This window comes from Acinonyx jubatus, chromosome C1 (genome assembly GCF_027475565.1).
Source record: "Acinonyx jubatus isolate Ajub_Pintada_27869175 chromosome C1, VMU_Ajub_asm_v1.0, whole genome shotgun sequence".
NCBI lineage: Eukaryota > Metazoa > Chordata > Mammalia > Carnivora > Felidae > Acinonyx > Acinonyx jubatus.
This window is the reverse complement of record NC_069381.1, coordinates 62,606,716-63,741,060: the sequence shown is the minus strand read 5'-3', so window position 1 is coordinate 63,741,060 and position 1,134,345 is coordinate 62,606,716. Positions and strand designations below refer to the sequence as shown.

Sequence of the window (1,134,345 nt, the reverse complement as noted above, 5' to 3'; positions counted from 1 at the left end):
AGAGGCCACTTTCTGCAGGACCTTTCAAGGTCACCTTTTACAGACAAGAATCTGGCAGAGCACAGCTTACACCCTCTCTCCTAGGGAAGAATGTAACCTAAATAGGTATATAATTCTGAATGCACTTTAGTGTAGCCAGGCAAGGATGCCAACTTGCTTATACGAAGAGAGTGGATAAAGAAGACTGCGTTACACTAAATAAATAGTCTAGAGAGTCTGGAAAACAGTATAAGCATACCTCAGAGATAGTGCAGGTTTGGTTCTAGACCAATGCAATAAGGTGAGTATTGCAAAAAAACAAGTCAAACGAATTTCTTGGTTTCCTAGTGGGTATAAAAGTTATGTTTATGAATATTAAAATTGTAACAATGTTGTCTAAAAAATAATCTGCATACCTTAATCAAAAATACTTTATTGTTAAAAATACTAACCACCATCTGAGCGTTCAGTGAGTTGTAATCAATGATCACAGATCACCATAACAAATATAAGAATAATAACAAAGTTTGAGATATTGCAAGAATTACCAAAATGTGACACAGAGACATGAAGTGAGCAAATGCTATTGGAAAATGGTGCCAATAGACTTGCTCGACATAGGGTTGCCACAAACATTCAATTTGTTAAAAAAATCACAATATATGCAAAGCACAAGAAAGCAAGGTGTAATAAAATGAAGTATGCCTGTAACTGGAAATAAGGCAAGTTTTCAGGTAGCCTTATGCATTGACAATCAGTGCTTTTCAGTGTGTTCCCGATGTATGAGAAAAGCAAGATATTCATAATTATTCTTGCAAAGGAAGTTGTGGCCACATTGAGAAAGGCTGTGTGAGAGAACTATGGTGCTTAAAAGCCAGGCTGGTGGTTTGGGAGAGGGGAAAGAGAAAGGACAAGGGAAAACAAATACATGCTCGCCATGGGAAAGCTGGTGCATCATTGCCTGGTATGAAATTCTAAATATGAGTATGTGTGGGGTTCGTGGCTCATTGCTCCTTGTTTATGTGGCAAGGTATTCCTACAGGCTGTAACAAATCAAGATGATTACTGTATGTCTGGTGTTGCCAGAGAGAATCTCTTCTGCTCCCACAGTGGGAGAGTGTGCTCGGTTTTGAGATACAGCAGGGAGTAAGACAGACGTGATTCCTGCTGTCAAGGAACTTAGTACAGATGGACAATAAACAACTGGGCCACTTGTATATCCTGGGCCATTTGTAAATATTTTGTTTACCCTGAAAAAAAAACCCTAAGTATATTAGACATACCATATGTGTGTATATTGTCCTAGTAAGTATGCTTCTGGTTTACATGTATTCTTTTTAAAGTGTCTTTCAGAGACTTTTTTTTTTTTTACCTTTGTAAAAGTGGAATATGCACACTGGTATGTGACATCTGAGCTAAATGCAGGCTGAAATAATAGTGTGTCACAATTCTTCAGCCAAAGCAGGATTTCCCTATGCTCTATTTCTTTTCCCCAGACTCGCTGGGTAGCTGAGCCAGACATTTGGATTCTGGATCTCAAAGATGGCTAGGAACTCCCGAGTTAGCGGGGGTTAGAGGTAAGAGATTAAAAACACTTCCAAGGGGTGCCTGGGTGGCTCAGTAGGTTGAGCGACCGACTTCGGCTCAGGTCATGATCTCACGGTTCGTGGATTTGAGCCCCACTTCGGGCTATGTGCTGACAGCTCAGAGCCTGGAGCCTGCTTCTGATTCTCTGTCTCCCACTCTCTCTGTCCCTTCCCCACTCATGCTCTGTCTCTGTCTCAGAAATAAACATTAAAAAAAATTTAAAAAAAATAAAAACACTTCCAAAATGTCTGAAAGCATTAGGAAAATTTCCAAGTATAAAATATATATATATATATATATTAAGAACAGTTAAGATTTGGAAAACCCTATTTATGTATCTATTCATCAAGTAATGCATTCATTCAGCAAACAATTATGAAATAACCTTTTATGTTCCAGACCTGTGAATGGAGCTGGGGATACAAAGAACAAGACTCAAGGGGTTCACTGCTTAGTAGGGAGAGATGGACTTGTGATAATTAAGTCCAGAAAAATGTAATAATTTGTTTTAACAACATGATATAAGTAGATATGAGGAGCAAGATTGTTATGGTGGGGACGCAAAGGCACATGACTCATAGAAATATGTGTATGGTAAAAAGCACTTAGAAAGTTTTAAAAATAGGCTTTCTTTCAAAATTTCTTCACATCCTCAAAAACATGTTTTTAAGCTGTTTTCTCTTCCACTTTTTCCAGATACATAGCTTTTCAGAAACATTGTCATAACTGTAATTACACACATTTCTAGGCTCTATATAGCTATCATTTTTTTACTGTTTATGTGTTTATTTTTGAGAGAGAGAGAGATAGCGCATGCAGGTAAGGGGTGGGGGGGGGGCGGGGAGAGAGAGAAGCCCAAACAGACTCAGCACTGAAGATTCAGAATCTGATATGGGGCTCGATTTCATGAACTGTGAGATCATGACATGAGCCAAAATCAAGAGTCAGATGCTCAACCGACTGAACCACCCAGGCGCCCCCATAGCTATCTTTTAAAATGGCTTTATAAGTGGGGCTCCTGGTGGCTCAGTCGGTTAAGTGTCTGACTTCTGTTAAGGTCATGATCTCATGGTTCATTGGTTTGAGCTGTGTTGGGCTCTGTGCTGACAGCTCAGAGCCTGGAGGCTGCTTTGGATTTTGTAACTCCCTCTCTCTCTCTGCCCTTCCCTTGCTCACACTCTGTTTCTCTCTGTCTTTCAAAAATAAACATTAAAAAAAATTAAAATGGCTTTATAAGTGTTCATTGAGGAGTTTTGATACAGGCAACTTATGTTAATTATGTTAATAATTTATGTTATTAAAAGAATGAATTATAAATCATACTACATTAAAAGTAAGACCTTCTGTTCCTCAAAAACACCATTAAGAAAACAAAAGGCATTGTATTGAGTAGGAAGATATATTTACAATACATATATCCAATAACAGACTCAAACATATAAAGAACTTTTACTAATCAATAGGAAAAAGAAAATCTAATAGAAAAATGGGCAAAAGACTTGAGTAGACATTTCATAAACAAGGCTGTCTCCAAATCCAAATTCAAATGGCCATTAAATATATGAAAAGTAATAATTTCATTAGTTATCAAGAATATTCAAATTAAGCATAATGTGCTATCACTGTATATTCACAAGAATGGTTAAATTTGAAAAAGACAGTAAAGGGGTGCCTGGGTGGCTCAGTCAGTTAAGCATCGGACTCTTGACTTCCGCTCAGGTCATGATCTCATGGTCTGTGAGTTCAAGCCCTGCACTGGTCTCTGCGCTGACAGTGTGGAGCCTGCTTAGGACACTCTCTCACTCTCTCTCTGCCCTTCCCCCACTTGCTCTCTATTTCTCTCTCAAAATATAAATAAATAAATACATAAATACGTAAATAAATAAAAATAAAAAAGACATTAAATACCAATGTTCATGAAGCTGTGGGGAAATGGGAACTCACATACACTACTGGGGAAATGTAAACTTGCACGACTACTTTGGAAAAGTATTTGAAAATAACTACTGGAGCAGAACATACGTATTTTTGCGTTCACCAAAAGTTACATATTAGAATCTTCATAGAAGCTTTATTCTAAATAGCCCCAAACTGGGAACAACTCAGTTTCACCAACAGTAGAACATAAATTATGTTATAGTCACAATATGGAGTACAATGAGCAATGAGAATCAACAGTTTACAGCAACATGTAGAAATATGGACAGGTCTCTCAAACATAATATTGAGTAAGCACCAGACACAAGTATATGATTTCATTCATATAAGGAAAACCAGACAAAACTAATCTAGGTGTTAGAAATCAGGACTGTGGTTCGCTATGGAGGAGTAAAGTGACAGAGAAAGCAAGGAAGGTTAGGGGGTACTGCTCATGTTCTGCTCCTTGATTTGGGTGCAGGTTATATAGGTATGCTCATCTTGTGAAAACTCATTCACCTGTACAAACAGGACATGCACTTTTCCATACTTGTATTATGCTTTTTATTTTATTTGAGAGAGAGAGCGCACACAAGCAGGCAGAGAAAGAGACAGACAGACTCTTGAGCAGATTCCACGCTCAGCATGGAGCCCGATGTGGGACTCAATACCATGACCCTGGGATCATGACCTGAGCTGAAATCAAGAGTCAGACACTCAACCAACTGAGCCACCCAGGTACCCCTATTGTATTTTTAAAAAGAGACAAATTAAAAAGTACAAGATTGCAAGGTATGGGATTCAGATCCAAGATCATCTCATTCTTATGTTCCATTCCTTTCTAGAATGTTTTATGCTATTTTGTCACATAATAAGCAGATCAAAAGTAAATTTGCAATCCATGGCCCTTTGCTTGTGCTTTTTATATTGCATTTAGAGTCCAGTTACTGCTATAAACACTATGTCGTTTGTAAGTGATAATTGTTTGCAGCCTAGTCTCTCTCACTGTGAAGTTCTGGGTTCCTCATAAGCAAGGACCATGTCCTAGAAATCTTTATTTTTGCAGTGCTTTGGACAATGCCTGGTCTAAAATAGATATACATGAATGCAGGAATGAACCATCTATATCTGTATCTATAGAATATTTAAGACTCAGCCACAGAAATTTAGAAAGATACCCTCACAGGAAAAAGTAAACTAATACACACACACACACACACACATATATATATTCTAATATATTATATTATATTTATATATAATATATAATAATATATTATATATAACATAATAATATAATAATATATAATAGTATATTATGTTATTATATATTATATATTAGATATATGTATATATATGTATATATATATATATATACACACACACATTAAAGAAACATATTGAAGCCTTTTAAAGTTACATCATAGTGACCTGAAAGAGTTAATGCCATGTATAGGGATTCCCCATTTACCATGTGGGAATATTTAGGTGCAGAGTAAATCCAGTTCAAGCACTGTCTTTGTAATGTCTAGAAATATAATGATTTATAAATATACAATTAGGCTCCACATATTGCAATGAAAATATTGTTTTATGATAATTCATTCAGTTAAGTATTCCTGCATACTTACTATATGCCAGTACCACTGACACTGCTATGCTGCCAGGCACATAAGTGAATAAAACAAATGCATCTAACAGACATCTAGGAGGGAGGAACAATAATCAATACATGTCCTAAATAAAATAGAGGGTGAGAAATGCCATGGAAAAAGAAAAAGTAAAGGAGAATAAGGAGAGCCAGAGGCTGGTTACAATTTTATTAATTTTATTTTTAGTTTTATTTATTTATTTTGAGAGAGAGAGAGAGAGACAGAATCCCAAGCAGGCTCTGCACTGTCAGCACAGAGCCTGATGTGGGGCTCAACCCCACGAACTGTGAGATAATGACCTGAGCCGAAACCAAGGGTTGGACGCTCAACCAACTGAGCCATCCCAGCACCCTGAGGCTGGTTACAGTTTAAACTGATAGTGACAGAGGTGTCATGGAGAAGATGACATTCCAGCAAAGATTTGAGAAGGTGAGGGAATTAACCCTGCCAATTTCTGGGGGAGCAGCCAGTTCAAATGTCCTGGGGAGGAAGGATGCCTGACATGTTTGGCAACAGAAAGAAGGCTGGTGTGGCTGGAACAGGGTGGAGGGGGAGAAGGGCAGAGAGGAATTATATGGGACCTTGAAAACTATGGTAAGTTCTTGGACGTTTACTCTGAATGAAATTGGAAATTAGTGAAAAGTTTTGAGTGAAGATTAATGTGATCTGATTTACCTTTTAAAAGAAACATGTATCTGCTGCTTAAGGAAATGTAGGAACAGGGTGTACAGTGGGAGGCTATGTGATTCAGATGAGAGCTGAACTCAGTAGAGGTGATGAAAACTGGTTGGATTCTAGATCTATTTTGAAGACAGAACAAGCAGAATTTCTTGACAGACTGGTTGTGGTGTGTGAGAGAAAGAAAGCAAGGATGACCGCATGATTTTTGGCCTGAGGATAGTAAGAGACTAGTAAGCAATTGGCCGTAAGTAGTTTACTAACTTACAAAAGCAGATACAGAGAAAGGAATTCAGACTTGCTCTGAAGGAGGTCTGACATATGGTGAGTTCTCCCTACTACTTACTGACTGCATTTCTGTTTTCATCCACTACCTTTGCCCTATGGCAGCCATCTTAGCTCTGAAATTAACCTTCACGTTAGGTTAACCTACATGTTGCACAAAGTTAGCCTCTTGTGCAAGTAGAAGAGAGGAATTTCCACTTATTTCAGGGACACACTTGGAACTTAATGTTTTAGAATTTCATTGTTCATTCATCTGCATAAATATTTTACCTACCATGGGAAATCTGTAATTCCATCATATCTCATCTTTATCAGTCACCCAAACTTGGCTACGATAAATATAAATAAGGAAACACCTTGAACTCCAAGGAACCTCTGAATTTTTTTTAATATAGTTGATACACAATGTTACATTCGTTTCAGGTGTAGAACTTAGTGATTTGACCAATTTTCACATTATGTTGTTTTCACCACAAGTGTAGCTATCATCAGTCCTGTTATACACCATTATTACAAGTATCATTGACTGTATTCCTTACACAGTGCCTTTTATTCCCATGATTTATGTATTCCATACCAGAAAGCTGGTATCTCCCACTCCCCTTCGCCCATTTTGCCTATCCCCCTACCCCCTTCCCCCTGGCAACCATCAGTTTGCTCTCTGTATTTATAGGTCTGATTTTGCTTTCTGTTTGTTTATTCTTTTTTTTTTGATTCCACTCATGAGTGGAATCATATGGTACTTGCCTTTCTCAGTCTGACTTATTTTAATTTCTAAATTTTCTAAATTTAAAAGCTATAGCTGAAGGTGCACCTGGGTGGCTCAGTTGGTTGAGCATCTGACTCTTCATTTTGGGCCTGCTTGGGATAATCTCTCTGTCCCTCTCTTTCTTCTTTCTCTGCTCCCCCCCTCCCCCCACTGCTCACGTGTGGGGAAGGAACAGAAATAAGCAAAATTTAGCTAAAATACATAGAGAAATAAGCAATAAGCCATACATAGAGAAATATACAAAATTTAGCTAAAATTATAGCAAAGCGTTTTCATTTTGATTTAAATAAATATTCTGGCATATGCTTTGAAGTAAACGCTTTCTTAAGTCTCATATAAGCCCCAAAGAAAAAGAAACATATGACATCAATTAATTTTTTTTTGTTTTCACAGGATGCAAATAACATATTTGAGTTTTTATTGTTCTTTTTTTTTTTTATCATTATTGACAAATAGCAATTCTGTTAGCCTAGAGGCCTAAAATTTCTAAGTCACACATATGTGTCAGAACCAGTATGCCCTTATGAGTGTCTACATTGCTTATTTTTGTGTTTTTACTATATGTCTCATGAGCAAACTATTAGTAATACATACATTAATCAGCTTTAGATGAGTAAGATCTAATCTTTCCACCCAAGGAATGAAATGTGTTGCTTCTCCAGTCACAAGGGATTCATGTTGGTTTGCTAGAAATTTTTAAAACTTACCAGAATTTACCATCTGCCAGTGTGTTTTTTTAAATCTATTCCATTTACCCATGTTTCCTTTATTAATGGTTCTGCAGTACAATTAATAAACACACTGTTTTTCTAGCTAGATAAAAATCATAAAACTAAAGATCTAGTGGAGTGGGCAATGATTAATTTAAAGAGATCCCTTTCCCCAAATAAACCAACATTTTATGTTGTGCAGTGGGAAACTAACACTAAAGTATTTCTCAGATCATGTCACCCTCTTGCTCAACAATTTTAGTGGCTACTATTGTCTGCACTGTCTGGTATGATACACAAGCCACGTGTGACTATTTAAATTTGATACACTAGTTATTTAATAATAACTTTAATACAATAAAATTAAAACTTTGGTTTCTCAGTTGAAGTAGCCATGTTTTAATTACTAAATAGCCAAGTATGCAGATATAGAACATGCTATCATTACAGAAAGTTCTATAAGAAAGTGTTGGGAGAAAGAATCAATTGCTGTTTTTTGTTTTTCTTATTTGTTTGTTATTTTTTTATCATAGCGTTCCAAGCCCTCAGTAATTTCATTCCAGTTTACCTTACTAGGGATATCTTCTGCTCTACTGATCATATGTAACCCATGCATCCTGTACTTTTTTAATTTCTAAGCCCTTACTTACTTGATTCCTTTAGCGTATAATTAGCTTTCTTTGTTTTGCACTTAGTGAAATATTCCCATATCTACAAGGATTCACTTAATTCACCTTCTTCACAAAAGCCATCTGTATTCAGCCCTAATGGATATAAGTAATTTCTTTCTCTGTGATTTCTAGAATGTTCTTGTATCTCTATTGTACTTTGTACCTTATTTATGTACATTTGTTTCCATCATTTGTTCCACACTCCAAAATGTATCTTCATCATTGTGCCCCTATGCAGCTTATCACTGCCATGTATATAATGAATATTCTAAAATGATGAGTTGAGTAATTTATAATAAATTTAAACGTTACTTCTGTGACCATTTGCAGGCCCATTGTTTGATGTGCTTTGAATTTGTAAATTTATTTGCTCTATTATTGTTTTAGAATTATCATTTTCAAAGCCCATTGACATTGACTAGCCTACATGGGGGGTGGGGCACAGGGGACTAATTAAATCAAGTTATAGATGCAAGTTTCTCTTTTCATGACTGTATTTTGGTGCTTGAGCATTTCAATTGCCTTTGCTATTATCTCCCATGCCTGTAGCTAGAAAACAGGATGCAATTTAAATCAATCAAACAAATAAGTGAGTGTCTTCTAATCCCTGATAATTGGTAGTAGGTGATAGGTATCTTTTAATTCAGCTGTCTCTGGGTGTTGGTTTTGCAGAATCACAATCAACAAGGAAAGAGGTTGTTATGACCTTGTTCCTTGCCTTTCTAAAAAACTGTTGGCCATTGCTACACTTCCATTATATGACAAAGTGTCATATCAGTTAATCTATTTTCAAATTATATGCTCCAAATGGGTTCCCAGAGGTCATCACTTCCCTCATCTCCAGAAAATACAGCAGAAGACCACTGCATATACCTTTTAAGGAAATTTTGAATTGTGTTTCTCTTGTCTTCCACAGCATTCTCATTTGTAATTTTCAGAAATTGGCAGGTGTTATTTGCGAGAATTTCATGCTAATGAAATGTTGGAAGCTCCAGCGTTGGTACTGCCTAAATGAAAGGAGAAGAGGAAGTTTTTCTATATCTCTGTTATCCTGAGTACCCACTTTCAAAAGGTGTTTCTTAACATGGTTCTGATGGCTTCATAGGAACAGTCATCCTGATATCTTTGAACTTGGTAGCTACCATTCAGTAGGAGTGGAAAGACAAAATATTCTTACACTCACCCTGAGGTCAGTGTATTCATTAAATGCTTTTTAAATTGACTATAAATATCTTAAAATTCATCTATCTTTGACTTTCTACATCTGTATATCTCCAGCTTTGAGCTTTCTCCCGTGCCCCACTTCTGCCATGAAAACATGTTGCTAGATACTCATTCTTTCATTCAGGTAACATTTATTATCACATACTATATGCCAAGCACTGTGCTACGTTCTTAGGAAACAAAGATGCAGCCAGTGTAGCAAAATGCTCATGGTCTCCACAGAGGAAAACGCTACTAAACCAAAGATGACAGTGCAGCAAGGGACAGTGTAGCAGAGGGGAAAGAGTCCTAATTTCTAGTATTGTCTCCTTCTTACTCAGATATCCGAATCCACAAGCTATCAACCAATCTTAGCCTCAGTTTTCTTTTATAAAAATGAGAATATTAACTTTTACCTCGTTAAGTTATTGTGAGGGTTAATTGAGCTAGTAAGTGCAGAATTGAAACAACCTAATTCTCTGCCTCTAAATTGTAGTTTGTGGCTTACTGCATTCCTCATTCTATTATTCAAGACCCTGATCATAATTATCCACTGTTTTCTCTCCCACAATGTAAGTGCAAATTAAACGGATTTGCTTCCTGTTCCTTGGATACATTTATTTGCCTGATGCCTCTTTGCCTTTACTCAGGCTCTTCTTTCTGCTTGGAATACCTCCAATTCTGCATGTCTAAATCCTTCTTGCTTCAAGGTGTCTTGATGAAATGCAATCCTCTTTCATGAAAATTTCCTAGGTTTCTGCAGCATGAAATTACCACTTCCCATAAAATCATGTAGCATTTTGTTCATACTTTTTTTTTAAGTGTATTTATTTTGAGAGACAGAGAGAGAGCACAAGCAGGGCAGGGGCAGAGAGAAGGAGAGAGAGAATCCCAAGCAGGCTCCGCACCATCAGCGCAGAGCCCGATGCACAGCTTGAATTCACAAACCGTGAGATCATGACCTGAGCTGAGGTCAAGAGTCAGATGCTTAGCCCACTGAGCCACCCAGGCACCCCAAACTTTTTTTAATGATGTTTTTATAAGTCAAGGTACATCAAGTACCAAAACAAGAATGATAATCAATATCCATGTACTTAAGTGTTGTAACTGTGACGACAGTTTGTCATTTGTGGAAGATCTGGTGAAGCAGTCTTACCTCTGAAATGAAAAGGAACTAACCAGACTTTGGAACAGGAATGTCCCTTTCCCCATATCCAACCCTCAGTTAGCCCTTGCTCTTCCGACTTCACCATTTTTACTTTCTTCTTATTGTCTTCAGGAAGCTGCTTCTTGTTTCAAAGTAAATCAGAGGTAGTGATAATGAACCCAACATAAAACCCAGCTTATATAAATCCTTATGAACAACTTTGAAGTGAGCATTTTTAAGCGTTAGTTGTTATCCTGGTTCTTGATAAATATGGATTTGTTGGCTTATTTTTCCTTGAACCATCTCTCAAAAGTCTTGAATACTTGAAAAGATTCTAGGGGCGCCTGGGTGGCTCAGTCGATTGAGCATCCTACTTTGGCTCAGGTCATGATCTTGCAGTCCATGAGTTCAAGCCCCGCGTCGGGCCCTGTGCTGACAGCTCAGAGCCTGGAGCCTGTTTCATATTCTGTGTCTCCCTCTCTCTCTGCCCCTCCCCTGCTCACGCTCTCTCTCTGTCTCTCAAAAATGAATAAATGTTAAAAAAAAAAAAAAGAAAGAAAAGATCTGTCTCTCCCTCTCTCTGCCCCTCCCCCTGTGCGAACCCACTCTCTCTCTCTTAAAAATAAATAAATTTTTGGAATGCCTGGGTGGCTCAGTTGGTTAAGCATCCAGTGTCAGCTCAGATCATGATCTCATCGTCTCTGAGTTCAAGCACCGTGTCGGGCTAACCCCTCAGAGCCTGGAGCCTGCTTCGGATTCTGTGTCTCCTTCTCTCTCTGTGCCTCCCCCACTCACTCTCTATCTCTCTCTCTAGTGCTTCAAACTGTTTTAATTATTGGAGAAAGAATGGACTTCACTGGTAATTTCATTTGTTTCATATGCCATTAGACCACCCTACCAACAAATATGTTGAATCTTCATAAGTAAGAAATATTTTCCATAGCAGCAGTTCATTACCCATTGTTCTAAAATTTGAGAATACCTAATGAATTGTTCATTGACAAAGTAACTTCACTTAGTGTGTTTGTGCAGATCTTAGTAAAGTTCATAGATCTTTGTCAAATTCCCAGGCTCCTTGACAAGTGAATATGACTTGATGGTGGACTATCACCACTTTCATGGCAGTCATCAACAGGGCAAGGACCAGAATATGCTTGGACCAAACCAGTGAACAGCCCTGGGTAGTTTTACATGTCCACTGATGCTGCCAAATGTACCTTCTTTCACAGGAATGACCATCATCTCCACTTTCCCATTAATATGAATATGTATGAATTATGATGTGCAATATGAATGCACATATGAGTATGTACAAAGGACTTCAACGAGCTCTGTGAGCAACTCTACCTTATTAATCCTAATTCATAGATATACTTTCACTCTCCACGCAATGAAGCAAATGAGCTTGTTCTGTTTGCTTCCTTATAATGTTTCTTACCTGGCTGTCACCAGAAATTTTTAAGTACTGTTGATTTAGCATCTTTATACATTAAATTTCAAAATCTTGATTATTTTATCTGTCTCTGTCAGCTGGGCTGCAGACTGCATAGTATAAATATTCCCTCTTTTTGTTTTCTTGAGACTGCCACAGACTTTGTTCTTTATTTTCCAAGTTCTCTAGAATTTTTTCTTTCTGTTAATAGCAAAATATTTTTTTCTACTGAATATCTCAGCTACATAGTTCCCACATTCTCTAAGATCTGACATCCGCTTTTTATTTATCTGACCTCTTTATTTAACCAGAATTCTGAGTTATTTTATTCTATGTGGAAGGCCTTTATTATTCAACTGATCCATGGATAATGAATGGTCTGCTTATGGCCACTGTCCACTGCTGAGTGTATATGAGGTGTTTCATCTTGAAATAGTCGATCCATTGTAGTGTCAGTGACTGGTGATACAATTATATAAGTTTGTTTTATCTTTCAACTATATTTACATCTAACAGCTGAATCTTCACTTCCACCTCAGCCATATGGTATAGTTCCAAGCCTGGGCACCCTCTCAGAAAAGAAAAGGTAGATCTAATGGATGGGTACAATTGATGCCACTAAGAAGAGTGTTCATCCTTCTTTAGTGGCACTTAACCACTTTTTCACTAGCAGTTAGGAGAACAGACACTGTTTGTAATTTGTTGAGTGGTTTGTATGAACTAAGTGCATTTCCTTTTTTAGGCCTCTGACTTCCCATGACTGAAGATTTAAATGTGAGGACAGGAGAGGGAATCTCATTTCTCTCCTATGACCCATTCCTTGGTGGAAAAAAAAAAAAAGAATTTAACCTGACAATTACATAACTTCTCTACTATTACGATGCTACATGGCAACATCAAGGAATCCTAAGGATCCTGGGAAACGATTTCTACACATGATCATGAACCACATGTGGAAAATATTCCACCAGTGTCTTCATTGAACTGGGCATCATACTGCCCTGAATTTCTCTGGAACCAATAAATTCATAGCTGACTTATAATCATTTCCCTTCATGTGATTTGAACTGTGAGTCACCTGTTCTGCTGAAATTATGGACACACTGGTGTATTTTTAACTTACTATGAGGCACTCTTCTAGAATAAAACAGAACAGAAATGCAATATGCAATTGTCTGGGGGGTAATGGTGTGCAAGTTCTTGCGTGCAGATCTATGTCCTGGATCTTACAGGAGCTGATGAAGGGCTCCAGGGCTAGGCTCTCAGCCCATATTCCCCAGGGTTGCCTTCCTAATCCAGGAGAAGAAAAAACACTATTTCCTACAGTGAATCATCCCTTGGGGCTCCCACCGTCCTTGATTTCTGTGTCTGCCTCCTTCCTGGATCTTGTCTTATTCATCTTTGCAGCTTCCAAACTAAGCACTGGTATCTAAATCATAGTAGAATATATATATATATATATATATATATATATATATATATATATACAGATTCTACTATGATATATAAGATATATATATATATATACTATGATATATATGATATATATATATATATCTTTTGAATCCAACTATCCATTCATTTCTTTATGTAGCAGATATTTGTTAAGTAACTATTGTGTACATTAGCCTATGCTAAGCGTTAGGAATGCAAGAGAACAAAGAGAACAAAGCAGACAGTTCCCTGAAGGAGCTTAATTTAGTACATTGAGGGTGAGACACGTCAGACTATACATGAAAAATTACACAGATAATTCCAACTTCAATATTTTTAAGTGCTCTGAAGGACTAGGAAGTCCTGACCAAACTCTGCTAATGAGCTAGCAATGTAACACTGGCCAAATTACTTAACCTCTCTGAGTTCCAATTTTCTCACTTGTAAAATAAGAGATTCATATGAGTCAATGTTTAAAGTCCCTTTTAGGCCTGAACTTTATGATTCTGTGCTTGCTTAATGAAAACATATATTTTGTACAAAGGGCATCTGATCAAAATTATCCATTTATCAATAATACCACTAGGGGACCCTGGCTGGCTCTGTTGGTTAAGCGTCCTACTCTTGATTTTGGCTCAGGTCATGATCCCATAGTTCATGAGTTCAAGCCCTGCGTCAGCCTCTGTGCTGACTATGTAGGGCCTGCTTAGGATTCTCTCTCCCTCTGTCTGCCTCCTGCATGTGCGTGCACTCTCTCTCTCTCTCTCTCTCTCTCAAAAATAAATAAACTTTAAATAATAATAATACCAGTAATGATTATCAGGATAAATTTTCAAACTCTCTGTGACTATAATGGGAACCTCACTAACACGGAAAGAAATAAAGTAGGGAATCTGACAAACAATAACAACAACAACAACAACAAAACAAAACAAAACACAGCTACATTAAGAATTAAAGTAAAATAGGGGTGCCTGGGTGGCGCAGTCGGTTAAGCGTCAGACTTCAGCCAGGTCACGATCTTGTGGTCCGTGAGTTCGAGCCCCGCGTCAGGCTCTGGGCTGATGGCTCAGAGCCTGGAGCCTGCTTCCGATTCTGTGTCTCCCTCTCTCTCTGCCCCTCTCCCCTTCATGCTCTGTCTCTCTCTGTCCCAAAAATAAATAAACGTTGAAAAAAAATTTAAAAAAAAAGAATTAAAGTAAAATAAATGAAATGTCTTGAATCTTAAATATTTGGCATCATTTTGAATGAGTAACAGGGCAATGTGAAATAGTAACTGAAATATTTTCTAGTTTCAGTAGTGCATGGGGTTACAAAAGAGGTAACATATTTTGAGAATTAAATTACTCTTTTATCTAATGCTGCATTTGAAAGGGCCCAGTTCTTGGCAAGAGAGTTCTGGTTTGTTTTCATGTAAAAGGGAAAACCTCTACCAGTGAGATGGATAAGAGGAGGCGGGACACTGGGAAAAATAGAGTGTTTTAGAAGTCAACTCCTCCTCTCCCCACAGAGGAAGGAAAGGAGGTGCTCAGATAGTTCTTTCCTCAAAGCTGAGGGAAGGAAGCTCAAGAGAATCCCACCTGAAGTTTGTGGCATAGCTACTAGACAGACACATCTCAAAGCCTGGTGGTTGTCTGCTGATTCATGGTTTGCTGACCTCCCCTGGGGCTATTAGAATAAGAAGAAGATTGGGAAGAGGTGATGTGACTATAGTAAGCCAGGTGGCTTAGGAGCAGGAACACTCCCTGTAAGTTCATTATTCCCAAGAAATATAGCAGATACCTGTGAGCAGATGGGCCTCACCTGTGCCACAGAACACCCATGGGGTGGGGACTGGTGCAGCAGGAGGCAAAGAGGCACACACATAGGAGGGATGTGACATGATGCTAAATAGGAATCCTCCAATGAACAGACCGTGGCTCATAAGGTGCCACCAGTGTCCAAGGAGAGTTTTAGGGATCTGAATACTTTCTCAGCGGGGTCCACTGGGTTCCCCAGTCACTCCGCACTGAGACAGTAGGTCGGAAGCCAGATCAGTGGTGATAACCACAGAAAGGGGACAACGATTCTGCCACACCAAGGTGGAAGTTGCTGAAAGGAAATAAGTGTTACATCTGAGAAAGATGAAATCAATCAAGTGGCTTTCATTGTCAAAGAAGGAACGTTTGTCCCGTTCTCTTGCCTGACATGAGGCTTAGGGAGTAGGACTGGCCCCTAACCAATCACAGCAGACTTTGGGTTCCAGCAGCTCAAAGTCAAGCAGCAGCTGAACAAAGGATACCCAGGGACCAGAGGAGGAAGCAGAGGACTTGATGTCTGAAGACTCCAACCCTTCCTTGACACCTCCCCACCTAGGCCACATCTTATCCTCATCACATGAAGACCTTTTTAGGAGAGGAGCAGGGGAAAGCTCTCTGAGACACTATGTATGTTTATCTAAGAGATACCCAGAGGGCCCCTGGCTGGCTCAGTCAGTAGAGCATGGGGCTCTTGATCTCAGGGTTGTGAATTCAAGCACCACATTGGCTGTAGAGATTACTCAACAATAAAATCTTAAGAGAGAGAGAGAGAGATTATGAATATTTCCCAAATGGGTTTTTAAAATGTTTGCATGACACTGATCTTTAAAATAAGTTGGACTATGGGGCATGTGGGTGGCTCAGTCGGTTGAGCATCCAACTCTTGATTTCAGTTGGGATCATGATCCCAGTGTTGTGGGATCAAGCCCTATGCCAGGCCCTATGCTAGGCATGGAGCCTGCTTGGGATTTTCTCCCCCCACCCCCCAACTCCCTCTCCCCCTCCCCTGTTCATGCATGCTCTCTAAATAAGTAAATAAGTAAATAAATACATAAATAAATAAATAATAAATGTTGTACTAAGAGTTAATTTTGTTCCTACTTACTCAGTGGATGAGGGGTTCAAAGGAAATCTAAAATAGTCATAACCAAAATAAAGAATTTACACTCACTTGAGCTTTCAAGTCTGGATTCCTGACCCTACTATACACTATTATTGAGTTAAATAAATAATCAGATCACCAAAAGTCTGAAAAATTAGGTTCTCTTTTAAAAGTAATATATTCCAGATACAATGAAACACGGAAAAACCATCTATGACAAACCTATTTTTTTAAACCTATTTTGACATGAAATAGAGCAGCTTCATTTCCCAGCTTTGCTATTATTAGGTGTGTTGCCTTGGTCACATTGCCTCAGTTTCTCCATCTTTAGAAAATATAAAATAATAGTTATCTTGTTGAATTATTATAAAGTTTAGGAGTAACACATGTAGATTTCAAGTACAGTTCTTGGCATACAAGTGATGCTAAACATTGAGGATTGCCATTATGATTACTATATGTTGTGGCTTCAGAATCACTGACCTTTGCTTACTGTTTGCTTCAGTTGAATAAAGCTTCATAAATCTCTTAACCATAGCCAGTTCTCCAACTGCATATTGTAGTCAAGCTATGTTTACCAAAACCACACTGTAAGTAAAATTCTACTTTGTTGAGTCGTTTAAGTTTAAATGTATGTCCTCAATAAGACAGGCAAAAATGAAAATAAAATGTGAAAATTAACTTTAGAAATCAATGAAACTCTTGAGATTTGTTTTTTAGACAGTGAAAATGGAGAGCTGAGGAATTTTTATTTGATCTTCAAAGGTAACAAATTAGTCTACTTTTGGCCCCCAGTTCTTCCTCTTCCAAACTAGTAGGAACCATTTTGTCCTGAAACATCAATAAAATTACTTTCTGTCTTAATGGAAAAAGTATGGAGAAAACTACTTATGAAAATAATAACGGATAACAAGAAAGTTGCATGGTTTACTGGTCTATAAATGAATAGCAAAAGGTACTAGTAATGTATTTTTCTTATTTTTCTTATTTATCCATAGCATTTATGTATACCAAAAAGATGTTTAATAATATTCATTGTAAACAAATCAGGAACAAAAACACCTTTCAAGCTTCCTAATTCAAAATGACATTAAGTGCAAAAATATGACTATAACCGTTGAGATGAAAATAGAAAAGCTGTAGTGCATCCAAATTTTCATAATCTAGGTATCTTTTATTGTTCAAATAAAATGTTTTTGCTTTTCACTAAATTCCTTAGTTATCTCTGTGATTAATCATAATTAATTAATGATTAACCATAATTGAACTCTACCTAATTGAACTCTAAGCCTTATCATAATCCAATTACCACAATTTCAATATCGCCCCACCGTTTCTACTCCCTGTGATTACAATTCCCCTCTACATTTTAGCATGTTACAACTACAGCAGTCATACTACTCCTGGATATTCCAAGACACTTGCAAATTCAAATATTCTGTATTATTGGTCCCTCATCCTCACTGATTTATGAACACAAAATACTTCCTGCCTCTGGGCTGTGTCTCACTTCATCTGTGCCATTCGTGGGAAGGAGGATTGTATGACCCTTTAAAAGCAGACAGAAAAACAATCAGATGGAGTCCAAAATTAGTTGTTGATTCATATTATCAACATATTAATCATATGGAGGCCTAATATTAAACTGGCATGAACTCAGAGGTGGCAGAACAACACATCCAAGTTTTCCTCCTACCTCATTAATACTCCTTTTTTGTTATTTTTATTGGCTCCTCTTTATCTTCCTAACTCTTAATTGTAGAGGGTACCAGCAATCAGCACTGGACCCCCTTTTCTCTCTACTATGGACCCTTTATAATCTCATCCAGTCTTGTGGTTTTATATGCCATCTGCAAGCATGGTCTTTCCAAATTTGTATCCTCAGCCTAGATCTTCCCTCAAACTATAGAAACTCTTGTATGCAATTGCCTATTTGAGGATTCCACTCTAAATTCTAATTGGCATCTCAAATTCAATATTCTGAAACCAACTTTCTGATGGTCTCCACTTCTGCCTGCCCTCTTCAGAGTCTACTCAGCCTCAGTTAATGGTCATTTAATCCTTCCAGTTGCTCAGGCCAGAAACCTTGGGTCCTCCTTGACTCTTTCTTTCATTTCCCACGTCCTGTTGCTGTAGCTTTACAACATCTCCAGAATCCAATGACTTCTGTCCACTTTCATCACAACCACCCTTGTCCAAGTACTGTCATTTCTCACCTACATCATTGCAGTGGCCTCCTGACAGTCTCTCTGCTTCCATGCCATGTGACCCACTTCTATACTCAACACAGCAGCTAAAGTGATCCTGTTAAAAATTAAGTTTAGTCATGTCATTCTTTACTCTAGTGGTTTCCCATCACACTCAGAGAAAAAACTCCAAATTTTATAGTGGCTAAAAATGCTCTACACAATCAGCTTTTATACACACACACACACACACACACACACACACACACACACACCACCTCCAACCCTTTACTCTGACTTCATGATTTCCTCTTAGTATATTCATCCCGCTCTGCCTTGCTCATCCTTGGGATTCCCAGATCCTGCCACCTATGTTCTTTTCTCATGGTCTTTGACTTTATGTTTCTTCTGCTGGATGACTCTTCCCTCAAATATCCATGTGGGTTGTTCCCTCAACTCCTTCATACTTTTGTTCCAACATGCTCTTCTTGGTTATGACTTTCCTGACAATCTTGTTTACAACTTTAAACCCCTTTCCCTTAATGTTTCCCACACCTCATGACTTCCTATTGCTTCTCTCCTCTCTTATTTTTCTATATGCCCTTTATCACCATCTAGCAAACTATATAGTTTGCCACTTAGTCTTTAATATTTTTTTCACATTTATTCATTTTTGAGAGAGAGAGAGAGAGAGAGAGAGAGAGAGAGAATCAGTGGGGAAGGGACAGAGAGAGAGGGAGACATAGAATCAGAAGCAGGCTCCAGGCTCTGAGCTGTCAGCACAGAGCCCGATGCGGGGCTCAAACACACAAACTGTGAGATCATAACCTGAGCCAAAGTCAGACACTTAACAGACTGAGCCACCCAGGTGCCCCAGTCTTTAATATTTTTTTATCTGATAGTCTTTCCCCAATTAGTAATTTCCATGAATGCAACTCTTCTTGCTGTTGTTTTTTTCTTGCATCCCCAGTACCCAGTACATAGTAAGCACTCAGTTAATATTTATGAAATAAATAATACTGGACTCATATTGAACTTTACATGTATTAAGTAATTTAAATCTCACAACAACCTTATTAAACAGATCCTATCATTATCTCAGTTTTACAGATAAAGTAATTGAAGCACAGACCTGGCCCAAGGTCACACAGCTAGGACATAGGGGAAGTGAGTTTCCAATCCACTTATTCTAGCTCTAAAGTCTGAGATCTTAACTACTTTGCTATATTGTTTCTCAGAACATTTTACCTTACAGTTGGATAACTTTAAATAACCAGACATTTGTATAATGGTTTTACCTTGTCCTTTTTCTCTCTGGCTAAATTAAATTTAAGATCTGAAGATCTCAGTGAAACAATCATACTTCTAAATCCTTGCTATCAGTTATAACTCAAATTTGAAAGTGAACCAAATTAAGAGTGTTTCTTCCTTCTTAGTATATACAATTAGGATTGAGAGTTTTTGTCTTTTGTCCTGGGGCATCAAGGTGTTCATGGCCTTTTGTGATATTAAAGGACTAGATCAGACTTCTCGGATCAAAGGGCCAGAACTTGTGCCATTCAGACCCTGCACTCAGATTTTCAGTTTGGGAAATATTATCAAGTTGGCCTGATGAAAACAAAATTGGACTTGATCTGGGTTGACTATCAACTCTGAAATTTGCAAACATTCTGGCACCATGGGAAAAAAATTACTTTCCTCATTTGCAAAATGAGGTTCATTACACACATCTTATTTACAGCGTTTCTGTATAGTGTCATTCAATGTAAATCATTATTACCAATGGATAATACATGTATCAAATTGTTTCCCCACTGCTGAAAAGATTAGAGAGATTAGAAATAAAATGGAAATAGACACAAAGTATAGGCCAAACCCTCCCCGTCAAGTGATTTGTTTCTTATAATGTTTCTTACACTAGCAATGACCTATCAGAAAGAGAAATTAAGAAACCATCCTGGGGCACCCGAGTGGCTCAGGGAGTTAAGCATCTGGCTCTTGATGTCGGCTCAGGTCATGATCTTACGGTTTGTGAGTTCGAGCCCCCATCAGGCTCTACACACTGACAATGCAGAGCCTACTTGGGACTCTCTCCCTCCCTCTTTCTCTGCCCCTCCCCCACTTGCATGCCCTCTCTCTCTCTCTCTCTCTCAAATAGATATATTTTAAAAAAAGAAAAATTCCTATTTACAATAGCATCAAAACCAATAAAATACCTAATAATAAATTTAACCAAAATAGATAAAAGATCTATACCCTGAAAACTCTAAGATACTGATAAATGAAATTAAAGAAGATACAAATAAATGAAAAAATATTCTATTTTCATGGATGGGAATAACTAATATTGTTAGAAAGTCCATACTACCTAAAGCCATCTAGAGATTCAGTGTAATCTCCATAAAAATTCCAATGGCATTTTTTCACAGAAATGGAAAAAAAGAATTACAAAATATGCATGGAACCACAAAAAAACGATGAATAGTCAAAGCAATCTTGAGAAAGAAGAATAAATCTGGAGGCATCACGCTTCCTGATTTCAAACAATATTAAAAAGCTATAGTAATCAAAATAGTATGGTACTGGCATAAAAACAGGCACTCTATAGACTAACAGAAAAGAATCAAAAGCCCAGAAACAAACCCACACATGTATGGTCAACTAATATTTGACAAGGGAGCCAAGAATACTTAATAGGGAAAAGATAGTCTCTTCAATAAACAGTGTTAGTAAAACTGTATATTCACATGCAAAAGAATGAACTAGACCTCTGTCTTATGCCATACATAGCAATTAACTTGAAATACATTAAAGATTTAAACGTAAGACCTAAACCCACAAAATTCCTAGAATACGTTGAGAAAAAGCTCCTTGACATTGGTCTGAGCAAGGATTTTTTGGATATGAGATCAAAAGAATTAGTAACAAATGCAAAAATCAGCAAGTGGGATTACAACACACTATACAAAGTTTCCACAGAGCAAAAGAAACAACAAAAGCTCAAAAGAAACCCACAGAATGGGAGAAAATATTTGGAAATCACAAATATGATAAGGGATTAAACTCCTTCAACTTAATAGCAAAATAAATAAATAAATAACCTGACTAAAAATGGGCAGAGGACCTGAACAGACATTTTTCTAAAGAAGACATACAGGTGGCCAACAGGTACATAAAAAGATGCTCAACATCACTAATCATTGGAAAAATGCAAATCAAAAGTACAATGAGATATCACTTCACACCATCAGAATGGCTGTCATCAGAAAGACAAAAGGGAACAAGTGTTGGCAAGGATGTGGAGAACACTTGGGCGCTGTTGGTGGGAATGCAAATTGGCACAGCCAATATGGAAAATAGTATGGAGGTTCCCCAAAATATTTAAAACAGAACTAGTGTGTGATTAACACACCCCCTTCTGAGTATATATCCATAGGAAATTAAATAAGGATCTTGCAGACATATCTGCACTCCCATATTCATTGCAGCATTACTCACAATATTCAATTCATGGGGACAACCTAAGTGTCCAAAGACAGATGAATGGATAAAGCAAATGTGGTATATGTAAGGGAATATTATTCAGCCATAAAACTGTCACTATATGTGACAGCATGGATGAAGCTTAAGGACATTATGGTAGGTGAAATAAGTCAGACAGAAAAAGACAAATATATGATCTCACTTACACATGGAATCTGAAAAAGCTGAGCTTATAGAAAGAGTACAGTTGGTTGAGCGTCGACTTTGGCTCAGGTCATGATCTCACAGTTCGTGGGTTTGAGCCCCACGTGGAGCTCTGTGCTGACAGCTCAGAGCCTGGAGCCTGCTTCAGGTTCTGTGTCTCCCTCTCTGCCCCTCCCCTGCTCATGCTCTCTCTCTGTCTCTCAAAAATAAATAAATGAAAAAAAATTAAGAAAGAGAGAGTAGATTGGTGGTTTCCATGGGGGGGATGGGAGAAATGGGTAAAAGTGGTCAAATGGTACAAATTTACAGTTAAAAGATGAATACGTTCTGGGATCTAATGTATGGTACAGTGATTATAGTTAACAATAGTTAACAATACAATATACTGTATTGCATACTTGAAAGTTGCTAAGAGAGTGTATCTTAAATGCTTTTACCATACCCACACACACATGAAAGGTAATGATGTGAGGGGATAGATGTATTAACTAACCTTATTGTGGTAAATTACTCTCAAATACATACGTGTATCAAGTCACACTGTACACATTAAACTTACACATTTTATGTCAATTATACAATTTTATTTCAATAAAGATGAAAAAAAAGCTAAACCCTTAACTAAAACTGCTGTCAAATTATTTAATTACAAAAGCTTGTTAAATTTTTTCTTAATATAGTAAACTCAATAATTACTTTTAAACTAATAATGTTATCTATTAATATCTTTACAGTTTGATTTAGAAATTTCCTTAGAATGGATATTTTTTCTCTACATTTTGCTACCAACAATGTGTTCAGATGTAGTGAATGATGACATATTTGCTTTCATGTAGGTAATTTTTTGTAGCATTTCCAGCACTAAAAAAAGAAGTATTTGAGCCATTTAAACTATTAATCATGTATATTGTATTTATACTACACTTAAGATATTTTAAGTCACAGTAGGAAAAAGCTCCAGTATTTCCAACCTTATCATCCCACTTTGATATTCTTCTACCCTTTTTTTCCTACCATTGCCTTTCTGCTCTAACCTCCAACCCAACCCCATCCTCAGCCTCCTAGCATTGGATTGTACTTTATGTCTTGAGATCACTCTCATATGATATATTTCTAAGTGTTTGGAAAGGCAGTCTCATGCACACAGTCTTTCAATCCCTTCTCAATTGTAGAAGAATGGCCCTTATCATACCTCCTTATCAAGTGATAAAGAGGACTCACAGCTTACGATGGGCTTATCACCTTGTGTGGGAATATCTTTCCCCTTTTCATACTCAATGTGCACTCCTTTGTTCTGCTTAAGCATGTGTGTCATATGGCACCTGGCCAGCCCCACTACCATATCTGTCCCCTGTGGGAAACAGACGAGGTCCTTCTGTTGTAGGATAAGAAGGGTGCATGCAGGCATATTGCCATGTGTTGGCTGCCGAGAGGGACTCACTGGCCATGGTGGACCACTAGTCACTATACAGCTGATCTTGCCTGTCTCTTCCCTATGTGAGTAAAGCCTTTTTCCATCTAGTGCTTGACCATGTTTCATTTTCCTTGGTGAGTGACCCTGATAATAAGATACATTGAGTAGAAGTGCTTGGACTTCTACTCCTTGTGATAGGCAGATGCCACTTGCTCGACATCACATCTTTAGAAAAATTACTGCTTGTTTGTTTTGCTTTATTTTGTTTTCATGGAATGTATTGCTAGGCTTGAATTTTGTGCCCAAGTGCGAGAATCTGAGTGGAGACAAAGGAAGGATTTGTCTCTCTAGAGGGCTTGTACTCACATAAGCCTTGAAATTAGGGCACCAAAGCATATTTCCATAAATCCCCAAGGGAAAAAGAAATCTTCAAATGATACTGATTTATAACAATGTTACCATAATCTCAAAAGATCAGTGAGAATATCCACTTATGGAGGGACTGCAATGACATCTTCATAGCACCATCCTTTTATGAAATCCAAAAGATTGGGAACTACTGCCCTAGCCAGCAGTCCCTCATTTTATCAGACTATAACTTGTATACACATTTTCCAAAATTAAAAATAATTCCCTAAGTATAATATAAAGCAGAAAAAGGAAAGTAATTCATAATAAACTAACATGTAAGATAGAAATAAGCTAGCCCAAAATTTACTTTGAAAAACTTAAATGAACAAGATTAAAGCCTTCTATTTATTTATTTTTAACTCACAGAAACATCTAAAATTTTGCATGAAAAGAGCATAGCTTACTGGGTAAGAGTATGGTTATAGAGCCTGAATGCCAGGATTTGAATTCTGGTTCTGCTCTTTCCAGCCAATTACTTAAACTCTTTGGCAACTTACTCAAGCTCTCAGTGTCTTAACTTCCCATATAAACAATGGGGATAGCACTACCTTAGAGAGTTTTTGTGAGTATTCAGTAAATTAAGACATGGAAAGCACTTGGATTGGGCTCAATAAATGCCAGCTGTGGTGATGATGATGATGATGATGATGATGAAAAGGCCTGAACAAGACTGTTAGATATGCCAATACAGTAATAAAGTATATTTGCAGAACTTCTACAAAGATTTATACTGTTTTACCATTAATTAAGCTATTTTCAAAATATGTAAAATAATAGACCTTCCTTCCCAAATTGAAGAGAACTCTAGGTAAGGGCTCTGGAAGGAGCAAGAAAGGAGCTCAGATTGCAAGGACATGCAAGCTAGGAAGGAGAAGTGACCACTAAGCCTGGCTAGGAGGGATGATTTTGAGCTCGTAAACTCATAGTCAATGATTTAAAACTCCTGAAAGTACAACCGAAAAGCAAAATTCTGCTTTTTCCCCCCACTATGCCAACACATTATACCACTGCCAAGGGTTAGCACTGTTAATAGTGTCTTATTTTTCCTTCCAGAAAGTATCTCTAAATACAAAAGCATATGTATTTTTATTTTATGTAAATAAAACAAAGCTTTCCCTTTGCTACTCTAGTGTGCAATAACACCTGCATGAGATTCCAACATATTTGAGAGGAATTCCTTTAGGGTGGCTTGACTTAAAATACAGACCTCATGACAGAGATATAAATCACTTTGGAGAATCTTTGGGTCATTGCAAGAGGCCAGGCAGTATCCTCTACCGCAACTGACACGGACGTACAGGAATCTTGTGTGCTGCCACCTGGAAAAGAGGTGCCATGTAGGTTAAAAGCTCAGGGACAGAAAAGCCAAACTGGGGTTTCAGATGTGGATCCCAAATGGAAATTCACAGAAGCAGGCACTCCAAATTACAGGGTTAATTTCTGATGAGGCTCTTTATCATGTGGTAGGTTTCTTTGCTATAACCTTTAGGATAAGTAGCAGCAGGGATTTATTTATTTAATATTAGTTAATGCATTTCTGAAGCCACCCTGGGCAGGTTCACTAATTGTACCTGGATCCTTTCCTCCTCCACATATGGTATTTTTGTGTTATATACCCCAAGTAATGAGTGTCTGCTCTGTACCAGGCATCTTATTAAGTGAAAAGGTTATAAAAATAACCAACACTTTGTTCTGACCTCACAGAGTTCAAGTCAAATTAAGAAAAAATTTCCACCAGTAGTCTGGAGTATGTCAGGTATATTCCACTTTGAGCCTGAAGCTCTTAACTTTGTAGGGAAGAGAGCATAGAAAGGGCATCCTTAGATACTATGGATACACTTTCAGAATAGTTCTTTATTCATAACTATTCATTTATTCATTCCCGCAACAAATATTTGCTTAGTACAAAGATTTGGTTGATAGGCCCTGGTAGGTCATTGTGGGGACTTTGGCTTTTAGTCTGGTAAGAGATTAAGGTTTTTGAGCAGAGATGTGACATCATCTGACTTACATGGTAGGAGGTTTACTATGGCTACTGTATAGAGAATAGAATCTGGGGAGCAAGGGCAGAGAAACTAGATAAGAGGCTATTAGAATAATCTCGAGAGAGGTGATGGTGGCTTGAACCAGGGTATTGATGGTACAGGTGATAAACACCACTTGTATTCAGGATATATTATGAAGACAGGTTTGGTGATGTATAAAAGGTGGGGTTTGAGCATATTGTTGATGGAGAGTTGGATTTAACAGGAGTTAGGCTTTAGGTAGGCATATATGCTATATGCTGGAATATGATAAAGTGAATATGAATATAGGATAATTGATTGTAATGACTGAATATAGAAGTTAAGTTGGATAAAGGGGGCTGTGAGCACCTGAGCTGAGGTGAAGGAAAGCAAAAATATAGAAGAATCAACAAATTGTTAGTTTTGATATGGTCAGAGATCTTTGGAGACAGAGTTCCAAGAGAGTGAGCTAGAAAAATAGGTAGAGGTAGAAAGTTGAATGGTAGAAATATAGGTGATGGAACGGTTGCAATTTTTAGTAATAATGAGGTCTAAGATATACCAAAGGAATGAGTCACTGATGTAAAGTGATGAGCAGGATCATGGAGGAGAGAGAGTGAAGGAATTGTGAGGCTAGAGTATAGAAAGAATCATCTACCTGGATTTTGAAGTGCCAAAAAATTAAGGCAGTAGTAGTGCTGAAGAGAATCACAGCAAGCCAGGAATTAAATCTGGTGGATGACTGCAACATGAAGGGTCTTGGGTGGTATAACCAGATGATACTAAATTCAAAGGCAGAGACTTTTAGGGAGGAGGAAAAGAGAATGACCTAGAGGTGAAGCAAGGAGGACACCTGTCCCACATCCTGTTTTAGGCGTAGGCCCATTATTTCCAGGAATATGGAGGAAAAATAGCCACCACATGAGAGATTCCAGAAGAGAACTAGATTTATAATAAAGCAAGAAGGTGAAGTAAATGTTGAGAGAAGAGACTGAGAAAATAAGAGAATTTGCTGATGATGATCTGTGAGTTCCAGAGGACAGAGGACTCTCCTCACTCCGGCCACTGAAAAAGCAGAGGCTGGAAGCATGGTGGTCTTTCATCAAGAATCTTTTCAATGGGCATAAGTTTTCCAAGCTTCAGCAAATCATGAATCTGTGTTAGCAGAATATATAATATTTTGGAACCTTGAAGTAGAAATGCTTTTTGCATTTTAGGATTAATTCTGTCTACTCTGGAAGGACCTGGATATGGAACCAGTCCACATACCCACTGCAGGTTTTCTGTAATGGGCACCTGAAGGTACTCATCAGAAACAGAGAAGGGACCCATTTAGATTGATTAGCTCCCTAGGACTTAAGACTATTAAGCAATTATCAGGGAACAGAGACTTCCTGAACACCTCAATAAGTGCCGTTTTTGGTAAGGAAATTAACGCTAAGGTAGAAGAGAGTTGAGATTCCTGGAACATCTCGTGGTGCAACACTGGTAAGTTCCCAGCAATTCTGCTGGGGAGAAGTTCAGAGCCAAAGACCACATTCATTGCCTGGTCTTTGTATGCTCACCCCCCTGATCTCTGCAATCTGGCTGGCGAACCTAACAATACCAACACTACACATATCACAACTTAATCAAATCCAGCAATGCTTGGAACTAAAGCAACACACTACTCTCTCCCTCTCTCTCTCTTGCTCTCTCTCTGTCTCTGTCTGTCTCTCTCTTTCTCTGAAATGGAGTTAGATTTTCATTATAAAGCTTTTTTTTGTATTAAAATAAATCATCACTACACTTCACTCACAATCCTCAGCTGGAATGATGTAATGGATTTTGAAAAGCACTTTCTTCCCTGATATATCATTTTGGGGAAGAAATTGATCTTTTGTCCAAGTAATTTCAAAAGCATTTAATTGACTTGTTTCTGGAAGATTCCATTCCTGCATTTTTAGAATAGAAATTGAATGGTATTTGACATACTTAAAGTGCACAGATTATATTTGACATCCTTTATAGCTGTCATTAGGAGAGCAGTAATGAAAATCGAGTGGATATATCACTTAAATATATACAACAGAATAAAAAAATGTTATTTTTCTGTCATACCCCTATCCTCATATATAATTCTTATGGCACTATTACATTATTGCTTAGGTATCATATTATTTTTAATTTTTAGTATTTTTGTGCCCTTTTTTGGTCTGTATCAAAAGTAGAATATTGTAATTATTTGAGGAACGAAATAGTTGTTAGGCTTGTGTGTGCAGCAGGTGCAAATTTCACAAACTAATGTGTGCAAAAGATGAAAACTCATTTTATTTTCCCATAACTAAATTTAATTTCTACCTCTAGCACTTGATTCTGATGGCAGAAAGCTTTGTCTTGTAACAGGAGGTTTAATCAGGCAAGTACAGTAATTTCTCAGTCGTTCTGATTTAAACATAGTCCAGTTGAGAGCATTCTCCCTTCTACACCTTCCCCAGGGTGACATCTCATCTGATGGGGGAGAGATAGGGAGCAGGTGTTGGAAGGCCATGTATGGTATTATGGCATTGAATAAGCAGAGAATTCTGCTCTGGATTTTTCTAAGGTAGCTGGTAATTGCTCATGCTGACATATACTGGGTCCATATCTGGTTTCTTATTTGTGCAGTCCAAATATATTTTATTCTCTGAAGTAAGGAGAGGATTTGGCCATTGCCCCTCACTTCTTCAGGGCTGACCCTGAGCTGTCACTGAGCTTTTCTCTTCCACTGCCTTCACCCTGTTGTGGCCCAAGCCACTTCTTTGGGATCCTTTGTGCTTCACTTCTAGAGTTTTGATGTGAAGCAGACACAAGTCTCCTCTGTAGAACCCCCTCAACGTGATAGATTGTGTTATCTACCACTTTCCCCCAAGACCAGCTGTTAGAGGGGGCAGGAAAAAGACCTCTTGTGAGGACCCACCAGAGTCTAAACTTCCTCCTTTCACTCTTGAAACTTCTCCCCAGAGGATGGAAAGTGGGTGTTACCATGGCTCTTTTTTTTGGAAGAAATCTTAGGTCTCAATTCTTCTAGAGCTCAGCCTTTTAAAATTCAAAAACCTACAGGTTTCAAGGGCTTACTTTGGAATTCAAAAAATTAGTGTTGACCATTTCTTTCTATGTCCCTACTGTCCTCTGAGGCAATGGATGCTCTAAGTTAGAGAGGGAGTTACTTACCTGGTGAAGTGCTGGGGAATGGGCAGAGGAGGAGGATGTAGCAAGGGCTAGAAGGCATACTGGTGAATGCCTGATGCTCTTATCCCACAGCATCTACTCTGACCTACTGATCATCTTCATTTATATACTCATTTATACAGAGAGGCTCTTGTTTGGACTCTTGATTTTCCTTTTTTCTTAGCCTCTGCTTTTTTGAAATTTTATGCATTTCAACACCTTCATCTGTTATATCTATACAAGCAGTGCTCACCTCCAATCCTTATCTCTCGTCTCACATTTCAATGACCTTGAAGACATTTCAACCTGGACCTACATCACTTCAAAATAACACATTCAAAGCCAGATTCAAAGTGAGGATTCCACTTGATAGAGCCTCATCCTCACCTGACCCCTAACTGGATAAGGGTTTCAAATGAACATACCTTGCTGCCTGCAGTCTGCCCAATACCATTCTTAGATTAACGGTAGTCTTATTCTAGGTAGCCGTTCCTTCCTAGTCCTCAGAGTTTCTTCATACCTATAGGAGAAAATTCAAACATGCTGAATCTTGCATTCAAGCTCCTCCATATCCTGTCCCAACCAGCTTTCTAGCTGTATTACTAATGACTATCATAAAAGAATCCTTAGTCAGCCCTACTAAATCAGCCCAAATAACATTTCTCCAGCATTTTGCTTTCAGCAAAATATCTGCAATATTTTTTGTCTTTTCAGATATCTCATGACCCTTCCCCAATTCCAACTATGTAAAACACAGTCTTGTTTCCAATTTTAGCTTAAATTCCTTCCCAAACTTTCATACCAGCTTACTGTATCTCTCCCAGTAGAAATACAAAACAATAACAGGAACTAAAACAATGAATCATTATAATCATATAAGCAGAAACATGAAATATAAAGATATGCAAATAATTTTACCTGTTGTTGCAGCAATTGGATTGGCCAGGACCCTGATGGATTTTTGTGGAAAATGGGAGATGATTTTTAATTGTTCTAGCAAAGGTCGTAATGACCTCTGAATCCCCAAATCTAGCCTTTCTTATCAGGTATCTTCCTTCTTGATGTTTGTTGCATTGTTCTCCCCAGTCCCCTCCCCCTCCCCTCCCATTTCCTCTCTGCTGATATTTCTTCTTCCTCACTAATTGCCCCTTTTCAGGCTGATTTTCCATCTTCCTTTGCCTAAACCCTGATCAGAAGGTGCTCCCTGGGTGATAGCACTATTGATTTCAAGGACCAGCTTATGACTCATCCATAATAAAGTCTATCCTTGCATCTTCTACTAGTAAGCACAGTTAAAATTTTTTTTAATGTTTATTTATTTTTGAGAGAGAGACAGAGTGCAAGTGGGGTAGGGGCAGAGAGAGAAGGAGACACAGAATCCGAAGCAGGCTCTAGGCTCTGAGCTGTCAGCACAGAGCCTGATGCAGGGCTTGAACTAATGGTGAGATCATGAGCTGAGCTGAAGGTGGTCGCCTAACCGACTGAGCCACCCAGGTGCCCCTGCAAGTACAGTTTAGATCTATGTTTCTAGCTTAGAGGTTCTGCTGGTAATTCAAGCTCTAAGTATCCTAAACTGAACTTATTCTTCACCCCTACAAACCCAGTTTGCCTCTCCTTCTGTATTTGCCATCCGTGATGGAAATAGCATCATCTTCTCAGACCCCCATTCTGAAAGAATCCTCAACCACTCCTTTTGCTCTTCTTTCCTCAACATCAATTCACTCCTTTCCTTGAAACCCTTTGGAGCATTTCATTACACTCATCTCATTACCTCTCATTACCTTTGGCAAAGTTTCACCATGGCCTTAAAGGTCCTACACATACTGATCTCTGCCTAATTCTCCAGCCTCATCTCATGCCACTCTTCTCCTTTTGCCAAACTCTAATAACTTAGATTCTTTACATTGTGGCTGGTTCATGAGGAATCTTTACACCTTCTTTTAAAGGCCATCTTCCTGGAGTCATGATTGACCTAACTAAAGAAACTCTATTTATTTTCTATTACCCATTATTCTGTTTCTTTCTTTTTTTGTTCTTAGTATGAACCATATATTGTCTGTTCTTCCACGGGCAAAAAGCTTCAGGAGAACAGTGCCGAGTCTGTTTTTTCATTGTTGTAGCTGTAGGTGCTTGCCATGTGGTGGGACTTCCATTCATCTTTACTAAATTAAAATTGGTCACCAAACTCTGTTGAGTCTACTTTCCAAATGCCTCTTGAACACAACTTCCCTTTCCATTCTCATTATTTTTCTCTAGCTTGATTTTTATTACTTGAAAAGCAGTGAAGGGTAGTGGTTAAATATATAGATTGATAAATAAGGCTTTTTGGGTTAGAATCCTAGTCTCAACACTTGCTAGGCATGGAAATTTAAGGAAATTATTGTACAATTGTATACCTACATTTACACCTCTGTAAAATAGAGCTAATAATAGCATCTGCCTTAGAAGGCTGTTGTAAGTCTTAAAACACATAAACAGGTAAGCAAATAGCATATGCATATAATAAGCATTGTGTGTTAGCTATCACTACTTTTCTCATAAACTATTATTGTAGCCTATTGACTATCTCTAGTATCTTTACTGCTGTCTTTCTAAAACATACATTTGATCATATTACTTTGCTACTTAAAAATCTTTAATGGCTGTGAACTACTCATAGGACAAAGCTCAGCACTCAGCATTGAGTACAAGGTTCTTCACAATATGGCACCGTTTGCCACCACCAGAAACTTGCTCCTATGTTCCAGTTGCTTGGGCTACTCATCCCTCCTCAAAAGCTAACAGCATGCCTTTCTCTTATTCCATATCTTGACTCATATTCTTACCCCTGCCTGGAATACCCCCTTGTCCTTCCAGACAGCCAAGTTCTTCTCCTTTTTCCCATCTCTGAACACCCAGTTCTAATGTTGCCTGCCATAACCATGATCTTGCCTGGCTCTTCCTAATAATAATTGTAGCAACACCAAAAATAATGACAGCAGTTAAGTTAGACTCTTACCATATGCTAGCCACAGTGCTAAACACTTCACATTTATTATCTCATTTAATCTTTTTTAATGGCTCGAGAAGACAGGGCTAATATAGTTTTGTATACACATGGAAAAACTAGACTTAACAAAGTTATCTAGAATTAACAATTTCACTGTACTCCAGTAGGACTTTAGATATACCTTCATGATAGTACCAGAACCCTGTTACACAATTATTTATTTCAGTAGCTGTTCTCTGCCTCCCTTCCTGCAGAATGAGCCTCTTACAACTAGGAACTGTGTTATTCAACTTTTTATTCTTGGGGCTCACTGTGATGCCAAGCACATAGTAGTTAATACGAAAGCACTTTCTTTTGCTTGAATTGGGTCCTTCACTAAGGTGTCCAAAATCAGTTTTAGACAACTTTCTTAATTATTTTCGAGATGTCCTTTGAATCCCTGAGCCTGGCTTAAAATGACCTCTTTAACTGTTTCTGAATAATTATAAATCCACTTTAAAGAAGGGATAGAGAAAACAAAGGGGAGAGCCACATGGGAACATTAAAATTTATTTTACTTATTTGAAAATCAACTTAGATCTCAAATGATAAACAGCTCCAACTCTAAAAAGAAATAAATGTAAACAGAGCATTCATATTCATTTTGTGTACTGACACAAAAGGAGTAAAAATGCCTTTTATTTTGATTAAATTTGTTTAGAGACCTCTTTACTTAATGATGCCCTTAAGAACGAAAATAATTTTTGTGTTGTATTTTCTGTAAACAGTAGAATGCAGCTATAGAAGTTTAGTGACATAATAATCCTATATATCTTTCACTAATGGTTACTTCTCTCTTCAAAACGATTTATGTCTTGTTGACAAAGAAGCTTTTGAAGTCACACATGAAAAGTTGGGATTTTTCATCAGAACTAACAGATAAAATTAGAAATGGTATGAAAGATCTATTTATGTGAAAATTTTAGGTGTTTTTTTTTCCAGAATATGCCACTATATATAGAGAGATGTCTGGCAATGTGAATTTTAACTTAACTTTATTTTACTTTCTCCATGGATAGAAGCATTAGAAATACCTATTTTAATTTTGCAAAGATTTTCTTGAAGTTATGGAGAAAACAAGAACACTGAAAATAAATTATTTTATTCATTAGGTGAAACTTAGGATAGCAGTGGAAGTTTGCAGCGCAGTTACCAATCAGACTATCAGAATAATTTTCAGGGCACCTGGGTGGCTCAGTCCGTTAAGCCTCTGACTCTTGGTTTCCACTTAGGTCATGATCTCATGGTTCATGAGTTTGAGTACCATGTCGAGCTCTGTGCTGACAGCACAGAGCCTGCTTCGGATTCTCTCTTTCCCTCTCTCTCTGCCCCTCCCCTGCTGTCTCTCAAAAAATATAAATAAATTAAAAGAAGAGGAATTTTCCTCCCAGCATCTGACACTTTAGTTTTTTATTGGGGCAGACAGAGAGCAAATGAGAGGACTTGCTGGACCCAGGGAATACGGCTGGCCATAAGGGAAGGGAAGAAGGAAATATTAATAAGTAACATTAGTTGTGTACTCATTAGGTATCAGATCCTGAGCTAAGAGTTTTAGCATGCATATATATGCAATATCTCATATCTTATAATCCCCATTTTATATATGAGAAAGCCAAAGCTTAGAAGAATTGTGTAACTTGCCCAAAGAGACACAGCTATTAATGTCTAACTGAGACCAAAACCTAAGCAGTCCTGACTCCATTGTCTGCATTTTTTAAGTATTTTATTTTATTTTATTTTATTTTATTTTATTTTATTTTATTTTATTTTATTTTATTTTAATGTCCTGTTTTTTCTATTACTCTCAAGTTAGTTAACATACAGTGTAGTCTTGGTTTCAGGAGTAGAACCCAGTGATTCATCTCTTACATATGACACTCAGTGCTCATACCGAAAAGTGCGCTCCTTAATACCCTTCATCCATTTAACCCACCCCCATCAGCCCTCAGTTTGTTCTATGTATTTAAGAGTCTCTTATGTTTTGCCTCCCTCTCTGTTTTTATCTTGTTTTTCCTTCCCTTCCCCTAAGTTCGTCTGTTAAGTTTCTCAAATGTCACATATGATTGAAATCATATGACATCTGTCTATGACAGACTTATTTCACTTAGCATAATAACTCTCCAGTTCCATGATGTTGTTGCAAATGGCAAGATTTTGTTCTTTTTCATCGCCAAGTAGTATTCCAGTGTGTGTGTGTGTGTGTGTGTGTGTACACCACATATTCTTCATTCTTGGTGTATAGAAATGCACTGGTTTACGTACACTGATTTTATATCCTGCAACTGTGCTGAATTCATGTATTTTGGTGGAATATTTTGGGTTTTCCATATGGAGTATCAATCATGCCATCTACGAAGAGTGCAAGTTTTACTTCTTCTTATCCAATGTGGATTTCTTTTATTTTGTTTTGTTGTCTGATTGCTGAGGCTAGGACTTCCAACATTATGTTAAAAACAGTGGTGAGAGTGGACATCCCTGTCATGCTCCTGATCTCAGGGGAAAAACTTTCAGTTTTTCCCCATTTAGGATATTAGCTGTGAGCCATTCATATGACTTTTATAATATTAAGAAATGTTCCTTCTATCCTGACTTTCTTGAGGGTTTTTATTAAGAAAGGATGCTGTATCTTGTCAAATGCTTTTTCTGCATCTATTGACAGGATCATATGGTTCTTATCTTTTCTTCTATTAATGTGATGTATCATGTTGATTGACTCACGAATATTGAAACAGCCCTGCAGCCCAGGAATGAATCCCACTTGATCATGGTAAATAATTCTTTTAATGTACTGTTGAATTTGATTTTACCAGTATCTTGTTGAGAATTTTTGCATTCAGCTTCATCAGGGATATTGGCCTATAATTCTTCTTTTCAGTGGGGTCTTTGGTTTTGGAATCAAGTTAATGCTGGCTTCATAGAACAAATCTGGAAGCTTTCCTTCCATTTCTACTTTTTGGAACAGTTTGAGCAAAATAGGTATTAACTCTGCTTTAAATGTCTGGTAGAATTCCCCTGGGAAGCCACCTGGCTCAGGAGTCTTATTTGTTGGGAGATTTTTGATAACCTATCCAATTTTGCGTGTTATGGGTCTGTTCAAATTTACTATTTATTCCCATTTGAGTTTTGTTAGTGTGTGAGTGTCTAGAAATTTGTCCACTTCTTCCAGATTGTCCTATTTGTTAGCATATAATTTTTCATAGTGTTTTCTAATAACTGTTTGTATTTCTGTGGTGTTGGTTGTGATCTATCCTTTTTCATTTATGATTTTATCTGTTTGGGTCTTCTCCTCTTTTTGAGGAGTCTGGCCAGGGGGTTATCAATTTTGTTTATTCTTTTAAAAACCAGATTTTAGATTCATTGATCTGTTCTACTGTTTTTTGGGGATTCTATATCATTTATTTCAGCTCTAATCTTTATTATTTCCCTACTTGTACTGGCTTTGGGCTTTATTTGCTGTTATTTTTCTAGCTCCCTTAGGTGTAAGGTTAGGTTGTATGTTTGGGACCTTTCTTGCTTCTTGAGATAGGCCTGAATTGCAATGTGTTTTCCTGCTAGGACTGCCTTTGCTGCATCCCAAAGGGTTTGGACTGTTGTGTTTTCATTTTCATTTGCTTCCATGTATATTTTAATTTCTTCTTTTATTTCCTGGCTGACTCATTCATTCTTTAGTAGGATGTTCTTTAATCTTGATGTACCTGGGGGCTTTCCAAATTTTTTCTTGTGGTTTCAAGTTTCATAGTGTTGTGATCTGAAAATATGCATGGTATGATCTCAATCTTTTTGTATTTGTGGATGGCTGTTTTGTGACTCAGTATGTAATCTATTTTGGAGAATGTTCCATGTGCACTTGAGAAGAATGTGCATTCTGCTGCTTTAGGATGAAAAGTTCTGTATATATCTATTAAGTCCATCTGGTCCAATCTGTCATTCAGAGACACTATTTCCTTAATAATTTTCTGCCTAGATGATCTGTCCATTGCTCGAAGTGGAGTACTAAAGTTACCGTCAATTACAGTGTTATTATCAATAAGTTTATTTATATTTGTGATTAACTTATTTATGTATTTGGGCGTTTCATGTTGGGGGCATAAATATTTACAATTGTTAGCTTTTCTTGATGGATAGACCCCTTAATTATGATATAATGCTCTTCTTCATCTCTTGTTACAGTCTTTGTTTCAAAAATCTAGTTTGTCTGATATAAGTATGGTTACTCCAGCTTTCTTTTGATGTCCAGTAGCATGATAGATACTTCTCCATCCCCTCACTTTCAATCAGCAGGTGTCCTCAGGTCTAAAATGGGTCTCTTGTAGGCAGCATTATAGCTGGATCTTGTTTTTGTTTTTGTTTTAGCCATTCTGATACCCTATGTCTTTTGATTGGGGCATTTAGTCCATTTACATTCAGAGTGATTATTGAAAGATATGAATTTAGTGTCATTGTGTTATTTGTAGCTTTCATGTTTGTGGTGATGTCTCTGGTCCTTTGTAGTCTTTGCTGCATTCCATTCACAGAGTCCCCCTTAGGCTCTCCTGTAGGGCTGGTTTAGTGGTCATGAACTCCTTTAGTTTTTATTTGTCTGGGAAAACCTTCCTCTCTCTTTCTATTTTGAGTGACAGCCTTGCTGGATAAAGGATTCTTGGCTGCATATTTTTCCTATTCAGCACATTGAATATTTCCTGCTACTCCCTTCTGGCCTGCCAAGTTTCAGTGGACAGGTCTGCTACTATCCTTATGTGTCTACTATTGTAGGTTAAGGCCCTTTTGTCCCTACCTGCTTTCAGAATTCTCTCTTTGTCTTCCTATTTTGCCAGTTTCATTATGATATGTTGTGGTGTTGAGCTGTTTTTATTGATTATCAAGGGAGTTCTCTGTGCCTCTTGGACTTGGATGCTTGTTTCCTTTTCAAGATTAGAGAAGCTCTCAGCTATAATTTGTTCAAATAAATCTGTCCATTTCTTCTCTTGTTCTTCTGGAACTCCTATGATATAGATATTGTTTCATTTCATGGAATCACTTGGTTGTCTAATTCTCCCCTCATGATCTAGTAATTTCCTTTCCCTCTTTTTTTCAACTTCATCATTTTCTGTAATTTTATCTATTTCACCCATTCTCTCCTCTACTTCTTCCATCCTCACTATCACTGCCTCAAGTTTATTTTGCATCTCATGTATAACATTTCTTAATTCATCGTGACTACTTCTTAGGTCCTTGATCTCTGCAGCAATAGATTCTCTGCTGTCTTCTATGCTTTTTTCAAGCCTGGCTATTAGTCTTATGACTGTTATTCTAAATTCTTGTTCAGATATATTATTTATACCTGTTTTGAGCATTCTCTGGCTGTGATTTCTTCCTGAATTTTCTTTTGGGGAGAATTCTTCCACTTTGTCATTTTTTCTAAGTTTCTGTCTTTTGTGTGTTTTAAAAGCTTGTTATGTGTCCTGCACCTGCAAGCACTACTATATTAAAAAGTGTTCATACACTGTCCAGGGCCTGGCTCTTCATGGAGTGTTTTGGTGTATGCTGCATGCACTCTGTTGTGTTTTGGCCACTCTATCCCATTGGTCAGTCCTCTGCAAAGCTCCTCCTTGCTTGTAGTGGTGGAGTGTTTGGACCTTCAACCAGCTATGCTTTGATTTGTTTGTTGAAATAACCCTGGAAAAAAAGGAAAAAGTGGAGTGGGGGGAGGCTGATACCATGAAAAGAGAAAAATGCAGGGAAAAAAGAAAACCAAACAGAGAATCAAAAAACTATAAGGCTAAATCCAGAAAAAGAGAAAGGAAAATAAAGAAGAAGAAGAGATAGAAAAGGTGTAAAAAGGATAGACTAAAAATGCTGCATCAAACAAACTTCTCTGACAGTTCTTGCTACTGTCTCTGGTGACTACATGTAAAAAAAATATATATACATATATATAGCTATGAGCCTCTTCCTAAAGAAGAGGGTAGAAAGAAAAAGAAAAGAAAAGAGACAAACAGACAAATGAAAACAAAAACAAACAAAAAAACAATTGTCTGTTGGTGCCTGGAACTGGTGGCCGTGCTGGTCTGGAGGAGAGGCTGACTGTTGGGTCAGTGTCAGTCTCACTCCAGTAGATAAGCAGTTGTCAGGCATGGTTTGGGGCGGGGTTTGGTGTAAGTGGGTCCCAACTCCCCTCGGGGCCACTATGTTGCTCTCTGAAGTCCCACTACATTGGTGATGGGGAGAAAAATGGTGACACCCCAATCTCTCCTCTGCGAACCAGGTGTTAAAAACCACACTGTTCTTTAGGGAAGTGTCTATTCATGTTTTCTGCCCATTTCTTCACTGGACTATTGTTTTTTGGGTATGGAGTTTGGTGAGTTCTTTATAGATTTTGGATACTAGCCCTTTGTCTGATATGTCATTTGCAAATATCTGTTCCCATTCCATTGGTTGCCTTTTAGTTTTGTTGATTGTTTCCTTTGCAGTGCAGAAGCTTTTTATCTTCATGAGGTCCCAATAGTTCATTTTTGCTTTTAATTCCCTTGCCTTTGGAGATGTGTCAAGTAAGAAATTGCTGCGGCTGAGGTCAGAGAAGTTTTTTTCCTGCTTTCTCCTCTAGGGTTTTGATGGTTTCCTGTCTCACATTCAGGTCTTTACCCATTTTGAGTTTATTTTTGTGAATGGTGTAAGAAAGTGGTCTAGTTTCATTCTAAACAGGCACATGGAAAGATGCTCAACATGACTCCTCATCAGGGAAATACAAATCAAAACCACACTGAGATACCACCTCATGCCAGTCAGAGCGGCTAAAATGAACACATCAGGAGACTATAGATGCTGGAGACGATGTGGAGAAACAGGAAGCCTCTTGCACTGTTGGTGGGAATGCAAACTGGTGCAGTCGCTCTGGAAAACAGTGTGGAGGTCCCTCAAAAAATTAAAAATAGACCTACCCTATGACCCAGCAAAAGCAAAATTCCTGCTCAGAATTTACCCAAAGGATACAGGAATGCTGATGCATAAGGGCAGTTGTACCCCAAAGTTTACAGCAGCACTTTCAACAATAGCCGAATTATGGAAAGAGCCTAAATGTCCATCAACTGATGAGTGGTTAAAGAAATTGTGGTTTATATACACAATTGAATACTACGTGGTAATGAGAAAGAATGAAATACGGCCTTTTGTAGCAACGTGGATGGAACTGGAGAGTGTAATGTTAAGTGAAATAAGTCATACAGAGAAAGACAGATACCATATGTTTTCACTCTTATGTGGATCCTGAGAAACTTGACAGAAGACCATGGGGGAGGGGAAGGAAAAAAAAAGTTAGAGAGGGAGGGAGCCAAACCATAAGAGACTCTTAAATACTGAGAATAAACCAAGGGTTGATGGGGGGTGGGCCCGAGGGGAGGGTGGGTGATGGGCACCTGTTGGGATGAGCACTGGATATTGTATGGAAACCAATTTGACAATAAATTTCATATTAAAAAAAATAAAAAAATAAAACTGTGGAAAAAAAAATCCCACACTGTACAGGCAGTCCTCCCAGAGTGACATGGGCGGGCCAGCTTGCCCAGCTCTAGTCTCCTGTGCTTCCTAGGTGCTAGGCTGGGATTCAAAACCCCATGTCTTAAAGGGCCCTGCACCACACGGACCCTTATCTGGTTTAGCATCACTCCACCCTGCTGATAAAAGGCCTTTGGCTGGCACCTGCAGAGTCTTTTGTCCTTGGGGAGGCAATAAACCTCCTGCCAAAGTACTTGAAGAAGGGGACTATTCTTTCTCAGGGCTCCCCTTAGATCGCTGCAGCACCCTGGGCCCAGCTCCTTCCTCCCCAGGAGCTGGCACATGGCTGGCTCCCAGCTTAGCTCCAGAGAAAGTTGTGCATTTTTGGAACTTTTGGAGTTTCAGCTGCTAAGGCTGTTTGCAGAATTAGAAACTGGCACTCTCTGTATTTTTCATTCCCCAGTCTGTGGTCCAGAGAGGTTTTCCTCTTGTGCTAACTTGATACTGAAGCCTTCTCTCCTTCTCTCCCTTTTGTCTGCACAGAAAAGTTTCCCTCCCCTCTGTGCCTATGCCATTTTATCTTCCCCAATTCACATACACATACCTCAGTCCTACCAAACTGTCTTCGTCCAACTGTGGAGATTTTTTTGCCATTCCGCAGATCGATTACTTATGTGTTCCAAGTGATCTGATCTCAATACAGCTGTGTCTGAGGGATGAGGAAAATCCCAGTCCCTACTTCTCTGCCATCTTAACTCCTGTTAATTTTAGTTTTTAATTTTTGTTTTAGAGAGAGAGAGCATGCATGAGTGGGGGAAAAGGATAGAGGGATGGAGAGTGAATCTTAAGCAGGCTCCAGGCTGAGCATGGAGCCTAATGTGAGGCTTGATCCCATGACCCTAGGATCATGACCTGAGCTGAAATCAAGAGTTGGATGCTCAACTGAAGCTACTCAGGTACCCCACTGGCTGAATTTGTAACCACTATTCCGTAAGACTCAAGAGGCCAACAGGTAGGCCCTAGAGGTTCTATGTTCAGCTTTAGCCTCCATAAATAGTAATTTGTGGTGGTTATATGTAAGTAAGATTGGTAGATTCAGCCTAAGAAATTCAACAAATAAAAGTTGAGAAAAACATTTCTCTTTCGAGCCAAGACTGATCTCTGTCTTGGGGGCCTTACAAGGGCTTCACATTAAGTATGCTCCTTAGACAATAAGCAAATTAAATGTGCTGTTAAAGCGTGCATAGAATCACATAATATTTGATGACAGCTGAAGAGATTTTACTGCCAAAACCATTATTAAAATGCAGTATTTACAATATTTTCAAAAATCTCCAAGGGAAGTAGTTCATAGCCTCCTTAAAAAACGTTATAGTCATGAGGCACCTAGGTGGCCCAGCCGGTTAAACGTCCAACTTCTGCTCAGGTCATCATCTCACAGCTCGTGAGTTCCAGCCCTGTGTTGGGCTCTGTGGTGACAGCTCAGAACCTAGAGCCTGTTTCAGATTCTGTCTCAGTCTCTTTCTGCCCCTCCCCACTCATGCACTGTCTCTCTCTCTCTCTCTCTCTCTCTCTCTCTCTCAAATATAAATAAACATTAAAAAAATTTTTTAAACACTATAGTCTTGAATTTCTTTCCAACGTCCAATCTAAATCTATCAAATTGAAATTTAAACCTTATTTTCCTTAAGTATAAATGATGAACATTTGCTCCTCTATATACATTCAAGGAAACTACCCAAAATGCTGAGTATAACTCTGCAGGGACATGATAACGCTATGTCAAATTCAGTCATTACTGGGAAGAATTTTTTTTTACTGGTGAAATATTTGATGAGTCTCAAAGAATTTGTCAGTTGTTGATGAATCTGTCAAATGTTGATATAAAGCTAACACAAAGGTCTAGGTAATGAATATATAGTTATGTACATGAATATGAATATGAATATGTACTTATGGCCCCAGTGATTCTGCCCCTTCTTCTTTGCTCACCCAATCTTGGCTCCTTTTTTGGAAACAATGTTACCAGCCACCAGAGATAAGTAGTGCTTGATCTTTGCTAGTCCTACGAATCCTGTATCTTTTTGTTGGGTCTGGAAATGGGCATGTGACCAAGCCCTGGAAAAGCACACTTAAGGGAAAGCCTGCCAGAGGCCACTAAGATTGTCTTCCTAGATATACAAGGATATGATATTTGGAGCTTCAGCAACTGTCCTGCTACCATGAGAAACAAATAAGAATCCCAAAGCCAATATGCTGAGGTGGAGGATCAGGACACATGCTTCTTGAAGAAATCATTGAGTTTGCAAACCAACCTTGAAACTACCTTTCGGTGGACTGCTTATCTTACCAGGTAATTAAACACCTTTTTGTTGTTTTTGAGCAAAATCATCCTTTTTGTTGCTTTTGAGCAAAATCATCCTTACTGATCCAGTGCTTAAATGTTCACGGAATGAACAAACATTGATCGTGATAATCATCACAAAACAAACTGTTCTTTGTTGGTGTCTATTTCTACAATAGAAGAAGTTAAAAAAGTAGAGGAAATAATGAATGCAGACAGCATAATATCAAAAAATACTGGTTATGAAAATAGCTACATTAGATCCTGTTTATGACTGCCATAACAAATTACTGCCAATGAGGTGCTTAAAACAACAGAAATTTACTCTCACAGTTCTGGAGGCTGAAAATTTGAGATCAGGGTTGGCAGGACTATGCTCTCCCTGAAGTCTCTTGGGAAGAGGCTTTCCTTGTCTCTTCCAGCTTTTGGTCACTCCTAGCAATCCTCTATGTTCTGCAGATACCATCTTTTGGGACTTTGTTCTCTGTGTGAGTCTTTGCCTCATCTTATAAGCACAAGTTATTTGATTTAGGGGCTGACCCTAATGCAATGGTCCCTCATCTTGATCTTTGTCTTGATTACATCTGCAAAGACTCTTTCCAAATAAGGTCACATTCTGAGGTTCCAAGTGTTCACAAATTTTGGGAGGACACTATTCAATCCACTACAGATACTAGATGTTTTACTTATTTCATCGACAGCAGGAATATATGAACTCTAAATCTTCCATTTTCTGTAACATTCTCATTAATATCTTGATTTGGAGTCTCTCCTATTTGCATTTTAGCTGGTATAAATCTGTTACAAATAACATAACTTCTCATTATGTCATTATTATGTCAGTTCTGCTCTATGATACATTATTTGTTGAACATATGTATCTTTTTGCTGATTCTCTTAAAAAAATTTTTTTAACATTTATTTATTGTTAAGAGACAGAGAGAGACAGAGCATGAACAGGGGAGGGGGAGAGAGAGAGGGAGACACAGAATTCGAAGCAGGCTCCAAGCTCTGAGCTGTCAACACAGAGCCCAATGAGGGCCTCAGACCCATGAACTGGAAGATCATGACCTGAGCTGAAGTCGGACGCTTAACTAATTGAGTCACCAGGGCACCCTTATGCTGATTCTCTTTAAGGGATATTACTACTCAAAATGTTACAGACACCTCAGGGACTGAGAAGAAAGCAAGCAAACAAAAACGATCACTTAAATAAAATTACAGCATTTTACTTATTTAGCAATTATGGTGGCATGGTATTTATTAATAGACTCTACTTTTCTTCCTTTGGGTTTTTCTAGATATGTTGATCTTTAACGACATCATTAAAGCATATTTATTATAGAGATGTCATTCTCCCCTTTCCCCTTCCAAAACTATCTCAAATTATAGTTTGGAAAATATTCATCTGGAAATTGTAACAGGAGATTCTAATTTTGTTGAGAAATTTGGAATTCCAATTTGTAATATCAAATTATTTCATTTATGAAATTCCTTTCAGGAAAATTCCTTTAGTGATATATTTTGGTGTTGATTTAAAAATAACTTTTGTCCTTTGTTCCTTGACTTGTGTTCCTTAATTTTGATATGATAAAAATAGAACTTCAACTAGCAAAGAAGCTGGTCTTATTTCCCTCAAGGTCAATGTTAAGTGCATTTCACGAGTTCTCCTTGGTAGATTGACTATCAAAAGTAATAAATTAAATAGTTTCCTAATGTAAGCTTTGGACAAGGAGACTACTTAATCATTGTTTTATTTTATCTTTTTTTGTATAGTGGCTTTAATTTATTAACTTAAATATTTTATTTGACTGAAGTATTTAAGAGAGAGAAAGAGAGAGAAATGTCTGATTGTTAAACTAAATTCAGCTAAATCAGTCAGTGAACAGAGCATTTCTAGCACTGAGCAGCTGTTGTTACCAGATATAAAGAGAGGGAGAAATGTGAATTATTCCTCTAAAAACCACTAAAAGTATTCATTTTTTATGAAAATAAAAGTGACATTTGCTCTTTGTAGAAAATTGAGAAAATTGTATTTCCCATTTCTTTCTGGCAAATTCCCATTTATCCTTGAGTTCTAAGCTGAAGTAGCTCAGAAAAGCATCTCCTGATTAGGTTAGGCTGCTCCCCTACACAATGTCACCTGTACCTCTCCTTTGTTGAGCTTACCATGACATAATTGATTAATAATTTGTGTAATTATCTGTTTAATATCTGCCTTCTTTGCTATGTCTAAATTCTGTGAGGGTGGGGATTGTGTCTACCTTTTTCCCATCTGCATCCTCAGGTGCAGTTCTTAGCAAATTCTCTAGCACAGAGTAGATGCTCAATGAATAACTGTTGACTGAATGAATGGATAAAAAGAACATCCACAATATTATTTACTTTTCCTTTTAATGATTTTTTAAGTTTATTTATTTATTTATTTGTTTGTTTAGAGAGCAAGAGAACATGCACGTTGGGGAGGAACAGAGAGAGCGGGAGAGAGAGAATCCCAAGCAGGCTCTGTGCTGTTAGTACAGAGCCTGACATGGAGCTCGATCCCACAAACCATGAGATCATGACCTGAGCCAAAATCAAGTGGAGCGCTTAACCAACTGAGCCACCCAGGTACCCCTTAATGATTATTTTTATTTAAGATGCTATATAAATCCGTGATAAAACAAAGAAGTTCAGCTCATACTGAAGAATGGAGAGTAAAAGCCCTCTAAGACCCCAGTCTTCCTTCTCAGGTCTCCAGGAGATAACCACTGCTGATAGTTTAAGTACCAGTGGTAGTTTCCTCTTGTTGCTGTAACAAATTGCCATAAAGTCAATGACTTAAAAGGAAACAAAATTACTATCTTATAGTTCTGGAGAAGTCAGAGGTCCAAAATGGGTTGGTAGAGTTGGGTTTCTTTTGGAGGAGCTAGGGGAGAGTCCATTCCCTTGCCTTTTCCAGCTCCTAGAAGCTACTCACATCTTTGGCTTGTGGCTCTTCATTACTCTGACCACTGCTTCTGTTACTGCATCTTTTCTTCCCTCTCTTGCCCTCCTCTTGTAAGTACCCCTGTGATTACATTGTGCCCACTCTGAAAATTTAATATAATCTCCCTTACTCAAGAACATAGTCACATTTGCAAAGTCCCTTTTATCATGTTAGGTAACATATTCACAAGTTTTAAGGATTAAGACATGGACATTTGTGGGGGGAATTATTCGGCCTACCATAGTACCTTTCTAGCAAGTTTTCCTAAACACACAACTCCTTCCCTCCCCTCCACACAACTCCTATGTCTCCCTAAGAGAGGCCTTCCAGGATGTCAGTCAGTATGTCCCATACTTAATTAAACACAGTGTAATAAAATATTTATTAAATCTTGGGACTTCAGAGAATCTCACAAGATGTTTATTGAATAAAAGCAATATACAATTGAATAAAAATCAATTGAAGAAAAGCAATTGCACTTATAGGAAATTTTCAGCTCATGAGGAATTGAACTCTAACAATCGCTTTGTATCTGCAGAACCAGTGGCTTCTTGATTGACAAGAGATGATTACACTACTAATGAGATATCAAGTTTTACATCACTAAAGCATTCAACCTGACTTTCTGTCCAGGTCATTATGGCATTTTAATGACAACACAGGATTTCCAAAAATGAGACTTTGAAGGGCAATTGCTCTACTCTTGCATTGAAGCAATGTTATTATGAGTTAGTTCTGAAGCTAATGAGAAGGTCATGAGATGGAAATTGATTATAGAAGGACAACAAACTATTATTAAATGGCTCACTGAAAGGAGGGAGGAAAAGTATTTGAAGCCAAACTGAAATGGAATTGAAGGTGGTCCAATATCAAAATCAGGACTAGGAAATGATACAAATACACTGGAAAGAAAGCCCTTTTGCTTTATTTTAATTGATTTTTTCGATGTGTATTTTATTATATATCTAATTTCCTTTTATTGAATTTTATCTTGCCCAAAGAAACATTTTGACTGTCAGATATAAAATGCTACACACATCAAATACTCGTGGTGCTGATTGCTATAGCAAACAGACTTGTCCGAGGCAATTAAACTATATATAATAAAAACCACATTACAAAATCTCTCTGAGGGGCCATGTTCTGATCCTGATTAAATGTATCCTTTCTACTCATTTTATTTTGTAACAGCATTTATTTAGTAGTCACAAAAGTATTTATAGTAAGTTTATGCAAGTTTGTCTTCCAATTGTTCTGGGTAAATATTTAAACCAGACCTCACTTGTATATGAACCCTAAACCTGGTCCACTTCCTGTGATACCTATGTTAAAAAAAAAATGGCACTACTGTGCATTCAGTTGTCCAAGTCAGATATGTAAAAGTCATCCTTGAAATTGTCCTCTCTCCTGCTTTACAAATAGAATCCATCATCATGTTTGTTGTAATCTTAAAATTGTAATTGCTTTTCTCTATTTTCATCATCTCCACTCTCACCACTCTGGTCCAAGCTACCATTGCCTGGACTGTAGCCATGGCCTCCTGAATGTTCTACCTACAGCCATTCTCACTGAAGCCAGCATGATTTTTGCCATTCTGAGGCTTTCCTTGACCTGACCCCCAAGGCTTTAAAGGGAGGTGACACCTGCTTAGCAATGCAGTTTCATCCTGTAGCATTCTCTCTTTTGTTCTTTGAACTGCAAGTACAAGGTTATTCAAAAAACTTCTCCATAGCTTCCTTCTCCATAGGTTCTTTATAAGAACCATTTCCTGTCTTGAAAGCTCTTCTTTCCCCTCTAGCTTTGCCTCAGTAACTCATTAATTTCAGATCAGTCCATATCCTCAGGGAAGCCTACACTGGGTTTTCTTGCAAGGTTGGGTTCTCTACTAGGAACTCTCTTTTTAGATTTTTACATTTGTTTAAATGCTTCTACTGTTAATGTCTGTCTCCCCTAGACTGTAAGCTTCAATGAGAACAGCAACTTGCTCTGTTTTTGTTCTCTTCTATTGCCCATGACTAGCACAATGCCTGGTTCATAATTGGTGCTTAATAAATATCCACCCAGCAAGTGAATAACAAAATGGGGTTCTTGGTGTAGACGTGAGGAGAGAGAAAAAGGTAACAAAAAAGAAGATATGATAGGTGCATAGGTAATAAAAGAGAGCAAGAATATACACTGATTGGGGTGCCTAGGTGGCTCAGTTGGTTAAGTATCTGACTCTTGATTTTGGCTCAGGTCATGATCTCATGGTTCCTGAGTTTGAGCCCCACATCCGGCTGTATGGTGGCAGTGCAGAGCCTGATTGGAATTCTCTCTCTCCTCCTCTCTCTCTGACCCTTCTACCCTCTCAAAAATAAATAAATAAACTTTAAAAAAAGGAGTAAATACTGATATAACACTTGAATCAATGGAATCAATCTGAGTTATCACCTGATTGAAGAACAATAGTAACAGCATGGATAGGCTTTGTGGTGAACTCACCGTAAGGGTCAAGCATAAAAACTTTTATTAGAGAAGCCATGAATGTGTGGGATGTGTGTGATTTTGATTTGATAATCAAATGCTTGTTTTCTCTTTTATTTGCTAAGTTAAGTCAATTATTCTCTAAATGAGTAATTGAATTGAATTCTAGTCTAAATGTAGACTCTGGTTAACAATTCTTTTTTTTTTTTTTAAACAGAGATATAATTGACATAACACTGTTATATATTTAGGTGTATAGTTTTCTCCTAGTGGTGAAAACTTTTAAGATATACTCTCTCAACAACTTTCAAATATACAACACAGTATCGTGGTTGTGTGTGTGTGTGCGTGCGCATGCGTGTGTGTTTAATGCAATGCTGATTTTATTCCAGCTAAATAAAGCAATGTACAAGCTACCTGGGCAATAAGCTTAATTCAAGGGGCAAAAGCCAAGAAAGAAGGATTTTTCCTGTTTGTCTTAATTATCAGTCACTGCACCTCCTTTGAAAACAAAAATGAAACAAGAAAATCTTGCTATCAACATTCTTAGTATTCAGCTGTAATATAAGCTGTGAAAAAGAAATACAAGACATAATATTGCAAAGGAAGAGACAAAAAGGTAATTTGAGGATAACATAGCATTATTAAAAAAATAGAAAAGCCAATACAATCTGTCAAACAAGTTTTAAGTAATTTTAATGATTGAAATAATTAAATAATTCTTATTAAAATAATCAAACAGTACTTGCACAGAAAATATTATCTGCCTATCAGCAATAACTGATTAGAAAACATAATATTATAGATATTACCTATTTATAATTATTGTATGTTTATTTCCTATATAATGAAAAAAAATCCATTGAGAATAACAGCAAATGTTAACAGGTAGCTTAAATTAGGTATCTCTGGCTTATAGTTCTGCTAAGAAATTCAAAAAAGGAAACACAAATAAATGTGAGTTCCATATTCCAGGATGAAGGACTAAATATGATAAAGATGTCAGCCTCTCTCAAATTATTAACAGATTTTTTATAGCCCCATTAAAAATCCAAATAGTATTATTTTTTTATAACTTGAAAAAATTATTATAAAATTCACCTGGAAAATTACCAGGTGAAATCATCAAAGAATTTTGTGAAAAATTAAATACAGTGAAATGGCTAGCCATAATGGCCAAATATCAAAACATATTAAAAGCAACAATTATAATAGGGAAAGATAGGATAAAATAGGCAGAGAGGGAAAGATTAGGACCTGAGGTCCCTGGGTGAGGAAAAAAACACATATTTTGGAACAATGCTGGGAGCATCTGACCACAGCAAACCCCCTTGAACATAAGGTTCCTCTTGAGAATGTAACAGACACTACTACTCCTCCTCAGGTTCCCCTCAGGAATTTGAGAATCAAAATACTTAACTAAAATAAGTAACCCATAAAACTTATGTCATATGAGAGATAGTATGACCATAGTCTGACTCCTCACACAATGGAATCGAGCCAATCAAGAATGGACAACCCAGCACCTAGTTATCAAGCCAATTAAGGGTATAACCTGAGAAGGAACAAGGGGGAAGGGAAGGAGAAGTTGAGCAGAACCTTATAAAACAAAGACCCTTACCTATATTTGCGGGCATTCACTTTCAAATGCCCCTTTTCTGTAAAGAGAGGTTTCATACTATTCTTACTTTCTAATCTTACACTCTAATAAATTTTTGCCTGCTGCTTATTTTGTGTCCTCTTCTTCATTCTTCGAAGTGGTGAGACAATGAATCCCAGGTATTGAGTGAGGTAAAGAATCCTGCAACACAATGATTAAAATAACATGGTACTAGCCCCCCAAAAAACATATATTTTAATTGAAGAGAACAGAAAGGTCAGAAATACTGTATTTCTGGGGTGCCTGGGCGGCTCAGTAGGTTGAGCATCTGATTTGGGCTCAGGTCATGATTTCCCAGTTGGTGGGTTCGAGCCCTGCATCAGGCTCTGTGCTGACAGTTCAGAGCCTGGAGCCTGCTTCGGATTCTGTGTCTCCCTCTCTCTTTGTTCCTCCCCCACTTGCACTCTCTCTCTCTCTCTCTCTCAAAAATAAATAAAGATAAAAAAATAATTACTGTATTTCTTACAAATGTTTAATTAAAGAATTATTATGAGTCAATGAGTAAGGTAAGCATTATGCAGAAAATTCTGTTGGATCATGGAATACCAATTTTGATAAAAGTAGTAGATCATTACAGCAATGGATTCCCAGAATCATGTCTCCATTTCTATACCCTTTTGCCTCTAGCTATGGACACACTACAAAGTTTTGGGTGGTTTGTTATGCAGCAATAGATAACTTAGATAACGTCTTGTAGCATATACTAAAGTATATTCCAGATAATTAAAAAATTAAATATAAAATCAAAAGAAAATAAAACTTGATTTGAGAACTGAATGAACTTATGACATTTCAGGTGTAAGACTTTCTGGTAGTATGCTAGCTTTCTTGGCTTTACAAGGGAAAACCTGAAATTTGACTACCTAACATTAACCATCTCACAAACTACAATAGCAAAAGAAACGAATGGAAAGAGAGACAAGAGGCTGGGAAAAGCAATAGCATAAAATATGGCAAGGGTTAATGTCACTGCTTTATAAATATATTCAAATTTGTATGTAAAACAAGGCTGTGAACAGAAAATTTACATCAGAGGACACAAGATAGTTTATAAACACAAGGAAAGACATCGGATCTTGATAGCAATCAAAGAATTAGAAGTATAATAACCTTGAGGTAACATTTTAAAACTAGGAATTTAGAGGGAAAAAATGGTATAATTTGGTGTTAGGTTGTATTTTGTTGGTACTGCCAGTCTGTACTCTTTGGAAAGCAACATTATTGATGGGCACTAAAATTTTTGTATATTTTGACTTAAAATTCCTGTTCTAGGAAAATTATCCAAAGAAAGTAATTCAACAGAGGTGCCTGGGTGGCTCAGTTGGTTAAGCGTGGATTCTTGATTTCAGCTGTCATGATATAACAGTTGGTGAGTTTGAGACCCACCATCAGATTCTGTGCTGACAGTGTGGATCCTGCTTGGGATTCTCTCTCTCCCCCTCTCTCTGTCCCTACCCCACTCTCTCTCTGTCTTAATAAACTTAATAAATAAACTTAAAAAAAAAAAAGAATTCAACAAATGTGAAAAGTCAAATGCACGAAGGTATGCTTTATAATATTACTTTTATAGTAAAACATGGAAACTTTGTATTGTCCAATAGAGGGGAAATTACTTGTCAGAAGCACCAGTAAGGGGTGAAATTCCAAGTTCCCATTAAATGTTAAAATTATAAAGATCATGAAGCAGCATAAATATGTTTATGTGATACTAGATGAAAATAATTTAAAACTGAATGCATACAATGAACGCAATGGAACAAATAAATACACATGATCTTATCAAATCCTCAGATCCTCTTTGAAGTAAATTTTGGCTCCATAATTACAGAAGAAACAACATAAACAATTTCTCCATGTTCAAGCTTTTAATAAGTAATAGACCTCAAGTCTGTTAATTGCAGCACCCACCCATGTTACCGATTAACACAATTAATCATTTTTTTGTGCCCAAATGCTTGCTCTTCCCACCACATCCTCCTTCATTTATTCAAAGAATTTATGCAGAATAGGAAATAGCTTCTTAAAGTTTATGGGATCACAGATTTTTCTCCTTCACTTTTCAGACAATTTTTAAATGTTATACCTATTTTATAATACAAAAACGGAAAATGCAGTTAAAAATAAAGGATCAAATTCTTTCAACTCTGCCCCAACAACCCGGAAACTTGAACTCCGTGCCAGCGCTGTTTACTAAGGGCCAAGGAGGGGCCGGCATCAAGGAGGTGGGGCTGGCGTCGCAAAAAGAAACAGAAGGCATGCAAAAACCCGCGGCGGTGCTTTACGGCACTCGCTCCGCCTCTCCAGGTGCGGGCGGCGGAAGCCGGGAAACATGGTGGCCTCCTGCTTTCTTCGCAAGTGTTTGACTGCCCTGGCAGGGTTGTTGCTCTTGTCCTTCGGCAGCTTGGCCGCTAGTCAGATCGAGGTAGGAATCAGGCCCTCCGAGCGACAGGGCCCTGGGAGGACAGCTGCGTTGTGGCTGTGAGCGCACCAACAGATAACCCGACTCAACAGCAGCAGAGGGAAGCATCAGCCTCTTACTAGGCTGACTGGGCTGTGGGGAGGGTCTCGGTCTGTTTCGCCCTTTTAAAACGACGATTTTAAAGAATCAAATCTTAGGAGACGGAGGAGGGCCTGATCCATTGCTCCGACGAGTGTGTGGTCCCTAGCAGTTGAAATGAAAGCACAGGAGTGAAGCACCTACTTCCCTATTAAACTACAACGCTCCCCTTTGATAGGAGTCACATGGGTACGGTGTTTTATTTTTGGCTCACAGGAATTCTGGCCTTTTATAAAACTTTTGCTCTCCCTAGTACTCTGACAATACTTGAGGCCAGTTCTACAGTCTAGATCTGTGGTATCGTTGTCAGACTTGCATATCCTGTTGGCTAAGGGGCCGAGATAGCACACATTTGAAAATCTGTGTCCAAAGTTTCATCTTCTGCCTAGCCCACCTCCTATGGGATAGCTACTAAGTCAGAAACGTGTTTTGATTTTTTAAAAATAACCCCCCCCTTTTTTATCCCACATTTTGATTAACACTAAATTCTACGTTCTGAGCTTTAAAAATTGCTTTCATCTTTCCAGTGGAACTGGAAACTGGCTTAATGCAGGCCCTGGCCATTTCTTGCCTAGACTATTGCAACAACGATCTTGTTTCCCTCAGGCTTCCAAAGGCCCTCACTTAGATGTTAAATTAGTCTTCATAAAATGCAGATATAATGGGGTTGTTCTTCTGATTTAATCCTTCCAGTGTTTTCCAGAGGAAAGTCTAAATAAACATCATGATCTGGTCTCTGCTCACTTTTGTGGTCTTCTTTTTGGAGCCCATTCTTTCCAGCATTTAAGTGTCCTGAGTTTAGACCAGTGGATTATAAACTTTTTGAATACATACCTCCCCAGTTGAAAAAGACACAAAGAATGCACCCTCTGTCTATATCCATGAATTACTACTAATCTATATATTCAATATTTATAAGGCATTTTTTAATATACTACAAATATAAAAAGAAGTTCCGCTATTTTCCTCCTTTATTCTAATGGATTATCGTGTGTACTTCATTTTGGATAACATTACTATTACTTTTTTGTAGTTATATTGTTGCTGTGCTTTTTCACATTACCATGTTTTATAACCTCTTATTTATTCTGTCCATTTACTAAGATGAAGTAGAAGCATAACTTCTGTAGCATCTTTCCTTATCCCTTGTCTTTGTTTATACTGTTGTAATTTGTACACTTAGCTAATATAGCACTTATCTGTTGTAATCCATATATGCTTTATAATATCTATTATTCCATCATCTTTCACTTAAAAGTGCAATAGCTCCCTAACTGGCCCGGCTCAAGTCTTTCTTCCTTCCAGTCTGTTTTCTAAGCTGCAGCCAGAGTAATTTTTAAAAATGCAACTCGGATCATGTATCCATAAACACCTTAATGTTTCTTTAAGGATAAAGAAACATTTATCCTCTCTTTCTCTTTCACAGACTTCTAGTAGTGCTAATCTTTCAGTTTCTAAAAGCCTTTAGGCTCCTTTCTGCCATTCGGGTGTATGTTCCTTCTGTCTGGAATTATCTTCCCTCTTCTCTTCATCTTTTGGGTCCTAACCTAAATGTCACTTCTCTAGGGGAAACTTCCCTGACGCCTTCCCACTTCCCACCCCCCGAATCAGGTCAGGTCAGGTCTCTCTAGGGGTCTACTGTACTCTTTCATGATACTGTGTATCTTATCTTGGTAGAATTCATAGTTTGCCCTCATCTGCTTAATGTGTGTCTGTCAGATTGGATAGTAACCTCTTTGAAGGCAAGTACGATGACTATTTTTGCCCATCATTGTATTGTGAGCGTTCAGGACAGTGGCTGGCACATGGCACCCAATGAATGTGATGAATGAATGAATGTTACATTGCAGTGTAATGTGTTTGCATGCTTCCTTATTGAACTCTGGGATTCTTCAGAGAAAGCAGCATGTTATTTAGTGATTTTTTATATCACTATACATTACATGTACGTGGCACATGATAGGTGCTCCACTCATATGTAGAATGAATAACTTTGCAGTGCCTATATTGTCTAAACAATCACAAAAGAGTTTTGCCATAACAAAATTTTCACTAAAGTCTTAATAATGTAAGAATTTTCAGGTAGAAGGGACATTTGAGATTATTGGGTCAACTCTTACTTTCTACATGAGGAAAGTCAAGTCTAAAGAGCTAAGTGACTTACGCCAGTCTCACAGCCATGTGAGGGATAGGACCTGGGCTAAAGCCCACATCTTCAAATTTTTAAACTAATGCTTTAATCCATTGTAGCCCATTTTTTCTTTAGCATCTAGGCAGCTGTTGAGAAAGGTTTAAAAAAGATGTGTGTGTGTGTGTGTGTGTGTATGTATGACACATTTGAGTGAATTTATTTTATTCTCCCTGCAGTTTTCTTGCCAGCTGAAAATTAGAACAGCTAAAGTTAGTTATGCAATTTCTATGTTCCAGTCACCATTCCTACCTTCTGTGTGTCAGGTAATATTACTATGGGCACAGAGAAGCTTTCCTAAGCTTTTACAGCTTGTAAATAATAGGGCCCAGATTTGAATCCAGGAAGTATGACTCTTTTAGTAATTAGTACTGGTTGGTAGTAGATCTGGGGTCATTAAAGTTTATATTCACTATTATTTTAATATATAATAAACATAGTGTTCCTTAAGTATCTGGATACTATTGGATATTGAGGTTTTTAATGTTCCACAATGGCAAATATAGTTCAGACTTTAACAGATTAGTGAAATGGTACATGGCAGCATGCTAGAGAACGTACTCAATCAGATGTAGTGATGTGTTCATATAAAGTAATTGGAAGCATCCAGTACAGAATAGGAGGAAATAATTAATGAAACTTCAACAAGAAGCGTATTAATTATTAAGTGTATAATCAAGGCATGAAAATAAGTCATTCACAATTTGAAGACTGAATTGAAAAACTAGAAGCTGAGGAATGAGGAAGAGCTGGTTGCGTTCGAGATACATTGTTTAAAAACAAGCAACTCCCTCCACAATGCCCCCAACAAAAAAAATGAAACTTTTGTCCTTCATAAGGTCAAATACTAGAACCTTTATAAATTTGCATGATGATAATTTACTGTCATTGTAACTGTAAAGACTTCATGAATCTTAACTTTTTTATTCTCAGAAATGTGGCTTTTCTAATATATTTGCTATTTGACTTGTAGGATCAAACAGAACAGTTCTTTAGAAGTGGGCATACAAACAACTGGGCTGTTTTGGTAAGTATGTAGCTATTCACATTAGATACGTGTCTGAGAAATTTTGTGAATCAGATTTTTGAAAAAAAGTTTTTATTTTCTCATATCTTATAAAAAATTCCTTATTTTGATTTGGCTATATTTTAAGTTGACTGTGTCAACTAATAATATTCTGTGCCTTCAATATATTGTCAAGTGGTGATGTGTAAATAAATATAAGAATAAATTAAATACTATTGTTAAAGGAAATATTTTATAAAATATAGATTCATTTTAATAATGGAAACTAGTAATTGTATTTCTTTTTCCTTTTTTTTTTTTTTTGAAGTAGACTCCATGCCCAGTGTGGGGCTTGAACTCATGACTCTGAGATCAAGTGTTAGAAAGTCTACCTCCTGAGCCAGCTGGATACCACTGTATTTCTTATCTGTGATATTAGATACTCTCTACTTAGGTTATTTTTTTAGTTATCTTTTTTTTTTTTGTCTAGAAAAATAAATAATCATTGTAGAAAATTCAAATTATACAGAAAAGTTTAGAAGAGGACAGATTAGGGGCACTTGGGTGGCTCAGTCAGTGAGCATCTGACTCTTGATTTTGGCTCAGGTCATGATCCCTGACCACAACCCTGGGATCAAGCCCCTCATTGGGCTCTGCCCTGAGCATGGAGCCTGCTTGAGATTCTCTCTCTCTCTCTCTCTCTCTCTCTCTCTCTCTCTCTCTCATTCTGCTCCTCTCCCCTGCTTACACTCTATCTCTAAAAACAAAAAACAAAACAAAAAAGAAAAGAAAAAAAAGATTACTTTTATGTTATGTGAATCTTAATTTGAAAAACAAGGAAGACAGAGAAAATACCTTCAAGTCCCACACATGCTGGCATTAACATTTTGATGGAATTCTTCTAACCTTCTTTCCCTTCAAATATAAGCATAAAGATAAACGATTTTAAGTTACAGGGGTCATCTTATCACTGTTATTTTGCAGCCCAGTAGCAGTATATCTTGGAGATCTTTCCCTGCCAATAAAGAGATGCGTAATCATTTCCAAAGGCTGTATTATTTTCTATTTTAGTAATAGAATATTATTAGAAAAGAAAATAAATATTTTCTATTTTAATGTACCAGAATCTCTAGTTCATGAGCATTTAGATTCTAAAGTTTTATTTTAAACAAGGCTATGTTGGGTAGCCTTATACATACACCTTTGTGAACTTGACTGATTTTCTGTTTAGGATAAATTCTTAAGCCATAAGGCTAGGAAGTTATGGAACATAATTGCTCTTCAGAAGTGCTTTACCTCTTTTTTTCTAATCCCAAGACAACTCTGTATTATTAACTTTTGCCTTTTGTCTTTGATTGCTGGGTAACAAATTAAATTGTTTTAATTTGAATTTTTTTGATTCTTAGTAAGGTTTGTTTATTGGCCTATTTTTCTTTTTTGTCCTTTTTATTTTTCTTGGTGTGAATTACCATCTTAATTTATCTGGATTTATAAATTTGTATTTTTAATTTTCCTAACAGAATACATGTATGGGTGCCTGGGTGGCTCAGTTGGTTGAGGGTTCAACTCTTGATTTCAGCTCAGGTCATAATCCCAGCATCATGGGATTGAGCTGTGCGTCAGGCTCTGTACTGAGTGTGGAGCCTGCTTGGGATTCATTCATTCATTCATTCATTCTCTCTCTCTCTCTCTCTCTCTCCCCCCCCCCCCCATCTGCCCCTCTCCCTGGCCCTCACTCTCTTTCTCTCTAAAAAAATAAAAAGCAAAAAATAGAATACACATAATCAATTTTGTTTTTCCTGTATTTGGAAAGTATTTGGATAGTAGTTTCTCTGGGGGGGATTTATTTAATGACATTTACATGATTAGAAGATAGAATGAATTTGACTTAATGAAAAAAATGTATAGAAGAGTTGACTGAAAGAAACAATGAGGAAATAGAGAGGCAAGAAAGGAAGCAAATTTTTGTGAAAAAGGAAGTGGGGGGCAGATAACAGTACTGCATTTCAAAGCCAGTAACTCATGTTGGGAAAGGAGGAAAACTGAGAACCATGAATTGTGGGATTTCAGATGAAGTGTAAAGGAGGTGGGTGGAGGAATTCAACTGAAATGCAGGACAAACATGTAAGATTATAATTACCTTTACTAAGGCCAAAGGAAGACTCTTAATGTCTGGGGCCTTGTAAGTTTGAGAATAGTTTCATTAAAGTATGTAATTATCTACAGGTTGCTAAAAGTAAATAAAAGTGATTATAGTTGCTATACATAATTGTATTGTGATTAAATGGGACAGCCTAATGTGGGTTTATGGGTTATTTTATTGTTCTCCAAGAAAGAACACCTCCTCTATACTATCCCTCACAAGAGATTTTATGAAAGAATTGAACAAAAGCTGATTAAGATGAGGAAACAGGTTTTTGGTGACCACTTAAAAGAGGGGAAGACTTAGCAGGAGGCAGGCCATGATCTACCAATTTGAGAGGATAACTTGCTCTACAGGAAACCAAGGGCTCTTCAATGACTAGTCTTTCCATGGGAATTCTTTAAAAAGAGAATAACTGCCTATGTGTAGACAACTAATTGCCAAAGGGCTCATCCTTTAGAATATGAACCTATTAGCTTATACTGCACACACATGGAGGCTTTCCTTGTCTGGGAAACCTCTGTGAGCCCCTCTTCAATTGCACTAACTTGGATCTCAGATGAGAAATAGAGAATGACAGAATTATTACAGAGCATTTCACAACAATTGCAGTTTCACATTGTGTGCGATATTTCACACATTCACTCAGACTTAGTAAAGTGAGACTTCAGTGAATTGTGCTTTCCTTTTTTTAAATGTTTATTTATTGAGAGAGGGGGGAGGGACAGAGAGAGAGAGAGAGAGAGAGAGAGAGAGAGAGAGAATGCCAAGCAGGCTCTGTGCTGTCAGCTCAGAGCCCAATGCAGGGTTTGAACCCATGAACTAAGAGATCATGACCTGAGCCAAAAATCAAGAGTTGGATGCTCAACTGACTGAGTCATCCAAGCGCCCTGAATTGTGCTTTCTTAAATGGAAAATCATGAAATTTGACCAGAGTCAAGTTGAAAGTACTAAGCATGCATTTTTTTCAGTGGTTCATCATTCATATTTTAAAAATACATATGTTTTCCTCTACCAGTTTGAGTTAATTTGTTTTTCGTCTTGACTAAATGATCAGAGGTAAATGGAATGCCCCTTTGGCCTTATACTATGACTGAGAAACTTTTGCCACCAGAGGGAAATACAAGGAAAATTGGATTCCATTTTATTTTCAAGACCTGCTTTGAGTAAATTATTTTTGCTTCTGTTTAATAAAAAAATGTTATAATGATAATCCTTACCCATGGTTTAAAAAAAGTACAATGAGGAAGGGTGTAAACTGAAAAATCATTGTACCCCCTCTTACTCCCATTTTTATTCTCCATGATCGCTATTATCATTTTCTTGTGTATTCTTTTAGAAATTTCCAGTGCATATTATTACGTTTATGTCTACCTCTCTGTCCTTTTCAAAAGACTAATGGATCATATCCCTTGCTCTTTTACCACTGGCTTTTTTTTTTTTTTTTTGGTATCTCATTTTGAGAATATGAATAATTTACATTAAGTTGGTATTACCTGGTCCCTTCTCTTTTGCCACTTTAATTTCATGTTTAGTAACTTGCTGGTGAAAACGAGGACAGTTTCTTAGGTTTATGCTCATTAAATACTATAATAGCTGAAAAAAGCCTTTTGGGTATGGTAAAATGCACTGAATATAGTGGTGTTTATTATGACTAATGCAGATATAAATTATTTAAACTATTTCTGCTCAAGTTAGGGAATATGTACTTGATCTCTTGCTACTAATGGGTAGTGATTTTGTTTCTAGATTTTTGATTTCAATATTTGCTAGAATAGGCAATGTCATAGTGAAAATTCTTGAGTACATATTTTTGCTTACTTACATAAGCTAAATCAAAAGGTAAATATTTGGGGTGCCTGCTGGCTTAGTTGGTTGAGCATCGGACTTCAGCTCAGGTCATGTTCTCATGGTTCGTGAATTCTAGCCCCACATAGGACTCTCTGTTGATCACATAGCCTGCTTGGGATCCTCTGACCCCCTCTCTTACTGCCCCTCCCCTGCTTACCCTTCTCTCTCAAAAATAAACATTTTTTAAAAAAAGATAAATATTCAAACTTGATATATGTTGCAAATTACCCTCTTAGAACGGTTATTTTAGTTTGCATTCTCAACAGTAGGATATGAGTTATTCATTTCCCCTCACAATAGCCAATACCATGCATTGTCATAGACTTTTACTTATCAATTCAGTTTATGTTTTTAAAGTTATGATAAAAGTTGAGCATCTCTAAGAGTTATAATGTCCATTTTGAATACCTTTACTATGAAATGTTTTGCTCTCCTTTTCCCATTTTTCAAAATTGGGATGTTCACTTTTTCTTGAGCTGTAGTTAATTCAAGTTTAAAAAAAAATTTTTTTTTACATTTATTTATTTTTGAGAGAGAGAGAGAGAGAGAGTGGAGGGGAGGGGCAGAGAGAGAGAGAGAGGGAGACAGAATCCAAAGCAGGCTCTAGGTTCTGAGCTGTTAGCACAGAGCCTGACACGGGGCTTGAACCCATGAACCATGAGGTCATGACCTGAGCCGAAGTCAGACGCTCAACCAAATGAGCTACCTAGGTGCCCCTGGTTATTTCAAGTTTTTCATTTCAGTTAGGACTTTATGGTACTTTTGAAACATGGAATTTTACATTTTAATGTAGTCAAAAATTTTAGTCATTTCCTTATTGGATTCCAGGTTGAAAATTTGTTTTAATAAAAAAAAATCTTGAGGTTCCTTTCTGTTTGCAGGGGCAGGAACATTTATGCTATTCTCAAAGCTGTCATTATACCTACTAATCACAGAGGCTTGTGGTCGGAGGTAGGGTGGGAGCTTGGGGGGTAGGTATGCTTCCTTTGGAATGGATTTTCAAGAGGACTGATTTTTGAGACATGGCATTAGATTTTTCTAGTACCGTTGATATCATTTTTAGGAATCAGTTTTTTTTTTTAATGTTTTATTTTTGAGAGAGAGAAATAGCTAGTGGGAGAAGGACTGAGAGAGGGAGACACAGAATCTGAAGCAGGCTCTGGGCTCTGAGCTGTCAGCACAGAGCCCGACGTGGGGCTTGTACTCACAAGACTGCGAGATTATGACCTGAACTGAAGTCGGACGTTTAACTGACTGAGCCACCCAGGCACCACCAGTTTTTTTTTTTTTTTTAATGTAAAACTTGTTTGGATTGTTTCTCGTTATCTGTTCAGTTCAACAACTTCTTTATGATGTATTCTCTTATATGCATATAAAATTGTTTTGTATGTTGTCTAACATTTTTCATAACTAAAAATAGGCAGCAATTCAGAGTGAAAGGAATATTATATAACCCAAGATAGTTAATTTTCTTTCCTATTTTGTGAAGAGATTATGGACATTGCCTTTGATTGTAAAGAATTTAACCTTTTAGACATAGGAACATTATAGAATCACATAAATTGCGAGTAACTAAGTTGATTCGGTATTTAATTAAATCACCCAAAGATTTGTTTTCTCTTGAACTGAATGGTCTTTTTATTTAATAGCAGTTATGAAAGACTTCTCTTTAGAGGGATTGGTTTTCTTGGCAATTATTTATATGCTTTGCTGTTTATAAGCCTAAGTTATGATACACTCTTTTTTTAGGCATCTCTGAATCCTACTTAAAGAGAAATAATTCTGTAATCCAGTGGCTTATTTTGATTCATAATAATATGTTTCTTTTAATTCTTTAGGTATGTACATCCCGGTTCTGGTTTAATTATCGACATGTTGCAAATACTCTTTCTGTTTATAGAAGTGTCAAGAGGCTAGGTATCCCTGACAGGTAAGAATTCTTAATAAAGCTTAACTCTGAACCTCAGTGAAAATTACCCTTGGACAGTTGTTACCATTTTTGCGTTTTTGTGTTGCTTTGGAAAAGGTAAAGAAAGCTGAGGTATTTTTTTTATGTTGTTAGAGCATACCATCATTTATAAAGAGCTGTTACTTAAGATCATAATGGCAAATTATATAAAACAACAATCAATACTAAGGTAAAAAGATTTGATAAAGTATAGTTGTTTAGTTTCATTTATTATTAAATGCTTTAGTCTGGGTTTTTAATTGTAGGCAACAGAAGACAATTTTGACTATTTCAAGTAGAAAAGTAATTTACTGAAATCATATTGATGAGTTCACCAAATTGCTGAGAAAGTTGTATGTAGCTGTAAGTCAGGAACATGTTAGGCTAGGGAGCAGAAAAGACATCTGGAAATCATGGCATAAAACCATCCAGTAATGGGACGCCGGGGTGACTCAGTTGGTTAAGCATCTGACTCTTGGTTTTGGCTCAGGTCATAATCTCACAGGTTTGTGAGTTTGAGCCCTGTCCATGTTGACAGTATGGAGCCCGCTTGGGATTCGCTGTCTCCCTCTCTCTGTGTCCCTCTCCCACTTGCATGGCCTCTACCTGTCTCAAAATAAATAAATAAACTTTAAAGAACAAATTAAAAAAAAACGAAAAACAGTGACAATACTGCTGCCACAAATTGCTGGCTAGACTCAGCTACTGCATAGCTGCTACCATTACCTTTGGAAACTTAACGTTGCTGCTGCTGTCTGCTGCTAAAATCCAACCTGTCCTGTCCTAGGTTGTTACTATCTCTAGCTTTTAATTTAGAGTTCTTGGTGGAAATGTCATATTGGCAGAGCATGGATTAAGTGCCTGTGTTCATGCTGATGAGGTGACAGGAAGAATGACTGTATGGCATTGTTAGCTTCTATAAATGGAGATGGACCCTGCCTTCTATAAAGACTCATAAAGTGAGGTACAGTATTTCCTAATTACATGAGGTGGTTCAGATACCGGGCAAAACCCTGCGCCTCCACCCCCAGATACACGTTCTTCTCTACATTTCATCTGTCAGATATGATAGAGCTGTTTCTGCTACCACCAATAGCTTCTACTAGTTATAGAAGGAACTGCAATCAATTCAGTTATTTGGGTTTGATTTATTTAGTCCTGTGTACCTTTCTACCTTTGAAGCAGTATAGAAAGAGTTTTGCACCCAGACAGATCTGAGTTTGATATCTGGGGTTAGTGGTGATTTTCATTAAGTGACTGCATCATGCTAAGCCTGTTTCTTCAGCTATTCCATGATGATAATAGTACCATCTTTGCAAGATTCCAATACTTGCAATAAAAAGCAAATAGAGATACATGCAAAGTGCTGCGGGAGCAAAAAGGAAGCAGTGAGTGACTCAGGAAACAAAGATAGAGTACATTCTCTGTAAATAGATCATGTTAGCCTAGGAAGCTGACAAAAAGTATAATTTAATTCCTGTATTTCATCTGAAAATTAAGGCAACTTGATAATATTACCATTTAAAAAAGTACATTAAGTCTGAGAAAGAATGGTTTGCTATATTATTCTTGTAATTAGCCAATTATAATTTATTAACTGGTTCTCCTCTAATAGGGCTATGTGGTTAGTCCTTTGGCTTTGATTGCTGTTGCCTCTATACCCTGTGTGCTCCTCCAGGAGTTACTATGCATAGTTTGGCAATAGTTACCACTTTGATAAATGAATCTTTGTCTGGTCTCTAGGTTATTATGATATGTTTAAATGGTCCAAGTAAGATTTAGAAGGACTTTTAAAAAATAGAATATAACTGTAAAATGTGTTTTATATACTATAATTGGTAGGTTTGTGCCTGGGTTTCTGAAGGATGTTCTTTAAAGGCTTGTTCCTGTTTCACGGGGTGCCTGTGTGGCTCAGTCGGTTAAGGTTCCGACTTCAGCTCAGGTCATGATCTTGCAGTTCGTGAGTTTGAGCCCTGTGTTGGGCTCTCTGCTGACAGCTCAGAGCCTGGTGCCTGCTTCTGATTCTGTGCCTCCCTCTCTCTCTCTGCCCCTCCCCTACTTGCATTCTGTCTCTCCAAAATGAATAAATGTTAAAAAAATTTTTTTAATTTAAAAGCTTGTTCCTGTTTCACATGATTACATATCTACCTCTGTTTATGATGTCTTTTTGGGGGAATGAATTGAGGATTTAAACCATTTATTATTTTATAAACAGATTAATATATAATATTCAATTTGGCTTTTAGCCTATTTATGGTGAGTATTCTTAGTTATGGAGAATATTACTCTTATTAATGACTTATCTTACTTTACTCCTACCTGGGATTAAATATGAAGATATTTCTGTGGTGCTTGGGTGTCTCAATCAGTTAAGCATCTGACTCTTGATTTTGGCTCAGGTTATGATCTTACAGGTTGTGGGATTGAGCCCCATGTTGGGCTTCATGCTGTCAGCAGAGCCTGCTTGGGATTCTCTCTCTGTCTGTCTGTCTGTCTGTCTCTCTCTCTCTTTCACCCCTCCCCTGCTTTCTCTCTCTCAAAATAAATAAATACACTAAAAAAAAAAGATATTTCTAAGTAAATTCTTTAGAAAGTAACAAATTATTATAACAGTTTAGAAACTTAAAATCATTAAGAAGAGTTTTTAGTTTTAAAGCTTGAATTTCATTTGTGTGTCATCCTTGCACAGGGGAGGTGCTAATCTCTGTATCATTCCAATTTTAGTCTATGTGCTGCTGAAGCAAGCACTTAAAGCTTGAATTTCAAACTACAGTTTGAATTTATTTTTATACAGTATGTAACATTTTTCAGTTAAGAAAATATTATCATGACTTCTGTTCATTTTCTAGGTATGCATGCTGAGAAAAATGAGTGGTCATTACATTTAATAAATACTATGAGTAGAGCTCTGTTTCGTTTTTGTTTTTTTTCATTTGTTTTTCAAAGCAGTATTTTACCTTTGTCTTGAAATGCAGGGTATTTGTATTTAGTTTTCCCATGTTCTTCAGTAAGAAATTAGTTCATGTCACAAGTCATTTGCTGAAATACATGACACAGGTGATTGCCTTTTATTTTGGAAGTTCACATCATCAATTCCATAGGTCCTGTTTGAAACATAACATTAGTGATGTCACTACTCTTGTTCTGATTTCTTTCTGATCTTCTGTCTGTACTTCACACATTCTGGCCATACTGAGCCATTCTCTGTGCCTCGAATGGTTGTCAGTACTTCTGGCTCACTACTACCAACACCTGGCTGTGATTCTGAATCTCTTGTGGTTAAAAATATAGGTTTCTTGGCTCCACCCCTGGTGATTCTACTTCCCTAAGTCTTAAGTGAGGCCTAGATATCAGCTCTAGATGTGGTTCAGATGCACAATCAAGTTTAGGAAGCACAGATTTAATTTATACCTGACCTTCCAAATTCACATTCATACTTCTTTAAAAATGCATTTCCTGACCCCCTTCTTTGCTTCTATGGTATCCTGTGTATACTTTTATCCTAACATGATTATACCAGTTATAGTATGTCTCCCTCATTAGATTATAACTCCTTGAAAGGACTATGGATTATATTTTATTTCATTTTGTACTTCTAGGGTCTAGCACAGTGTCTGACACATAGTAGGTTCTCAGTAGGTATTGAATAAGTAAACAAGTGACTTGGAAATATTTTATCAGTCAGGCAAAGTACACACAAGTTTGTACTTCAAAAATAAAAACACTTCTGTTTCCTAAATTGTAGTTAGTTTAGTTTTTAGCAAATATTAGTCTGTTACAAAAGAAATTTTAATAAATAGGTTGTAGGAATTTTATAATAATATTTTAAAGTATTGACGCAGGGTAAGGGATTTTAATGGTTATGGGAGCAAATAAAAAGACATGTTATTGTCATTTTCATAGCGAAGTTCATAGCATGGAGGACAGGTGTTTTGTTCTTTGTCCATGCTTTCTGTAACCTTACCTGCCCTCAGAAATTTTGTTTTTATTTGCCTGGTTTTAACTTCCTTAAACATTCACTTTTTCGGGAAATTTTCTGCCCTCAAATAATTGTTTTGGACTAAATCTCTGTTTTGCTACCTCTAGTATGCTTAATATGCTTAAGATGAGGGAGGGAAAAGGCATTATGCAGAGGTTAGATCCTAAATTCAGCATGTGAAACAAAATTGAGCCAAATTATTCTCGAAAGTTTCTGAAATAGCACATAAAGTACAATATAGTATTCCATCAAGTCTAACAGCCAGTTTTCCCTCCAGTGCTAGTGCAGATAACTGTTTTCCTTTTCTTTAGTGGAGCACTTGATAAAATGGTTTACTTAGGATTAGGGGATATGTTATGTGAAAGTATACATCTCCTTAATAGTAGAATTATGGGGTGCCTGGGCGGCTCAGTCAGTTAAGGGTCCGACTTCAGTTCAGGTTATGATCTCACGGTTTGTGAGCTTGAGCCCCGTGTTTGACTTTGCTAACAGCTCAGAGCCTGGAGCTTGCTTCACATTCTGTGTCTCCCTCTCTCTCTGCCCCTCCCCTGCTCACACTCTGTCTCTCTCTGTCTCTCTCTCTGTCTCTGTCTTTCTCTCTCTCTCTCAAAAATAAACATTAAAAAAATCATAGAATTATGATGCTCATGCTGTAAGGCATATGGAGATTGAGACTGACAGAGATGATGTAGAGTCGTATCTCCCATCTCATGTTTACTTTGGAGACTGAATGCATGGAGTATTAGGGTGGGCGAGGTCTGCTTCCCCCCTCCCCCCCCTTGTTGGCTGAGTGCATAAGATTAACTTTATGTAGAGTTACATGTATAAATAATTTTTCTTAAAATATGATTTAGCTCTACTAATTTGGTGGGTATGAGTTTTTGAAATGGTCCCTATCTGATAAACTATGTGTATAAATAAATCCAGCAGCTTTTCTGACTCCATTTTTTCCCTTTACTCTATATTTTCATCATTATGTGAGATTCCTAATTTAATTAGGAATAATTAATTATTAATTATTCCTAATTTAAACCTTTTTCTTCATCTCCCCTTATTCAGAAACTCTTAGTTTATGCAAAATAAAATTCAAGTCCCCTATGCTGGTACTTAAGGCTTTTGCAATCTGGTTCCAAATCTGACATTCTCATAATTTAATTTCCATCCCTTATGCTCCAGCCACTTCCTTCATGTAAGTTCCTGTATTGGCTTCTGTCACTGCCTTACACTGGTCATTCCACCTATAGTTCTTTTCTTCCTCTTTCTAGTTTTCCTATGCCCAAATTCAATTTATACACTCCCTAGAGCTTTCTTGGCCCTTTTTTCATAAATATATTTTATTCATACTTTTGTCATGCCAGTTTTTTGTATGTATTGATCTTATTTCTTCAGTGCTGGTTCTCATACTGTTTGTATTCCTCAGAGTGCCTTCTTTAGTGTATTGTACAGAACTGAATGAATGAATGAATGAATGAAAAGTGTGCTAAAGACTACTAGCTAAGTGAAACCTGGTTGGTCTAGGCTAGAAAGGAAATGTGTATGAAACTGCTTATTTATATTCCCTTTGTTTTTTAATTTTATTTTTTTAAGTAATCTCTACACCCAGTTTAGGGCTTGAACTCACAACCCCAAGATCAAGAATTGCATGCTCTACCGACTAAGCCAGCCAGGTGCCCCTCATATTCCCTTTATGTCTTGTTTCCTACACTGCATTGAGCTAAAAGTACTCTGTAGTCAATTTTATAAACTATTCCCTAATTCCTACTTTAGGGATCCATTGGTGGGGTGATCTCACCAGGCAACTTCAAATTCATTTCTTTCTATCAGATAGAAGTCTGTAAGGGTCTTACTTAAGACAAATTAACTTCAACTTTACTTATTCCCTGCCTTACCACTATTTACATTCCCTTGGGATGTGCTGTTTTGGCGGTCCCTTGTCCTGTTTTACTCCTTTTTAAAATAAAAAATGGTAAAAGTAGAAATGTAAATTTTGGTAGGGTGCCGATTGGGTGGCTCAGTCGGTTAAGCATCTGACTTCGGCTCAGGTCATGATCTCACAGCTCGTGGGTTTGAACCCTACATCAGGCTCTGTGCTGACAGCTCAAGCCTGGAGTCTGCTTCAGATTCTGTGTCTCCCTCTCTCTCTGCCTCTCCCTGCTCACACTCTGTCTCTCTCAAAAATAAATAAACATTAAAAAATTAAAAAAGAAAAAAAGAAATGTGAATTTTGGTAATGTATCTGTAACCTAAGATAGAAAAAAAATCATGAATTGCCTATTATTGTGGGTTTTAAAGTCATTGGTTATATGACTTTTGACTGTTACTTTTTAAACTGCTGTGGATTAGATCTTGTACATCAGAGGGCATTTTCAAAGATGGATCATTAATAAGTTATTTCAGAGATTTTCTTGTACAGTTACTCATTAACATAATATGGAGAAGGGCACGGTTATTATGGCTCTTTGAAAATCCTTGTGGCTTTCTCTCCAGTAAGGTCAGACAAAATGTACCCATATTTCTGGCCTCCTCCATACTCACTGCAACACATATTCACTGTACACAATAATTCAGATACTACATTGGGGGTTTTATAATTAATGACTTATTTCATTATTCCTTGAGGCCTTTATGAGAGATTGTTTTTTGCTTGCGTTACATATTAAAAATAGTTACTCAGTAAAAAAATTAGGAAAGGAAAAATATTATGGGTAAATTCCAACATAATAAAAGTAGTGGATTAATCACTTATAAAACAAGTACAGAGTTTGAAGCATAAAAGCAGTGAAATCAATTATAGCTATAAAAATCAGTCAAGGGATTCACAAAATAAAAGGATGTAAAGTATGACCTCATATATATATGATGACGGGAGGGAGAGTAAAAATTTAGTGCTTTTTAGAAAGGGTTCAAACTTAAGCAACTGTCAACTTAATTTAGACCTCTATCTGCATAGGATGTTATATAAAAACCAATGGTAACCACAAACCAAAAACCTATAATACATATGCAAAAAATAAAGAGAAAAGAATTCAAGCGTATCACTAAAGAAAGCCATCAAACCACAAGAGAAGAGAGCAAGAAAAGAAAGGAACAGAGAAGAAATACAAAAACAACCATAAACAAGTAACAAAATGGCAATGTCAGTAATTACTTTTAATGTATATTAAATGGTCAACCAAGAAATCAAAGAGGAAATAAAAAAATATATGGAGACAAATGGTCCAAAATCTTTGGGATGCAGCAAAAGCTATTCTAAGAGGGAAGTTTATAGTAATATAGGCCTACATCAACAAGCAAGAAAAATCTCAAACAACCTAACATTGCACCTAAAGAATCTAGAACCAGTAGAAGGAAGAAAATAATAAAGATGAGAGCAGAAATAAGTGAAACAGAGACTAAAAACAAAACAAAATAGAACAGATCAATGAAACCAGGAGCTGAAGAGATCAACAAAATTGATTAGCCAGACTCATAATAATAATAAAAAAAAAAGAGTCAAAATCAGAAATGAGAGAGGGGAAATAACAACCAACACCACAGGGGTGCCTGGCCGGCTCAGTTGGTAGAGAATGTGACTCTTGACCTGAGGATTGTGAGTTCAAGCCCTGTGTTGGGTGTAAAGATTACTTAAAACACACACACACACACACACACACACACACACACACACACACAAAATCAACCAACACCACAGAAATGCAAAGTATTATAAGAGAATATTATGAAAAATTATATGCTAACAAATTGGACAACCTGGAAGTAATGGATAAATTCTTAGACATATGTAACCTTCCAGAACTGAATCAGGAAGGAATAGAAATATTGAAGAAACAGATTACTAGCAATCAAAATCAAATCAGTAATTAAAAATTTCTCAACAAACAAAAGTCCAAGACCAGATGGCTTCACAAGTGAATTCTATCAAATGTTTAAAGAAGAGGTAAGGGGTATCTGGCTGGCTCAGGTGCAGTGTGCAACTCTTGATCTCAAGGTTGTGGGTTCAAGCTCCATGTTGGTTGTAGAGATTACTTAAAAATAAAATCCTTAAAAAATATGTAGAAAAGTTAATACCTATTCTTTTCAAATTATTCCAAAAATTAGAAGAGAAAGGAAAGCTTCCAAGTTCAATCTGTGAGGCCAGCATTACCTTGACACCAAAACCAGATAAAGACAATACAACAAAAAACACTATAGTCCACTATCTACGATAAACATAGATGTAGAAATCCTCAACAAAATCCAAAAATGCATTAAAAAATCATTCACCATAATCAGATGGGATTTATTCCAAGAATGCAAGGCTAGTTCAGTATTTGCAAATCAATGTGATATATCACATTAACAAGAAAAAGGATAAAAACCATATGATCTCAGTAGATGCAGAAAAAGCATTTGACAAAGTACAACATCCATTCATGTTAAAAATCCTCAACAGAGTAGGTTTAGATGGAACATGCTTGGACATAATGAAGACCATGTATGGAAAACCAATGGCTAACATTGTACTCAGTGGTGAAAAACAGAGCTTCTCCTCTAAGATTAGGGACATGACAAGAATGTCCACCCTCACCACTTTTATTAAATATAGTACTGGAAAACCTAGCCACAGTAGTCAGACAAGAAAAAGAAATAAAAGGCATCCAAGTTGGTAAGAAGAATTAAAACTTTCACTATTTGCAGATGATATGATACTATATACTATATACTATATACTATATACTATATACAAAATTAGCACTGATAAATGAATGTAATAAAATTTCAGGATACAATATCAATATACAGAAATCTTGTAGTTCTGTACACTAATAAGGAAGTAGCAGAAAGAGAAATTAAGAAAATAATTGCATTTATAATTGCATCAAACAAAAAGAACAAAATACCTAGGAATAAACTTAACCAAGGATGTGAAAGACTTGTACTCTGAAAATTATAAAATGTTGATGAAAGAAATTGAAGATGATACAAACAAATGAGAAGATATGCCATGCTCGTGGATTGGGAGAACCAATATTGTTAAAATGTCCAAAGAATCCAGAGATAATGCAGTCTCTATCAAAATGCCAACAACATTTTTCAAAGAAATAATAAAATAATCCTAAAATTTATGTGGAACAACAAAAGATTCCAATTAACCAAAGCAATCTTGAAAAAGAACAAAACCAAAAATACTACAATTCCCGGTTTTGAGATATACTACACAGCTGTAGTAATCAAAACAGTATGGTACTGACACAAAAATAGACACAGATCAGTGGAACAGAATAGAAATCTCAGAAATAGGAAACCAATTTGACAATAAATTTCATATATTGAAAAAAAAGTGAAATTTAATAAGATAAATACTAGTATAGCTTCCAGATTATTGAAAATAATCAAATAGATAAAAAATAAATTATTAGTTTAAAAAAAAAAGAAATCTCAGAAATAAACCCACAGTTATGTGGTCAATTAATTTACAACAAGAGGCAAGAATATGTAATGGGAAAAAGACTATCTCGTCAACAAATGGTGCTGGGAAGACTGGACAGCTCTATGCAAAAGAGTAAAATTGCTACTTTCTTACACCATACACAAAAGTAAACTCAAAATCAGTTAGAGATCTAGATGTGAGACCTGAAACCATAAAATTCCTGGAAGAAAACATAGGCAGTAATCTCTTTGACATCAAATATAGGGACATTTTTCTAATTTATGCTTCCTTTGGCAAGGGAAACAAAAGTGAAATTAAACTGTTGGGACTACACCAAAATAAACAGTGATGGAAACCATCAACAAAACAAAAGGCAACCTATTAACTGGAGAAGATATTTGTAAATGATGTAGCTGATAAGGAGTTAATATCCAAAATATATAAAAAACATATAACTCAACATCAAAACCCCAAATCACAAATAATCCAATGTAAAAATGTGCAGACAACATGAACAGACTTTTTTTCCAAAAAGACATACAGAAGGCCAACAGACACATGAAAAGACACTCAACTTCTCTAATCATCAAGGAAATGCAAATCAAAACAATGAGATATCACTTCACAGCTGTAAGCGTGGCTAAAATCAAAAACATGAGAAGTAACAAGTGTTGGCAAGGATGTGGTGAAAAGCTTTATGCATTGTTGGTGGGAATGGGAGCTGGTGTCACTGTGGAACACAGTATGGAAGTTCCTTGAAAAATTAAAAATAGAGTTACCAAATGATCTAGTAATTGCACTACTGGGTTTTTACCCAAAGAAAACAAAAATACTAATTTGAAAAGATATCTGCACTCTTATGTTTATTGCAGCATTGTTTACAGTAGTCAAGATATAACAGCAGCCCATGTGTCCATCCATAGATGAATGGATAAAGAAGTGGTGTATATACACACATGAACTTGCACACGCACATACACACAGAGCTATTACTCAGCCATCAAAAAGAATGAAATCTTGCTGTTTGCAGGAACATGGAAGTATTTCAAGTGTATAATGCTAAGTGAAATAAGTCAGAGAAAGCCAAATGCCATATGATTTCACTCATATGTGGAATTTAAGACACAAATAAATGAACAAAGAAAAAAAGAGACCAACAAAAAACCAGAGAGCAAACTGGTGGTTTGCGAGAGGGAGGTGGGTGAGGCGATGGGTGAAATAGGTGAAGGAGATTCAAGAGCACACTTAATCATGATGAGCATTGAGTAATGTATAGAATTGTTGAATCACCATATTGTATAACTGAAACTAATATGACACTGTATGTTAATTATACTTGAATAAAAAAGAGAAAAAAATAAAAATAGTTACTCAGAATGGTTAAATGACTTGATTAGGGTCCACTAAAGTTAGCATTAAATAATAGAACAAGAATTTGAATTCAGATCTTTTGACTTTATGGTTGGATCATTTCCATTATATTACAACTGTCACCTCCCTAAAAAATTGCAGCAGTTAGTATTTATAGTTTACAGTTAAGGAATTCTTTTGATAACATCTAATTTTATTCTTATGCCAATCCAATAGAGGTTGGTATTATTATGCACACTGATCATTTAATACCTTATTAAATTAAAAAATCTATATCTACATGTTGAATGTAGTACTGAGGTATTCTGAAAATAGTTAATTTATTAAATGCAAGGAATGCCTCTCCTATTTCCTCATTTACATATTTTTCCATAGTTTTTATGTTGTCTTCATCTTCATTATTTGATGCATCACGTACTTCATGCTTCTGTACATCATCATGCTTTGTAGTTATAATACATGTTTCTGTACTTCAACAGCTTTGTAGCTGTTTATTCCCTGTCTCTAGTCTCTTTCTTCCTCCAAATCATCCTACACACAGCTGTTAGGATTCTTTCTCAGACACTGCTTTCATGTTTTCACTCCCACGATCAAAAACCTGCAGTGACTCTCTGTTGCCTTTCTGAAAAATCCAAAAATTTTAACCAGCCTTCAGTCTTTACTGCTTTGTTAATTCCAATTTACTGTGTTCATTTGTAGATTCATTACAACATCTACTACATAATATTTAATCACTCTCATTTCTCTATTTGTTTTAATCCCACCTAAAACACTTTAATGTCCTCTGTACCCTTTTTTCCTACCCATATATCTTTCTTTCCTTTGTGTCATTGTGTAGAACGTTGTAGAGTACTCTATATAGGGAAGTCACTTGAATGCTTTAAAAAAAATTACAATTAATGTATACAATTTTCTAAATATATATTTAAAATTTTATTCTGTTATTATTTTTATTTTATGATTTTGCCTAATTTTTTATGAACAAAAGGACTGGAACTATAGTAAATGTGCTTTGTAAATAATTTGCAGTATTTTATCGTAATTTTTGTCAAAGTAATATTAACTCATGCCTTTGATTGTTCTGCTTCTTGTCTCCTGTCACTTCCCAACAGTTTTTTCTTGTATACTCTGTAAAAATATAAATAATAGTGTTTGACTGTAGATACTTAAATATTCTTAACAACCTGTCATTTTATTCTCATGTTGGCAGCTGATCTGTCTGCCACTCCACATGATGTTCCTGGTAAAGTGTATAATATCTTGAATAGGGAAACATTTAGAATAGTTAAGAAGTTGAAATGTGCCCTAAGGAGAATAGTGACAAGGGTAAAAGGGCATTTTGGCTCCTGCTATCATGCTCTTAATGTTTAAATAATAATCAGAAACCATTTGAAAGACTAAGAAGACTGCGAAGGATTTTATAGAACAAAGGGGATATTTCTTTACCGATTTGTAAATAGATAGGAAGGTTTGGGATGTCAAAGAAGCAAGAGATGTTTATTCCTAAATCAATACCACAATGTTTTTGTTACAGACACTAACTTCTTATCTGGTAACTTGATTTCCTTGACTTTGTTCTTTTTTAGAATCATCTTGGCTATTCTTGGGTCTTGTTTCTTCCATTGAAGTTTAGAATCAGCTTGCCAAGTTCTTAAAACTGTTGGGATTTTGATTTGCATTGCAGTGAATTTTAGATTAATTTAGAATGGGCTTCTTTATAGCATTAAATCTTAATTTTTACATAAGGTATATTTGCATATAATTATATGTTTAACAGCTTTCAACTAAGTTTTGTAATTTTTAATTTTTCACCATAAACATTTTTGGTAGTTTTTAGTTGTCTTATTTTTTTGTTGTTGATACTGTAAATGGTACTATTTAAGAAATATATTTTTTTCTGTTGCACATGCAGTTGGCTTTAGTATATTGTTCCAGCAACTTATTGAACTGTATTAATTTTAATAATTTGACTATAAATGTTCTTTTTTTAGTACCCATGAATCTACGAACAGTGACAGTTTTCTTTCTTTCAAATCTTTTTACCATAAAACTTTTTTTTACATCTTCAAGATCTTTCATATTTGAAATTTTGGGGATAAAAATTGTCTTTAAAGACCAAAATAATTAAGTCTGGAGAAATCCTTTATTTTGTCCATGAAAAAAATGTGTTCTTGAGAGGTAATGTGATGTTTAAGGTCAACAGCTGTGTAGTAGCAGACATAATGCTTGAATTCTAGTGTAGTGATTATATTATACTATGTTGTCAAATTCATCAATATAAATAAGTGAAATATTAAAGAGTAAGTGAAAGCAATTAATTAAAAATAAAGATAAATGTTGATATGACCTATGAAGCTGAATTTTACATGATAATATACTTAATTTATTATTGTAAACAATAATAACCTTAACAAAATTACAGTAACTGATCTTCAGAGCTTTTTCCTGTAATATGGTTTCTCTAGAGCTGTTCATCTATTTCAATTTGAAGATAACACAAAATTATTTTTAGGGGTACCTGGGTGGCTCAGTCAGTTAAGCATCCGACTCTTGATTTCGGCTCAGGTTATGATTTCACGGTTTGTGGGATCGAGCCCGCATTGGGCTCTGCACTGACAGCACAGAGCCTGCTTGGTATTCTCTCTCTCTTCCTCTCTCTCCCTCCCTTCCTCCCCCCCCCCAAATAAATAAAACTTAAAAAAAATTATTTTCATTTTTGTACCTCCAATCAGGTGAACCTATTGGTGTTTAATATATAGTAATTATGTCAGAATGTGCAATAACTTGATTTCCTGGGTATTTGTGATGGCCTTGTTAAATAGTCTTGTTGGATACTTGTTTTAAAATCAGTTACAAACCAATTTAAAATCGGGTGCTTCCAAAGATTGTGTAAATAATAAGGAAATCACTCTTGAATGGAAGACAATTAGCACAGTATTTAAGAGTACAAGCTGTTAGTAGAACTGTCTCTATTTGCAGATGACATAACATTATATATAGAAAATCCTAAAGACTCTACCAAAACACTGTTAGAGTTAATAAACAAATTCAGTAAAGGTACAGGATATAAAATCAGTGTACAAAAATCTGCTGCATTTCTGCACACTAGTAACTGTCAGAGAAATTAAGAAAATCCCATTTATAATTGCATTAAAAAATAGTAAAGTACCTAGGGATTAATTTAGTCACAGAGGTAAAAGACCTGTACATTGAAAACTGTAAGACATTATTGAAAGAAATTGAAAAACGCAAATAAATGGCAAGATATTCTGTGCTCATGGATTGGAAGAATTAATATTGTTAAAATGACCACACTACCCAAAGCAATCTACAGATTCAGTGCAATCCCTATCAAAATTCCAATGACATTTTTCACGTAAGAAAAAACAATCCTAAAATTTTCAAGTAGACAAAGCAATTTCGAAAAAGAAGAAAAAGGTAGAGGCATCATACTTCCCGATTTAAAGTATAGTGCAAAGCTATAGTACTAAAAAACATTGTGGTATTGGTATGAGAATAAACACAATCCAGTGGAACAAAATAGCCCAGAAAGAAATCTATACATATGTGGTCAATTAATTTACAACAAAGAAGTGAAGAACATATTTCAGTTCATTAGTGAAAGGACATTCTCTTCAATACATTATGTTAGGAACACTGAGCAGCCATATGCAAAAGAATGAAACTGGATCCACTAACTTACATTATTCACAATCATCAACTCAAAATGAATTAAAGACTTGAATGTAAGACCTGAAACCATAAAAATTTTAGAAGAAAATGTGTGCAGTAAACTCTTTGACATCAGTCTTGCTGATGATTTTTTAAATTTGATACCAAAAGCAAAGGCAGCAGAAGCAAAAATCAGCAAGTAGGACTGTATCAAACTAAAAGCTACTCTTCATCAAAGGAAACCATCAGCAACATGAAAACACAACCTACCAAATGGGAGAAGATATCTGCAAGTCATATATCTGATAAGGGGTTAATATCCAAAATATATAAAGAACCCATGTAACTCAATAACAAAAAAAAAATCCAATTAAAAATGGGGAGAGGATCTGAATAGATATTTTCCAAAGAAAACATACTGATGGGAAATAGGTATATGAAAAGGCCTCAGTATTACTAATCAGAGAAGTGCAAATCAAAACCACAATATCACCTCCCACCTGTTAGAATGACTATTATCAAAAAGACAAGAAATAGCAAGTGGTAGTGAGGATATGGAGAAAAGAGGACTCTTATGCACTGTTGGTAGGAATGTAAATTGGTACACCCACTATGGAAAACAATAAGTAGCTTTCTCAAAAAGTTAAAAGTAGAACTAACATAGGATCCAGCAATTAGATTTCTTGGTACTTATCCAAAGGAAATGAAAACACTAACTTGAAAAGATATCTGTACCCCCATGTTCATTACACTATTATTTACACTACTGAGATGTGGAAACAACTAAGTGTTAATGGAGGAATGGATGGATGGATGGATGGATGGATGGATGGATGGATGCATGGATAAATAAGATGTGGTATATGTACACAATGAAATATTAAAAAAAAGAAGGAAATACTGCCATTTTTGACAACATGGATGGACCTTTGAGGGTATTATGCTAAGTAAAATAAGTCAGAGGAAAACAAACAATGTATGATCTCACTTATATGTGGAATCTAAAAAAAGTTGAACTCACATACACAAGGATCAGACTGGTGGTTGTCAGAGGCAAGGGGGAGTGGGTGGGCAAAATGGATAAAAGTGGTCAAAAGGTAAAGACTTCTAGTTATAAAACGAGTAGTCCTGGAGGTGTAATGCCTAGCATGGTGAGAAAAAAGGGAAAAAATGCAAGCTGTAGAGTCAGACCAGACCACAAAGTCTAATCTAACTTAAGAAGTGGGCAAGAATGATTGATGACTTAAATTGCTTTTGCTTCAGATTGCTACCAAACCAACAAAGAAGCAATGCAAAGTATATATGAAATAAGGATATGAGTAAGCTGTAAGTGGCTACAGCTCTCCTCTACTTGTTTGTTACCATGGTGATCCTGAATTTGGCACCAACTGGTGCAGCCTGCAATGAGTGAGAAACTAGCCAGGTCAGAGGAATCCAGAACAGTTACTAGTGGAAGGGCCATGTCGTCATTCAAAAGTTCTACCTACTGTCACATTAGGCAATTTCTTGCTGTGCCTGAGATTTGTATTTACATGTTTTATTTCCTACTGTATCATCAAGCCTTCAGTAAACTTGGAAGGGGCCTGAAAAAGTCACTGCTAGTTTTTTGATTTTGGATGAACTATTTAATCTCTCTCAGCCTTAGTGCCCTTGTCTGTAAGATGGGGAAAGAATATGTACATGGGGTGACTTTTGTTGGTTCATCAATCTGGTTAGGAGTAATTCCCAGTTCCCTTTTCCCTTGCATCATTTATGAATCAGCCTCTCATATTTTCTGATTATTGAATTGGCTTAGCATCAGCTGACTTGGAATTAATTTAATGATCCTAAATACTAGTTTTACTGTGACACTCTTAATTACCATAAGAAAGGTCATAAAAGATGTAAGTTTGTAAGTGGGGCCATTTTGAGTCATGAGCTGCCTGTACAGACCAGACACGAATAATATGCTTATTAGTAGGAAAAGGAGAAAAGCAGATGGTTGTAGAAGAGCTGACAAAACACTGGCTTTCATAAAGTTTCACAAATTTTTGTTGATATATCGAACTGCTTTCAAGTTCTGGTCTCTTTCTGTAAGGCTTTATTCTTGAATTGTCATCAAATTGTGTGCCGTGCTAATATTCATCTTTCCTCTTTGAACTAGCTTTAGTGATTCCTTACAATTAAGGGAGCCTAACTAGAGTACAGAGTACTCTGTACAGAGTACAGAGTAGCCTAACTAGGGGATGGATAAAGGATTAACAAAGCCATTTTCTACTATTAAAAAAAATGACTTTGTTTACTTTGTAACACTGTACTTTTAGATATCTCATAAAGGTAGACAGCATTGCTTGTGGTAAAATTGTTCCCTTACTAATTAGAAAACCACAAATAGACCAGTATAAATAAATCATAAGTACTTGAGGAAAAGCCATACCTTTGGGCTTCCCTGAGTGTGAAGATTCCTGTAATTGTGTTTGTTCCTTGGAGGGACCCTGAAAACTATGTTTATGGAGTTCTTGCATAAGATGTTGATTTTAGTTGGGCATGAGGCTTCTAAGCCAAAGTGGATATTCTGCCCACCCATATAAGTCTCATTCTTTTATCCTTGAGTTGTCATCTGAAGCACCAAAAAGAATAGCTTGGGAGGATCATATATATATTTATATGCCATGCTGTCAGCTACAGTGTCTTAGACTTGAAATAGAAAGTCCTCATCAGTTGCATATATTGCTGTGTAGATTGTGAGGGTACCTCTGCGGAAGAGGAGTGTCTAATACTTTTTATGTCTTGTTGCTATAACAAATTGCCACCAATTTAATAGCTTAAAATAATATATACTGGTTCTAGATATCAGAAGTCCAAAGTGCATCATCAGATCTGTGTTCCCTCTCAAAGCTCTAGGGGAAAATCTGTTTCCTTGTTTTTTTTCCAACTTGTAGAGACTCCTTGTTTTCCTTGGCTCATGGCCCTATCCTCTATTTTGAAAGTCATCAGCATAACATCTTCAGTGACTCCTCTCCTGTTGTCATATTTCCTTCTTCCTCCTTTTTTCTGCTGTCACCTTACCTTCTCTGACTCTGATGCTCTTGCCTCTCTCTCTTATAAGGACCCTAGTGATTGCAGATAAATTCAGAATACTCTCCCCATCTCAAAATCCTTAATCAAATCTACAAAGTCCCTTTTGTCTTTAAAGGTAACATATTCACACCACATGTTCTGGGGATTAGGACATGGATATCTTTAGGAGCTGTCATTTAAGCCAACTATCTACTGACAAACATGGTTTCCTGTTTTGTGTCCTTCTAACTGAATTTGATGCCAAAAGGGGTCATCTTGTGAGTTTAAATGTCTAATGGATCCTATCAAGAAGATACCTAGTGGGTGTGACAGACAGGAGTGTTTGGAATCAGTATTCCAAGATAAGGAATCATGCAACCCAAGAGGAGTTTGACAAGGGAATAGCCCACAGTGTTAAATATAGAAATGTCATATAAGAGGTACACTCAATTTCTTAGAAATCAGATGAGTTGAATTATGATTATAATAGTTTGAAGAAGTAATGGGAAGCAAAGAAGCAGAAAAAGTGGCTGGAGGATGTTGATTGAGAATGAAATAGAAAGCATAGACTGAGGGGATCTAGAACTGAGACAGAGTTTTGATTTTGAGACCGACAGAATTTATGTAGGTCAGGGGAAGATGCCCAAAGAAAGGAAAAGTAAAAATGGGAAGAGAGGGAATAAAATTAATTTGGGGGTTCTTAGGTATCTGCATTGACTCTTCCATTTATTACACTGATTCTTTCTAAAGTAGGTTGAAAAATTGGGGGGAACCAATAAAATCCTGATGCATTTGAGGTCATGTGACTTAGGATGGGTGCTAGGCTGGTATGAGAAATAAGGAGGAAGACAACTGGTGAGGGGTGGGGCAGAATACACACTAATTTTATTGACTTCTTCCCTTCTTTTCTCCTTCTTCCCTTTTTCCCTTTTCCAACCAGTAAGTATGTGTTGAGAGCCTATGGTGGTTAGAATACACTTGCCAATTTGTAGAATTTAAACTGAAGTGGGGATACAGGGAAGAGTAAAGGGCAGCAGAGTAAACTATAGTCTCTAAGATAAAACATAAGTGTTTGGGTGGTGGCAGTGGGAGTGACCTCAAAATAAGGCAACACTTGACATGTCACCATGGAAAGTGATGGTAATAGTAATTCTAAGACAGTTCTGAGGATTGGAGAATTGATAAAAAACAATGTAATTCTCTGTCATGTCATATCTGACTCTTTCAGGGTTGCTAAAAGGCTAAGTGAAACTAACATTTGTGAGCATAATTGGATTTCTTTGGAGAAAAGATATATTTCACAGAGTTTTATGTTAATGGTTTACAAGAATTTGATCTGAGCGTAAGTGGGAGGTTACTCAATTCAGCAAAAGGTATCCTGACATTAAATCCTTATGCCCACCCATTAACTTTTATTTAGCATAATATCCATGCCCAAGGCTTCCAATCTTGAAATTCAGATGTGTAATTTCAGAAAGTAAAACCCATATTAATCAGAACTTAATTTACCTGAAATGTCAGTTTTTCTCCACCACACAACAAGCAAAGGACAATCAAATAAGACCTTATTAGGGAGTTTGTTCTAACAAATATATTTTAGATTTTATTCTGGGCAAATAAAATCTAACTTAATTTCCTGCATTTTATTGAATTCTGTTTATGTTGCTGTATTTAATAAAATAGATATTCAAATGTTAGCCTTCATATGCAAATAAAGATTTTTGTTTAGTAGATTGTTCTTATTCAGAAAAGTAGTTTAAATGTCTTTTTTTTTTTTTCCATTTCATTATTTATTTAGATGTTTAGCTCTCACACTAGGTTTTAACAAGCTGGTGAACACTGGCAAATTATTTCTCCCATGGAACTATAACTACACATTACAAGACAGTATAAATATATGGTTGAACTGACATTAATACACATAGCTGTTTGATCAATTATGTGATAAATTATCAAGCATCTAAATACTGAGTTACACAGCTCTAAAGGCATATAAAAATCAAATGTCTGCTCAGCTCACTGGCAGAAACCCACTTCTTTTTTTTTTTTTTTTTTTTTTTTGCAAGGGAGGTTGGGAAAAGAAGGGAAAAAGGCATACTTCAAACAAAAATATAACTGGTAAACAGCATCCAGTAGATATGGAAAAATAATGATAATTTTATGATTAAGAATTGTAGCTACAATAATAAAACATCTCTACCTTTAAAAAGTATTTACTAAATTAAAGAACATATTCTGCATATTCTGTATAAGACAAGGACAGTATTATACTAGAAATATTGAATAGCCTTTTCCTGTATCTTTTTTAGGTTTTCCCGTAAAGTTGCACCCAAAAGTGTAAACATTAAATTAACTGTAAAACTTTTTTTGCCTGGAGACATTAAAGATATGCTTCTGTGCAATGTAGATTTTCAAGATAGAGGTTTTCCATAACAGAACAAAATGAGATCTATAAACAGACATCAAATAATCACTGTACAACTTGGTAAAATAACAAAAATTAATGGTTTCACAAAACTGGTATATACTCATCTGAATGTGTACGATGTAAACATAAAGTGAGAAAACAAATAACCATGTCACCTTTGATTCCAATGTTTGAAATGACTGAAGGAATGAATCACATAAAATTTAGCATGTTCAGAGTTCCTAGATTTTAGTGCTATATGATACTAAAAATATACAAGTGTTATATTGGATATTGTGGTCCCTAATCTGTCTATATTTCTTATGTATTGATAAGATTCTGGCATGGGAGTAGGTTTAAAGAAGACTTACAACTGAGTATTGCATGATTTTAGAAAAGGTCAGCTGGTACAAATGATAAGCACATTTTAACTGTTGAACAGCAAGGATCTTTTCCTGAGTATCTAGATAGGTTGGTTGTAATCCAAACATAGAGGTTCTATGAAGCATGTAACCTGGTAAAACTACTTTTCAGTATTCCTATAAAAGCTTCATTAGACTTATTCACCGCGCCAACTTCTTGGGTGATATGCACAACAAATTAGGTCCTGTCTGAAGTTCCACTTCCAAGACAGTAGCATCAGGCACTCCAGTTTTATTGGCTACTAATGTCTTTGCAGCACAGACACATTTTATAGTGATACTTCTCTAAATACAAAAGTTGCTTGATGTTAAAAGCTCCGTACTGCTTTTATCTTATGATCTGTACTACATCTTTATCTCCAAGCACACAAGCATTTGAGCTCTTCCATAGCCTGCAACACAGTGAATAGGAGTACAACAACCAGGTTCTTCACAAAACTTGTGTTTTGTAAGACTTAACCAGTTATCATTAATGTGGTTGGATGGCACCCTTCATCAAAAGGTCACTCAAGAACATGGATGCCTTCCTTTTCCATAAGAGCAGTGTCATACATTGCTTCACATAGTCTTAACTATTGTAGTAATGCCATACTTAAGTTTCTCAAAAAACTTCATTTAAGGTCTTATTGGTTGCATTATGTATAATAACAAATATCATGTTCTTGTATGTGTGACCTCCATGAGAGTTGAGCCGTTCACTTGACCCATGTTAACTTAGTTTAAAAATATTCATTAGAGTTATGAGCTAATTTTAAAAATTGAATACAGAAGTGATGTACAGAAACTTCAACATCCTCCACTTGAAATTCTCAGTGCTGTAAGTATAAAGTTGGGAGTAATGGAAAATGAAATGAACCTCCTAACAAGAAGCAGGAAATCTTCAGTCTAGTCATATTGAGCAAAGGAAAGGAAGTGCACCGAGGCTTACCCCATCTAAGTCAGAACTGGAAGATGCTTTGTGGATCCCAATTCAACACTTCTGTGGCCAGAGTAACTGCTCTTATGTGGCTTCTTGGACTACTAATGATTTTCTACAGTTCTCTTGCCCTCATAAAAGTCATGCCGTGCTTGGAAGAAACATCATAAATGTGTGATGATGGAAAAGAATATGCTTACTGATTGAAGATTGTGGCTTAATCATACAGTGGGTACCAAAGTGGCAATGACTGTAGCCTCAGGGAAGGGGGTCTGTGGTGCTCATTTGCAGGGTAGACCAGGGCAAGTGCTGATAAGGGCACTAGACTGGTATTGAGTTTTGAAAAGAGTTGAAATGAGAACATTCCATTCCCCAGGTGTTTTTAGTCAGATTTTTATTGTAATTAAAAAAAAATGATTTGAGATTTAAAAAAAAGATTTTCCAGTTTTGTTAAAGATGTAAACAGACAAAACCTATAGCTCTGTAATTAAATGATTTGTTTATATAAAATTTTAGAATGTTTGTAATGAAGTTTAAAAGCATACATTTCATTGAACCACAGCAAATGGAAATGCTAAGATGCAGTTCTTATGAGGAAAAGTGATATCCCTTTAATCTTTGTTGATGCGAGTATAGAAATTACTAAAGGTTCGTCCTCGTCCTCCTCGTTGTTGTTGTTATTGTTGTTTGGCTCTGCTCATTCCTTGTGAATGAGTAAAAGCCAGTGTATTCCATTGTGCCAAAGAATGTAGTAATGGATGGAAAATGTGTGGACTTTGAAGTAAAATCTCAGCTCCTGTACTTACCAGCCATGTAGCTTTGGGAAGTGTTTTGGCCTCACTCAATTTCCTTATCTTTAGAATGCAGACAATACTAGTCTTAACAGTATTGTGATTTAGTGAGAATGAGGCATCTGAAAGGACTGAAGCCCGGTGCCTGTCACAAGGTAAATGCAACAAATACAGTTGCCACATCCTGTCTCTACCTCATTTCCTCTGGTATATTGTGGCTACATTTTACATACTAGTAATCATCACTTCTGTGTTAGAACTGGAAGAAATTTTAAAAGTTCCTTACTCAGAATTCTACCTTACACTTTTATTTTTAACTTGCTTGTCTACTAAGATTCTGTGTTCACATTTGTTTTTGGAAGTTCTATCATATTGTTTAATATGTATCTTCAGAATTTGATTTAAATTCAGAAACTCAGTTTTCTCTTTTACTCTCAAGAAATGAAGTACAGTGTTTCATTCTGTCATTTTACCCTGTTTCCATTTTTCTGTAACTTCCAATCTTATTTTTCTAGAATCTTATTAAATATGAATCTAAATTTGGTAATTTGGCTAAAATATAGTAAGTGCTTGTACCACGTAATACGGAATGGTTAAATCAAATTCATGACAATGAACACCATTTTATTGCTTTAAAAAACCCAAATTGTTAACTTACATTTGATTGAGATTTATTATCTTCCAGTTGCTCTCTTTATCTGTGATAGTCTCAACTTAAAATTTTTCTTTTTTAATTTTTGTCCTAGTTGATTCTTATGATCAAATTGAAGAGCAGAAGTGGTAGTAGAAAACTCTTCACCAGTGTTTGGTCTCTATAGTTTATCCTTTGCCAAATAGATTTTTTTTTTTTATTTGTAAAATTGATACCTCAGAAGAAGCATATCCATCCAAGCCCTCTTTTTTTAAAAAAAATTTTAATGTTTTATTTTTGAGAAAGAGCGAGAGCAGGGGAGGAGCAGAGAGAGAGGGAGAGACAGAATCTGAAGCAGTCTCTGAGCTGTATGTAGCACAGACAGAGCCCCATGCAGGGCTTGAACTCACGAACTGTGAGATCATGACCTGAGCCGAAGTGGGATGCTTAGCCGACTGAACCACCCAGGCGCCTCCATCCAAGTCCTCTTGATGAAAATAATATCCAAACTCTTTTGTTTAATGCCCCAAATTAAGAGGACGTTTTGATTTTCTTGTCATTTGAGAATAGAAGTGTACCAGAGAGGGCATATTGCAGATGTTTGCATGTATTTTTCAGTCAAAATATGCAATTCTGGCATTGTGGTCAAGTACTAGGAGACTGCTTATAGCATTCTAAACATTTTACATATAGACTGCTAAAATCTACTAATGCTAAGCAAGATTCCAAGATGCTTGTAAAATGGTTGAGTTGGGGAGATCTGACTAAATCAGTACAGATATTACCGGAAAAATAACAACAGTAATTTTTCTGTTAAACATGAGGATATGTGAAAGATTGCACATACTGATTGATTCCCATTATGATGGACTATATGTGGTATATCAAGATTTAAAATTTTTATCCTATGTATTTTGACAAAAATAGTTTATGCTTGATCAGTGGCATTCATTAATGCACCATTATATTGGCTATTTCTGTGAGCCATCCATAATGGTCAAGAGACACAATACCTTGTAATTTGGGTAATATAATGCACACATTTGAATTCTAAGCCTTGAGGCTAGTGTGCTTGAGTAAGTCAGCAAACTAGTTTGTGGGAAGTTGAGCAGTGGGAAACTGGAAGAAAGATGAAAAACTTGCCTATGCAAGACCAACTTTAACAGGAAAGGGGAAAGAAGTGGATGAGGCATCTCTGCTGCTTGCCCCCTCCCCCCATTATAGGAAGAGTGGTTAATATTGGGGAACGTTTGGAAGCACAGATGAAGCAGTGAAGACTTAAGTATAGGCTGCCGGAGCAGACAGTTGAGAGATTTGAAAATGTCAGGCTTGGTGGCTGTAAAGGTGAGGGAAGGGCCAGCAGCAGGATGTAATCCCAGCGCCTTTCTGTAGAAAAGAGTTAGCGGCTTTGGGGAATTGATTGGAGACTGTAGAATGTTAGCCTCTGTACCTCTTTGAAGTTCTGTTCTCTGATTTTTGCATTTAAGTGGGTACTTAAAATTTTTAGTTATACTTTACTACATTTAAAGGAGAAATTATATGCCTTAGTGCTATTCTTCAATTTGAAAGTTTGCTAAGGTCTTTGGATGGTTCCGTTTAGAATTTCAAGAGCCTTATTTTGTATCAGTTATGTGCTATAAATATTGAACAGCAATGAGTTCATGCATTTACCTTAATCACCTGAGATGATTAAATTATCAATATAAAACAAAACATATCATTACATCCTTCCAGATCCTAGTTCATGTAATTTAAGGGTAATGCAGCATTGTTAAAAGCAAATAAATGTTCATGTCAAACAAACTGGGTGGGATCTGAGCTCCACTATTTACTAGCTGTGTGACTTAACTTTTGTGTACCTCAGAGCATAACCTGTAAAATAGGGATGAGAAAATACATATCTTGGAACTAATGTATGAGATAATGCTTGTAATGTGCTTGTTTTATTAGTGCAGTGGTTGAGATATACCAAGTGCTCAATGTTAGTTATTGTATTACACTAAACTACATGTGACTTTATATATATAAGCCTATAACTAGCTGGCTCTACCTTCATGTGACATGTCTGCTACTGTTGATTTCCCATCTCTGCAGTGCAGTTTTTTAGTTTTATTTCTAATAACATAAAATACTTGGCATCCTGTAGTCCAGTAATGCCAGTTGTTTGACATTTGGCAAGTTGAAAGTAATTCAGAAAATCCTAATGGTCCAGCACCTGTGGCTAGCACATTTGCTATGATTAGTTTCATAGTGCATGGGTGATGAGATTTATTAACTTGGAGATTCCTCCAGACATGGAAGAGAGAGGGAGAAAAGCCTAAAAGTAAATTACTCTGGCATCAAGCTAATTATTACATAACAAAATTTGTTGAATTGGCTCGGTCCAACTGTCATTAGATTGCTGCAGAAGCAATAATATAGAATATACTGAATAATTTATATCAGGGGGAAGAAAAGCAACACCTATGACCAGAAATCTAGAGTTAAGAGAGCACCAAAGATCCCTGTGATTCTCAGATCTCCTGCTGTCTTAATTTCAGCTACTGTTCTACATTGGGATGTTGATATTACTGAAGATAAGCCTGGTGATCCTAGCTCTGGTAGCTAAAGATGCTTTCAGATGGAATTATCTGATTAGTTAGCATGGCTATAGCATAGCAGTTTTAAGTGAACATTTAAAAAACATTTTTACCAATACAGTAATTTATTTAATTCAGTGAAAAATTTTTATTAAGGTAATACCAGTCTATTGTAAATGAAGAGTTATGCTTTTTGAAATGTCACACTATAATGATATAGGGCAATGAAGGATTATTCATCTATTTAATTTTTTTTTTTAACCAATTGGTTCCTGGTTCCTGATTGGGCCAAGGAAGAACTTTGGGGAGGTGAATAAAGAATGGCCCTAGCAGACTTGATGCAGGGTTTACCTGTTTATTCAATGTTTGGCAAACATAATGGAATGTATTTATTTTAGTCCATTTTTCCCCCACATGTTTCTCAAATTGTGTTTCATGCCTTCTTTTTTGAAAAGTTTTAAAATTTCGTTTTTATTTTAATTGTCCTTAAAATAGATATAAGCATGATTAAAGTATTCTTTTAAATCAGCTACTAAGGAGTGGTAAGGGAAGAAAATATTAGTTTTTTTTAATCTATAAAAGGAAAGAAGTTATGCTTCACTAATATTTATTATATATATTTAAAGTAGCAAATATGTATGATGTACAAATTAGTAGGTATATATGGGTGTGCCCTCATGTTTTTTTAACTAACAGGAATGCATGATTTAAAATATGTGGAAACTCTTATATAAATAACTGACACACTGTTTGGATTCAAAGCCAGTTTGAACTTATACAATTTCAGTGCTCACTTTTTCTTTTGGTTTTGTGTTGAGAGAAGGCCATATTGCCATATGTTTTGTTGTGTGATGTAGGTTTTGCAGGGCCTTGAATAGAGTGAGAGTTGAGTCATCACACATGGTCGTATAGGATTGCCAGACTGTAAGAATATCATATTCTTGTATCGATTGGATATATTTGAGGGATTTTGTCTCGGTTTTAATAGGATACAAAGCAGATTGCTGTTGTTATATGAATATAGTAGTATATCTTTAGTGTAGATTTATTTTCTTTGGTTTTGATTCCAGCAGTGATTGATCTGATACCCACTCAGTGAAGACTTAAAAAAACTGCTGTGATACTAACCTGATATTCAAGTGACAAAGACACTTTAAGGAGTCAGCAAGTTAGATAACTGCTGTTTGGAGAATGTTTATTGGCAAAGTCTTAAGATCGGATTATCCTGAACAGTCAAGTAACATAACAGGAATTTATGAATCACATTTTGTACAGCATACTTCTGTGACCATTTTCTGTATTACTGAGTTACATTGTAGTGTAGATATCAAAATACAGAAAAAAGAAAAGAAATATAGGACTAGACCTGATGTTATCTCTTTTTCCTGTGAAATACAATAGCAGACATTCAGTTTTAGCAAAATAACATCATCCTTCAAATGGAGTTAATGTTTTTAGAGTATTATTAGTTTGGTAGTTTTTTTTAAATATGATTTATAATTTTGTATTTGTTCATAGTTTTATAAGAACTATAAGCCTAAGCAGTTTGCTTTCACTTCTATATTTTAGTATTATTATACAAATAATTTAACACTTGGACCAAGTGAGAATTTTTTTTTCTTCAGAAAAGCGTTCTGAACCTTTCTTAAGTTTTAGAAATAGTGAATTAGAATATGTGGTGTGACTTCTACATCTTTGAAATACAGTCTGTTTCCAGTCCTGTTTTTTTTTTTCAGTGATTATCCACAAATAAAATGATTTTTTAAATGACATTGATTATGTTAACTGAAGGTTATGATGCTGTTATATTGAGGCTCAGAATTGTCTGTAGGAAAAATGTTGATTGAATTTATCATTTTAAGCTGAAATTACTACTTTTTGACATTGACATTTATAGATATTTAATAATCATTTCATTTTCTAGAGCGAAATTAACCATAAGTCAAATGGCCTAAAGTAGTACTCCTATATTGAGATTTGGAAGTCAGTTCAGTCTTATTTAATGATGGCTTATAACAAAAAAGATGATTGATAATAACTTAATGTAAGTTTGTCATCTTAAATTATGAAAAAAGAAAAGATCTATTTTTCCATTTTAAGAGGAGTAACTTTCACAATTATGCGAGCATGAATCAGTAACAGCTGAAGATCTGATCTTTGAATGCGGCAGGGTTGGAACCCTTTCAAAATAGAAATCTAGCCAATTTTCAAGAAAAATCACAATGTTTCAGTTTTGAACTTTAATGTATTTGGAACATATGCAGCAGAACACTTTCTTCTTGCTGTCTCCTGCCAAACTAATTATGTATGCCACATTTAATTTTTCCCTTATGTTTGGGAAGCTCAGTATATGGTAGAATAAAGAATTGCCTGATTCATGTTCACCACTTTTAATGGTAAGATCAAGATGAGAAGTATTTAAGATAAATTTTATAATCTTCTCTCAAAGAAAATATATGCAAAAATGAAAATGTTTCATTCACTCAGCAGATATTTATTGAATACTTACTATATGCCAGGCTCTTTTACTATGCTTGGGTATGAGTGATACAGTTGTGAACAGGACAGATAAAGCCCCTGTCCTCAGAGAGCTTATATTCCACTAGAGGTGGTGGGGGGAGATGATGAGGATTTCAAATTCATAAATGACCTATAGAAAATAAACACCTAATAAGAATGGGGTAGCTTAGCTGAGATTGGAATGATAGGAAGATCTGGGAGAAGTCTAAATGTAGTTCGTCAGTAAGTAGCCCCTAAAGTGGGAAGGGCCTGGCGTATTCCTGGAACAGAAAGGCCAGGGGGGAAGGAGCATAGTGAATGTGGATGCTAGGAGCTGCAGTTAGAGAGGTATGCAGAAGCCACATTAAGAAAGCCTTTAGACCATGAAAGGAATTTCAGTTTTCCTCTAATTATAATGAGTCTTTAGAGGATTTTAAATGGGAAAATTTGATGGTTTGACTTACTTAGTTTAATGATTTGACTTATTTAAGAAAGATCAGTCTGGTAGTTATAAGGAGAATGACTTGTAAGATTAGGGCAAAACTGGAAGCAGGAAGCCAGATAGCGAACTATTTCAGTATCTAGTTAAGAGATGGTGTCTGGTATTATGGAGATGGAGTGGAGCCAGTGAACAATGATTGGCCTGGGGGTGTGTTCTGTGGCACACTGATCGCACTTGCATGTTTCCATTCTTAAGCATTTAAGATTCTGAAAGTTAAATTTTTGGAGTATCGTAGCTTAATGTGGACTCTATAAGTCTTAAGAATGTCAAATATTTCTAAAATTTTATTTTACTTTTTTTTAATGTTTATTTATTTTTGAGAGAAAGAGAGCAAGCAGGGGAAGGGCAGAGAGAGGGAGACAGAAAATCCAAGTGGTGCTATGCTGTTAGAGCAGAGCCCAATGCGGGGCTTGAACCCACGGACCATGAGATCATGACCTGAGCTGAAGTCACACGCCTAACCAACTGAGCCACCCAGGTGCCCCAAATATTACTAAAAATTTTAAAAATATTTGGGGAGGATAGTGTAGCTCTTTCAGCTTCCCTTTGCTCTATGGCATAAAACTTAAGTTAGTAATTTCAGGTTCTGTGGATAAGTTCATGCCAGATTGTTCTAAATTCCCTTCTTTAAAGTTTATACTACATAAGGATATGAAAACAATTAAAAATTTCTTTTAAAAAATGTACTCAATAATTATTTTTTGTTATTTTTAATGAAAAGAATGAACATAATTGCCTCATGATATAAATAAAATGTATCTGCTTTTAACTTTTTGGTTTTATTTAAGTAGCATATTTCCTGGAATTTTTTTTTTCCTAGTCACATTGTTCTGATGCTTGCAGACGATATGGCATGCAACCCTAGAAATCCCAAACCAGCTACAGTGTTTAGTCACAAGAATATGGAACTAAATGTGTATGGAGATGATGTGGAAGTAGATTATAGAAGTTATGAGGTAACGTTGTTTAATTTAGCAACATTTTTGAAATGTAGATATCATTACTTTGAAGCTCTAAAATAGCGATAGAATAAAATAGTCTTTTTCTTTAAACTGTGTATATAACTGTCACTGAAGCATTGATATAATTCTGTCTCTGCAGTTCATAGGAGTAAAACTAATACAGTATGAACATTTCATATATATATCTGGGATAGGACAACTTTATCTTAGCTTCTATGTTAGAGTATTTTAGTGAGTTTTCATGTATCAACTTTTTTTTTACAGTAAATGTATTGTTCATGTTTCATATTTGACCTAAAATATCAAGCTTTGATTTTTAGTAAACACATTAAATGTGGAAAAATTAGAATGATTAACAAAAAACTCACCCATATTTCCACTAGAGGTAATCACTTTTAATATGCTTCCAGTGTTTTATCCATATATGATTAAAAATCAAAATGTAAATTTGAAAGATGACATTATACTATAATTTTTTCCCTTTGAAACTTCATTTTAAATTTAATAGGTAGTGAATATGTTTAAGATTTGAAGTCTGCTTTGATGAAGTCTTCCTCACTAATCCTTCCCCTTTTACCAAGCCTACCAAAAGTAAGACACAATTTTTGGTGTCTCCAGACCTGTTTGAAGCAATTTTAAAATATCAACTCTATCTCCTGCCAGCCTGTAAGCTCTTTGAAGCCATGGCCTGTTTGTGTATCTTATACCTAGCCAGTACTTATAGCCCTTTGAAGGCACTCAGGAATATTTGTTCAGTGATTAAATGTGCATGAATATTCGACTTTTTACTTGTTTATTTAGTCATCATAAAATATAAACCAAAAATTTCCCTTCCTTGTTAGCCAATAAGAACTCTTATTAAAACGTTTAGCATTTTGCTCTCTTCTGGGAAAAATGTAAACCAAACATTATATACACATACATATACATACACACATGAACACACATACATACACATATACATTTACATACTCATGATCTAAGGAAAGGTCAAACAAGAAAGTTGGATAGAATTTCTGCTTTTTAAATTTAGATCTGTGAAATATAACTCAGATATGCTTTCAAAGAATCCTAGAGATCCACACATTTCAGGTTAGGAAATCTGGCTTAAAGTGTGATGAATTTTTTACATGTTAAAGTTACCCCTAACATAATTAAAGTAACAAAATGCATTAAAAAATCAAAGATACCTAATTTAGGGATTATTTATGGAACTATTATTATGGCTTTATTTTTATGATTCATTATGGACCTATCTTTCAGATTTTATCTAGAATTCACCAGGTAGTTGTACAGATTAACTGCAGTAGTTATAATGTTGTTAGATTTATTTACAAGTTTCTATATTTTGTATCTTCCCAAAGAATTGCCTTTGAAAAAAGAGAAATAATTTTTAAGTTTTTGGGCAATATTTTGCATAGCATTTAAAGTTTTAAATTTAATTAACTGATTTTTCCCCAAGGTAGTTTTGTTAGCTGTTAGTATTTAATGGAAGCAAGTTAATTTTGAGGTATATATTTAAGGTATATATTTAATTGTGTTATATTTCTTTTTGTGTTTTATTTTCAGTTTATGCTGAGTAATTCATAGAGAAAGAAAGAGGAATGTTTTTGAAAACTAAAAAAAATTATCACGTTTCCCTGAGTTCTATTTCATTTGATTTCTTCTTTTTTTTTTTTTTTTTTTTTCAGGTGACTGTGGAGAATTTTTTACGGGTATTAACTGGCAGGATCCCACCTAGTACTCCTCGGTCAAAACGTCTTCTTTCTGATGATAGGAGCAATATTCTTATTTATATGACTGGTAATTTCAGAATTTAAATATTTAGTAAGAGAATATATTGTAACTCTTCTCAAGAAGGAATCTTCATGGAAAGAAATTTACACATTTGTTTTGTAGTTCTCTTTTCTCATAGGACAACTTGAAATGATATTTGGAAACAGTATGATATACTGTCCCTCAGTTTATGATCTCTATTTATTTATTTATTTATTTATTTTTTTTTTTTTTTACTATTACCCTGGTAAAAACTTACTACCTTTTACTTAGGATCCTGGCTATAGCTTTGTCTTCAGTTTTGTCTCCTGTTAATCATCCTACTAAAGTATTTAATTAAAATAGCAAATCTGTCCTTCCTTTGTGTGAAACTTTACAATGGTTTCCTGTTGATGGAGTCTCAAATTTTAGTGTGTATGAAGATTATTTGAATGCAAATACTCAGGTCTTTCCTAAAATTCTGATTTAGTTTTGGTCCAGTTTGAGCTCACAGGACTGCAGTGTGTTCTGAGGGGCCATTGACGTAGACAGGTTTTTCTACTTTGATGGCCTGTGGGAAGTACCTTTTAAAAAGCTGCACAAAGGAGCTTTATAGGCATGCTAATGATGGTGCTGATATGTTTCTTACTTTACAGCAAAAGAAACAGAGACATAGAAAGATTTAAGTTATTTGCCCAAGTTAACACAGTCATTAAGTGGCAAAGCTAGCATTTGAATCCAGACAGACTGGCTCTATCCTGTATTCTAAAGGTCACAATCTTCTGGTCAGCTCTCATGGGACAGTGGTTGATGGCAGTAAACACTTTGGTTTTTATGTGGGAATGACACTTCCTGGTAGTAATAGCATTCCCGGTATACACCGTGAATAGAACTAGCGTACTATGGCACCAGCTAGTGTTTGCAACCTCTTTCTCACCACAGTATTTGCCTGGTGTTTGAGAAATTTTTTTATGAAACTCACTTCTGACATAATAATGAAGCCAGTGCAAAAGTATAAATGTGCTTTTATATGATAAAATGATGAGAACTTTAAAAGATATTAGATGTATTTTTTTTGCACAGTGTATCATTATTCTGTTTTTAATTGGTATAATAGAACATTAAATTTTTCATTTTCACAGTACTTTTAATTTTAGAGTGTAAAATAACAAATGCTATTAAAATACTGCCATGAGTGAAGTAAATGCTTGTATCTGGATGTATGCAGTTTGTATTTAAAAAAAAAATGCATATATTTGATCTTTTTAACTCTTCCTACAAGGACATGGTGGAAATGGTTTCTTGAAATTTCAAGATTCTGAAGAAATTACCAACATAGAACTTGCAGATGCTTTTGAGCAAATGTGGCAAAAAAGACGGTAATTAGCAGATGATTACTTTTCATAAGATAAATTAATACCTAATTTTTCCATGGTTAGTGGATTTGTAGATCTTACTTTATGAGATTTTAATTTATTTTAGTAGTTTCTTCTACTCTTTTAGATTTATGTTTGTTATTTCTACTGAACTGAATTATTTTTATTTTTTTTTTCAACATTTATTTATTTTTTTGGGACAGAGAGAGACAGAGCATGAACGGGGGAGGGGCAGAGAGAGAGGGAGACACAGAATCGGAAACAGGCTCCAGGCTCTGAGCCATCAGCCCAGAGCCTGACGCGGGGCTCGAACTCACGGACCGCGAGATCGTGACCTGGCTGAAGTCGGATGCTCAACCGACTGCGCCACCCAGGCGCCCCTGAACTGAATTATTTTTAAAAGAAACCTCAGTGTCATTAAAGAGTATTAAAAAAAAAAGTTAACCTTTTAAGATCAGCTGTCTGTTATATTTAGCATTGTTTTTGGAGGAAATAAGAGTCCCACAATCAAGTTCCCCATTATGCACAGGGTTTGTGAACATATATTTATTTTCCAGCTTCAGCCTGTTGTTACTTTTTTGTACATTCTCTGACCCTCCACATGAGAGCAGTACATTATTTCTTCTTTGGAAGAAAATGCTGAAATTACAATTAATATAATATTTGTAACAACTCACATTAAGGATGATGTGTTGTTAGTAATCCATGGTAAGCAACCCCCCCCCCCCCCAGTTGAAAGTTGTCAATGAAAGTAAGAGAATAGAAAGCAGCAGAAGTGCTTTCAACTTGATTATCTTCAATAAAAACTTCTGGATTACCTTCTAAACACATGGCACAGACAGGAATGTGATGCTTACTCTGCCTTCAGAGTATTTAAAATCTAGTGTATGTACACAGCTGTGCTACATGTTAAATGTAAATATTGAATTATATGCATAAGAAGAATGAACGGAGGTGTTGAAGAGGAAACTTTTGCTAGGTACTAGTTTTATCTTATTCATAGCTTACATTTATTGGATATATACTAGGTACTAAGCACTGTGTTTTATATGTACTGTCTCATTTAATTTTAATGATAACTCCATGAGGTAGATACTATTATTATTCCTGTTTTCACACGTGAGTGAATTGAGGCACAAAGAGATTAAGTAACTTGCTAGACTTTACACAAGTAGTCAGTCCAGCACTAGAATTCATTCCAAAGTCCAGTCATAGGGCTGACTCTCTGAATTGTTCTAGTATACTGCCCCTCGTAACCTTAGATGTTTCTGATCTTCAGGGGCCTCCTCAGATTTTGTCTCAGAACAAATATGCCATATGAATTGTTCCTTTTGTCACATGCTTAGATATTATGGTGCAAGATTCCTTGTTTTCTTTTCTAGGTGCAATGTTAGCTGTTTACCTAGATCCAGTGTCTGAAAAACTTCTGAAAAAAGTTTCTATCTGCTCCCTACCTTCACCAGCTAGGCAATACATTTTAAAATATAGATTGACCTTACCCTACATTTTTGAAACTAATTTTCTCCATCTTCCCAAATTTATTGTAAATGTTAACTACATAGTGCTATTCTCCTTTTCCCAAATAATTACACTTTTTCAAATTTAGGTGCTGTAGTACAGCTTTTTTCCTCTCCTGGGATGTGCTGTTCCTTTCTTTTTTAGTTAAAATAATTCACCCTTCCTTGCCCATGACAGACATCACCTTTCCCTGACCTGCCTTTCTTTATAGTTCCCTCTCTTCCTTTCTCTATGCTCTTAGAGCATTTGATTTTGCTAGACTTGAAGCTCTATGAAGGCAGGGAAGCTCTATGAAGCTCTATGAAGCTCTATGGGACTGCTGTATCCCCAGCTTAGTGTGAGGCCTACTGTAGGCTCTAATAGCTATTTGTAACTCTTACCACATTCCCTTTAGTTATATGTTCATATGTTTCTCTTCCAGTTAGATTTTAAGCTTTTTGAGTATACTAAGTCATATATTTTTATTTTTTCCTGAACCTGGACTCGTTTTCTAGGACAGCATGGGTGCCAAATAACTGGTTTTTGAATTGAATATTCATTTGGATTCAAGATAAGGGAGGGGGAAAGAGTTGAGGCAGCCACTTTGTGGTACAACCACTACTCCCTGTTGAGGTAGTTTCCCTGGACAGGATTATAGCTTTGATATTTCTAATATCAAATTTGTACTGGGAATTCTGAAAACTCTCAAATTTTTAATGAAATGACTAAGATATGATTTCAAGACTTTAACATCTTATGCAAGTATTATAAAAATATTACTCTATTATTAACAGCATGATTCATGTCAAAGATATTACCACTTTTCTTTCAGCTACAATGAGCTGCTCTTTATTATTGATACTTGTCAAGGAGCATCCATGTACGAACGATTTTATTCTCCTAATATAATGGCCTTAGCTAGTAGCCAAGTGGGAGAAGATTCGCTCTCGGTAGGTGCATTCTTCCCATTTGTGAACTGCATTGTCTTCGGAATATGTTGCTATTTTGGAAATCACTTGTATGCTTTATGAATATATCTGGGTTTTTTTTAGTCTCAGACTTTTTAACACCTTAGAAGGAAATTTTTGTTGCATTTAAAACATTTTCTTAAAATGATGAGATTAGACATAATACTTCTTTCTTCTGCTTTGCTTTAAAAAAATTATTGCAGTATAATTGACATACAATATTATGTTAGTTTCAGGTGTACAATATAATGATTTAATATTTGTATATATTGTAATCACTACAATGAGTCTGGTTAACATATGTCACAATACCAAAACAAAAAACAAAAAAACAAAAAAAACATATCACCATACATACAGAATTTTTTTTCCTTGTGATGAGAACTTGTAAGATTTACTTTCTTAGCAACTTTTAAATATGCAATACAGTATTATTAACGATAGTCACCATGCTGTACATTACATCTCATGTCTTATTAAATTTATAACTGCAGTTTGTCCTTTTGGCTCCCTTCACCCATTTGGTCTTACCACCACCTCTCATCTGGCAACCGCCAATCTGTTCTCTGTATCTATAAAGGTTGGTTTTTGTTCTAGTCGTTTTTGGATTACATGTATAAGTGAGATCATATGGTATTTGTCTTTCTCTGACATATTTCATTTAGTATAATGCCCTTAAGATCCATCCATGTTGCCATAAATGGCGAGATTTCATTTTTTTTATGGCTTAATATGCTGTTGTATATGCTTTGCTTTTTCATAGCATCAACCTGATCCTGCAATTGGAGTCCACCTTATGGATAGATATACATTTTATGTCTTGGAATTTTTGGAAGAAATTAATCCAGCTAGTCAAACTAATATGAATGACCTTGTAAGTATTTGCTTGATTTGATTATAGCACATAGGTCTGCTTAATGCAGTAAGTGAAGTCCTTTACTCCCCGTACTCCTGGGGTACTGTTTCATATGTTGAATGGTAGCCTTTTAAATGGTTTTGAATTTCCCTTTACAGTAATATCTCTGTCTTTACTACAGGAGGCCTCAAGCTTTAGTCCAACTAAAGTCAACTAAATTCCTTGAGGTGCTTTCTTGTTTTCATTCATTTTCTCATGCTCTTTTCTCTACCAGAAATGTACTTTTTTTAGATTCACTTATTCAAATTCTGTCTATTCTTTGGGAGTCAAATCAGATCCTACCTCCTTCAGGAAATAGCCCCATAATTCTTCCCTGTTGGATTTAAGTAAGATAAATAAAGTTTTTCAGAGATTTATTTCTCTTTTGTACCACTTATCATAGTCTGCCTTTTTCTGAACTTACTGAGTGTAATAAGATGTTGGAGAAAAGGGATTTTCTCTTACATATTTGTGTCCACCCTACAACTTCTAGTACAGTGTTTTGGTGTGGCTTCTTGAATTTAGTTCAATCTTTTTTCTTGACTTTTCTCTACTGATTGTACCCTTAAATTAGATCTACTCTGAAGTTGCTCTTGAAAGTAAGCAAAAGAAAAAGCTTGAAACAATTCTAACCTGGATAATTACTGTGCATCAATGACTTTTGCTTTTATTTTTTCATTAATTTATAACTTGTTCTTGTATTCACAAACATTTTTTTGAGTTTTGGCTAAGTGCCAGCCACTGGCTATATCCTAGTGAAAGAGGCAGACACTGTCCCTGCCTTTGTGGAGCAGGGAGAATGAAGGGGAAGCCAAGTAGATGGGGCTTACCATTTAGATAATTTTATTTTAATTAAAGAAGTTCTGGGCTCCTGGGTGGCTCAGTTGTTGAGCATCTGACTCTTGATTTAGGCTCCTGTCATGATCGCAAGGTCATGGGATCAAGCCCACGTCAGGCTCTGCACTGAGTATGGAGCCTGCTTAAGATTGTCTCTCTCTCTTTCTTCCTCTGCCCCTCTCTCCCACTCATGCGCACTCTCTCTAAGATAAAAAAAAGTTCTGCAAAATTCTGAAAACCACTGTTGTGAGCTATCATATTTGATAACATAGAACTATTTCTTACATTTTGAAGGTTATATATTTTGATGCCTGTTATATCTTAATATGAATTTGCAAATTAAATCTTGTTATAATGCTACTTTATAAGAAAACTATAGTCACCTAAATTCCAGTTACTATAGTGGTTAAGTTTATTCCCTTTTTAAAACATTTTTTTTATTTAAAAAAGGTTTTTTTTTTCTTAACGTTTATTTATTATTGAGAGACAGAGAGACACATAGCATGAGCATGGAAGGGGCAGAGAGAGGAGGAGACACAGAATGTGAAGCAGGCTCCAGGCTCTGAGCTGTCAACACAGAGTCCGACGCAGGGCTCGAACTCACAAACTGCGAGATCGTGACCTGAGCCAAAGTCAGGTGTTCAACCGACTGAGCCACCCAGGTGCCCCAAGTTTATTCCCATTTTTAATTATACATTGTATATTTTATTTAATATGTGACACAGTGTCTCAAAAGTTTACCATATATGCACTTTACACTTCAGATAGACATCTAATGGATTTAAAAAAAAATACTCTGTCTCTCTAAAATAAATAAACATTGGAAAAAAATTAAAAAATAATAACTTCTTCCATTGAAATCATACAGGAAAGACTGAGGAAACTCCTGTTTTGTTTTTGCCCACAGTTGCTGTGTGGTTTTTATTTTTTTATTTTTTGTGTGTGTGTAGTTTTTAATAAACATTCCTCACTAATATCTTGTTTTCCACTTCCATTTTTTTAATTGAATGATTATTTTAATCTTGTTCAGTAAGAATGATCCATTTTCTTGAAGTTAAATATTATAGTGAATTGGCATGTCTCCAGATGTTGTGAACTAATACCTATTCTGTTGGATTAAATGTGTTGGGTATCAGCCGTATTCAGAGTGTACTCTATCAGGTGCTTCAGGAGCAGCAAAATTAGAAGACATTGTGCTTAGCCCCTTAAAAATTTATAGTGTCATTGGTAACTGTTGCAAAGCACATTTATAGAGTATCGCCTATTATCTCAAGTCTCTGGATCCTCCAGGTAATCTTCTCTCCTCTGTGAACATCTAACTCTTGCTATGTACCTTTAATATACTTTTGCTTTTAATATTTCTCTGTAATTGTTTATATTTGTGACGTTCCCTCGAGGCTTTCAGCTTCTTAAATAAGCAGTATAAGAAACATGCTTTATGTATCTTATTACCCCCAGAACTTAATTATAGTACCTAGTATATTTATAGATTTTCAGTGAATATTCTGAATGAATGAAAAGATATGACAACAATGCACATTTGTATGATTCCTTTAAATCCAGTGGGATTGGTCATTAAAATTTTTCTTGGAAGGGAGAGACTTTCAGGTTTGGAAGCAGAGAAGTATAGCATATTCCAGGAAAATGGAATACATGCAGAGGCACAAAAGTTGGAATATGTCATCATACTGGTCTTTGACAGTTATATAATCTGGTTAGAGTGTGGAGATTCTGTAAGTGAAGGAGATTATGAAAAGTGAATGTTGGTAAGGCTAAGGAAACCAGAATGATATGATAAAATTTTCTTGAAGGAAGGAATAACCTCAAAGAAAGTGAAGTACAATGATTTTAGCAGCAAAGAAGATGCTACTTTTTATCTTGTTCCCCAAGCTCATTCCACTGTGCTTTTCCTGCTTTCTTCTGCTGGTACTTAATAAAGCCCACCAAGTTGCTCATACAGGAATGCCTTCAGTATACATAGGACTTCAATCTTATCTTTGTTTATTTTGTTTTATCTTTTACTTTGTTTCTGCAACCTTTCATCTGTATCATCCTTCCTGTTTGGCATTTTACTTTCTTGTAAAATTTGTTTGGCATTTTACTTTCCCCACCCTTTTTGCCTTCACTGCTTCTTAATTTATGTCCTGATCTCTTTGTATTTCCTTTTCCTGCTTTCCTGAACCAGGAAGGCATTGTGATGTTAGGCAAATTACTTAATCTTTTAGTAGTTTAAAGTAGAGATAATAATTTTGATATACCTCAAAGTTATTGTTGGGCTTAAATGAGAATATCTACGAGTTACTTAGCACAGTAATTAAATTCTAGCTTGAATTCTAGCTGCTCTGCCCTTCCCCACCCATATCCCATCATATTGGCGATTACCTTTGCATGTGGTCTTGTCTCCACAGGTGGGCAAATGCTGTAGGCCCTAGGCCCTTACCAGCAGGCCTGTCATGGTTTTCTTCATATGTTCTGTGCTCCTGCCCAACTAGGTTATTTGCCCTACACATTTTTGCAGCCACTCCTTTAGTAAGAGAGTTATTTCCCATTGTTTCTCAGCCTTTTTGCTAAGATGGAGTGTAATATTTGTTTTTAGCAGTTTAGTATCTACTATATCTTCTATCCGAGGACAGTATATTAAATGGATTTTTGGAGCAGGGAGGTGGAACAAGAGCTTGCCCCATCCACTGCACTCATTGACCTGGTACTGTAGTACCTCTAGGAATGGTACACCCTCTCACGGGAATGGCAGGGTTGCAAATGGCAGGCTGGTGTTGGCAGGAGTCACACGCCGGCACAAAAACCAAGTAGCCAGGCTCTAGTGTCCCTGGCCTGAGGACCTAAGGGCTCCCTTCTGCATGCGACTGCACATGTGTACTGTCACAGGTCGGCTGGCCTATGTGTTTGTGGCTGTCAGGATCAGTCTCACCACACTCCGTCCACCACAGGAAAGTCCTGGCTTCCTCCTTCCCCACTTGTGCCTCCATCTGTTTGTGTCACCACTCCCACAAAAGAATGCTATTTCCCATCTATAATCTACCTTTCCCTTCAGAAAATAGCTTAAATCCCACTCCCTCTTTTTTCTTATCCTCAACCTATAAAAAGTTTATCCTTTTCTGAAGCAGAATCTGTCACCTTTTTTTCTACCTTGTTATGTTTATTCATCTCTGATGTGGCTTAAAGGCTTGAGGATAGGACCATGTCTATCAACTTCTGTATCCTTTTTGGAAGATAACAGTATGAAATATATGTAGTAGACATTTTTTATCCTTTGCTGAGTGAATGAATGACTATATGTCTATCCTTGGTAATTCACTGATCTGGAATATCAGGGGTAAGGTTAACATAGAAATTATTGTGAGATCAATGTAGAGATGAAGTCATGGTTTTCAGGCTTTATTCTTTGGAGCAGTAGAGTGTCTGGATGTGCCTTGAGTTTATTTTCATTATGGATAAACTAAGAAAGTTACTTAATTTATACAATTTATACACAGCAGGAGAACAAAGGGTCTCTCTAGTTGGGGGGAGAGGGGTGCCTGTACTTCAACTTCCTGCCTTCCAGAGCAGCTCTGCTTTCATCTTTTATATTTTGGGCTACTGTGTAATATTTTATTTGAATTTAAAGTTTTGTTTTGTTTTTTAAATGAAGCATCATGATTATAAAATGTTTGAAAGACCATTCTGGGGGCTCCTGGATGGCTTACTCAGTTAGCGTCTGACTCTTGATTTTGGCTCAAATCATGATCCCAGGGTCATGGAATCAAGCCACATGTTGGTCTACGAGCTGAGCATGGAGCCTGCTTAAGATTCTTTCTCCCCACCCCCCCTCCCTCACTGCACTTTCTCTCTCTCTAAAAGAAAAAAAATAATAATAATAAAATAAAACATTCTGGTAGAGCACCCCACTGAGACGAATGTAGTTGCAAAAAACCCACAATGTTTCTTGTAGTGTTACATGTGAGTTCTCAGTAAATTTAATGTCCAAAATATATTTGGTAGCATATGATTTAAAAAAACTGAATGTTTTTTTCCCCTCCCTAGCCAGCTTCCCTTTTTATTACTTGTTCTAATGTCTGTATAGCTTTCTTAGAATGTCATGTACTACCATAGCAATGAAACTTTAATCTTTAGAATCAGTAGCTTCTTCAGGTTGGGAGAGCTTTAAAAATACAGAACAGTCTACTATACTGTGTTACTGATTTAATAAATGCTGTATGTATATGTGTGTATTTATTGTTACATATATCTTTTTCAGTTTCAGGTCTGTCCCAAAAGTCTATGTGTGTCTACCCCTGGACATCGCACTGATCTTTTTCAAAGGGATCCTAAAAATGTCCTGATAACTGATTTTTTTGGAAGTGTGCGGAAAGTGGAAATTACAACAGAGACTATTCGTCTGCAACCAGATTTAGGAAACATGGAAAACAGGTATTCATCTTGAATTATTATTTTATTAGAATATACTAGTCTTACAACTCATAAATCTTTACGTAACATGATGTTCCATAGTAGTAAGAAATGAAAGTTGGTGTTTGTAAATAAACTACACATTTCTACCCATTCTTCACTTTATGTAGGCCCTATAGTTTTCAGGCTTATGAGCAAAAGCTATCAATATTAGGGAGAAGCTAAGATCATGATTAGGATTATGTCGTTAGCTCCAAAATACAATGTTCATAGTAGCAATTTGAGACTGGCTCAAAAGGACTAAAACTTTCCTCGTAACTGACTTTCTTAGAGCCATTACTTTCCATTAGTGGAGGTGTGCATAAAAAAGGTTTCAGAAAACCTTCATGAAAGGGCAGGTATGTGAACTTTTCAAACATTACTACTCTAATGAGTGTGTATGCTTTCACCTGTTGCAATAGAAAGTGTTTGTTACATGATGTGACACTGAATAGGAAAGTTGGCAGCTGGGTGTAATAAGGGCCCAAGGAATCCGGCAGGTACAAGGCAGATAAACATAAAAAGGGGAAGCTCGCACCAAAAGAACATAGGAGCCAAATACAAACTTTAAATAATCATTTCCATGTTCAGAATTTCTTTGGGCTCCAGCAGTAAGGCTACTTCTCTCTCTGCGATGTATTTTGATTCCTAGAGTCTGGGTGGTTTGTGAGCCTGGTTCAGTGGTATCTCTGGTTTTTCTCTAGTGTTACATTATGTTAATCTGAAACAGTTTATCTGGAGCTATTGTAAATTTGGAGGGACTGTCTCATCAACAGGTGCCACGGTTTTGGATTTATTTGGGGGCTCTTGGCAATTCATTAGGGAAAGGAATGAGAGAGAGAGGGATATACACCCTCTCTTGGGGAGTAGATGGTATGTGAGTGTGCGGTGAGTATACATGCCTGCACACACGTGTAGGTGCGTGTGTATGCGTGTGTGAGTGCACAGACCGGAGAGAGAGATTGAGAGAAATGGGTTGACTTGGGGTATGTGAACTTTAGAAATATTTATAACGTTTCATTTTTTTCCCCTGTAAACATTTTCAAAGGAAAAATGCTTTGTTAGGATTAAATAGTGTCTCAGTTAATAACCATTTCTTGAAATATATAGATGATATATTTTACTAGGCATTTAACTTTGTTATTTGTGATTGTCTAATGCTGTCTATTGGAAACTTACACTTCTGAGAACTTTTCTGGATTGCTAACTGGCAACATAAATTACTCAACTTTGAAAATTTCAAAGACTTGTAATTGAGCTTATGAATGTTTTAGGAATAAGTTTAAAAATTACAAAATGAATGTTTGAAGATTTAAAATTGATATTATTGTTAATTATTTCCTATTTTGGATATTCAAAGCCTTAGGTCTTTTCCAATTTCCTATAGCTTATTGGCTTAAAAATATTTTTTAAGAGATCAGATGATATTCTACAGCATTTTTATTTGTTTTTTTATTTTTTTAATGTTTATTTAGAGAGAGGGAGAGAGAGAGTCCCAGGTAGACTTTGTACTGTCAGCACAGAGCCTGATGGAGGGCTTGAACTCACGAACTGTGAGATCATGACCTGAGCTGAAATCAAGAGTTGGATATTTAACTGACTGAGCCACCCAGGTGCCCCTACTTATTTGAAATACTAAATTTCACATTACTTTTGTAAAACAGCTAAATTATATCTTAACACTTAGCAACTAAAATTGAAATGTCTTTTACCAAATTCATTTTGTAATTTTCCTTGAATTTAAGCCTATGAAATTATAAGATACACCTTCTCTTAACCATCTGAACATTGCATTAATTCATTCTAAAGGCAAGGACCATCTTTATACTTTTTCCTTTACTAATTTTCTATTTTCTCCACTTAACACAATATTAAATATGCAATAAGCATACAATAAAAAATGATTTCAATGGAATCTACTAAGTCTCATTATATGTTTTGGAGGAATGGAGTTTTGGCTCATAAATTATCTTTGTGTATTAGTTCAAGAGCAGCAATTGTTGGTGCTGAAAATTATCTTAATTTATCTTTAATCGAGGAGAAAATTTTGAGCCTCAAAGCCAGGCACCGGGCATTGTTGAATTACAGCACCCTCTAGTGTTTATAAATAAATTTTATTTTGAATATTATGTACAAATGGTTTCATGATAATTGGTATATGTTACCCAATTAGGAGAATTAAATTTCCAACATGCGTCAGGAATTTTGAAATGGATGCTACAAATATTATCTCATTGTATGTAGGTAGTATTTATATAAATATGAATGGCAATCAGATATTTGTTTAGAGAAGAGTATATTCATGAGAGGTTAGATATCACAAAAAATATTTTATTAAGGAAATTATGGGTTAGGATGTGTATGTATTTTTTCAGATCTTAGGTTAAAAATATCAATATAGTCACTGTTATTAAAATTAGCAGTTATGCTTTTAAGTTATTACTTTCTACATGCTGGGAAACAACAGAATTGATTCATATTTTGCATATAAGTATACTAGAGTAAACAGCTATAATGGAGAATCTTAGTACATAAAATTGGCTGTAGTAGCTGTATGAAATTATTGTTATGTGTCTTTTGAAATAGATATTGAGTATAATGATAAAGTTAGTAACAACACCTTGTTTCTGCTTGTGTCTTAGTAATTATGTGATTAAATTATTTGTAAAAAAATGATATAAAATAAGGACTGACTGCATTAAGTATGGCTTATATAACTTGATTCTAAACTGCTTCATCTGAGTATACACAGGTTGACTTTTGATGAGTATGGAGACAATAGCCTGCCCTCCTGAAAGAGTTGGACTTTTTAGAATCTAGTAATAAGTCCGTGTTAGCTCAGAATACCAGTTTTGTGTCCTCACTGTATAGGGAAAATAGTCTCCAGCTTGTGGATGTCAAAAGATAGACATGTTTTAGTGTTACAAAACATAGAAGTTCTAAATTCAGTAGGCATTGACCAAGAAAAAATGGAATCCAGGACAATATTAATTGCAAATGCTCATCTTTTATCCTGGTTAGTTAGATGAAAACTCACCTAGTCTGACTTCTGCTTTAGGCTTTAAATTTAGGCACTTGATTCTATTTGTGAATGCTATTTTGTTGTAATTTTATCCTATTATACTAGAATTTCTTTCTTTTTTGAAGCAATCTTCAGCAATTGAAATTTTTTTGGGCTTAGCAGGAAATTTGAGACAGGACTGTTTTCTTACAGATTCCTTACAGACCTCCAACAGAAGGGTAAGATACAGCCTCCTCAAGGTCAGTCTGTGTTTTGAACACCAGAGTAGGCTTCTTCCAAGGGCTTGTTAAGGAAGTCCCCACCTCACATAGATCAAAGTTCAGACAGTTGCTGCCATAGTCATCATATTTTAAGCCCTTTCTATGTGCTTCATGCTTTATATGATCACATTAGCTAGGACTGTTGAGTTGTAATAATAGAATCCAACCTGAGCTACATTTTTTTTAAGGACATTTGTTATACAGATATTCTGTGTTTTATGGAACCTAAGGACTGACCCCCAGAAGGGAGTGGAAACAGGAACCAGATATCAATCAGAAACACAGGCAGCACTCTCTCCATCTCCCCATTGTTTTAGTCTTTTCTTTCTCTTCTGCTCTGGCCACGTAGGGGATAAAATATGTGTACACCACTGCTGTGGAGATTTGTATGTCTTCTGTTGATGATAACGCCCAAACAGAGAATATAGTTGCTCATTTCCAATTCTAAGCTCTCCAGAGGGCTTCATGATTAGCCCAGCATGGGTCAGATATCCACCCTGGGTCGAGGTGGGCAGTAGTGGGATCATACAACACAAAATCGTGGCTGCTTAGGAGACCACCTCATGTTTAGAAGATGAACCCCCAAAAAGGGTCTTGGGAGCTAGGTAGATATCCTGAGGCGTATTTATATTAATCTCTTTTTAATCCACATGATAACTTCATGAGGCATTTTTTTCATTTTGTAGATGAGTAAACTGAGGCTGAGAAAGGTTAAGAAACCTGCCTAAGGTCAAACAAATGGTAGAGCCAAGATAGGAATCTAGGAAAGCCTTATACTTCTAAGAAATATATCTTCTTATTTTATTCTCCTATAATTCTCCTATACTTTACCCTGAACTACTTGGCTTGCTTTCTTTTTAAAGGGTATAAAATATAGGGATACCTGGGTGGCTCAGTCAGTTAAATGTCCAACTCTTGTTTTCAGCTCAGGTCAGCATCCCAACGTCATGGGATCAAACCCTGCATCGGGCTCCATGCTATCAGCTTGGAATCCTCTCTCTCCGGTTCTCCTCCACTCATGCTCCCTCTCTAGCTTGCTCTAAATAAATAAGTAAATAAAATAAAATAATAAAATAAATGAAATGAAATGAAATGAAATGAAATGAAATGAAAGCTCAGTGAATTATCACAAAACAACTACTCGTGTAATCACCGGGACAATTGAACAATGCTGGTACACTGGAAGCTCCCAACCCTTGTATCCTTCCCAATCTCTGCCCTCTCCCTCCTCATCAAAATTAACCACTATACTAACTTTTACAGAATTTACTTTCTTGCTTTTCATTTTATATTACCTAAGTATGTATCCCTAAACATTATGTTTTGGTTCTTTTGCTAGCATTATGTTTTGGAGTTCGTTTATGTTGTGTACAACTATAGTTTGTCCAATTGTTTTGAGTCTTTAAAATTGAGGTATAATTTATTTACAGTAAAATCACCCTTTTTAGTATATAGTTAGGAATTTTCACAAATGCATACAACTGGATAATCACCATGCTCAACCATCACCACAAGAAATTTCCTTATGCCCCTTTCTGTCCAATCTCTTACCAGTATCCCTGGAAACCACTGATCTGTTTTCTGTCCCCATGGTTTTACCTTTTCCAAAATGTCATATAGATGGAATCATACTTTATACCCTTTTGAGTTTGGCTTCTTTTATTAGCATAATGCATTTCAGATTCATCTCTATTGTCACATGTATCAGTCGTTTTGTGTTCTTTTTATTGCTATATGCTACTCAGCAATAAAAAAGAACACAAACTACAGATGCATGAGATGCAGGTTATCCATTCACCAACCGAAGGACATTTGTTTGTGCCCACCATTTTTTGGCAATTATAAATCCACTGTAAACAGTTACATACAAACATAAGTTTTCATTTTACTTGAATAAACACTCAAGAGTAGGTTTGTTGGTTCATATAAAATGTAGGTTTAACTTTGTAAGAAGCTTCTGAACTATTTTCCATTAGTCACTGTACCATTAAAAAAATTTTTTTAATGTCTATTTATTTTGAGAGAGAGAGCACACACATGCCATTGCAAATGGGGGAGGAGAAGGGGCAGAAAGAGGGGGGACAGGGGATCCCAAGCGGGTTCTGCACTTAACTCACAGACTGTGACATCTTGACCTGAGCCAAAGTCAGATGCTTAACCGTCTGAGCCACTCAGGAGCGCCATCACTATACCGTTTTGCATTCCCACAAAAGTAGTTCAATATTCTTAATTATATGTGGTATTATCTATTTAATTTTAGCTCTTCCAGTAGGTGTGTAGTAATACCATTATGATTTTACTTTGTATATCCCTGATGACTGAGGATGTTCAGCATTATTTCATGTGCTTGTTAATTCATTTTTAATGAAACATCTATTCAAGCCTTTGCTCATTTTTGAAAAATTGGGTTTGCTTTCTTCTTAATTATAAGATTTCTTTATACATTTTAGATACTAGTTCTTTGTCAGATATATGTACTGCAAATATTTTTCTTAGTCTTTGGCTTGCCTCTGCTATCCTTAATGTCTGTTGAAAAGTAGAAGATTTAATGTTGATGAAGTTCATCTATCAATATTTTCTTTATGCTTAATGTCCTTTGTGCAAGGATTCTTTATCTCATACAAGGTCACAAAGACTTTCCTTTATTTTCTTCTAGGAGTTTTATAGTTTTAGCTTTTATTAAGCTATGATTTACTTTTAAGTTTAGAGTATAGTGGTAAGTAGGGTTTGAGGTTCATTTTTTTTCCATATGGATACCTAGTTATTCCAGCACTGTGTATTGAAAAGATTGAAACCTTATTGGATTATGTTGGCACTTTTGTAAAAAATCACATGACCACCATATATGTGGGTCTATTTCTAGACTCTATTCTGTTGTCTTGAACTATATATCTGTTTACATGTAACAGCATTATACTATGTTGATTATTTTAGCTTTATAGTAAGTTTTGACATTAGTTTGTATAAACCCTACAAATCAGTTTTTCAAGGTTATTTTGACTATTCTAGATCCTTTGTGTTTCCATATAAACTTTAGAATCAGTTTGTCAATTTATAAAAACAAAACAAAACAAAGAAAAAATGCTGAGATTTTGATTGGGATTGGATCGACTCCATGTTAATTTGATGAGTATGGATACCTTAACAATATTGAATCCTCTGGTTCATGAACATATCTCTACATTTATTTAGAATTCCTATAACTTCTATAATTTTCCTATAATGTCTGCATTGCTTAAGTTTTCTCTGTAGGTGTCCTCTACACTTTTTATTAAATTTATTCCTAGCTATTTTTGGTTTTGATACTGTTTTAAGTGATATTTTAAAAGTTTATACTTTGTTACTCAACTATGGAAGTGCAGTAAATGTTTATATTGTGACTATATTCTGGGGTCTCACTGAATCTAAATGTTGATCAACTCAAACCCAATCAAAATCCCAGCAGGCTTTTTTTGTAGAGATTTACAAAGTGATTCCACAATTTATATGGAAATGTAAAGGACCTACTATAGAATTTCTTATATCATTGAGTATATGAATTCTAGTCTCTATAGTGTTTACTAGGAAATCAAATAAAAATTTAGGTGTACATATTTAGTAGAAACATCTGTTTTGGAGTTGGACAAAATAGACTGAGGAATATGAAACTTTGTGATGAAATACTTCACTGAATATTGCTCATGGTAGATTATAATAAAATGATTATGAAAGTTTATGAACCAGAGATTCACCAGTGTCATTCAAGCGATAATTGATAGGATTTCTCCTCCACTATTCTACATACTACTGTACTTTTTTAAGTGATTAATTTAGTCACCAATATAATTCTGTATTATCCTGAGCATCTTATTTGGCCATTTATTTTATATTGTTATTTGTAACTGTTAGTAACTATAGTCATTCAGGAACTTATTAAAGTGGAATTTGAGAGCATAAATTAGATGTGATTATTTGATTTATAAAGACAAAACTGTTAATTAGCCTTGTCAGTTTGCATTCATTAAAGTTTTTATTGTTATAGTTTATTGTTATAGTTTCAAATGTGTTGATAATTTTATGGGCAGGTTTTTTAAAGCAGTTTAATTCACTACCTACAATTAAACAAAAACATTCACTGAGTTGGTTTATGACTTTCAAGAAATCAGTGTACGTAAATAGTATATAGCAGAATATAGTATTATATCCCTTTGTATAAGTAAAACTTCCCTGGGGTACCTGAGTAGCTCAGTAGGTTAAGCTTCCAACTTCAGCTCAGGTCATGATCTCACATTCGTGAATTTGAACCCTACATCTGGGCTCTGTGCTGACAGCTCAGAGCCTGGAGCCTGCTTCAGATTCTGTGTCTCCCTCTCTCTCTGCCCCTCCCCTGTTCACACTCTGTCTCTCTCAAAAATAAATGAACGTAAAAGAAATTTTTAAAAAAATTTTCCTGAGTAGAAATTAGTAAATATTATGTTTCCTAGGGATACTAATTTCCAAGTAGTGTTAACTAATTTTTAAAACTGATCAAAGCAAAGTTAGTTTTAATTTAAATGGGAAATATATAGAACTAAAAGTTGTAAATTGAAAATAAAGCTAAAAATGATATGGTATTTTTTATAAAATAGAACATTAGAACTTAAACTATTAAGCAATTAAGTTCTGAATTATATGGGAAAGTAGATTGTGTGAACTTTAAGGTTTAACTCTTTGATTCTATGTTCTGTGACTCACTTGGTCTCCTTACAAATGATGATATTTTGTTGCTCAATTCCAGTGAATTAAGCTTTAGTTAAATCAACTTAATGTCTGTTATCTGACATTATGGAGGATATCATAGCATAATAAAAGACACATCATTAGAATCAGTCAGCTCCTGACTTTAGAGCCTCTGCCTTTTACTAGCTGTGTACCTTAGACAAACCACATGACTTCTTCAATTCTCAGATCCCTTACCTGTCAATGGGAATAATAACTTCATTTTATAAGGTTATTAAGAGACTTAATTTTTATTTTCCTTTGAGCTCTTGGTTCTGAGCTCAAATATAGTAAAGTGCTTAATAATTGTTCAACATTACTGACAGAACATATCACATATACCAATAAAAACTGCTAGAATTCTATTTATGACATATTTTGGCCACTTGCAAAAATTATCTATTTTTCTTTTATTAATCTAGTACTAGAAAGTCCTTATTTTTATATCTGGAAGTTTCTTATTTGGAGTACTACAAAGAATTGGGAAATTGTGTTTAACCAGAAGATGGCAGTAGAATTACATGTTTGTACATATGGAACACTCATTTTTTTTTTTTTTTTTTAAATGCTGAAGAGGTAGTTTGTATCTTCAAATAAATTGTGATATTTGTTTCTTCAGACCAGTGACAGGAGAAAAAGACTTTTCATGTTGAATTTTCAGTTTAAAAAAGGATGATAAAAACTTTTCTCTATATGTAAGTTGTTTTGCTTTAATAAATGTAATAATATGGAATTTAAAAAAAATAGGTAAATACAAAATCTTTTTGAATTGCTACTCTTCTGGCATATTTTAGCATATTATTAAATACTTAATCAAGAAATTGAAGGTTCATAAAAATCTTAAGGTGTGTGAAGATTATTTGTGATTAATTAGTAATAGAGATAGAGCAGTTTTCATTTATAATTTGTCAGTGGGGAAAACTGGATTCAATATTTTTATGATTTTTTTTAATGTTTATTTTTGAGAGAGATAGAGCATGAGGGGGAAGGGACAGAGAGAGAGAGAGAGAAACACAGAATCTGAAGCAGGCTCCAGGGTCTGAGCTGTCAGCACAGAGCCCAGTGTGGGTCTTGAACTCAAGAACTGTGATATCATGACCTGAGCTGAAGTCGGACATTTAACCAACTGAGCCACCCAGGCCTTCCTGGATTTAATATTTTTTAAAATATATGTTTATTTTTGAGAGAGAGCCAGAGCATGAGCAAGGGAAGGGAAGAGAGAGATGGAGGCACAGAATCCGAAGGAGGCTCCATCCAAGCTGTGAGCTGTCAACACAGAGCCTGACACAGGGCACAGATTCACCATGAGATCATGACCTGAGCTGAAGTAGGACACTTAACTGACTGAGCCACCTAGGCACCCCTGGATTCAATACTATTTTTGTTGTTGTTGTTTTTAATATGTGAAATTTATTGTCAAATTGGTTTCCATACAACACCCAGTGCTCATCCCAAAAGGTGCCCTCCTCAATACCCATCACCCACCCTCCCCTCCCTCCCACCCCCCATCAACCCTCAGTTTGTTTTCAGTTTTTGAGAGTCTCTTATGCTTTGGCGCTCTCCCACTCTAACCACTCTCTTATATTTTTTCCTTCCCCTCCCCCATGGGTTTCTGTCAAGTTTCTCAGGATCCACATAAGAGTGAAAACATATGGTATCTGTCTTTCCCTGTATGGCTTATTTCTTTTTTTTTTTTTTTTTTCCAACGTTTATTTATTTTTGGGACAGAGAGAGACAGAGCATGAACGGGGGAGGGGCAGAGAGAGGGAGACACAGAATCGGAAACAGGCTCCAGGCTCTGAGCCATCAGCCCAGAGCCTGACGTGGGGCTCGAACCCACGGACCGCGAGATCGTGACCTGGCTGAAGTCGGACGCTTAACCGACTGCGCCACCCAGGCGCCCCTGTATGGCTTATTTCACTTAGCATCACACTCTCCAGTTCTATCCATGTTGCTACAAAGGGCCATATTTCATTCTTTCTCGTTGCCACGTAGTACTCCATTGTGTATATAAACCACAATTTCTTTATCCATTCATCAGTTGATGGACATTTAGGCTCTTTCCACAATTTGGCTATTGTTGAGAGTGCTGCTATAAACATTGGGGTACAAGTGCCCCTAATGCATCAGCACTCCTGTATCCCTTGGGTAAATTCCTAGCAGTGCTATTGCTGGGTCATAGGGTAGGTCTATTTTTAATTTTCTGAGGAACCTCCACACTGCTTTCCAGAGCGGCTGTACCAGTTTGCATTCCCACCAACAGTGCAAGAGGGTTCCCGTTTCTCCACATCCTCTCCAGCATCTATAGTCTCCTGATTTGTTCATTTTGGCCACTCTGACTGGCGTGAGGTGATATCTGAGTGTGGTTTTGATTTGTATTTCCCTGATGAGGAGCGATGTTGAGCATCTTTTCATGTGTCTGTTGGCCATCTGGATGTCTTCTTTAGAGAAATGTCTATTCATGTTTTCTGCCCATTTCTTCACTGGATTATTTGTTTTTGGATTCAATACTTTTAAAATTGATTTATATATAACACTTCAGGGTTGTAGCTAGTAGGTAAAGCAAGAGGCAGAAGACATTTATATTAGTAATATAAATCTGTAGTCCCATTTCAGAAATTGCCGTTTTTACTGAAATCATGGTATGCCTTGTTGCCTGGTTTTCAAGTATTCTACAGATGAAGTGTTGCTAAATTGTACATCCTAGTGCTAGAAGGAACCTTTAAGGCAATCTGATGCAGTAGAAAGAGTATGGAGGTGAATGGACTTGCATTCAAATTCTGGTTTAATTCTCTGCTTTTGCCTTTAGGCACATTACTTAATCTCTCTGAAACTCAGATATTTTTATCTCTTAAAGGGTGATCTACTCTCTCCCTTCAGAGTTATTGTGAGGATTAGGGATAATATATATAAAAATGAGCAACTTTATCAGTGCCTTTTTTTTTAATGTTTATTTATTTTTGAGAGAGAAACAGAGAATGAGCTGAGGAGGGGGAGAGAAAGAGGGAGACACAGAATCCTAAGCAGGCTCCAAGCTCCAAGCTGTCAGCACAGAGCCTGATGCGGGGCTCAAACTCATGAACCATGAAGTCTTGACCTGAGCCGAAGTCAGACACTTAACTGACTGAGCCACCCAGCTGCCCCATCAATACCTTTTTTAAGAGCATGCCAAGTAAAACTCATGGCAGCCATACTGACGTCTCTCCTCCAGTACAAAAAATACAGTGGGAGTGTTACCATCTTTTTTGGTATACTCTGTAGCACTGTTTATATAGTTTGGTTTACATTTTTATCAGCCATGCCTCACATATTGCTCATTGACAGGAATTATTGTTAGTTTGGCCTTTCCGTACTTACTCATGTAGTTGATTTTTTTTAAACTCTATTTCAGGCTTTCTGCTAATTTCATTGTGTTTTAATCTTAGCAGTAATTATCTTGTAAATATTAGCTTATTGTTGTAGCCTATCAGTCTCTTAGGACACTCATTCCAATATGGTATTGTTAGTGTGAAACTATATAGATTTTATTGTGTGTGTGTGTGTGTGGAGGGGGATAAACCTGGTAAAGAACAGGGTCATGAGTTCTTTGCCAGCAATATCCTTCATAATTGACATCAATTTTGGGGTGTGGCTATAAAATTATTAGAATATTATGATTCTCCCAGGGGTAATTAATGATAATTAGCAATGTCATGATAATTTGAAAACCGTACCTAAAAACCGCAAGTAAAGTCATTTATGTGAGTTTTCATTAAATTGATATAATAAATACTATTTAAAGTATATTTTTCTATAAGTGTAATAGAGAAATTTCTACAAGGTAACAAGTAATTAAAAATGCTTCTTTTAAAATTAATTTTGTCATAAAAATAAAAACCAGGAAATTGAAAACATGTTTGATTTTGACTATGTCTTGGTAGTATAGTTATTAAATATTTATGTGAGAAAGGGAACATATTGTTTCTTCATGAAACAAACATTTATTAGTAATTTTTATTTGAGCTGCAAATAAACTTTAATCTATGCAACATTGACTAGTTCTGTCATTCTCCATCTTTGTTTGAGATTCAGTTATACAAAGTTCTTGTTATAGTCAATAATATTCCAGACTTGTCCTTTCTTTAATTCTATAAAATTTTTACATATTATTCTGAAAGTACCTATACTAAGGAAAGCATGCATATTGTTACAGATTTTTTTTTTCTGTAAGATTGATCAACCTCATTTTAACTTTGATATTAAGAGCCTTTCTTTGTTCTTCATCTTATGGGATCAGCTTCTAATGTTAATTGATGTTTTCTAATATGATTTATCTAAAGTGATAAACAAATGAAAATTAATGAAATAACAATTCAAAGGATATGATCTCAGAATACATGAATTTGTCACATGATAGTAGTAAGTGTGGATACTGGTTGAGAATTAGTTTGGATCACACTGAGTAGTAGTGGGCTAGTTTAGTGGGTCTGAACAACACAGTCAGAGATTCAGACACTTGGTAGGCAGTTTAAACTGGGTTGTACTAAAATTAGTATATATGATTTTTTAAGTGTTTACTTTTATACCAAATATATGTATATTAAACATAAGTATAGTGAGAGATGGAGTAGGAACACAGTATTTTAGATTTCTGTTAGTTGATTCAAAGACTGCATGCTGGAGGACAGTCTTTTGCACTTTGCTGTAAGGTACTGAAGCAGGTAATAATGAGCTCTATGGTGAGGCATAGATCATGAGTGTAAGTAATCTGTGGCTTAGAAATTCTACCCTCAGCTTCTGTTGCTTGCAATACAAGGAGTTGTGACTGTACTAATTGCTTTGTATAAACATGATATATACCTTTAAATCTTTGTATCTAATGATAGAGCTTAACTTATGCTTTAAAAAGTAACTAATGTTCATAATGATTTCTTTCTATTCAAAAACACTGTAATAAGTCTTCTAAGTCACAGAAATGATTAAAATATATCTTGTATGATTTTAGTGTTAAGAGTAGTTTTTTCTTTCTCATTTGTTGAAAATTGAACATAATAAAACCTTGAATATCTAGAAATTAGGTAACTTCTAGTAATAAAGAGTACATGAAAGTTGCCAGTAAGTTGGCTCTGAATATGAGAAATCCCATTGATACCTTAGATGTAAAAACGCAACTTGACTTTAATGGCCTTTGGCATTCATAGTTTGAAATTTCATCAGAAGGAAACATTTCTCAATAAAAGAATACCCTGTAATATTCAGAATTAGATACATATCACTTTTCCAAAAATAAGAAATGAATATAAATGAGTTAGAGAGGTGGTTTGAAGTTAAAGAACAATCAATTGACTTCATTTTCAGAATTGTTGCTGACTGCATTTTTATGGGGGGAAAAAAACTCTTCTGTTATGAAATACCTAGATGTGCTGTAAATTACAAAACAGACAAACAGCCCCCCTCCCATACACACTTTTAAATACATAGCTGAGCTACCAAGAAAGTAGTTAAATAGAAACAACACAGTTTGATAAATGGCGTTTCCGGCTTTTTCTAAATTGAACCAGAACTGGTGGCATCCCCTTATTCATTGGGAGTGCTGCACAGGTTCAGTTTTGTACAATGTACAATGTTTCTAGGTAGTTGCAGCTTGTGTTCCAAACATGCAACTTCCTAGGCGTTTGGCAACAAGTTCAGACCCTTTGTCTCCCTACTAGGTTTACTTAAACTTACTGTGAAAAGAATATGGATGAGTTGGGTCCCTCTCCTAAAGCCAACCCATGACATGTCCAGATACACCATAATTCAAAAATGCTTTTACAAGGAACCATGCTTTATTTTGCTGCAGGCCTTTCTGTCTATCTGTGAGGCAGAAAGCATTTATGAGAGCCCATTGCTGAACAGTGGTTCCCAATAGGAAGCTCCACTTTCCTCAGTAATAGGAAAATCTGTTGGAGGAAAACATGTAAGGAGCTAAAATCCAAGGGGTAAGTAAATGTGGAAGGCCAGGCTCCCTAAATGATAATTATTGATATAGAAATCTAGAGTTCTGAGTTAGAATGGCTTTCTGTGAGAGGAGAAAAAACTGTGAGTCTATTTGTGGGTAGTTAAGTTTAAGGAAATAACTCAGCTTAAAATTGATTATACAACTAAACTATGGTTAAAGAATGAACAAAAAATAAGGACATTTTCAAACATATAAAAGCTGAGTATTTTAAATCAATACACCTTACTTAAACAATGTCTAAAGGAGATTATACTTCTTGAAAAAGGCAAAGGAGCTGGGAAAGAGGTCTGAGTGGTAGTAAAATGGTAGTTAATTTAACAAAAAATTGAGTATGTTTTACAATTATGATAACAGTGATGATGATAATTGGGGAAGTAAGATAAATTGAAGCACTAGTGTATTTAATAACAATAATACATAAGAAGGAGAGGAGGTGGTTTTAAAGTATTTTGAGGTTTTTTTGAGGGGGAGAAGAGTGGTAAGTTTTAATAGCTTTAGACAGCAAGTTATGTATGCATTTTACATTTTGAGAATGACCACTAAATTAATAGAAATAGAGGAAATAAGATAAAAATGGTACAGGAGAAAAAAATGGAATTAAAAAAAAATCAATGTGGGGGCCACAAAGAAGTGAATGTGAAACAAGAAAAGGCAGAAAAAATAGAAATTACAAACTAAGAAGATAATTATGATTATGTTTGCTTATAACAATAAATTTAAATAAATTAATTTTACTCAATTTTAATTAATTTTTATTTTTTAATTTAAATTAATTTTAAAAACAGAGATTACCAGGGACACCCAGGTGTCTTCATTCAGTTAAGCATCTGACTTCGGCTTAGGTCATGATCTCACAGTTCATGAGTTCAAGCTCTGCACCAGGCTCTGTGCCAACAGCTAGAGCCTGGAGCCTGCTTCAGATTCTGTGTCTTCCTTTCTCTCTGCCCCTCCCCTGCTCACACTGTCTCTCTCTCTCAAAAATAAATAAACATTAAAAAAAAAAAAAAAACAAAACAGATCATCATATTAGGATAAAAAGAAATCTAACTACAGACATAAAACATAATGACATTAAATAGCTAACAATAAAAGGATAACCAGGCAACTGCTAAGGAAAAAAAGCTTATATGACTGTATTAATATTGGACAAATAGACTTAAGGAAAAGGCATTAAGAAGCATAAAGAGGGTAACTAATGATTAAAAGTTTAACTCATTAGAAAGTTTAAAAGCATGTTAACTCAGTTACTTAATAACATAACTATATTTTTTTAATTTACATACTTGAATTTCATAAATTCACCATTGTAGACAAAGATTTCAACATCACATTATAAGAATTTTTTTTTTTTTAGAAAATGACAAATGATTTCCCCCCAAGTTTTTAAAATTAAAGATATGAGCAACATGATTAACAAGCTTGATCTGATAGATTCAGCAATTAGCAAACATTCTTCTGAAGCCCAAATATAATTTTTTTTTTTTTGAGAGAGACAGAGACAGCATGAGTGGGGGAGGGGCAGAGAGCGAGAAGAGAAAGAATCCCAAGTAGGCTCTGCATTGTCAGCACAGAACCTGATGCAGGGCTTGAACCCACGAACTGTGAGGTCATCATCTGAGCTGAAACCAAGAATCAGACGCTTAGCCATCTGAGTCACCCAGGCGCACCCCCCAAATGTAATATTTTAAAAAGTTGACCCATAGTTGGCCAAAAATGCACATCTTAAAACTACAAAGTATTGGAATCTTATGGAACTTTTTTTTAATCACCATAGAATTGTTACAATCAATAACAAAAAAGAGAACTGTTTAAAATATATATGTGTAGAAATTCTAAAACATACTTTGAGTAATTCTTAGAATACATAAAATATCAATGTAAATTAAAAAAACAGAAATGAGTAATAATGAAAATATTAAACATCAAAAGTAGTATATACAGTTTCTGATTCTGGATAGGATGAAGTAATTCACAACAGGCTTATGATCCCACCAAGAACAACTAGAAAAACCAGGCAAAAATAATATTTTTAAGGACATCAGAGAAGTACAGAAGCAATGAGGACCAAGAAGCTAAAAATCTAGATTTGGGAAAACTTCTCAGAGGTGAGCTGAAGATCTGTAGCCACTTTCCACTGGGTTAATTTACTGATTTGCGGAGTAGGACAGAAATTGAGAATCTGAGTTTGGTCCAGGAAGTGGGTCATTGCTTGTGGATAGAGAAACCAGAATTTTTGGTGATTGTTTGAGGCTAGAGTGACACAGTAGTCACTCAATCACAAAACCAGTTTACCTTTCAAAATATTTCTCTCAAGATATGAAACTAAAGTAAACCTAACTGCTAAGCAGGAAACCTCTTGAAAACTAGAGCTGAATTTATTAGTTTTGTAATTTGGAGAAGATAAAGATCTTAAGGGTGAGAGCTCCCAAGGAACATACCAGCTGAGGGATGACAGTTACGGGGATGGTGGTGAATTGACACATAATTTATAGTTACTTTTCCCATTGGGTATACTTACTGATTTTCAGTGCAACAGGAACAGAAATTGGCAAACTACAGCCCATTGGCCAAATCTGTCCAGCTGTCTGTTTTTGTAAATAAAGTTTCATTGGAAAACAACCATATTTATTCCTTCATTCATTTATGTATTGTCCATAGCTGCTTTCATGCTATAATGGCAGAGTTGAGTAGTTTTGACAGAGACTGTATGGCCAAAAAGCATAAAATACTCTCTGGTCCTTTACAGAAAAAAGTTGTTCACCTCAACATTAGAGGAATCTAGGTTTGGCCTCTGATAAGGGTCACTTATGGGGACAGAGTGATCAGCATAGCTTTTGGCAGTTCAGTGGGCCTGGAGTGCCAGTTCTGAAGTTGCACAGGATAAGGGACAAAAATCTAAGCCAGAAACCTTTCAAAAGCATGGTGGAATTTTCTGTAGTCTACTAAAGACCTGCCAGGCTTCAGTTTAAACCTTGAATGTCTTTACCATAAGATAGGGACAAATTAGAGGTAAAATGAATCTTAACAAAATCATAAGGCAGTCTTAATGAAACTCAGTCTCTGGTTAAATGGAAGTGATCAGATCACTACTCTCCAGCTGCCTAGCAGAGGAAAATGTGGATTTTTTCAGTTGGTAAATAGCATTGTCAATAGGTTTTTTATTTTTAATTATGAAGTGTCCTATATACCATCAATCAAAAATTAGGCACATATAAGACAGGACACTGACCATATACTAACAAAAACAAAACAAATCATAATATAGAAGCAGATCCAGAAGTGATCCAGAACTTGGAGTTAGTAGGTAAGAACCTTACAAGTTCATATTAAACCATGTATTTAATATGTTTAAGAAAAAAGGAAAAATAACTCTTGAAAACAGATGAAAGAGAAACACCAGAGAATATGAATATATATAAAACAAGTGAACATCCTAAAATTGAAAAATGTAGTGTCTGAACTAAAGAACTCAATGAATGGCTTAATAACAAATTGGATATATCAGAAAACAGGATTAGTGTACTTGAAGACAAGTCAATAGAAAATATCCATGCTGATAGCAGCACTTTCAGCAATAGCCAAATTATGGAAAGAGCCTAAATGTCCATCAACTGATGAATGGATAAAGAAATTGTGGTTTATATACACAATGGAATACTACGTGGCAATGAGAAAAAATGAAATATGGCCTTTTGTAGCAACGTGGATGGAACTGGAGAGTGTGATGCTAAGTGAAATGAGCCATACAGAGAAAGACAGATACCATATGGTTTCACTCTTATGTGGATCCTGAGGAACTTAACAGACATCCATGGGGGAGGGGAAGGGAAAAAAAAAAAAGAGGTTAGAGTGGAAGAGAGCCAAAGCATAAGAGACTCTTAAAAACTGAGAACAAACTGAGGGTTGATGGGGGGTGGAAGGGAGGGGAGGGTGGGTGATGGGTATTGAGGAGGGCACCTTTTGGGATGAGCACTGGGTGTTGTATGGAAACCAATTTGACAATAAATTTCATATATTAAAAAAAAAGAAAAAAGAAAATATCCATGCTGAAGCAGAGAAAGGAAGAAAGAAACAAATAGAAAAGAAAGTAAGAAACATAGTAGATTCAGTAAAATGCTATAGCATGTATAGCGTCTTAGGGGACAGATTGATAATAGAGACGAATCAATAGTTAAAGAGATAATGAGCAAAACTATGGAAACCCTTCAAACCATATTCATCTAACTCTGCTAACCCTAAGCTAGATGAACCACAACTTGGCACATCAATGCTGAAAAATCATAGAGGAAAATCTTAAAAGTCCATGAGAGAAGAAAAGACATTACCTTTAATACTGACATAAACAGTAGAAACCAAAAACAATAGAATGACATGTTTAAAGTGCTGAAAGGAAGAAAACTTATAATCTGTAATTCTTTACACAACAGAAGTATCTTCCAAAAATGAAGGTGAAATAAGATGTTTTCAGACAGATAAAACAGGAGATTTGTTGCCAGTGCACCTGAGCTAAAATATAAATAAATGGAGTTCTTCAGCCAGAAATAAAATGGTCTTAAAGGGAAACAGAGAAATTCAGTAAGGAGTGAAGAGAGTCAGAATAGGTCAGTATATCATTTAACATAATCTCATATTATTGAGACAAAAACAAAAAAACAACTCATTGAGTTAAAAACACTGTAGAATTAAAATATATAATAATAATACAAAAGAGGAATAAATGGAAGTGTAAAATGCTATTCTTATTGGAGAAATGGTAAAAGTAATCAGCTTGATTAGACTAACAAGTCAAAGTTGGGTGTTCTAATGTCCCAGGTAACCACTATAATATAAATATATGTATCACTATCACGTTAATAAGGGAAAAGAATTAATAAGATATTTGGTTAATTCAAAAGAAGAAAAAAAAAAGTAACATCAAAAAGATGGGAAATAGAAAATAGTAGTTAGAAATCCAGCTATATCAGTTATGAAATTAAAGATAATTAGACCAAATACCCCATTTGAAAGAGTAGGTGGTCGTATTAAAAACAAAACCCCAAAATGTTCTGTGTATGTGAAATTCAGTATAAGGGCACAGGATCACTTGGAATGTGGCTAAAGCTATATTTAGAGGGAATTTAGGAAAAAAGTAAGTAAAAAAATAGTTGCTTTTTTTTCGGTTGTAAAAAAAAAAAAAGTGTACCGTCTCCCAACAAACTGCCAACTTAAATGTCTTTTTACCTCTGGTATCTATCAGACACGTGTGGGGCTGACATCTATGAACAGAATAAAAAAGAAAGCATGCTACCTAACTCATTTAGTGGAACTAGTTAATTTTAAAACCAAACTAGATAAGAGGAGTATGAAAAATTACAGTGCCAGCCTCACTTATGATCACAGATGTACAAATCTTAAATAAAAGTCACATCCAGTGATGTATAAAATAAAAATACTTCCTGACCAAATGGAAGTTCTTAAAATTGAGAGAATGGTTTAGGATTTAAAAATATATTAATGTATTTCAATATATTAATATGTTAAATGAGAAATATTTTATAATTGTTTCAGTTGATACAGAGAAAAACATTTGATGCAAATTCATCAATTAGCGACGAAAAAAAGCAACATGACTGAAAAATAAAAAGGAGCTGCCTTGACTTAATAAAGGCCATGTATCTAAAGCCACCAACAAACATTATACTTTAGAGTGAATCTTTAGAAGCATCTCAATGATATTCAGACAGAATAAAGATGCATGGCTATAATTTCATCAATTGATCATTTGTAGAGGAAGTCCCAACTAATACAGAGAAGACAAGGGAAAAGATAGCAGGTGTAAGAATCAGGAAGAGACAAACTTTCCCCGTTTTTTTTTTTTTTTATAGACTATATAATAGAAAATCTAAGAGAATCTATCATTCCACAATTATTAAACTCGGTAAGAGTATAGGGGTGCCTGAGTGGTTCAGTCAGTTGAGCATCCGACTTTGGCTCAGGGCATGATCTCACGATTTGTGGGTTTGAGCCTGCGTTGGGCTGTTGTTTTTTGGCACAGAGCCTGCTGTGGATCCTCTGTCCCTCTCCTCACCCCTCCCCCACTTGTGCACACTCTCTCTCTCTCTCAAAAATAAACATTAAAAAAAGCCCACACACTTGAGTAGAGAAATAGTAGGGAAAGATGACATGCTACCCAAAGCTTAAAAAATAAAAAAAGGATCGATAAAGTTTACTGCAACAAATTAAAATATCATATATAATAAAAATGTAAACAAAGTTAAGAGAAAGTGTGAATGAAATTATTTGTGACATGTATGTCAAAGAACTCTATCCAGTTTATGTAAATAAATCTGCACATTGATACAAAAAAAAAAAAAAGACAGGCCAAATAGAAAAATGACCAAAATAAATATATTTGGAAAAGAGTAAAGACTCTTGTGCAGTAACCATTTAGATATGTTTTTAAAAGGTAAATATAAATTAAAACAATGAGATACTGTTTTAGAATATTAAGTAGTGATGATGTGGGGAAATGGGAACTCACACATTTCTGGTGGCAGGATAAATTGATATAGTTCCTTTGCATTGCAATTTGGTTGTTTCTAGCAAAATTTAAAAGTGTGTAAGTTATGACCCACCAAGTCCCATCTTTAAATAGTTACTCTAAAACAGGAGTTGGCAAACTTTTCCTATAAAGGACCAGATAATAAATATTTTAATCTTTATAAGTCATATGGTCTTGGTTGCCAATACTCTGCTGTTCTAGTGCAAAGGCAATAACAGATAATACATTAACAGATGAATGTGTTCAAATAAAAATTTATAGACATTAAAATCTGAGTTTTATATGTTTCATTTGTTATGAATATTATTCTCTTTTTGATTTGTTTTTTCAACCATTAAAACATTTACAAACCATCCTTATTCTTAGCTCACAGGACATACAGAAACAGGTGACATACCAGATTTGGCCTGTGGGCTGTAGTTTGTCCCTGCTGTAGAACATCTCTTGCACATGCAGACAGAGTAGCCTGGAAGGACATTTATTGCAACATTATTTCTAGTAATATATAATTGTAAGCAGATGTCCATCAATGTTGGAATATCTAAATAAAATGGAGCATTTTCATATTATACCATATAGGTATTAACAGAAATGAACTAGGTTGATAGTCATATTTATATGCTTGGATCTCAAAAACATAATATTAAATGAAAAATGCAAGTGACTGAATTATACATAGAATATAATTTATTAATGAAACTATTTATAGATATTCTAAATATTTTTCATGGATACATGTGTATATGTGAGAGCAAAATAAAATGACTAGAATAATACACATATAACTTTAGTTTTATGTGCCTTATAGAGTGCCTACTGCCGGGTATGTGCTCAATAATTTTGACAGGTTTTTCTCTGACCACCCCCACCACTGCCATTTTAGAATTGCCTTTAACTCTACAAAGGTAATTCCATATGTATAAAAGTTAGATGGTTCTTCCCTGATGAACATGGATGCAAAAATCCTCAACAAGATCCAACAATACGTTAAAAAAATTATTCACCACGACCAAGTGGGATTTATACCTGGGATGCAGGGCTGGTTCAATATCCGCAATACAATTAACGTGATTCATCACATCAATAAAAGAAAGGGCAAGAACCATATGATCCTCTCAATAGATGCAAAGAAAGCATTTGACAAAATACAACATCCTTTCGTGATAAAAAACCTCAAAAGAGTAGGGATAGAAGGATCATACTTCGAGATGATAAAAGCCATATACAAGTGACCCAACACTAATAGCATCCTCAATGGGGAAGAACTGAGAGCTTTCCCCCTAAGGTCAGGAACAAGACAGGATGTCCACTCTCAACAGTGTTATTCAACATAGTATTGGAAGTCTTAGCCTCTGCAATCAGACAACACAAAGAAATAAAAGGCATCCAAATCAGCCAGGAGGAGGTCACACTTTCACTCTTCGCAGATGACATGATACTCTATATGGAAAACACAAAAGATTCCACCAAAAAACTGCTAGAATTGATTCATGAATTCAGTAAAGTTGCAGGATATAAAATCAATGCACAGAAATCGGTTGCATTCCTATTCACCAACAATGAAGCGACAGAAAGAGAAATCAAGGAATCGATGCCATTTACAGTTGCACAAAAACCCATAAAATACCTAGGAATAAATGTAACCAAAGAGGTAAAAAATCTATACACTGAAAACTATAGAAAGCTTATGAAAGAAATTGAAGAAGACACAAAAAAATGGAAAAAGATTCCATGCTCCTGGATAGGAAGAACAAATATTGTTAAAATGTCGATACTACCCAAAGCAATCTACATATTCAATGCAATCCCTATCAAAGTAACAGCAGCATTCTTCACAGAGCTAGAGCAAATAATCCTAAAATTTGTATGGAACCAGACAAGACCCCAAATAGCCAAAGCGATCTTGAAAAAGAAAACCAAAGCAGGAGGCATCACAATCCCGGACTTCAAGCTATACTATAAAGCTGTAATCATCAAGACAGTATGGTACTGGCACAAGAACAGACACTCAGATCAATGGAACAGAATAGAGAACCCAGAAATGGACCCACAAACGTATGGCCAACTAATCTTTGACAAAGCAGGAAAGAATATCCAATGGAATAAAGACAGTCTCTTCAGCAAGTGGTGCTTCTGGACAGCAACATGCAGAAGAATGAACCTGGACCACTTTCTTACACCATACACAAAAATAAACTCAAAATGGATGAAAGACCTAAATGTAAGACAGGAAGCCATCAAAATGCTCGAGGAGAAAGCAGGCAAAAACCTCTTTGATCTCGGCCACAGCAGCTTCTTACTCAACATGTTTCTGGAGGCAAGGGAAACAAGCAAAAATGAACTGTTGGGACCTCATCAAAATAAAAAGCTTCTGCACAGCAAAGGAAACAATCAGCAAAACTAAAAGGCAACCAAAAAATGGGAGAAGATATTTGCAAATGACATATCAGATAAAGGGTTAGTATCCAAAATCTATAAAGAACTTATCAAACTCAACACACAAAAAACAAATAACCCAGTGAAGAAATGGGCAAAACACATGAATAGACACTTTTCCAAAGAAGACATCCAGATGGCTAACAGACACATGAAAAATGTTCAACATCACTCATCATCAGGGAAATATAATCAAAACCACAATGACATACTACTTCATACCAGTCAGAATGGCTAAAGTTAACAACTCTGACAATGTCAGATGTTGGCAAGGTGCAGAGAAAGGGAAACACTTTTGCACTGCTGGTGGGAATGCAAACTGATGCAGCCACTCTGGAAAACAGTATGGAGGTTCCTCAAAAAATTAAAAATAGAACTACCCTATGACCCAGAAATTGCACTACTAGATATTTATCCATGGGATACAGGTGTGCTGTTTCGAAGGGACATATGTACCCCAATGTTTATAGCAGCACTACCAGCAGTAGCCAAAGTATGGAAAGATCCCAAATGTCCATCAATGGATGAATGGATAAAGAAGAAGTGGTATATATATATACAACGGAGTATTACTCAGCAATCAAAAAGAATGAAATCTTGCCATTTGCAACTACGTGGATGGAACTGAAGGGTATTATGCTAAGCGAAATTAGTCAGAGAAAGACAAATATCATGTGACTTCACTCATACGAGGACTTTAAGATACAGAACAGATGAACATAAGGGAAGGGAAGCAAGAAGAATATAAAAACGGGGACAAAACATAAGAGACTCTTAAATATGGAGAAAAGGGTTACTGGAGGGGTTGTGGGAGGGGGGATGGGTAAATGTATAAGGGGCATTAAGGAATCTACTCCTGAAATCATTGTTTCACTATATGCTAACTAATTTGGATGTAAATTAAAAAAAAAATTAAAAACCACTGAGAAAAAAAATCATGACATTAAAAAAAAAAGTTAGATGGTTCTGTGAACTTTTGGAAAGCCTGCCCACAACTTTTGCCAGACAAGAGGTTACTTCTGAAGTCCCTCAGTGAGAACTAGAGCTTTGTTTTTAGGGATTTTGTTAAAACCACTTTTCTGAGTTGCTCAGGAGGTATTCTTTTTTTAACTGCTATGTGCACTTTTATATCATACTGCAAGCTGACAGAAAATAAGATGCATTTCAACAGTCGGGCCATAATTTAATGTAACCTTAGTTTTCTTAGTAATTAAGTTTCTGTTCTCTACTTCACATTATGTTTCTTTCCTCTGCTTCATCATCTTCCTTGTGCCTCTTCAAAGTAAGTAATATACAACGTTATGTTTTAATATCTTCTTTCACAAGTTTTTAGTTTGATAATTACAAGAACGGTGATGCTGCAAACTTGGGAGGGGATTTCATTTCAAGGAAATGATACATTAGATTATTGTCTCATTGTATAACCTGTCTTCACGAAAATAATCTTCATTGACTCTTGGGACCTTCTGGAGTTGTAATAGCATTTCATGTTTGTCTCTATTGACCAATACATTTGAGTTCTTTTCTCCCTCAGAGTATCTTTAAATGTTCAAGAATGTCATAGTGCCCCAGGTTTGTCAGGTATATCTTGCACAACAATATGTGCTGTCAGTGATATGAATGCTTCAACATTTTTAAAAATACAGTTTAGGGGGCACCTGGGTGGCTCGGTTGAGTGTCTGACTCTTGATCTCAGCTCATGTCATGATCCCACGGTTCATGAGATAGAGCCCTGGTCAGACTCTGCAGCTGATAGCACAGAGCCTGCTTGGGATTATCTCTCCCCCTCTCTCTCTTCCCCTCTGTCTCTGCCCCTCTCCCCACTCTCAAAAATAAATAAACATTTGAAAAAAATACAGTTAGAAGTGTTAATTTTTTCATCCTTTTTAAAAGACAATATTGTGTTAGGAAATTAGTTTCACTATATACGTTTAGTTTCAAATAATTATTTTGAGATACCATGTTCAAGAGGCTATGCTAACTTGGCTAGCTTCCTGTTTTGGTTTTTTGAGAATTTCTTTGTGATTTTGGATTGCCCTAGGTGATGTGTCTTGAATTATTTTATTGATCTTAATTTTTAGTTTGTATTTGGCATAGCACAGTGTCTATGCTTTCCTCTTCTTTTTTGTCGGGTATATATCTGGTGTTTGAAAAGGTGCCTTGGTGTTCTGCTCACAGGAAGCAATGTCATTTTATACACAAATAATCTAATAAAGAATAAAGATTTCACCTGTTTCTGAATCAGATGGCCTCATAAATGGACCTAGTACATAATATCACAGTATTATCTCAGGAGTGCTTGGAGAGCACAGAAAGATTTTTGAGGGCAGTGGGCATCAGTGACAGAGTAAAAGAACACAAGATGAAGGTTTGTAAAGACTAACTTTATAGATGTCAGAATTTTTCCAGCAGTATTTTATTCAGTTACGTAGAGAGTTTGGACAGTATTTTGATTTGAGATGGTAGCAACGCTGTATTGGATCTAAAACCCTTTTGTAGTATAAATAAATTCCACTTACTATTTTCTACACAGTTTAAAAAAATAGTAAAGTAGGAGCGCCTGGGTGGCTCAGTCAGGTATGTGTCCAACTCTTGATTTCAGCTTAGGTCATAAGCTCACGGTATGTGGGATTAAGCCCCGTGTCAGGCTCTGAATTGACAGTGCGGAGTCTACTTGGGATTCTCTCTCTGCCCCTCCCCTACTCTCTCTCATGCTGCCTCTCTCTCTCTCTCTCTCTCTCTCTCTCTCTCCCCCTCTCTCAAATAATTAAACTAAAAAGAAAGAAAGAAAATAGCAAAGTAAAAAAAAAAAAAAGAATACACAGCTTTTTCCATGCAGAAATTACTCACTTGTTAAGTTATTTAAGTAGATCTTAGTGAAGGATAGTAGAGAAATTATATCCTTTTAGGAGAGACTCAAAACATTAAAGGAATACTAGGATGGCTTTAAGAAAGAGACCTTACCATTTTGTTAGAGAGAATTCCCACTTCCCTTAGGATGGCAGCCATGTGTACATTGAAATTAATATTTGTAGTTTTCTTACTTTCTGAATTACACTATAAGCATGAACTAGTTGATCAGAGCCCTGAGCTCAGAGGATTTGGGAGATGGGGCTTTGAAAGTGTGGGTGACCTTAGGTGACAATTTGGGGAAAGCACTAATTCTGAGAGAATGGAAGATACCTCATAAGGGTGGGGGTTTGTCCTTTGGAGGATTGGTGGTGAAAGGGAAGAAAGAAGCAGCTGAAGACAAGGGTCTAAAAGAAATAAGATAATTTTTTTTAGAAAGACAAATTCTGTACCCACCACCGCCACAAAAAGTACTATTTATTCAAGAGTGTACACTTCACTGTATTCACAGAGGAGGGTGCTCTTGAACTGAGAAACCTAATAAGCTACCTTACCTCTATTCTCAACGCAACTTGGTACTGATGATCCTGGAGAAAACAAGTACAGATAATCTTTAACAGAAAAAGAAGGCAGGGGTGCCTGGGTGGCTCTGTCGGTCAAGCGTTCGACTTCCGCTCAGTTCATGATCTCATGGTTTGTGAGTTTGAGCCACATCAGTCTCTGTGCTTACAGCTCAGAGCCTGGAGCCTGCTTCAGATTCTGTGTCTCCCTTTCTCTGCCCCTTGCCCCCCCTCCTCAAAAGTAAATAAACATTTTTAAAAAAGAAAAAAAGAAAAAGAAGCCAGGAGCTGTATAAAGTTGCTATAAGAAAACAAAATTTAAATAACACCTTTTACACACGCACACACGGGGTGGGGGTAGGGAGAGAGAATGAAAGGAACAATAAAAGAAAAGCCACAAAACAGAAGAAACCTGAAATACAACACTAGAACATGAATAGCCTATATTAAGCAAGCAATTGCATTATTGAAGAACACCGTGAATCAGAGTTCCAAAACTCACAACTAAAATGTACAAACAACAGGAAGATGTATGAAACAGGAACTGATTGAACTCTGGAAAGAAATCGACAGAAGACAAAAATCATTTTAGAAATGAAAACTAAATCAGAAGGCACCCAAGTGAAGATAGAAATTACCAAAAGTTCAGTAAGAGACATAAAGAATAGAAATGAAAGAGAGTCAAGGAAATGAAACTGAAATAGGAAAGCTAAAAGGACCAGAGAGAGAGAGTGATAGAGAAAATCCAATATATTTAGTTCAAGAAGCTGAACTAGAAAAGCAAATTTCTGTTCAACAGAAATAACACTTAAAATGATAATAAACTTTTCTGAAATAAAAGGAGATCTTCATTTCTATACTGAAAGATCTCCTGTGTGCCTGGGAGAATTGATCTAGAACAACTGACTTAGCTATATCCTATGGATACATGGACACATAGATATGTATTAGACCTTAGAAGTATAAAAAAGACCAAGCCTCCAAGCCAAAACATAAAAATAATTTTAAAATTTAAAATATATTAAAAATGAAACTAGGAGCACCTGGGTGGCTCCAGTTGGTTGAGGGTCCAAATCTTGATCTCAGCTGAGGTCTTGATCTCAGGATTGGGAGTTCAAGCCCTGTGTTGGGCTCTGTGCTGGGCGTGGAGCCTACTTAAAAAAAAAAGAAAGAAAGAAAAAATGAAAATAATTAAAATTGAAAGAAAATCAGCTTTGATATCACACTTCTAGCAACGTATAAATTAAGAAAATTATGGAGAGACATTTTTAAGAAGTTAAAAATGAGAAATAATTGTAATTTGTCGTGAAACATTAAGTAAAACACTTCTAAGTCCATAGTGATAAGTGATAACCAAGAGTTCTTGTGAATTGTGCTTGGAATGACTTTTTAAAAATGTCTTGCAGTTATTAAGAAAATTTTCAAACCTACCCTTGGTTGATGCATACTAAAGTGTTTGGATGTGAACTGTCATATCTGCAACTTACTTTCAGATGTTTCAGAAAAAAATAAAACAATAACAAAAAATACATAGAAATCTGTCTGGAATTTTTCATACCAACTATTTGACATTTTTAAAAAGTCATTCAAAACAAATTGCTAGATTTCCAATATTTTTGTATCTTTTATATTGAGAGACATTTTGTGAATGAAATGTATTCCATCTTATATATTGTTACTTTAGATTTTTGGAATAAACAGGAACGAGTGCCTTTTTCATATTTGTATGTACTCTTAGAAGTACTGAAATGATTTAATCTTTATTCATTTGTTTCAGCAGATATTTATTGAAATTGTAGGAATCAAGGCAGTGGCACCAAACTGTATTGAGTAGTCATTGTATTCTTCCCCTCCACAGACACACAGTAAAAAAAAAAAAAAACAAATACAAATATATGTCGGTTTCACTTAGAAATCTCTTTGATGATGAAGGAAAAAATTTGAGTTGAGTGATTTTATGATTGAATTGTGGTAGCTATTTATATATCCTTGCTACAAATCCTTTTTGAGATATACGATTTGCAAAAATTTTCTCCCATTCTGTAGGTTGTTTTTTCACTTTCTTGAAGCACAGAAGTTTTAAATTTTGATGATATTTGATGTATCTATTTTTCTTTGTTGCTTGGTATGTGTTTTATATACCTAAAAATGTAGATAGGCTTTTTAAATATACATTGTGAAATTGAACATTTTAAAATAATGGGGTTTTGATAATGGACTTTTTATTTTATTTTATTATTATGTATTTTATTTTATTTTATTTTATTTTATTTTATTTTATTTTATTTTCTTGTATTGTATTTTATTGTATTGTATTTTATTGTATTTGATTTGATTTGATTTGATTGTTAATTGTGGTAAAATGTGTTAGTCTGCTAAGGCTGCCATCATGCAGCACTATAGACTGGGTAGCTTAAACAACAGGAATTTATTTTCTCACAATTCTGGTGGCTAAAAGTCCGAGATCAAGGGGTTGGTAGGACTGGTTTCTTCTAAAGCCCTTTCTCCTTGAATTATAGATGGCCATGTCTTCCCTCAGTGTCTTCACTTGGTCTTTACTCGGTCTGCCTGTGTCTTAATCTCCTCTTCTTATAAGGATGTTATCACACTGGATTAAGGCCTACCCTAATGACTTCATTTAACCTTAATTACCTCTTTAAAGACCCTGTCTCCAAATCAGTCTTATCTTGAGGTACTCGTTCAACATACAAATTTTGGGAGGATACAGTTCAGCCCATAACATAAATGTGATGTAAAATTTACCATTGTAATCATTTTTAACTATCCAGTTCAGTGGCTAAGTACATTAACATTATCATGTAACCATCGTCACTATCTATTTCCAGAACTTTTTCATCTTTCGATACTGAAACTACCCTTTATTTTTTTTAATCTTTACTATTATTTTTTATTTGAGAGAGAGAGAGGAGAGAGAGTGCCACGAGCAGGGGAGAGTGGGGGTGGGGGAGAAAGAGAAAGAGGGAGAGAAAGAATCTTAAGCAAGCTCCACACACAGCACGGAGCTCAGTGGAGCTCGATCCCACAACCCTGGGATCATGAGTTGAGCCAAAATCAGGAGTTGGACGCACAACCAACTGAGCCACCAGGCATTCCTGAAACTACCCTGTAAACAATAATTCTCTGTTCTCTCCTACTTTGCCCCGGCAATCACCATTCTGCGTTTTGTCCCTATAATGCAATGTTTTAAGACAATTTTTTTTTATCATGAGTGAGTCTTCAAAATTCCCCCAAATTAATTACTTTTATACTTATTCTGCAAGGTATACAGATTTTTATCTAGTTACGAGGTTCTTTAAGCTCTTAAATCATAGGCAAAATTTTGTCCTTATTTATATATCTGCCTATTTTTGGGGATAGGTTCCAGATTTCTCATCATCAGATTCCTTAATGGTAGCCCTAGACTAGTCTCTTTGATTATTTTTCAAGATAAATCAAGGTTAAATTTTTAAAATTCAGTTTTTAAGTCGATAAGTTGCTATATAATTTATAGATAAAAATGGGTGAATACGTTTAGTTCCTTTTATTTTGAAATCTGATGATTTCCTATTTCAAAAAAGGGTCAATTTTTTAAAAACATTTTTTCTAATTCTCTTCACTTGGGGAGATTTTATTTTTATTTCTACTGTGCACTTTACTATTTTATACTATATTAGGTCTTATTATGTCAACTCTGCATCTCATCGTAAGTGGAGATATTAAAGAAAATGTTTTTCAATATAAAATAACAGCCTCTCAGTTATTGTTGTCTTCATTTTATTCACATATTCATTCAGCAAACATTTATTGAGTATTGTAAGTAAACACTGGATATACAAGAAAGACTAAGACATGGTTTTTGTCTTCAGGGAGGTCAAAGTGTGTCTTAAACAGGCTTAAATAATTATCTTTGCAGGAAGAGTAAATAAAGGAGGGATTGGTGGTTGGTCCAAACAGGAAACAGAATGCAGAGCATCAGAGAGGCATGGAGCTAAGGCCCACTGGCAGGTGGCCAGTAGTTGGGGATGTGGTTGACAACAACAGACCGTTACCTAGAGGAGGAGTTGCTGGACATGGAGGTTGAATGTGTTCTGAGCCAGGTTTTGAAGTCCTTTAAATACCATATTAAAAAGCACACCCTATAAATGGGAAATTCTTAAATAGTTTTAAGTCTCAGAGTAAAAGACAGAATCCAAGAATATTAGATAATGTTAACTAATCTTATTACATTGTAATTAAATGCAATTTGAATGTATTTATGGTTACATCATTTAAAAATTATCACTAGGTGGTTTTTCATAGGTTTTCATAAATACTAGTTACTTCAGAAACATTAAGTATAGATTTTTAATAGTTTTCATATTTGGCATATTTAGATATTTGCCATATTTAAAAATAGTATTTACCTTAGTCGTGTGTTTTCTAACTCCTTTTTTCAGATATAAGAAAGAGTGGATGGATGAAGAACTAATGGAACCTCTGAAATATGCTGAACAACTTCCTGTAGCTCAGATAATACACCAGGTTTGCTTTCCATTTTATTCTTTTGAAAGAAACAAGATTTTTAATCTTTGAAAAGTAATTGTGTTTGTTAGGTTTTTCAGAATCAATGTGCTATAGCTGAAAGGCATTCCAGGCCATCTATCCCTATTTGGACTCCACCTATTACAGTTGAAAGTCTCATTCAAAGCACAATATTAAAAGGCTACTTGCTGTGTATAGTGGAATTCTTATATAAAATACAGGGTAAAATCAGAATTATCTTTTGTTCATTACTTAACAACAAGACTTAATTTCAGAAAACTTTCATTTGAACCATTGTGTATAGTTCTTGTTAGTGACAAGGAGAAAGAGCTGAAAAATTGTCATTTGGTGTAATTTTTTTGAGTAGCTAAAATAAGAAAACAGTCTTTCCTTACTTCCTTCACCCTACCCCATTATCAGCTCTTGTAAAGTGTAATTCTAAATGTCATGTGGGCAGGTTTTTTTTTTTTATCCCCAATTATAATGACTCTGTCATCCCTTCTGCATAACTATAATCTTAGAGAAGGCAGTGTGGTAGGTATTTAAACTAAGATTTTGTAGTGTGATTTTGATAGCATATGAAGTCTGGCTCTGCCCTGGACAGATCCTAATTTTAAATGGTCTGTTGACAAGAGACAAGAGGCATGGCCTTGAGAACTACCTGATTTTTCAGAATCTATAGATTAAAAGCCCTTAAAAATCGGAATATGTCAGAATTTTAGTGCCTGTTGATTATTATTATGAGCCTTTCCATATGTCTTTGTTAACCAAAAGAATTTTCACTTAGCTAATTTGGTTTGATTAGAAGAAGTACTGGTTTGAGCTTATTAAAAGAAATAGGCTTTTACTTTTAAATGATGACTATAGAGATCTTTTCATTGACATCAAAATTTAATATTAAATTCTATGAGATATTACAAAAAAAAAAACCAAACAAACAGAAATTTGCTGCCTTGAGAAGCCTATCTGTGTTTGGTAATCAGGTCCAGTTTATATGTCAGGAATTCCCTAGTGTTGTCAGAGCTTAAATGACCTAACAGCCTGCAAATGTCACATTTAAAATTCTGTCTTCATGCCTGACTCTCAGCATAAATGAATTAAACAGCAGAGCAGGCAGCAAGTCAATATGTTCTTAACAGTAAGAGTGAGCAATGAAACAGTTTGTGGTTTGTTCAGAATAGGTAAATAGAATCTGCCCAGAGCAGTTCACCTGGAATAAAATCTGAAACAGGAAACAAGAATTAACCTTTAGGATGGTTGACCAGATGAAATGTCAGTCATATTTTTATAGCATGAATGAACCAGTAAACTATGCTTTATGTAACAGCTGCATTTTGCTATTATACACTGTATGAATTCAAAGATGAAAATTTCTGACCCTGGTGAAAATTTTTATAGTGATATTTTTGGCAATATAAGAAGTTATATTAACTTTAACACTGAATTATAAACATTAATATAGAGTACCTGAAGTCATAAAATTTAAATTTTGAAGAAATTTGCATGATAAGTTTTTTTTTTTAATTTTTATTGAATAAGATTAATTGTGTTCTCAAGGGGTAATCAGGAATGGGCACTGTTAAACCAGGCTCTTATTTATTCTTCTTGTTATTTCCTTTTATTGACAGTACTACAATTGTAGGACTGTTACCATTATGTGTCCAAGCAATCTTTAAGAAATATATGAATTCTGTTGCTAGCAGTTCACTACAGGTGAATTATTTGAAAGCAGTTTCTTTCCTGTAAGAGAATAGTAATACATGTGATAATTAGGTTCACCCAGTCCCTCAAAAGCTTTTTAATCAGTACTATATCCAAATTATGGCGTAATTGTTGTATATGTGTAACCTCTACTGTTAACTCTTCTTATACGATAAGTAACTATTTTCCTCTAATCTTGAATCATGCTTAATTTATGCCTGTTTTGGAGCATGTACCATTTCTGTTTGAAATAACATGCTTTATTCACATGCCTTTCATCTCTTATTTGAGATCTCTTATTTCAGGACACTTTTGATTTCTTGATACTCCTTTCAGCATCTTACCTTGTGCCATGTATGCATTTACCTGAATGGCCAGATATGTATTTTTAATGGTTCACTGAGAGCCAGCAGCACCTCTTTTCCTTACTGCCAAGACATGAGAAGCCAGAGCCTCTCACTAGTAACGTAGTTTAGAAACTGTAGGAGAGGAGGAGCAGGGACAGGGACTGTAATATGAGGAGCAATGTGAGAAGTGGAAGAGAGAGTAATGGGTCTCAGTATTCTGAGAAATTTCTTGTGTACATTACTTAAATAGCATTTTACAGTCAGGAGCTAAGTAAGATTCTCAGTGATGCCATTTTATACTGCCAAATAATTTCCATTTTTTAAGGGTCCTAGCAAATATAATAGTACATCTAGGTAACACAGAGATTCAAGTTATAAACAATAGAATTAATAAAAGAATCTGGTAAGATAGCCAGATATAAGATAAGTAAAACTGATAGCTTCTCTGTATTTACAGTCAGCACAAAGAATGGAAATGGAAAAAAATTTCTTTCACAACAGTGAGAAAGAACTATAAAATACTTAGGGGGTACCTGGGTGGCTAAATCGGTTAAGCATCTGACTTAGGCTCAGGTCATGATCTCATGGTTAGTGAGTTCGAGCCCAGCGTTGGTCTCTTTGCTGACAGCTCAGAGCCTGGAGCCTGCTTTGGATTCTGTGTCTCCTTCTCTCCGCCCCGCCCCTGCTCACGTTCTGTCTGTCCGTCTCTCTCTCTGAAAAATAAACATGAAAAAAAATTTTTAAATAAAATTTAATTAAAATACTTAGGAATAAATTTAACAAGTAAAGCACAGGACGTGTATAATAAGAAATATAGAAACACACCATGCTTCATAAACAGAAAGGCATACAAGTACTTGGTGGGTGCAGGGAACTTAATGCCCTAAAAGTAAAATTTCTTCCAAATTAGCAATCCTAATTAAAATGGAGGCAAAATGACTTTTTTAATGTTAAGAAAAAATTGACCACATAGTTCATGTGGAAGAACAAATGTCTAATAGTAGCTAAAAGGGAGATGGCCTTACCAGAACACAGCCACTTGAATTAGACACACATGGTATGGACAAAGGAATAGACAAATGGATTAGTGGAATACAATGGTGGAGTGGATTTTAAACTTCATTCATTACAATTCACAATAAGAAATGCATTTTACATGCATTATGACCCTTGATGTATGTGTTTATATGTTTGTGTTAGAAATAAAAATTTCATGATATATTTACCCTCATTATATATGATATATACTGATATTTTATTTTTCTATTTTATATTTTTAAAAGTCCAAATAAAGCCTACTAAGTTGATTTTAAAAGCAGCAAGTGTCCTGACCTGTGATTTGAAAGATATTAAAATAGATAATCCAAAGAAAAAATTCATTTTCTTTCATTATTTAATATATGATTAAGACAATATATCATTTCAGTAGAAAACTGCTTAAATTTCTAATTCATACTGTATATGATGTAAGTTTCCTACAGATTAAAGACTTAGAGTAAAATAAATAAAAATTTTAGAAGAAAATCTAGGCAACTGCATTTTAATCTGGAAGTAAGGTAGAATGTTTTAGTGAACACAAAACCCGAAAGATATGTTCAGCTCTATAAAAATAGAATATTGTGTACAACACAAAATACCACAACATTAAAGGACTAATGTTAGAATCAAGACAAAATGTTTACAAAGAAGACAAAAGTAAATTAGTTAATATCCAAAATATACACAAGACTCTTAGAAGTTTATAAAAGCAAACAAAACAACTCAGTAGACAAAAAAGACAAAAGAGATGAAAAGCAATTCAGAGAAAACAAACCTAAATTACCAATGGACGAAAGGAAAGAGTCTCAAACTCAGTAAGGAAGTGTGCATTACAAAGTCAGTGAAACGATTTTATGTCCTTCAAATTGGCAAAAATTAAAAAGACACTTTAGAAAAACAGTTTGACAGTTCCTCAAAAGGTTTAAATGTAGAGTTACCATATGACCTGGTGATTCCAACCTAGGTGTATAAAAACATACATCCACACAAAAACTTATACAGCAGCATTATTCATAATAGCCAATAATTTGTGGAAACAGCCCAAATGTTCATCAGCTGATAAATGGATAAGTAAAATAAGTGTTTCCATACATGGAATATTATTCAATGATAAAAGGGAATGAAGTACTGATATATGCTACAACATGGATGAACCTTGAAAGCAGTATGTTAAGTAAATGAAGCCAGTCATAGAACACCATATATTGTATGGTGTCATTTGTATGAAACGTCAAGAATAGGTTAATTTATATAGAGAGAAAGTAGATTAGTGGTTGCCTAGGACTGGAATGAGGTAGGGAAATGGGGACTCCCTTCTGAATGGGTACGGGTTTCATTTTTTGGAGTGACAAAGTTGTTCTAAACTTAGTGGTAATCATTGCAAAGCACTGTGAATATACTAAAACTGTTGAATTGTACATGTTAAAAGTACAAATTTTACATTGTCTGAATTATATCTCAATTAAGGTATTTTAAAAATTAAAAACGTCCATTTCTGGCAGAGATGCAAGGAAAAACGTATGTGTATACCTTGTTGCTAGATACCGAAATCATTTCTTTTTATAAGGTCATCTTGTAACATCTCTTCACATTAAATATATACAGTATACCCTTCAACCTAATAGTTCCACTCATGACAATGTAGCCTGTACTACTAATATATAAATAAAAGTACTAGCATATAAGAATCTCAGTACAGCAACATTTATATCAGCCTTGCATGTGGCCACAACATACTGGAAACAATGTGAATGTTCCTCAGCAGAGTTGATACAGTGTGTATGATTTTTAGAAGCCACAATTTGGTAAAGCAAATATATATTTTTTCCATATTTTCTGATAATTGGATGTATTTTCATATCAACTGACCTCTTTCCTTTACTCTTGGCTATTGATAGAAAGTTTAATCTAGTCATTCACACCCTGGATTTACTCCTTCTTCCACTCCTTCCTGGGTTGATGAAATCACAGTTTAGGTAATAGGGACTAGTTGATATAGCTTCATGGCACTGAGAGATTCAAAGTGTACCGACTGACGTATACTGTTACATTGTGTTGTTTGGGAGTGGCGTCACTCCCTCTGGTAATCACTGAGGTGGTTGGTGTGCACAGCACATCTGTTAATCCTTCCTAAGGATTGTGCATGGTTGCAGAGTGCTAACAATGGTAGAGGAAGAGATCTGAATTGACAGTGGGAAAGACCAGCTCCTTATTTGTTGTCATTCCTTTTCTATCTTTTTAACCCTCTTCCCAGCTTTCTTCCTCTTCTTTCTTGCCCCTGTTTCCTTCTGAGTCCTGTAAGCTAAAGTTACATACATTCTTTGCAAATGTTGGTGAAGTTTGTTAGTATTTTCATTGGACAGTGCATTAAATGCAGCGTCTGATACATAGTAGACACTGGACAAGTATGGTGACTATTGATTATTGAATTTAAGGGTCTTGACATGCTAAGAAGCTAAATGAGTTAAGGGATCTCCAAAGGTCACTAAGAGGTAGCTTGTTGGCAGACCTATTTATGATTTTCAGGTTCCTTTCATAGCCAACAATGGTGGTATTGATTAAACATGTCTGAGTACATATGTAGATTGTAAGATTCATTGTATTAATAATTTAGGCATTCTAGTGCCCTACAACAAAATTTTAAAAGTACAAATCATAGGAAAATATAAATTGCAGGGGTGGCTTGGTGGCTCAGTGGCTCAGTTGGTTATGTGTCTGATCTCAGTTTTGGCTCAGGTCATGATCCCACAGTTTCATGAGTTAGAGCCTCACATCTGGCTCTGTGTTGGCATCAAGGAGCCTTCTTGGGATTCTCTCTCTCCCACTCTCTCTGCCCCTCCCCTGCTCACTCTGCCTAACAAAAAAAAAAAAAAAAGAGAGAGAGAGAAAACGTATAAATTGCAATTACTGATATAAGGGGCATTACTATATAGGAAACTACAACTAATCCTTTTAAGGATTTATGAAGTTTGTTAGGACTTAAAAATATTATGAAGAAATAGAAAAACACACACAAAGAAAGTAGTTTGGTTAACCTTGTATGCTTATATTGATAATTTCTCTTTAAAGGTGATTATTTTTCTCTTAATTTGTTTACTAGGAAAGCAGGTATAGAACTATGTTACTGAGACAGATATGGAGAGAAATGGATTATTTTCCCATATAAATTATTTTATATTTATGTCACTAATGTTAATTTTAAAGTTGAACCACTTCAAAAATCGCCTAAATTTAAGATTAAGATTGAAATAGGGGCACCTGGGTGGCCCAGTCAGTTAAGTGGCTGACTCTTGATTTCAGCTCAGGTCATATGATCTCACATTTCGTGAGTTTGAGCCTCACACTGGGCTCTGTGCTGATAGTGCGGAGCCTGCCTGGGATTCTCTCTCTGTTACTCCCCAACTTTCATGTACGCTCTCCCTCTCAGAATAAATAAATAAGCAAAAAAAAAAAAAAAAAAGATTTGAAATATATGACTATGCTTTGGTACATTCATTTCACTTTAGTTTGTAAAGGTAAGTTGAATTACCACCACGTGGAATTTAGTGAATGATAAAATAATGACAACTAGGGATTTAAAAAAATAATCAGAAAAAAAATTAAAATTAAAATTAAAAAAAAATAATCAGACACAAAGTCTTTCCAAAAGAGAAATTTGTATGTAGTTAGGAATGTATATTAGCATAGTCTCAAATACAGATGTTACTTAAGGTTGCTTAGAAGTAAAATATTTTAGAAATGTACTGAAAAATGAAAAGGTCAGTAATGAATGAATATGTGTAATTTAACTAATTATAACACTTTTTTTTTAGTCTCATCTAGTTAGGCATGTGTTTTATTTTTTAAGATTGTGTGTCGAGAATCAATTTTAGTTAGCCCTGGCAGATATTAAAATATCTAGGCCTATACTGTTTAGTAATACAGAATGACACTATTGCAAAAATGTAGGTGAGTCTTATGCATAGAATAAATAGTTCACCTAGCTATCTTAGAAACCTCAGTCTGTATCGAGATTATACAAATGGTAAAGGTCCCATCATAGACCAGTGGGAAATTAAAGAACTATTTAATAAATGATGCTAGGACAGTACAAAAGTATTTGGGGGGCGTTAGATTCTTGCTTTATAACACATGGAAGAAGCAAATTCTAATCAGATTATAGATCAATACAAAAAATGGAAAATACCAAAATAATGAAAAAGTATACTGGTAAATATTTGTAGGTAAGGACTTTCTAAGCATGGAACATTATGAAAGAAAATTGACATATTTGACTTTGTAAAATGTAAAAGTTGTGTGCATCAAAGTGAAAAGGCAAATCTCAAGGTAGAAAAATATTTTCCTTACACAATTAACATCTTTAAATACCACTTTTACAACGTGATAAGGAAAAACACCTAGCACTCCAGTAGAAAAGGAGCAAAGAACTTACATAGACATGCCTCAACGTTGAAATAAAAATGGCTAACAAACTGACGAAAACTTGTTAATATTCATTAGTAATCTAAGAATTGTTCATTTCAACCATAAAGTACCACTTCAAATAATTTCTTATGGGGTGCCTGGGTGGCTCAGTCAGTGGTCCAACTTCGGCTCAGGTCATGATCTCACGGTTCGTGAGTCGAGCCCCACATCCGGCTCTGTGCTGACAGCTCAGAGTCTGGAGCCTGCTTCAGATTCGGTGCCTCCCTCTCGCTCTGCCCCACCCCTGCTCATGCTCTCTCTCTCTGTCTCTCTCTCTCAAAAATACAGTAAATATTTTAAATTTTTTTCTTTAATTTCTTATATTAGCAAAGACATGAAAAGTAGTAATAGTAATGACAAAGCACACGCGCTACTAGAGAGGAGTGTACATTGGCACAAATCATGAAAAATGTAGTAATTTGTACTAAAATTTATAAATATGTTTATGAGCTATGTTTAAAGAACATGGCCAGTTGAGTGTATATGTTTATTCTCCTTCCTGAAAAATCCTGATAAAAGTGACAGTAAAGACATAAAAATATATAAACTCCAAAAGACAAAGAAAATGTAAGAGGAGAGAATAGCACACAAGAAGTAGTAAAAATTGGAAGAGGAAATAGAGTTGAACAAATGGTAACCAACTTAGCAGAATGGAAGAGCTGAGCCCTACTTCCATCATGGGGGAGACCTGTAAGAGCAAGCCAATTTGTACTGTAGAACCGTGGGAAAGCGGGCACCAGGCATATCAAAGGTTGGGTGCAAAAAGGAACTGCCAAAGTCCTCCTCCTCTTTAGTTCCCAGAACACTAGCATTTATGCGTATATACTATCAGGTAGAAGGTGGATAATTTCTGCCTGAATATACTAGTCTAATAGAGAATGTACATTTTGACATTTGCAGGATCCCAGTTTAATAGCCAAGTCCCACTGGTTTATCCCACTGGTAGGCCCAGTGGTTGATAAGTGCTGCTGATGCATGATTGGTGTTTTATTTTTTCACTCTAACTATGAATATACAACTAAGAATTATCAGACTTTTAAAGAATATCCTTATTTTGAAAGACAAAAATCAAAATAAGCAAACGGAAAAGAAAATTTAATCACCACCACCACCACTTTAGAAAAAAATGAGAAGACATTTTATTTATGAAACAGGATACTATATAGAAAAGGAATATTCGGAAAACAAAGAAGAGCTCTTGGAAATTAAAACTATGAGAGTAGGGGCACCTGGGTGGCTCAGTTGGTTGAGCATCTGACTCTTGATTTTGGCTCAGGTTTTGATCTCACATTTGTGAACCCTGCATTCGGCTCTGCACTAGGTGTGGAGCATGCTTAACATTCTCTCTCCACCTACCACTTGTGCGCTTTCTCTCTCTCTCTCTCTCAGAAACAAAAACAAGAACAAAAACAAAACCAACTATGAGAGTAGAAATAAAAATTTCAACAGAAAGTTTTGAGGGCAAAATTGAGGAAATCTCTCAAAAGGTAGGATAAAGAGACAAAAGGAAAAGTGAAGAAAAAGGGTAAGAAAATTGGAGGAATAACTGTTGGCATACAATTCTATATGAGTCTCTCATATTTCTGCACATCTAGTGAGCAGAGACACTTAGAAAGCTTTTTTTTTTTTAATTTTTTTTTTTAACATTTATTTATTTTTGAGACAGAGAGAGACAGAGCATGAACGAGGAGGGTCAGAGAGAGAGGGAGACACAGAATCTGAAACAGGCTCCAGGCTCTGAGCGGTCAGCACAGAGCCCGACACGGGGCTCGAACTCACGGACCGTAAGATCATGACCTGAGCCGAAGTTGACACTTAACCGACTGAGCCACCCAGGCGCCCCAGAAGCTTTTTGTTCTAGACTATCTTGTCAAAGGTGTTTGTATAATGAACAGTCTTGGAAGACAAATAGTGACTGTCTCAGGAGCAAAGGGCAGATTTGTTTACTCTACAGTAAAATAAGGATAAGGTCTCCCTCTAGGGCAAAGTTTGGTCAGATGTGTTGCAGCTTCTTATAAAAAATTTAGAATTTTCAAATCTGAGGATTTCCTAATCTGTTACATAAACTTATTATGTGCATAGCATCTGCCTAGGCCTGCAACTGCGTTGTCCCCCATGGGACTTGGGAGGCAAGGAGAACTGGCAGAAACATGAAGAAGCTCATGCTGCCATGAGTAATAAAGTCCTTTATCTCTGACCCAAGAGTCTCATGTCTTCTGCCAGTATCCATGAAACTCTTCTAGGCCCACCTGTTACCATGGAAGCAGGGTAAAATTTCATACCCTTTATGGTTTTAGACAATAATTAGTAAAATCCAATGTCTGACTAATAAAAGTACTAGAAAAACAGGACAGAAAAAATAGAGGGGAGGATATATTAAGAAATAATAGAAGAAAACTTTTCCAGAACTCAATGTTTTACCAAGTGATCAATACTGTGAAACAAACAGACCTCATTCCAAGGAACATCATTTTGAAATTTCAAAACAGTAAAAAACAAAAAGGAGTAAACAGAGTAAAACAGTAAAAAACAAAACTTCCAGAATGGGAGGTGGGAAAAGGCCGTGATCAAAAGAACAATAATCAGTGAAAATTCAATAATCACACTTCTCAATAGCAACGCTTACAACAAGAAAGCAGTGGAGTGATATCTTCAAATTATGTGAGAAAATATTTCCAATTCAAGATTCTATTCATTGCTAAGTTATCCCTTCAGATACCATGGTATAGGAAAGATAGTCAAAGTTTCAAAAAAAATTTTTTTTCATCCTTTCTCAAGAAGTTACTGGATGATTTATTGAATTTATTGAATGATGATTTATTGAATAAGCCAAAAAACCTGAAAACATACCATCCAAGACACAAGAAATTGACTCATCAACATGAGATAGTCGTAAAACTCCCAGATTAATGATGGTTAAAGGAAATATCTGGTGACAGCATATAGAATAGAAGCCATATTCTTTAAATTACAGACTATTCAATTGTATGTCTCAGGAAAACTCGCAGAAAAAGAGTATGAACTAGAGCAGGATGGTGTAGTGCTCCAAGATGATTGGCCGTGGGACCAGTAGAGTGATGATAAAATATCTGATGTGTTTAACCATACTAAGAGAAGGTTTAGTAATATCTTAAGAGTATAAGCTACACAGAAAATTAAGCCAACAGGGAGTTGAAGTAACTATTAACTTCAGGGGGAAAAAATTGTATATAAAAAAGATCAGAATGTATTTTTTGGCTCAACTCAAACAATAGTTGCATAGTTATAATAATGCAACAGTTGACTCTTTTACCAGAAATTTTAACATAAAGATATAGGGAAGATAGGAAGAAGAGAACTGGTGGGGGAAGGGAAGAATAGGGAGCATGATGATGTCAAGGAACAGATTTATCTTGCATAGGAAATCAGGAGATACAATGTGTAGGATTGTAAAACAAAATAGTGATATAAGCATATTTTCTAGAAATATTAGAGATAAATACCAGAAGAAGCTCTTAGATAACTACCTAAGATAACTACTTAATCTACTTAGATAACTCTAACATGATTAATTCTGAGGCAGGAGAATTGAAGGTGAAGTAGCAATGGAATTGTTATTTTTTGTTATGAAGCCCATGCTAGTTGTTAGCTTCTAGAACAATGTTTAGGCAATACTTCCCTAAATATAGAAAGTTACTAAAAAGAAAAATTAAATTAAAAACAAAGAAAAGTCAATGGAATCCTAAGTAGTTTCTTTGAAAAGATAAAATTGCTAATAGCTAGCCTGAACAAGAAAATAGAGAAGAAGTACCAAATCAAGAATTAAAGAGGGAACATCACTACAACCCCTTTAGAAATAAAAAAGATAGGGGTGCCTAGGTGGCTCAGTCGGTTGAGCATCCAACTCTTGATTTTGCCTCAGGTCATGATCCCAGAGTCATGGGATCAAGCCCCACATTGGGCTCCACGCTGAGCGTGATTCTCTGTCTCTCTGCCCCCCTACCCTGCTCGCACTGTCTCTATAAAAGAAGGAAAAGCAAACCAAACAAGCAAGAAAGGGAGTAATCAAAAAGATTATAAGTAAATTTTATGAAGATCTTTATCCCAGCAAATTAGTTGATTACAGTGAAATGGACGAATTCCTAGAAAAAATACAAATATTAAAAAGTGACCCAAAAAGAAACAGAAAAGCTGAATAGACCTTTATCAAGTCAAGTAAGAGAATTTGTAAATTAAAATCTTATCACAAAGAAAAGTCTAGACCCTGATGGTGTCAGTGGTGAATTCTATCAAACATTTACATAAGAAATAATACACAATCTCAGAAAATTGAGGAGAGGGGAATGCTTCCCATTTCATTTTATGAGGCCAGTATACCCAGATATCAAAGACCTCACAAGAGAAGAAAACCACAGATCATGAGGGATATCCCTCATGAACATAGACACAAAAACTGTAACAAAGTATTAGCACAGAAACAGGAGACAGCTTGTATAACAAGATCAAGCAGCTAGTCTATGGTAAAGCCAGTATTTAAACCTGGACATTCTAGCACGGGAGCTTGTATTCTTATGTACACTTGACAACATTGTGCTATGAAAGTAACAAAGATATGGTGTGAATGCAGTAAATGCTGACTAATTTAAACCTCCAATGAGTCTGTTCTTGGTCCTAATGATTATTGTCCCCTTTTGTGAAATTAAATTTATCTTATATTTCAACCTGTTTCTATATTAGACAAGTTGTGTGTGTGTGTGTGTATGTATGTGTATGTATATATATATGTGTGTGTGTGTGTATATATATATATACACATATATATGTGTATATGTGTGTGTGTGTGTGTGTGTGTGTGTATACATACGTGCATGATTTAAACATTTTGATTAGAGACCTTTCAGTAGATGCTTTCCTGGGATTTAGATATTTAAGATATGGGAGAAATTCAATTCTGGGACACAACAACATGAAACACTTTTATCTTCTTCATTATTTCAAGACCCTCCATCTAAGGCAAAGGTTCTGTGTAAACAAAGGTCCAAACCCATGTATGTTTTTAAAAACTTCAACTTACTCAAATGTTATGTATCAGTGAATACTTTGCTTTAACAGAGATATATTACCCACTGTTCCCCGCCCCCCACTGTGTTCTTGTCCACATTCCAGGGTTTCTCTGGTTCCCCTATTTCAATTATAAGGCTTCTTGCATTCCTTTCATATTTTTAAAGATTAGTAGATTGCAAGATCCCTGTTTGTTAATACATCTCTGCACAGTATACATGATGATGGTACATTTTAACCTTACTGGTCTCTTTCATTCAGACAGCTGCTCAAAAAATTACTGTAGAGCTCTGTATCCATTAAAGGTTAAGTTTACTAGAGGCGAAGTACTGGAGAGTGGCCTGTCAGGTCCTAGGTTTTTTTTGCTTTTTTGTTCTTTAATTTTAATATTTTTTCTTTTTAGAAAGAGAGCGAGACAGACAGAGAAACAGTACAAGTGGGAGAGGGGCAGAGAGGGAGGCACAGAATCTGAAGCAGGCTCCAGGCTCTGAGCTATAAGCACAGAGCCCAATGTGGGGCTTAAACTCATGAACCATGAGATAGTGACCTGAGTTGAAGTCGGATGCTTAACTGACTGAGCCAGCCAGGCACCCCTGGTAGATCCTAGTTTAAAACTTAGAAGGTTATCTTGCAATGTTTCATCTGTGCTTTGTTAATTACTTTTTAATCCTAGATAAAATTTTTTCCAGTATTACCAGTCTGTATAGTGTCCTGGTATGTCCATTGTTTCTCATTATGCAGGACTGGTCTGGGCATCACAGAATATTTGGCATTCCTGGTGCTTCCAAGCACTTCTCAGTTATTATGATACCAAGCAACACTCTTACCTTTTCTGAACAGTCTCCCCTCTCATGGAGGGCAAGACCTCAGGTTGAGGACCACTGCAGGTAATTATTTGCAGTGTATGCCCATAGAACGTTTATTTGTCTCATGTCATCTCTTAATCTTACACTTGTGATATTTCAAAATATGTGTAATTAGAATCTCTGCTCACTTTTCTAAATTCTGAGATGTCTTGGACTCTGAAATTCTAGCTTCTGTCACGACATGACATGGAGTTGGATCATTTTTCAGTTCTGTCCTCATTTATGATAACTCTTCTTCATTGTGTTTTACTGTAGCTATTTTGGCATTTTAATGTTTTTCTATTCCAATAATACCTACGTCATTATAGGTAAACTTTACTAAAGGTTGACTGAAATGTCTATCAAATAGAAAATCTGGCACTTTTTTAGAAATGTGCCTATTGAATTATCGATATCTGGAAACTCATGAAAAGGTTGCTGACTCCTTATTGCTCTCACTGCCTAGGGACTGGCTAACATTGCTTTAAAATCTTACAGAGATTTCCCTAATCATTGCAAATTTAAAACGGAAGTCTAATGGAAAATAATATACTGTTCATTTATTTTTATTCAAATTATAAGGCAAGTAATAAAAATTAAACTACTTGAAGGTCATATGCTGTTCTTTTAATATCAACTGGGATATGATTTTAAATTCATATAAATTAACCTCTGCTATCATATTATAACTTACGACAGTCACTTCCAAAATGTCACTTTTCAAGGGAGAAATGAAATAGTAAAGCTGTTTGAAAATAGTGATCAATATTTCAATACTGATATTTTACCAACTTTACGTAAGTTTGAAAACTTTTGTGCATTTATAAACTTGTCACCATAGTTTCTGATATATTAAATGTCTATATTAGAAATGAAAAATATGAGGGGCACCTGGCTGGCTCAGTCACAGGAGCATGTGACTCTTGATCTCAGGGTCATGAGTTTGAGCCCCACGTTGGGTGTAGAGGTTACTTAAATAAATAAGTATTAAAAAAAAAGGAATTAAAAAATGTGAGCTTCATTAGTCAGTAAGTACTCCAAAGTAAAAAACCAGATACCATTTTTCACCAAATTTGTAAAAATTTTTAAAATGAGAATAGTTGATATTGGTGAGGAGGCAGTGCAATGGGCATGCTCATAAATTGCAGATGGGAATGTTAGTTAATATAGCCTTTGTGGACAATAGTTTGTTAGTGTATGTATTTATAAATAATAATAGCAATTCTACCTCTAGGATTTTATTCCAGAAGAAGGAATTAGATTAGGACAGATTTATGTTTAAAGCTGTTACTTTTGCTACAGCAATTCTTAGGAAACAACGTAATGTAATAGACTGAACTAGAATTGAATCCAAGCTCCACCATTTAATAACTGCCCAGTCTTGGGCAAGTCTTTTAATCGTTCTTTTGCAAATCATCCTTTGAAATATGATGATACTGATGACAATGACAACAATAACAACAGTGAAGACAACAGACAACTTCATGTGGATAAAATTGCTGCTGAATATGTCTAGTTAGGTCCCTGTCCTATTTTCCATGGCATACATCTCAAGTATTTGCTAGTCTTTATGCCTCTACCTCATTCTGTCCCCTTTAATGTTAAGCTTATGACTTAGCATCCAAAGTCTGGAGAAAAATGAGGTCATTAGGCAAAAACATTGTTAGTATACCTTTCCTATACCTTCAGACTCATTTGTGTCTTCATGAGTCTTTATCTTTTCTGTCCATCTCAAAGGAAGAAGTGTGTGAATTGTATCAGGGATACCTTGCTTACACAATCAGGAACCTCGTTCCATCAGCTATACCTCTCTCTCTTGTCTTTACAGTCTCCACTGTTGACCTAGGTGTTTTAAGTCCTTAAAACAGTCTTCCTCAGTTCAGCTTTCCCTTCAAGCTTTACTTTTTTCTCCTTTCTCTCTTGTTGATGTTTTAAAAGTAAACTAGCTCTCAACAATATAAAAACAATCAATCCAGTTAAAAAATAAACAAAGGACTTGAATAGACATTTCTCCAAAGATGATATACAGGTGACCAATATGCACATGAAAAGGTGCTCAGCATCACTAATCAATGGGAAAATAAAGTTAGAACCACAATGAGATACTTCTTCATACCCATTAGGATGGCTGTTTGAAATGAAATGAAATGAAATGAAATGAAATGAAATGAAATGAAATGATGAAATGAAATGAAATGAAATGAAATACAGTAAATAATGAGGATGTAGAGAAACTGGAACCTTTGTGTACTGCTAGTAGAAATGTAAAATGGTACAACCACTATGGAAAATAGTATGGTGGTTCCTCCGAAAATTTAAACAGAGGGGCACCTGGTGGCTCAGTTGGTTGAGCATCTGACTCTTGATTTGGGCTCAGGTCAAGATCCCAGGGTTGTGGGATTGAGCCCTGTGTTGGGTTCTGCACTGAGTGGGGAGCCTGCTTGGGATTCTTCCTCTCTCTTTCCCTTTGTCCCTGTGCCCCATTTGTGCTCTGTCTCTCTCTCAAATTAAAAAATAAAATTTTAATATAATTACTGTATGAGCCAGCAGTTGTACTTCTGAGTATAATAAGCAAAAGAATTTAAAGCAGAAAATGAACAGATACTCATATCCCAAGATTTATAGTAGCATTACTCATAACAGCCAAAAGGTTGGAACACCCCAAATGTCCATCGATAAATAGATTTTAAAAATTGGCATATACATAAAATGGAATATTATTTAACCTTAAAAAGGAAGGAAATTCTGGCACATGCTTGAGCCTTGAAGATGTTATGCTAAGTAAAGTAAGCCAGACACAGAAGTACAAATGTTGTACGATTCCATTTACAGGAAGGACCTATAATGGTCAAATTCAGACACAGAAAATAGAATGACGGTTGTCACTAGACGCTAAGCGAGGAAAGACTGGTGTTGTTTAATGGGTAAAGAGTTCCAGTTTGGGAAGATGAAAAAGTTCTGGAGTTGGATGGTGGTGATGGCTGTACAACAGTATGAAGGTACTTAGTGCCACTGAACTCTACACCTAAAGTGGATAAATTGGTAAACTTTATGTTATGTTTAGTTTATCACAATAAAAAAAATAAACTAGCTCTCTTCATTTCCTTATTCCCCTTTCTTTTTCAAGATACGTTATTGTACTGCTGGTACTTCAGCAGCTGCTCTATAACTCTTCTTGGAAAGTTTACTAAAATTCCTTAATTTTCACATCCTCCTCATCTTTGATTTCTTTGTGGTATTCACCTCTGTTAATTAATCTCTCTGAAACCTTTTTTCTTTGCCCTTGGACCATCACTGTATGGTGGTTTTCCTCCAGTGTCTCTGATCGCATCCTTTGAAAATCTGTTGCTGATCCCTTCCTAGATCTGTCTCTAGGATTCTGTCACTTTTACAAATTCCTACTGGACATGAACTCCCTACTGTTTGATCTACCATAATGGTTTTCAAATATTCATATGCCAGTGATCCCCCGAATAGCCTCATCTCCTTCTTGAGTTGCAGAACAGTCTCTTATTGTCTGTATGACAGCTCCACCTAGATCTTCAACACATTGTTGAACAGAATTCACCCTTTCCTAAAGGGCTCTTCTATTATGTTTTATATCTCGATGCCACTATATCTGCAGTAGTGTTGCTTCAGAAATCTTGGGCTTTTTTTTCTCTCTCTCTCTCTCTGTCTCTCCCCCCTCCTTCTCTTTCGTCTTCTCTTCCTCCTTCTCTCTCTCTCTCTTTATCCCTTCTTCTCCCTCTCACAACATTCGTATATATTGGTTTTTATTCCTATTTATTCTATCCCTTAAATATCTCTTAAATTCTTCTGCTTCTTTTCATATTTGTTGTGCACCTGCAAGTAGGTGCAAAACATATTTTACAGTTAATCGTAATTATCATCAGAAAATAGTACCGTTGAAAAAGTTATCACTCCCATTTTATGCACAGACAAACGGAGGCTCAGAACAGTAACTTGCCTAAGATCTTCCATCGCGTAAGTGACAGAACCAGAATTTGGATGTAGGTCTGTTTGACTTCAAAAACCTTCCTCTTAACCCGTATGCTATAGTACCTCCTATGAACATTGTAAAGTTCTTACAAAGGAACTTTGTCCCCAGGGAATGAGATGAATGAGATGTCAATAGATGTAATGCTTGTTTTGGTTAGTTGAAACCATATTTTGGAAGAACTAAATATCAATAGTTCAATATTCAGCACATGAATATCTACTTATTTTAGAAATTGGCCTTCACAATTCTGTTCTGGATTTCCTTCTCCACCCCAGTTGTCCTTGGCTCCTCAATTAGGGCTTGAAACAGGGTAAAAATCTGAAAGGATGTGAGTACAAGAATGACAGGAGAAGGTGCTAAAGGTTAGTTTTACTCACTTAAAATTTATCTATAGTTGACTCACTCGAATCAAGAGGAAAGTCTGTCTTACGTGGTCACCTGATCTGAGGGGCCACCTGGTCTGAAGGATTAATTCTGATAGTTCACCAATATTAAGAATTTAATAGCCTTTTGTGACCTATCCTGATCATCTAACAACGATTTATAAGAAGCTTTTCAAAAACATCTTTTCCGATTTCCATAAAACTGATGATAAAAAGGACATTTGGAATATAATTCATTCACTGTTTGCCTGTACTAATGCTTTAACTGTTCCCCACCACTGAGGGTGGTCTAACAGAGTGGTTTGTTCAAAGTTGTAAGAAAAATGAGTGTCAAAGAGCCCTGATAATCTCGAGTTTTTATGAGTGGACCTTGAGTACTTGAGAATTTTCTGCGCATGACTAAAATAAACGATCAGTAATTAAAAACAAATACACATTTCTTTCACAGGTCAGAGTATTTAGAAAGCAAATGTCCCAATGAATGTTAGACATTTGACCCTTTGTATTGCTTTCAATATTAAGAACTTGATAATAATTAACTTTATTTCCTTCTAGTACAGCTTTATCATCTTAGTTACTAAGACAAAAGGCTTTTAGAATACTCTTTGGTGTTTCTTCATAGAAATTATAAAATTTAAATTTTTCTTTTAAAATGTTTTGCATACATAGTGAAGACTTGTTAAAATATGTTTACAGTGAATTTTCATTGAATTGAGATACCATGATATAATCGTAATGGCAGTTCTCAATTGAGTTTTTGTCTTTTAAAATTTATTGTAATTTTGTAAATGTGCCGAATATAAAGAATGTTTTCATTTTCCATATTCCATTGTATCAAACTGTATCACATGGCTTCTGAGGTACTCATAGATTTTCTATTTGTCTGAAGGATTAAGTGCAGATCGTAATATTAGGAGCATAAGTGTGCTTTGATAGAGAATTGTTGGTGAATGAATAAATACTGACTTTCTGGGCGTTGAGGCAAACAATAGTAGAAGTGATGTACCCATTTCCTGCCCCAGGAAATGGAAAAGTAATGTACTCCTTGGCTAGTTCCTTAGCCATATATTTGTACCAACTTTTAAGATAAAGGATCTATATAAGGAAGAAAAAGTACATTATACAACGAAGAAAGTAGGACCAGATCACTCATGGCTGATGCATCCTGTGCTTCTAATAGGAAGGTTATAATTTACAGTGCAATATAAGGTAAGTTAACATTTTAGTTTTTAAGAAAGTCCGGGAAATACATTGTTGCTTGTACTAGTTGCTGTCATTGTTATATGCCTATCCTAATGAACTTGATAGCAGTTAAACCCAGGGATCCACCAAAAGCAGTACTAGAAGTAACATAGAACAAAAAGAAAATGAAACCCAAGAGGATCTCTTCCTTAAAGATTTAGAAACTGGCTGTTTGAATATAGACATGCTGAGATCCAGTACCTTTCAGCTTCATGATACACCCTTGGCAGCAGTTAGACGCCGACTAGCAACAGATCGAAATAATGTTAAGTAAGAGTTATTTAATCTGTCATCTAAATTGACCTGAAATCACCTTAATGTGCTTCCCAATAGGAGTTTAGATTATCATTCACTTTAAAACTGATATATGAATGCCAGAAAAGTCATGTTTTATATTAAAGGGATCCATATCTTTAGTTACAGATTTTTAACATTCAGGATTAACTTCCATTTCACTGTACCAGTCATGTTTGGTGGGTAATTAGTGTAGTATATTTCAATTGTAGCTTTTGATAACCTTCAGATTAGCATACATTCCTTTCAAAGATTTTTACTTTGATCTACATTCAGGTGTATGTATCAGTACCTGATCGGTATTTAATTGTTTGATTTTGACTGTGTTATCTTTTTTATTTACCAGTTCTATCTCCAAGGTTATTAATACTTTGTGAAAACAGTAATATCCATGTTACCTAATTTTGATCAAGAGATTTCTAGTTTAAAATATGCCAATAGGAGCACCTGGGTGGCTCAATTGATTATGTGTCTAACTTCAGCTCAGGTCATGATCTCACGGTTTTGTGAATTCAAGCCCCACATCAGGCTCTGTGCTGACAGCTCAGCCTGGAGCCTGCTTCAGATTCTGTATTTCCCTCTCTCTCTCTCTGCCCCTCCCCTGATCATGCTCTGTCTCTCTCTCTTAAAAATAAACATTAAAAAATTTTTTGTAAAAAAAAAATGCCAATAGACATCTTGATCTTGTGGAATAAACATGTTTACTTTTAGGTAGTGTTATTAAACCTATAACATTGCTAGAGAGATATATAATAATTATAAACAGTTATGTTAGACACTAATTAAAATTTTTATTCTGGTAAATAGCTCTGTTTACTATACCTGAAATTGTTTAAGTCTGTGATAGAGTAGATTTAACTGATACTTTAACAACTTATTTTTAAGAGTTTTCAGACTTCTTATATTAATTCTTTCCTTGGCACATCTCAGTTGGCTATTTCTGCCAACAATAAAATAAATTAATGATTATAATAGACTATAAACCTTAGCTTGCTGTTTTCAACCAGTATAGAAGTAGAAAAGGGCTGTTTGAGAGTATTGTCATTGATTAAACCATATAGAGGGACTTTATCCATGGGAAAGATCATTACAAGCAGAGTATGGGAAAAACAATTTTAAGACTTGTTTTTGTTATACAAATACATTAAACAATTTTATAATGACTATCATGACTAAAAGTGACTACTTTTTTTAAATATCCTTTCTCAAACTTTAGATAATTTGTTTTAAAAGAAAGTTTAAAGTCTTTTTAGGAATAAGCACAGGTTTTGCAAAAAATTAACTGAAATTAATTTTTTTTCTTTGAAGAATGACTGCACTTAAGCACAGAGGAGGCTTCCTAATTTGTTCTTTAAACTATATATTTCAAAAGAGAAGATGTCGATGCTCAGACCTTAACACTTAAAAGCATTTTGATGATTCTCTTGGGAGACTCACATTTAAAAAGTTATAAAAATACTGCCTAAAAACAAGGAGTTGGACTTTAATTTTTTCTTAAGAAAGTAACAAAAGCCTGTTATCTTATTTTTTTCTTAACTATTTACCCATTTAGAAATAGTTACACAACTAGAAGCAAGCATTATTGATTATTGGTATATTAGTGGGGTTTTTGCTTTTTTTTTTTGTATAGCATAAAATATAATTTACGTGTACTTTTTGGATCTTCAGGTGAAGTAAGTTGTAATAAGTCATAATGTAATAAGTCATTGACATTTTTCACATCAGAGAAAATTTTCCTGATGGTTTGAAATCATAAAATAATGTAAGAGTATACTGATTTCCCACTGTTTTCACAGAATCATATTACCTCAGTGTCAAAAGATGTGACTCTTAAAAACCCACCAGTGCTTTCATCTCTTAGATGACATCCCACAAAAAGATTGTCAAGTTAAGGACAGATTAACACAACACTAAAAGAAAATCACTATACAGTTAGTTAGAAAATCTTTCTTCCACTCTCTTAAGTTGTGTGGCTGGGCTTGACATGAGACATAAGACAGTTAAACAAGAGAAAAACATACAGATTTTATTTAGTATTTTTATGTGCACATGAGGGACTTCATAAGGAAAGTGAATACCCAAAGAGGCAGGACTATGAGCTTATATATTTTAATAAAGAAACACTACTTTTATGAAGAAGTGATGAGACAAAGGGGCTTGGAATAGGGGCAGTAAGTTGTGGGAAAATGACTAGGAAATACATGAGGAAACTAATGGAAGATAAGGGCTATTTTAGTAGGTTGGTTTTTATAGAGTCATTTTGGTGTTGACTCCTAGTTTCCAGTGATAAGAATGTTGTCTTCCTGGAACAATAAGAGCACCTTTCTCATGAGAAATTTTTTGATCAGCTTTTAGGTAGAAAGGCGAAGATCAGAGAGCCCTTCCTGCCTCTGGTGTTTCTCAAGTACCTTCAGTTCAAAATAATCAATATGCTAAAGTAGCTTATTTTGGGATGGCATGTTCTGAATCCATTGACAACCATTCTCTAGAGCATGGGTTGGCAAACCATGGCCTGCAGATAAAATCCAGCCTGCCACCTGTTTTTGTAAATAAAGTTTTATTGGAACACAGGTAAATCCATTTGTTTACATATTGTCTACAGCTAATTTTGTACTAGGAGGTAGAGTTAATGAGGCAGAGTTGAGTACTTGCAACAGATTATATGGCTTGAAAAGCCTAAAATATTTACTTTCTGGCCCTTTACAGAAAAAGGAAACCTTTTCCGCATCTATAGAGCAGGGTGATAATATTATCTATCATTATTGCCCTTAAAAGGCAATGCTTTTAAAATTCTTTTAAAAATATGCATGGCTGGGGCGCCTGACTGGCTGAGTCAGTTGAGCGTCCCACTTCAACTCAGGCCATGATCTCGCTGTGCGTGAATTTGAGCCCTGCATCAGGCTCACTGCTGTCAGTGCCGAGCCCACTTCTGATCCCCTGTCCCTCTCTCTGCCCCTCCCCCACTCTGAAAAAATAATAAACATTAAATACATAAATAAAATAATACACGCATGGCATGTAGAGAACATTTAAAAAGTATTAAGCATTATTACCTGCAGTTTCCACTCGACCCTCTTGGGTTATTCCATAGGCATCCTTAGTGGACAGATCCCTTTTGTTTTACACTCTGGAAAGCCCTTTCCTCTTTCTAGACTGAGGCTCCCCTCCTTTCCAGATCCATTAATAATATGAAAATATGTGTACACTTTACAGAAACACATATCTGTTTTACTTTCTGGCTTAAAACTAGATTAGATGGTAGTTTGTATCTCTCAAGGCCTGTCAAATTTATTGCCATAAAGTTATTTTTATATGCTCTTACTATCTTTTGAATGTCTGCATCATCTGTAATCATGTCCCCTCTTTGATTCTTCTGTCCTTTTTTATTTTAATCAGTTTTTCCAGAAGTTTTACCAATTTTATTGAACTTTCAAAGAAGCACTTTTGGTTATAGATACTTTTCTCTATTTTTTTGTTTCACTTTTATTGAATTCTACTTTTTTCTTTTGTCTGGTTACTTTTGGTTTTATTTGCTCTTTTTCTAGTGTCTTCAGGTAGCATTTTAGATTACTGATTTTAGAAATTTCTTCTTTTTTAATATAAACATTTAAAGTTGTACATATCTCTGTAAGCATGCTTCATGTACCTCCCACATATTTTGAAATGTATTTTCATTTTCATTCAGTTCAATATAATTTCTAACTTCCTTTGTGATTTCTTCTTGGTTTACTTAGGAATGTATTTAATTTCTAAGTGTTTGAGGATTTTACAAATACCTTTTCTGTTATAGATTTCTAATTTAATTCCACTGTGTAGAATACTTTGTATGATTTCAGTCCTTTAAAATTTATTGAGACTTGTGTTATAGATCAGAATTTGACCTGTCATGGTGAATGTTTTATGTGTACTTGTAAAGAATATATATTCTATTGTTATTCTAAATAATATCAACTGCATCAGATTGGTTGATAATGTTCAAGTTTTCTATAGTCTTACTGAGTTTTTAAACTTGTTAATTCTGAGATTGTGCTGAAATGTACAATTATAATTTTTCCTTTTCTGTCAGTTTTTTGCTTTCTGTATTTGAAGTTCTGTTGAAGTTCATATACATTTAGAATTCATTTGTCTTTTTGATGAATCAATCTGTTTATCAGTATGAGATGTTCTTTTTTATCCCAGTCATATCCCTTGTTCTAAAGTCTGCTTTGTTCTAACATTAATATATCCTGCCCAGCTTTCTCTTTCCATGGTATGTTTTTCCATTTGTTTGCTTTCAATATGTGTCTTAAAGTATGTTTCTTATAGGCAGAATATTATTGTTTTATGTTTTTATTCATCCTGACAATCTTTTCCTTTTAATTGGTGTGTTAAGATCCTTTCACTTAATGTAATTATCAGTAGTTGAATTGAATTGAATTCTGGTTGGATTTAAATCTACCATATTGCTATTTGTTTTCTATTTGTTCCATCTGTTTTTATTTCCTTTTCCTGCTTTTCCTGCCTTTTTTTGTATTGAGTATTTATATGATCCCACTTTATCTCCACTTTAGTGAATCTACTTTGTTGCTGTTGTTGCTTGATTTATAATATGTACATCTTTAATATATTACAATCTCTTTAAATATTATTTAATTCATGTTTAGCATCAGTACTTTATAATGATGTATTCTTAATCCCTCCCTTCCATCCTTTGTGTTATTCTTTATGTTTTAATTCTACATGTGTTATGATCCCTGTAATACATTATTATCCTTATTGCTTAAAATAGTCAATTATCTTTTAAAGAAACATGAAAACAAGGAAAAATATTTTTATAATTATCTACTTATTTATCAGTCTGTCCCTCCCTGGATTCCTTGTGTAAGTGTGCATTTCTATATGATGTAACTTTCCTTCTGCCTGAAGAACTTCTCTTAACATTTCTCCTAGTATAAATCTGTGATAGGTATACCTTTTGTAATATAAGTATTTGGTATATACTACCCTGTAGTATAGGTTTGTTGAATTCACAAAACTTTTGTTTTACGAAAAAATGCTTTATTTCACCATCATTGAAAGATTTTTTCACTTGGTACATTTCCCTAGAATTCTAGGTTAACAGTCAATTTCTTTTAGCACTTAAAATGTCTTTCCATTATCTTCTGGCCTCCATGGTGTCACAACACATCTCAATCATTCTTTCTTCCTCTGTACATTTTTCTTAAAGGGTTAGGTAGTAAATATTTTAGGTTTGTTGGGGGGGCCTGGGTGGCTCAGTGGGTTAAGCATCCAACTTTGGCGCAGGTAATGATCTCATGGTCTGTGAGTTCGAGCCCTGCGTCAGGCTCTGTGCTGACATCTCAGAGCCTAGAGCCTGCTTCGGATTCTGTGTATACCTCTATCTCTGCCCCTCCCCTGCTCATGCTCTGTCTGTCTCTTTCTCTCTCTCTCTCTCTCTCTGTCAAAAATAAATAAACATTAAAAAAAATTTTTTTAAATATTTTAGGCTTGTAGGTCATCTGGCCTTTGTTGCAACTACTCAACTTTGGTGTAGTATAAAAGCAGCAATGATTTTGATATGATTATGATGTTCCTTGTGTGGTTTTCCCATGTTTCTTATGCTTAGTTTTGAGTTTTGTGGATTTGGTGGCTTATAGTTTTTACGAAGTTTGGAAATATTTCAGTCACTATTTGTCTTAGATATTTTTCTCCCTTCCCACTTGGGACTCCAGTTGCACAAATGGGATCCTGCTTGATACGGTGCCACAGCTCACTTATGCTCTTTTTCTTTTTCCTGCCCTTTTTTTCTTTCTATGCTTCATTTTGAATAATTTCTGTTGCTATCTTAATAGTTCTCTGCTAGTTCTTCCATGGTGTTTAATTCCATGCAGCATATTTTTGATTAAGGTGTCAGCCAGGATGGCAGTGTCATCTGAGGCTCAGGGTCCTCTTCCAAGTTTACTGGTAATTGGCAGAATTCAGTTTCCCATGGTTGTAGGGCTGACTGAGGCCCTCACCTCCCAGAGAGGCTGCTTGCTTTCCCTGCCTGTGGCCCACTCTACAACTGGCTGTTTGACTATTCAAGAGCAACAGGAGAGCATCTCGGCTGCTTCTAATATTATCTATCTCTTTGACTTCTGTCTCTTGATGTATAGACTCTCTTTAAAAAAAAATTTTTTTTAATGTTTATTCATTTTTGAGAGACAGAGAGAGACAGAGTGCAAGCGGGGGAGGAGCAGAGAGAGAGGGAGACACAGAATCTGAAACAGTCTCCAGGCTCCGACCTGTCAGCACAGACCCTGACGTGGGGCTCAAACCCACACAGACTGCGAGATCATGACCTGAGCCGAAGTCGGCCGCTCAACTGACTGAGCCACCCAGGCGCCCCTGTACAGACTCTCTTTTAAAGGGCTCACCTAATTAGGTCAACCCCTCCCCCCTAAGATAATCTCCTTTTTTATTAACTGAGAGTCAACTGATTACGGACCCTAGTCATATCTTCAGAATCCCTTCATCTTTGCTATATAATGTAACCTAATCACAGAAGAGATATCCCATCAGATTTACAGCTCTGTCCACACTCAAGGAGAAGGGATTATACAGGGAGTGTATACCAGGGAGAGGGAATCTGGGGCTGTCTTAGAATTCTGCTCACCACAGTTCGATTTATACTATTAATATAATTTGAAGAGTACAAATTATATTTTCTAGACAGGATATAGATAGACTGGAAATACTAATAAACTACCACTGATTAAACAGTTGAAAACAAACAGCTATTTTCTAAAGTAAATTATAACTGTAGCCTCAGTATATTGTGTTTTTTTTTCTTTGAACTATAGTTTAACTGAGCTGATGGGCTCATTGTATTTTAAGAAAATTTTAAGAAAAGAGTGTCATCAAAACCTTGGAAATTTTCCATTTGCGTCCTAGTAAATATATACAATTTTGAAAATCCTCGGTTTCCTCTTTTTACATAATTTTAGCTCTTAGATCTTTGCTCTGTTAACTATTTTGCAGTTCTACAGTAATGTTCTCCTAGCAACATGAAAGGGGAGACCAAATATTGTGCACAGTTGGCAGTGCAGTGTTGCTTAGCTACCTATCTTTTTAATTTGAAATATTAGGCATTTCAATAATAGGTAGCCTTTAAGCTCTTAAGTGTTTGCTCATGACACATTGCAGTGTTTTATGTGTGCTTTTCACCTTTGTATTATAGCTGTTATTATGAAAGGTTAAAAAAAATGGGAGTGTATTTAATAGTAGTCACTAGAGTACTTTAACTACATAAAATCAGTCATTTTATGAGAAGTTCTAATACGGACACAAATGAAATTATAAGCTATACTTTAATATGAACTTACCTCAGTGCAGCTGTACTACAAAATGCAATAATTATACCAATCTGTCATTTGATTGCAAGGAAAATCAGTGCAGAATGTCTAAAATATTGCCTATAGTTGTTTTAAAAATAGCAATCTTGTTATACTCCAGGAGTACTATTAAATACATACTGAGAAAGCACTTTATTATATTATGTTGCTGTCATGCCATTCCTGTTACTTTTTCTTAAAGTAGGATATCAAGTACTAAACAGTATTCCTGCAGCACATCTCCTAATTTGGAAAAGATGAATATATTAAGATTCTTCTACATGGATTCTTTAAAAAAACTTTTTTTTAACATTTATTTACTTTTGAGAGACAGAGTGCAAGTGGGGGAAGGGCAGAGAAGAGGGAGACACTGAATCTGAAACAGCTCCAGGCCCTGAGCTGTCAGCCCAGAGCCCAAACACTGAGGGTGGAGGAGGGTGGAGGAGGGTGGGGGAGGGGGGTTTGGGGGGGTGAACCCACGAACTGTGAGATCATGACCTGAGCTGAAGTCAGATGTCCAACCAACTGAGCCACCCAGGCACCCCATCATTTCTGAGTTTCTTAATATAGATCCTAGCTTACAGTAGAACAGTTCCTATGAATGAAAAGATACAAACATTTTAAAGACCTCTAGACGTGTTAATTATTTTTCTAAAAGTTGACCATCCTTGCAGACATTTACTAGTTTAATTTTTAAAAGAGGAAGAAATAGTTAATATTTTTAATTTGTTTTTAAGATCAAGAAGATTGAATTTTTTCTATGTTAGTTAGCCATTTGTAATTATTTTGTGAAAATTTTTGTTTCCCTATTCCATTTATTGATAAATCTTTGTGTCTTATTGATTTGGGGGAGATCTTCATATTCTGAATTTATCCCCCTTTCTGTCATATTTTCTCATTTGTTCTCCTTTTGATTTTTACACTTTGCAAAATACAGATCTTTCAAAAAGTTCTTTTGAAGATATTTTCAACTTTTCTTTTTTATTTTCATTTATTTCCTTTAGATTTGAAAATCCCTTTACTGTGCAGATTTTCCTACATTTTATCTCTTTTTGCCCCATTCACCTGTGGGTGAGCACTGGCTCAAGTTCTTAGAAGCTTCTTGTCTCAAATCCCAGCTCACAACTGGGCATTCACAGAATGAATCTTTCTGGCTTTTGATGTTTGCTATACCCAAAGGATGTCCATTCTTTCAACAGCGGTTCCAATTGCCAGGGTCCTGGGGGGTCAACAGGAAACAAATAGATGTAAATCTCCACCCTTTGTAGAGTAGACATCACCTTCCTTCTCCCCTTCCCCAATGCCCGGCCTTTCTCATCACCATGATTTTCCCTCCACCAACCCAAATGTGACACGTTGTTCAAAGCCCAGCTTTTCCAAGAAGCTCTTTCTGAGTCTGCTGGCAGGCCCTTGGACTCCTGTGTTCAGCTCTCCACAATGAGTTCGTCTGTCACTGCTCTGCACTGGTACTGTTAACAGCTACCATTAGGATGTGTCCCTTAGGTGCCACTTTACAAAGGAAAGTAACAAAAATGTTTTTCTACAACTAATATTTTTACATCTAATTCTCAACCATGTGAAGTGTATTTTGGTTTCTAGTGTTGGGTTAGAAATAAAACTGATTTTTTTTCCAAATGTTAATCCAGAGCACCAGTAAGAATATCTTCTTGCCCACTGATTTATGATAGTTCTTTTAACATGTACTAACCTCTTGGCTACTGGGCTGATTGCCTGCTTTCTATCCTGTTTTATTGATCTTTCTATTTTGCATGAGAACAACATTATAAATTAGCTTTATTATACCCTTTTTGATATTCAGGACTGTTTACTTATCTTTATAGGGTAATTTGGATTGTTTACCTTACATCTCATGCTATGGCTGTTTCTGTTATTTTATGCTTTTTTATTGCTGTTGTGAATGAAATTTTTTTCTGCTCTGTTTTTTGACTTATTTTTGCTAGCATATTGAAAGGGTATTCTTTTTTATATTTATCTCAAATCTGAGCTCTTTATTCTTTGTAATTATGAGTTGAGTTTATAGAGTTAGTTGCTATCTAATCATAATATTTGCAAATGAAAATTTACTTCTCCTTACTAGAAATTATGTCTAGATTGGCTGGAAATTCCAGAGCAATATTAACTAATAATGTAAATAGTGGATATTCTTGTCACAGAAAACTAAAGTAATAGTTAAGGGAAAACACGGTCAACTTTATATTAGAAAATACTATAGTTAAAAATAAAACATCTTTAATTATCCTAGATTAGATTAATTGTATTGCAAATTTAGCATGAGTAAGGTGCATCAGAATCCTGGGAGATGTTCATTTCCCCCGCAGTGGGGCAACATCTGGGTAACACTCATTACTAACTTCAAAAGGAAAGGAACTAGACTTCAGATCTATGTTGCAGTTAAGAGGAGGAAGTTGGGTGAATTAGTCTGGGTTCCCCTACTTCATTTCCTGGAGAGCAGTTCCTGGCATGGTGGCAAATGGAGTCAGTTTCTTTCCATGAAGATCTTAAGAGAGACCTGGAACAGCATCACTACAGCTCCCTTAAATGTGGGAGAGTGTGCAAAGAACATTCATGAAATTTACCTGTAGAAGACCGATATTTTTCCTGGATAGCTTCATCAGAATCTGGCTCTAGATAATTTGTCTAGGTGTGACAAATGCTGATTGAAGCCCTTTTTGAAAGTTAGATGAGTTATGGGGGCTAGATGTCTCATTCCAGGAGGGTCAGAGGAGATCATCTTGACAGACCTCCCCCACCTAAGTAAAGTTCATGGTGGACAAGGGGTTGATTAGCTGCCCTTTATGCTGTTCTTATTTATACCATTGTTGCAGAAACCTGAAGCCACAAGTATGTAGATGGGAACTTTATTTTCTTATGATAATAAGGGATCAGGGTGTTTCCTTCCACATTATCACCTCAGTGGATGTATTCCATAGCTTTTGAGGCATAATAAACCATTCTAAAATTTAGTAGCTTAAAATATCAACCATTTACTTAGCTCGTAGTTCTGTAGGTTGACAGATTAGGCCAAATTTAGCTGGGCAGTTCTCGACTGTGTTCCCTTATGAATCTGTGGTCAGTCCTGGGTTGGTTAGGTGGTTCTGCTTCTAGGAATTGGCTGGTTGTTATCTGGGGGACCTGAGTTTTTCTCCACATGGTAGAAGCCTTGCTTCTTTTCCTCCAGAAGACTTGCCGTCATTTTTTCTCGTGGTAGCAGAGTTTTGAGAGCAGAAGCAAGCAAAGCCTCTTGAGGCTAACCTTGAAATTAGGACACTGTTACTTGTGTTGTGTTTCATTGGCCAAAAGATGTCACAAAGCCAGCCGATTCATGGAGAAAGGGTATAGATTCTACTTCATGGTGAGAGTTGATATAACACCACATATTGCAAACGGCATAGATTCAAGGGAAGTATGGAGAATTGGGCCATTTTTTTTTGCCATCAGTCTGCCACAGTTGGGTGAATGACTTAAAAATATGCTTTGGGCACTAATTTCCTTATCAATGTAGATTTTAATTTTGCTCCTATTTATTTATTTGGGGGAGAGAGAGAGAGAGAGAGAGAGAGAACACAAGTGAAGAAGGGACAGAGAGAGAGAGGGAAACACAGAATCTGAAGCAGGCTCCAGGCTCTGAGCTGTCAGTGCAGAGTCTGATGGAAGGGTCAAACTCATGAGCCATGAGATCATGACCTGAGCTGAAGTCGGATGTTTAACCCACTGAATCACCCAGCCGTCCTTAATATGGCTCCCTTTTGATCTCAGCCTGTTATCCTTGTATCTTGTATAATATTTCTCTTTACACCATTCTTTTATTTTCAGTATCTTGTGCATCTTCAAGTCCATGCCAAATAAAATTTTTCTAAAACTATCTTTTCATTCCTATTAAATCTTACTTAGAGATATGTTCTCTGTACCTTCAGGATGTTTCTTTCTCACGTGTGGGAGTATTTTTACTCATAGACTTCACTATGTTTTTTTCCTTTTTCTTAGAACGCTGTTGGTGTGTGCCAACAGAGTGTGTGGATGCCTCTCACTATCTACTTAGGTTTGAATGCCTTCTCAGATCTGCATCCGAAGACTTAAGTTGTTATACGTTTCTGTGACTAGCAGGCAAACATCAATGTAGTTTTGCTAAACTAAACCAGGATCATCTGCTAACATGCTACATATACCTGGTTTGGGGGCACTTTAAAAGGATGAATGCTAGGGGCGCCTGGGTGGCTCAGTCGGTTGAAAGTCCGACTTTGGCTCAGGTCATGATCTCGCGGTCCGTGAGTTCGAGCCCTGCATCGGGCTCTGTGCTGATCGCTCAGAGCCTGGAGCCTGTTTCAGATTCTGTGTCTCCCTCTCTCTCTGACCCTCCCCCATTCATGCTCTGTCTCTCTCTGTCTCAAAAATAAATAAACGTTAAAAAAATTTAAAATAAATAAAAGAATGAATTCTATGGAAAAACTGTATTAATATGTACTACTAAAAGGATTTTTCCTGTATTTTCCCTTCTCTGCAGAGCTTTTCATGTAGATATTGAAACTTCTTAGATGCAGTGAACTTCTGTCAGTGTCCCTCTACCTTCTGACACCCTCTTTACTGGCAATTGTATTTAAATGGTAAAGAGGTTTGCCTTGGGGTGGGGGAGGGTTGGGAATGAGTTTCGTTACTCTGGCTGCCTCATAAAGCCATCCTTCTACTGTATAAACATGATTTCTCTTCAATAGCAGGTAGAAAAAGGGAGAGAGCTAAAGCCTCTTTTCAGTTGACGAAATTACTGTGTTTCACCAAGCAGAGCAATCCTTTGCATTGTGGGTAGTAATCAAAAAACTGGGCCACTATTAATTTGTTTGTAGACCTGGTTTCTAAGACTTTCAAATAGTGGAATTATCTGAGGTTTCTCATTAGAGGTTAAATGAATTTTAGTAGGATGTGCTTTGTCTTTTTCTGTGTCTTAACATGTATTTTCCTGAGAATATGGAAAAGCTGCACTGGAGGATTCTACACAGATGCCATGTTAAGCTAAGAGTCCAAGTTGTATTTAATTAATAATTCATTTGCCATTTTTTATTAATCAAAATATGTAATGAGTATATAGTAAAAGGTATAGCAACTGCAAATAGCCATTTTGAAAGGCTGAGATTTGCTGCTTTGGTTAGCCTGTACAGTGTTATAATGTGAATACAGAATTTCCATTATAATTTTGGAGTGATTACATATATTTCTTAGTCCTCCACTATTATCTTCAAAGCTCTAGCACTTTGCGATTCTCTCTGGTCCTGTCCTGGGCATCAGTGGTCTAAATATGGGACACATCTATTATCCCAAAATGAAAATTAAGAACCAGGAAGCAATGCCTCCAGAATTCTCTGAGCCAGTCTTTGGAATAACAGATCAAAATAGCTGCCTGGACCAATCTTGGGGGAAATCATGGTGACTTCCAAAGAAGCTGTAGTTGTCTACTCTCTGGCACTTGTTTCTGATTAAGTTTAAGATTTAATGGTACAACTGTGACCTCAGGGAATCTATCTCATTGGAAAGTAACTAAAGTTTCTACAGCTGCAAAACTAAGATTGCTATTAACTACTTGATTATTATTTTAATAATTTCTAATCATAGAGCTTACATAGTATTCACTTTTTTTTTTTTTATTAAGCATGAGTTGGTTTAAATACCACCTGAAAGTTACAGTACTTTTGAACTCTTGAAAGTTCATACCTCTGAACTCTTTCAGCACTGAAATTCATTAAATTGGTTTATGGAACAATCATCTGTATTATAGCCTGTTTTTCTATAGTTAAGAGTTCAATGCCAGATTTTGACAATATTTATTTAAATTTTTAAAAGTATTAACCTGGGGGCACCTGGATGGCTTAGTCAGTAGAGTATCTGACTCTTGATCCCCGGGTTGTGAGTTCAAGCCCCACATTGGGTATGGAGCCTACTTAAAACAAACAAAACTCTGTGTGTGTGTGTGTGTGTGTGTGTGTGTGTGTGTGTGTGTGTGTGTAAATACCATATAGGGTGCCTGGTGGCTCAGTCAGTTAAGCATCTGACTCTTGGTTTCAGTTTAGGTCATGATCTCATGGTTCATGAGTTTGAGCCCCTCATCAGGCTTCATGCTGACAGTGCAGAGCCTGCTTGGGATTCTCTGCCTCCCTCTCTCTCTGCCCCTCCCCTGCTCGTGCTGTCTCTTTCTAAAATCTCAAAAATAAGTAAACTTTAAAAAAATTTAAAAATATAAATACCGTATAAATCAGAGACTCCTAGTTATCAGGAAAAATGTGAATCTTATCTCCCCAACTAGGTCAGTGCTCTTCAACGGAATTTCCAGGGAACATTTGCAAACTGTTTAATAAAGATGTACTTCCACTAATAACTAATAATGATAATCTTGTCCCAATTTACAGAAAAATAATTTTTGGTTTAGTGTTTTCAACCCTTGAGGTGTGGATTACCAATTATTTGTTGTTGTTTTTTTTTTTAATTTTTTTTTAACGTTTATTTATTTTGGGGACAGAGAGAGACAGAGCATGAATGGGGGAGGGTCAGAGAGAGAGGGAGACACAGAATCAGAAGCAGGCTCCAGGCTCTGAGCCATCAGCCCAGAGCCCGACGCGGGGCTCGAACTCACAGTCTGTGAGATCGTGACCTGAGCTGAAGTCGGACGCTTAACCAACTGAGCCACCCAGGTGCCCCTACCAATTATTTGACTAATAGAAAATAAACATGACAAAAACCAAGCATAGTCAATCATGTTTAGTTCAGTCATTTGTTTTTCATTGTCACATGCTTGTGATATTTGTATTACCTATCTTTAATATAGCTATGCTTTATACTAATCTAGATTTTCTACTGGAATTAAATTAAGACTTTTCATAGTGTTTCACAAAGAACACCATGACTTCCAAAAGCTCTGCCATCTGAAATGGTTTGAGAACCAATGGACTTAACCATCTTGTAAGATACTAGAGGGAAAGAACTTCTGTCTTCATCATCATCTCACATATGATCAGAACCGTTGCAGAGTTTTGAGTAGAAAGTAACATGAGGAAAAATTGGATTGTAATATTTTTGTGTTTGGGAAGTTTTCTGGAAGGAGTGTGGGTTGCAAGTAGGAGTAGACGTAGAGTGAATGTAGCATATAACCACTGTAAACAATATTGTCAGTTGTGTTTATATTAGGCGTTGATTAAAACCCTAGCATTATCATCCAGATGAAAATATTACGGTGAATTTCTCCTATTAGTTTAACAAGTTAATTTTGAATTGAAATTTGTACAAACTAAAATAACAAAAATTAGATTGATTCAAACAGCGTTCCTCATAACAAACACAAAAGAAAGTTACCTTAAAAGTACTTTGAGTTTCATATCACTTTTCTAGGTAGGAACGAGTAGTTATGGAGTAAATGTTCAGAAAACACATCATTGCAGTAATTGTGCATTCATTCATTCCTAGGAGGTCCGTGTTACCATGTCCATTTTGTAGATTCAGAAATTCAGAGTGGAGAAGTGGCTTGAAAGGCAACGTAGGCTTTAAGTGTTAAAAGTAAACTTTGAATCCAAAGCAGTTAATTCTAAATCCCATGCTCTTTGAACCACACCACACCGAGCCCTCATTTTTAAATTATTTAATTTTTTAAATTACAAAAGTAATGTGTGCCTAAAACAAACAATACTTACATGCATGCATGTGAGGCTTACACATATATGTATATATATATATATATATATATATATATATATATATATACACACATATTATACAAATATATATTTGTATTTTAGGAAGATGTGTCTAGCAGCAATAGATAGATGGAAAAGAGGTGGACATCTTGGAGGAAGAGAAACTGTTAGGACACCATTTCAATGATCCTGACAAGAAATGATAGGAGCTAGAACTAAGGTAGTGGCAGTGGTAATAGAAGACTTATAAAGGACAAATATGATGGGGATAAAACCTATAAGAATTAGTAACTCATGGAAATGGGAAGGTCTGCGAGATAGGGGAGCTAGGGAGGACTTTTAGCTTTATCACTTGGGCAACATGGTGATGCCCTTCATGTGGATGGAGAGGTGGAAAACAGGGAAGGAAGAACAGAGCTGGGTGAAGGACTCAGGAATGAATTTGCTCTTAGCTATGGTAAAAGTTTGTGATCCTTGAGAATATCCAACTAAAGATATCTGTTAATTGTACATGAACATAGTGTTTAGCATAGAGTTCTATGTTAGTGATATCAATTTGTGAATCATAAGCCTGCTGGCAGAGGTCAAAACCATGGTACAGGTGTCACCCAGGGAGATTATATAAAGGGAGAGAATAAATGGCTAAAGGCAGACCTCTAGAGAACACTAGAATTTAAGGAGCAAAGAAGACTGAAAAGGAATGGTTAGAGAAGTAGAATAAAAACCTGGTGAGAGTGTCCTTGAAGCTAAGGGAAGAGAACTTCAGAAGAGAAGGAAGAAGTTTCAGAAAGATCACCTAATTGAAAACCAGGCATTTCCATAGGTAACTTCTCCATTTATAAAATTAAACGAAAAATAAAATTTCATTGTATCAAAATATTCTTTTGAATTCTTTAATGGGTTTATAATGTATACATTAGGCAACTATCAGGTATTTTAGGGCATAGATAATAAACATAAGTTACTATAGAATGTGGCAGCATATTACTGGCATGACCTTTACTGGTTAATTCTGCTTGATTTGACTTGTTTTATTTTTGAGTTTGCCTGCCTGCCTTCCTTCCTTCCTTCCTTCCTTCCTTCCTTCCCTGCCTCCCTCCTTTCTTTTTGTAACATGTTGAGTTTAGGATTGAGTGAAGAGCATTAGGAGTCTTGGTTATGTATGGGAAACCAAACTGTGAGATGCAGATACCTCTAAGAGATTTCTGAGCCTTCCTTGGCTAGTTTACATGGTGACTAGAACAAATTAAAATTTCAGACTACAATTTCTCTTCACTCTATTCTACTATAAAATATGACCCTCATGTCATATGATTCTCATATCATGACTATCATTACAATATTGGCTAGTAGTTCAGGAAGTAAAACTCATAAAAAGGTCATAGTCACAGACCTTCAATTTCAGGAACATAATGTAGCTGTTGAAATGACAACTAAATGGGGAAGACTGGTCTCCCCTTTCTTGCTGGACAAAGAAATATACAAGACACTTGGTTGGGTGTTGAGAGGTGGGGGAATTGGCAAGGAGCTATAAAATGGACTAAGCCAGATTTTGCCCCCTGGAAGTTTGCAAGGAGATAAGTGATAAAGATAATTATATTACTAAATAGAAGTAAGTGTAGAAAGAACTATAGATTCAAAGAAAAGAATATATCAGGTGGGAAAATCTGGAGGAGTTGGCATTTCAGTTAGTCAGTTTCAAACAGGCAGAATGAGGTAAAGAGCATTCTGTCTCAAGGGCATAATCTAACTAAAGGTATTAGACCCCAGATAAGTATTTGTTGAATATCAGAACAAATGGAATTGAGTGGCATTTGTTTTCCACTGATTTAATCAGTATAATATATATACGTTTTCTACATGCCAGGCATTATGGCAGGTAGGTGCTAGGAATATGAGCAACATGACCCTCATAGAGCTATCATCTAATAGGAGAAACAGATAAAACCAACAAACTAATGGATATATAAATTTGAAATGAGAAGGACTGTTAGGCCACCAAATAGCTTGGGTGAAGAGAGATGGCTGGGTAGGGTGGCCAGTGAAGTCTCTTTGAAGGCACAAAATGTCATTTGAAACTGATCTTTGTAAGAACCACTTTGAAATATTTACCCAGTTAGAATTCTTTATCACTGTTGCTATCCTAATACATTTAATTTGGCTAAATTACTCCCTCTTAAAACACAACCTATGAAATTTCTGTTTTCCACCAGTATTTGCTTTATACATCGTTGTTAAATTTACCCTGTCATCTTTGTTTTGCAGAAACCAAAGCTGAAAGATTGGCATCCTCCTGGGGGTTTTATTCTGGGATTGTGGGCACTCATTATAATGGTTTTCTTCAAAACTTATGGAATCAAGCATATGAAGTTCATTTTCTAGATGTGATGTATGAAGAAGACTGCATGAAGACTACCACCGTGGATAAGATTTTATGCCATTATATTTTTAAAAAATACATTGTTCTTGTGTGAATTGGGTAAAAAGTATAGGGAAACTAAAGTTGAATGAACTACTGATTTGATAACTTAGAGAAAAATAATTGTTAATGCAACTTCTAAATATACTTTTTTTGTTGTGCATGTTATTAAAAAGATGGGACAGAGAGACCTGAGTATACTTAACAGCTGCTTTTGCAAATAAAAATGTCCCCTAATCTTACTCCCTTTCCACTTGGAAAAGAAAAAAAAATGTGAAGACATAACATTCTCATTAGCAGATGTAAGCTTCTGTCAGTATTTTTGTGTTGTTCTCCTAGTCTTTTTTTTCTATATACATATTTTTTTCCCAATTAGAGATCATATAGAATATATCATTCTGTAACTTTACTCTTCATTTTACAATTTGTTATCAACCCTTAAAAGTTCTTCAGAACACATTGTGAATGGTTGCACAGTATCCATTCTATGAATGTACAGTAAGATTTTTAATGTTCTTCTGTTCTTGGACCACTTACTTTGTTCCCAAAATCTTCCTTTGGTTCATTCTTTACCACGTTAATATTTTACTCTCAGCATTCATGGAATTCTGAAGCTTTAACTATAAGTCAATATAAAAACATTAGTTCCTTCATTTATGGTACTGATAGTTTGGGGGACCTTATTTGCTGTCAGTTTATCTGGAAAATTTAAGACCTTTGAGAATTTCATATTACTGACTGCTCAAAAGAAACAAACCCCATCATTTCTCATTTCTAACCATTCTGTGATACTCTACAATTGATTACCTCCCCTCCAGTTTCCATATTGAAAGAGACATTGTTTCAGTTCTGTTTAAGGGAAACCTTGCCCACTGGCTCTTTCTATACTTTTTCTGAGATGATCCCATAGAGTGGATGGACGGTATGAAAAATTCACACTTCCTTCCCTGCCTTCATGTCTGACTGATGCATCATAAAAGGCAGAGAAGACCCCTTTTCTGATCTCTGTGAAGATGCAAGAGCTCATATCTTCATCACTGATTTTTTAGCTTACAAGTCATCTTCCTGTCTGTCTCATAACTGGAAATAGTTTTGAGATTGTGTTTTGCCATCAGCCGCAGATACTATTTTTTTGCATATGGGGGGTAAAAACCATGAAAGTTAAGTATTCGTGTTCCACAGGATACCTTCTTGTATTTCATCTCTTTTACCCAGATCTTTATCTTTATTAATTGCAAAGATCTTGTTTATAATTATAGGTAACATTAAAAAGAACTCTTTCCCCACAGTGAAACCTCCTAAAATTAATATTCCTTAGGATTTGCTTTCCTTTTAACACTTAAAATATTACACTTTAGTTACATGCAAAATGGTCATACTTTTCACAGGCAAAGGATACACTGTTACCTCTCAGGTTAGAACAAATTATATTAAGGTTTTTTGCTTAGTAATGAGGCATTTGCTTTGCTCTGAACCTTCATTTTAATTCATCTTTTTATTGGTGTACTAGGTAAATGAAGAGGGAGAACTTGTATCTGAATAAATGGAGAGGTATCCTTTTGTCCATAGGGAGGGGGAAAAACAAACTTACACTAGACTAGCCAGATCACAGTAGCAGAGAGAGAGAAAAGGTTGACCATGGCACCCTGCAAACACTTACGCAAGGTCTTGAACACTTGGTGGGACCAAGCTGCTTCGCGTCAAAAGGAAATATGACTGATCTTGAGTCAAAGTAATTGAGTTTGAATATAATGAAACCTACCCCAATGGTACAGACCGCTGGGAAGTAACAGCCTTCCTCTTTAGAGGCAGTAGAAGGTGCCCTTCTTAGTTAAAACCAAACTGCAAAATGTAATACTGGATATAATATACAGGATTAATTTTGCCCAGGCAGAGTTTCTAAGGGCAGTTATTTCTTTCTGTTTCATTATTGAATGTTCAGAATACAGTTAAAGCAGAAAGCTTAAACTGTTAAATGTTTAGCTCGTAACCATAATCTTTTTACATAAAGTATATTCTGCTTTCAATAATAAGTAAATCCTCTGCATGTGGTAAGTGGGTAATATCGTAAGTGCAATTAAATAGTCCAGACTTTAAATTATACCATAAAAGCACATCCTTAAATATATTCTGCTGGAGTCACAAAGAGCTGAACAACCGAAAGGAGTTTTCTTTTTGTCTTTCTCACAGTGTTGTTGTGAGAATCAGATGAGATAATGTTATGACTAAACACTTCTGAAACTGTAAATATGTGGCGGTACTGTTTTCTTTATTTGTGCTCAGAAGATGCCAGCAGGGAAGTTAATGATGCCACCGTCCCTCTTTCTGTTGAACTTATTTACCTGTCTAAGCTACTTAATGTGATCTTGTTCTCTTTTGTATTTTTTTTTTCCCCTGTCCCTGGTGTCTTCAGGGAGAAAAGGAAATGTAGGTAAATGGGTCCCAGCAGACATGGCCTGACCTTTTAGGGGAGGGACAGGATATGATGATGCCATTCTGCAAAGGCAGCCTGCGTGAGAAAAAGAAACCAAATGATGTGGATTTTAAAATTATGAAAGACATTCATTTGCAGTTTATGAAAGGGAAATGTAGTTTGGATGCAAAGCTGATTAAATTGGATCAAGAAAAATTGGAATTAAATACATAAAATAATGCATGCATTTATGGTTTCAATTTTTATATATCCTCAGCTAGTTGGAAATGATGATTCCCACAACAAGCATAACTCAGCTTGTTTCTGCTTACTGAGTACTTTCTCCTATGGTATATGTTGATAACATTTCTTCCATTATGTATGTTGCATAGCAGAGTTACAGTTACTGTGGGAATCATAATTTGAAATTTTGACTCGTGTGTTTCTGGAATCTTTACAACAAATGTTGCATTAACATAGAACTTTTTCCATTGATTTTACCAAAATTAAATCCATCTGTAGCAGATTCTCTTTTAACTTGTGAAAGAAATATTTTATAAACCTACCACAAGGTATGGCTATAAAATAATGAGATCAGCATCCATTTTGGCTTTATGAAATCAGCCTCATTATTTCATCCTTTTCCTGCCAGCCTTTGCCACAAGGAAAGTGCTCTCTGGTGTCGCCCTTCTGTTGCTGCCTGCCCTGTCTGCACACGCACTTGCTGTGTAAATATGAAAGTCTTTCAATTGGTGGCCAGTACACCTTGGTAGCAACCAGTCTTTTTTTTTTTTTTTTTTCTTAATGCAGAAATGTTTTGGTTTTGGAACTGTGCTATAAAGTATTTGGTGTATTTTAACTGTGTAGACCTTGAATATGGGATTGATGTAGATGAAGGTGTGACCAAGACACCGGTTAAAAATTAAAAATTCACTTACTTGAAACATCGAAAGGTGGTGACTGTCATACTGAAGTGCTTACTGTTTCATCTGGGCTGCCTGCAGCCTCAGAGACCCCAGAGGAATTCCAGACTTGCCCGTGGAATACCCAGTCCTAGGGTCGAGCGGGTGGGGCTCACGTGATGTGACTCATGTTCATCTGATACACTGACTGTGCTAGTTTCAGGGACAGCTGGCAGGAGCAATGTAGGACACTTTCCCAAGAGTCATTAAGTAAGGTCATAAATGTGAAACACATCATACAATGCCAAACACAGGAGAATTTCACCCTTTCTGTGCTGGTCAGGAGGCTACCTAGCTCTTAACTTCCACTTAGTTCTTACCCTCCACTCAAGCCCAGAGGTCACTCTAAAGAACATTGGCCATGGTACGCCTAGACTGACCTGTTCCCTTCTCTTCCCTGAGCCTTACTTTTTACTTGTGTTTAACTCTCTCTATGGTCTGTCCACTTTGTTAGGAATACATCTCTAGGGGGGCACCTGCCTGGCTCAGTCAAAGAGCATGTGACTCTTGATCTGGGGGTTACGAGTTTGAGCCCCACATGGAGTATAGAGTTTACTTAAATACATTTTTTAAAAGTAGGGGCACCTAGGTGGCTCAGCTGGTTAAACGTCTGACTCTAGATTTTGACTCAGGTTATGATCTCATGGTTTGTGAGACTGAGCCCCATGTCAGGCCTCCTGCTGACGGCATGGAGCCTGCTTGGGATTCTCTCTCTCTCTCTCTCTCTCTCTCTCTCTCTCTCTGCCTCTCTCCGCTCACACAATTGTGTGCACTCTCTGTCTCAAAATAAATAAATAAACATAGGAAGGAAGGAAGGGAGGGAGGGAGGAAGGAAAAAGAAAGACACCTTTAGCATGATTTAATGGACAGTCTATCCTCACCCCAAGCCCTGGATGTCTGGATAATAATCCAGTCTGAAATTTTCCTTTGTTCTTCAACCACAGTGGGTACTGCATTTCCATTTCCTCTTCTCCCCCATCTCATGTTAGTTTGGATGTTTTAAGTTTCAAATGCTAGAAACCCAACCAGAACAAATTTAGACCAAGAAGGGAATTTATTGGAGGGACATTAGAATATCTTGCAAATCTTGGAGGGGTTTCTGGACTGAGCCTCACCAGGGACGGGAATGGCACCTGGATATTCTTCTCTGCATTTCCTTATCCCTCCCGGAGACTGGCTTTTTCACATGACTGGTAACACCAGAGCCTTGTATCCTGTGCTTCACCACAAAAGAGAGGAAAATTACTCTGTTCCTTTATTTCTAGTTATAAAAAGTCTTGTGAGAGAACAGATTAACCTTGCTGGTATCAAGGGTTCACTTGGCCAGAAGGTCAGGGTCCTGTAAGCACATAAGGACCTGTGGTGGCTTATCCCTGTCTGTTAGGGCCAGAGAAGGGAGACATCACAGGAGCCACTTAGTCACCCTTACTGCTTTCAACTAGTTTGCTATTCATGCGTGGTCCACAGAGCTACAGCATCACCACGGATCTCCTTTAGAAATGTGGAATGTCCAGGGCACCTGGGTGGTTCAGTCAGTTAAGGATCTGACTCTTGATTTTGGCTCAGGTCATGGATTTCACAGTTCCTGAGTTTGAGCCCCATGTTGGCCTCTGGGCTGACAGCCCAAAGTCCTCTTTGGAGTCTCTCTCTCCCTTTCTCTCTGCCCCTCTCCTGCTTGCATTCTCATTCTCTCTCTCTCAAAAATAAATAAATAAACATTTAAAAAAATGTAGAATGTCAGTCAGGGCCCACCTCAGACCCACTGAACCCAAATCTGCAAGATCCCCAAGAAATTTGCATACCCATGAAAGTGGGAGAAGCACTGATTTACTTTATCTTCCATAGACTAAACACCCAACTCTATCCTACAAGGAGATTGTAAAAGACAGCAAATACTTGTAAAACAAACAGCCATGGGTGGCATAATTTATGGGTTCATTGCCTTTTCAACATTATTATTGACTTCTAGTCAGACCTTTTAAGACTGCACCACTCTCAGTCTTTTTTTTTTCCTTCTGAGCCTTTTTCAAAATGTTTAATGATTAAACAGGCATCTAAGTAGCACCTATTGTATGCAGCATCCTGCAAATTCTTTGACACTCCTTCCTCAAGAGGTGGAGTCTAACTAAACTCCCCTGCCCTGAATATGGGCTGGTCTTAGTGATTCATCCTAATAAGTAGAATGTGGCAGGATAATACTGCGTGACTTCCAAAGCTAGGTCATAAAAGGTGATCTAGCATCTTCCTGATTCTTTTTCTCAAGACGCCTGCTGTTGGAACCTAGCCTTCATCCCCTGAGGAAGCCCAGGCCACACAGAGAAGCCATGTATGTGTATTCTGGCTGACAGCCCCAGTTAGGTCCCAGTTGGTAGCCAACATCAAGCTCTGGAGATACAAGGGACAGAGCCTACATAGATGTTTCCTGACTGCAACCACTGAAGAGACCCTAAGTGACAGCTTCCTAGTTGACCACCAGAGCTATGAGATAATAATTTGAGAAAAAATTATTTTCTTCCATTGAGTTTAGTGTGGTTTGTTATACAAGGATTGTTACCGAAACACCGTGTTAATGCATTACCCACTTTAGCAGATGCTTTGAGGGATACAAAGAGGTTCTTTTTTTTTTTTTAATGTTTTTATTTATTTTGGAAGAAAGAGACAGAGCATGAGTGGGGGAGGAGCAGAGAGAGAGGGAGACACAGAATTTGAAGCAGGCTCCAGGCTCTGAGCCGTCAGCACAGAGCCCGACGCGGGGCACGAACTCACAGACCGCGAGATCATGACCTGAGCCGAAGCTGGACGCTCAACCAACTGAGCCACCCAGGCGCCCCAGGGTTCTTTTTAAAAGAGTCACAAATTCATTCTTGAAAGACTTGCATGAAGAGATGAAACACCTACATAGCAAATGTAGAAAATGACAAGTGCCATTTAAAAGCTATGGAATAAGGGTTTTAGAAAGAAACTTCTTTTAATTGCTACATAAATGTTATTAATATTGTGCTTACCTTCGGGGGAAGGGGCAGAGAAGACTTCGATATGGAAGTGAAATTTGACTAAGCGATCAGAGTAGATTTTTCTGTTTCTTTCCCTCTCTCTTTCCCACTACTGCTCTTTCAATACTATATATCTATATATCTATATCTGTATTTATATATTTAATGTTTATTTATTTTTATGAGAGACAGAGCACAAGTGGGGGAGAGGCAGAGAGAGAGGAGACACAGAATCCAAAGCAGGCTCCAGGCTCTGAGCTGTCAGCACAGAACCCAACGCAGGGCTTGAACCCATGAACCGTGAGATCAAGACCTGAGCCAAAGTTGGAAGCTTAAGGACTGAGCCACCAAGGTGCCCCTCTTTCAATACTATAGATTCTCTTCAATCCTGCCTACTGACTCAGACTTTCCAGTAATTGGAATATTTTGCTTTGTAATCTGAAAGTGAAATTGGGGGAAGATCTCCAGTTTAACTTCCTTCTTTACTTCCTTCACATCTACTTCTGTTTTTTTCCCCATTCCATCCTATCCTCACCCCTTTCTTGGAGATTGAGTCACTGACTCCATCCCTTCTTCTGGGATATTGCTTAGCAATGAACTCACCTCTCCTTATCGTGCAATCTTCCTTTTCATGGATGTGATTTCCCTTATGTTTTATAAGATGTTCAAGCTTTCTCATCTTAAAAACTCAAAATCCTCTGTTCCCTTTTAATCATGAATATAGAAATGCTCTATAGAGTTCTTTTCTACTTCATTTCATAGCCTATTATTTTGAATGAATAGATAGCATGCACTGACTAAGGCTTCCCTGCCCTGTATTCGTTTGCAAACCTTTCCACGAATCTGTCTTCTGCTTCCACCACTGCTCTGGAGCTATTTTCTTCACTGATACAAGTGATCTCTTAGTTTGCCAAGTCTGATGGAATTTTTCTGCCTGTGCCTTTCTTATTTCTCCTTACTAAGGAACAATTGTTGAGGACTCCCACTTTTAGAAACGTTTCCTCCTCTGCCTTCGTGGTGTTGCTCTCTCCTCAAGTTTTCTGCACTCAGCCTGCCCTTTGCTGTCTTCTCTGAGTGCTTCTCTTTTAACACCATGCTACAGTGGTTCTGCAGAGTTCTGCCCTCAAACTTTTGAGACTTAGCACTGTCTCTGAGTATTTTCATCCCCATCTGTGGTTTCCACTATTCCTGCTACATCATTGACAGCCAAATTTCTCTATCTCAGAATCTCTGAGTTCCAGAAATGCCCCCTTTGTACTTGAAAGCCCTGCAGGAATTCAAACTCAGCATAACTCAGTTTATAATCTCTCACTATCACCTCACTACCGAGCTCTTCTCTATTTTCTTTTTCTCAGTTTATATTCTGAATCCCTTCTGAATAGGCCCAGATTATAAAGATATCTGTGTAAATGTTCACTGTAAGCACTGACGGCAGAAGAGGCTCCTAGTAATCAGCTGGGCAAAATGACATACTCTGTGGAGGTCAGGTAACCTTTCATCCCAGTGCTTGCTCATTGGGCCCATGGGTAAAAAAAAAAGTAGTTATGGTGGCCAGAATGGAGACTAGGCCTGAGCTCAACAAGCTGAATTTCTCCATACCAAGGCTGATCTGGCTAATGCTACTACTGAGTAGTGCCTAGTCTACCAACAGCTGAGACCTACATGAAAATCCAGCTACTAAATGGGTTGGTGCCTCCATTCCTCAGCTGAATGGTAATAAGTTGATTATATATTTAAAAAAATTTTTTTAATGTTTATTTATTTTTGAGAGACAGAGAGAGACAGTATGAGTGGGGGAGAGGCAGAAAGAGAGAGGGAGACAGAATCTGAAGCAGGCTCCAGGCTCTGAGCTGTCAGCACAGAGCCTGATGTGGGTCTCGAACTCGTGAACCGCGAGATCATGACCTGAGCTGAGGTCAGACGCTCAACTGAGCCATCCAGGCACCCCATAGGTTGATTATACTGACCATCATAGAGTGGGCAGAAATTCATCCACACTGAAATAACACTTACATTGGGTATGGATTTGTATTCTCTGCTCTTTAAGCTTCTGCCAGCATCACCATCAATAAATTCCAAAATCTTTATCTACCAACATGGCATTCTGCACAGTATTTACTCTGATCAAGGAACTCATTTCACAGCAGAGAAGTGCATCAATGAGCATATATCCACGGAAGAAACTGAACTTACCACATATGCCATAACCTGAGAGTGGCTGACCTAATTGAAGATGGAATGACTCACTGAAGACTCCGTTATGCCACCACCTGGAGACAACACTGAAAGGAGGGAGTTCTGTTTGACAGAGTGCAATTCAGGCTTTAATCAGAGACCACTATATGGCATTATTTCCCCCCATGGCCAGATTGCATAGTTCTGGGAACAAGGAGTGGAAACGGGAGCAGCTCCTCTCACTATTACATCTAATAATCCATCCACAGGATTCTGCTTCCTGTCCTGCCCACTCTGAGCTTTGTTCCTACAGAAGTCTTAGCCCTGGGGAGAGAAATGCTATGATCCAGAGGTCACAACAGTGGTTCCATTGAATTTGAAGAGAAGACTGCCACCTGGCCATTTAGAGCCCTTGTATCACTGAACATGCCAAAAATAAGAGGCTACTCTACTGGCTGGAGTCGTTGAGGCCAATCACCAAGGGAAATAAATAGCTGCTACACATGAAGGCAAGGGAGGCCATGTGGCACTCTTATTGGTTCCATGGTCAATAGCAAATGTTAATGGAAAGCTAGAACCAAAAAAAAAAAAAAAAAAAAGGCAGGATGATTGAGGACTCAGTCTTCTGAACAAAGGTGTGAGTCACTCCACCAGATTAAAAACTGGCCGACTCAGCTTCTGGCTGAGAGTAAGGGGAAATATACAATAGGTAGAGAATTGTAATAGCTTTATATACTTTCTCTTTGCCTGTTATATGTTTATGTATGCATGCTATTTCTCTTTCCCCACTTTTACTTCATGCAAGTCAGTGGTGCTTAACCTTATAATACAGTATTTAGGTAAGAAAATATTCAGTGGGACTGTGATAGAATTTAAGGAGTCATTGATACAGTGTATACAATAAAAGTTGTGACTGTGTGTGTCCTTATTTTGGGGAAGGGTGAGAATTTCTTCATTTGTACAAATAGCAATATCTTAGATGGAAATACAGAGTTGCATCACTGTCGTACAGGTCTCAAATGCATGTAGAAGAGCGAATGCCGAAACTAAGTAGCCAAAGGGGTATACTGGTCCCATTCCCAATTCCTTGTGTCTTAGCTCCAAATCTACTCATTATCCATCTGTGATGATGGAGCTGAACCCTTTAAGAATTTCTTTTGTAGTTACCATGATGTTAAGCTTTGTTGACAGAGAGTACTGGGGGAGCATGGCAGGAAGAAGGAGCTCCCTTCCTGTTTCTGGTGTGCTCCTCCCACGGCTCCTGCTGTGGGTGTGTGTGCAGGAGTGTGCCTGTGTTTTCTGCAGTGCCTAGTGGCTGGCAGCACAGAGTATCTTCCCTTGGGCAGCTTCATAGCAGACAGTTGCTAGCAAAGCACCTCTTCATGAACCTGCCTCCAGCAGCTTTGCAGCGGGCACGTATGGAGGGCATCTTCCCCCAGCACACGCCTTTGGGCATCTCCATGATGGGGTGCTGCTGGCAGGGCACCTCCTCCCGGGCAACTTTCCCCACACCCTTTCAGGTGGCTTTTCATGAAGGCATGGCTTCTTTCAGAGGATAGCTTTGCCCAGCACTCCAGAGAGCCGCTTTCCAGCAAGTTCCACTGAGATGACCTCTCAGTGAACCTCTCTGCCATCCAATGAGCCCCACTGCACCCTCTCCAATGGTGTATGGGCCTCAGCCCTGGGAGGGGTCGAGTTTTTCCTTGGGTCCCCTATCTCAGCCTGAGGGGTGGTGGCTACTTCTGATGCCTGGTGTTCTATTGTGTTGAGTTCTCTTTCTGTCTCACTAGCAAACTCCCCGTTACTCTAATTCCTTGTTCAAATTACTACGTAATTTCTATCTTCTCGTCAGACTTTGACTGACACACCTTCTCAAAGGAACCCAATGGCATTTAATGGTGAGATTCTTGGCCACAGTCATTTCAGTTGTTCAAATTATGCCTCTGGGTTCAAGGGAGAGTCCTCTTTCCTCCCAGAGAGCTGGACGAAAGATTGGAGCCCCCTCTTGCCACCTCCCTCTGATTCTGAAGGCTTCCCTGAGAAACTTCCACTGAGGGTTAAGAGATGGAAAAAGTACTTCCTTCTGACACAGTCTGGCAGCTGGACCCAGTCCCAGTGATACGCAGATGTATCATGTGGAAGCCATCCAATAAGGGTCTCATCGACTCTGTTTTAGAAACCCTGGTTTCTTCTGGCTCTAGGCAGCTGCTTCTCGCTCTTTGTAATGACTACATGGAAATGAAAAGATTCAGGCAACAGGATTTCTTGTAACCCTACCAAGAAAGAAGATGGATCGAAGGGGAAAAATATGTTAGAGGCACACTGGTGTAGGAAATATTCTAGTTTGGTTAGTTACAAAAATGCTTACAGAGTAAGAAGGCTGAAAAGTACAGTAGTTAGGAGGCTGAGTTTTGCATTTCTGAAGCTGGTCACTCTGATAAATGCACATTATGCAAGGAACAGAATAATTAAAATTACAAATAAGAAAATACACTTATAAACCAATAAAACTAAAGGTGGAGGAGAGAAATTGAGACTGAGATAAGAGAAACCAAATAGAAGGTGTAAAAACAATACATCAAACAGGTTAAAAAAAGCAGAATCCTGGTTACAAAGTATTACTGGGGAAAATGAATAAGAATTAAAATTTTAGATGTTGAAATGAGAAGCTTATTATTTCAAGGATGTGTTTGTGAATAAAGCAAAAGTAGAAAAAGGAAACAAAAATGTTTTAAAGTGGAAATAATGGAAGGAAATTTTAAATGGAATATAAAGAGTAAGCTAGGTAGCTGAAACAATTTAAAGGAAGATTAAAATAAAGCTAAAACTAGTCAAAGGAATATAACATTCTTTAAGTGCTAAACATTTAGAGAATGAAACAAACTATAAATATGGAAAACAAGGGATGAACATTTTAAAACATGAAAAGAGCAACATTTTTTTACAAAAAGCAAATTACCTGCTTTTTAAGAAACACCTGACTTTTGTTACTATTATTCTCCTGATACTCAAGCATCCATGAATTCTAGTAGATTGTCTCTGTAACTTTAATTCCCAAGGTCAGGTTTTTTTTGCAGAGTACACCCTTGGAACTCCTTTAGGCGGAAAGCCAAAGGTAACAAGCAATTCAAACTGTTGAGCCTCTTTCTCCCAAGGCTTCTGGCTCCTGTGTCTACATGGCTTTTAACTCAGGTTGGGCATGGAAATAGGCTGGAAAGATACAAGCCTTGTCAGGGCCAGCCCTGTTGCCTGCCTCTGCTCTACAAGCAGTTGTGTGGATGTGCCCTTCACCAATTGTCTAGAAGTCCAGGAGTCAGTCTACAAATATATTGCCTGCCTACATGGTTCTTGGGGCTGAGGCAATTATGAAGCCTCCTTCCCTCTCTTCACTTTGCTGGCTGCCGCTCATACAGTCATACCACTTGGCAATATTTCTGGACCCAAGGAGAAAGCAGATCAGTGGTTTTCAAACTTTTTGGCTACTCCTGACAGTAAGAAATACATATCACATCGTGACTCAGTACTACATATATATGTGTATCTACCTATATGGCTAAAAAAGTTTTACAAAATAAGAACCCTCTCTAACATCATACACTCTATTATTTTCAATCCTTTTGTATTCTATATTATAGAATTGTCTCAGGTGGGAACCAGATCAATGGTTTTCAAAAATATTTTGCTTCCATCTGTAGTAAGAAATACATTTTACACTGTAACCGAATGTACACATATGTGTATGTATCTACATAATTAAAAGTTTTACAAACAGTACTGACATTCTCCAGAAAATGCAACTTCTAGTTTTCTATCCTATTATATTATAGTTTCATTGATTGCTTCCCAGTGATATCTGGCTATATACTTCCTACCAAGAAGACACAATGAAAGCATAGAGAACCACAGCCAAGAATAATGCCCAACAGGGTAGTAAATTATTACAAACATCTTTTGTGCTTACAATGCATTTTACTGCTCTCTGGTGCTGCTATGATCATACATTGTGTTATTCCTCCAACATTTGTCGAGTATGAATACCTTTTACATGAATGGCACAGCCTCTGTCTTTAAGGCATTTATAGTAGGGGAGCCAGAAAACTGGTGAAGAGAGCTCCAGGAGAGATTCTAGAAGGTGTCATTGAATTAAGAGTAATGGTTGGACACATTTTTTTGCAAAGTGATAGAAATCCAACACAAATATGCTTAAGTTATAATTTTTAAAAAGTATTTATTTACATAACAATGTCCAGGAGAGGTTTGTCTTCAGGCTCAGCTTGGTCCAGCACTTAATGACATTCTAAGATCTATCTGTCATATCTGCTTCCCCTGGGATGGCTCCATTCACAAAGTGATTCCTCTTGTGGTAGCAAATACAGCTTTAGCAGTCTCAAACCCTAAAGCACCTAAGCTGGGTGGGGGGAGTGTTTGCATCCCTGCATTGGGTCATGTTCTCATCCATGAACCAATGATTGTGTCTGGGAGACAAGATATTCCAGTAGGTTTAAGCCAGTCAGGGCCTATCCCTGGAGCTCTATACAGAGTGAATCCCTCATTAATGACATAGTTAAGAGTGGAGGGATTGGTTCTCCAAGGAAAATACAGGCACCTATGGCCTAAAAGGTGGGAAAATGGAGGCTGGGCTGCCAATGGCAGCAGGTGCTTGAGCCAGGTGCCTCCAAGGCAGGGTGCAGACAGGGGCAAGAGTTGGGTGGGACACACTTGTCTGTAGATGGGAACACAGGGGAGGGGCGCTCGAGGTACAGAAAGCAGCCTGAGCAAACCTGGAGCCACCTTAAGTCACCTGGTGTAGCTGGAGCTTCAGGTCACATAGGGAGGAGCTGTGTGAGATGACACTGGAGCTAATAATGCAGGTGCTGGGTTCTGAGTCCAGGCTGCAGAATGAGACTAAATCTAGTCAGAATTCAAAAAAAGGTTCAGAGTGAAATTTATACTTTATGAGACTCATTTTTGCCTTGGGGAACGAATGCATTGGAGAAATACAATCTTGGAAGGTCAAGGTCGTCCAGGCAAGAGTTAGTTAAATGAGTAAAGAACAGGGGAGAGCAGTGCATAGGAGTGGGGAGGGAGGGGGGGCAGAATTGATGCAGAAGCTCTGTGCTCTTTTTCTCATAATGCTGTGAAGTGAACTTTCAATTCTGTTGGCTTATGCAAAGTTGGGAGAAATCCTTTAATATTTAATTGACTTCAAACAAAGATCAAATAATTCCAGGAAGCTTTACTTCTCAAAAGGGAAGAAAGGACCTGTTGGGGAAGAAACTACCTGTTGGGGGGGGGGGGGGGGAATAAGCCAATTGTTATGTAACTCATTATGCAAGTCTATCCCATCAAAGAGGTAAATTACTTTGCATTAAGTGAGGTGGAATAAAGATATTTCTGGCTCACCAGACAGGCTCCAGAGGCCTCCCTGGGGCGCTCTGAGCAGGATTCATCTCCCTGTCCCACAGAGCCTTGGGTTCAACTGACTTGCTATCGGCATTCCATACATGCATCTTTATCACCCAGTAAATTATGAGCGGGAGGACAAAAACCTCTTCCTGCTGACTAAAACGATTTTTCTTTTCCTCTCTTCCTCCCTTTCCCAAGCATCTCTATGTGAATCAAGGCATCCTGATAGCCACTGGAGACATGGAGTTGAATCCCAGCTGGACTAGAACCCAATCTCCTTGGGGTCAGGGCGGGTTCAAGTGTGGGGAGTAAGACATTTAATGACTGCTGTGAGAGGCATTTATACAGAATAGAGTGGGAAGAAGGGCGCCTGGGTGGCTCAGTTCGTTGAGCGTCCAACCTAGGCTCAGGTCATGATCTTGCGGTTTGTGAGTTCAAGTCCCACGTCAGGCTCTGTGCTGACAGCTCAGAGCTTGGGGCCTGCTTCAGATTCTGTGTGTGTGTGTGTGTGTGTGTGTGTGTGTGTGTGTGTGTGTCTCACTGCCCCTCCTCCACTCACACTGTGTCTCTCCTTCGGAAATAAACATTAAATAAAAAATTTTTAAAAAAAGAATAGAATGGGAGGAGAGGTCAGTGCCGTGTGGTGAGATCAGGAAATGCTTCATTAGAGGCAACACGTAACAGGAGTCTTAAGGCTAGTGGCCAGAGAAGGTGGGCAGGAGAAAGGAAGGGCATTGAGTGGAAGCACTTATCAGGCAGGCAGATGTTGTAACATGGGGGAGGCCATAACAACATTGACATCATGGGTTTCTACAGATATATGTAGCCCTTTCTTTAAGGTGGAATAAACTGTACACACACACACACACACACACACACAGAGGCACGTTTGGCAATAGTGATGGTTAATCTACGGTGAAAAACATCTGGTTTTAAGGAGACAGGTTTATTATTACTAAAGTAAACCAACAAGATTTGTTTCTTTCTACAGTAGAGCCACTTACAATTAAATTGAGAACAAGGAATAATCCTATAGAAATTAAAACACTGATACTTAAACTTATTTTGATGTTTTTCTTTAAAAAATAATTCTTGGCAGAAGAAAAGTTTTTAGCATTCCTAGAAACCCATAAAACATTGCTTTATTTGTATAACTTTCATGCTTAACAAGCTTCAGTGACACATGGCTAACATCACCAAGTCCACATCTTCATTTTGGAATTCAAGGTCGGCAACAATAATAAAACCAAAAGGACACTGAGGTAGCTACTTTAATGGCAGAAAAATACAGACTTTAAGGAAAAGGCTTTAATAGGGATAAAAGTGGTTAATACCAAGTGATAAAAAGTAATTTAACAAGGAAGATAAAATAATTATAAACTTGCACATCACAATAGCTAACACAAAGTGTTTGTAGACTACTGGAAGGAAATTCAATGTCATCCTGGAAGACTTCAAAACATTTCTCTATTATTATTTGAGTAGTCTAAAATTAGTAACAATATAAAAAATTTGAACAACCCAATTAGCAAGCTTGATTTAATGGACATATATAGAAATCTGGACCACCAAAGTTTTAAAAATAAACATTCTTCTCAAGTACTCAAGGAACACTTACACAACTTGGCAAATGTATTATATAAATCTTGACTATTTCAGAGAATTAGCATAATGTTGACCACAGTCTCTAACTATTAACAATTAAGTTTGATAGTAGCACACAAAAATTAGTAAAGACTTATGTATTTGGATATTTTAAAATGTGTTTTGTTTTATTCATTTTATTTTATTTTACTATTTTGTTTTATTTTATTTTGCTTTCAAGGTGGAGATGTGTCCACCTTAAATTTTTTTTAGTTAAGTATAATTGGCATACAATATTGTATTAGATTCGAGTGTACAACATAGTGATTCAGTGATTTATATACATTACAAAATGATCACCATAAGTCTAGTTACCATCTGTCACCACACACAAAAAAAGTTTTTACAGTATTATTGACTATAGTCCCCATGCTGTATTTCCTTGTGTCTTATTTATTTTATAAATGGAAGGTTGTACCTCCTAATCCCCTTCACCTATTTCATCCATCCTTCCACTTCTCTCCCCTTTGGCAACTATCAGTTTGTTCCCTGTATCTGAGTCTGTTTCTGTTTTTTTCTTTCATTTGTTTTCCTTAGAAAAAATTTTTTTAACGTTTATTTATTATTGAGAGACAGAGAGACACAGAGCATGAGCAGGGGAGGGGCCGAGATGGAGAGACACAGAATCTGAAGCAGGCTCCAGGCTCCGAGCTGTCAGCACAGAGCCTGATGCGGGGCTCAAACTCACAAACGGCGAGATCATGACCTGAACTGAAGTCGGATGCTTAACCGACTGAGCCACCCAGGCGCCCCTGTTTTCCTTTTTAGATTCCACATATAAGTGAAATCATATGGTATTTGTCTTTTTTTCTGTCTGACTTATTTCACTTATTATAATAACCTATGTCCATCCATGTTGTCAGAAATGGCAAGATATCATTCTTTTTTATAGCTGAGTAATGTTTCTTTGTATATTATATATATATATATATATATATATATATATATATATATATATATATGCCATACTGTTTTTGATTACTATAGTTATCTGGGAATGTAATACTTCCAGCCTTGGTCATCTTTCTTAAGATTACTTTGGCTATTTGGAATCTTCTGTAGTTCCCTACAAGTTTTAGGATTATTATTCTAGTTCTGTTGAAAATGCCATTGGTGTCTTGATAGGGATTGCATTGAATCAGTGGATTGCTTTGGTAGTGTGGACCCTTTAACAATATTAATTCTTCCAATCCATGAACATGGTATGTCTATTTATTTGTGTTGTCTTTAATTTCTTTCATCAATGTTTTATAGTTTTCAGAGTACAGGTGTTTTACCTCCTTGGTTAAATTTATTCCTAGGTATTTTATTCTTTCTGACACAATTGTAAATGGGATTATTTTCTTAGTTTTAAAAATATGTATAAATGGGAAGAATGGATGGCTTTTTCTTATAGTACAATTCCTAATTTCAGACAAAACCCAGCATTGTCAAGTATCACAATAACAATTGTTGCAGCAAGAATCATCTATGGATGCTAAAATTAGCACTTATGTTGAGAAACAGGAAATTTACCTATTTAAAAATATCTTCCTGCAAGATTCCTAATAATTATAAAGGGGGAAATAGTAATTTTTATAGTGGAGAAACTTGAGACATGACTCATACAAGTCAGGGTTTTTCAGAGAAACAAAATCAATAAGATACATCTATCTATAGAGAGGTTAATTTTAAAGACTTGGCTTATGTGACTGTGGAGGTTAGCAAGTCTGAAATCTTGAGCAAGCTGGCAAGCTAGAAATTCTCCTGAATCTGAAATCTGGAGGGCAGGTTAGCAAGTGGGAAACTCAGGTTAGCAAGTTTCTGTTTCTGTGGGGGAATATTGCTTCTTTCTCAGGAAACCTCAGTCTTTGTTCTTATCGCCTTCAAATGATTGGATGAATGCCCCCCCCAACACAGACACACACACACACAGACACACGATAGAGGGTAATCTGCTTTACTCTAAGTCTACTCTGATTGTCAGTGTTATGAAATCTAAAAAAATATCTTCACAGAAATAGCTAGACTGGTGTTTTCCCAAACAACTAGGCACCACAGCCTAGCCAAATTGACACATAAAATTAGCCATTACACTACCTTAATATAATCGAGTTTAGCATCACTAAAAATGAGACATAATGACATCTTGTACCTCCTGATACTATACACTTAAAAAAGTACAACATCATTTTAATGGTACTACATGGCCTTACTTTAAACTTAACAATCACTGAGTTCATTTAGCCCTAATGTTGGATATAAGATCAATATACAAAAATCAGTGTATACTAATACAAACAGGTAGAAAATGGAAAAAAAAAGCAACTCCATTTATAATAGCACCAAACCTATCAAATACCTAGGAACAGATATAAGAAAAGATGTGGAAAATCTCTATATGGAAAACTTCAAATTGTGTTCATGAATTGAAACACTTGATATTGTGAAAATGTCAATTCTCCCGAAACTGATCTATAGAATCAATGCAGTCACAATAGAAATCCCAGCAGGTTTTATTAAATATGGAAAATGACACTCTGATTCTAAAATTGTATGTGGAAACACAAAATGCCAAAAGTAGTTAAAGCAATATTGAAGAAGGTGAATAAGCTGGACACTTTCTACTTCTAGATATCAAGATTTAAGAAGTTATAATAATTAAGATAATGAGGTAATGGTGCAAGAGTTAAAAATGGTACAGAACTCAAAGTTAAGAGACAATTCAACATATATATGGTAACCTGTTTATCGCCAAAGCAACACTCTAATTCAGTGGAGAAAGGGTGGTATTTACAATAAAGGGTGCTGTACACTGGATTTCCTTAACAGTTAGGGGGGAAGCTTAACCCCTACCTCACATCATATCCTGAAATTAATTTCGGATGGATCACAAACCCAAATACAAAAGGAGAAAAAAGATAGAAGAAAACATAAGAGATGGTCATGGGCTGGGTAAGAATTCTTAAATATTTCCTTTTATACATGAAATACAGACACATGGAATTAAAATTATTAAAATTAAGAACTTTCAGTCATCAAAATATACCATTAATACAGTGAAAAGGCAAGCCATACACTGCAATAACCAAGGAGCTGAATCTACATTATAAAAAGAATTCCCATAAATAAGAAAAAGCATGACAACCCAACTAAAAGAATGGTGAAAAGCTTTGAATAGGCATGTCACAAAAAGTGGTACAAAAACAGTCAATAAGCATATGAAAAGATGCTCTACTTCCTTTTTTTTAATTTTTTTTAACGTTTATTGATTTTTGAGACAGAGAGAGACAGAGCATGAACGGGGGAGGGTCAGAGAGAGAGGGAGACACGAATCTGAAACAGGCTCCAGGCTCTGAGCAGTCAGCACAGAGTTTGACGCGGGGCTTGAACTCACAGACTGCGAGATCATGACCTGAGCCGAAGTCGGAGGCTCAACCGCCTGAGCCACCCAGGCACCCCTCAACTTCCTTATTCATCAAGGAGATATAAATCTAAAGCCATGACAATTTACCACTATATAGCCGGCAAAAGGGATACATTTGTAAGGATTCCCAACACCAAGCACTGGTAAGTACATAGGGCACCTGGAGCTCTGCTATTGCTGGTGGGAGTGTCGAATGGTGCAACCACTTTGGAAAACTGGCAATATCTAGTAAGGCCTAGCACAGACGTACCTGCTACTCAGCAATTCCACTCCTTGCCATACACCCAATAGAAACAAGCTCTGTGTCCATTGAAACGAATATACAAGAATGTTCATAGCAACTGTATTCATGGTAGCCCTAAACTGGAAACAACCCAACGACCACCAATATTAGCATTGCTAATTCTAATGTGAAGTGATCCTATACAGCAATGAAAAAGAACCACTGCTATAGGCATCAACAGGGATGAATCTTACAAACATAATTTTGGCTGAAAGAAGCCAGACACAAACTATATAACATCTAAGTCTATTTATATGAAGTTTAAAAACTGACAAAACGAATATACATTGGTGGATGGAAGAAAGTGTTCACCCTTGACAGGGAGGCTGACTGCAAGAGAGTATGAACGAACCTTCTGGGGTGCTGGAAATATACTATATTGTCATCTTAATAGTGGTGACACGGGTGGAAGGATGTATAAAATTTCATCACTCTATATACATAAAGTTTGTGTACGTTATTGGATCAAAATACCTTGGCAAAAACTAGTCATGTTAAAAAAAAAGAAATCAGCAAGATATTCTTCCGGAAGAATAAAGTGAGGGAAAAATTGCCCGACAAGATACAAGGACTTATTATAAAGCTGTAGTAATTAAGACTGTGTGGTATTAGTACAGAGATAGACAATTTGACTAGAATGAAACAGAATATAGAGGACAGAAATAAATCCCCATATATATATATACGGAAAATTGATTGCTGATCTTTGGAGAAGAATGAATTCTTCAGTAAATGGTATTAGGACAATTGGTATTTATAGAAAACAAAAGCAAGTTCTACTTTACTTTGTCTATTATACAAAAATATAAATCTCTTACTGCCACAAGAGAGACAAAATCTTGAAAATTTTAAGAATAAAATATAAGGAAATAATTATTGATCAGGAACCGGGCAAGATTTATTAAAGAGGGTAGAAGAAGCTCTAATCACATACAAAGATAGGAAACATGACTACATTGAAATTTAAAACTTCTGTTCATTAAAAGTTACCATAGAGAAAAAGAAAAGATAGGCTACAAACTGGAAGAGGATATTTGCAAACATATCATCAACAAAAAATACTATCTAGAATATATTAAGAATTCTTTAAGAGAAAAAAGGAAAAGTGAACTAACCTACCAGGAAACTGGATAAAAATGGATAGGCATTTTACAGATGAGAGAACACTAATGGAAGAGAAAACATGCTAAACATAAGGAGAAAACAGGGGAATACAAGTCAAGATCACAATGAGACACAATTTACATGCACCAGAAGGGCAACATTTCACAGTCTGAGAATACCAACTCAAGTGTTAGCAAAAATGTGGACAACTACTGTTAGGAGTATGAAGTGTCCAACCACTTTGGAAAACAATCTGGCAATATCGTGCACGTATGAACAATTTTACTCTATAGCTCAGCAATTTTATTCCTAGGTATACACGCTATATAAAAATTCTTACACACATGTACTAAAAAAACTTTCCAGGAATGTTCATAAAAACATTGTACATATTAGCAAAAACTGAAAACCCAAATGTTCACTGAAAGAATGAATAAAAATAAGTTCTGGAATATTCACACACTGGCATTATACAATCATGAAAATAAACTAGAGTTATATGCAAAGAAAATGCATCTTGGGAAGAAAAAGCAAGTTTTGTAACACTAGATACAATGTTAAGAGTCTTACAATGTTTGTTAATAGGTAAAACTAAATAACATTATTTATTGGTATATCTGTATATAGTGAAACTAGAAAGTAAGAGAATGGTAAATTTAAAATCCAAGAAAATAGAAGGAACACTCAGGCGGGCTTCAAGGATAGTGGTGATATTCTCCTTATGTCTGCGTCATAATTTGAATATTTATCACTTATTTAACATGTGCCAAATATTACATACACTGTGAATACAGTGAAATAGATTATTTCAATATTCTAATAGAAATTGCTATATATAGGGTTAAATTTCTGCTAGGAAGTACATGGTGACTGAAGGCAGAGAGACTCCAGAGACAGACCCTGTGGCTTCCAACCTGACTTTCCCACTGATTAGCTGCATGACCTTGGGAAAGTTACTCATGTGCCCTGTGCCTCAGTTTTCACATCTGTTAAAGGGGAATGATGAAAGAACCCATTTATTAGGGTTATTGTGAGGATTAATTGCAGTGTTACATGTAAAGCACTTAGGGGATGCCTAGGACATGGCAAAACATGTGTTGACTCTCATCTTCATTGCCTTAGGGCCAGACACACAACTTCTCTTACTCTCAGTTTATTTATCTGCACAATGGGATAATAAGACTTTGTGAAGATATATATATATATATATATATATATATATATATATATATAGCACATGACATTGTGCAGGCCACCCTGTAGATATTCAGTAGCTAAAATATAACTTCTAAAATTTTGATTCAATCTCATGGATTTCCTATGTTTGGTTTAAAAATTAAAGAAATAGTCTCATGGTAAAGAATAAAGATGCTATGCTTGAGATGATTTATGTACATAGCAAGGACTTCTTTTACATGTAGTTAGACATGGCATTTACTAGATTTTCCCCAACATCCCAGTTGGGATTGTTTGAAACCCTGTTATAAACTTTCCTAATATTTTATGAAATAACCTTTTGTGATTACAATAAACATTTTGAAAATGTAGGAAGCTCTGTAATCCTGTCCGTTCAGAAGGAACAATTCTCTTCAGTTCCAGGTAGTGTCTTCTGGGTGTTTTTCTATGCTTTTAAAAATGAAACTGAGATCACACAGTTAAATAAATGTGTGGAAGGGTAAAAAATGAAAAAAAATGGATTCCATTATTTCACATGTTCAAGAAGGTAATGACTATGGTTCCTTGTGGAGGCACCCTTTGGCAGCCAACTCACCTTTACTGACTTGATTCCATCTTGCCCTCTCTTGTAACCAGGAGGTAACTGGACACGAGATGCTGGCCAGGTGACTCAAGATGGCGACTGGGCTGCTCCCCCTGGGGCACCTTCTCTCAAGAGTTCTCTTCTCTCCTCACATTCTGGTAGGGATAAAAACATTTTGGGATCTGCTTCATGGAAGCAAAAGGGTTTTTGGAGTTCTTTGTTTCATTTTGATTTTAAGATAAATGTATACTTAATTGTTATAGACTCTCAGAAATCACCAGTTGGATTCCCAGCAGCTTTAGGAAGCTGTCAAGTTTAACACAGGCTGTAACTCATCTCATTTTAGCCTCCTTTTTGTAGTTGAACCAGAGAAGTTAGAGCCCAGGCTGCCTCTCCGGCTTTTTATGTATGATATAGCATTTGTCAATATTAAATTTAATGTGTGCTAAGAGCAGCTTGCTAACAGTGAGAACACAAAGCTTGCTGAACTTCACTTTGTCTGTGTGTTCAGTACAGCCAACATTAACAAACCTAATGAATTCAGCTACATTATCCTACCCAAATCTAGGTCAGTTCTGTTGATTAAAAATGTTATAGGTTTGAGGGCTGACCCTGTAAAAACTCACTTAAAATTTAACTACTTCATCACTTTTTCTGTCTCCTATACTTCTCAAATGGAAGAATATATACCAATTACCAATCCAATGGGCCACCATTAAGAGGTCATCATCAACAACAGACATTTATTGAGCGCCTACTGGGTGCAAGGCACTGTACTAGGCAGGGGGCTACAAAGACAAAGGAAAAACAGTCCCTGCTCTCAAAGAGCTTACAATCTAAAGAGACTAACAGGACACATACATAAAGAGACAAGGACAATTCAAGGTAGCATATAATATTAGGGCACTGAGTAAAAACAAACACAATCACAGCCTTTTTTTGCTTTTCTATGGCGGCTCAATACCCTGAGTAGGTAGGGATGAGTGGGCTAGAATAGAGGGCTTCCTCCTGCTCGTTTTTTAAGCCTATAGACCCTCTCTCATCTCTTTCCACTCCAAAGTATTTTCTGGATATCCTAGAACCTAGGTAGCAGATTCACTTTTCCCCCCAAGGACTAAGTATTATAGTACTCTTTGAGGTGGCCTTCTGATAAGGTGACCCACTGTCCCAGTTTGCCTGGGACTTGTCCTAGTTTTAGCACAGAAAATCTGTCCTGAAACTCCTCCCCTCCCTACTTCCTCCAGCCTGGGGGAAACCAGGATGGTACTTCTGAAGTACCCAGTCCCATAGCCAGATGTAGTCGTCCCACCTGCGATGGTCATTGCCTGGCGGGGCCTACCCTGAATCTGGTCCCCAAGTAGGTCTCTAGTTTAAAAACCTACAAGGAATACCTTAACAGCCTCCAAAGACTGCTGGCTTAAGAGCCCAGTGTAAACAAAAGAAGACAATCAGGAGAGAATGACAGCAGAAAGATGGAACTGAGGTTCAAGAGAGAAGCAGGGAGGATGGAAAGAATCACTGGATCAGGTATGACATATGACATATGTTAGAAGATCACCTCCTAACACTGTAGACAGCATAGGGATCTCAACGTAAATCTATGTAATACTCTGAATCTTCACTCCAGTGGAATTCAGAGTATATTTCCAAAATGAGGTCACTCCTACATAAGGGCAAATATTTGTGTGGGTGTTAAACAGGTACCTCTGTATTCAAATCACAGTGCATTAATCCTGACCGAATTCCAATGTGTTCCTTTCACTTGTACCTACCATTCATTTAGCTTCCAAGTCAATAATTTTAACTTTTGAGGTGAGTTCTTATTTCAGAATGAGGTTATATCCTTCAATTTTAATGTAATTAAAATAGATCAGTAATGGAGACTATTTCAGCAAACAAAGGTAATCTGTCTTGAGAGGCATTGTTTGGAATCTGATACACATACACATACCTGGCAGTAATTTAAGGATTCCAAGAGACCACACACAAATTTCTCTTTCAGGTGCAGTATTTTGTGTTTTGCTTTCATTTATTTTTTGAAGAAAAGCTCTCACTCTGAAGTCTTAGGACCTTGGAAGTCCCCGAATCGCTCTGGTTTTATGTCTAGCCCTTAGGTTAGCACATACCAGGGTTAGTGAAGCACAGGGACTTAGTTACCAAACACCCATTAACCATAATGGAAATCACACAGCAAAGTCCCCATGCAGCACACTGAATATTTACCTCCTAATGTTCTTTTAATGTACGCTTTCTTGGGTGAATATTTACTGTAGAATATTAAATGTAAGATTCCTCTTTTTATGGGCCATTTGAAGTGATTGATTTTGTTTGTGAATTCCTGTATCTTTGCCCATAATGGCTATCTATTGTAATGGCCTCTGCCAAATGTTCTTGCATTGAGATAACAGACGCCATGGATCGGCCAGCTGTGGCTTTGTATTATTGTGGTCTTAAAAGCTAGGAGGTAGCTGATGACACAGTTGGTAAAGAAGAAAAAGGTGTGTAACATAACGAGTCTGACTAATGCTTCCAACACAAATGGATATTGAAATCACTGAGGTCTGTAAACATGGTTCTGTAGTCATCTTTTATATCAGAGCTGATGTTTAATGGTGCTGAATGGTGTTGAGACCCATAGTCACTAAATGACACTGGCAAGATAAGAATTCAATTACCCACAGTCAGGACCATCAGCACAATCTATCAGAGTTCTAGGCATTTTCTTTAAATGCTATAATAAAAACCACTGCCCATGTGATAATTCTTGTACTTATTTATGCCATATTTTTAAAAATATAAGTCCACATACATATCTTAGCTACGTTTAGATTTAAGCTATTGCCCCAGTGAAGCCAGGAATTTCAGAATTTGGTTGCTTTTCACTCTTTTGAGTATTTGGGAGGAAGAAGTTGCAAAAAAGATGGGAGTTATCAGATGGTCTTTAAAAAACAAACAAACAAAAACCCAAAAAACAAATCCTAAAACCTAAAGATAACACAGGCATTTGAGATATTATTAGAGTAGGTAATACAGCTATATCTTCACATGTCCCAAGTATGCCTTTCCAAATTTCCATAAAAATAAAACTTGTTAAAGGAGCCCACTTACATCTGAACAACATAATGTCTTCAAGCGATGGTAAAGGTGGCCTATAAATCAATCATGAAATTCATGCTCTTTTTCATACGTTCACAAAGTATCGTGTGTTTAGAGTCCATGCTGCAGAAGGCTGTGCTGGAATAAAATTCTACAGTCTCTTTAAAAGCGATGAGAAAATTTAAAGAACACATACATTTCAATTGTACTGGCTTTTAACAGCTCAAGCTAGACCACAATAATACCAACTTTGTTTCTGCTGTATAAATATCTGGACTATGTCTGCATCTCAAGCACAGCACTCCATATAATTAATAGTACTAGTTAGTGCAAGGGAATGGAATCTTAGCAGTAATTAAGGAAAGGGAAAGGAAGTGGCAATGTGAGAAACCTTCTTTAATCACAGGTCAGGTCATGTTCTGTAAAACACTCTCAGTCCATATATAATACTTGCTGGTGCCTTCAAATCTAACATCGGAAAAGCTAATGCCTTCTAAGTCATGTGTAAAGAAAACACTGGTATATTTTTTAAAAAGACTATTTTTGAAGAATATCACCAGCTTAAACGAAGATCTTTCCTAGTAACTGATATCTTGGCCCTGAATAAAATAAGTCCTTCATACTCCTCCAGACCAGGGAATGGCTGTGAATATAATGTATGTAAGACTTGCAATGAGTGAATCTGAAGAGTTCACAGGATAAATGAGTCGTATGCTAGGGAATCTCCTTGTATTATCTTCTCACTGATTCAAAGACAGTTCCTTGTTCCTGGAGCCAGGGACCATGACAGTTCTCTGTCTTTCTCAGTTTATTCCTTTTTTTTTTTTTTTTTTTTTTTTTTGTGGTGCAAGAAACACCAGAAAAGCAGGGGGGCAGTTTGTAGCCAATGGGGACCAGGAAGGAAGTTATGTTTTTAACCACAGAGGGACATAGATAGCAGGGGAATGAAAAGATCCCCTATAATCAGGCCTTTGCTACTGCAGAAGCCCCATCATTCCAAGTGCAAAGTCCTTAAATGAGTCAATGAGAGGCTCACAGAATGTTACATTTGGAAGGAAAAGTATGCGGTCGTCTGGTACAGGGACATCATTGTCAGACAAGAAAACGAGGGTTTTACGTCAGGTAACCTACATCAACTATTACTAAAGACAACTATCTTTAAGTTTCTTTTGTTAGTATTGTTTTGTTGTGATAACACAGTTTTTGGTTTTCAATTTTGTCATTTAGAACATTTCCTTATGTTAGAAAATGTCATGGCTATTCTTGAAGCCTAAGGGTTCAAAAAATACAATGCAACATTTCCAAGCCAATGGCATGCTAACAGTGAGCATCGTGAACACAGTCACTCGCCAACCCTATTCTAGATGTTTTCCAACCATCATTCAGGATAAAAGAGTCAAGAAGGATAAATTACCACATAATCATAATCTATAAAAATACTGGCCTAGAGTGCACTAAAAAACTCTCAGTAAATAAATATTGGGCATTTGTTTTATGAAAGTCAGTGGAGATGTGCTCTTCAGAAATCATGTCCATACTTTCAGGCTGCTTTTTTTTTTTTTTTTTTTTTTTACAAATCACACACACAGAGCCCAACAGATGACAAAGATTATAGATCAGGTTAGGATACAACTTGATAGAAAAATGTCTTTTGATGTGGTATTTCTATAAAGGAATACAACTAACATTGTTGAGTTGCTTGTGTTTCAGTTTTGAAGGCAATACTTAAGAGATCCAGAATGACTTTTAGCTATGGCAGCATCATTGAAATGAGTGGTTAGCTCCTAAGGTAACCCCTTTTGAAAGGGATGATACTCATTAGGACATATTAATTCTGGAATTTCTCCTTACAAACCAACTGCACTGCTTGGTAGTCATGCCTCAGAGGCATCTGTACATGTTGCTTCTGGAGGAGTTTCCTGCTCACAGTTTTGTCCCTCTTTTGTGTCTAGTGGCTCAGAAAGTTCAGTGGCCTGGTGTCTGATACAGTATGTACTTGAGATTTCGGTCTGGCACACTCATTCCTCAGAACACAGGTTTATTCTCAGGATGATTTATAGCAAGCGATTCTGGTTTCCAGTTTGGTTGAAAGAAGTGAATGTTGAATGTCCGTGCCCAGTTCTTAAAGACGCGTTTCTCTGTGATAAAGCGGTGATGACTACCCTTCCGTCCTCGCTCGTGGGAGAGGTACATTGTACATTCATCAGGTCCAAAAGGTTCGTAATAGTGATAAGGTACTGAAGGGTGATTGGGGTCCCTGTAGGAGGAAAATGAGATAGCTGAACAGAGGGGAAAAGATTCCTTTGGCTGATTAAGCTGATAAGCACAACTCATATTTCCAAGTTAAATAAATTTCAATGAATAGTTTTTCTGAGATGTACACAGTAAGCAAGTGGAGAGGTTTCGGGGTTGTGAAATAAATGCGCTGACCGTCGTTATCAAACAGAGAGAGTAAAAGTATACCATAGGACCTTCAGGTTTTGGGTATTAAAAAATTATTTTAATGTTTATTTATTTTTGAGAGAGGGAGAACACAAGCAGGGGAAGGCAGAGAGAGCAGGAGACACAGAATCTGAAGCAGGCTCCAGGCTCTGAGCTGTCAGCATAGAGCCCAACAGGGGCCTCAAACCCATTAACTGTGAGATCATGGCCTGAGCTGAAGTCGGATGCTTAACCGAGTGAGCCACCCAGGTACCCCCAGGTTTTGGGGATTTAGAAATTACGTATTACTAAAAGTTCCTACTTCTACTCTTGCCCTGTAAAGTCTATATAGCATAAGCAGCTATTTACAAAACAAAAACACATCACATCACCTTCCCCATTCCACCCCTGCTAAATCCTCCAGAGGCTTCTAATTATCCTAAAAGCATGGCTTATAGGATGTTAAGTGAGTTGGTTCTTCCCCAGAGTCTTCTCCTAACCCAGCCTTGCCCACTATGCTCCAGCCATACTGGTCTTTCTGGTTGTCAAGTTGGTCGACCTCGACCTTGAGGCGTTTGAATTTGAGGGCAGTCACATGGTGGTCATGTGCTCCTACCAGTTCACTCCTTCTTACCATTGGGCATCTACTTAAATGTATCCCCTGCAGAGAGGCATTACCTGACACCTGCCCCTTTGCTCCCTTTCAGTGAGATTGACTGTAAGCATTAATCACTCTCCAGAATTGCTGTTGTTTATACTTGTTTATTGTCTGTTCATGATGGCAGGTCTTTGTCTTGTTCCTAGTAGGTGCTCAATAAATAACTTTTGAATTTCTGGTGTTGAAAGACATGTATATGGAGTTAGCGGCTAAACAGCAAACCTCTAAAGACAACTTCTCCTCCAACATGGAACGTTGATGATCCTAGTTTGAAAGACAGCAAACACGATGCCACAACTTTCCTCTGTTCCTCTAGGTAGACGATGGACTCAAATCCAGAAATTCTAAATCCTTAATCCTTGCATTGAAAAAATGCCCAATATTTTTTCTGTGTCTCTATCCCTATTTCACTCCAAATGAGAAACACTGGCTCATTTCTTCAAGGCAGTGGGCAAAGGATGAACATGTGTGGGTGGTTGGGTGCCCTGTTGTAGGTTACTAACACATCTAACCCCCAAAGAGCCCTGACCTCAGACTGGTTTCCATTCTAGTCTAGTCCACTCTACCTCTGCAGTCTTGAAGTCTAGATGATAAAATTAGTCAAGATATCCCAGCAGGGTAAACCTTTCTATCTTGAGCTACATTCACCAATTGGCTTTGTTGCAGAGCTTAGTGTTTCTCTTAAAAGGCCCAGGCAAACCACATTTCCATGCCTGGAGCCTTGAGGTCCCCACTCCAGTAACTCAGACTCTACTCTAACTTTGTTTCCGAGAGATGTTCATCCTGCTAGACACCTATTTGTTTTCTTCAGAGGAGATCAATACACAAATAGCTTCTAGAGTAGCAACTTTACTGAGGTCAGGGATCGAAGTCTTTTATCAAGAGGGGTGTCAAGTTCGTGGCTCTGACAACAATAAACCTTTTGAGCTGCCTCTCCTCTGAGGTTAAAGTTCTTCCAGGAAGTGAGATTTATTTTTGTCATGCAGTGTTTAAACGTTCCTCATCCTGGGTTGGATGCTATTCTGAATTAATGCTCTGCATCTCTATCATGCTCATCTCAAAGTATCTCTGCATTCTATAGTGAAACATCAGGTCCAAGCCTGTTTTGTTAATATAGATTTCCCTTATAAACTTACTACAGAAGCCCCTTAAAATTTAGTAGAAAGTATTTTCAGTCCAGAAAATACACTCTAGGAAGAATTCAAGTTGGAACTGACCACCACAAAGAAAAGAATAAACAACAAAAACCAGAAATTTGTCAGACAAATGTCCTCAGATTCGTATGGCATAATATGAGGAACCACACCAAATTCACTCTGCCATGGCATACTTTGGGTTAAGCTTTTATTCTGATATAAATCAGGTTTTAAACCTGATTTATCTACACTTTGAACATATTACTGGCATCAATCTGATTAAAGAAAGAATTAGGTTTCCAAAAATATGAGATTGAGTTGGCATCTAAAAATACAGAGAAATTGGAAACCAGCTAAAGGATGCTATATGGGGATCAATTTCCTTATTCAGGAAGACCATCTCTTTGAATGAAAACTTATCTGGCTCCATATTGATCACCGAAAGGGAGAATTAAGTTTACACATTTAGTTATTATGATTTCAAAAGCGTCCACATAAGTGAGGGTTGTTTCCACACTTTAGAAACTCTGTCCAAATGGCAGAGGAGTGCTTTGTGGGCCTTGAGAAGGCAGAGCCAAAGCGACTGCAGGAACAGCCCTCCCGATTGAAAGCCTGCCATCAGCAGCAATCCGCTGTGCCATTCAGGAAGCCCTTTGCAGTGGAAGGTCTTAATTCCTTAGGTCTTTTCTCAAACCTGACTTTCTAAAGGCTGCCATAGCCTTTTCTTCCTCCACCTGACCCAAATGAAAACAGCAATAAATATCAGCAGAATTTCCACACCGGGAGGCTCCCATTGTAAAAGGGAGGATTCTGGCACCCAAGTTCCTGTTTTGGGGATGAAGGTGTGGGGGCGGCGGGAAGCAGTGCTGAGAAAATCACAGAGCCCGTTCCCCACGTGGCTGCAGCTTGTCAACAGCGCTCCAAGGACCACCTCAGGAATACATCCTGCAAAATCATGTGCAGAAGGATTTTTGTTTCTTTACAGAGGAAGCAGAGGGGAGGGGAAGTGAAAGAACTAACATTGAGTGCACACAGGGAGCTTTAAAGAAATATCATTGCCTGTGTTCCACCTCCACAGGTTCTGGTTTAATTGATTTGGAGATGGTCCCAGGCATGGGAGTATTTTAAAAAGTGCCTTCAGTTTGAGTATCAAAATAAATAATTGTAGTACTGGATTATAAAACCCATAAAATAAAATAAATGTCCATGAGTCCATGATGATTTCAATAAATAACTGAATCTATAAATAAATGAGGAAGAAGAAACAGCGTTTCTTCTTACAGAAGATTTCCAATTAATAAATCTAGAGAGAATGAGGGAATAGAGAAATCACCACTCGAACAGCCCCATAATTGTTGCAGGCAAGGTGCTCAGATGAATGAAACATTAGTGGGGAAAAAAGATGAAGAGAAATAGGTTATTTGCATGAAGTATCTCCCCCAAGATATTTATTAATGACAAAGGGAAAGATAATAACTTCACAGTGAGTAAACCCAGCAGATGCCACCTCAGCCAAGTGATTAAGGTGAACATTGCCAGTAATAAGACATCTGATTCCTTCATGAAGATAGAAAAGAAAAAAAAAAGACCTTTGACATCATGTGCCTGTTGACATGGGACGCTGGGAAGGGCTTACTGCTCTCACTTACCCTCCCTGGGAATGCATACCCTCAATCCAATCATGAGAAAACATCACACAGATTCAAAGTGAGGGGCCTCCGACACTAATGTCCAGATTCTGTAAAGTCATGAAAGATAAGGAAAGGCTGAAAAACTGTCACAGATAAGGGGAGAGCGAGGAGACAGGATAACTAAACGCAAAGGGATCCATCCTGGAGGAGATCAAGGGCATCAGCAGGAAAACTCGTGAGATCTCAACAAGGTTCAGGTAAGAGTTTTGTATGGGTGTTAATTTCTTAGTATCGATAATTATGCAAAATGTTAACATTAGGGGAAGCTGGGCAAAGGGTATGCAAGAATTCTCTGTGCTATGACTGCAACTTTTTTGGTACATTTAAAACTTTTTCAGAACAAAAAATTTAAAAAACAGTAACGTTAAAAAGTGCCTTAGGAGATTATAATATGCAGCTAGGTTGAAGATGGGTGATTTAGTTAAGTACCTCCTAGGCTTTGGTGCTTCACTTACATTGTCTCTTTCACTTCTTCATCAGGCAAGTAAGTAAATATAAGGTAAGTATCACTGCTCCATTTGCTGAGTGAGCCTCTGGCACACAGGTGGTGTGCAGTGCCTGGCTTTAAGCACACAGCCTCACTCGTGGGCCATGCAAGAAGCTAGATATGACCATTTCAGCCCAAACCAGAGTGCACAGCACTTCACGTGATTTAATTCTCACAGCGCCCCTGGGAGAGAGGTACTGTTATTTCCCCCATTTTACAGATGACAGAACTCATGCATAGAAAAACTGAAGACTTTCAGGGCTCAGATTTGGACCAAAGCTGTACTCCTAAGGGTGAGGCTCTGTATTTTGGAAAAACTTCTGCTCCATCGGGTGGATGTCTGTACCAAGGACACCCCAGGTTCCTATTGGAACATGGTTTGGAACAACTCTGTCCTGGCTGCATTCTCCCAGCACCTCCCAGCCTTGGGCTCATTTACAATCATGTTCACTAATATTAATGGTAACAGGAGTTTGTAATGTCCCATTTCTGAATCTTCAAAAGCTAAGCTGTAACTGGAGGAAACCTTATACCGTATTAGCAGGCATGGAAAAATACTTTCATTTCTGGGCCTGATCTGGATCAACCGTGATCTGTTGGTTTGGGCTGAGCTATCTACAAGGCTACAAGTGACCCAAGGAGAGAACGGTGGCTTTGCCTCTCTCTAGAGCTCTCAGACACTCTCTAAACACACTTCTATGCTTGGCATGGTACCTGGCATATGGTAGATAGTTAGGAAATGCTTGAGGAATAGAGCCGAATCAACAGCTGTCAAGGGTCTAGGGTGTTCTGAAACTGGCTCGCACTGGGGGCCTTTAGAGACACTATGTAGCATTCAGAAGAAAATGTTCCTATAGCAGGACTTCCTATACATCTGCTTCATCCCTATGAGACCTGCTGAGTCACCTTTACTGTGTTGCCTCAATTTCTTGTCCTTACAGCCTCTTTTGGAAGGAAAACATCTGCACACCTTGGAAGCCAGTGGAATAATACCGGTGAATCTGGAACACAGAGAGCACTGAGAGCCTGCAGCTGTCTGTGCTTCACAGGGCAAAGAGCCAAAGTGAGTCATCTGAACCCCCCGCTCACTCCCAACCAGGCACTTCAGGTGGTGCTATAACATCTCTTATTAGATCAGTGGACCCATAGGAGAAGGGAGTAATGAAAATACCCCATGACTGCTAAGAGTTGGTCAAATTATGGCAAAGACGAAAGAAGGAAATCATGGCAAAGATAAGCATCTAAGAAAAAATACAAAAATATCTCTGAAGTCTACTTCATAAAATGTGAACCTCTCAGGTGCATTACCATTCTACACCTGTCCTCTGTAAGCATCTGATTCAACACGGTGGACTGTCGCCAACTAGGAACTTTCCCTGTTACACTGGCAGCTTTATTAATGTTCACTAGCTAATAATTCTAGCAGAATCAACTCTCTGATATTCACGATACCTTTGAGATGTCCTTCACATTATGGATGAGATATTAATTTAGTTCCATGACAGTGATCACTCTGAGTCATTACTCTGCTAATTAATACTCAAGAAATGATGGGTGACAGAGAGTTGTAAACTTGGTAATGTGTTAAGTATGACCAGAAATAAGATTATTAGGTAAAATTTAAATGCTTGGCCCATTATTATCGCAAATAATTTACAGTAGAAAATGAGATTAAAAATACTCACCATAACTTAGTTTGGAAGGCAATGATAACAAGATTTTTTTCATTGCAATTTATAGTTCATCCAGAGAGAATGGATTTGGCTTCCTATATGGATATGGCATGACTTAAGGGTCTACTGTCCATATAATAATATATTTTGAGACTGTCTCTGGTGCAGCGTGACATTAATTTTCCCCAGCTTTCAGAATACTGATGAGCCTGGAGTCAGTGATAGAGGCAGGATGGAGACTAATTGCCTGATGCCCGAGCCCCTCTGTGAAGGCCCAGCACTGGCTCTGGCACAGAATGAAAACAGGTGGCCACCACTGACTTCCCAAGACCCTTGAAATCTGAATTTGTCATTTGCTAATTATACTTTTCATTCACCGGGCACTTTCGGTATTGGGATCAATATGAAATCAGTTTCTTAAACACTGCCAAGTAAAGGAAGGTTTTCCTCTGTTTGTTGAATCAATCAATACTGAATGCATACCATGTGCCAGACACAATAACAATGTGGGGAGGCACGACCCCTCCTCTTGAAGAGACTACGGGCAAATAAAGGATATGGACAAATGCATCCGTGAGGTGGGACAGGGGAGGGGTGACGGAGAGCCCAGTGGGGGCCCAAGTAGGGTCTGCCTCAGGAGGTGAGGGAAAGCCTGGAGGAGATCCTGCTGCATGTGAAACAGTGGAGTGGGGCCCTGGACACCTGCATTCAAATCCTAGCTCTGTCACTTACCGGCTCCATGACTGGGCAAGTGTTTTCAGTCTTTAAGCTTCACATGTGAAATCACGATAATAATAATGTTTATCTCATGGGATTATCATAAAGCTTTAATGAAATGGTGCATGTATTCATACTAAGCGCAGGGCAGCCCATGGTATATCCAGGAAAATATCAGTCATTAATATTATTGTAAAGAGCCAGCAGCAATCAGCCAGATTAAGAAGGCGGGGATGGAAATTCCAAACTGAGGGCAAAAGGCCCTCCGTTGTCTGCAGGGTGAGTTCCTTTAGAAGTTTTCAGTATGGCAAGAAGTCTGAGTGAGGCAAGAAGATGAGACTGAAGCAGATGCAGAAGCCAGGTCCTGACATGCTGTGTGCTAGGCTAAGAATGTGAACTCTGCTCTAAAAGCTTTGGGGAGCTGCTGAGGGGTGTAACTGGCAGAGTCAGACGTGGCTTATCCAGCCACAGTGGTGTCTGGAGAGGAAAGAGAAAGGCTGGAGTTGGGAAAGCAGCCAGGGGGCTACTGTAGCACCAAACTAAGGAGGAAAAGTTTGCCTGCTAGTCAGATGACTTTTACCAGTGTTAGATTCTACAAGGTTTTAAGTAATGTGTCCGTCATCTGCCATTTATATGTCCATTTATATGTCTATTCCTTCAATTTTGTGGTTTTAAATATGAATGTAGGGTTATCATTCTTCCTGAGGAGTCCATGTGCTTAATAGTTTAGGGGCTACTAGAAGTTTTCTTGCCAATGAATGACTCCTGGAAGTAAATCAGGCCCTTTGGGTGGGAGGGATAGGGAGGCCAGACCTCCAGGAGAGCTGGATGGAAAATGGCAGCTTTAGGCACGTACAGGCGAACTTACGCTCCCTTATCTTGGGAATCAGTCACTCATGGATTGCTTAGTTGTTTGCTCCCCCAGGGTACACTTTATTTCCCTACTCCCTCACACTCTGTCCCCTCCTTCACTCCATGCACATAGTGGCTGACATTCCCTGTGGGTCACTGCCACCTTAGGCTGACAGAAATGACTGCAGAAGTAGCCCTGTGTTTGGTCTCTCTGTGCCTTGGTTTCCCTGGCAATAAGAGGCAATGATTAGATTCTCCTGAAAAGTGTGTGACAGTTTGATTTAGATTGGAAAGCGGCATGATTGTATCTTAGACCAGAGGTTGTCAAAGTTCTTATTTGCCACACAACCCTTTGTTATACAAGAGCCCTTATGATAGAAGTGGGTCTGCTCTTGATGGAGTGGGGACAGGTGTGCCCAATATTCTTTCTGTCTTGACTCCTTGCCCCTGGTCTACCTGATAGGGTCGGAGGGATGCAAGGACCCAGAGGTGGATGTTTGAATAAAGCCCTGTGGGTCAGATGCTACTGACAGGCAGACAGTGAGTATTTTCCCCCACAGTCATCTTGTGAACCTCTGTCCCTTTTGACTGAATTGTGTCCAAGTGACAGTCAGGAGACTGAAGGCAGAGACCCTGTCCTTTCCATCTCTGATCATGTCCTCGGTACCCAACACGAGTCAGTTGAGTGAATGGAAGTTTCTGTGATTAGTTTTAGCAAATAACTCCTTTTGAGGATGTTAGTTGTGTCTTAAAGGCTAAAAAGGTTAATTTACCAAAAATAAGCAGTTGGCTCTCTTTTTGCTTGCTGAAATCTGACCCCATGTACCTAACTCTTCATTCCAGTGAGAAACTGGGCACTTTAAGGAAGCAATAGAATGAGTAGGTACAGGGTGCCTGGGTGGCTCAGTTGATTAAGCGTCCAGCTTCTGCTTAGGTCATGATCTCACAGTTCGTGGGTTCAAGCCCCATGTCAGGCTCTGTGCTCAGAGCCTGGAGCCTGCTTTAGATTCTGTGTCTCCCTCTCTCTGCCACTTCCCCATTTGTGCTTGCTCTCTCTCTCTCTCTCTTTCTCCCTCTGCCCCTCCCCTGCTTGCACTCTTTCAAAAATAAATAAATGTTAAAAACATTTTTGAAAAAAATTAAAAAAAAAAAGAATGGGTAGGTACACTAGAGCAGCCTCATGTGTTGACATACTGTAGGAGCTGGAGGCCACGTGAAGCCAATTCCCAATGATGTAGAAAAGTGGGATCCAGTTCATACAGGAGGTCATATATGTTCTTCCTTTTCTAGCAACCAGGCTCTCCTCACCAACTAGGCACCATCTGCTAGACATCTCCTCAAAATGTGCTGCTGGACATCCACGCTTGCAGATTAGTGAGTCCTTTCACCTGGTAAATGTATATGTAAATGTGTGCTTAATAAGCACCAGGGGTGTGCCAAACCTTCCTCATCTATTATCTTGTGGCATTATCATATAAACCCTTAAGGTAAGTATGGCTGTCTTCACCATCTTACAGATACAGAAGCTAAGGCTTCAGGGATAGTCATTAAGTAACTTGCCCAAGATCATTAAGGTCAATAAGGTCAAATAACTTTCTCAAAGTCCCATAGCTTCTGAGGAGCAGAAATGGTTATTTTTTCACCCATGCAAATACCCTTTCACAAGAGCACTAAGGAGAGAGTAGGGGACAGGGCTATTCATTCTCTTGATATTTACGACACATCTGCTATAGGCTAGGAAGGTAAACACATGTGGGACTGTGCACCAGGGCTCAAATAGTGAACCGAATACACAAAAATCTCTGCCTTCGGAGAGTTTATATTCTGGCGGACTCACCAGGTTGAGTTCTGCCACCTCACAGAACTGTCCCTACCATTTCTGGACCCTGGGATATCTGACCTCCATAAGTCCTAGAGCTCATGACACATGAACCCTGCTTGGCCCATATAGTTCTCAACTTCTTTCAAAACAAAAACAAAAAGGGGAAATGGTTAGATGAGCAGCTGGACTGACTTACAAGTTGCTTTTTCATTCTCTGGTGGTAGATACTGTTTGCAAAAGTGGCTGTGTTGGGTTCATTACATTTTTGTGTGGATATGGCTTACTGTAAGTTTCTAGAAGGCAAGAGCTGTGTTTTATTCTTTGAATCCCCCAAAATTCTTAGTACCTTTTGGGGCAACTCTCAAGGACTTTGGATAACATTAATAATTATTTTATATATCTTACAATATAATATTAATATATTAGTATATTCATAATATATTAGTAATATTCATAACCTTAATAGTCTTTCCTGAGCACTGTGTGCTGGGCACTGTGTCAGACATTCTACATCCATGACCTCATTCAACCTTCACCATGACCTGCTTGCTTTTAATACCATTTTCTTATTACCATCTTGCAGATGAGGGAAGCAAGGCTCAAGGTGACCCCGTTTCTAACTGGGTGGTTCAGCTAACATGTCCTGGAAGCAAAGATTAAAGGAATGTGGGAGTCAGTCTGTGCTGCCCTGGCTCTTCCCTGCTTAGCCATCCTAACAGGAATTCTCACTGAGCAGGACACTCCCTGCAGCCCAACCCTCTCTGCCACACGACACCCAGCTTCTCCACTTACTCTGACAGGACACCGTGTACAGGGTACAGGGATTCTCCTGAAGAGTTGTTGGAGATAGCATTTTGTGAAAGCAACTGTGGAACCTTTGGGATGGTGGCTGGGGAACAGAAAGCCAGAGCTGGTGGCAACAGACGGTGCACCAACAGTATCTTGACTCCCTTCCCTTGTTAGCGGCATCCCATAAGCTGTCCCCCTCCCATGATCATGCAGTCATGATGAACTAGCTCTGAGTAAGAGAAATGGCAGGTTAACTTGCCTTTCATTTGTTTTCTATAATAAATGGAATATTTCCTTGAATGCTCTAAGTCATTAACATTTCAATTTATTCATGCTCTTTCTCTCTGGAGTCCTAATGGCAATATTCCATAATTATATCTGCCATACAGCTATCAACTTTGACGGCTCTTTGCATGCCCATAAGCACTGTTCTCACTGCCTTTGTTAGCCTGTTGGGTTGAGGAGGTTGGGCTTTTTTTTTTTTTTCACACTATCTTACCTACTTTTTGCACATGGATTGCTAAACAGGGAAACAAGGCTATGGGTTCAGTAATGAGGAATCGGATGGGGATCCAAGATAATTTGCCATGTATAGGTGCTGGTCCAAGCACTTCATGTGTATTAACTTATTTAATCCACCTACAACCCCATGGCCGACTCTATTAGTATCATCATGTCCACTTCTAATGAGGAGGAAACTGAGACACAGAGAGATTGAACAACCAGCTCAAGCTCACACTCAGTTAGTAAGTAGCCAGGTGGAGCCCTGAACCTTGCCTTCTGACTCCAGAGTGCACACCCTTCCTTGCTACATCAGGCCATCCACGGGGACAAGTGAGTCTGGGCAAATATCAAAGGCCTATTCTGTATAACCTTCTAATCTTTCTCTCATATGTAAACTAGTACTGCTGCTGTGTTTGGGCTCAAGAGGGTGGGAGAAAAGTTGCAAAGTGGAAAAACAGCATGATTAAGTACTCACATCCTTGCATCCAACGTCCAAATTGCAGATTTTGTGTAAAGGCCCATGGCCTTCGAGAAGGTGTTAGGTTTAAAACACATGAAGATATAAGCAAGTGTGAATTTTAAGGAGCGAGTTTAAAATGCCCTCACCCCAGATTTTGCCATGTGAAGATCAGGTTGCAGGTCACCAGGTATTCCTGGAGAGCAGAATGCTTTCTGAAGGTACCCACATTGCTACTTTAAATTACAGTGAATTTTCAACTGGGCTTCCACAAATCAGGCCCTGAGTATTTCTCAGTGCATCTGTTAGTACACACCAAACTCTGGCTGGGCACGTGGGAACCTAAGGTAGCAACAAAGATGTGTGTATGTTCCCTTTAAAGTGGTACACCAAAGTAATTCTATCTGTGCTTTTGGCCTTAGAAGCACAAATCAAGGCTACTCATGTGAAGAGGAAAAGAGACTCAGAGCAGTATTTTAATTTTAGAAAACAGGCCTTGCCGTTGAAGAAATTGCCCTCCTTAATTCATTAAAAATTACCACATTCTTTCAAAATGAGAATAAAACTAATATTTCTTAATGCTTGCTCATCATTAATATTATGCCAATTGTTGCATTACTTTTGGTTAATAAATATTCAGAGGATAAAAGAAGCCCACAAGATGGATTAATTCTCCAGCAGTACAAACAAAAACTTTCAATATTTTATATCACATAATTAAATGCTGTTTGTTGTTTCTAGAACCAGAACTTGGGACATGTTAATTAATTGCTTCAAGAAGACAGTTAGACATGTTTCATGGTTGATATTTGGAATCAGATATTTATAAATCCTGCAACAACACTGCTGATGAATTACACTTGCAGAATAAATCCTACCTGCAGAAGTCTGGGGGCACCATGCCATAAACATTGATCCTGTCACAGAGCTCCAGTGCAATTGTCATTGTGAACCAGCCAGTGCTGAGCCAAGTGTTTGAGATCTTCCTGGAAGGAACAACAATTAAGTCTGCAAGCTGGTAAAGTAATCATTATAACCATTACCATCTTAAATCCTTTCTGGAGCAAGGCTGATGATTAACACACCCTCTCTCTCTCTCTACCCATTTGGTAAATAGCTGACACTTTATCTGATAGAAATCTCTTACCAACAGCATCATACTCCATGGTAGAGTGATAAATGATATGCATGTTCCACCATGGTGGATTATGACACTAAAGGATGCTCAAGCAACTTCTTCATCATCAAAGATGATGATCAGTGTTTCAGTGTTTAAATGCACATGACCACAACTCAATTTCTTGTAAGATGACAATCCCCATGTGTCAACTCTGTCTTTATTAACTACAATACTTGACTAATTGGAAATATTCCTTATTCCCCAAGCAGGCCTAAATAATGAAGAGCTTATTAAATATGTATAAACACATAGATGTATCTGTCTATCTATTTATTGATACCTACTGATCGATCAAGCAATCTTAGGTAAAAGCTTGCCTTCAATTAGACTAATTAACATTGACATCTTGACTGAATGTCTTTCCATAGGAAGAGTATATTCATTTGGGAAGGGGCTAATTACCAGAGGAAAAGGACTGCAGGAATGCTTATGCTTAATTGAGCATTTGCTTTATTTTACCTCAGAACATTCAGATCCCTCTGAAAGTTTTTTCTTAAAAGACCGAACTGACAAAACTTAAGGAATGAATCTTGGTGTTCCTAAATTCATTCATTTGCCCATTCAAACATATGTACTGAGCTCTAGCCACGTGCCAAGCCTAAGGATAACTGTGGAGACATAACATCAAGGTCTAATTTGACCCTGTGAGAATGACTCGGTCTACCATGCTATGCTGCTGTGGATATTAATTTCAATTCTTAGGGGGTTGCTGCTTTTGCTTTTTTTTTTTTTTCCAGTGCTTATGGCATGCCTCATTAGCCAGTTTCAAACACCTTATCCCCAAGGTCAGACTGTCTGACTTTGCCCGGCCATAGCACCATATGTGATGTGAATAACAGAGTTGCTGAAAAGCTTTTCTACTTGAGCTGTGTAGCATTCCTCTTTGAGAAGGAAGACATTTGTCAATCAGTTTGCATTATTTCCATTTCACATATGGACCAAAAAAAAAAAAAAAGAGAGGCATATTAAGGAGTCCTTTGTTTTGTCAAATACCTGACAGGAATGGGTGATATAGTCATTCCTGAGTTCATGGCTTCCCCTTTGTGGTTCTTAATCCCTTTGCTCATTTTAGCTTTCCATTCCATTATATCCTGACCCAGGAATAGCCCAGGAAGTACATTTTAAAAGCTCCTAAAGACGGGAATACCATGAGTGTGTATGGCTGTTTTTATCACTGACCAGCTGAATGACCTGAGGCAGCTTACTGCTTATCTCTGAGCCCTGATTTCCCATCTATAGAGCAGGCCTGGGAAGCTCTATCTTCCTGGGCTATTCTGAGGACGAAATGAGAGAACACCATAAAAAGTATTTAGCGTGATGTGTTGATAGATAGATCAAGACACCTTCCTCCTCTCTTGGTTGCTAGATCGGAGCAAATGAAGCAAATAATTCAACCATTACTTTCAGTGTTTGTTTTTGTTTTTGTTTTGTTGTTAGCATCCCTGAAGAAACTGATATCCTTGTAATAACTCTGCTATTGGCTCTGGTGTAGGATCCACCATCAGTCATCAGGGCAGTGAGTACAAAACTGTGAAGCCTCCAGCCTAGATAGGAATTAACAATCCTTTTCCTTTGCACCAGTCTTCCAGGACTAAAGGAGGCAGGGCAGAGCAAAGGTAGTCCCCTGGGGAAAGGAGAGAGGAAGGAGAAGGAAAAGAAAGTCCCTTGCCTCAAGTGAGATTCACCCTTGTAGCTGTGACAGTGCAACGGTCAGTTTCCTAGACTCACACTGGGTCAGTGAATAACTGGGAGCTTGTGAAGACCAGGAAGAGACGGAGTCCCTACGTTTTTAGAGTTGTCAGAAACACCAAGAGGGCTCTCCCAGGGGCAGAAACTCCCTGTAATTTTGGCTTTCTTTTGTGGGCTAGAGTAGAGACCATAAGCCACAGCCAGAAATACTAGAAGAGGTGGCTCTACAGAAAAAGGTTTCATGGGGAAAAAAGGGGAGAATACAAAGTGAGGGATGAAAGAAACTGAAGCGAAGAGTTCTTTAAAGTACCACTTAAAATCCCCAGACTTCTTAAATCCTAGCCTTTTGGGATCACGTGCTCTAGAAATGCAACTGCTCTGTGCTGTCTTTCTAAAATGATTTGAACTCTTTTTCCAACAAAGGAATATCTACTGTTTTTACACTTAATCAGCTATAATGAAGGAATATGAAGAGCTGTCATGTGCTTATTAGGGAAAATTATCAGATATTCTTTTATATGATGAAGTAACACACTGAGCTGATAATTCTATAGTGCACACTAAATTACAATTAAAGGCCTTTCTGCTCCACCAGAATCTCATTTATAATCTCTATGGAAATATTCTTCCTGCAGTTATTTCATTTATGCTTCCTTTATCTAATTACTATAATATTGGTTCTGAATCATATTTTCCTAATGTACCCTTATTCAATTATAAAGTTATTTTCAAGTACAGTTACTTTCTAATATCAAAGAATACCACTTGCCCATCTATGCCATTTGTCATGCTTTTTAATTGCAGATTGTTCCTGAGCCCATTTTTCCCTCCACTTTTAAGTAGGGTGAAACTTGTATAAATCAAAATCTATTGAATTATCCTATTTTTTTTTCAAAATAATAGCTTGGAATGAATGTCCTGATCATGAGATGTACAAAATTAGATATTCCACATTTTGTGTACCTTTAATACGTCCTACTGTTTTGCTGGGTTTCAAGAAAAGCTTACATGGAAGAAATACTCGTTGATCCCTAATGTTCTGTGTTTTGATTTTTGGAAAAATGTTTCTTCTGAAGGGTTATTTCTGACTTGGTTCTTTTAGCTGGGAGAGGCCAGGTTAACAATATGGACGCATGAGAATATCGAGTCAATACAATATTAGCCTCTTTAAGACAGTTTCCTAAAGGTAAGAGGCACAAAGATTCCAGAAGTGACAATGTAGTTTGGCACCCTGCAAGTCCTTATGTGTGATTCCCCTGAATAGGGATGGATGGACCCTTGTAGATGGATGTCTGCACATGAGAGGCCCAGTAGGTAACCGACATAGATTTGGTTTCCTCTACCAGCTGGGCTCACCAGGGAGACAGACCTACCGAATATAAAGTTTTTATGGCCAGAATTTAATAAACTTAAGTGAATGGGCTATGTCTCAGTGTAAGTTTATTTCCTAAAGACCTAAGTGACCAAAGGGTAGAATGACTGGTCTCCAAGTTATCAACTTAAAATAATCTCTTAAGAAGATCCAGAGCAATGTGTAATTAGCTTCAATAGCTTATACTGCAGCAGTTTTACTGCATCAGTGTCTCAGGAATTCTCAAATTTAACAAACAACCATTAAACTAAAAAGAGGAGAAGTGTTTTCTATTGAAGACTGTTTCTACTTATTTCAAATTTTCCAACAAGCAAAAATGAAACTGTAAATAACTCCTCTCATTCTTATTCCCATATAAAATGCTCTGTTGGTTAAAGAACTCATTTAAATGAGTGACAGTCTCTCTTATTTGTGGCTTTTAAAGGGCAATAAATAACTGAACTTCATGAGAGCTTGTGATGATGACCAGGATCCCTTATGTGATCTAACCATGGGGTCTCCTGAGCCTCTAGGGAAGGAGGCCACAGGGCCAGAAGACAGCTCCCCCTCTCCTCTGTCCCCCAGATGCCATGGCTGGACCAGCCCTCAAATGGTCACAAGGCTTCTAGGATTTAAAAAGAAAGGTCTTCCACACAAAGAATTTGGGGCAAAGCTCTGGTCTTTCTCTAAGGCCCTGTTCTCCAATAATGAGCTGCCCAACATAGCTTAACAATGAATTTAGTACTTTATATTCTTCATTTCATTTATCATGTCTCTTTAGTTTTAAGAAATCAACTCAGCAACAGTTTTTGTAAGGGGGGGAGGTAAATTAAATATCTATTAATTATAAAATTACATATTTAAAACATTTTTAAATGTTTAGTTATTTTTGAAAGAGAGAGAAAGAGAGAGAGAGAGAGAAGGAGAGGGAGAGAATGAGCTGGGAGGGGCAGAGAGAGAGGGAGACAGGATCTGAAGCAGGATCCAGGCTCCGAGCTGTCAACACAGAGTCCGATGCAGGGCTCGAACCCACGAACCATGAGATCATGACCTGAGCTGAAGTCGGACGCTTAACCGACTGAGCCACCCAGGTGTCCCTAAAATTATATATTTTAAAATTAAGGAAAAAAAGAAACTTAATCATTAGACCAGTCCTATGAGGCCTAGCCACTATGCGTTTTTTGCATGTGAGGTCCCTGCAGAGTTAGATAACTTGTCCAAGGCCACACAACCACTGAAAGATAGAGTCAGAATTCTTGCCTAGAGATCTGTATTTGGACTACACTGCACCACACCTATTGATACCCAGCTGTCCTTTGCTTTTCACCTAGATTTGGCCAGCTCATGGCCCTTTATCTCAGTGTCGTCAAGGACTACTCCCCCCAAAACCCTCCTGACTGCAGCCACAGGGAATATTGTGGAATTACTATCTAATTCCAGAACATTTTCATTACCTCAAAAAACCTCTACATGTGTATATTCATATGTACAAAACTGACATGGATAAGTGTTATTTCATTTAACAATATTTTGTCTTAAAATGGGGGATGAATCTTGATATTGTCTTCCATTCCATTTCATTCCATCAATTCCATTACATTAAAAAAAAAAAAAAAAAAAAAACAACTTACAGTGACTCACTACACTGATTTCATGTCCCATCATTTGAGCTGTAACTAAGAGTAAGGAAAACTTTGTCCTGGACTATGGTAGGTCTCCCTGTCCTGCAGGTCACAGCACCATTTTCTTTACCTTGCATGACACTCAGCATGTGAGCCACTACTTGGTAAATATTTGTCCTCCTGGGAAAGCTTTAGGTTCCTGGAGGGCAGGGCCTAGATTTGTCTTGTTTCGACTATACCCCCAGTGCGTGGTGCAGTGGAGGAGTAGGTAGGTACTCAGTGCCTGTCCGTGGACTGAATAAATGTTTGCCTCGAAAGGGAAAAATAAACCCATACTCTCCTTTTGGTTAGTGTTCACACAAGTGAAAGGAAATGCAATAAAACATACGATCTTGCACTTATTACCAGTGTAAGCCAGCAGCTCTGTCGCCTGTTCCTCCAAAACAGGGACTTGGCCTTGAACTATCCACACAGTGTCTCAGTGCTTCATTCACTTTGCCTTACAAAGATAGCCAGTCCCCAGGACCCTACAGAGGAGCTCTATCAATGGCATGAACAGCGGGGCCCCAACAAAAAGCCTCAGCAAAAGCTTGGCTTCCAATGAATCAGCCAGCAGCCACACGTCCTCACCCTCCCCTGCGGCCCTCCACTCCCCACCCTGCGCCCTCTACCTGTCCTTGCCAGTCTCCTGCTTGAAGAGCTCATCAAACTGCAGCATCTTGTGGCGCGTGGTCATAAAGGCCTTCAGCCGCGGCAGCACGCGGCTCAGGAGCTGCAGGTTGTTGTAGACCTGGCCCTTGCCGTCGCGCCGCATGTAGCTGCTGGGGCCCCAGAAGATGAACACGGTGCCCTGGCTCACGTTGAGCAGGTCGTGGCGGTTGCGGAGGATCCTCTGGATGCTGGAGTGCGCGATGACCCTCAGGCTGGTGCGGTTGCCCACGTCGCGCCCGTAACCGCGTGTGGGGGCGTCGTTCATGCGGATGACGCACTCGGTCTGGTCTATCTGGGGGCCTTGGCGGCTGTGCAGCAGATGCCCCGAGCTGGTCACCAGGGCACAGTCCCTGCAGTGCATTTTCAGGGGCTGGAAGGCAGAGGGAGAAGGACACCATCAGCAGGCAGCCCTCACTTGGCACCACTAGGTCATTTCACCGCCTCAGAAGGCGGCCAGTCTTCCCTCTCCTCCCTCCCATGCCAGAATATACTTCTCCTGCTATTACCTCATCCACTCTTACATTCTCTCCCAAATTGGTGACAAGGAGCATTTGACAAGATGGAAAGAGGGCTTGCATTGACCTGTCAAACACTGGGCTCTGGGCTTAGCTGGCACCAAATAACCAAATCCTCATAACCCAGCAAGGTTGCTGTCACAGCCATCTTACAGATGGGAATACTTGGGCTTGGAGATGTTAAAAAATTTGCGCAAGGATGCATAACTAGGATGTAATGAAGTCATGCTTTCAAACCCAGGTCTTTCTGAATCCAAAGTTACCCCAAATTGAAATAAAGACTACACTACATTTTGCTATGACATTAGCTCTTAGCTCACATTATTGAAAGCTAAGCGTTTATCAATATTCTTGGATGCTGTACAAATATGCTTATCCTAAATAAACATCGCCTGAGAATCACATGGGGGAAACACATGCAAATTGTAATCCCTCAGATGCCATAATTTTGAAATGACAACTAGGATAGTTTCTCCCATTTTAAGGGGAGAGGGAGTGAAATTGAGTTGGTCCATCTTCAAAAGTGTAAAAAAAACAAACAAAAAAAAGCCTCAAGTTCAGAGCCACAGACCTTGGGAGTCCTGGCTGTGTGGTGCCCAAGGACAACGCCAACGGCAATGCTCATTTCAACACCCTGAACCAACGATTTGCTTTCTGAACACCTATGTTCCCACAAATTAAACATTCCCCTGTTTATGTTTAATGAGAACTATCTCTTAGTTGCTGTTTGAACATAATGTAATTAGGACCTGAGGCCAAGGCCAGCAAGTGCACGAGAAAATTACAATCAAGAATGTTCTGAAGGAAAGTAGCATTGTTAGACTTGCCCCAGAGCCTCTGCCCTTCCTCCCAGTTAACTTTGAACAGGACATACTGGCTCCCTGCATAATCTCAGCAAGTTGGATCCAGTTTAGGGCTTGTATTTACTGAGGGGTGGGGGGCAGGGTTCCTGAGCCATAGCTCTGCCTTCAAAACCAGATGAGGGCACGTGAGGACAGCAGTCTTCCCTCACTGCATAGTGGCAGAAGGGGGCGCTTGGGTGGCTCAGTCAGTTAAGCATAGTGGCAGAGGGCACCAGTTTTGGGGGCTTATAGGATGGATCCAGCCTCGTCTCCACTACCTATTAGCTGTGGGACCTTGGTAAGCTACTGACCTCTGTAAATCTCAGGTTTCTCGTCTCCAAATGAGGAAAATTAATGCCCCATTCTACCTTGGGAGAATTGAATACACATAGTATTAGACTGGGCCATTTGAAATTCCCAGTACCTGACCTATAAAAATAGCAATTGCAGGGAGTTGAACCCAGTCCCTACCATAGGACCTGGTACAGTGATCATTCAGTAATGACAGCTGTTATTGGGATTATCCGTCAGAGTGGAGTGCATTGTAGATACTCAATCAGTACTGATCACTTTGGGTTGATAATTGACATATAAGCTTATGAAATGTAGATTCTCATCATTCATTTGACATCCAACTATTGTTATTAGGTGACAGGCACTATGATGGGCAGTAAGAATGCAAATGGAAGGAAAAAGCAGAATCCCTAAAGTTTATACTTTAGTAAGGGACAGCAGGTCAGTAAAGGCTCACAATAAAGTATGACAGGATGAGAAGGGGTACTGTGTGAAAGTATTAGTAGAGGGGGCTATTTAGAGCACAGCAAGTCGGGGGACATGAAAGAAAGAGCACTTTTGCTAATGGTGATTAGATATCTCCATGTGCCAGGCACTGTTTTGAGCTTTTTATATAGTTGCATTAATTCTTCAAATAACCCCATAAGAAAGATATTGTATTACCCCCCCCCCCATTTTACTAATGAGAATATTGAGGGATAGAAAAGGAAGGAACTTGCTCAAAATCATACAGTTAGAAAGTAGCAGAGCTGGAATTCAAACCCAGGAAATCAGACTGTAGAGCCCATGGGATTAACCATCGTGGTTAATGGCGTCGCAGTGCAGTAAATAGAATGAATAGAACAAATGCCCTGAGATGTTTTCTTAATTCATCGTCTTCTTCCTTTCCTCTCTCAACCCCAGAAGCTCAGTGTTGCTGTTTCTTAATCAGTTATTGCTTTAAGAGCTTTGGGCTGGGTGGATGCAGTAAAATGACAAAAGTCTCGTATCCAATACCTCCATCCCTTGGAGCTCTATTAACAGTGGACTCATCCATCTAGAGCCTTAAATTAATGAGGGTGAAATGTACTTAAGCCCAAATCTCCCTTTGAGGAAAAGCCACATTATGTATAGAAAGTGGCCCCTATTCCCTTCAGGGAAACTCCTGGAACCTGGAACATGAGGCCCTTGTGAATCCCCTGAGGGGTTGAGGGGCAAGTTTGTGGGCCAAAGGATGGCAGAAATACTTAATTTTCCCTTTTCTTATTTTTCCTGCATATCCCATACATACAGGATGAAGAGGGAAGGTTAAAGGATCTATTCAACCATAGAGTTTCTATCATGTGTCAGGCATTGAACTTGGTGATATAGATAAAAAGACAGATAAAATCCTGTTTTTCCTCTCAAGGAAGCACACAATCTAAGGCAAGAGTGCCCCCAGATAAATAATTACAGGACTGTGGAGTAAATGCTATAATAAAGTCAGGTACAAGGGGCCATGGGACCAAAGGCGAGAAAACACTTGAGCCTGTCCAGAAGAGCTAGAGAGGCAGGAAGACAGCCAGGAAAGGTCTGTGCAATGCAAACTAACAGAAGAGGTAACTTTAAAGAGCCAGTGGTTAGTGGCGTCACAAGACATGATAGCACAAGTGAAACCAAAAGTGTTCTTTGGATTTGGCGGCCTCAGCCAAAAAAAGTCTCAGTGGAACAGAGGCAGCAGAGCCTCATTTTGGTCGGTCGGGAGGAAGTAGAGGCGGATGCTTGGCCGCAGGGGGGCTGATGGAGGGTTGCCCGAGGGGCAGGGCGGACTCTGACACTTGAGCTGACCATCCCACCCGGTTTGTTAGGGGTTGTTTGGGTTTCAGCATTGAGGGTCCTGCACCCTGGGAAAGTTCTACTCGTGGGGAAGCCCCCTAAAAAAAATTCCTACAAAATTGACAGGGGCATCTGCAAATATTACGTCACTGGGTGATGATTAGGGTCAGGAGACCCAGGATCTGAATTACAAGTCAGGTCCTTGACTTGTTGATAAAGAGATCAACCAGATACATGTGGCCACATGACATTCATTCGTTCATTCATTTGAAAGACATTTATGGAACACTCAGTACACCCCCGAGGTGCTGTGTAAGTCAGTGTATTTGTTTAATAAGGTCACTTTGTAGGATTTCATTCCATTGGACCCTATAGCCATGGGAACTTGCTTTTTCTCATCAGACTCACCTCGAATTATCATCTTGAAATTTCTAGTTTGATCATTGTGAGACATTGTGCTTCTTTTTACTGGGGAAAACATTCTGAAGAAAAGTCCCACATCTCTTTCCCCCATAATGAACTATTCTGCTGTGATTCTCAAAGCACAGGGTGGCTGACGGGTGAAACCTGGGTCTCCTATGGAGACTGAGGTGCCTTCTCTGTGTCTCTTAGGTGTGCATGCGGCCAGTGGAAGACCCTTTCAGGGAAGGCCATGGTTCCCGACTGTGCCATACTGATCCTCTGTGCTTCCTGGGCACCATCAGAACACACTGGGTCCAACCAGTCCAGAAATCCCTCCCTCATGCTTCCTGTCCATCTGCCTTAGCTCTGAGGTATTGATTACCTCGGGCAACAACACTCACTCTTCGAGTTGTGCAGGCGCACCCAACAATGCAAAAAAGATTGAAGTCTGAATTATGCCTTAAGTGTCTTTTGGTAAGTGGTGCCAATAAAATGACAATAGCTGTTCTAAACATAATGTTACATTTCCCGCAGCTGAGAAGAGCATGTACCAAAGGCTGAATCACTTCCAAAGGAGGAAATGAAGTCTGTTTTCTGCATTTGGAAGGACTGATGATGTCTTGGGAGGCAGGAGGACTAGAAATTATACAAACTCCATGACCCTGTTTCTCAGGATGCATTACAGTCCTCCGAGAGAGCCATGCTCCCCCACATCTCAGTACGATTATAATCCTTAGTGTCTTAATGATATGGGTGGAAATATGCATGCCTTGGTGAGTTAAGATTCCTGAGGCAGTGTTCACATATTCTTCCCTTAAGCACTCAGATGCTGGGCTGATGAATCACTAAGCAGAGGACAGGAAGGTGAACTTGCAGCTTTGCTAGCGGCCTGGGAGATAAAACTCCATGGAGGACGCGAGTGGAGGCCCCTTCCGGTGAACTCACTGGCTAGCAAGGCCTTCTCTCCGACTTCCTCCTCCTCACAGTATTTAGTCTCCCTGATTCTTGGGGATGTTTTCCTTAAAGCCCCATTTAGTGAGGTATACCATCCTATGGTAGGAAACATGGGCACCCTTATCAGGTTACTGCAATCTTGGTAATCTCTTTGCTTCCGGACACATAAGAGGCACTCAATATATACTGAATAAAAGGATGGATTGATAAATGAGTGAATGAGACCCAACAGCCTGTCTTGTCTGTTCTCTGAGAAAGCCAACCTCCTGGGACATAAAAAGAAGGCATAAGGGACGCCTGGGTGGCTCAGTTGGTTAAGCATCTGACTCTTGATTTCAGCTCAGGTCATGACCTCACAGTCATAAGATCGAGCCCCCACGTTGGGCTCTGCATTGGGCATGGAGCCTGCTTGGGATTCTCTCTCTCCTCTCTCTGACCCTCCCTATACATACATACATACGTAGGTACATACATACATAAAAATTAAAAATAAAAAAATAAAAAGAAGGCAGTGTGGTGCCCTAACCAAATATTTGCCTAAAGACCCCAGCCCTCTGTACTAATGCCATGGAGAGAAAAAGGGGGAGTATAATGTGGAAAGCTCTGTCTGGAGAGAAGGAAGCTATGGCCATTTGCTTCAGGACAGCCTCTTTGTCCAGGGAGCTATAATGGCCAGAGCTAAGGGCGCTGCCTGGAATTAATGGCTGGCTAGGAAAAAGGCCCAGGACACAGTGAGGGCCATTAAGCCCAGCCAGTTATTAATCCCCAGTAAGAGCTTGATGCCAAGGTCATTAGAGCTGTTGTGAAGTAAAAAATGCCCAGGAAAATCTACAGCGCATGGAGGCCACTGGTGCTCAGAGCTGCAACCTCGTTAGGGCCGAGCATGTGGCAGGCCTCTCGGAGGTGGGAAGGCTGGCTCTCTGGAGGGAGTGTCCACAGTGCACACACCTGGAGCTTACCGTTTTATTTTTGCCATCACTCTTGCTCCTTGCTAGTGTGTAAGCATTTGTCATCGTCCCAGTACCTAGGACTGGTGTCTACAACTTAGTAGGGACTCGGGAATGTTTTAGAATATTTTAGAAGGTGTGAATGGGTCTCTACTTTCACCCACTCCCCCGCACCCCCCCCCCGCCAAACCAGAGACTAGGGGAGCGTGACAGCTTGCATCACAACTTCCTCCTTTGGGCTCAAGCGGCAGGAGCAATCCCTGCTTGAGAAAGCACGCTCGGGGAATCAACGTCTGATTTCTGTCACAGCCCAGAGAGCAAGAGCAGAAGGAATTCTCCCTGTGACCCAGCTGATGCCTCCTGAGCCTTTCTTAAGAGAATAGACCAGGCCAAGTCAAATTAAACTTGACACCTAAAACGCTCAGTGATGTCCTTGCAAACATTTGCAGCATGGCAATCTCAGGTTTCACTTTTTAAAATTCTGATTTATTTGGCAGAGGGAAAGGTACCTCAGAGCATAATGTCCATTAGCTCAGTAATGAGACCGGTCTTGCTCTGGGAGCTGCTTGTTGGTCTGGAGCAAACATAAGATATATTAAATGGCTTCAGGTGTTTCAAGAATCTCTGCACTTTTCAATCTGATGTTTTCCTGTAATTACTGGGCTTTTATTAGCTGTCAATCTCGGTTCAGCCTGACATGGGTATAAGCCACTCTGATTATTTAATGTGATTCCCTAGAAAAATGTTACTCTTTCAAGCTGCTCCTCTCTCTCAATGACAAGCCCACCCACCAGCTTTCACTGCCAACCTTCAACACCACCTTTTCTGTTTTTCGTCTACTGGCTGCCTTAGGATGGAAGAACTCCATGGGCAGGAGGCAGTACTGAGCAGTATTTAAACTATGGCCTTTCGGGCGCCTGGGTGGCTCAATCATTTGAGTGTCTGACTTTGGCTCAGGACATGATCTCAGTTTGTGGGTTCAAGCCCTGCTTTGGGCTCTGTGCTGACAGCTCAGAGCCTGGAGCCTGCTTCAGATTCTGTGTCTCCCTCTCTCTCTGCCCCTCCCCTGCTCATTCTCTCTCTCTCAAGAATAAACATTAAACAAATTAAAAAATAAAATAAAATAAAATAAAATAAAATAAAATAAAATAAAATAAAATATGGCTTTTGGAGTCACTGACTTGAATCTGCTTCTTCTACTTCTTAGATGGATAATTTTAGGTGAAGTGGCTTAGATTTTCTGAGTCCCTGTTTTCTCATCTGTAATATGAATGTAGTAAAGCCAATCTCAAAGAGAGGGTTTGGCATCTCAGCTGATGGCACACCTTCCACCCAGTTGCTCAACACAAAATTGAAATCTCATTCCTTTTTTAAAAATGTTTTTATTTCTTTCCTTTTTATAAAAAGTTCATTTAGTTTGAGAGGGGGGGAGGGAGGGGCAGAGGGAGAGAGAGAGAGAGGGAGAGAGAATCCCAAGCAGGCTCCATGCTGTCAGCACAAGGCCCAGTGCGGTGTTTGATCCCACACACTGTGGGATCGTGACCTGAGCCGACATCAAGAGTCGGATGCTCAACTGGCTGAGCCACCCAGGCGCCCTGCAAAGCTCACTCTTGATACCCGTCTCTCCATCTGCTACAACTCTTCCAGCCCTCTTGGGTCTATCCTCCTACATGTATCCCAAACTTACCACTTCTTGCAGAATAGCATCACTGGCAGAAATCTCAGAGATCGTCTAGGCTGATAATTTTCAGGGTGTTGTTCCCAGACCAGTAGGGACAACAAAGTCTAGACTCACTGAATCAGATGCTCTGAGGTGGGGCCCAGCAATCTGTGTTTTAGCAAGTCCTCCAAGTGATTTCTGATGCATCCTCAAGGTTGAGAACCCCTGGACCAGGCCTGTATCCTCATTTTACAGAGGAAGAAGTTGAAACTCAAGAGGTTATGGGATTTGTTCAATGTCACACCCTAAAAGCAGCACCTGGGATGAACTCCAGGTTTCCTCACTCCTGAAAATCTAAGAAAATCCACTTATATCCATAGAATGTTCAAAGCCACTGGGGACTCACTGAAAAGGAACCATGGATTAGTAGTACACTGAAGCTGTAACCTACAAATGGAAGCAATTTTGTGGAGGAAGTTGAATAAGAAGGGCTACTCCTTATTTGACAGTCTACCCTCAGCACGACTGCCTGCCTCTGTACCACCTGCCTGCCTATTTGGAATAAGCAACCAGGAATGGCTACACAGCATGTAAACCTCCCATCACAGGGAAAGTACCGAATGCCTCTGTGCTCTTGCTCCAGAAGGTGGGCCACTGTGGTTTCTCTCCAGCCAGTGCAGCCCCTCAGAGGTGTGGCCAGACTAGAGGTCTGTTGAACTGTGTCCATCCCAAGAGCCCCTGTACACACACACACACACACGCACTATGTTGAAGTCCCACCTGTGCACGTGACCTTATTTGAAAAAAGGTTTTTGCTGATATAATGAACATGTACGTCAAGATGTAGTCACACTGGATCGGAGCAGTCCCAGTGTCCTTAGAAGAAGAAAGTCTGAGACACAGAGACACCCAGGGACTACACCAGGAGATGAAGGCAGCAGAGAAGGCAGTGAGGCATCTACTGGCCAACGACGGTGAGGAAGCTGTAAGGTGCAAGGTAGGATTCTTCCTTAGAGCTTTTAGGGAGAACCTGGCTCTGTGGAAAACTTGATCTCAGATTTCTAGCTGCCATATATACCAAGAGAGAGTACGTTTCAGTTGTTTTAAGACAAACAGGTTGTGGGAATTTGTTCTGGCAGCTCTGGAAACAAATATACTGCTACCAGCACCTTCTTCACCCTAAGCCTCCCACCATCCTACCAGCACCCCCACCCACCAGGGCTTCTTCTGGGTCTGGTAGCTTTCACCCTTACAGCGCATGCTCCATGCAGCTGTAAGAGTGAGGATTTTAATGCACAGAGGACCCTCCTTCCCTACTTGAAGAGTAGAATCCAAATTCTTTGCCTGGTTGGAATCTTGCTCACCTCATGGCCCTCAGCTCAATTCACTTGCCATTCTCACCCCATTGACTCCTGATCTCCTTTCTGCCACCGGGAGACATCAGGCGTTCATTCCTCCTCTGTGTCTGGCCTTTGCTTCTCCAATTATTCACATGCTCCGCTCCTTTTCATCTCTCAGGTCTCAGCTTAAAAGTCATCTCCTCCAGGAGGTCCTCTCTGACTGCTTTAATTGGAAGTGGCCTCCCCCCACTTAGCACATAACAAAGATATTAACCACTTATGACCCTGACAAAATCTTCAGCTGGATATGAATACATACATCATCTAACTTAAAATCCAGAAAACAGCCTTGAAAGGAAGGTTCTACCATTGTCTTCGTTTTGATCAGATGAGGAAGTTGAGCTACAAGTTTATCATGATCCCATTATTCACGATCCTGTTTATTTCCTCTGGCACCTACCACAGTCTCTGATGATTTACATTTTTAATTTCTTTATTGTCTGTCCCTGCCACTAAAACACGAGTGCCACGAGAGCAGAGATCATGATGTATGCATGGCACACAGCAGGCACTCAATAGATTGTTAGAGAAATATTTCACTTCCTTACTTTCTCCACAAGCAGTAGATGATTCTTCTCTGTCCAAAAAAGGTGTGGATGAGTTGTCAGAGAGACAAGCCCATTCCCAGAGCCTGTTTCTTCCCTGGTATGCTAGTACAAGGATTGATGTTACACACTGGCTCACCTCACAGACTTTCAGATAACTCCCTGATGTGATTTCCTTCAAAGGTCACTCCTATGCAATTACTTCCTCTAGGAGGAGATTGGATATAAACGCCCCCTGTGCTCATTAAAACAAACAAAAAGCTGCATTTTTATTAGAGGAAGGTGATATTTAATGCTGTCAGACAAACCAGATTCCACAAAACTGGCTTCTTTGGCTTCTGCTACATTTACAAAGGCCTTAATGTAAACACAGCGTAGTCCAAATCTGGGAAGATAACTGATAGGGGATGATCACAAGAGAATTATGAGAATTTGGGACTTCCACATATAGCTGAGTTAAATGGAGGGGGAACAAGCCATGGTTTTGGTGGACCAAATGAGTAACAAAATCTAACTGGACAGAACATTAAATCTGTAGAGTTAAAGTAGAAAGATCACACTGGCTTGGGAGTCAGACTTGGGTTCAAATCTCAGTTAAGTCATTAAAAAATTTTTTTTTAATGTTTTTTATTTATTTTTGAGACAGAGAGAGACAGAGCATGAGCAGGGGAGGGTCAGAGAGAGAGGGAGACACAGAATCCGAAGCAGGCTCCAGGCTCTGAGCTGTCAGCACAGAGCCCGACACAGGGCTTGAACACACGGACTGTTGAAATCATGACCTGAACTGAAGTCAGACACTCAACCAACTGAGCCACCCAGGCACCCCTCAGTTAAGTCACTTATTGTAGGTGCTTCCCTACTCTCAGCCTCAATTTTCTCATCAGTAAAATGGTATGGTAATCACTCAGTAAGACATAAAGAGTACTACTATCATGGCTTCATTGTTACAGATACATAAAGGACTCTCCTGAATGACCGGTTACCTGACTCTCCTTATGTCCAGTCACTCATGGAGCCAGCACACTCAACCTGTTGTATCCCTGGTGAAATTGATCTTTTCTACCCACCTGTACCTTCCTTCCCCTTGACCCCACCCCTGGCTCAACCTGCTATCTTCACTGGATCACTGCCAGTCCTCCCACATACACTTCAAATGTCCACAGGTGCCAGAGTGGTCTCTCTAAAATGCACATAATTAGGACCTAAATGTTAGGGGTCCCTAAACCCTAAAATTCCTTAGTATCCTCCTATTGCTTTGAGGGTGAGGTCCTTCCAGTGGCTCACTGGACCCTCGTACCTCGCCAAATCCTGTATCCTGACCCTCTTGCAGCTCTCCACACTCCAGTTGCACTGACTTCGACTTTGTGGTCCAAGTGGCACTATTCATGAGGCTTTGCCTTGGGGCCTTTGCACATGCTTTCTCTGGAACCCAAGCTTCCTCTGTTGTAAACTGGGACAATAACATCTACCTTGCAGTGTTATTTTGTGACTTAACTGTAATAATAATCACATTCAAAGTCTCCCTCCCCTGCCTCTTCTCTCCTGACTTTTGTAATTCCTTCAGCACTCATTCAAAGCGTCATAATCTCAGAGAACCTTCCTTAAACTCCAAGACTAGCTTAGCACTCTGATTCTCCCTTTATAATTCTCACCATGTCTATAATCACTGACTCAGTGTCTCTCTTCCCCACAAAATGGCAAGGTTCTTAAGAACTGGGTTCATGTTGGGGCACCTGAGTGGCTCAGTAGGCTGAGCATCCGACTCTTGATTTCGGCTCAGGTCATTATCTCGCAATTCATGGGATCGAGCCTGGCATCTGGCTCTGCTCTGACAGGTACAGAGACTGCTTGGGATTCTCTCTCCTCTCTCTCTGCCCCTCTCCCACTGTTCTCGCTCTCGCTCTATCTCTCAAAATAAACCTTAAAAAAAACTAGGTTCATGTGTTTGTTGGGTTTAGGTCACCCTAACATCCCCAGGACCTAATATATAGTAGGTGATCACTAAATATTTGCTGCACAGGTAGCAAAATTAGTTCATGCAGGTGAGGGGAGCATTCTAGAACCACAGCCTCACCCAGGCTTTCTCTTTGGTTTTCACTTCCATTTGGTGTGCCCAGGCATAGACCAAGAGAGAAAATCATCCCAAATCGAACATTTAATTTGGTGCACATACTTAACCTTCTCACAGAAGACGGAGTAGTACAAACTGAACTGATCACACTGTAGCCTTACATTTTATTCACTTTATTATCTAAGCATAAGGGAGTTTTCAAAATGAACCATTACTTGAGGCTCTGGACACTGACTACTGCCAAGTAGCAAATAACCAGATTGTGTCAGTGTTGACACTTTGGTCCTGGAGCTGATGGTTTGTTTATTGAACTGCCTACTTTAGGGGCTCTGAGAGTGGAAGAATGGTCATCAGCAGCCTGAATAACAACTCAGCACCCCAGCTGGAAACACACGAGTAAACAAAATCATAATTTTTAACTTTGCCAAGCTCAGTAAACGCCATCATGATGCGCTACCAGTAAGGCAGCCATTAGTTAAATAAATAAAGCACAAAGCTAAGAACAGGATTATTGATGCTGGCACAGTATACTCATTTGCTGACCATTGATAGACATTAGCTGTGATGTACACACTAGGGAGGTACTTTGCCACCTGCTTTCCTTTGCTAAACATCATGCATCCTCTGGGCCACAGAATTACTTACTTTGTATTAGTGAAAAATCACCTTTTCTTCTTTTCCCTTTTCATTTGCTCAATACATAGTTATTAAGTACCTACTCTCTGTGTAATGGAACCTCTTGGGCAAGCTGCCCAGTACACAACTGCCTTTACTCCTCTGGCAATGCCTCGACCTGGTGAGGTTGTAAATACAGGGGAGCTGTTCCTGGCAAAAGGCATCCCAGCTTTTTCAAGAAGCCTGCGAGTGGATGAAGGCAGAAAGGACTGATCATTGAAGAGAGTTTTAGTTCTTTTTTTTGAAAGAGGGAGGGGCTTTTTTTGGTAAAAACAAAACAAAAACCAGTGAGGATTTTTATCCAGCCTTCTTCTTTTCTTAATACTCCTCTTTGGCTTCCTCCATATATATTAGATCTCTCTAGATTACACTCAAGCACATTAGCAGATCCCTAACTCCTTGGAGACTTTCAGGATCCTGACTCATGGCTTCAGCCAACTTCTCAGTGGAGATGTCTCCTCTATTCTACCTCTTCCCCCATTCATACCCTTATTCCAACTTGCTGGAATCCTGTGGATTGTTTTTATTCCTATCGCTAGTGCTAATAAAAGCTGGGTCCCATAAGTGCCAAAAGAACAACAGTAATGGCTACCAACCATTACCAAGAAACTTTTTATATTATTATACTTATTATGATCTCAGTTAAATTCTAAAGTAAATCAGCAAGGTACGTATTACCTACCGCCTCGGTTTATATTTGAGGAAATAGAAGGTCCAGGTTAAAGTGCTCAAGGTCCTAGAGTTTCTAAGGCTCAACCTGTTTGGCAGCTGGGTCAATCCCACTCCCAGATGTGGGCATGCTCCGTCCACCATAACAGACAAAACAGACTCGAGTGGAAGAGTTGCAAAGAAAAGAAGATTGAAGGGAAGGGTCTCAAGAGAAGAAGAAAGAAAATCTACAGTGGTAGGAACTAGTAGATAATAAGAATGGCAGGAGAATGAAGAAAGCATTGGAAACATAGACATTAGAGGCACTGAGATGACACAGTGACTATAACAATTCTTAAGGGGACAGAAAGATTAAAGAGAAAATTCAACAGAACAGCTAGAATTCTGGAGGCATTCAGTGCAGAAACAAATATTTCCACACCACTCAAAAGCCATCCGTATACAACACACTGCATTATAATAAGTGACATTCATAATGGGGATCCTAAATCATCAAGAAAAGCTTAAATTAAGTTAAGCTTTGTTCACTTAGGTAGGAATGTATAAAATCAATTTGGAACCTTCAAGAATAATTTAGACAAATACAATTTAGTGCTAAAAGGGACTATGCTTATGTTATTTTATTTTAAGCCTCATTTGTTCATAAAACTCATTCCTCAACCATGCTTCAAAATGAGGTGCTAGACTGCTCTGAGAAGTTATTGCTGAAGGGTAAATAAGCTTTTCTTTCCTCATTCAGGTGTGATAGACTTTCCACCAAAATTCATGCTTCCCTCCCCCAATGTAGTCATAGATGGAAGTGGTTGCTTAGTCAGGAACCACATTCCTTGTCCCCATGCCTCCAGGGGTGTCGTGTGCGTCCCAATGAAATCGGAGCAGAAGTCATTGGATAACTTAAGAAGCAGGTGCCTTCTCCACTCTCTGTCCCCTTGTGATGTCTTGATATACGTGGCACAGTGAACCCGGAAGCCACCTGTCAAAGACAGTAAAGCCAAGGAATGAAAGAAGACCCAGTCCTTGAATCATTGCTTAAATCAGAGATATTAGGAACTCCCACTTTTTTGACTATGTGAGCAAGGATAAAGAAACCATCATTTCAGAGCTATTATATATTTTATAAAGCAGGCAGTATAACTGTAATTATTCTCTCATGCAAATAGGAAGCTTTCTTTTTTTGTCTACTTATTTTACTTAGTGGCTAGAGTAGAGGAAGCACATTTTCTTTTTAAAGTATAGCTTTGATCATATCACTCCAGCTAAAAGATCTTCCATAACTCCCTATTACCTGTAGAGGGAAGTCCAAATTTCATATATATATATATATATATATATATATATATATATATATATGAGAGAGTGTGTGTGTGAGCAGGAGAGTGGGCAGAGGGAGAGAGACAGAGAGAGACAGAGAGAGAGAGAGAGAGAATCTTAAGCAAACTCTATGACCCTGGAATCATGACCTGAGCTGAAATCAAGAGTCAGATGCTCAACGGACAAAGCTACCCAGGCACCCTGAGAAGTCTGCATTTCTAAAAGTGATCCTTTTAATCTTATTTTTTACTGGTCATTTCAAGAACTCTAAACTCCCGAAATGGGACCACCACTCAATTCAGATGTCACATCCTTGTCTTTGCCCATAGAGTAGCCTCCTTCTGGAATGACTCCAGTCACTGTAGCTTACCATCGTTTAGGGTCCTATGTCAAGGCCAACTGATCAACAAATTATCCTTCATTCCAACTGCTTGAGTTCAAATCCCATCACTTACCAATTGCTGACTTTGGCAAATTTCTCAACTTCCCTGTGCCTTAATTTCTTCATCTATAAAATAATGGTAATTATATAAACTATTGCATAAGGCTGTGAGGTTTCAATGAGTTAATTCACAGAGGGCCCTTGGCCTGCTCTCTGCCATCAATATAACCCACTTCATACTGCAAATTACTTCTTCATCAATCTTGACCAGTCATGTGTCACCTCCTAGGGAGGCAGAGGAACTTTCCGTTGTTGTGTCCCATACTGTCCCGCAAAGTGGCTTAATTAAATGTAGAAGCTGTGTAATAAATGTTGGTTGAATGAATGAATATATGAGTTTCCAAAGTTGCAAGAATTGGATTTCATTTTTCCATTTACTCATGATTTTTTTGAGGGGGGCAGAAGGAGAGCAAATGAGAAGATTTGTAAAAAATTTTTAATGTTTTTATTCATTTTTTGAGAGACAGAGAGAGACTGTGAGTGGGAGAGGGGCAGAGAGAGAGGGAGACACAGAATCTGAAGCAGGCTCCAGGCTCTGAGCTGTCAGCACAGAGCCCAACACAGGGCTCAAACTCACAAACTGCAAGATCATGACCTGAGCTGAAGTTGGACACTTAACTGACTGAGCCATCCAGATGCCCCGGAAATGAGAGGATCTTAAGCAGGTTCCATGCTCAGCATGGAGCCTGATATGGGGCTCAATCTCACAAACCATGAGATCATGACCTGTGTCAAAATCAAGAGTCGGATGCTTAACTGACTGAGCCACTGAGTTGCCCCCATTTACTCATTATTTGCTCAGAGGACTATGATGTTTCCCTCCAGCTTGAATTCTACTCAGAATGGCAAGGCTTTTTTTTTTTTTAATACAGATCTTCCTTGACTTATGAAGGAGTTACCTACAGATAAATCCTTTAAACCCAAGGTGAAAATATCATAAACCAAAAATGTATTTAATGCACCTAACCAATTGAACACCATAGCATGGCCTAGCCTACCTTAAATGTGCTCAGAGCACTTATGTTAGCCTGCAGTTGGGCAACATCATCTCACACAAAGCCTGTTTTATAATGCAGTGTTGAATATCTCATGTTATTCATTGGAGGTTGTACTGAAAGTGAAAAACAATGGTTGCCTGGGCACAGAATGGTTGTAAGTGTATCCCACGATCACGTGAATGACTGGGAGCTGCCACTACCTAGCATCACCTGAGAGCATCATACCACATATGGCTGGCCCAGGAAAAGATTACAATTCAAAGTTGGAAGTAGAGTTTCAACTGAACGTGTATTGCCCTCACACCAGTATAAAGTTGAAAAATTTTAAGCCGAAACTTTGTAAGTTGGGGACCATCTGTATCCTGAGTTCTGAAGAGGCTCTGATCATTTTCTTGACCTTCACTGAAAGTGAACACCCTTGAGCAGGAGGATCTGTTTTACTAAGGAGTTTTGTTTTGGCTTTGAAGGCATGAGACACAGTGAGACTCTCTGGCCAGTTTGAGCAGAGGCAGACACTTTCACCTTTTGTGCTTATTCCTGGACATGCCTGAGGTAAGGTGTCTGAGATACTCAGGATTTGTCTTGAAAGGCCATGGGAGGGTTAAGTAATTTGAGGCTGGAAAGACTAAATATCCTTCAGAGCTGACAGTGCAGAGGGCCAGAGCTGGGGTCACTGAAGAAGGGCACTGGTAAATACAGAGCCAAACAGACCATATTCCCCACTGCTCTGGTTCGGCTCATTTTCAGTTGCACTCAGGGCTGATGTGGTGTTTATTTCAAAAATAAGACTTAGGAGGGATGACAGGACTGTAAATCAGTCTTCAAACGAGGAGGAGAGGTCTGTTTAGAACATTATTGGTGTTTAAAAGTATTAAAACAGTGAAACTCCTCTCCCATTCCATATATGACACCTAGTATTATATTAGCCCACTTCTTCATGGACTTTTCCCACTGGTTGGCACATGGGAGCCTTACCCTCAGTCCATCTAAAGTTGAACTCATCTTCCATCTCTCCAAATCTGTCACTCTGCCTCTCCAGTGGTGAAGGTCCCAGCCCCACCCCCTGACAAAGCCACAAACCTGGGAGTGATACTAACTTTCCCTCTCCTTCTCCACCTCAACCACCATTACTAATTGAATCTTGTCATTCTTCACTTCAAGTTCTCCCAACTCTGGCAATTCTCTCCATTCCCAATGGGAACACCCCCATTCAGCCCTCTACCATCTCTCACCTGAATTCCTGCAACCCTATTACAACCATGGTTTATTTGCCAGGGCCCCTTGTTAGCTACAAACACCCTGGGGGTGTTGTCTCATCCACAGAGCTTACTCCAGTATCCCACACACAGATCTCAATAAATGGTCACTCATGTCAAGCTTATGCTTCCAGCCTTTGGAAGAAGCCAATGGGAAACCAAAGTAGACCTTCACCCCTGCCCCAACGCAGGTCCTGGGTCATAAGCACCATATTGAAGTATAAAGGAACCCGAACACATTGAAACCCATCTTCAGTATAAAAGACAATACTTATTTTTGTTTTAAATGATTAGAGGTCAGGCAATGTATCTTTCAGGGTTAGTTACATTATAGAATCATGGAAAGACCTACAACCATGGTGCAGCGGGAGCTGGCCCCTTCTTCCTCTCCTTGATGTCACTAACATTTATTACTTTCTGTTTTGGGGTGAAGGTGAGGGAACTCTTTGTTAGCACCTCTCCCTCTGCTATTCCTTCCACCACCTGGGGGAACATTCACACCGGAGCAAATGATTACCCAAACCCAGAGGCTTGGGACCTCTGCCTGTCTTGCTCTTGATCAGTTTAGGCGAAGCCTTTGGGGTAAGAGCCAGACTCCAAGAGTGGGTTCTGCAGCCTTGCACTTGTACGAAGCACACTCGCATTCATTCATTTGTTGGTTCAAAATCTATTTCTTTATAGTTTACTATGTGTCAGTGCCATTCCACATGCGAAGGATACAAGAGCGAGCTAACTAGACAGTATCTCTGCCATCACGGAGGCTGTGGACAGATAGGAAACTGATAAGGAAAACATACACAGTGGTGGACACCTGCCTTCTTTCTCTTCTCTGCTGACTTTGAAGAGCTCTGGACATTATGCTTCTCCTTGGCTCACGGAGCCAAGGCTATGTTTGCCCCACCCTGGAGAGTCACTAATGTTGCCCTCCCAATGACACCTCTGCAAGTCAGTGCCAAGGCTTGAATGAGGCCTCTGAGATGAATCAGTCCCAGCTCTACACAAAGGCAGCCCAGCCAGGATGCATGGGTGTGCCTTTTAGAAAGCAATTTTATATGCAATCTGCCATGCTGTGCCCTTATACGGAGACAGCAGGATTGGTGAAAGGAGGAGGAAATTAACATGAGGAGCGGATCCAAAGTGCTCACAGGGTCTGAGCTTGAAAGTCCCTTCCTCTGGCTAACAGGCCAGGAGCGGCTCCTTAATCACATTTCCCAGGGCGCTTTTTCCTGAAAAAAACGGCTGCAAACAAGTCAAAGGTGACATGACATTTACATGAAAGAAAGAGCCTCTCCAGGTGGTGAAGGAACTTGCCCAAGGTCACACAGTGAGTCAGTGTCAACGCAGGGACATGAGAATTCCCATTAAAACTTCCAGCTCAGTTTCCTTCCCATTATGCAATGCCCTCTCTTAACAGAAACTCTTGCGGGATAATAGTCTTCCCTGAAAATAGTTTGGACAAGTGCCTCCTCCTTCTGGAAATGAGCTCCATGATAGAAGACTGAGCCTTTCTCCCTGTATTTACATGTTTACTATTTACCATCCCCTGAGGGCAGTTAGGCCTCTGGGCCAGTGGTCTTGGCAGCAGGGACTCTGTAGTCTGAGAGGAGACAGAACCTGCCTGGAGACAGGGAGAAGCATGAGGAGGGGCAGGTGATCTTGACAGAGTGCCTGGAGCTGTGCCCTTGCTGACCTTTGTCTTCCTTTTGGCTTTTGCTACCATTTCCCTCCATTCTCCACCTTACCGCATATCCAGCACTCTCAAGCTATCTGCCTCCTGGCCACCCAAGGATGTCCCTGTGGCTACAAAAGCACCCCATGTCCAGACTTTCTTAACCACATTTCCTCGTCAAAATCCATCTAGTCAAAACATGACCCATGTTTTCCAAGACTATTCCAGGTACCCAGAGAAAACTGATTCTCACAAAGTAAATTATGTCCAGGTGTAAGAAAGGTTCAGTTGTAATCTCTTTAATCCCTTAAGGCAAAAGAGTGAGTGTGGTGAACTCTCAGGTATTTTAGCATCCTTGGAGTGGGATGTGTGTGTCTGTGTGTGCATGCATGTGTGCACGTGTGTGTGTGTGTGTGTGTGTGAGAGAGAGAGAGAGAGAGAGAGAGAGAGAGAGAGAGATTTCAGAATCTATGGGGCTTTCTCAGTAATTCGCAATGCCTACTGACGTTTATGCCACAAAGAGCCAGGGGCCAGAGGTAGGATACAGATGCAGAAAAGGCAGAGGGGCCTGGTAGATAACCTGACCAGTGTTTCAGTGACATAGAAAGGCATGTCACAGCAGATGGTGTCTGAGGATAGGAAGCTTCTCTGAATCCCTGCAATGGGCAGCTGGGGATCTGGCGTTGTGCACATTGTGATGGTCTTTGCTCCGTGACAGCAGGCTTGGAGGCTGCTGAACAGCCGTCCACGTGGTACCTCCTTCTGCCTGCAAGGATCCGGGGCTTTCTGGACAAAGACTGTATTCTGGCCAGGTCTCCACTGCTCCTCTTCTCTTTACAGAGTTTTTGGGTCTCATATGTCAAAGACTTTTCTGAAATCATCAAAATCAGACTCTGCCATTGAGATTTTCTTTGGCCTTTCAGAAGGAGATGCTCTCCTCATCCACACCTGTCATTGCAGGCCTTGAGGCCAGGTGAGGACAGGGGATTCTCAGCTCACCCCTGGGAGGATGCTACTTCCTGACCTTGACCTTCCATGCATCCCAGAATGCTCCATACCAGAAGTGAGGCTCTGACAGCTTCAGGGCATCTTCATTCAGCAAGTATTTCCTGAGCATCAGCTCTTTGCACATTAGGAACACATTAGGTACTGGGAAGTCAATGGAAAGTAAAATAGCCATCATTTCTACCTTCATAAAACATATGGTTTAGGGGAGAAGACAAGTGTCAGATTGCATAAGTACATCATTACAAACTGTAATTAATGCTATGAAAGAAAAGCACAGGGTGTTATGAGAATATTTGTGGGGAAACTGATCCAGGCCAGTGTTGGGGTGTCGGCATCGTGATGTGGTCCTGGCTTCTGGGAAGCTTTCAAACTCCCAAGCCCACTTGAACCAAACAGTCATTTGCTCTACGGCCTTGGTTCAGGCTGCAGCTGGATGCCTGGGCTCTCTCAGACATGCAATCCTGATGGTGACCCCTTTGCTCACATGGGCTGTGGTTGGTCAGTATTAGCACATGACACTTGCCTATGAGACCCAAATTACTTGCAGTAAAAAAACCCCAAAAAAGTTCCACTTGCTTTGTAGCTCATGCTTTTCGAGTTGTCTCTGCAATGTCCCGATTCTGCCATCCCCCTGTGCGTGGCCTCTCGCTTCTTTGCCTGTGCTGTGTAAACACAGCATAATAAAGTGCAGTGGGTACAGAAAAAATGCCAACCCTAAATTCTAAACTTGAAGGCTCCCGCCTCCTCCACTGCCATGATTTCTGAGCCTGCCCCAGATTTCAGGTCTGCTTGTATGGAGTAGCCTTCCAGACGGGTGTCATCCCACAGTTCAGAACGGCTCTGGGCTCCATTACTGAAGGCTCCTACCTCAGCACAGACCTCTGGTTACTTTTCATGCCTCTCAACAGGAGCCTGTGCTGGAAGGGCCTGAACAGCACATGCCAGCACCTAGGCTCTGCCTGACTCTGTGGCCCTTGTCAAAGATTCCCTCCTTGATCAAATGCTAGCCAGGTTCCTCTAAGCCTTTTTCTCGATGAGGCCTGTCAACCTTGGCTTATAAAGATGAATACTAATAGTTTCTTACCGCTCAAGACTGCATCCCTAGGATAACCCTAGTTCCCCCTTGAAATGCCTGCCTGAGAAAACCCAAGGCCACCAAAAGAATTTACTGTTTGCTCCAGCCAACATCTGAAGACTGTCTCCCAGTTGCTGTGGGAGGTAGGAGTCTAACTTCTTCAGCTCCACTTAACAAACCCAAGTGGATTTCACATGGCCCACCTCCCCTTTCCTGATTTTTGTGGTTTTTCACTCCTTGACTCTACTGAGCCCCACACGCTCCTTTCCTGGTGCCCTTACTCTCCCTTTAAAATGCCCTGTCAAGGTGCCTGGATGGCTTAGTCGGTTAAGTATCAGACTCTTGATTTCAGCTTAGGTCATGATCTCGTGGTTCATGGGTTCAAGCTCTGTGTCAGGCTCTGAGCTGACAGCACAGAGCTTCCTTGGGATTCTCTCTCTCTTTACCTCTCTCTTTCTCAATAAATAAACTTAAAAATGTTTTTTTTAAATAAAATAAAATAAAATGTCCTATCATCTCTGTACAAGTTGAAGTTGAGTTCAGCTCATATTGGACACTTTCTCTGTGGTTTCCCTATTTAATCAGCATCCTTACGTTTTCAACCGTTGTCCAGCTTTGTTTATCTTTCACATCCTGAAAGTAAGGAGTACCACAGCCTTAACTCTAAATCAGGAGACCAGGCCACTGTCACCTTGCATGGAGCTGTACCTACAAATGCAAAAGGCACTTTTCTTTTTTTTTAATGTTTTTAAATTTTTATTTATTTTTGAGAGAGAGAGACACACAGAGCGTGAGCCAGGGAGAGGCAGAGAAAGAAGGAGACACAGAATCTGAAGCAGGTTCTAGGCTTTGAGCTGTCAGCACAGAGCCTGATGTGGGGCCCGAACCCACGAACCATGAGATCTTGACCTGAGCTGAAGTCGGACACTTAACCAACTGAGCCACCCTGGTGACTGGCACTTTTCTGTTGTATGTAGGAAAAACTCCGCAAGTGTTTATTTGTTTGCTAGGGCTGCCATTACAAGACACCGTAGACTGGGGGACTTAAACGGCAATAACTTATTTTCTCATTTTGGAGGCCAGAAGTCCAAGATCAAAGTGTCTGCAAGGTTGGTGTCTTCTGAGGCCTCTCTACCTGGCTTGCAGATGGCCCCCTCCTTCCTGTGTCCTCACATGGTTGTCTCTTGTTCTGTGTTGTCCGTGCCCTAATCTCCTCTTATTCTAAGAACATCGGTCAGATTGATTTAGGGCCCACCCTGAAGACCTCATTTTAACTTAATTACCTCTTTAAAGGCCCTATCTCCAACTAGTTGCTCTGAGGTCTTGGGGGTTAAGACTTCAACATGCAGATTTGGGGCAGGGAGGAATACAGGTCAGCCCATAACACTCAATTTGCCCAGAAATATTTATTCAGAAAGAGCACAGATCTTTCTGTGGAGGAAGTAAGGAAGAAAACCAGAAGGGTTGTGAGATATCCTCTCTTCTCAAGGGGTCGATCCAGAGGGGTGGTATTATCAGATGTGAGAACGAGATTGGCAGTGACACCCAACTACTCAGAAGAACAAAGTTTTTGTACCTTTATTTTCTCCTTGGGTAGAGCAGTCTGAATTTTTAAGTTAAAATAAAAAACAAACCCAATTTTCATAACCAGTAGTTTTACTGGTCCACAGTGTGACCATACCGAAGTTTAAGAGACAGAAACATCCCTCCGTGAGTTTCATGAAAACTAATTAATGAACCGTGAATCAAGCTTGGGTTGCTTAAAAGTTCTGAGTCCAGAGACTCCTGGGTGGCTCAGTCGGTTAAGTGTCTGACTCTTGGGTGCTGATGCATAGGGGCACTTGTACCCCAATGTTTATAGCAGCAATTTCAACAACAGCTAAATTATGGAAAGAGCCTAAATGTCCATCAACGGATGAATGGATAAAGAAATTGTGGTTTATATACGCAATGGAATACTACGTGGCAATGAGAAAGAATGAAATATTGCCTTTTGTAGCAACGTGGATGGAACTGGAGAGTGTTATGCTAAGTGAAATAAGTCGTACAGAGAAAGACAGATACCATATGTTTTCACTGTTATGTGGATCCTGAGAAACTTAACAGAAGACCATGGGGGAGGGGAAGGGAAACATAAAAAAGGTTAGAGAGGGAGGGAGCCAAAACATAAGATACTCTTAAAAACTGCGAATAAACTGAGGGTTGATGGGGGGTGGCAGGGAGGGGAGGGTGGATGATGGGTACTGAGGAGGGCATCTGCTGAGATGAGCACTGGGTGTTGTATGGAAACCAATCTGACAATAAATTTCATATTTAAAAAAATTTTTTTTTAAAGTGTCTGACTCTTGGTGTCGGCCCAGGTCATGATCTCCTGGTTTCGTGAATCTGAGCCCTGCCTGCATCTATCTCTGCACTGGCAACTTGGAACCTGCTTGAGATTCTCTCTCTCCCTCTCTCTCTGCCCCTCCACCACTCGTGCTGTCTTTGTTGCTTACAAAATAAATAAATAAACTTAAAAAAAAAAGCTCTGAGTCCAGTATGTACCTCTATTTTTTGGATACAGGTATTCACTTGAAGAACACTCAGAATCTAATACTGTTGCAGGCAAATACTGTGTTACACAGGCTTCCTTGGCCTGCATACTTTATGGTTACAAAGTTCACAGGAGGAATCAACACTTTATACAAAACAGTTTCTTGGGTCTGCAAAAATAAAGTTAAACCCAAGCATGTGTCAATGGGAGAGGGTAACACACTATGTCTGTAAATCGCTCAGGATTTCCCAGGCAAGGTGCAGTTACATTGTGTAACAAACCTGCCTCTGTGAGGTGTACTTTTCTGTTTTTATGGAACTGATGGCAAGAGAAAGCTTTTATTGGAATAATTAAAATACCACTCTCCTCAGAAGACATGATGCATGCTGGCTAGGAACCTGCCATGTCCCAAATAGCACTAGAAGTACATTCTGAAGAAATTTTGTTTTACAAAAGACAAAGAGTGGCATAGCACAGACTGCTGAATGGCATGACAGCGTCTGTATATGAAAGGCATTTCTGTTCTTATTAGGAGGTCTGATTACACAGTTCTTAAATTTCCCCTTAAGCCTCCTGAGACTAGTGTGAGGTGCAACCTTGTAAATTGTCAGCACATATAAAGCTAAGATTTAGAGAGTGGTTTCCACTGTGCATCCTATAAAATGTGTCCCACGAGGGAGATTAGTATCAATCACAGGCTTATTGGAGAGGGAGATGGGATCCAATGATAACCTGGCACTATCAAGTAGAGTAATGGTCTAAGAAGAAAAAGCAATCAGAGAGGAGAAAGGAATATCCAGAAAGAAAGACAGAAGTAGAAAATCAGAGTGCAATGTATCATATTGATGAAAAGGAGCTGTTATCCAGGACAAAGGCTCGCATGAGCAATGCAGGCTCTCAGACAATGGATATCGCCAACTGCTTAGCTTAGAGAGGGTGCGAGGAGACTTACACATCACATCCGGCAGCCTGACTCTGGGCATGGCAGCACCGAAATGTAATAGAGTCATTACCACGCAGGGGTCTCACCTCTACCACTTAGAATCATTTGCTTATTTCTGGGGCTTCTGAGAGAGGAACTGGCACTCTGGTTTCACAGAGAGCTTCGTCTTTGGAAACGATCAAAGCATCATCCTCCAGCCCCAGCCAGTTTGGTTGTTGGACTGTGGCTGGCTTATTTGAGTCGCTACTCCTCAGGACTTGAGTGGATGAGCAGGGGATGGAGGAAAAGAGTGACTGCTTTTGAACAGGGAGGTTGGTTTGACTACTTTTTAAAAAAGACTGGAAGTTTTTCATATCCTGGAATTTGTTGACACCCCTTTATCAAGAGGCACAATCTGGGAGCACCTGGGTGGCTCAGTTGATTAAGGGTCTGACTCTTGATTTCCGCTTAGGTTGTGATCTCACGGTTCATGGGATCAAACCCTGCATCAGGCTCTGTGCTGACAGCGTGGATCCTGCTTGGGATTCTCTCTCTCTGTGTCCCTATGTGCCCTCCTCTCAAAATCAATAAATAAACTTAAAAAAAAAAGAGGCACGATGTAATTCTCCGTAATCAGTCCTAACTATGGGCTGACCCTAGTGCCTTACCTCCCATGAATGGAAAGTCACTGTGTGACTCCTGAAGCTAGATTAGAATGGTGACATGGCTTCTCTCTGGCTCTTTCTTTGGAATGCTGCTTGACCCTGGAACACAGAAGCCCAGGCAAGATGAAGAGGCCATTTGTAGGTGCTCTGGTCAACAGCTCCACATGGGGTGCCAGCCAACAGCCAGCAGCAGCCCCCAGAGATGTGAGAGAGGCTTTAATGCTTCTAGCCCCAGCCTATCTCTGACTGCAACCATATGAATCATATAAGCAACCTTGAGGGTTGGGAGGTAATAATAAGCGATTCTTGTGGTTTTACACCAACTTTCGAATAGGTTGTTACTGACAACGTTCCATGAGAGGCATTCATACACCCCAGTGCCCACTGCCTCCCAAACCATAGGACTATAATGAGAAGGAAGCTGCAAATATGTGGGAACTGCCTCATGAATACAAGCCACAGCTTCAACTGCTTCTCAGAACCACATTCTAGACACATTGCAAGTATCAGTTCAACATGAGAATCCCTTCCAAAGCATACCTGTCAACTTCAAATGCTCATGAGGAGAGCCCAGTTGAAAAAGTATCCCTTCTTTACAGTTCAGAGTTCAAAGACCATTGCTCAACGTCATTAGTACAATTAAAGCTTTCTTCATCATCAAAATAATATGGATACTTACCTTCACTCTTTGCATTGTTTTGACAGTATAAATGCAGTCTGAGGGGTTTTCATGTAGACTATGGTCTGGGTCTTTTTTTCTTTTTAATGTTTATTTATTTTTGAAAGAGAGAGAGAGAGAGAGAGAGACAGCAATAGAGCAAGAGTGGGGGAGGAGCAGAGACAGACACACACAGAATCCGAAGCAGACTCCAGGCACTGAGCTGTCAACACAGAGCCTGATGCGGGGCTCAAACTCAAGAACCATGAGATCATGACCTGAGCCAAAGTTGGACCCTTAATCAACTGAGCCATCCAGGTGCACCTGGGTCTTTTTGCTATAGGGTTGTGTTGGAAACATGGCCTGATGTCTGTGGTCTTGTTCTAAAACCTTTTAGTTTTCAGGCAAGTTTAAAGAAAAAGACAAGTATTGGGGCACCTGGGTGGCTCAGTTGGTTGAGTGTCTGACTTCGGCTCAGGTCATGATCTCCCAGTTCATGAGTTCGAGCCCTGTGTCGGGCTCTGTGTGGACAGCTTGGAGCCTGGAGCCTGCTTTGGATTCTGTGTCTCCCTCTCTCTCTCTGCCTCTCCCCAGCTTGCATTCTATCTCTCCCTCTCTCAAAAATAAATAAATTTAAATTTTTTTTTTTTAAAGGAAAAGACAAGTATGTGGAGCAGGAAAACGAAATCTGAGCCACTCCTACATCTCCGTCACTATGAGCAAAATGGCAGGTTTTTCAATGTGACATGCTTGTTAAAACATGTCCCAGGACTGCAGATGCATCCAAACTGGGTTTTCTACCAAAAAGAACTGGCCTCCTGAAGCACTGCAGCTGCAGTGGCAAGAACTTTCAGGAACCTTCTGCCACTCAGACCACTGTCAACACAGGATCCAGGCGTCAGTTCTCCAGCACGCTGATGTCTGGCAGAAGGTCCTCCAGGCTAGACTTGAGAGCTCACATGAGGTGGGAATGGAGTTGGTGCTCCGCACAGTGTGGGGAGCTGTCCCCAGAACTGCTGGCACCAACTACTTTCAGTCCTCCACTGCCCTGAGCTGTGAAGGTGCATCCCCCTCGGTGAGAACACACGGGGGTGAGGAGAAAAGTAGACACGGCTGGGCCGGTCCTCAAGGCAGTGAAGGGCGTTCTCCTGCTCAACCTCCCTCACCATCGCCTGTGCTCCCAGGCCGCCTCTGCAGTGACAACAAAGCAGGATGCCCCTTCAGCTTTGCTCAGCTGGCAGGAGGAGGGCCTTTTTCTCCTTCTTCAGATATTTTACCTAGAGAAAGGACGTGTCTTTCCGTGTTCCATGCCACCTAGCCGTGGGCAACATTTAATACTCCTGCCTGTAACAAATTACACGCGGGAAGGTCCAGGGGTGTTCTCTGCCCTGTCTTCAGAGGATGTGATTCCTTTACAGAGGAACAGTTTAAGCAGAGAGAGCATTTGTTTTCTTTCTAGAAGCTCCTGGGAGTTTATGTGGTTTCACTGCTTCCCCAGGGCTGTAAGGAACCAACAGGTCCAGTGGGTACGGCCACGGGGCTGTGTGGGGGACCCCTGGAGTTCTTTTGTAGCCCCTATCTCTGGCTCCCTGGAGAAATGTCCTGTTCATCTGTTCTGTGATTTCCTTGCTTTTCAGCTTGACATGATGGTTTTGCAGCCTCTTTCTTCCGAATCTTCGGTGAGAAGACAACAGAGCACAATAATGGACGAAAAACCATAATCACAGCCATTTGTTGGATGCTTCCAAGTACCTGGTGTGCCTCCTCTAGCTCACTTCATCCTAAAGACTTGTGGCAGGCACTTCAATTCTTCCCCATTACAGATCAGAAAGCTGAGGCTTGAAACAGGTTAAACTCCTTTTCCACAGATGCTCCGTGAGTGGCAGATGCTGGATCTGAACTGAAGCCTGACTCACAGAGCCTGAAAGGTGTGAGTGCACCACGACGACGTAGCCTCTGGGGTGTAAATAAGATCTGGGGCTTTGGAGCCAGCGTCCCTGGGGAGCCGCCTCCCCCGTCCTGTGTTCTGCACAGATGGCTCTTCCTCTCTAAGCCTTCATGCTCCCATCTGTGGAACGAGCGCAGGAACAGTTCTCTAGAAACCTATCACTTGGGGTTGTTGGGAGGAATATGAACGTTCGTCCTGGCGCAGTGCCCTGTGTGTGCCGAGCACTCCATAGATGGCGGCTGTTGCTACGATTCTGAATCCTTAACTGTTGTCAGGATTCGTCGCTGTTGATAAGAGGTCTAATTATCATCCACAAAATGGCTAGACCTGGCAGGACAGAATAAAGGAAATACTGATGCAAGAAAATAGAGTGTGCTACCAAAACTTGGTTCATTCTGGAACTCTCCTTCTGGCCTTTGTCTTTCTGATATTCTCTGCACCCTTGTGGAATAGACTCTTGTTGTTCTTATCCCATCACTACATTACAGAAGAGAACACTGTAATTCAGAATGAAGCAAAAACTGCTCAGCGAGAAGGGGGATCCCTGATGAGGTGCTGTGTGGATTGCACTGGCGTGGGGGGTCACTGAGGTTATGGTTAGAAGAGCACTCACATAGAAACTGAATCAAATCTTTGGCTTTACAGATGAAGAAACTGAGGCAGGGGCTACTAAGACCCATGTCCATGGACACACTGAGACTTAGAAATGCTCATTCCATGTCTAGTGCTCTTTCCACTCTATTACTCTTGACAAATTTTTTAATTTTTTTAAAATTTTATTTACTTATTTTAAGAGAGAGACAGAGAGAGAAAGCGGGGGAGGGGCAGAAAGAAGGAGAGACAGAATCCCAAGCAGACTCTGTGCATCAGTGCAGAGCCTGATGTGGGGCTCGAACTCACGAACCATGAGATCATGACCTGAGCCGAGATCAAGAGTTGGATGCTTAACTGGCTGTGCCACCCAGGTGCCCCAACATATTTTTTTATTTTAGAGAGAGACCTCGCGTGTGCATGCGAGCAGGGAAGGGGGGTGGGGGGGAGAGAGAGTGAGAGAGAGAGAGAGAGAGAAAGAATCTTAGGCAGGTCCCATGCTCAGTGCAGAGCCTGACCTCACAAACTTCAAGATTATGACCCGAGCCGAAATCAAGAGTCAGACACTCAACCAAATGAGCCACCCAGGCGCCTTAATTTCTTGACATATTGTCTCTGCAATATTCTCACATTCCAAACAAACCTTGCTTTTAGTATTTAAAACCAAATCCTTATCTCATATTCACCTCTTTTCATACTATTGAGATTTACAAATACTACAAAATCCTATGTCAGAACTTTCAATAATATGCAGTAAACTATCACTTTTCCTCCTACTAACTAAGAATACAAGCTAGGGGTTGCAACACTTCAAAATCAGGAGCCTCCTAATTTAAAAATAGAAAAGAAACATGCAAGACCCAGAAATTTAGCTTTCCCTGAAAATGTAGAGGATCTGGGTCACTGGGTCAGTCAGGTGGAGCAGAGTAGCGGTGCTGACGTGCAGGGAGGGCGTCTGCCCCTGCCCCCTTGGCCAGTCTCGTATTTCCAGCCAGTCTCCTTCCTGGCTTCCGGAGACATCTGTATTTGCACCCCCTGAAACCATACCAACCGGATAGCTACTAGCTCTGCTTGCCAGTGAAGAGAGAATAAGACTCTCTGTCACTTACTATCTTGTGGAAACATCCACTGTTCTACTTCACTGACACTGTGATGCTGAAGGAAATAGAAATTGACATCATGTACTTAAAGAATGGCCCTCAGGACAAGTGCCTCCAGAGTTTATGCTTGGCAGTAAAGGTACCAGTCTCTACTTTCTTTTTGCCTTTTCCTGGTTATGGCATGTATAACACACAGCCAAGACCAGGCTTGCTCTCTTTATGTTCTCCAACTTACAAGAAGGCCCAGGCTCTCCTTTTTTGGTTGACGTACCCAGACTTATAGCGCATAATGTCCCATTCACGTCATTGCTAATTTTCCTTCTTTTGAATTGCTCGCGTAAGTCAGAAATAACAAGTCTTAATAATGAGGCTTACCACATTGTTTTTGAAACAGTTATGAGTATACTACTTACGCTCAATTAAAAAGGAAATATTTAAGAAGTTGCTGAAGACCTCATTTTCAGTGCAATATCCCATCCTCCTTTGGGCCATGTAGGGCAACTTAAAGGCTTATGAATGGTGTTATTTTCTCCAGTATGAAACAATTTGAAAAAGAAAATAATATAATTAAAGAGCATGTATCCCAGTGAGTTTTTGAGTGTAAAGACTGACATACAAAGAGGCCAAAGGTAGCTTTTGGTTTTTTTTTAAAGATTTTTTTAATGTTTATTCATTTTTTGATAGAGACAGAGAGTAAGTGGGGGATGGGCAGAAAGAGAGGGAGTCACAGAATCCGAAGCAGTCTCCAGGCTCTGAACTGATAGCACAGAACCGGATGCGGGGCTTGAACTCACGAACCGTGAGATCATGACCTGAGCTGAAGTCAGACGCTTAACTGACTGAGCCACCCAGGCGCCCCCAAAGGTAGCTTTTAAATCCCACTATGAAAACAGCTGGAACAGGAAGGCTAGCCTCCAATCTCAGCTTTCTTCTACTAGCAGCAAGCGACCTTCATCAAATCACTTAGCCTATAGAGACTTTTTTTTGGTGGGGGAAATGTTTCAGTGAGTAGTTACCCTTAGCTTGTATTCTTAGCTAGTAGGAGGAAAAGTGATAGTTCACTGCATACAGTACTTTGAGACAGAGGCATTACCTCTGCTGTAGCCACTCTAGAAATGCTTGGTGATGACTAAAAGTCAATCTGCTTTCCTTCCAGACAAAAGGAGGAGGAGGAGGAGGAAAAGGAGGAGAAAGAGAAAGAGGAGGAGCAAGAGGAGGAGCAAGAGGAGGAGAAGGAGAAGGAGAAGGAGGAGGAGCAAGAGGAGGAGAAGGAGGAGGAGAAGGAGGAGGAGGGGGAGGAGGGGGAGGAAGAGGAGAAGGAGAGGAAGGAGGAGGAGGAGGCTGAACTTGGGTGGGGCTTGGCCCTGCCTTTAGGGATGCTGGTACGAGAGGAATGCTGGGAACAGCCAATTACAAGCTTAAAAGTTCCTCTGTGAATAGGCTGGAAACCTCTCCTGCCCTCCTCTCCCCTTTCCCACATTGTTTTCTAAGCTCCAACCATCTGCAAGTTAAGCTCTGTCTTGCCTCTGGGACTTTGCTTAATGCTGTTCCCTGGGCCAGAAAAGTCCTTTCAACCTGGCTCTTTGAGGCCTTACACCATTTCCTGTCCTTGAGGCTTTACACCATTTCCTCAGGAGAAACTTTGCTAGACCACCCCCAAAAGTTCAAGTAGGCTCCCCTCTTCTGCACTCCCAAAGCACCTAGCTTCAGCCACTTCAGTACTGTCCATACTGTGTCATCTTCCTTGCTTGCTTTTGTCTCTCCCTAGACCGTGAGCTCCTTGAGGGTACAAAGAGTAAGCACAGAGCACGTGGTGAGTCTTCAATACAGTCTTCAATACACTTCATACAGTGTATATGTATGAGAAAATTAATAGATTGAAATCTACTGACTGAAAAAGTATTCTGTAGAGAAAAAGATATCTTGCTCTGGAGACCTAGAATCTAAACACAGCTCTGTCATCAAGGAGCCACACATGAGGGAGATCACTCAAATTTCTAAACCTTAGTTTCCTATGCCGTAAAATCAAGATTTAAAAACCCTACCCTTCTCACTTCACAAATCATTGTGAGAAAAATGTGATAATTTTCATACATGGCCGTGTTTCTCAGAAAATTCCATTCCAGTTGTTTTCCGGTAGCTGACATTCAGGGTCCAGAGGCTGTTCTGCCTAAGGATCCATCAGGTCCCACAGTGCGAGGAAAAAGGTCAGTGGTTTGGGGGCAAGGGTAGGGGACACATGTAAATCTGAGTCTGTGACCCACCAGTCTGTCTAGGGGGGCCCCCACCCAGGTGGGCCAGCAGCAGGTTTTGGAGGCAGCCCATCAACTAAGTCAAGAATACATTCCATTTTACAACATCTTCTGAGAGGGCAGTGGCTAAAGTCACAAAATTTATTGCTTGGATCACTCCAAGCCTTTTAAGGGGGGAAATCCGCCTCCTTATATCCCTTATTCATAACTTTCAGAAAAGCTACACTAAATCTGCCACTGCCTCCTACTAATTGCCTGTAAATCACCCATGTGTGAAGTTCCACATGCCTTTCCATACGCATAAAGTCGAAGGGCCCCACACATTCAGAGGCCCTGATGGGGAATCCTGTCATTTGGGCGTTGGAACGGTAATAGATGTGGAAGTAAGTGATGCATAATGGATCATGGGATTTAAACTCCTGCCTCCACATCCGAGCTGCCTGACAAGGTTAGGGGATTATATGGCAGCAGCCGCATCAATTATAAAATAGAAAATACTCTCCCCTCCCCTTGCATCTCAGAAGGTGGTAAACATTTTATACGGGGTACCTCTGTCAGAGCAAAGTACTTGCTTTTATTGATCAGCCTGGGGTCTAAGTAAGTGGAAGGGGTAGGGAAATGCAGTCCCAAGAATGACAGGCAATGATCCTTTACTTATGACTTTATCCACAATTTGGCTTGACAATTGATGGGAAATGAAGTGTGATCAATTTCAGCTGACTGTACATCGTTTCCCATTGACTGACCTGCCAAATCGCTGATTGAATAATTAGTGAAGGTTTGGTTGGAGCAGCCATTTTGCCCAGCCCTCTCGGAGACAAGTCCTAATGGTATCCCAGAAAGGCCAGCTTGCTGCTGCAAGCGGGGACATTAATTGTTTATCCTTTCATTTAAGGTGGTGAGCCACCATGTCGATGTAAATAAATGTTAATAGTCCCTGAGGGATGAGTGGCAGCTGGGAGCGGGACTGTGAGACAAGGCACTTAGAGAAATCTGATGTAACAGGAGGATTTATAGGTGGCTTCTCCTGGGGGGAGGAGATCTATCCAAATGCAAACAGAACCCAAGGGAAAACAAGTCACGACTCCTCTCTGGTTAAAAGAGGATACTTCTCAGTGATTACTAAGGCAAACAGCTACAGTTTGGTGAGCAAGTTGCCTGCAGAGGAAGCAAATACCACCCCTCCCACCCCCCCCCCACCCCCCACCAAGAAAGCCCCATTAACCTAGAAGGCACCTAGCCTGTGCCTGGAACTCAGTGACTGCTCAAGAAATATTCCTCCTTTCCCCCTCGGTAATTCTAATTTTGCAAAAGGGGCTGAATGGCTTTTAATAGCTTCCATTGTCCAGGTGGTATCAGTATGAAATTACACAGAATCACAGGAGACTCTAGAAACAGGGACTGTGACTTCATACTGACACACAGACCCGTGCTCGGGATTCTTAGGGCTCTAGACCCAAGTTGGAGTACTCCACCAAAGAGGACCTAAGAGTTTTGTGACCTGCTGGCTAGGTTTGGTTGTTCACAAGGTACCTATAGGGTTGTGGGACCACCTTTTTGCCTCATGTTCTGTTATACACTGTTCCCTTTGTCTGAGATGCCCTCCACATTAGCCAGGACAGCTGCAGATCTTTCATGACATAATGCAAGGTCCCTTTAGGGGATTTTCTTGGACTCAACTTTCCCATCCCTTAAGAAGTTTTAAGTGCCCTGGCCTCACTGATGTCACGGTAACTCTCAAATATGTCTATGGAAACATCACGTGAAGCTGGTGCTGGTTTCCTGTCTGTCTCCGCCACTCAAACTGTGAGATTTTTGGGAAAAGGGACAATTTTTTCTTCATTTCTACATCCCCTTTTATTATATCCCTTTCTGTATCCTCTAGAGCACAGCCTGGTTCATCAAAAGCACTTGATAAATGTTTATAAGTGAATAAATGAATCCTAAGATGTATTAGAAAACTCTTCCAATTAACCCATGATCTTCTGGAACTTTAGCCGAAAGCACCTGGCCCAGACTATTATAAAAGCCCTTCCACTGAGTAACAATGGCCATGGGCTACCAACTAAGAGAAAATCCATTCAATTCAAATAAGATTTGTCTTCCTTCCTCTTAGGATTTTCATAAAACAGAAAACATAACGAGACTTTTATTTATCATTTTTATTTATTTTTTTGAAAGAGAGAGAAAGAGAGAGAGAGAGAGAGAGAGAGAGAGAGAGAATCTTAAGCAGGCTCACCCCATGACACTGGGATCATGACCTGAGCCGATATTAAGAGTCAGACACTCAACCAACTGAGCCACCTAGACGCCCCTAACAAGGCTTTTTTCATCAGAATTCTGAGTTATTTTGGCACACTTTGCACCTGCTCCTCTTCTGTCCTTAGTTTTCATTGGCATCAGAAGCAACACCTCCTCCTGCTCCTAGGCTGTGTGAAGCCCAAGGGCTGCTCCACATTGACGATGCTGTTCCTTCCTCACTTCTAGAGCATGCACTCACTGGAGGCCTGTGACTTACACACACACCTCTACCTGGTTCCTGGGATTCTGCAAAGTCTGCATTTCTATAGGCTTGGACATCACTCAACAAAATATGCTCCTGGCCACATGTGTATCTAAAAACTCCTAACCATTTCTTGTGCAGAGGTCTTTCCTTCCCTGTCCTTCTCTGATACCTCTCTTCTGCCTAGTGATGATGCAATTCTCTCCATCAAATTTCCAAAGACTTCTGGTCACTTTGATCAGTGCAGTGTGGTGTTAAAAGTTGTCATAGCTCTAAGTTGTACACCTGAAACTAATGTAATTGTGTGTCAACTATACTAAAAAGCAGTAAAAAGTCTCAGGCAACAGAATCACCAGGTCAGGGGTAAATCCCAACCTACCACTCGCTAGCTCTGAGATCTCGGGCAAATTTCTTAGCTTTTTTGTGTCTCTCTTTTCTCATCTGTAAAATGGTGATGGAGCACCTGGATGGTTCAGTCGGTAGAATATACAACTGCTGCTCTTGGGGTTGTGAGTTCAAGCCTCATTTTGGCCTAGAGCTTACTAAAAGAAAAAAAATATTATATCGAACACTTTAAAAGGGCCAACTGTAGGATATGTGAATTGTATCTCAATAAAGATGTTATTAAAAAAATAAAACGTGGAGTGGCTGGGTGGCTCAGTTGGTTAAGCATCCAACTCTTGATTTCAGCTCAGGTCATGATCTCACAGTTTGTGGGATCGAGCCCTGCATGGGGTTCTGTGCTGACAGCGGAAGCCTGCTTAGGATTCTCTCTCCTTCTCTCTCTGCCTCTCCTCGGCTCACGTTCTGTCACTCTCTCTCAAAATAAAATAAATAAACACTAAAATATAATAAAAAGGTGATAATAATACCACCTCTTTCAATAATAATTGGAAGAATGGAGAATGGAGAATATCTTGTATATGATATAACAATATCTTTTATAAAAGCAGTCCTTATACACATTAGTGTGTTATCATTATATTACAAAATAAAAATACAATATAAAGATCCTATATACAAATTAATTATATTTGTATTACATATAGTATATATATTATAGTATTATTAATTATATTGTATTATATACTATATAACACAATATAAAAATGAAAATAAAATATTATATTAAATAAAAATAGAACAAGAGCAACTAGTCTGAGGTACAACTATGTAAACGACATGTGAGAGGATGCTCTCAGGAATAGTCATTCCCAAACTGTGTCATGCTTTAGAATCATTTGGGGGCATTTGTTAAAAAAAAAAATAACCAGGCTACATCCCTGGAGAATATTGCTAATGTTTTTTCCGTCCCCTGACTGTGAATTTGTGCTCTCTTACTCCAGGGGTGGCCTCCACTAATGACATTTCTGTATCCCTAAGACTCCACTCCTGTTTGGATGTGTGGGTGACCTTGTGCAGGCCAGAGAAATGAAGACACAGAAAATAAACATGTTTCTCTACCTCTTAATTCTGCTTGGGGAGTCGATGCTTCCCACTGTAAAAGCTCTCATTGCTCTAATCGCTGTTGTCCTACCAAGTGCTACTCAAAATATACTGCTCCAGTCATGGCTCACCTTTAAAAAAAAAAAAAAAGCCAGAGCTGGGGCACATGGATGGCTCAGTTTGTGGAGTGTACGACTCTTGATCTTGGGGTTATGTGTTCAAACCCCATATTGACTGTCGAGATTGCTTAAAAGCAAAATTAAAATTTAAAAAAAAGGCCAGAGCTTATTCCCAGCAAGGAGTCACTTATCAGCTAGAAAGTGCTAGAGCATTCTGTACCCTGCTTTCAAGAGGCCAACAGCAGTAGCTTCAGCCTTCAAGGAAAATGATCAAAGTTTCTTATCTGCACTGAACCAACAGGGGATGAAGAAATTTCTGCCTGTTGAGGGTCCTCAACATCTGAATGACATGTAGATGGGGCAAGATAGAGGCCTCTCCACTTTCCTTTCAAACATCATTCTTAGGAGAACTGGTGAATTAAATCAACTTGACCCCAGGTTGCAGTTCTTTTAGGAACAGTCTGTGAGAATTTCCATTTCCAAACTAACTAGAGCATGATCTTTGATGTATTTAAGGAGAAACTGGCCAGGTGTTCAGTCCCTAATGCCCAGGTATCCTGGAACCGTAAGTTCTGATGACTGTCCACATGGAGCCTCCTGGCTTCCTAAGTGGAGACCCTGGGCCACACATCTGAGATGCACAGTAAATCAGGCCACAGGAGAGTGCGGCAAGGAAGGAGGGAGAGGCCGCCCAGAGCACAGCTGCCTAGGACCACTTATCGGGAGGCGTTAAGCCCTATGGTTTCAACTGTATCTGGCATGGTTATTATTTTACATCATGGATAATCTCTCTAACCAATGAATGAATATTTATTGAGCACTGATTGCATACCAATGCTTGTGGTTGGACAAGACAGACACAAGGTAGCTCCATGCCTCTAGTGCTGTCACTTCATGGATCGTCACTGGTAGAAATGCTCAAGGTCTGTGCTTCAAGGACTCTGGGAGCAAACATTTTGATGCCTTCTGTGTGGCTATTGCCACAAGGCTGACAACCCCTTCAATTCTAATTTTTTTTCTAGCTCCGTCTAGAAATTAGAAAGAACAGCAAATGGGAAAAGATCGAGGTCACTCTATTAAAAAAAAAAAGTATTTTAGTATTTTCCATAAAAGAGGAAATTGGCAATTTGTCCTAAGAAAATACTCTAAGACTAGTAAGAAATTTGAAGGCACCTCAATTTCCACAGTGATAGAATTATGATTTTCTCAGGGGGAAAAAGATCACGTATAACAAGGTAGGAGGTGAGACAAAAGTGAGGAGAGAAATATAGCCACAGAAGGATATAAATCTAGGCAGGCAGATCAGCTTCCTGTCACATGGGGGAGGCCAGGAAGATGGTATTTCTCCCTACTGCATTACAGTTAATGTTGCTCACATAACAGTCTAAAAATTTGCCTTTCACCCTCACTCATTTCCTCTCTGGGTCCCCCACCTTATTTCTTTGTCCCCCTGTGTCCCCCAGCACCAGCACCTCACAATTCCCCCACACCAACTACCTCAAAGGAATATGTGACACTCTCCCTAGCATCTCATTCATGTTTATAAGGTGAAGTCACATTGTTCCAGAAAATGCAGACCACACACTTCCTCCACCCATGATCCCAAATTCTTTCTCCCTTCTCTTACTTCAGAAAACTCCATTTCCATCCATCAAAGTCTACTCCCAACCAAACTCCCACTGGGCCCAGCTGCCACTTTCATCTAAGCCCAAAGCAGAAAACATGAGATTGAATAAATTCATATTTTCATAGTGGACTCTTCCAGAACGTCTGGTGAAAAACTACCCAGGATGTTTTGGGGAGCTTCTTTCTAGCAACCCTAAAATCATTCCAGGTGAGGTACAGCATTTGAAGTGCTATTTTGTTGTTGTGGTTGCTGTTGTTGGGGAAAGATCGATTTTGGACTGCTTCTACGGCAACTCCAAGTTGTTGAAAAATTGCTCAGATAATGGGCAAGAGCCCAAAAAGGAATCCCTGACTGGCTACGAATAAACAGCAAGCTTCAGTTTCATAAATGTCTTTGTTTCTATTGGAAATGGTACAAGGGTGGTTCGAAAAGCACTTCCCCTGTAGCTTAATTTCTGGCACTGAGAGCCAAGTCAAAGGCACTTCTTTGTAATGATGAAAGTATAGATCATAATAGCATTTACTAAAATAACAGCCTTTAGCTAATATTTTTATCAAGTGCCTACTACAACTACGTGCTAAGAGCTCCACATGCATTTTCCTAACATTTCCAAATTTCATGAGGTAGAGAGTATTATTGTCCTATTTCATAGACAGACAAACTGAGATCAAAGAGATTAAATTGTTTGCCAAAGATCAATGCTAGTAACTGACACATCTGTCTGACTCTGAAGTGCATGATTTGAACCCTTCCACATGCAATCTTCTGATTCTTTCCCACTGTGATGTCTGATTACACACAAACATGAAGCTTCGCTGCTACCCAAAGAAAGCTCTTGTGCATATAGTGAGTTTTCTTTGGCAACATCACTTAGAACAGTATCCCATCACCCCTGACCCACTGGCTGGACATCAAGCTGATGCCACTTTTAGTCTATAAAAACAAAAAATCAACCTTTCTAACAAAGTAGTGCTAGTTTAAAAATACAGAATTCCACTCTACTCCCCTAGGATTAAACACACACAACAATAAAAAAGAAAAAAGTGTCCAAAGAAAATATCTGTCTTAGACATCCATTGCTATTCAGCTGTATGTGCCCTTTGAACCATAAAAATCAGGTGTCTTCCCTTGGGCAGGTTTTAGCCACAAAACCTTGCAGAAAGCATAAAAGAGGTGAGAAACAAACCTGTGTGTCTTATATCAAGATTACAATTTGAAAGTCCATTCTCCTATCCTACAGAGCTTTACATCTTCTTTCTGGCATTCAAATATCTGGAACTTTTAATTAACCAAATTATTTTTCTATATTCAAATATTCATGAAAGCGCAAAGGGTGGAGAATGAGAAATAAAGAATATTCTCTAGGCTTTTCTTTTTTTAAACAAATTCCTGGGTATGTGTGGGGGATCCAAACTTATTCTCACTCCTGAAACTTTCCACCTAGAATAGAATGCAAATCCTGAGAGAACAGGAACCTGGGCTATTTTGTTGACGGCTTTGTGCCCAAGGTCTAGAAGAGTCCCAGACACAAGTAAATGCACAATAAGTCTTTATTTATTATTTAGTTATTTATTGAGTAAACTCTACCCTCAACGGTGGCTCGAACTCATGACCTGGAGATTAAGGTCACATGTTCTACCAACTGAGCCACACCAGGCACTCCCACAGTTAAGTATTTATTAAATAATAAATGAATGAATGAACACACAAATGGAGAGCATTTTAGCGCAGCTGGGGCATGCAGTTCTGACGCTTGCATACAATTTCAGGGGCTACTGTGTTCCATTCACTGATTTACAAAGGTAAGAGGAAGTTTTTGGATAACTCAGAGTTTATCAGAAAATTGAATTAATCAGGTAACTTGAGGTGGAGTGACAACAGTAATGGTCTCAGCTCTTTTTCTGCCTCTTGAGATCCATTCGCATTGGCAGTGTCCTCCATCCTGCCTCTGGGCTTGGCCAGGTGACTTGCTTTGGCCAGTGGGGCAGGCAAAGTAATGCAAGAAGAGACCTGAAAAGTGGTTGTGCACTGGGGCTTTTCCTCTTGCTATTCTTGGAACCTTGCCACCATGTGAACAAGTCTGGGCTAGCCTGCTGGACAATGAGAGATTCTAGGCCCTGTCACTTCATTGCCCCAGCCAACAGCTGAACAACCACCATCCACATGACCGAGGCTCAATGGGCCTAGGTCACAACCAGCTGACCAGCCCTGTGAGCACAAAAGCTTTAGCTAGATCGAGAGAGGTCAGATAAGCCCATCCCAGCTCAGAAGAGCCACCCAGTAGAATCGTGAGCTGAATGAATGAATATGGTTTTAAGCTATTGATTCTTGGGGTAGTTTGTTTTGCAGCAATATGTAACTGATAAATAAATGTTTCCCAAATTACCAGATCACAGGACCACCTGCAGTACTGGTTAAAAACTATGCATTCATACATTACAGCGGTTCCTCAAAAAAAAAAAATTAAACAGAATTAACATACAATCCAGCAATTCCATGACCAGATATATATCCAAAAGAACTGAAAGCAGAGACTTGAACCGATATCTTTTGACAGATATCCCAATGTCAATGGCAGCATTATTCTCAATAGCCAAAAGGTGGAAACACCCAAATGTCTATTGATGGATGAATGGATAATCAAAGTGTGGTATATACACACAATGGAATATATTCAGCCTTAAAAAGGAAGGAAATTCTGTTGTGCCACAGCATGAATAAGCCTTGAAAACATGCTATGTGAAATAATCTAGATACAAAAGGACAAATATTGTATGATAATATGAGTTCACTTATATGAGGTACCTAGAATCGTCCAATTCATAGAGATAGAAAGTAGGGCTGGGGAAAGGAGAATGGGGAGTTACCATCTAAAAGGTACAGAGTTCCAATTTGGGATGATGATAAAGTTCTGGACAGGGATAGTAGTGTTGGTTGTACAACAATTTGAGTGTACTTGATACCACTGAATATACACTAAAAATGGTTAAAATGGCAAATTTTATGTTACATAAATTTTACCAAAATGGGAAAAAACCCATACACATTCCTGAAGCCCACTTTAGACCTACTAAGTCACCATATCTCTATCTCTGGGGAAGGAACAGGTTTGTACTATATCATCCCATCTCCCAACATTGTTTTAGTGTATAATTCAAAAGAATATACTTACACATTGAATCAGAATTAAAGGTTAAGTCTCTTACTCTTTATGAACCAGGGCAATATCTGAAAAAATCACAAAACTTTGGGTTTGTTTGAAGGATTAAGTTCAGGATCTAAATCCCTCATTATTATGGAAAAGCACCAGATTTTATATAAAACACACTATAAGGAAAATCCGTTACTTCCTAGAGTCCAAGGCTGGCAAAGCTGTTTGTCTTCCATTTGTTTAGGCATCAAGGGGAAATACCACACTGAATCCAAAAGGTAATTCTAACCTTTTTATTTTCCTACAATATTGGAACAAAAATAAATTGAATCACTCTGTCTGAAAAGAGCCAGCTGTGTGGGTTTACTTCCCTCTCATACTCACTAGATCTAAATTATAATGAAAAAATGTTGCATGGAAATGATTCTAAAATAATTTCCATTCCAGGTATGAAAACACTGCTACTCTTTTATAAGAGACTGACTGTTATTTACGCAAGATAGAACTTTCAAATAGTATCCTCAGGTAGGTAATTCACATGGCAGAAACTATTCCATATTCTGCAGTGTATAATTACAAAAGAGAGTTTCATCTTCAAACATTTCACACATATTAGTCACAGAACTTTTAATGCCTCTGGATTTTTGATGGATTGCTCAATGATGGCTCAAAGTCTCTAGAGAATTTTAAAACTCTAAACTTTAAAATTTTAAGTTCTCATCATGAGAAAGAAGAAAAAGAAAAACCAATTGGTAAGTGGTATGTAAAGGAAACTAGGTTTTCTTCTCCTATGAATAATACGCTTCATTCTGCTCAGCACAGAACATAAATTCATCTCCTTGTTCGTAGTCCTTGCAGATCATCATTGGATCTGAACTGCAAATACTTTGTCCAATTACACAATGTAGTTGTCCTAAACATTTTTTTTCCTTTAAAATGTCATTTATAGAATGTTTCCATGCTAAGTACAACACAAAATTGCTAGTTTCAAATGTAACTTATATCATAGATATCTAATTTTATTTCTTTAGCTCAAAATGAAGCAAAGATTGAATCTTGACATGATATTCACTATAGTATTTAGTGAGTGGTAATTTAGTTGCCTGGATCCTGTTTAAGAGGGATTAACTAAGGGTCACCTGGGTGGCTCAGTCGGTTAAGTGTCCAACTTCAGCTCGGGTCATGATCTCGCAGTCCATGAGTTCAAGCCCTGCATCAGGCTCTGTGCTAACAGCTCAGAGCCTGGAGCCTGCTTCAGATTCTGTGTCTTCCTCTCTCTCTGTCCCTCCCCGGCTTGTGCTCGGTATCTCTCTTTCTCTCTCTCTCTCTCAAAAATAAACAAACATCAAAAAAATTTTTTTCAATAAATACTTCCACACATTGGGCTCACTGCTGTCAGCACAGAGCCTGCTTTGGATCCTCTGCCCCCTCTCTCTCTGCCCTTACCCTGCTAGAGCTCTCGCTCTCAAAAATAAATGAACATTTAAAAAAAAAGAATGTAAGGGGTACCTGGGTGGCTCAGTAGGTTGAGTGTCCAACTTTAGCTCAGGTCGTGATCTTCCTGTTTGTGAGTTTGAGCTCCATGACAGGCTCTGAGCTGTAAGCATAGCTCAGAGCCTGGAGCCTGCTTCAGATTCTGTGTTTCCCTCTCTCTTTACTCCTCCACCACTCACACTCTGTCTCTCAAAAATGAATAAATATTAAAAAAAAAGAAGGATGAACTAATAAAAGTCCTAAAAATGTTTCAATCCACACGGCAGTGTTTTCTATAACATAGCACTGCTTGATTGGAAACTTTCTATGAAAGATTTTCAGGTCATTTTTAGCTGAAGCTGGCCTAATCTGTTGCTGCCATGCTCCATGTTTCATACAAAACTACTCCCTCTAGACCTCTTACGACCTTGTCAGATTCCTTCATGCCTCTGTACCATTGTTCTTAACAGTCCCTTCCCTGAGTATTCTTCTACCCTACCTCAAAATGAGGAATTATTACCTCCACAAAACCATACACACTGTGTACATGTGAAAATGAATCCTTTATCACTTAGTTTATTTCTCGAGTTTCTACTCACTTATAGATTTGTTTTTCTTTTTGTTTCAAAGTCACCTATTGTGAGACAAACAAAATAATGGATTTGTTTTGTAATTTGCACTTCGTGGGACCTCACCTCTCCCCACTCTGCTTTGCCTGGCACACTCCCTCTGTGAATGTGACAGCCCGTCAACCATCTGTCTTCTCCAGGGAATCAAGTGACATTCCTGAAACTGACCCTTCTGGGAACTCTTCTTTTTGAAATATAACACATCCTGGTACAAATCCTGGAAGATTACTCTCATGCATTCAAGTGCCATTTTCTTCCCCGTCATCTCAGAGGAGCTCACCAGCTCGAATGTGTTAATGTGATTTCCACCTTACGCCTCTTCAGGTTCTTTTCTCTCTTGGAATTATATGGAACCCTAACACTGGAATAAGGGAAAAACACAAAATGTACTGGCTGCCTAAATTTTTTAGAACAACTGACCCCTTAATAATCCCATCCTGGTTCTAACTGTACATGCTGAAAAAGTTCCAGTCATTTCATAAATTTAAGCCTTCTGGCCTCAGCTCTGCAAGTAAGTACTATCGTGAGGATGCCTAACATATGTGCAGAATGGTTAAAATCTTGTTTCAACCTGAAGCAATAGTTGTTAATGTATGTGCAAGCCACCAAACCTTGCCTTTCCTCCCATTAAACTGCATACTATCGTATCTGCAGGCAGGGTAGGATTTCAACCACGAAAAAAATTCAACAATGTAAGTTGAAAATTTACGTGTTCAAAAAAACTATGCCAGTGTGAGGTTGCGAGTATTTTTGAGGGCAAGGACCACCTCCTATTCACGTTTACTACCTGCAAGCTTTGTGCAATGTAAAGTGGCCTGACTCCGGCCTAGAAAACGGGTTCAGAGCCTCATTCTGCCACGAGGTAGGTATGCAACTTTGTGCAAATTGCTTAACCTCTCCAATCTCTCAATCTCGTCTGTAAGTGGAGTGAGAGTAATCATGCTTGTCAACTTTGTAATAAGGACATGTTTGTGAAACCGCTTTGTAAATGATAAAGGCGCCTACATCACTGCAACATGATGGAGCCACATTTACTAAGAGCGGAGCTTTTAAAGATACTGAAATCTAGTGGTCTTTCTCTTCTATTTACCCACCATTCATATATTTACATACATGTATCTTTTTTTGGTAATGTTTATTTATTTTTGAGAGAGAGAGAGAGAGAGAGAGAGAGCACAAGTGGAGGAGGGGCAGAGAGAGAGAGAGAGGGAGAGAGAATCCCAAGCAGACTCCATGCTGTCAGTACAGAGCCAGACATGAGGCTCAAACTCATGAAATATGAGATCGTGAGATCACGCCTAAGCCAAAATCAATAGTTGTCCACTTAACTGACTGAGTCACCCACGTGCCCCTACATCCATGTATCTATGTATCCTTACATACATTTAATACATACTTATTCTGCTCCTTCTGTGCTCTACACTAGTTGCTGAGGTTGAAATGGTAAACCAAAAGAGATATGGTCCCTTCCCTCATGGGACAGGCTTGTAGACGACAGAGAAATATGTTTTTTTAACGTTTGTTTATTTTTGAAAGAGAAATAGTGAGCAGGAGAGGTGTAGAAAAGGGGGAGCAGAGGATCCAAAGTGGGCTCCACACTGTCAGCACAGAACCCGACATGGGGCTCTAACCCACAAACCATGAGATCATGACCGGTGCCAAAGTTGAATGCTCAACTGACTTAGCCACCGAGGTGCCCCAGAAATAGGTTTAATAAACACAAATATAAATGTCAAACTAGCAATGGGGGCAAGCACTACAGATAGGAATTTATGAGCGAGAAAGCAAAGAAAAGAAGGGGAGAAGAGAGGAGAAATAGTATTTTGAAAGCACAGGTACCTTGGCGGTTGATAAGAAGGTGGCCCGTGTAAGTGTGAGATAGGGTCTATGAATCTGCTCTTTCTTTATTCTGCTCCAGTTCTCCTGCCTCTCATTGCCATGTAGAAGGGGATTCGTAATATGTAAAGGTATTAAATTTCATGTAATAGGCCCAAATGCAAGCTGACTAATCTGGTGCTCAATCTAAGAGGCACCGATCTATACCAATGGTGGGGATTTACCAATCGGTGGGTAATTCTGACCACGTCAAATTTTCTCCTTAAAGTTGATGTTTAGAATCAACTTTAGTTCTGAGGTACAATAAAAAACTTTGAGGGTTGAGCTGGGGTAGATAGGAAATGAGTCTTCTTAGGCTTCTGCTCTGGGTAAAAGCCCACATTTCTAGAGGGGCCAAGACCATTTTTCTTTTTTCTTTTTAATTTTTTAAATGTTTTATATTTATTTTTGGGAGACAGAGTGCAAGGAGGGGAGGAGAAGAGAGAGAGGGAGACACAGAATCAAAAGCAGGCTCCAAGCTCGGAGCTGTCAGCACGGAGCCCTATGCAGGGCTTGAACCCTGAACCGTGAGATCATGACCTGAGCTGAAGTCGGACGCTCAACCGACTGAACCACCCAGGTGCCTCAAGACCATTTTTCTAATAATTCCTTCTGGAGTGTGAATCAAAAGTCTAGCAAAAAAATCAAGCAGGACTTTCCTGCTTCTGGCTGATTATTGCGCCGTGTGTGTTTTTCTCTTGACATGGTAAGAAATGATCGGTGTGGTCTGGGACAGTATGGGGACGTTCTCAAATCCTCTCCCATTGGTAGTCCATAAATAGCATCTCAGAGTCATTTCAATTTCTAAAATTTCATGTACAAGTTACCTAAGATAACTGAAGTTCTAAGTGTGTGCTCATGGTTTTTAATACATGGCATTCACATTCTTTCTCTCTTTCATTAAGATGAAATTTAAGAAAAGGTGTACAGCTCATTCAACAGGAGGCCACAATATAAATAGCTCTGAGAAACTTTGGAAAATTTGTTTCCTACCCCAGGCCATGTCATTCTGAATTTAGTTGTGAATGTTTCAGTTACAGAAAAATTCTCACCTTACCGAGTAAAACAAAGTCATTTTGTAAAGAGAGCCAATGACCAAATTAATTCTTTTATGGAGCTGTCTGATTTGATTAAGTTGTTGTACTACATTTAAAAACTCATTAACAGGAGCTATCAAGCTATTTTATAAGTGATTTTTTTCCTAACGTCTTTACATTTACTGTCCTGGAAGGCTTTTGGTGTCAATCAAAATAGATGACAATGCTAAATCACTGGCTTCATAACATAATTCAACAGCGGGTGAATTCAGCTGTCTCTGTGAAATATGACCTTGCCAAGAGTGGCTGATGTGCCTGTTGCCTTTTCAGATAAGAAAATATATTTATAACGACATTGTGGTTGCATGTATAGTTCATAGTGTATGTTATTTTATAATGAGTTTGTTTAATTTTAAAGAAATGTCTCCAATTAGGTGAAAAGGGGGAACCTTAAAAAAAGGCCCCTTTCCCCTTTCTCTTTTCAACCAGTTTCCTCAAATAGAGTCTATGTCAGGAAGCTCTAGAGAAGAGAAATTGACAATTGAAAACAGAAGGAATATGGCTTTACTGAGAGAGTTTAATGAAAGAAAGAGGAGACAGTTGGATAAATCTACACAAAGGAGGTGAACAATGAGGATTTTCTAGAACTGAAAGCTAAACATAACACAGCAGAGAATTAATTGCTTAGATACAAGGAATAGAGCCTGGCAGAGTCAGGCTTGGCAAATTTCTCTAACTGTAACAGTTTCCTTAAACAGAAATCTCAGAGATTTGTCATTGTAGGTAAACTCATTATTTCTAGTAATACAAGAAAAGTATGCCTAGGAATTAAACTCTCATATGATCAAAGAATGCCATAGCAATATTCCATATTTCTCACAAAATTCATTAGAGAAATCTTCAGTGAAACATAACACTGAGACATAAGAGAGACGGTACTGCTTAATGGGTACTAAGAATGCTCAATAAATTAGGTTAATAAAGTGTATGTTAATTTAATAAACATTGATGGAACCCTTGCTATTTTCTAAATTTTGCACTGAGGTGAGGGATGACAAAGAAAAACTACAAATACAGTCCAGGCCTTTGGGGCTCATAAAGTAGCTGAATAAACAGAAGTGTAATGATGTAATTACTGTGCAGCACAGAGACAGACAAAGTGCCACAAAGTCACAGAGGAAGGAGTAATTAATGTCAGAGTTCTCAAAGGTATCCCGGTGGGGGCAATATTTGAGGCACTTCTTAAAGTAGGAATTGTTACTCCCCAGGGAAAGAGAAGGGTACATGGCACTCAGAAAACATTTCAGAGAAGTGTGAAAGGTTGATGTGTTCAGGTTCTAAGTGAGTGGATGGGTCGGGAGGGAGAGGAGGCTAGAAGGGTAAGTTGATTTCCAGGCTAAGGAGGTGGGTCTTTATGCTAGAAATAGGAAGGTAGCTCCCGGGCCAGTGAGTAACTAAAGAGGTCATGCCTTGCCTAAAAAGCCTGCAAGTTCAAATATAAAGTATGCCGTTGGGCACACACACAGGAACCGAGCAAACAAAGAAGAGCTAGCTAGTGTCAGTCTGTATTTTATTTTCTTATTTCGAAAGGAGGATGGTGGGACCAGAATTATATTTAAGAAATTGGTTGCAGTGAAGAGAAAGGATTGGCAGGGGGTACTATTTGGAGGCAGGAAGAATTCAGGAAGGCTTGTGAGTACTCTAGGAAAAAGATGATGGGGATGTAACAAATGAAAAAGGTAGCAGCAGGGATGGAAGTGGAGAGACTTATGGCCACCTGCATGTGGGAAGTAAAGGAGAAGGTGCTGAGGATTACCTTGAGATGAGCTTTTGGGAAATTGACTCCTACACAGACTATAGACATTTCTGATTTCTTCTTAGTAAGAAGTAAGCACCAATGAAAAATTTTGAAAATTTACTTATTTCTTCTTAAAAAAATATTCTCTCCATATATTTATCTATTTTTGTTAGAAAACAAAAATTATGGAGACCATAACATGTTAAATAAGTTTGAGAATTCAGAAAGAGACATAAGGATGTGTGTTGAAGGAACAGGTGTTAGGAGGGCTTAAGATCATGAGTTAGGTTTTTAGTATAATATATTTAAGATTCTGTAAAGCATCTAAGTGAAAATAGGCAGCTGAGAGCTGAGAGCTCATGAGACAGGGCCAAACTGAAGAAATAGTTTGGGAATCTCTTTAGAGAAGATGTGGAAACTGACATCAAAGAACTGAAAATCCTGTCCAGGAGGAAAAGCAAAACTGGCAGAGAAGATGGCTGAGGTAGGAAATCCAGGGATTAAAATTAGGGTGGGAACAAACGTATGGCCAACTAATCTTTGCCAAAGCAGGAAACAATATCCAGTGGAATAAAGACACTCTCTTCAGCAAATGATGTTAGGAAAACTGGATAGAGACATGCAGAAGACTGAACCTGGACCACTTTTTTACACTATACACAAAAATAAATTCAAAATGGATGAAAGACCTAAATGTAAGACAGGAAGCCATCAAAATCCTAGAGGAGAAAGCAGGTAAAAACCTCTTTGATCTCAGCTGCAGCAACTTCTTACTCAACATGTTTCTGGAGGCAAGGGAAACAAGCAAAAATGAACTATTGGGACCTCATCAAAATAAAAAGCTTCTGCACAGCAAAGGAAACAATCAGCAAAACTAAAAGGCAACCAAAGAATGGTTTGCCATTGACATACCAGATAATTTGCAAATGACGTATCAGATAAAGGGGTAGTGTCCAAAATCTAGAAAGAACTTATCAAACTCAACACACAAAAAACAAATAGCCCAGTGAAGAAACGGGCAAAACACATGAATAGACACTTCTCCGAAGAAGACATCCAGATGGCCAACAGACACATGAAAAAAATGTTCAACATTACTCATCATCAGGGAAATACAAATCAAAACCACAATGAGATACCACCTCATACCAGTCAGAATGACTAAAATTAACAACTCAGGCAATGACAGATGTTGGCACAGATGCAGAGAAAGAGGAACACTTTTGCACTGCTGGTGGGAATGCAAACTGATGCAGCCACTCTAGAAACAGTATAGAGGTTCCTCAAAAAATTAAAAATAGAACTACCCTATGACCCAGCAATTGCATTACTAGATATTTATCCAAGGGATACAGGTGTGCTGTTTCGAAGGGACATATGTACCCCAATGTTTATAGCAGCACTATCAACAGTAGCCAAAGTATGGAAAGAGCCCAAATGTCCATTGACAGATGAATGGAAAGAGAAGATGTGGTATACTTACACAATGGAATATTACTCAACAATCAAAAAGAATGAAAACTTACCATTTGCAACAACATGGATGGAATTAGAATGTATTATGCTAAGCGAAATTAGAGAAAGATAAATATCATATGACTTCACTCATTTGTGGAATTTAAGATACAAAACAGATGAACATAAGGGAAGGGAAGCAAAAATAATATAAAAACAAGGTGGCTGAGTTGGTTAAACGTCCGACCTCAGCTCAGGTCATGATCTTGCTGTTCCCGAGTTCGAGCCCTGTGTTGGACTCTATGCTGACAGTTCACAGCCTGAAGCCTGTCTCCCTATCTCTCTGTCCCTCTCCTGCTCGTGCTCTTTCTTTCTCTCTCAAAAATAAACAAACATTAAAATTTTTTTTAAAAAAGTAAAAACAGGGAGGGGGACAAAACATAAGAGACTCAAATATAGAGAACAAACTGAGGGTTGTTGGAGGGGTTGTGGAAGAGGGATGGGCTAAATGGGCAAGGGGCATTAAAAAAGACAATTGTTGAGATGGGCACTGGGTGTTATATGTAGGAGATGAATCACTGGATTCTACTCTTGAAATCATTATTGCACTATATGCTAACTAACTTGGATGTAAATTTAAAAAAAAAGAATAAAGACATTGTAACTCAAAAAAAATTAGGGTGGGAAGAGGAGGACTATTTATGGAGACTGAATGAGAAGTGGCTGGAAGATTCAGGTAAGATGGTAATAAAAAGTTGATGATTTTCACAAAATGCTCAGTGGGCACGTGTTTGAACATTTCTATGCCTTAGCTTTTAAATCAAGATATTTGTTCATTTGCTTATCATGAGGCATAACTGTGTTGAACCCGAAAATTTATCTTTTCATTACATGTGGCCTCAGATTTATATTTTCCTAGAAAAATTGTGTATTTGCCTTCTGAAAAATAACAATCTTGGCAACATGTTTGCTACAGAATAAAGTCCTTTTCATATTTTGTTTAATCAATTGGTGGATCCATAGAGTGCTCTTTATCTTCTGTCTGCCCCTCCAGATCCACTGTCCACTCTACTCCCCTCAGCCATGGGAGGCTGAACTTTATAGATTGACCGATGGGCTCTATTTGCCATCTGGCTTTTAGTTGGGTTTGGCCAATGAGAACAATGCAGGAGCTGGGAGAGTGAGTAGAGAGAGGCTGGGATTCTCCCCCCATTTCTCCCTTATGTGGTCTGCATCCCTCTACTCAAGGCCACGGTTCCCTCCAGGAAACCCCCTCCAGACAATACCCTCTATGGTTCCTGTACCACTCCCACTCTTAGCCCCTTCAGGATACTGTACTATCCCTCGATTGTTTTTCCCAAACGCTAACAGGCAGTTCATATTCCCACAGGGTTATTCAATGGTCCTTTATTAAATTCTCACATCACCCACTTTGAGTGTGTTCTCTGGTTCCTGCTGCCAAGAGGAAGGTTAGTTCAAAAACAATTTATCAATTGTCAGCGATCCATTTTTCCACTGGCTCCTCGTGTAAATGGGGACTGTATGTGAGAAGATTCGGTGGGAGAGGGGGCAGGAATGAATCCAGAAAAGCACAGGTTGTTTTGTTTTAGAGTCTGGCTGTCTTATAGAGCCTTAGAGTCAGCACCAAGATTATTCCTCTGGGAATTTCTATGCAACCACTTTGAAATGAGCAACAGAGAGAGCAGAAGGTGAGAAGGTCCACATTTCACCCTGACAGAACTGACAGATTGGGGCATGGAACCCCATGTGTCTGGATTTTCAGGTAACTACTGTTTGAGTTTATGCTCAGAACCATCAATTCTGTGGTAGAGAAGTTCCATAAATCAGGTTGCCATAAAATGAGCAATGCCTGCAGTTGCAAAGAAGATGTTCTAAAAGTATTTTTGGCTACTGTTCAAGAAACTCAGGCAGCAGGAGAAAGAATCTTCAAAAGTGTAAAAGAATATCCTTTTGGTGGAAGGTGGGGATGGAGTAGAAACTCTCAGCATTTACCCTGGCTCTGTAGTGCTGCCTTATACCTCCATTATTTAGAAACCACCCCAAAGCAAATGAGAAATGGAAAGGCAGAACAAAAATACAGTTTTCAATAAAACTTCAAGAGAGATTCAAACATATTTTTAAGTATTTTCTATAAGTAATTGAGTGCCCCCAGGAAGAAGTGGAGAGAGGCTGAGGAGAGATCTTAAGATCTCAGTGGTTGTAGTCTAGGCTTGACAGATCTCAGAAAATGCCACAAAAAATTCACTTCTTGAAAGTGAGAGATGTGCCTTAAGAGGCAAAAGTTAGACCTTTTCCTGGCAGAAGTGTGTCCATAAAACAAAAGGTCACTTTCTAACCCCAACAGAACCATAGTGAGTTCAATGCAAAATGAGAAGCAAGGCCAAATGAAGATGCAGACAGACAAGGCACACTTTTAAGAGGCATTCGATTATGGTGGAAACCGTTGTGAGAAGAACAAAAACTTTACACTCAGAAGTTGCTAGAAAGGAATGCCAACCCAGCCCTGGCTCAGGAAAACTCTTGGTGAATCCCTGGTCTAGGAGAATGAAAATCATTCAATGATGAATGACATAAAACGTAAAACAATTAAAAAAGTGATCACATTGTGTCTACAATGATACTGTAAGACAAAAGGCAAGAAGGAGAGAAATTTTTGAACATCCTTTTGTATGTCCTTTTGTAAATTATTACCATAGGGCAGATGAAAGTTGTGAGCAATGTTTTGCCATGAATTTGGAGGGGGAAAACCCTCTGAAATAAAGGGATTGTCTGGATGGAAGAAGATAAATAATATTGCAGAAATGGCTGAATTCAGGGAAAATATGGTAGGAGAATAGGAGGAAATAATGTACAAGAGACTTAGGAAAGGTGTACAAGGCAAAATATACAATTTGAGAAATGACAGCAAAAAAGAGCGAAAGAGTGAATAGATATTATGGAAAACACAGCAGATTCACAGAGGGTAGAAATGAGAAACTTTACACAATGAAATAGAGATGAAGACCAACCCAAAATAATTGATGAGACACATCCCAGTAAAGTTACTGGGCTTAGAAGATAAAGGAATCTTCTTTTGGGCAGACAGGTGAAAAATCAAGCCACTGTAATTAGGAGAAAAGAAATCAAGTTAGTTTCATAATTTTATACAAAACCTCTGAACGCCGGATACAATACCTATAAAGAGTCTCAAGAAAACAAAGTTTGAGGGAAGTATTAGGTCTACATGCAAACCCTTCTTTAAGTACAAAGGCTACAAACAGTAACTTTAAGATGCAAAAACTAGAGAAATATTATTTTGCTAATCCCTTTTTGTGGAAATGGCCACAATTCAGTGGCCACAATTCAGGCCAAAATTCAGTCAATTACGAAGTTTGGGGAAGAGACTGGAGGAGCCTGAATATATTTAACAATACCACTAAAACTAGAAGAAATGTGGGTTAGCATGGCTAATACCATACAGCTGAAAAGTTGGGAGGGGATGAGAGCAAGCAATCAGAAGGAATTGTTCATTGTGGATTTTCCTATGCAAGAGTGGAAGAAAAAGGATTTCACTTAAAGTTGACAAATCAAGATATAAAAACCTAAACATACTTGACTATATCAAGGTAAATACCAAGAAAAATAACACTGATTAAAATCAATAAGCGGGAGGAGAGACGAGAGGGGAGAAGTGGAGGAAATGCACTAAATGTTTAACTGTTCACATTCATAACTAGTAAGAATAAACCATCAGTAAATAGACAACTAAGAGGAATTCATAATTGAAGGTAACTATAGAGCACACACAAAACTTCACAAAGAAAACAAAGTGAAGAAAACTGATCATAGAGTGAACACTTTAATTAATTAATTAATGTTTAAAATTTTACTTAAGTAATCTGTACACCCAATGTGGGGCTTGACCTCATGACCCCAAGATCAAGAGTCTACGCTCTTCTGACTGAGAAAGCCAGGTGCCCCTGTGAACACTTTAAAAAAATTAACAAGACTACATTATATAAGATAAAATATATATACAAAATATATACAAATGTATCTAAGTTTGCCAAAATTATCTACTAAATGAAAATAAACTTCATATGTGGTATACAGCATACAAGACATACGTCTACAATAAAGTGATTCAGAAAAGTAAAAACCAAATCAAAGAATGGCTACAAGTATATCAGGCTAATGCAAATAAAAAGAAAGCAGGAGTCATGATCTTAACAGAGCTTAATAGCACACAATGTTTAACCCAACATTTATATAGCACTTACCATATGCCAGGTATTCTTTTAAGTGCTTGACATTTATTAACTCATGCAATCCTCCCCCCAAAAGCAGTGAGAAAGTTGCCACTATTGTGTCCATTTTTTAGATGAAGAAACTGGGGCACAAAGCTAGTAAGTATGAAAGTCAGAATTTAAACCTAGCCAATCCAGAATTTGTGATGTCAGTGACAATATTTCCTGTTTATCCAGGCAAAGGTGCATTAAATGAGAAAAAAGAATTTTAAATGATACGATTCACAGTGCAGAATGTAAGTTACATGGGCACCTGAGTGGCTAAGTCAGCTGAGCTTCCAATTCTTGATTTCAGCTCAGGTCATGATCTCGTGGTTTGTAAATTCAAGACCCGCATTGGGCTCACTGCTATCAGCACAGAGCCTGCTTTGGATCCTCTGCCCCCCTCTCTCTGCCCTTACCCTGCTTGCATTCTTTCTCTCTCTCAAAAATAAATAAACATAAAAAAAAAAAAAGAATGCAAGTTACAAACTTACACCCAGAAAAGGAGTATTGAGATTAGCAGAGTAAAACCTAAAAGGGATATTTACAAAGAGAAATGAGCAGAAAAACTATAGGAGAGGGAATTTTAGTTTTTTAACAGCTATATTGAGAAATGATTGGGATACTATACTTTTCACCTATTTAAAGTGTACAACTCAATGGCTTTTAGTGTACTCAGAGTTGTCCATTCATCACCACAATCAATTTTAGAATATTTTCATTAGCCTATCAGGAAACTCAGCTCCCATTAGCTATCACCACAGATATCTACATAAAATTTTTTCTTTATTAAAAATATTTTTTTCAATAAAAATTGTATGTATTTAAGGTATACAACATAATTTGATATACAAATACATATGCAAAATGATTAATATTGTCATTCTAATTAACAAAACATCTCCTCACATGGTTACTGTTTCATATTTGATGACACCACCTGAAACCTATTCTCTTAGCATATTTTCAGTATTCAACACATTATTAATAGTCACAGTTTTGCATATTAGATTTTTACACTCATTCATCCTATAAAACTACAACTTTGTACCCGTTAACCAACATCGCCCCATTTTCCCCACCCCCTCACTCCCTGGTAACCACCATTCTACTCTCTGCTTCTATGAATTTGACTTTCTTTCTTTCTTTCTTTCTTTCTTTCTTTCTTTCTTTCTTTCTTTCTTTTCTTTCTTTCTATTTTTTTAAAGTGAGTTATCCATTCTTTTAAAATTTTTTTTAATGTTTATTTATTTTTGAGACAGAGAGAGACAGGGAGGGTCAGAGAGAGAGGGAGACACAGAATCCGAAGCAGGCTCCAGGCTCTGAGCTGTCAGCACAGAGTCCGATGCTGGGCTCGAACTCACAGACCGTGAGATCACTAGCTGAGCTGAAGTCAGGCACTCAACTGACTGAGCCACCCAGGCGCCCCTTTGACTTTTTTCTTTAGATTGTACATATAAGTGACATCATTCAGGATTTGTCTTTCTGTGTCTAGTTTATTTCACTTAGGGCAATATCCTCCAGGTTCACCCATGTTTTTGTAAACAACAAGACTTCCTTCTTAAAATTTAAGGCTGAGTAATGTTCCACTGTATATCTTGAAAAAAAAAAAAAGCAAGGGAAACCACTTCTGAGTAGCAATGCAGAAGTCCTAAATAAGTTGTTTGCAAGTAATTTAAAAACCTTTTCACAATCCAATATATACATGGAAAAACTGCATTAAATATAGAGGTAAAGCTCCATAAATTATTATAAAATACATATGCCTATACAAATACTACCTAGGTCAAGAACACAAATATCACCAGCTCCTTAGAAACTGGTAACAGTGCCCAATCACTCTTCTCGTTTAAAGGTAAACACTATCCTAACTTTCATATAATCATTTCCTTAGTTTTCTTCATATGTGCATCACCTAAGTGTACATTCCTAAACACTAACAGTTTGGTCTTGTGCCCTTTTGAACTTCATATATATGAAATCATGCAGTATATATTCTTTTATGTCTCACTTTTTTGGGGAGGGAGGGACTCAAAGTTGTGTTTGTGAGGTTTGTTTACCTTACTGCATATATTTGTGATATTTTAATTTCCATTAAATGTTTTGTGTACGTAAGTACCTCAATTTGCCTATTATTCTGTTCATGAACTTGTATATTATTTCCAGTTTTTGAACGTTATAAGTAATGTTGTTCTAAATACTCTTGCCCTGAAGAATTGAAAATCCTTATGTCCAGGTGGAATTTATCCCAGGAATGCAAAGATGGCTCAATATTGGGAAATATATAGACATAATTATCATTTAATGGGTCAAAAGGAAAATAATATGAAAATCTCCATAGATACAAAAATATTTGAAAGACCCAAATCCACTCTTGATAAACAGTCAATGAAACAGTAATCAGTAGTTTAGTTGCCTAATAGGAGTTAATGTAGATACCTCTGTCCCAAAGCCAGTGTCCTTCATAATAGAAAAACACTACAAGTATTCTCACAGGTAAAGGATACCTAAGTATTAACATTACTATTTAACAATGTACCAGATTTACAATCTCATAAAATTATCATGAGAAAAAAATGAGAGGTATAAAAATTGGAAAGGAATGATAAGATTTTATATCTAAAAACCTATACTAGCAATATAAAAATGCAGTAATGTATCAGCTTATAAAAGTAACACATAGATATCAATAGCTTTCATGCAAAACTCCATTTATAACAGCAACAAAAATATAAAACACCTATGAATAAACTTACCAAGAAAATTTTCAGGCTTTTATTAGGGGGAAAAAGCCTCTAAAACAGGCATAAAAGATATAAAAGAACAAATGAAAAGGCATAATACATCTTTTGATATGAAGATTCAAAATCATAAAGATATCAATCTTCCCTAACATAATTTTAATTCAAATCTAACAAAAACACCAGCATTGTTTTTTCCTGCAACTGGGTAAGTTGATTTTCAATTTCATAAACTAGAATTGTAAGGAAAACAAGGAAGGAGAACTAGTTTTATTAGAAGTTTAAATGTTCTATAATTTTTAATAATTAAAGCAGTCTGGGTCTTGTGCATAAGAATAAATGAATAAATACAATCAGCACATACATACTAGAGAAAATAATGAGGCAATCTCACTCATGATCATAGTTGTAAAAATCCTGACTAAAATATTAGCAAACTGAATCTAGCAGTGTGTGTGCGCTCACACACACACACACACACACACACACACAAATCATGATCTGATGGGGTTTAATTCAGGAATACAAAGTTGGCCTAATATTTCAAAGATTAATTACGATAATTTACCTTGTTAACAGTATAAAAGAAAAATCATTGAATGATCACCTTAGTAGATCAACATTCATCCGTGTCCAAAACACTTAGCAAATTAGATATAGAAGAGAAATTTGTTAATCTGATAAATGCTATCTAGAGAAACAAAACAACTTTCAACAAACTTAATACCTAATATGAGGTAATCTTGCTAAACCCTTTCTGAAAAGAAAAAATGAGAAAAGAATTGCTGCTGTTGCTATTTTAATTTGGCATTGTATCAGGGCTCTTTTTTTTTTTTTTTTTCTTAAGTAGGCTCTACGCCTAACCTGGGGCCTGAACTCACAACCCCAAGATCAAGAGCTGCATGCACGACAGACTGAGCAAGCCAGATACCCCAACACTGTACCAGAGGTTTTAAACAGTGCAATAAAAAAGAATAAGAAATTTTAAAAAAGTACTTTGGGAAGTAAATAAAATTTTCTTTGTTCACAGATGATTTGATTGTTTACACAGCAAATCCAAGAGTTCAGAGATGGATTATTAAAATGAAGAGGAACAAACTCCAGCCACATGCAACACATGATTCTCAAAGGCAGTGCTGAGTGAAAGCCATTCAAAGGAATATTTACTGTATTATTCCACTTATATAGTGTTCAAGAAACTGAAACAACTAAATTATACAATTCAGTGACATACACGTAGGTGACTAAATTTTGAATAAGATCAAGGAAGCAATTATTTTAAAAGCCAAAAAAGTTATCTAGGAGGGGTAACTTCTGTGTCCATTGGTGGGTGGGAGAAGAACAGTATGGTAGGAGGTTCAAGAGTGGCCATCAAGAATTCTGGGTTTATTTTAAGGGCGATCGATTCACTGAACAGTTCTGAGCTAGAAAATACCACGGATCTGGAATTTTTCCAGAGGACATCCTGAACAATTGTGGGCTGTAGGAAGACAGAATTGGAAGTGGGGAAGCCAGTTAGGAGTGATGTTGGTGGCTCAGGTTAGGGAATTGTATTAGTCTTCTATTGCTGTTGGAACTAATTACCATAAATACAGGGGCTTAAACAACATATTTTATTACTTTACATTCTGTAGGGCAGAAGTCCAGTCCAGGTTTCACTGGGCCAACATCAAGAGGTTGGCAAGGATGTGTTCCCACCTGGACGCTCTAAAAAGAATCCATTTCCTTGTCTTTTCCAGTTTGTTGAGACTACATTGATTCTCTGGCTCCTGGCCCCCAATATCCAGCTTCAAAAACAGTCATGTGGCATCTTTCTCACCTTTCTTTTGTAGTTACATCTCCCTTTAACTCTGACTTCAGCTGTAAAAGTTCTTTTCAAGAATTCCTGTGATTAGGTTGGGTTCACCTGGATAATACAGAATAATCTCCCTATCTCAAGGTCCATAACCTTGATCACATCTGCAAAGTCCTTTTTGGTAAGGTCAGGTAAGGAATTGTAAGGTAACATATTCACAGGTTGTAGGGAGTATTAAGACTTATTAGGACATCTTTGCTTTACTGGAACATTTTTGTGGGATTTAATTCTGCCTATCACAGAAGTACATGTGAAAATGCGGAGCAAAGGACATGCTCAAAGTAATCATCTGTCTTTATAAAAACAGTTTAGATGTCTCCGATAGCCTCTACCTACCTACTGAATTCAAGACTTCCAACCTACTCTATATTATGATCACTTAACCAGGCTATCCTATAATTAAGACTCCCCACTCTTCAGTTCAGGCCTGTCCTGAATTTTTTCCTTAGTCCCCATCTTGCTTAGTCCTACTTATCTCTTCTCAAGCTCAGAGACATTCTGACCAACTCAAGTCTTTGGTTATGCACAATTCCATGGTGGTTTTATAGGAAGAACTGTATCTGCTCTAACGGGAATGGTTATAAATGCACAGCAATCCAATTAGCTAGAGAACTCACAATGTGATCTCAGTCTATTATCAATAAAGCATTGGGTGGTCATGTTAAATTTGGTTTATTTTCCAGCTGGAAAAGTATATGGCTATTTGAGCCTTTAACAACATAAGGGAGTATGGTGGGAATATCTCTCCACTATTACAGTCCTCCCTTAACCCCTCCTTAACGTTACCTGTTCCCAGTCTCCCACTAACTCCCTTCTTTTCTGTTTTCACCAAATCTTCTCACAAATAAATGTCCTTAATAAACATTGGGGGTACATGTGCCCTTATGCATCAGCACTCCTATATCCTTTGGATAAATTCCTAGTAGTGCTATTGCTGGGTCATAGGGTAGTTCTATTTTTAATTTTTTGAGGAACCTCCACACTGTTTCCCAGAGCAGCTGTACCAGTTTGCATTCCCACCAACAGTGCAAGAGGATTCCCCTTTCTCCACATCCTCGCCAATATCTGTTGTTTTATGAGTTGTTGATTTTAGCCTCTCTGACTCATGTGAGGTAGAATCTCAATGTGGTTTTGATTTGTATTTCTCTGATGATGAGCAATGTTGAACATCTTTTCATGTGTCTGTTCACCATCTGGATGTTTTCTTTGGAAAAGTGTCTATTCATGTCTTCTGCCCATTTCTTCACTGGATTATTTGTTTCACTTGCTTTACAGGTTTGAATACTAACCCTTTATCTGATATGTCATTTGCAAATATCTTCTCCCTCTATAGCCAAATTATGGAAAGAGCCCAAATGCCCATCAACTGATGAATGGATAGAGAAGATGTGGTTTATATATATAATGGAATACTACTTGGCAATGAGAAATAATGAAATCTTGCCATTGGCAACAACATGGATGGAACTGGAGGGTATTATGTTAAGTGAAATAAGTCAGTCAGAGAAAGACAGATATCATATGCTTTCACTCATATGTGGAATTCAAGAAACTTAACAGAGGACCATGGGGGAAGGGTAGGGAAGGGGAAAGAATAGTTTCAAACAGAGAGGGAGGCAAACCATAAGAGACTCTTAAATACAGAGAACAAACTGAGGGTTGATGGGAGGTCGGAGGGGGAGGGGAAAATGAGTGATGGGCATTGAGGAGTGCACTTGTTGGAACGAGCACTGGGTGTTGTATGTAAGCAATGAAGCATGGGAATCTACTCCCAAAGACAAGAGCATACCTTATACTCTATATGTTAGCCAACGTGACAATAAATTACATTTTAAAAAGATGAAAGAAATAAAAATTGTAAGTAGTTAAAAAATAAATTTTAAGACAGATAATCACTTAAAATAATTTCAGCACTCAGCTACAATAAAATAGATTTCTTTTGGGGCACCTGGGTGGCTTAGTCGGTTAAGCATTTGACTTTGGCTCACGTCATGTTCTCCTGGCTCATAGGTTCAAGCCCCAGACGGGCTCTGTGTTGACAGCTCAGAGCCTGCTTCAGATTCTGGGTCTCTCTCTTTCTCTCTGCCCTTCCCCTGCTCACGCTGTCTCTCTCTCAAAAATAAAATAAAAACATTAAAAAAATAAATTTCTTTCAAAAAATAATAAATTATAAGATGGACAATCACTTCCTTAAAATAAGTTCACCACTCAGCTACAATAAAATAGATTTTTTCAAAAAAATAAAATAAAATGTTACTGCCATAAAAAAATTAAAATCAAAAGATTACTTTGACTAAAAAACAAACAAAAAAACACTCCCAAACACACAAATGTCCTAATAATTCTGTGCACAAATTTTCCCAGGCTAGAAGAGATCTATTTCAAGAACTATGCTTTGAGAAACCAGTTCCATCTCTGTGCCCATATGAAGTATAACAGACAACTTTATATATATTAAAAAAAAAGTCAATGTTCAGCTATTCCCTTCAAAGCCCTTGGTAAACATTAAGGAATTATAAATCTATCTTCACTTTGGAGTCAGTGGAATCCACTAATGAGTGGAAACAGTCATATTTCTATTTCTTTTAGACTAAAAAAAAAAGCTGATTAAGATGCAGGATGAATATATAGTATTTTGGTTTAAAGATCAAATTAACACCATCTCTGTGTTATTCTCTATTTTTTATACTTTTCTTAAAATAAACGTGTGTGTGTGTGTGTGTGTGTGTGTGTGAGAGAGAGAGAGAGAGAGAGAGAGAGAATTAATTCACAGTACCAGAGTGCTTTATCCTTAGATATCAATTTCAATACTCAACACTATCCTATGCCTTGGGGTCCTTTAGTTGTTATTGATAATAAAAAATACTTCATAAATATGCTTTTCTGGACCTTGCTCTAGGATCTGCACTGCATAAACAGGTCTCTGTTAAAAGGAAAGTAGGCAGCATTATCACATACAGTGATTGAGCTGTGGGTCTATAATTACATCTCCTTCAAGTCCTCTTGACTTTCCACCGTTATGTCTCTAAACTTTCCGTGAGGTGCTTGACATTTGATCTGGGATCACCCAGGCTGCCGTCCCAAGCTTTTCTCTTCACTCTGTCTTTAAACTCCTCGCAGCACTGATGTGACTAGAAATGAACACTGTGCTCTCAGACACAACCAGCAAGTAGCTCTGAATTTTTTATCATGTTTTCTTCAACCTTCTTCTTCAATTTTCTCTCTTAGTTCTTCCATCTGTCTCTCAGGCTATGTATGTGTTCAGCTGTTGCAACATCTTTTTCAGAGATTACCAAATAATGCTTTTTAAAAAAATCACCCCACTGTCTATCTGATTAAAATGACTATTCAATATTTGTTTCATTTTGGACAGTTAGTTGCTTTACATTGATCAATTAATTCATGCATCCAACAAAAATTTTACTCAGCACTTCTTGTGGGCCAGACTTTGTTCTAAACACAGGGGACTCAATGATTGGCAAGAGTAAACTCTGTTCCTCCATTCATGGAGGTTATGGTCTGGTAAAGGAGGAGCACATTGTTAGTGAAATGATCCTGCAAAAAAGGTAAAATTATAACTGTAAGAAATACCCTGGAAGTACAAGTTACTGTGAAAATGTGTGATGGGATTCAAGGACTTCTCAGAAGAAGTAATATCTGACCTGAGATCTCAAAGATATACAAGTATTACTAAGGGAAGAGATAGTATAGATACTTTCAAGGGAGGAGAACCATCAGAGAGTGGGAACCACATATGTGAACATCCTCTGTTGGCAAGAGGCACATGGAATGTTTAAGAAACTGAAATGAGGCGAGAGACCAAGGTGTGTAGGAAGGCAGATGATGCTGGAGAAGCAGGCACAGGGAAGACAATGGAGGATCTTAGAGGCTCCAAGAATTTGTTTCTTACCCCCAAACAAGGAAAACTATTGAAGGGCTTTTCCAAGGGAGGGTGCCATCATTCTATTTTAGTGTCCCCTGTCTTTATTTAGTTATTTATATCCCAGGGACATATGTGTGTTAGAATAAAAACGGTAAACAGGATAACTCACAGAACTTCAAAAAGGTCTGATGACCTTTTGAATTTACAATACAATGCAGATTCTTAACTGAATTCATGACCTAGTCCCTTCAAAAGTGCTTTCAGGCAATGCCCACGTGGCTACTTGGGTAGCTGTTATTGGATATACCCATATGAGATACAGATATACATGCATACATATGTATATATACATGTACACACACACACACACACACACACACACACACACACACAAGAAGAGCATGTATAGCCTTGCCTTTTTACCACTTCTTGAGCAAAATGAAGAGGTCTTATTTAGCCTGTTGCAGAGTTGGCCTCCAAGAGGCTGCATAGCACACAGTGCTTCTAGACTTGTTTCTGCTCAGGTGTCTTTCTTTTCTCATCAGTCTCTAAAGAAAAATAAACTGCTTTTGATGTAACACCACTTGTGATCTCAAGGTAGATGCAGGCTTTCCAAGGGGTTAGAATGATCTCTGAGAACCTACTGTAGATAAGACTCCTTCTGAGTGCCCTGGGAGAGAAGAAAGTTTTAGTTGCTCATGAAGAGATGAAACCAGAATAGAGAATTTGGGACGTAAGAAAGTGACTAAGAATGTGACAATCCATAAAGCTATTCTGAGAAATCTGATAAGCAGCCAGCTTTGAAGGGCAGTCGGTTCTGAAAACACTCAGCAGCAATGAGAGCCTCAAGTGCCAAAAGGCTGACACTCAGCTTTTGCAAGAAATTTATAATCTAGGCTCTGTCCATTTTGTGCTTCAGAAAGCATCAGCCACATTTGAGCGAGGCCCTAGTTTGCACTTTTTTTTCTCTAAGCATCTTCCATTTCTAAGCAAACTAGGCCAAGATTCCTTATGTTCTACTGTACCCACAGGCCAGAAGAGAAGCAAGCCAAAAGCAAGGAATACAGGGCGCCTCGGTGGCTCAGTCGGTTAAGCATCCGACTTTGACTGAGGTCATGATCTTGCGGTTTGTAGGGTGGAGCCCCGGGGCTGGCTCTGTGCTGACAGCTCAGAGCCTGGAGCCTGCTTCACATTCTGTGTCTCTCATATTCTCTCTCTGCCCTTCCCCCACTAGCACTCTGCCTCTCTCCCTCTCTCAAAAATAAATAAACATTAAAAAAATTTTTAAAAAGCAAGGAATACTTCCAGAAGATTTAAAGAGTTAAATGTAAAAAGCAAACCACAAAAAAGAGAACAACATAGATATAATTATGCTACCGCTACAGATTTAAAAAATACAAAGTATACAATTGTATTTACATTAAAACCCCAAGAAAGTAAGAATAAATATATGCAGGTTTTGAGTTTCTCTACATTAACTAAATATGGATTTGTCCACACATATCCTCCAAAACTTATAGAGATCAATAAGGAAGGCAAATAAAACCACCATAACCCCTGTCTACAGCATAACTAGGAGACAGAGAATGCTACAAATCTCAATTTACACAGAGATAGGGAAAGAAAAATCTGGAGTCTGCGGAGCCCGCACTGAAACCTTGCTGGAGCTGAGTCGGCTGGAGAACGCTTGGGGCAGAGGACAGACGGCACAGCGCACAGGTAAAAATCATTCCTGATAGGAAAATGTCACGCTCTGAGAAGATCAACACTGACAAAGGTCTACAACCTGCTGGATCAGGCACCACTACTGGGGTCACAAAAGGAGGGCTTGCACAAAGGTGCGTTGGAAAGGTACCTCCTTGGGGAGAGGGAGGTGTCCTTGGAGCCTCGGTGTAAAGTCAAGCAGTGGAGCAAGTGTTTGAGATTAAGGGTCCATCAGAAAAGGAGAAGGCACTCCTCACCCCCAACAAAAGGTGCGATCTATTTTAAGTAATTTTTCTAAGTTTTTATTTATTTATTTTTGAGAGAGAGAGAGAGCACGCGAGCACACAAGTGGGGGAGGGGCAGAGAGAGACAGAGAGAGGCAGACACAGATTCTGAAACAGGCTCCAGTCTCCAAGTTGTCAGAGCATAGCCCAACGCTGGGCTCGAACCCACGAACCATGAGATCATGACCTGAGCTGAAGTCAGAGCTTAACCAACTGAGCCACCCAGGTGCCCAGTAAGACCTATTTAAAAGTACCCTTAACTATATCAACAAAAGACAGTGCTCTTGAACTAGGAAACCAAGTGAGCCTCCCCCAAACCTTACCACTGTCTACACAGAATCTGCTACACAGGACCTGCTAATGCTGGTCCAGGAAAATAGGAGATAATTCAAAGTTAAAACAGCAGATAACATCCCCACAGTCACAGTAAAACCTTGGAAAATGAGGGTCAAAATTCTTCAATGCAAAACTACAAAGCAGAAGAAAACTGAAGCACAATCCCAAACTGAATTAAATGTCCATAAAAAAAGCACTTCCATGTATTTTTAAAACATCCCTAATCAGGAATTCAAAAGTTTAGAACAGAAATAGACCAATTTTAAAAGAAAATATGAAACAAGAATTAAATAAACTGAGGGTCATTGGGAACCCCATTACAATGAAGAGAGGAGGCTCTCAGCACCTTAGTCCTGTTTAGCATCATTAGCAATGGAGCAAATGGACACTGTGAGCCTCCTGGTGTGATAGAATAGGGGCATACAATGTCGCCTATGTAGTATTCTTTCCAAAAATATTTAACCTGAATCGAATCATGAAGAAATAACCAGACAAATCTAGAATATGGAACATTTTCAAAGACAACTAACTGATTTGGAATTTTCAAAAATGTCAGTGACATAAAAAAAAGGTGTGTGTTTTTCTTCTAGTTTTTTTTTCTAGTCTAGGAGACTAAAGAGACATAACAAATAAATGCAATGTCTGATCTTTTATTAGAACCAGATTTGGAAAAAAAACCCATTACTATAAAGAATACTTTTGAAATAAAATATTGTCTGTATCTTAGATAAATTATGGCATCAAATGCTAAGTTTATTATGTTGTCATTATTATATGGTGATTATGTAGGACAATGTCTTTTTTTCTTAGCAGATACCAGCAGACCAAAGTATTTAGAGGCAAAGTGTCCTGTCTAGTACTAACTTTTATATAGATCAATAAAATTGTGTGTGGGGATGGATGGATGGATGGATGCATGCATGCATGTTAATAATTAATGGATGTATGTGTACTGGGTTAAGCAGTTCCAGAAGCCCAGAGTGTGACCTTATTTGGAAATAGGGTCTTTGCAGATATAATTAGCTAAATTTAAATGAAGCCATATTGGACAAAGATGGGCCTCTAATCCAACATAACTGGTGTCCTTATCAAAAGAAGAAGTTTAGATACAGACATGCACACAGGATTATACTGTGTGGACCTTAAATCCAACATGACTGCTATCCTTATAAGAAGAAGAGAGGAAACACGGCGACACACACAGGGGGAAGGCTATGACGATGGAGGCAGAGTGATATAAGCCCAGGAATGCCAAAGACATCAAACAATCACCAGAAGTTAGAAAGAGGCAATGAAGAATCTTCCTTAGAGCCTTCAAAGGGAGCATAGCCCTTTTGACACCTTGATTTCAGAGTCCATACTATAAGGCAGTAAATTTCTGTTGTTTAAGTCACTCAAGTTGTAGTAATTATTATGGCAGTCCTGAGAAACTAGGTACATAAAGGTAAAGGTAAAAACTATTTAATGAAAATACTTTCAATTTTTCTGCAGGTCTGAAATATTTCAAAGTCTCAAGTTAGGAAAAAATAAAAATAAACTATAAAACCTGTATGCACAGAAAAAAATCATAGAAATAGTTTATCTTCCTAATATTGTAAGGGGTTGCTGGCCTCCATGACCTCAGAAATACCATTAACAGGTACACTTAAGCACCGACCCCCCCACTTCCCCAAATGTATGCTCAGGGTTGCAGATGACTTTGTGTAAAACTGCCTAGATGTTCAGAACTGGGGAGACAGTTGGGAGTTATAGTTTACACCATGGAAATGCTCTTGGACTTCAGTAGAAGTGAGTGAAAGGAAAGTTCCAAGAAGATAAAGAGACAAAACAGATTCTTCATTCACAGGAGTGATAGAGCGTATCATGTAACAAGGCACAATAGGAAGAAAGTCAATATTAGGCCTGGATGGAGACAAAGAAACAAAGAAGGGGATGTGTTGGGGAGAGTGGAGGAGGTCAGCTTTCTGCAGTCCAAGAAAGTCAGTTAGCCTGTGGACTTGGAACTGGTTTTCTTGAGTCAGAATTTAGGTTATGTGTCTGACTGCCTCTGTAACTCTAGAAAAATGGGGGTAATAGGAGGACTCTTACAGGGTTGTTGTAAGAAATGAATCTGTCAAGTACTTGGAATAATACCTGCAACACCACATCATCCATATTTAAGCCGTACCTGTTCCTTGGATAGGTACATGGCTTCTACCATTGGTCTTAAACTGTGGTAGACACAGAAGCAATGACTTTAACGGAGCTGAACTCTGAAGTTTTGGAATTATCATGCCCAGTATTTCAAGGTCTGGGGGGAAGAATTCTAACAATAGAACCACTGATAATTTTTATTTTATCCTTTGTAGCTTCTGCTATTTTCCAAATTTTCTACAATAAGACAGTCCTAATTTGTCAATCAGAAAAAATGAAAGAAGGGAAACAAACAAAAAAAACTGACCATATCCCTCTTTGTCTTCCATCTTCCCACTGAAAAAAAAATAGACCTACTGGTAGAGAGGAAAGATGAATCCTTTTGTTCTAAAGGATGAAAGGGCCAGCCAAGAAGCAGAAGCACTCAGGCCTCTCCACAGCTCCTGCCCTCATCTTCTCCTTCCAGGCAGCCAACACTGGCTGGTTGTTCAGTAAGTCAGGGGAGGCTTCGTGGAAAACCAGTAAAAAAAAAAAAAAAAAGAAAAAGAAAAAAAAAGACTTCGATTCTGATGAAAACACATAAACTCAAGCAGGAAAGCAGAAGGACATCAACAAGTTTGAATGTTTACTTACTGTGGATTTATGGACTTCATTACAAAAAAACATTGATTAACAATAAAGTACTTCTGAACAAAATCCGACATGTATAATAGTTGAAAATAAAATCGGTAAACACTGCAGCAGTCACCTCATTGTCCCAGGTTTCCAGATTCTAGCTCCCTAAGTACTTTTTCATAATTTAGTCCATTTTGAAAAGGGCACAGTGACTAGGGACTATGCTAGAAAAATGTTACTAAAAATATAAATATATATAACATCAGACCTAATGACTACCATATTGATTGAATTTATCTATGTCTTTATGTAACAAATCCCTGCTTGACACATTTGTTGGTCACTGTTTCTTAGAGCAGGAGTGGGCCTTTAAGTACATCCAATTCAGCTTTATAAGCAAAGTGGGCATTACAATACTCAGCAAAAATGACTGATAGGCCTTCAAATGAGGTCTCCAAACCTCTGCCCGTGCCACTCTGAAACTTACCCAAATCTGTAATAAAAAAAAAAATAGCTACCACTTAGCAACCTCTGTTACTGGAACTGTGTTGGGGTTTTTGTTTGACTGTTTGAATCATAGCATCTGCTTTTTTTTTTCTTTATGACACTTAACACAATTGTAATACCATTTTATTTACTAGTGTGCTTATTTTCCATTGTCTACCTTCCCACTGGACTTTGAGTTCTATGAGGGCAAAAAACATGATGACTTTGCTCACTGCCATATCCTTCATCCTTTCTACATAGCCTGGAGTTCATCAAGTATTCAATAAGTTAATGGACACAGCTTTTGATTCTTCTCTCCATTTTAACACTACGGGAGACTAAACGTCAGTGAGGTGTTTCTTCAAGGCTGGGAAATGTCAAAGCCAAGGCTGAAACCCAGCTTCGTTTGACCACAGAAGCCATGACTGCTTTACCAAGCTGCCGGGCCATGCAATCAGTATGAAGGAAACCTATTAATTAAGCAATTTCAAATGAATAGTAGGAATTACATTCAATTCTTACTCCCTCTTCCCATAGCTAATGAGTGTGAGTTTCAAACTTGAGTTTTAATTTTCTACAAGATGGTACTAATGCCACCTCTGGGCCCTAACGCTTTTATAATGTTTTATGTTCTATACTGCAGTATTTGTGCGTGCTCACCATCCCTAATCATCTCCATGACTGCTTGTTTTCCCCCAAATCAAAACCGTGCAACATGGTTTAAATCAACAGTGTGCAGGGGCCAGCCGTACTGGCTTCCAGAACCCATGATCAAATTCTCAGGGACTTTGTGAGCTGGATGTCAAACCACAACCATTACTAACAAACTTACAAGAAGATAAGTTATATGAAAATAAAGGAATTTCAATGGAGAAAAGATCATCTTTTAAGCAAATGGTGCTGGTACAGTTGGACATCCATAGGCAACAGAATGAACCTGGACTTAAAGCCTCACACCACATACAAATGAATTCAAAATGGATCACGGATTTAAATAAAAAATGGAAAGCTTTATAACTTTTATAAGAAAACATAGGAGAAAAATCTTCAGAACCTAAACTTACGTGAGGAATTCTTAGACACGATACTAAAGACATGATCCATGAAAGAAAATATTGATAAACTGGGTTTCATCAAAATTAAAAAGTTTTGTGCTGTGAAAGACTCTTTTAAGGGAATGAAAAGACAAGTTACAGACTGGGAGGAAAAACTTGCAAACCACACACCTGACAAAGTTCTTCTATGTAGAGTATATATCATAGAAGGTCTGCTCTTATGCTTGTCTTCCTTACTCTGCACTCAGTGATATCTCTTTGGTATCTGGAAACCAGCCATTTGGGAGTATTTGTATCACAGAAATAAGCAAATATTACAAGTCAGAACTTAGTTTATTGTTCTGTGGATTGTTACCAAAGTGATGGAGAAAATGTTACTATTGTAGATAAAAATGTGTTTTGTCTATAGCCCTCATATCATGCATAGCACAAAATTGAAAAACTAGTCTTCTAGTATTATTTGACAATTACTGTTTGATACAGCCAAGAAGTCTCTTGTGTTATTGAGGAGTGAGTAAAGTTCCAACACAGGTATTTTTGTTTCACTTTCATTTAACCCATTAAATAACCAGAAATATCAACCCCATTCATGGTGGAACTACACTCACTCGACTAACTGCAAGCAGATGTTGGCTACAGACACATGGATTTTGCAAAAATCCATGAAAGCATTCTGTGAGAACGAATCGGCTATAGGGAATTTACAACAAAGAGTATGGTATATTTTATCTTTACTGGTAAATTGTGTGCTGCCTTTATATTAATAAAATATGTAATAAACTTAAGCATGTATATATGCACATTAAAAAAAAAAAGAACTAGTGTTTAAACATTTACCAGCACGACACTGGTTTCAGCCCAATCTTCTCTTTCTGTTCCTACTTCCATGGGGGACGAACCACCGCTCTTCTGTAAAGTGGTGATGTAGGTTAATTGTGTTGCATCAGGCTTTTTTCTTCTGTGGATCCTCTCTTTCTAGGAGGTTGATTTGACCCACTGTGTTCAGATTTCTGGGTTCAGAATCAACGACCTATTACAACTATAAATCCTGTGGACTGTAAAGGAAAATGCTCTAGTTTCTTCTCCTATGAAGAGATGCTCATGGTGTTGGGGTCGGTTCCACTTTGCTTTTAGTTTGGACACCAACTTCACAAGTTTTCTAATGGTTTTCCCATTTCTTTCAGTATAACAAAATCAGAAAGCCAGATTTCTTTATAGCAAGTGGTTCATGAGATTAGTCATATTGGGTCCTTATTTACTAAAGGTTTTATAGTCACTGTCCCTTTGTTGTAGCCATGTACTGGTCAGGGATCAGGCTTTCTACCCCAGTTTTAGTGCCCGCTACTTATCCTTCTTTTGAGGCTCAGTTCAGCTACCTCCTGACTCTTGTCTTTCCTCCCTTGATCCATTCAATATGAAAAAAATACATCCCTTGCTCTGAATTCCCCTGGAATGTAGTCAGATCTTTCTTCTGACATCAGTCTTATTTCTCCTTTATATCGCTGTTATATAAGTGTATGGTTTATGTCAGACATCTCTGTCATCTCTTTGAAGGCAGAGCTCTTTCCTAATTTATTTCTAAATTCCACCACAGTGACTAGTTTAATGCCTGTACACAGTAAGAACTTAAAACAATTGGTTCAATGAAATGAGTGGCTACTTGTCATCAAATGAATGAGTCATGTCATCTCTCTAAGCCTCAATTTTCTCACCTATAAAATGGGAATAATAATAAAGGGATTATATCTTATAGAGTCATCGTAAAATACACAAGCAGGTATATCAAATGACTAGCAAAGTGCCTGGCTAACGTTGGCTACTCAATAAATGGGGTATGTGTGTATGAGTGTATATGTAACACATGTGATATGCATAAAGTATAAATATGTGGTATGTACAATGACCATTATCGGCATTATCATCACACTACTATTCTTGATAACATATTCAGGTTTCCATGAGTATGTCTATGAATTCTCTAGGGCAGGATAGTATAAAACTATGGACCTCTGAGTCAGGAGTCAGAAGATAACAGGTTTCATCTCAGTTCTGCCTATTGTTCATCACGTTGAGCTGGTCATCCTCTCTGGGCTTCAGTTCTCTTGTCTGCAAAATGTGTGTAAATGTCGGGGGGAGACTCATCCTCTGACACTCTAGGTCTATAAGTTCACAATATTGCATGGTTAAGTCTGCTTGGGCTGATTTGGGCTCCCAGTGACAGGCAACTCTTTGCTTTTGATAACTTTCTCTCTATAAACCCATTGACTCTCTGTCAGCCATGGGCTAAGCATCCTTTGCCATGGCTATCTTAGTGACATATTCATGGGTATAAAGAAACCCAACCTTTCTACCTGTTGGCTTTACTGGCTGGAGAAGGATTATTCATTTCCTTTCTCAGTTTGTGACCATAGTGAACACCTGGAAGTTGTAGGGAAAAAAAAAAACCAAAAACAATGCCAAAGAGTTCTAGAGGTGATGTGTCCAGTGGTTTTTCTCTTGGCAAGTCACTGTGGGGTGAATGCCTTTTGAGGTGATCATCCTGGTGACACTGCTCCAATACATTCTCCCTGCAGACCCCATATGACACAGGGCTGCTGACCTCAATTACAGAGGCAGAAATACAGAAGGCTAGAACAACAGGGTGTCACAGCTGGGAGAGCCATGTCTAGTCCAAGCATTTGATTTTACACATGAGGGAACTGGAGCTCACAGGGGCCAAAGGACTCCTCCAAGGTCGCAGAGCTAATTAATGGAAGAGCTGAGTCTAGGGAGCGTACCTCCTCAAGCTACTGCCCCCACTCCAGGCCCACCCACTATGGGCCAGCATTATGGCCGGCAAGGAGCATCTCTGATGGTAAAAGTGAGCCCCAGATAGGCACGAACAGTCAATGTTCAGAACATTGTTCTCCCCCCTGCCCCCTAATCACCAAATAAAGTCTGAGAGACACTGGAGAGCGCTGAAGTTTGCTTTGGGAAAAACCAATCCCAATTCTTAACTTCTATAAGAATAGCAAATATTTTGTCTTTAATGTATGGGCCATCCCATCCTGGATGTGACTATTTGGGAGCAGTAAGTAAGCATTGGAAACCTTTGCTTACCTCAGAGAACCCTTCCATTTTATGGCTCAGCACAGACCCTGCAGCACACCTCAGGGTGTGGGTTACAAGAAACAGTGGTTATGTTTCCCATAGCGTATCTGTCTGGACTCAGACAGAAGCTGCTAGACCATGAGTCCTGGAGAGGAGTGCAGCCTCAGGAACAAGCTGGCACAAGGCCTGGCACTTGGAAGACATTCAAAATGTTGGTTGGACAAGTCCAGAAAGCGTCACTCATGCTGATGACCATGACGTCACCGAATATTCAGGAGAATAAGAAATGGCTCAATAGTAGGTACCCTTTAAGAAATGAAGATAAGGTCGATAACCAGGTGGCTTAAGATTGAGGAAGCTTAAGGTTCTTAATGTGTTTCTGGAATAAGGGAGTCAGACGTACACTTTATCATACTCACTACAGTGGGAGTAATTACCCAGAGGAAGGGAAGCAGAGTGAGAGCTACATTCTTATTTATGTTGTTATTTCAATAGTGTAAACATATATTCTCATTTTGATTGCTCTATCTTCTTCTCTTTTTAGTCTTTAAGAAATGATGTGCAGGATGACCTGGAGTGTATAACACTGAAATATGGCACCACTCTGGAATTTTATGCTCTTGGGCATGGTACGAGAGCCAGTGTTCTCATTCAATCTCTCTTTCTCTCATTGGAAAGTTTCCTTCTTTCCTTCCTCCCTTCCTTCCTTCTTTCCTTCCAAGTTTATTTATTTATTTTGAGAAAGACTGAGAGTATGAGTCAGGGAGGGGCAGAGAGAGAGGTAGAGAGAGAGAGATCCCAATCCCAGAGAGAATCCGCTGAGAGCACAGAGCCCAACTTGGGGCTCAAACTCATGAACTATGAGATCATGATCTGAGTCGAAATCAAGAGATGGATGTTTAACCCGACTGAGCGATCCAGGCACCCTGAAATTTTCTTTCTTTGGAGGTTTGTTGGTTCAAAGGAGAGAAAACAGGGAGCTGGCTGCCAAGGTAGGATGAGCATAAGGGAGTCAGCAAATGTCCTGTGGCAGAGACTGTAAGTCCCACCTCATGTCCTCTTGCTGGCCTCACATTGCCCCACCTCCACTGCATTAGGTCGGGATAATGTGGCTGAGTGCGGTCAGTGAAATGTGGGAGAAAGTATCACCAAGCACTTCTCAACCTGGCCGTTGCAAACACTTGGAACAACTTTCAGCTCTCTCTTTCTTTGATGCACTTAACCTTGCCGGTTACAAGATGGAAAGGGACATCTGGTTCATTTTGGACTTTGAGTGAGTGCCGATAAACCCTTAATGTGTAAACAATGTACTCTTAGGGTTTATTTGTTACCCTTTCCCAAATTTTCCTCTGATCTATCAAGTCCATCTCATCAGGGGATGAAAAGGGGGCCAAGCAAGGATTACAGGAGACTTCTGCAGAATAAACAATTTTGCATTTTTCCAGAGATTCTCTCCAATTATCTTGCTTCACAATATGAATGTGTCAGTGCAATAGAGAGGGATTTGAGGGGAATTTATACACACAAATTTTCTCCTCTGCTTTGAACACTTTTTCCAAAGTCCTAGTTTTACCTAACTGTTCCCTTTTGTTTGTTTGTTTTAATGTGTACTAGAAAAAACTTTTTAAGATAAAAGATAAAACTTTTAAGGTGAATTAAATACCTCAGATGGCTTTGAACTATAAACCTTCAATAGTTTTGTAACTTTTTAATAACCATGATCTAATTTAAATTTTAACAATCTATCACTTAAAGTTACTTATTTAGGGGCGCCTGGGTGGCTCAGACGATTAAGCTTGCGCCTTCGGCTCAGGTCATGATCTCGTGGTCTGTGAGTTCGATCCCCACGTTGAGCTATGTGCTGACAGCTCCTTCTCTCTCTCTCTGCCCCCCCTCAAAAATTAATAAATATTAAAAAATTTTTTATTAAAAAAATAAAATAAAATAAACCAAAAAAATAAATAAAATAAAAAATAAAAAAATAAAATCAATGTACTTATTTAAAGAGCTGTCCAAATGAACTTCTAGGCCCAGGATGGAGCTGCTCCTGCCTGGTGATGTCATGCCAGCAAACAGACCTGGAGAACTTTCATGTCCCTGTAGCTGCTGCACTTGACCAGGAACATGGTTTATCCAGTCAGCCAATCCCAAACACCAAGCCAACTCTGGGCTCTATGTTTACTTTCTTTTTCCTAATCCACTTAAATTTCCTTCTTCCTGTTCCTTATTCTTCATCCTATGAAAGCTTCCTGCTTGCACCCTATTTTGCAGTTCTCTGGACCCTTGAAAATAGAGACTGCCCACTTCATGATGTGTTAAATAGTTTGTCTCACTTACATTGTCTTTTTGAATCATTTAACCAAGTTTAACATCCACTTATTTCCTGTTATATGATAGAGAATATTTTTTAAAAAGCTACAAGACATAATTCTTAAGCCAGAATTATTTATATTATGATCAACCTAGGTGTATAAAGTACTCATCCTAGACTTTGGTTAGTGTCTGATGAAAAAAAAAAAAAAGAAAAAGAAAATTCATGAATTCTGGATCTGATTGCATTTTTACTCTCTAAGTTAAATTGTTGCTAATAAATAAATTCTTGTTATGAATTTGAATTGCTGCCCATGCAGATTAGAATCATGGATGCCTGAGTAAATAAAAAATGTGTTTGAGTTTGGATAAGTATGTTTATAAGCCTAGTATTACACAAGAAGAAACTGACTCAGCGAATATTTCCACCTACTAAAATTGTATAATTCATATCTACTTAAATTAATTTTATAATCTGGTAGGATGCCAAGCTAACCATTTGAAATAGGCACACCCATTTGAGATACATAGTTAAGTTACATGCACAGAGAATGGATGTGCACTTATACTTAGGTACAGAGAACGCATCATTAAAATTAGATACAAAAGTGTAAGTCCAGAATCACTAAAATTCCTAGGTGAAGTCATTTAAAGTGTTAACACTAAACAACTGAGACTTTTTATCAGCTACACAACATTCTGGCCCGCTCTTGCAAAAAAGCTCACAAGGCAATTTGGGTTGGAGGAATTTTTCTCCTTTAACTCTTCTGAATACAGCTTTGTATTAGCATGTTCAATAAAGCAAGTAACACTTCCACTTGATTGCTTGAAACCATTCTTGACCCTCATTTCATTCCAGTTGGAGGTAATTACTTGCTTCTAATGCAAAGTGCTAAAGACAGCTTTAAATTCTGTTGAATTATTATGTAGATTGGGAATCTGGCCTCCCCCACTTCTCTTAAAACAGCACCATAACTCCAACCTCTACTTTGTCAAATTCAAAAGTCAACCTATTTTTCTGGAGTGAAAAATTCTCATTTAAAAGAAGACATTGGTTCTGGACAGGTGGAAGAAATGGGTGAGCTGCCTTGGGAATGAGGTCAGGAATGAATAAATCAGTAATGGTGGAGGTGAAGCATATACTTTTGGGATCTCATGTACAACAGGATTGGGGAGCGGACTGTTTACGGTCTTTTTTCATATCTGGTGCACTGAAAATGCAAGCTTTTGTTCAGGCAGTCTAAACAGAAGCTCTACAATTTAGCCCCAGTCACTGGATGATTTTGTTGTTTTATCTGAGTCTTGATGGAAATTCTGAATATTAACTCATTTAAATTCAAATCAATCGTCTCTCTACACTAGAACTCCTCTCTCGATTAATAGTATTTACGGTAAAATGGAGCAGGGTTACTCTTAGCCTCATTCTGGGAATCAATAAAAAACAACAGCAAAAGGCTATTTTTTTCTGTGAATACCTAAATGACTTCACAACCATTATTCCACTCGGAGGAAAAATTATTCTTATATCACAGTGAGGGGGAGAGAATGCATGGCTTCTATTAAGACTAATGGAGGTTGGGATGCAAAGTTCAGTTGTCAGGAAGGAAACAGCCTGTTGTCACAGCCTGCAGAACTGGAGGGAAATTTAGTAATTAGTTCCCCCTAAACCAAGGAGCTTATTGATTTACTCTCCCCTCCTTCATAAGAAAGTAAAGCACAAGATCATATATATTCCGAAACAGGGTAGATGAAATATCTTCCCCAAATTAAAAAGATGGCAAATATAATAATATGAGCTTAAACGTAAAGGATTGTGCATTAGCTATTTTTTCCACAATGTAGAATATTTAAGTCTACAAAATGTAGAAAAAAACATCACACTTGAAAAATTGGGGACAGAGGGGATGATTTATGACCTCGGTTCATCCCGGGAGGGTAGGCCCCAGGCTCATTTTCTGCTACATTTCTACTACTTTCCATTTTCTAGAATTATGCTTCTGGTCTAATCAAAACACTATTTTGACACAGCCTTTTTAATCTTCCTTTTTTTCTCCCACAAAATCACCTCAGGCTTCACAAATCATTTTATTGGAAACCATAATCTTGTACCTGAGGAACAACGCCGTGTTAACCCTGGGCCCTCTGGACACCTTTTATTAGGTTTCGAGCAATCCTAGGATCTTAGAATGCCAGATGGGCCAGGACACGGTAAGGAGGGTTTTCCAGGTGCCCACCACGGATGGCCCGCCATGGATCCATTTCACCCTGCCGCTCTGGCATTGCCCTGCACTTCTGCTGAGCCAGGACAGAATCCAGAGACAGTCCTGACTGCCCGGGAAAGCCACGCTGAGCCCAAAGCTGGGCCCAAGCTGCCAGGCATCCCTCAAATTAGCAACCTCGGTCTTCAGCTTCCAGGTCTCTTACAATTCAAAAGATGGTCAGGTGTTTGCCTAAGTGGGTTTTACTCAATTTGCTAAGCTTCGAATGTAAGAAAAACACAACCTCTCCTCAGGTGGATTCTCGGGAGGAAAAGCTATAACTACAGATCCAGAACAAATGCCAGGGAAGAACAACTGGTGGAGGGAAGCAGAGAGCACTGTCCATGGAAGAGCCATGTCATTAGGCTCGATGCTGGAATCACAGACTCTATCGCAAGTTAACCTACAGGCCTGCCCTTAATGAAGGAAGCTGCTTTATAGGCAATGCGCTAGCTTATTTTAACAAATGAATTCTTTTGGGAGGGTTGTTCTTCAGATCACAATTCACTCACTCTTCATTTGTTTACGTATTGAAGAGGGACCATGTGCCAGGCTTTGTGCAAGGCACAGTGGATACCACAAGGAGCAAACACAAAAATCCCTGCCTTCATGTGGTTTACATTCTTGGCCGTGGGTGGGTAAGGGGTGCAGAATAAATAATTAGGAAGATAAGAAAGGGAGACAGAGAGGGGGCCATCTAATTTGTCTTGGAATGCTAAAGACCTTTTTATATTCATCCTTCCTGGGCCTCTGATTAAAGGAAAATTCTTTACCAAACAAAACTCTCTTTGTCATGCTGTGTCATAATGAATATTACATTTCTTAGCTCCAGATCATCTTGACCTATAAACTGTTGGCTGTGGAAATGACACAATAGTCATCTAGTTCTCTCTTTTAAAAAATGAAAGCCGTTCCGCAGGATTTGTTACCAGTGTTCTAGACAGAACCAGGACATGTTTTCCTCTAGATTCCTGGCACTGTATATCAGGGGAAGCATTTCTGTGTCCTACCGGATGAAAACTATTGCCTCGGGCAGCCTTAGGGTAAGAGAAACAGCACCTGGGCACACAGTCCTCCTCTCTTTTGATCCGCCTGCCCTTGGACCCTTGTGCTCATCAGCCCATGACCAGGAAATAAATTACCTGCTGAGCACCCACAACTCTACACCCTGTATGCGCAAACCACACCCTGCTTCCGTTAAAGAATGCAGTATCCAGGCATTGTGTACTCCAAAGAAATCCCACATGATTTCACATGTGTCCTAACCAAATTTTGGTTACTAACACACCTTCACAGTTTAGAAGTCATCTCAGTGAATTAACTGTCATGTCTTGTCACAGTAATGAACTAAAAGCATGACTTTTATACTGAGACTTTGAGGAACAAAAAGGTTCTAGTTAAACTCTCCTGTTACTTGTGTCTCTGATTGTTCATAGACGGAACGAGGTAGCTCGCTTCCTCCCCAAACTGTTATAAAGAGCTGCTGTATTGAGGGTTCCTGCACTGCATCTGGCAATGCTTCAGGACTGCAAGCTCAGAGGCAGAAGTCAGCACAGCTGGGTCTCACCCTGTGGGGTACGGAAGGCTACTTTGGAGAGGGTGTTGTCTGCTCAAGAAGTCTTTCAAATCAGTGAAAAATGAGGCTTTACTGCATTGCCTTGCACTTTATTTTTCAATCTCCCTTTCTTCTACAATTATTTTTTTATATGACCCAGGGCGGAGAGAGGAGTATCTGTAGTCAAAGAACCTGGGTTCTTGTTGATCAACTGCTGATTCGCTAACCAACCATCAGCCATACATAGGTTACCAATGCCTGATACTTTGACCCTGTGAGGGCAGCCTGGTACAGTGCTTAAAACTGTGGACTCTGGAGCCAAACTACCAAACCCTTTCTGCCACTTTGAAAACTGGGAAGTAACTTAACCTCTCTTTACCTCAGTTTCTTCATTTGCAAAATGGGAATGATAGCACCGATCTCAGGTTGTTAGGCGGAGCAAATGAGTTAATAACTTCTAAATATGCTTAGAGCAGTGCAGGTCAGAGCAATATCTCAATAAACCTAAGTTGTGGCTAGAGGGAAGAGGCAGAGACTATTTGTGAGAAACAGGCGGAACTGGCTAGTCAAGCTCTCCGTAAATACAATTCCCACTCTGAATGTTATCACTTTAGGGCAAAAATCAGAGTTGTTCTTTATGTTATGATAGCTCAAATGACCCTTTTAGAGGGCTAACTCTTCAGATTGCTACACATGGGTGGCAAATCCAGTGCAAATCAGCTGTTGGTGGATTTTGAATCGGGCTCTTTCTTGACTTGGGGTGGGGAGAGGTACTCCAGATGCCTGTGGAAGTGGAGGGTGAGTGGGGAGGGGACGTTCCCAGAAGCTCTGTGGACACCCTCATTGATATTAGAACTTTCTTTTGGGAGTCCAGGTTGCTTTGATGCAGGCGGGGAGAGGGAAGGGTTCCAGAGAAAACCAGTGAAGTTAGATCTCAAATTAATCTCAGAGAACACCAAGTCTGCTCTGTCAAGATCGAGATGTGCTACTGTGCCCACAGCTCCAGAAGGGCAGCACTATGCCTGCTCTGTGAACCTGAGCATTCTGTGCCCAACACAGTGCCTGGCACACACAAAGCCTAACAAACATCTTCACAGACCAAATGAAGGAATGCACAAATGTGTGAACATTAGTAGGCATTTCTCCAGATGCTAGCAAACTCTGATATTGGAAATACCAAATGTTCCAGTAATTTTGAAGAGTGGTCTTCTGGGTGCAGCTTGACTGATTGATCCACCGTAAGTGAATTTACCAGTCTTAAGAGAACATTGGCCTGTTATATGACAAATGGGTGAGAATGAATGGTAAAGGGAAAATGAATGCTGAGTTAACAATAGAAATAGTTAAAAAAAATTTAAGAAATATTGTTTGCTAACATGGTTGACTCTGAGGTCCAAATTGTTCTTATACTACAGGTTAGAAGAAAAAGGCAAATTTGGGGCATCCCTTCACCATATACATAGGAGGAAGGGAAGACTGGAAGCATGGGTGAGAAAACAAGCAAATGAGCAGTCCCTTTAAAATGGAAGCACAGTGCAGAGAATATGTAAACACTTCCTCCAGAATCTCAGAGGCCCCTCCTACCTCAGAGGCCCGCCCATCTCTCCACCCATTTCCCTAGTGCTCTTCAGAACTGACTCTGAGTTCCCTTGCCCCATCCAACACCTCTCATTTAGGAAACCCCGGACTTGTAGTTGGCAAGTGTGTATTACTTTCCTGGAGCTGCCATAATAAATCACCACACACTTGGTGGCTTAAAACAAGAGAAATTCTCAAAGATCTGGAGTCTAGAAGCCAGAAATCAAGTTGTCAGCAGGGACACACTACCTCCCAAAGACTCTAGGGAGAGGATCATATCTTGCTTCTTCCAGCTTCCAGTGGCTCCGGGAAGTCCTGGCCTGCCAGTGCATCACTCCAATCCTTGCCTCTGTCTTCATGTGTAAGGACACTTTGAAATTGGATTTTTGGGCTGACCCATGTAACCCAGAATGATCTCAAGATCCTTAATTACATCTACGATGACCCTCTTTTCCAAATAAGGTCACATTTACAGGTTCCAGGGATTAGGAAGTGGACATATCTTTTTGGGAGCCACTGTTTGATCAACTACAGCAACCAGTTCTCTGAATTCAATTTGTGGGGTTCAAGCAGAAGTCTGTGCACTACGTCACCGGAAAAGTCAATGATGACAGTGCCTATTATGGTAACAGTAATGTGAACTCCTCAGCATGAAAATTAAGTGATCTAAAGATAAATCCAAGTCCATTTTATTACTTTTTAATTTTATTATGTGTGCAATCATCTGATTTATAAAAAGATGTGACAAAATTCAAAATGATACAAAATATCAATTTCAAAACAACATCAAAAGTGAGTGTATTTAACCATACTCAGCTCATAACAGAGCAAATGGGTAAGAAGGAGAATAATTCATGTTATAACGTATTGCTACATGAACTGGCAACAGAAAAAGTTGGTAAAGGAAGGCAGAGGAACTCTCTTTAGAGTGTTAGAATTAGAACCGAGGGGGTCCATAATCATCTGGCATCCGCTCAATGTTGTACCTATGGTTAGAAATGTACATGATGGGCACTCCAGGGATCTTCCAGATCCTTCCTTTAAGGTCCTGGTCAACTGTGGCCACAATGTAATACTTGTGCTGAGTTACTCTCTTTACTAAGAAGTCATTTGCATAGGTTCCTTTGTGTGTGCATGGTAATCGCTCAAATCTTGGATCCTTGGCAATCCTTAGAGCCACTCCATACTTTTGCCCCAACTTCTCAGTTTCAGCCATTACAGTCAGTTATACAAGGGACACACTTGGCATACACAGTCCATCATTGATTCTATTAAGTCGAGTTTGGCTTTTATGTATGTGTATATATATATATATATAATTTTTTGTTTTTAATTCATTTTTGAAAGAGACAGAGCACAAGCAGGGGTGGGGCAGAAAGAGAGGGGGACACAGAATCTGAAGCCGGCTCCAGGCTCTGAGCTGTCAACACAGAGCCCGATGCGGGGCTCAAACTCATGAACCGCTAGATCATGACCTGAGCCGAAGTCAGACACTCAACCGACTGAGCCACCCAGGCGCCCCAGTCAAATTTGGCCTTAATGGAAAAGTTGATAACATTGGTATAAACAAGGATGTGGTAAGGTGGGCCCAGCTGTGTGTTATACTGGAAGAATAAGCAGGAAGGATGTTGGGGGACTTCTCTTTCCTTGAGTGCACTGGGATCTTTCTTTTCTTTCTTTTTAGGTTTCAATCTATCCTTCTCTTTAAGCCTCTGATCTTGGAGACTAAGCATTCGCTTCATGGTCGCATACTTTCTTGCTTTCTTTTGCTTCCCCATGTTCACGCTGCACTCTTGTTTCCCAAGTCCATTTTAGAAGAAGCTGTCTACTAATGTTCCTGAGTGTGCATGTCACATGTTCTGTGCCAACAGCTGAGCGCAACACTGGTTATTTAAGAATGACTAAAAAGCAGGATTTAAGAGGCCTTGTATGATTAACAGAATGTCTGGCCCACAGAGTTGTCAGTCCTGACATTTGGTCACTAGAACCACATCTTCCATATCTTGTCTCCAGTTGCTACTTAACTAGAGCTGAGTTCAATAATGGCAGTTTTTATTTAATACCCACAATTAAAATGCTAATTTTGTGAGGCTCCAAACAAAAGTTTTTAGTGAATCTATAACAAGCACAACTGAGCCACAGCCACCCAGTGAGACTGGCTATGTTTGTCAGTCCTACACCTTTTGTGTTTGGGTTTTATCTTCATTATGAACCAAACAGGAGGCAGAAAGGGGAGGAGCCAGGAAAGGCAAAATTGCTGCCCTCCAAAGCTTGTAACTATGTTTGGCATGAAGGGCAAGATGTTTGCAGTCTGCCCCTGTGGTGTAGGTGTCCCTCCTCATCAGTGGGTAGGAAATGAAGCGGCGAGAAGAGGGGCAGTGTGGGTACAGTAGACCTTTTCCAGCTGGGGCAAAAGAGCAGATTTTAATTCCTACTTTACTACTCACTATGTGACTTGGCAAGCTACTTTACTTCTCCAAATCCCAAGTTCCATCATCCTGAGGGAGCCAGATTATATTATTTCTAAGGTCCTTTCCATTTCATACACGCTTGGAATAGCCTGCCATAAAGATGCAGACTGAAGTGTGTGTGGGTGCATGTGCGCACGTGCGTAAGTGTGAGCTCACATTTATTAGTTACTTGGTACATATAAACACCACAGTTGTGCTCCATTAAGTCAGTTTTATTTACTTATGAAGGCTTCAGGGCCTAATAATCATAATAACACTAACAACAACTAGCATTTATTGAGCACTTATTTCATGCCAGGTATTATACTAATGTGTCTGACCCATTACCCAAATTCAGAAATCCAGCCTCCCTAACATCTGGTCACTGCAGCCACATCCTCTGTATCTTGTCTCCAACTGCTACTTAAGCGAGACCTGTGCCCAGTAATGATAATTTTAATTTAATACTCATAATTAAAATGCTAATTTTGTTAAATGTCTCAAATACAGGTCTTTAGTGAAACTATACATGCGTAACTAAGCTACAACAACCCAGTGAAACCAGCCGTAGGTGTTGGTCTTAATATTTCTGAGTTTTACATGCATTTGCATGTAAATAATTAAATACTCATCACAGCTACCCTATGAGGAGGTCCTTTGATTATTCTCATTTTATAGGTAGAAAATTAAGGCCTGGAGAGGTTAATTAACTTATCCAGTTATTCAGTTAGTAGGTGGTAGTCCTGACTCAAATACTGGAGTCTTAAATTCATTGTAATAGAAGATCCATGAAGTTAGCAACCACATCTGTCTTGTTTGCTGATCTCTTTGGTGCCTAGCACAGCGCCTGGCACAGAGCAGGTAAATACCTGTGGGATGCAAATACCTGTGGGATGAATGTCTAACTCATATCCCTCACTTCTATATTTCATGTTTATTTATTTATTTTGAGAGAAAGAGAGAATGTGCGCGCATGCACACACATGTGCACATGAGGCAGGGAGGGGCAGAGAGAGAGAGGAAGAGAGACTCTCAAGCAGGCTCCACACTGTCAGCTCAGAGCATGATGTGGGGCTCAATCCCACAAACCCATGAGATCATGACCTGAGCCGAAATCAAGAGTTGGATGATCAACCAACTGAGCCACCCAGACTCCCCGTTTCCCTCACTCTTAACCACTATGCTGTATACATCACATAATCAACCCCCGTTGTGATCTTGTAAGTGGTAACAAGGGAGCCCTCACTAGTGAATATACGTAGATTAGCATAATTCCCTCTGTCTTCAATCCTGGAAAACAAATTGAAGCCAGTGCATGTTTTGTTGGCCATGAGCCCCCTCCTTCTGCACAAAGGATGATGGAGTTCTGGAGTACTGGTGGCAGGCATGACAAGGTGGATAAGCCTGTTTCCCTTGGCCTTGGTTCTGAAAATGGCATTCCCATTCACTGTGGGTCCTGATTTTGCCATGGAAAGGCTGCCTGGCTAATCAGTTGTGTGAGTGACCACCTCTTGTGGGAGCAATGATTAGTTTTCATCATGCCTCTGCCTTTTGACCGCAAATAAGTTTGTTTCACTTTTCTATCACCAGAACTGGCTCCTTGTTAATGTGTTTCCAGCCCTAACAGAAGAGAAATGAGAAGGGAGATGGTGTGAGTGTCCCAGTTGCGCTCAACATGCTAACACTAATGTGCAGCAGGGCAATCTATCCCATTAGAGTTGACAGAGTGTCCCTGAGACAGAACGGATGCTGCAGCTGAAGCCATAAGAGCCCAGAGTGCAGTCACCTCCAGAACACTAGTGTGCAAAGGAAAGGTTTATTGCAAATTGAAAACATTCAGCTCTGTGGAATCCAAGAGGGTTGATTGTTTAGTAAATATTTCATTGAGAACATTAGCTGTGGAATTTGGATGCTTAAGTAAAGCAGATAATTAAATGTAAATAATTAAAAATTAATAATGTTTGAAATGTTAAACATAATGAGACAGGCAATATTTCAGCAATAAAGGGGGTCCGCTCATCTGCTAAGCACCTTCAGGGCTGTGTCACAGCAGATGTGACCTGCATTGGCTCCTCACTCTGTCAGCAGATGGCTTCTGGTAGACACTATTACAGCACAGGTTATCTTTACAGAGGAACTACAGGGAGGGGCCCCTGGGTGGCTCAGTCAGTTGAGCATCTCACTACAGCTCAGGTCATGATCTCAAGGTTCATGAGTTAAAGCCCTGCATTGGGCTCACTGCTGTCAATGCAAAGCCTACTTCAGATCCTGTCTCGCTCTTTCTCTGCCCCTCCCCCACTTGCTCTCTCTCTCTCTCTCTCTCTCTCTCTCTCTCTTTTTCTCTCTCTCAAAAATAAACATTAAAAAAAATTTATAGGGGCGCCTGGGTGGGTCAGTCGGTTAAGCATCTGACTTCGGCTCAGGTCATGATCTTGCGGTCCGTGAGTTCGAGCCCCGCGTCAGGCTCTGTGCTGACAGCTCAGAGCCTGGAGCCTGTTTCAGATTCTGTGTCTCCCTCTCTCTCTGACCCTCTCCCATTCATGCTGTCTCTCCCTGTCTCAAAAATAAATAAACGTTAAAAAAAATTAAAAAAAATTTATAAACAAAGGAACTACATAGACCAGTTATTGGGGGGAGGGGACGGGTATGGAGGGGGCAGGGGAGAATCTGTAAATATATTGCCAGAAGTCACACTTCCAGTCAGAAGGAGCTCGAAATGAAACAAAGATGAGTCCACACTTGTCTAGTGAATCAAATCATGAAATGGAAGACTGGAGAGTTGCTCCACTGAGTCTTGCTCTTGGTCTCTCATCTTCAAACATTTTCCTTTTCCTCGCCAGCAGCTACATCTCCTCACTCTAAAAAGAATATGTACAAAGTTTCCTTGTGCTACAAAGAGAATTCTCTCAACATGTTTCTCTGTAAACACAGTGCTCCTCTCTCCTTTCCTTCCTTATCAAACCTCGCGAAAGAGGGGAGCACATTCCCTCCCTCCCTCTCTCTCTCTGCAGCCCCCTTTCCCTGGTGTGGCAGCCTGACTCTGCCCCCACCACACCATACAAAAGCTGCTCTTATTAGAACTACCAAAGCTGTACTACTCAGGATCCAAGGATCTCATAAGACCTCCCCACAGCATCTTATAATCATGATTACTTTTCTGAAATGCTCTCCTCCTCTGGTTTCAGCTCTAACATTTTCTCTCAATGTTCCATCTACCTCTCTGATGATCAGTTTTTAGTTGGTGGCTGCCCTTAAATGGGAGCGTTGCCTCTAAGTTCTTTTCTTCTCCACAAAAGGGCACCTGCAAGTAAAAATGCAGCAGAGACAAGGCAGGAAACATAAATGTGTGAAATGGATGGGAGATAAGGGGATATAAGACAATAGGGAGTGGTGGAGCCTAGGGCAAATGTATATTTAACACCTTAGTTCTAAAGGCATTCAAATTGGAATGCAGTCAGTTTTGATCTCTTCAGGGGTGTTACTGAGAGCAATGAATTGCATGCATAAATATTATTAGTCACACAGGGTCTGAGAAAAAAGCATGTTTCTTTCACATGTTCCTCCGGTAATGAGGACTGACATCAGTATCAGGTGGTGGTTTTACACTGGTTTTTTTTCATCCTACCACACCAGGTGAACACATTCATTCCTTGTTCTTCCTTTAAGTTTGCCTGCACTCTGTCTTAGAAATGCCTAGTGGGTGTTTGCCTTAATTAGTGCATTTGCTCTTTCTTCTACAACTCAGCAGCCTCGCCTCTTCCTTACAGCATCTGCCATCAAACTATCCATCATTTTCCTTTTAAAAAAATTGTTGGGAATTTAACATGGTTTTAAACTGTGAGTGGAAAATGTTTACACATCATATAGCTGAGAAGGGGTTAACATCCAACATATAAGGAACTCATGCAGTCCAATAACAAAAAACCAAACAATCCAATTTAAAAATGAGCAGAGGAACTGAATAAACATTTTCCCAAAGGCATACAGATGGCCAACATCTACATAAAAAGGTGCTCCACATCACTAATCATCAGGGAAATGCAAATCAAAACCACAAGATATCACCTCACACCTGCGAGAATGATTATTGTCAAAAAGACAAGACATAGTAAGTGTTGGTGAAGATGTGGAGGAGAGAGTTGCCGAAAATGTAAACTGGTATAGCCACTATGGAAATCACTATGGAAGTTCCTCAAAAAAATTAAAAATAGAACTACTCTATGATCCAGCAATTCTGCTTCTGAGTATATTGCCAAATGAAATGAAAACAGGATATCGAAGAGATATATCTGTATTCTCATATTCAGTGCAGCATTATTCACAATAGCCAAGTTATGGAAACAATTTAAGTGTTCACCAACAGATGAATGGATAAAGAAGATATGGCATATATGTGCAATGGAACATGATTTAGCCATGAGGAAGAAGGAAATTCTGCTCTCTGCGACAACATGGCCCTAGAGGGCATAATTAAGTCAAATAAACCAGAGGCAGATAAATATTGCATGGTATCACTAGTATATAGAATCTGTAAAAAAAAAAAAAAAAAAAGTCTAACTCAGAAACAGAGGTAGAAAAGTGGTCACACCAGAGAGGGGGAGTGTTGGGAGAAATAGAAAGGTTGGTAAAAAGGTATAAACTTTCATCTATAAGATCAATAAGGTTTACAATAATGTAAAACATAGTGACTATACTTAATAACACTGTAGTATATAATTTAAATTTGCTAAGAGAGTAGCACTTAAATGTTCTAACCGCTCTCCAATTGTGAATTTAATCAGATTTTTAACTGTGCCGATAATTTAATGAGGTTATTGTTATTTTTATTAAGGTTCTGGTTATAAACTTATGGGTTTTGAGTGCTCTTCTTCATCTTTATTTTCCACACAAGTCCTATTATTTTTTAGTGTTTGATTTTGCAAAACTTTTGGTTTTTAAGAAGCTTGTATTAGCAAACATCAAAAACAACGGAAAAGAAATGACAAGCAAAAATGAAAAACCACCTGCAAGGCCATTTTAGGACCTCTGTTCTGCACCACCTCCTGCTGTGATCTTATCTTTACCTTTTGGTGATCAATGACTCCTATGTTGCTGATCCCCAGACTTGTATTCTCCAGCCCAAACCATTCTCTGAAGAGGTAGGTGATATTCAATTATCTAAAATCTCAACATGGCATCTCCAAAGAATATATCCAAAACAAGCTTTTTATAGTTCCCCTTTCCACCCTACCAACATGCCCCCCACCCCCAGCTCTGCTTCTCTTCCTATCCTGATTTGGATTGTGTCCTCTGATTCTATTTTGAATCCTTATTCCCTCTCATCTGCTGCCTTCAGTGGGTCACAAAGTGCTATTGATTCTCACTGTGAAAAAAGCTTTACATCCCACCGTTCTGCATCTAATTCTGCTGTCATGGAGAACCTCATGGAGGACCTCATCTTTTGCCTGAAACCCACTATTGCTGAACTATTTCTCTGATTCCATCCCTGCTTTGCACACTGACATTTCAGACAGACTGAGAGACAGTAAGGGGAACTGATGAGAGACAAAATAGGCTGCTAACCTTCCATTCTGGTCAGAATCAGCCTTAGCGTGCATGGGCCTTATTTGAAAGGAATGAGTTATTTGGATAAGTGATACTGTTCAGGTAAATCAGAGGAGAAAAAAAAAAATCAGATGATCCTGAGAAGCATCTAAATTTGTTCCATCTGATGGCTGTCAACAGTGGATACAGCTGACTTTCTGAATATCTGGCACTTAAAAGGTGATTGAGAGGTATTCGTTGAATGAAGGTTAGAGCACTGGTGCCTTAGGACCCTGGGAACTGCCTGCCCTTTTCTCCTATGCCACTCAGATTTCAGATTCTGTCTTAAAATCCTTCCATCAATAACGAGAATGGAGAAGCTATTTGGTGTTCAGTCAGAGGATGTTTATTTTCCTTCCTGGAAGAAGACACACTGGATTGAATCGAGGGATTTCCTGTTTCTTGGGGATGTCAAGGAACTGATGATAGAGTATGAGAATGACCTTGTGAACAAGGGGATACTGTCTCGTCTACTGTCTTTTCTTCTACTCACACCTTCTACTTCTAACCAAAGGAAGCTCTCTGAGTCTAAATATGTTCAAATGTTAGTTCATTATGCTTAATAAATAAGTTAGAAATTATTTGTCTACTTCTATGTCTTTTAAATTTCCATTTTACATGATTATCTAGAACAAATTTCTCTATTTCAAATTTATTCGGTAACTTCCAATTACTTTACTGGTCATAAATAAGGTCCTCAAATGGCATTTAAAGCTCTTCCTAACAGGACCCTGCCCACCTGTCCCCCTTAGCCTTGAATTCCCTTCTGTAAGACTGGCTACAGCCTGCTCTGCCCTATGCTGTTTTCTGAACATATCCTTTATTTATGCCCTTTTCCTGCTTGGTCTTAGTTTCTTTCTGCCATCTAGAATATCTTCACCTTTGGCATCTCTCATTATTCCTTTTAGGCCAGATTAACTATTTCCTCTTTCATGATGGACTTCCTGATCCTCCTTCCCTTTACAACTGGTTAGGAGGCCTCTTTATTCAAAATCCTAAATTACATAGGAATTTAAACAATAATTATTATATCAATAAGATAAACTACATGGACCTTCTAATACCTTGATTATTGTATCATTTTAGACTACTACACTTCTTTGTTATTTCGATTTAATATGTGTTAATTTCTTTTTTCTTTTTCTTTTTTTTTATTTGAGAGAGAGAGAGAAAGAGAGAGAGGAGCAAAGAAGGAGAGAGACAATCTTAAGCAGGCTCTGCCCTGAGCATGGAGCCCCATGCAGGACTCAATCTTTCAACTGTGAGATCATGATCTGAGCGAAAATCAAGAGTCATATGCTTAACCAACTTAGCCACCTAAGTGGCGATCTGGCACCCCTATCTGTGTTAATTTCCTGACACTAATCAGGTCTTACCAATTCTACATCTAATGGGACAACCAAATGGCATCTTTTTGGACATGGTTCCCTGTCTCCTTTGCCAGTTCCTCTTCTATAAAACCATTATATTGAATCTTTCGATTTTTATCCTGACTTATTCTGATTTCGTGTATTTCTCATGTTATCTATTTCCATGGGTTTAAATAATATTTATCTATTAACTTCTGAATGTACATCTTTATTTTCAATTTTTTATTTGGATTTGGAATTCATACAGCTGACAGCCAACTCAGATATTTAAGGCTCAACATGTATAGTTGAATTCTTGAACTTCTCTAAACCTAGAAAGGAAGAGAAGAAAAAAGACAAAAATAACCTCTATTAAAAGGTGGAAGATTTTTCTAACAGTCCTAGAATTGCATAATTCCTAAAAGGACCTTGGAATCATCTAGTGCATGTCCTCATTTGCATGAAAAACCCCACATCTTCTGGTACAAAGTCCAATATTCTTTCCACTACATCACCATATAACCTCTGCTAGGGGCCTCAGAAAAACCGTTAGTATCTATAATTCATTTTCAAGAGTGCAACAATTAATGCAATTTCAAAAGCTAAGTGATTATAAAACTGAAAATAAATCTCCTAGATTTACTCCAGTTGGGCAACCTCATAAATACTACTTAATTACCATACAATAATGTTCTCCAAATTAGGAGTTGACCCCACAAAGGGAACTACTCCATAGAAAGGATTTCTTCCCCTCAAATTCCAATAACACATGCACAAAATGTCTCAAAGAAAGAACATCCTTCAATGAAACTTGCCGTGAACCTTTCTCCAAGAGGAAAAGCTCCCTTACAAGAAGAAAAAGGCCATTATTTTTGGTGTGTATCTTTTCCTTACTATATTCTGGAGTATGAACAACCAAGTAAACTGCAAATTTGGTTCTTTAAGGAAAGATCTGTTGCTTCAAACAAAAGACAATACATCAGATGTTTGCTTTAAGAGCTGTGTACCAACAAAATAAAGTGATAGATGGGGACATTATTTATAATACATACCACAAAAACATAATAATCTTAATTATATAATAAGCTTCAAATGAATGTAAAAATACTAAGACCCCTGGAAAATAGTCAAAGAACAAATTACACAAATAATAATAATAATACAATGAACAAACAAATATGTGGGAGATTTTCAATCCAACTAGAGGTGTTTTTATTGCCTTTTATTTTCTTTTGAAAAATTAAGAATGTTTTTATCTCTACAGAAGATAATCTATTACACTGGAGAAAAGTTCCATGTGCTAGGTTGGAAAGTCAGAGAGGAACCAATTCCTGGTTCTTTCTGAAACCATGCCCCCTAGGGTTAATGAGGTTAAAACTAGCAGAAAATGTAAAGCTTGTTTTTCAGCGAACTGTTTCTCCTTAATCATCCATTGCTTCTTTTCAGGACCCACTAACAAATACACTAGTTGTCTCTGCAGAAGCCTGGGCTCAGGTCAACTGATAAGGTTCCAGCCTATGAACATCAATGCCTTGCATTCCTTAGCCTGAATGGTCTTAAACCACCAGAATAACCCTAGACTACCTACTGGCCGACCAAGAACTAGGCAGCCTAACCCAGCTTAAACCAGCTTGAACTTGGCACCAAGTCAACGCCTATGCAGATGAGCCAAAAAGTGTCCAACAGTTAGCATTGCTTCATTATAATGTTAAAGTCTCCACCCTAGGAGGAACACAAGCTTCATGAACATAACATATGATGCATGTATAGACATATTTCCTAAGTATGCTGTGCAACTTTATGCCCGCCTTTACATGTGATGACAAAGCTCCCCTCTCTAATATTAAATCCTAAATAAAAGAGCTTGCTTGGGGCGCCTGGGTGGTTCAGTCAGTTAAGCGGCGGACTTCAGCTCAGGTCACGATGTCGCGGTCCGTGAGTTCGAGCCCCGCGTTGGGCTCTGGGCTGATGGCTCAGAGCTTGGAGCCTGCTTCCGGTTCTGTGTCTCCCTCTCTCTCTGCCCCTCCCCCGTTCATGCTCTGTCTCTCTTTGTCTCTAAAATAAATAAACATTAAAAAAAAAAAAAAAAGAGCTTGCTCATCCCTACTCAGGGAATCCGGCTTTGGAAATTATTCCCCATGATCTTCTTATTTACTGCAATTAAAGATTACTTTGTGTCAGGACGTCTGGGTGGCTCAGTCGGTTAAACATCTGACTTCCTTTCAGGTCATGATCTCATGGTTCCTCAGTTAGAGCCCGGTGCTGGGCTCTGTGCTGACAGCTCAGAGCCTGGAGCCTGCTTCGGATTCTGTGTCCCCCTCTCTCTCTGCCCCTCCCCCGCTGATGCTCCGTAGCTCTGTCTCTCTCTCTCTCTCTCTCTCTCTCTCTCTCTCTCAAAAATAAAAAATAAACATTAAAAAAAAAGAGATTACTTTGGGTCACAATTCCACCTGGTGTACTCTCTATTGGTGACTCACCAAGGAGAAGACTCATGTTAGTCTGGTTACATTTTCACTCGGAGTTACATGTCCACTCAGAGTCTCAACTTTGGTGAGAAACTGGTACAGGTAACTCAATGAGTTATACTCAATTATATCTGAGATGTTGTAAAAAGGGTCTAGCACAGAATCTATACCCATGTAAGTATAAACCCATGAGAGTAGGACTTAATTTTGTTCATGGTTTATATATACTCCTAGGGTCTGAACTTTTCAGGCATTTAATAATAATAATAATTCTTGAATTTAATTTCAAAAATGATTTGAATCACCATCTTGTTATAGGTCTTTTATACAAATCCCAAATGTTTTGCTATAAAATATGAGGGCCAAAGCTCTTTGTTTTTGTTTGTAAGTTTATTTACTTATTTATTTTGAGAAGAGAGAGAGAGAAAATGAGCAGGGGAAGGGCAGAGAGAGAGGGAGAGAGAATCCCAAACAGGCTCCGCACTGTCAGCCGACACAGGGCTCCATCTCATGAAATGTGGGACCTTAACCTGAACTGAAACTGAGAGTCAGACGCTTCACCAACTGAGCCACCCAGGCACCCCCAACTGTCTTCAGTTTGTGTGCTAACTTTACAATTCAATTTTTTGACATCTGGACAATTTCCCCTTTCAAAAAAAAAAAAATATATATATATATATTTAACCAAGGAATTGAAATCATAATAACCAACTAATATAACACCAATTTTATTCCCACATTATTACCATCACTTCTAGTTATTTAGCACTTCACAGCAAAATTAACTTGCCAACCTATACCTTTACATACACATATTTATTCAATTCAACAAGAGTATAAAATGCCACACTCACTGAATATATTGCCACTAGTGATGATTTGTACCTAAATAATAACTCTCGAATAGAGCTCACTGTTTTATGGGTCTTTGGTGGGATTTTTAAAAAATGAATTCTGCACAAGAGAGGACATTAAAAAAAGAAAAACCCATAATCTGATTTTCCCCCCATCCGGTCATTGTGTTAGTTTCTTTTTATTAATCTAAACAATACAATCACTTTGACATACTACTGTTATTTGTTATTTATTTCCCATATATTTCCAAAAAAGGATTTAAAGTAGTCCATTTTAACATGCTGTTAGTGTCTTCAATATTTGGCTCCCTGGAAGCAGCTATAAAATCGAATACACACAGCTTGTTCAGTATAACATACTATAGAACCAATTTTTCCTATGACCAATAAATAAAAGCATGTATTGTATACCCACATATTATTATGCTGAAGTAATTTCTATCAAATCAGCAATTAAACAAAGTAAAATCTGACTTATGAAACAATCAATAGCAGAATGAAATGAAAGTAATTACAGTCTAATTTGTGAATACTGTATATAGCCTTAAAAATATTAAGTACAGATTCATTATATATTTGATTAGCTCAAGATTTCCAATTCTGACTGAAGACTCCACAGAGGCTTTCTAAAGGGGCCTGTCTTTCTTTCTTTCTTTCTTTTTTTTTCCTTCAGCATTGCTTCAGAAGAACTGACTAGCAAAGGCTTCCCTTTTAGCCTGTTAATAACTACCAAAATATTCACAGTATTCCCTGGGCTTTCTCCACTTCTCACATCGTCAGGTTTTAGCATGCAGGCCTTATTCTCAACCCAATTACCTGGATATGAAGCAGGAACTTCGCAGCTGTCACAAAACACCTATACCATTTTAGAAAGGCATTGCTATCAATAACCAAAAACGGGGATTTTATCGCAGACAATATGTGAAATTGCACCTCACTGACAAAACCATTGCAGAACCTGGGTGATAATATTATTATAGTAATTACCATATGTCTTACATCAAATGCAACTCCAGTTTTATTATCATTCAGGTTTTCTAGAAGGAGATAGGAGGGAGCTGTCATAGTTAGACAGATAGTTTGTCCTCTATTCAACTGCCAGCTCCCTCTGAAACACAGGCTTTCTATTCTACTAAAGGAAATGCAATTATAACTCCATTTGCATCGAGAACAAGAGAAGCCCTGGGTTAATTACAGGTAAGGTTCTATTTACATTCCCTGGGGCTAGCCACAGCCAGATTCCATTTCTCAGGTGGAAAAAAGCTGCCAGAGTTTGAACTAAATCCACATTTTTTATTCCACTCTTGCAGTTCTGTGTGGCCAAAGGGAGTCTGTCAGTCAAAGATCTTTCAAACATAACCTCAGAAACCTTCATTTTCCAGACTCTGAATGTAGTTAAAGTAAGTTCAGAACCCAAAGTCTAAACAAAAGAAAGGAAAGATGGAGGTCTGAGGCATTCATGTGAAGATGGGGAGAGAGGGAGTGGCAGTGATGAGGTTTTGGGGTAATGGGGGTTCCGGAGCCAATGACCAAGAAAGAATTCTTGAAGATGTCTTTGGTATAAAAGGTGATGTTATTAAAGCACAGGGACAGGACCGTGGGCAGAAAGAAAGAGCTGCACTGGGTTGTGAAGAGAGGCTGTTTTTATACTATGGAGTTGGGGAGGTAAAGTCCAAAAGGAGGCCTCCACAGGGACTTGGATATGCTAAAGAGGACTCCTAAGAGACCTGAAGCCTTGCTATTGTCAAGCTAAGATTTCCCTCTACTAAGGCATTAACATTATGACTGCAGGGGGTTCTTGGAGAAATGGTATACTCTGTATTTGCCTCAAGTATTTGTCAATTGGCTGCAGGTTATGAGGAAATTTAATTTCACCTGCCATTTCCTTCTTGCCTTTGTTCCCCATATCACTATTGAGGGGTGATACTGGGGCTCCAGGAAATGGAGTCTATAGGATTCTGGAGATTAGACTACTGATAAGATTGCCTTTTTCGTGATTTACCAAGACATTGTCCTGTATGACTGTGATCTCTATCAGTTAACCATTTGTTTTATTTCCTTTCCTCTGTTCTTGGGCAGCCGGGAGTGCCTGAGGAATATCACACACATCCCATCTGCCTGCGGGGGTGCGGGGGGGGGGAAGGTGAGTGGGGAGGGGGGTGCTCTAGCTTGCACTTTGTCCTCAGCTTGCCCCATGCTCCCTCATCAGCAGTATGTGTATTATTAGCATTATATAATCAACTGCTTAAAAATGTAAGGCAAAGGAGTAGGAAAAGGTGAGCACCTCAACACCAGATTACTAACAGGACTATTTATTTACAAAAGACTGGACATCTAAAAAATAATTTTTCTCATCGGTGAGGCTTCCTGGACTCTTCTGGCTTTCAGGGTTTTGTTTTGTTTTTGTTTTTTTTTATGAAGAAAAGATGGACAGCTAATATCAGAGATGTGTCTCTGAGTTCCTCTCTCCTGATTTAGATTCAGCTTTCCAAAAATATGTATACGGCAGGTCTTATGCCATTAACGTTCTTGCCAAGGTAATAGCAGACTCTTTAGTTGTCTGGTTACAATCTGATAATCTTCTGAATTCTGCATATGCTAGATGTCTAAAGCCAGCCTCTTCCCAGTCATTATCCACAATATCTCTATGTTATTTTGCTCATACTCCTCACTTATTACTATCTGATAGAGTCTTTTGATTTTCTTTCTTTCTTTCTTTCTTTCTTTCTTTCTTTCTTTCTGAGAGAGAGAGAGAGAGAGAGAGAGAGAGAGTCAGAAGAGGGAGGGAGAAAGCACATGCACGCCGGATGGGGAGGACCAGAGAGAGAATCTTAGGCAGCCTTCACGCCCAGCTCAGAGTCCAACAATGGGCTGGATCTCATGACTGAGATCATGACCTGAGCTGAAATCAAGAGTTGGGTGCTTAACAGACTGGAGTAAGCCACCCAGGCAGCCCTGATGGATATTATTTTAACACATACTGGTTAGACTGTTTACTTTCAGTTTTACTCTCCCTCTTCTCCCCCATCACAGGCACATAAGAATGCTATATCCCTGAAAGTAGGAGTCCTTATTTGGAGCCTAGAACAGCACCAGACACATAGCAGGTACTTGCTCATTATGTTAAATGAAAGAATAAACTGCTATCATAATTTCAGATGATCTGAAGGTTTGCTCTGGCAGTAGCCACTGCCAGAGCTTCCTCTATTCATAGATGATGTAGATATGGAGAATGCTTTCTTTATAGACCATTTCTCCAGGAGCAAAAATTTAAGATTCCATTTAAGAAATGATATGGAAAACAATTCCAGTTTTATAAAGGTTTTAGATTCTTCTGAAGAAAAAAAGTTATCTCTGAAGAATTGTAATGCATGCATGCACTCTTTCCAGAAGAACCAGCCAGGGAGAAAAATGAGGGATGATTCTGACCTCATTTCACTCAGATCAGATCAAGAAAGAGGTGGGGACTGAAAAACTGGAAGAAGAAAAAGTATTACCCCTTCTAGTGAGGAAGGTGTGCATGCCACCCCTTTGCAAGGAGTATGTCCTACAAATAGAATTCCTTACTTTCAACCCTTAGACCTTCATTTTTCTTTTGTTATGCTAAATTGAAAATAAAACAAAAGCCTCCATTTGTCAGTCAAGAGGGATGAGAATAGTTCACATCAGTGCAAAAAAGATGGCCTTGGTAACAGCCTTGGAAAAGCTGGGCTACAAAATATTTACCAAGTTCAAGTTTCTTATCAATGGACAAACCAAAATCCATTCACCTTCAACTCCAAGGGAGATTTCATAGTGGGATGGCTTTCAGCTTTGGTGAGAGTCGTACGACCTCTTAGAGACTATCCTCCACTCGGCAAGACTCTCCTCTGTGTATGATGAAATTCCTCTAATTCCCACCAGCACTTGCACCCATTTACCCACTTCCCTAAAGCCCCCACTCAGCCCTGCCCCTCTTATTCACTGCAGATGGGAAAACAAAAGTCATATAAATTCCCAGACTTCTCACACCCATACCTATGAATGTATTTACTTCCACACGTAGGCTCATTTCTTGCTCTCTAGCCTGAGAGAAAGGTGTTCTCCCCCACCTAAGGCTACTTCTTCATGCTGCCCATCCCACCAGTTACCTCTCACCAAATCCCGGGCCTCGCTTTAACAGCAATCCTCTTCCTTTCCCACACTGACCACCTCTCTTCTAGTAACTCTTCGTGGCAACAAACAAGTCTCTTGGGTCTTAAGAAGTCTTTCTTTGATTCAACATTCCTCTTAAGCTATCGCCTAAGTAAACATTGACCTCTATGTCCTCATTCCTAAACTATTTAGTGTCTCCTTGAAATCTAACTTCCATCCCATCTCATTAAGGTCAACAATCACTTAATTCCTAAACCCGATGAACTCAGATTTCTTTTTCCTTTTTTTGGCAGGGGGAGAGGGTGCTCTCTTTATCTTGAAATTCTTGACATTCCTGACATCACTTTCTCTTACACCTCTGCTTACCTTCCTGACTTGGTTTCCCTTTTGCTGATTCTGCTATATGCCCTTTAAATGTCATTTCTTTCTGGAGCCTAGTCTTTAGTCTTATCTTCTACAGATGATCAGGTGATTTAACCCATTTTAATTACCATCTGGAAGATGCTAATGATTTGAATGAAATATCTGGTCATATCTCTCTTTGGAGAGTTAAATATATGTGTCTGATACATTTTTAACCACAGAATCATGTTGGGGCGCCTGGGTGGCTCAGTCGGTTGGGCGACTGACTTCACCTCAGGTCATGATCTCACGTTTGATGGGTTTGAGTCCTGCATCGGGCCCCATGCTGACAGCTCAGAGCCTAGAGCTTTGTGTCTCCCTCTCTGTCCACCTCCCCTGCTTGTGCTCAGTCTCTCTCTGACTCTCAAAAAATAAATAAATGTTAATAAAAAAAATTTTAACCACAGAATCATGTCAAACCAACATATGGGAAACTGAATTCTCATCTACTAACCAAAAGTCTATTATATGCAAACACTAAAATGCTATAAAATATTATAAATATAACTCATTTATTATTAAATATACACCTAAATCCCTCAGCCAGGCTTGATAAGATGGCAGAGGCTAGTCAATCAAAGAATAGGAACAATGAGTCCCAATAATTTCAGTGCACATATCTCACTTTACTCAAAATATACTGGTTACAATTTGGGTAAGTCAAATTATCAGTGTGTTAGTTATCTATTACTAAATAACAAATATACAAATTAGCAGCTTAAAATAACACATATTTATTGACCACTTTTTATGAGTCAGGAGTCTGGGCATGACTCTGCTGGACCCTCTGCTTAGGGTCTCACAAGGTTATGGTCAAGGTGTTGGCAGATGTTATGGTTTCCTCTGAGGCTTGACTGGGAGAGGATTCAGTTTTAAATTCCATCCGGCTGTTGGCAGAATTTAGTTCTTGGTAGTTTCTTGCTTGCTGTTTGCAGAGGCTGCTCTCAGCTTCTAGAAGCTTTCTGCAGTTTCTTTCTATGTGGCGTCCCTCCACAGGACCACTTACTTCCTCAAAGCCATCAAGGGAAGGAGAAATTCCTGTAAGATGGGAGCTACCATCTTATGTCATGTTATCACATACATATAATGATAAACATCCCGCCACCTTTGCCTTGTAACAGTGGTTGGAAGCAAGTCACAGGTCCTACCCACTCAGGAGGATGGGGTTACACAAGGGTGTGAACGTCAGCAGGTGGGGAACATGGGGCCACCCTAGGAGCCTTTCTGCCACGATCAATACATATTTTTTCCTTTATGTACAGGTGTCATAAATACCTTTACTTTTGACTGACTTCACAGTGTCTCCTCTCCAGTTAGTTAACAAGTACAGTAAAACCTTGGTTTGCGAGCACAATTCATTCTGGAAACATGCTTGTAATCCAAAATACTTATGTATCAAAGCGAATTTCCCCAGAAGAAATAATGGAAACTCAGATGATTCGTTCCACAACCCAAAAATATTCATATAAAAATGACTGCAATACTGTAATAGAATACAAAATAATAAAGAAAACACAAAATATAAAGAAAAATAAACAAAATTACCTTTGGAAACCTTTGTGGCTGGTGTGAGGGAGATAAGAGAGAGGAGGGTTATTATGTAGAATGCCTTTCACTATCACTAATGGAATCACTGCTGTCTATTGGCTCAGTGGAATCTTTTTCTTTTCATGCAACTTTAACAAGGAACCTATCCAATGACCTAGAATGAAGGAAAACATTCCAAAACTTACTCTTATATGGAAAAGAAAAAGACTGCCCATAGGTGTTTTGAAGTGACAAAAAATACACAAGTGCCAATTGTGAGTACTTTCCAACGTTCTGAAAAATTACTGATTTCTGCCAAACACCGCAGCCTGAGACCAAGCATCCGAAAATGGGAGACGATCACCCACAATCCCGCAGCGAGAGAGAGAGAGAGAAGCATTGGTTCCTTTGTGATTATGTGACATTTGGTGTCATGTACTACTCATATTGCAAGACACTGCTGGTTTATCAAGTTAAAATTTGTTAGAAATGTTTGCTTGTCTTGCGTAACACTCACAGAGCAAGTTACTCGCAATCCAAGGTTTTACTGTACACAAAGATTACAGTGGTTGTCAACAATGCTGTTTTGCAAAGAATCCATTCTCTAACTTAGAAGCTTGGATTTCCGTATTTTAAACTTCTTTCTAGGAACCCACACAAGGTAACAGGGGTCTGCAATTGTGTAAAAAGAAAACTTCGTAGATTTGCCATTCATCTCAGCGTCTTTTTCCCAAATAGCCTGCTGGAGAGAAAGGTAATTAATTCCTTTTGAGTTTTACTCGTTTCCCTCCATCTGTTCTGGGGGAAGAGGAGAGTGCAGAGAAGAGAATTGAGCTAATAAACTATCAAAATGTTCCCCATGTCAGTCTACATTTGCTACTATTGCCCTAGAAAACTACAGGTTATTTACAACACTGTTATTTAAAAACGACACTACCCCTTTGATAATTCTACCCACTGGAGTAGATGTGGTAACGACCAATGGATTTATTTAGTTATTTAACAAATTCTTAAAGAGTGTATACGATATCCCAGACACTGTCCCAAAAGATGTATGCATCTATTCTCATAGCAATAGTATGAGTTAGGTACTATTGATATTTCGATTTTACAAGACGATAAGACAAAAGAATTAAGGGAAGATTTAGCAAGTTGTCAACGCCACAAAGCCATTAGGGGGCACGATCAAGACTGAACGTGGAGCATTCTCCACGTGTTGTACTATGCTCTACTCACAGTATTCAATAGCAATATAATGCAAGCCACAGATGCAACCTGCGTCTGCAATTTTAGATTGTCTAGTAGTCACATGAAATCTTTTAAAAACTAGGTGAAGTTAATTTGAATGACATTTTGTTAAACCCAAAATATAAACAATATTATTTCAACACATAATCAATATAAAATTATTAATGAGATATTTGACATGCCTTTTTCCATATTCAGGGTTCGAAATCTGGTGTGTATTTTAAGGGTTTAGTACATTTGAATTCAGAGAAGCACTCTGCGTGTGTTCAGTTTACTCTTTTAATAGGGGGGATGGATACTTGATTTGTTTATCCAACCTGAAACTGAAAAACATGTGAATTGGACACATAAGACTATATTGAGTGATTTTGTTTAGATGTTTAACTCCCCGAAGGCAGGTTTTTTGTTTTTTGTTTTCTCCCTCTCATTTTCACCACTATATTCTCTGTGCCGAGAACAATGTTCACAATATAAGCAAGCACTCAGCAAGTATTTTGGAAGGAAGAGAGGAAGGCTTGAGGGAAGCTGGACTCTGTTTTTCACCATCAGTTACCTGTATGAATCGTTCAATACATTAAGATGGCAAGTTTGTGGTCACTCGATTGAATTCATCAAATTATCACCCGGTGGTAGAGCCCATGGTAGGCACCAAGCCCTGAGGATATACGGAGGACAGGCCCAAATTCTGCCCTTAAGACACACACAGGGGAGACAGATACTTTCACAATATAGTGTGGGTATAGACAAGAACAAAACCTGAACAGCCTTGGAAGTGATCAACTGACCCTGGACGGGAGTGCAGGTGGAGGAGTGAGGATGGCAAGAGTCCACATCCTGAAGAGCAAAGATGAAAAATTCTGAGACCCGGCAAGAGAAGACATGCACATTTCCAAAATAAGGCACCTTTTCACTTACACCTATCCAGTTATGCACCTGAATCTTACTAGCTGGGGTAGACTCACCCATCTGATTTAGGTGAAATGCCATGGAAACTACAAGCAAAATCCATCATTCAAAGCAACTCTAAAACCCAGGTAAGGCAATAGAACCAACGTGCTGCACTTAATGCTGTGAAATTGGGGAAAACGCCCCTACTGAATCACAGTATATTGAGGACTTAATGTGACACAGGTGATATGAAACAAATAATCACAAGCATTTCCTTTTATTAAAAGTCACACTTCCAGGGGCGCCTGGGTGGCTCAGTCGGTTAAGCGTCTGACTTCAGCTCAGGTCATGATCTCACAGTCCATGAGTTCGAGCCCCGTATCGGGCTCTGGGCTGATGGCTCAGAGCCTGGAGCCTGCTTCGGATTCTGTGTCTCCCTCTCTCTCTGCCCCTTCCCCATTCATGCTCTGTCTCTCTCTGTCTCAAAAATAAATAAACGTTAAAAAAAAAAGTCACACTTCCAAAGCATGACTTTAGTGCAGCACACTACAATGAATATGGCTACAATACATCACATCATATTAAAAATCAATGAAGGATGAAAATATGAGTAAACATTCAAAACAATTCAGATTAGGATAAAGCTGAGGACGTTTATGTTCTATTCCCTGGTCTTGGTGAAGAAAAGAGAGAGAGAAACAACAGAGTTGGTAGGAAAAGGTGAGACTATATTTCACCCTGGCTGATACTAGAAGTCCCACAATATAAATTGCTGAATAACAGCAAAGTAATACAAGGCCTATGTGTGTGGGGGCTCCCCCTCAACTGTTTGCTCCCAGATTGCCCCCATCAAGCTTCGTTTTCCTCCAATAAATCACATGTTGAAAAGATCACCATTTTCTACTTTGAACCCCAAATTAGGCCCTACAACATATGGTTAATCTTCTGGAAAGAAGGCATTAATACTGCCATACACAATTATACCAGAATCAGAAATAAATGAGTTTAACAGATTTACGAACAACCTTTATGGACAAACTCATCAATCAAATTGAAATGCTTGAACAATGCAATAATGCCACTTATTAGACAAACCTAAAGAGATTGGATACATTTGATCATTGCCAGGAGTAACAAAATGGGATTGAGATCATGAGGGGACTCTACAGTTAAGGAATAAAAGACTTCATATCCCATTAAATAAATGGGACAAATGCAAAGAAAAAGAACCTCAAAGGCTCAATTGAAACCGTAAGTTACCAACACAAATTTCATGTTATTATTGTCCTCTGTTTGTTTATTTATCTTCCCCCAGGGCTATTTTTTCATAATATGCATTTCATCTTTTTAAAAAGATTACAAGGACTTTGTTAAGTCCTTGTCCCTTTCACAGGCGTGATTAAAAAAAAAAAAAGAATCTCACTTCACTTTCAATCTCTCCTGTAACCAAAATTTTGAAGATCCCACCGACTGTATTTTTCCATCTGCTTATCACCCCACTATCCTCCAATACAGCTTTATTTACAGAGGTGAGAAACAAACAATATCAGTATAACTAGCAGCAGAGAAAAAATGACTAGGAAACTGCATTACAATAAGATAAATAATGGTACATTCCTGGAATGTATTTTATATGCTCATTAAAATATTTTACTTGAATTTTTAATGAGGGAAGGTAAAAGCAATACAATGTTAAAAGTGATAAAAGCTGGATCTAAAATTATGTATTAGGTGTTATTGGAAGGTATTAAAATTCATACATAATTTGAAAACATCCAAAACAAGTCAAAAGACAAATGACAAATTGGGAAAATATTTGCAAATACATGATAGACACAGAGAGTGTATTGATAAGATAAAAAAAACTTTAAAAAGCAATTATAGACAAGATAAAAACCCCAATGTGGAAATGGGAAGTTCACAGAATAAAATGGTCAATAAATATATGAAAAGATGTTTGCACCATTAATGAAAAACTACTAGTACAAATGTCCATCATTTCTACCTAATGAATGGGTAAATATTTCATTTTCTCCTAGTAAATTGGGAAAACATTAGTAATAGTGTTAAGGGTATAAGGAATCCACTTTCCTCATGTATTACTAGAGAGAACATTAAGTGCTTAATCTTTCTTTTGACAGTCTTGAAATAGATATCAAAATTCACCTAGTAATTTTTCTAGAAATTTATCTCAAGCTCTTAAGTATAGGATACATGTACAAAGAGCTTCAGTGAAGCATTATTTCAGCAAACAGAAAACTAGAAACAACCTACCTACTTGTAAATAAGGGACTGGCTGCACAATTTCTAAAACATCCCTCCATCCATTTAAAAGAATTATCTGCATTAAAAGGAATTTTTTTTCATATTTCCTGATACAGGAAGATCTCCCAGAAGTTCAACGGAGTAAAGAAAAATCTAGATGAAGGGTATATGATACAGAGAATGACCCTTATATAAATTACATGGATAATTGTGTGTAGGTATGAATAAAGACTGGGTGATAGATTTGGATTTGCTTTCTGTACTGCTTGAATTTTCTAAATAAGCATGCTGCTTTAATTTTAGAGAAAAAATTTATATGCAGAGACAAAAATGATTATCACTTGATAGCAGGATTACATGATTGTTTTCTCTTTTAGAGCTTGTGATTTTTTTCTGAGTTTTTATTATTACTTTGCTTTGAAATTCTTTAACAGGAAAAAAGTAAAATTAAGTAACAAGAAGGAAAGAAGACAGTCATGGAATTGCTGGTGCCCATTACCCCTGATCCTACCAGGTAGACCTATTTAATCAGTTTTCCCACAAATGTTTTAGGGGCATGGGAGGTGTGGAGGTATCTGTTTCTCTGACCCACCAGGTTTCAGTAACCAGGGAGCCCGTGAAAGCTGCCCATGGGTTGAAAGTCCTGGTTTCAGTATTGCTGGGCTTATGGATTCAAATGTGTCAGGCTAGGTCCCAGCCATCTCTTCTAGACAGTTTTGGCACTAGTTATCTTTTAAATTTTTCTGTCTCTAAAGTTGACAAAAGCAAAACACGCCAAGTTTTTGAAGTGACAATTTGCATCTCTGGCAGGTCTAAGGTATGGAAGAATTGTTTACATTTCTTAATGGAACTCTTGGAAAAAATTAGAATCTAGGTTTTATTTATAGATTTGTTTTCAAAACACCTAAGTAATGATGAAACATACCGGGCAGGACACGCAGACCCCTTTATTGTTTTTCCTTTTTAGGTGTCAAATATTTGGTTCCGGTGACTTCCCATAACAATAGGGGCTTTATAGCTCCTGAATGCATTTCCATGAGAGACTGTCATTGAAATCTTAAAGCAAAGGACAGACTGCTTTTATTCTGAATTAATTTAAGTACAGTATTGACCGAAGGCAGAAAAATGGACTCTGCTATGGTCTGTTCACCCCATGATCTTCTAGTAGAAGTTACTCTGATGGCAAAGATAAATATGTCTCTGGCCTTGAATTGGCAAATTCAAATAGATTGCTGGAATCTTTACGGAAAGCAGCCCAGCTATAATTACTTACTCTTTTTAGTTTCAAAAAAGAAAAAAAATCTAATTATTGTTCATGGGCCTGTACTGGTCAGAAATGTTTGGACCCAAAAGACTATTTCTTAACCCTTCAAGGTCTCTTGGAACCTCTTGGTTCCAGTAGTTGAAATTGTCCTTGGTCTGAAAAACCCTGGATGTTTAAGCTAATAGAACTGCTGGTGATCCAGTCCAGGGATAGGGTGGAGAGGAACTTTGTATGTATGTGACAGTATGTGTATGTATGAGTTTCTCACTAAAGAAACAGGATTGAACTAGTTCATCAGCAAAGGTGACATTGTGGATAAAAGGAGACATGTAAAAATTCTGGTTGCAAATATTTTAGGGAAAGGACAGTGTATTAAATATTTGGCATCCTCCATAAACTCCAATAAACTGGTAGAAATAAAGTTTGATTTCAATAATATGTGTGGATGCATCCAACCGTTCAACAAATATTTGTGTCCCTACATACAAGCAACTGGTTTGGATATTAAGATGCATGAGATGCACCCGCCATCAAGAAATGTGATTCCAGTGTGGCTTCCCAAATAGAAATATTGTCTCTAGATACTAAGGTAGTGGAGCACCTCTTCGATGTCTGCATCTCATTCATCACAGCTGGAACTGGAATGGAAGGGCTTACTGGAATGCAAAAGCAATGTCACTGAACAGACCTTGGTTTGTGGGCTTTGAAGATATAAATAGTATTTCTTTTATCTGGGGAAAAAAAGTCTTTAAACAATTCACCCACACTTACACACTTGCACACACACACACACGCACAAAATTTAAGACAACCCAGCGGAAATTTGTCTCTCCCACTCTTTGGTAACACAGCAGTGCTGATTTCCCCTACCTGGCTCTAATGCTCATTTTAGTACCACCATGCTGTGTTTATTTGACCATATTTTCACCAGGACGTTCATTTGATGCATTTTCAAAAGCCCAGGAGTACAGCATGTAGTACCTTTATATGGAATGGAACATTAATATGTGAAGCGCTGAACCGATCTGTATAGTATGTATTGACTGTGATATGGGCTGGTTGGGCTCAAGCTTTTACAAATACACTTCATCATGTCAATTGTTCTGTAAATCTATGAAATCTAACCTCAGCAGGGCTGGTGATGGAAGTGGGTAATCCTTTTGTTGAGAAACAAGTATCCTTTATATCCAAATTGGCCACCTTTCCCCTCCTCCCTAATTTCCTGGAAGACACTAATCTGTTCTCTCTTTAATTTTGTCACTTCAAAAATATTATATAAATGAAACTATCCAGTCGGCTACCTTTTAAGACTGACGTTTCTTCACTCAGCGTAATTCTCTGTGGATTCATACAAGTTGTTGTGTCAACAATTTGTTCCCTTTATTGCTGAATAGAGTCTCATGACATGGGTATAACAGTTTAACAATTTGCTCTTCGAAGGACATCTGGTTTGTTTCCATACTTGGCTATTCTGAATAAAGCTGATATGAACATTTCTGTACAGGTTTCTGTGTGAATGTAAGTTTTCATTTCTCTAGGATAAACTACCGAGCGCGTTACTGATGGAATCGCCAGTTTTATGAGCAACAGCTAAACTGTTTGCTGTGGCAAACATAGCAAAATGACTGTATCATTTTATATCCCCACCAGCAATGTGTGAGTGAGTGTTTCTCTGCATCCTTGACAGCATTTGGTTCTGCCACTAATTTCACACCATTCCAATAGGTGTGCAGTGGTATCTCACTGTGGTTTTAATTGGCATTTATCTAATGACTGATAATATGTTAAACATCTTTTCGTATGTTTGCCATATGCATGTCTCCTTCAGTGAAATGTCTGTTCATATCTTTGCCCATTTCCTAAGTGAACAGTTTTTGTGTCTTTACTACTGAGTTTTGAGAGTTCTTTGCATATTCAGACACTAAACCTTTGCTGGAAATGTGGTTTGCAAATATTTTCTCCCAAACTGTATCTTATTTGTTCTTGCTTTTAACATGGTCTTTGTTGTGCAAAACTTTTAAATTTTGATGAGATACAATTCATTAACTCTTCCTTTTATGGACTGTGCTTTCGGTGTCAAGTCTAAGAACTCTGCCCAGCCTTAGATCCCGAAGATTTTCTCCTAATGTCTTTTCTAAAAGTTATATACTTTTTACATTTTCCTTTAAGTCCACGATGCATTTTGAGTTTCTGATTTATAAGGTGTGAAGCTGAAGTCAAGGTTCCCTTCTTTTGCCTGTGGATGTCCAATTGCTCCAGCACTATTTCTTCAAAATGCAATCCTTCCTCCATTAAACAGTTTCTGTGCCTTTGTTGAAAAGCATATTCGTGTGGTCTGCTTCTGGGTTCTCTATTCCATTCCAATGATCGATGTGCCTACTCCTCTAGCAATACCACACTCTCTTGATTACCAACTACCTAGTTGGCTGCAGTATCAGGTAGAGTGATTACTCTCATTTTATTCTTCTTTTTCACGATCATTTCAGCTGCTTTAGGGCCTGTGCCTTTCCATACAAATTTTAGAATAAGCTTGTCTAGGGGCACCTGGGTGGCTCAGTCACTTAAGTGGTGGACTTCAGTTCAGGTCATGAACTCGCGGTTTGTGAGTTCGAGCCCCACATCAGGTTCCGTGTTGACAGCTCAGAGTTTGGAGCCTGCTTTGGTTTCTGTGTCTCTGTCTCTGCCTGTTCCTACCCGCTTGTCCTCTGTCTCTCTCTGCCTCTCAAAAATAAATTAAAAATGTTAAAAAATAAAAAAGAATAAGCTTGTCTTGGTTACAAACAAAACTTTGCTTGGATTTGGCAGGAACTACATTAACTCTACAGACCAGTTTGGGGAAAACCAACATCTTCACTATGTTGAGTCTTCCAATCCATGAATACAGTATGTATCTTCATTTATTTAGGTCTTCTTTGATTTTTTTTTTTTTTTTTGGCCAATAGTTTCTGGTTTTCAACATACAGATTCTGTACATGTTTTTGTTAAGTCTATATAAAGTATTTCATTAATTTTGGAGTGACTGTAAATGACTTTGAGTTTAAAATTTTTATTTCCACATGTTCATTGTGAGTGTACAGAAATGTAATTCATTTATGCATGTTGATCTTTTTATCCTGTGACCATACTGAAATCATTTATTAGTTCTAGGAGTTCTGCACCCCCCCTTGGTAGATTCTTTGAAATTTCCTAGGCAGATAATCATGTCATTTGCAAACAGACATAGTTTTAAAACTATATTCTTCCTTTTCAATACTTATGCTTTTAAGGTTTCTTTTTCTTTCCTTATTTCAGTGGCTGGAACTTCCAATAGTATGGTTAAGAAGAGTGGTGGCAAACATCCTTTCCTTGGTCCCCATCTTAGAGGGAGAGCATGCAGTGTCTCACTGTTACATAAGATATTAGCTGTAGTTTTATTGTATCTTTATCAACTTGAATATGTTCCCCTCTGTTCTTAGTTTTGCTGAGAGTTTTCATTGTGAATAGGTGTAGGATTTTGTCTAATGCTTTTCTGTGTCAATTGATATGATCATATACTTTTCTCCTTTAGCCTACTGATACAGCAGATTACACTGATTTTCAAATGGTGAATTCGTTTTTAACATCTTCAGTTTCCTTTTCTGGCACTTACAGATGACAAATTCAATCTCATTAATGGTTATGGACTACTCAGGTTGAGACTTGGTAGTTTGTGGTTTTCAAAGGATTGCTCTATTTCTTGTAAGTTGTCAAATTTGTAAGTGTAAAGTTACTCATAGTATTCCATTGTTATCACTCTAACAGATGCAGAATTTGTAGTGATATCCCTGCTTTATCCTCATATTGGTGATTTGTGTCTTCTCTCTTTGTCAGTCTAGATAGAGGTTTATCAATTTTATTGATTTTTTTTTTTAAGAATCAGCTTTTCGTTTCAGATTTTCTGTTTTCTTGTTTTCAATTTCTCCCGCTTTTTTATACTGAAAATTAACAAGGCAGGAAAAGAAGAGCCCGTTTTCTTTCTCATTTTCTTTCAAGATCTTGGTATCCTCCTCTATCTTTTCTTCATTCTTTCTGTGTCTGAGAAAGGCTCCTTCTTCCTTCTTTCAAAAGCTGAGCACTTTCTCCTGAGCTTTGTTTCCGTTTTCTCCTCTGGCGTCATGCCTAATTTGGTAACTTTGGTTTTTCATAGACAAGCTAATCCTGAGCCCAGAAGTTTGTTCCCACCTCCATTCCATTCTAAATAAAGTCCCTCAGGCATAATTGCTACTAAATGATTGCTTCCCTTCCCCACCAAACTTCTCAAGTAGGTAGCTAAATTCTCTGCCATGAGCACTGTATATTCTGTTCATTCTTGCTGTTCCCTATTCTTGTAACTTCACCTTAACCATGTCTCAGTTTATTTCTGATTCTGCTTGTTGGCTCGTACTTCTCCTGACACTAACCTCTCACTAAATGATGGTTTGCTCTGCTCTGCCCAACTCTTGTCTCTCCTTTTCTCTGTCTTATGTCTTCTGTTTTCTTGTGGCCTATGCCTGCTGTTTGCTTGTTACCTGTGTGTCTGTGGGCTTTAGTGTCACTCTATTATTTGTGTTTCTGCATTCAAACTCTTCAAAAGAGTATCTGATTAGTTGGCCAGTTACTCTCTAGTACAAATTGCTGGATTAGCCACATGCGTTTTGTAAGATAAGCCCATAGGTTGACTTTGGTCTGGCCACTGTTTTCTGACCCAATTAGCTGTGGCCAACACAGCAGGGTAGTGTGAGTATAAAGCATGGTAACTATGCATAAAAAACTTGCCAGGAATCTGGGGGCAAGGTCTATGAAGCACTCAGAATAAACTATAATTTAAAATTCCATATTAAGTATACTCATGGGGTTAGTTTGTAGTGTTGGCCATTTTTAGTAAAGGAGCTCAGTATACTATTCAATAACAGACATTATATCCCAACTGGCAGGTTTTTATATAAAAAAAAAAACCTAAATAGCAGTACTTTTAGTTTAAATTTCTTTATAGTTTCTACAGCACATGATTTTGAAGCTCATCAAAGATTATCAATCATATGGTCGTTTTCCTTTAAGATGTGTGGAAAGAAGAATCCTCATTAAAAAATGGAGCTGGGGAGCAACTGGGTGGCTCATTTGCTAAAGTGTCCAACTCTTGGTTTTGGCTCAGGAGTTCAAGCCCTGCATCGGGCTCTGCATTGACACTGCAGGGACTGCTTGGGATTCTCTCTCTCCCTCTCTCTCTCTGCCCCTCTCCTGCTCTTTTGCTCTCTGTCTCTCTCTCTCTCTCAAAAATAAATAAATAAAATTATTAAAAAATTTAAATTTTGGGGATGCCTGGACGGCTCAGTCGGTTAAGCATCCCACTTCAGCTCAGGTCATGATCTCCCGGTCTGTGAGTTCAAGCCATGGGTCAGGCTCTGTTTTGACAGCTCAGAGCCTGGAGCCTGCTTCAGATTCTATGTCTCCCTCTCTCTGCCCCTCCTCCACTCACTCTTTGTCTATCTCTGAAAAATGAATAAATCTTAAAAATTTTTTTCAAAAATTTCAATTTTTTTAAATGTTTATTTATTTTTGAGAGCGAAAGAGACACAGCGCAAGCAGGGGAGGGAGAGAAAGAGACAGAGACACAGAATTCAAAGCAGGCTCCAGTCTCTGAGCTGCCAGCACAGAACCCAAGGCAGGGCTCAAACTCATGAACTGTGATATCGTGACATGAGCCCAAGTCAGAAACTTGATTGAGCCACTCAAGTGCCCAAACTTATAAAATATTTAAAAAAAAAAAAAAAAGAGTTGGAAAGCCCTGAAGAGGGAACTCTCATGCACTATTCAGATCCCAAACAAGAAGATTACTTGGAGGGGCCTGGGTGGCGCAGTCGGTTAAGCGTCCGACTTCAGCCAGGTCACAATCTCGCGGTCCGGGAGTTCAAGCCCCGTGTCAGGCTCTGGGCTGATGGCTCAGAGCCTGGAGCCTGTTTCCGATTCTGTGTCTCCCTCTCTCTCTGCCCGTCCCCCGTTCATGCTCTGTCTCTCTCTGTCCCAAAAATAAATAAACGTTAAAAAAAAAAAAAAAAAGATTACTTCACATACACCAGTAGGAGGAAGGAAGAATTTCTCCTTGCCTAGCAACAGTTCTGTCAATGAGAAACTGCCACACTCATCCAACGAGAAGCCATCACTGTCCAGAACTCTTCAAAATAGCTCCTCCCAATTTCTTTCCTCCATAAAAACAAGATCCTCCCTTCTGTTCTCCAGACCTGCCTATGGTTTGCCATAGTTTGATTGTCCCAAATTACAATTTTCTGCCATTTTTGAATAAACTCATTTTGCTGGTAAAATAGCTGGCTTTTGTGGGTGTGGCTTTTTTTGTTTTTTTTTTTAAGGTCAATAATGTTAAAAAATGAGATTGAATCATGAAAAGTCACTGGATTTACAGTAGTTGAGATTTTTAAATTTCTAAGTTTTGTTATTTCTTTGTAGAAGGCAAGATTTAAGAAGACACCAGTCCTTCAAAGGGCCAGATATACAGAGCTGACTAGAGAAGCTATTGTAAGACACTTGACTCTCTTTTCCTAGACATGACACATATACACTTTCCTTTCCCTTTTTTTTTCTAATTTACATGTGAAATATAGTCGTCACTTGAAAGATGAATGCAGCATGTCAAAACATGATGCAGGACATTATTTCTCACCGTCTTATTTTTCCACAAATATTTCCAGCTTCAAGCTTCAGCACAGCTTTCCACCTTATTTAACGCCATACGTATGGTGTTTTCTCTGATTTTTATTAGCAGTCTTCAGTGAAACTGGTCATGGCTCTCTTCTATTATTTCTTGAACCCTGCTAAAAAATTCATTCTTTAATACTACAGCTCTTATTCTCACTAGAGCTTCAACTCCCTGATTACAAAGTTATTTTAGGGTAAAGGTATTCTGAATTTGCTAAGACTATAAAGAAAAAAGGTCAGAAGTTTATTTTTTTTTAAAGAAACTAAGAACTCTTGACTTTATCTTTGGGAATTAAGCTTTGTTCAGTCCACATTTACTCAGCACTTACAGTGTTAGACACCGGGGATGTTAAAATGAATTAATACAAGTTCTAAAATCAAAGACCTTACAGCCTAGCAGAGGAGACAATTGGATATAAGGTTCATGTACACCCGGTGCGACTCCTGGTAAATTTCCTGTGGACAACAAGGGAAAGGCACCTTGTCTTTTTGAGAGACAGAGAGAGAGAGAGAGAGAGGGTGCTAAAGATAACTTTTCCATTAAAAAGATGGCAGACCCATACCTTACAAAATGAATAGAAACTCTTTAAAGGAAGAAGGCAGGAAATTGTGAGGTGTGGGGGCAATCTAGAGGTGGGAACAGTATGAACAACTGGTGCATGTGAAGCACTCCACGCTGATGGGTACCAGAGAATAACCTGGCTGCCTGGAGGAGAGGAGCCGAGAGGCAAGCAGGGTAGATGGGATGGACCCTCCAAGACATGCTTGGAAGCTTTCACTCAATCCACGGGGCACCGAGGAAGCTCAGAAGCCATTTATGTTGGGAGTGTTGAGGTCACATTTGTTCTTTAGAAGGACCACTCATTTGCATGGAAGATGAATTTGAAGGGGTAAAAACAGAGGCAAGCAGACCGGTTCAGAAAGTTCTGTATTCATGATTAAAGAGAAAGATAACGAAGGTCTGAGAACCAAGGCATTAGTAAAAGGAGCAGAGACGTGCTTACGTAAGTCAGTTAAAAGGAAGCATTTTAATGCTATTTTCAATATCTTAAGTGACACTCTAGTAAACCTAACGTATAAATACAAAGAAATGAAAAAGAAAACAAGAAGTGAGCAGAATGGAATCCTTAGGATTCTTTCGTTACAGAGTGAGGCCACTTTACATCTCAGTAATACATCAGGAATAAGTACAGGACATTTTGACCTTGCTGTCAATACTTAGCCTAATTTTTCCTCACCTGATTTTTAGCAATGTTCAATGTTAGGAACAAGTCAGTTTTTGTCTATCACAAATTGTACTCTTACGTTTTTTTAGCTTTATTTTGTGTTGGCTATTTTTACCAGAAACGTTCATTGTAAATTGAAGGAAAAAAGCCCTCTTTGCTTTCATGTACATGCAAAGAGAAAGAGTAAAGCACACACATAAGATCTTGGTTCTAGGCAGGGTCAAATAATGAAGACAAAATTTCGTCTTCCAAATCAAAACTTGTATGGTTAAATAAAGGAAGGCTTAGATCCTTGCCCAGCTGACTACCTACTTACCTGGAAGGGATTCCTGGGAAGACTCCACAATTAATCTAGGAGAAATTAATTATGAAGACATACAGAGATTCTACTCAGGATTTGTATATTTTTTGTAGTTTGTTCATTATAATTATTTATCAGCATACTTTGTTAATTTCCATACTACATTTTTAGTGGCATTTAACACAATAAAGCTTAATTTACAGGGAAACCATGCTAACATTTTCATTTAACCAAACATAAGGGAAAAACTTATTTGGATCATAAAGCTGCAGCCAAGGTAACATTAAGGTATATCTTAACTGCAATAAGAATAGCTAGAAGGAAAGAAAAAGCCTCAAATTTTGCACTGAAAAACACAATCCTACTTTTTACAAAGCCAATGACACACGTGCTACATTTTAACTGGTGCATTAAAAAAGAAATATGGACAAATTTATTCAAGCTTTGTGGTTTCTCCTTACTGAACACTGAAGATTGCTTCAAAATCCTATCCTTTGATAACTTCATTTACTTTCCAATGGATACCAAAATCTTGATGTTTAACGAAACTTTACTTTTTCCATTCAGTGAAAAATAAAATTTATTTTTTTATATTAAATATAATTTATTGTCAAATTGGTTTCCATACAATCACTCAGTGCTCATCCCAACAGGTGCCCTCTAAAATTTAGACCAAGATCATAAGGGGAAGAGAACATTTCTGGATCATGAAATTTATTTTTTTTAATAAATTATGTTTTTAGTCTATTTTTTTGTGAGAAAGAGAGAGAGAGAGTGAGCAAAGGAGGGGCAGAGAGAGAGAGGGAGAGAGAGAATCCCAAGCAGGCTCTGCACCATCAGCACAGAGCCCAATATGGGGCTCAAACTCACAAACCGTGAGTTCATGACCTGAGCCAAAATCAAGAGTCAGACACTCAACCGACTGAGTCATCCAGGTACCCCTGGAGCATGAAGTTTCTAGTTTCAGACCCTAAGACCAATGTAATATCTGACTAGGGCATAAAGAAGTTTTTTTTCTTTTGAAAGGAACTAAAGAGAAAACAAGAAGATTGAGAGTCTCTCTGGCAACACACAACTATTCTTAAGATGCTGAACACAGAGTGGGTTGCTAGAGATAGTGTGAAGCAAGCATGCAAGGTGGCTGAATCACTTCTCTCCTTGACACGTCATCTGTACCAGCCTCCCACCTGCAACTTCTACGTCTCAGAAATGCTTATGCAGAGCACAGGTATAGGAAATTTTGTTTTCAGTCAAAATCTGGATTCTCTTCTTGGTTCAAAGGCAAAAGATACTTTCCTTCTAAAAGCAATGAATGCAGTAATTCAATGGGAGATATATTCTACATGAATGCTTCAGAGCATTTTTTTTTAGTGCAGGTAACTAGAGCAATCTTGTCTTTAGTTTGGTAGAAAACATGTTTTCTCTTCACCTTCCAAATTCTCAAATACACAAAGTGATTATTATTACCACCAAGGTATTTTTATAAACATGTTAAAATCTTAACAAAGATCTATACCAGTCTCAAGCCTTCCCTGAGTGAGCATATGTGCTTACTTGCTTCTCTCTCATCTTCTAAAAGCAAGTGCAGTTATTTAATTAAAGATGAATGTAGCTCAGTAGATGTTCTCCTGGTGCAAAGGAAATCCTAGAGCTAATGGGGTTAGCTTTATTAAAGCCTGGTTTTAATCATGTAGGATTCCAGCAGGTGCTGAATTTGAATTATGCTATTTTTTTGGGCCTTGACTACTTTTTAAATATACTGTTTACCTAATGATAATCAGAGAAACAAATTTCATAGTCATAGGGATTCTGAAAGGCATACAAATCACTATCTGCATCTTTATGTACATCAACATAAACATCTTTATTATTATAGATAGAGATGTCAATATTGATAATAAAACGTCCAGTTCAAAGAATTAATAAATGTGTCTTCAAACTCACATTGATAACAATCTATAGGAGAGGTGTCTTTCTTTTTTTTTTAACGGTTATTTATTTTTGAGACAGAGAGACCGAGCATGAACAGGGGAGGGGCAGAGAGAGAGGGAGACACAGAAATGGAAGCAGGCTCCAGGCTCTGAGCCATCAGCCCAGAGCCGACGCGGGGTTCGAACTCACGGACCGTGAGATCGTGACCTGAGCGGAAGTCAGACGCTTAACCGACTGAGCCACCCAGGCGCCCCTAGGAGAGGTGTCTTTAGAAGCATATAATCCTCAGTGTTTTGTTTTAAAGTTAATATTGAAATCTTCTTTAAAGTGTTTCACCAGTGATCGAACTGGTTACTGAAAACTAAGATGATCAAATCTCTTAGTTGTTAGTACAGGCAAAAACCAAGCCTATTATCTACATCTAAATTAAAATGTCTGGCTAATTTCTTTGGGCAATCAATTTAAACAGCTAAAATACTCTCCCCTGAAATTACTGTATTTACTTATCTTCCCCCCCAAAGATTAAAAAAATTATACATCTTTAACCACTGCAATTGTGACATTGCATATCACCACCCACATATTCTAATTCCATGATTGCATGTATTTACACAAATTATATAATAAGATGCAATTACAATGATTACGGAGAAATACGCAACAATTGAAAAAATTACAAATTCCCATTAAAATAACGCTACATGATATGAAAATCATCAGACAAACCAATACAAGGAAAGGAACAGTTCTAAGATGAATAAAACAATACAACACCAAATAATCCAGCAAAACGCCTAGGTTTTAGCAAATGGAAGCATGTTATACTAGGAAATTGGAGGCTTTTGGTTTAAAAGCTCTTTTTCCTTTATATTTGTTTCTCAACTGTAGAATGTGAATGTTTAACATTTTGACTTTCCTAAACACATTATGACCAGGGAACCTTTTTTTCTCAGTGATTTCTTAGTATTTCAAAGAAAAGAGGAAGAGTCGTTACTGCAATAATAAAACATGAGCACACCATAGACATATCTGTGGAATTTTAGTTAGGAGAGAGCAAGTCCTGCTACAATGTTCTTGTCCTTTTTTCTATAAACTGTCTCCAAGTGTGCATTTCCTTTTCAAGGGATTTACAGTCTGAGAATATTGTTTGTCCAATTTCACTTTCCGTTTTGAAAAGAATATTCATAAGACAAATAATACAATTGATACATTTGAGCTCTCCATACATTGTCCTATAGTGTATTTTCTTTGCATACCAACATCTCATTTTGTTCTCTATTTCAGTCAAATATCTTTAATATAAAAATTAGGAAGTTTGCCTCTTTGGTTTCTTTTGCAAAGATTTTAGTAGACTGGAGACTATGTCTTGCCAGCCTAGGACAATGAAAAATCCATATTCTGACATACCAGAATTATTTTCTTTTTAAGTCTATATATTTATTTTCAGAGAGAGAGAGAAAGAAAGGGAGCACACAGCAGGGGAGGGGCAGAGAGAGGAGAGACAGAATCCCAAGGAGGCTCCACACCAACAGTGCAGAGTCCGATGTGGGGCTCAAACGCACGAACTGTGAGATCATGGCCTGAGCCAAGATCACGAGTCAGATGCTTAACCGACTGTGCCACCCAGGCACCCCCAGAATTCTTAACAAAGGAGATTAGATTAATCCTTCAATCTAACTTACTCATAATTTCTATATGTTCCACACAGTCACATTATATTTTATGTAGTATTTTATATGAACCCCACAAGATGATCTTTTATACCAGTCAAACCCTCATTTTACAGATGAAGAAATTGAGGCTTTGGAGAGCTTGAGTACAGAGATAGGTGTCAGAGATAGAAAACAGTTACACCAAGATTTGAATTCTGGGCTCATCTTCAGCATTTATAGAAACACTTGCTGACTGTGGACAGTGCAGTAGATACGAAGCTGTGAGATGAATACGACACGGTCACTGCCCTTGAGGCACGTAATGTCTTACAGCTTAGAGACACAAACACAAGCAATTTCAATATAAAATGGAAAGTGCAGAGAGAATGGCCTGAAGAATTTTTACCATGAAACAGGTTTCTTAAGGCAATATTAGATGCCTCTTGTATTTTACCATATAGCAGCATGGCTTTAATAAACATGGCAGTATGATTTAAAGTAGAGATAAATCAGATTCTTTACAAAATGAAACTAAAATAATTTCAGAAAATAAACTTTCAATTTCTGAGAACCTCAGAGACTTGCATAAAATTGTAAATGCATTGATTTACTGATTAAATGATTAATGGAATGACCTATTTATTCATTCATTAAGATACGATCATTAAGTGCTTGCTCTGGGCCAAGTACTGTAACAGGCTTTGAGGATGCAAGGAAAACAAGACAAGAATCTGGCTGTTACGAAGCTTACAGATATTCAAAGCAACCCAACAGAGTGTGTTCGGTGCCACAGGAAGGGAAGGGGAAGGTGATATGGAAGTACACAGAAAGAGCTCTTTTTTAAAAATTTTTTTTTTCACATTTTATTTATTTTTGATAGACAGAGAGACAGAGCACAGGTGGGGGAGGGGCAGAGAGAGAGGGAGACACAGAATCGGAAGCAGACTGCAGGCTCCAGGCTCCTAGCTATCAGCACAGAGCCTGATGTGAGGCTCGAACTCACAAACAGCGAGATCGTGACCTGAGCTGAAGTCGGACGCCCAACTGACTAAGCCACCAGGTGCCCCACACAAGAAGAGCTCTTAACCAGATATTCTGGAGGAAGTGAAGTCTAAATTGAGATTATAGAGTAGCCAAGCAAAGAGAAGGGTTAAGATCTCAGTGGCCTGGAGGCAATCCGGTCTAATAGTATAAAAGCCTTGAGAAGAAACATCACGGCAAAAATAGAACCAGAGAGATACTTAGTCTGCTCGGAGCCATGGGTTGGAAGGGAAAATGATGAGAAGTAATAGGTGGTATCATCAGAAAGTAAATCTACTGCATTAAAATTGGGTTTTAGGCTAATGGTGCATATGGGAAATGAACCCTTCCATTGGCTCTGCAGGTGGTCCTGCATGCTGAAAATATCTCATGTTACCTTAATAGAAATATTAATGCATGAAATCAATGTTTTTAATGTTAACAAGAGAAGTGAAAATAATGACAATATATAAAGGAAGGAAATCAGGACCATTTTGGGATTAAAACTAAAGTGAGCCAAGGGGGCGCCTGGGTAGTTTAGTCGGTTGAGGGTCTGACTTCACCTCAGGTCATAATTTCATGGTTTATGGGTTTAAGCCCCGCGTCAGGCTCTGTGGGGACAGCTCAGTGCCTGGAGCCTCCTTTGGATTCTGTGTCTCCCTCTCTCTGGCCCTCCCTCACTCACACTCTGCCTCTCTCAAAAATAAAGAAACATGAAAACAAACAAAACAAAACAACTAAAGTGAGCTAAGGATATTAGCTAGAATCCAATAAGTGAAGCAGAGTCAAAGGCTAAGTTCAAACATCTGTTCTGATGGTCCCAATTATGAGCTCTCTCTTCCCCATGCTTAATAATGAGCAAAACCTCATGTAAATGAAACATGTAGTAACCAAGAATAGGGTAATATGGGGTATACCATTGTGGGGGAGTTGGCAGACTTTGAGTTCAGGACAAAGAGTGAGATAATGTCGGGATGCACTTAGATGCTAAATGGAAGGGGCTGCCCAGAGCTTGGGCAATGTAAGAAATTTGTGTAGAAGGACTTTCTCTCGCCAGTGTATTTGCAGCTAGAGAAAACCAACTAAACATCGTTACCATCGCTCCATGGAAAGGACCTTCGTCTTAGACTTGGCAGCTTTTGTGGGTTTGTTTGAGCTACTAAGAAATCTGACAGACGCTGCCTCAATTGTCTCTTTTGCTGCCACCAAAGATAGTGGGCGTCTTCAGGGACAGTAGGAATAGGGGGATCTATGAGACTAGAGTAGTAAGCTCATAGATCATAATTGAATCTAAGCCACGCTAAGGGTTTTATCTTAAGAACAAGAGAAACCCAAAGAATATGTAGATAAATGACATGAGAGTTGAGCTTTAGGAAGATCCCTGTGGTGGTAATGGATGAAAGAGGGCAAAAGGACAGATGGCCACAGGAAGACCAGTTAGGAAAATGCTGAAGGAGTGGGTGGAGGAATGATGGTGGCCTCTAAATGGGCAAGAGTGGGGATGTACAAAGTGGGTGGCTTCAGGAGGTATATGGGAGGTGACTGATTGGTGTGTGTGGCATGGGAAGTGACAGAATACAAGTATGATACCTAGACACGTGATTTTGGAAACTGGTTTAACAATGATTAATACAGAGTAGAAATAGGAAACACTAGTAAATGCTCAGTTACGGGGGGCAGAAGGCTGAGATGATGAATTTTATTTTGAACATGTTGAATTAGGGTACCTGTGGGGAAACAAGGGGATGTGTCTAGTAAATAATTGGATATGCAGATCTACAGCTTAGGAGAGAGACCCGCAGTGAAGACACCAGTTTTGTGCATTAATCATGCACATTGCTAAGCAAAAAGAGACAAGTTCAAGTTCCATACAGACACACCTTACTACTTAAGAGCACTTTCTGTTTATATTCCATCTGATCAATCAGAAGTGTCTTCAGAAAAATCTTGTCATGCCTGTACTCCACAATCAAAAACTTATGGGAGAAATACTATATTTAATGATAGTATTCGTCTAAAATTCAACACTTTAAGTGGCATTAATTTTCTTTTCCCATCTCGTAAAGACTTTCAAGAATAATTATCTGAGGAGGAAGTTCAAAAGTTCAGATATTATTTTAACTGCCTTTCTCAATTTAAATTCGTATTTCACCTTTTGCAACTGTCACGAACGACTCTGTTACTTTATTTTCCTCATAGAGGAAATGATTCTTGAAAAGTGCTGCCAACAAAAACCAGTGTGAGAAGCCTTAATGAGAGTGGCTTTATTCCCGAAGCTCTTGGAAAGCCCTCTTTTGTTGGGGGGTGTGTCACTTTTTTGTCATATTCTCCATCTCAAAAGGGCTTTTAACTCAGCTATATTACTGTACCATAGAAAAGAATTTTGGCAGGCATTTTTTTTCACATTAGCTTGGGATTTTTTTTTGTTGCTAGATAATAGTTTAAATATCATTTGCTGCTCTTCGGTTAAGAACAAGAGAAAGAAAAGACTCATTGTGGCCTTTCCTCTCCCAAAATGATGAATACATTTAAGAACAGTGCATTTTGCTTCAAGCAGTTAAGTCATGCTAACTTTCTGTATGCTTATGAAAAGGTGGTTCTGCAACAACACTACAAATGCTACCTTTCTCGATCCTAACACCAGCTAAAAATCACTCTACTCTAAGGAAAGATTGCAGCAAATGAAAGATGAATGCATCACTCACCTCCACCAAAGCTTCCAAATACATCAGACTAACTGAAACATATCCTACTGCAGTTATTGGGAAGAATTTCTTGATAAAACACGTGGACCCCAAACTTCAAAAGAGTGACTGAAGAAAGTTATGTCTTAGGGGCGCTGGGTGGCTCAGTTGGTTAAGAGTCCTACTCTTAGTTTTGGCTCAGGTCATAAGCTCATGGTTTTGTGGGTTCGAGCCCGTGTCAGGCTCTGTGCTGGCCGTTGTGGAGCCTGCTTGGTATTCTCTGGCGCCCTCTCTCTCTACCCCTCCCCAACTTGCTCTGTCTATGTCTCTCTCAAAATAGATAAATGAACTTTTAAAAAAAGTTAGGTTTTATTCTATGAAAATAACTTTTCAATACAGAATAGTAGTTTTATCTTTACAACTGGAAAAATTATTTTTATTCATAATCAAAGCACAGTATTTTTACTTTTTCACAGAACTCAAAGCGAAATCCCTTCCCCAATTCAGTTTGAAGAACCGTGCCCTGATAATTACTAATTACATTTCTTTTCTTTTATTATTTTTTAATTTTAGTTATAATTTTTTTAAAAAAGACGCAAGTATTTTTTTGAGAGAGAGAGAGAGAGACTGCACGAGCAGGTGAGGGGCAGAGGGGGAGAGAGAGGGGGGATTTTATTTTATTTCGTTTCATTGCATTTCACTTATTTTGAGAGACAGAGAACATGAGCAGGGGAGGGGCAGAGAGAGAGGGAGAGAGAGAGAATCTCAAGCAGGCTCTGCACATGCAGGGCCAGATGCAGGGCTCGAACTCACAAACTGCGAGATCATGATCTGAACTGAAATCAAGAGTCGGTCGCTTAACCGACTGAGCCACCAGATGCCCCAAAACTTTTATTTTTAAGTAGTATCTACACCCAACGCGGGGCTCAAACTCACAGCCCCAAGTTCAAGAGTCATATATTCTACTGACTGAACCAACCAGGCACCCCTGTAATTACATTTCTTAAAGAAAGAATGAGCATGGTTCCTGATTTGGACATAAGCACACCACAGAGAAATATACTATTCTCTATTCCATGTGCACTTCCGTCTACACCTTCCATCTCCACATGAATCTGGTAGGGAGGATGTCAGAGCAACCTTACCAATGTGGCAGAGGGTGACCGCCACCACCATTAACCTGACATTTAGAACTGCTTCCAGTTTAGTTCCAAGACCATAAAAATGAAATGGCTAAGCTAGAAAGGGTCTGTTCTTTCCATGGTCAGGAAATGCCTCAGAACTCTGATTCCTGTAAGTGATATCCCTCCACTGTGTCCTTGGGCAAAATACCTACTCCTGCCTGAAAGAGAAACATGATTTATTGCCTAACTCTACAGAAAGTAAACAAAGCTCTTTACTTTTTTCCCCCCACTTTTAGCAAGGTATAAAGAGAGATGCATAAAGAAAGATGTTATGGCTCAATGAATTTTCACAGAGCAAACATACCCATGTCAACAGCACCCAGATCAAGAAATAGAACACTGTCACACCTCAGCAGCCCTTCCTCTGCTTTTATTCATAGCTCCCCACAAAGACAAACACTAATCTGTCTTCTTACAACATAGATTGTCTATTTTTGAACTTTATGTAAAGGGATCATATTTGTGAATGGATCTTTCCATTCAGTATTAGGTTTGTGAGATTCATCCATATTTTGTGCTGTGGCAGTTCATTCATTCTTGCTGCCATATGGCATTCCATTCTGAATACACCACAATTTAGCTCTTCAGATACTGATGGATATTTGGGGCTATTATAACTAGTTTTGCTAAACACTGTTGTACATATGAGTTTTTAAAAATTATTTTAGAGAGAGAGAGAGAGAGAGAGAGAGCATGCATGTATGGGCAGGGGGGAGGACAGACAGAGAGGGACAGAGAGAGAATCTTAAGCAGGTTCCATCTTCAGCACAGAGCCTGATGTGGGGCTCCATCCCATGACTGTGGGATCATGACCTGAGCTGAAATCAAAAGTCAGACACTCAACTGACTGAGCCATCCAGGCACCCCAACATTCCTGTACGTGTGTTTTAATGAAGGTACTGGTGCCTATCACAGCACTCAATAATTGCACATTTAAGTCCCTTCCCTTTGCTCTTCTCAACTGGTCTCTAATATACTCCCTCACCACCTTTTGAAAGGACACAGATTTCTTCAGAACCTCAAGGACGTGTATGGTAGACTTTTGCTCTTTTTACCATCTGGCATTTATTCATCCTTCTAGGAAAATCACAACCCATGTATTCAGGTAGAACTTATCCCCTAAGACAGGCAAGGAATATGTGGTCTGTGTCTAAGCCAATAGAGCATCACATTCCTGGTTTGTTTGACTTTTATAATAGCTTTATTAAGACAGAATTTATATACCATATAATTCACCCATTAAATGCACATTTAATGCTTTTTAGTATATTCAAAGATATGCAAAACCATTACTGCAATCAACTTTAAAACATTATAATCACCTCAGAAAAAAAAAAAACCCATGTCCTTTAGCTGACACTTTCCTATCTACTAATCCCTTCCCCCAGTGCCCAGCTTTAAGAGTGTACTAATTTACTTTGTTTCTGTGGATTTTCCTATCCTGGACATTTCATAGAAATAAATGGAATCCTCTAACATGTGGTCTTTTGTGACTGGCTACTTTTAACTTAGCATAATGGTTTCACGGTTCATCCATATTGTAGCAAGGATCAGTACTTCATTCTTTTTATGGCTGAATAATATTCAATTGTATGGATATGCCACATGCTGTTTACCCATTCATCAGTTGATTGACATTTATATTGTTTCCACCTTTTGGCTCTTATGAATAATATTGCTACAAACATTTGTGCACCAGTCTTTTTGTAGCTAGACATTATCATTTACATTGGTATATACCTAAGAGTGGAATTGTGGGGACATATGGTAACTCTGTGTAGCCCGTTGAGGAGCTGCCAGACTGTTTTCCAAAATGGTAGCACAGCTTTACATTCCTACTAGCAGTGTGTGAGGGTTCAATTTCTTTACATTCTTGCTAACACTTATTATCTGCCTTTTTGAATATAGGCATCCCAGTGGGTGTGAAACAGTATCTCATTGTGGCTTGGCTTTTGGCTTCCGCTGATGACTAATGATGTTGGGAATCTTTTCATGTGCTTGTTGTCCATTTGTGTATCTTCTTTGGATACATGTGTATCCTTTACTATTTTTAATTGAGTTATTTTTCCTTCTTATTGAGATGTAAGTATTCTTTATATTTTCTGGATAGAAGTCTCTTATCAGATATATGAGTTGCAAATATTTTCTATTTCATGGGATGTCTTTTCACTTTCTTTACAGTGTCCTCAGAAGCATACAAAATTTTTTTTTTGAAAGAGAGAGAGAGAGAGAGGCAGAGGGAGAGGGAGAGGGAGAGAATCTTAAGCAGGCTCCATGCCTGGTGCAGTGTCTGATGCAGGGCTCAATCTCACAACCGTGAGATCATGACCTGAGCTGAAATCAAGAGTCAGATGCTTAAAGACTGAGACACCCAGGCACCCCAGAAGCATGCAAAATTGTAATTTGAATAAGAACAACTTATGTTTTCTTTTGTGCACATGCTTTTGGTGTCATGCCTAAAAATCCATTGCCAAATCCAAGCTTCTGGAGATTTACCCCTAAGTCTTCTTCTAAGAGTTTTATAGACTTATACAAACAGACATTTTACATTTAGGTCTTCGATCCATTTTGAGCTAATTTTTGTATGTGGTGTGAGATAAGGATCCAATTTCATTCTCTTAACATGTATATGTCCAATCATCCCAGCATTTTTTGTTGTTGTTGTTGTTGTTGAAAAGATTATTCTTTCACCATTAAAAGGTGTTGACATTCTTGTTAAAACCAGTTGGTCATAGGGTTTAATTTTGGACCCATCTATAGGTCTATCCATATGCCAGTAACTCACTGTCTTGATTACTCCTTATGGTTAAGTTTTGAAATACAGAAGTTTTAAAATTTGAAAGCTTCTAACTTTTTCTTCTTTTTTCAGATTCGTTTGGCTTGCTAGGTCCCTTGCAATCACATAAATTTTAGAATCATCTTGTCAATTTGTACAAAGAAGCCAGGTGGGATTCTAACAGGTACTGGGTTGAACTGGAAGATCAATCAGTATTGTTAAGATGACAATCAAGATCCATAAACACAGGATGTTTTTCCATTATTTAGATCTTCTTTAATTTCTTTCATTAATGTTTGATCATTCTCAGAAAATAAGTTTTGCATTTCTTTTGTTAAATTTACTCCTAAGTATTTTTGATGCTATTGTAAATGGAACTGTTTCCTTCATTTCATTTTTGTATTGTTTATTGCAAATGTATAGAAATATAATTGATTTTGTATATTGATCTTGTATCTTGCAACCGTGCTGAGCTCATTTATTAGTTCTAACAGTTTTTAGTGTATTCCTTAGGATTTTCCTTATAAATGATCAGGAGTTTTTTGTAAATTTTATTTATTTAAATTTTTGTGAGTTTTTTTTAAGAAACATAATCAAAATAAAGAGGGAACCAGTTAATTTCAGTGTATCATCTTCTAACAATTTTTTGGAAAGGAGAGAATAACATCCTCTGACCCTGAGAAACTCTGTAAAGGAATTCAAGGAAGAAGTGATATACTACTCTTTTCTCAACTGACTGTAAAATAGGGCTGGAAAAAAGTCAAGTGTAACATTCTGCAATTCAAAATAGGCTATTCTATTTTAAATGGCCATCTAATAAACATATCGAAGAGAAATTAAAAATCAACTGTATAGTAAGGTAAGAAAGCAAAATTCAAATTAATAAAGACACTCGGGGAAAAAAGAAAAATAAGATTTTATTTGCTACACCAGACCAAAGATCAGGAAAATGTTCTCCAGTTCAGAAAACCAATGCAATGGAGTTTCTCTGCAAGTAGCAAATCCATAGCTAGAACAAAACATTTCTCATTCAGCGGGTCTTATATTCCCAAAGTGCCCTGTTCTCTTGTCTCTTGTTATTTCTCAGCAGTTTCCGAATGTACCATAATTTATCCTCATGTTTCCCAGATACAGTGTTTGATGACTTGTAATAAAAGTACTAAAATGATACACTAGTAGACTATGAGAATATATATCACCACAGGCTGGTCTGAATTCTTCCACATAAAAACCTAGGTTTTAACCATACTCACGATGGAGAATCCTGCCCTACTGTAAAAACAGGTAAACCTAGCCCTGGGCTGAGGCAGTCAGCGCTGTTGCCTCAAGGCAGGTGCTAAGAAAGGACAGGGGATGGATGTGCAGCAGGAACAAGCAGGCTCCTTTCCATCCTAACTTGAGAAGGCCTCAAAAGAATGACTGGTGTGCTGATAAATAGTAAGGCCTTTTAGTCTACCAAAAGGACATTAGGACTAAGGAAGTAAGGTATACCAAATGAATACACAATTTTTTATGACCTCAAAGTACTGTGCAGCCCTGTTGTTGGTATGTATAAATATACCAATTACTTATTTTCATCAGAGGAAAATGTTGGAATTAATGCACCACACTTATTGCAACTATTCCATTTCTGTTTCCTCAACTTCTGTGTTCTAAAGCCAAACATCTTCTCATTCAAGACTGTTGAGGAACTTTAGAAAGAATTTATTTGAGGGGCACCTGGGTGGCTCAGTCAGTTGAGCGTCCGACTTCAGCTCAGGTCATGATCTCACACTCCATGTGTTCGAGCCCCGCGTCGGGCTCTGTGCTGACAGCTCAGAGCCTGGAGCCTGCTTAGGATTCTGTGTCTCCCTCTCTCTCTTTGCCCCTCCCCTGCTCATGCTCTGTCTCTGTCTCACAAATAAATAAAAACATTAAAAAAAATTAAAAGAAAAAAAGTATTTATTTGAAAACTACATTGACATCTAATGAGGCTAATAATGTGCTGACTGTAAACATCACGTTTTTTCCTAAAACACTGATGTTCTGCAAAATATCAATCCATAAATCTGTTCACAATTCATTATCTGAATTAATTACATATTCGGATAATTTCAACAAACTATGGAATATTCATTAACAACAGAGGTTATATAAATGTGATTTCTAACATCACTGAGGAAATAAATATACTTAAGAAAAATTATTCCTACTTACAAAGCATGAAAATGAAATATTAGAAATGATTATTTTCAACAGTTTGTTCAATTTTGAAATTAAACTGATCATTTTCTTGCTTTCATTTTGTTCAACATTAGCATGTTTAACTGCTTTAACCAGGTATCGAAAGATTTTATTAAAATCCTAGAAAAAACCCACAAATATTTGGCTCCTCTTCATGGCAGATTTGATAAACATTTTCTTCTGCAAAAGAATGTTTTAATTCTGGGCTCACACCAAATATCTCTTTGACTATTGAATCTTTCTACTATATTGTAAACTACACAACATTTAATAATTGAAGTTAGCAATATAAGTTGCTGAGTATTACTTATTGTGGTGGAAACACTAGACTATAGTCATGTAACTTCATACCTCAAACAAATTTCAATACTTACCGCGTCCCAACCCACTTTTATCACACATCTACCACTTTCAAAGTGCTTAGCAGCATTTTATTTTATTATTTATTTATTTATTTATTTTTTATTTATTATTAAAAAAATTTTTTTTAAGTTTATTCATTTTTGAGAGACAGAGGGCAAATCGGGGAGAGGCAGAGAGAGAGGGAGACACAGAATCCAAAGCAGTCTCCAGCTGTGAGCTGTCAGCACAGAGCCCGATGCAAGGCTTGAACTCACGAACGGCGAGATCATGACCTGAGCCGACTGAGCCGCCCAGGCGCCCAGCTGCCCAGGCGCCTATCATGTATTCATTTTTAATTTTTTTTGATGACTGAATTTTTTAAAAAATTGAGATATAATATACATCCATTTTTTGTGGTGAGAACAATTAAAATGTATTCTCTTAGCAACTTTGAAATATGTAATACAGCATTGTTGACTATAATGAAAATATTGGTGCATCAGATCTTCAGAACCTATTCTCTAACTGTAAGTTTGTACCCTTTGACCAACTTCTCCCCAATTTCCTCACTACACCCTCCCAGCCCCTGATAACTACCATTCTACTCTCTGTTTCTAAGAGTTTGGCTTTTTTAGATTCCTCATATAAGTGCTGTCATATAGAACTCTTTCTGACTTATCTCACTTAGCATAATACCCTCAAGGTCCATCCATGTTGTCACATATGGCAGGATTTCCTTCTCTCATGGCTGAATAAGACTCTATTTTGTGTGTATGTTATATATATTCACAATTCATTACACACACACACACACACGTATACATACACCCACACATACCACATCTTCTTCATCCATTCATCCACTGCCAGACACTTAGGTTGTTTCCATAACTTGGTTATTGTGAAAAATGTTATAATGAATATGCAAGCACATGTATTTTCTGATATCCTGTTATCATTTCCTTTGTATATAAGAATTTATATATCCACATGTAAATGGGATTGCTGGATCATATGGTAATTCTATTTTTTATTTTTTGAGTAATCTCCGTACTGTTTTCCATAGTGGCTGAACTAATTAATATACATGCCCATCAACAGTGCTCAAGGGTTCCCTTTTCTTCACATCCTTACCAACACTTGTTATTTCTTGTCTTTTTGATAATAGCCATTACAACAGGTGTCAGGTGTTATCTCATTGCGGTTTTGATTACAACTTCCCTGATGACTAGTGATGTTGAGCATCTTCTTATGTACTTGTTGACCATTTGGATGTCTTCTTTGGAAAAATGTCTATGCAGTTTCTCTGCCCATTGTTTAATTGGATTGCTGTTTTTTTGTTGTTATTGAGTTATGTGTATTGTTTACATATTTTGGAGAGTAATCCCTTATCAGATGCATGGTTTGAAGATATTTTCTCCCATTCTGTAGGTTGCTTTTACATTTTGTTGACTGATCCTCTTGTTGTGCAGAATAGTTTGGTATAGTCTCACTTGTTGAGTTTTGATTTTGCTGTGTGTGCTTTTGGTATCATATTCAAAAATTCATTGCCAAGATGCATGTCAAAGAGTGTGTTTCTATGTTTTCTTGTATGAGGTTTATGGTGTTATTTTAAGTCTTTAATTCATTTTGAGTTAATTTTTCTGAGTGGTGTAAGTTAGGGGTCCAATTTCATTTTTTTTTTGCATATGATTATGGAGTTTTCTCAACACCACTTGTTGAAGAGACTGTCCTTTCCCCATTGAATATTCTTGGCACCCTCGTTAAATTTTAGTTGACTGTATTATGTGTGTGTGTGGGCGGGGGGTATTTCTGGGCTCTCTATTCTGTTCCCTTGGTCTATGTATCTGTTTTTATGCCAGTACCAAGCTGTTTTGATTACTATGGTTTTGTAATATAGTTTGAAATCAGGAAGCGTGATGCTTCCACTCCAGTTTGGGTGAGTCAGAATCTTCTGTGGTTTCAAACAAATTTTAGGATTGTTTGTTCTATTTCTGTAAAAAATGCCACTGGAATTTTGATAGGGACTGTACTGTACATAGATGGCTTTGAGCAGTATGGACATTTTAACAATATTAAATCTGACCTATGAATACAGAATATGTTTTTATTTGTTTGTCTTCTTCAATTTCTTTCATTAAAGTCTTGTTAGTTTTCATTGTACAGATCTTTCACTTCCTTAGTTAAATTTATTCCTGAGCATTTTTGATACTTTTGTGAATGGGATTGTTTTCTTTGTTTCTTTTTCACATGTTTTGTTGTTAGTGTGTAGAAACATAAATGATTTCTGTATGTTGATTTTATATTACATAACTTTACTTGATTTAAGTTCTAACATTTTAAAGAGTTTGAATTAACTGGAAACATCACCACCTTCACTAATGAAATGGCATTGCTGAGAGGTAACACTGTGAAAGGTAAGAGTTTTTTTTCATTTTGAGTATGGCCTCAATCACCAAGTGACAAATGACAATGGGGTGCCTATAAAGTCCACAGGGAAGGCCCATTGGGCACAGCTGGATACAATGTTTCCTTACTGAAATTTCTCCCCTGCCTCTTATGTGCTCCAAACTTCTATGTCACATGATATCGTTAACTACACTTGGTTGAGTTTGGTCATAACTCTGCACATAAAACTTCTTCGCATCCTGAACACTGCTGCCACAGGGGCAGTGGCTAGGCAGGGGGTATATACTCTGTGCCCTGGAATGGGCTGTTCAGGCTGACAGAAGTTCAGTTACCAAGAGACCTCATTTATGTAGCTCCAAAGTAGATTAAAAGCCAACTTCAGAAAGTTTTATAATGATACAGTTTCTGTTTCAGCTTCCAGGAAGGTCAAGGGGGAAACTTCGGGGGTTTGACACATTTTAGAAAGGCAAATGGTACAAAAAAATTATGGTTTGTGATACAGACACTTTCCATGATAGCATTGTCTTGAACCTATTTCAAAGGTAAAGAAAATTTTTAAAGCCTACCACCCACGACTTATTTGAAAATATTTACATGTGTACCATGGTCACATGTCAGGGTTAAAAAAAATCTGAATATAACTAGCGTCTTCCATTAATGGCTAATATTTCCTGAGCGTTTCTTATGTTCTGGGTATTGTACTAAAGGGGTAACATTTATTATCTTATAAATTCTTCCAATAATTCATGAGATAGATACTGTTCCTCCTTACATATTCAAGAGGCAATCGAGGCTCAAAAATAATTAAGTGATTGCCCCAATTCACAAGCAATGAATGGTAGATCTAGGATTGAAATCTGAACTCTGTCTCCAAAGAGGATACCCTTAAGCATTATGCTACAATTTTCCATTTCTGATACTTCTGCCTTCCTTTAACTCACCTCTTCTCTCCTTTTGCCACTTTGTCTCAGTGTGTCATCACATGGTATCATTTTTCTCTGGTATGAGGGATAGAATCCAAGTCTGTCCATCCACCCGTCTGTCTGTCCATCCTTTCCTCCCTATTGTCCTTCTTCTTTCCTTCTTTATCCACCAACTTCCAATAAACATACACTCTATGCCAAGCTATCTTTTGAGTGCTGGGTCTTCAAAGCTGTAGCTCTTGCATTTTCTCATTGTTATTCCCTATGCTTGCCAAGATACAGATGTAAATTAAATAGAGAATACATGAATGATATTTAGAACTAGTCTTGCTGTCTAGTAACCCATGTGCTTGGGACTAAAGCAATGAAACTGGACATACTAGCAACTGATAATTGCTGGTGAGAGTAAAAAAAAACGTTATGGTAGAGGACAGACACCTGTTGATCCATTTTGAAGAAAGCCTATTTAGCAACTAGAGACCCCCATTACTCCACTCCATATTTAATCCTCCTTCCTCTCTGCACAACTAGACAGATTGAGGTGCAAACACTTAAAATGAGAGGTATAATTATGTGTGTTGGGGTTATCATGTGCACTTTGTTGGTTGGTTCATTTGTTTGTTGCTTAAAAGACTCCAGGTATAAGAAAACCGATTTTTTTCTTTTTTCATAAATGTCCTGTGTATCAGTTACAAGTGACCCTTCTACTTTAAAAAATATCTAAGTGTGTGATGTTGCTTAAGGGTCTTCTATTCTCTCACCTCAGACATTCACTGTTTTTCTTAAGAATGAGATTCATGTGGAAGGAATATTTAAAATACATTCAGAGGTTTCTAGAGTTGAAGGGAAGATTTGAGATACTTTTTTGCTCTGTTCATAAAGATCTGTATCAGAAACCACATTTGTCTTCACTGCTTATAAGTAATGGTGACTGCCTTCCAGGGTAAATAGAAAATCACCGTGAATAAAGAAAACAAAAGTCCTAAACATGGCTCTCTCTATTTAAGATCCACCTTATGGTTTTGCTGCTTCACGTAAAATGCAATCTTTTGAAACAACAGCAAGAAACAAAAAAGCTCTAAATAACAATAGCAGCAGTAAGTGAGACACAGTCTTTTTCTTAGTCCATAGTAACACTCTCATGGGAGTACTTTCATTCGAGACTGTCATGTACAAGTTGTGAAATCAAGCTTTCTACAACCGTGAGCTTTGAGAGACCTGAGAAATTTTACAACCTTTTAACTATTTACTCAATAGTGTACAAAGCAGACCTATGCTTGATCTATATAAACCAAATGAAGTCTCAGCTGCACAGGTACTTTCACAAGACCTTTGGAAATAATCGACCATGATTCTTTCCTATGACCATTGATAATCATTGTCCATGTCAGTCTTAAGCATGTAAAAGCTAGTTTAAAAAACTAGCTTTTTTAAAATGACTGATAAAAATAAAAATGACTGATGGAATAGAATTGAGAGTCCACAAATAAACCCTTATATTTGTGGTCAAATTATTTTTGACAAAGGTATCAAACTAAGTGGATGGGGGAAAGAATAATCTTTTCAACAAATGGTGCTGGGATACTGGATATCTGTATGCAGAGATAAAAGTTGGACCCCTATGTCACATCACATGCACAACTAATTCAAATTGGATTGCAAACATAACTTTAAGAGCTAACACTATAAAACTCTTAGAAGAAAACACAGGAGCAAATTTTCACTATCTTGAATTAAGCTATGGTTATTTAAATATGGCACCAAATCACAAATGGTGAAAGAAAACAATAGATCAGTTATCACCATCAAAATTAAAAACTATGTCTCATTAGGTTAATGTAAATAAAAGCCACAATGAGACACTACTTCCTACCCATTAGCATAATTAGAATACAAAAGATGAACAATAACAACAGTTAACAAAGGTGTAGATAGATTTGAACACTTATTCATTGCTGGTGAGATTATAAAACAGTGCAGCCTCTTTGGAAAACTGGGAGTTCCTCAAAAGGTTAAACCCTGGGTTACCATATGATCCACCAATTCCACTCCTATGACATATTTCCAGGAAAAATGAAAACATATGTTCACACAAAAACTTGTACTCGAATATTCATTATTCCTTATTTTTAATAGCCAAAAAGTAGAAAAACCTAATGTCAAGCTGGTAAATGGATAAATAAAATGTGGTATACCCATGTAAGGGAATATTACTCAACAATAAAGTAGGAAGAAGTTCTGGGACGCCTGGGTGGCTCAGTCAGTTGAGCGTCCGACTTCAGCTCAGGTCATGATGTCACAGTCTGTGAGTTAGAGCCCCACGTCGGGCTCTGTGCTGACAGCTCAGAGCCTGGAGCCTGCTTCAGATTCTGTGTCTCCCTCTCTCTGCCCCTCCCCTGCTCATGCTCTGTCTCAAAAATAAATTTTAAAAAAACTTAAAAAAATTTAAAAAAAAAAAGAAGGAAGAAGTTCTAATACGTGAATGAACCTTTAAAAATTGTGCTAAGTGATGGGGCCCCTGGGTGGCTCAATCAGTTAAACGTCCAACTCTTGGTTTCGGCTCAGAGCATCATTTCACAGTTTGTGGGTTCGGACCCCATGTCAGGCTATGCGCTGGCAGTACAGAGCCTGCTTGGGATTCTCTCTTTCTCCTTTTCTCTCTCTGCCCCTCCCCCACTTGCACTGTCTTTGTCTCTCTCAAATAATAAATAAACTTATAAAAAAAATGTTTAAAAAAATGTGCTAAGCAAAAGAAGCCAGTCACAAAGGGTCAGATATTGAATGACTTAATTTAGATGAAATGTCCAGAGAAGGTAGTCCATGGAGCAGGAGTGGAGTAGTGACTGCCAGGGACTAGTGGCAGAGAAGAATGAAGAGTAACTGCTAACGAGTATAATTTCTTTTAGGAGTGATGAAATGTTCTAAAACTAGATTGCAGTGATGATTGCACAACTCCCAACATGCTAAAGACCAACAAATTATGTACTTTAAAGGGGTGAATTATATATGAATAAAACTATTACTAAAAGTTTAATCAGATCACAAAACATGTATTGAATATTTGCTTGTCTGCTTTGTAAAAACCCATCAGGAGCTCCAAGTTAGAGTTCTAGTGCATCCATCAATGTGCCAAGCTGAGAATCCAGAAGTAAAAATTTTGTCACACAAGAATTTTTGACAGCCAAACTGAAAGCATTTGAGAATGTCACCTAGGCAAGAAAACAGAAACTCCAACCACCAATCTATCCCTACTGAAAACCTGATTTATATGTACATTCCAGCCAAATGAGATAAAGAAAAATTAGCACAATGATTTGTTTGGGGCAAAAATGACAAGACAGTCATCCCTCTTCTGATTTAAATCCAAAGTGAGAAATTCAATTATGGATTATATTTTCTTGTGGGTTTTTTAGTTTGGGGGTAAGGTGGGCCTTAAAGTTCATCTTCAGTTGTTCCATTTAAGATTTTCACTCCAGGGGGTGCCTGAGTGGCTCAGTCGGTTAAATGACCGACTTCACCTCAGGTCATGATCTCACAGTTCATGAATTTGACCCCGCATCAGGCTCTGTGCTGACAGCTCAAAGCTTGGAACCTGCTTTGGATTCTGTGTCTCCCTCTCTCTCTCTGCTCCTCCCCTGCTCACGCTCTGTCTCTTTCTCTCAAAAAATAAATAAACGCTAAAAAAAAAAAATTAAAAGAAAAAAAGCTTTTTACTCCATTCACAAAACAAGATCCTTTTTTCTTTTTTTTAAGTCTATGCTTTAGATGAAATCTCTTGCCATGTTTGATGACCATTGAAATCAATTACTGATACTCTTCTGTTCCAACAGAGAACATAAAAATATGGTTGGGACATGGTGCTAAAAGAATTACTAAACAAAAATATTTTTGACTTCCACAAATAGAAGTCTTCATAGTGGAGAGTTTTGTTGTTTAAAATATGTATGATGAATTATTATATTTTTAAAACTCACACTGGATGACAGGAGAATTGAAATTTTTATTTGGAAAGACTTTGCATTATTTGCTGCCAGCCTCTCTACATAATCCTCCACTTTCCCACTTGTGAATATCTTTTAATTATGCTTAAATTGATACACACGGTATAATTCCATCTATGTAAAAATAATGTACATAGAAAATAAACCTTAAGAAAGCATATCAAAATTTTTACAATGGTATGTTATCTCTAGTTTACAAAACTTCTGGAGATTTTAATTTTATTCTTCTGCTTTTCTAAATTAACCATCATTAATTTATATCAATTAAAAATAGTATTTAAAAATTTTTTTAATGTTCATTTTTGAGAGAGAGAGAGCGCACAGGTGAGGGAGGGGCACAGAGTGAGGGAGGCACAGAATTGGAAGCAGGCTCCAGGCTCTGAGCTGTCAACACAGAGCCCAGTGGCAGTGGGGCTCAAACTCATGACCTGTGAGATCATGACTTGGGCTAAAGTCAGATGCTTAACTGACTGAGCCACCAAGTGCCCCTAAAAATAGCATTTTTAAATTTGCTGTTGGCACAAGCACTCAGACAAAATTCTTTGAAAAGTTGGATAAAATGTGTAAAAATTGTTTTCATTAAGGGAATTAACAAGAAAGTAAGGGAAATACACAGACATTGAAGATGAAGCCAGAGTACAAATCTAGCATGTTGAGTGGGCACTGAAGGCAGCTGATGCTCCTAGGATCTGCTGATCCTTTCACCTGGAGCCCTGGATTTCAATAGTCCTATGGAGGAGTAGGAGGCACATCCCTGAGCCTGAACAAGGATGGGAGATCCTGGAAGGCCAGTAATGCTGAAGGGAAGGGTGAACTTGAAAAAGAAAACCTTGTAGCACAGGGAAAGTACCTGTTTTTTTCTGTCCTTGGGCCTGGGTGAAGGTGGTAAAAAAAAATCTTCCTCCACGATTCATAAAAATCATGCAGATTTGTAGTTTACATTCACTCTATTGGCATGTCATACAGATGGTGAGGCTTAATTAAAGTGGTGGTTCTTAGTTGGCAGGGCCCCCAGGAGTCTGGCAGAAGCAAATGCTTCTCCAAATGTATTTGGAGGAATACATTTTCAACATAGGCCACTAAGGATTCCCACAGACGTGGTCCAGATAAACATGGGAGTCCTGATAAACATACATACCCACACAAACACAAACAAAATACATAAATTCCTTTGAATAAAATTACAACAAAAAAATGCTCAGACCTCCAGTGACATGCGATATTGGAGTTATCAGATACTGAAATAAAATGAATGTAAGACAAAATACACTATGAAAAAAAACCAGGATGATTTGGGGGGGGAAATTTAGAAATGACTTGGGAAAAATCCTTGTGGATGTGTTAAGTAACAGATTAGACACAGAAGACTACAGAATTAGCAAAGTGAAAAATCAGAAATTATCCAGAATGTACCACAGTGAAACAAGTAAATAAAATATAATGAAGAGATAGAATAAAAAACAGGCAATGTATTTAGAGATAATTTAATTTAAAGATTGCCTAAAATGTAGAAACTTAGCCTGATGGCAAAGAGCTTAATATCAACACTCAGAGGTAAAGAAACCACAGGAATTGAGTCTTCAAAATATTGCAAGAGAAAATAATTGATTATCTGTAATTGTATTCGCTTTCAAGAATGTGGACAAAATAAAAATATTTTCAGATTAACTAAAACTGCATTTACTACCAAAACATCTTCATCAGCCAAACTTCTAAAAAATTCACTGCAGGAAGAAGGATAATGGAAATCTAAGTTGCAAGAAGAAATGATGCAAAGAAATTGGTAATATGCAGATAAATGGACTATCTGACACAAAAACAACAATGATGCTAATATCCAATTTGTTAGGCTTAAAAAAGAGAACTCAACTACTTCAATGAAATGGTACGTACGATTAGTGTTCAAGCTAACCAGCCAGGGTTAACGTATTCTAAAGTCTTTGAATTGTCTGTAAAGGGGATAAAGATAGTAATTAACTTAAGACTTTGGTAAACATGCATGTTAAAATTTCAAGTATAGCATTAAGAAAATAAATATTAAGAGTATAATTTCCAAATCAGTATAGGTTAAAACACAGAATAAGAGGGGATAAGGTGGGGACAAGGATAACCCTCCTCCCATCTCCCAACTCCATGAATCCAAAGGGCAAAAAGGAAAGGGAGGGGAAAAAGCATAGAAAAAGAGACAAACAGAAAGACAATATTTGAGATTAAAAACCTCCAACATATCAGTAACATATAGCAAAATCACAGCAAATGTAAATGAACTAAACTTAACTCTTAAAAGAGTGATTGTAAGTTTAGACTAAAAAATAAATTCCTGTTATATGCTCTTCATATAGGACATAATAGCATTACTGTTACTATCAGATGAATGGGACCTCTGATTTGGGCCCTGTGCTTTAGAGATTTGCTACTCAAAAAGTGGTTCCTGGACAAATAGCAGCAGCATCACAGGGTGCTTGTTAGAAATACAGGTTCTCAGGTCCCAAGCCAGACCTAAAGATTCAAAACCTGGATTCTAAGACCTTCAGCTGATTCATATGCACATTAATGTTTGAGATGCACTGCTTAAAGGACACAGCTTATCACAAACAATGCACAAATTATAAGAAAGACCACATGGCACCTCTGTCATTCTGTCATAGCATTATTCATAATCATAAACTTCCACTCTGTGTCTAACACCATTCAGACCCCAGAAAAAGTGCTTCTCCACATTTCTTGCCTTGTCTTTGTTTTTTTTTTTTTAATTTTTTTTTTAACGTTTATTTATTTTTGAGACAGAGAGACAGAGCATGAACAGGGGAGGGGCAGAGAGAGAGAGGGAGACACAGAATCTGAAACAGGCTCCAGGCTCTGAGCTGTCAGCACAGAGCCCGACGCGGGGCTCGAACTCACGGACCGTGAGATCATGACCTGAGCCGAAGTCAGACGCTTAACCGACCGAGCCACCCAGGCGCCCCTCTTGCCTTGTCTTTGAAACAAAACACCACTCTGCTTTCAAATGTCATTAAGATGTGTGGGTTGTAAGATGGAGCTGGTCACTGCTTCAGTTTGTGTATGGGGGAAGAGAGTAGAATAAGAATTTGATATAGTGATAAAATAGAACATATGAAAAGAAACTTCATAGGGAGGGCAGAATCTGAAAAACTGAACACAAAATCTTCAAGGAGGTAGTCTGCTTACATTTTGAAAAATGAGATAATGTGAGTGAGTAGACTTATTTTATTTTTTGTTTTAGAGAGAGAGAGAGAGAGGGAGAGCACACAAGCAGGGACGGGGTGGAGGAAGAGGGAGAGAGAGAATTTCAAGTAGGCTCCCAGCTCCCTGGCAGAGCAGAGCCTGACTTGAGGCTCAATCGCACAACTGTGAGATCATGACCTGAGCCAAAATGAAGAGTCAGTTACCCAAGGAGCCCCTGAGTGGGTAGACTTCTATCAAACACCACCTGCATAAAATTCTCCAGCATGATATTACACACATTTTATTTAATAAAGATTTAATATTGATCAAACAATAACATGATCAAGAGAATGATTCTAATCAAATCCCTAACTACAATAGGTCAAATAAACCTTTGAACTTGAAAATCTTTCCTAAATGCAGACATAATTATCGACTAAAGCAATTAGGAGGTCTGTGGGCTTCCATTCGTACTCTTGCCTCGGGCTCTGCAAATATTATGGGCAGGTCTGGACATACATAAAATGTTAAGTACACAGAAAGACTGAAAAATTTAGGATGGGAAAAAGATATAAAAGCTAATGCTAAGCAAAGGAAATCATACTGACTATTTCAATATCAGCAAATGGAAACAAAACGGTCTTAAAAATCATATGCACTAAAAAAAATAAAAACACATAGTGGACTTCACATTTAGGTTTAAAAAAACAGAAAATGTAATGCAAAAAATTGGCAGAAGTAAACCAAAATTATATCATATTTGCACCAAAGTATTAGGAATATGGAAAAATTTCCCTTTTCGTTCTATTTTTCAAAATGTTTACATTATTTTTAGACAAAGAAATATAATCAATGCAATGAATGGCATTTATTTATTTATCTATTTATTTATTTGTTTATTTATTGCAAGGGAGTAGGAACAGCTAGAAGTAAGGTGGCCTGTACAAGTGTGCAGTGATGGGAGCTAGAGACTCAGGTGTTTCCATGGGGATGGAAAAAGACAGAAAAAGGAGGGAAGTACGTCAAAAAATGAATGAGAATGCCAATGTTCATTGCAGCATTATTCCTGATGGCCAGTAGGTGAAAATAACCCAAGTATCCATTAAAAGATAACTGGATAAACATATTGCGGTATATACATACCGTGAAATATTTTTCGTCCATAAAAAGAAACAAAGTTCTATTTTGTTTGTTTTGAATTTCTATTTACTTATTTATTTCCACGTTTATTTATTTTTGGGACAGAGAGAGACAGAGCATGAACGGGGGAGGGGCAGAGAGAGAGGGAGACACAGAATCGGAAACAGGCTCCAGGCTCTGAGCCATCAGCCCAGAGCCTGACGCGGGGCTCGAACTCACGGAGCGCGAGATCGTGACCTGGCTGAAGTCGGACGCTTAACCTACTGCGCCACCCAGGCGCCCCTTGAGTTTCTATTTAACTTCTAGTTAGTTAACATATAGTGTAATATTGGTTTCAGGAGTAGAATTTAGTGATTCATCACTTACATATAATACCCAGTGCTCATCACAAGTGCCCTCCTTAATACCTATCGCCCATTGAGCCCATTACCCTTCCCACCTCCCCTCCAGCAGCCCTCAGTTTTTTCCTCTATAGTTAATAGTCCAGGGGCACCTGGGTGGCTCAGTTGGTTAAGCTTCTGACTTTGGCTCAGGTCATGATCTCTCGGTTCCTGAGTCTGAGCCCTGCGTGGGGCTTTGTGCTGATAGCTCAGAGCCTGGAGCCTGCTTCAGATTCTGTGTCTCCTCTCTCTGCCCCTCCCCCACTCTCACTCTGTCTCTGTTTCTCTCTCTCCCTCTCAAAAATAAATAAACATTAAATCATTATTTTTAATTTTACAGTTAATAGACTATTATGGTTTGCCTCCCTCTCTTTTTTCTTCCTTCCCTTATGTTTATCTGTTGTTTCTTAAATTACACAGGAGTGAAATAATATGGTGTTTGTCTTCCTCTGACTTATTTTGGTTAGCATAATTTACTCTAGCTCCATCAACATCATTGCAAATGGCAATATTTCATCCTTTTTGATGGCTGAGTAATATTCCATTATTTGTGTGTATGTATGTGTACACACAAACACCCCACATCTTCTTTATCCATTCATCAGTCAATGGACATTTGGGATCCTTCCACTTGGCTAGTGTTGTTGTTGTTGTTGTTGTTGTTTCAGAATTTTAAGTAATCTTTATACCCAACATGGGGCTTAAACTTATAACCCTGAGATCAAGAGTTGCATGCTCTACCAACTGAGCCAGCCAGGCACCCCTATAATTTGGCTATTGATGATGTTGCTATACATATCAGGGTGCATGTGTCTCTTTGAATCAGTATTTTTGTATCCTCTGTGTAAATACCCAGTAGTGCAATTGCTGGGGTGTAGGGTAGTTGTATTTTTAATTTTTTGAGGAATCTCCATGCTGTTTTCCAGAGTGGCTGCACCAGTTTGCAGTCTCACCAACAGTGTAAGAGGGTTCCTCTTTGTCCCCATCCTCATCAGCATCTGTTGTTTCCTGTGTTGCTAATTTTCCCCATTCTGACAGGTGTGAGGCAGTATCTCATAGTAGTTTTGATTTGTATTAAAAGGAACAAAGTTCTGATGCATACTACAACATGGGTGAACTTGAAAACATTATTCTAAATGAAATAAGGCTGACATAAAATGACACGTATTGAATTATTCCACTTACATGAAATATCTAGAATTTTCCTAAATTCTTAATGATAGAAAATAGAATAAACATTACCCAGGGCTGGAAGAAGGAAAAATGGGAAAGTTATTGCTTTAATGGTTACTGAATCTGTTTGGAGTGATGAAAAGTTTTCGAAATAGGTAGTGTTGATGGCAGACCACACTGTGAATGTAGTTAATGCCACTGAATTGTATAGCTATAAATGGTTAAAATGTCAAATTTTAGAATATACATATGTCACCATAATAAAAATGTTTTTAAAAATGGATGGGAAGGATTCAGTGCCTTAATCTAGAGGAGAGAGGAGACAACTCAGGCAGAAAAACCAAGGACTGGTTTGATAAAGGGCTTGTTGGCAAAGATCTCATGTTCTCAGACTTGAGAAACCACCAACCAAGATGTATAAAATATATCTCCTGCCAGTTGGCCGTCAGAGTAGAGGCAGGTCCTGATGTCTCTAATGACAGAATTATTCCACCTGTGGACTGGAAGAATAACAGGAGAGCTGAATTTATGCCAAAATCAAGAAATAACAGCTAGCACATACTTGAAAAATGTAAGAAATAAAGAGTAGCTCAGAGACATCTTTGAGTACAAAACACAGTCAAGAAGAACAGGCACCAAATTCAATAAGGTGGCCACAGGCTGTTCCACCAAAATAGCTGTTGATAGGTTGGAGGGAATTGAGAGAAAAATGACCGGAAGGATTAAAAATAAGATACAGGAATTTTGTAAAAACTAAAGGATGAAAAATACAGAAAAACGTGCTGACTAAGAAAAGGTGATAATTATAATTATTTGTGCTGTAAAATTTCTTTTTTAGGAAATACAGTTATGTCAAAGTAAACCTGCACTGTATATGGATAAGGAATTAGGTCTGCACGACACACGGACAGAGAATTAAGTCACAGACTGAAGCCCTGAAAGTAAAGCCTAACAGGAGACATATATCTGAACAGAAACCACCCAGTTACCATGAAGATAGCCATCATTTCTGTGTCCTGGAAGCCGATGTGAGTTTGCCACAGGCTATGGCCACCGAAAGAGCTGTGGACGGGTTAGAGGAAATTTAGAGAAAAGTGACCGGAAGGATTAAGGGACTGCCGGGAATGATTCATAAAACTTAAAAATTCTGGAACACATTCTGTAGCTGAGCAAACAGGTGGGAGATGAAAGGTAGGGAAGGAGGCATCGTCACAATTTAAAAGCGCTGGAGGACTGTAAACAAGAGGGAAAGAATGGAGATGTTAAGCTAGAAGAGGGATGTATACACTTTCAGGATTAATAAGTGGAAAATTTAGCACAATTATCAAGATGTATTTTCTGACTATTCTAACTCTAATTGGAATATATTTTGGTTTTAAGCTACTAAACAAGGTAAGCACCTAACGGTATATATAGTTCATGCCCTCCTGTATACCACTGATAACATCATATTGTTAAAACAATACAGACATAGACCCCACATACCCAACAGGAAACAATAAAAAAATGGGAAGGAATTACATTAAAATATCATATATACGCACATCTGTTATCATCTGATATGCATTAAAAAATCTGTAAGGAAATACATTAAATTATTAATAATAGTTATATTTTGGTGGCAGGTTTATAAATAATTTTTATTTTCCTTTTACTTTTTGCCACTTTGAGAAGCCAATGAATATAAATGCATTTACAACTGTGCATTGTTACAAACAAACTATGCATTGTAAACAAAAAAGTTTGTTTTTCAGAACCAGCACTCTGGCTCTCTTCTCCCTTTTCTTTTCCAACACGCTACAGCGGGGATGATGCAGAGGAACCTTTTCCCAGATCAACTCATCACCTTTCAAACTGAGCCCAAACCACACAGAGTTGTTAATAAAAATAATGGGCATAATTTTTCAAGGGATTACTGATGACTAGAGCATCAAAGCAAAGCTTCATTCAGTCTGGCTGGGGCATTGATAGTGAATACACACAAATTCCTACAATCCTCTTTCCCTTTTCCCTGTTCTGGAGTACAGGAAGAATGTTACCACTTCCTGCACTTTGATTGTTCAAAACTTAAACTAGTGAAGTAAAAATGAAATGAACCGGCTTTATAATTTACAATATAGAGTGGAAACACTATGGGTAATGGGTAATGACAGACAGCTTGGAAATCCCTGACAACAGCCTGGTAGGTGAGACACTGCCAAGTCACCCCATATATGGGCCCCATAAAAAGAGTTCTTTCAGACATATGTGGATATATAGATAGATAGATGATAGACAGAAGACAGACAGATAGATAGATAGATAGATAGATAGATAGATAGATAGATAATTTGCTCCCAACCAAAGGCTTTTGATTTAGGAATCAGACTCCCTCTCAACAAATTTTACATTAACTTATGGCCAATTTCCTTCTGATGCAAATGACATAGAAATTTGAGTTTTTGTAGAAGTTGTTAACAAACTTAAGTGATTTAGAAGAACGACAATGGCTCTCTCTGTAACTCTGTAACTCTGTAACTCTTCCCACAAAGAAGGAAGAAATCACTCTTTACCCCATACTTCCAACAGATCTATACCTGGTAAGATTCATCATGCAACAACTCGACATGGTCATTCTAGAATCAAGTCTCCCCCAGTAGAACTGTTAAACAATAGTCTCTTGCTACACATTCATTCCACACCCCACTGGCTGTGCTGCAGGTGGGAGCTTTAGTTCCTGTTGTGGCCAGTGTACATTACAGCGCCTCCACAAAGAGGTTGCTTTATCCTTAACCATAACACCGCTGCTTTGCTCAAGTCACTGTATGGTATTTAGATACACAGCAAGGTTGGAAATTAAACCAAGTTGGAGTGTTCTCTGGGATCACCCCCCAACTCTCTTTGCTAACTACTGAGAGGTAAGCTTGAACCATTAACCGGCTGTTCAAGAGCTGCATCCAGACTGTCGGCACTGACATGCTGGGGTGGGCAATCACAAAAACTTAGGCTGGACAGGAACTTACGGTCTCTTTACCCTCTGGCCCCCAGCATCATTCACTCAGATTGCAGCAACAGTCTGTTAACTGGCCCTCTTCTTCTCATTCAGAACTGCTCTGACCTGTGCCACACCGAAGCCATGGTAGTAATCCATTGGAAGACACATCTGAGTGGAGTCACTCCTCCAATTTAAGTCCCTTAAAGACTTCCTCAAAATTTGCAGGACAAAATCTAACCTCTGTAGCATGCAAATACTGATATCCTAACCTGCATGGTAATTTCATGTCTGTTTATCTGCCTCCCTCAATAGCTCTAAGTTTTGTGGAGTCAGGGATCACATCTACTCATTGTTGCATCCTGGGCTCTCCCACAAAACCAAGTATATGATAAGTACACAATATTATTTAATAAATAAGGTAATGAATTTAATTTAACTCTTCCTCTTCCACAGACTAACTCAGGCCTAGAAGTTACACAACTTGCCAAAGAGCCTGTAACAAGTAAAAGGCTTGGGTATGGCCCCTTGACTCCCATGATACCATACTGTCAATGTCCCCAAACATGGGCATTCTAGATCTCAACACCTGGTCTACCACTCTGAAGTGTTAGCAGATGCTGCTCTGTATTTAAAGAGGAACCAAAAATTAAAGATATGTATGCCACATATGTGAAATCCTTTTGCCTCCTACTTATCACTTCTGCCCATTCCTTTGACTAGTGAGTCTATTAGCCACTCTTGTTCAAATCTCTTTCTATTATATACAGTTACAACAAGATACTGCTCATCAACTTTCAACAAAGATTTATTTAGTTTTGACATGCATGAGATACAGTTTTTGGTTCTGGACATGCCAGGACGAATTAAATTATATTCTTTGGCGTCAAGACAGTACAATGTAGGGGTACTTGGGTGGCTCAGTCGGTTAAGTGTCTGACTTCGGCTCAGGTCATGATCTCACAGCTTGTGAGTTCAAGCCCCGCATAGGGTTCTATGCTGACAGCTCAGAGCCTGGAGCCTGTTTCAGATTCTGTGGCTCCCTCTCTCTATGCCCTTCCCCCACTTGTGCTCTGTCTCTCTCAAAAATAAACATTAAAAAAATTTTTTTAAAGGTACAGGGTAGTCAGGGAAACATGCATGTGGACAAATAATCACAATATTGTGATTAGAAGCATATATAAGATACAGAGAATATTTTAACACTTACCAATATACAGTAATTGTGATATTTCCCCTGCTGTGATTTTCCTGTGGTCAGGATTAGGTCCTTCCTCTCATTCCCTCCCATGTGTCTAATACACAGTAGGTACCCAGCCTAACGTATGATTGACTAGCTGACTGACTAATGCAAGGCTGGCATAAGCGAATGTGGGATCTACTCTCCACAGAGGTTCCATCCGGAAAAACTTTAGAAAGCAGATGCAGGAGATGCTTGAGCTGGATCTTAATGAATGATTAGTTCTCTACCTGGCAGATAAAAGGAGAAAGGGCATTCCATGATGGAGGGAAGCATGAGACAGCAAGATGTGTTCCCTGGGTGTGTACAACTTGGGCAGGGGGGAAGTGAAGTTGGAGAACTAGGCCAGACAGACTGTTGGGGCTTGTGAGCCTTCCTGTGGAGTCTGAATGTGATCCTCTAAGCAATGGGAAGCCATTGGAGGCATGCGAAGAATATGAGCAGATCTGTAAATTAGAAACGCAATAATGCAGTTCAGTCAGTGGAGAGGTCCCATATGTGCAATTAATTTCCAGAATATGCTTTCTTATTAAAAAAATGGTTTAACTCTACATTTCAGTCTGCCAGAGTGTTCTCAGACTCTGTGACATTCCCAGGAATACTACACGGACACCTTCTTAGCCATTTAAAGAGAATATAAGAAAAAAAAAAGCTTCGTTTTCATACTGAAGTATAACAACTATCAAGGTTAATTTTCCCTACTATGGGTAAAATGGTTTCTTATCTGCCTTATGTAATTCTACCTCAGAGTAAGTATTACGTCTCAGAACTTAGGAGGAGTTAATGGTTACTTGCAGAATGGCAGTGCTTCAAACACTTGGTTAACTGAGTCTCCTGATGATGCTTTCTTCCCCTGTGGAGAAGGTAATTCAGTTAAATGAGTGGTCTGGTCATGACATTTTCTGCGAATAATAAGGCACTCTTTTTGGCTTGGTTTACTTTTTAAAGGCAAACCCACTCAGATCTGCCAATTGTTCCAATTACATGGGTGCCACGCATTTTATGAAGCCTTTAGAGAACCCATCGCTAAGCCAGTGGTTGGTGGAAGCTCTTTTGAACTATCCAGAGGCATATTCTCATATTCATTTCAGAATAATAAGATGTTTAAATATTTATTTCTTTCCAATAACTGGGTAGGCCCAGGCTCTTCTTTTTAATAAATTCTGTTCAAATAATGTTGAGTCACTGCTTAGAATATATTGGCACTGAATCTTCCTTGTGGTAATGACATTCATGTCAGAGACCCACGTTGTAGCCCCAGCTCTGCCACTCACCGGTGACTGTGGGCAAATCACATGAGCACTTGTGAATTCCTTCTGGTAATTTTCAAGTTTCCTTCCAGCTCAAAATTCAAAGAGATCTGATTAGCTCAAGTACATAGAAATGCAGTAGTTACAGAACTACAAATGGTGGCAGGAGAGATTCGTATTTACGACATGTAATATTCCTTTTCAGTAATGCCACATGGTTAGAAAATTTTCAGATGGGCTTATTTTAGAAGTAATTTAAAATCTTTATATAGATATACGCATTTATTCAACAAATACTTACTAAAGACCTTTTATATACCAGACATTATATTAAAGGCTGAGACTACAATGATAAAAAAGAGAAAAAGAAGCCCCAGACTTTCTGATCGTAGAGCAGGGAAGGCAGACAATTTTAGACAAGAAATAACAATAAGCTGGAATAAGTATTATCATGGGATCCTGACTGTGAAGACAAAACACACAGCTCAGATTTCACCTGGGCTACAAGTCAGGGAAGGCTTCCCTGTGGACATGCTGTCTAAACTAAAAGAATATGCATGCCTTTGACTTTTATTTGGGAAACCCTAATTGAATAGAGCATGCAATAAAAATATTTATTTGCCCTAAGCCTAGACTAAGAGTTTAGGACTAAAAGAGCTCATGAAGAAGAATCTGAGTACATCTCATAAGTATCCCCACCCTCAAGTTTTTAATCAGTCATTTAATCATAAATTTACTCCCATGGGAATTCTTTCCTTGAGTCAGGTTTACAAAGTATGACTAATATTATTATTTAAGAAATAATCATTCATTGTCTTTCTATAGTTACGATCATTCACTGCAGCTCGAAGAGTATATAGTAGATATACAAGAGGTTTTAATGATTTGTTGATTAATGATGAGTTTTAATTTCTCATAGTCTTTTCTCATCTTCAATATTCCTTCATCTCGGCATTCGTAGGACAAGAATTCGATTGCACTGCCACTTGACCCTGGGGGTTTTGGAAAATCCCCTGTGTAGTAGATGTCATGTTTCCAGGACAGATCCAATGGCAAATGTTCTGTCTTGTGGCCAACACAAATTTCTCATACCATGAGTTATGAGATTTGGTTTGGAAACATGGTCACCATATATGACAGAGACCATTGAACAGGCTAACAAAGTTAGATCTCTTCAAGAATCCAGGCGGCCCTATGCCATGCCAAAGGAAAATCATAAACAGATTGAACATTTTCAATTTAAAATCTATCCACTCTGAAGTTGCTTTGATATCCAAATTGTTTACTAAGTATTCATTGCATGTCATATATTATACATAGAGAAAGAGACAGCACACACACATATATTAAAACAGGGCTAAAAAATGAAATTATAGTTTGAAAGTTTTATAACTGCTAAACTAAGAATAGTATTTAAATTATTTTATAGATGAGAAAGATCACAGAAATTGCCTCCTTTTTAGTGTCAATGCCTTGATTTATTGTTTCCTGGTTTCATATTGTTATTCAGCACTTGCTTTATTATTTAACTTTTCTTGCTTCTTTGTCTTTTCTCTCCAATTAGATCAAAGATTCTTTGATGGTAGGCACTGTGTTCTTCCTCCAGAATACCCAATTTTGCAACTATTAGACCTTCAATGAATATTTACTTAGGGCTATGAATCGTTCAAAAACCCAGAAACAAATTAGCTACAGAACTACATATGGTGATTAAAAACATTTCAAATGATGGTTCTCAAATTTTAATGTGCTTAAGAGTTGAAAGGGAAGACTGTTAAAATGTGAACTCCCAAATCTCATTTCCAAAGACTCTTATGTTACAAATCATTTCTTCATCTTTCTTCCCATAATTAGTAGTAGTAGTAGTAGTAGTAGCAGTAGTAGCAGTGGTAAACCAAAGTAGGAAAGATGAGATACACATACTGGGTCCTTGGGACTCCACTGATGTTTCTTATAGAGGAAGGACTTTACAAATGGTGAGGTAGCTTTGTCCCTCTCCACAACCCCCTTTCCCCAAACACTCTGCTTTCTTCCTTCCTTTAATAAATACTTGTGTGTTCATTAAGTGTCAAGTATTATTCTAGGGCCTGAGGTTAAACTGGTCAACAAGATGTACAAATACTTTGCTATCTATCACAGCACTTAGATTCTACTTGGGGGGGCGGGGAAGACAAACAATAGACAAGGAGACTTTAAGATTCTTTCAGACCTTGTTAACTAATATAAGGAAAATAAAAGAGGCTAATATGATAGAGAAGACTATTAAGGATTGAGCTATTTAAACAGTATGGTCTACAAGAAGACATGTGATCTGAAGACTGAACGACCAGAAGGAGCCACCCATGTAAAAGATCTTGGGCAAGAGCTGTCCAGGGAGAGGGGACAGCAAGTGCAAAGGTCGTCAGGCAAAATGAGGATTCAAGGATCAGCAAGGAGACCACAATGGCCAGAAATGGAGAGGGAACCAGCTCAGACTCATTTACCAGGTGTGGTCTGGGCTTTGGTGTGGGAGTATCTTGGCATTACTCCTTGGGAAGCTGGAGAAATACTTCTGGCTCTCAGAATTAAGGAAGATTATGTATTTCAATAAGTGTTATATGAACACTTCTCCTATTAAAGGCAACCACATTACTGCAACTCCTCACCCATGAAAAACAGTTCATTTCATAATTCTTTTTGGTTGACAATTTGTGATAACAGGGTTTCATCACCATTGGCGGATTATATTTTGTAGTACTTGAGCACTAAAATTTAGGTCACTTTGAATTTAAGATCCAAATTATCTATCGTTGATTGGATGCCTCAAATATTGTAAAACGGAATCTCATAAATGGGACAACCTTGTATTTGAAAATTTATATGCTTTTTAAAGGAAGAATGCTTATGCCACAATCCTAAAGTAAGTTATATGGCATGTGCCTTTTTTTCTGGTTTTGAATTATTTTTCAACTCTTGCATTGACCTGTCCTATCACTCCAACTGGACATCCGTGAATTAAAAGCAAACATACTGCTACCTCCAAGCAGTTTCGTTTTGTCTGAATAACTGAGTGCTTAAGGAAGGAAAGAACCAAGGACAAGCATGTTATTAGTATGTGTAAAATCCATTCCTGGGAGCTCCTACTGAAGCAAGGAGATAGCAGCTCAGCTTCAGACCCCATTGATCACTGCTCTTTCATAAGCCATCTTAGAAAAGGGCAGCCCAGGTGACAAGTGGGCCTTCTGTGATAAGGGCTCCTGTCCATTGGAACTGGGAATCAGCTCATAGTTTCATTTCACAGGGTCCACCAGATGGCAAATGACTTTATCTACCCGGACCAGATCCAGGCTGGAAACAGAATGCATTCCATGCCCCCCTTCCACTCTGCTGGAAAAATTGGAGTTTTTCTGTGAAGGTTGCTTGATTTAGTGTGTGTGTATGTGTGTGTGTGTGTATCTGTGTGTGTCTATGTGCACAAATGCACACTTAAGCGTGATTATAGTTCTAAATACAAGTTTCCAAATGCATGAAAATTGTCTTCTTTGCTTGTGTCTGGCTGATCTGGTTAGAAATCAGTAGCTTCCAAAAATGGGGACCAGCATAGTAATGGCAGGATACAGATACAGTAGCTGCAGTGACAGACATGTAACAAGATTGAAATGAGTTGGTGAAACATTTGTGGGAAAAGATCTGGGGAAAAGGGTTGGAAATGAAGAGAAAGAATCTACCTAACAGAAAATGAAATGTCTTCATTATCACAAGAAACTCCAAGTAGCCTTCACTTAGTCACACTGGAATTACAATTTCAGCTCACATCGTTTGCGAACGAGGAAGTAGAGAATATGACCATGGAAAGTGGTATTTTAAGCTTCAACACACATTGCTCATCACTGGCTTGACTTGCAGCATGTCTTTCAACAAAAGCACATAGTGATTTAATCTCAACAGTAATTTAGTCTGCAGCCGTATGAGACAAGACTATCATTGCAGACAGGCTGTGATTTGTGAAATTCAGGTGCTGGGGATTAGGACCACCTGTTGAATTTAATCTTAAGAGTTATAATGTTAATACCATCATGTAACTGAACATAAACACTACATATTTATCAGACTTTGGGACCTCCAGCCATGGAGATGTGAACATTTTCCTAAATGGTATCTGTAACTCTCTCCAGATTCTGTAAATCAACAGCAAATAAAAAGTCTGTTGGAATTCTGATTCAATATGTAGTAGCATATGCCTTGGTGGTCATTACATTTGGCACATCCTATAATTTTTCTAAGGCCTGATATGAGCGTGGAAAAACAAAAAAAGCAATCAGGGTATCATCTAGCAACATAGTAAGAATAGAAAATCTTTCATTCTTTGTAAATCAGAAAAAAAAAATCTTAGCAATATTCTAACAAATTTCTACCTCTGCCTAAGCAAGACTATAGGAAGATCCCAAGTAAGCCTAAGGAAACAGCAACTTTTGGAGAGGACATATACATGTTACACATATACCTCCCTATAGCCATCAGAAATGAAACTTCACCCAATTTCCAGTCAGTTAGATAGTAACAGTAAAGTGATTACATTTTGAGTAGAAGTTTATATTTAGTTCAGTGGGACAATTGGGATAATGCCTGGAGAGAAGGCATAGATTTTAAGATTTGCATTTGTTCTTTTGCTTGGGGTAGGGTAAACGCTGTTGATCCTTTGAGTATGGAATTTGGTGACACGTTGGTTTTCTAGGAAAGAATGCCGTTGGTATTAATTATATGCAGAGACCTTCCTGGTCACATTTATAATTCTCTGCTAAGAATTCCAAGGACTTTCACACACATTTATCATCCATATAACAACTTTACAATTTATAAAACCCTTTATTGCAGATTATGTCAAATTCCCATATGGGAGTTTCAACATTCCTTCCCAAACAGGGCTGGTTTTCATTGTAATGAAATAAGGCTCTGAAACATTGAAAATGGAATCCAATAATATATTTGTGCAAATAGACACTGTTTTGAAAACAAATATGAGGGAATCATATTTTGCCTTATGCTATCAATGTTCTTAGCTGGTGTCTGTCCAGCAGGAGAACACAGAAAGGAAAGTATTAGGAATACCTTCCCAAAGGCAGATCAAAGCTTTCAGCAAATTTACCTTTTCACACCCCATTAATCAAAGCTTCGCAAGAGCTATCTAGCCATTTTCACTAAACAACAGCCATGAAAATCCACTAAGTTCAATAAATTCATCATATACCAGTTACACATAAAACCACATCCATCCAGTCAGAAGCAGATGTCTAAACTTTTCTAGAACTCTAGCCCTTATGGGTTGCTTTTGCACATACAGATATAAAGGGTGTAATCAATCAACATCTCCAAGAGAAAACTGAAGCTGTTATTATAAAACTAATGACCCTCTCTACTTTTGATTTTAGGATTCTACCCCCAGCTCCTCCCCCCACCTCCAAATCACTTCCTAATGAAATCCCTTCCTCTTTTCTGCTTCCCCAAATTTTCCCCAGTACACATTCCACCTTTTCAGAGAGAATTTCCTTAAACCTTCCAGGACAGTGAACTTTCTCATCTCCGCACCCTAACAGTACTGTTTTATATCTAGCATTTCTTATACATTATACCTATCAGTCTACCTATCTAACCGTCCATCCATGTTTCATGGTATGTTTTTTTTTTTTTCCACAAGTATCCAAAGATCCCCAACCCTGGGTCCTTTTGACCCTCCAAAATCCTTTTGGCTGTATGCATTGCACAAATGAGTGGAAATATTTTGACTGCCACTTAAAAAAAAGTTTGACTTTTTCATGCACGGTAAGGCCAATCTTTGTTTTTCAAGCAAAAGGACCGCCTGCTAAATATTACTTTGGCTCATAACCATAAAATCTAGTAATACAAAAAGCAGAAGAGCTGCGTGGTTTCAAGAAACTCTCTAACCTTCATAGAGCAGATACAGAGTGGAACTGTGTTTTAGTAAAAACATATTAGGAGCTTCAAATAATGGGGAATATATTTAAACTGTATTAAAATATCTTTTCAGAATCAGGAAACCTGATTAGAATTCTCCCAGAGGCTTCTCACACTGAAACCAGAGATTTATTATTTGTTGGAAAGGAGGCTCAATTTTTAAAAATCCATCTTATTAATTATTAGCCAAGCCATGCAAAGGCTTCCCGGAAGGCAGAGAAAAACAGGCCCTCAACGATGAGTTTCAAGCCAATGGAAGCGGAGTTTGTGCCTCCAGCCTTCCGCGCCTGCCTTGGGACCGCTCCCCAAGGCTGTGGCAATTCTTCCCAGAGCAATCCGAAGGCGAGATCAGAGGGGAATCTTCGAGCAGGAGCCGCTGCGGCCGAGGACTGGCAGTCACTCACCCACCAGTTCCCAGCGGGGCAACGCTCAGGCTGTTACTCGCGCCATCGCCGGCTCTCCTCCCAGCAAGGGCGCGACTGGGCTGCCAACCCCGACGCTTCAGGAACCCAGCACCCACCCCCGCAGCTGCAATTTTGGGGCTCAGTGGGTTTCACCTCCGGGGTCGGTTCCTGTTACGATACTGGGCTTTAGGTCCGCTCATCTCACCCCTATTCCCTGGAAAACTTTACCTCCGTCTCCAAACAGGAATTCATTCCGAGAAGGAACTCTCCCACCCCACCCCGGCGGCTCCGCTCCCCCTTCCAGCCTCCTCAAGGCACCTACTCACGGCGCCTCCCAGCCCCGGGAAAGGGGGCAGGCTCAGGTGTGCGGGATCCCCAGGCTGGGTGGTGCGCGCGCCGGTGAGCGAGCTGTCACCTTGTGGTCCGCCACGCCGAGGTATCCGTCCAACGGCCGCGGTGCAGCGGGGATCCGGGGTCTCGAGGGGGGGCTGCTCTCCGCCGACGGCTGCGCGCTGCCGGTCGCCCCTGCCTGCTGCTGCTGCTGCGGGGGCCGCTCCTTCTGGCCGCCGAGGCTGCTGTACACGAGCAACAAGCTGGTGCACATGGTGGTGAGCGCTAAACACACAGCCAGACCATGGCGCTGCGGGCGGGCGGGAGAGAGCAGAGGGTTGCTGCTGAGAGCCGAACCCGGAGCAGCGCGCCGGCGGTGACACGCGCGAGGCGGTCAGACGCTCGATGGGGGGGGGGGGGGGAGGGGGACGGCGGCGTTGCGGGACTGGAAGGAGGTGGCCGGGGTCCCAGCTCCCCGCGCGCCGCGGGGGCAGGAGAGGCACCGTCCTCTCGCGCACGGCAGGGGATGCTCCCGAGCGTGGCTGCTTTCGGCGGACGCCACCACCCAGATCTCTCGGCAGAGGGCAGGTGGTGCGCGGCGCCCAGCTTACGCGAGGGAAAGCGCGCCGGCCGCGAGGGCAGAGGTGGGCTCGCACTTTGAGGAGGGGCCCCCTCCCCCAGCTCCGCTGCTGGAACCTCTAGCCCTTGCACCCTCTCCTTCTTGGACCCGTGGGGCTCTACCTCGGCGATTCTTGCAAGTTTGAAATCCGACAAGAAAACCAAGAAAGTCTGCAAATGTTTCCCTCCTCCCCGCCCCTCTTAGTTTTTGCCAGGCTGTTGCCTCCACCCCTGAACCATGCGCCCACCCCTCCACCGCTTCTCCAGCTCTCCGTGGGGCCCCAGACCTCTCTCCCGAGATCCAGGAGCCGAGGCAACCCGAGTTCCCATCCCGGCTCTGGGATTCCGAGCCAGGCAGAACCAGGGAACCGGAAGGGGGCACCGAGCAGGTGGAAAGTTGTCCCTTTGTAACAGGCGACCTCGCAGCGCAGGGGTAGGCGCCCTGGAGCTCTCCCGCGCGCCCCGGGGACGCTGCGTCCCGGGGTACCCGCCTCTGCTCAGAGGAGTTGCAACAAATGACTCACCATCAGGGTCTTCATTTTGGGCACCTCTTTTGTGAGGAATCCTCAGGCACACGCGTCCGAAGCCACTTTTTCTTGGAGGGTTTCCATGGTGGGTGATGGGGGGGCGGGCGGCTCTGATTTTCGCCCGGCTGCCAGCCGCGGCTGAGTGGGTAGGAGAGCCGCGGGACCCAGGAAGAGCGGCTGTTGCAGAGATTAGAGACAGAATTAAAACTGAACCGGACCCTCGTAGTCTCTCAGTGATCTACACAACTGCCGCCTGCCGCCGCCTGCTGGGTCCTAAAGACCTCTGCATCTCCCCCTTTCCCGCCCCCAAATAATAATCTTTTCAGCCGAGTGGAATTTCTGGGGCGAGAGAGTTAACCGTGCCAATGTACTCACCTATTGGTCCGAGGGCTTATTTATCTTTTATGAAATCATCAAGTAAAAACGAAGGAGAACCCCATTGGATTCTGAACATGATAGCCATTTGAAAATTTGCAAACTAAATTGTTTTGTAATTTTGATAAGAAGTCAACTGTGCAAATGTCAGTGGCCCTATTTATAGCTTTTGCATTTGTGTTCCTAGCATGGGGAAATCTGTCAGGAAATAATTTTTCCAAAAAATTATTTATTATTTCAGTTGCCCAGTTGTAGGCTTTCTGGTATCTCCTTTAGTTTTACTTTTTAAATCCAATTATTTTCATGCATCCTTTATATTTAAATTTTCATCTAAATTATTTAACTCATTACTTGTTTTAAAAATTACAATTTATATTTTTATCAGAACTTTGAGGTTTCTAGTGTTCGTCTAAATGATTTTTAAGTGGTAGAAACAGTCGGCACATCACAGTCACATGATTAACTGGACCTGTAGATTCTTCCTAATTTTAAGGAAAGCTTTTCAGCTGCTAGAGATAAAACTGCTTACTGCTTATTTTTTGACTCCTAAGGACTTTGGTGCTCTCCTTGTAATGGTCTACTGCCCTGACAGTACATAATTTCACATTTAGAATTTCAATCAAAAATTTCTAAAAGTTACCGTTGTATGTTGGGAAATTCATGTCAACAGCTTGTTGTAAGGCCACTCTCCCTCCTGCATTGAGTTACAAGTGGCATTTGTTAAATGTCTAATTTAATTAAAACATATTTCCTGTGAAATTAATCAGTGAGAATAGTTGTCTTAATGTATTACTTAACACCTCACCTGTAGCAGTGTAATGTTAAAGATTACATTGAGATGGAAATGATCAGCAGGCCAACTGAACCATAGGCACAATAAGAGCTTTCTCAAGGCCAAAAAAGGCATTACAATCATTTTTTAATCTTCAGTAATCCATTGCTCCACTGATGATACAACAGGAGCTATTTTTAACCTACGAGGCATCCTTCCACACTTAGTATTAAGGAAGTTAAAATTATTGGTACAACAGTGACTATCAATGCAATGTGTTTAGGGGGAGGCAAGACACACGCAGGATTTAGCCTTTTAAGGAAAAGCAAAAAATTCAAAACACGGTCCAACATTGCCAGCCTTGAAGCTGTTTATTCAATTTGTGCTTTAGGCATGAATAGTACCAGTTGTTAGGGCAGGAAAAGCGGCAGCCAGAGGAGAATCTTATCAGGTCTTAGCAATTCTTTATTGTATGGGTGCACTTGACACTCAAATTAGGGAAACAAAGGACCAACTTGATGAATCATCACAAACAGATTATCTGTGTTTCTCCAGGGCTCCTTCTGAGATGCTGCTACACTAAGCTCCTGCATTTTTCAGGATCACTCCCCTCCCATCTAGCAAGTTGCCCAGTGACCGATAAAACACGTCTAATATATTTTGCTATGCCAAACAGAGCCATCATATTTATGATTTAAGCTCATGGCAGCACGTTGGACATCTGTTACACGGTATGTCTGACCACATTCATTAGGCTTATGCTTTTTTTTTTCCTCCTGGGATGGCAGTTAGCTAGTTGCTAAATCCACTTATGAGATGGCCAGAGTAAATTTAAAAATGTAATTCTGAACTTGATTTAAATAATTTCAAGGTCTCTGGCTTTCAAATACTTGATTAGATTGATGTGATGGTTTTAGGCAGTCTGGCCTGAGAGCAAAATGGACAAGGTGGGGTGGGGGAAGGGCAGATGAAACAACTAACAGAAGTTAAAATCCTTGTGCTGTTCAATTCAGTGATCATTTAATTATCACCTGCTATGTGGTGATTCTATATTAGGGAATGCAGGGATGAATAAGACACAGATCCCCTCTCCTCTAGGAGCTCACAACCGTGTGTGTGTGTGTGTGTGTGTGTGCGCGCGCGCGCATGCATATAAAGTGTGCAACAAGTCTGCAAGTTGGCAATAAAAGGCAGCACTGGAGATTCAACATATATTTATCTAGTACCTACCATGTTCAGCACCTACTCTGGTGAACACCTACTATGTGCCAGACATTGGTGTTACCTGGACGAACAGATCACATGCTGCCCCAAGGAACTCAGTCTACTCCCACATAAATGCTATGAACCTTTATGTTACAAAGAACTAATTAGGAAACAAATACTTGATTTGTTTTTCAACCTCCAAGTGCTTGCTTGTTTAAGATCTAAGGGGTTTGATATTTTCAAGGTACCCACCGGTGAAGTTTGTGTAGCTTCATGCACACTTTTCAGTTAATCATTTGAATATCCAGAAAAAGAAGAAAATAGGCAGTGCTTGCAGACACTTGCTTGACCTGGAGACAAGAATACAAGCCATAAAGCTATTTTAGTTCATCTAACTTGTCCAGTTCAATACAAAGTGAGTCGGGGAATCACAATTTGCTTCTCAGAATCCAGGTAACTAAGATAGATTTCTCACCACTTAAAATTTTGCCACATTTTGCCTCTGGTGCCATCACATCCAATCAAATAGATTCCTACTTTTGAAGAAAAAAAAGAAAGAAAGAAAAGAAAGGAAAGGAAAGGAAAGGAAAGGGCAAGAAATTGAGTGTTCCGCAATGTAGGTTATGTGATAAACTGAAGGTGAGAATTTACAAGACATGTCATGGGGTGAGGAGGAGGAGGTGAAATCTGAAACTCAGAGGGGGCACCAGCCTGTAAGGCTTGGCCACAAAGGCGCCATGAAACTACTGAAGGAGGAAGAAACTTACTGGAAACTCCTGCACCCTGCCCATGATTCCTAAGTGACCTCACAATTCAGAAACAAGTGTTTCAAACATTTCAAAGACAGATGAAAAGCAGAAAATTACATAATGTAAATAGCATTTGAGATACAACTTGCTTTCCACTTGATCTTAGAGAAGGAGAGAAAAGTTTCACTAAACGCTACAAAAGCAAAAAGCTCACAAATGGCAGAAAGTCCTAGAACAAATTTGAAATTTGTCCATCTGTGTTCTGCAGTTTGCTTAACTCCCTTTACTTCACAGGTTGTGCCTAGTGGGCTAGTTGGTTGAGAACAAGTCCTTGGAGTCAAATGTCCAGGACCCAGATTCGGACTTTACCACTTACCAGCTCTGTGACCTTGGGTAAGTTACTTAGTTTCTTCATCTAAAATGCCAATCATGAGAGCACCTACCTCAAAGTACTGTTAAATGAGATACTACAAGTGTCAAGAAGCATACTAACAGACTCTTAACTACTGTTAGTCATATTTTATGGTCATGATTAATAAACTGGGTTTGAAGGCAAAAGACCAAAGATTGGACTATGTGACCAAGAGCTACATGACCTTGAACAAGAGACTTAATAAGCGGGGGTGCCTGGGTGGCTCAGTCTGTTACACGTCCGATCTTGATTTTGGTTCAGGTCATGAACACACAGTTCATGGGATCAAGCCTCACATTGGGCTCAGTGCTGACAGTGTGGAGGCTGCTTGGGATACTCTCTCCCTCCCTCTCTATCTCTCCTTCACTCACATAGTCTCTCTCTCTCAAAATAAATAAATATTCAAAACAATATTAAGCAGACTTATAACTTATCTGTAAAATGGATATAACAGAGCCTATCCCACAAATGCTTAGAAGCCTTGTTAAGATATTATATATGTAACTGCTTTGTGAACTGTATAACTCTGTGTAAGTTAATAGTCATCTATCAAATACCAATGGAGCATCTACTATGTGGCAGACCCTGTTCTAGGCCCTGGAATTATGACCAAAGCATGCAAGAACTCTGCCCTAGGAGACTATATTCAAGCTAGGGCAATAAACCAATGAAATAGAATGTCAGGCACTAGGGGAAAAAAAGCAGGGCAAAGCAGTTAGAAATTGGGGTGGAATGTGCTGTTTTAGTTAGGATACTCACATCTGAGCAGAGATTTGAATAAAATGAGGGAAGGATCCATGAGGTATCTAGAGGAAGAACAGTCTAGGCAGAGGGAACAGCATGTGCAAAGTCCATGAGGGAAGAGCTTGACTGGCATGTTGAGATAGCAAGGAGGTTGGTGTGGCTGGAGAAGGGAGCAAGAGAGAGAGTGGTAGGGGAGGAGGGCAGAGAGGAAGTGGAGGGGCAGATCATCTAGGGCCTCCTAGGCCATGAAAAGGACAGTGCGAAGGAAACCCACTGAAGGGCTTAAAGCGGAGGAAAGCCATGGATCCTTAATGTTTTGGAAAGGTCATCTGGCTGCTATGCTGAGAATAGCTTTGGGGGAGCAAGAGTGGAAGCAGTGTGATCCCTTCGGAAGTTATTGTAGTAGTCTAGGTGGAAAGAGTGATTGGTTTCAGGATTTGCTGGCTATTGGGTATGCAATAGGAGCAAAGGAAAGGAGGCAGACCAATGCAAGGCAGCTGGGAGAATGCAACTGCTATCTCCAAGATGGGAAACACTGCAAGAAAAACAGTTCTGGGTGGCTGAGAATGGAGAATTTGGATTTAGATGTACTCATATGAGATGTCACAGGCAGTGGGAGTTCAGCCATGATGCTGGGCTCAGAGATGTGATCTCGGCATCACAGCTCATGAAAGAATGAAGTCACCTAGGAATGAGCCAGGACACAGAAGAATAAAGGTCACAGGCCTGAGCCCCAGAGCTCCAAATTTCAGGCAGCAAGAATAGGAGGCATCGTTACAGCAATAATACTGAAAAACAATAAATGACTATCTGAACTTGATTTGATTTAGATGGCTGATTATTTTCATTTCGAATGGATTTTCCATTCCAACACATTTAGTCATTTATGTACTCCAAGCACTTTTCTGTGATTGTACTGAGCACATTCATTTATGTATTTATTGTTCATCCTTTCTTCTACATCATACATTTTCTAGAACTGGAACTATGCCCTATTACGGTTTATAATCTACAAGCCTGGTACATAACTGAGGGTAATGATATTAATCACTAACATTTGTTTAGCACTTACCACGTGCAGACACAAAGCTAAGAGTATTACATACATTAGCTTCTTCCATTCCCACAACAACTCCATGAGGTAGGTACTGTTACTGCCCCCATTTCACAAATGGAGGCCCTGAGAGTCATTTGTCCGAAGTCACCCAGATATTGAGTGGTAGCATTGAGCTAAATAAATATTTGTTAAAACAAATAATATTTGTAAAAGAATGAAGGAAGAGGAAAGCTTTGTAAGAGTGCCATGACCAAGTTCTTCTAATGAACTCTAAATTGATATGATTTATAAGAATATAGTTTACACCCAATCTTGAGGTAATATAACCAAAGGCAGTTCTTTGTTTTGTGATCTGTTTTTTTTTTTTTTGCTACTTTTCTTGTTTTACGATACATTTTACATACAGTCAAATACACAAAATCTGAGTGTACAGTTTGATGAGTTTTGACAAAATTGTGCACCTGCTAATCACCACCACTCTCAAGACAGAGATCATTTCCATCATTTCAGACAATACCTTCATGCTTCCTTTTCAGTCATACTAAGCCCACCCAATAAGCAAACAGGCAAACATTGTCCTGATTTTTATCACTACAGATTAACTTTCCCTATTCTAGACCTTAATATAGAGGAAGACATACAATATATATGCCGTTCAGTCTGACCTCTGCCACTTAGCATATTATTTTGAGGTTTACCCATGTTGTTGAGTGTCTTCACAGTCTGTTCCATTTTATTGCTGAGTACTATTTTATGGTGTGAAAAGAGCACAATTGTTTTTATCCATTTTCCTATTAATGAATGCTCGGGTAGTTTCCAGTTTGGGGCCCTTAGGAAGAGACTTAAGAACGTTCTTGTCTTTTTGTAGATGGACATTTTCATTTTTTCTTGCACAAATACCTGGGAGCATAATGGTCAGGTCATGTGACAGGTGTACAGTCAACATGTGGAGAAATCATCAAACTGTTTTCCATGGTGGTTGTACCATTTTTTATTCTCACCAGCAGTGAACGAGAGCTCCACTTGTTCCACCTCCGGGTCAGCACCTGGTGGCGTCAGTCCTCTCAATGCCTCTTTGCTTTTGGAAAGTTTTCAAGATAAAGAAATCCTTGCCTAGCCAGGACCCTTCCTCACTGTGTGACCACTCTTCCCTTTTAATCTCATCTCCTGACTCTCTACCCACGAACATTTCGAATTTACAGGGACACCTTGAATTCATGGTATTTATGGTGAGTGAGCTGAGCCTTCACACAAGCTGCTCTACTTTGTGTTTCCTCTTCACATCTCTGCCTGTGCCTGGTCCATTGGCATCCCCCATTTTCAGAACCTGCCATGGGACCGTGAGGCTCCTCCTTTATGCTTTCAAGCTTGGGTAGAAGCACAAGCTGGGAACCACACAGGCCAGATTTGATGCAACCTCTGACTCTTAACTCACCTGTGACCAGAAGCAATCCACGGATAACTCTTCTCAAGTTTTCTCATTTGTAGTCGGCCAGTAGTAAGACCTTTCTGGAAGAGAGAGTGGATGTGTAGACAAAATATACTAACATATGTAAAGTGTTCACCACCTTTCTGACTATATGGATGGATCAAACAAAAAGTATGTTTTTATAGCCTGCTTCATATAAACAGAGGGACATCAATTCTCAGATGTTTATTGAGCTTATAATAAAAATAGTAATGAAGATGCATTGTGTACTTGCCATCAGGCATTATGTTAATTATAGGCATCGACTTATTTAATGTGTAATAATGTCATTTCCATTTTACCAGCAAGGAAACTGAGATAGAGAGATGTGAGATCATTGCCCAAGGTCACATGGCTAGAAAGTGACAGGTCAAGAGTTGACCAGGTCTATTTGACTGCAGGCCCTTCCCTCATAATGTTTGCATTCCACACTCCGCTGTTTTCTGTATGCTCTGACTTCAGGCCAGGTCCTCCTAGATGCTGCAGGTGCAAAGAGGGGAGTGCAGAAGACAAACCCATTAGCAGATAATTATAATCAAGCGTTCAAAGTATAAAAATTGAGTTATAAATGAAGAATTAGAGGGGGCACAAAAGGACATGTAGCTATATGAGAGTGATTCAGCTATGATTTCTGGCAAAGGGCAATGCTCAGTTGGTTTTTTTTGGTTTTTGGTTTTTTCATTTTAAAAAATTTATTTATTTATTTTTTCAATATAATTTATTGTCAAATTGGCTAACATACAGGGTGTACAGTGTGCTCTTGGTTTTAAAGAATCACTAGAAACAGGGTAGGAGAAGACCAGTGTCTCCAGGCAGAGAGGACAGCAAAAACAAAGGCATGGAAACAAGGAAACTCATGCTATGTGCTAGGAACAGACAAGGACTTTATGCGTGAGGCAGGGAGTTTTCAGAACCAGGCTGGTTCTGCACAGTTGTAGAGGTTGTGCAGCACAAAAGGATGCACATTTAAGTGGGCACAACACAACTCAGACACTGCAGATTTGTGTATTAGTTTGTCCATCAAGCATCTTGCTCTATAGACACCAGAGAATTACAACAATTTTCCATTAGATAGAAGTAGAGTGTTGTAAGTAACAGAAGCCTTTTAAAATTTGCACAATAGTGCTATTTGGGCTGAGAGGGGTCTAGTCAGAATTACTTTCTAGTGGCTGTCTCTGGAGACAGTGAGAAGGAAGGATTTGTTGGGGGAAAGACTAGAACCAGAGAGAGCAGCCAGGATAATGTTGTGGAAATCCGGGTGAAAGATAAAAGCTTCAGCCAGAGCAGTGTGGGTCGGATGGATTCAAGAAATTCTTAGGCAGGTATTATGTTATAATGGCTAAAGTGGATCAAATCCTAACTATGCAGAAGAGGATTTATAAATACAAAGCCGTGCTTTTTCCCATGCAAAATAGTGTGTATAATTCTGGCCACATTTCAAAATGATATAGTATAATAATAAAAAATGGCTTACATCTTGTCTTTGTTTGGGTTCTCTCAGAAGCCTACGCTGGGATAAGGATCCATATGCAAGTATTTCTTTGGAAGGTGAAGAAAACCCCAGTGGGGGAGTAGGGAAGTGGCACGGGGGGGATGGTGGCCAATAGATGGCTTGTCATCAAGCAAGCGACTCCTGTAGACAACTGGGGCTCAGTCCTCCTGGGGAAATTTTGGCAGTTAGTACAGAACTTAGTCGTTGGTTATTCCACCTGAGGGCTGAGGGAGTAGCGCTGTTTGTTTGGTTAAGGACTGCTCTGGGTGTGGAGTGGTGGCCGTGGATTCCTTGGCACACACCGCCTGCTGACAGGTGGCAGAGCGGGCGGGCTCTGAAGGCAGGAACAGTCCCTCAGGCTGAGACTTGCAGGTGCTGGAGCTCTAAGTCCCCATCTGCACTGAAGTGGCAAAGGCAGAGGATGTGGGCAGGGCACCCACAGCATCTGCCACACATGGAAATTGCTCTTCAGAGTTTTTGAAGGATTCAAATTCCTTATGTCGTTTGAACCTCCCAATAACCTTGTAAGGTAGAAATATGGTTTCCAACTGAGGAATCTCTTATTCGTGGTCAGTTCCTACTACCTCCACAGCTGCTATTTCAAAGAGAAACATCTCTTGTCAGGGTCCCTCCTTTTTTCCTCACTCCTGATTTGTTTAGATGTCTGTCTTCTGATGGAGATTGGTGACAGGTGAATTTAGAAATTTCGTACTGTTCACCTTTGTTTTCGCAGATACTAGAAAACAGTAGGTGCTTAGTAAATGTGACTAGGTGGATGGATGAATGATTATTATCATTGCTGTTTTAACTTTGTTAAAGTTGGGACTGAGAGAGCTAACACAACTTATCTGAAGTCACACAGCCACTTAGTAGAGGCAGATCTTGAACTTGGCTCTTCCACTTTCCTCTGGAAAAATCTTACTGCTACCACACAGCTCAGTTAGGGTGGACGTGGTGAATATTTGCGGGGGATTCGTAAACCCTACGGACCTATGAAGTTTTGGAGCATTTGAGGGGATGCCAACAGTTATAAAGAAAGACCAAGAAACTTCAGCAAACTCCTTTTATATTAGGAGTTGATTTTTGTTTTATTATTTATAATATCTCAAAGTAAAATGGGGCTAGATAAATAGGGGCCAACACTGTGACCCCATGAAAGGAAACACATTTTTTTCCTCCAAGTGTGAAGGATAAAGGACTATATCTGTAGGACCTGATGTAGCATAGCCATCTGAAGGCTGAGTGGGGATGTGTGCTGCAAAGCTCCCTATGCTCCTGGCTAACCCAGGAAGTCAAGGGTGATGCTGGGCCTGCATAGAAGGCAGGTTTTTTAATTCTTTTAATGCAGCACACACCACAAGGGGTAGCAGCTGCGAGAGGGGAAGCCAGTTAAGGAGTTTTCAAAATGAATTTGTAAGTGCGTTCTTGAGGGTCCTTGCAATATTTCTGCTAATGTAAAAGGCATGATTGATCTATCTGCATCTTTCTGCTTCTCTTCCCACGCTAATTTATATCATTCTGTGAAATCTTTGTGTGGAAATGATGCACATGCCATTTAAAGTAGCTGATTTTATTTCAGCAACATTGAAATGTTAAACTTTTAAAAAGTCAACATCATAAAAAAAAGTCAGCTTGAACTTTGTGTCCTCCTTGTAGCTGAATGTATGATTTTCAAATTTCCTTTTAGCTGTGGACTTCACCTACACTTCACCTCTGTGTAAAGGTAAGGGCTCCACTGTCACCTAGATTCGTGTTTGAATCCCAGCTCTGCCTTTTATGGACTATGACTTTGAGCGAGACACTAAATCTCTGTAAGCCCCTCTTGTCTCATCCACATAAGGGGACAGTAATACTGTCCTCCTCAGAGGGGTAATTTTAAGGATTAAATGAGGTAATGATGACAGAACCTAACACATGCAGGGCATTTTCTAGGGACTTAATCCATGTAACAACCCTCAGTTATGTACTATTGTTTTGTTCCTTTTACAAGTAAGAAAATTGAAGCATAGATGGGCAAGATATCTTGCCTAAGATCCAGTTACTAAGTGGCAGTATCAATATTTGGACCCTCACATCTAATGAAATTTAAAAACCCCAACTCTGTCAACTATTATCGTTGTTAGAATAATAGCTTTCCTGGAGGCTCACCATACGAATTAAAATTGGAACTGTCCTGGCTGACACAGAAGTGGGAAGCCATGGGGGCATCTCCTCAGAAAACAAACATAACTAGGAAACCACTGACTTTCTTAATACTGGTAGAGAAAAAACAAACATTAATAAAAAATGAAAACAAGCGGATGGATACCTACACATATTCTGTTTGTTTTGCCTTATATGTCCTATTGGATACTTCAGAAATAACTACCTCTCCTGTTGTTTCTCAAATAAACAGCTGCACCTCCCAAGATGACAGACAGGAGCCATGACAACAGGTTTTTTGGACCTACTTTTATGAAATCCTAGCAAGGTTATGTCAGTGACAACCAGATAGTTTTGCATTAAAATTTGTACTTAAATAACAACTTAAACTGTTTGAAAAATGTTCATTCTGCAGATATTGATGGGGTGTAACATTATGTATCAGCCATGGCTCTGGTATTTAGGGTTTGCTAGTACTGAAGTAGAAGCCCAGCTATACACGGTGATATGTCCAACTCCTAAGTCATTTCTCTTGGCTCCTCAGGTGGCCCTTCCCATTCGGTCCCTGTGGGCAGCGGATGACCACTTCTTTGTTGTATCATCTCAATCCAGACACTGGTGTCTTTTCCCACATACTCATATGTGTTCTGGAATGTTTCTATCTTCTTCCTGTAGAGGCATGTGTTGTTTCATTTTCTATTTCCAGAACCTCCTTTCCATCTCCTATCAACTAGGGCTATTCCTCATGTGAATTTGTTTGCCTTTTCAAGTCAGATAGAAGGCTGGGATTTCCTTCAACACAATGTCTCTGAAGGGACAGGTCTGCCAAAGTGCCTCACTTGCAAGATTATCATGAGGCTTAACCTTTGTAACTCATTTTACCCCTGACACAGGCCCTGGCACATAGTAGGCCATCAGTCACACATGATTTCCGTTCCTCTTTAAAAAATACAGTAGCTGAAACTACACACCATAAGATCATTTACAATTTATGCATTGTTATACATCAGGGCTTAAATATATGGAGATCATTTCTTCCTGTTGTAAGTTATCATCAAATAGAATTTATGAACCCTCAGATTCATGGGGTTGGGACGAATGGTATAAAATTGAGGCAATAAAGCTCCATTCTGCACTTTTGTTCAGAACTTCTTTCACACACATTTTTGTACCTAATAATAATATTTCATAGTTGTAAAACTTTTTTTTTTTCAACTTGGACATTTGCTACTATGGTTGGCATCATTCCACGCTTACATTAACTGGTCATATGCACCAAGGAGTTAAGTTTTAATTTATCTAAAATTTGGTTCCTGGATTTATATATGTCATAAGTGGAAAGGCTAATTGAAAAGTGATAAGATTTGAATCAGAGTGACTTGACATGCAGCAGCTTCTAGGACTAATTAATTAATTAATTGCTTTACTTATCAAGCATTTATTGAGAACCTACAATGTGACATGCAGCATGGTAGATGCTGATAATACGAAGATGAAAGTTTCTCAGGAAACTCACAGGCTGCCAGTAGCGAGACTTCAATAAAGGATTGCAGTGTGGTGGATAGAAAGTACCATAATAGCAACATGTCCATGGTATCGCAGCAGCAAAAAAGGAGGAACCATCAACTCACCAAGTTTTAAAGTGTGGGTTTCAATATTATTTAGGTCTAATGAGGCCAACCAATCAGGAGGTGATCGCCATTGCAAGATACTTTGTTATACTCAGAGATCCCAAAGAAGGGGGCATACCATATCACAGAGGGCCACATGGGAAAACACCAGGGTTGGTCAGAAGGTGGGAGGAGGTAGGGATGTGGGCAAGAGCCTTTCCTGTGTTTGGGCAAGGCCAAGTAAGCAAGTGTAGGATGGGCTAGTTGAATAATTTCAATGGACTCTAGTGCAGAGGGACTGTCCCTTGTCTGATATCTGGTCCTGGAGTGATTAGGGCAAGTAGTTGAGAGCTGATAGAGAAGGCATTTAGGGGAATGGACTCTGGATTGCCTGTCACATACAAAAAGCATGCTCCTAGGCTACTTGTTTGCTCTCTAGGAATTAGCTCATGCTTACAGGGGCAGTCTTCCAGGGTAAGCAAGGCCCCAAGGCATCAAAACATAAAAAAGAAAGAAACTTGGTTAATACAACTATGTAGGGCCAGGGCAGCCAGGAAAACTGGCCTAAACCAATAGGAGAAAAGCTTTCTGGGCAGAGGGTTCAGCTTATGCAAATGCCCAGGGACATGGAAAGCGTGTGTTTAGTTCAGTATGTCTGGAGTCTGGAGTGAAGGTGCACTAGGAGCAATGGGGTTGGGGTGGGGTGGTGATGTAGGTAGGAGTCAGTTCATGAAGTTTGCTTGGCTATGAATTTGGACTTCTTTTTTTATAAAGTAGTGAGGAATAACTGACAGGTTTTACATAGGAGGGTGACAGTGATTTCAGTTTATTTCTGTTTGGTGAAAATCTATGCTACTAAATCTATGCTACTTAAAAATTAATGAGGTTTCACATCTCATCTTTGTAAGATAAACAGCATGATATGTTTAGTACTTTTGATGGTTATGTAAAGAATGTTTACTCTTTATTTCCTACAGATTATAAATCCTTGGTATTCTCTTTCCAGCACCCTCCAAGCAGGCAGGTAGTATAGCAGAGAGTATAGAGTGATAAGGCAGTAATTAAAGGACCAATGTCCTGTTTAGTTCATTGGTTGAGTCACCTAACTTCTCCAAAGAGAGGCCTAGTGGTTACAATCATCCAGACTGTGGGTGGGTGTGAATCCTGTCTCTGCTACTCATTATGTGACCTCAAGCAAATTATTTAACTTCTATCTCAGTTTCCTCATATGTAAAATGGAAAAAATAATACTTATGGATTGTAAAAGGATTTGGATTTGGTTTCCTCACCCATCATGCCTTTACCAGCAAACCAATGTCCTATGTAGGGTTATGATGGTCTATGTAACATTGGACCAATGGGTGCACATCACAGCAGAATAAAGGGCAATGAGATATGGAAATCAATGGTACTATCATATTTCTCAACCCGCAGAAGCAGCAAGTCTTCTACAGTGGAAGTATGGAATATTTTTTTTAATGTTTATTTTTGAGTGAGAGACAGAGCACAAGCAGGGGAGGGGCAGAGAAAGAGGGAGACACAGAATCTGAAGCAGACTCCAGCTCCGATTTGTCAGCTATGGAGCCTGATGCGGGGCTCAAACCCACAATTCGTGAGATCATGACCTGAGTGAAGTTGGATGCTGAGTGAAGTTGACTGAGCCACCCAGGCACCCCTGGAAGTATGGAATATTAAACATTGCTGTTCTTGTTTGAATCCAACATCCTATAAAGTTAGTGTGCTATCCTATAGGCTGCTGTAAGTCAGAGATCAATATATACAGGCTCTTTTCCTCCTCCTACTTTCTATGACCAAGATACAGACATTTTGAAACCAACAGCTAGAGTGGAGTGATGCCTTGCATCACTCCTAGCCACATTTGTGCTTCCTGTCCTTATGACTCTGGGTTCCATTTTTACCAGGAGATAAAACCGTTACCATGAAATGAAAACTGTGAATGCTGCCTTGCCTTTTCAGATTCTTCATGCCCTGAGGCAACCACCCCAAAAGGTATTGTATTTCAGCTGGGCTGGTTGACTTAGGGTAGCAAGGCAAAGTAGGATGGCTGCTACATAGAGTAGGAAGAAATAAAGATAGAAACAGTAGATGCTGCATGGAATCTTAATGGAAGACTGTCACAAAACTACATAGACAGGTCTACCAAGGGCTCAAATCTCTCGAGAATGAAAGCTTGTGTCATGTCAATTAACTCGGCAAAGAGCCAAATATCAACAAATGAGTTGATGTTTCAAGGAAAAAGAGCACAGAATGTGTAGACTTGAGATGTATTTCTTTCCTTGCTATTCTATAGCGATGCTAGATGTGTGGATGTATGTATATAAAGATAGATAGATAGATAGATAGATAGATAGATAGATAGATAGGCAGATGAGTGGGTGAGTGAGTGGATGGGTGGATGAATGAATACATGCATGCATACATGCATACATGCATACATGCATACATACATGCATACATACATACATACATATGTGTGGGTATACATAGTAAAATCTCACACTAACACAAAAATTGGAGCCTAAAACCTAAAAAATATTTGTATTATTATGAGGTTGGTAAAAAACAATCTTTAGAGTTGGTTTTTCAGTCACTATGTAAAAGAAAACGAAAAATTTTCAATTATTAGTTATGCAGGAAATAGACCATTATTACAAACAGAATTGTCCTATGCACAGAACTAGGAAAGTCCCAAATGATTATAAGGCAGTTACTCTCTAACTTAAACTTTCTACCAGCCTCTCACAAGAAGATAAGAATTTTAGCCCAGCTCAATTTTGGAATAAGAGCTGAATGGAGAATAGGAGTCTGTATAATAGTGTTATATTACATTGGTATAGACTTACTTTTGTGAGGGAAGGTATGAATATATTTTTGATTTGATGTCGCTTCATCATTTTACCTGATAAATGTATTGTTTGAATTAAGTCTTAAGGATTACAGAGGTAAGTTTTATTAATTTTGTGGTTTCATCATTTTACCTGATAAACATATTGCTTGAATTAAGTCTTGAAGATTACAGAGGTAAGTTTTGTTAATTTTGTTGCTGCACATAATCCATTTTCCTTGGGGTGTTTTGGGGAGGGTAATTACTTGTCTTCCATTCATGTCATTAAATGGCACTCTCAAGTCAAGGGGCCCTGCCCTTCTTTGCCAGTAAGTGAGTTCATGACCAGGTACACATGTCCTAGGCCAAGAGGAGTTTCCCTCTCAGGACATGAGAGCTTGAGTAGAGTGATACAAAGATGGAAACAAAATCTGATTGAACTGAACTCATCCCCAGGGTAAGAGCACCCATGATTGGTTCCTTCCACCAGAATCTCTGGAGCTATCTTGGTTCTTGCCCCTTCTGTGCCTGATTCTTCTAATATTCCTTCCATCTTGGGCACTGTCCTCAATTCTTCCAATAAATTCATTTTGTCTTGTGTCAATCAGAGACTTGGAATCTAATAACCCTAAGTCAGAATAGAAAAGCTTTTAAAGAAGGTAGGAAAGGGAAAGACAGTTACTCCTGACATAAGGAAGATGTGAGCAAAATAATGGTGGTCTCCAATAGCATTGTGATTCTGGATAACCTCATGTAGCTCAGAACAGTTAGTATAAAATTGATTGTGAAGGGGTTTTTGTCCTTACCTGGTGATTCCCAATATCTGCGCCATGGAACTAAGCCAACAGTTTCTCAACTGTAGAGTGGTTGGCATACTTGACTATCATATGCAGTTTGATACTAATATCAGTTGAAATGTCAAGATTTATAGATGCATTGCTTCTTTTATAAATTAGAGAAGATTCAAGGCTGCCCTTTCTTGGGGGCATCTTGTCTACTTCATTCTGATTTGTTTTCTTGAATGGGAGAGAACATAGTAGAATTTTAATTGCCACTCAATAGTTGTATACAAATCATCATGTATTGTCTAAATCACAGAGGACAGTGAGCCACTGTACTGATATGACAGTGATGATTACAGAGGTGATGCATTGCTGTGGTGTTGGGGAGTTATAGTTCTATCATTACTTCCCTTTTATGTTTCATTTTACCCATGAGTATATTTATTTCTAAAAAAATTCAACCTTAACACAAAAGTTAACAGAATAGAACAAAAAAAATCCTGTATTTCCTCCACCCAGACTTCCCAATTGTTAATAATTTACCACATTACTCTCTCTCTCTCTCTCCATATATATGTATACATATATATGTGGTATTCTTACAAGGAATGGAAAGCACTCACACACACACATATATGGTATTCTTACAAAGAATTCATTCATGTCTCGGTCTGGTCTTAAGGAAATTGGAAGGACCCAACCTGTGCATTTAATTGACCTGTCTCTTTAGTGTCCTTCAATTTGGAGTAGTTCTTCATCCATGATAGTTTTAAACAGTGCAGCCCTTTCATTCTGTAGGACAGCATTGTTCAATACATGAACCTATGTGTGTGTGTGTGTGTGTGTGTGTGTGTGTGAACTCACAACTCCAAGATGAAGAGTCACATGCTCTACAGATTGAGTCAGCCAAGCACCCCTGAAATATGTGTATATTTAAAACTTTTCTAGTAGCCACATTTGAAAAATAAAAAGAATCAGGTGAAATTGATAGTGATAATATACTTGTTTAATCCACTGTATTCAAAATGTTATCATTTAAAAATGTAGTCAGTATAAAAATTATATATTTACAGTCTTTTTTTTTCATACAAAGTTTTTGAAAGCCAGTGTATGTGCAGCTCATCTCAGGACTAGTCACATTCCAAGGACCCAGTAGCCACATATGGCCAAGTGGCTATCATACTGGACAATGCAGTGTTAGCATGCCCCACAGTCTGTGTCCACTTAGTGTCTCCTCATGACTAGGCTTGAACATGCATTCTTTGCAGGAATAAAGCTGTGCTCTGGGTGGCTTATCACATCAGAAAGCACACATTGTTGAATTGATTCAACACTGTTGATGTTAACCTGAACCATTTGGTCATGACTGTGGCTTCCAGGTTTCTCTACTGCAAAATTACCCCTTTTCCTTTTGTAATTGATAAGTATTTATCTTGTTCCTCATCAAACCATCACCCACCAGACTTTACCTTCAAGACAACTTCTGCCTTAGGCAATTGCTAGTATATTGATTGCCGGAAGGTGTCTTCTATTTCCACCTTTCATTCTGTATTTATTAGTTGGTTTTCTATTATAAGGGAGAACTTATCCATCTTCATTTATTCATATATCAGTGTGGACTCATGGATTTTCATTTTACGCAATTACAGATTTTAATCAGTATTTATTTATATATTTATTTATTTATATAAATATTTATTTATTTATTTTGGGGGGGCAGGTGTTGAGAGAGAGAAGAGAGAGAATCCTAAGCAGGTTTTATGCTGCCAGCACAGAGCCTGACATGAGGCTCAATCCCATAGATCATGAGATCATAACCTGAGCCGAAATCAAGAGTTGGATGCTTAACCAACTGAGCCACCCAGGCGCCCCAATCAGTATTTATTTTGATGCTTACAATGTCTGAGATTTGACCAGTAGAAGCCTCTTCAAGTTGGTCTCTCTGTTGCTTTGACATATCTTTGTCATTCTTTGAACATTCCTTAAATTCTGGTCAAATAAGATATTCCAGATTTGTCTCATATTTTCCTTGGCTCCCCCTTGGAATTAGTTATTTTCTCTTTAAAAAAGTTTTTTAAAGTCATTTATTTTGAGAGAGAGACAGAGAGAGTAAGAGGGAGAAGGGCAGAGAGAGAGCGAGAAAGAGAATCCCAAGAATCCCCAACGTGAGGCTCAAACCTATGGACCGTGAGATCATGACTTGAGCCTAAACCAAGAGTCAGATGCTTTACTGACTGATCCACCCAGGTGCCCCAGAATTACTTATTTTGTCAAGGAGACCTGTTTCCTTCTAATGTAGAATGGTATTTAGAAACCAAGGTTTTGGTGTGTGATGTATTTATTTATATTGGGTCAGTGGACAGAACTAAGATATAAATATATCTTTTATAAATTATGTATGTATATATACATGTACATTGATATTTATTTATATACCTATTAAAAAACCCATGAGCTCACACTGATACCTCCAGTTCCAATCCAGCACCTTAGAGATCTTTCTAGTCTTTCCCTTTTCTATATTTTTAATCCTTTTTCTGACATTGAAAAACTTGGTTTCCATTATTTTGAATATATGTGTTTATTCAATCCTGAGCATGTTACTACTCTTTAGATCATGCTGACCCTTTAGTCCTTAGCCTCATTGCTGCCTTCTTGGTTCCACTGTCACCTCCTCCATACCACTGCCTCCTTTGTCCCCCAACCTATGGTCACCTCCTTGGCCCTGCTGTCTTTCAGCCCACCCCTCTGTAACTTGATTCATGCTACTTCTCCAAGGCAAAGGGAAAGAAGGAGAGGAGAGGGAACAGGAAGAAGAAATGCTTCTTTTTTTTTTAAGTTAAGAAATCAAGCATAGACTTAGGCTTTGGGGAGCATGGCAGATTGGATATTTTGAAAAGCTCTCCCACTGATAAACACCTAGGTGGTGGATACGTTAAAATCAAACAACAGGTGACCGAGCGGACTCTCGGACACGTGACCGCGGCGGCGGCCTTCTTGGTTTATCTGTGGCGGAAGAGAGCTGGGGACCTAGACCTGGGACCGGAATTGGGGACGGCGGGGCTCCGAGGCTTCCCGCCGGTGCCGGCCTCCGCCCTCGTCCTGTGCAGACGGGCCGGCCACCTGCCTGCTGGGCCTTCGGAGTGAGCTGGGCGGCCTCGGTGCCCTCGCCTGTGAAATGGTCCCAGGGTTGTCCAGGGAACAGCGTTGCCGAAGGCCTATGGGAGGCAGCGGGGACGTGCACGGCCGTGTGAAGCAGGGCGATGACCTGAAGGACCAACCGGGAGTCCCGAAAAGCTGACCGTGGGTGAGGTTGTTGAGCAGAGCAGAGCCCCTGCCCTCGGCTGACTTCCGCCAAGGCTTGTGCGACGGGCCCCTTGGCTTTCGTTGAAGACGATTGAGCAAGATACGGCTGGGTGAGTTTGCAGATCTGATTGGCCTTATTCGGCAATTCCCGAGCGGGACAGCGTCCCATCCCGCCAGTGGCAAGGAGCTCTGAGGAGCTGTAGAAAACGGGAGGCTCTCGTAGACCGAAGTGGGCCAGAAAAAGGAAGTTTCTAGCAAAGGGTGGCTTCTTTTCAAGCGAGGTGACCTTCCTCTAGCGAGAGACAGGCGTCTGTCAGCCAGATAACCTCACTAGTGCTAACCAGGTAGTTCTAGATGACTAGTTAAATTAGGTCCCCGTTCCTGGGAGGGGCTGAAACCGCAGTTAGGTTAGGTATGAAGCCTTGGATCGCTGACAAAGCGTTAGCACAAGTGACTCCCATTTGGGGCCTTTTGTTCCTTTTTTAATGTTGCTAAAACTTTACAACGGTAGTGTCCGTAGTGTACTTGAGGCCTGTAGTTGGGGACAGACTGCTGAGGCCTCATGGCCTGGAAGTGGAGGAGCCAAGGCTGAACCTAGACATCAGCCCCACCAACCTGCAGACCCTCAACCAGGTGGCTTTTGCACCCTGAGAAGTAAGCCAATGGGACCACCCTCTCTCCATGCCCTTGAGAGTCACCCAAGCCTTGAGGACGCTCCCTTTTGTCACTGCTGTTCGCTCAAGATACTGGTGACCCTGGAGGGTGGGGCCGGGTGCTTCCCAGTCTCCCCTCCTGACTGGGGCAGAACTGGCTGGTATCTTGAGCCCGTTACACGAGGGACGGGAGGGCCTCAGGCAGAGCCGGGAAGAAGAGAAGCAGTGGGAGGGAGGGGCCTGAAAGCCGGAACTGGAAGGAGGGCGGGAAAAATGTGCCAGGGCCCCAGGAGAACCACCCGCAGCTTGATCTATTTGGTTCAGCAAGAATCCGTCAAACACCCGCTGGCTCCAGGCGCTGAGGATCTAGCATTAAACAGAAGAGGTAGACATCCTCGCCCTCCTCGAACTTCCCTTCCAGTGCAGGAGAGAGACCATAAACAGAGTAAACGTTCACACCGTGTTCAAAGTGATGCAGGCTGCTGGGAAAAACCAAAACTGAGAAAGGGTCTAAGAGGTGAAGACAACTTTACATAAGGGGCACGTTAGGCCTTACTGAGAAGGTGACTTGGAAGGAAGTGAGGGAAGAGCATCCAGGCAGACGGCGCAGTGCGTGCAAGGGACCCGCGGTGGGAGAGAACCTGCAGTGGAGTGTGGCTTTGTGGAATAGGCAGGCACCAGAGAGGTAACAGGTGGCCACAAAAAGGGCTTGGAATTTTAACTGAGATAAGGCCGTGGAAGGGTTTTGAGACAGGCTCCGTTCCCCACATGAGCTTCTTTGCTGTTCTTACCAGCTGGGCACCCTCCAGAGGCAGGAAGGCATTATGCCTTCTGTCCCCAAAACCACATTGGCATCTCTGTCTTCTTTGCCCAGGACGGGCAGCAACCCTCTTCCTTCCACTTGATTCTCCTGTCCTTGACCCCCACTCTAGGCTGTGGAATCTTCATGGGGAAAACCTGGCCCTGACCAGTCTGTCTCCCTCTGCATCGTTCATTGCCCAGGTATCTGAGCTCCGAGGCTGCCACACAGTGTGTGCACATGCTAAGGTAGCCGGTGGGAGCGAAATCTCCATGTGGTGTGTCCTAACAACACCCACAGCTGTGCTCTTAGAGGGTCAACAATGATGTGGGAGGCCTGTGCAGCACTTCCAGAAGGGGGTCAGCTTTCGTCCTGGGGACCCCACCTGTCACTTGTGTCCCCAGCCTTGAAGTGGGACTATATTTCCATCATTAGCCCCAGTGTCTAGAAAATTGGGCGTTCCCAGGTCTCAAAAAGCTTGTGGTCTGGGATGGAGCACCTGGGTGGCTCAGTCAGTGAAGCGTCCCGACTCTCGGTTTTGGCTCAGGTCATGATCTCATGGTTTCATGAGTTCAAGTCCCACATCAGGCTCTGCACTGACAGTGCAGAGCGTGTTTGGAATTCTCTCTCTCTCCCTCTCTTTCTTTTTGCCCCTTCCCCTGCTCATGCTGCCTCTGTCTCTCAGAATAAGTCAACGAACTTTAAAAAAGAAAACAAAGCTTGTGGTCTGGGAGCATAATTAAGGCGCTGGAACCATGGGCCCAGAGATACAGTGTTCACAGCACAGGGAGGGCCTGCAGCTGTGCAGACTGTGTGGCCACTTCTCTGCAGCCTTTCCCCGACTCCCACAGCCACCCACCAGCAGCATCAGTATGTCTGGTCCCCAAGAGGAGGGGCTCACTGGCAGATTCGGTCATCACAGTATCCCTTGCCTGACTGTCTCTTTTATTTTCAAGTCAGGTGCTTTAATAAGAGTATCTGGGAAACACAGTGGGAGCATTTTTATTTTATTTATTTACTTTTTAAAGTAAGGCTCCACACCCAACATGGGGCTCGAGCTCATGACCCTGAGATCAAGAGTCGGATGCTGTACCGACCTAGCCAGCCAGGTGCCCCGATACGTTATTATTTACTAAAGTCCATAATTCAGATTTTCTTAGTTTTTCTTGGTGTCCTTTTTTGGTGCCAGGGTCCCATCAAGGACACCGCATCACATGAAGTTGTGCACCTCACTTTCTTCTGAAGGTGCAGTATTGAGAGGAGGCTAAAGCAGCACAAAACTGCCGACCTTTTCCTTGGCTTTAAGTCTGAGTAAACGCTAGGGCTGGGGCTGCATTGGGTTTTGGTGTTCTGCCTGACAGGTGTCAACTGAGTGGGGCTCTTGGGTCCTTTGCAAAAGGAAGGGCACTGAGGAGAAGCCCCACACTCCAGACTGTCCCCTCTCAGAATGGCCCCTCGGGCGGGGGGTGATGGGGAGTTATGGTTTAATGGGTTGCAAATTTCTGTTTGGGATGATGGAGACATTCTGGACATGAATGGTGGTGAGTGAGGGCTGCACAAATTTACAGATTTCCTTAGTGCCCCTGATTGCACACTTAAAAATGGTTCAAATGGTAAGTTTTATGTATTTTCACCACAATTGGTTTTATTTCTTTTTAACGTTTATTTGAGAGAGCGTGTGTGCATGCACAGGGGAGGCGCAGAGAAAGAGGAAGAGTGAGAATCCCAAGCAGGCTCTGGGCTGTCCGTGAAGAGCCCAGTGCGGGGCTTAATCCCACGACCTCAGGATCACGACCTGAGCCGCTATCAAGAGGCGGATGCTTAAGCCACCGAGCCACCCAGGCACCCCCACGATTTGTTTTAAAGCTGAAGAAACAAAGATGCAATTTAAACAGGACTTCTGCTCCTTGCTTTTCAGTAAAGGAAACCTGTGTATTTCACCACAAAATGAAACTGTCCCTTGAAGGCCTTCTGTTCCCCAAGTCGGCTTCCTCCACAGACCTGGGACCTGCCATCGGTGCAGATGGGGCTCCGGCACCGTCACCTTTACTGTTACCGCTAATGGTGTCAGTAGGACAGCCTGTGATTGATCACTCCCTGTGCTGGCAGCCTTGCCACTTGACCTCACACAGCCCCAGAGGTGGTTCTGCTCACGGGCCTCATTTAAAGAAGGACACCTCAGCACAGAGAGATTAAGGGACTCACCCATGGTCACACAGCTGGTGGCAGCAGTGCCAGGATTCTACGTGAGCCAGGCCTTTCTCACCACCCACTGCAGGGCCAGCGAGGCAGCCCAAACTGCAAAGCCATCCTCATAACAGATGTGTACTTCGACAAGCCGGGGGGTAAGGGGGAGGGGGGCAGAGTGAGGCTGATGTGTGGCTGCAGAATACTCCCTCTGGTCAAAATAAGGACTGGCAAAAGGGACTGGTCGCCTTCCTTAAAAGCAAAACGAACAATGGGGTGCCTGGGTGGCTCAGTCAGTTGAGCTTCCGAGGTCAGCTCAGGTCGTGATCTCAAGGTTTGGCTCAGAGCCTGGAGCCTGCTTCGATTCTGTGACTCCCTCTCTCTGCCCCTCCCCCATTGCGCTGGCTCTCTCAAAAATAAACAAACATTTTTAAAAACCCTGCAATAACGGCCATGTTTATCAAACACGTGGCTCCGGGTTCTAGATAGTGCTCTCCAAGTATCCCCATAGATCTCTAGCCCCTTGGGGGCTAGGTATTGATGTTCCACCAAAAGAGGCCCAAAGCCAAGTAGCTTGGGAAATGTTGCACCTGTGCCTGTCCCCAAAGATTCAAAGGACTTCCTAGAGGCTCTGAAAAGTCCTGTCATGAAGAAACAGGTTAAGCTTTGTCTAGTCCAGAGCTTCCTGAACTTAGTTGACCCCTGCCACCCATTTCGATAAGAGACCCATTGACAGGGGTGCCTGGCTGCCTCAGTCTGTAGAGCGTAGAGCATGCAACTCTTGGTCTCAGGGTGGTGAGTTCAAGCCCCACACTGGGCGTGGCACCTACTTAAAAAACAAACATTGACAGCCTCCAAGTTGCTATGCACAGACAGCTCCCTGTGCCTTGATGGGTGATGTGCCTCTTAGTATAGGGTCTTGCTTTTGTCTTCACTCTAGGTGAGGAATGGAAGTGCAGGGTCGTCTACATACTCAATTTAGAGATAAATACTAGGGGGGTGCCTGGGTGGCTCAGTTGGTTAAGCGTCTGACTTCGGCTCAGGTTGTGATCTCGCGGTTCGTGAGTTCAAGCCCCGCATCAGGCTCTGTGCTGACAGCTCAGAGCCTGGAGCCTGTTTTAGATTCTGTGTCTCCCCACCCCACCCCCTGCCCCTCTCCCACTCATACTCTGTCTCTCTCTCTAACATAAATAAACATTACGAAACAAAAAAAGAAGATAAATACTAGGGACTTCTGGCTGGCTCAGTTGGGAGAGCATGTGACTCTTGGTCTCAGGGTTGTGAGTTTGAGCCTCACACTGGGTGTAGAGATTACTTAAAACCTTCATTCATACATACATACATACATACCAGAGTGTTCAATATAGAGAAACAGCAATTGATGTCAAACTTAAAGCCTGACTGGCAATGCCAGGAGATGCCAGCATCTATTGTGATAAAATAACATTTTCTGATAAACCATTTTAGGTCCTGTCACCTTCAGGGTGCAGAAGGGTTTTGTCTTGTCCATAAAAATGTTGACGTGTTCCCCTCCACCCATGGCGAAAGTGAGCATTGCACTGAAGTTAAGCAAAGTCCTAACCTAGCAGGACACTAGGTGTCCTGTGCTTTACATCTTACTAGACCCAGCACATTCTGCCGGAAATTTTGGGTTGTCTCTGTAAAATGTTTACATTTACTCTTTGGAGTAAAGTAGGAGGTTCTTTCTTAAAAGTGAACACTAGTGGGGCACCTGTGTGGCTCAGTCAGTTAAGCATCTGACTCTTGATTTCAGCTCAGGTCATGGTCTTGCTCTGATGGGATCAAGTCCCACATCAGGCTCTGTGCTGACAGCACGGAGCCTGCTTAGGATTCTCTGTCTCTCTCTCTGCCCCTCCCCTGCTCATGTGCACACTCTCTCAAAATAAATAAACTAAAATAAACAAAGTGAAAAAAAAATCAAACAACAAAGAAAAGTTTTAAATACATTACTAAATATGCAAGAGAAGTTTTCAAAAGCTAATAACCCCCCAAAACATAATCAATAAAATAAAATTAAATTAAAAATCCCAGTGATTGGAAGCTGAAACCAGAATGGTAAGCATATGCAGAAAGCTGGGCTGGCCTGAGTGGGGAAGGGGAGAGAAATGCAGTTCCCAGTAAAGTAGAGCTTTGAAGATTGGTCACATACAGAGATGAGGAATACGAGGCCTCAGGCCTATGCAGTGTTGGCAGCTGAACAGGTCAATGCTATGTACGTTTAGAACACTGTAAGGAGGCTGACCCTCACCGAGAAGCAGGGGCTAGAAATTGACAATGAAACTGGCCTATCTCTGCCAAGCAGAAAAACAAAAGTATCTCCTGAGAATTTGTTACCATAGATTTACTCTTGTGTAGTGTCTAGGGTTTAAATTTATACTACCTCTGTGGCCAGGCAAATATCAAGCCAAGATATTAAATTAAACTGGTTCTGGCATCTGAAGCTTTTGCAAATTTGAAGATGGAGAAAGCCATCTTAAGCTTAGGCTACTTAAATTCTCCAAGATTAAGTTCAGGCAAATACAAGCTCATGATTAAAAAACAAAACAAAACAAAACAAAACAAAACAAAACAAAACAAAACACCACCAAAAAGAAAAACTTACCAAAGATATGAGAAAACAAGCTACCATGTTTGAAAATCAGCAAAACAGCCAATCAAAGATTTGGACTCCGGAAGCAGCAGATATTTAGATTAGCTGATACAGAATATAACATACCTAATGTGTGAAGTATCAAAGAATGAAAAAAAAAAGCAAACAGCAAGATGCTATCAAAAACCAACCAGAAATATTTAGGAAAAATACACATATAATCATTGAAATTACAAATAACTCAAAAGAATCCAGAACTCTCCTACACCACTGGTAGGAGTGTAGATTGGTACAAATAACTTGGGAAAACTGGATGTGTCTATTAAAAGCAAATGTATAGCAAAGCCTTTGACCTGGCACTCTACAAGCTTAGAAGATATGTGGATTTCTGTGTACCAAAAGCACATCCTAGAATGTTCATAGCAGCACTGTGTGCAATAGCTCTTACCTGGAAACCACCCATATGGCTGTCAATAAAGCATTATGATGATAATGCATATATGATGATATACATAATGATGTATATGAATACAATAGAAAACTATCTGGCAATGACAGTGACCAACCTAGAGCTACACACAACATGTATGAATCTCACAAACACCTTATTGTGTGAAAGAAGTCAGACAAAACAATACACTTATGATTCCCTTTAAAGTTCAAAAATAGACAAAATTCATTCATGCTGGAGAAGTCAAGATAATAATTACTTTTGGTGGGAGTTAGTGACTGAAAGGAAGCATGAGGGGGCTTCGAAGGAGTTGGTAATGTTTTTTGGTCTGGGTGCCAGTAACACAAATGTGTTCCATGTATGAAACTTCATAGGTTGTATATTTAGGATATGTAAGTGTACTTTTATGAATGTATGTTGTACTTTAATAAGAAAGTTTGAGTATAAAAATAATTCTACCTTAAGAGATACTGAGTAGTGTATCAACATTTATTCATTCATTCAATGAATATATTTATGCACTGTTCTTGTCGTTACTGGCAATATAGCAGTACACAAGAAAGATCTTGCCCTTAGAAAGCTTATATTCCCCTAGTGGGGGGAGAAAAATAAATAAAAAAGAAAAGAAAAAGCTAGTAAGTACATTATAAAAGCATAGGTAATAAGTGCAGTGAGGCAGAAATTAAGAAAACGCAATGAAGAGTGTAAGGGAATAGATAACATTGGCGGGGCGCCATCAGAGTTCACCATAAGGAGGTGGAAACAGTGCAGGAACTGGAAGAAGGGAGAGCAAACCACGGAAATATTTAGGAGGAGACAAAAGCCCTGAAGTATGAAGAACCTTGAGCTTCTGCTGGAAGAGGTAAAAACTCTCCTTAAAAAATAAAGATTGACAGTCTTTAGCTATTTTTTCCCCTCATGAAATGAGATATTTAGCTAATTACATGTCCATAAGGTTTCCTTGACAAATACTTGTGATAGTATTTGCTTCTCCACGAAATGGGGGGGAGGGGGTAAGTGTTGGTCACCAATGGGTGGGTTCTTACATCTGAATGACATTTGTCCTGCGTGTTGCAGTGGGGAAACCACTGAGAGAGCCACTGTCCTAGGCCATGAGAAGTCACTGTAGGGAACTAAGTGGAGGAGTGACATAAGATTCATGTTTTGGAAGGGTTATTGCAGCCATGATGTAGAGGATCCAGAGAAAAGAGAAACACATAGCCAAAGAGCATGTGGCATACAGAGAGGGCAGGAAGGAGGGTCTTTTTAGACTTGACAGCACAGGGCAAAAACAGTCAACAGCATGGTCTAAGTAAAATGACACTGCAAATGTACCTTATTGCATATTCTGTGACACTTGTGATGCCCGTGGAAGGGTGAAGCTGTTCCAGGTTATCTATCCCTCAGGATAGGAGCTGTTAAGGAGAGATTGTTCTGATAACATAGGTTACCAACTTAGTTTTCATTTAGTTGAGTGCGTTTTCACTTAACGTGTGTAAATACTGATGGAAGACTTACTGGTTTTTTTTTTTAACTTTTATTTAAATCACTCTTGAGATCCAAACCAATTTAGTCATTCATTTCCAAATTCTTACAGATATTGAATAAAATGCTGGTTGGCACCTTTTTAACTGAATCCTGTGCATCAAGCAAGAAAATCTATTGGCTGAATTATTTAGATAATCCACTAAGAAAATAGTCTTAACTGTACATTTCCTCTCTGGTTTTTCTTAAAACAACCTGTATCTAGAAGAAAGGTTCCCCTCCGTCTTGCCTATTCTCATAGTGTTTTCCCTGTGTAGGCTCATACAGAGTGCAAGGGAAGATAAACCCCACCTTCCCCATCACCTTCACCACGACTGGTTTTTTTGTTTTGTTGTGTTTTGTTTTGTTTTGTTTTGTTTTGTTTTTTGAGAGAGAGAGAGAGAGAGCGCACGAGGGAGCTGGGGAGGGCCAGAGGAAGAGGAGGAGGAAGAGAGAGAATCTCAAGTAGGCTCTGTGCCCAGCTCAGAGCCCAATGTGGGGTTCCATCTCATGACTGTGAGACAACGACCATGAGATCATGACCTGAGCAGATGTCAAGAGTCAGAAGCTCAACTGACTGAGTCACCTTGGCTTTTAATCTTCAGTAATGCAGTGAGAGAAAAATGTCTGTTACTTTTCAATGTGAGTGGTTTTTGACTTCTCTCTGCTAAGTAAGTCCAGTCCACCTGGCATCTAAGAGACTTTTGTTTCTATATGGACATCAGCTCTCAACTTCCTCCGGGTCCCTCATGGATACTCACAGGTGCTCTGTAGTCACTCTGCTCACATAAAGAGGAAGCACTCCTTTGTTCCACCAGTTTAATTAAGAAGCACTTGTTGAGGGCCTACACATGTACTGGTCACACTTTTTTAGTTAAGGAACTAACTCTTCCAGATTACCTTTGATAAGTGGATTTATTGCAAGGATGCACAGGACAGTGGATTATTGTATTTTCAGTCTGTGAAAGAGACAACTACCTGCCTCCCACTGTTTTTTCTCTCCTTTCTGTTGTAGAGCCCCCCGCTGAACCCCACCAAACTTCAGCAGGGTACATAACTGTAGGCTACCCAACCTCTCTTTGCCTAGAACATGACTTCTTTTCCCTTTGCAGGGATAATTCCTTCATTTTAACACTCTGCTGAGGCATCTTCTCCTCTGCAAAATCTGCCCTAAGCCCTTGTCTCCAGCCAAGCAGGCATCTCACATCTGTGCTCCCACAGCACCCCATGCTTTCTTTCCTCTGCAGTAGGATCTATTACTCTGTGTCACAACTTTATGCACACTGACACATTTCTCTTAATCAACTGTAACTTTCTTGAGGGTGAAAACTGGGCATCTGTCAATCTCTCTGGTTTGCAATCAATGTTTAAGGAACCAAACTGAAGAATGTCAGTACCTAAATTCAACACTGCATCTACATCTGTCTTTAAATTCAACATAAATTCTATGCCAGGTTATAATTTCCTGCAGGCCTTCGCATTCTTTGACATTTGCCCAAGAGTAACACTTCATAATAGGAAGGAAACAGATTAGATCCCCTCTTCTGGTTATTACAGAGACTGAGTGAACAGAAGTTACTCAACGTTAAGTTAGAAGTTACTCAATTGTCAAACAAGTCTGGACAATTGTTCTGGCCTCCAAGGCATCATCGATGCAGCTCAATCTTGGAAGCAGTGGTGCTCGGAGTGACTTTGTGGTTGTGTGCTAGGATGGAAGTTGAGCTGCTCTAGCAAAGGGAGCCCAACACGTTCAAGCTTAAATAAGATAGAAGTTTATCTTTCATATAACAGGCCCGAGTTGGATGGATGGGTGTATCAGGCTGAGTAGGTAGTTCTGCTACCAAGCCAAAGACTAAGGCTTCTTTGTAGCTCATTTCTCATTCGAGGTTGCTTTTACATCTCATCTTTTACCACTCGGGGTCTGGAAGCAGTTTTTTCAGTCCTGCAAGATCCCACATTTCTAGACTCTCTACTACATTTCTGCTTGGAATTGCCCATTCCCCCCCCCTGAAATATTGTCTTATAATATTCCCAAGTACAGCCAGAAATATCAAACATGAAATTAAATTGCAATTTCCCTACCCCTCCCTCTAAGGATTCTTGTTCAGTGGGCACATTATCTGCTCCCCGTGTTACCTCAGGAGATGGTTTTACCGATTACGTGACATGGATCTCCATCTCTCTGACTTTACATAACACTTTTCTAAACACCTCAGTGCCATGTGTTATAGGTTTTGTTTGTTTGTTTTTGCTTTTTTATTTGGTGACAGCTCATTGCTCTTGTTCCCAATATGTGTATTAGTCAGCATAGGGAAGTGTAAGAGATTGTATTATTGTTTCCAATTATATGCTGCCCTCCCTGTGAAGAGATTTTAATTCTCTGCTTCATTTGTAGCAAGGCTTAACCATGTGACTTTCTTTGGGCAATGAACTGGGGACAGAAATGTTGTGTGCCACTTCATGGAGGTCTAAGAGCCATCATGTGGTTCCACCGGCTTTCTTGCTCTGTCATGAGAACAACAGTGCTCCAGATAGGGGCTGCCTCTTCACTCTGAAGGAAGAAGACACATAAACCAGAGAGACAGCCAATCTACAACCACCCTGGTATTTTGGGCATAACTTAGTGAAAGCTAACTGATAAAGATAGACTATACTGCAGTAATAAATAAATCCTCAAATCATAATGGCTTAACATAGAAGAGTTCAATGCTCTCATTTAGGGTAGGGTAGGGGTGGCTTTGTTGTCTTTAGGATGCAGCCTCCACTTGAGATTGCTTGGCAAATTGTCACGGACAGCCAGGGCTTTGAACTTATCTGACCAAGTTCTCTTGGTACCACATGTAACTAAATCCACTAGGATGGAACCTCATCATGGGCCGAATTTTTACTTTTATTTTCTTGTACTTCAGATCCTCTTAGCTTGTTTATGTAGTTCGACTCTTGCCATTTTGAGATTTGTTTTTATCTTGGATGCATGATGTTTGTAATCATTAAAGAAGGATTAGTTTGGTTGCTCCAAAATGAATTCCATTCTATTTTTTCAAATTTGATATTCTTTTGAACTTATTCCAGAAACTGCAAAGGGCTACTGGCCTCATGGTGTGGAGAGCTAGTTGGGCTTCTACAATTTTGGTATGAGGGGGAAGGTTTAGACTCAGTATTCCACCTCTCTACTCTCAGTCTCGAAACTCCCATAGAATTTCTAAATGTACCAAAGTGACCTGCTTATTTCTTTCTTATCTAAAGATGGTGATTAAAATTAGCTCAGTGCTAAAGCTCTAAAAGCCTTTGAACAGATTTTAGCTGCTCAGTCTAACTTTGATTAGGATATGTTCATTTAGGTGTTCCAACTCTTTTAAAAACTCTTCAGTAAATTTCCAAGCCTCTTGTCTAATACAACTGACCGATTGCCTTTCCAACTCCCAGCCCTAAAGGAGTCTAAAATCATTCTCTGACATTCTCATTGACTAATTGGACTTTGATTGCTGTCAGCTGCTGCCAGCTGTGATAAAACTGCTTTTAGTAAGCCTTGACATTCTAGAGGTGACATTAGGTCACTTCCTCACACTTATAAACAGCAAAGTTTTAGAATTGAGAAGAGTTGATGCTACAGATAGTCTTTCATTCAATAGACCTAAATTAAGAACTGACTTTGTGCCAGGTACTTTTGGATTGGGGTAAAAACTTATTCCTTCTTCCAAATTCCCCCCAAAAAGAACAAATTAACATAATTGGAAAAGATGGTGAGTCTAGACAGAGGGAAGAGCTATCCAGCTTTGAAACTGCTGTGTGGGCAGGAAGATCCCATGTGTGGCTAAAGACGAGGAGATGAAGGGCTCCTGCATGGCTCAGCTGGTTAAGCATCAGACTCCTGGTTTTGGCTCAGATCATGATCTCACGGTTCGTGAGTTTGAGCCCTGCATCGGGCTCTGTGCTGATGGTGCAGAGCCTGCTTGGGATTCTCTCACTCCCTCTCCTTCTCTGCCCCTCCCCCAATCTCTCTCTCTGTCTCTCTGTCAAAATAAATAAATAAACTTAAAAAAAAGAGGAGGAGATGACATGGAAATCTACAACCTCTGACTTACAACCTCTGACTTACCCACCTACCCAGCAGTGTAGGTGATGTGGCACATGAGTGTGTGTGTGTGTGTGTGTGTGTGTGTGTGTGTGTGTGAGAGAGAGAGAGAGAGAGAGAGAGAGAATCTTCATGCAACCCTTACAACACTGCCAACAGGTGAGTATCAGCATCTCCACTTAGAAATGAGGAGATCAGTCCCCTCATAGTACTCACTCAGAGTTTGTAATTGGATCAGATGGTAAGTTGTGCACACGCCTAATAAAGGCCATTGTGCCAGTTAGAGAAGGGATGCAAGAGCCGCAGCTAACTTCCTGGATGCCATGAAACACATGGGAAAGAACCGCTCACACAGGGATGAGGCTCCCTGAAGTGATGAACCTGGGGCTGCAGCTTCCTCCAATTTCCCTGAGGGTCGGCCAGACTTCTAGTCTTGCAAAATGAAACTGCAGTAAATCTAAATGCTCTCCTTTTCTATTGGAGCCTGAAATATTTGATCAGGGACCCATATTCTCTGTGACAGAATCTGCCTGACCTCTCAGTGCTGGGCAAACAGAGAATACTTGCTGGATGTGTGAGAAGGTATAGCAGCTCAAAGACAGTGTGCATGCTAATGAACCAGGGCAAATGCTGCCCTTTGAATTATGGGAAGAAGGATCATTCATGATGAAAAAGCAGGCAGTCCTGAAAAAGGAAGGGTATGAAAGTAAAAAACTATTTCTTGGAGATGAAAAACATCAACTCTGGGGGTGCCTGGGTGGCTCAGTCAGTTGAGCGTCAGACTTTGGCTCAGGTCATGGTCTCACAGTTCGTGGGTTCAAGCCCTGCATTGGGCTCTGTGCAGACAGCTCAGAGCCTGGAGCCTGCTTCGGATTTTGTGTCTCCCTCTCTCTCTGCCCCTCCCCAGCTTGCACTCTGTCTCTGCCTCTCTCAAAAATAAACATTTTTTAAGAATTAAAAAAAAAAAGAAAAACTCATCTCTGAATTCCTGCAAGAGAAGAAGCAGACAATGAATTGACCACAGGAGAGAACGGAATTAATGAGTAAAAAAGTAAGCTTGATAAATTGTCCCAAGATGCTAGGGGAAAAGGGATAAAAGAATAAAAACAATGAGAGCAAAGAGACACGTGACATGATCTAAGTGAGCTGATGTTGTATAAATGAAATACTTTTAGGAGAGGATACAGTTGGTAGAGGGAAGTAACAATCAAAGAAATAGTAAAAGAAAAATATTTTTAAGTGGAGAAAAAAACTTGACTCTTAGAGTTGACATAATCAAATTGATTGGATATTAGGGCAAAGTTTTTTTTAATTTAATGATTTCTCAATGCAATGAAACAGGTTCATTATAAAGGAAAGTAATTGGCATCAGAATTCCTCTTGAAAAATGAACACTGAGGTTGCCTGGGTGGCTTAGTCATTTAAGCCTATGACTATTGATTTCAGCTCAGGTCATGATCTCAAGGTTGTGAGATTGAGGCCCACATTGGGTCCCTTGCTGGGCATGGAGCCTGCTTGGGATTCTCTCTCTCCCTCTCTCTCTGCTCCTCCCTCTGCTCTCATACACCCATGTGCCTGCACTCACTCTCTCTCTCTCTCTCAAAAAAAAAAAAAAAAAAAACACACTGGCAGAAAACAATGGACATTGTCCATATAAAGTCAAGGGGCAAAATATTGTATTCCCGGAATTCTAAACACAGCCCCATCAGCCTTCATATGGGAAGATAGAGGAAAACAATCTCTAAAGTGCAAGACTTCAGAAAGCGTATTCTTAGTGCACCTATCCTGAAAAAAACTATTGAATAAGTGCTCCAGTGAACCAAGAAATTAATCACAATAAAACATTTATAAATCAGGAAGATTTATAAAAGAAAATGTAGTGGAAGATAGAACCAATGAAATAGCATTAAATTTAGATTACTGTTGCTAATATAGTTATGAAAGTTACTGCAAATGTCAAAAATAAAGGGAAAGAGTAGATAGGTAATGTCAAAGTGTATTAAAAAGATTGAGATCTAAAATCCTAGATTATTTTAACAAAAACTCAGTGGTAAAGAGCAGGGTAGAATTTCACATTTTACAAGAGGTTACATTTTACACTGTTACATGCTTGATGTTGATACAAATATGTATCCTTATATATGTTTTTAAAACATTTTAAAGATGAATACCAATCTAGTAGGTTAAACCCTCTTTTTTCCCAGCGGCTGAAATCCTCCCCTCTCCCTACGCCCCTACCCACGCACCTGACTATGAAAGAGGTACCAGTGAAGACTGCTGTGGTTGAGCCACAACCCAGGGCTCTAAGCCCTGGGCTGCACTTTCACCCTCACAAGGGCCCCGAGGCCATGCGGCAAAACACTGCAGTTCACAGACAGAAACTTGAAAACCACCGTACTCGTAGAATAAGATGAAGAAAACTTCCATTAGATCACAACTTTTGCCAAGGTGCTATGGGTGGGTTACAGGCGAGCCATGAGATAATGATCTCTGACTGTGTGGCTGGGCAGGCCTGGGGCTAAGGTTTAACCTGCAGCTGCCTCCTCCAGGGCCCCTTGAAGGCTGGAGTGGTCAGATAGTGTGCTCCTTCATCCCCACAGGCTGGCAGTGTGTCATCTCATTTGCATTCTGCTCACTCTGCTGTGCAGAGCCAGGGCAGGGACTCACTCGTAGCACCTGCATATCTCTTTCGGCAGCTACAGTGTTCACAAGATAATGTTGGGGGGTTCTGTAGTAGCTCCAGGTGAGGTTGGTCCAGTGCAGAGACTTCCTGTTTCCACATGTACACATATCTGAAGCCTCTGTCCATTTGTGGCAGAGTGCCTCTTTAGTAGCAACTTAGCTAGCTTCAGGATGGCCTGTCCAAGAATACATCCTTATCCCGAAAATTAGAGCATTGCCATATATATATATATGTATATAATATATATAGTGTATATGTGTATGTTGTATATATTATATATATTATTTTGAAATACTTAATATGAAAGAAATTCAATGGATTCAAAATCCATTCATATCATCATAATCAATTTGAATATTACATTAATGCATAAAAGAAAAAGGAAGAGCCTAGTTTCTTTAAATATAATTTGAATGTGTACATTTTTGTATAATTGTAAAATTGCTTTAATTTTTTAAATCACTAACTTGTGCAAACCAAGTTTCTTATTGATGGTGCCTATTCAGAATTTGAGAGGTGCCTGGATGACTCAGTCAGTTAAGTATCCTCTGACTCTTGATTTTGGCTCAGGTTGTGACCTCACACTGACAGCAGGGAGCCTGCTTGGGATTCTCTTTCCCTCACTTTCTGCCTCTCCCCATCCCTCAAAAATAACTAAAGAAACTAAAAAAAAAAAAAATTTGAAAATATCATCATGAAAAATTCTTTTCTTCTTTTAATTTGAGAGAGAGAGAGAAAGAGAGAATGTGGAGAAGGGCAGAGGGAGAGAGAGAATTTTAAGCAGGCTCCTGGAGCCACATGCAGGCCTCGATCCTACAACCTGGGACCATAACCTGAGTCAAAATCAAGAGTCAGACACTCAACTGCCTGAGCCACCCAGGTACCCTGAAAAATTCTTCACCAGGAATTTGGTGTAGTTATGTCAAGCATAAAATATAATACAAATAAAATTGAAAGCACATTCAAATTTTTATTAAACACCTTGAGAATATTTTATTTGGAAGCTTTATACATATTCAATATTCAATGTGTTCTTCAATTTTACTCTTTTACCATTTTACATTTTAATCATAATTTTATAATATAAAGAAAATATATTTTACACCAAGCCCTATATAGATGCCTTTATATTTCCTCCAGTTTACTGATTATGCAGCAAAAGTACTATTTTCCTTGTGTGTGTGCCATAACGTGAGAGATTGGGATGCACTGTATCAGGGAAATACACATGCAGAGAAAGTCTGATCAATAACCAAAATAAAGGGGGAATAAAAGAAGCCCATTTAAATATTAGCCAACAGTTATCAACTGAGAAGGGGTAGTTATAAAACAATATGTATGGTTTATTTCCACTTTTGCAAAATAAAAAAAATATTAAAAATACTCCTAGTGGACATCTGTGGCTGTCTTGCTGGCTTACTGTGATTCCTCACTTCTGGTTACTGCCCCTCTTCAACTCGAACGTTCTGGTAGGATGAAAGCAGCCATGTTTGTGGAATGTAAGCATGCCCCATCCATGGCTGGCTGGATCAGGGTGGGTTCTTTAAAGAACCCTTATTCCTTTCCCAGGGAGCTTTGGGATTGTGACCCAGAATGTCCAGTCTCAGTCTGGCTGCTCACTTGCATAGAGAAGATTTAAAAATCACACGATGGTGGTACTTGCCATTTTGTGCCACAGGATGAGGAAACAGAGATGAAGGGTGGAAAGAACAGAGTTTCCCAATTCCCTGCAGTGTTTTAGTCTGTTGCTAAGACCTTCTTGTAAATTCAGGGACACATCCTACTATCCTTATTGTAAATCTCCCCCTTTTGCATTAATTTCTTCAGTTAGGTTTCCTTTGCCCACATCCAATGAATACATTATATATTAATTCATATGAAAAGATGAAAGACAGCAATATCTACATTAAAATATTATCAGAGCTTAACTCTGGATGGTAGACTATGGGTGAATTTTATTTTTTACTTTGTTTTTAGCAAAACTTTTCCAAAAAGCGTGTATTGCTCTTGTGACAAGAAAAAAGTTAAAAAATGTATTTATTTAGGGGTAAGAATTTGGGTAATTATGTTTATGTCTAGTTATTACATTTGAGCTCCTAATTTTGAGCCTTATTATACATGACATAAAATGGAAGACTTGAAAAATAATTCTGAGAATACTGGTCTTTATTATTTTAACTATGATACTAAAATAAAATCCTGCAATATAGTCTTTAAATATATATAAAAGAAAGCTTCCGACTTTGGCTCAAGTCATGAACTCACGGTTTGTGGGTTCAAGCCCTGCATCGGGCTCTGTGCTGACAGCTCAGAGCCTGGAGCCTGCTTCGGATTCTGTGTCTCCCTCTTTCTCTACCCTCCCCCTGGCTTTTGCTCTGTCTTTCTCTTTCTCTCTCTCTCAAAAATAAATAATCATTAAAAAAATCTTAAATTATTATATATCTCATTTGCTTGTTAAGGGAGGAATTTATAACCTTTTTATTGCTGTATAAGTTGTACTCCATTTAGAGATTTTTTTTTTAAGACAGAGAGAGAACATGAGCTGGGGAGACAGGCAGAGGGAGAGAGAGCATTGTAAGCAGGCTCCATGCTCAGCACAGAGCCAGATGGGGGGCTCAATCCCATGCCCCTGGTTGGGATCATGACCTGAGCCGAAATCAAGAGTCCGTGCTCAACCAACCAAGCCACCCAGGTGCCTCTAGAGAAATATTTTATGAAAATAAAGGTATTTCCACTCAATTTCTTTTAGTTAGTCAAAGTGAGCCGTCAGAAAATCAACAGATTCCCTATCCTGATTCTCATAGTGGACTTCCACTTCCCTGCAATGTCTGTAACATCAACAAAGTGAGATTTCAATGAACTTCAGCCAACGTTATTTTCCTAGGGGGATGGGGAAGATAAGAAAGCATAGTTAATTTGGGGAGCTGCCCACTGGTCAGTGGACTAATAGGAAAGTATGTTTTTAATGAAGCACAAGAAGAAAAAAAATGGATACAAAGTCTCAAACCTCAGACTGCTTTCAAAATACCAGGAAAAAAATCTGAGCCACAAAACACCTGATTTAAATTTAAGATACTAAGGAGGTGAGAGTGAGAACTTCCTTCTCAATGGTCTCTTTCTGAGGCAAAATAAAAACACCCAACACATTAATAATTTGGCAAAGTTGGCCACCTGACTCAAAAAGCTTAAATGCTGCAGTAATTCATCCTGAAGACTGTGTACTTTTGTGCTTAGCATGGACAGGTTTACCTCAATGAATTTTGGTGCTTATTTAATGTTGTTGTCTTTAAGATGAGAAATGGAAGGGTGACATTTCCTGATGCATTTTCACTGGCAAGTCTTGAACAGAAATAATCCCTAGCATGATTTGTCTGATAACAATACAATGGAGTAAATGGCACCTGTACTTTGGATGAGAAAGGAAAAAGAGTTTGCCCAGTAGAGAAAGGAAATGTTTGCTTAAAACAAAAAGGTATTGGATAAGACAGTGTGAATAATTCTGTTTTTTTTTTTTCTCAATACTAACCCTAAACGTTGCTTCCATCTGGTTCTTGAGTCTGTCACAGACCTTGGCTAGTGCTAAATGTAGGCTTTGGATTCAGGAGACCTGGTTTGAATCCCTGGTGGTGAGACTTTTGAAAGGTAGTTTAATATTGCTAATTATTATTTCTCTTCTTTGTAGAACAGGATAATAATACTCACCTCCCAGTTGTGGAGATTAAATCTGATGAAAGTATCTGTCGCATTCTCTGACATAATGCACACTCTTGCATAGTATTTCCATTCTTTATCTATATTATATCTGGAGGCTCTAACCTTGTCTGCCTTGAAAAACTTCCACCACACAGCCTCCTTATCTTTTACAAATATATTTTGTTCATTGCACCTGCATTCACATTTCTTCAGGATCACTTATATATTTGCTGTTTGAAGATTTTCTAGAATATTCTTCTAGGAACACCTTCCTCTGTCCAAGGACACAGATTCCATTAGTTGTCAGGATCTGGGAACTATCAAGTCAGTAGCTTGGAAATATTCACTTTTGACACTTGAAACTATCATAAAGTAGGGATTAGTTGTCCTTGCCTCATATGGTTGTTGGGAGAACTGAATGAGACAATGTCTAAAGCCCTTTGCATGATGCCTAAACATGGCTATGTGGGTGATGATGTTGATCATGTTGGATAGTCCAAAGTGTGCATGCCAAAACAATAATTTATTTTTTTTATTTTTTTTCAACATTTATTTATTTTTGGGACAGAGAGAGACAGAGCATGAACGGGGGAGGGGCAGAGAGAGAGGGAGACACAGAATCGGAAACAGGCTCCAGGCTCTGAGCCATCAGCCCAGAGCCCGACGCGGGGCTCGAACTGACGGACCGCGAGATCGTGACCTGGCTGAAGTCGGACGCTTAACCGACTGCACCACCCAGGCGCCCCCCAAAACAATAATTTAAACCAAGTAATGATGTTGAATTTTTTTTTTTCAATCAAAGATTAGAGTATAGCTCTAGATTGCAAATAGGATTTGACTCCTTTGCCCACATGCTTTCTGAAATGGCTAGGTTAAGAAGGATTCTGAAGCTGCATCTTAGCTCAGTGGGACTGAGTGCTGTATCTGATTAGAGATGTCAGCCATGAGGAAAGGGGGGAGTGACATTTACTTAGCATTCTTCTTCTAGGTAAGTTTTTTTTTTTTTTTTTTTTGACAACTGCTTAGGTGGAACAAAAGATTCCTTGATCCATTTATCTTACCCATTCCCACTCTCTAGTGTAAGAAAAAATACTCTGTGGTAACCAAAAATTGGAGAAGAAGGCCCCCCAAAAGTCATTACTGATTTTAGAATTATTACCTCACAAACATAGAAGTAAAAATAAGGAAGCTAAAAATGTAACAGTAATTTGGGTAATAGTAATTCAAAAGCAAGCATAGCATTGCCTGAAAACCCTGATAAATCAAGACAAGACTAATTATATCCTAATAACAAGCCTTGTTCCCCTAAAAAGTGGGGATATTGACTATGTGTATATTCATGCAAGAAAAGGTTTCCAATGTTGCCAAGGCTTGAAGAGTGGTCAGACTTAGAAGAATCCCAAATCAGAGGTTTCTACAATTTCTGATTACATACTAATTTTAGTTTAACATGATAAATACTACTAATGACCCCCAATATCCTCGAAAGGACACTGGGCATAATAATTGTATATATTCACAAGGCTTGTGGAGTTGAATGAGATGCTAAATCTAACAGTGAGCACACTGGCTGGCACATAGCATAAGCACAAAAAATGTTAGTTATTATTAGATCGTGCAATTTTAGGAATTCTGGTGAGATGCTGCTAACTCCTTAAATTCTTTTCTATCTTCTTTGTGAGCCCCACTACACCACTTGAATGCACTTCCTTTCATTTAAGGTTTTGATCTATGTTTTTTAAAAAGGGATATTGCTTTGGGAAAACTGACACTTTATTCTTTTGTAGGTTTAGCATATTTATAAGTGTCTATAATGAGCTAGACACCATGCAATGCCCTGTATGTGAAAGAGGGTCACAAAGATGAATGTCATGGTTCCTGACTTCAAGTCTTTCTGGGATGTGTGTGGCTGCCTGGATTAATCTGATAACTTCTATGATCAGGCCTAACCCACCTTCCCACATGAATTCTCTATAACGGTACGTTATGCTGTGTCCACATTGAACCACCATATTTCCTAAGCAATCTTAATGCTTTCCAATCTCTGCCTCTTGTCACTTTCTATTTCTTCTAACTTGGAAAGATTACTGTTCTCACTTTTAGGAGAAATAGGTCGACTGTAGCATCACCTGTGAAATCTCCTTTATTATCACAGTCTGAAAGTGAGACTCCCTTCTTTTAATAGCTGTTGTGGTATATATTTTTGGTGGATGAATCGATGTGTGGATGAGTAAATAAGTTTGCATCTTATTATAGTCGTGGGGCATGGGTAAAATCATGTCTTAGGCATGCTGAGTGAATCTGCAGAATGGCAGGAGATTCTGAAGGCAAGTATCAGAGGTTTGGGAGTTAACACATGCGTACAGCAAGATGTACTGTGTACTGGGGCATAAGGGCAGTAGCTCTGGAATCCAAGCCCAATTCTACCACTCTATGTATGACCTCAAGCAAGGTTTTCAGTTTTTTCCATCTGTGAAATGGAGATTACAATAGTACCTACATCACAGGGGCATGAAGATTAAATGAGATAATAACTGTTAAGCTCTTGAGATGATAAGAACTTGGCATATGGTAGGAATTCAATAAATGTTAATTATCATTATCATTTGCTATTTTATGAACTTCTCATTCTCCGTGTATCTGCAAGACTAGACACAGTGGTGGTCTTGAATCCAGCTCTTTAGGTCCATCTTTCTTCATACAGAAATTTTTAAATTTCTTATGCAAATGTAAAACTGGAGACCATTAGGAGACTATTTGAAGTATCAGGAAATGCAGCCTGTCGAACTTCTATTATCTGTTTCAGAGGAGCCCGTTCTTCAGTTGGAGTAGTTCCTGCTCCACTCTCTTTCAAGTGCATACCTACAGCACTTGATGTTCACCTCTTTCTATTAGCTGGTAATAGTTGAAGCCAATTAAAATGCAATTAATAAGTGATAACTCTTGTGTAGAATGATGCTGGCTTGTGGCAGAGGCATTTGGAGACGAGCTGCCCGGCAGGCCTGTCAGGTTGGTGGAATAAGCTGGAAGCCCATTTAAATGCTCTTTGAAAAATAACTGAAATGCTTTCCTCTGAGTGTCACCAATAAAGCACAAAACACATCCCCAAGAGCAACTTGATGTGGTGCTGTTTACAGCAAATTGCCCTGATCAAGAACAAATGCATCATTTATGTTATGTGTGTGTGTGTGTGTGCGCGCGTGTGTGTGTGTGGGCGTTAAGTAATGTACGCCAGCCACTGTAACAGGAAATTTGGATAATGTAATTTGGAAAGAAGAGCACAGATGAGAAGATTAGAACCTTATCTGCAACACTACAGAGGATCAGAACCTAACATTTGAGGTCAGTCAGAGTTTCTTTCAAATCACTTTTCCTTCGGTACTTAAGCCATACCTCACTGTGGCTTCACAGTTCGGTGTGGACTGGCAGGTTGGATGGTGGATGGGTAGAGCTGAGGGACATCGGAATGAGGGATGAGACACGACAGGAGGAAACATGGTGGGGGAGAGGAGCGGGAGAAAGGGATGGCACTCTGAAAGGGGGATAGCCACATGGTTAGCTCCCCCGGGTTTTTCGGAGAGTTCCGGTTTATACCTGTGTTCAAGCATCTTATCTATTTAGCACCCTCTTCATTCCCAGCGTCCCAGTTTATGCAATAAATTATATACCGACTAGAGTTTCAACTGCAATGCTCAATTTCACTCTAATAAGCCAGAAAAAAGTAACGTAGAACAAAATCTGTCACTGGCTGCTGAAATTCCAATTTGTCTAATAGGGATTTAGAAGGAAAGGCAAGAGACTGCATGCCGAAAGGCGTAAGCACATTCACTTGGTTACTTAGGTGATAAAGGTGACACATCTGGGGCTAGCAAGATAATCAAATGTATTAGTACCTAATGCAAATTTGGTCCTCTGGAGGACTGACAATCCCTTCGCCTGGGACCTGCTACTGCTCACTTTGTGACGGAAATGTTGCCTCACTTTTCAAGGTAATTGAAGTAAGAGAACACAGACAAGTGTCATGGCTGCTTAAGAGATGAAGATTTTATTCAAGGAGGTGGGCTCCAGGGAGATATGGTCAAAGGGCTGATTCTAGGCCAAAGACTAGAAGTTGTTGCCCTGGAAATAGTACCTCCCTCCTCAGAAAGCAGAGCCCACTTGTACAATCATCTCCTTGGGTCCCTGCATGACCACCCAGGAGGGGCCAGTTGCCACCCGGAAGAGCAGAGTATAGCTGTGTCTCACTCCATCAGCTCACACGCTAACAATGGAGTGAATCAAGAGTGTTAACATGGCTCCTGTCCAAGAAGGTTATTACTTTATCTCATTTTTTTGAAGCCAAGTGTTATAGCTTTTATCCAGCATTGTAGTGGAGGCTCTAGCCATTGAAGGTAAGAAAAAGAAATAAAAGTTACCAAAATTGGACAGAAATAAACAAAACTAATTATTAAGAGATGACATGAAAATTGTCCAAGTGAAGGACCTAATTTATGTACATGTACACACACACACACACACACACACTCACACACATCATGAGAATTTAACAAGATTGCTAGATATAAGACCAGTTGTGTAGCCACACAATAGCAACCAAAAGTTATAAAGTGTTGTTAAATTTAATTAAAATACAGTTTAAAATAACAAAAACTATGCTACCAAGAAAGAGATGTCACAAAAGATGTCTGCCTTTTATGTGGAAAAGCACACAATTTTACTGAAAGACATGAAAGAAGAGCTAAATAAATGGAGACATGACATGTTTCTAGACAAGGTGATCAGGTTTTCCATACTTGATCTGTTAACATAGCAATTGAATTCTTGATGAAACTTGATAGATAGCATCTAAGTGCATACTGAAAGAGGAAAGGATGAACAAACAGCCAACAACAGCTTGAAAAAAGAAAAATGTAGGGGAACTTGACCCACCAGCTATAAGGATTTGTTATCATGCTTTCCGTTAGTTCACTGGATGGCTACACAAAGGGATCACCTAAACAGAATGAAGAGCCAGGAACAGAGCCGCCTGGATGCAAACATGACTTTACAGAGCCCACATTGCAGACCAAGGGGGGACAATTAACTATCCCCGTGGAAACAAATAACATTGGATCTCTGCTGCATATTCTAAACAAACCTAGTTCAGGTGAATTGAAAGTTGAGAAGTGAAAGAAATTTTAAAGCTTCTAAAAGAGAATATAGGATAAAATCTTTTACCTCAGGTAGGGAAGTATGTTTAAACAATTCACACAAAATACAAGCTATGAAAGAAAAGGCAGTAAATTTGATTATGTGAACATAACATTTTTTTGTTTATTGTAGGCAGAGAAAAAGAAAACCTCAAAGAAAATTGGCAAAGGAGATGAAAAAGACCTTCTATAGCACAAACATCCCTGATGCTGGTAAATATATGAAAATATTTAGCCTAATTAGTAACCAGAGAAATCCAATCAAAACTACAACGAATTGTGTCTTACACCCATTATACTGACAAAGTTGGACCACATTAGTCTTGATGAGAATGTGAGAGTGTAAATCAGTACAACCACTTTGGAACATTCTTTGCCATTATTTTTTAAACTTGAACAAAACATATCCTATTAACTAACAATTTCATTCTTTTTTTTTAATTTTAATTTTTTATTTTTTAAAATTTACATCCAAATTAGTTAGCATATAGTGTAACAATGATTTCAGGAGCATATTCCTTAGAGCCCCTTACCCATTTAGCCCATCCCCCATCCCAAAACCCCTCCAGCAACCCTCAGTTTGTTCTCCATATTTATGAGTCTCTACTGTTTTTCCACTTCCCTGTTTTTATATTATTTTTGTTTACCTTCCCTTATGTTCATCTGTTTTGTCTCTTAAAGTCCTTATATGAGTGAAGTCATATGATTTTTGCCTTTCTCTGACTAATTTCACTTAGCATAATACCCTCCAGTTCCATCCATGTAGTGGCAAATGGCAAGATTTCATTCTTTTTGATTGCCAAGTAATACTCCATTGTATGTATGTGTGTGTGTGTGTGTATATATATATATATATATATATATATATATATATATATACCGCATCTTCTTTCTCCATACATCCATCAGTGGACATTTGGGCTCTTTCCATACTTTGACTATTGTTGATAGTGCTGCTATGTACATGGGGGTGCATGTGTCCCTTCGAAACAGCACACCTGTATCCCATGGATAAGTGCCTAGTAGTGCAATTGCTGGGTCGTAAGGTAGTTCTATTTTTAGTTTTTTGATTTTTTCTTTTTTTAGTTCTATTTTTATTTTTCTGTTTTCCAGGGTGGCTGCACCAGCTTGCATTCCCACCAACAACGCAAAAGAGATCTTTCTCCTCATCCTCGCCAACACCTGTTGTTGCCTGAGTTGTTCATGTTAGCCATTCTGACAGCTGTGAGGTGGTATCTCATTGTGGTTTTAATTTGTATTTCCCTGATGATGAGTGATGTTGAGCATTTTTTCATGTGTCTGTTGGCCATCTGGATGTCTTCTTTGGAAAAGTGCCTATTCATGTCTTTTGCCCATTTCTTCACTGGATTATTTGTTTTTTGGGTGTTGAGTTTGATAAGTTATTTCTAGATTTTGGATACTACCCCTTTATCTGATGTGTCATTTGCAAATATCGTCTCCCATTCTGTCAGTTGCTTTTAGTTTTGCTGATTGTTTCCTTTGCTGTGCAGAAGCTTTTATTTTGATGAGGTCTCAGTAGTTCATTTTGCTTTGGTTTCCCTTGCCTCCAGAGATGTGTTGAGTAAGAAGTTGCTGCGGGCAAGAACAAAGAGGTTTTTGCCTGCTTTCTCCTCGAGGAATTTGATGGCTTCCTGTCTTACATTGAGGTCTTTCATCCATTTTGAGTTTATTTTTGTGTATGGTGTAAGAAAGTGGTCCAGGTTCATTCTTCTGCATGTCACTGTCCAGTTTTCCCAGCACCACAGCTGACAGCTGTGACACCACAGCTGTGTGACACCACAGCTGAAGAGACTGTCTTTATTCCATTGGATATTCCTTCCTGCTTTGTCAAAGATTAGTTGGCCATACATTTGTGGATCCATTTATGAGTTCTCTATTCTGTTCCATTGATCTGAGTGTCTGTTCTTGTGCTAGTCATACTATTTTGATGATTACAGCTTTGTAGTATAACTTGAAGTCTGGGATTGTGATGCCTCCTGCTTTGGTTTTCTTTTTCAAGATTGCTTTGGCTCTTCGAGGTCTTTTCTGGTTGCATACAAATTTTAGGATTATTTGTTCCAGCTCTGTGAAGAATGCTGGTGTTACTTTGATAGGGATTGCATTGAATATGTAGATTGCTTTGGGTAGTATTGACATTTTAACAATATTTGTTCTTCCTATCCAGGAGCATGGAATCTTTTTCCATTTTTTTTGTGTCTTCTTCAATTTCTTTCATAAGCTTTCTATAGTTTTCTATAGTGTATAGATTTTTCACCTCTTTGGTTAGATTTATTCCTAGGTATTTTATGGGTTTTTGTGCAGCTGTAAATGGGATCGGTTCCTTGATTTCTCTTTCTGTCGCTTCATTGTTGGTGAATAGGAATGCAACCGATTTCTGTGCATTGATTTTATATCCTGCAACTTTGCTGAATTCATGGATTAATTCTAGCAGTTTTTTGGTGGAATATTTGGGGTTTTCCATATAGGGTATCATGTCATTTGTGAAGAGGGAAAGTTTGACCTCCTCCTGGCCGATTTGGATGCCTTTTATTTCTTTGTGTTGTCTGATTGCGGAGGCTAAGACTCCCAATACTATGCTGCATAACAGTGGTGAGAGTGGACATCCCTGTCTTGTTCCTAACCTTAGGGGGAAAGCTCTCAGTTTTTCCCCATTGAGGATGATATTAGCATTGGGTTGTTCATATATGGCTTTTATGATCTCGAGGTATGCTCCTTCTATCCCTACGTTCTTGAGGGTTTTTATCAGGAAAGGATGCTGTATTTTGTCAAACACTTTCTCTGCATCTATTGAGAGGGTCATATGGTTCTTGTCCTTCCTTTTATTGATGTGATGAATCACGTTAATTGTTTTGCGGACATTGAACCAGCCCTGCATCCCAGGTATAAATCCCACTTGGTCGTGGTGAATAATTTTTTAAATGTATTATTGGGTCTGTTTGGCTAATATCCTGTTGAGGATTTTTGCATCCATGGTCATCAGGAAAATTGGTCTATAGTTCTCCTTTTTAGCGAGGTCTCTGTCTGGTTTTGCAATCAAGGTAATGCTGGCTTCATAGAAAGAGTTTGGAAGTTTTCCTTCCATTTCTATTTTTTGGAACAGCTTCAAGAGAATAGGTGTTAACCCTTCCTTAAATGTTTGGCAGAATTCCCCTGGAAAGCCATCTGGCCCAGGACTCTTGTTTTTTGGCAGATTTTTGATTACTAATTCGATTTCCTTACTGGTTATGGGTCTGTTCAAATTTTCTATTTCTTCCTGTTTCAGTTTTATTAGTGTATATGTTTCTAGGAATTTGTCCATTTCTTCCAGATTGCCCATTTTATTGTCATACAGTTGCTCATAATATTTTCTTATTATTGTTTTTATTTCTGCTGTGTTGGTTGTGATCTCTCCTCTTTCATTCTTGATTTTATTTATTTGGGTCCTTTCCTTTTTCTTTTTGATGAAACTGGCAGTGGTTTGTCAATTTTGCTAATTCTTTCAAAGAACCAGCTTCTGGTTTCATTGGTCTGTTCTACCATTTTTTTAGTTTCAATAGCATTAATTTCTGCTCTAATCTTTATTATTTCCTGTCTTCTGCTGGTTTTGGGCTTTATTTGTTGTTCTTTTTCCAGCTCCTTAAGGCATAAGGTTAGGTTGTGTATCTGAGATCTTTCTTCCTTCTTTAGGAAGGCCTGGATTGCTATATATTTGACTCCTATGACCGCCTTTGCTGTGTCCCAGAGGTTTTGGGTTGTGGTGTTATCATTTTCATTAACTTGCATATACTTTTTAATTTCCTCTTTAACTGCTTGGTTAGCCCATTCATTCTTTAGTAGGATGTTCTTCAGTCTCTAAGTATTTGTTACCTTTCCAAATTTTTTCTTGTGGTTGATTTCGAGTTTCGTAGTGTTGTGGTCTGAAAATATGCATGGCATGATCTCGATCTTTTCATACTTACTTAGCACTGATTTGTGTCCCAGTATATGGTCTATTCTGGAGAAAGTTCCATGTGCACTGGAGAAGAATGTATATTCTGCTGCTTTAGAATGAAATGTTCTGAATATATCTGTTAAGTCCATCTGGTCCAGTGTATCATTCAAAGCCATTGTTTCCTCACTGATTTTTTGATTAGATGATCTGTCCATGGCTGTGAGTGGGGTGTTGAAGTCTCTTCTATTATGGTATTACTATCTATGAGTTTCTTTATGTTTGTGATTAATTGATTTATATATTTGGGTGCTTGCACATTTGGCGCATAAATGTTTACAATTGTTAGGTCTTCTTGGTGGATAGACCCCTTGATTATGATATAATGCCCTTCTGCATCTCTTGATACAGTCTTTATTTTAAAGTCTAGATTGTCTTATATAAATATGGCTACTCCGGCTTTCTTTTGTTGACCATTAGCATGATAGATGGTTCTCCTTCACCTTATTTTCAATCTGAAGGTGTCTTTAGGTCTAAAGTGGGTCTCTTGTAAACAGCATATAGATGGGTCTTGTTTTCTTATCCATTCTGTTACCCTATGTCTTTTAATTGGTGCATTGAATCCATTGACATTTAGAGTGAGTACTGAAAGACATGAATTTATTGCCACTATGTTGCTTGTAGAGTTGGAGTTTCTGGTGGTGTTCTCTGGTCCTTTCTAATCTTTGTTGCTTTTGGCATTTATTTATATATATATATATATATATATATATATATATATATATATATATATATTTTCATCTTTTCTCCCCTCAGAGAGTCCCCCTTAAAATTTCTTGCAGGGCTGGTTAAGTGGTCACAAACTCCTTTAATTTTTGTTTGTCTGGGAAACTTTTTATCTCTACTTCTATTTTGAATGACAGCCTTGCTGGATAAAGAATTCTTGGCTGCATATTTTGCTGATTCAGCACACTGAATATATCCTGCCCCTCCTTTCTGGTCTGCCAAGTTTCTGTGGATAGGTCTGCTGCAAACCTGATCTGTCTTCCCTTGTAGGTTAGGGACTTTTTTCCCCTTTCCCCTTTCATGATTCTCTCCTTGCCTGAGTATTTTGTGAAGTTGACTATGATATGCCTTGTTGATGGTCAGTTTTTGTTGAATCTAACAGGGGTCCTCTGTGCTTCCTGGATTTTGATGTCTGTGTCTTTCCCCAGGTTAGGAAAGTTTTCTGCTATGATTTGCTCACATAACCCTTCTACCCCTGTTTCTCTCTCTTCCTCTTCTGGGACCCCTATGATTCTGATGTTCTTCCTTTTTAATGAGTCACTGATTTCTCTAATTCTCAAATCGTGCTCTTTTGCCTTAATCTCCCTCTTTTTTTCTGCTTCATTATTCTCTATAAGTTTGTCCTCTCTATCGCTGATTCTCTGTTCTGCCTCATCCATCCTCACCACTGCTGCATCCATCCGTGATTGCAGCTCAGTTATAGCATTCTTAATTTCATTCTGGCTATTTTTTACTTCTTTTATCTCTGCAGAAAGGGATTCTAATCTATTTTCGACACCAGCTAGTATTCTTATTATCGTGATTCTAAATTCTGGTTCAGACATCTTGCTTGTTATCTGTGTTGGTTAAATCCCTGGCTGTCGTTTCTTCGTGCTCTTTCTTTTGGGGTGAATTCCTTCATTTTGTTATTTTGACAGGAGAAAAGGAATTAATGAGGTACAAAAATTGAAACTAAAAATTAAAATTAAAAAAATATTAAATTTAAAAAATATATTAAAATTAAAAATTAAACACACACACACACACAAATCGAATAAATGATGCTAGATCCTAGGTGTATTTTGGTCTGGGTGTTGAAAGTGGTTTGACAGATTAGAGAAAAAAAGGGGGGGAAGAAGGAAAAAAAAGGAAATCATTTGAGAATTTGAAAAAATGAATACACTGAAGTAGACTAAAATGAGATGATGGGGGTAAAATAGAATTTGAAAAAATATACACAAAAGTAAAGAATATAGTAGAAAAAAATTAAAGAAAAATATTTTTAATAAAAGTTAAAAATAAATATGAATTTTTTCTTTTTCTGTATTTAAGAAAAAAGAAAAGAAATGAAAAAGAAAAAAAGAAAAAAAAAGAAATCGTTTGATAATTTGAAAAAGTGAATACACTGTAGTAGACTAAAATAAAATGCTGGAAGTAAAATAGAATTTTAAAAAATTTTACATAAAAGTAAAAAATAGGAATAAAAATTAAAGAAAAATATTTTTACTAGAGATTGAAAGTAAAAATGAAGTTTTTTTCTTTCTGCATTCAAGAAAAAGAAAAAAAATGAAAAAGAGAAAAAAGAAAAAGAAAGAAAAAAGAAATTGTTTTAAAATTTGAAAAGGTGAATACACTGAAGTAGACTAAAATAAAATGATGGAAGTAAAATAGAATTTGAAAAAATTTACACAGAAGTAAAAAATATAGTAATAAAAATTAAAGAAAAATATTTTCAATAAGAATTGAAAATGAAAATGAATTTTTTCTCTTTCTGTATTCAAGAAAAAGAAAATTTTAAAAGAGAAAAAGGAAAAAAAAGAAAATTGAATGGATGAACCTGCTAACAGATTGAAGTAGGACTGAAATTGCTTCGTTTTTTCCTAGAAGTCAGTCTATGTAGCGCTTTATAGTCCATAAACTAAGCTGGCAGTGAGACGTGCGTTTGAAGAGCGAAGTTGGCCCAGTTGGGCGGGGCTCAGTGTAACAGCTCCGCTCTCCACTAGATGGCGCTGCTAGCCTACTGGGGTGGATTGTTGCGGGGCTTGTAGGTGCGTATGCGCATGCGCGGGAGTGGTGAAACTAGTGGCCCCCCCCCCGCCAGCCACCGAGTCTGTTCTCCTGGATCGTGCACCTGTCCTCTGTCTTCAGCTCTTGTCCACTCCCCGCTTTTTCACTCTCCGTGACCAGGCCGCAGGCAGTACCTCTCTCCCGAGTTTTGTCTCAGATGCGGCTGTTTACCCCGGCCCCTTACTTCCGAAGGACTGTGGCTTTGACCTGTTCCGCCCCTCTGCGGGAGGGTCTCACCGAGCAATGGCCGAATGAGCAATGGCTGAATGTCGGCTGCACCCAGGAATGCTTGCTGGACCCTGTTGCCGCTGGTGCCCTGAGACTGTGGCCAGGTGCCAGCCCACCCCAGAAAAATTTCACGAGATAGTGTAGCAGCAGCTTTTCAGGGATTATGGAAAATCGCAACACACATCTGGCACCAGTCTTCACCCTCAACAACCTTGCCCCAGCACCAGCGAATGTGGCTGCCTTCCAGGGTCTGCTGGGACCAGGTGGCTTCAACAGTGTCTACCGAATGTCCTTCCAGCAGCAGAACCGCTTTCCCCATGTGGCCCGAGAACCTCCCAGATCCCACCCTGTTCCTGGGGATTCGCCCTTCCCACCAGAGCATCACCAGGTATCGAGCTGCGGAGTTGCAGCCTTTGAGCTCCCCTTGTTTACAGTCTTATTGGAATTTAAACCCTCTCCTTTCTCCTTTCTCCTTTTTTAGTTTAGTCCCTGCGGCTGTTTCCAATTTTCCACTTTCTCTCCAGCTGCTTTTGGGGAGGGGTGCTTTTCCCATATTCTCCGCCCCCCTCCAGTCTCCCTCCTCCCTCCGCTCACAAAAGCACCTCCCTTCCTGCTCCTTCTCGCTCCCCAAGTTCACCTCTCCGCGCCGCGTACCTGCTGAATTCTGTGGTTCAGGTTGTGCAGATTGTTGTGTTAAGCCTCCAGTCAGTTTTCTAGATGTGTAGGATGGTTTAGTGTTGGTCTGGCTGTATTTCATGGTTGCGAGACACACAAAAAACTTCCATGCTGTTCTGCCATCTTGGCTCCTCCCTCCTGACAATTTCATTCTTTGATGTATAGGATGTGGATAAATTCTTGCTCATGTGCATAATGTATAAAAATATTCAGGGCACCTGGGTGGCTCTGTCAGTTAAGCATTTGACTGTTGATTTCGGCTCAGGTCATGATCTCATGGTTCGTGAATTTGAAGCCTGTGTCAGGCTCTGCACTGACAGTGAGGAGACTGTTTGGGATTCTCTCTCCCTCTCTCTCAAAATAAATTAAAAATCAATAAAAAATCAAAAAAATATTCATCCTGGTTTACACAAATGTCTATTCAAATGTCTGCTGGCAGGAGAATGGATCAATAATTTGTGGGCTATAGAGAGATGAAGATGTTTGAATGCAGCTTCATGCTTCAACATGGATGAGAACCACAAACATAATGTGCAGTAAAGAAAATAAGTCACAAAAGGACACACAGAGTGTGATTCTACTTAATAAAGTTCAAATGCACAAAAACAAGTAGCATATATTTCTGGGTTACGTGCATATGTAAAAAAGTATTTTAAAAAGCCATAGTTTTTGGTGGGGATGGAGGAAAGAAGAAAAACTTGTGGGTAAAGATATCAGGGGCTGTGTCAGAATTAGTAATTTGCTATTTCTTAGGCTGGCTTGGACATATGGATGCTCACTTAATCATTCTTTATACCTTAGCCATTCACTAGGTATACTTTTTGAATGAATGAAATATTTCATGAAAAATACATTTTTAAAAAGCTTCCAGCTGGCCACAGACTCCCATCAACTGATGCAGGCAGTCCAATTATTTCCTTATTTACAGCTGGATTTTATACTTTTAACTTTGGCTCATCCCTGAACAAATTTACCGAACATGGTCTAGTGATCAGATTAGCAGCCCTCTATAATGTTTTAGCTAATCCCAACCTCAGCATATGCATAATACAATTTTAATGACCCAGAACAACATATTTAGTCATCTAGTATAGGCAGTTTCCCCATTAGCAATTGCATCGGAAATCCCCCAGTATGTAATTTCTATTAGTGACTTTATTATGAAGTTCCATCGCTGCCTGCTGGGGGCTATACCAGGAACCAGATTTGATGATCCCAACAAATGTTACTTCCTCCATGAAGCCTCTCTCAATGCCTGAAGGCAGAATTTGTTGTTCTCTTCATCTCAGTAGCATTTCCTTGTTTGCAAAATGGAGAGTACTGACTTACACCTTATAGGTTGCCATGAGGAATAAACGAGATAATGCATTTAGGCTCGTGGTATGCACTCAGCAAATATTAGCCATTCTTGTGTTTCTGTTTGTATTTGTATTCTTGTTATTATTCTTATGCCCTTATTGGAATACATGGCGTCAGATGACTTGCATTAGCTAATCATGTGTAGCTCTCTCTCCCTCTGCATCTGCAAGCCCATTGAGGGTGTGATGTGTGTCTTCGCCTCTATGTGCTTCTGGTGCCTAGTATTGTTCTCAGCATGTAGTAGGCACTTGATACATACTTCTTGAATTTCGTCAAAATATAACTGTTTTCACGATTTCAAATTCTTTTAAAATTTAGGATTTCCAGATCTATTCCAGAATCCAGGTCCTTGAAACCCCCTGAAATTTGTGTCTCAACTCTGTGCCTAGGGGATGCCAGTCGTATTTGGACTTGGCCCTTGCTGGCTATAATCAAAGGTTTGGTGAGATGATGGCAGGGCTCCCATAAACCCTTCCTGAGGAAAATGAGAAAGATTCACCCTTGGCCGGGCAGTTTGCTAATCTGGTAAGAAAAAAAATTTTAAAACGTCATTTGTTACCGCCTGGCTTGGTCAGAAAATGTAGGACCCAAACATGAACAAAACCTTCTTTTCCTAAGTCAAATTGTTTTCTTGAAAAGATATATTTTGGAAAGAAGGAAAAGAACGCAGCATTATTGATCATAAGGCTATAATAATGTTTTCGTAGAGAATGTAATTTGCTGCTGAATATAATCCAATGAACATTTAGAGCTAGGGCTTGGGTCACTGATGCTAGACTCTGCTACTCCATGTGGATCTGAGGAATAAGTGATAGCTGATATGATGTATGGCAAGGAGAGGGCCAGAGAATATAGACATTGAAGACATTCAGTTAGTCTGTTCCTCCGAAGATCTTACATGCTAATCTTGATCTGTGACTAATTCTAGTTGTATAGTCACATGCTAAATATATCCAAGAATTTCCCCATTAGAAATAGTGTGATGTGATATGTAATATAGATAAGTATGAAATTTTATTGAGAATTTTATTAGTTTAATTAATAAGTATATAAAATGTATTTGGTTAGAGGGTTTATAAAGATATAATTATGTGGTTATATATGCTTAAAATAATTTGTGTTATATTAATAGAAATAGAATATAATAAATCAATGTATTTGAGAGAAGAGATTTTTAGATAGTGAGCTATTTTAAGGCCCTATCAAGATGGAGAGTTGGACGCCAAGGGGATCTCTGTTTTTGTGATCATAGCAATGGCAAGAGCCAAGGACAGCAATCAGTTTCACTAAGTAGGGCAGAAATCTTGGATAAAAATGGACTCTATAAGCATCACTCTTGTCGGTTCAGGTACTGAGTCCCTCTTCATCTCGAGATACGAGGATGAGCAAAACTCCATGCAAAGGCAGTAAGCAGCCATCAAGGCAGGGCAGAACATGGTCTTATCAGTTGACCCCTGGAGTAGGACTTGGACTGAAGGAATGGTGGGAGGAATGGTAATGTGTGAGATCAAATGGGGAAGGGTTTTCATGGTTAAAAAAGAGGTACCACCCTTTCCCCTTCAAGAGCCTAGGATGCATTGCTCTTAGTATTCATTTTGTCCACCAGAGTAGCCATGATACAAGTCACTAAACTGAAGTTTATAAACTCACGTTGCCTCCTTGGTACTGTCACATTAGTGACAGGGAAGGAAACCCTAGAAGTAGCATGTACGGGAGCCCACATAGTAGAAAGAGTATGACTTTGGAGTCAGGCAATGCTTTCTTTAAGTCCAACCTCTGCCACTCACAGGATCTCAGATCTTGTGTAAGTTACTTAATATTTCTGAGCCTGTTTCTTAGTTTTTATAAAATGCAGTGGAAACAGGGTCTTCTTAAGCACACTTCTATTGATTTTTGTTTTGTATTTTAATTAAGAACTAGAGATTACATCTATTGAATGCCTGGTACATTGGAGGTGCTTCAAATTCTCCTTGACTAATAAACGTTTATTGAATGTAACTCTGGTCAGGCCCTGGGCTAGAATGTGGGAAAGAAAGATGAATGAGATGCTATTGTATTTATTTATTTCCTTCAAGAAACCTGCTATCTGGTTGAGAAGACAGGTGAACCGGTGTGGTAACCATTTCACAAGAAGGAGCAGAAGAAACCAGAAGGCTGCTTTCTAGTATCTAGCTGTTCCTCTATTTTCTTACAAAAAAGAACCTCAAATTTTTGTTGGGGACATTGCCCTTCTGCTAACCTTTACGATTAAGTTACAGCCAATGGGAGATAGTAAGTTCTGTGTGCAATGTCTGAGATGTTTCCTGAAGGTGAAGGGATATTCCTTTATTGCCTCCTTTTCTTTTTTTGCTGTCTGGAATGTGGGAGCTGGAGCTGGAGTGGCCAACTTCGACCTGAGGTGTAAGTCATGTGAGGAGAGAATAGTGTGGCAGCAAAGCAGATTTACCATTGAATCTAGATCTTTGGTAATAGTGAAGCTAACCTCCAGCTTTGAGTGTCTTACCTTCCAATGTACTTTATATGAGAGAGGAATAAACATATATTTTGTTTAAGCCTCTGTTCTTTTGAGTTTTCTATAACTTGCAGCCTAACTTAATTGACTTAATGCAATAGGATACAGTGAGGAATACTAAGGAGAGACTGGAGACTTTTGAGTGGGTGGGGGGGACCAGGAAAGGCTTCTCAGAGTAGGTGATGGTTAACAGGTTGGAGAGGATGGGCAGGGACTCTGTCACCTGATATGGCATTCAGACATTAGGAGTTTGGTTCTGTGTCTATTTGTATATATTGTTGGCATTACCTAGGCAACTTTATTAGAAAGAGGGTTTGAGAGTTCTTATATAAATTGACCTACCATTTCCCAAATAAGAGAATGCTGAAGATTTTCACTGAGAGGCTGAAACATTTTAAATTTACACTGGTATTTTTAAATTTACACTGTGTGTGTGTGTGTGTGTGTGTGTGTGTGTGTGTGTGTGTGTGTGTTCATGTGTGTGCATATGTTATGATGCTTTGGAAATGCTAATAGCTGCTTTCTCCTAATATTTCCTTTTATTCCTTAACCCTTCTCCCATGTTTTGACCAACTCAATTAGTTTGTGTTCACTGGCTCAAAAGAAGAAAGTGGCCATGCAGAGCAGAGCAAAGGGAATTGTTTTGCTGGCTTTTCAACTTCAAAAGTATAGGCTCTGAGAATATTCTCAGACTGTCCAATGAAGACTGGAAAAAAATTCTGTCACTGGAGATAGGATCTGGTCAGACAAGAAGCACTGATGGGTTCGTAACAAGTCCTGTGCACCCTGGTTTCTGAGCCCAGCCCTGGGCCAAGGGAGTGAGGCCACTGGAAATGGCAGATGGCTTTGTGGGATCTGAAAACAGAGGGTCTGTTAGCCCTCTCCTAGGTAGAATCCTGGGTTGGTGATAAGGCTCCAGAAGAGAAGTGACTGTGTTATGTCTAGGCAGAATGAACCTTAGATACTCAGAATTCCCTTGAATTCCAGTATGATATGGGAGCTGCAAAGTGATTCCAATGTGTCCAGAAGTGACCAGAAGTAGCAGCAAGAGTGCCTCTAGATCCATAGAAGTCTGGGGGAGTCAGAGGAGTGACTCAGACGTGACTGGAGGGCATAATTCTGTGGATCTTAACATGGAACAATGACTGTGAGAATGTGGTGCCCACCCTCAAACACCTTGATACTGTGTAAGGCCCTAGACAGTAGACGTGATGGGTGATCCCACCATAGAAGAATGGAGCTGAATCCCACGCTGCCAATCTTGTGAAGGGCAGCTCAGTTCAGTTATAGAAAAATAAAGAAAACGATTGTTCTTGTAGACCTGAGTATGAGGAAGGATAGAGATTAGAACCTGCTGCATATTCATTCCCTCAACAATAATTTATTGCATACGTATGAAGGAGTTGGCACTATACTAGGCATTTGGGATACTGCAGCAAACAAAACAAATGAAATTCCTGCCCTGGTGTAGCTTACTTACTTGTCAGGGAGACAGACAATATATAGAAAGCACATAAATGTTATATTATTCACTGAGGTAGTCATAAGGATGAGGTAGAAAAGTAAAGCTGAGTCAGGAATAATTTATCTATACTAGAAGGTGAATATTCATACATTAATGACAAGTCTGGATAGAATTCCTTCCTCTTATTGCCAATCTTGTGTGTTGTATTGATCCTGTGTAACTGATGAGAACGCACATTGATCACTCTCAAGGTGGGGGATGCCAGAAATGATGATGCAGTAGGTAAATTGTCTATGATACCTTCTAAAGATCAAGGCCAAAGTTGAAGTTGAGTGCCAGATTTTGGCTAAGCCCCAGGGCTGAAACTGAACTTCAACGCAAGCCTCATGTATCATCTGTTTTAACCCTTCATCCACCCCACTGGGTAGACATTTGTATTCAGTTTTCTAGATGACAGCACTGACTCTCAGAAAGGTTAGTCAATTTGGCTAAGATTCCACCAGGATTCAGGCCCAGGACTGGAAATTCATGGCCTTCACTCTACACTAAACTGGGAAGAACATTCCAGCAGGATCCATGGGCTTCACTGCTGGACTCTCTCTAGCTTTGCAGCCAGTTTGGGGGTTTCAAACAGAAACAACAGAAGGGGGTAAATAGGCCGGAGAAATCCTCTGCCATCCTCTGTCTACCCTCTCTTGGCTTAGGGAGGTCTCAGAAAGTCATAGCACAGCCATTCAGAATGGAGGGTAGAGTGGGTTAGGAGGGGCAGGAATGTTTTGCAGTGAGACTCAGAAGCGTAGATTATTCTGCAGCAAACCTCTGTGGATTGCATTCAGCTATAATCAATCTGCAGACCATGGCAGAGACATATGTTACGGTATTAAACCGGAGGATTAGAAGGTTTGAAGGGACCTTGGGGATCATCCAGTCCAATCACCACCCTAATCTATGAATTTCCTCAATAGGATCTCTGACTTGGAGACACCTCACCTTTTTGTTCTCCCATCTCTTATTAGAGAGCTTCTAACCTAGACTGAGCAAATGCCTGTGCTCAAAAAGGTCTTTCTGTTCTAGAGGTGAGTAAAGGGTAATGACCAGCTACAAGGGACAAGTAGCCCTGGGTTGTTTATTTATTTTTTATTTTTTTTATTTTTTATTTTTTTTTAAATTTTCAACGTTTATTTTTGGGACAGAGAGAGACAGAGCATGAATGGGGGAGGGGCAAAGAGAGAGGGAGACACAGAATTGGAAATAGGCTCCAGGCTCTGAGCCATCAGCCCAGAGCCCGACGCGGGGCTCGAACCCACGGACCGCGAGATCGTGACCTGGCTGAAGTCGGACGCTTAACCGACTGCACCACCCAGGCGCCCCAGCCCTGGGTTGTTTAAAAGAGACATCTAGGGACAAAACTCAAGGGCCTCTGTCCAAATTCCAATGTATCCACTGATAATGACAGAAGAAGAAAATTGGAGCTGATTTTATCATGGTGGGGGCTATAGACCTCAATTTCATGGCCCTCCTCAATATAGATATCAACACTTTGACAAAGTTATTGGCCAATTGACTCACAGAATAAGCATTAATAAAAGAATTCAACCCGAACAATGTGCTGTTTTATGGCCAGTACATGTAGGCTCACCTGTATGAATTTACTGTGCTTATTTAATATCCTCTTTAAGATGAAAAATGATGCCAGCTCAGTATTAATAGCATTTTTTGACACTGAGAAAGTATTCCTGTGGATTGAATGGCAGTTGCTTCTTCCTCAGACAGAGATTGGAAACTTTATCTCAAATGTCTTGCACAGGTGATGGCATCCCAGGCAAACAAATGTTTGCACCAGGGAGCTTGCTTATGGAACAGTGCATTACCGCAGGCACCTTGACTTTGCAGGCTCACTGGTCAAGGTTGTGCTCTTTCAGAAAGTCTTTGTCCATTGTCAACAAGCCAGTATAAAAGGAACTTCTAACTCACTCGTATATCAATTTACATGTTAGCTCTTGAGATATTCTCTATCAGATGGCATATTTTGCCTTTTCATTATTCTATAGCTTACAACTTCTTTGAGTCATAGAATCCTATCATCATGAATAATGCAAGATTTATAGACACACCCTGGGTATGAAATTATTCAAAGTTTCCTTCGAGGTCCTGAAAGTGAGGGGGGAAATGCTATGGAAATACTTCAGGGAACATGGGGAACACAAGATAGTGATCTTTCCCAAGGCTCTGATTCTCTGCCTATAAACTCAGGGAGAGTCTGAAAGTAGCTTCTAGCCCTAATATCTCAAAAGTCTATAATTTCTTTCCTGCTTTTAGGAACAGATTCTTAGAGAAGTCTTCCTATTCAGGCACATGACATTTTATTTCTCATTATTTTCTATGTAAGATAGTATAGGCTGGGTAAGGTGTTTGGCAGAAAATAACATTGGATTAAGACTCAGGAAGCAGATTGTAGCTTTGGCCAATGAAAGTTGTATGGCCTGAAATAAATCACTTAAGTAAATCACGAAATTTTGGTTTGTTCATTCATAAAATGAAAGCTCTGGATTCAACTCTATGTTTTGTTTTGTTTAGTCCTAAGAACTTAGGTCTTTCAGACCATTGGAATACATAACAAGTCACAAAAACAAAAGAAAACATAAAATTGTTATTTTAACTTCTTTCTAAAAGGATTACATCCCTTTAAATAGAGAAAGAGTTAATGCATTGGGTTCTTATTTGGGGGAGGAAATACTAGGTAAATGCTAGGGAGGAATACTAGGTAAACCAGTGTTTTTCACAGTGGTATTCATGAACCCTTGAGAAGCCATACCTGTATTTTGAGAGGTCTGCAAGTTCCTAAGTCACTGGTGTAGAGAGACACCAAACCAGGCAGTACCTAGAACTGGGAACGGGTGGGTGGTAGGTAGAGGTAGATGGTAAGAGGGCATATGGGTCAAGGTTTTGGCAGTAAACAGAAGGACATTTAAATTGAGTAATTTGAGGAGAGCTTACTAAAGAGAGTATTTCCAAAGGTGCATTGGGTGCAGAAAAGCATAAAGGGAAAAACAGTGCCCAGATACTGTTAACACTCCTAGGTTAGCAAGGGCGGAGATAGGAACAATCCCCAGAACAGAAACAGAGAAAAAGCTGTGACCTTCAACTGAGGCACACAGCCAGTGCACAGATGGGGGCTGAGAAAATACTTTAACTTCACCTTCCCTTCCACCTCAGTCTCCTGCAAGGTTCCACTACACTGAACTGGACCAGGGCAAAGGAAGCCACAGTTGTAGCCAGACAGGTCTGCCTCCAGGATGGCAAAGCAGGGAGATGGGTCTGTAGAAGCGAAATGAAGATATCCAATACAGATAGGTAGAGAAAAAGAAAAGTTTCAGACCTTTTAAAAGGATGACTCAAATGTTCAGTACCATCTATACTGAAGGTTGGCTTTCCTTAATGTGTTTCTGTTTCATAAAGTCCTATAAATTAACATGGCTCTGAATTTCTTCTCTCCTTCCAGTACTTGATGCAACACATTGCCCACGAGAACCTCAGCAAAGACACGTTAATTTGATTAGATGGATACTTATTAGTGAGTACTTTGGAGGCAAAATCTAGAGGGATGTGATAGTTTCTCAAAACTCCTACATTCCCTTACAAATTGAGAAAAGGAAGAGAAATAAAAATATTCTAGATTTGAGGTTTCTGAGGAAATGAAATACAAAGAGGAGAGGGATGCCAAGATTTTGTTTTAACTATTAACCATTATTAATGAGGCCGTTCTGTTTTACAATGCCATTTCATGGTTGCTATCTTAGTCTGGTCTTTAAAACAACTTTTGAGTTTCTTTTGGTTCGAGAGTTTGGGGGGACTTTTTTTGTTTCGGTGTTGGTTTTTACCGCCATTTTATAGATGAGGCGGATGAGGCCCAAGGAGGTAGAGCAATTTGCCCAAGGTTACCTACTAGTGCTGATGCCACTATTCATTCCACCACGCTGCTCATTACTTTAAAAAGACTCAATGTAAGATTCCCTGAGGGGGGATGTTAGCCTACTAATTTATTCATTCTCCTTTTTGTAAGTGGAAAATATGACAATTTTATTTGAAACCTAATGGACTATTTTTTTTTTGAGGGGGGGAATTGAATTTAAATGATATCATCAATCACCTAGCCAGATGATGTATGGCTTCAGGAAACAAAATTAAAGGAGCTAAAGCAGTTAAGCATCTATTTTATTTCTGTTTTGCATTTTTAACAGAACCAGAATACAGTACATTCACCAACACCTGTTTGTTATTTGCAAAATACTATATTTAACTCGTTCTTTAATTGAGCCAGGATTTCATGTCAAATTCAGATTCTGCAGATGGATTGTTTAGAAATAAAATGTCACATTTCTTGTTCACACATCTAATTTCTTTTTGACCTCAGAGAATTCCTCAAATCTAATGAAACTGGTAGGTAGACGAGCGAGGAGAATCCGGCTGCTATCAGGCAGTTTTCTTCCTCTTTATGTATTTTTATGATATCTATTTTGCAATTACCAAATGGTGGTCTCAGGGATACCCATCTGTCATGCCTAATTAGGACTATTAGGGATGATTTTATGACCTCATTTGTATAAAAATCAATGCATATAAAAATATTTATACACCTTCACCCCCCCACCCTACATTGGCTGTTCCTAATGATGACATATACATTGAAACAGGGAAGGGAGGGAGAAGACTATAACTTTCTACCTTTAGCATTTTTTTTTACAGTATGCATTTGTTTTATAACCTAGTAAATGTGATCAAATGCTTTAACAATTTAACAAATATATGAAAGATGAACCAACAATAGAAATTACCTTAAAATTTAGCAATGATTCAGACCCCAAATGCTGGGATCTGTGAATTACTACCTACCATCTACAGCGGACCACCAAAATGCTGTCATCGCAGTGTCCCAGACAACTAGGTCGTACATGAGAATACCAAGTCAGGCTGCTGCTGCTGCTGCTGCTGCTGCTGCTGCTGCTGCCACAGGCTTTGGGTACTTTGGAAGTCACTAGCACTTTCCTGTAACCAGATCAGGCCAACATAGTTCTATTAAATTGTTCTTTTTAATCCAGTCATTTTGGCTCATCTACGTAGGAAATTATTCTGATGAAAGTTAGAATTTTCAATATCCTACAATATCCTACAGTTCTTTCTCTTTTCAGGCAAGTGGAATACGAGAGCAAGCTAGGAAGAGAGTTCGACAAAAAGCAGGTAGTTAATTCCTCACGTTTAGGAAAGATGCTGTTATGCGTGACATCTAATTTCACCAGGGACATTTTTGAAGCTCCCTTCTGGTTTTCTCTTTGGAATGAAAACCAATCCAAGGTATGACCTCGCAACCAACACTACTTCTCTTTTAACAAAATTTCTTTTTTTACCTTTTTGGATACATGAAAAGAAATTGTTTTTACAACACAAACCACATTTTCAACTCCACTGATGTGTTGCATTTGAGCATCCGTGAAAATTTTAAGCCAGGAACGCTGAACGACAACATGTAACTCATATTTTGTGTGTGTGAAAAATTCCAATTCTCTAAGAAATCTTTTCTCTAAGATGATTTACTGAGAATGGAAGTTCAGTAACTTCTCTTTGATAATGATATTTTTGTGTTATTGATGATTTTATGAATTATTGATATGCAGTCTGGCTGTCCAAAATGCAGACAAAAATGTGTTTTGGTTTGTCTATTTGAGTTAGGGTATGTGTGTGTGTGAGTGTCTGTGTGTGTGTGTGTTTGTGTGTGCGTGTGTGCAGTCATTAAAATTTGGGACTGACAAAGCAAGGATGATCCTCTTACCTTCACCATTTTGGGTTTTCCTCAAGCTACTGAGACCTGCATTAGAGCCAAGAAGGCAAGAATTTACCTGAGGGTACAGAACTCAGAAATAGTTCTGTCATGGGCCTTGTCAAATTAGTGTCCTTGGGGTTCAATCATTTATTCAACAAGTATTTAAGAACCTGATATGTGTCAGGCAGAACTAGGCACTGGGGATACAGCTGAGAACAAAATTAGGATTTCAGTGTTTTAGGTAATGTTTGCTCCCCAGGGAGCAGACTCTGAGCTGGAGATTTATTAGGTTGTATTCTTGGCTTCAACACATCGGGGAGAGAGGCCAGGAAGAAGGATTGGACAGAAGGGAGAGTGAGCTACACTATAATCTCAGTAGATTATAATTATTTTGTGCTCTCTAGAGAAGAAGTAATTCTTCTTCTCTAGAACTTGTTCCTGAGATTCCTATCTTTCTTCTCTCAAGCCCTTGCCGAACCAACCAAGTTTTCATCAGTGTCCATGAGTCCACTGATACCTTGCTTTTAACATAAACTGGATGACCCTGTAAACTGCCCAAAGCTCTGCCCATTGGGAGGATTTCCAGTCATTACTGTCTCTCAAGGACACCTCTGAATGAGGTGGTATTGCTGTTACCATTCCTTTTCAGCTTTCACTCCCATACCAAAGTAACCTGTGAACCAAGTTTCAGGGTCTTTTGCTCATCCGTTAGTACGTCATGAGAAATCTCCCAGGCAGCCTTACATGTTGCACTGCACGTGAGGGAGAAGTCCTGGTACAAAAACAGTAGTGGATGACATGTGTCTTACTTCTTCTGATAGATGGCACGTACACTCCAGAATTACTTGTGCTCAATCCTGGTTGTACCACTTCCAATTTAAGATAAACTTCTGCTGGGCCCATCCAATTTTATGACTTGGTGAATCTGACAGAATTCAGGTCATGATGGACAGTTCTGGCCACATGGTCATTTGATGCCCCATAGTCTGTCTTTTCCCTACAGCCCAAGGACAAGACTACAAATATGTATTGCTGTCTGTTCAAGTGAGTGCAACTATTTCTGATCCTCTTTTCTGATGGGGATGGGAAAGAATTCATTGCCAGATCAATAGCTGCCTAGCATGTATCTGAGGTTGTGTTAATCTGCTCTAGGATAGATGGCACATCCAACATAGCACTGCAATTGGGGTTCCAACTCTCTGAGTTTGCAGTAGCATACTGTCATCCTCCAGGATCCATCTGTTTCTTTATAGCGGCCAGACTTATGAATTAACTGCTGTTCTGATGAGAATCACCATTTCTACATCCTTCAGGTATAACAGTGGCACTGGTTTCTGTCACCCTTTCGAAATGTAACATTATTTTTCATTTCTTAGCTTAGAATGCGGAGCAATTTCACAGCCTTCCGCTTGGCCTTCCCCGCTATGATAGCTCTTGCCTTGCAGGTCAAGCATTCTCTGTGTCAGTTGTGCCTACTGCTAGGTATAGTGAGACTATTAGTCCAGGGCTATGATTTTTCTTGACCTTTCTATATCCTCATACTAATGGGGGACCATGATGCCACCTTTAGGTGTCAATGTCAAGTCATACTCTGTGTCCAAGAGTCCTTTCAATGTTTGGGCAATCTCTTTTCTTTAGTATACAGCTACTCAGGTAAATGGTAATAGGTCACTTTGGGGGAATGATTAGTGTGCACCCTTTGGTGGTGTAAGAAAGCCCTTATTCGTGGGGCCACCCTCTTTTTTAGTCTGTGGATTCTGGGTCTAACACCTGGCTGAGGCCTGGAAACTGGGCAAGGACTTGTGATCTTTTATCAGGGCGACTGACTTCCTCCTTGATTCTCATCTTTGCAAGATATCACTTCATCTGTCCTTCCCTGATACTTTTGATTATGTATATTGACAAGTACCCTTGTTGAATGCTCATTTATTGTCCACACCCCCACCCAGGGATGCTATATATAATTAACCATCTCCATAATCCTCGGTAGGTCCAGGCCTTCCTGCCTGTACTTCTGACTGTCAACCACCATAATTGCATCCATTAGGTTTCTGGCATCTGGACTTTAATGTTTAGGTATCTTATCACCCATCTACTATTGATGACTCACATACTATAAAGGAATCTCTGATTTCAGCTCTGGCCTACAGAGAAGAACCACTATGGAACCTCTTACCGATACAGGAACCCATCTCACCAGTGTATTCTTTATTGCTCTGGTAATTGGTGTATCATTTGGGTCCTTTCATGGAATATAGTCCTCTAGTTGGTTGTTTTCAGCCTTGTGTAATGTATCCACTTTATTATGGTTCCCTTCTCTGAGTCTTTTCCTCCCCACCTTTTTAAACCATATGTCATAGTTATTCTAGCTCACTTTGTGGGGATCATCATTTTTGCCATGCTCTAGGTGTTATCCTAGTAACATATTCACATTATCTTCCAAAGTCCTTGCCAGGGTGTTAAATCTTGTATCCTGGGAGAGTGCTCTCAAATTGATAAGCTTTTCCTTTTTTTTTTTTAAATTTCAAGTTTTTATTTAAATTCTAGTGAGTTAACATATATGGTAAAATTGGTTTCAGGTATAGACTTAGTGATTCATCTCTTACATATAACACCCAGTGCTCATCACAGATAAGCCTGAGGTGGTGACTAATGTATCAAAGTTTGGCAGAGGGGGAGCGCTGTTAACTGTAGAAAGATGCCCAGTTGAGCAGAGAAGCATTTGAACTGGGATACAGTCCCAGTGGAGGCTGAGCTGATCCTAAGGGGAGTTCCAAAGCCAGGATAAGCCTTCAGAGTTGTCCTGACTTGGGGTGAGAGAGATGGGGCTTTGTGTCCCCTGGGGACCAGTCATCGGATGCTTAGTTCTCCAGGAAGGGTCTGCGACCTAGGGCAAGGTGGCTGTCTGCAATCAAGGCTATTCCTGTTGAAGTTGACCCCTAAGAGCTTTCTGTTGGAAGTGCTCTCCATTCTTCCTGAAGAGGAATCTGGTTGGTAGTGTATCAGCATCAAACTGCAGTTATAATAAATGACAATCAGCATCCCCTGGGTCTTGGTCTGTCCAAGCACAGCGCTATATGCACTATTAACATTATTTCATCTAATCTTCTCAAGAATCTGATGGGATAAGTACCATTATTTTCCCCATTTCAAAAATAAGAGCACCGAAGCCTGTAGAGGTTAAGTGGCTTTTCTGGGGTGATACCTAGTAAGCAAAGGAGCTGGAATTTGAACGTAATCACTCACACCAAGGGACCCACACCCAGCCTTCCTCATATTCTGAGTTAAAGATATCTATGCATCAGAATGTAGCCCAACTGAATGAAAATGGTGGTAGGTCCTTTGTTGCCCCTGCCCTGTTTTCTGGGTATTCTTTCATACTCAGGAGTGCTATTTGTTTATCCTACACTTCTGTGCAAATTAGAAAAAGTACTCCTTGTAACTGTGGTGGGTGTCACAGTTCCTTGGGCACATGGATTGCCTGGCAGATAACACCTTTTAGTGAAGAATAAAACATCTTTATCTCCAGGGACCTCAGACTTGCTCTAGTATACAAAGCTTGGCAAACCAAACTCAGGCTGGATTTCAGCCCCTACCTACCCCCTTGGATAAGTACCAGTGTGTATAGCACTTTGTCATATAAATGACTTCCAATGCTGCTGTCAAATACAGGTGGCTCTTAAATCCCCATTTCCAGCCCATAGCAGTGCCCTGAGCTTTATATGTGTTTAGTCAGTGGGCCACTAGATACCCCCATTCTCCAAAAACTTAAAACTGACACTTAAAACTGAAAATTTTTCAAAGCAGAATTCCTCATCTTCCTCTTCCATCTCCACAAAAATCTGTTTTTTCGTCTATATTTTCTAACTCTGTCACTGGCCCTGCATCTCTTAGTTGCCCAGTTTAGAAACATGAACTCAGTTAACATTTATTATGCACCTAATATGTGTCTGGCCCTATGCTGATGAACAAGACAAACAAGGTCTTTCTCCTCTTGGAATTTACAACCTAGTGAGAGAGACGGACAAAGGCTAGTAAACAAATAGGCAAAATAATTCCCAATTGAGATTGCTATTATGAAAAACATTAGCAGGGTGATGGTGATAGACAGAAAATGAGGAAGGGCCTTATTTTTAATAAAGTATTCATGAATTACTTCTTTGAGGAAATGACATTTTAAATGAAACATGGAGAGAGAAAAGAAGCAAGGGCAGATGTTTCAAGTTTGATGAGTCATTTATAATGCTTCACTCTGTTGCATCTCACACAACCCTGGTCTAGTGCTTTTATTTCCTAAACAGTTCATAAACCAACCTTCTCCTTTCCAGTTTCCTTGCATGCTGTTGCATTTAGGACATCATGTTTTCTTTCCCTAATCTCTTCATATGCATCCTAGTCCCTGCCATGCCTTTGTCATGGTCTCTCTCCATTCCAGGCTCCATAAAAAGACATAAATTTGATCATATCATTGCCCTCCTTAAAATCTGACTATGGCTCCTCTTCTCCTTCAGTATAAAACTTAAGTTTCCTGGCGTGGAGTACTAGATATTCCTACCTTGGATCTTGCCAGGCCTCTGGACTCGCTCCCATAGTTCTCTGTGTACATTCTGCTTTTCAGCCATATTGAATTGCTTACTATTCACCAGGCGCTCACCTGCCTCCATCCCACTTATAGTTGCTTTCCTGGAACACCTCACCACCTCCCGTGAAGCATATCAACACACCTGTTGCTGTGCAGATTGTGATTGATTCACTTCCTCATAGCCTTTCCTTGAGAATTGTCAGCTGTATCCTCATGATGGCACCTTTCTTTGTCACACTGTCCTCTGTAAAATGTGGCTTGGTGGTTTTATTTTCTTTTGCCCATATCTCGGTTAAAAACACTCTTGTTTCAGGTTACTGAGTCTTCTTCCAAACATATTCCTCCCAGTTTTTTGATACGTATTTCATCTCTTGCCAGAAATTGCATCCAACAGCTAAATCTTGTTCATCTACACCCTATGTAGAGCTATGTGACTTGATGTGATCCTCTCTCTCAGAGTCAGAAATTTTTACTGGGAAAAAGTATTAAAATGCCATGAGACTCCCCAGTTCCCTGATTTCCTAGCTAGAACTTTAAACTCTCCATGGATAAATTCCAAGTTTCTTTTGATTGCATCATTGGCTTTTGAGATCATGTTACATTCAGTATCTATTCATGTATTCAAATATTATACACTGAACACCTTAGTGGTTCTGAGTGCAGCTATGAAGCCAAACATATGTTGGTCCAGTTCCACTCCACCATTTACCAATACTTGGGCAAGTTATATAAACTCTGGGCACCAGTGTCTTTATCTGAAAAGTGGAAATAAAAAGTCATTTTTATGTTACAAGGATAATAGTAAAAATATGATTTATCTGTCTACTAGGTACCTACTTCATGCCAACCTATACTAAGTGTGTCACATATCTTGTCATTAATTTTCAGTTATCCTACGAATGGGTATTATTAGCCCCTGTTTTATAAATGAGGAGGCTGAGGCTCAGAGATTGTGACTTTTCTAAGATCACTCAGCTGGAAAGTGGTGGTAGTCTAGGTCTGTGTTACTCCAAATCATGAACACTTAGCTGGTTCTCTGGCAACTGCAAGAGAATTTATCTTATCACTTAATACATGCCTCCCTTCTTTGATCTTAATAGAGATGCTGATTTCAAATTTTCACTCCAGAAGCAGTATCATATACTTATTACATCTCTAGTGTTATTATTTTCCTTTTATTTTAGTTCTGTTAAATTTGTTGAACTCACCAAAAGCCCAGGTCATTTTTTGAATAGCGTTATTGTTTTATCTGGCCACAGGTAGTACATACTTAATGAAAAAGAAAAAAAAAAAGATAGGGATAGAAATGAAGAACACTTTTACCTTCCAGGTCATTATTAATGTAGAATTTTATTTCTTTTGCCACATTTGTAATATTTTTTAAATATTAAAATATTTTTTTAAGTTTATTTATTTATTTTGAGAGAGAGAGAGTGCGAGAGAGAGTGGGGGAGGGGCAGAGAGAGAGGGAGAGAGAGAGAGTCCCAAGCCGGCTCCCTGTTGTCAGCAGGGAACCCGAAAAGGGGCTTGATCTCGTGAACTGTGAGATTATGATGTAAGCTGAAACCAAGAAACCAAAAAGCTCAACTGACTGAGCTACCCCCAAGTGCCTCAAAATATTTTTAAGTAATATTGTTTGTTGCTCAACTCCTAGATTATTTATTTTCTCTTGCCCAGGTTATCTTTTTTTTTCTGTCTTTTCATCTTAATTTGAATATCTACTTAATTTGATTTGATTGCATTTTTAACATCTGCAACTGGTCACCACCTAGAAAGGAAGTCAAGTAGAATTCTTTCCTTGAAGACAAATAACTATCATTTCCTTGAAAACATTGGAGACTTCGGAGTTATCCTCTCCTAAAAATGCCTGCTTTATGGGTGGTGTGGTTATATAAAGATCACTGGTTGTAGATAAAAATTTTAAGCTTCTTGTTAGTCTTCTCAATCTTCGTGATCTCTTTGACCATCTTCTAAAATTTTCTTAGTAACTTAGGGGCGCCTAGGTGACTCAGTTGTTTAAGCGTCTGACTTCAGCTCAGGTAATGATCTTGCAGTCAGTGAGTTCAAGCCCTGTATTGGGCTATGTGTTGACAGCTCAGAGTGTGGAGCCTGCTTCAGATTCTATGTCTCCCTCTCTCTCTGCCCCTCCCTTGTTTGTGCTCTGTCTCTCAAAAATGAATAAACGTTAAAAAATAATAAAATAAAATACTAGTAGTAACTTAAAAGAATTGGAGTCAGTTGAATTGCCAAACTACTGATTTCAGGAAAAATAGTCACTCGTAAACCTGAGTCATATACATCCTTAATATATAAGGGACTCATAAATCTTTAAGAAAATTAGCAAACTGCCCAATAGAAAAATAGGTATATAAACATATTTTATAAAGGAAGATATTTAAACCACAAATAAAATATTTTAATTGATTTCCATTAATAATCAAAGATATATAAATTTAAATTGCTATTATTACTTATTGGAATATTGAAGATTTAAAAATTGCTAATACTTAAAGCTGATGACCATGTGATGGAATGAACTCATACTGGCAGTGGGAAGCAATTTGGAAATATGTATTGAAAACCTTACCCTTCATATTGTTTGATGCAAAAATTTCTTCTCCAAAATATGGCTTAAGGAAATAATGATGTATATAGACAAAAATTTATTGCAAAATGTTTATTGTGGTGTTATATAATAAAAGGAAGAAAAGGGACATACTTTGAATTAGGACTAGTATTAAGTAAAATATGTATATATTTATAATGAAATACTATGTTAGCTATTAAAATAACATCTATGACATTTTTTAATGACATGGTAAAATGATAATACTATAATATCTTATAAAAATAATACAAAATTGTATATTTAGTTGTTAACAGCTGTGTAAAATGTTTATATAAAATACTGAAAGTAAATATGTCTGATCAAAAATTAAAAGAGGTTATTCCTGAGTGGCATAATTATTTGCTAATTTTTTTGTTTGTTTTTTAGAGAGAGTGAGCAGGAAGAGGTGCAGAGGGAGAGAGAGAGAGAGAAAGAGAGAGAGAGAAAGAGAGAGAGAGAGAGAGAGAGACTTTTAAGCAAGCTCCCACGACTCTGGGATCACTACCTGAGCCAAAATCAAGAATCGGATGCTCAACAGACTGGGCCACCCAGGCACTCCTATTTACTGGTTTTTAATCAATGTCTTTCTACCTCTTATATTATATTATCATTTCTTTCAAATCCTCAGTAGCACAACAGTAAATGTTGTTTTTTATAAAGCAGTACACTAGAGCATTGTCCATTCTGTGTATCACCATTTACAAGTTATTTTGGTCATGTTGAATATCTCAGAAAAACTGTCCTGATTTTGTTTCCCTCCTGTCCTTATTTGAGATGAGGAACCAGAGTAGCTGGTCATCAATAAGCCATGACATTTATCATGCTCAGAGTTTCTGCTCCTCCTGCTCTTGAAATGGTCCCCAAATCCCAGTCTGCCTTTGTTATTGCCCTCAGGACTGGGGTCCTCTTGAGACCCTAAGTAAGGATGCACCCCCGCCCCTCTGCTAAATAGAGGGATATACCATGTTTTTACCTAGAGGCTACCAGCTCCCAGCTACAAATCAAAGTAATTGGCTGGAGTTGGTCAGAAATACTGGAGGGCACATTTCGCAGAGATAAGAAAATGATGAGTTGGTTCTGTCTGTGCTCATCTTCCTACGCCTTAGTTGTTTGTCTCCACCATTACATCCTTGATGAGTTACGAGGTTCTGAGATGGGGAGAGTTGAATAAACTCTCCGTTTTATCTGGTTCAGATCAGAACACTATATTTATTATAGAAATATTTAAGAGACATTAATAATCAAGACGAATTGTGTTTTTGAGCCATTGCTATCACAAGGCACCTAACAAAATACTAGGTTCCTGAGACTGCCAACCAAACCCAAATGCAAGGATGCTGCTAGTATGGTGCTGTGCAAGACAGGTTGTGTAGATACTTCTCTCTGTCATTTCATATTTTATATTGATGGTGGGCAGCAAACTGCCCTTTGTCCTTCCACCCTAGATGATAATGATAGAAAAAAAAAACCCAACAGCCAGTAACATTTTTTACAAAGTACTCTCCCCTACACTGTCTCATTGAAGAGAGGACGTCAGCGTGGTGAGGTGGAAAGAATTCAGGCTTTGCATTCAGACAGACCTAGAGTTAAATCCCACCTCACCACTTACTGCCTGTGAAAGCCATCTGCAAATTTGGATATACTGCCTACTTTGCAGTTTTGATATGAAAATTATCAAGCACATATGTGACTACCTGGTTTGTTCATTCTTTTGTTTACTATTCAAAACGCACTATGCTTGTTCAGTTTCAGCAACCAAAGAAATAGAAATTAAAACAAAGTAGTACATAGGGCACCGAATCAGGCATTGTTCCTCTTTACATAGAATTTATAATCTAGTGGGTTTAAATATGCATTAATCAAATGCTAACAAATAAATTAAAAGTTGCCACTGTGGTAAATGCTATCAAGGACAGTTTCATGATCTCAATCAAGTAGAAAGTTGTGCTTAAGCTGAGATGTGAAGAATGTGTAAGAGTTCCCTAGGGAAAGAGGAGAAAGACAAACATTCTAGAAGAGAAATTGGCAAGTGCAGTGGCTGGGGAGTGTGGCAAGTGAGCAGGACAGAGAACAAAGGACAGGGTGACAGGTGTGCCTGGAAAGATGGGCAAGCTCCAGACTGTGAAGGAACTTTTGGATGAGTTAAGGAGTTTGTCTTAATCACAATATGTCATGTTGAAAGTTATGACAAAATTGTAAAAACCATATTAGAAAGGACCCAGAGAATATGCAAAATACTAATTACGTAGCTCAGGAGAGAGATCATAGTAGCTTCGACCAGGATGGTGATGGTGGAAATATAGAAAAGTGGATGAAACCCAGAGACTTATAGGAGGCAGAATAGCACTCAGTTATGGAATGAGTGTGTGCATTGAGCAGAGTATCTACAAAGCCTGCTAAATTTCTGGATTGCATAACCCAAAGCCATAAAAAAAAAAAAGGTTGAATGGCAAATATTAGGAGTTTCCTATTTGGAAATGTTGAGTCTGGGGTACCTTTTGATATCCTAAGGAAGAGTTAAGTAGAAAAATGGCGCACAGTCAGCTTTTTAAAAAATGGCATGTATTATTCATCATATTATATAAACATTTTATATTCACAACAGTACAAGAAGCTGTCTATAACCTGTCCCATTGGTCAGCATGTCCTATACTGAATCCACCCTAGCTACTTGGAGCATGGCAGTATTCATTAAAGAAAACTTGGTTAACTAAGAAAAAACTTTAAGAGAGCCACAGCAGTAGCAGCACAGCAACACATTCAGGACAAATCCCAAACATACCCCTGGACTGTTCAGTACCTAGGAAGCTTAAGGATGGGACCGCAAAACCCAGGCAGCACCAGGAGAGCAGCTATTTCTGTCAACTGCTTGTTAGAAAAACTGAAATCCTGATGAGTCTTGGTATTGCTCACTTCTACATCCAAAATTTGGGAGACTTTGTATGATGGGTGTAAACTAGATAATATGAAAGCATCCTCGCTGCAAATGAATCTAGGAATCCAGTTCAGGAAAGCAAGTTAGGAGAGGGTGCAATGGGTTTTGAGAGAGCCAATCTACAGTATCTTTCAGGCCACCTTTTGAGCCCTTTTAAATTCCAACACATTTCTCTTTTCGTCATTCAACTTATGAGCAACAGCACGCTTCTGCCTAACATAGCACAGCCGTCCCTCGCACAAGCAAACCATGCTCACCCTCCCTTTGAGAGATGGAAAGGGATGAGCAGGGACCCAGGCAGCTTGCAGCCTGTGAAATATTCATTTTTCTCTTCTTCCTTTCAAAGCCTGAATTAGTCTGGGCTGGTAATAGACCCCATCAAAAAAAAAAAAAAAAGATCAATGTTTCTCAGGCTCTCTTGCACATAGTGTTGGGTGTGGTGACACAGTTCTGAATAGTTGAATGTAGGTAGAAGTTACTGTGTAGAATTCTGGGAAAGACTTTTTAAAGGGGGTGCAGACCAATGCTGACATGTTCCATTTTTGTCTTAGTGTTTCCTTTTTCTTCCTGCCTGAAGTGTGGATGTACTGGTAGATGCTTTAGTGGTCACCTTGTGGTCACCCCATGAGAGAGAAGCCCAGATAATCATAGAAGTCTCAGCCCTGACATACAAAAGCCTCTGCCCCAGCCCTGGGTTACTCTTTCAGGCTTACTCGTACACAAGAGGAGAGTCAGCTGCCAGCTTTTTGTAAGCCATTGTCTCTGGGCTATTCTATTACAAGCAACCAAACCCAAATTTCTAACCAAAATGTCTTCTCATTGGGCTCTCATATTCCCTTTTGCCCCTTAAAATCCATTTTCTACACCACAGACCACTGATCTTTTAAAATGAAAATGACTATATAATTTTATCACTCAACCCCCTTCAATGATTTCTCATTACTTGTAGAGATAATTCTATAGTCTTTAGCATGACCTGATCTCTGCGTACCTCTCCAACCACATCTCAGGGGACTTCCCCTTTTTCACCAGGCTTTGGACACACCAACGTTCTTGTCAGAAGTCATTCTTAAATGCCTTCCCTTAGCAGGAAATGGTTTTCCTCTGTCTTTACCTCCTTTATAATTATTAGATCATAACTTTAAATATCCCTTCACAATATGATTTATTCTGACCCCATAATTTAAAAGAAATCTCCCCTGTTAATCTCCCTTGCTGTGCTATGTTATTTTTTCTTCCCTGGCTCTTATCACAAATTGTATTTATGCACAAGCTTATTTCTGTATGTCCCTCATTTGATCATAACTCCATGAGGGCAAGGCCTTTATCTACATGGCTGATACTTAACACTGAGTACAGATCCTTATACACAGTAAATGTTTAATAAATATTGGTTGAATGTTAAGTGAATTAATCTGTAAGATTCTGCCAACAGCAGACATGTTTGAGCAGTTCAATCTTATGCATGTTCATAGACAGCGTCAAATAGAGTTATGGGATTTTATTGTGATAAAGGACCTTAGTTATCAATAGCCAAACACAAGGATGGAAAAGATCAGGATGATTAAATGAGTTTTTCAAGGGTCATGGTACCCCTTTCCTCAAATTCTAAGATAATTAGATAACTAACTTGCTAAGCAACTTTTGTTCATTTAGTCATTCGACAAACATTTATTGAGTGTTTCCTATGTGTCAGACAGTACACTGGAGAGAGGTATTAGAGATGAAAGACATATGTTGCCCAAGAAGAGTGCACACACAGGTAGATATGGAGACAAGTGTTTCTGCAGAAGGAGGTGTAACATCCTCTGGGACCACAAAATGAGGGCACCTCAGCCAGCCGAGGAGTGTAATAGAAGGCTTCAAGGAAAAGATGACGTGTGTGAAGTCTTGAAGATAAATAGGCATTCCATAAGCCAATGGGAATGGAGATGGGCATTTTGACTGGAAGAAACAGCATATATAGACATGGAAATTGAAAAGAAGGCCAGAGCAAAGTGGGGCATTTATGGGAGATTCAGTCAACTCCTGACATTCCCTTAGGACTCAGTTCAGCTGTCACCACACAGGGGAACTCTCTTGATTTGGTTTGCCAGGCCTTTCCCTATTATAGAATGTACCACACTGTATCATGACTCCTCATTTTCTTCTCTGTTTCCCACATAAGACTGCACATAGAAGTCCGTAATGAATATGTACTAAATGGAAATTGGGGTTTGGGCAAAGACCAGATCATAAAAAACTTGAGCAGGTGAGTTGTGTGCCTGAAATTTTATTTTTATTTATTTAAAATTAAAAAAAAAATAATGTGTATTTATTTTTGAGAGAGAGAGAGAAAGGGGGGGCAGAAAGAGAGAGGGAGACATGGAATCTGAAGCAGGATCCAGGCTCTGAGCTGCCAGCACAGAGCCCAACGTGGGGCTGAGATCATGACCTAAGCTGAAGTTGGATGCTCAACCGACTGAACCACCCAGATGCCCCTATTTATTTAAAAATGTTAAAATGTTTTTATTTGTTTTAAGAGAGAGAGAAAGAGAGGGAGATGGAGAGGGAGAGTGCAAGCAGCAGAGGGTCAGAGAGAGAAAGAGAGAGAGAGAGAGAGAGAGAGAGAGAGAGGGAGAATCCCAAGCAGTCTCTGTGCATCAGTGCAGAGCCTCTGTGGGGCTTGAACTCACAAACCTTGAGATCATGACGTCAGCTGAAATCAATAGTCATATGCTTAACCAACTGAACCACCAGGCACCCCTAGAATTTTATTTTGAATGGATTACCATGGTCTTGGGAATTGAGGGCAGGTCTGATTCAGAGAGGCTGAAAGTGAAGGCAGGGTGAGTGACAGAAAGATATTGAGAAACTATTTTTCAGATCCACTTTATGCTTAAGATAAAATCTCTTTAAACCAGAAAATGAAAAAATGAAAATTTATTTGAAAATAAAAAAATAATTTTCATTAAAGAAAAACTTGGGGTCAGTAAACATGCATGACACCGACTGTCTCCTATATGTTATATAATGTCAAGGCAATGCCTCTTAAGTAGTTCCTTACTGCAATTTTATAGTGAAATTCTATAAGTAATACTGCCCTCTCCTGTGGTTCCCTTTGGATGCCCTGTCCATCTATCCATCCCCCTCTTCCTTTCCTCTTCACCAGCAAACTTCCTGGAAAAAAGTCACCATTTTTTAAAAAAACTCAGCCACTTCTCAAAGATGCCAAAATGTGCTTTTACTACTTGCCTAAAAATTCTCACATTGTCTGAATTGTTCATTCTGTTGATAGCTTTTGGGCTTCAAAAATATGTTTTCTCTCTTCCTGCCCCCAGCCTTGTCCCCACTCAACAAATGATGTGCTGCACTGAACTGTTCTTTAAATGTTACAATTCCCTTCCCTTCTTTTCCCAGTCTACACAGAACAATGTCATTGTCATTCACCTCCCATGCTTCCAGTGTAACCAGCACATCTAACTTTTAAATCAATATTCCCTAGTCTCTGTTTCTTTCAAATGAATGTATCATGGATATCTCAAACTCAGTAGATCCTAACACAATTGCATCATCTCCCTCCTCCCCATAATGCCTTCTCTTCTCCTGTGTCCTTTATCTCAGGTAATGAAATCACCATCTACTCCATATGTATACCTCAAGAGTCAAGGTGTTAACCAACCCAAGGTGTAAACCTCAGAGTCATTCTTGGATCCTCTTTCTGTGTTTCATACCCTTCCCCGCCCTGCCAATCCAGTTATCACCAAGGCTGACTCATTCTCTATAAAATAACTTTTGGGTTGTGGTTGTAATGATCAGAATTGTCCAAAAATGACACTGGAAGCTCACCTTCATTGTTTGGACAATAAGCTAGTGGGACTAGGGGTTCCTCTTTCAAAAGAAGGCCTGCACCCAAGCACCACTTCCCACGGGTCAAGAGGTTTTCTCTTTCTAGTCAACTGCATCATTTCATGGGCCCAAGCTTTCTAGATTTTGAAGAGCCAGTATTCTTGGTCACTTTCCAAACTGCTGCCACCTCAAGTTCAGACAATCTTGTACTGGGCAGCCTGCAAAGCAAGACTGTTTTCTCAAGCTTGTCCTATAAAGACAGAGACCTATGGCTGAGTAGGGGGCATCTTTCCGCTGGAACGGAGACCCACAGTGCGTGTCCAGCTGAGCGTAGACTCATGCACTTCTGTGGAATAATGTACAGATCCAGAGACCTTCTCTCTTTCTTGGCTTCCTGATCCAGCTTCTAAGTTATTCCCTTTCCAGTAAAGGCTTTTCCTAAACCCTGACCATATGCTCTTATAAAATATATCCCAAACCATTGTAAAGAACAGGAAAGAAGCCACAAGGGACCCAGCTGGCATGTCACAGTTCCTCTCCATCCTAAAGCAGTAGCTTTTGTTAAAATCCTCATTACCTCTCATCTGGAATAGTGCCTGCTAATTCAACTCCTGTCTCAGGTCTTACCCCTTTTTCATTCTAACCTTCGTACACTGTCTCAGGGTAAGTTTAAAATGGAAATGTGAGCACCTACTCCCCCTTTTAAATCTTTTAGTAGTAACATAGGGCCTATAATGGTGTTTTTCTTTCAAAGGAAAAAAATTCTTTCAGACTCCTCATGCTGACTTAAATTATTTATTATATTATTAACAGAACCTATAGATAAGGCTAGGTATAACAACTCCTTTTTCTCATAGATAATATACAAATCTAAATCCCAAAATAAATATACAATTAAATATAAACAACACTATAGAGCCAATACAATTCTAATTAACAACATTAATTTAATGTGGAAGATTAATAGTAGAAATATAAAGCTAAATCTTTCTATATTTCTATGTTATGTCTTTAATCTGTTTCTGTATCTTAAATTTAAAAATACTAAGGAGGACAATACTGCTTACTCAAGGATGCTGTCCATAATGGTATTACGTGATATCACATTATTGTTTATCACTTTAGGATATTCAGACCACCTATTTATTCTAATTCTGCCTGTGCAATCATCATCAAATGCCAATTTTAATGAACGGTCCCTTGATCCCTCTGAGGCTATATTGGCAACTCCAAGATAAGGTGATCATTATGGCAAATTTAAATATGCATTAAATGATTGCCTAATCCAATTATTGCTGGGTTTGTGAATGGGAAAGTAATATTAAAGTTATTTTTTTGTTTCCTGTAGTTGTTGAAAAATATTCATGGCTGCAACACAGAGCCAGTGGAAAGATGTCAGTAAATACTGGAAATGACTCATTCAGACCATTTTGAAATGACTTGGCCATAAATCAAGGTTTCTGTCATTGTTTCCATTTTGTCTTAAATCTAGAAGTCTATTCAGTGTAAACAAGTACAGTACATGTATATGTATAGTGCCCCATGATGTTGTATGGCCTTTATTTGGAATACACAAAGCATTTTATTTAATAAATCTGTCTCAGATAATTTGTTATAAACCAGAAACACCAAAGGGCATGTCTTTCCCCAGTACAATGTTGTTGTCATGATCTCACATCAGAGCTTCAATTTACCGTCCAACCTAAACAAAAGTCATATTCTAGGATGTGTTTTATTTCAATTATCAATAAGAAAGAAACAGTTTTTCATAATAACTGGTAAAATAATTCAACATAAATACAATGAATTCAATGTAGGACAATTGCCATTCTACCCTTAGGCTGTAAATGTAACCCCATACAATCAAATCAACTTACTAACACATTACAAGTTGAAAACTGTCACTTTAGGTTGGGATGCAAACTGATTGTACAGTGTTTTGTCTGGACTGCACAGAATTATTTTTTACAATCGCACGTGAATAGTTTTTTAACTGGCACGTGATCTCTAATATACCATGGACTCTACCACTCTTGACTATTTTATAGCCAGTGTGAACATTTATTTGCAAAATGGAATCAACTGAGTATTCAACTCCTGCATTGGATCTAAGGTAACAGTGTAACCATGGGCAACAACTATGGTGGTAATCAAAATGGTCCAGAATATATCTGCATTCATTGTAGGACTTTTGCTTGTTTGCTTTTGTTTTGTTTATTTTGATTCTTATCCAAATGGGGGTAGACAAGCTTTTCTGGGAGAAATTTTGCATCTCAGGTGTGTGCTTCACTTCTTCCACCCCAAGGGTATGGACTCCTTTGAGAAATAGTGGTCTATAGGATGAAATCCAATTTCTTAATTGAGTGTTTATTCCATTTTAGTGCCATCTCAATTGTTCAACAGATCTTTCCTTCTCTCCTATCATATACTCTATCTTCCAGCCAGATCAATTGCTTTGTTTGTTTACATTTCTGTACTTGACATTGTATTTTCAAAAATTGGACGCCTACGATAATGATACTTTTCTCCAAAGAGGATTTGGCCTCTGCCGGGAGCTTGTGGCAATACTAATCTCAGACAACATTCATCTGAATTTAAACTTTGAGGTTCCCTGGGTGTGCCTGGGTGGCTCAGTTGGTTAAGCATCTGATCTTGATTTCTGCTCAGGTCATGATCTCACACTTTGTGAGTTTGAGTCCAACGTCGACCTCTGTGTTGACAGCGTGAAGCCTGCTTCAGATTCTCTCTCTCTCTCTCTCTCTCTCTCTCTCTCTCTCTCTGCCACTCCCCCACTCATGCTCTCTCTCAAAAATAAACATTAAAAAAATTTAAGCTTTGAGTTTCCCTGGACCCCCTAGTCTCCATGAGCCTAGGCTGCAAGTCCAGGAAGGTTGGTTTATTTCTGGTCCACTATTGACACCAGCCCCTTAGGGTCCCACTTGAATGTGGAATGATTGCTGGACTCCCCAGATGGGGCAGGTCCTAAGGTTTTATTTTTTCCCTCTGTTCTTTCAAGACCACCAGAACCACAAATTGGTTTTATAGCTGTTGATTCCAAATAAACAAGTGCTCAGGACAAAAGCAGTTTTGGATGCTTCCTTCTCTGGGCTTCCTTCTCTAGATCCTGAGCAACTCCTAGACTGTGTCTAAGTTATTCTTGGGGTCTTGTTAGTTCTCATGTGCTTTTAAGAAGATGTTTTTTACATTTCATCCCTCCTCTTTGTTACCTGCAGTGAGAGGGTTAGTTAAAATCACTTAGACTGCCATCATTAGAAGAAATTTCACTATAGTACTTCTCTGAGCCATCAGTTTGATCATCTGGTATAGAACAAGGCATACAGTTGAGGCTCAGTAAATGTTGTCAAAAAAATCTGTAGCAACACCAAACCTAAAGAACTATATTAAGGAAAAAAATGAGATAACACATGTAAAAACACAAATTCAAGGTGCCATTGGATGGGTCTAGCTAGAGAGGTGTAATGACCTGCCCAAGGTCCCAAAACCAAGTGTGGGAAGAGGCAGAAGTAGAAATCAGAATTCCTGATTCCCTCTCTAGGGTTCTAGGAGAAACAATGCTCTAATGAATAACTGTGTTGTGGTCTTAGAAAGACCATATCCTGGGAGTGATGGAGCTCATTGCTAATGACCTCCTGTCAGGACAAAACTGTTTCAGGGCAATGTGACTGCTTCCCAGGATGTCTCTGGTTGCACATAAATTGACTGTCTCAACTCAGTCTGGTGAAACTGCATATGGCATGCGCAATCCAGTGAAACAACAAACCAAATAAATGGAACATGTATAGCCCTGCTTAAAAAGGACAAAAGCCTCTGGCCAGTGTCTCTGCCTTTAAATTGAGCCAAGATCTGTGTTGAATCTGACTGGGCTACATAGTGGAATGTGATAACGTGTTTGTTGTTGTAGCCTGAAACTTTAATGTATTAATCTTCTGCTTCACTCATTAAGCATGGCTTAGCTAACATCCTCTCAGTTCCACTTGCCTTAAAAAGTCTTTACTGAGGGCCTGCCATGTGCACTGCTCTAGGGGGTCAGAGGTCAGGAATATTGGTAAGACACACACAACCTTCCTTCAAAGAGACTGTACCACATGGAGACAGGCATAGGAACACAATCATTATATTCCAGAGTACTTCACTATCAATGTCCCCAAGGGTCAGGGTGGGGGGCCTTTCCTGCAGATGGGTTTCTCTGACAGTTTTGGTCATAGATTACATGTTAGATCTTCAATCCGATGAAAGCTAACACCAGAGTAAACACTGATATCTGTATTAGGCTTAAATTGAACTCAAATGGTGCTGACTACAGACTCACTTAATATTTCTAAGAGCACATTTGTTTCCCTCAGCTGTGTGTCCTTCAGCTGTGAGTCCATTCTATTTCTCCGGACCTGATTTCTCAAACTGCCAGAAGGAAAGAGTGTTCCTAGTTGAAAATTCAGCCCTAAAGAGAAGCTGGAGACTATGCAAATCTTTTGAGAAATCTGTTTCTCACCAAATTATTCATTCACTTCTACAAATTCAAAAGCTGGGATAAGTTTCAGGAAAAAAAAAAAAGAAGAAATCTGATCAGATAAGCTTCCATGCTTTCTAGCTTTTGGGCACTAATTCACTCTGAACTGATCCAGCTCTCACCATCTAATATTTCCAGCCATTTCTAAAGGGTATAAAGAGTAGATAGTTTCTTGATTTATCGGTCAGGCAATAGTCAGGAAAGTGTGTGTGTGTGTGTGTGTGTGTGTGTGTGTGTGTGTGTGTGTGTGTTGTGAGTGTTATGGGAAAGACAGTGGGAATAAAACCTACCTTGAATAAAAATAATGCATATCTAAAGTGGATCTGGCATTTGACACTGAGCAGGATGAATTTTCTGCACAGTATTTGATATAAATGGGAAAATGGAGGGAGGGAATGATGCAGTGTCAGCACTTGGGTTGCAAATGCAATAAAAACGGTATCTGAAACTAAGCAGGGGAAATGGGAAACAGTTTAAAATACTCTGAGTGGAAAAAGGAAAAGCAGGAAGAGTAGTTTTAGTGGAGAAAAATAAATGTGAATCAGAAAAGGAAGCAAGGGAGGAAGGAATGGAAGGAAGGAGAAGGGGATGGTGGACAGAGAGACAGAGCGAGAGATGGAAACAAAGGGAGACAGAGACAGAGACAGAGACAGAAACAAAGAAAAAGACCTGCTTTGCTGTAGACACTTCAGTACTTACCAAATCTTGGAAACAACTCTGCAAAGTAGAGGTTACCCCTATTTTACAGATGAGGATACTGAGGCTTTGAGGGTACAGTGAACTTGCCCAAGGTCATACAGCCAGAAGGTGATGGAGTTGGAATTTAAAATTAAATCCACCTAACTCCAAGGCCTGTGCCCTTCCAGTTTCCTGTAAGGCCCCTTGAATGTGTTCCGGGGAGTAATCCTGTGCTCACAGTGGGGCAGGGGATTAGAATTCTGAACAAAGTGCTTTCTAATCATTTTACTGTCAGAGGGCCTCCACTTAGTACCAAACTCCAATTTTTTCCAGTGTGAAAGGAGGGTTTTGCAAAATAGAAAAAGTGCTTTCATTCCAGAGAAAACCCTAGGAATAAGAAAAAAGGAATCCGTAAAGAAAAGCCGTGGGGGAGATAGCTAATACCACTAGTTTCATTCTCATGAGGGAAAAAGAGACATTTTAGAAAAGATCTATTGTGTGAACTTGAAAACAAGAAGTAAGGTCAGAAGTGCTATGGTGGCAGGTCCGTGGAGGAAGTAGCCACTAGAATAATAGCCTTGATTGCAAGCCAGTGTTAATTAGGCTTGTGGGCTCCAAATGAGCAAAGAAGATTGAGCTCTAACCATCAGTTCCCATGTGGACATTTTTTTTTTCTTTTTTTGTAGTACAAAAAAATTATTTAATTTTCCTTTCACGTTGTCCTTTTGAATCCTCACATTAATAAAATCATTTTTAGTGGAAATAGCAGCAAGAAATATAAAATACTAACAGCAAGCATTTTTTTTAAATGCCCATGAGAAGAAGCAGCGAGGAAATTGACACCCAATTGCCAGGCATGTTTTACAGCTTTGCTCTTTACCATGGATCAGAGATGGAGCATTTGCAAGTTTCCAGATGGATCATGCTGAGGATAGCCAGATCTAGCACAAGGCAAGTGCCTGCTCCATGCCTGGTTGAATCAATGAGAAAAAACACTAAGGCAAGGGGCCATGTACCAGAGACGAGGAGGGGTAAAGCATTCAGGAAGAGAGAAAGGGAGAGACCATTTCCCCTTGGTTCATTCTCCCTGTAGCTTGCAGGTCTAGTTCTTGACAGTCATTAACATTATTTGCTTAATGCCTGGCTCCCCAAATAAACAGAAAAGCTGCATGAGGTTGGGGCTGTATCAATCCCATGTAAGGCACAGTGTAGTGGTTAAAATTTTGGCTGTGGAGCTAGGATTACTGTGTTCACATCCCAGCCCACTACCTATTAGCTTTGTAACCTTGGGAAAGTTCAGTTTTCTGAGCCACATTACAGGGGTGATAGTGTAGAAAAACGGCATGATTTAATATTTGTTATAATAGTGGCTGCTACCTATATAAACTAGATAAACTTTTACTGCTATAATTATTCTTTATAGCTGTATACCTAGTACCCAGCTCATGTAGAATTGTTTTTTTTTTAAAGAATGAATGGATAAATAAGTGAAACAAAAATTTAATTTCTTTTTCCTCCTTGAAGGAAATGATTTTCTTCTTAAGTGAAGAGAAAGCCCGGATTTGCCAGATTACCTTAATTTTGTGGCAAATGCTAAAATAAAGTCAAATTCAGGACAAATGCCCAACGTGGTACACTGATCTATTTTGTTCACATATCCACACTTCTAATGTTTCCAATAATATACGTAACTTCTGTTTCATGATTGTTTACAGGGCACTTATGCCTGTGAAAAGGCAATTCACATCCACCCTTGAATATATTCTGGTTCTTAGTGAACATGCTTTAGCTTTACTTCCAAATGGAATCAACATTGTCCTACTGGGAATTCTGTAGAACAAAGAGCTCCCCTGTTTAGAACAACCTTTGAAGCCAATTCATTATTCTTACTGTGAATTTTAATGTCTTTATCCTTTTCCTCTTTCCCTGTTTTCCTTAAAGTTCTATTCCAAAATGTCTATTGCGGACTATATATCTGACCAAGGAATGAATAATTCCCCTCTGATGGTGGTGGAGAAGGCTGGGTCAAGACCACTGTTTACTCATGGAAGTGACACCATTATTCAACAATCCCTATAGTATGAGATGAGGCTAATAAATGTGGAACACTCTAGTATTTCAGGCTGGGCTGTACCAGCTCTAGATAGCCTCTATAATCTTTGTTGGGTGCTTTTGTATTCGATGGACGTTCTTTTAAGAGTTTCTCTTCTCCTGCACTGAGAAGTGTCTCCTGCACTGAGACATCCTGAAGAGATGAAGCAAGGTTGCTTAGAGGTGCTGCCTGAGGTTCATGATCTCCCTGAATTCTAAACAACATAAACATTCTTGGTGACCAGTGGCACCGATGTCACCTCTGTTGCGTGTATTCTGAGACTATGACTTCTTGCGTTTTTGGAAGAGTGTTGTCAAGTAGCATCTGACAGGAATAACTTTGAAGAGTATGGCCTAATAATAATGAAATGATAATAATAATGAAAAACCAGGAATAGCATGCAATATGAGGGCCCACGTACAACCTCAAATTGCTCATGTAAGAGAACAGGGCTCATTTCCATATTTCAACTATTACCAATTTAGTACTTGGCTTCCTTTATTATTTATCTCAAATAATTGATGTTAAACTTGAAGTGTGTCTTTTGTTGATTTTTAAGGATTAAACCTTTTACTTTGAAAGAATTGCAGAGTCCCATGCAGTGGTAAGAAATAATACAGAGAGACCCTGTGTATCCTTTATCCAGTTCCTCCTAACGAGAATCTCTTAAAACTGTAGCACAATATCATAACCAGGAAGTTGATATTGATACAGTCAAGACACAGATCCATAGCAAGAGTCCCACACACCCACTTCCTCCACCCTCTATTATCTTTAACCCCCGGCAATCACTGATCTATTTTCCATTTCTACAATTTTCTCTTTCAAGAACATTTTATAACTAGAATCACACAGGATATCTATTATTTTAATCTTTAGGAGAAAGAATGCTGTAGCTAATGATGGGGATAAAAGTTAAAAATTAAGGTCCTTGCCTGGTGCCACTGCTAAGTAGTACTGTGACCTCAGGAAAGTCATATAATTTCATCTGTAAAATGAATTAGATCTGAGGATCTCCAAGGTCCCTTCCAATTCAAAATTGTTATGATTCCATGACTCACATGCTACCACATCTGAATTGAAACGATAGGAAGGCCGAGCTAAGGCATTGGGAATGAGGAGGGAATTAAGCCTGTCCAGGCTTCTCTCTGAAGATGTTTCCAACATGTTCTCATCTTTTCTACTAGAATGTCACTCTTGGATACTCTCTGCCATGTAAAATCTCTCTCCATTTGCAATTATAGGAAGTAGTAGAATAGTCAGGGATTTTTCTCTCTGCCCTTTCATTAAGTGGGGTTATAAAGGCTTCTCTGAAATGCACCAACATAGGAAAAGCATAAAAGCTTTATCAAAACTCCATCTTCTCTCATTCTCCATGAATACTAAGAAAAGACACTGGGGTAATCCATATACAGGAACACCTCCTGGTCATGAAGAGTCCAAGAAGAATGCAGGGCAAAGCAGATGGGAGGATAGGCTGTTGGCTGCTGTTGCTCCAAATGCAAGGTGCAGCAGTTCAGGGCCAGCTTCCTGGTGTCTCACATGTACGCTTGCACAGGTGCCCAGGTGTAGAAGTGGTTTGTCCACTCTCGCTGCCCTGAAAGTCTTAATAATTTTATCTTTGAACTTATATTTTATAAGTAAATTTTGATGAGATAATGAAATAGGTGTGTGAGTAGAGAAGGGATGGGCAGTGTATGTTCACTGTTTGCCACCCCATTTGCATGGAGCCTTCCAGTGCCCCATGAGCACAGAATTCTTGGGGATATACAATGTGTGGGTGTCAGACTCAAAGCCAGTACAAGCTAACTATGGTATGTCTACAACTGAGTAAATGGGGTGCTGAGCTCCAAGAGACTATGCTTTCCATTCAAACTAGAACCTGCTTTGAATGCTTAAAGAAAGCAATTGTTTCTCTTTTTATAATTTTTAAATTTTTATTTATTTCTGAAGGCAGAAAGACAGAGCATGAGCGGGGGGTGGGGGGAGGGGGAGGAGCAGAGAGAGGGAGACAGAATCTGAAGCAGGCTCCAGGCTCTGAGCTGTCAGCACAGAACCTGATGCAGGGCTTGAACTCACGAGCTGTGAGATCATGACCTGAGCTGAAGTTAGATGCTTAACCGACTGGGCCACCCAGGTGCCCCAGAAGGCAATAGTTTCTAAGAAACACGAATGACCAACGGACCTTTGCGTATCTTTTCTTACTTGTATTGCTTCCCCATGACGACATAAGGGGAAGGTTCCTGTAATTCCTACTCCTTTCAGTCCTTCCTTACTCATCAGCAAGTCAAAGGTGGACTGTAATGTACCAAGGAGTGAAAAGAAAAATTGTGTTAGTGCTGTGCACTGTTCTGGGAAGAACAAAATATATATATATGGATGAGCCATAAATGGTGTAATTTTGGTGATTCTGCATAATAGTTAAATGCTGTGATGTATGTATGTATGTATGTATGTTTGTATGTATGTATGTATTTATTTATTTATAGAGAAAGAGATAGAAACAGCACAAATGGGGGAGGAACAGAGAGAGGGAGGGAGAGAGAGGATCCCAAGGAGGCTCCACTGACAATGCAGAGCCCTACATGGGGCTCTATCCCATGACCTGAAAACCATGAGATCATGACCTGGGCCAAAATCAAGAGTTGGTCACCTATCCAACCAAGCCACCCAGGCACTCCGTGATATTTGCATTTAAAACAGACCTTGCACAATATAAATATAAATAGTAAAATTCATCATAATAATTTCACATTTTATTTTTTTTTTACTTGGGACCACATTAAATAAAAAAAGAAACTCCATGATGAACTGAGAGACATATCACAGAAGAAAGGAAGAACTTTGTATGTTAGTGCCTTTAATGACACTCTCCCCTGTTCTGTATAAGAAGCCCCACATTTTCATTTTGCACTGGGCTCACAAGTGATGCAGCCAATCCTGGGTGGTCTGATGGTGGTGGGATGCCAAGCACGTGCAAATAGAGAGAAGCTTCCTTAGATTTTTTGGTTTAAAAAAAGAAAAACCAACGTGGCTAACTCAATCAAAATATTTTTATTTTGTTTGGGAAGGATACAAGGTACTCACAGACCTGAAGGAACAGCTGAGAAAACAGGCTCAGTAAAGGCAGAAGTCAGGAAAGCTCTAGAGATTCAGGTGCAGGAACCAAAGGTCAGTCCTGTGGGTATCATAGTGGGAGTGAATCTGTTCCAGCTGGTTGTTTCTGCTTGTGCAGCTCCACACAGCAGCCTCAGTCTGGAAGGAGACTTGGATTGGTCCACCGTGGCTTGCCATGTGGTTAGAAGAGGGCAGATCTCCTTGATTGATAATACTCGAAGATTGCACACAGTGGGGAAGAAGTCATTCCCCAGATAGAAATTGGGCTGCTGTACTACAGGAAGAGAAAATGCAAGCTGAGTTGCAAAAGCAACAAATGCTCATTGCACGAGCTGAGTATTTGCACCACCAAAGTGTTTGACTATTTGTGCACGTCAAAGTCCTGATTTTAATAATCAGAGACCACCAGTCCACATACCTATGTACAACAGAACTTAGATTATTTTTATTTATTCCTTCATTATTCACGCAAGAACATATATTGAGAGTTTACTGTAGATTGTACTATATTAAATACTATTGTTAAATATTGATGATACAGTCATGTGAAAGACAGACATGTCCCACCTTCAGGGAATGTATAACCTAGAAAGAGATGAGAGATACAGTATTATCAGAAATTATGAAATCCTAACAAATATACACCAACACCTGTGAATGTATGCACAAAGGACATATGGTAGGATTCTGACATTGATGTCCACATCCTTCCATCTGAGTAGCTGATGGAAAGCTGTAGTAGTGTCTGTAAAAGCACAGTCTTCTTCATTTCCCAAACGTCACTGGCTTAAGCTCCATCTGTCTGGCATAGCTAAGTCTTTTGCAGGCTCTGTGAATCCTTTTCTATAGCCCACATAGTGGTTGAGAGAATGAGCTCTTGAAACCCAACTGTCTGTATTCAAACTTGATACCACCACTCATAGCTGTGTGAGCCTGCGTATGTTACCTATGTTCCCTTCCGTAAAATGAAAATAATCCCCCTACTTACCTGGGCTGGTGCTTAATAAATGCTAATCTATTACTCCTACCACCACTATTTGACGCTACTTTGTGATGTCGCCTTTATTGGCCGCATTCTCTAAGCCCATGCCCCATTTCACTTTCTGCTTACCTCTAGATCTCAGTGATCCTCACATCAAGCCCCTGGAGATAAAATCATCTGATTTTTTTTTGTTTCCCTTTCCAGTATAATATTCTGGCATAATCCTTAGGTCCTGTATGCTTGAGGGCTGTCCTTGTGATTTTCAAAGCCTCTCCTTTCTTGATGAAAACTCAGAAGTTTTGTCTTTCAAAACTTATTTCTGCTGTGGACTCCAATAGCCTGTAACAGAAGTCAAAAACCCTCCACTTGGCTCTTTTCCCTCTTTGCATTTCTGCTGCAACAATTTAAATTCTTTTCAAGACTGTGTGGATGCCTCCGACAGTCTAAGGAACATGTCAATCACCTTCAAGGAAATGCTGAGGACAAAAGCGCACATTTCTTGGCATTATTTTAATGTACTATCCTAATAGGAATCAGATGGCCAGCATTTTGCAGTCTTCTGCAGGGAAAAAAACTTGGTAATATTATTTCTAAAGATTGTAACCAAAGGGAACTAAGAGCAGGGCCCTAAATAGGGACTTTTTAAAGCTGATAACCCTTTCTAAACTTTCATAACAAAGAACTGAAGTCCTTGAATCCTGGCCCCCAACTAAGCTTCTAATGAATAGAGCAGTCCAATAGAGAGCTTAGAAAAATGCAACCTCCTTGTCACCAGCTAGGCTTTTGTTCCCATTTTCTTTCAGGTCTTCTATGCCAGTGAACTGAGCTGGTATGTGTGAGACTGCACAAATACTTTAACCTTTCAAGCTAAGGTCAAGGCTAGGGGCTGACCTCCCTTTCACCTTCACCTTGGGGCCCACCTTTGACTCCTCAAATGATGAAAAAGTTGACAACCCAGGATCCCCTAATGTCAATCTTGTATGAGATGGAAGAAAAAAGAGCAAAAGAGAGAGAAAGAGAAGCAAGATGAAGAGAGGGAGAATACAACCTTTATATCTTTTCTCCTCCAACTCAGCTATGTCCCTATCAGAGAAATCCCCTGCATGTGACTCAAAGCTCCTATGTTGTCCTCTATTCAATCAAAGCTCCTTTCTCTAGACTTGTACTATCCAATATGGTAGTTATTAGCCACATGTGGCTATTTAAATTTAAATTTCAACTAATTAAAAGGACATAAAATTAAAACTTTGGTTCCTCAGTCACACTAACCACATTTCAAGAAATCAAGAGCCATGTGTGACTAAAGGCTACACTTTGGACAATGCAGATATAGAACATTTCCATCACTGGAGAAAATTCTAGTGAACAGCACTGTAAATCCAGATAATGGAGAGAAAGGGGAGGGGCTAGAGAGTTTAGTGAGTTTAGTGAGTGTGAGCACCCCACATAAGGAAGCCACAGGGAAGGGAAAAGTGTCAGCAACAAAAGATTACTCTCCCCTTACACAGTGGTGCCTTGTGGAAGCCAGACCAATCCTGTAGACCACCTATCAGCATTCCAGGAGGTACTGCCCATCATCTAGCTAGGAATCCACATTAACCCCTTCGTGTTGTCCCTGATGACTCTTAGTAATGGCTTCCAGAACACCCATTATTGGGTTGTTCACCAGAAGAAGTGAAATTTTATACACTTTGCTAAGTGAAATTTTGCGAAGCCCCACCTGAACTGTTCCAAGTAGACTTTCCTCCATTTTTCATCCCCCTGGGACACTCACAAGCCCCTTAATTACAAGATGAAAATATCTGATGCTGATAGGCATGTGGCCAGCGTGTAGGGGAACATGGATGGGTTGCAGAGTAGAGAAACCTACCCCAGTTATATAGGGAATGCTTCAAGGCCTTACTTTGTTCAGAGCTCAAGTTTCATCTCTTTATAATCTGGATGCTTTAGTCACCCCCATCTATGTTTTGTCTTCCCAGTTTTGCTACCATGTAGGAGATACTGTTTTGACTTTTTAAAGAAAAGTACCTTTCTGATTTTTTTCCCTTTTGGGTAGAAACATGGGCTCCATGTATTAAACATTCACTTCTGGTTGAGAGCACATTTGATTCAATTTAATCAGCTTCACTAAGCATGTATTGAGTTCCAGTTCTAAATCAGGCACCATGCTACTTACTGGTGACACAAAGTTGAATGAAAGATGGTTATTTGTACTCATGGTCTGGATAGAGCTTAGTTCTGTGTAACTCCTTAAAGATCATGATGTTCATTGATATATTCCTGTTGCCACTGTGGAGCAACTGGTAGACATTAAAACATTCCAGTAAATGAGTTTGGCTTTTTTTCTTGGCCACAACTATTACTTGACTTATTGAATAGTGAGTAATATGGCTCTTGAAAAGAGGTTAAAGAAGGTATTTGGTGGTTCTGCCTACTTCAGTTTCTCTTTTTGCCAGTTCTTACATTTGTCATTCAAACTTCTCAGCTCTGAAACCCTTTACTACTCCCATGACTACCTCATGCCCCACCTGCCTGGCACTGGGTCAGGCTCCTGTATGCTTCCAAAGCTGAATTCCTATTGTCTTGGTTGTTCCCATTTAGCTTTTGGAGACAGCTGCTTGAGGGTAGTTGATTGGGTAGCTGGAGGCTGTCCAGCTCTATTTGGCTTGTGCTAATAATTTAGAAGGTTTTGTTTTATTTGTTTCCCATTCTGGATTTTAAAAATGGAACTTTGCCGAGTGGCATGGAAAGGTAGCAGGTGGGTGAGGCTGGGAGAATGGGACCGGGTGCATCATTCCTGCCACCTGTTAGGCTGAGAAATTCATTCCTTTCTCTTTTGTGCTTTGTCCCCACCATCTGCCAACCTATATTAGTTAGGTCTCTTTGGTTACAAGTAACAGGAACTAACTTGACCTCATTTAAGTGAAATGGAAGTTTATTGTAAGGACATAGGGATCTTCACAGGACCCAAGGACAGGTGGACTTCAGGAGGGATTTTGAATGAGCATTTGGAAAGACTGGCTTTCTCCCTTTTTCACTCCTTATCTTTATTTCACATGATTCACTGGCTTTCTCTCTCTCTCTCTCTCTTTCTCTTTCTTTTTTTTTTTTGAAAAATTTTTATTACATTTATTTATTTTTGAGAAGCAGAGAGAGACAGAGAACAACTGGGTGAGGGGCAGGGAGAGAGGGAGACACAGAATCTGAAGCAGGCTCCAGGCTCTGAGCTGTCAGTGCAGAGCCCAATGTGGGGCTCAAACTCACAAACCAGGAGATCATGACCAAAGTCGGAGGCTTAACCAACTGTGCCACCCAGGTGCCCTATCTCTTTCTCTTTTCCTATCTCTGTTTCTGTCTTTGTCTACAGACTCTCTTTCTAGGTATCTTGTCTGACATGTGGAATGTGGCTACCCTAGAACATTCAAAGTCAGCTTCAGAGACTGACCAGTACTTCTAAGTCCCAGTTCTGCATCCACTTCCAATTGGTAAGTATTGGTCTGGTGCTTATTCCTTGTCCAATCAACCAGGAGGAGAGGTGTGGGGACACATAGTATAAAAACTTGCTGGAGGGCGCCTGGGTGGCGCAGTCGGTTAAGCGTCCGACTTCAGCCAGGTCACGATCTCGCAGTCTGTGAGTTCGAGCCCCGCGTCAGGCTCTGGGCTGATGGCTCAGAGCCTGGAGCCTGTTTCCGATTCTGTGTCTCCCTCTCTCTCTGCCCCTCCCCCGTTCATGCTCTGTCTCTCTCTGTCCCAAAAATAAATAAACGTTGAAAAAAAAAATTAAAAACTTGCTGGAAAGATCCACTTCTTGGACCAAGAAACAATCCCCAAATAAGGGAAGATAATTGAGAATACAGGCAGATTTACTAAGTTTACTTATCCCTAAAGATGTGCTGTATTATATGCTCCCTCCCCGCCCCCGCCAGATCCATCCAGTTCATTATTTATATGATTTTTCCATAGGAAGATGTGATCACTGCAATTCTTCAAGGCTACCCATCTGCATCCAATCAGATTCATATGGTGTTAGGCATTGAAATTCCATTGGCTAAAGATCTCCACATAGTAACATCTTGGTCTCTAAATTCTTGAGTGGCTGGTTTTTCATTAAAGATGCTGAGGCCTAATAATGTCTGAGTATCTCTGCTCAATTAAGTATTGCATATCCAATAACAGCAATAAAGGAACAATAGCTCTTTGCATTTCTGGGCCCTCACTTCTCCTACTCACCAAAAAAGGGCAATAGTGATATTTGCAAGGTCAGAGTATCTGACTTACAGCCCTGACTCTAGTGATCATCCATAGACTAATGTGATCGTAACCTCAGTTTTCTCGTTGTCTCCAAGTAGTACAATAATATCCACTTCATTAATTAATTCTGGGATTTATTAGATGCCTACTATGTGCCACACATTGTTCTAGGCTTATGATACAAAGGCTCTGCCCTTATATATTTTATAGTATAATTTGAAGACCTACACTAAGGAAAAAATATTTTAGTAATCATAAAATATATATTTTATTATTATTATAAAATATTTTAGACATAAAAGAAATGACAAATAATACAGTAGATACTTGTATACATGATCAGCTAAAGAAATAAAATATTCCCATGGCTTTTGAAGTTCCTGAACACATCTCCCTCCTTTTCCTTTGAAGTAATCACTTTACTTAATTCAACGTTTATCATCACCATGCATTTCTTTATATATTCATGTTATAAATCGAATTGTATCCTCCCAAATATGTTTAAGTCCTCATCCCCCATACCTATGAATGTGACCTTATTTGGAAATAAGGTATTTGCAATTGTCAAGTTAAGAAAATATTATTTAGGTGGGCCCTCACCTATTATAACTATGTCCTTATAAAAGGGGGAAATTATGACACAGAGATGGACAGGCACACCGCATGCCAGGAGAAGCTGGCAGAGGTCAGGGTGATGTATCTATAGGCCAAGAAACACTAACAGTTGCCAGCAAACTGCCGAAAGCTAGGCTAGAGGCATGGCACGGGTTCCCTTACGGCCCTCAGATCCTAACCCTGCTGACACCTTGATCTCAGATGTATAGCCTCCAAAACTGCAAGACAAATTTCTATTGTTTAAGCCATCCAGCGTGTGATACTTTGTTACAGCAGCCAGACCAAACTAATACAATTTTGTCTATATATTCCCCAAACAAGTTATAATTGTGTTGAGATATTTTTAAACTTTATATAGATAACACCATGCTACAGATAGTATTGTATGACTCAAGTTTTTCTCTTAGAATTATGCTTATGAGATTCATCCACTGGTACATATAGCTTTAATATCTCTATTTTTATTGTTGCATAGTAATCCATGTTATTAATGTATAGTAACACCTTGGATTGCAAGTAACTTGTTCTGTGAATGTTCTGCAAGATGAGGAAACATTTCTAATAAATTTTAATTTGATAAATGAGTGAAGTCTTGCAATACCAGTAATATGCGATGCTGAATGCTATATGATCACACTGGGCCAGTGGTTCTTCTCTCTCTCTCTTCCTCTCTCTTTCTGTCTCTCTCTCTCTCTCTCTCTCTCTCTCTCTCTCTCTCTCTCTCTCTGTGGGATTGTGGGTGATCATCTCCCATGCTTGGATGCTTGGTCTCAGGCTGAGAGGTGTTTGGCAGAAATTCGTGATTTTTCAGAAAGGTGGAAGGTGCTCACAACTGGCATTAGTGTATTTTTTGTCACTTCAAAGCATCTGTGGATAGTCCTTTGCTTTTCCATACAAGAGTAAGCTTAGGAAGGCTTTGCTTCATTCTAGGCCAGGCTGCCTGCAGCTATAGACTCTTTCTTCTGCTGCTTTATTGCCAGTTATATTAAATACAGCATATGCCAAGAGTTATTAATACTGTACTATAGTCAACAGCCATGGGAGTGTATACAATGGCCCCCATGCAGAAAAAGATTCCATTGAGCCAATAGATAGCAGTGATTCTGCTAGTGATAGTGAAAGTCGTCCTATAAAATAACTCCCCTCTCTTGTCTCCCTCACACCAGCCATGAAGGTTTTCAGAGGTAAGTGCAGATTGTTTCTTTTTCTTTATATTTTGTATTTTCTTTATTATTTTGTATCATATTACAGTATTGTAACCATTTTTATATGAATATTTTTGGGTTGTGGAACGAATCATCTGAGTTTCCATTATTTCTTATGGGGAAATTCGCTTTGATATACGTGTTCTTTGGATACAAGAATGTTTCTGGAACGAATTATGCTCACAAACCAAGGTTTTACTGTACTTTGGTTAATATATTTTAATTATCCATTTTCCTGATGATGTACATTACAAACAATACTACTATGTACATTCTCATCAATATGTCCCTGAATACATTGAGGTGGTTTCCCTGGGATTTATACTTCCGAGTTGAAATTCTAGGCTGTTACATATTGTGCAAATTTTCACTCCCACCGGCAATGTTAAGAAGTTTGTATTGTTCCTGTTGCTGCACAACCTCACTAACATACAGTATCATCCAACTTATAAATTGTTTCCAATCTGGTCAGTGTGCCTAGAGAAGATATTGAAAATTATGAAGGGTCCTATGAGCAAGTAAATACAGGGTCCAACGAAGATGCATAAGGCAGGTCCAAACTAACTTGACTGGTGTGGTAGAGAAGGCTCCCTTGAGGAGTTACCACCCCAGCTGAGACTTGAGACGCAAATGGGCATCAGCCAGGTGAAGAGAGGGTCAGGAGGGTGGTGGGGGTAAAGGAAGCAGCTTGACCAAAAATGTAAGAGAGAGAATAAATGTAGCATTGTTGAGCAGGGGGACAGAGAGCACAGCCACTAATGTTAATATAGACCTTACATGGTAATTCAGGTAGATCCTCTTCCTGGAGGGGCAGCAATGGTCAAAACGTCTTTTTGAGCTCAGTAATGGCTCCTGTTGACTCCAAGGCTGGGACATATGCTTTCAAGGACATATTCTTTTCTCAATAAGGATTTAGATCAAAGCCCAAAAACTGGGAACAGCAGGCTAAGTTAGATTTCTCAATTGCATTTTCTTTGTATGTCACAATATTTTTTTTTATAATTTTTCCATTTTATGCCTTTAGTATTTGTGATACCTACTTTTGTATGTTAACTTGACTGGCCACAGTGTGTGCAAAGTAAACATTATTTCTGGGTGTGTCTATAAGGGTACTTTTAGAGGAGATTGGCATTTGAATCAGTGGACTAAGTAAAGTAGATTGCCCTCCCCCTTGTGGGTGGGCACCACCCACTATGTTGAGGGCCTGAATAGAATAAAAGGCAGAGGAAGGGAGAACTCACCCTGTTTTGCTTCTGGTCTGCCTGCTTGAGTTGAGTCATTTCATCTTCTCCGGCCTTTGGACTGGGATTTAAACCACTGGCAACCCCCATATTCAGGCCTTTAGACTTGGACTAAATTACACTACTGGCTTTCCTGGGCTTGCAGACAGCAGATTGTGGAACTTCTCAGGCTCCATAAATGAATGAGCCAATTCCTCATAATAAATTTACGTTATGTATATATGCAAACATATATATGGAAATACACACACACACACACACACATACACATTCATATCCTACTGGTTTTCTTTCTCTGGAGAACACTAATATAATGTTAAAAAGCATTAAATGAATTAAGCCACCAATATTCTTTACCATCTTATACTCACTTATGTCCCTGACCTCTGAAGTTATTTAAGTTTGAGAACCCAAACTAAGACTACAGTGATAGGTGTAGGGAGTGGGAAGGGACAGATAGCTTACTCTGGACATAGGTTGCTTAATTGCAGATGCTCTAGCTGAAGTCACTGGTAGGAATACAACTCTAGTGGTCAGCTACTGCACAAAGAAACCTTAACTGGACTATCAGGGATCACTCTGGCCCCTGGGACTGGATCTCATTACTCCTCTGGCAAGTTGAGGAGCTTGGAAAGCTAACAGTATCCTTGCCCACTTGGCTTACACATATGGCCACTTCCCAAGACTCAGAAATCTGATTTGGAATATGGTGTAATGGCGGGAGGATCTAGGAGTGGGGAAGGTTGAGTTTTCCAGAGAAGATAGAGATTTCTACTGAGGGACTTTAAATAAGGTTTTTAGCAAACGAGCTTGCTACCGTGCTGGCAGGGAGCCTTGGTAAATAGTGGGGGAACTACCCATGAGGGATAGCTTCTTTTTGAGGCTCAGGAAAGTCCAATTCATTAGGACCTCCTGTTCTTTTCTAGATTTATAACTCCTTCCCAAAATTGCCCTAACCCTTTCCTTAAGTTTTCAGCCTATGTGTTACATATCTGGTATATTGGATTTGGGGAGACTGAGAGGTCAGGTGGCAGGGAGAGGGGAGCCTAATTCATCTATGAGGCTCCCCCAGAAAAGGGCACCAGGTCCATTCACTATGCTACAATTCGGACTTACAGTATCAGAGATGATTCAGGAAAGATGCCCATGGGGAATCCTGGAAGGTCGGGAAAGGAACAGGGTATTAGAGATATAGGTCTCAAAGGACAATCAGCCCGCATGCTATAGGTTAGTTTCATACTAGTTCTCAACCATGGCTATAAATTAGAATCATCTGGGAGCTTAAAAAAAACCATAATGCCATACTGCAACCCAGACCAATTATAAATCAGAATCGCCAGGGAGGGAGGATCCAGGCATCAGAATGTTTTTTTTACAAAACTTCTGAGGTGATATTCCAGGTCAGCCAAGATAGAACATTGAGTTAGAGGATGCTGCCTTCTGGAAGGCTGTGGAAGGCAATGGTACACTTGTCTTACAGTTAGCCTCCATGATAAAATAAAGTGTATTTGAATAGAAATTCATCTTAGGACTTGCACATTATTGTTAAAGTGGTTTATTAGTGGAAACAAAACAGAAAATGGGTGGCTTGGGGGTGTGAAAGGGAGAAAAACTATTAGAAATGAAATGCTTTGTGGTTCCTAGGTGGCTCAGTCGATTAGGCATCTAACTCAGTCTTGGCTCAGGTCACAATCTTGTGGTTTGTGAGTTCAAGCCCATGTCAGCATCTGTGCTGACAGCGTGGAGCCTGCTTAGGATTCTGTCTCTCCTCTCTGCTCCTCTCTCGTTCTTTCTCTCAAAATAAATAAATAAACTTAAAAAATGAAATGTTTTGATTTCTTTTCTTTGCTCGTGAAACTTTGCAAAGCAAGATTATGAACTTTGCCAAATGAGATTAGATTCCCACCATATTTTATCTCTTGTAGCAATTGTAATTCTTAGCAACAGAATGTCCTCCTGCACCCCCCTCTGGTTCATAGATCCCAAAGAGGTTGGGTACTCCATCTCGGAAATTCATTCTTCCTTGAACTTACAACATGTTCCCACTCTGGGGGCATTTGGAAGGAATTGCTTAGAAAAAGCCCTGCAGGGATGCTGTCATAATGATGCAGTTTTAAAGAATACCCCAGACCACTTGTGGGGAATCACTAACCATCCTCCTGCGTTTCGTTTTCTTTCCCAATCTCCAAGCTTTTTGCAATCCTTTGGCTTGGCTTCCAAGGCAGAATTTACGATATATTGCTGACAGAAGAACAATTGCATTTTATCCAACAGTCTTGTTGGGTTTCAATTTCTCACCAGGAGAACCAAGGTTCCCTCTGTGTGTTCATCTTTATTTTGTTCCACGGAATGGAGAGGGGAGGCAGGTAGACATGTGTGCCCTTGGCAAGCAGGTCGCAGGACAGATGTTTTTCCTCCTTTTTCTAAATGGGGAAGCAGAAACTCTTGTGTGCACGTGTGCACGTGTGTGTGTGTGTGTGTGTGTGTGTGTGTGTGTGTGTGTGTGTACTGAGTCGTCTGCAGTGTGAGAATAGGAAAGACAGTGGATCTTCTTCTTTGGCTTCAAATAATGGCCAAATGGGAGTTCGGGCTTCTCTTTCAGCCAGTGCTTGCTTGAGTTTCATGACACTAACACTGCACTGGCATCTCAATCTCTGATCTGTTCAGCTAATCATTGCACCTGGCAAGCAGTTGTTTCCCGTGGATAAGGGCCTATGTTTGGAATTTAGAGGCTATAATTGAAAGCCCTGGAAATTTGCTTTCAAAGCCTCATTTTTAACCAGAGGATGCCAGTTGCCTTTTATTACGAGATCGCATTGCCTTTTATGTGAATTCAGTTGAGTGGGTTTTCTTTAAAAAACAGACATCGTGTTCTTCCCCCATCTGTTTTCAAATGTTTTATTCAATATTTGTGTCTCATCAAAATTCGGGTATCACTTTCCACATCTTCACATACCTGAGGCTAGTTTGCCTTCCAATTAAATGCCCCTGGTTGGCTGTCCTTCTCCTCTTGCACTACTGTTGTTCATTTCTTCCTTTTCTGTATCAGGCCTGAAAAAGACTCCACAGGTGTTGTCTCATTTAGCATATTTTTACTTTTAGCTCTGAATGAAGATAGTGGTTCTGCAGCGTCTGATATGAGTCTATGGGCTCAATCGATAATGAGCCTGTTGAGACAAACAGGCCGGCAATTGTTCTGGCCAGGCCAAAGGAGGTGAGCAAAGTGCCAATTGAAGACCCAGTGGTGAACCAGATGCGGAGAGCAGAGGCTGTACTGGATTAACGAAAATCACACGGACTCAGCTTGCACCCGGAACTAAAGCAGCTTTGGGAAAGGCATATGGCGAAAAATAAGCCAAAGTTAATCGCAACGTCAGGCGTCCAATAAAGCAGCATCTGCTTGAGAAGGAAAGCATATCGGCCCCTGCACAGTGACTTCTCTCTAGCTCCTGACAAGCAGGGAGGGAGATGTGCAGAGTGGGATTAGCAGGGCAACGAACCAGTGCTGCTGTGGCTCCCAGGGTGGCAGCCGAGCTCCAGCCCATGTGCGCCCGGGGCCCAGAGACCGCCGAACACCTGCCAGAGGCGGCCAGCTGCGGATCTGATAATTGGCAGCTGTAGGGCAGCTACCGCTCTTGTCCCCCCTCCTTTTCCTCCCCACTCGTAAAACAGCCACCACCGTGCTCTATTGTTTCCCACCAATTCTGCCTGCACTGCCGGTTATCAGCAATAGTCTGTGCACTCAAGTGCATGACCTCATTTAAAGAGCTTTGGCAGAATGTCAGCATCATGTTTTCCCCTCTGCCTTTAATGATGGCGTCCCTTTTGGCCACTTGATTCTGAGTCTGTCATAATTGTCACAAAGAGCCTCTATGTCCAGGATTTGTAACCCTCCTCCTCTCCTCCCAAAGAGACAAGAAGGGACCAGAGGGTTACAGACTGTCATAGGCTGGCTGCCATGCCTAGAATTGGTTTTCTCAGTTATGGTTTCAGCTTTGGGCTGCTCTCCTGCTTGAAATTCGATGACGTTTTCTGAGGGGCATTTCATGGAATATTGAGGTAGAATATAAATAAATGTCACTTAAGAAAATAGTTTTCCAAGTCACCTAATTTTGAGAAACACTGGGTTTTATTAAGTTTTCTTATATACAAATTTTATTTTATTTAAAAAAACACTTTTTTAATGTTCATTTATTTTTGAGAGAGACAGAGACAGAGACAGAGTGAGAACAGGGGAGGGGCAGAGAGAGAGGGAGACACAGAATCTGAAGCAGGCTCCAGGCTCTGAGCTGTCAGCACAGAGCCCAACGCGGGGCTCAAACCCCTGAAGTGTGGGATCATGACCTGGGCTGAAGTTGGATGCTTAACAGACTGAGCCATCCAGGCACCCCCAAAATTTTCTTTTTTTTAGAGAGCCTTAATATTTTTAAAATGTGATGTGCCTTATGGATGTGGATAATGTGGAGTTGACGACATTTCCCAGTATCTTTGGACTTAGGACTCTTTTGGAGGAATATTTGTTATGGGTTGAATTGTGTTTTCCCCTGCTCCCTGTCCAAATTCACATAATGAAACCCTGTCTTGTCAGTGTCAGCTGTTGTAACAGAAATACCATAGACTGGGTGTATTAAACAAGATTTATTTCTCACGGGTCTGGAGGCTGGAAATCCAAGATCAAGTCACTGGCAGATTCAGCGTTGGTGTGAGTCCCCTTCCTGGTGCATAGAGGGCCATCTTCTCTCTGTGTCTTCACATGGTAGAAGGGGCAAGGGAGCCTCAAGGGTCTCTTTTAAAAGGGTGCTAATTTCATTCATGAAGATTCTGCCCTTGAGACCCAATCACTTCCCAAAGCCCCCACCTCCCAATACCATCACCTTGGAGATTAGGTTTCAACTCATGATGTTGGGAGGATGGAAGCATTCAGTCCCTAGCAAGCCCTGATTCTCAGTAGCTCAGAATGTGACCTTATTTCCAAATAATTCCAAATATTTACAGATAATATTAGTTTAAGACAAAGTCATACTGGAGTAGTCTGGGCCCCTAATCCAATATGACTGGTGTCCTTCTAAAAGGGGCAGATTTGGACATGGAGACAGATACATACGCAGGGAGAAAGAACTCCATGTGATGTGATGATTGGAGTTATGTTGCCCCAAGATAAGGAACACCAGAAGCTAGGACAGAGGCCTGGGACCTAGCTTGCCCTAGAGACTAGAGAAGGAAGGTGGCTCTGAGGATACCTCAGTCTCAGACTTCCAGACTCCAGAACTGTGAGAGGAAAAATAACCGTTGTTTAAACCACTCAGTTTGTTGTAGTGTGTTATGGCAGCCCCAGGAAACAAATACAGTATTCAGGGCAATACTGTTTTGAAGAACCTACTTTGAGAAATTCTGCTTAACAGGCTTCCCTGAATAGCAGTTATAGCAGCCTGTGATCATATTTGCAGAAGTTAGAGATTTTAAGAAGTCTAAGGCTCAATATAAGATGTTTGATATATTTGTGGGAAGAGTTAATTCTGATTAAATTGATGTTATTTCACATTTAGAAGACAAATCTTGGGTCAACCATATGAGATCTTTTTGTTAAGCAAATGGACACACTGCCTTCTTACATCCCCAAATGCTCAAATTATAAAACTAGTTTCATTACTTAAGCTGATGGTAATCTTTCTGCTTTGCCTGAATAACTGCTGCAGTCTTTAATTAGATGGGTTGGCAAAAGTGTCCCAGGAGTTACACTAGCTGTCTTTATTGTATTCCTTTATCCCACTGACTTGAATTAAAATGGAATGTGCTACAATCTGCAGCTGCATGTGAGCGAGTGGTGCAGCTATTTGAGAGAATTCCTAAGGTTGAACAGTGGTACCCAAACTGGGGGCCTTCACGGATAAGCACATTTTAGAAATTCATTTGGAGAGTGGCATAGGTTTGTAAATTTTTTCTCTTGCTAACTAGGGATATTAAAACAATAAGTGATGAAATGAACAACCATCAACAACCACCATGTGCTAATGACATCATTTACACTTTTTGTTTTATCAAATAAGAATATTAAAACAATAGCCAACTAAATATGCCAAAGAAACACCCCAAAACAACATCTGTAACAACCCCATACTAGTGATACTGTTTATAAGAGTAAAGAATATTTCCTGAAGATAGAAAGATGTCATGATTATACCAGTGAGTTGTTTTGAGTGCTATGTTCCAGGCATATTCTTAAATGTTTTATATGCATGAACTAAATCAATCCTCATAAAAAAACTATAAGTTTCTGTAAGAGGGGAAACTGAGGTACCGGGGTAGGTAGTGAGGCTGGGATTTGGATTGGCAAGTCTGGCTCTGGAGTGTGTGATGTTGTGATCTTCAACATCTCATGATCCTGCCTCTCTAACAAGACAGTCCTTTCCAAAAAAGAAACCTCAGCAAACTGAGTGTGTATGGATGTTTTTATTCTCTTTTTTCCATGTTGCTGCAGACCTGTAATAACATCATCATAGAGCAGTCTGGACTGGCATTTGAGAAGCCACTATAGCTGAAGTCTCTGTGCCAGCCAGGGACCAGAATAGAAATGGCTTGTGCTATTTGGGGAGGGAATTCCTAAGGTATACAGGGAAATGGCTCATTTTTCTTTAATCAGTCATCTACGTTGTGTGCTAGAACTTGAGCAACCATAGCAAAGTGAGGACAAATCAATCATTTCAGCTGACATTTTGAAAATACTTCAGGGTGGCAGAAAGTTAATGTATCAAATGTTATTAAAGGTTTAAAACAGCCAAACCCAAACTAACATTCTTTAAATGTAACCTCAGAATCTGGGCTGTGATTCAGTGCTGGGCCTGGTGTAGGTTTGTGTGTATGTGATATGATTTGGATTCCAGAGCTGAGATACATATGAAAACAGACCACATAAGCCACTCAAAAGTACATACATGGTCTTCTGTACCTGGAAATTGCTACAGAGATGTAGCAAGTGAAACCTTCACTTTGCAAGTGAAAACCTTCATGGTGTAGTGTGAGTTAATGAAAAGGGCACTGCTTTGGGAGCAGATAAACATCCTGGCTCTTATTCTGCCTTGCTGAGTGACCTTGGAAAATTCACTGAGCCCCCCTGAGTCTATTTCATTTGTGAAATTGGAACAATTAAACCTTATATTATAGGTTTTAAATGAGGATTAGGCTAATTGATGTCCAATGGTTAGCATTATTACTGACCAAAAGAGAATTTTATTTTTCAAACAAGTATTTTATACAGTGTTCATATTACCAGATCCTGTTCTAAGTGACCTATAAATATTTATCATATTCTATGAAGGTAGATATTATTAGTCTTTTCATTTTAAAGTTAAGAAAAATGAGATATAGAGATAGAGTAACTTGCCAAGCTTACAGAGCTGGTAAGGGTCAAAGGAGGGGTCCCAACCCAGGCATTCTGGTGCCAAAGATCATGCTCTTAATCACTGTGCTGTAACGTCCTGATAATTGAAGTTGAAATACTTACAGTTTTAAGTACTTATCAGTCCACCATAATTGAAAGATGTGCTTTACCAGAACTTTAAAATTTTTTTTAATGTTTATTTATTTTTGAGACAGAGAGAGACAGAGCATGAATGGGGGAGGGTCAGAGAGAGAGGGAGACACAGAATCCGAAGCAGGCTCCAGGCTCTGACCTGTCAGCACAGAGCCCGACCCGGGGCTCGAACTCACAGACCATGAGATCAAGACCTGAGCCAAAGTCGGACGCTTAACCGACTGAGCTACCCAGGCGCCCCTTACCAGAACTTTAGAAACAAAGGAAATAGTTGGGTCTGGACAGATTGTATATGGATTTAACTAGCTGTGCATCTGCACTGCTAAATGCATAGAAATTGTACAGTGTGGGTTTTCCTACTAACCACCACTTTCTTTGCACTACGGGTTGGCACTAGTGTGTGGGCATCAGCTTCCCAGACAGCTTCTATTCCTCTCCCATCTCTGTCTCTTCCCATTTATCCACTGTGGTCTGGCCTGACTCCCTCCCTCCCCACCACTCCAGGTTCTGCCCTGACTGTCACTAGACGCAGGAGTTCTGCAACTCTCTCATGGGCTCCCTGCCTTTATTAATGTTTTCAGCGTGGGCCTCCACTCTCCTAACTTCTTCCCTGATTCCCGGCCACTTCCTCTCCAGATATCCTTTCCTCCCCTTGTCAGGCTCCCACTTGTATCCGGTCCCCTCGCTGTCCATACAGGACTTTGCCTCCTTGTTCTCAGAAGAACAGAGGCCGGTGCACACAAACCCCTAAGCTTGCCTCATTGCCATCACTTTGACACAGGCACAGCAGGATACAAACAAAGGTCCTTCCTCCTTTCCAGAGCTTCCCTGCACTTGTGCTTCTGGTCTCACTGTTTGGTCTACAGGGCCTTTCTTGGTCCATGATTCTCCCTCTTTCTCTTCAGCATCTTCCTTTTTGTCAGGTTTTCCCCATCTTAAAACAAATCCCGACTCAGCCCTACAGTGCTTCAGGCTCTTGCCCTTTCTCCTTTCCTCTGTTGACACGCATCTTGGAAGAGAGTTGTACTAGCTTTCTCTCTTTTCTCTTGTGCAATCTAATTCTCAATCCTGCATTTGGCTTCTTTCCACAACAATTGACTAAATTGCTCTCCCTATGGTCATCAATGGTCTGTTAATTGTTGAATCCAATAGCATCTTCTCAGTTATCACACTTGACCTCTCAGCGAGACCCTGCATGGTCTGGCCCAAGGCCAACTCTCTTGCCTCATTTCCTATTACATCCCCCTTACTTACCACACCACAGCTACACTGGCCTACCCACTGTTCTGCAAACAAGCCAACAGTGCTATTTCATGGCCTTCGTATGTGCTGGTGCCTTTGCCTCTAGAACATTATTCTCCCAGATATTTGCATGGCTCTCTTTTTCTTTGTTTGGATCTCTGTGTACATGTCACTTCTTAAAGAAGCCTTCCCTTCCCATGTTATCTAACATGGCAGGCATCTCTTCTCCCATCACTTTCAATCCTCTTGCCTATTTTAGATTTTTGCATAACATGTATTACCACCTAGAGGGCAGGGACTATTCCTTTTTTTCTTCTTTGACCATATATTTGCAGCACTTATGGTAGGGCCTGGTGCATAGAAGTTCTATCAATGTTGAGTCAAATGAACAAATTTGAATGTCCCTCACCTCTTAGCTTCTATGACACCACACTTTCTGGTTCTCTCATTGCTTCCTAACCATGCTTTCTCTCATTTGCCCCTGTCTTCATCCACCTTGGATGTTAGGGTTTTATTCTTGGTCCTTTTTCTTCTGTGCTCTGTATCTTGCTGTTGGCAATCTTACCCATTCTGATGGGTAAGCCCTTGCTTACATGGTGATGTCTCCTAGGTCTTTATCTCTTGGATCTTTCTACCCAGAGGAGGATCCATATTTCTAACAGACTACTAAACACCTCCACCCAGAGATACTCAAACTTAATATGCATTATCCTACCTCCAAGTTTCTTTATTCCCATCTCAACTAATGGCACTGCCACCTACTGAGTTGCTCAAGCTAAAAACCTCCTACCTTCCCATTTCATGTCCAAATTCTTGTGAGTCTACTTCAGCAGATGCCCATTTCTTCTGCCATGCTTGAGTCCAGATCCTCATCATTTCTTGTTTGGACTATTCCAATAAGGTATTATATGGTCTCCCTGCCTCCAGCCTATCCTACCTCCAATCCAGTATAGGTACATAAACTGTTGCTAGAATTATTTTTCTAAAATGAAAATTTGATCATCATTTCTTCCTGTGAGAATCTTAGTGGATACTTACTGCCTTGGGATTAAAACCCACCTCCTTAGTGTGACCCATAGGCCCTCATGATTGGGCCTAAAGTACTTTGAATCAGTTCTAAGGTCAAGACTCAGACTCACCAGTTACTTGGTGAGCCATGTTCAGGTGAGAAGACCAAGGCCTTCTCAGTGTAAGGTGGGAAAAGGTTGGGATAGTTAACCTAAGGAGCATATTGACACAATGCCAACTGGCTAAATGTCCTTTCCTCCAATGATGTGGAACTTTTCCTGAGTAAGATTAGTAAATATCTTTGTGAAGTATGTTTACCTCAGAGGTAACAGTGGTAATATTAACCAATTACTGTAGACTAGCATTATTCTAAATACTTTATATATTTTAATTAATATAATCATAAAACAACATCAGGTAGATACTATGTGATTCTCCCCACTTTACACATGAAGAAACTGAGGCACAGAGAAGTTAAGTAACTCTTCAAAGTTCTTATAGATAGAGGTTAGGTTAAGTAACTCTCCAAAGTTCTTATAGATAGAGGTTAAATGGGGATTCAAATTCAGGTAACATGACTTACTATTAGTGAGGAAGTCAGGGGGAACCACAGGATTTATTGAGAAGGAGACAAAATTGGAATTGAGGAAGCCCTAATCCCTTCTTCCTTCTCTGGGGCCCTCTGACTGGGCTGCAGAGAATGCCATGAGTAATGGAGGCAGGAATGTACAGGAAAAAAATTTATGGGGAAGATGTTAGTTTTTTTGAACAATAGTTTGGATGACTGAACAGAGATATGAGGGGGTGGTATGAAGAAGAGAGAGTGAGAGGAGGCAAGGAGCCAGAGAGGAAAGGAGAGAGACAGAGACAGAGATAGAGACACAGATAGACGACCAAGAGTACTTGGTGGACTTCCTTCCTGTGAGGCACTGAGTCTGAAAAATCCTTGTTTGGTACAAGTGTATAATTCAGTTAATTAAAACATGGCCTTTCATCTCTCTGATCCTGGTTTCTGCTATCCTTGCAACAAGCCACAAGCCAGTGCATCTTTCAGAGTGTTTGGTCAGGGGGAAGTGGGAGGATAAGGTAGCTTAGAAGAAGGGCCAATTTTACCCCCCTGTTGCATTTTGAATAAGAGAGGACTGAAAAATATTGTTTTTTTTTAATCAATTAAACTTGGATACTGGAGAGAGCAGTAATTAAGGGGGTGTCTTAAATGGTCCCAGGTTCCAGAGTCAATGGTACTATACTAATTGTTGCCCCAGGTTGGTGTCCAAGTACAAAGCAAGGGCCTGCCACAAGAGGATTTGCACGCTTCAACCACATCCAAAGGCTCACTGCTGACTCATCAGTCAGGATCTCTCCCATATCTGGGAGATATGTCACTCCATGTGCTGGCTGCCCTTTCTGTCTCAAAGACCTTCGTTCCCCCTCCCTTATCCTCCTGCTTTTGTCACTCCCTTCAGTTCCTTCCCCTTTTGATGAGGGTCTTAAAGGTATCAAAGGATGTGGGGTATATTTCTATGACCATAGAAAGCACATTCAAGTATGATTTTCTCATTGAACTTTGAGCTTCTTTAAGAGTACACTTCCAATTTTATTCTTGGTATTCCCAACAAGAAGCACAGAGCACATGGTAGGTGCTTAATAAATGTTTGATGAATACATAAATGAATGAATACCTGTAAAACATTTAATGGTGCTGCAGCTGTTGCCGCTGTCACTCCTCATGCATCTTGGTGGATTTTTTTCTTTCATTCTTTTTTTTTTTTTTGCACTGGCACACTGCTGCCACTAAGAAGTAAACAATCCCTTTTCCCCTTGGGGGATTCCAAGAGTGTCATTTGTTACAAGGCACTCCTTATGGCATGCAAATAATCCTTGATCCAGGGTCCTTTCTGTTTCTTTATTTGAAAAAAAAGGAACTGGCTTTGCATTAGAATTCTCTGATTGCAAATCCACACTAAAAAGACTTTGATTCTTGATAATGATGATGGAAAATTCCACTGAGGGATTAATTGACTGTATGCTGGCTACTGTGCTGGCTACACTTTTAACACATTTTCTTATTTAACCCTGAGAGTAATCTCTGTTTGAAAAAGCATTATTTTTCATTTAAAAATGAGGAGACTGAGGCTAGGTGAGGTTGAGTGACTTACTCAAGACCATCTTACTACTAAGTGGAGACATTAGAATTCGAAACCAGACTCATCTGAACCCCAAAATCCATGCAAGGGGGGAGCCATGATGAGATTCATGTTCAGAAGGCCCTTCCAACTGCTACATGTTGGGTGGCTCCGAGGTGAAGGGCAGGGCCAGGTGAAGAGGCAAGTATGAGCACATGACAGTGGTTCCTGGGACAAATGACTAGGACTTCAGCAGATGTGACTGTGATTACTGTGATTGGTTAGATGGAGGAGGTTAGGCAGAGGAAGACTTGCCCATGACATTCAAGTTCCTGGTTGGTTGTCTGGGCATTATTCACTGAGGAGGGAACATTAGAAAGAAAACCTGGGTTGGTGAAAAGATAATAAATTCAACTGGGGTGTTGAGTGTTATGTACTTGGGAATATTTAAGCGCAGCTTCTAGTAGACATTTGTATATGTGAGTCTGAAATTGAAAGAGTATATCTTGAATCTTTTGTATAGTCACTTGTGCTGTGCCATCATTCAATTTGAAGTTCTTTTTAGTTACCAAAAGTTTTCCACTTACTGGTAAGAGAAAATCGTGGGAGTGTCCGTTAGTGAATAAAAGGCTCCTGGGGAAAGCTTTTCCATATTATTCTGCTAAATGCTTGGGAAAGATTTTCCCATTTGTTGCATTTTCCCATTGCCTGAAATCCTTCTGCATTCTTAAATGTATTGTATCAAACATTGCTCATTATCAGGACAAATAGCTGGTTGTGTCATAAGTATCCACCTTCTATGAGTTATCACCACTGTCTTTTTGGAAATACATCTTATAGAAATATCTATTTTTCTTCCACACCATCATCTAGTTTGAACAAATTACTATCTTTCCCTTTGATTAGGCATTTGGCCCTTCAATATAGCCTTGTTTATAATCCTGGGCACAACCCTAGAAGTCCCAGCTCAGACTGTCTCACCACGGAGACTGCTAAATGCTTTAAGATAAAAGGGATAAAAGGATGCTATCAAGTGATAAAAAGCATTATCTCATTGGGCAAAAGAAAGAGGACATGTAAGCCCAAATGGGCTGCTTACAGATCTCCTTTCCTTAAAATGGGTGTCCAGTATAGTTTGCTTGATATAGTGGATGTTGCAATGAATTTTAACCTGCCAGCATCTGAATACCCTTCCTATGTTTGTGAATCCCCCTCTACAACCTATCCAATTATAAAAAGCTGGTTCCTACTCGACAAAGTGAAAACATCATGATTATTCTCTCAGACCCTTGAATTTACCATGTAGGCACATGACCCCGATGCTGGCAGTGAGAGATAACCATTGAAGGTTTGCAGCTGGATGCTGGTGATGTGGAGAAGCAGGAACTGCATGGGTTCCACTCTGATGAGAGGGACAGCAGCAACACTTGGTTTTCAGAGAATGCAGAGTATGGCTCTGGGGTCAGAATGCCATACCCACTGTCTGTGGGTTGGTAGTAGATGTTGTGGAATCTGTGTTCAGCAATCACGGCAGAAGTGCTTTCATCAGACAAGCTCTGTGGTATGTGATTTTGGACATGGCCTTTATTTGCAAAGCCTCCACACCTGGCTCTCCTAGAGAGTTTGTAAGCTACCCAACACCCCTTTATTAAATCTACTTTCTGCTCACATTAGCCAGGGCTGTTGTCTGTTGCTTGCAACTGATCGATGCCTCCCAATTCCATGTGATATACTAAATTTTAAGGATTCTCAACACTTGTCCACCTACAGTTTCTCTCATGGAATGTCTTTAAAATGAATTTCACTTTTCCTTGCATTATAGTAACATTTTTTTTTTTTTTTAAGAAATCAGATTTTTGAGATCAGAGACTGTGGCTTCTTATCTTTGTATTCTTCTGTTAATGCCCCATCCCAAATGCCTTGCACATAGTAAAGATTATTTAGAAAATTCACTTAAGCAGCCGTAAATAAACCATACCTTTATGGCTGCAGGGAAATTACATGGGCTAAGCCCACATGTAAGAAGGGACTGTGGAACTCAGAAAAACATTGGTGGGAATGGTCAAAGGGTGTTCTCTCACAGTTAAGAGTTAGGCAGTGAGAAGCTCCGTCTGAGGCTTTGTCTGTTAATAGGCATCAGCCAGTGGTCAGAAATAGCCAGAGTGATGGCAGTAATCCCTTCTCTAAAACTTTCCATCAGAGTGTACTCACTGAGCAGTAATAGTCTGCATCTCAAAGCCTACTGGGTCTTCTGGTGAATTATTGTAGTGCACCTAATGCTATTTCTCTTTTCAGCAGAGTGGATAGAAGCTTCTATCCTTGTTAGAGAAAAAAAATGTCCATAGCATCAGCAGCATGTGCTCTATATTGCAGTCTTTATTTCTTGGGTCTGACTTTCCTTTTATGGGTAGAAAAGAAAACATTGTGTGAAGTTTGCATTTATTTCTCATATGCAAACAATTACCAGCCTAATTTTTTCATAATGCTCATTGGACACATGCATAATATGGCACCTGAAGTCACATTTCACTGCTGTTTGGCACGATTCTAGTGTGCAAACCTTTACTAAGCTGTGCTCATCAAACCTGAAATTGATCATAGATCTAGCTTGTAAGTCACAGGGATGAAAGATACAGCATAGGGGCGCCTGGGTGGCTCAGTCAGTTAAGTGCCGACTTCGGCTCAGGTCATTACCTCACCATTCGTGAGTTAGAGACCCTCATTGGGCTCTGTGCTGACAACTCAGAGTCATACATAGGGAATAATGAGTTCATAAAACTGAATCTCATAGGTAACTAACACTTTGAGTTAAGAGTTTATAATACTATATGGGGTGCTTGGGTGGCTCAGTCAGTTGGGCGTCCGACTTCGGCTCAGGTCATGATCTCAGGGTTCATGAGTTTGAGCTTTGTGTCTGGCTCTGTGCTGACAGCTTGGAGCCTGGACATTGCTTCAGATTCTGTGTCTCTCCTCTCTCTCTGCCCCTCCCCTGCTCATGCTCTGTCTCTCTCTCTCAAAAATAAATAAACATTAAAAATTTTTTTAAAAAGAGTTTATAATACTATGTAATTATTATAAACCCTTAAGTGTTTTGTCACCTTGTCATTCAGGTCTCAGATCAAATGTCATCCCAGCAGAGAGTTCTTCCCTAATCATTCTACCTAAAGACCCCTTCTGCCAGCTACTCTCTATCTTATCCTTCCTTATTTTCTTCATTGTTTATATAAGAAATTATATGACTCACTTAATTTTATTGTGTCAACCTCCCACAATAGAATGTAAATTCCATAAGGGTATATGACTTCTTCTTTAATATTGTATCTCTGTGTACTAGAACCATGCCTGACATATAGGCATATACTGACAAATGTCAGTAAGGCACATTTGTTTGATTGAATGACTAAATCAAGTTTTTGATAAGGAAGTTTAATTTTATTCTGAGTGCATAATAAGGGCAGCCAAAGAATTTTACAGCAGAATAAGGTGACAGATTTACATGTTAGAAAGACATGCTGGGAGAATATTGTGCTTTCATTGGCAACCAGGAAATTATGTTTACTTTTGGACTTAAATTGAGAATACTAGCAAATGTCATTTGGGGCAAAGAAAGCCATGAGAGTTGAGGAAATTACAGATTAGAAGAATAATTTAAAGAAAGAAAGAAAGAAAGAAAAAGAAAGAAAGAAAGAAAGAAAGAAAGAAAGAAAGAAAGAAAGAAAGAAAGAAAACGTAATGGGAAAGGTTTATGAAAACAAATGCCTAGGAAAATTAATTCCAGACAACTGAACAGGTACATCTCAATGAGAGGCAGTAAAGCTTAGATGGATTAAAAGAATTCCCAGGCAAGAGCTTGAGGTTATGAAGTGTTCTACCTCTAGAGATTAATTTCAGCCCTTACAACGTTATTTTCAGAGCTGCTCTACCACCTTTTCCCTCCTAAAGTTTTTGTGCGATTTTGTGCTGATACATGGACTCAATGATCCAGGAAGTTGCCTGTATCTTGGGAACTCTATTTAGCCTCCCAGGTCATATATAAGCACCAAGCAGCTGCTGGTGGGATTGGGGGAGGAGCTGATGATCTGAGCTGACTTCTGTGTTTTTCAATACAACAGTGGTGGCTGTCGACCACAGCAAAGAGAAACAGGGCCTCTTACAATGCTGGATTCAATTTGAGAATCTCAGGTGGTGTAAAGAAGAGGTCACATAATTAACTCTGAGTTAATAGAAAGAGAACGATGTCATGAATCACGCCAAACAGTAGATCATTTTAAAACTGCATATAAAACAGCCTTGGAATGCACTATATGACTTCTTTGGCAAAGGATTTATGTATTATTTGCTTTGCTTAAGCTAATAGTTAAATTAGTTTATATTCTGTCTGCATTGGAAAGGTGTTTGGCAGCAAGTAGATTGGATGGAAGGAGAGAGTAGGAGAAAAGGAAAGGAGAGATAGAGAAAAGCAGCCTGGAAGCAGGTTGTCTGGCTGAGAAGTTCAGGTGAGGCCCAAAACTTGCCACATGAACCTGCATGGTGCAAAACATTTAGGTGCGTGATGAGGAATGAACTGTATCATCAACTGATATAATTATAAGCACCGGGTCTGATAAAATCAGCATGCAATAATACTTGTTGAATAAATGAAAATAATCATTGTCTGTGATTTTGAGGTAATGACTCCTTATTTCATTGGAAATCTGTAGAAGTTTTATTCAATGCTGTTTAATTTTATTTGGCATTGTTTTGGTAAGAAGACACAGAGATGATCTTCTTCTTCTTCTTCTTCTTCTTCTTCTTCTTCTTCTTCTTCTTCTTCTTCTTCTTTTTCATAAACTGACCCCTGGAATAGTGGAAAAAAGTTTTAGGTTATAAAACCAGTTGTTGTAACCAGAGCTTGATATATCAGTTTGAACTCAAAAATGCTATTTTTGAAAAGCAGTATGTGATTGGCTTTTAGGTACATGTTTTTAATTTTTTTTTACATTTATTTATTTCAAGAGAGAGAGAGAGAGAGAGCATGAGAGGGTGAGGGGTAGACAGAGAGGGAGACAGAGAATCCCAAGCAGGCCCCACACTGTCAGTGTGGAGCCCGACATGGGGTTCAAACTCACAAACCTCAAGATCATGACCCAAGCCTAAACCAAGAATCAGATGCTCAACTGGTTGAGCCACCCAGGTGCCCCTTTTCGTATATGTTTTTAAAAGACTGGAGAATTAGTTACTTTAGTCTGGAGTCTCCAGCTCTTGAATGTCTGGCCATTTTTGCTACCTGTCCATACAATATGTGTACACCTGGTTACCAATGACTGAACCAGAAGCCTGATCTCTGCATGCTCTGCTACCTCTTAAGGTCAAGGCTACTGTCACCTAGCCCTATCAGAGGAGGGTGATATGGCCAACTCTCAGGACAGCCTGGGGCAGCAGGACACTGAACCAGCCCACATTGCTAGTCCTTCTACCAGTTGGGACCCACTGAGGATGTGATCCAGATCAGAGAGTATCTGTGGAACAACACCCACCAGCAGGTCACTACACACCCTGACTGGAGTGGTGAGAAACTTGAAGCCTTAATTTCTTCACTGGCAGGGATCCTCCGTTCTCTTTTCCACTGGATCTCAGCAGGACCAAGACATTAAAGCTTGCTTGTGTTTGTATCCAGATGGTGTGAATCTGTAACTCCATGTAAATAGACTAATCTGGAAGATAATCTGTTTTGCAACCCTATCATGAGACTACATAGGCATCTGTTTTAAGATACTATGTTTCTAATAGCTCACATACACCTATACATAAGTACGCAAACTCTATGTGTCATGGCAATACAGCATGATACAAATAGGGAGAGGCACACAGGGAACAATTCTGACCAGACACCATCCTAGGGATCACTATGCTATTCCTAAAATTGCAATCTAGCAGCCATAGCAATAGAAATTTTAAAGAAGTCAGTTAAGAACACTTATTGTCATAGATTATTCTCATTTTTTGCTTTCAAACTGCTAACATAGTACAGAGAGAAATCAAAAGCCCCGGCTTCTCTGTGACATTTATCAGCTTTCTTTTATGGCAAAGAAAGCTGGTGGTGTCCCTCACCGCTAATAAAAGAAGGGCTGTGTGTATATTGGTAATTGCACTTGGCTGCTTGTAACAAAAATTTGACCTCAGTGGTTTAACAGAATAGAGTTTTAATTTCCATAAAGTCCTGAGGTTTGGACGTTGATACTCTAGTGCTATAGGATGGCTCTGTGATATCACTTAGGACCCAGGTTTCACCTACTTTGCCACTTTGACTTCCTACTGTCAACTTTCACTCTTGCTCACAAGATAACCCGTTCGTCTCTGGACATCACATCCAATTCCAGGAAGTAAACCGGGGGGTGGAATAAGGGAGGGTTGGTAAAGGGAAAAATAGATATGTTAGATAAGCTTGTCCTTTTTTAATCAGGAAAATAATAATTTCCCCCTAAAATCTTAACTGAGTAGATTTCTATTTCCATATATTTGGTCAGAACAGGACCAAATAGCCACCTTAGCAGCAAAGGGAATTGGGACACTTGTTTTTTGTTTTGTTTTTTTTTTTTTCTTTTTCTGTTCTAAACAAATTCAGGGTTCTATTGGTAAGAAATATAGGGAAGATTTAATTGGTAAGGATATTGGTTGGACAACTTGTGTTTGCCTCAAGCTATAACATGTGTGATACAGTTTTTTCTAAATTCATTAGAATTTGTTGACACTTGAACTGATTCATCAGAGAGGTTGTTCCAAGCTTCCAATATGTGAAGCTAACAGATAATCAGATTCTGACAAACTTTTGTTGGCCCAGCGATGGTGTGGCAATTACGCCTAGTCTTAAGGGCCTTATTCGTTTTACTTCCCTATTAGGCTGGCAGCTCTGGTGAGTGGTGGGGAAGGCAGTGGGGGAGCACAGAACGTATGTTTTTCTTTTTCACTGTCCCCACCCACCCCAAGCATCTAGTGCATCATATACATTAAATGCTTAAAAAGAACACGTTTAATGAAGAGTGAATAGACCCAGGATTCAGCACCGTAACCAATTGGCTATAGGATCTTGAACACATGACTTGACTCTTCTGTGTCTGCTTTCTCCCATTTCTGAAATGGAGACGTTACATGTGCAAATGTGCCTCATGGGGCCGTAGAGAAAGTCAAATAAGGTAACACATGACAAACATTTCTTAAGCGATGTAGGTATACAGAATCCCTTAAGATGCTTTAGCTCCATTGTCTCTCTAGACTACTTTTCTTCACCACCCAGATCCACCCCTCACCTGTGATAGAGTGAAAGCAGGCACCACTCACCCACTTTTGATAGATTAAGAAAGTAAGGCTAGGATGGCTTGTAATTGGTCTAAGCTCAAATAAATTGAAAGAGGCAAATCTTGATGTTTAGGCTTGTAAAAAAATGTATTCAATAAGTCTTCCTTATTTACAACCTTTTTTTCCCTCCAAAAAGGATTTAAGGAGGTGGGAAATTGTTATTTCTTTAATTTGGTTACTCTGAGAAACACATACATTTGATAACTTATACATAGCTTAATAAATAAGGTGTTGTTTAGCTTCCTGAGGAAAAGACTGAAAGCCCTTATGAAGAGTTTCAAGAATATAAGGACATACGGATATAGAACAAAAGGAGTTGAAACTCAATAAAATGAGGCTAAATAGTAAGGGGTTTAAAACTCTAAAATGGGTTAATAAGGTTAATTTCTCTGTGGGTTTTTAAAAATAAGATAGATTCTCATCTGTGGGAGGTAGTTTAAGTGCAAAACACTAAGAACAGACCATGTGGTCTGCCTTCTTAAGTGTGCCTTTGAGCCTTATAATCTCCAAACTCTTAGAATTCATTATCACTTCTGTTTATTTACTTCAAAATAACAACTGACACTTTGCAATTTACAAAGTGCTTTCACACATAGCCTCTCATTTAATTCTCACAACAACCTTCTAATATATTATGCACGTTTCCCAGAAGGAAGTAGCAAAAAATGAAATTTGAACTGAGTTCTTCTTGAACTACATGTGATGCTCTTTTCTGAATATGTCATCTACCTCTCACTTCCATGTGGTCATGCTACAGCCGGAGAACTGATGAATTCACGGGCTTCTGATTCAAACCTGGCTTCTCTTATTAGTCCGCGTCTTGGTTGATGGAACCAGTTGCCTGAGTCAGAGACTCCAGACTGGAAATAGACTATGTCCTGTTTTTCTCTCCCATTTCTGCTCAGTCGAGAGTCCTGTCAATTTTAGCCCCTAAACATATCTCAAAAATTGGCCTTATCTACTCCACCACCACTTTTTTTAGTTCTAAGTGTTCACCACCATTTATCTGAATTGTGAAACCATTTTTCTTCTTAGATTTTCTCCTTTCTGCATCACTTCCTTAACCACAACATAGGCCAGAGTGAAGAGCCTTTAACAACAGAGTAAGGTGGGGAGATTCCCATGGAAATTTCTGGTCTAGAGCCCTTCCGAAGCTCCCTGCTTCCTACTGCAGTGTTTCTTAGATTTTTACCACTTTCCTAGTCTTTTGTATTGTTGCCATAGTCTCAAGCATGAAAAGTGATATTCAGCATACTGTTGAAAAGAACACATTGCAACCCATAATATTCAATATAGCAGAATCCATATGTCTAGTCCATACCATTTGCTCTTTCCAACCTTCCATAGAATTGTGAGAGAAGTTTCAGTTCTTCAAGCTCTGTAACATTCCTGCTAGATCACTGGGCCTGATGCACTGGGTCCAGGTAGAATGGCTCATCACAGCAATGACTATTTCAGTCCGTCCAAGGCAATAATATCTATGAATCTCGAGTGTGATATGTTAGCTATGTTTCCTTCCAATATACATTCAAATATGCATATAGCCAGGACAATTTTTTTTCAGTATATGAAGTTTATTGTCAAATTGGTTTCCATACAACACCCAGTGCTCATCCCAAAAGGTGTCCTCCTCAATACCCATCACCCACCCTCACCTCCCTCCCACCCCCCATCAACCCTCAGTTTGTTCTCAGTTTTTAAGAGTCTCTTATGCTTTTAGCCAGGACAATTTTTAAAAGTTTGTGTATTACTGGGGCGCCTGGGTGGCTCAGTCGGTTAAGCATCCAACTTCGGCTCAGGTCATGACCTCGCAGTCTGTGAGTTTGAGCCCCACATTGGGTTCTGTGCTGACAGCTCAGAGCCTGGAGCCTGCTTTGAATTCTGTGTCTCCTTCTCTCTCTGCCCCTCCCCACTCATGCGCGCGCGCGCTCTCTCTCAAAAATAAACAGTAAAATATTTTCTAAAAAAGTTTGTGTATTACCTAAAACTATCTCCTAATCCCAGTGGCAAGCCCAACATGCTTTTGGAAGCTTCTCGGTAAGAGATAAATGACTATGCTTTGGCTTCCATTTCACTCTGTAGCCTTGTATTCAGGGTTATTGTAAGGTGGCCATATAATTTATCACCCAAACCAGGATACCTTTGAGTGTGAAATGATATTCACACTTAGTTGGAGCACCAGGTATGAAATTATACCATCTGGGCCCATAGTCACCCTATTCCCCTGCTCATTCCCTAATTTCCACTTTATTCCTTGAGTGATGCTTAGATATATCCACCAGATGATTTCAATCTTCTAAGTTTTTGTAAATCCTGTTCATTTAGCCTGGAAACCCTTTCTTACATTTCTTCAGATACCTAAATTCTATGCATTGGCTTCTCCAGGGAGTCTTTCCAGCTCCAGGTTGGACAAAACGACTGTTGCCTATATTTCCTGAAAATTCTAATTTGCACATTAAGGCACTCTCCAGGGCAGGTACCATGTCTTACTGATTTTGTTCCCTGCAGCACATACAGACAGGGTCAAGGCATACATAAATGGTGCATTTGACTCTCTATCGACCAACCCAGTGTAGGGATCTATGTTGTTCTCTGTAGGTAACACCAAAGTTAACTCTAGCCTGTCTGATGATGCTGGCACCACTTGAAAGTATTGCTCTGGAGACAATTGCTTGTCTCTTCTCTCTTTTCTATATTTATCTTCACCTTTGGCACAGAAGAAGAGCTTCTCTGTGCTTAAGACATGGCTTAGGGGTTAGACAGAACTGGTACTTACTGCCTTTGTGACCTTAGGCAAACTACTCAAACTTCCCACACCTCAGTTTCCTTGTCTGTAAGATCTGGATGGTAATAAAACCTTTCTCATGGTAATGTTATGATTGAGGGCTGTGATGCATCTAAAAGGACAACACAGTGCCTGGTGTGTGGTATGTGTTCAATAAAAGTTTCAGAAAAGAGCCATGGGGAGATGCGGTGAGATTATAAAGACAGTAGTATCTTTCTTCTGCTGGCTCATTAAGGAACCTTGAATTTTCTTTTTCTTTTTTTTAAAAATGTTTATTTATTGAGAGAGAGAGAGAGAGAGAGAGAGAGAGAGAGAGAGAACATGAGTGGGGGAGGGGCAGAGAGAGAGGGAGGAAGATAATCCCAACCAGGCTCTGCGCTGACAGCATAGATGGGGGGGGGGGGGGGGGGGTGTGCTTGATTTCATGAACCCAACCATGAAATCATGGCCTGAGCCAAAATCAAGAGTCAAATGCTTAACTGATTGAGCCACCCAAGCACCCCAAGAAACTTGGATTTTCAAGGTCACTTGTTTTTTTTTTTAATTTTTTTTTAAGTTTGTTTATTTTTGAGACAGAGCATGAACGGGGGAGGGTCAGAGAAAGAGGGAGACACAGAATCTGAAGCAGGCTCCAGGCTCTGAGCCATCAGCCCAGAGCCCGACACGGGGCTCGAACTCACGGACCGCGAGATCGTGACCTGAGCTGAAGTCGGACGCTTAACCGACTGAGCCACCCAGGCACCCCAAGGTCACTTGGTTTTAATCAAAGTCATAAAGTAAAATCCAAGGCTCTGAAGAAGCATAGAATGAGCACAGAGAATTAAGATCTTCCATTAGGCAGCATATTTTTCCTGATGTAGAAAAATGAAGGTTTTAAAGACATTAATGTTTTTCTCCCACAGTATGGCACTGAGATTATCAGCTGCCAGAGTTTGATTTGGAACTTTTGATGTCACAGGTTCTGTGTACCTGAAACAGTAGATTTTAAGTCCTTGATGCCATCGTCTCCACCCATGAACAACCTGGTTAATTAATCAATCATGCAACAATTAATTGGTTAACCAGAGTTATTGTACGCCCATTACATGACAGATGCTTGTCTGTGCTCCCATTGTGTGTTAGACATGGCAATATGTACCATGGATAAAATGATGATAAAGTAAGAATCTGGCCTTGGGGGTTTAAGTGAGTCAGACAAAGCTTAAATTACATAAGCTCCATAAATGTAGTAGGCAGGTCCTGACAAAGCTGTGTCCAAGTGCTAAGGGAGCATAGAGGGGTGGTATCTCACATCCCATGGGTGTGGGGATGGCATCAGTAAAATCTTCTGTTCTGTTTCCTTAAGTTACTCCTCAGTGCAGATGATTTGACATGCACAACGTCCATATGCAGTGTTGACCTCACAGGGTGAGAGGCAGGGCTTTTTTCACTGGGTCCTTGGACCTCATCTTTTAAAGAGGCTAGGCGATTGCCGTGCATGGCTTTGGGGACTCAGGCCTGTCTGTCTGCAACATACCACCCTCCCCTCCCCAATCCTCAGTGCCAGGAACAGAGATAATTAGGTACAGCAGGCAGGAGGGTAATTTGATTAAGTAAGTTCTGCAATGCTAGAAAAAAAGCACAGGTCAGAACCCATGGAGTCGAAGAAATCTGAGCTTAGGAGGCAACAAGAGGGAGAGAGACACATAAGTTCTGATCCAGGTTTGAGCCAGGGTGACCATCTGATGATGGTGAATAGTAGTAAGAGTTAGGGAATCATAGAAGAAGAGGGGAAAGCAACAGTGAGAGCTTTACCCTATTTTTATAAGATACAATTTTTTAAAAGAATGAATCTTTCTGACCACAAATGGCAATTGCCTTCTGCCCAATGTTTACATTTTCTTTGGGTTCCAAACAAAATGAATACTGTCAAACATGTCCTAGTACTACCTAAACATACTTGGTACAGAGTATATTTAAACAATGATTAAAGGGACAGTACAATTCCAGTTCGTGTGCAGCTCCAATCAAGCTCTGTCAATGGTTAGCTGATGATTTCCCGCAATTCATCAGTCTTTTTTTATGTCTCTATAGACACATGTTTAAAAAATACAGAGATCAAATCTATGGTGACTGCTAACTAATATTTGGCATGCTATCCTTGACCAGCTTGGTGGGATGTGCATCCTTGAAATGTTCTTTGAACGACCCCAGTGTTGATGACTTAACATAAACCTTGTCACATTGGCATTCGGTGCAAAAGATCATGTCTAATAAACAGTTCCAGTTTGGAGTAATTAGTAACATGTCTGAACTGTGCGCTCTTTTAAAACAATTACAAACATCACTCTGTGTAGTGTCAGAAATTATTCCAGCCAATGTGTTGCTGGACAGCTGTCCTGCCCTAACACAGAAATAGAAAAATGATTTCTAACTATTAAATCTAAGTATGGGCATAAGCATTTAGATGATCACAGAGTTGGTATGAAAACGGGTGCTTCCAAAGTGTGTATAAAAGCTTCGTTCTATGACATAGCCAAGATCCTCTTGAAAATCTTGTTTATACATTTCATTGTTCTGGAAGCACATCACTTTCATCTCTATTAGTGAAGAATTACATTGCAGACCATCTTCCATTGAATTTTATGATACCACTTTCAACAAATACTTATTGAGGGTGTACTTCACATTCAGCACTCTCCTAGGTCTAAGAGATGCAGCATGGACTGTATGCCCCACGTTCCTGACCTCATGGGGCTTTCATTCATTTTGGTGTGTGGGGGTGATGAGACAGAACATTTCTTGTAGTAGTATGTTTTTATATTGGTAGATCTTACAAACACACCAACTAGAGGGTTGGAATAGGGGGTCCCTAGGGGAGTAGAAGCCACTTTAGTTTGAGTGTTGGGGAAGATATCTCTGAGCTTATGATTTTGATCTAAGATCTCAATGATGACAGAAAGACAGTCAAACTAATATGTGGGAGGAAGAGGACTCCAGGCAGAGAGGACATCGTGTGCAAAGACCTTGAGACATGATTGAAAATGATGTGTTCAAGGAACAGAAAGAAGGTTTGTGTGGCTAGAATATATCAAGTGAGAGAGAGAGAGGAAGAGATGATGTCAGCAGGAGATAAAGCTTTCCCTACTTCTTTACCATGAAAAGACAGAAGTGGGTGGTGTGGTTTACTGTAAGCATTGAGATCACCATGGCTGCAGTGTGGTACATGTGATTTGGGAGACAAAAGGGAAAGAGGGAAACAATTAGGAGATGATGCATTAATCTAAGTGAGACTAACTGAAGCTTTCCACATTAGAGATGGTCAGGAGTGTTTGGGTTGGGATTTATGTTGACAGTCAGGTCTACAGTACTTGCTGAAGTGCTGAATGAAGGATATGTTGGAAAGAGAAAAATTAGAGATGGCAATTTTGAGGTTTTGGTTTGAAAAACTCCCTGGATGGCAGTACATTTAGTGAGTTGGAAAACACCGGGAAAAGTTGGGGAGATGAAGAGCTTAAATACATATTAAGTTTGAGGTCACTTTTTAGACATCTAAATAGAGATGTCCTGTAGGTAGTCATAAATATATGTCTGTAGCTCATGGAAGGGTCATAACTGGAGATGTAGATTTGGAAATCATGAGGAGAGTGAAGGTGGGGTTTAGTAGACTGACCATTCCTGTGGGGTCAAAAGAGAATTAGATTGGGAGGTCCTAAATAAGAGAGTTGGAAGGGTAGAAGTATTCAGAGGGTAGGATGAATTGAGAGGTTGTGTTTGTTATTGGTAAAAATGATGCCTAAGTTAGGACCATAGGAGGGAGGTGTTCGAGTAGAGGGTAGAGGATAATATGTCAGGCAATAGTCGTTGACATCCACTGGGGATGTCAAAGTCACTTAGAATGACTGCAGGAGTGAGGCAGAGATGGAGTCAGAGGTTCAGATGCTCTAACTGCCATAACTGAGGAGCTGGAACCTTGATGCTGATAGATGGCAACTACCCAAAAGGATGGTGGGCACCAAACTTTGATGACCTGCATACTAAAGGTCTGGTCGAATGGAAGACAGTGGGTTTGGGTGCAGGAGGGCAGAACCAGCAGGACATACCCTCCCCCTATGCCTGAGATACAGGTTGTGGGGGAGATTGGCAGGGGTGGGAAACCATCTTTGAGAGTGTTGATAGGAAAGCAGCATCTTCAAGGGAAATCCTACTTCCAGTTACAGCATCGATATCCTCTGGGGGACTTTTTAAAACACAGACCTCTGGGCCCCATCCCCAGAGTTTCTGTTTCTGTAGTTCTGGGGTAAGGCCTGAGAGTCTACATTTAAAACAAGTTCCTGGGAGCTGCTGATGCCGCCAGTCCACAGATCACACTCTGAGAACCATTGAGTTAGAGCCAGAGAGCAAAGCAAAGTTTCAGAGAAGAGGTTGAGGTAAGTGGAAATTGCTAATAACAGACTGAACACCAGAGGATGACACGCAAGCTTTGGGAGAACAAAGAGGATGTGATGATAAATTAAAATGATCAGGTTGGCTCTCTGACGGTGCCTGAAGAAACCAGAGATGTGAGCTCTCTGGGATTAGTCCTTCTTGTCTACGGGAGGGTAGTGATCAGTGAATGCTTCATGGTTGGGGTCACCAGGCAGCTCCTTATTTCTGTCACTTGGTATGGTGTGGAGACCTGGAGGATAGTCAAGGGCCTCCTGAGGGGCAACTCAACATCCAGGGAAGCTCTTGAGTGCAGAGGCAGTGGAAAGGCATCTTCCTAGGAATGGAAGAAAATGTGACCTCCAGGCCACTGCTCTCTCCCTGGAAAGGGGCTGATTCAGCAGCAGGATCAGCCTGGTTGAAGAGCACCAGGCAGCCGAGGTCATTGGCTCAGCTTGAGTTTGGGGTGATTTGAAAATGAGTTAGCTCAAAAGACATTGAGCACCCCTTTTGCATCACCAGTAGCAGCAGGGCTGTTGTGGCAGGGTGGGCTTTGCCCACTGGGATCTCAAAATCCCAGAGGCGCTGGAAGCAGAGGAGCTTGTCCAGTCAGGACTCTGTATGTGGCCAGTCACGGGCAGTGATTGTTTTCCGGCACAACTAGATCTAGGTGCTCAAACCTTATCATTTGGAATCTCTCTGTCTCCCTCCACCCCCTGCCCCTGCATCTCCATCTCCCTGTCTCTGTATAATTTCAGCTGTGTTGGTTTCATTTCCAGAAGGGCCCTCCCTTTATCCCTGCCCTATACTGAAAATGTGCCCCACCCCACGTGTCCAGCAATCGGCAGCCCCAAGCTTACATCTCACCATGCAGAAAATGCAGTGAAAAGAAATCTTCCCTTTCCCAATAGTCCCTCATAAATTGGGGCAGTATACCAGTCACTGTGGCCAGTGGGACAGATGCTCTGGTTTGACCTTATGTCATGCGCTCGCCTCTGGAAAAGAAGGGGATGCATGGAGGTTCTCTGTCAGCTCCATCTGAGCCACATACACCAAAAGTGGAGGAAATTGGTTTCTTAAAAAGAAATGAAGATGTTATGATTTTAAAAGATAGTAATATCAGTGTTTATTGAATGTGTACTCTTCGTAAGTCACAGTGCTACGTATTTTACATGCTTTATTTCATTTAATTTTCACAAAGCTTGGTGAGAACAATACTGTTATTATTTCCACATTACTGAGGTGTGGCGGGGTTAAGTCAGGCCTTAGGTTTATATGGCTTGTGAGGAGTAGGGCAGAGCCTGGAGTAAAATACTGGGTGAGGAGCAAGGACAAAGGGCAGCATGAGGACAGGGCTGTCGGGGAGAATTTCTGATGAAGGAGGCTGGGGACAGTAGCCTGGAGGTAGATGGAAGGAGTGGGGCCCACAGGAGTAGGGGCAGGTGGCACGGGGTGGGCACATTTTCGGTGTAGGGCATGCAGCATAAACAATGACAGGGCAATGCTAGAAAGCAAGGTACTCCAGGGCAGAAGAGAGTGTCAAAAAGAAGTGCTACCAAACTCAGAAAACCAAATAAGTGACGATGGACTTAATGAGGCTTCACTGCACTAAGCTGTTGCTGTCATGATCACTTACTCCCTCTGAAAACGAGTTAAAGCTGAGGTAGCACAAATGTCGAAGGAGAGAGGATCTGAGTCACATGGCTTATTGGTACCTCATTGATGTGTTTGTGCAAAGAATCATACATCTCCCATCTGTTTTTCAATTTCACTCAATGAATCTGGATCTTTTGTTTACAAATCCCACCCCCTGTTTCTCATAGACAAAGTTGTGCATAATTGTATTGAACTTGAGTAGAAAACAGGATTGTGATTCCAGCTTCAGCCATAAGAATGTTCATTTTGTTATCACACACAACACTTTTAAGAAACATCATGGGAATGAGAAATTACAGGGAAATTTCCACAACCATGAAGCTACAAAACACGCACTGCACTCTTTGCTGGTTTCCAGATGGAAACGCTTTTGGGGAAGATTCACCAGGATCACAGTGTGTCAGGTGCGATTAGGCCAACATGGCGAACTTCTAGATTCCCTTGGGAGGAGCCCCTCCTCTCCTCTGTGTAGATTTCTCTTTCCCTTTTTTTTTGCCTTCAATTGATCATAACAGCTGCAATAAAACCCACTTCACCTTAATAAAAACAAATCTGAGAGGCTCCCTCTATATATTCCAACCTCACTTGCACAAAGGCTGATTATTGATCTGAAAACATGCTAAGTCTTAGCCTTGTAATGTTTAGCTTCATTTTCCCCCTTCAAGCTTCACCCTTGGCTGCAATGGAATTGCCCTAGCAGAACGATATGATAGCAGACTGGTCAGAAAATCTATCTTGGGTCAACAATTTGTCATAATGAAAATTGCAGAGGCCCAAATGTGTTCACTGAGCAGTTAGCTAACTTATGTTTTTCTCACCGATATATTGTATGCATCAGGCTTGCTGACTCTCACTGATAATTTCAATTTTTTTCAGAATAGCTGATAATTAAGGTATTGAACAATTGATTTTGCATAACCTCATAACCAAAGCTGATATGGTTGTCACTGCTGAGAAAGAGGAGATGACAGTGGTTGCCACTGAATGCCATGTACCCCTGAAGAACTGTTAAGGAAGGCAAAACTCAAAACCATCTAATTCTTCTTTACAGATGAGCTGTTTTCCCAGCTCCTCATTGTGAAGTGAGAAGGAAATACCTTGGAAGTGATGGCAAAACGATGCCAGGGCCATGGTTACCTTTACTTTCATTCCATAATTTCCATCCTCTTCAAACCACAAGGTCTAGGTTTGTGAGGTTGATGAGGTCATTTTGCCAAGGGCAAGAACCTCAGAGCCATTCCAGGATGGGAACATCAAGCTGTGTGTTCTGCCTCTTATTTTATTGTGAACAATAAAGGCTGTAATATTCCATTCTATTCAATAGAGGTTTATTGAGTATCCACATGTCTCAAACTCTCTGCTAAGGTCTACAGATTTGTGTGATTTGTATGTACCTTGTCTCTGTGTTTGAAAGTACCATGGGGATATTTCCTGGGGTAGGCATTTCACTCAGCTAGATTTCTGCTCAACTCCATGGCTGTCATGGTGTGTGATTGTGTTTTCCACATTCTCACACAAACCATAGACTGAGGGGAGCAACTTCACAGTTGAGATCCCAGGTACCTGTAGGCGGGGAGGTGTTACTGGGCTATACAGAGGTGGGCTGTCCCCCCACTTTACGCTGCTGGGCAGACTCAGTGAAAGTATTGAGGAGTAAGAGCTTGCTAGGGAATCCCAGGCAAATGTATGATAATTAAAGAATACTTAGAAATTACAAACATTATCCAAAAGAGAAGAAATGATAAAAGCTGTTTATAATCACCTAGAGATAACCACTGTTATTATTTTTGCTACTTTAATATTTACTTTGTATGCACACACAGATACATACACATATACTCCATTTACAAAAAATGTAGACGTGCTATAGTGTAGACTTTTTTTTTCATTAAAAAGATACTGTGAATGCGGATTCCTTTATTCTACACTTCTAAAAATAAAGTACCTACTATACGACAGGCACTGTTCTGGGCATGGAGATTTGTGAACAAAAGAAGCAAATTCCAGATTTCATGGAGGACGCATTTAGTGGAGGTGGAAAGCGAACAGAAAATAAAGAAACAAGCAAGAAAATATGATAAAAACATAACAGGCTGATGTGATGGATGAAGCCTGGGGGATGCTTTTGTTTGGATAAACAGAGAAGGCTCCCTTCAGAAAACAACATGAAACAGTGACTTGAATGACAAAAGAAACTGGCCATGGGAAGATTTCAGGAAGGCATAGGAAGACCAGCTAGTTCAAGGGCTCAAAGAGAGACCCAGCTTGGCTGACTGTAGGAATGGAAGGAAGGTCCTTGTCGCTGGAGTAGGTGAGGGAGGAAGACCAGTAGGAGATGAGGGTAGAGAGGGAGGCAGGTACCAGCTCTTGTCCACAGAGTTTTTTCTGTGTGTGATCAAAATCACTGGAGAGTTTTAAACAGGGCAGTAATATGAATGGATTTGTATTTAAAAAGAAAACAAAACCAAATTCTAGTTGCTGTGTGAGAATGGATTACAGGGGGGAGACTGTAACTAGGGATGCCACTAGGAGGTCATTAAAGTGGTCCTGAAGAAAGGTGATAAGTAACTAATGTATGGTCAGAATATAGTAGTATGTTCTTGAGAAGAAGAAAACCCATGGGAATCTTTGGATATTTTAATCAGAGATGAGAAAACTCTTTCGCCTTGAGTGCCACTGATAGGGTGGACATTGGAAAGAGAGGAGAGATGAAAAAGAAAAAGTCAGCAAAAAACGAGGAAGAGGAAGAAAGGAACATGTCAAGAGGGGAAATTATAAAAACAGATATTAAGTGGTTGTGAGTGGTAATGCCATTAAAAGTTTCTACTCATTGGCACCTGTGCCCCAGATCATTTACCTCCTCTAGCATTGTGTCGTTGATAAAATTATCTAATTGTTAGGAATTGGCAAAGAAGTATGGAATCTAGTGGGTTGTTCACAGCTGTAGGTGTTGTTCTATTGTCTGAACTGTGGTGGAGCCTTATTAGAATACGAACATAAGCAGCACAGGGTCTCAGACAGGAGTAGACATGCAGAGCAACAAGATATCAGCTCAAAATCGCTTTCCTGATAATTACACATAAAGGGCTTGGTCCATGTTCTCCTTTATGTACTTAACTCCCAAATGAAGCCAATTATAAGTCGAGAACCTGTCATTCATGGTTTCTCATAGTTTATTTTCATACCCTTTCTTCTAATGACTCCCTTTATTTTTTCTCCTGTGTTGGCTAGTCCATCTCTACAGTGTATGAGAAAGGCAGAGAGGAAGGGGGTGCAGAGAGAGAGAGAGAATGACATATTTAGAATCTAAGTGACGGTCTCCTTACTGAGACAAATATCTTCTAAGTGGGAACTGTGTGGCAATCTTATTTTGCTTGAAATACCTGGGCAGTAGTTAGAGAAATCCTCAATCATAGAATGCTTAACATAAGGAAGAGCAGGAGCTGCAGAAAAAGCAGGCATTTTGGTGCCTGGGAGATGCTGATTTGAATCCTGGGTCTGACATTACTCTGTGGCCTTGTCGATTGAGGCAACTTCTTTTGGGGTCTTGGTTTTGTCATCTGCGAAATGGAAGCCGGATTACCTCTCCTGCAGAGCCATTGGGAAGAATAGATATGTTCATTGTCAAAAATGCCTCAGGTCCAGTAGCCATTCTTTTCTCTTCATTGCTTTCTATTGTTTGGGCCATTTACCCAGTCTAGCACTCCATCCCCAAAGCCTATTTCTGCATAGGTATAGACCCCAACACTTCCTTGCCTCTCTCAGTTGTAACTTGCCTCCCGTCCACTAAATCCTGCTGCTGCTTTTGGTGGATGAAGCTTTGATATTTCAAGCTGTCAGCTCATTGGACCACAGTTTGGATCTGTCAGCTTTGTTATGGGCCATGTAGTATGTAAATAATGACACCTCTTAAAATATTTTTAATCCTTCATCTTGATGGATGCTTTTGTGTCCCATATTTGTCCTTTAAGGAAGAAGGAAAGTAATAGCTCCTCTAGGTGACAGGGTAATTGCACACCCAGAGCTGCATTAGCACCGAGAACTATGCTGAGATATCTTGGTAAAGGACAGAGTTGTTCAAAATTCCACCCCTCTTCCTAATGGTTTGAAGAGAAGGTGGGTGCACTTTTAATTACACTTAAACATTGGATCATAATGGGAGTGAAAAGCTGTGGCTGACTCAGCCAGTTTCAAAACTGCCCAGCAGTGGAGTCAGGAGAAAATGCCTTGGCTTCAGCACCAGGCTAGGAAAACCATTTCGATTGGCACTTGGAGCTGAGTTCATGCACTGCATGCCCACAAAGTCACACAACTAGAGGAAAAGATTTGGTTCATGGTCTTGGTTCTGTTTCCTTGTTTCTGCTTGGCATAACCTGATTTTATTTTATTTTATTTTATTTTATTTTATTTTATTTTATTTTATTTTTTGTTTTGTTTTGGTATAATTTATTGCAAATTGGCTAACATACAGTGTGTACAGTGTGCTCTTGGTTTTGGGTGTAGATTCCCGTGGTTCATCACTTACATAGAACACCCAATGTTCATCCCAACAAGTGCCCTCCTCAATGTCCATCACCCATTTTCCCCTCTCCCCAGTGCCCCCATCAACTCTTAGTTTGTTCTCTGTATTTAAGAGTCTTATGGTTGGTATAACCTGATTTTAGTGAAACAATCCTCTCCTGCTCTGCAGTTGCCGAAGAGTAGGTTGGCTGTAAAGCACCCCACAGAAGGGATCCATGCAGGTTAACTGGATGAGGCAGTGTAATGTAAGAATAGCTAACGTTTACTGAGCACACTCACCATGTGCCAAGCACTTTACATGTATGTATCCTCACAATAACCCTGACACAGGCAGTCTTTTTTAACAGTCCCTTTTTAACAGATGAGTAAACTAATGACTAAATGATTAAGTAGCTTCTCCAAGGTTACATAGAAATAGGAACTAGGCAGCCTATGTCTAAAATCTGAGTCATTAGCCACATCGCTGTGTTGCCTAGTGTAGACTCACAGAGTAGAAGCCCAGTAGATTGAGAGTCCAGAGATCTGGGCTTGAGTGCTGTCATGCTTGTGTGCCCACAGGAAAGCCACTTACATTCTCCAGTGTTTAGTTAAAAGAGTGATAATACTGCATTCCCCAGCTCTGAGGACAAATAACTCTATATTAAGAATAGATCATGTTTCAGGTGTCTTACATACATTTTATGTATTTCTTTAAAGCACCTGAAAGGTATGAACAATTATCCCCAGTTTCTGGCTAACATTTTTAAATAACATGCCCAAGACATGTTGGAGCCAAATCCATCTGGATGCAAAGTTTAAACTCTTTCTAAGCTGTGTAAATTTGAAGTATAAACCTGAATACAAGTTCCTGAAGTTGACAGGTCATGTCAGTCTGCATGTACTCCTTATGTCCTGTGTGACCAGCCGGAAGCTCTTCTCTGTCTCCCTGACCCACAGTGACTGGCTTTTCATCTCCCCTCATCTTTAAAAAAATTTTTTTTAAGTTCATGTATTTTTGAGAGACAGAGAGAGACAGGGCAAAGGAGGGGCAGAGAGAGAGGGAGACACAGAATCTGAAGCAGGCTCCAGGCTCTGAGCTGTCAGCACAGAGCCCGATGTGGGGCTCAAACCCATGAACCACAAGATCATGATCTGAGCCAAAGTCGGACACCCAACCTGACGGAGCCACCCAGGTGCTTCTCTCCCCTCCTGTCTTGTACCATTTTGTGATTGCTTACATGTCAGGGATTGTGCAATGTGCTTTTCCTCCTTTTGATTCTCAAATAACTCTAGAAAGTAGGAGTTTAGAGCTCTTTTCTTGGTTGTTCTTTTATGAATATAGAAGGGAATAAAGGAAGGAACAATGAGAGCAAGAAATAACATTTTATTAAACACTTACTATGCACCAAGCAGTGTCTTAAGAATGTTAGGTACCGCCATCCTTCCATTTTATAGATGAGAAAACTAAGGTATAGGGAGATTAATACTCAGTCCAACAGGCAGTCTGACTCCAGTTCCAACAGTCTCAGCCACATTGCATTCTCCCAGAGCCTCGTCAAGGTAGATAATTTGTTGAGGAGCAAACTGAAGCTCAGAGAAGTTGACTTAGCACACACGCCTATTGTGCGTCAGAGCTGTGATGCAAACTGAGTCTCCCTGACTCGTAAAGGCCACCGTTTTTGTATGGTACCACACTGCTTCATGGCCTCTCAGTCACTCAACTCTGCCCTGTTCCCAGAATTTCAGTTTGAGAGGCTCTCTGTGACATGTGACGCCACATTTACATAAATTTTCTGTGTGTGACCCCAAGAGCCAGATGACACTCACTCCTTTGCCTTTGGCACCACCATCAGCTCTATCAATTTGGAGGCAAGCACTGCTGTGGGGTAAAGTAGCCTGGAGGGGATCAGACTGAGATTGAGTAGTATGAGGCAGGACCCCTGTTCTACTGCTATAAACCCCGAGACATGTGGTTATGCCTTAAAGAGGCACGATCAGCAGTGCACGTGTGAGAGATATTTAACACCTCCCCAAACACAGAACTCTTCCTGCTGCTGACAGGAAGAGTTGCCTCATCTTACGATGTCTCAAACAAAATACCTTTTTTTTTTAAGTTTATTTATTTATTTTTTTAGAGAGAGGGAGCGAGCATGAGCAGGGGAAGGGCAGAGAGAGAGAGAGAGAGAGAGAGAGAGAGAGAGAGAAAGAGGAGGGAGAGGATTCCAAGAAGGCTCTGTGCTGTTAGCATGGCCTTGAACTCACAAACCATGAGCTCATGACCTGAGCTGAAATCTAGAGTTAGATATTTAACCGACTGAGCCACCCAGGCGCCCCAACAACAACAAAAAAAACCTTTATAAATTGGTTGTTCACCCAAAAACATAGGGACATTAAATGATGTTATTTAGCTCACGGTTCTATTTGGACAGGGCTCAGCTGGGTGGTCTTTAGTCTGGGAAAGGCTTGCCTATTTCTACTTGGCTGCTTCACATGTCTGGGGCCTCAGTTGGGAGGGCTGGAACAACTGGGGCCCTTTCTCCAGAAGGTCTCTTGGTCTCCAAATGGCCAGCTTGAGCTTGTGTACAGGTAGGGAAAAAGTCTCCCTGCACAAAGGCACAGCCTGCAAGACCAATGGAGTCCTAGGCTGGAAACTTGCACAATGTCATTTGATACGTTCGGTTCGTGCAAACAAGGCATAAAGTCAACTACAAGTAGTATTCATGGGGCAAGGAAGTAGAGTCTATTTCTTGAAAGAAAGAGTTTCAAAATTGTATGGTCATATTTGCCATCACATTTTCCTTATTTGACTCCTCCCATCAGAAATTTCCAAATTCTTTTCTGTTCATAAATCACCACGTATCTGGTTCGTTTCAAGGACTCAATCTTACTTGAAGCGCTCTCGGTTATGCAGACCATTTCTAGTGTCCTCTGGCTATGGTAAATAATTTAAATCATAATTACACATTATCTTGTATAGTTCTTCCAATTGAATTGTTTTGTTGGAAGCGGCTATTGCCACTCCTGCTTTCTTCTTGCTGGCATTTGCCTAACGGAACTTTGCCTTCTTTATTTTCAATATTCTATGTTATTTTACTTGAGTTATGGCTCTTGCACACAGCACATACCAGAAGTTTGGTTCCAAATCTATTATTAGGAAAATACAATACATTTGGATTTATTATAACTCTTTTACCTTTACCTACATTGCTTTTCTTTTTTCAGTTTGGTTTTTTCCTCAGGGATTTTGAAGGCATGTTTATATCTTTGTGTCTAGGCTCTCCTTCCTCTCTATGGCTTTGTTATATTTTCTTACACATATTTCATCTCCTTACACCTTCCTACTTTGACCAAGACCTTTGGCATGTTTTATAACTCCCCTATCTTCTCCTGTGCTTTATTGAGAGAACTTCAGATTTTAGTTCTAGATACTTATTTGTTCCAGTAATCCTGTATTCTTCTTAGAAACCAAGTCTTTCAATTTATCTTAATTATCACCATACATTTATATGACATATTAAGGAAAATTAATAAATGTAGGTAAAAAATGTTGTAGACATAGGTACACTCCTCAAAGTTCAAGTTCGTATGATCAAGAAATCTATTTTGATATAATTTTTCTTTTCATGTTTTGAATGAGTCCTATCATAGTTTAAAAGTAATAAAACTCACCAATTTTAAGTAAAATTCAGTGTTTTGGCAAATATAAGTTGCTGTGTAACCACAGCCAAAATCAAGATCTAGACCATTTCCTTCACTCTTGAAATTTTCCTAGAAATGCTTTGCAGTCAGTGCTCCCCACCCAACCTCCACCTTCCTATGGTAACTTTATCAGAAACCAAATGACCATATCTGCATGTGTCTAATCCTGGACTTTCTATTCTGTTCCACTGATCAATTTATCTCCTTTCACCCAATACTACACCATCTTGTTTTCTGTAGTTTTATACTAAGTCTTAGAATCATATAACATAAATGCTCTTACTTTGTGCCTGGCACCTGAAGTCACTGTTCCATTAGTTTAGTAATCAATAATGACTGGATAGAGATTTACTTAAACCCTTGGAACCAAAAAAAATTGAAGTCTTTGCTGAAGTATATTCTCGCAGAAGGGATTCTTGGATATGCCTCTGAACCTTCATGTGTCTAAAATTATATTCCTTTATTTGTTGGCTTGACAAAGAAATCTACATTCAAAATAGATATAGCTTAAAGACCTTGCTTTATTGTTTTCCAGAATCTAGTGTTTCATATAAGATTTCTCACATCAATTTTTTGATAGTCTGTTTGTATCTCTTTAGAAGCATTTAGAATTATCTGTTTTCCTTGGTATTCAGAAATGTACCAAAACTCATTTGCTTTGGTGGGAGGAGGACACAGGAAGATATTTTAAAAACCTATAATTCTGGGGGGAAAAACCGTGAAGATTGCCTTCCCCCCACGCCCCCTCTAGATCTTTGTGAGCTCCTACTCACACGGAGGAGTGATGCCTCTCAGATGTCCCAGTATCTTTGTCCCCAGTATTCCTGTCTGTGTCTTCATTACTTTGAAATTCCTCATTCAGTCTGTCAATGGCCCTTGCCTTTTATAGGATATTTTGAGTCCTGTGGACCAAGCCTGGGCTACTTGTTTAGCTGACAGTCATTTTTGCTTTACATAGAAACACAGTCTGAAAGTTTATTCCCCTTATAAAAAATTAAAGCTCAGAGAGTTATCTGCTATAACTTATAGATTTTTACAGTTTGGCATACAAATATTCTGAAATTAGATATATCAACTTTGCAGCTAGGTCTAAAAGAAAAACGTTTCAGGTAGAAACCCAATTTGCAATACGGGATGACATATACTTACTGGTAAATGTTATTGCCTACAAAATTAATTTGAGGTTTAAATAGGCACAAAAGATGATCTTAGAGGTGATAACGTGTTAAAGGGAGCATTGCATGCCCATTTTCATTTTGTGAATTGTTCTCAAATTATGTAATAGCATTAAAATTGAAGCCAACCTATGGAAGGCCGTGGCTACTTATTAAAAGTGGTTGAAACAGCTTTGCCTTTGTGTGGTGTGTTTAACCTAGTATGTCTGCTGTTGTATAACGTAAGAAATGGCTATTCCTTTCCCAAACATTCAGCAGAAAAGAGGGGAAAACAGATAGGACATATTCTAGGGTAGGTGCTTTTTGTAAAACTGTGGTCTCTGAGTGTAAGTTTTAATATCATTCTATTGTAGCATATTCTAACAGAGGTTTGATGGATACGTGGAAAGTAAGAGGAGGGTAAGTTACCTTCTCTTGGAATTTTAACAGGTGTACAATGAAGTATTCATTTAAATACTTTAATCAACAATATTGATTGTGTTGGTGTTTTTTGTTGGTGTTCTCTACGGCTGCAGCACAAACTATTTTTAGTGCCAAGTATGTGTCCTTATGGTGGAAATTAGTTTACTAGGGGTTCTGTTTCCCTTAGGGACTCTGGACAAGTTGCAGAGTTCAACTGTGTGCTCTTAAAGAGGAGAAAATGCAAAAGGACGTTAGAAGAATAAAATAAAAGAAGAAAGTGTGAGAGAATACACATTTAAGAGTTAATCTTAGAAAACAAGGTAAAATCGCCTCCAAATTTCTGGCGTCAATTTCAGTGTTTTCTCTATGCCTCTCCAGCAGGTATGTGGATTCCCTGATGAGGTATTTTGAGTAGGCCTACGCATAACTGGTCATGTCACCAGGATACTGTGATGGGCTCCCACTGGAGCAAAGAAGCCCAGACCTGGACTTACTCAATGAATCCTGTTCTGGCCTCTAATTTTCTTGTGCTTCAAAATACAGACAACAGAAAGTGGCAATGGCAGGATGGTAATTTCAAATAGCCCTTTCCTTTGTGGAAAGACTGGCCGAAAAAGAGAGCTTTTTTGAAAAGAAATGCTTTCAAAAAATAAAGGATAAGATACAAACAGGACACGCTGTAGGTGGTATAGGGAGAAGGTTAAGGTCCAAGATTTAGACAGAAAAACAAGCATAGTATTCAATATAGAAAGTCTGTTTGGGAACAAAGATCTTAAAAAAACTGAGATATACTTGGGCAAGGCAGGAATCCTGTGCAATATGGACTCCTTATAACAAATGCCTGGTTATAGCCATTATGAGCTCCTCCCACAAAAGAAACAGCAGGTGGTGGAGATGGTGAGCCTACTGTTGTACCAGATCCAAACTATTATGGCAGGGAACCTGGGTGGCTCAGTGGATTAAGCGTCTGGCTTTGGCTTAGGTCATGATCTCATAGCTCATGAGTTTGAGCCCTGCATTGGGCACTCTGCTGTCAGTGGAGCCTGCTTCAGATCCTCTGTTCCCCTCATTCTCTGCCCCTCCCCATTCTCTCTCTCTCAAAAATAAATAAACATTAAAAAAAAGTTGTGGCAATACAGTTTAGCTGGTGAAGAAATTTTGGACCAGCTAAAATCAGGGATTTTAATTTTTCAAAAGGGAGAAAAGCAAGGAGTCAAGAATTTTTATCTTGGGAGAAAGAATTTAGAATGGCAGAAATGATTAATCCCACAAATGCCAGATAGTTACATTCAAATTGGCATTTTGGTACACTGCCAGTGATAACTGTAAACTAGTGTGATTCTCTCGAAAGCAATATGGCAACACAAAGCAAGAGCTGTAGAGATAGTCATAGCCCTTAACCCAGGAATCTCACCCCAGGGAATGTGTCCTAAGGAAATAATTCCACAGAAGCAAAACATCCACATGCAAGAAAATATTCATTGTAGCAGCTTTATAATAACAGCTGCAAAAATGTCTCTGAGAAACAATATATGTATAAAACAGTTGCACAATTGTTTAGTAAATTATGGAGCATTAGCCTATGGAATATTATTCAGCCATTAAAATTATAATTATGAAGACCATGAATAACAAGAAGAAATGTTAATATGATGTTAAGGCGAAAAGTGGAATTAAAACACTATTTACATTATTATCGCATCTGTTTAAAAATATGTATGTGAGTGGAAAGAAAATGTGCAAAACAATATAGTTACGTTAGTTTGGTGGACTTAAGATTTATTTTCTGTTCCAAAATTGTGCTTAATAAATGATAAATATATTTTAATAAAGTATAGTGGAGAAAGAACTGGTCAAGGAGGATAAAAATAGTAAATAATGGAGTACTGGCAAAGAGGCTCTAGAAAGCAATCCTATCTGATGCCTGTGGAAATTTTGTTGCTGCGATGGAGCTGTTCTAAGCCTTGGGTTTAAGTGTATAGTTTTCTTCCCATGATAATCAGTTACAGACATGGAGTGCAAGCAAACTGACCAAACCACTAACTTATTGGAAACAGATTAGCAGACTCCTTATCGTGCATCCCCAGTAACTACTGCCGTTGTCCGCTTCCACCACAACTCACCCCCATGTGTTTAATATATACAAGTGAATATGCAATATGTACATATCCTTGTGTCTGTATGTGTCTGCTAATTTGCTTTTGCCTTTTAAAAATTATGGACTATTTTATACATACAGAAAGAGGCATGAAACTTATAAGTGCAGTTTACTAGATAGTTACGAAGTGAGCCCTTATATAATGACCATCTAGATTGGGAACTGGAGAGTTTCCAGTACCTTAGAAGCTCCCAGTCACAGCTCTTTCTCTCCACAAGTCATAGCCATGGTCAGGAAGCACTACCCTGCTTTTCTGGGATAATCATCCCCTGGGTCCCAGGTGCACAGAATTGTATTAGTCATAATTCTTGGTTCATGGCACACTATCCTTGTGTCTATGCATAGAGTGCTATTTTCATTCACTTTCATAATAATATAATGAAGCATATGAATTCATCACCTACCCCAAGAACTAGGACATTATCACTAACTTACAGCTTCATAAGTGGTCTTCAACTATCCCATTCCACTGCTTCTTTCTCAGAGGTACTCAGGATCCTGAATTGTGTATTATTCTTCCTTTGCTCTTTTTTATTTTATTTTTTTTAATTTTTTTATTTGTTTTTTTTAATGTTTATTTTGGGGACAGAGAGAGACAGAGCATGAACGGGGGAGGCGCAGAGAGAGAGGGAGACACAGAATCGGAAGCAGGCTCCAGGCTCTGAGCCATCAGCCCAGAGCCTGACGCGGGGCTCGAACTCACAGACCGCGAGATCGTGACCTGAGCTGCAGTCGGACGGTTAACCGACTGAGCCACCCACGCGCCCCAGCCCTTGCTCTGTTTTAGATACAGTTTTAACATCTGCAAATGTATCTTCAGACAATAAATGTTTAATTTTGTCTAGTTTGAATTTACATGAATGGAATTTGTATCACATGTATTCTTCAGTGACTTGATTCTTTCACTAAAATTGTGTTTCTAAGATTCATGTCTGTTGATGTGTTTATCTCAAGTTTGTTTCTTCTTGCCTTTAAGTAGCATTTGATTGTATGTATATACCACAGTTTTGTTTCAATTTAATGTTGATAGGCATTTGTGCTTCCAGTTTTTAAAATTATAAACAGTACTGCTATGAACAATTTGAACATGTGTCTGGATGTACATGTATAAGACATTCTCTAGGTAATATTCTGGAAGTACAGCTAATGTGCATTTCAGTAGGGTATTGAAATCAATATTTAACCAAAATTGAAGCCAAACATAAATGCCATACTAATAAAATAAGTTCTGTTGTATAAAAGTAAAATTTTAAATTTTGCCTCAAATTATAATTATCATAATTTAAATATTATAATTTTTAGTAACCAAGATATTGTTCAAATTTTTTAAATGCTTTCATTATTTATTTTTGAGAGAGAGAGAGACAGACAGACAGAGCATAAGCGGGGAAGGGGCAGAGAGAGAGGAAGACACAGAATCCGAAGTAGGCTCTGACATGGGACTCAAACCCACAAACCATGAGATGATGACCTGAGCCAAAGTAGGACACTTAACCAACTGAGTCACCCAGGCACCCCCTAGTGACCAAGTTTTAAACATTTGGAATGGCCCACTGATTTCTCAGTGCTGTTGATTAGTATCAGTTCCATTGGTGACACTGTGACCACCATATTGCATTTTTATAATATACACTTTTAAGTAGGGTCAGGTGAGAAATAGGTATCATTTCTTTCACTTGGCTACTATAGGGCTTTTTGATGGGAATGTTGGCACCAGTTATTATGCATTCTGTCTTTCTAATGGTAATGGGTTATCAAAAACATGGCTTTACTTCAACTCAAGAACTTGAAAATTTGGTCTGTGGTGATGATGCAATTTCACTGAAGCAAACTGCAGTTTGGGGTATGGCTTGAAGAAGATTATGTCTGACTATTTCTGAAGTAGATTTAAGACTAATGTCCACACATATGCTTTTTATTTCTTTTTTGTCTTTAATAGTTCCTACAACCATCAAATTGAGAAAAATTTTAAGTATTGGATTTAGAAATGGAGCAAAGCAATAATGTGATTAGTTTCAAGATTAAAAAAACAAGTCATAAAAAATTTTCTATCTCTGTCTCAACTTTCACTGCATGCACAATAACTTCAGATTCTTCTTTTTTTTTTTTAATTTTTTTAACATTTATTTATTTTTGAGACAGAGGGAGACAGAGCATGAACGGGGGAGGGTCAGAGCGAGGGAGACACAGAATCCTAAACAGGCTCCAGGCTCTGAGCTGTCAGCATAGAGCCCGACGCGGGGCTCGAACTCACGGACCGCGAGGTCATGACCTGAGCCGAAGTCGGCCGCTTAACCGACCGAGCCACCCAGCCGCCCCCAGATTCTTCTTTTGAGTAGAATGATGGAAGAAGTTTTTCAGCAGGTGTCAGGTAAGATATACTTGCACTTTTAAAGCAAATGAACTTGGTTGCTTCTTCCGCAGCTTACAGCAAATAAATTATTTCACTGTGTGCTAATACACCCTCATTTATTGATATTGGTCGCTGCAATATCTAGTACTAAAGTTTTTGTTGTTTTTTTCTAATGTTTATTTATTCTTGAGACAGAGAGAAAGAGCCTGAGCAGGGGAGGGGAAGAGAGAGAGGGAGACACAGAATTGGAAGCAGGCTCCAGGTTCTGAGCTGTCAGCACAGAGCCTATCATGGGCCTCAAACTCATGAACTGCGAGATCATGACCTGAGCTGAAGTCAGAGGATTAACTGACTGAGCCACCCAGGAACACCCCCCCGCCTCTTTTTTAAATGTTTATTTATTTTTGAGAGAAAGAGAGAGAGGGAGAGAGAGTGAGCCCGGGCAGGGGAGGGGAAGAGAGAAAGGGAGGTGTTTTTTTTGGTCAGCACACAGTAGCTGCTCTTCTGGTTTTGTTTTTTTTTAAACATTCTGTAAGTATGTATCTGTATACTTATCTGTGTAAGTATAATACAAGTTTGTTCCATATTCTCTTGCATATCATTTAGGTTGACTTTAATGAGTAAATAATAATGAAAGTAGCCCAACATCAATCTGTCTGTGACCACTAATTCTGTAACATTAATGTCAAAAATTGAACATACCACTGGAGGGTGTGAACAAAATGTCAAGCTAATGATTTTGTGAACCACTCATAGTCTTGGCATATGGTTTCATCATTACTGACAACGTGCCATACTTAATGTTCATTGATTTTTCCTGGGGTTAAGCCATATAAGTAGTAAAATTCATGCAATGGACATACGTAGAACACTGCATCCAGCAACTATAGGGAACATATTTTGTTTAAACATATGCAAAATTTGAACATTATCTGGTTCATAAAACAAATCTCAGCAAGTATTTAAGAATTGGAATCATATAGACACATTCTCTGACCATAGTACAATTAACCTAGGAATCAATCAATAATTTATAAATTGTGTATTTGGAAATTAAAAAATACATATACATTTGTAAAGTAAACCAGTGGATCAAAAAAGAAATCAGAAATCAGAAATTAGAAAACACATTGACCTGGGGTACTTGGGGGTGGGTCTGTCAGTTGAGCATTGAACTCAATCTCAGCTCCAGTCTTGATCTCAGGGTTGAGTTCAGGTCCCTATTTGGGCTCAATGCTGGGCATGAAGCCACTTAAAAGAAAAATTATTTTGAACTGACAATAATTAAAATGGTACATATCAAATATTGTGGGATTCAACAAAAACTAGGGGGAAATATATACAGCTTATAGCATTAAAATGCTGACATTTGAAAAGTAGGAAAAATTTAAAAAATTAATAAAGTAGTTATCCAAATTAAAACTAGAAAACAACAGTGTAATAAACTCAAAGAACAAAAAAAGAATAGTAAAATAAGAGTATTAATTAATGAATACAATTAAAATTTTAAATATAGAGAACTAAAAGGACAAACTGTTTTTTTTTTTTTTTTATTTATTTTCGAGGGAGAGAGAGAGAGACAGAGAGAGAAAGAGAGAGAGACAGAGCATGAACAGGGGAGGAACAGAGATAGAGGGAGACACAGAATTGGAAGCAGGCTCCAGGCTCTGAGCTGTCAGCACAGAGCCTATCATGGGGCTCAAACTCATGAACCATGAAATCATGACCTGAGCCGAAGTTGGACACTTAACTGACTCAGCCACCTGGCACCCCAAGAACAAACTGTTTTTTAAAAAAACTAATCAGGGGGGTGCCTGGGTGGCTCAGTCGGTTAAGAGTCCGACTCTTGGTTTCAGCTCAGGTCATGATCTCACGGTGTGTGAGTTTGAGCCCTGCATCGGGCTCCGTGCTGACAGTGCAGAGCCTGCTTGGGATTCTCTCTCTCTCTCCCTCTCTCTGCCCCTCCCCCACTCATTCTCTCTGTCTCTCTCTCAAAAAATAAATAAATACAACTTAAAAACAAAGTTAAAAAAACTAATCAGGATGCCTGACTGGCTTGATCAGTAGAGCACATGACTCTGGATCTCAGGGTTGTGAGTTTGAGCCCCACTTTAGGTATGGAGATTACTTAAAAATGAAATCTTTAAAGAAAAGACTAATTTAATTAAGAAACCTGTGCATGAGAATGAAGAAGCAAAAAAGAAATGACACAAACTATATAAAGAATGTAAAAGTGTAGAAGCTGCAGACATTAAAGAGATAATAAAATATTAATTTATAGGCAGTTTCATGGAAATAAGCTAGAAAATATATATTAAATAGGTTATATTCTATTAAAATGTAAGGTACAATATAAAAATAAATATAATAGATTGTATTCTATAATAGGTTCTATTCACCATTCCAACTCAAAAAGAAACAGGAAACCTGATAGAGCAATAAACATTAAAGAAATTGTATTAGTAGTCAAAATTCTTCCAACACTGTAAACTCAGGGACCAGGTGACTTCCCTGGTAAATTTCACTAAGCATTTAAGGAAAAGTTATTTCCAATCTTCAATAAATGATTCAAGAGGCACAAAAAGGAAGGAAAGCTTCCAAACTGACCTTATGAGACTAACTTAATCTTGATACTGAGAATTGGAAAAGATTATTCAAGAAAGGAAAAATGTTGCTTATAAACATAGATGCAAAACTCTAAAAATATTAAATTGAATCCAGCTGTAATATAAGGGACATCATAATACATTATGGCCATTTTGGATTTAATCCAAGAATGAGAGATTGATTAAACATTAGAAAAATTAATGAGTATAATTTATCATGTCAAAAAAATAAAAGGAGAAAACTCACATGATTATCTCCATAGATGCAGAAAAATTCTTTAACAAAACATCTACTTATGATTAAAACTCTAAGCAAACTAGGGAAGTTTCTTAACCCCTAAAGGTATATACAACAATTTTCATTAAACCTCATGTTGAAAGTGAAATGTTGAAATCTTTGCCTTTGGAATCAGTAAAAGACAACAGTTTCTCACCTTTCCTTCTTTTGGTATTTGGTGGAGATCCCAGCCAGCACAATAAGGCAAGAAAAATAAAAGGATTATAAAGAATTACATGTCATTTTCAACTAGGATAATGAGCATTATTAGCATTCATATTATTTTACATTAAGTGTATAATTTTTTTTTATCAGTTGTTAAACCTCATCATTATTTTATACTAAGAAAAACATGATGCCATATAAAATCTGACACTGCCTTAACAATAGTCCTGCATACTGTATGAATTGCTCTTTATTTGTACCGAGGGATTTGTCAATTTCTCCAGTCTTTCCAGAGTTTGGGGAAGATCTTCCTTCAGTGTTATTGCTTGACATATGGTAGATAATTATTTTGCATTTATTGTGGTAATAATCTGTCACACATCTTTATCTACTAATGGGAACTTTTCTTTCTTTTCTTTTCTTTCTGAATAGCTCTCAGTTATTGTTTTGTAAGTAAATATGATATTTTCATTATCCCTCCCATAATGAATATTTACTATATTATTATCTAGTTTATGCTCTGTTGCTCTGTTTCTGGGCCTTTTAGTGTATTCAATAACTTTCCTTTCCAAAACTTAATAATAGTGTAATTGTTTTAAAGACATTTTAACTGACAGTTAATATTCAGCACATGTATTACTAACTATATATACAATTCAACTGAAATGATGACAATGGCTATGACCAAGTTCACTCATGCACAGGCAATGATGACTACTACCTAGAAAATAGTGATTATAAATTAGATTAAGATTCATTTCAATTTCAGAGATGTTAAAATGTATAAAAAGATGCACTTTGGAGACAGTTTAGTTGGTTTTCAGGATACAAGATCAATATAGAAGAAAGATTGCAATTTTTTTACCAGCAAGAGACAGAACACCCAATTAATTGAGTTGGAGTTGCTGAGTTGTTGCCCTATGTAAGGCAATATAAAATGGAAGAAAGAGCATTATAAGAAAGTTTTTCCTCACCTCCCTGCTCCTCTTCCACCTTAGGTTCTTCCCTGCCTCCTTCCCACCCCAACACACATACTGGGACCTAACTACCTTCTGTTTCTCCAGAGGTTTCCTGCGTTGCATTTGTAACGTTTTGGCACTGTGAATCTTTCTATGGATTCTGTGCCTCTCCAGGATCGGACTTGGATAATGGAATCACATCTGGATAAGTTTTCCATAGAATCAGTTTAGACTTTTCTAAACCTCTTTGAATATCTCATACTTAACGTGTGTATTTTTATTTCTTATAAGAAACAAGGGTATAAGAGGGGTTTAAGTCATTCAATGTTTCTATAGAACAGGGAAAAACCCACCATATGATCCCTTTATCTGTGTCACCATTTGAATTTTCATACATATGTACCAAATAAGTACTTTTTATCAAACTCTGTCATTTAGAATAGTTAATTTTAATAAATGAACACAGTTTGTTACTGGAACTTTCAACGATCTGATAAAAGCTTTTGAATGTACTAAGTAGTTAGAGAGACAGATCTTGTAGCTATTTTCTCTAGTTGTGTTAATTCTTGGTGACACCTCAAACCTAAAGGGAACTTGAGCATAAAGACATTCTTTTCTTTAACTACTTTATACTCAATCCTTTCAGAAAACTTTCAAGAGTTGATGAGCCAGTTTTATCTTGCACTGAGTAGACTGTAATGATAGTCACTTTATGATTGGCAAATTTTTCACAAGTTCTATTTTTGGTAGTTGACTATTTTCTAAAATATGGCACCACCAAAAGATCACCTGCCTAATGAGACAGGCAAGGAAGCTGTTTGCAGACATGTGGATGCTTATCTTTTCACTCCCTCTCCAATTATTTCTGTAGCCATTGTAGTCATTCTCCCCGGGTGATGCCTTTAACTTCATCAGGTAATGTGCTTCTCTTTGTTAATCACACAATATGGCTTTCTTATCGACCCTACCTATGCTGTGCTCTTTTTTTTTTTCCATCTTGACCATTGTGTTGTGAGTAAATGAGCAAAATAAGATACATTTACTGTATTGCTTTGGAAGAAAAGTGATTGTCAAAATAATACCATCCTACTCCATATATCTCTTCCCCAAGTGACACAGCTGACTGCTTTATTGACAACAAATGTTCACTTTTGGGAATGTTGCAAAGCCAATATAGCCAGGGAAGAGAAAAAGAAATGTCATTCAGTTTTTGTTGTCACCAATCAAATTATATCTAAAGTCTTACTACAAAATTTATGTTACTGATATGTGAAAGACACCTGAACACTTTGGTAGAGTTTTTAAGATGGACTCAACTGTGTTAAATATATTAAGTCTATTTTTGTCTTTATAGGAAAGTTACTGGGACTAATAAACTATAAGCCACTGTCAGGTCAATTTTAAAGTTATTTCCTTTAGTCTATTTTGTGACCAGGCTCATTATGGAGGAGAACTGACAGTGGAATAATTCTATCCTGGGTGTCTATTTTGCCCTGTAACCCTAGTCAAGTTGTTTTCCTGATCTGTCTGGAAAGTGGCAGAATTCTCAAAGAGTTATTTAGCATTTACTGCTTCATCAAGATATCTAAGTTCTTCTCACTATTTATAGCAGGATTCCCTCTACTATAATGTCAAGAAGATGTTAAGAATGTGAATTCTGAGCTCAGTACTTAGTTATTAACTTTATGCAAATTACTTACCTCTCTGAGTCTCAGTTTCCTCATCTGTAAAGTGGGAATAATAAATTTACTTACCTCATAGGGATTAAATGAGAAAATGTATGTAATCATGTAGTACAGAGTCAGAATGAGAGTAAATACTCAAAAAATGTGTGCATAAGAGTGGTTATGACATAAGGGGTATAACTTGATTAACACTATATCTGATACCATGAACCATATTATTAAAAGTGCTACTATTGGCATGCCTGGGTGACTCAGTTGGTTAAGCGTCTGTGAGTTCAAGCCCCTCATGGGGCTCTATTCTGTCAGCATGGAGCCCACTTTAGATCCTCTATCCCCCCTCTCTCTTTGCCCCTTCCCTAGTTGCATGCATGCTCTCCCTCTCTCTCTCAAAAATAAACATTAAAAAGGGGCTTCTATTGTTCTTACCAAAAAATGAAATTTGCTCTACATCACAAAAGATTCCCAAAAGAACATAGAGCTGAAGTCACTTGGATAAAGTTATAGTGCTAACCCATTCATTGACTGTAAAAAATATTTTCAGCTTCAGAAGGAAATAAAAGTTAATGCAATGAATGGATGTGAAATAAAATAACCTTTAAAGTGATGATTAACTGATGAATAGATGATTAGAAAACTGTTTAAAAATAAAATGTGACCTAGATCAAAGCTTTGGGCTAATATTTGAGTACTTAAGAAATATTAGATATCTTAAAAAAGACCTTTCAGCCTAATGCTGAAACCTCAAAGCAAACAAGCAAGCAAACAGACAAAAAGAAACAAAACCAAACAAACCGAGAGATGCTCAACTGTAATACAGTAAGTTAGAATATCTTACCATTTCCCTATCCATCTTTATTAATATAACTTCCCAAAGTAACACAATCCATTGCAGACAGAATAGGTAAGCCCAGACCCGAGGATGTGACATATCCAGAAATGTCAAGCAATAAACGGAAGGCATTTGCTTTATTACCATGAACATCGCAGACAGGGGGGTTAACAATCCCATAACCTCTGACCAAGATATCTCTCATTTGATGAAAAAGCCCTACAAATTTAACATGATAAGAGATAAATCAAAGCTTTTGAAAAAACCATTAAGTCTTAAGTGTTAATTTCCTTAGTGAAATCTTCACTCGATCACCTTGTTATATATGAATCATGGCATTAAAGTGAAAAAGCGGTGGTCACAGGCATTGAGGGCTCAGTTTTATGTCTCCCAGCCTAGGTCAGATCCTCAAACTTCTAGTAAAATATACCAGTTTGGGAGAGCCTATTTAGAAGATCTAAAAAAGGGAATGGAAGGTTGGGGAGGGGGGTATCTGAACAAATAAAAAATGAAGACATATTTCACAGAGATCTCATTGACTTTTAGAAATACTTTGAACAATAGCCATGGCCACTGGGGTGCTGTAATGACATGCCCCATTATAAAATGTAACACTAAGTAAACGTAGGAGTGGAAATTTAACAATTGAACATTTAATGGCTGCAATTACGGCAAAAGAATAATGAACCTATTAGACAGGAGAACTGGCAATTACTCTACAGCTTATTGGAATACAGCTGTGAAAAAGTAATACAGCAGCATACTTAAGAATGGTTATTAAAAGAGGATAATGCATTCTGTTTACACTGACAGAAGCAATTTTTCTTTTGAAATGAAATGGGGCTTTTTGGCTATCAGACATATGAACTCAGATATGATGAATCCTACTATTTAAAGGTAATGCATTTTCAGATATGCCTCTCTAGCTATAAATGATGCCTCTACTAGGATCATAAGGGTGAGACTTTTTTTGGTGAAAGAAATGGAAGAAGATGTCAAAATGGACTTATAAACACTAAATAAATCACCTGGAGAAAAGTGGGCTAAGTTTTAAATGATCCAAATAGCTGCAATAAATGAAACAACTACAAGTTCAAAGATGAGGGTTATCAAGAGAAGGTGTTCAGAACAATTACATGATCTATGAAATCATCATCTTGGTGTCCAGGAGTGATGGATGGGCCCCATTAAATTTTCAAATGTATACACTTCTAAGTACAATTTATGTGGCCCTCTCCATTTTCAGATATACCCTTCCAAATGTAGTTATCAGAACCCTGGGAGTCAGCCAATCACCAGGCTGGCTGAAAACAATATCTAGACAAAGGGTCAGGCACTGAAGTGTAGGTGAAATGTAGGAAAAACGTCCTATCTAAGTGCATTTGACAGAACAGAGAGAAGGCTCGGTGCCTCCAGACCTACACACCTGCTGGAGACTGGTTTTAAAGATCCATTCTTGTAACAATGTGTCATTTATGGCCATTTTCAAGGTAGGCTGGAGGAATACAAGATAGAAGCCTCAAGTTTACAGAATGCTGGATATTCAGAGACCTTTGGAAGAAGTCCTCTCATTTATCCCTCTGCTAACCAGCAGGACCATGTTTAAGCCATCTAAAACATAGAGAATCTTCCATTTTGTCTTTCACTGAGGGAAGACTTGCTCAGTGTTTATGATAATGAGAGCCACTGTGTACCTTCCTCTCTGTGGGGAAAGTTTGCCTGAAGCTCAAGCTCAGATCCCCTTTCCTATTACTCTCCATAATTTTATAGGACAGGATTAAAGCAAAGTGAACCAGGTCTTGAACTTCAATTTCCCTAGAAAACTAGGGTGTGCAGATGCCCCACCCACTTCAGTCTGCATTTTGCAACAATCTGGTCTCATCCCTGGAGCTTCAAACCTGCTGTGCTCAGTATGCCTTAGATAACACGCTTATGCAGAAGGGACTGTTTTTAATGGTGTATTCTGTCTGGTCTAGGACCATTTTGATGCCTGGCCTACGTAAAAAGAACAAAGTAAATTATCTTTTGACCCAGAAGGAAGTTGCTTAGGGCAGGGAATGAATGTGAACTTAAAAAACAATAAGATATTTTCTACATTTCCAGTGTCCTTAACCTATTTTTTAGGATCTAATGGAATATGTAGACAATAACCCCAGAAAAATGCATATGCATGCTAGTTTTGCATCAAATTTCAGGGCTAAAAACATAGAAGGAAGTTTACAGTATACAAGAAGTGGCCAGTATCAGCCTCCCCAGATAACGCTTATGCAACTGCCGGTTCTCAAACATGTGATTTAATGAGGCCAATGATAGTGGTGAAATTAAATCCATATAATGAAAAAAAACAACACTAAATGGTTTTCTCAGGCTTCTTACCAAGTCAGATTCTAGCTGGTTTGGATTTCACCTTCCCTTCCTTTCCATGTTTACCCTGGTAGAGGAGCAATGGAGAACAAATGTCTAGTGTGTGGACAAGAGGATTTTAGATGGCCAGCTCCTGAGTAATGGACATCGACTATTAGCCTTGAGTTAGGGAAGACATGAAAGATTCGAAATGGTTTTGCCCATACTTTCTCACCAACTCTGGCCTAGCCTCTGAACCAAACTGTTCCCCATTTAAGTTCAAGATGATGGAAAGGAGTAAGAGCCCCTTCTTTCATAGGGGGCAATAAAAATGGGCTGAAAAGGACAAGCCCTTTGTAGAATTTTCACAGTGAACTCTAGGGTCTGACCTGCTCTACTCAGTTCAGTAGCTGCCCTCCTCTGCCCACACCCCTTGGCTTTTCATTCAGGTTTCTCCTTGGACCTTGGGTCTGGTCTCAAAATCAAAATCATGGTTACCTTGTTTACTTTCTGACTTGGTTTGCTCTTAGATTTTGTTCCCTTGAAAGGTTGTTGGTGTTTTCTTGCGTGAACTCCCCTTTTTGGTATGCAGCTGCCCGACTAATCTCCACCTCCCAGACTCTGAACCCCAGAGAGAGGGTCGGAGAGTGGTCCTGATCTTGTGCTTCTTGAAACCACTCTGCTGTCTCTGGATACAGGCAGTGGAAGAAAAGGAAGGGCTGTGATTATTAAGGTGGTGTACAAGGTAGAGGGAAGGGGTTGGTACTTGGTTGGCGTGTGCACAAAAAGTCCTCAACTTTAGACTTTTGGTTTCTCTAATCCAATCAATCACACAGACAGGTTAGAAAGGTGAGAAATGCAGGTTAGAAAGAGGGCATCCTTCTTAGAATTTTAGGCTTGTGCACCATTTCAGATCACAGGGTTTATTGTACAGTGAAGTGATTCTTTTAAAATATAATAATTATCTTATGAATTGTGCAATTATATTGGTTTGTGTGTGTATTAAAATTGTCAGTTTATTAAATGAGACCATTTAATATGCAATCCTGATTTGTTATTTCTTTATTTTTATATACGTGGAGCCTCAAAAAAAGAAATTAAAAACAGAGTGAATATCCAAGACCCCTATTTCTGAAATAGTCCAGACTTCTATCTATTTCTAAGTAGTCCTGGGGAGAGGAAAGAAAGGATAAGAATGGGGAAATAAAAATGGGTAAAAAGAAAAAGAAAGGAAGTACAGGGCTTCCAGTTTAGGTGCAGAACAGATTTCCTCTGTCTTTCCTCATAATCCCTTTGTTATCCCCTTCACTTCTCCTCATGAAAATGGAAATGCTCTCTTCCTTAGTGCTGTCTATTGCCTGATTGTGTGCTGATGAATATATGCAAGTTAAAATATGCAGAGGACAGGGTGTGGCTTCCTTGAGAGTATTCGATAGGGTTTTATTAGATGTTAAAATACTAACGGCCAAAATTCCCTGATTCTGTGATTTCACATGTTAGGGTCACCATAAACGTTGGTTATAATGAGTTCAAGTGAGTAAGTTTTCATGCATTTTTAAGTTCCTCTCCAAATATCCATAGCACATCAATTAATAGCTCTCCCTACAGGTATCCCATCAATTCAGTACCTGTAGGTACTGAATTGGCTTCCATTCACTCATGACTTATCTGGTCAACCTTATGCATTGTATGCAGAAGATAAATGTTTGACTATTTGAAAGACCTGAATTTCTAGCCCCAGATCCACGTTTAACCTGCTGTGTGATCTTGAATAAGCCACGTTACCCTTCTAAGCTCTGGTTCTTTCTCTAAAAATAAAGACATTGAATTATGACAGTGTATTTTCCAGATCTAAATGCTTGTGATTCTGTGATTGTACTTATCATTCAATATGATGCTCTTTATGCTGTATGACACAAAAACTCAGTCCTACATATTTTGTTGTCTGAGTACACTATACCAATATTGCTAAAGCAGATTAATATTTCTATCCATGCATACAGCTGGAGTCTTTGTTTTTCTGAATACATCAACAGTTTATTTTCACCTGGCATGTCAATACAGAGGTAATAGGAACTTGGTCTGAGGGACGGTTGAAGAAGTAAGGCTTGTGATTATTAAGGAATTTATGCAAATTTTCAACTGAGCACGGTCCCGTCCCAGATTGCCATGATGAGATTTTTAAAAGTCTGACGCCAGCCCTAGCCTACCTCTAGAGATTATGATTATATGTTTAGACACATTTTATCATATCACAGTGGGAGCTGGTTGAAAGCGCCAACCAACTGTGCTTTCCTGCACTAGAATTTTCAGCCACGCAGTAATGGGACAACCTGTTTTCTTTAGGAAGTGCATTTAGCTGATTAGAAAAGACAGGAATAAAGCTAAAGCCTGGCAAATGAGGAGCTCAGAAAGGTGATTAATAAGAAAGAGGAAATTACACACTGACAACATATCTTTATGAATGTGTACTCCCTGTAGCTAATATCTGTGGCAAATATTTTGGATTTTGAATTGACTCATAAATGCAGCTATCAACAGAGGGAGAGTAGCATAATTCTTAAAGAATGCATATGTTGCTTAAAGAATAAACATAGCTCTTTCTTATTAAGGAGTGAAGTTTGTTGATTATTAACAGAAAAACTAAAAAAAAAACAGCAAGGGAAATATTCAGAAGAAACCTTTCCAGCCCATGCCACTCTAGATCAAGTGTGTTTTACAGAAAAGAGAAGCAGAAAATCCTGCTTTGTTGGTATTGCAGCAGCATCTTTTCAATGTTTTCTTTGCCAGCGTTCAATGTTCATGATGAAGAAACTATCTGTTTACAACCAAGGTACCTTTTCTTGGCTTTCTTCATCTTTAGCAGACTTTGAGAAAAGAACATATTTCTTTTACAAACATAATACAAAAATTCCTGCACTAGGAATAGCTCTACCCTCTCAAATCTAACAAATTGATGCATGGTCTTTATTTTTTTCTCATTTACTCTCCCTATAGCATATCACTGCATATATCACTGCTGGTGTATTAATAATATTTAATGATAATTATGTTAGCAACATTAATAGAGCATTTTAATTCTCTTTCCCAATTAAATCAATTCCCTTGTGCTAAAAAGAAATCATTAGTAATTCCACATTGACTCACAAAATTTTCCAATTATTTTAATGTTGAATTTTCAGACTTCCACAGAGATGTGGTAAATAAACAAGGCCCTTGCATGTGATAATTCAAGCCTTTCATTTCAGCTCCTACATGTGGAATTGGAAGAGTAAGCTGGTGAGGTATTGGAAGGGGATAGGGATTTGCACCTTCATTTGACAATTTCAACAAGACGCTTCTTCATTAATAAACAAGTGGGGTTGGGATTGTACTTTTTTCCTTGGTTTCTTTTCTAACATTTTAATGAATCATGTTCATCTTTTACTGTTTTCCTTTGTCTCAACATAGAGCACAGTCTTTGGTGTTTATAAGAAGACTGTTCATTAAATAAAGCCCTAAATCTAGTTGGATTAATGCAGTCAATGTTTCCTTCTTACTCATGGCACAGTCCAATGTGGATCATGTGGCAATCCTGCATAGGTCTTAACCAAGCTATGTCTTGGGGACCAGGATATTTCCAACTTGCAACTGAGGAATCTCAGAATCCTTTGCTTTTAGCTTCTTGGTTGGAAGATGGAAAGAGTGTGTGTGGAGAAGACATATCCTCTTATCTGCCTCAGATAAGAAAGTATGCAGACTTCCTTTAATTTTCTGCCAGCAGGAATTAGTCATATGACCCCACCTACTTATATGAGGGCAGAGAAATACAGTGAATCACAATGATATTTTGTGAGTACCAGCACTCTCAGCCATATCTTTAAAATATATATAAATATTTCTATTGGGAAGGGGGAAAAGCAAAATTCAAAGTGTAGCTAAACAAAACAAAGAAATTTTCCATTCTCCTAAGAGTGTAGAGGACTTTTTGGATTAACAAATTCTAGATGCTCAAAAATACCAATAATTCTGACCTTAATAATGCTGGGTATTTCCACTTTGGAAAACACTTTTACAATGCTGTATATTCAGAAACATTTACAGTTTTTGACATATACCAATTGCTCAAGAAATATTTGTTGGATTCAAAAATGCATGTCAATTCAATTCAAGTCTTTGATGGCCTTGCATCCCATCACTGGCTGGCTGATGAGGCCACTGGTAAATATAACTTTGGTTTCAAACTCTTTTGCCACAATTTGTAAAGATCATCAGGCAGCAAATGAGCAGAGTTACCCTCTTCTCTCTTTGGCTCTGCCCAGCCAGCTAGTGAATATGGAACTGCTCTGGATCTGTTCTCTAGGGAGAAAACAGAGACATACAGTTGTTCCCTCGGTTCTCCTTTTTCTTTTCTTAACTAGATCTTCTGATATTGATTAGGATAATCAATTGATTAGGCTGTTACAGATAAACCCCAACACGTTTGAAGTATCTAATCACTGAAGTTTATTCCTTTCTCATGGCATCCAGTGCAGGCGCTCCCGGACAGGCAGGCTCTTTTGCAAGTTATGTTATGGTGACTAAGGATCCTTCCATCTTAAGGCTCCACGGCTTTCCACTTGTGTCCCTCAGGTTACAGTGTAGGGCCTTCTCCACTCAAGCCAGCTGGAAAGAGAATGCATTGCAGATCCTACCTGGGAAGTTTTGTTATCAGTTTTTTTAATAGGCCTGGAAGGTTTTTTAATTAAAATTTTTAAGTTTATTTATTTATTTTGAGAGAGAAAGAGCTGAGGGGGGCAGAGAGAGAGGGAGAGAGAGAGAATCCTAAGCAGGCTTCCACACTGTCAGTCCAGAGCCTGATGTGGGCCTCCAACTCATGAACCATGAGATCATGACCTGAGCCAAAACCAAGAGTCAGACACTTAACTGAGCTACCAGGCGCCCCTGGCCTGGAAGTTTTGTATGTGATTCCCACCCATATTCCACTGACTGAAATTCAGTCCTATGACCTATGACCAAGGGGGCCTGGGAAGTGTTTTTGAGTTAACATTCTAGGAGAAAAATAGGCAGTCTCTGTCACAATAATCAACACGGATTAAACAGACATGGTGTTCATAAGTTAGATATGAATTCCCAGGAAACACGAGATACTTATGTTAATAGGACTTAAAAATTTTACCCAGACTACACACAGATATATATTTTATCCATTAGCTGGTCACTCTTTTTCACAAGCTGCCATCCACTGGATAATGGAAAAAAGAAATGAAACTAGATTTTAGCTTAATCCCATGCTACAATACCACAGAAGCCTTCTTATCTCATGTTCTTATTATCAGTATTTGGTTGGTTACTAGAAAAAGGTTAGTAAGGCAGGAAACCATGAAAATAGATTCATAAATACATCAAGGATTTTAACTTAAGACATATAGATGCACATTGCTTTGCCTAGCTTATAATATAAATACAGATTTTCATCTATGTGTGGATGTATTGATTAAAGTGCACCTTTTCAGGGCGCCTGGGTAGCTCAGTCGGTTGAGTGTCTGACTTCAGTTCAGGTCATGATCTCACAGTCCGTGTGTTCGAGCCGTGTGTCGGGCTCTGTGCTGACAGCTCAGAGCCTGGAGCCTGCTTTGGATTCTGTGTCTCCCTCTCTCTCTGCCCCTCCCCTGCTCATGTCTTTCTCTGTCTCAAAAATAAATAAAAACATTAAAAAAATTTTTTAAGTGCACTTTTTCTTCCATAAACTACCTCCACTATGTGTTTTCTATAATTTTCAGTTTTTATTTTCTTAAAAAGGAACAAATTTCCAACTCCTTCTATTTCTTAAAAATATGTATTCATTTTTGAGAGACAGGCACAGAGCACAAGCGAGGCCGGGGTAGAGAGGGAGAGGGAGACACAGAACCTGAAGCAGGCTCTGTCAGCACAGAGAGCGACACAGGGCTCGAACTCACAAATTGAGTGGATAGTTTGTGAGTTTTGCTACTGTGAAAATTCTTGTACATGTCTCCTCATACATATATACAAAACTTCCTCGGCTGTATCTAGGAGTGAAGATACTAGTGGTAGGTAATGGACATGTTCAAATTCATTAAAAATGCCAATCAGTTTTCCAAAGAGGCTGTATCAATTTACAGTCTTACTAGCTATATATGACAGTTCTCATTATTCCATAGGATAATCAGTGCTTGATGTTTTCCTACTGTTTGTCTGGACACTAATCACTTGTGGGATAAATGTAGTAAGCATCTTTTGAAGTTTTTTTTTTAATTTCTTTTTTAACATTTTATTAAAAAAATTTTTTTAACCTTTATTTATTTTTGAGACAGAGAGAGACAGAGCATGAACAGGGGAGGGGCAGAGAGAGAGGGAGACACAGAATCCAAAACAGGCTCCAGGTTCTGAGGTGTCAGCACAGAGCCTGACGCGGGGCTGGAACTCACGGACCGTGAAACCTGAGCCGAAGTCGAAGGCTTAACCGACCAAGCCACCCAGGCGCCCCTGCCAGCTTTTGGATTCTTATGCCTCTCTTCATTGTGCCTTCTAGTGAACAGGAGTTAAAAAAAATTCTACATAATTAAGCATACTGTGTTTTAGTTTATAAATTGATGTCTTATTTAAGAAATGTTTCCTATTTCCTATCCCAAGGTCATAAAGAAATCCTCCTATATTCTGTTTTGAAGGTTTTATAATTTTTCTTTCACAGGTAAATATTTGAACTATCTGCAATTGATTTTTGTGTCTGTGTAAGGATCCAATTTCATTTTCTGTTCAGTGAAGAATCAATTGTTCTAGTGCCTTTTATTAAACAATCTGTCATTGCCCCTGCCCTACACTAATCTGCAATGTCAATTTTCTCATATATCATGTTTCCACATTAAATAGGGTTATTTCTAGACTCTTGCTGTTCTAGTGGGCTATTTACCACTGAGACAATTCAAAGCTGATAATTATACCTTTATAAAAAGACTTTTTTACTACCTTGCAGGGAAATGTTCCCTAATTTCCCTTATGGAAAACAGGCAACTTTATGGTATTGATTTCTCCTATCCATGATCATGGTACAGTTCTCCATTTATTTACATGTTTTAATGCCTTTCAACAAGAGTTTATAATTATATCCTCAAAAGTCTTTTATATCTTTTCTTAAATATATTACTGGATAGTTTATATATTTCTCGATATTATGAAAGTATATTTAATGTTATATTTTCTTTTTTTAAGTTTATTTATTTATTTTTAAGAGAGAGAGAGCAAGCAGGGGAGGAGCAGAAAGACAGGGAGAGAGAGAGAATCCCAAGCAGGCTTTGCACTGTCAGTGCAGAGCCCGATGTGGGGCTTGAACTCACAAACTGTGAGATCATGACCTGAGCCAAAATCACGAGTCAGATGCTTAACCAACTGAGCCACCCAGGTCCCCTTAATGTTATGTTTTCTAATATAACATTATTAGGTGCTGTGTAGAAATCCCAAACACATTACTTTAATAACTCAGTAGGATCTTTTGGGCATCTATGTACATGGTAAAATATAATTATCAAATAATGACAATTTTGTCTCTTGCTTTGTTGAAATTCATTAAATGCCTTTACTATAGTGTTGAGATGATCATATGTTTCCTCTTCTGTCTGTTTATGTAATGAACTATATTTATTGGCTTTCTAATGTTAGGCCAATCTTGAATTTCTGGGATAAATACAACTTGATAATTAAAATGTTCTCTAACTATGTCTGGATTTGGTTGGCCAAATAGCACTTTACCTTTATGTTCATAAGAGACATTGGACTGTCACTGTTCCCTTCCATGTGGTCATTGTCAGATCTTATACATTGTGTCAGCCTCAACAAATATGGAAAGGAATGTATTTTTTTCTCTACTCTGTGAATAGTTTGTGTAAGGTTAGAATCATCTTGAATATTTGATAGAATGCCAGCAAAACCAGCAAAAATAAATTCTGGTTACCAGGTTTCACAGATGGTTATATGACTATTCAGTTTTCTTATTTATTTGTGAATGGGGCATCTGGGTGGCTCATTCGGTTAAGAGTCCAACTTCGGCTTAGGTCATGATCTTGTGTTCATGGGTTTGAGTCCCACATTGGGCTCTGTGCTAACAGCTGAGAGCCTGGACTCTGCTTCAGATTCTGTGTCTCCCTCTCTCTGTGCTCCTCCCTCAGTCGCACTCTGTCTCTCTCAAAAATAAATAAATATTAAAAAAATTATTTGTCAATCAACTTTGGTAAGTTAGAGTTGTTTAGGAATTTCTCTACCTCATCTCAGTTCTCAGATTTTTTGGCATGAAGTTGATTCTAATATTGTTTTTTATTCTTCATCTCCACTCTATGTGTACTTATGTTACCTGTTGCCTTCTGAGAATTATTAATTTGTGACCTTTTTTCCTCTGATTATTCTTCCCATCGTTTTGCTTGTTTTGAAGTAAGTTATCTTTCTTAAAGAATCAGTATTTGATTTGTTCATAGTCTTTATAGTAGCTTTTTTCCCCTCCATTTCATTGATTTTCTCCATCTGCTATTTTAAGGTTTACCTGGTGTTGTGATTCTAACTAAATAGGTTGAATATTTAATTCACTAATTTTTAGCTGTTCTTACTTTCTTTTTTTTTTAATTAAAAAAAATTTTTTTTAATGTTTATTTATTTTTGAGACAGAGAGAGACAGAGCATGACCAGGGGAGGGGCAGAGAGAGAGGGAGACACAGAATCCGAAACAGGCTCCAGGCTCTGAGCTGTCAGCACAGAGCCCGACGCGGGGCTCGAACTCACGGACTGTGAGATCATGACCTGAGCTGAAGTCGGACGCTCAACCGACCAAGCCACCCAGGTGCCCCTTCTTACTTTCTAATATAAGCATTTCAGGCTATAAATTCTCCTCTCAGTAACACATTAGTTGCATACCACAAGTTCTGACAAATACTCCTTCAACTACTGTTCAGTTATAAATATTTCTTAATTTCCATCGTGATTTTTGCTTTTTTAAATATTTATTTATTTATTTTGAGAGAGAGGGAGAGTGAGGAGTGGGGTAGGGAAAGAGAATCCCAGAGTATCTGTCAGTGCAGAGCTCAATTGGGGCTTGAACTCACAAACAAGCAGATCATGACCTGAGCCAAAATCAAGAGTCGGATTCTTAACAAACTGAGGCACCAAGGTGCTGCTCATTGTGACTTTTTCCACCAGGAGTTTTTTTTTTTTTTTAATTGATTTTAAACTTCCAAACATTTAGGGTTTTAAGGGGTTTTTTGGTTATTAATTTTTAACAATATGCATTGTGATCAGAAAATAAGCTATACTTGGTACTAATCCTTTAAAGTTTATGGCCCAGCACATCATTAATTTTTATGAATATGCCATATGTACCAGAGAAGAATGTGTGTTCTAGAGTTTGGGGATACAATGTTCCTACCAGTCCTTAATTATTCATTGTGCTGTTTAAATTTCATCTATCCTTATTCAATTTTGGCTGCTAATTCTACCAATTATTGAGATCCTGTGTCATGTACCCCATTTTGATAGTGGATTTTCAATATCCAGTTTTAAGGTAATGATTTTCAAAACTCTTGAGTAAGCAGGTGCTTACTCAAGAGTTTTGAGTGGAGTTCAGAGAGGTCCAAATTGGGAGTGCAAATCTGGGAATTCTTACTTTGAGATGGTATTTTGGGTAAAGGCTAGATGAGATCACACGACTGAAAATAAGAAAAAATATTAGAAATCTAAGGATTGAGCCACAGGGCACTCTAGTGTTTATGGGCTGTGGAGATAGGGAGGAACAGACAGAATGACTGAAGACAAGAAAGAAGCTAGTGGCCCTTATCAGGGAAATACAAATCAAAACCACACTCAGATATCACCTCACGCCAGTCAGAGTGGCCAAAATGAACAAATCAGGAGACTATAGATGCTGGAGAGGATGTGGAGAAACGGGAACCCTCTTGCACTGTTGGTGGGAATGCAGATTGGTGCAGCAACTCTGGAAAACAGTGTGGAGGTTCCTCAGAAAATTAAAAATAGACCTACCCTATGACCCAGCAAGAGCACTGCTAGGAATTTACCCAAGGGATACAGGAGTACTGATGCATAGGGGCACTTGTACCCCAATGTTTATAGCAGCACTTTCAACAATAGCCAAATTATGGAAAAAGCCTAAATGTTCATCAACTGATGAATGGATAAAGAAATTGTGGTTTATATACACAATAGAGTACTACAGGGCAATGAGAAAGAACGAAATATGGCCCTTTGTAGCAACGTGGATGGAACTGGAGAGTGTGATGCTAAGTGAAATAAGCCATATAGAGAAAGACAGATACCATATGTTTTCACTCTTATGTAGATCCTGAGAAACTTAACAGAAACCCATGGGGGAGGGGAAGAAAAAAAAAAGAGGTTAGAGTGGGAGAGAGCCAAAGCATAAGAGACTGTTAAAAACTGAGAACAAACTGAGGGTTGATGGGGGGTGGGAGGGAGGGGAGGGTGGGTGATGGGTATTGAGGAGGGCACCTTTTGGGATGAGCACTGGGTGTTGTATGGAAACCAATTTGACAATAAGTTTCATATATTGAAAAAAAAAAAAGAAGCTAGTGGCTAGGAAATAAACCCAAAAAGAGTGATATGCTGGCAGCCAAGTGAAGAAAGTTCTTCAAGGAGTGTGGCCCAATTAACTGTGTCCAGTGTTGCTGAATGACCAGCGAGGACTAAGAATTGAACATCAGACCCAAAGCAACTTGTAGCCGTGTATCTCAGTTGAGCAGAAGTCTATGTGTGAATGGTGCCAGGGAGGACCTAGAACTAGCTGCCAGCACTCAGGGTGCTGGCCCCTGTCTTTGCTATCAAGGAACCAATGGAAGAGGAATCTGATAAGAGCACTCAGACTCTTCCTGTCTGCCCACCATCCACCTTTACTCTGATTGGGCTGCCTCCACTCTGGTTTTCACAAACCTATGAGGTAGACTCCTTCAGCTGCCTATAAGGAGAGTGACACAAGAGTCCTTGTGCCCTCAGAGTTCCAGTCCATAATCCAGAGCCCTTGTTCATCCTCTTGGGGTAGAGTTTACAACACAATGTTGTCACTGACAACCTCTCTCCTTTTTCTGGTGGACTCGTGCCCAGATTTCCTTGCAGCCAGAAGACATAGGGCTTTTCTTGTTACCTCTATTGTATTATTTTCTAATTTTCCAGTCTTAGTTATACAAAAGAAGTATTCTTCTCTATACTGGTACAGAAACATGTGGTGAACTAGGAGCTGAAGAAGTTTGCCAAGTGTTTAATGTTTGATAATTAATAATCCATCATATTTAGCGTGTAAGAAAGTTGAATTTCCTATCTCACCCTTCCCTCCTACACATGCTCACACACACACACACACACACACACACACACACACACACACAGGTTGTTGACTCTGGCTTGGAGGAAGATGGCTGCAATAGACAGACCTTTACAGGGAGATTAAAATTAACAGTTAAACGAAGGAGTCATCTGACTGGAAGCTTTGGGAACATCAGCATAAAAAGTCCTCAGTTCTAAACATCAGGACTGTGCTTAGAATAGTAAAGGTCTTCAGATAACTCTATCAGTACAAGGAAGGGTGAGGGAAATACTGCTCTGAGACCTGGATCAGAGGCCCCTTTCCTGTATCCTGCACTTTGGGGGACCCAACTCTGGCCCTTCTCTGTCCATACCCCCTCACTGGGGTAGAGTGCCAGGGGCAAAGGAACGGCCCACCAAGAACCTGCATCTCCCCTAACCCCAGCTATTAGGTCACATTTTTGGTATCAATGATTCATGGCTCAAGTTCATCACTAAGGTATATGCAGAATTCTTCCTGGAATCTGTTCTCCCAAGAGTAGACTACACCTCAGGTGAACATCCCTCTAGGTCCTGGGTGGGCCAATGGGTGGTGGTGGTGGTGGCGGTGGTGGTGGTGTGTGTGTGTGTTGGTGGGGGGTGGCTATAATGGATTTCAGCAAGGACAGAAGTGTCCAGATAAGTTTGAATATCCTACAAACATGGGAAGTGAGATAGAATCGGGGTGGCAAGAGTGGGCAGTGGATTTTTCCAAACTACCAGATTCCAGTCTGGAACTTGGAAGATTCCAGGAACCCTTAAACTCAAAACTGATCTTCCGGCTTGTTATGAAGGTGTATTTGTCAATGGAGGAAGATAGAACAGTTTTCACTTAACATTTTGTTAGATTGATTTAGAAGTTGTAAATTTTTAAACACATTGTATGTCTTGCTCTGAGTCCTATACATGCTAGGGGTAGAGTGTAGGTGGTGGTATGGGTGTAAAATAATGTCATAAAACAATGTGTGTACATGTAATATAAAGGCATAAAAATGATTTCTGTGTCCCTTTTAGTACAACACAGCATCTTGCAGTCCTTCCCAATACAGCATCCTGGCAATACCCTAACTGCCAAATCCCTGATCAGATTGGCTTCCTCATTCCTCTGAAATTCCCCTCCAAATAACAAGCCACTTCCCTCCCCAGGCTGTGCAACTTTCCTACCCTCCTGCATTTCTCTTGTCCTCTTACTGAGCTGAACAGTGTCATCCTACCAACTCCCTTGTGCTCTGCAAATAGTAGAACTTTACTTGTCTTTCCAGTCCTAACATAAAGCCCAACCATGATGATTTCTAATCACCCGTTTATGTTTCTGTCACTCCGAGTAGCATTCGAACCCCTGAGGTCAGGGAGAATGCCTGATTCATCTTTGTTTCTCTCAGGCTCCACCAGTATCCTACACATGCAAGGCATTCACTGAATGTCTTTGGGATAAATGAATAAATTCCTCCAAGTCTTACAGCATACGTATCTAGCACGATGGGTTTAGTTCTGGATGATATACTGAATATGTCAGCAGTTTCCCCTCTGTATCCTCTTTCTTACCAACTGATTTAAAATTCTAAAAAGGATCCAGGAGTTATCTTTCTGTGAATCTTTCAGAGTAACTAGCATAGTTGTGAGATCACAGTTGGTTCCTGATAATGTCTCATTAAGTTGATTAGAAAAAAAAAAAAGGATGTGAAGAAAATGATTTAGAGTAAAAATGGAGACAAGTAGTTTAAAATGATGGTAAGAATGTCCTATGTCTGCACATGTGTTTTGGTTAACGTGGGGTGGGAAGGAGAGAAAAATTGGAGAAGATTAGAAATTATCTCAAGATCCTATAGTGAGAATTTCATTTCTATTTCCTCCCTTTCACTGTCCTTATTTTTAGGATTCAAAGTGATCTTTGAGGTGATCCCCACTGTCACTGCACCCTTTCCTCTTAGTGCAGGCTGTCACATTGCTTGACAGTTGCATATTTCTATCTAGTTTATACAACTTGCAAATACCATCCTAAACATCATTCTGTCTTGAAAAAAACAAAAAAAATGATGCTAGTGGTTTTGACTTTGTATCATCCCCTAGACTAATAATAGAGCTTTAAAACCCCTTCTACTAATTCACATTGGTCTCTGGAATACTTTTTTTCTGAACATTAGCACAGCAATGAATTAATTTCATCATGACTTTAATTAAGTTTTTTTAAAAAACCATAATCACAGATAATACAGTTAAGATGGCTAAAAAGAGTCACTATCAAGCCAAAAACTGCTCTATGATTAGGCAATATATCAGGACAACACCTTTTCTCACAATTCAAGTCAAATAAAAATGAGGAATAGAGAGTGAGGTGGCCGCTGAGACAAGGGAATCTTATACAGTCATGCCCCTTTTGCATTAGTGGAGAGGGCAGGGCTGGAGTGTGAGGCAAGCCAGAAACAGAGGTAGTGAAAAGTAGATTTGGTAGCAAGAGCAAGCATTGGATTTGCACGCATTTTTTTTCTTTTTCAAATGGCTTATTTTTAATGGCTCAGAAAATAGTGCAAACTCATCCACTTTGCATACATTCCTCTTATTCTTCTTGTCTAGTGAAGTAAGTATATATACACACACAATATATATATACACCCTACAGTTATGATACACCAAACTTTTAATTTGTTTTCTTTTTTTTGGCTTTTTAAACTTTTACTTTAATTATAGTTAGTTAACATACAGTGTTAGATTAGTTTCAGGTGTATGATATAGTGATTCAACAATTCCATACAGCACCCAGTGTTCACCACGACAAGTACACTCAACAATAGCAAAAGCTTCATGAATTTGTGTGTCATCTTTGCTCAGGGGCTGTGCTAATCTTCTCTGTATCGTTCCAGTTTTAGTATATATGCTGCTGAAGTGAGTACTTGCATGCATTTTTAATGATAGAACTGAGTGCAAATTCCACTTACTAAAACCTTGGGCAGCTTAAGCATCCTTAGTCTTGATTTCTTCATTCTTCATGTTTTATTAAATATTAACATGAAACTAAGACTAACGAGCAATATTTAGCACAGCACAAGATTTTAATAGGTTGCAGCAACTAGGCTCAATCTTGAAAAAAAATTTAATAGGGAAATACAAAATTCTACTCCCATGATTAAAAAAAAAAATGACCCAATCATCAAACACACAAATATGGTAGTAATTACACACACACTCCTAAGTGGGACCATCAGAACTTATCAAAGAAAAAAATACACCAGCTTTTAACTGTCACACACAAAAACTTTCCAAAGAAATGGCATATGAATTAAGGTGTTGGAGGACAAATTTAAATTCCCAGGAAAAGGCTTTTGGCAACAGACAGATTAAACCTTCTTATTACTCCAGAGGCCTATCTAGGTAGAAATATTAGAGAAGAAGACTTTAGGTCATTGGAAGACATGTCTAACTACCAGAACAGACAAGAATGAAATAGTCTATTCCTAAGGCTAGTGAACTCTTCATGCCTGAAGGTATTCAAGCAAAACCTGAACTGAAGGTTGTATAATATAATGGGCCATCACACATCCTGGAGACAGATTGCCTGGGTTGAAACCCCAGGTCTGCCTCTTTTACAAGCTGTGTCTTTTTGTCCCTCAGTGTAAGATGAATAAGAAAGCAATGCCTGCCTCACATCGTTGTTGGGAGGATTAAATAATTAACAAATGTAAGGCATACTAGTGCTATGTAAGCTTTAGACATTATTAATGATAGTATTTCTTGGAGGGATTATTGTGGAGGAATTCATGCTTTGGATGGGTTTGGTGAGGTAATCAATAATGGATCTGCCTCCTCTGAGTTCCCAAAACCTATGTTTCTATAATCCCTGACTTTGAGGGATTGAAATTGCCCATCGATTGAGCTGAAGCATCTTTGAAAAACAAAACAACAACAACAAAAACCCATGTTGCTCTAAAAAAGATCTCCAACATCCTTTCTAAAATAGTAATGAGTGACATATTTGAGCAGTTATTTATATAATTATTTTATGACTCCCAAAAGAAAGTAAGTGGCTCCCCTCAAACCTGCACCTTGGAGCCGCAGGGGTAAGAGGAAAGGAGAGGGGAGATAGGAATAAAACTTAAATTTATTTCAGAAGAAATCAGTCTATAAATGATTTTATAGTGTGAGGTATGTATAAAATGAAAGATGGCTGGTTTGGGCCATGGTGAATATGTTCATTTGCTGTGAAGAGTGAGCCTCATTAGGGGTCAGGATGGCAGCCCTAATGGGTGTCCATACCTTGAGGTAATGCAACAATTCCCTTTTGCAAATAGCTTATGCACTGTTCTCACCTACCTTCATCCTCCCTGTCTCCAGTTCAATTGTGTGCTAGTATTTGAGTGTTCCTTCTAAAATGCTGATCCACCCCCTCCTCACACTTCACAGGGGCTTCCCAAAAGACATGGCAATTCTCTTTCTAATGACTCATCATCAGCCATACTAAAATTCTGTTTTGACTGTTTTCAAGTAAGGCTGCTGACTACCCATGAGGCTTGTTAAAATGCAGCTAACTGGGCTCCACTCAGATGCCCTAAAATCAGTGTCTTTGCAGCTGGACCTGGAGGTTAAGAAACTCAACCCAACTATCTATCCACATCTGGTCTGGCTGCCATGACCGAGGGGGTCTTTTTTCATTCCATTTTAAATGGAATGATGTTTGGCAGCCTTCACATCTACCTCCCTATCAACAGCAGCAGCAGCAAGCCCTTAACAAAGCTCTGATTGAGGCAAATAGCCAAAGACAGCTTAGCCCTTCTCTCTGGCACTGTGTCTTCCAGCTGAACCGGAGATATAATTCACGGCAGCAAACCTGAAACTGCAACTCTTGACAGATTAATTCCATAACAAAAATCAATCATGGCACTTGTTGCCAGCATACATAATATTTTGAGTTTCCTGTCTAGCACCACTGAGAAGCAGACCTCCTTGACCTTGACTACATTAAACGAATGCGCTGATACGGTAATGTAATCAGCTGATCACTGCATGTGCCAGCATCCCAGGTCTGTATAACAGTGATCAGCATTGAGCTCTTGTTTCCTGTGGCGCCTCCTAACCCCACCAAGTTGCCATCCTTACTAGCAGAATGTCTCTTCTAGCCAAAAATAGTAGTTGCAGCAACATCCTGAGAAGGTCTTATTTTTCAACTGTTCGCCTCAGGCAATATGTCACCTGATTTGCCTGCTAGCTTCTCCCTGAGCAAATATCAGCCAGCCAAAGTGTGGTGGGGTTGGGGGCGGGGGTGTGGGGCTCACACTGGAAAATCCCACTTTGACCACAGATAAAATACCCTCTTGTTCAGAAAACTTCTTGTTCACTCCTTGGGCCAAAGAGGCTAAGCAGGAAAGGAAACATGGATAGGCAGCTGGGGGAACACATCTCTTATATAATGAGCAAATTGCAAAGGCTAGAGCCATGGGGGTGCCAGGTGGATGGAATGGAGAGAAGAAAAACACTTCTCCTTTTTAAGATTAGAGAAGTTGAGGGACTAGATTACAACTGACAATGTGAATTGCATTCGGTGGAAGAACCATCTGGAAAAGGGCTACTGACAATTCCATTGGATTGCCTAACATAGGGATGGGTCAAGATTAGGTGAAGACTTCCATGGTTGATCTCTCTTGAGAGACAAAGCTTCTAAGTAATGTAGAGTGAACTTCACTGGAAGTATCTTCCCAGAAACCAGAATCACTGTTGCTGATTTGCCCGATTTGGTTATTTCTCAGATAAAACAAGTGAGAAAACAATTTGGGCTGCTGAGGAAGGAGAGCTGATGTGGCCTCCATCAGCCAGCAACCAATACCAATACCAATAGAAAAGTCTTGTGTATCATGTCTAACCAGAAGCATCCTTGCATGAGTATTTCAAGTATTCAAAGATGGTTAGGAGGCATACCTAGATTTAGATACCTACGTGCCAAATGGAGATGTTTCACTTTCAAGTCTCTCAATTTACCTTTTAATCAAATGATCCTGTGGCAAAAGGGAAGAGCTAATTAAGTATTTCATTATCTGACTGATATAACAAAGCACAAAGTGACAGTGGGGAAAAAAAATCAGCATTGGGAAACATCTGTCTCACTCTAATGCTGAGAATGTCACAGCCTAGGACAGCATCTGCAGATGGAGGATTTTAAAAATTGAAATAGAGGAATCTTCAAATAGCATGTTATAGAAATACCTCCAGGGAATAAACTCCAGGTAAAATTTGCTCTTTAAACCTGTACATAGAATTTACTGTTCTTAGCAATGATAGTGTATCTGTACAAAGAAAATCATGTTCAAGTTGGCAGTGATTTAATGAATACAAGGAAATTATACTAGAATTTACTGTGTCTTGTCTCTCTCATGCTCAAAGCTTTCCAAAGTGTCTTACTAACAAGGAATTAAAATGCCAACAGACCAGGTATGGTGGGCAATGGTAAAATATCTGTTCTTATCCCAGTAGCTTACAAATTGCCTCTCCTTGGTTGCTGAAGAATGTTGATTGTGGATGTCACAGCTGTCCCTGCAATTCTTTGAACAGGAAGTGAGATCTGGAATTCTCCCTGGTTAGTGTAATTTAAGAGAGAACTCCATTTGTAGCCTCTTCTACTAATATTGGAGTAAACCAGTATGCATATAGGGCTATGCATTTATCCTGAAAATGTGCTGCCCAAAGTCAAATCACTCAAAAGTACCTAAGCAAATAGAAACCCACAGCTAAATTATTTCTAATGTATAGAAATGATAGATCACTAGCATAGAAATATAAAAAATACAGATTAGCAAAAGAAGAAATAAAAACAATTTATAATCTCACTCCAAGAAGAGTTAATTGGCACAATGTCTGGTGCATAGTAGGTGCTTCAGAAATATTTGTTGGGGTGCCTGGGCAGCTCAGTTGGTTGAATGTTTGACTTCGGGTCAGGTCATGATCTCGCGGTCAGTGAGTTCAAGCCCCGAGTCAGGCTTATGCTGATAGCTTAGAGCCCAGAGCCTACTTTGGATTCTGTCTCCCTCTCTCTCTGTCCCTCTCTTACTCATGCTCTGTTCTCTTTGTCTCTCAAAAATGAATAAATGGTAAAAAAAAAGAGAAACATTTGTTAAATAAATATTTCCTATTCTTTTTAATGCAAATATATACATTCTTTAAATAAAAAATTGTATCATATTGTAGCTACTTTTATGAAACCTGATTGTAAAATCTTTAGCACTAGATTGTAAATAGCTTTCCAAGTCATTCAATATTCTAATAGTTTACCCGACTGTTTAGCATTATAATTTTGGGACACAGCATTTAGTAACATATTCTCATTATTTCATCCATTCAATAAATATTTTTTGAGTACTTACTATGTGCAAGCCTCTATTCTGAACACTTGTATGCATCAGGGAACAGACAAAACTCTTGCCTTTCAAGGAACTTACATTGTATTTGAGGGAGACAGGTCACCAAATTGAGCATAATAACTAAGTGTTTGAAGATGGATATTCACAGAAGACAGTACAGTGGGATAAATAGTATCAGGAAAATAGAGGAAGAGTAGCAATTTTAAAAGATGAAATTTAAATAAAGTCTTAAAGAAGGAGAGGGATTTGGTTACAGGAATATTTTTTGAAGAAAGCGTTTCTGGCAGAGGAAACAGTCAAAGCAAAGGCCTTACAGTTGGAATCTAACTGGCATGTTCAGGGATCAGCAAGGTGGCCAGAGCAGGTACAGTGGAAAGAGAGCAGAGGACGTGGTTGGAAAAGCACAGAGGGAACAGGAGTTTTGGCATCTCCTCTAAGGGAAACTGGGAGACCTTGCAGTGTTTTGAGCAGAGAAATGACACAATAGGACTTCTATTTTTACAGGATCTGCCTGAGTGCTATGTCAAGAATAGAATGTACAGGAAAATGTACACTGCTACTGCAGTGAGGCAAGCAGCAGTGGTGATGGCTCAAACCAGAAAAGGACTGTGAAGGTGGTAAGAAGTTTACTTTTGGATAGATTTTGAAGGTAGTGCTAGTAGTGTTTACTGATGGGTGGGATGTGTGCAAGAGAAAGAGAAGTGTGAAAATTAACCCTAGGCATTTGGGCTGAGCAACTGGAAAGGTAGAGTTTCTTTGTATTAAGACAGGAAAACTGTGGGCGGGGCAGATTTCAGGATTCAGTTTGGGGTATGTGAAATTTGAGATGTTTATCAAACATTCAAGTGGAGATATTGAGGATGTAGTTGGATTTAAGAGTTTGGAATTCAGGAGGAGTTCAGGAAATATGAGTCCAAGCTGGAGATCAAGTTTGGGAGTCATGGACATAAAGATGGTTTTTAGGTCAATGGACGAGGTGAGATCACATAGGTGTAAGTGTAGGAAAAAGAGAGAGAGAGAGACAGAGACAGAGGCAGAGACAGAGAATCCAGAGGGCTGAGGCATTCCAACATTACCATGTCCACCATGAGAAGATGAAGACCTAGCAGAAAAGACTTAATGGGAATCCCTGGTGAGCTAGAAGGAAAACCATGTGTGTATGTGGGGGGGGGGGAGGAGTCCAGGAATTCATAAAGAAAATGTATTTAAAAAGAAAGGTAGGATTATGTCAACTGCTGCGAACAGGATCACTGCTACTAGTCAAGATCTTTGTGTGAGGTAGGAAAAGTCACCCCCTCCAGGTGGTAAGACCAGTGGGGACTAAACTGACGTCCACCCATCCCCATTTCCGGGAGCCAGGTACGGTACAGCTGCACAACTGTATGTAGTATCCCTCACCAATGGTGGGAAAGATAAGGTCCAAGAATTAACCACTGAATTTAGCAACACGGATGCCACGGATGCCCTTGACAGGAGGGATTTTGGAGGAGTGGTGGTTATAAAACCATCAATGTTAAGGGTTGAAGAGAGAATGAGAGCAGACGAATTAGAGACAGTGAAAACAGATAGCTCTTTGGAGGAGACGTGCTACAGAGAGGAGCAGAGAAGTCAGACAGTAGCCGGTGGGGGGTAGAGGGTCCGAGCAAAGGAAGGGACAGCGGTGTATTTGTGGGCTAACGGGACCGAGACACAGTATCATCCTCTTGCCTTGACCACTGCAGTGACTTTCTGTTTTCTTACATCCACTCTTGGATCCTGCAGTCTTTCTCCAAATATCCCCTTGGTGTGATCCTCTTAGATCATAAATTCAATAATGTCATAATCTCTTCCCATCACACTTAAAATGAAATCCAGAGTCTCGACCATGACCTGCCTACCAAGATCCTGCCTGCTTAAGTCACCCCCATATTTCCTACCTCTTGTTCCCTCAAATATGCAGCTCCACCCGCGCTGGCCTGCTCTCCCCCCCCCCCCCCCCCACCACACGGAGTCCTCCCAGCTCAGGCTCTGTACTTGCTGTCCCTTCCATCTGGAACTCTTGGCCAGGCCAGTTTGCACAGGCCTCGCTTCCACATCTCACCCAGATCTCCACCAAAACGTTGCTTCCCTAGTCCTTACCTGACACATTAGGGTCTCCCTATCACAAGCTGTTACTGTGCTGTTGGTCTTTCCATGGTGCTAATCACTATTTGACTTTGTGTAATTCCTTATTTCTGTTTGTCTTCCCCCAAATGTGCAAGATCTGTGAAGACAGAGATGTTGTCTTATTCACATGTTTACCCCCAGCCGTTACAGTAATGTCTGGCACATGGCAGACACTTAGTAAGTATACTTTACATACACGAATAATGGGAAAATTACCACAATTGCCATTATGAGCTCTTTTTTTAAAGTTTATTTAATTTTAATTTATTAAAGTTATTTATTTATTTATTTTAAACAATTTTTTTTTAATGTTTCGTTTTTAGAGAAAGAGACAGAGCATAAGTGTTGGGGGGTGGGGGGCAGGTGGAGCAGAGAGAGAGACACAGAATCTGAAGCAGGCCCCAGACCCCGAACTGTCAGCACAGAGTCCGACGGGGGCCTGGAACTCCCAAACGGCGAGATCATGACCTATGTTGATGGTGGATGCTTAACCGACTGAGCCACACAGGCACTCCTCTTTATTTATTTTGAGAGAGACAGAGAGCATGAGTGGGGTAGGGGCAGAGAGAGAGGGAGAGAGAGAATCCCAAGCAGGCTCTGTCCTGTCAGCGCACAACCTGACATAGGGCTCAAAGTCATGAACTGTGAGATCATGACCTGAGCGGAAACCATGAGCTGGACACCCAGACCCTATGAGCTCTTTAATGATTTTTAATATATTGGCAATTAAAGGCCAATTAAGGGTCATTGGCCTTGACAGATGAGCAGAGAGGAGCTCCAGTGCACACCTTTCTTTTCAGCATATGCACGCATGTGCCCTGAAGATGGGCAAAGGTCTTGGTTCAACCTAATCGCGCTGTTTAGGATTGTAATGTAATGGAAAAAGGTTGGTAGGCCACAAAATCAGAGATGTCCTCTTTTGTAGTGGAGAGGACACTGGCTACGCATCAGAATGCCCGGATTCCAGGCTCCACTCTGCCAGGTGTCCATGCTGGGTGCTTTCTGCAAGTCACTTAATCTCTCTGTGCCTTTGGTCTCTAATTTTAAACTTGTGAGAAATAATACCGCATGTAGTTCTCTCACCTCATTGCTTGAGGGCCAAGTGAGATATCTGGGATAGTGCTAAACAAATGCGCATAGATATTTTCTCTGGATGAAAAGAAAGTGTTTGAAGTGAACTAGGCAGGGTGGGGGGAGAGAATGCAGAGTTCTGCTGCAGTGTAGGCACCATCTGGCTCTTTAAAATGTGTCCCTCAGGAAGAAAAATGAGCCTGTTTTTGAGGCTATGGTAAAGAATCATTCCGAAAGTGATATTTTCCAACTCTAATAAGTCTGTGATCAAACAATCAGTTTCTAGGGTAAAGGCCACTACTTTCCACTAACTGACCTGGAAGCATGTTCCATATATTTAATGTCAAGACTGTGCAAGCATAGCAGTTTCTTCCTGGAGAGAATGGAAAATAAAATCTGGTGGAAGAGACCAGACACTCCCATCTAGCTGGGAACTGGGAAAGAAACATGCCTCCAAAGACCTCCTGAGGTGCTGCCTGGCAAATGCCAGCCTGTCCCTGGAGTGACCAGAGGTAGTATTTAAAATGCAGTAACTGTGTACAGCATAGTTGCAAGAAAGGAGGAGCTGCCTGAAGGGATGTGCAAGCCAGGAATGGCGGGGGAGTCGGCATAGCTCGGGGCTCTCTTTACATTCCCTCTCCCTCCCCACAGCATTTTCTTCCTGCTCTCCTTACCTGCTCCAGTCCTCTCTTCCACCATCACCTTCCTCTGCTTACTCATGCTTCTTCCCTCAGTTACCTCAGTGTATGCATGACCCATGGGGGTCACCCTGAACCTGTATCATTCTATGTGCAGGGGCCCAGATAACTAAGATAGCCTCTTAGTTTCCCAGGTCCAAATATCTATGGAGAAACATTCTGAGTCTGGCCACATAAATCTAGGGCTCCTGGTCTCTCTATTTTGCACTGCCCTTGAGGGAGAAGCCCATCCTGGACTATAGCTGTGTGTGGCTGGAGTGACGTCACATGGTGCAGAATGGGGTTCTGCTCATTGGCAGAGACTGTGGGCATGGGCAGATTCCCTGAGCAAGGATTAGGAGGGACAGACATTTTAAGTGATACCTTGTATAGGTGAGGTCTGTGTGTGGGTTGCTCCCATAGTCTCTTCTAGAATTGGTATTTATTCAAAAAGTAAAAAAAAAAAAAAAAAAAAAATAGAAGGCTGTTAAAAGAGACAGGTTCAATAGGTTACCAAATCTCACACTTAAAATCTTTCTTCTTGTCTATCAGTCTAGAATATTTTATGTCAGTCTTATTCATTTTCAAGGCTAACAAACTGGTTTCTAATATGCCAAAAAAGGGGACTAGACACTAGTCCCATTAAATTGTAAGAGCTGTTTGACTATACACACTTTTATCATTGTAGGCTTGAGCTGCCCATGCCATGTAGCACAACTGGGGATCCCTTCCTCTGATACCCACCCACCCAGCTCTTAGTCAGTTCTCCAAGAGGCTCTTCCTGGTTCCTAGCAGTGAGAAATGGACATCACACTATGACCTCATATTCCCAGGAACACCCTTTTGGCTGTACAGACAACCAATGTTTGGCAAACATTCAATTCAAACGAGGAAATCCTAAAACTTTTTCACCTGCCAGATTGAAAATAGAAGCTTCATTGGACAGATGGAGGAGACCAGGACTCCCTGCTCTGACCATCAATGCCCCTGATACCATCCTTCTATAAAAATGAATTTTTATGCCATTGTCATAGAGATGGAAACTGGGAATGCTCTCCTCTTGGCACTCAGCTACCGGCACTGCCTGAGTGTGCAACTGGCCCAGGGCTTGGACAAGTATGTGGCCTCTTAAGAGATTGTCTCAGAACAAGAGTGGGCTTGGAACTCTATATCCCAGAATCTGAATTTCAGTGAAACTGTCACCCCCACAAACCATTAACAGCCAGAGAATTATCTTTTGGAACTGTCTTGAAGTGGGGGCTTCTAGGGCTTTCTTGATTATACCCTGTAACCAGCCACTTACTATTTATTTTAAAAAAAGCATGAGGACCTCTGGTTCTGCTCAGTTAGTGGCACTGATTGTGAAAGGTTGTTATGACTCCCATTCAATCCTAGATTTCTGGACTTGTTCAGGGAGGCATTCACACAGATAGATTTCTAGCTGGCAGACAGCCTCTTTATGGTTGAGCAAGCCACCAGTGAAAGATGGAATTTCACACCTCACCCTGGCAGTTTGACTATCACTAATGGGTGTCTTAGAACACCTGAAAGTAGAGTCTTTAAATAATGTTCTTTCTGACCATAAAGTCCAGATGAGGATGAGGATGATGAGGATGATGATGATGATAGTATCAGTAAGCCCAATAAGATACCTGGGAGTGTTAAGTGACTTGGCTAGGGTCACATACATAGTGAATGGCCCCAGTTTTAGAAAGGTTTCTGTTATCATTAAGGATAAACATACAGGTGTTTAGAGTTCTACATGTGCATAGATGATTCACTCTCAATTTTTCCAGCCTAGTTTCATTTCTAACTTTCAAAAGGGGGAATATTGACTTGGATTCTAGATATTTAGGGGCTAAAAAGGTTCCATCCACCTCTCTTTACATCCTGAACCACCTACAGGATGCACTGTGGCATGGGGGGGGGTGGTGTTGGAAGACAGATTTAATAGCAGAAATTGCCCTTAGAGGGCTGACCTGTGCCTGTGTTTACTCTTCAGACAAGGGACACTGGCTAAGAAAGCACACATCTTTGCAGGAAGGATGGCTTTAGAGGTTCTGAGACTGGACTGTCATGTGTAGCTGGGCAGTCTGGTACTACAAAAGGCACCTGGCTTAAATCAAGTGTGGAAATATTAAATTACATGCCTAGGTCATAGGGCTGGTAAGTGACAGAACTCCAAAGACAATGCCTGAAAAACAGCAGACTATCAGTATATGGTTATTGAATGAATGACAGAATCCAAATCAAACTTTCCATTCCAAAGGCAATGTAGTTTCCCTTTGGACAGTCTGCTTCCGTCTTAAATGTCTTTTATTAATTAACATCGAGAATAAAGGGGATTCTTAATTTTACATGTTATCTCTGAAACAGAAACATCATGTTTCAATAGTAAATAATCACATCAGAGCAATGCTATTATGAAGATGGTAGGAACTTAGTCATTCTGACTATCCTCCTTGTCGACCTGGAATTTCCTTTGTGTTTGGCAGTGGAATAGCAAATGAGTCTAAAATTAGTTTCAATGAATATCAGAAGAAAAGAATCCCACTTGAGATGATTATGTTACTGTGAATATGATAGGCTGACTGAGATGTCAGTTACCCCTACTGAGAAGAGCAGTGTATCAGATGGAAATACACAATGACTCACACCTGAGTGGGACCATTCCTGAGATCCATCAGGTAAGCTAATTCAGGACTGCTTTGTGTTTTAAAGGCCAGTTGAAAATGATCACTGTGGTATTGCCATAACACAACCTGTCACAGTTTAGAATGCAGCATACAGTTAAATAACCTATCCAAGGATGTTACCTTAATCCAGTAGCAGCATGAAAGAGCTTGTCCACTAGTAAGGCATGCCCAAAGCATGGGTGGAGATGGCGCTTGGTGAGCACTCCACTTGGTATTTAACAGAGGAGAAAAGGCTTAATGAGGTCCTTTTTGGATTTAAAAATCTGAGAAGTGGTGCCTGGGTGGCTCAGCCAGTTAAGTGTCTGATTTTGCTCAGGTCATGATCTCACAGTTTGAGTTTGAACCCCGCATTGGGCTCTGTGCTGAGTCTGTTTTGGATCCTCCGTCTCCCTCTCCCTCTGCCCCTCTCCTGGGTGCATGTGAGTGCTCTTTCTCTCTCTTATTCTCTCTCTTTCTCAAAAATGAATATTTAAAAAATATCTGAGAAATTTTTCTCTCTCTACCTCTCTACCCCACCCCTTCTTCCTTTTCCCCCTCCTCTTTTCTTTCTTGAGCTCCCAGGATCAGTGAAATTTGTAAACTCCTAACTACGTTAGTGAAGTGCTCTGTAATGCAATTCTTAGTGCTAGAAATGGAGCCATTGAGCCCAGTTGAAACCCTATAAAATAACTTACCTCCCTGGATTACTCCAGCAGTGATTTGTCTTCTCATCAGTTGATCTCACTCAACAACAGAGTGAATTTTATTTTTCTTTGAATGCAAGCAAATGCCTTGCTGCCTACTTGTCTTCTGACCTGTCTGTGGATATTGGGAACTGAGGTAGGGAAAATTGGCAGAAGGAATATGGAGGGGTAAGGGCAGAGGGTGCCAGAAACATGGCTGGAATCCATGTTTCTGCATTCCTAGCCAGAACGGACTTATTAAACCATTTAGGTATGCAAAGGGCAATCGCACCTCCAAGGTGACCTTGAGGGTGAGGGTGAGGGAAAGGCTCACTCCTGTTCCAGTTCTGTCTCACTGCATCTTCCTTTCATTATGGCATGACACAGCCATAGTAGGCAGCACGGGAGGGGGGCTGAAAACAAGTGATGCACCACCCAGGGTAGGCTTGTATCCATAAAAGGACCCATCACAGAGACCCAGGGTCTGGCCTGGACTAGAAAGAGGAGATTTTCAAGTTCTTGGGCTCCAGCATCTCTCTTCTTCAAAATGGAGAAACTGATCATTTAAAATGCTAAATGATCTTCAAGGTCTTTCTAGCTCTGCACAAACTTATTGAATCCAAAGTATGATTTTAATTATTGTTCACCTAGTGCCCATCACTAGCACATCACCTCCAATTTTCCCTTGGATATATTTACTGACTTAAAGGTTTTCCTCCCCCTCAAGTTTTAGGAACTTAAAATGGAATTAGGATTGTCACATGTCACATTTGAATGGTGTCTCTGTCATACAAAAGCACTCTGTTCTCTCAGAGGAATAGGATGCAAAATAATTCCTTAATTAGTTTAGGGGTTGTGAATAGGGTGAACAGAGCTCGAGGATGAGAAGTGTTATAAAATTTTTTTTAGTTTAAGCAGAAAAAAATATTTCTGGGAAGAGACTTATTTCATCAGATTGTCACTTAACAGTTTAGTAAGATTTATAAAATGTTGACTCCAAAATGATGGTTCAATAGCCACGTTTGGGTGGTCTGTAGTAAGTGAACTTGGGGGCTGGGTAAAAACTAGATTCCCTTTGGAGCAAGGCAAAAATAGCCCAAGTAACCCCACAGCGTGTGGGCGACTCATTTCCAACCATATCTCACATTAACAGGTCACGTGGAATAAGTGTCATCTTGGTTAAAGTCAGTTGCATAGTTTAAACAACAAATCCTGCAGCCCAGAGATCACCTGGGGGGCTTAGTTCGGTGACTAGAATACTGATCTAGAAAACCTTACAAGTCTGGAGAAAATTACCTGCAGCTGCCTGAAAAGCACGATGAATTTCAAGAAATATCATTTTTATTTTTAGAGTTTGGTGACTAACACCCTACTTAACCTTAAGATACTGATATTACAAGGAGCGATGGTGTGGTCCAGCATTGGCATATAGACAAAGCTGCTTTGTCAGAGATAGATTTATGTGAGGGCTATTGTGTTGTTATCATGATGATTATATGATTATGTTATTCTGATATTAAGATTGAAAAAAATATGTATATGTAGGCGGGTAAGCAAATCAAGCTTTGTATTTTGATCTGAGAGAAACTGAAAGACATCTTCTAAGGCAAAGAATTTTCTAAGTTCCTTTTGTTTGAATGAATTGTCTGCCTCCTACACTTGTGTAGGCTATTTTGGGTGCCGATTAGAAGTTTAGGAAAACTTTTTAGTGACATGGTTTCTACTTGATAAGACTGACTTCTGCAATCATCTTTTTTTCCCCTTTGGTTTTTGCTTGTGAGACACATGCACAGCTTAGGTTTTACAAACTTGCAAAATTAAGTTTTGTCTGAAGCACAAGAAGGCATGCCACCTCCAGCTGGGAGTGAGCAGTTGGTTCTCTGGCCCTTGCTCAGCATGGCAGTACCAGTTTAGAACTCACATTTGGAGCCAGTGTCAGGCGAGTTCTTGGGTAGCATGGAGACCATTAAGTAAGGTATTAAAGCTGGAAATGACTTAGTTGAGGCTACACTTGGAACCTACAACCACAGCTTGGAGTTTTAGGCCATTAATATCTCTAGCTGCTTATTCCTCCTCTTCTTCTTCCTCCTGTAAATGAGCAACAGAAGACCAGGCAATACATCTACCGCGTGCATGGAATTCTCTGTTAATTTCCCCAGGTCCTTTGAAGACACCTCTTCTTTCCCTTGCTAGCTTTTCTTGGGTCTGATTTCCTAAGGAAATCAGAAAGAAGATTTGAATGTTTAGGGTCATTTCCAAAGACAGAAGATGTGAATATTCAGCAGGGTAAAGGAAACCAAAACAGAAAGAGTATAGACACCCAGGGAGACACTGGGAAAAAACAACAACAACAACAAAGTTAAACAGAGACTGGCTTGAGGCACAAGGAAATGGAACATTAGTCATGAAAATGGAAAGAAATCTAACAGAATTCTTATTTGAGAGATGGTCTCCAGATGTACAGCCCATGTGTTTGGTGAAAAATGCATTGTATCATCATTACTCCCCAGAACTGGTATCAGAAACCTTTAGAGAATTAAACTCTGCTTTTACATAATTGCCATTATCTTAATCTTTTGTTGTTTTGGTGGTGGTAAAATATAAGTAATGTAAAATTTGACATTTTAATCATTCTTAAGATATAATTAAATTCAATGGCATTAATTACAATCACAATGTTTTATAACCATCACCACTGCCTATTTCCAAAACATTTTAACACTCTGGATAGAATCTCTGTAACCATTAAAGCAGTAAATCACCATCCTCCCCCTACCCTAGTTAGTCCTGGGTAACCTCTAATCTACTTTCTGTCTGTATGAATTTTTCTATTTTAGATATTTTATATAAGTGAAATTATACATCAGTCCTTTTGAGTCTGGCTTATTTCACATGCCATAATGTTTTCAAGGTCATCTATATGGTAACATGTATCAGAATTTCTTTATTTTTTATGGACTAATAATATTCCACTGAATGTATATACCACATTTTGTTCGTCCATTCATCTGTAATGAATACTTGGGTTGTTTCCATCTCTTGGCTCTTGTGAATAGCGCCACAATTACCTAGTCTTTTAAAACTTACAATAGCCATTTTTTGAAGAATGGTTCTTTCCTGCAAGGTTAATTCTTCAAGGGACAGTTTTCAAATAACTTTGCTGGGGAAAAGAATTTCCAGATCCATTCTGGCTGCTTAATATGGTGGGAGCCACATTCTTGATCTGAGTATCAAGTCTGCAGAATCACTTCTGAACTTGTTCTTGTTCCACAAGGTGAATTGAGGGTTATCAGAGAACATTACTGCCTTAGGGCCCCGAATGAACCTGGATGGTAAACAATGCTCAGCATCAAGTCCAAAAATAGAAGAGAGGTGAGATTTAAGAGAAGAGTGAGTGACTGAATTATCAGCTGAGAGAGTTAACTGGAGGAACTATGTGGTTTTAGAGCTAAGGAGAATGAGTCAGTCAGGGATTCATATAGAAGACAGACCCACTCTAAATACTTAAAGCAAGAAGGGATTGAAGATGGGGAATTTGTTGCTTCCAAAATTGTCAAAAGGATTGGTGGAGTGGGTATGAAGAGGGCACTAGAAGGTTCTCAAAACCATTCTTCACTGACCCCTAAGAGAGTTACCATCTGAAACCATCACTGGAACTAAGAATTCAAGAACATGCCTTTGTACCAGTGATATAGGGTTCTGGAACTGGAAATCATTGCAGGTGGTGCTGCTTCTGCCTCAACTATCCATGGCAATTGACTTGGGAAATGGATTCTGGATAATACCTGCAGAAATGTCTCACATTCTACAGCCTTGCTTGGCAGCAGAAGCGAAAAGGGTATCTATCTCACTTTCACCTAAGTTCAGTCTGCTCTTATCTTGGGAGCCTTTGCTTTCCAACAGAGTAGAGCAAACTTGGACAACACTGCAATTCTCCTTCCCTGAATTAGTCTGATGGGCATTAAAGACAATTAGGCTGAATCAAAGGTCATGCATTCCCTGATGTGATTTTCTCTCTTTTTTTTTTTTTTTAGGTAGGATCAAAATAGAGATAGATTGTCTAGGGCTATTCACTGAAATCTGAAGTTTGTTAGGAAATTGAAAATTAGAAAGAGATCTCATCACTTTGTAGATAATTTTTTTTTAATTACAAACTTACAGATGGTGATGAAAAATAACATTTCCATACTAATGAATTTAGATGAGTGTCTGGGTCTGTGCAAACAAAGAAGAACTCTATGACTTTAGAGAGAAGTTTCTCCTGGGGAAAAGGGTGGAGGCACCACTATGGGAGTCTAGGGCATCCCAAGCAGAGCTCAGCAACCTCTGGAATGAGCCTCCTAGTTTCCAAGGACAAGGTTCTAAGTTGGAGACTCAAAACACAGTTCTGCTGCTTTCTAACAGAATGAAATTGGTCGTATTTTCCACAAGTGTTAAATGGGCTTGAAAGCACCCATTCTACCTAATTTTCTTAAAAGATGTTGAAAAGACCAGGTGCAGTAACAGCTCTGACAGTATTATGTGAAAACAATTGAGAGCTATCCATATATAAGGTATTGTTTTTATCATTCTCTTGAGATTAATAAAGTGCCTTATACTGCAGGATGCTCTGTTTAGGTAGATTTTTTAAAAAATTGCCATTGAGTTAACTAATTAACTCAACACATATTCATTGTGTTATGTGTCAAGACATCATGCTGGGGCTGGGAAGACAGAGGTAGTTCTTGCCCTTAAAGAACTCCTAGTCAAAAAAGCTCATAAACAGCATGCCCACTAGATACATAAACAGATCATCTCACTGCCAAGTGGAAAGAGCAATAATTGAGGAATACACTGGGTACTGTGGGACACAGCAACAGATACCTCATGTGGCCAAGGAGAGCTAGGAAAGGCTTACTAGAGGAGGTGAGACAGAGAGAGAGAGGGACAGCATAGCATAAAGGTGCCCTTTGACACTGGTGTCCAACTTTTATTTTTTCTTTCAAGAAAGAAGTCTGTTCAGAGAGAAACAAAAATGTTTCTAGGTCACATTAAAAATGGTTTTGGGGTGCCTGAGTGGCTCAGTCTGGTAAGTGTCCGACCCTTGATTTTGGCTCAGGTCATGATCTCGTAGTTCGTGGGATCCAGCCCCGTGTTGGGCTCTGGGCTGTTGGTGCAGAGGTTGCTTAGGACTCTCTCTCTCACTCTCTGCCCCTCCCCCGTGCATGTGTGCGTGTGCTCTCTCTCAAAATAAATAAGTAAACATTAATTTAAAAATTGCTATATTGAAAAAATGATTTTAAACTAGGAAATGTAGTACAGTTGACCCTTGAACAACATGAGTTTGAACTGCATGGGTCCATTTATATATGGATTTTTAAAAACAAATATAATACAGTACTGTAAATGTATTTTCTCTTCCTTATGATTTTAGTAACAATTTCTTTTCTCTAGCTTGCTTATTACAAGAATACAGTGTACAATACATATAACATGCAAAATATGTGTTAATTGACTGTTTATGTTCTCATTAAGTCTTCTTGTCAACAGTTGCCTATTAAGGGTTAAGTTTTGGGGGAGTCAAAATTTATACATGGATATTTAGCTGCACGGAGGGTCAGTGCCCCTAACCCTCACGTTGTTCAAGGGTCAACTGTATTTTGTGTCAAAGCAGATTTTGGTGTTTCTTCTGTTGCTGAAAGATTTTTGGTTTTGGATAAAATTTTAGAAACTACATTTACCATACTTTGCAGTATCTAATTGTAAGTAGCATCTCTGCAGAAATTTCATAGACATTGAGATCTGGTAGTGAGGTAGTGAGACTGAGCAATTAGGAGAGGGTGATGAACTGGCATCCAAATCCAGTCCCAACACATGTAGAGGAAGCCATGGTAGAGAATTCCTAGGTATGAGGAAATCAGGAAGAGGGGAGCTGACATTGGGTAGGTGTGGGTCTAAGTGGGTTGTAAAGTTTCTGAATCCCAGCAAGAAACGGATCGGGGATATATGCAAAATTCCATGTGAATTCTGAACTCGACTTCTCTATTCTATTTGTAAAATAGCAGTCTTGCTGCAACACTTCTGGGAAGTGTGTATGTGGAGAGGAGGGGGGATACTTTTCTGAGCTGCCTTCCTTGAGGACCTCTGCTAGAGTATCACTGGTGGGTGAGTTTGGGAGAAGGAATAGGCAGGTATGATTTAGTACTTTATCTCTCTCTCTTGGGGAGCTGGCTGCCTTCAGAAAGTACACGATGTACTTTCCTCTGTGCCTGGATGTTCATTGTTTTGCAACGGCCCAATGGAGAGGTAAGAACTATTAGTGTTCAGCATGGCCTACACTTCTTTGGACTTTAATCTTTGAACTCCAATTTCTCCTTGGGAATTCCACAAGGGAAGATGACTGAAGTTCAAATATGTTGCAATCTTTTTGGTACTGGAGAGTCTTCAGGTTGTCATGTAATCTCATTGCAGAACCACTAATGAACTAAATCAGACATTACGACTGGACATGATTTAGGTGGGGAAACCAAATGGCAGAATGAATTTTCAGCTTTGAGTCTAGAATGAGCTTGTACTGTCCTGTCCTGTCCTGTTCTGACTGACTTCAGAGTCTTCTGGGGGCAAGATCTAAACTCCCTGCTAGTGCTTTGTAAAGGGTGACTTCTTCCCTCAAGAAAATAACCACACCCATGATCAAATTGTTAGGTTAGGGAATATCTGGGGGAAGTTCATTTTTCCAGCTCCATGTTTCCATATGAAAAATCTCAGTTAATTGATGCATTTGGGGACACTGAGTTCACAATGTTCAGTTTCTTCCTCTCCCTGGGGTCTTTGGAGAAAATAGTTGACAGAAAGTATAAATTATGTTCTTCTTTGCTCTCCACCTCCAGGGGAAGCCTGTGGTTGTTCAGCACTTTCAGAGATTGTGGGTGGGTAAGTCTGTTTAAATCAGGACAAAGTATTACCAGGACCACTACCGGTAGTTCTGAATCACCAGTCTCCAATATCAGCTTTCATCATAATCTCCCTGACTTTTGTGTCTCTCTTTTTATTGATTCTAAACTTGGGTCTTTTTTTTGTTTTGTTTTGTTTTTTGTTTTTGGTTCTGAACTTGGGTGAGGAGGGGAGAGGAATGTTAAGGAATAATCCTCTCAAACCCTTATAGGTGCCTGTTGAGAGGCTGTTCCCCATTCCTTGAGCCCATGCTGTCTCATGGTGTGTACCAAAGAGGGTGCCAATGTCACATCCTGAATGGTTGATTCTGCCAGTGATGCATCTCCCTAGTTCAGGCTGTGAGGTCATCAATTTGGGAAGGGCTTTTGCAAAGAAATTCCAGGGTTTCACATAACTCAGTGTCACCAGTGTCTCACATAAAGAAACACAACCTGGCAACCAAAATAATTTTGTATTTTCCAGGTTCTGTGATAGTCACATTACATAAATCATCTCATTTAATTCTCACCGTGAGTATTTTTGACCACATTTTTATAGATGAGGAAATGCACACACGTGTGCACACTCACATGCACATGCACACACACACACACACAAATAGAGAATGGCTGCACTGTACCAGGTATTCTGCTAGGTGCTAGGGCTAGAAGGTGAGTGAACAGTAGTTATTGCCTTCTGGTAATTAACAGTCAGGTGTGTGGAGGTGAGGGGAGGAATATAAATATCATAATATAATCACACACTGTAACTAACATACAAGCTAACCAAGGACTGGGGGGCTAGGAAGGTTTCCCTGAGGAAGGTGCATTTCAGCTCAAACCCAGTACATTTGATAGCAAACATTTAAAACCCCAGTTAGTTGAGAACTGTTGAAATCATGATTTTCAGGTTCCAACAGACCTGGATTCAAATCTTAGGTTCTTATTTTGTTTTGTTTTGTTTTTCACTATCTGTGTCAAACCGATCTAAGTTTCAGTTTCACTTTTGTAGAGTGGTGATGGTGATGATGATGATGATAGTGACACAGTGACAGAGATCTCATTTGGTGAGGATTAAAAGCAATTATACAGGGATGCCTGGGTGGCTTAGTAGGTTTAGCATGCAACTCTTGATTTTGGCTCAGGTCATGATCTCATGGTTGACGAGTTCAAGTCCCCCATCAGGCTCTGTGCTGCCAGTGCAGAGCCTGCTTGGGATTCTCTCTGTCTCTCAAAACAAATAAGTAATACATTTCTTGGGTGCCTCGGTGGTTCAGTCAGTTGAGCTTCTGACTCTTGATTTTGGCTCAGATCATGATCTCACATTTGATGAGATCCAGCCCCTGTTGGGCTCTGAGCTGATATCACAGAGCCTGCTTGGGATTCTCTCTCCCTCTCTCTCTGCCTCTCCTCCCACTTGCTCTCTCTCTTTTTCAAAAATAAATAAATAAACATTTAGAAAACAGTTAAATATGTAAACATTTAGCTCAGTGTCTGGCATATGGATTTTCTTTTCTGTTCCTCTTGCTTTTGTCCACTTTTTCCTTCATCTTAGTTGGGCAGTCTTAATTCTGATTCCCAAGAGGCTGACTGTTGATTTTAAAGTTCATTTCCTTTTGGAATGTCCCTTTTGCATGGGAAATTCATGCAAATAGGATTGGTAGAGGTATGTTCTCATACCCAAACTCCCTAAAGTGGATATGTAGATTAAGTGCGCACGTTGCAAACCAAAGATCCATGCCTTATGAGAAAAAGCCCCTCACCATGAGCCAAAGATTAAAAACAAACAAACAAACAAACAAACAAACAAACAAACAGAATAGCTTATCTCTGACAGCATCCTTGCCAGGTGGCCAGTTTTTCTCAGCCCTGATTCCCTGGGGTTTTACTTTTCTTAGGTAAGTTAGAGACCTCTGCTCATTGCCATTGGTTATGGACCTCTGTTCATTGCCTTTGGTTATGGTGCCTTTGGTTATGGTGCAGGTAGTGGCAACTTTGCTGAGCCTTGCTGCCCAGGACACAATTACTCCCAAATGCACTGGGATATTTTGTGTGAGAGAATGCCCTGTTACAAAACACACAGAGAGAAGCAAAACACTGCTTATTTAATTTGCATTGTTTTCCCATGAATCTAAAGAAACTCCCTTCTGCAAGGAGCGTGGAGGCAAAATGATTAAGACAAAACAGCCAGAATAGAATAAAATAAACCTAGTTGCTTACAAGAAAAAAGTGGGGCGAACTCATGGAAGCAGAAGCAGTCATAAAACACAATGTTATTTAAATAATACTATATCTCTCCTGCCTTATCATTCTGATTACATTCAACTAATCTACAAAATTGAAAGGTAATGAGCAGTATTTCCTTAAAGCACATTAAATAATAGTGTCAAAATGCAAATTTATTCATTAAGTATAGATGAGTGTGTTAAATATTCATGAATTGTTGTTCACAGTATATAATTAATCCCATGGTCTTTGTGTCCAAAGCATTGAGAAGATAAAGGGTTGTACCACCACTGTTATAAAATTATATCATTCCCCCCCCAAATACTCCTCAGGGTAAAGGTCAGGCCCCTAGCAGATCCCAATCTGAAACTTCATTTTATCAATACATTGCATTGTATTTTAATAGGAACATGGTCATCTGATGACACAGATTTATTTTTCCAACTCCTGCTGTTTGATAATCTAGGTGGGAAATAAATATTTCAGGCTTGAAGAAGATCTTGTTTGGCTTGAATACACCAGATCTGAGATTCTCTTTGTGTTTGGCCTCGGGCAAATGGAAGCATTTTATAAAAGTCCCCTTCTTAAACAGAAAATGTCATGTTTCTACCACCTTTTCTTCTTTTTTCTTTTTCTCTCTTTCTCTTTCTTTCTTTTCTTTCTTTCTTTCTTTCTTCCTTTTCTCTCTCTCCTCACTCTCTTTCTTTCTTAGTTTCTAAGATTAGCCCTTTCAATGGGGGTGGAGCACCTTAATTTTATAATCTTTTGAGAATACAACCCATTTTCTCTATGTGGCCCATCTTATCTAGGGCCATATGGAGTTTAAAAATCATTTCTCTCCCAAGATAGCTAATGTATCTTTGTAGGTTCTGGAAAGTTAAAATCATCCATTCGAAGTGTTTCTTATTTACTTTCTAAATTATTTGTATTACTGTTTATTTTGATTCACGAGTATTGTTGGTCTCTGGAGAAACTCATAAGTGCAAACAGCAAATGAAAAAAATCAGATTCATATGAAAAGTCAAAGAAACTATATGTTTTATTCCTCTTCATATCTAAGTTTATTAATAAACTTTGTAGTGTTTGGCAATTTTAAAGCTAGAAACCCGGTTCTTCCAATTCTGTGATTTATCAGTTATGAACTAGATATGCATGATGTCTTGTATGTAAAACTACATAAACATATCTTTATGTCAGTGTATGGATTGGATTCTCGTTCTCAACTCTTTACCCTCTGTATGTTATAATTTACAGCTCTACCTTTTGCCATGTGATTTTTGCAGTATATTCCCCAAGAGTAGCCAAAGTATATTTCTCTGCTCCATTGATGTGGGATTTAAGCCATATAACTTGTTTTGTCCAGTGAAATGTTGACAGAAGTGAGAATGGGCCAGCTCAAAGCCAAGGCTTAAAGAGGTATCATGTGCTTATACTCTCATTTCTTTATGCTTTTGTCATTCACCACAAGAAAAACATGTCCCAGGGAGCTGCTAGTCCAAAAAATATGAAAGGAAAACTGGATCTCTTTTCGGCTGGAGCCAAGACCAAGTTAGTTCCATACAAACTCTAGCATACCTGCTGATCTGTGAGGGTGAACACAAATGTTATAATAGACTACTGGGTTTTGGAAGGTGTGTTTTTTTTTTGTGGTAAGCATACACGGCATAAAATTTACCATTTTTACAATTTTTTAAAGTATAATACTGTGTCACTAAGTACATTCATATTGTTGGGCAACCATCACCACCAGCCATCTTCAGAACTTTTTCATATTCCCCATATAAAACTCCTTATCTGTGAAACACTTATTGCGCTTATCTTCCTTCTACCTGCCCTTAGCAACCACCATTTACTTCTTCTTTCTCTGAATTTGATTACTCTGAGAACCTATATAAGAGGGATCATACAATTTTTTTTCTTTTGCGGCTGGCTTATTTCACTTGGCATGTCTTCAAGGTTCATCCATGTTGCAGCTTGTGTCAAAATTCAGTTCCTTTTTGAGACAGAATAATATTTCATTGCATGTATATACCATATTTTGTTTATCCATTCATCCACCAATGGACAGTTGAGTTGCTTTTACCTTTTAGCTATTGTGAACAATGCTGTTATGAACATGGCTGTACAAACTTCTACTTAAGTCTGTCTCTTCTTTCTCTTCTTTGGAGTATATATCCAGAAATGCAGTTGCTGGATCATACTGAAATTGTATGATCAAGTTTTGAGGAATTTCCGTACTACTTTCCATAGCTCTGGACGATTTTATATTCCCACAATTTTCCACATCACTTATCATGGTAGCTTCATTTGAATTTGTGACTCCTTGGAAACACAGAGATGTATAGGAACTTGGGACATTTAACTTTCCCATTTACTTTCCCAAGTCTCCAGATTTCATGTGTGACAATGGGCAACATGGAGTAGTGGAAAGTATATAAGATTTGTAGTCAGAGAATCCCGAGGTCAAATCATGTTTCTGTCTTGGTCTCTTGGAGACCTTGCATAAATATCTTAACTCTACAAAGGCTCTGCTCTGTTATTTATAAAATGGAATTACTCATATTACAGTGTTACTGACTATACACACACACACACACACACACACACACACAAATATATATATAAAATGCCTAGATGAGTACTTGGCAAAAGGAAGCCCTTCTATAAATGGGTTCCCTTCCCCTTCTGCTGCCCCAGACTATCAGTGTTTAATAAGGACAATAGCAGCAGCAGCAATGATAGCTTTCATCTTTTGAGTGTTTATTAAATGTTAAATACTGTTAACTACTTTACAATCACTATCTGGAGACTCATGATTTCCAGTACTGCTTGGAATAGTCTTCCTATGGATATCCATGTGGTAATCAATGTCGTTGCCTTCTTCAAATTTTTGCTTAAAAGTCATCTTCTCAATAAGACCTATCCTGACCACCCTGTCATTTGTGTTTTCTCTCTGTGTTTCACTTTGGATAGATTCTATTGCTTCAGATTCTGTTTGTACAGATTCTATGTCTTCAAGTTTACTAGTTTTTTCCTTTCTCATTTATCTGCTGTTAATTTTACCCTATATCTTTTTAATCTCATACATTGCAATTTTCATGTCTAAAAATTTAATGAGTCTTTTACATATATTACATGTCTTTATTTAACTTTTTTGAGCATATTGAAATAATTATAATAATTTTTAATATCCTTGCCTGCTAATTCTAGTATTTGTGTCAATTCTGGACTGATTTTAGTTTATTAATTTTTCTTCATTTTTCCTACTTCTTTGCATGCTTAGTCATTTTTTATTGGATGCCAGATGTTGTAAATTTTACTTTTTTGGGAACTGGATATCTTTGTATTTTTATAAATAGTCTTGAGCTTTGTTTTGGAGCACAGTTAAATTGCTTAGAAGCAGTTTAATCTCTTCAACTTGTTCTTACAACTTGTTAGGTGAGACCAGAGCAGTATTAAGGCTAGGACTAATTATTCTTCCTACTCAGTCGAGAACTTTCTGAGAACTATACTCAGCAGTCTATAAATGATGAGGTTTTCCAGACTTGCTGATAAGAATGGGTAATATTCCAGGCTCTGTGTGAACCCTGGCAACTGTTTCCCTCCAGTTCTTTTAGGTAGTGAATTACCTAACTTCAAATGTGTGTGCTGATACACATCTGAAAACTCTAGGGGAACCTGCTGCAAATCGACAGAATTCTCTGTCCGTGTACTTGTCTCCTGTCTGGTACTCTGTCTCGCCAACTATTATCACCTCAGTCTCTCTAGAATCCCAGCCTTCTCCTCTTTACTCAGGGTAACCACCAGAATTCATTTGGGTTCCCCCTTCCTGAGAAATGGCCTGGAAACTCACGTAGTAAGCTGGGACAGTCATAAAGCACACCTCATTTGTTGCCCATTTCTCAGAAATTACTGTCCTTTGCTGCCTGGTGTTCAGTATCTTGAAAACATTTCACATATTTTATTTTCTTGGCAGATTCAAGAAGAAAGGTGAATTCAGCCTTTCCTTTTCTTGGTCAGAAGAAGAAGTATTTGATTATTAAATTTTCTTATTAAAATATCTTTCATGTATATATCACAGGAAAAGTCAAAGGGCTTTAATTCACTTTTGTCATTAGTGGGAAAAGCTACTTTTGGTATGTGTAGTGGTCCATTCCATTTTTTATGATAAATTTAGGAATTTGGAACCAGACACCACATGAAAACCTGGAATTAAGCATCTTTTCTGTAAATAGCACACCATCAACAACAAAAGGTAAAGTAAGAATGCTTTTGTTTTCCCTTGTGAGTGTTTGGAGGTGGAAAGGGCAGAAAAACATCTGGATGTAATTGGAATTACCAGAAAGCAGGAATACAGACACACAAGCTGAATTTCAGGACATCTTTTATCATCATCAGATTATTAATAAGACAAAATAATACACTGTGTAAAGCATTAGAATAGGATGGTGTCATTGTGAAGGACATCTCTTTGAGGTGTCATGATAGATGGAAATGAATAGTCACCACATTGATTCTTCTCTCTGGAGTTGTGAGACCATAGATGCCCAGCATGATAAACAAAAGGAGTCACTAAGCAGGGCTGCATTTGTGTGGTCTTCAATGGGGAAGCTGAGCTTAAGTGGCTTGATATAACATGGTATAGGCTATAAAGTGGGCTGAGAGCTATGGCACCTGGAATTTCCTCACATAGTTGGATATGGAGGTAAAGGTGAAGAAGCATGGGGGAAGGCACACCTGTCTGCCTAAGTATCACTGGTGATCCAGGGACATTTCTAATATTTGAAAAGTGATACTGGATTATTTGCTTATCTTTAACTTGATGCCTCATCCTAAATGTTTATATCTTCAGTTCTGTATTTATAACCCAAATTGAAACATATTGTCAACTATCTCCAAAATGAGTACCTTAATCTGAGCAATTCAATTTGGTGGTATCTCTTGGATATAATTGACTAGGTAGTGTTTTTGTTTTGATTTCTTTATACCATATATAAATGATTCACATATGGGAGTGTGGAAGGTAACAATAATAGTATTGGCAGAATGCTCATTAGACTCACTAGAGACCAAGTTCTTTATATGTATCAACTCATTTAATCATGTCAATAGCTACAGAAATTAAATATTTTAGCTTTGTATGTGAGGCTTCGGAGAGTAAGTAACTTGCCCAAAGTCATACGCTTTGTGTAGTGAGATCTGAAATGCCTCAGATACCTCATCCAGCAATGTGGGTGTTCACTGGATTCCCCTGAGTTGTTGATGGTGTTAAATGAGATATGGTGTGACAAGTTCTTAGCTACAATGCCTACCACAAAGTAAGTATTCAATACATGATAGATAAGTACTAGCTTCATTATCAGTAGTGTTCTGCTCAAGATCATGCACTTAGTAGGTTGGCATGAGGATTTGGAAACCACTTCTGATTCCAGAGCCTAAGTTTTTTTTTTTTTTTTAACGTTTATTTATTTTTGAGAGAGAGATAGAGCATGAACGGGGTGGGTCAGAGAGAGAGGGAGACACAGAATCTGAAACAGGCTGCAGGCTCTGAGCTGTCAGCACAGAGCCCGATGCGAGGCTTGAACCCACGAACTGCGAGATCGTGACCTGAGCTGAAGTCGGACGCTTAGCCGACTGAGCCACCCAGGTGCCTCCAGAGCCTAAGTTTTTAACCACTGCTTTCCTGACTGAAATTTATTCATCTTGCCATATATTTTTAAAATATATATATTAGACAATTATTTTTGTTTACATATGATAACTCCAATCTTTTATTTCCCATAAGTTGCTTTCCATTGTCTGCTATTTTCCCTGTTGATCCCTTCTACTACTTTGTCTAATAGATTTTTTACTTTTTAAAATATTTGGGTTTCTCATATAAAAAAAATAGAAATAATCTGACTCCGCATCACATTGTTTTCTTTGAAAGAGAGTTTTTTGTTGTTTGTTTGTTCGTTTGTTTTGTTTGTTTTCCTGAAAGCAGTTAGGCTGAGGCCAAATCACTTTAATTCAACTTGAGATCAAGATGATTAGAATCCAGTTTCAGGTGGGCTGGTCTATTTCTTTTTCGGCTTTCATCTATGGAGAGGTCCTTTAAGGGTCTCAACTGAAAGTCTTAGGTGTTTACCATAGCTCCTTCTTTTTTTTTTTCTTAAGATATTTTTTAAATGTTTATTTATTTTTGAAGGAGTGAGAGACAGAGCACGAGCAGGGGAAGGGCAGAGAGAGAGGGAGACACAGAATCCAAAATGGACTCAAGGCTCTGAGCTGTCATCACAGAACCCAACACAGGCTGAACTCATAAACTGTGAGATGATGATCTGAGCTGAAATCAGATGCTTAATTAACCGAATGAGTCACTCGGGCACCCCTATCTCCTTCTCTTTAGTAGGACTTGAACTTGAATTTTTTTACTCCCAACTCCACAGACTACTGAAAAGTTTGCTTAGCTTCTCAGTGTCTCAGAGGCTGCCTACAAATCAACAAATATTTTGAAGGGAAAAGCAGACATAAATATCTGGCTTATGTCTTTATTTCCCTTCTTTAAGGGTCTTGGTTCCTTGCATCCTTGATGACTCCCCAGTGTTATCCAACAGATTTTTTTTGGGGGGGGTTCATATTTTATCCAGTTTTCCCAGTTGGTCTTGGCAGTAAATGTTAGTCTTGTGCAAGTTAGTATGCCGTTGCTGGAATCAGAACCTCTTATGCTTTTTAAAGTGTAATATTTGATGTACATATTTTATCTTTACTACTAGGTGGTAAACTCCCAGAAGACAGGTCCATTTTATTTGTAACACCTTGCCCTACTTATAGTGTGTACTCATATTGTCTGACCGAATTAATGCATTTTTTATTGGGAATCTCCCAATTTAAAAAATAATATTAAAGTCATTTTCTTCAGGAGTTAAAATTTCCCATAAAGATGCCATTAAGGAGTCATTGTGATAAATGAATACAGACTCTTAAAAGTGAGCCAAGTAAAGTACATCAAAGTTTTAAAATAATGTCAGAAAAGTCAGACACAGAAATTCTGAAAACCTTTAACTTCCTGGGATTTATTCATTTTATACGAAATATGTGTTCTGCTAGTGACACTTTGATCCAACATCCTTGTATTGTCAGAGTTCAGAAGCCTTAAGGCTTCAAAGTGCTCCTCTGATTTTGATCCAAAACCATAATCAGGTTTTGATCCATTGCAGACAAGAGATTTAATCTCTAGAGTCCAGTGGCAGCTATGGCACCAGAGGAACCATTAATGCACATACCAAAGGCCCAGTGAAGAGCAAACAACTGATAGACGTGTTGCTAAAAATGTCCCCTTCCTTCTTCTCTTTCTCTGATTACTTGCCACAACCATATTTGTTTCTTTTTTGTAGTTTTTTTTGAATTATAGTTTTTGTTATTTATTTAAGAAATATAGTTAGTGTTTACCATGAGCTAAATTCCACGTAAATATTAGGGCTGGGTAGATGCAGACAGGGATATAAAAAAATTAAATAGAATACTTGACCTTCAAATGAGGAAACAGATTTGTGTGTGTGTGTGTGCGCGCACACGCGTGCGTGATGATGAAGAGAGTAGATACCCAGACAGGATGAAACCAGACCCAGCTTTTAAATTCCAGATTGAAAAAAACTTACTGTGGAAACTATGTTTATTGACTGGACAAATGGATTTCAAGGAAATTGTTAAAAGGTGGGTTCGGATTGCTACAGAACATGCTTAGATCTGAGGTGCTTGTAACTTAAGTCACAGGAAGATGGTAAGTTAGGTTCGCAGGATTTGGCAAAGGATATTTCAAAATAAAAGCAACTCTGAATTTTTGCCTATTTTTGTAAGTGTAAAGAGGGATTCTAAGATTCCAACAGACAAGAAAGTTTGGGAACTCACAGATCCTAAAACTAGAGTTTTCATTTAAGTCATACAGTCCAGGAAAATTTGGGCAGGGGAAGTCTCCGCAGGGAATGTGAGACTGGAATCAGGTTCAGAAGAGAGCTGTCTCCACTCACAGCTGATCAGAGTCCTGGAACCTGAGCCCGGAGAGTCAGACTGCTTTAGATTGAATGGTTTTAAACAAATTGAGCAGATTATATAGTGTGGTGGATCCATAGATGCAATGACTGATTTATTCAGGATGGGCTCAATCAAATTCTTTGTTTTGCCAAAGAGGAATGATCCTGGACAATATTTGTCTTTCAACTCATTAGTGAAATGCTTCTAACAATATTTTATAACTGGCCAAACTGAGGAATACAATATTTTGATAATTAAGAGCTAACATTGTGTTAATATTTCTTTGTCCAACGTTTATTTATTAAATAGGCATGTGTTACTAGATACCTGGGGAATCATAAATAAAATATATTGATTATTATTTAGAACAGTTTTGACTGCTACCGATGGAAAACCTTCAAATAACAGACCTCCCAGTATAGGGCTAGTATGTTGCTGATTTCCAGGTAATTTTTTCACCATCCATGTTGTCATAGTTCAAGTTCATATTCATGTTCCCAGGACAAAGTAGAGGGGACAAAGGATAAGTGTCAGTTGTCTAGTTTTGAAAGACTTCATCATTATTATTTTTCTTTACACACAAAAAATTCACTCTTTGTGAACAGTTTTGAGGTTTTTTTTAAATTTTTTTTAACGTTTATTTATTTTTGAGACAGAGAGAGACAGAGCATGAATGGGGGAGGGTCAGAGAGAGAGGGAGACACAGAATCCGAAACAGGCTCCAGGCTCTGAGCGGTCAGCACAGAGCCCGACCCGGGGCTCGAACTCACGGACTGCGAGATCATGACCTGAGCTGAAGTCGGACGCTCAACCGACTGAGCCACCCAGGCGCCCCCAGTTTTGAGTTTTAGTATGTATATAAGTTTGTGTAACCACTCCCACAAATAGGACACAAAACAGCTCTATCAGCCCCCCAAATTCCTTCATGCTGCTCCTTTGTAGTTAACACACACCCCCTGACAAACTCAACCCTTGGGAACCACTGATTTATTCTCTATCCCTACACTTTTGCCTTTTAAAGAATGTCATGTAAACAGAATCCTACGATAAGTAACTTTTTATTTGGTTTCTTTCACATAGCATAATGCACTTGAGATTCATTCATATTGTGTTCATATTTTTTTAAATTTCTGAGAATATTTCATGGTGTGGATGTACCACAATTAATCTGTTCACCTGTTGAAGGACATTTTGGCCATTTCAAGTTTGGGTGATTATGAATAATATTGATATAAATATTCATGTGCAAGATTTTGTTCTGAACATAGGAGTAGGATTGCTGGGTCATTGGGCAAGTGTATATATGCTTAACATTATAAGAAACTCCCTGTTTCCAGTATGACTGTCCCATTTTACATTCTTTTCTATAATGCATGAGCATTCAGATTGCTACACATCTTCATCAGCATGTAATATTGTGATATTTTGTTGTCTTTGCTGCTTTGCTTTTTTTGTTTGCTTGTTTTTGTTTTTTAAGCCATCTTAATAGGTATGTATGTGGTGGTATTTCAATATGGTTTTAATTTGTATACCCCTAATGACTAACATTGCTGACCATTGTCTGAAGTATTTATTTCAATCTACATATTTTTATTGGTTAATGAAATGTGGTTAGTTATGTGGTTAATTTTATATGTCAACTTAGGCCGCAGTATCTATATATTTGGTCAAACACATCTGAATGTTGCTATGAAGATAATTTTAAGATGAGATTAACATTAAAATCAGTAGACTTCAGGGGCACCTGGGTGGCTCAGTCGGTTGAGCGTCTGACTTCAGCTCAGGTCAGGATCTCACGGTTTGTGAGTTCGAGCCCCGCGTCAGGCTCTGGGCTGATGGCTCAGAGCCTGGAGCCTGCTTCTGATTCTGTGTCTCCCTCTCTCTCTGCTCCTCCCCCATTCATGCTCTGTCTCTCTCTGTCTCAAAAATAAACATTAAAAAAAAAAATCAGTAGACTTTGAATAAAGCAGATTACTTTCCATAATGTGGGTGGGTCTCATCCAATTAGTCAAGGCCTTAGGAAAAAGGACTAACCTCTCCCCAGAATCCTAATTAACTGCCCAACTCTTTTGCCCATTTTTATATTGAATTGTTTTGTTTCTCATTATTGAGATTTGAGAACTTTTTTTCTTAAGTTTATTTATTTTGAGAGAGAGTATGAGTTGGGTAGGGGCAGAGAGAGAGGGAGAGACAATTCCAAGTAGGCTCCACACTGATACAGCAGAGCCCAACATGGGGCTCAAACTCACAGACTGTAAGATCATGACCTGAGCCAAAATGGAGAGTTGGCCACTTAACTGACTGATACCCAGGTGCTCTGAGATTTGAGAAGACTTTATATAGTCTTGCTATGGACTGAATGTTTTTGTCTGAAAATTCATATATTGAACCCCTAACGCAATGTGATGTATTAAGAGATGGGGCCTTTGGGAGGTAACCAGATTTAGATGGGATCATGATGGTAGTGCTTTTCTTTTTATGTTTGCTTGTTTATTTAATTAATTAATTTAATATAATTTATTGTCAAGTTGACTAACATACAGTGTATAGAGTGTGCTCTTGGTTTTGGGGTAGATTCCCATGATTCATCACTTATGAGGGTGGGGCTCTTCAGATGGGGTAAGTACCCTTATTAAGAAGAAACCATTGAGGGGGAGTACCTGGGTGGCTCAGTTGGTTAAGTGTCTGACTCTTGATTTGGGCTCAGGTCATGATCTCATGGTTTGTGAGATTCAGTCCCATGTTGGGCTCCATGTTGACAGCTCAGACTCTGCTTGGGATTCTCTTTCTCCCTCTCTCTCTGCCCCTCCCCAGCTCGTGCTCTCTTTCTCTCTCCCTCTCTCTCTCAAATTAAATAAGCATTAAAAAAGGAGGAGAAGGGGGGGAGAAACCATTGAGGGCATGCTCTCTCTTGCTCTCTCTCCCTCCATCACATGACCACACAGCAGGAAGATAGTCATCTGCAATCTAGGAGGAGGGCTCTCACCAAACACCAAATTGGCCAGCACCTTGCCCAGCCTTCAGAAATGTGAGAAATAAATGTGTGTTATTTAAGCCAATCTGTTTGTGGTTCTTTGTTATTGCAACCCAAGCTGACTAAGACAGTTTTATGTAAAAATCCTTTGTTAGATATGTGATATCCAAATATTTTTCCTGAGGGGTGCCTGGATGGCTCAGTCGGTTAAGTGTCCAACTTCAGCTCACGTCATGATCTCATGGTCTGTGAATTCTAGCCCCACGTCAGGCTCTGTGCTGACAGCTCAGAGCCTGGAGCCTGCTTCAGATTCTGTGTCTCCCTCTCTCTCTGCCCCTCCCCTGCTCATGCTCTGTCTCACTCTCAAAAATGAATAAATGTTAAAAAAAAAATTTCCCCTAGCTATAGCTCTTTTTTCCCCCAATTCCCTCAGGAGTGTTTTTCTCATATCAAACATTTTCAATTTTTATGAAGTCCAATTTTTCAATTTTTCATTTGTGGATTGTGCTTCTGGTGTCATATATGTAAGAATTCTTTGCTCAATCCAAGATCATATAGAGTTTCTTCTAAAAGTTTTATTGGTTAAAGTCTATGACCTGTTTTGAATTTAACTTTTGCTTGAGGAATATCTAGGTTCTTTGTTTTGATTTGCCTAGTGATGTCCAATTGTTCCAGCACCATTGATTGAAATGACTATCCTTTCCTTATTAAATTGCCTTTGTACCTTGGACAAAATTCAATTGAAAATACTTATATGGGTTTATTTTTAGACTCTTAATTCTGTTCCATTGATCTATGTTTCTATCCTTTTACCACACTGTTCTCATTACTGTAGCTTTATAGTAAGTCTTAAAATTGGGTGGTTTGAGTCCTTCAACTCTGTTCTCATGTTTTCAAATTATTTAAGTTATTTTATTTCCTTTGCTTTTCCATAACATGTTAGAGTCAGCTTGTCTAGATCCACAAAAATATCCTGTTGAGATTTTTATTTATGTTTCTTTAACTATATAAATGTTGAAAGGGTAGTTTGGAACAAAGAGCAGCCAGTGCCTTGCTTACAAGAAAGACATCAGGAATGTGAGAGACCCATAAAGTATTGTCTCTACAAAATTTACGCCTAAATATTTCTTATTCATATAGCTATTATAAATTTATAAATGGAGTTTTTTAAGTTTCCAATTATTCATTGTCAATGTATCCCAATACAATTGGCTTTTGTATATTGATCACTTTTCCTGCAATTTTTCTAAAATCTCTAAGACTAGAATTTTGTTTGTAGATGTGTTGGGATTTTCTATGTAAAAAATTCTGTCATCTAGGAATAGGGAGACTTTTGTGCCCATCATTTGCTTTTTATTTCTGTTTCTTGCCCTATCATGCTGAACAGAACTTCCAGTATAGTGACAAATACGAATGGTGAAAGCAGACATCCTTGCCTTGTTGCCAAGCATTGGCAGAAAGTCATTCAGTCTTTCACCATTCAGTATGATGTTAGGTTGTGGGCTTTTGTAGATGCCACTTTTCATACACAGATTTAAGGGACTCCTTTCCTCACCTCCTTACTCCCTGTGATTTCTCCCATAACTCTGGCTCTCAGAAGCACACTTTTCTGATGCTGTGTCCATAAATCCAGGCCTTAACCTCCCTGTTTGCTCAGCACTTCCCCCTACTGGGTCTACCTTGAAGTGGAGAATTCAGAGAAGAGCTTTAGGTGCCATTTCTATTCCTGCCACCACTATTGTAGGGATGCAGCTTCATTACTGAGGCTCCATCCCATAGAAGGCTATCTTTATAGCCTTCTTATTAGAGAGAGAGAGAGAGAGAATTTTGGGAGGCAATTTTTCTGTTCATGCATAATGCACTGTTCTAGGATTTAGGACACCTAGCGTGTAATCCAAGAGATACAAGGAGAAAAACAAATAAGGAATCCACTGCTATATGGAATATTCTTCACATTTTTGTTTCTGTCTCCAGTCTGACTGCTAATATTTACTTTTCAAAGATCTCAGATAGTTCATTTATTTTTTTGACTAGGGATTTTTAGCTGTAAACAGTGAGGGATAGGATGTTCACTCCTTAAATGAAATCAGAAAACTTTCAGCCATTTTGTAAGGTTGCAGCCTCAAGCTTACACAACACTCAGGCTTACACCTCATTGACCAAAACTTAATAATTTGACCATACTCACTGGCAAAGGTGCATGGCCAAATGGCCAGCCAAAACCTAGAGGCTCTGTCACCACAAAAAAAGAAAAAAAATGGAAAAATAAATATAGAAAACATCTAGCAGTTTCTGTACCCCTATTCTTTTGTTTTTATTTATTTTTGAGACAGAAAGAGACAGAGCATGAACAGGGGAGGGGCAGAGAGAGAGGGAGACACAGAATCCAAAGCAGGCTCCAGGCTCTGAGTTGTCAGCACAGAGCCAGATGCCGGGCTCGAACCCACAGACTGTGAGACCATGACCTGAGCTGAAGTCGGACGCTCAACCAACTGAGCCACCCAGGTGCCCCTGTGTACCCCTATTCTTACCTACAAAAATTTCAATGTCTAATAGGGGAGAATGGCATGCAAGCCATGAGTTACATTATTATGTTGTAAGTATTATAAGGAAGATTTGTCTTTGTGAGCATAGTTTCCACAATGGAGTCTCTGGAATCTAGGGCACTCTGAAGATAGTCATGTAGGTCCCAAATCATTGTCATATTTTGCAAAACTTCACAGAAGCCTTATGTTTATCTTTGATTAGTTTTCAAAAGTTAGCAAAGCATTAAATATCTTTCTCTTTGGTTGGAATTCTGTCCACTCAATTAATAATTGTAGTTTTCTCATCCTGATTAGAAATTTAGAATAGATGTAAAATTTCTCAGTTATTAAAAATATAAAACAAATACTTTTCATGTAATAAGTGCAATATAGTAGATAGTATCTTTCAAAACATATTGTTGGTAGATTTTATTAGTCTAAATTCTTCTGACAGCAAATAAAATAGTAAAATTCAGGTTTTAGATGGTTTTTATGAAACAAAAAAGAAGGGGCATTTATTGCTCATATAATTGAGAAAAACACACTAGAATAAGCATTATTCATGATTTTTTGAGGGTTCAAAATATCACCAGCTAGCTTTTTGTCTCTTCACTTCTATGCAGCAGGGGCATTTTTCCAACTGAAGGGAAGATCATTATTGGCCAAATAGGCTACCGGTCTACTTTCATAGCTATATCACTGGGAAGAGTCAATTCCTTTCTTCCAGAATCTATATTTCAATCACAGGAATGAGATCTGATTGACCTTTCTTGGGTAGATACCCATTCCAAACCAATTACCATGGGCAAGATGGTATGGTCCAAAGTTTGACCCATCATGGATTATAGGCTCACCCTTATGATCATGGTGCGGTTTCTAGATGAAGAAAGAAGACAAAGAAAAGAATGTGTGTTGGGAAAAGAAAATAACAGGTACCACGAATTAATCTAGAGTATAATAAGAGAACCAATATTACACCTGAGATTATTTACTTGTCTTTTAGTTGGCTATCTTATTTCTTATTCACCTCCATAGTTATATCATTCACCAACATTTTCCATTGAGAAAGATCATAATCAAAAAAGTTTCTGAAATTATTAGTTAGAATATATTCTAAATTTAACTTTCTTCTTTCTGTCAAGTGTTCTGAATTGTCACTTTGTATCCCCAAGTCAAGAATATTTTCTGTCATTAGAGCCAGAGAGGAAATATCAACTTCATTTTAGCTATAGGTGGTATAGATCAGAAAGCTCTTTATTTTATTTTTTCTCCATTCCTTTGCCACATTCCAGCTGTGAGAGATAACCTAGCACCAGGCCTGAGTGTTAATTTGAAATATTATAGTTTCCCACTTAAAAAAAAGTTCCAAACTGTTTTTACTTAAATTTTCAACTGTCACCTAATAAATATATATTAAATGAGTAAATTATAAATGATTACCCAATAAACATTGTTCATTCAGAATATCAAATACAAAAGTTTTTTGTCTTTTTGTGAGATCTTGTAATTTCTCCTCTATACACTTAATGTTTGTGATGCATGCTTCACCCTAATTTAAACTGCGATTTCAGCTTTTTTTTTTTCTTTTTCTTTTTTTCTAGCCTGTGGCTCATGAATTTCTGGAAACAGTATTCCTAACATCACATCAATTTTAAAAACTTGACTGCATTTCTCATGTTTCTGTCCTCCTTCCAGCATCTCAGAATCTATCCAGTGCCAATGTGTCTGGGATTCTCAGTTCCCAATGTATTTGTTCCAGTTTGGGAAGCCAAATAACAATGTATACTTAGAAACAGATTTTACTCCCCTAACTAACTCTTGATAATGACTGAATTAATATTCCTTCATTTAGACCTATGCACCCTGTTACGCTTTTTACTACCAGAACTCCATTCTAAATATGTAACGATCTTTTCTCCATTCTGTACAAGTGTTAACACGATAACTTCTTAAAAGCTTTCCCCTTCTGTTTTTGTTTGTTTGTTTGTTTTTGTTTTTGTTGTTGTTGTTGTTTGGTAAAGGCAAATCCATGGGATTATTTTTGGCTGTATTCTTTCTTTCTTTCTTTCTTTCTATGTTTATTTATTTTTGACAGAGAGACAGAACATGAGCGGGAGAGGGGCAGAGAGAGAAGGAGACACAGAATCTGAAGCAGGCTCCAGGCTCTGAGCTGTCAGCACAGAGCTGGACACGGGGCTCAAACTCACGAACTGTGAGATCATGACCTGAGCCGAAGCTGGACGCTGAACCAACTGAGCAACCCAGGCTCCCCGATTCTTTCAGTTTTATACTAGATTTAGTACAACTTTGTGTATTTCGGTCATTTGATCCATGAACAATCCTGACATAGAAAAATATGGAAATTTTTGGCTAATCGATATCAAGATGAGAAATTGAGGCATCACCAATCTGCCCTTTCTTTTTTATACTATGTAGAATTCACATATCTTCTCTCATGTTTATGTGTCACTTTCATGTAGAAGCTTTTTTTTTTTTTTTTTTTTTTTTTTTTTACCTCTTCTAGGTAGAGATGGAGAGGTAGATAGCTTGTGGGTACTCTGTAATGATCCTGACTATTGGTATTCATGGCTTTGGGAACTTGCTTCTAACCAATAGAATACCTCAACATTGAGGTGATGTCATGTCCATGATTAAATTAGAAGAGATTATAACTTTTGATAGTAGACTCTCTTTTTTGGCGGCTTTGATAAAGCAAGCTGCCATGTTGGTGAGCTGCCCTATAGAGAGGCCCACATGACAAGGGACTAAGAACAGCCTCCAGCTTACAGCCATCAAGCAACTGAATCTAGCCAACAACCACATGAACTTGGAAGTATATCCTTCCCCAGCTGAACGTTCAGAAGAGGTATATGTCGTAGTCAAGATTTGATTGCAGCTTTGTGAGAAACTCTAAAGAAGAGGTACCAGATAAGCCAAGCGTATATTCCTGACTCACAGAAATTGTGATATAATAAATGTGTGTTGTTTGAAATAATTGAGTTTGTGATAATTTGTAACACAGCAACAGATAATTAATACAGATGGTCTTTAGGCCTTTATAATATTCTGTACATATTCTTATCATAGCACTTATCACATCCTATTCTCTATTATACGGATGACTCCCAAATTTGTATCTCTAGACTAGACCTTTCTCCTGAGCTTCATATGTAAAACTTCATTTCAATGTCCTATACATACCTCAAACTGATTATGTCTAGGATTCAATCTCTAATAGCTTCTTCTACTATATTTCCTATCATAAATAGTGGTATCGATATCTGCTCAACTGTTGAAGTTAATTGGTGAATTATTCTTGATTTTCCTCTTTTCTCTGCAATCCTTTTAAAAAGCAAGTCAGGGGTGCCTGGGTGGCTCAGTCGGTTAAGCGGGCTGACTTTGGCTCAGGTCATGATCTCGAGTCTGTGAGTTCAAGCCCTGCGTCGGGCTCTGTCCTGGCAGCTCAGAGCCTGGAGCCTGCTTCAGATTCTGTGTCTTCCTCTCTCTGCCCTTCCGCTGCTCATGCTCTATCTCTCTCTGTCTCAAAAATAAATAAAAAAACATAAAAAAAATTTTTTTTAAAAACCAAGTCAGATATCTGTCTTTGTTTAAAACCTTTCTATGTTTTCCATGGATTGCTCTTATAATAAAAATCCTTATGATAGCCTGTAAGACTTATTAAGTTGCTTATTTATCTCTAACCACCACTTTCCACTTCTCACCTTATTGTTTTTCTCAAGGCAGCCATAGTAAGTAAACATCTAGATTTTTGAACTTGTCGTGCTTCTTCTTTTCATGATTTTCTATATTATACTGTTCCCTGTCCATGCTTATCTACTTCATAGGTCCTTTGCTCAATCTGCTTCCACTGATCCTCTGATCTCAGCTTAAATTCACTTTCACCAGGAAGCCTGCCTTGATAATTCCCTTGTCCAACCTGTCTGTGTAAGGATCTCCTCTGTCATCACCTCCAAATGACCTGTATTTTTTCCTTTCCCAGCACTATCCCATTGTTATACTGTAAACTTCATAAAGGCAGGGACTGTGTTGAATTTTTCCACCCAGTGAATCCCTTATGCCTGTTTTAATTTATATTTCCTGTTCACTGTGATGATCAGCATCTTTTCATGTGCTTATTCGCCATTTATGTATCTTCCTTTGTGAAGCATATGTTCAAATTGCCCATTTTAAATTGAGATGTTTATCTTATTGAGTTGTAAAAGTTCTTTATATCTTCAGGATACAAATCCTTTGTCAGCTATGCATATTACAAATATTTTCTTCTGTCTGTGGGTTGTATTTTCATTTCCTTAACAGTATCTTCCAAAACATTTTTAATTCATTAAATTCCTTCTTTATAATATTTTTCTTTTAAAATGATTTTTGCTTTTTGTATCCTAGGGAATTTTTGTCTAATTCAAAGTGATGAAGATTTTATACTTTGTTTTGTTCTAGAATTTTTATTGTTCTTTTATACTTAGATCAATCATACATCTCAGGTCAATTTTTCTATATGTGAGGTAAGAGTTAAAATTATTATTATTATCTTTTTCCATATAGATACTCAGTTGTTTCAGCACCATATGTTGAAAAGACTATTCTTTTCCCATTGGATAACTTTGGCATCCTTATGAAAATCAATTGACCAAGCATATGTGGATCTCTTTCTGGACTCAATAACCATAGCTCATGAGATCATTGGGTAGCCTTTTCAACTTAATATATAATGTAGAAGAAGAACCTTTTGGAAAGAACATAAGATTTCAGCAGAGACTGAGAAGAGACAAGGAAGATAATAATCTTACAACTAGCTATCTCCTCTCTCTTTACTCATTCTCCACTCAGAATAACTCACCTACCACACAGGATTAGTCACTTCCAGGAAGACGGAAGTAGGTTATTCAGGTCACAAAAGCCATTTAACCACATAAGTGTGACTCCTCTATTAGATTTTCTTTGGAAGTTGTAGATAGCAAGTGAAAGTCAGGACAGGTGCATATTATGATTTTTACTTTCTCAGTCTGTTTCTTAGCCCTGCTTAAGTCTCCAGTTATATGCATATAGCTATCATTACATTAGAAAATTTTCATTTAAGCTCAGTAGATAAGTATAGATGAAACCATCATAAGAAAAAAAACCTAATCAGGGTAATTCACATTCATGGTAACTACTAAAGCGGAGAGTGAATGCATATCAAGAATAATAATACAAGACTAATTGATCTATACGGATAAAAGGGATAAAACGAGTCCATATACACTTACATTGGTTCCACATCCTATGCTATTTTAATTCACAGCTTACTTTGAAATGTCTTTGAAAGGTGTTGTTTGTTCAATGAATACATTTAAAAATAGTACCTTGACTGAACCCTGGGGTCCCCTAGCAGATTTCAGAGCAGATAGAAGAGTTTTTAGCATTTTGAAAAACTTCTAAATTTTCAAGTAAACATTGCTCTTCTATAAGATACTTCTGTCAGGAAGCCTCATGTTGTGTTAGATGAAAGCATCTTTTTGTCTTGGTGGCTCTCTCCTGTATTAACCATTTCTATAAGGCATTGCTAATAGAAGTTCAAGATGCACTTCCTGAGATTCACTGTGTGTTGGGTCATCCTAAGAGTAAGATTCACCCTGTAGGTATATTTGAACATTACTTGCACATATAATGTAATGACAATTTTTATATTTGAATCATTTCCTTATACTTCTTTTACTTCCGTATCATATGCAACATTCTCATTTGCATCATTTTTGTGGCCATTAACTTGTTTTGGGTTATCTTGGTTATTTGGAATTTTGATTTATTCTTCTATTTTTTGGTAAACTTCATAAAGATAAGTACTACAGCCTACTCATCTCTGTATTCTCCAAAGCACTAATGAAGCACCATGCATTTGGTTATATTCAATGTATATTTGTGTAGTATTAATAAATACCAGGACTAATTCTATAGTTATATACTAATCATATTATGAAGCTTCCAGTCTACTTACATTGCCAGGAACACAATTAAGCTCATGGCCCATCCAATTCTCAATAATGAGAAGACAGGTTTGACAGTGTGGGATGATTAAAATGTTTAATGTTCAATTAGTCTTCTTGGATTAAGTCTAGTAAAGAAAAAGATAGGTAATTTAAAGTTATATTATAGAGAATATTATTTTACAAAAACCTTAAGAGGGCAATTTGAAAAGGGCATTGATTGCTCAAAACATAAAATATCCAAGGCACCATTTTTGAAACTACAAAGACCAGATAAAAGGATTATAAATATACTGAAAGTGAGTGATACAGACTAGAAACCTGAAAAATGTGGCAAAACTCGGTATGAAGAATTTATTTAATCTAGCAGAAATAGGAAAAGGTGGACAATATAAATGACTCTTAAATCTACAGTGACATTTATTATCATAAATTACCAACATGAGGAATGCCATGATATCAAAAGTAATTTTCTTGAGTCATTACATTTCAAAGACATAGCACAATAGCAAGTATATAAAAATATGAATGTGTGAAATGTGAACAATTTCCCCCACTGGGAAGCGAAGGAAGTTACAGGTCTTTGTGAAGCATTTCAAGAATGAAGTCAGCAATAAACAGTGGTAGAGTTGGGGTTGGGGGTTGTGGCGTGTACTTGTGGGCACCTACCAGCAAAGTTTAGGAACATGAATTTGGTGACATTTGCCATTATTAGAAATAACTTGTTTTAAGAGATGGTATGTGAATATGCTGCCGCTAAGGCAAGGAGCCCCCATAGCACAACCATTTTAGGCTAATTTTTTTAAGAGCGCTCATGTCAAATCTTGCTTTCCCACATGGAGTTGCATTCCATTTGACAGAACATGTACTTTGGAGGAGACCTTGGGGGCAAAGGAGTTCCACTTTCTGTCTAATTACATAAAATACTGAACGAGTAGGTGGTCTTGGTCTGTGAAAACTTTCTACAAATTTACTCATTCTAAAAACCTACACTCTAATTCTGGATTTTTTTCTGAATGTCCTTCTGAGATAAAATCTGCAATTTGACTCATTTTAAAATGAATTTTATACCTGAATTAATGCCTTTCAAATGTTTGAATTTTGTTCTTCCTGAAAACTTCTACCAAGCTAGCTGTTTCCAGTCGCTGGTGCAACATGACTTCCAGTTCTCTCGTGATCCTGGTTGCTCTTAACTTATTCCCTTTCTTTTGAACGAATTCTCATTTTTCTGTATCTTTAAAGTATTGTGACTCCCACTGCCATAAATAATGGGCAATATATTGGAAGAACTAATTCATGAAAGAAGAAATATAAATTTCCAAAAAATATGCAAAAATGTTTAATTTCCATAGTAATCAACTGGATGCCAATTAAAGCAAGATACCATTTTTGGCATATGTGAAATTGGCAAAGATGGAAGAAACAACACAAAATTCTGGCAAGGGTGCGAGGAAGCAGGCACCTCAGTACATTGGTACACTAGAAGAAAAAAAAATCAGAGAAGTGCCCAAAAACTCTTGAATAAACCTGTTCGTATAGAAAAAAATGGCAATGGGGGAATGGTTAAATAGATTATGGCACAATATAGCTATTAAAAGTGTTTTAAGATAATTTAATGACATTGGGGAAATGCTTGCAATTTCTTATTAAGGATTAAAACAAGTTTTAAAAATACTTCCAGAACTGGTCTGATCAATTCTGAACCTTGCTATCTCTTCTTGGACTTTTCTATGCATCTTAGGGCACAGTGACCTTTTAAATTGCTATGTATCATATTAGAGTGCTCTAAAACCTCCAAATATTTTTCATGAGTACTGCTGTAAAGTCATGCTCTTGTCTTTTCTGAACCTAAGTGCCCTGCTTTACATTTGTTCCTGTCAGATTTCATTTGGTTTTATTGAACCCATATGTTTGTGTTGTTGAATGCTTTTTTTCTTTTTATATCGTTCCATATTGAACAGCCACTCACAGCTCTGCATGATCCACAGATCCATTTGCATGACATTAATGTCCTCATCCAACATTAATGCCCTTTTATCTATCAAAGATTATAGAGTATGTCCTTTTTCTTTTTTTTACTAGAGATGAAAACCACTATAATCAGCGTCACCAAAATATGTCTTGGACAAGCCATTTTAATTTGAGGTAAGACTGGCACTAAAGATGGAAAACCATTCTAAGTGAATTGAATTGTATCTGTTACACTTCTGGGGAAATGTAGGCATGTGGAGGAAAATTATTTTGGAAGATTACATAGATTTTTAAGTGACTTCATAAGCATAGAAATAGTATGTTTGCAAAGTTTTACAATGATAGATGCAAGAACTCTCAACAATGCATGGTGTAAGAGGCTGCTGGTGTACACACACTGCATATTTGTATTACTCAACAATTTTAGGCATGGGTTCAGGGGTAGTAAACCTCAATTTAATCCTGTAAAGGACCTGCAGATATTATCACCAGTTACAGCCCTTAAACAGAATGTCCAACCTATGTCATTCATCAACCAGATGCTATAGTTTTTTTTGTCCTTAAAAGGAATTTCACATTGATCTGGAAGAAGGCAAACACTGGCTGCTTCTCTTCTCTAATTATTTTGTTTTTAGAGTCTCAACTAATCTCTCTCAATGGACAAACTAAGAAAATTTATATGCTAACATGCAAAGCATTTTTCCCAAGATAGCAAATAGTTTCCTATTAGGTGAGAAAGAACTTTAGGATGTGAAATTCTGTTTGCATTAAGGGAAAAGAATTTCTAGATAGCTTAAAGAAAATAATGTGCAAAAATAGAAAGTATTAAGAGGGGAAGAAAAATGTTGGGAGCTAAAGAGAAAAAAGTATGAAGGGCCTCTCTCCAGGGGAATATACTTTATGTCATTTTGGTATGGACAACCAAATATGGCATATTAAGTCCCTTTTCCCTGAACAAGCTCATATGCCAATGTGCATAGGGAAAGGGAGGGGTGTGCAAGAGAGAAATTTGTTATTTTCAGATATGAGAACTGCCAGTTTCATTTTTTACTTTAAAAAAATCATCGCAACATTGCATAGACCTGAAGACCAAAGGGAAGTTGAAAAGGGAACTTAATTTTTGCAACGTCTTACACGGGAAAGAAAGAGGCATACACACAATATTGGTTGATCAGAGGCAAGGATAGATCTATCTTATGTTAACCAAAGATCATGAAGACATTAAAAGTCATGTTACTTCTACTGTTGGTAGAGTTAAGTCACTTGAAAGTATTTCTAGCATATTAATTTCTGTCTTTATTTTTTTGGGTAAGGGAAATCATTTCCTCTCTTTTTGGCATTATAGGACCTAAAACAATATTCCCTAGTTTATTTTGTTTGAGGCATGGATACTGACATCCATTTAAAGAGAAATTTTTCTTAGGTGTTCTTAATAAGGATTATCAACATAATTCATCCATACAGTTGCACAAAACTGAGTAATTTTTTTTAGGCTATATGTCATCATGACTAAGAATACTATGCCAGAGACTGCTACATATTCATCAAACTCTGTTCCTTTTCCTCCCAGGCACATCAGACAACACTGCCCACCTCTACTAGGCCACGTGACTGAAACTACCCAGTGGAATACGGATGGAGTGTTGCATACTTGTGGACTTGTCCACAAAACCCTCCAACACAGAATCCTCCATACTCTTTCACCATTAGCAGGCCAAATGGAGAGGTTTCCAAGAATGCAGAGGAGGGCAAAGCTACATGATGGGAGAAGCCTGGGTCACTGAATCATCCTCAGAGACAAGCTGTTTAGAGAGGAGCATCTAAACAAACCTTATTCTCTTAAGCTACTGAAATTTTGGGGTTGTTGTTTACATCGATTAGCCTGCCCCAATGAGGTATGGACTTTGGGTCAAATTGCCTGAGCTCAAAACCTCATTTCATCACCAGCTATGCAACCTTGGACAAGCTACTTAGCCTCTATGTGCTCCTGTTTCCTTATATGTGATATGGTGACAGTAACATTACGTACCTCACAGAGTATTTGAGGATATTGAATGAGGTATACAGCCCTATAATAAACATGGCATATAAGTTATTACTACTTTATTCCCAAAGAAGACTTTCATTTTAAGATCATATCCAAATAGGGGTCACCTACAGAGCTTGGTAAAGTACTGTAAGTTGATCTGTAAAATGAGAAACTACATATAATGTTCAACTTCAAGAGTGTCGAATTTTCTAGAAAGAAAATCAGGGAGGAGCGGAGGAGGAAAGGAAGGGATGTAATGAAGGAGGGAGAGAGTTAAGAATGAAGACTTTTGTATTTTAAGCAGCTTATGTACTAACCCAACTTGCTAACAGGTCTGATACAGCAAGAAAGGAAATATACCTCAGCATTAGATAGTTAATGTGGAAAAAACTCATTCTGGAAGCTGACCAACATTTTCTCTTGTCATTGTTCGCGATAGTAGCCTAGACCTAGCCTTTCTGCCTTGAGTACTGAGTATATTGAATATCTTCTCCCCCAACCCCAGCCTTGCTTTTTCTCTTTCAATGACAAATATTCTCTGGCTTTATTCACATGTCCTTACTTATCTTGTAAAAGCAAACCAAACTGAAATGTACCGGTAGCCCTTTGCCATTTAGTAAGCTTTATTCTAAGGCATGGTGCCTATAAATAAAGCAATTTGATGCTAGGAAAAAAAAAACCTCACCAAGTGCACAACTCTGTGTGTTTACAGTCTCTTCTATAAATAGATGAAGATTACAGGTTTTTAAAGTGAATGAGCGACTACAGCAAAGATTGTGTGAACTCAGAAAAATGAGTGAAGCATAAAATATACTGTATGTAATAGAAATGGGTATTTACTCAGTAGCAATGACAACAAAGTTAAACACAAGAAAATTAGTACTTTGAAGATTTGGTAACAACGAACCATGAAATGCCCTGGTTTGTGTCCCTTTGGAGTTTCTCAGAAGATACTGTTCACTATGTAGACAAATACGTGAATATATGAAGTTGGCTATTTATTCGTTAAGATGTTCTTCACTTTTATGAAAGTGAGCTCCTATTTTTCTGAAGTCTCCAAGGCACAAACAAAAAGAAACCTATCTGTAGAGAAAGAAGAGCTTTTCTACTCCAAAAATAAATTGTGCCTATTCTGAAAAGGGGGGAAAAAGTAGAGGACTTAAAAAAACACAACTAAATGAGATTTTCTGCAAAGTTACAATGCCCAAGGACAGCCCTGATTTGATGCTTTAGCAATTTACATGGAATTTTACTCTGGTGGTTTCTCTAAGTCTCCACAGAAACAAGCAACAAAACAATATGTTATCTCTGAGTCAAAGAAACCATTTTCAGAGCCTAGTGACTATAGTTTCAAAATTCTCCACTTCTAACAGTATCATATGAGTGGACTATAAAGAAAAAACTCTTTCAGTTTTGCATGGTGATTAAGTCGTGTGGGGCATTTGGGGCTTTGATTTATCTTCCCAGAGGGTATCTGGCTCAAAGATCTTGTGTGGTACAGAGAGGATGAGAAAACAAAGGGTAGCATTTCACCAGCCTGTGCAGTTGGATAATTTCACTAATACAGGCAGCCCAACTGCTGTGAGAGATTAGGTCACGGGGTCTGGGGATATTTCGACATTAAGATGTACCAGTTCCACCAATCAACCTCCATAATCAACACCTCTTAGAAGAAGAGTATCAGTGACATGATCATCTTCAATAACAAAGAAGCAAGAAACTCACTTTTACATTCTCTAAATTAGTCCTAGAATTCATGATAAAAGAATGTGGTGTAGTCTTAGCAATAAACATAGAGAACAGAGAATATGGACAATTACTGGGATATGTTCCTTCAATTATGTGAATCTTTCTGCACTTCAGTGTAGGGATTTCTCTGACCATAAGTAGAATCAACACTAATTGGAGCCTTAGGATTTGAGGCATAGACTTTTTCAGTAAGTCTTTTATGCATGTTTCCAGCTACCGTTTTGTTCTTTAAAAAAAAACAGAAGTGGAAAAAGTATTAGAGGAGACATGAGGTAAGAATTTGACTCTCAGTATTGCCATTAGTCTATTTTAGAGCTGTGGACAAGTCACTTCACTTCTATAGGTCTATTTTTTTCAAGACAGAGGGGTTGGATTGGCTAGTCTCTAAAGCCCCTTGAAGCTCTGAAAGTCTAGAATACTTAACAAAGGCTAGCACTGGCTTCTTCAGTCACTGGATCTATGAATACTATTAAAATGATGAGGTCTTGACTTTTAAAAATGCAGTTCAGGGAAAGCATCTTTATCCCCCCCTCATGTCTCTGGGACTATAAATCACTTGTGCTAAGGCATGCAAACACCTGACACTGGACGACATGGTTTGTTCTTTGCATTTGACATGCCACATTAAACGCTAGATGGGTATGCTAAAAAAAATAAATAAATCATCTGATTATATTATCTTGCTTATTAAAGTTAAAGCTGAGCTTACTATTAGCGTCTAATTAACACCACCAGGTAAAGTACTTAGTGTTGTCTTTTTTCTAAGGAAATAACCAGTGATTCTCTTCTGATGCCTTTATACTTCTGGAAAGGTCAGCAAAGTCCCCAATTCAGACTCTTGCTCTCACAATGGCTGATTCATTCCAAATCTTCAAAGAACCATCTCCTTATATATTTTTCTCTTCGCACAATGGTCACAGTTCTCTAACCATATAATAAAAATCATGCAAATCTGAGTTCTGCTTACGCTAAAGACAGGCTGATTTTAATAAGGGGGTCAGTGTTCATTCACTTCAGTGTGAATGCAGCTTGATGTAGTGTTTTTCCACGTGACTTTGGCAGAGCTGTGATTGTCAGAGCCTACAATACAGATGGTTATACTTGCGGGTCTGATCTTTGACGACTGTGGCATCTGTGTTCTCGGTTCCAGGTTAAGCAGCTTCTCTTTCTTCAATGGGCCAGCCATTGAATATTATTTTATGTACTCTTTACAATTGGTATGTTTCATTTGGACTTTTGCTTTATTTTTTCATCAGGATTCAAAATGTAAACCAACACATTTCATTGAAGTCTAAAATAGGTTTTCTGTGATTCATACACATCACTGAAAAATATAGGATTACATGTATGCATTTAAACATACACACAACACACACACACACACACACACATGGACTCTGTGCATATATACAAACATCCTTGGTTTTTCTTTGATAGGTTTGATAGCAAGGTAAAACATAGTCTAGAAGGTTTATAATTTCCATTACCATCATAACAATATAAATCATTACTACTTATCACTATGCTAACTTAGAAAGGATTCAAACGTTCATATTAAAACCCTTTTTAAAATTTCCTTGCTTTCTTCTAAATTCTGCATAATTAAAAATAATATTTACTCTATTATTTCTAGCTTGCATGCTTTTACGCTGATTTCAGCAAATTGTGGCCATTTTCAATAGTCCATTTGTCTAGAGCATTGGATGGAATTGAAACGTGTTTGTTTTTTACAGATGTTAACTCCTGGAATACATATACATCAGTGAGAGAGAGTTCAGTTGAATTTTTCAATGTTTAGCTGCTGGATGAAGCCTTTCAGTTGACTAGAACTAGTGGAAATGGCCAGAAATTTGTGTGACAATTTTGAATTGCTCCTTTGTCGTTCTCTTCTCTATCAGTAACTCTTGGATGAAAAGTTTCTCAATATGAGAGAAATTAGACTTTGTATTTCCACTAGAATTAGGAAGCTGAGGGCAAAAAATACAGAACATGGAAGCAGAGAACATTAAGACTGCAGAGAAAAATAAGCTATGTGATTCTATCAAAATTCTGATTACACTGGAAATCATCCAATTAGGTCTTCAAATTGAGAATAATGGTTTTTGTTTCCCACTTTTAGAAAAAAAGAGATGAGAGACAACAACAATAAAAAGTGGGATTGAGGTTTAGTTAAGAAAAAAAAAGGGGAAGGGAGGGGAGGGAGGAGAGGAAAGGAGAGGAGAGGCCACCCCTACCCCTCCAGAGGAAACACTGCCTGCTACAAACAACTCCTGCCACAGAGCGCTGTGGCCACTACAAAGTCTCCTGCTAAGTCTTCTTCATAGAGAGACAGGAGAGCAGGCAATTGCTGAAAGTTTCTTTTTGGTAAGGACTGAAACAAATAGGTTTACCCCTGCATTTACCAGAAAACTAAATAAATTGTGTCATTCCCTGAATCATTCTGAGAATCACATGTTCCTTTATATTTAAAAGTGGAACTTCTATATCACAACAGGGGGTTAAACAGTCTGTATAACAATTTTAACGTTTGCATCTGTTTATTTTTCTTTGCGTGGGCAATTCTATCCATCATTAGCTCAAAAAATCTTGACATACACAGAACTAAAAACCATATGAGGAAACAACAGAAGAATAACAACAGTAACAGTTCCACCGTGGTGTTTGGTCATTTTCATGGATGTACTGGTGTTATCAAAATGGCAGCAGAGAGCAGCAAAGAGGCTTTGGTCCAAGATGGCTCATTTAATGAGAACTAATCATGGGACCTAGCATGGTAAAGACCTCCTAAGGTGAAATGTATCATCACTCTCATCCTCCAAATCATTCTCTGTAAGTTAAGCTTGGCTGCATCTTTTGAATAATTTGCAAGGATATTTTTGATCTCTCAGCAACTCTCTCAGCAAATCAGTCCTCTAATATTTAACGAACAATGACTATATGGAGAACAATGTCATCTCAAGATGGGGACAGGAGACTGTATTTCTCTGCGTTCATTCCCTCCTGTTGTCCTGCTTCCTCATTTTTCTCTACCTAAAAAGAGTCATTTAAAAAAAAATCAAAAGTACTTACGTTCACAGGAGTCCTAGTGTATGGCCAAGACCATCCTTGTGATACTTTTTGCATATCCTGATGTATTATATTTGGCACTGAAATCAATTGGTTACTAGTCTACATAAATGCTATTCTATACAAATATTAGCAAAGGGAAGATCTGGAATATATCAAAGCAATTAACAAATTACAGCTTATCTGCTAAGGAGATGTCAGAATGTGCAGGCAATAGCCCAATGGATGGTCACAGGCATCACATGAGACAGCATATGTATGAGGACTCTACATGACAAAGCACTTTGGACATTAAGGTCATTATTATTGTTGTTATTATGGTATAACAACTGATACACTGTGGGGAAAATAAACCCCAAGAAGGCAAAAGTTCTGGTCAGATTTAATACAAGGAATCATCTCCTCTCCATGTCTAACAGTTGGCACTTGGCAACGATAATGTAATGTATGGAGAGATGCATCTTGAGCCTATAAAATAGAAATTTGAATATACAAATATATATTATGAAGTATGGTAGGATACAAATTGATGTAAAAATATGCTTTGCTTTCCTCATTTCATGATTTTAAAAAGCATATATTTTTGTGTTGTTGGATGTTGAAATAGAGTTAGTAAACCCTTTTGGTTATGTTTTAAGAATGTTTTCACAGTATATGTTATTACAGTGTTGGTATCTTACATGTTAAATAGCTTTCTGAAATATTTAGGACTCAACCAAAAATAACTAAACAGTAATAGAGATCACTCTAGTACCAGGTTAGGTTATATTGTTTGGGGTAGTGAGAATGGAGTGGTGGGAGCAGAAATCCATCAAGATTTGCTAGTTGGCCCATTTTGAATTAAGTGTTTGAATTGTTGAATAATCCTGATGGGTACGATGGCCATGATATCTCCCTTGTTAATCAAGAAATGGCCTGAGGCTTCAGCTGTAGGAGGTACTCTAGGACCATGGTATGTCAGGAAGATTCCTTCACTGCCTCTAGGCTAACTAGTAAGTGTGGTACAATATTTGTACCCAGATAGAATTTCTTGGATCAGTGTTTGACAATTAACCATTCAAGATGGTGGAGCTGCTCAAGTTGAAGAGACCATAGAGTCAATAACCTAGTCTCACGAGGCCAAATCCCATGGCTTTTGAAAGTTATTCACTGTTCAAGAATACTGGGCAGCTATCTTGAAGGATAATCTTCCCATTTCTTAGGTCACGGCTGTCATGTTACTGGCCTTCATTTCAATTCCAGTTAAATTATAAAGTGCAGTATGTAATGTTGAACCTTCAGAATAAATGGAAAGAGCACAACCACCCTCCATGAAATCCCAAGTTCAAATTACTGGCAGGGTCACCATCCATATCTGAGAATGTACAGACTTGATCATCATTGTTGTCCTTGTCATCACCGTCATCGTCATTAGCATCAATATCATCACAGTTGTGGTATTACCATGTTAAGTGTTGTGGCAAGATCAGAAAAACTAACATCAAGACACTGTCCAGTTTGGGTGTGTGAATATTATCCTGTGTTTCTTGGCCCATTTAGCAAACACTTTCTTTTCAGTGATAAACCTATGCCCCCCATATGGAGCATGTTCATGAAGAAAATATTCATCACACTCATCTCTTCCTTGTTCATAGTAATGATAGGGGACTTTTCTATATCCTTCTGTCCTAAAAAAGAACAAAACAAAAAAAAAAAGAAAGAAAAGAAAAGGAGAGAAGAATTAAGATGAAGAATGAAGCAGTGATTTGCAAGAATCCATTATGTGCCCAGTAAATGCATTTACTTGCAAACCCATGCATGATTCTTGTCCATGAACTCAGTTAAAAGCTATTATGTATAAAAGCTTTTAGGAAGATGTACCAGACCCTTAGTGCTTTAATAAATCAAATAAAATTTATACATCACACCAATTGCATTCAAACATATACCTATCCCTCGAAGGAGGAAATGGTATATAATGGAAGCAAACTTTGGATAGCCTGATGCGCTTGCAGAGCTTGAAGAAGCTTTGTAATTTTTCAGGGTAAGATATTCGGTTCATCTGTGCTCCATTATACTTATAGTTAGGGTAGAAATATTTGATCATGAAGATTGTGGTTTAGTTACCATTTGGACAATATGATTACAATACTCTCTGAATTACATTATGCCAATTCTTAGTAGGAAAATCCATTTCATTACTTTGATGAAGCATGGAAGGTTTTTTTTTTTAGTAAATAATTAGAAACAACCCCTCCAGCAAGGATATACTATGGACAAACATACACATTTTAAATAAGTATCTGGCAGATTACTCACTTATTAGTGAAATATAATTTCCAGGAATTCTTGTTAAGCTGTCAGCTTCTCTGAGGCTTCAGGACATTTTGTCCTTCATGATCAAATATAACCATTGAGTAGCTAGCTATCCATCAAGCCCTTAGAGCAGCAGAAATGACAAACTTGCTTTGCAAATTAAATAACCACTAAACTTGTTCTGTATTTCCAAGCCACAAATCCCTGATATGCCACTGATTAAGGGAAAAATGTTCCTTCTGACATTTGACATTAGATTGTAGTAAATATTTTTCTTTTTATCACCCCTAAAAGTCACAACTTGATGTGCTGACAATAAAATGTCATGTCAGCAAAGAGCACCGGGAAATAATTGTTGCTTTATCTGTTTTTCCGATTTATGGTATTAAAATGAATTGTGATATTTTGACAAGATATCAGAATTGGAGATGCATAAAAATAATTTCCTGTGATCTTACTTGCAGTAGGTGTCATTTATCATCCCGTAGACGTGAATGCCATAGCAGGCATCCATGGCCAGAATGAAGGTAAACCACCCCGTGCTGAGATAAGAGCCAGACTGGACTCTGTCGGGGGAACAAAAACAAACAATAATAATGAACAAAACAAAACAAACAAAACACATACACAGAACAACAATAAAGTGTGGTGAGAAAAGAGCAACCTTTTATCAAAAACATAGCACTTGTTATCAGGAAGAAGCATTAAGAAACTTGACAATCTGTCAAAGATACACACTTATTTTGAATTATCTCTGAATAATTTATAGGCATGCTCTCACTCTTACTACCTTAAGCCTAGGAGCTATGCTGAATGGAAGAGAAGCCATATGGCAAATATCTGAAGTCAAATAATCCTGCTCCCTTCGGGTAAAAAAATAATTTATTTGATTTTCCGTAAGACACAAATTAGTGCTGTATATCAGAGGACAGGTTTTCTAAAGCTGCTTGGAGCCCTGATGGAAACTGAATGATAATGGTGTTATCTTGCTTACCTGGACATATCACTTTCTTTAAGACTTGTTGGGTTTCTCAGTGTAAATTAGATGCAGTGTGTAGGTGAATTACTTGGTCTAGGAAAGCATCTGCAAAGTTTTCCTTTACTGATTTCCAGACATCATGAGACAAGACTTTTCCTTTGTAAGACCCATGTTACCAATCTTTTCAACACACTTTTATTGAACACCTACTATGTGCATTCACTGTTGTAGATGCTGGCGATACAGCAATTATCAAAACAACCAATGCTTCTGTCTTCATAGATTTTGAGGTGGCTGTGTTTATAAAGGTTGGCCAGAGAAGACCTCTTTGATAATAGGAGCAAAATCTGGGGGTGGGGGACAGGGGACGGTTGTTGGCGGTGCGGTGGTAATAGGAAGAAGCTATGGTGGAACATATTGGAAAAGACAGTCTCATGCGTACAGTCTTCCAGCTCTCATCTTGGCTGCATTAAGAATGAGCCTTGAGCCTGGAACACTTCCTTAATAAGAGATAAGGAGCCCTCACAGCCTGTTCCAGGCTATTGCCTTGTGTGGGAATATCTTTCCCTGTTTCACACTCAATATGTACTCCTTTGTTCTGCTTAAGTATGCATGTTACATGACACCTGACCAAACCCACTATTATATCTGTCCCCTGCCAAGAGTGGACAGGGTTCTTTGTTCTGCATCACAAAACAGGTTGCATGTAGGCCAAGGGCTCTGAATTAGCTGCCAGGAAGGACCCATTGGCCGTGGGGACCAAGGCTCACTATTAGAGCTGATCTTGTTCTGTCTCTTCTCAATGTGAGTAAAGTAATGCTCCACCCAGTGTTTGACTGTATTGTATTTTTCTTGCCGATTCAAATAAGGTACAGTGGGAAGAAGTGCTGGGATTTCTACTTTTGGTGATAGAAGACAGATGCCACTTGCTCAACAGACCATAGGAGAGGAAAGTGTTCCAGGAAGAGGAAATGTAAAGGGCAAAACCACAAATGTGGAAGTGTGCTCGGTATGTTTAAGGAAAAGATGGGAATCACAGTCACTGAAGGAGGAGAGTGGCTGATGTAGTTAAGATGTAGTGCTGACTGGAAGAGTCTGCCAAAATTCAGCAGCTCAAGGGAGCATTGGATGAAAAGCTGGATCTCCATGCTTGGCTTTAGTCAAGGGGACCCAATCCATCTAAATGAATGACTGCCTATCTCCTTAATGTCTTTCCATAGGGGCATTGGGTCTTGCCAGGTTATCTGGCAACTGTGCAGCACCATTTCTAAAAAAAACTAAATTTTGTACTTTCCATTTAGACTTCCTGGCATACGGGAGCATAGCCAGCTCTTCTAGAACCTGACACGTAGCCACTGATAACCACTCTCTAGGTAGAGCCCACCAGCCAATAGATGCTGCCCACTGATGTCCTATATTGTGGATACAGTTCTCTAGTACCAAACCATCGGTGTGCTATAATTAGAACCCCGAATCCTTTGATTCTTTTTTTTTAAACAGGCATCATTTAGTACCAAATTACTTACAACATGTAAGCAGTTCAGGAGCAATATAAGCTTACAGTGGGGGTTGGTAACTGGATTTTCTCACTTTCATTTTAATTGACTTGGATGATTTGTAAGGAGAGAAAAACCCAGTCCATGTATATCCATCCCCTCTGCTCATTTGCCACTGAGTCTGAAATCCACTATGTAAGTTGTCTTTCTTTGTATTTCCTGGTGTGCGTCCTAAATGGGAAATATTCCAGAAACAGGACCACATTGAGTTACATGCACTTTCCTCTGTGATAAGAAGAGCAGCAGCCGCATGGGTTAGGAATGGGTGCCAAATGGGTGGGAAGATGTACCAGAGGGAGGCGAAATACACTCAAGAGCAACTTTGCTTATTATACAACTTAACTTGTGGTCCATCCTGTGTTCTGGGGTCTGAGGGGGAGCAGCAATGATGAGAACTGCTTAAAGCACCATCTGCTTAAAAGTCCTTATTTGAAAACTGGGAGAGATCAGAATAGGCAAGAGTCTTGATTAAAAGCTCCCAAATCGAATCTAGAAATTTTGTCTGCATGCTGAATTTTTTCTGGTTATATTCCTACTTGAATTGTATACACCATTTACTCTTCTTGCCTTCTCATTCTATTTTTTCAAGCTTTCTATCTTCTCTTTCTTCATTACGAGGCTGACCATGCACTAGCAGAGATCAACTAAACATTACAGCATTTATTTGTACATGAGGAGGAAAACAGGTCGCACTCATTCACCCATTTATTGGTATTTTTAACAGACATTTATTGGGATCCTATGCTAGAAGTTAGTGATGAATACTTTCTTAAAGAATATATAGTCTAGTAGCACACCTGTTAAAACAATCACAATACAGTTTCACAAAACACAATCCCATGTGTTCCAGAGTCAGTAGAGAATAGGTATGGAATTGAGAATGTGGATATCTGGCTTCACATTCCAGGTTTGCCACTATCAAGCCTTGGAAAACATGTTTATCTTAATTTCCTTGTCTCTAAAATGAGATGGTTGGACTAAGTCACATCTAAGGTTTTTTCCAATTTTAAAATCAATTGCTTCTGTGATCATCACCCTTAATAGCTTTACCCATTCTACAGTAACATGCTCCACACATGTTGAATGTGTAATTAATGTACACCTTAATCAGTGAGATCACATTTAACGTCCACTTCTGTGGTGGGTCTGCCACTAAATGCCTATGGCATATATAAAAATGGTACAAAGTTTTTACCTTGCAATAGTAGTGGCTATAGCCACTAAACTTTTGGAGGAAGGAGCTCCGTATTTCCTTCTTTCACACTACTGCTCATGGAATGTGCTGGAATGGATGTCCAAGCCCAAGGACACAACTAGATCGTAGTATTGAGACTAAAGCTTAATTTGAGAGAAAAAGTAAACCTAAATTAGGGCAAATTTTCTTTTTATGTGGTTTTCTTGGGAGTCAGTTTGGCCTTGGAGTTGCTGTTAAGGCCAAGATAATATTATAACTCCAGGATAAAGGAAGGAAGATATTTGTGTGACATATGGACCTCTATTCTGCAAAACAACTCTCCTGGCTCATTCTGGTTCAACTTAGATAGTTGAGAGCTGAGCAACAAACCTTCAGAACAGAACCCAAGGATAAATAGGATGCAATTGTCGAAGTGGGTCTTCTATGTATCTACCTTCTCTCTACCACAGGAAAAGAAGGTCAAGAATTTCAGAGTTTGGCACCTGGTTAAATATCTTTCCATGTTACCAACTACTAAGGAAAATTTACCATGTCTCTGATACTTAATTACCTTTAAGCCTAACCTGATTTATTTTATTTCTGGATAGACACATCATAATTGCCTGAAAATCTTCAAGCAAGCTGTGTTGCATTTGATTCAGGCTGAGGGGGCTCATACTGCTTAAGTGTCCTGTCCTAAAAACAGCACTTTAATTAGACAGTTGCATTTTCTCTCTCTGGTTCCTCTGATAAATTTGGGATGTGAAATCATGTGAGGTTTCCTACCCATGTCGGTGACTGCAAAGTGGTTTCTTTTCAAAATACTTGGAGCTAATGTCATCTAAAGACACTTGCAGTGGCATAATGGCAACTGCTACATTAATCCAAGAATTCTTCTGAATAATTGCCCTGGTGATCTGGGTCTCTAATGGAACTCATTGGGCCTGGATGGCACTGGCCCTGGGAATTTTTGTAGCTACACCATTCCAAACTCTCCTGCTGTGTGGATGTACTAGAAATAAGGATATATAAATTTTACTCAAGTAGACCTTTTGAGGTTCAATAAAAACAACAAAAAGACTTAAGCTGACATATGTGAAATTGTTTATGCTTTTCAGATAGAAGAGAACTAGTAATAACTATAAGATGCTTTAAAAATTCCTAAAGGGTCTCCTCTGGGGCCAAATATTGTCTTGTAATTCGTCACTTGTGCACGCAGCCCTAACTATGTACCAGCTGGCCATCAGCTATAGCACTTTTTACACCTTCTACATTTGGGGATCGATAAAAACAATTATTGTCATCTACAAATAAACAATCAAAATTCCCATAGGGATGATAAGAGAATTTAAGCCCCTAATTCAATACAGTAAGAAAGCTTAAATTAATGTGGCAGAATAATGAGCTGTGCAGAGAAAAGTAAAGGCAGGAGTGTTAAGAGGAAGCTATCAATCATTTGTTTCCACTGGCCACACTTTACATCCCATTGCTCCTTGGTAATCAAGATACTTACTACTTGGAAACTACTTAAATTTACTTGCTCATCTCTTGGAAAAATGATGCTGTCAACACCTTGATATAGCACATGCTTGAAGGCATATCATTTAAAATATGATCTTTCATCTAGTTTATTACCAATAAAATATAAGCTACCTTGCCCCTTGATGTTTACTTACTGTTTCTTGATGTCTAAAGGTCATCACATGCCCACAGGGATTCGTTGTCTGTCAAGCTATCCTTATTTTTACCAATCTCACTATCTTTGGCTGTCAGCATGCTTCATTCACCTGTACTTTTGCTTCTGAGCATGTTCTCTCATCTTCTCATTTCTGGAAACATATTGTGAAGCATTTTTCTCCTATTACCTGGCAAGCTGGAACTTTCTAATGAGTGAGATTTCCCTTTTGGCTAATTTCAGGGGAGGAACTGAAGAAACTAAAATGAATACCCTTCAAAAGAAAACTGGATTAAACTGAATCTACTATGTATTCACAGGATGCTCTGCTAATTATTGAACACCATTAGCTCAGTGACTTGGGTTCTGAACTCAAGAAGCTTATCTTTGATGGATGAAATAATAGCACTTTCTCTATGTCAGGGTTTCTCAATCTCAGCACTGTTGATATTTTAGATGAGATAATTCTTTGTTGGGGGTGTGTGTGCTGCTCTGTGCGGTAACTTCTTTTTGATATCTCACCAGATTCCCCTCTGTTCCAAGATCACCTGTGCCCTAAAAGGGTAATAGATTTCTCGATTCCCCAGTGCCTACTCTTGGCTTAGAGTAGTTTGCCCCAAAGAAGTCCCTGATCCTAAAAATTCAGGTTATCCCTATCTACAGTTCCCATTCTGCCCACTCTGTTGACTGTCCCACTGGTTTTCCTCATTCAGCCAAACATCTTATTCTTTCTCTTTACAAATCTATCTGAAGCCATTCACGTTTGGCTAATACTAAATCATTATCTCACCTTCTAATACAGCCCTAGGAATCAGCGAATTCACTTGGCCTAGGCCCGAAGGGCAAGTCCTGACCTGCAGTGGGGAATGTGCAATGGGAAAAGGAAAAATGTGTCAGGTAGGGGCAAGGATGAGGAGTCTAAGTTGCTTCAGTCGCTAGCTGCTTCCTCTTCATGGAAGGGTTCCTTTGGGGGTCTTTAGCTCAAACTTTGCAGCCTAAATTTTATTGTTTCTTACTCATTTCTTCTATGAACTGATGAAAACAAAGCCTGGGGCACTCCAAGCTAACATTTTAAAAGCATAATTATCATTTATCAAAGCCCAAAGGGGATCAAGACCCTCTAATAATGGAGGTTTATTGGAGAGCACAATATTGGCAGCAGCTTCTGAAATCTGCTATACTCAGGAGTAAAAAGGGAATTTAAAAAAAGAATTAATCAATATTTCATGTCTTGTTTTAACACTATTGGATCTCAGTTCTCTCATCAATATACAATACTGGCAGGATAAATAAAAATAGCAAAGTAAGTTTCCATATACTCTCCTAGGGAGGAGGAATACCTGACAGAATACAGATTATTCAATTAAAAACCTTCTTTCCCCCATTTTTTCAAAGGCCCATGGATAATGAAAGAACACATTTAAACAAAGAGACTGGGCAAGAAAAACAGCTGATGATTATCAGTAGCACCTTGGGATTCAATCCAATATTGTGAACCAGTCTAATGGAAGCAGAGCTCAAAGTGTGGAAACAATTTCATCTGTCCCCAAGTCATATATTTTTGTATATTATTCGATAGTCAGGAGCTATGGAAATACTCTGGAGTTTTCCCATTATATTAACACTGTATATTTGTACTATCTATCAATGGTACATGCCCAGCAAATCTTTAGGCAGCAACAAGTTTCTGCAAATGGGGCAGCAGAATTCTTGATGTTGGCTTGAATCACTTGTAAATGGACATACACTTCTCAAATGGGTGAAAATATCATATTGTGGACAGTGATTCTTAAGAGAATGCATCAAATGAAAGAAATCTAGGCCTGAAAAGTAATGAAAAATGGACCATGAGTAAATGGAGAAATCCCAATCAGCAAATATGATGCCTGGGCTAATCAGTAGGCACTTGGACTGTGAATATAACAAATAGTTTTCCTGCCATAGAATCAACAGGACTCTCTGGCTCGTGATGAATGCAGTGAAATTGTACAAAAGGAGCATAATAAGAAACGACTGTGTTCTTTTCAAAATGTACATTTAAAAGTAAAATGGTACAGCTCCCAAAGGTATGATTTATGGCTGCTGTAGAAATAGAAGATACCACTCACAAAAATTACTTTGTTCATTCATCTCAGAAATTAAAAGGCTATTTTGCTCTTGCCCTTTGGCTTTTAAGCCCCTTCAATTGGAAATGTTGATTTCTGGAGTTTCATTCACTTTCTTAAATGAACAATGTAACCTCAGGAATGTCAGGGATGAACGGTGAGATCTCGTTGGCCCACTTCATTAAGGCCAGTCTGGCTCCTTAACCATACACTATTGACCGAATGGTATTCCCTCCAAATTCTTATGTTGAAGCTCTAATGCCCAATTTGATGGCATTTGGAGATGTGATTTTGGGAAGCTAATTTGCTTTACACTAGGTCAAGAGGACGGGCCCTCATGATGGTATGAGTGCAAGTAGAGGAGGAGGAGGAGGAGGAGGAGGAGGGAGAGGAGACAACAGAGCTCTCTTTTTTCTGCATCATTTGAGAACACAGTGAGAAGGCTGTGAACCAGGAAGACAGCTTTCACCAGAAACTGTCCGTGCTGGCACCAAGATCTAGGACTTCCAGGCTCCAGCACTGTGAGAAAGTAAATTTCTGTTGTGTTCAGTCTCGGGTATTTTGTTATGGCAGCCCAAACAAGCTAAGACAATGGGCATCTCTCCCACAAACCTAAACTCCCCACTGTATTTTCCAGGACTACTTGTGAACTCCCATCTCGTCATATGTGTTCATTTTTTGAGCTTTAAACATATCTTGTACATGCCAGTTTTTGTCTTTTTACTCATTTTGCTGATATACACCTTCCTTCTTCCTGAAATGCTCTCTCCCACGTTCCCTTCAGTTTCTAATCTCATCAAGCTCATTCTGCTTACTCTCCTCCAGTCACATGTGGGTGTGAGGTACGATAGCCTGGGTACGATAGCCTGGGAAATACCAAGTTGCCCCTGATCTCAACTCAGGGTCAAGTGGGGGTAATTTCCTTAAAGTGCTGTGGGACTACCGTGGGAAGAGCAACAGACACAGCTGAGGGGAACTGGCGATTCCTTTCCCAGCTAGAAGTAAGAGCTGGGCTGTGGATTAAGGTGAAATGAGAACACCAGGCAGAAAAAGGAGAAGGAAGAGACTCTCAAACCAAGGGAATGGCCTCTGTAGTTGCACTGAGGTATGAGAATAAAGGGAATACAGAGTAGTTCTCATATGTCCTCTAATCTGGAATGGACCTCAAAACATCATGTGTTTGTTTATTTTCATAATAGATTATTGGTTAGAGACAGGATACATACATAACACTGATTTATTTTTCTTCCTTACATTATGCTTTGAAATATTAGAGATATCTTGATGTTCTAAATAGTTAGTCTTTTCAGATGATGGAAATTTATGGATCTGGAGGAAAGTATCTAGGGAAAAATTGGCAGAATTATGTTTTTTCCTTCCTCATTAAATTCCTCATTAATTCAGGATTGAGAACAAATGTAAACAATATATGACTAAGAATGAAAACAATTAAAATATGTGTGATGATAACAGATGTATCCAGTAGTGTCTGTCTGTGTTATAAACTAAGTTATAAGTCCTGAGCAAGCAGCCTTCCTCAATACCTACCTGGAGGCTCTCGATCTATGCCATTTTAAAGGGCAACACTTTTGATATAAACATTGAATTTACTGGATTTTTCTGATGAATGAAAATTTAAAATGTGAACCTTTTAAAATACGTTTCAGCTCTAGAGACACCGAACTAAATGACCTCAAAAGCAACATCTCCACCAGCAAGTAAAGCTTCTACAGGAAGAGATGCTACTGTGTCCCCTTATAACCAATCTCTGTCTCCAAACTCTGTTGTTTGCCTTGGACCTCTGCTTTCCCTAATGGCCCATAATTTGGAAGACATGAGAAGTTATGGACAGCCTGTGTAGGTTCTACTTTCAAACTATTCAAGCTACCCTAGAGGCCCTTGTCTCAATAACCATAGATTTTTTTTTCATCTTTCCTGTATTGCATTGTATTGTTCATTCCCTCCCAGAACATGGCTTGCTTGTGAGTGCAGTAACTTCCCTGCCTCACTGACTTTGGACTTGGCCAAATGACTTGCTTTGACCAATGGAACAGAAGTAGTATTAATAGTTCCCAGTAGAACATTTGAAAAGCATCACGTGGCTCCCACTTCTTACAAGTCTTCCCTCCATCATAGGAACAACACATCTCAGGAGGGGGTGCTTTTTAGCCTGGGTCCTGGGATGAGGTAACGCATGCAGCAGACATGGGCCCAAAACTGGAGCCAAGTTCAGCTAAGCGTAGCAGAGTTATAGCTGATCATGACCTGTGAGTAGGAAATAAGTGTTCTTATAAGCCATTGAGTTTCAGGGTTATTTGTTATGCAGCAAAGAGCTGACTAAACTTTTCTTTTTATTATTAATAATAATAACTGCTACCACTCATGGAGCATTTATCTGTACGAGACATTGTTCCAAGAGCTGTGTATAGGTCATGTCATTAAATCCTCACATCAACCCCAACCTATGGAGGGGTATTAATATCCCCATTAAACAAATGAAGCTTCAGGGAGTTATAAATGACTTACCCAAGGACAGTTGACACCAGAAAATTCAGGTTCTTAACTAAACTCTTTCTCAGTCGTGGGTCTCAGAATCGCCCAAGGCGATCAGACACCACTGTCTGATAGGACAGTAATCAAAGAACTTCAAGTCTACAGATTCTATTGTTAACCCTCTAGGAAATCTTGAACATGCCACTTCTTGGGCCACAATTTTTTTTTTTTTTTTTTTGATGGCAGAACAAGAATAGCATAGGTAGGCTTAGGGTCTTTCATCACTAAAATCCTGTAATAGCAGTCATGGTAACATAGCCCATGCTGGAGGGTACAGCTGTATATTTTAGCACAGAGTTACTACCACCACTTTATAGATTTGTATTTGTTACTTCAGGATTCAAAACAGTTTTTAGAATTTCAGCCATGGTCATGTTCAAACAATAGCTGTATGCCACAGGTGCAGATATATGCATCAACTTTAATATTTTTATATTTTTTATTGTTTTTATTCCTTTTTGAGAGAGAGAATGAGACAGACAGACAGAGCATGAGTAGGGTAGGGGCAGAGGGAGAGGGAGACACAGAAGTCAAAGCAGGCTCCAGGTTTTGCGCTGTCAGCACAGGGCCCTTTGTGGGGCTTGAACTCACGAACTGTGAGATCATGACCTGAGCCAAAGTCGGATGCTTAACTGACTGAGCCACCCTGGCACCCCTGCATCAACTTTAAAAAAAAAAATGAAGGCACAACTCCTGAAATAATGATCAAGTTCCTAGATCTACTTCATTCCCCAGACATGGCTTTCAGCCCTTAGGTTCTATAACCTTTCAATAAATTCTTCTCTTTGGCTTGTGTCTGCTGGAGGAGGAGTCTGTTACTTGAAACCAGAGATATGATGTTGGATTGGTTGACTTATAAGACTCTCTCCAAAAAAAAATGAGTCTATTAAAAACTCTAGGTATAATTAGGGGCTTTACTTCTAACTAATCCTTAACTCTTATTAACAATCACTATTTGATCTGATCCTAGTTGTACTTTGGCTTAAGAAATTGCTTCTTTCTAACTTACCCTTCAACTTATCTTGAAATCATGCCCTTCCTAAATTGATGTGGGCTTCAGTATTCTGAATGCTAATCACCTTCCTCTACCCAAGGCATAGGTGCCTGTTCCACTGCTAACCTGATAAAGGTAATTATTAGGAGGTTTTGACTTTTTCTTCTAGTTCTCTTATCATCCATTTTTTCTGCATATACTTTCTTTAAGACTGAAGCAGAAAAAAAAAAGTAAAGATTGTAATCAGGTAGGAGTACATCTAAGTAGATAAAAGCCCTTTCTTTCCTACTTTTCATTTTTTAAAACAGAAATGAAATGAGTCACTTTCCCTTAGCTTTTTGACTTAACTGGAACTTGAATGAAACCAACCAACCAATATTTCCTCAAGAAATAATCCTAGCACAGAATCAGACTCAAACTTGCTTCTGACAAAAATGCTTTCTGAGCCCTTGTTTCTCTTTCAAAATGAAAATTTGTGTTTAGAAATAACTCTTAAACAACTGAAAGTTTTAACAAGGATTGAAGACAGAGATTTGAGGTTATTTCACACCATTGAAGGAGAGTGGATATCCAAGCTTCTTGCTAAAGCCTCCAATACCGCTGGGATCGTCACTAAACCAGCCTCAGCCAGGGCCTAAGCAATCAGCTATACACAATTGTGAAACTTAAAAAAAACACAAAGTAGCTCTCACATTCTTCTGGTTAAGAAAGACGAATTTTGCTACCTATCTGAAGCTATTACCACTTTTTTGACGGAGTTAAATGGCTCAATAAGTCCTGAAATAAATTATTTCGTGTGGCATATTTATTTTTAATAGGAAAAGCTAAGCAGTATCCCCATGTCCCCCATCTATTAAAATTGTTTTTATCTGGCTCACTAAAGAACGATAATTCAATTAGAAAAGGTCAGAAGCAACAACTAACATACAGATCTCCAGGCACTGATAAGTTTTGTTTCTAAGAGAAGGAGGCCTATTTGTCAGTTTTCCAACAGGCTGACAGTCACTGACTACCTTACACAGCACCTTTGCAAATGATAGGCCATCACCTGTGTATCCAAGCAGGCACTCATCTAGTTCTTCTACTCTAGCATGAGCAAATTCCTCGAAAGGGAGTCTGTCTGCTGTGGCAGAACACCTGAAGTCAAATGTGGTGATGGAATCTTCCTTGAAACAGTCAAAGCTACTGGAGTCTCACCTATAAACCAGCTGTTTGCCCACTAAGGTAGAAAGTTATCCCAACTTAATTTTGTTCAGGAATTTCAGTCCTAAAAAAAAATCCATTTTTCTCTCTATTCTTGAGACAGGATGTGGTTTGAGAGGAGAACATTCTTACTTTGAAATCTAATCCAGATTTTCCAGTTGAGCTAGACTCCCTGCTTAGTGAAGTGAATAATTTCTTTCACGGAGGTGGTGTTTTTCCCATAGTGTTGCCACACAGCTTAGCCAGCAATCTATGGAGGAAAGGACCTGTGTGTGTTGATTACAGTAAATTCACACATGGGAATAAGTCTTTCTGTGCATACTCTCTCCACACCAGAGCTTCCCCCATACCTGTATCTCCAGAAACTTACAGAACCAGATTATCCCCTCTTCTTTTTCACAGTAACTTACTCTACCCATATAAGGAAAAAAAATCAGGAATATCAAAAAATGTAAGGAAGAGAGAAGATAACGGCAGTAATTCCTTTGCTCCAGTCAGAAGAGAAAACTTTCAGGTGTCTCCAGAATTCTCATAGCCCATATTTTCATTGATCCAGAGTAGACAAAATGCCATAAAGAGAGAACTACAACACAGAGCTAAGGCAATATATCCTAGAAAGGGCCAGGAAGAAAGAAATACAGAGTACAACTCAGAACTTGAGTTCTAATTTTATCGGATTGAAATGTGAGAGTGTTATCTCCCCGGATCTCCCTACATTGCAACAGTGGCACAGTGTCAGAAAAAAAAAAAATCTCCACACCCAAACTATAAAGAGAAGGGCAGAGGAAACAGTTGAAGATATCGTCCACCTGGCATATTTGTTTTCATCAGCTGTTGATAACACTGTGAGCCCATGTTTCTGATCCCTGACATTTTAACTAAAGATGCTGCAAGGGAGTGACCAGGAGTGAGAGCTACAGAACTCTGGAAGCTGTTGGATAGTGACAGCAGATGGACAGAATCACCAGCCTACTTGTATTTTTGGAGCCTGTTTATTGGGTTTCATCCATTCCTCTTCCATTCCCCTTAACTCTGCTTAGTCCTGAGGGTCCAAAATCATGTCAAAAGGGTGAAGAGAACTACCACATTTGGTTTTGTAGAAGGGAAATATAAGGCATGAAATTCTGCCTTACCCCAGAATAAGAAAGGGATTGGAAGGTAGAGCTGCCTTCCTTCCTCATGAACTGGACAAAGACAACTGGTGAGTGATGCTGACGAACCGGGTTCTCACCAGCTCTCTCCCCATCATTGCTACACCAATCCAATCCTGTGTTCCTGGAGCTGAACCCTTTTCTCCTTCCTGAAAAACCCTTTACTGTCACCAGAGACCAAAATCTCCCAAAAGTTCTGAGTACACAGTCTATTCCTTCCCCAAGGGGCATCCTTTCTTTTTATTTTATCCATCAGTGCCACAATACCCAGACCCCACCATCTATCCCCCACTGGAGCACTGGCCTCCATTTCCTAGTGATAGCCCTGATGCCACTCTCCTTGGAGACCTTCTTTCCAGTCTTCTCCACCCTTTGCCAGGCTCCATTTCCCACCACTGCTCTGATAATGGATTCTGACTTTATTGTTCTGAGGATATGGTCTGAGTCTTCGTATTTGTTTTAAAAAATAAATAAGAAAAAAAGCCTTCCTAGGTGATTATAGTGTGATGTGTGCAGCCAGGGCTGAAAATCACTGCTATAAATGGTAGTTAGGTTTGAGGATTCTATTAGAAGTTGAGTTCCACTTTATTATAAATTAAATTAGCTTTTGAAGTTTGGCTTGGAAATCTAACCACTATTTTTAAATTTGTTTCTTTAGCAAAATGTGTCCCAATTTATAAATAGCTGACTTGCAAACCAACTGCAAACTTGCCCGTGAAGGGATACGGGTTAGCAAAAATGTCCCATCTTAACTATGTCTGGCACACAGTAGGCACTCAATATGTCCAATTTAATGGAATAAATTTTGGAATGAAGGATGTTCCTAAGTGGAAAATTGCCAATATTTTTTTCCCAGGGAATTTTAAACAGTTTGCCAATGTGTTCTCATTGATGATGTAACAGAGAGGCTTACTGATATGCCTATGGATACACCACACGTCTGGGATGTGGCCTAAATCACCACTCAAAATTTGGTAAGTCTCACACACATCCCTTGCAGCCATTTACCTCCAGAATCAGGTCCCCCCACCCAGCTTTACTGAGATATTAATGACATATAACATGTGTAAGATTAGTGTACATCATGATGATTAGATACACATACATATTGTGAAAAGTGATTCTCAAAATAAGGTTAGTTAACATCTCCGCGTCTTACATTATTACAATTTGTGTGTGTGTGTGTGTGTGTGTGTGTGGTGATAACATTTAAGTTCTAGTCTCTTAAAAGTTTTCAAGTATATAATACAGTATTGTTAATTGTAGTCACCACAGTATGCATTCGATTCTTAGATATTACTTACCTTTTAGCTGGGACAGTATCAGGTTTTAAACCCCTTTTTCTAGTCAGTTGACCCATAGCTTAGCCAGAATTCTGATTTCATCTATCAGGATTGAACTGTGCTCTGTACATTTTATAAGTAACAAATCATAGCAAAGGGCTGTCTACATGTAGTGTGCTAAAGAAAAGAATAAATGAACCCACAGTAGATATATCAACATCAAGAAGCATAGTCACTATTAAATCCCTGAAATCATAAGATAAAATATCAGCTTAACTAAATTAATTTCAGTCTCTTGAATTTTCACTGCAAAACAAACTCAGAAAATTAAGAGTGTCATTTACATCTTCCTGATTTGGTAAAGCACATACTTAATGGAATCTCATGGCAATTAATGTCTTAGGTCATAATACAGACACAGGCAAGACTCAGGCACCTCTCCTACTGGTATGGTCTCCAGTTTCACAGTCAACAAAACCCAGAAAGTGACATTTGTATACTAGCCTCCCATAGGAAAGCGTCCTTAGTCTTCTGTCAGCACAAAGCTCTTTCAATTATGTTCAGACTGAGAAGTGCCATTTCATTTATCAGAAGGCCATTTTCCAGTTTTTAAATGGCTTTGGACCTGCCACTTCTCTGAGTAACCCTGACTAAAGAGCATTTGCCATTCACCTTGGACTGGGCTTGTAGCAATCCCCCATGACTAGCATGCTGTTAATATGGCTAATGTCTTCAGGATGGTGCCCTGACTTACTGAGGCTTCCTAAAACCCAAGCTTGCAACTGATGATTTGTACATTGTAAGAGAAGAAAAACTAAGTGCTCACAACTGTGGTGCTGCTGTGAATGCTGTTTCCTTCTGCTTGCTCATGGTTCAGGAACTAATGATGATATTAATGCAGCCAAGAGGTATATCAGATAGTAGATGGCTCCAGCTCCTGAATTATTTTAATTTTTTTGGATGGTGGCACCATTGTTCTCCAAGCTATGTGCATCACCCTTGACTTTGCCCTCTCCCTCATCTTTCATGTCCCATTAGGTACTGAGTCATGTCAGTTCTTCCTTTATGTTATCTTTCCTGTTTCTTACTTTGCATCCCACTGCTACTTTAAAACCCTGGGTAACAAAGTGGCTTAGATGTAGGCCTCAGATAACTATATCCACCCATTGTGGTATATCTATGAAATCCGTATTCACCTTTAACAGAAGGCAATGAGGTGATGACTGTGCTTGTAGCAGCAGTGGAAAGGAGCCCAATCCCAAGGAGCCACCATCAATACCCAAGATGTCCCTTCACAATCTTGGCATTTTCTTTAAAATCATGGAGGGGCTTAAAAAATATATGTATATATATATATATATATATATATATATATATATATATATATACATATATATATGTGTATGTATATATATATATATATATATACATATATATATGTGTATATATATATATATATTTGGATAACACTCAAGTATTTCCATGGAAAAAGATGTTTTCCTATCTCCCTATCCAATAATTTTCTCTAGTCACAGGTGACTTTATTGTGGAAACAGCCTCTATGTATTTCCCAGTGAGGTGTTGGAACTGAGAAAGTGCAAGCTGGGTTAGACACAAAATCAATATTCTTTGATTCAGTCTCTGCTCTTCACCATGGCACTTCCCCCATCATCTCTTTCAAGCAGGCAATGCAACAGGAAAATCAGATTTTTCTCTAATCAGGGGTAAGGAGTGATTTTCAGCTTTGTGATTGATAATCAAGGAGCTTCAAAGAACTCAGTGTTGGTTAAAATATTGCAGCCATTCAAATCCTGGGTTCATATTGCTTCACGCCGCCAAAATCTTCTTTTGATTTTTCTTTTTCCCTTTGTGCACCACTACAGAAGTAGTAGTATTTTATAAGCATGTGAAGCATTGGCCTAGCACTGTTCAGCGGAAGGATCTTTGAATAGATGAATGGATGAGTTAGTTTCTCCCAACAATTCACCTTTAGACAATGTGCTTCTTTGAAGGGAACAGTGGTGCATGGAGGGGAGGGAACCACTTTTCTACTGATAGGCATTATTTTCCTCTAACATACGTATTTCCTTTTTTTCGCATTCATCACATTATAGAGTCACTCAGGGATGTATAATCTTAGCAGTTTCTTTTTGTCTTGAAAGAAAATACAAGCTGGATTTGGTTAAAGAATTGTATTTTGTGCAGTTTGTGCTTTGGACAAAGGTATATTCTTTTTATGTTTATTCTACCCAGCATGTGAAAATACAATTAGAAAAAAAAGCTGGCAGCTTATTAGCTTATTTGTAAAAAATCATTTTAAGTAGTAAGTTCCTGAAATATTTGGGACCATTATTGCACCTTGAAAGTACTGACATTTGAAGTTTCAGGGCTAAGAAATGCACTAACTAATGAAGGATTAAAAAAAAACCCCATATATTTAGCACCTAGGGAGGGAGTTGTTATATATAAACCTGGAAAAAAGATTCATTTAATTTATGTTCCACATTTTAGGAGCACATCGTTGCATAATACTGGGGAAAGACAACACATAGGCCTTTATTTAACAAACAATATGCAATTATTCAACAAACACTAAACACATCAAGTTGCCTGCTACTAGTTTGGCCCTGCACAGATAAAGTATTTTGCCTTTTACTGTTGAGTAATCTTTGTATTAGAAGGGAAAACATGTAAGCATTTTTGTGTGTTTTTATGCCTGAGCTTTTAGAAGATCTGTGAAGTATTCTGTCTATAATCATATGGCATCTCTCTGAATAAAAGGTTCTGTGGTTTGGGGAGGAATTTGTCTCCAAAGGGACCTTAACACCCCATTTCTCCCCTTAATATTGGACCATAAAATGTCCAATATCATCCCAACACTGCTTCAAAGTGTTAAAAACCAAATCAATAGTCTTCAACCCTCTTCTTGGGATTCTAGATCCATAATTCACCCAGCTCTGTTTCCTCTCTCCCTCCAGGCCTTCATTCCTGTCACCTCACTTTGTGCCCAGCATCAGTGACAATATGCTCATGGAGAAGTGTGGTGATTCTCCTGTCTGGGATTCTATCATTTCCTTCTTCCCTGACCTGACTTTGGTGACCCCCTGTTCTGTGGCGAACTGGAGTGACAAGAGCAAGGAGTTATTGCTTCTAAGCAGAGTAGGCTGTCTGCACCGTTAACCCTCTGGAGCAAAGAGCAATCATGTTTACTCAGAGCGAGGAAAAATGGAGACACTTGAAGCCTCATCAGTAAAGAAAATAGAGCTAACAGGGGGATTCATTTATAAGCTCACTGACAACCAGTTAGCACTGTGTTTGGGTTTGTCTCTTTTTTGGCTATTTTATAAAAAAAATTTCAAATTAAGAAAATAAAATCCTATGATAATTCCCATGTTGCATAAGTTGTTCCAGAGCCCAGAAAAATATGGAACATTTCCCAATTCATATTACCAATCCAGCATCACAGTGATACTGAAACCTGGAAAGAGCCAAAAGGGGGTAGGGATGAAAAATGACAGTACAATTACACTTATAATTACAGACTCAAAAATCCTCAATTAAAACCCAACCAACTGATCTTAGCACTAAATTAAATAGTCATACTCCTATGGCCAAGCAGGTTCTATTCCAGGAGTGCGAGGATAATTTAATATAAGGAAAGCTATTAATATGGCATTCCTCAAGTGTGTTAGACTGAACGAACCCTAAGTCAATGGGATACTAGTAAGTATTATACGAAGGAAGGGGGAACATGCAATGTTTGGAAATATAATGGGTTTAACAAAATTAACTGGATTGTTTTCTTTGTACTGAGATATAATTGACACACAGCACTGTATAAATTTAAGGTGTACAGAATTAATGACTGGATATGTTGTGAAATGCTTAGTTAACATTCATCATATCATATCGATACACAGCTCACAAATGTTTCTTTTCCTTGTATGAGAACTCTCAGGATCTATTCTCTTAGCAGCTTTCAAATTTACCATACAGCAGTATGGGGCGTGCGTGTGTGTGTGTGTGTGTGTGCGTGCATGCGTGCGAGTGTGTGTGTACTTTTTTAACTGAATTTCTTAACTGCCAAATTCAGACTTCTCAGCATCTTTCACATGATAATGAGCTAATGAATCTGTAAGAAAAGAATATGCTATGCAACATTTCCCCAAGTTATTTGAACAGATGACAATTTCCTCCCTCCCTCAGTTTTTTTCATGGACCAGCCTGTGGAAAAAGTGTTCTCTGGGAAAACATTTTTGGTGGATCCTACATTAAGTTAATTCACTGTGCCAATCATTCAAGAAAACAAACACTACATCATTTCTTCAACAGATGCCAGAAAGAATTTGACAAAATTCAATATTCAATCCAAATAAAATTTTAATCTAGGACTAAAGAGATACCTCCTAACATAATAAAGAACACCTCTCTTAAACGAAGGGTCAGCATCACAAGTAATGGTAAAAGGCTAGAAAATATGTGGCATTAAAATGAAGAACAAGTGGGGGCACCTGGGTAGCTCAGTCAGTTAAGCATCTGACTCTTGGTTTTGTCTTGGGTCGTGAGTTCGAGCCCCACATCAAGCTCTGTGCTGACAGAATGCAGCCTGCATGGGATTCTGTCTCCCTCTCTCTCTCTGCCCCTCCCCCACTCGCTGTCTGTCTCTCCCTCAAAAATAAATAAACATTAAGAAAAATAAAAATGAAAAATCAGTGCTCCTTTAAAAGAATGAATAACAAGAAAAACATGTATGCTATTATCTTGTTTTTCTTTTACATTGGTCTGAAGATTTTAGTGAATGGAATAAAACATGAAATGTTAATGATAAGAAGAAACAGAGATATTACAACTACAGGAAAGATTGTATAAAACTTGTAGAATGAAGCTAAAAACAATTAGAATACAAGAATGTGATAAACTGGTCCAATACAAAATACATATATTTAAAAATGAAAAGTTTTCTCTCATAACCAGAACGAATAGGTAGAAAATATAATGTACTGAAATAATCCTAAAATTCATATTAACAGTAAGAATATTTTAAAAATACTACATAATAATCTTAATAAAAATTTGTGGGACTTTCAGGACTGGACTACCAGTTTCACTGACTGGGAAATATGTCCAGTCTCCCAAATGAATACATTCAAATGCAATTCTGACAAAAATTCCAGAGGTGCAAAGACAATCGCAAAGGTAAAATGCATCAACAAAGTTGGAGAAGCAACATTGGTAACACATATGAAATGCAAAGAGTTGATGTTTTAATATAAAAATTGTTCTTTAAACATCGCTGGGAAAAGGCAAACATGGAAGAAAATGGCACAGGTACATGTCTCACACATTTTCAGCGTAATGACTTGGTCTTCTTTCTGACAAATGTTCCTTCTTAGTGAGCTCTCCTCTGCCCTCTGTGTCAGTGTCAGATGCCCCCCATCCAGCTTCATTGTGGCCCTCTCACCCAGCTTCATTCTGCTCCACCTGATACTATCTGATATAGCAGAGGTTTGTTTATTTCCTGTCTTCCTCTTCCCACTCGATTATAAATTCCATGAATATCATTTATTTGGTTAATCTCTGTTTTCCCAGGGACTAAATAATATTCATCACCCAGTAGTGGCTCAATTAATATGTGTTGATTAAATGAAAAAATACCATTTAGTTTCCTCTGTTTATTTAAGTATTTCCTAAATTCATTGGACTTTTGACTCACTTAGTCTATGTGTACCTGACCTTTTAATTCATATTAGCATGTTCATGACTTTGGTTCATGTACTTAGGGCTACCTCATTGACTTGGGATGGACTTGCTATTTTGTAATGAAATTATATTTCATATGAAGCAAGGCACTAACGCTTTGGGTAAAAACCACATTTTAATCGGAATCTGTCACAGGCCCATGAAAATTCCCATTTGTGTTGACTGATTGGCTCATTTCAATGTATCAGAAGATTCTTATAAAGGAAGTAGTTTAAAAGGAATTGTCACCTAGCAGCAGGCTGGCTGCCAAGGATAATTAGGCAAGTGGTATGCTTGGTTGGGGCCGTCACGGGACCATATAAGGTACAGGGCTGCTGAGTCAGAATCAGAGCTGTAGGTCATGGCTGTGCGGCTTGTCTCCTCCACAAGGGCACAACTCCAGGAGGGAAGCTCAGGGCACATGGGGCCTGAAACCAGTTTTTAGTCCATTTGTCATGGTTCTGGTTGCAACAGCCCAGAGAAAGGAATGCCTTCCAGGAATCTCTCACCTAGAAGGGGCATCTTTTTCTATTAGAACAAAGTTTAAGAGTATGATAGCATTGGGCCTGAACATAATGGAAACTTTCCTTAGTAATTTAACCACTAGTTCAGAAGGCAGAGAAAAAAGGAAATTATTAGCAATTCCACAGCTAGAGCATTTGTTGTCAATGAAGGGAAAAAGAAAGCTCCTGGGAAGAGCCACTATTAATTAGCAATAAGGAGAGCAAAATGCCTTATTTTAATAAATCTCAATAAACGTAACAAAAAACAATTTTTTAAAATAAAGAGACTTAAGTGAGAATAATCTTGGAAACATGACCTTAACAAAGACTGAATAAGTTTATACTCAAAGTTAAGTTTAGTAAGATTGATAATAAGAAAGGTTCAAGTACAGAAGTACCATCTGTCCTTTTATTCATTAATTTTTACATTTAGTGAAATTCTTCCAAGTGCTAATAGGTAATGGAAAATGCAAGGAAGATGGAGTTTAGGTGAAGGGACAGTACAATGGGTTAGGTGAAGGTCCAAACAGATTCTTGGTAGTGTAGAAAATGAATTGTCTGGCTTCTACTTGGAATGTTGGAGAAGGTGTTCTATAAGAGGGATATTTATGGGTATATAAAGTGTGAACAGGAGTTTGCTTAGTAGATAAAGAGCATTCCTGGCAGAGGGATCAGTATATGATCAAAGACAGAACTTAAACTGTGGTACATTCAGGGGATGATGAAGAGTTTAATATCACCACACCACAGAGTATCTATGATTGGATAACAGAAAATAAGGTTAAGGAGGTAGATTTTGAAATGCTGGACTGTGAAAGAGTCTTTGCTACATGTGTGTGTGTATTTGGATTGTACCTTTTAAGCTATAGAGGGTAGCAGATGCTTATTAGAAAATAATATGACTAAATTTTATGATAATAAGCTTATGTGGATTATGAATTGCATTTGGGAAATACTGGTGATAGAATGACAAGATAGGAAGCCCGGTCAAGCCATAATGAAGATGGAGACTAAGGTGCGACAAAGGATTCGAGAGAATAGAGGCCACAGCTAAGGAACATTCTAGAAGAATAGCAAGATGGATGCAAGTAGATGATGCAGCAAAGAATCAAACTAAAGTTATTTCTAATTTGAAAACTAGGTGGGATGACGACACCATAATGGAAATGGAGAATCCAGAGATCACATTATTTTAGGGTGTAAGATAACAGAGTCTGGTTTGCATGTTTTAAATTTGAGATGCCTGTGGGACTTCAGTTTGTGAAGTTCCAAGATGAATTTAGAATAGAAGTTTGGGTAAGTCAGGTCTAGATAGAGAGATCTTGAAATAATAAGATTATCAATTGTAAGGGAGGAACTGACATCAAGGAGATAAGAGGAACAAGAATGGGTGTTTAAGAAACTCCAACAATTGATGTGTCAACAGAGGGCACAAGGTCAAATATGGAGATGGAGAAGACACTGTTAGAGATGTAATTTGATGCATGATTCTTTTAGACATTTCTAGAGATGACATTTATGTTACCTTTTCTCATAGAGAATATTTAAATTATGCATACTGTTCTTTCCATTAATTTTTTTAATAAAAAAACTATTCTAGTAGGCAGATTGGGTGCTTACTTATGAATTTCTAAGAGTGGGTGTAGTATCCAGCGTTTCCTGAACACATTTGATTACAGAACCCTTAACATCTGATGTTTTATAGAACATATTCTGCAAATATTACACCGCATACTTTTTAATCTTGTGTTATGTACAGAAGCTAAATTGACAGATTCATTATAATAAAGCACTTCTTACCTATTAAAAATGAAACACCAAATTCATCTGTTCTCATAATTCATATATTCAGCCATTCTTTAAAGACCTGTGACTTTGCAAGACCCAGCCAATTTTTTATGTAGTTCAGAGTGAAAGTTGCAAAGATTTATGCATTAGAACCAAACATGTATGTTTATAGACTAACACCAAGTTTTCTTCTATATGCTCAACTTTTCATTTCTCATTTAACTTTTGCCCAAATTTACCTACATTATTATTATGAAATATTTCATACATATGAAGGACTAGAGGTAATGTACTCATAGGTCCATAGAATAATAAACTAACAAGCTTAAGAAATACACTATTATCAATTCAGATCCTAGTATTCCAATCCCATTTCCCTACCTGGGGTAATCGTTATTTTAGTTCTAGAATTTATCACTCCATTTCTTTTTTCAGTATAGTTTTACTACATGTGTATGTGTCCATGAACAAGACATTATTTGGTTTTATGGGTTTTTTGACTTTGTAGGAATGGCCTTATTTTGTATATATTCCTCTGTGACTTGTCTTTTTCACTTAATATTTTGTGAGGCTCATCTCCGTTAATGAATGTGGCTTCAGTTCATTCATTTTTTTTTACTACCATAGTAAAATCTATTTATGAGTACATAACAATTTACTTATCCATTCTTTGTCAATGGATATTTGAGGCGTTTCCAATTTTCTTTTTCCTCTTGCAAGTATTACAATATGAATATTCACACACCTGTACTAGTGTTTCTCTAGGGAAATATCTATGAGTGGAATTGCTAGGTAGAAAGGTAAGCACATCTTCAACTATAAGATAATTCCAAATTGTTTTCCAAGGGGCTGGGAGCGATTTATACTCCTATCAATAGCATAGAGGAGCTCCTGCTGTTCCTTATCCTCAGTAATACTATATATTTTCAGACCTTAGCATTTTTGCCAATCTGGTGGGTGTAAAATGGCATTTAATTTTGGTATAAATTTGCATTCCCTGATTACTGATGAGGTTGAGAATATTTTCACATGTTTATCAGCTATTCATGTCTCTTCTTTTGTGAAATGCCTGTTCTAATTATTGCTTAATTTTTTTCCAATGAGATGTTTTTCTTTTTCTTAATGATTTTTTAGGAATCTTTTATGCTACTTGCAAATGTATGTGTTAAAAGTATCTCCTCTCACTGTGGCATATATTTTTACTTTTTTTTCCTTAAATCTTTTTAACTTAAAAGTAATCAATTAAATTGAAATTAGCTACACGAAATTTTTAAAAATAAAAATCACTACATTAATTTATTAGTAACGTTTATAAGAGTAATCAAGTGTATCAACCTTTTTTTTAATACTTTGTGCTTTGAAGGCTGTTTTTAAGAAATTCATTCCTAATTGGGTGTCAAATTAAAGATTCTTTAAAAAGCACATTTCCTCTGCTTGCCTTGCAAATCACAAATCTATCATTATACCAACAACTAACAAAATGACTTAGGAAGTCTCAAGTACAATTTTGTGCCTTTCCTCCTAATATTGTTCTTCCTGGACTCCACATTCACTCATAATCTCCTCCTTGAGGGTGCATGTATGCACACAACACACACATACATGCACACGCCCACACGCATGCACCTGCCCATTCTCCTTTTTCCCTCCCGATGCTCAGCTCCAGTTCTGCCTCCCCACTAAAGCGGTCCCCAGTGATAACTTGGCTGAACTGGTAGCAATCAGATTTTCATACTTAAGCTTATTCCCAGGTGCTTGCTTCACACAGTCTTTAACCAAGCTGTTTGTAGTTAGGGTTGTCTTTAATTTTCTCCAATCTTTTTCCTCCTTTCTTTCTTTTTAAAATACAATAGTATTGACTTTTATTCATTCATGTTAAGTCACTTGAAATTATATCTGCTGCATTTAAATATTCATTAATGTAAATGCAGAACAAATCCATTCCAGTGGATACTCAATATCCCACAGAGTTAAATCACTTCAACACAGACTCATGACAACTCCCACACCAACACAGTTCTTTTAAAGTTTTGACCCACTATTACTCCCATGTTATGTTTTTATTCAGCAGTCAAGTGTACATGTGACAGCTTTTCTCTTTCTAGAGGCCCTATTAATATCCTCCTTTACTCACATGATGACCTCATCTCCTAGTTGGCAAAGCAATTAGAAACTATTTAAAAGTCTCTGAAATGTCTTCCTCTTTGTCTTCTCTGTTTCGTTCCTCTGAACTTTTAGGCATTTATTCTGTATCCTCATTCATTTGAATAGAAGAAGGATATCTTCCACCCCATAGGGGACCCAGTGTTTGGATCCTGTCCATGCCAGTTTAGACTTCTTACCCCTTCACCCTTCGCTTTTTCCTTTGTGAATGATGCTGCTCTCATCTCTCCCTCAGCTGGTCTTTCAGCACTGCCTGTGCTTATTTCCTTCTTTCCACCCCATTTCTGCTTCATTCCACTGCAAATTGGCTTCTCCCATTAAGTCTACAGGTGATGGACTCCACATGGTTTTTCTTAGGAGATCTGAGTTTGAATCCTAACTTGGCCAGTGACTGGCTGTTCCGAGCTTCGGAAGAAAGATGAGGAACTTCTCTCAGCCACAGTGCCCTTGTAAAATGGGAATAATTATCCCTACCTCATTAGGTTGTTGTGAGGATTAAATAAAACATAGTGTTTGAAATTGAACTTCATGCCATACAGGATAGGAATTCCCTATGTGTAAATTCTCTTTATCTTTTAATTTAATTGCCTCTTCTTTAATCTCTTCTTTCAACATTGGAAAAATAAATTCCTATGGCGTCTTGAGCTAATGATTGAAAACTTTTACCCCATAACTGTCTTTTTTAACTAAGACCCAATGTCCTAATTCCATTATTTATTTAAAATAACTATACATTTTCCTCAAATTACTCATTTTACTTTATTCTTACTATTTATCCAGTTACATTTCAGTGAACACTAGAAAATAAAAGGCAAAGAGAACTAAAGCTAGTGAATTTTAATATGCTGTTTTCCTCAAAGAGAAGACTTTTTAGGAGGTATCTTGACCTCATTACATTTTGCACATTTTGTAGATGACCATTTCCTGGAAATTCTTCAGTGAAATGGGATTTGGAAAAATACATTAGATAAATGGCTTCTGAAGTAGTGTTCTAATCTAATTATTAAAGCCAATCCATATTCATAAGTTGAAAGCTGGCAAAAAATGTCTTTGATGCATCTATTTTATAATAACCTTGACGTTTTAAAACATACCAGACAGCCATCTACCAGAGACAGCACAGTGCGCTCTCAGCAGTGAGACAGCCACAGAGGGGCACAGATGTATATATAGGATGATGTAGTGACTGGTGTGCACTTAGATCCAAAACTTTATTGGAGTATGAAGGGCACAGAAAGATGAGTAGGGGTTGTGTCTTAAAAGACATAATACGCCTGCTTCCAGCAGAATGTATATACTTGGAAAACGCTGGGCTGAATAATGAGGGTAGGGCTGACATACGACTCTTCATTTGAGAGAGGGTGAAAGTGATTCCATTCCCAGATTAGTGTACCTTTAAAAAAGTCTTTAAAAGAGATTTTTAATTCTTATCTATTTCTGTCTTTGCCCTAGATTAGCTTCCTAGCTACAGAGAATAAACAGAGCACATAAGATATCAAATTGTATGCTCTGAAAATTGAGGATTAATGATCATAATCTCATTGATGTGTATAACCCCGGATAATAAAATATGATAGAAAATGAAGTACTCTTCATATTTTCTAAGCGACACTCTTCTCGTGACACACACACACACACACACACACACACACACACACACACTGGACTGAACAATAAAGGGAATAATAAAATAATCAAACAACCTATTTTATAATAATATCTTGGATATTCCAAATAATCCATGCTTCAGAATTGAATTATACTTGATTTTTCACATAAGAACATAACACTCAGCTCTTTTTCACCACGAAATGTTGACTCTACTATAGTTCCTTCACAATAAGCTCCACTCTAAACCTGAAAAAAACCCACACAATTTATATAAACATTTCAATTATTTTATGCAGAACAGAAGGATAAAAGATGACTTATTTTAATGTGAACAGCTAATGAAAAATAAATGAAAAGAATTAATGATATTTCTTCTATTAAATTTATGGAAATCAACAATCCTAAAAATATGTGTAAGAAAAAAAGCAATGCAAGGAACCTACAACCATGAAAAAAAGAAGCAAATCTTACTAATAAAGGTAGATTACTCTTGAAAAATAAATTCCAATACTCACAAGTTTCATCCAGTGTTTTTACTTTCCGTGAAAAACACAGAAATGCAGTGACAATTAGATATACTTAGATTTCACATATTTTCATCAGAAATTTATCATTTTATAGGTATAGGAAGAAGTATATGGTAGGTATTGGTATTATTGAAGAAATGTCCCCATCGGTCCTCACTTAAGTGCTTAGTAAAAAGAATCCTTTCCTTTCAGTCTAACAGAGGCTTCCATTTATTTTGTAATTTGTGAAGCATTTATGGCAGGAATTCGCAGTGAGGCTCCACGCTTGTCTATGAAGCACACATGAATCATTAAGTATAGACAAGATCAGTAGAAGGATTAGTGGAGGTGTGAAAAGGTGTTTTATTTTTTCCCATCATTGAATACAATGAAGTAGATATGAAAAATTTTTTTTTTGATCCAGAAAGATTGAAATAGGATTAGAATTCCTATTTCTTTCCCAAGGCCTCACCATCAGTTTAAATTCTGAATATGTAAGCAACATTTTGCAAAACGTTTCTACTTGTCAGCTTGACTCCAGTCAAGCTTTGGTACCCTGGGGGCAGCTTAGCCTCCTGAAAGCCCTGGATGCTGTGGGGTGGGCAGAAGCGCATGAATGCGTGGGATCCCAGAGGTCCTGGAGTCTGACTGACACCCTGCTCATGGAGTAACTGCCATCTTGGTTGACAGTGTGCATTTAAACTGAGCCTGGATGACTAAAATCAGGGCCCGGTGGAGAGGGGGCATGCCACACAGAGTGAGGAGCATAAGCAAACGTATTCTGTTAGGAATGGCTCAGCAGAAGGAGCACAGACCCCATGGCTTCAATCCCAGCTCTGATACTTACTAGTAGTGGGAATTTGGGTCCATTACTCAATCTCTTTAAGTCTGTTTCTTCTTTATAAAACAACAAAGTACAGAAGCCTTCTGCCTACAAATAGTTTAGATTTTCAGCAGCTGTTCGGATGTCCATTTGCTTGTTAAGTCCAAAGTATCCACTTTTTGAATTTCTTTCAAAGTAGTAGTCTAAGCTGATCCTTCAAAATTTAAGGCCAAGAATATTTTCTCTCCTTCCAATAGGTATATGATATTATGGTGGTAACTTTTTTTCAAAATAGAGTCCTTTTGCTCATTGTAAATCTGAACAGAAAGGTAAAAAAAATCTCCCCCATGCCTTCCCAACACAAATTATGCCCACAACAATCAGAAGGAGCATTGCCAGCTCCCCTATCTGTGCTCAATGCCTAGCCCACTTCCTCACGTGCTACAGAGTTGAATAGTCTATGAACCTACAGAACCATCCTCAGCACAGGGGAATAGTTTTGCCAGTATCTATTTTCCCATGCTTCTCAAACCATGCTTGACCCCTCCTGAATTAATATACAGTGGGTCTGAATCCCAGGACACAAAATCAGATGTGGAAGACATAACTTTCTTCACTTGTATTCTGAGTTTCTGTTCAATTTTATATGGCAAAAGTCATGAGTGTGTGTGCACGTGAGCACACACACATGTGCTTGTTCTGTGTATGACTCTAACTTTCTACCAGAGAGGGAAGGAAACTTACCACTCTTATCACCAGGACATGATAAGCAAGAAACTTACATTTATTGAATAAACGAATGTAAGATGACCCATACACGAATGTTTAGTCAAAGTGGAAAACCTAGTTCTCTGCTACTTCATTAGAACTTCTCCTTAACCCCAGAAAATTCTATGTAGGAGTGTCTTTGGCAGGCCTCCTACACCGATCACATGAGAAAAAGAATCAGTAGAAAACTTCCCAGAATCTCTTTGCTTTATGCTTTCAAGACTCAAACTAACCTATGGATTTTCTTTGCTTTTATTAATGTCCCCTCAAATTGTTTAGTCTGGTGAATTTCTCTGAAAATACAGCAGTAGGTGAAAAAATAAGAAGAAAAAAAGAAATCTTTTAAACCACCTCTTAAACTCCAGAATAATTATAAGCTCGCAAGTATAAACATATTCAATCAAAATTGAATTCAGGTCTAAAGAGACTGACAGCATCCCATACATCTCTCTGTGTGGAGCCCCAGATTGTGGCTGGCCAGGTATACAATCCAATGACAGCAATAGTCATAACAAATATTCTGACATGTGAAATACAGGGGGGAAAGTCCTGGGCTGGTGTTGTTGCAACTTTGTTGAGGCTCAATGGAACTAGTCATTCACTTGTTAGCAATCCCTATTTCACGATATGCTGTTTTGCTTTCTAAAATGAGATGATAGGCTAAATTATTTAAATTAAAAAAATATGACAGCTGCTGTATATCTTGTATGTATCAGTCACAATACAAGTACAGATTTGTCTACAATGAACTTCTTAGAATTTGAAGGCAGTGTTTGTCCAAGAAGGATTTTTTCAGTTAAGACTAAATAATACTTTGTTCCCCCACCCCAAGTTCATGCCCCACCCTCCCTTCCTAGGACACTTACTGAGCAATTACTATGTGCCCAAAACTTTATTAAAGGTTGAGGATATCTCACATAAACAGGACACGTTCTGTACCTCAGAGATAGACTGTTTAACTGAAGAGACAGGCATTGATCAAATAATTATAATTTCATAGGATAAGTAAAATAATTGTTGTTGTTTTATCTTTGTTTTTGTTTCTCTCTTTTATTGAAATGTATTTTCTGAGCAGTGCTCACCTACCTAACTCAGCATGGCTGCTTTGGCACTGAAAGCTGGAGAATAAAAAAAAAAAAAAAACAGTAAAAAAAAAAAAAAAAGCCTGGATTTTTCTGACAAGAGGATGCATAAGTTTTCAAGGAGGGAGTAATTAATTCTGCTTGAGAGGCAAAAAGGAAACAAAAGCTAAAGCAGGAGGTCCTTGAAGAGTTTTCTAAGAGTCTTCCAGGACTCATGTTAATAAACAAGGCCCCACATTTCATGTGTTTGCCTGAATTAAAAAGATAAACGGCATTTTCCAATGCAGTGGTTCTCTGCTTTGGTTGTGCATTAGAATCACCGGAGGAGCACTTAAAAATGGGGATGAGGGGACTCTACAGGTCAATTAATTCAGTCTCTGGTGTGAGTCTCAGTTACTGGTACCTTAAATAAATGTCCCCAGTGACTCAAATTATGTCACTAGGCCTGAGAACTACTTTTCCATAGTAAACAACTATATGACACTTTCCTTGCCCTACGCCAAGAGGACCATTATTTTGAGAGAAGGATAAGAAATGGAGCAGAACTATATCTGTGTGGGTCCTTGAAAAGAAAAACACAAATCAATCCTGAAAATGAAGAACAAAACTAAAGGCATCACAATCCCAAATTTCAAAATAGACTACAAAGCTTTAGTAATCTAAACAGTATGGTATTGGCACAAAAATAGACACATAGATCAATGGAACAGAGTCCAGAAATAACCCCACACTTTTATGGGTCAATTAATCTATGACAAAGGAGGCAAGACTATATGATAAGAAAAAGACAGTCTTCAACAAGTAATGTTGGGAAAACTGGACAGCTACATGCAAAAGAATGAAACTGAACCATACACAAAAATACACTAAAAATGGATTAGAGACCTAAATGTGATATGAAACCATAAAATTCCTAAAAGAAAACATAGGCAATAATTTTTTTGACATCAGCTGTAGAAACATGTTTCTAGATATGTCTCCTCTGGCAAGGAAAACAAAAGCAAAATTAAACTATTGGGACTACACCAAAATAAAACATACAGTGATGGAAACCATCAACAACAAAAAAGGCAACCTACTGAGGGAGAAGATTTTGAAAATGACATATCTGATAAGGAGCTAATATCCCAAATATATAAAGAAATTATACAAGTCAACACAACCCCCCCCCAAATAATCCAATTAAAAAATGAGCAGAAGACATGAACAGAGATCTCTCCAAAGATATATAGATGGTCAAAAGATGCATGAAAAGATTCTCAACATCACTTACTATCAAAGAAATGCAAATCAAAACCACAATGAGATATCATCTCATACCTGTCAGAACGGCTAAAATAAAAAACACCAGATATAACAAGTGTTGGCACAAGGATGTGGAGAAAAATGGATCCTTGTGCACTGCTGATAGGAATGCAAACTTGTGCAGACACTGTGGAAAACGGTATGGAGATTCCTCAAAAAAATAAAAATAGAATTAAACCATATGATCCAGTAATTCCACTACTGAGTGTTTACTGAAAGAAAACAAAAACACTTCAAGAAGAATTGTTTTGAATTTCAAGAATTCAAAAAGATATGTGCACCCCTATGTTTATTGCAGCATTATATACAATAGACAAGATATGGAACCAACCCAAGTGTCCACTGATAGACAAATGGATAAAGAAGATATCATATATATGAATATTACTGAGCCATAAAATGAAATCTTGCTATTTGCAACAACATGGATGGATCTAGAAGCTATAATGCTAAGTGAGGTAAGTCAGTCAGAGAAAACAAATACCATATGATTCTACTCATATATGGAATTTAAGAAACAAAACAAATGAATACAGAAAAAAAAGACAAACAAAACCAGACTTTTCAATATATAGAAAACAAACTGGTGGTTGCCATAGGAGAGGTGGGTAGGAGGATGTGTGAAATAGGTGAAGGGGATTAAAGCACACTTATCTTTATGAACACTGGGTCATATATAGAATTGTTGAATCATTACACTGCATACCTCAAACTAATACAAAAATAAAATAAAACGAAAAGAGAAAGACAGAAACACAAAGGTTTAAAATCCATAGCTCACTTTTGTACAACTAACTGCAATCAAATCCAAAGTGGCCTAGTATATATAAATGATGTTTATTCATAGTTACTGGCTCTTGAGAATTACAATTCAGTATGTGGACTTAAAGACTTTTACATGCTCAACATTTGGGGGTTATTAAAGACTGTACTTGAAATGATTCCTGTGTCAGTTAAACAATCCTGAGTGGTTTCTGAACATATCTGAGTATGTAATGGATTAAATGTAGACTATAACACCAACTAAGAATTTTTCCTTTTTTTTTTTTTAATTAGGTAATCTGAATAAAATATGGATCTTAATAATAATTTGATATATAAATCTTGGTTTGTTAATTATGACAAATGAAAAATATTAATGTTAGGGGCGCCTGGGTGGCTCGGTCGGTTAAGCGTCCGACTTCGGCTCAGGTCATGTTCTCGCGGTCTGTGAGTTCGAGCCCCGCGTCGGGCTCTGTGCTGACAGCTCAGAGCCTGGAGCCTGTTCCCGATTCTGTGTCTCCCTCTCTCTCTGCCCCTCCCCTGTTCATGCTCTGTCTCTCTGTGTCTCAAAAATAAATAAACGTTAAAAAAAAATTAAAAAAAAAAAAGAAAAAGAAAAATATTAATGTTAGATGCAAATAATTGGGGAAACTGGGTGTGGAGTATACAGGAACTCTCTCTGTACTACAATCTTTGCAACATATTATAAATCTAAAACCACAAAATTTTTAATGTTTCTTTTAAAAAAATCTCTCCTTTTTGTTTTTAAGGCTGATATACATCATTTGATACTGTCTTTCTCCTTCCGCATGAGAATTTGACTTTCACTTAACTTTCTAGCTCTCTTCCCCTGTAACCTAATAAGATAGAATATTCAACTATGCTACTAGGCCAAATTGCTTATGATAAAAATGACACCTGGTTGATAAATTGCATCTGATCTGGGAGAACTATAAACACCTGATAGGAAGCCATAGCATTAAGCTTACTTGAGAGTGGGGACTCCTATCTAATTGGCATGACCCTGTGGGGGTCTTGAAAGCTGTGCCTAAGGCATTATAGGGGACATTGGCTCCTGTGAGGTATGACACTTTTAAACCATGGTAGCTCTCATACTTGTCTGGCGTGAAGCTACATTCCTTGTAAGGAATGTCAGCTATCACCTGGATGCCAAGAGAATAGCTTCTGGACAGCGATATAGATTCTGCAAGGTGTTTTCCAAGGAGGACAATCTGATACTGTGCTATTGGCAGGGTATATTTCTTGTCCTAGAGTTTTCTGAGTCCATATTGCCAAGTATGGTCTATAAGAAACGTGTGAGTCTGTTAGAGGAACACTGCTGATGAATATCGACTACTATTACTACCTCCTTGGAGAAGCTGTAGACAGATGAGAAATGGTATTACATTTTCTTTCATACATCCCAGACAAATGTTCATACAGCTATTGAATGGTCACATATATCAATTCAAGGAACAGTACTAATATGGGTATTTATTTATGCTAATTCTGTGGAATCACAGTTAATTCAAAGATAATCAAAGAAAAGAGTTAAAGGGCCTAAAGGAATACCTCTATCTATCATCTATCTATCTATCTATCTATCATCTATCTATCTACCTTTCTGTCCATTCATCCACCCATTTGTCTATTGTTATTGAGATTTTCCTTTATGAGAGGACAATATCAACATACAGTTAAGAATAATTTATTATACAGTATAATTTGATAATACAGGTTTTTTTGGAAAGCTAAAAGAGAATACTAGATATCGTTAGTAATTGCAAAGGTCTTAAAAGTCAAGAAAGATATTGAGGGACAATATGTTTCTTTCTAACAGGAGAGCAAAACTTTTCAAGAGTTGGGTAGATGTGGTATGTTCTTCTTTTTTGTTTATCCATGAATAGTATTGCAAATGGAAATTGTGGGATATCATATTTGTAATACTGACTGATGAGACTGTTAGCTCGCTAATTAAAAACAAAATTAGGGGCGCCTGGGTGGCTCAGTCGGTTAAGCGTCCGACTTCGGCTCAGGTCATGATCTTGCGGTCCATGGGTTCGAGCCCCGTGTCGGGCTCTGGGCTGACAGCTCAGAGCCTGGAGCCTGTTTCAGATTCTGTGTCTCCCTCTCTCTCTGACCCTCCCCTGTTCATGCTCGGTCTCTCCCTGTCTCAAAAAAAAAAAAAAAAAAACAAACCATAAAAAACAAAAAAACAAAATTAGTTCTGGATATGTAGAAATAGCTTCATTTTTTAATAGCTTCATTTTTATGTTAGTATTTTTTCATTCTCTACATTTGTCAGAAAATATATATTTATTTCCAGAAGTCACACTTAAAATCACGTGGCTAACAAACAATATCAGCAGCCACTGAAAGTTATCCCCCAACTCACGTTCAGAGCCATGTCCAAAGCCAATTCAGGAGCTCATTGTGGATGAAATGTGGGGAGGAGGCAGCATGAGGGCCCCTTCCACTCCAGGTTCTTTCTTGTGCTAATTGTTGTCAACTGTGTGTGGGTGTGGGTAATTTTTAGAGATTTCCAAGGTGACTAGGTGTCTTATTCCATGTGGGTAAGTGGTCTCTTTTGTCATTGTTGCAATCCATGATCTACTACATCAGCATGCTTACTACATTGTAATGAAACCATTTGTCTATAGGCCTGTGTTTCCCATTAGACTCTACTGTGAATACCTTGAAACAGAGATTGGGTCCCATTTATCTTTGATTCCCCAGCAAGTATCAAATTTGAGGATTAATTATTAGAATGAAAACAAACTTTGGGGGAAGTAGAGCAAAGAGTCTCCTCAAAGAGTCTCCTCAAAGAGTCTGGGACGTGATCGTAAAACTCTGGACAAGGTCTGATACGTTCTTTACCAAGAAAAGAAAATATAAAAGTAGTTTAGAAAGATGGTTGATAAAGTACTTTTTATTCTACCAAATTCAGTTTCTTAAAATTGTGCTCTCTTCAAGGCTATCAGAGCCTTCTGCGTCTTTTTTTTTTTTTTATCTTAGATGGATGTTTATTTCCAAATGTTCACCATACCAAGATTTTGTTATCTAATGTGGGCACTAAGAACCCTAGGTAGGCGCTAATAACCTTGTTGCTACTAAGGATACCAAATTAAAAATTAACAATGCAATCACATAGAATTCCAGCGATAGCATCACAATTAGCTCTGCAAAACAACACAGTTCTTTACAGAATCTTCCTTTGCTTCTATACTGCATTTTGTCTGATAAGCACTTGCCAACAAAGACATCATACTAATTACAATTTGTTACACAAAGGGCAGGAAAACTGATAAATGATTCATTGATTATTTTCTTTCAGAAATAATTCTTCCATTCTTGTCCTTAAGTTGCATTTGGATAATAGATGGGGGCTTTAAGTGCTTTCCAAAGGAGTTATTTAGAAGAAATCATGTTGACAGATTTAATTCTTAACAACTTAGCAAATGTGAGTGGATACCCATTAAAAAAAAAGAGGAGGACAAAATACACACAAAACTATTTTGCATTCTTTGTGTGTGGAAATACATGGTTCTTTTAAAAGTAGGTTTGTTCTATAGAATGTTCTTTTGTTTCTCTGTAAGATTCTTCAATCCCCAACATTCCATGTTATATAGGGTGCAACTTTCTCTCCTCTGTGTTTCCAGATGGGTGTCCCAGCAGGGCAAGATGTCACTTAGCATTTATTCTGATTTTTCTGTCCTGAGAAGGTCAACACATGGAAGCTACTATGTGCAAGGCCAATGGTTGGGCAACAGCAGGATTTGGGGCGGGGAGGGGGGGGATGTGTGTCAGTTCACAAGTTCTTCAGTGTCTAGGAAGGCGTGCCCAGGAGGTCTGAGATGAAGAAGGGTGGAGGGCGAATAGTACAAGAGTCAGGAGACCCCAAGTTTCTCTTTGATGCCTTCTTCCCTAGGTAAGTGAGTGTTCTTTTTTCTTTTTCTTTTTTTACGTAAGCTCTAAGCCCAATGTGGGTCTTGAACTCATGACCCTGAGATCAAGAGTCACATGTTCTACCAACTGAGCCAGCCAGGCACCCACCCAAGTAAGTGCATGCATAAATGAGTGAATAAGTAAGTTTATGATCTACAAATCTATACAACAAGCCCCAGGGTTCTTTACATCTAGACATTTCTCCTGTGTGTATATGATGCTCCCTATCCATAACATGCCCCCAAACAATCTTTGTATGTTTTCTCAACCTATTTCCCAGTTTTCTATCCCCATCTCAGTTAATGGTATCAGCAGACATGTAGACCAGAAACATCTCCCACCATCCCTGTCGCTTTGTTCTCCCTTAAGCCAACATGTGACTGCTGGATTTTACTGCATAATATCTCTCAAATTCTCTATCCGCTTCATCTTCATTCACTTGGAACCTCATCATCTGTGTTCTAGGTCTCTCAGATTTCAGTCTTTTTTGCTGACTACCCATCTCCTGAACTTCCACCATGGTGATTTTTCTGCATGCAAAATTCTCCTTGTTAAAAATACTTCAGTTGCTTCCCACCATCTAGACCAGTGAATATAATCTAGGATTCCTCATCTTGCCTTTAAAAATCTTCACTGTTTTACCTCTGTTTACATTTCTGGGCTCATATCTGAGGTTGACTCTCTACTTGCTCGGTTTATTTGAACCATTCAGAATAATTTGTAGAACTTCTTACTGTGCCACTTGTAAACTAAACTTATTTATTGTTTAGGTACTAGATCCCAGGCACTTTTCTAGGTCCTGGGGATATGGATGTGGTATCTTTGCACATGCTTTTCTGGAATGCCCATCTTCAGCTTCCTTTAAAATTCTGCTCACACGTCACCTCCTCTGTGGAGATGTCACTGACTCATCCAGGCAGAGACAGTCAGGCCATTTGCTTGCGACCAGAATTTATGGACCAAATGCACATAGCTCTGATATGGCACATTATAAATATGTGCTTTGGTATCTGTTTTCCTCACTAAACTCTGGGATTGAAGTCTTTGAGGACAGAAGCTGTGTGTCATTTATCTCTGTATCCTGAGTGTTTAAGGTAGTGCCTGGCATAGGATAGATGGCTGGCAAATGTTTTCTGAATGAATGACAACACATGCCTATCATATGTGTCCAAGAGAACTATAATTCATGCACATTGGCCCTGCCCTCTGCAAAATATATGCATTTCACCAGAGGACCCACATATGTACCTACTGTCGAAGTAATTTCCTAAATTTATGGATCAAAATAAACTTGTTTTGTTGAAAACTAAAAATAAACACAACTAGAAGGAAGGTTGACAATGGCTGTCTCAGTGTGGTGGGCTTCAGAGAGAACTGGAGCACATGTTCTCTCTGCCTGAAATGTCTACCCCCACCTCCACCCCCATGCACCTGCCTAGTTAGCTTGTAAGAATCCTTCATATCTCAAACTCATCTGCATTTCTTCAGAAAACCTTCCTTGATCCTCCCCTCTCCCCATATTAAGTGAAGTCCTCTGTCATATATAGTTATAATATCAAGTATCTTTTTTTTAGCTCTTATCTACATGTAATTATATTTATTGGTGTAATTATTTCATTAATTTCTATTTGTCCTTCCAAACCATAAATTCAACAAGGACTGGCTCCATGTCTGCTACATAGGAGATGTTCAAGACATATTTGTTGAATAATGAGCAAACAAATGCTCCACTTTAAGCCTCATAATAATTATCCAAGGTAAACACCATTATCATCCGCCTTTTCCAGGGAAAACAGACACTGAATACAATTAAATAACCTCCCCAAGGTCACACAGTCAGGGATGAAACCCTGGGGCAGTTACTGGATTTCTGCATCCTGGCTTCCTAGATCACAGAGAACTAATCTGGAGCTATTTTAAAACTTTAAATAAGTGAGCTCAGCTTTATTATTCACTGTTGAATGACTTAGAAAATTATTAATTTTAAACATGAGTTTAAAAAAACTATGAGTGGATCCACAGAGGGTTTGTCTTTTTTGATCTCTCCGCTCTGACTGGAAATAAGTCAGTATTAACAGTGTTGCTGAAATCTGTACCATGAAGATCCGTGTGGATGCCTGGAGTCTGACAATAGGAAAGGTAAGCCTATTTTCCTCTCTAATATGAGGGTCTTGCATAATTCCCAGTGTGGGTTTGAAATAATTAAAAAAGTAATCTGATATTTGCAATTTAGTGAAACGTATCTGACAACTGGGTATTGAAGAATTTATTGTTGCGTTATTTTATAGCCTTTCTAAAATCCTAATCCTATTTCTTTTACAGAATGGATATATTCTTTTCTGTTAAAAAACACGGAAAGTAATGGCAGATGAAACGTGGTCACATTAAGCAGTTGCTCAGGACTTCAGGAAAGTATGGGTCTTGATTACAGACTGCTACGAATCCTAGGTAATGGGGAGTAGAAAGAAGTACATCTCGAGTACAGATGTACCACATGGGTACAACTTAGCCACATTGAACACATTTTCCAAGGCCACATGCTGATTCTGCTCTTAGCTGCCATTGGACTCAGCTGGAGATGACTAAAATACATTCCCAGTTTGCAGGGCACTGAACCCACTGAAAAGAAAGGTGCCAATGAATATATAAAGGATTACAAGAATAGAACTGGAGTCCACCTTCTACCCCTCAGAGAGAAAATAGGGACTATCATTGTCCTTTCGTCCCCAGACTTGGTGTGGACAAAAGCTGTTGCATGAAGGGGTGCTTGCTGGTCATCAAGGAAGAACTGGTTTATAACTTATTAAGTATCTAAATGCCCAGTTTATCTGCTTCTAGTGGGGTCTTGCTATTTTCAAAGCTAATTTAAGCCATCCTTAAAAACAGGCCAGTTTTTCTATTTCTCTTATTTCAGATGGGTTCTCAGCATTACCCAAACAGCCATGAGATTAGGACTTAGTGCTCTGAGGGGTCAGCTCCCCCACTCGACATGTTGTATCATATTAATGCTGGATTTCAGACATGAATTATTTTAATGGCCCATTTTATAAGCTACTGTCTGAATTCTTCCAAAAATTAGCAAGTTTTATTCTCTAACCACTTAATAAAATCTCTTTCCAGGTTTCTTATTCAGGAGATAGTGAAAAGCAGGTCAGGGCACATTTGCCCTGTGGACCATGCAAATTCCTATCAGGGCAATGGGCAGGGCTTCTGGTGGGTAGAAATGGACTGTATGTTAGAAAGCACAGGGTGAAGGGAACATTTAGTTCAGAGCTGTTTTTCTCACCTAGAAAAGTGCAGAATTCTCACCAACTACTGTAGAATTATACAATTGTCATGTGAAATAATTTAGCCCTAACGTAAAATCCCCAGAATAACAAACAGGGAGATATTTGCAAATGGCATGAAATATTAGAGACCAAAGTAGTGCTTTGCTGTGATAGAATATCTTGGGACATTATTCATGCATTTTTGTTTTTATTCCAAGCTGTGTAGACATATATCTCCTTAAATACATTAACACTCCTATTCTAACTGAGTCATTGGGCAAACGTAGGTTCATATCACCATGTGTAGCAGTATCAATCAGGGTCTAGACAAGAAACAGAAACCACTTTAAGTTCTGCAAATAAAGAAAATTTAATACTGGAATGGTAACTCAGTTGACCGAAGACCAGAAACACTGATCAGGGAAGATGAGACATCCCAAGGACAGGCAGCAGCAGGAAGCAACTACCCCTAGGAAGTGGTATTTCCAGAACCTGCCCAATCAGTCTGGAATAAATACTACTGTGGAGACCGCTTTGCAGAAACTGGGGCCACTGAGGGAAGAAACATCCATTGGGAATGGAGCCAGCAGAGAAAGTTTCTGTTGGAATTGTCCCCCAAAGGCAGAGTATTTCTTGACTTTACAAGAAATACTTGATTTCTCCTTCCTCCTATCCTCATCTTTTTCTACTATCCGCTGCTGGCCAAAGCTATCCAGGAGCTGATTGTCTAGGGAGCCTGAAAAACGGTGTTTCCTGTGATGGACAGCAGAGCAGAGAAGGGAGGAAATGGACCAAAAGACAAACAGGCAAATGGCCCCCCAGCATCCCATACACAGCAGATCCCAAGTACATGCCTTTTGTGCTATAAGCTTTGCAATTCAGTTAACTTTTCCCCCCTTTCCTTATATGTCTTAGTGACTTTTACTGACCTATCCCTTGTGTTCTGTGTAACATAGAGACCCTGGAGTTTGCTGTAGTAGATAAGCAGAGATCAGGAAGGGATGTGCCAAGGGTGGAGAAAGGTGGGGAAGGCATTGTACACTTTATTTGGATATGGCTTCATTAAAAAAAAATCTCTGGATGGGGCACCTGGCTCGCTCAGTCGGTTAAGTGTCTGAGTTCGGCTCAGCTCATGATCTCATGGTTTGTGAGCCCGAGCCCCATATCAGGCTCTGCACTGATAGTGAGGAGTCTGCTTGGGATTCCCTCTCTCTTCCTCTCTCTCTGCCCCCCACCAACTCTCTCTCTCTCTCCCTGTCTCAAAATAAATAAACTTAAAAAAATTTTCAGTGGAATTCTTTTAAGTGTATTTCTTTTGACAATCTCTACATTTTTAAAAAAGGTATTCATGACTATTGAGCACTTACTGGGTCCATCATTCATTTTTAGGATGGGTTTAGGGGCACACAGAGCACAAAGAGAAATGAGCTCTAGGCTGAGATCTGTTCTAACCAAGAGCAGAGTGGCTCTGGGTATAAAAGGGAAATGGAGCAAAGTGTAATTCTATGCATCCATCATTCCTGCTTCCTACCTCTATTCCCTCTGGGCATACCCTGTGCTTGCTGGAGGACAGTGCCCCCAGTACCCTCCTCATGTTCTTAGAGGTCCAGGTGAAGCCTCGTTGGCAGATGCCAGTGGCTTACACTGCCACAACCAGCAGTGGGATTTGTCTGCCCCTCTTGGCAATCCCAGCCTCCAGGCTTTGCCGTCCACATGCCATTTCTCTTGTCCCACTAGAACTCATTAGACCTGAATCTCACTGCCTGAGGGCCACGCTCTCTTTATAACTTCCATTTATCAAGAGCCCATTATGTGCCTGGAACTGGACTAGACACTTTGCTTGGATTATTTCATTTAATCCTCATGGCACCTCCCAGTTTACAGATGAAAGCACAAAGTTACAGATTAAATAATTTTTCCAGGGTCACACAACCAGTAAGTCATAGAAAGGGGGATTTGAACCAGCTTCTGCATTCAAGTATAGATTTTATTTACTGTCTCAGACAGCCCAGGGCCAGTACAAGGCAGCAGCGCTGAGGGCTGCTCCTTATTTATACCAGACTGTCAGCATCTAGACAACTTTGCCCTTTAAACAAGATCTTAAAGCCACAGTTACAGTTCTGCACACACACAGGAGCTGAGAAGAACCGAACAAACAGTAGTGCCTTCCCAGACACCCCACTGACCAGCATACACACTCATGATGGCTGACCAGCACCCATGCAATATATTCTCCCAGTCCCTGGGCTCCTACTTACCCTCCATCTCACAGAGTGAATTGGTGTCAGGTAACAAACACGTTTCTTTCCTTGTCTATTCTCATTTAGAGGGCTCTATCTACTTCCTGCCACTTATTTTGTACCACTTATCGAGACTAATATAAAATCATTCTAATAATAATCCGCCCAAACTGGCTTTCATATCTGGTGCCTGCTGGAAGATAACAGAAATCTTTTCATTTCAGTTTTAAAGCATTGCTTCATCCAACCAACTGGCTACAAACTGATGCACATTCTAACCTAAAGGTTATGAATCAGCAGCTAAATGCAGAAATTCTATTAGTTTTCAGACCTGGGGTTTCTGCCATTCATTAAAAAAAAAATCAAAATCCAACCAGGGATAGGAAAAAGTACCATGGATAGATTCATTTTTAAAAGCATCCACTTAACTATTACACAAGCCCCAAGAAGGCAGTAGTTTCTGTATTACCAAGTAGATACTTTTTATTCCTGTTCGCTGACTTTGACAAAGACAGTAAATAACACACAGAGAATAGGTGCATTTGGAGGAAATAGTAAAATACTGATTAACATAACATTAAGAAATGTAAAGTTCCTTGCATAAAGAAAGAGAAAAATTAAAACACCTTTAGTTCTTAATGAAACTGCACCAGGCTTATATAAATCTAAATTCCTTACCTTAACTTGAGCTTAAAATAATGGGCTAACTTGACAGAGCTTTACAAATCCTAGCAATGAACATTATCATTTATTACCAGAATGAGTAATTATAGGTGGAGCAGGGAGATATCACATACTGGGAAATGTCCAAAGAGTTTAGCAAGACAATACTTCTTTTTCACAATACAAAGATAAAACAGTCATAAAACTGAGAGTTCATTTCATTCACTTGGAAGAGAAGGGCAGGTGGGTGTTCTCGTTACAACAGATTGCAGCCCTCTCCTATAGGAGTGTAAAGGAGAATGAACAAACATGGGAGGTAATATTCACTCCACAGTGCAAGAAGGTACGTGGATTTAAAGTCCATCACAGTAATTAAATTTCAGTGTTGACACAGTGCATCTCAACATTCAGAGTTCTAAATATAGTTTATACAGTGCCTGTGAGCAAAATGCAATGCACATGAATATTTATCTCGGTGGTGCTGATTCTTCTGCCACATGCTCAGAAAAGAAGGGTTGAGATTAGGACAGATCAGAACAGAGTCCACAGAATTTGATGATAATCATTTCAAATAGTTGAAATGATCTTGCGGCCTTATGTGAGGCAGTGGTTTTCTAAACATTTTGGCTGCAAAATCCTTTGTACAGATGAAATCTAATTAGAAGCCAAATATTTGAAATAGACTGAAGTGGTATAGGTCAGTTGATTTATGGGGGCACTGGGTAAGGGGGAGAGGGTGTTCCAGACCCCTTGACTGCTCAGTGCCACAGCAGACTCTGACATGCACTATTTGACCTATAAATAAGTAAAATAAAAATCCAATTGGGATTTGATTGATTTTAAGGTATTACAGTGATTTTAAGGTACTGACTGATGGTGGAGAGCTATGGATTTCAAAGGAAGGGCTTATGAAACTGATTGATCATGATAGGGAAGAAGCAGTAAGATTAGAAAAAGTAATGTTATTTACTTTTGGCCACTCTCCAGGAAGATACCATCTTCTTTCATATTATTCCCAAGCCCTCGACCACGGCCCTGCATCCATTCCATGTAAGCTTCTGTTCCCAGTCTGTCCAGCTCTGCCCTAAGAGACGGTGTCTGCATTTGGGCCCACTCTTTGCTCAAAGTGGATGGGACTGCAAGGTGCTGCTCTTCCTTTTATGCCTAACATGTTTTTCTACCGTTAGCTCACATTTTTTTTCTACCAATGGTTTTTCTACTATTGCCTCACGTATATTCACTGATTTGTTAGTCAACTTAGGTGAAGCACTCTGTGGTAACAAATAACCCCAAGTCCTCAGTGACTTATAACAACTTGTTTCTTGCTGGTACTACATCTCCATAATGGGCTGGCTAGACGGGTCTGGGACCCAGGCTAATGGAACTCTCATACTTGGGACATTGCTGGCCTTGTGGCAGACAAAGGCCATATGGCACCATACTCCATAAGGGTTCTGAAAACTTTCTGTTGGAAGTGGCACACATCACTGCTGCTCACATCCCACTGGCCCCCAAAGTCAATTGTCCAAGTTTGAAATATAAAAAAGGGAAGGGATGTATCATCTTTCCATAGGGAGGTGCCCCATAGGTAGGGACCCAAAAGGAGAAGTGGCAATATTTTCAACAATCTACTACAACTAGTTAGTTGTTAAAGTTGACCACCTACCCCCACCCCTACCCACCCCCCACCCATTGAAAAAGCTCAATCAATGACCTTGCTTTATTTCTTTTGTCACATAATTCCAATGGTAGATATCATATTTTTCTGGAGTTTCCATGACCCATGCCAATTGCCACTGAAAGGCAGAAGTATAATTTCTTGTATGTTTCTCTTTTAGAGCTTGTTCTTCCTATTAGGATTGCCCACTAAATAATTTCATGCCTGAGGCTGCTGCTAGCTTTTAAGATATTTAGAAAACAGAGATACGTAACATGTCCTGAACAAAAGGATTGCTCTGCCTTGGTGCTGCTCGCTCTTGCAGGAGGATGTTTTTACGGGATCCTATAATTTTGAAATTACAGCTTTAAAATTATTAGTAGTACACATTAAGAGTAACAGACCTGATTTGCATCAAGAGGAATTGGGCTTTGCGTCATAGATGCTTATTAGTGGATTAATGGATTGACTGACCCATAACATATCCATTCATTCACTTGTTCACTATCTACTGTGAACCAACAAACACTGTGCCAGATCAAGTCCTGTTCTCATGTAGTTTACAAGTACAGCCCAACCTGGGAGGGATAGATGACATCACAATGGGCATATTCAACATCTCTGATATCATCCCAACTGCTACTCCAATCCCCATTCTACCATCTGACTATAAGACCCACCTAGATTCTATAATCTCTCCATACTTAGATGGGGAGAACATTAAGTAACTACCTCATAGGTTTCTTATGAAAATTTTCTGAGATGGTGAAAAACAATTGTTCCTAGAGCATAGCAAACACCCAATAAAAGTTAGTCATACACCTCATCATGACCATGACCAGATTAAGTGCTAGAATGGAGATGAGGAAGAGAATCTGGCTTTGTATAATTTCACCTGAAGAAGATCTGGAGGTCTTCACTGAAGTTGCTTGCTATGGGTCAACTGCGTAATGTAGCTTTAAAAAGCTAAATCAACTCAAGTAATAGATGAAAAATGTTGTATTGTAGGAAAATTAAATTCTATTTCAGTGTACCCTGATCAAAACTCACCCAGAATATAGAAAAATGCTTTTTGGTGTGGGCCACACATTTCTGAAAATGGAATACTAGCTGTTTCTGCATCACACAGGGTCCTACGAACATAGTCCCTATAAATATTTATAGTCTCTATAAATATTAGTTGTTGGTATTATACACTGGCAAGCACTTTCATTTTTTAAAGTTTTTTTTTTTTTTGAGAGAGAGAGAGACAGAGAGAGAGAGAGAGAGAATGAGTGGGGGAGGCGCAGAGAACACAAAGAGTGGGCTCTGTGCTGACAGCAGAGAGCCTGATGTGGGGCTCGAACTCACAAACCATGAAATCATGACCTGAGCCTAAATTGGAGCCGTCCGGGTGCCCTGAGGCACTTTCATTTGTGTCAAATCACTAGAAGTCACGACATGCTCTAGTTTCAGTTTCTTCTAGGATTTTTTTCAGACAACGGTTGGTCAATCCCACAGAGATACTTTACAATGCCCTTCAGAATGTCAAAAGGACTTACACCAATCCCTAATTTCCTGCTGATCTTTACCATCTGTTACCTTGACCTTTTCATCAAAGGCTCCTTAAGCTACTGGAAGCCCTGCATGTTAACACCCAGTATGATCCTCTTCCTGTGTTTCTTTGTCTCAGTCTCAGCACTACCACTCGCATACATTTTGCCTGCCATCATGGTTTAAAGCAGTTCACCAGAACACAAAAATATGTGGCAAAAAGAGATGCTCCCGAAGGGTATATAACACACATTGCTGAACACTTTCAACTCGGTATGGTGCAGTGGAGTGTTCACTGGCTGAGAATATTTGCCATATGGGGCACAAATGTTTGCTGCCTGAAAGCATGTAGAACAGTCTACCATACCAGCTCTTACTGCCTCAGAGTGTGCTGGCACTTTAAGGATCTGTGCTCTAATGACTTGTTCTATAAATGCATATATTTTTCCCTTGGGAAACTATTTTATATACAAATTGTATTATAACAACCCAGCCAGCAAGGGGCAGTATTAAATGGAACATGTATTCAACCTTAGCCACACTTTAAGAGGGATAGGGATAAACTATTGCTTGCTTAGAGGATAATCAGGTAATGAAGGATACAGGAAACTTGGTTCCTAGAATGACCAGGAATGTGAGCATCCAACAGAAAACATGGTTTATTTGAAAGCTACTCCTGAGCAAAAAGGGAAGTTGACTTGCCCTGTTTGGTTACCAGGGGTGAAAGGAGGACCAAAGACTAGAAATTGTAAGAAAACATGTATTTGTCCAGCTTGAGAAAAGGTTTTCTAATATTTAGTAATGTCCAAAAAAGGAATAGTTTGTATTGTGTTAATGAGGTCCACATCACTAGAGGCAATAAACTTGTATGACCATTTATTAGGGACCCTAGATGGGATCCGTGCATTGGGTAGTGTGGTGGTTTATAAATAATGGCCACAAATTGGAGTTTGACAAATTGACATTTCTTTCACAGAGATGTGGGGCCTTTGTCCACTCTCCTTGAATCTGGGAGAACATGTAATTGTTTTACTTAATTAAAGATGGTAGTAGTCACACCACGTGACTTCCAAAGCTGCATCCTAAAAATCTAGACAGTGTCTGCCTTGTGTGCATTGAACGCTCACTTTTGACCTGCTCCCTCTCAGAACCAGCCACAAGCCTTGAAAGCTCCAAGCCATGTAGAAAGCCATGTGGGAAGAAAAATTTCAATTAAATTTAAACTTTAATTTATATCTGTTTTGTCATATGAAAAATTAGAAATAAATTAAGTTCAACTAAATGTAGTATTCTACTTAACAATGGCACCGTCACTCATCCATATGTCAGAGAATCCACATATTAAACATTCTCTTTAGCTTATTGCAAAATATTTTCATTTAGGTAGTCTAGTCAAACTGGCTTACCTATATATTATATTACTTATTTTTGACTTACTAATTAGCCCTCTTAAAGTAGACAAGAGGCTTAAAGAGATTCCTGCAAAGAAAGCACAGATTGACAAAGAAATACAATGTAAACACATGCGCACAACTAGAAACGGGCAGAGTTGATACTTTCTTCCTCCTGGGTCAAATTTGTAGCCAGCCACAGTACCAGAACTCAAACTGTGACGGTGTGATGAGAACGAACTAAACAATTTGTAAATTGTTCAGCTTTACATCCACTATATTACCGATCCGCACCCTAAGAGTTGTGCTTTGTATTGTATTTGTAAATAATAAATACAAGTCAAAGGTTGAAAAGTATGAAATCACCGATGTCCAAGTACTTTTGACCCACAAAATGTCAGTTTATGTGGTTCGACCTACTTCGTTGAGATCAAATGCTCCAAAATTGTTTGCCTGTGAGTGAGTGCAAGAAAAAACTGTATGTAGACTACTTATTTAAGGGATAAGACATGTGGCAAGCATGGGTTTGGTAGGGTGCGCAGGAACCTGTTTACCATGGCTCTCTAACTGTATGTATCTCTTGTGTACGTGAGCATTGACATGTGACATGTTACAAAATTATTGCTTTCTTTGGGGGGGATAAATAATTTTATTATAACACATGGACTCTTTCCAATTAGAGTGGCTCTTAGCACTCTAAGAGCCGGATATATTGTGAATCACTGACTTGAATAACAATGATTATTCTTTGCCTGACTCCATTCTGCAACGATCTATCTAGAAAATCAACATTCCTTAGGAAGAAACAAGGCTTTAAAAAGAATGATCTTTATGGGAGCTGGTGGTTATAGAGAATTTTAGTGCCAATAAAAAGAAGATGAGGATTACTTGTTCCTTTGAGGCCGTGAGGTAATTAAAAAACAATATTTAGTGGCTTTTAGAACACCTATTTCCATGAAATCTCGGCACTAAACAATTCAGGGAAATCAGAATAGATAAATCACCCAAACAGATCAGAAGGAATGGATAAAGCAACCATAACTCTATGCTACCTCCACCCCTTTCAGATTCACTAAATTATTTCAACCTCTTGGCACAAAATCCCATAACACTCCAAGGCATGTGTCTTGCTTTGGCGCTTGTCAAAACTAGTGTCTGAAAGACTGCCCAGGGAATGCTCTCCCGCACAAGGGACAGCTTCCTGTTGAAGCCCTCCTCCCAAATGGCTCAGGAAACCCACTCTCATCCAGTCCTGTGGTATCAATGCTCTCATATCAGCTATATTGTGCTGTGCACATCAACAATATCAACAACTGCACTTAGGCTGAAAGTAAAAGGATAAAGTGGATTTTTTTTTCATGCTCTTTTAGTTATGGATTCATTCAACAAGTATTCCAGTGGCTACCATGTGCCAGGCTGTGATGAGAAAGACAGAGAAGAACACAGCAATTTGCAATCTGGAGCTAAGAGACCACCCCAAAGTTAGAATTCCAAACACCAGGCGAATTTGGTTCCCTAAGATAACATAAAAATGTGAAAAGAATAAGACGTTGTTGAAAACTAATGTGTTCTGGCACTTTTGTGTATCTCAATAATTGACATTTAAAAACTAGCTTCTTGAGAAGCTATCCCAGTTAAAACCACGTGACAGAACACTTGGAATATTCAAGAGACAGCAAGGTTAGGCTGAGTAAAAGGGAGCAGCCCATTTCCAAAGTCTCTAAAATACAATATTGGAAACAGAGTTAAGAGTAGATAGGAATGTATCAAAAGAACTTAGCCAACTTTAAGAGGTGCCTACTGGCCAAAGATGAAATGATTTTGAGTAGCCATAAGGATAATGACTATAATGGATTGAAATAATTCAAAAAAAAATTTATTCCTTTGTTCTTCATGGTATTAAAAAATACTGAGTACTTATGAGGAATGTCAGGGAGCGAAGTTATTATTTCAAAAACTAGAAAGAGAAGAATCAAGAATTTACCCTTCTTCTTCTACACTAACAGTACCACTGTTGACCAAAGAGTAAATGATGGGAATTTTTAAATTACAGAATTATTACATCTAATAAGTGACAGATGCATGAGAACATAAGAATATCACCATTTTATAATCTCTAATGAATTAATGGATCTAGGTATTGAACACCAACATCTCTTTAAAAGAGATGACTAGATATTATGTGCTTTCTATTAAGTAGATAATATCAGATATGTAGTTGTCTTACCAAAAAAAAATATGATCAAGTCTGTAGATCCAACTACAAATTATAGGAAATAAGAGGACCAAAGAACACATTAAACTATACTATGAGGAAGCAATCAGCAAAAGCTAGACTGAGAAGCTATAGTACAAACAACCTGGTATCTTCAACAAGTGAACTGCAAGGGAAAGAAGAGGAGGGGAGTACCTACATATTTTTAAAAATATTAAAAACTATCAATCAACTGCAATATATGGACTTCATTTAAATCTTGACTAAAAAAAATTTAGAGAGAGAGAGAGTGCAAGAGAGAGAGAGAGAGAGAGAGAGAGAGAGAGAGAATCTTAAGCAGACTCCGTGCTTAGCACAGAACCCAATGCAGGGCTTGATCCCATGACAGTGGGTTTATGACTGGAGCTGAAATCAAGAGTTGGATGCTCAACTAACTGAGCCACCCAAGTGACCCTAAATTTTGATTTTTTTGGAAGCAGAAGCATGCATGACACTTTTGAGACAATTGGAGATGTAAACACTAACTAGATATTTGATGGTACAAAGAAGTATGGTTAATTTTTAAATGTGGTATTGGCATTCTGGCCACATATAAAAACTGAGTTTTTATCTTTTTGAAGTACGTACTCAAGTATTTGGAAAATGGAATAATATAAAAAACATGATTTTGGATTTGCCTCGAAATAATACAGAGGATGGGTTGGGGAGATGTTGCTAATAGTGGAGATAGGGCAAGGTAGACCAATGAGTTGATGTTTGCTGGGCTGGTGATGAATATGTGAATGATGAATGGTGATGAAAGATATGAATATCATTATATTATCCTGTTCATATTTCTGTGTTTTTTAAATTCTCCACAATAAAAGGCAAGAAAACAAAAAATCAGTAGATATATACACTTATACACCAAAAGACTAGCAAGAACTGGCTAATTTAAGCTGTTTCATATTTTCCAGTCAAGTTACTATACGTCTAATGGTTTGGTTGCCCCAGATCCAAGGCTATATCCACATGGAAGGATACGAATATATGTAAACATGATAGAAAGAAAACAGAAACTCTCTTGTGCATTTGAATAGAATATGTGTACGTCTACATACACACAAATGTGTGCATGCATGGATATATCCTCAGATGTGTCTTTTTGATATTCTGCTTGACACTGCTTCTAGCCTTGTCAAAGAAGGTTCAAATCAGGCTGAAAACAAATAAACCAATATTTCAATTAGTACAAAAGCACATTTCAGATTATGTACCAGAAAAATGACCTTGGTGGCATGGCGAAGTAGTGTATATAAAGTGTGTCCATGTGAATGAGCATGCAGATGTTGTACTTCGAAGATTAAGGGAATTCAACACCACCAAATGTCTGTGTGTAGGTCAATTTTAGCCTGGAGAAAATGCACTAGATCTAGGAATTCATACTTCAGAGTAGTTCCAAGTTTCCTGGGGATAATCTTTAAAACTGAATACATATAGAATCTTCTCCAATCCAACAAATCAGGCAATACAAAGATGGTTCACCTACCTTTCATATCAAAGGTCAAGGCATCTATCTCAATACTACACTGTGAAAAGCTAGCACAATGAAATTACAACCAAGTGACACAGGCAGACAAGTTAAAAAAAAAAACCCAAAACTCCAAACTCCTGAAAAGTAACAGAGTTTAGATTATTATATAATGGCCTCCTGCGTCTGACTGTTTACCACAACTAGTTGTTTACACAACATAGAAACCCTTAAGGGCCATGCATTATTAGAGCAAATTAGCACGTTTCAAGAAAGTAGTGGATTATTGCAGATGAAAGTGTTTTACCAACAGGGGTTTTATGGTTGGCAAATGTGATTATATATCCATTAGCATCTGCAAGCCAAACAAACATGTGCCATGTACCTCCCAGAAACACCTCAATGCGGATATTCTAATTTCCACCCTTTCAAAAGAACAAAAGGATTTTTATCCAGGCACAGCCAAAGATAATTTTAAAAGACTGAGTAGTAAACTAGGGCAAATTATTTCTGTAACTTAAACAATTATCAACTCCCCATCTGCTATCTAAGGATAAATGGCAAAAAGAAGCGTCTGTCATTTTTTTGAAACATGGCAAATGTTGACCATCTACTTAATTAGTCTACTGTGCTCACTCACTAAACATATTGAAATTTTATAGAAGAGAAACTAGGGGAATGTGGTAAATCCTCTTTTTCTCCATCCAAACAGGATAGGGTCATATAAGACCTCCTCAGAATCACTTGCTGTATGAATACAATTGTATGGAACCCTTTCAATGCACTGAGGCACTCTTGCTGTTGTCATTCCCACTAATGGCAGCGATGTGTGTGGGGGGCTGAGAGGACAGCATCTTGAGGCTTTGAGGGTTTTAGTGCTAAATATCCCCCTACTTTACCTCAGCTGTATTTTTAACATACTGCTGTGCTTGTAATGAACTTTGAACAACAGCTGGAGGAAGACATGCCCAGTTTTCAAGGTCTATGGGAAATGAATGTTTTTATGACATGATTTATAAATGATATTATATCTATGAAATTTTAATGCTTTAATTTTGGCCCACATGGCATGAATTAGTGAGCCAAGATAACTATCGGGCCCTATTTTCACAAGAGCAATTTCCACTACAAGATTAAGAGGCCATAGCTCTTACTAAAGGTTACCTTCCCAGCAGAAGGACACAGTGGTGGTGCAACCTAGCATGGCCTTTTCTACAAAACAATCCCTTTGGAGGAATCACAAAATGCTCCGTTCTACAACCTGATAATCAAAATCAGAATAATAGGAAGATGAACAAGTTTTGCTTGAATAAGATTCAATGAGAACAAACTAGATAAAACAAAACATCAAAAGAGACAGAGAAACCTTTAAAAATATTTACATAGAACAATTTCCCCTCTTTTTTTGGTTGTCATCCACTCTGAATAATTGTGCAAGTCAACAAAGGAAAAGAACTTTGCATAAAACCACAATTTTAATCTTTGAACCACAGAAATAGAAATTTGTCTTGTTTTCCTTCCTTCCTTCCTTCCTTCCTTCCTTCCTTCCTTCCTTCCTTCCTTCCTTCCTTCCTTCCTTCCTTCCTTCCCTCCCTCCCTCCCTCCCTTCCTTCCTCCTTGCCTACCTGCCTGCCTGCCTGACTTTCCTTCGTTTTTTGGGGGAGTGGCAATTGTGGTGGCAGATGCTGTTCAATCAATCAACATGGCATGTGTTCCTCTTCACTAGACCCTGTGGCAGCGGGGAAGTACAGTAATGTGAGAGCCGGTTTTAGTCTTACAGTCTAGGAAGGGAGGGGGAAGGAACCATCCTAGAACAATCTGTCAAAGGGGATGGTTATATGGTATATGTCACAGACTCTAAATAGTTCAGGGAGAAGGGAAACCAAGGACATCTACAGTGATCAGGAAAAAGCTCCATGAAGAACAGATGGGGAGTTAGGGCTTGACTGTGATATGGAAAAGGCCAGAATTTTGATAGCTATAGTGACAAGGGACACTCTTCCCAGGCAAGAGATCCTATAAAGTCAGTAATGGAGCTTCTACCTCCAGGTGATAAGTGTATATGACTGTTTCAGAAGAATATACATTCCATATGTAAAAATATTATATACACACAGAGAAGGAGAGAGACTGAAGGGAATTAGTTACACATGCAAATCTACTCCTTCAGCTGTGACAACACTCTTGTTCCTTGTGGCTCCTGTGGAAATGGTTAATCAAGATCCTTAGAGCTCATCCTTCTGACATTTCTTCTAACATGTCATCTGTATATTCCAGAGTTATTAGGCAACTTTTATGAAACTAAGTCTACAAGACAGCTCTAAGGTGTGACTGATGTCTCTTTTGTAAGTCAGAGAAATTTTCACAGCCTGTGTCTCAGGAGACTAATATTTCAGCTCTTCATGGGGTGTTATTACCTGTTTGTGTCTGGCTTCTGCAGCACTAGACTGCCAAAATTCCTTGGTCTATCTGCAGCAAGGGAAAAGCTATCATCAATTATGGATTGGGAGCAAACAATTAACTTTGCAGGAAGCAATTCAAATGAGAGCCAAATTTCTTTTTGGACATTCTGTGATATCAAAACTTTAGTTTATTACGAGATACAAAAACACTTCATTTTCCATAGTGTCTATGGGTTCCATTAAGTTCTATCCCTTGGCCCTTCCCTATGTTGCTTAGAGAATAGAAGCACCATCATGAAGAGAACTATTCATTGCCAAATACCTAATAATCCTGTTCTCCACTGCATCTGACAGTCTCCAGGGAAGACATTCTTTGAGCAGAGTTGCCTAAGGTTTCCCTAGCTGGCCCTGACTACACTGGCCACCTGTTCCCTGTTTAGAGAAACCATCCTCCCCCACCCCAACCTTCTGTTCCTTGTCTCAGACTAACGATGATATATGGGGTGCTGTGTTCCTCCTAATTATGAAAATTGCTTTCCATTGGTTCCAAGATTTTTATTTGGTATATTCTCAGAATCTTGGCTAGCCTCTGTGCCTTGGCGTCCTTAAGTAAAATTAGATCTTAGAGCCCCCATATGGGATCTGACATACAGCTTTTAACCAAGAGCTCTTATTTTAAAAAGGAAAAAATAATGTTTCAAAGAAAAGATGCCAGTTATTTACCCTGTAGTCCACCATACCACCAAGTCTGGGCCTCGATACCTGAAGAAAAGTTCCCTGAGCCTGCTGCGTGAATGCCATCACCGGTGAACACATCATTGCTCATGTTCTCTTCCTGGTAGATTTTCATCCGTATGAAAATCTACTCTTTCATCATTCTTCACCTATGTCTGTGGGGGCACCACCATCCCCTAATTTCCCAAGTCAGAAACCTGCGAGTTACTCTTTATGCCTTCCCTACTCTCTCCTCCTTATCCACTTCCATATTTAGTTACCATCAAACCTCCTTCCTCAATATCTTCTAACCCAGTCCACTCCAATCCACCCACACTCTGCTACTTTATTTTAGGGTCTTATGATTCCTCACTGGAATTATAGAGCACATAGGCAGCAATCCATTTTTAGCCCCACTCGTCCTTATTGCTTTAGCTTTCTTTCTTTCTTTGTTTCTACACAGTGTAGTCCATATGATTGCTCTGAAGTGCAAAGCTGCTATTATTAGCCCCTTCCTTCAAACCCTTCAGTGGTTCTCCACTACTATCAGATGATCTACAAGCCTTTGGTCAATGATGCCTGGAATGTCCTATCCCTTTTTCTTTTAAGTAACTTTGATTTGTCCTTGGAACTCATTTCTAAAATAACCTGTTTACTTGTATGTCTCCATGAGCTTCTTTGGGGGATGGGAGGATGCTCTGTCTGATTGGTCAGTAAATCCTCAGCACAGTGAAAGTATCTGACATAGCCTGGATTCTCAGTATATGTTTAGTGAATGAATCAATGATGCAATTAATGAATGGTCTTTTCTCCTCCTGACTGGTGTCTTACTCCTAAGAGGCTATGAGTAGTTTTAGATGCTACTGGAAATCACAAGATGGAGAGAAAACTCAACCGTTTTCATTTTTACAATGAAATTGTTAGTGTGTTTGCCGTGTGTTGGAAGAGAACCTAGAAATGATTATCTTTCCTTTGGTAACTATAGTGAATTCCCATTTCCTCTGTATATAAAGATAAACTTTCATTACGGCTCAAACCAAGACATTTCATCACTGGCTTCTCCATGAAAGCACAGTCTGCATGTTACAGTCTCTTCTCATTTATAAAAATAGGTATTTAGACTGCTTCAAACTTCCGTTCCAAGTTCAGAGTTTCTATTAAAATGACCTAACTCTTCAGATACCCTTGAGCAAAGAAGATCCCAGATACAGCTTAGAAGACCAGCTTCTTTGCCTTAGTATACAGCTTGAGGCAGGCCACACACAGATCAGTGAGGGAGGAAGGGGCCACCTTTCCAACTAGCTAAGTCAGATGGGAAGTCAGCCCTGCTGACAAAGGACTGATAGATGTTAAAGCCAGGTCACCTTACCCCTAGTCCTTCCGTACACTACTGGAGTTTCCTTATCCATTCTATTATCTTCTTCACTGGTTTTATGAAAGAGAGTTTAGTGCCTTAGACATTTTCAGGGTCTCCTTGGCTGGTTGACCTTGAAGGCTTGGGGAAGTAATATGCTCCTGCCTCAATTCCATTGCTTGAGACACTTCCTGGGACTTGCATATTACTTTCAACAGAAGAAACTACAGGTCATGGATTTTACCTTCATAAGGAAGAATATTTTTAAAACTGGAGCTACTGAATGGTAGAACGGGCCACCTCTGGAAGAAGAGAGCACCCTGTGCCTGGAGATTTTGAAAAGAGGCTGATAATTCATGTTTTGTATGTTGGGGAGAGGATTCAGCCCAGAAAATGGGGAATAGAGGTTTAGAGTAGGTAGGAACAGGGAGGGCAGACCATATTATATTCAAGTCTCTTCTATCTCAGAGAGTCTATGAACCTAATAGATTTGACTCAACTGATGATAAATTCTATCCATGTGCAGACTTAAGTAATTGTCAAAAGGCTATAAAATATCATCTAGGAATAAGACTGATAAGACTTTCTCATTTTTATGTGATCCACTATTTTAGACACACAGATTAGATAAAAATTCCTGATCATGAATTTAATGGATCATCATTCAAAACTATGCCAGATACCAAGTCCTGTAAATGCTTATTTAGAATAGTTTGGCTACAAATTATTTATTGGATTTTAAAGTTTTGAACTGGGTATTTCTACCCTTTCTTTTCCACTTTCCATTATTATGACCCTTACAAAGGCATTTTTGCATTATCATCATCATCATTATTATTATTATTATTATTATTATTATTTAAGGTTTATTCATTTCTCAGAGACAGAGAGTGTGCAAGTGGGGGAGGGACAGAGAGACAGAGGGAGACACAGAATCTGAAGCAGATTCCAGGCTCTGAGCTGTCCACACAGACCCTGATGTGGGGCTCAAACTCATGGACCACGAGATCATGACCTGACCCGAAGTCGGATGCTTAACTGACTGAGCCACCCAGGTGCCCCTCATCATTATTATTTTTAAGTTTATTTATTGAGAGAAAGAGAGAGGGAGAAAGGAAAAGAGAGAATCCCAAGCAGGCTCCACACTGTCAGTGCAGAGCCTGACGCAGGGCTCCATCTCACAAACTATGAGATCATGACCTGAGCTGAAGTTAAGCATCACTTAACTGACCAAACCACCCAGGCACCCCAGGCATTTTTGCATTATTAATTGTAGTATTTTTAGACCTAAAACAGTAATTGGCTCTTGACTTCAGCTCAGATCAAGATCTTCCGGTTCATGAGAGCCCCATGTTGGGCTCTGCCTTGAAAGCACAGAGCCTGCTTGGGATTCTCTCTCTCCCCCTCCCCTGCTTGCACACACACACACACACACACACACACACACACACACACTCTCTCTCTCTCTCTCTCTCTCAAAAAATAAACTTAAAAAAACAGTAATTGGTATATAGTAGGTGTTCAATTAATACATATTGAATGGTGAACATTTTCTTACCCACAAGATTGAACAAAAAAGATAAAGGTATTTTTCTAGGGTAAATATTTTCCTTGGATCCTTCTCTGCTGCCCCGCCACCACCCACTCCTACCCAGAATAGTTCTAAGTACTTAGAGAACATGACGAGATCAACCATTACTTCCTAGAACTGTTAGGCCAGATGATAAACACAAAATGTTAACAATAATTGTATCTTGATAGGCAAATTATAAACATGTTTATTCATTTTTAATAGTTTTTCTAAAAAGAACTTTTATGACTTTTATTAGTTTTGTATGATAAAAAAATAAAATAGAGAAAAGGAATGAGATGGCATCTTGGCCATACCTTCATACAAATCTGGCCAACATCTCTCTAAACATAGAGTCAAGAGGATGTTTTATCTTTTCTTCCATGTAGCTGAAGCACAAGCAGTGTGAACTAGGCCACACAGTCAGTCACACAAAGACCTAGGTAGAGAACAAGTTGAACACTTAGGCTTCCTGGTTCAGGGCAGGGTCCAGTCTTGAGTTGCTCCCTACTATGCAATTCACACTAGAGCCCTGTTTCCTTGAAAATAAGGAGGCTGCCTCTGGGTGTTTAAAATATATGGGATTTTGATGCCAACTTCTTGCCAATCAACAACAGATTTGCAATGTGGATGGAGGAGGCAAGTGACATAATGACCTGTCAGAGAGTTCATATTGCCTTTGGCGTTTCAACAAGTAACTTTACGCCTGTGAGAGGAACCAAAAGATAGTTTCACTCACAAAGATGGGTAATCACTTTTAAAAAGCATCTGTGAGAATCATCAGGTGCCTTACATGCTCTCTCGATGAGAGATGGCCAAGTGACCACTTTTTTTAATGTTTATTTTTGAGAGAGAGAGAGAGCAGGAAAGAGACAGAGAGAGAGAGGAATAGAGGACCCGAAGCGGGCTCTGTGCCAACAGCACAGAGCCTGATGGGGAGTTTGAACCCGCGAACCATGAGATCATGACCCAAGCTGAAATTGAGTCAGACGCTTAACCAACCCAGTCACCCAGGCCAAGTGACTTCTAAGGTGTATTCAGCATTGTCTCCAGCCAGAAGTACCACCAAAACAATGAAGTCTATTTTCCCACGACTCCTCTGGCAACACATTTCTAATCTAGCCACACTGATCACTGAGAAAATATTATCCACTTCTACAAAACTTAGTTAACTTTCTGAGCTATGGTCGAGATCAGCAAAGCTTCTCTTAACTGATAAGACAAGCAATTTCATTTTCTTCTCTAGTGAATTTAAGGTACTAAGTCACTACCTAGAAGTGTTCAAAATGGTATCATCTTGTCTCTCCGCCAAGCTGTAAGACTAACAATCCTTTTGACAAGCTGAAAAATTTCTTAGCTGCTTGCTGTTTCTGCAACAAATTTCCTTCATCAACTAATTCACTAATTTGGGCCTTCTTGAGGACTCAGCTAATTTGTAAGAACAGGTGGCTCATCCCATAAGTGTTCAATAAAGATTCACACATGATTACACATACAGCATTGCCTTAAAAACAAATGAAGAAATATGTGTATTTATGGAGAAGCTAAAGAGACAGACAAGAGATTCTTCAGTAGCTAATGGCATGCATCTGGTGATCTGGTAAAATTATTTCAAAAACTGGTGGGGGAAGGGAATGGAGGCCAGTGACATAAGGATATAAATTCCTTGTTACATGGACAATTAACTGTTCTTGGGAAACCACTAAGAGATCATGGATATGAAAACAAACAAACAAAAAACTACTAATTACAGCTTCATTTTTATTTTTTTCTCTATTCTTATGTTTACCTGGATTTGTGTTCATTCATTCATACGTACCACATCTTCTGAGCACTTCCTATGTGCTGGGTACTGTTTCAGCCAATCAAAGTCACCTACCTTCTTTTGTTATAAAAAGAGGAAAAGGTGTGTTATATGGTTAAGAAAACATCATAACCTTGTTTATAAAGTAAATGAGATGTTGAGATACACAAGGAATATTCCTTACCAGAACAGATAAGAAAAAAAATAGTTCATGTACAAAAATTGTAAAGCCAATCAACAAGAAGAAAAGAGAAGAAAAAGAGATCACAGCAACAATTCTGGCTGATGTTTTTGTTGACTTAAGGATGATTTCCCATGAGAAAGATATAACTTATTTAACAAAAATGCCTAACATGTGAGAAAAATAGAAGATATAAAGTGATGTTATTCTGTATTTTGATTTTGATTAAAAAAGCAATAATTTCTGCTAAGAGAGTTACCACAAGGGAATATAGGAACTTTCTCCTCTTTTTTTTCTTAGTAAGAGAATTAAGAAAGCCCATGTCGACGTTACATAAATCATTCCCTTATAAACCATCAGAACCAAATAGTACAAGGTATAGTGAGGGCCACAATGTTGTTGTTGTTGTTGTTGTTTTTAATGTTTATGAGAGAGACAGAGACAGAATGCAAGCGGGTTAGGGGCAGAGAGAGAGGGAGACACAGGATCTGAAGCAGGCTCCAGGCTCCGAGTTGTCAGCACAGAGCCCGATGGCGGACTCGAACTCACGAGCTGTGAGATCATGACCTGAGCCGAAGTCAGACGCTCAACAGACTGAGCCACCCAGGCAACCCAGGCCACAATGGTTTTGAATTAAAACATACATAACAGGGTGACAGTGAAGTCAGTCACTGTTTACACGTGGTAAATAAAGAGGATCAAGTCCCTCAGGCAAAGCGGACCTTTCTTTCCTATCTGCAATTCTAGCTTCCATTTCTATTTGTCTAGGAAAAAGGAAAGTTTGCATTTATAAGATAAATACTTCTGGTGCTCTGAAGGTTGAAAATACAGGTTAATGGAAGCGAGGAATACAACACAGTTCCATATAAAACCATGACTTTCCAAAAGAAAGAGGACCCAGTGGATCTACAACTCCTGATAAATTCACCGCTGTAAAAATTATTCAACCGGTAAAAGGATTACCGGCCTTTATAAATGTGGAAGTTACCTCTTAAAAATAGATGGATACGGAGGTAGTCCACATTTTTTGGTCCAAGGGATCGAGAGGGGCTCATTTACTCACTTTCATTAATTGGTTCATTTATTCTAAAAACATTTATTGAACATCTAATAAGAGCTACATATCTTGATAAGCTCAAGGCATATGAAGGTGAAGAGAACATCACCATTAACGAACACAGTAAAATTTAGTAAGTGCTAGAGAAGGGTACATAAACTAGAGAGGGCGTTCTAAATCAGATTTCTCAGTAGATAGATCTAAGGTCTGAAGAATAAGTGGGGGACAACTATTAAGAAGGGGGTTGGAATATAGAGTTATTCCAGGGCAAAGTGAAGGCAAAAAGTGGTAAAAACAAACAAACAAACAAGCAGAACAAACAACAAATACATAAACAAAAACCCCAAAATGTACTATGAAAATGAAAGCAGTTTGGTGTAGCTGTGGAGATGGGAGGAAGCCAAGGAGGTAACTGCTTGCCTAGGAGGTGGGAGATAAGTTCAGGATGAATTCAAGAAAAACCTCATCTGCTAAACTAGCGTCTAGAAACAGTTGGTGCACAACAAGAAAAAAGAATGAAAAAGAATGAAGGTAACTTAAGCGACTATGGGGCAGCATATGTAGACCAATACATACATTATGAGAGTATACACATAATATACACAGTATATTATTTAGGAGAGGAAAGAGAGAGAAGGAAAGGGGCAAAAAGATTATTCAAAGGAATAATGGCCAAAAACTCCCCAAATCTGGGGCAGTAAACAGACATCCAGTTGTCAATAGTCAAAGACAAATAATCAAATTGTCAATAGTCAAAGACAAAGGGATAATTTTGAAAACAGGAAGAGAAGGGTGACTTGTCTCAAGGGAACCCCCATGAGATTACCAGCAGATTTTTCAGCGACCCCTTGCATGCTAGAAGTGCTGAAATTAGTCTGCTGCCCAAGAATACTATTCCTGACAAAACTGTCTTTCAAAAATAAAGGAGAGGTAAAGACTTTCCTAGACAGAAGGCTGAGGGGATATATCACTACCATACCTGCCTGACAAGAAATATGGGAGTTCTTCAAGTTGAAAGAAAAGGATGCTAAACAGCAACATGATAGCATAAGAAAGTATGAAACTCATTGGTAAAGGTAAATATATAAATAAATACAGAATATCAGAATACAGAATACAGAATAAATACAGATATAACAATGGTTATATCACTTTTTTCTGGTTTGTATTTATCCTAACATTTTTAATCTAGTGTCTACCTAATTTTTCATTCCCCACATTTCTTTGTTTTTAATTTTAATTAGAGTTAACATACAGTGTTATATTAGTTTTGGGTATACAGTACAGTGATTCAAGAATTCTATACATTACTCAGTGCTCATGGTAAGTGAACTCTTAATCCCCCCTTCACCTATTTCACCCATCCCCCACCTGCCTCCTCTCTGGTAACCATCAATTTATTCTCTGTAGTTAAGAAAAAATCACTTTTAACTCTAGTATAAAAGGTAAAAGACAAAAGTATTAAAAATAACTAAATAAAATATTTATGGATACACAATATAAATAGATATAAAATATGATACCACTAATATTTAATGTGGAGGGGTAAAGGTGTAGGGTTTTTTGGATGCAACTGAAGTTATTATCAACTTAAAATAGATTGCTATAATTATAGGATATTTTATGTAAGCCACGTGCTAACCATAAAAAAAAATACCTGTAGAAGGTACACAATATAAATAGTAGGTGTGATGATTAATTTTATGTGTTAACTTGAATGGGCTAAGGAATACCTACTTAGCTGGTTAAATACTATTTCTGAGTGTGTCTTGAGAGTGTTTCTAGAAGAGGTTAGCATTTTGGTTGGTGGATCAAGTAAGCTAGATGACCCTACTCATTGTGGGTGGGCATTATCTAATCCATGCAGGGCTTGAGTAGAACAAAAGGCAGAGGAAGTTTGAATTCACTCTCTGCCTGACTGTTTGAGCTGGGACATCAATGTCCTTTTCTCAGAGCTCTTTGTTTTTAGGCCTTTGAATTACACCACCAGCTCTCCTTCAGCCTGCAGATGGCAGACTGTAGGACTTCTCAGGCTCCATAACTGTGTGACTCAATACCTTATGAACTATCAATTCTGTTTCTCTGCAGAACCCTAATACAGCAGGAGAGATTTGAATCAGGAGTGTGATGTAATTGCATCTGCGTTTTGGAAGAGGCCATACCAGAAGTAGAGATAATATTTCAGGAGAAATTTTAATAATTCAGTGGAAAAATGCCAATTAAAAGGCAGTGGGTTGTAACTGGGCTTATTGTGGGGATCATTTGTAATGTATAATAATATTGGGGTGCTTTGGTGGCTCAATTGGTTGAGGGTCTGACTCTTGAATTCAGCTCAGGTCATGATCCCAGGGTTGTGGGATCAAGCCCTGCATTGGGCTCCACACTGAGTGTGGAGACTGCTTAGGATTCTCTCTCTCTCTCTTTCTTTCTCTCTCCCTCCATCCTTCCCTTTGCCCTTCTCCCCTGCTGGCTCTGTCTCTAAAAAAAAAAAAAACTAAAAATAAAAATATTGAATCACTATGATATGCACCTGAAACTAACTGTATATTGTATGTCAATTACACTTCAATAAAAAATATATATAAAAGAAAAAAAGGCAGTGGGAATGGGGAGAAGTACAGACAAGACATAGAATAGATAAGATTCAGTGTCAAATGAATGCAGAAGACAAGAAGCTTTGTCTATCACCAAGAGTGCCCATCATTTTTCTTCATTTTTAGGAAAATAAGCCAAGGAGAAGTTTTGGGAGAAAAGAAAATGTGTTCAATTTCAGGCAGTTTGAGTTTTAGTTGCCTACAAAGGTACTGAAGTATAGACATCTAATAGATAACTAATATTTGGGTCTGGATTTCAGCAGACATAGGCTGAGAATATGAATATATCAGTGGTATCTGAAGCCATGCACATGGATAAGGCCACCTAAGAATTACACATAAAATGAAAGGGATAGAACCAAGAAAAAGATCCTGGGGAGAGTAATATTTCTGGATTAAGAAAAAGAAAATCCAAAGAAGGAGATGAAAGAAGAACAAACAGTGTGATGTCCCCCAAGGCAAGAGAAGAGATAATTTTGTATAAAGGGAAATGGGTCAAGTACCCCAGAAAAAGAAATAAAAATGAAGAAAATGTCCATGCACTTTCACAACCTAGGATGCCATTGGCAAGTTTATTGGTATGGTATTGTGAAAAATCAGCTGCATGAGTTAGCGAAGTCGATGAAAATTTAGGGAGAAAGACATTGAGAATATACACCATGTCGAAGTAGCTTACATGAAGTATAGAAGAGTTTATCATAGCAGAGAGAGGAGAGTATGAGACTGAAAAAAATGAAAAGTAAAAAAAATGGAATTAAGCATCCTCATAGGTTGCATGGAGAAAATCAACAGTACAGAGAAATAACTGCATGTATGGAAGGAAGGAAGGAAGGGAGGGAGGAAGGAAGGAAGGAAGGAAGGAAGGAAGGAAGGAAGGAAGGAAGGACGGGGGAGGGAGGGAAAGAAGGAGCGAGGTAGGGAGGAAGGCAAAATTAGGACCCTCAGACTGAGGGCAGAGGATCTAAAACATAGGTGAAGAACTACCCATTACTATACATACATTTTTAGTGATATTTCATAAGGGTTTATATATTTTATAAAGATATTTTTATTAAGATATTCCAGGGCAGAAGACATGAATAGACACTTTTCGAAAGACTAAATCCAGATGGCCAACAGGCACATGAAAAGATGCTCAACGTCGTTCCTCATCCAGGAAATACAAATCAAAGCCACACTGAGATACTACCTCACCCCGGTCAGAGGGGCCAAAATGAACAAATCAGGAAACTAAAGATGCTGGCGAGGATGTGAAGAAACGGGAACCCTCTTGCACTGTTGGTGGGAATGCAAATTGGTGCAGCCACTCTGGAAAACAGTGTGGAGGTTCCTCAAAAAATTAAAAATAGATCTACCCTATGACCCAGCAATAGCACTGCTAGGAATTGACCCAAGGGATACAGGAGTGCTGATGCATAGGGGCACTTGTACCCCAATGTTTATAGCAGCACCATCAACAATAGCCAAATTATGGAAATAGCCTAAATGTCTGTCAACTGATGAATAGATAAAGAAGGTGTTGTTTATTTATACAATGGAATACTACTTGGCAATGAGAAAGAATGAAATCTGGCCATTTGCAGCAACGTGGATGGAACTGGGAGGTATTATGATGAGTGAAATAAGTCAGTCAGAGAAGGACAGGTATCATATGTTTTAACTCATGTGTGGATCTTGAGAAACTGAACAGAAGACCATTGGAGAAGGGAAAGAGAAAAAAAAAAGATACAAACAGAGAGGGAGACAGGCAAACCACAAGAGACTATTAAATAAAAAGAACAAACTAAGAGTGGATGGGGGGTGGGGGAGAGGGGAAAAAGGGTGATGGGCATTGAGGAGGGCACTTGCTGGGATGAGCACTGGGTGTTGTATGTAAGCCAATTTGACATTAAATTATATTCATTAAAAAAAAAGATATTCCAAAAAGTTTAAATTTCATATTGACTTCAGATAGACATTATCGCTCAACCAACACGAGTGCATGCTACTTAGAAATGGCTGAATTACCTACCTAAATTAGATCCATTACCTCCGCAGCTCAGAGTATGGCCCAGCCCTTCTTTAACTTTGTTGCTTCATTACAGAAAGCAGATTGAGTTCGCATCTAGCGTCACACAGGAAATGGCTTGTGTTTCAAACCACCTGGACCTGGATAAGACACTAAGTCACTTGATTCTTGAGAAAAGTAGACATAAGAAACTGATTTCCTTAATTTTATGAACATCAAATCCAAGAACACAGAAGTTTCGTGGCTTAAAAAAAATCACTGATGCAAACAGCACTAGTGATAAAATATGGGTCTAATCAAAATGACTCAGTATTGAACATTAAGCCCAGCAGCACCCAATTACTTAGTGCTGCTTCTGGTGAGAAATATGATATTTGGGGGGGTATAGCCTAACCTGCAGCCATAAATAATACACAGAGTGAGAAGTAGGAAGAAGCTCTCTAAATGCTGTCCTGATTTTAACTGTGGTCCTATTAAGAGAGTAATTATTTGGGAGTGTTTTTTTCTTCAAGCAATCAGGTTTTCACATCCAGACTGCACTTCTCTTAAAGTTGACTTGCTAATAAAGTTGCATTTGCAACCCATATTAACATGATTTTATTTTGAACATGTCGTTTTGATTTGCCTAGGAGCCTTGTTTTGATTTGCTTGGGCTAATTTTGCAGCAGAACAAACACAGAATTTTCTTTAGTTGTCTCAGCTCACACAAGGTTAATCTGGCAGCCCAGGTACTGGGTTAAATAAGTGACTTACTGTGTCTCTATTAATTCATTTTTGTCAAGCTGAAATCCATTTTCAGTCTGGAATACTTCCTCCTCCTTGCATATACTGAACTTGTTTTGCTATCAAAAGAACAAAATATGCCTTGGAAGGAAAACGTAATATTTTTGAAATTATTATTTTTTGTTGTATTGCTTTGGTTGCCTTCTCTTTGAACAAGTATATATTTAGGCAGCAGAGACAGTAGTATATGGCTCTTCATTCATTTCCCTAGAGAATGGTATATCAACAGCTGAAAGGGGTTATTTTTTTCTGCAAAATGCGTAGCAGTTCCTTTGACAAGTGGGACTCATCCAGGTCCCTTCAGAATGCCCAGGATGCTTCCACAGACAAGCCATCCCCTGGAGCAGTTTCACCCATTTATTCTTCTCTATTTCTCTCTAGGTTTCTAGCTACAAAAAGAACAAAATCAATTAAATTAACAAAATGCATTTGGGAAACGGATCTTTTGTGATAGGTTCCAGGAAATGCTTAGCACAGGCATGAACACTACTAGAATTTCCACTCACACCCGAGATGGCTTTGCTGTGATACTCTCGGCAAACCTGGGATTTGAGGCAAGGGCTCATTAATGCACCTGCACACTAAGTAATGTATGGTGTGTCAGTATTTCCACTATGCCCTTCCATCACTATCTCTCCATAGTGTAGAACCTCAGTCTGCTATTGTTTGGTTGGGTGAAAACTTCTGGTATGGGTGGGGAATGGTTTTGTGTGTGTTGAACTAGGTGTTAATCCATGCACTGGTTCAATATAGTCAGCTCCTGTAGAGATTCCAAATTACAATGTGATTGCACAGGGTTTATAGACCACTCTCATGCTGGGATAGAGATGGTCTGCAAAGAGAGCGTCAGGAAGAAAGTACACACACAGTACAGAAGCAGGCTCAGCCACAAACCTTCCATACGTTTCTGTAGATAGGCTTTGGTGTGTTAAAACAATGTGAAATGGTTAACATATGAAACAACTCAATAGCTAGAGAAAACACACAGCTGTTCTGGAACGAGGACCAGACTGGAGCTGCAAAGGCAAGGTTTGAATCATGCCTCTACCATGTACTTGTTGTCTGATCCTAGGAAGCCAGTGGACTTCTCTGGGCTTTACAAGCAGGGTGTGATAACACCTGCTTTACAGGGTGGCTTGCAGGAGGGAATGACATAATAGATAAGCGACCTCCTAATGCCCACAGCAAGTCAGTTGGGTGTTCTGCCAGGCACTGGTGATACAAAATAATAAGATGTGACTCCTGTCTTGAGTTTAGTGTTTTCTTCCTTGCTTTTATTTCTAAAGCCTCTCTTCTCCCGTTAAGGCGGCAATAATCTTATTTCTATCATACAGATGCAACCACTGACGCACAGAGGTACGTAGTTATTTGCTTAGATCACATGAAACAGACACTCAACACAGAGTCTGTGGTCCTGATACACAATTGACAATTCCAAGCACAGGAAGACAGATCTTCCTTTATTACATCCCACAACTGGTTACAAATTTATACACCCACCCTAGATAGGTTGAAGAATTGTCAAGGTAAATAACTTAAATGCACCCAGAAGAGGCACCGGTAGGTTCTTGGGACCACAGTATAAGGACCCACAAGAGACAGTACCAGTTTGATTTGATTTGGGCTGTTCACAGACAGAACATCTTTGAAATATCGAAGGAATTAAAAATTAAAACTGCAATATTATTAAGTACCTTCACATTTGAATATTATTACGTCTGGTGGAGTGGCTGCCTAGTGGTGCAGTTTTAAAATGTTTTATTGTGTAAAGGGGAAAAAAAGTGGCGTTTTATAACATTGTTTTGTTAGTTTCAGTACATCATTGGAAACAGGCTTTCATTTTGCTTCAGTTTTTCCTGTAAAATGTCATAAGTAAATAACAATTGGTACTCCCCCTGTTTCTTTGATTATTGTTCTCTTGTTAGTACCTTACTTTGCCAGTCATATCAAAAGTAAGGGCATGATTGCTCCCATGAATATGCATAATTATAGAGCCTACACCAGCTTGCATAGTATATTAAACCTGAAATTGAAATTCCAATCAGATGTGTTATGGTACTGTGAAACATCAAAACCAAGAACAAGAGGGTCTCACTGCTTTAAAAAACGTATTTAATTTGATCCAGGCATCTCCTGAAAATAGTACAAAAATATTTTTCTGGCTTTCCACATATATAATAGGGAAATATTAATATCCTTTCCCTCTTTTTCCCTCTCCCTCCTTCCTTTCCTTCTTAGCTCCCCCCCACCCTCCCTGTCTTTATTCTTTTTTCCCCCTTTCTTTTAATTTGACAACTACTTAGTGAGAGTAGGGTGGCCAATAGTCTGGGATTTCCTGGGGCAAAGTGGATTACAAGGATGTGAAATTTTTTGTTAAAACTTAGAAATGTTAAAGCAACCTGGGATGAGTTGGTCAGTAACTGATGGTCTACTTTGTGCCTGGTACTCCTCTAGGAGCTGGGATTTCAGCAATAAATAAAGCACATCCCATCTCACGGAGTATACTTGCCAATGGAGCAAGAGAGAAAATGAATTCTGACAATGTGAGGAAGTGCTAGGAAGAATAAAACAGGGTAAGAGGCAAATAGTGCTGCGTAAGGCAAGGAGAGGACTTCATTCAGCGTGGTCCAACAACATCTCTCTGATTAGGTGACATTTCAGCAGGTGTGAAGGAAATGAGGGCATGAGTCACAGAGTCTCCCAGGGAAGAGTACTCCAGTAATTGGAAAGGCCCTAAAGCAGGGATGTGCAGAAGGGCTGGAGGAACAGCAAGGAAGCCAGTGTGGCTGGAATGGAGTCACAGGAGGCAGGAGGTAGGATATGGGGGACCTGCTGGGACACTGTAAAGAACTTGAGCTTGAGTTTTCAATAATGAGAGGCCACTGGAGGGTTATTTAGGTTTACAAGAGAAGTTCTGGTTTCTGTGTAGAAAATAAACTGTAGGGAGAGAGGGTAGATGCAGGAAGACCAATTAGGAAGTTATTGCCATAGTCCCTCTATTGTTGGGATGTCTTAAATATGAATTGCTCTTTACCTTCAAGTTGTTAAGCCAGGCCCCTTTGAAAGCTACTTATATATCACGTCATGTCTGAGAGATATACAGATTTACAGCCATATATATATATATATATATATATATATATATATATATATATAGCATGTCACTTCTGGAATAGAATCTGGGAAAGCCTTGATGGTTGGAATTCAACCTCCAAGGATGCAAATGGTACCTGCCATTCACTATTACCTAACATTTACTATCCATAGAAGTCATATTTGTTAACTAAACTTAAATATGTACTTATCTCACTAGTTTCTAAGCATATCAGAGTACCAAACTGTCACTTAGAACGATAACTGAAATAAAATAAAAACATACACTGCTTAAAATTGAAATACTTTCAAAAGAAAATCCGAAAAAAAGACCTCTTAATAGTCTTGTGGTAGAGAAAATAATTTTAAATTAGTTAATGTGCCTTTTCTTTCTGCAGTTTTTTGTGCACATCCTCACATTGTTCCAGAGGCATCCATATGGCCCAGAGAAGATTAGGATTATTAGGGCAGGATTGCAAAGGTAAAAGGAGAGTTGATAAAGAACTTTGGATATCCAGATCTTTGGTAGAGGCAGTAAGACAATAGTTTTTAACAACTGTTTCTGTTGAAAATGAAAGGGATTTTCTAAAATCTTTTAGCTTTAATTAACACATCAAGAACCAGGCCTGGAGCACAAATCAGGCTTATTTTTGCTTTTTCCATAACACAGCGGACATTCTATTACTTCAGCTGAGGTTTATTGTTCTAGGGAGAAGGATAGGATTTAGAGGAAGCCCATTCAAGAAAGGAATCGAATTGGGGATTGGGCAGTAGGAGGGATGTTTGTCTGTCAGTGAGGAATTCTTCTGTGGGAAGAAAACAGGGAGAGGTAGGGGAAGCCAATGAGAAGACATGTGTCCTGATGTCTCCTGGTATGGAGGGGGAGTTGTGGTTGTGCTCGGGAGGAGACTTCAGTGGTGGCCCACATAGTGAACTGGACTGTGTTTAGCTATCCAGAAACTTCCTCAGCTCAAGTTTCCTCTTGTATTCTGGAAGACAGCAGGAGGATGATGGCATGTGTGTTAAGCTTTAAAGAGGGTATGCCCTCAACTGGAGTAATTTTGTTCCCAACTTGGCAAGCCTCCATAAAGTTTACCCAATGAGGGGTGCCTGGGTGGCTCAGTCAGTTAAACATCTGACTTTGGCTCAGGTCACGATCTCAAGGTCTGTGAGTTCGAGCCCCATGTTGGGCTCTGTGCTGGCGGCTCGGGGCCTGGAGCCCGCTTCGGATTCTATCTTCCTCTCTGTGTGCCCCTCCCCTCTCATGCTGTCTCTGTCTGTCTCTGTCTCTCTCAAAAATAAGCATTTAAAAAATAAAAACAAAAAAAATTTACCCAATGAGAGCCCAGAAAAAAAAATGGGCATAATCAGTGAGACCAGAGGGGCCCTCTGCCCTTGGATACGAAGACCAAGGGACACCCCCAGCCCCACTCCCTATAGCCAGGCACCAACTTTGCACATCTAACACTTCAAGTTTTCCAATCATAGATTTCTAATTTGAGAATTAGCCTGACTTTTATGGTATAGGCATTTATATAACCTGGAAACCACAACAGATTCTGATCGTTTACTAAACAAACAGAAAGAGGGAGGTGGCTAATTCTAAAACTTCAAGCATTTTCCTGGAAAGGAGTATTTTAAATGGAAAGAACAAGAAAAAACAACAACAAACAGAACTACCAAGCTGAAGTTTCTCTACTACCCAGGAGGAAGATGAGCCTGAAGACTAGATCAGTTTCAGAAAAATAAAGACATGGGATTTAGTTTGCATATATGAATTTGGCGTGTTATCTTTTGATCTCACCAGTTTTGTATCACCAGTGGATCTACCACCAAATCTGGCCTTGCTATGAATATTGAAGCCTTTTCTGTGGTATTTGAATCAAGTACTTTGCAGGAGTGGGTCTGGGTGGCATGAGGCCTGAAACCTGTATGATTAGGAGGAAGGAAGGTCTTTTAAAAAAATAAAATTACAAATACAAATTAGGTACAAAAGTAAATATTTAGAAAGAAAAAAATAAATCACAAGTTACTGGATACCTGAAGATTCAGTTTCTTCTTCTGTGATGCCTTTACCTCCAAAAGGGACCCACGCAAGTTAAGGGACCTGGGGCTCAAACGTTATTAGCTTCATGTTAAATCTCTTGTGCTCAGTTCATCCCAATAGGTTATCCAGTTTTCTATAAGAACCTACACTGCAAGATTAAGTCTATGGTCTAACAAGAGGCAAGCTATCAGATGAGAAGTGGATAGCCTACTTCTTTTCTACGACTGTGTTAGAGAAATGTGATCAAGTTCATTATATGCTCACCCCCATACCTCTTGTCTATTCTTCTGGGGACCCGGGATGCTCAATGGATCCTCCTCGACAAAATGGGAGAAATTATTGTTACTCTTTACTCCTGGTGAAGGTATTAGGAACATTTACTATTAGCCAGAATATGTTTAGGGGGCAGAAGGGAGAAAGAACATTGCTCAGCATTGCCATGGAAGCTATGCTAAAAATTCTTCTATGGCCTTTATTTTCCTATGGAGGAAAACTTTTTGCTTCATATTTTTTCATAATAAAATCAAATTAAACGTATATTGAACAGTTAAATAGCACAGTTTTCTCCACTGGGTAAATTAAATGAATCAATGTATGTGAAGTGCTTTGTAAGTGTACCATGCTAAATAAATGTAAAATATTTTTATTATTGTTATTATTGCTATTATTTCTACTGCTTTGGAGTATGAAAGCTAAATTGGTCACTAAATATGCTTAACTTTGTCATCAGGGTGTTGCTGAGACTCTGAAATCCCAACTACTATCTTCCTTTGGGGAATACCAGAGAAAACTGTATGGGTGAAAAGAACATTTTAAAGAAAGTGCTGGAAACAATCAGCATGGCTTCTGTTAACACTTCTGATTCTCCAGACAAAAGCGATGTCAGGCATCTGCCTCTCCAAGTTTGTCCCTTTGATGGCACACAGAAAGGGATGCAGGTTTTAAAGTAGATGGACCAACAGAGATGTAATTCCATCTCTGGCTTAAGGCCTAACATCCCTTCCTCTCATTCTACAGGTTTTCTGCCCGCCTGGTTTAGTGAGAGGGTTGCCAAACGAGATTGAAAACTAATTGATTTCCCATTTTGATACAGCTACATTGCTGGACATATTTTTCTTTAGTGGTGTTAAATATTTAATGGAATCTTAACAGAAAAATTCTGTGTGTGTAATGTAAACATATTGTTAGGTTGCCTAAAAGGATCTCATCTTGATTAACCTGGATGTCAGGAGTATCAATAGTTCCTTCTCAGTATTCCAAAGAGATGCCACCAGTGAAAACTCCACATGGTGCTGGGACTACTATGCCTTTTCTGTACAGCCTAGATGTAATTATGGTGAGAGAGCTGGTCCAACACTACATAGGGTTCGATCCCTTCATCTGCACATCTGGTTAAGTTTTCAGTGTTCCAACTATAGATTTCTAATTTGAGAATTAGCCTCTCTGACTTTCATTGTACAGACATTTATATAACCTAAAAACCACAACAGATCCTGATCATTTACTAAACAAACAAAATTTTCAAAACTTAAAGCAACGTGTCTATTTTTATGAGGCAGACTTAAAACAATGGGTAAATGCTGCAGACAAGAAAATTTTGATCCTAAACAATAAAATTATTTAAAAATGATTCTCCAGTTAGGCCAGCTGGAGGATAGGAACCAATGACAGAGGCCTCAGCTCTGGGTGTTTCTAAATAAACTGACGGTTACCAGCCATCAAGGATGATGTTGAGTTAGTTTGCCTGCTTACCTTCCGATTCTGGACCTGTCCCCAAAGTACCACTGTTAGTTCGGGCCCAGCTTATCACTTCTTGGATTATATCAACACCTGTTTGGTTTATTTCCTTATCTACAGTGTCAGTCTCTAACATCCTGTTTTCCATACTGACACTTAACAATCTTTTTTTTTAATAGCTTTGTAGTAATTCACATACCATATTATTAGTTCCTTTAAAGTATACAGTTCAGTGGTCTTTAGTATATTCACTGAATTGTGTATCATTGTCACAATCTACTTTTTGGACCATTTTTATCAGCCCCAAAGAAACTTTGCACCCATTAGCAGTTCACCTCATTCCTGTCCCAGTTCTATGCCCCTGCCCCAATCTACTTTCATTCTCTATAGATTTACCTATTCTGGACATTTGATAGAAGTGGATTTTTGTGACCAGCTTCTTTCTCTTAATATAATGTTTTACAATGTTCATCCATTTTGCAGTACTTATCCATACTATTTATTGCTGAGTAATATTATTGCTGAGTAATAAATTATTGCTGAGTAATTTATTGCTGAGTTTTCTATTTTATGTATATACCATATTTTTAAAAGATACTTATCACTTGATGAATATTTGGGTTTCCACTTTTTGGCTGATATGAATAATGTTGCTATGAACATTCATGGCCAAGTTTTGTGAAAACATGTGTTTTCACTTCTCTTAGGGTAAAATTATATGCAACTGGATGTTTAACATTTTGAGGAAATATGAGTGTTTTTTCAGAGTAGCTGCACCATTTTACATCCCTACTAGCCATATGTCAGAGTTTCAGTTTCTCCATCTTTGTCAACACTTGTTATTGTCTATCTTTTTGGTAATAGCCATTCTAGTGGTTACAAAGTGGAATCTCATTGTAGTTTTGATTTGCATTTGTCTAATACCTACTGATGTTGAACATCTTTTCCTGTGCTTATTGACTATTTGTGTATCTTTTTTGGAGAAGTATCTATTCAATTCCTTTCTCTATTCAAATCATTGTTTAATTAGGTTATTTATCTTTTTGTTATTGAGTTGTAGTAACTCTTCATATGTTCTAGATAAAAATCCCTTATCAAGAATACAATTTGCAAATATCTTCTTTCATTTTCTGTGGGTTGGTTTTTTCACTTTCTTGACAGTATCTTTTCAAGCACAAAAGTTTTAAATTTTAGTGAAGTCCAGCGTATCTACTTTGTTGTTGTTGTTGCTTGTGCTTCTGGTGTTGAGTGTAAGAAACCATTGTCTAATCCAAAATCATGAATATTTACTCTTATTTTTCTTTCAGTTTTATTTATTTATTTGTTTATTTATTTATAAATTTTATTTATTTATCTTGGGGGAGAGAGAGAGAGAGAGAGAGAGAGAGAGAGAGAGAGAGAACAAGTGGGGGAGGGGCACAGAGAGAGGAAGACAGAGGATCCAAAATGGGTTCTGTTCTGACAGCAGGGAGCCCAATGTGGGGCTCAAACTCACAAACTGCCAGATCATGACCTGAGCTAAAGTTGAATGCTTAACTGACTGAGCCACGCAGGCACCCCTCTTTCAGGATTTTTACAGTTTTATTCCCTACGTTTAAGTCTGTTATCCATTTTTTAAATTTTTGTATATTGTGTGAAGTAGGATTCTAATTTCATTTTTTGCTATGTGGATATGCTGTTGTCCTAACACCATTTGTTGAAAAGGTGATCTTTCTTACATGTAAACCTAAGGGTTTCATTTCACTTCACACTCAAAATTCTTCAGGAGCTCACTATTTTGTATGGTACTGGTTTCTAGACTTGGGCTTCCTGAAGTAGCAAAGTAAAATAAACAATTTTGGGAGACTTACATAGGGTTTTAGACTTTCCATTATTATTCAGAAGAGAAAAAGGTAAAACAAATAATGTTTATACGTTCTCTACATAATTTAACAAGAATGTTTTACATAGATGCACCTTCCAGTAAAGAAAATAATCTCAGAGGCCAAGTATTGTAAGTAAATTTAACTTTATTAAAAACTGAGCAGACTGCCCCCCTAAAATGCTTTTGTGGAATATGAAATATTTATCACAGTCTGTCATTTGGGAAATACCATGGCTCCTCCTATCTAAGAAGCTTTATCTTTTGTCATGTTCTTCCTATATGCCTTTATGATTCAGCCATACCACACAAACTTGATTTATTTTCTTTCTAATAAGAATGTTATAATAGTAATACAAAGAGCATAGGTGTGTAAGAGTTAGTTTCCAGATGATCTGATCTACATTTCTTGGGTAAGGAATTGGAATAGTCAACATGAGTTAAATCTCAACATCACTACCAAGTAACTATGGACAAGATTTTGACTCTGATTTATCACCTATAATTAGAGATCATAGTGACTGTCGCATAATGTTATTATGGGGGATCAAATGATTTAAGAAAAAAATGTAAGTTACCCAGTGCAGAAGCTAGATGCATATTAGTAGATCAATAAACATCATTTGTGTTTCTCAGACCTATATCAGTGATTTGCAACCCTGACTACACATTAGAATCACCTGTATAGTTTGAAAAAGCCCACATCTCATTTATAACCTAATCATAAAATTTATATGTCAACTTAAGGAATATGGAGTAGCCAAAACAATTTTGAAAAAGAAGAAGAAAAAGTTGGAGGACTCACACTTTTTGATTTCAAAATTTACTCCATGCATCTATGATCAATTGATTTTTGACAACAGGGCCAATCCAATTCATTGGGGGGGGGGGAATAGTTTTTGCCACAAATAGTCCTGGGATCACTGCATATCTACATGAAAAAGAATGAAGCTGTACCCCTTCCTCACACCCTCCACAAAGATTAACTAAAATGGATTACAGATCTAAGTATAAATTAAAGCGATAAAACTCTTAAAAGAAAATACAGGAGTAAATATTCCTGTCTTTGGCTTAGGCAATTTCTTCTTAGATATGACATCAAAAACACAAAGGACAAAATAAATAATGTGTAAATTGGACTTCATCAAAATTAAAAACTTTTGTTCTTGAAAGGAAACTGTCAGGAAAGTGAAAAGACAGCAATAGCAAATGAGAGAAAATATTTGCGAATTATCCATCTGATAAGGGATTTGTGTCTAGAACACATAACAAATTATGATAACTCAATAACAAAAACAAAAGGATGCTCACTTAAAACATGGCAAAGGATTTGCATAGACTTTTTTCCAAAGAAGATTGACAAGTTGGAAAATAAGCACATAAAAAGATGTTCAACATCATTAGGTATCAGAAATGCAAATCAAACCCAAATAAGATACCACTCTACATCCACTAGGATGAATAATACCAAAAAGATAAGATAATAACAAGTGTTGCCAAAGATGAAGAAACTAGAATTCTCATACATTGCTGCTGTGGATATAAAATGGTGTAGCTGCTCTGAAAGACAATCTTGTCGGTTCCTCAAAACGTTAGCACATAATCCAGTAATTCCACTTCTAGGTATATATCCAAGAGAAATGAAACCATGTGTTCACACAAAATTTGTTCATGAATGTTCATAGCATAATTACTCATATCAGTCAAAAAGTGGAAACAATACAAATGTTCATTAGCTGATAAATGAATAAATAAAATGTATAGGTATATATCCACATAATGGAGTATTTTTCCATTATAAAAAATAGTGAAGTGATGATACATTCTACATACAGCCTTGACGAACCTTAAAAATATCATGCTAGATGAAAGAAGCCAGTCACAAAAGGCTATCTATTATATGATTCCACTTATATGAAATATTCAGAACAGGCAGATCTGTACAGACAGAAAATACATTAGTGGCTGCCTAGATCTGGGAGGTGAATTAGGGATATTGGGGAGTGACTACTAACGGGTACAGTTTTGAGGGGGGTGATAAAAATTGTTTTAAAATTGATTGTGCTGATGGGCACACAGTGCAGTACTAAAAAACCCTGAATTATAAACTTTAAACGGGTGAAATATGTGATATGTGAATTATATATCTCAATAAACCTTAAAAGAACACACACCATCCTACTTCCCAGAGTTTCTGATTTGGTTGTTCTGACACACAGGGGCTTAAAACAAGTTGATCACTGGTAATCCTAAGGTGCTTTATCAACTTCTTCCTTCAATTTTCCTGACCTGTCTACTTTAGAAAAATTTATTCAATCTGTCACTCTGCACCTTTCTTTATACCTGCTATTTTCTCACTCTATCTCCACTTCGATCAATATCCTCACTCTACCTTTACCCTCATATCTGAATATCCCCTCTGAACTAATCAATATGTCTCACCTTCTTTGGATCCTGTTCCAATCTCATCTCCAGGAGATCTTGAATGACCCGCCCCACTTTGCTTTGATAGTCAGCACTGGCTGTGTTCTCCAAATTGATCTGTGCATATGCACTCAGGCTCCCCAACCTCTGTCAGGGAGCAGGAAGAAACTTTTAAGGGAAGTAGTTGTCCACCCCGCCCCATCGTTTCACTGCTGATACAAATGAAGTCCTGATACAAATGAAGTCCAGAGGAATTACAATTCACTTCTAAGTACCGGCCTACCTTGCATCTCTTGACATTTTGTTTTTTAATTATTGCAAGTAATTCCTCATGTATTTATCTGCCTGATTAGACTACTATCTTCTTGAAGGTATATAGTAACTTCATCCCACATGAATTTCCTGTGTCTGTGAACAATAAAATATATGCTTGCTCTAATGAGCTGATATATCTACTGTCTTAATGAAATCTCTTCTTATATGATCCAAGGAAGCTTTTACTTTTAAGGGCATTAAGGCTATTTTACAAAAGGCAATAATCAGCTAGTCTATTTTCATTTCACAGAGGAGAGAGGGAGACACTTAGATAAACTTGGGCAAATTATTCTACTTTTCTGAACCTCCATTTCTAACTATAAAATGACAGAATACCTATTGTGTATGCTTTTCATGAGTATCAATAAGTTAATGCTTACCTAATATCTAGGAAGAGCTTACATATATGCCTGCTCAGGCAATATTAGTTACTTTAATCATCATAGTCATTATGATGATTGGAAATTTCTAACCTGAAGTTAGTCCTTAGCAGCCCACAGACTTTTTTACATAGTTGCAATGTAGTTTTGCTTCAGAGCACTGAAGCAGTTTTTCACTGGCCTGTTTGAGTTAATACAGTTTCTTAGATAGTTAACTTCCATCCAATGAGTATAAATGCTTAGAAAACTGTATGCAGCAAATGTTCAAAATACTAATTTCCACCTGCTCATGCATCAAACTATATCTCTTAAGGAACTGACTTTATTAACCAAGTAAACCTCCTGACTCTAGCTTTCGGAAAAGTAAGAGCCTGTGTCCCAGAGCACACAGTGTCTCCAACAAACAATAATGTGTGCCATGTGGAGTGTTCTCATTAGTTAGGTTCTTCCATCCATTGTTAAGTTGAAGTTTTGTTTCGAAGCTGAGTAAACCTGACTTAATTGGCTCCCCCCCCCCCCCCCCACCGTAGCAGAAGTTTTGGGTAAGATGTATATCTTGAAATCTAATTACATATCTTAACTGTAACCTGAGAAGCTTAAAATTCACAGATGCATTTTATCTGTCAAATATGGAGACAGTTGGCAAATGCGGGCCATAAAGGTGGAGATTTAGTACCCAACTGCTTGAGTTGTTGCTGCCTTCCTATGTTTATTACTTCACAGTTAATCAAGGAGATAACTCCCAGGAGTTTCGTATCTTTCTGCCTATGCTCTATAGAATGAAGTGGGAAGGATAAAAGAATATTCTCTCTGTAACACGTCTCCAAGTGGAATGAGTCATTTGCTTCCCAAGTCCTTGAGTTAAAAACCAACATTAAGTGTTTTAATCAATTTCTGAAATCTTTTTTAAAGCCAACAGACCGGGACATCACATTATTGCTACTATTTGTATACAGTTCTTTTGGTAATACAGTAATTGTATGAATATGTGCATACAATTAGAACAGATATTCAGAAACAGGACTGTTCAACAACCATCAAAACCTTATTTCTACAATGACCTGGCAGTTTTACCACCAAGAGCAATTATATTGAAATAATTTTTAAAATATGGAAGCGCTAATCATTGAACAGAGCATAGTTCCTTTGCTGAGTATTAGAACTACAAAAGGTTTTACATGTATGTAAGTTTCAAAACTGATGTGATTACCAAAGATGAACAAAAACAGAGAAAAACCAAAAGTGGCTCTAAAAGAATAAGAGCAGATGCATTCTCCATCACCAGCTACCTCAGTGCTACCCAGGATAGCTTTTAGGAAGACAAGCCTTTCTACTTCACAAGCAATTCCCAGCTACCTGGGGCACTTACGGATTTCTTTCTTAAATGACTAGATACAAGTGTCACCAGGTTTCTAGACAAATGGCCAGCATGATTCACCTACTCAGGAAATAAACTAATTATGGCACTCAATCAAGTTACCCTAGAAATTCTGCTGATCAGAAGTTCTTCCCCTTCATTTCATGGTCCAAAATAAGCAGAGCTAACACTTCCATCTTCCTCCTCTCTCCCTGTGCATATATTTTGTTACTATTTTACAACTTTCACATGTTCCATTTTTTAAAATATAGACAATCCAAAAAATGAAAGAAATAAAGAAATGAAGTGCCAAACACACACAGATCTAAAGAGAAACTTACATGAAGTCAAATCAAAATAATAATTGCTCAAAAACGTTAAGGTTTCTTGTCCTTTAGGAAAAGACCCAGGTGTTTCTTTGAAACACCCTTGATAACCAATGTACATTATCTTAGGAATGAAAAGATGTTTCAACATTAGAAAATCTATTAATGCATTATACAATATTAGTAATCAACCAATTAAAGAATAAACAATCCATGGTGAACTCAACAGATGTCAAAAGATATTTAATGAAATTTAACATTTACTTATGTTTAAACTGTTAGGAAATTAAAGTAAAAGGGATCTAAACTTGATAATTATTATTTATCAAAAATCTACAGCAAGGATCAAGCTTAACAATGAAACTTAATGTCACCATTAGAGTTAGAATAAGACAAGGATGCTTGCTGTCACTATTCTAATGCTATTAGAAAGTCTCAGTCAACACAATAAGACAAGAAAAATAAAACGAGGTACATATTAGAAAGATAGAAACAATGCTGTATTTCTGTATAAATGGTCAGTTTGTTTACATAAATAATCGATGAGAATCTACACACTGTTAGAATTTACTACGTGTTCAGCAAGGTGGCTAAATACTGGATCAACATGAAAACAATGGCAGGATTTTTACAGAGCAGTAACAGGTCATTCAATAATAATAATAATATAAAAAGTACCTCATTCACAACAATAACTAAAATATAATTAAGAATAAATTTAACACATGTGTTGATCTCTGTGAAATGTGATATCACCTTATATCAATAGATTGACAAAAATCAGAGTCTGATATCAAGTGTTGAATACAGAAACAGTTTCTCTCATCCACTACTTGTGAGGATATCAATTGGCACAACGTTTTGTAGTACACTCTTGCAAAATCAAAGAAAAGTGAAGACATATACTTCCTTTATGTTGTAATTTTACTTCTAGGTATACACTTTACACTAAGAAATCCTCACACATATGACAAGGAAACATGTTGAAGAATGTTAATGGTAAGTATCATTATTTGTAATACGAAAAGACTTTAAATGATAAACCCGAACGTTTATGGAGAGAAAAATGGGTAACTGAATTGTGGTATATTCACACTGTGACACTACATAGCTATGTGCAAAAATATGGTTAAACATCAATAACAAGGTAGATTAAAAAGGTTGGACAATAATACTTTAGATTTATATAATGTGAATAGTGTTTGAACAAAATATAGTATTTATAGACAGCTTAAGAACACACAAAATAACATGTTATAGTTTTATATTGCTTAAGGATGTATATAGACAGTCGTAATATAAAAACACATACTAGACTGGTAAACCCAAATTCAGGGCAGTGGTTGCCTCCAGACAGAGAAAGGCAGGAGCAGAAGCAGGAGCACAGAAACAGGAAAAGAGACACAGGGACTTCAACTGCATCTGCGGTGTTTTGTTTTTAAATTCAACAACAATATTAACAGACCTCAAAGGCCTCTGGCAAAATCTGTGAATTTGATAGAGCTGGGTGGCAGGTATTTGAATGTTCATTATTTTCTTTCACATATACATATCTCCTTATATTTGAAATATTTTTTAATAAATAAAAAAGGAGCTGTGTGAAAATCAAATGTTGACAGCCAGAATCCTAGTTTCCCGGGAGGCTGTGATTACATGATGATTTCAGAGGTAGCTTCTCTTTTCTTCTAGCAGCCAACTAGCCTCTGAATTAAGCGGTATTTATTAAGTTCCTTCCATTTGTCAGGCACAAAGCTAGGTTCTGGTGATAGAATGGTAAAACAGCCAGGCATAGAAAGAATATGTATCACATTCCAGTGGGATTACAAATGTACATCTACGAACTATGAGAAATGCCATGAAGAGAAGCAGGGAATTATGAGACAGAATAACCAAGCAGGGCCAGGGCAAATACCATGGCAGTCACTGAAGTTTGGCTACCTGAAAGTTATCCACGTGCCCCCTTCTTCCTGGCCTTGTTCTACTACAGAGGTTGGGAAGCTAATATTGATTTCCCAGACTCTTTTGCACGTGGCACAGTTCTAACTAATTAGACATAGGGGTCTCTGGAGCCAGTGGCCCTTTCTAGAAGCACAAAAAGAGCATCACTAGAAAAAAAGCCTTTCACCCTCCTATACTCCTCGTATATTATTCTGTCTGCAGCATGGATGTGATGCTGGGGATGGACCAGACATCTTGAGATGATGCAGATGGAAGCCATATGCGGTGAGGGGTGGAGCACAGTAATGGGCTCCTGGGTCCCTGAAGTCAGAGCTGAGCCATGGTTTGGACGGACTGCTTACTCTGAACTTCTTTTTAGCTCCTACTGGCTGGAGCCTCTATTAACAAGATTTCCTCTTATTTGGAGGCAAAATCACTCCAAAAAGATACCTTCTAAAAGAGGCGATATTTAAGTTGAGAAGAGACGAATGAGAGGGAGCCAGCCCTGCAGAAAGCAGGAATAGGACAAGGAAGTGGGTGGGTAAGCAAGCCCAGCAGAGAGGCAAACAGTAGGTTTCAGAGGGTTGGCATGTTTGAGGAGCGCAAGAAGCCCACTGATGCTGGAGCTTAATAACAGGTGTGTGATTGCTTTGCAACTGGCTGGGAATCTGAATACTTGACTATCTCGGGCTCCAGGTTAAGAACAGTGGAGTTGGTCTGAAAACAAAGACTCAATAGCAGCCAGGTAGTTGCTGTTTTCAGAGACTTCTTTCTATAAAACAAAGAACCCCTAATCCATCTACTTGGATTTTTAAAACTGAACTCCACCAAGTCCACCTTTAGTTCAGAGGTACAGCTTTCACTACCCACCTCCTCCACCGCCTGGGAGGGGAAAAAATTAGCATCCCCCCAGTCCCCTTGACATAAAGGAAATTGCAATGATAGGATTTAACCAAAGGCTAGCCAACCGTGTCTTAGGCATTCCCTGTGCTCCAGAGGTTTCTATTTTGCTCTGTATTTATCTGAATGGGAAGAGGCAACTTCATTGTTGAAAAGAGTCTGACTTGAAAAACACAACAGAAATCTAGTTCCTTTAATCCTGTCCTCACTGGGCACTAAGGAAAGGGTGGAAAGGGTTGGCTGATTTTCTAATGTGCTTCCTATTGGTCTATTTCCCAGATCTTATACTCTTCTGGCAAAGGAAGGTTATTTTACAGGACAGTATTTACTGAGCACCTGGGTAGGCAGAGTGCCAGTTCAGGCAAGAAGCCCATGGCTTGGAAGAAAATGTCCATTTTCATCTGAAAGGTCTCAATTTGATGGGTATTCTGCAAGTTTCCAGTTGGTTATTTCAGAGTAGACTTGGATATTTGAGTTTCCAGGCCTTTCCCTCCTCCTCCCTTTAGCTTTCTGCAACTAAACTACAGCTATCTAATTCTTTTGATCTTTCATCCACGTCCTTTCCTGAATTCATTCACTCTTTTTGCTGTTCTCTGCTCTTCTTCCAAATTGCCTGAGCTTCCCCAGTAATGAGGTGGTGGGAAGAGAGCGTGTTGTGCCAGGTGCTGCCCAGCTCCAAGTGTCCACAGAGGAACTGTTATTCCGTGCCCTTCTGCACAGGCAGCCTCAACCTGGCCTTCCCTTTCATTCTGCCAGACTGCCTGGCTGGCCTGAATTTAATTTGCAGACCACTATGCCCCCTGGGCCTACTTTGGCATCGCTGTGCTCTGGCATCTGCTTCCCTGAGAACAGCTCTGTGTTTGGATACCCTTCCCCCAGGTGAATGCACTGCCTTTGCCTTTTTCAAATGTTCACAAAGTTACTATTCCCAGCGGACATACCTCAAGTCTCCCAGGTTGTTTGCCTTTTATTTCTGTTGCCTGAGCTGCTCACGATACTTTCCAAATTGAAATTATTAGTGAATTCCAAAAATGAGCAGCTTCTTCCTTTTCTCCACCCAGGTCATGAATAAGAATGCTTCAGTAAGAATCAGACCCACAGTTGCTGCCACAGCATATTAGGTGATGCATCTTCTTAATCCTCCTTCGGTGGTAATCCCTCCACCAGCAGTGCCGTCAGAACCTTCTTAGTTTCCAGGAGTTTTTCGGCCCATTTTAAACCCACATATTCAACCTTCCAAATATTTATGGAGAATTATGCTAGAAGCTGCAAGAGATTCTAAATCATCAAAGACACAACCACCACCCTTCAAAAGGGTTCTGTCACTATAGAGTATATACCATCTTCAATATTTATCAAGCACCTTAAATGTGCCAAGCACTATTAGGTGCTGAGGGTTTGAAGAGGAAAAGTATGGAGTCCCAGCGAGTTTCCACCATTGCAGATAATGGCATGTTATTATAAAACAATGTAAAAACAATAATGGGATGTACACCTGGGAAGTCCATCTTTCAGACTCTGCCTCTTCATCTGTAAGATGGAACCAACCTTCTAAGTTGTGGTGAAGGCTTACATAAGTTGAGGAATGGACAACCCTTAGTGCAGAGCATGACACAAAGCGTTAAGAATATTACTAGTAATAATAGTTACAAGTATGATAATACATGGTTATTATTGCTAGTAGTATCATTACAATAATTTCCACATTCAATCTGATTGATCATGGCTGTCTGGAACATTGTGATGAGACAATTCAGAAACCCTTACTAGGTCCACTAGCAAAGAACACCGGGATGGGTGTCATACTATGATGGACAGGAGGAAGAGATGGCTATGTAAGTGTTAATTCACCCTGATGCACACATATAACTACACTACAATTGACAGTGTAGCCCTCTGACTTAGGAATGCCACAAAGTGTGTAGGAGGTAACTGACTTTACATTTCAGGATAGGAGGGAACTGATGTCATATGGTGGGATCTTAAGTCACTCTGTGGATGACTTTGGTTTAGAAACCCCAGAAGTGTTTATTTATTTATTAAAATTTTTTTAATGTTTATTTATTTTTGAGAGAGAGAGACAGACTGCAAACAGGGGAGGGGCCAAGAGAGAGGGAGACACAGAATCCGAAGCAGGCTCCAGGCTCTGAGCTGTCAGTATAGGGCCCAACGTGGGGCTTGAACTCACACGTGGTGAGATCATCACCTGAGCCAAACTGGGATGCTTAACCGACTGAGCCATGCAGGCGTGCGAACCCCAGAAGTGTTTTTAAGCCTGAAGAGTCTAAGAGGTCAAGTGAAACTGGGAGTGGATAAGAAGTTCTGCTACCAAAATGAGGTCCTTCCCACCCAAGGCAGTCGCAGAAACTCTAGGGCAGTGGTTTGCAAAGGCTGCTCCATGACAAACTTCTGACTGATCTGAAGCAAAATAGGAATGGTAAGGACAATGGAGGGAGGATTTCATGCAATGAAATGTCCTTAATTTAAAGAACAGATATTATGTTCTTCCTATTTTGTGGGCGTTAAAATGCTGTCCTTTTCATAGAAAGATGCTCTGAAGATTCTCCCTTGTGTATCAAGTCTCAGAATGTTCTAAGTTCCATAATGTTCATTTCTCTGAAATCTTATCTACTCCCATGACTTTAATACCATCGATATGCTGACAACTTCTAAATGTGTATCTAGCAGCAAAATACGTCTCCAAACTTCTGATTCATATATCTGCCTGCTTTGGATATCTCATAGGCACCTTAAACGTAACAAGCCCAAAAAGGGATCCTTTCTGCTTCTATGTGTTCCTCTCTTGGTCCTTCTATCTCGGTAAATGGTATAGGAAATGGCAAGTTGCTCAAGCCAGGAATATTCAGTCATCCTCAACACCTTTCTCTTCCTTCCCTCATCCCTCGTCTATCAACGAGTTTTAGCAGTTCCAGTTCCAAAATATCCCTCAAATCCAACGACTCACCACCACATGGCTGTCACACTAATCATATCTATAGCACCAACATTCTGTTCCACCTGATCTCACTCCTTCCACTCTTCCTGCCCTCCAATCCATTGTCCAGTGGCATTCAGAGGACTCTCTTAAAATTCTTTAATAATTACTTCCCATCACTCTTGGCATAAAATTAAAAATCCTCATCATGGGCTACAAGGCCCTGTATAGTCTGAGACCTGCTGAAGCCAAGCACAAGTTTATTTTATTTTATTTTTTTTACTCTTACAAAAGTGTATTTAACAAAAAAGTTCAATATGAAAATGCCCATGGCCTGATTTTTATATTGTAGTAAAACAGGTGCTATGGAGAGGGGATATTCAGAAGCAGCTGATTTCTTCTGGTGAACACACTCATTGTTTACGCTCATTACAAGGCTTCTAACATGATGACACTATTCCCTCATATTACCACCATTCTCATATTGTGCTGTTGCCCACAGTTGCCATCTGCACACATTCATCTATCACAAGATTCAAAAAAGGACTGAACCCCTGCAATATTCCTTGGAAATGTCTGCCACAATTCAATTTCAATGATAATTTCTTGTCCATAAATGTTTTTAACTCAACAGGGTAGGCTTTGCTCATGGTGTCTACTTGGCAAGCTCAAAGATGCCTCCAAACCTCCCAGTACAATTTTAAAGTTTATTTATTTGTTTTGTGAGAGACCGAGACAGCATGAATGGGGGGAGGGGCAGAGAGAAAGGGAAAAAGAGAAAATTCCAAGCAGGCTCCATGCTGCCAGTGCAGAGCCCCACATGGGGGGTGGGGTGGGCAGGGGGGGGGCTGGGGGAGGGGCTCAAACTCAAAAAACCATGAGCTCATGACCTGAGCTGAAATCAAGAGTCAGATGCTCAACTGACTGACCCACCCAGGCAACCCTCTCCCAGCGCATTTTAAAGAAGGGTTTCCTGACCTTTTCTGTCTATATAAAATTAATGTGTTACGTGCTCTAAGAGAACCATTTTATTTATTTCCTTCACAGTCCCTATCTCAATGTGAATTTTACAACTATTAGTATAATTTATCAATAACTGTCTCCCCCACCAAGCCCATAAAATATTTGAGGGTATAGATTACATCTAGCTTTGTTTTTCATTGAATTCCCAGGGCATACTTTAGTAACAGCAGATAGTATGTGCTCAATAGATAGTCACAAATTAACAAATGAGTGAAAAGGGAAAAAAGTTTACACATCTTTAATTGGTAAACTAAAAAGGTGACCTTAGTAGGGCTCCAATTAAGAATTTTTTTCCTGGTCTCCAAAATCCAAAGTTTGAGGACTACTGCTCTGTAGTTGAAAAAGATCCCTCATCTGGGACCTCTGGATATTGTAATGGCCATACAAATGACCTTTGAAAACTTATGGGAGGTGCTAGTAGGGACCAGCCATTGTTGGACTGGTTCTCTGCTCTTTGGCATGCAGCAGTTTCTTTGGTCTAATTGTAGTTCTGGAGCTCTGGAACTCTTAAGTGAATGCCAAAGGAGAAAAAAAATAGAGAATCATGGTACCCATCTCAAGTTTAAGCTTTGTGTTTCAGAAGAACTTATTTGCATATTTTATCTGTTGTGCTGATAGTCTAAAGAAAGAAAAAAATTATTTATGGTAAAATCTGTCCAAACACCCATTGGCTGTACAGTATCCCAATTCATAATATGTGGGCTATAAATTAGAAAAATGAGATTCTAAGCCAGCCAATCAGATTTACATTCCCAGTAGCAGCTTGTGTTATAGCACTTGGATTGTTCTGTCAAATAATTTATTGAGATCCAGATGCTCCAGTTCCCGATCTTCCCTGAATAAGTGGTTGTCAGGTACTCCTGTCCAAAAAACAAGGCAGTTGGTATTTAATATAGGCTCCCACACTTGTCAAATGATCTCCAAAGAATATGAAATTGCTTGTCATCTTTGTCAAAATTACATATGAATGGGATATTTGCTGTGTTGTAATTAAAAACTCAATTAAAAGAAATTCTGAAATCATTATCAACTTTCTCAGGCATGAGTTGTTCTACCAAAAAGCAAGCTGTTTACAGCTTAGGCTTTTACCAGCATTCAGCAGATGGCTGAATCCCAAAACAGGCCCAAGGAAAGGATGAGATCTGGACCAAGGTGGAGGCATCCTAAAGAACAAGAGCAAGGTGCAGGCAGTGACATTACCTGTTAGGTGGCAAGTCCTCTAATTCTGGCACTTGTGTGTATAACTGTAATTCTATAATTAGATGCTATCATTTCATTAACGCTGAGGACCACTGTCCCTAATGAGTCTCTTCAAAATGAACAAAGAGGAGGCAGCTTATCATTATGGACCTCACTTATCCTGGGCCTATCTACTAGATGAATATTATTGGAAAAAAGTAACTGCATTACAGTGGGTGCCACTGAATGTAAGCACATTTGGTTCTCAGGGAAATGATTACCCTAAGTGGCCAATCATTAATGACTCCAGACAGTAGGCATCAGTGATGAGAGAGAAGTAAGCATGTGGGTATATCCGAAAAGGAAACCCATCATTTTACAGCCGTACAGCTGAAGCTGGGTGAGAGAGCAGTTCCAGCCACTTCCTGAGGCCAGTTAAGCCAGGCAGTTTCTTAAATCAGAGCATGAATTGTTAATAGTAATAATTCAACAGCAGCCTCCATTTATTGAGAACTTACTATGTACTTAGCAAGAACGCTAAGCCCTTTAAATTCATGATCACACTCAATCCTCGCAACAGCCCTCTGAGATATGTCCCAGAGTTGTGAAGTCAGGAAGCAAGTCAGTTTGACTCTAAAACCAGTACCCCTCATCATAAAGTTGTACATTCTAGATCCAGACTCAGTAGAGACCAGAGCCACTGGGATATTTTATTACCAGTGCATAGCTAGTAGATCTGGGGTTAAGGCATCTGGGTATGATGCTGAGCCCAAGAGCGCCTGTGGGCATTTTTTTCTTCTATTCATTTGGAGATTGTTTGGGCATAATGAAAAGCACTATTTTTTTTTTAAGGAGAAAATGGCTTAGTCTTTGCTTCTGTGATTGTAACACTAACCAGCAAACAGCAGTAAGCTTGATTTTTAAAAAGCAGCGCTGATTCAAATTTTCCTAACTTCCTACTAAGGAAGTACTACTACTAAGTAGTAGGGGAAATATCCCTACTAAGGGGTAAAGAGTACTCCTAATCTGTAGGTTAAATCTTCTAATGAATGGAGGTAATGTATATTGGATTATGCTGTATCAGAAGCTGCAGCACCCTTTTGTACAGAGCTGCCTGTACAGAGTGACAGGTGTTCCCCTGCCAGGTAGGACAATGGGGATGACTCAGAAAATCTTCACTGTCCTAATTGTTATTCCAACTATACGATTTCCATACCACGTGCTTCACTTTTTGAAAAAGTGAAGACAAGTGCGACGAGAGCAGAGTATGCATATTGATGAAGTGTGGGAAGAAAGGTTGAATGGAGGGGTGAGGTCTAATAAGGCAAGGCCCCTGACAGCCAGAATATCCATCTAAAGGGCAAATGCTCCTGGGAAGGTTGGCCCAGCTAGCTGGGTGTCAGATATTTATATCTTGGAATGAAATAGTTTATAATTTATTTGAATGAGGACAATCAATGGGTATTCCAAGAGGAACACTGTGTGTTGGGGGTATCCAGCACCGCTGGAGAAAAGCCCATGCATGGAGATGGGAGAGGAGCAGCATGAGAACCAAGGGTACAGAGGGAATGTTTCAATGGCTGGTGAGACAGCAACCCTGAAAGGATTATGAGGGACTTCTGAAGGGTATTTTATCTGCTAAGGCATTGTATGGGTCCTCAGGTGAATGAGTAACTAAATGCTATGAACTCTGTCCTAAATCCTTGAAGCATGACCTGCCTCTCCTTCTCCCCGACAATCATCCTCTCTCTTCCTTCTAGTTGTCCTTCCAGTCTCAGAGGCTTAAGAGTTTAAGCCCTTCCTGCTTAAGACTAACCTTTCCTATGGATACCCTACCTGGGCCACCTCTCCCACTTTCCTTGGGAACACACTACATCATTTTTTTTTCTCTTTTACCATGTAGGCTTCCCTTTTCCCACTATTGGTTCATTCTCTTCAACCTCCACCCTTCCTTCAACGACTCTGCTCTTAAAATAACCTGGTCCTGATTCAGAATTTCCTCCAGCTGCCATCCTATCCCTCTACTTCCTCCCATCCAAAATTCTCTGCAAAGAAAGACTGTGCTCACTCGCCCCAGATTCACTCCTCAACTGACTGCCGTTAGGTTTCTCCTGCCACCTTGTAGTGAAACTGCTCCAATAAGGTCCCCTAAAGTCATGGCTTTCTAAATTTACAGGATTTGTTTTAAGTCCCTATACTGGATTTCATTGCTTTGGTTTCACTTTGGATCTTACCACTTTCATGAACCTCTACTCTTCTGGCCTCTGTGACATGACACTGCCCTGGGTCACCTCAGACCCCATTTCACTGTCTCCTGGTATCTTTCTTGGCTTTCTCATTGGCCCAACTTTTCAATGCTGGCATTCTTAGGCTTCCGTCTTTACCTTTTTTTTTTCTGAGGGTTTTAACTACTACTTTTATGCTTATGACTTACAAATTTGAATTTCCTACCCAGATCTGTTGCTCACAAGTCAGGGCCATATATCCAATTGCCTCTTGGACACCTTCAATCAAATGTCTTATAGAAATGTTGAGATAAACATGGCCAAAAAATGGACATATATCTTATCCCCTCTACCTGATTCTCCTTCAGTATTCTGTATATAAATTGTACTGCAAATCATCGAATCAGTCAAATTATAAACTTGAGGGTCATCCTCACCAGTGCTCACAAAATTAATCACCACACATTGCCATTCTTTACTCTTTCAGATTTGCCTTCTCTGTTGTATCCAATTCTCCCTGCCTAGGTTCCTGCTCTCACAGACTTTCACCCGGACTACAGCAATATCCTCCTCATGCTCTCCCTGACCCTCGAATGAACCTCCTGTACTCCCCCTGAGTGCCTACGTTATGCCTTGGCCTCACCGGGTTTCCATCACCAACAGGGTAAAACCTGAACCTTTAACCGAATATACAGGCCTTCTATGATCTGGTCTCTTGAGACTCACCTTTTGCTATTTTTTGCTTGATATTTTAAGCTCTAGTCATACTGATCCTTTTACTGACTGGGAATATACTGTGCTATTTTTCAACTCAAGGCTACAGTCATGCCATCTTCACCTGGGACTCCCTTCTTCTCCTCTCCTTAACTTTCTCTGACATCCCTAACTCTAAAAACTTAGTCAGGGATCTCATTCTATGTTCCTAAGCACCTGGCTTGTCTCTTTTATTGCACTTACAATACATTTGACATTCTCTATTTCCCCAATATAATCATAAATCCTTGAAAGTAAAGATCAGTATTATCATTTCTCTGAATCATCAGTGCCTAAAGTAGCTCCTGATACATCATAGGCATTGTTCTGATTTTTATTGAATACAATAACAGTAGAAACAAATATGTGTATAGAACTTTAGATTTTTCAGATTGCCTTCCACACATCTCCTTTAATTTTCATGGCAATCCATCCTGGCTATTCAAAATCTATATCTTAAAAAAAAGTTTTTTTTAAATGTTTATTTATTTTTGAGAGAGAGAGAGAGAGAGAGAGAGAGAGAGAGAAAGCTGGGGAGGGGCACATAGAGAGGTAGACAGAGGATATAAAGCAGGCTCCAAGCTGTCAGCACAGAGTTGGATGTGGGGCTTGAGCCCACGAACCATAAGATCATGACCTGAGCTGAAGTCAGACGCTCAACCAACTGAACCACCCAGGCACCCCCAAGATGTGTATTTTATTTCAATTTACAGCTCAGCTTTAGCTGAGAACTACCTGAGAAATAAATGGCAGCTTTAGCTGAGAACTACCTGAGAAAATAGAAAGACATTATTAGAACACAGCTCATCTTTACTTTAATACAAATTTTTGGTACCCTCCTAAATTAAGTTTATGCATCCAGAAACACCCAAAACCATCACCACCAACACCAACACCAACACCACCAACAACAAAAATAAACAAAACCAAAAAGACAGTGTTTTTTGAAATTCCCCATTCACCGTGTAAGTCGTAGTTTATTCCAGTGTTTCTGAGTTCTCAAACCAATGATTCATAGTTATTTCCTATGTTGTTTGTAATGGGTCATTTTACCTGTTTCTCCAACTTTTTGAGTAGAAGTTTTAATCTTTCCTTGGTTAAAGATTTCCAGTTCATTTGCAGTTCCCAGTTCCCATTTTGTATTTTTACCTGATTTTTTTTAACCTTTAGATGACAGACAAATTCACATATTGGATTTTTATGTAAAAGCATCAAACTGAAATGCTGTTTAAGACTTCTATTGTCCAGTAACAGTAGAATAAAATAGTTATTAAATGCTATTTTTGCTCATGAAGCAAATATAGTTAAGTTATAAAACTTGTAGCCCATCACCAATACTATTTAATGTTTTTTTTCTTTTAGACAAATAGCTTTACCTCTTGACCTAGAGAAAAAGGAGCCTTATAACAAAAAACAAGCTCATGCATTAAAAGCTGCTCAGAATTTTAATAATGGTTTGTCCAATATTTGAATTCACTTCCCTAAAGATAAGAGAAAGCAAATTAGATTAGTTACTTCTTCCCTACTAAGGGGAAAAATAACATCTGCATAAGATATTAACACATTCATATTCTGTTTCCATTTCCAAGTGATTGCTCTACAGAAAAACAGTTATTTTTTTGATAGACAGCAAACACAAAACTCAGAATTCTTGTCCTAACATCTTTATTGGCTGCTACATGATCTTGAAGGATAATACTCCTTTGCTTCATTTTACAAAAGCCATGAAAATTAGAACTTGGCCATTACCAAAAAGACAACAGTTTGGGCCTAAAAGAAATCAGACTGTTGTCTGGTGATTACTGTCCTATAAAAGAAAACTATTAATTTCAGCAATGACACTAGAATTTCTGGGGCTTTGTTTGCAAATAAGCATGAAGTCCAGATTTGCAAATGCCAGACATAAGATTGTAACAAAGGCTAGTAGATTTTCCTAAATTTATAAATAGTAAAGATTTATAGAGCACTTATTTTGTGTTACTTTTATTTTTTTAATGTTTATTTATTTTTGGGAGAGAGAGAGAGAGAGAGAGAGAGAGAGAGAGAGAGAGAGAGAGAAAGAGAGAGAGAAAGAGAAGAGGCAGGGGCAGAGAGGGAGGGAGACACAGAATCCAAAGCAGGCTCCAGGCTCTGAGCTGTCAGCACAGAGCCCAATGCAGGGCTCAAACCCAAGAACAGTGAGATCATACCTGAGCTGAAGTTGGACACTTAACCGACTGAGCCACATAGGCACACCATGTGTTAGATACTTTTCTAATCACTTTACAGGTGGCAAGAATTTTGTCCTCCCAATCATTCTGGGAGCCTAAGATCAGAACTCATAAGATTGCTCTCTCACCTCTACCCCTTCCATGCTCTATTGTCTTGAGCATGTCTATTCTGTATTCCTTGCAGGTGATTTCATACTGAAGACTCTCTTACTTGAAAAATTGTTAGTGAAGTCACAGAAGCTTAGCAAGTTAGAGCGAACAAGGATCCGTGAAACATTCAGTTTAACCAGGACCTAGAGAAGTTCTCCGACATGCCAGGTGTTGTATACTTAGTTGGTGGCAGATTAGAAACTAGAATATACTATCTTGACCTCTGTGTATCCCATGATTCCATATTCCTTTGTTTCATGTGAAAGACAAGATACCCATTTGCTTCAAACAAATCTCCTGATCACCTGCAACGTGTCAGGCACTAGTTTAGACACTGGAGATATGAATAGGAAGAGACAATACTTACCCTTATGGAGTCACTATTCAATTCACTAAATAAACAAGGATTTATTGAGCACCATTTATGCACCCAGTTCCAAAGAAGATCTACAGAGGTAGGGATGGGTGTAGTGGGGAAAGGAAGAGTACAAGAGGTGGTTCCTGATCTTTAAGGAGCTACACAGAAGACAACAAGAAAGCAAGAAACACTCATAGGAAAATTAAAAAAAAACCCAGCATATAGTTAAGCTGTAAGGTAAATGAATACCAAGGGATTTCAGAGAAGGGAGATCCAGAGAGTGGGCGAACTGTGTGTGTAGACCATGGAGAAAGTGGAGAGGGTGGCCTACCATGGAGTATGAAACAGCCCAGAGTTAGAGACACACACAGACTTTAAAAGATAGTGCATAAAGTAAGAAATGGATAAAATGTAATATATACCATTTGTGTAAATCAAAATACAAACAATAATAATTATTTGGCAAAGATGTACGCAATCAAAAATGCACATAAAATACAACAGAATGCCTGTCTATGTAGAGGAGGGGAAGAGGAATAAACATAATACAGTAATTAATTGATTGATTTAAAAATAAGATCAGGGCACTCACAGACCAAAGGATAAAAATGTGTCATGGCCTAATTATATCAACTCTGTTGTCAAGTTTCAGGAGAAAACTCAATATAGCCTGGGATAGATGGAGTGCTGCTTTGTAGGATGTACAGACCATATTCACGCTGAGAGAGGAATGGAAAGGTGACCTGGGTAAAGGGACAGTATGAGAGGAAAGAGACCATTACGCCAGGAGAGGAACGTGCATGTGGAGAAAGTAGAGGAACTATGAGCAAACACAGGCTTGTGTCTCTTACTGGAACCCTCTGAAGTCAGGCAGAGGCCTGGAGCTGATGTGGTAAGAGACAGGCACTGAGGGTGTTGCCTGAGTAGGTGACTGATCCAGAGAAAGAAGACACTAAGGAAGGAGAGCCTCAGCGCCCATCCTCGGGACAAAGGACACAGGCGGTGAAGCATATGGGAATTCAAGTTGTGTACGGATGAGTGGTGTCCCTGGGAAAGAAAGGGAGACGAACAACGGACACCTATGCTGTGAGAAGATCATAAAATGGTTCTCTGTGTTAAGACATTTGTGAAAGTTCGCTTCAGCGAAGACGTGGTTCCTGGAAACAGTTAAGTGGGTCACTTGCTTAGCTTTCCTTAGTGGTAGATTAATTAGCCAGCTGTAACTCCCGGATCTCTATTTTTAAATAACGACTTGCATAAATCTCCAAAGACAAGAACTCGCCACTAGTATACAGCATATTCCGGCAGCTGCAAGTTATTATGCCCAGTGGAAATTAAATATCTTTTAGGGAAATCATGCAAGATCTCATGACAAATATGAAATTAACCCCCGCCACCTCTCTGCCCAACTCATTTCTTCGCTCGCCTGCCATCCTAATAGGCAGAGTCTCTGGGGTCCTGAAATGACAGCAGACTTGGCAATATTTTAAAAAGGCATTATACATCTATAAGCATTAGTATAACATAGAGCCTTTGTCCCTGATTGAGCTAGAAGCTCTGGAAATCAAACATCAATAGACACACACGATAGGCCCCTCCTAAAAAACTATTAACTCATGGTCAGGCTGAGATGCTTATAACTCCAGAGATGTAAACAAACAAACGAACAAACAAGCCATTTTATTGATCATTTTAGCCGTTTCGTTTCCCTTGCTTAACGCCCCCAAATTCCCACTTCTCTCTCTTTCCCTCTGACCGAATGCATTCTGATTCTGGTTCTTTATTACTTCTTTATTTTTTAAGCTCCAGATTTCAGATAACATGTGACTTTTTACTTTCCCTTTTCATTGCTTGCTTTTTTACATTAGGTTTGGGCTCCTGTAGTTTGTGAAGATATGAGACACCGTGTCCTCCCTCAGAGTGAAACAGGAAAAAGAGCAAGAGCAGAAGCTGGCCATGAGTGACTCCGATAAAGCTGCACACAGTTGGGAAGGGGCCTGAGGTCTGGAGCAGCTTCGGGTATTCAAATGCATTTGGAGGGGCGCCTGGGTGGCTCAGTCAGCTAAGCATCCAACTCTTGACTTTGGCTCAGGTCATGAGCTTGCTTGGGGTACTCTCTCTCTCTGCCCCACCCCGACTTATGCTCTCTCTCCCTCTCTCTCTCTCTCTCTCAATAAATAAACTTACAAAAAACAATAAAGAACAAATGTATTTGTAAATGTGTGTTTAACAAAATGACAGCTGATGCAATAGCCATAATCACCCAGTGAAGGACTTGATTTGTTCGGCTATTTTCAATAAAGGGCAAAAGTCACACATGACTTTGGCAGGAAACCGGTTCCCTGGGTGGGGGAAAATGGAATCCTAACTTTCCCAAGTTATTCTAAAGACTCTGTAACAAATCTTTAATTTCCCACTTGAGCACCACCAATCTTGGATTCAGGAGAGAAAAAGAAGCAATGCCTCTATAGAGACACTATAATTTTGGGTCAGATGCAAAGCAGAGGAAGTCAGTAAGGACCTGAAAGGAGAAAGGGAGGGGATGGCTATCACAGCACTCCCGCATGGGCAAGCCCACCACCCAGGCGCATCTCCATAGAGATCTGCTACTCCTTCTTCAGTTCCCATCTTGATCCCCAAGCCTTCCCTTCACTTTCCACAGGCTCTGGGACATCTCTACCTCTCACAGAGGCTGCCAGGCAGCACTGCTTTCCTCTTTTTTCTGAGTCCAGAAATGGCTGCAGCCTGGGTCTTGACCTTGACCTGTGACCTCCTATGTCAAGAAGTTAACACGGTTTCTGCCTCTGGCTAATGATTTCCAACATCACCAAATGGGAGTCTATCTTATCAATTACATGAACTTCAGTCTTTGGCATAAAGGTCATTATTGTGTTATGCACCTGGAATCACATTGTAATGAGGCACATCACATTCTCTTACAGTCAATGAGGGGGAAAAGAAGCACACAAAATGGAAATTACTCCTCAAATGACCTTGCTAGATTTCTACATCTGGCTAGCAGAGCCTGTTTCTATACATCAAGAAACTGACATGGCAGCTTTGTCATACAATCGGGCAGCCCAGTCCCATGTTAGCAAACATGCTATTATGGAACATATGGCATCAGCCCATTAGTTGTGTGCACATTTGATGAATTCCCAGTGCAGTGTACCCATGAGGTTTACTGATTCACTGCCACCCTGCCCCAGGCTGCTTCCAAACATGTCAGAAAAATAAAATGTCATCCATATTTGCATTCAGAAGTTATTCCGTATTTACACATGCTAATAAAAACAAAAGCCTGCTTTTTAAGGAAGAGGCAAGATCCATAATCAATTTTCTGAGAGGCCCAAGTGTTGGACATGTACCGCACACATCACATTCACCGGAATAGCAACTTGGAAAACACGGGTAGGCTGGCTCTGTGGCTTCTCACCCCTTGTCGGGCCAGCAGTAGCTGAGAGCAGACGGGTACCCAGGAGAGCCAGGGGTACATGCGATCACTCATGTCCTCTATCTAGACAGCTTATCTTAGGTTGTTTGTTAGTGACTGAGCAAGTGTTTGATGAACCAGTGAATGAATTACCTATGTGGATAGCCATGATCGGACGGTGCCTTGAAATTTCTCTGCCCCTTTCATTAATAACCAGCTTCCTCTCCAAGATCCTCGCGAGGCCTTGCTGTCTTTACTGGCATATAGCATTTGGGGTCATTCAATAGGACATGAAGTTCTGGCTCTGAAAACCACTGGTACTGTGATTTTCATGAGCAAGAAACCTAACCTCTCTGAGCCTCAATTCCCTTACCCGTAAAATGGGTGGATTATAGTATTTGTCTTACGAGAATCCTTTAAGTCACAAAAGACGAACCAATTCAAATTATTTTAAGGGAACACACAGAACAAGTTTTTTTTAGCTTATATGGCTGAGAGGAATATTGGGTTATCTGACCAAACCAAAGGATGGGGATCTGGGCCTCAAATGCTACAATCAAGACTCAAAGCCACCGGAACTTCCCTTCCTCCTCAATCTCACAGCTCAGCCCTGCTCTGCTTGGCTTCATTCTCTCCTATTGCAGCCATATCTTCTTCGCTTGAATGAACTTGGCCACTTGTAACCCTAACTTCACATTCTTCTAGAATCATGAACCCAGAAGCAAAGCTGTTTTTTTCTTCAAGTTCAAATCAAATCTGTCTCCTGTATTCCAAGGGAGGCCTCAGATCAGCCATGCTGGTTCAAATGCTTCCCTCAGGATGAGAAGTCTGTGACTGACCAGGCACAGGGTCATCCCCATTTTGTATGTGGGTAAAAGGTAGTGGCTAGAGTGAATTATTACAAGGGGTTTCAAATCCGGCTGAACAGATAAGGCAAAAATAAAAGCTACCACTCTGCTAAGCTAACTCACCAAGTTTTGAGGATCCAGGCAAACAGCAACTGCCAAACAACCATTGGTTAATATTATAAGTAAATGGCCTTGTAAGCTGCCAAATGTCATATGAGTCCTGGGAAAATAACCACCAATTCTATTTATTATTTCTCTATCCAAGGGTGGAAACTGCTTGAGTCATATTAATGACAATTAAAATGATAATAGCCAACATTTAAGAAGTTGGGCCCCAGCTGGGGCATCTGGGTGGCTCAGTTGGTTAAGGGTCCAACTTCGGCTCAGGTCATGATCTCTCTGCTTGTGAGTTCAAGCCCCACATCAGGCACTGTGCTGACAGCTCAGAGCCTGAAGCCTGCTTCGGATTCTGTGTCTCATGCTCTGCTCTGCTCTGCTCTCTCTCTCAAAAATAAATAAACATCGAAAAAGATTAAAAAAGAAGAAGCAATTGTTTCATGTTTGGAACTGCTTTTCCAAGCACTTTATATCTATGAAATAGGTACTATTATTGTTTCAGTTTTTACATAAATAAACTAATGCAAAGAGAGGTAAAGCAGCTTCCCAAAGTCAGTTAGCTAGCAGTGGAGTGAGGGTTTGGACCCAGGGAGTCTGGGCCAGAGTTCACACTCCCAAACACTAGGCCTCAATAACTCCTGTGCTAGAAGTATGAGGTGCAGGTTGAAAGGCAACTACCATTTTGCATTATCCTGTGTGTTTTTCCTCTGCTGCACTGAAAACTCCACAAGATCAGTAATTGTATCTGTCTTACTCAGAGTTGCGTAAGTATGCCACTCTGAGGGTCTACATGACTGGTATGAGAAAAGTAGAGATAATTAGAATTGGGCTAGACTTTTATTTGAGTGCCTGAAGATCATTTAAATAATAGTGCCTTTGAAAATGCATATGCACATCCATTTTTCTAAAATTCAGAAAAGATGCATAATATTCAGGTGCCTAATAACTTGGCTGCTAGTTAATCATGCTTGACACTTATATAGCACTTCACCTTTTAAAATCACTTTAGAATATGTTAGTTCATTAAGCCCTACAAAATCCAAGTGAGACAGGGAAGGTTTCTGCACCTGCCTCTGATCTCCCTACCTTCTGCTATCTAAATACTTGGTGGACTAGGGAGGGAGGAAAAGAATTGGATAAACCAAGCAAGGAAACACACGCAGCCAAGAATGACAGAAACTTGTAGGCAGTGAAAGTAAAAGGAACATCCTCTGATTTTGTAGAGGTTTGCCCTTGACACATGAACTTACAACATACAAAAATCCATATGATAATTACTCACTTCTGATTCGTTAAAATCTAAGAAAACAGCCATCAACCTGCTTCTTCAAGTTCAAATGCCTATACACCAATCATTTGACCTTATCTTATTTGACTTTATTTGACCTTATTCATTTCCTTTGAATAAGATGTGCCTTTAACTGTAAATTTTCATGACCTTTGAATACTTATATTCCAAGTTCTGTTGTCCATTCTAATTTCTGCTTTTCTCAAAAAAGGATCCGCCTAATGTCAACATCTAGTATGACTCGGGCCATATTCAGCATAGATTCTTTCATGTTGTTTTGTCACTCAGTTAACAACTGGTTCCAGGTTTGGATGTGATGCTGAGCTAATCCCAACAGTCATCTGAACATTTCACTCATATATTGGAACTACACCCACTTCCTCTCAGGCATGGATGCTGGTCAGCACTGACAGTTCATAAAAGTAGAGACAGAAAGGTACCTGAACAAGGTAATAGGGCTAAAAACACCACCCTAGGATGTTCTGGAACCACAAAAAATACTTTCAAAATTAGTGAGAAGCCATCTCGATGAAAACAATGGTACAAAAACCAGACCCGCCCCACCCAGGTCCTCATATAGTAGACATTTCTAATTAGTTAAAGTCATCTTATTTCTGGCATCAGCTCATCCTCCTTTCTCAAGGTACTGAGGATTAAAGGGAAGGCACAATAGGTTTATAATATGAGCTCACATTCTAGGATCGGGAATACCTGGGTTCAAATTGATTGAACTAATTACTAACTCTGTGCCCTCAGACAAGTTGCTTAATCTCTCTGAGGATCAGTTTCCACAGGATAGTACTAGAAACTACTTTACAGAATTGTTATAGGATTAAATACAATAATCACTCACAGACTTAGCACAGTCCCAGGGATATAGTGAATGCACAGAAATAAATATTATTAACCGCCTCCAGGTTTCTTGGATATTCTCATACTCAATTTTGAGGTATGATTTTGAGGCTTCTTTAAAATGGTACACCTAAGAATTCTAGGTGCTGACTGTCTGTGGAAGAGGAATATGTTGTGGTCTGTGTTAAAACATAATGATCTTTATCCACGCAGGCTGGAAACAGAAACATTCCAAATCACTCAAAAGGTCAGATACTTTCCAACAGTTAGTAGACTAATATGCAATGTTGACCCCAGGCAAAGTCAGGGAATAGTTAGATGATTTGTCTATGATGAACCTGTTTTTTTTTTTATGCTTGTACACTCTTCCGTCTTCTTGAGATGCTACCCTCACCTTATTTTATTTGGGGGAAATTGAGGGCCTCCCACATGGTTTGGAAGTCCCAGTAAATAAAGACCACTTTATTTACTCATGAGTGCTCCTCTGGCAGCTGAAGACTCCCAAGGTTACTGATAGCACCTTTTGTCCACTTCCTATAACCACATCATTAACCTGGAAGATTTTTCAGCCCCTTTTCCCTGCCTTCGAACAGCTTCAAAGATAATCCATGATAAAGGGACTTGGCAGTGTCTCTGATTACCCATTAGCATGGGACATGGCAAGGATGTGGGGGGTTAGGAGGATGTGTTATCAAGTTCATGGGTTAATTTGCATTGGTACAGGGAAATCTGAACAGACCTTTTTAGAATCAATCCACTGGGGGAAAATATAGAAGGAAGCATTTAAACCACGGTGCTCAAGCAGAATGAACACTTATTTCACAGACACAATTACAACTGCCAGGGGAGAAAATTTTTCCAAAACTATTTAATCTCCGAAATGGGCAATAAGCTTGTCAGCCTCTTGGGCATTTCAACCTTGGTGCAATGGTTCATAGCAAATCTTTCCATGACCAAAACCCATCAGATTCATCAAGTGTCTCCATTCTCTCACAATAAAAGTCATTTAAGGCTCTGAGGATGAGGCAAGCATTGTGTGTGCAATATATGCTCCTCTCTGTCACCAGTGCAAAACCTGGGGATGTGCTGGAGAAAGGAGCCTTAAAAAATGAGGATATTCGTCTTTCAAGTGTTTGAGATGCTATTTCTAAGCTAATCTCCCCTACAAATCAGGAAGTCCAATTCAATTCAAGTCCAATTCAAGCTTGTCTTCCAGAATGTCTAGTAAATCCTCAAAAACATGAACTATGTACTTGCTTTGTGTCTCACTTTCTACGCATCCTCCTCTCAGCCCTGTGAGTTCATTGTTGCTTTGGAAAGTATTAAGGTTCAGACTAGAATTAGCAGACAGAGAATTTACTAGAACTAGCCATTTCCCCGCCCCCCCATCATGTCTATTAATGACTGCAACATCATAAACAATAAAGTTAAATTAGGAACTAAAGTGTCTATAGCAATTAAATATGAAGGAAGTATTCAAAAACACAGCAGGAAGGATCATATTTTTAAAGCATTTAAATTGCAAATGATGTTATTGACGGAACTTTTAAAAGAAATTTTGTGATTGGGGGAAAAGTGTCTAAAGCGAAGTGTTGACTCCATGACATTTACAGACAAATAAATATCTAGGATGGATCAATTTGTAAGTAGGAGCAGATGCTTCAGAAAATATAGAGAGCTAATGGGGGCTGTCTTTAATTTCTACCTCACTTAGACAATGGGGGAAAAAAACAACTTAAAGGATTCCAGAATAATGACATGGCTCATTAGTGTTAAGGCCACTTCAAATTAAAGGATTTATCTTCAGTTACTAAGAGAGGAAAATTACTAATGAGCTTCATGCATGAATATTTGGAAAGGGCTACAGCCCACTCTCTAGGTATGAAACTACCTGAAGTTGTATCCACAGGTATTTAGGTTTCTAAGACCATATCCTAAATAGGTTTGGTTCTAGAGCTCACTGCTTGATAAACACTGCTGGGAAAGGACGTTGTGTGCCCACTAATCCCCTGAGAAAAGTGGGGAAGATTGTGAACCACAGGGACAGGTTACATGCTGGAGAAAAAGGGAAGCTCTATTATTATGGAAAGACACACCAAGGAAGGACTAAGATGAGCCTTTGCTGCTCTAAGTTTATGCTGTTCCAAATACAGTGGCAGCAACTTCAGAACACAATGTAGGTGAAGATGAAGAAATGTTAGGCCTCTCTTTCTGGATACTCTGAAGCACTGCACAGATATGGAACCTGTCACTGTTTTTGGCATTTACTCTTGAGCTTGGAATTCGACGGTCTTCCATATTTAACTCCATTGCATATTAGGCCCTTTCTGGAAAGCTGTCCATGTGAAACCTCTGGTAATGAAAGTCTGGTGTTTGAAGGAACTGGGCTGAATAAATTGTTTGGTTCCTTGCAAACAAGTTATATAAATAGTGGTCCAGTGGAAAATGAAATACTCAGGTGTAATGTCATAGGAGAATTCTAGCATATGAAGACTAACTGGGATTGGAACTTTGTAGGTAGTGGCCCTGTCTCCTGTACCTGTTATGAAGAAGACATTAGATTAAGGTTCTCTTGACAGAGTTGGAATACTGCCAAAATAACTGGGCATTTGTTCATTGGCTCCTGGGATGACCTATATCTGTAACTCATTTCTAAGTTAGGGAAGAAAGCAGAGGCGGTTCTTTTTGAAAGGCCTTTCTGATGGCCAGGAATCATGGCAATTTTATTTTCTAGCACAATTATGTTTCTTCCTACTCTGTGTTTGAATTGCAAAGGAACAGAAGCATGGCATTCCCAATTGAAGTTTTTAAGTTGACAGTCTGATAGTCTGATCTATTTTTATTTACTTTTAAATTTAAATTCAAAGCCAGTGTTCATAGGTGCCTTAACAACAAGCTGCGAGCCTGTGGGAAATATTCCCTGGCTCCTCTGTTTATCTAAAGTTTGGCCTCCTCATTATGATCAATTAATATTTCAGAAGGTTCATTTTTTTTCTGAGGTTGTTGGAATAGATGTCACTTTCCAGAAAGCCATTTCCAGTGCTATTCATTTTCTTTTCAGTGTCTTGTTTATGACTAAAAAATGCACTGATGATTTCATAATGAGAGTACATCATGTAGAAATGAAAATATAATCTTTGAAAAGTGTGACTTTTTATGTGTTAGGTAACATTTCTCTTCATTTTCCCTTTTCATGTGATTTTTTTTTCTTTTCTAAAGGGAAAGAAGTGTTAGGAGAGAACTGACATATATTTCAGGAATTTAAAAAGTATATTTTTTGAACAACTATAAAATCTAAAGGGACTAGGTGATTAAAGTTCTTCATATTTAAAGAATTCTCTTTGAGAAATCCCAGAAGCTGGAGGAAAAATTGTTTTTGTTATTGTTTAAGTTTTGTTTAAGGGCATAGACTATACCAGGCTCTGTAAAGAAACAAAATATTTGCCTCTAATATTATATATAATTTTTAAAATATTTTTAAAGGCAATACAGTTCCTAATGTGAAAGATACCAATAAAGGCAGACCATGAACATCAAGAGGTCATTTATTCACTTATTTCATGATTTATTTAAGTAAATGATGAGCATCTACTATCTGTGATTACACATGCTATTATGCCAAGTATGAACATGAATAATATATGTCTTTACCTTTAAGAAATTTATAATATCTTAATAGAGATAGATGTAATCAAATAACTATAATATAGGGCAGAAAGTTCAAAATGTTCCGGGACTTCTAGTTCAAGATGGCTTACTGAAGGTACATGTAAACCCGTCTTCCCTCTGAAATTACTACTGATACGACTTTATTACAAACCATTATAAAAGCCATGATAAGACAAGAAAACCAGATGTCCTAATAGAGCAATATACTGATAGGAATTTGGGAAGACATAAAGAAGAGAAGAATAGATTGACAGGAATTTCTCTTTCACGTAGCTAAAGGTAGTTTTTGGTAGACCAAGTCATCTACTGAGAAGAGTTATTTAAAAAAAGCAAAATAAACACAAAAACCCTCTGTTTAAAGATATACACAGCTGCAGAAATAATGAAGTCTGGAGAGGTTAAAAGCATGGCAAGGGGAGACTCTTAGAAAGGTGTAATAATGATCTTCAGCTGCACTATCCCTGGAAGCTTGTGCTGATTCTTGCCTGAGTAGACTGGGAAAATGGGTTTATGGGTTTTCACTGGGCAGAGGGCCATTGTTGAGGATACAGAAACCAATAGATATTCTCATCTTAGATGAGATGGAGTTATAAAATTGGATACTCGAGGAGCTTCAAGAGAGACCTGATCCTCTCTCCCTCAAAATATGTGCCAAATTCTGAAGGTGTACAAAATAGGAGGCTTAAGAACTAAGCTACAAACTCTGCGAAGTGGAAAATTCTGTAGTCTCCTGATGCTGAGATGACAAAGACTGGCTAGGGTAAACGGATCTAGTGAATAGAGCAAGCTCTTCATTGGAAGCAATGGAAGCCTCTGGACTAGAGACAGGGAAACCAGATATAAACTCAGTTTTAGTTTAATCTAATTTAATTTAATAAAAACTTCAATCCAGCCTAAAACTGGCCCTTTCTAAACGACTTAAGATAGCTTTTAACTCTACCCCCCTAGCAGAGTAAAGGATAATCCTTTTTTGATGCAAGGTCATAATATCTGGGGTTTCTTTGATATTTACATTCAGTGTGTTTCACTTATTAAAATCGTTCTAGGCATGACAAGAGACAGGGTCATGTGTCTAAAAACCAAGAGGAAAAAAATAGGCAACAGAAAGAGATTCATAGGTGACACAGACATTAGTGTTATAAGATACAGACTATCAAAAACTGGTTGATATGAAAATCAACGATGACGTGTTGGGGTTTTTATCAGGTACTTAGAATCTGAGTCAGTCATATTTACATTCTATATACATATAAACATTGCAATATATATGTGCATATATATGAACATATATGTGTATATATATGAACATATATGTGTGTGTGTGTGTGTGTGTGTGTGTATATGGTTCATTATAGGGATTTGTCTTTACACAACTGTGACTTGTATCTTTACACAGCTGGTTAAAAATTCATTGTATGATGGATGTCTTCGTTTTGTACTGGAGCTTCCTTTCTAAAACGTTAAATATTTTGGGGAAAAAAGATATGCAATTGAGGACAGTGAGAATAAACTGGAATCCAAAAAAATCAACCGGAACACAGGAAGATGGACTAAAAACCATGCTAGCCTTCCACTGCCTCTAATTTAGATGGCAATTGTCATGCACAAGAAGTTCTCACCCTTCATCACAGTTGAAAATACATCTGGCTGAAGAGTCAGAGAAGCAGGAATAGGAAGAGTAGATGAAGACCTAGCTGCTGCCTAACACCAATGAGATGAACCAACAGATCAGTGACAATGTGTGTGTGATGCAACAGCATCTGCTGTTACTTCATGACGTGCCAGGTATAAATCAGTATGGCTGCTGCTTTATTTCTACCTTCCGAATCTCACATATAATGTCTCTTGTGGATTGTTTGAACTTAAAACATGTAAGGAAGAGCACTCTTGAAATGTAGTTTAGCCTAGCAGAATTGACATAATGCAAAGCCACCCAAAAATCTACACAAAGAATTAGATGGGGATTCCAGAAATAAAAAGTGTTCTATATTAAAGTAAAATTTAAATTAATGCATATAACACCAAACTGGACAGAGTTGTGTACAAAATTAGTGAACCTGAAGACAACTGAAAAGATCCAAAAGGAAGCACAGGGAGATAAAAGAATGTATAGAGGGCAAGAGTAGAGCAAGAGAGAAACAGTATAACATATATGTAGTGGATACACTAGAAAGAGAGTAAAGAATTGGAAAAGAAACGATATTTGAAGAGATAGTGGCAAAAAACACTCCAACCTGAAGAAAAACATTAATTCTCAAATTCAAAATGCTCAGCAAACTACAAACAAAATAAGTATTTTAAAAAACCAGTAAGGCACATCATAGAAAAGCTGATTTTAAAAGAGACAAATAAATAAATATTAAAAGCAACCAGAGTTGTTAATGTTACCGTTTCTGACAGGTGTTACTGGAGGGGTTGTGGGAAGGAGGATGGGCTAACTGGGTAAGGGGCATTAAGGAATCTACTCCTGAAATCATTGTTGTACTATATGATAACTAATTTGAATGTAAATTTAAAAAAATAAATTAAATTAAAAAAAGAACTGGTGAATAAAAAGGCAACTAAATTTGTGGATACAGATGCTAGTAAAAATGTTAAAGTATAAAAAAAAAGCAACCAGAGGGGGGGAAAAGACACAATCTTCAAAGGAACCCCAATTAGAAAATTGGTGACTACTCAGTAGAAATGGTGTAAGCCAGAAGACAATGAAAAAATAACTTAAAAGTGCTCAAAATTACTATCAACCTAACATTCTATCTCCAAAGAAAATGTACCTCAGAAATAAAGGGGAGATAAAAACATTTCCAGAAAAAAATTAAGACGATTCATTGTCAGCAAGATGCACTAAAGAGAATATTAAAGGAAGCTGCTTAAGCCAAAGGAATATGGTCATAGAGGAAAATAGAGAAATGGAGAAAAAAATTCATAGTAATACAAAAATAAATAAGTAGACAAATATAACTGAATGTAGATGGTTATATCTAGGGAATTTTAAATATATGCAGAATTAAAATGCACGACAATAATAATACAAGGGGGTAAATAAAGTTAAAGTTTTCTAAGGTTCTCTCATTACTATGGAAGAGGTAAAAAAATCATCTTTTATATTAGGCCGTAATAGTCATTACAAATATTATGATTTCCTAATCATTAAACATTTGTTTAAAAATGTAAAACTGATAAGGTGATAGAAAAAATTGAATGACAAAATCACTTTATTAATCCAAGAGGATGCAAAAAAGCAAAGGTCAAAAAAAGCCAAAAACGAATGGGCCAAATAGTAAACACACAATAAAATGGTGGATATAAACCCCAATATCCATTAACTATAAATGGACAAAATAGTCCAAAATAAAAGATCAATTTATTAAGCCTAGGTTTTAAAAAGTTATATGTGCTTACAACAGTAATGAGGTGCCATGTACCATGTAAATACTAAACAAAGAAAACTGGTGTCACTGTACTGATATCAGCCAAAATAAGTTTAAGGGAAAAGGATTACTAGAGATAAACAAGGTGATATCATAATAAGGTGCTAGTCTACCATGAGGACATAACAATGATAAATATGAATGCATCCAATATAAAAAAATTAGCAGGTTTCTGCTATAAGCCAAAGACATAAAAAAGCCTCCAAAATCAGTGATTTTTCCAGAAGAATCCCAACTAACCACAAATGAATAGTAATGAAGGTTGTACGTAGTAGAGTATGGGTGGTTAGTGAGGTAATTTTTATCTCTGTGTGTGTGTGTGTGTTATGCCAATCCTCTGCTCTTGGAGCAGCCAATTTCAATGTTTGCTTCTAGGATTAAGCTGTAAGTATAGCTTTATAAAGTGGGAATTTGGAGAAGCACCTTTGGTAACTTATGGTCTTCTGTGCCAAGACAAGAGGTTATGAACTATCTTTAATCAGAAGCCCATCTAGTTATGGGTTTCTCTTGTCTTGTCCAGTCCCTGGAACTAAGGCTCCTGTTATTAGAGCCTGTATTTGCTGCTAGGTCAATAGGAATTCTCATTTGTGCTAAGTAAATAAGATGTCACTATCAATACTTTTCAATCAAGGTCCTCAGATACAAATATGAGCAAACATGCATGAAACACTAAACATTTGAGGAACTACAGCATGAAAAAAAACAGTCACTGAGTCAAGAAACAAAAGTAACCACTAAGAAAACAGAAGTTAACAGAAGAAGCAAGAAAAAAAAGTGTATATTATATACATAGACATTTTTAAAAATCTCATAAATATTAAAATATATATTATCTATGATAAAAGCAACTAGCTTCTCTGAAAAATAAATGAGCAGAATTCTTGGAAATTAAAAACAGAATTACCATACACCTAATAAATCAGAATAGTTGAAAACTGAATAATGAACTTGAAGATCAAAATGAGGGATTCTCCTACAAAACAAACAAATGACAAAGCGTTGAAGGGTATAGAAAAAGCGATACGTTAGTTTATACAGAACAACAAAATGTTCAAGAATCTCAAATAGATCTTTGAAATTGAATCATAATTAACTGGGATCTGTCTCAGCAGATATCAAACTTAAAAAAAGCGATAAAAGGACTTAGAAAAAAACAAAGAAAAAACTAATTTTATTATATATATATTTTTAAACTTCTATATTGAAAGGCTATGATAAACAAAATGAAAAGATAACTAGGAGAAGATACCTATAACATGCATAACATACAGTTATTGTTTATTATTCATTTTATACAGAGTTCTTTCAAAAAAATTATAAAGACAAATAAGCCAATAGAAACCTGAACAAAGGACCATTCACAAGAAAAGAAATACATGTGGCTAGGAAACTTATGCAAAATTCATCAGTCTCACTAGTATGAGAATAAAAATTAAACTAAGAATATGTCATATTTTGCCCATTTGTGAATGTAAAAAACAGTGATAGTATTTTTGAAAATGTGGTGAAGAGTAAGCTCAGATACTATCCAGTCACAGCCCTTTTGAAAGCAATCTGTCAGTGTGTAGCTATCAAAATATAAAATGCACATACTCCCTGACCAAACATCTAGGAATCTCTCCTAATAAAAATCTTGCATTTATCTGAAAGTCACATATATTCAGTAACAAAAGGAAAAAAAATAGGATTTTTTTTTCAATTGCCAGTTATTGAAACCCAACTCAAATAGTTTAAGCAACAAACAAAAACAAAAAGGAAAAAACCATAAATCCATTAGAGCAAACAATGAAAGAAGAAAGTGCATATATGTACATACCTGTATATGCACATTTAGATGTGTATGTATGTGTGTATCTGTATATAGATATATCTACAACATATTGTTAGATACCACTTAAAAAACAACCCAAATGGCAGATTAATGCTGACAGCATAATTCCATCTAAGAAGCAGCAGCAGCAGCAGAAAGAACAAACACTACATAAGCCAGGGTATGTGTATGTGTACGTATGTGTACGTATGTCCACAGGTAAAGCACTAGACTCTTACTAGAGTTTACCTAGGGGAGGCAGTGTGGATTTGAAGGAGGAATGGAGGCAATCTTTCACAATTTTAATTCCATTTTCCATATTATTAAACCCCTCCCCTACAAAAATCATAACAACGTACAAGTGTGAGGTTTTCCGTGTAAAAACAATCATTTGAAGAAAAAGAAACGACGTTATGTCAGCACAGAGGAAAGAAGAGACTAACGCCAGGAAATAATTCCAAATTTGGAGACTAAGACGCGGCCTCTGCCCTTTAGGAGGTTAAGGGAGATAAACAGTTCTCGGACCGCCATGACACAGAGTATACAGGTCTGTAAGAGAAGTAAAAACAAATTGTGGAAGTCAGGAGAGAGCTATTACTTCAAATATGTTATCTAATAATTCATTTTGTTCGACCACTTAATGTTGAGAGGAAAATTCAATTCAATTGAAATCATTTATTCATATTCCTAAACTGAACGGCATATTGATTTTGATATTAATTTTCACTACATTCAAGAGGCCTTCGATGTGGAGCCCTTTCCATTTTTAAGTGTCCTCAAATCACCCACGATTGTACCGCCACTCTCTGAATGCCAAAAAGGCACAGTCACAGTAAGGGGACATGGCTTTCTGCTCAGTTTAGCGGAATTTAACAAACATAGGCCAAATGGCATTTATGTGCCAAGTACTGGCCAAGGGCTGAAGAGGGGAAGATGCAAATTCTATGTTCTTACTCTAAAGAAACCTCAAGTCTACTGGGGAGAGCAGAGGCATAAATGCCAGAGCTGTGTTCAGGGCACATGGGAGACAAGGAAAGGGGCACCATACACAGGTGAGGATGGAGGGGACTGACAAAGAAGTCCTGAGGGGGAGCAGGCATTGAAGGTGAGACTTGAACAACAGCAGGGTTTACGTGGGGGAAAGAAGTATGGAGGGCAGGTCCATGGTGTGAAAGAGCACAGCTGCCTGCAGTGGACAGAATCCACTCTTTCTGGATTGCCAATGGTAAGAGGGAATAGGGAAAGAGAGGGTGGAGGTGAGGTCAATGAGGAGGATCAAGTTCAGACTCTCCAGGGTTTAGAATGGAGAGTTAAGGAATTCATGTTTTATTCTGGGCAGGATTTGAAGGGGTTGAAGTTGCAGGGTTAGGTTTATTTTATAAATGGATCACTGTGTGTAGGATAAGAAAGAGGGCAAAGACATTAGTTAGGAGAAAGACCTTATGTCCTGAACTAGAGTGATAGCAATAGGTATGGGAAGTGGAGATGTGTTTGAGAAACTACACCTGGGAAGTCAACTTACCAGAGTTGAGTTCTGAGGATTGAGTTCATATATACAGAGGCTGTAGACCAGCAAAAGACATATAGTAAATGCCACACAACTATTTGGTATTATTATTGTTGGGTCCCCTAGTTTCTCTGTACTTCTTCACACTTTCTGCTCCCAATTCTTGGACCATCCTTTCTTTAGCACCCCTCTTTCTGGTCCCATGGCTCACTCTACTGTTCTTATCATGACATATCTTGAGATTATATGTGCTCTGCAGCAGGCTGCTAACCTGCAGGGTCTGTGTCTCATTTGCATTACCTTCCCCAGCACCCAGCATATTACCTTGCACAAGGTCCTCAAGGTATTTTTGATGAAGGGTAGGAATCAAAACCCATGCCTACACAGACTATTTTTAGCTCAAAATCATGTCTCCAAATGTAGGTAAATTGAATTCACTAAGACCACCCATTCTAAAGTTCCTGTCCAGAGCTCCTCACTTGCCATGGGTTAAATCTATGCCATCCAATCCTATGATTCCATTAGCAGCAGATGACATATCAGGACTGCCCACCATGTTTTAACTGTGCTCTGGAGAGTCAGGCTTGGCCCTCACAAAAGAAATACACTCTCCACCACATTCAGGCTGATATTCAAAAGGTTGGGAAAATCCTTCCTTCCTTGTGATAGGTAGAATATTGGTCTTACAGATGTCTACATCCTAAGCCCTGAAACCTGTGAATATGTTACCCTACATGGCAAAAGGGACTTTGCAATTGTAATTAAATTAAGGATCTTGAGTTGGAGAGATTATCCTGGATTATTTAGTCCCAATATAATTACAAGGATCTTTATAAAAAAGAAAAAGGAGACAAGAGAGTTAGGAGTTGACTTGTACCTCCAGAACTGCAAGAAAATAAATTTATGTTGTTTTAAGCCACTAAGTCTGTGGTGATTTGTTACACCAGCAATGGGAAACTAATACATTCCCTTAACTCAAATCTCATCGGTATAATTTACAAATCAGTTTATTTGTTCCCTTTGATGTAGTTCCAGTATCTCAAGAACTGCTCTTACATTTTAAAGTGTCAGATTAAGAATGGATCCTCATTTTTTCATGATTCTAGCCAAGATATTCCTGTAGTATCATCCCAAACAATCCCAATATTATAAATTTCCATCGATTCTTTAAAAAAATTTTTTAATGTTTATTTACTTTTTTGAGAGCAAGAGAGAGACAGAGCATGAGCAGGCAGGGACAGAGAGAGAGGCAGACACAGAATCCAAGCAGGTTCCAGACTCTGAGCTGTCAGCACAGAGCCTGATGCAAGGCTTGAACTCTTGAACTGTGAGATCATGACCTGAGCCAAAGTAGCCCACCCAACTGACTGAGCCACCCAGGTGCCCCTTGAATTTCCATCTATTCTTAATATAAAAGTCAATTTGACCCAAGCCAGTTCTCTGAATTCCTGCAATATTTTCTGAACTATTTTTTGAATGCATATTGGCTAGGAATTGTTCTCATCTTTTCTTCATCTTCAATTTTGTGTTCACTCATTTGTTTGCTGTTTCCGCCCCCCCCCCCCACGCCTTAGGCTGCATTCAGTGATAAAAGATATTTTTTTAGACCACCAGCATTCAAATAATTTCATACTATAGTAACAAGTGAAGAATAACTCTGTTGGTCTTTCCAGAATAAATAATCCCGTTCCCATTTCTTAATGAGCTTAAAAATGACAAGCTCTTAAATTCCTAGTAAGTTGACACTCCACACTCACCATCTGGCTTGTCCTGCCAATTTCAGTACATTTTTTATATGACCATAAAACTTTCCTACTCGTTCTTAAATGAGATGTCTCAGACACCATCTGAAAATGGTGTCAACTTATCATTAATGTAAAAATGGCACTGTGTTCCAAAATCTGTAAAATTTCAGAGTATAAAACGAGGAGAAAGGAGACCAGGGGATATATGCTACCTGGTGTTCACCTAGAAATGTGAGTTCTGGCTTAGCTGCCAGCTGATGCCTGCTATGAAGCCCTCCTCCCTCCCTCACTCTCCTTTCTAGAGCCTCTTCTGGATGCCTTTCTCAGCAGCACATTGCTGAGACATCTAGATGTCATGCTTCAGCAATGCTAGGACCCAGGTGATCAACTTCAAACATGATGCAGCCTTTCTAAGTCTTTCTGTAGACGGTCTACGGGACATTTTATTCACAGACATTAGAGTGTTGAAACCATTCTGCCATCATGACTGCATTGTGCTAGGCCAAATCTACTTAAGACAAGTTAGCTAGTCAAGATAAAGAAGTGAAAGGCACAAGAGAAGATGCTCAATATTATTAGCCATGAGGAAAATCCAAATCAAAACCACAATGAGATACAACTTCATACCCACAGGAATGGCTACACTAAAAGTGACAGATAATAGAAAGAATTGGTAAGGATGTGGAGAAATTGGAACCTTCACATACTGATGGCTGGAAAGTAAAACTGTTGCAGCTGCTTTGATAAATAGTCCTAATGTTTCCTCAAAAGTTTAAACATACCATTCACATATGACCCAGAAATTCCACTCTTAGGTATGTGCCCAAGAGAAATGAAAACTTATATGTCAACACAAAAATTTGTATATGAATGTTCACAGCAGCATTATTCATAAGTCAAAAAGTGGAAACAATCCAAATGTTTATTGATGGATGAATGGATAAGTAAAATGTGATATATCCACATCATGGAATATTATTCAGCCACAAAAAGGAATGAAGTGCTGATACTTGGTATAACACAGATGATGCTTGAAAACATTATGCCAAGTAAAAGAAGCCAATCACAAAGAACCACAAATTGTATGATTCCATTTTTAAAAAACTTTTCTAAGTTTATTGATTTATTCTGAGAGAGAGAGAGAGAGAGAGTGAGCGAGCAGGGGAGGGACAGAGAGAGAGGGAGAGAATCCCAAGCAGGTTCTGCACTGACAGTGCATAGCCTGATGCAGGTCTCAAACTCACGAACCATGAGATCATGACCTGAGCCAAGATCAAGAGTCAGATGCTTAACCAACTGAGCCACCCAGGTGTCCCTGTATGATTCCATTTATATGGAATATACAAAAAAGTAAATCCATAAAGACAGAAAGCATATTAGTGGTTTCTCAGGGCTAGTGGGGGCTAGGGGACTGAGGGGTAACAGCTAAGTGGAATGGAGTTTCATTTTGGGATGATGAAAATGTACTAAAATTAATTACAGTGATGACTGTACAACTCCTAACATACTAAAGCCATTGAATTGTGCACTTAAGTGAGCAAATTATATGTCATGTGAATTATATTTTGATAAAGCTGTTTAAAAAATGAAAAGAATTGGAGTGAATGAATATTTCCCACCAAGTTATTTCCTGAGCTGTGCCATGGTTTGACTAACCCATATTCTCTCCTCCAGCCACCTCTCCCTCCAGGCTCACCTCCTCTTTACTTGGGACTGACAGGATCAAACCCAGCAGCTGCCCTTGAGAGACACAGCACTGGACTGCCCAGAATTTCAGGCGTCGTTTTGTTTGTCAAAGAATGAATAGCAAAGACAGTTGCTTAATCCTGCTTGCGTCTTTCTGAAAAATCCTGCCAGGGCCCAACAGCATGTCATTTTTCATTATTTCCAAAGGAACATTCACCTTAGATATTAATTTCTGTTCTCTTCTATGCATGCTCCAAGGCTCTACTCCACTATACCAACATTCATATATATCTACTTCTCCTGACGTCTAGTCATTTCTCCAGGATCTGCTTTCCCCAGAGGGATGACAGCTAATTGCCTTTATGACATGATATGACTGCTGTCCCCTAATCCAAGCCTCCTTAGCCAGATTGTCTGCAGCCTCCTCTTTTCACTAGCTAAGCCACCTGCCTTGGACCTAAAATCCCCATTATTGGTCTCTCTTTTGGAATAAGACACTGAAGTCCTCCTTGAACTATAAATGTTCAGGAAAGAAAAGCATATTAGTATTATCCTACATATGTCCCCCAATATAGAGTCAAACACAATAGTTGCTCGATAATGTTTTTTTAAAGAATGTGTTGGGAAGGTCTGGGGCATGTGACATAATTTAGGGAGGGTTTTGCTGTTTTGGTAACCTCAGCCCTGGAAAGATGCACAGAGTCAAGGAAAGCCCCTGAGCAAGGAAAATCTGTGTATATGTGTCACTGAAAGAAAGAAAGGGCCCATTTAAAGAAAGATGATGTTTTGGTGTAAAGGATCTTTCACTTACTTCTCAATTTTGCCTGGGATGGGCCCAGACTCCTTTCTTACTGCCACAAGAGTCTTCATTCTTTATTCCATGTGCGTGCAGTAGTACTCTACTACTGTTGAACTTCTGTCATATTTCAGTGGTAGAGGTAGCTGACCTCTCCCCTAGGGGTGTACATCAGCTAATAAAAGATTAGCAAGAGTCCCCAGATTCAACACTGTGCAGGGTTCTACCTAATGTAAGCAGAAGACCATCCTGATTTCACATGCTCCATTTCCAAGGGCTCAGCAACACTCTGGAGTTTATTAGCATATGATGTGTCAAATAAAACCCATGTTTCATATACAGCGCATTATTAAATAATGATTATGTCTCAAGGTAGGAGCTGAACATATTTCATTTTCTCGTCTGCCGTTAAATAAGGAGGTTGGCCTCAGAAGCTATTGACAAGTACAAACGGTCAAATCAACACTGTGCCTGGCACTGAAATTAAGTGGCTCTGCTTCCTCCCCTGCACTGGCTGTTCCACATGTCTACCTTCAAATTATTTCTGATTGTTAAGATTAGCAAAGGTGGAAGATTCATGGTAGTGAAGCCTAAGGCCCTCCACCATTCTGAGCTCTCTTTTCAGTGGTTTTAATGTGCAGTACTGTATCCCAAGCAATGCATAGCCAGAGGGATTAGCTTGCTTCTCCAAGGATGTTGAGATGACTCTACATTTAAATGTATTGAAGTCCTTGCCTTTTTGGAAATAAGATTCTCAAATTAGGCTGAGTCTTGCCCATTTGTGGCCCAGTCTAGGTTTTACGTGGATCTGTTAATAAGAACAACCACTCCCTGTGCTGTCAGTAATTGATGATGTAGGACAAACTCTGGTGTGATTACATGTCTAAATGTTATCTGACATATCACCCCAAGTTTTTCAAGGAAGTTTTGGCTGCCCGTTTCTTGCCTAAATATGCTAATTAGCACATCACCACTGAAAATAACACTTCTACTAGGTACTGGAAAATATTTAGCCACATTTCAGAATAGAGAATTGTTTTCTGTTGAGTACGACATTGCTGTAAAGATACTTCCTCACTGGCCATGTTGTTTCATATGCTTAATTACAACATGGGAGAGAAGGACTAGAGGCTTCGAAGCCCTCTGTTCTTGAAGAGGGCCATCATTAAATAAGCTAGGAAAAAAATGGCAGTGGGTATGCTCCTACTAAAATGCTTCACACATCAGAACATCTCTCTACAGTCTAAGTCTTTTTGAAATAACTGGAGAGTATTAATTAGTATCAAACTAATAGATAGTATCACTTTATACTTTAGTGAAGTTCAAATAGCAAATAACGTAACTCCAGAAATAGTAAAATCTCATTGTAATATAATCTGTTATGCCACTGGACCATAAATTACATTAGGTTCTTTCAAACCTAAGGCTCCAAACAGTGAAGGGCCAAAATACCCTCTAAATGTTCTCTGAGCATCCATTATTGTGTTTTCTATGTTTTGTGAATGTTTTACCTGCATTTACATTTCTTTCTTTTTTTCTTGATAAGATTAGGATCTTTATTTTATGACCTATTGCATTTACATTTCTGTGTACTTTTAAAGATTGGTTACTTTCATATAGCTATGAATGCATAACTGTTCTTACTAAATACTGAAGCTACATCGAGTATTCATTCATTTATTACTTGAGATATTGATTCAATACTGTAGTGGGTTGAATTGTGGCCTCTTAAAATATGCCCACCTGGAACCTCAGATTGTGACCTTATATGAAATAAGGGTCTTTACAGATGTAATTAAGGCATCACTGAATGGCTTTGCCCTTGAATAATCCTGCTTTGTGATAGTGTTTGGTGGGCTAGTTATTCTTTCTGCCCCATTTCCTTGAATTCTTTCACTGACTTTACTTATTTTTGTGTACAGAGCTTAAGGCACATTTAACTTTTATGTTCTCTTACATGTTATCTGATCTACAGTTATAATTTAAACTATATCTACACTGAGATACCGATTCAAATGTTTTAGCTGCATGTGTATTTTTTCACATATCCCTATACATGCAGTCACACATATTAGAAATATTATGATATTGTTTACTCACCCTATTTTTCATACATTAGCTTTTGTTGTCTTGTGTTATGGTGGGAAGAACACAAGTCTGTCATAAAACAGACCTAGACTTGGAGATTTGGTGGTTTCAGAAAAGTTATCTAATCACTACAAACGTCAGTTTTTTCTGCACAATGATGTTATGGGCTAAATTGTGCCCTCCTAAAATTCATATATTGAAATCCTAACTTCTAATACCTCAGAGTGTGACCTTACTTAGAGACAGAGTCTTTACAGGGGTAATCAAATTTAAATGAGGTCATTAGGGTGGGCCCTGATACGATGTAACTGGTATCCTTATAAAAAGGGGAAATTTGGACACAGAGACACCCATAGATGGAGGATGATGTGAAGACAGCCACCTATAAGCCAAGGAGAGAGGCCCACAGCCCTCAGAAGGAGCTAACCCTCAACACCTGGATTTCTGACTGCTGACTGCTGGCCTCCAGAACTGGGAGGCAAACATTGGTGTTGCATGAGCTACCTACTTTGTGGTAATTTGTTATGGCAGTCTTAGCAAACTAATACAAATGGCAATAATAATACCTCAAAAAATGGGGTGCCTAAGTGGCTCAGATTGTTTAAGCGTCCAACTTCTGCTCAGGTCATAATATCACAGTTCGTGAGTTTGAGCCCTGCACTCGGCTGTGTGCTGACAGCTCAGAGCCTGGATCCTGCTTCGGATTCTGCGTCTCCCTCTCTCTCTGCCCCTCCCCCTCTCACTCTCTGTCTCTCTCAAAAATAAATAAAATTTTAAAAAAATACCCCAAAAACTTATTTTGAGAGGATCAAAGAATGTGGCACACCTTGTTGGTCATTTCCCTGAAGACCATTACCTTTTGTTATTTGCTAATGGGGCTCTGATTTTTCCTTGGGTGTCAGGAAGAGGACCCGTGATCTCAAAAATGTGGATGCAGTCCCTGGACTAGGGTGACCACGTGACACGGCTATGGCCAAGGAGATGTGAGGGGAGACTGCTGGGGGTTCTGAAGAAGCTATCTTTCCCTAATAATTGAGTCACAGGTGGAGAAACACGGCCTTGTGTCCCCCTTTGGCTCCAGGCTCGGAAGTGGCTTGTGGGGAGGGTGTGGTGCTTGATCCCACCACACCCAGCTCTGATTGTGAGAATGTCAAGGAAGCCAAGCATCATGGAGATGCTGATTTCATCGATTGGCTGGATCAATTCCAGTGACTGCCAATATTCAGACTGCTTGTTACACGAGAAAAAGAAACTTGTGTTGTTTAGGCACTCTTAGCCAGGGATTCTCACACGGAACTGAGGCAATAAGGCTCCCATTTCATGTAGTGCACTTATTAAACACGGATTCCCTTTCTTCTTTGTTCTTATGTCAAAGCTTTTGTGACTTTGTTCCTCTTTCTTCTTTTTGAGGCTTATTTGTTTAGGTCTTGATATCCTGCTTCTCTATCTTTGGTTTCATTAATTTGAAAAAACTGCATTTAGCTTGTTCATCAAGCATGTTTTGTTCTTTTAATTTCCTTTACTCATCTCAGAAAATTTGCTTCCTCCAGTCAATTTTCTCCAAACTGACCTCCTTTCCTGCTGTTTCAGCACAAGAAAAGACTCAAAATGGCTTTTGTGTGACTTGGTGTCTAATCTCCTGGGATAAGGACCTTGTCTTTTGAATCCTTTGCCATGCAGAGCATCATGTATGCGTTTGGGGATTTACAAATCACACATGGAGCATAAGCAGGGCTTTGGTGAGCGTCTACAGTGGAGAACAGATGGGAAACAGGCTGGGACCATTGAACAGGCTCTGGCCTTTTCCACCAGGAGGTCAGTGGTTTATTTGGGCTCAAGGTAATAGCAAGCAAAACTCCAAATAAGAAACAGCTTGTAGGAGGGGACAGAGGGGAGAGAGGAAAAGGAAAGGAGCATATTTTAAATGAATACTCGTTTAATACATTATTGTTAATGTTAAGTAGTGTATTAGTTAATATGTGGTCTTCCCCCACCATCCTAGGAGTTTTCGCTATGCATTATTACAGAAAATGTTCATGAATATGTGGTCATATATGATCATAAATAATGTTTACTGGTATTGCCTTTCCTTTTGTACAATGGATTCACGGTAAACATGATTCTGCAAACTGTTCTTTCACTTCAAAATGTATCTTGGATATTTTTTCCACATCTTTTTACATTCCATAAATGCTTGAGTAAAAGGTGAAGTTACTTTCCCCAAATTATCCTTCAGAAGAAAAAGGATAATTATCATTGGGTTCTTGCAAAATCTCTCAAATTATGGGAGGCTTTCCTCATTGCTTAATTTTGAACAAAAGATTGTTGTTTGGAAAAGAGGCATTAGCCTGAAACAAACTCAGTCAATAGTCCTTCCAGATGCTTATTGAGTTTGTCTGCTGGAATTGATTTAAAGAGGGCAAAGAAATTTATCACAGATTAGTCTTTATTCCTGGGGTAAGAACTCAAAATTTCAAGCCTGAGATTGGAAACAGGACTTCCAAAGATCATTTAATAAGTAACAGAGTAAGTAGTTGTGTTGTGAAATTCTACATATACCCCTACAGGATTAGTGATAGGAGGACAATTTTCCTCATGTTATAAAGCTGGGACTTGTGGTTTGGGATAAAATTTCTAGTGGAACATCATCTGTGGGCCAACAAATGCTGCTTCTCAAGTAACAGATGGAAATATGTCAAATGTACACCGAAAAATGTGTGTTTGATGATTCAGAAAAGAGCTCCCATTTGTTAAAGATGTATGCGAAACATTTAAATAATACTGATTCAAGAAATGCAGAAAGTGGAAATACTTCCAAAACAATACATTATATGGTATATGATCTTAAATGTGAATGTGTAACTAGATTAATAAGTATAAGTCAGTGTCTAATAATTTCATTTGTAATTCTACAAGCACGTACATTTAGGTTGGCCAGTCTTTAAAAAATAAAATCTTCACACTGGAGGATACAGACTACTTTATATTCTAAAAGACTTTCAGAAAGTATAATGGAAGATCCACTCTATTGTTAAGGGCTGCCTAGTAGTCCACACTAGAGATGCACCATGGTTTATTTTGCCAGTAATCTAACGACAGCTATTTATATTTTATGTTCTGCAATTATAAATAATGTTGCCTCAGATTAATTATCTCTTCAGATGTATCTTCATGCACTCTTGCAAGTATGTCTACAGAATAAATTCTGCCAAGTGTAATTTCTGGGTGTATTTATATTATAGTGAAATAGAATGTCCTATTCCTTCTTTATTTTCTCTTCTTCACCAAAGGGGTTTCTATCAGGGTAGTGCATTTGAGTTGCACTATATGTGATGGTCAAAATAAGCAAGGGAGATGTTATATTATCTTATATTTTTTCACTCTGAAGTCCATAAGGCCCCTTGCCCTTGGCTAACGCCCAGGACACAACAGGGCCCCACTAGGGTAGGATCTAATAAAGTTAAGATCCCAGAAGCTGCAAATCTGGGGGAAGACTAGAAAGATAAAAAGACCAGCTGGGGAAGGAAAGAACCATGGAAAGAGGAGGTGAAAAAAACAGGTAGTAGAAAAGGAGATCAGAGCAGAGATTTCCTGATCTTCTAAGTTGGACCCTATAGTCTGATAAGTGACCTAATGGGCAGATCAAACACATCCTCTGGGCTCTGTGAATACTTTATTTCTGGTGATGGGATTCTACTTTCACACTTTACCAGATGTTATGAGCATTACTAAAAGGTTAAATAAATACTGCCCTCCAGAAAAGCTGTTTGAAATTAAACTCCCACCAAGACTTTCCTCCCATATCCTCACCAATGTTTCATATCATCAAACTTTTAAGTTATCATCAGTTAGTGATAAAATGATTATCTCAGTGGTATTTCTTTAATTGTCACTTCAATTCCCATTGGTCATTGACCAATTATTTATCTTCTTCTTTGCCTATTTTTTGGTTGTTTATATTTTTCTTATTGCTATGAAAGAATTTGTTGTATATTAAAGAAAACAACCTTTGGTCAAATGAGGCAAATCACTCCTCCACTTGTTATTTATCTTCTCATGTTGTTTAATTAATTAATATTGCTATATATAAGATTTGTATTTTTATGTAATCAAATTTATCAACTGCTTTTCTTACATCTTCTGTTGTGCAGTGTTGTTATTTTTAAGGCCATCTGGTTAACGTATCAGAACGCAGAAAAGCAGTCAGAGTCTCATTCTGGCCATTTACCAGCCAAGTGACCTTGACACGTCACTTCAATAAGTTTCCTCCTCTACAGAGAGGAGACTTTATCTCATGTCTTCGTTAGTTTTTCTTTGCTGTCTTGATAATTGGATGAGGCTAGGTTTATCAAAAGCTCTTGACCCTATTCAGTCTACATGAATGGTAAAGTAGTTTACATCTGTAAATGAAGGATAAATGTGAAGTATTTTTAGAAGTTGGATTTCTAAAAAATAAAACTGAATTTAAAAAAAGTAATGCAAATTTGTCAGATCAATTTCAAACTCCAAACAAGACTTCAAGCAAGGCCAAGAGACAAGTGTGAAAACCTCTTTTTCCTGTGGGTCAAGACTTCCTTTAAACATTCCCAGACACTCACTATAAGCTATCGGGTCATCTGAATGACTTCACATTCAGAAAGTTCTTCCATGTGTCTTGTCAGTAATACAGACTGGTGGTAGGAAAAAAACGAAAGCAGAAACCTAACCACTCACTCTTCTTCTTCTAAGGTTCTAAACAATTGAGGACAGAAAGAACCAGCCAACTGATGACCACAATAGAGCATCAGCTTTACTGATGTTAAGTCAATGGGTAATGTGGAAGGACTTCCTGCCACCTTGTTGCAGTCACATGCCTCTGATGGGCACCAGGTGCAAACAGAAATGCAGAGACTGAGAGGGCAGATTCTTGACTGGGCTGTTAGAAGTAGCTCCTGTGTAGCCTGTTTTTTGGGTGGAGTCACAGGCCAAGGCCCTCAGAGCAGAACAGACTGATGTACAGGGCATGAGAGAGCTCAGCCATAGGGGTGGCTTGGGTGGGTTTGTGTTGTGGTCCTGCCCTTGGCCAATATGGTAAAAAACAAGCAGGTTCTCCATATTCTCCTTTTTTAGATGAGGCCCTCCCTTGGGGAAAGTGAGGGTATTGAGACAAAGAAGGGAAGTGCCATTCTCTTCAATATTGCAAATGCAGGGGTGCTGAATGGAACTCCCCTATCCTGTATTGGAAACATAAAGGGGAGAAATAGATGTGTATTTACCTCCTAATATATAGCTTTGATGTGGACACCCTTGGGTTGGAATCTACCAACACTAGTTGGGCACCTTTAGGCAAGCTACATAAACCATCTGAGCCATAGCTGCCTCCTCTCTAAAATGGGACATGGATAGCTACCTGCCAGGGTAGGTGAGAAAATTAAAGAGACAATACATGTAAGACACTTAGAGTAACTGAAGCAGAACATGAACTCAAGAGATACTGGTTTTCTTTCTGTATCCTCCAAAATCTGTGTGTGTGTGTGTGTGTGTGTGTGTGTGTGTGTGTGTGTGTTTTATTTTTTTAATAATTTATGGTCATGTTAGCTAACATATAGTGTATACAGTGTAGTCTTGGCTTCAGGAGTAGATTCCCATGATTCATCACTTACATACAACACCCAGTGCTCATCCCAACAAATGCCCCCCTCAATGCCCATGTCCCATTTTCCCTGTCCCCCAAGCCCTCACCCCATCAACCCACAGTTTGTTCTCTGTACTTAAGAGTCTCTTATGGTTTGCCTCCCTCTGTATTTGTGACTTTTTTTCCCTTCCCTTCCCCTATGGTCTTCTGTTAAGTTTCTCAAATTCCACATATGAGTGAAAACATATGATATCTTTTTCTGACTGGCTTATTTCACTTAGCATAATACCCTCCAGTTCCATCCACATTGTTGCAAATGGCAAGATTTCATTCTTTTTCATTGATGAGTAGTACTCCATTGTATATATGAACCACATCTTCTTTATCCATTCATCAGTTGATGGACATTTAGGCACTTTCCATAATTTGGCTATTGTTGATGGTGCTACTATAAACATTGGGGTACACGTGCCCCTATAAATCAGCACTCCTGTATCCTTTGGATAAATTCCTAGTAGTGCAATTGCTGGGTTGTAGGGCAATTCTATTTTTAATTTTTTGAGGAACCTCCACACTGTTTTCCAGAGTGACTGCACCAGTTTGCATTCCCACCAACAGTGTAAAAGGGTTCCCCTTTCTCCACATCCTTGCCAACATCTGTTGTTTCCTGAGTTGTTAATTTTAGCCACTCTGACTGGTGTGAGGTGGTATCTGAATGTGGTTTTGATTTGTATTTCCTTGATGATGAGCGACGTTAAACATTTTTTTCATGTGTCTGTTAGCCATCTGGATATCTTCTTTGGAAAAGTGTCTATTTATGTCTCTGCCCATTTCTTCACTGGATTATTTGTTTTTTGGGTGTTGAGTTTGGTAAGTTATTTATAGATTTTTGATACTAACCCTTTATCTGATATGACATTTGCAAATGACATTCTCCCATTCTGTTGGCTGCCTTTTAGTTTTGTTAATTGTTTCCTTTGCTGTGCAGAAGCTTTTTGTCTTGATGAGGTCCCAATAGTTCATTTTTACTTTCATTTCCCTTGCCTTTGGATACATGTCAAGTAAGAAGTTGCTGTGGCTGAGGTCAAAGAGGTTGTTGCCTGTTTTCTCCTCTAGAATTTTGATGGTTTCCTGTCTCACATTTAGGTCTTTCATCCATTTTGAATTTACTTTTGTGTATGGTGTAAGAAAGAAAGCGGTCCAGTTTCATTCTTCTGCATGTTGCTGTCCAATTCTCCCAGCCCCATTTGCTAAAAAGGCTGTCTTTTTTCCATTGGATACTCTTTCCTGCTTTGTCAAAGATTAGTTGGCTATACATTTGTGGGTCCAATTCTGGGTTCTCTATTCTATTTCATTGGTCTATGTGTCTGTTTTTGTGCTACTACCATACTGTCTTGATGATTATAGCTTTGTAGTAGAGGCCAAAGTCTGGGATTGTGATGTCTCCAACTCAGTTTTGGTTTTCTTTTTCAACATTACTTTGGCTATTCAGGGTCTTTTGTGGTTCCATAGAAATTTTAGGAATGTTTGTTCTAGCTCTGAGAAGAATGCTGGTGCTATTTTGATTGGAATTGCACTGAATGTGTAGATTGCTTTGAGTAGTATTGATGTTTTAACAATATTTGTTCTTCCAATCCATGAGCATGGAATGTTTTTCCATGTCTTTGTGTCTCCTTCAATTTCTTTCATAAGATTTCTATAGTTCTCAGCGCACAGATCTTTTACCTCTTTGGTTACGTCTATTCTATATCCTCCTAAATCTTTTGAAAGGACCAGGCTTAGTTTTGCTCCTTCACCTCAGTGAAAGTGAATAGTCACATCAACTGTCCATCCGTGGTTAGGCTTCATGTTGTTGAAACTAAGTAATACCCTGTCTTTGATTTTCTTCCACATGAGCCCAATTTCCAGCCCTGGACTTTACCATAGATCTTTTCAGAAAGAACCCTCCTCTAATCCTCTACATTTCTCTTACAACAGACTGGCAGTGGGCTCCACTACCAATGACCAAGAAGATCCAACAGGCACAGGTACAACAGACTTTCTTCCCCTGGCTCCCTGACAGTTGCCCACAGTTACATGTCACTCATGGCCAGGAACTGGAGTCTCTTTCTCTGAACTCATGTGGTGTCAGTGACTCTTCATTTCCTGTCATTGCAGATACTGTAGCTCCCCCTTCCTCAGAGAATCCTGAATTAGGGTTATTAATTAATACTCATGACTAGGTCCCCTGAAGGAAACAGACAATCTGGCACCTTTGGCAAGGTTCCAAATTATAATCGTTCAAACTGAATCCCCCTAAATAAATTAAAAATAAAAGAACAAATACCAAACTTTTCAGTTTCTTCACAGCAAACAGCAGAATGGCCTCAGCATTGGACAAAGCTCCCACCCACAGCCACAGAGCAGTCAGCCTTAGAGGACAGTGACTTCAGGATGCAGACATATGGAGAGGTCATTTGTTTCTCATTTACCCAACAGATAAGAATATGGAAATAGTCTCAGTCCATTTGTTTGATGGGCCTCCTAAGCCAGTAATAAACAAATCAATACAATTAGTTTTGGCTCATCATCATTAAGGAACCTTCACTGCTGGGACACAATTTAATTATACCTCTTCCTCCATAGGAAAGGAAACCTGTGAAGATGGGTGGCTTCTCTTGGGGTTGTATCAAAGTGGCAGTGGTGGGGGGCGGGAGGAGGCTCAGAGGCAGCGTCTCTATGACTCCCTGAGAACAATATGCTTGTGTATGGCAGAGCAGGGGTCTGTCCAGGATGGTTCTACGTGCTCCTGTTACAAGTTCTTGGGAATTCATTTGAGCAAGTTTGCATTCTGTGTGGAACTCATATGCTAACAAATTGAAACAGCAAATAAAGATTAAAATGATGATGTCTAATCTAGAACTGAAATCAAACTAGGGGACAGAATGCCTGGTTTGGGTCTTCTGTGCTCCCCTGTGAAGCCAGTGAAGTCTCTGGCACATTACGACTAACAAGCAGCTCTAGCACCGTGTAAATGTGACCTGTGAACTTAACGTGGTTCACACAAAGCTCTCTTTGAACCGAGGTTGATGCTTGGTGGACTTCCAGTTTTGAATCGCACCTGTTTACATCTCAGGTGGGGTTGTTTCACGAGGACACAGGAGGCATTTCATATCTCTTCACTTCCTTCCCTCACCTCCAAGTAGAACTTATCTTTAAACCAAAGCCAAAGAGGTGATTTTCAATTGGAATAACTGCAATTTTGATTTGGAAACAATATCAGAAAAATCAGTGTAGCCAACATCTTAAGTTTCAAATTTTGAAATGAAGGCCCAGAGCAATTAACTGGTTTTCCTGGGCTAGTCAGCTTGATGAGGACAATTGGTACTTGAATTTAAAACTCAATCTGTAAGTTACCTCTGCTATATCAGCCTAAAAAGTCCACATTTCCAATGCTCTCTGTTAAGGAAGACTCCCTCATAACAAAGCCTATTGAAAGTTTAACTTGCTATTTCAACTTATAGTCTTTTCCCACTGGGTTCCACAGAAGATCATTAATGGAGAAAAATGATTTTTCCAAGGTTATGCAGCTTCTAACTTACAGGGGCCAGTAATCAATTAAATATTTAATTTTTGGAGTTAACTTTATATGTCTTTCCTTTTCAAAGTAAAGTGACAGACATTTTGATTTTAAAATCTATATTTAAACATATGGAAGTGTTCTATAAGTGGATATTATAACTTGGAAGAGAGGTACCTAGAAGAGCCTCCTGACCTTTATCAGACTGTAAATGAGAAATAACTTTTTTTAAATTAAGCTATTAAAATTTAGGGATTGATTGTTACAGTACTTAGCAATACTTTCTCTGACTAATACAAGGAACTTTTCACACCAGTGTTTGGGATTATAAAGGCAACCCCTGCCAACTACCAACCATGACAAGAAATGTTCCTCTTAAGCATCTGACTCCTCATATGCAACACTATTATGACAAGTATGCTGTTATTTTCAGTAGTCTTCTCTAATCATAGTAAAATTAACTCTCCACTATTTTATTTTTTAATAATAGTAAAACATTCTGTTAAATAAGTACCTGATACTCAGACGTATATACTCTGTGATGGTTAAATTTATGTGTTGGCTTGAATGGAACACAAACTGCCTAGACATTTGATCAAACATTATTCTGTATGTGTTTGTGAGATTTTCTGGAAGAGATAAGCATTTGAATCAGGAGACTGAGTAAAGCAGATTGCCTTCCCTAATTTGGGTCGGCCTCATCCAATCAGTTGAAGGCCTGAAGAGGAAAAAAAGAGGAAAAGAAAAGACAAGACAAGACTGATCTTCACATGAGGGCGTTCTTCCTGCCTGACTACTTTAAGATCAGATTTTTTTTTCCCTTACTTTGGGTTCAATATCAGCTCTTCTTGAGTCTGAAGCCTACAAACCTTTGGGCAAAAATTATACTGTTAGCTCTCCTGGGTCTCCAGTTTGCTACCTGCAGATCTGGGGATTTGACAGTTTCCATAATCATGTAAGCCAATTCTTTTAATTTTTTAAAATGTTTTTATTTATTTTTGAAGGAGAGAGAGAGAGAGCATAAGCGGGGGAGGAGCAGAGAGAGAGGGAGACACAGAATTCGAAGCAGGCTCCAGGCTCTAAGCTGTCAGAACAGAGCCCGATGTGGGGCTTGAACTCACAAACTGTGAGATCATGACCTGAGCTGAAGTTGGACACTTAACCAACTGGCCCCAGGCAATTCTTTTATATATATATGAACATTTGAATAAATAAATAAATAAATAAATAAATAAATAAATAAATACACACGTGTGTGCTCACACACACACACACACAAACACATACACACATACCTACCTCTTATTGATTCTGTTTCTTGGGAGAACTCTAATTTACACTTGATTATACAAGTATATAACTTGCATGTTTGTAAATTAACAAATGGACTAGAAAATTTAATTCAAGAGGCTTAAGTGATTTGAGAAGACCAACATTTTCCAAGAAATAAAAGCAACTTGACCTAAAAATAGGATTCTCTCAGTAGAATGTCAGAAATGAGAATGCTAGATATTCAAGATGGTATGAATTCTAGAAAACACAGGATGTGGTCAAGATACCAATTAGCCCTCAAAATGGATGTAAAAAGTATTGGGAAAATGACATCAGGGATGTGTTCAGAAATCCCACCAATAAGATGGAGTCACAGTTTTGATAAAACACCAAGACATTTTGATAGGTATTCTCTATTTGAAAAACTTGAAGGAGTTGCAAAGATTTAGAGATATGGAAAACAGTAGAACCCTACTAAGGATCTGTGCAGAGATGATAAAGGAGCTCTGATGAGAACAGGAAACAAATCTGGAGGTGTGGGACGTCTACATGAACCTGCTCATATCCTTGAGGAAAGGGCTCTACACATAGACAACACTTTCAGATTAAGTTTGTTGGTATCAATTTGAAAAAGTTCTGAAGACTGAATTCAATACCTCCTCTCTTTAATACACATGCTGAAATGACAAAGTGGGCCAAATAAATAAATTAATACATGTTAAACAGGTTTTTAAGGAAGACTAAGCTGTACAATAAAAAGATAGAAATCATACTCAGTGTTTGCATTGTCCTTTTTTCTGAATTCCTGAAAACATACCTATATCTATTATTTCATTTAAAGCAGAGAACTAGGCATTTCTTTTGGACAGTAAAGGAAGGCTCACATTTTAGAAAACTAGAAGGCTTCAACATAACGGCACATTTGAGTAAAGGTAAATCAAAATCAGTAATCAGTGTTTTGAGATCACAGTGCAAAATCAGGAGCAAGCACAGGTTGGAGTAATGAGACCAGAGGCAAAGGGATTATAGTTGAATTTTTGTGTTTTTCTTTCACACTAAGATCACATTTCTGTTTCTGGTAGTCCCTAAATTCCCTTGCCTTACAAAACCCACACCAAAGGCTATTTTGCAGTGATGTCCCCTTATCAGTTTCTCTCGGCTTGGTGTGCTTCTAGGACATGTCTTTCTGACTTTGCCACCTCTATATGGCAGCATCTACTTCCTCTCCAGCCACTTGAAAAACCTCCAGCACAAGTAGTTTTATATCACATTCTTTACTGCCAAAGACAGCATTCAATTTTGAAAGGTTGCTGAATGATATAAGCAATTGAAAAAAAATCTAAAATTGAACTTGATAGGGAGTAAATGATACATAAAACTAGGTCTAACGGTACTTTAAAAATAAGTCAACAAAAGAAAAGATGTTAGCTCTCTGTTCCATATCCCCTTCACCTGCCCCCCCATCCCCAGGTGAAATAAGGGTGTAGAGCTCAAAACAACTTAGACTGCTCCATTTCCAGGGCACTAGAAGATGACCTTTCCTTTCAGGAAAGTCAGCTAGTTAGTAGAACAGGCAATAAAACATGGCTTATAAATGACATTACTGACATTACCCCACAAGAGATCTGTCACTACTCCAAAATTTCTCAACCCCTGTGCTTATTAGTCTTACATATTTATTTAAACCCCTCCCAACACCACCATTTGGTTTGTACTGTATGGTGGGTAGTCCCACATCAGGGCTTACACCGATGCCCAAATTAAATTTGTATATTACAACATGGAGGGTGGTTCGGTTTCCCAAGACACTTCCTATGGCACAGGTGGGGTTCATTGTTGATGATATGCTACCCCTAATCAGTTTTCTTTCAAACGTGGGCAAGTGACATTTAGCTTTTATTACCAAATAATCAGATATTTCGTTTCCAATAATACATGATGTTTTTCTTTTCAATTTTTACTGTGCTCATATTGTTAGGTCTGTATTTTTGTTTCTTTATGATGTAAGGCTATTTTTCTCAATTAAGCCTACTTATTCTAAAGCATCATTAAGCCTGCCATTTTATTTTATTTTGCTGCCCATTAATTATGTGTTTTATTTACTCAGTGTAAGTGTCTCTTGGAAATTCTATAGGGCTATAGAACACCAATAAGATTATTCTTGCTCATTAGCTCACTGGGCCTCCTCCAGTCCATTCTTAGAAGGACAATGAGTTAACTCACTGGCAAGAAATGAGCAGAGGCCACGGAGCAAGAAAACCTAACTGGTCGTAGTGCAGGTTACTTAGCTTGACTGAACCTTCGTTTACTCACATGCTGCAAATGCCATGGGAGTTGTGCATATCAAATTGTATATTCATATCAGGATGTTAAACTGGAAGTTTTGACTGAATACTCAGCTCTTATAGCTATCAGACACCAACGTGATTTATGAGACAGACTAGCCTGCAGGAATTGAAAAGGAGACAACTAAAACGCAAAGCAAGTCAACCACACAGAATATAAAAGGTTTGAGAGAAGAAAGAGCTGGAGATGGAATTTCTTTAGCAAGAGCTAAGTTGTGAGGTCCCTTCCCCAAAGGGGTTATTGCCCCTTCACATCTAATCAAGTAAAAGAAACTTTGACCTGTCACTTGGAAATTTGGTATCTGTTCCCTACAGCTAGGGAGATGTAATAAACTGACATGTAACTTCCAGTGGCAACAATGGCTCAAGAAATGTCTCTCTGAGTTTCTTGGTACAAATGTTGAGTGAGTGCAACCCTTAGATTAAACATAGGCCATGTAAACAAGGGAACCAGATACAGGTTGTATTAGTTCCATTCTGTTCAATAGCACCTTTGAGATGGGAAAAGTCATAAAATAGAAGCTGGGGGTGGGTTCTCCACTCATTCCTCAGGATTATGGAACGAGTAAAAAACCTATCAGAGGACGATGCATGATCACCTATATCAAGACAACTGTGCAGTTGGGAGGCTGCTGGCACTAGGGGAAAGGGGAGTCCAAAGAACCCATGAAAGTGGTCCATGAGAGAAAAGGTTTTAATATAGGCTAGGCTCAGGGGGAATGGGGTCACCTTACAAAGAATTGGCCATATAAGAGCTTATCTCTCCTTACCTCTTGCTCCAACTCCAAATGATCTATAGATCACAGCAAGCTGGTGCAGAGAGGAGCAAGAAAGGAAAAGAAATAAACTGCATCACATTTCTACACTGTGGGCCTACTAGGAGGAGAGAGCTGCTGCAATTTTGGATGAATTTGGAAGGTCTGACCATTACATGGGACTGGACATTTAAAGTACCAAATTGTGATAGTATTTTGTTACTTAAAGTGACCGGAATATATTTATTACTTAAGAAGTATCAAAAAAGCCATGGGAATACCTAGTTTTCATCAAGGAGCAGAGGAAAAACCAAATGTATTTTAAAGAGAGAGGTGACAAAATAATTTTATCATTACATCCCACAAATTGTTTTTGTTCAATATACTTGAGATACACACACACACACACACACACACACATACACACACGCATACACGCACACACACTACAAATATACAAACTATACAATGTTATGCTAAAATTTTTAAATCTATAAAATAGATGAAAATTTCCAAGGTCAATCCATCATGTGCAGGTTAAAAAAAAAAAGAGTTCCTGTATTCTATAAATTAATCTCCACTTTGAGAATCCAAGAGGGTCTACAGTGTGGTGTAAGGGAAAGCTGAGTGGAGGAATTTCATTATAGAGCTCTTGCTTTGCTGAAACTCCACTTTACCACTCTTACCACAGTAAGGTGAGGGCATCTTGAAGAAGATCATTGGGAGGCTTGTGAGCTGTGTCTCCTGGTCAGGAGATAGAGAAGACTGATGCCTGACCCCTGAGCAACTAGCCTATCCTCTCAGAGTCAGGCAGGGTACAGATGAGAATGTTTCCCATGGAGGAGATCTCTCTTCTCATAGGAGAGAGAGCAGGCATGGGATTTTCTTACATCACCCCTAAGAAGTTCATCTAGAAGGCTCACACTTTGGATATATGCTCTCTAGTTCCTAAGGGCTGAGGGGAGAGCCACAAGAGATCACCTAGGCTGGAACAGATACACATGCTTAGAATAAGGGTCCCCCTGGGGCAACTGGGTGGCTTAGTCATTTGAACGTCCAAATTCGGCTCAGGTCATGATCTCACGGTTCGGGAGTTTGAGCCCCGCATCAGGCTCTGTGCTGACAGCTCGGGGCCTGGAGACTGCTTTGGATTCTGTGTTCTTCCTCTCTCTCTGCTCCTCCCCTACTCACACTCTGTCTCTCAAAAATAAATACAGATTTTTAAAAAATTAGAAAAAAAAGAATAAGAGTTCCCAGAGGAAAGGGCTCACTGGGAAACCTCTGAAGGATCTATGAAAGCTTCCTCAAACAGGCAGATTAGCTTGAACCACTCATCAGGCTTGGAGAACTAACAGTTAAATAAGAACTAGTGAGGCTAAGATACTATCCTGTCAACTTTGCTCCCATCTCTTGCCCAACCATAGGTTGAAGGGATCTGAAACAGCAGGTGAAGAAGGAGGTGAGCAAAATAGTAGAGAAGGAGCCCAGGCCCATGATGTCCCCTCTGACCACAGGGCTCCACCTGCGGGAGGGGAGAAGACTTAATGTTAACTCAAGTTCAGGGATTTGATTATTCCACGGAACTAGAAATTATAATTACTGAACTACGACTGTGTGTGTGACTTCAAGGCATGTTAGGGCTGTTTTACCCATGAGTTGAGAAATTATAGAGCCTACTAGAATTTTCATTCAGGAGCAAGGAAAGAGAATTCCTCTCCAAAAAAATAATGTAAAGGGATGGCAGAAGACAATGTTTCATTGTGATTGTTGAATGGTCAGCAATTTTATATCCAAATGCCTAGAACAACCCCATAGTAGGTACTCAGCAAATATTTATTGAATAAATCAATAACATGTTAGTTTCACACACACACACACACACACACACACACACACACACACACACGGGCAACCCTGGAAACTATAAATCTTCCTATAATAAAACTTTAAATAAGTATATTATTATAATAATTATCAGTGGTAATAGTATTCAATTACCTGCAATCTTGAGAAGTAAGGTTTTCAGTGAAAAGCATTCATCCATTCATCTGTTCATTCACTAATTTAGATAACAAATATTGACTAAACAACTACTTTATTTCAGTCACCATGACTGGGCACTGGAGATATAAGGATGACACATCTCCCATCTTCACAGATTTTACTATTAATTAATTAATTAAATGTTTATTTATTTTTGAGATAGAGAGACAGAGTGTGAGCAGGCAAGGAGCAGAGAGAGGGGGAGACACAGAATCTGAAGAAAGCTCCAGGCTCTAAGCCATCAGCAGAGAGCCTGATGTAGGACTTGAACTCGTGAACCATGAGATCATGACCTGAGCTAAGTTGGATGCTTAACCAACTGAGCCTCCCAGGTGACCCCAGATTTTACTATTTAAAGGAGAAGACAGGAGCACCTGTGTGTCTCAGTTGGTTGAGAGTCTGACTTTGGCTCAGGGCATGATCTCGGAGTCTGTGAGTTTGAGTCCCAGGTCCAGCTCTTTGCTGACAGCTCAGAGCCTGGAGCTTGTTTCAGATTCGGTGTCTCCCTCTCTCTCTGTCCCTCCCTTGCTTGTGCTCTGTCTCTGTCTCAAAAAATAAATAAATATTAAAAAAATGTTTAAAGGGGAAGGCAGATAAGTAAATAAACAGTTGTTTCCAGAAAGCCTGAAATTCTGACTGGGGAGGAGGAGAAAGTAGAAGTAAGTTGATCACAAAAGTTCATGGGAAGATTTTGGCCTGGGCTTGCTAAGTTCTGTATAGCAAGCAGCCAGCATTAAGAGCAGCATGGTCTTAGGAAGCAGCAGTACCAGCAAAGAATGAGAAAGGGCAGAGGCCACCAAACAGGCATTTTGCTCTCTTCAGAGATAGGTTCAGCACTGGTTTTGGAAGTGGAAGCCAGGGTTGTATTGCAGACTCATGGACAAGTGACAGATACTAGAATGGGCTAGAATGGATGACTGGTAGTGGGGGGAAGGAGGGGGTCGAAGGGCCAGAACGCTCTGTAAATTGCCTTACATTGTCTTACATTCATTCATACAGTCATTCATTCAATAAACATTTATTAGCGCTGGCTCTGAGCAAGCCCACATAACCAGAGAGTGGACCTGGGCTCTAAAGAGCTGTCTACTGGAAGCCCACCCTTGTCTTCCTCTTCCTTAGTTTTTCTTGCCAGGGCTTTTTGCTCTACTCTTAAGAGAAGGCAGTGGTGTATTTGAGCAGTTAAGAGCAGAGGCCTGGAGTGCACCCTCTCTGGATTTTGTCTAGGTGATCTAGACAAGTTATTTCATGTCTCTGAACCTCAGTTTCCTTGTGGGTAAAAAATGCTATAGTAAAAACCCCTCCTTGGAAGGCTGTTGGGTAGATTAAATGAAACAATGCCTGTGAAGGAGCTGGCGCTGTTCCTTGCACGTAGGAAGCCCTCCATAAAGGTTAGTTATTTATCATCCTCTTCTTTTCTTTCCTGCTCTGCTCCTTGGGAAATTGGGCACTTTATTTTACTTACCACAGATGCTGTGGTGTTTAAAATATTCCTACTTTGTGAAGCCATTTAATATTGGTATGTGGAATATCTCCTCCTTTTTTCTCCCCTTAATCAGTGTTATTGTTAACAACTCAGAAGTGACATAGTGATCATGGCTCGGAAAGGAGTGAAATCTCAGGGGCTCATAACCTTTCAGAAAATGAAGGACCTCTTGGGCTGAAATTCCAAAAGCTGGCTCTTACTGCAAAGGTGAGTTTCATGTGTGTGTGTGCGAAGAAAATTTGATAAAATTCTCTTTGACAAATTTCTGAGTCACTGGAGCATGAAAAAAGGTATTTCTCATCCCTTGAAAGAAATTCTGGGTGCCTTTTTCAGCGCATGAATATCTCAATAAGCAGCTTGATTTTAAATGTCAAACTTGCCACAGAACTTGGTTCTTGGGTAGGACAAATGCCTTTGATTTGTTTGAAGAAATTTGATTTGGAAATAGCCAAGTGATTAGCTGTCGAGACTAAAGCTTTGAAGTCACAGAGTATGGATTTCTATTACAGGCCCTTACAGAGCCTCAACATTTGCATGTAAAATATTTCTAGAACTTTTGCATATGCTTAGATATTAAAATAAGCATGCTTAATGCATTTATAAGATCCCATCTGTCACATACATAATACACTTTAAAATGTTACCCAATGAGGAAATATGGTCTTGTTGTTTAACCTTAATCAAATAGGAGAACAAACACACAGTATAAATGAACTATGATTGTTGGAAGTCCTAAATGCACAGTTGTATTTAATTCTGTGCATCATGCATTTGGGATACTGTTAAATAATAGCTCTTATGAGATCTCCATTTGAAAGAGACTCTAGAATGTGAAGCTGAACCAAAGAGAGTCAAGAATCATTCAAGCATAAAAATAGAAGCCTAAAGACCTTGAAAGGTTAAAACATCCAATCCCTACCTAAAGTTACAGACTAGTGGGATGTGAGGGCTGGGGGAGGCCCAAGGGAGATCACCTACTCTAAACCATTCATTTTTATAAAATCAGGAAGCAAGTGTCCAAATTCATTTGTTAAAACCTTATTTGTGCTTTTCTTTCAGATTTTCAAAAGAGACAATTCTACAACTTCCACTAGTAACGTATTCTTGTGCGTAATCATCAGGAAACTGCAACTACCTCAATTTCTGCCAATTAGGCCTATTTTCTTGATGCCTGTGGATTTAAATAACAGTATGTCATACATCTCTGTTAGTGACTAATGTTAGAACATGACACTATGGCAAAATGATAGAAACTGGAAACACAGTAAAACCTTGGATTGCAAGTAACTTCTCTGCGAGTGTTCTGCAAGACGAGCAAACAATTCTAATAAATTTTAACTTGATAAACGAGCGATGTCTTGCAATACGAGTAGTGCATGACTCTGAAAATCACTTGATCACAACTGAGCCAATGGTTCTCTCTCTCTCTCTCTCTCTCTCTCTCTCTCTCTCTCTCTCTTCTGTCTCTCACTGTGGGATTGTGGGTAATTGTCTCTCATGCTCGGATACTTGGTCTCAGGCTGTGGTGTTTGGCAGAAATCAGTGATTTTTCAGAATGTTGGAAGGTGCCCACAACTGGCACTAGTTTATTTTTTTGTTACCACAACTGGCACTAGTTTATTTTTTTGTTACTTCAAAGCACCTATGGACAGTCCTTTGCTTTTCCATACAAGAGTAAGCTTTGAAATGTTTTGCTTCATTCTAAGTCAGGCTGCCTGCAGATATAGACCCTTTCCTCTGCTGCTGCCTTATTGTCAGTTACATTAAATACAGTATATGACAAGAGTTCATTAATACTGTACTGTGGTCAACATCCATTAGTGATAGTGAAAGTTGTCCTACACAGTAACCCTCTTCTCTCTTGTCTCCCTCACACCAGCCACAAAGGTTTTCAAAGGTAAGAACAGGTTAATTTGTTTATTTTTTATTTATATTTTGTATTTTATTTATTATTTTGTATTCTATTACAGCATTGCAATCATTTTTATACGAGTATTTTTGGGTTGTGGAATGAATCATCTGAGTTTCCATTATTTCTTATGGGGGAATTCGCTTTGATATGCAAGTGTTTTGGATTACAAGCATGTTTCTGGAATGAATTATGCTCACAAACCAAGGTTTTACTGTAATTAATCCAGAGATAAGAAAACTCACAGGGGTCCTAACTAGAGTTTTTTAAAAATAGATTCATAGTGTTTGAGTAGATTCACAGTACTTCATTATATGATGATGCAGAATCAGGAAGGGTATAAGTGAGGATTTGGAGTAAATGGTCTGAATTCTCACTTTGTCCCTTACAAACTGTGAAACTGGGCCAATTACTTATCTTCTCCAAGTCTCTATTTCCTTATGGATAATAACAGTGGGTACTAATAGAATAATGCTTTCTTTTAAAAAAGGACTCAGAAGAATGTCTAACCCATTTAAACATTCAATATATGGTGATTTGATTGTGGTTGGTATTATTGTTATATACCATACTTGCAGGATAATAAAAAGGAAGAGTGATTACCTGTTGCCCTCACCTCTGACAATTCTGTTATTTTAAGCTATATACATACACAAGAATTGATTGTTATAAAGAGAGTTTGAGGGGCTAGTGTTTGGGTAAGGGTGAAGGTATTCCTAAAGGTGATTACTGTAGGATCTTTTTCTTCTTTCTTCCTCAGAGATCATGAAGTATGACAACACTTGGAAGTCCTATGTATCCCATGCAGGGGAATGGACTGTGTGACATTTTAGCGTCTTTCAATCTGTGATTTCCTGACTTTAGCCTGGCCATCATCATCAATGCACTCCATCTTATTTTGTTAGTTTCATGTAGCATTAATTCATGTTTATACTTGAAAAAAGCCACACGTGTAAGGTGTGTGTCTAATCTCAAGAGCCAGTTATACTAAATAGCTATCATTTTAGTCTTTCCTCAGGACTGCAGAAGAGAAGTCCTGCTCGTTATCACTGGAGACTCCACTTTATCTGAGTAAAATGAGTTCCAAATGATTACTGACAGTGGTAGCTTATGCAAATCCATTTCAGATCATTGGTTTTATGTTAATTTGTACCACAATCGAAAGCAAATCCTCAAAGTTCTCACTCTCATTATTTAATACAATTGATGTCACAACATGACCAGTAAAAAAAAAAAAAAAGAAAAGAAAATTTTTCCTATTATTTCCATTTGCTGGTTTCACAAATTTAATTATAGACATGGGAACTGTCAATTCTGTTGCTTTTATTAACCAACTGCTACAGACGACTTCACTACTTTTAGGTCGGTATGTTATATAAAAAATGTGAATTTTTAAGCAGTGGACTGACCAGTAAAGTGATAAATTTGGATAAAAGGTTAACAACAGATACTTAGGGGAGTGTTTATAGGCCAAGAGAAAATCATCTTGTTCGACTATATATGGCTATGTGAGGTATGGGAAAAGGGAAGAAAGTTGATTTTGTTTGTGTCTACATTTCAATGACCGCCCCCCCCCCCCCGCAAAGCTTATTTCCTGGAGTAATCTCTTCTAGTGATGTAGAGATGTATGTGGAGAGGATAGTATTTCAGTAGTTCTGTATGTTTCCAGAAAACCACTTTTAGCCTGTTGATTCTGTCCTGGGGAGGGTATTATGAAGGAAGGGCTGTAGCCACAAATCTGACCATGGGAAGAAGGTCAGTCAGAGAAAACAATGTAGAGGGACATGACTGGAAAAGATAATGGTACTTGTAGTATATTGATTTTAGAACAGGAATTACATGCAATTTTGTCTTGTGGGTAATTAACGCCCATTCTCTGTCTGAATGGGAGTTAGAGACACAGGGCCTGCTTATACAAGGAACCTGACTTAACAGAGGAACTGAAGTCTCCATAGAAACTATGTACAGTAGATCAGTCAGAACAGAAAAGCCTGGATATATCAAACATAGAACAAGCATTGGTTCAGCCTGGGAGTCAAGAGTCCTCAGAAAATAAACCAGAAGGGGTTATAGAAAACAGAAAAGGATATGTGTGCAAAAAGGAAAAGTGGTCTACAACCAGCAAAGGAACTTCCCTACCACACACATAAGACCCTTTACTGCCAAGACATGATAAAGATGGTGCCTATAATGTGAGTGCAACAGCCCTGGGCCTAAGTAAGCTGAGGTTTAATTTAAGATCCTAACGTAGGCTAAAGGGAAATTAACCCAACACCAGGCAAAGAGAACACAATGAGATGAGGTTACGAGATGAGACACAGGATTGCACATCTTCTCGAGACCTAGGGGAGGTAGAAATGAGAGACCATTATCCCTATGAAGACAACGGGCCTGTAGGCAGAAGGTCATAGAACCCTCTTCACCATTCCTCCTTCCCTACCCTTCCAGAAAGGGCTGCACTAGAGATTAGCCTGATTCAAAGACGTTTTCCTTGGTCAAAGGCCAGGTTTCATAATACTGAACACAAGTGATCAAGGACAGAGCCCAGGGAAGGATGGTATCTTCCAAACAAGGAATGGAGTGAAATGGCAGACACGGTGTCTCTCACACTTCCTGCTTTATCTCCAGTACTTAGAAGAGCATCTGGGGGTACCTGGATGGCTCAGTCAGTTGACTATCCTACTTTGGCTCAGGTCATGATCTCGCAGTTCTTGGGTTCCAGCCCCGCATGGGGCTCTGTGCTGACAGCTTGGAGCCTGGAGCCTACTTTGGATTCTGTGTCTCCCTCCTCTCTCTCTGCCACTCTCCTGCTCATGCTCCACCTCTCACTCTCTGTCTCTCAAAAGCAAATAAACTTAAAAAAAATTAAAATAAAAAGACCCGAAAAAGTTCTAAAAAGAAAAAGAAGAAGAGCATCTGGTACACGATAGCTACTCATTACATTACATCTGTGTTAGGTGGATGAGTGACTGAATAAGCACTGAATGGAGACCGAAGGGTGCTTTCTCCCTTGTTGCAGCTCATGCCCTGAAAACGCCTGAAGCAAAGGGCCCCAAGCCGGCTAGGAGAGGCAGACCAGGGTGGCTTGTTCTAGAAACTTGGACAAATGTGCTCAGGCCCTCTTGGTATGAAGCTGCTTCTCTTCCCTGACAAGGGCTCTTCTTGAGCTCACCTTTTCTCCCTGCTGGATGGGTGACATGCCAAAGGCCAGGTTCCAGTGTAGGCTTAGGGTGAAAGGGACAAAGGGAGCTGTTTGCTTTATTTGCCCCAGACTCTGTTATACTAATATCAACCCACCAAAATGAATTTGCCCGGTGTAGACTGGCTTACAGATCGCATTACAGCATAAAGCCAGGCCTCAGCCAAGGGGTCCCTTTGCCTGACCTCATGTTCTCAGGGTAGCAGAGAAATAGCTGAGGGTAGGATTGAAGACACAGATCCTGGGTCAGGACTCCATCTGCCTCTTTAAACAGAAAATATGGGATTCAACAAAAAAGTGCCGGATTCTAAGATAAGAATGTGGTTTGCTCTCAGCATGTCCAAGGATAAATATTTGGGGGTACTTTATCTTTTAAAATCATTTCTCATTTTTCTTTATCTCTATACTCAATGGAAAAAGAGAGGGAAAGTGAAAAACAGAGCAAACAGGACAAAAGACACTCTACAGGTATCTCCAGGGAAGCTTCTTGAGATACTAGTCAGAAAAGAAAAGATCAAGACAATCCTAGATCATGCCTTCCAGGAGAGTATTTCTCTCATAGGTCCACAGAAAGACAGAAGCCAAGGCAAGTCAGGCACTGAGAGAGACCACTCACTGCTGGCAAAGATTTCTTTTGCAATGGATGATTGACAAATGCCTTAAAAACCCTTACTGTGAATGGATACTACAGCTACTTGTACAGACACAAATAGATCTGGGTCTGACCAGCTGTTCATTTTCATAAAGGGCAACACAATATTCAGTTTAGGGTTTTAATGGCAGCTTATGCCTGATGCTATAAAGCCTGTATCCAAACTGCTCCTCTGAGAAAGAGAAAGAAAATGTGTGCAAAGCACAGGGATGTTGTTCAACAACTAATGTGCTGAATGGTCTCCAGTCCTCAAAACCATACCTAACCTCTTTATGTCTCAGTGAAAATGGTCCTCTGCCATAAAGGGAAGCCATCAACGATCTTACTTAAGCCCAGCATATGTCCAAATTAGAATCAGAATAACTTACATGTTATTTACTTAATGTATCTTCTCATTCTCTTTGTTTCAATACTTATTGGCAGAAGTATGCTAGCAATAAATAATACAAATTTACACTGGAGCAAAGGTCTCCAACTACAGCCTGTGGGTCAAATTCAAGCAGTAGCCTGTGTTCATATGAGCTAAGAATGGCTCGAACATTTTTAAAGGGTAGTAAAAAGTTAACAAAGAAGATGTGACAGAGATCATATGTGACCTGCAAGCCTAAAATATTTACTCTAGTCCTTCACAGAAAAAGTTTGCTGAATCCTCATTCTAACATTGTGTATTTTCTTACATTTAAAATTATGAGCAATGAAATAAGAAGGAACCAGTGTGTCAGTCTGATTTGCCTGAAGATTCACAAAAATTCTGTGAAACAACAGAATTTGTCCCCAGGAAGGAAATCTTTTTTTTTTTTAATGTTTACTTATTTTTGAGGCGGGGGAAGGGATGGGCAGAAAGACAGGGAGACACAGAATCCAAAGCAGGCTCCAGGCTCTGAGCTGTCAGCACAGAACCCGACGTGGGGCTCGAACTCATGAACTCATGAATCATGAGATCACAACCTGAGCCAAAGTCAGATGCTTAACCGACTGAACCACTCAGGTGCCCTCCCCCCCTCCCCCCCCCCCCCGGAAGGAAATCTTAATGACACTCACTTATAAATGATAAAATGACCCATTGTTATATAATATATTAAGCATTCAATACATTTAAAGCGTTGACTAAAATGTAGTCACATCCATTTTCTTATGTAAATATGCCCGAAAAATCATCTCAATGATTGGCCAAATATATGAAAAGCCCCAAATTACCACTAATGCCAGCGACTATAGTCACCACTTATTGTGCCCATACTAGATTAAGTGCTTTGTATACAATATCTCATTCAAAGACACTTCAAAATTACCCCATGAGGTAGACCGTGTTCTCCCCATTCTACAGCTGAAGTGACTGAGGCTCAGAGGGGTTAATAGCATGCCCAAGGCCTCAGGGATAGTAAGTGATGGGACAAGGATTTTAACTTAGTTCTAGCTGACTGCATGGCACGAGCATGTAACCTTGACACTACACTGCAGAATCACTACACTATACTGTCCCCCTTAGAAGAGAGACTGTATATTTTATTTTTCCCTTAAAAAAAAATAAATACTGCACAACTTGGCGAGTGGGAAGTCGCACCAATGCCTGCCAGATGAAATCTCATCACCTCAGCATCACCTCATCATCTGTGCACACAGACATAGCCATCCTTCTCAGGACACAAAAGTACCCTTTTTGAAGGTTTAAGAATCCATAAAAAGAAAGCATCTCTTGTCCTTTCATTGTGATTTAAAAAGCTGAGGTTGGGGTTTCGCATTTTCATTTGGTGATATTTAAAGGAAGAACCTTTGAATGGTGGTAATTTTAGTTGAGTGTGTATGTGGCATTCCTTATTTTTACTGAAGCAATGCAGGCTTCCAAGAAGTGTAACTAAAATAAGGTATAATCCCACAGGACACCACGTTGCCTTTTTCTCTCACGTGAGCCCTTTCCCTTTCCTTTCTTTCTCCCCTCTGCCTTCGCTTGATGTCTCTACCTTTTACCAGAGAAAGAAGTTAGAAAGTACCCTTTAGGCTGGATCAAAAGAGTAGGAAAACTGGTTGCATCTTTTTGTTTGAAACTTCTAAGGGCTCCAGCCCCGACTCAGCTCTCAGCTTCAGGCCTGTGTCTTCAGCTGCTAAGGGAGCATTTTTACACGGAAGTTGTGCTGTCACATCAAAAAATAACAACTGTAAACTGGACTTTTCTTCCTCAAGAATCCAGCTCTTTGTCTAGACACATTGCTGTCCATACAGCATTATATCCCAGATGGAGCCTCATAAAATCTTTTATTTCCCTTTCTTCTTTGCCCCCCATCCAATCACTAGGTTACACAGAACCGTGTGGCCCACTGTTCTCCCACATCTTATCTTACCTCTCTTTCTATACTTGTCAACTCATCACCTGACATCTGGATTCTGTTCAAGGTCTTTTAATTTGTTCCCCTGCCTTGAGACTCTTCCTCATCGCATCCTATTGCAGCATAATAAATAAAGCTCTCAAAACTCAAGAGGTTTAAACCAACAACCACTATTTATCTGCTCATAATTCTGTAATGTGGGTAGGGTTCAGTGGTAACGGCTTGTCTCTGTTTCATGCATAATGGCTGGAGCAACTTGATTTGACTTCAGGCTGGTGTTATGGACATGTCTGGTGATTCTGCTGGGGTAGCTGAATCGGATGGGGCTTCCTGAGCCTATATTTCTCATAACTCTTTCAAACCACCAGAGCCTCTCTCTACCTGGCGTCTCTCTCCAGCAGGTCGGAGAAGTTGGACTTCTGTACTTGGTAGCTCAGGATTCAAAGAGCAAAAATGGAAATTACAGTGTCTCTTAAGGCCTAGGCATGAAAAGTCACAGTGTGTCATTTTGCCTCATCCTGGTCAAAGCAATTCATAAGCCAAGCTCAGGTTCAAGGGGAGGGGATCTACTCCATCTCTTGATGGGAAAAGTCACAAAATAACATTGAGGGAGGGTATGTAGAATGAGAGGGCTTTTAAAAAAAAAGTTTATTTATTTATTTTGAGAGAGAGAGCACACATGTGGGAAGGGGCAGAGACAGAGAGAGAGAGAGAGAGAATCCCAAGTAGTGTGGAGTCCGATGCGGGGCTTGAGCTGACAAACCACAAGATCATGACCTGAGCCGAAGTCTGATGCTCAAATGATTGAGCCACCCAGGTGCTCTGGATGGGAGGGATTTTTGTGTGACCATCACAATGAGGTAAAATCTATATTCTGCCATTTAAGTTCCAATATTAATGGATATAGAGTCTTTTCAAAAATAGAAACGATCAGTTCTATAAAAAGTGCACTTCCTATCTGTAAGTATATTCAAGGATGGATTGGGTGGTATAGGGATAGGGTCTAATCCAACTCTCAAAGTCTAACTTTCTAATACCATTGCAAATTTATATATAGGAAAAAGAAGTGTGATTCAAAAAAGCAAGACAAGTGTGAATATAATCAATCCTCAATTTGTGGTAAAAAATATTTTTTTTTATTTTTTTTGGTGAAGAATTATTTTAAAGTTTAACTTCACACTGTGGACCAAAAAAAAAAAAATTTCAAATAGTTCACCTTAGATTGTCATGTCCTTAAACTGTTCCATCTATGGAAGCAAACACCAATCTCACACTTTGTGAGGGCAACTTCTTACCATAGAGGAATTCTCACTCCTTTTGTCAGACACTACCTTCTGGCCAGTGTCATCTCATCTCCAGAAGTTACTGCTGTGTACCTCCTTCATTTATCAGCCCTACGCTATTCCTCAATTCTGCCACCTCTTTTCTCCCACCAGACAACCTCGTTCCTATTACACAAAGACAACTGGCTATTAGTCTTGAAGGTCTTCAACTTTCTGCTCCACTCACAAAGGTATGCATCCTTAGCTTTGCCCCTCCTTATTACCCCACTCTAGCCCCTGCCTTTGAACACAAGAAGTCTCCCCTCTCCAAGGTCCATCCATCCATCTACCTCTTCTCTGAGTTCTAACCTTCCTCATCTTCTCAGTAATATTATTCCATCAATTAATATCTCTTTTCTATTATCTTCAAACTGTCAGCCTCTAAGAGCCATTTCTGTTCCCTCCAGCATAGAAAATATCCATCTTGGGGTGCCTGGGTGGCTCAGTTAGTTAAGTGTCTGACTCTGGATTTTGGTTCAGGTCATGATCTCACGGTTTGTGGATTCAAGTCCTTTGCCAGACTTCTCGGTGACAGTGCAAAGCCTGGTTGGGATTCTCTCTCTCCCACTCTCTCAGCCTCTCTCTCTCTCTCTCAAAATAAAGAAATAATCTTTTAAAAAAGAAAATATCTATCTTTAACCTATTTGGAATAAACTTGTTAATCTCTGCCCAATATCTGACTATGACCTCATTTGCTCTCCAGTTTTCATAGCCATGCTTCAAAAGTAGTCTCAACTTGTCCTTGTATACTTATCAAAAACCAGAGCGAATATTTACAGAAAACTTCAAAGGAAACTGGCACTGTTCTAAGCATTTTACACACTTGAACTCATTTACTCCTCATAACAACCTTGAGATAGTTCTATTTTTATTTTCACTTTGTAGAAGAGGAAATTGAGGCAGAGAGAGGAGAGAGAGAGGGGGAGAGAGAGACACACACACAGAGACAGAGGGAGAGAGAGAGATATATTTAGTCATCAGCTTACAGTCAACAGCTAGTGAATGGCAGAGTTTGGGTTTGAACTTGGGTGGTCTCCAGATGTGAATGACTCAACCATTCATGCTATTCAGTTCATTCCATTCTGGCTTCTGCCTTCACCATGTCCCTGCACCAGCTCTCACACAAGTCACCAAGGCCAGGCTAGTGGCTAATTTCAATTGTTACCTGTTGGCAGTCATCTAAGGTGACTGACAAATTATTCATGAAGAAGAATGAAGAGGGAAACTGAAAAGAAAAGAAAGAGGGCAGAGGATTCCTGTCTCTTCTTCAGGCCGGCCGGCCTAGGATGGGAAACTCTGTCCTTGTCCATCATGGCTGAAACCAAGAAAATGAATCATGTCTGCCACCCATCTATGCCTTATGTATTTTAGACCAAATTCCTGCATGGAAACATCCTAAATGTTAGTCAGTTCAAATCACAAACTCACAATTATAGGCAGGGGCTCGATTATACTTCCAAGTATCCCATAAATCTAGTGTTTACCTCATTAAACACCAATTTTGCCAGGACCATTGAATACTCTTACTCACTAACACCTGCACAGAACATGGGTCTGCAAAGCTTTTTGCTGTTGGGAGCATTTTATAAAACTTGGTCTTTTAATGGTGGGTCAATAGCATTGGCATGTGCAATTACTGAAAGAAGTCCCCATTGTTAAAAAAGTGACCTTAATCCTATTCAAGTTAGAAAACCAGAAAAAAAGCTGTTTGGAAAAACATAATAACAACAAAATGTTTCAGAAATGATGCCAAGAGACTAAAGAATGTAAAACAAAGGGAAAATAGTTCACTCTTAGATATTTGAATATTTTTCATTTCTATCTCATTTAGGTGGTCATCACAAGTTTACTGAATGCCAAGCACATGCATGTTGTTGTATTATGTTCAGAGAGTGGTCTCAGAGGAAACAAGGCTCTACTCTCTTTGACTTTAAATGCTATTGCTCAATATGTGCAAACTGGATGGACATTTATTCATCCATGAGGCATATGCTGACAGCCCATGAAGGGTAGGTAAGTTACTGCCCTTTAAGGATCCCATGAAGAACACTATGAATGATAATACAAATTGTAAAAAAAAAAAGTTTTTTACACATTTACAACAGGAATAAACATACAGTAAGCATTCGGTAACACTTGTTGAATAAACGGTAAGTGTTATAACTTAGGTTCATGTTATATGTTGCAGACATTAGAAAAATAAAATCAGTGTGTATTTCATGGAGATGAAATCTGAACTGGACGAGGAAGAGACTGAGACTACCATTGACAGACATGGAGAAAAAGATCTCAGGGCAAAGCCACGGAGGCAAGAAAACCCAAAAGATATGTGATCAGTTGCTCCGGGAGATAAACAAGTAAGATTAACCAAGAAGTTAGTGTTTTAATCAATAGGTAGGAAGGAACCAGCAACACTACTGGGGAGGGGGAGGACGGGATTAGAACGCTGACTTAAGAAGGTGCATTGATGAAGTAGTAACACAGATTCAGAGAAGGAAAGAGACTAAATCATGTCTATCTTTGTAACAACAGCCTGCACAAGGCCTGGCTATCAGTGAGTAGAGTGGATATCTGTCCTCTGCTTTCAGCATCTGGCCCTAAGCAAAATCATCCCTGCCCCATGCTCATCCCAATGTCTGTGGAGCTGAACTTAGTTTCAGAAGAGGAAAGGCAACCCAGATGCAACTTTGGCTTTAGTGATGGGTTCCTGGGATAGAAATGTGATTCAGATTGGACTAAAGAGATCAGGCCTAGAATTTCTGTCTAAACTTTTAGGGAAGAAAAGCCCTTGTTTTTTCTTGTTCCCTATTGGATTTGGGGAAGCATGTAGGAAAAGTCTGTTTAAAAATAGAGATAACACTAGGCATCTAGGTGGCTTACTCAGTTAAGCGTCCAACTTCAGCTCAGGTCATGATCTCTTGGTTCATGAGTTCGAGCCCCACTGTCAGGCTTTATGCTGACAGTGTGGAGCCTGCTTGGGACTCTCTCTCCCTCTCCTTGGCCCCTCCCCAACTAGTGCTCTGTCTCAAAATAAATAAATAAACTTAAAAAAATAGAGACAATACAAGAGAAAGTATATTTCATATTTCATAATAACTTCCTTAGTTACTTAAAACATTTTCAGCTAGAAGTTTTTTCTAACTTGCTGAAGGATCCTGACACAATAAGAGCTTCATTTAATGAATAAACATAGGAATGGATGATTTTTTTTTAGATGAAGAAATAGAAGAGATCTAGTGGACAGGACACCAGTCTTTGTGTAGCAAATCTACAATATCATTTCCTGTCCCTAGATGCAAGCAGTCAATTAGCTTCACTCGGAATCTCTTTCACCCATGAACTATGGTTTACTTCTACCCAACAATATTATGATCTATGTTTCCATCAAGTCAATTGCAGAGAATCACACTACTAGGCACACATTAAATCCTTTGGATTTATTTCAGAATCTAGGCTTTAGAGAGAAAACAAGTCATGAAAGACTGTGTTCCAAAAAATGAAAAAGTATAGTTTCACTGCAAGTAAAAAGTGATTAATACTGGAAATATCACTCAGCTGGCCCAAATAACCTCTTCTGGTCCAAAGCTTGAGAAGCAAGAGGGGCCGTTTTCGCACACACTCACCTAAAGCAATGGCCTCATTAATAAATAAAAAAAAAAATCAAACATCAGTCAGAACATTTCAAACTTTTTTCATTCTAGCTCACTGCCAACTAGTCACAGCCACTCATTATTCCCATGGTGGCATTATATTGCCAGGGCTTTGGATATTCTGAAATAAAATAACTGCTCTCCTCTGCCTTACCTATTGTTAAATTGGTGGGCTTTATACATCATTCATAAGCCTCCTGGTGTTATTTATTGTGAATCTCTCTTGCTCAAGTCACATTTGATCAACATACTGAGAAACAAGTGTTCCAGCCACTAAACAAAACTTTTGTAAGAAAAATGATTTGAAACATGTTCTGGATTCAGCTTACCTTAATACAGTTAACTGGATTAGCTGCCAGGGATATGTCTCTTTGTGAATTATTTGATAAATTTGTGTCTCTTTTCCCCAGGGTTCTAAATTGAATTCATTCAATATTTACTGAATGCCTACACTATGCAAGATACTGTGCTAGGTCCTGGGGCAATCTGATGTTTTGTACTCTTAGATATCATTCCTTGAATCCATAAGAAAGTAACAAAAATGTAAATGATGAGGACATGAAAAGGAAACAGGAGGGGGTGTGTTGAGTTAGGGCAGCAATAAATAGGGAAAAAGAAGTCTTTCAACAATAGTCTTTTTGATTAGGGGAAAAACATTTTTGGTTAACCCCCAAGCAAAATCATTGCAACACGTAACCGGAGGACTTTAAAAGAAACAGATGCAGTAATTGTCTTCTGCATAAATAACATGTTTTTACTACCTAGCTAATAAGATTGTAATAATGAACAGGTTACCCTTTTGTGAGGCTTTCTCATTTACACCACTAAGGTAGAAACAGCAAGTGATTCTCCATCAGCAGATACAGTAGTCAAGGAAAGACTATTATTTTTTCATCGTGATGCCGGAGTATTATCTTCTCTTCCTTCTTTTCTCCCTTCCTCCCTCCCTCCCTCGCTCCTTTCCTTCCTGTCTTTCTTCTTCTTTTTTCTCCATTTTATAAATATTTACCCAATACCACTAAAAAACTAAGGAGAAATTTTCATAGTTTTTGCTATTATCAAATTATATTGATTAGTAATCCCTTCTAATGATTAAGTACACTGGCATATTCACACTCTGGACCTCGAATTCCACAGTCCCTTGACCTCATATGATAGGAGACTAGATTCTCAAGTATTAAAACCAAAGGTAAAATGTTTTTGGTAAAAAAGGGGTAAAGAACAGAAACAGAACTGTAACAAAACTCCCCCTTTATCAGTACTTGTAGAGGAGTGGGTGAATGTAGTAGCCTTGAGAGTTTACATCATTTCATTAACTGCAGGGCTGGTATGTTCAGTGATGAGAAAGCAGACAGATCTGGGGACAAGTCTCCTTCAGTATATTCACCAAAATAATACAACATTTTCCTTTCACAGGGTGTTCTCGAAGATTCAAAGCTAAAAGAATTTTTGTTTCTTACTGTATGACTCCAGAAGGCTAACATCAAGCTCCTCAATGTGCCCCCATTCAGATATTTAAATCTTAGGCATTAAAGTATTTGGCGAGAAAAGCTTTAGCTAGTTGATAACCAGTACTTAAGTTATTGTCTTAAGTACTGTTACTTTCATTTTTTCAAGATTGTATAAACCCAAGAATTTTCACAAATGGGCAACTTGGGCTAAAGTCATCCTTCCTCTCGCTGCCTACTGTTGTAGAACTGAATGGAAGGAGGCAAGTGAGGAGAGGAGCCAGGGAGGGAGGGAGGGTTGAGGAAAGAATTGATTGATTCTGGTATATATAACACCATAATTTTAGCAAAAAAAAAAGTTTCAGAAAAAAAAGAAAATATGAGAGTGTCAGCAAGAGACTGCATATACATAAATACCAATATCTGGCATTTTTCAATGCAAAATCTTCACTGGTGGAGTGAAATAAAAAGCAAATAACCTTATCTGAACACCGCTGTAGACTTTTAGTCAATTGCTGCAATCAAATTGTATTTTATTGATTTCATTTTATTTTAATTCATATATGTTACCTCTTCTAAAATTATTTCAGGCATCAGTTCAATCATTACATATTTGAGTGCCTATATTAAATTCAATTTAAAAAACAATTTCTACAGACAACTTCTTCCTAAATTAGGGAGGAAAAAAAAAGGAAGGATATGGACATGAATAGAGAATTGATTGCCTGCTATCCCACTGTTCCGATGACCACTATTGACAAGTTGATGACATTTAAATTTCTTTTTTCCTTATGAGTAACAGTGTAAAAGTTGGAGTAATGTTCTATGCATAGTTTTATATCTCTTTTTTCATATAACATTACTATAGACATTTAATCAGATTAATATATATTTTTCTACTTGACTTTCAATGCCCATTTAATAATAGTCCATTGTACGACCACAGCATGCTTTATTTAACCAATTCTGTATCGTTGGGTATTTAGGTTATTTCTAATAGGCCTTTTGTTATGGATGTTTTTAGGTATGATTCAAGCCTCGCAGGAATGTTTTCATATTTCCTTTTCTGTTCTATGGTTCTTTGGGATAGAGCCTCTTCTACCTCCACTTCCACTTACCCCACTCATATAAAAGATTGCTCAGTTCATGGCTACAGGCTACACTGTTGCAACATGTTAAAGGAAATGACTTCTGTCTAAATTATCTGATGAGATTTTCTTACTCCAGGCACCAACATTAAAACATTTAAAAGAGAATAAGGATATGAGGTTTCATTATTATAGAAAGATGTCTATGGGGTGTCTGGATGGCTTAGTCGGTTGTGTCCGACTTCGGCTCAGGTCATGATCTCACGGTTCATGGGTTCCAGCCCCGCGTTGGGCTCTGTGCTGACAGCTCAGAGCCTGGAACCTGATTCGGATTCTGTGTCTCACTCTGTCTCTGCCCCTCCTTTGCTCTCTCTCTCTCTCTCTCTCTCTCTCTCTCAAAAATAAATACCCATAAGAAAGAAAGAAAGGAAAGAAAGGAAAGAAAGGAAAGAAAGAAAGAAAGAAAGAAAGAAAGAAAGAAAGAAAGAAAGAAAGAAAAAGATGTCTAACTCTTTTGCTTAGCTGTTTGGTGTCTCTTTTACTTAAATTTAATTATTTAAATGCCAGTTTTCCAAATTCTTGACACTTTCATTCCTCAAGGTTTACATTTAACAACTACAATATTTTTAGCAAAGTTCCAATTAAAAAAAAAACCTTTCCATTGATATTAATCTTCATAATCAAGTAATTTTAGATTCTAATTATTGTGACATGCAAAATGACATTATAATGCTACAATGAAATTTAAAACCTAAATTTGGACACATTTTACCAAATGCCATTCCGTCATAGGCATGTGATAATTTTATATGCTCATAATCAGAATTTTTTTCTCTGAGCCCTATATCATAAAATTTTACATGGTACCAATCAGACTTCATGCATATAACCCACACAGATTTTCTAAAAACTGACTGGAAGAATCTCAGTTGTTGAGTACGTGGGTTGTTTCTAATTGTTCACTCATATAAAACAATCTGCAATGAGCATCCTAGCTTTTTTTCTTCTTCTTCCCCTAAATGATTTCCTTAGGCTAACTTCCCAGAAGTGTAAATATAGTATCAAAGGATATGGACACTTTTATGTGTGTTGAAATGTTTTTCAAAGCATTTACATTGCTACCAATAGGATAGGAGTCTGGCAGTTTCACCAATATTTTAGCAGCAGTGACTGTTAAGCTTTAAAAATGATTTCTAATTTGACAGATGTAAAATGGTAACTGCTTATGGTTTTTAATCTATGTATTTCCATGGGTTTGTCTCTCCAAAACCCAGGAGAGCTCTGTGTAGGATGCTCCTTGGCACCACGTGTGAAGCAGCAGTGAGAATAAACAGATACATAAATAAAACGGGTCACTCCAGAGCCATTCCAGTTCACTGAGACGTCTCTCCTCTTCTAAATAAAAGATGATCCAGGGAGTTGATACAAGTTTGTATCTCCTTATGTCTAAGGCTGTGTCATCACCGCAGTGATTTAACCCAACTATCTGAAACTGAAGGTCGGTTTTTCAGGAGACTAACAATATTCAACCTAGATTTATTTGATATTAGGGCTATTACAAACCATGACAGGGAGAAATGTTTGTTACGACACAATTTATTTTTATATGAGCATCCTTTATACCAAGAGTCATAAAGCATTTTACAGTGATGCATAAGCTAATGGTCCTTGTAGAATGCTGATTTTTCAATGTTTATTTAACTTGTGATGAAAAATTGGTTGTTTTATTTTCTGGCAGGTAACAGCCGACTTTCCAACAACTGTGTTAAAGAAAATAATCCTAGAGGCTAGGAAAGACCACAGACCTGGATCATCACGATTTACCCTTTCCCACTGCCTCACACAGCACTGAAGGGATGCAACTTTGTGGTGAAAACATAGGAAGGAAAAAAATTAGGAAAAAGCAACAACAATCCTCACCAACAGAGAAAATCTTTCAACCAAGTCACATTTTTTTTTCTAAAAGAAGTGAAAAACACTCTCTTGTCTTTCCCCAGTAGGTGCACAGCTCCTCAGCTGCGTTCAGCATAAGGCTGATGTGACATTTAAATGATAAAGTAAGACAATTTGAAGTTCACCATATCAAACACAGCAACGGCTCCCCAAGGAACAAGAAAGGAGAATCAATGGCTGTACTGGTGGATGTTCTAGGCCTGTGGTATTATTTTCATAAATTAAATTTATAACTGGCTGGCTTGCTTTCTTTTGCCTTTTTATTGAAGTCAAAACATCATAACTCCCCATCGAGATGAAACTGACAGTTTTCAGATAGACTTGTTGGCTTTCTCTTTTCTTTTAGCCCCAGTCCCTCATCCTAATGCAGAAACTCTGGGAAATGCTTGCTTCCAAGGGAATAAAGTGTAGGTAGGACTCTTCTAAAGCCCAGAGAAGTGACTCAGCCAGTTAGTGGTAAAGCCTTTATTCTCCAAGGACACAGGTTCAAATTCTGGAATCAGAAGAAGGTCTCATTGGGTCACAGGGCAAGTAACTCAGCACCTAACATGCAGAAAATTCAATGTTTGCTTGTTTTTCACTTGAGGGTTCCCCAGGTCCTTTGTTAATATAAAGTTCACTTATTCTTTTCTCTTTCTCCATCAAATTTCATGCTCTACTCTTTTACTACTGGAAGGAAAGAAAATGAATTCCAATCAGATTGTTTTTTGGCCATTTATAGAATGCCTGATTTTAAAAATGTTTGAAGATCAAACATGATGGTAAAATGCAACCTTTGGAAAAGTTAATGGCACAAACAAAGAGGCTTTTGAGAGATGAAAAGAGTAGAAAACACATTTCTGGGACTGAGTTCAAATCTTAGTTCTGAAACTAGCTGTGCAACACTGGACAAGTCACTTACCCTCTTCAGATTCTCCATCTATAAAATGGAATTAAGCGCTACCTCATAGAGTAATTGCAATGATTAAATAAGATGAGATATTTAAAGACTGTAGTATGATGCCTGTACAGTACAGTGCCTGGCATACAGCAGGTGATGAATAAGTGGCCACTGATTCTTGCTATTGCTGTTGCAAGGATTTTAAATTATTACCTCATCCTTTTTCCATCTTTCCTGAGAATAGACAGCAACACTCAACTAGGACTCACAAAGTGGGGGCTGTGGCAAATTTGTTAGCAAGGTGGTGAGTTCTCTTACTCTTCTCCAAGACTATTCCTTCCAGGAAACTTACCACAAAGCCTAGTGAACTAGGTAATTAACAATGAAGGCTATGAACACTTCATGGGTCATGATCAGCATCACCTACAATGACAAATATTTACTGAGCTTTTCAAAGGTATCAATTGGATAGAGATAAAATATATTTGTAGGAACCAGAGGTTGTGGTTTTAAATACCTTTCCATATTGATTAATAAGACAATTTCCTGGAAACAGATAAAAATAAGTAAGTCTCTTGAAATTGTTTCAGCTGTGTATGTCAGAAAATTAGAAGGCATTAAGTCAAGAGAACTAAAAGATCTTAAAGAAAGAAGTTTCGAATTAAAGTAGTGCTCAGTTAAGGTATACAGTGCTGGGGCACCTGGGTGGCTCAGTCGGTTGGATGTCCGACTTTGGCTCAGGCCAGGATCTCACAGCTTGTGGGTTCAAGCCCCGCATCAGGCTCTGTGCTGACAGCTCAGAGCCTGGAGCCTGCTTTGGATTCTGTGTCCCTCTCTCACTCTGCCCTTCCCCCACTCATGTTCTGTCTGTCTGTCTCGCTCTCTTAAGAATAAATAAAACTTAAAAAAAATAAAAGGTATACAGTGCTGAAAAGATAATAAAAAATTTGGTCAGGGTGTAGCAAAGCCATGATGGGTAGTGGTGTATCCCCAGCTGGGTAACAGCTGGTGGCCAGGGCGGTGGAGGTGGGGTGGGGGAGTATTGGAGGACTAAAAGGATGGGGAGGGGTCACTGGAACACAGAGAGAAACAGCTGTATGGAGAGGGCATCTGAAAGGAGGTATAATTTTGGCTAGAGCAATAGACCCAGTCTTGAGTGAACTTGAAAGGAGGGAGCTGGAAGATGAAATACTCCAACCTCAATCTCCTCCCTCCTGCTGGTGTCCTGCTAGTATTCCCACTGTCTAAACTCAACCAAAGTCCAGAGAGCAAGACAGCCCTCGGCTGTAATCTATATGAGTCAAACTCATATAGGGACAGAGAGAAAGGTGAAGGGTATAGAGTGGGTCTGGGAGGGCATATGGAGGATCTTTAAGTCTACCCATAGACCCAGGCAAGATGAAACCATGTCCTAAGGTAGGAAGGCACCTGGACCAGATGGTCCTTTAGAACAGAAATTGTGTCTTGACCACTTTTGTAACCCTGTTGTCCAATAACTGCCTAGCTCAGAATAAGCACTCAACAAATATTTGTTGTCGGAAGAGCAGTATTGCTTGGGTATTCACTTCAAAACTACATTTATAAAGAAGAACATTTTCAATTTGCTACTGAAACGATCAAAAGCTTGTCTCTGCAGAGTCTTAGAGAAATATGAAAATAGACAAAGTGACAAAAGTTTGGCATGTGAAGTCAAAACTGTCTTATCTCCAATGAGCTGTGCAAGGCAACTCTGCACATGAATGCATTCCACAGCACAGTTCAGCTCCTTCACAGCAAGTTCACGTTTAAATCCTATATTAATACTATTGACTGATATAAGCGGAGCCCCCACGATTTACCTAAAGCAGCAGTGCTTTTAGGTAAACATTTGGAAGAGCAAATTTAAAGAAGAGTACAAAATGGAAAAAGTCTGCAGACTTAAAGGTAAGCTTCTACTATAAAAAATTTTAAAACCTTCTGTGCTTTTCCTATTAAAATTACCTGTTGTATTTTTATTTTTGATCAGATGATGTTAAAATAATTGTACTGGGATTAAACTTCCTAAACCTTGGTAATGTTTTTTTTTAAGTTTTTCATTTAAATTCTAGTTAGTTAACATACAGTGTAACAGCAGTTTCAGGTGTACAATATAGTGATTCAACACTTCCATACATCACCTGGTGCTCATCACAGCAAATGCACTCCTTACTCCCCCATCACCTATTTAACCCATCCCCTCATCCACGGCCCCTCTGGTAACCATCAGTTTGTTCTCTATAGTTAAGAGTTTGTTTCTTGGTTTGCGTCTTTCTCTCTTTTTTTCCCTTTTGCTCATTTTGTTTCTTAATTTCCACATATGAGTGAAATCATATGGTGTTCATCTTTCTCTGACTTTTTTGCTTAGCATAACACTCTCTAGCTCCATCCATGTCATTGTAAATGGCAAGATTTCAATATTTCATTCTTTTTTTATGGCTGAATGATATTCCATTGTGTGCATGTGTGTGTAATATATATAGAGGTTGTGTATTTATGTATTATACACACACAACATCTTTATCCATTCATCAGTCAATGGATACTTGGGCTGTTTGCATAATTTGGTTATTGTGGATAGATAATGCTGCTATAAACATAGGGAGGCATACATCCCTTTGAATTAGTATTTTGGTGTTCTTTGGGTAAAAACTCAGTAGTGCAATTGCTGGATTATAGGGTAGTTCTATTTTTAATTTTTTGAGGAAACTCCATGCTGTTTTCTGGAGTGGATGCACCATTTTGCATTCCCACCAACAGTGTAGGAGGGTTCACCTTTTTCCACATCCTCGTCAACACCTGTTGTTTCTTGTGTTTTTGATGTTAGCCATTCTGACAGGTGTGTGGCGATATCTCATGGTTTTGATTTGCATTTCCCTGATGATTAGTGATGTTGAGCATCTTTTCATGTGTATGTTGGCCATCTGTATGTCTTCTTTGGAAGAATGTCTGTTCATGTTTTCTGCCCATTTTTAAATTGGATTATTCATTTTTGGGTGTTGAGTTTTATAAGTTCTTTATATATTTTGGACACTAACCTTTTATCAGATATATCATTTGGAAATATCTTCTGCCATTCCGTAGGTTGCATTTCAGTTTTGTTGTTTCCTTTGCTATGCAAAAGCTTTTTATTTTGATGTAGTTTATTTTTTCTTTGTTTCCTTTGCCTCAGGAGACATATCTAGAAATAAGTTGCCATGGTCGATGTCAAAGAAGCTAGTCTGTGCTCTCTTCTAGAATTTGTGTGGTTTCAGGTCTCACATTTAGGTCTTTAATCCATTTTGAATTTATTTTTGTGTATGGTGTAAGAAAGTGGTCCAGTTTCATTCTTTTGCATGTTGCTGTCCAGTTTTTCCCACACCATTAGTTGAAGAAACATTATCCCCCCCACTGGTTATTCTTTCCTGCTTTGTCAAAGATTAACTGACCATATAATTGTGGGTTTAATATCATTTCTGGGTTTCCTATTCTGGTCCATTGATCTATGGGTCTATTTGTGTGTGTGTGTGTGTGTGTGTGTGTGTGTGTGTGTGTGTGTGTGTTTTAACCTTGGCCACATTTATACCAAAGCTGACTAAATAGAAAACTTCAAGAACTTTTTCTTTTTTAAAAGATTTTATTTTTAAGTAATCTCTACACCCAATGTGGGGCTCATTTTACAACTCTGAGATAAAGAGTCACATGCTCTACCAATTGAGCCAGGAGGCACCCCTTTAGGAACTGTTTAAGCAGGATAGTGATGTTTGACCACAAGTCAAATATTGGGATGTCATTTAGGACAGTGTATTTCAAACAGTAACAATATCCTTCACACAGTAACCTAGTACACACTCAGATATATACAGGGTCACAATGTAAAATGTTTTTCGTAGTGTAAATAGTGGTCAAACATTTAGAAATACACTGCTTTTAATGCTAATATGGTATTTGCCCTGCTTAAAACATGCCTTAATATATGATAGTTAATCAGTACTATTGATAGATATGTACTCTTTATTCACCCATCAAAAACAAATATGGTGTCTTTCTATGTGTCACACATACTGATAAGTTGTATTCTTTTCTAGTCTGTTTTTTTTTCTTTTTAAAAAAGTGCTGACTGCCACCCACCAAATTAATTTCAAGACCTACTAATGGGTAGAGACCTATAGTTTTAAGAGGTTTGATTTCATTAGGCTCATATATAAGTGCAAAGTGTGGAAAATAAGAGAACACAGGCTGCCTAAAAAAGAAATGATAGGGATTGAAGAAACTAAAGAGAAAAACAATGCTGTAATTTATCCAGGGCCTCTGGAGATGGCTGGGCCCATTTTATATTAAGAGTTGGGAGAAAGAGCAGAGAACAACCTATTAATTCACTTACACACATTAATTTTTCCCACTTATTCAATCATTCATTCCACAAACTTTGAGTTCCTGCTCTGTGTTGTATCCTGAAGACAGAGATAAAAGACACAAGCGCCTGCCTATGTTCTCCAGATGTTCACAATCTGGGGAGATGTAGACAAGTATGGAGTTGATTACTATATGGATGACAATAGCTGCTGAAGAAATATACAGATATACAGGGTGCCCAGGAAACAGGAGGCCGTGGGGTCAGCCCAACCGGGAAAAACAGGTACACTGCCCAGAGGAGGCCATGCTAAAGACATGCTAGGTACCTTGGAGAACCTGACCAGCTTGACTTTTCGGGGCTACGGTCAGGGTAACCCAGTTCTAAATCTTTATTCTGCCTTTTATTATCTCATTGGCTTTGAACAACCTTCTGAACCTCAGTCTTTCCACCTGTACAATGAGAGGATAATAACACACACCTAGTGAGGTTATAGTAAGGATTAAGCAGAGTGATGCACAAAAAGGAGCCTAGCACAGCACCATGAGTCCATGAGTCCAACACATGCTCACTGCTATTATCACTATCACTGTCAATGTCAAGATCATCATTCTGTTTTCCCCCTTAAAGATGGCAGCAAGATCTTCCTTACAAAATGGTATCCTGAATAAGAACAATTAGACTTGGAGGCTAGGTCCCCTGAGTTTGTAATAAGCATGGAAGATGTTTATGCTGAGACGGAGACCGTGGCCTGAAGTCTTTAGAGAAGAAGGAAATGGAATAAAGGCTCCAGCATCATGTATGATTGCTCTGGAGTGTCTTTTCCTGAAGTTTTAATACTATTATCTGAAGTGTTTAACTGTGTAATTTTAAATATTTTGATGCTTTTGAGGCTTAAGGGCATAGGATATAATTACTTAAAGATAAAATGTAAAATAAGGAGTGAAGAACTAACACACTCCAAAGTCTGCCATGGGCAACCACCAGGGGAAAAACTACTTAAATATAAAACACAGCTTATTAAAGTTGTACTGAGATTCACATGATAACTGATCACTGTGTGGTTTGCATAGTTAGAGAATTCTGTGGAGGGTATGAACTACCGGCAGATACAGAGTACCATAAAGAACAATTTTATAGGTGAGAAGAAAAAAGCAGAACCAGATTAAATAAGACAATGACCAATCTTGACTTCAAGATTCCATTTCCATGTCTAGCTTTCCTACATTAGATTCTTTCTGTGTTGTGATTTTACCTCAATAAATAAGGCCTTCAAATAAAATGGTCACCAATATTACTTCTACTCACTTGACTCAAAACCCACAGAAGCCTAGCCCAACCACTGTAAAATCTGCTACCATTCCTTCTCTTTATCCATTTACCCAAAAAGCTTAAACAAAATCAGAAATTCTGAGTCTCCTACCTAGTGATTGGATCTGAAAAAAAAATTCATCCACATTATCAGGCTGTTTGCATTGAGAATGATTTCAGTGATGTGAGGAAGAAAAGTAAATGCTCTTTAAAAGACTCCATTTCTATATTAAATCAAATAAATAAAAGATAACAGGATGCTGGTTAGGGTTATAATCTTGTTACTGCTTAGAGCAACTGCTAATGCAAATGAAAAATAATGAAGTCAGACCCATTTAGCAATTGTCTTTGACAGTAATGCCAACTCCTGGAAACCCACAGTGATGAAACTTCAGATGCAACAGTGAGACTAGGTTCTGCTGAGTCTCATTTGTTTGCTGAAATCAAAGACTGGCTTGTTTCTTGACAGATGGAGCCAGAGGACCAATGATCAAAAGGAAATTAATGAGAAAGGGACTTTTTAGTGAATAGTGGACAAAAAACTTAGCAAAATTTATCACTGAGACTTTTTCACCTTGTGTGATTTCTAATAAAATGACTGACCAGTAGCTTCCATTTGTCTCGAGTTTTATGCTTAAAACATCATGGCACAAAGACAAACAACCCAATTAGAAAATAAGCAAAATATTTGACATGTCTCCAAAGAAGATATATAAATGGCCAACAAGCACATAAAAAGATGCTCGAACTCATTAGTCATTATGGAAATGCAAACCCAAACTATAATGAGATGCCACCTCACACAGATTAGGATGGCTATTTAAAAAAAAAAAAAAGAAAAATAACAAGGGTTGGCAAGGATATAGAGAAATTGGAACCCTCATACATTGCTACTAGGAATGTACAATATTGCAGTCACTGTAGAAAACAATGTGGCAGTTTTTCAATAAGGGAAACATAGACTTAGCCATTCTACTCATATGTAAATATCCCAAAGAATTGAAAACTGGTGTTCAAGCAAAGAAATCTCAAAAAATGTTCATAGCAGTACTATTCACCATAGCCAGAAGGTGAAAATAATTCACATGTCCACCGACTGATGAACAGATAAACAAAATGTGGTATATCCATACAAAGGAATATTATTCAGCCATTAAAAGGAATGCAGCACTGACACATGCTAAAACCTGGATGAACTTTGAACATGGCATGCTAAATGAAAAAAGCCAGACCCAAAATACCACATTTATGTGAAATATCCAGAATAAGCAAATTCATAGAGATAGAAAACACAGAGTAAGTGACTGCCAGTGGCTGGGGAAGGAAGAATGGGGAGTAACCACTTAATGGGTATGGCTTTCCCTTTGAGGTGATGAAATGGTCTGAACCTAGATAGTAGTGATGTTTGCACAACATCGTAAATATACCAAATAGCAGTGAATTGGATACTTTAAAATAGTTACAGTGGTAAATTTTATACAATGTGTATTTTAACACACACACACACACACACACACACACACACACACACTCCTCATGGCAATTCCAGAAGTTCTGTATAGAATTGAGGGAAATGGTTAGGAGTAGCAATATGTCTGAAAGGGCTCTAGAAGATTTGCATCAAAATTGTGTTTGCTAAGCACAAATAATGGTTTTCATTTAGACTGGGTATTTACTTCAGACAGCTAGAATTAAGGGATTGATGGAGATCAATGAAGGGGGGAAATTATGGGAACCACCCGATAGCACCACCGATGTTAAAGCATCTTATAGAAGTAGCCAGTTTGGGGGCACCTGGGAGCCTCAGTTGGTTAAGCATCTGGCTTTGGCTGAGGTCATTATCTCACAGTTTGAGTTCAAGCTCTACATCAGGCTTTTTGCTGTCAACGCAGAGCCTGCTTGAGATCTTCTGTCTCCCTCTCTCTCTGCCCCTCCCTGGCTTGAGCTCCCTTGTTCTTTCTCAAAATAAAACAAACATTAAAAAAAAGTAGCCAGTTTTTCCATTTAAAATAATCAATATGGGATAGTATTCCTTGTAGTGGACACACAGAAAGTAAAGCAGACTCCGTGTACTCAACAAAGTTCACATTTTGTTATCTATATTTATTTAAATGAAGCTCATCTATAATTGCTGTTCTCAGTGTCACTGCTTTTCTCCTCTGCAATACAGAAACACTGATAATTTCCTTCTCCACTCCCCTGGCATTTTTTATTGTTTTGAGTAGCAACAGGGAGCAGGCATGTTTACATAAACATAATAAGCTACTCCCCTCGGCAGCCCACAATCAATACCATTCTATCCCCATATTTCTCCATTAGACAGTGACGCCTTATTGTCTAAGGACACTATTTTAATTTGTCAGCCCATCTTGAATCTAAGTTTCAAAACAAGCAAATGAAAGGAACCAAATTTCTCAGAGCTGATGGCTTACAGGTTGTTTCTGTACAACTTAAGCATAGGTATGTGCACTCCCAGGGACATTTACCAATGTGCTAGGAGGTATATAAATCCCAGAAATAATACAGTACATCTTCCTGAGTTGTCAGTTTCACTCCATGATAAGGGATCTAAGAACATTACTTTTATATTAAAACAGATACATTATGGAGCAAGATGCAAGATCCACATGTATTTTTAAGATTATACAAGACTTAAAAGAAATTGCTCACTGGCTTCCAGACTCTGAAGGGGCAAGTTCATTCTCCCCAGCCCTTAGGAATATTTAAAAGCACTTCATAAACTGCACCAAACTGTACAAATCTGAGCAGTATAGCAATGTAGCACTGGGCATGCCAGTGGAAAAGTGTGAAGGTCCCCTCTAATACCACACTGACAAGTCACAATCTTGTTGCAGAATAGTATTGTGCTTTATAGTTTTCACACATTCAATCAATGTTCCTGTAATGTTTGCATTTTACAGAGAAAGTAAGGTGGCTCTCAAAACTTAAGCAATTTTCATTTATTTTTTAAAAATTTATTTATTATTTTGAAAGAGAGAAGGAGAGAGAGCCCGTGTATGCATGAGCAAGGGAGGGGCAAAGAGAGGGGAGAGAGAATTCCAAGCAGGCTCTGCACCATCAGACTCATGGTCCAGGGCTCAAACTCAGGAACCATGTGCTGAGATCATGACCTGTGTGAAATTAATAGTCAGACGCTTAACTGAGTTACCCAGGCACCACCAATTTTCATTTATAGGGTTAGTAACAGTCAGACTTAGAATCCAAGGTACTCTAAAAGGCAAAGCAAAATGCTGAACTAAAAAAAAAAGATGCAGTATTGGGGCACCTGAATGGCTCAGTCGGTTGAATGTCCAACTCTTGATTTTGGCTCAGGTCATGGTCCCAGGGTTGTAGGATTGAACCCCGAATCAGGCTTCACACTGAGTGTGGAGCCTGCTTAGGATTCCCTCTCTCTCTCTGTCTCGGTCTCTCTCTTTCTCTCTGATTCTCTCTCTCTCTCTTCTCCTCTTACCTCCCCCACTCACATGCACTTTGTCTCTCTCTCTCTAAAAACAAAAACAAAAACAAAAACCCAAAAAGCCCAGAGATGCAGTATTGATCAAAGTCAGTACTTAGAGAATCATCCAGCAACTGAGCTCCTCCCCTAGAAAGACACCAAAGCTTATCTAGAGTAATTGAAATAAAGAAAACAGTGGGCACAATGGAAAGTGGGGCTGAAACCTTGTAGCTGAAACCCCTGAGTTTGCACACTGAGATCCTCAGCATCCTACCAACCACACTGGGGGTGTTTCCTGGAAAAATTAAGTATCTCCCTAAAGTAAAATGTACACATGCAAAAAGTCCTCCAAAAAAGCTGGCTCAGCAAGACCAAACTACAGTGAACACAAAGCCCTCCATGCAAAACACAACTTTCAGTCAGGCTTTATTCTTTGCTGTATTCTTATATATGAATCAGCAGCAGAAGGTTGCCATAAATCAAGGAAAGCTGACAAAATAAAAGCCCAAAATCAAAACAAACAGAAAAAGGAAACTAAAAAAATAATATGAATACATAATTCGTGCAGGAATAGAGGAAAATGTAATGGCATAATGGAAATAAGAAAAAAAAATACTGCACCCATAAAATGAGAACAGGCTATTGTGCAACAGAAGCAATTGAGAACGCAAAAGAACTCTTGAAAATGAAAATTTTAATTGCTGAATATTAAAAACCTAATAATTTGAATGCATATTTAAGTAAATCTGCCAGAAAGCAGAATAAAAGAGCAAAGAGATGAAAGCTGACAAGATATCTAGAGAACAAATCCATATCTAGTACAAAAATTAACAGAAGTTCTAGAAAGAGAACTGAAAAAAAAATGGATTGTATGAAATTATCAAAGAAACAATTCAAGAAAATTTCCCAGAGCATAACAACAAACTGGAGTCTCCATATTCAAACTGCTTACTGAAGTCTCATACAATTCACTTGAAAAGACCCCAACCTAAGCATATCACATTAGCATATCTCCAGAGATACATACAAATTCTTTCAGTTTCTAACGAGAAAAAAAAAAAGTCAAGAACAAAGAAGTAAAAAATCAAAATAGTATCAGACCTCCCAAGTAGAAAATGATGGAACAATTCCTCCAAAATTCTTAGGAAAGGACTTCCCAGCTAAATTCTACATGCAATCAAACTGTCAATCGAGTATGCAGGTAGAATGAAGATTCTTTCCGACAAAAATACAAAAAGCATATCTTTTTAATCCACCCTTTCTTAGGAAGCTTCTTGAAGATGTAATCCAACAAAATGAGGACATTAACTGAGAAAGAGGAAAAGAAAAGGTTTCAAGAATGAGAAGTCAGACAACAAATATAATGTGGAGATCCTGTAATGACAACCTCAAGGCCTCAAGGACAACCTGTCTGGATGTGGCACTATGTTTAAATATTAGGTGGGGGAGGGAAATCAATGTGTGTGTGAAAATGTGGATGGATTATTCATAAAACCATGTAAGTAAAAATATTAGGCCACTGGGGCACCTGGGTGGCTCAGTCAATTAAGTGTCCAGCTTCGGCCCAGGTCATGATCTCAAGGTTTGTGGGTTCAAGCCCCGCATCGGGCTCTGTGCTGACAGCTTGCTCAGAGCCTGGAGCCTGCTTCGGATTCTGTGTTTCCTTCTCTCTCTGTCCCTCCCCTGCTCACTCTGTCTCTGTCTCTCAAAAATAAATAAATGTTAATTTTTTTTAAATATTAAAAAAATAAATATTTAAAAAATACTAGGCAACTAAAATCACTCCAAAAAGTTTTTCAAGAAAAGAAATGTAACCATAACATGCGATGAATGATAGTCATACAGTTTTAAATATTGAACTTTTGCATTAACTAAAAATTATGGTAAAGCTGTATTGGAAGAGTGGGTAAAGAACAGGTGTGGGGACATGACGGAGATAAATTCTCAACTGCCAGGCCAGAAATTTCATAGCACATGTCTAAAATTGAGACATCAGAGAAGTATATGTATGTTACTTAGAAACACTGATATAAATAGCATCATCTAAAGGTGTGAGAAGTGATTGCTTCTATAGTTAGGAAGGAGGAATTGGGGGGGGTGCATGGGTGCTATTTTAAAACAGATTTTTAGTAGTAGAGAATTAAAGAAATTTGTATACAACCAATGCAATATGATGCTACACAGCCATTGAATATCATACCACAAAGTATCTGTATCCAAAAGAAAGAATGTTCATGATATACTTTTGGGCGGGGGGGAAACAAGGGCAGGTTACAACCATATATAGTGTATGATCCTATTTTGTTTTTGTTTTTTTGTTTTAATGTTTATTTATTTTTGAGACAGAGAGAGACAGAGCATGAATGGGGGAGGGGCAGAGACAGAGGGAGACACAGAATTGGAAGCAGGCTCCAGGCTCTGAGCCATCAGCCCAGAGCCCGACGCGGGGCTCGAACTCACGGACCGCAAGATCGTGACCTGAGCTGAAGTCGGACGCTTAACCGACTGAGGAACCCAGGTTCCCCTATGATCCTATTTTTGTAACACACACACACACACACACACACACACACACACACACACACACACACTGTGTATATACATCAGATACAAAAATAAATGGTCCTTACCCACAGATGACCTCCAGTCTAGTATGGAGGCACACATATAAACTGATCATTTTAAATGATGTGTTTACCAGTAAGATTCAGGGGTTCTCAAACTTGAGCATGTGTCAGAATCCCACCTAGAGAGCTAGCTTGTTTCACCAAAGATTGCAGGGCTCCATGCCAGACCTGACTAACAGGTCTGGGGTGGGATGGGGGGGCAATAATTTATATTTCTAACATGTTCCTAGGAGATGCTAATGCTGCTGGTGTGGGACTACACTTTGTTTTTTAAGTTTTCTTATTTTTATTTATTTTGAGAGAGAGAGAGAGAGAGAGAGAGAGAGAGAGAGAAAACAGAGGAGGGGCAGAGAGAATCCCAAGCAGGCTCCGCGTTGTCAGTGTGGAGCCCTATGTGGGGCTCCATCTCACAAACTGTGAGATAATGACCTGTGCTGAAATCAGGAGTTGGTTGTTTATCCATCTGAACCACCCAGGCACCCCTGGGACTATACTTTGGATACCACTGGTATTGTTATATGCAGAGTTCTCTGACACACTTGGCATAGCAAGGGCATCACGGAAGTCTTCTGGAGGACATGCTCCCATAGCATCCTAAATGGTTCTCAGTAGTCTCTGAAGTCCTCACCAAGGTGGAAAACCATCTTCAAATGCAACAGAGCTTAATGGGAATTCTGGACTTACTAATGATAAGATTGTATACACTAATAGAAAGAACACATTTCCTTGCTTTAAATTAGAATTCTCTAGTCAGTACTTGTAATTTCAGACAACTCAGCATCTCTGCTTGGCGTTTTTGTATGCCTTTGATTGACAATATGAGGAAATGGGGGGAGAAAAAGACTGCTTAAGAATTGTACTTTGATAACCAAAATTTTCTGAGCTAGGAATGACTGGGAGGGGCCCATGTAAGTATGGGGGCCTTGATTTAGTTTAGGCTAAAGGAAGGGAGTCTTGATTTAGTCTAATAAGTAGAGGATATAAGACTTGCCTTGGCTGGTTCAGAGTCAGCCAGGACTACTTTCTGCTGGGGCTCTCCTCACTGTAGATGCTGTTCCTCTGTTCATCTCTCCAGAAGAGAGGAAAGAGTGGAAAATGGAGAGGACTAACATTAGTGACTTCCTACCAGAGCCCAGACACTATCCCACACACTTGATAGTCCCTGCAGAGGTAGGGGCATCCCTGATTATGTAGGATGGTAAGGACTCATCAGAAAAACTAATCTCTGCTCTCACGATGGCCAGTTAATTTGTCCTCATTGATTTTTTTTCACATTTGTTTCCCCCTCCAAGGACAAAAATAAAGGAGACTTACGATGTAAAATCCAAACAGTATAAAATACGTCACACAGATACTCATCTACTGAGCACTGACTAGGATGAAGGTACTGTAGTGAGCAGTACCTAGGATAGAGAGATGACCCTGTCATCTTCCAGAGCATAAGCACTAGCCCATGAGCAAGCAGATCATTAGTGGGATAACACCATCTGCACTCAAAGTGTGTAAGCAGAGGCTGAATGATAAAATGTTTTTCATTTGGGAATCCACAGCCTGGCATCTCATGGCTGTTCTGTCTGTCGCTCACTAGCTATGTGACCCTGGCCAAGCCTTTTCTTTATCTGTAATCAGGAGACACAAAGACCCTTTCTCTTTACTTCACAGGGTGGACATAGAAATCCAGTGACATCAAACCCCCCAAAAATGTTTTGGAAAATAAAGGTTCTGTGCAAATTTACAGTAGGTACATTATTGCCAGTGTTATCTGCCAGGGATTTTCAAGATCAGAACAGCATCGAGGCTGTGCATGAGCTAGTGTCTGAAAGATTCTCCAGTTTCACTACAGTGTTTCATGAATTTGCCTGTCTTTAACTGGATGGTGTCTTAGCACAGTGGGTGTCCCAGAATTGGCACTGAGTAAAAATCGTTAAATAAATGGGTAAACAAATGTTGTACACACTGTCTGGGAGAATTGGGGAATATATTGAGCACACAGGAGGTTTTCCTTCCTCCAGCCTCAGAAAAATAGGGAAAGAATCTAATATCCCTTCATCTAACTCTAAGGGTCTATAATCTGACCTGTTTTTATAGAGATGAATACTTTAGTATGGAGGGTTGCCATGTTAGTAGCTGGTAGCTGACTGACTGGTAGAGAAAAATTGGGTGTGGATATAATGAAGATTGCAGTTGGCCAAGTCTATCACAAAGTAAAAGCTAACCCTCCTTCTCTAGAAGGATGCCACTTTTTTGCTTCTTATTCTGGAAAAAAAAAAGCTATTCCATTTACTTGAAGCATTGGTCTCAACTACTATAATAAAACTACTTTAATGAAAATTTGTGTTGAGAAATAATTGGAAACACTATTTACTACACTTCCATAATTGTGAATATGCCAAATTATACCTATTATAGAGTCTCCTAGACAGGGAGAGTAAACAGCATTTATCTGAAATATAGTTCTCTTGCCATCTCTCTGGGGTGGAAGACTGACCTCTTTGTGATGCATAAGACAAGATCAGAAGGCTACTTTCTATCATAATATCATCATTTTCAAATCATTTTGTTTTACAATTCATAGAATAATTTTTACAGAGCATCAAACTATGCTTTAAAAAACTGACAAGGCCAAAAAAGGCTAAACTACCATCTTTCTCACACTTTGGCCAAGGCTATTAAAAATAGGAAATAAGATACTTTTTGGTATAGGGATTCTTAGTGGATGTAGTTGGTAGGAGTAGAAAGGTGTTTAGGAACTACAGAGGGCCATGAATTAGTTCCCTGCTCTGGTTAGCATTTCTAAGAAGTCCTGCCTTGTGCTCTCCAACAGAATCTTGCAGACAGGAAGCAGAGCCCTTCTAATTCTAGGCTGAATGAACTGATAGAGTCGTCATTCTTTAAGGCCAAGTTGGATCACACTGCCTTAACTTGTCCCAGGAACTGTTTGAATTAACAATGACAGGCCTGCCTTTGGCTTTGGTTTGGCCAAGACTCTTGGATCTTATAATTAAAAGGTATACCAGTAAATGTGTTGGAATGAAACCAAGTTGGTGATCTTAAGACTTCAGAAATGGAGACTTCAAGGAGGAGAAATCTTGAGTTATAACTATGATACTATAGATGTTAGAGATCACAGAAGGAAGTTACAGAAAGCCAGTAATTTAAAGAAAAAAAAAGAAAAGATCTTAAACACAGTAGGAGCCCATTTTGTTCTTCCTCATCAGTCTTATGTGTGAAAAAAAAAAGATGAGGGCTGAATTTCCCCAGGAGTCTGATAAAAGACGAACAGCCAAGTGGTTTCCACTCAAATTTTTGAGTCTTAAGTTCATTGAAGAAATACATATTTAGATTGGCAGTCATATTCTGTTGGTGGAAGTCAAAAGTGGGGTCCTAAAAGAAGCAGTGAGCCAAGAGAATAATGCCAAGCTGGGTGCAAGTTAGGGGGCTCTCATCAGATAACAGAGTTGTTGTTGAGAACAGATGGGAAAAATAGAAATGTGTTCTTGGTTGAATGGGCCAAAAAGCAGATACCTTTTCCCTGGTCCACACCATGGCTCACTAAAGCCTGAGATGAATTCTATCATAATACACATAGACTGCTTCCTAGAAGTGTACGGAGTAAGGGGCGCCTGTGTGGCTCAGTTGGTTAAGCATCTGACTTCGGCTCAGGTCATGATCTCATGGTTCATGAGTTGGAGCTCTGCACAGGGCTCTGTGCTGACAGCTCAGAGCCTGGAGTTTGCTTCGGATTCTGTGTCTCCCTCTCTCTCTGTCCCTTCCCCCACTCTCTGAAAATTAAATATTAAAAAAAAAAAAGAAGTGTATGGAGTAAAACCAATCTAGTCAACTCTGAACCATGTCATGCTCATGAAAACAATCAGTGATATGGATATTCCAAATCAAAGCAAAATCAGATCACTTAGTTTTGGTTATACACTATACCATATTGTTTACAAAGTATCAGGTTTACTTTTGTGTTTGTATTTTGCTTATGAAAATGTGAAAATTGGTGTGTAGCCTCTCAATACACATCATCTGGTGGAGGAAACAATTAGGGTGGAAGAAATAAATCAGCTTGGAATGCAATATTTCTGTAGACAGATTCCAGGTGGCAAATTTAGAAATAACTAATCATTAGATCATAAAGGAAAGTGGACATCAGCTCATTTTTTGGAAGGGGAAACTACAACTGTTATTTCTTCTATCCCATGACACACAGAATCCTCCACTTATTCTACATATCTGGGTATCAGTACTTATCCAGAGAAGACTGGAAGAACACAAACGGGGTGACAAAAGGCTCTAATAAATTGACAAATGAGAGATCATTGAAGGGTTGTTTAGAGAAATTGTGCTTTGAAGATGGAGACTGACATCAAGGGAAACTTACCTTTCTAAGGTATGTCCTTCGCCAGAGAAAAAGAACCATACCTGGTGAAAGATAATGGCATTTGTCTCCTTGTGAAATTTTTTAGCTTTGCACATAGTGTTTCCCATGAATATTTGTTGGGTGCTCCAGTATAGGACAGTCAAGTGTGTGGGCTCTAGAATGAACTTTGGATTCGAATCCTGCCTTGAGCACATTTTTCCCTCTACAGTTTCTTCCCTGCTAGCTTAGGCTAAAATTAACATAATCTTTCCGAGGCTCACTTTCCTTACCTATAAAACAAGGATAATAATTGTGCCTGCCTCATAGGGTTATGGAGATGATCACATGAGATAATGTATCTGATACATGGGCCAGAGCCTGGCATATAGTAAGGGTTTAACAGCAAATATTTATTATTATTAAAATAATAATTACAGGTACATACACATTTGTTCAATCTTTTGAGTGGAACAAATCCATGTTCTGTCATATTTCCTTAATGTTTGATATCCATGTTGCTTTTTCTTTCCTTTTCTACTCAGTGGCTCCTGAAAAAAAGTACCTCTTTTATCTTATTTTCTCTGCCTAGTTACTACCAGACAGGGACTCTCATGATAAAAAACAAGTTTAAAACTTCCATTCACTTTAAATAGTGAGTCATAAAATTAATTAATTGTAATATATGAGGCTATAATGTTCCAGGGTAGTTTGAAGGTAAAAATCTAAAACAGAATTTGATGAAGAACGACAGATTTTATCAAATACAATTCTATTTTCTAGAAAGGGAAAGAATGTACCTGTAGTGGGTATTCTGCTCTTGGTAGGGTCTCTGCTTTCAAATCCTGGTTCTTGTTGCCTTTCCATGGACAGCATGTCCCCATCCTGGCCCCATCATCTCTAACCTTGGCTGTAGCAATAACCAATTAGTAACTTGAACTGGGCTCCTTAGCTACACCCTTTTTACAAGCCATCATTTTTTTTTTTTTTGGCCACAAAGCTCACTTTTTGAAAATATAAACATCAAGGTTAAAATTTCTTGATCTGATATACAATGCTCTTTCTAATCTGGGGCCTAACAACATTCCCAGGACCTCTTCTCAATATTTGCCATTAAAAGAAAGTTCTAGCAACACTGAATTCTTCCAGTGCACATCACATGTCCATGCTTTCATGTTTTTACTCAAGCTGTTACCTCTGCCAGGGAAATCGTCTCATCTTTCCTCCTAAAAATCTAGAGTGTCTTTTGAAAAACAGATCTTATGCATATTCTATTGAGTACATACTTGGTGTCAAGGATAGTTGTAAGCACTTACCACATACACACTAGTTCGATATCCATTAAATCCTAAGAGGTGGTATTATTATCATCTCTAAAGAAGAGAAAAGTATGGTGCATAGAGATACAGTCATGTGTCCAAAGTCACATTGCTGGTAAGTAGATGCTACTTCTGATCAATTGGAATTAATTTTGTCCTCTTTTCTACTATAGAATCTTGTTTATATCACCACATCAGTGCTTGTTAGAGACTGGTGTGTTATAAGCTCCTTTTCTTATTTACCTTTGGATACTCAGTCACTACACTTCACACTTAGCACTTAACTAAAAGTTACTAACTGCATAAATCCCAATAAGGAAAATGCAGCTACGTTCTCTACATGTTTTCCTAACATCATGTATGCTATCATATCTTCATTTGGCTGCAAAAATAGGTTTACTGTCAACGGAACAGAAGTAAGAGTGGGTAGGCGAGAGGACATAAAGAGTTTCAGAGAAGGTATACTTTTGTAAAAGTACATGCTTCAACATATAGCAATAACCAAATGCCTTACACACTCCTAAATTCTGAAGAGTTACTGAAGCATATAAGGAGAAATTGAAAACATAAAGCATAGCTTTTCAATGCCCCAAACCTTTTTAAATAAACTTCCCTATTTTCATTTCTAAACATTAGGTTTTATTTTAAGCTATACATATTAGGGAGAGTCAAGAGTCTCTTGAGACAGCTTAGTTTAGTTTTGACAGTAACTCTTCTGCAAAGACTCTTTACTACACCATTTCTCCAGGACTCACTTCTCCGCTTAGCTGTCACGGGAAAACCAATGGTAGATGACATTTCATGCTCTCCCTTGGACATCACTTATCTGGACCAGTAGTTTAGGTGAACAGTTACCATGGGAGGCTTACTATGGCAGAGTTACTATATCACTATTCAAAACCTTCAGACATTTCCAAAGACATCATCTCGGTATCCATTTCAGCATTCAAGAAAGGCATATGATGAGCAACTGGGTCCTTATTGCAAAGAAGAAAAAGTGAACCGTGGACATTCAGCTCCTCATACCACTACATTTCTGATTTCCAAGTTAAAAGTTATTGAGTATGGTGTTGCACATAAAAAAAGAATAAAATTGCCTGTTGCTTTCAAGAAAGCTCACATTTTAGGTGGTCAGAAAGACATTTACTCAAATAGCCACTCCATTCCATAAACTCACCAGAAATTTGAGAGCCCAGAGGAAAGAAGGAACCTCCCTGTGTAGACGTGGGCATAGCAGGGAGGGTTGGTGGTGGAGGTCCCACTTCTGTGCCCCAAGGAAGCACCAGATCTGGCCTGGGAGACAAGTATGGAAAAGATAAGGTGGGAACTGGAATTACAGATAGAATAAAATGCGGTCATGAGCATAAAGGCAAGAAGAGAGGCTTAGAATACTGTTTTGTTAGAGCTTGGGGTGCTTAATGATATAAAAGAAGGAGAGAAAGGAAGAAAGCAGAAAAAGATTTTTTTTCTACTTCATAGAAGGAGGGCAGAGGCTATAACTGTGAATCTCATACAAAAATATGAAGGAGAAAGTCAGAAGTTTATAGGGCTTAAATGCAATTAAATGATTTTTTAGCAAGCCAGGCTATGTTGTTCGATAGCATTGCATTTAATGATGTCAGGATTCATTAAAGAAAATCATAAGGCCTTCCTAACCGGACAGGTCATCAGTATCTGAAAAATCAGATCAAGGTTTGGTTCAAAAATTTAGAAGACAGAATATGTTAGGCAAAAATAAGTTTAGATTAGGCCTTTGTCACACCTCAAATACTCAGGTCTGTTTTATTTTAACATTAATTTTTAAAAATAAAAACTTATTGAGGGCCTCTTATTTACCCAGTAAATTTTTAGAACTGATTTTAAGAAATTGAGAAAATACAAAAATGAAAAAAGTTCTACATGAAACTAAACAATCAGTTTTATTACTAATGCAAAATTTTATATATTTTTTTCTGCAGTAAGGAATTCATCAAGTTAAAGAAAAACTTGACACTAACAGCAAACCAAGAAGATATTGATTACAGAACAGAATCACCTTGGAAAGCAGAAAAGCACATCTGATTATGAGAACAATCAGACAACAGGAAATCTTACTGAATAGGGTTGGTGGCAAGCAATGATATCAAACCTAACAGAGCTACTCGAATGGAGAATCCTGTGCTTCAGAGGAAGGGCTGTGAGTCAGTATCTTGAGAGACCTGAGGAAGCTGGACCTAAGAAATCAACTTCCACGGGCAGGTCCTCTCTTCTATTAGGTAGGGCTTTTGCTTTCTCAGTCACACCTGATTTCATAAAATATATTCCCTTTGAGCATGTAAACACTTAAGGGAAAAAATTAAAAGGAATGCTGAAACTGTTCCTTTTGTGGTATCACACCTTCTACTGGTATGCATAGTCATATGGGATTATAGGTAAAAAGGAGTCGTAAGAATCCTGTGTGACAATAATAAGAGTAGATCAGTGGAGTGCACATCAACTTCTCTGGTCAGAATGAAAGTCCACTTCCCTCACACCATCTGGATTGAGGATTGGAGATAAGTATCTCTAGAAAATGCAATGGGTCAGTTCCTAAAAGTGGTGATGCCATAATCAATAATTGTTTCTGTTTTCAAAATAGGGACAATTTTCAAAGTTAAAAAAGAAATTCTCCAAACGTTATACATTGTCACAGACAAAAATTTTGACTACATGTAAGGTCTCTATGTCTCAATTTCCTTATGTGCGTGTGTGTGTGTGTGTGTGTGTGTGTGTGTGTGTGTGTGTACAGGGAGTAATATTTTTCCTCATGAAGTTATTGTTAAGGATTAAATGAGATCATGTAAGGAAAATAATTGGCACGGAGTCAAGTAAAAATCAAGGATTTGTTAAATTATGTTTTAAAAAAGAAGGCCTGACATTTATATATCCACTATATTCTTGGTCAAGAATTTATTCCCAATATTTAATGTATAAAATAATAGCTGACACATCCAAATCTTGTAAAACAGAAATGTTGACCCTGATTTCTTAAGAGTTACATAGTCCCATTAAATGAAAAAATTGTGACTGAGGATACCTCAACAATAAGACTGGTTAAAGCATTCTAAAAAAAGCAACATCCCTCTAGGCATAAATTCACAACCCATAGCCTTAATGACCAGCAGTTTCCCAAATGTGATATTCTGATGGACTTCGAGATCCTTCAGGAATTACTGCCATACTCAATCAGTTATCCTTTAATCTAGCTTAGAACTCAGTCTCATTTGATTATTAGCAGTCTGAGCTTAAGTGAGTTTAGAAAATTGCATATTGACACAGAAAATTTATGCTTTTTGCAGTCGAACGCTCTGATATAAAGGCACTAGGTTACAAATTTCATTTGAAGGAGTTTTTAAAACCAACATAGTGATTTCGGTTTTCAGTCCATGTGAGAAGCTTTAGAAGAGGATGAAGCATACAGCAATGGGTCTATTTTCCATTGATATTCTCTATGATTTGTAGATATTTCATCATCAACGGAAACTAATTTACCAATATAAACCATGAACCCATCAAAATTAATATAATCTTGAAATTACACAGAAATACTGACCTGAATCCTATGAAAACTACTTTTGCAGGAAGGAAAAAAAAAACATTAATTTTAGGAGAATTACAGTCAGGTCTTTTTAGTTTTGACCGAACAACAGTATCCAGCGAGGGTATCATTCAGCACAATTCAGTTCACCTTTTTGGATTTATGAAATTATTTACCCAGCATTCAGGACAATCATATCTATGATCTATCATTCAAACATGGGAATGTCAAATCTCTAAAACTTTCTTTAACCATTGCTCTAGCAATTGAATAAGAATGTTCCTTATTTCTGAAAGAGGAGATACTACATTTTTCTATTTGCTATATGCACATATTTTATAAATTTGTATTCCATAATATGTATACATTAATTTAATCACTTGTTTTCCCCCTATATAAGCTATTAATGATAACAATTATAATACCTTTCATTTTATATATATTCTCAACTGGTCTTTGATTCATATTTTTACTTGATATTTTCAATCAACTTTATGGAAGATATTTTTAATAACCCTAACCTATATACTTTTTGAATATTGAATACATGAATTATTAACTCAACTTTATAGATAAGGAGAATGAGATATTGAAAAACTAAGTGACTAAGAGTACTGGGTATGAATTACCAAAATATAAAATGGCAATGAAAAGTTATCTTCCAGTGACAGCTTGTAATATGCAAGTGTATCCATATATTACTCAGTTGTAGTGAATTCAATACAATTTTGTTCATTTGACAATAAAAAAATGGCTTCACATAACTTTAACTTATTTGTACTGTATCCTGTAAATAGCTATGTCTTCTTTTTTCTTTTTTTAAATTAATTTTTTTAATATGAAATTTATTGTCAAATTGGTTTCCCTACAACACCCAGGGCTCATTCCAACAGGTGCCCTCCTCAATGCCCATCACCCACTCTCCCCTCCCTCCCACCCCCCATCAACCCTCAGTTTATTCTCAGTTTTTAAGAGTCTAATAGCTACCTCTTCTTAAGATTCTTTTTTTTATAATCTTGCTTGGCATTTATTTGTTAACATGTCTATATTTCTCACTAGAAGTACTTTTAGGAAATTTGTGTTACTCATTGTTTCAGAGTTTTTAGCATGTAGTGGATGTGGTGGATGTTCAATATATGCTTGTTGCAAAAATAAATGAAATGCTGGTTTGTCATACTATGGAAGTTAACTTCTTAGGAGGGAAATTTACATTTAAGCTAACAGCTTAATAGGCCAAAGAACTTAGAATATGACAGCTCATAGTCATGAAATCCCATGCCTATGTTCACATGTTTACAATGAGTAACAACAATTTTACTGGCAAGTAAAAATGGGCCTGCCCTCCGGCCAAAGTTTATTACCTCTGTCTCTGACCCCTGCCACCTTAGTTTCTGGGTGACCTGCCATGGTTTGCTTTTTGAGTTTGTTATCTGTGAGGAGTGAGCAAATAGCAACACTGGTCACACAACTTAAATGAGCATACAGTAATCAATAAGAGCAATCAATAAGAAAGCTAAAATAAATACATGAATGAATAAATAGATAAAACAATTTAAAAAATCTGAATCGCAATGTGATGCTATTGAATGAGCAAAGCCTCATTACATCTCACCACTATCTGCTATCATCAGCAGGTCTAAAAAATAATTGCCATATTGGACAAAGTTTGCTGGATTTCATAAGGTAGTAAGTGTTATTTCCCTGCATTTCTTCCACTTAGGAACAACTGGCAGCAAGAGCCTGGCCTTGGGGAATCAATAGAAGTGACCCATGACTTTCAGTCTCATAGGCGGCAGCTAACCATTGGCTCTTTTCTACAATCCCCATGGACTACTGTCCATCTCCAGCTCAGCCAGCCATTTGGTCACGCTTGGTGGTGAAGACAGAAAAGGAAAAGGAGGTTTGATGGAGAGCGAGAAGCAAGATGCAAAGCCAAGCACTCATTAGATATTTTTTTTGCCAAATGGAAATAGTTTTATTGCCTTTCCTTTCTCACTATAAATATTTGCACATATGCACCATGAAATAATTTCAGAAAATATCGAATACCAAAATGAAAAAACCAGAAATCATGCACGACCCCCACCACCCACTCTGCTATCTATCCTTTTGGTCTGTAAAACACATTTCTCATTCACATTATAAAACACGACAGAAAGGAAAACCCGGAAGAAGAGTGAGGATGAAATCTCTTTCTCTCATACAGTTAAAGAAAAAAAAATTAAGGAAAAATCAAATCGAAACACGAACAAAACCTAATAAGAATGGCAAGCATTATCAGACATTCAGAAGATATACAGGACAGAGAAAGCTTTCAAAAGGAAGAAGAAGAAATGATAGTGATCAAACCAGCCTGTCTCAAAAAACCATGGCACTGAAAAGCAGAAGCAAGAGCTCTGAGGAAGAACAAAGAGGTATGGAGAGAACAGAGTGAGCAGGTACCAGGAGGAGAGAGCAAGGAAAGAACACAAGAGGGAGAAGGCAGCAGCAACGGCCACAAGAAGATAAGCAACATAAGAACGGAGATGCCCCCTACTCCTGATCTGACCCTGGAAGACCACCTGTGTAAGTTCGTGAACTGCTCAATTTCTTCGTTTTATTTTTGTTAAACAATCAAAATATTTTAAGGTGGTACAGATGAGAGAAGAGACTTCCATTTATATTTAAATCTGTAACTCAAAAAAAGGTACATCACTCAGCATTATAAAAGATAAAAAAAATTAACGAAGGCAACTTAGGTACATATTTCAGCCAGAATTGTTTTGGTGTATACAACAAAACATTCTAAAAAGGAAGTCAGCTACTTATCCTATTCCTGGGTCATATTTCATTGGCAGCTCTTTCCACATAGAGGAGAACCGAGCATGCAAAAGCTTTCTGGGAAGAAAACTGCTTTGACAGAGAATTGTGTGTGTCTACGGGGCGGGGGTGGGTGGGTGGGTGGGTATGGGTGTCTGAGAGAGAGAGACAGAGAGACAGAAAGAGACAGAGATAGAGACCAAGGGAGACAGGCACACACACAGAGAGAGAGAGAGAGAGAGAGAGAGAGAGAGAGAGAGAGAGAGACGGACAGACAGACATAGACACAGACAGAGAGAAGGGAGATTTGTGATTTATTTGCCCTTATGAGATAAACAGCTATAAAAAAAATCAGGTAAATTTGTCTTGAATTTAATTTTTTCACCACAATAACAATTTCCATTTTATTGGATCTATCTAGTGGGTGATTAAAAATATAAAAATAATCACATTTTAATGTCAGAGTTCTTCAACCATTTTAGAGTGCAGGAAATGAAGCCTTGTGATTGTGGGAAGTGACTTGACCAAGGTTGCCTAGTTAGTAACAGAGTTGAAGAAAGAATACTCATTGTTCACTGCTTTTATTTTTGGGGTTTGCTAAATGTCATCTGCTACACATGACCTCATGACCTGGCCTCAGTTCTTTCACAAACAAGGTAAGTTTGGGACTCTTCTGAAATGGGAAATTGAGAAAGCTGCCTTCAGCAGAAGATGGGGCTGCCAGGGCTATGATGCTAATCCCTGCATGTCTGTCTTCTCTCATAAATTCACAGCTAAAAGGATACTTCCCCAAGGAGGAGGTCTTTGAATTCAGGGCAGAGGAGATTGTGCTTAATTCTACCAAGAGGTTTTACAAGACTCCTATAAGAAGGAGGCTCAGAAAACATTACTTCTAAGTATGAAATCAGCTCCAGGCAGATTCCGGTAGTTGCAAGAAGGCTTTTGAGTATCGTCTCCAAGTGCTTAAAAAATTGACATTCTCATCAACAAATATTTGTTGAGGACCTAATATACACCTAGTACTCTGCACAGAGAAATGTAAGACAGCCTTGAGGGGCTTCTAATCTTGCCAATCTCATTGGCCAGCCAGAACCATACATAAAGGATAAGAAACAGCCAAAGTGGCCTGTACAGAGTACAGATACAGGGCAGGAAAAATAAATGCCTGAGGAATTCATAGGAGGGAGAAATAAATAGGGCTGTTAGAGACAGTTGCATGAAAGAACTGACTCCTGAGCTGTGCCTAAACAGATTTATATGATAAGAATACAAACAGAAGGGCATTGCAGTTGGGGAAACAGGGTCAGTAAAGATACGAAGCTCAGAGTGTGTTGTGGATAATGAGAAGACTCATTTGGTTGAGCTAGAGAGTATTTATAAAAGCTAGTTGGTGACAGAGTTGGAGAGAAGGTAGGGAAAAGTTCTCAGGACAAAAATGCCAGATGAAAGATGCTATAGGCAATGAGGAGCCATCAAAGATTTGTGGGTAGGCGAATGAAATGCAAACGTGATTCATATGATTAATCTGCTGAAGTACAAAATGTGTATTGAAGGGCAAAAGATGGGAAACAGAGAGAATAGAGGGAAAAAATTTTAATAGTCTAGACATGAAATAATGAGAGTCCTGAAAGAAAAATAAAGCATATGATCATATAATCAATGCTATGAAGCAAGAAATCAAGGATTTGGTAACACGATCAGAGTTTGGTTTGGAAAAATGAGTCAAGTTTCAAGACAAATTAAGTTTCACAAAGAAAATGCCTAGTAGCTAGTTTGAGAGAACAATGTTCAGAAGTGATATCAGACATTGAGAGAACATGTAACACTGTTAGTTGACACTATGCAGCTGGATAAGTCCTCTCAGGGAATGAACATTTCCTTTGTGCTTAACATACAGAAGGAACAGAGAAAAAAAAATAAAGGCCATAAATGTCATAGCTTCTTGGGAAGCACAGTAGCAACGGACCAGTTGGCCAACCTCTATCTGAAATTCCTTCCACAGTCTCTGTTTCCTGATGATCCAAGACTGGTGACCTTGGCCAAGGGTCTGGAGGGAACCCATAGTCCATCATTCTGAAAGTAAAACCTGAACAGGTAGAAGCCCTGGTGACTTGGCCAATGTCTACCATGGTTCAAGCATCTCAAAACTCCATTCTGGAGAATATAGCTGATCACTTATTGAGGGTCCCATGCTGTTTTCAATACGATATGTATAATAACTTTTTTTTTAAGTAACGGAATAATAAAAGTCTGAATGATTACTTGAAGACATAATAAACTCTCAGTGGAGGAAAAGTGACACACTAAGCTTGGAATTGTTCTCTTGATATTATAATATGGCTGTAAAATAAATCATAATAACTAATACTTGCTAATGCTTTATGTGCCAGGCCCAGGCTAAATAATGTTATACATTTATAAATTAAATTTATAAACAAAATAAATGTTAATTCCAGCAAAGCAAAGGAAGCAGATGTTATTCCTTCCACTGTAACTTCACACATAAAAAAAAAATGAACGACACAGAGTGCACGTAGGACACAGATAGGATATGGGATAATTTATGGCAAGACACTAACACATCAAACTCCATCCATTATTATAACCCAAATCCAAGTGAATGCCCTCTGACTTGAAATTTTAGTGTAAGTCTAAAAGACGAAACATAAATTAATCAAGCACACACACACACACACACACACATTTGTGGGAGGAGGAAGGTTAATGGATACTTCAACTACATGAATGACACAATCCAAAAAACCTTTTTATGAAGCTACCCTTGGTAAGCTTCATTTAACAAAAAGGCACTAAATTATGGTTTCTAGTAGGACTGATGGTCACGTTCAAAATTCATAATAGTGATGGACCTCAGCTTCACTAATGTCTCCACATACACTGTTTCAAGCAAAATATAGTCCATTTACAAGAAGTGCAGAAATGTTGTTAAACTTAATTAGATGTAATTGTCACACTTTCATTAGGTATTAACATTATGTAAAGATAAACTAGCGCATAATGAGTTCTTTCATTGTCATATAATTGTAATTTTAATGATTACATTATGACCATTATAATACAGTGCATATTTTCAATTTTCCCATTAGTGGGCAATTATTTATAAGGTTTTCTATTACAATCTGTCCACAGAGACCCAGTTATTAATGCCTTCATTTTCCTAGAATGATGACCACAGTGTTCAAATCAATATGATGGCCACAGGGAGAATTGCGAAGCAACATGGAAAGAACAACAGAACTACAACCATGAAGTCAGCTCATTCAACACACGCCTGAGGATATTTCAAGATGGAGAAAAATAATATATTAATATTCTTCTGAGAAGGTCTAGTTTATAAGGTTTTCTCAAGTATATTTTCCCTCATTTTTTTGTGGCCTTAAGTAGCAAGTCTTTCTTAAGTCAGTTTCCATGGTATGAAATATTCAATAGCCTAACCTTTGAAAAATGTCTTCAGCAGTTTTCACCATTCAGAGAATTAAATTAACATCCCACAAAGCCATTTCTGGGAAATTTTTTGAATTGCTCAAGGTTGTATGTCAAGAAGCAAAATGCTGATGAACTGTATGATTCATTGCCAAAGATGATGAAGAGTGGGAGACATCTCTTAGAACAAAGGCAAAGGGTAATGCAACTGGACAGTGATTATGGCAACAGTGAGTATGAATCCTGCAACCTAAAAACAATAGCAACAACAATAATAACATCAAACAAAGTTTTCGTTTTTTAACCACTACCTCAGAGAAATCGCAGATCCCCTCGTTATTCTTTTGGTGAAGTCTGAGACCATTTGGTCGACTTGGAGAGGTATCCAGAGGCATGGAAAGGGACTTAGAAATGCAGCATAGAAAACACCTGGCCTTAGCTGGTTGTGTGAGTTGATCTCGAGGCCTTATACAGAGGCATCACAAGCCCCTCAGGGTTCCCTGCAGTCCTCCGAAACCAACTTCACTATGTCTCCTCCAACTTCACTAGGGCTGTTCCATTATCTCTGAATCCTGGGCACCTTGCACTTTACAAGGTTAGTGGAAGAAATTAATGAACCAGTTAGACTGCAATCCAAAACTTCAAAGTAGCTCTTAGTTTATTATCTAACTTGATGGTAAAGTGAAACAGATTTTAACATGGCCCAGTGCCCCTCTCCAAGAAAAGCTATTGGTCGAGGCACCTGGGTGGCTCAGTCAGTTGAGCGTCTGACTCTTGGTTTTGGCTCAGGTCATGATCTCACGGTTTCGTGAGTTCAAGCCCCGTGTCAGGCTCTGCGCTGACAGCATGGAGCCTGCTGGGGATTCTCTCTCCCTCTCTCTCTGCCCCTCCCCCACTCACGCTGTCTCTGTCTCTCTCAAAATAAATAAATAAATAAATAAACTAAAAAAATTTTTAAATAAAAATAAACAAACAAATAAATAAAGGCTATTGGTCAAAGTGTTCAACAAATATCTACTCATATATTTTGGTAATAAGGTTTGAATATTTTATTTTTCCATTCAAATGGAGGAGAAGCAAGAGTCCTGGCACACAATAGGTGGCTTGTCCTCAGACACTAGTAATGTGTAAGACACACCTGAGGAACTGATTAAAATGCAGGTTCTATTCCCAGAGATTATGTATCTATAGGACTGAGGAGCTGTTTTTATCAAGACATTCCAGAAGATTCTGAAACAGGTGGTCCACAGAATATAGTTGAGAAACACTGCTGCAGCTGGTGCTCAATTCAGTGGAGGGGAAGCCACACAGACCAGTAAACACAGCACTAAAGTAGGATTCAGAAGACCCTGTGATAGAAGCTCTGCTACCATAAGAGGTGTGACCTTGAGAAAGTCATTAAAGCTAGCCCAGTCTTAGGTTTCCCACCCATGAGATGCGTGTTGGGCTCATTTTGGAATTTCCTTACTGTGATCTCTTATAAGGAGATCATGAAGTTGGCAATAGACATTATTGAGCTATGTATAAAATTCTGAAATGTCAAAAAGGAATCATTTATTTATCCAATTCAAAGTCACGGACACATCTACAGTTTTGTTTTTCAGCTGGAACTGTATCACCTCTGGTTATCAGAATTTCTGATGGCAGTTATATTTTTTTCAGATTTATGTAGATGGAAAAATGAATACTACTTAAAAAATGTAGGTTGTTTTTTTTTTTTTTAAGGATCACATTTTTCAAACATAAAGCCTGTAGGGGTAAAATCGCACAAAGGAATATTGGTATGAAAAATGTCGGGACAGACTGGGATAAAGATTTCTAAGTTCCAGTCCAACCCTGAAAGTTCTTGATGAATATTGCTTCTTAAATTAAGAAACTAACAATTCCAAACAGACTCATGTCATCCACTCAGCAACTGGGTAGTGAGCGTCACTATGTGGTAGGTGCTACTTGAGGGGGTAGAGATATAGCACGGGGTAATATGCAGTCCTGATCTCCTGGTGCTTACAGTCAGGTAGGGGGAAGACAGAGAAGAGCAAACACATGATGCGTCAGGCCATGATAAGTGACAGAAGGAACAATAACGTTTGGTAAGCAGGCTGTGGGGAGGGGGCCAAATGGAGGATGTTGTCAAAGAAGGGCTCTCTGACAAGGCAACATCTGAATCAAAACCTAAAGAAAATGAGAGTGCAAAATCATAGAGGTCTCTGGGAGGACTCCAGATGTACTAAGTTACAGAATACATGTTTTTCAAAATAGGGAGATGATTCATCTTCTATATTATCATAAGCCTTACTTTAGCTAACATATTTATGAGCTCATGTTCTGGGCAGACTCCAGGCTTGTAGAAAGCACATGGTCATTATTTCTTAACAGGGCTTGTGGAGAGTCCAGGTGAAATCTCTAGCCCACTGATTATCTGACAACGAGGTAAAGCTTGGACTTTGGCACAACAGTAATTTTTGCTGCTTCGAGAACACATCTTGGTTTGCCTCACATCCTTGCGGTCAACATATTTTTAGTTCACTCTGGGATTTGTTCTGTCTTGGCAGGGGTTTCTCAACTACTTTCATTTCCTACCTGCTGACAGCCTGATGAGCATGATTTATAAATATTAAAAATAAGGAGGTGAGACCGGATGCAAAGAACCTGCCAACACATGCCAGAACCTCTGATGAGTTCCCAATAAAACTAGAGAGTATGTTTCAAAGTATCAGTGTATTCCCCGTGTCTAGGGCAATGTCTGACACCTAGTTAGCACCCAGGGAATATGTGCTCAAAGAATGAATGAAATGTTTGTAAAAGACTTAAACACGTCTGTGCTGCCTATCTCAAACCAAAATAAAAACTCTGCCTGAATAGAATAGCTTGGTGTGAGTGTAGTGGGTGAGGGCGTGTGGGTGTATGTTAGTAAACAGGATGTTTTCAATCCTTTATGAGAAAGCAAGGCAGCTGCTCCCTAAGCTCCTAGTAGAGGAAGCTGCCAGTTTTACATCCTTGAAAGCCCCTATTTGCATAGACCCTTTATAGAAGGCAGACGTTAGAAGTAGAAATAGTATATGATCACCGAATCTCACTTGAGCTAGAAAGTTCTGCCTGTGGTTTGTGATTTTTGGAGATGTGTGTGCTGACAACAAAATTAACTTCTCCAAGAGCCGAGAATTGCCTACTCTCATCATCCCTCTTACTGTAATTTACATGACTTGACGAAATTAGACTGTTATTTCCATTGGGGTGATCTGCAAAATCATAAAACGATGTGTATTTTGGGAATGCCTAATTAACTCTCCTCAGTTCCACTGAGGTTTCAGCTACTAATATAAGCATTGCAAATACCATGGAGGTGTTCACATCTAGTTTTAGAAACCAGAAAGAGATACTCAAAGGACTTGGAAGAAAAATTTCTTTAGAAATCAGGCAATCACAAGAATTCAAATCAAATGGTGAGCCTATGGGATAAAATAGGATATACACTGATTTGCCAAAAGATGCCTTGCAGCAAATAGCAAGAAATACTTTTATAGTTGAAGTGAATATTAATAATCAAAACAGTAGAATTACACACACACACACACACACACACACAAAGTCCACCTCCATTCACAGTTTTTATCACAAACATTAACTAATATTGATCAAGCCGTTTGGCATAAAAGTTTGCTTTAACATATATAATCAGCATCTGAAGTGAGAGCCACGTTTCCTAGACAATTGCCAGCACCTTGTGTCATACTTGTAAATAATGGGCTATTCCTATTGAGCACCATCTGCCTAATATAGAAAAATGTTCATCTTAATTAGGAAATTCTTCTTATTATTTAATATTTACTGAACACCCTCAATGTGCTTGGCAGCAAAAACACCAGAAACACACTCTGCCCACCAAGAATCCACCTGCTAAGGAAAATATGATGAACCAGTTAGGCAGGCATTTCTGTTTTTCGTAATTCTTTCCAGGTGACAAAATTGCCAATGGTTCAGTCTTTGGAAGGGTCTTCTCTTCTAATCAGGGTGGGATGGTGAACTATCAGATGAGTTATGAGTGAAGTAAAGATAAAGAGGAGATAAAGAGCAAATTAATTATAATCATGTAAGTGAAATGTGCTCCACTGACAGGGGAAAATATAATGCACTCCCAAGTAAACATGACTGTATTTGTTAAAGGCTACACAACACATTAGAAATACAGAATAGAGGAGCACCTGGGTGGCTCAGTCAGTAAAGCATCTGACTTAGGCTCAGGTCATGATCTCAGTCATGGTTTGTGAGTTAGAGCACTGCATCGGGCTCTTTGCTCTTTAGAGCCCCACATACAGTCCTCCTGCTTCGGATCCTCTATTCCCCTCTCTCTCTGTCCCTCCCCCACTTGCACTCTCTCTCTCTCAAAAATAATAAAATAAACATTAAAAAAAACAAATACAGAATAGGTAGTGCAAAAGTCACCTTGAAATAGCAACCTTTTTCGTCTTGCATTTACCTTGCCCCTACTCTTGCCCCTCCACAATGATACATGTAGGCTGTGAAATATTCATTTCACCACAAGGATATTAACACTGTACTTAAGGAAGATATAATGCTCAAGTATCTATGGTCAACTAGAAGAATTAAGACAGATTGACAATCCCTCCCAGAAGTCTTCCACTATGTCTGTCCCCTTCTCTTTTCCCTGCTCTCTGCTCAACAAAAGTTCAAGAAAATTTGACATGTTCAATATTGCAATGGTATAGGGAAACATTCTCAGGGACAATAAACAAACTATTTGCATCAGGAGACCATTACATATATGCCTGTCATTGTGTCTTTGCATGAATTATCTAGTAATAATTTAAATTATCCTTTTAGTGAAAATTATAAATGTTTTTGGTTACAAGAATTTAATGCCTCAGGTATATATTTTTTTGGATCCCGAATTCTAACTAGTTCTCCACTTCCCACGGTATGAAGGTCCCTGTCTACCCTGCCAGTGTCTCGCTAAGTATTTGAGGTTCGGCTTTGTTTTTTAACACTTTTCTTTCAATCCTATGTTTTCCTTATTGTGTTTTCTTCCTAAGAAAAACATACAATGAATGAAAAGAATGCAATGATTTTGGTCATAATGCTACTTTTTCTCCCCCTCAAGTTTTATTGTTTCTCACAAATTACCAATGCCAATTGTCCCAATTATCCATTTGGAACGTGGGAAGTCAGAGAACGGAATGTTATCCAGTGTCTTAATTTTATGGATATACTTCCAAGATAACCACCTTACCCGGATAATTCAGGCAAAAGGGAAATCACATATTAGTGGAGGTAATGCTGTGATGATGGCAGTTGTCAAACAGTGCCAATATGAACGTTAAATGAATATAATTTGAAAGAAATACTTGACAGAGGGATAATGACTAGTTCATAGATTGTCAGGGTAATAAATACCTAATGAGCAAAATTGTAAAGCAAATAGTAGGTTGAACATACACCCAAATGTTGATTCTTGACTCAAAGTTGGAGAACGGAATGATTTGTCTCTCTGTCTAGAATGATAAAGCAGCCTTTCCTCATAAGCTAATGAGCAACACCATCTGGCATGATTACAGAGGAGCAAGATCTTAAGAAAGTGAAGAATAAAATGACAGAGCTGTAGCTGGATTTTCACAGGAGGTTAAAAAATTCTCATCATTAAAAATATCATAATAAAAATCACTTTAGGTGTTCACATAACACTGCACCAATAGTATAAAGATTATAGAACCAAAGGTTTTCAAAATAATTGAATATAATTCCTGATATCTTAGACTCTTTCTCTACCACAGTGGGTTTCAAAGTGCGGTCCTAGGACAACAGCAATAGCACTACCTGGGAATTTGTTAGAAACACAAACGCTGTGGCATTGCCCCCGAAACCAACAACGCACAAACTCCCAGGATGGGTCTAGCAGTCGGTTTTAAGCAGTCCCTCCAGGCGATTCCGATGTCAGCTCACATTCGGGATCCACCTTCCTACCAAATCAAATAAGAGTCAAAGATTGTTGCTGTTTCTGCCGTGTGCTAAGAAATGAGTTAATTTGGTCAATTCTGTTTAAGCTGGTCCAAGTGCTAAAGAATAAAAACTCGGTCAGACCATTCCTTGAGTGACATGATGATCTCTTTGAAACAGAGGGCTATCACGCTGGTAACCTTCTGTAGAGCAACAGAACAAACGGCCTCATTCCTACCTTAATTGCATAGTTTCCGAAAGTATGTATTTTCTTCTTTTTAAGCTGAACTTCGGTAGACCCTGCAAGATAAACTATGCAAGTTTGCCTCGATCCTTTATTTATGTGATTGTTTTTCCCTTCTCTTGGTCATTCATTCAGCAAATATTAAATATGTATTCTGTGCTATACACTGTTCTAGGTGTTTGAGATTTATCAGTGACAAAAACAGACAATGATCCCTGGCTTAAAAAAACTTCTATCCTAGTGGGGGAGTCAGACAAATGATAAAAGATAAAATAAAGAAGCATATTCTATAGAATGTTAGAAGGAAACAATGCTATGGGGGAAAAGAAGAAAGTAGAACAAGGTAAGGATACGTGGGAATGCTGATTATGGAAAGTAGGATTTCAATCTTAAGTGACATTATGTTAGATTTATTGACTGGATGACAAATGAGAAAAGGATTGAAGGAGATGATGAAGTGAATCATGCAATATATGGGGAGGAAGGGTCATTCCACAGAGAGCTAAAGTAGAGGCTAAAGGAGGGAGCATGCCGATCGTGGGTGAGGTGCAGCTAGGAAGTGTGTGTGGCTGGAGCGGAGTGAGCACAAATGAAGTTTCATAAATGAAGGTCAGTGAGGCTACAAGGGGTCAGATCACCCTAAAGGTAATTGTAAATCACTGTAAAAACTTGTGCTTGTACTCTAAGGGATATAGGGGGCTATAGCAGGGTTTTGAGTGGAAGAGTGACAGGATCTGAACTATGTCAAAACACTTTCGTTAAGTTTCCTCTAAATCCATGTACAAATTCACCAACCATTCATGCAGTGGTTTAAAAAGAATTCTCAGTAAGGCAATTCACTTTCTTTGTTATCAAAGAAGAAAATGTTCTGTGGGAGATAATTAAAAGATAAAGTTGGGTGGTGATCAGTTCTCCTTTACTTGGTCTTTTGTCCCCTGCCTTCTGTGATGGTTGGTTGTTGTATTTGCTTCCTAGAGCCCAAGAGTATAACCCTGGGTGTGGGTACTAGGAACTGATTTTTCACCAGGCAACTGACAGCTAACAGAATTGTGAGTGAAGTCTCGGAACCTGCTTTTCCACTGATGTGCAACTAAAATGGAAACCTGTATTTGAGGAATGGCTCTGTCAGTGACTTATTAAAAACCCAGTGCCCAGTCACACAAAATTCCTAGAGAAGGTAATAGATTTGCCAACCTTTGGGTAAGGCAGAGCAAGGGGTAGTCTGTCTGAATAGAACTGTGGAAACTTTTCTATCAAAACACAATCCTGGAACTTGCCTTGTTGTATTACAGTGACCCCTATATACTGAAGAAAAGTGTTTGGAAATTCACAACTATTTCAAAGAGTGGCAAAGGGACTTGAAGACTTAAAAAACAAACACACTACCAGTTATTATTTTTTGTGCTCATTTGCTCATCTATTTATACCTTCAGAGTCAAATATTATATCAGGTGCTAGGGAAACTAATACATAAGAGTTGATATTCCCTCAAAGAGTTTATGGACTGCCTAAAGAGATTAGACATAAGTGGCAATAATGCATGGTAGGGAGTAATGATTTCCATTTTTAAAAAGTCCAAATGCTATGGATTTTCTGAGGAGGAAATATGAGTCCTAATTAGAGATATTATAAAAGGCTTCATGGAAGAGGTAACATTTGATTTGGTCATAAAGGATGCATTTGTGTGCATGGTGATGGGAGGAAGTACAATTTAGGCAGAGGGAACAAAATCTGCAAAGCTGTGTTAGTCAAGGCTGGGTTAGCTGTCACCGTGTGAGAGGCAAACAAGGCCTACACTGCACCATTGGTAGTGATAATGACAGAACAAAGAAGACGAGTTATTGCTGAGGTCATTTCAAGGAAACCTGAAATATCTCTGGGCCATTTAGCTGATAGAAGTAGAGTGAAAACAATACATTTGCTATTTTGGTGACAAACCACTACCATGGTAGGTCTGAGAACAAAATGGAGCTGGGCACAGTCCTTGTCCTTATGAGGTGTGTCGTCAATGAGAGAAATGGATAAATTAAGCATGGTAAGGTCAGATAAGTCGTTGAATTCTTAAGGATTTAAGATTCAACTTAAGATGGTCACCACACTTAATTGGCCAGAGACAGAGCATAGTCACAAAATTGGGATTCAACTACAAGCAGATTACCAAGGTATTTGGGAAATAGCTATTCTTCACTTCCGTATTTCTCTGGCTCAAGGATCAATGAAATGTGGTCTTATCCTTCAATCAAAGCAATCTACAATAGCACAATTTGCAGTATCATCTTCAGATTAACAGCCCTGGCCTGGCCTGGCAACTTCTTCAAAATGCAAGTTCTCAGGCTCCACTTAAAATCACCTGAATCAGCAGGAGACTATATGCACACTTAAGTTTGAAAGTACTGTGTTGAAAGAAAAAGAAAGAAAGAAAGAGAAAGAAAGAAAGAAAGAAAGAAAGAAAGAAAGAAAGAAAGAAAGAAAGAAAGAAAGAAAGAAAGAAACTGTATTGATCTAGAGGACCCATTCTTTTTCTGAGAAAACGAGCTAAAGGGGGAAGCCCATTTAGAAGGTCAATAATACCACACCTGATAAGTCTCCTGTTTTTGTTTGCAGAGAAGCAAAAAATTCAATTCTACAGACACTCATAGAGCCCCTACAACATCTTACACACTATTTTTACCTTGAAATGGTTGTCCAAGCAATTAAAAATCTAGTCATCCAGATGGATATAGTATAGCATGAAAAGTCTCAAAACAATCAACTCTGTCTTGAGAGTCTAGGCATGCAACAATTAAGGAAAAAGAAAAGAGACCGCTCCTGGTTCATAAGTTTTTTTTTATAAACAAATATATAACCATTCTTAATTTTGGCTTTAACCTAAACTTGAAGAGAGACAGAGATGGTTGGAAAAAAATATCAAAGGAGAGTAGAAATCCAAATTATGGAAGAGGAGTAAACCAGCTTAAGAGATAGATGACTTCAAACAAACAAACAAACAAACAAACAAACAAAAGAAGTTAAAAACCTCCAAAGCCCTTATAAAGTTTAAAAGTGTAGATATATTCTAGTGGGGTTTCTAATTTGAAGCCTATTTGTCTCTCAGTGTCACACCCTCTACGGTGTTCAAAGGCCTTTATATCGAGGGCATGTTCAGCGTAAGTGTCTATTGGGACTTTCTTTCTCTACAGTATAATCTGGCCATGTATCTAGCTATTCTGTCAAGTCATATCCTAAGGCCCAGGAGAACTTATTTCCCCAAGTACACTGGTTGCAAGTCTTGATTTCTGCAATATCAGTAGTCTGCACAGCCTTCCCTTTAAAAATATGGTCACTGAATCTTAGCGGTTTCTCTTGTTTTAATCCTCAACTAAGCTGTCTTGTCAAATATATCAGTGTTCACTCTGTGTATGTGTGCACACATGTGCCTGTTTTTAAGCACATGGCAGGTTGGTACTGATAGCTTGATAAATTACAAACATCCCTTCAAGCATTCTCCCATTATTAAAATAGATTCTTCTCCCTCTTTTATTGAATTTTTAATTTTCAGTGATGTGTATTATAGAAGAAGCCTAATGTAAGTCATTGGATGCCATCATGAATAATGGGAAAAACAAAATCCCTTGTTTCCCAATGCTTGTTAGCATGAAAACAGAGCCCTGGATGCCTTATTATACTTTTTGACTCAGGAGTCCTGTGGGTCTGCCCATGACTGCTATGTGAACTTACTGTTCCTGCCAAATATATCAGCTGGGATGGGAACATTAATTCATTTTAACAGAGGTGTGTCAACGTTGCTCTTGAAAAAGTGCTGAGATGCTGAATTTTCAAAGACCATCTTCAAAAAGGAAAAAAAGAAAAATACTATTTTTAATACTGTGCCCAGCCTTTCAGTCCAAGAATCTTTCCACTTTGCCTATTTTCTATTGGTCCAGGATTTCCTGGAGTTATACCTATTATTTATTCTGAGTTATGAATAACTAGACATCTTTGTTTTCAGAGTCCAGGTAGAAAAACAGTACTAGTTTGGGTGAATTAGGCACATTTCGGTGCCTTGTGGCCAACTCTCAGGCTAGCACAGTTTTTTCTTCTATTTTGATTTTGTTTTTGCCCCTGCCCCTTGCTGTCCTCCTTTTGTTGAGGCAGCTTACCTGCCTTGTAACCCAATGGAAGGGACTCTCAGAGAGTTCCCAAATTCTCAGGGCGAGGGGACTTGAAACTTCTTCCCACTCTAGAAGCCACTAAGGGTTTGCAAACCTAAGGGATGTGAGCCAACTTAATCCTAAGAAACTTTCAAAATGGCCAAGCTGAAATAGCAAAACCCAGGCTGTACTTAAAACCATGCCAGATGACAAACCTGTCTCCAACAGAAGGCAGTGAGAAATGACGCCTCACTGATTTTTCTCTCCTTAGGATGGAGTGGGAAAGGATGGAACATGCTGGCAAATATTAAACATGGCAGCCATCTTGATATTTACGAATCAGTTTGCCATTTTGATAGTGTTTTCTGAAAGTGACTTTTGTGCATCCTGTTTCCTAAACAATCCTTAAAAGTAACTCCCTCCCTTCTCAACCTCTGCACCTGAGGCAGTAACATCTTAAAACATTGATCTATTTGCTACTAGCTTTCATTAATTTCATCCATCCCTGAAGGCGGAGCCACATTGGTGCCAGCTAATTAAGACCTATTTAGGGCAGCTCAGGGCCCTTATCAGCCCTAAATTAGCTTTGCGTTTTTAATGGGGACTATAGCTTTCTCAATTATTACTTAATTAAATAATGTGCTTGCATTTGCCAATGTATTTCTAAAGTGGGAGGCAAGCTGCAACTGCCCACCTGCCTACAGGTAAGAAGAATAGCTCCCACTGGCTCTCTACTGCTTCTCCAGGAGAGTTCACATTCATTTTGTGTCAGTACATGGCCAGGCACATAATCGCATTCTTCAGATGCTGAGTGTGGCGCCATGTGCCACTGTCAGCCTGACATCACCTTGAGGGTATTTCAGTCTTAAGATGTATTAATGCAAATGTGTAAATGTCAGCAGGCTAATGTTATTTATGCATACCAATCATTCAAAGAGGGAAGAAAGATCCATTTGGGTCCAGTTTATTTTGAATATAAGACCTTTAATTCCAAAGTTTTCTGATTTGTTGAAGGTTGTTTCCTAGAAAAATATTTGGTTAAGTGAAAATGTAAAGGTGACCACTGTCCGAAAGACCTAGAATTCCAAAGAAAACTGGGCCCCAGAAGATGAAGAGAGAAAAGACAAGCTGCCTTCTCTTTCTTTTTCTCAGCCTTTCCCATAAGGTCACTCTTTCTAAGTGACAAGCGAAATAATTTTAGTCAGTAACTGATAAGAAAGCAAACTAAATTTCATTTGGTTTGAAAAAAGTATTCCAATATGCTTATGAGTTGGTCTAAACTTATTCTAAGAAACTTAACACTATATACATTTCTTTTACTACTTCATGTTTCCACAATGAAGAATCCCTAAAGACAAATTAAAAAAAAAAAGCAGTGGACAAAATGAAAATATGCCCACCTTACGTGGGAGAGAGGTTTATACTTCTTTAAAAAGATTCTGACAATTTGAAGAAGCAAGCTGAGAGTCAAATTTTTTCTTTGAGAAACTCCATTTAGTCATTTTCCTACCATGAATCATTTTAACTACTAGGGACACAATTTTTTTAGATTCTATAAATTATACATCATAATGGTGACATAACCTCTCTGTTAAAAACCTGATGAAGAAAATGAGCACTTGCTAAAAAGTTCCAGTAAGTTCAGGCAAATCAACCAAAATAGCTGTACAACAAAAGTCAAATGAAACTGAGGTCCTTCTTCATTACTCCCTCATGTCTGCAATGACATATCCACTGGCCACATTCCTATTTACTTAGGAGAAAAATATTTAAAACTTTTGTTAGGGTATAAGTAACACACATTTTGTGAGCATGGACCCCCATGAATGCTTGGCATTAATGCGTCTTCTTTGATGTAAAAGAATCTGAAAATGCTGACTAATAATATTGCTGGTTGTGATGTTATTCTAAGAGTGTTGTGTGTATGCTGTGGAATGAAACAAATGAGTAATTACATTGGTGTCTCTAGGACCTGTGATTGCCAACATGGCAAAAAGGAGAAACACATGTAAGATACATGAGGTAAAATTAAAACATGATAGCCCTGAATCTGAATCGGAAGTTTCAGTTTGAAATCATGATGATTTTATCTTTGAACAATATAGGCATTGTTTCTACACTAGCTTTGTCCAATGAAAAGGCCAAGAAACAAAGACAAACCTAGTGGCAATGCACACATGTAGCACCAAGATTTTGCTCTCTTAAATACTAAAAGGACCAAAGTTCTTTGGAGAAATGTCTGGATCTAGCTTTGCATCAGAATCTGTACAAGAAGAGCCTAAATCAACCTGTAATACCAGGAATCAAAGAAGCTATCCAAAATTACTAAAGGCATGTCAAAAGGACTCCAAAACTAATTTGAAGAGGTTCCCATGGCACAAAGTAGGACACTTTGAGCGTAAAGACATAATTCTAATAAATCAAAATATTCCAAATATAGTTAAATATATGTCAATATGTAAACATTGATAGTAATAAACTGGTCACTCTTGGAGGATGCTAGGGAACCAGTGCCTTAGAACTGATAAAGAAAAAGGATTGGTCCTATCTTCTATCTCTTGGTTTAAAAAAAAAGTTAACAAGGACAAGTTTCTCTTTATAAAGTTTCAGCTAATATAAATGAAAACATGAACTATCACCATTTCACAACCTCTAATGAACTACTGAATCTAGACAATGATCGTTAATGACTGCTAACGTAAATGGAGAAAACTGGTCAGTCAGTATACCTGCTGATAGAAGTACCACTTAATGGTCTTGGTAAGAAGAAAATATGGCCTGAATCCAGTAAAGCCTCACTATAGTAATACCAATATACAAAAAACCCCATGGGAGGGTGCAATTAGCAAAAATTAGGTTGTAGAATACTGTATAGTACAAATGATTAGTTTTTTTTCAATAATGGGGGGAGAGAGATATTGATTAAGAGAAATATAGGGGACATATCAATTAGTTGTAATGTATAGATCTTATGCTAATCCTGATTTGAACAGTGTATGGACCTTAATGCTAATTAATCCTAATCTGAATTAAAATTTAAAAATATTAATAAGATTATTGGAAAAGTTTGAAAACAAACTATATAATGTTATTAAAGAAATATTGCTGGTTTTTATGTAGGACAATGGCATTGTACTTATTTTTAAGAATCTTTATCTTTTAGAGATACATGCTGAAATGTTAATGAACAAAATAACATGACGTCTGGCACTTGCTTCTTAATAATCCTTGGGGAGGGAGAAGGCGTGTAGGGATATAGATGAAACAATATTGGCCACGAGTTAATAGTTATTCAACCTAAACAGTGAGTATACAGAGGTTCATTACACCACTAGTCTCTCTACTTTATAATTTTGACATTTTCCTTCATAAAATGTTAAAAAAAATCCTTGTTTGAAATTTTGCAATGAACATCAGATCACTATGGGAAATCCTTAGACAATAAAATCCACACAGCTAAAGTTAGGATACAGATTTAAATTATAGAGCACATAACAGCCTTTGAAGTCATGTTGGTCAACCTTTTGCCATCCAACCAGATTTTACCAAAACCATCCATTCTGCTCATTTCTCAAATACTAGCACAGTTGTCTCTTTCAGTCTGGTTGCAGGACTCTATGATGCAACCAGACATGAATAGACTTGGTGAGGAAAACAGAAGGAAGCATTATAAAATCAATTTGGCTTTCTTCCTCCCTACTTTTATTTTGGTAACTTTACCAAATGAATGATACCTGGACATTAATTTGACCAAGCAAGCTCTTTCCTACTATACAAATAGCTTTTCTCATCACAGCCACCAGGAAAATGAATCCTCCAAAGCTATTCTCTCCCAATGCTTGCTGTACAATCCACATATCTTTGACAGTGTGCCGTCTCACTGAAAGCTCACAGCAAAAGCCAACATGATATAAATACACAGGAGCATATGGCATGCTGAGTGCTTCTCTGATAGCCCCAAATGATTCTAGGGCATATAGTTATGACTGGGGGATACCCTGAGGGCTGACTATGACTAATGAAATACCAAATATATCTAATTAATTGCATTGCTCTGGGCTAATGAGAGACCAGAAATTTCCAACCCCCTTGAGATGGTCATATTTATATAGAATTGTGCTACATACCTACTCCTTTATCCTGCCTATCTCTTTGGAACGCTTATTCCACACTGATTCAAATCTAACTATTGGGATTCTTTTTTAAAACTCTAACAGGGAAAAGGGCCAGCATTATGGTTATTCCTGCCTTGCAATTCATTAGAAGCTGTGCATTTTGGGTGCTCAGAAATAGAAAATGCTATGTTCAACTTACATTATCAATAGGAGAATTGGTCCAGATAAGGTTTTAAAATAATTATCAGCATACAAATTACACCTAGAGATATCAGAAACTTCCCCCCACAAGCACATACCCCAGTGTAATTAAAAACTTAGATTTGATAGTATTAAACAGTGAAAGATACATTTTGAGGAAATCAGAATGTTAATATTGGAATTACAGCCAATGCTCAATTTATCCATGGTATTACATGAATAAGTAAGATTCACACATGACTTAAAACTCTTGCAATTGTTTTCAATATTTTCCTTCAGTGGCTCTTTATTAGAATGAGAAATGTGAACTAATAATTCTACTTCTCTCTCATACACTGGTTGCCTTTCTCAAAAGAAAGAAAAAAAAATGGTAGGCAGTAGAGTCATATGGGAAAGGGGAATAAGAGGGAGCAGAGAGAGGAAACGGGAGATGTAAGGAGTAGGAGAAAAATGAGGTGAATAGGCCTCAGGACAAAGAAGTGGGAAGGGTGTTTTACAGAAGGCTATGGAAAAAAAAATGGATGTAATGAAAAATGCAAATTGGTTTGTTGGATAATTGAGTAAATGGTATTTATACCTCATTTCTCTTCAAGAATCCACTGTTAATGATTTTCAGTAATGCATAATTTCAATATGGTATTCTGCTGAACATACCAACATATCTGTTAGATACCAAGTTATGGTGCTCACGATCATAGGGTCTATTTGCATGCAAGAAGCCGTGCAACCTTATTAGATACCTGGACATATCAGGTAGCCTGTTCTGTCTTGTAGTCTCAGGTAAATTTTTACCACAACTTCCAAAGGAGTTTAGGTCCTAAAGTTCCTTAATATGTCTGTTTTGAAACAGAAAATGTGTAGACTTCCTTTCGGCTAACATCCAATTTAACCAATAGCAAATTGAGCTAAATAAGAACAAATCTAAAGATATCTTGGGGAAGCATCCAGTATTTTTTGGATCCTCAAGCCAATCAAAATGGAGAGAACAGAATGTAGTGTAGGTGGAATAAATGGGGCCTAGCTGCTGGCTCATCAAGTAATCACAATAGTCAAGAAAACAGAACAATCAATTTGAAAAATAACTCTGTTCATTTGATAGCTGGCAAAAGAACTCAGCAAGGAGCTAGCAAAAAAGACAAAGGCTAGACAAAAGACACGAGGCTGCCTCTCAGAGGACTCACCTGTCTTTCCCAGTTTCCTTCTTAAAAATGCCATCACAGTAACTCATGCGCTTCTCTGTGGTCACGTAAATTTGGGCATTCGGGTAGATGTCAACAGTCTTTTTCAACATGTTGTAAACAATGCCGTTGCCGTCTTTCCTCATATTGCGGAAAGGGCCCCAAATAACATAGATAGTAGCGTTTGCTTCCTTGAAAAAATAGTCAGGATTTTTTAGCAAAAGAGGAACACTGGTATGGGACACAACTCGAATCATTGTCATGCGGCCAACATCTTCTTCATAGCCCTTGGTGGGGGCATTGTTCATTCTCCAAATGCAGGATGACTGGTCTATCTCATTCCCCACCTTCTGGCCAGCCATCTGACCTGAGTTTGACACTATGGCGCAGAGGTCACAGTCCAGTTGCAAGGGCTGAAAAACAGAGAAATAAGACAGGGGGAGAAACATGTACATTAGTTAGTTCCACCTATCCAAACAAGTTCTTCTGGGAAGACAAAATTCAGATATTGTGCATAGCTGCTGGGTGTAGGAGTTTCTGAAATATACATACCGATCCTACAGTAGGGGTTATAAAGCTAGGGGCATGCTTCCATTTAACAAGTGAATATAGATTGTTAAGAAATAATTTTATTTAATAATAATTTCTATCCCCTTGTGTCATTTTAAAATTAAATGGAAAAGTAGTCATTTGTTTTCCATTCTAAATAATGACTTTTCATTTCAAACTGTAATTTCAAATGAAATGAGGAAATAGGGAGATTTGATCTCTTTAATAAGGACAGTGGCTAAAAACAGAAATGCAAAGGGAATATATCCAGGCATCAATTCTGTATTTTACTTATATGTATGAATAGTTATATAGCAGTTGATGATGAAAATATGAAAAATTCAGCAAATGATGAGGTTCTGGAAAAATTGTTCAGAACCAAGAACTATTTAAGACAAGTCTCAGGCTAGCAAAAATTTTACAGAAACCCTTAAAAAATTTCCTTGTATCACCATGTTAACTGGCCCTTGTGTTTATGCTTATTTTTGATGGATTAAGAAAGGTTTCTTTTAAGAACTCAGGGAAAGGATATACAGAGATAATCCCTAGTGCTGGCCTAACCACCACCCTCCTTGTTGTAAACCAACGAGGTAACAGAGACTCTGAGGTTAAGCACCAGCTTTCAGAACTTGCAGATGAGAGATTCAAGTTGCAGTGTTAGTTTCAAATCTAGATCTTCTAACTCTAAACCCATTGCTCTTTTCACTATTCCCCGCACTCCTGCCTCTCAAGCAAACCAAATAAATTCCTTTTGTTACTTTCCTCCTACATGAGGAAAAGTCATCCTATCTTTTAAAAGTGATAAAGGAGCAATGCACTTTGTTGATATATATCTTTCTCATCTTCCTTCCATGAGATTCCACATTTTGTATCTGACATTCGATCCTGTATTTTCATTTTTATTGGGCCTATTGGTCATTGGCTCTTCTCACACTGGGTACTGCTCTTATTTTATGAGTTATGTTGTATTTTATTGTTTAATTATGTCTGTCCACTACACCATAAATTCTGTAAGAGGCAATGTTTTCTTCATTTTAATCCCAGAAGTCCTTGGATTACTACAGCTCAGTATATAGTAACTAAATTAGGAAATGAAAGCAATTGAATTGAGATAATTTATTGGAAATCTGAACACTGAACTTGATATTAGGGAAGAAATGGACTTTTCTAATTCATTGAGAATTGTTGATTTAGATGAAAAGAGAAATGTAATCTGCAAGAAACCTATCAATATACAAACAGGTTCAATCTAGGTGAGTAAATGGAGAGGCAAAGTACCTCAGACAAGTCACCTGCATAATTACCACACAACTGTATAACAAGACGTCTTTCCTATCAATGGTAGGAATCCAAAGTAGTTACTGAGCAACTATGATGTACCATGTTCTGGGGGTTGGGGTTTATTCAGTTGTGAAAATCTTAAGTAGAAATCCCTGACCTCATAGATCTTACATTCAACTGGGGAGGAGAAAGGTAATAAATGAATCAGCATAGTATATAATACGATAGATGAAGACAGGTGCTAAAGAAAATTAAAGCAAGGAAGGGGGTTAGAATGCGTGTGTGTGTGTGTGTGTGTGTGTGTGTGTGTGTGTGTGTGTGTTAGTGGAAGGATCAGAAAAGGTCTAGGGGTGGGTGGGGAATGATATTTGAAGAAAGACTTGAAGAAAGTAAGAGGGCTGGCTTTGGGGATTTGGGTGAGGGGAATATTCCTGCAAAGCAAAACCAAAAGCCACTATAAACGCCCCCATGGCAGGTAGGAGAGGAACAAGGAAGAGAGCAGTGTGGCCTGGCAGAGCATTGTAGAGAGCCAGTGGGTACTGGGGTCAGAGAGATGACCAGGGAGACATCATGTAGGCTCTTTTACTTAGGAACCTTTGGAAGGCTCTGAATGGGGGAGTGGCTGATCTACATTGTATTTTAACAGCATTGGCTGCTATGTGGAAAACTGACAAAGAGGAGACAAGACTGCTGGCCACAATCATGGCATGGTGTGTGGCATGATGGTGGCTTGGACGACATCAGGTAGCAGAGGAGGTAGCAAGACGCTGGCCACACGCTGGCCATATTCTGAAGGTAGAGCCAATTGGGTTGACCGGTAGATGGAATATGAGATCTGAGAGATAGAGACGAATCAAGGAGAACTTCAGATTTTTAGCCTAAGCAACTGGAAGATTGGAACTGGCTTTAAATAAGAAGCCAAAGGCTTGGGGCGCCTGGGTGGCTCAGTCGGTTAAGCATCCGACTTCGGCTCAGGTCACGATCTCGCGGTCTGTGAGTTCGAGCCCCGCATAGGGCTCTGGGCTGACGGCCCAGAGCCTGGAGCCTGCTTCCGATTCTGTGTCTCCCTCTCTCTCTGCCCTTCCCCCGTTCATACTCTGTCTCAAAAATAAATAAACGTTTAAAAAAAAAAAGAAGGCAAAGGCTTGAGGAAAAGGACAGGATCAGAGGAGGAAAATGAGCACATTTCCAGCTCTGTTAGATTTGAGATGCCTTGAACACAGACTCCCACAGCTAATGTTGTAACAGAACTACTCAAACTGCTTTAAACACTTATTTTTTCCTGATTATTGAAATAATATGGGCTCATTGTAGAAAACCTGAAATAAATAGATAAAATAGAAAACTCTCTATATTTCTGCCACTTGACAATTGCTACAATATTTTGTGGTATTTTCTTCCTTCTAGATACATTATTTTAGACAGATTGAGAAATATCATTTATAAAATTTGGCAACCTTTGTTTTTCATTTAATTTCACATCATTAAACTCTCCCATGCCAGTATACAGTCTTAGAGATATTTTCAATGTCAACACAATATTCCATTTTGTGGGCATACCATAATGTACCTGTTTGCCCACCACTGGGTATTTAGTTATTATCTGAATTTTTTGTGTGTGTTATAAAACTGCTTTGATGACCATCCTTGTATTTTGGATTCTAGCATTTATTAAGTTAACTTAACTGTACTTCTTTTAGTTTTTATTGTGCACCTGTGAAATATGCTAGGTGGACAAAAGTATTTAATATCAAAATTAAGGGTTTTGAAAACAAACTTGACTTGTTGAATCCACAAAGGTCCATTTATGAAATGTCTCCTTTTTCCCATATAAAAAGAGACTTCTTGAGCTGTTAGAATCACATAGGGATTGGACAGGGCTGGACATTAAATACCACAGCTCAGCTGTGGACTGGATATTCCGCTGAGGTCTCACCAATTATGAAGGGTCTTAAAACTCTGCTATCAGAGGGACTGTCCCTCACCCCTGCTGCAATAAGATTTCTGAAAAGTAGGTTAGAATAGGTCTGCTCAAGGTGAGTGAGTGTATTAGTGCACTTAGAAATGGGTCCTGTAGATTGGTGCCACAGTGAAAACTTCACCGACGGTCAGATGGTGGCATAAGTGGATACCTCTTGGGACCAGACATTGATCTAAGACCTTCATGCATCTAGGAGCCTACAGTTTTTCAGGGCAAGAAGGAAAACACGATATTCTTTCTGCCAGACGATTTGCAGCAGGGCCTCACATACATTACACTTAGCTAAGTCCTCCAAACCCACTTAGAGTCATGCAAATCAATGCCTGATTTAAACTGTGTGTGTCATATGGCACACTCCAACTTATCACCAAGATGCATATGGTGCAGGGAGGTTACATTCCATTTTCTGTTCCAAGAAGTTGCTTCACTGTATAATAAAAGCATTTTTTTGGGTATGGCCTCTACAAATTAAAAAAAAAAATCAAAAAGAAAGGAGAGAGAGAGAGCCTTGGATGTGTTCTGCTCTACAAATTTGCATCGGATTTCCTAGTTGTTAGAGTGAATTAGTTGGTTGTGCTGTAACAAGACTTAATTTAACTAATAAGAATCAGCACACTGGCTTCACTTGACAATTGTAACCTCTGAAAGTGATCAATTAAGACATCACAATCTGTTTCATGACAACATATCGGGATGCCGCAGCTGTGCAGATTATGAGGTCAGCAGCTGACTAACAACTTGAGGGCAAACATTGGCAACAAGAGCCTCTTGTTTATGTAACAAATATGTAATTGGGCAGAATGCTAGGAATGTAATGGCTTGGGGGGATAGGTGGTGATCTTTAAACTGTCCCTTTCTTTTATATATTGTCACCATAGCCAGAGTCATAAAAGCCTTCCACATACGTATCCTGCTTGGCCACTGTCCTGCCTAGCTGCCTGACCTCCTAAATGAGGTAGCAGGAGATGTGGCTGCACATGGTGACACTCTATTTGCCACTTGGCTGCAGGGACCATTTTACAGTATGCTGGGAGAGCAGGGCTGGATGAATGAAACATTCCTAATCATAATCAGAAGCTGCAGGTAACACCAAGAGCTTGCTAAGGCCCAAGGGACTCATTTATACCTTTGAAGACACCTCAAACTACGGTAAGCCATGATAAAAAAGAAATACCTAGCAATGAACGGACGGTTTGACCCAAGAGCTGCTCTTATCTGGTTAGCTCCGTTCCTTTTATTAGCTTTATTGCTGCATCTTGTGATCTCAACTTTCTTTGTTAAAATGTACTGCTATTTCTCGAACTCATTTATATTATTTGACTTGGGGCCCTTGCTCGAAAATGTATTCCATATGTTTCCACTCGTTCGGTTCTGCCTCAGTAAGCAGTTTCTTCCCAGATTGAGGCCCTGAATTTTCTGAGACCTTTGGAAAGATTTAGCCAGCTCCACTTTATCAAGCCTTATCTTAATTTTGAATACTCCTTTTTAGTTGCCTTGTCCTTATTTTTTGTTTCTTTTCATTTAAAACAAACTTAACCTCTTCATCTTTTTTTATTGCACACTCAAAACATCATCAAGGCAAATGCTTCGGTTGGGCTCGCACTGTGTCTATAAACCGAGATTGCTGCAATATTCAGCTGACTGACTGGGCAATTGTGTCCCCGTTAAAAGAAAGCCCACAAACATCAAACATTTCCTTTTATTTAAAATCTAACACATTGAGGGACGCCTGGGTGGCTCATTCAGTTAAGTGTCCTACTTCGGCTCAGGTCATGATCTCGTGGTCCGTGAGTTCGAGCCGCGCATTGGGCTCTGTGCTGACAGCTCAGAATCTGGAGCCTGCTTTAGATTCTGTGTCTCTTTCTCTCAAAAATAAAGTTAAAAGAACATTTTAGAAAAAAAAAATCTAACATGTTGAGAGGCACCTGGGTGGCTTACTCAGAGTGAGTTGATGGCTCACTCTTGATTTCAGCTCAGGTGATGGTCTCAGGGTGGTGGGATTGAGCCCCATGTTAAGATTCTTTCTCTCTCTCTCCAAAAAAAACAAACAAAAAAAATTCTCTCTTTCTCTCTCTAATATATATATATTTAAATTATATGTATGTATATTATATGTATGTGTGTGTGTGTGTGTGTGTGTGTATGTTGATTTTTTTTTTAATGCTAAGATCACTACATTTGATTTGGGTATTTCTCCCTTGCAAAAGTATACAAACTCTGTACCTGCACATCTGGTTATGAACACTCAGCTTGTGGAAAGTTAAGAATTTGCTGACATCTATTAAGCAACCAAGTAATTTTTCCTTAGTACTTATTCTGTGAAAGGCAGCATGAAGGATAAAATAATTTTAGAATTCTAATCAGTGTGAGCTTTTAATCTTAGTACACAGCTCTGAGGCATAGTGGAGTTCGATGATTAACTAGGGTCCATTCATGCACTATTTTAAAGGCCTGAGGGATTGCCTTGAAAAACAAGTCTTTTCTCTGCTAAAATGAATCATGACATTTGCCTCCTTACAAGAAAAAAGGACTCGGTTCCTGTCTTGGGCACGGGAAAGGATGCGAGAGGGAGGAAAGGAAGAAACAGTGAGAAAGATAAATAAGCTTTGTGTATTATATTTATTGATAGAAACATAATTGAACACCTATTATGGGCCAGTCACCCTACCCAGCACTTTATTACATAATTCCATTCATTCTCATAATAAATTCTTTATAAGTTACATTTTTATTTCCCATTATAGAGTTGGGAAAATTGAGATGAACATGATATCCAGTGGGTACCAGATATTTTTCAGGTTAAAAAGAGGAGTATATGTTACCTTATATAAAATGTACTCATAGCTAAGAAGGAAATATTTATTATTAATTTGCATTATTCCTAATATACATATGGGCAAACACCTCAAGTCTCACCCAGTATTGTATTAAGATTATTTATATAAAATTATAAATTGATGCTTTTAACAACTTGGTGAACAAGAATTTCACCAAAAGAGGACAATGTTTCCCAACTGATGAAAGGCTCCTTAGGAATAATAGGGTTTTCATATGAGCAGAATTAACCTCTTTTCTCTGGCAATGGTATTAGCATGGCATATGGAATTATGTGGAAAATTTTTTATTATTTTCAATTTGAAATATGGCTGTAACTTCAGTCTAAGACAAACTAATCACAACCAATTTTATTAGTCTCAGATGGTTCTCCACATCTTTTTGGTTTTAATCTGTTTATTTTGAGAAGGAGAGCATGAGTGGGGGAGGTGTAGAAAGAGGGAGAGAGAATTCCAAGCAGGCTCTGCACTGTTGCACAGAGCCCGACTGGGGGCTCAATCTTAGGAACCGTGAGATCATGACCTGAGCCGAAACCAAGAGTCTGATGCTCAACCAACTGAGCAACCCAGGCAAACCATACCTTTATTTAATTTCTTTTTCAAAACTTTTTCATAACAGCAGTGAATTGTATTTCTTTCTGAAACATTAAGTGATTATAGTTCATGTCTGAGGTAAAAAAGGCCATGCCAGATGATGTTTTTAGAAACTGTTCTCTGTGGCCGAAGGGAATATCTCCCCCCATATGAAAACCTCCTTGAGGTAAATACACTTTAGCAGCCCACAATGCCTGCTTTCAAGTCCTTGGGAATCCAAGGTAGCTCAAGACTGCCAAGCCATTCTCTAACTCAGTAGTCATTCTCTCCTCTGTACTCATAAAGATTCCAGAACACTTGCTGATTGGGATCCTGTGTCCCTAATGTCTATTTTTAATTTTTACTTTATTAGAAGCATTAGTGTTTGGCACAAAATGAATTCTGTTTGCAAACCCAAGGAAACCAAGAAGGTCCTATATTCTCTGATCCTATGGGGAAGGGTAGGAGGAAGGTTGGCTACTCTTTCCTTCTTTTTAAGAATGTGTGCATTTTTATAATTAGTCAGCTTTATTTTTCTGTGTTTAAATATTATTTAAATAGGCTCTAGAAACCAATTTACCATGACATGCCCTATTGATCCTTACCTGGTTAAAAAAAAAAAAGGAAAAATTACCCAAACTAACAGGCCATTCTCTCTGATTGGCAAGTTTCCTTTTTTTTTTTTTTTTTTTTTTTTTTTTACTTTTCAGTCACTTTTATCTTGAAATTAATACACATATAGCTAAAGAACTCTCCTGTTTCTCTCTCTCTCTCTCTCTCTCTCTCTCTCTCTCTCTCTCACACACACACACACACACACACACACACACATACACACTCATACACACACAGTTACCCTCATCCAGCTAATGAGATCACTCACTCTACTGGCCACTGTTTCCATCCTGCTCCTTACCAACTGCTCTGGAAAATTCCCCTTCTCTCTTCTCTGGGTAAGAACCTGACGAATTGTCCTGTCTTTTTTGAATGATATATTGGGACAACTGCCAAGCACTTTACATTTTAATCAGCAAGAAGAATGAAATATTTAACCTTTCTTTTTTTTCTCTGTGAATGAGCATATAGACAAGATAATTAGAGCTTATAGAATAGATAATTAAAATCTGTGAATTAGAACTTGCAAAAAACAGTGTGGTTTCTCCAGCAAAGAGAAATGGCCATGTACGAAAGGTCACCTGTCAACCAGTTCTAGTTATTAAATCTCTGTATTTATCACTAAGGTGGCTCTATGGAAAACGAAGGTCAAGACATTAAATTATGAAACAGTAAGGATTAGAAAAGGTCACCAAAAACTCAAGTAAAATTTAACCAAACCTGCTAATTCTGCACCCTAGAAGCAGGCAGACACAGCCGGGGATGAAACGTAACACTAGAGAGTGCAAATCTATCTCCCCATTTTAGCCCCTAAAAACGAATTTCTACCTGATGCCTTGAAGTCTAAATGAAACTCGCTCATCGCAAATAAAAACAGGAGCTTCGATAAATATTTCAGAATGAAAATCATGTTTGAATCGAACTAGCTTAAATTATTAAAAACATTTTTTTACATTAGTCTAACGGTTGCTTTCATTTCAACCATAAGAATGCAATTTAAAATATTGGCCACAGGGCACTCCTGGCACCCTAAATGCTTTACAGGACAATTAGCAACTCACCACTCACTAATTTACTACTTTAATATTGAAACAAATGAGATCTTTGCTTTTCATCATCCAATTTGAATGAATTTGAACAAAGCAAGTTGAACAAAGCTCCAGAGATGCACTCTCCAGTTTGCTGTCATTTATTTCTCCACTCTTCATGAATGTTTTTAGAGTTTTAGTTTTAGAGACTTCAACATGTATAATGATGCCATTGGGGAATAGATTTTGCCTTTATTCTCCTTGATGTTCTTTTGAGGTCTTTCAAGTAAAAGGTACAAAAGAGGCATTAACAATCTGGCATTGTTTTTATTGCTTGACAAAGAAAAAAATGTATTTTAATTTTTCCCGTGTTTCAGGAATGATTAAGCAAGCTGTTTTCATCTACATCAAGTCACTTTCAGCAGACCTCTAACTGTGAGCAAAGAATTGTGAAGACTGTTCTAGAGAGAAATCAACACAGTTCAACCAAGCCAGCTTGTAAATGCACTTCTTTGCCCCTCTATGAACCAGCATCTTTCAGTTAATGCAGCTTTCAAAAGTAGTGTATATAAATCACATATTATGAGTAACAGCACATAAAAAGACAGATTTGATAACCCACAGTTTGGCTCTGATTCTCTGTGGATTTGGGATATGGCATCTACCTTGATTCCTACCTGGTGGCATTACATCTAAACATAAAACTTAATATGGGGGTACATAAAAATGTTAATGTCAAGAAATAATTCTAAAACAGGTAACATAAAGCTATGTTTCTCAGTTGCCATAGATGATGTGTTCTTTTTATTTGGAAGTTCCTTGAGGGGAATGGATCTGTATAATCATGTAGGCATGCCAAAGAAAACAGCTTGCACTCTCTGGACTGGAAAGCAAAAAACAAGTCTTCTCAAACCAAGAGTTTTCTCCTACAGGCTGGAATAATGAAATAATTCACACTTTACTATCACTATTAGGTCATAAAATCTGACTAATTTTGTGACCAACTTACCTCTGGATTCTTTTCTCTCAGGAAGATGAGCTCAGGATAGTTTGCTAACATAACATCCCTCTATGTCATACAAAGAAAGTAAAAAAGAACACTGATTCATGCTACAGTATTAGTATCTTTTTCCCCCAATTAGTTTATTTTTTTTTTTATTTTCTTTAATATAATTTATTGTCAGATTGGCTAACATGCAGTGTGTAAAGTGTGCTCTTGGTTTTTGGGGTACCTTCCCGTGGTTCATTGCTTACATACAACACCCAGTACTTATCCCAACAAGTGCCCTCCTCAATGCCCACCCACCATTTTCCCCTCTCCCCCCACCTACCCCTGCATCCACCCTCAGTTTGTTCTCTGTATTTAAGAGTCTCTTGTGGTTTGCCTCCCTCCCTCTGTTTGTAACTATTTTTTCTCCTTCCCTTCCCCCATGGTCTTCTGTTAAGTTTCTTGAGATCCACATATGAATGAAAACATGATAATTGTCCTTCTCTGATTGACTTATTTCACTCAGCAAAATACCTTCCAGTTCCATCCACGCTGCTGCAAATGGCATGATTTCATTCTTTCTCATTGCCAAGTAGTATTCCATTATATATATAAACCACATCTTTACCCATTCATCAATTGATGGACATTTAGGCTCTTTCCATAATTTGGCTATGTTTACAGTATTAGAATCTTAACATGTCACTCAATTAGGGACATGGTTCTCAACTGAACTCAACAATAACCAGGAGAGCTTTTAAAAAATTATAATGGATATACTCCACTTCTGACCAGTGGAATCAGACAACTCTTGAGGATGGCACCTACAAGTAAGCATTTTTTTCAAGTTCCACAGATGATTCCAGTGGGTATCTAGGTTTGAGAAACACTTTCCTAGAGGAATCAGCAATGATAAATGAGGAGACCATAATGCCAGATTAAAGAGATGAAAAACAAAATGGTAAAGTTGGATCCCTGGGGTACTGTGTGGAGAAGATCCTAGGGTAGTAAATCTTTCCAATTACAACCTCGACTACTACCAGCTAGATTGGTAAGCAGCACTTACCACTGAAATCAGGCCAAGAAGTCAGATGTCATGAAGAGCATATGGAGAGGATATTGCAAGTATGCATGTAGTACCAAGCATGAGAACTTTTATTTCCCACAGAGTTATGTTTATTATAGAGCATTAGAGATCTTCCATATGTTCTGGCTAAAATTTGCTTTGGAAGCATGGAAGAGAATTGTGTTGCCTGAACAATTTTCTTAATTGTCATGTGGAATTTTGGCGAGCATTTAAGGCTAGTGACAAATTGAACATTAACTAAATACAATCTTTCCCATCTTGTTTCATTTTCTAGGCTGAAGGATGCTTTGAGAGGAAGGGGTTGGTGGAGATGGAGCAATGGCAAATATCAGAGAAGGGCCCATGAATGGAGTGAGAACCCAGGGAACATAGGAGTCAATAATTTAAGAATATAGTTTAATGGTTATCCTTTGAAAAGATAGAGACACCTCTTCCTCTGAGACAGGAAAAAAGAATTAAGAACGAGAGGAGAAAAGACAACCTTACAAGACATGACTGCAATTAGAGTTCACTCAGGATTCCCTTGCATTTCTAAAAAGCAAGTAAGGGTTAATTATGGAAAGATGGGATACTTAGAGGTAAGGTTAACAGACTTTAGGAGAGGGATGAACTTTTGAGAAAGAGTATTTTGAGCAAGAATAAGAAAGATTGCAGTAGTGCCACAGCTGGAATTCAGAAATTACAGATTTTTGATGAATGTATTGAAAGGTTATACATTCTTTCTAGTGCTGTTCAGGAGCACAGAGACAGGAATGAAGAAACTAGCCAGCTTGATCTAGAGCTGGAGATTGTGGTAAGTGATAGACTGAAAGTTCGCAGTTGAGAAGTAATTATGAGCACTAGTAACATGGATCCCAAGCAGAAAGTGGAAGGAAATGGTGGCAAAATGAGCAAGTGGAAAAGATAAGGCAACATGAATGTCTTAGTGGGGTTATGTTCATTCACTGGAGACAGGGAGAGCATGCATGTACTGTATGTCCTAAGACTATGCTTATTTAGGAATAAGAAAAAAATGTGGCTTATATAGGCTTTCAACTGGCTCAGGCTTCAGGAAATAAACTATAGTATAAGTCATTCCTTCTAGTTTGGAAATGCAAAACCAAAGTACGAGGGATATTCAAATTCATTACTGTTAACAAGTACCAGCATGAGAATATCTGCTTCAATAAATTAACTTATAAAATTCAGACAAACTTTCCATGGCAGATAAAAGAGCTGGAAAAAATGTAACAACAATCTGTTTAAGATCATCCAAGACTTAACATAGCGAGAAATTGCCAGCCTACAGAAATCTGGAACTCAGGGAGGTAGACCAACACTAAAGGCTGCTTTTGCCCTAGAGGCATTTGTGGCTCTGGAATAAATGGTTGAGTTCTGCTTCTGGCAGAAATCAGAATGCAAATTCCCAAAGGGTAAATCAACATCTACTTTGTTCTAGGACTCCTAAGATGTGTGCTAAAAATTAGTTTGAAATAAACCAGTCTAGCAAAATTTGTCATCTTTTTTCATGCTGGTTGGTTGGCTCTGAAAACTTCAATTTTGGAAATTGCATTATGTAGTCCTGGACTTCTCATAGCTTTAGACACCTGGAAAAAGCAAAGAAAAATATCTTCTCAGGAGGAAGATAATAGCATACTAGGCCTCAAATTATTGCTACAAATAAAATTGTAAATACAATGCCCAACAGACAATCTAAAAATCCAGACACATGAAAAGACAAGGCACCAATAGAGAAAACCAAAAGCAAGAGTCCCATGGGAGCTCCACAAATGGAATTACAGGGCATAGACAGAAACAATCTATGTTCACTACATTCAAGGAGATAAAAGCCAAGTGAAATACTGGCAGGGAAATGAAAACTATAAAAAGTGATGGAGTGTACATAAAAAAGAACCACTTAGAAGTTCTAGAACTGATAAACACAATACAAGAAATGAAGAACTCAATGACTGAACATATATTTATCTGAAATACCAGAGGAGAGGAGAAATGGAACAGAGGACAATGGCTGAGAATTTTCTACAATTTATAAGAATCCACACATTCAAAAGGCTGATGACTCACAGGCAAAATAAATAAAAAATAAATCTATATCTAAACATAGTATAGAGAAGCTTCAGAAACACAAAAACAAAGAGGAGATTCTAGAATTAAATTTACCATAAAATAGCATATAATTTGGGAGGCTGTAAGTGGACTTAAAATACTTTCAGTTTCTTCCATAGTCATGGGAAGAGGGTAAATGTGCCAAATAACATTATACTTTCATAAGCTTAGATGCTGTTCTTAGGGCAGTAGTTCTCAAATGTTTTGGTCTCAGGTGCCATTTATACTCCCAAAATTATTGAGGATTCCAAGGATAGTTTGTTTACATAAGTTGAACATATAGTGATATTCACCATGTTCAAAATTGAAAATGAGAAAAATTAAAAATATGAATTCATTTAAAAATAACAAAAATACTACCATATCATATTAACATATCACATTTTTAATGAAAAGTACTATATATTTTACAAAACCATAAAAAGAGTGAATTTATATTACATTTTTGCAACTTTCTTTAGCATCTTGCTTAATTGAAGATAGCTGGATTCTCATATTTGTTTCAGCTTTCAATCCATTACAAATGTGTGTTTTGGGTTGAAACAGAAGAGAAAAAAAATCCAGCTTCACACAGATATGTAGTAGGAAAGGGGGGATAATTGTAGATATTGTTCCTTGAATCTATACCAAAATTGGCAATTTCTTAAATTTTATTCACAATATGGAACCTGAAAACATATCAATAAAATTTTCTACTATTACATTAGAATTCATCGGTCAATCTTACACTTCTCATGCATCTTTAACACTGTGCATGCATGATTTTGTAACATCACACCCTGGTTTTGAAAAACATTAGTGCAACGACTAATGAAGATATTTGAAATGTTGAAGTTTTCCAATATATATTATAAAAACATTCATTGATAATACCACTGATCTCATCAGAAAAGTCTTTAAGTTTTCAGAAACCAGAAAGCTGATGGTAACAAATACAAATTTTCCAAAATGCTAATTTTGACTTGAAGGCTCAATTTTTGTCATTAGTAAAATATGCTGCCTGTTATTTTCTTGAAATGACAGGTTCACGTCATTCATTTTCAAGAAAATGTCTGCCAAATACCTAAATCCGAATATTCATAATTTGTCTGTTGGCTGTTATTTCAAGTAAAAATGGTATTCAATGAAACTTGCAACACATATAAAATTTTTCAGAATAAAAAGTGTTGGGGAGAAAACTATATCAATGTAATTTGTAACATTAACACTCAAATCATATAATCATCTCAAAAGTAAATGCATACAAGAAATATCATCTCAGTAAACACAGAAAAAGAATTTGATAAAATTCAATACCAACTAATGATTAAAAACTTTCTTTTAAAGGGGAAGTAACAGGGAGCTTCCTTAGTCTAATGAAATATTTTCTACAAAACAAAAATTCTAGAGTCAACATTGTACTTTCATATTTAAATTTTTTTTAAGTTTATTTCTTCTTGATAGATAAAGAGAGAGAGCATGAGCAGGGGAGAGGGAGTGGCAGGGGGAGACACAGAATTTGAAACAGGCTCCAGGCTCTGAGCTGTTAGCACAGAGCCCGATGGGGGGCTCGAACCCACGAACCGTGAGATCATGACCTGAGCCAAAGCTGGATACTTAACTGACTGAGCCACCCAAGCGCCCCAATGTACTTTCACATTTAATGGTAAAATGCTGGAAGCTGTCTTTCTGAAATTGGGAATAAAACAATTATTTCCACTATCACCACTGTTATGTAGTATTACACTGAGGTCCTAGCCAATGCAGCAAGGCAAGAAAAAAAATGAAAGGTATAAGGATTGGAAAAGAAGAAACAAAATATAATTAGTCACAGATGATATAATATTAAATAATGCACATGTAATTTGTTATAATTTTTGTTGGAGTTAGTAGTATTGCTAGATACAAATCACTTATATTTCAATGATCTCAGCAACAGTGAAAATTGAAGAAAGTGTATCATTTATAACTGTCTCACAATATAAAATACCTAGGAATAAATTTAGTAAAAGATGTGCAAGACTTCTGTTGAGAAAATACAAATTTTATTAATAAACATTATCAAAAACTCATATAAATAGAGATATAACATGTACATAGACTAGAAAACTTAATGATGTAAAGATGTAAATTGTCCTCAAATTGATCTATAGATTCAAAGAAATCTCAATCAAAATCCCCAAATACCACAGAATTCTAACATGCATATGAAATGCAAAGGGCTAGAAAAGCTAGGACACCCTTGATGAAGAACAAGATGGTACTGGCACAGGATGGACAAAAGAGACCCATGTAACACAATAAAGGCTCTAAATAATTTGGAATCAAAGTGCCAAGCTGAGTAGTGGAGAGAGGGAAAAAATCAGGCTTTTAAAAAAGTGGAGTTGGGGTGCTGACAGCTCAGAGCCTTCAGATTCTGTGTCTCCCTCTCTCTGCTCCTCCCTGCTCGCGCTCTGTCTCTCTCAAAAATAAATAAACATTTTTTTAAAAAGTGGACTTGGAATAATTGAATTTTAAAAAGTAAATATAGACCTTTCTTTATATAATGCAGGTGAATTGGAAACTTGTATCTGAAAGACAGTAAAGCTCTATTGAAAAAAAGTAGGAGAGAACTTTTATACCTTCAGAGTAAGAATATTTTTTTCTTAAAAAAGATATGAAAGCACTAATAATAAAGGAAAAGATTCAGAAAATAAACTATATTAATTTTAAGAATGGCTGTCTTTCAAACGACAACATTAAGAGAGTAAACAGGCAGGCCACAGGTGTGTGTGTGTGTGTGTGTGTGTGTGTGTGTGTGTGTATCTTCTCTCTCTGTAAGGTATGTGTGTGTGTGTATGTATATACATATACATATACATATACATATACATATACATATACATACACACACACACACATATATACATATGTATGTATATATATACATATATATATCCTAAAAAGAGTCAATATACAAATATATAACAAATCCTTACAAGTCAATAATAAAAGATAGACAAAGCAACAGAATGATGGGCAAAAGATTCAGTCATTACATAAAAGAGGAAGTTCAAATGGCAAATAAGTATCAGAAAAGGTGATCATCAGGGCACCTGGGGGGCTCAGTTGGTTAAGTGTCTGACTTCAGCTCAGTTTATGATCTCATGGTTTGTGAGTTCAAGCCCCGCATCAGGTTCTGTGCTGACAGCCCAGAGCCTGGAGCCTGCTTCAGATTCTGTGTCTCCCTCTCTCTCTGCCCATCCCCACTTGTGCTCTGTTTCTGTGTCTCTCAAAAATAAATAAATGTTAATTTTTTTTAAAAAAAGGTGCTTGTCATTAGTAATCAAAAAATGCAAATTAAAACCATGAGATGTTATTGCACCTCTGTCAGTTTGCTTGAAATTAAAATATCCAACAGTGCTTTCAACAATAGCCAAAGTATGGAGAGAGCCTAAATACCTATCAACTGATGAATGGATAAAGAAAATGTAGTTTTATACATACAATGGAATATTACTTGACAATGAGAAAGAATGAAATCCTGCCATGTGCAGCAATATGGATGGAAATGGAGGGTATTATGCTAAATGAAATAAGTTAGTCAGAGAAAGGCAGATATCACATGTTTTCACTCATATGTGGAACTTAAGAAAGTTAACAGAAGACCATGGGGAAGGGGTAAAAAAATAGTTACAAACAGAGAGGGGGGGAGGCAAACCACAAGAGACTCTTAAATACAGAGAACAAACTGAGGGTTGATGCGGGGGGATGGGTGATGTGCACTGAGGAGGGCACTTGTTGGGATGAGCACTGGGTGTTGTATATAAGCAATGAATCATAGGAATCTACCCCCAAAACTAAGAGCACACTGTATACACTGTATTTTAGCCAATTTGACAATAAATTATATTAAAAAATAAATAAATTGAAAATAAAATAACATAAAATAAAATAAAATAAAATAAAATAAAATAAAATAAAATAAAATATCTGACAATATCAAGTATTAAAAAGAATGTATAGTAACTGGAAGTCTCAAACAATAACTGGCAGCCATGTGAAATCTGCATTAACACTTTGAAAAAGTATAGCATTCTCCTATAAACTTGAATATACATACACACCCTAAGACTCAGGAATTCTACTCCCTGCCATATCACTTACAAAAATGCATTCTTTTGTAATCCAGGATTCATATAGAAGAATATTCAGAGCAGCATGGTTTATAACATCCTCAAATTCTTGTGCAAAGGAATTCTGTCCATCATTGAAAACAAATGAACAACATACATGTATCTCAAAAACATGTCAAGCGAAAACCAGACACAAAGGAACATAGAGTAGAAGATCCTATTTATACAACACTCTGAATAAGCTAAGCCAGGGAGATTTTCTTAACATCACTTTGAAACCATAATGAACATCACAGTTAACAACGCCCTGCCAGAATAGCACTGATGTGTTATAAGATGGTGGTTAAGTGTTCTTCAAAAATGGTGTTCCGAGGACAAATATGTTGGCAAATGTCACATATATTCTCCACCTCTCAGAGACTGCCAATGCATATTAAATACCTAAGGCTATGACAAGTCATTCACTGAAAAAATTTGTTTCATTTTGTTTAATTCAGAGTTCCAGAAAATTATTTGGAAACATTACCCTCCTTTTTTTGTTGTTTTTTATTTTTCTGGTAGCAGACTGATTAATGTCTTATGAAATAATGGTTTGGAACATAGTTTGGAAACTCCATGATAGATATGGTCTTATTAGGTCTGGGAACAAGACATGAATGCCCAATGATTTCACAATTATTATACATTGTTCTGGAAGTTCTACTCAATATAATAACTGAAGCCCGGAGACCAGGTTGGAGGAAGTATTAATACTGGAACAGAGGGCGAAAATCATCATTGTTTGTAGATGATATGCTAGTCTTCCTTGCAAACACAACAGACCAGAGAAAACTTTAGAACCAGTAGAAAAATTTTAGAATGGTTAGCTGCTACAACATGGATATATAAAATTACAGATATTTATAATTGTTAGCTCTTCCTGATGGATAGACCCTGTAATTATTATAGAATGCCCTCCTTCATCTCTTGTTACAGCCTTTAATTTAAAGTCTGATATAAGTATGGCTACTCCAGCTTTCTTTTGACTTCCATTAGCATGACAGATAGTTCTCCATCCCCTCATTTTCAATCTGAAGGTGTCCTCAGGTCTAAAATGAGTCTCTTGTAGACAGCAAATAGATGGGTCTTGGTTTTTTTTTATCCATCCTGATACCCTATGTCTTTTGGTTGGAGCATTTAGTCCATTTACATTCAGTGTTACTATTGAAAGATATGGGTTTAAAGTCATTGTGATGTCTGTAGGTTTCACGCTTGTAGTGGTGTCTCTGGTACTTTGTGGTCCTTGCAACATTTCACTCACAGAGTCCCCCTTAGGATCTCTTGTAGGGTTGGTTTAGTGGTGATGAATTCCTTCACTTTTTGTTTGGGAAAACCTTTATCTGTCCTTCTATTCTCAATGACAGACTTGCTGGGTAAAAGGATTCTCAGGGGCGTATTTTTCTTGTTCATCACATTGAAGATTTCCTGCCATTCCTTTCTGGCCTGCCAAGTTTCTGTAGATAGGTCTGCTACTACCCTTATGTGTCTACCTTTGTATGTTAAGGCCTGTTTATCCCTAGCTGCTTTCAGAATTCTCTCTTTATCCTTGATTTTGCCAGTTTCACTATGATATGTCCTGCAGAAGATCCATTCAAGTTACAGCTGAAGGGAGTTCTCTGTGCTTCTTGGATTTCAATGCCTGTTTCCTTCCCCAGATCCAGGAAGTTCTCAACTATGATTTGTTCAAGCACACCTTCAGCCACTTTCTCTCTCTCTTCTTCTTCTGGAATTCCTATGATAAGGATATTGTTCCGTTTGATTGGATCACTTAGTTCTCTAATTCTCCCCTTGTACTCCTGGATTTTTTATATCTCTTTTTCTCAGCTTCCTCTTTCTCCATAATTTTATCTTCTAATTCACCTATTCTCCCCTCTGTTTCTTCAATCTGCACTGTGGCTGACTACATTTTATTTTGCACCTCATTTATAGCATTTTTTAATTCATCATGACTATGCACCAAATTTGGAAGCACCCAAATACACAAAAACAGTTAATCACAAACATAAGCAACCTTATTGATAAGAATGTGGTAATTGCAGGGGACTTTGCTACTCCACTTACAACAATGGATAGATCATCTAGACACACGGTCAATAAAGAAACAAGGGCCTTGAATGATACATTGGATCAGATGGACTTCACAGATACATTTAGAACCTGCAAACCAAAGCAATGGAATATACTTTCTTCTCAAGTGCACATGGAACATTCTCCAAGATAGATCACATACTGGGTCACAAAACAGCCCTTAATAAGAATAAAAGAGTTGAGATCATACCACGCACACTTTCAGATCACAAGCTATGAAACTTGAAATCAACCACAGGAAAAAGTCTGGAAAACCTCCAAAAGCATGCAGGTAAAGAACACCCTACTAAAGAATGAATGGGCCAACCAGGCAATTAGAGAAGAAATTAAAAAAATATATGGAAACAAATTAAAATGAAAATACAGCAATCCAAACGCTTTGGGATGCAGCGAAGGCAGTCCTGAGATAAAAGCACATTGCAATCCAAGCGTATCTCAAGAAACAAGAAAAATCCCAAATACAAAACCTAACAGCACACCTAAAGAAAATAGAAGCAGAAGAGCAAAGACACCCCAAACCCAGCAGAAGAGCAGAAATAAACAATACAGAATCTAAAAAAACAGTAGAGCAGATCAATGAAACAAAGAGTTGCTTTTTTGAAAAAATAAACCAAACTGATAAACCTTTAGACAGGCTTCTCAAAAAGAAAAGGGAGGGTACCCAAATAGATAAAATCATGAATGAAAATGGAATTATTACAACCAATCTCTCAGAAATACAAGCAATTATCAGGGAATACTATGAAAAATTATATGCGAACAAACTGGACAACCTGGAAGAAATGGACATTTTCCTAAGCACCCACACACTTCCAAAACTCAAACAGGAAGAAGTAGAAAATTTGAACAGACCCATAGCCAGCAAAGAAATTGAATCAGTTATCAAAAATCTCCCAACAAATACGAGTACAGGACCAGATGGCTTTCCTAGGGAATTCTACCAGATATTTAAAGCAGAGATAATATCTATCCTTCTCAAGCTGTTCCAAAAAATAGAAAGGCAAGGAAAACTTCCAGACTCATTCTATGAATCCAGCATTACTTTGATTCCCAAACAGACAGAGACCCAGCAAAAAAAAAAAAAAAAAAAAAAAAAGAGAGAGAACTACAGGCCAAAATCCCTGATGAATATGGATACAAAAATTCTCAATAAGATACTAGCAAATCAAATTCAACAGCATATACAAAGAATTATTCACCATGATCAAGTGGGATTCATTTCTGGGCTGCAGGGCTGGTTCAATATTCACAAATCAATCAATGTGATACATCACATTAATAAAAGAAAAGATAAGAAACATATGGTCCTGTCAATCGATGCAGAAAACGCATTTGGCAAAATTCAGCATCCTTTCTTAATAAAAACCCTCGAGAAAGTTGGGATAGAAGGAACATACTTAAACATCATAAAAGCCATTTATGAAAAGCCCACAGCTAATATCATCCTCAATGGGAAAAAACTGAGAGCTTTCCCCCTGAGATCAGGACCACAACAGGGATGTCCACTCTCACTGCTGTTGTTTAACATAGTGTTGGAAGTTCTAGGATCAGCAATCAGACAACAAAAGGAAATCAAAGGCATCAAAATTGGCAAAGATGAAGTCAAGCTTTCACTTTTTGCAGATGACATGATACTATACATGGAAAACCCAACAGACTCCACCAAAAGTCTGCTAGAACTGATACATGAATTCAGCAAAGTCACAGGATACAAAATTAATGTACAAAATCAGTTGCATTTTTATACACCAATAATGAAGCAACAGAAAGACAAATAAAGAAACTGATCCCATTCACAATTACACCAAGAATCTTAAAATACCTAGGAATAAACCTAACCAAAGATGTAAAAGATCTGTATGCTGAAAACTATAGAAAGCTTATGAAGGAAATTGAAGAAGAGACAAAGGAATGGAAAAGCATTCTGTGCTCATGGATTGGAAGAATAAATATTGTTAAAATGTCAATACTACCCAAAGCTATGTACACATTCAATGCAATCCCAATCAAAATTGCACCAGCATTCTTCTTAAAGCTAGAACAAGCAATCCTAAAATTTGTGTGGAACCACAAAAGACCCCAAATAGCCAAAGTGATTTTGAAGAAGAAGACCAAGTGGGAGGCATCACAATCCCAGACTTTAGCCTCTACTACAAAGCTGTAATCATCAAGACAGGATGGTATTGGCACAAAAACAGAAACATAGACCATTGGAATAGAATAGAGATTCCAGAATTGGACCCACAAATGTATAGGCAGCTAATCTTTGACAAAGCAGGAAAGAATGTCCAATGGAAAAAAAGACAGTCTCTTTAACAAATGGTGCTGGGAGAACTGGACAGCAACATGCAGAAGAATAAAACTAGACCATTTTTTTTACACCATTCACAAAAATAAACTCAAAATGGATAAAGGACCTGAATGTGAGACAGGAAACCATCAAAACCCTAGAGGAGAAAGCAGGAAAAGACCTCTCTGACCTCAGCCACAGCAATTTCTTACTTGACACATCTCCAAAGGCAAGGAAATTAAAAGCAAAAATGAACTACTGAGACCTCATGAAGATAAAAAGCTTCTGCACTGCAAAGGAAACAATCAACAAAACTAAAAGGCAACCAACGGAATGGGAAAGGATATTTACAAATGACATATGGGATAAAGGGCTAGTATCCAAAATCTATAAAGAACTCACCAAACTCCACACCCGAAAAACAAATAATCCAGTGAAGAAATGGGCAGAAGACATGGATAGACACTTCTCTAAAGAAGTCATCCAGATGGCCAACAGGCACATGAAAAGATGCTCAATGTCACTCCTCATAAGGGAAATACAAATCAAAACCACACTGAGATACCACCCTATGCCAGTCAAAGTGGCTAAAACGAACAAATCAGGAGACTATAGATGCTGGAGAGGATGTGGAGAAACGGGAACCCTCTTGCACTGTTGGTGGGAATGCAAACTGGTGCAGTCACTCTGGAAAACAGTGTGGAGGTTCCTCAAAAAATTAAAAATAGATCTACCCTATGACCCAGCAATAGCACTGCTAGGAATTGACCCAAGGGATACAGGAGTGCTGATGCATAGGGGCACTTGTACCCCAATGTTTATAGCAGCACTTTCAACAATAGCCAAAGTATGGAAAGAGCCTAAATGTCCATCCACTGACAAATGGATAAAGAAGATACTGTTCATATATACAATGGAATACTACTTGGTGATGGGAAAGAATGAAATCTGGCCATTTGTAGCAAAGTGGATGAAACTGGAGAGTATTATCCTAAGTGAAATAAGTCAGGCAGAAAAAGACAGATACCATATGTTTTCACTCATATGTGGATCATGAGAAACTTAACAGAAGACCATGGGAGAGGGGAAGGGGGAAAAAAAGTTACAGAGAGTGAAGGAGGCAAACCATAAGAGACTGTTAAATACTGAGAACAAACTGAGGATTGATGGGGGTTGGGGGAGTGGGGAAAGTGGGTGATGGGCATTGAGGATGGCACCTGTTGGGATGAGTGCTGGGTGTTGTATGGAAACCAATTTAACAATAAATTATATTAAAAATAAATAAATAAACAAACAAACAAACCAAAAACACAATTACATCCATAGTACCCCAGCAAAAGAAAAGAACTATAACTGAAAACTATTTAATGTATAATAGCAACCAAAATGCAAAATACCTAGGGGTAAAAACTGAATAAGAAATTTGTGAATGCTCTAAGAAAAACAAACATACAGGCTGTCAGTGCAGATACGGAATGATAAGTGTTTTTTAAGAAAAAAAAATTAATTTCTACATCAAGACTAGATGCTTGCTAAAGTTTATTTCAGGTCTTAGATTTTGTGATCTACTACTGGACAAGCTAAATAAAGCCTTTGAATGATAGGAATCTGATAGTAAGATTTAAATATAATATTTATACTTGCTTCGGAGACTCTCTTTCCTTTATTACTGCAGTAACTATAGTTTGAAAGCCCTTTCTTGGTTGAATAATTATTTTTAAACTATTTTAAATCTTCTTCTAGATATCATGGTTATTGACCCAGTAAATGAAATTACTGAGCTCCCAGTATTTTAATGCTTTAATGAAGTGGCTTTCTAAAATGCTCACTCCCTGTGACCATGTAAAGCATAGCAATTAGCTAAAACTGAAAATTACCACCCTTCTAGTACCCAAGACTCCAGCAACTAGACAAACTAAAGACCTCGCTCAGGCCTCAGAAGAGCAAGAGCAACAATAAACAAATAATTATTCACAGGATGAATGAACCAAAATGTTTTATTGAAAATTATGGTGCACAGTCATCACAATTTTAAGAGATTTCAGACTTCCGTACAGTCTTCCCCAAAACCTATGTAACTGGAGTTTAGAACTCTCCATGGGATCATTCTGATAAAGGGCAATTTGAACATCTCTCAAGCACTGAGTATTGTAGCTCTTTTACATATTTTGAAGCTGAAATAAAAAAATAAGGCCCTGAAGTTAAAACAGGGTCAGTTGCCATAAAACATTAAAGCACAGGCAATCCAAAATGTAAACAATTTTTTATTTTTTGTTTCATTTACAAAATAGGTTTACTGACAGGCTATGAAAAGAATGGGTGTCCTTGCCTTTCCTGAAAAGAAGGAAATGTAAACTGTGCACAAGTCCTGGCTGGGTGCAGCAGCTGAGACACAGTCCTCGTCACAGCCCCCCACCTCACGCTTGGGCTCCCGTCTGTAGCTGCGTATCTAAAGCATAGGGCCTAATTAAGCTAATGAATTATGTATGGATATATTATTGAATATACCAGCCTGGCCATAAAAATAAATAAATAACCTTTCTGTTTCCCAGAATTTCATTTGCGACGTGGAGAAGTGAGAGGGAGCTGTGAAAAGCCAAATAATTTTTCTAGTTCTAATTGTTATGAAAATGATATGCCTCTGTGTGTGTGTGTGTGTGTGTGTGTGTGTGTGTGTAACTGCTGTCAACAAATACTAATTTTCAGCACAGAATAGATAACACTTCACAAAAATAGGACTTGTTCCAACTGAGTATTTGTTTCTTGTGAGAGGAGACAGGCAGTTTGCTATACCATGGCCATATCATTTCTCTATCTTTCCAGTGCTGGAAGCATATATTTGCCCATAAACCAGATTTTCCAATACAGATTAAATAATGAAGACATAATGGGGTACCGGGGTGGCTCAGTCAGTTGAGCATCCAACTCTTGATCTCAGCACAGGTCATGAATTCATGGTTTGTGGGTTCGAGCCCCCACATTGGGTTCTGCACTGACTGTGCGGTGTCTGCTTGGGATTCTGTCTCTCCCTCTCTCTCTCCACCCCTTCCTTCCCCACTTGCACTCTCCCTCTCTCAAAATAAAAAAAAAAAAACTTCAAAAAAAAGATGATTAAAAAAAATGAAGACATGATTCAAAATGAAAGCTATTAATACCAGGACTTTAAAAGTTTAGTATGTAAACTTTCATATATAAAAATAGATCACTGCATATAGTCGTTTCAATACAACCACCATGCACCATTTCATCATATTCCACTTCCTTCTTATCTGAAAAGAACTTAATGTGTTTTAAGAAAATGAGAATAGAACCATCTTCTGGCAGCATAGTACAACACAAATAAGCACTGACTTTGTTATCAGACTTGTGTTCAGATTCCTCTCTGCCACTTTCTAGGCTGGGTGCTTTTGAAACATACATTTCTCAACTTCATGATTCTGTTTTTTAAGTTCTACAATTCATTTATTAGTTATCCATGGGCAACCACTGTATTTGCCCACCTGACAACCTTGAATAAAATTCAACATTACTATTCATCTCCCATAAAAGAGAGGAAAAAAAAACCCTACAGTCATTAGTGGGCAATATAAATTTAGTGGAAGACCGTTTGGGGATATGAAAGAGGGCTTTCCCTTCCCAGATCTTCATTTCTTCCTAGTGACACACCCCAGACTCTATTTCTCTGCATTTCTTCCCAAAGCGATACATTTCTCCTGATGTTTCTTCCCAGCTGGACTCTCACAACTATCACTCACTCAGCCCCCTAGACTCTCTTGTTACCAAGATCGACCCTTCTCAGGAGTTAGTAGAGATGTATCAATAATAAATCTTGTGATTAATAAATAAAAGCACACATACACTTTGCAAGAGGAAATGAAGCCTTTTTATTTTCTGCATTTGTGTCATCTGAGGATTCCCTTCAGGACTAGTAAAATCTTTCTGCTTTGGCTTTAACTTTGTTATTTTTCTTAGAAGATGTTGGTAATAAATATGTTTCAGAAGCACCCATACACTTGCTTCTTTCATTTTTCCCCCCACATAAGTCTGCTTGGTAAAAAAAAAAAGTGCTACGTAGAAAACATCAGATGCAGCTTAAGGACACACAGAGTGAAGGCTTTTCTGTGTGGGCTGGATCGTGAATGTAGAGCACGCATTGTGACGAAAATCATTCCTCTAGCTCATGATGGGAATAATTTCTCAGATCGAAGTTCCCTTTCTGCCCCACAGAGAAAACCTAAGTAACAGTCATGATCTTTTCTTAACACTGCATGGCAAGCTTCAAAAGACAACCAAGGCCAGGAAAATTCCTCTAATGGTTATCTGTCTCCTCCGAGCGACAGTGAGGCAGTTCCAAATCAAACATGGCACTGGGCTTGGTTTCTTAGAAACAAAAGGATAGATTACACTACAAATTTTAAAAAGAAAATTAATTTCATAATAGATTTCCTGGCTGGATGTTAGGAAGACTATTCTCAAAAAAATAAAGGGCTATTTGTAGTCTTTTTGGAAAACTAGTAAAGTTTTATGCAGAGTATGGATAACCACAGATGGCAGTAAAGTGTATAATGTATGCAAAGGGGAATGGTTCCAAGCTGATATTTTTTCCCCTGGGAAAACTTACTAATACTTTCATATTAATAATGGGCCATTATCTTAAAATTGAAGCTGGTAAGTCCAAATACCGTAGGTCTGGTAGTTATGCTTTGAATGGGTTCTTGCAGTTTTCCAGCTGTTAAGTTAAATGCAGGGTAGCCTGTGGCTTCCCAAGATGAGTTTTGACTCTTATTTCTAACCGATTGACCTGTGCTCTGGTTTTTGACTGCAACATTAGGTCAGTCAACAAAAATATCCTGTATGAATGGGTTGACATGGCCACCAAACTCTGATTTCCAACTCTCAAGCTGGAAGTCTAACCCCTAATTTACTCTAGTCCCAGGCTGATTAGACCCATTATTTAATGAAGTCTCTCTTGGTTGTCTGTCTATCAAATTATTTGTATTCATGGAGAGAAAGTGATAAGCCAAAATGCTAATTATCCATTTTTCTAAAATAAAAGGTCCATGCTAAGAATAATAATGAGTTATTAAAATAGCACTTTTCATCTGACATAATACATCTTAACAAGCTCTTTAAATCCAGAGATTTTCATTGCTGGACATCTTATCTAATAAAAAGGGAGATGTTTACTTTCTATTCAGAATTTTGCTAGCATTGGGCAACGGCTTTTGAATTTGAATGTTATTGAAAATAATGAGATAAGATGGGGGCAATCCAGTCTCTAAAAAAAACTTTAAAAACCCCTACACTTAATGTATTGATTTATAGGAACATTTTTCCAAGTACCTGGGTCTAAAATAGTGATTCTCAACTGGGATAAATTTTGTTCCCTAGGGGATATTTTCAAATGTCTAGAGACATTTTTGGCTGTCATAACTGGGGGTGGAAGGTGGCAGTGGTACTATTGGCATCTAGTGAGTAGAAGCCAAGAATGCTGCTCAACATCCTACAATGAAGAGCAAAGCCACGCCCCCCCCAAGAATTCATCAGCTTAAAATGTCAGTAGTGCTGAGGTTGAGAATGTATATGTATATGCATATGTATATAATATATATGTAATATAATACATGTAACATATGTAATATATTATATATAATATATGTTATATATAATATATAACTATATATATTATATATATAATATATGTTACATATAATATATAATATATAATAATATATAATATATGTGTATATGTGTGTATATATATATATAATATATAATAGCTTTGCAACTTGTTTCTAAAGAATATGCACTCCTACAAGGAGTTCTGTTAGCAAGTAAAGGCATCTCCTACTATCTCATCAGCACTACCTGTCCACATAAACCATGTGCATTTGTATACAACCAACCAGTTCGGATAAGCTTCATATCCCATCCTACACTCACACCTGAGGCCTGTCACACACAGGGGCTGCTTAGCTCACCACCACCACCATCACCACCCCAACAATTACACTGATCACTTTTTTAAAAAATACACATTTCAGGAATTGGGAGCACAATGATTTGGGGAGCATAAATCATGCACCAATTTGTTTTCTATATAAATATGTAGGATTAAAGTTCCAACGTAACATCCTAAGTCATTTTTTAACCACAAAACAACTTAGAGGTTAGCTTCTAGTCTTCCTAGAGGAAAAGTCAAGAGAAAACAGTTTATTTTCTAGATAGATTTCTGTTTCCTTGGCACAGAGTTTTGGCACTGGAGGGCTGTGAGAAACACAGTGGTTTTGGGTTGGCAGGCTTTGAGCATTTCAGTTCCCAGCAGCGAGGCTCCTCTGAGGCCTGCCAAATCCACAAAGCAACACTTAGTCTTTGGAGCCAAAAGCCCTTGGGAGGGAACCATCCTCTGTGCCAAAAAAAAAAAAAAAAAATCAATATATGCTCCATTAGCTAAAAGGTTGATTACCAGTAGCAGAATCTTTAATAAATCTTAGCTAAGTTTTAGAATTTGAAGGATACTAGTTTTATATATTTCATTTGAGAAAGGGAGAGTGAGCGTGCAGAGGGGAGATGGTCAGAGGAAGAGAGAGATTCTTAAGTAGGCTCCATGCTCAACGCAGAGCCCGACACAGGGCTCGATCCCGCCACCATGAGATCGTAACCTGAGCCAAAATCAAGATTCAGATTCTCAACTGAATGAGCCACCCAGGCGCCCTGGGATACTAGTATTATAGAAGTTTGATAGTTAATCAAGTACCAATAATGTAGATGCCAGGGAAAGGCAGCCATCTCTAATGCCATCTCTTTAAAACACCGAAGTCCCTCCCACTGGCTCAGATTTAATTCAATAAATTCCTTTAAAAAGTAAAACAAACAAACAAAGCCAAAAAAAAAAAAAAACCTTGGGGATTAAAGACAATAATAGATGCAGATAGTGGGTAGAAAAAATCATGAATGTTTATTTATCTGCAACAACTTACCTAAAATTCATGTATACCCAGTGAAGAAATATTTGTTAGAATACAAGGTGGCTCCACCAATACAAAACACAGAAATAAAAGCCCCATGAAACCAACATAAATAATAAATCATTATATAAATAAATGAGCACAGAAAAATCTATCAAAACCCATTAAAACAAGAATCATACATATCACCGGGTTTGTGTGTAGAGGCTGGATTAAAGGTCAGTATGATACAATGATAGGAAGTGGGAGCACATCACTGAAAGAGGAAAAAGCAAATATCCAGCTGTTTTAAACTGTTGGCTACTATGAAAAATTAAATTATATACATTCTTAATAAATGGCACCAAAAAGCGAGGCTGAGTGTACAAACAGTATTCTGTAAAGGCACAATACTAAATCATCTAGACAACAAATGCATTGGGATGTTTGGCACTTGATCTTATTTTGCATTATTTACTCAAAGTATGATCATTTTGTCATTTCCTCCGTGACAATTAAATTCTGTCCAATACAACAATCTTCCAGAAGAAAGTAATTAAAATGTTGATGTGTGCCTACTTTCTTAATAGAAAACTTTTTTTTAAAGGGTGAATTAAAACTGATCTCAAAGGTTAAATGTAATGAAGTGTGTCTAAGATACACAGCTACCAATTAAAAACATATTTGTGGTAATTAGCATTCAAAATAAACATGGGGATTGTAGGCTCTGGAATTCATATATCCTACTCTCACAAAGCTATAGGTCCATAAAAGTAACTGAATCAAAACACTAACTACACACAGTAAGATGCTGCCCTCTGGCATTCCCTGGTAGAAGAAACCTTATGGGGATTGCGTTTTCACTTTTGTTAACCACAAATCAACAAGGCTCCCGCTGTACGTAGAATAAACTTTAAACCCTTCATGTGGCTTCAGGCACCCTGGACTCTGGACCTCTCAGTCACAGCCAGACAGCAAACTTAATTTGTTTCTTGACCATGTCATGTTCTTGCCACAGCCTCAGGACTTGGAACATCGTCTCTTTTTTCCTGGAATACTTTACGCTCTATTGTCAAGCCATTTTTGCAAATTCCTTCTCATCGTGCAGGACCCAACTGAAATGTCAGCTTCTCAAAGAAGCTTTTTCCTGACCACCTATTCAAGTTCAAGGTAAATCCTCCCCATTAGGCCCTTTTATAGCACACAATAGTGTACCTTCAGATATAATTGTGTACATCTTAATCCATTTACTCATTTATTGTCAGTCTTTCCCATTAGTTCCTAAATTTCTTGGAGGTTAAGAGAACATTCCGTTTGCCACTATATCAACAACACTAACACGTTGCCTGGCCCAAAGTAGATGTTAATAAATATTTCTGAACACATAAAAGTAGTTTCAGATGCACTGTAAATATCACATTGGTTAAAAGACTTAGCTGTGATGTTTAGTGATAGAGTGGTTTTAGCACCATTACCCAATATCAATGTTAAGTAGGATCCTACTTTATTCACACAGCATCTTATATTTTTCAGAGCATAAATCTTTTTTTTACTGTCTTTTTTTTATTATATGAAATTTATTGTCAAATTAGTTTCCATACAACACCCAGTGCTCATCCCAAAAGATGCCCTCTTCAATGCCCATCACCTACCCTCCTCTCCCTCCCACCCCCCATCAACCCTCAGTTTGTTTTCAGTTTTTAAGAGTCTCTTATGCTTTGGCTCTCTCTCCCACTCTAACCTCTTTTTTTCTTTTTTTTTCCTTCCCCTCCCCCATGGGTTTCTGTTAGTTTCTCAGGATCCACATAAGAGTGAAAACATATGGTACCTGTCTTTCAGAGCATAAATCTTAAATTTTGTTAAGTTCAACGAATTCAGAGGAATCTCCAAGAATATAGAGACCTCTGATACCAATGGGGTATACAATTCATTCCACTGAACTGAGCAACAGTATAAAATACACTGAGTGTAGTCACTGTCTAAACCACATATATACATGTCTGTGTGTACAGGAGTACATGTGTGTACATGTGTCAAAACCCACCTATAAGTAGATTCCTAGTCAGGGGCCCTGCTGGACAGATTGCCTTGAAATAGACATGTCAGGATTTAGCCCCTGAGTTCTTTCTTCTCCTGAACTTCTCAAAAATTGCTTTCTTAACCTACATTTTACTTTAATATCCAAGAGGTCTAATATGAAATTTCAGATAAAGTATCACACTGAGTTAGAGGGAATGAACCTAAAACAGACTTAAATTTGTGATGAAAAGGTTATGGTAGCTGGAGAAGCCAGGATCACAGGACTTTTCTTGTTTAAGCAGGCCAGTCCAAATGGGCACAACATGAAAACAGAAAAGAGGTTAGAAAACAAGGAAAGTAAAGAATAAAAACACAGTAGGATATTCATCTGCATACAAGAGTATAAAATCATTTTTAACTCCTATGTTTAATGAAGAAGAGAAAAAGACAGATTTTAAGGGTCACTGGATAAAGGTAGAAAGCATAACTTTCAATTGCAGTTTTAATGGTTATTTAATAATTTTACGGTAAGTTTTATAAAAGCAAGGAAATTGTTCTGTTCCCTATATGACTCCAGCATCCATAATTGTGTCTGACATCTCGCAGGCAATCAGCAAATATTTGTTGAGTGAATAACAACAATAATGGCAACTTCTGTTAACGCTTTGTCAAATACTGAATAGAACAATTCATAAATAAATACCAATACCCACCACAGCAATCTTAGGAGGAAGCCTTATCATTACTGTTTTATAAATGAGCTAATGAAATCCTAATAACTTCTCCAGGATCAGAGAGAAAAACCAGCATTCACATTCAGGACTAGATGACTCCAGAGCCTGCTTTCCTAACCACTGCACTAAACAGGCTTCTTGAACATGGAGAATTGTACAGAGGACAAATGCAGGCACATTTAAAAGGCGGTGCAGGAAAAAAATATCACAATATAAGATGAACTATAGTGCTGAAGAACAGGGCCTGTTTCTGTATAATCAGTTCACTGAAGCTGCAAGTACAATGCCATAGGATATTATGAAGGTGGCTAAAGGCAGGACAGGGTGAGATAGGGAGTCCAGAAAAAATAGATAGCAAATAAATAAAGAGCTTATTCCTTTCCACAGTAACAACTATACCACTAGCTGCAACATTGCCAGAGCTGCCAAAAGAACCTTACAGAAATGAGGCAGACCCTGTTTTTCAAAAGAGTAATAATGAAAAAATAAAGTCCTGTGGTGCTGTTCCTCTATTGGCCCTGCTTATAAATTCATAGCACAGCATGGAGGTTATTAAAATCCCATATGTGAGAACCACACACAGCACAAAGAGATATGAATTGGCGTTCCATGGAGATAATGCTATCTAATGGGCAAAACAAGTAGTGGGGTTTCATTTTTATTCTGACTACATGTGAAAAGGGCTCAGCATCAAACTACTGTGCACGGATAGTTGACCATCCAAAAAACTGTTTCTCCCCTTCCTTCCTATGGATTAATAAGTGGGATACAAAGAGGAGGGCTATTATCTGCCCAAGTGTGGATATTCCCATGATATTTTTTCTTCGCTTGCAGCTGTTTGAAATAGAGTAGATTAAAAGCTTTTCCAGCTGCCCTGGCACAGAAGGGAAGCGGGGAAAAACCTTCCCCTACTCCCAGGGGAGCATCATGGAGGCCCAGGGTTATGCAGGCACTCAGGACTTAGAATCCAGAGTCTACCACCTCAGTGCCCAGCATAGGCTGGCTTACACTTTGCTGTTGTCGAGATGGTTTGTTCAACGTTTTTCGTTGTTCGTTGGTTCGTTGGTTGGTTGGTTGGTTGGTTGGGTTTTGGGGGCCCAGAAGAGGTGGCTCAATGTCCTATTATGGAAGATCAAATACAACTAATCATAAATGCTATTCTGTATGATAGGCAATGAGAATGGAAACAGCATCGCAGACTAAAAAGCCAATTTTAAGAATATCCTGTGACCTTAAGGAACAGAAAACCTTACATCTGAAATTTCCTAAGTAACTTAGAGCCTGAATTTAATTAAGACAAAATAGTGCTATTTTTCATTCATTTAGTCTAAAATCAACCTTCAAAATCGGGTAAATTTGTGGTCATAAATACCTGGAGCAGGGTATGGGCAGGAAACACTACTCTAAGGAGCCAGGGATAGATTAGATAGATAGATAGATAGATAGATAGATAGATAGATTTATTTTTAATTTTTTTAACATTTATTTATTTAAAAAAATTTTTTTTCAACGTTTATTTATTTTTGGGACAGAGAGAGACAGAGCATGAACGGGGGAGGGGGCAGAGAGAGAGGGAGACACAGAATCGGAAACAGGCTCCAGGCTCTGAGCCATCAGCCCAGAGCCTGACGCGGGGCTCGAACCCACGGACCGCGAGATCGTGACCTGGCTGAAGTCGGACGCTTAACCGACTGCGCCACCCAGGCGCCCCAACATTTATTTATTTTTGAGAGACAGAAAGAGACAGAGCACGAGTGGGAAAGGAGAAGAGAGAGAGGGAGACACAGAATGTGAAGCAGGCTCCAGGCTCTGAGCTGTCAGCACACAGCCCGATGTGGGTCTCAAACCCATGAACCGTGAGATCATGACCTGAGCTGAAATCTGATGCTTAACTGACTGAGCCATCCAGGTACCCCAGAGCCAGGACATTTAAAATCCAGTTAGTAGTCTTCCTGGCAACCCCAAACCCAAATATTTTAAACAGAATCTAAACCTAATCTAACTTAATGTAATCCAATAAATGTATTGTAAAAGGGATAACCAAAGGTAGAAAAAATGTGAGTGGTTTCTGATTTAAAACATCATTCATTTATTCAGCAAATATGTAATAAGCATCTCCTCTGTTCTGTGACACCCCCCCCCCCCACCAGGATTCCGCAGGGAAGAGAGACAATGTCCTCTGTCCTCACAAAGCTTACAGATAGTGCTGAGAGGGCAAGTAGATCACCTCCTCCAGTCCTAGGGTCACCTTCAAGAAAATTCAATGGCATGGCTGTTGACCTACAGGTTCCTCAAGGAAACTAAGTGTCCATGTAAAAACTGAGGATTGAGTCTCTGTTGGTGGCTTGAAATGAAGAGCAACAAACTGGGGAGCCACAGGTAAGATAACCATCTCCAGCCTGGTAGGTGGAGGACCAGAAAAAGGCCACTTCAGAACAAGGAGAATGTAGCAAGATGAAAGGCTATGCTGGGAGAGGCTAAAGTGAGCTCTAGTGTGGGAGAGTGAAATACTGGGTTCAGAAGGAGGGGGCATCCTTAAGTGAATGTCAATATCAAACCTCTTAGACCTCTTAGAAACCTGTACTGACCAGTGTCAACCATCTTACTACCTCATCTGAAAAGATGAGATATTGTACTACTAATTTAGGATAATATCTCTGTTTCCAGACTCCTCTACATGGGGGTGATGAATACTCTCTCACTGGTTATCAGAGGTAAGAATATAGACAGAACAGGAAGGAATACAAATCTCAAGATTAGCATTGAAAAGGCCAGGTTCTTCTCTAACACCAACAGTCATATTTGTATAACTAATATATATATTCTTATATTATTTTTTCATATGCCAGCTGCAGATAATAGTGCCTATCCTGTCCAAACTCTGAGGGTTTCCAGAAGAATAAAAACATAACAGAGTTTTAAAAATAAGGAAGGGACACATTTGTAAGGCTTACACCTAATTTTCATAATTCAGTTCAGCCAAGTTTAAGTCTCATGGCTGAGAGAAATTTAAAATATAAATAAATAACATCCACAATAACAGTAACTGCTATGATTTACTGAGTGCTTAACACATGTATCAGATATATATCTCATTTAATCTTTACATCAATCCTATGGGGTTCTTATAATTATTGACCACATATTACAAATGGAGAAGCTGAGACCCTGCGAAGTTAAATGTTTTGTGAAAATACATACATCTGGTATATGAAACTCAAATCCATCTGACTCCAAAGCCTGAGACTTAAGCAATTAAGCTATTCTGGTTCTTAGTCATCTTTCAAGATTCACTTCAGTGCAAATCAGTACAATTTGACTCAATTAAATCTACAAACCTTATTGGTAGTAGTAGTACTTAACATACAGGCTTTCAGAGTTCAGATAGTTTACACATTTGCAGAAAACGACACACGAACCCTCGCTGGAGGTTCCCAGCCTACTTGGCCATGAACGAAGAATACAGTGGAAGCAAGGTGATTGCACCGGGAAGGGACTGAGTTCACGTGTGTTGGCACTCGCCATTTGGTTCCCTAGCAGAGCACTAAGCTGCTCTTGACACTAGGGTTGTAGGGTGCCGCCAGTGTTGAGAAAACAATTTTTTTCCATCTTATTCTTAACACACTAATTTATGCAGCTCTATTTAAGCTTCTGGTTCATGAGCCAAAATTGTCATCAGTGTAAGCTCATCCTCATCCATGCAGAGAAAACAGAGTCAGTTCTCAAAATATCTTTGCCTCTAGCTTTCCAGAAATCCCATCTTCTTGATTGCTCAGTATAGGACCAGGTATTAGACGGCTTTAAAACAAATAGAAGGAGTGGTCCAATCCCCCCCAAGGTAATTACAATAACAATCGCAAATATCGGTGGAGTGCTCACTTTTGTACCAGACATTGTTTTAACTAATTATTGACTCAACGAATCCTGAAAACAACACGATGACACAGGTATTGCCATTACCTCTCATTACAGTGAAGAAATCAAGACCCAGAGAGTTTAAATGACTTGCTCAAATGTTAAACTGGGGTTTAAATCAGGTAGTCTGTCTCTAGGGTTGTGTCTTTAGTCGCTACATCATGCTGCCCTACATGCCCCACACGATGGGGGAGAGCAAAGATCTGAGACAATTAAATAATGCAATTAGCTAGAATATTTATTTCCATAATAAATTACAGATGAAAATGATAATGGAGTTTAACAGTAAGTTTGGTAGGTGAAGGAAAGTTCATGGAGAATATAAAACTTGAACCCAAGAAATTTCTGTTTGCAATGTTTGCACACCTTTCTTCACCCAAAAAACCCTTCTACTTTTTTTATCTTGAGGAGGTTTTGGGTTTTATTTTTTTTTAAAAAACATACTTTTAATGAGGTATAACATGTATATGATAAGAAAACAAAATACTATTCTGACTTGTATCATTATAGCTTAATTTTACTTGTTTTGAAATTTACAAAGGGAATTATACAGTATGTATGCCTTTTTTGTGCCTGGCTTTTCATTTCTTCACATTACACCTGCAAAACTCATGCTGTTGTGTGTAGAAGTAATTCATTCATTATTCTATTATGAACATATAACGTAACTTTTCCTTCTATTATGGATGAATAAAAGGCTATATGTTCAACTTGATAAACATTATTGTATAGTTTCTTTCCTGCCAAATGTAGCCATTTGTGTTAAGTTGGCAGGTTTCTAGGGTCATAGGATAAGTGTATGTTCTCATTATCTTTTTGTTATTGATTTATAGCCTAATTCCATTGTGATCAGAGGAAATACTACATGTGATTTCAATCCACTAAATTTTTTAAAGATTTACTGTAGTGACTAGTATATAATCATTTTTGTTAAATGTTTCATGTTTATTTAAAAAGAATGTGTATTCTGTAATTTTTGGATGCAGAACTGTATATACATATCATTTAGGTCCAGTTTGTTAACTATGTTGTTTACATCTACTCTATCCTTACTTATATTTTTGTCTGCTAATGCTAACAGTTAAAGAGAGAGAGATCTATTAAAATCTCCAACTATGATTGTTGGATTGTCCATTGTTCTTAGTTTTGCCAGTTTTTGATTTAACTGTTTTAAGTGCATATCTTTTTAGGTTATGGATATTGCTGTCAAATTGCTCATTTTGTTACTATTGACATGGCTTTTTCATTTTTAGCATGACTTCTTTCCTTAAAATCTAAAATGTGTAATATCAGTATAGCTACATCAGCTTCCTTTTGATTAGTGCTTGCATGGTGTATCTTTTTCCATTCTTTTATTTTTCAACCTTTCTGTGTCCTGATTTAGGTAGCATAATAGTATTTTCATATATTAAGTCTTTTAATGGAAATATTTAGATCATTTACATTTAAGATAACTATGGATATATCTGGATTTAATTTTACCACATTGTTTTTCATTTCCATTTGTTCTTTGTTCCTATATATTAATCTGTCTTTTTAAAAATTAATCAATTTATTTTTATTTTTCCACTTTTTTCTCTATTAGTCTATTACTTCTACATTCTTGTATTATTCTTTTTAGTTGTTGCCCTACAAATTACATTATTTTTTCTTTGACATATTAAGGTATAATACAGTTTAATATTTTCACCAATTCCCAAACATTGCAAGGCTCTTACAACACTTTAACACTTTACCCTGCTTCTACATTTTGACTATTGTTGCCATGTATTTTAATTTCACTAGACATTAGTATTTTTATTTTGCACAATGTTCATCTGTATTTACTTTCATTTAAAACTTTTTTTAATTGATTTTCATTCCTTCTTTCATTTCAGCACTTCCATATAAGATCATTTCTTTTTGGCTAAACAGTTTCCTCTAATGTTTAGGGTGAGTCTGCTATCAAATTCTCAGATATTGTCCACAAATATCTTTTTCATCTACACTTTGAAGAATATTTTCACTTGATATACAATTAGGTTAGCAGCCTGATTATTATTATGTGCTTTCAATGCCTTGAAGATGCCACTCTGCTGACTTCTGATTCCACCACTCCTGTTGAAAAAGCATTTTCTGTCCTACTATTGTTCCTTTGAAGGTTTTCTTTCCTGTCAGACTTCAAGATTTTTTATTTTGTCTTAGGTTCTCAGTAGCTTCATTCTGATGTGCTTAGGTATGGTTTTATTTATATTTCTGTTGCTTAGGGTTAAAGGAGCTTCATGAAGTGGCACCTTGAGGTCTGTTTGAAAAATCCTCAGTCAATACAATTTCAAATGTTACCTGTGGTACATTCTTTCTCTTCCTCACTTCTGGAACTCCAAGTAGATATATGTCATGCCAGTATCTGTCCAACTATTTATGATGAAAGTTTTCTCCTTTTATTTATAATCCCTTGCAGACCAATTCTGTCATAAAGTACATTAAAGATTTTCTGTCTAAGTTGTAAATATTTATTAATATTCTATCTTTTTTTACTTCTCATGTCAGGGACCAGTTCTAGAAGTGGTCTCAGAATCATACTTTGAGAAGCACCATGTTAGATTTTTCCTACTGGCCTCCTATGTCGGTTGCGGTCTCTTTGTGTGTGTGTGTGTGTGTGTGTGTGTCTGTGTGTGTGTTTTAGATTTCTGTTCTCTATGCTTCAATCTGTTATGTTTTACTAACATCCTCAGCTTTACTAATTTTCCCAAGTGTACTGAGCTACTAAACACATCTCTTGCATTCTTAATTTATGTTTTTTGAAAATTCTAGGATTTCTATTTGATCCTTGTTTACCTTTTAGGTTTTTTTTAAACATATTTTTAATGAGTTATAACATGTGTATAATAAGAAAACAAAATACTATTCTGACTTGTATCATTATAGTTTAATTTTACTTGTTTTGAAATTTACAAAGGGAATTATAGATTGCTTATAGATTCCTGTAGTCTATTTCTATTTTCTCTTGAAATTCAGGTATCTGGTCTTGTATCCTGACATGCCTGGTAATTTTCTATTAACTTCTTGTACATTTTAAGTGAAACAATTATTTAAGTTCTTCCTCCATTGGGGATATTGTTTTATTCTGAAAGGTAGAGCATAGACTCATTACCTTGATCCAGTAGAGAATGGTCTATTTCCAGGTTGCTCTTACTATTACAGTCTAGCTCTTCCAAGTGTCCACTGAGAATTTGTAATTTTTACCAGGCCCCTTCCTCCATGGGAGACTCTGAACCACAATTTCTTCCTCTTCAGTTATATGGGCTTGCTTAAATACCTGCTTAGACTTTTGGCCTCTTATTTGCTCCATTCTTCTTGGCTTCTCTTGCGCAGAGTGCAAAGTCCACAGGTTCTTCAGGGATTGTGGCATGCAGAATGTTGGCTCAGATATCTCTGGTTCCCTTTTCTCTGGGATCTTGGTCCTTCATATCATGGCTGTGTTGGTATTCCTGAACAAGAATTTCTGTCTTCTAATTCCACTGAGATTCCTGTAAGATCTAGGCCACTACTTACTGTGTGGCCTCTATGCTCCTTTTTGTGTATTACAAATGAATCAAAGAAAAAGGGCCACAGAGAGGGTCCTGTTCACCTCAATACATTTCCCTTTCTCAGTTGTCCTGACTTCTCAAATTCTAGTCTCTTTAGGTGCATTCTGATGCCTCCAGGTAGTAATTTATCCAGCTTCTTAGTGGGAGAGACAGTATTATGTCAGCTACTCCATCATTTCTGCAAGCAGTGTGCTCTTGTGAGGATTAAATAATGTCTAAAAAACAGCTAACAGTACTAAATAATAATAAATACTCAACAAATACTTATTAATATTATTATCACTACATATAAACTAACTTTTAGTTCAGAGGAATCTTTTAGTGTAATGTTCCTAGGAATCCTACCCCAAACTCCCAATTCCAAGTGCTATTTATTCTCATACTTGTCCCCGGCATTACAAGTACACATATATTACCTTTAGGTTACATGGTCTTATGCACCAGACTTTCCCCTGTCTGGTAATCTTTTATCACCACATTAACAGTCCTCTAAAGAAGGGATTGTCTTTTTTCTTTTTCTTTCTTCCTTTTTTTTTTTAGCTGCTCCAGCTATTTTCAAACCAAATCTATGTAGATCCCCAATAAATGATCCAAAGCTGCCTATTTTACTGTTATCTCAACCCTCCAGATGGATGGATGGATAGATAGATAGATAGATAGATAGATAGATAGATAGATAGGCACTCCTGAGTTATATAGTAGTCTTGGAGTCCAAAAGCTCTTGAGGAATCTAGTTTAACAACTACTACCATGGTGGGATGCCTGGGTGGCTCAGTAGGTTAAATCTCTGACTCCTGATTTTGTTCAGGTCATGATCTCACGGTTTGTGGGTTCAAGCCCCACAACGGGCTCTGTGCTGACAGTGTGGAGCCTGCTTGGGCTTCTTTCTCTGTCCCTCTCCCTCTGCCCTTTCCCTCCTTGCTCTCTCTTTCAAAATTAATAAATAAACTTAAAAAAAAACTACTACCATAGGGACAATTTCTGGACATTTCATCTCTTAGAATCAAATAAGACTTAAACATTAATACTATAATTTGGAAAACAATGCTCAGTATTTTATCCCCTTTGGTCCCACTATAGAAAGGCTTGGCATGGCTCAAGCAAAATTTCTGGTGATTTTTAAGCATCACTCCACTTCTTTAGTGCTCACCAGAATCCAAATTATCATTATATTCATTCCATAATACACTAAATATACATCATGGCCTAGGTATCATGCCTGTTTATCATCCAGAATAAACAAGCATCAGGTGAAACAGCAAACAATGAGAGAAATCTGACTCAGGGTGGTCTAAATGTCAATCTTAGACTGTTTGTTGCTGGAAGAAAACTACACAGAAAAACTGGGAAGGAAGAAGAAAAGAGAAAAAAAAAAGACAAGCAATCAAATATATTATATAGACGGGAAACTTCCTGGGTCCCATGTGCTATTATTCAGGCACAATGTCACATTAAAAGGAATAGAGTTGTTGGGGGCGCCTGGGTGGTTCATGTGGTTAAGAGTCTGACTTCGGCTCAGGTCATGATCTCACAGTCTGTGAGTTCGAGCCCTGCATCAGGCTCTGAGCTGACAGTTCAGATCCCCGAGCCTGCTTCAGATCCTGTGCCTCCCTCTCTCTCTGCCCCTCTCCTGCTTATGCTCTGTGTCTCTCTCTCAGATATAAAAACAAAAAACAAAAAACAAAAAAACATTAAAAAATTTTTAAGGAATAGAGTTGAACAAATATAACAATTTTAAAACAATTCCAACTTTACTTTGGCTTATCAAAATTAGATAGATATCTAATTTACAGTCCAATTCTCCTCCCTCTTTTTAATAAACTTTTAAGTTGAAAAACACAATTTAAAAAAAGCATAAACAATAAATATACAGCTAATAGATTATTTCAAACTGACCATGAGTAGGTAACCACCCCTCAAAGTCATGAAAGAGAATGTTACAGAGACCTCAGAAACCCCTCCAATCCTGTCACCATACTCCTCTTTCTGTGCCCAAGAGGTGACCACTATCCCAAACAGTGATTAACCTGGTCTGCTTTTGAATTTCATATAAATGAAATCACATAGGTAGCTTTTAACACCTTTAGGTAGCTTTTAACACCTGATTTCTTTTGTTACATTTTGTGAGACTTGCCTACATTTCATTCTTTTTCAGTGCTGTATAGTGCCCCATTATATAAGTAGAGAATTTGTTCATCCATTCTATGTTGATTGACATTTTTATTATTCCTACATGTGGCTATTATTAACAAAGGTACTATAGACATTTGTGTGCATGATGTTCAGTGCTCATATATACTCATTTGTTGGAGTATATACCTAGAAGCAGATTTGCTAGGTTATAGGATATGCATATGTTCAATTTTAACAGACAGTAATAAACAGTTTGTCATGGAGGTTGTACTAATTATACTCACATCAGCAGTGTAAAAGAGGTGCAGAGCTGCATATCCTTGCCAACACTTGGTCTTGCTGTCATTTTTGGTTTAGCCATTCTGGTGATATTTATATCTCATTGTGGTTTTAATTGGCATTGCCCTGATTAGTAATGCAGCTGAGCATTCTTTCACTTTTCTATTGTCCATTTCACTATCCTTTTTTGTGAAGTGCCTGTTTACATGTCCATGAAGAACACTTCTTGAAAATCTCCTTCTTCCCTTCTCCTCTTCTCTCAGGAGCCTCTCCCTCACCTCAAGCTCATGTGGCTAATGTGACACACTCCTTGCCCCCTCACCTGCTCTCATGTATTTTGCTTAACATGGATTGATGTGGACTAGCTGCCATAGTTATTTTCTTACCTCTTTCTTTCCTCTAATATTCAGATTCTCTCTCTGACTGAGATACAGTCAGCAGGAATTCTCCCCCTTTCTTCTCTGCTGCTATTCTCTACCATCTTCCTGTTTCTGCATCACCAAAAGCCTGCGAAATTTCTCTTTCACATAGAAGTCTTTTGTAAGTTCTGTGAGGTTTTCTAATTCCCTTTCATGCCTCTACCACTCCCTTATGTCATGTTGGCCACTTGGCACAGAATGAATTCTGAAGATGAGCTAGTAAAGAAAGGACACACGCAGGAGGCCACTCTAAGGTCTCGGATGTCAAATTCGATCCTTTCCCAGAAGAAGCCTGTTTTTCTGGGACACGAGCCACACATTACAAAGAGCACAAGCTGCCTAGCAGGTCTCCTAATCTTCCTCTAGGGTAGACTCATGTCTCAGTAACCTCAAACCAAAGCCATTATCAGATTCTGTCTTTCCCCACCATGGAAAACTACTTGGCCACAGTATGACAGGCACAGATGGTACCACCAGCTGCAAGTTTTTTGAGCTCTTGTTGACTCTAAACTGCCCTTAGTCTTAATCTCTTTGCAGTTTGCTCAGTACAATGAGAGATGGGGCCAAACTTCTAATCAGGGAATAAAATTTACGGTGGGAGATTTAGCAGGGTCTGGTGAAGGGTGAGATGGGGTTAGGGATATTGGCAAGATGCTTGGGGACAAGCCCTGAAAGAAATCTATGGATAGTCAAAATGAATTTGAAATTGTTTAAGCAAAGGATCAGGGAAGAGACATAAGTAGAGAAAAATATTCTTAGTTCTGATGATAATCTTTCTGTTGGTCCAAAAATGGAGCCAGGTCTTTGTACCATGAAAGTTATGTATTAAGTAAGGAATGAAAGAAGTAAAATGAAGGACCATTCTAAGGAAGTGTTCTCTGTGTGGTTAGAATAGCCTAACATGACCATTCTGATTGTGGGAAGTGCCATCCAGCAGACCTGGATGACTTTTTGTATGACAGAAGATACTAAAAAAGCAACTGTAAGAGTCATTTACATGGATTCTGGGTCCTATATAAAATAAGTAAACATCATGCATTCCATGCATTTTTTTTACGTTTATTTAGTTTTGAGAGACAGAGCGTGAGCAGGGGAGGGGCAGAGAGAGAGGGAGACACAGAATCAGAAGCAGGTTCCAGGCTCCTAGCTGTCAGCACAGAGCCCAATGAGGAGTTCGAACCCACGAACCATGAGATCATGACCTGAGCTGAAGCTGGAAGTTTAACCGACTGAGCCACCCAGGCGCCCCCCCCCCCCCATGCATTTCTATCCAAAGATCTTCTATCCCCCATCTTCTATCCAACGATGTGTCAACAAGGAAACATGAAAGCTAGAAAAGACTGATCATGTATCTAACTGCTGGGGACAATGCTACCAGTTCAGACAGCTTTCTCTCATCCTCCAAAGGTAAGAACCTATAGGTCCTAACCAAATTTTTTTTACTCTTCCTTTTTGATATCCAACTACTATCAAACACCAAGACCACCAGTGTAAATGTAGGGAAATGAGCCAAAAGGCATGGAATAAGCCCTTTTTCCTTAAATATGGTTATATGTAATATCTGGCCTTACTGAAAAAAGTGGAGAGATAGTGCCATCCATGCAAAGGAGTCAGCAGTACCAAAGGGGCATGTCTAGGGACACTATCTTCTCATCCTGAGGAGTGACACCATGACATTATATATCTGCAACCCCTGAACCCAAGTAGGCACTCAAGAGAAAGTTCAGTTACATAATGGCAATGAATTGTTTCACTTTTTGCCATGTGCCAGATACAACACTAAGAACTTTATATACACTCTCTTGGCAAATCCTCACAACAATTCTATGAAGTTGGCTCCATTATTGACTTCCTCTATAGTTGGGACTTAGAGAGTTTAAAGAATGGAATGAGTTCCCCCAGGTGGTACATGTGAGTGGCAGGTTTATAAAAACCCAAGGCCTGGATACTCAACAATGTGGCTTTCTTTATTCCATACTTCAGAGGTTCTGGACAAACTCCCAATTTTCAATTTCTCAAGCATGCCCTGGAAATATTTGATTCAGTGCTTTCTTCCTTTTCAAGATTTCTTTGGGCTATTTCTTTTGAAGTGCTTTGATCTTCATTTTTCCTATCTATAGTCTGACTATACACAGGTGAGTTTTTGTTTCATTTCTTTTGAGTGAGTGTGAATGGGGGAGGATATTTTGGTTTGCTAGTTTTATTTATTTTTTAAATGAATTTTTAAGCAATAAAAAGTAACCCAAAAGGTAATAAAAAAGGAATATAATGCTAGTAGATTTGGCTAATTTATATATGTATGTTATAATATCCAGAGCAACCACTAAAAATACTCTATGGAGTGATATAATCAAAAACACTATAAATAAAGACATACAGAATCCTAAAACCTGTTCAAGTAACCCTCAGGAAGATAAGAAAAGAAAAACATACGGATCGAAAGTGGACAAAACAAAAACCAAATAATAATATGGCGGACTTAAGCCCTAACAAATCAATACTTTCTTTGCATGTAAATGGTCTGAAAACAGCAATTAAAAGTCAGAGATTTCTGCAGAGTGGATAAAAACAACAATCCAAGGGCACCTGGGTGGCTCAGTCTGTTGAGTGTCTGACTTCAGCTGGGGTCATAATCTCACAGTTTGTGGGTTCGAGCCCTGTCAGTGAAGAGCCTGCTTTGGATCCTCTGCCCCCCTTCCTCTCTGCCTTTCCCCTGGTCACACTCTCTCTCTGAAAAATAAACATTAAGAAAATAAAAAAAACACAACAATCCAATAATATGCTATCTATCATGTCTCAAGGAAATTATGCTGAGATTAAAAGGCCAATATCAAAAGGCTACTTGATCCCATTTATGCAACATTCTTGACATGACAAAATGATAGATACAGAGAATAGATTAGTGGTTGCCCAGGGTAAGGAGAGAAAAGGAGGGAGGTGGGTATGGTTATAAAACAGTAGCACCAGATCCTTATGGTGGAACTGTTCTATATCATGACTGGGATGTTGGTCATGCAAACCTACACGTGTGATAAAACTGCAGCAAACTGAACCTCCCGCCCACCCCCCCCCCCCCGCCACCACACACATACACACAGAACTGCATTAAAAACCAGTTAAATCTGAATAAGCCCTGTGGATTATATCAGTGTCAACTTTCTGGTTGTGATATTAATCTATATTTCTGCAAGATGTTACCACTGAAGGAAACTGGGTGAAGGGTATATGGGGTCTATCTGTATTATTTCCTACAACTGATATGAATCTACAATTATATCAAAATTAAAAATTAAAAAAAAAACTGACGGGGGCGCCTGGGTGGCACAGTCGGTTAAACGTCCGACTTCAGCCAGGTCACGATCTCGTGGTCTGTGAGACTCTCGTGGTCCGTGGTCCGTGGTCCAGGCTGATGGCTCAGAGCCTGGAGCCTGTTTCCGATTCTGTGTCTCCCTCTCTCTCTGCCCCTCCCCCGTTCATGCCCTGTCTCTCTCTGTCCCAAAAAAAATAAACGTTGAAAAAAACAATTAAAAAAAAAAAACTGACGGAGGAAATATATATTAAGTAGGAAATCTCATTTACTTCTGTTTCTATATCCCTCCATTCTCTTCTCCAGGAATAACCATTGTGGCTCTTTTCTTACACATCTTGTCAGACATAAGCTAGAGTCTCTCCACATATAAATATATTGAATGCATATACACATATAGATTTATAATTTTTATACAAATTTTAACACCATACACACTTCTCCCCAACATTGCTTTATCAATTTACCTTTTTTTAAGTTTTTATTTAAATTCCAGTGAGTTAGCACACAGTGTAATATTAGTTTCAGGTGCACAATATAGTGATTCAACACTTCCATACAGCACCTGGTGCTCCTCACAAGTGCCCTCCTTAACCCCCATCACCTATTTAACCCATTCCCCTGCCCCCCCCCCACACCTCCCTTCTGGTAACCATCAATTTGTTCTCTATGGTTAGAAGTCTGTTTACCAATTTATCTTTGAGCTTTCAGCCATGATAGAGCTCCTTGTTTAATAGCCACACAGGATTCCAACTTATGAAAAACTCCTGATTGACTCAATCAGTCCTTTCTTCATAGAAAAACACAGTCCAACCAAAACCAGACATCTAGTTTATTTCCAAATAGTGCCTATTACAGACAAAGCTCCAGGGTGGGCCAGTGCACACTGATTTGATTTTTTTCTAACCATGTCTAACCATGACCCCATACATATCCCCTCGAAAAGCAACCCTTGGTCCTGGGCCCCTGGGAGCTAGGCCTAGATCCTCCAGTCACTTCAGAGCGTGCTGGACCCTGAACTTAGCACATGCTGACCAGAGGCTTATTTATCTCCACGACCATGCCCCTGGCTTTGCATCACTCAGCTTCCCATTGTTATTTTTCTCTATTTTTAGGCTTGTAAATTTTCCTTAGCAAAAGTGAACCTATGTATAGTTTCCTAAAGATGTTTGTCTCTACTTTATGAAGATGTTCCCTCTCAGTTCGCTCCCAATTACCTAGAACACCCTTTTTCCTTATTTATTTACCTCCCTGCCACCCCTGCCATGACTTGTCCTCCTGGAATGAATGAAATAATTTTTCTTGCAACCCCATTTTGACAAGCAACTCAATCAAAAGTATAATTACCCTTTCTTGAGTACGATGGAAGGAAGGTGTTCTAATATGCCTTAAAGGTGTATAAACATGTACAAATAGTGTGGTGTTTGCAATAATGGGGAGCAGGTACTCATATTTTGACATCATATGCCCCCTCCCCTTTTGTTCTTCACAAATCACCTCCCCTTATCTCTGTGTAATTTGTGATCTCCCAAGGAGGCACTTTAGACAGAATGGTGGGTATAAATTAATGAATTTTGCTGTTAAAATAAATAAAGAGAAAAAAATTGGGCACCTGGGTGGCTCAGTCAGTTAAGGATCCAACTCTTGACTTCTGCTCAGGTCTCACGGTTCGAGGGTTCAAGCCCCACATTAGGCTCTATGCTGACAGTGCAGAGCCTGCTTGGGATTTCTCTCCCCCTCTCTCTGTCCCTCCCCCACTTAGGCTTTCTCTCTCTCTCTCTCTCAAAATAAATGAATACATTTTAAAAAATTTTAAAAAAATAACGAGATAAACAAAATCTGGCCACTTCCCAATGCCTGTTGCAGAAAGCCACAACAAAAAAGCATTTTTGGTTATTTTGTTTTCAAAACCAGTCACAGCTCAGCTCATGTACTGGTATGTTGTTGGCTCATTTCTGCCAGTAAGCCAACAAAGTGCTGACTGAATTGTGTGTGCGTGTGTGTGTGTGTGTGTGTGTGTGTGTAATATTAGTGTCAAATTAAGGTGCCATACATAAATGGCATACCGTGACATATTTATAATCACTTTTAAATTGTTCCATGTAATTTAAAAATATACGTCTCCAATGTTTAGTAAGTGCTGTCTCTATATCCGTTGAATAAACTTGAATGAATCAGTGAGAATGCCTGTTCTTGTCAATGGTTTTTCTTAGATCATCTGTGTCTCCATGTCAGATGCCTGTTTTATTAGTGTTGTTTATTAGTGTTTTATTGCCTGTGATTATGAAAGTTTAGTAAAGTTAGATGATACAGCTTTTCTTTGGCTTTCCTTCTTCAGACAAATATTCTGTAGCCCTTGCTATATTCCATAATGTGCAAGCTCTGACTCTCCCTAACCATTATTACTCGGCACAGCAGGACTACTTTAACGTCTGATCTATTCCACCAGGTGAAGCAAACAATTTAGACAGAGCACCACAGCTGCTTGATATAGGATGTCCTCATGTTTTGGCTCCCTTTTTTTAATACACCCAAGCACCACATTTATTTTTTCAACAGCTGCTGCACATTGCATGGATTTCTTAATTAGCTAATGTTTGGAAAGCCCTTTGAAGATAAAAAGCCCTATATAAGTGCTAAGTGTTATTATTACCTTGACAAAAGAGTTCTCTTTTACCTTGGCTCCCTGCAAAATGTGTGAGCTTTCCTTCTCTCTAACTAGCGGTAGTCAAACCATAGGTACATAAATCACAGGAGAAAGAACTCAGAAATTCAGCTGTGGCCCCTGAACGCAGGCGTCTGGGCACCCTGGAGTGTTTCTCATGTCTTAATGTAATCTTCGCCAGGCACCATAAGAAAAAAATGCTGAGCGAGAAGACACATTTTCAGGCTCTAGAATGCTTAGGGGGGAATGCAAACACTTCTAGGACTCTCTTTCTTGTGAGAGCGTTTTGCGCGTCAAACTTCACATTTGTTTCTCTTGGCTTGATTTTGGAAAACAAAGCAAATGTTGAGCTATCACAGATTGCGTCCTTGCAAATAGATTACCCATGGCCTAGAGATGAAAAATGATTTTCCTGAAACATATAAATGTATGAGGTGCCTTCTCCCTTCCTCATTACCAGGAGGCAGGATACTAAAGAAAATCTACAAAATGATGGGAAAAGGCAACGAAAGCCTCCACAGTTCAATGCTCACACCTTACCCCCACCCCACGCGCATCTTTGCTTATCAAAAACACTACCCTTCAAAGGTACAGAAGATGCAGCTTCTGTCCTGGAGAATTTTCCATTTTACTGTTAATAAAACAACAACAATGATAACTTCCATTGGCACCTATTTACTAGGTCTTGTGCTATGTGCCTTACACATACTATTTACTCCCCACAACAACCCAGAAGGGTATTGATTATTATTATCTCCATCTGCCAGGGGAGCAAAGAGGTCAGGGAGTTCAAATGACATGCCCCAAGCTATCAAGTAGATGATGGGAGTCATAATGTGAACCCAGGTTTTCTTGGCCACAAAACTGAGCTCTTTCAACAAACGATAACACCTCAAGGTCATAGTCATTAGAGCCACAAGAGAGGTACAAAATAAGTGTGGCGTCACTCCTGGTGCAATTTTTTATTGTAGAAAGGTAGCGGAGGCAAGGAGCACGTATGGCTGGTACAATCAGGGAAGTCATTGCGAAAATGACTTTGATCGCTTTGTGAGGAGATAGCGTGGCTACACTCAGCACAGTATGGGAACTGGCACTCTCAGATCACCAACTCATGGATTAACGTTTGCTGTCCCTCCCACTTCAGAATTTAGTCAAGGGATAGAAGGCCAAAATAGTGGAAGATGAATACAAAGACCAAATACTCATGTCATGGAAATTAGCTCTGTCCTTCAGTCCTAATTCATATACATTTTTTTTTGAATTTTTAAAAGTAAATACATTACTTAAATTTATTTACAATAAATTACGCAGTTACCAGTTTTTCCTAATGGCACTGGAGTTTCAAATCTGAGTGCCTGGGAAGACAGAGGACAGTGGTGGCATTAACTGAGAGAGAAGGAATTGGGGACGGGGGAAATAACAAATTCTACCAAATGATCCAAAATTGGAAAATTTTCCACTAAAACCCCCAACTGGTAGGCAAGGACTATGCAAGCAGCTTCAGTGCCGTCTGCCCACGCAGAACCCTTAATCAGCCTGCTTCTCCTATCACTTGAAAGCTGCTGTCTCTGCTTTCTGGTGCCAAAGTACACTTATGGAACAAGGACACACTCGACAGGCTCACATGCCAAGAGAAAAACACTTTCTGGTGTCCTCCCTAAATGATACTAGGAGTAGAAAATGCTGTCTGTTATTATACCGCTCTAGGGCTGAAACTCTTATGAAGGTAGAAATCCATACTCCAGATCAGCTTGGAAAAAATCTCTGGGAACTGGGGACAATTCATAGTTCCCTGCTGAGAAGCAGGAACAGGGACAGTGAGATGCTCAGTGGCGAAAGCTTGTTTGTGGCTAACAGATTAGATAATTTTTTCAAGAACAACATCCTTGTGAGCCCTGTGATTACTGTCAAGTAACTGAGCTTGTTGACCTACAAAACGTAGATCAAAGACTAAATCTGCATTTCACACAAGATTCCTTCCAGGCTCTAGAAGCAAAGTTGGCCAAGTTGCTGATTTAAAACCAGAAACATAAAACATAAAATATTGTCACTCAGAAGTTATAATGTAGGGGAGGATGGCAGGGTTCAGAAATCAGAGAAAGAGAACCTTGAACTCACTGCTGCCAGAAAGTGCCATGAAAATTCTCTGTAATTTCGTTCAATCGTCCTTCCGAGATAAATGGTCCCTTATTCCCTTTTAGGTCTCCAAGCTTCTTCTAATGGAACCACTAGCCTTTCTGTCTCCCATAGATCTTGCATTTCCCACCTCTACTTTTTAATTCCAACTGTCACTTTTTTTTTCCTGGAATGCCTTTCCAACCCATCTCCCCATTTCCAATCCTTTCCCTTGTTCAATGTCTACTTCATATGTCACTTCCTCAGGGAAGCCTTTCTCTCAGGGAGAAGTATAAATAGCACTTCTGATTCATTTCTCATATGGGAACAAGTACTTTTCCCTGTGTAATGATGCTGTTTAAAGGACATATTTTGGTAATGGTTTTATTAGCCTGGAATCACCTTGAGAGTGAGATCCATATCTGTTTCATCTTAGATTCCTTTGGCTCTCAGTCCAGTACTTTGAAGAGCAGCAGATAATAAATAAATATTTTTCCAATAAAAGTTCACTCAACAGTCCTCACATTTTTTATCCCTTATTGCCAGGTGCTATTCTAAGTGCCGGAATATGCTATGAACAAAGTTGGCTAGCTTTTCTGACCTAATAAAATTTACATTCTAAAGTATTGGACAGACAATAAACAAAATAAGTAAGCTATGTAGAACAGCAGATGATTATAAGTACAATGAAGAAAAATAGAACAGAGAAGGAAGATAAAATGGGTCAGGTGGTTGAAATTTTAGATTGTATGGACAGATGGGCAGATGGATGAACGGCTGGATAGATGCATGAATGGTTGGGTGGGTAGATGCCTAGGTGAATGGATTCATTACACAGTAAACAAACAAACAAACAAACAAACAAACAAAAAACTGGCTTTATCAGTTTGGGGGAAAAAACCTTTCCCCAAACACTGTCTACTCTCCTTCTAGAAATCAGTTTCTGGAGCCAAAAAAATAATGCTCATCTCATCCACAATAATTTTAGAGAAATAGAGGACAGAGAATTTGATTTCTCAATTTATTGCCATATTGACTTCAGGTGCCCCTGAGCAAGTCATTTTTGGTAACCTTGTAAAAAATATTTTAATGCCTAATACTTTATGAAGAAACAGTTTCTTTGGGTCAGAAAAATCATGTTTTAGTCTGGGGACTCTCCCATAAAAAGAATGATCTTTTCAAATGAGAATTAGCCATTGAAGATGGAAATATGAGAAGGGAGATTTTTACATTGAAAAGTGGATGAGTTATCTGGTTATGCTAATTTAATCAAGTCTAGAATAAAGATAGGTTCCCCAAAGCATTTGGGATTTCATATCTTTAGACCCACGGTGGCCACTTCCTATATCACAAAGGAGTTCATTTATTATTACTAATTTACTAATTTTTACTTGCAACATGGAATGGTGAGAATAATTTCATGTGTCACCATTCTAGAGATGAATGAGTACCTAGTCCAAAAGGATGACTAAACTTCTCATGCTTGGTCTCTGTTGCATTGTTACTGGAAAAACAGCAACAGGCATGGCACTCTCTACATAATTTCACAAATTGATTTCAATTTTAGGGAAAATATCTCTTTATGGCTAAAAGTCTACTTCAGACTCAGTGGAAAACATTCAGTGTATGAGAACATCTTTTCAGTGTTCCAAGCTAGCTCTTTGAAAAGCGAAAGCAGCATAGCCATTCAAGGGCATTTTCATTTCAGTCATGATTTTCAAGACTTACAATATTATGGATTAGGAATTTTCTGCCTACTGTAGAGATAGTATTGCTTAATGTCTAACGTGGCCTCCGAACATTTCAATCCAGTCTCCGTTTCCACTGTAAGCCATGCGCTCTTGTTTCCTTTCCCACTTCATTCCTATTTTCTTAGTTTCTAAGACAGAAGCAGATAGAATGGAGTCTGTATATGCTACCAAAGTGGGGTGGAGATGGGGGGAGGTCGCGGGTCACAGCTTCCGTGAAATGGTTTAACGCAAGGACTCAGAATCAGATTGTCCAAGTTCATCTGCTAGCTCCACAACTGCTATCTGTGTGACTCTGGGCGAGGTAGCTCATTCCTCTGTGCTACTGTTTTTCCTTTGGTAAAATAAAGATACTGCAATAAAGTTTCCATGAAGGTTCAATAAGTTACTATCTATAAATAGCTTACAGATAGTAAATGCCTGGTGTGTGGTGAGCTCCATGTCAGTATTTGTTATTAGTTGTTCTTCTGCAAGTAGAAAAGGAAAAACCAGGGAAAGAGAGAGAGAGAGAGAGAGAGAGAGAGAGAGAGAGAGAGAGAGAGAGAGAGAGATTGATTCTTCTGTGGCCACCGTCCCAGCTTTCTCTGGCTAGGATTCAAAGTGATGTCTAGGCATGTTGACAGACTGGGAGGCAGGCCCCTTAAAGTGTGTGCCTGTAAGGGATGGAGGGGCTCTCTGGGAAATAATTCTTCCCAATTGCTGAGCCCCACAATTTGGGCCCAGTAACAAAGCCTTTGTCTTAGTGGAGAGAAGAGTTATTCCGATTATATCGGATCCGACTTCAGACTAGTCTCATAAGTTAAATAGACCTATTTGGTTCTAGGGAGATAATGAGCTATATTAAAAAGGAAAGAGATATTTTACTAAAAATTCTGTAAAACACTGGAGAACAGACAGCACGGTGCTGAGTCTGTCTCTGAAAAGAGTGTAAGACAGTGATGCGAACAGAGAGGTGCTATCCTCCACTGCCACAGAGCAGTAATGGTGGGGGGGAGGCAAAGGTGGGGAATAAAACTTTCAGTGGTCGCAGACAGCCCAAATGGCACTTAGCTAGAGAAGGACTAAAACTATTGATTTCCACAGCCCTCTGAATGCTGCCGGAACCAAGATAATAGTGAAACTTTTGCTTTGTTACAATATAGTGATGGCAACGTGGCTCGTAAACTATAGTCATAAATAAATTTTACCTGCTAGGCTTACGATCCGAAAAAGTCAGGGAAAGGATAAATTATTTCATTCACAAACAAAGCATTCACAAGCATTAAACAAATACTTATAAAGCCCCTCCTATGTCCCAGGCGCCTTGTGTTAGGTGCTAGGGATACGAGCGGGAGATAAAGCAAGCATGTTTGTGCACTCCTGGAACTGGCAGTCTGGAGGGGTGAGAGACACAAGTCGCCAGGCAACTAGAAACAGTCAGTGCTCTGGAGGGGAAGGTACACGGTGCTGTGGGAGCACATGAGGGGCAAACAACCTGAATTTGGAGCACTGGTGAGGGCTTCTTCCCTCGGGAGTGACCTCTATGCTGAGAGCTGAAGCATAACTAAAATCTAGCCAGGCAGAGAGGGAGGAGGAATATTCCAAACCATGGCAACAGTATGTACAAGGGTCCAGATGCTTGCCTTAGAGAAAACTGTTGTAACCAGGGGTCAGCAAACTATGGCCTCGGGCCACTGCCTGTTTCTGCAAATCAAGTTTTGTTGGAATACAGCCGTGACCATTTGTTTGCATACTGTCAGTAGCTGGTATAACACTGCAATGGCAGCATTTGCTTCTGCTCTGCAAAGCTTAAAATAGTTACTATCTGGACCTTTACAGAAAAAAAAAATTGCTGAGCCATGGACTAGATCAGAGAGGGCAACTGGAAAAGTGGTCAGCATTCTCCTGGTTAATTTCCTCCTGGTTTTGGATTGGACAGTAATATAAGCAGAATGGAATGAGTCGACAGGTACACTTTTCTGTGCACTTTACAACTCAAATTCACAGCAACAGCCCCTGTGGCACCATGAAATGTGCCTCTGTGGCATGTTTTTACATTTGTGCTTCATGGAATCCTTTTTATAAGACACATTTTTATCCAAGATACTAGGAGGCACTAACTCGCTTCATGCTGCTGAGACCAAAAATGGTTTCTAGATTATGGCTTCAAGTTTCCAGGAACATGCAGAATAAACCACACGATCTGAAAAGTCACATGACAAGCCCCTCTTAGGGTGAAATGCTGAAGGCAGATGGAACACCCAGTGTGGCCACACTGTCAGTTCTTGACATCCGTTTCAGCAAAGGACACTTACTTTGGGGTTTCATAATAACCAAAGCTTTACTGAACTTTTGCCCTATTCAAAATTTAGTACATGCTTCTCTGGGAACCTTCTCCCCTACCCTTCTGTAATCCTACTATCCTCTGTTCTTAGTTATACTTATTTCCTTTGCCCACAAGGATTCAGATAAATACCCCCACTTCCTGTTCCCATAATGCACTGTGTGTACTACACAGTACCATTTCTTTCCTGACATCTGCCCCATTCCTGTAAGATCTCTGAAGGCAAAGCTGTGTCCTTTTCACCACTGTAGGTCAGTGCCTGAAACACTCGTGGGTCCTCAGTGTATATTAACTACACGTACTACGAAGTGAAAATTTTACATATGGTTTGCTCTATAGCTAACAAGCATAATACATGAATAATGAACCATATGTTTCTGGTATCAACCCCATATTCTTCACACTAAGGAATTATCCAGGTGTCACTCAGAGAATGGTCTCTTCTCTGGTGTCATTTATGTCTTCTTCTGGTTTCTTTGTCCAGATTAGGCAGGCCCCCTGATTCTCTGCCTCAGAGGCCACCCTCTCTTCTCTAACGCTGACCTGCTAGAATGTCACTTCCTTACATCAGAATTTTTAATACTAACTGTAAGTACTTCTCAATCTCTCTTATAGAAAAGAGATTTAACTAACTGTATTTCTGTGGAGTTTTATTTGTCCTAATTTTTGTTGCAAAGTGCTGGTTTCCAAATCTTATGCCTCACAATGGTCCTATTTATCTGCTATAGTTTTCTGTTTTCAGCACTTGTATGTTCTGCCAGACCGGGGAAATGGGAGGCAGTTTTTACCAAGAAGAAAAAGTGATTTCTTGAGTGATTTCAAATTACAACACCAGGGGTACTTTGGTACTTGCTGGATGGGAACTTTCTGTTTAATCATTTTATATGCATGACCATGTAAAAGAAATCAAACCAAACAGGGAAAGATCTAAAGCTTCTCAACAAAGTAAGGTTCCAAAGTAGGAGAAAGATCATGGTACATGGCAGTCGTGTTGCAACACTGTATCCTTATCCTTCTTACTTAATTATTTTAGAAAGTAGATAATCCATGAGGGTAAAAAAATCCTCACAAGTAATGTTTCAACAAATGCATGAATCAACTAGAACTGACCATGCACATTTTTTGCACTTAGGATCTACTTTCAAATTTCTAAAAATATAAATAGTAGGCACTTCAGGGGCGCCTGGATGGCTCAGTCAGTTAAGCATCCGACTTTGGCTCAGGTCATGATCTCACAGTCTGTGGGTTCGAGCCCTGTGTTGGGCTCAGTGCTGACAGCTCAGAGCCTGGAACCTGCTTCAGATTCTGTGTTTCCTTTCTCTCTGCTCTTCCCCTGCTCACACTCTGTCTCTGTCTCAAAAATAAATAAACACTAAAAAAAAAATTAAATAGTAGACACTTCATTTGAGAAGCTAAATAAGTATCAGAGGAAAAGAATTTTGGAGGGGTCAGTCATATTAAGTTTTTAAAAGATCATGGACCTGAATCCACACATTTCTTGCCTGCTTTGAAAGCAAAACAAAAAACAAAACAAAACAAAACAAAAAAACCAAAAAACAAACAAACAAAATGTGCACTGGACGAAATTACACTGGGTTAAAAACTAATTTCATGCACAGATTGACTTAAAGGGAAAACGTGGCATAGGGGAAAGTAATTCTGAAATGGATTATGAATCAGTTTCAAGAAAATGAATTCAAGAAGTTAATTCTGAAAATAAGGAAACCTTCCAATATGGAAAGAGAGGGACTCAGTCTACGGTAGTAAGGCAATAGCTTTTTCTGATGCTAGCAATTCTGTAATTTCACACCTAACACATATGTTTTGTCAGGGATTGTGGATAATATAAGGACTTGAGGGAAAGAACAAAGAAGAGAGAGAAAGCAAGTAAAAGTAGATTACATTTATAGATAAATGTATCTGTGCCATTGACACAGGAATGATAACCATGAATTAGACTAATGAACCCAATGTTCAGAAAATTAAATACACTGTAAATGGCTCTGTTAGTTTATCAATTTTCAGAATGTGAAAAAACGAAAAGACTATGCTTGTCATTACTTTAAAAGAATTCTAGGGCCTAGTTTTACATACATACTCAAAGCCTTTGTGAATTCTTTCTTGAAAAGATCTTAATTATGTGGATGACACATTGATTTTCACTGGCACAGACCTCTGAGACTCTTGGGTCCTGGAATTATTTAAGATATCACAAAAAAGTCTACTCACTATAGTGTCAAAGCAAAAATAATAGTTTCATTTTCAGTAAGTATGGAAAGGAATCTAATTCGTAAAGAGTTTTGTAAAAAGATGGGTTTGTCTTAATGATTCTGTCCAAAGTGTCCTTGATCCTTCAGAAGGTCAGAAGTCCTTCATTTCCACAGTCTTTCTACCTAACTGCCCAAGCATCCAAGATCTATTTTTAGAGTTTTAACTGTTCCTTGTACTGAGTTTCACAATATCATTCTGCCTAAAGTAATACTTGGTACCATTATTGCCAGAGACTAACAATCTAGAATAAGAAGCCTTAAGTGACAAAGAGTTTTGGAAACGTTTTAGCATATTAAAATATCCTTCCTTCACCTTATAGGGGGAAATTAAAAACAAGTCTGATCTAAGAACTTTAGATTTCAAATACAGTTAGTTTTTTAAAAAAATCTCAAGAACCAAGAAGTGGAAGCAAGCAACCCAAGTGTTCATCACCAGATGAACGGATAAACAAAATGTGGTATATACATACACTGGAATATTATTCAGTCTTAAAAAGGAAGAAAATCCTGTTCTATGCTACAAGGTGGATGAATGTCGAGAACACTATGTTAAGTCAAATAAGCCAGTCACAAAAGCAAATTCTCTAGGATTCCACCCATATGAGGTATCTAAAGTAGTCAAATTCATAGAGACAGGAAGTGGAATGGTGGCTGCCAGGGGCTGAGGGTGGGGAGAAGGAGGAGTTGTTTAAGGGGCACAGAGTTTCAGTGTTGCAAGATGCAAAAGTTCTGGAGATTTACTGCACAATAATATGGATGTACTTAATACTACTGAACTGTAAGGGCACCTGGGTGGCTCAGTTGGTTAAGGATATGACTTCCACTTAAGTCATGATCTCATGGTTTGTGAGTTCGAGCCTCGGGTTCTGTACTAACAGCTCAGAACCTGGAGCCTGCTTCAAATTCTGTGTCTCCCCCTCTCTCTGCCCCTCTCCTGCTCTCACTCTGTGTCTCTTTCTCTGAAAAATAAATAAAACATTAAAAAAAGTTTAAAATAATACTACTGGACTGTATACTTAAAAATGGTTAAAATGGTAAATTCTATGTTATACATTTTTCACAATTAAAAAAAACATAAGGTATGTTTCTGACTCATTTACATGTAATTTATCGCTCATTTGGAGAGAAATCAGAGAGCCATGAAACCCTTGCCATGAGTCGGTCCTTTAATTAGCTTCTAGCTCTTTTTCTTACACACAAAATCTCCTATTTTGACAGGATTAAATGAACAGGAGTACATGAAAGGAAAGGTTTAAATTTTCCTTGAAATTGAGACGCTGACTCCCAGAAGGCCAATGAGGTTCTAAACTTGAAATGTACACTTGACAATCACTATTAATAACTAAGATATACCATCAGACCAATTCCCTAACCTACTTACTATGTATGAACACAAGCAATTATGACTTTGCACAACACACATACCATATACTACAGAGCATGGAGCCAAATTAATGCATAATATAATCTAGCATGGATAATTGATAACAGGAATATTGATTAGCCACCAGAAATATTTCATCTCAACATTTTGTATTTTCATTATTAAGCAAGGAAATAGACAGGTATATTTATTACTGAACTCTTGAAAAAAAAAAGCTGGAGTAGAGCATATTTGAAATCAGGGCCCAACGCTGTTCATTCTCAACAGAGCACTAGTTATTAAGTTGTATAACTTAGTGTTAGGCTCCAAGTACTGGCAGGATGAAGAAAGTGTAGTGTTTGCTCTAGAGATCTTACTACAAAATGAAGAAGATAGATAGACCTTTATAAAATTAGAATGTAAAGAGAATATGTAAGAGCTATAAAAAGGGGGGTGGTGGTGCTGTAACAATGCAAAAGAGGGGAAAAATCAGTCTAAAGCCATAGACTTATGGTCATTTAGATTCTGCTTAATAACACGAGAAAAAAAAATATACTTCCCATATACATTCCATTTTGGGGAGTTCTGTTTGACTAAAAATTCTTTCCTAGGTAAAATGAAAATATGTCCCCTTCAGCATACGCTTGTCTGGAGGACTGACACATTAATTCTCTCCTCTCATCTACATGGCAACCCTTATTATCAGTAATTAATTAATTAATTAATTAATTTTAACATTCATCAAAGTGGGTGTGGAAAATCCAAGTGGAGCTGAGCTGGCATTTGGATATAAGAATCTGGAAGGTTGGAGAGAAGTTCCAGCTAATGATGTGCATTTGGGAATCACCAGGCAATGAAATCCTCCACCATTTCACAAGCCTTCTTTCTTCTCTCAGCTCTACAAGTCTAACCGTTCACCCATCCTGGTAGATTCTACTTTTGTTTTAGCTCTCTCATCTTGCCTGCAGTCACTATCCTCATTTATTTTAATAGCCCCAAATTGCCTCCCTGTACCCAGCTCTGCACACTTCTAAACCATTCTCCATATCGCAGCCAGACTTGGCCTTACTACGTGAATTTGCTCAGTCCACTGTAACAAAGCATCACACACTGAGGGGCTTAAACAGCAGAAATATATTGTCTTAAAGTTCTGGAGGCCAGAAGTCTAAGATCAAGGTGTTGATCTCAAGGTGATATCAAGGCCCGCTCCCTCTGCAGATGCTAGGGGAGGATCTGTCCCAGGCCTCTCTCCTAACTTCTGATTGTTCCTTGGCTTGTGGCAACATAACTCCAATCTTCACATGACATTCTCTCTGTGAGCATGTTTATCTCTTTAAATGGCAGTTTTTAGAATAAGGACACTTAGTTATATTGGAGTAGGGGCCTACCCTACTCCAGTGTGATCTCTTCTTAACTAATTACAATTACCTTATTTCCCAATAAGGTGTCATTCTAAAGCACTGGGGTTGGGATTTCAACCAATGAGTGGTGGGGCTGGGGGATACAACTCAACTTAGAATACTTATAACATATAAATCAGATCCTGTCATTTTCTTTCCAAATGATCTAATGGCTCTGTATTGCCCACAGAACAAAGTCTAAAATGTCTTAACATGGTTTACTAAACCCTTTATAATCTGGTCCCTAGTTTCCCTTGTGTTTTATCTCTTGCAACCTTCTTCCCCAGAAGCTTACTCTCAAAGGGCTTTAACTAACAGAAATGTGAAGGTACATTCATATATAAGTAAATACAGTGAGAAGTGCCCAAAAGAGTTTATTATTAACATTCAGAAGAGGTGGTGATTATTTTCATTAAGTTTTTATAGAAAAGGAAACATTTGAACTGAGTCCAGAAGGGTGGAAAGAATTTAGGCATTAAAGAGATGGTGGAGAAAAATCTTCTCACTGGAAATAAAATAAAATAAAGTAAAGGCAGCAAGGAAAGAAATCAGAAGATTGGTGTCAGGGAAAGGGCAGGAAAATTTTGGAAAACTAGATGGTGGAGGGCCATGAATATTACACTAAAAATTTTAGACTTTTTCCTATTGACAGTAAGAATTTGCTAAATATTATTCATGATTCCCATTTACGTCTCATTCTGGCCCTTGGAAGTCCCATCTCATGTACACTGACCTACCTATTTGGGCACATGCCTCTTTGGGTAGACCTTAGTACTTTCTCCAAGCACAATTTCTCCCTTCCTTCTTTCCTCCCCTCCCCCCTTTCCTGCCCTCCTTCCCTTCAGCCCACCTGCCTTCCTTCCATCCTTCCTTCCTTCCTCCCTCCCTCCCTCCCTCCATTCTTTCTTCTTTGTTTCCTTCCATACAATTATATTTAGATCTCCATAAGATTTCACTACAAGTACTGACCTAGGACAGAGATGGCTCAGAGAGAGGAAGAATAACTTGGTGGCTATTGTAATAGCTCTTGTTGCATTATGCTCAGGTATAGATTATCACTATGATTTGGCATCACTACCAGGAGATTCAATTAACAGGTTATAGAATTAGAATGCCTTTTGCTGTATTCTTTTTGTTTGTGATACTCGCTTAAGTTTTAATTAACTATCATTATCATCTCATCACCTGCTTTATATCTATACCTTCCCTGTCCATCTCAGCTCTCCCTATGTCCCTTCATTGCTTTACTGTCCTTCATAGCATTTAACAACATCCAACATACTTATGTTATTATACTTTTGTTATTTTTTGTCACTTTCTTCCGTTCCCCACTAGAACGTAAGCTCCATGAGGCAAAACAAAACAAAACAAAACAAAACAAAACAAAACAAAAAACAAACCTTACTCTATTGTTTACTGCTGTATCTCTGGAGCTTTAAACAGGGTTGGCACATGACAGGCACTCAGTGTTGTTAAATGAATTACTTTATTTTGGTCTTTATATCTGGAGCCCATCAAAAGCATTCTTGCTTCTTGTAAGACAACAGACAACATCAAGAGTCCAGTAAACAAAGGTGATGAAGGGTAGACTCAAGAAACATCCAGGAGGTAGCATCTAAAGGATTTGACAATTCAGTAGATGCTTAGAAAAGAGGAGAGAAAGAAATCAAAGCCAATTCAGATTTTCAGGCTGAGTGAGTAGGAAAAGTAGGAGCTACTGGCAAGGACAAAACCAAGAATACTAGCGAAGGAACAGGTTTGGAGATTAATGTTCTAAAAACTGATTAACAGTGTAATTATAATTCCCTATAAAATATCACTTTGCTCTGTAATATATTATTTTGAAAAAGCAGAGAAACGTGATAAATCCTCACATTCAAATAACCTTCTTTAAGCCAACAGTATACACATACAAGATAATACCATATGGGAAGGCGAGACAGAGAGAGGCAGAACAAAGGAATTCTGACTTTGATAGATTAAACCCTTGACTTGATAAATGGTTCATGCAGATCAGTAATGGGAAGTCTTACGTGCCAACACAAAGAGCCAAAAATAATCTTGTAGTTTTAAAGACTGAATGAATGATATGGCACTCTGAGCTTGGAAGAGCCTCAGCTGTGATCATAAAATATGTATCAAAAGCGTTGGCTCTCTGAGTGATACGTAAAGTTCCTGCCTGGCTGTGGTGGAAGTTATTTTTTCTGATACAGAGTTGGCCAAATTCAGATTACAGATTCTGCATTTTATAATTCTTCTAGCATAAATTGCTGCAAACCAAGCGAAATCCAGAACACACTTTTTCTTGGTTTGTGGAGAAGGTGGCAGTCTATAAAGGGAAATGAGCCAGCAGATTTATCCTCTTTATCACAAAGGGAAATCACAATGCATATCTCAAAGTGGAAAAGAAAAAGATCATATATCAGAAAAAGGACTGAAAAGAAATCTACTAAAATGGAAAGTTTCCTTGGAATACATGTAATTTCTATTCTATTTCTTTGCAATGGATATTATTATCCAACTAGGAAAAATTAATTAAAGGTTTTTTTGAAAAATGATCACTGACCCAAGTTTCTTGGCAATAAGCTTATGGGTCATCTTAAGAAATTCTGGCAGTATAGCATCTCTACTGAAAAAATAAATTAATGGGGGGGGGGTATTTTATACCAATCCAAATCACTTGAGTTTAAGGGAAAAAAAAAAAGAGAATCTATATGATTGTTTTGGAAACAACCAAAGCATAGGCAATTCTTATCACTCTGATGAGATACTAAGTATATTAAACTAAATTGAATTCCTAGATACTCCTTAAATTCTGTTTTAATCAACAAAGTCAACCCCTGCATCTGAAAATTATTTCAATAAATTCAATATTTTCTATCTCTTAAAATTTCCCCTCCTATCTCAGTAAGAGCCTACCGAAACAGTTTTGCTTTCTTTGTCTTTGCTTTGTTTAAGAGACCATAATAGAAAAGAAAAACAGCAGAATTCAAAGGGTAAATCTGATAGCCAAATACAGATGAATGTTAACATTCTCAATACTGGCTACATTCCCCAAACCAATACTCATAGACTTTCCAGAGCAACAGTGGCAAAGCATAACTAATCATTTGAAAGGAAACAAAATAGAAACCTCGCCCCTATATACTCATTTGCACATGCACATACCTTATCAAATTCCATAACATTTTCAATACATAAAGGCTGGTTTGATTTTAAAACCAACCAACCAACCAATCAACAAAAACTTCGAAATACAGCATACTCTCAGCATTCAGTGATTTAAAATTCATCATTTGGATCTGAGAATTCAGCCAAAAGTCCATTATGTAACCTATACACTCAAATATCTACCTTAGGACAGGTTATAGTTCTAGCTATTGAGAATGTGTTGTAAATGGAGCAACAAGGTCCCCTCTTTACTAGAGCTGACAAGACAGCAGTGGAGGGCCAGCAAGAAAGAAGGGGCCATACCCCAAGCTAAGACCAACTCTAGGACTCCTCTATAGGATAGGTGATGGCCCAAGGGCAAGTGGACTAGTTGAAGCTCCAGGGCCAGGCCTGAGGTGGCAAAACTGAGCAGCCTGGGACAGAACAGTAATCACTAGGGTAGCCACTGTGGGTCCGTGGCAGTGGCAGCAGCATAAGCAGGATGGCAACTGTAAGAAAGAGAAGGGTAGAAGCAATTTCAGCAGTGCCTTTGTGGCCATCGCCCCCATCAAGATGGGAAATGCCATCTGGCATGGTGCCATGTAAAGGAAAAATGAACCAGGCAGCGCTGTACAAGGGCAAGAGGTGTGCCTCTACCTTGGACTGCCCCAAGACCCACCTGCTAGTGGGTTTATGGGATAGGCTGGGGCTGTGAAGTCAAAAGGGGTCCAAGTCTATGTCTGAGTGTCCATGTCATGACTGGTGAATGGGTATGAGCCCACAATATGGAAGGCAAAGTTCAGCTCCTGGCTGGCCCTACTGGGACTTCTGGGGAGGGGACAAATTTATTACAAGATGCTTCTTTGCTGCCACTCTTTGAAATTGGTTGGCTTAAGGGTTCTCCATGATAATGTATGAAGGTATGGTGAAGGCCCTGAATACAGAGCCAGAAGGTACAGGCCTCACCTGCAGTCTGGCTTCCAGATCATCTTGCAGCTCTGAAGCTTACACCCAGAACACCTCCTTGTCATCTTTACTGCCTCACCTGCCCAGCCCTGGGCGGGAAGCCCTAGCTCAAAATCAGATGGGGCCACCCTGCTGGAACCTTGGCCAAATTTCTGCATTAATCTATGTGGTTCAAAACAACAATAACAACAACAAAACAAACTGGACATGGTAACTTAATAGTCACTGGAGAGGGGCCAGCGTGAGTTATGGCATAAGAAGGGAAGGTCTCTCTGAGGAAGGGACAAATGAGCTAAGATTCTTCAGATGACATTGACCAGCTACATGAAGACCACAGACTATAAAGTAGCCAGGTAGAGGAAACAGCAAGCAATCCCATGGAAGCAACTTGTGAGGCATGTTCTGGGATCAGAGGGAGGTCAGTGTGGCTGAAGAGAAGATGTGGGCAGGGCTCCTTACTGGCCATGATAAGGAGCTTGGCATTTATTCTCACTGCAATGAAAAGCCAATAGAGATTTTAAGGAGAGAGGCCAACAAGTCTGATTTATATTTTTAAAAGGTCCCTTGACAGCTCTGGGGAATGGATGGAGGAGGAGAGTGGAAGCAGGAGACCAGTGCAGGTGAATCAGTGGTGTCTTGGATTAGAGAGTAACAGGGAAATTCCAGAGAAGTGCACAGGTTTGGAGATACAACTGCTGATGGGTGGGATGTGGAAGGAGGCAGGCAATTAAATCCCTAGGATGCCTTTTAGGGTTTTGGCTTAAGAAACTGAGTGGATGTCATTGCCACTTACTGAGATGAAGAAGAATCTTTATTCCTAGGTGTGAAGAGAAAACTCTATTTTGAACACGTACATAATTGGGATAACTGTTATACAACCACACGGAAGTGTCGAGCAAGCAATGGGTTATTTTAGTTAGAAACTCATTGTAATCGTTCAGGCTGGAGACACGAATTTATAGAAGACGACTTAAAGCAATGAAATTGGATAAAATGACCTAGGAATGAGATCTAAAGAAGAAAAGAGGACCCAGGCTCAAGCTCTTTACACTCCAGCAATTAGAAGTCGGCTGGAGGTGTAAAAGCAATCAAACAAGTCTGAAAATAGCCAGTGAGGTAGAAGGGAAACCAAGAGACACCGGGCCCAGTTCTGAGCAATTTGCTGTCAGCTCACTGACTCCTATGAGGCTGCTAATTATGCTGTAAGAAGAAAGGGTCAGAGATGGTTGAGAGGTGAAGTTAGCCACGGACATGAAGGAGACAACTGTGTTGACAATACTGATGTCCCAAATGTCAACAAGAGCATTTCAGTGTTGAAACACTTCTACAATCATTTTCAAATTATAAAACTCCTGAGTAACTATTAAGCAAAACCCAAAAACTGGGCAACAAAATAATGAATGGCAGTATTCAAACAGCCATCAAACAGTGTTTCTTAACATTTATGCCATTATCGCCCCTTCAAGGAGCCTTGCTTCCTAATTGCACTGCCATGTCTATGAAATTTTAACACCATGGATAAATTGTATATCAATTTATGTACCATAATCCTTTAGATGGCCATAAGCCATTAAAATATCAAAGAACTTCTGCTCCACCCTTGAATCAATTTTCACCCCCCTATGAATGCAACATTACTCTGGTTGAGAATACACACATTATAATTATAGGCTACAGTTAAAGCTGCATTTAGGGGAAATTGTATAATTCACTCATCATTAGATTTATCATTATAATTTATTATCTAACCTATATATTTTTTTGAGAGGAAAGAGTGTGTTATCAGTAATTCTATCAGGACAGTAGGCATACACCAAAATGCCAAAATTTCCCATACAAAATGGAATGTGTGACCCTCCTACTCATTATAAAACTCTGAAAAAATTATAAACATAAAATTGGCAATGAATTAAATCAAAATGGACAAGTAAATAAACCTAAGAGCTGGTTTTTCAGAAAAATGAACAAAATGGTCAACTATGGAAAGTCTAAGAAAAATAGAAAACACAAAGCAAATTAGAAGTTATAAAAAGCATATAAAAACACAGATATGATTTCAAAATTATCACAGAACACTATGTATACTTTATACTAAGAAATTTGAAAGTCTAGGTAAAAGGAGAATTTTCTGGGAAAGCATATATTTTTTAAGGGGACTGAGGACTTAAAAACAGTTATGTTTTTGCTTTTGTTTCCCTTGCCTCAGGAGACATTTCTAGAAAAAGTTGCTATGGCCAAAGTCAAAGAGGTTACTGTCTGTACTCTCTTCTAGGATTTTTATAGTTTCAGATATCATATTTAGGTTTTTAATCTATTCTGAATTAATTTTGGGGTATGGTGTAAGAAAGTGGTCCAGTGTCTTTCTTTTGCATGTTGCTGTCCAGTTTTCCCAATACCATTCGTTGAAGAGACTGTCCTTTTCCCACTGCATATTCTTTCCTGCTTTCTTGAAGATTGACAATACAGTTATGGGTTTATTTCTGGGTTTTATATTGGAACTACATAAAATAAAGGCTTCTGCACAGTGAAGGAAACAATCCACAAAACTAAAAGGCAGCCTATGGAATGGGAGAAGATATTTGCAAATGACATATCCAATAAAGGCTAGTATCCAAAATATATAAAGGACTTAGAAAACTCAAAAAACACCCAAAAAACCAAATAATCAAGTTAAAAATGGGAGAAGACATGAACAGACATCTCTCCAAAGAAAACGTACAGATGGCTAACAGACACATGAAAAGATGCTCAATATCACTCATCATCAGGGAAATATAAATCAAAACTACAATGATATATCACCTCACACCTGTCAGAATGGATGAAATCAACAACACAAGAAACAAAAGGTATTGGCGAGGATGTGGAGGGAAAAAAAAGCATTCATGTACTGTTGGTGGGAATGCAAAATTGTTCAGTCACTCTGGAAAACAGTATAGAGGTTCCTCAGAAAGTTAAAAATAGAACTATCCTATGATCCAGCAATTGCACTACTAAGTATTTACCTAAGAACACAAAAACACTAATTCAAAGTGATACATGCACCTCGACGTTGATAGCAGCATTATGTACAATAGCCAAGATATGGAAGCAGCTCATGTCCATTGACTGTTGAATGGCTAAAGAAGATGTGGTGTGTATATACAATAGAATATTACTCAGCCATGAAAAAGAATGAAATTTCATCATTTGCAAGGACATGGATGGAATTAGAGAGTATAATGCTAAGCAAAATAAATTAGAAAAAGAAATATACCATATGATTTCACGCATGTGGAATTTAATAAACAAAAACCAAGCAAATGAAAAAAAGAGAGAGAGAGAAACCAAGAAACAGACTCTTAACTATAGAGAACATACTGATGGTTACAGAGGGGAGGTGAAGGAGGTTATAGGGATTAAAGAGCACACTTATTGGGAAGAGCACCAGGTGTTGTAAGGAAGTACTGAATCACTAAATTCTATACCTGAAACAAATATTACACTGTATGTTAACTAACTGGAATTTAAATAAAAATTTTTTAAAAAGCAGTTATAGATAATCATGATAGAATTTGAAAATGTTAACAATGAAATACGTCTAGAAAAAAATTTAGGCCATACATTTCCTTAGAAAACAATTATTTAAAATCTTCAAAAAACACATAATATGCTACATAATCTGTTCTCAAGCTGAACAAAAAGATAGAAAGTTATCTAATTCATTTTATAAAACTAATATAAGCCTAATATATTAGGCTTGACAAAATTAATACACAAAAGAGAATAGTGTAGCCCAGTCTCACATATGAATATAAGCATGCACATTTAAAGGAAATTCTAGAAATTAATCTATCATCACAAGCTGATTAGTATGCATGATCCAGGACAAAATCTGCCTTACTTCTCAACACTACATTACACTCTGAACTTTCATACTTAATTTAACACTTTTCTTAGAAAAGAATGTGATGCTGCAAGTCCTTAGAACTATAAAAGTGAAAAATGTGTCAGAAAATTGAGATGTGGTGTTTAAAATAGTGCAATCATCTAACAGAATAATAATGCTTAGGCAAGCCCCAGCAGCCTATGGTTTGCCTCACAACTGCCAGCCCTTTATTTGTGTAAAGTAATACAAGGCTTCATGACACTAATATTTTGCATTTGAGATGAAATAAAACAAAACTTTTAATCCATTATCATTATTTTAAGCCATGTCACAGAGTTGGTAGAGTAGAAAGCTTATCTAAGAAGCTGGAAAATGTGTTTATTTTTGACCTGTCTCAGTTTAAAAATCTAAAACATGATTCACCTATCTACCCATCTAATGGATGGCTCTTTTTGTTAGATTATTAACTGTACTTGAGTTGAAGCAATCTGATTCAAACTCATGCTTCTAAAATGTGTCACTCAATGGATATTTTCATGGTTGGTTCTTAAACATTAACTCTCAGTAGTTATACATTAAATTAATTGAAGCTAAAACAGTCCTTTAATTTATTTTAAAGTTGATTTATTTATTTTGAGAGAGAGAGACAGAGAACGCAGGTGGGAGAGGGACAGAGAGAAAAGAGAGAGAGACAATCCCAACCAGGCTCCCCGCTGTCAGCACAGAGCCCGATGCGAGGCTCAAATTCACGAACCGTGAGATCATGATCTGAGCTGAAACCCAGAGTCCAACACTCAACCGACTGGACCACCCAGGCGCCCCTAAAATAGTCCTTTTTGAATTCAGTACTTGGTAAATCTTGAGAGGGAGATGTAACCATGATTACATTCATCTATTTTAAACTTGTTCAAAATTCTGGACTTTGAAATGGACTTTATTTTCCTTAATGTTTTTTTTTAAGTGTAAACCAACATAAAAGTTAAATGATGAAGGGACTGAGAGATGTATGTCCCCTGCACTTAGAACTGCAGTTGTTAACATCTTGCTGCATTGACTTTATCTCTCTCTCCATCAATCTATCTTTCTATATTTCTATATATACCTATTTTTGCTAAACTATTTGAAAATACATTGCAGACCTCAAGGTCTTCTCAATCCCCTGTGCACTGTTTCCCAGACCTCTGTGGGAGCATGCTGTAGTCCCTTGGCATGTGTATTGTACGTATAATGATAGTCTCTATGTAAACAAAATAGAATTACCAAATTGAGGGAATTTAATAGTGAAACAATATTTTCCAATATAGAGTCCATTTTCAAAATTTGGTAATCAACATTAGAATATAAATCCTGCTTATTGGTTTTCAACTTTTATAATCAAGCTATCTATAAAACTTGGAAACTTTAAATGTGGTTCTAGAAGAGGGCATTAGCAACCTCAACAATGTAAAAGAGAAGAGAAGAATAGGGCATATGCCTGCTCATCTTGGTGGATGGACAAGAGAGGCTGCTTACAGAAGATGGAAAAAAAAATAATTTAATATTTAAAATGAAAAAGAAAACTAATAGAAGAAGCAAATACTAACAAAACCCTCAAACTTTGGGAAGAGAAAGAGAAAAAAAGTAGGGAAAAAGGATGAACTCAATTCCCCTTCTTCATTGATGGGAACGATAAATCATGTCTAACAGTGATAAATCAAGGAACAGTAAAATAAGGAAATAAGGCAGGACAGTTCTATCTCAAAATGTTTTTTTAAGTTGTTTGTTTATTTATTTAGTTATTTATTTTTTTAAGTTTGTTTGTTTGTTTAAAGAGAAGAGAGTGAGTGCGCAGGGGAGAGGCAGAGAGAGAGAATCCTAAGCAGGCTCTGCACGGATAGCAGATCTCACGAACCTGTGAGATCCTGACTGAGTTGAAACAGAGTCAGACACTCCACTGACTGAGCCACCCAGGTGCCCCACCAAAATGTTAATCTAGTTGTTCTCTGTGCAACTCTCTTCAATTACTTGCCTCATTTGTACCCCCAAGAGCTACCTTCCTCCTTCCACACTGACCCCCAGGCCATACCACAAGGGAAACAAAGATGAAAAGAGCCAGAGTAAGAGGTTTGCAGAGTTTTTCTTCTCACAGAGACTGAATGTGACAGGTCATGGAGAAAGTGTGAGAGACGAGAAGGGTCAACCCAGTGAAAGGAAAAGGAAGACATCACGGTGGGACAGAAAGGAGAGAAGCTCCCACCAAGGTCTGGACAGTGGTGCACAAGGGATTCGGAAGGTGAGCTCCCTGACTGTGGACTCCCCCACTCCAATTCATCCCCCTGAACAATAGGTCTGGCATCTGATAATTGTGAACACTTGTAAGACCTCCACCTGAGAAAGGGGGAGAGGGAACTTTGCCCCTAACCAAGGTGATCTAGACTGACCCAGCAGGGACCCAGCAGGGACCTATGAGAGAACATGAAGGAAGCATCACCCCGGTCCATGAATTATTTAATTCTATATGGGCCACTACTGGAAAAACTGAATTGTTTTAACAATCAAAGCTCTGGAGAATATGACTGGGAAAGAACAGAAGAAGGATGGGGAAATTGCTGCTTTTTATTTCAACTCTTCCGCATTATTAGCTATTTTACTATGTACATTTTTACTTTTGTAAAATATTTAAAGAGAAGATTAAAACTAACGGTTTTCACTGCTGAATACCTACTATGAGCCAGGCGCTGTGTTGGATACTTTAAATACATTCTTTCATTTACTCTTCAAAAAATGAAGCATAGCATATGTAAAGTCAGGGGCTCGCTGCTGATTTAACGAATGGATTCTTAAATGAATGCACAGTGCATGAACTCCAATGTTGTCCACCAACCACTTCATCACATACATGATCATTTCTGCCTGGATTGCATAAAACTGGCATCAGCTTTTTCAAAGTTCTTGTTTTTTGGGGAAAGAAAAAAATGGGAAAATCTATCCTACGATGATAATTTCAATTTCTGTAGCCTCGCTCTGCCTTGGAAGTTCTCAGCCTCCAGTGGTTTGGAGGAGAGGAAGTTCTTCCTGGCACAGAAACCCTTAAATTACAGTGAATAAATGGACACTTGGCATAGTACTTCTGAAAGGTTGCCAACCTCTGTTCAGCTGCCTTTTCCACATCAACTCTCATGTGCAAAGGAAATCAGAATGTACAGGTTGCTGGGAAAGATACTTCCACATTCTGAATTGTACAAAAATCACAAGTGGTCTCTCACACTAAATTAGACTTTCAGGGTAAATCAATAGGGTCAGAAAGTGCACAAGACAATAAAACTACAGACTAGACAGTCAGTGCTAAATAATAACTTATCTCTGTCTGTAACACAGTGTAGAAAGTTAGAAAATAAATAACAAAGGCCATTTTTCAAACACATTCAGAATGGGCTATTTTAATTTGTAGGGCTAAGAATACAATATCCTTCATGGTAAACACTTATTTTCAGAGCTTCTAGTTGGTAAGCTTCTAGGAAGAACATGAAGAAAGTTGTCTTATTATATAATTTTTGCTGTAGTTTGCAGAGAGAGTATTACAATTAAAATCCGTCAATAGATTTGTAAGGTTTCATTTTCTTTACATAAGTTTCTAAAATGAAAATCAAACATAAGTCATAATAACTAATATTTGTTAAACATCAAGTACCACACACCATGCGAACCACTCTAAATACATTACTACATTGACCCCTAAAAGTACCTTCTGTCATTAGATGTACTCATATGCCCCATTTTGTTGGCATTTAGTTAAGCAACTTAGCCAAGATCACTGGTTTAGTCTGGGTTTTCTAGAGAAACACAAACAATACAACAATACAATGGATGGATGAATGGATGGAGATAGGTTAGGTAGGTAGATAGATCCAGCTGGGTTGAGATATATATATATATATATATATATATATATATATATATATATATATATGTATATATATATGTATATATATATATACATATACACACACACATAGAGAGAGAGAGAGAGAGAGGGATTTATGATAAGGAATTGGCTCACACAATTATGGAGATTGAGAAGCCCAAAATCTACATTTAATAAGCTGGACACCCAGAGAGCTGATGATATAAGTTCCAGTCCAAGACCAAGTCTAAAGGCAGGAGAACACCAGTGTTCTAGCTTGAAGACAGTGAGGTAGAGAGAGAGAGAATTCTTCCTTACTCAGGCTTTTATTCTATTCAGGCCTTCAACAGATTGGATGAGGCCCACCCACACTGGGGAGGGCAATCTGCTTTACTTTGTCTACTGATTCAGATATTAATCTCATCCAGAAACAGCCTACAGACACACAAGAAATAATGTTTATTTATGCACCCAATGGTCCAGTCAAGTTGATACATAAAATTAACCATCACAATCTCAGAGCTAATAAGTGCAGAGCAAGAACTTGAACCTAGGTAGTCTGACTCCATAGTCCTGGTTCCTAACCACTATGATACATAACCTTCTTATATCCAGTAAGCAAAAGTAAGGTAAACCTTATCATAAGCACTCAATTTCATCATGGGTAGCAGTATAGGAATTAGATAATTGTTAGGGTACACCAGCATTTCAATGGCTTAGGTACCATCTATTCCTTATTAGGAGATCATATCATATCATATCATATCATAGCATATCATCATTCTATTCTATTCTAGCTAGTCTATTATAATATATTTGACAAAGTCAAAAACATAATTATTGTCATACAAATACATAAGAAACATTGTCAAAAATATATTAAAATCATTAATGAAGGAACTAGCAAGACAAAAAAGCTGACTTGAAAGAGAATGCAAGAAGCTGATTGTAAGTAAATAGGTAGACAGGTAGGTAGGTAGGCAGGCAGATAGACAGATGGAGGGATGGGTGGGAAAAAGATTGCTGGAATAACTTTCTAAGATACATATCCAAAACCTAATGGTTTAGAAAGCAATAAAACCTGATCATTTGGAGTTACTGTCTCTACTCTCTGGAAATCATTTACTTCCCTATGGGACAGTAGTGATTTGCATCTTGCCAGTTTTATACACATTAACATCAACTTTATAGAGTCTGGACTGTAATCAATGGTAAATAATAAAGCAAACAAAATTGTATAGTCCAGAAAAGTCAGACAACCTTTAGGAAAGCATGTCAGATAATGTTCTGGTATGACAAGGAAAGGGTATGCAAATCATCTTTTTTCCTCATTTCCAAATTTTAGATGCTCTTTCCGAAAAAATGATAATGCCTGAACAGATAACATTTCAACCAAAACCTTCACTGCATATATACAGCAAGTTAACGCCAAAATGATTATGGTGATAGTAATATCTTGAATGCTTACTGAACTCTTACCATGAGCCAGGTACTATGCTAACCTACCCTCTGGGGCAGGCATCCTTACATTGTGAGAAGCCCCAGGGGAACCACCTAGCATAGTGGTTAAGAGTGCTTACTGGCTCTGGACCCCAGCAGATGTCTTTTTGAAACCTGACTTTACCACCTTCTATCTATAATGTTAGAAAATTTACTTACCTGAAGTAAGCTTAATTTTTCTATTTTGTACCATGGAGGATAAAAACCAGTATCCACCTTCTAGGTCTATTGTGAGAACATAATAATTTTTTTAATGCTTATTTATTTTTGAGAGAGAGAGAGACAGAGCAGGAACAGGGGAGGGTGTCTGCAGAGAGACAGGGAGACACTAAATCCGAAGCAGGCTCTAGGTTCTAAGCTGTCAGCACAGAGCCCAACACAGGGCTTGAACTCATGGAACTGTGAGATCATGACCTGAGCTGAAGTCGGATGCTTAACTGACTGAGCCACCCAGGTGCCCCTACTGTGAGAACATAATAATCATGAGTCTATTATGAATCAAGAAGAAAGGTGACATAGTTCCGGTACTCATAGTCTAGAGTCAAAAGACAAACAATTGACATAAAATAATATTATATGCCAGGAGAGGATAAGTAACAGAGAAAAATTTTGAAAAAAAAGATGAGGAGGATGGGGAGCAGGAGGAAGTGAAAGCAATGGGGAGCTGCCAGGGGTAAATTTGCCTAGCAAGTAAAGGAAGAAGAGCCCCAAAGGAACAAGGGAGGAAGTCATGAAGTCATCTGGGAGAAGACTGTTCTAGGCAACATAAGAACAAGTGCAAAGACCCTGAGGCAGGATAATTAGTCTGAGAATAGCAAGGAGGCCAATATGGATGGAATGGAGGGAGCAAGGGAGAGATTGGGAGGATTTTCAGAGATGGGAGTGGGAAGTGGATCCAACTGAGAGGTGGGGTTGAAGAGTGGTCCTATAAGGATATAGGCTTTTACGATGAATTCTGAGCATAGGGATGACAGGATCTGCCTTCAGTTGAAAGGACCATACAGAGGAGATAATGTATATAAACTCTTAGCATTGTATTTCATAAATGTTATTGTGTTATTAGAAATAGTATTCCAAGGTAGAGATACTCCCCCTCCAGGATTTTCACAGACTTTGCTGTTAACATCTTCTCTGTGGGTGTGAGATATGCCAGCATCTAACAGGCTTGCTTACCCACTGCCTCTTTTCTGCTTTGCTCTTTCATTCACTCTCTTAGCTCCTTTCTTCTCCCTCACCCCTTTCCTCTTTACACTCTGTCCTCTCTCTATGCCTCTGCTCTCTGGCCCTGCTGTCTCCCTTTTTCTGCACTATTTTATCCCCCTGCGTTTCCTCTGAGGAAAAGGGATTCAAGAAGGCTTTTCTTTTTTTTTTTTTAATTTTTTTTAACGTTTATTTATTTTTGAGACAGAGAGAGACAGAGCATGAACGGGGGAGGAGCAGAGAGGGAGACACAGAATCGGAAGCAGGCTCCAGGCTCTGGGCCATCAGCCCAGAGCCTGACGCGGGGCTCGAACTCACGGACGGCGAGATCGTGACCTGAGCTGAAGTCGGACGCTCAACCGACTGAGCCACCCAGGCGCCCCTCAAGAAGGCTTTTCTTGAGGTTTGTCAGCTCACGTGGGAACGGGATAGGTAGAGGCCAACAGCAGCAATGTCTGCCCCTCACCACAGGGGAGAGGGAGGCTGAGTTCCCAAGCAGGGTGATGTTGTCTGCTGGCTTCTCCTGCTCTTACCCATACACGTTAATGAGGGCTGGCCCGCCCCCGGTGCAGTGACAGTCACTAGGGTTTCAGCATGAATTGGCTGCGAGTAATAGGCCATTCCTTGTACATCAGAGCCAAGGATCCTGAGGGGCTACCATGACAGACAGGTAGGACTGGATGGGACACGATGGAAGGCTAGACCTAGGTGCAGTGTGTGACAGAGGGAGGCTGGAGGAAGGCACTGGAATCGCCTAGGAGGACCCCAGCAAGGGAGTGGAGAAACATGTGTTACCTTCTCCTACTTCACAAGGTTTGTGGCTCTCACCCTCACTGAGTATGCAGAGAGAAAGAAAGATGGGGAACCATGAGAGAACAACATTTATTCAGGCCTTACACACCAGCATGACACTCATTCTTTATGTACATTTTCTCATTCAAATCTCACAACAACCTTGTAAAATACGGCATATTATTCCAGATCTGGCAGTTTTCAAAATTGTTGATCTTTCTTCTATGCCATACTCCTCTCTAGGGGCAAGAAGAAATAGCTTAGTGTAGTGGAAATGGTATTCTTTGAACACCTACTTATTCTTCTAGGCACTGGAGACATAGTCATCATGAATAAAACAGATAAAACGTGGGTCCTTATAGAGCTCACATTCTAGTGGGGAAGACAGACAATAAACCAGGTAAGTAAATTAGAAAGTACGTCACATATTAGTGATAGCTAGGGAGAAAAAATAACGCTGGGAAAGAGAGTACAAAATACAGAAGGTGGGGTGGTATGGAAGGGGGGGGGACCCAGTCTCCTTAGAAGCATATGGTGAAAGGCTCCTCTTAGACCATATGAGTCTGTAAATCAAAATCCCCCTTTTTTTAAAAAAAATGTTTTAAATTCCAGTGTAATTAACGTATGGTGTTATATTAGTTTCAGGAGTACAATATAGTAATTCAGTAATTCCATACATTACTGCGTGCTCATCACGGTAAGTGGACTCTTCATCCCCATCACCTGTTTTACCCATCACCCTCTACCTCCCCCTCTGGCAACCTACAGTTTGTTCTCTACAGTTAAGTCTGTTTTTTTTGTGGTCTCTTTTGTTGTTGCTGTTCATTTGCTTTGCTTCTTAAATTCCACACGTGAGTGAAGTCGTATGGTATGAAAATCCCCTTTAGTAAACACAGGCTTTCCTGTCATTCCCATTGTAGCCAGAGTGGACCCTGTTTCGTCGTCCCTGAGTAGCCAGCGTGGACCCTGTTTCCATGCCTGGCCTCTAGCAGTATACTTTGCTTCTTCTCAGATTACATATCAGGAAGGCCATCCCTGGCTGCCGGAAGTTGCTTCCCTCATCCTACACCTGCCAGTCCTAACTCGGCAGCATGGTATCATGCCTGTCCTTTCATACCACTTTCAACAATCCATAATTCGATTGCATATTTATTCATTTGCATGTTGTCTCCCTTGCCATTTATGTTATGAGTTCCAGGAGGCCCAAGATATGGTCTTGCCCCACACCCACCCCATGACCCACTGCTTAGCTCAGTGTCTGACATCTAGTAGGTACCACAGCCCTTTTGATAAATATGTGAATGAATATGCCACTCGAAGCAATTCTCAGATTGTCTTAATTCCTCTGTAAAAACTTGCTTTGCAATTACTTTTCACTTGCACATTTATCCTATAATGCAAGGGAATCCTGCTATTCCATGGCATTAACACACTGTTGAGGCTTTAAGAGAATAAAAGGCAAAGAATATCAAAGCACTTCAAAGCTAGAGGGATGAGTTTGGTCCTCACTTCTCTGTAGTCCACAGGGTTTTGCTTTAGATGTTGAAGAGAAGAAAGGAGAAGTAGTATAGGCATTTGATCTGACCTTGAGGACAGGGGAAGCTGCCTACATACCCAGAGTTGACAGGCTACGGTTCCTCGGGGTTCCTCTAGCTGTTCATCCTGGCCACATGCCTGGTTTCTCTCTGGTTTGCGCTATTTTCCCAAGCATTCTGGGATACAGATTCGGCTCCCACAGAACTCCGAGCACACACAGATCTCCCCCTCTGTTTATTTTCATTTGTCCTGATTTGGGGTTGCTCATCTTGCTTAGCCTTCCTTTACCTTTCCTGTTACAGTCCCTGCAGGCTACAGAACAAACTGGTATCAAAGTCTAAGTTTTATAAATGAGGTTTTTTCACAGAAAGAGTGGTAAGGCTGAAGATGTCCATTTTACTTTTGTTACTATGTCTCCAAAGAGAAAGCTTCCCCACTCAGATGATAAAGCACTCACATTAATCTTTCAATTCTGAAGATATTCCATTTATCTATCAAAAAGTAGGGAAAGACAGCTTAGAGAAACTCATTTAGGAAAAAAAAATTTAACAGGATAATCAAATAATGGCTGAAATGCCTTTTAGCTACAAGTGGATTATTCAGCATAAAGAAGGATGAAATACACACACATCATCAATGACCTTGCCTTGGTCATTATGAGATTAGAGATACAGAATGCATTGAAAAAGTCCCTTAAACCTAAGATGTTAATGGGTAGGCACAGGGGTCAGCTCTAGCCTCTGGGAATCTTCTGGGTGCTTCACGCCCTGAGCCTCCTCCAATCCCCCCATAGTTGGCCGAGGAAAGTCTTACTCCCAAACACAAGCCTTGTGCAGGATGTCAGCATTTTAATTTTCTCAGCCTTTTATAAAAACCTAGACCATTTCAGCACCTGCCTTGGAAAAAGAAGTGTGCAGATTATATTTCAAATATTTCAATTTCATCCTTTGGCAGAGCTTGATTCCTCCTGGGGGATTAGTTGCCAGCAAGGCTGGGCTGTCAGAAGCTATCCTAAGTGCTTCTCGCTGGTCCCTGGCCAGGTAAGTTCAAGGTCTCTAAATTCCTCCATGATTTCTTTCCCAGAGTGGCTGTGAGCCTTCATGAGAAACAAGGGGACTACTTCTAAGCCCCGCTTAGCTGGTGGAGAGCACCCTCCTGGCTGAAAGGTGGAAGAGGTAAGATTAGCCATAGATCTCCCATCTATCCTACCCCGTCCTCACCACTCCTCAAAAGTTTGCCAATCTGAAGGGCACACATACACTCCCCAGCATCTCCGGTTGGGAAAATGCTCCTCTTTCTGGGCCTCTGTTCACAACTTCCAGAGCCTTGGGCCATCAGCTGTTTCCTCCTCACTTTCGTTCAGACAGAAAATGCAGGTCACCCTTTGGGTCACTCGGCAACCCCACAACTACACTCTGAGGGACCAGAGCAGTGAAAATAACCATGTTTGCAAAGTGCTTTGAAGTTCACCAAGGGGATTCATGTACTTTGCCAGGATTTCTCACAACAGCCTTGTGAAGTAATTATTATCATTATCTACACTGGCTCCCTCCCTGTACTTTGAACCCCCGAATCAGGCTCCTACTTCAGGGCATGCTTCTTGCCTTTTCCTCTGCTGAGACCAGTCTTCCTTCAGATTCCTGCATGGCTTTCTCCCTCACTTTCTTGGGGTTTCTGCTGAAGGTCACCTTATCACAGAATCCTTGCCTGAATGCTTTCTAAGAAACAGCCGTGGACTCCACCTTCCTTATCTGCTCTAATTTTCATTCACAGCATTTATCACATGTATCACTTACACATTCACTGACTTTTTGTTGTTTATTGGTCTCCTGTCACTAGATTGGAGCAGTGGTTGGAATGTGTTGTTCACTGCTCTACCCCATGCTTCAAATAGTGCCTGACACGTAACAGGTAATCAGTAAATAACTGTTGAGTGAGTGAGGCCCATTTTACAATGGATCGAGCCCTATTTTACAGTGAGATATCAAGAGGAAAATGTCTGACTCAACATATTAGTTTATTACTGTTGCAATAACAAATTACCACAAACTCAGGGTCTTAAAACAACCCAAATTCATTATCATTCAGTCATGGAGGTCAGAAGTCCCAAACTGGGCCTTACTGGGCTAACATCAAAGTACTGACAGGGCTGTGCTCCTTCTGGAGGTTCTAGGACAGAATACCTTGCCTTGCCTTTTCTAGCTTATGCAGGTGGCCTACATTCCTCACCTCAGGCCCCTTTAGCCAACTTCACTTCATCTTCAAGACTAGCAGCATAACATCTTTAATCTCTGACGCTAACTGTCTTCTCTCCATCTTTCACGTGTAAAGATCCTGGTGATCGTACTGGGACTATTTGGATAATCTCGGAGAATCTCATGTCAAAATCCTTGACTTAATCACATCTGTAATTCTTTCTTGGCCAGGCAAAGTGACACATTCACGCATTCCAGGAATTAGGATGTTGACATCTTTGGAGCCACGATTCTGCCCACCACACACTCAAGCTCACTCAGTAAATAGCAATGCTGTGACGACCGTGTAGGTTAGGCTTTCCAAACTAAGGGCTGAGTCATCAAAAAGAAGGAAAAGAAAAGCTGAGAAAGATCCTGATAACAGCATCACTACCAATGACAGACAGTTGGCCGTAGCCTGGGAACCATCGCAGTCTCTTTCACTGCATGCTCCCGTTGGCTGCGTCTTAGGTGGGTATCCTGGCAGATAATCATAGATGACTGTGATGCTCATAGACTTCATTTTTTTAATCTGTTGACAAACAGGATATGGAGTTGGTCCCAATTCTTTGGGTCAGAATCAGAGGCAGGGGTGCTCTGGAGTAGAGTTTCTCAATCTCTACTCCAGATAGTTTGGGTCAGATAATTCTTTGTTGGGGATAAGAGGGAGTGCATTGCAGGATATTTAGCATCAGCATCATTCTTGGCCTCTGCCCACACCACCTCTTTCCCAGTTATGAGAATGAAAATGTCTCCAGATATTCACAAATGTCCCATGGGGTGGGGGAGGCAGTGAAAAATCACCTCAGTTCAGAACTACTGCCCTAGAGGAAACAGACCTAAATGCGACAGCCTCAGTGCAGGGGGAGAGGGATGCATCAAATGTCCAGGAGTCTGGAATTATAGGTGTCTTTGTTTTCATCTACGCTTAGGCCCATCACTTACAATGCAGGATTCTGGCTGAAATACATTTGGCTGCACCGAGTATAAAGTGCTTCCCCATACTGCTGGCAAAACATAATTAACCAAATGACAATGGCTTTCACATACACATTGATTCCTGTAATTTCAAGTCTCCATTACTAGATAAATCAACAGCAGAATTATATTTATCAGCAAAAGCCTCCTCTCCTGGCAGACTTTTTGTTAAATATATTAATCCTAGAAGAATAATACTTTCCCTCAGCTTTGCAAAGCAGCCCACCCATAAAAATGTTAATAGCCACAACATCATTTTCAGTATGCTGCTTCTCCATTAGTTACGTGGCTCATCCACACAGGAAAGTGTGGGGTTTTCTGACGATAAGGTGCAGTGTATGTAGTAAGAGGCTGGTCTGCAGGGGGCACGTAGCTCAAGGACTTCTGGGAGAAAGCTCACGTGACCAGTAATTCCTTGTCTGGTCATGTACCACTTCACACAGCCCTCTGGAAATGTCACTCTGGGCCAGAAAGGACAGCAAGATTAATATCACTCCATTCTCAGTACTGGGGTAAGACCCCATTCAATGTGACCAAGTTATATTATGAAAGTACAAAGCAAGTGTCACAGCCCCCAAGGGTCTCCCCAGGCTCATAAGTGTTGAGGTCAGGGCTTCCCAAACAGGCAAGCAAACCCTCTGGAGATCTTATTAAAAATCAGATTTTGATTCAGTAGGTCTGGGGTGGGCCCTGATTCCACATTTTTAAACAGGACCCAAGTGATGGTGGCCTGCAGGCCACACTTTAGGTATCAAGTGCTAGATAACCTGCTCTTAAACCCCTCACCCCTTAGACTGCTGAAGAGGGCCTCATTCCAAGAGGGGGACATCCCTGAACAGAAGCTACCGGTAACTAGTTCTACTTCACAAAGAGAAGTTTGCTGCCTCGGTTACTCTGGATTCCAAACCCAGTGGGAGAGATAATTTCCCGACTTATTTCTGTACCACGATAATTGCACAGTAGCTCTTGCCATTTATTAGCACGCACATCTGGCAGCTCTCTTGCCTGCAGGCCAGCAGGCTCCAGACTCCAGAGTCCTGCAGAGTCTGGGCGAGTATCCAGTTGCTGACACAGCAGCCAGAGGGTGCTTGGGGACTGCAGAATGACTGTGCTTGGTGTCCAAGGGGGCTCAGCCTGGACTGTGCGTAAGCAACAGGATGGGACAGATCTGGGTGAAAGCAGAGTGCAGAGATCAGAGGCTGGCCTCTGCCCAGGACGTCATCTCTCCAGCTGCGGGCAGATTTGAATGACTGGGGCTGTGAGGCAAATGCAGATGCCTCCTTTGGCCCGTGAAGTGAGCCCTGCTAGTTTCCACTCTGGCGGCGCATTAGCTAATCTGGAGGAAGCCCTGGCTCCTTGATAATGCAGCTGCTGTTCACAAACATGCAGCAGGCCAGACCAAATGGGGACAGGAGAGGCAATGACTGAGACATCCCTTTGGTATGGCCGGGTGGGGTACATTTCTCCATAGATTCCGGACATGAAATTCCTGCAGCTCTCGCCCTTATCCGCACCACTGAATCAGCCTTGCCCTTTGACCTTGACCACGTCACCAAACTTTCTCCTCTTCATATTTCCTCTCCTCAGACAAAAGGGAATAAAAGGCGCTCCTCTTCACAGAGGTGCCGGGCAGTGCCATGTGGAAAATCAGGCACTGAGCCAAGGCTGGGAAAACCTGAGATGTTGTCACTGACCTCACCTCTCACAGCTGTTTTGTCTGGGACAAATCAGTTAACCATGCAGTGACTTCGTTTCCTCTCCTATATAATGGGGTTAAGATGCCAACGGTTATCTCCCCAATTTCTAATGGAGATCAAATAAAAACATGACTGTTGTCAATTGCCCAGCGTGCTGAGACTCCATCACTGATGCCGAATGGGATACGAGGGCCTTGTTTGTACCACAAAGATACACTACTGTTTAGAATTGGGAGATCTCTATACTACTGTCTTGGGATTCACTTATATCGTAAATTTAAGGGCATTCTATGACAATCGTTACAGAAAACAGGAAATATTCTGTGCCTTGCCATGCTAAGAAATATGATACTAAGAAACATGTTTTAGATCAAAGTTCCATTATTCTAACAAATAATTGAAAGGATGCCAAAAAATTTTGAGATAACGGAGCTCAGCCTTGCCTCCTCATGTAAATGCAATCTGCCCTGTGTTCTTCCTGGTAAGCTAATGGCACTCCAAGGAAATCCAGGTAAGGAACTGCAGCTTCCTGCCAGCCTTCTCAGCAGGTGCTTTAGCATTTTCATCTTTGCCTCGTGTCAGGCAGACATCAGGAGTGTGACCCTGCCCTGCAGACCTGTTTATCATCCTTCCCCGAAATAGGAGTCCTTATTAAAATCCATGCAGCCTGATCGGCTGTGGCACTGCTGGCTGAGCCCAAATTGGAAAAACTGAAAATAGCAAGTAAGAACAGGAAAACAATTTTATATGGCTCTTTTGCATTAATGCAATTCATAATCTTATCAGAAGTAAGTTATTAGTATTCCACCATGGTTAGAGATCTATGGTCAGTCAACCTGATCTGGTGGAATAAGGCATTTATTGTAAGAGATAGTCATTCATTTAACAAACACTCCTTGAACATCTACTACGTGCTGTGCCACATATGGTAATTGGAAAAGGAGGTATTTTAAATCCTCTATTAATTACTTGCTTGGTCTTTATTGAGGTAGGCATCAGGCAGAGTTCTGCTCCTGAATGATCTTTTGAAGCAAGTAGGTGCAGACATGTTATCAAGTAGTGAAAAATGTAAAGTGTTCCGGACCAAATTAACAAAGTCAGTAGAGGACTGAATGGCACCGACTCAAGCATTCTGAAAGAGTTAGAGTAATACTGTGAATATGTATAACTTCTAGGTGTGCATCAGAATCACCTGTGAAGCTTTCTAAAAGTACCTGTAATATCTGTGACCCGGCCTAACCTCTAAAAAGCCTAACCTCTCAAAGCATGGTCCCAGTACCATGTCAGCGTTACCTGACAATACATTCCAAATGCAAATTCTTGAAACTGACCTCAGATTAACTGAATCTAAGACCCTGAGTTTAGGACCCAGGAACCAGTGTTCTACCCAATCCTTCAGGTAAATGTTAAAATTTGAAAATTGCTTCTCTAAATCATACTTTACAAGGACCAATGTTTGCTTATAGAGGAAATCAATTTGTCGTTGGATTATTGCATACCATTGTGGTTCCCACAAAAGCAAAATACAAAGAGAGAAGTCTCAGGGGAGGATAATTAACATAATCATGGAGACAGAATCATATTCCTATGAGTTCAGACTAAAGATACGTAGTTAGATAGCAAGTTTAGAAAACCATAAATGGTATATAAGCATGGTATATATGTGCATGTGTACACACACACACACACACACACACACACACACACACACACATATATACACACCAGCTTGGATTGGGTTGGCCAATGCCTGAATACTCTAAAGCAATAACAACAAAGAGAAACCTGAAAGAAGAAATCTTCAGAATAAGTAAAAGCAAGGACTGCCTTCTCCATTATATAATAAACACATGTAATTCTACCAGGTGAAATCATCTTTGAAAGTAAGAGAATAGTATCTTATTAAATTTATTCATTGAGAGTCAGTAATGCTTAAAGTTGCAGGTTCAGAGTTTAGATCAAATTGCTAGCGTTCTTCCACCTGGTAGCTCTATGATCTTGGACAAATTAATTAACCTTCTCTATGTTTCAGTTTTCTAATCTATACAGTGGGAAAATACTACCTACCACACAGCATTGTTGTGAATAACAAATATGTTGATACACGTAAAATGCCAGTAAGCACTTGATAAACATTAGCTCCCATAATCATTTTCATGACTTCTCTATACGTCCTATTACATCTGGCCTGCCATTCAAGTATTGGTCAACTTAATTTGAAAGACATTTTAAAAGTCTTAGGAATTTTACTATGTATTTATAGACAAGGAGTGAAGCAAAACATGGATAAAAAAGGACAGCTAGATTCATTGCGGAGTGAGGCAGAAGATAATTGTTTCATTGACTTAGATTAATACAAAAAGTTTTAATGAAGGTTGAGATAAATTGATGGACATCAACTCCATAATTGGAAATTATGAGAACTTTAATGATATTTGAACTGAATCATAGAGATAAAAATAGACTCTTACGATTAGAAAGAATCTTGGCAAGCACTTATTTCCAAAACAATGTAAGAATATATATTTAACAGCATCCCTGTGAGTCTTGGAATGAATACTTCCAGTCATGAGACCCCATTATTTGACAAGACAGCACATTCTAGCTTTGAACAGTTTCTTTTTTTATTAATTTTTTCTTATTACATTTCTTTTTTTTTTTTTTGAGAGGCAGAGAGAGACAGTGTGAGTGGGGGAGGGGCAGAGAGAGAGGGAGACACAGAATCCGAAGCAGGCTCCAGGCTCTGAGCTGTCAGCACAGAGCCTGACACAGGGCTCAAACTCACGAACCGTGAAATCATGACCTGAGCCGAAGTTGGACGCTTAACCCACTGAGACACCTAGGCACCCAGCTTTGAACAGTTTCAATGCCCAGAGAGTTATTACTTATATTGAGCTGAAATCTGCCTTCATATCTTCTGATCACTGGTCCTCCCTCCTGTGATTTTTATAAAATACAAATCTTGCTGAGCTTTTCCATCCATTGAATGTACTCTAACAGAGGAGACTCACGTGTCTGAATAAACCAATCTGGTTTTCTATCAGGGTTGAAATAAACACCACACCAAAATTCACACATTTTAAAATATTTTTGGATGTGCTTCCTTCTGAGTGGAGGTACTAACACTGACAGGAAGAGAATGGAAGGGACTTGAGGTCTAAAGAGGATCCTACTTTTAAGTAGCTTGCGGTTAGAGAGAGGAAGTCAGCTCTGCACACAAGTACTGGCAACAAATGGTTATAGACACTCTGACAGAAATATGTAGAGGCTACACAAGGAACAGAAGCACACAGTGAAGAAGGAGGTTATCAGAAAAGGCCTGGAAGCTGAGTAGTTCGCCAAGTAAATGAGGGGAGAGGCAGGCATTTGAAAATTCAGAAAGGTATGAAATATACTGTGTATTTGGGAATTCAAAGTGATTCAGCACAGCCAAAGCACTGAGCACTATGGGGAGCAGGGACCGTGAGAGATAAGCCAAGACACTGACATCTCTGTAGACCGAACAGTCTCAAGGACTATACATGGATTCACATCACAGGCTCTAACCTTGTAACCACCTTATCCACTACCTCATAAAGGACTGCCATTACCCCTGAAACACTTAGCACAGCCCCCACATGGTGAAAACCTGACTCATCATGGCCTGATTTCTTTCCAAGAATTGGTATCGACTCTGTTCTATAGAAGGCAACTTGGAGCCCAGGAAGTTAAGTACCTTATCTCAAATCTGAATACTATGGGGACCAACAAAGGAAAATCAATCTCACAATCTGCCGAGTCCCAACTTTTCCAAATGTTCCTGTGTCTCTTTCATGAATTAAAAAGCAAGATAAAAGAAATGACTGGATGAAGAACGTGCACCACATCTCCTAGCTTCAGTGAAGAGGAATTGATGGGATACAGGCTCCAGTTGTTGGTAGATTAGTGATGAGTCCCCCAGCAGAACATTCTAGCGGGTTCAGCTCCCACAAATCTGAGCCAAATGCCTTGTTTTCCCTTTGGGGATCTCCACTGTTATTAAACTGAGTAAATTAAAACACTGAGTAAATTAAAAAACAGTGTTCATTAAAAACACTGAATTGGTGGAAGGTACTCTGCCCACACTAATGCACCGCCAACAAATTAACTCCAGGTAAAGAAAACTATAAGTACAAGGAAATTTATAACACTAATGACTTTAACAAATCTGCACCGATTAACAGGATGCCATGAACTGAAATCCTTGTGTTCCAATCAATCTCCCAGGAAACTTCACAAAAGTACACTTATGGGGGAAAAAATCCATGAGATATTCTAGGCCGGGTTCTTCATAAAAAGAGGACTAATTGGAAAAGACACAATACACTGACAAGTAGGGTGATTATTAGCTAGTAATTCTTAAGTTACCAGTCTTTTTGGTAAACAAATGTCTACATTTACATTTACATTTATTCCCCATAAAAGGAGTCTCTGGCACTTTTTCAAAGGCCCACCCGAGGCACATATTCATCAGTGCAAAGCCTGCCCTTATCAGTTGGGGGTAGTGGGGAAGATACAGTGATGGGACATTTCCATGCTAAAACTGTTTTCTAGAGTGGGAACCTGCAAGCAACTGATGAAACATGTTAGATGAGCAACTGGTAGTAATCTATCCAGCATTTAAATCGACAAGTTGAAGAAAACTTAGGAGATGATGGTTATGAACAAGAAGTAAAGCTAATGAAGGAGTATTTAAGCAGGAAAAGGGAAACAAAGGTTCTATTCAATCATTACTTAGTTGAAAAATTGAAGAAACCTTTGGGGGCGTCTGGGTGGCTTGAGCGTCTGACTTGTTTTCGGCTCAGGTCATGATCTCAGGATAGGGCCCCACATCAGGCTCTGTGCTGAGTGTGAAATCTGCTTAAGACTCATTCTCTCTCTCTCTCTCTCTCTCTCTCTCTCTCTCTCTCTCTCTCTGTCTCTCTCTCTCCCCCTCCCTCCCTCTGTCCCTGTCCCCAGCTCACCCTCTCTCTAAAATAAAAATAAACAGATAAATAGATGAATAAATAAACAAATAAATGAAAAATAAGCCTTTGGATGGTTGCACACGCACTGAGTGACTGCAAGTAGGAAAACACCTGGATATAACCCTCCGGGCATCTGTTTGCCTGACTAATATTCCATTAAAGATAGAATAAGCTTGTTCTCAGAAGTTGTAGAAAGCAACCACTCCTTTTTCAGTCCTGTGTTTCAGTACTTGTTAACAAGCAATCTTTTCCTACATCAAACTATGTGGTCACTCACTTCTGCTGCGTTGGTCCAGTGAAACCACTATAAATCTGAGTGACAACGTTCCATGACCATCTTGACAGGGTCTTATTCTAAAGGAATGGCCAAGGGACTCACATTACCATCAAAGCTATGCTAAGTATCATCTACTAGTGCTCCATATCTATTTTTACCTTCTGTGCTCTTCCCCTGTCCTGCAGAGCAAAGGCTGAAAAACTAACAGCCATATCTCCCAGGCTTCCTGATGACTAGGTCCTTGACGGCATTTGTATTCTGCCTATGGAATGCACTCCTGCAAGATTTGAAATGCAAAGGAAATGGAACTCAATCTTGCTTTGATGCCTGAGTGTGGCTTCTGACAATTGGGAGTTTTCATAGCATTTTCACTGACTAGACACCATATTTGTGATGTGGAAAGACTGACACTCCCAGTAACTTCCTGCAGTTATCTGATCTTGAGTAGGTTACTTGAGTTCCCTGTTCCTTGGAGTACTCATCTGTAAATAGTGGGATGATAATGATATCTATTCATAGAACTGTTTTAAAGATGGAGTATCTGGAAAGGAGGTGTTAGGTATTATTTCTGCTGCGTATAACCACCTAGAAGAATACCTGGCAAAAAGAAGTGCTCAGTAAGGGTTAGCTAAGAAGATGACAATAATTCGAGACCAAAAGGATACAGCTGGTAAAGGAAGAGATTGCATGTCAGAAGACAGAGGACAGTTATGCGGCATTTAACAAATTACTTAACCTCTCTGTGCTTCATTTGTTTAATGTTCTTAATTCAAATGGAGAATATATCGAGTTCACAAGATTATTTATTAAATGGGATAAGAGGTCTATAAACTTTGTAAAGCAAGAAGAATTATGCAAATGTTTATCAATATTAGTTACAATAGAAAGTGCTGAGGGGTTCATAGGAAGAAACCATGACTTCTAAGGAGAATCAGGCAAACCACCATGGAGGAAATGGCCTTTGGACAGGGCTTTGAGGGATGGGTAGATTTTCTACATATAGAGATGGCAGATGGAAGCTTTCCAGTTTGAACTAAGGCATGAAGGTGAGAAATTGAAGGACGGATATAAAATATGCTACTCTCCTAACATCTTTTTCTAGCTGTTATGCCACATAAGCTTAGAGAAACATTTAAGCAAGGAATCCTAAGTGAAACCTCCTAATTGGCTTTCTGCATACTTAGCATCACTTACAGAAAAAAAAAAAGCTAGTTATGGGGGCAGGATGCATTGAAAAGAGAGAGCTCATGGGCATGATTATGTAGCCTACAGAATTTAAGATGCATTCCTCTAAGTTAAAAGCAGAAGAGAAAAAAGAAAGCTTCCTACTAGCAGGAAAATGTCAAGGTGGCTCAGATGGTGCATATTATTCTGTTGCCATGATTCCTGTTTTTTGTCAGCATAAGAATTTGTAACACAGGCTCACCACTCACTGAAGAGATGAATGACCTCATGTTAGGTGACTCCATTCCCAACCTCTAAGTAGGGATAACAACAACAGGCTGAGAGTGGGTTATTTAATGAAAAGGAGAATTATAATGATCATGCTGATTTCCAGAAACAAATAAGCAAATTGACCACAGACCCATGCACTAAATAAGTAAGTAAATAAATAAACAAATATGTAATTCTGGAGATGATGGGGGCAACTAGAATTAGTTCATATTCATGCTCCCACAGATATCAAAGGCAAATCTGCCTCTTTGAAGTAGATGCTTAAGAAAGAAATACAAGGGCTACTTGGCATACAGCTCAGCACCTAAAACTGTGCCTCATTTTTCATCCTCAGTAGGTTTCTGACAAACTATACCAATTTCCACCTAATTTTAAATCAAGAGAATATATTACCATAGACCATGAGCTCTTTAATTTGGGAACATCAACATTTTCACTCTGAAAGGCTATCCTGAACACATCCTGCCTGAAGGCTCATATTATTTCAACAATACAGGGTTAAAAGCCTCAGCGCAGCCCAAGATAAAACAGTTACCAACCATACTGCTTTTGAAACAGGGCTTAAATAACTTTCAAAACAGCACTGTTTCTTTTGAGAAATAAAAGGAGAAAAATATGAAGTCAATTCATCAGCAAGATAGCAAGAATGGTGATGTTGTGGTTGTTATGCCTAGCAGTACAATAGAGTAAAAAGTCAGGAGGAGAGTTTCACTTTTGTACTCAGCCCAGATGTGGACTACAACGAGATAACTGACTTACATCAGCTCATATCTGTAAGTAAAAATCTCAGCTCTTATACTCATCATCCAACTCAATACAAGCAATCAAGACCAAGTCACATATGAGAGATATAGGCAATTGAAGAACATGAATATGAAGAACAACATGTCAATACATTGGATGCTCTTGATCATGTGACTCAACTTGGGGCTCTGGAGTCCAGGTTTCAAGACTCAGCCCTGCTACCATGAGCAAGTGTGACTTGGAGCAATTTGTATAACCTTTCTTAGTCTCAATTTCCACATCCACAATATGGGAGAATAATTTTATATAACCCATATTATGAAACATTTTCATGTTCATTGATTCATCAAAAGCCTTATACACTGTTATGCTTAATATTGTGTTAACTTGGCTGAGCCATCATGGCCAGATGTTCGGTGAAACATTACTCTGGATGTGTCTGTGAAGTTGTGTATGGATGCAATTAACACTTAAATTGGACTTTGGGTAAAGCATATTACCTGCCATAATGTGGGTGGGCCTTATTCAATCAGTAGAAGGCCTACTAGAACAAAAGCTGACCTCCACCAAATGAAAAGGAACTCTGTCAGTAAGCTGTCTTTGGACTCAAACTGTAACTCAGGAATGCTAGCCTACCCCATCATATTTTGGACTTACCACGTCTCCACAATCACATGAGCCAATTCCTTAAAACAAATCTGTTTCAGAACCTCCTATGGGTTCTGTTTCTCTGAAGAATTCTGACTAATGCATACATTATGAAAAAAAAGAAATTAATTGGTAAAGGTGGTTCAAAATAAGTGTCATCTTGATAAATTTCAAGAGAAAAATCATAGTTATTTTAAAAGATGCCCCAAAAGCCATTTGACATAATTTAACACATATAGATATGATTTTAGAAAAATAATCCTAAGAACAATTGGATTCTTCCTTAATACAGTAAAGAAAACCAAGTCAGGTCAATTTTATACTGAGTGATCAAAATTAGAAGCACTCTTTTTAAAAATCTCTTTAGAAGCTGTTGTTTACAATTGTTTGATAAGCTCTAGTTAATGCAATAAATATTGAAAAGAAGTGAGAAAAACAGCATTTAAAAATACTGAGAGGGGCGCCTGGGTAGCTCAGTCGGTTGAGCATCTGACTTCAGCTCAGGTCATGATCTTGCAGTTTGTGAGTTCGAGCCTCACGTCGGGCTCTGTGCTGACAGCTCAGAGCCTGGAGCCTGCTTCAGATTCTGTGTCTCCTTCTCTCTCTGCCCCTCCCCCACTTGTGCTTTGTCTCTATCAAAAATACATAAAATATTAAAAAAAATTAAAAAAAAATACTGAGATTGCACACTAAAACAATCCAGAGGAACCTTCTAAAACTTAACTGGAAGTCACAGAAGAATTCAGTATAACAAACAAAGGTAAGAAAAATATATAATGGGACTCCCAAAACAAAAAAGGATTATAGAATAATGTAATGATAAATGGTTAGCAATGTAAAAAAATATACACAAACTTTTATACGCACCACAATTGTAACTTCATAAACATATTTACATATAGAAAAAGACTAAATAGAAAACTAATGCATAACAGGATAATTAAATGAAACTCCTGTCTCAAGAGTTTTGGGAGAAACCATGAAGACCAGAAAAATATAGTCATAGGTGCCCAATACTTCTATATATTAAAACTAGAGGCAAAATTACCTACAGAGGACATTTGAAATTTTCTTAATATTTCAGGTAGCATTTGACTATCTCTGGCATATATAAGACATATGAAAGAGGCATTTTTTGAGGAAGAAAGTAGTCCCTTTACCCATGCTCAAGTTTTACATAGCAGAGATGTGATTACTCTATATAAATATTAGCTATTATTACTAGAAGCAGTGTGTGTGGTGGTGAAGAACAGAGGCTCTGGAGCCAGGATACACATCTCAGTAACTACTTAAGGACAACGTAACCTTGGAAAAGTTACTTATCCTTTCTAAGCTGCTGTTGCCTCATTTGCAAAATGTGATAATAATAACACCTAATTATTAGAATTATGAGGTTTAAGTAAATTAGTGTATGTAAAGCACTTAGAATGGTGCCTGGCACATAGTAAGCACTATATGTGTTGGCTTATCATCATCATTGTTATTATTATGTTATTGTTCCTATCTTCTGGGGACATGCTGAAAACATTTTCTTATGAGCTTTGGGAAAGATAATTGAAAGATAGGTAAGTGTCCTCAATTCAATAAACATTGTCGAGCTTTATGAGAGTTATTGGCAAAATGCAATACCATCCTGAACCACCAAAAAGTTATTTACTTGTACCTTCCCTTCCTAGGAATTCTACAAGTCATTTACATTGCCAAAAAGTGGGCTGCATTAACCATAAAGGAAATTGCCTAAGTGCATGAGTACAAGTAACAGAATTTAAAAGCTCAGATTGATTTCCAATGTGTTCTTGGAGGAATCTTTGAAGTATTTGAATTTCCTAAGATTTTTAAGGATGGCAGGAATTATTTCTAGAATACTTCTTTCCAAAAGTAGTTCTTGTATTCAGTATAGAAAATGAACACAGTGATGTATTCACAATGCATTTGTCTCACACATCCCTTCCTGTAGGGCTGGAATAGTATACATTTCGAATTGTTTTGAACCACCTCTTTCTGTGGTCTTCCTCATCTCAGTTAATAGCAATTCCAACCATCTAGATACACAGGATGAAAATCTAATGCCATTAAAAAAATCAATTCCTTATTTTAGAACAGTTTTAGATTCACATAAAAATTGAGAAGACAATACAGAGAATTCCCATATACCCCACATTCAATTTCCCTTATAAGCAAAATCTTATCTTGGGGCACCTGGGTGGCTCAGTCAGTTGAGCATCCAACTTTGGCGCAGGTCACGATCTCGCAGTTCATGAGTTCGAGCCCCATATTGGGCTCTCTGCTGTCAGTGCAGAGCCTGCTTCAGATCCCCTATCCCCCTCTCTCTCTGCCACTTCCCAGTTTGTGCACGCTCTCTCTCTCTCAAAATAAACATTAAAAAATCTTATATTAGTATGATACATTTGTTATTATTAATAAACCAATATTGGTAAATTATTATTAACTAATGTCGATGCTTTATTGAGATTTCCTTAGTTTTGACCTAATGTCCTTACTCTATTCCAAGAACCCATCCAGAATATCACATTACAGTTAGTAGTCATATCTCCTTAGGATACTCTTGCCTTTGGTGGCTTCTCAGACCATCCTTGATTCTGATGACCCTGACAGTTTTGAGTAGTACTGGTCAGTATTTTGCAGAATGGTCCTCAATTTATATTTGTCTGGGATTTTTCTCATAATTAGACAGGGATTATGGGTTTGGGAGATGATCAAAGAGGCAAAGTGGCATTTCATGGCATCACACCAAGGGTACATACTACCAACATGATTTAACACTATTGATGTTGACCTTGTTCACCTGGCTGAGGGTGTTTGTCAGGTTTCTCCACTGCAAAATTACTATTTTTCCCTTTTCCATATTGCACTCTTTGGAAGGAAGTCACTATAAGCAACCTATATTTAAGGAGTAGAAGAGTACTCACTTTTAATATACTCCAAACAGGGGTGCCTGGGTGGCTCAGTCTGTTGAGCACTCGACTTTTGATTTTGGTGCAGTGATGATCCTACAGTTCTGGGATTGAGCCCCACGCCAGGCTCCACACTGAGCAAGGAGCCTACTTGAGATTCTCTTTCTCTCTCTCTCTCTCTCTCTCTCTCTCTCTCTCTCTCTCTCTCCCCCTCTCTCTCTCTGTCCCTCTCCTCCACTTGTGCTCTCTCTCTCTCTCTCAAATAAAAAAATAAGAAATAAAATACTCCAAATAATATATTTATCTATACATTTTAAAGTCTATTTTTTTGGTGATGGAAACAGCTCTGAAGTGTTTCACAGATGGATACTGCCTTAAAATAAAGTACTTACTTCTAGTAATTTTTTCTAGTAATAAATACAATACATGCTCAGTGCAGAAAAACTAGAAAGCATGCTTAAGAAAAAAGTCGCCTAAAACTTACCATGCAGACATAGATCACTACAGCGAATATTTTGCGCTGTCTACAAACCTTCTTTCTAGGTCTACACTTCAAGAGCTGAAACAAACCTCTATATAAACTCCTCTCACTTACCACCACTTAACATTATGAAAAATTGCTCTGTACTCTTCGACAAAAAGTATTTTGTCTTTACTATTCCAGAGCCTAGCACAGTGCCCAGCATGTAGTGCATTCAGCAAGTGTGACCCAATGACCTTTCTAGCTTGATGAACTGACGGACCCTCTATGAAACCATGTAATGAAATCTTCTGACCAGTACAATCTCAGCCTCTGCCTTTGCCCTCACAGGACAACTAAAGTCGCTAGCACAGAATCACCAATTTGGGGCCTTGCAAAATTAATGAAATCAGTAAAACAGTAGGTAGTCTGTAAGGACTGAAAGAGATAATGGCAAGTGAAGTGCTTAAGTACACAGGTCCATGATCCTTTATCCCAAATGCCTTGAACGAGGTATATTTTGGAACTGAGAATTCTTCCATGGAGGAGGACGAGAGAGAAAATGCACACTTATTATATAACACCACAACTAGGTATAGGAAAATACGTTATAATCAACTGTGATTATTCACATTAACCAGACTGTTTCCTTGTGTTTTATAATTTTTAATGACTCCCTTGTGTCTGAGTTGTGGGAACACCCTCCAGAGGAATTTTAGTCCCCTTCGCCCGTTTATCATTAGCTAGAGATGAAATTTGGGGGTGATTTCTCATCTTGCAGCTTTCCTGGAAATGTAAGTAGTAAAATTCAAACTAGAAGACCACTAGGGTAGAGGTCTAGCATTTTGAATTTCCAGGGATAATTTTTTGTTATCCAAGGACCGAAGATATAAATAAGTCTCCTTATCTGCTCTCTGTGCCAGTTTTCAAGTCCTAGCCTCCCCTTTCACCAGGGCAGAGCTCGCAAAGGCCCAGCTTTAGGTCTGTGTGTGGAAGGGGACGTGGGGTGGGGAGGGCTCTGACTCTCTGCTTTCCTGGACCCAGGTCTTGCCTTCTGTTCCTATAGGATAGATATTACTCAGTTGTTGATACTAATAAAACCCCAGGAAACCACACACCATCAGTGTTCTTGCTTACCTCTCTTTCCATTCTCTCTGGCAAGGACAAGCTGGGCATTAAATAAGGTATCCTATTTTATCCAGCAGGTCCTGGTGTGCTATATTGCTAGACCAGAACTCTTACTTTCCTTTTCCTTTTTTTTTAAAAAAAAATTTTTAACGTTTATTTATTATTGAGAGACAGAGAGAGAGCATGAGCAGGGGAGGGGCAGAGAGAGGAGGAGACACAGAATCCGAAGCAGGCTCCAGGCTCTGGGCTGTCAGAGCAGTCAGATGTGGGGCTCGAACTCACCGTGAGATCATGACCTGAGCCGAAGTCGGACGCTTAACCGACTGAGCCACCCAGGTACCCCCAGTTGCATTTCCTTTTAAATCAATAATCTACTGGTTAAATAGTAAAATGTTTCTTCTATTAGCCAGATTGCTCAGTTAACCAGATATGCCACTTCCCAAGCCTTGTGGGATAACATTTGACATAGGAGCTGTAGAGTTGCTTTTTAAATGAAAATTCTTTAATAAATATCTTTCTTTCTTAAGTAAGCCTTTGTAAGTCTACTCTGGAAAATGATTAGGCTGGAGAAATCGCAACTTGATGCCATCTACTTAGTGACAAATTATCTTCCAGACATTGAGTGCAATTGTCTAATTGAAATTACTTGAATGTTCTCTATTCTTAACAGCAGTGGAATAAATCTGTGGTGCTGAAATGTCAATGCCCTTTAGGTGATATTGTTCGAGGACACTTGTAACTGTGTCTATCTCATTCTCTTCCTTGTGAACCCCAATTTTAGTTTTTTTTTTAAGTGCGGTTTCTTGTGAATCCTTAGCACATGGCCTGTAACTGAGCAAGCCCTTCTTAAATATGTGGTGATTGATGAATATTCATGGTGAATACTAACTGCCACTCAATGAGTGGTTTTGTGCTTGTCATTATGTCAGGCTATTAGCCGGAACTTGAGAAAGCTGAAGGAAAACGCTTACCACTGGGGCCGTAGTTCTATCACCTATTTCAACTCTCAAATCAGGGTGCTTTTTTTGTGGGTGTGCTGTTTGGTTTTTCTTTCTTTTTTAAAACATTTTAAAACTTTTTTTAACGTTTATTTATTTTTGAGAGAGAGAGAGAGACAAAGCATGAGTGGTGGGGGGAGGGGCAGAGAGAAAGGGAGGCACAGAACTTGAAGCAGGCTCCAGGCTCTGAGCTGTCAGCACTGAGTCCAACACAAGGCTCGAACCACGAGCCGTGAGATCATGACCTGAGTTGAAGTAGGATGCTTAACCAACTGAGCCACCCTGGCGCCCCTGTTTTGTGTTTCTTTGCTTGTCGCAAGTGAATTTCAACTTCTAATAGGCCCCTTTCAAGTGTGTTAACACCGGAGTTGGCAAAATGGGCATTTATCTACCTAAGGTTTGATCATGAATAAAATTCCCTACATCTTCCTGGGGAACCAATTACTACACTGAAAACTGTGATAATGGATTTTTCATCAATAACGAATGTGATTTGTAAAGTGAAAATCAATCTATTTTGACTGATGATGCCTCGTAGCAATTGGGAAGATTTCATCTGAATGATTATAATAAAACTTTATGATTTATCAGTTGAGTAAGACTAGAAATTCAGTAAGTATTCAGTCTTGTCTGGCCATTTTCTGGCTTGACGACCTTGGGAAATTGTGACCTTCATTCTCCTCCCTCAAAAGAGCAAGCTAGTTTCTTGAACATATGTCCCTGAGCAGGAAGATATACAGCATTGCATCTCTGTGGACACCTGAGCTGACTGATTGACTGACATCCCTGTCCCCTCGTGCACAGCCTCCCTGCGTTTTGAAGTATGGATTTGGAAAGATAGCTCCTCTCATCCTGTAGGCAACACCTTGTTTAAAGATGAGCTTCAGAATGTTTGGCTGTGGTTCTTGTAAAATAACTATAAGCTGTAACATACATATCAGCTAGGACTCCAGTTGCAAGTGACCAAATCAGCATAGTTCAAACCAGCACACATAAAAAGGAGGGATTTTATTAGCTTATATGCCCAAACCACAGAGGAAGGCAGACTGGCTTCAAGAACCACTGGTCTCAGCACTAGAGTATTTGTTCATGCCCCTGCTTTAGCCCTGCAACTGATTCCTGCTTCTCTCAGTGTCTTAGTCTTGTTCTCTCCAGGGAACACAGCTATTGCCACCTATAGAATCACCTCTCAACAGCTCTAAAACCAAAGGAGAGAGGACAGCATTACCCAGAAAAACAATAAAATCTGGGAAGAGTTCAAAATGGCTCATCTTGGGTCATGTGTCTATCTCTTGACCAATTACTTGGTTGGCTAATCACTAGCCTGAATTTTCTGCTCACCCTTCTCATCAGAAGGGAGGGATTGTGATAGAGGGTAGACAAGCCCAAGAAATACCACATACACCTAACTGGCTAATCACATATTTTAAGCATTTTACTATCTAATATAATATATATGCATATAGTCTGTGTGCTTATATTTAAGAAAGTATAAATTGTTCTGTAAGCATATGTGTGTATGTATAGATTGCAAGCATGCAAATATATATATATATATATATGTATGTGTTTTTGTATATTTGTATATGTTGTTTCATGAATATGAATGTATGTATATAATGTATGTGTTACTGTTTTGCCAAGTATGGGTGTGGTTTTTCCCTTTTCAGGGATCCCATTTATATCCTAGATCATCATTACCCAATGAAATTCATTTTCTATCTTTTATTCCCTACAATAAGTTGCATTCCAGGCAGAGTGGCCTACTTATTGTCCAGAGATGTGTCTCATTTCTTTCCCTGGAAAGTCAGAGGATCATGCAGGCCTATGGCAGTGCCTCAGGGACCTCTTGGGCATGGGATACCATGCCCATGTCAGGGAACACAGAAGGAAGCATTATTAGAAGAGACCCCATATATAGTTTTAAGGACAGCAGGACCAGAGTAAGAGCACTCCAAGACTGGGTAACTAGGGGCGTCTGGGTGGCTCAGTGGGTTGAGGGTCTGACTCTTGGTTTTGGCTCAGGTCATGATTTCACGGCTTCGTGGGTTCAAGTCCCACATTGGGCTCTAGACTGGCAGCACAGATCCTGCTTGGAATTCTCTCTCTCTCCCTTTTTCTCTGCCTCTCTCCCACTTGTGTTGTCTCTGTCTCTCTCACAACAAATAAACTTAAAACAAAACAAAACGAAAAGACTGGGTAACTAGCCAAGCAAAATGAGGAGGTAAGAGATTAGCAACAAGGGTAATAGAATCTGAAAGAGATAAGAAATGGATCAATGGCGTGTGAGGTGGTGGTGATGATCCACGCAGACCTTAGGAATTTACCTTGACTTTTGGTGTAGTACACTTGGCCAAATGGGAGTGGTAAGAGCTGAAGGAAAATGGACAGTGTCTATTCAGAACTTTGAATCTTGCTCTTCTCCCCAACTCTGCTTTCCTTCCTCTCTCCAGCCCACCCAAATCCTTCTCCTACACCAAGAGCACAGTTATGTCTGTCCCTCCCATTCAGCACTGGAGTATAGGTGGCCTTGAGATGCAGACATTGTTTGGGAATTGCTATTTCACAACTGGACTGAGAAACATAATCTCTTCTCCACTCAATATACATATGCCCTCATACTTAGGAAAAAGATAAATTATCTTTAAAATGATGAATCCAATATGCACATGCCAAATAAATAATCTTTATGGTATGTTAATTTAGTTGTTTCCTTTCCTATAACAATTTGATAGTTGAAATTTCTTTTGCTTTATGATTACACAAATGTGAATATTCAGAATTTAATTAACAATTAAATTGATCAGATTTAAACTTTTGGAACATTCATTTGCATATAATTGCTCTCAATATACTTATGTAAAATCCAAAGCCTATATTCCCAAATATAGAAAGCCTATTCATGTCAGCTTTAGTTACATGTGTACATTTATTTGAATTTGTGGAGTGTGTGCTTTTATTGCCAAGAAAGTCAGCTATGTGCCTTAATTGTTGCTATAACCACAATTCAGGAAATTCTATTGCAACATCAATATGTTATGCACATCTTTAATTAGGCTAGTGCGGCCTGTCTGTCACAGCAACTGATCCTAAGTATTCTTATTTAGTCTACTTGAGGCTTTAAAATGTTCTCATTTTTAAAAGAGGCATATTTCGGCCTCATTAAATTGTTAAGCAAATCAATATGCAGCCCTACAACTTGATCGCTATGTTCCAGAAATCCTGTTTCTCTCCACTTAGCACATCTTTAGGTACCTGAAAGAGCACTCTACCACAAATACCAGAAATCCTCTGCAGCTCTAGCATGCTATATTCTCTTATCAGATGTGAGGGAGACATCTATCACCCCCACCAATCACCAGGAAGATCTGGCCGGGCATCCTATTGATTGCTAGAACTTGATTCTCTTATCTAGTAGTTAATGCAAATAAGTTGCAGGTTGCTTGCTCTGAGCAATGTCTTCACACCAGGTCACCCAACAAAAAAGGCAACACAATGACTAAATCCATGGTCTAGAAACTAAACAGAATCTAGCCTGAAGTTCATTTCCTTTCTCTTCCCTCAAAATCTGCCATGATTTCAAACAGGGAGAAACAATAGCTGCCTTGAAGCAAACCCTGCGGTACCTTAGGCTTTTACACCTTCTCTATCTGCCACAACTAATTACTTTAAAACAAATCATTAACATTTGCATCAAGGAGAAAGCAGAGTTCATAGGTTATTGCCAAGCATAGATAGGGATTTTTTGGAAACACTGGGTATCATATGCTTTCTAACCATGTCCAAGGTCAAATAATAATACAATAACTCTGCCATAATGCTGTAGGTGGGGTCCCCCAAAGCCAGTCTTATTAAAATGCAGAGTTGCTTTACTAACACAGTAAATGACGTGGAAGGGCAAATCTGAGCAGCTAGTGGGGCAGGAATTAAAGTGAGGTGGACGCAGGGGGAGTGTAGGGCCTACTACGACACTTAAATCTCCCTGGGTCCAAACTTCAGTTTGGCACTTCCTCATGGTTACTGTCAGATCACACGTAAGTATTGATGAGGAATTCTGGGTTCTGCAGCCAGCAAGGACTTTCAGAATCTCAGCACTCACCCTGTTTGTTGTAACTCATTTTACTTCCCTGCTTCTCAAGACTTCCCCTCCCCCAAAGATAAGAACTGTAGCCTGTACTGGGTAAGAAAGAGAAGGGCCAGGGGACAACGAAGGTGGTGGGGAGGCAATCACCAACTGCATTATTTAGATTGTCATTGTTTTGCTAGGAAGGGTATTTTAATTCCTTCAATTTAACTTCATTAGAATAGTCTTCATAGTTTTCAAAACTTGCTTTCTTATGGGTCTAGATCAGGAAAAAAAATACTCCAACAATTTAACAAGTGGGCACCTGGGGAGCTCAGTCTGTTGAGCGTACAACTCTTGATTTTAGCTCCTGTCATGATCTCATGGTTCGTGGGTTCGAGGGATCAAGCCCTACATGGGGCTCTGTGCTAACAGTGCAGAGCCTGCTTGGGATTCTCTCTCTCCCTCACTCCCTGCCCCTCCCTCGCTTGCACACATGCTCTCTCAAAATAAATAAATAACCTTAAAAAGAAATAAAAATAAAATATAAGCAAGTCCACCTGGTTATCTTTCCTGTATTCCTTGTACTTTTACCTCTTGTACTTCCCTTGAGAATAGGTCATTTAAGAACTAGGTAAATTGATAACATTAATCCAAGCTTGAAAAGAGTAAAATTTATTCTCTGTGAGGCCTTCAGGACAGGCTGTCACAGATTTATAAGACTGCCTATACTTCTACTTGTGCCAAGCCAAAGGGACCAGAGTTCATCTTATTTTAAACATAACCAAAGAATCAGATTTTGCTCCCAAGTAATCCCGCTCTCCCTCCCCAATGTCCACTAAATCTTCAAATTCTGCCATCCCACCCCCTCATTGTTTTAGACAGTATTGGAGAGATATTCTTTCTTGTAAACACTTTCACTCATAAAACTTTTGTTTAATGGCAGCGATGTCTGGTCCAGCTAAAGCATCAGGCAATAAAGCCATCATTAACAATAATCATGTTTGCAGATGTTCTAGGTCTGGAAATTATTGCTGGCATGTCTACATGTTTAAAAATTCTTGGAAGTCTGGTGGCTTCTAGAAAGCTTGTACTTTCTTCTGAGAAAATCTCAAGGACCAAGATATTAAAAATAAACACATCAGCTTGGTGACTACTTACTTAGCTAAGCCATGGCTATTGACCCTCCTCCAGATTAAAGTAGAGTGATCAGGAACATAGGAGTATGTAGCTACCTTTGAAGCAAGGTTTGAGGGTCACTATTGAAGCTGTTTGCACAGTAACATCAAGTGTACCACCCACCATTTAAGCTATGTTACTTTGGTTCTTGAAGACTTCTTCTTCCTTTATGCAATGCAAGCCTTATTTAAATGCAACCATCTCTGGGAAGGATTGCATCTGAAATCATTATTTGGTGAGGACCAGAATACAGAGCATCGGGGAGTAAGACTAAAGCCCAGACATGGGGATGAGGGTGGGGTGGAATTGTGAGAAGGAAAGATGAAATCATGAAAAAGGAGGTAGGGAACCACAAAATTTTGTTTTCCTCCCAATGTAGCCTAAAGTTGTTTGAGTTTGGAGGAAAATCTGTCATTCTCTTTGGATGTTATTATATTTCAACATCCATACGTAATTTTCTGTTCATCACCTGCTCTCATGTTACAATATGGAACTTCTCTATCATGCACGTAAGTTACCCATATTATCTGTTTGTCTTTACATAAGATGAAATTGCCTATTTCAAATATTTCTTGTTTTAGACAGCTTAATGCCCTAATGCTTCTTTTCAGTTACTTCTTGCTGTACATTAGGTGAGGTGCTCTGTGTTTCTTGGTCAATAAATATCCTACCTGGGCTCAGAATATATTTTTAATTTTTAATATGAAATAGAAATGCATAAAAATGAAACAACATGAACACATACTTAATAAATAATTATAATGTGAACACCCACGTAACTTCCAACTGGATCGAAAGACAGGATACTGTAAACATCCCAGCAACCCACACTGATCACAAACTGTCTGTCTCTCTCAGAGGTAACTGCTCTTCTCATTTCCACAATGATAATCTCCTTACCTTTTTTTTTCCTTTGTAGTTTTATCTCCTATATATGTCCCTAGGCATCATCATTTAGTTTTGCCTTTTCTTGAGATCTATAAATGGAATCACACTCTGTATTCTATTATTGTTGCATTTTTGCTCAAAATTGCTTGTGCAAGATTCACCCCTAGTGTCACACGTAGCTGCAGTTCCATCATTGCTGTTGCTGTGTGGTATTCCAGGGTATGCAGAGCGATTTTAAGCCATTGTCCTACAGAGAGACATTTCGGTTGCTACCAGGTTCTAGCTGTCATGAATAATGCTGCCCCCACACGTGGTCCATGCCTCCTGGTGCCTATGCTCATGAGTGTCTCCCCTGGGTACATCAATGACTAGAAACACTGGGGCATGGTGTGTGCAGATCTTCAACTTTACTCAAGAACAGGAAACTTTTTCCCAAAGTGGCTGTTCCAATTTATATTGCCCCTAGCAGTACATAAGAATTCCTGTCGTTCTATACCTCACCAACATCTGCTATTGTCAGATTCTTAATTTTTCTACCAATCTGGCATTTATAATAACTTAGCTAGTTGATGTTGTCATGCTTACTTTCTGCATGTCAGAACTGGCACGTAAACCATGCCTGTGTGCCTCCAAGGCTTAAAAACTCTTTCCAGTAACTATGCTTCCTCCCAAGATAGAACCTCTGCAGGAGCAAAATAAATGATCAATATCCTTTAGTAAAGTCATTGTATTAAAAAACTAATACCAACAGGGGTGCCTGGGTGGCTCGGTTGGTTAAGTGTTGACTCTTGATTTTGGCTCAATCATGATTTCATGGTCATGAGATCGAGCCCCGCGTGTGGCTCTGTGCTGGGTGTGGAGGCTGCTTAAGATTTCCCTTTGCCCCCCTCTGTCTCTCAAAACTAAATAAATAAAATAAAATAAATTAAAAAAATAAAAACTATACCAACAGAATTTCAAAGGGCAGCCTGGTTGATGTGGTTAATTAAATAACTGCATCCTCAGGTCAGTTTTCCAGTAACAGTCCAAAATCCAATATATATATATGTATATATCTGTTTATATACAGATATATACATATATATATATATTTTTTTTTTACTTATTTATTAAGAGAAAGAGTGTGTGTACATGCCCATGCAGGAGCAGGGAAGGGACAGAGAGAGAGAGGGAGAGAGAGAATCTTTTTCTTTTTTTAATTTTTTTTTTTAATGTTTATTTATTTTGACAGAGAGAGAGAGAGAGAGAGAGCGAGCATGGGCGGGGGGAGGGGCAGAGAGAGAGGGAGCCAGAATCTGAAGCAGGCTCCAGGCTCTGAGCTGTCAGCACAGAGCCTGACATGGGGCTTGAACCCACAGACCGTGAGATCATGACCTGAGCTGAAGTCAGACGCTCAACCGACTGAACCACCCAGGCGCCCCGGGAGACAGAATCTTAAGCAGGATCCATGCTCAGGTGGAGCTCGACATGGGGTTCAATCTTACAACCTTGAGATCATGACCCCAGCTAAAATCAAAAGTTGGATGCTAAACTGAGCCACGCTGCAGGTGCCCCGAATCCATTAATATTTGGATAAATGAAAGGGTCTTTAACATTTGGTGGGATTTCCCTCACAAGAGTAATTCATAAGACACTTTTTTCACATGTTTCATTTTCTACCTGTGATAGGCACCTGTGAAATGACCAACACAATCCAGTAGTTATAGAATATTCAATGACAGCCAAAATTGAAAGTACCAAAAGACAAGAGTGACACAAACTATTCTCTAAGAGATACATTTTTATATAGGTAATCGATTTATTAGGACACTCAACAAATTCAAACAATGGACACTTTTTAAAAAATTGATTTAAAACCAATTAAAGGTTAAACATCAAGCAAAACTCCTAAGAATTTATATGTTATTAATGGTGCCTTTTTATTTTTACTATAAAGGTCTAATAAAAAGCCTGTAAACCCTGCAGATACAGAAACAATTTTCAAAGAATCAAATTAGCCAGAAGCAGTGACTCAGGTATGATATTGCCTACACAAGACGACAGACCAAGCCAGCATTCAGTGTCCCTCCCTGGATGCTAAGAATAACTCTCAGGACAGTAGCAGCATTCTACACCTAAGTTTCCTCTCTAGTATTTTTTTAAAATTTTTTTTAACCTTTATTTATTTTTGAGAGAGAGAGAGAGAGAGAGAGAGACAGAGCATGAGCAGGGGAGGAACAGAGAGAGAAGGAGACACAGAATGCGAAGCAGGCTCCAGGCTCTGAGCTGTCAGCACAGATCCCGACGCGGGGCTCAAACCCAAGAACTGCGAGATCACGACCTGGGCCGAAGTTGGACGCTTAACCCACAGAGCCACCCAGGAGCCCCTCCTCTCTAGTATTTTTACAAAATGACCTGTCGATGGGATCTGATCCAAAACTCTTCCCAGTGTCATAGACATACTGATGACTTGTACCCTTGTCACCAACAATCAAACGGGCTTGGACTCTGCATCTAGGAATACTAACCTCATATTTACCGCACTCCATAGAAACAAATAGTAAAAACAATGTCATTAACCACTTCTATACACTTCACACATTTTGGAGATTCTTTACTTTGCTCTAAAATGCAAATTCTTTCCTTCGCTCTAAAATGCAAATCTTGGCTTGCAAAAGTGCTACTAGAAAAGTGTAGCATACTTTCTAGTTGTCCATATACCTCCATCCTCTCCTGTGCTACTGACTGGCTACAAAGATTTAGAGGTTCAGTGATTACAGGATTTAAATGATGTTAACCCCTTTAAATTTGGCAACTCTTTAAATCCCATTATCTTGGCAACCACGGAGAATTTTAAAATCAGCTTGGCCTTTCTAGCTCCAGGTCTAAGGATTACAGAGTTTTAAAGAATATAAATGCTTCTCTGCCGTTCTACAAAGAGCTGTCCCCAACAAGTTGACCTCCAGGAAATGAAGCCAGCCAGTTCTCCAGCTGGTAACTGCTGACCAGAGTTTTGCAATAGAAAGAGATGGATGTTAAAACACCAGGAAAACAAGTAATTGCCTCCTCAACTCCACATGAAGCTAGACAATCAGAAGATTTGATGTAGGAGGGGCAGCAGACATTAGACATGTGTATATCACAATGTCTAAGAATGAGAAAACAGAAGATGTCAGGGACCCAAAGAAGCTTGAAGAGGCAGAGGGAGTAAGTTCAGTGATTGGAAACCATCTTGCTCCTAAAGAAAAACTGTTACCTGGATATCCACAAATCCTAGGAAACCCTCTGAGGTCTTACCTCTTGTGTTCTCACATTTATGTATCCATAGTGAGTTCGAAGGGGCCGCCTATATGTGTAGGAGAATGGTATCCATTTTGTGCCAGGCTGTCCAAAGCAGTTTAGCAGCAGTGGGAAATTCACTTCATTTACAAGGCGCACAACCAGCAGGAAGAGGAACGCTGCTATGAAGCTCACTGCAATCATAGACTTTCTCTACAAGACATTAAAAAGAGGAAGAAGAATGAATGAATGAATGAATGAATGATTATCAACCAAAAGTAGTCACAGAGGGAGATTCCTTTATCTCCCTCTCTTTTTCTTTCAAAGGGATAAAAGGACTGTGTCATTTAGGAGATTTCATTTGGAGACAGAATTTAATCATTTGGTGACCAGTTTGCTTTAGCCAGCCTCTGGGAACAAGCAGAGAAGCCTTCTTAGATTATCTTTCCATTCCATTCCTACCCTTCCTTACTTCCCCACATTCCTCGACAACTTCTACTCAATTTTCGAAACGCAAATCAGACATTCCCAACTGTAGGAAACCCTTCCTAACTGCTGCATCCCCTCCCACCACCATCCCGTCACCCCAACCTGTCTAACCTAACAGAGTCCTGCACTCCCATACCTTGAAGGCACGTCTATGGTTGCGCAGTTTTCACTGCATAATTATTTATATGACTTTTCCTCCATCTAATTGCGAGTTCCTAGAGAACCAGAATATACTGTTACACTGATCTCTGGATCCCAGGTCCATAACACACTGCCTTACATATTGTAGGCACCCACGAAACATTCGAGTGAATGAATAAATGGATTTTTCCCATCCTTGTAGACAAATTATCAGCAATTACTTTATTTCTATATCTAGCACCTGCTACAGGCAGGAAGCTGCCTGTGCTGTGAAAGGCTATGCAAAAGTTAAGACTCAAAAAGCTAACAATAAAATAGGAAAAAAATCCATGCGAAGCAGCTTAAGAACATCCCCCTTAATGGGTTGCCATGGAACAAGAACGAGAGCAAATGCATCTGACTGGGGTGGGGAAAGCAGAGATGTATTTGAGATTGAGGTGGATAAAATGCATGAATTTTAATCAGTAGAGATATGTGAGTGAAGCTTTCTAGGTAGAGGGAAGACAGCAAGGAGGCAAGAAAACATGGGGTGATTCATAGCTACACAGAACTTTGTCTTCCTGGGGCACAGAGGATGAGGAAAGGCTGGAAACAACAAATGATAACTTTAGGGACTGCCTACAACACCAAGCTGAGAAGTCTATCGAGGGTGGTAGGTGATAGAAAACCAAAGGAGGTTTTGTTTGTTGCTTGTTTAATTATAATTATAATTATAACTGTTATAAGTTATAATCAAACGTCACTGTTTAAAATGTTTTGAAGCAGGGAGGAACTAAAGACAGACAGCAATGAGTTAGGAGGCTATTCTGACTGGCTAGGACAAAAGTAATGAGGGATGGAAACTAGAGCAGTGGCAAGGGGAGTACAAAGGTAGAAAAAATATGAGAAAGTCAACGTAGGTGGTAAGCAGAGAACATGGCTCCTGATTGGATAGAGGTGAGATGGAGAATTTTGAGTCCAGGTTACTACAAGAATACTGGTCATATTAGGAGAAACCAGAGTGGTCAGAGTAAGAAATGATTTAGAAGGGTACGAAATGATTTAAAAACCCTGGGCTTCCTAAGTCCTAGTTTTTATCCAGATGGTGGGTCACCTGAATGGAGCCATCCAGGAGTCAGGTGGAGGGTCAGGTCTAGAGCAAGAAGAAAGAGCAGGGCAGAGGGCAGATGTCAGGAACAGCCATGCCTTGAAGTCCAGGGTGAAGACACAATCAGAGATTCCTCCACAAAGCTGGGATTGGCCCTCAATTCTTCTTCAAACTTAAGGGAAGCCAAATAACTATCCAGGAATGACCTGATGTATGTTGTTGTGTTTTCAGCTTATCACTTCTTAGTGAATAAACTTCGTTTTGCTCTTCACAGAATGTCCCAAAGTAGAAAAGAAACCCAAAGCCGGCCCCTGTTCCTCCCTGGCCATGATCACAGTCTCTGCAAGGACAGGAGACTAAAGCCCCCAGAAGTCAGAGACCCCAAAGGAAGTCTTAGCTCTTGCTCAGCTCCGTAATTTGTAAAAGCCCCGTCCTTCTGTCTAGCCAGCCTAATTTTCCAATCACCTGCAAGTCCCTTGAGTTCTGCCTCCTCAAAACCCCTTATCTCACCACTAACTACCACAGCCTTACCTCATTTAACCTTCTAATCATGAAAAACTGTTTTAATTTGCTCCTCTGTGGAATCATTATGTCCACAACATTGCAATGTGTCAAGGTAACAGCTTAAATGAGGTGATGGATCTTACAAGTTTAAAGGGACATAGACCAGAACAGATGGCTAAATAAAAGCAAAGGGGCCAGTCACCCATTAAGTAAACAGGTAAGAACCTTTTTTATTGCCATCCGGTAGCTTGCTGCAAAACAGCAGTTTCCTTTGAAGGAGACCCAGATGGGATTTGTGTCTTTGTCTATTCCAAAGCCCTGCGTGGCTCTCTGGTTCTACTGGTTGCTGCACTACATTGCATGGATGGGGGTTTGGGGACAAAGGTACAGAGGGCCTTTCTGAATTCACAGATCTCGCATAGCCACACATACATAATGCATACATGAGAGGAAAATAAATCAACCATTTTGAGAGCAACTTCAAAATGGAACGAGATCACAGTTGTAAAAGCCTGCTCCCTAGTAATCCCTGTCTGCCTCCCATGTTTCATCAAAGGGAACCAAGTAATGAGCACAGAGAGGATAAGGGGAGCAAATGGAGAGTGGAAGCCAGACAGACTCCTCTGTGCTTGACCTGGAATCATATTCTGCGGTGGGCAGAGGTGTTCCTTTCATAGCTCAGGCTTTGCCTGGACCTGATTCTTTGCCTTTCTTTCTGTTTCAACATTCTTATTTAACATGAAAGCATTCTCATAGTGCTGATATAAAACCACCCTGAAATTTCACTAGAAAAGGTATAATTTCAAACACATCCTGTACTCCAGACAGCAAGGACAGCAGGACACAGCATTGATGTGCATCCTTCTAGCAGTCATTCCTGCCAAATCGTGACCTTGAGCTTTAGCAATTACAATAAAAACCGTGGATGAGGCTTTTTAAAGTCTACCACACCAGAAGGCAGTGAGAATGTGTGTGTGTGGTGGGGGGTAGGGGAGGGATGGGGAGTTGGGGAAGTAACAAAATACAAATGTGTATGATATATATGAATGTATTTATTCCTTCAAGTCACATGCACTCATTGGGCCCATATTCTGTGTAAATTTGGTGAGGTGCTGAAAAGGAGAAATAAAACCATAAAAGACAGACCATGCTTCAAGCTTCCAGAGAGATACACCTTAGAGCAGCTGGCAAGTAAACAGAAATGTGTAATGTCACCTATCAAATGAGGTAGTGGAGGTACACACAGGGCACTGCGCCAGCCCAGAGGAAGTGGGAAGGGTTGTGGGTGGGACAATTCAGGGAATGCTTGTTTGGGGAGGCAGTATTCAAATGGAGTCCTGAAGAATGAGGAGGAGTTAGACAAGTGGAGATGGGAAGGGCATTCCAGCAGAGGGAACAGCATAGACTAAGGCCTTCAATTGGTCAGAAATTTGCAAATCTCTTGGTAAAAAGAACACACAGACTGTATGTGGGGGAAGATGATGGTAGGGAAGCAGACAGGGTGCAAACCATAACACAAAATATAGTAAGCCAGATACACTCAGTCAGATGCAATTATCTGCCCCATCCATCTTAACATTAGGACAATGAAAGGATAAATGCATAAAAGTGCTATGCTTTATAATTCTAAATATTCTTCACATCTTATTTGAAATTGCCATCCATGTTGCCTTGTTTCCAGTAACTTAAGTTTATTCCATCAGTGGCTTGTTCTAGCAATTGTTTCAAGTCCATCAACACTCAGACAAGGAGAAGACTTTTTTATATGTGTTCTATGTCTAACAGTCTGTGTATGGAAGTGATCACTGCTGCCCTGCTGAAGTAATCAGAGCCTCTCCTAGATCCAACAGCCAGCAACTAGGTGAGAAAAAACAACAGTAAGTACTCATCAAGTTTATAATGTGTAAAACTCACTCTGACAAACTCTTTATACTGCAAAAACTGGCATTACATTTAATAGGTCATTCCTTTAAGATAAGAAGTATGAATGTTAGGGGCATCTGGCTGGCTCAATGTAGAACATGTGACTTTCAATCTCAGAGTCATGGGTTCAAGCTCTGCCTTTGGCATGGAGCCTATTTAAAAAAAAAAAAAAAGGAAGAAGTATCAGCTTTTAAATGACACAACAGGTGCAAAATGCAGAGCACAGTTCTGGCACACAGGGAGCACTCAAAAATGGGAGATGTTATCATGATGATGTAACTACTAACTGTCAGAGCCTTCTTGACCATTAGCCAGTTGGTAAGAATTGGCCAGCCCATGTGAATGCATGAAGAAAACTTGGAGATATCTTTTCCTCAAATATTCCAAGCAGCTGCACACCCTTGAACCACTCAGTGCAACTTAACCACACAAGCTCTGATAGAATGTCACTGTGCCCAAATAGATCTGATGAATTGCTTTAGGGAAAGCTCTCTCCTTCTCTGTTCCTCATTTTGGGCAAGTCTGAAGGGGCCTTTAACAGCTGAGACATTTAGAATTTAATCCCCTCTGTGCTGCAAAAATATGCATCAAAAATGTGGCATTCTAGTTGCTTGCTCTTTAGAGTTGGAATATCATTTATCAGACTTATAGCAGAAATACCTATTTCAAAATAAAATCCACAGAGAATTCATGATTTAGGGAGAAAACAATTGCCAATATTTGTACCTAGCAAATTTGCAAGCTATATTAACATTTGTATGTTTTTATTCTTTCTACCAGAGAATTAGCCTTTAACCTCAAGATAAAATCTTTATCTTTTAATATAGTCAGTTGCTAGATCTTTTGTTTCTTTTTCATAAACGATAAACAATAGTATAAAGCTATATTTTTCTATTTAAATAGTATTATTTAATGACTGAGGTAGTTGTTTTCTAGGGTAAAACTGTATATATTTTTGTCCATATGCTGTCATTTATCCAATAATAAATATTTGGGTTGACTATGTTATTTATATCAGTACTCAAACACCTCACACATTGACGAGTGCCTACCCATTGCGCATTTGTGACCTTATCAAATACAAATTCTTCTACCATATAGAAATTGTGTCATGAAATTAATTCTACCTTGTGTCATTGGCCAAGCTCCAAATGTGGTTCTCCCAAAATACAATAAAGCTGCTTCTCATTTGTACAAGGATGAATTAGCAAAGCTCAGAGTATACAGATAAAATCTTCATTTGTTCTGTTTATCTATTGAATCAACAAACTGGATCCTGCTTATTAAACTATAGTGAACTCTGGAGAAAATATCACCCATTTGTTGGGAGGGGGGTGAGGAAAGGGAGGTGATAACAAGAGGGTCAGACCTAATTTCGTGGAGTCCATACTTAGGCAGCACAGCTGGTGATAAAATCATTGAGGACATCTAGGAGAGTAGGGAATGCCAAACAAGGTCAACATGAGAGAATAAGCAGCACTTCAGAATCCATAAAGCTGTTGAAGCAAATATGATAACCTAAAAGAAATACACTTTGAGAGTAGGCTTTGAGGAGGGCGGAGGGAGTGGACCTAGAGAGGTAGAAAGGAATCTGATTGTGGAAGGTCTTGTATATCATGCCAGGGAATCTGGACTTATACCACAGAAACCAAAGAAGGGGTCTAAGTGTGAGATAGGATCAGGTTTGATTTTGGAGAGTTCACTCGGGACATGGTGTGGTCAATGAATGAGGAGGTGGGAAACAGCCTGTTGGAAGGACAAGGACAAGAGCAACATGCACCACATCATCAGATATCACTAACAGACGTTAAATTCTCAATATGAGAACTGCAATGGATACTTTTAGCAACTGGCTGTCCTTCTCCTAGTAGGGGCACTAGGATTAAAGTCCAGATATAGTGTATATATATGAACAATCATCATAATCTTTTTTTAAACTTATTATTTTGAGAGACAGCATGCACACATGAGTGTGAGTGGGGGAGGGGCAGAGACGGAGGGAGAGAGAGAATCCCAAGCAGGCTCCACCCTGTCAGCCCAGAGCCAGATGCTGGGCTCAAACTCACAAAATGGGAGGTGACGACCTGAGCCAAAATCGAATCAGGCATTTAATCGACTGAGCCACCCAGGTGCTCCAATCACCGTCTTAATAGAAGATAATATTTAATGAGTGCGATTAGTTGGAGAAATACTTGTGTAACCCTCATTTTCCACACAAAGGAATAGAGATGTAGAGAGGGTGAGTGACTTGCCCAAGGTCACAGAGCAAGGAAATAATACACACAGGCATTGAACTCAAAGCCTGTGTTCTAGTGTGTGTGTCAACTAAGTTGTCCATTTTACTCATACCAAAGGGAATACTCTCATAGGAGTGGTTCAGAAATTTTAAAAACTGGCACTAGCCCTAAGTAGATTTTGTAATACATTTTGTCAATAAACAAAATAATTCATATGGAAAATTAAGTGGCTGATCTGAAGCATGGTAATTATATTTACCTCAAAATCAGTAATTTGTGGGCAAATTTAATTCTGGCTTTATTCCCAGTATTAACAAGACAACTTCAGGGTACCGTTGGTTAGCACTCAGGGAAAACAAAGCAATTATTCCTCTACTCCGGCTACACAATATTCGGTGCCCTTTGTCAATCAATGGTATGGAGCCCTATTACAGGTAGTTTGTAGGGACTAACATGGTAAAACAGACATGCCTTTCTTAGCTCCACAGTTCTGCCATTTGCTGTTTATTCAATGAAGACGCAGCTAAACAGCATAATGTTGACAGTTTCATAAAAAAAAAAACTAAGTAATAGACAGCCTTCAGTATGGTGACCTCCTTTAAGAATTTGGAACCCATGGCAACATGTCACCATCAGACATAGGTAGAATCCAGCAAGAATTACAAATCCAACAAACGGAAACCAAGGCAATACAGTTCTCGTGGGCACCACTGTCATACGTTATTCTGTACAAAAAGCGAATCCTAGGGAAAAATTGTAAGTGGCCAAAATTTCTTCAGGTTTTTTTTCCCCCCAAAGGAGACTCCCTATAGTTATAAACACTGCAGAGAAGCTCAAGTTAACCTGAGCATTATAAGTCTGTCAGATGACATGATAAGAGGTCGCACTGAACTTTGACACCTATATTAAAACCATAATGAAAACCGTCAATGAGGTTTTTGTGTGCCTACACATTTTTTTCTTATTTTATTTGCAGAGGGGATTTAGGTTTTCTGCCCTGATTTGATTTTCAAACTGCTAAAATATCAAATGAATACAATCGTGGCTACATTGACTGAGTTTGTTTCATTTTGAAAAATTATATAAAACCAGTTTATCCCATTTTGCCTTTCATCTTTATCGTATTGCTTCAGCACATGCCCTTTCACATGGCAGAAAGGAATCAAAGTTCTTCAGAAACATAAGATAGAGCTGAAGATTGGTATTGAGTATGTAGAATGAAGGACCCGGAAAGCAAAGTCTCTCAGTGTGGCTGTGCCAATAGACACAGAGAATTTTAATCCAAAGGGCAGGTTCTCATGATAAGAACATCAGAGATTGGAGTAGATGGCCCTGAAGTTACCTCTGTTTTTCATTAAATTCTTGAACTTAGGGGAACAAATATCCCCTAGTCTGCCTGTTATTGTCTCTCCATACCCCTGGCATTCTGTAGCGGGAAGGGAGGTGCTACATAAGCAGAGACAATGAAGGTGATTAGGTAACCAGGGCAAGTGATTTTGTTTTATTCTCAGTCACCTTATGGCCCACCGGCCTTTGTTGGTTTCTGCAAACATTTGTTTGGCATATTTCATTCTTGCAGAGATGAGTTCATCTCTTAGAATCCAATTCTTTCAAGGTGTTTAGTAAACAGAAGGATAAATTCTGGGGATCCTGGCGCCATTAGGGAGGAGGTCATTCCCAGAGGCACCATGATAAAGGCAAGAACGATAACCACGAAGACAATGATGATGGGGACCCTTTCTTTTTCTGTGAATCTACAGGACATTAACATTGTACAGCATATATATTTACAAACACTTTCAGACCCATCACCCCAAAGGATTCTCCCTGTAATCAGTGAAGTAGAGAGGGAAGTGGGGGTGCTTGGAAGTCTCATGCCCCTCTGTCTTTTCATGCCTCCCAGTTTCAAGCTTGCATTTCACCGTTCTCTAAAGCTCCTTTGCTACCCAGGTCCTGTGACGTTGTCCAGACTGCTCCCCACTGGCATCTATCATCCTCATCTCTACAAGTTCACAAGTAACTCCACTCAAATGGTGTCTCCTCCTTAAAGCCTGTATCCCTCCCTGGCTTCCAGGTCATGGATGAGACTGAGTCGAGATGGAGTGGATGGAGAAGGAAGATGGAGGAAACAGGAAAGGAGGAGGTGGGGCGGGGGGGGGGGAGATTGGGGGAAGGGAAAGGTTTCCCTCTAGTTTTGTTTGCAATCAGTCGCTGAGAATGTGAACAACATCTGAGAAACATCTCGAGCACCCTCAAGCACAACTTCTCGAATTTGGAAGATATTCAGTCAATATGTGTGGAAGAATGAAAAGAATGAAGGAGACAAGGAAAGATTGAGGATTAAAGATTATCCTCTCCTGGGGCGTCTGGGTGGCTCAGTCAGTTCGGCTCAGGTCATGATCTGTGGCTGGTGAGTTGGAGCCCCATGTCAGGCTCTGTGCTGACAGCTCACAGCCTGGAGCCTGCTTCGGATTCTGTGTCTTCCTCTCTCTGTGTCCACTCCCCCACTGCACTCTCTCTCTCTCAAAAATAAATAAACATTAAAAAAAAATAAAAAATAATTATCCTCTTCTAAATTTAAGCAGTAAATTATCTGAAAAGTTTCAAATTGGGATCATTAGGGGAAATATGTTTTCTACACAAAATATTCTTTTCTTTTTTCCTCTTAATTCACCTCGCTTGTAGATCTGACATGGGTATGGTGGGGTGATGGGGGAAAGTGTTAGGATGGGGGAATATAAAGTGAAGTAAGAAGAACTGGAGTATTCTGAGAATTGCTTGGAAGCTTGCAGATCTGAATGGTAGCAAACCTGCTTAAAGCAACATCCTTTGTAGGGTACATAATGAAAAGACTTAAAGAATGCACTTTGTTAAAGAAAACCAACTCTTGTCTCTGGATAACACTTAAAGTTAGAATCCGACATCAGTGAATGAGACGTGGGTAACAAAAGGATACCTGTGGTAGTAATAAGGACGATGACGCATTTTCTGAGAGGAGAGACTTGTGCTCAGCAAGCACTTTACAAAGATGAAACAGATTCTCACCAGCAGCCTATCTGTAGACTCAAGGTGGTCAAGTTACACTAAATGAGTCAATATAGGTCAACTTGGGCACATTGTTCTTAACCTCTTTGTGCCTGTTTTCCCACCTAAGATTGGAAAAATAATAGTACCTACCCAGTATGATTGTTAACAGGTTTTTGTTTGTTTTTAAGAGAAAGCATGTCTTTAAGAGAGAGCATGTGAGCAGGGACAGAGACAGAGGGAGAGAGAGAGAAAATCTTTTTTTTTTAATTTTTTTAAGTGTTTATTTATATTTTGAGAGCATGAGAGAGAGACAGAGCGTGAGCAAGGGAGGGGCAGAGAGAGATGGAGACACAGAATCCAAAGCAGGCTCCAGGCTCTGAGCTGTCAGCACAGAGACCGATGCAGGGCTCGAACTCACGAGCTGCGAAATCATGACCTGAGCCGAAGTAGGACACTTAACCAACCGAGCCACCCAGGCACCCCAGAAGAACCTTTAATGAACATACGAGAGAGAAAATCTTAAGCAGGCTCCACACTCTTTGCGAAGCCCAACTCAGGGCTCAATCCCAGGACCCTGGGATCATGACCTGAGGTGAAATCAAGAGTCAGACGCCCAACTGACTGAGCCACCCAGGCGCCCCCTATGATTGTTAATGGTTTAAATGATTTACTACATAAGAAGAACCCTAAAAGCACTGCCTGGCAAAGGGAAAGTGCTCAGTAAATGTTAGCGTTTATTGTTAACAGTATTTCATCAACTCTAAGATACCATCAATTGTTAGATACACAGTTACTCTAAATATAGTAAGAAAGAAAAGCAAGATGGGAAGTCTAATAATAGACCTCTGCAAAAAGCCAAGACACCAAAATGAGATTTCCTTAAAGTTAGAATATTCCAGAAATAAAGCTGCCATTCAGAAAGGCACAGCAAGAAAAGAGAAAGGCAAAATAGTCTCCCCTGAGAATTCGAACCACAGGCAGGTACTCATGCAGGTTTTTGATACAACTTCACACTACTGGTATGACTCAAGAAAAATCTCAGTAAATAATTCAATTTAAAGTGGTCTCAGGTTGGTAGTATCCCCAGGTGACCATTGGAAACAACACAAATCCTATCTGGGAGAATTTAGCTTTGTTGCAGGCTGGTAGTGACTGCAAGGTGGTATGGAGTATACAAAGACACCTCCCTCTTAGATATGAGAAAAAAAACATTTTAAAATCAATGAAGTATGGTGGTATCAAAATCATTGTCGTCACCATCATCATCATCATCATCATCATCATCATCATCCTAGAGAATAAAAAAAATCAGGAATGGGATCAGGATTATTTTAAACGCCTATCCCTTACCCTGTACTCTAAAGGAGCCATAACCAAAGTGCACAAAGAAAGAATAACAAAGAGTCCGGGAGTTCTCCGGGACATTGGAATTTGCCAACATAAATGCCTTTTGGGTGTTTTTCCTTCTTTTTGAAGTTGGAAAGCCTTCTTTCCTTGACATGGCTAGGTGACCCTGCACACACATGCATGTCATAACCCATCCATACACAGATGTCAACTGTGGCACCTCCCAGCATCTCCCTCGGGAATAGACACTGTCCTCGCGTAGGTCGAAGTTGAACCCTGGCAGGGGAACATATATATTCAAAAGTCTTTGCTGAACACAAGTAGAGTTTTGCCAGAGCACAGGCCTCCTGGTGATAATAAATTGTTCTGTGCCAAGAACAGTTGAATTTCAAAGTAGGACAGTTTCCCCGTCAATTCTGGGCTTCATATTGCATTGGCAGTAATTTGAATCACCCATGCAACATAAAGCATATTAGTTTATTACTTATGGTCTCCTGTGCTAGAATAGCAAAGGCAGAAAGATCTCCACTGTTAAGCAGAAGCCTAGAAATACATGTATAAGGTCTGTCATCAGTGAGTCTTTGATATATATTTTTATCATAAACAGATCAGTCAATGCCATTATTTCCAACAGCCTACAAGCCTTCTCTATTGAGATGTCCCAGAGGCAACTCAAATTTAATAGTCCAAATCTAAACCAATGATATCCTCCCTCCCCAATCATCTCTTCCTCATCTACACTGTCCCTCTACGTAGCTACCACTAAAGTTCCCTGAGAGCCCCAATAACTAAAATCTCACCCTATACCATGACTTTGAGCATCTTAATTTTCTTTGTCCACGTTCCTCATCTGTAAAATCTTAAAGTCATTTTGAAAATTAAATAATGAGATAATACATAAAAGGGCCTAGCTTAGTGTCCAGCACATAAGAGGCAATCAATGATCATTAATTTCCTTTTTTTCTTTTTTCTCCTCAAATTAGCTGCACCAGCTCTTCTGCCTTCGTGGAACATCTTCATCTTTCCTTTCTCTGTTAGGAAAACTGCTAATCACTCTTCAAGACCAAATCTAAGTGTCATCTCCTATGAAATGGTCCTGACCCTCCAGGAAGATTTTAGAGCACTTTGTTCTGAAGCATACTTCAAATCATGTGGTAATTATTTGATTACCAATCAACCTTCATCATTCAACCGAATTCAGAGAACACATGACCCCACATTCTCCTCAGACAGACACTGCTAATCAACTACAGCACCCCCTCCCCTTGAGTCAGGAAGCAACTTCGGAATCCTTTCAACACAATGCTCCAGGCAGCGGTGGTAGTAATTAGACCTGGGATATTGACCTCTCTACCGCAAAACAAGTAGCAGCTTGGAAACAAGGGCCTTGATTAGTCTATGACCAACGTGACCACAGGTAAGAGTGTTATCCTGTCCAGGCCTTGATTTCTTCATCTGGACGATGGAATGTCTTCAGGATCCTAGCTGGCTTTCATGTCTAATGACACTGTAACGATGACCCAGGTACCCTGACTGGGCAGTGCTGGTGTCACTACAAGTAAGACTTCTGGCATGGCTCTGGATGTGGCCCCACACGTGGTCAAGGCCCATTTCTTACCACAGAGTTAGGCATGCCTTCAGAAACTCATAAATTGAACCCAGTGTCTCTGAAATTGAAATCGAAATGGGGTGAGAATTTGTGATCTTTCAACTTGGTAGATAGCAGCTGCCACTTACCAAAGCCTACCTGATTGCAGCTATTTTGCACCTGCTGAGAAAAAGTTTGCAGCAAAAGAGATTATTTCCTTTTTAACCCTTATCTGAAAAGAAGCTTCCTTATTTTTTCACCCGGTTGTGCAGAACAGAATCAGGTTCAGTCTCTCATACATATACAGACACTGATGGGTTAACATACCTGGTCAAACCACTCCAAGACCTGGCACCCACAGTAGGGATTTTATTTTATTTTATTTTATTTTTATTTTCCTGAAATTTATTATCAAATTGGTTCCCATACAACATCCAGTGCTCGTCCCAACAGGTGCCCTCCTCAATGCCCATCACCCACTTTCCCCTCCCTCCCACCCCCCCCCATCAACTCTCAGTTTATTCTCAGTTTTTAAGAGTCTCTTAGGGTTTGCCTCCCTCCCTCTCTAACTTTTCTTCCCTTCCCCTCACGGTAGGAATTTTAAATGTTGAGTTTAGTTTTTTGAAAATCCGAAATCAAAGCAAAGTGAGTATGAAAATTTTCATTTCTATGCATATTTATTAAAATAAGAAAATATCTGTTTTTGTATCTTATATGTGACTGTATAAATATGATTTCTCAGGGGTGCCTGGGTGGCTTAGTCGGTTAAGCATCCGACTTTAGCTCAGGTCATGATCTCATGGTCCGTGGGTTTGAGCCCTGTGTCGGGCTCTGTGCTAACAGCTCAGAGCCTGGAGCCTGTTTCAGATTCCATGCCTCCCTCTCTCTCTGCCCCTCGCCTCCCCCCCATCTCTCTCAAAAATAAATAAACATTAAAAATGTTTTTTAAAAAAGATGATGATTTCTCTGGAGATTATTTGTTGGTTCTACAAGTCAAATACTCAGATTTACTCAGTAAACATTATCATAAAAATATTCCCAAAGGTAGCTCCAGGGGAAGAATTACCAATAAACAGATGTGAAGGAACAAAGGCCATTTCCCCAAATTTAGAAACATTCAGTTGACAGGAGTTAACTTGTGCTAGATAAAATCTCAGTTCTGGTGCCCAAGACCCAGACTGGGTGGGTGTTTTTTGGCAGAATTTAGATCCCAAAGATTGAACTTTCACAACTGCTAAAGGGCTTGCCCCGCGGTACACTGACCCTCCCCAGCATATCTCTGTTGACTGTTGCAACGGCTGGCTTCCTATCTCTTTCCCTGCTGTATTGTGAGTTCTTGAAAAGCAGAGGCTCTATCTGCCTTGTTCACCAATGCTTCCCCATTGGCAAAAGCAGCCAAGCCAGAAGTCTTGTGCACACAAACCTCGAAAGCAATGAGTAATCTGAACAGGTTTGAAAGCCCAAGTGAGTGCAGCATGGTTCACCTCTTTTAACCATGTATCTATCAGCCTAGCCCAGCCACAAGGGCAAGGCCACCTCCACACTCTAGTGTATTCTCGAGCACCTGACCACCAATTCATAAGACGATGCTCAGAAAACACATAATTCCTGTTCACTTAAAAAGAGTATTTTCCAGAATTTTCTCAAAGCATGAAGTTGGCGCATAATCTTAGCATATTTTGATATATTCTTGCATTTTGTTATTTTTAGGCAATATTTTGAAAATCAGGTTTTGCCTCTGATTTTAACAAAGGCTTTTCTTCCTGAGCAAAACAGATGAGCAGTTCAGCAAGACAGGGCAGCTTTTATCTGCAAAAAAATCTGCCTTTCAGCAGAGCAGACAATATGAGCAAAACGGAGGCAAGCACATTAAATGTTTCCTATATGTGAATTGTGATTCTTTTCTCCCGTGGGATGTGCAAGTGGCAAGATAGTTTATTCCCATGTGGTGCTGATAGCAAGTCCTGAATACTTCTGAATATATCACTTTTATTGCCTTTTAGATTGAATTACTGTGAAAGAAAAAATACTTTCGTGAGAATTCAAAATCAAAATACTTTAGGAGCTTTTAGAATCCACCTCCAGGACATAAAGAAAAGCTTAAGAAAACAAATAATTCTGTTCTGCTAAGGGATACTAGGTACCACTCCCATTGAGAGAGGGCTCCTTCACAGAAAGGGAGACGTTATCAAATATTTATACTGACTTTCAGGGAAAAACAGGGAGTGTTCTACTTGGGATTCAGGTACTCTCAGTCCTTTCCCTGCTGCTGTAGAACTTGCCATGTAATGGACAAAATCTTTCCCAGGGAGCTATGACCTGTAACGTTTCGGCACTAAATGCTCCTTCCAGACCTTGGCTTAACAGGCTTTTAATGGTATATTTCACTAAAAATCTCAGCTCTCCATTATCCACTAATCATAAAGACTCTTGTTCAATATATACCATTTCTTGTATTTTCGAATAAATTTTTGGTAGATTTCTTTTTTTTTTTCCCATGCAATCAAGAACTCCACCAACCAAAATAAGTTGTTTCAATCACTTTAACTCTAAGCTTGTCGTTTTCTTTTTTAGGTGAGAGAAAATTGTGCATATGGTAAGACAAGGTCCAAGTGACTTAGCATGATATAAAAGCCCCTTTATGATCTGACCTATGACTATTTGTCCAGCCTATCCCACAGCCTCCTCAAGCTCATATGTCCTACTTTAGCTATAGTAAGCATCTCATGGTTTTTGACATGCTTTTCGACAGCTTCATACACTGGTATAGTTCCTTCTACCTAAAATTTCAGTTCAGGAAAATGAAAAACAAAACCAAAAAAAAATCTGTCTTCAGACACAAAAAAACTTCACCTCCTCTCAGATATTTCCCCTGGCCTTTCTACTTTCTTACCAGGAAATTAATCCCTAGATTCTTGGGGAGTCCATAATCAGAGAGTAGATAGATAGATAGATAGATAGATAGATAGATAGATAGATAGATAGACAGATGATAGATAGATGACAGATAGAAGATAGGTAGATAAAACAATTACAGATATAAAGCAAAATTTTATACACATAAAATTTGTACTGGCTCAGTCATGTTATTATTGTAGTACCATTAATTGAGCACCGGCTAGTATGTGGAATTATACTGGATCCTTTACACACATTTCCTCTAATATTTACAACTGCAATGCATGTTAATACTTTTATCCCCTATTTTACAGTTAAGGAAACTTTGGCCAAAAGGGATAAATGATTTGCCTACGATAATAGCTAATAAATAGTAATTAATGTCAGGATTCAAACCAGACTGTCCAAAAAGCTAGTGATCTTTGCATTATACCCCAAGAATATTTTATCTCCTGGTCCTGTATTTGTTTAGTTATATGTCTGTCTATGCTAATAAATTATAATGCCTTGGAGAAAAGAACTGCATCTTGGACCCCTAGTACTGGAAACTCATTGCTTGGCACATACAGGTGCTCAATAAAATATTGGTAAATCAATAAATTAAATGAATATAATAATTTACCTCTGTGCTTTCAGGTGAAAAATAGTTATTGTAAGTGGAAATCAAGATGCTTGTATATCTCTTGATGCTTTGCTTTAATCATTTTCAAGAGGTAATAGTAGTCAAAAGAAGAGATAATTTCGAGACAGACTGTGGTCTAATCTCAGCTCCACATTAAACAAACTAGTTTTATCTACAGATTTCTACACTGTAAAATGGAGATTATAAGAGACCCTCCTTTAACAGATTTATAGGGTTTAACTCTGATAAAAGCCCTTCCTTCATAAACACTAAAGTTCCATACAAATGTTGATTGATGTTGATTGTCAACTATAAAAGATGATTTTCCTTGAAGAATATTTATTTTAAAACATTACTTTTGTAACAAGAAAACTGAGGGCTGAAGAAATGTAATATTTTCTACAAATCAACACATATTTACTGAGCACCAACACTATGCTTCTACAAGGTCTGAGTTCTGTCTGTTCTCCTAAAATAAGAAACTTGATGGTGAGAGAAAATATGATGGAGGAAACTAGTATGTGTTCATTAAAAAATAACTTAATGTCTATCTTTCTCATTAGGGTTGAAATTCTACAAGGGCAAGAACTGTGTCTGTTTTTGTTGCCAATACATCATCCTAGTACAATATTTGGTGTACAGGTGGTGCTCAACAAACATTTGTTGACAACACACTCATGGTGCACTCATGGGTTAGTAAAATACCATCATGGACAAAGGTTTCTAGGATAAGGTGGTCTGGAAATGGAGGCTAAAATCAAAGAGAAAAATTAATTTTCTATGTAAAAAGACACAGGAATTTTCAGATGGAAACTGACAACAGGAGAGGAAGAGAGTGATAACAAATGAAAAGACGCCCAGGAAAGGAGGAGCAAGGCAGGGTCTATGTGGGGTGACCAAAAAACATTTCTTTGGAAAGAAAAGACAGCCCCTGAACTATCTAGTGATACAGTTTTCAAAGCATTTTATTGCATGAAATTGTACTTTCTCCCTCCCACCTAACACACATGCATAATTTCCCCTAAGAAATTAGCTCTGATGTACAGGCTTTATTCTTTTTCCACTAACTCCACCTCTCTGGAGCCTACCTTAGTGAGGTAACTGCGGACATTTAGGAAATTTGGGTTTGCTCCTAGACACGTAGACCCTGAAGAATCTGACCCTCCAATCTGGAAAATGGAGATAGTAATCTACCACTTCTCATGTTAACAATGAGGGTTGAAAAAAGAAGCACGCATTGTGTATCTGGCACATAGTAGTGCTCCTAAATGTCTGTTCCATTCCCTGGCCACCATCCTCTGTCTATTCATCCTACATCATGAGAGCAACACTTTGTAACTATTGAGGTTCAGTTTAGCACAGGTGGGAATACACATAAGCATACCCTCACAAACTCAAACACCTTACCTCTTACCAAACGCATTAGCACTCAAGTCCAACATCTCCAAAGAATAATCCACTTGGTAGAACATTCTTCGAGTTTTTAACTACAAAGGCCCGTGCTAGTAGCACCTTGAAATACAGCCTTTGGGTCTCTTTAGTTTGAAAAATCTTCAAGAAGCTCTTTGATATCAAAGAACATACCTATTTTCGGTAGCTTTAAACTGTAATTGCTAAGGCTCTCTCCTGGGAAAAAAAATAAAGTCTCATGAAGAAAAAGAAAACATCTCAATAAGGGCTTCTGGAGGAAAAATCTTGCACTGGTTTGCAAAATTCTTAACAGAGCTCTTCTTCCTCATACTCCAGAGTGAGGAAGCTGCCAGATAGAACAGAATTCTAACAGGAGGAGCAAGGAAAGAATCACAGGGCTCCATAACCTGATCAGGTTTTGACAAGTTGAACATCTTCCTTTCCTCATCACAGATTATGAAAATTTGACTTATTTTACCTCCTAACAGGTGAACAAAATATATAAAATAAATAGAATCTTCCCAGGATATTTCACTTTCTTAGAGTAATAGGCAAGTGCATTAACTTCACATAAATTATATGCCTAAATACACCAACTAACAACATGCTACCACACACCCATCACTCTGCTTCCCTTAAGTGGGCTGAACTTGACCTTCAAAGCCCTTGAAATGCAAAAAAAACTTACTCTTTTCTGACATTTATGAGTGTCTTTTCTGCTTGACTGCCTTTTACCGCCTGGAAATAATAGTGAAAGCACTGTAGACGAAACCAGCTATAAACACTGACAAATAACAGGAAAGGCAGACAGTTTTATTCCGGGCAGGTTAAAGCTAATCTAATCAAATCTAATTCTCTCTTTCTGTAAGCCTACCACTATGTTCAATTTATTTTTTGATTAGAAGTGCAATATGATAGTCCTCTCTTGGATTGCAGTTAAACAATACTGAGGTTTACATTTGCCCTACAAACAATTCTGATGAAACAACAGATTTTAAAGGTGGTGGGTTTTTTTTGTTGTTGTTGTTGTTGTTTTTTAGAAGATAGTCTCATACGAAAGTTAAGGTCTAAGAAGATTCTACAGAAGACTTTTTCTCAGTGCTTTTTGACTCTAAAAATTTATGGATTGGTTCTATTCTACCCAATAATAAAATATACCTAAGAGAAAGTATTCTTTGGCCCTGGGTTTCAGAGATTTAAGAAAAAAAGCTCTTTGGAAATACTAACAGTAGTGAAGACATTACATATGTGTATTTAAATACTGAATAATGGGAACAATGAGACTTGGGGTTGAAGAATATATTGTTAGCAATTAAGCCAGCAAGGTACAAAGAGCTATTTTCTTTCCATTGAACAAAGGTACAATCCCTCATCAAAAATAGAGCTCCCAGCCAAAGCATAAGAGACTCTTAAAAACTGAGAACAAACTGAGGGTTGATGGGGGGTGGGAGGGAGGGGAGGGTGGGTGATGGGTATTGAGGAGGGCACCTTTTGGGATGAGCACTGGGTGTTGTATGGAAACCAATTTGACAATAAATTTCATATATTGAAAAAAAAATAGAGCTCCCCTAGTGAAGTACAAAGCAAGCCTCCATAGTCCCCCCCACAGTGGCTATGCATGAATGACCAGTTTGCCTTTGTGCAAAAAGTTTTCACTGACCAGCAAACCATTCTCTTTCTCCAACTCTTTATTTATGATAGAAAGCAAATATACATTGGCCTATCCACGCACACACACGCTTACTTGTATCTGTAATGTACCAGTGTTTAGCTGACACCACCATATCATGTTTTAAAGTTTTACTTTTAGAAATAGAATTTCACTGATGGTCTTAGAAGAAGAAAGGAGATATATGCTAACTAATTGGGACATAAATTAAAAAAAAATTAAATGCTAAAAAAAAGAAGAAGAAGAAAGGAGAAAGCTCACCATTTTACTTTATCTTCAAATTAACATTAGTATATGACCTTTGTGTAAAAAAGACTAGGAAACTGAATCACTGTTGTACACTTGAAACTAATGTTAACATCGTACATCAACTACACTTCAATAAAAAAGTTAATTTAAAAAAAGACTAGGAAACCTTCCACAAAATGATAGGATTTCAACAAGACATTTAATGTTTCTGTATTAAACTTGAAATAATATGAAGACTGCCAGGTGTGAAAGACAGTTTACTGGTTTCTTACAAAACTAAACATACTCTTACCACATGATCTAGCAGTCACACTCCTTGGAATTTACCCTAAGGATTTGAGAACTTATGGACACACAAAACCTGCACACAGATGTGAATTGTAGCTTTATTCATAATTGCGCAAACTTGTAAGCAACCAAGATATCCTTCAGTAGGTGAATGGATAAATGAACTGTGGAATATCCAGACAATGGAATACTCAGCACTAAAAGGAAATGAGCTATCAAGCCTTGAAAAGATATGGAGGAACCTTAAATATGTATTACTAAGCAAAAGAAAGCAATCTAAAAAGGCTATATACTATGATTCCAACCATATGACTTTCTGAAAAAGGAAAAACTATGAAGTAGCAAAAAGTTCAATTCAGGAGCTGGGGGAAGAGGAAGATGAATGGGTGAAGAACAGATGATTTTTAGGGCAGTGAAACTACTCTATATGTTACTATAATGGTGGATACATGTCATTAGAAATTTGTCCAAAAGCATAGAATGTACTCAACCAAGAGAGAAGCCTAATGTAAACTATGGGCTCTGTGTGATAATGACGTGTCAATGTAGGTTTATCATTTGTAACAAATGTACCATTTGGGTGAGAGATGTTCTTAGCGGAGGAGGTTATGTATGAGTGAGGCCAGCCAGAGTATGTGGAACATCTCTGTACCTTCAGCTCAAATTTGCTATGAACTTAAAAACTGCTCTAAAAAAACTGTCTATTAAAAAAAAAGTTCTCATAGGGAAGAAAGGACAACAGCCATTGGCATCACTTGGCCTTGGTTCTAGCCTGGGTGTTTCTACTAACCAGACGAGTAACTGTGGGCTCTTTTGAATTGATTTGGTTTCCTTATATGTGAAATTGGTATAGTATGAATACATGGAACATTTTCTAAAGTCACTTCTAGCACCATGTAGAAAATTGGGTAGGCTTAATGATGACAGAAGAGGGCTAAAGGATAGCTTACTGTCACCCCAAGGGGAAATGAGGACCCTGTATCCATAGTTTTCTGTTACCAATTTTGTTGCTCAAATCTGCAAAGATATAACATTATGGCAACAACATTGTTCACCAAACTGGCAAGTGAAAAAATAAGGTAGAAAAATAGGTAAAAACTAGTATGATTAAATTTCACAATGATAAATGGGAAAGGTTACAAATTAAGTTAAAACAAAAAAGACTTTGCTCCAATAAAAGATGGGTAGGAATGTTTCGTTGATATTACTTAAAGGCAAAAAGACCTGAGGTTTTAGTTGACCAGGAAGTTCAAAATGACTGGCACAGCTGCTAAAGAAAGTAATTAATTGAGGAAACTGGGAATTAATCTGAAGCAGGGAAAACCAAAGGGGTGATTAAGAATGAAAATATTCACATGGAAGAAGGAGTTGGTATAGTTCTGTCTGGGGCAAAAAACAGAATTAAGTCTGCCAAGTAGAATTAAGTCCAAAAGGTGAATTTTGACTCTACATAAATAACTTTGGTTTCAAACATCAACAAAAACTTTGGTTTCAAGGGCATTTAATATGCCACAGGCTTAATCAAGATGTGGAACTATGGAGACAGGCATGGACTCTCCTCAAGGTAGCTGATGGTCCAGTAATAAACAGGCTGCTTTGAGAGGAAATGAACACTCCAAAGGAAGAAGGCATGGAAAGGCTTACTGATGATTTTTAAAGGGAAATCTTGCATCACCTGATTTATTAAATTAAACTTCTTTTTTCTTAAATGCCCATCAATGGATGAATGGATAAATGAGATGGTATATGTATGTATGTACACACACACACACACACACACACACACACACACACAATGGAATATTATTCAGACATAAGAAGGAAAGCCTGCCATTTGCAACAATGTAGATGAATCTAAAGGACATTATGCTAAGTGAAACAAGCCAGAGAAACACAAATACCATATGATTTTACTTCTATTTGGAATCTAAGAAAGAAAAAAAAGTCAAACTCAGAAACAGAGTGTAGAATGGTAGTTATACAAAGGCTAGGGGTGAGTGAAGTGGGGAAATGCTGGTCAAAGGATACCAGCCTTCAGTTACAAGATGAAAAAGTTCTGGGGATCTAACATACAGCACAGGCACTATTTAATAATACTGCATTTTATACTTGAAATTTGCTAAGAGAATAGATCTTAAACGTTCTCACCACACACACACACACACACACACACACACACACACACACACACACACAGGAGTGACCATGTGAGGTGATGGGCATGTCAATTAACCGGATTGTGGTAATCATCTCACAGTGTATATATGTATCAAACCATCAGGTTGTACACTTTAAATATACACACCTATTTGTCAATTACACTTCGGTAAAGCTGAGAGGAGAACAACCACCTCTTTTCCAGCTTGAATTCCCAGCTACTGGTCCAAGGTGTGGCAGGGTGTTTCCTTTAAAAATTGCCTTATATGAGCTGATCTTACTGGTACTTATCCCCCAGTGTCAGGACTTCAGTCATAGGGAGTACTTAAGCAAAAAGAGGAGGACTCCTGGTTACCCGCTCATTCATTCTTTCAACAAACACTTCATAGAAGTCGCTTCCTACCTGCTCTGTGCAGATCTGCCTTTGTAACGTCAAAAGTGCACGAACTTTTCATGAGCATTCCTCCGTACCCAGGTCTATCAGTACATAATCTCTTACTACACTGAAGCCCCCGCTTCTAACAGTAATTTTAAATTGAGATCAAGAATACTTTAACTTCCCACGAGACGAGGCACCAACGACGGCCTATTTTCAATGCTGCTGTCACAATATTAAGTTCCTGAGAAGGTACACTACTCATTACTGGTTCCGGCAATGTTTTATGACAGGCTACAATGAATACAAATCCCAAGAACTATCTTGGAGGCTTCTCAAAATAGTACTGTAAGATTTCCTCAGTGAGGCTGCTAAGTCTTGTGGCTATAAATCTCCCCCAATAACACAGCTTATTCAATTTAAGGCTGCAAGCCCAAGAGAGATTAATGAGATAAGTTGTCCACTAGTCAAGGAAAGAACACAAGATCTTTCCTATCTTATTTCATCTTCTGGTTTAATCATTATAAGTGTTATATAATGTGACATTCACACATTATTGAAGACGTTCAAGGAACAAATTGCATATCACTAATCAGCAGATCATTTTTCATTTTCATTTCTTGCAGACTCAAAAATTAATGATACCCTCCCTTTTCTATTAAATCTTCTTTTTTTAAGTGATATTAAATAAGAAATTGAACATGGGAACAATAAGCATTTCTTTTCTCTCTTTTTTTGTTCTTTTGTCATTTCGGTGCTTTTCCCCCCAAGCTAACGAATCCAGGCAGTGTTAGAAAAAGGCTTAAGAGCAGCAACTTATTTTGTTTCAGTTCGTTACACCTCTGACAAGCAACTTGCTCCTTCAGGATCCAAAATGCTCCTTTCCCCCTTGATTCTTTCATGTGTGTCATTCTTCTCTAACTTAGTGGTTGCAACACACTTGGATGCTATTTCCAATCTGCTAATTGGGTCCAGGGGAGCATCTGCATGGATCGGGGCAGTGAGGCCATGACAAACTTGCGAGGCTCCTTGCTCTCTGCCAGGATCTTCTCTGGCTGGAATCTTCTCTGGCACGGCTGCCAGAGTGCCCCCTGGTCTGGGGCAGCCGATGGATGTGGGCAGTCTGGCCCCTGGCATGCCAACCTCAATCAGCGGGGGAGGAAAGGACCTTCCTGATCAGCAGCCCCAACAACGTACTGGGGGATTTTAATTAAAAAAATCCTTTCGCTATGCCATTGTAAAATATTGAAGAAGGCTCATCAAAAGAAGCTCGAGGTTCTCTGAAATTTAAGCTTTTACTAGGCCCCAGGAACCTTTTTTATTTTAAAGTATGATGGCCAATTACAACATCCATCTCCTTCTTTCCTGCTCAAAACAAGCAAGTCACCATAGGTTATTATTCCCCACCCTCTTTAAGACCTTCTTCCTTAATAATTTAAGCGTTACTTCATCCTGACATTTCTCAGTTGGAGCTTTCAAATTTCAGCCATGGATGGATAAATCGGTGCCTGCTTTGGCACAATGACTTGGTAAACAGGTCGGGCCGGCCTTTCTTTGCAATCTCCTCCACCCCCATTTTATTTGCACATAACCGTCCACTTGCAGAAAGCACCCTTCCTGCAGGGAACATGTGGCAGCTGATCTATTATCGAAAGTGAGTAAAGAAGCAGCAACGTTTGGGGCAGCCCCTCAAACGTCACTGTGAGGAAATAGGTCGCCCAATGCACGCATTTCAGTCTGGGAGATTGTGAGGGAGCTATGGAATGGGAGGGGACAAAAACCCATCAAACTTGAATTTGGAACAAAAATACCTGGGTTCTGATCCTAGACCTGCTACTTACTGATTATGTCACCTCTCTGGGCCTCAGTTTCCTCTGCTGTCAGATAATAATCTCTGCTTCAAAGAACAGCAACAGAAATACACCACATACCCAAAGAGGCAGCATTCTTAGCTATGGTAAAAGAAAAATACGGAAATAACATAAATATCTACCAGAAGGGGAAATGGGTAAGTAAATACTGGGATAGTCCTCCCATGGGCATGCAGCAGTTTAACAGAATGAGATCGGCATGTTTTATTAGGGAATGATCTCCAAGGCATACATATCACAAGTTAAAAAAAAAAAAAGCTAGTAGTATATATCATATATAGTATATTATCATTAACATATAAATACAAAACAATATGTACTTTTAAAAATAGGTTTATCTGTGTGTCAATGAACAGAAAAAAGTGTCGTACATACACATACTGTTAATGGTGGTTAACCCTGTGGAGGGGAGCAGGGAATGAGGCCCAGAGGGAATTTTTATGCTTACATAAGATGCATGTAATATGTCAATTTTCTTATAAAGAATGTGTTTCTTTCTTTGATGTGTAATTTGAAGCTATTTTTAAAGGAAAACAGTGCTCGTGAGAGATAATGTGTGTGAAACTACTCTGACAAAAACAAAACCTACTTGGCAGACATGAGCTTTTACTGTTCCCTCTGTCCAGGCCAAGCCACGCATACCCAGGCCACGGCCCTGTGGTCAAAGTGGGCAAAGCAATTCATTTCCATCTCAGCTCTGTTCTCCCACCACCACTAGCTTCAAGAAAAGACCCAGCTAAAGGGGGATCTTCCTTCCTTTGGTCACCTCACTCTGCAAATGACCAAGAAGTGACCTAAGACTGTGCCTACAACAGGCCCTGGTAAATGCCTGCTGATTAAATGTTCTGTTGATTCTTAGGTGTCAAAGTACATCTAAACGTCCTTTTGGATTCCATCAGTGTTTCATTGAGTCTACTTTAATAGAATTGATTTAAGTCAGTGTTTCTCAAACACTTTTTTTGTACACACACACACACACACACACTCCCAAAAGGGCAATATTTTTCCTAAGCATGCCATTCATGAATTTTTGCCCTCCTGGGGTGCTGTCACCCCTATTGAGAATACAAGATTTAAGCTGATGATTCTTTATTGTGTACCAGGTACCGCTTAGAGCATCAAACGTGAACTGGATGAGAAATCTGAGGCACAGAGAAGTTAAGCACCTACTTGAGGTTCCCCAGCAGTTAAGTGTCAGAGCTGAGATCCCAATGCAGTCTAAGCCCCATCTATGTTCACTCTGCCTCTTAGAGAAAATGTGCCCAAAATGCTCAAGAAAAATTTCTTGCCTCACAGAGAGAGATCAATGGAGTTTATCCTGAATGAAACTGTCACCTTTCCCTGTATTTGTAGCAAATAGAAGTGGGATTAAAGTGTGTAAGTAACATAAGGTCCTGTACACATAGGTTTCAAGAACACAAATGGGAGGAAGAAAAAACAAACACTTGTTTTTATTGGAATTTGTGGCATTTAAAAACATAGCTTCTTTGACAAGATCAGAACATAAAATAACACAAGACTTAACTTTGGCGGGTGAAGACTGATTCCACAAGCTACTCGTAAAAATCCGATTTTTGAGCCCCATACCTTCATATGCTGAGCAAAATACAACATGTTCATTTTCCTGCTCCCTGTGGGGAAGTCGGGTCAGTTGGTATTGTTCTAACTTCATCACCCAGGACTCTAAAAACAATGCTCTCCTCCCTGGCTCCAGCCACTGCCAGTCTCTTCCATTCCCAGAGGCTTGTTTGCACACCTCTACACTTGGAATGTCCTCTCCAGTCATCCAAGTCTAACCCAGTTTTTGAAGGTCTACCTCAAAGCCAATCTCACATCCTCAGAAAAGCCCACATCTTGCCCCTCCCTTGGAGATGCCTACCATTCAGCGAGAAAGGATTTCTCCTTCACTTGAGCTTCCTAGGATTCATGGGGTGCACCACTCACCTAAGGCTCTTTGCAGTAAGGGTGGCCTTGAAGTTTCTATGTGCTACTCTCTCTGAAAGACCTCAATTCCTTGGTGAGAGGGAGTGGCTAGGATTTACACTTCTAAGTACTTTCTCCAGGGCCTGGCAATTAGTGCGTTGCTGATGGGTTGACATATTTGGGCGACGGGTGCCTGATGTGGTTTGTGTTTAGAACGTGCCTATTCAAACATCTATATAGAGATCTGGGGCAGGGAAGCATTGTTTTGGTCACACTGAAAGCAAAAATTGGACCACTAGACTCAAAAAAAAAAAACTACAAACATTATTATTGGATATAAGATTGGAGAAAATAAAAGAATCCAAATTTCAGCTCTGAGCATCCACAATAATTTTATACCATCCTTTCCCCCTGGAGTTTCTAGGTAACAGTCATAGCTTAGGCCTACAGACTCAAAAGTACTATCTAAAATCCTGGTAAGCAGAAGAACTTGCCCCATCAGTCGAATAATGAGTCAATATTCTCCCAACAGAGAGCTGGAGATGTTATTTCCTGTGCTGCTTCTGAGGAGGGCCACAGATACAGGCAATAAAAGCACTGGCTCCCAAGGCAGGCTGGTTGCTAACCTCGGCCCTGCTCTCCCAAGCTGTGTGGCCTCAGATAAATGACTTAACCACCCTGTGCTTCAGTTTCTTCATGTCTAAAATGGGGTTGACAAATAACAGTATTCCTACTAAAAGGCTGTGGGAACAATTAAATGCGGCACACTTAGAAGGGTGTTGTTGGCTATGCTACTGTTTGCAAAAGCAGAATCGTTTTTTTATTATATGATAAAAGGTGCATATAATCAGGAAAGAGGAAACTGGCAGATGCTGTTTATATCCGTATATCATGGAAGAAGAACAAATGCACCCAATGGATAACTTTTAATAATGGTTAAACTCTCTGGGCATCATTGTGTGCATTTCTCACATGACAGTCATAAAGCAGGGCTTGTTTTTATAATGCCTGTGATTTTGGCTAGAGATGATGGAGTCACTCTTTAATTAACCCGCTGCTACCAGATGATCCTAAATAAACTATTCATCTTCTAAATAGATGAGCTTCTCACACCTACTAAAATGAATCCAAAGTAATTGCAGTTAGCTTGTGGGGGGGGGGGGTGGGGGTAGGCGGGGGAGGCTTCGGCTTAATGTGGCCATATAACTCCATTTTTGGTGGGATTTATACACCATACCACACTCTGATGCTGCCAACAAATGGCAGAAAAATAACCTACAACTGACAAAAACCAAACTTATAAATAACTTCAACTGCCCTTATTCTCTTAACTGAGAAAATTATCTCTATAATGCTGTTGGAGAGCGGCTGTGACTGAATTTACAAACAGACACATGCTGGGATCCTTCGTGCAAAATAAGAAATCACTTCACCTGAAAACACTTTCCACAACCAAGGACACGTGAGCAGTTTCTCCTCAAGGCTGGCACCATTTTCCAAAGCACCCACTGCCTATTGCTTCCTGTTGATTTCTTTCTGGACCTGAAAGGTGAGAAGGCTGAGTTCCATTCTGGTTTAATAATTTCTCTCTCTCAGGGTGCCTGGGTGGATCAGTCACTTAAGCATCCGACTCCTGATTTTGACTCAGGTCATGCTCTCACAGGTTCATGACATCAATCCTTGCATGAGGCTCTGTGCTGACAGTGCAGGGCCTGCTTGAGATTCTCTCTCTCCCTCTCTCTCTGCCCCTCCCACGCGTGCACACATGCACACACGGGCTCTCTCTCTCAAAAATAAATAAACATTAAAAATAATAATTCTTTCTCTCGCTTGCTCTCTCTCCTCCTCCTCCTTTTTTCTTTATTGGTTTCTTCCTACAGCCATCTCTGGCAATATTAGAAGACTGGAATTCAGAACAGACTGAAGTATGTACACTTTTTAGTGTAAATTATTTCATTTCACTGGGCTCTCTTGTAAAGCGTTTCAAATGGTATACATCTTCCTGGATCTTTTATAAATGATCTCTAGCCCTAGAGACAACACAAGTGAAAAGGAATAATGTGACTTTCAATTAAATGTAAAGGTCTTGGGGCGCCTGGGTGGCGCAGTCGGTTAAGCGTCCGACTTCAGCCAGGTCACGATCTCGCGGTCCGTGAGTTTGAGCCCCGCGTCAGGCTCTGAGCTGATGGCTCAGAGCCTGGAGCCTGTTTCCGATTCTGTGTCTCCCTCTCTCTCTGCCCCTCCCCCGTTCATGCTCTGTCTCTCTCTATCCCCCAAAAAATAAATAAAACGTTAAAAAAAAATTAAAAAAAAATAAATGTAAAGGTCTTTATGTCCCAGTCGTTCCAAATTGTCCAGTTTCTGCTTTCAGAGTGACTGAAACACAATGCCTCCCTGCTCCCAACCTCTATATACTTTCCTTTTTTAAAAAAGTTTATTTATTTTGAGAGGGAGGGGGAGAGTGTGCACAAGTAGGGGAGGAGCAGAGAGAGAAGGAGAGAGAGAATCCCAAGCAGGCTCTGGGCTGTCAGTGCAGAGCCCGAAGCAGGCTTGAAATGACGAACCGTGAGATCATGGCCTGAGCCAAAACCAAGAGTCGGACGCTTAACCGACGGAGCCCCTCAAGTGCCCCCCCAATCAAGGCAGCAATCCTAAGGCTCAGGCTGGAGCACCTCCTGCCTCAACCCAATCTTCTCAGTTTTGCCACTCCCATCTCCTTTGGGTGAAACATGGCCATGAGGTCTGTGGCTTTGTAACATAGACTAAGGCACTTTTGTGGGGGAAGAGAAAAACCATTGTATTTCAGTTCACATGCAAAAAGAATGTGGCCCAAGGCCAAGACCAGGGACTGACACAAACCTTCCCAGGACTTCCATGTACCAAGAGCATGGGAAAAAAAGGAGAAGGGCTGGCCCTCACTTCTCTCTCGATTCTCTGCGGCTGGGGGCAAAGGGAATGATTGAAGAGGACTGTAATCTTCAGACACATTTGCTCCTGAGTGGCTGGAAAAAAATCAGACTAAGATGATGGCTGCTCCCTTGTAGTAGAATGTCCCCCTTAACATCTTTGTGTGTGTGTGTGTGTGTGTGTGTGTGTGTGTGTGTGCACCTGTCTCTCCATCTGGGTAGGTGTCTTTCTTCATCCCCCTCTCTGTCTTTCTGTCCTTATCTTTCACTCTGTGTGTGTCCTCCTGTCTCTCTGTTCTGTCTGCCTCTGCAAGTCTCTGCTAGTCTGTCTGCCTCTGTCATGGTTGTTCAGTCAGGCCTGCATTCTAAGTTTTGTGGGGCCTAGGCACTTTTGCCCTCATGGGCTCCTTCCTTCATTTTATATACAAGTAAAAAGACCTATTTTATGGCTGCATTAGTAAAGAGGCAAGTATAATCCAGGATGGAGCCATTACTGTATATTCATTAATATCATACTCAGTTTTTTTCTCCTGATTAAAAAAATTAAAACATTTTTGTGGGCCTCTAAAATTATTGTGAGAACGGTCGGTTGGGCATCTGACTTCGGCTCGGGTCATGATCTCACGGTCCATGAGTTCAAGCCCCGTGTCGGGCTCTGTGCTGACAGCTCAGAGCCTGGAGCCTGTTTCAGATTCTGTGTCTCCCTCTCTCTCTGCTCCTCCCCAGTTCATGCTCTGTCTCTCTCTGTCTCAAAAATAAATAAACATTAAAAAAAAAACTTTAAAATTATTGTGAGCCTCAGGCACTGTGCCCTATATATAGTCAGAGTGTTTCTCTCTCTCCCTTTCTCTCTCTCTCTCTCCCCCTTTCTCTCTCTCTCTCTCTCTGTCTCTCTCTCTTTCTCTCTCTCTCTCCACACACACACACCACCACCACCACCACCACCACCACCACCACCACATCCATCCAAACAGGGGACTAGCCTGCCTTCCCAGCCTAGAAAAGTGTAAGCAAAATCATACAGTCTCCTCCTGCCCTAAGTTTTGGGCCCAATGTGACCTTGTTCCTGGACATTCTTCTGCTTCTCATAGATTAGGGTGATGACACTTGTCTTGTCCTTATGCTGGACGTTAAGACCGAGGCTTCTGGTGAAATAAAAATAGAAGTACACCAAGTGGGGGAGCCTGAGTGGCACAGTTGGTTGGGTGTCCGACTTCGGTTCAGGTCATGATCTCATGGCTTGTGAGTTCGAGCCCCATGTCAGGCTCTGTGCTGACAGCTCAGAGCTTGGAGCCTGCTTCAGATTCTGTGTCTCCCTCTCTTCCTGCCCCGCCCTCACTCACGCTCTGTCTCTCTCTCAAAAATAAATAAACATTTTAAAAAATATTTTAAAAAAAGAAAGAAAGAAATACACCAAGTGTGTGTTCCTGCCCACCTTAGCTCTAGGTTAGGCACAAGGGCTTCTCCACACAGCCAGGTTTGGTCCACTAGACATCTGCTTCAGGGACGCAGCAGAAGCCCTGGGCAGGACTCAGATGCTTCTCTCCTCGCCTTGTTTCCTGCATCTCTTACCAGGAGTGCTGGCTGGGTGAAGGCAGAGGGTATGTGACCATCCAGCTCCCTTGTACTAGCACCCTATTGTGACACAACTCACACCCACCACCATCTCTCTGGATCCCTTGGCATCTCATACTTGAATTACCTGTTTGGAGGACTAACAAAACAATGACACATGGTAAGGGTCAGGAACAATTGGATTTGATCACCTTGGCCTATGAAGACTGAGAAACTTACATGAGAAACCTTAAGAATCATGTGCCTCCGAACCTAACCATCATCCATATTCTATCCCCAGGACATAGTTTACAGGTTTGATATTTGGTTCTTCAACTTGTTTCTATAATAGTCCTAATTAAAAAGTCGCCTGCAAAATCCCTAAGCTTTTTGCTATCTCCCTGGGAAATAGAATAAAATGAAATTGATTTTCTTCTTTATCAGCAAAGCTTATAAATTGAAGGCACAAATCCCAGGAAGCCAGCACGTTAAATTTATCTTAATGCTACTAATTGGACCAAAAAAAAATGCCCTTTTTTTGCTGGTTAAAGTTTTGAAAAGCAACTAAATCCCACATGTTTCAATCATACTTTCCTATTTCCTTTAGTCCCAGTATAACAGAAAATAGTCCAATGTGTTTTTTAAGAAAAGATTTCTCACTTTTGGAAGAATAATTTGACCATTTCTAGCCCCAAACCTTTCCTTTTTGTCACGTTTTTGTTTACAATGATGTCCTCTTCCTATTTGCTTTTATTTGCTAAGAGATTTCGCTCTCTGATCCTTTGCAGTTACCTATACACATTTACCTTCTAATTTCCTTCTGGTCTCAGAGACCTGTCAACAGTTCACCTTATCTAAGATTAGGGGAAAAAAATTAAAATTATAAATCTAATAATGGTAATACTTTAAAGCATAAATTTCTGTCCTTTCAATATCCTCTGCATATCTAACTCATTTCTCTGACATTTCCATTGGTTTGAACCAATCACAAAATTCTCATCTTCCAACAAGCAAGGACACAGAAGGATGAATGACAAAGGGATCAGGTTCCTAATAACATATTCATGAAGGTTCCCTTTTGCATGGTCACATGGAGTCTATAAGTTAGGCCTAACATGTGAAATTTCCAGACAATTTGAATCCCAACATCTGAAGAAAAAAAAACGCCATCTATTTATTTATTAGCAGCTATGATCACACTCATTCAGAGAGGTTCACCTTGGAGGGCACAAAAGAGCTGCAATGAAAACACAAAGGCAGATGCCTGCATGTCTATTTCCTGACTCCTCCCCTCCTCAGTATCATGGAAGAAGCATAGAAATCACAGGAAAACCTGAGCTTCGTTGCAAAGGAAAACAATCTGACTATTTAAAGTAATGACAAGATGTGCTGGGCTAACATTTCAAACGCTCGCTTAAGGTAGAAGATCAAAAGGTCAAGACATAGAGTAGCACAATAGTACCATGCAAGTTTTTCTTTTTCTTTTCTATCTCCAGGAGATATGGTAGATCCTGGTCCCTTGTCCCTTCCCCTAAGGTAATGGGACAATGGACCCTGAACAGACTTCATGTCACTACTCAGGCACACAAAACACTTCAGTGAGTCTACCCCAGCTGCCTGAATGTGTTTGCATCTGTTGAAATATAAAGGCTCTATTATAACATACAGAAATAGATTTAAAAAATTAAATTATTATTAATTCTGCTAGCTAAGTACCACATCAAAACTCAATGTGAGTTAGAAAGAGAAAATATAGTTTCCTCCTTTAAATGAAAAAACAGATTTTCAGTACTATGTAACATGAGCAAATAATTCTATCGCAGAAAACAAACAAAGCCAGTACCTAGCTGATGGTTTTCCCACCATGTCCCAGGGTGCTCTGGACTATTGTGGGAGCTCAAGGGTCACTGGGGGTGGGGGAGGGGGAGGAGGCAAACCCAGGAAAGAAGGGCCACTTCTATGGGTTTCACACAGTGTATCCTCCATAAGATACTGCTGCAAGAATGATTCCAGTGCTTTAGAAAATTAGCTTGAAAATACAGGTAATTCCTCTGACTTAGGAAAAATCACAGTAAACCTTTTCCCTGATAAATAGAAATTTGTGCCAGTTAAAAATATTGTTTTTCTGGGGGCACCTGGGTAGTTCAGTATGTTGAGTGTCCTCTTGGTTTTAGCTCAAGTCATGATCTCATGTTCATGGGATCGAGCCCCACGTCGGCCTGCACACTGGCAACTTGGAGCTTGCTTGGGATTCTCAATTCTCTCTTTCTCTCTCTCTCCCTCTCTCTCTGCCCCTCCCCCGCTCATTCTCTCTCTCTCTCTCTCTCTCTCTCTCTCTCTCTCTCTCTCTCAAGTAAATAAAATAAAATTTTTTTCCAGGTGTCATTGCAGTGCTGTCCATAGTGCTATAAACTGGAAATGAGCTAAATAATAATCAAGCATTGGCATATACTTTACAAAGTTTAGGCAGTATTAAAAATGATATTACAGTTTTAAACATTCTGACATGGAAGAATGTTCATAATAAACTTAAAGGGTTTAAAACAGGTAACAGAAGCTTAAGCATGGTATAATCTCATTTTACAATGTTCATGTATATATGACCTATGGAGTTTATATACGTATATGTAGAAAATATAAATGCACTTACACAGAGGAATATATATGTGTGTCCATAAGCTTTTTGCCCCATTCTTCTCTCCCTCCCTCCTGAAATCCATCACAAAAGCTTATATAACGCGTCTCTCAGGATAGGACAAACGAAGGAAAGTAATTGAATAAATGGAGCCGAGACTCCTTCCGCAGGAGGACAGAAAAGATGAGAAACACATGTAACATAATTTTTGTCTCCTCACACAAGGCAATTATATACTGTCGCTAATCACTTCAGGTGACTTGAAGCCATGGATTTTGGAAGCAAAACGACTTCGAGATGTCCTACGTTTCCTGTTTCCAGTTTCCAGGTATCCTCCCTTTTCCATTAACCTTTTCCTCCCTTTTCCATTACTGCCTAAAGGCATTTCTGCCTCTCTGCCATTATCAGCTAAGCTAACATGGGTAGAAGTGCCCACCACAGCACCTGGCACCTGGTATGTCCTCAATCTGTAGTCCCGTCTTCCCTTCCTTACTGTCAATTATGCCTCGAAACATGCGAATGATCTTAAATAATAACAAACCTAGGCCACACAAATTAACATCTTCTTGAAAACTCCTAAATAGGCCATATGATTGTGCAGCAAAGGGAGGTCTGGGGTCTTCCCAAGGACCAAACATGTGAAAATGAGAACAAGACGCTGATTAAACCCAAACCACGACCAGTTTGTAGTCATTACTCTCTGGACCCGGCTCCAGAGTTCTGGCAAAACAGAAGGGCGCTGTCTGTGGGCCAGCTTTCACTTTGCAACGCTTTTCCCAGTGATCTTGGCCCCACTTGAATTCCCATCTGTGTGCCTCTGAACACTGTGTGCACTCTGCACAGATGAGGTGCAAGCACACTGGGGAGCAGCTGGCAGGGGCTCTCCCAGGCACACTGCGGGCCACTTCTGTCTGGCCAGCTTCAGGGCTGAAGACGCGGCCGCCACTGCAGTCTGATGCTTCCTCAGACTGGACCCAAATGAGAAGGTGTTTTGCGAAATCCATTCACCCCTTTACTCTATTAACGCAGAAAATAAACTCATAAAGTGTGCTCTTATTTCATGTTTTTGTGTTTTTTTCCTTCCCTAAGGCCTCTATGAGAAAATGTGCAGACTCAAGAGAGAAATTTATGTTGATTTCTAGACAACATCTCAGGGTAATGATATCTTCAATTAAAAGAATAGAAAACTTACATTAAGGTGTCCTCACACAAATATCAGTTAGTGGCTTTGGGCAAGCTATTAAACCTCTTTGTGCTTTTGTTTCCCTATGTGTAAAGTGTGTAATAATGGTGAGTACTCAGAAGGCGATTATGATATTAAAGAGTCAAGTTTATAAAACACTTAGAACAGTGCATGGCACAGGGAGCACCTGGGTGGCTCAGTTGGTTAAGCATCCAACTCTTGATTTTGGCTCTGGTCATGATCTCATGGTTCATAAGATCAAGCTTCCCATTGGGCTGTGTGCTGATAGGACAGAGCTTGCTTGAGATTTTCTCTCTCCCTCTCTCTCTGCCCCTTCCCCGCTTGTGGTGCTCTCTCTTTCTCTCTCTTTCTCTCTCTCTCTCTCTCTCTCTCTCTCTCTCTCTCCCAAAATAAATAAAATACTACATTTTTGGAGCACTTGGGTGGTTCAGTCAGTTGAGCATCTGACTCTTGATTTCAGCTCAGTTCATGATCTCATGCTTCGTGAGCTCGAGCTCCACGTTGCGCTCTGTGCTGACAGCGTGGACCCTGCTTGGGATTCTGTCTCTCTCTCTGTGTGTCCTTCTCTTTCTTTCTCTCTCTCTCTCAAAAATAAATAAACATTAAAAAAAGAACAGTGTATGGCACAAAGTAAGCATTAGATAGGTGTTTGATCGGTAACTACATACATACGTAGACATACATACCTAAGTATGTCCTAGTGGGCCCAAGGAATAGACATAGGTGGGCAGAAGAAAGGCAATAATCAGTGAGCATCTACTCTTTGTTAGGAAATTTCACATGTTACCTCATTTGTCTCTATGACCAAATGGGTATTACTGATCCCCTTTTAAAGAAAATAAAACTCCAATAAAGAAGCTCCAATAGAATACAGGGACTTGTCCAAAACTGCAAGTGAATGAGCTGGGATTTGAACAGAGGTTGATCCTAATCCAAACCTTTGTACTACACCATGCGCATAATATTAACAATGATAACAGCTAGCAGTTATTTTTCTCAATTCCACGCCTACGATTTCACTTAATTCTTACAAGAACCGTTGGTGATAGGACAGAGGACTAGCCCTGACTCATGGTGCATCCAACTCAATCTTTTGGCTCCGGTGAAAGCAGCCAGGAAAGAGCCAACACAAGATCACAGTCCTCACCCCCAACACAAACAGTGACAGAATTAGCTCCCCAAGTGGCACATTAGGTATTCATTCACCAAAAATAATAAACACTGAAAGAACCATACAAGAAACACAATCCATGCACTCCAGCTGGAAAGGACGTAGGTAGTTCTACAATGAAAACGGACAGTTGAAAGCAATAGTCTCTTCCTCACTCCATTAGCAACGTATTTTTAAGAACATATCCCTGCTTTACTCACACAAAAGGTAGAGATATACAAGTGCTGAAATAAATATAAATACGAGTTCTGACATTTTTTCCAACTTTCTACTTTGGCATCACTGACTCAGAATCTCAAAAATGGTAGAGCGGAGAAAGAGAGAGACAGAAGAGAGGAAAGAAGGAGGAAAGGAGGAAAAAGGAGCCGGGAGAGACAAAGGGGAAAGAGAAGGGGAGATGACAGAAGGAAGGGAAAAGAGAATGACAGAGGAAAGAAAGAGAAAAGAAGGGGCAAAATGAGAAGGGGTAAGGGAGAGGCATGAACGAGAGGAAGGGGGACAGAAAAAAAGTTTATTGAACACCCACTTTCTCAAAAAGCCATTATGATAAAGAAGCATTTAGCGCTCCCCCAGTTGAATCGCCCTTATTTCTACCCCATTTCTGAAACTGCACCTAGGAAGAGGATCTCTACCAAGTTTTGGAAACTTCCTTCCCAATTCTTCATATTTCATATTTGCATTCTGCAGAGACCCAGGCGAGGCTCCTGAGGTCAGCATGCCTGGGGAGTGACAGTTGTGCTCTGGCTCTACCAAGCTGGGGAACCTCCTGAGGCAATGGACACTGAAGGCTCCGCTCCTGCGTTGGACAGCAGCCGACAGCCCCTGCTCCGGGCACCGCAGCTGAAGCCAGCACTCTCAGGTGCTGTGCTCACTTGATTACGGCCACTACCTGCCTCTGACAAGCCACCAAGAACACTAATCATCCGTTCCCCACAAAAGAGTCCTCCTTCCCATTTCTTCTGTAACAATATCCCCTGAAGCTCCGGTGGCCTGTTGGATAGTGCGGGTTGATTGATAACGACTGTGTCTTCCCGCAGAAGATTCCACCCATGAGGATCCCAGATGGTGAGATGACTTGTGGTAATTTTCTCACTGAAGAACATTGGGCTCAGGCATCCAGGCCATATTCAGCAGAGAATCCTTTCCAGTCGAATCCACAGAGGAGACTTTTTACAGCCATAAGCCTTTACTTGAGTTGTTATCGGAGTTTTCCATCACTGACTGTTTAAGAAAATATTAAAAGGCTCCACACAGACTTCTGCTTTACAATTTCAGTTCCCCAGCCTGGCTACGTGTATTGGCATACAGTCCAGGGGAAGCGTGCTGCTGATGTCTGCTATCTGCTTCCTCACGTGTGCAGAAACTATTCCCGGGGGCCAGTTGGCTTCCTCCGTCAGCAATAGGGACAAGGGCCAGGATCAAGTGCTAGCCAACCCCTGCTGACTTAGTCGGGTGGGGGGCGCGGGGTGTCATGTCACATAATTGGGCTACAGAATGGTTTATCCTTTCTGGTCATTGTACTCAGTGCTTAGAAAACTCTGAATGTCCTTTTTGCTTGAGGGAAAGCACAGTGTGATGAATAAAACCATTCTGGAGTGCAACTCTCCTCATTTTAAATCCTGGCTTTGCCATGAACACATTAGCTGTGTGACTTTGAGCAAGTTACTGGGCTTCTCTAAACCTTGGTTTCCTGGCCACTGAAACAGGAGAACTAACACCTCCCTTGAGAGGTGGGGTTTAGTAAGATCATGTAGGTGTGGAGGCAAATTTACTAAAATTACTTTTTAAATTGTACTCTTCTTTAGTTTTTTATTCCTTTTCCTTTCAAGCAAGTAGACAAACTCATTCCTTGTCTCAGTGATTTGGGCTAATCAAAATGTAGAGGTGAACAGATATCAAAAACCCCTCTTATATAAACACTAAAGTCCATTGGAAAAAAAATGCCCAGCAATATTGGAAAATGTGATGTTGAGGGGACCCTGGGTGACTCAGTTGGTTAAACATCCAACTTCAACTCATAATCTCACAGTTTGTGAGTTTGAGCCCCACATCAGGCTCTCTGCTGTCAGCGCAGAGACCGATTCGAATCCTCTGTCTCCTTCTCTCTCTGCCCCTCCCTTGCACTCTCGTTCTCTCAAAAATAAACATTTTTATTTATTTATTTTAATGTTTATTCATTTTAGAGACAGAGAGAGACAGAGCATGAATGGGGGAAGGTCAGAGAGAGAGGGAGACACAGAATCTGAAAGAGGCTCCAGGCTCTGAGCTGTCAGCACAGAGCCCGACGCGGGGCTCGAACTCACGGACCGCGAGATCATGACCTGAGCCGAAGTCGGTCACCCAACCGACTGAGCCACCCAGGCGCCCCAAAAATAAACATTTTTTAAAAATGTGATGTTAAAAGATACCATTTATAATAGCAACCAAAGACATAAAGACCTAAATTAGTAAAGATATAAATAGATAAAGCTAAAGATAGACTTAATGCTATAAAATTATGAAAATGTCAGTTCTAGGCACAAAAACAGACATATAGACCAATGGAATAGAATAGAGAACCCAGAAATGGACCCACAAATATACGGCCAACTAATCTTTGACAAAGCAGGAAAGAATATCCAATGGAAAAAAGACAGTCTCTTTAACAACTGGTGCTGGGAGAACTGGACAGCAACATGCAGAAGAATGAAATTAGACCACTTTCTTACACCATACACAAAAATAAACTCAAAATGGATGAAAGACCTAAATGTGAGACAGGAAACCATCAAAACCCTAGAGGAGAAAGCAGGCAACAACCTCTTTGACCTCAGCAACAGCAATTTCTTGCTCGACACATCTTCAAAGTCAAGGGAAATAAAAGCAAAAATGAACTATTGGGACCTCATCAAGATTAAAAGCTTCTGCACTGCAAAGGAAATAATCGACAAAACTAAAAGGCAATTGACGGAATGGGAAAAGATATTTGCAAATGACATATTGGATAAAGGGTTAGTATCCAAAATCTATAAAGAACTTACCAAACTCAACACCCAACCACACACTGTGTGTCTGACACAAAGGCAGACAAAGGCAGGCAAACAGACAAAGGCACACAATGGAGAGTCCAGAAATGAGTCCACACATATATGGAAACTTGATAGGTGACAGAGATGTCATTGCAGATCATTGGGAAAAGATAAATGGTATTGAGATAATTAATAGCCATATTCAAAAAATAAATGGAGGGTGCCAGGGTGGCTCAATCAGTTGAGTGTCCAACTCTCGATTTCGGCTGAGATTATGATCTCAGTCATGAGACTGGCCCCCATGTGGGGCTCTGCCCTGAGTGGGGAGCCTGCTTGGGATTCTCTTTCTTCCACTCTCTCTGCCCCTCTCCCCCTGCTCCCACACTCTCCCTTAAATTAATTAATTAATTAATTAATTAAGAAATAGGACCCCTCTTTCATGTCAAGTCAATTAAAGATCTGTATGTGGGGGGGTGGGAGGGAGGGGAGGGTGGGTGATGGGTATTGAGAAGGGCACCTTTTGGGATGAGCACTGGGTGTTGTATGGAAACCAATTTGACAATAATAAACTTCATATATTGAAAAAATAAATAAATAAATTCATCAACAAAAGAAAAAAAAGATCTGTATGTGTATATAGAGTGTCTGTGTGTGTGTGTGTGTGCCTATGTGTGTAAAATAAAGTTGGAGTGTGAAACAATTTTTATAAAACATCAACCTATATATCATGAGGAATAGTTTGTTAGATTTAATCATTTACTTTTTTAACATATTAAAATACATTATTTTTAAAAATGAAAAAAAAGTAAAAATATGAATTGCAAACTGGGAAAAGATATTATAACATAAATAACCAATAGTAGATTAGTAAGGAGAATATATAAGAAGTTCTATAAATCAATTTAGAAGAGTAAAACAACCCAAATGCAAAATGCATAAAAGACAAGAACAGGTATTTCACAAAAGAGGAAATAAAAATACTGATAAACAAAAATTTTTTGACCTAATTAATTTGTCAAAGAAGTAAACTGAACCACAAAATACAATTTTCACGGGCCAATTTGGCAACTGCTTAAATTCTGGGCAAAACCAATATTGGGAAAGATGTGGAACAACAGCATATCTTATATTTTTGTATTTCAACTTGTATTGAAAATAATTTTATTCTATATTGGAAAGTAACTTTGCTTTACCTAGTAATATTAAAAACTGTGCATGATCTCAGTTAGCAATGTCATTCTTAAATATATATGTGCATTTGAGAACTTCCACCCGGGCACCAGCACAAGAGACGCCTGGCAGCATCATTCATGATAGTCTCGAACTGGAACCAACTAAAGGTCCATCAACAGTAGACAGATGAATACGCTGTGGTTTCATTACACACTGAAATGCTGTATCACAGTGAAGACGTCCATCGACATAGACGAATCCCATAAACAGTGCGGAATGAAAAAAGCAAGTTATAGAAGAATAAACACAGATGGGATCTTTAGTATAAAATTCAAAATCATTCAGCATTAAATAATATATTATTGGGAAATATATACATGGAGTAAAACCATATAAAAAAAGCAAGATATTAATAAACACAAAGAAACCTTATCTCCGGCATTGAATGTGGGAGGCACAGCTAGCAAGGACTAGAAGCAGCCTCCAATGGAATTGGTAATACTCTAGCTCTTAAGCTTGGTCGTAGCTCTATGGAATTGCATTATGTATATTATTCTTTATATATCTTATATGTTACATATATTTTTATATGTAAGAAATATTTCAAAATAATTTTAATGACCTTGTGGGATCCAGTGAAGACTAATAAGTTAAGAGAAGTTTGATGAGAGAGGAAATCTTTATATTCTGAAAAGCTACCCCAAGCCAATTGTTTCTCTCTCCTAGAAGATGTGGTATGCAACTATAAAATCTGGAATCGCTTCAGCTATTCCCCTTCTCCTCAAAAAAAGGAATAGCTCTTAGGATCAACCTCACATCACAGTCACCCGAATATAGAAGAATCAAACTGGTATCCCGTGACACTGTTAAACTACCAAATCAAATCAATCTTAAAGCTTGCACTGCCAGTGGATAAGCTAGATATATACATCAGTAAATTTCCTTTTTGTTTAAAAAACATAAATGCTAGAGGAAGTAATTTTCTTAAATACTAAGAAAACCATCAAGTAAAAAAAGAAAAGATCTACATCCACATCTCCAGCAGTGGAGACTCCAGTACTGTCCAGGGAAGACCTCAGGATGGTTCCTAGGCACCATCTGGGACCAGAGACAACTGGTCTAGTGTAGACAAATGAACAATGATCAGAACTTTGGCATAGCACTAACTATAGCACAGCCCCAACGAAGGCCACAGTTACACTTCCTGCCACCCAGGAGGGATGGGGCTTTAAAATCAGAATTTAGGGGCACCTGGGTGGCTCGGTCAGTTAAGCGTTCGACTTCGGCTCAGGTCATGATCTCACAGTTTGTGGGTTCGAGCCCCACATCAGGCTCTGTGCTGACAGCTCAGATCCTGGAGCCTGCTTTGGGTTCTGTGTCTCCCCCCCTCTCTCTCTTTCTCTCTGCCCCTCCCCCACTCACACTCTGTCTTTATCTCAAAGATAAGTAAACATTAAAAAAAATTTTAATAAAATAAAAATAAGAATTTAAAATTTCAAAAAATAAAATGTGCTATTTCTTGCCTGAGTTTGTAGACCAAGATTCAAACCTGCTACATTGGCAAAGCTCCAACACAGAATTTCTCAAAAGTAAGCTTTAGAGAACACTACTCCCTCATGAAGAAAGGTTTCATGGTTATACAGGTTTAGGAAATGTTGCGTGCTACAACCTGTTCTTATTGATTCACAATGCACCTTAGAAAATTAAACCCCTGCAATGAATCTTTCCCTAAGTGCATTTAAGCAATGAACTTTTCTAGAGGAGCATCTATCACAAGCTGAGAAACTGTAATTGCTAAACACATTTTAGAAAACACTGTTGCCACACAGCAGAGGCAGCTGGCCTCTCTGTCTACAGGGATGCCATACTATCATCCTTTCACGCCATGTTCAAAGCAGAGCCCGAGGCGCCCTCTATTGCCACCTCAGAGACTGACATTTTCCCATTCCCTAGTGGAGCAACGGCCTTCCGCCAGGTTTGAATTCACCACGAGATGAAATTTGACATTCCCCAATGTTGAGTGGTTGCTTCTGCTGTCATAGTAACAAACTGTGGGTGAAAGTCTCCACCAGTAACTGTTCCATCACAGAGGTCTGTCAAGAACACAGTAAGAGAGCACCCGGGAGAAGCATCCCCTTTCGATCCCCAGAGCCTTAGAATACCTTTACCCTTTCCTTTTACATTTACCCTTTCCTTCAGAGATTAGAAATGGGACAGAGAGGGCTGGGGCTGATATTTTAAAAATAATATCAGAATCATATTAGAATGTAGTAACTCCAAACTATAGAACTGCTGACATTCTTTTATTGATTGAAGAAGTTTGGGCCGCAGAAATAGCTTGAAGTCATGTTCCACTCAAGGTTTTTGAATTGCTTACTAGCGGATTCCTGATGTGGAATGATGAGTTATGGGAGAAGAGGCTGATCAGAGATAAGGTTGAGCAAAGTGAAATGCCTGAATTACTGGAGCCTGGGAGAGGTTGGGCAAACTCATGAAGACTGCTCCTGCTGGCTCCAGCATGCTGTGCTATTAAAAGAGTTACAGAGACAGAGTTCACAGCAGGATCCTCCAAACTTCACTTTGCATAGCAGGTGTGTTCTTAAAAGGCTGTGGGTAAATTAGGATCTTTATAAAAACTTTAAAATTTTAATATGAGTTGGAACAGGCTCAGAGTCCAGTATTTGAGTTGGAGAATTAGGATAACACTTGTAAATAATACATAGTATATATGTACCCACAAGTGCATACAATATATAATCCAAGCATAGTCTGAAGGGGTTTTTCATTATTGAGCTATGACAACTAAGGAAAATTCTCTGTATCAATCCATTTTACAAAGATTAAAAGGGAAAATACTATAATATTAACTACGTCTGACTTTAGATGTGGTGATTATGGCTCATCTTTTTCTTGCTTTTAGTTTTATATACACTCCAAAGTTCCTGTGACAAATGGGACTCACTTCTGAGCCATGTAACATGTTCCCGCTGAATGAAGTTGTGAGGTGCCACTAGCTTTAGAAATGGCCAGAGATTTGGGTTTTTGTTTTGTTTTGTTTTTTGTTTTTTTACAAGAGACCTCCATAGTATATACAGCACAAGAGTGGTACAAGGTCTATGTGTGTGGGGAGGTAAACTTTCAGGAACATCATTCTACCATATGAGTATAACAAAATTTACCTTCACATCTTGAGGGGATATTTAGATGGTTTCCAATTGTTCCCTATTGTAAATCAAGCTATGATGTAAATCTTGGCTCCAATGTTCCCTTTCTCTTTTTTAGAAAAAAAGTCTCAAAAGTAAGATTAATGGGTCAGTGAATATTAATGTCCTAAAAATCTCAATGCATATTGCATATTGGTTTCCAGACTGAAATACCAAGGAATATTTCTACCAAGAACATACAAGTGGATCTGTCTTAATTTATTAGCTTTACATATTAAAATTTTTGTTTAACCTTTACCAGTTTGACAAACAGAAAATGATGTCTCATTCTAGTTCAGGTTTCATCTTCTTGGATTCTAGGAAGGTTATACCTTTTTTCCTATAAGTTTATTTGCCATTGGTATTTCCTCTTTTGGGAACTGTGACTTCTTCCTCTCAACTCCATTATCCATTAATGTTTGGGTTTTTCCCCCCCTCAAGATGTACATAAACTTTTTTACATTAAGCTCATTCATCTTTTGTCAAATATGTATTGCAAATGTTTTTCTGGATGTGTTTTAATTTTTTATGTGATAAATAACATGTTCTCCCCCAATTTTTTCTTTGCTTTTAAACCTTCAGAATCCTTCTCTATTCAGTGATCAAATAAATACTCACTAAATTCCCTTAGAGTTTTTGTGATTTTTTTCATTTAAATTCTAATCCATTGAGATTTTTATTTCTATCTGTGATATGAGATGAAAATAGAACTTGATGTTTCCCCAGATATCTCATTTTCTCAACATTCTTTTCCTGGCAATACCCTCTTTATCAAATATATTAAATTATTCTATATAGCAGGATATATTTCTCTTATAACAGAACAAATGTTATAATTTTAAATTTATGAAGGTAATTAACATCTTGTCACTGAAAGGACCATAACTGATCCCTCAGAACATTTTTTCAAATGGCCTCTCTTCTCCCCACACACTCCCCTTTTATCTGTTATGTAAATACTGATCCACCCACCAGGTTTCCCAAAGCAAAGTATAACCTTCTGTTCCCATTTTATGGCGGCTCTGTGACTGGTCCCCTCACTGCAATGCCCACCAAACTAGTGAAGATGTTGAGCTACCCTTATCTCCTCAAGGCTCACAAGTGCTAGGGCACACACATCATTGATCAGTCAGTCCCAAGGGCATTCTGTGGGGTGACTGGGACAGGAAAGACTTGCAAGTTTAAGAATAGGACACTTGAAGATAGAGATGAAGGGAATGTAAAATGAGTACATCAAGCTGTCTTCTTGGAAAAAAATTAAAAAGAGCATTCTACTCTGCAGGTGCTCACTCAAAGTGACATCAAGTTGAAAAGCGATTCGTGGTTCAAGTATAAATGTAATGAAAGAACACTGGACTACAAACAAGGAAACCTGAGGCTCTGATCCTGATTCTGCCTCCAATGACCTTGGACAAGTCAATGAACTTCCTATGACCTTGGATCTCTCATCTGTAAAATGAAAGGCTTGACAATGAGAGGATGCAGTTTGAAAGTTCACAGGCCAATTGTGCAAATGTATTTAGTTTGGCTCACATCGTGTTTTAATTTTTTTTTAATCCAATAGAGCATAGCATTCTGTTTCTAAAAGCCCCTGCTGTCATGCAGCTGGTTTCACCTACTTATGTTCCCTATCTGGCTTTGGAATAGAGCTAAATGATCCCTAAAGTCCCTTTCTATGATATAAATTTATAAATCTGAAATAGCCTGGAATCCAGCCACTTCTTACCACCTCCATTGCTACCACCCTGCTCCAACCCACCAGCATCTCTTGCCAGGATTATTGCAATAGCTTCCTAAGGGGTTTCCAGACTTGCAGCCCAGCTCCTCTGTGGTCTTTTCCCAGTAGAAAGCCAGAGTAGTCTTTTCTAAAATATAAGTAAAGTTATCACTCAAATGTCACCTAATCAGGGATACCTACACTGACCATCCTATTTTACGTAGCAATCCTGGGAGCACCTGGGTGGCTCATTTCGTTGGGCATCCGACTCTTAATTTCAGCTCAGGTCATGATCTCATGGTTTTTGGGTTTGAGCCCCACACTGGGCTCTGTACTAATAGTGCAGAGGGAGCCTGCTCGGGATTCTCTCTCTCTCTACCTTTTTCTCTCTGCCCCTCTCACACTCTCTCTCAAAATAAATAAACTTAGATAGATAGACAGATAGACACATAGATAGATAGATAGATAGATAGATAGATAGATAGATAGATAGATAGCAATCCTTTTCCCCCGTGCTCCTGATTCCCCTTCGCTGGCTTCATTTTCCACACAAAACTGTCCCCTCCTCACATACTATGAAATGTACTTCTACATCTGGGTTTGGTTTTGGTTTTTGTCTGTTTTGTCCAACTAGAGTATAAGATCACTGAGGACAGGCATTTGTATCTGTTTTGTTCAGTGGCTGCGATAGCCCCAGTGCCTGAAATAGAGATAGGCACACAGGAAATACTCAACAAATAATTGTGAATAATTATGAATCTATGAATAATGTCTCTGTCTCTTAGAATAAGCTCTTCTGGCTCCAAGGAGTAACATCAGTTAACTGTCATTTCCAAATGGAGCTAGGATCCTCTCTTTTAACCCTTCCCGCTGCAGCAAACCACTTCACACCTACTCTACAGCTTGGAAACTTCTCAGCAAGGAAGTCACTTGGCAAATCAATGAGTGTTGGGAATACTTTCATGTGCTAAGCAGGCTGGTCCTTTATTAACAGCAGCCCACAAAGACATGAGTTCAAACAGGAGACTTCTTTTCCACAGCCATCAAGTAAGAAATCGATATGGGGATTAATTTATAAAACAAACAAAGCAGCCAGTTCCAAAAAGCAGGCTCGGTGATGCTCATATGAAATAGGTCAAAGTTACATGATATCATCCATGTTCTTTGAGCCCATCATCCCTCGGGACCATCTCCAGGTCTGTTTGCTAAATTCAAGCATGCTGACAATAAGATCTTTTGTTTCTCAAGAGTAATACAGCCTCTTTCAAAGACTAGAAAAGGTCAAATCCCCCTCTCAAAGGCCCCCACTGCAGCCCCCCCCCCCGCCCCCGCCCCCTGCCCCACAGAAACCCAAAACCCTGAGCTGCTTGCAACAGCTTTTGGATAAATCTCTTTCAAGTGTGGGGCTGAATGAGCACACTCTGCTCTTGGCAGAGGTGACCACTCTCACTCCACCTCCTCCTGCCCCTGGGGCTCTCTGCTGCTCCCACCCTTCCCTGCTTCTCTGTACCTTTCATCAACTGAGGGTGTGGCTCACAGACTTCCATTTCACAGACCAACACAATCTGGAAATAAAGAAATAAAGAGAGATGGCTGGAACCATTCTAAGGTTGCCAACTTTTTATTTGGTCAAGCAAATGTACTCTTTCTAAAATGACCTCCTCGACTGGATATTCTGACGCACTCACAGGAAACACTAGGTACCTAATCACAAAATGAGGCCAGTAATTTTAACTTTATGAAATACTTGTTGTTGTTGTTGTTTTCTCATAGCAGGAGATGTAGGTCAGAGGAATTTTCTCAGGTACCAACATTTGGGGAGCACTCATGTAAATGCTCCTAAATCCCTAATCTGAGGACAGAATCTCAGAGTGAGCCTGGCATTGGGAGCAACGCTATGACCCTAACTTGATGCTTTAGATAAGGACAAAAGAGAGGAACTTGGTCTTGCTGGGTTTCGGGCACAAATGCATTTGGGTTCTCTGCTAAATGCTCTGGAGCAGTTAGTCTGGGGGAGACAACAGAGCTCATTAGCAAGGTCCTGGATTTTGATACATAGTTGATACAACATGGTCTGGCTCTTTGTAGAACTAAGCAACTAGCTTTCCTTTTTCCTATTCCTTTCCAAATCCTTCAGCGGCTTTTGCTGATCAGCAAAACAGTACTTGGCAAGTGACCAAATATGCAGGGCCTCATACTAAAAGAGCCACGGTAGGATAGTCAATCCCATTATAACTGGGCGGCTACCAAATAAAACTTTAAAGCAGACAGTGCAAACCAGTGGTGCACAGGCTGAATATGGCAGCAAAATATTTGGGGATAGGGGTAGGGGTGAGCAGGTACAAAGGAAGGAATATATATATAGATATATATACATATATATATGTATATATATATATGTATTCCTGTGTATATATATGTGTATGTACATATTCCTGTGTGTGTATATATATACACACATACACATATACACACGTTAGTTGACTATGTTTCAGAATTGTGGTATTTACTTAAGACTGGATTTGACTTCTCTTGAAAAATCTAAAACTTTGGCAACAATAGGCTCTCATTCCTGTGTGGCCACCAGTGCTCGGAGCTATGCAGGGATGGGTCATGCCCTCTTCCCTGGGCTGAGTCATTTCATTACCTGCCTGGAGTCTGGAGGCATCTGTGTTGATGACCCCTGGCTTCACGTATAGAAGGTTATTTATACTCTGCCTAATCCCTAAAAGGATTGAAAGAGGCTTAGAAGAGACGGGACAACAAGGAGAAAGGGGAGGGAGGAAAAGAAACAATGCAATAGAGCCAGAAATAGGGTCATGACCCACAGTGTCCACCACACAAGTCTATACTTAGCTGGAGATGGGCTGCAAATTTAGTTTCTAGCTTCTCCACAGATGACCATAGCTTAGAGCCTGAGACCAAAACAAAGTCAAATTTTCTCCCTTTGGTGAAATACAGTCTTTCTAGAATGATACAGCTAAATGCCATGAAGCAATTAAACGTGAGGCAGCAATACGAGGCATCATAAGGTGTCCAAATGTGTGGTATTAGTGATAAAGTAACCTGAGTGGTCCCTGGAGGCCTAGGGGTCTGACCAAGGAGCCCTCAGTTGGGCCTCCGAAGATGGGTACAACACCTGGAGATGAATAAATGAAAACAATCACACCCAAACAAGAGGAGAAGAGAGTGTCAAATCCATTCTGCCGTCAGGCACTGCCCTTAATTTCCAGCAGCTCTACTTTTCTTCCTGAAGTGTTTTCTTGATTTGGGTTGTTGTCAAACTATGGGAAACACGAAGCTAGTTAAAAATGAAATGCCTCTTAAGAGTTTAGTGCCTAAGTACCTCAGCTTTGAGACTTTGGGAGCCAATTTCTCTCTCTCTCTCTTCAAATCAACATGCCTCACGCATGGCTTTACTGACTGGTTTGGCGTGGGGGCTGAAGGGAAAGGCTGACTGCCACTGGGCCAGGCTCTGAGAGGGAGGGTCCCACTCGGGGCCACAGTCACTGTCCCCGCTCCAGCACCCAGTGTGATGTATTGCTTTTGCTTTCTCTCTCTCTTAAATCTGCATCAAGCATCATCATCAAGATACCTTCTGGCAACAACTCGAAAATCCCACCTCCATTTCTGGATGTCACTGATGTAGAGTTTTGTGGGGCCTGAGTGAATTTAACAGCAAATCCATGTGACAAAGCAAAGCAAATCTTGAATTAACAAACAACACCACTACCACTTCTCGGTTTATTAGTGGAAAAAGATACATTTCGTGCATTTTCTTCAGTTCAATATCTTATCTGTATCAAAATGAGGAACAAAGAGCTTATCACATCAATAATGGAATTTCAAGCAGCTGTGGGGACAGGACTACAGCTTTCCTCCCTATATAAATGGAGATCTGTGAGCTCCACAGGGAATGGACTCTCTCCAGACAAATCAATTAAAAAATTATAAAGCATTTTGGTCGCTGAGTCAGATGGACATGAGAACACTGCGTACCATTTCCCTTCCTCTCTGTACTGCAGAAGGTAGAAAGTTGAAATCTTTTTTCATGAGGTATCGACTACATCCTCATATCAAAGCAGCCACAGTCATTACAGAGTCTGCCAGTATTTTCTGTAAGAAACCCTATCTAGGGAGGATTTACAGAATATTGGCTGCTTTCGATTCACAAAGAGCTGATTTTAAAGCCGGGGTCTCGGTTGCCATGAATTCATTTCATTTGCATATCACACATAGTCAGAACAAAGCCATTTCTTGGGCCTCAGACCGTCAGCAATCTTACAGGGGTGACAATTAAGATAACAGTAGACTTTCTTCAGGAAATATGTATTTTTTTTAATCTGAGAGTCATAAAGATCAGATTCACACTCAGCCTCAGTACTGACATATTTTCCTTCAGAATCTTGATCTTATTTTCAGCTGGGCCTTGAAGAAAAGGTAGTCAAGGTCCAAGGAGGGGACTGTGGCTGCTCTTCCCCGGTAGAGAGGGAAAGAGGAGGAAGAGGAAGATACACTGAGGAATGCAGCAATTCTGCCTCCTCCAACTTTGGACAGCGGCATGACAGACCTTGGGACGAGAATGAGGGCGACAGAGCAGGTGACTTAGCAAGATCCCGAGTGAAACGGAAGACTGACCAAGACCAGAGAGGTCACTATGAGCTGGAAAGAGATGGAGAGTTCCATGAGTCCATCAAGCAAGGGGTAATGATCAAGAAGTCAGGCCTTGAGGACTCATAATCTGGAGAAAGTAACTGGGGACAAGGGAGTCAAGGACCTAAGTCAAAGAGGTCAGGATGTAGGAAGGAGATCTTAACATAGGTGCTGTCTGCCACCGCTCCATATGGTACGTGCTGGATAGCTAGGTTGCACGCATACCCTGAATGCCCCTGTTAAATCACTATCTTGAGAATGTAGAGATACTGTCCTCCATCTGTATTCCCATCAAGCAGAATATGTAGAAGAACATTGTTATTCAGTGTTCGAGGTCAGGGGCTCTGGGAATGGCCAAACTGAAGCCTGTCCTTTGTAATGAAGATTGCCTGGATGGCAGCTCTTGACCTTAGAACCTGGTTGTGCAAGGAAGGGAGAAGCTACAGATAGTTGCTAGGCTAAGTGGCTACACTATAAAAGCTTGCTGCACATAGATTCCAGCAGTGGATGCTTTGTCCAGTTCGTAAGTTCCCCCCAATAAACCTGTCATGGTCACTGCTTCCAGATCTTCTCTTTGGATTCACTAGACCATCACCCACTCCTGCCTAGAGTCTGCTGGGGTGTGGGTGCACAGCCCACAAGCATTCTGGGCTAGAAGGAGAGCTGGAACTCTCTAGAAAGATGTGGTCCTTGGCCCAGGTGGGGAGCTGGCTGGAGCAGAGGTGCTTTGGCTGCCACTGCTGGCTCCCAGCCCAGTTTTCTCACCACACACCATGCTGCCCTTCAGAGAGACCTGAGCATGGCCCTCCAGGGGATACGACCCAAAGACATGGCTTCCCTGGGCCATTTGTTCAGAGCAGCTGAGCCTGTGATTGTAGGTGGCCACAGCATCTAACACATGGCTGGAGAGGCAAACCAGATGAGAGGGCAGACTTCCTCAACATTCCAGATTGTTTCTGCCCACAGTGGGACTGAAGGGAGCAGAGTCAGTGGCTGGAGCACTCACAGGGAGGATGACAGAAGGCAGCTCAGATGGCTGGCTAGAATCTAGCCAGAGAAGGGAGATGAGAACTAGAGATGGCATCTACTGAGCCAGTGGTTAAACAAGGCCCTAAGAGCAACCAACTGTCTTCCTCTAAGCATTAAAGGGCCTTGCCTTTATAACCAGGAGGCCACATCTGCTCTCCAGGAGCCTGTGCTCCACGTCCAATGATAAGAATAGTAAATCTCCTCTTAGCCAGGAATGCAGGGTCTGGTCCCAACAAAGGAGAGACTTCAGGCTATACTTCCTCTGAGATAACTTCCTTGGAAACCCAGTATCTTTCTGGAGCAAAGGCAACAGTCTAAGCAGTGGGGACTAGAAAGAATCTATGGACCTACTTGAGAGAGACATGTTGATACTGAGGAAGAGAAGTCCTGGGAAACAGAGCTTCAGGCTCCCAGGAGAGGGAGGTGTTTATCTGGTGCTTAGCCTCCATGCTGGCCTTGTCTGCCATTGCGGTCCCTGCGGCTTGGAGAGGTTCTTGCTGGAGAGAATGTACCTGATAACATATGGTGAATGAATAAATGAATTCCACTACATCCAGTTTTCCACCACTAGCTATTTGCAGGTGGTGAAGCGACCCCTGAAAGTTACCATTTCTTTCTCTGAAAAGTTGAGGGAAGTTGACCATAACCTGGAAAAGTTGGAAGAACTCTTCATATAGCTTATTTGCTTACTCTCTCAAGCATGATTTTTCTAACTATGATCCTGAGACCATCTACCTGTGAAACTTCAGATTCCTGGTCCCTAACCAGACCTACTGCCTCAAAATCCTTGGCAGGGGATGTGAGTAAACATGAGAATCTGGAGTTTTCATAAGCACTGCTGGTGACACTTATGCATACAATAATTTGAGAAACAGTGAGATTTAATTTATTGAAAAACACTCAATACTAGGCCCTAAGTTTGATGTCTCGTACACATTTTCTTTTAACCCTTATAATTATCTTATGAGGCAAGTATTATCCTCCTTATTTCACACATGAGGAAACTGATTAGAACTAGAAGTCACACGACCAGTAAGTAGCTGAGCCAGGACCCATCCCAGGTCTATCTAAATCCCAAACCCCTGCTCTTACACACTGGAATGTATTCAATGAATGCCAGCCACAGAACCAATGATTGATAGAATGCTCTGTGTGCCATTTTCAGTCTTATTTTACTTTAACTCCGATGAAAATGTATACTTGCAGCATAGAACTGAGAAGAAATAGGGTTGCATTTGTGGGTAATGTTTTCACAGCCCATCAATGTGAAGAGCAGTAGGGGCAGAAAAAACAGGGAGGAAGGAAAATAGCAATATTGGTGAATAATGCAATGTTTGTGCACTGAAATGGAATGTTACAAGTGAATTTAGTAGTCTTGATTTAAAATGATTAGCAATGCTGGCTTAGTATGCTGTAACATGCTTAGAGCATGACATTTTATCAATATCACCACTCTGTATAACCACCATGGCTTGCCTACAGGCAACCTTGGAAGGCCAATGCAGCCACAAGTGGTCTCAGTAACTTGAATTATGAAAAAAACAAAAAACATGATTCACTGAAAGCTGCCATATCAAATTTTAATTGTGCTTACTCTAGCCAAAAAAAATTTTTTTTCAAAGCATTTGTCAAAGTCAAATATCACCTGTATAATTATTCCTGGAGCAAAATGGCATTGAGGTTTAGCTTTTGGATGCTGTAAATGCTCTCCTGATGTTCCTGAAAGAGCTACTGGTCTTCATATAATGAGGAATAGGCAGTTTATCTTTTGCAATCCAGAAGGATAAAGACCACTCCTTAAAAGTACCACTATGTTATCAAGGAAAACACATCTCTAGGTAATATAATCTAGTAGAAAAAACATTGGAGTTACAGCTGAGAGTCATGGGGTATAGTTTCATAAAAAACCAGTTTGGTGTTTTTAAAGCCAAAAAAGACATCTCCGTCTTGTTTCAGTCACCTGTCACAATATCTACCATTACTATTTCAGAAGAATTCAATGAAGATCTATCATTAATTCAATAAATATGAAATAACTTTGAACACATAAGTTGATATTCTAATGTCACGAATAAGGATCGCATCTGAACAAGACCAAGTTAGGGTTTGGATTCTAGGAGCTCCTGGCACTCTTCCTCCACTCCTATTGAGCCACTCCACTGTAAGCTATTCCATATACCATCCCGAAGGATGGATTTAAGTAAGTGATTCCTGCAAAGTACTCTGAGCAACTCAAAGAAAGAGACATTTGAAGCACAAATTATTATTTTTATAGAAGATATTACAAGAGTAGGGCAGCAGTTACCACAATTACCATTCAGTGAAGAATCTCCTTAAGTGCATATGGCAGACGTGCTTGGTGAAGCAAAGTATTTTCATGGATCTTAAAGGTTTAAACTAATAACACCTATCTAGTTACTGAAGATAATTTGATGACTATAATATATATAGATAGATAGGTTCATTATAACAAATGAATTCAGCACAGTATGAAGAAAAATTGAAGCTACTCCCATTATGCTGATGTGGCTGCCTAGAGCTAACCCCAGCTCCCTCCTGACACATTCTCTGCTTGTTCTAATAGAATTCAGACTATTACCTAAGTAAGTTTCCTCATCTGTAAAATGAGGGGGATGGAGGTAATCTGTGTGGCTCCTTCCAGCTCCATCATTTTTGTATGTTGTACAAAGTAACAATCGTATTGCAATGGTATGCCACTTGGGAACAAAAGCCACAGATAGAAGATAGAAAAAGAGCACGTCCCAGGCCAAAAGAAGGGTAAGCTTGACTTTGGTTTAATGAGTGATTCTAATACATTAGCATAAAGAATATGTCAACTGCCAGGGATGAGCATTAGAGAAACATGGTGTTCAGAGGGGCAAAATGTGTTCACTCAGCAGTCTCCAAAAGAATGAGACCCTGGAGCTGAGAAGCTAAACCAATTCTGCTACCAGAAGGTAACTGTTATTGTGAGGCATAAATACTGTGTCACTCTCCCAGTGCTTCAGGATTGCATGCCTAAATAATCTCCTTTCTTTGTTGATTCCATGCTCACTGAACTACCTTCTGATGAACAATTCAGTCTCCCAGCCACTTCAATAAGAGAAAGGGGGTGGGGGGAGAGAAAAGGAGGAGGAGGAGCACAGGGAGCCCTCAGTATAGAGACCTGAAATTTAACATCTCTACAAAAAGGATATCACACAAGTTACTTCTGATTTATACACATGGCTGTATGTGTATGAGCACTAGCTATGTTCCAAGCACCCACTCAAGTGCTTTACACACATTTAATCAGCATGGAATCTTACAAGGAAAATCCCATGCTAATATGAGGAAACTGAAGCTGAGAGAGATTAAGTAATTTACCCAAGGTTACATGGTTACGAGTGGCAAAGGACTAGAACCATAACCTCTATATTGTCCTTCCAGTTTAGTTTTCCTGAGGCAGAGACTGAACTGGGTCACCTGAAAATACTCAGAAAATTGAAGATCAGATCTGACACATGGTGACTCAGCTAAGGTGCTGTCCCTGAGAACCCCTGCCTGAGGTACTCTCAGACAATAGCCTCAGAGATATGGCTTTGGATCACCACATAACCATGGACTCAGTGAGCTGGAGATAAAAGGAAAAGCTTCCCTAACTAGGATGTGATAAATGGAAGATATCACTCCCAAAGTTTGGGAAACACCACTGGTGAATGTTCCCTAAAATTTTGGAAACGGAAATTAGGGAATGTTTGGGTGCACCTTTTCAATCTCCAGGGAAAGATGACATTCTGAGGGAAGACCAGCTATGCTCCCCACTCTCCACAATCCACTCCGGGTCTAATTACTACCCTATGTCCTGCTGCACTGTTTAGCACATTTGCTGATTTGTTTCTATTTCCACCACCACCCCTTTCATCCCAGATTTCCTGACTTCATGCCTAAAGACTACAACAGCCTCCTAGCTGCTTTCCTTGATTCTAGCTTTTACCACCTCTACTTTATTCTACACCAAGCAGCCAGAGCAGTCTCTTGAATATTGCATACACTTACTTAAATCATCCAAATATCAACATTGAAGGAGAGGCATCAAAATTAACAGAGTGATACTCTCTTCTTTTAGCCCTCCGTATGTCTCTCCTTTACTCTTGTATTATAGTAAAGTGTCCCAATATCTTTACAAATATAAATTTCCATAAAACTGGGCCCTATAGTACATAATTATAAGAGCATGGCATGAAATTAGCATGGTAGCTCTGATATTGGGCAGATCTGGGTGAGAGCCCTGGTCCCACCAACCCAAGCAAATTGGGTATATCAAAGAGTCCCGGTTTCCCCAAGTATCAGATGAGGACAATGAGGGCATGTTCCTCATGGGATTGTTGTGATAATTAGAGGATAGTTGGTAAAGGGTGCTGGGCACATTTTTCTGGCATAGAAATAAGTGCCCAGTAAATGTTAGCTATTATCATATCATCATTATTATGGCAATATGGCTCAGTGGTTGAGAGGCCAGACGTTGGAGTCATAAACACATGGTTTGGGCAAATGAAAATATGAGGCAAGATCTCTATAAATTTCACTCAGTCTTCTTTCCAGGTGAAAAACATTTCTTCAGCAAGATTAAACCCCTAAAGGTTCTCCATCCCGGACACACTTGAATATGGTCCAGCAATTTGTTATGATAAAGATACAGGAAAGAAGAGGCAAATATGGCCCAGAACAGTAGTCCTTTTTCAAACCACTTTGATCGACAAATATTTATTGAGTCTCTATAATGCACCAAAGATAAATGACATGGTTCTGGCCTCAGAGAACACATGTCCTGGTTCTCGCCAGAGGACATTTTTGCTAGGCCCCTGTAATACAGTTGCCCCTGTTGTATAGCACCTGCTCCACATGCCCAGCTCTGTGCTAACCCCACTGCACACAGTATTCTGTTACTTCTCTGGGTTATTCTTTGAGAGCATCACTATTTCTTTCACTTTTCACATGAAGCAATTGAGATAGAGGTTGGGTGGCTTATGCAAGTTCACACTGCAGGTGGGTGGTAAGGCCAGGACTTGGACCAGGGTCTGGCTGACTCTACTGCCTGGGTGCTCATTACTGGGCTTAAATGTCTCCTGATTGTCCCAGCATCATCAATACTCAGTTTTTATCACAAAGCAGCTGCAATGCAGACAGCAGCAACTTTCAAGTGGAAAATGTACCTAATTGGAAAAACAACATGGAGTCACATGAATGCCCATCAATAAAAGAACGGTTGAATAAATTACAGTGTACGCACCAACAAAAGAATCACTGAATAAATTATGGTGTATCCAAATCATATTATGCAACCATTAAAAGACAGACACAAATGTTTCAACCTGGATGTTCATGGTATATAGTTAAGTTTTTTTAAAAATGTTGAAAAAGTACCTCTTTTGGGGTACCCTGGTGGCTCAGTCGGTTAAGCATCTGACTCTATTTCAGCTCAGGTCATGATCTCACAGTCATGAGATCAAGCCCCACACTGGGCTCCGTGCTAAGTGTGGAACCTGCTTGGGATTCTCTTTCTCTCCCTCTCTGCACCTCTCCCCTGTGCTCACTCTCTCTCTCTGTCTCTGTCTCTCTCAAAATAAATAAATAGACATTGAAAAAAACAATCTCTTTATAAAAAAGGTAAGGTTGTTACATGAATAAATATAGGAATAAGGGAGACTGACACATTAAATTTAACCTGAATCGATACCTAATTTTCTCTAGGCTCCTTCTGATTTATCAGCAAAGTAAAATGTCCTTTCAGCATAAAGTGTACACCCAAGAAACATACATGAAGAAGTCTAGAGAAGTGGTTAAGAGCACAAGGTTTGCAGTCAGACAAAGTTTGCAGTCCGGGTTCATATCCCATCTCTGCAACTTACTATGTGTGACCTTGGACAAGGTACTTATCTCTAAACCACAGCTGCCTCAACTACAAAATGATGATAATAACATCCCAGCTCATAGGGATGCTGTCCTGATTAAATGAGATAATGTAAAGAGAGTGTTGAGTACAGTACTTGGCACATAGCAAGTGTTCAATAAGTAATGATTATTACTTTAACTGTTTTCTAATTGCCTTAGAGAACAGTCTTTGCTAAAAACAGAAATCCTTCTGCAGATTGACATTTAAAAGGCCACCACCACAAAGAATATGCTTAGGCTTCCAGGAAGGTACTTGTGAAAGCGTGGGCCTACGAATAAATGACATTTGATTTTCTATTCCAACATCTTTCCATTTCAACATTTTCTGATTAGACAGCCACATGGTGCTCTCTAGCTGCTCGGCTTTCCTCCCACATTTTCAAACCAGGACGATTTCAAATGGGAAGCATGGTCCCCAAAGCTTCCTGCTTGCCATGATCATAGATCACCCACAGGCCTTTGGGTTCTGAGGCCCTGCAGTAGGTGAGCTCAATGAACACAACCCAGTCATCCCGCACGTCAGTTGGAAAAAGGAAGAAAAAAGCAAAATGACACCAAGAGTGACAAAGGAGGACAGACGGACCAGCCTCTCTATTCACCCTCGGGAGAGCCACTGTAGGTTCTAGAGCAAATATATGAATGAAGGAGAAAAGTCTTAATTATGTAGATTCCTCTATTTTTGGACAACCCTAGCTGCTTTGTAAATCAGAGCAAATAAATACAAGTTCATCAACAATGAAAATGCTACTGCCCAAACTTAATTAAATTCAGCTCCAGAGTGTATGTATGCAGCACCAACGTGTATATGCTAATAGACAGAAGTATTACAGTCAGTACCATATAGATGATGGCACCCATTTCACTTGCAATTTCCTCAATGTAATCTATGAAGTACTGTGTTGTTGTTGTTGTTGTTGTTTTTAACTTCTTAAAAGGAGCTATAGGTATTAAAGTATGGACTTATCCAAGATAGTTGGGTTTAATATTTGTTAGCAGAGGGTGGTGGTAGTGGTTGTGGTGATGAGAACAGCTAACATTTATTGACCACCGACTGGATGCCTGACGCTACACAGAGAGCTTTGCCCAACAATGCATGTGGCAGGTACTATACACGAAGCACGAAGAGGTGCGATAACCATTCCCGGGGAGCAATGAGTGAGGATTTAGATCCAGGCAGTCTCTCCTTGGAGCCCAGGCTTTCCCACGACATCACCTTCCTTTTATGCCTCCAAGTAGTCCTCAGTCCCCACTGTACGCAGCATTCGATTTCTTCTGCCATTAGAAGTGTCGATTGCTGCAGCTGCTTTTGATTTTTTTTTGTAAGCAAATGGTAACCTAGAGCATTTCATTCTAATGCTCCCCACCTACATATTTAATTTTTTCATCTCCTAAAAGAAATCATGGCCATTTCAGCTGAGCATCATAATTCTATATTCTTTCAGAACATGCATTCATCTTTTATTTTCCTGAATGAGGTTTTGTTTATAGCATCTAAGATAGGAAAACAGGAATGAAAAGGCAGGGAGAATATAAATCTTCTCAGAGAAACAAGATACTCCCATCACATTTGATAGAGTTTAGAGTTTTTTGATGCCCTCAGTTCACTAGAATATTTTGGAGGAAGCAAGTTTTGAAGGTCACAAATATGTCCAAAACAACCTTGCTCATTTTTCCAGGTCTGCTGTGCAACCTGGTGATTTCGATTTTTTCAATCATATTATGCATCGTGTAGTATGTACAGTCTAGTCCCTTTCTTTGAGTTCATTGTGATCGCTTATTGCCAGATCTTTATTTCCAGCTAGACCGCAAGCCCCTTGTGGGCTGAAGCCACATCTTACAACGCCATGCACACCCAGCCCTCCCACAGTGCCTTATATATATCAGGTGCTCAAAAGACATTTCATTAAGTCAGAGATCATGTCCAACGCTCTGAAAAGTCCAACGCTCTGAAAAGTCGACGCTGTAGACTGTATTGCTTCCTCCAATATTGCTTCATCCCAGGGGAGACTTCAAATGACAATAAAAGTGATTTCCTTCGCCAGCAACCTGAAGCCCTGATGGCTCTGGAATTATCATCTGGATATAAACCCATTCATGTTAAAGGTGCCCATTTCTTTAAAAAGCTAAGGAAGTAAGGACCCGAAGAAGCAATATTTGATGACAATATCTAGCCTTTCAATTTAAAGATTATGCAATTTTATAAGGGGGTATGCTGTACTTGTGAAACTGAATTGCATCATATCTAGAAAGTGCTTAATAAATATTTATTGAATGAATATCTCTTCCAAAAAAATGAAACTTAACACCTCATCTTACTTACAATTGAATTTCCCTATAAAAGTTGGAGATAGGTTTATGATGAAAAACACTTTAGATTACATGTGAATCATTTTAATTAAAGAGCAATTCTACCTGGAGAACATTTCAGTTAGATGAGACAATTCAAACATGAAAAAGCCACTGCAATATGCTATTGCTTTAGATGGGACACTAAAGCTTAAAGGTCACAGCAGATTTCAGGTTCATGACAAGGGCCTCAACAGGGTCTGAGTCAGAAGTAGGGCTGCCAGCCAGAGCAGCTCCACATTCATCTGCTTTACAGAGTGTGATTCTGCATAAGATTCAACTTAATGAAAGGAAAAGCATGCAAGAGTGCAAAGATACTGGACAGAAAATAAAATAACATCATCGGGCTTCTATCACACCCTTTTTTTCCAATATCATTCAGCAGAATAGCCTGTCATTTTTTTCTTGGTTTTTATCAACTGCATGGCTGGGCCCATTTTAGAAGCTACTAGCTTTCCTTAGTGAACAGTGGGTACAGGCCAAAAGGACCGGGACAGAGCATTAATCAGAGACCCGAGTGGGGCAACGAAAGAGCAAACAAAGGAGAGATTTACTGGAGTAAACATGGCAGCACACGGAGCTACTCTTGCTGAAGGGCAACTGAAGAAAGACACTTGTAAATTTTTTGGGCTAAATCAGGTGCTACCCAAATAAGTGCTTTGCAAACCTAACTACGGTTCAGAATTGCCCATGGGGCTTGTTGAAAATATAGATGCCTGAACTCCACCCCAGATCCCTAAATCAGAATGACTAGGAGTGAGGAGGGACCCAACAACTGTATATTTAACAAGTCCCTCCAAATTATTCTGATGTACCAGGCTTCACTATAAGAAGCCATATCAGTGTCATTCTTGGCAATGTAATTCTTGGCAATGTAAATCTCTAACAATGTAATTGTTATAAAATCAATTTTCTAAAAATTAACAAATATCAAGGCATTTTGATTGGCGATAATAAAACCATATATGTGTAATAGAGGTATTAAAATACCTTCCAACATCCAGGAAAATTAACTGTCACTTTTAAAAATTGGGGGTTTTACCATATGCTCTGAGACCTTCTTTATAAACATGACATCATGATGCAATCAATGCCTTCCTGTAACAGTTCTTTACTTGCAACAGTGAAAAAAAATTTCCTGTCTCACTCATAATAACTGGCTGCTTTTGACAACTGTCAAATTTTCTCATTGCCAGGATTTGGAGATTCATCAAAATGAATTGCCAACCAGACATCTGGTTTTGTAAGTTTCTTTAGAAATATAATCAGTAGCCCTGAATATGGACAGGATATTCAAAGTATTGTGAATGCCTCAGATTACTCTGATTCTAACTTTTGTGACTGGGTTTTCTTCCCCTACTCCTGTGAAATCACTATTCACTGTGTCCTGTTTATAACTTACATAGCATCTGTTTTCTCAAGTCTCCTGGAGATTAAAAAAAAATCCCAAGTAATTTTATGTTTTCAGAAATTTAATCTTATTAAAACAGAACAAAAATAAAAACTCTAATGTACTCGCATGTATCCTCCAAATTATTTTTTTAATTGACTTAGATTTTATTTTGGGTTGATACAATTTAAACTCATGGAAGCGGTGGGATGCCACTTATGATATCACTTTAACGTGCACCTACCTTGCAGTAAAGCAACTTGTTCAGGAAATTTCCTTTCTTCCCACTGTTATGTTAGTCTCTGCTCTCATAATAGGGGTCTCTTCCTGCCTCTGAGTTTCAGTGTCTTTTTGTTATGATTAAAGAATATTACAGATAGCTGGCCTTCTCTTACATGAAGATTACCTTCAAAAATTACTACGATTTTAAAAAGTGAATGGATTTGCAATCAATTCCACAATGGTTGTTCCAAAGAAACAGAATTGGAAAGAGGGAGGGAAGATCATAACGTTTTTCTTTTCTTTTTTAAGTTACAAAGGTAATTTAATACTTGTTATAGCAAGTCAAATGTATACAAAGTAGAAATATGTTTTTAAACTATTTTAAAGCACCTTAATTTTTACCTTTAAAATATTAGATTCAATTTTGCTAAGTTGTATATTATAAGTACCTGTATTTTTTTTCTGATGAGTTAAATATGTTAGACTTGGACTCCTCTTTAGCATTTCCTAATTGTACTTTACTCTGTGTGTGTGTGTGTGTGTGTGTGTGTGTGTGTGTGCGTGCACACACACACACACGTGTGTCTTACCACTGAGAGTTTTTCTTTAATTCTCTAAATCTATTTTTGTCCTGTATCTTTATACTTTATTTTTCCTTTTCCTTTATAGAAGCTCTCATAGAAGTAAATGTATTTGATTTCTATTGTATTTCCTTGTATTATTATTTTGCTGACTTTTACATATTATCTTTTATGCTTTTATTTAAAATATTTTGGTAAGAATACTTAACATGAGATCTACCCTCTGAACAATGTTTTAAATGTACGATACTGCATTGTTAACACTAGTCACAACGTTGTGCAGCAGAACTTAATCATGAATTTAATCTTGAACTTAATCATCCTGCATAATCGAAACATTACACCCGTTGAATAGCGCCCCCCAAACCCCCCCTCCCTACTATTGCCTTTTCCTTTTGTCCTTCTTTTCTCTCTACCCTTCCAGTTTTCAACTATTGTTCTGGTGCAGCTATCCCTTCCTGGCATATAAGAGAAAAAGATGAAGTACTTAGCATAAAAACACACAGCTTCTTGGTAGGAACAAGTCTTTCAACGAGAGGTTGCAAATTCACGTTCACTCAGGGAGCAGGAGACAATAAAGCAGTGAAACAGGCAGGGAGCAATGGGGACCTTAACAAACTGCACTGGAAAGCCACTTAAATACGGCTGAATTTAAATTTGCAATAAGCAAATAGAATATATACAGGGGCCGAATTCAGCCTTACAGGGCCAGTTTGCAACGTCTGCAAGATTTCATTCCCAATCTTGGTTTATCTCTCTCCAGACAGGAAGTTCAATCGACTCTTTCTTACTTGCACCAGTGGAAAAATACTATAGAACAGATAAAACAAAAGAGCAGATAATTCAAAATCTGTATGCAGATGGCCTCAGTGTGCACTGCTTTTCCTACAACATTTGTCATTTAGCTATAATTTGTTCAAGCTAACCTTGCATTAAAAAATAGTTTGTATCCCTCCCAAGCCCAAATAACTCAGAGGGAATAAGGGAGGAAGAGGGTGATAAAACGGCACAGGGATGTAGTCAACATCACAGGGCCAAACAGCTTAATGTAAAATTCAGGATGATTTTAAGAACTACAAAATTCACAGGCAGATTGTGACAATAACTAAATTCCCAATGTCTATGGGACATTGAATTTAGTCACTGAATTTAGTCTTTGCAGATGGTTGAACCTGGTAAAATAAAAGCCAACTATGGTCTCTCCCCTACCATTCTGCCATTGTCAGGAGGGAATAATTTGTCACAAAAACAAGCCTTTGAAATTTTATCCAATGTAAACTCTGCCCACTGCTTACCAAAAATGGAAACAACACAAGAGGAGGATAATTGTCATTTTCTCCTATCACGAAAAAAGGGACTTCTAACAAACCGAACAGGAGAGAAGAGTCAAAAACTCGGCAGGAGACAGCTTCACCATCCTGATAAAGGGTGACTCACTAATTCCACAGCAGCTCCTTAATTGCAGCTAAACACACCAACATCCAGCTTAACACTAGTTTTCTTCTTAGAGCATCGGAGTACTATCCTCCTCTGATCCACTTTTGCCTAGAAATAGTAACTGTCCTGAGAACAGAGGAAAATCACATCCTAGATGGTATATATTTAGCATCTCTACAACATTTTATGGTTCCAAGGTTTCGTATGACCATTTGCATGATTCTCACCATCTGCAAAAGCAGAGAAATAAAGGCATTTGCCAAGGTCACAGAGAAAATTAACAAAATGAGAATCCAAACTTTGCCCCTTCCAGACCATTACTTCATTCACAGAAGTCTTCTACCTCATTTACCACCATTTCCCCCTTAAATGCCGATTGGCCACTGAGAATCCTTTCAAGAATCCCAAGGTCTGTGCTGCACGCACCATCCTTCCACAGAATCCCCTTGGAAGATGCAAGTCAGCGTATGGGGAACTGATTATACCCCAACAGCCCATGCCATCTGCTAGAATACTGGCAACTAAGAAAGTCAGAATGCTCTGCAAAGAGGGGCCTCCTGTGCTAAAAGTAAATGATGCCTGGTTTGCCTGCCTTATCGTGTTTTCAGCCAAGCTTAGAGTTATATGTCACCATGGCGATCAGGGTTAATGTAATTGCATCAATAATTTTCCATGGGAGGCTATGCTCCAATTAAGCCCATGTTAAATGAGAAATAGTAAAAGAATTCTGTAATTTGGCCAAATTTGAGATACAGTCTAGCAGTGTCATGCAATATACTAAGTCTAATGCTTCACAATATTTTCGAGAGCCAGTGTGTTGACATAATCAATCTCTTTCATGGTCTCAAAAAAGCTTTGATTCTGTGTCAGTTTGGGTTCATGTGAAGCTTTAATAGTGAAAGATTTCTCATTTTAAATGAGCTCCTCCATCTTCGTGTAAACCAAAAGACACCAATGACAGTGTTCTTGTCCAGGACTTTAGGGAACTCAGCAAACACTCACTTCTACTTCCTTCTTCCGAAAGGGAATAGGGCATATTCTTTGTTGCCAATCTACTGATGGAAATGATGCAGAACAAAGTTTAAGGTGGAATAATCCTAACCATAGAACCCAAGTCTCCAAAGACTTTTTGTAAGACAAAATTATAGTTTCCTCTATATTATATTTCCTTCAGATTTCTACTCTTAGAGTAGGTGTATGTGCACATGTTTCAGATGAAAATACTGACTGGTAATATTCCAGTACAGTGGGCCAGAGCAGTTCCAATACCATAAAGAAGCTGCACAACACAGAAGTGCTAAAATTCTATTTTATATCCTTATTTTTTTCCACCTCCCCCCACTGGTATTCTACCATCAAAAAGAGAACCTGATCGATCGGTTCATGACAGTAGACAGTGATTTAATTTCTGACACATGGCAATAAGGTAGACTTCATCAGCAATCTTTGATCCATGAAAGATTGCCTTATGATCCTCCCCTCCACAAACCTCATTTAAATTGAATGCTATCACAGAACAGCTTACCAATTAAATCACAGTGTCTTAATATTACAGAAAAGAGATTCTTAAATGCAATAACAGCATTTCTCAGCTGTGTTTACAGCTTTGGACATTGCTATTTAAATACCCCCAAGGATATAAATTCTAGGAATAATTTCACTTTGCACAATTTCAGTTCACTGGCTTGAACTGCACATCTCTCTAAGCATCAGTAGCATTCAGGAATGAGAGTCTCGTCCCCAGTCCAAGAAATTAAGAAAAGAGACCATGCTCAAGGGAACTGGGTCAGATGAGTTAGAAATATCACCTATATTTTTTCCAGACTAAACAATACATACATATCCTTCCAAATATACACATGAAATAGCTCCCATTTGACAGTGACATGCAAGGATTTGGCTAAACATCACACAAACATTATCCTAGTCATTCCCACAAAACCCTTAACAGGAGTGTTTGTTTCCTATCTCAGTGGTGGCCACTCAGTTTCAGAGAAGTTAGGAAAATGACCTCAAATGAGACCTATGCGCCAGTTACAGAAGTGACTGCACCAAGTATGGGACCAGATGAGCCACTCCAGGCTTGGCTCCTGGCCCTCCATGGCCAATTTAGCATCATTAAATTCCTCCCATTTGGTTTTCTGGTTTTTGTTACCCTGGCATAACTCTCTCCACCATCCAAACAAACAATTAGCACATGAAAAGCACTTAAACCACACTATGGACTAATTTGACATTTGGACATGTTTGCCTTTAGGTGGGAAGTATCAATCATATTTGGGGCAGTAAATTCAATCATCAGGACTTTTAACATCTTTTCTGAGACACTATGCTAGGTTCTGAGGCAAGACAGTTGCTGTTTATCTAGCAGCTGACAGGTTTATAAGTGGAGTTTGGGGATAGAGAGAGACTGAGAGAGCAAGAAAGGGGAACAAGGGATTGAAGAATGCACTGGAGAGACCAAGAGTGAGAGACCGGAGCAAGAGAAAAACTTGTAAACAATCACACAAGTATGATAAGAACCATAACAGAAATCTATGCAATGTACTATGAGTCTCAAGAAAGATTTTATAGAGTTCACTTTGGGTCTGGAAACTTAAAGAGTTGAGGAAGAGTTCAGCAAGCAGAGAAGAAAGAGACAGGCACTCCGGGCAGAGGAAAGAGAGTGGTCAAGTGTGTCAATGTACAGAAGACCATGATGTGATCAGAGAACAGAGAGGAATCTAGAACTGCGGGAGATAAGGCTAGAAAGGGAAGCTGGGGCCAAATTTAACGGTCAACATAAGCTGTATAAAGACTTAGGACTATTCTCCAGGCAGTGGAGAGTCACTGAAGATGCCTAAACAAAGGACTGGCAGGATGAGGTTATAGATTTTGAAAAATAACTTTGGCAGAAATGTAGACCAAGGATTAGAGGAGAAAATGGGTATAGAGTAGCTTTATACTGTTTATACTGTTCAAAATCTGAATGAAGGCAGTGGGTAGGAAAGGAATGTAGCAGATTGGAAGTGATGACATGGGGGTGAAAAGAGAAGAATTCGGTAATTAGGGTACGCGGTTTTGCCATGACCAGAGGAGTAGAACAGACAGGTGAGGGTAAAAGAGGTGAGAAGGAAGGAAGAAAGAAAGTTCCATTTTCAATGTGTGGTCCATGTGCTGCTAAGAATTCTATATAAAGCTCTGTGGGAGGCAGGTGGGAAGTCAGGGTGGAGCCCGGAAGAAAGGTCAATACCGTAAACACAGATTTGCAAGTTCATCATATTTGGCAACGAGTCGGTTATTGGTGACATTCATTGTTCTCTGGGTGAAAAATGTGTGTAGAGTCAACTGAAGCCAGAGTACACGAAGCTGAGGAGTGAGTGGAAAGTATCTTAAATATTTAGTGGTTTATTTCTAAAACTTTCCTATGTGCATTTTCTATTCCTTCCAACGAGTAGAAGTTCCTCAGGGCAGGCACCATGACAGACCTCCCTTGCGTCGCTGGCGCTAACAAACATTTGCTGCATTGAAGAAGTGTGGTTGAGAGAGCAGTTAGATAAGACCTTTTTCCAGACAGCCCTTGGAAGAGTGCTTGGAAGCTCCTGAGACGGCAGACAACAGCTCTTTCTCTTTCACCTCTGCAAATGAAATTCAGGTTTCCTCCTGGCTGTCGGCCTCTGCCTATTTTCCATGGATTCACGCTTCCAAGTGAGCAAGAATTGACTCGCCAAGTAGTCTAATTCACTTGGCTGGTGTGTCTCACTTAAAAAGCCATTAACAAGTCAGATCAGAGAGGTGAGGAATGTCCAATTAAGGCAATTGCTGCAGTGTCCAAATGCCTAGCAGCTGTGCCCTCCTCACACCACCAGTCTGCTATGAAAATAAGATTTGAACAATCCTTTGATAGCATGGCCAAAACCGAGGCCTGACAAGGGCAGGCTAGAAATCATGAACCATCCTCTTCTACATATCTCTGTTTCTAAAGCCGTGAAAGAAACTTCTGTGAATTAGGCCATTCATTATCATCTAGGTGTGCCACCTAAAACACAAGTGACAGAGCAACAGAAAAAGTAGACTACAACAAAATTAAAAACCGTGTGCTTCAAAGGATTCCACCAAAAAGCGAAGGCAATCCACAGATGAAAGAAAATACGTGCAAATCGTATGTCTAATAAAGGACTTGTACACAGACTGTATCAAGCACTCTTACAACTCAACAACAACAAAACAAACAACTGCATTTAAAAAACTGGCAGGGAATTTGAATAGGTCTTTTTCAGTAGAGGACATAGAAATGGCTAAAGAAATACATGAAAAGTATTGAACATTATTAATAACCAAAGAGATGCAAATCAAACCATAAGATAACACTTCAAACCACTAAGATGGCTAAAATGAAAACAATGGGTGACAACAAGTGTTGGCAAGCACGTGGAGAAGTTATACCCTCATACGTGTCTGGGAGGACATGGTAAAATGAGGCAGTCACTTTTGAAAACAGTTTGGTGATAAAACATAACACTTACTATCTGATCTGTACTTCCACTCCTAGGTGTATACCCATGAGAATAAAAAATGTCCACACAAAAATATGTATACAAATATTCACAGCAGCATTGTTCATAATAGCCAAACAGTGAATACAACTGATGGATGGATGGATGGATGGATGGATGGATGGATGGACAAAAGGTGATAAACTCATAAAATGAAATTCATTCAGCAAGCAAAAGAAGGAAATATTGACACCAGCTACCATACGGATGAACCTCAAAACCTGATTCGAAGTGAAAGAAGCCAGTCACAAAAGGCCGTGCACTGCACGGTTTCATTCACAGAAAGCATCCAGGATAGGCAAATCAGTAGAGACAAAAAGCATAGGGACAGTTTCCAGGGGCTGGGAGAAGAGGGCATAGGAACCGAGTGCAAATGTGTACTTGTTTTTAGGGGTTGAAGAAATGAAGAAATCAGGCAGTGGAGATGGTTGTACAACTCTTTGAGTATGCTAAAAACTATTGAATTGTATACATTAAAAGAGTGAACTCAAAAAAAAAAAAGGCACTGAACACATACATCTCTCAAGGTTACCCCCTCAAACGAGAACATAAACAGCTTCCATGCAGGAACTAAGAAGGGTGTACTGGCCTCAAGAAAGTCTAGAGAGCCGTCTTAATACAAAGTACATCAGTGCTTTGAGAGGAAATGTATTGGTGCCTGACTTCTGGTTTGTAGGTAGCCACAAATGGGACAGTTTCTCAGTCTTCATAATGTGTCACCCTCTTTCCATCTTTGTGAACAAAGGAGGAGGAGGGAAGAGAAAAGGGGAAAGGAGGCAATGGGGGAGAGAGACAGAGAAGGAAAGGAGGGAAAGAAGAGAAATGTAAATAGCGGGAAGGGGGAGAGGAGATGAGAAGAGACAGCAAGAGAACCGAGGAAACAGGAATTTGCTTCCAAGAGAGCAGTATTGGAAAACACATGCTTCATGTAGACAGTCCACATTACGGATCTTCAACCAAAAACAGAGAAAAATAAAACACTTCTGGGCTTAGGATAATAGCCACTTAGTTCCACCCCTCTTTCTTTAAAAATTAAGGGGCAGTGATTCGATTAAAGGAAAGCGTTAGGTAAGCAAAGGGCTTTAAAAATAGGGATTGCTAGACTTGAAACATATCCCCCTAATTCCAATGAACCTAATTGCTCTCAGTTTCCTTAGATTAGATCCAGGGAGAGGTTAGCTGTTATAACTGCACACTTAGGGAGATGGTGACATTAAAAAGGCTGTAAAGGAGAACAAAAACAGCCTCAGCTTTGATATTGCAAATACATTTTAGAAGGGTTTTTAAAAGGGGAAACAGAAGAATTTTTTCCTTAATGAGAAAAGTTGAAGCCAATAGCCACTGATTGTGGAAACTGCTCTTGAATAAAAAGAAAATGTGGGAGAATAACAACATCTACCATTGCCGAACAACTTCAGTAAACCCCAGACTACACATATAAAAATTGTAATACCAATAACAGCCCTGAAAGAATCATCATCTCCATTAAAAAACAAAAACAAACAAACAAAAAAACCCTTGCTTCCCAATTCCCACTACCCACACCCCATATTACAGGTATTAGAAGATGTCTATTTATTCTAAATAATAACACTTTAATATCTAGAACATCACTGTCTGATAGAAATGTAATATGAGCCACATATGTGATCTTAAATTTTCTAGCAGCCACATTAAAAAATCAAAAAGGGAATTTATTTCAATAACATATTTAACCCAATATATCCAAAACATTATCATTTCGGCAGGGAATCAACATTAAAATTCTTAAGTTGACATTCTTTTTAAAAATTTTTGTTCGAAGGGACTCCTGGGTGGCTCAGTCAGTTAAGAGTCCGACTTCAGCTCAAGTCATGATCCCAAGGCTCGTGAGTTTGAGCCCCACATCGGGCTCTAGGCTGACAGCTCAGAACCTGGAGGCTGCTTTGGATTCTGTGTCTCATCTCTCTGCTCCTCCCCTGCTTGTGCACTCGCTCACTCACTCTCTCTCTTTCTCTCTCCCTGTCTCCCAAAAATAAATAAACATTAACAAAATTTTTTTAAAAATTTTTTGTTCAAAGACCATGAAATCTGGTGTGTATTTTACACTTATAGAATATCTTAATTCAGATTAACAACAATTCAAGTATCCAATAACAGCGTGTGGTTTGGGGCTACCATTTTAGACAGTAACACTCTATAGGACCGTCCAGATTTAAAATTATGACATGTATTATCCGAATTAATCTTTATAATAGTTCTGTGACATCATTTGCTGGTAAATAATCTGAAACAAAAGAAGTTTAATGTTACACAGATTATCATCATTTTTTTTTTCAATAAGGAGATGGGTTGAATAAATAACTAAAAAGTTCACACAGCTGTTAGGTGCAAAGCCAGGTCTCAAACCCAGTTCTGCTTGTCAGTTCAGTGCTCTTTCAAAAGTGCTTTACAGTTTGGCATCTTCTAGCTATCTCAGTCACCTTTGGAGAGAGAAGGAGGGAAAAAAAATGAGTGTTAAGGTAGACTAAACAAAAAGACCCAAAATTAAATGGCTCAAAAACAATAGTTTATTTACAGATGTTCCATCCTATTCAGTGCGTGTGTGTACGTGTGTGTGTTAGTTGTGGTAAACGTCAAAGGTTTACTCTGTTCAACAGTTATTCAGGGACGCAGACTGAGAGCAATTCAGCTGAATGGCTTCCAAGATCACTCTGGGCAGCCCCATCCCAGTTGTCTGGAAGGGGAAGAATAGCACAGAGGAGGGCTTGTGGGAAATGAATGGCCAAGTCTGGAAGCGGCATACATCACTTCCACTCACTTAGTCAAGTGGTTACACTTAATGATTAAGAAGGCTGGAAATGGAGAGAAAATGGTCAAACGAAAGAAAAATAGGAGAATGGATTTGGGTGGACATCCAGGAGTTAGTGTTCAACATGGCTAACTAGATAGAATCTACCAGAAACTGAGACAGAATGCTAGCAAAAAGTAAAAAACAAAACAAAACAAAACAAAAACAAGTTAGAAACTTTGTATGGGCTTGGAAGAGGAGGAGGGGCTGGTATTTTTAAGCACCTTTTATGTAAAACACCATGCTAAGTATTTTCTGTAGGGTCCCCCAAGTAATCCACAAGAAAATCCAATGAGGTGGGTATCATTTTTCCAATTTTCCAAAGAAAAAACTAAAACTAGTCAAGGTGAAATAAGCCTTCCAAGGACAAAAAGCTAGTAATTGTTGGAGACTGTTCTCACAGTCTAAAATTCTTTCTAGTATACCATACTACCAATAAAGAACTGGCAGAGAAAAAAGCAGAGCTGCCATTTATAGAATGTCTGGAGGATAAGGCACTACGTTATATATTACACATATTTTATCTTCTTTAATCATCCCAGCAAATCTAAAGTCACAAATTTATTTCCTGCTTCCATTTAAGGAAGCTAAGACCCAGAGAAGTTAAGTAACCTTCCCACTGTCATACAGTTAAATTAATAATAGTTCCTAGATTTGAACCCACTTCTGACTTCAAAGTATATATACTCTTTCCCCAGAATTAATTTATCAATGGCCATCCTAATAGAAAAAGGCAGGGGTACCTGGGTGGCTCAGTCAGTTGAGTGTCCAACTAGGGATTTCAGCTCAGGTCATGATCCCAGAGTCATGGGATTAAGTCCCCATCAGGCTCTGCACTGAGTGTGGAGCCTGCTTAAGATTCTCTGTCTCTCTCTCTCTCTTTCCCTCTCCCCCCCTCCCCACTCACATACTCTCTCTCTTTCTCTAAAAATAAAATTTTTTTTAATTTTTTTAAATAATAGGGATAGGCAGAAATGAGACAATGGATTAAACCTGGGCCTGGGAGGTGGAAATAAAGATAAATAAATAGGTAAATAAATAAAAGAGGAGAGTCCAGAAGAAAACATGAAGATGCTGACACAGGAAATTTCTTTAGCACAGGGCCTTCTTTACATCTTATCTCAGCCCTGCATCAGATTTTATATACAAAGTTGTGGTTGGAAGTTGAAATTTCCTTCTAGGAGAATTCAGGCTCCTGTCTCCATATCCTCCCCTTCTCCCCATGGAAGAAGAGTATTGTTACTGCCAGGTCAAGTTCAAGGATCCAATTTGGGTCACATAATTTGGAAACTGGAATGTTAGAAGGAAAAGCATCATTGAGGTAAAATGCCCCTTCTTCCATGTGTTCTCTCCATATGGCCAGAGGGATAAGAAGGCTAAACCACTCTCTTCAGATTCTTCCTCCCATGGGGCCAAACTGAGGTCCCCAGGATTCCACTGGTGGCCTTCCAGCTCTGCCAACACTCTTGGGGCCAAGTGTGTGTGCTCTTGTGCTCACTTCTTACTTACTGGGCCTCATATTTTCTTCAACAGTAAGAATCCAAAATATTGGAGCAGGCTGAGAGGGAAGAGAAGACTGGTTATCTAGACTGCTCCAGATTAAAAAAGACTTTAAATACTTTGATAAAGTATGGACCAAAAATCCCTAGACATGTCAGTACATGTACAATCGGGCACTTCTGCATCTGCTATTTCCTGCCCCTGGAAAACAATATCTCATAGTTCTTTCAATTCTTCCACCCGAAAAAATCCTATCCATTCTACATAGTTGAAGTCAGCTGTCATCACTTCAATGGATGCCTCTCCCCTCTCCTCTCTATAGCTGGCTCCTTCCCCTCTGAGCTCTCAGAGATCTTTGTTTTTGTCTACAGAGGCAATAACATTGCATTACTATTAGCTATGGCTGTTTCATCTATTTCCCTGGCTAAACTGTTGATCTCCAGAATACAGAATGCCTCTGCATGTCTGGTGCCCAGCACTGGGCCCAGCAGGGGACAGACCTACAACAAATGTCTATGTATGAACTAAGAAACGAAGGCTTCAAAAGCCCTCGAGATGTCCTGCTTAGTCTTTGCTGTTTCAGGAGGCTCAGCTTCTCCTGGCTGAAGGTTGACTCATGCTGTGGGCATCCTCTTGTGCATTTTTCACTCACCATAATGGCCTCTTCTTATCATGCATTTTATTGATCTGTCTGAGCGCTGAAATTTATTATTTATTAGATTTCTGTAATAGCTTTGCTCCAAAGAGCACACTGTGATATGTAGAGAACTGCAGGACAACAGCAAGGAAGACCAGAACAACGGAAGCACAGCATAGGAAATGGAGAGGAAGGGCAGAAGCCGCAGGCTAGGAAGGCATGACCAGAGACAGTCACTGCTCTCAGAAAAGTGGCAACCAGGCTGGGGTCCTGAAAATCCTGTGCCACTTTGGGTGTCAGCCCAGCCTAAATCCACACCCAGGCTTGTTTGACAGGCTGGCAGAAAAAAACAGTATGGGAAAGCACTTTGAAAAGTTAAAAGCATCCTCTAAATGCAAAGTAATATTATTCCATTATCATTAATCAACATCAGCATAATTCAATTGAGAGCAGGAAGTGTTTCATATTCAGACAAGTGCGGAGAAAAGTTTGGAGTATCTATCTTCCCCTAAGACTTATATGCTTTTTGAAAGCAAGGACTCTGCCACATTCACTTTTGCACATGGCACCAAACCCAGCATTCCCGTCTCCAGAAAATATTCATTTTGTCAGGAGTCCTGGTGGGTTACTGGGTGTTAAATGTCCCTTAAATAAATTCCTTCCATTCCTTCTGAGTTTCAATGAAAGATTGGCCCTATGAGAAAACAATTGGTTTTCATTCCTCCATTTGCAGTGACTACCTGATAAATTCTAGGCCTATGGTACCCATTTAACTTCTACCATATTTCTGGAAAATCAGGCATGGATTAGTATAGATAAGTGTATCTCAAACCTTTCAGTTTTGTTGACTGGCCCTTTCCATGAGCCCAAAGACACAGTTGAAATGGATCTCCACCTCCCTGCACTTGCCATAAAAGTAAGATTCTCTTCAGTGTAAGAATACCTGAAGTGATTCATTGACTCCATGTAGGTCCCTCTGCACCCTCCCCACTAACCATCAATCTGACTCTTCCTCGTTGGACTCCAGCCCTCCGCACTCAGCCAAACCTATTCCAATCCTGGCCAGTAGCCGAGCCCCTCAGCACACTCTTGAATCCAACCATGAGCTTTCTGAAGGCAGGACTCCCATTTTATTGTTCTGCAGATTCCTTACACAATATCAGGGACTGTTCCCAGAATGTTAACTAAATTGGAAACCCACCACTATTTTAAAGATATTGTTGACAAGATCAAAATGACTATTTTTATGTCTGTTTAGTTAACAGTTTATATGCAACAGTCAAGCTTCCTGTCTAAAAAAATCATGGTGAATCCTTGATTACACCAACACCATACATTACACAGAAAACTGCATTTACATACAAAAGCAAGATAAGAGTTAATACATTTTTGAAACATTCTTCCATTATTCAAAGCATTTCACAATCAAGTTGGGCTTCTGTCTTGTTTACAATCACAAACAACTTGTGAAGCTTCAGCCACATGAAAATCATATCACCTCTCCAGCCTCAGTTTACCCTGGGGATACTGGAGATAAAGAACCTACTTTGAAAGTTTCTATGAGGTTTAGAAAGAAATACAGCAATAGTCCCTGACACATAGTAGGTCCTCAAACAGTAATCATAATTGTTGTTATTCTTAGGATGCCTACTTACCAGTAATCATTAGAGCAGACTCTCATATAGCAGTTTATATACTCATTTAATCCACACAATAACCTGTGAGGTGTTAAAGGTTGAAGTGTGTGCCTGTCCTCAAATTCATATTTGAAATTCTAAACCCCAGTACCTAAAAATGTCACCTTATTTGGAAATAGGGTCACTGCAGATTTATTAGTTACACTAAGATGAGGTCATATTGGAATAGAACGGGCTCCTGATCCAATGATTGGCGTCTTTTATAAAAGGGGAAATTTGGATACAGACATGTAGACAGGGATAATACCATGTGTAGATGAAGGCAGAGATCGAGAACACCAAAGACTGTTAATAAGCCACCCAAAGCCCTCAGAAGGAACCAACCTTGCTAACACCTTGATCTAAGACTTGTAGCCTCCAGAACTTCTAGGCTCCAGAACTGTGACACAAGAAATTTCTGTTGTTTAAGCCACCCTGTTTGTAGGATTTTGTTACAGCAGCCCCAGCAAAGTATTACAGCAGAGTATTCTTTATGATCCCCATTTTAAAGATGGGGAAAGTGGGGCATAGGGATTTATCTATCAAATGAAGTGAGAGACACCTATATACACCTCCTGTTCTAAGAAAATAACCCTAGCTTTCCCAGGCATCCAAGACAGCTAAGTTTTAGCACTTGACACATGCATGAATCTGGGCACTGAAAATGTGGGGAGTAATCTTTTTTCTCTTTTGAGCAATGGCTCAGAACAGTTGTTGCTTTTCTCTTGAGAACCAGAGACCATCAGTTGAGTGATTGACTCTTGGTGCCCTCTGCAGAGTGTCCATGTGTTGAGTTCCTGCTTCCTCAGGTGTAACCATTAGCATCTCTGTGGAGATGTTGGAGCCCACTCTTCTTGGTTCTGGAGAGAGGGGAAGGATGTTAGCATCTGATTATCTAAGTAGGGCCCTCTAGAGTGCTCTCGTGAGGAAAGCATTTAAATGTAAATTTGATTGATTTGCTATTATTGCTTATATTCCTCATCCTCCATGGGCCCTTTGGGAAGAAGAGAAAGGAATCCACTCATTCCTGACGAATTAATCCTAGAAACCCTAGTTAAAAAGCCGAGGCTGTCTATTCAATTCTTGCAAAGCAACACCTTTCAAAGTAACAACAAAGTGTTTCTCGTGGCTGCCTCTGTGTACTATAAAATGTGCTTTAAGATTGAATGTTCTTGGAGTTGCTACACAGAGAAACTCAGGCGTTGAGCCCAGTTCACAGTATAACAGCAGGAGATTCTAGTCAAGAGGGTCAGATGGAGATACAGAGCACAAAGGGTTTCGGTTAGAGCTAGACGGCTCCCTTCCTGCTATGATTTGCTGTGTGGTTCTGCAAAGCACGCAGTTACAAATTGCTTCTCATTGGCCTGGGAGAGACCCTGAAATCCCACTGGGAAAGAGCCAGTCTTTGGGGCAATTCCTCTGAACATGCATTAAAATGCAAATACCTCCTCCTCCAAACCAGGAACCAAAATTTCTCCTGGGGCATTACTCAGCTAACAATTAAGCTCCAGAGGCAGGGCAGGGATGGGAGAGGAGGTTGGCTCAGAATCTAGAGGAGAAAACAGGGCCCAGGCCACCACCACTAGGGGGAGGACACAGAGGAATTTGGGAGGAAAGGAAGCCAAAAAGCACCTGGAAGCGGGTGGGAGGTTAGAGAGCTTGCCATTTTCCCACCCTCAGATCAAGCAGCGCAGTGTACTGAATAAAAAGCATGTTTTTGCGTCACGCAGGGTTTGAGTCAGAGCTTTCCCACCTAATCATTTTGTGCTCTTGGGCAAATTATTTAATCTTGCAACCTATGTTTAAACATCTATTTCATAAAAATACCAGATGGCAGTACTTCTTAGGCTTCTTAAAAATTATTGCCCCCACAAAAAGCTCTTTTAGTTATCTTTTCTAATTTTCCCCCATTGAATGTAATACGATAGATAAACTGAATATGTGTTTATTATTGTTACGTACATCTGTGCTTTACACATAAACAAAGAAGGATTATTTGTTCATTTTTGCCCTTGGTGGATATAGTGTCCTGCTCTGGAATGAGTGTTTGTGGCCCCCCACCCCGCCTTCAAATTGATATGTTGAAACCCTGCATGATGGCATTTGTAGGTGCAGACTTTTGGGAGATAATCGGGGCATGAAGGTGGAACCCTAATGGTGGAATTCGTGCCCTTATAAGAAGAGGAAGAGAGCTAGCTCTTTCTCTTGGTGTTCTCTCCACCATGTTGAGGATATACTGGAAAAGGGCCTCACCAGTCACCAGGTCTTAAACTTGGACTCTAAGATCTCCACCTTGATATTGGACTTCTCAGCCTCTAAAACTATGAGAAATAGTTTGCCATTTAAGCCGCCCAGTCTATGGTAATTTGTTACAGCAGCCCTAAGACACTTCCCATTGATAAATGCATCTCATATAGGGTCATTGTTGAAGAATAAATGATACACTATAGATGAAGCCCTTAGCACAATGTTTGGCAACAAGGAGTGATACTTGAAATCTTTAACAGGCTCCACACTGGGGCACCTGGGTGGTTCAGTTGGTTAAGCATCTGGCTCGGGTCATGATCTCACCGTTTGTGAGTTGGAGCCCTTCATGGGGCTTCGTGCTGAGCGGTCAGAGCCTGGAGCCTGCTTCGGATTCTGTGTCTCCCTTTCTCTCTGCCCCTCCCCTGCTCGTTCTCTCTCTCTCTCTCTCTCTCTCTCTCTCTCTCTCTCTCTCAGAAATAAACATTTAAAAAAAATTTTTTAATAGGCTCCACACTGGCACTAACCCGTCAAATATGGTCACTGCCCATTTAAGAGATAAATGTCCCAAACAACTGTTCATCCATACCAGTTCACACCCCTTGTGGTTAGATTAAATCAGAGGTCACAATTCTCCGCTCTCTTGTAAAGACATATATGCCCACACTTTGCCTTGGCCTCATATTTGATGGATGCCCTTCATCACTCCTCATTTCAGGGCGGCCTGTATGCTTGCTTTGGCCAATGGATGCTAGATTATTCTCAAATGAAATTTTTATGTCTTTTTTTTTATAATGTTGCTGCTAATATACATCTCGTGTATCTTATACCCAGGCAGGTAAATTTTTGGAATCAAAAGTAGGTTTTATTCATTACTCTCTTAATTTTAATCATATGAGATACCACCAAATCTGACTGAACTGGACTCTTCTGGTGCTAACATTGTAAGAATTATTAGTACTAGTGGTGGTTTTAGTTAAAATAGTTCCAATATTGACATAATTATTACTGGAAAAGAATTTAGGAGGAAGTTAAGGAAGGAAGGAATAAGGGGGGAACGGGTATAGTGTAGCAGTAGCAAACACGAATTGAGTATTTCCTATAAAGTAGGCACTATTCCAGTCCATTTAGAGACTTTGTTCTGATCCTATAACATGGGATATAACACTTCTCATGTGTCTGTGTCTGACAGCTTGGAAAGGCTAAGTGCACTGCCTAAAATCACATGGTTCCTAAGTGGTAAAACCAGAAATTGCTCTGGTTCCAAAGCCAAAGGCTTTAAGTTCCTAGAGTAGAATTATCCTTCTGGATTTCATACTGACTAAAGGTTCATCTGGGTCTCTCCCTACTTGGCTAGCTCCGGTTAACCACTCAAGCCCTGCGTAAATACTCAAGGCAAGAGTTCATCACTGCGAACCATAGGTCTTATCTGGTCGCTTCCAAGACACAGGTTACCCCAGTGGAGGAGGTACAATAGTCACCCAGTGCTGGGAGGCAGGGACTTGCTGTTGGGGAGAGAGGGCACTGAGAGCAAGTTATTCATAGCTCGACTATGAATAGTAGTAGTAGTCCACTATTCTGGGTAAGAGGATAGTAGTAGTAGTAGTAGCCCTACTATCCTGGGTAAGAGGGATTTGAAGCAGCATACACAGAGGATCTTAGAGAAAGAAGTTCTTCTTGTCAGATAAACTGCACAAAGGAGCCCACTCTAAGAGGGTAAATTGGATAAAGGGCCCTTCCTCCTTTGGCCAAGATGGCTTGGTCCCACCTGAGTGGAATGTGGCCTGGGATTCAGAACCCATTCATGCCCACCCCCTCCAGGCAAGTCCCTTTGTTCTGGTGCAACTTGCTCAGCTGTACCCAATAGCCATGGAATAGAGTGAATGGTCTCTGTCATCCCAGTACTATTCCCACCAACACTAGGTTAAGTCCTGCTGACAACACAGAAATAAGCCCAGAGGCACGTGCTATGGTCTGAATGTTTGTGTGCCCCTCAAAATTCATGTGTCAAAATCCTAGCAGCTAATATGATGGTACTAGAGTGTGGAGACTTTGAGAGGTAATTGAGTCCTGACAGCAAAGCCCTCATGAATAGGATTATTGCCTTTAAAAAAGAGGCTTCAGAGAGATTCCCTATCCCTTCCACCACATGAGGACACAATAAGAAAGCATCTGTTGTGAATCAGGAAAAAGGCTTCACCAGAACACGACCAGGCTAGCAGTCTGATCTTGGACTTCTCAGCCACCAAAATTGTGAGAAATAAATTTTTGTTGTTTATAAGCCACCCCGTCTGTCATATTTTGTTATAGCGGTCCTAACAGACTAAGATGCTACCATATGATGAATAAATACTGTCACCTTTGGGAAAGCACAGTTCCTTGAGCTACATTAGTCATAGATAGTCATCTTTTCAATGTTGCTGGTTACTGATGCTTCTTCTCTCTGTCCAGTGTAGACCACTATAAATAAAACAATTCTGAACATGTTTTTTGTAAAGTACTACATCGTGCTGTGCCAAAAAGCTGCATTTTGATGCCAGACTTCCAGAGATTAAAGGCTGGCCCTGTTCTGTGCAAACCCTGTTCCTGCCTTTGGATACGCTTGTTTTTTTCTTATAAAATGGGAATGATGATAGTAACTAACTCTTGTTGCACAACTCAAACTCTAACTCTTGTTGCACAAACTCAGTTAGTTGCTTCTGCTGTCATTATATAATAAACTGCCTAATTATTAATGGCTTAAAACAACAACCATTTTAAAGATAGAATTACCATATGATCCACCAATACCACTTATGGGTACATAACCAAAAGAATTAAAAGCAGGGTCTTAGAGGGATATTTGTACATTCGTGTTCATAGCAACATTGTTCACAATAGCCAAACTGAAAGCAACCCAAACATCTGAGAGATAAATGGACAAAAAATGGTATATACATACAATGGGATATTATTCAGCCTTAAAAAGGAAGGAAATCATGACACATGCTACAACACAGATAAACCTTTAGGGACATTATAAGTGAAATACGCCAGTCACAAAAAGATGAATACTGCATGATTCCACTTATATGAGGTATCTAGAGTAGTCAAACTCATAGAAACAGAAAATAGAATGGTAGGTGCCAGGGACTGGTGGGAAGGGGAAATGTGGAGTTGTTTAATGCATGCAGAGTTTCCATTTTGCAAAATGGAAAAGTTCTGGAAATTGGTTATATAGCAATATCAATATATTTGGCACTACTGAATTATACACTTAAAATGAGTAAGATGGCAAATTTATGTTATGCATATTTTGCCACAATTAAAAATTAAAAAATAACAAAACTTTTAAAAACACAACCATTTTCTTGGCTTACAATTCAGTGGAACAGCAATTTGAACTGGGTCTTGCCTGTAGTCATTTGGTGGCTCAGCTTGACCTGAGTTGTTCAAGATGGCCTTTGTGCTAGTTTTATGTATCAACTTGACTGGACCATGGGGTGCCCAGATATTTGACAAACATTATCCTGGGTGTGTCTGTGCAGATGTTTCTGAATGAAATTAACATTTGAATAGGTAGACTGAACAAAGCAGACTGGCCTCCCCAACGTAGGTGGGCCGGATCCAATCCATTAAAGACCTAAATGAACAAAAAGGCTGAGTAAGAGAAAATTTGCTCTCTTTGACTACATTTGAACTGGGACATCAGTCTTTTCCTGCCTTTGGACTCACACTCAGACTGGAACTTAAACCTGTGGCTCTTCTGTTTCTGAAGCCTTTGAAGTTGGACTCAAACTATATAATTGGCTCTCCTTGGTCTCCAGCTTGCCAGCTGCAGATCCTGGGAATTCTTAGGCTCCATAACTGCACAAGCCAATTCTTTACAATAAATATTTTTATAAGCCTAGACCTAGATATGTCTTATTGGTTCTGTTTCTCTCGAGAACCCAGGCTAACATGGGCTTACTCATAAGAGTCATGCTACCTCTTGGCTGGACCTCACATTCTGCATGGTCTTTCATCCTAGCCCTGTGTTTCAAGAGGGTAAGAGAGCAACGAGTGGGTCCTCTTGGCCCCTGGCTTGCAAAGTGCAAAACATCCTTTCCACCTTAGTCACTTGGTCAAAGAAAGTCATGAATTTAACCTAAATTCAAAGAGTAGGAAAACAGACTCCCCTTCCCTCATGGAGTGGGAAGGGATAGATATCAAATTTACATTGTAAGTGTGCATGTATAAGCTATACGGGAATTATTACAGTGACCTTCACAAAGAAACTACCATTTAAGGTAAATAGAATAAAGCACCAAGGATCGGTGCCTAATACATAGTTAGCACTGAACAAACGGCAGTTACTGTTTTGTTATTGTTGCTATTGTTATAATTCTTCAAATTCAAGAAATACTTGCCAGCTGACAAATCAAAATTGACTTTGATCTTTCCAATGTATTTCTTCTGATCACAGAGATGAGGATAATTCATCAGTTACTAACAGGCATCTATCTCACAGTCATTATATATCTACATACATAAGATATAATTATATATATGGCAAATAGATATATAAGACTTAACATATCTCAAATCTTAAAAACGAAGGGAAACCAAAAACCAAAATATGAAATTTAATATGGTCATCTCATGCTTTTGCTATAAACTGATATAATTCAGTAGGCTTACCCAATCATAATTGCATAAAATTCAATTATTTTGAAGAAACACTTGGACTCTAGCATATTGCCATAGAATCCTAAAAGCTCAACTAATAAAATAAAAGATAATTTTAAAATACTGTAGATCTTTCACCATGAACAATGTTTAGGCATTTTTGCATCCTTCTTTTATTTTATGAAAGCTCCATAATTGCAATTTTTAATATATAGTAATAACAGAGTGAATGCAGATAATGTACTCAATGCAGAAAAAAACAAATATAATAACAAAAGAAGGTGTGATATGGTTTCAAACTGTTCTTAGGCAATTTTCCAGCTTCTCATCTTAGTATTAATATGTGCTACTTAAGTATTAAGGAGAGGTCATTGCTGAAATGTCATTGAATTTTCATTAGAAAGAAAAGACTTGCTTTTGTTTCCCAGTCTTGTTGTACTAGGTCCTATTATCAGTACAAACAAGAGTATGAGGAAGTCGAAGCTTCGAAGCCAACTCATCTATAAGCAAGTACTAGCCCTTTGGTGACCTGCTGAGGTATCCTCAAATCTTTTGAGAGTAATATTTGAAAAGGTTTTCCTTTATATTCTAACATTAAAAAAAAGCCATTGGCCATTGATCTCTGCGACAAAGAGGCCCTCTGCTTCTCCCTACTTGGTGCCATGAGAATGGGGTGCACCATCAGATGGTGCATTGACATTTAGTAACGTGCTTTACTGCTCTGCCCTTTCCACACATTAAATGGCAACTGGGGGCCATGGTGCATCTCTCTCAGGCCAACCACAGCTCCCTCAGAGCTAGGAAATTCTAACGCACCAAAGCAGCAACAGCCACACAGAATCACCCACCTGCAAAGTGTAAGGAGTGCTCCTGAATAATATCATTCCTTGTCCAACCGGGCCCAGTGGAAATAAGCAAAGACCAACCAAATGAGAGTAAGCATAGGGTAGTTAATTCAGAGCCTACTATTCAGCAAGGGAGTCAGCCACTGTCACTTGTATTTTGGCAGAGACTCAAAGGCAAGCAGAAGAGTGGAAGAGCTTCACAGTGGAAAAAAGGGAAGGCTTTGGGTGTGCCCTGATTGGAGGCTGCTAGAGTGAGGAAACTGGAGATGGGTGAACTAGATATGAGGCGTCTTATGTAACTGATGAGGAGAACATACTTGGCTTTCTCTGACTGGTCCCAACTTAGAAGAAGAAGCATGAATGAGGGAAGTTGTCAGTCATTAATCAAGCCCTGGCCATTTATGGCTGATTATTATAGAAGTTATTGTTTAGCTTCCTGGACTGTTACTAGAGATAGCAGTCTGACTTTCAAAAGTCTGATTTATAGCAATTGGCTACCTGGGCTATTTATTATAGATAGAGGTTAGTTTCCTAGACAGATTGCTGGGGGTCATTGGTCAAAGTCTACTTTTATGTATGGTCTGGCACATTGCCTGTTTGTATATTTAGTCTCTCAGCCCTAAATGAAAGCAGAGCAGTCACATTAAATATGATACTGGTGAATCTAATCTGAATCTGATAAAGCCTATCTAAAGGCAGCTCCATTCTCCAAGCTGCCTTATTAACTGTTCAAATGTCTATTCAACATTTATTACCTGAGAATGATCATCAGCATACATGGCTCTCTCTCTGACTGCTGTGAGCTTCTCCAGGCCAACACCATTGTTTATGTTGCTTCATTTCAAACTTACAAACTAATATACAGCAAACAATTTGAATCTAAATTTACTCTCAGCTAAAACAAAAAGAGTTACACACTTTATGTTTTCTTACAATAGAAAGCACATCTCATTTACAGAGATAACATTTTTCCTGGAAGTAAACCAAGTGGGATGTCTGAGGAATGGATAATTAAAAAATAATTTGCAAGACTGATATAATTGTTCCTCTAGAGTCTGAGACCTGCTTCGTACAGAGTTTTAAAATGCTGCTACAGTTTGACCTAAAGCAGAGAACAGACAAGGAAATGGGGTGGATTAAGTTGAACATAAAGTAGAGCAGAAATAAATTTGAAAGAAGGCTTCACATGCATTGGCTCAAAACGGATGTTTCCAGGGGTGCCTGGGTGGCTCAGTCTGTTGAGCATCTGACTTTGGCTTAGGTCATGATCTCACAACTTGTGAGTTTGAGCCCCACGTCGGGCTCTGTGTTGACAGCTCAGAGCCTGGATGGAGCCTGCTTCGGACTCTGTCTCCCTCTCTCTCTGCCCCTCCCCTGCTCGCACTCTGTCTCTGTCTCTCTCTCTCTCTGTCTCTCTCTCTCTCTCAAATAAATGTTAAAGAAATGCACATTTCCTTCTGGGGTCACCTATGAACTGACCTGGTTAATACAAGTATTTAAGGAAAAGAATCAGATTTGTGTCATCAACTTCCCAGGTTAATGCAAGACAGAGAAGAATGAGAACGTAAGAGTAAGTGTGTGAGGGAAAGCTCTACTTTCCTCAGAGACCTTGTTCTTACAGGAGTCATGATCTGATTCATAGTATTACTGAAATCACAAGACTTTGCTTAAAATTTGGCACTCTTGAACTATAATGTTCTTAAAAATTTTTAAGTAGTAGGCAAACCTCTGTGCCATGGTCTATTTCAACATTTCAATAGAAAAATCTCTCCTCATCTAGAGCAAATGCATTTTGCTACAATAGGCATCTTTCTGCCTTGACATCCTAACCTCAATTCTCTTGGGCCTGAAGCATAATTGTAGCTGATTGGTGTTTACCTCCAGATACACACTTTGTTAACGAAGTAATGAAATTAAATGTTCCACAAATGAGTACTTGCAGGTTTTAGATATTTTCCTCCTGAACACAGATTCTAGAAACCACATCCCCTATAAAGGAACTCAGCACAAGATTTTCCAAGGTTTCTGTATAGTCATAGGTGCGAATCTCTTGTAGCATTTTGAATATACACTCTCTGGTCACAAGAGAGCAAGTATTACTAGAATACCCTAGTATTTAGGGTATTTACCCTACCCTTCGGAGATGATTATTACTGTAATTGAACTTTTAACAAGAGTAACAAGTTGTGAAATTTTCTTCTCAAGAGATTTTTTTTTAAGTTTATTTATTTATTTTGAGAGAGAGAGAGAGAGAGAGAGAGAGAGAAAGAGAGCAGGGGAGGGGCAGAGAGAGAGTGAGAGGGAGAATACCAGGCAGGCTCCACACTGTCAGCACAGAGCCTGACATGGGGCCAGAACCCACGAACCGTGAGATCATGACCTGAGCCGAAACCAGGAGTCTGACACTTAAGTGACTGAGCCACCCAGGCACCCTTTCCCTAGAGATTTTTTAACTGCAGGTGAGAAACTGGTGAGTTTCTCACCAGTTAACAGTTTCTGGTGAGAAACTGTCACCAGTCAATATTAGGGTGACAAACTAAATTGATGCTAAAATACATTCCAGTGAATGGGATTTAAATACTTGTATACTCATGACACAAGGACACATTTGCATGTATCTGGAATAAAAATACTAAATATCCTCTAGAATTTTAATTCTTTTTTCAAATATTTATCAAGTGCTGTCTCTGCACTAGGTACCAAATTGGTGATAAAGATACAAAGATGGGTAAATACAGACCCTGCCCTCAAGGACTTCACTGTCTAGTAAGAAATTAAGCTGGACAAACAAACAGACAAACAGTTTTAATAATATGTGATAAATGACACGAGAGAGATTGATCTTGAAATTCTTAGGCATCCCAATTGAGAAGGCAATTAATTCTTCCAGGAAGGACCTGGGAAGGCTGACATTCAGCCCAGGTACCAGCACCATGCTGGATGCGTACGGCCAGCATCCATTTTTGACTGATTGGGGCCATAGCTCTCCTGAATGTAGAGGAAGGAGACAAAGTAAAGAAGGGCATCCCAGGGTGCAGAATTAAAAGAAAACAGGGATACACTTCCAGAATGTACATGTCATTTCCAGTTTCCAACTGACATTTCCAGTTGTATTGGTTTTTTATTTTCACTGTAAATATTATTCTTTTTTAACACCAAAGTCAGTAAAACCCAACCCAGGAACTGGACTTATTCTCTGGTATTTCCAATTATTGGGACCCAAATAAATTACATTCGCCAACACAAACAAGCTGTTTAATAACTATATTTGTAATTACTTTTAATTGACTGAAACCCTCTAGAAGAAACAAAGAAGTCATTCCAACTAGACCAAGAGAAAACACCTAGGCTCTCATGAAAGCAAATAGATCCACATAGGAGGGAAATCCTTATGTGGCCACTAAGGGCTGGGCCAAACATTGATCGAAGATATACTTTAGGAAACAAAACAAAGCGAATTCTCTTTTTTCAAAGAAAACACAAAGTATTAAGTCAAATTTCAGTATTTCTCGCCCTCCACTATCTGCCAGACAAGAAGAAAACCCAGAGCGCTGTGTTTTATACTCACAGTCTGGGTACCATTGATTTACTTTCATCAGAATCATTCATCTATCAGGGCTGAAAACATAAATGTCAAAGCAGCTATAATATATTTGCACCAATAAAGTCATTGGTTATGTTTTCACACCACATAGAGAGAGAGGACTTTATTAACCTTCATGAGGATTAAATACAAAAATAATGTTAAAGGAAAACACTTGTGAGTATTTTGGGCAACTGGTATGTGGGTGGGCGGAGTGGGGTAGAATGAGGCAGTGAGCAAGATGCTTAAAGGAGGAGAAAGTGCCTCTTACAACAGAATGGCTACTTTCAAAGCTTAAATCGTTGGTTCCCATACAACACTCACTGCCCTCTCATCCCCATTTGTCATGATTTTCTCTCCATTGTGCAATCAGAGATACATGAAACTTATTAGCAAACTATTTACCCCACTTCCCCACAAGCTATTATCCAAGTAACATCATACACTTATCATGTGAGAGTGCATTACCTAGGTTCTCTAAATCCAGTGAAGCAGATGGGAAACTGCCTTCAGAATGGTGACATAGGCAGTGCTACCTTTGGTGGCCTTAAGTGCTATTAGGGTGTGTGTGTGTGTGTGTGTGTGTGAGAGAGAGAGAGAGAGAGAAAGAGAGAGAGAGAGAAAGAGGAGGGGGTGTTGGGGGTGTTCTTTTCCTTCTTTAATGGGCCTATTTTTCCCCTGATGTCTGCACCAGCTCTCTTTCTCGTCTCCATCGATGGCTAATCTCAGGACAGGAACCTCTGATAGACTCATTCAGACTAATATGCACATCACTTAGAAAGCATAATGCATTCTTCACAAGGGATCAAGCCTTAAAGCAACAAGTTTCTAATTATGAAATTTCTGGCATCCACATACAGGCATGGGGACTGGGGAGGAGTTGTTCTTTGGGTAGAAGGCATAAGATTCAAATATTAGATTAAAACCCATTTCAGCAAATTTAGAAGTCCTTTAAATTCTTTGGGCATAGTAGACTTTGATTGCATCAAATATATTTTGAAATAAGGAAGTCTTTGCCTCATGGATTAGCAGGTAGGTGCTCTGTTTCTCAGTAGATGAAAAATAAAAGAGGGCTTCAGAAGAGCATTACAAGAATCACTACAGTATCTGCTGCTTAATCCAGGTTCCCAATGCACAAATCAGGGGGCAGCCACCTGTGTAGGTAGCTCCCTGTATTATAATGTCAGGTAGACATCTATGCAGTCTGAACCATGCTGACTTTCCTGGGTTCTCCACTGTCATCACTGTCCACAGTATCAACTACATCTCCAGGGGACCATGATACCAGACCAGATCTCTTTTCATATAAGGGATTCACACACCATCCAAAGTCACTTGGTGACAAACAGTACATTTTAATATGAGATGAAGGCGATCTTGCCATGCAGAACTTTTCAAAGGGCTTATTTAAAAGACATCTTTCAGGGTGCCTGGGTGGCTCAGTCAGTTAAGCATCTGACTCCTGATTTTGGCTCAGGTCATGATCTCACAGTTCATGAGTTCGAGCATTGGGCTTTGTCCTGACAGTGCAGAGACTGCTTGGAATCGCATTCTCTCTTTGCCCGTCCCCTGCTCATGCTCACGCTCTCTCTCTTTCAAAAATAAATAAACTTAAAAAAAAAGAAGAAGAAATCTTTCCACTTGCCTTGTCCCCTTTGTTCCTCTTGGAGATTTAGTGAGAAGCTTGTAAGTACCCAAATCAATCTCTAGCACCAGAAATCTTTTCATAAAACTTAGAAGAATCCATTATATCCTGTTTGTGTTGAACGGAGAATCAGTGTACCATAATGAAAATAGGAGACCAACATACTCATCCAGGGGCAGGCACTTGATGTCCAGATTACATAAACCATTTGTCTACAGGAAGGCAAGACTGACTCCAGCACTAGGGCTCTGTAAGTCCATCTTCACTTCGCCTAAAGAAAGAATGTGTCTTTCATCCTTTTGCTTATTTGTTCAACAAATATTCAATGAGCATTTACCTTGGGCCACCACAGTCCTCTAGACCGGTGACACACAGAAACAGAATACATTTCTTGTCCTCAAATCTACTGCAGAAACATGAGTGTTATTAAGGCAGCAAATAGGTAAGAAAGCATCATTTTGTTCCTGGCAAAGGAAATAAAATTTCTCCAGAAAAAGTGGTCCCGGAGTAAATTCTTAAGGGTAAAATAGAAGTTCACCATGCAAAGCCAAGGATGAGGAATGGACATTATAAGCAGAATGATCATCAGGTTCAAAAGCAGGGAGATATGTTAGAAAAGAGTGATTCAAAATGTTGAATAGGTCATATGAAGGAATATCATATGATAGATGGAGGTTACATGTCAAGAAGGGCAGGTGTGTTCCTTATTAAAGAGCTAAGATATTCTAGAGTGGATCAAGGATACCTGGAACTCTGACCAAAACTCTGGATCTTCTATACATAAAACTGCATACAAATTCAGAGTTCATCAATTTCCTAACTGCAATTTGTGGACCCAGGTTTAAGAATTCTTGGGGCACCTGGGTGGCTCAGTCGGTTAAGTGACCAACTTTGACTTAGGTCATAATCTCACAGATTGTGAGTTCAAGCCCCATATTGGGTTCTGTGCTGACAGCTCAGAGCCTGGAGCCTACTTCAGGTTCTGTGTCTCCCTCTCTCGACCCCTTCCCCTCCCTTGCTCGTGCTCTGTCTCTCAATCTCTCTCAAAAATAAATAAACATTAAAAAAAATTTTTTTTAATTTAAGGATTCTTAAAGCTAGAGAGATTTTAGCCAGAAAGCTTATATATAATCAAATTGTCTTGAAAAAACAAAAGCATCCTAACATCAATAATCAGGACAGACTGGAAAGGTGAATTAGTAGTGTCAGGATGACAGAAAGCTGTTGCAATATTCTAGAATACACCACCACACAGGTTCTTAACTGTATTGATCAACTGCAAGATAGTAACATGGATTTATATAAGCTCTGGCCTGGCCTGGATACTTCCAAAAGCACATTCCAAATGTCTCATTTTTAACACTTAGAGAAAGAGCTTTCACTGAGGCCAAAAATGAGAAAAAACACATAGATGAAAATTTCAGAACTCTCCTCTTCAAGAGGATGGCCACCCAGTAAGACAGCAATCATTCCCCTATTCATCACTCACATTAAAGAGCCAAAAACACAAGTTCGTTCTTTCAACACAAAGTTCATGCCAAGAACTGAATTAAAAACTTGCAGGGAGTGTGAAATAGCAGTGATACTTCTTGAGTCAAAGGATTTTTATATTAATAGTATACAAATAATCTCTACCCCTAAGTTAAGTGAAAAACCTAACATTCATCATAGGGAACAAACAGAAACAAAGCCGATCTCTCCAAAGTTTACATTCACGTCTGACAAAAAATGCGTAAGACACTTTCTTTCCTCTTTGGTTTTGAGTTGCTGAGCATGTGAAATGAAAAGAAAGAGGGAAGGCAGGCAAAAACAGGGTCACGGATCCTTGTTGCTGAATCACTTAGGCAAGGAACTATGACTTGGAATGATGGATGGAAGATGATCTGAATGACATACAACAAAATTACTCCCAGGGAGCACTGGAAGAGGGAAGCTATGAAGCTCAGGAAGAGGCTAAGGCTGGATGAGAGCCATAGTTGCTCCCATAGTATTTTAAGTTGCCCAATCACAAATGGCTGCCCTCGGTACAGTCAAATCCATGTCAGGGTGATGCTAGCACATGACAGTAACAGCTTCATTGCAGGTTAGTGCATCATTGGTCTCAGGGCATGTGGTTGGAACTAGAACCTATGACTCTTTGAACTTCTCCCAAGTCTAAGGCTCTTTGCACCATAAAACATGATTTTATGAGGGGCACCTGGCTAGCTCAATTGGTGGACTCTTGTGATTCATGCAACTCATACAACTCTTGTTCTGGGGTTGTGGGTTTGAGCCCCATGTTGGGTGTAGAGATTACTTAAAAAGAAAAAAATCTTAAAAAAAAAAAAACCCTGTGATTTTATGATGTAATATGACTTTGTAATTTGAAGGTAGCTTGGGAAGTTAATCGAATTATGCCCCATGACTCAGATCCTTGTGCTTCCAATATTTCTATTCATCGGAGGTTTCAGAACCAGAGAGATTCTTGATATTTACTCCTCCATCTCCCACTCATCACTTCTTTCATCCCACTAGAAGCAGTCCTGGAACCTTTGATTTACAAGGACTTCTTGCCTCACCCCCAGGAGGATCCCTGTCCCAGGCTGTACCACCAATCTGCACCAATCACTCCAAAAGCAACCTGGCCATTGGGTGAGAATAAACTGTTCAACAGGTTTGTGCCTCAACTATGGGCAGAGGACTGCCTATGTGACTGCCACATTTGGACCTATCAGACTATGCACCTGTCAAGACTGGATTGGGGTTCACCAGGCAGCTTTTGCAATATTTTTGAAACTGCACATGTCACAACTGGGAACAATCTCAAGTTCTTGCTATTACAAGTATCTCTGAGAAGAGGAAGATCCTAACAACACCATGGCTTGCTCCCAGGTCCTGGCATCTGGATGAGCTATTTCTTTGATTCAAACCCGCTACTCCACCACACCCCAACAGCTTTACCAGGTTGACACTCACTACTCTTCTAGGACCTGGCTTACACCCTACTTCTTCCAGGAGGAAGTCCTTGCCCCTCCCCCAAGTCAGAGTTAGGTCACCTTACTATGTGCTCTCACAGTTCTTGCCGCTAAATTATAATGATCTTATTATTTGTTTATGTTACGTCAATAGATTATAAGATCTGCAAAGGCTTTTTTAGTAGCCCTATTACCTGGCAAATAGTAAGACTCAAATATTAACTAAATGGAATGAATGATTCGATCAATCATTAACTAAATGGAATGAATAACTCAATTAAGGCATGAGATACCTTAAAAATGAACCAGACTTTGGGAACACTTGGGTGGCTCAGTCAATTAAGTGTCTGACTCTTCGTTTCGGCTGGGTCATCATCTCACAGTTTGGAGTTTGAGCCCCATATCAGGCTCTGCACCAACAGCGTGGAGCCTGCTTCCCTCTCTCTCTGCCCCTCCCCATCTTGCGCTCTCTCTCTCTCTCAAAATAAATAAACAAACAAACATTTTTTAAAAATGAACCAAACTTCTAAACTACTTTGACTCTGGGTAAAATGCATGTATTTAAAGATTAGCCATAAACAATGAGAATTTGTTTATATGATATGCATAACTTCACAATTCACTCTTTTCTGTCTCTAGTATCTCACCAAAAATACAAAGTTAGGATAGATCTTCAAGAAATTACGTGTAATCATACCACTGAGTTTCAAGGCAAAAATTTGAGAAGTCTTACCCTGTCCTCAAAATTTTGACAAAATCTATCAGATTATTAAGTGAGCTTTTATGAAATGTGAACCATAGAACCCTCAAAAATTAAGAGAAAATTATATCAAAAAGAAATTAATTGGGAAAATAAAAGTTTCTACTCTAGCAGAGTTTGCCATTATAGACTTTCAAGCTAAAATTGTGTTTGCTAATAACAGTAATAAGCTTTGTCTTCATTCACTGATAGATGGTTTCTCTATAACAACTATCATGAGTCACAGGAATGACCCAGGGCTGGGACACACAGCAACTCGGGACTCCAGAGCAAGATTCAGAATCACTCACCAGGGCTCTAGAAATCCAAGTTTCTAATCCCAACTTCCTTAAAACAGGAACTATAACTGGGTTACAGGAGGCAAAGTCTATGTGTCAAACGGTTCACTTTCTATTATGGACTTTTACTCAATTACAGAAAGAAAATTGCACACTAACAAATAATTCTGTCATGTGACACACTCTCCACGTCCACTTCTGCAGTTGCCTCATTCCACTTACAAGACCTACTTCACGACTTATGGCCAAAGCCCACTCTTCAGAGCTCCTCATCACTATGAAAACCCCCATGTGGTGCTTCTACAGAGCGTATTTCTGTACACAGGGAAAGGCTGCCCTGGAAGGACCCACTTGGCCCCCAGCACCTGCTTAGTTGCAGAGAAAACCTAGGAGAACACACCAGGCAGAGGTCTCACATCTACAAGCCCAGAGATTTGCATCTGTATCCATGCTGCGTCTGCCCCAGGATTCCATGGGACCTCCAAAACATTTCATGAGTCCTAAATACTTCAGGCTTCCCTGGGTTTTCTAGGATAACAAAAAGCACAAAGTCCCAAACTTAAGGAGGGGGCTAGGAAATAGCTAAAATCTTAATACCAGACAGCTAAAGGCAGAGCAGGATCAGCCATACACCATGTCAACACTTACCACGTTATCATGTGCCAGGTACCCAATGAGCTGCAAATGTGAAGCACTTCTTCTCACTGAGTCACTCCAAGCAACTTCCTCAGCAGGAATTAGTATCTCCTTTTGCAAAGAAGGAACTGAGTCTCAGAAAGTCTGAATCACAAAGCTAGTCCCAGTTCCTTTACTTACTATGTGACCTTGAGCAACGTATTATATAAAAATCTCAAGGCACACTTTCCATAGCCATAAAAGGGAGACAATAATATTATCTACATCATAGAATTGTTATAAGGACTAAATGTAAAATGCATGCAAATCCCTTAGTGCCCGATACGGTAAATGAATAAGAACTGTAAGTAGCAGAAGTAATTGTTATCTACAGTAAAAAAAAAAAAAAAGAAAAAAGAAAAAAAAAGACAAAGGAAAAAAACAATAATAATGGTAGCAGTGATAACCAATATTCCTATATGGAAATATGGAATGGCAGAGCTAGGATTCAAATATTGGTTTTTCTGATTCTAAAGACCTTGCTCTTAATTCTTCCAACTGCAATATAGTACTTAGCTAACAGGAATCAAGATGCATGAATGGATGGATGAAGGGAAGGGAGAGAAGGAGGGAGGGAGGAAGAGCAAAGGAAGAAGAGGAGAGAGGAGGAAAGAAGAAGGAGGTGGGTAAGAAAAAGTCAATAAATATTTGATAAATACTGATAGATAGATAGATAGATAGATACACACATACAGAATTGTTTTCTTCAGGAAATGGTAGTCAGCTTTCTTTATTTCAAAGAGGTAATATGCACATGTTGCATTAGTTCTTTAAGCCAGGTATCTTATAGACATATTGGTTTCCTCATCACTGTACCTCCAGCCCCAAGCACAGAATCCGAGACACCGAAGGTACTCAATAAATATCTGTTGACAGAATTTCCTCTCAAAGGAGATTTTGATGAGATCAGACATCCAGGTGTTCAGGCCTCCAAAGTCTCTGAGCTGGACAGCAGGCTGGAAAGCCTCCCCTTCCTGGAAAGGCCACAGAGCAGCCCTGCCTAAAGAGGCATGTCCCCCTCACCCCAACCCTCAGGTTGGGCTGTCAGAACCACAGCCAGCCCTGACCTCGGTCTCTTCGAATTTACATCTGCAAAGTGAGGTCTTCAAGTTACAAGGAAGGTGAGAGGTAGTCACCCTGGATGGCAGTGAGGGGGTACTATTGATGTTAAGAATGAAAAATTCAGAAGTCAGTGAAAGGAGGAATAAAGATTTTGCTGGGTATAGGACAATAATTTAGACTATCTGACTGTGATAGAGATAACATATTTCATTCACAAAGCTTTTTCAACCTCCTTCTGGACTATGACTAAAGGAAAAATCTCCTACCAAAAATGAAAGGGATCACAATTTAATTTCCTCTTCTCCTTGAGAAAAACACACAAGAACACAAAACAAAGTAAAAGAGGATTTCTTAAAATTTTCTGTCAATAAAAGAAAGTTATTAAAGAAGCAGAGAGAGGTTTAAGTTTTTCCACAGGGAATTAAAGGATACTATTATGACTTCAAAACTTATGTGTTAAAAGACCTTTGAATTGATAGATTTAATCGTCTATGAAATTAAAATGAGGTGTTATCTTAAAAGGCTGAATTTATTTTAGTACAATTTGGGCATTTTAATATATGCCCAAGGCTGACTGTTTATCAGAGCTGGCATTTTTAAAATAACAAGGGATGATGCTAATATTTTTTTTGTAACAAGATTTGTAATTTATGTAGCAGGAACAACTTAATGTGCCGGTGATTTGTCCTCCTGCATCTGTAATTGATGACAAGGCACTAATTTTTACACAATCAAAGAAATTAAACCTAACTTTCCTGTGCATTATTGACCTTTACTGTACCCAACGTGGTTCAGAAGAAAGAAATTATACTGCAGTGAAGTTTCGTATTTTCTTTCTGCATTGGATTTCCCTCAACAGTTGCCCAAAAACTGCTAATCAGTGAATAATATTTCGTGTTTAGGGGATGATGTTCCCATTTGATGTGGGGGGAGAAAAGCAAAAAAGAAAAACAGTTTGAAAGTAGTCATTCTGCCCAGATATTACTAAATTTATCATCCAAAGATGCCAAGTAGGTACCTCCTCAACAGGAAGTTTATCCAGGCCAGAACAGAAAAATCAAAACAATTGGTGAGATCCTACAGAAGTAGGTGATCCTGGAGATTTATTTAACAAATATTTCTTGAGCACCTCTGAAAGCCCAGCACTATTCTGGCACTGGGACATATCAGTGCACAGTTCTGACAGAAGTCCTGGACCACGTGAAGCTCACTATCTATTAGAGGAAGGCATACAAATTGTGTGTGTGTGTGTGTGTGTGTGTGTGTGTGTGTGTGTGATCTCAGATGGTGACAGAGAAAAACAAAAAAGAATTGGGGATAAAGAATCAAGGGAGAGGCTGTGATTTGAGCAAAAACCTAAGGGAAGTGAGAGTAAACTGTACAGATATCTAGAGAAAAAGTGTCTCAGGATGAAGAAAGGGTATCTCTATCCAGAGATGGAGAACACGCTGGGGAATGGGGCCCTAAGAACGACAATGAGAATAGCAGGACTGAGGCAGAGGATGGAAGAGAGAGTAGGAGGTGAGGTCAAGGGTGAAAGAAAACATTCTGATAGTTGAACCCACCCATTAGCCTTTTAAATCCACAATAAAATCTGTGAGGTCTCTGCCAATCTCCAGAATCTGGCAATCCCTCATCTCTAGAAAGCACCATATTCAGCAAGCACTTTTCTACATCCACCTCCTAAAGCTTCTACTCAGTGGATCCCTGTCCACCTTCTGGAATGACAGGGAGAGGAACTGAATCTAACTTCCTAAGACAGACCAAGCAAGCAATGTCCAAGACTGTTACCTCTTCCTACCGTTCTCTAAGAAAACCAACTTTCCCCTGAATGATACAATTATCAGTCTGCTCACTGTCCTGACACTATTGCCTGAATATATCCCAAGCATGAATGGGGCACTCACAACCTCATGCAGCATGCATTTTTCCATGCAAGTAATATTTATAGACTGTGCAAATATGGAGCAAACAGAAGTAGGCAGGACCTTGCTCAGCCTAGACCAGGGGTTCCCAAACTTGGCTGCACATTAGGATCACTGGGTGGGGGGGTGGGGGGGGTGGGGGGGCGAGGTTAGACAGGGAAAGTTAAAAATCTCAGTGTCAAAGCTGCATCCCATGCCAATTAAATTAGAATCTCTGGCAAAGGCCCAGTCATCAGCATTTTTAACTTCTCAGGAGCACCAATGTGCAACATCGGGTGCTTTATTCCTATTGCTAAAACTAACTCTGGCAGCCACATCACATGGTGCATGACATTAATTGTTTCTGAAGTCCCCAAATTATTTGCAAACTGAAGTTAAGCCGCACGTCCTCTGTCCGCTACTGTTGCATTTTTTCCTTTGAGTCAATCAATATAAATCATCGCATTTCTCCTCATTGAACCTTAAAGGATTCGATTTAGACTATCTTTTCAGTCTACTGAGGTCCCTCTTAATCTGATTCTTAAAACAGGTATGCCACCCACAAATTCAAGCATATGACCTCATTGTTGATGGAGATAGAAACATTGGCTAGGTCAGAATGGAGACTCATAACATTCTACTAGATACCTTCAAGGCTTTCTTCATCCTAGCCTTTTATAGCACCATATTTTGATATTCACAACAACCCTAAGATGTTAAGTATTATGATGAAGAGGAAACAGTGATTCAGAGAAGTGAAATGATTGCTTGGGATCTCACAGGTTAAGTAGAGGAACCAAGAATTGAAGGTAGGTCTATATCTGATTCCAAGTCTTATGATCTCTTCATTAGCCACTTATGATTATTTAACTACTTGACAACTCACTCAACTGTCTTATTACTTCAACCATTGCTTCAAAGATAGTATGAGAACTTTCCTCGTCTCTTTTAATAAAACTGAAATGAACAGCATCAAACTTATTTCGCTGATAGTCATTCAACAGATATTTATTGAACACCTTCTATGCTGCAAGCATATTGAAAATATTGAGAACCCAGCAATGAGAAAATAGAGCAAAAATTCCTTTCATGAAGCTTAGATTATGCCAGTCATAGAAGAAAACAAAATGAATCTATCATAACCTAACCTAGGGAACCCTTGATAGCTCCTAATTATCATCATTTCCTTTTATAAGTACTCAGAATCCTCCTTTTGTGATTTACTCCACAACCTTTTCTACAATTTATATCACAATAATCTTAAGAACATCTCATGTGCTTAAAAAAACAAAAGCAAAACACAAACAAATAACAATAACAAAACACCATAGTGCTGTTAAAAATAGAAATCAATTAAATAATTTTAAGATCTTACTGGCTTTCTTCAGCAATTCATGAATCAGGCAACATCAAATCTAACAGATAGAAAGGAACTCCAAAGAGCTATATAAGGCAAGAGATTTTATAAACAGAGGGTAACAGAAACAGGGAAGTTGTACTAGGCAAAAAAGGTGATTAGTTATTGCAAGGTTACTTTCCTTTAGGGCATGGGAGAGGTTTATCAGACAGATGAGATGATCTGATGATTAGATCAGATGATTCCTGATTGACTTGTTTAAGATCCATTTCTGAGAGAGCTGAAATTGTACTTAAGTTTAGGTTTGAAGATGTAGGCTTAGCATAAGTGACCCCATTCTGGGTCTACTGTCTGGTTTTGAAAAGTGCTTTTAAATATATAGTAGTGAGAGAAAACCTAAAAATATGGTTGCATCATGAAAAAGATGAAAATATCAAAGCTAGCTGTCTGTACCAGTGCTAACAGAACTTTCAACAATGATGACAATGTTCTGTTGTCCAGCATGGTAGCCACTACCCACATGTGACCACTACACACATGAAATGTGGCTAATGTGACTGAGGAAATACTGTTAATTTTATTTACTTTAAATGGTAACATATGACTAATGGCTACCATAATAGGCCACACAGCTCCCAGGGAACCCAGGTGATAAAATGACTATCTCTCAAAGAGAGGATTGGGGCCGGGGGGGGGGGGGGGGGGGGGACACAAAACAACTTATAAACTTACTCTTTACGGCCTTTGGTAATTACTTTTTCTTGGGCTTCTTTCAAAACAATCCTGAGAGGCAAGCAGTTCATTAATACAGTCATAAAAAGTATGCATTCAGGTAAGAACTAAAACAAATTATGTGGTGGTCATACATGGAACTCATATGCTTTGACTCTGCAAACATACCTCTTTCATGGGATTTTCACAATTAAGAACATGTGCCTGAATTGGTGTCTGCCTTCCCTCCATCAGATGGTGATGGCCACCAGAGGTAGATGTTCTCATCTTCTGGGTTATATCCAGAGAAAGTAGGCTCCTAAAGATTTTAGAGGTAGAAACACCTGGCATGACTCACCTCTCTAAGACATTGTGTATTTATTTGTTGTTTTAGTGTTCATGTGATTTTACAAGATTTCTGACATACGCTCAATTGGCCCGTAAGTTAGCACATCCCTGGGATTCCACTAAGAATAAGTAGAGCAAAAGAAGTATGCTCTTTTTTTTTAAGTTTATGTATTTATTTTGAGAGAGAGAGAGAGAGAGACAGAGAAACAGAAAGAGAGAGAGAGAGAGAGAGAGAGAGAGAGAGAGAGAGAAAGTGGGGGAGGGTCAGAGAGAGAAGTAGAGAGAGAATCCCTTCACTTCTGTACTTACAGTGCAGAGCCTGATGTGGGGCTCGAACTCAAGAACCATGAGATCATCACCTGAGCCGAAGTCAGATGCTTAACTGACTGAGCCACCCACCCAGGCACCCCAGGAATATGTTCTTAATAGGGCAGACACTGGCACACGTACTTCCATTGGTTACTGTGTTCACTGTTTTCGGGTCAAATATTTTTCTCTGCATAATAATACTGAGAAACAAAACCAAGGTGAAACTTCATTGTTAATTAACACAGGGTAACATAACAACCCCCAAATCAAATTTGGGTGGCTTAAAACACAATAACGATTTATTTCTTGATCACATTACAGTCTCATGTTGGTTGATGAGGGGGCTCTATTCCATGCAGTGTTTCAGAGACCAGCATGCTTCCATCTTATGTCTCCACCAGCCCCTAGGCTTTCCACTGTACCTTCTGCACCCAATCACTGGATAAGGGAAGAGAGAAAATGTGCAGCCTCATGCAGGAGGACTGTTAGGAGCCAAATTTTGTGTTTTGTTTTTTGTTTTTGAGAGAGAGAGCACAAGCAGAGGAGGGGCAGAGAGAGAGGGAGACAAAGAATCTGAAGCAGGCTCCAGGCTCTGAGCTGTCAGCACAGAGCTTGACACGGGGCTTGAACTCACAAACCACAAGATCATGACCTGAGCCAAAGCTGGACGCTCAACTGACTGAGCCACCCAGGTGCCCCAGGAGCCAGGTTTTAAAGTGTTGCATGTCATTCCTACCGAACCCCATTGGACAGAATTCAACCCAATAGTCCTACTGGACATCAAAGGTAAATGAGATACCCAATTCCAGGTATGTGCCCAGGAGGAAAAAGGACAGGAGTCTGGTGAACACATAGCACTGTCTTTGCCACTACCACTAATTTGGATTACTGGGAAACAGTCCAGCCTGAGTTAATGAAGTCATTCATTTACTCATTCAGTTACTCATTTCAAGCATAAGCAGTAGGTTTTGCCATTTGCCAAATGTTTCAAGCACAGAATGTGTCAGACTTTACTAAATAAGTCTCAGCTGTTTTCTTTCTCCCATCCTGTGTCTTTGACCCACCAGTGACACCCACAGATACCATCTAGCCCAGCAAGTAACTGATCAAATAGCACAAATAAAAAATTTATGACCAAGAAAATGGCCCTTATTTCATTAAACTGATAAGCTTCCTTATAACAACCCTGAAACATTTCATGATTAATCACCAAAGAATTTACATTTTTTTTAGCATGCACCTGCATTTCAACATGGTCTGAAAAAACACCCTCTTCTCATGGAAATCATTTTTACCCCAGAAAAAAATCTAATGGTTGAATTTGTTCAATATTGAATGGTAGACATGAAAATAAGTTCTGATGATCCCTAAATATTTGGAGATTCAAATAATCAAACCCTCCTCTTCATCATCGTCATTACCAAAATTGCCCATTAATGCTATATACAAGGTGGGTGCTTTTTTCCTGAGACACTAAGGTCTTTACTCCTCTTCATGATCCAGTTCCCAGGAATCGAAACTCTAAAACATCGGGAAGTATTTTTCAAATGATCAAAAAAGAGAAGCTGCCAAAATAAGTCTCTTGATTAAAAATCAACATGATTACTACAAGCACAGGCTGGGGGCCAAGCCTGCCAAGCCCTTCGAGAATGCTGCTTAGGGGACAAATACGGTCCAGAAAACACCAATTTAATTTTAACAAAATGAGATTGCCTGGAAGCATTTCACTATATTTAACATAGGGGAGCAGTTTCCAAAAATGAGACTTAGATTTTTTTGGATATAACAATTAGGACACCATCTAAGGGGCAGGATCCAAAGTGTAATTATTGCTAAATGGAGTGTTTCTCTGAGGGTGGAAACGAAGTCTTTAACATGGCTGCATGAGCCCAAATGGACGGAAAAGGTATCACTAAAATGTCGTTGTTTTATTATCCACTGGATTTGTTCAAATGAGAAAGTCCAGGAAGTGTGGGTTACTATGGAGTGAATTGTGTCCTCCCAAAATTCATAGGTTGAAGTCCTAACGCCCAAGGTGATGCCAAGGTATTTGGAGATGGGGCCTTTAATTAAAGTTGAATGGGGCCACAAAAGCAGGGCCTTAATCCAACTGGTGTTCTTACGAGAAAAGAAAGAGACTCCAGGAGTGCACAGAGAAAGAGAGCCATGTGAAGACACAGGGAGAAAGCAGCCATCTCTGAGCCAAGGAGAGAGGACTCACCAGAAACCAACCTTGACAGCACTTTGATTTGAGACACCCAGCCTCCAGAACTGTGAGAAATAAGCCTCTGTTACTTAAGCCACCCAGTCTGTGGTATTTTATTCTGGCACCTCTGGTGGACTAATACAAAAACGAGTACAGAAAGTTTTAGGCCACATTAGTACAGATGTCCAGGTGAACAGATACATTCAGTGCGATGTAGAAAAGGTCCAAGTCATAGATCTCTGAACAAAGGGCAACATCAAGAAATGTTTGCTGAATGAAATTGTACTATCCTTTCACCATAGTAGTCAGAGAAAGGGTATTTATGGTTAACATAAGGAAAACAATAAAAAGCCTAAGGTACATGCAGCGCTCAGATACAACTACAGTGTGGCAAAGAAGGCTGCCAAGTCATTATACTGTTGACTTCCAGAAAATGCCATCCCGACTCTAAGTGGGGCTACTCTGGGCACTGACCAAACTCGGTGGAAAATGGAGGCTGGCTTGTCAGAGTCCCTGGGGACAAGGTTATCTTAATAGAGCTAGGTTGCCTGAATACAACTTGGGGCAGCAATTGCCTAGGGAGCATGGAACTCAGCAGGCAAGGTGTTGCAGGGGCTACACAGGCTAAAATCAGATCTATAGCACTGACTGCAAGTACCCTATTCAGTAAAGAATAACTGAGGGAACGTAATAAATCATGCTGGGCATGTAAAATGCTAGCAAATGCCAAGTGGTTCTTTAACAACTTTTAAACCATTTCTTTTGGCTTCTAATGACTTCCTTCATCTTGGAGAACTTCAAGATCCCAGGTGGGTAAGCATATCTCAGCCCTCCACAAAAAACACCATCACCTCTTCTTCCATCTTTTCGTCTGAAGACACCCAGCCAAGTTAGAGCAGACCAGCTGCTGGCCCATATGACACCTTTGTGCATATTAGGAAAAGGCCCCTTCCTTGGGGATGCAGCCATGCACCAGGTGCACGACTTGGCTGGGGAAGCCCACACTGGCAGTCACCCCGCCCCCCACTTGGCCCCTTGGCCCAGCTCACTTGAATAGGATGCAATCTGCACAACCATATGAGATGCTCTGATGTAAAAGAGTTTGTGAAGCCTCATGAGCCACTGTGCTCATAACAGTAAAAAGCCCGTGCTTTTACTTACAGCACAAGCTCAGTGGCTGCAAGAAGCATTCCAAGTGCAATGGATACAGGACAGAAGTAGCTATTATAATGGGCACAAATCATGAATCTGCTCTCAAGACAATGCATCTGAGCAATTTACCAAGTGAACGTTAGACTATCAGCACAGCAAATTCTAAGAAATCTTTGAATATGGAAGAATCAAATAATAAAATGCCCGAGAAAGCTCTCACACGTAAGCAAAGTGAGCCACTAAACACAAAAGCTTTGAGAAGTACAAAAGATAAATTCTTCTCTAAAGATGAAGCACAGGAGGTTTCTGAGACCAAAGAAACTCAAAACTGGGCCAAGAAGAATTAAGGAAAACACCATTGAGAGAGAGAGAGAGAGAGAGGGCAGAAGAGACACAGAGAGAAACCCCATAAAATCCTTATCAGCACTAATTGTCTCAAGAAATAGGAAGGGGGTGGCTATAGAACACTTGAAGAGCACATTTAATGTGAAAAACACTTATGATGTATATTATTCCAAGTAAAATGACTGGAAAATGGTGGAGGCGGATGTTAAAAAGAAAAGACAAAAAGTAAACCAATAATTACTTTAAAATCCCCATCATCAGGGTCACCGGTGTGGCTCAGTTAAGTGTCCAACTTCAGCTCAGGTCATGATCTCATGGTTTGTGAGTTCAAGCCCCCCACATCAGGCTCTCTGTGGTCAGTGCAGAGCCCGCTTTGGATCTTCTGTCCCTCTCTCTCTCTGCCCCTCCTCCCCACACTCTCTCTCTCAAAAATAAATAAACATGTTTTTTAAAAATCCCCATCATCACAATGGAAAGAGAATCCTGTTACATACAATATAGGCACTCAGATCCAAGCTGAGGATAAGAATCAGAGACAGGAGCAATGACACACACTACCTTTCCCAACCCACATATGATGGACTTCTACTTGGGCCCACTCCCAGCCTTTTGAGGAGGGACTCAATGGCTTCACAGAAAACGTCCCCCAAATGCCTCCCTCAGAAAGTTAGACTGAAAGTCTTGAATTTCATCTAAAGTGGCAATTCCACTGTAGGAGCCAGACCCTGGAAGGCAGAGGTGCATGGTTTGAGTCTATGTTCTGCTTCCAGTAAGTTGTAACCCACTAGATGCTAATCCTCTCATAGACCAATCCTCCAACCAAATGTCTTGTTTGGAGCTTTTGTTGCTCAAGCAGGCATGACATAACAGTGGCTAAATTTCTGTGATACCTGCTATGGTCTGCATGTTTGTGTCTCCACCAAAATTCATATGTTGAAATCCTAACCTTCAGAGATCATGACATTTGGAGGTGGGGGTTGGGGGAGGTGCTGAAGTCATGAGTATGGAACCCTCATGAATGAGATCAGTGACTTATAAAAGAGGCTCCAAAGAGATCTCTTCCCCTTCTGTTACGTGAGGATATAGTGAAAAGTCTGCAACCCAGAAGAGAGCCTTCGTCCAACCATAATCGTACCCTGATCTTGGACTCCAGCCTTCAGAACTGTGAGAAATAAAGTTCTGTTGTTTATAAGCTACCCAATCTGTGGGATTTTGTTACAGCAGCCCAGTGGGACTAAGACAATGTCCTATTTTGCAAAGCATTCTGATATACAAATCATTGTCTTTATAGTCATCAGGACCACCTGCAATCTGCCCATGTGCCTCGGGCCTAGAGATGCTCCCTCGAGGAAGCCAAGGTCAGCCTTCAGGAGGACAAACCCAGAGAAGAGGTCCCAGCAGGACGCGAGATGCTGAAATGGCTATCTGGGTGTACAGGTCCAGGGTCTTGGGTCCCTGTGGTATAGAGGGATAGCATCGTTTCCAGGAGAGCTTTCTCCCAGGCTCTGGGGACTCCTCATGGTGGGGAGTAGATGGGACCAAGCACTAAAGTGAGTCCCTCTGCAGCACAGGGGCAGGACTCAGGGCCTGGTTCTTCTTGCCCAGGTCTAAGGACAGTACAGCTTCTTTATGAAGCAGGTTCCAAGGTCATTTTATATGTTAGGCTTGTTGGAGCATTTAAGGTGAAAATTTAACAGTCAGTAAAGAATATGGGCCTATGGGGAATCAACACTAGAAAGAAGATAAATTCAACACTCCTTTTTTAGCATCAATTTGAAAGGGGGGCAGGTAACGACCCTTACTGTATATTCTCCCAAATGCTGCTAAAGTCCCATGTACAGGACCAGAGGGAACATATGGTGAGGTGGTGCAGCCCAGGGTTTGGTGGGTTGGGTGGGAGGGCAAGTGAGCTGGACACCATCAAAAGACGCACAGGGTCTGGAGCAAGACTGCCCCCCTATCAATCGTTGGCCAACTGGGCCATTTGGGTTTCTAATTTGTAAAACGGGGCTAGCATCTACTTTACAGAACTGCTAGGAAAATTAAATGAGACTAATTGGGTAAAATGATCAGCACAGGCACTCAATAAATAGAGGTTGTTATTGCTAGTTACCAAAACGACAGAAAGAGGAACCAGAAGTCGAAAATAATGGATTGACAACACCCTCCTAATATGTGGTAGAAGCCACCTGAGGCTTCCTTCTTTGGGAATTCTTAAGAAATGTCAATGGGATGAAAAATAAAACAACATATTGCTTCCTCAAGGGGAACAAGCACTGCTCCATGATATATTGTGTAATGCTGCTAATTTAGGGGAATGAAAAGTACTAAATCTGTCATATAGAGAAAGACAGGTTAACCTGAGCAAGGTGAATGGAGTCATTTTGCTGGAAGTAACCGTTTAAGTATGAGTTTAGTGGCCCAATAGAAATACGTTTACTGTTACAATTGTTGTTAATAACCGTCACCACCTATTGAGTGCTTTCTAAATGCCAGCACTCTGCTAACTGTGAACATTAGTGCTACGCCTTACACATCTCTGAAAGGTACACATGTATTTAGTTTTGCTCGAAATATTAAGTCTTCTGCCTAAAGCCATGCAACTGGAAAGTGGCAGGGGCTGGATTCAAATCCAGAAATAACTCCAATGACCATATTCCTTCTATCACCCCCATTCCAAAACCTAGTGGAGAATTGAGAGCCACTAGCCTTCAGCTGTCTCAAGCTGACAACAGACAAGGCATGATGATACTCATCGTAAAAGGTGGTATTATTTTCTGTGCTGCTCCCCTTACTTCCAAGGATTCCTTAACTGTGGCCTCATGGAACTTCATCATGTAAAACCTCAGGATTATTTTTATGGTCTCATTTTTCTGTTTCTTGAAATATAACCCTCTAGAGTCCAAAGACCATGTCACACACTTTGTTATACCCTTCTCAGTAGCTAGCACCAAGCCATAACATAGAAGGAGCTCAAGAAATATCATTTGAATAAGTGAATGATGTCCTAAGAGGGAAGTAATGTAAGAACAAAATTGGGAAAATATAATGGTGATGGCTAGGGTGAGAAACATAAAGGCAACATCAATTTATTCCAAGATGGAAAATAATACTGACATTTGCTGTTTGGGGATCCATGGTCTAATCTCCTTTAACGTCCCTAGTGCTTAATCTGTCAGTCACCACACACAGATTTAGTACTTACTGCCAGGTATTCATTCTCAATTCTTTGAAGCATAAAATCGGCAGCATCGGATAATATAGCTGTGGAAATGCTTTTGGTTTCTTTGGGAGAAAAAAATATATGCACTTTCATTATTTCTCACTCCCATTGTAGATTTCCCTCCTCTTTGACCACGTAGAAGTAGCAGTAAGGGTCCCATTCATAAATGCACACTAACTTTCCTTCATAGGATGCCAGATAGGATGAACAAGATGTTCTTTGGAAAAGGGGCTCAGGTGTCTAGCTGGCACATCACCAGGGTCACATCCTCTCCTCATCCCTGGTATCAGATCCACCACTCTTTGAGATTAGTCTTCTGTAGAACACAATGAGCCAGGGACTCACCTGTGCTTTGGGGAACACTGAGCAGGGAAGGTGGTAGACGGGGAGGTGTAGTGGCCTGCCCACCATTAGGAAGGTAAAAGGGGAGACCAGAGATTACCAATGTACACAGGACCCCTTCTTCTAAAGCAGTCACTTTCTGCAGCATTGACATTGCAGGGCATTTGGAAGACAGGGAGCTCTTCACTCATGCAGAATACCATGAAGATACTGATATAACATGCTTAACGTAATTGCGTAAATGCTGGGGGCCCAAATCACATCGAAACTGGCCAAGCCTTCACTCAGCACACATTTAATAAATGCTGATTCGGTGCCAAGCATTGTGCTAGGGTATTGAGAATATAAAGACAAGGATGAGAACTTGCCTGCCTTAAAGGGTCCACCGTCCAGGCAACAAAAGATGATGGGAATAACAGCAGTAGTAGGGAAGTTAGAGAACTGCTAATATTTACTGAGTGCTCACTCTGTGCCCAGCATTGTCCTAAGTGCCTTTACATAAGCCACTCCATTCACATGGGTATAAGAACCCTATGAGTTAAGAAGCTATGATTATATAATATTCCAAGGCTATTGGTACTCTGATGGAGTACTATGGAAATCCAAAGAACTCTCCAACAGCATCTCTCGTTCAATTTTCTTAAAGTTCTATCAAGTAAATCTCCCCACGTCCCATCCAAAAAGATGGCTATTGCCTGATTTCGGCATTAAGACACACATTCTACAATATGGGACTTTCTGAATAGTGTACACTTGGGAAAAATGATCCTGGATATCCAGGCAATGACTTTCCCCTCTGCCCCCCACCCCCGCCACACACACACTTGTTCCCACCTCCGCAGTAAAATAAAAAGGACTCCTACCATCATAGCCCTGCCAGCCCTGCCAGCCCTGCCAGCCCTGCCAGCCTGGCTCCACCCTACTGCCCCTACAAACAGAAACTAAGCTTGCTTAGAAACCATATTAATGGAGCAGTTCTCAATGTCAACTCTTCCACTTTAGAATTTAGGGTAATTCTGTCAGATAAGAGGATCAAGTTTTAACCTATAATGTAGAACAAATGGTGAAAATGTATGATACAAAAAGGAATTTCCAAGAATTCCTACATCCCCATCTGAATCAGCATGCTAAATACAAATCATTTTTATTTATTCATTAAATATTTACTATTTATATTTTCTTATCATGAATTGCTTTTATTCATTTTTTGGCATTCAAACTTAGACTTTTGTGTACTTTTCCTCAACAGTTTCACAAATTAAGTCACCTTTTCCCCTCATTTGATAGTAATCCTCAGGAGGGCAAGGTCTATACCACTGGTACTACTCCTTCAATGTGCATCAGAATCACCTAGGGAGGTTATAAAACTTACTAACCCCAACCTGATCCCCAGAGTTTTATATAATTGATACGGGGTCATTTTTAGAACTCTCCAGAGCTTTGATCTAGTTCTCACAGGTGGCTGCACACTGGAATCATCTGGGGAGATTTACAAACTACTAATGTATAAGACCCTCTCCAGAGACTATGATTTAATTGATCTGAGTGCTGCCTTCATTGATCTGAGTATGTCCTTCATTGATCTCAATGTGTCCTTCATTGATCTAGGTGCCCTTTATTGATCTAAGTGCCCCTCCTTTGACTTGAGTGCTGCCTTCATTGATATAACTGTGTCCTTCATTGATCTGAGTGTATCATTCATTTATCTGAGTGCTGCCTCCATTGATCTGAGTGTAGCTTTCATTGATCTAAGTTTATTTAGCCTGGGTCTCAAAATTTTTCTAAAGTTCTCCAGGTGACTACTTTGAAGCCAAGGCTGGGAACAACCTTATATTCCTTTGACATATACCCTAAGACCTAGCCCAGCATTTGCACATGGATGAGAGTCATTAACTTTTTTTTTAACATATAATAACAGTTTCATTTGAAATATTCTAAACTCTCATTCTACATCTTCCCACAAATTAATCAGGACCAATAAAGTGTAATTACATGTTAAAAGTACTTACTGTGCGTGGATCCCTATAAAGCTAAAGACCTGATTATCTCAGGAAGTATATCCTTACTTGACAGGCAATTGCTTCACAATTAAGATGAACTGAAGAACATTTAGATCTCCGTATTTAACACCAATGGCCCAAAGGGCATGTCAATATATACTTAATAAATCAGTACTTAAAAAATGCAACGCACTAAGGCCACATACAGATGACTTGCCTACCTTTTAAGACACTGGGCAGATTTTTCATAGAAAACACTGATCTCAACATCCAAGGCTGCCTGGTTTCATCAGCATAGAACAGGCAGTCTCTGATTGCAGACACTTCACACTTCCCTCCTCTCATTTCATGTTATGTAATATCACATCTACTTCCATTACCAACAACTTAACCACACATTCTTCAGTACCTCCTGCAGAGTTTCATGAAAGCCATGTCTTGAGGACGCTAAGGCAGAAGGACTTGGAAAGGGTGGGGGTGGTCTTCACTCTCACTTGATGATCAGCCTTATAAAAGCAAAGCTTAGGGCTTCGCCCATATATATTCCCCCTCCAAAACCTTGCAGAGGCCTTACACAAAGAAGGTTCACAATAAATACTTGCGTGAACTTCTTTAAAGCCTTAGAGCTAAATATATATGTCTGTATTTGCACATATGTCTACACACACACACACAATACACGCATAATCCATCCATACCACCTTAAAGGACTCCCTTAGAAACATCAATGATTTTCCCCCACTCTCTAGGTAAAGAACATTGCCTTTGAGTTAAACTCGAAGTCAATGGTACATGCATGGCTCTGTCTCTCTGTGTGTCTTCCTTCTATTGTAGCCAGATAATTCCCCAGATTTGCCCTCTGTGTCCTTCACAGTTATCTCTGACATCGAGTCACTTTACCCATAAGGAGTGCTGAGTCAGTTAATTACCTTTGCTTTAATGGGGATTCCGTTATTTTACCAAGTCAATGCTCCCAGAGCTTTGGGATAGTTAAATTCACTAATGCATTTGCCAATATATTTTACACATGCTGAATGCCGTGTACATGGAGGTTATTAGTAATTATAAACTGGAAATTGCCAATCTGCATCCAAGGACAAATTCTTGCCATTTTGCATGTCTTCCTGTTAGCATCCCAAATGATACTGCTCAAAGGCACTCTACCACCTTTCTGCTGAGACCTCTGACTTCCTCCCATTTTTACCCTTAATTTCCCTCTTACTCTTTTAATTTAGTAGCTCCACAGAAATACAGTTTATTCTTTGTGGTCCTCCTTTTTTGAACAGCGATTTTCTCCCTACAACCTACGTGTTAGATGCCAAAGTAGAGAAACCATTATTTTTTTCTACACTCAAGAGAACTACAAATAATTGTCATCAGCGCCAACTAGCCATACAACCACCTATAAATTCAGTTTCCATCTCAATGATGAATTCTCTTTTGCTTTCAGGTTCTCAGTCTCAACATAAGGATTTAGTAATCTGTGGGGTTTTTCCCTTTCTTTTTTATACACTGCCACATTTTCAAAGGCTACTCTAGCTGAGGTATAGTAGGAGAAGCCTAAAAATTCAAGTATAATGATATTTTTATGTCACTTTTTGTGCTCCTGATAACTTCTGGGTCTCAAAATATTTGTTTTTATTAATTATAACAGCAGCTAACACTGAGCACTTACTTTGTGTCATTACCAAGCTTTTTACCTGTATTATTTCTCCACCCCATCAACCTTGTGTATTATTATTTATTTTAGATTTTTTTAAGTTTATTTATTTTTTAGAGAGGGAGAGACAGAGCACAAGCTGGGCAAAGGCAGAGAGAGAGGGAGACACAGAATCCGAAGCAGGCTCCTCCAGGCTCCAGAGCCCGAAGTGGGGCTCAAACTCACAAACTGCAAGATCACGACCTGAGCTGAAGTTGGATGCTTAATCCACTGAGCCACATAGGTGACCCAACCTTGTGTATTATCAACCCAATTTTTTAAACTTTTTTAAAAATTTATTTTAGAGAGAGAGAGACAGCATAAGCAGGGAAGAGAGGCAGAGGGAGAGAGAGAGTCTTAAGCAGGTTTCATACTCAGTGTGGAGCCTGACTTGAGGATTGATCCCACAACCCCAGGATCATGATCTGCACTGAAATCAAAAGTTGGATGCTCAACCAACTAAGCTACCCAGGTGCCCCAACCCTATTTTAAAAGGCACCCCTAACCCTTGTCTCCTCACATTCATGTTCTCAACACTGCAGCCAAATGATAAAGTGATTTGTCTTAAAACACTAAATAGATCCTATCGCTGCTTTCCACTCCACTCTTCTTCCTTCCCCCATCTATCTCCTTGGAAACATTAATGCTTTCCCACTGACCTTTGAGTAAGGGACAAAATCCTTAACATGACTCTGCACTGGCCCCTATCCATCCTCCAGCTTCAACTCATAACTTCCTCCCATCTCCCTAGTTGTCAGTACTACAGCCAGCCCATTTCTGGCATGCTCCGTGCTCCCTCCTCAAAACCTCCATCTGAAGAGCTACCCTTCACCAACCTCATTCCTCCTTCACCCACTTATTCTCAACAATTCCTTCAGCTCAAGAGTTGCTTAATCAGGGAAGTCTTGCCTAACCTCTCAAAATTCATCTGCTCTATTCTAGCACCAGGACCCTCTCCTCTCCAGCCCTTAACACAGTTGGAATTTGACAACTTGGATTCATACCAGCAAGTGCTAGACAGGCGGCCCTGGAGGTGTGGTTCTGGGGCCAGCATCATCAGCATCATCTGCGAAATTGCTTGAAACACAAATGCTGGGCCCTCACCCCAGAGCCACTAAATCAGAAATGTGGAGGCAGAGCGCAGTAATCTGTGTTAGCAAGCTCTGTAGGTGATTACGATGCAAAGTAAAATTGTAGAAGCAATGTAGACTGCAAGCTCCAAGCCAGATTTTTTGGATCATCGGTGGATGAATGAATGAATGAATGAATGATGAAAAACCTAAGATTCTGAAAGGTTAAATAACTTGTCCCAAATCAAAGATCCAACAAGTAACAAAATCAAGAAATATGACCCTTTATCACCAATTTTGCAACTATTTTTCTTCTTTTCCAAGAAATAGCACTCACTCATATTTCCACTGAATAAAACTTGGACCATCTTCTTGGATATCCGTCTCCCTGACATATTTTTCTGTACATGCTTATTTTTATGGACACGTACAGGATATCACTTATGAGAACACAGTAAGGGTACCTAAGAGTTCCTAAGACCCTTACTTTGGGATTCTAAAGGCCATACCAGGATGATATGACGTGAGATTGTAAAAGTCACCTTACAAGGTTTTAATTAAATAAGCATAACTGACATTTAGAAAATAAAAACAAGCCACATAAAAACCAATATGATGCCAATACCTAATTGGAAATTACATAATAACAGAAGTAGATTTTCACAATTTTCACTTCCCTAAAACACTTATACATGACAGATATAAAATTCCTCGGTTTTTTTTAATATTTTTATTTATTTTTGAGACAGAGAGAGACAGAGCATGAGCAGGGGAGGGGCAGAGAGAGAGGGAGACACAGAATCCGAAGCAGGCTCCAGGCTCCGATCTGTCAGCACAGAGCCTGATGCGGGGCTCGAACTCACGGACAGTGAGATCATGACCTGAGCTGAAGTCAGACACTTAACCGACTGAGCCACTCAGGCGCCCCTCCTAAATTTTTATAGTTAGAAGTCAATTATCATTTTCTTTATACCCCTACACGCATGCGTGCATGCTCACGATTCCAACAACCTATTTAGGAAGTAACCGTACTTAGGTAAGTGCTTACTTTTTAGGTAAGTACAACCACTGATCTTTCATACCACAAATAAGTAACTTTAAACTTTTCTTTTTATAGTAATCAAAAGCTTGGATAAATGTAATTCTAATGTCACTTAAAAAATTAAGGTGGGGCACCCGAGTGGCTCATTTGGATGAGCGTCTGACTCCTGATTTCGGCTCAGGTCATGATCTCACAGGTTCACGAGTTTGAGCCCCGCATCAGGCTCTGGGCTCTGTGCTGACAGTGAGGAACCTTCTTGGGATTCTCTCTCTCTCTCTCTCTCTCTCTCTCTCTCTCTCTCTCTCAAAATAAATAAACTGAAAAAAAATTAAGGTAAAAAAATGAAAATTTCCTCCCTTGCTCTGTCAATCCCACTTCTCAGAAGTAATCTTTGGAGGCTATCTAGCACAACACTCTTCTAAACATACAGAGATATAAATGTATCACCACATATAAATACATGTGTCTACATACCAATATATATTTACACACAGACATATAAGCCTATATTTATTCACAATTTCTGAATAATAAAAAAGGAACACTACATACATTGGGATATATTTTGGCTTTGCATTACTATCCTATGAACATAGGAATCTTGTGAGGATATTTATTATCAATAATCTTCAAATGTCAAAGATGCAAGAGCAGTCTTCCTCCCAATGATTAAAAATATTAGGTCATCAGAGGGCCCTGATTAGGCTGGGATCCCAAAGCACTTGTTTCAAGGAACAAAGAGGAATAGGACAAGAAAATAAGAAACAAACTCTCTTGGGAGAAGGGTTGGAAAAGACCTTTCATCCCAAAGGTACTTCTGGTCACCACACCTACTGCCTCCTAACTACCACTGACAGACTGTACTCTCTTCTTGTCTGCACATCAAACTTTCAAAGGTCTGCATTACTAGACCTAGAACCAATCATTGCTTATGCACACACACATCTTTCCTTTGTTTTAAGAATCTTACTTCAAACTTGTGTGTATTGTTACTTTTCTTATACTTACGGTTGTAACTTTTCAGAAAATATCAGTAACGTTTAAACCAAAGACTAGCTCAACCTAAAGCCAAGAAAAAGCCAACTTATAAAAAAGCTGGATTTAAGGATATAATCAGAATATTATAACCACCATCCATTCAAGAAACAAAACTCTAGGTAATGTATCCCATTTCATCGCTCCATGAGCAAGAAACCATCAGAGGTAATTCAAGCACACAAGGTGATTTATTAGAAGGATATAAGGGTCTCCTGCAACCCTCTTTATTGGAAAGATACAGGAATCTTTGTCTGTGAGAGATACCAAAAGCATGGAGGAACGGGGTCTTGGACACTGACTGGAACTAGGGATTGAGATGCCCCAGGGAAGTCTGGGAGTCCTTTCTCTCTGTTGCTAGTCTCTGCTTCTTTCCCTTTACTCTTCTATTTCTGTAAATCTGCTTTCTTAATTTCCCTATTTACACAGAAGAAAATGGCCACATCCAAAACATACTGAAAATTTGGTAGACCCAATTACAAAATCCTAGATACAGGGGCTGACTTAGCAGAGCTAGGATTAGAGGACTACTTCTGGTTCACTCAGTCACTGCTGAAAAGTTGTATTATACAAAAATGGCTTCTCTCGTAGTTACCATGTGGCTAGTGAACAGGTGGAACTTCCAGGAAGGGGATACAGCACTAAATTCGGGAGATAACCCACTACAAAGTGAGCACAAATTTTAGTTTGCCCAGCTATGGTCTTCCATTTGAATACACAAATAAGCTTTTACTTAATCAAGCGTCTTAACTCTTCTAGTTGGGGATGGCTGTAAATCTCAACTTCCCAACTCCTTCAGAACAAATGGGAAGCATAAATTAGAAAAAAAAAAAACAAAAATTGCCAGACCAGAAAATGTAAGGCTTGTAAGGGTTTTAAATTCAAAGATGAGCTACTGAGTGCGTTCCATATTATGTGGGAAAAGTTATGAAGCATCTTATTTTAATTAATAGAGCATTGAAACTATTGCTGAAATTTTAAAGCATGAAATCCAAGTACACGGCACAGAATTTCCTTAGAGTCAAATTAGCATATGGCCACAGGACCCAATTCTGAAATAGTCATGATAAATCACAACCATTTAGAATGCACTGGATCTTAGTTTCATGTAAATAATACATTACTGCTTTCAAAGGTTACGTATCTGGAGCAACCACTCAGGAAAAAAAATCATACAATATTATACAAAGCTGATCTTGGAGACTTGGTTATATGACATCATAACCCTTTGGTGATAGCTACGTGATCTCTAAATTAAAACTATTACTTTTTCATCAAAAGTGGCTTTTATAAAACAGAAACCCAGTTCCACTACTCATCAACTCCAAAGGAGTTTTTTTAAGGAAGTGGCAAGTGATCTCTGGCTCAGGAAATCTGTCTCCATTACAAAGCCTACTACATAATTCAGCAGCCTGGGCCACATCAATCCCGCAGAAGCACGGCATCTGTCTTCAACTCCAGATGTTATGACTCAGAGTCTCTCCTTGGGTTATATCAGAGGTAAACGTGGCGATCTCCATACCAATCACACCCTCTGTTTCTTGGACGTCCCAATAACTGTAAAATGACCCTACTGAGTATCTAGGATCAAATGAAACTTAAATCCACCAAAGGAAAGAAAGGACTCTGAGCCATGCACACAAAATTTGCTCCTCTTCATAGAGCTAAGCTCTTCTAAACTCCCCTGACACTGTTACATTCTGGTTTTCCTCCTCCACATTCCCTCTTTCATCAGTTCCTCCTTCTCTCGCTGGGAGCTGAACTTAGTTCCCTGCTCTTCACACTCAATGTATTCTCCCTCAGGCTCATCCAGAGTTTCAACTTCCATCTAGTTACGGATTGGCTCAGATATGTCTCCTAAGTTCCAGAACCAAAGCTGCACCTACAGATGAAAAGCTCCACTTGGCTCTCCCAAGCAACTTCAAATTTTCGTATCTAAAATCTAAGACAGTCTCCTCTGATCCTCCCAAATAAATCTGTTCTTTCTCCTGTGCTCCCTTAATCAGTGAATAGCACCACCATCTTTTTCAAAACCCAAGCCAAACACTTTGAATCAGCCATGATTCCTCTCTTTTCCTCACTATTCGTGTAGAATTAGTCACCAATATCTGTCAGTTCTATAATCAGCCATGATTCCTCTCTTTTCCTCACTATTCGTGTAGAATTAGTCACCAATATCTGTCAGTTCTATCACCAAAATATATCTCAAGTCTATCTATATACTTCTATCCCTACAGCCACTACCTTAGATCAAATGGCTCGTATTTGATCTAAGCACCCAAACTGCTACAAAATCACTCTAACCTGTTTCAGGTCTCCAGTCTTGCCAACCCCCAATCATTCTCCACATTGCTACCATAGTGATTGTCCAAAAGTATAAATCTGTTAATGTCACTCACATGAATAAAATTTTACAACTTCCCTCCACTGCTCTTAATACAAAGAAAAATTTGGTTAACAATGGTTCTGAATCAGGGACAATTTTACTACACACCCCCCCCCCCCCATCCACTCCCAAGGAACATTTGGCAATGTCTGGAGACATATTTGGTTGTCAGAACTAAGGAGGATTGCCACTGGCATCTAGGACAGAGACCAGGGATGCTGCTGAGCATCCTATACTGTTTAGGACAGCCACCCCACTTCTATCCAAATGAAGAATTATCTGGCCCAAAATGTCACTAGTGCTAAAACTGAAAAACACGGAAGACATATGGGGGAATTGCCTAACCTTTCCACCTTCTTGTGATTTCCCACCTTCTATTCGACCCTCCTTGACCCAACCTTAATGAGCCAGCCAAATTAAACTCCTTCTCAGACATTGTGCTCTCACTCTCTTCCAGGTCTCCCTACATACTATGTGTTAGCCTGGAATGCTGTTCCCATAGTTTCCCTGCTTTCTTCACCTGACTAATTCAAAGTCACCCTTAAGGTTTCAGCTCCAATATCACTTACCCTAGGAAAATGCCCCTGCCCACCCCATTAATTAGGTGGCCCCTCGGCCCAACCAGCTCCCAATCCTTCCCTGTTTTATGATTGCCTGTTGATTTGTCAGTGACTCAGACTGGTTGGTACCCATCTTGGCTTTTGTTTGGTTCTCAGCATCTACCACAAAGCCTAGCACATGATTGGCACTCACATATTTGTTAAATGAATGTACAATTTTAAATGAACATCAGTGGTAATCATCAAACTGCCAACACTCTTCAGTTAGCACATCTTCAGGAGCAGCTTAAAATCAGCAGCCTTATCTATACTTCTGAGTCCCCAAAGAAAGTAAGCTATGGCAAGTTCAGAAAAAGTGCCAAGACGTTCTGTGACATTAGAGTGCTTCATTAGAGCTGTTGAAATTATGCTGGTGAGTAAAACCATTGGCAATCAGGTGAATTTTTGGAACCCAGTCACCTGGCTTTAATAGCAATTAAACCCAGCAAAAGAGAGCATGTTTAAAAACGTAAATACTGCATCAGTTTATTGGTCAGAGAAAATAAAAACACAAGAACAGGCAGGGAAATTTTCAATTCTTGGGCAAAATTAAATGAAACAAATCAAACCAAACACGAAGAATAAATAGACATCATTTTCCACCTAAGGCTATCAGGGTAATAGGTACTGGCTTGGTTAAGTGGGAAAGAAAAGGACACTGAGTGAATTCCTCTGATTCAGAGTTACAAGAAAACATGCTACCCAGAAAAATAGCATCAGTATCACCCAGGAACTTGAGAGAAATACAAATTTATGGGCCCATCTCAGGGCTCCTTAATCAGAAACTCCAGAGGTAGGGCCTGGCAATCTTTGTTTAAACAGAGTGCCCTGCACGGCATTCTGCCATCTGCTGATGTTTGAGGACAGCCCGCTAATTCATCCTATAACCACAGCAAAATTCCATCTTCACAATAACAACATTTAGATAGGTCGTACTGTGTACCAGACCCTGTTCTAAGCTGTGTAGACACTAATTCAAAAAATACTAACCCTATTACAGTCCCATTCTACAGATGAGAAAACACATGGACAGTATCATTCTGTCCCAACAAATTTTGGAAACTCCTGATTTTCCTGGAGGAGAAATCACCCCAGAATCTGAGCTTCTGAGCATTAGGACTCTTTGCTAAAACCTTTCTCCCTCTTACCAATCTCATCTAAGGGTTGCCTGTCCCCACGCCACACTCATTTCAGAGTTGCTAATCCCTGAACTTTATACTCAAACCAGGTGCAGGCCTGCTCCTGACTTTCTTTATGTAACTTATCCCATGTCAGAATTCCTAGAGCCCTAGAGTTCTCAAAGGACAGGCCACAGATCTTGGAACAGGGAAGGGTAGAGTCCATGAGACCCCAGTAGGGGGCTACGGACTCAAAACTGGTTCTGTAATGATACTAAGGTGTATCTGCCTTTTTCACTTTGTTAACATTGGTGCCAAAAGTACAAAAGCAACAGCGGGTGCTAGCGCCCTCGCATGAATTAAGGCGCTGGAACCAAACTACTTGTAGTTCTCTAGCCTCAAGGCCATGCACTCGCAATAAAATAAATAGCAGTTTCACTTAAGAGTGTTCTTAATGGAGCAGTAAGAATTATTAACTTTCTTAACCCTGAGTACACATCCTTTTAATATTCTATGATGAAATGGGGAAAAAAGCATAAAGCACTTGTACATGTGTAAATATGATGGCTGTCACAAGGAAAAGCACTTGTGCAACTGGGTTGTGAGTTCAACTAGCTGCTTTCTTCATCGTACGTAATTTGTACTCAAATGGAAAACTAACAAAGTACCATTATGTAGATACAGGCATGTGGCAGGCATTTGCTTGAAAATGAATGAAGTGATCCTACCATTTCAAGAAAAACAACCAACAGTATTTGATGTGGATGATAAAAATCTAGTTTTTAATGAAAATTAGGATTTTATAAAACTGGTATCGGCCACCAAGAGCTTGACGGCTTCCCTGTACTTAAAAGACGTTTCTGATGAGATATTTGAGTGATGATATTAAGAAATGCGATCTTTGGCTATTGTGTAATGAAATGTGTCAACACTTGAAAGATCTGCATTAACTCAGTGAACCGGTATTCTCAAATGACCAATTCGAGATGTTACAAAATCATACGTGGGTAAAAAATCCATCCGAAGTGCAAGCTAGACCAATGGATTTTAACAGAACAGAATATGAAAAGTTCATTGATTCAGTTTCAGATTTCACACTGCAACTAACCTTTAAAAAACTACCACTTGGACTTCCACTGCAATAACAAAGCAGAATGGCCACAATTATCTGAAAAGGCTATTCAAATGCTCATCCCTTTCCAACTACATACCTACGTAAGTCCGAATTTTCTTCATCTACTCCAACCAACACAACATACCGCAAACAGACTGAATGGAGAAGCAGATAAGAAAATCCAGCTGTCTTCTATTAAAACAGACATTAAAGAGATTTGCAAAAACAAATGAACAAAAATTCTGTTAACATACTCACTAACTTTTATTTTGGAAGATAAGATTACTTCTCTTAAATATATATTATTTGTGCTAACGTGTAATGAGTTAATTATTATTACTTTTAAGTGACTTAACAACAAAGGGGCGCCTGGGTGGCTCAGTAGGTTAAGCATCTGACTTCGGCTCAGGTCAAGATCTCATGGCTCACAGGTTTGAGCCCCGTGTTGGATCTGTGCTGACAACTAAGAGCCTGCTTCAGATCCTGTGTCTCCTTCTCTCTCTGCCTTTCTCCCACTTGTGCTCTCTCTCTCTCTCTTTCAAAAATAAATTTAAAAAACATTAAAAATTTTTAAAAAATAAAATAAATGAATAAATATTTTTAAAATCTTCCAGTTTTAATTTCTAATACTATAAATATCAATAGATATCATTCACATAAACAAAAGTTTTGTAAGCGTCTCAATACTTTTGAGGAGTATAATGAGGTTTTAAGATACAAGGTTTAAGCAGTCTGTAGAACCTTCTGCCTTTCACACAGTTCTGTAAGATCCTACTCAGTATCTCAGATTACTTCTCTTCCAAAAGTCTTCCCTGGTTTATACCCAACCAATTCTAATCACTTCTTAATCTATAGCCCCTCATTGTACACACCTTTACACCTTTGTAGGCCCAATTTGAGTATACAAGTAACTATGACCCAGCTGGTTAACTAGTGTGACCTGGGCAGACTCCTTGCTCTCAGCCTCGGTTTCTTCATCTGTAAAACAGAGATAATCACAGCACCTACTTCATTAGGGTTGTTGGGAGCTATATGTGTCCCCCTAAAAATCATAGGCTAAGACTTAAACCCCAATGAGGCTGTATTTGGAATCAGGAAGTAATTAAAGTAAAATGAGATCATGAAGGTGGGACCCTTATCTTATGGAATTAGATTCCTTACAAGAAGAGACATCAGAAAGCCATGTGTCTCTCTTTATGCTATGTGAGGATATCAGGAGATGGTGGCTGCCTATAAGCCAGGGAAAGAACCCCAACTAGAAACCAAATCAGCCAGACCTTATTGCGAACTTCTAACCTACAGAATGGTAAGAAAATAAATTTCCCCTGTTTAAGCCACCCATCTTATGGTATGTTATTATGGCAGCCTGACCAGACTAAGACAAAGGATTGATAAGATGGGTAAAGCATTTAGCACAGCTGCTGGCATACAACAAGCAGAATGAATATTCTGTTATTATCATTACTTATTTAATAACATGTATTTAGTATCTACTACAGTTCCACCAAGGCTCCTGACATCATGGAGCTTATAGTCTGGGGAAGGAAGGATGGGAGAGTCAACTTTCAACAAATAATTATTCAAAAAAATACACAACAATAGTTGTGTTAAATGTTGCTGAGGAAGTCAAGAATGTCAGAAGAAGATATAAAAGGGACACCTAACGTAGACTGAAAGGGAAATAGACACTAAGGCAGCCATCTTTGAGAAAGTGACATTTATGCTTTCACCAAAGGATGAAGAGAAGTCTTCCAAGTCTAGATTCCTAAAGAGAAGGGGCCACGTCTTTCTTTTGTGGACCCTGCATAGGGTAGAAGAATCTGCTGCTTTCATTACTAGATATTTTTTTCCTACCTAATTTAAGAAACACTCAGAAGCACAAAGATTTCTAGTTTTTATATGACACTCCTAAACTTAAATGTTTATTCTGGCTTTTATATGAACGTCCTAAGCTTAGTGTTTGTTGAGAATTACTAAGAGAAGGAGAATTACCTTCTGGAGAAATTGAAAAATGACCTTTACAGGCAAAAAAGCAGACGATAAAAGAGATCAATAAACAAAAGTCCCCAGTTTCCCAATTCAGCTGACTAATGTTACAATCAAAAAGAATTTAATTCATAAGGTCAGATTCTTCAGAGAAGTAAAGACCAGTAGGTGAGAACAAGGACACAGGGGAGTCTATGAAAGTAGATTCCAGTCTCACTGTTAAGTGATTTTTCCTGATCAAAGAGAAAAAGCAGTGAAATGGTTTGAAAAATGATCCACAGTGCTGAGAAGCACATTGCCGTGAATATTTTAGTTAAGGCAGGCAGGATATTTGAACCACCTGGCCTCGGAAACAAACCATCCTCTTACCACAACACAGGCCCCAGCAACAAGAAGCCACCAGAAGGATGAAAAGCAGCTATGAATTCCTATTGGCAGTGACACTGGAAGGGGCAGGCCTCTGAGGCTGTGTGTCAAGATAATAAAATATTAAAATGTCTCTCTAACTTTTCCTTAGGCTCTCACAGATGTTCTGTGAGAGCAGGGCTCCTCAAAAATTCCTTTCCCAAGTCAAGTAGAGTGCAGGCAGGCTCTTGATAAATCATGAAATGTAAATAGTCTAGTGGAAGGAACTTCTAGCTGGAAGCCAGTGGCGTCTGGTACATAACCTCAGTTCATAACTATGCGCAAAATTTATCACACATCTATGCCCAAGATTCTCCATCTCTTACATGCAGATAGTGGGCTTTGAAGAAAATTTGCTCATGTATAAAGATGCTCTGAGTTTTTAGAAATAATAAAGCATTAATTTGCCAATGCAAGATGGCCAACATAAATATAAAAAGAGGCTCAACATCACTCATCATCAGGGAAATGCAAATCAAAACCATAGTGAGATGGCCACATGGCTGGCTCAGATGATAACAGCATGTGACTCTTGATCTCAGGGTTGTGAGCATAATAGAAGTTACTTAAAAAATAAAACCTTAAAAAAACACCACAATGAGCTATCACCTCACACTTGTCAGAATGGTTAAAAATCAAAATCATAAGACACAAGTGCTGGCCAGCACGTGGAGAAAAAGGAACCCTCGTGCACTACTGGTGGGAATGTAAACTGGTACAGCCACTATGGAAAACAGTATGGAGGCACCTCAAAAAAATTAAAAATAGAACTACCATATGGTCCAGTAATTCCACTACTGGATATTTACCCAAAGAATACAAAAACACTAATTTGAAAAGATATATGTACATCTACATATATATTGTAACATTCTTTATAAGAGCCAAATTATAGAAGTGGCCCAAGTGTCCATCAATAGGTAAATGAATAAAGTAGAAGTGGTATACACACACACACACACACACACACACACACACACACACACACTGGAATATATACACTGGAATATTACTCAGCCATAAAAAAGAATAAAATCTTGCCATTTGCAACATGAGTGGATCTAGAGAGTATAATGCTAAGTGAAATAAGTCAGTCGGAGAAAGACAAATACCATATGATTTCACTCATATGTGGAATTTAAAAAACAAAACAAAGAAAAAAAAAGAGACAAACCAAAAAACAGACTCTTAACTATAGAGAATAAACTGATTGTTACAAGAGGTGAGGTGGGTGGAGGGATGGGTGAAATGGGTAAAGGGGATTAAGAGTACACTTACTGTGATGAGCACTGAGTAATATATACAATTGGTGAATCACTATATTGTACACCTGAAACTAATATAACACTGTATGTTAACTAGACTAGAATTAAAATTTTCAAAAAACTAGTCAATACAGTCCCACATTTTGGAACAGCATTGTATTAGTTTCTTTAATTACATGATGCCTAGCACGGTAATTTAATATAGATAGATAGATAGATAGATAGATAGATAGATAGATAGATCGATCGATCTAGAGTAACTCTTCCAATATAGAGATGCAGAAAGTGTTTTGAATTGACTAAGAGAATAGCCAAAACAAGCTATATAACTCAGGTCTCCTTACTCTCACCCTACAGTGTCTCCTCTATCAGTGTGTTTTTCCAAGGGCCCCTGCACTTTGCTTAATCCCGTGACCAACCCTGCCTTTTACTCTCCCCTCCATTGTCAGTGAAAGCAAACCACCATTTTTGACTATCCTCAACTTTCCAACTTCCCTCCTTAACCCTTCCTCAATATTCAGGTGAATTTTTGTGACTTCCATCCTTTCCTCCCTCCCTCTCACCTCAAAAGGACAAGTGTCACTCACCCAGTATCTGCACCTCAGTCCCTCCTACTTCACAGGAATCTCAGCCACTTCTCTCCTTTCTCTTCAGTCTCTTACTCCCAAAGCTCCCCTTCTCTACAAATATATAGTCAAGTCTTATCCAAGTTAAAAAAAAAAAAGAAGTAGGGGCACCTAGCTGGCTCAGTTGGTGGAGTGTGTGACTCTTGATCTTGGAGTTGCAAATTCAAGCCCCATGTTGGGTGTAGAGTTTACTTAAAAAAATAGTATCTTTTTTAAAAAAGTGCCATGAAACCACACTCCATCTCTGGCAAGGGCTTTCTCCAAATCCATTCCACTTTGCACTCAACCAAGGTTTTGAAAGGATAGTCCATACCAGTGGCTCTCAAATTTTAATGTGCAAACAGATCAACTGAGGAGCCCAGTAAAATGCAGATTCTGAGTTAGTAAGTCTGCGGAAGGACCAGAGATTCTGAATTTCTAACAAGTTCCCTGGTGATGGTGATGGTGTTGGTCTGCAAGCCAAACTATGAGAAGGAAGTTTCTATACTCAGATTTCACTTCTGCTATTTCTACTAATAGAACCAACATCCATTTTTTAATGAGCTACCAGGGATGGGGAACTGCCCTATTCCATTTACATATATGTTCTTTGAGTAAGAGCACCATGCTTCTGGGGGCCTCAAAAAAATATAGCGCACCCTTATTTACTCTTTCTATATATCCATAAGAACAATGGCAAATAGCATATCAATCCCACAGTTTGTACTGGATGACTAACAAACCTTATCTTATGAAGAGGAGATCTGTGTGTGTAAAATAACTATGCTGAATAGCAAATTAAGTTTTTCAACAAATGAAGAAAACATTATTTTACAAATCTGTTCAATAAGGGTGGGTCAAATTCCTGAAGCCCTTGTGGACAACAGACAAGAATCATTTCGGCACATTTTAGCTGAAATTTGTAAGAAATTGCCTCGCTAAATAATTTCATTTGTGTTTGTTTGTGTGGGTTCTTTTCATGTCATTTTGTCTGCTTTGTTTGCCTTGCTTTATTTTTCAATATCATGTAAGCTAAATCCTTCCAACTGCTGGGCATATGTCTCAAAGCTTGCCAAAGAAGGAACTAACAACCATTTCGAAACAGCAAGGAGTCACTGGGCTGAAAGCTTGGTGTCCTGTGTACTTTTCTAACAATTTTACTTTGGTCTGTGAAATTTCTCCTTCCCATCTCTGAGCCTGACTCTCATCCTACTCAATCTCCCAATCTATTCACACAGATGGCATATAATACAGTCTTTGAGTCCTACCAATACCACAAAACACTCCTGAACAAATTACCATCAATTACTATACTGGAGAAATGTCTTGAGTGTCATGTACTACATTACTTTTGTTGTATTAATTAACAATTAGGGCACAATAAGTCATTTTAAAATGAGGATTGTTAAGACTCTACCCCAAAAGTCAGAAGGCACTCATAAGGAAAAGAGCATTCATCAATCAGATAAACTTTTCTTCATCGGCCACAACTGAGCTCTCAGAAGTCAACATTCTACTGTGATTCAGGGAGTAGAAACTCGTGCCTTCAGCGAGGCTCAGGATCAAGTTCCCACAATGGCAGTCCCCACGTTATGGCCTTCAGGGTCCCTTCAAGCCTCCAAGATAATGCTCAAACTTCTTAGCACGGACCATAAGACCCTTCACAGGCCAGGCCCCACTTTCCTCTCTCCACCTGCACTACCTGTACCTCTCTCTCAAGGGCTTTTCTCTCCCCCACCTCCACGTGGGGCAGCATAGCAATTAACATCTACTACATAGTAGTAGATTGCAAATTAACTAATTGCAAATTAAGCTAGATTTCCCATTTAAAATCAAGGAATTTCAAACTTCAGACTATTTTTTGTTGTTGTTGGATTTACTCTTTGCAGGCTTCTGATCTCTGATGAGTCATTCTACTCCTTATTCTTCATTATGTCTATTTTTCTCAGATTAAAACATTCTAGATTCCCTAATCACAATGACCCAAGTGAACCCAAGCCATCCATATTTCCCTCCACTGTCTGTTGGCCTGCTGACTTCAGCCCAGATCAAGGAGGGAACAAGAAGCCCAGGGTGACCACATACAAAGGGGATACAAAAGAGGCAGAAAGGCTTTATGTGCCCATGGATGGTCTCTGGCTCCTAAAGCTGTGGACTTATCCCAGGGGTGGTAGTGATAGAAATAAAGGATACAAATTCACTTTACTGCAGGAAAAGAATTTAAGTGTCTACTCCCATGAAGACAGGCACACAAAGTATATTCTCCCAGCACAGGAGCAAATTCCTGTATAGAAATATACAGCTTGGGAGGGCCAGGATCTCTCAAGGTGGCTCCCTTAGGCCACCTGGGTGGCTCAGTCAGTTAAGTGTCCCACTCTTGATTTCGGCTCAGTTCATGATCTCATGGTTTGTGAGTTCAAGCCCCATATTAGGCTCTGCGCTAGCAGCGTGGAACCTGCTTGGGATTCTTTCTCTCTCCCCCCACCCCCACTCTCTCTGCCCCTCCCCTACTCACTCACTTCTCTCTCAAAACAAATAAATAACCATTAAAAAAAAATTTTTAAGGAAATTCCTGTTCCCATTCTCCTTTGGGGAAAGAGGGTGGGATTATACTCTCTTGGCTCCATCCAATTCTTCTGGAAAGATTGGCTATGGACCTGCCCACCAAGAAGCTAATACCTGGTTAGACCCCAGGCAGCCTGAGTGCTTGAAAGACTAAATAAATGGCAGATCCATTTCCCACATACAACAATTCCTTAGCAGACCTCACAATCCCAAACCTACATAAACGAATTCCTTCCTATTCCCAAACACACTGTAATAATCCCGTTTGCCTTTACCTACTAAATACTACAGGTTATTTCTGAATCTACTGCTATTTAGTAGCTGTTAATTAGTACTCATTTCTGAAAACAAATCAGATCCCAAGTTCCACATTCCCCAAAAAGCTAAGTCTCAGAGTGTTTTCAAGGGAAAAAACAAAAAAACCCCTAAGGTATAGATAGGTCTCTATTAAAAGGTCAGAGGCTTGAGGCAATCCCTGGGATGAACCCAGTGACTGGAAATTAGCTGCTCTAGACCTGTAGACATTGCCAGGGGTGGGTCTCTGGAAACACAGAGCTGCTCACCACTCTTTTCTATGATGGGAAAGAGGGTGTGTGTGTGTGTGTGTGTGTGTGTGTGTGTGTGTGTGTGTGAGGTGGGGAAACTGAAGAGTCAGGAGAGACAGTCTTCAATCAAAACAGCGATAATGCCTAAGCAGCAGGTCTGCACGTCACATGCTGTGACGTGGTGCAGCTACCCCCTACCTTCTAACAGGATCACGTAGTACTCCAGAGAATTCTGGAGTAAGTACATACTTTATTGCCCTTTGTAGTAAACATGGCTGCCTGAATTCGGTGGTTTATACAATGTCCAAGAGTGTTTTTAGTCACCAGTATCATAATCTACAAGTGATGCTTACGTCCAATAATTAATTTATCTGGAGGTTACAAATTGATTGAATCTGTCCAGTTAACTGGAATGCACATACATACTGAGAGTGAAATATACATGTATACCACAGCCTATTCTTTACTTCACTCCCAGGTCTCACAATGGAATATCAAGAAAGCAATTATACAACTATAGGACATAAAACAACTAGAATATTTTGGCCAAAGAAGCTATCAGTGTGAAGTGTGATATACTCATCTCTTGTGTGTTATAATGAAGGCAGTAATTTGTTTCAGTGCCATTTAGGGCGCACAGCCATTCTGCAAAAAAAAAGCATCCTAAACATAAGAAGATCAGAAAAAAAACTGTAATTTCTTAGGAACTGGTGCTGGAACTAAAACTTTAACAATAGCAGGAGGTTAAAATGGCACATTTTGAGTTTAAAAAAAAAACAAAACAAAACTCAGCCTTGAGGAAATGAGAGAGACGGAGGGAAGGAATGGATATGCAGTTTCCTTGGAAACTAAGTGTAATATTATTGCAGCAATAAGCCTCAGGAATCATTGTTTAGAAGACAAAAATACTGCTCATCTGCTTAAAACTGGACAAGGGTAATTTAGAACCTAAATAATTGTGATCTCTATGAGAATCCTTGGGGAACTCTAAAGACTGCCATAGAGTGGAGGTGCTATGCACAAGCTCATAAATCTACAGAGGAACACGAGAAAGCCCTCCTGTGAGGTTACAGAGAGCAGACGACCACGGTAATGACTGCAGGTACAATTTCCAGGGCATTGGTATAAATAGGCACCACGGGGCAACTCACTCTCCAGCCCTCCCTGACCCTTATTCATGTTCTTGAGAATACACCACAATCCCAGACAAGCAAATTTGCAGGGAAACTGGGCTTCATTTCTCATCCCAGCTCTACTGCTCCCTTGTTCCCTGAACTTGGAACACCCCCACTAACCTCAGTGGGCCTCATTTGCAAAACAGAGAAAATACCACTTTCCTTTCAGGGTTACTATGCAAATTAAGTGAAGGAAGAAACACCCTAGAAGATTGCCTGGTACATAGCAGAGGGATCACACATGTGAATGACCTTTCTCTTCCAGTGGTCAGTGGGTTTACTTTGACCTGTCTGCTTCTTTCCACCACAGACAATGCCAGATGAACATAGTAGATTTTGTATGAGAATATATGGCAGAAGGTCTTTATAGAGAAACTCATAGGGTATGGCATCTGGTCAGGCCACAGTTGGGGTATGTTGGCCCTCTCTAACATTCAGATACTTAAGAATTAATCCTGTTGGGGCACTCGGGTGGCTTAGTTGAGCGTCCAACTTCAGCTCAGGTCATGATCTCTCAGTTCATGAGTTCAAGCCCCACATCGGGCTCACTGCTGAGAGTGCATAGCCCACTCTGGATCCTCTGTCCACCCTCTCTCTCTCTGCCCTTCCCCCACTCATGCTCTGTTTCTCAAAAATACATAAACATTAAAGAATCAATCCTGCTGATTACATAAGGATGGTGTGTGGCAGAACAGAACTGAATCCAAATTGTCTGAGTAGAAGAGTATTCCTCCATGAGGACAGGGACAATGACTGTGTTCTATCCACTGTTATGCCCCTAATGCTGACACAATACCTGGAAAACAGTGTATGTTCCATAAAGCACTTGCAGAATGAATACAAATGGCAGCAGGGTGTTCCAGGAGGTTGTAGGCAAAGCTATCCAGGGATCAGAAGTAGAATTTGGATTGAAAGCACAAATGAAAACCATGGACAAGGCAAAAAATGCTTCCCTCCGTGACATGTTCATACATGCACTCAATAAATATTTACTGAGTCCCTACCATGTTTCATGGAATGTTTTACATGCTTAAGAACAAAAAAGATAAAAGCCCTCCTCTCCTGGAGCTTACATTCCAGAAACCCACAGTTATGTTACAGTACAGTAGCCCCTCTTATCCACGGGGGGTACATTCCAAGACTCTCAGTGGATACCTGACACTGTGGATTATAACCAACTCTAAATATTTACGTTTTTCCTGCACATACATACCTATGATAAAGTTTAACTACTAAATTAGGCACAATAGATTAATAACAGTAACTATTAATAATAGAACAATTATAATAAGATACTTTAATGAAAGTTATGTGAATGTGGTTCCTCTTGACCTATTTTACTGTACTGTACTTATCCTTCTTCTTGTGATGGTGTAAGATGGTAAAATGCCCACATGATGAGATGAAGTGAGGTAAATGATGGAGGCACTGCCACATAGCGTTAGGCTACTATTGACCTTCTGAGGATACACCAGAAGGAGGACCAGCTTCTTGGTCAACTGTGGGTAACTGAAACCATGGAAAGTGAAACTGTGAATAAGGGGGGACTACTGTAAAATCACTTATTGGTCTGTCTCCTTCACTTATGCGTGAGTTTCTTCCATGGAAGGTCCATGCCTTGGTCATCTCTGATTCCCCAGTGCTGAAAATGAGCTAAAGTAAAAAAAAATTATGGAAGAATATATAACTAGGTATTAAAATGGGTTACTTGGATGAACTCAGAGTGGAGAGCGGGAGGCAAAGTGACAAGGAGAAACAAGAGAGACTAAACACACAAACCTGTAGGTGTCACTTTATATGGATGCATACAGAAGACCATATGTTGATGCATACGTATGTATGTTACAATGAACTGAGGTTTTAATAACATATATAACATATTCAATTACATATATATGTACATACGGTTATTACTTGTCTCTACCTTCCCAAAACATATATATAGCATATATATGATAACATATATGTGTACAAAGTTATTTCTACACCCCCTCCCCAAAAAAAGCATTTCTGAAATTTAATACAGAAATCAACAACAACAGAAAGAATATCAAAGGCTGAAAGGCTTGCGATGCTGATCATTTTTTAAGTAAATGATAATGCAATAATATATCAAAGAACAAACTGGAGAAATAAGCTTAAAATAAATCATACAAAATGTTCTCCAGACAAGTCTAAAATAGTAGAGCTAGGCCAGTGTACAGAAAAGTCTCCTGAATTCTCATTATATTACGTCAAGATTGACGGTAACTACTACTTCACTGTCATTCTTTCTATGTTTCTCCATAATCATATATTGAACAGAGCCCTGGATGGATGGAATTAGAACCGCATGGCACATGGCAGCGTCTGTAAACTCTGTGATAGTCCACACATGTAGCCTGAGACACCAATACCATAAATACAGACTCCATTTCTCAAACGGCAATTCTGCTCATAGGAAAATAAGTGGCAAGTCAAAATCCAAATGACTGAAGTTGTTTTAGGTAATTCATAGGTTGTAAAAACTAATGAGAAGTAAAAAAAAATTATGAGGGTGTTACAACTCTCCCATTAAAATGAAAATCTATGTTACAACGTTATGCTCTTCAAATATCATACCAGACTGAAGCATCAAGCAATATATCAAGTGTTCTGTTCCTAAAAAATTACTTTGTTTATGTGGAGTGATAACCTTACTTATTAATTTGCCTAGTGATCCTTTTAAACCAGAATCATCTCCAATTCTACATGACCATCAAAGCTTATTTTTACCAGCAATTCATTTGAATAACTAAAATGAAAATCATTGTAGGATACCCGGGTGGCTCAGTGAGTTAAGCATCTGACTTCAGCTCAGGTCACGGTCGCATGGTTCATGGGTTCGCATGTGGCATCGGGCTCTGCACTGACAGCGTGGGGCCTGCTTGGGATTCTCTCTCTACCTCTCTCTCTGCCTCTCCTCCATTCATGCTTTCTTACTCTCTCAAAAAAATAAACGAAACTTAGAATTAATAAATAAATAAAATTAAAATAATTGCTAAAAAGGCCAGAGGCCATTACATACATACATATAGACAGACATGCACACACTCACACACACACACTTTCAAGTGCAACAGCATGAAACTAAAAGCATATAAACAATCATGCCCCTAAAAAGAAAAGAAATCCCTATGAAGTCATAATTATGTTTTATAAATAGTACTAAAGGTTTAGCACATGTACAAGAAATGATCATGCAACAAGACTCAATCAGCCAGATACTAGTTTCATGCTGCAGAAAAGATTATGTCTAGACTTGTTCTAGAAAATGGCACTGTTGTTGCCCTTTTATTCTCTCCTAAAAATTGCTACTCATGGGGCGCCTGGGTGGCTCAGCAGTTAAGCATCTGACTCTTGGTTTCAGCTCAGGTCATGATCTCACGGTTCATGAGTTCGGGCCCCGCATCCAGCTCTGCACTAACAGTATAGAGCCTGCCTGGGATTCTCTCTCTCCCTCTCTCTCTGACTCTCCTCCACTCACTCTGTCTCTCTCTCTCCCAAAATAAATAAATAAACTTAAAAAATAAAAATAAAAATAAAAAAGTGGCTGCTCAGTACACACAGGGAAGTCTGCATTTGGGTGCTGAATGGACAAATGATTGCCAATAATCAGACGGCATGATCTTTTGAAAAACCGTGGAGCAATTCTAAGGAACACCAATAATTTAAGTGCTAAGCATTGCTCACCCTGGTGGAAATGCTTATTCCATTTCAATCTTCACACCCAGGGTTCAGAGAAAACAGAGTGAGTTTGATACTGGACTCTCAAATTTCTACCAGTAGGATTTGCTGATAATTCAGGGTGATACTTGACCAGGTCGTAAGAAAGATTCAGCAACTCTTGCAGGTATGAGAAACAAGCTGATTCAAATTTCTGAGTGTTCGTGTCCTGTCATAGCATTAAAATAATCATGCAAATCTGCCTCCAGCTGGTCTGATTTGCATTCATTTTTTTTCTGCTTGAAATGATTTATACATACTTGTACTCAATTCTAAATTCTAATCTTAACATTCAGTCTTGGAAGAACATTTACAATATTTGAACTAAATTTACAATATTAATAGCTAGTAATTATTAACATTATAAGTGTGTGGATGACACCAAACCTGGTTAATAAGCAAACTATCTACATGAGTATTCTCTATGGAATTGAGCACTAACCATATTTTTTGGCTAATGTAAAAAAAAAAAAAAAGCTGCTGTCTACCATTATTATGTCCTTAACACATGGATGATAAACGCACATAAAATATTGCATATTGATTAAATATAAGAAGACAGGAATGAATTTTCACAAACCTATGTAATTGAAAAAAAAATAATACTTTCCCCTCTGTAGTGTATTTAAGTGGGAAAATTTACACTGTGGAGTTCTTACTTATGCAAAGATAATTCAAGCAAAAATCCAGGAGCCATCAGCAGGTAGCTCATGAACTTTTAGAAGAATAGAAACAACCAAAACTTCCCTTCTAGAAGTGACAGTTCCTGGATTCTACTTCCACTGAAATCCAACCCTGATAAATTGTCTTAAATCAAAGCTCAATCAACACTAACAACAACAAAAATAAGAGCTATTGTATTTTTAGTGTTAACTTGATCTAAGACTTTTCTACAGAAACGTAAGCATTAATTCTATTCTACAAAAGAATCCAATGAAATAGAAGTTATCTTAATTTTTAAAACGAGGAGACTTGGATTTGAGAAGTAACATACTGAATGTCACGTAACAAAGAAATGAAAAGCTAAGTTGAAATTCCATTTCTACTAATAATGGGTTAGTACTACTGATACATTCATTCAGTAAATATTTTCTGAATACCTGCTATGTGCTGGGTACTGATCTAAATCCTGGAGATCTGGGGGTGCCTGGGTGGCTCAGTCGGTTGAGCATCCGACTTCGGCTCAGATCATTTTCTCACACTCTGTGAGTTCGAGCCCTGCATCAGTCTCTGTGCTGACTGACAGCTCAGAGCCTGGAGCCTGCTTCGGATTCTGTGTCTCCCTTTCTCTCTGCCCCTGCCCTGCTCACATTCTGTCTCTCTCAAAAATAAACATTAAAAAAAATTTAAGTATTTATTACTGCTTGAAAAATAAAATTAAAAATTAATTTCTTAATAAAATAATTTATTAATAAAATAAATAAATTAACAGAGTGCCAGATTATAAAATGTGCTATGAAGAAAAATAAAGCAGGATAAGACCAAAACAGCTCAAAATGAATGGAGGGGCTCCATTTTCATATAAGTTGGTCCAGAATAGACTCTCTAATAGGAAAATAATAAAAATATAAAACTATCTCAAAAACTGGTCAGACTTGAAGAAAAGTGAAGGGACCATACACATATCTCATTAAAAAATGTTCCAGGCAGGGGCACCCGGGTGGCTTAGGTGGTTACACGTCTAACTCTTGATCTCAGGATCAGAGGATCAAGCCCTGCTTTGGGCTCTGCTCTGGGTGCAGAGCCTGCTTGGGATTATCTGTCTCCCTCTCTCTCTCTCTCTGCCCCTCCCCTGCTTGCTCGCTTACTCACTCTCTCTCTCTAAAATAAAATAAAATAAAATAAAATAAAATAAAATAAAATAAAATAAAACAAAACAAAATAAAATAAAATAAAATAAAATAAAAAGTAAGAAGAAGAAATTTTTTTTAAATGCTTCAGGCAGGGGCACCTGGGTGGCTCAGTCAGCTAAGCGGCTGACTTCAGCTCAGGTCATGATCTCACGGTTCATGGGTTCAAGCCCCGCGTAGGGCTCTGTGCTGACAGCTCAGAGCCTGGAGCCTGCTTCGGATTCTGTGTCTCCCTCTCTCTCTCTGCCCCCCTCAACTCACGCTCTGTGTCTCTCGAAAATAAATAAATGTTTTTTAAAAAATGCTTCAGGCAGAAGAAACAAGGACAGTGGGCAGAGGCAGGGGCATGTTTGACCAAATGAGAGACAGCAAGGAGGAAATTATGGTCACAGTGAAGTGATCAAGGGGCACATAAGTCAGAGATGAGGTGAGAGATATAAAAGGGTGAAACCACATCATGGAGGGCTTTGCAATGTTTGACTTGCAGTGCTTGGCTTTGACCCTGAAAGAAAAGTCCTCTGAGCAGAGAAGGAAGGGAGTTAAGTTGTATTCTTCTTTTTTTTTCTTTTCTGAGAGAGACAGAGAGAGAGAGAGAGAGCATGAGAGGGGCAGAGAGAGAGGGAGAATCTTAAGCAGGCTCCATGCCCAGTGTAGAGCCTGACAGATAGCTCGATCTCATTGCCATGAGATCATGACCTGAGCCAAAATCAAGAGTCAGACGTTTAACCGACTGAGTCACCCAGGCACCCATCAAGTTGTATTTTAAAGGATCACTATGATTACTGTGTTAGGAAGCCTCAAGGAACAAGGGCAGAAGCTAGGAGACCAGTTAGGAGATTGTGGCAATAATCCAGGCAACAGGTGATAGTGGTTTGGACCAGATGTGAACAATAGAGATGGTGAGAATAGAGGTTACTGAGTATACTTGAAAAATTTCACTATTTAAATGTAACTGTGAAAGATGGAAAGGAGCTAACAATGACTTCAAGAATTTTGAGCTTAAATAGAAGGATAAGGGGACATTTACTGAGAAGAAGCCTAGAGAGAATCTATCAGACTTTAAAGTCCATGCTCTCTTGAAATCGCCATGACCCAAAATTAGTTTGGAGTTCCATTCAGACACACCTTGAGTGCCCAGTCCTGTCCACAAGGCTGGGGACACCCCCACATGAAAAGTGGAGGTGCTAGTACCATGGAGAAGCAGACAGGTATCAGACTGAAGACTAACTTGTGAGCAGACGCAGAAGAGACAGCTGAAGGGGCAAAAACCAGAGCTCGAAAAAATGGCACACAGGGATGAAACAGCCAAGAGACACTGAAGGTGGCAGTAACAGCCAGGGAAGAGGGAAATGATGGCCACACAAGACCAACGGGTGAGGGTTAAATCTGCATCGTTCTGTCTGGTCTTCCCTGGCATGGCCCTGGGAACCTAAAAAAATTCTGCTTCCAATTCAGCCAGCACTGCTCTGCTTTGAACTAATTTACATATTCTCTTCCTCAGATATTGGAACAAAGGATTCCAAAACTCATCCTCCCTTTTTCTTGTCAATTTCCCTTTGTCCTACCCTGTCTCTCATCTTAATTAAAACTATTGACCTTGACCACTAGTTTTCAAAACAAGCTGTACACCAGGGAATCTTTTAGAAATACAAATTCTTAAACCCACATCAGATATGCTAAATTGGACTTTATAAGGAAGAAAGGCATTTAGTGAGCTTTGGAACACCCCGCCCCCCCCAACGCCCCCATCATTTCTCAATAAACATCAAAGACAGTTACAACTTCTAACTTGAACATGGTCTTCTTTCCTCTCTCTCCATACCATTAGAGTCCCTGAGATCATCCCACATTTGCTGAGCTTTTATAATGTTTTTTTCAAGGAATCAAAGGTAGAATACTTTCCCCAGAAATTATTCACGTTCTCGGGTCTAGGGAAGCCCTATTACATCCATCTCCAAAGTCCAATATGAGACCTTTCTTTCTAAAATCACTTTCCCTAGTGAGAAGGCCACATATTTTTCTGCTTCTTTACATGCTTTATTCTCCTGTGTGGTTGCTTTGGATACTTTAATTAATATTTAATCTTCCCATATTTGTGCCTTGAGGCAGAGCCTATGAAGGGCACAGAGTTCAAAATCACAGCCTCATCACACTGCGCAGGTGGAACATTAAATAATCATGACAATTCAAACCAAAGACCAAAACCCCACTCAAAGTGCCAGGAATATAGGGTCAGTTTGCGCAAGCCTTCTCAGCTGAATCTGTAATTTTCTTTTTATTCTCCTACTGTTACACTGGTAGATGACTATTCCTGTTCCCTCCTTCCCAGAGAGGGGGCGTATTCTGTGAGAAAATTGCTCCGTCACTCAAGAGTGATGAAATCAGTGGAGCAACTCGGGGAGAGAAATGATTACTGAGGGCCTGTTAAGAGACGCCAACAGAGACTCTCTATTAACCATCATTCCCTCTGTACTCAGCGATCTAAAAGAAAAAGGAAAGAAGACTTTCAGCTGCTACGGTATCTTAGGGAATCATCTGACAGCTTATTTATTAAATACATTTCAATATTAATTCTCTCTGCACCATAGCCGACCTTCAAAAAAATTTACAGAGTCTCAAGAACACAAAGCATGAGGGAAAGCTGGAATGGGAAGAAAGCTTCATATAAACTCGTTCTCTCCTGTGCAGTTACGTGCAAGATCAGTTACCATTAAATACGACCTTACGTAGCTGATCTTTTAATATAGAACCTAAGACACAGATAAATTAGAACCCAATTAATTGGGATCCCAATTATTTTTCTCCCTGCACATGTAGCAGCAGAATGCAAATCACAGCAATGCACACCAACATGAAGAAATAACCTCCTTCTTAAACACGTCCTGGGTCTAAAGCACATTCTGCCTTCTCCAGTCCTATAAAATGAGAACTGCATGCAGAGCAATGACTCTCAAACAGCCACTATACACACAATTGCATTTAATTTCCCATATTTACTAAGTTAAAATGTGGATCGAAAGGCTCTCCAAAAGCGGCTCCCATTTAATTCTGTTTTTGACTGTGATAAAATACACATAACACAAAATTTACCATCTTAACCATTTTTAAGCATAAAGTTCAGTATTAAATACATTCACATTAGGCAATCATCACCACCATCCACCTCCAGAACTCTTTTCATCTTGCAAAACTGAAAATCTGTACCCAATAACTAACTCCTTTTCCCCCTGTATTTCCCTCTTAATCAGAAAATTCTTGCTAAACAGAAGAACTTATTCTTTAAACGTGTGTAAGATTTCATTCTTACATAGGGTAAAACTAGAGCTATCTTTTTTTGTGATTTAATCATATTTAAACCCAGTTTATGCATTATGCTCAGGAAAGAAGTGCTATTTTCATCCAGAAAGTCATGTTGAGCCGTCACGTACCCATATGCCAACGTTGATGGGTGTTATGGACTGAGGGTTTGTGTCCTCCAAAAATTCATGTGTTGAAATCTAATCTAATCCCTAATGGGATGGCAGAGCCCTCACGAATTGGATTAGTGCCCTTATAAGAAGAGGCCAAACAGTTAGCTCGCCCTCTTTCCACCATGTGAGGAGACAACAAGGTTAGTCCATCCGGGCTGCTTAGAACACAGTACTGAAAACTGGATGACTTATAAACAACAGGAAATTGTTGAGCACACTGGCACTCTGATCCCAAACTTCACCTGCAGAACTGAAAACTAAAATTCCTGTTGTCCAAGCAAAGCCCTTCCAGTGCAACAGTGAGCAGGGTCAATACTGAGACAGGCCGGGTGGCGGGCATTAGTCACTATGTGGCTACGAGCTTGCAAGAGGGTGTGGAGGCTCTATGAGCCTTGTAGCCAGCCCCGCCATACAGTGAAGCTCTGTGTCAGTCTTTCTCGTTTCCGAGCCATTAGTTCCAGGGTGGAAACACATTAGAAAACCTTTCAAGCCACAAACCACATATCTTAGGGAGATGGCTAATTAGAATTCACCCTAAACTGTGACAGAATTAACAGACATTAAATAATCATTATTTATAATTGGGGAATCAAGTTACCAAAGAGAAAAAAGGCAAAGCTCAGACTGCCTTGGTTAATGTTTAAATCGGAAAACTAAAAGGATAAGTAGTTCTTCAAATGACCAATAACTTAATGTTCCTATAGTTAGTAACTTAGAAAGTTTGTTTTTATTTTTGTTTTTGTTTTTGGTTTTTTTTCTGGAGAAGTGATCTTAAAATTGTGATTGGGGTCTTTGTTCTTAAAAGAGCACACAAAAATGATTTCATCCACATGTAGCCAAAGTATAGGACACACAGTGTGTCCTGAGTTCTGGAATAGTGGCCAAGGGGTAATATAGCATTTACAGGGGAAAAAGAAATTTTCGTCTCTCTTTTCATAGCAAAGTATAGACCTGGAGGAATATTTTTAAAGAAAAGAAATGTCCTTAATATCTTTGTTTCTCTTTTTCTGTACCTTTTCCCCATCTTCTGGTACTTCTCTTATAAACCCTACAATACTTTCCAACTACCTTAATTTTACTCCTCTCCCAACTAGGTCCCCATCCTGGCCAGGCCAACCCCAAGGCCTATTCCTCAGGGCAGCTGACCACAAGAGATTAAAAGCAAATGGATCAAACAAATATACGGATGAAATAAGCCTTCATATTTTCTATTTTACTCTAAAATGATAGCTCTGCAATATTTGGCCTCAAAAAAAGTCAAAGAAACTGCGAGTAAGACATGAAAACATTCTCCTCTGATAGGCTAAAAATGTTACAAAAAGAATGGGACTATCCAGTATGAGAGGGTATGAGAGAATAATAACTTTCAAAAAACTCCAAGGCCGTGTAAACTGAGTACAGCCTCTTTGGAGGGCACTTTGGCTATACATGTATGAAGTCCAAAAAACAAAACAAAAAAAAGTATAGCATTGACCCAGCAAAAAAACACTGCTGAGAACTACACAAAAGAAGTAATCAAAGATGTGCACCAAGAACAATGTGTATAAAGATGTTTAAGATGTCACTTTTTAAAACAGAGAAAAATCAGTAATTTACTAATTAATGTAAATGCCCAACCAGAGCAGATTGTTAAGTAAATAACAAACGGGACTTCAATACAATGTAATACGTGGATACCAATAAGTAGCACATCATAGAAACACATTTATTGGTATATAGAAAAGCTTCATCATCTGTTACTAAGTAAAAGGGAAGGGTAAACTAGAAAACATATATACTTGTTATCTTACATGTATAATTTTATATTTTAATCTTATATATATTTTATTATGTATGTATACCTATATAAAATAAAAATATTAGAAAGACATTCACAAAAATTCAGACCATGGTTAATGCTTTCTTTTCCCTTTCTGCTTGTCTACAATTTTTAGGATTTCTGTACGAACCATAAAATTAACCTGACCATTCTATAATTACTTAAGAAAGGTTATTTTTTAAATTTAATGCAGAACACTAAAAGCAACAACATCAACAGCTCCGCTAGCAAAATGGCAAGAGGGAGTGGGAGGTAGAAGTTGTTGGGTATGAAGTATGGAGAGTTTGTAAGTGGGAGACTGTAGACTGTCTCTATGTGATATTAATATTTGGGATAACACTCTCCCCAAAATGCACACATACACTAACCTCAGTGAATATCTGTTGGGTTAAAAAACAAATAAAATAAATATTTAATCCTTGAAAACACATTCCTACCAATATACAGTTCTACCTTTATAGTTTTCCCAAAATATTTGTTCCCTCTACTGTAAGAAATACTGTACATCTTGATGCTTTAGAACACTTGAAATCATGTAAATTATTCCCGGGGAATGTTTAAAAATTCATATTATTTACTCCTGAGAGACCATCATAACATCTTTCCAGATTGCACCAGACTATTCTGTGCAGCTAGGATTTTAATTTCTACGATGCAACAGCAATTCTTTGTACTAGGATCAATAAAAGGAAATGAACTACTGTGGTTTGTCTGCCTTTTACTAGACCACCCCCCAACACTTATTCACAGTCCTGAGTGTATCAAAACTCCATTTGTAAACTAAACTAGCTTGTCTGATACATAAACAAAGCTAAACCGTGTACAGTGCAAACCACACTCATGGCTTTTTCTCAGCACCACAGACAGATCTCTCCTCCCATGCCAGATCCCTAACCAGTGAAGAGATCAACAGGCCAGCAATGAACCAGGCTCTACAGAATCCAAGGTTTATACAGATCTTTGAAATAATTTCTTTTATAAACATTTTTCTCTCCTTCCTCCAGCAGTGGAGTTTATTAATTAGTACTATCTGCATTAAAAAAAAAAAAAAAAAAAGCTCTGGAGATAGATGCCCAAATTTTTCAATCAAATATTTTTTTTCATTCTGATCCCACAAAATCAGCCTTGGTATTGATTAATATCCTCCTTTTTCCTTCCTAATTTGTTTATTTACTCCTATTCTTTAATCTTTAAGATTATGACACCAACTTCTAAATTTACCATACTCTCCTTACTATGGGCTTAAGGTAACTATACAATTTGAATTTGGTATGTAAAAATTGTTGATGTATTAATTTTTTAAAACCCATCCGATTTGTGAATTGCATAACTGACCGAGCAAGTGATGGCTGGGCTAAGAATACCTGGAACCAATGCTTAGAAATCCCAGACAAACATAAATACTTTTAAACATCTACATAAGCAGTATATAAGTAAAAATGGAATATTTTCAAACTTTGGGATCACTCCAATGTCTGTAAACCTGTCATGTTTTCAATAGCTACCTTCTATTAAAAGCCTACTCTATGCAAGGTGTTGCCCTACTCTGCAAGTTTCTTTTGGTTAAGTGGGGCCCTGCTGGAGTTCCTCTCCTGGTGTAGACAGATGACTTAGCTGATCTGTGAGCCTCCTTCTTCCTTCCTTCTTTCCTTGGAGTAAACTGTCCACAGGGCACCAAGGTCTTCTATGCTTCTCCACACCTTCACCTATAGTGCATGTGGAACTTTATAGGTAATTCCAGGCACAGTGCCAGGGGGCCCACTTACTCACAGATAGGAGCCTAGAACTGTGACATTTTGGCTCTCCCTCTACAGGTTCTTTCACCTTATTTCTCAATTAGTTCAGAACCTAGGTAGGAGAGTGAGTGTGGCTATTTGGAGAGGAAAGGGGATTTTTCAAAGTCCCCAACATCTTGAGCATTCTGCCAACAGTATTAAAATGGGCAAAATACATTTGGAGGAATTAAGGTTAAGGGTGTGTGGCTTTGAACTTCACTGCTTTACTAAGCATGGGCCATAACCATTTTTAACTGTAGCAGCTTGCAAAGCTTGTACTGGGCCATGGGACTGGAAATTACAGTGTGCAGCTACCTTTTAGCTGTTATGGCAACGCTGGGTAAAGACCAGATGAATTGTGTACATTATCTCGAATTTTCACAACAATCTTATTATATTTCAGCAAATCTTAAAATGCCCAAATGTAAGACACATCACAATTTTACGTAATCAAAAGAAACAAAGGGGGAAAAAACACTGCCAACTTAACTGTAACATGTTCATTGTAAGACACATCCAAGTTTTAGAAATGTTAAAATGTGAAGAAAATCAATGAGTCTCACTCTCAATGAACTATAGTAGTAACATCATTTTTTATTCAAGGAAACTGAGGCTCAAAAAGAGTGAATTGTCTTTGTCTGATCACACACATAGAAAATGGCAAAGTCAGGGTTCAACCCACCCATTTGGATCCAAAATGCACATTCGTCCAACTCTAACACATGGCCCAGGGTACCCTATAATTTTTAGGTAGATTACTTGTTTCAAACTGTAAGCAATAATTATAAGCATTATTTGTAGATCCCTGCAGACTCAGCACTTTGCTCAGCCCTCAGGAGACCCAAATAATGTGAAATCAGGGCTCTTCCCTCATGGAACTTTCAATCATCTCTTTTGATGACTCAAGAAAGATACATAAACTTTAGGAATAGCTTCTTAAAAGCATGTTTAAGTGTTGAAATACATAGCATCGACTAAAATGCTATAGGTCTTTAGAGTAGAATCAGTTCAGAGGTGGTGAAAAGAACCCAAGGAATAAGGGGGGAGATGAGAATGAAAGAAAGCACCCCACTTCTGAGTCAGGATTCAGTCACCTGAGAGGGAATCTAGAATAAAAACTGCCACTCACTGGGCACCTACTAGGCTTGTGCCAGAGTTCTCGCAGCTCTTCAAAACACACCACATCCTCTCCTGCTTCTGAGTTTAAACACACGCTATTCCTCCTGCCCGGATCAGTCTTTCCCTGGCTCTGCACCTGGTTACCTTTTCTTTGTCCTTCACATCGACCTTCAGCACCGTGTCCTCTGTGAAGTTGTCCTCTGTGAAGACCCAGCTGGGTTCCCTGGCTAAATGCTAAATGACCCATCTCTTCTCATAAATGCTTCACAGCCCTGTAATTATTTGTAATTATTTACTTCAAAGTTCATAACCTTTATACTTACACATCCATTAGACCTGATCATTCCATGATGGCAGGGACTTCCAGTGTGCTTACCATTCTACCCCCAGGACTAACACATAACATGAACCCAATACGGTGACCCACAGTACCCTGACTGAGCATTCACAAGCCTTATCTCATTTAATCCCCACTACATTGTAAGGTAGGTACCATAATTTCTCCCGTTTTACCAAATGAAGACAGTGGGACTTGAAGAGGTCAATTAACCCATGTCCCACAACAGAGAAGTCAACGTCCAGCCAGATGTGCCTCACACCAAAGGCATGTTGTTAACCATTAAGCCATGCCCTCCTCCTGCTCAAAAGCAAAAGCTTGGAGGCAGGAATAAAATGGCATTTCATGGTACGGAGACACTTACCTGGCTACAACAGACAATGAATAGGGAACAGATTCACATTAAACATGTACTGAGGACCTATCATATGCCAAGCAATGGGCTGAGCACCTCTGACATGTGTTATCTTATTTATTCTCACAATTACACTAAGGTTTGGATTTAGTATCTTTGCAATGGAGAAACAGACTCAGACAGTCTAAGAAACATGCCCACCCACACAGCTGGTAAGCAGAAAAGCCAATGTAGTGAGCTGTAAGTTTTGACAACCATGTACCCACAAGGGATTTTAGAGAATTTGGAAGCATGTTTTTTGAAAGAAAAAAAAAATTCCTGACCCTGTTTCCCAAGCTAAGCACCAACTGTCTTTGGCCAATTGACATTGGCAAATGTCAATTTCTAACAACTTTTTCTGACCAACTCTGATCTTTAATTAAGAGGTTTTGACAAAGGCCTGAAAATTTAACTGAAACACTAATGGACACTGCCATAATTGAACAGCATTTAGAAAAGACAAACCAATAGAAATTCACAGACTCAGCGTTAGGCACTATGCTAAACTGGCATCTGTACAGACTCTGTCCAAATCAAGGGGTGGCCCTTCAAGGCAAATCATGTGGCTCATTGCTGGGGCAAGCCAGAGTTGGAAGAGCCAAATTACAGATCAGCCCCTCAGTAAAATTGAATTTGACACCTCTTTCCTCAGGAGATTGGGAATTATCTTCCCAACATGCACTTTAGAACATCAATGTCAGCCCATCTGCTATAGAAATTTAGATCTCAATACAGTATGTAAAGCATCTTTCTGCTGTGGTCATTAGCAGAGAGAAAAGCCTCCAAAGGTCCCATCATTAAATGAAGACCCACAGCATCTGTTCCAGCCTCTAGGGAACCTGTCATTTGTTCTGCAGCTCTTGGTGAAGGACTGAGGGGAGGTGGCTGGCAAGAGGCAGTGTGACGGATGGTCCGAAGTCCTAGATGCTGGCCCCATTCTGCTGTTCCTAGCTCCGTGACTTTGGTCAAATAAAAAAAAAAAAATCTCAGGATTGCAAATAGTTAAGGTCTGTTTGCTCAGACACTTTACCAGTATTTGAATCCTTTTAATAACCTCACTACTAAGTGCTGATTTCATTTATGCTTTACACTCAGGTGATAGAGAAATCATGATTTCCATTCCCTCTCTAGTGCTCTATAACTTCAGAGAACCTTGGAGAAGGAATTATGACCCAAGCATTGGAGGTTAAAGAGAACCTGAAACCTGAAAAACAACTAACTCTTAACAATACTGGAGAATAGGAAGAGGGCACTAGACCATCTTTATGGAAAGATTTATCAATTATTCATCAAGGTTAAGTAGTCATGTAAAGTCCCAAAAACTAAAAAGTAAAAGAGGAGTCCTTGATACAAGTGGCTTTCCTGTAGAATGAAAAGAAAGCTCTTAAAATGTTTTCTGCACAAGGTCTGGCCACAGAGAAAAAGATACATAAAGTATATAGCGTACATATAACAAATAAAATTGATTATATAGCAATGCTACTTTAATTGTGGTTGTGAACTGGTGAAGGTCTACAAATTGTTATCAGGCTGCAAAGAGATGGGAGCTTACACCAGATATATAAATCAGCTTTGTCACAAAGCATGTTGTTTGCTCTGGTTGACTTTGTGTGTGCTTGCATGCATACCAAGATTTTCTCAGTAAGGGAAGCAGTGTATCGATCTACCTTGTGATGCGAGCCCCCTACGTTGGCCCAAATGGTAATAAACAGCTCACAGACTGGCTGCTTCGTGGAGCACTGTTTAAGAGTAAGAGGGATGGCATTTCCCAATGGGACTCTAATGAACCTGTGACAGCTCTAACTCCCCAAAACTGCCAAGAACAGGCACATCCACTATCATATTCAGGGGCTGATGAACTGTCTCACCTAGACTACTGTAGAGCCTCGACAGGTCTCCCTGACTTCAAACTATTCTGACATGCACCCAAACCAGCCTCACACTGCTGCTACAGGAATCTTTTTGGAACATATCTAAACACCCACTCCTCTGCTCAAAATCCTCTGAGAGGTCCCCAAGTGCCTACTGTGGTAGCGTTAGCCTTTTGAGTTTAATCACCAACCATTCTCTGCCACCCCTCAATCCCTGGGATTATTAGTCACTCCCAAAACACATACACTTTCGTCCATCTGTGCTTTAAACTCACATTGTCTCCTTTACTTGGTACCCTCTTTCCCTTCGATCCACCTATAAACTCCTCTTCCTCCTTTAACAGCCAGTTCAGAAAGCACCTGCTCTAGAAGTCTCATCAACTCTCCCAGAAAGAACTACATACAAAGACCCTCTATGGGAAGCAGTTTAGTGCCATGATAACAGGGCAGGCTCTGGAACTTGACTCCACAACTGTCTGTATAACCTTGGGCAAGCTATTTAACATCTCTGTACTTCAATTTCCGTTTTCTCCAACATATTATAAGCTTTGAAGGGTAGACGTTTGGGGTGCCTGGGTGGCTCAGTCAGTTAAGCATTTGACTCTTGGTTTTGGCTCAGGTCATGATCTCACAGTTCATGAGATCTAGCCCCTTATTAGGGTCTATGCTGAGGGTGTGGACTCTGCCTGGGATTCTCTCTCTCCCTCTTTTATTGCCTCTCTCCTTCTCTTTCTCTCTCTCAAAATAAATAAACTTTTTTTTAAAAGTCGACATTTCATGGGTTTTATTTATCTCTTCATCTCTGTATTTAGCACTGCGTCTGGCACACGGAAGGCACTAAACAAAATGGGTTGTGCAATAAAATGCAGAAAGCTACAGATGGGGGACGCCAGACACAGGCTGACTCCAGGCACTGTCCATGGCTCAGAAAAGAACTCCAGGCCTAAATCCACCAACCTAACCCACCACAACTACAGAAAGAGCCACCACCTTCGACTCAGACTATTGTACTCTCTGTCCCCTGGGAAGTGTCTGTACTTTCTCGTCTTCACTCTTGTTCCCTGAAAACGAGGAAAAGAAACAGCCTCCCCTTCCATTATGACTCATCCCTGCTCAAACCACATAGGAGGCGGAAACGGTGGTAGGACCCCTGTACGAGCCAACAAAGGGCCTTGCTAGGGTTCTGGACTCAGCCACTCAACAGCTTCGTGATCTTGGGCAAACTCATAAACATCATCCTATTTCCTCGTCCATACTATGTGGACACCATTTGTTAAGGAGACAACTCCCCAGTTGTTAAGGAGAATAAGCAGGCAACACAAGAGTATATAGTTTACATTATAAAGCACTAGGTAAATATCAAGAGCTATTATTAGATACTAGTGAAAGCTACTAATTATCAGGTACTTACTGACTCACTGGCAGGCACTGTGCTAAGTGCTTTGTAAGTTATCTTATTTAATCCTCATAAGCAATGCAGAAGCTACTATTATTCCAGCACTAATTAAGGTACCTGTAAGCAAGAAGGACTGATTTTGCCTGGCTTAAGCTGTTGTTTTGTTTTAATAAGAAGACGGTAGAGAAGAAGAAGTGGGGAATGAGTTTTGTTTGTTTTTTTGTTTTTTTAAGATACTGGAGTTGTTCAACGAACTAATCAATCCGTAAGCATCCAGGCCAGGCTGGCTGAGGACCAAGGGCAATCCCCAAAAATTGCAGCAGCAGGAATTGATGTACCTACTCTCCAGACTGTAGCTATGATGGTATCTCAACATCGAGGGTCCCTTCCCTGTTTTTCAAATGTCTAGGCTAGCGAAGCTAACTGGACTGACTCAATCAGTTATTGTGGCCAGGGAGCAGAACTACGTTGCACAGATCCCCCACCACTGCTGAGAAGGGGGAATTATTTAGTAAGCCAGCATGACACTATTAAGGAGGCCTACTATGCTCCATTTTATAAGTGAAGACTCTGATTTTTGAATTTGTTTTAAGTTTACTTATTTATTTTGAGAGAGAGAGAGAGAGCATGAGTGGGGTAGGGGCAGAGACAGAAAAGAGAGAGAGAATTCCAAGCAGGCTCCACGCCATCAGTGCAGAGTCTGATGCAGGACTCAAACTCACAAACCCGTGAGATCATGATCTGAGCTGAGATCAAGAGTTAGATGCTTAACCGACTGAGCTACCCAGGTTCCCCAAGACTCTGATTTTTGAACTCATGTTTGCCCAAGGTCCTGTGGCTTGGAATTGGTGGAGCCAGGAGTCAAAACAAGTCAGAGCAAGAATTCTGAAACTCCTCACTGCCTATTTTCCCACAAAATGGGTCTAGGAAATAGCCTCATGAATATTTTCACTAAGTTGTCAAAAATAAATAAGGATTCCTTCTCCATTACCTTCAGTGACCATCTGCTAGGTGGTTATGCGCCAGCCTCCGTAGCCAACCCACCGAGACTTCAATCCTGCCTCCTCTGTTTTTTAGCTATGTGACTTTGAACAGGTTGCACGACTTCTTTGGGCCTCTTTGGGGGCTTCTATGAGGATTCAGTGTAATAATATACGTAAAGCATTTAAAACCATGCATGGGCAAAAGATCTAGAATGGCAGACATCATACTGAAGAGCAACAAAGTTAGAGGAATCACACCAACTGACTTCAAAATTTACAATAAAGCTACAGTAATTAAAACAGCATGATATTGATGAAAGAACAGACATTAGATCAAGGGAACAGAATAGATGGTCTAGAAACAGATCCACACAAATTTGAGTCAAGTGATCTTTGACAAAGGAGCAAAAGCAATTCAATGGAGAAAAGACTGTCTTTTCAACAAATGGTACTGGAACAACTGGATGTCCAAATGTGAAATAAAAAGGAGGAGGGAGGGGGAGGGGAAGGGAGAGAGGGAAGAGGAAGCTGGGGGGGGGGGGGACAGGAAGAAGAGGAGGAAGAGGAGGAAGGGGAGGAGGAAGAGGAAGGGGAGGGGGAGGAGGAGGAAGAGGGAGGGGAGGGGGAGGGGGGAGAGGAGAAAGAGGAAGGGGAGGAGAAGGAGAGGGAGGAGGAAGAGGAAGAAGAGAAGGAAGAGGAGGAGGAAGAGAGGGAGGAGGAAGAGGAGGAAGGGGAGGAGGAGGAGGGGGAGGAAAGAAGAGGAAGAGGAGGAGGAAGAGGAGGAAGGGGAGGAGGAGGAGGGGGAGGAGGAAGAGGAAGAGGAGGAAGGAGAGGAGGAAGAGGAAGGGGAGGGGGAGGAGGAGGAGGAGGAAGAGGAAGAAGAGGAGGAAGAAGAGAAGCAGCAGCAGCAGCTAAACACAGACTTCACGGGGCGCCTGGGTGGCTCAGTAGGTTAAGCAGCCGACTTCAGCTCAGGTCATGATCTCGCGGTCCATGAGTTCAAGCCCCATGTCGGGCTCAGTGCTGACAGCTCAGAGCCTGGAGCCTGTTTCAGATTCTGTGTCTCCCTCTCTCTGACCCTCCCCCATTCATGCTCTGTCTCTCTCTCTCTCAAAAATAAATAAACGTTAAAAAAATTTTTTTAATAAAAAAATAAAAATAAACAAACACAGACTTCACATTGCTCACAAAAATTAATTCAAAATGGATCACAAACCTAAATATAAAATGCAGAACTATAAAACTTGTAGAGAAGAACAAAGGAAAAAATCTAGGTTATCATGGGTTTGGAGATTAGTTTTTAGAGACAACACCAAAAGCATGACCTAAGCTAGACTTTATTAAAATTAAAAATGCCTGCTCTAGGGGCACCTGGGTGGCTCAGCGGTTAATCTGACTCTTGATTTTGGCTCAAGTCATGATCTCACAGTTCATGAGTTCAAGCCCCGAGTCAGGCTCTGCACTGACAGCACAGAGTCTGCTTAGGATTCTCCCTCTCTGCCCCTCTCCTACTCGTGTTCTCTCTCTCTCAAAATAAATAAATAAACTTAAAAAAAAATAAATTAAATAAATAAAAATGCCTGTTCTGCAAAAGACACTGTTAAAAGAATAAAAAGATAACCCACGGAAGGCTGCAACTATTTGTAAACATGTATCTGACAAAGGACTTGTATCCAAAGAACACATAAAACTTAACAAGAAAGCCCAGTTGAAAATGGATGAAAGATCGGAGCAGAGATTTCACCAAAAAAAAAGATATATAGATAGGAAATAAGAATATGAAAAAACATTTAACATCATTTGTTATTAGGAAATTACAAAATAAAACATCAATGAGATACCACTTCATACACATTAAATGGTGAAAATAAGGGGAAAAAATGACAATGACAGTTGCTGGAGAGGAAACAGGGCAACAGTAACTCTCATCCTTCACTGGTAGGAATGCAAATGGTACACCCAACTTGGAACACAGATTGACGATTTCTTACAAAGGTAAATAAATAAGTCTTAGTACACAATCCAGCAATCTCATCCTAGGTATTTACCCACCTGATTTCAGAACTATGTCCACACCAAAACCTGAATGCAAATGTTATAGCAGCTTTATTCATACTTGCTAGAAAATTGGAAACAATCAAGATGTCCTTAAATGGGTGAATGAACAAACAAGCTGGAGTATATTCATACAATGGAATATTATTTAATAATAAAAGGAAATGAGCTATCAAGCCATGAAAAGACATCAGTAAGTCTTAAATGTGTATTGCTAAGTGAAAGAAATCAATCTGAAAAGGCTACATACTGTATTATTGCAATTATATGACATTTTTGAAAAGGCAAAACTATAGAGACAGTTAAAGAGTCAGTAGTTTCTAGGGGCTGGGAGAGGATTAAATAGATGAATACGTGAAACAGAAATTTTAGCATAATGTTTAATATACACAAACTTAGAAGAATCATTTAGAAAATCAGGAGGATCTCAGGATGAAATGCAGAATGTGACAAAGCAATCCAACTGTATTAAAAATATATGAAACAACCTTACTAAAGAGTGAAGAAAGGGGCACCCGGGTGGGTCGGTCAGTTGAGCATCTGACTTCAGCTCAGGTCATGATCTCATGGTTCATGGGTTCAAGCCCCACATTGGGCTCTCTGCTGTCAGCTCAGAGCCAGCTTCAGATCCTCTGTCTCCCTCTCTCTGCCCCTCCTCCGCTTGCACTCTCTCAAAAATAAATAAAACATTAAAAAAAAAAAGAGTGAAGAAAATAGGTACTACCTAATGACTTTAGAAATGCAGAGACTGTAAAAGTAAAGGCAAAAGAAACCGTACATAAGCAACATACTCTAGTTGATGAAGCTATTTCCATAGGGATATGGGTTAACAATTTGGATGGTGGTACACATGTGTACTGGACTGAATGATTAAGTAAACGCATGGCAAATGGAGTGAAGTTCATCACTGCCGGAGCAAGAGCTTTACTGATAAGCCAGGGGAGAAGGCTAGAATTGTTCATGTGGTAATTGATCAGAGTTGAAGATATCAGTATGAACTCATGTTTAGCTTATTACAGATACAGATGGTTAGATGTAAATATAGTTATAGACTAGTGTACACACATATATTTCCCAGCTCTGACAGCTGAGAGGGCCTATAAGCAACAGCACCCTTGTAGCAACAAGCACACCCAGAGCCCAGACCTTGGTTTCTAATACCATCCTCCAATAAAAGAAACCAGGGATCCTTGGAGAAATGACTGATTGTAGGAATGGGTCAGGAGACATACGAGATGAGCCTTGAAAAGCTTGTAGTTCCAGAAAATAAGACAGTGCTCAAAGAAAACAACGGCAACAAAACTCACAATGATGGAGCAATGTTAAAGGGACACAAGAGCCAAGTGAAAGAGCTCCCAGTGTCCAAATCTGAAAAAATTTGAGCAAACAAAATTAAGCAGTATTCTATTACTGGGAGTACAAAATAAATCTCCATGAATCCACATTGGTATAAATAATTGAATAAATATATGAGCCAAAAGAGACAAATCTCCTGTGCATAATTACAAAAAAATTGTGTAGATACTCTGCCTTCAAGGGGGTGAAGCATATCTTCTTACTCCTTAAGTGTGGGTAGTATAGAATGAGTTTCTTTCAAGAGCATATTATGGATACAGGGGAGGGTCATAACTCACAGGGAGGAAACCTGCCAAACACTACTTCAGCTAGGTAATAAAGGTCAGCATCAACCATGATAAGTCATGTGTTTGTTTTGTTTGTTTGTTTATGAGAGAGAGAGAGAGAGAGAGAGAGAGAGAGAACGTTGGGAAAGGGCAGAGAGAGAGGGAGAGAGAGAATCCCCAAAGCAGGCTCCATGCTTGACACAGGACCTGATGTGGGGCTCAATCTTAGGACTGCGAGATCACAATGAGAGCCGATACCAAGAGTTGGATGCTTAGCCAACTGAACCACTAAGGTGCCCCAACAAGTTATGCTGACAGTACGTGCCCTTGAAATGATGTGATGACAATGTCACTTTATTTCTGTGGTCTTCCTCTCAAAAATCCATAACCCCATTCTAATCATGAGAAAACCTCAGAAAAACTCCAGTAGAGAGACATTCTACAAAACACCGCACCAGTGTTCCTCAAAATTGCCAAGGTCATCAAAACCAAGGCAAGTCTGAGAAACAGCCATAGCCAAGAGGATCTTGAGGAGATGTGAGAACTAATGTAATGTGGTACCTTGGATGGATGCTGCAACAGAAAAAGGACATTAGGTCAAAACTTCAAAAATCTGTATAAAGCACAGACTTTAGTTAATAATAATGTATCAGTATTGGTTCAGGAATTGTAACAAATGTGCCATATTAATGTAAGATGTTAATAATAGAGGAAACTAGATGTAGGATATATAGGAACTCTGTGTACTATCTTCACAGGTTTTCTGTAAATCTAAAACATAAAGTTCATCAAAATAAACAAAAATAAGCCATACCTGGAACCCAGTCATGGTATATAATTATTAGCTACAGTGACACATAGGTTCACAGGCTCAGAAAACAAGGTGTCACTATACTGGTCACCAAGCAACAACCACTCCCAAACCCTGTATGTCATACCAGGAAGAACACAGCCAGTAGCTCTCAGAGTTAACACTGGCCACCTTCTAGGAAAGAGAAACTCCTCCATTCCCACAATTAAAAGGCAGGTCATCTCATACATCCTCCAAAGCCGACAAAATAAAAAAATCAATCAATCAATCAAAAGACTGGTAGAAATGTAAATATTTCAATGAAGAATGCTTTGTAATCGGAAGGAACTTCTGACCAAAGGTCAAGGAGCTGACCCCACACAGTGGCTGCCGGATGACCTAGAAACCCCAGAAGTCAGAATGGGGGTTTTGTTAAATGGTAGCACTGCTGATGCATGGAGAGGGGAATACGGCTGATCTGCAGCCACACTTAAACCGCGTTACACGGGCAAAGGGGAAGAGCAGACTGGATGAGCAGCACTTCAAAGGTGCATGCTGCTCCAGGAAGTGTAAAAAAGCCCCAGGGTTACAATCACATCTCATTAATGAAATACAAATAAGCAGGGACTGTGCATAATTTACAACAGGAGTTTCCAGACACGAATCTTCCCCATGCCTGGCTGCGCAGGAGGGTGTTGTGATGTTCATAACACACCTTGAGAGTGGAAGCTGAGACACAAAGCGGCCTCTTCAAGGCAGTGAGCTTCTGGGGACTCCAAGAAGCAACCCGAGTTCTTCCCAGGTACTATGGCTTTAAGAGTGACGACACTGCCCTCTAGTGGGAGAGAAAGGGCCCTGCATGCAGGGTGTAAACCTGTGCCCGCTACCTCGCTGAGCCGGTCACTACAGGTTCAGTTCATGCACAGTATACTTTGTTCCTGCTTCCTGCTTTCTCCTTTTCATAATCCTAGCGGTGTTGCAAAAGAACTGTCCACCCACAGAGTACAAGAAAATTCCTATAGGAAAAGAACAGATCCATTTTCAGGCAGACCAGACCAGGTTCAGCTTTACTTCTCTTCTGATTAGCGTCGGCCTGGGTTTATAGCTCATTCTCAACACTGAAAATGCCACTCTGACTGCAGACCACAGAGTTGACCTCCCTTCACCACTAACACAGATCGAGCCAACTCACCAAGCCAGCCATAAAGGTGTTAAAGAAACACACCCAACTGGAAAATGTCGCCCATTTCCAAGAGGCCCACCTTTGGATAAACGCCAAAAAGGAGATTTCCTGATTTCAACAGACCATTCACTCAAACCCAGCAGCCCAGAGCATCATCTCTGGCATGGAAAAGTGAGAAGCAAAGGGGCTCAGAGTCAATGGTCTGGTACACAATATGACTGTCCCCATTTAGGTCACCTCATTAGAAGGCAAAATAAAGTCAAAGAAAACTGTGTTTATTGTTTTAAGCAAAATATATTTTTTTTAAAGGTTAGCAACACAGGGATGCCTGTTTGGCTCAGTTGGTCAAGCGTCTGACTCTCGATTTCAGCTCAGGTCTTATGGTTCATAAGTTCGAGCTCTGTGTTGGGCTCTGTGTTGACAGTGCAAAACCTACTTGGGATTATCTCTCTCTCTCTCTCTGCCCCTCCCCTGCTTGCTCTCTCTTAAAATAAATAAAATTTTAAAAAATCAAAATAAAATAATAAAAGTTACCAACGCAGAACTATACCAACAACAAAACACAGAAAAGTCTGACTTGAAGAAGGAGGAATGGACCACCTTCCCTGGACTCTTTCCATGTTTTTTTGTTTTAATTTTTTAATTTGTTTTTGAGAGAGAGCAAGCAAGAGAGCATGAGCAGGGGAGGGGCAGAGAGAAAGGGAAAGAGAGAGAACCCCAAGCAGGCTCCACACTCTCAGCGTGAAGCCCGATGCTGGGCTTGAACTCAGGAACCGTGAGATCATGATCTGAGCCAAAGCCAAGAGTTGGATGCTTAACCGACTGAGCCATCCAGGTGTCCCTCTCATTCCATGTTTTATTGAAGTGAATGAGGAATATGCCTGATGGAAATCCCCTCCCACAAACAGGTTTGTTAGCCTGGAGCAGCCATTCGCTCTAACAGGCATGCACAGGCAGGTGAGGCCCTGAGGTGGGAGCAGTTCCAGGGGCTGATCTGTCTCCCAGGGACTCACAGGTACTCTCTAGCCAGCCCGTATGTATTTGGAGCCCTGGGGAAGCAGGGATGGAGTAACTGGCTTCATTGAAGTTATTCTGGCAGCAAAAAGGGAAGGACAGGAGGAGCGCATTATCAGTGTCCTCCAAGTACAGGCAAATGACATGCAAATGAGCAATGCCCACAAGTAAAAAAATCTCCACAACTGAATTCAAAGGGATGCTAATTAAAGCAAAGATGCCATATCATCTTCCACCTATCAGATTCGCAAAATAAAAAAGAATAACACATCCGTTACTGAAGAAGATCTAAGGAAAGAGACACCAGAAACCACAATGAAAGGAAGTATAAAAATGTTTTCCCCTTTTCTGGAAACCAGATGCATCCCCGTAAAAATGTGCACACCTCAGGGCACCTGGATGGCTCAGTCGGTTAAGCATCTGACTCTTGATTTTAACTCCGGTCATGATCTCATGGTTTGCGGGTTCAAGGCCCACATCAGGTTCCATGCTGACAGTACAGAGCCTGCTTGGGATTCTTTCTCTCCCTCTCTCTCTGCCCCTACCCCACTCTCTCTGTCTCAAAATAAATAAATAAACTTTTTTTTTTTTAAGTGCACACTTTAAAACCCAGCAATTCCCTTCTGGGAATTCTAAAGAAAGATTTGGGTAACCTTTTCCAGTATAAAGATCTTTTTCTCAAAAGTTTATGAATGATCACATAATAGGACTTAAACTTTTGGGTTCTCGTAAATAAGAAAATGAAGACACAAATCAACTGCCCAAATGCATCCAGGAATTAGGGGACATGAACTGATGAAACCTCTGGGTCTTTTCTTCACTCCTCCAGTGGACATGGTCTCTGGCTCATCCATGATTGAAAACTTCTGTGCAAAGCTCAGAATAATTTGTCACGTTTCTAGCTCATTTCAGGAGCCTGGAGTCATGCGCAGGCATTTTGTTTCCAATGTAAATGTTTCTGGTCTGCTGGGGTCTTTGTTCTTGCTGGCGGCCACAGTCCACATCTTCAACAGATGTGTCCTCCTTGGCATAGGCTGGTTAAAGCCTCAGGCTCAGCCTTGAGAATCGCACAGATGCTTCCCTCTTGGCATTACCAAAGGCTTGGGGGCATTTCAGAATCTAAGACAGCCCATCCTCACCCAGGGAGGTGCTTGATAAACAAGCCAGACCTTTTCATCCAGAGGAGCTCCACAAACGTGTGATGTGCAAAAGTCACGTGCCTCATCCCACCTGGCGGGGCTGTGATAAACATTTGTACCACATCTTAAATAACCTGGACAGTAATGAGCCATTGTTAAGGCGATGGCTGTCGGGCTCTTCTAGAATGGATCAGCCGTGCCCTTGGAAAAGCAAAAAGCTAGAAGACCAAGTAAACACTGAAGACATGACAATGACAAAAAGACATGAATAATAAATGCCTTCAAAAATATGATCTTCCTGGGAGACTTTATTTACACACCCAGCCTTTTTTTTTTTTTCTTTGCTCTTTCTCTGGCTCTCAAAGAGGACTTAATCCCTCTGACAATTTTTCACTCAGAAAAAGACTAACAAACCCACACTGGGGAGGGAAATAGTGTTCCATTAATTGGGTGCAGCATGCCTCATGAATCATTACAGATATAAATTTCTGCCTCGAGTAGCCAAGTAGAAGGAGCACTAAAGTAGGAGTCAGGACACCTAGATTCTCATGACCTTGAATATCAAAAACTGGCTCTGTGACCTCGGGGGTCAGTTGCCCTTGTGAGTTCTGAATTCATTCTCTACGTAAAAGAAACAAAACACACGTGGGATCCTTTAGAAGATGAAGATAGGACAAGAGATGGAGCAGGGCTCCCGGTGTCCCATCACATCCCCGCAGCCTTGATTATTTCAGAGCCCATGGACCTGACCTCCAACAGCCAGCCCCTGAGGTTCTCTGGCCAGCAGATCTACATGCCAGATTTGTAGTGGGATTAAGCGCCAATTGCCACAGGGACCGCTAGCTTGACAACACGACCTTTGCCTTCCTCCCCTGTCTCGTTCCCCAGTCCCTCACCAGTGTTTCCTGGGATCATGTCTCATATAAATTATGTGCCCTGGAATCTCGGGGTCTGCTTCTGTGGGAACTCAAACTAGGACAGGAGGTCATGTGCCTTTCTACCAGGGCCTTACAGTCTTTTTAAACGGCCCATCCTTATATGGCTAATCCTTCCTTGTGATGTAGGGAGTAGGCAATTTTCTCCAGGAGGCTGACTGGAGTGTAAACTTTTGAAAGTGACACAGCTTGGCGTTCGTATCTCCCTGCTAACATCTCAGGGCAGTTCCTGATGGTTCCTCCTGATTCCTAGAATCACCAGCAAAGGCAGAGGCAGTGATCGAAATGCATCTCCCCTTTCCACATCAGAACTTAGGGCCACGACCCCACTTCCTGTACGATAGGGTTTACCAATGTGCTACTGCACACTTCAAAAAGGGCTGAAACGTTGCCTGGGTGGATCAGTCGGTTGAGCATCAGACACTTGGTTTCAGCTCAGGGCATGATCTCATAGTTCATGAGTTCAAGCCCCACATCAGGTTCACACAAAGCCTGCTTGGGGTTTTCTCTCTGCCCCCTCCCCCACTCATACTGTCTCTGTCTCTCTCAAATTAAATAAACTTTGAAAGGAAAGAAGGAATGAAGGAAGGGAGGGAAAGGAAGGAAGGAAGGAAGGAAGGAAGGAAGGAAGGAAGGAAGGAAGGAAGAAAGAAAGAAACAGGCTTAAACGCCAGGATCGTCAGGATGTGAAGCAGGCAGAGTGGGAGTTGTGCAAGAAGATTCAAGCCCCTGCAGCTGCTTTTCAGAGTTCACGTGGCTGAAAGACCAGGGCTACAGCCTGGCAAATGACAAAGGTGCAAAAAGGCCCAGCCCCACGGAGACCCAGACAACCTCTGGCTTGGCAGAAACAGGGTCAACTGCAGCCAAGACCCGCTGAAGTCGCCACTTCTGGGTCCGAGCCTGCTGCACACACAAGCTCCCTGTGAGCATCTCCAGAGGAACCTCAGCACCCGGTGTGAGGTGCTGTCATGGTCAGCATCCAGGTAGAACAGGTGGGGACCCCGCAGTGAGTGCACGCAGTCTCTGCCTCTGGTGGTGTTGCACTGGGCCTGCTCTGCCCGGGCCAGGCTCCCGGTGGACCTGCTGGACCCTGCTCAAGCAGCTCTACTCTCCATGGCAGACTGCAAGACACAGCCCCCTTCCACAGAAAACCTGAGATCACAAAGAGGTGAAGAAGGGAGAATATGCTAACACGTCAAGGAAATACCAGGACAAGAGATGTGAATGATCGAAAGGAAAAGCAATTAGGAGGGAACAGAGTCTGCCTAGACGCAGACGAGATGAAACTGCCACGCGCACGGATCTCATATCACCAAAGGACGAGCAGACCTGATTTATCACTGTGGGCTTTACGGACACCTTAATGAAGAGAGTGAGCAGGAATAAAAGAGAAAAGGTGAAAGGAAAGTTGACATCAACTTAAAAGAAATGCGCCCTTCACACCAAAGCACTCAACGTAAAAGCCAGCCCACCAGGGCGGTGATGGGCAAAGATGCCCTTATAGGTAATATAAAGAGGCTCTTAAATGTGGATGGAAAAGGTGACCTTCAGTCCTAGAAGATCTTCGAGATAATCTCTCCTAGTCGCCTCATCCTGTAGAGGAGGCAGGGCAATCCAGAAACGTGCAAGCTTTACCTGCGTCACACTGAAGAAGCCGCACTCTAACAGAGCTCTTCCCAGCTAGTGGAGAGAACAAACTCAGGTCATCTTCATGCTGTAGGGAGGACCCCTGTATTTAAGAATGTCACCATATCATCCAGGAAGTGTCACCCAACACACCAAATGCCTCCTAAAAGTCCTCCTTTGTTTACAGGTCTGCTTATAAACTAATAGGAGATGCCAGGCTCCCAGGGAATATCCTCCTCTCTACTGCAATAGAGAGTGACCTTCAGGTATGAACCTTTTTTTTTTTTTTTTAACATTTATTCATTTTTGATAGAGAGACAGGGAGACAGAGACAGAGACAGAAACAGAAACAGAGAGAGACAGAGTGCAAGCAGGGGAGGGGCAGACAGAGAGGGTGACACAGAATCTGAAGCAGGCTCCAGGCTCCGAGCCATCAGCACAGAGGCCGATTGCAGGGCTCAAACTCATGAACTGTGACATCATGACCTGAGCTGAAGTTGGACGCCTAAAGCGACTGAGCCACCCAGGTGCCCCAAGTCTTTTCTTTTAAATGTCTGGACCTGGCAGACTGAGACTGACAACAACCTGCTCCTCACTTTACTTAGCTGACTTAGCTGAATGGCTTCGTCTTTGAAACCCAAATGATTTGACTATTACCTGTCAGGCACATGAGGCTGAAAATGATTCAGGCCCTACGACCCCACAAACCAGAAAAGCAGAGAGCATAACCTGGAATCTCTCGGCCATTTAGTGAATGATCACCAGGTACCACACGCTGTGCTCCAAATTTTACATGAATTATCTGACCTGATTCTTGCCACCATACTACAAGCCAGGCATTGTTATCCCTATTTCATGGATGAAGAAACTGAGGCTTAGAAAAGAAAATCGACTATGGTTCCACTACTGATAAATGGCAGAATCTGGGGATAAAAGTTTGCCTGGTTTCAAGCCTTTGCTATCCTACCTCTCAAATAAATACATATTTTTATTCATTTAATTAATCCCCACCTTGGAACAGAAGAGATTTAAGGTGGTGATATATGAAAAAATAGAAAAGCTATACCAGAAGGGGCTTGGGGGATTAGGGAGGGTTTGTGAGAGAGAGGACAAGGTATGGCTTGGCTGCCACTGGGGACAGGAGACATGCTGTGGAAGAGAAAGAATGACAGACGTTGCTGTGGTTCGGTGGAAAGCCAGTGTCAGCAGCCTTAAAACACACATGGGGCCTTATGCTGCCCAAGAAAACGTACTTTGCAAAAAAGAGCATTGCAATTTCCCAGCATTTGTTTATACATTGTGGGAGTGTCTGAATTCTGAGGGAAGGGAGGAGAAGGCAATAACACAGAGAAAGAAATAAAAATATTGGGGGAAAAATTAAAACATATTTGCCTGAAAGTGGAAACCTGTTTGCCCAAAAGGAGGAAAAACAAATGAAATGTGAAAACGAATCCTCCCCCTGCAAAAAAACAAAACAAACAAAAAAAAAAACTCCCCGAGCTCCACACAACCCTCTCTTCTGAATTCTTAGACCATTCTCTGCTCCCATGATGAGCAGTTGAAATTTTTGCAACCCGAGCTTTGTTGCATACCAAAGAAATGCCTTTCAGGAGAAAAGAAATGTTGGGAAAATAAAAATTGCCATTTGCAGTCTCTTGAGGACATCAAGCGTCATCTCCGGGGCTCAGTGAGGACACAGATGCATGGGACACAGCACTGTGGCCCATTCCGTGCAGCCTGAGACACAAACGCGGCTTATGTTACTGCAAACACAATGTGAGTTTGTTGTATTCGCTTATGAATTTACCGAGCATACTCCACAGTGAAGTAAGAGGCAAACGTGAATACCCCATGATCCTTTCTCAGCTTACAAGTAACTGTACTAACAAGGCAGAACAGGCTTGCTGATGAGACAGGTAGAACTATGTTCCAAATGAGGAAACATTTCAATGAGGAAAGAGTTCAGATTAGAAAAGACTTTGGGGAGGGGGAACACCTGGGTGGCTCAAGAGGTTAAGCATCCGACTTCAGCTCAAGTCATGATCTCATGGTTCGTGGGTTCAAGCCCCGAGTCAGGCTCTGTGCTGACAGCTGGGAGCCTGGAGCCTGCTTCAGATTCTGTGCCTCCCTCTCTCTCTGCCCTCCCCCTGCCCCCTGCTCATGCTCTGTCTCTCCCTCAAAAATAAATAAACATTTTAAAATTTTTTTTAAAGAAAAGACTTTTTGGGGAGAAACGGTACTTAGGAAGCTAGACTCTGAAAGGTACAGAGAGATGATAACAGATCAAGCGAGTTAAGGGACTTAGAAAGAGTGGATACACACAAGGAAAGTGCAGAGAATCAACTCTGAGCACAGGCAGGAGATGAAACTGAAAATTCTCATTCACTCAACTAGATCGGAAACATTTCCCGAGTACCTCCTAGGTGTTAAGACACTATTGCACATGCTTGGTATACAGTACCATGGACAAAACAAACCTACCAGGTTCCTGGAGCTCATGTTCTTGTTGAGGGAAGACAGACAATAAAAATAAATAAATAACTGGTGTAGCGTATTAGGAGATGTAAGGACTATAAAGAAACACCAAGCCAAGCACCGTGGAGGATATCAAATGCTAGGGAAGGGCAAAGTACGGTTGCCAGTTGTCAGTCCAAGAACACAGACAGTCTCGAATGAGAGGTGAAGGCATTCGAACTTGATTTCACAAACACTGAAGAAGTAAGGGAGGTTTTCTGAGAAAATGGTTATAAAAGGCTGGCAGTAAAAGTCAGTGGTCAGTGGAAGTTAGCTACTGGTGGTGGTAGTTAATTTGGGATGAATTTGAGGATACTAAATTTGCAGCAGCACATGGGGTCATTAAACATAGCATAGGATATAGAGAAGCACATAACAGAGATACCAAGGAAGAGACTGGAAAGTGTATTTCACAGCACACCGGTCTTGCTAAATACTTCCCAAGAGGGTTCCGCCAGGAAAGAAATTTGGGAATGAGGCACACAACAACCCAACCCCACCTGGCAGCATGTTAAAGGTTCTGGACGGTCCTGTGGTTGGTTACACCAACAAACAGGAGCATGTTTAATTCTGTCTAAATCAGCATTTTGCATTCTTTTCCTGGCCAATTAACTTTTTAGGGGTCGGGAAGAGGCAGAATACCTATTAGAACCTGGCAGGATAAACTTTGTGAAATGCTGATCAAGAGGGAAAGTAGTAAAACCCTGTAAATTGGAAGCAAAGGATGGATTTACAAAGGAGACACAGCTGATGACAGGCCGAGGCAACCACCTGATTGGGAACGGAGGGGCGTGCAGGAGGAGGAGGCAGAGGCGGAGCCGTCAAAGTCAGTGAGGACAGGAGGATGCCAGGATGCCACTAACAGAATCCTCAAGAACATCTCAATCAAAAAAGTTGAGCCACCTTCTGGGAAGGTACAATGAATGCTAACTCACTTCTTCTGAAAGCCTGCCATCTGACAGCAATAAAAACAAGGAATTAAGAACCGGATAATCTTCCTTTTATAAAAAGAAAGAAGTTACGGCTTTAGACAGGCAGCATCCTAGATCACCCCCACAATCAATGCTGAAGGGACGGAAAAAGACGGCGAATTTTGAAGAAGCAAGGAGAAAGCGTTGTCTTGAATTAAGCCTCATTTAATCAGGCTAGGAATGTAAAGAATATCTTAAACCATTAATCTTGAAAAACACATCTTATCCACTCATGCAGACATATGTAAGTCAAGCATCTGTTTTCTTTGGCTGCTGAGCAGGTTGTCTATCTATATTGACTAAATTGCCTTCCACCTTTTAGATGGCAATACATTTTTAAAAAGCAAAGACCTAAGAAGCTACTTATGTTTATTGGCCAAGTTGGCTTAGAGGGCCAACCATCATGAGCCAGATTATCAATGTCAACTCCTACTCAGAGAGCAAATTTGTAAATTAATCACTTGTAAGTCCACATTGGAAAACACACACACACACACACACACACACACACACACACACACACACAACTCAGATCTGATATAAATTTATTTCCTGATTCCGCTACTCAGGAAAATGCATTGAGAAAGAAGAAGACGACTTACACGTGTTAAAATTTTAAAGTCCCTATTACACTGTCATGTGAAATTTATATTTATCTAATTTTTCAACATATATAGAATTTACTTGCTAGCTCATAAATGCCATCAATTCTGTGATGTCGTTACAACAGAATTAATGTAGATATATCTATTTAAACAGCCACGCTGTGCTAAATTGAAGCGAGTTTCAAATCACGAATTATTACCATAATTTTAAAAGAACAACACACCTACATAGTACTTTGACCCAGAGGTATTCTGTAGATTGGTGCTTCTCAAACAGTAACGTGAGGAACTTGTTAAGCTGCAGATTCTGATTCAGAAGGTCTGAGGGGAGGTCTGGGATTCCACACCTCTAACCAGCTCCCTGGCAATTCACATCCTGCTGGTTCATACCCCACTCTTTGAGTAGCAAAGCAATAAACCATCTTCTAGGACTGAGGCTTAAGGGAAGGCAATGTGGTTTGATGAAGGAAGCTGGGTGACAGCGACTGAGTTGTTTTTTCAGTTTGCCTGCTGATTCCTGCTGGACCTTCTGGATCAGCACTGCCACCCCTTACGTCTGGGAAGACTTAGTTCAGGATCTGGAGTGCCTGAGTGGCTCAGTTGGTTAAGTATTCAACTCTTGATTTTGGCTCAGGTCATGATCTCAAAGGTCATGGGTTCGAACCCCGTGTCGCACTGTCAGTGTAGGTGCTTGCTTGGGGTTCTCTCTCTCTCCCCCTCTCTGCCCCTCCCATGCTCGCTCGCTCTCGCTCTCTCTCTCTCTCTCAAAATAAACAAACTTAAGAAAAAAAGTTCAGGATCTAAAATCAAGTGTGCAAAATGTAAAAGACCAACTACAAAGGGAAAATATGACATTGTAATAATTGTATAGTTTCAGTGCAAGGCTCTCTGAGCTGCTAAGAACAATAAAGAGGGAGGTTCTTAGGTGGGTGGAGGCTGAGGTCTAAAATTTGGGTTTTTGTAAAAACCCAGCTGATTCTTAAGAGCACACAAGTTCTAGACAAGTTCCTACAAGATAAGTATTCTTCTCATTTTGCAAGAAAGAAATTGGAAACTCAGAAGATGCCCAGATCCACCCAACTCAGGACAGAGCTAAGATTCAAACCCAGGAGGTCTTTTGACATCAAGAAAGGAGCTCTTTGCTCTAAATCACACAGCTTGCCAAAGAGACCCCCCCAAACCATTATGGTTAACCTATGTTAGGGAAAACCATCGATGCCAAGTTACCAAGAAATACAGATATTCGGAACTACAAAGGAATTTGGTTTGCAAAAGTGGGGGTGGAGAGAGAAAGAGGAGCATTGTACTTATTAAAAGAAGTGGTGAGTGTTAGGAGCCAGCACAGGCTCACGGTCCAGAGTCTGTCCCTGTTTTCTTCACTGCCAATGGCAAGCTCCTAGAGTGCTGCCTAGTACACAACAGGGACTTAATCAACAGGTGTTGTGTGATTGAGCAAATGAATGAACGAGGAACAAGGCAATACACTCCAACATTTATGGGGCTATTGAGTTCTTACTAGAGGCCAAGCACTATGGATATAAAAATAAGTACCAGACAGTCCCTGGCTGTCAGTGGTCAGCATCTATTTTCCTAATTAATACTTTGGAAAGAGTGTACTCCAAAATACTTTCCTGCTTACATGACATTTGATGTTCTGATTGCTCCTTCCTCCTCCCATTTCCTTGGCCTCTGAGCAGGTGTTAGTGACTTTTTCTCCTTCCTTAAGGGGTATGCTCACCCACCCCCTCATTCTGTGCCCAGGAGCCTGCTGTTGTCCACAGCCCTCACTTCTTAGTGAGGTATCAAAATGAAGTGGCAAAACTATGGGCTCTGGACTTGTTAAAAGCTGGTTCCTTTACTGAGCACTTCCATGTTGTGGACACCGCCCTGAGGCATTATTGGTATCAATCATTTGGTTCTCACAGGTAACTGTGTGAGATGGTATGACTCAACTTTGCAGACGAGGGCACTGAGGCCAGCAAGGCTAGTGACTTGCCCAAGGTCAGCCACCTAGGAAGTGGCCAAGCGGCATAAAACCTGGGTGGTCTGACTCTAGAGCCCACCCTCCCAACTCTAACTCCAACCACCTCTCAGCGTGAAGGCCTCGAGGACCCCACCATCCTCAGTACATATCAGAATCACAGACTTGGTCTCTGGCATGAGTTTGGCACCTTAGACTATGTGGCAAAAATCCCACCTGTTTCGGTAGGAAAGACACTCTTTACTTCTTTTCAAACAAAAGCTTAACACTGCTATCAGGTAATTGTTCTCCCAAGTTCTTACCTCTACATGAGAGTAAGCTGAAGTGTAACTTATTGACTTGGTAAAAAAACTGTTTATGGATCCTCCAACATAAAGAGGCAAGGAAAAAAAAAGTCATAGTGTCTGATATTATATTCCAATGGAACTGCTTGATTTATTTCTTTTTCATATGTTTTATTAAGCCCTCTTCCTGGATATAACCTTTTATCAGAGGAAAAACTGGGTGCTAGAAGTCTATTATATGGCCATGTCTGAATATCCCGATTTCAAATATACACATGGATACACACACACACACACACACACACACACACACACACACACACAACTTTATAAGAAAGTCCAGATTGGATCCTGGGCAAAGTACCTTTGTGATACCTAACAAGGCTTTGACAAACGAGTTTGCTAATTGGACTGTCGAGCAACTGGAGAGGAACTGCGTGGTCTACAAGCACTGTAAAAATTCTCCTCTTTTTAAGGACAGAAGACAAGTTGGTGGTATAGAGATTACTTTTTAAATATATCTAAAGTTAGTTTTAAACTCTTTACTGCCAAGTTCCATTTCATTAAGTGCAAAAATAGGTTCCTTCCCACCACCCAGAAAGCCTACCATAAGGGAAAACAGGGTAAGTTGAATTTTCCTAAAAATTTGTTTTAAAAGATATCACTATACACTAGTTTAGGCATCTAATTTCCTTGTGATAAGAAAGTAATCCTTCCTTCCTTCCCTCTCTCTCTCTCTCTCTCTCTCTCTCTCTCTCTCTCTCTGCTCTGGCTGCAGGCCAACATTTTCAAACAGAACAAAGCCAAAAAATAAAAGACACAGTGTACCCAGGTCTAATCCTCCATGTGAACTGGCCCGATGTAGCTCATAGCAATGTGGTCCTGAAGCAGATGCAAGATTTAGAAGGAAAAGCCAGGTGTTTAAGACAGTGAAGTGTGCCCTCTACCAGCTGGTTCTGCCCATTACACTCACCAGGTAGCCAATGTTGGCTGCTCCATCACTGGCTGAAAAGACATGCCTTTTTCCTGTCTTTAGAGAGACTATAAGTTCTCTGATAAGGTATTTAAGGCCCTTCACAGTTTTTACTCCCATCCTACTTCTCTCCTGGCGGCAGAGATGGCTAACCAGCTCCCCTTCTCTCCCGTAGCAGCAGATCTTGCCACCCCACCCAGTTAGAGACTCCATCATCACCCCTCCTTGCAACTGTGGGTGGCCACACATCTTAACTTGGCGGAGGGCAGGGGCGGCAGGGTAGCGGGGGATGCCATGTGACTTGGAGTGCCACGTACAACCACTCCTCATGAAAAGGAGACTGCCTTCCCTCCCCTTTCCCCAGCACACCAACTGTGACCATGTGCACACAGACAACACCCTAGGAGATGGTGGACCACAAAGAGGAAAGAGACCGGCATCCCTGGAAGACATCTTGGAGCAGAACCAATCACCTTTTCTAGATACCCAGCTACATCTATACTATCATGGGAAAGAGAAACAAACTTGTATGTGATTTAAGCCACTGTTTTTTTTTTTTTTTAATCTGTTACAACGGCTTAGCTTCTTCCATAGCAAATTCACTATCCTGGACTCCTGTCCCAACAAAGATGGAATCTGTCCACCGTTGCCAATGTTCCCTCCCACCTCCAGGTCTGTGCCTTTTTGGGTACCTGCCTGTTGTGGGGTACCCTCCCCCAGACTAAATGTCTTCACTCTCCAAGGTCCAGGTGTTAGCACATCCCTCTTCCTCAGAAATTTTGTTGCCCTTTTAATCTGAAACTTTGGCTCACTGTATAGAACTGTTTCGTGAGTATATTCCTTCATGTCCCTGTGGGATGGGCAATGAAGTATACTAAAAAAGCCTAAGACACTGCATTGCCTCTCTCATGAAGATGCGAACAAATATATTCTTAAATCGTGGTTGTCATGAAGAGACAAAAGCACATGCTCAAATACCTAGCATAATGGAAATACTCAAACAATTTTGCTTTTTCCTTTCATTTCTGGACAGGAGGAGCTGTGTGTTTTTTATTTCCCCCAAAACTTTGTTCTAGAAGTGGGCATATATTAGGGATAATAAATACTTTAAGTCACAAAAATACCCAAGTGTTTTTTTTTTTAGGCTCTTTTGCTACAAGCAAACTTGATGCTGATCATCTGTATAAAAGGCAAGCCTTAGTCTTTCATGTTTAAAAAAAAATGCTATCTTTTGTTAGATCTTGACTCCCCTCTCCTAAGCTAGTTTCTCTATGAGTTAAGTGACTTGAACACAAGCCTCCCAGGGGCCATGGGGATACCAAGGAGTTGTGGTTTGCTTTGGGAGTTGGCGTAAGGAATATCAGACTCTCTCAGTTTAGCATGCCAGTGGTTGGGGCTGCCTCTCAACCTGCCCCAAGGTAGACAAGATAGCGGACATCCAGGTTCACTTCTTCCCTGGGTTATAGACAAGAGGAACTCTCTCTAAGCTGGGAATGGCACAGCTCTTAGAACTTGCCTCGATCCACTGCAGAAATCCCCAGCTACATAGGGTGCCTCATTTCAGCATTATAAAATAGACCATGTTGGCCAATAAAAATGTGCTTTATGCCTGCCACAGAGGAGCCCAGCATGGTCCCTGGTGCCAGCTCAGTAGACAGAGCTACCAGGAACATCACAGCATGGTGCAATGAAACCAAATCTCCAAACTACAAAAATTGCCCTCTATCCATCCCAGCTTGCATCCAGATTAACTCAAGCCATTAATTATTTCAAGAAATATTTACTGAGTACCTACTATAGGCAAGCCAGAGTATATACAATAAGAAAGACAAAGACGTGAGGTTTTTAAAGTTCTATATGAGAGGCAGAAATAAACAGGCAATTTCAATATAATCTAATAAACACTATGCTAAAGGAATACAAGAATTCTGGAGGTGGTTCGAGGTGAGGACGGAAAGGTAAGCAGGGGGCTAGCTGGTTAGCAGGGGCAGCAGCGATGAACCTAATCCTCATCAGACTCCAGGTAGGTGTCGAGCCACCTCTTTTTTTGCCCCTTATCTAGCAAGAGAAAAGCTTTTCCTTTTTCAGCAGCACTGCAAGGGCAGCCAAAAGTACAAGGGGCACAGATCGCCCACGGTGTTAATGAAATACCCTGTAAATGCCAAACAGGCAGAATGCAAAACTTCTTTCTGCTCCAGAGATCTTGATGTCTGCTTCCACAGGGCATCAGATTAATCCCTTTCAGCATCAAAATCAATAAGAGCTGAGACAAGAGACAAGTAGGGAAAGCATCCGTTTCTGCAGTCTGAAAACCAAAATTAGACCAATTATATCGTTCAAGAGCCTAGATTTCATGGTGAGAGGCACCGTATGAATAAACCAATGATTGATAGATACATCTAAGATGAGCACTGTGCAAAGCAGTGAGGAGATAAAGAGACTCTCTTATTTGGGGATAGCTTTTGATTTTCTTACAGGTGGGGATTCAGATCTGATTCACATGCTACTCCCATCCTATTCCACTTTGAACTTCCTCTGTCGCTGGGAAAGTGACATGCGTGGAATTCTAGAGCGAAAATCTTAGAGATCGTCTAGCCAGTCCCTCATTTTATGGATGAAGAATCTGAGGTTCAGAGAAGATAAATGTCTTGCCCGCTTAGTGACAAAACCAGAATTAGAACTCAAGTCCTGAACTCAGTTGAGAGCTTGTCCAACTAATCCACGAGGAGCCTAGAAACCTCAACCAGACAAATACTTATTTGGGGAAGATTAATGATTTGCTTAGAGACCCTTTTCCTTTAATACCCTTCTTTCTCTGAGGGGTTTAAGAGTTTAAAAGCTTTCAGCCTGGCTTCCTACAGATATGAAGGCCAAGGCACAAACGTGCAAACAGAGAAAAAGAAGCCACTGTCACCAAAAGAGGGTTTCCCCCAAGGACACAGTATATGTGCATGTGAGAGTGTGCGTTTGTATGTGTTCCTACATGTTTTTACATATACATGTATGTATGAGTGCTGTATATGTACATGTGTATCTGAGAGTTGTGAATATGTATGTACATGTGTCTGAAGGTCTTGTTTGTATATGTCCATTATGGCTGCTATACCAGAATACCACAGACTGCGTAGCTTATAAATGAAAGAAATTTATATTTCACAATTCTGGAGGCTGGGAAGTCCAAGATCAAGGTTGCCAGCAGATTCAATGTCTGGTGAGAACTCACTGTCTGATTCATAGGCAGCTGCCCTTTCACTGTGCTCCCCACATGGTGAAAGGGAGTAGGAGCTCTTTTATAAGAGCATGGATCCCATTCATGAGAGCTCCACCCGCGTGACCTAATAACCTTCCAAAACTCTTTCACCTTCTTTCATCACATTGGATGTTAGGATTTCACATGAATTTGTGGAGGGGACACAAATATTCAGTCTATAGTAGTATCGTGTGTGTGTGTGTGTGTGTGTGTGTGTGTGTTTACACATATCTGTGAGTGTGACTGTGTGTATATGTGGGTGTATATATTTATAAATTTGTTTAAGTCCCTTATATTTATAAGGGGCGAAAAGGAAGAGAATAGAAGAATCTCTGAAAACTGCTTTTAACTGCTTTACAAAGCTATGCATCTATCTCACTAGAGAGTTACTGGGGGGTCGCTTGACTGCCAGCCCTTTTTAATGTCCAGTGGATAGAAAAAGTCACTCTACTGAAGTTCTAAAGAGTAAATGGAAGCCTGGGAAACATACATAAGAAGCGAAGGCACACCAAGTTGAAAAGTACTCTGGAGATTTCACTTCTCTCCATATTTGACAGAAATCGTGCAAACACTTGTTGAAGTAAGCACTGAAATTCTATTTAGAAAGCTGTTCATATCTGCATATAGTGAGCAGTCTGGGGAGGTGTTCAACAAGAGCATTAGAGTGGCCTGCACAAAGACCCAAGCATCAACCCTGACCCTGTGGGTAATGCTGCCTCCTTTAAACACTGGCCTGGAATCATGCATTTGTTTGAACTTCCTGGCTGGCCTCACCATGACCTTAGGAAATGTCCCACACTCTATTCTCAGGAAGAAACTTACAGGAGGACACATCATTCTGAGGACACTCTGCTCTGTCACCCCACTGGTGCACTAACAGGTTCAATGTGCTTGCCTTCCTAAAGGACCCGCTATCTCCCTACTACAAACCCTTCAGAAAATGATTTTACCTCTTCTCATGTTTTAAAAAGGTGACATCTTTTCAATCAGCATTTTTTGACATTCTGAAATGGAGATCTTCTTCATTACACTGTAAGATCTATGAGAGCAAGGACCATGCATTTTTTCCCTTCATATCCCCAAGACCTGTCATGGTGCATGGCATACATTTAAGTAAATGGAGATACTTCTTAACAGATGTCTGAGTATCACAGAGACTGAAGTTTGACCACAAAATAATGAAGATTTGTTACTAAGATGATGCAACAGCACTTAGGTAAGGCTTCTAAGTCACTTAGCTACATGCCAGTACAGTCAGTATAAGCTACATGCCAGCAGCTTTAACAAGGAGTGTCTAGGTCAAGGATTTGGGATAACTTCCTTGGGACACCACTGAATTCAGAGCCACAAGCAGCTGAAAGCAAGAAAAGAATATTTAAATGGACATTTCCTGCTGAACCAGACAAGCATTCAGTGTTGGCTACAGGATTAAATCCCTTGGAAAGATTTCTAGCCTAGGGGCGCCTGGGTGGCTCAGTCGGTTGAGCAGCCGACTTCGGCTCAGGTCATTATCTCACTTCTCATGGGTTCAAGCCCCACATCAGGCTCTGTGTTGACAGCTCAGAGCCTGGAGCCTGCTTTGGATTCTCTGTCTCCCTCTCTCTGGGCCTTCCCCATTCGCACTGCATCTCTCTCTCAAAAATAAATAAACATTAAAAATTAAAAAAAAAAGATTTCTAGCCTAGAGAATCACCACCTTGAAACCCAAAGAACCCATATTTTCTCTTGGCACAGGCATGGCCACAACTTATGAGAAAGGTAGCCAGTAATGCCTTTGGCTCAAATATTGGAGATTACACATAAAGGATTATTAAATCGAAATCTTTTGAGCTGATAGAAGTGCTAGGGGGTGTTCTGTTCTACTGGAAGCTTCTATTTTAAACAAAATGTCCTGAACTTGCATTGTAATTGCTTGGATCCTACCACAATCTATTTCATCTTTTTGACTATCAACACTTGGATCACCTGCCTGCTAGAAATGTTTCTACCACTACACTTCAACTGTGCAGCATGTTTATTTAGAGCAAGTTAAAGAAAATCTTCTCATCTGTACGCATCTGGCCATTGGATTCCAAGAACTCTTCCAAGCATCAGGTCTATAAAGCAGCAAACAACTGAAGGCACCTAAAAAGGAGTAAGAATCTCTGCAAAAACTCAGGCTTTCCAGACAGACAGAACCTAATAGAAATGACCATCTCTGCAGTTTTCTGCTAGGTAGTCATATGGCCTAGCAATGACCTCCTCTCTGCATTAACAGGGAGGGTAGCAGCACTGAAGGCAGCAGGATACAGGCTCCCCAGCAGGTAAACTTCACTTTCAGATCCTCCTCTGTCACTTCCATAAATTTTTTTTAATGTTTTTATTTATTTTTGAGAGAGAAAGAGGAAGAGAGTGAGTTCAGGGAGGGGCAGAGAGAGAGGGAGACACAGAATTTGAAGCAGGCTCCAGGCTCTGAGCTGCCAGTACAGAACTCAATGTGGGACTCAAACTCATAGACAGCAAGGTCATGACCCAAGCCCAAGTCAGATGTTCAACCGACTAAGCCACCCAGGCACCCCAACTCCTCTGTCACTTTCTGCTTCTACAGTCTTGACCAAAATACCAAACCAATCTGAGTTTTGGCTTGCTAATAAAAAAAAAGGTAAGTTAAACATATCAACTTCATGACCTATTGTAAAGATTAAATGAGATGTTGCTTTCCAGGCACCTAGAGCTGACTCTGACACTGGATAAAAGATGGTTAGGATGATTACCAGGATATGTATGAGAACTGCCATTCCTGAGGCCTATAGATTCAGCAAACTTTCGGGGAGCGGGGGCAGAAATCTCACTGAAGGGTTAGTGGCAAAGTCTGCAATTCCAAATCATTCTAACTAAGGGAGTGAAAAGAAGAACACAACTTCCCAAATATTTCAAACTTTTTCTAAGCAACAGTAAAAAAGTTCCTGGAATTGGTATGCACAGAAGAGGTCATATAATTTGGGGGTCAAATGTCTCCCTGGCTTCAATCCTTAAGCAACTGTGAAAGCTATTTATTACCAGGCATCTTCTGGGTCCTCTTCATCTAAAAGAAACATACAACACACACACACACACACACACACACACACACACACGCACACACACGCACACACACGCACGCACACACACTTTGTTGAACAGCCCCTCAGGGATTTTTTGTCTCCTGCAAAAACCAAGCAGGATAGAATTAGTGTAGGAACCTCTATACATAATCACACAAGATATCACTTAAAAAGATTAAAATTGAGTTTGTCAAAGATGGCTAGATAATATACTACAGACTACAAGTTTAGTACTAATTTCAAACCCCTCACACATTAGCAAGGCCTATAAATTCATTTATTTGTAAACTGTACATCAAGGAACAAAGAGGCTATTGACAGCAAAGCTATTTTGGAGAAAGTTTGCCTCCCAAAAGAAATAAATGCATTTAAAACAGCTATTGACCAGGCTGCTGGCATTTAGTAAACCTTCTGAATTTGGATTCTAGAAGTGCATTTATAAATGGCCAATAGCTGTCTCTTTTTATTAGCTATTTACAATGAAGGATATAAACTTCTAAAATAGAGCACCTGTGTTAAAAATTCTACCATGAGCCTGGTAGTGGCAGGCAGTGCTGCTTCTGAGCTATGGGCAATGGATTCCGGAAGACTGGTTCAATCTTTGGGGAGTTTGGGGCTTAAACTCACCAACTGTGAGAGATCATGACCTGAGCCGGAAGTTGGATGCTTAACTGACTGAGGCACCCAGACGCCCGTAGCCATTCTATTTTTGTGTGGAGGGGTTCGGAGTAACTTTTCTCCTCCTTTCCCAAATTGTTTTAAGAAGAAAATACTACTTCAATAATATCAACATTTTATAGTTTTTGTAAAAGGTCGTTTTAAAACAGTTTTCGAAAGAGAGAGTTTGTCTGAAGATGGGTGGTTTTTATGACACAAAAACAGAGAAGTACGTTCTCTGGACAACCAGTGAAATTCTAACCACAGCAGGAGCCCAATCACTACACCTCATGGGGGACACAAACAGGGGTCAACACAGTATTCTGGAGAGGCTAAACAAAACTCACTGTTGCTGGCTGCACCCACTAATAAAAAGGAGACACCATAGCCAGTGGGCCTCTCCGGATAGTGGAAGACAGCTCGTACCCTCTGGGCATCCTTCTGGCAACCACCCCAGAATAGGGCTCCTCTCAACAAGTACTGGAAGCCATTCAACAAGCTGCAGCCCAGGCACTGGCCTTGGGACCTGTGGAGCCTGTTGGCCTATGGAACTGCAGGTGTTCACAACCACGCGTGCTGAGGAGAGCCTGTGTCGGCAGGGAACTACATTGAGGCACTAGGCGCTCAGATTCTGGACACACAAGGTGCCTGAAACCGCTGCCTGGTATACACCCTTTGAACTGCAGCTACTCACCGATGTGGGGCTCTGGTAAAGACTGAACGTCTCACCATCAAAGCACCTTCTATGACCTTGAGGCCTGAGGTCACCATTCTTACCTAGATTCTCACAAATCCCATGAATAAACTTGGACAAGCCCAGCAGAGTTCCATCATCAAAGGCAATGGTACATTCAGTTTCGAGCCAGGCCAGGATCCCAAGGGGTCAGTGGCCTCCGTGAGGTGACAGCCCTGCCAGAGGAAACAGAGCATCCTGTAGGGGATATGCTGACCCCTCCCTGAGCCACTTGGGAGCCACCACTTGAAGAGGTTCTGGTCGAAGGCATGGCCTGGCTTACCAATGGTTCTGCAAAACTGAAAGCTCATGTAGTCCATTGGGCTGCGATGGCTACCCACCACATGATGGCCACCTCTTAATGAACACTAGAGGAAAATGCTCGACCCAATGGACTGCATGTGGTGATGATGGCTGTGCAAGCCACCCCACCCAATACACTGCACTAAATCTTTACAGATTCCCAGGCTGTAGCAAACTGTCTCGCCATTGGGTCAGGAGGTTGGCCACTAAGTGACTAGACTCTCACGATATCCTCTGTCCGGGGACAAGGACTACAGCAACAGCTCGCTGCATGGAATCAACAGATCTAGGTCATTCGTGGCATAGGTCCCTTCAAACAAGAACATGAACAGGACTCCTGAGCCAACAAGCTACGATGGCAGCCTACCAGGTGCGTAAGCAAACCAGTCATGGAAGCCCACCTCAAATGCAGAAATGGGCCAAATCCAATAGGATAATCCTCAAGGATGCAAAAGCCAAGATGTGGGGCAATCTTGTGACTGCTGCCAATGAGCCCAACCAGTACAACAAAGAGAATTTAGCACATATTTGCAGGGGCATTTGCAGGCTAGGTTTTGGCAGATTAATCACACTGGACCTCAACACCCAGCTCTTGATTCCTCTGGTGACTTACTGCCATTGACACCTGCTTTGAATATGGAACATATGGCACCCACATGTCAATACCACCCTAGTCATGTTGGAGAAAAATCTCTGCCTCGTGTTCAGGTGCCCTAATGTCCTTCAATTAGATAAGAGGTCACAGAAAGCCACAATACCAGAATTCCCCTGGTATTGTCAGGAACTCCCAACTCCCCCGTACATGTGGGTAATGTTATAGGACATGCAGTTTGTACAGGATGTAACCTCCTTGTCTGGATTGAATGAGGGACCTAAAAGCATTGGGTAAAACAGCTAGAGCAGTGGGTTCCTGAGGAGGCACTGGCCCCTGGCTTAGGACAGATGGACTAGATGGCCATCCCTGGATACTCTACATCTTAAGTGACACAGGAGCATTTCCTACCTTAGGATGTATGGTGGTAATGGGGGGGGGGGGGTGGACACTGATTTCTCTCTCCCCACCCAGGACCCATAGTAATGCCTGGATTGATAACAACCTCATCAAAATCAGTACTGCTGTAGCAAAGGGAAATGACTAGAAATTAAACTGGATCTGGCACCCAAGGCTGAGATCCCTTTTACCTCAGACTCCTATCTTGGTGGCCTGCCTAGTACATAATCAGATCTTTCTCAGGCCATCAATGGATCCACGCATCAAGTGACCCACTGATACAAATTCAGGAGAAAAATCATTCCTGTGCCTTAATGTCACCCATAACATGGTTGGAAAGAACCCCTCATGTGTTTAGGTGTTGCCAACTCAGGCAGGCAATTCGAGCAGAGGAAGATGTACACATTTTCTCTTTAAGCCACAAGCTGGCAACAACAGGTAGAAACAAGACGTAACTGGATTAGTCAATGATCTAACAACCATACCATGATGGGGGTCACTTATTCTCCCCAGAATATGTTTCTCTGTAGACTTCAATGAGCAATGGAATGTCTTTCCCCTGAAGAATCTTACTGCCTCGGGGTCCTAGGACCCCTGTCCACATAGATAACTGCATGATAGGTTGGAGAGTCACCACTCTGCTGGCTCACCACAGGGCAGCAGGTGACACCCTTCCCAAGGGGCAGACTAAGGGGTGGTTCTATTTCACTGTCCAAGTTTTAATACATACAGGCCCTAGAAAAGACAATACACAAGCTAGACAAGCTGGTGATGGTAACTGGATTGTTCTTAATAACCTTCTGGCAGTACAGGGTGGAGCCTGCCATAGCCAACAACTCTTGCTATATGTACTTCAGTGTCTGTCAAGACAGAGCTGAGAAAATCCACACACTGTTATCAGTAAATCTCCTGTCCCCATTAAGACACATTCTTTGACCTTTTTTTTAAAATTTTTTTTAATGTTCATTTATTTTTGAAAGAGTGAGAGAGACAGAGTACAAACGGCACAGGGGCAGACAGAAAGGGAGACACAGAATCCAAAGCAGGCTCCTGGCTCTGAGCTGTCAGCACAGAGTCCAATGCGGGGCTCGAACTCAGGAACCGCAGATCATGACCTGAGCTGAAGTTGTATGATTAACCAACTGAGCCACCCAGACACCCCATTCTTTGACCTTTTTAGCCAGGTAAAGCCTGATACCCAGGCCACCTGGCTAAGAAGCATACCCCAGAGACGTTCTGATCATCCTCCTCAGGAGGTCCTATTAGTGGTCCTGACCACATGCTGTCTCCATTGGGCAGGGAGGCTCTGTGAGATTGGAATCACACCCAGACCACAAAAGATATCCCTCCACCTCCATATTCAGGGTAACCATCAGTCCTATCCAGTGTGACATACTTTGTTTTTCCCGGCATCAATGAGATTTGGGGGCAGACTACTAGCAAAGCATCTCAGGACAGTCAATGGATACTCTGGGCCTGGAACATTCCCTTATATGGAAGCCAGGTGCCAAGCTGCCACTTGGCCCCAGAGTCTTCTTCCTTATTAGGAGAAATTGTTCCCCTTTCTGGGTAGTCAACAAATTTCCTCATATTGCTTACTAGTGTGTGTTACATGGCACCTGGCCAGACCCACCAGCATATCTGGCTCCCCCTTCCCCAGCCTTCACCTCAGGAAGGGCATGGGGTCTTTGCCCACAGAAGAGTGTATGCAGTCCAACCCCCTCGTGTCAGCTATCAGGAGGAACCCTCTGGCCAAGGGAGACCGGCACACAGCACAGACACTGATCTCGCTCTATCACTTCTCTTTTGTAGCAAAGTGCTGTTCCAAGCAGCACTTTGCACATTGAGTCCTCTTTGGGGACTTGGAGCCCACAAGCTGGCATTGTCATGCTCTTTACCATCATCTTTCATGCAGTGGGAATCCTCGCCTGGGACTGTTAGCTGGATTTTCCTGCTCTACACATAGCATAATGTCAGGTAGCAATAATTGCTATGTAGTAACACAAAGCAGGATATGGAAAAGAGAGACATGGGCAGAATAACAGAAGATGAAGATGGGTCACATAGAGCCTTTAACTTGACAAAAAATCATCAGATGTGTTCTAATGTGATGAGTACCTTTGTGGAATGCATGCATGGTCACCTACCTTGCGTGGACAGTCTCCAGCACACATTCCATGGCGCCTAGCACCAACGGGAGGTTGCCTCCCTGAATGAACAGTCAGCCATTTCATCACTGGGTCATCTCAGAAGATAGACACTACTGATAAGCTATCAAGTGCCTTTGCAGAATCTTTATTCTAATCCTTTGATGTTACTGAAAATAATAATAATACGTTCCTCAGCATCATGGTGAGGAATAAAGGAGAAAATCCATGTAAAATGTTGAAGACAGTGCATGCCATAATCATATAATAAATGTTTATTATTTCAACACACAGTAAAATAGAATAGAAACGCCCACTTAACACATAAAGTTTATTGTAAATAAAGACAGAGCCTTGACTTTATTTCCATTTCAGATTTGCAATCAAGTCTACACTTTGAGTAACACAGTTCTTGCCATGCTCCTTTAGTTACCGTCTTAGTTCAGGCCGCTGTCACAAGATACCATAGACCGGGTGGCTTAAACAAACACTCATTTCTCCCATTTTTGGAGGTTGGGAAGTCCAAGATCAAAGTGCTTGTAGATCCGTTGTCTGACTTGTAGATGGCCACCTTCTTGATGTAGCCTCACATGGCCAAGACAGAGAGACAGAGATAGAGACAAAAATAAAAAGAGAGAGAGAGAGAGAGCGGACAGAAGGGAAGCAAGCTCTCCTGTGTCTCTTCTGATAAAGATACTAATCCCAACATAAGGGTTCCACCCTCGTGATCTAATTACCCCCCCAAAAGCCCCATCTCTGACTACCATCATTGGGGATTAAGGTTTCAATATATAAATTTGTGGGTGGACACAAATATGCAGTGCATAAGTTACCCCTTGACCATCCTCTGTTACCAAGAGGGTAGGAAATTCATATTTTTCAGCCAAAGCAGATACAGTATCACTCTGCTGCCGATAAAAATATTACTAATTCCCTGGAGCCTCCAGGATGGCTTTGAATGTTGATGAAAAGCCAGAGCCCCAGAGACAGTCATTTCTTCCCAGAGGGAGTTTTTTGGGCATCTCCATGCTTCCTGGGCTCCTATAACACCAGCTTCCTCATTTGTAATTCCAGCCACATTTTTGAGGACATGCATTTCAGGTAGCCTATCACAATGAGAATACAAAAATCTTAAAGATGACCCAAGAAACCTATTTCATACTTCAAAACTTCCCTTTTAAAAGCATCAATGAAAAACTGAGAAACCTTAAATTTTGTTGTAATCATTTTTTTATATGCCTCATGAGAAGGTTTTGAGAGTACGGGATACAGTTCAATGAAGGCATGAAGATTACATCCTTGCTGGACTCAAGAAGGCCAATACAAGACATTTATCAAAGATTCTGGCTGGAGTTGTTTAGAACTACCACTGGAATGTCTACTAGGTACTATGTGCTTATTCACTCTTCTTTAATTCTTTTTTTTTTAATTTTTTTTAATATTTATTTATTTTTGAGAAAGACAGAGACAGAATGAGAGTGGGTTAGGGGCAGAGAGAGAGGGAGACACAGAATCGGAAGCAGGCTCCAGGCTCCGAGCTGTCAGCACAGAGCCTGATGCGGGGCTCGAACTCATGAGCTCTGAGATCGTGACCTGAGCCGAAGTCGGTCACTCAACCAACTGAGCCACCCAGGTGTCCCGTCACTCTTCTTTAATTCTTAGCACAACATGGCGAGGTACATATTATTATCTCCACATTACAGACAAGTTAATGGAAATACACAGCAGTGACATCATGTGCTCAGAATGGTAGTAGAGCTAGGTCTCAAACCCATGGCTCTGACGCCAAGGCCCACACTCTTTCCTCTGTTAGATACTGTTTCCCAGAGCAACAGTCAGAGAACGGTATCCTTTATGTGAGTAAGGAGAGGCTCACTTGATTTAGGGAAAAAAGAAATGGACTTCATCATGAAATGTATTCACTTATATCTGTAAGAGACATTCATCCCTCATCAAAGGGGGTGAGGGGATGAAAGACTTTTCCCTTATGGGCATCACTTACCACGTTTCATGGTCAGTAATTAATTCCATTTGAAACCGGGGCCTAAGGTTAATGAGTGAGTGAGAGAAAGAGGAAAAGGAATGTAGGGGAGAAACATTATAAAGGCCCTAAAGAGATGGAAGGGCATGGATAGAAAAAGTAATAAGAAAATAGAAGTGTTTTTGTGTTCTATTTCTCTTGAAATATTAGAAGTAACTTCCTTATCAGCAAGGCTTTTGAGACAGACCTCTGAAAATGTCTTTCAAGACAAAGAAATGAGGCCCTACACTATTTGGGGGGTTTCTATATTAACTTAAGCCTTGCAAATCCAATAAGATTTCCAGACGGAATCCCAGGAGATCTTGCTGTCTCCAACATCAGCAGGAAGATTTACACTAACTGAATATGGCTTTTCAGCAGGGCCCGCTCAATTGGCTCCATCTGTCTAAATAGGATTCTAACATAGAAACTGGGAATAAAAAGTAGGAGACCGGTCTAGTGGGTGTCAGCATGGATACAAGTTGCATATCCAGATTGGTATTTAAAAATATACCAGGATGAAGCAGATCTTGGTGTTAAAGAGAAGGCAGACAAACAAAAAGGTATCACCCGCAGATCCACAAAAGGGGAGTAGATGCCAGAAGCAGTCAACAACAAAGATTTTGAACCCAGCTACAAAAGAGTCTGCTGTCTGCTGATGGGAAACACATGCTTTGTTGTACAGAGAAACCCGCTTCTGATCTTCCGAGTATATTCTAGGTACTAACATAAGACGACAAAGGATGCTTTATGGCTCTTTCCAGATGGACCACAGAATCTTGCACTGCAAGTTGAAAGAGGTTCAATGTGAATCTGAGTCCCAAACAACCATTTATATTCTAATCACAAGCTGTCTTGTTTTATCATCCTGTTGTATCTTTACCTAAACGTTTTCACATCCTCAGATCCTAACACAGTCATGAACAACTTGGTGGGATGCAGCTCAAACACTGTGCAAAAACAGTTCAGGACAATGAGATGCTACTTGTGTCTTCCAGCAGAGGCGGAGGCTCAGAAGGAAGGAAACAGGACTGAACTGGACACTCACTGCTTATATAACTGTTACACCATACTTCTAAATCACATCTTCAAGGAGACGTGAAATCCACTGTCCAGTGAAAAACAAAGCCCATTTCCTACGTTTCATGTTGTCAGTGTAACCATCTCAATTTCACTCTTGCCATGATTCCTTACAACTGTCTAGAAGTTAAATACATCGTTCCAGGGGTTCCAGGTAAGTGCGCACAGCCAGAAAAGAGTAGGCTCCCATAGAGATCTTGTCTCATGTACATTTCGATTATAAAGTGTTCCAAACTTGCCATTGGGTCTTAGGAAGTTCAGGTACAAGCAGGTCAGGTAAATGAAAGCCCTAGTCACACACACAAACACAAAATAATTATTTTGAGTCATTAAATGTAAACTCTCCCTCATTGGATCTATCACCAGTATGTGTCAGTTCGACCACGCTGACGGTTGGTAAATGGTCACTAGGACCCTATGCCTCACTGTGAGCCAGCAGCTAGACACTGGATAGCTAGCTGGTAGAGCAGAGCCCAGTGTAGGGCAATGGCCAGCCAGCACTTTTCTGAGTGGCTGAGCTCTTACCCAACCAAAGGCAAGGAGCCAAGGGATGAGAGTCCCACTTCCTGTCCAATGTTATAACTACCTCTAGTAGCTGAAATAGTTATTCATTTACTCCACAAAGATTTACTGAGGTTATTCTATGGGTTAGACATTGCACAGGACCCTTGTGATACAGATAAACAAGGACACGTTCCCTGATGTCCTGGATTCTCAGAATGAAGGGCAGGGACAACCAATTAAAGTGGCCCAGCATCGTTGTCAGAACAGCAGTAGAGAGGAAGCCTGCAGCACAATGGAAACACCTAACCTAAAGTGAGAAAGAACTAGCCAAGACAAAGCAAGGGAGGGTGGATTCGTGAGGCATAAAGAAGACTCCGTTTGGCTGGTGCAGAGGGAGCTGGGGCTGACAGGGAGAAGAGCAAGAGATGAGTCTGGAAGGACTGGCAGGAGTCAGAAAACAAGGGTCCTTGTTGGCTACATAAAAGAACATGACTTGGTCCTAAGAGCAAAAAGCATTGTGTTCAAGAACAATCACAGCTATACTCACGAGAATGGTCAAGAGGAGAGTGAGACTAGAGACAATGAAGAGGGGAGAGGGGTGACTGAGGCAGACATGGATGGAGAGAAGGTGCCCTGAGCTAGAGCAGCAACAGAGACAATGGAAAAGAAGACACACTCAAAAGGATTTCAAAATAGAACTGACAGAGCCTGGAAGGAAAAATAAGATAACAAGAGAGAGGGAGACAAACCATAAGACTCTGAAATACAGAGAACAAACTGAGGGTTGCTGTGGAGCATTGGATGGGGGGATGGGCTAAATGGGTGATGGGCAGTGAAGAGGGCACTTGTTGGGATGAGCGCTGGGTGCTACATGGAAGTGATGAATCACTAAATTCTACTCTGGTAATCATTATTACACTATATGTTAACTAACTTGTTTAAATAAAATTTAAAAATTAAAAAAGAATTGACAGAGTCTGCACATTGACTAGATGTAAGGGATGCAAGAGCATCAAAGATATTATTGCCTGGGTGCCTGACTTGGAAAAGTGGGTGCATATCAGCACCATTCCCTGATCTGAAGACAAAGCAGGCCAAAACAAATCTAGGAGGAGGAAGAATGTGAGTCCTATGACGACACACTAAGCTTTGAGGGACCTGCAGGGTAACCTAGCGTACTCATCCAGGAAGGGGCTGAGCTAATGATGTCAGGATAGCAGTTGGGGCAGGAGACACAAATTTGGGCGTCGCCAGTCTAAAGATAATAAATGAAGCCATAAGCACGGATGGGATCACCCAAGGACAGCATGAAGTGAGAAAGGGAGGGGTGGGAAGTGGACGGAAGGGAATAAAGAGGCTGAGGTCAGAACGGTGTGGTCACTCACATTTCGGGCTGCCCTACTGGGGGCACCTGCTGAGGAGTCCTAGAGAAAGACCAGAAGATGAAGCACACACCGACCAGCGGCCCTTCAGTGATCAGTAGTCTCAATGCCTAAAACCCAAACAGGATCCAATTAGTGGGTCCAGGACCACAAAGGAAGAAGTGAGGAGGGGAGAGGAAACCCTGGGGGAAAAATTACATTCACTCGACATTCAGCTCTAAAAATGGATTTACAGCAGACAGGAACCTTATTGGCTGCTTCCTGGTCAAATAGGCTGAGGGACCATCCCAGAGAAACATAATGTAAGCCACAAATGTAAGCCATATTTGTGATATTAAATTTCTAGTAGTTACATTAAAAAGTAAAAATATGAGAAATTAATTTTAATACATATTTTATCTAACCTAATATATCCAAAATATCATCATTCACTAAGTAATCAATATAAGAAATTATTAATGGGAAATTTTACAGTTTTTTGGTATTAAGTCTTTGAAATCCAATGGGCACCTTACTCTTACAGCACATCTCATTCAGAACGACTGCACTTCAAGTGCTCAGTGGCCACATGTAGCTGATTGTACAATGCAGGTTTACAGTTTGTATACAAACAATTTACCTTTCCCCAAATTATACTTCATTAAAAAAAAAACCATGGGGCACCTGGGAGGCTGAGTCAATCAAGCATCCAACTCTTGGTTTCGGCTCAGGTCATGATCTCACAGTCTGTGGTTCAAGCCCCACATCCAGCTCTGCACTGACAGTGCGGAGCCTGCTTGGGATTTTTCTCTCTCCCTCTCTCTGCCTCGCTCACACTTGTGCACATGCTCTCTCTCCTCTCTCTCTCTCAAAATAAATAAATAAACTTAAATATATATATAAAAAAAACCCTGAAGAAGTCTATGATCAACAGGAACTCTCTAAAAGATCTACGGAGCAAGCAGGGTATCAAATCCACATGAGGGAGAGTTAGAACATTAGGGAGCTTTTTCTTAACACTGTCACAAAAGGAAAAGAAGTTGGGGACAGGCCGACCTCACGTTCATTGCTGAAGAGTAGAGCAGATGGCAGCTGCTGCAAAATGGAGATCACAGCTGGTTCCCTATTAGGAATAAGTCATTTAATACACAGTAGGTGGCATAGCACATGTCACCCTCCAGAGACGTGGGGAAAGGGTTACAACTTGCTAGTGGAGAGAGGCCCCTCCCCAACCCAGTCAGTGACAGCTAAAAAGATTTCTAACTAGAACCTCTCAAAGTCTTTTAGTCATCTCTTCACATCACCTGGCAAGGGTGCGTGTGATTTCCTCATCATGGGGACACTAATGGGACTCAGCTTCCCTGCTCCCTATTTTCACTTCATCCACAGCAAGGCGGGCTCCCCAAGGAGGAAGGGCAGACAGGGGAGAATCACATCGCCCAGCCTAGGATCACCTGGCACTCCAGTGATCACTGAGGTCAGGAGCCCAGCTAAATTTTGCTGGCCTCACTTTTCCAACTTCTGGACCTCACTGCTGTACCTCAAGCCATGAACATTCTTTTTCTCTTTGGATAACCCCAAATATTGTTAGGTGGAGAACTCACACCCCTGAGAGAGGGAAAAAAAGGGTGAAATGTGGACACCTAAACTTAGAGAAAGGAAGCACTATTAACCATAATAGCGGTCATATAGTTAACGGACCAGACTTTGAAGACAAATCCAAATCCCGCCGCTGACATTTGCTAGTAGTGTGACCCTGGGCAGAAGACTTGACTGTGCAAGAGTTTCCTTAGACCAGAAAGACAGGGAGAATCACCATGCCGACCTCACAGAGACTTGGGAGGATCAAAATGAGTTCATGTATTAAAGCAAGTGTATTAGAAATTCAAATAAGTAGAATGGGCCTGGAACACGCTAAGAAGTATAGAAGCGATTACTATTATTGATTATGCTACTCTTGGGTGTTCCATAAATAGTAGCTATTGTTGGGGCGCCTGGGTGGCTCAGTCGGTTAAGCGTCCGACTTCAGCTCAAGTCATGATCTCACAGTCCGTGAGTTCAAGCCCCGCATCGGGCTCTGTGCTGACAGCTCGGAGCCCGGAGCCTGCTTCAGATTCTGTGTCTCCTTCTCTCTCTGCCTCTCCCCTGCTCATGCTCTGTCTCTTTCTGTCTCAAAAATAAATAAATAAAAACATTAAAAAAAAAATAGCTATTGTTATTAAAATCCCTACTCCTTCCTTTAAAGCTTACCTCAGCAATTAACTCATTCTGTTGGCTTTTGCTGTCAATGCCACTCTACCAACCCACTACGCTCCACGCACAAAAGCACACTAACACACTCACATCTGATGCCTCTCCCTAGGCAGCTGGGGCTTCCCTCACTTCCCATTCTTAACTCCGTGGTACTGGACATAATAACTATATGCCTGTTTGTCACACTCCACAGTGCTGCTCCTTAAATATTAAGGTGCAGAACAATCACCTTGGGATCTTGGAGTCAGGAGATCCAGGGTGGGGCCTGAGCTTTTGCACACCTAACAAATTTCCAGGTGATGCGGACACTGCCAGTCCATGGGCCATGATACAAACAGCACTGATGTAGACCACAGGGTCCTCTAGAGCAACAATTGGAGACGTTGGCTCCTGGTATCTCCTGCCCTCATCTCAGTCCCTGGCTCGTGGCTGAACTAACTGGAAACAATGCCACCCATTCCCGGAGCTCAGGCACCTCCTTTGTAGCTCACCCACATGTCCAGAATCTGTGAGGTGCTTTGAGGTCAAGAGACTCTTCTCAAGCATAATCACCCCCACATTAAGCTTACCCAAAAAGCTATGCTTAGTCAAGAGCAACTCTAGGGTGTGAAAACTATATGCAGGGTCAGCCTCTCTAATGAGAGTGTAACAAAAATGTGTGCACATAATTACAAATGGCGCAGGGCTAGCCAAGGAAGCTCTCAAGGAGTCACTCACCCTGAGAAATTCTCTGTGAACAGCTCAGTGCTTCCAGGCCAGGCTGTCCACCATCAGCCTATCCACCTCCCAGAATACACAGGGACGCATGCGACCCCTGCTGACTGGTATGTGGGAAAGCATCAGGAAATCAAAACTTTGTTAACAAGAGCACTTTTCCTTAACCACCTCTTGAGAGGAACCACAGGGGAGGGGAGAATGTACCTCAACTAGAACCAGAAGACCTGCACTGAAAGCCCAGCCTTCATTTATGGATATATTAAGTTCTTACTATGCACAAGGCATCATGGCAGGTTCTGAGAAAATGCAAAATTCTCTGCCCTCATGGAACTATGTTGGGAATGTTACATGTTCATTCGGGAAAATAAAGCAGGATAAAAGAACAGGGTAGACAGGCTTCCATGGAAGGCAGCTCTGAGAAGAGACACCAAGGAAGGGAAGGAGTAAGCCATGCAGATATCTGAGTGAAGAATGTTCCAGGCATGTTTAAGAAACAGCAAGAAATCTGGTGTGGCTGGAGTATAGGGAGTGAGTCAGGGAGAGGAGTGATGAGACATGCAAAGCCAGGAGAGCCACACAGTAGGACCCATGGAAAGAGATTTGATTTTTTTTTCTGAGTAAGATATAACTGTCCTGGAGGGCTCACATGCAGAGGACTGGTGTGATCTAACCCACATTTTTAAAGGTCACTGCAGCTGCTATATGGAAAACAGAGAGAGGGGAGACAAAGGGTGGATGCAGGCTAACCAGAAAGGGGGGAGGCTTTAACATCACCGGTCCAGGTGAGAGCAGGTGTGGGCAAGGGGTGACGACAGAGATCTCAACAGAACTTGCTGAGGGAATGGATGAGAGAATAGAGGTGGTTTTGGCCCTAGGACTTAGTGTGGTAAACAAAATGATGGCCCCCAAAGATATCTGGACCCTAATCTCCAAACCTGTGTGTATGCCATCTTCCATGGCAAAAGGGACTTGCAAATGCAATTTAGTTATAGATCTTTAGATGGAGAGATTATCCTGGATTATCTGGGTGAGCCCAATATAATCTCAAGGGTCCTTATAAGAGAAAAACGGAGGCAGGAGGGTCAAATCAAAGAAGGAGATGTGATGGTGAAAACAGAGGTCACAGTGATGCAAGGCAGAAACTCATGGAACACAAGCAGCCTCTAGAAGCTGGAAAAGGCAAGAAAACGGATTCTCCCCCCAGAGCCTCCAGGAGGAACCCAGCTCTGCCAACCCATTTGGACTTCTGACCTACAGAACTGTGAAGCAGTAAAATTTATGTTGCTTTAAGTTGGTGGGAATTTGTTACAGCAGCAATAGGAAACTATTACACCTGAGTTCACACTGGTGCCTTTTATTGAGACAGAGAGCACTAGAGAAGGAGCAGGAGCTGGGAGCTCTGTTAGGTCATGCTAAATTTGAGTGCCCAATATTTATCCAGGTGGAGATACCAAGTGGGTAGATGATAACCGATCCTGCAGCTTCGAGGGAGATTCGAACTGCATGCGACCTTCTGTAAAACAGGTGTTTTTTTTAAGGTTTGTTTGTTTGTTTGTTTGTTTATTTATTTAGAGAAAAAGAGCATGAGCAGGAGGCTGGGGAGGTAGGTGGGGCAAAGAGAGAGGGAAAAAGAGGATCCCAAGCAGGATCCACGGTATCAGCACAGAACCCGACTTGGGGCTCAATCCAAATAACTGCGAGATCATGACCTGAGCCAAAATCAAGAGTCAGATACTGGGGCACCTGGGTGGCTCAGTCAGTTAAGTGTCTGACTTCACCTCAGGTCATGATCTGACAGTCAGCAGGTTCAAGTCCCGTGTCAGGCTCTGTGCTGATAACTCAGAGCCTGGAGCCTGCTTCAGGTTCTGTGTCTCCCTCTGTCTCTGCCCCTCCACCATGCATTCTCTCTCTCTCTCTCTCAAAAATAAATAAGCATTAAAAAGAAAGAAAAAGAGTTGGATACCAACTGTGCACCCCTCTTCTTTTTTTTTTTTAAGTTTGTGTATTTTGAGACCAAGAGAAAGCACGAGTGGAGGAGGAGGAGAGAGAGAGAGAGAGAGAGAGAGAGAGAGAGAGAGAATCCCAAGCAGGCTCCACCCTGTCAGTACAGAGCCTGACATGGGGCTCAAACCCAGGAACCTTGATTTCAAACCTGAGCTGAAGTTGGACACTAAACCAGCTGAGCCACCCAGGCACCCCAGATCAAAGGAGACATTTTATCTAAGTGTTCAAACTATGCCACTAACATAAGGCATTTATTATTTCTAGAAATCAGCCTCTAATCCAAAGGCAATGGGAGTCATTTTTCAGAGACATTTTAAAGTCTTCTGTCTCCACAAACCTCATCATATCCCATCTAGCTCCGCAGAATGGAGTTAGCAGCACCTGGGTGACAAATGGCCACAATTCTCAAGAACACACCAGATAGCCCAGGGCATTCCCAGTTGATAAAGCTATAATGAAATCCGACCCCCACCACACTCCCTGCCTGACCAACTCTGATGAGCTCATATCCAATGGCCAAGTGATGGGATGTGTATTCCATTTCCTGCTAAATTATTAGTGAGTTTTAAAGAGTGTTGGAGCCCAGAGAAGTCCGAACCCCACCAAATGCAGGATCCATTCAATCATTCATTCATTCATTCATTGCATGATGATCTGCTGAGCAGAACCAGGCCAGGTCCTGGGCATCACCAGGTCGGGCAGAACGAGAGCAGGGAGTACTCACACAATCTATTCTTCCTACAACTTCTCGTCCACCTGGGAAGGAGGCATTTGCTCTTCCCAAGGCTCTGGTATCCTATGGATCCACCACTTCCGGTGCCTTTGGGCCAATTTCCAAACCTGTCTGCATCTCAGTCTCCCCATCCATAAAATAAGAATCATGATCCCTCAAAAGCATTTAGGATAGTATTTGGTCCCAAGGGCCCAATAACTGGCTGCCTTCTTTGTTATAGTTATTACTGTTCAAGTATCACCAATTTTTTTTATAAACAGCCTAAAATACGTCTTCCTGAAATATCCAGTAGGACTAACTAAAATCCCTCCTTCTTCTGCCAGCACTGCAATATGTGAAGGCAGATTTTATCACTCCTTTTCCTCTTTTTTCCAGAGCAAATATACTCAACTCCTTTACCATCCCGCACAGAACTCATTCCCAGAACCGTTCCCCATCCTCGCCGTTGTTCTTATGTCTATTAGGTTTGGCCACAGTCCTCTTAAAATATGGCCCTCAATGGAACACAGTGGTCTGACCAATGTCAAGTATAATAGAACTGTTACAGAGTAAATCTTTAGCATTAAAAGATTTAACAATCACCATTTCACTTATTCACAAGCAGCAATACCAAAGATCTGTGACATGTTCTAGCGTGAAATTTCACTGAAATACAAATTTGGATATTCCAGATGATGCACCTAGTGTTTGGTGGAGTTACTGAGGTTCCAGGGGCCCAGCAGCTTTCTGCAATAAAACCTGGAGATTCTTCCCTTGTCCTGAGATGCAATAATGCCCGTGATGTGATCACAAACTCAGGTGCTTGTGAAGACTTGACAACAAGCAAGAGAAGATACTTTAGTAAAACTGTATTCACATAAAAGGCTTTATACAGAAAATGTGATCCTAAGAGAAACATGATCCCTAACAGAAATACCATTTGGGATAAACAAGGATCCAGATAAACATTTCCAGGTTCAGAAGTTTGGAGGTTTGTGATGGCCTCTAATGTATGTTTCATAAATGTCATGTATCCTCTGTATACATATCAGTGAGGCTGAAGAACACTCTAGGTCTTCTGTACATGAAACAGGCAGTATAGTGGGTACAGAACTGAATTAAGAGACAGGTCCCTAAGTTCCAGACCCAGCTCTGCCAGGCACTGTCTGACCTTGAGAAGTTGCCACTCTTGTGGGTCTCAATCTCCCTGCCTGTAAAATCAAGAGGCTGGATGAAGTCAGGGACTCTTAACCTGCTATCCAAGGACAGAAAGGTCAGGGGAGATGTTTATCTGGTGAAGTTTTAAGGATATGAATATGTGCACTTTAAGGGTCAAAGAGCCACAGCATTTATCAAATTCTAGGCATTGTGGTAAGTGCTTTATAGAATAATACCTGTAATAATTGCTAATACTTAAAAAAGTTACTATGTGCTTTATAAATATTATTTTACTGACTCATAATATTCTAATGCAGTAGGCACTGTTATTACCCCCATTTTATTGATAAGAAGGTTAGATTTAGAAACATCAGGTAACTTGCTTGAAGTCACCCAGCAAATGGTTCAAGGTGAAATTTCCACACAGGTCTCAATCCACAGGGCCTGTTCTTATCCACAATACCACACTGTTTCCCAACCAGTTTGGTAACTGGGTAACCAGACTAATTGGTTAGCACACCATAGTGTGGAATTGTCTTGAATTTGCCCATTCTTCAGTCTAGCACTTTCTCAAATCTCAGCACTAATTGGCAGACACAGTTCATTTAAATTAGCAGACCCAGGGGCCAGACCGGTATGAGTGACCCTGCCATTAGCAAAGCAGCTCTCTCCAAGAGCTGATAATGCAGCAAAGACAGAATTAGGAAAATATAGTTAGTTACACATATAAATAAACCACATTTTTTAAATTTATGCTAATACGATTGCTGTTTGCATCACTTCCAGAAGAAATAAGACCTGAGTGGGCTGTAAAGACTAAAATAAGAGAGAATGCTACAGGTAAAATTTCATTTCTTAATAAGCTTTTACAATCAAATCCATAAATTATCTTGTTAACTTGTTAAAGTATTTCTGCTTATGCAGCAAAGTCTCCTTGGGTCACATTTCCATTCTTGAGAAATGTTAGATGAACTTAACTTTTCCTGCTCCTGTGTATCTTAAACAAAACTAGAGGATAATTGACTTTCTATGAATTAACAAGCTTTGAGGCCCAATTACAGTCAGAAAATGGGCCTAAAGCAGAATTGTAATATATGCCTATGAATATCTGCACACATAGAAAAAATAATTTTTACATTAGTAACAGAAACTAACTCTGGCTAGTTTAAACAAAAAGTAGAGAGAGGAGATTTTTTTATTATATTATCGAATACAAGGCTAAGATACATGCTGGAAAGATCTAGAACCAATGCCTGGAGCATGAGGAGAACTAAGAAATATGTCCTCCCTCTCTGATTTCACCTTCAATTTAAATTCTTTCTGTAGATTTGCTTCATTCCTCTGTCACCGTGCTACAGGCCACTTGACAGAACAGGGCCTCTGACAGCTCTTCAGTTTGCTGCCCCACCGTTTCAGCTACCAGGAGAAAAACTAACTTCACTTTCTCAACTGCAATTGCAATACCCCGAGGAATCAAATATGAAAAACCCCTGGGTCAACCAGCCATGTTTGGGCCACAGAGTAGCCTAAAGAAACAAGGCTGCTTCCATGATAGCCACAAAGTAATAAAGAAGCAATTTCCAGAACTGGGAAGGGACTAAGCAGGGGTGGTCACGTTAGAGGTAAATACATTATGTGTCCCCTACACATACTTCCTGGGATAGACACCTTTTTTGTGGGCAGAAAGCTCCCAGCTCAGAGTCCAGAGTCTTCAAGGTCCAGGAGCCCTCACGATCTAGCTCCTGACCTCCATTCATTCCTCCCCAAGGCAAACTCACCTTCCCACATGAGCTCCAGCCACTGCGTTTTCTTTTCATCTCTAGGACAGCCACTCCTGCTTACTTCTAGGCCTCCCCATAAGGTCACTAGCACTCTATCCCTCCCTTCTAGCCACCTCCCCTTAGCCTGTCTTCTCCTTACATTTCCTCATGATACTCAGGCCAACTAGAGCATGGATCACGACTGCAATTAAAGAGCTGTGTGGCCTTTGGTTTGACTTTTTTTTTTCTTTCCTCTCATACTATAAACTTAGTAAGGGCAGAGGCTGTCTCTCCTGCTTGATTCTAATTCTATTGTGCCCAGTACAGTGCCCTGCAATTGTAAACACTAAAAAAAATATCCAATGCATATTTTTGAGTGAAGAAAATGAACAAGGGAACCAGGCCAAATCCTAAACTTTCAAATTTAATGGTATCCAAACGGTAGGAGCAGCCTCGACTCAAAGTATTTCTCACACCTCATTTTCCGACTCAGAACACTTACATAGACGGGACCCAATTGGCAGGTGATGGCTGGCAAGGACAACCCCAAAGGCATAAGAGATGCTTTGTTACACCAAGGCAACCCTGAAAACAAAGTCAAACTGTGGTCCACCAAGAAGCAGAATTCTTGCACTCCAGGAAGCCAAGTACATGTTCCCATCCCCAAGGCTTTTCTCAAAACAGGCTACTAGCCACTCATCTGAAAACCAAAAATCCCAACATCAAGGTTCTTTTCAACCTAAAATACACTGCCAAAAGATCATTGCTGAAGACCCACAGCCCCTGTCAATTGTAAATGACTCCTTCTGTGGTTTTAATACTAAGTGTGGCTTTGGAATACAACTGGCATGTAGTGAATTCCAATTCGTTACAGCTACCCCAATCAGTCATGAATCCTTGGAGGGGCGAGGGGTACCTACCCAGTTTACTTAGAGACATACTGAAATATCCTGACACATAGAAAATATACGAAAACCAAGCCTAAGCTCCAAAAGCCAACTTTCCACCATGAAGTGCCAGGAAATACATGCTGAAACATACACATCTAATAAGTGATCCTATAGTAGCAGCCTTGTTCAGTTTTATTCCTTGACAAAACAAAATCCAATTCTAAAGGGTAGAGAACAAAACACAAACCGTAATTATTTTAAATGAAGATCAAGCTGTTGGATGTTGTGAGGATGGCCTCTCGTTTCCTCAGCACACATTAGACTCTTTTTTAGGATCCTCCTCTACTGATCAAGGTCTTGGGTCTAAGAAAGAAAACCTACCACTTACATACACTTCTCTGCCCCTTCTAGGTCTCCTCTTCAGCTGCACCAATTCGTCTCTTAAACGTCACACAGAGTGTTTAATTATGCCTGCTTCATTTGTGTAAGATTTATATTTTGTCATCAGGGAAAAAAATAAGCCCTTGTAGAAGCTACAATGCTAGAGAAAGTCAGGAAGAAGAAAATAAGAACCTTCCACTTCATTGCTCAGAGATTTTCATCACTCTAGGCCTGGCACAGGACAGAAAGTCCCTGTTCTAGGAAAGGAATTGATAACAAAACACGCAAGTAATGAATTTCAATTTTGATAAGTGCTACAAAGAAAGAGTATAAGATTAAATACAATGAAAACCGTAATGGGACCTCTCACTCTAGTTATTATTTTGAGACCCATGCTTCCTCCATTTTTTCAGAGCAATTGTTAAATACGCATACATTTTATCCACCTGGGATTGGATAGTGCATACTGCTTGAGGATAGACATTCCATTTGTCATTTCCAAAGCTATCTTTCACAAAGGAATTGTTTGTCTCAGAATCTTCTTTAAAATCCCAGGAAACAACAGTGGACAAGACAGCCATCAGTGAGTTACAAATGGCCACAGATGAATAAGGGAATTAAGTTTTTAGATCTCTCTTAAGCAGTCAACATCTGACCAAAAGGGAGCATTTACTGAGAGTTCGATGAGGTTCATCATATTATCTCAAAAGTACAACCAAAAGAATCAGATTCTTCTTCTTTCCAGGGTCTTACAAATTTTCCAAAACTGCTTATCTACCATTACTGCATCGCAGATTTTCAGATAAGACCCCATAATAATGTCATCTGATAACTCCTTCACCTGATCTGCCCCCTTAAGATCTGGCTAGGTCTTAAAAATTGACTAGGGACCCCCTCAACTCCAAGCCCAAAGGAAATACAAATCCCTTACTAAGATTTCTGAAAATTTCTAAGTGATTTATGTGTTCTCATTGTCAAACTTCACCTACAAGATTTTATTTCCATACCTGCTATGTCCATACTAATGCCCATTAATCTAGACACAAAATTCCAATATTTTCCTCAGTTTCTAAAAAGAAAACCATTTAAGAGTAAAATTAGAGTTGCTAAAGATTAGTAGGTTACAGAAACTAGATAGCACACAGAAAACCAAATTAAAATCTCACATTAGACCTTGCAGTTCCTAATATCTCTAGGGTTTTCTTATTGACCTTTCAGAATACATAGCATACAGTCTTCTGTCATCTTTCCAAACTCTCTCTCCTTTCCCTCTCTTGTCTCTGCTTCTCTAGTTTCTTCTCTACCTCTGCTGAGAGCAGAACAAAACATAAATCCTTTCACTTTATCATATTCAAAAGATGTGCCAACTTTTTGTGGCTTGGCCTCCCGCACACTAATGTTTTCACTACAGACTAATGTTTTCAGTGCTTCACCATCTACTCCAAATGAATGATTGTGATATTTCTCCCAAACAAAGGCAGTTCCCTCCCTAAGGGAAGGTCTGGTACGAGCTATAAAGATTATAATATTTTCTCTGTTTTATATTGGTCTTATAGGAACCAAAGACCACAATGAGGCAGACTTGTTACTCTAAGACCATACACTGGTAGACACCTGTAGCCCATCTACACAGCCTGTTCCTTCAAGACTCGTCTTCAACTCCTCAGACTCATAGGTTTAGAAGGGCCCTTGGAGATCGTCTAACTCAATCTTTTCATTGCATGGTAGTGCAGTCAGCTCACTTTCCCAAATCCACAGTGCAAACTAGTGGCAAACCTGAATTTTGCCAAGTCCTCATCTCTCCCAGATGGTGCTGTTTATAAGGCTTACTCACACACACTTCGGTGGTCCCAGGCATCACACTAATCCAGGCAATTCAAGAACAGGGCAAAGCACGAAAGTTGCACGTTCATTTTTCAAATGAACTTACGTATCAGTTGCTGCTTCTTTTATAAAGGAGGCTAAGTCTTCTAATTCAAAATAAGTAACAGCATTCTAAATCCCCCGGGAGTATCAATATCTAGGTTTGCATTCACATTAAGGTGTCTAAAGTGTAGGTAACTAAGATCAGAGTCTTTTCTGAGAGCAAGATGGCAGGGGAGGAGGGGATGTGGAGAATATGAAGGCACTAAAAGAATAAAAAGAAATTATAATGAGGCCCTTTGGGTAGAAGGTAGAGAAAGAGGAATTAAGCATGGCCAGCCCTGTTAGTTTCCGTACAGATATCTACAACCAAGCAAACAAATTAAAGTTCAATGTTAATTCTCAGGTCACTGTTTGATAGTCTCATAGTCTGTCTTATAATTTTTAAAATGAATGTGTCATTTAGTACATTTTCAAATGCTTTCAAATGGCTATTTTCTTTCAGTGGAAATTTACCTTAATAATTTGTTAGTAGAGGAAACAATAGAAGTAAGGGCAATGTGATCCCCTTCTGAACCTTTGCTTGAAAGAACACACTCCCAGCCTGATTCTCAGCTAGGCTTTGCTTCACCTCTTAGTCAAGTTCCTAAACGTCAGGAGAAATTTCCCGTCTCGGTTTTCAGGGAAGAATGACTTCATCCAAAGTGTGCCTGGAAGCCCAGGCTCTGCACGGTGTCCCGGCACACAGGCAGTGCCACGACCAAGCAACGGGATGTAGTTTCGGCCCTTTCCCACGCAGACTGAGATGGGATCCTCCAGGCCACAAGGAAACCTGGGTTCTCCGAAATGCTACAGCAGGACAGTCAGACACACCCAGCAGGACATACTGTCCAACGGACAGGAGCCACCAAAGTCTTCAGGAAGGTGAAGACAGGACTTGGCTTCTTTTCCTCTGAGGCAAACATTCCAGAATGACTTATAGAAAGCCCTGAACAATGAGCCCCTTTGACCAATTATGTCACAGCTCTTAGTAACAAATGACAAATGCCCAGGCCTTGGATTTGATGCCCTTCCCACCTCAGCTCAGTTTACGGGAGGCTTTGGTTTTCTGCATGGAAACACAATGCCATTCTAGCTTGAGAATTCTCCAGTTACTCTTACCGGAGCAGGAGGCAGTGAGAGTATAACCAGAAGGAAAGTCAGCACAAAATTGTATTCATTCTTGTGATCAGCCAACTTCTATATATGTTGACAGAAGTCTTACATATCCAAGTCACCAACATAAACCATAACAGCAAATGAGCCCTGGCTACTGTTGTTTATTTCCTGTATTGTAGGACTCCAAGTTATAGATGATTCCTTCCAGGAATGTAAAGGCTGCACCAGGCCTGTCAGAGAAACTATAAATCATCTAATTAAATAATATGATGTAACCCCTCAGAGTATGGCAGCTTTCTGATTAGCTGTCATATTGCTGTGGACTAAAAAACCGCAGAGGAAAAATGCTTATTTCTTTAGATGTGAAAAATTTCATTTTCTTCAAACATTATACACGCACATACACACTACAGATTTAAGAACTCAATGTTTTGGAATTCCTCTCTTCAAAGCAACCAAGCCTTCTGCAAATACATAACACACTATGCCTATCCATTACTGAGACGGCCTTTTTCATCCCTCCTAGGATCTTTATTTCAATCAAAGGATTTAAATTCCCCATAAAATATTTTAGCGACCCTACATATGAAGGCTCAGATGGCTGGCTGGCTGAAGATGACACCTTTGTAAGGACACCTTTTTGATCGTGAATAATTCTGCACAGCTGCTTGGCTACTTTGTTTCTTTTTTAATAGTCTTGCAAAGTTGCAGTGATGAGCAAACAGAGCTTGGCAATTCTGTTCCATCCAAGAATCTGGGATGAATATCTATCTCTATTCATAACAGAAAAGGCCTTGGTTTAGAGATCAGAACATGATTAAGCAGGAAAGGTGGTGCATCACAAAGCTGGGGTTCTTAGGAGTTCTTACGTGGGCTTTAAAGGGTCCGTGAACCCCCTCCAATTGCATGCAAAACTGTGTTATTACGTATTCTGTGGATTTTCATGTAAAAAGAGTCCATAGCTTTCAGCAGAAAGGTTGGTTGATTCAATGAAATTTAGGAACCTTGAGGAACACAGGCAGTAACTGTTTGTTAAATAAATGAATAAATGAACTCAGGGAGAACAGCTTCAGACCCCCACAAGTCCTGACCTACCATGATCAAATTCTTTAGAAGCACTTGAAAGAATGCCAGAACGGAAACTGGAGATATTGAACCAGCATCACACATGTAAGCATTGGGCTTAGACGAAGTTGCTATTCTGTCCCTCAACTCTTTTACCAAATGTTACTTTAGTCTTCATAATTTTCGACTCAGCTCAAATATGTAACTGAAATCATAGCTCTTTTTCACACTTGAAAATCACTTTATGTATTAGAGATCTGTAGCCAAGACCCCCATAGATGTAAATGTCTCCAGACCAAGTGCCAGAAGGTGAGCTCCAAAGATGATGGAAAGGCAGACAGGAGCAAATGGACAAAGACGGTACACTGGGGTGCAGAAAGAAGTGCAGTGGTGCGTAGGTGGAGGAAAAAACCCAGAAGCTTCCTTTCGTCACCACATTGCATATTCCCGTGAGTCCGTACATGTGGACCGCCTACTCTGGTCCACCCACAGGTCTATATGTAAACATAAGGTAAGCTAAGGAGTGGGGCAAGAGGAAAGAGGGGCTCAGTCACAAAAAGGCACATACTGATTCACGGGGAAGGAACAAGGAACAGAAGCAAGTGAAAAGAAGTCTGTGCATACCAAGAATAATGAAAAACAAGGGTAGTATCACATACAAGAACACTCACAAGGCGAGGAAATAATCATGGGATTGCAGAATGGAACAGGAGTAAAGACCGCATTCTCTGGTGTCAATCTGGGATTGAGAGCCGGCTGCACCTCCTAAGTGTGACCTGGGCAAGTTACTAAATCCCTCGGAGACTTCACTTCCTCCTCAGTGAAATGAGGATAAAAGTAGGACAGACAGCCCTGGACTGTTGATTCTTGAGAGAGAAAATAAGAATGTATTTTAAGAATAACGTATTTGATTAATACTTAATTAGCAATAGCTGCTTTTATTCTCCTCAGCCAGTGTATTCATGAGATTAGTCAGGGAAGACGTTGGTCAGGAAAGAGGAACCAAGTCCGCTAGGACTCGAGGAAGTGCCCGCACTACAGCTGCAGACCGACAGTGAAAATTCCCTCCATGACCAATTAAACCCTACGCAGTTGGTACAGACCCTGAATGAAGCCTGTGTTTCTTTCCCTAAACTCATAACGAGGGAGCATGTGATGATTACTATTTTGGTTCACAGGGAGGGAAAAACAGAAGTTAATTTCTCAGGAAGATAACAAGGAATTGTCTTTAGGCCTTAAAAGTGTTCAAAGGGAGTGGGCAAAGGGGAGTGTATGGGTATGTGTTCCCATTTGCAAGGGAATGCTGCCACGCACGGATTTCCCGTGACAACAGCAGTGGGGGCAGGGGGGAGGTCACTTAGGAAGTGCCCCTGTGGTATTTACTTATATACTTCAGCACACTGATTTCAATCATTAGAGAATGGGAGATCCCAGGCTTTTGTTGTTGCTAATAAGTCCACTCCCCAAAGCAACCTTCCTCATATTTGAATTACAGATTTTTCTGTTTGCTTAACTCAAAAAGAGAAACAAAAAGTATTTCATGGCTATTGCTCTGCCTCGCCACACCAGGTGACATGACTATTTTCAGCTATACTATTGGATTCCTGCACAGAACCTTGCAGGCCATCAACAGAATCACATGGGGGACACAGTCATCCCAAGCACAAGGAACACCGCTAAGATCAAAGCACAGACCAAGACTTGCTCAGAGAGCTCCACGTCTGAGAAGCGTAGAGTAGGAAAGGAAATGGCAGAATTGCCAAGGTCAACTTGTGGACTTACCAAACTCACCCTGTCCACCCTCTCCCCTAATCAACACTACTCAATTCATTTTTTTTAGGGATGAGGGAGGGCTAGAGAGGAAACAGAGATTGGTTCTGAAAGAGAATGATCTGTTAGTAACAGTGACAACAACAATAACACCAATAAAAGTAATAACTAACACTCATTAACATTCACTATGTGAGAGACCCTGTGCTAAAAACTACATAAATCAACTCATGTAGCCCTTATACCCCTAAATCAAGTAGGCACTATTAATTATTATCCTGAACTTACAGATGAGGAAAGTGAGAGTTAGATAGAGCACTAACTGGGTGAACCAGAAAGTGACCCCCAAGGGACAGGCTTACAGAACAAGCCTGGAATCCTAAAATCCTGCCATGGCATTACAAGAGGCTATAGGGTTCTCAAGAACATGGACAACATTGCTTTCTGCCAGGTACTTTTGTCTTAATAAACTTTACTCACTGCAATTAATGATGGGAAAGTGTAATCTCTACTACTGACAAACCCAAATGATAGAAAATGTATACAATGCACTTAAATCCATCAAGATAAGTGCAAGTACAGGAGACAGGAAACCCAACTTAAACTGGCTTACATAACAAAAGAAATTAGTTCAGGTGATAAAAAAAGTCCTACAGTGGGACAGACTTTTGAGATGGTTTGATCAGTGCTTTGGCCCAGTTTCTATAATACTTTCACCTCTGCCCTCCTCCTTGTGTCTGCTTAATTCCTTGGCTGGCTTCCCTCATGGAAGCAAAATAGCTGCAGCAGCTCCAGGCCTCACATGGACAGCCCAAACTGTTTTGAGCAGGAACGAGGCTTTCTCTTTCTCCGGCCTTCCAGCAAAAGTCCTGGGCTTCATGCTGATTTGACCAACTTAGGTCATATGTTCAGTGCTGAACTCATCCATGTAGATAGGGGGAAATGCTAAGCACTGACTCAGTAAGGCCTGGGTGAGGTCTGCCCACCATTCCTCAAAAAGCATGGTATGTGGGAAGTGGCTCAATGCCAATCAGGGTCCATCCATCCCAAACTAAGTGGCTGCTATTAAATGAGGTATAAGATGGTTCACAAAGGAATTTTCTAGGTGCTGTTAGGAAAAGAGGAGGGGGATGCTAAGAAAGTAACCAACAAATGTTTACCCACAGCAATTATAGTACTTTGCTAACCACAAGTGTACCAAGCAGAGAACATTGTAAATATCTGCAATCATAGGGGCACCTGGGTGGCTCAGTTGGTTACATGTCCGACCCTTGGTTTCATCTCAGGTCATGATCTCACAGCTTGTGAGACTGAGCCCTGTGTTGGGCTCCACACTCAGCAAGGAGCCTGCCTGGGATTCTCTCTCTCCCTCTCACTCTCTGCCCCTCCCCCTGCTCACTCACTCACACTTTCTCTCTCTAAATGAATAAATAATAAACTTAAAAAAAAAAAAAGATCTACAATCATAAACACATTAGAGCCATTTGCATTTAATTTTGTATATAGAGAGGTGGTAATGTACTTGGGAAAAGTTTATTTACTTAAATAGGTTCTATATTCCCCTTGTTCATATGCTTCATTTGCTTAACCACTGCTACCTTCAAAATTAGCACTACTGTAGACTTTTGGCCAAGCCCTCCATCAGCATTGTCACAAATTACAAATTAACAAGAACCGTCTCCATTAGCAACATTTTTGATTAAATTATCCCCATCCAATTTTAATTTTTATCAGACATGTTTTTGTTTCAGTGAACTCCCTCGCATCACTGTGACCTGCAGGTGTCCTGGAGGGAGGCAGTATAGCAGAATAGTTAAGAACACAGGAGCTGGGAAGACTGAGCTTAGTTCGAGCTCTGAAATCCCAAACAAATTATTTGACTTCTAAATTTCCTCACGTGTAAGTGAGGATAATAACGTCTATCTCGTAAAGTAAGGATTAAATGAAACATTCTACACAAAGTGCTTAGGAACTCATGCTGGCATATAACAAATGTTCAGCCCACATTAGCTCTTTTATTAATAAAAATTTAAATTGAAGTTCATGTTCGTGCTTTGAGCCATTTTTTAATCTCATGAAGTGACTAATTAAAAGAAAAAAATGCCCACTTGCATTTATCACCATCACAAAAACAACAATATAGGATTTATTGACTGCTTACTATGTTTGAGGCACCGTGCTAGGTGTTTTATAGGTGTAAATTCTAAAAGGCAAGCATTTTGTTATTTGATAGAGGAGAAAACGAATTCTCAAAGAAGTTAGGAAACTAGCCGAATCCCACAGAGCTAGTAAGTAGCAGAGGAAATATGTGATCACACAGTAGTCTCACTCCATAGCTCGTGACAATTCTATTTTCTCAAGCAAGTGAAGAATTGTCTCATAAAAGAGGGCTAATCTTCCCAGTTAAAAAAAAAAGAGACAGAGAGAGAGAGAAAATTGTTTAAAGTGGTATTTGTACAATAATTTTAGGAAATGTAATAGCCAGATGATAATAGCGCTAGCAATCCGGGATGTATTTTATGGGGCTATTAATATATGCCTCGAGTGGTCAAAGGCTTTGCCACTCACTTGAGGCAAGTAGTAATGGCCAATAAAACTTGCCTTGTCGTGTCTTAATGTTACATTATATCATCACACTTGTAATGAAATGCTCCCAAACTTCGGTGTTACCAGAAGAACAGAAAAGAGTGGTGGTTAAGCAAGCTAGCAAAGTGAGAAGGAAGTGTAGAAAAGAGGAAAGAGCCCTGAGCTGGGACCCTGGCCTAACTCTGCTGTGCACCTGCGTGACTGTCAGCACATCTCTGTGTATCTCAGGATCCCGGCATCTCCATCTGTAAACTGAGGTTCGTTATGGCAGGCAAAGACCTCTTCCAGCTCCTCCAGCTCCAACAGTCTGTAGTTCAACAGAGAATGACATTCATTCAACAACAGCTCACGGGATGCAAATGAGGCAGCAGCTATACCCTGTGCCCGGAGCTGAGGACACAGCAGCAGCTAAGGTGGAAGTCCTCTAATGATGGACTTCAGAGGTGAATGGATGGCTGGAGGTTGAAATACTGCCCTGCTTTACAATGGTCTCTTCTTATATGTCACAAAAACATTCTAAGCAAATGTAACAAAACCTGGTTAATGACTGAATTTCGGTAATGGTGTGGTTCTTTGCACTATTCTTTCCCCTTTTGTGATGTTTGAAATCTTTTTTTTTAATCAAAAAAATTTCAGATAGATGAGAAAAGCTTCAGGGAGACCTCTGCTTCTAATAATAACCCACTAGGTGTGCCAGATAAGCTTTTTCATCAAATATAAGTAAGGAAGAGGGGCACCTGGGTGGCTCAGTTGGTTAAGCGTCTGACTCTTGGTTTCGGCTCAGGTCATGATCTCACTGTTCGTGAGTTCGAGCCCTCTATCAGGCTTCGCACTGATAGTGTAGAGTCGGCTTCAGATTCTCTCTCTCCCCTCTGTACCCCTCCCCTGCTCCTGCTCTCTCTCTCTCAAAAGAAATCAACAAACTTGAAAAAAAAAAAAAAAAAGGATAAGGTGGAGAGACAGACAAAACATCCATTCAATGCTTAAAAACATCCCAGAGCCTACAAGATGGTGTGTGGCGAGGGGTAGTGCTGGAGGGAAGAAACAAGTGAGGATGAAAGGAAGGAAGTCCAGAAGGCATTTTGGACCTCTTCCCCCTCCACAAATGGTTTCAGAAGTTAGGCAAATAGAGATTTGTGTCCACAGTCGGCTGAGAATAGGAGGAATAGACCTGAGCATAACATTTGTTTGGGGTTAGGATCTCCAAGGAGCTGCACCTTAGCACAAAGGGAGAACAGAAAGCTAACAGGCCCTTGCAGAGGACCCATGGCTTATCATCAAACCATCACAATCTCTGAAACTGAAATAAGGTGTTTCTAGAGCGCCTAATGCCCCACATACTCGTAGAAGCAAACATGAATCCTTTCTAGAGTTGAATAATGTTGACTTCAGATTATACCTGCAAAACACTGTGCAAAAATAATGACTCACACAATTAAAAATAATAAGCACATGAAAAGAGAAGATGCAAATAAAAACCAGCAGAAATAACAGAAATAGAAACAAATCCATAGGACTCCATATTTGGAATGATATGAAATAGACTTTTCGTTAAAAGTTTTACTATGTAGGATGCCTGGGTGGCTCAGTTGGTTAAGTGTCTGACTCTTGGTTTTGGCTCAGGTCATGATCTCACAGGTCATGAGCTCAAGCCCCACATCAAGCTCCAAACTGGCAGTGCAGAGCCTGCTTACAATTCTCTCTCTTTCCCTCTCTCTGCCTCTCCCTCTCTCTCTCTCTTTCTCCCTCAAAATAAGTAAACTTTTTAAAAAAAGTTTTACTATGTATAAGATAAAATAATAAAGTTGAGAATTTCAGCATAGAATGGTACAAGGGGCTAAATGGCGACCCAGAAAAAAGATACGTCCATGTCCTAGTACCTGAGACCTGTGAGTGTTTCCTTATGTGGCAAAGGAGTGAATATTACTTTATTATAAAAGATCTGACTAACATACAGGTATTAAAAGGAGCAGCTCATCCTGGGAGTTTTAAGACAGAGGCACAGAGAAGAAGGCAATGAGAACACAGAGCAGAGAGGGATGTGGCCACAAGACAAGGCTGGAAGAGGCAAGGAGTAGATTCCTCTCGAGAGCTTCCAGAGGGACTGTGGCCCTGCTGACACCTTAATTTCAGGCCTAAGACTCCAAAACTATGAGAGAATAAGTTTCTGTTGTTTTAGGTCATCCAGTTTCTAGTAATTTAGGAAATTACTACAAATGCCCTAGGAAATTAAGATAAACAGGAAACTCAAGAAAGAGAGAGACTCAAATTGAAAGTTCAGACATAAAAAAATATATATTAACTACAATTAATAACTTAATGAATGAATTTAAGTCTAGAAGAATAGATACAGCTGAAGTGGGAATTACAAGAAAACAATTAGAGTGAAGCACAAAAAGACAAAAGAATGGAAAATACAGGAAAAGATACATTACAGAATATAGTGAGAAAGGAATTAAGCCCACATAATTAATAAAGTAAATACAAGTAATTATAGCCCAAGGAAGAAAGAAGAATGAATGGAGCAAAGCAATATGTGACAAGATAACAGTTGCAAACTTTCCAGAACTGAAAAAGAACAGCCAGCCTTAGAAGGAGCTAAGACAAGGAGCCCCAGACATCTTGAGCAGGATTCATAATAAGAAAACTTCATCTGGGCACACTAAGATAAGACTGCAAAACCCCACAAAGAATAAAACTTAAAATCAGCCAAAGGGAGGAGAAAATGAACAAAAACTAGACTTTCAGCTAACTTATAAACAGAAACAAGAGAAGCCAGAAGTAAGTAAGTATCTTTAAAGTGCTCAAAGAACACAGTGACAGTGTGGAATTCTACGCCCAGAGAAATTATCCTTAGGAATTATGGTGAAATAAAGACATTCCAGACAGACAAAAATTGAGAGAATTTGTCACCAGCAGACCTACAATAAAGGAAACACTAAAGGGTATTTTTTCTTCAGCCAAAAGAAAGTAATCCCACATGGAAAATCAGCAATAAAAGAATAAATGAAGAGCAAAAGAACAGGATGAATATATAAGTAAATCGAAACAAATCAGGATTGTGTAAAACAAGAATAGTATCCTGGGCATCTAAAATGTATAGAAGCATGGGGCGCCTGGGTGGCTCAGTCAGTTAAGCGTCCGCCTTCAGCTCAGGTCACAATCTCACCGTCCGTGAGTTCGAGCCCCGCATCGGCTCTGGGCTGATGGCTCAGAGCCTGGAGCCTGTTTCCGGTTCTGTGTCTCCCTCTCTCTCTGCCCCTCCCCCGTTCATGCTCTGTCTCTCTCTGTCTCAAAAATAAATAAACGTTAAAATTTTTTTTTTAAATTAATAAAAATAAAATGTATAGAAGCATGATAAAATGTATAGAAGCATGGGGCACCTGAGTGGCTCAGTCAGTTAAGCATCCGACTTCAGCTCAGGTCATGATCCCACAGCTCGGGAGTTTGAGCCCCCATCAGGCTCTGTGCTGACAGTGCAGAGCCTGGAGCCTGTTTCAGATTCTGTGTCTCCCTTTCTCTCTGCCCCACCCCCGCTTATGCTCTATTTCTCTGTCAAAAATAAATAAACATTAAAAAAAATTTTTTTAATGTACACAAGTGAAATAAAAATGACAGACAAGTCAAGAGAGACATCTATGGTACTAAAGTGTTTATAGACCTAAATCAAGGACACATACTAAAATATTTAATGTAACCATCAAAATAATAATATAAAAAAATAAAACTCCCATGCTAATAGAGAGAAAAAGTGGAATGGTAAATAAAACAAACTCAGTTCAGAAGAAGGGAGAAAAAATAGGAACATGGAATATGCGGGTCTAAAAAGAAGCATTTAATATGACAGTAAATTTCAACCCAGCTATGTGTGTAATTACATTAAAAGTCAGTGAACTAAGTTGGGGCGCCTGTGGGGCTGAGTCATTTGAGCATCTGACTCTTGATTTCTGCTCAGGTTCTGATCTCACAGTCATGAGATCAAGCCCTGTGTTGGTCTCTGTGCTGAATGTGGGCTTAAGATTCTCTCTCTCCTTCTCCCTCTCTGCTTCTGCCCCACTCCTGCTCTCTCTGTTCTCTCTCTAGAAAAAAAAAAAAAAGATAAAACTTGTCAAGCCCAAGATTATGTTATATACAAAAGATACATCTAAAACATAAGAATATATAAATGTGAGAACTAAGAGGATTTTTAAAAAAGATATACTAGGCAAATAATAACCAAAAGAAAGCTGGTGTTGTTTTATTACTTATGGCAAAAATTCTTATTAGTTGTATGGAGAGTCACTTTGTAATATTCAAAGGTTTCAATTCATCAGGAAGATATAACAATTCCAAATTGCAAATTTCTCCAATATAGTTCCTAATTATGTAAAGCCAACATTGAAAAAAAAACACAAGAAGAAAAATACAAATCTATAATCACAGTATGGAATTGGAACACACTTTTCTCAGAAATCTATAGAACAAGACAAAAGAAATCAGTAAGCATATAGAAAACTTGAAAAACATAAACAGCAAATTTGACCACATAAATATACAGAACTTCGCATCAATCAACTAGAGAATACACGTTATTTTCAAGCACTTAGCAAGCATGTACAAAAAATGGGCCACATACTATGGAACCAAATGAGTCTCAACATTTTTTTTTCTTTTGAGAGAGAGAGAGACATAGAGAGAAAGGGAGAGAACATGCACAAACAGGAGAGGGGCAAAAAGAGAGGGAAAGAAAGAACCTTAAGCAGGCTCCATGCCCAGTGTGGAGCCCAAAGTAGGGCTCTCTATCTCATGACAGTGGGATGGATCATGACCTGAGCTAAAATCAAGAGTTGGATGCTTAACCAACAGGACCATCTAAGTGCCCCTCAACATATTTTAAAGTACAGAAATCAGAGTGTGTTCTCTGCTCATAATGCAAGGAAGCTAAAAATCAATAATGAAATGGTAGCTAGAAAATCCCCAGTAGAAATTAGAAAATACTCTTAACTGAATGATAATAAAATGATTTCATATAAAATTACAGGATGCGAGGCACCTGGGTGGCACAGATGGTTAAGCATCTGACTTTGGCTCAGGTCATGATCTCACCGTTCCTGAGAACAGCCCGCGCTGAGCTCTGTGCTGACAGCTTGGAGCCTCGAGCCTGGAGCCTGCTTCAGATTCTATGTCTCCCTCTCTCTCTGCCCCTCCCCCCCTCGCAAGCACATGCGCTCTCTCTTTCTCTTGCTCCCAAAAATAAATATTGAAAAAAAATTTTTTAAATTTAGGATGCAAAGAAAATAGTGCTTAAACGTAAACTTATTATTTAAATACTTTACTGAGGGGCCCCGGGTAGCTTAGTCAGTTGAGTGACCAACTTCCGCTCAGGTCATGATCTCGCAGTTTGTGAGTTAGAGCCCCGCGTCAGGCTCTGTGCTGACAGCTCAGAGCCTGGAGCCTGCTTCTGATTCTGTGTCTCCCTCTCTCTCTGTGCCCCTCCCCCACTCATGCTCTGTCTCTCTCTGTCTCAGAAATAAATAAACATTTTAAAAAATTTTTAAAAAAATACTTTATTGAAATACAATTGAAACTGACAACCAATAAACTTAGCACCCCATTTTAAGAGACCATTTTTAACAATCAACAAATTTAAAACAAATAAGTAGAAGAAAGGAAGTGGACAAAAATAAGAGCAGAAAAGAGTGAAGAAAAAACAAACATAAGAGGATCAACTAGGAAGGTGTTAAAAAGATTAATAAAACTGATAAACCCTTGGAATAGTAATGAGGAAAAACCAATGTCAGAAATTTTAAAAGGAGACATCTCTCAGATCATACAGACATTAAACATATAAGATATTATGAACAAATTTATGCCAATAACCTTGAAAATTTATTTTTAATTTTTTTAATGTTTATTTGTTTTGGTGGGGGTGGAGGGGCAGAGAGAGAGAGGGGGGTAGACACAGAATCTGAAGCAGGCTCCAGGCTCCAAGCTGTAAGCACAGAGCCCGATGCAGGGCTCAAACCCATGAGCTGTGAGATCATGATCTGTATCCAAGGGATACAGGTATGCTGTTTCAAAGGGCCACATGCACCCAATGTTTATAGCAGCACTATCAACAATAGCCAAAGTATGGAAACAGCCCAAATGTCCATCGATGGATGAATGGATAAAGAAGATGTGGTGTATATATATACAATGGAGTATTACTCGGCAATCAAAAAGAATGGAATCTTGCCATTTGCAATGATGTGTATGGAACTAGAGGGTATGATGCAAAGCGAAATTAGTCAGAGAAAGACAAAAATCGTATGACTTCACTCATATGAGGACTGTAAGGCACAGAACAGATGAACATAAGGGAAGGGAAGCAAAAAGAATATAAAAACAGGGAGGGAGACAAAACATAAGAGACTCTTAAATATGGAAAACAAACAGAGGGTTACTGGAGGGATTGTGGGAGGGGGGATGGGCTAAATGGGTAAGAGGCATTAAGGAATCTACTCCTGAAATCATTGTTGCACTATATGCTAACTAATTTGGATGTAAATTAAAAAAATAAATTAAATTAAATGGTAAAAAAAATCTACATATTTAAATAGATATGAAAAATATCCATGCAGAATAGAATATTATTCAGAGAATTTAAAGGCAATACCACTTGAAGCTATATGCCATATTTGTAGATTGAAAGGTTCAATTTGTGAAAATGTCAGTTTTTCCCAAACAGATCTATAGGGTTAATGGAGTCTTAAAAAACAAAAACAAAACAAAAATAAATTTTAAAAGGACAAATAAAAAAAAACACCTTACTAAAGTATACATTACAATCAAATACACACTTTTTTTAATAAACTCTGTAATCACCACCCCAATCAATACCCAAATGCCTCCCCATCTCCTCTACCCCCTACTCCAGTCAACCACTGGTTTGATATTTATCACTATAGAGTAGTCGGGATTATTATAAAACTTCTTATAAATGGAGTTCCACAGTATATATTCTTTTGTGCCTGGGTTCTTTTGCTCAACATAATGTTTTTGAGATTCACCCACATTATGGGGTGTATCAGTAGTTCATTCCTTTTCATTGCTTAGTAATTTGACATTGTATAAACATATTGGTTCTTTCCAGTTTGGAGCAATTATGAATAAAGTGCTATAAACATTCAAGTACAACTCTTTTTATGAACATATGCTTTCATTCTCTTGGATAAATACCTAGGAGTGAAATTTCTGGAGATCCAATGCAGCCTTAAAAATCACAAATAAAATTCCACAGTTATTGTGGAGTTTGATACACTAATTTTAAACTTCACAAGAAAATATAAAGAGCTTGAATAGCCTTCAAGAAGAACAACATGGGGGCACCTGGGTGGCTCAGTCGGTTGAGCGTCCGACTTCGGCTCAAGTCATGATCTCGCGGTCCGTGAGTTCGAGCCCCGCGTTGGGCTCTGTGCTAACAGCTCAGAGCCTGGAGCCTGTTTCAGATTCTGTGTCTCCCTCTCTCTCTGACCCTCCCCCGTTCATGCTCTCTCTCTGTCTCAAAAATAAACATTAAAAAAAAAAAAAGAACGACAACAACATGGTGGAAGAACTGGCTCTACCAGAGATAAAAACTTGTTATGTAATTTATTATAAAAACACTATAGTGTGGTATTGGTATAAAAACAGTCAAACAGAGAAGTGCCAGTTGGTTAAGTGTCTGACTCTTGATCTCGGCTCAGGTCTTGATCTCAGGGTCATGAGTTCAAGCCCCACGCTGGGCTTCACGCTGGGCACGGAGTCTACTTAAAAATTAATTAATTAATTAATAGTCAAACAGATCAACAGAATTTAACAAAAGGCCCAGGGACAGACCCAAACACATATGAACACTTGATGTGTGACTAAGGTGCCTCTGCCAAGCAAGAGTGGAAGGATAGTGTTTGTTTGTTTGTTTGTTTGTTTGGAGAGAAAGAGAGACAGAGCATCCAAGTTGGGGAGAGCGGCAGAGGGCAAGAGAGAATCTTAAGCAGGCTCCCCACTCAGTGCAGAGTCCCATGAGAAACTGGATCCCACAACCCTGGGATCATGACCCGAGCCAAAAATCAAGAGTCAGTTGCTCAACTGACTGAGCCACTCAGGTGCCCCTAGAAGGATAGTTGTTTAATGAATGGTGGGGGGATACTGCATACCATAATGGGGTAGGGGAGGGGGGGACTGATAGTTTATTTCACATTATACAGAAAAATAAATTCTAAATGGTTTTTAGGCTTGAATTTCAAAGGCCAAATAATAATAGTTTCTAAAAGTTAATATTATACACTTGAATGTTTTCAAGAAGTTAGGGGAATGAAAGATTTCTTAAGGGGACTTTTTTTTAATTTTTTTTTTTTTTAACGTTTATTTATTTTTGAGACAGACAGAGACAGAGCATGAACAGGGGAGGGGCAGAGAGAGAGTGAGACACAGAATCCGAAACAGGCTCTGAGCTGTCAGCACAGAGCCCGAGGCGGGGCTCGAACCCACGCACCGTGAGATCATGACCTGAGCCGAAGTCGGACACTTAACCGACCGAGCCACCCAGGCGCCCCTCTTAAGGAGACATTTTAAAAGTCAATTGTAGGGGTGCCTGGGTGGCTCAGTCAGTTAAACGTCTGACTTCAGCTCAGGTCATGATCTCCAGGTCCCTGAGTTTGAGCCCCGTGTCGGGCACTGTGCTGATAGCTCAGAGCCTGGAGCCTGCTTGGGATTCTGTGTGTCCCCCTCTCTCTCTCTCTGCCCCTCCCCTGCTCATGCTGTCTCTCCCTGTCTCTCCCTTTCTCTCTCTCAAAAATAAACATTAAAAAAAGAAATGCAAGTGAATTGTCTGATGGAATGCAATGGATTATTACCTTGGGGATAGACTCATTTTGCATTTACTTGTAAATTCATTTCAGTATCCCTATTGCCTACATATGTGTAGTTCTTTCAATTCTTTCAACCAGTTATAATACCTTAGTGATTCCCTCATTAATTAATGAGTTAAATGATATCTTTGACACAGGTTCATTCTATATTTGTAGGAGAGTAATGATGTACTTTTAAAAAAGAGGGGCACCTGGGTGGCTCGGTCAGTTAAGCGTCTGACTTCGGCTCAGGTCATGATCTCACGGTCCGTGAGTTCGAGCCCCGCGTCGGGCTCTGTGCTGACAGCTCAGAGCCTGGAGCCTGCTTCAGATTCTGTGTCTCCCTCTCTCTCTGACTCTCCCCCATTCATGCTCTGTCTCTCTCTGTCTCAAAAATAAATAAACATTAAAAAAAATTTTTTAAATTAAAAAAAAAAAAGAATGTATCCTTTAACATCACAAAGGGTAAAAATACATATATCCTATGCCCCAGCAATTTCACTCCTAGGAATACAACCAACAGAAATGCCTATATCTGTATCCCAAGAGACATGTGCAAGAATGTTCATAATATTATTATTCGCAATAGCTAGAAACACCCTCCAAATATGCATCAATAGTCAAGTGAGATAAATCAATTGTGGTATAATAAAGTACAGCAAGTAAAATGAATGAAAGACAGTTATACACCTTAATAGGGAAGAACCTCAGATTAAAAGAAAAAGTTGGGAAAAAATAAGCCAAACATAAAACAGTATTGTATGGTTCCATCTATGTGAAATTCAAAACAGATATAAAACTAAACCACAGAGTTCAGAAATATATGTGATAAAACTTCTAATACTAACTTCTTTGCTATTCACTATAAAGTCAAGACAGTGGTCTGTCTCCTTGTGGAAAGTGCAAGAAGGTAAGTATGGAGAAGGAGGAGGAGGAGTGCTTCCCAGACACCTGCAATGTTCTATCTTCACCTCAGTAGAGGTAACAATTGTAAACATATCCACCTTATGATAAATCATTGGACTATTTGTTTTGTGTATTTTTCTTAATGTACATTATCTTTCACAACAGAGAAAACATTAAAAACAAAACAAAACAAAACAACTACAGAGTGAAGGATCCAGTAGCCAATTAGAGACAAAAGTTACAGTATTCATTGTACTGTCCAACAAGCGAGTTTTCCATGTTAATATTCCAAGTCGTTAAAGAAATGTCCTTCAGAGACTATTTTCTAATCCCCCAAAGCAGTAAAATAAATGCAATAAGCTTCTGAAAAGACAGGAAGCCTAACAACAGTCCAGCACCAGGGCTGTTTTTTTCTTATGAGGCTTTGCCAGGTTCAAAAACTGAGTATTTTCAGCCACAAGTTAAAGTTTAAGCTTTGTCCTGCTCTCTGAAAACAGGAAATTAGCTGTCATTCAAAAGAAATTAACACCTGCATCTATCTCATTACAAGAGAAAATTGTTTCTTTCCATCTCCCCCATAACTGGATACACTGATGCATGCCTCAGACAGTGGTGACAGCTCCTTTGTCATCAGCATAGGTGAGTGTTGCCTAGGTAACCAAGCCCTCCACTGGTGCCAGGTCCTCCCATCTCTGGGCTGACTTCACTAGGCAGAGTAGGCACCATCCCTGCACATGAGGGGATGAAAAGTTAGAAAAGTCAATCAACAACCCTTGGCTGTTCATGCTTGGATGCATCTGTCAGAGTGTCAGAAGGGCATGTCTGATGGTGTTGTGATAAAGGCTGCACCACATTTACAAAATATCCAGTCTCATTCAGCCTGGAGGGGAAAAAAAGATTGGACACTGGAGAAAGTATATAAACACTTCTTGGGCTCTTCCAGCACTACACAGTGTTATTTCTTTTCACTAGTAAAAATAGTAACAGTTACCATTTATCAAACACCTGCTATGTGCCAACACTTTGTATCAAATATCTCATTAAACGTTCTTCACAATAGTCCTTGCAAGATAGCAGCTTTGTTTTCAGCTTCTAGGAGGAAACTGGCTCAGACAGGTTTAGTGATGTGTCCAAGATCACACCTCCTAATAAGTCTGACCCACTGCCTCCAGAAAACTCCACACATTGCCCATCTTCCATTCTGGCAATGAATCACCCAGGCTTCCTAAAAGGCAACTCATTAGCCAGAGTCTGCCAAGAACTGACTCCCCAGCTTTGAAATGATGTAAAAGTTGCCACAAATGATACAAAAGAAAAGAAGAGAAGAGAAGAGAAGAGAAGAGAAGAGAAGAGAAGAGAAGAGAAGAGAAGAGAAGGGGAGCGGAGGGGAGGGGAGGGGAGGGGAGGGGAGGGAAGGGGAGGGAAGGGAAGGGAAGGGAAGGGAAGGGAAGGGAAGGGAAGGGAAGGGAAGGGAAGGGAAGGGAAGGGAAGGGAAGGGAAGAAAAAAGGACAAGTGGTGGATAAAATTTCTTACGCTAAGGACAAATGTAAACAAACATTATTTATACAAAGTATATAGCCTTACTTTATATTGTTCATGACAACAAACAGTGAAGCAGTTATGATTCTTATGCCCAGGTTAGTGACAGAGAAACAAAGGTTCAAAATGGTTTGCTGCCTGCCCCCAGATCCTGCTGTAATTGGTAGAGTGAGGACCCTAGCTGACTCCAAAGTCTTCAGTCACCTCATACACCAACAATGATGACTGAGTGTGCACATTACATCACTCTGTATGTGAGACATGTGCGTGACCAGGGACCACATGGGTATTTATAACTTGTGTCTAAACCCTCATAAATGTCAGCTATGATCATCATAGTGATCCCTAACACACCGGGCTATAAACCTACACTCCCTAAGTTGGCGCACAAAGTTCATCAGTATGTGGTCCCCACTTTCCTTCCAACATCATCTCCAACACCGTGGCCAGGACCATCTAGTTGCAGCTCACCCTGACCACAATCTCCCTCTCCTCCTTGCTTTTGTTTTCACCGTTCCCTCCATCTTGGACACTCTTTCTCACCTCTAGAGAATTCCCCTGAGCTCTCTAGGCTCCTCTGAATGTAGTCCAGATGATTTCCTGGGGCTCCTGGGGCCCATGCCTGCCTCTGTGAAAGCTCTGGGTGCCCTGTATCCTCACTCCTACCTCCAAGCTCCAGTGTTTTGCTGGCCTCTGCCTCTTCACAGAAAGTTCTCAGGAAATGCTAAGAGATGGATCTTGGGTTGCCTCCGATTCTAGCCACAGACCACAGAGGGACGATTTTTGCCAACGTGATATGATGTAAATTCTCTCCTGTCTTTCTAGATTTCCCTTTATAGCAATCCATGAAAGGCTAAAAAGCAGCTTCTCATAAAACAGTCCATAAAACTGTATGTGGTAATTAAGTGTCACCAATCCACAGAGCACCACATGCAGATAGGCAGTGTTGGGGGACTGTTTCCCTTTCATATGCACAGGAGCTGTCGTTTTCTATTTTTTCTAATAAAGTTGTACAAAACAAATGTGTTACGGTATTTCCACTTTGTTCTCTTTTGTTTTTAGGCTCTGATCTGTTCATTACGGCAAGGATGTGCAATTCTTGCCATATCTTCAAATCCTCCCTGCTGCTCTCCTCCCAACCTAACTGGGAAATTGTATGTATCAGATAACCGGGCCCAACAAACAAAACTCAAATCCAAACAATTCAACAAAGATGCGTTAAACTGCCTGTCTCTAAAGACAGGTCCAAAGAAAAGGAAGGTGGAGGGAGCTTGCTTTAAGAATATGGGATATGGGAGTGTAAGCCTCAGGCCAGGCAGTTTGGGTTTGAATCCCGGTTCTGCCAGTCCTCGCTGAACTCACCTAGGCAGGACCAGCTATGTAATTTGGGGGACCCTGTGCAAAATAAAAATGCAGGGCCCCTTCTTCAAAACTATGAGGAATTTTTAGACAGCAACTATAGCAATTAAATCAAGTGTGAGGTCCTTCTAAGCATGCAGTCAGTCCTGCAATCACACATTGTGACGTCACAAAACCGTCCCTTCCTCTAGTCTTCCTGCATCTCGGTTTCCTCCTCCGTAAAATGGACACAATAATAGCACCCATATCACAGGGTTGTCGTGAGGATCGGATTACAAACTTGCATGTAAAAATCCTCTTATTGGGGCACCCGGATTGCTCAGTCCAACCCTTGATTTTGGCTCAGGTCATGATCTCATGGTTCATGAGTTCGAGCTCCACATTGGGCTCTGTGTCAACAGTGCACATGCGCACACCCAGACACTCTCTCTCTCTCTCTCTCAAAATGAAGAAACATGTTTTAAAATGCTCTTATAGAGCACCTGGTACATAACAAAAGACGCTTGATTTGCCATTATGTTTTAAGTCATATTATGCAACAAAATAACTAAGGCATTAATGTTTAATTTCAAAATAATTCTTTACTTTACCAAAGGATTAACCACAAGGTCCTTTAAATAGAAAACCTCCTTAATTCTGATTGAGTTTAGAAAAGACTGATGCCTATACTACTTATTATTAAAAAAAAAAAAATCTATTAGGCAAAACAACGTTTTTTCTAATTAGAGAAATAAACCCAACACAGAAAGATGGGCTACAGACAGAATGGCCACAAAATGGGTTTTTTACTTAAGGTCCATGGGAAAGGAAATCTCTTTTTCTGTTCCTACCTACCATTCTGACCTATCTATAGGACAGCCTCATGTCTAGAACAGGGCTGGGGTGAAGAGCATGGATTTGGGGAGTCAATCAGAACTGAGCTGACTAGATCTTCTCTTTCACTTAACTTCTCTAAACCCTTAACTTGTACATACTTCTCTAAACCTACATTTCCTCATTAACCATGCAAAGTCGCAGGGGACTTACAAAACAGTTACAGGATTGTAGAAGCTTTAGCTGACATGCACGTCTGTGGTGCTTGGCTTGATGTTTGGAGCTCAGTACTGCTCATAAAATGGCTGCCTCCAGGGCAGTAATAAGGAACCATGCCCCAAGGCAAGGGTGGGAAACAGCAGGCATTTAATAGGCAGTGGGCCGGATATATCTCACACCCTTAAAATTACAGTTTAAGATTACAAACATTGTGTTCATCCATATCAGAAAGAACCTGAACTGCCCCATCAATGATCTAAGAGCTCAAAAGATTACTTCTAAATTTAGGATTGCCCTGATTAAATGAAAATGTCAATCCCTGTATTATTAGCTTTATTTGCCAAGAATATTTTACTTTTATTAGCACTTTCAAATGGATTGATATATTTGCTTATCCAGATTTTACATATTTTATAGATGACACAATCTCATTAAAGTATAGTCACACAGACTGTGGTCTGGAGCCCACACAAGACCCCAGCCTAGCACTTTGACTTCAACAAGGAACACGTCCTTTAAATGTGACTAACTCTACCACACCCAGGGAGAGAAATGGCACTGCCGTGCTTTAACTTACAACTCTCTGATAAAAACTCTGCCTGCGTCATCTTTAAGGCTGCCATAATTGGGACAAACAATTTCCAACTACAAAGAACAATAACCAGACCCAATCCAAGGACTCTGAACATTGTAAAGAGTCAATAAGACAATAGGATTTTCTATCCCCTGCTCAATGGCTCCAGCACATTTAGTCTTCTGCGTAAAATGCTTCAAAAGTGTTCCATCATCCAAAATATTCCGAAGGTATTCTTTGGATGAGGTCAAGTCCAAACTGCTTAGTCTACCTAATCTCCCACCAGTCCTCCTCAGTCCAACCTAAGCTGGAGCCACACAGAACTGCCCACTGTTCCCCACAAATGTTGTTTCAGGTCCAGGAAAAAAATCTCAGAGGAGCCAAAGCAGAGATAGCAGGGATAAGTGCCTTAGAAGAGGCTGGGGAGGGGGGCAGGGGCAGGTCATACAGGCCTGTGGAGTCATGATAAAAATAATTTATTTCAAATGAAAGGGAAGCCATTGATCAGTTAAGCAAGGGAACAAGATCATATTAAATGCATTTTTTATTGAGACACAATTAATATATAACATTATATTAGGCTCAGGTATACAGCATAATGATTTGATATTTGTATATATTGCAAAATGATCACAATAAGTAAATTTTAACTAAAATCCATCACCAAAGTTACAAATTTTTCTTGTGATGAGAACTTTTAAGATCTATCCTCTTAGCAACTTTTAAATATGCAATACAGTGTTACTAACTATAGTCATCATGCTGTCTATTATATCCCTAGGAGTTATTTATTTTATAACTGCAAGCCTGTTATAAATTTATTCATCATTGGACACTTAGGTTGTTTCCATGCCTTGGCTACTGTAAATAATGCTGCAGTGAAATGGGAGTGCAGATATCTTTTTGAGTTAGTGTTTTCATTTTCTTCAGATGAAAACCCAGAAGTGGAATTTTAAGATTACATGATGGTTGTATTTTTAATTTTTGAGGAACCTCCATACAGTTTTCTGCAGTGGCTGCACCAATTTGCATTCCCACCAACAGTGCACAAGAGTTCCTTTGCTCCACATCCTCACCTGTTTAATAATAGCCCTTCTAACAGGTGTGAGGTGATATCTCATTGTGGTTTTGATTTGCATTCCCCCCATGATGATGAGTGACGTGGAGTATCTTTTTGTGTACCTATTGGTCGTGTGTATGTCTTCTTTCGAAAAAGTCTACTCAGAGCCTCTGCCCATTTTCTAATTTTTTTGTTGTTGTTGTTGCTATTGAGTTGTGGGAGTTCTTCATATATTTTGGATATTAACCTCTTATAATTTGCAAGTTATTTGCAATTTTTTCCCGAAAACGTGACTGGTTAGGCAAGGGAAGGAGATCAACTTACATATGTTTTTAAAAGTTCCTTCTACAGGGCGCCTGGGTGGCTCAGTCGGTTGAGCGTCCGACTTCGGCTCAGGTCATGATCTCACAATCCGTGAGTTCAAGCCCCGCGTCGGGCTCTGTGCTGACCGCTCAGAGCCTGGAGCTTGTTTCAGATTCTGTGTCTCCCTCTCTCTCTGACCCTCCCCCATTCATGCTCTGTCTCTCTCTGTCTCAAAAATGAATAAAACGTTAAAAAAAAAAAATTAAAAAAAAAAGTTCCTTCTGGCTGCTGCACGGGATTCCAGAATGATGAGGGAAGAGAAGACTGTGGAGGGGAGACCAGTAGGTGATGAGGGAAGAGGAGACTGTGGAGGGGAGGCCAGTAGGATGCTCACGCTTCTCCATCGAAATTCTGTTCACGTATCCATTCATCAGAGAAACTAATCTTACTAGGGCTGAATCGAGCTAAACAGGTGGAATGAAATGTCTGCCTAAGTGCAAACTAGTTTAAAAATTCTCCAAATTAAAAAAGTGTTCTTAGAATTCTTTGATTTTTTTAATATTTGGTTTCATTCAGATCAAAATCATTTCTATAAGCTCCCTCAAAGTATAGTTATGTTTAGTTCATTTCAATAGTCCTATATGATTCTCTCCTCTACAGAAGTAGGACAGCAGACTTAAAATAAAAGCAGGGCATTTTGAGTCAGACAGATCTGAATTTAATTCCCCAGCTCCAATACTCACTTGGGAGAATTACACCAGTCACACCCCCCTTATCCACAGGGGATACAATCCAAAATCCCCAGTAGATGCCTGAAGCCATATATATATATGGTACATGCGTGTGTGTGTGTATACACACACTGATTTTTTCCTATACATACATACCTATGATAAAGTTTAATTCATAAATCAGGTACATTAGGAGATTAACAACAATAGCTAATGATAAAACAATAATTATAACAATATACAGCAATATACTGTAATAAAAGTTATATACCTGTAGTCTCTCTCTCACTGAAAATATCTTATTGTACTGTACTCACCCTTCTTCTTGTGAAGATGTGAGATGATAAATGCCTATGTGATGAGTTGAAGTGAAGTGAATGACGTAGGCATGGTGATGCAGCATTAGGCTACTATTAACCTTCTGATGGTAGGTCAGAAGGAGGATCATCTGCTTCCAGACCACCACCGACCACAGGTAACTGACACCATGGAAGGCAACACAGTGGGTAAGGGGAGACTATCGAATTAACTTCCCTGAGCCTGTTTCTCCATCTGTAAAATGGGAATACCTCTACCATAAACAGATGCTTTTTACCACAAACAGATGGAACTGGAGAGTGTTATGCTAAGTGAAATAAGCCATACAGAGAAAGACAGATACCATATGGTTTCACTCTTATGTGGATCCTGAGAAACTTGACAGAAACCCATGGGGGAGGGGAAGAAAAAAAAAAAAAAGAGGTTAGAGTGGAAGAGAGCCAAAGCATAAGAGACTCTTAAAAACTGAGAACAAACTGAGGGTTGATGGGGGGTGGGAGGGAGAGGAGGGTGGGTGATGGGTATTGAGGAGGGCACCTTTTGGGATGAGCACTGGGTGTTGTATGGAAACCAATTTGACAATAAACTTCATATATTGAAAAAAAAATACTCTGTTTAAAACCCATTAGTGTTTCCTCATTTCCAGAGTATTAAGTTCATATTCCTTGGCAGGACCCACATAATCTTTCACGATCTAACCCATATATATAACCTCCTCCAGCTCCCAAAACCAGCCCAATGACCGCCATCCACAACTTTTCACTACTCCCAAAATGACCTGTGGCTGCATGCCACAATAACTTTGCACATGCTTTCCCCCCCCCCCCTTAAATTAATTCATTCAACCATTCATTGGTTTGTGAAATACACTATGCTGGATGCTAGATACATAGTGATGAATAAAATAATCATGATCCCTGCCCTTTCAGTCTTCTGACTGACAAGTAAATAAAAAAAAAAAAAACACATGCATTCATATATTAAGAAAGTGCTATGCACACAATAAACAGGGAAGCATAATACAGAATATCAGGAAGAATTATATTTTATTGGCATGATCATCAAAAGGCCTATCTGGGGCAATACATTTTAATTTGGGACATGGAAGAGGGGAAGAGATAGCCTCAAAAAGAATCTGGGGGCAGAGGACCAGCAGCCCAAAAGCTCTGAAGCAGGAAGGAACTTGACATGGTCCAAGAACTGGTTTGAATGAAAATGAGCAGTGGACTAAGGTATAGGAGATGATTTCTCAAGAATAAGTAGGAGCAAGATCATGTGTAGTGAGCCGTGGGAAGGAGTTTAGATTTTGTCCCAAGTGGAATGGAAAGCCACCAAAAGATTTAGACAGGCAACTGCCATAATCTGATCTACTTTTTAAACGATCACTCTGGCTGCCCAGTGGAGTTATCCAGGGGGATGGGCGACAGAGAGGAGAACAGAGGGAGAGCAGTCAAGATGGAAAACTTCCTGGCATTCCCTATCCAGTCAGAATGATGGCCTTAGGCTCAAATTCAAATACCATCTCCAAAAGGAAATAATTTCATGTCTGATAACCTAAGTGGGTTTTCCTAAGGGCGATCTGATTCAAAATTCTTCAAAGGCAAAAAAAACACTGAAAAAAATTTTTTTTAATTCAGTTTCTCTCAAGTCAAAAATCAAGCAATCTTGGGGCGCCTGGGTGGTGCAGTCGGTTAAGCGTCGGACTTCAGCCAGGTCACGATCTCATGGTCCGTGAGTTCGAGCCCCGCGTCAGGCTCTGGGCTGATGGCTCAGAGCCTGGAGCCTGTTTCCGATTCTGTGTCTCCCTCTCTCTCTGCCCCTCCCTTGTTCATGCTCTGTCTCTCTCTGTCCCAAAAATAAATAAACGTTGAAAAAAAAAATTAAAAAAAAAAAATCAAGCAATCTCAGGTATGTGGGTGGCTCAGTCAGTTAAGCATCTGACTTGGGCTCCTGCCATGATCTCATGATTCGTGAGTTCAAGCCCCACATTGGGCTCTGTGCTGACAGGCTGGAGCCTGCTTGGGATTCTCTCTCCCTCTCAAAAATAAATACACTTAAAAAAACAAAAATCAAGCAATCTATTTCATTTACATAATCTCCTTGGAAGCAGGCTGATTTCACACTGCGATATATTTCAACAGTCCGAAGTGATTCTCTACACTAAGAGGTAAACCACCAAAATGGCAAAACAGCAAACAAACAAAAAAACCCAAACAAACAAAAACAACAATTAAAAACAAGGTGTGTGGCCATGTGCATGTTTGTTACATACAAAGATACCAGAACCAAAGTGCCTGTCATTGCCGAAAATAATTTGCCAAAAACTATCATTGCCAAAAAAGAGTTTGGTGGCCTTAACCATTCTCTGCTTCAGTTCCTTACCTGGAAAATAAAGATTAAACGAGTTAGTAAGTGTAAAGGGCTGAGAATAGTGCCTAAGCCTTAGCGCATAATAAATGTTAGCCAATAACAATATTTTTTTATTGTTAAAAAAAATTTTTTTTAATGTTTTTATTTATTTTTGAGACAGAGAGTGACAGAGCATGAGCGGGGAAGGGCAGAGAGAGAGGGAGACACAGAATCTGAAGCAGGCTCCAGGCTCCGAGCTGTCAGCACATATCCTGATGCGGGGCTGGAACTCACAGACTGAGATCATGACCTGAGCTGAAGTCGGACGCTTAACCAACAGAGCCATCCAGATGCCCCAACAATGTATTTTTTTTTTAACTGGTCATTGCTTACAATGCTATGTTATCGTTTATTCTGGTCTCTATTTTATCTATTTCTGATTTTTCTTATTCCCTTCCTCTACTAAATTTTAGCTAAATTTCTTCTTTTTCCAGTTCTTTATGTGGTAATGTTGTTCACTTGAACTTTTCTTCTTGTTTTAAATATTTTTATTTTAGAAAGAGAAAAAGCACACGCAGGGAAGAGGGGCAGAGCGGGGGCGGAGGGGAGAGATTGAGAATTTCAAGCTCCATGTTCAGTGCGGAGCCCAACTGACTGAGCCACCCAGGCGCCCCTTTTTTTTTTTTTTTCTTTTAAGTTTATTTATTTTGAAGGAGTGAAAGAGAGAGTGCATGCACACACATGAGTCAGGGAGGAGCAGAGAGAGAGCAACAGAGAGGATCCCAAGCAGGCTCAGGCTCAACTTCATAACGCAAGGTTACTACCTGAGCCAATATCAAGAGTTGGACATTTAACCAATTGAGCCAACTAGGCACCCCAATATTTTTTTCTTAATACAAGCATTTCTAACACAAATTTAACTCTAACACTCACTTTTGCTGCATCTCATAGGTTTTGGAACATTGGGTTTTCTTTTTCTTTTGAGATATATTTTGATTTGCTGTTTGAACTCTTATTTGGCCCATTGCATGTGCCGTAGTATGTTGTTTAATAGCTACATTGAAGGGACACCTGGGTGGCTTGGTTGGTTGAGTATCCAACTCTCAATTTTGGCTCAGGTCATGATCTCTGTCATCAGATAGAGCCTCATGGTGGGGCTCCAAGCTGGAAGTGGAGCCTGCTTAAGATTCTCTCTCTCCCTCTGCCCTTCCCCTACTCACCCGCACATGTGTGTGTGCTCTCTCTCTCAAAAAAAAAAAAAAAAAAAGCCTCAAGAGAAACATATATTTACATTGCAAATTTTCCAACTTTGTTTTATTGTTGATCTTTTGTTTTGTACCATTGTGGTTGGAAAATATACTTGGTATGATTTTAGTCTTCTTAAATTTGTAATGTTTGTTATGTCTCTTTTTATGTGATTAAACGGGATTCTTCTGTACTTACTAGAAGAAAATGTGTATTCTATTTCTTTTGGATGGAATGTTTTATATATATCTTTTGGAACCACATATTCTGAAGTATGCTTAAGGAAAAAAAAACTGAGGGTACTCATTCAAGATAAAGCACATGGGGGGGTGGAGACCAGGTGAAACAGATGAAGGGGATTAAGAGTACACTTATCATGATAAGCACTGAGTAATGTATAGAATTATTGAATCACTATATTGTATACCTGAAACTAATATGACACTGCTAACTATACCAGAACTAAAATTGAAATTTAATTTAAAAAAATTCTTTTTAAATAATAGCTACAAAAATAATATGGTCACACAAATTTTCTACTCACTAGCCATGGAGCCTTGGGCAAAGAAGATAAGTTCTGTCTAAACCTCAGAGTTTCCTCACAGGTAAATAAGATATGATAATAGTATTTTTCTAAATAGGATTATTGAATATTGAAGGAAATCATGTGCACACCTTAAATAGAGTACCTACAATAAAGTTAGGACCCAGAAAATGTTTATTGACATTATTTTACCATTAAAGTTATTATTGTGGACAAGTTACAAATAGGTTTGTCCTTGCATGACTACAGGAAAATATTCTGTTACATATATTTTACCTCGGCCAGACTCCTGGATTCAAATCCCAGCCCCCCCCACCCCCATGCTTGTACAACCTTGGGGAGGCTCCTTAACCTCTCTAAGCCTCAATTTCCTCATCTATATCGGAATTTATAATAGTATGTACCTTATGAGCTTGACAAATGAGATAACTGAAACATATAAAGTCCAGAAAGCCCCAACATAGCAAGTACTCAGGAAATATAAGCTATTGCTACAATTAATATTATCATCCATGTAGACCCAAATTTCCCTTAGAAAAGAATTAAATTCTCAGCTTCTCAGGGGCACCTGGCTGGCTCAGTTGGTAGAGCATGTGACTCTTGCTTTCGGGGTCATAAGTTCAAGCCCCATGTTGGGTGTGGAGTTTACTTACATACATATATAAAATAAAGTAAAATTGTTTTAAAAAAATACACAAATAAATCATCAGCTTTTCTTTCATCTCCATTCCCTCTACCCCTCCTCTCACCCATAGTACTCGGGTTCTCTCTAAGTGCTTGATGATAAACTTCCTCTTCATAAAAGCCTCTATTTGCTGAAGATAAGAGGCAAAAATAGGTCAAACACAGACCTCTTTAACATCCCCAAATCTAGAATATACAGTGAATTTCGATTTTTCTAATACCGAATGGAACATGGTTTCAGATGTCATGTCTTTAAATAAGGTTTTAATATCAAGGGTCAAACATGGATGAGAGAAAAACAAACCTTACTTTATCAACAAGTGAGAAGTCACATGCAGAAATCTTGGCTCAGCTTAAGCCATCAACCAGGCTGCTGGGGTTAAACAGCGTGGCAGAATTAAATAAACATTAAACCAGCTAAGGAACAAATAATTAAGTGACATAAACCAGGGTAGGTAAGAGAGATTCTCTTACTCCCAACTGAAAGAATGAAAGAAAAAATAAATAAGGCAGCAGGCGAAAGGTGGCAGGTAATTGCTGCTCCTGGGGAATGAATTTTCTCCTAGAAATAGGGAGAAAGAAAGGACGACAAGGTCGAGAAGGTCAGCAATAAAAAAGCAAACACAAGTAGTTGTAAAGTCAGCCTCCAGGCGGTGGCAAAGGTGTGTGGGATGACATCCCTGAGCTGTCATGAACACCATACCAATGATTTTATACCAAGCACAGAAATGAGTCACATTTCCTAGAGAATTCCTAACAGAGTGGCTTATAACCTGGGACCCTGCAAGAGGGTTTTATCTACTTGGTAATAGAATTCTGTATGGCTTCCCTTCTACTGAGCTGAGATTATCGTTCTTTAAACATACTAACTAATGGCCCCTGTAACAACTGCACTGGGGAGGGACCCAGAGGCCAGAGATGAAAGTGGGTGGGTTGGAGGGGGGCAGGTAAGAAAAATTAACTGCATAATAAATAAAGGCATGGAAATAGAGAGCCAAGAGAAGGTAAAAAGGTACACCTTAGAGATTTATTTTCTTTATGCCAACATGAGCCTATGAGAAGAGATTAAATCAGCAGTTTCCAATGCTTTGTGTTACTTATTAAATCCCAAACAAGGCTGTGAATCATCAACATGAAAAAAGAAAAGCTATCATCTTTCGCTGGTCTTCATTCTCCCCATTCCTAATCCTTAAATAATGACTTTTTAAATATGAGACCAAGTAAGCCAATAATTAAGAGAGTGAACTCTAACACTAATGCATTAACTTTCATGACCAAAGCCAGTACAACTTGACTACAGAAGCTGTTTTCTGCACCCCCAGCAGAATGGGATTGGTTGGGGGGAGGAGGGGACAGAGGCAGAAACAAAGCAAGAAAGGGTTTGACATACAATCAGCAGGAACCAAATCGCTGGTTTATAAATCAACATAAACTGATTTCACAACTGATTTGAAAGAAACTGAGTTTCCAGAAACACATGAGGGGTGCCACCAGCAAGGGGTTCATTTCAGCCCCAGTCCCTTGCTGTTGGACACAGAGGCATATGCATTCCAATATTCACGGTGGTCTGAGCCCCATGGCATTAGAAAGCTTGGGGGTTAATGAGAATAATGAAGGAAGAAATCAAATATTATAATGCCTAAAAAGTTTTATTTGAATGCACTTGACTTTCTAAACTGACTTAAATTCTTGTCAGTTTCTGTTGGCCATTGCAGGTGTGTTAAGCCTTCCATAACTCAACAACTATTTGTTGAACAGGAGGTAGCATGTCAGGACTGACGTCCACACATGGGCCTCATCAGCATCACCCGGGGGCTTTTTAGAAATGCAAATTCTTGAGCCCTAACCCAGGACTGACCTATAAAATCATAAACTCTGGGGGTGGGGATTAGCAATCTCTGGTGAAATAAGCTTTTCAGGGGTCCTGGCACCGTTCAAGTTGAACAGCACTTGTGGTCAGCATATCTGTTAGAAGCAACAGCCTTATCGGGCTTTGGAGTCTGATTTCCAACCCCACTATCTGGCTTTGAGGAATCACATATCCTCCCTAAGCTTTAGTCCCCTCTTCCACATAGAGTGCTTGGCCCCATGCTCAGTAAATACCCCTGACACCCACAGTGTGAGGCCCCAGGGCTAGTGCTGAAGACCCATGGGAGAACCCACACCAGCCCTGTCTCCAGCTCTTACACTCTACTGAAAGAACTTAACAGTGTGGCCCACGGGTTGGCACCCTTTATCTATAAAGAGACAGACAGCAAATGTTTAAGGCTTTGCAGGCCTTACAGTCCAAACATCAACTTCTCAACCCTGCCATTGTAGCACGAAAACAGACACAGACACTGGGAAAGAAGCAAGCATGGCTGTTCCAGTAAAACAATTTATAGACACTGATATTTGAATTTCATACATTCCCACACATCATGAAATCTTATTCTTCTTTTGATTTTTTTCAACCGCTCAAAAATGCAAAACCCATCCTTAATCACAGGCTCTTTAGAGCTATGCATAAACAGGTGACAGGGGATTTGGCCCAAGGGCTCTCCTTTGAGGATCCTGGTCTAACACTCTTGCATTAGCAAAGTTGTTAAGCAATATATACCAGAGTCCCCTTGTCAGTCCAACAAAAGTAAATAATGCCCATTCTGAAATCTTGTTGTGAGCTGATAAACAGCTTCAAAACATCTGGCAGGCTGTCTGCCAGAGAGAAGGCCCCCAGCATATGGCACCTACTGTCCATCTCATGATCCAAAAAGACTAGGTGGAGCAGGGCAGGTATAAAATACAGAAGTCTACACTAAACAGAGCTACAGGTTTACAAACTGATTTGCTCTAAGCACCACTGGACACACAGCTTTAGCATATTGCTAAAGAAGTGAAAAATAAGCCAAAGGAACTCCAATCACCTTACTCTATTGACTTAAAAGAAGACATGTGGTTTATTCTGGATGTTCAAATTGCTGCCATATGTGCACTGCCCTCCTAGAGCAATGGAATGGCTCAAATAAAAGTGTATAAAGTCTGTCTCTGACCTCAAAGCCTATAGGAGTTCACTGCCACATGGAGACCAAAGCTGCATTCCCTGGGAGAATTCACAGCTGTTCAACACCTAGGGAGCCAATCGGGCTCAGCATATGGAAAAACGTAGGAGTCCATTTTAGTTGAAATTCCAAGGGCTCAATAAAGGCTCTAATGTGTCCTTGGGTCCAACACTCATTACTTGCTCTTCATTTGCTTTCCTCTGTTGCCATCAGTCTGACCAACAGGAGTGTCCTCCCCTTCTGATTCTCATCCAGTAGGCAATCCTTTCCCCTACCCGCTTACACACTGCTCTCACTGCCTCCATGGTTAGTGGTGTCTTCCAACGGTGAGGATGAACACCTGAATAAACATACTATCCGATACCGTAGCCACTACCCACATTTGGCTTTTAAGACTTGAAACAGGGCTGGTGTGCCTGAGAGGCCACATTTTTTATTTCATATTATTTTATTTAATTTACACTTAAAAACTAACACTAGATTCAACTCTTGGAAAACTTCTGACCACCTGTGGAGCAACTTGAACACGTGAATCCACACTTTTGACTGTAAATGTTATAAAACCTAAATCTCTAATGAAAATTTAGCATCCTGACTGAGAGATGCTGCAACAGTAAAATGTACACTGATTTTTGAAGACTTACTGAAAAAAATATAAATATCTCAATAATTTTTATACTGATTACATGTTGCAATGAAAATGTTCTGTATATATTGGGGTAAATAAAACGTACTATTAAAGTAAATTCTGCCTGTTTCTTTTTGCTTTTGTTTTTTACATGTGGCTCTTAAGAAATGTCAAGTGTATAAATGAGCTGCGTTATATTTCTACTGGACAGCACTGTGTTAAATAAATGTATGACCGTCATTACTCATACTTATCACAAAGCTGGACTCAGACGCAGAGTCGGTACAGCTCTGACCTCTGCACCCAAAACCTTTTACCACCCACACCCTAGAGACTAGCCCCTCTTTCTTGGTTACCATTTTCCCTGATTGATAAGGCAAAACCTTCACAGGGAGATGTCACCGCTCTTTCTTTAGAGTCCAGTCTATTGGTGGGGCCAGGGATGCCAAACAGGGGTCCTGAGAGTGGCAGCCGTGCGGTCTGCAACTGTGTATCCCCCTTGTCCCAAGGAGGGGGCCATCCCAGAACAGCTATTTGCTCATTCTAGTCCTTGAAACCTAAGACGAGCTCCATGTGCACACTCTAATCCCACATCGTGACTCATCTCCAATGCAGGACACACACATTTTACTTCTAATTCCCTTGTGATCATGATGTTCTCAGGGCAAGATGCAAATATGATTTTCATAACAAACCAAAGAAGTTTTTATTTTTGTGTCTGGTAAAGGCACAGCTAATAAATGTACTAGGACTGTACAAGATAGCCTTTGAAATTACAAGTGTCTTCCAAGAAGGATTTTATGTGCAAGACTTTTCAAATCTGGGTAAATATTAAGATATGATGGTATGAATGTGGGTATATATATATTTTTTAATTGTTTATTTATTTTTGTTAGAGAGAGAGACAGACAGACAGACAGACACAGTGTGAGCAGGGGTGGAGGAGGGGCAGAGAGAGACAGAGACAACTCCAAGTGGGGTCAAGGCTCCACACTGTCAGCACAGAGCCCGGCACGGAGCTCAAACTCACGAACTGTGAGATCATGACCTGAGTGGAAGTCAGATGCTTAACCAACTGAGGCACCCTGGGTATATATTTTTATTTACATATGTACATTACTAAGTATATGCAAAGAAATACATTTCTTCTTTACCCAAATACTAGAACGACTCCAGTACAAGAACCCCTCTTTCCTGGCTCCCAAGCCATTTCTTTGGGAAATAACTTTCCCCACCCTCCCAAGTACCAGATGTTGTGAGCCCCCACCCATCCACATCACACAGGAAATGAGAGAGGCCTGGAGATGATGGGGTATGGGGCACAGGGCCTCTGTGAGAATGTTACCTAGCCCAAGGCTCCTGTTTATTGAAGTCTCTGGATACCCTGGGCCAAGGTCTCTGATGAGGCCACTTTAAATCAGTTTAAAATCAGAACCAGAGCCTACTCTCAGTCCTCGTGCTGAGGGAAAAGAGAAAACAATAGTGAAAGCACAGATAATCCCTTCACCTCATTTGAGCCATTTCCTATAACCACCTGCCTGCTGACAAACCTTGACACAGCTATTAACGAGGAGAAGAATTAAACAATTTGGGGTGTAGCTCCTCTCCCTCTCCTGGCTCTGGTGGAGGTGCTAATTGGCAGTAAAAGGCATAAAAGGTGTACATCAGAACGGCCAGGGTTGACAGGATCTGGATAATCCATAAACTGAATAATGAGCCTTTTAATAACCAGGAGCTAACAGCAACTTTCTGTAATGGGATCCTGGTAGCACTTGTAAATCTACTCTCTCCAATTAGAAAAATGCCTTCCTCTACTTTTCCCAGAAGCCAGGAAACAGAAAAGAACTCCTCCAACTCCCAGCCCTCAGGCACAAGTGTGTGTTAAATTTTCACAAACAGATAGAGGTTTTCCTCCTGGGGAGGAGATTTCATAATTTTCCCCAGCCATCTACGGGAAAGCTTAATAGGCTCCCTCTGCTTTCCTCAGACCTAAACCCTTCTTCCCCCCACCAGTCCCCAAGACAGGTTCCTCAACTCAAGCTGTTATCTAACTATTAATAATGCTAATAATAGTTTTGCCGTATGTGTGCAGTGGGTTCTGCTTGGAAGAGTGCCTTTGCAAGCATTAACTCTTTTGGACACCAACACGGCCCCAGAGGGGGTCCACTTGGGGAGCCTGAGTTTATACGATTTATGGGACTCTTTTAGAAAGTGGATATAAAATTACAAATACAAACATCCAGGGCCTCTTCCCTGAGCCTTGCAGGGGCCCTGAAGCTTGGCCTAAGGGCAAATCCAACTCTGTACTATCCCTCTCCTTCCTTCCCACCCCCAAAGGGACATGTGGGTTTCTCAGGCTAGGGGTAGAGGTCATGTGACTTGCCCAGGATCAAAGGGCTATTCAGTCTTGGAGGCAGAATTAGAACTTTCTTACCTCCTCAGTCTCTGCCGCCCCTCTATTTCCCCTAGTTCCTCAGTCACAAAGGAAACTCTGAAGAAGGAACAAGTAAAATCAACACAGCTAAAAGTGATCCTCACCAGGCGGGTGTTAGGAAGCTGTCTAGACTGAGTACTGCCTGGGTAGAAGATAGTGAAGTAAACACAAAGTCCCCACAAATATTCACTTCAATTGGCACTGAAGGTAAAAACACATTTACTAACTAACCACACGGAGCCAGGTGAATTCCATCCTCACTACTTACTAACCACACCTGGGTTAGTAACCTGGGACAAGTTACTTAGTGTCTCTGAACTTCGGTATCTTCATTATAATACAAGTTTGCATGAGATGACTTCTATAAAGCACTCAGCACAGGACACTCTAGGTGTTCAATAAATAGCAACTATTATTGTTCCTATTGTTATCAGTTCATCCAAAGAGCACTGCTTTTACACAAGAGACCGGTTCCCCAAAGGAACGTTGCAAAAGCACGTGGAAGTTGCAAAAACATTCTGTTCGGTTACCACAAGACTGAAAATTCGGCAGGACGGCTGCTCCCGAGACTTTAGCATCTCTTGCGCAGCAGAAAGAAACATCAGGGAAGATTTATTAGACGAAGTGCCTTGTCCATCCCACTTGCTGGGGTTTTCTTAGAGTTTCAGATTTGTAATCTGCGGACCTGTGAAGTCTCTGCGGCTTTCCAGGCTCAGTGAAGCCACACCGTTTTCTAACACTTTGAGACCTCAGTTTGAGTACCTCAAATTGGGATTGTGGGTGTTGGTGTTGTGTTTTGTTTTTGCTTTTGCTTTTTTGTTTGTTTCTGTTAACCTAGAGAACCAAAATGATCAGAAGAACAAAAGATAAGCCACTCCTATACTTCTTCCTTTCTTCCTCCCAGTCCAGCGCTCCCTTTCCCCTTCCCTTCAGATTTCAAATTGGCTCCAGGGTTTATAGGAGACACAGTAACAGATGTATGAGAAACAAACTGAGAAGGCGCAAAGTAACTGATAAGCCCTACCTGCTTGCCTGTTGTATATTAGAGTGAAAAATCCATGCTATATCCATGAAGAATTCAGATGTTTACAGAGGTGGATAGATCAGGCCCATGTCTATAAACATCTTAAAAAAACAAAAAGATAATGCATTAATACATTCAACAAGCATTTAGGGAACACTTTACTGAAAGTCAGGCTAGCACTTATGGATACCAAGCTGAATAAGGCAAGGCTTCTGCTGCCCCCAAGACTCATTTGGGTGGCCACCAATATCTCCATCCATATACTCCCACACTACCAGCAGTAGTCATTCACAGCGCTCAGTAAACACTAGCTGAGTGACCTACTGAAGGCCCCTGCCCTCTAGGAGTCCACAATCAAACAGAGGAGTCGGGCATGTCAACAGTTAATCAACAGTTCAGGGTAATACCTGCTGCTACAGAGATAAGAACTCATACCATGGAAGCAGAGAACAAGCCTGGTGAAGCACAGGAAGGCTTAACCGCAGATGTGACACTGAACTAAGAGTGGAAAGATAAGCAGAACTTTTGCCAGTGGAGGAGAAACAAATGACAATATAAATTTAAAAGTTTTACTTCACTAGTAATTAAAAAAAAATACAAATGAGATATCGTTCTTGTCTATTATATTTCAAAGACATTTAAAAAAACACTCCTTGGCAAAAGACTGGTCCTTGATTTAATTGTTCACAACAGCACAGCTACCCAGGAGAGCTGCCTAACCAGGAGTGTGGCAAGAAAGGAACCGAAAACTTGGACTTGTTTTTGTTTTTGTTTATTTATTTTGAGAGAGAGCACGTGTGCTTGTGTGTGTTTGTGAGTAAGCAGGGGAGGGGCAGAGAGAGGGAGAGAGAGGATCCCAAGCAGGACCTGACAGTGTGCAGAGCCCAAGGCAGGGCTCAATCGCATGAACCGTGAGATCATGACCTGAGCCAAAATCAAGAGTCACTCAAGGAACACTCAACTGACTGAGCCCAGACTCGTTTTTACTTAACTATTACTAGCCTATCCTCTCTAATGTGCAATATTCTCACTTAACCCCTAGCATAACCCATTGAGGAATGCACAATTGTCCCCATTCTAGAAACTGGAGCAATGAAATCAAGAAACTTGCTTGTGGTTATACAGTTAGTAAGTAAAACCCACATATTTCTGGCTTCAAAGCCCATACAATGTGGAATGAATATGTATTTCACAATTAAATGACTATTGAGGCCATTATCATCATTCTGTTACAAGAGCCAGCTTCGTGCTTGTGCAGAAAGGGCCTTCACCATACACAGCACATCAAGGGGATGGTTCTGTATGCTGCAAAAGCCCATCCCAGCTGCCCTGTCATGGGCTTATCTTCTTAGCTAGTCAGAGGTCCCCATTTTTAGGGTCACTGCTATATAGGTAATAACCTCTCTTTCAGTTTTCTAAAAATGGATAATAAAATCTACTTCAAAAATCTGTTGAGAAAATTAGTTTTCACCCACAGAGTAAAGTTAACACTGCCTCAAAAGTTATCTTACAAAAACACAAGCTTCATAATAGTAAATATGATTCAGTCTTCAAAATCTAGCTCCAAAATAGTAAATGGAAAACCTGCCTTTAAAATATATATATATATATGTTTTATTTTTTTATTTTTGAAAGAGAGAGAGCATGAGTGTGAGAGGGGCAGAGAGAGAGAGAGAGGGAGAGAATCTGAAGCAGGCTCCAGGCTCCAAGCTGTCAGCACAGAGCCTGACGCGGGGCTCAAATCCACATACTGTGAGATCATGACCAGAGCCGAAGTCAGACCCTTAACAGACTGAGCCACCCAGGTGCCCTGGAAAGCCTGTCTTGACTAGCCAATAGGAGGGTTCACTGCTCTCTACTTCTGTGCCCTATTATGCCTTCCACAGATCTATGTTACTCTTCACACTGTAACATAAATGTGCATTTTCTTTTCTATCCCCTTTACTATACTGTAAGCCACTTAGGAACCAAGTCAATGGTCCATACATCTTGTGATGTCAACACCAAGTCCAAGGCTGGCACGTAGCAGAAAATGTTTTGTTTAAAAAAGAAGAAGAAAAAGTCCATCATTTTACCTTCATAAAACCCAGCCAGATAATCACAATTATTTACATTCTAAAATGAGCAAGTTGCAGAGACTACCTAAAATCACGTACAGAAGGCCAAGTTTGCACTGAATTCAGGTCTCCAGACTCCACTCCACCATGTATGGCCTTTCAAAGACAACAAGGGGAAAAGGCCTACCATAGGCCATGGAGACCATGACTGCACACAGGTACTTTGTCTAATACAGTAAGGGCTCTGAATGGTATTAGGGCATCTTAGAAAGTGGTCACCTGGGAAAGTACAGAGAACAGCATTAAAGTATAAAAAAGGTTGGCAGATTTGGGTCTAACTCCATGCTTACTTTGTCCTTAACCCTGTTGCCTCAGGAACATCTCTTAAACTGAGGACTCAGCTTCCTCATCTGTAAGATGGGGTTTTAAACAATGTTACTCACCTTGCAGGGTCTGATGTAAGAATGAGAGTTATATTATATGAAGTAGGCAGAGAATATAGTAAGCATTCTTTACACACTCATTACATGTCAGAAAAAAAGTGGCACGTATTAATGTCTATGCCACAAAGTAGTTTTCATACCCTATCTTACTTTATCCCCACAGCAACTCTGTGGAGTAGCTGCTATAATTTTGATCTTACATTGAGGAAACTGACACAAAGACATTTAAGTAAGTTGTCCAAGGTCACACCAGTGGCAACTGGCCGAACCTGCATTCCGACCAAGGCTTTTCTGAGTCCAAACCTCTTTGTAGTTTACGTGTCTACCTCTCAGATGAATTTCGGTGGAGGAAAGATAAGGAGGACTCAGATATGCCCCAAATGTCTGAGGTTAATGTGAGGTGCTTGAAAAGAAAGTTTGGATCAGATTCATGTGTAGCTTGGGATATGCATTAAAAACGTTTGGAACATGTGTGTGTGACATGAGGTGGGGAGAAACCAAAAGATGGCCAACGATAAATGTCATGCTCCTCAATTGCCCTTTCAGCTAATAATATAATACATAGTAAAGACAACTCATATTCTTATTTCAGTACTTGTGCTCCAAGTTAAAAATACCATATTGTAATAGGGATGTATTTATTACGTATTTCCTCTTGATCTTGCTACCGTTTGTTATGTCCCAGAAAATGTTCCAAAACCAAACAGAGGAAGTTCAGAAAAGTCACAGGAAATATCCAACCTCTTTTACGCTAAGGGAAAAAAAAAAAAAAAAAAAAAACCCTCTACTAGGTTAATCTCTTATTTGTATCATTACCACACATGTTTTAAGATGACTCAGGTAACTAGCTTAATGGTAGATGGCTTCAAATCATCCTGAAGAGAAACAAAAGCTATTTCACAATAAACAACAACAAAAATCTTTTTCTGGTGTTTTCCTCTATCACATACAGCTCCCCCAACCTTGGAACAAACAGGCCTTTGCTTTCTCCAGTCAAGGCCCAGGAAACCATGCTGTGAATGTTTTTGATTCAGGCAGTCAGGAGTCAGGTTAGGCAGGAGGAGAAACAGTTGTGAGAAAATGAAAACAGAAAACAAACAAAACACCTCTCTCCATGGAATGGAAAGTTCTCAAGTCAGGCACTGACACCAAGTCCTCCCACCTGACACCACAAAGCAGTAAACCCAGAAAGATGCTTGGTCCAGGCTAAGAACCCACACTTGGAGAAAGAAAACTCAACAAAGAAGAGGTGGCTCGGCCAGCTCTGATATGAAGTGAAATCATTGGGTCTGTTCAAATTTATGAGCTGAAGGAGGGTCAGAGATTCTATACTAATATAAAACATCTTTCTATGAACTTTTCCAAAGTAGAGTTAATGGCACCACAGAACTAGCAGGTCTCCTGGAAAACTCATTCCTAAGGGACTACCTGTAAACTCATAAGTTTTTGTCTTCACAAGATCAAATGCTCAATAGAACCCCCCCTCTGCTCACTCTCGCCCCCATTCAAAGTGCTATATAACCTTTAGCACCAGTAACCCAAGTCCAGACTCTTCTCCATTCTCCTAGGCTCCTGAAAGGCCTCAAGCAACAGAACCGCGGGACCCGCGGGAGCACCCCTCCCCTCCCTGCCATCCCCATTATTCGGCACACAGCCCTGCTTTCCCCTGGAGCCAACAGTCTGCAGCTCCTTCAATGCAGGCGCGAGCAGGCAGGAATGGTGGGAAGAGAAGCTGTGCCAGCTGCATGTTTCAGAATCTCCCTCCATATGCATTTGCCAAAGGAACAAAAAGAAAATCAATGCCAGGAAAAGACAACTGAGATGAGGATGCGGTGGGACCGCGGCTGACTCCTTGCCTCTTAGCAGCAAGGGTCTGGCCAACCACGCGTCCGAGCCACAGATCCGAGTCGTTACCTTCAAGATGCAGGCCATGGCGCTCCGCCGGCCCTTCTGCCACCGAGCAGCAGGCGCGCCTGGGTCAGGGGCAGTCCCGGCGACAGGCTGGAGGCTGGTACCACGGCAGGACCGCTCCAGCCCACATTCCCGCAGATCCAAATAAGGGGACCGCGGTGCGAGCTGCGCGGGCACAGGCCCCGCCCCCCGCGCCGGGGCCCCGCCCCCGGCCTCGTCCACTGGCTGGCGGCCCTCGAGGCTCCGCCCCCGGATTACGTGCCGTCCCGGTCTCCCGCGGCTGCTCCTGGATGCTTGCTACTTTTTCTTTTCTCTCTTCCTCTCTCTCACTCTCTGTCCCTCTTTTTTTTTTTTTTTCCCAGTAAATGTTCTGTGGTTCAACGTATACAAAATCTGCTCAGCAGCAGGCAGGGATCTGGGTCCGGCTGGGGAGAGAAAGCGGCCTTTTCTTCCCCATTCAGTCTCCTTCAACAGATCAGAGAACTCCTTGCAGACATTTCACACTTTTTAAAAAGTTAAGTGGGTTTGGAATCACCCTTCTACAGGTATTGGGCATATCAAAGGATTCTTCAAAAGTAGCAAATGAAATTCTCCCTGGGCTGTTTAAGTGTAGAGCCTTTACTCTGCTTAAAAATGCTGTGATGGGCTCATCCAGAATTAATAATTTGCCACTAACAGGGGAGCACAAATACCTATCAACAAAAGATGCCAGGAAACGTATACTGTGTATGTTTTGTGTGTATGTACACGTACACACAGGTATGAATTGCTTTCTTGCTTTAAGTTTGTGTGTTCATGAAAAATGTGTATATAAATACATAGTAAGTAGAATATATGCATATATATGAAAATTTAATATTTTCTCATATATATACATTGATTGTATATGTATATAAATTGTGTTTGTGGGCGCCTGGGTGGCTCAGTCAATTAAGCTTTGGACTTCCGCTCAGGTCATGATCTCAGAGTTCATGAGTTCAAGCCTGCCTCCGGCTCTGTGCTGATAGTTCAGAGCCTGGAGCCTGCTTCAGATTATGTGTCTCCCTCTCTCTGCTGCTCCCCTGTTCATGCTCTGTCTCTCTCAAAAATAAATAAACATTTAAAAAAGTTTTTTAAATTGTGTTTGTGCCCACAAGCATAGGACTTTGCTCTTCCCTGCTACAAGTTTAGAATTTGAATGAACTTTGTTGTAACTTCAGTAACAAAGTTAAATCTAAACTTTCCTGTTAGGCTTAGAAATCCAGAAAGGTCATTCTTCATTTAACCTTAAGACCCTGATGACAAAAACAAAAGGTGCAGCTTTAAGAAGCAGGCAGCCTGGTAGAAGATATGTTTTGAATCCTTTCCACCCCTCCTTAGCAGCCCCCTTCAAATGAAAATCAACAAGGAAAGCCCAATCCCCAAGTAAGGAACTGGCTAAGAGAAACAGTTATTTCTATGAGGAAAGTGGCAACACACACTTAGAAGGGAGAGAGAGAGCATTCTGTATATATACACAGATTTCCACCACTTGGTCTGTCAGAGAAATCTTAAAACCAGGCCCAAAATATTTACCCAAAAGAAGTTTCACTTGCTAGAAGCCCTGTCTGGTTTGCCTACATGGTACATGGAGTCAGGAAAAGCACTGTGGGCTGCTGGTGGCTGTGACGTCATGAGACTGGCTCACAAACCACAAGGCAGAAACCAGGCTTTCAAAGGATTTGGTGTTTTCTTGGTGTGAACATTCAGAATCCTGAGAGAGCAGGAGGCACCATAGGAAAGCGTTGCAAAAACTGAAACTGGACAGACTACCTGCTCCCAGGGAAAGTTCCTTTTTTCAGTCTCCCTAAGGGACCACATCCTGTTCTCCCACTCCTTCCTCAAGCCCATCCATGTGCTTCAGAGATCTGCTGTGTTTTCAGCAAGAACTTCTCGATCAGGCATGCATGCATATATATATATATATATATATATATATATATATATATATTTTGGCACTATATATTTCAAACCACTGCTTTAGCTCATGGTCTTTAGTAGGCCAAGAAAACTCCATATCTTATTCATTTATGAATTCAACAAAAATTTACTGGGCTGCTACTAGAAGATAAGTCTTTTTTGAGCTACCACTAACTGGAGGAGGGGGAAAAATTGTATTGGGGTACTAAAAGACCTGTCAGGGATGAGAGAATGATTTTCACGATCTCTAATATCATCCCGAGGTTCAGTCACGTGGGAAACACAAGAGATACGTGATAATATAACATGGTAAGGTCCGTAACCAAAGTGGAAGCAAGGCTCTAAGGAAAGAGAGACTGAGCCTGGCAGGGTGGCAGGTGAGAGGGGCAGGGTTAGGCAGATCATATCATTCTCTCTCCAGAAAGTCTGCTGGTCTGGGCAACAACACAGCTGACTAGTGAGCAACCTTGCTGAGCACTTCCTTATTGGGTGACTTTGATCAAGTCTTGTACCTCTCTTTAAACTTCAGCTTTTATAGTAGTATATATCCTTGTGACAATTAAATGATATGATGCTTATAAATCCACTCTCCCCAATTCCTGGCACTATGGACACTCTCAAAATGGTAGCTCTTTATCTGGAGGAGGAAAAAAAAAACCTTTGACAAAGATAGCTCATGGAGGGGTGCCTGGGTGGCTCGGTTGGTTGAGCATCCAATTCTTGATTTCAGCTCAGGTCATGATCTCAGAGTCCAGAGTTGTGGGATTGGATCCCTGCATGGGGCTCCATTCTGAACATGGAGCCTGCTTGAGATTCTCTCTCTCCCTCTCTCTCTCTCTCTCTCTCTCTCTCTCCCTTTCTCTCCCTCCCTCCCTCCCTCTTCGCTCTCCCTCTGCCTTTCTTCCCTACTTGCTCGCTCTCTCAAAAAAAAAAAAAAAAAAGATAGCTCATAGGAAAGGATGAATAGGATGATTGTCATTCACCATGAATGTCTCAGAAAGATAAACAATGATGAGACAAACACTCAGCATATTGTGACTTGAGTATACCCACGTGAGGGTCTGGTGAGGGCTTTACCAGCTCCATCAGTCTGGGTATCCTTCTCCCAATTCAACTATCACTCACCCATGCCCACACTTCCCAAAATGTTATTTTTTTTAATTAACATCCACAGTTAGGCCTAAATAAAGGCACATTTATAACAACCTAAAAACAAACTCAACAGATTCTGCAATAAATATGAACTGAAGTTTTACAAATCTGGGCAGTTTTATGAAATAATAACAACCACTGTCTTAGATGGATAGCAGTTGGATGGAAAAAGCTGTTGGATGGAAGTAAAAACAGGTTCTGAACCTATTAGATAATGACGGTGCAGGCCAGATTTGTGAGAGGATGGGGATGGGTGGACGGTATGCCCAGGATCTTTTTTTGTTTTATGAGTTGCCAAACTATAGTCTAGTCCATAGATGTAACACAATTTTCCAAGTCTCAAGTTATGTGACTTAGAGCCAAAAACCTATTTCCAAAAAGAACAAAACGGATGCACCTTGCAATTACAAACAATAACCCATATGATCCGCATAACATCAGTATGGATGTTGTTGTCCTCAGCTGGTAAGTGGGAGAACAAGGATTTGAACCTAGGTAATTTGACTTCTGGGTCTGCCATCTTAACAACTATAATCAGCTGCCCGGCATGTAAGAAGCCCAATCTCTACCATTTGGTACCATTCAGATTTATTGTTCTCTAAAGTTTGGTAGTCAGAAAACCTGGGGTAAGTATATATCCTCCCTAAGATATAAAACCTTAGGGCAAGTATATAAGTATGTAGAAGATAGATATTCTTTGTCTATGTGAATGTATAGGGTAGGTACGTTCACCTTGTATGTATCAGCCCTCAGTCCCTAGGTCCTTTAACAAAGACACGGTACCTCCCATCTAGATCTCCCATACAGCGAAGCCGTTACCACCTTCTGCCCATGAGAACTGCCTCCCACCAAAGACTCTCGCTATTGTATCTCACCTACAATATAGAGCCTGCCATGTAGGAACCTGCCTGCTCTTGCTTTCCTTCATGGCAAGATCCTTGGGCGCTGGTCCTATGGCTACCTGGGTCTCCCTAGGGCCTTTCTTGCCTCCTATTGGTCCATCTTCCCTCTCCCCACAGGCCTTTCACCAATGAGATCTCAATATGCCTTAAGGCTGAGACCTCATGAGTTATGACCAGTCATGGGCTAAAATGTCCTATTTAAATTCAGTTTTGCTTCATTGTAAACAGGCCCATTACAAAGTAATTCTCAGTTACACAGTTTCCTGATAGAAATAGAATTAAAATGAAGACTCCCATAACTTTTCCAATTTCATCTTGCACACATATTAATTTAATATATTTATATTCAACACAGAGTCATTTATTAAGGTTTTAATTGGATCTCCATTTTTCCCATCTAAAGATTTTAAATGAATTCCAGATATCATAAACCTCTTCTTGTCATCCACTATATAAATTATGCTTCCATAGGAGACTGTGACTGGAAGATCCATTATACAATGTTATGGGAAAGTCATTTTTTTTTTTTTTTTTACATTCTGAGCCAGAATAGGAAAGGACTTTTTTTTCTAGAAACCATTGCACTGTTATAATGCAATGACCTAGGAACTTTTTATATCCTAAAGCACATGCCTATCCTGTCCATGTCCATGTGCATGTCTATATCAGTATCTGTGTCCAATTAGGTCTATAAATGTGCTCTTTTAGATGTACGTTTATGAGAATATGTTGACATGTGGGGTAAGCTACATTTCCCTCCATTTTGGATAGCAGATCATTCTAAAATGGCATCCGTTATGCATTCCGAAAACTTTAGCTTACTGCTTTTTTCAAAGCTTTATACAGTTCTAATCCAGAATTCATCATTATCCCTGACTATACTCATACTTATCTGGGATGAACTCCAAAACAAGTTATGCATGCTTTAAAATTACATTTTAAAAATATTATATATTTTCTCCTTCTCCCTTAATGTTCTCTCTCAAGTTCATCTCAGCTCTACTCTCCCTGTTGGAAGTTCTCATCTTTTCTCAAGTTTTTTTTCAAATGAACCAAAAAAGAAAAAAAAATCTGTTTTTAATTAAGAAAAAAATCTGAAATTAATGTTCTTTAATGTTCTAGGTTTTAACCAGATTTGTTTTTCTTAAGCAATTCCCCGCTAAGATCTTTTAAAAATATAATCAATTGAAAGTAAATATGGGTGGAAGCACAGGCATGTAGTTTGAATTCGGCTTGTATTGGATTTCTCTAAGGCTATTGAAGGCTCCATTATTAATTGAGTTTGATATTTCTTAACCACGTTTCTTAGGGTTTGTTTTCTTTTGATTATGAGGTTCTTCCCCTGTGTGTTTCTGTACACTCTTCTTAGATTTCTCTTAGTGAGGTTTGATGACATACTGTCTTAAAATATTAGAGTGGAAATCGAGTATTTGAAATGCATCCATGGTGGATCTGATGGGGAAAGCCACAGGACAGGGTCTCACAGTTGGCCTCCGTATGCAATTTGTTTTGCCTGAATCATTTTTTCTCTAATGATTTGGCTCTCACAAACCCTCTGGAAAGAACTAGGATTTTTTGCTAATTCCCCATGTTAATAATACAAACCCTTATTTTTTCTATCTATGTCTGGCTATTGTAGGAAAGATAGGAGAAGCACGTCATGCAATCCAAAGAAGAATGGTCCAAGGAGAAGTCATCTAAATATACTCTTGGAGAAGCCCCCAAACACAAGGTGTCGTTTTGTGTCCAACAATGTCAAAATCTGTGACAGCTGCTCACGCACACCTGTGTGAAGTTAGGATGGACAACCTGAGACACAGAGAGACAACCTGAGAGGGTCAAGGGGCACGTCCCATACAGAAAAGCCATTCATTCTTTTCAAGAGTAACAACTATAAAACAACAGTACACTTGGGAATCTGAAAAATTTTGTTCATTTGTTGATTTAACAAACATTTGCAAGCTCAGGTGATATGTTCAGGAACCAGAGATAGTTGGGCTCCTTCCTATACGCAAAACCTTCAGTGGTGCCTCTTTATCTCCGGATAAAGATACAGATACAGGCCTGTCAACCTTTCTTTCCACCATTTTTGCCCAGTGGTCTCTTATACCAGGATTCAGCAAACTTTGTCTGTAAAGATCCAGACAGTGAATGTTTTTGACTTTGTGGGCCATTTGGTGTCTGTTGTAACTCCTCAACTCTGCCACTGTAGCACAGAAACAGCCAAACACATAAATAAAGAGTGGCTGTGTGCCAATGAAATTTATTTATGGACACTGAAGTTTAAATTTCATATAATTTTCAGTGTTATGAAATACCATTCTTCTTTGTTTTTCTCAACATCTAAAACTATACAATCCATTCTTAGTTCCAAAGGTGTACAAAAACAGTCAGGAGGCGAGATTGGGCCTAACAGTAGTTTGTCAATCCGTCTTAATCTTTGCACTCTTCATTCTGCCATATTTCATCCTCAAGGCCTGGATCAAATGCTGTTTGGTTCTTGATGCCTTTTTAGAACACCCTAGCCTATTGCTGTTTCCCCGACTTGAATTCCAGCAATCACTGTTTGCAAAATTCTTTGGCAATTATTCACATCCTATCATTTCTTCTAGCATTAAGTTGTCTTATTACCTAAATCTTTATTTGCCTTTTATTTTTAGCCTTACTTCCCAAATAGATTACGAGCTTCCTGATGGGTTTTTTTTTTTTTCCTTGCATCCTATACCTCTCTGTGCCCCAAGCAAGGAAATACAGCAACTCTGAAGAGATAACTAAGAATGCCCAGTGAGAAGCAACCACAATTTTATAAACTTGAAAATCAGGCTGTCCTACCATTTTGGACACCACTCAAAGATTTTGAGAAGAGAATTTTGGATGTATTATTAAGTCCTCTACCACATATGATATTCTCAGGTCACTCCCTATAAGGAATGTATCAGATTATTTTAGTGGGTTTGTTTGTTTGTTTGTTTGTTTTTGGGGTTGTTTTTTTTTGTTTTGTTTTGTTTTTTAATCAACAGAGTGATTACTTGATTTAGATGGATTCTGTAGTCTGTGTTTAATGACGAGAGTGGCCTGTAATTACCCCTGTGGGTGTTCTCAGTTGATTAGGAAATCAGTGATGCTTTTAAGTGGAAGCTGCCTTATTTCCAACATGATTTTTAAAAATCACCCTACAGTATTTTTTAATCAGTCACATTGCATTATGTTTATTCAATATTTATTCTCATTAAAAGTGACTTGCTGACTTACACTATGATTTTTTTTCAGTCCATTCCACTTTTTTTTATCTTTATTTTCATTTAATGAAATGAATAGGATATTATAAATAAGTCCATTTTGTCTAATAGATGAAGAGATATGGGTTTTCAAACGTATTAAATATTTAAATAACTGAGTTTGCAGTTTTCACTGACACCTCTGTAATTAAGAAATAGTAAGAAGTTACACACTAAATAATGGCATATTCCAAATAGGATTAGTCTTCTGTTCCAGGTGGTGAGTGCAGCAGTATTTAGAACAAACATCACATGATTTGGACACCAGAAACATGTCACTTCCTGCATCTTTCAACAGCTTACATTTTAAATGAGTTACTTGCAGCTTTCTCCATTTTTGAATTGCAATAAAAATTTGCCATTTACAAATAGATGCAGAATAGTAAGCGACCTCTCTCTTGACAAACTAGCTTCTCTATATTTTCAACAAAAGCATGTCTGGTAGCACAGACATTGGATGAACCCCAAATTTTAAAACTGTCTAAACATATAAAAATGTTTAATACCTATGTCCTTGACCTGTTTTTCTTTTTTTCACTACTTTTGGTGTTTCCATCCCTTCATTTTACCTTTACCCCTTTTCCCTGGGAAAGTTTTTCAGTTTAAATTGAACAAGAAAATTAAAGACCCAGGGAGATCTTTAACCTTGAAAAAGTACTAGTTTGTCTCAAGTATTTGTCTGAATAAAATGTGAATACTCAAAGCAATTGGCCTGTTTGTGAAGAGCCTGAAATTTTATCGTACATGCAAACTATGAAGTTATCTGCACATTTTATGGCTGTTGGCTAAAGCCCAAGACTCCAGGGCCAGAGATACAGGACTATTTATTACCTACAGTCATAGAGCTATTTATTCCTCACAGGAGTTCCTCCCAGGCAGATCATCAGCATTTGCATCCATTCCTGGGGCCCCAATTCCCACAACAAAACTTGAAGAAAACCATATACTCGCACGCACAGGCAGCTCTGTTTCATAGAAGAACCCTGAGCTTAGAGAACTCAAATCTTTTATAACGGGCAATAGGCATGCTGGAAATAATATTTTTCTCTTCCAAGACCAGGAGCTGTATAAACACCTTTGAAAAGATTATCCAGGACAAAGGCATTCTATACCTCCATTTACAAGATAACACAGAAATTTAAGAGAGAGACCAACTGAGAAGTGTCCCCTCCTACTAATCACATCACTGTACATGCCCTTATGAATTTTAACTGAATTTTAACTGTACCTATTTTCAACAAATTTAGGCAACTGGAAGAGAATGTAAGGCAGGCATTCAGTAGTGTTTGTTCAATGAATGTGAGCTGCTTCAATTTTTTAGCAAGCAGTTTGTAAAAATAGTAATGATAATAAGTAATTGTAAATTGTAAAGTAGACACAGGTTCAAAATATTTGTCATTTCTCCTCCAGCCCCTAATATCAGAATCCATCAAGACTTTGTTTTAAAATTAATTATTTACCCATTGACTTAAAAAAAATCTTCTATTTTCTTTGTTTTCTTCTGGTACACACACACACACACACACACACACACACACACACACTTCCTATCTTTCTCATGGCCAGGGATTACATAAAATATGACCAAAGTTTTAGCCATGTAGAGAATAGAGAATGGTGATTGAATTACTGATGAGTAACTGATGCTCAATTACACATTGAAGCTACTCATATAACCAACTAGATTTTTTTCTTCTAAATTACACTTGTTCTCCTTCTTATTTCAGCTAAACCCAAATATTCACTGTCAAGTTCAGGGAAGAATTAGAGAAAGTAAGTATAGCAGGGCCTTTATTTGCAGAATTGCTTTGTCTATTTTTGAATGATATGAAGTGGTCACAGAGACCTGGCTATCATGCAAATGTTAATGTCTTAAGTGGGCACTCGAATTATCCCTTTGTTAGCAAGATAGTGCTAACTTAGTCTATCTCAGAAAGGAGAGAGCCCATCATATTTGAAAAGGAAATTTTACAACATTGTTCAGGAACCCTCAGCTCCATTACTTCTAATCTTTCCAAAATCCTCCTTTACATGAAACCTGGCATTTCCCTTGCATCAAATTAAAGCTCTTTCATTACACATAACTCTTATCTTCCAGTCTCTTCATGGTCCCACATTTCCCTTGGATTCTCCACACTCACTCCAATGTCCATGTGTGTCTGAGTGTTCAGTGCACTGGGCCCCGAAATGTGTGTCTGGTGCTGACCTTCTGACAAGAGACATAAAATAAACACTTTCCATTTCCCTTTGATGGTAAACTTCCTCTCCTTCTCAGGCATCTCTTGCCTACAGCCGGGGAATGGGAGTGACATCACTAAACATGTAATGTGTGATGTGGCGTGGGGTCAGCTGAAGGGTAATTTCTAGGAAGCACGCCTATTCAGAAGTCAAATCAGTGTTGTCACTGAGCAGGGGCACTTAGCAAAATGATGCATCAGGGATGTCATTTCCTCAGGGTACCCAGTACCAGTGACCTCATGAAGTAACCATCAACACAGTAGTGTTCTTTAGGGGCACCTCAAGTGGCATATTTATGGATTTGAAGTAGCAAAATAATGAGATTTAGCCAAGGTTTCATCTTGAATAAAAGTGAAGACATGCTGTCAAATGAAATACTTCTGGAATCCTGCAAAGCTTTCTTTTAGCTCTGTATCTGAGAGTGGATGTGCCCAGTTATCATTTTTGTTCAGAATACTTTAAGGCTAAAACCCAAACTGACCCTAGCAATAAGCAATGCTCTTTCTTCTAATCCACAGGGTGGTGTTGGGAGAGGGGAGTGAGAGAAGTATGTGGAAGGATAAAAGCACAAACATAAAATGACTCTCTCTCAAACCACCACCAAGTCTAAGCATGATATAAAACATAGGATAGATAATCCATTAAATGACTTTTTCCAACTCTGTGCAATATTTTACCCCACCCTTTACCCATGACTTTCCTTTCCACCTCAGAATTTTTTCACATGCTTTCTGCTACCTGGATGGTGTTCCCGATCCTCGGCAAGCAGTTAAAATTCAACTCATCTGTAAATGTCTAATTCAACAGCTATAATCTATATAATGATCCTTACAATAGTAAATATTTGACAGATTCATCCAAGTGCCTATTCTATGCAAGGGGGTAGACATGTAGCCCTGAACAAGGCAAACACAGTTCCTGGCCTTATAACAGTTGTAGCATTCAATTCCCCCTCAAAACTCCTAAGGTCTTTACTATGACCCTGACTCATTTTGTAGTGAGATATTCTCCTCTGTATCGAGCTTTACTGATGGATCTCTTTGATAGGCTTGTTTAGAGAACTTGCCATCCTCTTTTGAGATTTTGCCTTTCTTAGATACCCTGAGAAGAATGTCAGGACACAGAGCACTTCTCCAGACACAACAAAACTTAATTACTTCAGTAATGGTAAGTGAAACCACAGTTTCAGTAAAATGTACCAACTAATATAGAAAATTGTTTTGCCTCTACTTTTATAATTAAAAAATGTTTCTGCAGGTACTTGTCTACTTTATGAGAGCAATGCCGCAAACAGAATTGATATTTATTTAAAAGCTGGTATTTTCCAGTGTTATTCGTAGCAATAATAGTTTTCACTAAGCAGAACTATAGATGAAGGTGAGCTAGGACACTGGACTTACTATACACTGATCTAAAACCATGCTCGAGGACTCAAAAAAGAAAAATTCCTCTTATTGGTTATCATCTTAGCATTTCTTCTTTTTCACCAAACAAAAGTGCAAGGGGAAAAGCCAATCATTTGAAGGTTCTAGTTAGTTGGGTACCCCTGTGGCTTATTCCTATAGTCATCAGTCTACTAGACAATAGCTGGGTAAACACCAACTATGGAGAGTTGCTCTCTGATCATTTGTCTGAGGTGTGGTGGACTATCTCTTGTAGAATTTTATCAATAACTGCAAATTATCTATATTTTGAACAAATGGGTATTTAACAATTTAATAAAGGACTCTGTCAACATGAGAGTTAACAACCAATCAAGCCAAAGAAGACCTCAAACACACACAACTAAAACTACTGGCTATAATATACTGGTTAAGTCTCTAATTGTTTCCTGAGTGTATGTCTCACGTGCAGACTCCTTGTGGGAAGGGACTATGTCTGTCCTTTCCTTGATTTCCTCTGAAAGACCTAGTGTGATACAAGACAAACTCAAGTCCTGATTGGAAATATAAAGTGGTACCCTCCCTCAATATATAATTCAGCAGAGAAACCCTACTAAAACACAAATTGGCCATAAGGAGGTCAAGCAAAGTTCTTGTTTGTGTTTCTCATGGAAATTAGCTTGAACCCTAACAAAAAATACATATATATGAAATATATACAGGAAGTAAAAAATATATGAGAAGTATATAAGGAATCAAAATATATCAAAATATATCTTACTACACATAAGAAACATATATAAAGACGTACATATAAATACACATGAACATGTGCGCATGCACACACACACACACACACACACACACACACACAATCAACTTCTTGCCCACCCCAATTGTTTTTTTGATGCCCCTATTTTGTTGATGCTTTTAGAATGCATATAGTTGCCTATTGGGTAATCCTGCAGTGCACAGAATAAAGCCACATTGGGAAAAAAAATACAACTAAAAATATTTTATTTTTGTTGTTGTTGTTGCTGTTGATGTAAACTCTGTGTCCAACCTGGGGCTTGAACACATGACCCTGAGATCAAGAGTCAAATGCTCTACCCACTGAGCCAGACAGTACCCCAACAAAAGGCATTTTATATGTACAAAGACCAGAGCAGAATCTCAACAACTGATCCTGTTCCCTTGGTAACTTTTATTAAAGAAGAGGCTTCATTAAGATATTAGTACTTAATGAGCAGCCATATCAGACCAATTTTCCTAGGAAATAAAACTCCTTGGGATGATGTTGTTTTCATCACTAAGATACTTGGAAACAACAAGCCCTCTAAATATTCTTGCCTGAGTCAATGAAATTCCTAGAAGTTGAAAAGTTTTCATAGTCTCTATCATCTTACTGTTTCATGAATGTACTTAGAATTGAAGATGCCTAAGAAAGGAAAAAAGGCAACTAAAAATCCATTGTCATAAAATTTACTTGTACTGTCAGAAGAGAATAGTTTTGATTCCATTTTCATATCCAAAGTATCCATGTGTATTATACTTCCCCTCAAGCTGACATAACTCATTTATCAGCACATTTCAAAGTTAGAGCGAACTTTTTACGATACTCTCATTGCAGTCCCCGATTTTTAAAGCCTGTATCACCATTTGTTATAATTTTTAAAGCAAACTTGTCCTATTCAAAGTCTTATGCATCACCTCAACTGTGTTTCTCATCGTGGTTGTGAGCAAATACACTGAGTTTAAAAACAAATATGATTTTGAAAGACACTGTGTTGTTCTAACAAAGGGAACATTGTTCATCTTTCCTGACAGCCTCTCTCTAATTAAAGAGGCCCTGATGCTCTGCAGAATGCCAGGCTCCTTAAACACTCCCCTCCTACCCGCTGTTTTCACTGCACAAACAGTGGAGAAAACAATTTGTAGCCTACTGGGGTCTCCTTCTTAGAAGAAAATTTAATAATGTCCCAGAAGGGATAAGGAAGCAAAATTTCCTGATGGGACATACATTTCTTCTTTCAAAGTACCACTGGCTGGGAGAGTTGGTTAGAAAAGGGGCTCCCTTTACCACCATCTCCGAGCTATCTGTGTATAATCAGCCTGTTTGCTGCTGTTGTTGTTGTTGTGTGTGTTTTTAAAGTGGCCTTTCACTTCTTTTATCCACACTGAGAAACCATCTTTGACATTATATTTTCCAAAATCTGGCTCTGCAAAAACACAAAACCTGAGATATCATTTCATGACTAGAAATGGCAAGGCCAACTTCTTCACTTTCAAAAATCATCTTAAGACAGACATTTTGCACAAACAAGCAAAGATGTGCTGGTTACACACTAACCCGTGTCTATTTTACAGTCACAATATTCCACATTAGAGCTTACAAAGGGAAATGTTTTTTTTATTTTTCTGAGCTTAATCCAGGTATTTCTACAGCACCTCACATGTGCACACATGTCTGTACACCTTTATAAAAAGAATGCAATAACATCTACATAACACCACACTGTTTCTAATTTCTTTTTATTTCGTTATGAGAAATATTTATTCAGTTAGAGATAAATCATAACATATTTTAACTTAGGGCAAAGTAACAGCAATAAAAATACTCTATATTTATGCCTTAAATGTTCCAAAAAAAAAAAGTTCATTCCTATTCTATCATTTGACCTTCACAGCAAGCTTGTGGATCAAATAGCTGGTAAATGTTAAGGGTGGTGATTCAAAGTCCAATTCTCATTCTGTAAACCAGAGATCAGCAAAATTTTTCTGTAAAGGGCCAGACAGTAAATATTTTAGGCTTTGTGAGCCATATGGTCTCTGTCACAACTAATCAACTCTGTTATCATAATGCAAAAGCAATCACAGAGAATATATTAATGAATGAGTGTGATTGTGTTCCAATAAAACTTTATTTGCAGAAATGGGCAGTGGGCTGGATGTCTAGAGGCTTGTAATTTGCCAGCTTCTGCTCTAAAGCACTATGCTGTAAAATCTGGAGAAGGTAGGAATCACAAGCCAATTACAAGTTAAAATTATTATTAGTCTTAAAGGGAGGAAGAGATTATATCTTGAGCCTTCAACAAAGACTTCACGGAAAAGGAAGTACTTTAGCAGGAACTGAAAGATTGGTTTTAGCACACCATGGGGTTTTAATTACATTTTGGGCATCAGAGGGTTGGGTATGTCATGCAAAGAGGACAATGTGTGTAAAATTCTGCAGAAAGGATATGTAGTGAGGTATGTAGGAAAAAAATAATTCAGTTACTGAGGCACAAATATGTGAAGAGAATTAGTGAAATAGGTAAGGTGCAATCTTCATTAGGTACAAATATCTTGAAATAAAATCTCATTCCATAAAAAACTGAAAACCATTATTTGTGAGTAGAGGGGTGGCATGGAGAGGAAATAATTATTCAGTCTTCCTTATAATGATCAGAGAAAGTCATCCAGAAGTGCTGAGAAGTGGAGTCCTAATGAGTGGGGATACATTTCCAGTCATTGCGGTGAAATGACTTGACATGGAAGGACTGTAGTGAAAGGTGAACTGGAAAGGCTGTACCCATTAGGTAGTGATAAGACAGCTGCCATCTACCTACATCATGAGTGGAAAAGGGCCAACTGTAAGAATCAGAATCCCAAGACTGTGTGGTAGATTTAGATAATTTTTTTAATGTTTATTTATTTTTGAGAGAGCACAAGTGGGGGAAGGACAGATAGAGGGGGACACAGGATCTGAAGCAGGCTCTGCACTGACAGCAATGAGCCCGATGTGGGGCTTGAACTCACGAACCACAAGATCATAACCTGAGCCAAAGTCAGATGCTCGACCGAATGAGCCGCCCAGGTGTCCCTCACATCGTCTGCTTGTGATCTGTCAGTCAGGGATTCAGGTCAAGCCTTTGCTCCATGTAAGGCTGGGCTCATTTGCTCCTCTGCATTCAGGTAGTGGCTCAACTGGGCTGAGTGAAGCTGAAGGTCCAAGAAGTCTTCACTCATATGTTTGTTCTGGTGCTTCCTAACTTGGCCTTCCCCTCTCTATGTAGACACCAGGGTGGTCTTAATGTTGTTGGCATTTTAACATGATGATGGGCCTCCAAGAGGGAGCATTCCAAATGGTAAAGGTGAAAGTTGGAAATCTCTTAAGACCAAGTCTTGGGAGTTACACAGTGTCACTTCTACCACATTAAACTGTTCAAAGCCTGTCAAAGGGCAGCCCACAATCAGGGGAAGGGAAAATAAACTCCACGTCTTGATGGGAAGTAGCAAGATCACACTGCAAACGAGCTTGTGGGAGAGGAGATATTGTTATGGGCTTCTCTGGAAACACTACCTACCATGGAAATTTAATATAAAAATTAGGGGAAGGCCAATGAAACTTCTAGGGATCTTGCAGAGTAAACTCAAAACTACCCCGCCCCCCCATAACTCGGGTCTCATGGGACTCACATGGAAAACAAACTGAAAATAAATTTGTGATAAAAAATTACAAACTACATAGAGAAACAGAATGTAGACACAGCAGAGATTGGAATTAGCACACTATGACCTGGAATAGTGGAAGAAAATGAAAGAGATTTAGAAATAAACACCTTTAAAATGTGCAAACAACTACAGGTATAAATAGAAGACATAAGACAAGAACTGGATGGTATAAGAAACAAATGGGCATGTGTGAAAAGTATTACATTGAAATTTTAGCCATGAAAAATATATCCATTGAAGTAAGAGAACTTAACAGGTGAAAGAGAACTAATGAAATGGAAGGTAGTCCTAAAGAAATTATTCCAGCACGAGTGTAGCACGGAGATGTAAGAATTCAAAACATGAAATACAAAAGAGATATTAGGAAATTAGAAAATTAAAATGGAAAAGTCTAACATATATCTAGTAGGAATTTCAGGAGGAAGAATGGAGAGAACGAAGAAGAACCAATATCAAAAGAGATAATGGCTGAGAAATGAATAAAGAAATAAGTCACTAGATTTATGGATCACACCAAATCTCAACAAGATGAATAAAAAGCAAATTTGCAACTAGACACACTTTAGTGAAAATGTCCAACACTCAAAAAAAAAAAAGTAAAGCTTTCTTCAAATCTAGTGGAGTAGGAAAACAAGACATATTAGCAATTGGATTGACTGAATTCTACTCAGCAAAAATAGGTAGATAATAGAATAATATATTTAAAGTGTTAGGGAAAGTAACTATCAACCTAGAAATCTATGTAGTATTAAACTGTCCTTCAAAAAGAGGGGGGGAACTCACTGTGAGTTTTCTGTGAGTTTCTGTGATTAGACAGAAATCATCACATCTGATTTTTTTGTGTGACTCAACTTTACTGAAACATATTTTATGTACAATAAAGTACATCCATTTTAAGAGTATAGTTTAATGAGTTTTGACTATTACCATGATCAAAGTACAGAACATTTCCATAACCATGAAAGGTTTCCCTGTCCCCCTTCCCAGTCAATTCCTCTACCCAACCCTGTCTCCTAGCAACCACCGATCTGCTTTCTATCACTGTAAATTAGATTTACTTTTTTGTAGAATTTTTTTAATGGAATTATACTGCATGCAATCTTTCTGTCTGGCTACTTTCACTCATCTTAATACTTTTGAGATTCATGCATGACATGTGTATCTCTAATTCATTTCTTTTTACTGCTGAGTAATATTCCATTCTACAGAAGGCTGATGCTTTCAAATTAATTTTAGAAAAAGAAATTACTTCTAACAGGACTGTTCATAATGATAAGAAGCAAAGTATATACCAAGAGAGTAAAATAAGTATAAATTTCCACACTTCTAACAATGTAACCACAAAACATTTAAGGTAAAAACAGGCAAAATTACAGAATTACAAATTCACCATCGCAGTATAATTTTTTACAAGACACTTCTCTCAGAACTGGATAGACCAGGCAGTCAAAAGTGAGTAAGGATATAGAAAATGGGCAAGACGGATTGCTGACATTTTCAATAAGATGGTCAGTGAAGGCTTCCCCAAGAAAGTCATCCACTAGCTGCAGGGCCTCTCAAATTCTGACATGCTTATATGGCAAAGTACGATCACCTACCTGCAATGGAAATGGGGTTGATATGAAGGGGTTTATACTAATAGCTGTTTTGTAGGACACTGGTGACCATGCATCCGGGGAAGATTTAAAAACAAAAGTAGTATGCTTTTTCCTTCTCCATGAATAAAGACCAAAATACACAAAAGCAATAAATAACATTAACGAAACACTCAGCGTGTATCAGGCAATATGGTAAGCACTGTGCATGCGTTATCCCTGTTAGTTCTTGCACCAACTTTTGAGTTCAGGGAAGAGGAAACGAAGATTCAAAAAGGTGGCTAGTGAGTACCAACATCCGGACTTGAACTTGGGTCTGACTCTAGAGTCAAGGGAGAATTCACAAACTCCCACCATTAACCTCTTCCGAAAGCACAGTGCATTCCAGACCTGAATCCCTCCTAAACCAAAAGCCAGTTCATTCTTATTCACACTGTGGAGCTAACTCAGCTGGATTATTTCTCATGTAAAGCATTCCATCTGCAGGGAAGCAAGACAGACTTATTTTTTTTTTTAAACAGTCCGCCTGCGGCTGGCCTTGGGATGGAAGTGAGAATCAGTGGGGTGCCAAGGCCGTGGCTGAAAATGAAGCTGGAGATCAGAGCTGGGAAATGACATGCAGATATAGCACATCAAAGCTGTGAGAAGCCGCCTGAAAACAGGCAGCTCAGGGTAGACCCAGCTCCCTGCTGCCCAGGTGGGACTGGGGCGCTGCAGTCGTCCTCAGTTAACCACAAACTGATTGCCCATAACCAAATAGCTGATGCCTTGCACTGCATTTGCATGGATCTTTGCTTCCCGTGACCTCAGTTCTTACCTCAACCTTAGATTGTCTTACAAGCCAGAAAAAAAAAAATTCTTTAATGCAAGACACACTCGAGTTCTCATGGATTTTAGAAAAAAGCTGTAAAAACTAGAACCCGAATGAATCCCACATGTTCGAGTTACCTCACCTAAACTTAGGTTTTTAAAATTGGCCGTTTCCCTAATCTGAATTATGTCTTACACAAAAGAAGAGAAAGAAATAACTCATTGGTATTCTGCAGAGAGCTTGTCGCTTTCTGCAGAAAGATTATGAGGAGATACATGGAGAGGACCCAAATAAAAAACCTTAGAAGATAAACATTACCTTAGCTTTTGCCAAACACTGTGTGTTAGCCACCTAGTATGAGATGTGCCATGTGGCTAGTGCTAAATAAATGTTCAGTGACAATAAATGATTATGACATGTTAGGGAGCTTGGTGAAAAAGTGTTGAATTAAGCAAAATGAGTGCTATACTGTGCAAAATAAAGGGGCAGATGAGCAACTGTTAGGTGACTTTAATCAACCAGGATCATCAACCGCCTAGGTTCAAATCCCCATTCTGCTGTGTGACCTTGGAGGGTATTACTTGACTTCTCTGTTCCTCAGTCTCCTCCTCTGTGGAATGAGGACTATAAGGTTATCTCCTTCTAGAGCTGCTGTGAGGACTACATTAAATTATGTATGTAAGCACGTGGTACAGTGCTTAGTATACAGTGAACACTCAGTAAATGTGGGCTCTTGTCTTTTTTATTATTTCTTTAGGTCTCGTCCTCTACTGTTTTACCTTTGTGAATAAAATGTAATCATACAACTTCAAAAAGTTTTTTAAAATAGAGGGTTCTAAACACTTAAAACTCAAAACTCCATACCAAAGCAGACTTTCTTCCCAGGGTTAATGTGATGAGTAGTGTGGCCAGTGTTACATAAACACTGAAATTTTTTAAAAAATATATATATTTTTTACATTTATTTATTTTTGAGAGACAGAGAGAGACAGAGCACAAGTGGGGGAGGGGGAGAGAGAGAAGGAGACACAGAATCCAAAGCAGGCTCCAGGCTCTGAGCTCCAGGCTCTGAGCTGTCAGCACAGAGCCCAACGCGGGGCTCAAACTCACAAACTGTGGGATCATGACCTGAGCCAAAGACGGACGCTTAACAGACTGAACCACCCAGGTGCCCCACATAAACACTGAACTTTGATTCTTTCTTCTCTTCACAAAAAATGCTTAATAAAAACAGAAAGCTTATCTCCTAACATATATTTTCAGATACACAGCCCTATTGTGCACCATTTTTAGTCAAAACAGATAAGTATATGAGAAATGTTCTCAAAGGCAGTGAGCAAAAACAGCTTTGGCTTCAGTATTAGAAGGACTAGAGAGTAGGTATGTATGTTTTTATTTATTCCTGAGAGAGTGCAAGTGGGGGAAGGGCAGAGAGAGGGGGCTAGAGGATCCAAAGTGGAGCTGACCAGCTGACAGCAGCAAGTCCGACGTGGGGCTCGAACTCATGAATCTCGAGATCAGGACCTGAGCTGAAGTCGGACACTCAAACGACTGAGCCACCCAGGGGCCCCAGAAAGCAGGTATTTATGAGGGAAGCACCTGTTCGTGGTCACTGTAGCTCACGTGCTTGGCACCGTGCCCGGCACAGGGGAAGCACTCAGAAAGAGTGTGCACGAGCGTGCCTAGTGGATCCCTCTCTGACGCCAAGTTGCCGTCTCCAACTTCATCCTCCAAAGATGAGGTGGTACAGTGGAGACCCTAAATCAAACAGGCCTGGATTCAAATCTCTGCTCTCTTACAAGGTTGTGATCTTCAGGAAGATATCCTTTCTAAACTACGCCACAGTTTTCCATTTGTAAATGGGGCAGCAGGGCTGCTGTTTGAACTGAAGATAACACATGTAGAAATTTCCTGGACCTAACAGCACTCAATAAATGGTACTTATTCTAGCATAGGTTTTCCTAAGGTTGTATCATCCATGGATTCATCTAAACTTTGATTCTATTTAAGTCAGTCAATACTTCCTCTTCCTCTCATTTTTCTATCTTTGTCTGTGAATTGAGAATACTGTGGCATAATAAGCTCACGTCCTGGAAACTGACAGATCTGGGTTTGGAGCCATCGCTGACACACAGGAAGAAGGTCTGCTCCAAGGGAGGCAAAGACAGAAAAAGATTCTGACCTATCATATACTACCTCAGTGACCTTAGGCAAGCAAGGACTTAGTGTTCCTAAGCCTTAAATTTTTTTAATGGAAATAATAATAATAACCCTAACCTCCAGAGTTGTCAGGAGAATTGAATAAGGGCTCAGTTGGGGCTTTGTCTTTAACTTAATCACCTCCCACAGAGAACCAAGTGTGGTGAGCATTTAGAAAGTAATCAATCAAATGGAGCACCTGGGGAGGCTGACTCTTGATTCAGGCTCAGGTCATGATCTCAAGGTGGGTTCTGCACAGGGCTCCTCATGGGGCATGGAGCTTGCCTAACATTCTCTCTCTCCCTCTGCCCCTCCCTTGCTTGTTCTCTGTCTCTCTCTCTCTCTCTCAAAGAAAAGAAAGTAATCAATAATGAGGGATGAATAAATGACTGAATGAATAAATAAAGGAGAAGAAAGAAGAACAGACAGGGGGAAGGAAAAAAGGGAGAAAAAAAAGAAAGGAGGGAGGAAGGCAGGGAGAGGGAAGGAAGGAAGAAGGGAGAAATGAGAGAAGAATGGAGGAAGGCAGGCAGTGGCAGGCAGGAGAAAGAGAAGAAGGGATGGGGCAAAAACTGTACCCCAAGATAGTTGAGGACATAAATACCTTAGACTGAGCTTTTGCTTTTAAAACATAGGGTAGTGAAATCTTGAAGGCAAATCCTGAAGGAAACATTTGTAAAAATTATCACTTCCTATAAGCCTGTCATCTCATCCTTCCCAAACCTCATTAAGTATCCAGAATACCTTGGAAAAGCACCAAAGACCAAATCATGAAAAATGGGAGAAAAAAATTTCCAAGGCAAAAGGATCGTTTAATATCTTCCCAAGCATCTGTTCCTTCACACTGAAATATTTCATGCAAAACATATTTCATGTAATTCAAATAATTAACTGAAGCAAATATAAAACAAGTAACAGAGTAGCAAATAACAAATCTCTTCTTATTTCACTGTTATTGTTCTAAGCCTTCAATAAGTATAAACACTGTTGTACTCAAATTGCCAGCAAAATTAAGAATGCATTATCAGTTTATTAGAAAAAAATTATTTGGAAGAAAATACTATTTGAGTTTTTTTTTTTTAATTATGCAAGAGCAAAACATGCGGTTAGCATTGTTTGTTCTTTAATGAAAAGAGCAAAAAAAAAAAACTACTGAAATCAATTAAGCCTTTTTTTAATATAAAGGCAACACTCCCCAAATACATTGAAAATAGTCTACTTATGAGCAGTCATAGCTTTCATTTTTTCTTAAATGTATCAGACATAGATTTCACAGCTCATAATTAATTCCCAGTGCCCACATCACTATTAATTTTTAATCAAAGTGGAGCTGCTACGAGAGCTACTGCTATTACACCAAGGTTAGTAGGGGATTTTTTCCAGGCTCAGAAACCTTATTTGTTGTGCATAACAGAGAATGATTTCTAAAAAGGATGGCCAGATGCACCCTGTAATCCCAGCTAATTACATTCAGGTGATGGGGACCAAAATCTGTGCTTTGACTCAAAAAAAAAAATCTAGTTTCACAGATAATTACACATTTATACAGACTAGGGATTTGGAGTTTTACATTCTTGGCGGTGTTAGACTGAGGAGGTGTATATTGTTGAAAAGTATTTCCTCTATATGTATAAAGGGAATTCTCCACAATCAATTTACCATCCTTATGCTCACAAATGTATGTTTACAGGAGCTCCCCAGATAGCATGGTAACATTGCGCCAGGGAGCAAATGTGATACAAGTTCACAGAACTTTTATGGCATAAAATCGCCAGACAAGGAAATGATTTCAGTGTGGGTTTAGGACGGCCCCAAGCAAGCTTTACTCCAAGTCAACATCAAACAATGCAAGGCAAAACCAGAGGACTAATAATTTCAACAGGTAAGTATTCTAAGTAAAAACAAGTTCTATAAACCTAACAGAAACCCCACTGTAAGGAATTTCACTTTCCTTAAGTTTAATACTTTTGCATAAAAGGTGTAACTTGATCATTTAGATTTAAACTATGGAATATAATACATATTTCAAATTAATTTCTTTTTGAAAAACAATACAATATATATAAAAACCTAATAAAATGTGTAATAAGAAAAGGTTAAGTCTGGCTAACCCAATCAAATATAAATAAAAGTCAAACTGTTTTAATATAGTTTAGGAGACTTATATACATATACATACAAATACATCTTAAAGATACATATACTTTAAAATATTTATAAAATATATAGATATATATATATCTAGTATCTTAAATATACACATATTATATAATTTATAAACATTCATAAAACAATTTATAACAAACATCTTCAACAGCTTAAAATATGTTTAAGCACCCTTCAGATACATACACAAAGATTTTCTGTAAGATCTAAGTGTTAGGGGTATTCATGATAATTTCAACCTTTATTTAGTATTCTCTGTATTTTCTAAATTCTTTTTTTCAGGTTTATTTATTTATTTTGAGAGAGAGAGAGAGTGCAGGGGAGGGGCAGAGAGAGGGAGAGAGAGAATCCCAAGGAGGCTTCATACTGTCAGCACGATGCAGGGCTGGAACTCACGAACTGTGAGATCATGACCTGAGCCAAGATCAGGAGTTGGACACTTAACCGACTGAGCCACCCAGGCACCCCTGTATTTTCCAAGTTCCTAAGATGAGCATGTATTATTTTTATAAGAAAAGAATTTTAAATGTTCAGCCTTAAAACTTTCAAACTTACTAACTCCCTTATATGCCAAATTTGGTATGTACTATAAAATAAAGGAACCCAGCTCCCAATAAGCTACCTAAGTAAAATTAGTTTCCTCACTTAACCACACGGCCTACTATCAAGCCCTCCATTATGTAACCATAAACATTCAATGAATGACTTATAAGTGCTTATATAATGGATACACCTTTCCAAGGACTCCGGGAGCAGATCTAACTGAGCAGCTATAGTCCAGTAAAAACAGCATGGATGAGATTTAATGTGGACCACTCCATGGAATTGTGTGGTTCTAAATTAAGTTTAGAATTCAATGTAACTTCAAATAACATTAATTGTGAAGACATGTAATTCTAGAGTTCATTAAATTAAATGCCCAACTCTAACTCATCATTCTCAACCCTCCCTCTAACACCATTAGCTCCCCACTATTTTAGAAAACTGGGTCACTCTTTGCATGGACATGTAAGCCATTAGATAGGAGGGGCACTGAACTTTTTTCAAGATTAAAATATCTACACTGCCCTGTCAGGATACCTGACTTATCCTACTATTTCAAACTCTTAGCCCAGACATTAACATCAGAAAGCAATGAACCAGGATTTTTTAACAATTGGGAATAGGAACAGATGAATGACTAGAATGGGTGGACAAAGTTAACAGATGCAGAGAAGTGGAAAAGGAGGGCATACATATTTCCGGGGAGCAGTACTTAAGTGTAGGAAAAGTGAGGCACATTTGGGAAGACAGTTTAGGACCATGTTGGGGAAGACTTTGAAAGTGGGTCTCAGAGGACAGATTTTATTGTTAGAAGAAAGCAATCCACTGAAGACTTCTGACCAGAAGATAACAAATCAAAGTGATGCTTTATGCAGGGGATGGATCTGAACAGGAAAGACTAAAGGTGAGAAGACCCAGAGATGCCAGTCAGTGGTTCAAGCAAGGTGTGATGAGAGCATGAACAAAGGTGTAGGTGGAGGGAATGGAGAGAGAGGAGTTGGTAGGCATAGTTCAAGGGTAAAGGAGGATTTGAATATGACTTCAGAAAGCAAGAAGGTCAAGGAAGGGTTTTAGTGAGGAAAAAGAGATCAGAGTGTGCTTTAGGAGATGAAGAAGGAGCTGGTAGAAAGAAAGAGACTGAGCCAAAGCATGGGAGAGGAAGAGGATCAAGGCAAAAGAAAAAAATTGCATTTTCCGAACACTTACTATATGTCAGACCAAGGCTAGATGTTGTAAATAAACATCAATTAGATGTTGTAAATAAATACCAACTGAATAGACACCTAGTAATTGTTGAATAAATGGCGGAGAGGAAAGAGGAGGGCTTAGCTAGCACTGGTGAGATAAAAGGACAGTTTCTCAAAGGCAAGAGTGAATGAAAGGAGTGCCTAAGGAAGGGGGGTGAGGGTAGCAAGCCCCAAAGGCTCAGAAAAATTATAGTCAAGTTTATTTGTTTAGATGAAGGGCAATGATGTGGCTTGTGAGAGTAATGTGATTAAGGCTCAAAGAATGGAAAGGGGTTTCAACAGCTATTGTAAATAGCAAAATGAGGATTCCTCTAGACATGAATAAAAGTGTCCAAATAGCAGAGTGGGACTAGCTGATGTTGGTATGACCCTGTAGGTCCCCATTTTCTGACTCCCACTCCCTAAACAAGGATTAAAGGTAAAGAAAGCCAGATAAATACCATTCAGGTCTTCGGACCCTATAATGTCAGACCCAACTTTATATGATGACCCAACTTTATCATGTATTTGTCACATTATTTGAGGTATTTATCCATATGAGTCTCTCCCAATACATAGTCATCTTCTCAAAGATAGGACCTATCTCGTAAACATCTCCAGTCCCTAATATGGTGCCCAGAACATCATCAGTGCTCAGTTAATACTGATGGAACTGTGAACCAAGGGCTGTGCACAACCAGTGGCAACAACAGAAGTTCAACACCAAGCAACTGACTGTGGAGTAGCAGACAGAACATCAGCCAGAAGCACATAATAAGGAATGGGGAAGGAATAGAGAGGTGGTGGTTGGGTGACTCAGTCAGTTAAGTGCCCAACTCTTGGTTTCGGCTCAGGTCATGGTCTCACAGTTTGTGACATTGAGCCCTACATCAGGCTCTGCACTGACAGAGTGGAAACTGCTTGGGATTCTCTCTCCCTCTCTCTCTGCTCCTGTCCCACTTATGCTCTCTCTCTCAAAATAAACAAATAAACATACAAAAAAAAGAATGTGTAAAATGAAGACAGAATGAGGTGTGTAGATTGTAAGAACAGGAAAGGGAGTTGGCTGAAAGGAACAAAATGGCAGACTCTTAAGTGTCTAAAATAAATAAGGACATTTAATTAATCATGTAACAAGAAACGCAGGGAAAACAAAAACAAAAACAAAAACAGAGTCAAGGTAGTTCCAGAGTTGGTACCGTGGCTCAACAGAATCTAGGACCAGTATTTTCCATATTTTTTGCTCAGATTTTAGCACATCATCAGCATTCACTCTTTGAGAACTAGCAGTTGTAGGCATTAGGCATTATATTGCAATACAATTAGTTCTGGTCAAAGAGGGAGAGGGAAAGAGAGACAGGGCAGCGGTGGCGGGGGGGGGGGCATTTCTTTTTTGTATTAGGAAGGAAAACCTCGTCTACCTCTCAGGTGCAGAGCTCAAGTGCCATTGGTCACCTTAGGGTCATATGTCCCTGACTTAGCTGTACTGTGGGCTGGGAAGGCTCAGCATTTCCAGTTTATATATTGAGGAAAATATGTTCCCTCAAGAGGGAAGAAGCAGTGGTGGTATGGGTGGGGGAATGGCTGGAGGGTAGACCACAAACAGCATCCCCAAGAAGAGTTGAGGGAACAGTGATCACAATGAGAATTTGATGGCCTGGAAAAGCCTCAGAATAACTGTGTTGCCTACTGCCCCACCTATAATCCCACAGAACACAGAGGTATGTGGACTGTGTGATTCAATCTTTAGCTGACTGGACCAGGGTAGATATCTAAGGGAAGTTAGTAATGTATGACATAGCTTAAAATCATAACCAAAGTAACTAGATTCCTCTTCAGTTATTTATATTAAGGACATTTGTAGCAAGGATGTTATATCCCCAATATATTGATGTACTTTATTCCCTGTGCCTTTCTTGTTTGTGTTCTTCTCTTTATTCAATAAGAGGCATTTGCAGTGCCTTAAAGAGAATTAGTATTGTTAAAGCAGAAATGCATGTGGAAAGAGAGGCATCACTTTTCAATTTGTGTCCTTTAAATCCTTTTTTTTTTTCTTAAGAAGTGGTGAGTGACTCTCCCTGTTCCTTGCTATTAAAAGTGCTCGATTATAACATGAGATAAAAACATGGGCTATTTCAGTACCAGCTATATGCCAAAGGACTGGACAAGGGGCTAGGATTTCTAGATACCATCTAAAAACAATAATAACTAACACTTGTTACTACTTTGCTAAGTGTCAGGCAGAGTATTATTTCATTTAAGGCACACAACAATCCTATGATGATGGTACAATAATTCTTCTCCTTCTCCCTCTCCCCCTCCCTCTTCGAGAAGAGAAGGAGGAGAGAGAGACAGAGACCGGGCGGGGGGGGGGGGGGGGGGGGGAGGGGAGGGAGAGAGGAGTGCAAGTGAGCAAGGGGCAGAGAGAGAAAGGGAGGGAATCCTATAAGGAGCAGACTCTAAGTGGGGCTCTTGCTCACCCGAAACAGGGCTTGAGCATACCAGTTGCAGGACTCGAATTCACGAACTATGATATCATGACCTGAGCCAGTCAGATGTTTAACCTACTGAGCCACCCAGGCATCTGAAGATGGTACAGTTATTATCCCCATTTTATAAATGCAGTTTGCAAGTGGTCTGGGGAGAAGACATTGTTGGCCTACTAATATTTATCCTCACTCCCCTCTAACACTGCTCCATTGTATTCCAGCCTGCACTTCAGGAAAAGTTCCTGAAGCCTCTAAAGATAATCTCACCACCACCACTCTCTCTGTCTCTCTGTCTCTCTCTCAAAAATAAGTAAACATTAAAAAACAAAATCCTAGGGGCGCCTGGGTGGCTCGGTCGGTTAAGCAGCCAACTTCAGCTCAGGTCATGATCTTGCGGTCTGTGAGTTCGAGCCCCGTGTCAGGCTCTGTGCTGACAACTCAGAGCCTGGAGCCTGTTTCGGATTCTGTGTCTCCCTCTCTCTGACCCTCCCCCGTTCATGCTCTGTCTCTCTCTGTCTCAAAAATAAATAAACATTAAAAAAATTATTTAAAAAAATAAATAAAAATAAAATAAAAATCCTAGGTCTTTCTGAATCATGTCTGGGTACTGACTCCACAGTTCAGATCTCCACTACTATGTCCCCAGAACCTACATGAGCAGGGAGACAGTAATGGAGATCTGATTTGAATTACTTAATTTCCAGTATGCCCTCAATTCTTGCCATCATGTTCTAGCAAGTCACCTGGGGGGATGAACTGGATTTGCTACCTTCTCCTTCGTGAACACATCCTCTTTGCTGGCTCACTCCTATTTCCTTCCTCATGTTACCTGATATCACCTCTTTTTATACCCAAGTCAGGCTTTAGTTTGGGGAAAGTGAAAACAAAATAGTCATAAGTAGTGATAAGAATTAAAAAATAAAGCAGAAGGATTTGGTAGAAAGACGGTAATCTATTCCCTCATGTCACTGGGGAAGATTTGAGAAGGTCTTGATATCAGTAGGCTATGATGAGCAGAATGAAAAAGTGATGTGATCAGATCCTATTCAATCCATTCAGCTAATATATACTGAACACTTAATTCAGTGCCAGAAACTTCAATAAGGTCTTGGAATAGAAGAGAATAAAATTGATAGTCTCTGACACTTTGGAGCTTGCAATCCTGCCTAGAAGGCAGACATTGGTAAAATAACCACACAAGTAAATATAAAGATACCTGCCATGAAGGAGAGGTATGTGGTGTGCAGTTTAAAAGAGAAGTTACTATAAGATGCAGTGGGACAACAAACCAAACATAGCAGAATATAAAGATGATTTTCATTTCTTTGCAAGGGGAAGAGTAACCAAATAGTTCAACCTGTCCACTAGAGTACTGTCTAGTACATTAGACCTGTAGATTTCTAGTACCTTAGACATGAATGAAAAGAAAAATAATAAATTATAATTAGCCAGCCAGATAACCTGATTAGACTCACATATTTGTCTAGCTCTCTTATGTAAATATTAAAGAGCTTCTGCTCCTGTGTAGTTAGAAAAGATGATAATGAATGCGCCCATTCAAGCATCTTCTAGGTTAACAGTGAGTCTTTAGTCTTCACAGGTCTGGGGAAATTGTCAGCGCTCCCTTTGGGAAGAAAATTGAGATTTTTCTTTTGTTTCATTTTTAATGTATTATAAAATTTCAGACAAAAAAACCACAAAAGTAATAGAGTGAAGACTCATGTATTCATTATTCAACGTAAGAAATAAACTATTTCCAATATAATTTAAATTTAAAGTACCATATGCTTCTCCCTCCAGTCACATTTCCCTTCCTAACATGCAAAGGTAACAATTATCCTAACTGTGGTGACTATCATCACCGTGAGGTTTTTTTTAATACTTTCTATATAAATGTATGTACCCCTAAAAAATAGTCTCATTTTATATGGTTCCATACTTCATATTAATACGATTATATTGCATATATTCTTCTGGTTCATTTTTATGTATGTATGCTCTACTTATGTGAATGTAGTTTTCAGTGCTATTTAATATTCCAATACAGTCATTCATTCTCTTGCTGATGAAAATTTAGCATGCTTCAAGATGAGTCCTTCTATCCACAGCATGGTATGTTTCTCCTCTTAAAACACCTGAATTTTACTTTACTTCTTCAAATCTACTTCAAAAACATTCTATGGATGTTTGCATCATATCACAGAGCAAACATTCAATTAGTGCATCAGAAATCTAGCCCTGAAATTCTCTATGCTTAATGTGTTACATATGTGTGGGTATTTGGTCCAGGTATAATGGGAATGGATCTGGGTCTGGGAACTACATCTTTAAAAAATGTTCTCTGTGATATCCTTAAATATTTTTTCTTTACTACCATTGAAATTACAACAGCATGGCAGCATGATTACCCTATAGACTCAAAAGGAAATGTTAGAAGGCTTTTTCCTATGTGGATATAAATACATGCCAGAGAAGGTTACAATTATTTGAATCCATGACATACCTTTCTTCTGAAAGCACTTTAAAACTACACAAGTGAGCTTTTCTGAAAGCACTCCTGAGAAACAGAGCTGCTTTTAGCCCAATTTAATAAGTGACATTGAAGTTTGTTAGATTGCTTCAGATCACACAGACTAGCTTTGTTCTTGCTCAAAATGGCATAACTCAACTAAGCCATCTCATACAGTTTCATTTTTGATAAAAATAGTTAAAACTCACATTATTTTAAGTTCTGGCACAAGAAAAGCTCTTTCAGCAGTGGAATCAACCAATGCTCCAAATCCACTTAGACAATTTTATCAGTTATGGTCCATTTGGCTGGCAGCAAAAGGAACCCAATAGTTTAACAATAGGAAGATTTATTATCTCACAAAGGAGAAAATCTAGAGGTAGTTAATTGATTCAGTGGCTTGCTATTGTCATCAAAGACCAGGGTTCTGTCCAACTCTGCTACACCTTTCTCAATATCAGCATTACCCTCAGGCTGGTAGCAAAATGGCTGCAGCTGTTCCAGGCATCACATTCAGATACAATATTCAGAGGAATACAGTAATGTACCTTCTTATAATTCTCTCTCAAGAATGCTCCTCAGAACCCCTCTCCCTCACCCAGCAGACTTTGCCTCTAATTTTGCTGGCTAGGACTGAGTCACATGTCCATCATTGAACCAAATATTACCAAAGAGAGTGATTGATATTTACTGAAATCAAGCTCATCCCTAGAACTGGATTTGGGGTCAGCTTCTCCTGAAACACATGATATACCTAAACATAATCAAGGTTCTGATGGAAAGGATTCAGGGTGGGCAACCAACGGTGTCTATTAGAATTAGTCCTCTTCAAAGCCCTGTCTATAAAACTAAGGGTAGATTTCACATACCAAGGAAGTGAATTTTAGCTCTGCTTTAGTCCCAGGAAAGATTTTTACAAACTCCAGACACAACCTCCAAAAAACTACCCTGCCTCAACCCCCTAAATCCTATTGACTTCTGATCCAGCGCTGCTATGATCTAAATGTTTGTATCTCGCCAAAATTTGTATGTTAAAAACCTAATGATCAATATGATGCTCTTAGAAGGTGGGGCCTTTGGGAGGCAATTACTGCCCTTACAAAAGAGGTGCAAGAGAGCTCCCTAGCCCCTTCTGACAGTGAGGGCATAGTGAGAAGGTGCAGCCTATGAACCAGAAAGCAGACCTTCGCCAGACACTGAATCTGCTGGCACCTTGATCTTGGATTCCCCAACCTCCAGAACTATGAGAAATAAATTTCAATTGTTTATAAGGCACTCAGTGTCTGCAATTTTATAATAGCAGCCCAAAAGGATTAAGACAATAGCTTCAATCAGCAATGGTGATCATCAGTATTTGGTTATTCATGGTCCGAAACAGATGAATCTGGGCCTGGGTATTAGAGTTAATTAAAACAAGAATGACTATTTAATGCCCAGGGTAGCTGCAGTCTTATTTGGGAACTTACATCAAATCTCACGTAAACCTGTAGGCTGATATTCCACATTGCTTGAGGAGCTCTCCGATGTTCAATGTAAGATTTCAAGTACATGGAATTAAATTACTGGAAACACTTCCCTTCCTTCCCCTCCCTTCTAGTCCCTAAGTATGAACCGCTCAGTTTCCAGACCAACTTGGAAAAAATACATCAGATTTCAAGTAGATATTTCAGATTAACTTGAACATTAGCTATCTTTTTTTTTTTTTGAGTGACAGCTATGTATCTGCCAGATGCTATAGATAAAACACACCCAGACACTCTGTGGGGAACTTTCCTAATCCAACAGTTTGCATTTATGCTCTTTTTCAAATTCACATGTTCCTAAAAATGAGTGGATTTTAAGATGCCGCCAATATACTGAACGATGCCAGTCTTATTTAGTAGGAAACTTAAGTTTCTCAGTTTGGGTGAGGCAACTGTCAAAAATGAGAAGGCATGCAGAACATCTATGGATGAGGTACTGGGCAGGTACAATATAAAACCTTCTCAACTGCTTCTAGTGCCAGATTTAGATGCCTGTTAACTAAATTACAACTCAGGTCTTTAAATTATAATAAAACCTCCAAAACTGCAAAAGTTTTCCAACAAAAGGAAACCTCTGGTGCTCATGGAAGTTGTATATCAGTTTCTTCTAACCCTGTGATAAGCTTCTGCAAGCCTCAGTTATAGGCAGTGAACTAGTACTCTCTTCCCAAGGTTTCATGACTTCTTCCAGGTTTATTTGAAAATACACATGGTCTCTTCACTTTGCTTGAGCACCAGCTCAAAGGCAGTTCTGCTTACATCCTTAAACCACTACAACAGGTATTTCTTTCAAAAAAACAGTTTACTGTATTTAAGAATTCAAGAGGCACCTGGGTGGCTCAGTTCGTTGAGTGTCCAACTCCAGCTCAGGTCATGATCTCACTGTTCGTGAGTTCAAGCCCTGTGTTGGGCTCTGTGCTGACAGCTCAGAGCCTGGATTCTGCTTCAGATTCTGTCTCCTCTCTCTCTCTGCCCCTCCCTTGCTTGCTTGCTGTCTCTCTCTCTCTCTCTTTCTCTCAAAAATAATAAACATTAAAAAAAATATTTTTTAAAGAATTCAAAAGTATTTTTGCTATATATAGGAAGAAATGCCTTTGGACTTCCAAAAATAAAGGCTGTAGATTTCATCAACATACATGAACATTGGCTATTTGAAAGCTGTCAAGCATCTTTCTTTTGGAATACTTGGTG

The 1,134,345-nt window shown here is 39.2% G+C and overlaps 3 protein-coding genes, 2 long non-coding RNA genes, 3 other non-coding genes and 2 pseudogenes across 15 annotated transcripts; 4 read left to right on the top strand and 6 right to left on the bottom strand.

Moving 5' to 3' along the window:
- The first annotated feature begins 51,456 nt into the window (after window positions 1-51,456).
- PIGK (phosphatidylinositol glycan anchor biosynthesis class K) lies at window positions 51,457-171,809 on the top strand. Of its 2 annotated transcripts, XM_027058836.2 has the most exons (11): window positions 51,457-51,613; window positions 54,910-54,963; window positions 60,775-60,866; window positions 89,923-90,058; window positions 91,756-91,867; window positions 93,102-93,198; window positions 95,525-95,642; window positions 96,424-96,534; window positions 101,648-101,820; window positions 132,661-132,745; window positions 169,408-171,809. In XM_027058836.2, exons 1-11 carry the CDS (start codon window positions 51,521-51,523, stop codon window positions 169,522-169,524), a joined length of 1,188 nt encoding a protein of 395 aa, XP_026914637.1. In that variant the 5' UTR covers window positions 51,457-51,520; the 3' UTR covers window positions 169,525-171,809. The 2 variants fall into 2 exon arrangements, with proteins under 2 accessions (XP_026914637.1, XP_053070234.1); XM_053214259.1 differs by lacking the exons at window positions 60,775-60,866; window positions 169,408-171,809 and adding an exon at window positions 146,077-156,275 and having other exon boundaries at window positions 51,546-51,613.
- LOC113599648 (U6 spliceosomal RNA) lies at window positions 63,529-63,632 on the bottom strand. Its single transcript, XR_003420566.1, has one exon. It is a non-coding gene; the product is annotated as a U6 spliceosomal RNA (small nuclear RNA).
- On the top strand, window positions 69,583-76,151 carry LOC128313895 (uncharacterized). Its single transcript, XR_008294973.1, has 2 exons — window positions 69,583-70,114; window positions 70,263-76,151. It is a non-coding gene; the product is annotated as an uncharacterized LOC128313895 (long non-coding RNA).
- On the top strand, window positions 99,940-100,130 carry LOC113599705 (U2 spliceosomal RNA). The gene has a single exon (XR_003420617.1). It is a non-coding gene; the product is annotated as a U2 spliceosomal RNA (small nuclear RNA).
- An 18,418-nt stretch (window positions 171,810-190,227) lies between the features above and the next one.
- Window positions 190,228-366,354, bottom strand: ST6GALNAC5 (ST6 N-acetylgalactosaminide alpha-2,6-sialyltransferase 5). Of its 2 annotated transcripts, XM_053214260.1 has the most exons (6): window positions 366,022-366,352; window positions 364,965-365,189; window positions 214,523-214,932; window positions 208,888-208,995; window positions 196,799-197,059; window positions 190,228-191,861 (listed from the first exon to the last, which is right to left on the bottom strand). In XM_053214260.1, exons 1-5 carry the CDS (start codon window positions 366,034-366,036, stop codon window positions 196,828-196,830), a joined length of 990 nt encoding a protein of 329 aa, XP_053070235.1. In that variant the 5' UTR covers window positions 366,037-366,352; the 3' UTR covers window positions 190,228-191,861; window positions 196,799-196,827. The 2 variants fall into 2 exon arrangements, with proteins under 2 accessions (XP_053070235.1, XP_053070236.1); XM_053214261.1 differs by lacking the exons at window positions 190,228-191,861; window positions 208,888-208,995 and having other exon boundaries at window positions 194,460-197,059; window positions 366,022-366,354.
- LOC113599297 (rRNA-processing protein FCF1 homolog) lies at window positions 274,488-296,355 on the bottom strand (annotated as a pseudogene).
- Window positions 366,355-525,696: 159,342 nt separating the features above from the next.
- Window positions 525,697-525,803, bottom strand: LOC113599737 (U6 spliceosomal RNA). The gene has a single exon (XR_003420637.2). It is a non-coding gene; the product is annotated as a U6 spliceosomal RNA (small nuclear RNA).
- A 5,321-nt stretch (window positions 525,804-531,124) lies between these two features.
- LOC113599300 (uncharacterized) lies at window positions 531,125-574,946 on the top strand. Of its 2 annotated transcripts, XR_003420108.2 has the most exons (4): window positions 531,125-531,387; window positions 532,496-532,577; window positions 568,219-568,281; window positions 569,678-574,946. It is a non-coding gene; the product is annotated as an uncharacterized LOC113599300 (long non-coding RNA). The 2 variants fall into 2 exon arrangements; XR_008294972.1 differs by lacking the exon at window positions 532,496-532,577.
- On the bottom strand, window positions 574,404-1,102,960 carry ST6GALNAC3 (ST6 N-acetylgalactosaminide alpha-2,6-sialyltransferase 3). Of its 5 annotated transcripts, none has more exons than XM_027058840.2 (5): window positions 1,102,713-1,102,960; window positions 874,457-874,651; window positions 770,881-771,290; window positions 577,705-577,812; window positions 574,404-576,618 (listed from the first exon to the last, which is right to left on the bottom strand). In XM_027058840.2, exons 1-5 carry the CDS (start codon window positions 1,102,728-1,102,730, stop codon window positions 576,432-576,434), a joined length of 918 nt encoding a protein of 305 aa, XP_026914641.1. In that variant the 5' UTR covers window positions 1,102,731-1,102,960; the 3' UTR covers window positions 574,404-576,431. The 5 variants fall into 5 exon arrangements, with proteins under 5 accessions (XP_026914641.1, XP_026914640.1, XP_026914642.1 ...); XM_027058839.2 differs by lacking the exon at window positions 1,102,713-1,102,960 and adding an exon at window positions 970,440-976,296; XM_027058841.2 differs by lacking the exon at window positions 1,102,713-1,102,960 and adding an exon at window positions 970,440-976,296 and having other exon boundaries at window positions 576,470-576,613.
- Window positions 654,251-662,011, bottom strand: LOC128313894 (small nuclear ribonucleoprotein G-like; annotated as a pseudogene).
- Window positions 1,102,961-1,134,345: the final 31,385 nt, after the last annotated feature.

Bases quoted from the DNA above. Each gene is read 5' to 3' on its own strand.
- PIGK (XM_027058836.2), top strand. From the start codon at position 51,521: ATGGTGGCCTCCTGCTTTCTTCGCAAGTGTTTGACTGCCCTGGCAGGG. The intron at 60,867-89,922 runs GTAAGAATTCTT...TTTTTTTCCTAG, and splicing joins AGGCTAGGTATCCCTGACAG to TCACATTGTTCTGATGCTTG. The intron at 95,643-96,423 runs GTAGGTGCATTC...GCTTTTTCATAG, and splicing joins TGGGAGAAGATTCGCTCTCG to CATCAACCTGATCCTGCAAT.
- ST6GALNAC5 (XM_053214260.1), bottom strand. The intron at 208,996-214,522 runs GTAGAGGGCGCA...TGTTCCTTCCAG, and splicing joins CAGGAGACTGGCAAGGACAG to GAAGATCTCAAACACTTGGC. The intron at 197,060-208,887 runs GTAGGATTTATT...TTCCTCCTACAG, and splicing joins GTGCCCCCAGACTTCTGCAG to GGACCCCAATCACCCTTCAG.
- ST6GALNAC3 (XM_027058839.2), bottom strand. From the start codon at position 970,601: ATGCCAGGTGTTTCTACCTCTAAAATCTTTAGGAGCCTACTTTCTCTG. The intron at 874,652-970,439 runs GTATGTTTGCAG...AATGTCTTGTAG, and splicing joins GTGAAAATCCCATGAAAGAG to AGAAAGTCTATGATTGCAGT. The intron at 771,291-874,456 runs GTAAGACCTCAG...TCTGTTTTTCAG, and splicing joins TAAATGTGAGAACACAAGAG to CCCTTGCAACTGGACTGTGA.